Below are 1,113,201 nucleotides of genomic sequence, written 5' to 3'. Positions count from 1 at the left end.
CCCTTCCAATAGCATTTTAGGATTGCAGATACCTTAATCTAATCGTCATAAACAGTTCCCATACTCCGGACAGCTCGCCTTGACTACTTCCTCCATGACTTCCTACGTCGCGGACCAGTTTTCCTCCCTTCCCATAGCATTTTAGGATTTTAGATACCTTAATCTAATCGTCATAAACAGTTTTCACAGTCCGGAATGCTTGCCTTTACTATTTCCTTCACCACTTCCTACGTCACGGACCTATTTCCCTCCCTTCCCATAGCATCATAGGATTGCAAATACCTTAATCTAATGGTCGTAAACAGATCCAATACCCCGAACAGCACGCCTTTACTACTTCCTTCACCACTTCCTACGCCGCGGACCTGTTTCCTTCCCTTCCAATAGCATTTTAGGATTGCAGATACCTTAATCTAATCGTCATAAACAGTTTTCACACTCCGGACAGCTCGCCTTAACTACTTCCGCCACTACTTCCTACGTCCGGGACCTGTTTTCCTCCCTTCCCATAGCATTTTAGGGTTGCAAATACATTAATCTAAGCGTCACAAACAGTTCCCACAGTCCGGACTGCTTGCCTTTAATACTTCCTTCACCCCTTCCTACGTCACGGACCCGTTTCCCTCCCTTCCCATAGCATCATAGAATTGCAAATACCTTATTCTAATGGTCATAAACAGATCCAATACCCCGGACAGCTCGCCTTTACTACTTCCTTCACCTACGTCACGGACCTCAAGCTAGTGTCGTCATTTGATTATGATACATACCGTTTCTGTTCTAATATCTGTGGAATAATGCTGTCTATTTCTTTAGCTACTGCATTCAAATGTCAACAGCTGATCATATTTCTTTGTTTATGTGTCAAATACTGCTTCCATAAGGATTACATTGAAACTTTGAGACCCAGTGGGGCGGATTTCTGAGGGACTTTTTTAACGCCATATAGATGTTGGCACTCACCGATATGGTCTTTATCACCATGCAAAATTTGAAAACGATTGATTCAGCCGTCTAGGAGGAGTTTGCGTATTACGAAATGCATAAAAGTCGACGTATAAGAGCTTCGCTCGCTTCGCTCGCTCCGCTCAATTATTTTTAGTTCATTATTTTTTGTAAGACAAAGCCTATTGTAAATAACTGAATGGCCCGAAATAAATCTTGAATCTTGAATCTCCACTCCTCACTCCTCAGTTTTATTTTTTTATCGAATTCAGTAGTTCAGTTCAATTCACTGAGCTATAATAATATAACTGGAGTAACCACTCTGTATTTTAAAAACGAACCACTGTTTTTGATGTTTTCGTTTCAGAGCTTCGTGTTGTTATTGGTTTGCGGTGTACGGTTTGCCAGGTGATCGGTTGGTGGGATTTGTCAAATTAGAGTGGCAGGGGGTCTGACTTAGGGGAGGTACGATTGAGGCATTAGTTCAAAATTTCTCCGTGAACAGCGCTGTAGTAGAGAGCATTTTGGCAATGAAGGTTTACAAATCGAAAAATAGTTCTGTTCATAAAATAAAATTATAAATGCCTTAAATTCAATTTTATAATTTGTTTATTATAAAATTACTATCATAACCTAACCGAACTAACCAAACTTGCCGATAATGAAATAATAGAAAAAAGTTTATTAATGGAAAAAATAATTCTGTTTATTAAATGAAACTAGAAATTGCTCAATTAAAATTTTATAATGACTTAATAATAAAATTAAACTGTCATAACCAAACCAAACCAACCAAAATTGCTGATAATGAAAAACTCTTGGTCATATAGTTTGTGCCACCAGCGGGATTCGAACCCGGGACTCTCAGCATATCAGGCCGGCACGCTAACCACTAGACCACCGAGGTCGATGGCTACAATTCGTATTGTTACGGTAATAATGGTGTTCCCTCAGCTAATGAGAAGCCCACAGCTGCTGTCATAGTAAGCTCATCCATACCTCCCCTGAGTAAATACCGAAAATACCGTCCTACTGCGCATGTGCTTGGAAGTGTCACTTCCATGAATCCATGATACTACCTTTTAGACATTCCATCCCCATGTTAAATTTGTAGCCAGTTTTTTTTTTTTTTTTTTTTTTTTTTTTTTTTTATCACAAGCGTACCTAAATGATGTGAGTCACCTACAGATTGCTGATCTAAATTACTAAATTCTGCGGAATACACAATCTTTAATATTAGTTAATGTTATAGCAACCGTGACCCCAATAACCTCGTCAGCAACAATAAAATAAGGTATAAAATACAATTTTAGACACTAGCGCATTCAGTGACTGGCTCACAAAACTACATTTTTTTTTTAATTGGGTAGCTGAGCTGGTCCATCTAGATGGGATGACTAATATGATACTAGTCAAGCCTAAAGCTAAATTATATTCACTCATATCTAAATTCTCTAATCATTTCATTGATCCCTCCAACATCAGACAAAAGAATCAAGAATATGGATATTCAAAATTACTAATATTGTACACATTATTATTTGTTATTTCATCAAGATATTCAAAATCCAATCTTCAAAATCTACTAAGGTTTACACTGACCAAATTGGAATGTTTGATTCTGTTGCCTTATTACTCCCCTTTCTATCTTTGCCTTTACAACCTCATTTCTCTAATCAGCTCACTAGTGCATTCCTTTAAAATTACAAAATGAAGTACACCAAACCATTGTCAGATTTTCTAACCTAATAATGTTCTTCTCAATCATATTCTTTTATTTATTGACACTATATCAGAAAATGATTATGTTGAATTAGTTGATCAACAAAAAAATCATTCTTATCAATCACTGAAATCAATGAAAATTGTTATGAATTTAATGAACACATTGGAAAATTACTGGAGTGTCCAGTCCACTCTGCCTATAGTGACTACTATGATGAACAAGATCTAGTTGATCGAAAGGATGAAATAAATGAACTTTAATTGTTTGAATTCTGTGAATGAATTCTGTTGTTTGTGCCAACAGATATGGAAGTATACCCTTAATCTCTTTGATACCACAACTCACTCAAATTTATCTCTCAAATGTGGCTAAATTTCAATATCTACCATGGGGTACCCAGAGAGGAGCAGGGGGGCGGCTGCCCCCCCCCCCCCTAGAAGCCAGATAAGGTATAAAAAAATTTAGATGCAAGAAAAATTTTATTGGTACAAGAAAATATGAGTAAGATAGTTTACAGATTTTTTATGACTTTTTTGACACATGTTTTCAAGTTTTCATTAGTTTATGAGTTATTTCTTCAATAAAATAAAAATTCCAACAGTAGTAATAAACAGACCAATTTCTTGCAATATAAACTAACAACTTTGTATAGTCTAATGAATGAAGTAACTACATCCCACCTTTAATTACATATTATCAGTTACCGTACCTTTTATTACCTCAATGGCCACTATGAAACCGAGGATTTTGACCTCCCATACTCTTCTATCCCTTGCCTATGCTAGTGTTGACCCAAGTCTGGAGAAGTCTTTCATTGCTTGGTCCTCCAAGTAGTCGTCTTATTTGTGGTACTCATTGGAATACATTTTTAAAAGTTAATGTATCTTCTCTCCTCCACGCATATTTAGGTGTTTAAAATATTCCTCTTAGCTCTCTGTTCTTTCGTATCTCACCCTCCGCTATCGTAAATGGCCCGTATATTTTCTCTGCACTCTATTTCTCAAACCCAGCAATAAAGTTTCTGAACCATATACACTACTGTGATAATATGGTGAATCCAATTTGGTACTGAAACCAGTGAAACCCTGCATCTTATTTGACAGTTTTCTAGAGACCTACTACACCGGTTGAAATTATTTGAATTACTAACAAAAATTTGGTATGCCAACATAGTCCTGGCATTATTAAATTAATCGTCCATACCTACCTATCATTTGGTATCAATTTCACTGCATTGCCTTCGGTTCAGTAGTTTTTATTAGTATAATAATACACAATATGCAGACGGACTCCATTAGATTTTTATATACCTAATATAATAGTATAGATGACAACATAATTTTCCCTCAACACTCTACCAATATAAATAAAGAGAAATCATATGTATGCAAAACATTTTACCAAGTCTGAAAGTCTCTGTAGTAATAAATAGTTTGCCATGTGTGTCAACAGTTAATGTCAACAAATAAGTATTTTACATCTACCATTAGTTTGAATATAAAATGATTTTAACTATTATAATAATTTTACTATTAATTCAAGAAAGTTGTTTGATGGATTGCAAAGACACAAGAGACTGTGGTTGGTGTGGGTTCTGTCTTGATCAACAGAGAGATTATACTTATACAATGAATTTATGTTATTACCCATTTTCCAAATTCTCTTACGTGGATAAAGATGGGATCTGCCTAAGTAAATCTATGTGTGAAGGTGATAACACTTGCAAGAATAATGGCAAATGTACTGATGGCTTTGGTTACCAAATAGCCTCTTGTTACTGTGATAAAAACAAATATTATGGTGAATTTTGCCAGAATAGAATTCCGAAAGGGCTTGAATTAAAATTAGCAACTGGATTTGGAGTGTTTTTTTCTCAAACTCCTTTTAAACTGTTTGGAGAACATTCTTTAAAAACATATTTCTTGTTTAAAGCAACAATTATTGTGACTACTCAATACAGTGGTGTAGGACTTAATATTCTTATTTCAACTAGTGAAGGATTTGAAATTTCTCTCACTCAGAGCGACAAAGTCTCTTATAAGGATTACAATGGCGAGTATTATGTATACCCTATGAAAATGAAGGAAGATTGTAAAATGAATGAATTCTGTGATCACAAACTACCACTCTGTGAGGACATCTACTTGACCAATTTAGATTTTCCATACAGGCAACAATCCAGTGAAACTTTAAGGTTAGTCAACAGACCCGGGTATCAATCAATAGGTTATGTAGCAAAAGTGAGTGTCACAGCAAGGAACTTTGAAACAATTGTATTTTCAAATTCCTTTGATGTAATGATTAATTTTGGTAACCTCCACTTGAAATCAAATTCTTTGGTTCCAGACATTCAAATAAGTGATTGTGCTTTACATACGAGGTATACATCAATTTACTATCGGTCTTTAGCCATCACTTGGGAGAGTACTATCAATAATGCCCGCCCAGACTCCTGGCTTGATTGGTTTGTCTTCTTAATGCCTGGGTTGGCCATAGTAAAATCACACAAAACCAAAGAAAAAGTGCCTTGGACTATAACTCCATTTACACTTGAAGTCGGTAAATATAAGATGAGACTACAAGTAACTAGTATAGATCAAAAGGTTATCGGAAATTATATGGATTGCTATTTTGAAATTCAGAAGCAAGCTTTGGTTGTACACTTGGAAGGAGGAAATAGAAGAGATACTAGGAAAGAGGAGGGGATTTTCATTTCTGGAGCAAAGTCTTACGACCCAAATGAGCCGTTAGAAAACCAGGATCACCTCATCTTCTTGTGGACCTGTAGCCCTGAGTGTAACAATATTATTGAATCTTCTGGAAATACAATGCAGGTAAAACCGGAGAGACTTGTTGTAGGGAAAAGTTATTTGTTTACACTCACTATTTCAGCACCAAGTTTGAATCCAGAATCTGCCAGTCAAGAAATTGTAGTTTCAGCTGGAGGGTTAGGTATAAGTATAAAATGCCTTGCTAACTGCAAAAGCAAAGTGATCCCATCAGAAGTCCTGTTGTTTGAGGTAAAAACGTCCTCAAATACAACAACAACATTGTCTGGTAATTTTAGCTGGTCTTATTTCTATGGCAATGATAATGACACGGTGCAAAGTGTAGAGAGTATACGTGACAAAACATACCCTTCACACTTACTTAGCATAAAACCTAATTCATTAACAGCAGGAGAAATTTATAATTTTGAAGTATCGTATGGAATTTCCAAAGCTAGTACCAAAGTGAGTGTTGATAACAAGCCCTATAATGGGTCTTGTGAAGTCACTCCTAAAAGTGGAGTTGTATCTCAAACTTTGTTTACAATTTCATGCTCGGGATTTGTTCACGATGATAAATTACTGGTGTACGAATACTATAACAAACATAAATTTGAACCAGTTGAAAGTTTTAATGGTAGAATGCTTAATACAGATTACGTTGGAACTTTGACTGATGTAAAGTTATCAAGAGAAATAGTAGTTATTTTTATCTACAGCATTCATGGCGTTCCTGCTATATCTACCCATGAGATTGCCCTTCAAAAAGAGAAATATCCAACGAATAAAAGTATAAAATCAAATTTGACAGCAATCCAAATGATAGCTGAAAATGGAAAATTTGATGAAGCAGTTAATGGACTTTCGGATATTTTAGATTTTTTACCAGATCATATAAATAGTAACTATGTGTTCAAGAAGTGCATTGACATAATACAAACTGGTTCAGTACGCCCACAGACACTTTCTCAAATGAAAACTGGTCTGCTAACTTTAAGATACATTATTAATTCTCTCTCATCCAAAGAAAACTTTAAGTTGTCATCATCATCAGCAAAACATATGACAATGTATATAGGTTTAATTGTTAACATATTTAAAAACCAAGTAACTGGAACTAGTATTCCATTTCTCACAAGAATTACTTTCAACGATTTAGTAATAGTCATGGTTAACGTTATTGAGTCAGTACTGTTGATTTTAAACGGGCTTTTATCATCCATAGCAAATAAACTTAGTACAATAGATTCTAATCAGTTTAAAGATTTACAAGAAACTGTGATGCATTTTCAGGATGTAATAAAAGACATAACATTTTCAGTTAGTTACAGGCAGTCTAATAAATTAAATGATTTGTTATTACAATCGAGTTCAAATTTATCATTTTTCATTACGTTGACCGATTCTTGTTTGGAGGCTGTAACCCGAATAAACAATAACAAGAAATCTTCCATCAAACTCCCTGTATATTTTACAAGATGTTCCAATGAAACAGATAGTTTAACAATTCAGTCGACAACTATAAAGGCAGGTCCATCGTTGGTGGAAGTCGTTGGACGTTTATCTACAAATATCCTGAGTGTAGATATATTCCAAAGATTTGAATCGTCGGATGGGCTGAAAACTGATATGATACCTCTGACTATCCTGCCCAAACCTTTTGACTTATACTTAAATGTTTCAAACACATTCAAACATGGGTCTATTTCACTTTCAATTACACAACTGGATCTAAAGTTGCTCAAGGATGAAGATCTGGACAGTTATGTCAATGTGATAAGAGTAGATGTCCCACCGAGATGTAAAATGTTTGCCAAGTTCATCTTAAATGATTCATCAGATGAGCTTTTAGTCAGCATTAAATTGGGACTCCGGCCGTACTATGAACTTATACTGGAATCATCAACAAAAATCAATGCCAACATGACTACCTTTAATGTTCCTTACAGAGTCATCAATGATAATCAGTTTATGTATATAGGAGTGATACCTAGTCCGAATACTCCTCCAGGAAAGACTGTTAATTTCTCCTTGGATTATTTTTGCAATACCTGTCTAACGAGGTTTCAACATACTTGGGTGACAAATTTCTGTTCTGTTGGAGAAGAGACAAGCCATTCTACGATTCACTGCACTTGCAAACATCTGAGTATATTCAGTGGAGTTTTTGTTGTTCCTCCAAAAGCAGTCGATCCGTTCAAAGAAGTTCATTTATTTTTAACTGTAAAAGATAATCCATACATTGTCCTGTATGTGGTAACTGTTTTGCTTGTCTTTTTACTATTGTGCATATTAGCGATATTCAAGGATCGAAAACAGTCAGCAGCCAGAGAAGTTATGTATTTGGAAGACAACTTTCCTGATGATAAGTATTTTTACATCTTGGCAGTTTTCACTGGTTGTAGGTTTATGGCAAGTACAAATGCTAACGTCGGGGTACAGATAAGAGGAACTAGTGGCAGGAGCCATGCCCATATATTAAAGTCTAGGGCACGGAAAGTCCTAAGGTACAATTCTGATGATTGGTTCTTGTTGAGTACTTCTGTTCACTTAGGAACAATCAATGAAATTCATATTTGGCATGACAGTAATGGACGTTTTTCTGATTGGTATTGTGAAAAAATTCTTTTGTATGACATAAATACATCCACAGTGTACACATTTTTTGCTGAGGAATGGATCGCTTTAGGAAATAATAAATTCCCTGAAGCGTTGTTATTCCCAGCAACTGCTGACGATTTCAGGAGCTTAAGTAGAATCTTTTTTGAAAATCTCAAACATGGAATCACGCACTGTCACATTTTGGCTGGTATATTTTCTCGACATCGTGACATTAAAATGACAAAGCTTGATAGAGTTGTGATTATTTGTTCAATAATTATGTCGGCCAGTCTTATCGGAATATCATTTTTTAAATTGGACAAACATAAACATGAAGGCATTGATGATTATCACTATTCAGTTGGAACTAAGACATTCATAAAAGGAGTCCAAATTTTCCTTTTAAATGCCTTTTTTATTGTATTTTTTCAGACAATTTTTAAATTGAGCTACTTCATAGAAGGCCAAGGGAAAGAAAATGATTTTAAGATATATGAAGGAGAAACAGAATCAAGATATTATTCAGTAGGAAATAAACAATCTTACTCAATGTTTTTAAAACCAGCAAAACGGTCTCACATGACTTCTTATGAAAAGTTTGTTCAAATGATATACAAGGTTTACAGACCTATGACACATTTGCCTGTAGTTCTATCAAGATCTTCTCAAGTGATCACTAGGAGGCCTGTATATTATGCAATTGCCTGGATGAGTAGTATACTTACCATTTCTCTTTGTTCTTACTTCATCATTCTTTACGGCTTGAAAATGGGAGAAAATAAGAGCAAAAAATGGATAAGTTACATTGGCTTTGCTATGATAAATCACTTTGTTGTCTTGATCCCAATTAAAATAGTATTAGTGGCTGTAATCTTGGCATCTCATTTTGTACATTTAGTCCCGATTTCAAATTATAAATTGAAAACCGAAGACGTCGTACAAATGAAAAATGAAATTGATCATCATGGGGTACTACATAAAAGAAGAAGCTGTTTTTACCACCCACTGAACATCGAATCCATGACGAATATAAGGGAGCAAAGAGAACGCCTTAATCAAGTTTTCAAAATAATGAATTTAGTCTTAATTTCATCTGTTATCATTGTTGTAGTAGTGGCAGGTATTCAGGGAGACCGTTACTTTGATGCTAACCAACACATAAAAATGATGTTTCAATTACATGGCAACAACTACATCAGGAGTTTCTCCAAAGTTAGCAATAGGAGTCAGTTTTTGGATTACTTGATGGATACTGTAGTCAACTCGGACACATTTTACAGGAAAATGTGGTACAACAAATACAGTCTTAGTGACTCGTTTCTGCAAGAAATAATTTCCTGGGCAAGTGATTGCACTTATCAGGTTATCGGTGTTCCTGTGCTTCGTCAGTTGCGAGTCATTCCAAATACATGTAGTATCAATGAAGTGTTCAAGAATATAATTTATGAGTGCATCCCGGCCTGGAGTGTGGACGTACAAGACAATGATAATTACGACTACAAGTGGTCATTGATTGAATGGAGAGCTCAATACTCAAGTTCCGAATGGACATTCCAAACCCCTAAGAATTCTGAGTTGCCATTCTCAGACAGTGTTAGTGGCATAAGCTATCCTCGCGGAGGTTATATCGCTAAACTCGGCACAACAAGGTATCAGAATAACTACAAGCTGCTCCGACTCATCGACGGACGCTGGGTAGACCAATACACTCGTGTTGTTTTTGGTGCATTCACTCTTTACAACGTCAATACTCACATATTTACCCAGATTAGATTTGTAGCAGAACACCTACCAACCGGATTATATCTGACAAAGGTAGAGGTTGAATCCGTCGCACCAACCTTTCATGAGGCACTTTACAGTATAGTGTATATTGTTTACACATTCGTTCTAACTTGTAAGACTTTTATTACAGTCCACAGACATGGTAAAGATTTTATAAAACTCAAAAACATATTTCAGATGTTCCTAATAGGGCTAGGGATACTAACCATTGTGTTTATTGTGATACACATTCATGTATCATCGGCGTATATTTCCAACTTCCAGAAAGATGAATCAGGTGTTGTGTTCCAGTTCTATAATATCATCAAATACCAAGCAATATCCAACAAGTTGTCGATACTTTTCTTTGCTGGTTTGGTGGTGAGACTCTTAATGCTTTGGACTTTTGGTAAAGTGTACTTGAACACTGCTGTTACACTACAAGTGATGGCATCCACCCTGATACTAGTCTGTGTTTGTGTGGTGATTCTTTGTTTCAACCATTGGAAAATATTAAACTTTTTGAATTTTTTCTCATTTTCAAGACAAGATTGTGTAATGAGAGGGTCTGTCACTTTAATTGCTCATCGATGCTTTCAAGATAGCCCGATAAATACAATATTTTATATGATTATAAGGGCAATACTTTGTCTACTGCTTATTTTGTTTTCAGTTGAGTATAAGTTGGTAAAATATAGATCTGATAGCTGAAGGAAGTTGGACTTTTTGTTTGATGGAGACAATTTAGTGGCTGCAACAAGCGTTGTTCAATAGCTATAACAAACAGTGTGTGTAATAAAGAAAAATTATACTGTTGTTTTTTTTTTGATGTCCTTTTGTTCTGACTCATAATATTCTTTCACAGCAGTACTTAAACCAAATAATAGTTGTATGGATAAATATTATAAATCTTCTTCTTCACTTAATACACTGAAACGTCCAGAAAATCGTATCAATGACAAAATCATATAAATAATTTCTAAACCAAAAATCTTCACTGAAATTTAATACAATTGAAATTTTAAGTAAAAGTGAGTAAACTGTGTCAAAGTGTAAAATGTTGAAGGCATAAATATTTACTTTAACTTACCAATGTGTGGATTAGTTTAGTAAAAAACACATGTTCACATGTTTAAATAATTATTTTTTTGTAGCCAAGCAAAGTGTAAGCTTGTTTCTGTAAATTACTTTGCATGGATTTTACTAAATAAAAGTACAAAATTACCACTGCATGAAATATTTAACACCTTAGTTTTGAATTCAGTACCTACCAAAAGATCCATACTATTTTAACTTTTACACATGAAATGTGGCAGGGACTAATGATCAGATCATATTTATTTGACTAAAAAGTATAATAAAAATGATAACCTTACTTCATGGTTACGATATTCCTATGTAAAACTGAACTATATTTGCAAAATTTGAATTGCAAATCTTACATTCAAGACCATCATAGTTATTGAATTTATTAAATTATATTTTATTAGAAGATTGTTTTTTTTACCATCATATTTTAGAAAGAATGTTGACCATGAAATGAAATGTTGAGGAATACAATTTTTTTGTCTTTTTGCACTTGCTCAGTATAAAAATTGTATAACAACTAGCTACCGGTAATATATTATTAAAATTTGTACAATAGGTTTAATGGTTTATACTACGGTAAACTTTTAAATCGAAGTTCTAGTAAAATCATTGTGAATTAATATCTAAGGTAAATAATTTTAACTTGGTAACCGATAGTCTTGTTAGTAATTCTAATTCAAATCCAGCAAACCTTTCATGGATTTATTTATTTCACACAAAATAAGATTTACATAGGCCTACCTAATGTTAAGTAAAATTGAATCATCCTGCACCACCTATTTTATTGCTTTTTAAAGAGGACAACTAAAAAATTATAGCTTCTGAGGTTACCGGCAAAGTTGTTTCTACTCAATAAATTATTGTTTTTGTGTTTTTTATAATACTTTTATTAATCAAAGTTATCAATTACAGTCATTATAAATAATTATGAACATTATTAATTTAAAACTATTTTTTAAGAATACTAGTGTAAAGGTGATATTATCTATGAGAGAGCCTAAGTACCAATGATGTTGCAACTCCACACCTTGACACATTTTATTAGAGCAACTAAAATTTTTAGATTTCTACAAAACTGATTTTTAAATTACTTCAATAATATTTTCAACTCTTTTCTTACTATAACACTTTTTTCTCTCATTAATACTGATTCATAAACCTAAATTTGGGATTGATTCAATTACCGGTACATATGATTAATTGAAGTCAGTACACTATAATTAAAGGCAGTTTGTGATACAGTATTGGCAGTGTATAGGTAAATTATTGACAACACATCCTTATCATTGTAAAATACCTAAGAATTTACATAAAATATGTTTATCAAGGCTGTGTGAACATATTACAACCTTAACAACTTTCTGGTTGTAAGTTTTACTAAAGAGAGCCTTAAATAGTTTTGCTGGATCCTATTTTAAGTCTTATCAATTTCAAGTAACTATACTAACCATTTGTCAGTCACCACCAAGGCAATAGCTCGTTTGAAATATATTTTAAATAGACGATTAATACATCAATGAAGACTCAAAAAGTGAAATCTCTTCAAAAATTTCACGTCTTATTTATTTATTTTTTTATTAAAACTCTATTTTAAAAAATATATGAGGCATGTTTTTTAAGAAAGTACCGTTTTTAAATTTCTCCGTTCCAACACTGCGATTGGTAATTTCGACATTTGCGCTGTGTGTAGGCATCTATTGGTAAGACCTAGCCGGAAATTCGAGAAAAATCGGCTGCGTTTACATCTGGTTTCGAGCATTCAAAATGGTGCCGCCAATTGAGACTGCCGCCGACTGTGAAGTGCACGCTGTAATTAGATTTTTAACTGCTTAAGGTGTGAAAGGTATTGAATATCATCGACAGATTAGTGAAATGTATGGCGAGAACATTATGAGTGCCATAATGGTACAGAAGTGGATAAGGGCATTTAAAATACAGCCCTACCAACGTTAATGATGAGTAACGCACTGGGCGGCGTCATTAATGTTCCTGTACCCAGTGCCTTGCTCATCAGAAAATCGCTGAATAAAGACATTTTTATTTATTTATTTATTTATTTATCATGAACGTTGGTGGGGCCTTCTTAAAATGCCCTTACCTACTTGTGTACCATTTCGTCACTCATAATGTTCTCGCCATAGATTTCACTAATTTGTCGATGATATTAAATAGCTTTCACACCTTAAGAACTTAAAAATTTAATTACAGCGCGCACTTCACAGTAGGCGGCAGTCTCAATTGGTGGCACCATTTTGAATGCTTGAAATCGGATGTAAACACGGCCGATTATTCTCGAATTTCCAGCTAGGTCTTAGCAATAGATGCCCAAACACAGCGCAAATGTCAAAGCCAACCGCAGTGCAGGAACGGAGAAATTTAAAAACGGTACTTACTTAAAAAACATGCCTCGTAACTGAAGTCAGCTGACTATACCCTGTTCACAAAATTGAGGCAGTTTGAGGGGAAGTGATTCCATCCCCTCCACCTCATCCTAACATTGAAACTACAATCTCAATAGTCAATGCTACAACTACTGACATATGATCAGCTGATATATACATTACGCTAAGCTAAGTGGTGGGGGGAACCTTCTCCTTAAACTGCCTAAATTTTGTGATCGGACTATTAATAGTAATCTGATGAATTTAAGAAAATTCATTTCACTGGTAAAAAATAAAGATTTTAGAACTAAGAAGTTAAGATTAAGAATACTGTACTTAATGAATAGTATTATAATTTAATGGTATGCACAAGGAGTGCCATCAGCATAAGTTGGAGGGTTTGGCTTGCAAATTTTTGTCCTTCCGTTGGAACCATGAATTGCATTACACGTAAAAGTAAAGTAGCCACATGTTGAAGACTTTGTGTAGTAAGTATGAGATACTTTCTTTTTCTGATCAACTTTGTCTCCGTTCAACTCACCAGTTTCAGTATTTGTCACAGTCACAAAACTGTCATAGTTTTTGTTTGAAGGCTGTTCATAGTTTGTAGACAATGCTCTTGTGCCATATTTGTTCCTGTAGTCACTTCTCGTGTAGTGATGGTTCAGTTGAGGGTTTGGTGTATATTTCTTGTTGTAATAGCTCTCCCTACCCAACAGTTCTTGTTTGGATTGTGATTTGTCGATGTAAGTGATGTTGCCAGCGCCGGGAGTCAAGAGAACAGTCTGTGTTTGAGCTTGGCCCCCACCAGAAGCGCTGGCTTCTGTGGTGTCACCAGCGACAGATTTCACTTTCCCTCTGAAGCCTGATGGTACAGTGTATGCAGTCCCAGGGACTTGCTGCCCAGGCTGGAACACATCACCTGCTTGGACAGAATCTCTTATGACTTTAGCACCATGTGGAACATTTGGTCCGAGTATGACGTGTTGGGTTTGACTCGGTTGAACTTTCGGCACAGGAGTTGGTTTAGGAGTCGTATGACTTCCTGCGCGAGATGACAACTGACTAGTTGGAAGCATCAAGTCTTCGTCATCATCATACTCATCATCATAATCATCGTCTTCCTCATCTTCTTTTTCTTTAGTGTTTTGAGGGCTAGATTGTAAACTGCCAGTATTGTAGTTGAAGTTGTTGTTTTCACGTCTTTGTAGCCCTTCGTTAGGTGGATAGTAGTTCTGCGGGCTACTTGGAGGACTGTTTACATCTGGAGCATTGTTCTGGGATGCAAGTAATGGATCTGGAGGAGGATATAACGGATTTGATTTGTCAGGAATTTCTATATTCTCATTTGGGTCACTAGAAACAGGGCCACTTCTACTGCTGGGATCTGAAAAATTGTAAAATGTACTACCAGAAGTAAGATTAAGTTTTGGAAACACCATCCCAGTTACTCCTGAGCCTGCTTGAGCGGCACCAGAGTATGTCACTCCGTACTTGAATGATCCTTGGATTTGAGATTGTGATTGTCCAGAAATGGCACCTGTTTGAGAGGATGCACTTCCACCTCCCCTAAATACAGATTCTTGTTCTGGGGTAAGCCCCTTTTGGTATGGTGTAAATCCAATTTGAGCTTGACTTTGAGTACTGCCCTGTCCTTTAGATTGGGCATCGGCTAACCCCCCCTTCAATCCTGCTTGCACTTGCGTGTTTGTACCAAAATTTGATCCTGTGCTTTGTGATTCTGCAATTGTAGCTCCTTTATCATTACCCAGTTGAACTTGTGCTTGAGACATGCTGGCACCAGCCCTACCTTGTGCGAGACTAGTTGCACCATGTTCTCCTCCATCTATCTGACTTTGAGCTCCTTTATCTTTGTCGCTTGTTTGTGCCTGTGCAGAAAACACACCAGAACCAGAATAAGTGCCAGATACTTGAGTTTGTGATATTCCATCACCCAGTTTGCCTTGAGACGAGGCTCCAAGTTTGGTTTCTTTTCCCTCATACTGAATACTCGTTTGAGCCTGAGTATCACCCCCTGCTTGACCACTGACAGATGTCCCAGGAATATAACCACTGACACCAGTACCAACTCCTGTTCCTACTCCAGCCCCTTGTCCTGTACCTGTTCCTATACCTGTGCCGATTCCAGTACCAGTTCCTACTCCACTTCCAACTCCAGTACCAGTTCCTACTCCACTTCCAACTCCAGTACCAGTTCCTGTACCAACTCCTGGGTATCCAGGTATGTATGACTGAGGCCCAGGATAGCCTGGAATTACTGTTCCAGGATATTGACCAGATGTTCCAACTGTTCCAGGGTACATTCCAGGAAATCCTACACCAGCATTTGAACTGCCTGGATACCCTCCTGGGATGCCTCCCCCGATTCCAGACACACTTCCGGGGTACCCACCTGGGTATCCACCAGGAGGAATTCCCCCCGTACCGACCCCTGTCATACTACCTGGTATTCCTGCTCCTGGTAGTACACCTGGAAATGTTCCTCCTTGTGATGATGCAACACTCCCCGGCATTCCCATTCCTCCAGGTTGCATACCAGGAAACATGCCTGAAGGTGATCTTGTCCCTGCATCTGAGGGAAACCCTGGGATTCCTGTTCCTGGCATACCCGTTCCTGGCATACCTACTCCTGACATTCCTGGCATGCTTCCTCCTGGTACACCAACTCCTTGCATTCCTGATCCAGGCAAACGTGTCCCTGGGTATCCTCCAGAGATACCACCTTCTGGATAATCTCCAGGCTGAACACCCGGAATTCTTGGAGCTGGATATCCTCCTAAGATCCCTGCAGCTGGATATCCAGCCCCTGGTTGTGCTCCTGGTCCTCCTGGAAATCCAACCCCTGGTTGTGCTCCGGGAACTCCAATTCCTGGATATCCTGGCACACCAGCCCCTGGTTGAGCTCCTGCAACTCCAGTTCCTGGGTATCCTCCTGGGACTACAGCCCCTGGTTGTGCTCCTGCAACTCCACTTCCTGGATATCCTCCTGGAACTCCAGCCCCCGGTTGTGCTCCTGGTCCTCTTGGAAATCCAGCCCCTGGTTGTGCTCCGGGAACTCCAATTCCTGGATATCCTGGAAATCCAGCCCCTGGTTGTGCTCCTGCAACTCCAGTTCCTGGGTATCCTCCTGGTACTCCAGCCCCTGGTTGTGCTCCTGGTCCTTCTGGAAATCCAGCCCCTGGTTGTGCTCCGGGAACTCCAATTCCTGGATATCCTCCTGGCAATCCAGCCCCTGGTTGTGCTCCTGCAACTCCAGTTCCTGGGTATCTTCCTGGCACTCCGGCCCCTTGTTGTACTCCTGGAAATCCAGCCCCTGGTTGTGCTCCGGGAACTCCAATTCCTGGATATTCTCCTGGATATCCCCCTTGAGACCCTGGTTGTACTCCTGGAACTCCCATTCCTGGATAACCTCCCAACACTCCTGTTCCCGGATATCCCCCTTGAGCCCCCCGATATCCTCCTGAAACTCCTGCCCCTTGTTGTGCCCCTGTAACTCCACTTCCTGGATATCCTCCTGGCACTCTAGTCCCTTGTTGTGCTCCTGGTCCTCTTGGAACTCCAGCCCCTGGTTGTACACTTGGAACTCCCATTCCTGGATAACCTCCTATCACTCCTGTTCCCGGATATCCTCCTGGAACTCCTGCCCCTTGTTGTGCACCTGTAACTCCACTTCCTGGATATCCTCCTGGTGTTTCAGCTACTGGTTGTGCTCCTGGTCGTCCTTGAACTCCAGTTCCTGGATAACCTCCTATCACTGCTGTACCCGGGTAACCTCCTGGACCTCCAGCCCCTGGCTGTCCTCCTGGGATTCCTGGATATCCGCCTGGAACAGATGCGCCTGGATAACCTCCTGGGACACTAGCTCCTGGATATCCTCCTGGGAAACTAGCACTTGGGTATCCGCCAGGGACTTTTCCAGCTGGAGACCCTCCTGGAATTCCATCTCCTGGATATGTTCTTGACCCTCCTGTTCCTGGATAACCACCTGGAGATGATTGTCCTGGATATCCATCTGGTCCCGATGCTCCTGGATATCCTCCCGGACCTCTAACACCTGGTTGAGTTCCTGGAACCCCAACTCCTGTTTGAGCTCCTGGGACCATTCCTTGTACTCCAGTTCCTGGATATCCCCCCTGTACTCCTGGTCCCGGATATCCTCCTTGCACTCCAGTTCCTGGGTATCCTCCTGGCACTCCAGCCCCTGGTTGTGCTCCTGGTCCTCCTGGAAATCCAGCCCCTGGTTGTGCTCCAGGAACTCCAATTCCTGGATATCCTCCTGGCAATCCAGCCCCTGGTTGTGCTCCTGCAACACCAGTTCCTGGGTATCCTCCTGGCACTCCAGCCCCTTGTTGTGCTCCTGGTCCTCCTGGAAATCCAGCCCCTGGTTTGACTCCTGGGACTCCAGCCCCTGGTTTGACTCCTGGGACTCCAACTCCTGGTTGTGCTCCTGGAACGCCAGTTCCTGGATAACCACCAGGTATTCCTGTTCCTGGGAATCCACCTGGTCCGGATGCTCCTGGATATCCTCCTGGAACACTTGCACCTGGGTAGCCTCCTGTTCCTGGATATCCTCCCGGTATAGAACCTGGGTAAAAAACTGTTCCAGGATATCTTCCAGGTATCCCCATTCCCGGCCTTTCTGCTCCAGGGTATGTTCCTGGGAAACCAGGATAAGCAGATCCTTGTGGTCCAGTTGGGTATGCACCAGGAATATCCCTTCCTGTCATGCCTGTTAAAATTCCTGGTTGCCCAGGTCTTGTGAAGGTTTCCGGTCCAGGTCCAGGGTATCCTCTTCCATCCTGTCCAGGAAGGCCAGTAATTGGTGGGCCAATTGGATAAATACCTGGTGTGCCACTTGGATAACTTCCTGGCACACCAATACCTGGGCTTCCTACACCTGGGTATGTTGTTCCACTAGGGTATCCTGGGTAATGACCTTGAGGAAATCTTCCTGGAATACTCGGTTGTCCGGGTCTTCCATCTGGACCTGTAGGATACACTGCACCTGCTTGAGATTGTGCTGGGCCATACCCTCCGACAAATCCTGGAGGAAAACACTCTTCACAGCCGCCAGATCCTGATTGACTCTGAGCCTGTCCCATTCCATTTGTTCCAGCTAAAAAAATACATTGTATCATTATTCCCAAACATGCATTTTTCTGTAAATCGTCCTTTAACCAATGTAACTATAATTAAATGCCTAGAAAGTATGGATAATCAATATGTTATCATCCCATGCACGTTACCTAACGTTACTTGACAAAAAATGGATAAAAATTACATTTTCAAACTAAAAACATAGGTACCTAATAAAAAAATAATTTTCTTCACAAATCAAAATCTGATATCGAATAAAACAACAATTTTATGTTCAAAATGGTGTCTGTAAGGGCAATTTTTAAGTAAATGTTTAACTTGACATTTTATTTTGTCTTTGGTCAAGGATTGATAGGACATCCTCCTTAGGTAAGGTCAGTAGAGAGTTCATGGACATGCTGTATATGAGTTCCAGTTCCAGTTATATAGAACCTTTTGTGTTTTATTGCAATCACATATATGCTTACAGCAATAATCCTGAATAAAAGGTGACTGCCTCTCTCACTCCTCTGTCTGTACTCCACTATCTCTACTATGCAAGGAAGCAGATTTTCAAGGGAAGACTCTGTACAGGCTGATTCTCTGTGCCCATTTAGGGAAGTATCTATTACCGTAGGTGATGCGATCGCTTTTAAATAATTTTTGACTGGTTTAGATTAAATTAGTGCTTGAATGTGTTGGGTGGAATTAATTTAAATGTTGGCAAACCAGCTTGATCGGACCATGGGAACGAGGTTTTATAGAGTGAAAACCCAATTATTAGCCCATAAAACCTCATTATCATGGTCCGATCACGCTAATTTTTCTATAAACTATTTTGAAGAGGTAAAAAACCAATTAATTTAGTACTGTAGGTCTACATTAAAGTGTTTTTGTACAGTTATTTAAAATCAAAAATTTCAAAGTGTTATTTTTTTTGGAGAGTAAGTAAACTGTTGTAGTTTGCTTCTTTTATGGATAGGCCTATATTTTGATCAAACTTGTTGAATTTATTTATTTTAAACTAAGCTATTGTTTTTCTAAAAACACACTTTAGTACCCTCACTGAGGGCTGTGGCAGCAAACCTAGGTATTCATTAAATCTAATGTTATGAAAATAGATTAATGTGAAAATCAAATCAGGAAAATGGAAATCCGCTTAGTCTGCAGGTTTGCTGCGGCGGGGCTATTTTACTTACATACAGTGGCTCTAGACAGGTCAGGTTGGGCAACTGCCTCAGCTATCCCACTCTTGTTGCCTTCGCCTTCTCTGTTGAATGCCACATACTGCGTCTGTGCTTGTCCCCGGTATCTTCTAGGACTATAGCCTGTCTGCCTCTTCCTCCGCGGCCGCTCATCTTCTTGTATCTCATTGGACACCAGCAGGTCATCAGCTGAGGGAAGTTTGTACTCGTAGACGTGCACTTGTGTTCCACGGCAGAAGTTGACAACTTGGAGACCAGCCACTCTCAAGAACTGGGAACAGCGAAGACATGTAACTTGGATAACGTTGGTTAGGTTTGAAGTGAAAGCCCCAAAGTTTTCTTTTTTTAAGAGGTTTGCAGCCTCTTTCAACCTTGCATTTGCCCTAACCTCAACACCTCAGGTTTGTCAGTAACCTCTCGGAGTGAGCCGGTACAGTACAAAGATGATCTGTACTGATAAAATGTTTTCGGCAGTGATCAGGATCTGAACCCACGAAATCGCTGCCTTAGGCCGCGTCGCTACCGACTGAGCCACCAACTCACTAAATAACTCAGTTTGTAATAAGTGTGATGATGGTACCTTGATATTGTCTAGCAACGCCTACACTTTTATACAGGAATAAAAAGTAGGTATTTGGTTTTGCTGTTTAGGCATATAATAGTTTGCAGACCATCATGTTTTTGTTTTAATATTACAGCCAAAGATCTTAAAATACTGTCTATTTATCAGGATTGTTTGAATAGTGGCTGGGTTCTGTCGTTGACTATGAAGAGGCCTAGATATCCATTCCTGTATTATAATGTTAACAAGTTTTAGAATTAAAAATCAATGTAGGAATTCAGCCAAAACAGAGAGTGCTGATATCAATTACTTTTTTTTGTAAATTATGTCGAATTCTCATTCAAGCCAGGTTGAAAGGACCACTTATAGTGATTCTATAATATTAACGCTATAATATAAACTACTTCATTCTTTACCTCATACTTGGTGAAGTTCCGTCCAACAATGAAGTTCTTTCGTCCTCTAGGTCTGTTATTGTGACTATGCTGTCTGGTCTGCTCTCCCTCATCCAAACGTTCAACGTAGCACCGGCCAGCTAAAGGGTCCTTGTACGCTTTTATACCCTGAGGAAAGCAAGAGAATACTCAATGTTTTTCTTAATCAACTACTGATGAAATATTACTTGACTCAGGGACAAAACTGTTTCAACTTTCATTTAAGTTATATATTTGGGTTTCCTTATATTAAACATTTTCTTCAATTTACACATTGTCTCTTTGACCACTAAAAACCATTTCCCCAAAAATGGCTATGCATCCTTGACTTTTTAGAACCAAGCATGAACGAATTGCAGGATGACTATGATTCCATCTTAGCTTCTTTACTGACCTTGTCATTGGGCTGTTAACAATGCTTTCCAACAATAAGATAATTTTTCATAATTACAAGAAGACTATGAACTGTTTACTTTTAGAAGATGTTATACAATTCCAGAGTGGTATACATAAACGAACAAAATAAGATCCATTGATATGTTCTAAAATGACTACCTATGTCCAGTAAACAAATCTCTAAAAAAAAATAATAAAATAGTAACCAAAAAATCCTAATTTATTTTAGATTAAATTGACAAAAAGATTGAATTTGTCAAATACTTTAAATACCTATCAGAAGTGACAGTTTTGCAAGTGATGTCACAAGACGCTACGCTGTGTGTGAGGCTGTGACATAGTCACTATCCGTAGTTAATGGCGTGATGCCTTTACATCTGCACATCATTCATCACTCCACATTACACAGCTATCTTGGGCTCACAACAATAACTGTCTGTAGTGAATCTGGGTAACCTTTGTCAATTGTGTTATATGTGTGATATTTAACTAGGTAGTATCTTTAACAACAGTCAATAGTAGTATGGAACTAATATGCAGTTAAAATTTCACGTATGCAGAACCATGACAAAATATACTGTATCTTTATAGTTTACATACTTTAAACCAATTTACGGATTATGAACAGCAGGATTCGATCTAGAACCAGCGCATGCTGATGAACTGTAATCGGGGTAAAAACGTGTACAACATTACGATTTAGAATTTTAAACCATTATGGCTCTTTGTAAGAAATTACTATTTAACTTAAACTGCATGCTGAGCCGTGACTTGTCCACCAAGCGTCCCACCAATGTCACGCCTCAGTGTTTTTTGTATAGTGCGAGTACTGGCTTTGCGCCGGAACTCAGTCGGTTTGGGTCGGGCAGCAAACCTGCAACCCAGAGTCAATGTCCGCCTGACGTTTGGGGGTCAGATGGCGTGCGACTGTCAACCATCTCAGACTTTGTGATTGTTTGCATAAAAAATTGTATCCGTGTAAATCGTTTTTATGCCGTTGTTCCTCATGTTGTTTTATTCAACTTTACAACGTTTTGATCCAGTCATGTAGATAAGTGTTTTGCCAGTCGTCAGATGAGGTCCCAGATGTGAGGCTTCACCTGCCGCTGTCCTCGGAGAGGTTCGCCCGGAGGGGCACTACATCTTCTACCTCCTTGGGCTGCCAACGGCCCAGCATCTCCGGGGACCACTATGCCTCCATCTTCCAGTATGGACCACTAAGCCACCCACCGCCTGCCACCGTCAAGGAATCTTGTGCCACTTTTCCGCAAGTTATACTGTAGAATATCTAAATTATGAACATTTTTAAAGGACTGTTTTTTAAGGGGCCCCAAAATGATTGATTATCCATTCTAGTATTTCATAGGAACTGTTATTTATTTGATTGTTATTTATTTTTATAGTATCCAAATTTTTATTTATTGCTTGTTAATTTATTTAAAGTTTAATATAACCGTACAATCCTATTTAATTATTGTTAGGCCTAACATCCACAGTTACCACTAAATTTGTAAGTTCAGGAGGGTAAAGTTTTGAGAAAGCTTAAAGTATTTAAATATTTTTGATAAAATAATTCTTTGGATGGCTGCTTTGTTGTTTATTGTTGATTGTTTTTAATTGTTGAATTTTGAGATTAATTATAGGCTTTGTTGACAACTGTTTGTTTTGTTTTTGATATTCACCCACGGCCTTTCACCTTTGTTAGGGATGTGGGGCGGCCACTCGCACTGTCACTATGGGGGGCATGCTTCCAATAGTTGTTCGTCTGGGGGCGGTGCGAGGGGTCGGCTCAGATGGTAGCAGAGCGTGGTTTTTTGTGCTCTATCCACGAAGGGCCGTGGTTGGATTTGATTTTTGGGTGATGCTGGTCTGGCAGTCTTAGGAATTTTTTGAAGAAATGTTGTCGTGTTGGGGTAAGCACACTGTTGTTGTAGTTTTTTTATTAGGAGCTCGCCCTTGGCCGAGTCACCGGGTGGAATCTGGTTAATTACTTGCATCCTTTGGGAGCAAGAGTGTCAAAAGCATGGCCAAACCCAAAATTGAAACTGTGTGTGTGTGTTTCCCTCATCACACAAATGTTAGGTGTTGTCGTTTAGTGTATGTATGTATGTGTGTATGTGGTGAGTGTAAGTCCGTGTTTTTGTTTTGGTGGCTAAGGCGGTGTGTATGGGCAGGTTCTTCTGTTTGGGACCTCATCTGACTCTAGGCATTTCTGTCAAGAGCCTTTAGTTAGTTAAGTTTGTGAATTGTTTGTTGTAAAATTTGTTTGTGTGTGTTTTGAAAGTAGGCCGACTGACTGAGAACAAAATGGGTTTGTTTGCTCCACTGCCCAATCCCATTGCTGGGGTTTTGAGCGACATTCGCCCAGTTGATGGTTTAGAGGTGGAACCTTTGTTAGAGTTTTTGGGAAAGGTGTTGCACCTGAAGGAGTTCCCAGGCATGGAGGACTCAGTAGTGTTGGAACTGCTGGTTCCACTCTGCCTGAGACCTCTTGGTGACAAATTGTTAGATTGTTTGAAACGGGGAGTAAACTTTGACATTTTTCACAGTGAAGTGCTTGAGCTCTTTGTCCCCTTCAGGGTCATGGAGAGATTGAAAGTTGAGAGGGTGTTTCGTCCTCAAAAATTTGACGAAACTCTCAGTCAGTATGTGGGTGACATTCGTGGCGTGTGGCGTGTCCTACGGCTGGGCATCCCTGAAAACCAACTGGTGGACATTGTCTTGCAGGGGTTGAAGCCTGAGGAGCGGTCCAGACTGATTTTCGCTCCAAAGCCTTCTTCTTTTGCAGACCTGGATAGGTTGGTCATCCTTTCACGGAGCGTTCAAGACGCTGATTGTCAGAGGGAGCATGTTTCGGGGCATCTTCCCCAGACTGTTCTCCATCCCGTTGTAGCTTCCGTGGGTCAAGGTCCTGAAACACCGCAGAGACAGAGGCATCCTATTGTTTGCTTTGGCTGTGGTCAAACAGGTCACATGAGACGAGAGTGTCGTCAGAGGGTTAATCTTGGGACTTTGTCCAAAAGCCTGAGCTGCTCACAAAGGGAAAGTTTGCCTAAACCGCCCTGTGAGAAAGCTGTTTTGGAGAAAGTCAGTAAGAATTTGGTTTCTGTGAGTACTGCCCCTTCTGGGAGTGCTGGGTTCGGGGAGCCTCTGTCGCGGGGTATGAGGGAGCTTGCATGCATGGGAGTGAAAGCGGCGCGCTCAACTTGCCCACGACTCAACATCTTCTTAGGTAAAACGGTGCAGAAGGCCCTTGTGGATTCTGGGTCAGCCCGTTGTCTCATTTCCCTTTCCCTGTTTGAAAATCTAAAATCTTCTGGGCTAATCAAGCAAGTTGAGCAAAGTACCCACATCTGCTGGACTGCATCAAAATCCCCACTTCCCATCATCTATGAAGCCCGTTTGAAATTCAAGATTGAACATTTTTCTTGGGTTTGGAGTTTTTGGGTAGCCAAGGACCTTTGCATTCCTGTCATTTTGGGAGCGGATTTCATCAAGCATTGTGGCCTGATTTTGGATTTGGGCAGAGGCCAGTGCTTCTTTCGTTTCGCAAGACGGGTGGTCATTCCTTTCGCAGATGAAATTGTGGATGGTGCAGCTGTGGTAGAGCCTGAGACACCCAGCAAACCAAAAGTTGATCCATTAGGGCATCTGACTCCTGGTGAGGCTGAAGCAATCAGAACTTTGTGTTCTCGTTTTCCTGAGGTGCTGACGCCAAAGCTTGGAGTCACCAATCTTTTGGAGTACGAAATCCGTTTGACTGACACCCGTCCAGTTCGGTCTCATCCTTACAAGCTTGCTCCACCCAAAATGGAGACACTCCGTGGAATCATCAATGAGCTTCTTGAAAATGGGGTAATTGAGCCTTCTCGCTCAAGTTACGCAAGTCCAGCTTTTCTAGTTCCAAAGTCAAATGGCAAGTCTCGAATGGTTCTAGATTATCGCAAGTTGAATGCTCAGATTGAAATTGACTCTGTCCCTCTCCCTGATTTGCACTCTGCGTTCGATTGGTTCGGTAAGGCCAAGTATTTTTCCGTGTTTGATTTGAACCAGGCTTACCATCAGATTCCCTTGAAACCTGAATCTCGACCTCTCACTGCCTTCTGCGTTCCGTGGAACTTGTACCAGTTCACACGTGTTCCCATGGGCCTAGCTGTGGGGGCCCAGACCCTCACCAGACTTCTGGACTCCATCTTCCATGACGTCAAGTTCAAATTTGTGTTCAACTATCTTGACGATCTTTTGGTGTACAGTGAGAGCTTTGAAGACCATCTGGTTCATCTTGAGGAAGTCATGAATAGGTTGCTTAGGGCTGGCCTTACCGTAAATCCCGAGAAAGTTAGTTTTGCTCAGGCTGAGATTTCTTTCCTAGGTCATCTAGTATCATCTCGAGGTGTCTGTATCGATCCGGCTAGAACCCAGGCTATCAGGGAGTTTCCTCCTCCCCGAGATGTCAAAGGCATTGCCCGTTTCATTGGAATGGTGGGTTTCTACCGGCGCTTCATCCCCAATGTGGCTGAGTTGGCGGCTCCTCTCAATGAGCTTCGGAAGAAGGGCGCCAAGTTTGTTTGGGGTGAAGCACAACAGATGTCTTTTGATCTTCTGAAAGAAGCTATCATGCAACCTCCGGTCTTGGCGATGCCAGATTTCAGTCAAAAGTTTGTTTTGCAAACCGATGCTTCCTCCGTCGCAATTGCGGCTGTGTTGTCTCAAGAGGTAGATGGTGTTAGGCAGCCAATTGCGTATGCCTCACGCACTTTGAACCCATGCGAAAAGAAAAGCTCTTCTGTGTATGAGTTAGAGTGTTTGGCTGTCGTGTTTGGAGTGAATAAGTTCAGACGTTTTTTGGAACACAAAGAGTTTTTGCTGGAAACCGACAACCAAGCGCTCTCGTGGCTCCTTGCACATCCTCGCCAGCTTGGGAAAATTGGTCGTTGGGTGGTCCAAATATCTTCCCTCAAATTCCAAGTGCAACATGTTCGAGGCACGCAGAATGTGATTGCTGACACTTTATCCAGGATGTACCATTCACCTGACGACCAACCTTCTGATCAGGAGGAGCACACAGGGTGTGCCGTGCTCCTGGAGTTTCCCCTCGCCTTTTCTGAGTTCATCCCACATCAGCTAAAAGATCCCGAGCTGGCTAAGATCATTGGTGAGCTTCAAAACGGGGGAGCCCACCCCCCGTATTTTCTGTCCCAGGGTGCCCTTTGTTGTCGAGACCGACAGCGAGGTAAACCCAAGGTTGTGCTGCCTAGTCTTCTTGTACCCATGGTCTTTGCGTACTTTCACTCTTCCCCTGTGGGTGGGCACTTAGGGATTCATAAGACCATTGCGAAGGTTAGGGACATGTTCATCTGGAAGGGTATGGACAGGGACATTGCGGCACGAGTACGTTCTTGTCAAACATGCTCGCTAAGCAAGCCTGCTCAGAATACCAAGTATGGGTTGTTGTCATCTGAGGTGGCGGAGAGACCTTTGGAGAAGGTTTTCATAGACTATGTAGGGCCTCTCCCACGTAGCAAGTCAGGAAACAAATTCTTACTTGTTTGTGTGGATGCCTTCTCCAAGTTTTGTTGGCTTTTTCCTTTGAGGAACGCCACTGCACAGCTCACCGTGCAGGCACTTCGTACCCATTTGTTTCAACACTTTGGAATACCCGCCACCATTGTTTCCGACAACGGAACTCAGTTCGTTTCTCACCTTTTCAAAAGAATGTGCTTTGGGCACGGTATCCGCCATGTGACCACTTCTCCCTACTATCCACAGCCTTCCCATGCTGAGAGGTTCAACAGAAATCTTCGATCCGCTCTCATAGCTTTTCATGCTGACAAGCAGACCACCTGGGATCAGGAACTTCCTTGGATTCAATTTGCTTTCAATACTGCACACCATGAGAGTCACAAGGCGGTCCCTTTCGAGCTGTTGTTGGGCTATCCACCCAATAATCCTTTGGCAAATGTGTGGAAAATTGGCGACCTTCTGCCACCCCCTGGTGCTGCCAATGTCAAGGCAACTTGGCAGGCGGCTAGGAGGAACTTGATCCGAGCTAGGGAATTGGTCCGGAGGAAGCACAATCGAGGTCGGTTGGACAATCCTTTCCAGGTGGGGGATTTGGTTTTCTGTAAGGCTCATCCGGTCAGTTCGGCCGTGGACAAGAGAGCCGCTAAGTTGTCTCATCGGTGGTCAGGTCCCCACCGCATCTTGAAGTTCTTGACTCCTGTCTCCGTGCGGCTTGGAAATCCGCAGACTGGAGAAGTTTTCCGGAGGGCTCACATTTCTCATCTGAAGCCTTTCCGGGGAACAATTCCGTAGGTCATCTTTCGTTACTCTTGTGTCTGAGTGGGAAGTGCACTGGGCCAGAGAGCTTGATCACCTATTCTGTCCCTTGTGCGCTGCTGAAGATTTTTCCCTAGTAAATTTTCCAGCACTGGCCAGTGCAAACCCTGGGGGTGAGTAGTCCCTTCAGTTGAAAGACTTTTGGCGTTCCCCACTTCAGACACTTGAGTTGATCCCTTGGTGTTGAGATCTTCTAAGTATTGGGAGAGGTTGTTTTTCTTTTTTTTTGGAGAGGAAGTCCTCCTTTGGGGGGGGAGGTTGAGCCGTGACTTGTCCACCAAGCGTCCCACCAATGTCACGCCTCAGTGTTTTTTGTATAGTGCGAGTACTGGCTTTGCGCCGGAACTCAGTCGGTTTGGGTCGGGCAGCAAACCTGCAACCCAGAGTCAATGTCCGCCTGACGTTTGGGGGTCAGATGGCGTGCGACTGTCAACCATCTCAGACTTTGTGATTGTTTGCATAAAAAATTGTATCCGTGTAAATCGTTTTTATGCCGTTGTTCCTCATGTTGTTTTATTCAACTTTACAACGTTTTGATCCAGTCATGTAGATAAGTGTTTTGCCAGTCGTCAGATGAGGTCCCAGATGTGAGGCTTCACCTGCCGCTGTCCTCGGAGAGGTTCGCCCGGAGGGGCACTACATCTTCTACCTCCTTGGGCTGCCAACGGCCCAGCATCTCCGGGGACCACTATGCCTCCATCTTCCAGTATGGACCACTAAGCCACCCACCGCCTGCCACCGTCAAGGAATCTTGTGCCACTTTTCCGCAAGTTATACTGTAGAATATCTAAATTATGAACATTTTTAAAGGACTGTTTTTTAAGGGGCCCCAAAATGATTGATTATCCATTCTAGTATTTCATAGGAACTGTTATTTATTTGATTGTTATTTATTTTTATAGTATCCAAATTTTTATTTATTGCTTGTTAATTTATTTAAAGTTTAATATAACCGTACAATCCTATTTAATTATTGTTAGGCCTAACATCCACAGTTACCACTAAATTTGTAAGTTCAGGAGGGTAAAGTTTTGAGAAAGCTTAAAGTATTTAAATATTTTTGATAAAATAATTCTTTGGATGGCTGCTTTGTTGTTTATTGTTGATTGTTTTTAATTGTTGAATTTTGAGATTAATTATAGGCTTTGTTGACAACTGTTTGTTTTGTTTTTGATATTCACCCACGGCCTTTCACCTTTGTTAGGGATGTGGGGCGGCCACTCGCACTGTCACTATGGGGGGCATGCTTCCAATAGTTGTTCGTCTGGGGGCGGTGCGAGGGGTCGGCTCAATGCAAAGTTGTCATTTCTTACCATACAATGATGTTTGAAACTTCCATCGTGAAATTAATTAAATTAATACTAGAAGCCCTTAGTAGTAATTGCTTCCCTTCACTTCCGTTACTAATGGTCAGTAAACATTTTAATTTCTTTTTGGTTACGTGATACATAATACAAGAGTATTTATCACAGTAAATGATTTTTTTATGGTTTTGGTAGTTGTTCTATGATCAATCCCAGAAAAGCAAGATAGGCATTTCCTCCTTTGAATGCTTCACAGCCACAAGAGTAAAAGGGAGTTTCCTCATATTTGTAGAGTATATAGATCAGAGATAATGTTGTGAACAATAAGCTGGAATAGGAGACGGATTTCTATACCGGTATATCCAAAAATATTAAAAGGCCATTATAATTACAGTTTAGAATTTCTTGCCCAAGGAATAAAGGAAAAGGATGAATCAAATGTAAGAGAAGCTCTCCATATTAGATGGCCAATTAATTAAAACTGTGGGATAACTTATTTTTCACTGAACCCTATGACACATTTAAGCAAAGCAAAAAATAAAATAATTGTACATTGGCCTTGTTGAACTTGTAAATTTAATTATACATTTCGTTAGATAGTACATGTATGATAAAATATATAGATTTGTTATAACATAAGAGTGGCAAAGTGACTTACTACATTGTAGTCTAGCAGTATCCTGGGCTCATGATTGGCGGAGAGGAGAGCTGTTTTATGGTCTGGGTCAACTTCTAGCTGTTGCTTTTCTCCTAGGAACACATGCTGTAACATACAATTGAGTATCTAATTGATTAACATACATAAGAAATTAAACTGATATCTTATTGAATACACAAAAATAACTAGGGAACTTTTAAACTAATTTGATAATGCCCTGTGGAAGTTTGTTCAAACTCAAAAATGGAACATGTAGATCACACTTCTCTAGTCTGTAGTCTAAAGACAGAACCATTTTATAAAAAAATTATGTTAATTAATAGTGTCAACAGCTGGTCCACAAGAATTAGTTGTTCAATTATTTTATCAATATAAATACGCTGTAACATTTTAAGTCATCATTAAATCATATACAAAATAGCAGCTTTTTTAACTGTTACAACTATGTTTTGGTAGGCAGAGTAGCTCCGGGACAAATTATGTGTTCCCATGAATTATCACAATCTATTATCTATCTATTATATTATTAAAATGATACAATCAAATTTTATGTAAACGTTTAAGGCCATTTACCAAATAAGAATATAGGCATATGTAACATCAAAATGAAGCTTAGAGTGTGTAGATTTGCCGAAAAGTATTGATATGGACGAATTTCCTAAGGGCTCTGCCCCACAGGCCGATTTCCAAAGGGCTACGCCTGGCATGCTTTCAAAGTTTGCATGATTTAATTTAATTTAGTTAATGAAACAGCTGGTCAGTACAATGAACTGGTGTTTGTTTATTTACTCGAAAAAGATGTTTGTGATGCTTTATGTAGATTTAGGAGGGTTATGTTTGGTTTTAAAGAAAGGTTGTATACGTTTTGTAAAGTATTGCTCAAAGTTTCATTTTGTAATTTATATAGTAAGCTACATGTAAAGAGGCTTGACTTAAGTTGAAGAATTATGGTAAAACATGTCATTCGTGAAGCATCAATATGAAGCAATTGATGCTGTTGCTACACTAAGGTATGTTGTCATATACTTTTGGATCTATTAACATAAAAAGTAGGAGTTTGAAAGTAAGTAGGTTTACACTTTTAAATCAGTTTATATTTTCAAACTAATTCATAGAGTTGCAGTATTTTAAAACACACATCAGAATTGCTCTAATAGCTCTCTAGGCTATATGTCACATTTTCTTCCCGTTGCAAAGCACGGGTATTGCAGCTTGTAATATATTAAATAGAGACAATAATTAACATGGCCTATGCACGGTTAGGCTGTGTTTACGAAATCTCTCCACAAATTGTTGTTTATTTATTTATTCGTTGCTTTTGGCACTAATTATAACACTTTGTAGCATAGTTATTATAATATTTACGTTACAAAAAACGTGCAGTTTTCTTTTTAAAGTGTGTATATTTAAATCACGTTACAAAGAAGTTTTTATCAAACGACACTGTTAAAAGTGAACTTTTAACAAATAGGCTAAACCAATACATAAAAGAAACTAAATAATACTACAAAACATTGTACATTTATATTTATATTGTTACTTTTACATTATATTTATATTGTTACTTTTACATTATATTTATATTGTTAGTTTAGTATGTTGTTAGAGACTTGTTAGGGCAATATAGTATTTTTTTATCATTCATAATATATAACAGAGATTTATTAGGCAATGTAGTTTATTCAAAAATATTAAAAACTAACGATTATAAAAAATCTCCGAGACGTTTAAATTTTATAAATAAGTGCTAGAGTAGCCAAAATTTTTCTGTTGCAACTTTAAAAGTCAAAATCGCAACCGGGGCCGTGTATTGTGAGCCCAAAGTTGGGCGCGGTTTAACGCTCCACCGAATCTTCTTCCTGTCTCATCCCGATTTCTTAAACTTCATCTTTAAACCGGGTCGCTTGATCATTGTTAATAGACATCGATACTGATAACTGCTATTGGAAACACCCTGTTGGCTAACCGAGATTAAACATTGGCCTACAAACAAATGTTCCAATACTAAAACCTTGTTTCCGAATGAGCTGAATGCTTCTAGGCACTAGGCAGAATTCATACGATACTTTTAAAATACTTTTCATTGAAATGGCGACCATACAAAGTAGGTATTTTAAGCCAAGTATGAATGGAGATGAGTGTAGGATGAGTGGTGTGATATTGTAGTCTTGTTATTGACTAGGCCGACATATTCCTTAGACACAGCTGTTAATTAATAGCCCATACAGCCAATGACAACTAAGGGACCTACAGTTTATAGTGGAATCCGAACCACATTTTTGCCTTGGTATTAACGGATTAGTCTAATTATCAGGATAGTACTGCGGATAGCCGTAGTACTCACTAGTGTGGACGTTAATCCACACCAGGTAGTATCGCATCCACAGTGCATGCCTTTAAATATCCACAATTCGTGACCTCCTAGTAGATTGGTAACAAGACGACGCTACCGTCCCAGTCTATAATAATCTTATACAAACAAAAGTACAGTTAATTCATAACGCAGGATTATGGAGATATTGGTTTTTTCGTTTTGTAGCCTAAGAGCCGTAACTAGTCTTATCTCAATTTCTGTCTGTCTAAAAGTCTCAGTGTATATCGGTGACGGCGCAAGAAGCGAATATGTCAATTTAACGTTGCTGGCTCCGGGAAAACTATAGCGCCGATCAAGATTACTTTTTCTGAATTCACTAAATGTTTGAGAATCGTACTTGAAAATTTAAACGTAGAGTAAAAAAATAATAAACGTTCTAAACACAGTTTTAAGTAAATAGTGAACAAATCTTCACCTAAGTTTAAACTGTGTATATAACTTTAGTATCCGAAAGTCGATGGTTGTACTAAATACGTCATCCATGTATTATCAGCTTTATAGAGGTATTTTCTACAGTCACTACATTTTTTACGTTACAAGCTGTTAAAACCATGGTTATCGTCGGCATTGAATGATTTGTACGATTAACTAAAGGGCAAGATAAAGTTTTGTTTCAAAATAGTGGACGTGTAACTAATTCATAAAGTAAATTCACGAATTAGAATGTAAACATAACTAAACAAATACCATTCCACGTTCTCTCCCCCTTGTAAAACCCGGGTATAGTAGCTACAATATTAACTTAATATATCCCTAAAGATTCGAAAATTTTTTTGAGATTTATAAAATAATGGCTAATCATGTAATATAAAATGTATATATCAAAATATCTGTATATATTAAAAAAATTGTAAAACTTATGACAGCTAGCCAGACCATACTACTGGACCGAATTAAAATGGTTGTAACAAAAGAAAGGTTATCGGTCCTATATGTGCAGGTTTTATTTGTATTTTGAAAATATTTATGTTAATTGGGTCAAAAATGAAAAAATCAACTTTTCTTATGGAGATTTCACATAGGGCTGATTCTATACCGGTAATAGAAAAGCATGTTTATTGAAACCCTTTCTTCTCAGCTCGTGTGCATCGCTGGGAAAGTTTTCGCATACTGTTAGAAAGATATTTACCTGTAGATGTGCAGAATCCCTTTATAAATTAAAATAGGCTAAAAAATAAGCACAACAAATTAATTTTAAATTAAAAAAAAATACATGGGTCTTGTGGGTTGCCATGTTGGTGACGACATAACAACAAAATCAAAAATGGAAGAAAATCCAATACCATGTTTTATTTACGGCGTGGGGTGAAAATAGAGAAGTTTTCACAATATATACTTTTGGTCGAGTTTTCGATCACGGGGCGAGCTCTTGTATTTTCTAAAACTAATATCTATACATTTGAACATTGTTTAATGGCAAGGGACGCACGTAAACATTAGAATTGCTAAACAATAATATTTTTTTTTTTGATGTAAAATAATTATCATACTGATCGAGGGCAAAAACAATGCCACGATGGCATATGTTGCCACTAGCCGCTAAGTAGTTGTTTTGGTCCCAATCATGATACTGTAATCGGTTAAAGAAGTATACTACTCTAGGTTAACTTCGAAAGTGGTAATACTAGGGATGGATATGAGGATATCACCAATTAGGCTCGATCTTCTATTTATCTAAAAATGATTGATACATGATCAATAATTATGTATGTCTGTATGTATTTTATGAATAATTACATAGCCGTTCATTCAATCACATTTAGTTCCAAGACTAAGAAAGTGTCTATCTTATAACCTAAAATTTCGTACGAATCTCCCCCTGGGCTTTCAACAATTAGATGTTAAGCTTAAGAGTATTATTTCATTCATTTGTTCTCACAAGACAGCAAGAAGAGGTACAACGTGTACACTTAAAACGCGTTTAAATAAGAAACTTGGTGTTAAAGTGTGTGGTTTTTATTTATTGTAAAATTCTAAACTCATGGGCAATTCTAGATTGTTTTGTAACAGCTGTCATGAACTTATCGTTACTTTTTACTCGTGTCCCGTTGCAAAGCACGATTCGCTAGTTATCAATAAAACCACTGACCAGATCCAAAACGTTTATTAACATTCGTATTAGAATTATCACTCATCTAACTCACCACAGTGACCTATTTTGATAAGGAAAAGGCGGCAAGTTGCGAACAAAGAATTAATTAATTGTTTCATTCAAAACCCATTGCTGGTAATTTGCTGCATTAATACGAGTACAGCAACGGCGGGAAGCCCTGCACGCCTCTAGCTGGCGCGCCAAATTTTAAATTTTACGAAATAAAAAAAGGATGATAATATACTCAACATTTTTTATTTCGCAGAGTGACAGTTTGGTGTGAGTGTATTCTAGGCTATTGCATTAATATTAGTTAATATATTTTTAGTAGATTTAAATAGACACACTTTAAAAAGAAAACTGAACGTTTACTGTTCCGTTGAGTCGTTCGGTCTACCATTTTACAGCAAAGTACAACAAAGTTCACAATGATACATAATCATCATTAGCAACAGTCAATTTAAAATCGACTTTTTCTTGAATTTTTCGTCTTATTACTACTCGATATATTAATGATGATTTTTGTCAATTGGTAAATTTAGCATTTCTCCCAAAGCAGTCATAAAATTGCTTACACTCACAGTTCACGATCTTAATCAACTAGAGGAGTATCACTGCACAAATACGTACTAAATATAGCTTAAGTTTCTGTATGTATATTTACCTTGGATGTAGATGAAGGAAGAGGCACAGTCCACAACACTAGCAGTGCAAGGTGTATGCGGACATCCATGTCCGTTAGTGGACTGAGGAGTGGAAGTGGTGACTGACGATGGTACACTACAGACTACAGCGGAGGAACACACACACTAGCGCATCTCCCACTCTACCACGGGCTTCGAAAAATGTGTCTTTATCGGTTAAAAATTAAGGTCAATGTCTAGGTTTGATTCAAACTTTTATCGTGGATCACGCCAACGCTGGTTTGTTATTGGCGTTGTTTCTCGGGTTGCAAAAGATTTGCATATATCCCACAACCCTGTGCGACGTAAATGCAAATGTAATTGTATCGTGTATAGCCTATGGGTGTATAATTGTAATGCCTATACATTTGTAAAATAAATGACTCCAACAAGGGTTTGGCCGTTCCCTTTCAAAACGTAAATGAAACCAACAAGCGTAAAAACACACAAAATAAAAATAAAAACTCTCCTCAAATATTATACACTGTGAAAAACATTATTTTTATCGTTCAAACCTAGCATCCCTGGTTTTCTGTAGTTGATTAAATTATTTTATTTAATCTATGAGTGCAACTATGAACAGGTGAAATATAACTTAAACTAGTCAAATTTGAACATTTTAAGTATTTAGCCTGCCATACACACATCAATAATAAGACGCTACTAAAGCGGTGTTTTACCTTTACCCAAAATATGAACGGAAGGCGAGAGTAGATTGGAGTGAGATAATCGGCTACGTCCAAATTCACCAACTTTCTACCTGGAGCAGGCACGATATTTCTCCCGGCGGGCGGGGAAGGAATTCCGAATAGTTTGCCCTCGCCTGCTCCGTCTCGTCTCGGCGAGAGTGTACTGCTTATCCCTAATAGTACTGTTTAAGCTGTGATTGTTTCAGGCAGCTTTAGGTTAGGTTAGGTTTGGTTAGGTTAGGTTAGGTTAAGTTAGGTTAGGTTAGGTTACAGTACACTCTCGCCGAGACGAGACGGAGCAGGCGATGGCAAACTATTCGGAGGGAATTCCTTCCCCGCCCGCCGGCTGCTAAAGGTAGAAAGTTGGTGAATTTGGACATTAGAAACGACCCCAAAAATGTTGGTGAATTTGGACCTGGCCGAGATAATCTGAGGAGCTATATTAACTACTACGACTAGCTGTCCCCTTAGCCAGAAACACGTATTTAAAAGCCTATAATATTTGTTAATTGGATGAACCTAGTGGTTACGGTCATGTTTTTTTTTTCATTTTTCGACGTGGGTAAGGTAAATGCACAATGATTTGTTAGCGTTTTGTAGTCAACTGTACAACACTTTTCACAAAACTTAAATCCGTCTGGTTAAAAATCGTCGTAGTGTGAAAGCAACAGACGATAACGTCCCGGACTAGCAAAATCGTGTAGAGTGCAAGGAGCGCTAACTCCTAGCTATTCACGTACATACCACAAGAAGGAAGGAAGATGGAGAGAAAAATACATTTCTTTTTAAGGGTTGACCTCAGATAAAAGAGGTTTACGTTTTGTTCACACCCCTTGACAAATTCTGGTCTTTCTGTTGTGTAAAATATATATTTTGTGAGGTAACACCCAACGACAAATGACATTTTCGTTTGAATTATCGAGATAATAAATTTCTCAGGTGACAAATTTATATAATATTTAGTATGAAAAAGTGGAAACAAGTTGAGCGTGAGCTTCACTCAGACTGACAGCCAGTGTTTAGTTACGTCATTCATTAGCCTCGTTGACTTCTTCACTCGGCCACAATGAATGACATTTTAGGTTTTGCATTGCAATTCACAACTAGCCAAAGCGTACATTGTATTTAGGCAACGTTTCCCGACACATACTCGTAAACATACACTGTTATAGATTTGTCAGTCAATTTTGAGGTGTATTTCTATCGGTATAATGTAGAGTGAGTTTTGAGTTTTACCGTTTATTTCCTCTTTAACATCTCAAAAACTGTTTGACCAAAATAAGACTGTTTTCAAATGCATGTGACGAGTATTTAGAGTAAATTTTAAGGTTAATTTGGATATCAGTTTGAACACTACTTAGTTTGCAAAGTTAAAAAAAATGAATCTGACTTGAAACCAAAAGCACTTTACCTAGTTAAAAAGTATATATGGCAGACACATCAGAGCCAATGATACATCGTTACTATACTATTTTTAATAAAAGAAATTTTGGTTGGTATCCATACAAATTCTTTTAAGATAATAACTATGATAACGCCTTCAAGGTAGACATATAGACATACAGACGCGTTTTGCGTTTGGCCAGCGTGCCTTGTATGGCGTGCTAAATTGGTTAAAATCATTACTTTGACAATGCTAGTATGTAGGAGTACGATTAAGTTTTGGTATAGGCTAGTAACGTTTATATGTAGGCAATTGGCCTAAATATATTGATTTAAACTAAAATGCCGACTTCATATAAAAATTAATTATTGTTTAGTTAAAGTTAATGCTATTTAAAGTGCATAATATACACAATTAATTATCAGGTAACACATTAAGTACTTTATTTCATGTAATGCAACATGTTTAGTCTACAAAAAAGTTTCAAATTCAAACAAGAGTATTAACACTATTAACAAAGTTCAAATTTTAAATACTACTAGCTGGCCCGACAGACGTCGTCCTGTCCTATTGTGGTTTTATGTCACATGCTCGTTCATTTTCAAGATGAGCTCGTTCGCATGGCTCAATCACGTCCTGGTTGAAGTTCGTTCGCTACGCTCACTCACCTTTAGGTTGGAGCTCGTTCGCTGCGCTCACTTGCCTTCAGGTTAGCTCGTTCGCTACGCTAACTCGCCTCCAGGTTGAAATTCGTTCGCTACGCTCACTCACCTTTTGGTTGCAAATTAACTGTTCTCATAAATTAAAAATAAATATAGTGCTGCACCCTGTTGGTTTTTAAACTTTTTAATGCTATTGAACATCACAGAATCAAATTGTTTAGTTGCACCAGCTGTTAAGATTCTTTATCTATATCTATCTATATATTAATAGGCAAGCATGTTTCTTTAAAACCTTTTTTCTCAGCTCGTGTGAATCGTAGGGAAAATCTACGCATACCGTTGGAAAGCTATTTTCCTGTAGGTGTGCAGAATCCCTTTATAAATTTAAATAGGCTCAAAGATAAGCACAAAAAATGAGTTTAAAAATTTGAAAAAATTAACATGGATCTTATGCGTTGCTATGCTGGTTACGAAATAACAACGAAATATAAACAGAAAATCAAAACAAATGGAGGAAACTCCAATCACATGTTTTATTTACAGTGTGGGGTGAAAATAGATAAGTGAGTACATTACATATTTTTGGTCGAGTTTCGACCACTGGACGACCTCTCGTACTTATTTAATACGCAAGCACGATTTTTGTGACAATTACTCCTCCGAAACTACTGAACCGATTGACATGTTTTTGGTGTCATTGGAAAGAGCGTAACGTGAAGTTGTGCAGGAAACCTTCTTTTTAAGGAAATAATTAGAGAGTGAGGCCCTGGGGCCCTTTAAAGTTTCGTATTTCTCCATAAGGATAACAAGGGAGATAATTTTTATTTACAGAAACATATGTTTGTTATTTGAAAATAGTCAAAGTCTACTAAATTCTATACTTATTTAATACGCAAGCACGATTTTTGTGACAATTACTCCTCCGAAACTACTGAACCGATTGACATGTTTTTGGTGTCATTGGAAAGAGCGTAACGTGAAGTTGTGCAGGAAACCTTCTTTTTAAGGAAATAATTAGAGAGTGAGGCCCTGGGGCCCTTTAAAGTTTCGTATTTCTCCATAAGGATAACAAGGGAGATAATTTTTATTTACAGAAACATATGTTTGTTATTTGAAAATAGTCAAAGTCTACTAAATAATAATTGCTATGTATTATGACTGTTAATGTATACTACATTTCAATCAATGATTGTGTGCCTTAAACTTTACTCATAACGGATCTCACTACTTTATTTTCATGCTGGGAATAGTAACATTTAGTTGAGAATAAGTTACCATATTTAGAAAACTTTACTATAATTATTGATGTATTTAAAATCACAAATCTTTGAAACAGCTGATCGAGAAATCAAACAAATCATCTACTTCATGTGAATAATGTTTTTACACAAACATAGTTTTTTTTAACCAATAACTTGATTCTTTTTTACTTGTGGGTGTATTTTGAGTTTGCAGTTATGAAAGCACCAAGCCAAGTACTTTTTATCCAATTTTCTTTATATACTAACAGTATTAATGAATTACTACATGAACTTTACAAGTTAGGTAATTAATTGTCAGTATGCCAAGGGGAAGAGTGGATCCTTGAAAACAGTCGAAGGCAGAGGCACCCATCTAGAAAATCCAACTGAGTTTTTAAATATAGAGGTCAGTGGATTGCCAAGACACAGATTATACTAATAAAAGGAGTCAGCGGTTTTATTGATATTAATACATCAAAAAGGGGCTCATTAATGGCACGAGGCTTCGTGTGATCAGAACGGTTAACAACAATGTAAAGTAGAAAGTAAAGTCCTAACATGGAACAAGTGAGTAGGGACATATTTTGATTTCGATGATAAAAGATTTGCCCGTCTGAAACAAAGTTACCTTTTAGAATGGAAAGATGCTAATTTCTGTTATCTTTGGCATTTGCAGCAAAAGTACTTTAATTAAAGAGCAGCAATGTTCTTAGCCAGACCAATTTCAGTCATGAGCAACAACTATATACTGTATATGTTGTTTTAAGTAAGGCTACATCTTTTAATAGTAGGATAAGCATATTCATTACGGAAAATTCTGACCAGGGTAATATTTCTGAACTTTAAGACTAAAATCGTAGTATTTATGGAAGTGCTTTTGTGATAAAAATATTGTTTTTTAGTGTTTATTTTTAAAAGTGTTTTCTTCAAGCAGCATTTTATGACCCTCACATAGGTATATGCTACATTCACTGCCTATTGGTTTGATATGATAAAATGTTTTGTTAAATGTGTTTTTAAGATTCTTAAAAAATAACTACCATGTAACATACTTGAACTTGAACACTTATTAATTTACTAAATATAATACGCATACAGCTAGAAAATGGCTGGATTGCTTCCCTTCTAAGACTTTATTATTACTGTATTTAATTTTCGACGAGTCAATATATAACATGATGAATTTGTTTTCTAAATTCATATGTTTTTGCGGGGCATTGAGCCGCACATGTTCACTAGTGAGTACTAATAAGGTTAACATGGGAAACTCCAGAGCCACTGGAGCGGAGCCCTATTGACGGATCTGCACCAAACTTCACACAAACCATCCTTGAATAATGCTTAATAATGCCTGAAAGTTTCATTACAATCTGTAGAGCGGTTTTGGAGTCCATAAAGGACAAACATACAAATATACAAACATACAAACATACATTGGATTTTATATATATAGACTAGATTATTATACCAATTTAATGCAATTGTATAAGTTTACATTGCCTAATAATCATATTTATACAGTTTATAAACATTTACATGATGGTAAATTATATGAAATATGTTTATAATGTCGATAGATTTTAGATTAGATCGTTAGATTTAGATTCTTCCATTAGTCCCGATGAAGACTGAAAAATTGGCTATGGCAGATCCATGCCAACTTATATCCTAAGTCTTTGATTTTAGTGGATAATTGTGTAGTAAGGTTGTGTGTTGCAGGAATTATCAAAAGATTACTGTTAGTTGTAAATGTTTAAACGTTTATTTAGACAAAATAAAGGGCTACAGCGGATTTGACACCATATTTAAAAAACCAACTCTGTGTAAAATTATCACTACTGTACTTATACCTACTTAAATATTGATTAGTAAATTGGTCCCGAATGAACCAAAAATCAATAAATTCTACAAATAATATGTACAACATTTCTAATGCTATTACTACTAGTTGTAGTAAAACTACTACGATGGAATACTTACCACAAAATTTACTACCGTATGTACACACAATAAATAAAGAAGTTGAATTTTTTTTGTGAATTAAGAAAAAATAATACTAACTTTAAAAAAAAAACTTAATTTAACATAAAACAAAATGCAAAAAGATCGTAATCGACTAGAATACCTCGTCCTTGTTTTTATCAAACAAATAAAATTAGTAAATTGCAAATTTGAAATCATTTAATGAAATATGACAATTCGTTAAACTGTTTGACCGTGTTTTGAAATGGCAATTAGGACCTAAACACAGAATTATCTACTGTATTTTGACTACGTATCAATAGTATCAATGTCTGAGTCATCTCCCAACAGGCAATATGACTGAATTCTAACTCTGTATACGCATAAAATGTTATTTATGGCTTACACTGTGACAAAATATTTAATCAACCACATGATTACTGTATTTTAGTTTGTCGACAATAATCAATTTTAGGTTATATTTATCAAAGAATATTTTCCATCCCGATTAAATAATAAGCCTACATGAATCTTGAAAATTATTGTCAATGCTAATAGTTTATAAAACAAAATTTCACTAAATGATTTCAAAGGTATGCGTGAATAGTTAGTAAACTCACACAAATTATAAGTGAATGATTAGAAAATAAAATACAAATAAAAAATTAAATTAACATAAATTAATGCAACCTAAATTATACTTTTATACACAATCTACAATCCTAAGACTAGTAAGGAATTTGGCAGGACATTTCTACAACTAGTCTACTCTCACTAGAAGTCTACGATTATAAACAATTCGTTAACAATTTTGACAATAGTTTTGACCACAGACAATGGAAACAAAGCTTTTATTTCCTTAGTCAATGTTTTGATGTTTGATGGCAAATGTATAACTGTTTCATAACGCACGGGGACTCTTAGCTAAACACGTTGATAAGTTTGGATTAAAGGATTACATTCCTGACAACTAACAAAAAGTATTATGACTATATATACATTTTAGTAACTATTTTGACCATTGAAGTTTATCTAGGAATTTATCATCTTTATTGACGATGGAACGTATACAATACGTTGTTGTAAGAACTTCACGTGGTTGTACACAAATAAGGTTGCAGCCAACTCAACCCTATCAAATAGCTGTTCAAATATAACTTTTTTAATCATTGGATAGTCTCAACTCAACTAAAGTAGTCACGATGTCAATCAAATAATCCAAAATATAATGGAACACCCAACTGAATCTCGAAGCTTATAGAGTTGCATAATGAATTTTGCGAGTAGTAACAAGGTTGCTAACGGGAATTATTTCCAGGAGAGTCAGGTGTCTTGTTCTAGGGGTTCTCTACAATCTCCAAAACATATTAAAGATCTATAAAAAACCCGGAATCTCTTTAGAAACATTTACGGTATTATTATTAGTCTCTATAATCATTATGAAGAATAAAGAAAAATAAATAAAAACAACGGCATAAGTAGGCCTGGATAAACTTGAATATGTTCGTGAACCAGCAAGATCGTACAATGAGAATTTTATTTTTTTTCCAACAAATACAAAAACGTCAAATTTTTTTTTCAAAACCACGGTGAAGAACTAAAAACAAGTTTTTGCAATGAAGCGTTGTTGTACGATTACAGGTAATGGAGAAAAAAATGTATACATTAAAAGTGCACTTAAAATATCATTTATTCTTATTGAGAAAAAGAAAATCATCGTGGTTTTATTGTGTACGGATGTAGGCTATTTCGATAAAATTTAAATAATCCATTACTATTTTATTTATTTTTGTATATTAAATTTCGATTTTAAAACATTTCCCTTCCCTGTAGCAGCAAACTTATCCAATGCAAAATACAATAATATTTTTTAATAAGTTACCATTTGGATGTTCCTGTGTTTCTGTGTACGGTGCTGAAATTTAGACACCTTATAAGAAAGACATACCCGATTTATTTGCACCTTTCTCAATGTTGATATCTCTAACAGAACTTTAATACAAATGTATGTTTTAATACTGTATAACTAAGATTATACATAGATACAGATATTTGGACGCTTGCCGGCTTAAACCTAAGCCTAAGAATCTTTAAATTTACTTTTTAACTCCTGCAGGTGATCGTTAGTAGTATGGAAATGCGCGTTCTGAGACGCCGTGTCATGCAGCCACGGTGAGCCCCAGCGGGTGCGAGTGAGGTCGCAAGGTAAGGTCACACGCGGCATCCTCCGCCTTGCCTCGCACACAGGACGACTCCTCGTGCTTGTAAAGGTACGACTTGAGAGCGAAGGCTTTCCCACACCTCGGGCAGACATGTGGCTTGGTGTTGGAATGTGTCTGGACATGGGCGCGGAGGTTGGACTTGTCTGCGAAGGCTTTGCAGCACACTGGGCACTTGAACGGCTTTTCACCTTCAAAATTATTTATTTTAATATTTTTTAATGTTTGTTAACAATTTGACGGGTCTGCTTATACCTATAATTTGGTCTGATCGAAATTTTATAAGTCCAAAGAGGGGTGATCCTGTTATAGATTTCCATTGTGGAGTTAGGATTAAGCAACAATACTGCCGTATCTTATTTCGGTACTGCCCAGCAAATTACTTGACGGAAAGAGTCACTAACATTGAGTATTTTTAAACGACCTATCTAGGATTATACAGGGTGTTTTTTTTTTAAACTTGTATCTTTATTTATGTAAAAACCGCAATAGATAGAAATATGCAGTTTGCGGGAATCATCTATTGACGTAGGGGGACCAATTGTTTTGAATTCAACGTTACATTCACATTCCCCCCCTTTTCCCCCCTGTCCCCAACTTAATTTTTTTAAATAGCAAGGTACCCCTTGTGACATATAAAATAAAAGAGCATGGAAAAAGAAAATGTTTGATGAAAAAAAATTGAAAATCGGTTCATAAATTTGTGAGATATTCCCCCCCTCACCCCCCCGGAACTTAATTTTTTTTAAATAGCAAAGTACCCCTTGTGACATATCAAATGAAAGAGCATGAAAAAAGAAAAATTTTGGTGAAATTTATTTTTCATTTGATATGTCACAAGGGCGGGTACCTTGCTATTAAAAAACAAGTTATGGGTAGGGGAAAAGGGGGGTGATTATCTCACAAATTCATGAGCCGAATTTAATTTTTTTTCACCAAGAATTTTCTTTTTTCATGCTCTTTCATTTGATATGTCACAAGGGGTACTTTGCTATTACAAAAAATTAAGTTCCGGGGGGGTGAGGGGGGGAATATCTCACAAATTTATGAACCGATTTTCAATTTTTTTTCATCAAACATTTTCTTTTTTTCATGCTCTTTTATTTGATATGTCACGAGGGGTACCTTGCTATTTAAAAAAATAAGTTGGGGGCAGGGGGGGAAAGGGGGGGAATGTGAATGTATACGTAGAATTCAAAACAATTGGTCCCCCTACGTCAATAGATGATTCCCGCAAACTGCATATTTCTATCTATTGCGGTTTTTACATAAATAAAGATGCAAGTTTTTAAAAAAACACCCTGTATAATAAACCAGCTTTTTGAGGGACTCTAAATGTCTAAGTTTGACTGGATGAGTGTATTGCATCGGTATTACTGCACAAAATAATTTTATTCATTCAAATGTGTTTGGATTTTTGTAAAGGATTGGTCCCAACCCTGATTTTCCTAACAGACGTATTTTCTTAGATAGCATCAATAGGCCAGCGACAAATGTCATCTGGGTCCAGAATCGATTTTCTAAGAATCCAACTAGCAAACTTCAGATTTTTATTTGGCACTAATCATTCAACTACCAAGGCCAAACAGAAAATTAAAAAAAATAGCCCTCAGGGCACGTCAACAGTGTAATCAAATCTTTTGTTATTTCCGGCTTAATTTCCCGGTTCTCTTTACCTGTATGTGTGCGGATGTGTCCCTGAAGCAGCCACGGCCTGGAGAAGCACTTGCCACAGAAGGAACATTTGCACCCCTGACTGTGGGTCCGCACGTGCATGCTGAAGGCCGGCATGGATACGTACACTTTGTCGCAATGAGGACATCTCCGCGCCTTCTTGTCTGCTAGTGACCTGTGTGTCTGCCGGTGTCTGGCCAGGTTGCTGCTGGTGCTGTATGTCTTGCCGCAATCCCCACAGCTGTGGTGCTCTCGCTCCTTTTCCTTCTCGGGTTTCTAAAAAAGTCGGAATAAACATTGAAATATTTCAGAGATTTCAGAATATTTGCAAGCTTAAGAGAATAACAAGAGTGCATAACGTTCTAGGACAAGGTAACTACTCTACTTACTCTACTTAGTCCCCAAAATGTCTTGAAACTATGCACAGGGTATCGTACTTGAAAAATGTGATAGCCGCTAAACTCTCTTGAGATTGTGTTGTTATATCCAATTTCTTTTTGATTGGGATAAAAATATATCTACTGTTACGGGCAGACAAAGTCCCTATCAAAAAAGATAAAGTAATGGTAAGCTATAAGCTAATTTTAAAATCAAACCCATAAGGTACCTACTCGGTTCATGGAAAACTCTTATCGTAAATTGAAGGTAAAACTTGAGGTGCTTATGCATTCAGATCATAATACTACTAAGAATTTGTCATGAGAACGATGAATTAAAATTCTCCTTAAACTTCGAGGACCTTTTGGCCCTTATTATAAAAAAATTTAAAGTTGTAGATTCATGGATGGAAAAAGTAATATATTATTGTTATTTATTCCAATAGTTTATTTATTATTGTTACTGTTGAATTTTTACAGATATTTGTGTCTTTGTTGTCTTTTTTTTGTTATTAATTACTCAAGAGACAATTAAGAACTCATAAAAACTGCATGCTACTGATTCAAACTGACAAAACTGTATGGTAAATAAGAAACAATATTTTTAGTGCAGACAAACCATTTGTGGTTTTTGCACTTTTGTATCCTATGTATTGGTAATTATTGTGTAAATAAATTTTTTTGATTGATTGATTGATGGTCTTCGGGGATCGACCTTGTTTAACACGACGAACAACAATGAAACCCTTCAGTTCCCCGACGTTTTGGTCTCGATGCAGAATATGCGGACAGCATTGGTGACTTCTGACTTCTTTTCCACAAAGTTGTCGTAGCAAGTGGAACACTTTTTGTTGTTGCGATAACTGTACTGAAGCGATGTCACCCTAAAGACGACACTCTGCATCGAGACCCAAATTTAATTAATGTCGGTGAACGGAATGTTTCGTCATTGTTCGTCGTTTTTGACAAGTTTGACCCCGGAATACGATGACACTACAATCAGTGACCTTGAAAGTGTATCCAAGATTATTAAAATTTGTCAGCCTTTGAAATTTTATTCGTAAGACTCTCTCGTCATCTGGAAAAGTCCGTATGAGTCACCTCAGGTTTGGTTGGTCTAAATACATGTCCAGCGGCGGCAGCTAGGCTGACTTCTGCAAGCTGGGTGAGATTATAGAGATCATCAGGAACATCAGCCGCGACTGGTAGACATGGAACTAGTTGAGGTGGCTGATAGACACATTCTCCCGGAGAGTAGGCTGCCTCACTGACACTGCTCTCTGAGCTAGATCCTGGGAACAGACATTGGAGGGTAATTCGTGGTAAAAAACAATTATGAAAACCGACCAGAAAGAGTAAATAAAAGAAACTGGAAATATGTAAACATTCTTTCCTTTGTTTTTCTTGTTTATATATTTTTCTAGTTTAGAAATCTAAAAAAATATTGCTCTAAAATTGGTTTCCTTTTTGAACCTATTTAATAAATATAAAATCTGATGTGGGTGGTGTAGATATAGGGCAGTTATCAATGGTATTCGCTACGCAAGAACTCCTTTACCTGGTAATTAGCCCGGTTCCATATAAAAGCGTCAATATCATCATTAAACAAGTAAAAATCTTTTTCATAAAATTTTATGGGATTTTATTTTGTTTATTTTAATAATTCCTAAAAACCAGGTATGATGCATGGTGTAACCTAGCGTTTACTTTAGTTGTAGTGAACCATCAAATGTACATCAAACTTCAATAATACATTACGTAAGGTCCCTTACCAAAGCACACCTCACCCAATCTTAAAAAAAAGCCAACTATGCCAATTATGTTTTATCCACAAATTGGAAAATTGTACATTTTGTGAACAGGGAAGAAACATGTGTAAAGATTTGAGTATGAGGGCACACTAACACATGAATCTAGACTTCTTTAAAATTAAATCAGAGTACAACATCATTCATCACTCAAAATATTATCCATTAATAGTTCGTTTTTATTGCTTGTAATATTTCATTTAATTTCATTCATTATTTAGTATTAAGTTTTTTTTTAATGTTAACTTTTATTCATACACCTAATAATCACTCATCAGAAAGGCTGCCCTAATATTCATTTTCCTAATTTATATAATTTCATTAATATGTTCAATTAATCATTAATAATATTCATTCCATAGCCTATATTTTTTTACAAAGCCCACAACCTAATTATTTATTAAATATGTAAGAGAATTGCAATACATCAAAATTTCATATAATATCATTTCAAAATTAGTCCTTAAGGAATCAAAATTTAAGAAGCAGTGAAAGTGATCCCATGTGTTCAACAATGAGTGATGTGAACATTGGATTGAGAGAGAAGGAAGCCATTGAGAAGTTGAAATTGTTAGAAGAAGGAGTCAAAATTTTCCTAAATCAAATTCATTCACCAAGAAGACCAGTTTCAAGTTATATCATATAGTAGCCTAAACCTCAAGAGGACTCAACTCAATCATTACCTTCAAAACTAAGTATAAACTTTTCTTTGAACTCTTTTAAATTTTGTGCTAATTGGACTTACCTTTTGGACAACACCAAAATTAGATTTTCCATTGTTGAGATTGTGTAAGTTTAACACCTTAATTAGGCCTATTTGGACACTATCAAATTTATTCATTCTTAGCATTCAAGCCAGCACGACACCCTACCCTGAGAGATATCACATCTAAATTATTTGAACCTTTAAGTTATTATTAAAATTTATCTTTTATTTCAATTTAATTTCAACCCCATGCACCATTGTCAATCCTTTCATTGTAACTTCAAGCCTTTTCTCATTGCATGTTAATTGTTCATTTGTTTAAATAAAAAAACCTTTTGTAATCCATATCTTTGTTAACCTATTACCTTTAAACATTTATAGAATAGGCCTAGCCTAAAATGAATATTATAAGGTGAGTTCACATGCTATATCATTAAGTTTAATGAGCCCAGAGTAAAAATGTTTATTAAGATTTCAAACAGTTTTACTTTTTCAAGCCAAGACCCCCGGTTGGTTGGGAGATAAAGGCCACTTGTTGTGTTAGACCACCTGCTAGAGAGCTATTCTTGTCTGGATTCTGTACTGATTGCGCTCACAGTTGAGCTGAGCTGCGTCACACAAGAGAGGCTAAGCCAGCTAGAGTCAATTAACTATGATAGTTGTTTTACTAGCAGCGTACAATGTTTCTAGACTGATCACCTTTACATGATGAATAGAATAAAGAGTGTCTAGTGGCGACCTTGTATATTTTGTTTCTGAATACATTCAATTGCTACCAAAGACGAGCAGCCAGTGTGATTCTTTGCACGTTAAATTAAATACGTCACAATGTAATGAATAAATTGGAAAATTTCAAACATGTAAAGAAACATGTAATAAAATAGATGTATGTAAAAAAATTACAATAAACAATAATTCTCTGTAAGAATAATATCGGGTACAAATTACTGAACTCAAGTCATATTTCTTTATATCCAAACGATATTAAACCAATTAGAAATGTTTGGATACAACTATCAAAAAGTAAAAAAAATCTAAGAGGGGGCCTTTGACATCGCTTTTTCAACGATCGGATTAGAATTACACACGAATCCATCCAGTCCAAAAATGTTTTTGTAATTCACGTTTTGTTAACTTTATGATGCCTAGGAGAGAATTGCGAATCACGTTCTCCGTGTCCCATACATGATAACCTTTCTAACAATTAACGAAGTATAAACACAAAACATAATTGTACAGAGAACCTTCTCTAGATTTGACAAAGAAAATTATGCGTTCTACAACGTAAATTAAAACATAACGAGATAATTTCTCAGCACGAATATTATATACAGGGTGATTTGTACTCAGTGTGACACAATTTTTTTGGTGTAAGTACAAAGTAAATGAAGTGTGATGATGCATATCAAATGTTCCAAGTCTAAAAATTAGCTTCCCAAAAAAATATTTTATGTTTTTAAAAAATAACCATGTTTTTAAACTTAATACAGCGATTTCTCAATTACCTGTATATGGATTTGAGTAGATAATGTAATTTTCGTGTTCTACATTAAATTTTGAACAAGAATAATAGAAAATGACGGAGGATCAGTTGTAAATACTCCATTGTAAATAGATTCAAAGATAAAAATTAATATGTTTGATAAAAATTTAAAATTAATGTTCTATTGCATTTTTCACACCCTGTATACAAGAAAGTGTCAGAATATGTTAAAAACTGCGCCATTTTATAAGCATTCCAACGATATGCTACACTATTGAGTTTTATGTCTGCTTATGTACGCTTTAATGGTTTGAAGACTACAAAGCATGGTGTCTTTAACATTTAAAACATAGACAGTCGGCATGTATTAAGCAAAAGTTGTATTTTTGATTCAGCTTGAACAGTAAAAACAGTAAAAAAGTTCCCTGTTTTCTGGTATTCAAACCACTAAAACAAACAAAAAAATATCTAAACCTCAATAGTGTAGCATATGGTTGGAAAGCTTATAAAATGGCGCAGTTTTTAACATATTCCGACACTTTCTTGTATACATGGTGTGAAAAATGCAATAGACCATTGTTTTTAAAATTGTTATCAAATATCTTAATGTTTATCTTTGAATCTATTTGCAATGGAGTTTTTACAACTGATCCTCCGTCATTTTCCATTAATCTTGTTCAAAATTTAATGTAGAACACGAAAATGACATTATCTACTCAAATCCATATACAGGTAATTGAGAAATGGCTGTATTAAGTTTAAAAGCATGGTTATTTTTGAAAAACATAAAATAATTTTTTGGGACGCTAATTTTGAGACTTGGAACATTTTATATGCATCATCACACTTCATTTACTTTGTACTTACATCAAAAAAATTTTGTCACACTGCGTACAAATCACCCTGAGCCGTGCTATGAATGTAAGAAAGACATTCATAATAAACTAATTTGAAATGTACAACTAGTCAGCTGTTCCTAAAAACATTCATACATTCCTACAGAAAATTAAAATTCTGCATTCAATATTCCCTTCCCCTCAAAATTATCTTTCCTGAGAGGAATCACGAACATCCGTCCAGTAGTTGCGTCTGAATATTTGGACAACATCTATACCAAACAACCAAACAACCTTGTTCAACCCTTGGTTCAAACACCTTAGTCTAAATTTATAACATGTCTATAATGTATTTTCATTGAGCTGTTTGTTTATTGGATTGGTTCATGTCTAATAGACTGCAGTACCTAATTAACTAGCCGACTCGTGCGAAGCATTCGCACTGAATCCATCTCCAATCACACTTATTGAAATGCACAACATACAGTTAATACTATGGGGTTAAGTGCATCGTTGATTTAAGTATATGAATCCTGAATTCAGGAATAGATGTAGGTTTACTTGCTAGATAATTAATCTTCTTAAAATATAATATTAAGTTGTTTATGTTTTTGCATGTTTACATGACCTCTGTGAACACTATGTTTGAATATGGCCATGTACGATTTTTGTGTTGACGTATTTTTTTTAGTTTTTACACAGACATAGTTTTCACTGAAAAAGCGCACCCTTGACAAAGATACAACAACTGAAAGTGTAAAAAACAGGGCCTGACACGGTCAAGTTCAATCCTCCCTTCGTTAGAGTACAGCAAAGGTAACTTTTAAGAAAAATGTCTTCTTAGTTAGCTTGAGAGAATTTCGGACTATTGCGTAGTATGACATTTTGACCAGAGTCGAGCCAACTTTGCTTTGATAGTGTAGGTGCCCAAGTGAGCTACACCAATCTTGGATAATGTTTAGGTTTCTCATCAACATGATAAAAGAGCTCTTTTTAGCATGGGTTTATGAGGTGACGAACCTAAAGGGCTTAAGAGTTAAATTATAATGGATAAAACAGAGCTCTTCACGTCCTTTGGTAAAAAACTAATCAAAACTGATATAAACCGTTTCCTGTTGGTAACCAATTCGATACAATATAGCAATTCATTGAAACATGTAGTAAAGAAAAGATGAGAGGTGGTGTTTGAAGATGGAATTTTTAAATATTCATAGAATTGTTGGTAGGTGTGTTAAAATGAAGGCTATGTAGTACCTAAATAAATGAATGTAAAAGCTTAAGAATCCATGTGGTACTTACTTTTGAGTTGTTCTTCTTTAGACTTGTTTAGTCTGTAAAGTGAATAAACCGATTTCATCTCGGGGTTCATTTTATCGTTTAAAGCACAGACTAACTTTGTTTGTCCGTCATAAATGAATAGGATTTGAGAAGTAAATATTTGTTTGTTTTGATTAATTTAATTTACATGTTTCAGCTGGTCGAATAACGTAAATAAATATTTAAAGTTTAAATTACTTGCAGTATGATATAATAGATTGTTAAAAAAAACTACCTATTCGAAAATGAGTGATTTGTATTCTTTCCCGATGTAGTGGGCAAAAGTAGCTTTAAAATGACTCCTCGTTTATGTCGATTGGCGAAGAAATAAGGTTATAGGCTACCGACAAAATATATATATATAGATGTTTTAAACATTAGCTTTTAACGTTCTGGGGAAAGACGGTTGGTTATTAGTAAATCCATTCAGTTTAACGCTAGCAAGACGAAGGGGTGTAAGTAAAGCCTATGTATGTACTTCTTACGTCAGTTCATCTTGCAAGAGACGAGTGTTATTAGGTTAAAATAACCAACGAGTCCAGTTTTGCAGAAAAGTAAACTTTTAAAAATGTCATACCAAACAGGCTCTCGTTTTAGTTTATTCGGTAAGAATGTGCCCGATTATTTTTAGATTTTGGTTACTAGAGGGTGCTCGACAAGTCAATTCTCATCGTACAACTCTCCCCGACCGTTGTATTGTAAATTTCAAAGTGAAGTAATTTTACCCCCTCATCAGACATCCTTGAATGGGGCTCCGAAAACACCTGTCAAGCTATTTTCACCTTAAACACGGAATTCTGCCAAAACGTGGTAGAGAAGAGCATTGTGGTCGTGCCAAAAACAGGGGCACCTGGGGACTCTTTGTGCCTCCGCCTACGCCTAAATTATAATTTAAAACGTGTATTAATTACGTAATGTTTACAATCAATTTTGTTTGACAACATAGAGAAAGGATCTTGTGTTTCTCCTCCTATAGTGTATGGGCAACGAACCGGAGATCATAACCACACCTGGTCAAGTAACTATTGTAATTAATTAGGCCTAAAGTAGTTACATGACTTCAGTATCCAATAATGGTTTAATGTAGTATTGCAAAGGAATTTGCAAGGTACCTGCTTATGTGGTATATTGAATTTTAATAAATACAGTTAAAACAAACCGTACATTGCAAATAATATGACTGTTAAAATATTAAATAAAATTACTTTTATACAAAATGCAGCATACTGATATTCCAACGCCTAACAACGTAACTATACTCGAAGCTTGGACTATTGGCAGACGTAACTAGACATTCCATTCATATTTTTAAGATGAAGCCAGTTTTATAGTGAAAATAAGGAAACTCGAATTGATCATCTTACTAAGTGTGTTGATGTCAATTAATTACCAATTTCTGTTTTATACACCAACTGTTTTATCGGGTCATACTGAAGGGTCAATTTTGTAAACAACAAATACTTCATGTTCTTGCTATCTTTTATAGTTAATATTTAAAAAATAAAATCTTTAAAAAATAAAATCTTTAAAAAATAAAATAAATAAAATAAAATCTTTAAAAAATAAAATAAATAAAATAAAATCTTTAAAAAATAAAATAAATAAAATAAAATCTTTAAAAAATAAAATAAATAAAATAAAATCTTTAAAAAATAAAATAAATAAAATAAAATCTTTAACAAATAAAATAAATAAAATAAAATCTTTAAAAAATAAAAATCTTTAATGCTTATAAAATAAGTGTAGAATTGTAACGTTTACTTCCTTAATAAATGGTTCATTCAACTAGGTTTTTTTTAACTCGTTGCAACTATGTAGTTAATAAGTTAAACTTTTTTACATCTAAGAAAAACTAATCCTATATTTTAAGTACTTTTACAATTTCGTTAAAATAATTTACAATCTTATCAGCGGATCGATCTAAATATTTGACTAAAATTGAAATATATTTTGTAAAATATTTTACATCTACCAGGTTCTGTAAATCACACAATTTCCATGAAATAAAGCGACCACAACGTTTAGAATCACTTTTAAACTATTTCCTTCGATCACAAGCCTGATTACATCTGACCCGATTGTTAGAATTGCCGAAGCAACATAATGAGTAATCACTAGTGAGTTAGTGGGTGCGAGCCAACTGAACTGATACTGGCACTCCGGGTCTAGCGATCAGCCAAATCACTACACCACGATACCAACTACAGGTTGGACAACAATAAATTGTCTGTGCAAGATCTACCCCGTGGTCACTTGCTGGATTTATAATTATCGGAATCGAGAAAACAGTCGTCCTATTAGTGGAAATCGGAGCGTTTTTTTTTAGACATTGACTTCGGATACTGATTGTCGATATGTAAGATTGGATGATGAATCTGAAAGTGAATGTTATCGGTTGTGAAAGGTTTTAGCAATTTTTCATCAGGAGTACATTTGCTATTATTCATATTTACTAATATTTTCGTGTGGTTGCACCTCAATAATGAATTATTTATTTATAATTAGACACATCACAAAAATCTGAATTATAAATGTAAAGTAACTATTTTACAATCATTTTTATTGAATGCATCTGCTTTTAAGATACAGGGGGATAAGACAATAGTTTAAGATAATTTACACTGTGTCGTCATGCTGGAGTCAGTTTTGATAACGCTCGATCTTCCCTCTTGTTATATAATGTAATTTTTATCCAATAAAAAGATAAATGTTTTAATTCTTAAAACGTCAGATTCCTTGAAAATTTGTACAAGTAATGAAATCCATTAATCGCTTTTATTTGCTTAAAGACTTCTTGAAATATTAATCTGCATTGATCTCTTGAAGTAAAGTTATGTCCAACCTGTTCACGTTTAATCATAATCAACTTTTTCTCAGAGATGTATAAGCTAGAAGTCTATACGACCATCAGCACGTGATTTACCGAACCTACTGAAATAACCCATCAGCACGATATCTACATTTTATATCTAAACCTCCACACACATAACCACTCAGAACGATCACAAAATGATTCATCCCATGCAGGACTATAGTCTGATTTTTACCGGAGTGCGGCTGGAGCTCAGCCCTACCTGCGAGGGACCCGACTCACGCACGCACACTCACCACCGTCCTAATTGCCTGAAAGCCCCGATCCCCTATTCACTAAGAAATATAACATCTGTTGTATAATACCTCAAAATTGCTATTCGTTTGATGTTAGATATACAGTAAAATGGTTAGTGTTAATAAATTTGTTGTTTAATTCAATGAAAAATGAGTCCAAACACGAAATGATTATGACAAGTAGCTAGCTAATAAAAACGTGTTAAAATATTCGTAGCTTTTACACTTTATAAGCAAAATATATATTGTTTGGTATCATTTTACTACGCATTTTGAGCTGAAGTCATAAGCGTTACCAGATTTTATAACAAACTTAAAATTTAAAAAATGATAGTTTAATTTCCGTGAGCCAGCGATGACTCGCACGGCAGGACAATGGTCCGTCCCACGTCCGTCCTAATCCCTTGCGTCTGTGTGTGTGAGGCCTGCGTGTGTGTGAGTAGGGTCGACCCTTCAGCCAGCCGCTTTCCGTCAACAATCACACTATAAGTGTCCTACTTCAACACTTATAACTTATTGTTTCCCTTTGCACAAGTATATGTTAGGACATGCCTCAGATACCGGATCAACACTTCAATGATCTGCAGAGTTGGAGTTTTGCACGAACCATCTTTGGGTGTATAGCTAAACTAGAGGTCAGCGTATCGGACTTCAGAACTCAGGGTTCCACCCCGGAATATCAACAAAACGTTGAGGGGGTTGGAAAATGTGTTGAATGAGTTTTGATTATCACATTGCAAATACAATTGGCATACCCAAAAATACTAAGAAAGTTCATTTCCCGGAGTGATAATCTATGTCATATGACTTACCCCTTGGAGACTCGTAGTCGTACCTCCTATGTGTCAGAAGGAAGGCCCGAGGCATCCTATCAGGCAGCAGTCGCCGCCACAGCCACCACCTTACTGATCATTGCCACTGCCACCTATAAATAGCGGCGCTCGTGCCACAGCCCCCCTTCACAGGCGGTTTTATTTTTAAATCCTTTTAAATCTTTTTCTTCGATCCCTTCCTTCCCTCGGGCACGCGACATCCTCCCATCTCCGGGACTTCCTGGACTCTCCGGGAGGCAACTGGTGTCAATGTGTCTTCAATGTGGCTTCTAGTAGTTGAGATTGGAACCTACCAAACCTGAAGGGATTAGTATGTAAACTGGAGATGGTATACTTAGGTATGCATTGTTACAACCTTTGAATATGAACAGAACAATACTGTTCATCATATGCCAAAGTGTAGCCATTTTAAGAGAAAAAAAGAATACTTGTATAGACTAGGGTGGTCTGCCGTTACACTTTAGACGCATAAATGAGCGAAGCATTATTTAAAGATTGTCAATGGCTAAAGCAGCTAATACCCTACAATATGTTCCCTTTCAACAGATTCGCCGTTTGTTTACCCGATATTATTTAAGTTCTAAAGAATGACAAATTTATCTGATAGTTCATACTGTACCTTTGTAGTGAAACTGGCCATCCTGACCATTTGCTTGTACTTTGTAAATGGGCATAGCAGGATGTACTCGTGCAATCAACATTTGTTCTACAATCGTCAGGTCAGTTAATTCGTTCGGGACACTTGACACATCCATATTATTTAACGCCGTGAATTTAGTTGCATTTGAACGACAACGCGAACAAATCGGTGATTGGTTTGAAGCTGTTAGTTGATGGCGATGACAGTTAGTGCAAGTGTAAAATTTTAGTGCATCTAATTCATGTTGGAATTGATTAGCTAACTGCCTATCATTATCAGCTTCTTCCGCCACTGCTTCATCTGGTTCTTCTTGTTCACGACGCCACTCTCTTACAATATTTGCATTATTGGTGCGACGACCAATATTACGACGTATGCTCAAAACAAATATAGCAAAACTGCTACTTCCATTGATATACTGTTACATTTCAACTTTAACCTAGGATGAAAGTAAACATTGAAATGTAAACAAAACAGTTACAAACAATTAACAATATCTTATTTAAATGAAACGTGATAAACCCATATGTCATAAACCCAAAATAATTTTTCTTTCAACTTACATTAAAATAACAAGCGAAATTGCGTGACCCGTAAAATAAAATCCAGAAGGAAATAAAAAAAAATTTCAAATTTTTTTTTCAAATTCACAAATTTTTTTACCAAAACATTGTGCTCAGTATTCTTTAGCTGTTGGCCAAATTTCATATCAATTGGTCAAGCCATTACATTCTGATGCTCTTACAAAGAAGTTACAAAGTGAGGGAAAGTGAGCTTCGCTCAACTAGTAGTTGAATTAAGCTATCGCAAAGTGTACTTAGATAAATTACTGGTTTCTGTTCAATAAGCTTTTTTAGCCAAACCGCACTCATCCTACACTCATCTCCATTCATACTTGGCTTAAAATACATACTTTGTATGGTCACCATTTCATAAGAAAGTATTAAAGTACTGGTATGAAAAGATTCATTACAAGCCATAGCATCGTTTACGACACATAAGCTATCACAGTTGTTAAGGAAGGAAAATTTAAAACTCTAGGAGTTGCTCGAGTATGTTTTTATATTAAATGATCTGCAACTCGTGCATTAGGGGTGTTTACTTCAGTTTTCGAAAGCAAATTTCGCTTAGCCAATATTGGATCATTTATTTATTTAACAGATTGTGACAATGGTGGTACCAGGTATCCTGAACTACACACACTACGTGTAGGTCAGTACCGAAACAATCGGTTCTCATACCAGTATTTATCGCAATAATCGGTGTTACCGAGAATTTCCTTCAGGTACTGACTCCTCCCTAATTTGAAAGTTAAAACCTTTAGAGTATCAATCCTAAATTATAGTTCGGCCGCTTAGAAAACGACCTGCGCGCTAATGCTAAACCAATGGTGGAGGAGGTCGCTTTCTAAGCGGCCGAACTATATTACACAATTCATACTGTTTATGCACCTACATTTATTTGACAGTTTGAAACTGGTCACGATTAATTATCATTCTATTTTATGCATTTCACGTAGTATTTATCTATAGGCAAAGCCCTCACTGACTCACTCATCACTAATTCGCTTACTTCCCATTTACCTAGGAGGCTGAAATTTGTTACACTTTATTCTGATTGGACTCTCGGGCTCCGCCCCAGTGGCTCTGGAGTTTCCCACGTTAACCTTATGAGTACTCATATTTAAATGGAATTAATGAATAATGAACAGCTGTTCCAATTAAACAAGTTAAACAAGTTGGTTCTGTTCTATGAAGTTCAATAGCATTAAATTACAAGGATTACCAACAAGGTGCAGCACTATTATTTCTTTTACATTTATGACAACAGCTAATTTGCAACCAAAAGGTGAGTGAGCGTAGCGAACGAACTTCAACCAGGACGTGATTGAGCCATGCGAACGATCTCACTTATGAAGTTAAACGGGGCAAAGCCCGCGGGTACAGCTAGTTGTAAATAAAGGAACAGCTGGTTGGTAAAAGGCTTTCACTGTTGCAATTATCCTTTAATCAGTCCCTATTCATCTTAAAAACACGCATCGTGGAGTGACGGGTGTCGTGTATTGGATCATGATCAAGTGAGATTGAAATCAGTCTTTTATTTTCCGTCTTTGGTTTCAGATCCAATTATTTCTAAATTCACATTTTGATTCTATTATTTGACATTGTGTGCAAGAGATGATCATTGGTTTGACACAAGTGCAGTTCCAGGGGAGTTTAGTATTATTAACCCATACAAAGGACAGCTATCTATTTGTTTATCAGTGTATTTGCCTTGAACTTGCCATGAATACAGCTGAAAACGCAATGTAAAAGTTAAAACATTAGTTTTATATTTTTAAAACATATCCAATAGGGTTTCTCATACCTTCAACAACTAGAAAACTTCAATAGTGAGCATATGAGTCACCATATTACATTATTTTGCTATCTGCAAAGCTTATTCTTCAGGCTAATATCCGTTGAACAGCTGTCTCTAAAAAATATTCGGGGTAAAAAAGTCCCAAAATACAATTGATTGGACGAAATGCTCAGGTGACTGATGGAAGATGGAGACAGGGTGCAGAGTGCAAGATGCCAATTTCCACCGGAGATGAATGCTGATGGACTGCCGTTCACTTTGTTATTCATCGATCTAAATTTGTGAAACGTTTGGCCTCTAGCCGCTTTGGAACACTGCCAGCAACCACTGCGCCACCTAGCAGAGTCGCCGCCATCTTGGACACGTGTTTGAGTCTGTATTTCACTTATTCTGTTTTGAGTTTAGATTCGTATGACGCCAGCGATTGCCTCGGATATGTTCAGTTCTGTAAATAAACTCCAGGTGGCGACGGGTCTCTTAGCTTCCATGTACTTACTTTTTTAGATTTACAAATTTTCAAATTATATATTTGGAGGTTAGATTTGATCAATAGCCTTCCAAATGTAATGAAGGTTTTTTTACATGGAAAATGACTTCTATGTTGTGAAAACTCAACTATTTTAGTCAAACTCGTTGGTTATCATTGAATACTGTATTTCCAGAAAATATGTCTAAGATCAAGCAGTGGTTTATGGATATAGGAATGATATCATTGTAAATATTGTTGATAGCGTGGAATAATATAGCTCAATCATATAAACTAAATATCTTACATTTTCAAACTTCCTCGGAAAATCATCAAACTTGCCTTTATATCAATATCCACTGCACACTATACCACTTGTGGTTTTACACGATAGTAAAATTAAAAATAGCCAATCACCACTTGCATTGTCAAAAGGATAAAAGATTTGTTAAAATTGTTAAATATGTCAGAAATAAGTAAATTCACAATCAAACGCAATCATAAAAGTCCATTTTAATTCCAAATCTAAACATCAAAAAACTGTAAAAAAAGTATTTTAACATTTGATTTCATATATTAAGTAACATTAATATAAAGCATATGATTTTAGCCAGTAATATCCATCAAAAGTAATTAAAATCAAAGCTTAAAGTCTTAATTGTCTAATTTAGGTATTATTTTTTATTACGAGCTTTTAAGTATGATCGATCATGAAGAAAAGTCTAAAAACTGAGCTGGTTGGCGACAAATAGTTTTGTATTGTAATGACAAATTAATCAGAGTTGGGGGGGGGGGGGGTTAAATTATATGTTTTAGCAGGCATGAAACTTCTCTTCACTAGAAACGGATAAACGTCCCATAGTTCCAAGATTTACAATAATGTAATAATTTGATTTATATTGTTTTTCTAGTCCCGTTGATGGTTTAAAAAAGTTATATAAACCACAAAAATATCGGATTATTCATCTGGAAACTATAACTCAGCTCCAAACTAAAACGCTTGTTTCAATTTTGAGTTCAGTATTGTACTAGCAAGAATTACGACATCCCTACACCTCTATTGCTTATTGCTGTACTCTACTTCAGCATCCCGAAGTGCAGGTGGCTTCTGGCAGGGTTCAGCCACTCTCCAAGCCCAAATATTTACCCCAGAAGTCTCTCTGTATAACATGTCGGGCGTTGAACTGAGCCATTTCCCGTGTTTCGACAATTCCCATTCCAACAAGTCTTTCAACTTTTAACCAAAGCAACTACTTGCTCAAACACCTAAAACTGTCTTTTTTTCAGAAATAATCTAAGTGAAAAATATGTAACACATTTTACGATGACAGAATTACGACATAACATATTTTTCATCGGCACACAAATTAATACAGATCATTTTTATATGACAAATGTTCAATAGGCTACGGGTGTAGTCTAGACATAATTTGATACTTGGTATACATTACTGTATGATAAATTGTGATCGTCAGTAATTTTTCAATGATTTGTACAAAATCTGTTGGTTACTAAAATAGCTGTGAGGGAGTAGTGTTTAAATTGAATTTTAAAATTGCGTTAACTTTGTAAATTAAACGTAAACAGTATACCCGATTTCAAGGACATTCTTTTAGTTGTCAGTAATTGCAGGTTACTGATAGTAAGCTGATAGTAAGCTTATTATTAATTAAAAGGACGCCACCTAGGTGCGTATTTGAACCCAAATATGAGAGTAGGATAGAGTGAGATGCCTTGTGTGACTTTATGTGACTTTGTGTGACTTTGTGTGACTTTATTACTGACTTTGATCAGCTGTTTCATTAATCAGGACCGTTATGTAAAGCCTTTGACTATTAAAGCCTAATGATCAGGTACAGCTGGGTCCATTTTCAAACCATTAAAACTACACCCTTTTCTCAGGTCTGAATCGGTGATCTTTTGATTACTGGGCGAACACTATTACTATAACGAGCCAGCTGCTTAGCTATTTTAGTAAAAGTATATCCCACTTGTAAGAAACTGGAATGTCCAATAGAAGAATATGAGTAGTATTACGATTGATGCTGTAAAACATTAAACTATTTACTATTAAAAACTCTAGCGATAATCCTGACAGTGCCCCTAATGGCATTTACAGTTTTAGGAAAAAATTATTTTATTTCAGTACCAATTTGCTGATAATTTCCGAATACGTTCGTTTGAAGGCCTGGTTGAAAATTACAGCAGTGCACACCATATGTTGATTATTTCTTTCCCCATTGGGACCATTTTCTAGTTATCTCTTCAAGACATTGTCACAGTCTGAGGACATGCCAGTTACCAGTCAGTAACGCACACATGTTGAGCCTCGCGCCCCCCACGACATCACCGAGGTGGCTTCGCGCATTATTTATAAACCCTCACACTTCCAACAACCTGCTTGGTAAAAAAAGTTCAACCACTGTCATATGAAGTCAATTGATTGTTCTGTGAGTTAATCGCAGAACAGGTTCTACTGACACATAGCTATTTTCCCTTTTTTTATTCAATAGCCCTACTAGACATCTGGTACTTATAAGTCATGTTATACAAGTATTTTTACCGAAAAAAGCATGTCAAGAAAAAGCACACTGCATTACAGAAGGTGGATTTGTCTGTGAACAAAACAAAACATTGGTTTTTTTATATTTTACAGATTATGCAAAATATATAATAGTATATTTCATCACTAGGGCCTAAAGTAACTCTTTTTGACCCAAAGTCAATTTTTACGATCGAGGCGAAGCCGAGGTCGGAAAATGAGCGAGGGTTTAAAATGTCAGTTTTTGCCCGTGAGGTGAACTATATTATTTATTCGTCATATTGCATCATTAATTAACAAAAAAAAAGCTAGAAAACGAAGTAATTTTGATGTAAAGATCTCAAAATGACTTCCAGCTTGTTTTCAATTCTGCTAATGCAAATAATCAGCTGTTTAGTAAGCGATTCAATTATTTCGTCTATTATTCCATCGATATATATCGATGTATAGAGCAATCGACAACAATAGGCCTACCTAATAAATCAATCGATTAATAATTTCGATCGATACGATTACCACAATCGAAATTTACAACTGTTTACAACAGCCGATTTTTACTCCCTAGAGTCTTAATACCCCCGCCAAGCAAACTAGAACATTTTACAATATTCTCCATAAGAATAACATGGGCATTTTAAATTTACAATTTTTTTAGTTTTCTGCGTAACCAGTAACCGTACAAAAACACTTTGATATACTGAATTAGTTGTTTTTCAGCTCTTTCAGGTCTAGAGAGAAATTAAGAAATTTTATGTTTTAAGGGCCAAAAATTAGAAAACCCCATTTTTTTACCTCATAAAATACCCGATTGAACTAATAGTTTTTTGGCTTCTGGGGACATCAAAATGAAAAAGTAAATCGGTCCCGGGCCTATGTCTTACCATGCCACCTACGGTAATAGCTACTTCCCTATAGGGAAATTCGCTAAAACGATGTTTACTCCCTAGAGAGTAAAAATGCTGGTTTAGCATTAAAACTATTATGGTTAAAAAAATTATGATTTCATAGTGAAAATAACATTTCTCGTACAAAAAACTCAACACCGTCCAATAGTTGAACCGATCTGGTTGATAAATTAATTGTAGACACTTAATTGTACTAGTATTAAGGACAGCCAACTCCGATTTTACATCCAAAAGTTATATTTATAACTATAGTTAAATCTATACTACTCTGTATGTAACCTAATTATTGCTATCCTCTCTTACGTAGCACTTCATCCTACAATTTTTCCATAATACTAGTATACTATGATCAAATAATATCATGGAGGTTGATCAAGAAACCACACAATAACTTGGTGTATAAAAACAATTCATATTTATCTGAGCACGAATCCTCAACTAGTGGCTCAGTTATAGTATTTATGACAAACAGCTCATGGGGTTCTCCATGGTGATTCAGCGGTATTTTTAGTAAGCCCAGACGTGTCCGCAGGTTTATGTTCCTAGAGGAGGGACTACGATGTCTCGGGCTGCGCCCCACCCGTGCTTCCGGACAGATGCGGGTTATTCCTGGACCTCTGGACTGACCAACAACCACTGAGGTGGAGTCCGACCATACACTGGACAATGGAGTGTGCTCAAGGAGGGAATTACAATCTGTTCTGAAAAATCATGACCCGCTAAACCTTCTTTTGTATTTTACTTTATCTTAAACTATTTACCACTACCTACACTTTTTATTTAGCGGAGCGAAGCGAAGGTCTTTGGGATCTACTTCAATTAAAACTTTCTATCAGTACCACAACGGCTGAACATATTTTAGTCAAACTTATCAAGTTTGTTTCGACGAATGTTTGGATGGTTTGAGATGAAACAATTTCAATTGTTGATAATGCCTATATAATTTTAAATTAACTTAAAGTTTATAGTTAACATTGGCCTTATGGGTTGCCATGATGGTTACAAAATAACGACCTAAAACACAGTAAAAAGGAAACATTGGGTGATTACCACTGATAAAGTAATACCATTACTGATGTCAGGATGTCAAAGGTACAGAGAAAGTATTATGCGCCATTTGGAAACTACCACTGATCGAAGAGAATCTTTTAACATTTGTTGTTATTTTTAGACACGTTAGGTACTTTTGTGAGTGTTAATACAAAAATTACGTTAGCTAAATTATTTTATCCTCATAATTTAAAATGCACCATACTGTATTAACTTCAGTATCTCAATAGTACCACTCAATAACGGCTGAACACATTTTAGTCAAACTTACCAAGGTTGTTTAAAAAAATATTTTGATGATTTGAGATAATACAATTTCAATTGTTGATAATGCCTATATAACTTTAAATTAACTTAAAGCTTTTAAATTTTATCATAGACCTTATGGGTTGCCATGATGGTTACTACAGTAAGATGGTTACCACTGAGCCGTCAAGGTTTAAAGATTTATAACATTTTAGCTAACAGTTCTGAATTTTTTGTACAGTTACAATTTGTAAATGAGTGTATATTATATAACATTAAAGCTAGGCGCCCACCGGGCAACTTAAAAACTTCGTCAGATCTCTGTGAAGGTATATCATACTTCCCCGTCCCCGACCTCTCCTGCCCGGTGACAGATATAGCCTAGGCCTAGACTCGCAAATGTCTCGCCACAGCTGGTCGATTCGCAACATTATTAACTCCTCTTCATGTCTTTGTTGAGGTATCAGTCGCTGACAAAACCTTATTTGGAACTATAGGCCTTGAAATTTAAAATACGACAATTTACTATTAAAACACTTTGTAATACAAAAAAGTGTCAGATCCATTCCGACTTTAAAAAAATTCAGTAAAATAATGTTTATAGTACTTAGAGCATTAAACTCCAAGGATTGATTGTTGATTTGATTAGGACTAAATAATGGTTTACCTGGTATTATAAACGTAACAATACAAATTAAATGCGTTTTTTTCGAAGGAAATGCGGTTTGAGGAATACATTGGGAATATCTGCAAACCTTACCAATGCTTTTTATATTGCGAAATTTTTGTATAGGAATATACCATCAGAGATTAGAGATCTACAGGTATCTCTTCCAGTTTATAAACGTTCGGTAAGCAGTTGGCTGTCGGAGATTGGGCTCGATCAGTCTGAGACACTTATCGGTTCAGTATACAATACCTAACAATAATTATACACAGGTACACCAAACAATATTTAGCGTACATATATCAGTATCTGCAACTCCATTCACTCGACTACCTTTTATTTAGCATTAACTGTTCCTGTAGCTGTCTCATAGCTTAGTTGTAAATAGTATTTTGATTAATTTAGTTTTAATTTTTATTAAGAATATTTTTAATTTGTAAAAGAGCTCGTCCCGCGCACAGGTCTTTTACGGCATATGCGGGACTATTGTTCGTATTTTGTATATGTATATAATGTAAACATTTTTTGGAAATAAAGCAGATTTGATTTGATTTGATTTGATCTGAAGAAGTACAGTAAACGTACAAAGATGCCTGATTTGAGTTGCTAAATGGAGCTCAGAAAGTTTTATTATATTCACGATCCAATCAATCTTCTTACTGTCAAATGGCATCATGTCGGTTACAAATGATATAGTCAGATATTGTTTGTTGTAGTATCTATCTATATAAATAAAATTAGAGTTTTGTCTGTACATTGCTCAGAATTATATATTTTTAGGGTATTTTTACGTTATATACATTAAAGAAGCAGAAACGAGTCTTAGCTCTATTTCTGTCTGCCTGTCTGTCTGTAACACTCAATATGGCATTTTACGCTATCTTCTCCAGGAAAACGAGAGTACCTATCAAGATCCAAGTCATTTTAATGTATTCACTGGATTGGCGAGAGTGTCTTTAGCCATTAAAATATTGCCTCACTACTTTGTAAACAAAATTGCGGACGTTCAAAAATGCAGTTTTGTGCGACTTTTGTCAAGTTTTCATCCAATTTTAATCACATAATCATCTATGAAATAACGAACAGCTGTTAGGATCTACCCTATTTGGTACTTTCCTGTTAAAGGGAACATTCATTATTATCGATGATTTTTTTCTCGATTATATCGATACTAACAAATTGAAAAATATCAGCTGACAACAGAGTTGTTTATCGTAGTTACTACGATAAATAAATATTGTTCAGAATCGACAAACAAAATTTTAAAAAAAATATTGAAATAAAACTGTTCTAAACTAACCTAACAAAACTAACCAAACTTGCTGTAACATTTAAAAACTCCATTTAATATTCTTTACTCGCCTTTTCTATTATCAAAGGAATTTTTAAATGGTACAGCAAGTTTAGTTGGTTATTTTAGGTTAGCTTAGAACAAATAGACTATATTTTAGCCTAAGTATCAGCTGTCAATTTGTAATATATCGTAAAGGGGAAAAATCGATTATTATATATTTCGATCACGTTTAGAAAGCAAATCCCAACCAAGTGAGGTTAAAAACGTTTTTCTTACATAGCGGACTTAATTAATCGCAAGTGCAATAATATAGTGTAACCGTAAATTAAATTAAATGACTAGGCATCTTCCAGGTCAGGAACCAGGGATTCTTTGTGTATAAAATTGTTCTTGAATTTTGATAACCAGAAAAAAGACCTTGAATCAGTGTTGCAAACGGCTAGGAAACTGAAATTTATTAATGATCGCCACCAATACCTGAGGCTGGTTTTATGCACCGCGACAGTCGCGAGTCGCGCCACGTCTAGCGGCTGACCAAAATGTCACGCGACAGCGACACTTTTTTGTCGCGTAAACTCACATCCGGTGGTGGGGGAATTAAAGAAATCAGTCTGTTCTCAATCCAATGTTGTGTGTTGTGTTTGTGATGTAGAAGTGATTAAGTTGTTTAAATATAGACCCTGTAGTGTTGTACACGTTAATGACAAAACCCCAGTTATTTAGACAACACATACAATTTTCAGTTGGAATTGGGTCAATCCTCTTAAAAATGTCATTACATATTATAATGATGTAATTTATATTACAAATAAAGGGTAAAGAACTCATTTATATACTAATTATTAACATTAATCAATATAAATATATGGAGAATATACCACGTGGAGTATGAAAAATACTACTGTCGCGCCGCGACTGTCGCGGTGCATAAACGTGCCCATTTGATCCAACAGAACTTGAACCGCGCGCGACACATTTTTTGAAGCTGAGATTCTAAAACCTGTCGCGGGTATTTAGAGATCTCCGAGTCGCTCGCGCGGCAGTTTGTTGCTGTCGTGGTGCATAAATGCTCCCATTTAACTCAATAGAACTTGAGTCGCGCCGCGACACGCGACACGCGACTGTCGCGGTGCATAAAACCGGCCTTAGAAATATTATTTCCACTCATTGACGGCGCTTCAATGGCGGTTGTGTAAAGTGTAAAGTAAAAAATCATAACTGGGATAACTGAAGGGGGTGATTGTAACAGAGGTTTACAGATGATGCTAAACTCGCTTTTACAATGTGTCACTTACTGTTCCTATCATTGACTATGACTATATTTTATATAGTCAATAGTTCCTACTCCCCGTGTAATGCAATCGCTGGACCATACACCCAATAGGCCCATAACCCATCCCTTGTGTACGTAAGCCTACCCAATTATTGAGCAAAGCGAGCAGAGCGAGCGAAGCTCACTTTCCCTCACTTTGTAACTTCTTTGTAAGAGCATCAGAATGTAATGGTTTGACCAATTGATATGAAATTTGGCCAACAGCTAAAGAATACTAAGCACAATGTTTTGGTTGAAAATATTTGCGAATTTCCTTCTGGATTTTATTTTACGGGTCACGCAATTTCGCTTGTTATTTTAATGTAAGTTGAAAGAAAAATTATATTGGGTTTATGACATATGGGTTTATCTCGTTTCATTTAAATAAGATAAACATATGTTAATTGTTACATTTCAATGTTTACTTTCATCCTAGGTTAGTTGGAATGTAACAGTTTATCAATGGAAGTAACAGTTTTGCTATATTTGTTTTGAGCATGCCTCAAAGGCCCAACGTAATATTGGTCGTCGCACCAATAATGCAAATATTGTAAGAGAGTAGCGTTATGAACAAGAAGAACCAGATGAAGCAGTGGCGGAAGAAGCTGATAATGATAGACAGTTAGCTAATCAATTCCAACATGAATTAGATGCACTAAAATTTTACACTTGCACTAACTGTCATCGGCAACAACTAACAGCTTCAAACCAATCACCGATTTGTTCGCGTTGTCGTTCAAATGCAACTAAATTCACGGCGTTAAATAATATGGATGTGTCAAGTGTCCCGAACGAATTAACTGACCTGACGATTGTAGAACAAATGTTGATTGCACGAGTACATCCTGCTATGTCCATTTACAAAGTACAAGCAAATGGTCAGGATGGCCAGTTTCACTACAAAGGTACAGTATGAACTATCAGATAAAAAATTTGTCATTCTTTAGAACTTAAATAATATCGGGCAAACAAACGGTGAATCTGTTGAAAGGGAACATATTGTAGGGAGTTAGTTGCTTTAGCCATTGACAATCTTTAAATAATGCTTTGCTCATTTATGCGTCTAAAGTGTAACGGCAGACCACCCTAGTTCATAACATCCTTTTCGACGACGATCCTTGATACCGGTACTTTTCCCTAGAATACACGGCCTACCTACTTAAGAAATAAAATTAAAAATGTCCAAAAACCCAACGTTGTGTGATTTTTGTCACGTTTCATTCTAATGTTAATAGATGTACGGTACCAATCATTGTTTAGAGAATACCTAATCTATTAAATAACAAAAAGTTGGTTGTATAAGGTTGTTTTTTTTTTCAAACTGAAACCGATAAGTTTACAATAAAAGTTGTTTACAAATAATGCAATTAATGGGAAATAACTTTGATTTCCGATACCTTTTAACGATAAAATCCAAAACCAAGAGACCAATAACTTTGGGACTTGATAAACGCATATGATTGGTCGGATGTGCTATATGGTTCTTAACAGTAAACGTTGGTTTTTTTTTGGTACTGGTTATTTTCCTTAGAAATTGGTAGCAGCAAGAATCATTTTTACGTACCAATACATCACTGTAATTAAGTTATTTATCGTTGGTGTTGCACCTTATTTATTACAGGCGTGTTCAATTTAATTGATGTCTTAACTGTATAAGTTTTGCTCAACTGTACTTTTGTTCAACTGGCCACGATAAGATAGATCCCCATGCGTAGAACGGGCACACAGCTTACCAATAAAACAGTTACCACAGTTACCCATAAAACCCCTTTATTCTAGATCGACGTTTGAAACAGTTCGTGTATTCGCCGCTAGACAGCACTTACATCATCGTCGGCAACAGTTCGTCTAAATACCGCTAGATGTCATCAAAACAAGTTCTTTTAATGTAGCGTAATATTATCAGTAATTTAAATTGTATCAAGTACACTAAACAAACTTGACCTCATACAAACCAATGAAAAAGTTATTTATTTTATACCAATCAACAACATTCTGGTATAAAACTGTAGTTGTACCATAAATAAGATGTTTTACTTATTGACACTCGCAGTGATCTTTGTGTAGCTCGCACATATAAACTCCTTACTTCCCCATGCGGTATGGACTGGAAATATATATATTTTATAATATTATGAACATTATTTGAAAAGCCGAGAGTCGAACCTCTTAGTGAGTAGGAGGTTGACGATTGGCTTATAAACGCTCAATGTACATGATGATGGGAAATGGAAATTATGTAATCGTCTTAAGTTAATTTTCAAAAATATAACTCAAACATTCGTTGATCTTGATGCTATTTTTTTAATGTTATAATTAAAATTGTTATATTCGATATTCATAATTATATGTTGAATAATATATGTAATAGAGGATCATTGCCTTATGTTAAAGGTTGTTTTAATAACTTTTTGTTTGTTTAGGAGATTATTTCAACTCTGTAACTTCTGGTAGGTGGTTTCCAACCAATCATATTTCTTGTCTAAATATACAGGGTGATTGAAAAGTCTGGGTACGGCTTAATATTTTAAAATATAATGCAGATTGAGCTACAATACTTGGTACAAAGTTACAGGGCATAAAACTCTATTTTAAAACATATTCAGTGATCCAATAACTTTTCAGGGGGACGGCCCACAAGGAGTCGGAAGAAAATCTTAAAAGGAAGCATAGGTCAATATGCACATCAAATTAAAGGTCTTTTTTAGTAAAATATAATGCCGCAAACCACACTTCAAAAGGTTGATCCTGCGCAAAATAACAGTTGTTCAAAGATTCATTTAATTTACATTGCTATTATACGCTTACTCCTCAGGGGGCACAGCCCTAGGAATCAGAAGAAAATTGTTAACGTAAGCATAGGTCGATATGCACATCAAATTAAAGGTCTTCACTAGTAGATTACGATGCCGTAAATTCAAGCTCAAAAGAATGCCTGAGTAAAAAATGACAGTCGTTCAAAGATTCAAAATGGCAGATTCAAGAAATCTTTGAACATCTGCCATTTTGCGCAGGATCAACCTTTTGAAGTACGGTTTGCGGCATTGTATTCTACTAAAAAAGACCTTTAATTTGATTTGCATATTGACCTATGCTTCCATTTAAGATTTTCTTCCGACTCCTTGTGGGCCGTCCCCCTGAAGAGTTATTGGATCACTGAATATGTGTTAAAATAGAGTTTTATGCCCTGTAACTTTGTACCAAGTATTGTAGCTCAATCTGCATTATATTTTAAAATATTAAGCCGTACCCAGACTTTTCAATCACCCTGTATATCTAATTCCGTAAGCCCAAAATTTTACAATGTGATTTTACAAAATTGTGAGCGAACGGGAGGCCGTAGAAAGCTGGGAGAGGTCTCATTTTAACGGTCTGGGCATGAAATGTTTGGGAAAATTATTAATTTTTCTTAATTATGCGCCAAAAGGTTGTTACGGAATAAAATAATTCACATTTAAATAGCATGGGAATCTAATTTTATGTCTTTTTATTTAGTGTAAACACAGCTGTGATTATATAAATTGAAAAAATATAACCAAACCTGAATGTGCATCATTATGTTATTGTAAAATTGTTAGTGAAGTAGTATTTAAACAACACAAAGTGAAAATTGAATAAAATATTTTGAACAAACAATTTGATACTTTTAAACTTTAAATACTTTACAATGGATTGTTCTTTTGCAAAGTAATGTATAATTTCGGAAGACTACCACGCAGAGGTATTGTTCCTCGAAATGAGAACAAAAGGTACCAGATTTGACACGATATTAACAGAGAAAAAAATGAGCATCGGATGAACATGAATTTATTCCTGTGTATAGATTACCACTTTTAAATGAGATTTTGCATTACACAGCGTAGGTGCATCATTACACCAATGATGGGTGCATTCATTGTGGTGCATTGCGCAATTTGATTTGGTGAAATTGTGGTGCAAGGCCGAGCCTTAACAAAAGTTGGCATTTATTTGAAAAACCCATTGTCAACTATTTTTCTTTTAGATAGGTAAAGAGGCCAGCTGATGTTAAAATAGTACTAGAACCAAATAAAGACCAAGGAATCGACCAAAATGGATACTATACAACAAATTTTGTTTCAGAGAGATTTTGTTATAGAATTAGCATTTTACAATTTGGATGATGACATTAGGGGCCTTTCTCTATGTGTTTTTCTAAGTGAATTTGTCTATATTTAAAGAAATCTATATAGATTTAAGTAATAGTCATCAAGATTGTTATTGGAAAATGTTCCTTAGTTGTATTATGATTAGAAAGTTTATACTATAAACTCACCTTTGGAATTTTTATTTTAAACAGAGCAGACATCAAAATGCATTATGCAGGTATGTAATAACTATTATACATATCATAATATACAAAAATGTTAAATGATAATTCAAGGTAGGGTAAACCTATGAGACTAATAATTTGTACAAAATAATTACTAGAATATAGGGGCTTTTGCCCCTACAAGCCACTAGTATTAGTCTATTGTCTTTAATGCTAAATTATTTGTTTAAACATTTTTATAGTATACTAGCTGACCCGGCGAACTTCGTATCGCCTAAGTTATAGGTTTCCCCTAAGACAGACCGATGGAAAGAAAGTACCGTTACGTTTAATTTTCAAGATGATCTCGTTCGCATCGCTCAATCACGTCCTGGTTGAAGTTCGTTCGCTACGCTCACTCACCTTTGGGTTGGAGCTCATTCGCTACGCTCACTCACCTTTAGGTTGGAGCTCGTTCGCTGCGCTCACTTGCCTTCAGGTTAGCTCGTTCGCTACGCTCACTCGCCTCCAGGTTGAAGTTAGTTCGCTACGCTCACTCACCTTTTGGTTGCAAATTAGCTGCTATCATAAATGTAAAAGAAATAATAGTGCTGCACCCTGTTGGTAATCCTTGTAACTTTAATGCTATTGAACATCATAGAACAGAACCAACTTGTTTAATTGAAACAGCTGTTAAGATTCATTAATTCCATTTCTCATAAGGTTAACATGGCAAACTCCAGAGCCACTGGGGCGGAGCCCTTTTAAGAATTTCGAAACGGGAAATAGTTAACGTCCGATTCGCATACCTACAGAATTTACACACCAAATTTCATACGATCGGTGAAGTCGTTCCGGAGGAGTTTGCAGACAAACACTGTGACACGAGAATTTTATATATTAGAAGATTATATAGTTTCTTTAATACTTCAAAAGACCATTGATAAGGCACAAAAATATTTCTTAAGTTTATAACAGATAACTTAGTTTTGCTTATGATTTATTGTGAGTGAAGAAACTGAAGATGGAAGGATTTATGATTTAATATGAAGTAGAGTGAAATATAAAAAAATGTTCATTTAAATTTAATAATAAGTATTTTTGCAACTTCAAAATTGAAATTGAACATGTCAAAATAAATAAAAAGAAATGTATTTAAGGGAGATGAAGGTAAATCATGTATATCATGTATCATGTGAAGGTTTTATTCGAATATTTTGGTCAGTTTTGTCATATCAGCCTACACAAGATGATTTAAAAGTCATAACTTAAACCATAGATAAAACATAGTCCGTTGTTATCTATGCTTAAACGTTTCTATTAAGGCCATAAAGGTTGAATTTTGTTTCTATAAGCCTTGGCGGATGTGTAACTATTGTATGCAACAGACAAATGTAAAGATTAAAATGTTTCTAATTTGTGTCATCTTCCCGTTGCAAAGCACGGGTACAACAGCTAGTATAAAAACACACATTAATGTTGTAATGAGTTACACATGGTTCGTATGGTTTTTGTATATTTATGTTATCCAGCTATGTTTTTCTTGATCTTTAAAATACACTCCTGATCTTTTATTATATCTTTTATCAATCTTTATTGTTCAGGTTACATTATCAATGCATTTTAAATAACGCATAGCGCAAACCGCCATGTTTGCCCCCTCCCCCACACCTTATCGACCATCTTTTGAAATACTAGCTGACCCACACGACATACGAAATTTTGATCACCACAGTCCATATTACAATAATCAGCAATAATATTGCGTACTACTTTCATGCATACTCAAACCCCCTCAGCTCCTGGACTAACTGTTTCGTCGTCTAAAAGCCACTGTCGCTTAAAAATCGACAACGTGCTGCGTTTGACGACTACGCTAGCGCTACTAGCATGTATCCCCATAACTAAAGCGCGAAACAGTTCGTCTATTCACCACTAGGTGTCACTCAAACAAAACTTTTAATGTAGTGTAATATTATCAATAATTTAAATTGTATTAAGTACACTAAACAAATTTGACCTTATCCAAACAAATTATAAAGTTATTTATTTCAAATCAGTTACCAACATTCTGGTATTAAACGGTAGTAGAAATATAAAAACGCCGTTTTACTTTTTAGCACTCGCAGATTCTTTGTGTATCTCGCTCATATAAGGATCCTTTCAACTTAATACTATGTATTTATTTTCATTAATATCATATTAAATTCTTTGAAAAGCCGAGCGTCGACCTTTGGTAAGTACAAGGTCGACGATTGGCTTATAAACGGACAATGTACTAATGATCATCATATTATGATGTGGAAAATTTCTGTAATCGTTTAGAGAGTAGCAGTAGGCCTTTAATAGTTGAAAGATAATAGATTTTCAAAACTATTATTCCTACCTTTGTTGATGTTATTTTTTAACATGGTTTGTTTTGATTTCAAAATCGATATTTTCATAACTAATATAAATGTTGAATATTATTTATAACAGAGGATCATGGCCTTTTTAATTTCAAAGGTTGTTTAGAGCACTTTTTGTCTGTTTAGGGGATAGTTTCATTTCTCTAACTTCTGGTAGGTCAATGACTTTACTGAACCGACTGGACAATGTCAACTTGACCTTTTCAAGTAAAGTAAATCCATTCAGTAAAAATTCTGTCCACTAATTAATCAAATTAAAACTGTTTCGTCCCTATCTATTTTAGACATTAAGATAGTTCATTCAAAGATGCACTTTTAAAATTTCATGATAATATTTACCCTGGTCCCCGGTCTCTTTGTTATGCTGCAATTTTTTTTATCAAGAATATCATTATTTATTTAGTTAATCTATAAGTATAAAAGAGGATGTTTGTATATATATTTGTTTGTTTGTTTGTTTGTTTGATTGTTTGTTTGGCAGGGATAAACTCGGACACCGCTCGACGGATTGTAATGAAACTTTCAGGCATTATTAAGCATTATTCAAGGAAGGTTTGTGTGAAGTTTGGTGCTGATCCATCAAAAGGGCTCCGCCCCAGTGGCTCTGGAGTTTCCCATGTTTACCATATGAGAAATGGAATTAATGAATCTTAACAGCTGTTTCAATTAAACAAGTTGTTTCTGTTCTATGATGTTCAATAGCACCAACCGGATGCAGCACTATTATTTCTTTTACATTTATGACAACAGCTAATTTGCAACCAAAAGGTGAGTGAGCGTAGCGAACGAACTTCAACCTGGAGGCGAGTTAGCGTAGTGAACGAGCTAACCTGAAGGCAAGTGAGCGCAGCGAACGAGCTCCAACCTAAAGGTGAGTGAGCGTAGCGAACGAACGTCAACCAGGACGTGATTGATCTGTACCTGGTTGTCTTTGTTTCAAATTCAATTAATTACATCTATAAAATTTAATTTACTGTAATATTTGGTGTTCTCGTAAACATCGACAACGTGCTGTGTTTGACGACTACACTAGCGCTACTAACATGTATCCCCGTAACTAAAGCGCGCAATAGTTCGTCGAGTCACCACTAGGGGTCACTGAGCCTAAATTTATAGAAGTGTTTTTAATAATTAATAATCTCCCACTATCAAGGTACAAAATCAAATTCAGCTTTAGTTGAAGGAAAGCATCAATTTATAAACGATAAAGTATAAAGTAAAGTTTCGCGATTCAAAGCCGTGGTTGTTTACTATGAGAAGTCTGTAATTGTTGGCACTGGCAGGGATTTTTGAGTTGGTAGAACATGACTAGCTACTAAAATCAAAGGACCTGATACTATAACAGCCCTGTCCGGGGAGTTTCGGATTCCTGGACTAAATATTACGATTTTTTTTCAGGCAGAAGGCAGGATCCGATCCAGTGATCCAGACGATATTACGAAATGGTAAGGTTGACTGATGTATAAATATAAATTACCATCAAATAACATTGTTTGAAAAGCCGAGAGTCCAGAGTCGTGTCACCTGAGACCGATGATTGGTTTATAATGAAATAACTTTATAACTGCACTACTGTGAGTTGAGCTATTTTCGGTATGTGCTAACAATCTGCGAAACATCATATTGTCAACTGTCACTCTCCACACAATATTCCTTTTAGGCTAGGCATATTCTATGTTTAATAGCAGAACGATATAAAAATTACAAAAGGTATTTTATTGAAACAAAATGAACAGATAGGTAACAAAATTAAAAAGGCCAAGTTAAAATGAAAGGGCTGACAATGGAATGTGGGCTTAAGTTTCAATAAAGTGGAAGATTAATTTGAAATTTAGGCTTATTAGGTTAAAATGGACATTAGTCTAATTTAAATGGGCTCATCTCAGGGTAGGGTGTCGTGCTGACTTGAATGCAAAGAATGGATGAATTAAATAAGATAATGTCCAAATAGTTAAAGTCTTTCACTTACAACATTCCAACAATGAAAATCTAATTTTGAGGTCAAGTCCAAAATGTGCACTGAATTTACTATGTTTAGTGAGTTCAAAATAAAACATGTATACTTTATTTCGGAAATAATGTTGAAACTGAGTCATCTTGAACTGATTAGCAGAACTGGTTTGTACATTAAGTTATTTGTTGATATTATTCATTCTACTCTAATATCAACAAACAACTTAATATACAAACCAATTCTTTTAATCAGTTCAAGATAGGATCAGAGATGCAATGAAACATAAACTGTATTTGCTATTGCATTTTTTAGTCCTTGATGCTTTGATAATCATATTAGCATCTATACAGGGTGATTGAAAAGTCTGGGTACGGCTTAATATTTTAAAATATAATGCAGATTGAGCTACAATACTTGGTACAAAGTTATAGGGCATAAAACTCTATTTTAACACATATTCAGTGATCCAATAACTCTTCAGGGGGACGGCCCACAAGGAGTCGGAAGAAAATCTTAAAAGGAAGCATAGGTCAATATGCACATCAAATTAAAGGTCTTTTTTAGTAAAATACAATGCCGCAAACCACACTTCAAAAGGTTGATCCTGCGCAAAATAACAGTTGTTCAAAGATTCATTTAATTTACATTGCTATTATACGCTTACTCCTCAGGGGGCACAGCCCTAGGAATCAGAAGAAAATTGTTAACGTAAGCATAGGTCGATATGCATATCAAATAAAGGTCTTCACTAGTAGATTACGATGCCGTAAATTCAAGCTCAAAAGAATGCCTGAGTAAAAAATGACAGTCGTTCAAAGATTCAAAATGGCAGATTCAAGAAATCTTTGAACATCTGCCATGTTGCGCACGATCAACCTTTTGAAGTACGGTTTGCGGCATTGTATTCTACTAAAAAAGACCTTTAATTTGATTTGCATACTGACCTATGCTTCCATTTAAGATTTTCTTCCGACTCCTTGTGGGCCGTCCCCCTGAAGAGTTATTGGATCACTGAATATGTGTTAAAATAGAGTTTTATGCCCTGTAACTTTGTACCAAGTATTGTAGCTCAATCTGCATTATATTTTAAAATATTAAGCCGTACCCAGACTTTTCAATCACCCTGTATAAAAGGCAAAGCCCTCACTGACTCACTCACCCATCACTAATTCTCCATCTTCCCATTTACCTAGGAGGCTGATATTCGGAACACCGATTCTTTAGGCATTAAATAGGATAACTAAGTAGTTTTTATTCTGATCGGGCTCCACCCCAGTGGCTCTGGAGTTTCCCATGTTAACCTTATGATTTTTCATATTTAAAAGGAATTAATGAATCTTAACAGCTGTTTCAATCAAACAAGTTGGTTCTGTTCTATGATGTTCAATAGCATTAAAGTTACAAGAATTACCAACAGGGTGCAGCACTATTATTTTTTTATGACAACAGCTAATTAGCAACCATAAGGTGAGTGAGCGTAGCGATCGAACTTCAAACTGGAGTTGAGTTAGCGTAGCGAACGAGCTAGCCTGAAGGCAAGTGAGCGCAGCGAACGAGCTCCAACCTAAAGGTGAGTGAGCGTAGCGAACGAACTCCAACCAAGACGTGATTGACCCCGATTGACCCGTGCGAATACTTATGAAGTTTAACGGGGCAAAGCCCGCGGGTACAGCTCGTAAATAATAAACGTAGTGCACTCTTATTTACGTTTGTTATTTAGCTAAACAATCAATAAATATCTTTTGAAAGCAAGTTTCCGCAGACTCTAAATTGGATTTGAGACAAATAGGCATACTTGGGTTTATTTTTTGCGGTACCATTTTAATTTGTAACTGTTTGGAGTTCGTATTTTGTGCTGTAAGAATGCCAACAAATGTCCTACTTCATAGTGAGTTCCTGAAATATTGACCTGCGACATTTTTTTTACGAAACCGTCACAATTGTACTTTCTAATTGTAAAATCGAACAATCTCCAAGTAATCAAATTCTCTCGGATCCAAGGATTCCAATGTGGAACCCTCCAAACACATCGGTACACAAATTGTAATACATACTCTACCTGTACAAACACATTTACCAAACTAGGAGGGTTTGCAGACCATCATAACAAGTGTTTGTTTTAGCACCAAACACACTTCCAGCCAACTCGCACATTGTTACTTCCTATTTACCATTTCATCACCACTGATGTGTTCCTAGACGTGGCCAAGATCATTTACCAGGAGTATATTGTCAAGGCAGGAGCTCGTGTAGCACAGTGTAGTTAGTTATCGCACAGATTATGTCAGTTGTCGTTTGTTTTTAGACGTGAGATGGCTTGTGCTTACAGACGCACCTCTGAGGAAATCACATATACAGCCATACCTCAGCGCCAGGTAACCTACTTTATCACAGTTCTCATGATGAAATAATACTGTTCAAAAATATATGGGTTTGAGTAATAATAACTTAGATGGAAACAATATCTGGGTTGCCAAACTTGAAAACATTAGTTCCTCCTTGTTGGTTCCATACTGCTTGTTTATTTAAATCGTGATAAGTATTTTATTTAACAACTAGCTGTGTGCCCGTTCTACGCACGGGGATCTTATCATAGTCAGTTAAAACCTTCTTATATAAAGCACAGCAGTTGGTTTGCATACTTTCAGATATGCTGACAAAACTATTCCTTCGCAAATACAGTATCTGACAGTTTCCAGCCAAAACTAATGCTTCGCAATTAAATGTCACCCGGATCTTGTTGGTCCATATGTTCGACAAAACCTAACAGTTTTTATACTGATTGAACATTATATACATTTAATTGTTTATACATTCGCATTGTATTATATTATAAGAAAATTCGTCTCTTTATATTGAGAAAAATTGGATTTGAATACAATTGTTTAAAAATTATATAATGTAACTAACATTTCACTTAATTCTGTAGGTCTAACTAAAAAATATACCCCTTTTTCTAGAGTGACCACGCATTATTTTGACTTAAAACAATTGATGTATGGTTTAAGAGCATAGTTTAAATGAAACTAGGACCTAGCACAAAATCACTGACCATTACAAGAACAAACTGTTTATGAGTTATAAGATTAGTAGAACTTTGAAGCTCACAGTATGTCTATACACTTCCATCTAGTACATTAGACATTCCTTTTACATCTTACATTTCTGGTTAGTTATATTTTAAAATGCATTGGTTTTATTTAACCACTAATAAGGCCTGCTGTTGTAAAAACACATTTTATACACCAAGTTTTGTTTTTTAATAATGTCAAATTAAAATGCAATTTTGTTGTTAACTATACACACTTCAATAATTTTACACATCATATTAGAGGCTCATTATACAATGTTCTATTTAATTAAAAACATGTTAAAGTTGATTGACATGGATGAATAGACTAATTTAGTTTTTAAACTCAATAGATGAGGTTATATGAAGTGTGTGCCTATACTTGGCCAAGAGGACTTTTAAGGAAGGAAGCCTTTGTATATTTAACATTAACATTTACATAACTTATTCCTAGGTGTGATAACACGAGTAATTACTCTGTACTCGTTTACTCATTGTCACCTCGTGATCTATGATAACATAGTTTCATGTTTGTACTTGCAACATATAGATAACAGGTTGGGACATCTTTACCGCGTATATTTACACACTAAGCTAACAAAACTAGCGCAGGAGTATTTACAGTGCATACAGGTACAGTATACAGTATGCCAAATAGCATTACACCGATTGACCATTGGTTCTTATATCATAAAATACTGACTTGTATATACTTGGAATGTTGATTGAGTCATTCAAATAAATACAATATTAGCATTGGTGAATTCTTGGTCCTATTCAGACGTACCTACAGTACGACAGTACTTCAAACCAGACGTTTTGCCCATTTCAGTTATGATAATAAATGCCTACTTGTAAACTCACCTTAAAATATTCATTTTAGGCTAGGCCTATTCTACAAATGTTTAAAGTTAATAAGTTAACAAAGATATGGATTACAAAATGTGTTTTATTTAAACAAATGAACAATTAATATGCAATGAGAAAAGGCTTGACGTTACAATGAAAGGATTGACAATGGTGTATGGGGTTGAAATTAAATTGAAATAAAAAATAAATTTGAATAATAACTTAAGTTTAAAGGTTCAAATAATTTAGATGTGACATCTCTCAGGGTAGGGTGTCGTGCTGGCTTGAATGCTGATAATTAATAAATTTAATAGCGTCCAAATAGGTCTAATTAAAGTGTTAAATTTACACAATCTCAACAATGGAAAATCTAATTTTGGTTTGTCCAAAAGGTAAGTCCAATTAGTACAAAATTTAAAAGAGTTTAAAGAAAAAGTTATACTTAATTTTGAAGATTATGATTGAGTTGAGTCCTCTTGAGGTTTAGGCTACTGTGATATAACTTGAAACTAGTCTTCTTGATGAATGAATTTGATTTAACTTAGGTAAAATTTTGACTCCTTCTTCTAACAATTTCAACTTCTCAATGGCTTCCTTCTCTCTCAATTTCAATGTTCACATCACTCATTGTTGAACACATGGGATCACTTTCACTGCTTCTTAAATTTTGATTCCTCGAGGACTAATTTTGAAATGATATTATAAGAAATTTTGATGTATTGCAATTCTCTTACATATTTAATAAATAATTAGGTTGTGGGCATTGTAAAAAAAAAATATAGTCTATGAAATGAATATTATTAATGATTAATTGAACATATTAATGAAATTATATAAATTAGGAAAATGAATATTAGGACAGTCTTTCTGAGGAGTGATTATTAGGTGTATGAATAGAAGTTAACATAAAAAAAAACTTAATACTAAACGAGGTGTTAGCCCGTCCTACGTACGGGAATTCAGTAGTCAGTTAAAACCGTGTACAACTCAGATCAGCTAGTTTAAAAGACAAAGTTTCTTGCAGTTTTAATGTGAAAAATCATCTTGCAAACAAATGTTGTGTGACCAAATATGTTTTTATTCCATCATAGGCCTATACGATATGCATTTTAAATCCGATAATTTACATACTTCTCGCCGGAAGACCGAGAATATAGTAATGACACCTATGAATGAATAAAATTAACACAGTTAAATTAGAAGAAAATATCTGTAGGCTTTGTATTTTGTGAGGATTATCTTCTTATATACATAAGGCAAATACCACTGCCGGACAGATGATCACTTACTTATAACATAGCCTATACGACATTATATAAAATTTAGTACCGGGGATCCCTGTATGGTGTGAACCACAATACGGGGTTTTAAAAAAATATAAATTTAATTATAATTTAGGTGATTTCTGGTGATATTCTACTAAGAAATCCTTTATATTTTGGTGTGTATAAGCTGAACCAATGTTCGGATCTTAAATCTGATGAAAAATCGCCAGTAAAGAATTAATGATTTACACATTTTTTATTCATAGTTCTTTTCTGTCTTAAACGGTTTTCGAGTAAAATAAGATTAAAGCCAACAACTGTCCAAATTTACTTTTCCTTAAGGTTTGTTCCTCGAAACAAGACAGTTATTCACTCGATTAACAAACTTTCTATTTACCGGTAATTAAAATCCGTAACCTCAAAAAAATATTTCACATTTTATTTTTCAATTTTCTTTTTCGAATCTTTCTTTTAGTATTAGTTGTTACCATTAGCCAAACCGTTGTAAGATTTGTTGTAAAACTGTGATAGTTTCTGTCAAGAGTTAATACAAGAATAAATTATAGCTAACCTGCCTACTCAGCCAATATGCAGCAGATTTTTACGAAGATAAGATCATAACAGCTGAACAAAAGTTTTGGTTACATGTTTTTATAATGTCTAAACCAATTTTTCTATTTAATAACCTGCCAATCATTAAAAAATTGGATGACATAATTTGAGGTTATACAAAGTCGTTCAAAATGTTCACATTCTGTTGTTTACAAACATAACTTAAAATGCCGTGTAATTAGCAGCGCTTTCAAACAAATTTTGAGTTTAACGAACCGAAAAAAATCACCATATTTTTTGTTACCTATTTGAAGTAACCCAAAAACGATGACTTTGCGGATGATTTAAGAACTAAAACGGGTGAATTTATTCGGACAGTACGATGAAAAAAGGTTTTCGTTACAATGTATCAAAAACAGCTGTCTTACGGATCGTTTTGAGACCCTAAAGATAGCTTTTTGGACTAGAATCATATGGTTATGTCAAAGCTTATCCCAAAACAAATCAGCTGTTCTAATCCTTTAAAATGCTCCAACAATAGGTATATAAACAAACTTTGTTTGTTTCTTACATAACAATGTTTGCTATATATTTTGTATTTTCTGCTATTAAATATGACAATGTAATGAAAAATATTGCTCGTATCTACTCCTAAAATGCTTTTTTGTGACTTAATCGAATTTCCGGACTCGGCAAAGCCTCTTACGTTAAACAAGACACCGTCCCAAAAAAGCCTACTTTAGGGACCAGTAACGAAAACTACTATTTCATGTTACTTAATGCTACTTTAAGATATACAAATTCATGAGAAACCCTACCGTACCGATGTCAAATTTGGCTTAAGATTATAATAATAAGCGAAAGTAGGTAGAACAGGAATAGTATTTTCTTTTGTAAAAACATTATGTAAAGTGTTCCAGAGAATGTAGTTCGATCCTCCTGGTAGAAGGTCGTTAATTTTTCAAATCAAGAAATTCTCCCTTAAATTGGCTTTAGTAGTACTTACTATTTGTTTAACTAGCTTAGGTAATTACGATACATAACATGGATCTAATCTTTAATAACTGTTAACATACGGAAAATTTATAAAAAGGGAATTTTAGTACAGGGTATGAGATTTGATTCTCTTGTTTAAGGGTATACTCAGCAATATCGCTAAACTACATTCAATTTGTTAAGTAGAGGGGCTTTACAGAGCGCGTTGAGTGAAATGATAATGTTGACTCCGACGAAAACTCCTTCAAACTTTGGCGGCAATCTACTAAACGGCAGCGCACGCTTGATGTGTTCACGTTTTGAAGGGAGCCTTGCTGTTCCTATGTTCTCATGAAAGGGGGACTGTAAGTAAACAAATCTTTAAAAACGAGTTTCCTGTTTTTCTACTGTTTTTTTTTTTTTTTTTTTTTTTTTTTTAAGATTAGAATATCTTTTTTAAAACTATAAGTCTCATTTTTGGCTTAGTTAAAAATAAACTTTCACAAATAAATAATTGCTTTGCTTCTCCACAACCACGGCGCACTAAAGCAAGCCATCATCAGAAAGATCAAGTTTGTTTTAATTATACATCACTTTTCTCAGACAGTAATAGAGAATCTGTTTTAAATCATTGTTATAGTGTTATTTTTTTATTATTGTTACCTAGTCTGCTACATATGGAGTAATGTAAAGTTTGTAGTATTAGACAATTTAAAATGTATGTAAATGTTACATTATTGCTGACAAATTGAATAGCCTATTTATAAAATAAAAGTAAAATTATTTAGACGTTTCTATTGAAGAAATTCTGTGTAGCATACTCCTACAATAAGAGATTCTCTAGCAGAAAAAAAGAATCTATGCCTCTATCTTTTATGATGAGAAAATTGGCGTCTAGTTAATATTAAGTTATACAGACGTTAAAAGTCCTCTTAAAATGCACTATCCTGTTCTATTTGTTTTTTTTTATTAAGGTTTAAAATTAGGTCATATAATTGACCTAAGTTTAGTTGAAAATGTTAACTTGAATATTACTAACACTAGCTTGCTTTAGTTTATTGTAGACAGTTCAACTCTTAGCTCACTGTAACTAGTTATTTGACTATTCCAGTCAATCAAAAAATCATCCTACGACGAGAAAATTAGTTTGGTAAAATTATACGAGTTCTGATTATTAACTGACTTATTTGAAAAATTATAGATGTAGTGGTGTTAAGTTATTGTAATTTCATTATAGAGTCTGTAATATTTTGTTAATGTATTCGCTTTGAAAAAATTACGCATAAATATAACAGAAGAAAAATATCCCACATATATATTTTGTGAAATCATGTCATATAAAAAACTATTGTTTATTTAACTTATATCTTCTATATATAAAGCCAAAAGTACCCATGAACTTTTGAGAAAACTACAAGTCACACCCCCAAAAACCATATACTTAAAATGTTCGTCATGACGAGAAACCTTGCGCAAAACCATTTTTTCATAAATTGCCCTTTAAGGTCATAATTGCTTTCCAAAGGAAACTTTCCATATACTTAATGTTAAAAATACCTCAGCTGTTGTTATTTGTATGTTATTCTTTCAATTTATTACCTTATTAAAATCTGGTGTGATTATTTGTTTGTAATGCTGTAATCTGTTTTGTTTATTTCAGCTTAACTTAGCCAATCAATAGTTTTATTAATACTTATAAAGTCAAACGGGTTGAAGCCCGTGGGTAAAATATTCACATTGTTTTGTCAACTATCCAGTCTTTATATTTACTATCAGCTCCACTTATTTTTACACTTATGGAGATTGCCGTTGAATCGGTATTTATACAGGCAAAGTTAGGGCCACATGGCCCTCTTTTACACTTACCCTAGATGGCCCTAGATGTGTTGTCTGTTTTAGATTTCGATACCATAATTGTGATGTCATTAAAACCCTATAGTGCTTTCGCTTTGCATCACCGTTATATCAGTTTACCATGGGTTGTAAGTCAGATAAAAGTAATTGGCATTATCCTACCTTATCACAGGCTAAATACAATTACGTGTATTTTATTCTACAACTTGCTTCAATTTTCAAATTTGCTGAATTATATCAGCACAGGTAACACTTTTAAACAGTACTCCCTTATACTGTAGCAAGTGCACCATTTGGTTGACATACCGGTAATCGACTTAACACATCTAGAGTATAATAAGAACTAATATGATAGTAGTAGGCCTACTAATATGAAACGCACATCTAAACAGGACCACAGAAAATATACTACTAAACCAATAAGTAGTATTGGTTATACTATAAGTAATATTGGTAATAGTAGTATATTTTCTGTGACAGAACGCAGAGTGTAAAATAATAATAGATTTACGTCCAGCATCGAAAATCAATGCTACAAACCAACTTCCCTCGCATCAAATTTCGTGACAGTATCGATTACTTGCTTCGACAAATCAAGGATTTGTGAAAATCGCTTCCACCGGGAAGTAGGCTGAAGACAGAAGGTTGTTGACCTACATGTTCATCCTGTGGAATGTTGTCTGATGTCTGTAGACAACTAGCAGACAACGAGACAACCTTACAATACTGAACCCAAGCTCATAAAGTTGCCTTCCCAAAAGCTTCACGTCAAAAATTAAAGAAAAAATTACTGGTCCTCTTGTTCATCCGCCTGTCTTTTCAACTTTTTTCGTCTAGATATCTAAACTATAACAAGTTTTTACGAACTTGTTTGCATTGCATGAAACAAGTCTATTGCCCTTTCTATGAACAGTTACTATCCATGTAGTGGTGTAGAAGCTACTAACCATTAAAAGACTATCATACTTTGCACACTCGACTACAAGGACAACACTAAAGCTTTTACTGCGGTAATTAACATTGATAATAGATTGAACGAACGCGATAACACGACTTCATTTGTAGAGGGAAAACAGCAAAGAAGCACGTGTCCTCACATTTCTTTGAATTTCCGATTTCAGTAAATGGATTTTTTAACTCTGTAGAATACAATTTCAAAACTAAGTTTTACGAAATATGGTTGGTTAAGGTATTAATAATAGTAATTTATAGTTATATAGGTAGGCAGCAATATCAATGGTTACAGGTTCACACGATGGTTATTTGTTGATGTAAATAGAGCTTTACACTATGCCATGGTTGATGTTTGATACATGTGCACAGTTGGATCGATGCCTGGTCGAGTTGCACAGCATTGATGGTTGATTGTAGCTAATTGTGTACAGCATTATTGGTTGTTGCCACAGGTGCGCTGGTGCAAGTTATGTTTTATGGTTGGCACAGGTGGTGCACGTTTTGTTTGATGGTCATCACAGGAGGTACACAGTATGTTTGGTGGTTGCCGCAGGTGGTACACAGTATGTTTTATGGTTGCCACAGGTGGTGCACGTTTTGTTTGATGGTCATCACAGGAGGTACACAGTATGTTTGGTGGTTGCCGCAGGTGGTACACAGTATGTTTTATGGTTGCCACAGGTGGTGCAAGTTATGTTTTATGGTTGGCACAGGAGGTACACAGTGGGTTTGGTGGTTGCCGCAGGTGGTACACAGTATGTTTGATGGTTGCCACAGGTGGTGCACGTTTTGTCTGATGGTTGCCACAGGTGGTGCAAGTTATGTTTGATGGTTGCCAAAAGTGGTACACAGTATGTTTGGTGGTTGCCACTGGTGATGCACGTTTTGATTGATGGTCATCACAGGAGGTGCACGGTATGTTTGATGGTTGCCACAGCTTGTGCAAGGTATGTTTGATGGTTGCCACAGGTAGAGCACAGTATGTTTGATAATGGTTGATGGTTACCTCACATGTACGCCAACACGAAACAATGCTATTCACCTGCACAGCATGGATGTTGTTGTCCTACTCAGCTCAGCCGTTTTCTCCGCCATCTGTTAGTTTCGCCATGATCAGTATTGTGCGGGAGGTACAACTGATAACAACGCACTGTACATACAGTATCTACATTTATTTGCTCTCTACTATTTAATTAGGTTAACGTTTGACAGATACGTGAAGTTGTGTTAGTGATTATTAGGATCAATTTATTAACATGTTTTCATTCTTCTCAGATTTGGTAAGTATTTTCCCAATAAGTAAATCAATATTAGTATTAGTAAACAACCGCTACTACCCCTACAAAATTAATGAATTTAATGTAAATCAAGTACTAAATAATTCTTTACCAAAATTGAATTATTAGGCTATTCAATTTGAGTTTTTATCAACCCATGCTTTCACTATTTAAAAATGCCATTAAATCAATCACAGTAAAAATCCTTATTACGTGAGACAACTACCAAAATCTATCCATTTTATCCTACATACATCCAGAAAATACAATTTCCTCGATATTTATATAGCGTGTTGCAATTAAATAAATTCTGCACGAATATTATAGATTTATTCTTTTTTTGGTGTCTCACACTACCTTGTTTTATTTAGACCAAGTCGGATGCATAAACGTGAAAGGACCAATAAAAAAAAATGAAGAATTGCACTCTGTGTGCATTATGTTAACAAACCGCACTCTCAGTTATCTGTGGACAACCTCAGTATGTATAAAAAGTAGTCGGTCCAGTTGTCAGCCACAGCCGGTTTTGCTGAACAGTTGCCAATATTAAGTATGTATTAAGTAAGCTCATGGGACTTGATAGGTCAGGGATCCAATAGGCCTTGGGCTACTTGCAATGTGCTGTGTTATCAACATACAGGCAGAAGCACCTGGTTGAGCTCACTTGAGAAAAGTCTAGATATTCAAAATCCAATTGTAATTTATTTACTTTTCTGCTACTATTTTATATATCACATCAGACATGTCTTGATGTTAATGGTTACATGTTTGTTACTAAATCTAAGAATAGTTAATACACTACTCATCAAAAGCAACATAACAATCGAAACAATTATTGTTGCGATAAAATATATTTCACTGTAAAAAACATAGGGATGATATTTACACCACTCATATTATGTAATGCTCTCCAATTGACCCTTGATTTTGAAGCAGACAGTCCTGTTGTATGAACCAGCTTTAGCTATTTTTTTTTTTTACTGAAAGAGAACATGGTTAAATATATCATTTTTTGTGTGCGAGAAAATAAAGTACAGTAGTATTTTAATTTTACAGCAGCGTCATAATCATAGTTTTTCTATCAGTGTCTTAATTGAACCGAGTATACATTTTTAAACTTTAAAGTGGCTATTTTGACGTGGGACAGAATTTTTACTTAAAGCAAAGATTACACATTCATAATGTTGATTTACACTACACACCTACCTTCTTCAAGTGATGAAACTAAAGATAAAATAAGAAAAAACTAAACTTTCTATTCCACACTTCTATTTTCAAACACTATGACAACAACAAAACTAAACCATATGATAATTAAATTAGTTCAAAGTAAATATTCATCATATTAACAGACTAGGAGATATAACATCTACGAAAAATTTTGCGTAGCATGTGCAATCTTTGCTTAAAATGATAATTGATTATATCTGTCGCTGTTGTCAACGAGTCTACTTTAAACTTATGGTTTATGAAGATGTTGAAATTTAAAATGTAGACCTACAAACAAGAACAGTTGTTAAGGGCAAGCTTATATTCTGTGTATATTTTGCATGAGATCCTTTGCCAATATAGAAATAAAGCCAATGATAGTCTACACTGAACACTGTATTATCACAGAAGAAATCATTAGAAAATACCCTTTCTTTCACTAAATTGTGACGTTATAGTTTCCTTATAAAAACTTATGAACTATTTTGGTATTACAGAAATCAAATTTTATTGACTGAAATTATAAGCAAAAATTTACAATTTCATAGACAGTGCATAAAAGACATTGTTGAAGTAAATCTTACAACATAGTATGGGAAAACTAAACTGTGCACGTAATGATCTCAAGACAGTTATTAATTGCTGTCTTGTCCGTCAACGGCGATTTCATTTCTTGGTACGAGTGATCTGATTCGGAGTGGTATAAAACTCGTCCGACTTCTAATGGAAGAATGGTTCTGCCAACGGTTGGTAGACTTTGGTATTTGTTATAATTCAAGGAAATCAGTGATTATATCGCGATGCTCAATAAAGGTTGTCGCAGACTTTCCTTCGACCTTGGCCGGTTTTCTGACGTACAACTTACTGTCATTGTACGCCGAAATTGATAATACATTTCCTGTTTGACATTTGTTAAGTATGACTATTGATTTAAGTAAACCTCCCATCCCCATGCTAGAGTTGCAGCCAGTTGTAATAGACGGTGAACAGCTGAGCATGATCTCATGTCAGTTACTGATTTCGGCCAAAGTAAAAGTACCGCTTATTGTATACTATAAGTAGGCTATGTGTTATGTCCCATCAACTATCATAATATCACAAACTTAGAGAAAAACACAGCTGTTGACAATTTTGAACAAAAAATCGGCTACCAGTTTGTCCTAGAGCCAAGAGATCAGAACATTACAGACTGTAGGTCTCGTAGGTGGTCAGAAAATTTTCTGTGTTGTGTTTGATAACTCTCTCCGTAAAAATATTATCCGTAAAAATATTACGACAGTATAATGATTTAGAAGAGTATTTCATAAGATGAGAAGTTAATGAGTAAATGAGAAGTTTTAAACCTAAAGATAAAAAAATTACGAAATTAGAAGTCATTTTTTCTTAATAGAATCAATGTTGGCCGCTTAAGGCCAGGGACACACTTACCGGCCAAACCGCCGGACGCCGGATCCGGCGGCGCCGGAGCAAGTTGAGATACACAGGAAGGCATGGGGCATGCCACACTTCTCCGGTTCGGCGAATCTGCCGATCCGGCGGGAAAATGCTCCGGCGAACCCGCCGGATATTCTCTACCTTCGCCGGAGCAGCGGGTAGCGGGGCATTGTGCCTACCGCATCACCAAATCTAAAAAACTAATAATACCAGAAATTCACAATATGTTATACAAAACAGACATAATTTAGAATTTTATAAAAAAAAACACAGTGTATAGAGGCCTTAGATATATAAGTTTTTTACCAAAAGATATAAAAAATGAATGTAATAGTAGGAAATTTTACTTTAAACTAAAAAAATACCTAGTAGAAAAAGCAATTTACTCCTTTGAGGAATTTTACAATTTAAAATATTGTGAATAGGCAATAAGTACTCACTGACTCTATTCTTTGTACTTGTACATTCATGAATAAAGGAGATTTTGATTTGATTTGATTTGAACTACATAAAGATAAACAATAAAATCGTCGTACTGCTTGCATTTTTACTTCATTTGTACAAATGTTATTATTTAAAAATTAGGATAAATAAATAAATAAATCCTATTAGGATAAATAGGATAAATAAATTAGGATAAATAAATATATGAATATTTATCTTGCAAAAACTTATTGCTTAACTCAGAGAAAACCAATTATATAAATTTTTCAACTGCCCAAAAAAAACCTTTAAAACCTAATTTAAAAATTGATAACAATTACTTAACTCAAGTGACTCAAACTAAATTCTTAGGACTAATAATTGATCAACATTTATCTTGGTTGTACCACATTGATAAACTAAAAAGTAAAATTTGTTCAGGTCTATTTATGCTGCACAACTTGTCTAAACTCTGCTCGTTGAATGTTTTACTGAAGGTTTACTATGCTCACATAAACTCACATATTGCATTCGGCATTGAATTATATGGTGCAACAACCATTCAAAATTTAGATGGTATATTAATTTTACAAAAGAGAGCCATACGTATCATGTTAAACTTGGGAGAAAACCAATCGGCAAAACAGTATTTTGCTAAATTAAATATCTTTACAGTGTATGGATTATATATTTATAAAACTATAATTAATCTAAAAAGTGAAATGAATACACATACACTTCCAAAATTGGGAATGTCACATAATTATAATACTCGGCATCGGAACTACCCAGCCATCCAGAGGCATAATTTAGAGTTTTATAATAAAAAACCCACTGCTGCAGGTACTAGGTTTTTTTATGCTCTGCCTAAAGATTTAATGGAAATTAATAATATTAAGACATTTAAAAAGAAATTGAAAATATTTATATTAAGCAAATGTTACTACTCATTTAGTGAGCATTTTGATAATATTTTATAGAATTAATTGTATTTATTGACGCCATTCTGCATTTATATTTGTAAAATGTAAATCTTGAATAAAGTGTTTCTGAATCTGAATCTGAATCTGAATAAAATAAACGGTCGAACTCGTGCAATATATTTGGCTGAAATTGTACATTCCTCTCATTTTTTAAATATGTGTAATTATACTATCAATGCAATAGAATGAATGTAAACGATCTAACTCGTTTGACTTGTCCATGATATATGATATATCATTACTGTACAGTACATGAATCGTAATCGTCATGTTGTACTCCTCTTTCAAAGGTCAGATCTGGAATTCAAGTGATAAGAGTAGTAACTGTACAAGCATGTGCGCAGTTTAAGCGTTTTTGGCTAACAAGCATAACATTGCTGGTTCAAAACCGACTACCTAGCCTACACTATCTTATCTTTTGGTCACCACTGACTTTCATATGTTACTAATGATAACGGTTTCCTGTTTTAGACCATTATACGTACAGTACTCAGTAAATCTATTGTAGCCAGCAGTTAAGTCTGGATTTCAAATTCTAAAATTACTTGTTTGGCTCCAACAGGATCGATACTGGACCCAGATGACATTTATCATCGGGTTATCAATTCACGATTCTATCTAACTAAAGGTCAACATTTAGATAACAACGTTCCCAATAGGCGTATTGGTGCACACGTTAAGGTTTAAAAATAAAAATATGACTTTACAGCTGAAAACCACATAACCTCGGCCAAGCTGCAAGTGGTCTACGATGTTCAAAGCATCCTGGGTACTTTACTCATAAAGCTATGAACAACCATTAATCTGTAAAATCTGTCAGAGTGGACCAACCTGAGACATAAGCATGGTTGTCAACGGAGACTCCTCGAGAGCGTTTCTCGGAACATGCATTAAGCACTGGTTGTTGCTGCTACAGCTATATAGTAGACATAACAATACAAAGGAACCGTTGTTTCCAAGGTTAATTACTAGTTGTATTGTGTAACTGGTTTGGAATGGCGAAGCGATGGTTTCAGTCGAGGTGGTGTAAAAAATCTCAGTTATACTTTGATAGAATCAAATCCTGATAATGTATAGATGAGGTGTTGAATAAGCAATGCAGTTGAACTAATGGAAAATCTTTACTTGGAATATGTAGTAGACATGGTAGACATATATATTGACCAGCTAAAGCCATTTTTTTCATACACATGCTATTAAGCCTATTCATCCACTACTGATGAACTATATAAATGAGCAATAAAATACAGGGATTTTCAAAAGAAATTCCAAATCCAGCCGCCACGTGAAGGCCATTTTTGAAAAGTGGAATTCTTATTTTCAATGTATTATCTGTTTAGAATGTACATGCAATTTTAACACATATTTATTATTCCTCTCCAAACTTACTCAATTATGAGATCTGATACAGGTTGCAGAATTTACTCAGCAGCCACGTTTTGTCCAATATTGATCACGCTTTAGCTCCTGAACGAGTAGCTTCGACAAAAATGAGGAGGCGAAGAATAAATTCGCTAAACATTTTAAAATGACATTTTAATTTCAAAACGTCAATTAAAGGTACAAAGTAGAATTATGTATTAGCTAGTTATTATTTGTAAATAATTAAGCCCGTCTGCAAATAGTTGAATGACAAATTTATATTTTCTTTTCTTTGTTATATTTCTATAAGTCCGTCATGCAGTTAAGTACGTACTATCATTGACAGGTAAATATAGGTATTTATAGTCAATAGTACTATATAAACAATATACTGACTCCTTCCATTATTGCCTATAATAAGCATGAAGTCAATGACCCAACTGATTACTTGTAGTGTGGGTCAAGGCGCCGACAATGAGTTGTTGTTTCAGTAGTCCTAAATAAGCGTTTTGTCAATTGTGCAGATCAAACAGCTGTGAAATGCAACAGCTGACTGCGTCGATCGTCGCGACTCTACTCCGCTCTACTCTCAATAAACTTGTGATTGAATAATTTATTTGGCAACAGAACATTATCTCACATTGATTTTTCTGGTACAGTAAAAAGATAATAGCATAGACCAACCAACACAAGTAGACTTTTCATCCCATTGTAAATTTTGAAGCTCGTTTTCGTAACTAACTAGTTTATGTCCGGTGACACTGATCGCTATAGTGTCAATGGCATTTTGTTTATTTTATTTTAGGGTTAATTTACTGATTTGTGCTTTACTGTTTGATTATATAACTAGAGGACTAGTTATTGTTTATGATTAGATAGTTTTATTTGGTTAAACGAGGTTTTAAATGACTGAAATAACAAGAAACAAATAGTAAACAAATCACAAACTCTACAGTATAAGCTGCTATTAAGAGAGTATTTTATCTATGATAATAGTTCAAATTGGGAAACGGACACTAAGCCTAGGCTGCTTCCTATTGTTTTTTGCGGAGGATATGTTTCTAGGAAGCAGGTACCTGACCTCCAGCTTGCAATTAACCAATAAATCCAGGAACCCCCCAGAAATAGGGAGGAGGTAAACTGTTCCCCCATGGCTGGCGCGCCAGTGAGTGAGGCCGTGGTACGAAATGTTTGCATTGACTGTACTTCTACGAATATCTACTGAGAACAGACTCGGAGCCAGAGCTATGTTCCCTATTGTTTGTTGTGGAGGGTAGGTTTCATAGAAGCACTCAAAGCTGAGTTACACTCGTTTAAATTATTGTATTGCTGTGTGTTTTGCAACAGCAGGTTTATAGAAACAACAATTTGTAGATTTAAATGTTCAGTATTTAAATGGCGGCTCTTGGCGAGTGGAATTTCGTTGCTCTTTACAATGTACTCGTATTTTATATTCACTAAATAGGTCCTACATTTTATAAGTCAATATTGTTGTGTTATTTACTGACACGGTTATTACTTCAACTTTGTGTACGAATTACAAATTTAAAATAAGGCTTTTTGGCTCTACGTACATTACCATGCAAATATACTTTCCATTACCTGATTAAAGTGTAACCGTTTTTAGAATTTAGTAAAAACTAATTTGTTTCAATCGTGCTGTAAAAGATTGTCTATCAGTTAAGTACTTTGTTTATTTTTTACATAATTAAACTTTTAAACCATAGAAAATGCGACTGAAAGTAAACTGTAGCATATTGCCAACTATCATCATAGTGTGAAAGACAAAAGAGAAAATATAACTAACAGTTTCACATTCTCCTAAGATAAGCTTGTTTAACCTAGTTAACTTTGAATAAAATCAGCTACTACCACAAATTAAAGTGTCATAAACACCGAACCAAAAAATAGTATCTATTCTTTATTCTGTGCTACAGTACAACCAACGCTACAAAACTAACTCATATAGATAGTATTCCCACTTCGCTATTCAAAATAATGGCTTATAACAATGTATACGACAGATAGAATTGTAGTCATTCACGTTCGATTGTCGTTCAAACAAGAGCCTGAGATGTTATTTATTTCATACATAACTACTCAAAAGAATTGTGACATGATAGTTTCACATAGAACCCAAAAATATCCCTATTGTAATTTAGCTCAAAATCCTAGTCAATTCCGAGTCTTTCTGGCCATTGTATACACATTTTTACATTTTAGCTACCCATCTAGCTCACCAATACACCATCGAAAGTTCCCTCTGTACGCTGGCTGGACAGCCTGAGCTGGTAATTTAACTCGCAGGAAGTAGGACAGTTGGTCAGCTTGTCGCTTTCCTTTGGAACCAATTCAGTGTTTCAGTCGGTCTCACGTCGGTGCATGCCGATTGCCGCGCGCTTCAGTTGGTGTTGGTGGTGTCCGTGCATGGGTTAGTGTATAAACATCGTGTGTGTCCGTGATAGTGCAGTCTCAGCATGGTTTTAGAAACTGTGGAAATCATTTCGTCTGTAAGTATTTCAGTACTTCATCTCTATACATCCATTATTTATTGTTATAGTTACTGTTACGGTACTTAACACTTTTGTGATCTATTAGAAACTAACGTGTCCAATATATCATGTATTTGTTGTAAAATTGTGTAACCGTTTAGAGGAAATAAATAAATTATATGTAGTAGGTCTATTGTTAAGGAGGCAAGATAATAGCATAAATGGATACCATAACTTTTGGCCAGGCACACTAATCTATTCCCACGTTAGAAATTATAACCAGGTAAAATAAATACCCCCGCCGCAGCAAACCTGCAGACTAAGCGAATTTCCATTAACCTGATTAGATTTACACTAAAATGCATCCATAAAAATATAACATTTATTTCCTATTTATGTAGAATTAGTTTAACGAGTACTTAGGTTTGCTGCAACAGGGAGGGTAAAAGTGTGTTTTTTGTAATGTTAATAGTTTAGTAAGAAATTAAAGTATTTTCCAAATTCGATCAAAATATGTTCATAAACGAGCAAACTACAACAGTTGACTTATTCTCCATAAGAATAACATGGGAATTTTATAAATTTACAATTTTTTGGAATTTTCTCTGACACCATTAGTAGGCGCACAACAACGCTTCAATATACTAAATTATTTGTTTTTGGGTACTAAAATGGTTTGGAAAGAAATTGTAAAATGTTGTGTTTTTAGGGTCAAAAATGGGAAAACCCTATTTTTACCCCATAAAACCCCATATAAAACCCCGTTCCATTAGTCCGATCATGCTGGTTCGCGAACTCGTTCGAATAAATGTAGGTTTACACGTCTATACCAAATTTCAACAAAATCGGATCATTTTTGCTCGAGTTATCGCGCTAAGGGTATACACACACATATCTAGGGACCTCAAAACGAAAAAGTAAATCGGTCCCGGGTCCAGGTCGTACCATGAGTACTACGGTAATAGCTTATTCCCTATATGGGAAATTCGCTAAAAGGACGTTGTGGTTGTCATTATTGTGCACCAACAACGCACATTAGTTGGAGACTGATTCACCGATTTTGCGAGTTGTCAACCGAAATTTGGGGTTCCGTACAGTACAAGCTGTAAACTTCCATCGGCAACTAGCGTCTGCAATCGAAGTTGGCAATGTTTAGGTTGCCAACTCCGGTGTAAACGCGGCTTTACATTGTGTTATTTTCTATCTTGCACCAAATATTTAATTATGTTAACTATTGAATTTTAAATGCTTTTCATAATTATCAGTGTGAACTTCATTAGAAGCGTATATGGCTCTCGATGAGAGAATTCAAAATGTTGCTTCTTGTGTGACATACTGGGAGGAGGACGTATACTGTTGACGTACTGGAGTGACATAAGAGGATGAGGCCCGCACTTTTATTCGGGTTACCTTCAAAGGAAAAGATTACCGTGCACGATTCTACGCAGGCTCTTTTTTAACGGATTATAGCAATTCTTCATTTGTCTGTGATAATAGTTAGTGAATATTTAATTCAAAGTGTGATTTGATTGTGGGTGAAATATATAAATATCCACTTGGGTCGAGAGTAATAATAATTTATAGTTTTGAAAATGAACAGATCAATGATAGTTAACATTTGTATCACGCATTTTGACAAGACTATTGACTTTTACAAAATAGTTATCTATAATTGAACTCATAAAATGAATTAAATTCTATTTTTTACTTATTTTATAAGCACATAGTGGGCTGTGTTTTAGCTTCATTACAGTGATTTTTCACTTGATCAGTTCCGAGGAAGTATTTCTATTGTATCCTCACATGACGAATATTATTTTATATCGTGATAGTTATTTAAATGATTGTAACAACAGGCTACAGTAGGTTGTACGTTATCAAACTGGAATTTTAATCCAAAGGCAATAATTCAATGTCTTCGGTTCGGTTACTTACACAGAGACCACCGAGCAATAACAATACTAACAATAAGGCTGGCCCCCCACTCCCCACTCCTTGGAAAAATCAGACAGGTTAAATTATGACTTCTTGGATCAACGTGCTGTTGCGTTTGGGTTCGGTTTCGGTTCAGGGTTCAGAACCTGGTGGGCGGGAAATAAACATAAACATAACCTAACTTGCAGACGACGCGACGCGGTTACATAATCAGCTGTGGTGAACGGAGATGCCACAACAAACTCAGCTGTTTACTTCGCCTGTGAAAGTGTAAACAAATATTCACAGATATTGCCTTTTTACAATTCTCATTCTCAGTCGAGATTGTGTGTAGTGGTAGTGAGGGTGACATGCCTTTGAACAGTGCGCGTCCACGTTTCACTGATAATGCCTGTGATACTGTGTCTGTCGAGCGGTTCAATATGGACACAGAAGATAGAGGGTATTTGCTTCAAGGAATACAAGTTAGTGCATTCTTGCCACTATTTCGTTGTGTGTTCTCTAATTCTATGATTGTGTCCAACAACTATAACGGTTGATAATTTTATTAGCCTCTAAGCTAGAGAAGCATCATCTATAAAGTTTAGAGAGGTTATCTGCTAGGTACCACTTTTGTTGTTATTGTTAATGCTGGATCATATTTTTCCCTATTTTCAAAATATAAGTCCATTTGAATTTTTCATCAGAAGTTCAAATTCCTTGAGTAACATTTTGATTAAACTTTATAATCACTGATAAAAAATGGGGTTGAGGCTACACAATTTTTGAAAATAACATATTTATATTTTTGTTAGTGTCATATGGCAATTTGAACCAAAGAACCACAAATACTTTGTAGGAAATCCGCTCTAAACCCTTAAAATCTTATAAGATATCCCATATGGATATGGATTGAATAACCTGTACCGTACTTCTATCTCTAAGCACCGATAACCATGCCAACCACATAGGTACCCTCTAACACATAAAGAAAAAGAGAACAATTAATCTTAATCTAAGTGCAACAATTTATTAGGTCAAAATATTAGTCTAGATTTAGGCCAGGCGCACACAGGCGATTTTGAATCGCGCAACAGTTGCCTGACTAATCGGGGGACTGTTGCGCGACTCACTCGGAGACTCTGAAGTCTAGCGACAGTTGAGCTGGATAGCGCACTCAGGCAACTTTTTAGTCGTGAATCTAGTCTTGAGACGTGTTGGAAATACATTCGTTACAGCGTTCTGAATGGATTTCAATGATACAGCCGTAGTATGTGCTTTGTTGCTGAAGTTTCGTGCGCGAAAGAAAAAGAGAAGATACTGGGTTCATCCCATATATAGTGAGCGATTTGTGAAAGGACAGTTCCATTTTGTACAATGACTTAGAGAACACCCAGAGAAGTTTTTCAAATATTCAAGAATGAGTGTCGGGAGTTTTTATGAACTGTTAACACTTGTGAGACCAGCAATTTCGTATCAACCTCTTCTCAACTTCATCAATTAATTGTTCGACATCCTCATCACGCACACTCATACTTGTAATTTTCTAAAAACTTCACACACACAACAAGTGAGCAAACACTAGTGACAGTTCTGGCCACGAGTAGTTCCTGGGGTGAGACTGGGCGACACAGCGACTATTTAGTTGCATGTGTGCGCATCTACACTCGTTTCAATGGATACCAAACCTGGAGCGACAGTCCCGCAACAATTCAGTCGCAGAGCAGTCGCTGGCAAATTGGGTCCGGGAACATCGGTTGCAACAGTTGCGCGACTGTCCCCAGACTGTTTTCTTCGTGTGCGCACTCCAATTTAAAACAATGTTGAACATTTTAGTCGGGCAACTGTTGCGCGACTCAAAATCGCCTGTGTGCGCCTGGCCTTAGGAAATAATTGCTGTGTATAGCATTTCAGCGATTCCAGGAACTTCACTTGAAGCAGGTGTTGAAACAGCGATGAGGCTAAATCCCCAACCGAGACCTCAACTCAGGAATTTTTTTTTCTTTCATCATACACTGAAGAAGAAAACAAAATCCTTAGGTAGGGGTTAAGAAAACCATATATCTTCAGTCGTTCTCCCCATGCCTTCTTCTTGACTTAGCTACCTGCTCGTTTTAATGTTTTTCCATAATATCTCTTATTGTGTATTGATCATCCTGTTTTACTGGAGAAAAATGAATTCACATAGGTATTTGTTTTGTTTCAGAAACACAGATATCCAAAGTCAGTGTTCTTCATAGTTGGAAATGAGTTTTGTGAAAGATTTTCCTACTATGGGATGCGAAGTGAGTACATACTAAAAGTTGTCTTGTAATGTTGGTTTTGATTCAAACTGTGCCTAGATCCCACCTCACTACAACTAAATTTACTTGGTACAGTACTCACTTTGGGGTTAATTAATTGTGGTTCATTGTTATGTTTTATGTTCACCCAATGGCACAACAAATAAGATACTTTTTCACCTCATTCATCATTGCCTCTTTGAGGTAAAACCTTTAAGACACCCAGCCTGTTCATATAGTGCCAGGGTTGGTGGATCTTATATCAAATGAAAATACTTTGTGAAATCAAAAATGTTATTTTGTTTCCTAAATATTCAGTTACACACACATTTACTCTGCTGCAACCAGGGGAAATAGACACTAAGTAATATTATTTCATGTTGCTCTGATTACTCACTACACCAAACATTCCACCTAGATAAAGGAGAGTCTGTATAATGGAGTTTATATGCATTTTTCACAATAGTAAAGAGAATATGGCTAGGTAGCTGAAAAAGTTCCTAAAAATAAACCTCGAGGAAATGGTTGTTTTTTCATGTTAAAACCTAGTCTTTAATAATTAATTGATCCTTGCTTTATAACTAGCAGATCTTTGTACCAAAAGTGCACATTGGTAGGATGACATGTGTAAATACTACTAAATATGTAGTTAATAGTGTTAGTGTGATTGTCGAAGTTCCTCCTCCTGGCAAAATATATGTAGGATAATGATAATATAAAACTATAACTCAAGGACACGGGCAACAAAAAGTAGGACTGGTAATTTAACTCAATTTTTTCATTATCAGTATTCTATATTTCTAAATCCAGTATTTTGGTGTCAGATAGATCAGATTTGATATAAACTATATTATTAGACTGTAGCATATCATGCCTTTATGAAAGCTCCCAGGACAGTTAGAATAATTTACATTTCCATGTATTTTCCAGCCATCCTCTCCCTGTACCTGGTGGACATTCTTCGCTACAACGAGGACTCGGCTACACTCATCTATCATGCCTTCGCCATGTTTTGCTACTTCTTCCCTCTCTTTGGAGCCATACTGTCCGACTGCTACCTTGGAAAGTTCAAGTAAAATAAAAAGTTTTAATTTCCCTCTAATTTTTGATTCCCCATCACTCACAAGAATTTATGATAATGTCAATTAAAATATTACTAAATCTTAACTTTAAAAACTTTTACCTATTACAGAATCTTATTGAAGTGATAAATTTACCAACCCCTCATTACAATAGCTGTGGATGAAATTAGGGGAAATCCAGATTAGGACTCTTTTAAACAAATTTGACCTAAATTTAGTTGAACAATAAGTTATCACCCTTTAAAATTAATTGCTTTTGATGTTCTTGTAGCTATGTTCATCTCTGGTATATGTTTAAGTCAGTGGTTTAGTCTAATGTTTGATGGATTTTGAAACCTTGTGAGTTATATCACAGGTTTGGCAAATTATTTTTAAATGTATGATTTGTTTGCAGAACGATCTTCTACTTGTCGTTAGTTTACGCAGCGGGAAACATCGTTATATCATCCTCATCATCGCCACTGTTTGGTGTGGATCATAAAAGGTATGACCATTAAGACTCATTCACATGGGGTGAGTTTACAAGCTACACGCCGGCTTTTTACACTCAGCTCGTACACTAGCTCAGTGTGAATGACGTACTCACTCAAAAGCTGCTTTTAAGAAAGTTCTGGAAAAAGTTGATTCTGCCGGGGACTAACACGCCTACTCACCAGTGCTTGAGTGAACTAACATGTAAAGTAGCCCAGTGTGAACACAGTTGCTTGTGCTTCCGCACATGTTTTTCGAACATGTGATAGTAACTGTGTTTAAGGAAAGTGGTAGTAACTTCACTCTAAAGTTTTACTGTAGTTAAACATAATATAATCGACAAACATTAGAGTTTTGAATAATCCAATCTAGATCACCTGTGGAAAAATAGGACAAGAAAGAAGGTTCATTTACAGGGAAAATAATGAAAAAAAAAATGTGTAAAAATGTTAAAGTTCTATTTAAACAATAACAACTTAACCATGCAAGTTATGTTTATTAATTGTGTATAAAGCACATAAATCTTAAAAATATGTTTGTTTTGCAACTATTAACAGAATGAAAAATAAACAACCTAGTAAAAAATACTACCAAAACAATAAAACATAAATGGACTTAAGTTATGATTGGAGTCATAAAGTTATGATTGGAGTCATAAAAGTCAGTGATTTTCATTTTCTCCTTAAAGTTAACTAACCACTTTTAGCATATGCTTTCGATACACATTATTGTATATGTGAAGACAATGCATCTTTACAGTTCACTAAGAGATTCTGATCCTCTTTGCAGATTCTTCAGTTTGCTCGGACTGTTGCTGATCGCTGTGGGCACAGGTGGTATCAAGCCTTGTGTCTCATCGTTCGGAGGTGACCAGTTTGTGCTGCCGCAGCAGGCCAAGCAGCTTGCACAGTTCTTCTCTCTCTTTTACTTCTCCATCAACGCCGGCAGTCTGCTGTCCACTTACCTCACTCCAGTGCTGCGCCATGACGTTCAGTGTTTCGGCGAAGACACCTGCTTCCCGCTGGCGTTTGGTGTTCCCGCACTCCTCATGGTAATAGCTTTAAGTAAGTGATCAGTCGTGAGCGGTTAGGTTAGGTGAATGGTGTGAGGAATATTGATGTAATAATTAAAGACCTAATGAATAATTCCTTATTATATTTCGACGCTTGCAAGACAAAGGGGCGTAGGTACATATGATAAGCTTAAATACTTCAGTAACTTTGTCATGTAAGCGACAATTTGTTCACTCAATTGTATATAGAAAAGGTCATAATTTTTGCCTTGAAACTAATAGTGTTATCTATAATTGCTGAATTATCCAGCTTATTTGATCATGTTTTCATTTATTTGTGTGATATAGCATTTTCCACTCTGCAGTGCATTATAATTATTTTTTTAGTTTGTTGTGCAACGATTAAAAGTGCCATGATGATAATTGGATTTAATTGTTAAACATGTACAAATATCAAATCAAGAAAGTAAACCTACTTTCTTCAAATAGTTGGCCAGTAGCTTTTACTGTAAAGTAGGACATATGCTCATTGTTTGTTTTTGTTTGCTAAACGTTAAAAGCAATTTAATATACATTTCAGTTCAATATCTTATGTTTTCATCCACATTTTGTATCACATTTAAAATAGTTTTTGGTTTTTATTTAAATATATATTAAAACTATGTTCATATGAAAATTTCTCATGTATCCATATCGATCAGTGACGAGAAGCAAGACAATTATTTTTAGTCAAAGTAATCTACTGCCAAGTTATTCATTTGTAACATTAACTTAACTAACCTGTGATTTTTGTTATTTTTCAGTAATTTTCCTTCTTGGCAAGAAACAATATGTCTGTAAGAATCCTGAAGGCAACATTGTTGTAGATGTATCTAAGTGTGTTTCAGTAAGTATGTTTTTTGGTATTATTAATCCAGATTATGTGAGTTGGGGAGCGAGCTGGTGCAGTGGTTAGAGCACGGGACTTCAATCCCTGAGGTCCTGGGTTCAAATCCCGCCAAGTCACCAATGGATTTTATCTAAGTGATAATGCCGCAACCCGTAGGTCTAGCTTGAAGTACAGTAATGTGAAAAACAATCCCATGCTTCTGCCTAGCGTCCTAGGAAAAAAAAACAAAAAAAAACCAACAACAACAAATCCAAACAAAAAAATCCAGTGAATGATTTATTTATAACAAAAAACAATAAATTGTAACTTTCCATAAAGAAGCTACCAATACTATTGTTTTGACATTTCTGTTAATGCAGCCTAACAGTATTTCACCTGAACCCTCCATCGCATGCGTTGGTGCATAGTGGACGTTACCGCTGGCATTAGATTTTAGTTGGTTATGTTTATTAGAGTGTGCTGTTGTTGATTGTTTTTAGAATACAGAGATAGCTTCTGCGGCGCACCCTACAACAAGACTTTTTATTGCAGAGTTAATTTCCACATGCATCTGACAGATGTATGATTCTGTTTAGTGCTTAATTTTACATTACTGAATTTTTTCACTTTGAAATTGCCGTGCACCCAAAGGCTTTTCAAAATCAGTGTGCCGAATAAAGTTTAATGCACCTGAAATTAACAATATTTTATCTGTTTTCAACATTTGAAATGAACAGTATTCCTCCGGTTTTTGGTAGGGCGCCCAGAAGATAGATTTACATGTGTAAAAAAATTAATAGTATTTAATCTATTTGTAAATGTACCTGGCGTTAACAGTATTTCCCATGTTGCAGCATGCCGTGTGTCAGAAGGTTCAATCAGCAGAGAAAAAAGAACACTGGCTTGACCACTCCGTGGATCGTTTCGGCCAAGGTCTTGTCAATGACACCAAGGCTGCAATGGCTATTCTGTGGATGTTCCTCCCCCTCCCCTTCTTCTGGGCACTTTATGACCAACAGGTGATCAGTTATTTTATTCTTGTTATTTTATTTTTTTAACCAGACTACTTAGCCAGTTTTATAACATTTCTTTGTCTGCTTGTATGGTTTTTATTTTTAAATTAGCAGTTTTTTTCAAACTGTGCCAATTCCATATGAAAAATTAAATGGTAGTTAATTACAGCTTGTGCTGACCGAGTGGGTTGGAACCAATTGTAAGATGTGATTCCTCCTGTCCCGGCAATTTTGAACTACATAGAACTCCAATTATACGAACTCCAACTATTGAAATCCAAATGAATATCTGAATTGCTTACAGAAAGAATTTATTCAAACCTTAAACTATAGTGATAAAAACCATTATTAATGAAGGCTTGCTGTGATCTATTCAAAATCCAGAAAATTTCCTGTGGTCGTGTAGAAATCATCATTTTTTCCCACAGGCACAGAAACGTCATCATTGTTTTCCGCAATATCATTGAGGTGAAAGTATTAATTTTTCAATAGCAAAATCTTCACAGATACGTTTTGCGATCACAATCGATAGTCAAAGCTTGGCTCAACTCAGCTTATTTTCTATTAAATACTTTAAATTTCAGTACAAACTATTTGAATTTTTGATTATCTGAATAATACGGTCCTGATTGATTTGGATAGTTCAAATCATATCAGTTAGAGTTCTAGCTGTATTCTCTTACATTGAAAACTAAAAATATGAATCTTCTACCCAAAACTAAACTCCATCAAAGATCTAACACCATTAAAAATCAGAAGATTGTTTGTTGATCCTCCTGAAAGTTCAGAAAGTTTTTGATGGCTTGGAACAGAACCCAGCTGTCACTGCTCTTTGGGCTTTTAGTTAATGGTTCTGGCTAAAAAACCAAAAGTTAGTGAGTAGTTAGTATCAAAGGTGTCATATAATTTATTCAACATTCCTTTACTCTATTTCCCTTCAAAATACACATTAATTTGCACCCTGATGTTTTGGTGTCAAGTTAATCTAATCTAAAAGCAGGAACCTATATTTACTATTCCTCTTGTTGCAGGGCTCTAGGTGGACATTCCAAGCTACCCGCATGGATGGCAGGCTCGGGCCGTTCACCATCAAGCCTGACCAGATGCAGGTGGTCAATCCATTCCTCATTCTGACATTCATCCCCCTGTTTGATTCCGTGGTCTACCCAGCGCTCGCCCGATGTCACCTCCTCACCCGTCCCCTGCAGCGGCTGTCCGTGGGAGGTCTACTGGCTGCACTCGCCTTCCTGGTGTCTGCATTTGTAGAGATGAAGCTTGAGGTGATATATTTTAATCTGGAGATATAGTAGGCGTAATTGCATATTGGTTGAAGTTTTGGAACTTAGGTGTAAGAAGGCTTTTGATGGCATATCTACATAAATTTGAGAGGTGGACTGGACAATCTTACCAGTGTTTGAGTTTCTTGGTTTATAAATGCCACAGTTGTATATGGTTTATACTATTCCGCGGGTCTAAAAAAAATCTGATATTCATTGAATGCTGGGTAACAGAACTCTAATAATGCTGGTGCATCCATGAAATAGACCAGCTGGTAAAAAAGGTGTGCACAGGTGAAATTGCTCTAATTTGAATTTGTCATAACTGATATGGAATCTGGAATCGTACGGTAACACTCAAGTTGAATAAATTTGTGGACAATGTTTGTAAGATCTTAATACAAGCTATTTATAGGTTATTAATTTTGTATGAATAACCTTTTTCAGACTCAAACTATTATGATTATTATCAGTCATTCAAATACACAATGTAGGCAGGCTTCTTCTTCCTCTTACAAATTCAGAATGATCTTCTCTAAATCATCTATTCCTCACAACAATTTAATATAAGCAGTAAAACCATTGAAAGACCTTTTAAGTGGCAATAATAATAAATTAAGTTAGTTAGTGGTATTTAAAAGGATTTTTGTTTTATTGTGGCGTATCCTTTGGATTACTATGATTATTAGGATACATACAATTTACAAGGCAATCCAAGTGATCTTTTTCTTGTAGTTAAACTACCAATGTATTCAAAGACCTTAATGTCTATTTTCAAGATTCATCTTGTGAAACACAGAAGAAAACACATAAAAACTTTTTCTGTGTGGCCACGATTAAAAGTTAGTTGGACCAAACGTGTGTGTAGCCATCAGAAGTTCGGTCATGACACTTATGTGCAACAAATATTCACACCATCCAGAAAATGAAGCCATCAAGATCTTCAAAACCACTGTAGTTTAACTACAAGTAAAGGATTACTTGGTACATAACTACATAAGGTTATTATAACCTACTGTTGTAAGAATGTTTGTGTTCCATCCAATATTTGATTAATTTACTATTGGATACTGAAGTAGACGTCCCATCTATATGGACCAGCTGTAGCCAATTTTACGTTAAAAAGAACGTAGTTGTGTGAGCCAGTCACGGAATGCGCTAGTGACTAATTATTTTTTGTTGCTGGCCAAGTTGATGGGTCATAACAGTTGCTACAGCTCACAATAAGTAATTTCATTAGTTTGAATTGGCAAAAATGATTGAGTATTTAACAGAAATCACTCATTTAGATCCAGCACAATCTGTCGGTGGCTCACATGAACTACGATGATTTTGGTAAAAAAGCTGTATGGCTACAAATTTAATATGGGATGCAATGTCTAGTTGTAGCCTATTACAATCAAAGGTTTGATTCCAAGTATGACTGGCATGCTTTTTTATAAACTGAACATGATAAATTATTGGCATTTTAGTGGTAAATATCAAAATATATATTTATATATTAGGTATAAATATATAACAAATAAAAATTTTAGTGAAATAATTAATTATACTTGTACAATTCATCACAGGCCACTTACCCGGTTCTACCAAAGGCAGGCATCAGTCATCTGAGGATATTCAACGGACTGGACTGTGCAGTGGATGTACAGTCTTCAATTGCCACTCTTAATGGTAGAGTGGCCTCACTAGATAGTCTGCCACTCGTGGACATCCCACTCACAGACTCTGCTCAGTATACGCTCAACTTCACCACTCTCAACTGTCCTCAGCTCAAAAACGTCAACTTTACTGGCGCTGTTACACTCACGGAGGCTCAGGTAAAATGAATTTTTTACCAGAGGGATATTTTCAACACCAAAAAAGTTTTCCTAGCCGAAGAAACGTACCGTTTTTTTCTAGATATATGTGTGAAAAGTTTAAGGTGGGTCTAAACGATTAGCACACCACTGCCACCGCGTTATCACTTACAGTACAGTCCACCAGAGTCTGCAGTTGAGGGAGGAGCCTATTTACCATGTGACTTCGAAGGAGCCAATGAGGACCATGCTCTGTTGCCAAATCTAATAATACCGGCTGATTTGAAAATATTGTTTGGTATATTTTAATTAGTGTCGAAAATTAGTGAACAGGCGATGTTGCAACGTTGCGCTAGTCCAGTCTTGCTATTGGCTGTCACCAACTGTAGACTCTCGTGGCCTCTAGTCTAGTTAATAGTCAAAAGTTAATAATGGGATCTGGGACTCGTGCCACCAGGATGAAAGTTTAGTTTAGTGCTATGGTTACTATAGACCTGCTGCGTCCCGTACCAAGCATAATTTGTCATAGAGAGGTTTAAAACCAAAGTGCTAATGTTCAATTAATTTTAAGAATTAGAAAAGGAGTATAATAGTAACTAACTAGTGAAAGTTGGGTAAACTAAATGTATGTTATAACTCTTTGGAGAAATCTGTCTAACATAGTAAAAATATGCATTTGTATTCCTATAGGCTGCTTTTATTGAAATGAAGCAGTTAATATTCAGGCCAGACTATTGAAAGACATATACTTGCTTACAATAGACATATAATTAATTGTGTTAGTGAGGATGGTATTACATTTATACAACCCAACATTCCTAGGTGTGTATTTGAGGTGAACATGGGGAAGGAAGAAATTGAGTAATTGGAATAGCCTTATTTTTACTCGACTAAGGTCATCTGCCTTCGTCTTTTATGTCTTTTAGGTTTTACTTTCTCCCCCGGCCAATACCATAGTATATGGAGATAAATTATTGTTTTTGTCAAAATTTTTGAGTTTGAGTTTTGAGTGGACATATCTGTTTTGGGTCCCCCTGGACCCAAAAAAGTGGGTAAAATAGTACAACCACACATTGCTGTAAAAATTGTGGTTCAAAACCAAAAGTAATCATAGTTACTCCCTCCACTAACCCATGATAAAGGTGGTGGACAAGCTAATGGGAGAAAGTATGTGTCAGATTGCTGAAACTGTTTATTTTCTTCTTGAATCTATAACTTGAATTTTTTTGCAGGCAGTGTCTTTGTTCCTTCATTCCACCCTGGGCGTGCCAACAGCCTCGCAAGTTCCTGGGTTTGATGCAGTTCAAAAAGACAGTGTTAATCCGATAATAAGGTAAAATAGTTCAAAGTAACATCGAGCTACATTAGTGTACAGTACTAATATGTCATATCACAACACCCAATTGAATAATTGTAAATTGATCCCTATTTATAACACAAGATTGTATACTGTAGTTGGCGTAGACCACTACTAAAAAAAAAAAAAATACTATAAAAGAAAAGGTATAAAATTACCTGAGTACTGCCAGAGTGATCCTGTTACTGTAGTCCTCATGGATTACGCGTTTCGAGGAGCTTAAGTCTTCATCATTAGATCTAGTACAAGAACATTTAACACTAGTCACTTCGAAAAAGTCGTCAAGAGTTCAAATACAAAACACGGACACATAAACATAATTACATTTTTAAGCAATTTTTATGTGCAAGTTAACACAACACAGCAGTTGTTTATGGTTTAAGTGAACATAATGCTTTAGGAAGGAAGATAAGTTGCTCAGTGTTATTTGTCCTGCACACTTGAAGAAGTTCATCTATTATTATATTTATCCAGGGTTTTGTTCACTACACCACCAAAGCAAGAAGTTCTGAAGCTGACCCAAGACGGATACAGCAAGAATATTGTCCTGCACAATAACACCTTTAACACTCTGCCTGTACAAGTCCTCAAAACTGGAAGGTATGAATGTTTTTGTTTGCATTGAATTGTTTTTAGATTCAAATTGTTAAACTATTATTTGAGTTAAGAAATAACTCAAGAAAATAATTATATTTTTTGTTTTAGAATCTAGAAAATAAATTGCCTTTTTGACTTAATGATTTATCTTTTAAAGTAATATCTTTGACTATTGATACAACAGTATCCAATAGTCAATGGTAATATCAAAAGTTAATTAACCTGACATGCAACAATAGGCTAAGACTTGAGAAAGCTCAATAATTGTATATACTCATTCAAATTTTATGATTACCAAACAGAATTTTCATTGCGCCAATACTCTTTGTAAGTCCAAATGAGAAGAAAGATAAAATACTTTTGTATTTGAAAAGAATTGTATAGATTGCTTTTAATGAATTCTATAACGAATGATAACAACAAAATAATAACAAAAAATACAATAAAGTTTGTAACAGAACAACAGAACTAGTAATAAAATAATAATAGAGTACTAGTAATAGAGTTGATGTGGTCATGAATTGATACGCTAGTATGTGTACTCAACTCATACAAAAGAGCTACCAGTATATGTAAAAAAAAAATACTTTTAGTCCAGAAACCTTGGTTAAACGTTTTTTAACCATACAGGTTTGAACTTGAGCTTGGAGGTAACAAACTGGTGTCTAATGTTGAGCTCAACCCTGCAGGAATTTACACGCTCATCGTCAACTCAGACTACAATGACAAAATTGTAAGTTTTCTATAAATTGATTTGGATCAGTGGCGTACCGACGGGGGGGCGGCGGGGGCAGTCCGCCCCAGGCCCCACACCAACATAGGCCCCCAAATCAGGGCCGTATTTACCTATCTTTGAACACGGTCATTGCCGAGGGCCTCTTGGCCTGGGAAGGGGCCTTACTTGGGTCTAAAAAATTGGAAAATAAATTTTGCTTTTGAATATAACAATCTGTTCTCACAATCACCGGAAGTGTATGCAAAGATTGCGCGATCGAAAATCACGACTCCCAGCAATCGCGGGTGACGATAATAAGGTCTCGCAACCGCAAAAGATGTTCCGTGTTCACGATTTCGCCGCGATTGCGGGGGACGATAATATTGTCCACACGTTCGCCGGAGATGTTAACGATTTCGGCTTGTAGAATATATCCCTGCGTCCGCGACAGCGAGCACTAAATGGTCCGCGAAAGATGTTCACTATTCCACCGTAAACATAGGACATGTTTACGATTGCTCCGCGGTCTCGGAGATCCCGCGCGACCGCGGCAGACGGAGATTACAACCCCACAAACACGGACGCTCACGAGTTCATCTTCACCGAGGACAATATCGTTCTTTTTTGCCCCGATCGTTTGGCTCAATTATAGTAAAATATAATGTATATAATATAAAGATAGGCTAATATAATTATATAATGTATTTTATACAATAATAGTAGGCCTATCTCCTAAAAAAAAAGAAAGAAGTGTCAGAAAAAAACTTGATTTGTGTTACTTCTTGGAGTGCTCGTGCTTATTTCGAATCTCCAACTCATAAAAACTTAAAATGTTAAAAATTTAAAGGAAAATTTAATTTAGCATCATTCAAATTTTCCCAAATACAAAAATAGATTACATTTAAAATAGTTGAAGTAAGCTTATTTAATCAGTGATACAAAATAAATTAAAAGCGTATATTTCTTTTTAATTCTAATTACTGTTTAGGGTTACTTTTTTAATAAACACCATGGTACCCTGTTTAAAATAATTTTAAACATAAAATTATTTTAAACAGGGTAGGCCTACTATGGTATTTATTATTTCACTTGTATATATATGTATGTAAAAAGGCCCTCTCATCTAAGCCGCCCCAGGCCCCCAACTATGACAGTACGCCACTGATTTGGATGCATCGGAAGTTTAGTTTTGCCACCATACAAGCCAAGTGTTATGAATTTTGTAGTTATAAGGTTCGTTTACGATAGCAAACCCAGGCTTTACACTAATTTGAAATTTTTTGTAAGATTAAAATGTTTAAATCACCAACATTAATCTTAAAAATAGATCATTGGAAACAAAATGGTTGTTTAAAAAAATAATTAGAGCCCTGAACAAACTGTGTTACAAAACTGAACAGTTTTCATTTAAAGTAAGTAACCTCTCAAAACTACTTCTAACTTGTTTCAATTTAATTTGCTAATGGAAACAAGCAGCTGTTTAGTAAGTGATTCAATCGTTTCGTCTATTATGATTGTGTTAGTGTACAGTATACTATCGATATGTCAATCTGTTTACAATAAGGCAACAATAAACTACAACCGATTAAAAAATCAATACATACCATTGTTTACAATCAAAATTTACAACTGAGTTGAGAACAGCAGATTTTTATTCCCTAGGGGCTAAAAACGATTTTTAATCCCTAGAAAATAAAAATGCTACTTTAGACTCGCAACGGCTGCAACGCATGCATTAAAAACGGCTGTTTTTGTTGCAGTATGACGGAAAAGCAAATTAAACTCTCTTATACCATCAGCTAGTACTTGAAAAAAATATGGTAAATGTTTATGAAATATCAACCCCAACAAAAATTATGATATTTATTGTTTCTGTTTAATTAATTGGATGACCAACCCAAAACTTAAATAGTTATTTGTACAACTAGTGAGAAAAGTGAGCAATTGACTCACTCGAGAGAAATCCTTACTCACGAGCCGTAGGCTCGTGAGGAATGGTTTCTCGAATGAGGCAATTGTACTTTGAACTCGAGTTGCACATTATACTTTTCCTACAGTTACCATAAAACAAATAAATTGGTGAAGAAACATAACCTATTTTTCACAGAAGTGAACTTTTAATATAACATTTAACGTGAAGTGACAAATACAACAGTACAACAGCTGACCAGCTGATTTACAGCCAGTGCTGCCAACGTATTTCGCGCGCATACGACGTTGCCTGCATGTTACGCGCTCACTATTTCGTGCCTTCACGTTGCAAATCTGGAGTGAGACAAAGTAATTAGAGTGAGACAATGTTAACATTGTGAGACAATGTTAACATTGTCTCACTGATGAGCGAATTGGCCACTTTGCTTTCTCAAATCAGTGAGAGAACATGTACATTGTTAGGTAACTGTAGGAAAATTGTATTTGTTGCTGTGGATCTTATGTCGAACAACCATGGAAAGTACCTTGGAGTCTCTTGGGATCATTCCCATACTAATATTGTACATGACCTTGCTAGGTCTATAAAGGGCGTAAACCCACAAACCTTGCTGTAAACTACTGTACCTACTACTGTCTTGTCTTTTCTTTGGTGTATTCTGTGGCTGGGTATTTTGCTTTTGTGTTGATTAACAGAGTTGATGTCTGAGAGATAGATGTTAATTAAATAGGGTCATAAGAGAAATTAGTGGTAAGTGGCAATTCCTCTCCATTGATATATTAACTACCGGCTTTTTTAATGACTCTACACTGAAAATCACAAGCAAAAAGGCTCATGAAGAGTAAAGTAAACCCACCCTACAGCTACATATTCATGATTAATTTCCTCAGAAGTTAAGCTGATGACGAAAGTGTTACAGTAAATTGTGAATTAATTCACAGCTTTCTGTTACTCAGGAAGCCAACTTAGTCACTGTGACTCCACCAAACTCCGTCCACATGTTGTGGCTTCTGCCGCAGTACATCATCATCACAGCCGCGGAGATCATGTTCTCAATCACTGGCCTCGACTTTTCCTTTACTCAGGTATACCACTAAGGGCTTTTGATTTAACTGTTTGAAAAAGATTTGTGACATTTTTTTAGTAGATAGTGTTCATTAAATAATAATTGAGTTTGAGAAGAGAAAGAAGGAAACCATCCTGAAAAATAAGTAGCTTATTTTACTATGTTTTGTCCTGTTTTTTTTCTTTTTTCTATAAGTTGGATCATAGATAAAACATACTACTTAGTAGATTTCCCATCCTTATGGATCAGCTGAAGACAATTTCATTGTTATAGTTCTGTCCAGTGCGCTTAAGAGGTTGTGTTTTGTTTATAATTTGTTTCTTGTTATTTCTGTCATTTAAAACCTTGTTTAACCAAATAAAACAATCTAATCATAAACAATAACTCGCCCCCTAGTTATATAACCAAACAGTAAAACACAAATATTGAAATTACCCCTTTGCGGTCAAATAACGAGTATAGGTCCGACCTAGTGTCCGACAGTCTACTTATTTGCTGTCTAGGACGATAAGACCCAGCGTGTTCGGCTAATCAAAAGGTCAATCGCAAATGTTACCGTAGTCGTGGGAGACAATTATTACTGCTGTTGCGGAGACCATAAGATATACTGACACATATAGATACTTACATATGGATATGTTGACACGGTCTCGAAAAGCGATTAATGGTGTTACTGAGATTACAAGATATGTCCGTGGATCTCGCTGCGGTCTCGGGGGACAATTACCGCCGGTTTCGCTAAGACTGAGACATGTACCGTTCGTGGCTGTTGCCACAAGATCGTAATAAACGATTATACTGATTTCACGGAGACCATAAGATATGCTCACGGGTGTTGCCGCAGATGCAGGAGATTATTACCGAAGTCGCAGAAACTGCAGGCTATGCTACTCCCGATATCCAACCTTTCCCGTCGTGGTCCCATATGAGTGGTTTTACTGTACTGTAAAGTTATAAATCATTGTTTCAATGTCTGTTTTGTACTCTGACAGGCGCCAGTGTCCATGAAGTCCCTAATCTCCGCAGCCTGGCTGTTAACAACTGCTTTTGGCAATCTCATCGTAGTTATTGTTGCCGAAGTACAGTTCTTTGAAAGTCAAGTAAGTACTACTTAATTTACCATTTAACAATGACTATTATGAGGTTTTTTTATGCAAAATTAGCAAAATAAAAATGGATCTATTTATAATAAATTGTAACTGGTATTTTGTATTATATTTGAAATGCTGTTCAGTATTGCAGTACACCCCCTACAAACTTTTTTTTTATTTTCACATTATGTTTCATATATATATTATACATTTTTTTATCAAAAGGGATTTTGTTTGTATTTAATTATGGTCTTTGTCTCAAATCAAGTAGCCTAGGTACATCAAGTAGCCTATATTTGAACAAACAAAATGTTGTTTCAACCTATGGTACGGTTGTGTAGATACTGTAGACGATTTATCAAAATGACACTCAGATAGAACAGTAAGGTGCATTATGATTGATAATTTTTGCTCTTTAAAAGATTGAACCACTTTGATGAAATATGCTTAGTTTTTCATCAAAATGCTAACTCTTAACTCTACAACCAATTAATTGTCTTTTTGTTCCTTTTGTTGTTATTCAGTACAGCAGTTTATGCTAAATACATTGCATATTTCTTGCAGGTGCACGAGTTTATACTTTTCGCAGTTCTCATGGTGATCGACATGGTCATCTTCATCTTCATGGCACTCAACTACAAGTATTACAACCCTAACTCTAACTCTTCAAGCTCCAAAGAAATCCCTGCTGAAAAACAGAATGACTAAAAATGTTCATCAACCTTGTTTTACCCCGACTGTGATTCCAGTATAATTTTATTTCTTTAAACGCTTAGGATAAGAAGCTGTAAGTAAAATTCAGTTTCATGACTACTTATTGAGTTTTATCAATCGTAAAATTAAAGTATTCACATTGATGATTTATAATTTAAGTATTAAAAAAAATATAAATAATAGTTTTTAATCCCTTGCTGATGTACTTTAAACTATATTTTTGCAACTCTTGTATTTCATCCTACAAATTGTTCCTTAAATATTGAACTAAACTTGTGAAAAATAAAATTCAGTATTGTTTTCAAATCAAACAGTTGTAAATAATATATAAGTTTGATCAATACCTACCTATGTTAAGTTTTTACCTTTTAGTTTTTAGTTTCAATAGTTTATTTAAAAAACAAGTGCAAAAACCTTTATAAAAATATGTTACACCAATAAATATGTTTTTTAACACTCTGTGTTTTCAACTTCGTTTCAGGTAATCATTAAATATCAAACTATTACCCGGTATTTTATTATAAAAAAATAAAAAATAACACTTGATTAAAGCTTTTTATATTGCCATTTGAAAAACATTGGGAAGAGTTGGGTCTACATAGTAATTTGATCACAAATATTTTTGTATTTCAAATGGTTTGTGCCAAGGAAAGAAAATAATTAATTCAAATTAATATAATAATTTATTTTAATAGTCAACAGTAATAAATCTAATTGTAAACCTAATTTCCTATATACACAAACTTAAAAATATAAAAATTATATTGAGCAGCTAGACAATATACATATCCACTATAATTACAAAAATAGATAGGCATCATGCCATGAAGGTCAGCCATCACTTTTTACATAATTCCAAAAATTAAAATCATATTTTTCAATGTCGCAATGTTCAGATATAGAACTACACTAGTTGGGTTATTTGTACTAAAACATTCTTGAACCAAAAAAAATAATTCTTTTGAATAAGTGTATCGATTCAATTGTTTGTGCTGTTGCAAAGTTAACCATATTATCTAAATTTCATAACTATGTGCAACTAGTTCAAGGTTAAAAAAAATAATACATGGGTACATAACTAACTTAATAAAGAAAATAGTTCCAGACAGTAGAATAATAATGTCAGTTTAAACAGTGCCAGCTTTGTAACCTAATTCCTTGTGAAAAAGCCCAGTTGTAGGGATGATATATCAAATTAATTGTGTTGGACTCGTTGTGTAGGTACTATTAACTTCTATCAAGTGTTTTTCTGGTAATTTAGTTGTGTATCCAATTCCTTTTCCCTAAGTATTCCTGAGCTAAGTGCTCCTTCATGAGAAACTAACCTTTCAAAACAATAAGTTTGAACAATTTGAGGTTATTTTACACTCTAACATCTTCTTGTTCAGGGCACTTGACACAAACTATCACTTTCTCATATTTACAAACGTAAAGCTTTTGGTGGAGACACAGTTGCTGTGTGTCCAGCTGAATCAGGTGTTATTTTACAACACGCCTTCAATCAGCTGATCACTTGGAGGAGCGGATGCCGCGCTTTATGCGGACGACGGCTGTTATCGCAGCCAAGAACACGGCTATCCAGATGAGTGTGGAGATGTAGCCGTAGTAGACGGAGCGATGGTGGATGGTCCAGCCGCGGGCTGTCAGTGATCTGATAGACTCTGTAGAGAGAGACAGAGGGAGTAGCCAGCCCACTGACCTCAACACAGGGTGCATTCCTTCCTGCGGCCAGACCATACCTGCACAGAGGGGAACATAGTAAACAAAATGCCTTTGTTTCCGACATGCCACAAATTGTTTTTTAAATTCATTTTTTATAAGAGGTTGGTTGTCTTTTAGCGAATTTCCCCTATAGGGAATAAGCTATTACCGTAGTACTCATGGTAAGACCTGGACCCGGGACCGATTTACTTTTTCGTTTTGAGGTCCCTAGAGACCAAAAACACCATCCGTTCATATTCATATATATTTATATTATATAGAACTTCGCCGACCATATAATGAACACAGACCACAGTTATAAAAACATGAAAGAAAATCTAACAATTTTAGAATTTGAAAAAGAACGTGAGAAACTTAATGTAAAAGAAGAGCTAAATATTTATATACACAACAAAAAGGACCCCAACAACATACTCAACACAATGATTCCAAAATTAAACCAACCTATCTACGATAAAATTGAAAAACTAAGGAAAGAAAGAAAAACATTCATATAGTATAATGAAAAATTAATACCAAAATGTATTAACATTTAGTTAACATATTTTATTATTTTTACATATGATTATATTTTTAATTTTGTTAGTTTAAAGAATGAGGTTATGGTAAAAATGACTTGACAATGGACTTAGTTCCGAAACATGTCGTCATGAAAAATAAAATAATTACTAAAAGGGTACTTTGTTATATATGTTTTAATTTTATTATATTAGTAGCCCTAAAAATGCAAGAAAATAATATATATATTTATATATATATTTATATATGTGTCCGTTAGCGCGATAACTCAAGCAAAAATTATCCGATTTTGATGAAATTTGGTACAAACGTGTAAACCTACGTTTATTCGAACGAGTTCGCGAACCAGCATGATCGGACTATGGAAACAGGGGTTTATGGGGGGTTTTATAAGGGAAAAATTGGTTTTTCCCATTTTTTACCCTAAAAACTTAAAATTTAGCATTTTCTCTTTAAACCATTTTGTAGAGCTAAAAAAAAACAAATAATTTAGTATATTGAAGCGTTATCATGCGCCAAATGGGTACGGAGAAAATTCCAAAAAACTGTAAATTTAAAATTCCCATGTTATTCTTATATGGAGAATAAGTAAACTGTTGTAGTGTGCTTGTTTATGATCATATTTTGATCAAATTTGGGAAATGCATTTATTTCATACTAAACTATTAACATTTTACAAAAAAAAAAAACACCTTTTTACCCTCTCTTTTGCTGCAAACCTAAGTACTCGTTAAACTAATGTTATTTAAATAGGGAATAAATGTGATATTTTTAAGGAGACATTTTAGTGTAAATCCAATCAGGCAAATGGAAATTCGCTTAGTCTGCAGGTTTGCTGTGGCGGGGGTATTATAATCATATGCCAGTCCACATAGACCTCAGGTCTGTGCAAACACCGTTTTATAACATAAGATCACCAGAGGGAGGGCTGTTGATCTCAAATAATTAGGGTCTAAATTTATACTAGTTTTTTTTCTTCTTGAAAACAAACTAAATAGTATTAAAGGAGAGAAATAACCTTATATTAACGTTGGATGGAAAATTAAATAAATCCTCCCACCATGACTTATCGTGCTAAAGTTAAGGTGAAATATTTTGGCTTAAGAATAACATTAAGAAACTAATGAAGTAGTCTTTTTCACGTTGGAGAAAGATTGCAGATTCTAACTTATTTTCTTCCTGTATGGACTTTGAAACTCTCTTAGTAAAATGATGATATTACAGACACAAATGCACATTCAAGAGTTTCAGGGCTAAAAAGTATTTGAAAGGGTTTTAAATAAAATTCCAACGTTCAAACTTCCTCATCTATATATATAAAAGGCAAAGCCCTCACTGACTCACTCACTCACTCACTCATCACTAATTCTCCCACTTCCCATTTACCTAGGAGGCTGAAATTTGGTACACCGATTCTTTAGGCATTAAATAGGAAAACTAAGCTGTTTTTATTCTGATCGGACTCTCGGGCTCCGCCCCAGTGGCTCTGGAGTTTCCCATGTTAACCTTATGAGTTCTCATATTTAAATGGAATTAATGAATCTTAACAGCTGTTTCAATTAAACATGTTGGTTCTGTTCTATGATGTTCAATAGCATTAAAGTTACAAGGATTACCAACAGGATGCAGCACTATTATTTCTTTTACATTTATGACAACAGCTAATTTGCAACCAAAAGGTGAGTGAGCGTAGCGAACGAACTTCAACTTGGAGGCGAGTTAGCATAGCGAACGAGCTAACCTGAAGGCAAGTGAGCGCAGCGAACGAGCTCCAACCTAAAAGTGAGTGAGCGTAGTGAACGAACTTCAACCAGGACGTGATTGAGGCATGCGAACGAGCTCACTTATGAAGTTAAACGGGGCAAAGCCCGCGGGTACAGCTAGTCTTCCATATAAACTTAAAACCATCTTTGGTGTTTTGATAAGATTTTATGGTCACAAATATGCAATCAAAAGTTGCAGGGATTTGAAGTAAGTGTAAGGTCATGATATAAAATTACATAGCAGTAACCAGATGAAACTGTTCACTGAAACGCTTCAGCACTCTTTATCATTTAAAGTTATTTTATAACTAGGTTTTTACCAGTTACAGCTTCTTTCCTACTTACCACTTGTTAAACAAAGTGGGAAGAACGAGCCCATTCCCATGAATGAGGCTGTTGTCATGGTCTCAGCCACAACTGATACTAGGAACCCTGTAAATGGAATAAGGTTTTACATCACTAGTTAGAATAAATTTTGATTATGTAGAATAGTTCCTCTCATTTTAACTATTATTTTTTGGGTGAAATGGCCACGTCATTCTAATGGTGATGAAATGTTTCAATATCAGATGTAAGTCACGTTTCTCTTTGTTTCAGCTTGGCAGCCATCATAGCTGCTTCTCCCCACCCGCTCATAATCATTTTAGTTTTAAAGTTCCCCACTAGGTATCAAACTCTGAGCAAACATTATAACTTATTGAGTAAAAAATATGCCTTTTTTAGTAATTGAGGCTGGGTTTCCGAGCGATTCATTGTTTCATGTTGTGCATTACCAATGGCCACCTGAGCAGCAAGGAAAAGCGACAAACAATATTAAATTCCTAAAAAACTACAGCCAGTACAGTTATCTGGCTACTGAAATGAATGAAAAAGAACCTAAAAAAGTTTTGTATCACAAAGGGTTGAAATTATATTTGAATAGTTTTTCTTAAGAATGCCTCAGGAACTATTGAACTTACCATAACACATGCCACAGACACCCTGTAGCAGCAACAGCCCTGTTGTCCAGTAGAAGTCTCCTATGAAAGGACTGTCAAATACTTTGTACATCACGAGCAACATAGCGCTGGTCTGAATCAGTAACACTACGAACTGAATCAGCGAATGTGCCAGCACAATCTCCAGCGCTGTCAAACCTACAACGCAAAAAAAACTTTTGCACTCTCAATATTTCTTTTGAAGTTTGGTGTAGAATGGAGTGAGGTTAACTAACTGATCAGGTTGTTTCTTTAGCCAAGATCATTTATTGAAAGTATAAACTAACAAGAAAATCTGGGTTTAGAATCGGAAAATCAAAAACTATTGCCTCTTCTCAAAATCCAACCCAGCCATTTTTATTACTAGGCAAGAAAAAAAACCGCTCAGACAACCGTTTTTTATACTCTTGAATTTACAGTACTTTCAAGAAAGTAGTTCTGTAAAAACAATAGCTGTGCTTGTTTAGTTAGGCCAAGTTGTTTAATTTGGCCAAATGAAAGGGTAGATTATTGTATTGAGTTTTTGCTGAGATGAGGGGACAGTCTAGCGTTAGTGCTAGTGTCAGTTAGTGTTTCGCTTTGATTTAAAACCCCTATCAACCATCAGTGGCTGTTTGCTGTGATAATGCAGTCTTGTTATTTTGAAACCCACTTTTAGTCACTTCCTGATAAACCTATACTATAATTTAATCATTTGGTGCCTTAGCACTTTCCTCTTTACACAAATAATTTAAGAGTAGTAACAAAGAAAGGGGGTTTGTAGCATCTCTTATATTTTTAGCCTGGAAATAAAATGGGTTATTTTTTACCCAGAGTTAGATGGGTTTAATTCCCACAATATGGATTGGATTTGGCTTTTCCCAATCACCATTTGAATAAAACTCTCGCATGTCCTCTGAAAAGTGCCACAGGCGTGGATAATAAATTATTTTCTTAAATTATTTATAACAATACAGTAAATCATAACATACCAGCTACCATACTTCTTTCTAAAATTCCAGCCATTTTTTCTTGTAGAAGCACTCCAACAGTAAACATCACTGGCAGATAAAACTCAAACCTGGAAGAAAGAAATTTATCAGCACACTAATAACTAATGATGTAAACTAGATTTTTGTAGGGCTCCTACAACTTAAACAAATATTCTTCTGTTAATAGTAATTTATTTAGTACCTGGGGCCAAAAATGAGGTTTTGCCGGCTCATGATAGTTCTTAAATTCGAGACGAAGTCTCGAACTTGAAACGATTGTGAGCTGCAAAACCATTTCGGTCCGCAGTACGAGCACTATTTTTCACCACACTATTACCACTATTCACCACAATAATAATGCACACTAATAGTCAACACAAGTACAACTTTAAGGCTATGTGAAGAAATAATTTGAGGAATCAGCAAAAATAATAATAAATAGTTGCTAGGCAGCAGTGACAATAAAATAATTCTATTGCAATGCTATGGATACTGATTGTGTATTATGCATCATTGTTTTAAGAAAGTAAGCGGGCAGCTGATTTTCGGCCCTAGGGATGGAAAAACCTGCTCGGTCCAAAAATGACGATGACAGCAATACGTAGCTTTTGGCCTCCAATAAATGTTTGTAAAACGGCAAAAAACATCGTAGTGCGGTGAAAATGAATTAATTGATCTAGTACACAATCAATTTACCTTGGTGGAGACAAACTATTTGAAAATATTGGCATCAATTACATTTAAGGTGGAGAGTTCTAAAACTTACAGAATGATGACGGCAGGTGATGCAAAGTGGAGAAAACTTGGCCTTCTTGATCCGTAAACAGGATCGTTAACCTGAAAACAACCAGATATAATAGAAGATTAAATAATAATACTGCTAGGTAAAAAAGATCTAGTTACACAAAACAAAGCTGCTTTTATAAAAAATCGCACATATTAATGGATACTAACTGTAACATCATTCTAGATTTGATTATGACTCTTGATTTATAATGTTAACACAATATTTTAAACTAACACTAATTAACATCTTACATACCTTAATGGGGACATCAATGGCTTGCTCCGGCCACTCACAGTCCCGGAACACACTCCTCAGAAACGCAGCGTAGCTGGTCACCAGGTCTGTTCTTAGTAGATTGCCTATGTACTGATCTGAAATAGTAGTCATGAAAATAGTGAAAATCTTAGTAAAATTAAATGTTCTAAGAACAACAATTTTATATTAGTTCATGTATTTCTTATTTGTATGTGTTAAAAAACCCCTGGCTCTCATTATACACCCTCCGACTCCCTACTGGTAAGCTTATTACAACTTTAAGAGTAATTAACAAACATAAATATCTACAAGTACGCTTATTCTGTGTGTCACGGGGTGAGTGAACTCAGAACGAGTCCAACAATGGGCGGATTAAAACTCACCAACCAAAAAATTCAATCATCATAATAACAACTTTTTACTAGTATTTTTTTGGCGGGTTAGTCACTGGGATCGTGGAAACTGTATTCACCTGTTTACCAGCATTGTCACGATAGTTACCGGGATGGCGGAACACCAGTATCGTGCTGATACCAATGATTTTAAAATTGTTTGAGGTGTAGTGGTTAGAGTACTTGTTTAATTTACTCTATTAAATTATTTTATATATAATTTATTCAACAATTTAAGATAACTATCCAAACCTAGTGCTGCAGCTACTTGGTTGTTACATAACACATACTTGACATATCTAGTCTGACATTGACCATAGCGTCCTCGATGATGTCGGGGTCTGCGTTCTGGAAGTCCTCAATCCTCTGGACCAGAGCCTCCGTGTAGTTGTGGCCGAAGTGTACGATGCCCCACGCCTTGTTGCTGCGTACTACTGCCTCCGCTTCTTCCAGGTTGTGATACTCTACCTGTTGAAAAGTTAAGAGTAAAAAATACTAATAAGAATGATAATAAATACGAGTTGCTAAATATTGTGGTCTTGTTTAAGATCAACTCTTTTTGGTAACGTCAAGAATGTGATTAAGTTAAATCATAGACAAATAGAATAATAATATAGACTGGCAGCTGTGCTTGGTTAGCATAGGTTCTGGCATCCACCGCTAGGATTGCCGTGTGGTTACGGCGCACACCGCTGCAGAGTCGACTGGTAGTATACGGTGTGGAGCCGATGATGGCAGTGAATCGAACACCGAGCGGCACATCGCGGACCTTCCTTTGACAGTCCATATTTATTCTATTTGTCTATGGATAAATTTAAATAAACAATTCATAAACAAAAACTACATCCAACAAACTGGGAGGAACTGACATTAAAATTGACTTCAGCTGATCCATAAGGAGAAAACATCCATAAGGGAGTATGATTAATGACAGAAAAAGGTCTGAACAATAGTCTATGATAGAACTCTCAAGGAGCTAAACAAAGCTATGATTGAACCTGCCAGTATCTACACCAGAATCAAGAACCATTGCTGTTGCTGGCTGGATGGCTGGATAGGGTCAGTAGAGAGAATTACTGACATTACAATACACTGTTGATATCAGCTGATCATATACTCAAGTGAAAACTATATTTAAAAAAAATCTCAGCAACAGCAGCACTCCTATAGTATGTGTACACACTTGCAGATTCAAACCAAATGTTTGATTGATTTGTTTGGCTTGGTGAGAGTTCTGTGTTGGGTCTTTATTCCGTGGTTTGATATATGACAAATTTAACATGTTTATTTGTTATGTAACAGTTGTGTTCTTACCACGCTGAGTGTTTTCCCCCGCATGTGCATCAGATAACGACAGCTGAGGGGGAGGTCGAGGTGACAGCCGGTGGAGGGGATGTGACCACAATCTGACAAGCCGTGCTCCAACTCATCATTGACCACAGCCAGCTTCAACCCCTGCGGATCCCTGCCGATAGCCAGGTTGTACAAGGTACACTGTAGGATGGGTAGGCCGAGTAGAAACAGCATCATCCTGTGTAGCACAACAATATTATGTCTGGTTGTAATGGTATGGACAAGTTTTAACTATGGATAGAACTAGACATGCTGTTCCTATGTTAATGCAGTAGTTTGTTTTGTAATTAAAAGGATGTAGCTAAAATATGAGCCAACAACAGAATACACTGGTTTATCACTATCTCGGTTGAATATGCATACTATTCAAGGAAACCGAAACCAAATCCAAGGGACAAATAATGTACTGCAGCATATTTTATGTCCCATCAGGAACAAAAACCAATGGAACAGTTTGATAATAGCACACCTTGTGAGTAGCACATTCAACTATATCCAATTTAAATAAAAATTAAATGTTAAATACAAAATTAATTGTTCAGTTGCATTATAGCAATTGAACAACGGATGAAGAACCTCCCAGTAATCGCTAAAACCACACTTGTAAGCACTGTTGTTTCACTTTCACAGAAATTGTATTATTGATATTTTTGCCATTTTAATGTGATACTGTATTAGAGCATATCAGAAAAATAAAACATATATTTTGTACAAATACAAAAATAAAGCAATTCTGAACCTTTCTAGATCTGTCACGAGGCACACACATACAGTTTTAGTCAAAACTATTATTTTTCCTTAAAAGGCCAATTCTTTTTAGCTTACGGTTTATTTCTCCACATGAAGAAGAGGTTTTTAATAAGTTGAGCAACAAATCTGGAGGTGGCAAAGATGTCTCCGTTTTGTAGAGGAGGTTGTGGCAGAGGCTTCTGTTTCTCAGGATAAGAATGTCTCTGCAATACATTCCAAAATATGATTACTGTAAAGATATTGAGAATACAATTTATCATGAGCAGAGGTTACCTACTGAACATTTCAAAAGATATAACTTAGGTAATTTTTTCCGCAGTTTGTTGTTATTATCAACTATTTATTTTTAGAATAAGTATGGTAGTTAGAAGTCTGTAACAATGATCTCGTAAGTGACAAACTTGTTTACAGTTTACAAACTTTTATATTTGGGACTATTATAAATTTAAACAACCAATAATTTTTTAATCATCTTTGTCTTTCTCTAAGTGCTACGTTAGCCAGATTTAAGTTACCTTGTCCAGTTCATCATCACTGCCGGTCGTACCATGTTGACGCGCGCTCAACTCCAGGAAAGCATGTTCGAGCGTGTCACTCCCACAACTGGCCATCAACTGATTGGGCGACTCCTCGGCCAATAGAACACCTCCACGCATCAATCCTACCTTCAAAACACACTTTCTATAATACATATCAAGTGAGGAGAGTGAATTCAACTGAATTGCTCAAATTAGAAACAACATCATAAGAGTTATAACAAAAGAACGTTTAATCTTAGTTCTTGATGATTCTTAGAAGCAAAAAGTAAACAAAAATAGATAGATATTTTATTCACTTGTAATTTTGTTTCAAATTTGCTGTCAAACACTACATATTTTTTGTTTGAGACAGTGCATTGTAAATACAAAATAATTTAGTAAGATATTTTTCTTTCTGGACACTGCTGGTCTAGTGGTTAGAGCTACGGATTACTAATTCTAAACTTGGGTCCTAAACTGGTCAGTGGTCTGTCACCAAATTTTAGCTAATTGATAATTCTGTGATCTAGTGATTTAGAGGATACCTTAAGCCTTAAGAAGGACCAAACTATTTAGACATATAAAAAAGGGAATGCATTTCAGACAAGGAGAACAGTTACTGTAACATTAACATAACTGCCTCCACCGCAAAAACCAATCTATATATTAATAGGCAAGCATTTATCTTTAAAACCTTTTTTCTCAGCTTGTGTGTATCACAGGGGAAATATACACATACTGTTAGAAAGATATTTTCCTGTAGATGTGCAGAACCCCTTTATAAATTAAAATATGCTAAAAAATAAGCACAAAAAAATTAATTCAAATTTTTTTAATAACATGGGCCTCATGGGTTGCAATGCTGGTGACGAAATAACAACAAAATATGAACAGAATATTGAAACAAATGGAAGAAATTCCAATCACATGTTTTATTTACAGCAGCGTGGGATGAAAGTAGTGAACTCTATACATTATTATTGGTCCAGTTTTCGACCACTGGACGACCTCTAGTTTTTTTTACTCCCACAGATCTCTACTGCATCCAGCAAATAACGTGGACAACCACAAAAATAACCAAATTTTAAAGGATGCTAAACATAATAAATTAAAAAATAACTAGATAATGTCATGATAACTTTTAAAATATCATGATTTACATTTAACGCTACAATGACTGACCACATGGGCTTGCCTGGCCTCCTCTATATAGTGAGTGGTGATAATAATGCTTTTCTTATCATTGCTCGTCAGCTTCAGAAGGTGCTCCCAAATACTGCAACATTACAAGAATGTTAATATTGTATTTGTATATACATTTACTAAACATGTATTTCTCAGTGTTTAGTTACTTGTTAAAACAAGTTAAACTGTTGTTATAAAAAAATTGCCTGATTGGATTTTCACTGAGACATTTCCTTAAACAAGGGACATTTATTCCCAAATTAAATTACATTGGTTTTAACGAGTAGCTTAGGATTGTTGCTACAGGCTAAAGGAAAAGTAATAAAGTGTGTATTTTAGTGAAATGTTCGTTAGTACATCCACACACACATATGATTTTTAACCGATGGTGTTTTTTGGCTCTGGGCACATCAAAACAAAAAGTAAATATTGGTCCCGGGTCTATGTCTCGCCCTGAGACCTACAATTAGAGAAGCCAATAAGTTTGAGATTGGAGTAGGTACCTTATATCATAGACAAATAGAATAATTATAGACCGTCAGCTGTGCTGCGGTTGCATAAGTTCTGGCGTCCACTGCTAGGTTTGCCGTGTAGTTACGGCGCACACCGCTGCAGGCGAGGAGCGCAGGAGCCGTATGCGACCAGCAGACACTGCAGCGGTGTGCGCCGTAACTACACGGCAAACCTAGCAGTGGACGCCAGAACTTATGAAATAATAAATAAATAATAAATAAATAATAAATAAATATAGACTGTCAAAGGAAGGTTCCAGCACCCACCTCTAGGAGTGCTGTGTAGTTACGGCGCACACCGCTGCAGTGTCTGCTGGTCGCATACGGCTCCTGCGCTCCTCGCCTGCAGCGGTGTGCGCCGTAACTACACGGCACTCCTAGCGGTGGGCCCGGAACCTTCCTTTGACAGTCTATATTTATTCTATTTGTCTATGCTTATATTCATTCACAAATAATTTTTTATCTTATGCCACACATATAACACGTAGTATGGTACAATAGACAACTTTTCTTCACTACTCGATTCTTAGTTCCTTTTGACATTTCATAAATACGGTAATTTAACAGTTGACAAAATATGAGTAGAAGTGCAAGTTGCTATGCTGTGTAGGTACCTATGGCTGAGTACAGGGTCTAGGCCGACAGTGGGCTCGTCGAGTATGAGTAGTTGAGGATCATGTAGTAGAGCGACTGCGAATGACACCCTCCGTTGCTGACCCCCACTGTAACATTGGGAAACACATTTTGAGTTTAATCATTGACTTTTGGATATTGGAGGTAGACGTGTTGTCCATGGACCAGTTGTAGCAAATTTGAAATTCTAAAAATCATTTATGAACCATTCACACAGTGTGCTATGGTCTAAAATTTGTTACTAAAACTGTGATATTTCATTGGATGTGAAAGACGCCAGTTTACGATACGGATGTAACATATAGCACAAGGGTCTAGGATTTTAGGATTTTTTGTAAATATAGTAGGCTTATCTGAATGGGAAAGAGTCCAAACAAACTGGCATATGAAACACATTCTAATGTTTTCCATTTATAGTGTTAAGTTTTGTTTAAGTGTTGTCCCCATTTAGGACATTTAGGTAAGCTTGCTTTTCTCACGAAGAATCATATAGTTGATGATAAGTTTTCCTTCTAATTTGTCTAAAAAGCGACACTAATTTACATCAGTGAACTCTGTTGGTGACTCAACTATAACATGAAAATGGAATGTTTCGTTGTATCCATAGTCAAAGGTTTAACACAGTTATTAGTAATAGTAGTACTTTATAAAGGCACAATTATTTTTCCTTTTCTTATAAAATACAATATTTCAAATATAAAACACCATAGGGAACTGAAAACCATTAGTCTATAGTCATAAACAGTGTGGTAAAACATTCGTGGTGGTCGTTTAATTAATAGTTTGTCCCCAGCTGTGTTGCCAGCTGCTTTGATGATGACTCACAATATCACATATTATTCATTTTATCATTGTTGTTCTTCCACTCAATGTAGTTGACGTATAGTATTTAGATATTTCTTAAAAACTTGAATATATAATATACTAGCTGTTGTACCCGTGCTTTGCAACGGGAAGAGAACACGAAATAGAAACATTTTGATCTTTACATCTGTTGATAAAATAGTTACACATAAGCCTTTTAAAACAAAATTTAACCATTATGCCCTTTTTAGGGTATAATAGATGTTGGCATAAATGTAAAAAAATAATAGTACTGCATCCTGTTGGTAAACCTTGTAACTTTTTAATGCTATTCAATATCATAGAACCAACTTGGATAGTTGAAACAGCTGACAAAATTATTTTATTCCTTTTAAATATGATTACTCATAAGGTTAACATGGGAAACTCCAGAGCCACTGGGGCTGAGCCCGAAAGGACTTTCGAGATAAGAATGCGTCTATATGTTAATCGGGAATGTGAGCTATCATCATACCAAATTTCAGCCCAATCCGACCAGTATTTTTCGCGTTTACTTGTCACAAACATACATCCGTACATCCATACATCCAAAATTAGTAGGATAAAAAATAATCTAGAAACTAGTTACGTAATTAAACTGTGAGTGAAAATTTGCCTAAAAGCCTGTATTGCAAAAATTACTTTTTAAACCAAATGAGTGATTTGTTGACAATTGGTAATTCTTGTTAATGTGACACCTGAACACAAGATTGCGATAGCAAAAATCAAATCAACGGCAGTGCCCATTTTTTTTTTTTATAGGTAGTAAATTAGTTTTAGTAAAACTTTACATTTTTATATACTTACCGGTACACGCTAAAGCTGGGTTTTCCTAGGCGCGGAAGCGGAGCGCGGTGAGCGGACTCCTCTTGTCTTAGGTAATTTAATGTTACTGTTTTCCTAGAAGCGGAGCGGAATGCCATGTTAATCGCTTTTCCGCTCTCCGCCCTCCGCTCTCCGCGCTCTCCTTCCGCGTCTAGGAAAACCCAGCTTAATAAAACGGCCATAGTGTAAAAGACAATGTGACATTGAATTTAAGTCCACACACCTGAGTTTATCAATTATGGTACCAGCTGATTTCAGTTCCAACAGTCGTATGAGCTCCTCAGTGCGGAGATAAACCTCTCTTCGACTCATCCCATAGAGTCGGCCGTAATAGAGGAATGTCTCCAGGATACTCAATGTGTTGTACAGAGCCACATCCTGCAACAAGGATCAGTTTATGATGTACCGTAAACATTACTACTACGCTGGTGGTTCAACTTTAGTATTCAGTGGGAAGACCAAAGTATGTATACAGCAAGAAAATACGTTAATAGACTATGAAGTTTTGTTTTAAAAGGTATGAAACTTAATGGTAATGTCTAATAGTAAAAAACAATCATTGAACAAAATGAACAATCAATTATTCAACACTTGTAATACTCTCAATTCATTGATTGATCTTTTCATAACAATCAATCCTAATCCATAAAATGGACCAATATAAACATTTAGAAAGTTCTACATAGTCAATACAATAACCATAACCTGTGGACATGGGTGTCATTTGGGTTGGCGCTAATTAAGAAACTTAAAGTATAGCATTGAGTTTCAGACCACTCAAAATTTGAACAGAATGTATCTTATAGGGAAAAAACATAAAATTTTGTGAAAATATAACAAAAGCAATCAATAGAACAGCAATTTTCTGAACTTATTATGTCTGAGGATGTATCATTAATGACACCATTCTCTATATTGTAAATTATGAACAAATCATTCAAGATTCTGATTCTGGCATATATCGTAGGCCTACCTGGGGCATGTATCCAACGTCAGCTTTCTTCTTAGCCTTTGTGGTGATCTGTCCTGCGTCCAGCTGAATCCTTCCCACAATGCAACTGAGGAGGGTCGTCTTGCCACAACCACTAGGTCCCAGGAGGCCATATCTGAAACATGATAAACATGTTACATATAAAACATTTATATTGATATAAATTTCTTACAAGTGTTTACAATCTTACTATTTTTTTATCCTTTCAATTGTACTTAGGAGGACATAATATTTCTTACAGAATGTGTCATTGGTGTAATAACATGTGACATTGGCACTCTTGTTACTCGATTTAATATTGCCCATCTCTCAAAGTCAAACCTAAATTGATCTCATCTATCTATTTTCAACCATTTCGCCGTGTATATGGTGCACAAATGTCATAATTAACTGTAGTTATCATGAGTGAGGTATGTTAACTCATACTAAAATACTCTTCAAGGTAAAATCAAAAGAATTATTTAATCAAGGCTTGTTAATCTTGTTAACATCTTGTCTCTTCTTAATCTTCTTCTTCAAGCTGGTTGTTCACACTAAGCTAGAAACATAACCGAAGGTAGCACTAAAACAGCAACTCAGTAAAATAATTTACAGTGATTTTGAAAATAAAATTAATTTTTATATTTTACAAGTATCTCTTTTTTCCTTTTTTCATCTAAAGGATGGCAAACAAAACCCCCCTTCTCTTTGTCTACTTAAGCCATAAAATTACACACAAAATCATTATTGCTTGTAAATTAGCACTAGCCAGAAACAATACATCTCAACTTCGTCACGTTATTTACTCAGGACCAACAATGGTGTTGCGATGGATGACGAAGAAAATATTAATGAACCTCTTCTGTCCTCTAATACTTGATATGCAACAAGATAGGTTTGAAGTGTGGTTTAAATAATACATTTTGATCCCTAACATCTCTGTTGAGACTTACTGATGGTCTTATATAAAACATTCATCTTATAAGCAAACATTCCTATTGTTTTTTTTTTTTTTTTTTTTACAATTTCCTTTTCAAACATGTTTAAAGTTTAATGCATCTGTACCCAAATGAATAGTTCATTTTCCAGGTGACAAGGAGCAGAGCTCGCCCAGGGGAACGCTACCTCTCTTTTGGAAGGATAAAAATATGGGCATAAATAAATACTATTCGCAAAATAGGTTATAGTTTCGGCACCTCAATTTTTACAAATCGAGCACTGTGTGTACAGTACTATTAATTCCAGCATGAAATTTGTTTGATTAGTAAATGCAAGAAACATGCAAAGGAATCAAGCTTGCTGGAATGGACTCACAAACATGATTCAAATCAGAATCAAGATTAAAAATTCTAGTTTCAAAAGAATCGCAAAAAGGGATTAGACTGATATATGGTTTTTATTGTAAAAAAGCAACTGAATACCTATTTTAATTTTATAGCTTCTGAAAACTAGCATTAGTCCTGTTTCTTTATCATACCCTCTCTTGTTATTTGAGGTGTTTTAGACATTCAAGCCACACTTTGACCTGTCACTCTTGTCTCAGTGACATTGTTATGTTAACCAAGGTCTTGGCAGGGTTATGTTTCTCTGATGAACCGCACAAACATCATTGGAATTTGCATTGTTGCTTCATTTGCGTGTTGTCATCAAGGAAGCTTTTAAGACATCATTCATTACTACACTATCACAACTGGCAAGTGGCGACTCTTTTCTGGCATTCAAACCTTGACCTTAGAGATTGACCTTTAAAAACTCCCTCGAAAGTTGTCAGTCAGTATTTTGTCATGCGATTTTTGGTTGTGAATGTTAGATACCATAAAATTGTTTATTGTAAATATAGCTACTTAAACAAAAAAGCTTTGGTAAACTAGCATTTCATCTTGTTCCATGCTCTGAGATGCATAAACAGCTTGATACAAAATATACTGAAAAGTAAAGACCTTCCAATTAGGTAAGGACTTCCATCGATACCTCCATAATCAGGAAAGATTAAAGAATGATGTGATTCAAACTCTAGGGGTTATATGAGGCTTCTCACTCGTAAGAAACTATTTAACGTTAATTTCATGAGAAAATCCTACTTTTAACAGTCGTGTTAGGATAGTGGATTTTGTAATGTAACCCATCTATTACAGTTAAGCAATCTTTAAAGGTAACTCTTTTGTTTAGTAATACTAAAGTGTGAAAGTGTCCCTATACTGTAAGGTAATTTGTTATAGTATTGGGAGAGTTGAACTATTGTAAAATGTTGATCCATAAACAGTATGTTTATCCCAAATCCCTGGACAGAGCAAAGTGTCTTTGACCAGACACAGCAGGTCAGGGAAAGTTGTTACACAATATAGTAGCCAGGAATCAGCTGGTCCCGCTGGTCCAGCTCTGCATAACCTTTCATCTACCTTGTCCCAGACAAGGTAGATCTTGTCCCTCCTTGCTTTTGCTGTGATGCAATCAAATCAAATCAAATCAAAAATACTTTATTTATTTCATGCACATAGGTACACATAAATAGTGTCAAACAATTACATTAAAAATCCATCAGTCTACGAACCTTAACTATTAACATAATTTGTCCTGAAATTTACTTTTAATTCTTTTGTGAACAAAGAATTAAGAACTCCTATATAAGAATTAAGATTAATCATATAAGACCTCCTAAGTTGTAGACTAGGGTACAAGGACTAGTGTTAGAAAATGTTTATATTTGTTTCTTTTTCTACTGGCTTTAGTACATTTAATCAAAGTCATCACATGATCCTACTAATATTATAAATGAGAAAGTTTGGATGTATGGATGTATGTATGGATGTATGTTTGTGACAAGTGAACGCATTAACCACTGGACGGATTTTGCTGAAATTTGGCATGATGATAGCTCACATTCCCGATTAACGTATAGGCATATTCTTATCTCAAAAATCCTTTCGGGCTCCGCCCCAGTGGCTCTATAGTTCCCCATGTTAACCGTATGAGTATTCATATTAAAAGGGAATTAAATAATTTAGTCAGCTGTTTCAACTAAAAAGTTGATTCTATGATATACAAAAGTATTAAAAACTTACAAGGATTACCAACAGGGTGCAGCACTATTATTTTTTTTTTATCTATGACAACAGCTAATTTGCAACCAACATCCTGAAGGCAAGTGAGCGTAGCGAACGAGCTAACCTGAAGGCAAGTGAGCGCAGCGAACGAGCTCCATTCTAAAGGTGAGTGAGCGTAGCGAACGAACTTCAACCAGGACGTGATTGAGCCATGCGAACGAGCTCACTTTTGAAGTAAAACGGGGCAAAGCCCGCGGGTACAGCTGAGTGAGCGTAGCGAACAAACTTCAAACTGGAGGCGAGTTAGCGTAGCGAACGAGCTAACCTGAAGGCAAGTGAGCGCAGCGAACGAGCTCCATTCCAAAGGTGAGTGAGCGTAGCGAACGAACTTCAACCAGGACGTGATTGAGCAATGCGAACGAGCTCACTTATGAAGTAAAACGGGGCAAAGCCCGCGGGTACAGCTAGTATAAAATATGTTTTCTTTAATATTGTTATTCTTGTAAACAAACATGAATTAGTTTAATTTAAATAAGAAAATAAAAAGCTTGTGTTACTTTAAAAGTGATTTTAATATTACAATTATTTTGAGAAAATCACTTATTTAATTGGCAAGTTTTTACAACTAAGTTTGTTTTAAGTCATTTATTTGTGAAGAGGAGATCAATTATTTCAAACATACTTTACAATCATGACATTAACCACCTTAAAAAGTGTATCTATAGTCCTGTCAAGAAGCTTTTATTTTACGGTGTGCTTTGTAACAAACTTGTGGTAACAAAATCAAACGATTTGTGAAGATGTCGTAGAGCAGCAGGTTAAGTAGCAATTAGCAGCATTGTAAAAAAATCACAATTTCTCATAGTGATTTCAATAGTGTTGTTTACATTAGTTTACCCTTGTGTAGTTTTAATAAGATAAAATATCTTATTTTATTGTTTTTAATCAGCTTTATCAAAGTGTTATCTATACTATTATAAAAAAGAGGTGGTGTCTGTGTGTGTGTATGGGAAAAGTAAACGCGAAAACTACTGGTCGGATCGGGCTGAAATTTGGCATGATGATAGCTCATATTCCCGATTAACATATAGGCATATTTTTATCCCAAAAATCCTTCCGGGCTCCACCCCAGTGGCTCTGGAGTTTCCCATGTTAACCTTATGAGAAATGGAATTAATGAATCTTAACAGCTGTTTCAATTAAACAAGTTGGTTCTGTTCTATGATGTTCAATAGCATTAAAAGTTACAAGGATTACCAACAGGGTGCAGCACTAGCACTATTATTTCTTTTACATTTATGACAACAGCAAAAGGTGAGTGAGCGTAGCGAACGAACTTCAACCTGGAGGCGAGTGAGCGTAGCGAACGAGCTAACCTGAAGGCAAGTGAGCGTAGCGAACGAGCTAACCTGAAGGAAAGTGAGCGCAGCGAACGAGCTCCAACCTAAAGGTGAGTGAGCGTAGCGAACGAACTTCAAAAAGAACCGAAATTTCTTAAACCATGTCCTCACTCATAACTGCTATAAGCATTTGATACTTATATGCCAACCCCGTACGAAGGACGGGTACTCTGCTAGTGTTATACAAATTCGAGGAAACACTGTAGGGTTTTTTTTTATGGATGTCAATCAATTTTTATCTGACAATAAAGCACCCATTACAACTTTGAAGGTCTGAGGCAGAGCCATAAGTCAGTATAGACAATAAGACAATAGATTTCTCAGGCTAGTAGTTCTGTTAAAATTTCACCGCAACAGGATGTGTGTCAAAACTTTCTTCGGGTTAATTGATGTAAAAAGCAATTCGGGTTTGCTAAAAAAATCCTGTAAACAGGTAGGTACCGGTAATGAAAAGAAAAACAAAACAAGGAAATGAGCAAATAAAATTAATAACATAAATGATGACTTAGAAGATATTTGGTGTGTACCGGTATTACAGAAAACATAGCAAAAACCCTTAACTAAAATCAAATGGGATTGTAGACTCATGTTATTATGTATATAATTTTGCCACATATTTTACATATGATCAATTTATAAAAAACATACATTGTAAAACATACAGTCTTTAACTAATTTCCATTATGAAACTAAATCCATAGACTAAGCAACACAAGTCCTTTACTTTAGTGTTTCAATTTGATTCTAGCTGTTGGCCCGTCCTACGTTACGGGAATCAAATAGTCGATTAAAAAATGAATATTATCCAGAAGAGCTAAGTTTTAAAAAAAAATCTATTTTTAGTAAACAAAAAGTATAATGTTATTGTCTACTATATTAAGTGAAATATTATAGGCAAATATTTTGTAATTGTTTAAGGTCGTTACCTAAATCAAAATATAGGAATATGGTACATAAAAATGAAGCTTAGAGTGTGTAGGTTTGCCTCAAATTATTGATATTAACGGACAGACCGATTTCCAAAGGGCTCCCTCTTACATAGGGAGGTAGTGTTAGGGGTTAATGTTTACATTAAATTAATGAAATGCCAAAAAAAGTACTCTCTAACTGGTCGGTTCTCCCTTTGTGCAGCAACGACTTCCTCCGACATAACTTGGTGTAGATTCTTATACAATATCACGTATGGATTTATTTCTGTCAACATTTCTCCCGATTCGTGCAAAATCGTCTGATCTAACTCAGTAGAGTTGTTCTCCATACTTTGGTTAGAAGCCTCACTTACATCAAGAACATAAAAAAGCTGTCCTCCAGGAGTCCGAGGGCCTGACGCTCTCTTTCACGACGACCAAAAGACCAAAATATGTATTTTGTTCATCTCATATTTCACTGTCTTTCAAACACTTTAAAGCACTAATTTGTATCAAACGGCTAGAAATAGCATCAATGTTAATAACTTACCCACCTCTTTTAAGAACAAATAATAATAAAATAAGTAAACAAAAATGTAAGTAAACAAACTATTGTCAATTGCATTGACCAGCTGTTGTTCACTATAATCGATTAAACTTCTAAAACATGTTTTTTTTTACGCCTTCTAAAAGGCGTAGCCTTTTAAAAATCGGCCTTTGGGGCGGAGCCCTAAGAGAATTCTTTTACATCAATACTTATCGGCAAATCTACACACTCCGACCTTCAATTTGATGTGCTATATGCCTATATTTTTATTTGGTTAAGACCATTCATCATTATTTACATACAATTTGATTGTATAATTTTAATAACAGCCTATAATAGATTCTAGCTAGACTATGGACCTGTGATGATGTCACCATATTAGTATCCACCTTGAGTGAAAGTTTTGTCATGAGCAACTGTCACTTAATTTGCTTTGCAAAGCCACATTACTTTCAACTTCAATCACTTCGTATATACCAAGGAAAAATGTGGTTCGGATTCCACTATAAACTGTAGGTCCCTTAGTTGCCATTAGCTGTATGGGCTGTTAATTAACATCTGTGTCTAAGGAATGTCGGCCTTAGTCACTAACAAGACTACAAGATCGCGCCACTCATCCTACACTCATCTCCATTCATTCTTGGCTTAAAATACCTACTATGTATGGTCGCCATTTCATTGAACAGTATTAACAGTATTAACTTCTGATCATAATAACTAAATAAGCTTGACATTAGATTTGCACGTGGTTATGGTTGTAATTTTAAACAAGCAGCTAGCATTATGACACTATACTAACTAATGTAATGTGTGTAATGTAACTATAGACTTAGCAGGTAACAAGATATGTTGGGTCAGTATGCCATTGCTATTTCATCAAAAAATTACAATTAATAACCATTTAATTTTAGTGTTATTTAACTATTTACTAATGAACAAAGTTCCAAGTTATTTTCCAGTTCAATAAATTGGTTATCAACCATTTTTTTATCTTATCTGTAATAGGTGTGTTTATAAACTGACTCCGTTTGGCCAGAACATTTACTATTAGAAACAGGTATATATATTTTTTATTGCATTATTCAAATTTAAAAATAAGTAGTCCATGAACCATTGATTAAATTATTGGGACAAACCTTAGGTATTTATCAAAAACATTAATGTAAAACTGGATTATAATTTATCAATAGTATTCACTTCTGCAAACATTTTGGAAATTATGAGTAGATTTATCATTGTCATATCCTATTATAAAAACTAGTCTCTATGGGTGTTACAGTTTCAGGTAAACTTTTAGTTAGCTAAATGATTTCCTCTAGCTTTAAGATTAATGCAAAGTTTGTGCCACACCAGGAAATAAGCATAGTCTTAGAAATACGCTCTTTAATTGGTTATGGATTCAAAGTTGTTATCTTTATAAGAAATAGTCACCATAAAACTCTGTATAAATCGGATACATACACTGAATCCCGTCTTCATCTGATCCATAAGATTAAGAAACGATTAAGTCTTAACCAATGAATACAAACCCTTTAACCGAGTATAAGTAATTTTTAATCTATGATGGTTTAGGTTGATTTACGTCATGAGCTAAAATGACTCGCTGTTCATGGTTGACAACTTCATACGTTTTAGAAAACATACGTTTCAACAAACGTTTACAGCAATGAGCGTTTCTAATGACAGGACCCAGCGGTTTACGGTTCTGGCTTGTCCTAGTTTCTGCAGAGGTGCTGAAGTGAATGTTGCAGTTATGGTCTATCCCGGTGCACTTTCAGTAACCGTAGGCTATTCCAGCACAAGCACCGCTCTGTCATATCGCTCGCCATCACAATCCTTGGCCTACATTGGCCTATGGCCAGCGACGCCGCTTTCATACAACGTGCGGGGAATGTCATAAATTCATCCGGCGAGAAAGAGAATTCTTGACGAATATGCAGTAGAGCAAATAGTTAAGCCTGCTGTAATGTAAATTACACTTTGGATTCGAATTAACTTCCTGAACAAATCTACACTATTCTTTTCCTACTTCCCGTACCCGTATCAACACAAAATGTAGCATGGGTTTAATTAATTGTTTTGATAGACACTCTTCAAAAAGTCACGCATTTTTTACCAAGAATGGCCGTGGTCTTTGGGAAAGTAGTGCTCCATTCTGGGCGTATCTTTACTGTTAGGTGTACAATAGTGAGCTGTCGTCATCTTGGTAACAAATAACAGCTGACGTTCTAGGCGTTGAAAGTAGGGGAGGGTCATGGCATTGACTATAAAATGGTCATACGAAACTTCACGCTGTATAGCGTAGATTAAAGGATAAAGAATACAAATAACATTCACCTACCAATCTCTCGTATTTTAACGTACGGTGAGTGAGGCAAGCATTTTAGTTGCGTAGGTACACATATTAGTTGAATAATTGTCATTACGGTGCAAGTGTATAACAAAAAGAACATAAAGTCGTCGTTATTGTGAAATCTAAAAATAGTTGTAAAGAACATTCTTACCCTATTATATACACAGAGATGCACATATGACGGAAATGGAAATCTTACTGAAAAACTCCTACGACATTGTATTTTCTGTTTAACAATTAAGGTAAATGCACCAGTAGCTGACAGTGCTCCAGAAGCTGACAGTTTGAGTTTCTTAACATTATAATGTGGTCTCTTAAAAATATTTACACATGATTGCATTGTTAGAAGAACATATTTTTAGAATGTATGTTTATTCTTGATTTGTTTACAAACAAATCAGCGAAATTTAGCCCATACTCGCGGAATGGTGGTGGTTTGAAAGCGACCCTGTCTGTACACATCACATTTAGTCGATTCCCTTAATGAAATTGTTAAGAAAGTAAGTTTGGTTTTTTGTCATTTCGCTAAATTTCTTAAATAGTATTAATGATCAGGCTCATTATTTTGATCAATTATACCTTTGTTGACAATTTCATGATAAAATTGGGGTGTTAGGGGTTTTGGATTTAAAATTATATCAATGTCAGGCTTTGGTACACAAAAGCCATACAAGTTCCACTAGCTGACAGGGGATATTTGCTACTTGAACAATATTAAATTGGTTTTACCCATCGAAATTTGCATGCTATTTATAATTTATGTGATCTCACATTTTTATAAAATGATTTTAATTTTTTAATTTATTAGCGAAATTATCTTAAATAATGTTTTTTTTTTTAAATATATATAATATATATATATATATATTTTTTTTAATGTAAATATTTTTTATTTTAAAATATGTAAAATAAATTTTCTTAACATTGTTTTACATGATTTTATAATTTAATTATTAGGTTAGATTTTATTCCTCTTATAAATTATAAAACCCTTAGGTTTAGCAGCTAGTACATTTATAGTTCCAGTGTCAGCTACTGGGACAACTGACAGTCAGCTACTGGTACAAGCACTTTTTTCACTGTCAGCCACTGGAACACGTACAAAGGTTGAATTAAGTTTAAAAATGTTATGAAATATATTTAAAAAACCCTTTTTGTATGACAAATTTGAAAACTACACTAAATTTAGAATCACATAAAATCCGTAATATCTCTTTAGTTCCTATTTATTCAAAACCACGGATTATTTAGTGCGTATAGTTTCTTCTACTGTCAGCTACTGGTGCGTTTACCTTAATTAGTAAAGAACACAACGGTTTAATAAACTTTAAATTGATTCATATTACAGTAAAACAATAGTTACCGTACTAACAAAACAAACTGTTAGCTATAGTTATTTTCAATTTATGTTATTCTTCAGTATAACCTAATTGCATTTTAAATATTAACATTAATTAAATTCAAGCCCTTATAAAATCATTCTAGGTTATTAATCATCATTTTTTATGCCTAATACCGATTGGGTGCTATTGCATTATTTCCCTTTATTCAATTCTATGTTTACATTAAAATTATTTCAACCAACTATAACAATCTAATGCTTGTCTTCTTGTATAATAACCAAATAATAAGTTTACAGTAAATTTATTATAAAATATGAATCTATCTATCTATATATTAATAGGCAAGCATGTTTCTTTAAAACCTTTTTTCTCAGCTCGTGTGTATCGTAGGGAAAATCTACGCACACCGTTTGAAAGCTATTTTCCTGTAGGTGTGCAGAATCCCTTTATAAATTAAAATAGGCTCAAAAATAAGCACAAAAAATGAATTTGAAATTTTAAAAAATTAACATGGGTCATATGGGTTGCTATGGTGATGACAAAATAACAACAAAATATAAACAGAAAATCAAAACAAATGGAAGACATTTCAATCACATGTTTTATTTACAGTGTGGGGTGAAAATAGAGAAGTTTGCACAAAACATACTTTTGGTCGATTTTTCGACCACGGGGCGTACTCTCGTACTTATTTAATACGCAAGCAGGTTTTTTGTGACAACTACTCCTCCTAAACTACTGAACCGATTGACATGTTTTTGGTGTCATTGGAAAGAGGGTAACGTGAAGTTGTGCAGGAAACTTTCTTTTTAGGGAAATAATGAGAGATTGAGGCCCTGGAGCCCTTTAAAGTTTTGTATTTCACCATAAGTATAACATGGGAGATAATTTTTATTTACAAAAACATATGTTTGTTACTTGGAAATATTTGACTCTACGCATCTTGATCTTGCCATTCCCAGACATAAGGCGCACATTTAAACATTCTTTAGATTTAACACTACGAAGTAATAATGGAAAATAAATTGTTTTAAGTAACAATAGGTATACATTATTTTCTTATCTCAGTTCAACCTTGCCTTTGGTAAAGTTATGCTTTGAACACTCAAAGCAATGAGGAAGAATACTTTTTAAAGCTTGATGACCGTGAATTGTGAATAATACTTCCATCATGATTTCAACAAACTTTAAGCGTATCGGCATGACGAAAGACTATAAATCATCTAAACAATTCTCAAGTCAAAAATGAACATGATGAATGAGCAATGCTTCTGCCAAAACATTGATGGTGATTGATCAGTATAGACTTGTTTTTTTTTTTTAATTCTGAGCTAAGTATATATATAGGGGGCATAATAATCAATAACTTTGGATATTGCAAGTAGAATTACATCATCCCACCTTCATAATATTTCATGGTTTGTCAAGTTTGAGTACGTTGATGTACTGTTAGACTATAACATTTATAAATGTTTTCCGTTATTAAAGGGTAAAATAAACAATACAAGTTTTAATCTTTGATTGCAATACCAATACCTTCGGACTACAAAAAATGTTAATATCCACGTGCAAATAAGAAAGAAATGTCTCTAAAAATCCTTGAATCACTGTGTACTACGAATACGTTACATAACGTACCATAGTAAGTCAACAATGAAATTTCCAACACTTTTTTACTTGAATTCATTATTTATTCATACACAAGGGTAGATGTCGCTTAGTTTCAAAATAAACCTTTAAGTCGTTTGACGACATTTACACAATATCCTAATTCAAACTCATGGCCTAAAATACAAAATAATTCCCAACTTTAACACTTTTAAAAGTTTATTGGGCTACTCATACCCCCCCCCCCCCTTGAGAGGACGCCCTTGGACACATGCAATGTAGGATACGTAAAATCTTAATGGATTTAAAGATATATATCTCTTTTCTCACCATTTTTTCGGGAAAACTCTTACTTATTTTACAAAACTAAATACTGTAATTTTTACCAAATTAGGTATTTGTTTGCATCAAACGAACCACTATGGATTATTATTTTTTGATTGGCTGAAGAATGTTTTAGGATATGTATGGCCACAGAAAACATACTCTAGTATGTTTTCTGTGGTATGGCTCATGAAAGGGCGTTTTGTTGTTGTATATTGTTATTTAACAAAACGTGTAACTATAAAAACGTTGCAGCTTCAACTCATATGTAGGCGTTTTACGATAGGATAAGTCCATGGGATACATCATACTTTAACTATTCAAAGTAAACATTATTCCATAAATTATAATGAAACAGATCAACGTATTGGTTGGTGAAATGGCCGTTTTATCAATGTGGGTCAATGAGTCCACTATCCAAAAATAAATCTACAAACCAGTTAGGAGATTAGTGAAAACTAAATTCAGGAAGATTCCTCGATTAGGTTCCGTTACACTTTAACGTTACCAGACTGTTTCCGCCAATTCATCCAATAGTAGGCCTATTTATAGTTTGGATGAAAGGGTGGTATGGCGGATAAGACTGGTGATTCTTGTTCGTTTCATAAATAAGTAACGGGGATCAAGCCTTGCTAGGTTGTGGTTAATTGGGTTTAATCGTTAAAACAATATAGAAAACAGACGTTTTATAATTTACGAAAACATTTGTATTACAAAAATAAACATTTTATCACTGAAATAATTAAAACTCGCAATTAAAACAATAAGATACACTTTCATCACCTTGCTACTCACACAGAATGTTTTCCCCCTCTAGTCATTGAAACAGCAGATAAAAATATGAAATGAACAAAATCACATTAGTTTCAAAATAGCTTGACAAAGATTTTATTTCCTTTTTCGCTACTACTTCTAATGAAATTGAGATTCTGTCTGTTTTTTCATTGGGATCTAGTATACGGTAATAGTTTTATGTCAATTTAAACTCCCAGTTGTAATTAGTTTCCTGTTTCCTTTGAATGTCTCAGTTCATCGGGGATTAAGTTTTGGAAGTTAAAATAATCAGTATTTTATTGGAACTATTTCCCCCTATATCGAAAAATGTTCAGTGTAATCTTCGCTCAATAGTTTACAACTGACGGTTTCCCCTTATGTACTGTATTTTTTTCCAAGTATACTTTGGATGGGCTTGTTATAAACACATGTGACAAGTATTTTGTTTACTTTTTCCTTGTTATTTTTTTGAACCAACTTGGCAACCAGTAGGGCCAATGTTAAATTTTTAAATGAGTTGTGTACGGTAGCGAAATACGAATTTTCTTGAGGTAGTGGCTGTCACCAATCACGTTTATATGGCTACAAGTCCCTAATTCCAAAATTAAGTCAAAATTCTTCCGCTGGGTTTCGAGATTCTTTTTTTTAGATATATATTAAAGACAAACAGACAAACAAACATACATAGCTCGTATTAGAATAAAGGATACTGTCATAAAATCTAACAATTTAAGAAGCTTAAGACACCTACATTTAGAGTATAGGCAATGAATATAAACCCTTTAAGAATCGAAATGCTTATGGAGAATAGTCAGACTGGAATTTTGCCGCTGAAATGAACTTCGCGCTGCTACCGCTACGATAGGATTTTTTATTGTAATTATGTATACTTCCGACAGCACTCGACATACAGAAATGCATGTATTGGATTGGATCACCTACCGTATCCCTACTTAGGCGCCTCAGACTGTATAACACGAATACCTGTTGTACAGAGGTCTATGCAGATGACTCATTAAACTCAAATACTCCAATGAAAAATCATGACATACTATGTAGTACTGTATTTTAAAAAAATGTGTTCCGTAAACAGTTACTGTAATTTGTAATATAAAAATAAAATTTTACTCTTTGTCAATGATGATTCAAATTCGTCAAGGTAATTTTAAAAACCCCATCCAACTGTAAGCAGCTAATTGATTACAATTTTCGATAATTGCCTAACTACTTTGTTCTGACTCTACTGTTGTAATTACCCTACAATTAACATTGGCACACTAAGAAATAAAATGAGTAATCTAATAAAAGAGAGACCTATTTGTTGCCCCTTCAAACATTTTTATTTCGATTAAATATACTGTGAATCTGTTATTTTTAGACTCTTTTAAAGTATAATCTATAAAATTAATACGCCAACACAAAATTTCTTAACAGATTTTGACCATTGACGTCTCATTGGAAAGAGCGTGTCGCGTAAATTTGCAAACTGACCTTAATTCTTTGTTTAATCCCTTGGGCTCTGCCCCAGTGACGAAAGTTAACCATGTTGTCCTTAAGAAGTACATTTGTTTACATTAAGATGTAATTCAAGGAAACGCGTCATACAAAAATTAAATCTTACTTGGTACCTGGTTAAAATGAAATATTGACTCTTTGAATTTGGGTTTGCATATATTGTAACAGCATGCGTTGTACTTTATACATTCTGTTCAGAGATCATTTTATTTAATTCCTCAATTCTTCACATGATTTTTTTACTTTCTACGCCTGTGGCAGGAGGAATTGGAGGAAGTCAAACGCTTTTTAGGAATTCGGTCCAAACCCTAATGTTTTGTGAGTATGCCGTGGATTGAACCCAACTCTCCCGCACCGGAATCCTAGACGTTGACGTCCCAGACGTAGTGGTGACTAGAATGCCACTAGGATAGCAACACACCTCTTAGATAAAGATAAAATCCATTAGCGGTTGGCGGCATTTGAACCCAGGACCTCGTACACTGAAGCCCTGCTCTATCACTTCACCAACTCTCTTCTGACAACTAAGGGGGGGGGTTTCTCCATCTATTAAACTAAACAATGTCACGAAACCACACTTTCACACGATCTTACAATTATTGTTGTTTTTTTGAACAACGTTTAATCTTATAACTTATTTTGTTGTTCCCCAAACACGTTATAAGACATAACAATTAAAAAAAAAATGCGGGTACTTACATTGCTCCCTGGGGTACATCCATGTTAAGTCCATTCAACACCACACTGTTACCGTACCTCTTGTACGCGGACCGCACCGCGAGCGCGCTCTCCATTGCGAATAGGCACTGTCTACTGTGTACCTCACAACACAACAGCTGACGACTGTGCACTGTGGTGGAAGTGGAGAAAGCACGTTGCATAAGCCACCCCACTCACCACCACTCACCACTCACGGGAACAGGTGGCAAACAATTGTTACTCTTGTACACACTGAAGTGTATGGTGTTTAAAACATTTGATCAAAGAACAGTGTTCTAAATCATCAAACATTTTTTACCTGTACACAAAAAGAAATAACGTAGCACTTTTCAGCCTAAAATAGGCCTAATGGATCCCTAATTAGTGAACAAATCAATCAGTATAATTAGTTATTCGAAAAATACACTTTAATCACACAATGAAGACTTCAAAGACCATACGGTACACGTATACACACATACACATGTATATAAATCCAAGAGGTGGCTATTAAGGAGGTGGTGTATCATGTGTCTTGCATTTCTGGGCAATAAGACAGAATTCATTGGCTATGTGATTCATAATTTACCACCCTGTTCGACACCCACCGTACTATCACTATCTCATTCAACATCTCAATTTAAACATGTAACAATTCCTCCTACCTACCTGTCTGAATATGCAAAACTATGAACCTTCTGGTAAAACATCTTGTTTTTGGTAAACCGAGGTATAAGATGATCACTTAGCGAGCCAAGAATGAGATAGATGGACCGATTTAGTAGGTAAAAGGATGAGATAAAAGGACAGCGATAGAATAGTAGGTACTGCACTTTTATCAGCAGAAGACAGAATCGAGTGAAGGCGCATTGTTGCAGCCGAGGGAAGAATTTAAAAAGGACATAACATACAGGGTGGCTGAAAAGTAACTTGCACCCCCCATTAACTTTTCAACCATTAGAGATATTTGAAATCTGTTTGTGGCAACCTTCTTAGCTATGAGGGGCTACAATAATTATGATCAGTTTTGAAAATTTTGCTCTTAGGGGTAGCGGGGGTAGGGGGTAGCTCAAAATTTTCAATGGTCCGATTTATATTTTCTTTATGTTAATTGTTATGTTTTGTCAAAACCTGTAAAATGATACCAATCTCGACAATACTTGCTGTTTGAAAATTTTGAGCTACCCCCTACCCCCGCTACCCCTAAGGGCAAAATTTTCAAAACTGACCATAATTATTGTAGCCCTTCATATCCAAACAAGTTGCCACAAACCGATTTCAAATATCAAAAATAGTTAAAAAGTTAAAGGGGGTGCAAATTAATTTTCAGCCACCCTCATGGTTATTTGGATTTGAAATGTTTTGGGGCGCCATTTTGTTATTAGTGGGCCGATTTTGGTTTTATTTACGTCACTTTGTATGATTCGTATGATTTGTATGATTTGGAAATTTTGAGCTACCCCCTACCCCCACTACCCCTAAAGGCAAAATTTTCAAAATTGATCATAATAATTGTAGCCCCTCGTAGCTAAGAAGGTTGCCACAAACAGATTTCAAATATCTCTAATGGTTGAAAAGTTAAGGGGGGTGCAAGTTACTTTTCAGCCACCCTGTATATGCGACTTTGACACACCAAAAGGGCTTTGCTACTGTAAGATCAGTAGGTTCTACAGCAAGGAGCAGGGTCATTATTAAACGTCCAGCGAGCAAAGGTTGCTGGGTTCATTTTAAATAATTTAAACGTTACTTTCTTAGGATCGAGCTTGCGATGTTCTTATTACTAGGCTAGCTCTAAATCAACTCAGATATCGACTTAGAATCACGCTTCAAGTGGAAAATGCAGAATAAACTAAAAGGTATTGTCGGGAGGCCAAAGAGGTGATGTAATGTTACATACTTTTGAAACCCATTAATTGTATCAGCTTTCTCTATTTCCACAATCATGTCTGTATTCTGCTGAGACTAATCTACAGTATTTTACTTCAAACACGCGTGCCACCAAAAACAAACCACTGTAGACTATACTCTCTAGCCTCCAAACCTAGAGTAGATAGAGTATAGTAGATAGCCTCCAAACAGCTGCAGGTTTACTCCAGTATTAGTATCACAGTCATGTTCGCGGGTTTCGCTGATGCAACGTCATCTTCCGGCGGTCGCGATCCTTGTCGCACTTCAATTAACGTTTGGTTGCGAAAACGTCGGACCGATGAGGGCGACCAATCGAACTACCGGAGTATGTCGCTCAGAACCCGATTACACAATTGCTGCGATATTTACAACGGTGTCGAGAATATACAGCATCGTGGTATCAGTCAATATAGTGCTTCGAGGTTATATATTTGACTTTAAAGAGTAGCTTTAATATAGACTGCTGAGTCTCATATTATAGTTGTAGCTAGTTTGTGTTTGAGTTGAGCCGACGATAGAGTGTGCTGCTGTCAATTACTGATGTCTACACACCGACTTTTAACCAAGTTAAAATAAAACAGCTCACTATAAACTATAGCATCTTTTATATCACTTAGATCGCAGATGCATCAATTATAGAAAACTGGGTTAAATTGAATTTTTACAGTAGTACACTCTGTGACCCCATTCGACTTCGAGCAAATTACGAGAAAACAATACATCCTTTGTATAAAGTAGACTAGTATTGTCGACTGTAAATCCTTAAGGATTTACGGTCAACGCTAGTATCCAAGAGGCTATAGTTTCTGCAGTTACAATTAATCAGGCAATCGTTTTCAAAATACAGCCTAGGAGCAAGCGTGCCTCCCAATTAGGTTTAATTGGATTTGATCAAATGGCATATACATTTATCCTGTTTTCTATTTAGGCAAGCATGTTTCATGAAAACCTTTTTTCTCAGCTCGTGTGCATCTCAGGGAAAATCTACGCATACTGCTAGACAGATATTTGTATGTAGATGTGCAGAATCTCTTTATAAATTAAAATAGGCTAAAAAATAAGCACATCCAAATGAATTTATTTTTTTATTAACACGAGCCTTATGGATTGCCTTGCTGGTGACAAATAACAACAAAATATAAGCTAAAAATAAAAAAAATAAAATAAATTCCAATCACATGTTTTATTTACAGTGTGGGGTGAAAAATAGAGAAGTTTGCATAGTACATGTTTTGGTCGCGTTTTTGACCACGGGGTGACCTCTAGTATAAAATAAACATCTAGTGGAATTAACTTCCGGCTGATTTATTTTGTTAACATTAACTAAAAATGGTTTACGATACCTGCATATAGAAATCCTTTGTTGCTGTTTCCGCAACTAGTTTCGGTTCTTCTGAACCAACATTAGGCCTCGTGGTGTCAGGTGATCACTTTCTTTGAAGATCGTTAACAGAGTTCAATAAATAAAACATACTAGAGGTCGTCCAGTGGTCGAAAACTCGACCAAAAATATCTAGTGTACAGACATTAGTGTGGCCTTGGTACAGATTTCTCTGATTTTCATCACACACTGTAAATAAAACATATGATTGGAATTTCTTACATTTATTTTGATTTTCTGTTTATATTTCGTTGTTATTTCTTCACCAGCATGACAACCCGTAAAGCCCATGTTAATTTTTTTTATTTCAAATTCATTTTTTGTGCTTAATTTTGAGCCTATTTTAATTTTTAAAGGGATTCTCCACATCTACAGGAAAATATCTTTCCAACAGTATGCGTATATTTTCCTTGCGATGCACACGAGCTGAGAAAAAAGGTTTTAAAGAAACATGCTTGTCTATTAATATATAGATAGATACAGTACGAGACACAATTAGACATGAAAACATAGAATAAATATACTGTTACAAAGACACAAAACACGCGAAGGAACATAGACAAAAACGAACGTGGCCTGGCTTAAGTAAATGTCTAGTCTTTACTTGTTGATGGCCTGTTGATGGTTCAGAAAAACCGAAACTAGTTGCCAAAACAGCAACAAAGGATTACTATTTGCAGGTAATGTAAACCATTTTAAGTATAATACAGTATAATCTGGAGGTTAAGCAACTCTGGAAATAACGTTACAACTTTAACTAAACAAAGCTAAAATGATACCGTTTGTAAACTGCAACATATTTTATGTCATGTAAACTATAACATAACAAAAACCAACCGAGGAAATGGAATTTTCACAGTAGCAGATTCTGTGGGTGGATCATTCAACAATATTGTATTTAACAAAGAATCGGTTATAACTGGTCTGTATAGATGGTTTAAAATAGATGAGCCCATGGTCCACCCACCACTGTATTTTAATCATTCAACTTTTAATTTACGTCTTCTAATTATACGCCCTATTACCTTTAACTATGACGCTACTAATTAAGTGGACAAAAACAGAAAGCCAAAAAACAATTGGTAAACATGATTATTGTTTGAGCACGATTATATAATTTCACTATCTTTAAACTCAACGGAAGAATTCATTACCACATAACATACGGATGTATCCAAATCCTTGTTATTCCTAAAAGTTTTCCACTTGGGGTGAACTAACTGTTGTGCGCTGATTGTATATGATTGCAATACGATTCGTAAATGGGGGTTTTCGAAAAGCCCCTTCAAACTTACATAAACATAGTGTGGTCAGTATATTCTATCTGTTGTTGTGGATTCATAATCCTGAATCATAAGTGTAGCGCATTTCATGTTTAGAAAATTTACTAAAGAAGACCTAGCGGGTAGACCTCCTTCAATCAACATAATTGTCGCTGACATTGCCTTATAGTAAAAAATCATTTCTGTTACCGCAATAAAAGTGACGACCGAACATAAATTAACGTTTGAAAAGCTAGTCTTCTTAAAATAAAAAATATTGGTCAAAAGTAGTACTAAAATCTATTCAACATAGTACAGTTCATAAGTATTCTATTCGTAGGTTCTAACCTCATTCGGTCATTAGTTTGACTTCATTGACTTTATTTTTATAGCGCTACCTTGCCTCTTATGTAGCGTGTGCTCCCGCTATCTCCGCGTTCCGCCACCTCCGAACCCAAATCTGTCCCGCCACCTCCGAATTCTTGAGTGACCCTTACCGTCATTGCCTGCGTTGGTAGCTGTCATTGCATCCACGGCTGCAAAGCCCCGTGGATGGAAGATTTAATGAAAATTTAACCCGTGGGTTAGGTTAGGTTAGGTTAAGTTATGGTTAGGTTAGGTTAGGTAAGGTTAGGACGGAAAGTCTTAACGCATGTAGTAACCGAGGATTATAGGGGTCATTCTGAAATTCGGAGGTGGCGGGACGCGGAGATAGCGGGAGGTAACCTTATGTAGCACTAGCTTATCTTACCTGTACACCTTTATCAATTGGATCAGCAATTATGATCTTTCTCAGGCATTCCTTTGGTCAGGAGCTCTTTATTAATGATCGCTAAATTTCCTCTGTCTTCACCGTTATACACTTTATGTTGTTGAATCTCAAAATTTAGAAATATGATATGGGTTAGACATTCCCTTCCTTTAAAATCACATTTGATTTTTTAATCATAAAAATCCTCCATTCACAAACTTAGGACCAAAAACCCTCCATGTTTTTAATATATTGGAGGATTTGCAAAAACTAGAACAAAAGATATTATAAATTTTAGTATAGTTCTTAAGTTTTCTGTTCAACCCATGGTAAGATTAACAATCTTTGATAAAAATTACAGCATCCAAAGTCAATGGATATCTTGTATTCAAGATATTGAATTATGAATTCCCTCTCAATTCTTTGCTCTGATAACACTACTCGCATGGCAGTCAAAAGTCGCTCTATGAACGCCTTTAGACCTTTATTTCCACTGATTTGACGTCAAAAAGTTTCAGAATTTTCGACCTTTTGACCCTTACCTGCTAATGTACGAAGTCATTAGTCATCGGTAACTCATTATAGTGAAGGCGATGGGACAATGAGTTGTACATCGGTCCACGAGGCAGGTTGTCATTGATGATGTAATGCGATGATGGCTGTACTGGGGAGTCGGTTAGATATGTATTGCCAAAGAAATATATTAGTGCGAGTTATAGTTGGGGTAGCATTATAGATAAACAACGTTTTATGTTTCAGTGGTAGCGGTAGGACTCTGATTGGATGATCCAATGGCAAGGAACTGCTGTCCTGGGGGCCGGTTTTGGTTTTCAATCTTGCCATTCACTATATAAATTGCCTTTAGCTATGTAGTAATATTGTATCCCAGTAGTAGTGCTGTATTGTAATCCCATTTCTTAACAAGTAAACATAGATCTCCTTCACAAAGACAATCGTACAAAAATTTCACCAAGGCAATTTCGCTTCATTAAAATTGAAAAATCTATATATATAATTCCGTAAGTCAAATTTTTGTAAAGAAATTGTGAGTGACTGGATGGCCGTAGAAGGATGGGAGGGGTCTTATTTTAAAGGTCTTGACGTGAATTTTGAGGGAAAACTATTCATTTTTCTTAATTATGCGCCTAAAGGGTGTAACAGAATAAAATAATTTACATTTAAATAGCATGGGAATCTAATTTTATGTATTTCTATTACGTGTTCTGCTCACAGCTCAAAAATGTGATCCGATTCACATTTTCTGTACATTGCACAGAAAGTGTATTTCATAACGCTTCCATTCATACGATTTTAATGAATAATTTCAGTAAACATGTTTCAAAAACCATCTGCATAACCGACAAAAATACTTTCAATAAGTTTGATGTGACAATTCAACTATCGATATCAGTTGGTACCTCTGCACAAAACAATAATCACATGGTGTTTGTTTACTAACAAAAATTTACAAATTACAAAATAATCGAAAGTTGTTTATAAACGTACAAAAATGTGGTCTTTGATTTGGCTTCTACTTGCTCTACCGTTTCATCTCCATGGTACCCAGCTAACCTTCGACTTGGCAGAGAACTCTGAGGAGTGTTTCTACGAGGAGGCTACGAAGGGCTGCACGGTGTCCTTGGAGTACCAGGTGGTGGCTGGAGGGTCCAACGACGTCGCTGTCATTGTCAAGGACCCCACAGGCAGGACCGTCTACCAGCAGGACAGGTCGGAGTACGACTCCGTCGCCCTCACCGCCGTGCAGAACGGCAGCTACGTCGTCTGCTTCGGCAACCAGTTCTCAACGTTTACGTCCAAGCGGGTTTTCATGGATTTTGAGGTTAGATTCAGTTTTTTGTTTTGAGGAAAAAACAAGATATCAGTTGAAAGGTTAGAAAAATGTACACGTCTTTGAGGAAATGTCCACTAATATATGACAGGTATTAAAGCGTTGCTGAACTCTGAATATGGAAATTTCTAACTTGTAACTTTGACTAAACGAACTTTATTATAGTAAACGATTGATCAGTAAGCCGAAGCGTGAACAAAATCTGGGCCACACTAGGAAAGTGTGAATGCAATATAAATGTAAAAAGCATGAATTTGTAAAGCGAAACGTGTGACATTCTGTTGTACTAGGCCCCACGAATATTTTTGTTTGACGGTACAATCTTGTTGTGCTCGACTTCTAATATAATCTGAATGTTGCTGTGTTGATCCCAAAAGTGTCGATTTTGGACTCAGATGAAATTTGCATTGATTCAACCAAATAAAAGGTTCACGTTATACAGTCATGACTAGAGGTTTAGACCATTATTCTCTTAAAAACACCAAAGAATAGACTTGCTGTTTGTAGGTGAGCGATCTCCCGAGCCAAGAGTCTGTCTCCACCGCCATGACCCAGCTGGAGTCGTCCCTCCAGAATATCCAGGACTCGCTGGACAGCATCGTCAACCACCAGACCCATCATCGTCTGCGGGAGGCTCACAGCAGGATGCGCGCTGATGACCTCAACCACCATGTCCTCTGGTTGGCGCTGGCCAAGACCACGACCATGCTGCTTGTATCAGTCACCATGGTGATTGTTGTCAAGACGTTCTTCTCGTATAGAAACCCCTACCCGTACACAACTAGATTGTAGCAATGAATACACAAACTATAGTTTGTGTATTCATCGGTTGTAGTTAACAGAAATCAAGTTGTTGGAAGATATTTGGAGTGATGAACTATATTGTAATAAAAGCAGTTTTTAACATTTTTTGTAGTTCTGAGAGTTCATTCCATTGAAATGTTTTAAATCTATTTTTGATGATGTAATAGTTAATTTATTTTAAACCAAAGTAAAAAGATTTATAGAGTGTTTGTCGTGATTGTTTTAACACTAAATAGTAGGCAAATCATACATTCAGGTTCTTACATTTTACGTATTAGTTTGGCTTGTTTTCATTACAAATAGGCCTATATGAGTCGTATATTGTCCTGGGGAATGGCACGCGGACAGAATACACTGCACCTTCTAGATGAACAAGAGTATTTTTAGGTACAGTTTTGGAAATTGCATCGCAGCATTTTGTTGACGACATTTTGTTTTCACTCCAATTACGTCATTGATTTACTGAATCATTTTTTTGATTCAGTACTGTAAAAAGTGTTCTAGTTAACGTGATGTAATAATTACACTTAACAGCTGGTTAAATCTAACAGAATTATTTGATGAAATCTTCAAACAGCTGCTGATGTCAAACTCTGAATATTTGTTTTTGTAACAATAAAAAGTGAAAACGTTGACTGGATAAGTTATAACTTCCAAGACGATACGGATAATCAATATTCGAGTTAGTTGCCAAATCCATAACAGTATTTGACAGAATGGATATTCCCAGGAAAGTGCAGTATGTTTGCTTCGTAAGTTTGTTTCTTTATACAATTTCACCAGACTTCGTACACGGCAAGGCTGAGCTGGTAACATGCGGGTCCGTCCTCAAACTACTCAACACCAAGTACAAGGTCAGGTTGCACTCGCACGAGGTGAGGTACGCGACGGGCAGCGAGCAGCAGTCGGTCACCGGCACAGAAGATCAAGAGGACATCAACTCCCACTGGGTAGTAGGAGCGAAGCCCCCTTGTTTCAGAGGAGAGCCTGTTGTATGTAAGGGTGAGATTCGCTTGACACATTTAACGACGGGTATGAACCTCCGCTCACACTACTTCCCCTCTCCGCTGGCCAGGGAGCAGGAGGTTGCTGCTGGAGCAGAAGATGCGGGTGACCTCTGGAAGGTCTTGTGTGACGGACCGTTCTGGAGAAGAGATGAGGAAGTCATGCTAAAGCATGTGTCGACCGAGGTGTACCTGGCCGTGTCGGGCAACAGGTTTGGACGTCCGATAGAAGGGCAGTACGAGATCGTCGGAGTCCGAGGGTCTAACTCCCCGACCAGATGGAGGGTGTCAGAGGGTGTGTTCATACACCCTCCTGAGTCCAAGATGGAGCTACACAAGACACATACCGAGTTGTAGTTTTGCATGTTTTGTAACCATGTATTTACAATAGGCCTACGTCTGTTTACTGTAGTAGTCATTAAGTTTTTGAGAAATGAATATTGAGATATTAATATATAACACTTTCCCATGCTCAGAGGAGACTGTTATTATTCCTATTTTTTCTATTCTGTCTGAAAACTAAGTTTAATAACAGCTAGGCCTACTTATAATCAGGTAGGCCTAGCCATTTTATATTTTGGACTTGGCAATAAAACTCCCAATAAGACCAAGAGAGTTTGGATCGTAAACTCTCTCAGTGGCACTTATCCATGACCAGGAGCCAACATTCTCTCATAAAACGTTACTCTCACATTCTTGCGGGTGTAGTAGTTAGGGCTCAATATAAAGAGTGAATAATGAAAGAATATAATTTACAGACAGGCCTACGATGAAAGTAAAAACTTGGCAATATTGATATAACATAATAGATCATAATGTGCTTTTGATTATACTAGTTAAAAGTTACGTGGCTTAACTTTGCGTATACTCACGGTTGGACCATAAATATCCGTAAGCTGGGGTATATTGTAATAGGTTTATATTGTAAACCACTCAAATGTTTAGTAGTCTAGCTAAAATATTAGAATGTAGGAAGTCTGATTCTGATTTCGATTTTGTATCGCTGCAGGGGAAAATTCACTACGACCTACAACAATGTATTCGGTCCCCTTGGCTTCCGAAGATCCAAGATCACCCCTCTCCCATCCCAGTTCCTTAGCCAAACCATTGGCTGTGTCGACTATATTTTGTATTAAAAGTAAAGAAAGACATACAAGATCCTAATTTGTTGTGTTAGTAGCTCCACAACTGGTTGTTACTCAACTTGACCACTGCTCGGCACGCGAGACAAGGGAAAGTGATCCCAGATCAGCCTTACGCAACGCTTCATACGACAGCTTTTCCCTTCCTTCGAAGTCGTCGACCTCAACGGCGCAAGGGGAGTCGAACATACACCCTGTTGGTTGTAACCAGGATGACATTGTATTGACGTTTGATTTACAACTTGAGATAAAAGACGATAGTTGATTAATATTAGCTGAATCAGGCTGTATAGTATTATAGGCTGTATAGGAAGACTACCTCAATTGAAATTGGAATTATTGTATGCAGTATAGAAATTAGCTGTTATACAAAGCCATCCACACATTTACTCCTATGTTTATTAAACAGGTTGACGTGCTAGAAACAACTGTAAGGGGCTATTCTTTTTTGCTCTTTTTCTAATGGTAAAGGATTTGGAAAGGTCCTATGGTCTGCCAACATGAGTGGCGATTGTTTAGCAGTGGTCTTGTGGAGTTTAAATTAAATCAAATCTAGCCAGTTTGTCAAATCAATGTTGATGGAAAGCTGATTAACTAGGTGCCGTACTGAGAAGCAACCCAGCTCAGCAACTAGATATGTACCTACTTTACTGTAATACTTTTATCCTCAATGATTACCATACGAAGGTAGGTATTTTAAGCCAAATATGAATCAAGATGAGTGTTGTAGGGTGTTAGGTGGTGCGATCTTAAACTCTTGTTAAAAATGAATTATGAAGAAATTACAACATTAGTGCGATGATTGTTGTCTCTGCATATGAACGAGGAGAGATTCGTCGACTCGAAAGAAAATCGCCATATCACTTTTTTCTGCGCACCTATGTTTATCTCATGTAACATTTATTTACATAGCCGAAACGTTACGTATAGGCCCGACTTACAAATAATTCCCGACCGTAGAACACAGATTATTTATTCGTATATATTTCCATACAAATTATTTAACACTCGTCTGTTAAGTGTTTATTAACTATCGAAAAAGCAATGATGTATTAATTTGCCGTATACAGCACAGTAGGCTAGAAGGCTACTACGTTTCGCTCCCTACGAGCCGTGCCCAGCGCCTCATGGAGTCAACACAGCATCTCGCGCTTTCTTCACTTTCATTTTCACTTTCACTGCGTCATCGAAGTTACAACACCGCCTCCCGAGTTCTTCCTGTCGCTTCCTCCTTCCGTCCGACGAGTGTCTTCAGTATAAACATTCCAACCTGCCTCAAGCGACGGCGGATCAGTGCAGGATTGGCTTTGGGTTGTAATACAACAAGTTGATAAATTAAGGTAGTTAAATTAACTGTGTCAATCGTGGAATCTGAAGCTTGTTTTCTTTTGCGTGGTATCATTAACTATACACTCTGTGTATATTCGATGATGGTGTGTATTCGGTAACGCTTCAGTAAAAAATGTCGACTGAATATTTCTCTCTTATTTAATAGGAAATTTTAAAACGAGTGATTTACCTTTTTAGCGAATATCTCTATAGGCACAGATAATAGAACCCTACTAGGGTTCTATTATCTGTGCTATAGGGAAGTAGCTACTGAGGTGGCACGGTAAGACCTAGGCCCGGGATCGATTTACTTTTTCATTTTGATGTCCTCAGATGTCAAAAACACCATTCGTTCAAATTTATATATACGTCCGTGAACGCGATAACCTGAGTAATTTTTGTCCGATTTTGATCAAATTTGTTTTAAAGGTGTAAAGCGGGGTAAACTTGAATGAGTTCGCGAACAAGCATGATCGGGCCATGGGAAAGGGGGTTTACCACGGGGGATTTTACGGGATAAAAAATGTGTTTTCTCATTTTCGACCCTCAAAACACAAAATTTTCCAATTTCTCTCTAGACCTTTTTAAAGAGCTTAAAAAAAGCAAATGATTTCGTATATCAAAAATCAAAGTGTTTTTGTATGGTTATTGCCGACTTCGGAACTCATAACTCAACTGGACGAATTGCTGTCCTTGTTCATTGTATTATTATTATCAATCAGTGAGATGGGGCCGCCACCTAGGTGCGAATTCTATGAGCAAAGATAAGTTTAGAATGGTGTCGGTGTGAGATGATCTCGATCTGTCAGCGGTGTAGCTTTGTTGGTTATACTGACTGATCAGCTGTTTCATTGGTCATGCTCATTTATTTAAAACCCAATGATCTGGAACAGCTGAGTCGGTTAATGTTACCTACATCGAGCTTTTTAATAAACTAGTGTCCCTGGTGCTCGAATTCGAGCAATTGCCAAGTACTACAGAAGTTATTTTAAAACTAATAACAGTCATATTTACAATGAGGAAAGAGTCAACTCAAAGATTACCGGTGTGTAACTTATGGAAATACTCACGATGTATATAACAGTTCAACATACTGTAATCAACATATTTTCCTGTGAATATTTTATCATGTATCATACGCTGATATTGTTTTTTAGTGTTTTTCTACAAACATTTCCTGACTTATACCAAATTTAATAATTAATTACTTATATCACTAAACACAAACCAACATCCAAAACTATACACATTTTTAATTCAACATGGATTATTTACACATTGAATGTTTACAATTAATTAACATATGTTCTTCTTTCAATTTTAATTTCTGACAACATCTGGAGTTTCATAACAATGTTTGTTTCCCATGTTAACCTTATGGAGAAATACGAAACTTTAAAGGGCCCCAGGGCCTCACTCTCTAATTATTTCCCTAAAAAGAAAGTTTCCTGCACAACTTCACGTTACGCTCTTTCCAATGACACCAAAAACATGTCAATCGGTTCAGTAGTTTCGGAGGAGTAATTGTCACAAAAAACCTGCTTGCGTATTAAATAAGTACGAGAGGTCGTCCAGTGGTCGAAACTCGACCAAAAATATGTAATGTACTCACTTATCTATTTTCACCCCACACTGTAAATAAAACATGTGATTGGAGTTTCCTCCATTTGTTTTGATTTTCTGTTTATATCTCGTTGTTATTTCGTAACCAGCATAGCAACGCATAAGATCCATGTTAATTTTTTCAAATTTTTAAACTCATTTTTTGTGCTTATCTTTGAGCCTATTTAAATTTATAAAGGGATTCTGCACACCTACAGGAAAATAGCTTTCCAACGGTATGCGTAGATTTTCCCTACGATTCACACGAGCTGAGAAAAAAGGTTTTAAAGAAACATGCTTGCCTATTAATATATAGATAGATAGATAGATAGATAATAATAGTCCTGACTAATGAAACAGCTGATTTGATCAAATGGCCAATTACAACGCTACACAAGGCATCTAAATACAAAAGAAATACTTATCTTGTTGGCGTCCCTATCTCATTCTCAATTGGTGCCCTATACGTTATTAATATTGGCTACCCAAGCAGTCTTTTTGTATCAAGGTTGATGCTCGATTTCGCATAAAATATAAAAAATTTTGAATAAGACTAGGTGAAACCAGTCGAAATCGACGGTTACTTTCAAGGCTTACGTTAATTCATTTAACTGCGATAAATTGGGTGAAATATATACATATTTTGAGCATTTAGCATTGTTTAAAGGGTAATAAGTGTAAAACAATAATGATTTTAATTGCGTTCGTTGCCAAATTGGGTTGATCATTCAATGATTAAAATATTTCCCATACCGTACGTCTTTGGAGTTATTATTAGTATGTTATATGATATCTCTTCCTTTGGAAGAACCTTTAAATAGTATTAAAATCGTATTGGTGGGTCTTTTGTGTTTAAACACTTCTGTGATTTCATCAGTGTAATATGATTTTATTTGAAAAGAAAATATTTTTCGGGAAGACATATTCTAACTTCAAAGGGAGGTATATCCTTTACAGTGTAAGTTTGATTTTTCCTTCGTCACGTCGCGTCAGTTCATATCGTACTTCTGTGCCAATGAATGAACCCTCTAGCATAGTTTTGAGGAATTGATTGTGGGGTTACTGTTAAAGCTGGAATTTCTTGACATGGGGGATGTCAGTTAGTTGTCTCAGCCTTATCAATAACATAAAGTTGTAAAAAAATCTCTCTACGGAATGTTAGGTGTAGTGGAATACTTAAGTGAAGTTGGCTTTTATTCTTGAACTGTTAGGGGCCTCCTCATTTTATATGGTCTTGGCGGCTTCATTGGCAACAAATAATGCAAATAACATAGCAATGGGACATTTCAAAAAAGCAAAAATACTGTACATTGGCTGTTACGTATATATTGACGTTTACATATTGGTAATCAACGTAAAGGATGTGATCTAGTTTAAAAGGAACATGACCTTTCTGTCATGACAGTCTTGCTTAAATCGTATTTTCTCTTTGTACTATATTTTACAGCAAAAATGTAGTGTTATTTTCAATAATGTTACGAACCCAGTGCGCCAAAGTTTGTAATACAGTATAGGCAGGTGCAAATAATTTTTCAAGATGGGTACCATTTTAGGCAAGGTTTCTATGTTTGAATTTTATTAGACACGATAAGATCAGATATTTCTAAATAATTATTTGATATGTGTAGAATAATATGATAAAATGTACGCAAAAGTGGTGAAAAGGCAAACACCAACCCGTAAAATAGATATAAGATAGTTCAATAAGAAATAATTTAAGAATTGCTGTGATAAAAGGATTTTCCACTGATTTCGTAATGGAACGATATATTGCAAAACATGACATGATAAAAAGGAAAATCAATTTTAAAATCAGAAAATAACATTGCAAATACTTATTTGGTACAATTCAGTAACTCCCAATAAATGTGTGTTGTTTGCATCAGAGATCGATGGTTGTTTGAAATACAATTTAAAAATGAACAGCTGTTTTATTAAAAAGTATTATTCACATGGCCAAACTGTAAACAACTCTGTGGAGGGATCTTTAAAGGCTTCTGGGGCAGAGCCCTAAGGGATTTTGCTTAGTTTTTCTTTTGATAACTCATCTACAGATCAAGACCTTTCTTTTGACACCTCTACCAGGTTTCTACGCTCAGCAGTTCTCTCAAATTAGTGGGGACAAAGTTTCCAATTAAATATTTCGATTTCCCCATGTTAATCTTATGGGAGAAAATCCAACTTTGAAGGCCTGTGGGGCAAAGCCCGAGGATTTTTATTACAGGAATCGGTGAAAGGGGGCGTCTACACAAAAAATACTTTATCTGGACACGTTGTTTGTAAAAATCCGTCCATTATTAACGGAGGAGTAGTGTTTCGTAGAAATCGCCTTCACGTATTATATATAAGGATACTTCATATATGTTAAAAAATTACTTTAAACCTAACCTTGTATCAGTGGTGTGGCAACACTGATTGAGGCGTGTCGTGTCAAATTAGTCGGTTGTTTCGTTTGTTTGTAGAATTAACCAACGTAAACAAAAAAACAACTGCAGCTTATTTTCCCCCCATTCGGAATTTATAGTTTTCTAAATTTTCTTATTGGTATCCGTAAAGGTAGTCTACTCTACAAACTTTCTATTCTATTAGGGTGAGTAATCAATTCAGTTAGAGTTTTACTATCAATTTTAAGTCCATTTTAGTGTGGTGTAAGTTTATAAAAACAAAGGCTTGAGGGTGGGCGTGGCTTTGCAAAATCTAAATTTATCATTTAGACTATTTAGCTTAGCCTGTTATCATTTTTTTAAGCGACTGAATTTAGTTCTAATAATGTTTCACTTAATAGGCCTAGCTGTTAGGCTCTTTGAATTTCAGCACCAAAACTAGCTAATTTAGGCTAGTCTAACCACAATTTGGGGCATAGGCCTAGGCCCTAGCCTAGTCTAGAGGAGCAGTTTTAAGTTACCCGTTTCCACATATAAATTGAATACAGATAGGCAAATAAATACTTCCGTAGGCCCTACAACTAACCTTATTTTAATTTGGGTTGTTTTTTGAATGTAGGCTAAAAAAACATTTTCTACTTAATTTGGTTGCATGTAACTTGTTGATTTGTTTATTAATTGTTTATTAATTTCAAGAACTCTTCCAGTCCCGACTACTACGGTATTTCGTGCCATATTTTAAAATCAATTATACATCAAATAATAGATCCACTCACAGAACTGATAAACCTATGCTTGGTCAAGGGGGTCTTCCCTGAGTGTCTGAAGATTGCTAGGACAGTCCCAATTCATAAAAAAGGTGATTTTAGTGTAATTTCAAACTACCGGCCTATTTCTATTCTGCCAGTACTCTCCAAGATACTAGAGTCCATCATCAAATCTCAGTTGCTTGATTACTTTGAGGAAAATAACCTCCTTTCTACTTCTCAACATGGATTCCGGAGGGACAGGTCTACAGTCACTGCTCTGATATCCCTCATGGAGCATGCAAACAACACCTTTGAGGAGGGAGGTATTCTTGCCTTAACTATGTGTGACCTCAGTAAGGCATTCGACTGTGTCAACCACAAGATTTTGCTCAGGAAGCTGTCAGCCTATGGAGTTTGTAACGTTGCACTCCACATGCTTACTGACTACTTAGACAACCGTAAGCAGATAGTGTCCTTGGAGGGAGCTGTCTCCGAATGTAGGTCTGTGGAGCATGGTGTCCCGCAGGGAAGTATTCTTGGCCCTCTGCTCTTCATTATACACATAAACGACCTGGACCTGGATGGAAGGACCCTTCTTTTTGCAGATGACTCAACCTTGGTAAACAGAGGATTTAGTGCTGATGACGTTCTGTCAGAGGCCAATGAAACCTTCACCTCTGCAAAAAACTGGTTCCAGAGCAATAAGTTAAAACTTAATGAAGATAAGACTCAAAGAATATTATTGTCTCTAAAAAAAGAAATCCCAGCAGGGAACAATGAACCAGTCAAAATTCTAGGCTTCTGGCTGGATAACAGGCTTGATTGGAACTTTCATGTGGCCAAGGTTTGTTCAAAATTATCAAGAGTAATTTGTCTTCTAAGGAAATTGACAAAGGCGTTAACTGTGGATCACCTTCTAGGAATCTATCATGCCCTGTTCCACAGTCATTTGAACTATGGTCTTCTGTTGTGGGGACACTCGGCGGCCTGCAGTGATGCTCTTGCTCTGCAGAAGAAGGCGTTAAGAGTTATGGCATCAACTCATGACCTTGAACACTGTAAACCTCTTTTTAAAAAATTTAGAATCTTCACAGTATACAACCAGTATATTTTCAACTCTCTAAACTACATCAAGCAGAATATCAATCTTTTTAATGACAGAACAACCATACATCAACATCGAACTCGTAAAGCTCAAAATCTGGAAGTCCAAAGATGCAGGCTGAGCAAAACTCAAAAATCCTTTCCAATTGCAGCCATAAAACTATTCAACAGCCTCCCAGCTGACGTGAAAAGCCTCACAACCTCAAAATTCAAGAACCACATCAAACATGAACTACTAGAATGGCCAGTATACACCCTGAATGATGTAGAAGGAATCCCACTATTCACGGGAAAGAAATAGCCGAAAGGCATATGACGCAGTCAATCCCACAAGCTGGGTCAAAGACGAAGACATCAAGTATCAAGTATCAAGTAAGTATGTTAACCCTCCAGAGGGCGCAAGTTGGTGGAAAAGACTGAAACGTAGGCCTACTATTTCGGTTATTACTGGAAGGGTGAAACGAACCGGGCAGCCCCTCGTAGATAATCCTCAGGGAAGGGTTGAGCTAAGTTTATGATATGGCAGTTGTGATGAGGAGTTAGTTTCAAACTACCCGTCACAGTAACAAAAACAGCACAAAGTCAAGTCATTTCCACTTAATGCCCAAATGTGTGTTTTTGTTTTAAATCGGCTGTTAAGTTAACACTGATGCGCCTAAAACTTTTATACTTAGCCTACCTATTGTATTTTTACATTTTTTGCTAAGTTAATGAAGAAAGGAGAATTCAGGCCTTTAATGTTGGAAGATAGACAATTGAATGTTAACTTAATCTTGATGAAAATTGACGGGCAAGAAGAGTAGGCCTACCTACCGTACTTGAGTAGACTCTCATATCTGACGATGTCAAAAACAACCAATGAATAAAAATATAGATTGATATTTTTTCTCGATTATTTCATTTGATATATAGTTTGGTTAGTTATCTGATGAATCAAATTTATTTAATGTTTAGATCAATATTTTTGCATTCAATTGTTTTTGACAACAGATATGAAAGTCTACCAGAGTACATTTTAAGGACAGTCAAGATGGTGACTTTCTGATATTATGCGAAGAGAATGATGTTACACAAAGTGATCATAATACTGATTAATTAGATACTGTAGGCTAGTAATACAAGGGCTATCCAGAAAGTAGATTACGTTTCTGTCTGTATCCACTAGGGGCGGGGCTAGCGCGACCATCTTTGTGTTAGTTTATTCTTCTGCTCAGTCGGCATCTAGCCGTGCTAGTAAGAGGTTTCTGCAGTACTCCGTTGAGTTACTGTAGCAGTTTAAAATGTCTGTGTTAATTGAAAATGCCGCAAACTGTGAAGTTAAAAGGTTTTTGACTGCAAAAAACTGTAAACAGATAGAAATCTATCGGCAACTTTCTAAAGTTTTTGGGGGAAACATTATTACTGAAGGTGGAGTTCGTCAGTGGGTCATCAAATTTAAAAATGGCCGAACTAACGTTCACAACAAAGGGCGAAGTGGAAGACCCAGCATTGTGACTGTCGAAAAAGTCGATGACGATGTCTGTAAAACTCAAAAGTTCACAATAACAGAGAACTCTCTAAGATGGGTTTTCCACAAATTTCACGAAGTTTGTTGCTCGAGACTTAACCAAAAAGCTTGGTTACCAAACTGTAACCAAAGAGTCCGTTAATTTTTTTTTGCACGCACTTCACAGTTCGCGGCATTTTCAATTAACACAGACATTTTTAACTGTCACAGTAACTCAACAGAGTACAGCAGAAACCTCTTACTAGCACGGCTAGATGCCAACTGAGATGCATAACGAACTAACACCAAGATGGTTGCGCTAGCCCCGCCCCTAGGGGATACAGACAAAAACGTAAACTACTTTCTGGATAGCCCTAATTAATTATATATTTGATAGGTGAGAACTACATATAAAAGAATAACCTTGGTCTTTTTTGCTTGAGGGCTGACATCAGCATCTGACCTCAAATGAACTAAGCAATTGTTTCTGAACGTTCTCTTCGCGTTCGTTATGTTCTTACAATCATACTGTTTTTGAATGTGAAATATTTTTAATATTGAAAATTTTATGGTAGGATTTGTTGAATCATTATTCATGATTTTCAAAAATTCACTGTCCAATAGAAAATTTATTCATAGGCTAATCCATGCCTTTTTTCATGGTCAGAAGAATTCAAGCTTTTCAAGATTTTCATGGCTGGTGGCAACCCTGAAAAATAGTAAAATATACGTAGGCCTACTTAACAAAAATATTTGTCAGTAAACTGATGCTCAAGTTCAAGCCTATAGCAATTTTCATGTCGCTTTGTGTCTGTTTGGGCCAATTCAAATGTATCGCTTTACAGTAAAGTTGTATTAATTCTGAAAATTACTGTAGTGTTTGTGAAAGATTATGAAAGAAGTATGTGAGTACCAGTATCTCGATTCCGACCCCAGCTTAGTCTAAAAGTTCAAGCACAAAGTCAGAAAATCAAGCCAAGCTTTTATCCTCGTAACATTTTTGTAATCACAGAAAGTGTATACCTACTGAAAATTGTGCACTTAAAAAGTCATGAATTCCTGCAATCACTGTCAATGTTTGTGATTTGGTAACAATGATAATGTCTCTATAAACTCGGAAAATATTCATGATGATTTTATTCACTAGCCTATACTACTACAGTAGAACCTCTTTAATCCGAACTAATTGGGACCGGGGGTAGTTCGGACTATTGAATAGTTCGGATTACAGAACATATTGTTGTCTTTACATAACAATAGCTAAAACAAGGCTAAAATGGATCATAATTGTTACGGATAGTTAAAAAATGCTTTATAAAGTAAAATACAGTGTTTATTTAATGTAGTAGTAAACAAAGTGAATAAACAGTACTGTACATTAAATACAGTATGCAATATAGAACTACTGTACTGTATATAAAGTACAGCAATGAGGTGTTCGGATTAGTGGACGTTCGGATTACAGGGGTTCGGATTAAAGAGGTTCTACTGTAGTTGTAGGCTTGCGGTAGCCTAGTATAAATCTGATACTCAGACTGGGTATAAGGGCAAGATGAGTGCTTAATGAATGCTACAGCCTTGTTACTAACTTAGATAAGATAATTTAATCTTACACATTATTTAGTAATAGCCTAATGATCAAAAACAGCTGGCTTAATTTTCATTCTATCAACAAAATTCTGATGTTTGCTTTGGATCGAACTAGTAAACTATGTTTAATATCTTCAAACTTTGCAGGTATGCTGAAGGATGTCTGGTATCTTGGACGATCCTGAAGAGTACAAGAAGAATCCTCTTTTTGAACCACACATTTACAGTGACTACTCATACTTTTACTTCACAGCATCAGTCTGCACCATATTTCTGATAGTTTTGTGTGCCATCAACGTCTTCTTTTGCTGGTGTTCCTCTGAAAGGCACTACTGGAAGGATAGCAATACAGGTTAGTGTACATTAGGCTACCCCAACTATTTATTGAAATCATCTTTAGTAGGCCTACTTCACTTTAATTACTGTTCAACCATTTCAACACTATTTTGGGTCATCTTTAGGATTAGGCTAATACTAAACTTCTTTTAACCAGAGTGAAAAGTGGCTTTCAATATTAACTCAGGGCTATACCTCAAAGTTCTATAAAGCTTAACAATTGTTTAAATTTAATAATCTAATATCAAATATCTATAGACTACCAAACAGAGATCTTGTGACATCTATTTGTAAGACATTTGGTTTAGGTACCTTAAAACTGTCGAATCTATTTGGTCTACGACGGTTATATGTATAATAATAGTTTCCCTGCATATCTGGGAAAAAGCAAACTTGAAATGCAAAAAAACTTGTTCTGGCTGAAAATTTCCTACAAGATCCCGTCCATAGAAAATGCACACTTTCTTCATAGGCCCTACTAGAAAAAATATTACTGCCTGTCTCTAGAATTTAGTCATTTTGAACTGACTTTACACCTATGTTTCCTCAAGAAATTGTCATCAATAATTTCTCAATTAAAAATGGAAAAAAGAAAATATCTAGGAGTAGCCTATTCTCTTTTTTATCAACAGAAGACATTTTTCATCCAATAGCTTCCTTAAAAACCTTTTTAAATTTTTATGTTTTTGAATTTGCAATAAAATCTTCCTAAACATAGGTAGCCTATTATGTAATATGACCAGGAAGATTTAGATTTAATACTTCCCAGTTTCCTTGGTTTTAGGTAAACATGTAAGTTAGCCTATTTATCAACTAGGTGTACAATAATGCAGTTGTCTGCTTGTAATATTGAGCAGAGCTAGCTTATTAATCCAATACTTTCCCAAAGTCAATGCTACATCTGGTTAACGTAAATGGGATGTCTCCTTACAGTATCCAAACTCAATGGATCATCCAGTTCTCATAAATTAAATGTCTACTTGAAGTATCCAATGTCAACGGTATATTTGGTTCACATGAGATGACTATTTGCAGTATCCAAAGTCAAACTCCAATTAACATGGGTTACAGCCCACAGTTCTTAGACTGAAGTGAAAATTATAGAATGTCACACATCTTCACAATCAGTTAAAAAGAAGAACGTTGGGTAGTGCTTGAGTAACATAATTAATTTGATTGAAATTACAATACTGTATGTTACTAGGCCTACATTGTAGCGTGTGTTTCTTGCATCCAAATGATTCTAACTTTATAATTAATTAAATTAATAAAACTAAATAACTTTCTAAAATCTGTAGCTTAAAGGCCAGGAAATCTTATTAACACCATCGTTTCTTTAAAAAAAGTCTCGATTTTTAAAGTATCATTTGAATCCATGTGAAGTAAATACATCGTATAAATAAATACTGTAGTACTGTAAATTTTGTAGGTAACCGGTGGATTCTACCAATCTGGGTAAAGTTACCCAGCAAACAGCCGCCGCTGGACCTGGCAGAGTTGGAGGCAGATTACGCCGGACCTCGTCCCGTCTACGACACCGAAGTTCCCGAGGAGTTTGTTGAGCTGCAGAAACGAGAGAGCGACTTGTAAACATGTTTCACTTCTACTGGCCGCCACTCATGTTCCTAGCCATGTTTGTGCTAGGCGTGATCATGGCGTTGCTGCGCTACGGACCTCGCTTCCTCAAGATGCGACACACGGCACGGCCGGACGAAGCTGACTGGCAGGACAAGACTTACGAGCAAAGAGTCTCTTATGCTTGAATGCCAAGTTTGTATTATATTTAGAAGTAAGCAGGTTTCTGGATATTTAGATTAAGTTTGACTGAGGTTTTATAGATCTGTTGTTTACCATGACTAAAGAATTGCATAATTCATATAACGACATTTTAATAATTTGAAGCAAAATTTACTGGATTGTTTTTATTTATAGTACCAGTAAGCCAACATCACACAAAAATATGTGTAAATGTTCAATTGTTATAGATTGTAGTGCAATATTCTCAGGTTTAAAAGTATTTGCGAGTTGTGTGATAAAAGAACTGGTTGCACTGTTTAGTGCCTTAGCAATCCGTCCAATACGTCTTTGAACAAAAATATCTTGACACTTAAAAGAGTGTTTTGAATAGAATGATCAATTTTGTACTTATGTTCTCTCCACCCCACCCGCCTTTAACTGTGTAAGAATTCTCAAAAGTAATGAACTAAGTTGAGAAAAAGTTTTCTTAAGATATTTATTTCACATACACCTTTTATTACTTTTTAGGGAAGACATTCCAATATTATTAGGTTTATTGTATTTTTTATTCCATTTTACAATTGATATGTCTTGTATTTTTACACCTCTCTGATTAATTTGAATTCTCAATCATGTATTTTGTACTCCGTCCATTGTTTTTATAGTATTCTACCTTATAATTGTTGTTAATAAATAATATGCAAAGTGTATGTCAATTTATAAGTGTTATTATATTTTATATTTTTATGAAACTATATCGCCTTAACATATTTACACATTAGAAATTATGTTGTGATATTAATGCAGAATATTCTATTGCCAGCAAATGTATTTACTGATCATAATTTTTATAAAATAGGTAGACAAAAATTTTGTATTTTTATAATTTTTTTAGCTTAAAAATTATGGAACATAGTATATGTGTAGTTTAAAAAACTCATTGAGTGGGTTTAATAAGGCTTGCTACTTCACATAAACGCACATGCGTAACAATTTCATGTATTCAACTAACACGAACAAATAAATATTTTTAACTCCTGATAAAACAGTGTTTTATATCTAACTCTCTTCCTCAGAAACTATAAGATTGGTTTCACTTTTTGGTCTACAAGATTGGTCTACCCTCTGAACAGAGAAAAAATTGCTTTCAAATATATATTTCAAGTTTGATGAAGCACATTTCTATTGGCATGCCAGCAGTAAGGCCTTGTGCTAAAGACAGTGGATTAGTTAGCTTTTTTATTTAATTTCTGTGTATAGCTAAACAAGCAGATTGAAATAGACAAAAAGTTAAACATTTTAAAAATAAGGAACTAATCCCTACAAATTTGACTCATACAGAAATGGACTTGAACTTTTGTAAAAGTAAGTTCTTCATGAGGTGTCCAATTTAAGATGAACAGCATAACTTACAAATTTAAACCATAAATCTTCTCATAGCTTAAAAATTTAGCTTCCTCGTCTCTCAACAAAACAATTCCCTTTACAACTTTACAATCACATTGCTCAAGAGAACAAATAGTAATTTGTGTAAATAGTGCGCAAAGAAGCACTTTGCACTCGCGTTACACATTATATTTTTCCTACAGTTAATATAAAGCATATAAATAATTAGTCTTTCAAACACAAAAAACACGTTTTGGGTTAGCTTAAATCCAAGTGTTGAACGAAAATAGAATGTTAACACGAAACAACAGGTTAAGTCGTAGTATCAATACTCAAATGCTGTGAATGGAAGAGTTGCTGGGGACCAAAGGGATGGAGATCTTTAATCCAGACCAGAAAGTTCGACTAGCCAGCTTTGATTTACTTGAAATAACTTCTTAAAAATATCCTTTAAAAAAATAGATAACTGAAAATGGTAAATTGGATGCTAAAATGACTAAGTGAAGGTATATTGCTTATAATTGAATTTACTGAATTGGAAATGTATAATAAAAAAAATGTATAATTTAACTGGAAACTGTGGAAATCATTCTCGAGACAAGGAATATTTCATAGTGGGAACAGTTTGGTGCCAAACCACCGAACCTAATAAATACATCTCAAATGTCGTGGCGACCCTTGTGGGTTCCCCCCTTGGTAGCTACTTAGCCGGACATTATAATAAACCTATTGCTATATAATCTAATCTTCAACATTAAACTTATCCATATTATCGACCAATCGGAGATCCTGATTTCTTGGTGCTTGTGGCTCTATGGTGAGTGAAAAAGGTAGGACGAGTGTTGGAAAGGAAGGTGGGGGGAGATTTTCTTTCATTCGTGGCAGGCGACGAACTTGACATGCACCCCGGCTTCGCGAATTACCGACACTATATAAAAATACCCCCGCCGCAGCAAACCTGCCGACTAAGCGAATTTCCATTTGTCTGAATTGATTTTCAATTAAATATATTTTAATAACATTAGGTTTGACGAGTACCTAGGTTTGCTGCTACAAGAAACCTAATAAAGTGTGTTTTTGAGTAAAATATTGATAGCTTAGTACAAAATAAATAAATTTGCCAAGTTTGATCAAAATATATCCATAAACAAGCAAATTACAACATTTGACAATATTCTCCATAAGAATAACATGGGAATTTTAAATTTACAATTTTTTAAATTTTCTCCGTTACTAATAATCGAACAAAAATACTTTTATATACTAAATTATTTGTTTTTTTAAGGTCTTTAAAAAGGTCTAAAAAGAAATTGGGAAATTTTGTGTTTTGAGGGTCAAAAGTGAGAAAAACCAATTTTTACCCCATAAAACCCCCCCTAAAGCCCCGTTCCCATGGTCCGATCATGCTGGTTCGCGAACTCATTCAAGTTTATCTCGCTTTACACCTTTAAACCAAATTTCATCAAAATCGGACCAAAATTACTCAAGTTATCGCGTTCACGGACGTATATATATATAAATCTATATATATATATATATATATATATATATACATATATAAAAATTTGAACGAATGGTGTTTTTGGCCTCTGGGGACATCAAAATGAAAAAATAAATCGGTCCCAGGTCTAGGTCTTACCGTGCCACCTACGGTAATAGCTACTTCCCTATAGGGAAATTCGCTAATAGCGTGCCGTTATGTGTCACATAGTAGCCTAGTATGTGTTGGCAACTTTTTTCAAGCTTACACATATTATGTGCCTTGTAAAAGCACTCTATTTTGTGTTGTTTGGTTAGAATACTGGAGTACGGCAAAAGTAATGCAGCAATTAGCTACTTACTTTGTGTGCTATAATCAGTGCAAGGAAGCCTGCTGTGTCAGGGTAACTGTAGGAAACATTTATTGTCTGAACCAGGACTTGATTTGTACCTAAAGTATATTGGTGAAAACCCAAAATTGTATTAGTGTAGTACAGTATGAAGAGTTGAAGTTGTATATTAAGTTCCACTACAATAACGATGCACAGGTAAGGTGTGAAAACAATCCACTGTACTATTAATAGTATTAATTCACAGAAAAAAAAAGCGGAATGTAAAATATAGAAATATCCTGTTTATTGCAATTTGCAGTAGAATAGTCTACAGAACACATTCCAGATTTACTGGAATGGATGGTAAAAATTAGTTGCGGTACCATTTATTTTAAGTTTTCATTTAGAGAATTACAGGGTAAATAAATAACTTAATTGTTGATAAAATATTTATTGAGATTTCTTTATACAAATTTACATGATCACTGCAACTTGTTTCTTAAAGGCTGACTTTGAGCTTTACTTGTCAACACAGAGTTAGGACAAATTATAAGCATGTGTGCTGCGGCATTTTAATAGATAAAGCTATGTTATGTACAATACAGTATACTACTACATTTTAAGTATCACGGTTAAAAGAATCCAGTTAAAACAAGATGTATAAATGTTAAAAGATCTGATAAGTAATAACAGTAAAATAAATATAATCATGTATAACGCTAAAATATAAAAGTAAGTACAACAATCTCTGTGTATTGCAATCAAAGCTCAATAATTCATGACTTGCCGATTGTACAAGTTACCCAGGGAATGTAAAACAGAATCATTCATGGAATGATTACCAGATCACAAGCTTATTTGTGCTGCGACCGTACATAGCACGTGTCGCTGCCGAGTATTTGGCTTCTATTGCTGTCGCACAACCTCGCCGATCCTAACATCTTAACCTAGATTTGTTAAACCAAATCAAAAAGTTCAAACGTATTTCTTAAATCGACCGATTCTCCTCAGCGGACACCAATAACGGCGGAATCCATAAAAAATTATCAAAAAATTTTACGGATCCAGGTAAGTAACGTAAATGTAATAAAATCGTAAAGTAAATTCCTGTATTAAAAATACTTTGTCTTTAGAGACTACCCTAAAACAAAATTTTACTATCTTAAAACTTGATTTGAAACGGCTAAATCAAATCTCCGTTTTTAAACACGACAATTTTTATGATTAAAATCAAGCGAATTCTTACGATTCAGTAGATGACATAATACGTTAACATCTATTACACGTAGGTTGACTATTAGTGATGGGTGGATTTGGAGGGGGCCGGGCCTGCTGCGGAGGACAGCTCTTGGAAGGATTGTTCAAGACAATGTCTCAGCTCAGCGTACGTCACTACCAACACACTCTGCTCATCCCTTGACATCAGACAGATCTGTGAATAGAACAGACAGTGTAAAAACAGGTGGGGTAGGCAATGTGCGAGTAGGCTGTTATAAAACTTGGGCTAACGCTAACCTACAAGCAATTGGTAATAAAAAATGCTTTAGTAACTTTTTATTTTGTAGGCCTAACCCATTGTAGCATTTCTGCAACTAAAATAAAAACTGTTTTTAGAATATGGTGGGTTAACAAAAAATCGGCTCCGGGTTATCCGAAACGGCTCTCCCCCCTTTATTTCGGTTAACCAGGGTTCTACTGTAAACAAAGTTTAGGAAACTGCCAAGCATCCAGTTGTGTCACCTGTTTTGGTTTAGATGTTAGTACTCTGTTAATTTCTTATGCTGTATATTTATGGTCATACCATCGCAGGCGAAGCTGAGGGTACAAGCTAGTGTTTTTAGAAGGAGTAGGTTACAACTTACAAGTAAGTAAGGAAATAGCTATAGACACTCTCAAGCATTGCAGAAGAAAACTTACCTTAATATTTGTCTGTAACTCATCCATAAACAGGGATACATTATTTAATTTATTGCAAAACACAGGTTTTCACGGTAATTTTATTCATTAAGCATACATTGTTCAGTTTTGGTAGAAAGTAGTCCTATCTGTTTGAGAAAAAACATGCACAGCCCTACAGACTTTTAAAATCATAAGTCACTCAAAAGCCTTTGCTCATTGTTACCTATCCTCAGATGGAAGAGAACATAATATTTATTTACATTTCAAGCTAACCGATCAGAGCGCAGCTAACGTGGTGTAAACAAGAAATAGGCCCTACTGTCGGGGAAAAAAGTTTAGACACTCGAGTTTGGAGCTCTACAGAAAAGTAACCAACTAACTTAGAAAAACACGTAGTATATATAAATTTTCGTTGTTTTATTCTACATATTCCTGTGAAAACAAACATTTTTTAGCTCTTTTAGGAAATTTTTTAAGTCAGTCGTAAGGTAAAAACTGCCTGTTTTTAGAGTGCCAAAAACCATCTTATGATTTTGAAAATTCGCACAATGTAAACTAAACGGCAGAACTTTATCAAACTTTAATACAATATGGACACATATATAATGAATTAATTTGTGTAGTTTCAGAATTTTTATTCAACCCAAAAAGTTTTTGTTGTAACTTTTGTAAATTAACTTTTTCTCAAAAACGGCAAACGCTAGAAAAAAATTTAAAAGCTTGTTTTGGAGGTGATTGGTTTTGTATTAGAAATATTGATACTGCTCAACCAAATTGTTACGCATATTATTTATATAAGTTAACATTCAATTTGGATAGTGCAGAGGCCGAATACGGCACTTCCAGACCGCCACCGGCTCTGACTGGGCGCATACTCCGTACAGTGTTGCCAAATTGAACACCTGGACACTGAGCAGCGATGGGCTGCGAACTGTTGAGTCAAAACTGAACAGCAGTTATTATTAATTATTAACCATTTCCCATCACCTTTTCTAATGAGGGCTTTGGACCTCCATCGTCACTCCCACACTTCTAAAAAAAAAAAAACATATAGCACTGACAATCATTGCATATTCCGAATCTGACAATTTAGATTTAGCACCTATATTTGGGATGGTAATACTTTCGACCCTTTGGAAGAATGTAAGACATGATATTTCATGTGAGTCAGTCAGTGACACACACTGCGTGAATCACCTTACGCTCGGTCAAGGTCCATCGTGGCAATACTGCTCTGGATTCCTGAGCGGGCGATGGCGTCTGCACCCCTTGCAGGCGCGAGATCATCCAGTTTTTTGTTAATTTATATAAATAACATGCGTCCGCGCCCTTCCTCACCTAACCCAACATAACAATGCTTTTCCCAACCTCATTTACATGAAATTCATTTGCATATGGAGAATTGTAATGGTGGCAGCCCCCTACATGAAAGCAGTGAACAGTGAGCAGCCTATAACCGACCTTCTCTTGAGATCCACTCTCCAGTTTGTTGAGACAATGTACGACATGAGCCATGTCTAGCCAGGGTCTGCCGTCCTCTGTCACCTGATGAAACACGTAGTCCCTGAACAGCTTCAACATGTAGCGATCACCTGTCTCAGCCCAGGTGGGGTCTAGGCTCAGTCTGTAGACAAGATACACATCATATAAACCAATGTTGCAGACTACCATGATCTGATAAGACTCTTTGTACCTTCCCGTTCAAAAAGGGAGACCTGTTAGGCAGTGTTTTGAGAGTGTATTTATTGAGATAAATACATTAGTAGTGGTAACTGCAACAGTACATCCGACCAATTCAGGCAAAACAAACTTAATGTAGTTTTTAAACAGTTAATTTTGCTCCGAGTAAATTAGAGCACAAAAAGTAATTAGTTAGATTAGACACGAGCCAAAGTAAAAAATTGGTTTTAAAGCTTAATAAGGATTTTTTATAAATCGCCAACAATTTGATAATCCAATCTAAAAAAATAACTTTTCTTGTACCCTATACCTCCCCCACATTTAGTATTTAGAGACAACACATCTTTGTTTAATAAATTTTATCAGATACCTGTCATAAAAAAACTGATAAAGGCTTGGAGTAAAGCCCTAGGCTGATAAATCAAATCGGTCCAGGAATATTTTACTTAATGAAGGGCCATTCAGATGGATAGTTTGGCTCGTTACTTACTCAGGTCTCTCGTTGATGGAGGCGAGCTTGACCAGTAGACGACACAGTCGGCCGTTGTCAACCTCCTTGCTGAGGTCATGTTCCAACACGTCGCACTGCAGTTGAGTAGCGTCCAGGTGTGTATAGTAGCGCGCACCAATCATGGGCATCAGGTCCACCACACTGCGACGTGTGGTCGTCGATAGCAGGAAACTGTCAACAACCAACCAGCCCCCCTTACACTATACGAATCTAACAAGAAAATGAACATTTCGTCCCAGAGCAATTTATGCTTACCAAACATTTTGTTTTGGGGAGCTAAACTACGCAAATGATCAACACCAAACTATCTACGGTTTATGACAACTAAATGATGACCAGTTTACCTGATTTGTCTACAGTACACATACATTTACATAATACCAGTGCTCACACACATTGAAGCGAAACTCCTGATGCAACCAACTTCGCCCCTACTAACCTTCTACCTAAACTGTTGCGTTTTTGGCGTTTGTTTTCATAACTGTTGCAGACTAGATAACGGCTGATGAATATCATTCACTAACTAACAATCTCGAATGAATTTGAGTATATTTCCGAAATGTTTATATAAATAGGTTTGGGGTGCTACTATGAACCTATTGATTTTTTTAAGAAATGTTTTAGGCTAGATATAGATTTGTCTATTAAATGAAAGTTTTACTTTTAACTTGCATTGATTGAACCAGGTAAATGGTTCTTTGTAAAGGAATAGTGCTGGATCAAATTAATCACTCTAGCAATAGGTGATAGGTTAACTAGGGATACAAATAAATTTTACACAGTGCAAAGTTTCTTGTGAATACAAACTCCTAGGCTTTGATGTTCAAGTAAATTCTCTTGTAAATTCAAGTAATTCTCTTGCTAAACCTCAACTCTTAAAAATACCTCATTGATAAGCTACAAAAGTAAACACGTGAACCAATTAAAGAAATTTGTTATATTAAATGAGTGTTTAACTTAAGAGAAAGAGCAGCTTTTAGTGAAACTAATCCAGACTCAAGTATAAGTACAACACAGAGTGCCGTTTAACAATCTGTTACTCACGCTCCCGCCAACTTGGAAGTACAGATTAGTAAATTCACAATGGAGACACCCGTACTTGATGTAGAGATGATCATGGCAATGTAAGCGTGCTGCAAGGTTCAGTTTACCTGTATTTAAGTGTTTAATACAAGTCCTCCATACACACTGCCCGTGGGGAACATCAACATCGGCAAACTTCTTTCTCAAACCATCTTCGTTCTAACGGAGCACAACAATGTCAGAACAAACAAATAATTTTACTGTAAATTTATCCACTGTTTATTTACCGTTTGTATGTTAAATAATATTTTTACAAATCTTTAATCTTTTGATTAAATTCTTTTAATTAATAAATTTACTGCGGGTAGGCTTTATGCAGTGATTGCTTAACCAATTTTATTGCAAGTTTGGAACTAATAATGACATTTTTTTATTATTAAACTATAGGTCATCTACACATAATTAAGAAACTTAGTAATCTGTGGTTTACCACTTACAGGTGTAATCAATCAGAAAAATATAACAGATGAAATTAGCTGAGCCATTTCAATAACAACTATTGTATATTGGTAAGCCATAAAACTTTCTTGTATAGACATCCCACTCCGATTGTTAGAAATAATACTTAGACCTACCATAGCTTGATATTGGGTCTAGTACTATTATCACAACATGTAAAATTCAAATAGGTCCATCTATAGTTTTGGTGTACTTCTAAGCCTGTTTCTACAAGATGGCACTCACATAATGAGGTGGCGTAGGTCCGAGGAGTATGTTCGGCCCATCAGTTCCAGTGATGTTGTGATGTTATCTCTCTGTACGGCCAGTAAGGAGCGACAAGCCAGCGCTAGCAGCAACTTGCCAAGAGCAGTCATGTCTTCTTGCTGCAATGTCAATATATTTATTTAATAATTATTTTCACTGTACAGTTTAAACAATAATTTGATTCGGGTTTTACGACAAACCATCAAAACCTTTTTAAAATTACACCCAAACATATAAATAAATGTCCCTTATCACATAATATAGTCATAGTATTTTAAACGTAATTTAGTTGAGAAACCTAATTGTGTCATACATAAAAAGGATTTATATTATATTGATTTAAATTTTAAGTTTCAATCAACCAAGGAACTCTAGGATGTCCCAAATAAGAGTTATTGTTGTGATTTCTTTTTAAATGTCTTTCTTCTGCTGCTTAAGGTGGTTTAGAAGATATCTTGCATCTGATGAAGCCTAGCTTCTCTTCTGTTAATGAAAGATGATGTATCAGTAGTGCAAAGTTGTAAGCATTTCTAGTGGTATACATACGTGTTTTGTTCCTAATCTTGCAGGGATGAATATGGACTTTCCAAAGCAATAAACTTAAAAGTTTGTATAACATCAACACAGTGAGTATCTTCAGTTGAGGAAAATCAAGAACAGCGGTTCTACAGAATTCAAGAGGTTGTAGTCCCGCCAGGACCTGAAGTACTTATTTTTGTGCTACCAGGATATGTTAAATGTGTAAGTGAGAAGAGCCACAATGATCATGTTAGGTCAATAGGCAAACAATGTATTACAGGGGTTAAGGTCACCTGGTGATGTGAGATGACCGCTGCGTTATTGGCTGTGTTGACGTCAAAGGTGAGAACGTCAGCTACAGCACAGAAACTGACACGTAGACGGTTGCGGCCCGTGAGCAACACCTTGCTAGGCCCCAGTGTGCGACAAGCGAGTCCGGCCGCATGTATAGCACGCAACGCTCCTGTCAGCTGGATCACATAACTCCACAGAACATTCTCCGGTAATAGTGACCTGAGAACAGGATTGTCCATGAAACAATTACTCGTTTTATACAATATACTTTCATTATGTTTCTTGACAGAAAATATCTAAACATAACGACAAAGTGTCGCTCTAACTAATCCAGATTAATAATTACAGATTATGTTAGATAATAAATTAGCGATTGGTTCAATAGGCTACTATAAATAAATGCGTTTAGGAGTTACAAAGGAAAACAAAGCTGGGCCTTGAGAGAAATTAAGGTGTATTATTAACTATGGTTGTGCGAAGAGACAATTAGATTAAGTTCAAAAAATATAGTACAGATTAAAAATTTTGATAGAATAAAGGAAAGCTGCTTTTTAGATTGGAAAACCCACCAATCAGCTAGTGATTACTGAATTAATTATTTCTAATTCTGCATTTCAGCGTCATGTTGTACAGCTAACAAATACTTTTTTAACATGAAAATTTCCTCATGATGTTGTCTTAGCTTGAAAATATTCTCATAATGCTAATATGAGAAGCCAGGTATTTTTACAGATATACAAACAAATACCTTGCAGAAAGGATATCTGTACTAACAATCTGAATTATTAGAGTTTTATTTATATATAATACTGAAAATAGGCAACTTGACATCGATTCTTTAAAAAACTTGAAAGATCTACAACCAGTTGATTTCAGGATCACTTTATTAAGTAGATATAACTATCCAACATGTATTTTTTGACCACCCTGTAAAATCTTATCTACTCTACTAAACCAATACTAAACTCTACTATATCCCCTCTACACTTTGAAGCAAGACTGTACCCATGCTGTTGTTGGTGGCGCAAAAGCTGATTCTTGTGATGACTGTAGGGCCGGGGAGCATTGGGGTTGGACGAGAAGTGATCCGTGTAGCCGTTGAGTGGCTCGCCCTGGAAGTGACGAGACAACAGCGTCTCAGAATCCGGGTGATAGTCATACACAAAGACCATGGCTGAAACAACACAGAATAGATTGAAGTTTTAGTTGTAGCTATATGGCTGGATAAGGGGGTTTTGGAACATTTTTGGAGTATTAATCTAGCTTGCCAAAGAAAATAATATGAGCCCAAGGGTATACAGATACAAAAAAAGTAGCATTATTTAACACTGACACTTTGTCTTACCATAGCATTTCTTCACAGGAAGGATATTTTTTTTAATACAGTTTTAATAACTAGTTTGATTGGTTATCTCCTTAAATGAATAATACTTAAACAACCTTTCCATCAAAATTTTTCTTTCGCTTACTAAAGGGATTAATGCTGTGATTAGTTTTTTTTTTTTTTTTTTTTTTTTTTTTTTTTTATTGAAGTAGTAGCATTGAAAGTAAATTAAGTACCTACATAGAATGATATTATCTAATTTAAGTCAGGTTATAAATAGAAGATCAATTATAAAAACCTACACTGATCCCCAAAAGCCTTGGTGGTGAAAACTTCTCTGAGCTGGATGACGTTAGGACTTGAAAGTTTTTTCCACATGTCCACGATCATACTGCACTTTGTATTGTTCAGCCGGTAACCTGTTAAACAAAAAGGATGGGTAAACTACACGTCTTGTTCAATAAAATATATTGTCTTTCTTTAAACTTTGACTCTGTTAATGCAATAAACAACAAAATTACTTTGCTACGTATTTCCAAAGAAATACTGTAGTGCCTGCATCTCACTTTATCGATTTCAAAAAAGTCTTGCGGCGATGCCTTAAGATAAGAATAAGAATAAGAATATATTTATTTCCAAAATTACAAAATTACAATAATTACAATCGTGGCTGTAAAGCAAAGTACAAGGGAAAAAAAATCCCCACAAAGACTGTACATCTGCGTGTGGGGAGAGTCTTCTCCGTCGCTCACCACTTCACAGACAAGATAACAAAATAAACAAATAATTACTTAAATAAAAAGAAGTATTTTTTTTGCCATATTGTTGGCAAAAAAAGACTGAACATGAACAAGATGAGTTGCCGCATGTGTCTCCTGTGATAAAACTGGCCAATTTTCCAGTATTATATTGGTTAATTGTAATTTAGTCAGGTGTTTGTATAAGTGCTTTACTATGATAGCGGATCCAACCAAATCTGATAGATGACTTCACACTTGATGATGGACTCTAGAAGTCCGAAACTATAATAGTGTATGCCTACTACTGCAAAGGATCACTCGACGAAAAAAGGTAACATAAACATTTGGATACAATTTTGTTATACAGAGGCTACTAGCCTACACCATGTGACAAGTAGTTGCTTGAAAATTGGATCTTTTCAGTGAAATCATCAATAACACTTTTTTTTGTCTTCCGTTTATCCACAGCCACCTCTAATACAAGGCCGCGACGTTCGAACTGGCAACGCCGCAATCACACCCCCTCTGCGTCCGTCTTCACACGCGCTAGGCCATGAACATCAATGAGAGTATTGCTGCTCTGTATCAATGAATGAAAGTATTTAAATACGTAATAACATATTTTAGTAGATTTTAAGGTATGGTAAAATAGACAAAATTGTAATATAGGTTGTTTATTTAGTGAAAAATTGCAACATACCGCAATATGTCTAAAACTAAAAATATACAAACATAATGTTTTTGGTTGCATTTACCGTATTGTAAGTAAGATGAATGTGGAAATATAGATGAACTTTAAATATTTCCTTTGTTAATTTGATAATCTACACTATTATATAACAATCTCATGGTGTCTGTATATATGTGTATTATTCAACATAGTAAAAACTAATAGACAGACTGTGCTTAAATTTTACAAAATAAAGCTACTATACCAAGAATGGTTATACAGTAGGACTAACTTATTGCCACTTCAATATTTGTAGAGACTTTGGGATTTGCAGAGACTAACATCTAACAATTCGTTCAAATAAAATTAATTTTAAATTTTTAATAGGAATATTAGTTTTAGTCTACCTGAGGAAACCATACGTTAGCGACAACAAAATTTGAAGATTTCATTTTGAAGGCATACTGACTAAATAATTTATTTTCTTTGAATAATTACTAAGAAAAACGTTTGCCATTTTGTAAACGATTTCAAAAGCTAGGCCTCCATATGGCTTTCCACAATATTAATAGAATTTTTTATCACATCAACATTCAGACTGGATTCGGAGACTATGATGCTTTTATTGTTAGATGGTGCAGTAGGTTACATATTTTTTTACTAGTAGGCCTACTTAACAGAAACACCGGCTTAAATTTCTTTGAAGTGGCATTTATTTAAGTTATTTTAATCACTTAACAACAGCATTTATCAATAAGATAGACAAATAAATAAGGAAAAAGTACGGTATTACTACCTAAAACTTGCTTCTCGTGTCTATATTTACACGAATCATTGTCTTATTCTTACATTTTTTTACAAATTTAATCTAAGCTCATATTCGTGAAAAATGTTTCACACAAAAACGAGAATATTTTTAAGATGTCTAATTTGATCGAAGAATATCAGAAAGCAATTGTTGCTTACGCGGTGGATCAAGTAGAATCTTAGAACACTGTATGTATTATTCATTTTTAATTGAGCTATCGTAATTATTCTTGCATCCAGGCACATCACATCTATCTGGCATGCTGTAGTAAGAAGTTTAACGTCATTACTAATGATTAAAGGTAGTAGAAACGCGATTATGTACGTAGAGTACGCGACTCCTCCATTCACTGTAATGGTAAAACGACCGAACGCCAAGACACTGATGCGACGTTGCCGCTTTTCACTCGCCGCGGCCTTGTATTAGAGGTGGCTGTGGTTTATCCCAATCTATTATTGTTTATTTTGTATTAGCAATATCCCATGGAGAAGGATGACAAAGTGTTACCATGGATTCTGCGCAAGCAGTAGCGGATGCCAGTCTTGACGTGGGTAGCCTTGTAGGTGGATGTCTGGTAGTTGATCATCTGAGGCTTGTGTAGTGTGGAAGGCAGAGCTTCTAGAGGCACCAGCTCGTGGTAGTTGTCCACCTCAGTAGGCAAGTCTAGAAAACAACACTCCCTTAGACAACTGTTTAACCGTGTTCAACAATGTGAATCCAATTATTGTCTTCAATGTTCTCACATGTTTGCAAGCAACCATGCATATAGTTAGTTGCATCTTTAAATATTGAAGAGTACGCTAAACCATTTGAGCTCCAATAGTTAAAATAATGGGCGCAAAGCACTGACAAAACCAAACTCATAATTTTCAATGAGAATGCAAAGTTGCACGACGGAAATTCAAACCTAAGATGAGGCGTAACCTGGGAGTTGAGGTTGGAACTAATACAATTAAGAAGCATGATTGATGGCTGGAAAGTAGTATTGTGCATTCAAATCCAGTCTCAGTCAGGTCTAGTGACTCATGAGGAGTGAGAATCAGATGGAGCTTAATTTTGCTACTTTTACTAAATACTGGTATTTTCAGCAGGCTGAAAATAAACAGACCTGGGAATGCGGCAGGATCGGGCTGAGCGAGTGTGACGGCGTTCTTGTGCAACATCTCCGCACGCAGGTCCTCAGCCATGTAGAACTGCGCCTCCAGCTGTGCCTTGGCAGTGCTGACGTGTGGCGGAGTGCCAGTGTACATGGCCACCCCTGCAGCCACTCCCGTCTCCTCCACACCCCCCACCACCACTCCCTCCTCGCCCTCCGCTGGCGTGGGAGCCTGATAGAAGTACATGGTGCCACCCACAGTCTCCTGGTATGTGGCAGTCTTGTCTAGCAGAGGTGTGGGTGAGCAGTTGAGCATGGGAGCGTGAGGTGCAGGGTGAGGTGTGGCTGGGGGTGAGGAGTGAGGCGTGGAGGGAGACTCTACAAGACTGGTGCGGCTGGAGAACGGCATGTTGGGCGACCCACTGGCATTGCGGGGAATAAACTCGTGCGTCTGCACAACCTGTGAGACAACAGTAAGATTTGTAATTGTGTTGTGGACTCTTTGACAATTTGGAAACAGATACTATCTAATACTGATTAAATATAATTATTGTCATAGTTAAAATTTAAGCCTTGATAGCCTATGTTCTGTATGACAACAGCAAAGACACTTTTTATTTAGAATAATTTGTTGGAAAAAATGGAAGCAAAAAAAATTATGAATAATAAATAATAAAGTGAACAAAAACTGCTAATGAACAAATTAAACTCTAAAATACTCCCGCCGCATCAAATCTGTACACTAAGCAAATTTCAATTTGCCTAAAATTGGATTCATACTCATAGATAGATCATAGATAGATCACATCATTCATTCATAACAATAGATTTATCAAGCACGATATTAGTGCTGCTATGGGGAAGTTAAAAGTGTTTTTTTGATAAAATGTTAATAGTAGGGTGAAATAAATTTGCCAAATTTGATCAGGCATATATCCATTAACAAGGAAAGTACAATAGTTTACTTAATTTACATTTAGAATAACATGGGAATTTTAAATTTAAAATTTTTTGAATTTTCTTCATAGCCAATGACCGTACAAGAACACTTCAATATACTAAATTATTTGTTTTCAAAATAGTTATGAGAGAAGGTGGAATATTTTAAGTTTTAAGGGTCAAAAATGGGGAAAACCCCAATTTTTACCCCCTGAAATCAACTATAAAACCATGTTGCCATGGTCCGATCAAGCTGGTTTGCAAACTCATTAAAGTTCATCCCGCCCTACACCTTTAACCAAAATTTCATGAAAAATCTGACCAAAATTACCCTAGTTTTCACGTTCATGGACACACACATACATATCTCAGATATTTAAAAAATTTGGTTTTCCTTTTCCGAGTTCGTTTGGCTCTTCTACTCGACCGATTTTCATGATTGAGGTCTCAAATTGAAGGTATACACACACAGAGTTCACATCAAGCATCAGCATATATTAATCTACAGTCCCACTTGGCTTACACGTAAAGAAAATTTGCTCCCCATGTATTTCTTATGGGAGTTAAATTTGGCTTTTTTTCTTTTCCGAGTTCGTTTGGCTCTTCTACCCGAAAGATTTTCATGATTGAGGTCTCAAATTGAAGGTATGCACACATAGATTTCACTTCAAGCATCGGCATACATTTATTTACAGTCCCACTTGGCTTATACGTAAACAAAATTTTGATTGATAAGACCATAATGCTAGAAGTAAAAGTCATCACATCCCAACATCGGAGGCTAGGATTGATAAAGAAGATCATGGACATGTATCTGTTGTTTTCATTTATGTCTTTGTAAATATTTATGTGTTCAATGTTTGCGCAAATTATACCAAATCGATAATATCTCAAGTAAGAAATGTAAAACTAAAAGATTAGCTAGCCTATGAGACAAAGGACTGACGATAACGTTTCGACGTAGAAACCTAGGTCTCCACTATAAAATAAATTGGATCGTAAGGTAAGCCTTAGATTTAACTATTTTTAATGTGAGCTATTGATTCTTTGAATCATTTAGTTCAAGATTCTGTATTACTCAATCAAAAATCATAAATTTGATTATTTCTCGGATATGACATTTATTTTAAAGCTGTGGAGCAGCATGGGTTCTCTAGTATATATATTATATAATTTGAACAAATACGAATAGTTTTTTACTGTTTTAGCCTCTTGGGACATCAAAATGAAAGAGTAAATCGGTCCCAGGCCTAGTTCTTAAACCATGCCACCTAACAGTAATAGCTACCTACTTCCCTATAGGGAAATTCCCTATTTTCAGATTCAATTTAGTAAAACAGATTAAAAATATCTTACGTCATATTTAGAGCCCTCAAAACTCACCATACTTAAAACAAATTAAAAATAGCTTTATTCACATTGTACATTGATAAATGAATAGTGTAACAATCAAACAATTATAATTTGATATTTTTGTTGCACTAATTAATTAAAAGCTATAGATACAGCTTACACTTCTGCATCACTACAACTGATTGTGTCTGTTTCAACGACCTGCCCTACTTAAGGCAAAAACTTTGTGCTGGTCAGCAGATTGTTTTTACAACTGACGTTTAGTCTACTCAACATTTCTAAACACATTCCCTCTACAGTCTAGTGATAGCCTACATACCACCACACTTTTATGCTATTTATCATTACCATTTGAACGTTACATTTCATTTGTAAGTCAAAATGTCAGTAAACTTTTATGAAAATCCAGGTGTTAAGATGCTCACAAGACAATCACTAAAATGTCTTGATAGAAAAAAGTCTGTAAAAATAAGGGATGTATTGTAAAATTCTTTGGTTATCAACATTTCCTAACAACAAACAAACTTGTCACTTCCCACTCCTATTTTAAATAGTATAAGTCACAATAGTAAACTAGCAGTTTGAACTTCACTAATGATTATATTTTAGACATAACAATATTAAGAGTAAAATAATAGTAGGAATGTAATAAAAAAATGTATGTGCTCTAATTTAAAAAATAAATAAAAAATACCTTAGCAAACCTGTAGAGTAAGCAAATTTCTTTCCCTAAAACATGACAGATTTATTCCCTATTTAAATAACATTATGTTTAACAAGGAATGTTAGTGTTTATGGCAAAATACTAATAGCTTAGTGTGAAATAACTAAATTTACCAAATTTGACCAAAATATACCGGTATCAATAAACCCTGGGTCCCAGTCTTACCATGAGATCTAAGGTAATAGTGTATTCCCTATATGGGAAATCCACTATAAAAACAACATTTACATAGCTAGTTTACTAGTGTAACTTACTGTATTATTTAAAATATATAAAATCTATGAATGAATAAAATGTCCCATTATACATCTAAGGTGATTCGAAATAAGCAAATAAACTTTTTCTATAATAGTTATCAATAAATTTATGAAAAAAGACAATTGACATAGCATAATATTTAGAACTAACCATCTCTACCATACCTTAAGCCTAACATACCTTTTTAAGAGACAGCGGGTCAATAGAAAGACTTGAAATATTTTTTGTCAGGTTCTGAGCAATAACAGCCACTGGAGGCCCTTCACTTTGTCTTTTCTGAAATTAACAAAATATGTCACATTGAGAGAAAATGAAGTTTTACCAGTAGCGTTATATCACAAATTAAACATTCAAAAATGCAATTATTAAAACTGAAAGGCCTACTTTCAAACAGCTTATTATAAGTAGACCAATGCAAATTGTATTCTTCACAAAGTTACACTTAAGCAATTTAAAAGACGTGAAGATTTTACAAAGCACCGTTGAAGATCTGCTACAACAAAGCATTGGGGGAATACTGTACTCCTCAACTCTCTCCGTCTCTAACAAAAAACGTGAATATACAATGGCTTAGAAACACAAATAAAATTAAAAATGTGCTTCCCAATGGAGGGGGTAGGGCCAACGTAAAAGACAATAATGCTGTTCTTTAGATCTGCTGTATTAAATTATCACACAGCTATTAATTAGGCATACTTTAGAAGGAAAACATTTAATTAAATCACAAAGTGCAGTAACATTCTTTTCGTTAAGTTCAGATAAGTAGTTGAAATTATCCAGGCAGCCAAGCACAATTTACATAGAGGTGCGATGTGTTTATAAATACTTTTAACTCTACGATTTAATTCAGATAAAACTTACAGCCAGCCTATTTAAAAGTAGAAACCAAATTACTTTCAACCCCCTACTTTTATTTTTTGAATTCAATCGATCCACAAGAATCCAACAAAATAGTGTAGTTTAGCAATAAAATCAATTGATAATGTTGGTAGGTATGCCTACATAAAATACCGTAGTTATTTTACCCTATTTTTTAAATTTTAGTCAAGTCTTTTTAACTGATCAGATTTAGCCCATTATATGAATCACAAAAAAAAAAAAAAAAAAAAAAAAAACGATGAGCAAAACTCTACAAAACTTACTACCTTTCTTTAACAAAAAAAAACCCCTCTTACAAAATAACTCACACATTTCCACAGTTTAAATAAAGAACCATCAAAACCCCCTTTGAAGTGGGCTTAATAAACAAACTGCTATAATTGCATGGATCAGCTATTGTTAATTTAATTAATTAAATAACTTTGAAAGCATACAAGGTGTAGTAGCCCTTATCTGTTGCCTTTAAAGAATTTGTTCATACCATATGCCTATATTTTTGATTTGGTTAATAGACTTAAACGATGACCACAAATTTGATTGAATCACTTTAATAATATACGTGTTTGACACAGATAAATTACAATTTAGGCGAAGTTAAACTTTGTTTTGGTAGAATGAGAAAATAATTTTAGTTTACATAATTCTGTCACTTTAACAAATTACCAACCTACATTAGGTTAGTTACCAAATACTGTTAACCAAAATTGTGGTTTCTTCTTACCATATATGTAGCAAGTTTTGACTCCTGAGGGACTCCATTTACTTGAGTGTATGGCAGGAACATTGGATCCATGGTAAATAAAATTATAGTGTATAGCCCTGTAACCAAAAACGCATTCATTATTATTATCACAAGGTTGGCGAGGCATTCAAGGCGCGTAACACAGTTAACCTCACATCGTGCAACCTAAGCAGTGCAGTCAGTTGTGTCCAACCACATCCTACTGGTTAGGAAGTTAAAGAGTAATTGAATACCTTTTCCTTCATTAGGCCTACCTTACCTTTTTCTTCACCAAGACCAGCTTTGCCGGATAGGTCGTGTCTTTAAAAATAAAAACTCACTCATACTATGCTATTTGCGTAGCTTTTGTACGACTCTCCTTTCAACCTCTTCTTATTTCATTCTATTTCTCACTGTGTACAATTCCAGCATTAATTTTACTTTCAACGGATACAATTTTTTTGTCTTCATTCTTAAGTGTTTCACAACAGGGAAAGTGATTTCGTGGCTTGTCGGAGTTTCGTAGTTGCTATAAAGCCTCTAGAGACCAATTTTGTTTTGTCAGTTTGTTGCCAGCCTGGATGTGGCTGTCAACTTCATTTTGGCTGTCCGACGTCACGTCGTCTGTCAAATCACGTCACATCCTGTCCAGCAAAACGATTTACAGAATCTGATGCCTATTCTGAGAAGATTAGTTTTGCCAACTTCAATGCAAATTGGCTGTGTCAGTGAGTTTGAGGTCTTAGTTAGTAGTTTTTAGCGGTACTGTAAATTTACTATGAGCCAGTGATGTTGAGGTCCTAGTTGGTAGAGTCTTTTTCAGTAAATTAAACATTTTAATCAACATTTTCTGTAGCCTATGTATATCACAGTCAGACAATGACTTGTTCACCTCTGTTCGATCCTGAGAAGTCAATAGCTTTTTGTTGAAACTGGACCCAGCTGTTCCTGATCATTGGGCTTTAAATAAATGATCCTGGATAATGAAACCGCTTATCTTGGTCAAATAACCAAGCTACACAGATTATCTCACACCATTCTACACTCATCCTTCACTCATATTTGGATTAAAATACGCACAAGTTGGCATCTCCATCTCAATTAGGTAATTGATGATTGATCACAGAACCACATCACCATCTCTTCAATTGTCTTTATTGTATTGTGTATCACACTGTCTACGTTGACCCATCGACCATGAAAAGGGCTAAATAACATTATTGTTTACTGCTTTATTGCACTGCCTGCACTGTACTTACTTTAGAACAACTGAATCTTTAGGCAGCAGGTGGTCTTTATTGAGGGGGCAAAACCCTTATAGCTTAGGAGTCTAGTAACGGCCTGTCATTCAGTATCAAACTTAGGTTAGAAGTTATTTGTTGGAATGATATTCGGTCTCATATCAGACTCTAAAATCACAAAAAGGCTGGTGTTGACATTTTGACGTTTGTGTTCCAAGAAACCAACTAGCAAGGAATCAAAGAAACACACTACGACCCAACCAAGGCAGCCGTCAAATGGCAAATGACTGCTGAGAGCACTGCTGGAAGGAGGGTAGCGTCAGTGAAGGGCGTGGGAAGTGGGAAGCTAAAAATAACTCGCCCTCCGGCAAATTTACGTGCGATAAGTTACCCATCTTAATTCTATTAATTGTAAACAGGTTAATTATATTACCGGTTGTTCATTGTAAATTTCTGTTTTGCTCTCACCAGGCCTGCCTATTTTAATCAGGCTAAGTTAATTTGGAAGAATAAGTCAATACAAAAATATATAGCATAACAAAGAAAAGTCCTTGTAAAAATTTGCATTAAATGCCGTATTAAATAAAACTGGTTTTTGTGGTTAATATGCATTTTAAGGGTCTGCAACCAATTTCTTATTTTTTTATTCCAGGCCTACTCAAAATGCAATGTTGATTCTAAGTTTTGTTATAAATTGTAATGTTCTGGTAACATTAAGTTATTTGAATGATCAAAGTCGAAAGACATCTTGTTTACAATATTATTAGGCCTACGTTCCAATATTTTTAATGATATCTTAAGTTCTAGTTAGATAAGATTATTATAGGCATAGGCTAGCCTTTTAGGAAAAAAAAAATTGTTTGTCAATAAAACCTCAGTAAAAAGCCATTTTTATGATGACTGTTTTGTAGTTCAACTGAAAAATATCATCAAAACAGTCTGTGACTAACTTAAGCTGCTACCAAATAAGTAAACACATTGACTTCATTGTAGCGCCATCTGTTAGCCAGTTATTGTTGATGTCAGCTTAACTGAAATAGGTAGCGGTTTTTACTCAAGTCTCCAAGCACAAATATAGCCAAGGCGGCTAGAGCGTGTGTCACTTTGCCAGTGGTATTCGTCTACTCGGGTTTGAGTCCCGTCCTATATGGCAAATTTTTAATTGGTGACTCGAGTGTTTGTAGCGATAAGTTTAAATAAGTTACAACCACTGGGGCATAGTGAGGTATTCATAATCCTTGTTTTAGACATACACCTCAAATCATCAGATTGGGTAAGAATCTTTTAAGTTTAGCTAAGTTAGGCCTAAGTGGTTTTTAAGTTAAGTTATAACCCCAATGGCTGTTTTGCTACTTTTTTGTTCGTGTTGGTAGCTCCTTCTCTCTATATCCCTTAGAGATTTAGAATACATCATAGAACATAGGGTTAAAAAATTAGTAAGTTAATTACATGGCTCAAGTCCTGGAACCTGTTGTAACTTAACAGAGTGTAAGTGCCTAACTTAAATCTACCTAAGTTAGTTTTCACAAAATATGTTAACTTATGTCGAACTGACCAGATGTTTCAACCTGCTTTGGTTAAGTTTTAAGCCCCTGTCACATGGAGCTGGTTCCAGCAGCTAGTTCTCGCTGCGAGAACCGCGCTAGAAGTCCTGTCAGACGAAGCTGGAGAACTAGCGCTACAACTTACAAGTCTGGGGATGTAATTAGATGCAACTACTCCGCAGTTAACAAAAATAATGTTGGTATTAGAAGTGATCAGTCAGTTGATTTTGTCAATGATCAGCCATCATAGAAGTAAAAAGTGCCAGGAAAAAATGAAATAATAATATATTTAGGCACTATTATTTTGTCTACTATGGACATGTAAATTAACTACCGGTAATTAAAATCAAATAAGTTGTGGTAACTTGAACTAGCTTGGATATGGCCTAGTCAGACAGAGCCCGACTGGCGCTAGAGACCACAGCTGGGTGGTCATATGACCTGCTAGTGACTCTTCAAGCGCTTGTAATATTTAACTGTTTCTAAACCCTCCAGCTGCTGGAGATTATCAGCTCATGTGAGTGTTTCTAGCAGCTGGAGAATCGGCTGCACTTTACTTGACGTCCTACACTCATTCGAATGAAAATATCGATCGATATATCGATTAATCGATTGCTTCGTTCGATATATCGTTTGGTTAGTTAGGTAAGGTTAACCTAACCTAACTAACCAAACGATATATCGAATGAAAAGATCGAATGAAAATATCGAATCGAAAAAAACAATCGAATGAGTGTAGGACGTCAAGTAAAGTGCAGCCGGAGAATCAGTCACACGATGCTGGGAGGTTTTATGCTGGTTCTAGCTGCTAGTTACTAGAGGCGAGAAAACCAGCTCCGTGTGACAGGGGCTTTACTGAAGTATTAATTTTATTTGGCTGCACTTTACTTGACGTCCTACACTCATTCGATTGGTTTTTTCGATTCGATATTTTCATTCGATTATTTCATTCGATATATCGTTTGGTTAGTTAGGTTAGGTTAACCTTACCTAACTAACCAAACGATATCGAATGAAGCAATCGATTAATCGATATATCGATCGATATTTTCATTCTAATGAGTGTAGGACGTCAAGTAAAGTGCAGCCTTTTATTTTTACAGGCCTTCCTTAATGTCACAATAGAATTAAATTAGGCCTAATGCCTAATATACATAAAACAAACTAGTGTGAACCAATTTTTCAATCGCCTTAAGTTATAGGCTATTAAGAATTGTTGGATCTTGCAGTAAATAACTTAATTTAAACTTACTTTTTAAATTTACATACTTAGGCCAGAACTTTTAAATCTGCAATAGGTAGGATTAATTTTATCATTAACATGATGTCATCCATCCCAAACAACAAATGAGATATAATATCAAATTCTGTGCCTGTAAGTATTTTATTATTTTAAGTAGGCTAAGTATACCCTCAGGGCTTGTAAATACAGAATCTGGTATTGGTATTGAACTAGAGGGCTAATAACTATTTGTCCCCGTTTTAACAAAGAAAAGTCATCAGGGATACAAAATAAAGATCTCGTGTTAACTTAAACGTAAAATTTAAGTAATTATTGTTTACGTCAAACCATGATTGATTTACCTGATAGCGAATTTCTTGCTCACATATGAATTTTAGTGACAGGAGTGTAGAATTTTCGACTGTCAACCAAACTGAAGCTCATTCTCTCTGCAGGTCCAATTTTTTCCTAGCAAAAATGCGACACAGAAAAGTTAAAAACACTAATTTTAATACACTTATAACGATTTATGGTAAATAGATCCGACTAGCACGACATAAACCCGATTCAAACAAACTATTTACTAGATACCTGCAGTGTTTATTGATAAAAGAATGACAGTTTTTAATTTCACATTATGTAGGAAGAAGTCTGTGTTCTTTGCACAAAGCACAATACACTATTCCCCCAAAATCCCACTTGATTTGATAGCTGCTGTTTGCTAGCCACAGCCTTTTGAATAGCAAGTTTTTGGTCCAATAGTATACTATAAAATAGATATTTGACAAATTATTCAAACTGCATTATAGATTTATAAAAATTGCTTAGATTGTTACAGACAGATGTTGTTTAGTTAATGCCTTTTAGGGTAGTCACCATGGATCTTCAGTGGTGCAAGTGCAACATTGTTCTTTCGTCAATCACGAAACTTTAGTGTGATTGAAACCTTTAAATAATGAGTCCGTTATTGTTACGCAACGACAGTTTCGTGTTTCGTGTTCACTTCAACATTGGTCGTCGATGTCTTGGCGCCTTTCGTTGTCGAAACGAAATAGGCTACTATTTTAAAGTGGGTAAGTAACATCAGCAATACGGCTTCTGCTCGCAAAATAAAGCCAATTGGGAGGCCTCGTGCAGTTAGAACACCGGGAACTATTGAAAATGTTCGCGAAAGTGCAACTGCAGAATCCTAAACGTTCAGCACGTAAACAGACTGTTGCTTTTAGCAACATCTCTTCCACCCCCTACCTATCAAATAACAATAGCACGGAAACTTATAAAAGACGTAGACGTCATGTAAAAGACATAACCTTATGTCGGAGATTATTACAACTTGTCAATGAAGAAAACCTCCCTTTAAGTTTTGATAACGCAATGTCCGATGAATCACACTTTCAACTGTCAAGTGAAGTGAACAAATAAAATTGTAAATTGTCGGTACCGGTACTGGTAACTGATCAGCCGAAAATCCAAAAGAAATTCATGAACCATGACGCGAGGAGAAAGTGACTGTTTGGTGTGGAATGACTGGCAAGGTTGGGGGATCATCGGGCCGTATTTTCTCAGGGAGGGAAGAACTGTCACTTTCAATTTGGCAATGTTAGGAAATTTAAGGTGCCCCAGTTACGCCTTTTAGGAATCGACACAAAAGCTATCTGGTCTGGTTTCAGCAGGATGGGGATGGTGCTACTTGCCATCATGACCCTCAATGGCTGATTTACGTCACCACCATGAATAAAATGGTGTAAAACCATTTAATATATTAGTTGTATCATTTTCAGTTCCGTTTTAATTCTCCCTCCCTTCACGGTATGAATAGAGGACATTGAAAACCAACCGGTCCGGTATTTATTTTACAAACTTTTAACAAACAAAATTATACATCTAAGCTGTATTGCTGTATTTGACCTATAACTTTATTTTTAACCTTTTCTCGTTGCCATTTTTATTAGAATAGCTTGAAAATGTGCGGATTCATCGCCCATCCGATTTAATATGATTGATTTCATTCAGGATAGAAAGTTATAAAACCTACATAAATTATTGTCTTTCTTTTTAATGAATTTCTCTTAGAAGGGGAGGAAGCCATTACCGTCACTGAAATAGGAAAATAGAAATAAATATGGAAAATAAGAGTAATTTTATAACATATTTTAGTGAAATTTTAATCAGACAAATGGAAATTCGCTTAGTCTATAGATTTGCTGCGGCGGGGGTTAACTGTTTACACACAAAAAAAATAAAAAAACCTCATAAAACTCACGATAAGAGCCTAGGTTGATACGGCAATGATTATAGAATCTTAATTATTCCCTATATCCTTGAACGATTTTTTTTAAAACTAATTATTTCCTGTAAAATATTATTACAGCATTTCACAAATATTAGAACAGACTCAGTATAATAGATCATAAACAAAACAAATGAAGTAACTGAAAGAATCATATACTAATGAAATTCAAATTACATTAACATACAGCGGTTTGACAGCTCCATTTAAGTAATGTTAAATAATGTTTACATTCGGGTTAGTGACATTATTATTTTAAATTTATAATCCTTACCCTCTCTGTTCTAATATTCGTGCAGTATTTAATATGTTTGAACCAGCTGTGTGGAATTATGAAATCAAAATTCATTTGACAGTTAGTTCTGCTTGTTTACATTTTTAAACTTTGTAGGTTTGTTCTTTGTTACCATGGATACCATCAATCAATATTTACTTTTAAATCTTTCACCTCAAATATTTGAAAGCCCACGGGGCAGAGCCCTAGGACAATATCGAAGCGGGAATAGTTCTATATGTATCCTCGGAGCTGTAGCTTCATTTGTGTGCATGCAATTTGAGCCCAGTCGGTTCAGTAGTTTTTGAGATTACCTCATACAAACACACACACACACACACACAGACACCACCTCTTCTTTATAATAGTATAGATTACCTAGGTCTCATGGAACGACCTGGATTTGGACCAATTTAATTATTAACTTTTTCGTCATTAGGCAGCCATTTTTTATGAATGCGTTGCGGGTCTAAGTAGCATTTTTACTCTCTACTCGTATATCCAAGTAGCACACATTGTTGGCCCAACGTTGGGAAATGGTCGGCACGGTTGGCGGATCTTTTAACGCTTTGCCAACGTTGGCCCTACAAAGGAAAGAATTGTTGGGCCTTTTTTGTTGGATTTGAGTATAAAACATCCTAAAACTCATTTTAACAAATAGATTTATTTATAAGAACATAAATGCTATGGCAGCAGAATATAACAGGTTTTGGAGAAAATTTTATCTATAATAAATGTAGTCAGAAGTCAGATGATGTAATCACAACTATCACAACGTTGTGATAGCTGTGATACTAGATACAGTGGGAAAAACTTGATTAACATTATAATAATGCAAATATTTAAAAAAATTAATATTCTTTAACTTATTTGAGCAGATTTTTAATATTTGACCAATTTAAGGGGAAATATTAATTGGGTTAATCATAATACAATCAATTATATTAACATTACTAATCTAATAGTTATTAAAACAATTAATCTACTTGATGCCTTAACAGATTAACAGGATCATATTACTACTAAAATATTTTAAGTATTGCGACCATTGCAACTGTCGGCTACTATTTGACCACTTGAAAACTCTCCATGTTAACAATCACAGATAGCTCAGAGGTAAAGTAAGAGACTCTTAAGGCGAAAGCCCAGGTTCGAGACCCAAAATCAGGTCAATAAATTTTATTCTAGTTTTTTTTTCAAAATTTGTTTTATGAACTATTTAACCAATTTATTCAACTTGTAATTTGCTTTTCATACTAAATCTTTATTATTTTACGTTTAGGTCGATGGAATGGTTGGCCCTTCGTTAAAAATTGGTTGGTTGGCCAACCGTAAGACTTAGTGCCAAAACATACCGATGGCCAACCAGATTGACAGAAACGTTGGGCAAACAATTTTTGCTACTTGGGTAGGGAGCAAAAATCGTTTTTAGCCCCTTAGGAGTAAAAATCAGCTGTTGTAAATTTCTAATGTGGCAATCGTATTGATCAAAATTATTTATCGATTGATTTATTAGGAAAGGTTTTGTACTCAATGGTTTTAGCCTTTGTTGTTGTCGATGCCTCGGCATATAGATGGTATAACGTACTGTAACACAATCGTAATAAAAATAGACAATATGATTGAATCACATACTTTACTAAACAGCTTCTATATTTGCATTAGCGGAATTGAAAACAAAAGCTGGAAGTTGTTTTGAAAAGTTTTCTTTACATAAAAATTTATTTTATTTTCTAGCTTGTTGATTAATAATGCAATATGACAAAAATATAGTTCACTACATGGGCAAAAAGTTTCTTTTTAGTGTTCTAAATATCAAGTGTTCATGAACCCTTTACCGACAATTATGATACATTCCTAGACTATGACAAATAAAATATTACATTTAAAATTTCATAAGCTCACAAGCTATCCGTTTAAGTCTGAAATTGGTCAATAGTCACCATTTTGAAAATAATTCTTAAATTTTACTTATGTTATCTTATTAATTTAACTTTATGTTACTTTGTACTTTAAATCTATGTAAAACTTTGAATTCACCAGAATAAGCCGTTAACAATTAACAAATAAATGGTTTTCACGTCCATCAGTTTGACTATGCCACACTCATCTTGCGAGGCTAGCTTTTTTGTGCTAACCAGCAAGGTAAGGTGAAGGGCAAATTCATAAAACTAAATGGCGGCTATAAAATACATTTTTTTGTAAAATGACAGATTTTTGAGTTATTTAAGAAACAAAATTGTAAATGGCCGCCATTTTGTTTTATGAATTCAGAAAATTGTCATAATTTTGTTGTAGCTTTGTCTAGTTGTCATGAATGTTTCTGCAAAGTTTCAATTTCGTACGTTTAACTATTCTTAAAAAAAAAACAAAAACCAAAAAAATGGCTGCTGTGTGTGTAACCAAAGATTACATTATTATGCTAACGCAAAATAGATATTGCAGCCAAGCCATTTTTGTGATATCAATTTCCATGCGAAGCCTAGCGAATGTCTTCACAACCTAAAACTTCACTGCCGACATGACCAGCTGTCATGTACGTATTTTTTGTTATTGTTTATTGTTATGGTTAACCTTAATTTGTGGTTGTTTGCTTACTTATGTAAGTAACAGGAGGTTTATTAGAAGATGGATTAGAAAGAGTGAAGAAGTGTTAGTATTATGTGTGGTGAATAACTATTGTATTATGATGTGGATATTTTCATGAACAATACCAGGTATTAAGACGAGTGTAGGCTATGTGATAAATGGCAAACACGGCAATAAAAAAAAAAACGGAAATGCCTTCCCGGCACTGCTTTACATTCACGTTTAGTGTGTGAACTGCCTTTTGAACCTAACTGCTTTATAAATAATCTGAGAAGTAAAAAGGAAGCTGTACGAACATGACTAGTTATATACTTTTAACAAACTACGGATGTATACAGTACCAGTTGTCACTCAGCAGTCTGCACTCATTATTACTGCCCCTACAGACGATCACCATCACCGTCTCGCGGCAGCCCCTTCATCACATAGCGATACATTCACTAGTATTTCTACTGTCAATGTCTCATTATCTTAAGAGTCTGCCTAAAAACAGTTATGATGGAGTTCCGAAATATATTATTAACTACCTTCATCATACTATTATGCAATAATTGGTAATTTATTGTCAATTGAAAATAGACGTACGTTGAACGTTGTGGTTTATCAACGAAGACCACTAAGAGGGAAATAAAGTATCCTAGGCTATGTATTTATGGGGTTCAATTTTGGAGAGGGGTGGTTTGCCAATTTCTGCTCCAGGGCACTCCAATCCAAACCAGGCTACGCCAATACAATGTCTTAAAATGTTGATTCAGGAACTTACCATGAATAGCTATACTGGGAAGGCGAACGAAATGCCTGTTGTAAAAAATGTAGTTACAGGCTTCCGGTACAAAGTATTCGACCTATTGTTTAATACAGGGTGTTTTTAAAAGAATGCCGGGATTTTAAATGGTAATTGCTTGGATACTATTCAAGGTAACTAAACGTTGTATACGTCAAATTGAAGCTAAAATAACTAAGTTTTGTTTCCCGTGCAGCAAGGGAGGAAACTTTGACCTTGGTACGCGTATAACAGTTTCGGCGTGATAGGCCGCTATTGTGACTCATATGCCTGACGCCAGTCGCCAGTACGACGTTTGCGGCGCAACAGAAGGCACAGATTGTAATCTGTCGTTCGCAGAGGTTATATCCATTGCAAAATTAAATAAATTTAAATATACTTGATGATAAAGACACTTTTGAAGCTGGTTTAATGAGTTTTGTGGCACCGAAGTGTTTTGAAAAGACATTCACCCGGCCGGCTAAAAACAAACGACATAGTCGAAGAAATCCGACATTTCTGCATCATAAGCCCGAACAATCGATTGCCCGACGAAGTCTTCAGTTTAAAAAACCTAATTTGGTCACTTTATGTTGTTATCTATAAAAGATAGAGTCTTTGTATCGAAAAAAAAACAGTTAAGACATCAGATAAACATGCCGATCGCCCTAAGCGTACAGACTTTGCCAGTTTTACGCTCATTTAAGATTTGATGAAATCTGATTGTTATTATATCATTCCGAATTGTATGAAAGAATGAGAAAAAAACTGTATTCTTTTCCATTCAATTTGACGTTTAAATTGTTTAATTATCTTGAATAGTCCCTGAGCAATGGCCGTTTGAAATCCCGGCATTCTTTTAAAAACACCCTGTATAATGTTTAAAACAGGCCATACCAGTAAATTGGGATGTCGGGTCACTCGGGTTAGTTCACTTTCGTGTGATTGCGAGTGTGTGACTGACCTCCAATTTCCAACCTAAATATCGTTTTTACGTGGTAGATAACCTCTTTAATTTATGTACACTAAAGGTTCCACTGTTCTTAAATTTATTTTATATAGTCGTCAGTTGAAACATTTGTTATATAAAACAATCCAAATCTATATTTTATATCTTATGATCTACATTTTCTTCAAAGCTCAGTTGCAAACGGCACTTACAAAACACCAATAATGTGACGAGATAATACGTAGTTTGAAAACAAATGTAGATCTGTGTAGATAAATGTTCTTCCTACAAACTATGTCTATATTGCTATGTTTAAAAAGGTCAAGTAGCCAGTGAATGGCTATGTAGTAGTTGACTAATCATACATTCCTCATCGTGAGTTATAGTAGCAAGATATTGTGTGTGAGTCTAGAAATCCGGAAGCAAACTTTGTGGTTAAAAATTCCGAAAACAGAGAAGTCGACGAACTCACAAATAGTCACGAATTATTAAAACTTGTAAGATTTATAAATTTTTAAATTGTTAAGGGTTCTCTAAATGTAAAAAAGGTTCTCTATGTTAAAATTCAATGCAGACAAACTAGTATAACATTGTAAGCTTATTATATCACTGTGACTGCAATTTATGAAGATTTTTATTAATTCGTGTTTATATCAGTAAACCTTTAGTATCCTTTAGCTCTTTGTTACGTGGACATTTTAATTTTAAATTAAATAACTGCCATTTTTGTAAAGAGATAATGTTATGGTATATTAATGACAGCTGTGCGCTTTCAAACTAGAGATACGATGACGACGGGTCGGCGAGCGCTTTGCGTACAGGCAAATTAATCCCGAGCACACGAACATTACCAAACCCACCCGAACTTGAATGGTAATGCAGATCGAGACTTGACACAGCGCCTCTGTTGAGGGACCACCCAACTACGTGAAGGTGGCCCCATCCAAAAACGACTTGGCACAAAATTGCCGTAAGGTGCAATATCTATTTTGCGTTAGCATATGTAATCTTTGGTGTAACTAAGGACAATTTAAATATGATATATAGATTTGTTTCATACCCAAGAAAAATGACCTAAAATATTGGTAGTGAGTTCCAGGACACCCTTCAAAAAGATTTGAATTGCATATCAGTATTTGACAGCATTTAGCTATAATGATTGCAGTAGTTCATGTCATCATATAAAAATAAAGCTACAACACACTAGGTGTCCACTGACAACCTTCACATAAAAACTGTACTGCTGTCAAATCACCACCACCATTTCAAACGGATGGAAAGTATTTTCACACAATAGGAAAAGGTACAAAAGCAACTTCAACTTAATAACTTTAATTATTTCCTCCATGATTATGTACATGTATCACTATCACAGAACATCAAATAAGCACAAAACCAAGGTTTGTAGGTTGATTTCTCGAAGAAACCACTCCGTACGGGATTCATAAAAAATATAAATACTTTAAGTTAGCGAGTTTACTTTAATAAACAACAGGTCATGACGGTGACATGTTACTAACTATACATCCTGAGAGTTTACTTCTTCCAGTCGTTCTTCTCGTAGTCCCACTTGGACGCCAGACCTTCAATAGGGTTGACAGCCATGTCAATCATCCTCTGCAACTGAGCTTGCTGTCTCTCCTCAGAGAATGTCTCAGGAAGAGGACCGTACACTGCATACAACAACAGCGAGTCAATAACATGTTTACTATTTATTTACAGAAACCCTTTTGACTAATTTATTACTGTTTCCAGAATATGCTAACTGAACTCTTAATCCTTTTCCTAAAAATCAACACTTGTCAATTGGATTTCCTTTTAAATATGTATACAGTATCATCGAGTTTAATTTTAATTTTGAGGAAAGAAGATAACTTTAGAATTCCCACTAATAAATTTGAACAGGGTTTGACCCCAGTTAGTCAGTAATGAATAGTTTACAAATTATAAATTTTAGACAATTCATATTTTTTTTTCCAGATTTTGACCAATGTCAAAAATTATTTACAAAAAAAAAACAATGTAAAAGTGATTTACCAAACATCTTCATTCCCATGAAGATCCACAGGGCCAGTCCAATAAAGCCGAAAGTGCAGCCTATGATGGACTTCCATTCTCCCGTCGGTGCTTCCATCTCAGCAAATGTCTGGCAGAAACTGGCTCTGTATAGTGCCTTCTTTTCTGCAATTGTCAACTTTTTCCAATCTCCCTTTTCCTTCTCTCTCAAGGCCTAGAAATGAACTTTAGAAATGAGTAAAAGAACAAGAACCTTGAGAATAATATTGAGTTCTTTAAACTACCAGTACCTGAAAAAATAAGCTGCATTGTCAATCAATTTTTTAACAATTGAATACTTTGTGACCCATTATCCAGTACATAGCTAAAGAGTACTTATTAATGATCATAATCTTACATGAGTCCCTTATACTTCCTAGGGATTCAAGGAGGGGTAACTTTAGCCTGAAAATTTGGGAAAGGAGCCAATTTGATTGGATACTGTAAACTATAGATCTACAGTTTACTTAAACAATTCCCTGGTAGTTATGAATCTCTAAACTGCCAGGGAATTTCAAAGCCTAAAACACAACATTTAGAAAGTTAAAATGCCTATTCTACTACTATTGGGTTAGAGTTTCCAATATCTTTTAGTATGAGTTTGTGTCAAATAAATTCCCATGCAGGAGATTTAATCTGAAACTTCAATAAATAGGTCTACGTATGGTAATTTTGTTTCAATGGGATTGACCATTTGAACCGGACTGCCCTATCAACATATTTCTGATTTTGTTTGTAGGTACAACGAATCTGCTGATAAAAAGCTAGACATAATGTAGGCAATATGAACAAATTATTAATTTCAGTATGATATGCCTATGTGGACAAACAAATGCAAAGCTGCCCACCTCTTAAAAAAGTACTGTCTAAAGAGTAAAAAAAAAATAATTAAGGCCCACAATATTCTTGATATTTTAACTGTAGGTGATATACACAATTAATCTAAGCATAGGTCAGTACTTTTTATTTGATAACAGGCTTAGAATTGTAATTTACCAAGTGTTGAAGTTAGATAAAGAGGATACGAGAAAGGTTGACAATAAATTTTCAAATCCCTCAAAGCGTCCTGAAATGATAAAAATACACAAATTTGTAATATTTAAAAATTGGTATTTTATACCTAGAATTAAAAAAAGTTGATGGTTAAAGATTTAACTACCGTTTAGTTATTATGTTGCTGAAGTCAACAAGAATAAAGGAAGCTGTACCTTGCTTTAACACACAATGGCAATCCACTGACGTAAATAAAAACAACATTGGAAAAGGGGCAAACAGGCTACAAATCAAGATCTTACATTGTGTGTCTCAATATATGTTTTATCAACCACCAAGCCGCAGTGACGTAAATAACACCCTTACTACTTAGTCTGACTTACTTTGCTCACCGCAGTCACAGAAAAACGTGACCATGGGAGACGTTGATATCTTCATAAGTGAAGGAGATATTCAAGATTTGGCCGCAATTGCGGAAAAAGGTATCGCCGTTTCCGTGACTGCGGGAGACAATGATTAAATCGTCAAGACCGAAGTTTGAAGAGGATATTCACGATGTTGCCACAATTGTCATTTCAAAGACCGCGGGAGACGACGATGATGTCTACAAGACCGAAGAAGATATTCATGATTTTGCCGCAATTGCATAACAAAGATGACGTCATATCCTTGACCGCGGGAGACGATGATGATGACTACAAGACCGAAGAAGATAATTACATGATTGTGCCACTATCACATAAAAAACATTACGTCGTTTCCGTGATCGCGGGAGATGAACATAATGAGACCACACAAAACAAGACCAAAGAAGATATCCAAGATTTTTGCACTATAGTGGGAAAAGGTGATGTTGTTTCCATGACCATCGGAGACGATGATGATGCCTTCAAGACCGCGGATGATCTACAAGATGTTGCTGTTATCACGGAAAATGATGGCAATGTTTTCATGACAGTGAAAAAATGTCTGCGAGAGTTTTCTGATTTTGGACATCTATTGCCGGTTGTTGGAACTTAGTTGAGCCTAATTTTGTTCTAGAGGATAAGAATAAAACAAAGAGAACCTTTTAGGGACCTAACTAATAGATAAAATTTATAGGTAGGTAGTCTGTATAATAAAACATGTCTCTTAAATCTCTGTCTACCTGGATAGACTAGGAATGGTTTAAGGCCCGAGCAAGTTCCATGTTATCTTATTTATGTTAATTTTCTTAACTGGCTGGGTAGCTACGGTTATAGTGCTCACCTAACAAGCAAAATGTTGCTTATTTGATCATGAGAAAAGCCAGTAGCTTTTTAAAAGTTAAAATTAAAATATTTTTTATTGAGGTGAACATTAGGACCACGTAGTCTTTTCTTACAGTTATCCTCTTTAAAAAGGTGTGCATACGACGGAGCGGTAGCGGTTTACCGTACGTACCACCGCACTGGGCCGAGATGCAGCATGTTCCATTTCACCGCCCACCGGTAAAAGCAAACAATTTCTTCCTCGTCATCTGATGTAAACAATAACAACACGCCACACTTGTTGACTCTTTAAGTTTACACACATAAATGAGGACAAAAAATTAATGTAGACTGCTGTCAGCGCTGAATTGCAGAATCGCTCCTGGTGTAAACGCCCCAGCAATAACGCCGAGGCAGTGATGGTGGATGGGGGAGATGAAAAAACGCTACATAATTTTGAAGTTTTAGATGGATGGCCGAATGTGTCGTACTAATAATCTGTATTCCTCTGACTTCGGACAGTTTTTTTAAAAGAGAAGAATTTAAATAGAATAGACCATCTCGTCAAAGATCATAAAAATATCTAGTACAGTAATTTTGAGCTTGTTTCAAAGAATGTTTGAAACAAGTGAACAAAGAATTATTGACGTGTCTGACTGTCATATGGCAAATATTCTTAAACTCAGACATGAAAGAAAAACAGTAGGTTTCGCACACAGCATATCTGCGGACTTCCATGACCCCCGCCACATGACTGCTGGTGTTGCGGTTATTTTCAAAAAATTGTGTGGTAAACCTACGCCATCTCACTGTGTGACAAGACACTTGGCTATACAAGAAAAGGATAACATGGCCTCAATCTTTAGTTTAATTACAAAACCCACCTATTACAGCAAGCCTAATCCATATGACTACGATGCAGCGTTCCAGGATTTGACAGAGAATTTCAAGAAGCGGGGCCTTAAACATTTGATCTGTTCCCCAATAGGATGTGTCCGGGACAATGTAGATCCATCACATTTCATTAACAATATAATAAAATTTCAAAAATCAACCAATGCAACAGTGACAATAGTTTCATATAATCAAAATTCTCACCGGATCTTGAGAAACGGAATACCACATGACATCTTTAATAAGCAATTAGAACAGCTCGTGGACATAAACTCAAGAACTGGCTGCGGTAGTCCACACTCTACAGGACTGGCAGTAACCATAGTAAATGAGAAGGGAGAGCTGGGGAAGCATCAACAACATCCAACTCCAACCAGCATGGCTGCCTTCCCTCCTCTTACAGCACCAAGATCAAGCCAAGAGCCACAAGATTCATCCCCTGGGAAAGTCTCGGACCCCATAGTGAGCAGCTGCCCCAACTCCCCATCAGGAGAAACTCAGGACCATCCGGTCACTGCTTCACACACTGATGAGAGCTTTTCCTCCGACAGCACCAGCAACTCTGAGAGCAGCCAACTACCTGTGGTGAATTCAGCTGTGTGTGAAGTTGTTGGGGGTGAAACGGTTGAGCTGGGGAATTGTGCAGTGGAATCAAGTGTGTGTATGTCAAACGAGTCTGAGAGTTTTTTAATGTTAAGTCAGTCCATAGTAATTGTAACATAAAAAATTTTAGTTTGAATATTTTTCATCAAAATATTAGGGGATTGATGTCATCTTTGGATTCTTTGGAAATAACTTTATCGGAGCTAGATCCAAGCGTTGTTGTCTTGACAGAGCATAAAATGACTAATGATACAATAGAAAGACTCAATATTAATGGATACAGCCTTAGTGCTAGTTTTGGCCGAAAAAAGTCAAGGGGTGGAGGGGTTGTTATCCTAACTAAGCCATTCCTAAATTGTAAAACTATCATGCCATCTGAAATCCAAAATCTTATCTCAGAACAAATTTTTGAATGTTGTTTAATTGAAATACAAAAGGCTGTATCAAAGGATAAATTACTTTTAATTGGTTGTTACAGAAATCCTATCAAGCAAAACGAATCAGAGTTTATTAGAAGGTTTAACATTTTAATTGAAGTTCTCAACTTAAAGTACAAATACATAGTTTTTATTGGCGATATTAATATTGACATGCTTGACAAAAATTATAGAAATAGGAACAGTTTATTACATATTGTGAGAGCAAATGGATTTTCTTCATTAATTGACTTTCCAACTAGAATCACAGAATCTACTCAATCTACCATAGATAATATTTTTACTAATTTGGAACCTTATAATTACAGAGTAACAGGCATCAACACTCAGTTGTCCGACCATGATGGTCAGATGCTAGAAATTTTAAATACTGTGACTAAACATTCTTCCCAAAAATTTTATTTTGAGTATAAAAGAAAATTCTCTGACTCACAAATTGACCAGTTTAAAAACTTACTTCAATGTGAGTCATGGGCAGATCTTTATGCCTCTCCAGTGGAAAATAAGTATAATATATTTTATGAAACATTTTGTTATTACTTTAACATATGTTTTCCTAAATCTCTGTCAAGGCAGCACACACAGCCTAACTTGATTAGCAATGAGTTAAAAGAAGAAAAACAAAAAATTTTTAATCTTAGCCAAACAGCCCGAGAGTTAAAATGTAAATCTTTATATAAAAAAGTTAGGAAATTAAATAAAACATTCAGGTCAAAATTGAAGTATTTTAAAAAGCAATATTATAAAACAAAAATTAACAAATCAAACAATGTAAATAGAACCTCTTGGTCTATTATAAATTCAGAAGTGGGAATAGGATCTAAGAATGTACAAAACATTAATTTAAAAGTAGGTAATAAGTTGAATTCTGACCCTGTATTTATTTGTAACAGTTTTATTGAATATTTTTCAAATGTAACTAGTATAATGTCTAACTTTGAACCAATGTCTGAGAATCAGGTAGACAATGAAATATTTCAGTTTGGTAAAAGGTTTCGATTCAGCTTTGTTAATGAGAATGAAATAGATATAATTATTAATAGTCTAAAGAACTCTTTTAGTATGGGCTATGATGAGGTTCCTGTGGTTCTTCTGAAAAAAGTCAAGACATTTTTACTAAAACCAATCACCCACCTAGTTAATTCTTCTTTGATATCCGGTATATTTCCTGATAAGCTAAAAATTACAAAATTAAAACCACTTTTTAAAAAGGGGGACAGGCAAATGGTGTCAAATTACCGACCTATAGCTTTGTTACCCTCTATATCTAAGATTTATGAAAAAGTAATTTATAATCAATTGGTAACATTTTTTGAAAATAACAATCTGTTTGACAACTTTCAACACGGGTTTCGCAGAGGTAAATCAGTTATAACTGCTGCCACTGATTTTATAGAATCGGTCATTGATAGTCTGGATGGTAAATTTAAGGTAGCGGGTTTGTTCTTAGACCTGCAAAAAGCATTTGATTCAATATCCCATGATTTATTAATTTCAAGGCTTAGTACCTTGGGTATAGAGGGGACTGCTTTAAATTTGCTTAAATCTTATCTCTCTCACAGAAAACAGTTTGTTGAAATTATCTATCATAACCGTAAAAACTATAAAATTCCATATCAATCTTATACCACTGACTTAAAATATGGGGTTCCACAGGGATCCATTCTGGGGCCTCTTTTATTCATTATTTATTTAAGAGATTTTCCGCAACTTAGCAATTTAAGTAAACTCTGCTTGTATGCTGATGATACCAATTTGAAAATCATAGCCTCAACAAATGAAGAATTAGAAAGCAAGGCAAAATCAGACATATGCGTTTTAAATGACTTTTTTAACTCCCAAAATCTAAATCTCAATGTGGATAAAACAAGTATCATAAATTTTCAAACTCGAACTACCAGAAATCAACGTCGACCGATTATTAAATTTAATAATAAAACCATTGAAGTTAAGGATAGTACTAAATTTTTAGGATTAGTAATAGATAAAAGACTCAATTGGAACTGTCATGTTGAAAAAGTACTTTCAAAAGTTTCTTCTGGATTATATGCCTTAACTAGATTAAAAAACTATTGCGAAATAGAAACTTTGAAGTTGGTTTACTTTTCATACATACATTCAGTGATTTCATTTGGGATTTCCCTTTATGGCTCAACCAATAAGAGAAACTTAAAATCTATATTAAGAATGCAAAAAAAAGCTATAAGAATAATTTACAACCTTCCACCTAGAACTTCTGTTAAGAGAATGTTTAAAACAGAAAATATAATGACAGTTTTCGGTATGTATGTTTTTGAAACAGTGGTATCTGTTAAAAACAGATTTCATGAAATAGAGCTGGTTGGAAGGAAACATGATTATCTTACAAGAAATCGAGGCAAGTTAGCATTAAGTCCTCATAAATTGCGCCTTTTCGAAAAAAAACCCAAATACGCCGGAACAAAATTCTATAATAAACTTCCAAAGGACATACAAGCAGAAGTAAATACAAAAAAATTTAAAAATAAACTTAAGAAATTTCTCATTAGCAGGGCTATTTATTCATTTGATGAACTGTAATTGACTTTTCTTTCCCTACTAATCAAAGTATGTTTTAACTGTTAGTTTTATGTTCTTTTACAATTTTTCCTATTTACTATAAGCATGTATGTTTTATTATAACTTATAAGAAATGTGACACTATTCATGTATATATTTCTAATGTACTTTATGAATAAAGATAATTTGAATTGAATTGAATTGAAACTGGACCCAACAGTTTCTGATTATCGGGCTATAAACAAATGATTCTGGCTAGAGAAACAGCTCATCTTAATCTGTAGAAAATCTACACAGATCATCACACTTCATTTTTCATTAACCTTTACTCATATATGGGTTAACATAATATGCACAAAGTGGTGTCCCCATCTCAATTTGTAATAGCTATAAGTTAGTACTGTAACTTAAAGGTAGACAGAGTATTGGGAGACCAGTTCCATAATACAGACTATAGGCCAAAAATTGACCCAACTTATGATTTAGTACCAAATTAATTACTCCTAACTGAAAAAAATCATGTTGGCCACGACTGGTAGGATAGACCTACCTGTGGAAACTGAATTTGAAACTTTTTTCTCATAGATATTAAGTTACCCTAATCTAAGTTGTGTTTTAGAATAAACAATTGTAAAATTATCCAGCATCAATCAGAAAATAAAGCTTCATAGTAAGTTACCTGAACATCAGGAGTAGGGGCCTTGAATCTGATCGCTGGGCATGGGTAGTCTTGTCTGTCAGCGTAGTTCTCCCCACCGTTGATTCCATAGCCAACGACCTCACGGTTGCCGATTGCTTTCCACTCGTCATGGTGGGCAGGTGCGTGAGAGCCATATGAAGCAGATGGATTCAGTGATGCCACTCGCCTTAGTACTCTTGAAGATCTAAGTAATAAACTCATGGCTAAACTGCAAATGAATGACTGGATGAAATTCTGAATCCAAATAAATTCAATTTATAAAAATATAACACATAACACAAGTTTAACATAATTATTAAAAGACCTTAATTTGATCCCATTAACTTACCTCCACGGTTGTACAATGGACATATACTTACTTACATAGGCTATTTTCTTACCAATATGATAAGTAATATTCGATCAGAAACTAAACTCAAATTTGACACCAAGTAGGCCTAGATAAGTGAATTTTTATCAATTAAAACTTAGAGCAAGTAGACTACAATTAAGTTTACAAGGCTAGTGGAATTTTGTACAGGAAGGTCCACATAGTTATTCAAACGCTTTTTAAGCATGCGATCCAGACCCATAAGTAGGCCTAGTGTGTTGTGTGAATGATCATTGGGAGCAAGATGTTATTAACATTTTAAACTAATTTAACTCTGAATTTTAAGGCTAATTGCAAACATTGTTATGGTGCCAACTAGGGAGGCGGTTGACAGGTGATGGTTTGTCACGGTAGGCCTAGTAAGAGCCAAGGACCACCTTCCTATTTCCCAATGTACCGGTAGCCTAACAATGTTTGTAAAAAGTGTTTGTGTTGATATAAAAATAATTTGGTAATTATTTACTATAGGTGTTTTTGAGAAAACCACTTATAAGTAGGCCTACTATTTCAAAAATGCAAGCATTTCTGAAATAGTACTTTACAATATTTCTCTCAGGTTTTAATTGTACAAAAACAGTCTATAGGTAACTTAACTTAACTCGATTCATTATAACCATAACTTTACCCTCCTCATCTAACCTAACTTCAAAACACTTAAACTTAGTGCAGCCTCACGAATTCGCACAAAGATCGACCGACCACCCTGATATGCCTAAATAAGAACTACCGTACATGTAATAAGTCAGACGTCAGACAGTCTAATTATATCTCTATAATGTGACAAAATCCCCTTTATAGAAAACTTTATTGTCTACAGAATCACTTTAAATATTTCACTAGTCAATGATAATATTTTGTAGCTTAATCAACGATGTTATTTTTATCCCAACATCAACGTTGCTTTCCTCACTTTACCTGAACTTAGCGTAGCAGACAAACTAGCACCACAGTATTGGTTTGGTATTCTACTATACTAGTTCTAGGTTAGTTGTAGTTGTAAAAAAGAGAATTGTCGTGATTTAGAATGCCGATCAGGAGTTAGTTAAGTTAGATCTTCCAGTTGCTTGCCGTATCTGTAAGCCACCCACAGTTCATTCCACTTGTAAATGTCATCCGTCCAACCTTGTTTAATATTTTAATCTTATAACTCATATTTTACGGCAATATCTTGAGTAATATTCATCAGCGGTGAAAAATAATGGATTAAGTTATTGGATTCAGGAGTGTAAAAAAGTAACTTATAAAGTAAGATAACTTATAAAAATTAAAAATTTGTTTAGTGGCACCTATTGCAAATAAATAGGCCTACCAATAAGTTAAAAAGTTGCTCTTGTTGATAAGTTACCACACAATTGGCAAAATATACGTAGCCTATCATGTTTCGTCACATTTCACCAAAGAATCCAAACCAAAAAGTAAACTAGGCCTAGCCTTAACTTTTTACCTAGCCTATTTAACTTCAAGTAAGAATACCTATGCAAAATTTAAAAAATAAAGGTTTAAGTTGTTACCAACATAACTTCTAGGTCTAAAATGAATCTTCCTGAGTAAGGCAGGAAACGGAGCTAAGCTTATTTATGAATAGGAAGGTTGATGTTTAAATCTAAAGCGGCGTTAACTAACGGAGTATAACTTTCCACGTTCCAGTATACCTCATGCGTATCAAAGAGGATTATCTCCGGTTCCGCCTCCTCATGTATGGACACTACAGAAGGCCCACGGATGATGAGTGTCACTTCCGGTGCTGCCCAAGGTTCCATACTCGGCCCAGACCTCTGGAATATCGCGTATGACAGCCTTCTGAGGTCTGAAATGCCTGAGAAAAACGGTTTTGGTTGGGTACGCAGACGATGTTGCAGTTTTAATAGCTGCACGTAGGCGTTGAGCTGGCTCAGCTAAAGCTAAACCGAGTAATGCGTACCATAAACACATGGATGGCAGACCACGGTCTCTCGCTCGCTTTGAGCCAAACTGAGATCGTTATATTAAAAAAAAAAACGGATTGACACCATCAATGTTGAGGGTAGGGGCCGTCGAAGTCCAGACTGTTCGCTCTGCCAAGTATCTTGGGGTTATGGTGGACAGTAAGCTTAGCTGGCAGGATCAGATTTTCCGTACCGCGGACAAGGCCGCTAGGGTGGTTTCATCTCTTAGCCGGTTGATGGCGGTTGGTTGGGCCTTGGTCAAGCCGTAGAAGGTTGTTAATGTCTTCTGTCCAGTCCGTTCTCTTGTACGGTGCGGAGATATGGGCAGACCCTCTCAAAAAGGAGGTATATAGGATGCGGCTCCCCCGAGTGCAGCGTCAGGCAGCTCTAAGAGTTGCATCCGCCTACCGAACAGTGTCCGAACCTGCCGTCCTGGTGGTTGTTGGAGTCATCCCCGTCAAACTTTTGGCGGCGGAGAGGAAGGCAATTTATCAACGGATAAAAGTCAAACCTTTGGTTAAATTTGTACCGTTTTAAGACAAAATAGTAGTAAATAATAATATAAAAAAAATGTCATTCCAATAAATAATGATTTTAAAGTCAAATATTCAGATCAATTTTAAAATGTACTTGAATTCAACAAGAAAATAACCGTTTTCATTTAAATTTCAGTTTGTACAGGATTTGCAAGTATCATGTAGGGTAGGTGTCTTCTGATTGGTCAGAATGTTCTAGAAGATTCAAGTTGTAAGCCAATCAGGAGATACCTACTGACCACCTATTTAAAGGCACTTCTTGCTCAAACCGTCCTTGTTTGCTTCTAACCATAATGCAGTCTAGTAGTTTTGTGAGTTAACAGTGATTTGTCGATTTCAAAGTGAAGTTTTTTTAGTGTTTTTCCCCTTTTAAGGGTAAGTTTTAGAACAGTAATAATTAGATAGATTTTTGCAAATCCTATAACACTAGTATAATTGAAACAGTATTTTTTCTGATTTTATTAAAACTAAAACTTTGAACTTTTTTTGCAGGTTGAACTAAATGATTAATTTTTATAGTTAACTAATGTTTTATTTTTTATTTTAGGGGTTTCACGATTTGGAATTAAAACTTAAATACTACTAAATTTATAATGTACCATAAAATTGAAGAATGAGATGTAACGATGAAGTGATTTTTAATTTTTTAATAAATAGCATGATTTTTAAGGAAGAAGTTTTTTAAGTAACCTGAGTTTACAATAGTAATACAATTAAATAGGCCTATGGTACAAATTAGCGGTGCGGAGAGGTGGACTTTTACCTCACCCGATTTCTGACGGGTCACGGCTTCTTCTGGTCGTACCTGTTCAGGAAGGGCAAAGCTGTGTCACCCAATTGCATATACTGCGCAGGCATTCCGGATGACGTGTACCTTTTTCCACTGCCAGCGTTGGGTCAGGACTGCTGTCGGTGGACACGGTCATACCGATGATGACAGAGGGTGAGGACAATGGGACCCGTGTGTCACATTCGGCTACATCCAGGGTACATTCTCTGTGCCAAGAAGCTCGACCTTGACCGGGATGCGGCGTAGGTCATAAAGTATCTAAATGCCAGAAACGGTGAGAGCCCTGAGGGCTTAGGTCACATGTTGGTCTGACTTGAAGTAATGTGACAAACAATTCCAGGTCTGTGTCCAACAGAGTAGGCTAGAGGGGGTTTTTTAGTGAGTAGGCTGTGATAATTTCAGGAGTCTCACACTACAGGCTGGCTACCTGTGTGCGTAAAAGCATTTTCCCTCCTCTCCCAAAAAAAAAAAAAAAAACCAGTTTGGAAAAAACTTGTTTCTAGTTTGTAGTTTAACAAAATTGTACAAAAGAGTTTGCTTTTCTTTGATTTTGTTCAAAACAATGTAAGTTAGGCTCTAGTTAGGTCAGTTAGGTTCTATTCACAGTGTTTGCATTCCCGAGGACACAAAATCAGTCCTTCTCTAAATGACTACCTACAGAAGGAAAGAGGTTGTTTTACTGGCCGCCGTGGCGTTTGTGATCTTATCAAAACAACAGACCGAGACGGTAACTTAACTTAATGGGCGAGACTGCCATTGCAATCCAGAACAAAATAAACTTAGGTAGCCTAGGCTAGCCTAGTGGCAATGATTGAAATAGGGATGATAATGGCCCTATATCGGGAGAACTGCTGACGGATGGTAGTTTTGAGAATGTCCAGTGTAAACTTTGTCTAGAACTTATTTTAGCCATAGTTGTCTAAGTTAGAAAATTAGCAAAATGGACACCAATTACAGGCAAGCTAGGCCTACTTTATTCCTGTAAGAGAAAATCTTGTAGTATAAGTGTTCATGCCAAAGAATTGTTAAAGGGCGGTTTTTAGAACGTTTTAGGTAAAAAGGGGGTCTGAAACAAATACTTCAGGCTACCTTTTTTGGAGACATAGGCCTAGTGTCAACCACAAACCTAGGCTATTTTCCTCATGTAGGGTAGGCCCTAGTCTAAGTTTGGAGCGATACCTTATTATACACTTTTGTCTGCAAAGCTTTACTGTACAAGAGATTTTAGGCCTCTAGGCTATTTAGACTAGGCCCTAGGCTGTCTAAAATAAAATAATGCAAATGGTACCTACCGGTGTCTTCACATTTAAATTTAGAGGCAGAACTAATTGGTAAATAATCGGGGTTAAAAGTAAGAGACCAAAAATATGTTAGGTCTAGGCCTAGGAGGAAAAAAAATTTCTAACTTAACTTTACAGCCTAAGCTAGGTACAAGTCTTTCTCGTAGGTCTAACTGATACTTAACTTAGTGACAACATTTTACTTCTACTTCCGACAATTGAAAAAAGAGGTAACGGCAAAAGCTTACCTTACAACTGGTTTTATTTATATCTAGAAGATAAAAAGCCGAGAAATTTTTACTTACACTTGGATTATCTAGCAATCCCAGCCCAGGAATGTATGATGGATGGAAAAAGCAGCCGACCCCGAAAATTTCGTTTCTGAAGAGGCGTGCAAAGGGGAACCAAAGTCAAAGTCAAAACAAGCTTTAATTAAGACTGATAATATTTTGTAATGGGTAATCTGGATGTAAATTTAAGTAATTGGATAGAAAGTTTGAAAAATAATTATCTAACCCATATAAATTTCAATTTATGATTTAAGGATTGCTAATGTTTTTAATTTGATCGGTAAATAACACATGGACTATGACTTTGACTTTCGTATTTTCATTTCTTCTTCTACTTTTCTAGTTTGCTTGCAAAGCTGGCTTGGTTTAACTAACCATGTAGCCACACTACTTCATCTGTACAATTTTCCGTTTTTTTTTTTTTAATGTTAATAGGATGTTAGCCTAGTTAGGAAATTTTAATTTGACTGTCTTGTTGAATTTTTAAAGTTCAGGTTTCATTATGTTAAAGTTGGTTTTCTGTTTTTTCTCTTAGGGCCTCTTCACACTGGGCCACCATGGTGGCGACACTGGTGGCCGGTCAAAATGCGCATGGACCACCAGCTCAGCCACCAGTGCAGCTGCAGCCACAAAGCTCACAGTTGGACGTCGAAGAGGCAGGTGCTTAGCGTATATATTTTTTTTGAAATTGTGAAAACATAAGAAAAAAACGTATTTTTTGTTCATTCGTTTTTATGAAATATGATATTTAGAGAGACTTTTTTCATTCACTACCAAGACCTTAGAAATAACCCTGACACGTTTCACAGTTACTACTTACTCAAGAATGAGTGTTTTAAGTTTTGATGAGCTTCTGGGACGTCTGAAAGATAAAATATCTCCAGAAGAGAAACTGCTACTAACGTCGTGGAAAATTAAATAAAAACATAGTTAATATACCATTTATTAATAACACTGTAATATCTTGACTCAATGTATACATTGCAATGACGAAAAGATGTAAATGAAATAGAGTACATATTTTGTGATACAGTATAAATAAAATCGTTTCCCCATATTTATTTACCTTAACAACTTCAAACGATTAGTAAACTAGTATACTGAGTAATGCCCGCTGGTAGTGACTGGTGGCGCTGCCAGTCGCTCCAATGTGAACAGTCCGATAAGAAACCATGGTACGACGTGGTGGCGCCACTAGACTGGTGTCTCTCATGGTGGAAGGAAAAAACATAGGTGTGCTATTCCCACAAATTCTGACGTCACTCGGATTGCAAACAAAAGATCACCTGATTGTAACTGTCAAATTAGTATATGTATTTGTTTTGATTTGGTTGTTATTGTTTCTATTATTATAAAAACAATAACAATCAAATCAAAACAAATGCATACTAATTTGACAGTTACAATCAGGGGCCCATTTCATAATAAACTACAAGTTACAAATTACAACTTGTAACTTGTAATTTCCATTAGATTTGCATTGGGCGATCAGCTGATTTACTAATAATATTAGTTTGTACTTTATTATGAAATGGGCCCCAGGTGATCTTTTGTTTGCAATCCGAGTGACGTCAGAATTTGTGGGAATAGCACACCTATGTTTTTTCCTTCCACCATGGGTGTCTCTGAAAATCGCAACCCCGAGCCACCACATTTCTGGTCGCGCGGCCAGACGCGCCACCAAAGCTCAGGGTGAAGATGTCCCATTTAAATCAATGCTAATGTAACGTAGCCACCATGGTGTCGCCACCGGTGTCACCACCATGGTGGCCCAGTGTGAAGGGGGCCTTTTAAATTTCAGTAATAGTGGCCATAGCTTGTAATTCTTTTCCATTAGGAGCGTTTGGATAGTTATTTTCCATTTTGCTGTATTTAATTTGCATAAAGGCATTGTCTCATCCTATTGTAGGCTGGGCACTCTGTAATAATGTGTTCTATTGTTTCAATTTGTCCTAGTTCACACTTGGGGCAATACGGAGATTCCCTCTTCTTCGTTTGAAATAACCTTGTAGCGTTGTTTCTTTAGTAGGTGAGGAGTGCTATTCCTATTCCTCAACAATGAATACTCCTTTTATTGTTTAGCATTGTTTAAATGAAGAAAAGTGGTCATACATTACGAAAACAACACGTTTCTCTGTTATTATTTATCCAATCTTAACAAAAGGTATCATTGAAAACTATATAAAATTTACAAACTTTTTTATCTCTTGCAATTTTTTGTAAAGTTAACGGTTTTTGTGAAATTTGGCATCAAATATTTTAAATGGCCGCCATTTTGAAACGGTTAATGATTTTTTAGTATAATTTCTAACAATAATAGGTCTTAATAAGATTAACATTTTTGCAAAATATCAAAGCTGTATCTTAAACCGTTTAGGATTTATTTATGTTTATGTAAAAAACACATAAATGCCGACAGTCAGTAAACTAGACACCACAGACCCATGTTCCTATGGTGAAATGTGTTTGTCTTGACCTAAGGAATAACGCTATGTACAAGTGTCCAGAGAGTTACAGGACGCCCTGTATATAGGGAATAAGTAAGAAATAAGGTTTGACAAATTATATAGGGATTTGTAGGCAAAGATCAGGATTTTTGGAATTGGTGGCTAAAAAATGATCACCATGTTCTTCTTATGGGAAAAAACGCCTAAAGTGACTTATAACCCGTATATTGCCACTAATCACTGATTCAAAAAATGATAGTCTTTTTGCATACCGTTTTACCGAAAAGTGGAAAACGGTCTGCCAACTGTTTGTAACGCAGAAAAACGGAAATGCTTTTTTGCCCAAAAGTAATGTCGTGAATACTCAAATTTTGTGAAATTTCATGATGAATTCAAAAATGTATTTTTCATTACAATCAGACAATCATGCTGTGTTCAACCGTATGGTTTTCATTTAAGGACTTTTACTCACCAGTGGCGTAGACATAATAAATCTTCCAGTACAGGAATGCTCACTATGGTCTTTGGAGGAAAATGAATGGCCAATTAATATATTTAAGCTCTGGAAAAAACAGCTAGAGTCCATTCCCACGCTCCTGCCCAACTGCACCACTGTTACTCACCCATGTTATAGCTCTAATAACTTTATTTTGTAGACCGAGTCATGGTCTTGATTTGTCATTATAAAAAAATATGAATCGTGGTAGGTACTGTTATTTAGTAGAACATTTATTGACACTAAATCGAAACAGTTTTTCACACATAGCATTACAGTAAAAGATACAAACTATTAAACACAGTTTAAAACATTTCTTATAATAAGTTAAATCTTCATTGGAACAAAATGATGAAAAAAAACTTAAAAAACAGTACTCGCCCAAAAGTGTTTGAACTTGCTTAGGATACCAACATTATATAGATTTAATCTTATGCTGTAAACATCCTATTCTGCAGTAGATGGTCCTGCCTGGCTTTGTTTTGTGCGTTTCATAGCCCTTATTTGCTGTATTACATCGATTTTGTTGTCTATCAGGTCAATCTTGTAGTTCACATCAGTAATGTTGTCTTCCAAGAGTCTTATGCGTTGCATGAGTTTTTCACCCATCCTGTAATGAGCAATTTTCATTAAAAAGTGGTCATTTTTAGAGTAAAACTAGTGGCTTGTAGGGGCAATAGCCCCTATATATATGTAATATATTCTAATAATTATTTTGTACAAATTATTTGTCTCATGGGTTACCGTACCCTACCTTGAATTATCGTTTAAATTTTTTGTATATTATAATAATGTATAATAGTTTTCACGTACCTGCATAATTCATTTTTATGTCTACTCTGTTTAGGATAAAAATTCGAAAGGACTCTTCATGTGGTGTGTTTATAAAAAAAATTTCTAATCATAATACAACAAAAGAACATTTTCAATAATAATCTTATTGACTATTAATTAAATATATAGGCTATACATAAATGTGTGTTATTACGTTTATCATTGTTTTAGTGTTAAAAATGAAAAGTAGGCCTAGTGATATACCTACGTGGTGCATTATGTACACCAATCACAATTTCTTTGAATATAGACACATTCACTTAGAAAAAACACAACACATAGAGATAATGTCATCTTCCAAATTGTAAAATACTAATTATGTAACAAAATCTCTCTGAAAACAACATTTGTTGTATAATATCTATTTTGGTCCATTCCTTGGTCATTATTTGGTTCTATTACTATTTTAACGTCATCTGGCCGCTTTACCCGGCTAAATGCAACATAAAGTTGACCATGGGTAAACACTGTTTTTTTTTTCTTCAAATAAATGCCAACTTTTGAGAAGGTTTGGCCTTGCGCTTTACTTATAGTAATAGCGAAAGCTAATCGCAATGGGAATTGAATCCTTGTAAATTTAAAGGGCATATTAGGATCTGTAGATATTAGTTTTATTTTTGGCATGAAAAATATGTTCCCTTTGCCTACTCCAGTAATTACTTCTAACTTTACACTTTTTTCAGACATACCTAACACAACCAATCGTACTCCATTAACTAATCCAGACCCTAGGTTCATATTTCTTATGAGCATCACTATTGAACCAACTTTTACAACTAATTTGTGTGGTGGCATTCCAGATGGTAATTGAATTTATAAACTCAATTGGTATGTTCAACCTCTCTGTAGGGTCTTCTGAAACTACTTCATCATTACTGTAGTATTCCTTATAGTCTCCTTAGATTATTTTTAATACTTCTTCATTTAAATAATCACATTGTTCATTTAAAGGACATACAATTATTTGATTGGAGTAGTTTTGAATATTTTCTGGATTTATTGAGTTGCCATAAACATGTTGTACAATTGCACAATCAGAGAGAACAAAGTTATCTGGAATGTCAATTGCCGGTGTTGCCCTATTGCTCTCTAAGGTTCCATTACCTAAGCGTAGAAGCCAATCACAAAATTCTGTTTCATTTTCATTTGCACGCATGTTCACCTTCAAATGTACTATAGTTACATACAGTACCTTTGACTATTAATACAACTTCTGTAGCCAATAGTCAGTGATATTACCATATGCTTTAAATAAAGTTAAACCACATGTTTTAAAGTAAACAAAGCAGACATGACCTAGATTCCCATGCTATTTAAATGTGAATTATTTTATTCTGTAATAACCTTTTGGTGCATAATTAAGAAAAATGAATATTTTTCCCCAAAATTTCATGCCCAGACCTTTAAAATGAGACCTCTCCCAGCTTTCTACGGCCTCCAGTTCGCTCACAATTTCATTGTAAAATTTTGGGCTTACGGAATTAGATATATAGATGCCAATTGTCAAAATGCTTGGTTAAAAACATGTACTGTCAAAGAAAATGTTTATAATTGCAACTGCTATGAATAATCTATGGGTTATAAAAATGTGCATACTGTATACATTAAAGGCATTGTAAAGTAGAGCTTTCTAATTGCCATTGTAGGAAAACAAGTTGAATTTGTATTTAATGCATGTCACTTCTTAGTACGTTGTACTACTTGTTGTCCAACTATTTTGCTCTCCTAGAATAACTTTACAGTTTAGTTGTGTTAGTTTATTAAAGTAAAATACAGGGTGTTCATTTGAAAACTTTCCATATCTGTTGTGTACAAAGGTAAGGCTTTTAACACTTATTCGTTCTCTTTCCCCCGAATTTGGACATGCCGAATCCAATAAAATTATTTTCAATTTTGGGAAATGCCTCAAAAGGACACAATCTGGGGGGTAGGGGTGCTTTTTGAGAAATTTTCAAATGTAAACATGAGTTGTGTGATATATCAATTAATTTAAAGGTCTAATCACCCCCATCATTTTTGTGCAAAAAATTTAATTATCTTTAGCCGAGGTATTTACAGGGTGGGTCAAAGCGTTTTAAAAAAGGGCTTTGAAGTTAAGTACCCTATTACCCTAACTACTGAACGGAATAGCGCCAAATTTTTTTCCAAGCTTATTCTTGAGCTATTCTTTAAGATAATTTGTAGTTAGTGTTATTTTCCAATTTAAAAAAATTCTCAAATTAGAAGAATAAAAGAAAGCTGAAAATTCTTAAATAGCAAGGCATAACAAATTTCATATCATGTGAAAGGTCCATTTTAAACAAACATTTTACGTATTTTAGTTTTCTTTATATCTCTTACCGTTTAAAAATTGCAGAAGAAAAATACAATTTTCTATGGTAAAATTATAACTACTGTAGTTAAAAAAAAAACAAAAAAAAAACAGTGTGTTAATATATAGACAAATAGTGATGATTTTTGTAAATATACAGTCTTATAGTTTTAGTGATTAGAAGATAGGAGGAGAACCCCCTGATGATGCAACACACGCTGGTGAAATGCAAATTGTTAATACAAACTACTGTACTAGTTCAATAACTCTGGCAACAATAAATGGTAAAATGGCAGCTCATTCTTATTTTAATTTCAATGTGAAAATTGATAAAGAAATATAAAACTAATGAGTACTGTTTTAATATGGTAAACATTAAACAAAGCTACACACATTATTGATCATCTACAAACATGAAATAATGGTTAAAACTTACTCGTCTTTTTCTTGATCCACACCCCTCAATCGATCTAGAAAAAATAATTTATTGGAACTATGATAAGTATGTTTCAAATTGTAAACAAAATAAAATGTTCAAATACTAAATTTACAATCCAATAGATCATTTGAATTACTCGCTTTAAATTAGCTAAACCTTCTATATACCATAAACATTTTTTTGCAAAAATTTTTATAAAATAAGAATCTTCTAACAAAAGATTATTCCACATTTAATTTAGAATGTTAGTTGGTAAGAAACTTGTTATCCAGCGTTTTTTCTGAATTTTGCTTCACAAGGTCACTTTTATAAGTATGCAGTAGTCTGTGTCATCTAAACAACTCCTTTTAAATATCTGAGATTAACCTCACCTGCTTCAGACTGCAGGTTAAAGTTCTGAAGTAGTTTGTGTCGCATTTCTTCTTGCGTTACTGCCTTGTCTTTAGGAATGTCAAACTTTGAAAAGAAAAGGTCAATCTCTTTGTCATTAAATCCACACCTGAAAAACACAGCAGTTATGAGATCACAGGATATTGCCCTTTGATAACTTAAATGAAAATGTGCTTTGCCACATAATACTTAAATCTAATATCTAATACTTGAGTATCTTCCGGGTTAAAATCATACACTTTTGTACTACGAATTTTAGTAGGTTTTTTAAAACATCAAGTCAAATAACACAAGACAATTTAACACCTTTATGATACGAAACCATAATATTCAATCCAGTTTTGGTTATTATGTGCATTGAGGTGTATCAATAAATTATTGTCTTTCAATTGTGTTTGGAGGGCTTTATTTGTTTTTTTTTTTTTTCAAATCTGAAGGTTGCTGTTTACTGGTTTATTTGATTCCCCCATCGAGCCCTTCTGAACCCAGATGCTATTATATAATTGGGCTACAAATTACTGATGCTTTTTACAAAAAGAAATCAACACTAAGTAGTAACAAGACTGGGGTTTGGATTGGACCATTCCCTTATAGAAAACATTCCAATGGTGCCAAACACACAAATCGCTAAAAAACTCCAGTCAATGACAATTTTATTTCAAGAGACAAACCACTATGTCATTCAACGGGACCAATAACAAATCTGACCACTTTGATAAACACTCTAGAAATACATGAAAAAAATAGTATAGATTCATTGATTGGATTACCTTCGTAGAAGGTTCTGAATGTCGTGAAAGTGTGAGTCCTCCTCCCCACCAATGGGAAGTGGCTGAGCATGTTTGTCTGCAATCTTCTTCATCCCGCATAACCCAAGTAGACCGCCAAACCAACGAGCAAAAATGTCTCCCATCTGTAACTCCTTCGCCTGGTCCCTGATACTTGAGCGCACTTCGGAGTAAGTGTCAATGATGATGGCCAAGAACATGTTCTAGACAAAATATTAGGGAAATATTTTAATCTGGAATTTTTCACGATGGTAAATGAAAGAAAATATGTTTAAATAAAACAACACTGTAGTGTGGATACTTTTATCCTACAGGCATATTATGGAGATTTTCCTTACTTGCAAGCGTTGGCGGCCTCTTAACGAACCATTACATTTACCCTTGTACTTAAGTCTCAGATGAATGTGGAATATAAACATAAGCACAAGATGAGCTAGTATAAGAATGAAAAGAATTGAACTGATACATTGTATTTAACGGCACTGGGACACAATCCCTAGACATCATTGCTTTGGTTTCACAGTACCTCCACCATAGTTGACAGACTGAGCTACCAAATTGTAAAATCAATTAATCACACAACGCATCATATTTTCTGTGTGCAACTTTATTAATCTCTGCTATGACCAATCAGCTCTTACCACAAGAATGAAGTAAATGAAGAAAATGTAAGCAAAGAAGTACACAGGACCAAGGAAGTGGTTAACATTTTCAATCTTGTGGTAATCAAAGTCCCCAACAGCTGTCCGGAGAAGAGCGAAAACAGAGTGTACAAAAGATCTGAAATCTCTTACCTGAAAACAAAACAGACACGTGACATAGTTTGTCAAATTTAGTGGTCACTTTTTATGAATGTAATTTCAGATTTATTTCTTACTAGCAGTACCCTCCCTTCATACAGGGTTGGTGTATAAGTATGAAATGCTTATTGCAGTTAAACTCGTGCGATGGGGGAGGACACGGTTTGAGAAAATTTGGTTATTTAAATTTATGGTGGATACAGTATAACACATCTACCATAGCCATAATGTTCTACCACTGCACCTAAACAATAGAAAAAATATCATCCAACATTTGCACGTTATCACAAATTATTTATTAAATTAAAAACATAAACATAACTGAAAACAATCCTACTTTGACAGTTCTCCTTGTGTATAGCATATTTTTGTTGCTGCTTAGTTTAAATTAGCTGTTGTCATAAATGTAAAAAAAAATCAATCATGTGTTGCACTCTGTTAGTAAGCCTTGTAAATTTTTAATGCTATTAATATCATATGGTTAATATGGTTAATATCATAGAACCAACTTGTTTAGTTGAAACAGCTGCCAAAATCCTTTAATTCCTTTTCCTTTTTAATCATTATGATTACTCTTTAGAATAACATGGAAACTTAGAATCACCATTCATAGCCTTATGAGATTTTCACAACTTTAATATGCCTACCGTATGTGTTTTTCAAGACTATCAAGTACAGTAGAACCCGGTTAACCGAATTCAGATTAATCGAAACCCGGGTTAACCGAAACGGCTTCCATAAAATAATACAGGGCTAAAATATAAGTAAAACGTAATGTAAAATGCTTTAGTAACTTCAGTTGTTTAGTTTAAAGTATTTTCTAACCCATTTTAACATTCCTGTAACTGAAATAAAATACTGTATTATATAGACATAGTTTTAAATTAATTTTTTCTAGACACTGTGGCAATACATAGGCAATTTTTAGCACATGACGGGTTAACAAAAAAATTTGTTAACCGAAAGGGCTCTCCCCCTTTTATTTCGGTTAACCCTTTTCTACTGTGCCCTGTACCTCTCTGCAAAATGTCAGCTCAATCGGTCCAGTAGTTTACACGTGATGGAACTTCGGAGTTACACACAAACAACCATACTTTCACATTCATAATATTAGTAGGATCATTAAACAACTTTTACAATGATTTAAAGTATGATTATTTCAAGATAAATATCATAAACTATACTTACTTGGCTTCCAAACAACAAATGTCCCAGCTGGGCAAACGTTATGAAGACAATAAAAAATATGATGGAGAAACATGCAATGTCTTTGGTAGCCTGAAACAAAATTTAAACTTAATAATTATTTTTATAAAATACTAAACATTTATAAGACTTCAGTATTTTTTCACATGGTAAACTGGTTAAGAAAATGCCATTCATTTATAAAAAGACAGGTCGCAGATTACTAAAACCATAAAACCTTATTTCCAATATCAAGCAACATTTTTTACAATATTATACACAGTCACGGTCTGGTGTACTTACCCTGATGTGTAAGCCACTTGCTCACTAAAAACTTACCGAGGCACTGGACCTATACACGAGATGGGTTCAAGCATCGGAAGCCCTCTCTGAAAAGCTCTTTGCAATACTGCATTACCGATACCGTACTGCATTATTAATTGAGCAATGCTTCTTTTCTCCTATATAGACAGCTCACAATATGGTTATCTGTGGGTCAACTCTCCTTTAATCCTCTCAAGTTAAACCTGCGGCTTCTGCATTAATCTATATTATTAATACGCTACATGCAACTTATTTGTAAACAATGAAAAATGTTTTTTTTTTGTTTTAAGATTTAACCCCACATATTATATACCAAAACTTTTGTCTAGGTGTGTTAATTTGCAAACTGACCATACATTTTTGAAAAAGTCCCTTGGGCTGTGCCCCAGTCGCTTTTAAATAACCGATGTTATCCTTATGAAGAACATATTTGTTTACATTATGATCAGCTGGATAATTTAATTGCTGTTAATATTTTAGTTGAAATTGAAGGAAACCTATGCTAGAAACATTTACTGACTTGACTACCGTACTGGTTGAAATGAAATATTTACTAATTGAATTTGGATTGGCGTAAATATTACAATGACAAAAAAAGCCTGGACAATTTGATATAGAAAAAGAAAACTGATTTTAACACTGTGCTGCATTTCTTGATCAATCATTGAAAAAACCGATTTGCTAACTATGGAAACATAGGAAAGTCATAGAACACCACCTAGTAGAAGAAATAGATATACTGTATTTTTTTTTATTTATGATCGATATTATGGACAACCTAATACAGCTATGAGTGGAACATTAAGTTTGTAGAAAACACTGAAAAACAAGATCAGCTTTTGAAAAATGATAGATATTTACAAGAAATGTTGATGATATCGAACTGTTATGTACATGGTGAGTATTTCCATAATCTTTGAGCCGACTCTTTTAAAGTCATCAGAAATTATGACTATTTATTGGTTTTAAAATAACGCTTGTAATAATTCGCAATTGCTCGAATTCGAGCAACAGGTAGGTACACTAGTATAGTTTATTAGAGTTTAGACCGATTGTAGTTATTAACCAGTGAACATTTGTATTTGTGTATCTGTAAATGAAATAGTATTTATTCAACAACACACGTTTATGTAAGCAAAAAAATGACGGACTTTCCTCTAAGAGTCACCTTCAAACAAATCACTCAAGTATAATTTGATATCTGTACGTTGTTATTTTAATCTTACTTTAAACTGTCAATAAAAAAATACAACATTCCCTAAGGATGTGGTCTAAAAGTGGTCTGTTATAATGAGAAGGAAATGGTTATACATGTTGATATAGTAGTTTACGCGACGATTGCGTAAAGTTAGTGTTAACGACACGAGTAGAAAATTTAAGCTACGAGCCTTGGCGAGTGCCTTAAAAACTTCTACGAGTGTCGTTAACATTATTTACGCGAGTTGCGTACACTACTTTACCTACGACATTGTTTTAATTACTAAAAATCTCTACTCATAACTTCTAAAAGAGGTTATGTTTTTGTTTATGACCCCTCATTGCCACTGACAGTGATACAACGAAACATTGTATCAAACACTAATTGCACCAATCAATCAACAATTAAATTGGCCTGAACAGCTGATTAGTTGAATTTCAAATCATTACAATTTTACTTCTCCTCTCTCAATCCTTGAACCTCATTGGTCCGTTACCCGTGTTGTTATGAGTAAAACTATGATGTTATGAAAGTAAACAATGCTGTTATGAGATACTTTTCAATTCTAAGAACTGTACTGTAACGGCTACTTTAAAAAACGGTCGTAGGTAAAATATTTTCATAGTTAAATTATGATAACATAACCTCATTATGTTAGTTTAAATCATAAAATTATCTGTTTTAACTGGTTCTACAAACATAATGTATTTTACTATAAAGATATCTTAGATCTTACCCTTGAAAGAGTGTTCTGCATTTGATGCATAGAGTGGTTGAAGTTGATGTACTTCAGGACTTTGATGCCAGCAAAGAAGAATAATATGGACAAAAGTGTTGTATAAGTCTCTTTAGCAGCATTGACTTCATCAAAGCAGGCAAACTCATCAGTTTTAGCCAGTAGAGAATTGAGTTGGGTGTTAATGACCATATATTGGAAAACAAAGAATACAATTGATGTGTATCCAAACTAAAACAACATCAAGATTAAATTAGAAAATATAATATAAACAAGAAACCTAAATACAGAACAGTTTATGAAATTTTTTTATTATTTTTTTGCTACAAAATTGCGATAGATGTGCCTTTTATGTTGAAATAATTTGTTGTTATTATTTATTGAAAGTTATAAAAGAAATATTGCTAAACTACAGAAAATTTTAAATTAAATCAGCACTGATCCAGAACCTGAGAAAACAGTGTATTCATTGACAAATTCATTGGAGCTGACATTCATAAAAAAAAATATAATTTCTAACTATTTGGTAGGATTAACCCAATTTTTTTCCTTGTTAATTTTTAAGTTATTTAAAACATAAAAATATAATTTGCAGTTTGCACTAATTAAGACTTACGTAAATGTTGTATGCTATCATTAATTATTTACCAGCAGGTAACTTTTTCCATCAATTTTGGACTAAATCACTAACTTATTCTGTTAAAATAAAATAAATACATTAAATAAGTACTTACAACAACAATGACCAAATCTAAAATATTCCAAATTGATTCAAAATAGCGCCATTTGAAATAAATGATTTCATAAATTTCTTCCACTGTATACCATAACATAAATATAACGAATATCAAAAATAGAATCATCAAGAGCATGTCTCCTAGATCTCTACTGATGAATTTGTGTGTGTAAATAATGTACGAAGGTAAAACACCCCCAGTGGGTGGTAGTTCCAGTAGCAGTCTGGAAATAAAATCAGATATTAATGCTGACGTGTGATATAAAAACCTACAAAGTATCTATATTGAATAGTTGTATTAAATGTTACTATCTTTTATTTTTTAAATCCCAAGTGATGAAATGCAGGATTATTTTACTAGACCTGATCAGGGCCTCTTTAGTAAATGGAAAAAATACCCCCGCCGCAGCAAACCTGCCGTCTAAGCGAATTTCCATTTGGCCGAATTGATTTTCAATTGATCTATTTAAATAACATTAGGTTTAACGAGTACCTAGGTTTGCTGCTACAAGGAAACTAATAAAGTAGTGTGTTTTTAGTAAAATATTGATAGCTTACTATAAAATAAATAAATTGGCCAAGTTTGATCAAAATATATCCATAAACAAGCAAACTACAACATTTTACAATATTCTCCATAAGAATAACATGGGAATTTTAAATTTACAATTTTTTTAGTTTTCTCCGTAACCAATAACCGTACAAAAACACTTTGATATACTGAATTGTTTGTTTTTTTAAGCTCTTTAAGAAGGTTTAGAGAAAAATTGGGAAATTTTGTGTTTTGAGGGTAAAAAGTGAGAAAAACCAATTTTTACCCAATAAAACCCCCCATAAAACCCTGTTCCCATGGTCCGATCTAGCTGGATCGCGAACTCATTCAAGTTTATCCCGCCTTACACCTTCAAACCAAATTTCATCAAAATCGGATAAAAATTACTCAAGTTATCGTGTTCACGGACACATATATATATAAATCTATATATATATATACCTATATATATATATATATATACATATATAAAAATTTGAACGAATGGTGTTTTTGGCCTCTGGGGACATTAAAATGAAAAAGTAGATCGGTCCCGGGCCTAAGTCTTACCATGAGACCTACGGTAATAGCTACTTCCCTATAGGGAAATTCGCTAAAAGGTTATGATTTGTTGGGGGAGCATGGAAGAGAAAATTATTTTGACTTGGACATTTTTTAAAAATAAAAATTTACAATTCTGAATGGTCAGGATGTCCGTTAGAAAAATGCAGCAAAATTGAGATGCATTGTAGAGAAATAAGGTAGGAGGAAACATTCATTGGCACACTTAAGGGTGGTGTCTAGGGCAAAGTACAGTATTACATCCTTGCCCTCATATATTACAACGCTTGCGGTGGAGGAAGACTCTTTGCCCTGTGCGATAGGAATCTCAGGCCACTCGCACAGTGCTCGCCGCATGGGTTCTTCCTTGCATAGTTCTGGCTTAACATACACTAGAGCTGAAAGCGTAGGCTACAGTCGTTCCATAAGCGATATTGCTCTATACCTTACTTCTCTTTGGTAACAGTGATAAAGGGAAAAAGAGTGAAAATAGGTGTCGTTTGCCACAATCATTAATCAAAAATTCTGTGATCCACGAAACTAGGTCCAGTTTCAAACCATCAAAAGGATTTTGATATTTTCTTTGATGGATTAAATTTAAACATAATAAGTAGTATGCCCTATGAAATAATTTATTCTTAAATAGTTAACCTGTTCTAAAGATTTTTGTAAGCCATGGAACTCACTATATTTATTTCTAAAAATATCAACTGCCCTCCTGTAACCAGAGATGATGACCCAGATAAGTGCCCTTGGAGGAAGTCTCATGGACAAGCCAGTGGTTATAGTGGGCTCGCCAAGTTTTGAACCAGAAATCTTTAGCTCGTCAGCACAAAATGATCGCACTGGAGCTACAGTTTTTAGCAGACGGAGTTAATTTATCTTTTCATCAACACAGTTATAATATAAACATAAACTCTTTTCAACTGTTAAACTAGCATGGAATCAACTAATATTAACATTTTTATTCTTACGTAAGTGTGAAGAACAAATTTATGTTGACGTTGTAAGTAGTGAACTGTAAGATCAGCGCTCGTGAGCCTCTGTCTAACCAGAGGTTGTGGAACAGCTCCATCACAGTTTTATTAGTTTCCTCCACTGTATTTTTAAAGTCAAAGTAATATCCTCCTCCGTAATAAGTAGAGATCTCCCCACTACTTATTTGCAAAGATTTGAGATCACTTGGTTTGTGGTAATGCCACCTGTAAAACATTGAAAATTGATTAATTTTTTATCAATAACCTATCCACTTTTACATTGTTCAAGTGTTATACTTGTATTAACTAACACAACTGGGTCTGATTTATTTGCAAGTCGAATCAAGCTATAGCTTCTTACTCTGATTAAAAAAATTCCTTAAAATGAACTCGTCAACCCGACCGCAATAAACTTGTAAAAACAATATGTCTAAATAATTGTGGATGTATAGACTATAGTTTTAGTGATAGTGTTACAACATAAGAAAGACACCCTGAAGATACCACTCAAGCTGGGGAATTGTGCATAGGAAATATACAAAATATTACTCAAGAACAAATGGCATCCAAAAGGATACCTAATAACTAAGTTAATTTGATCTATTATTCATATTGTGTTCAGTTAACACAAAGTAACAGATTAGTAACATACGCAGTTGAGCTGTTCGAATCTCCTGGTCCGTAATCTGCCGTTTCTTCGGAACTGCTGGAATATTCAGCGTAGCAGTGTGAGAACATAAGTTGAAAATCTGGCGGAACTTCACATGAGTCATTCTTCACTCTCAGCTGTAAAGTAAATTACAAACTTGAAAATTTAAAAATGAAAAGTAAATCATAAGTAAGTAAAGGTGTTTCGTTTCAATAATACCACAACACTATAAAACTTTGCCAGATCTTGTAGAGGTTGACTAGTTTCAATAACAGACATGGTTTTGGCATCATTACATAAAAATAATATTATACCTACATAGGTATCTTACTAGGAAAAAAATAAATTTCTAAAAAAAAACTGGCATTACAGCATGACTTTTAAACTTGTATGAAATACTCAAAGGTGAATGATAATCTTTCAAAGTAAGCGGATCAACTGTGAAAAATTTCAAGATATTATAAATATTTTAACCCTCCAGTACACGCGCGGCAATAGTAACACCAGTCCCCGTCTTACTTCTTACTGGAAACGCTCTTTAAAGTTCATATAGCATCAAACTTTCAAATAATCCAAATATAGGTAAATAGATACAGATAAATTAAAAAATAATTACAAATATTTAAAATAGAAAATGTCCTGTAGAAAACCAATCAGTCAGTCGCTGGCCTGTTCTTCATCCTCTTGATACTTGACACGCCTAACTTTACACCCTCGTAGCTCAGTACCAACTAAGACAGTCAAAACACCACCATTGTCCTTGGAAAGGTAGTGGGGAAGGTAGATCACATGTCATTAGAGGTAGAGTCATGTCATTCGCTCGCGGATTTACTTATCTCGGCGTGCTTTTTCAAATATGCGGACTCCGAGTCAGCGGCTCGTGTACCGGAGGGTTAAAGCTATTTGTTTTTCCTTATTATTAATATTCAACTGAAAACTTGATTTTCTGTGATTATACAAGATTTTATACAACTTTTTAGTCATATAATTAATGAAAAAAATGCATTACCATATTGTTGTTATTATGTATCAAAATCAAAATGCTGAAAATCTTACTTGTCTTATCCTAGGTTTTCCGATCAGTTTATTTTCATAGAGAATCATGTTTCGGTCCTCGTCTCTCATGGTCGTGTTTTCATTTATTAGATTACCATACCAGTACGTCCAAAAGGTTGATTCTTGGTAGAAATGGAAGTACTGAAATGGAAAAGCACATCTTTAACTATACTGCTAATTTTTTAAATATTGCATATTTATAATAACAAAAAAAATATTTCTTTTGACCTTTGCTGCATTTAAAATGTTGCTTTAAAGTGTCGGGAGTTTTAATCTATTACCGGTACAGAGAAACTTCCCATAACAGATCTGTTTCTTTTAAAGATGGAGGTAAACTTGGAAATGTGGGTCCCAAACCACATGGTAAAGGTATTGTTATGTAGCTAATAGCCATTATTGATTGGAGAAATTAGCACCCAGATCTCTAATACCAGAAGACCTCTTACTACTTTAATAGCAGCAGCATATTTGTGTTATATGTTTCTATGACACACATAGAAATGGAAAAGCACCTAGTTAAGAATAATAAGGGGAGAGGTAATGCTTAGTCAGTAGCTCAGTGGACTTCAAACCAAAAGGCAGCGCTGTTGTGGGTAGGTATCCCTCATTCCAGTGCCTCACTCTTGTAAGTAACCCTAAATAAACTAAATAAACCGGCTCCCCCCTTATGTGAATAGGCAAATGCCAAGTTTGAATAGGTCTCCATTCTCTTAAAGAGATATTTAAAGTGAAATAACTAAAATCATAATTCATGCCATAATTTTATATTTTTTATGCATTTTTATGTAAATAAGTAAAATAATAGTTTGTTCGTGTTAGATGAACCATTTCTAAACATAATCACATATAATGAGCTACTCACGTCCCAAACGTTTTCCAAAGTGTTTACGTCCTCATAGTTGATCACTTCGTTTGTCAGATATGTTTTGAACTTGGTTCCCATGAGGAAATTGGTCATAACTCTGGACAAGTAGTACTCATGCTGACTGTGATGACCAGCTGATACTAAACACAGTAAAATACATTAATATTTGCTGGAGGCACTGTATGATTGATAAATTCACATGTATTATACAAACGTAGTAATGTATGAGACAAAGAAACATATTGTAATAATTTATGTTACACATTAATTTCATGATACAAACTGAAATTCAACAATGTTTTAAACCTTTAACAGGTCATTGTTTTGATGTGGTTCATAAAGAGAGTAAATTTCTTTTATCAAATCAGTTTGGGACAGCACAAATTTCAAAGGCTGTTATGTCCTAAAAATCCTTCACAAAATCAATCTACATAGGCCTATTGTAAAGAAAAAAACTCAGACTTTGACTCTCATATATTTAAATATTATATTTAAATATATTTACTCCGTGCAATGCTCTTTAATGAATTCTTTACAAATGTTGGTTGCCCCTAGGTTGGAAGAACTCTAGAAAATAAAAATATCAGACAGAGCTTTTTGGCAGTGGAAGCTTGATGTTATTGAAAAATATGAGTGGACCCTGCAAAATATAAATATTCCCCAAAGGTCCTTAGGGGACGCCCCTGGCACTGTTTGTAGTTCTTCCAATAAAGTAATACCTTTAATGAGATCAATTTACCAGTCTTAATTCTACACTGAATTTACTTGCTCACTACTACACTAGTGACTAGTGTTGCACTTAAAAGGTGAATCTTTTGTAGTGGCTTATGATTTACTGAATTACCTTTTGTTTATCAAATACTATTGCATATGCTAAAATACCAAGGTTATTGAGAACTAGAAGTGAGTAACAATTTGAATTTATTGCACAGAATTTAATAATACACTTATTTCAGATTACAGTCGTTGTTGTGTTCTTTCAAGTAAAAATGACCTAGAGATACACAATCAGTTGGAAATTTATTGAAACTGTTGAATGGATTTATCAAAGGGGAGGTATGGTGCGGTTTCACACCGATCTCGAAAGTATCAATGGAAGAGTGGTATTTAATCTAATGGTTGAGATGACCTGTACCAAGCAAATCCTTTCGTTGGCCAACGATTAAAAACGAAGGTCGTCTCGCAGTCCAACTGATTGAACAATATTGTATTCAATCGTAGTAATGTTTATCAGAATGTTGCTTTATTATTTTATAGCTAATTTGGCACTTTGGTGGTTCATCTATGTTCAAACTGGCACAACTTCCAACAACACTTCCGCATCAATCGAACCAGCTACCTGCTCCCTTCTCTGATAATAATTTGTTTCCCCCAAAAGATACTGACTGTGACACTCTTTAAAAGAATTGTACCATTTGCTCAACAATGAAAATTAACAATGACTCTGTGTAAAATTCCAACACTATAAAAATCTTATTAAATAACTCTGAATTGCCCTATAAAAACATTTTTACCTATTTATTCTTAATACTATAGGGTTGTTACAATCTAATTAATAAAGCGGATTGCTACAATATGAATGGATGTGAAAATCAGTGATTTGAATTTGAACCTGTGAACATGTGCTTACTCTACATGAAATTACAAAACAAGACAGGAAAAATTTACAAAAGTGCGACTCACTGAAATCTTAAATTAACAAATAAATAACACAAATTACTTACAGTTTGGACGTCCACAAATATGACACAAATAAAGGGGAAGGGATTGGGAAATGTAACTAGCCGGTATTCTACAAGACGCGATCAATTGAACTCGTGAAACGAACGTGTAATTTTCAAATGGCGGAACTGCGTTGGCCGGTAACGAACTTTTTCACTTTCTAACAATGACACTGATACTAATTTCCAATCGCGGGGCAATTATATCCCTTGGGGATATAGGCTGTACGATTTTAAGGAAAAATAAGATTGCCCGACCAAACGCCGCGAAATGAATTTAATTTCCACGAACGAAAAACAATTTTACCGAACTAGCTACGATGAGATTTGGATAGGAACTGGCACTGCTGGAAGCAAGTGACCATCCGGCTAGACCTTATTCCCCCTCCTACTTTAGTGCGTGGTGCATTCTGGTCTATACTGATCTATTGTTTAAACCAGCTGACTGTTCTTCGCGTTACCCTGTATTGATTTGTTGCCTTTTTACAACAAAATCGGTACACTATCCAAACTGCAAACAAAACTAACGGATTTTAACAAAAAATGCTTAAATGGCACATATCATATAGTTCTAAACACGATGTTTTTATCACTCAATTAAGTTTAAAGTTATAATTTTTCTTAAAAGATTGATTCAACTTGGAACAATTTAATTGCTGCATTCAAAAATAAATATTAATCTGCTTACCTATATTTTTACTTTTTGTCCTTTGAACATTTTTTTGTTTGCTAACCAAACGATATACGTTAAAAACAAACACATTTAATTGTGGTATTTACATTTGTCAAATAAATGTATTTCCATAATTGACTGTATAAGAATATAAATGATACAGCAACAATATAGTGTTTTGTATAATCAAATCATAGAAAATCTAAAGAAACAGGTAAGCCTATGATTATTTTACTCTATGTGTGTAGTACTGTAATAAACATTCTAAAAACTAAAACTTACAAAATCCTAGAACAATTAAGAAGACCAGGTAAACAAACATTTCTCTGATACAAAGCTTCAGGAATTCCTCCCTCTCCATGTACCTTTTGCCGATTTCTCGAGTGGTAAAAATCACTGTAAATGATATTGTTTCATTAGAATTGACAACTACCTGAACTACCTATTTCTGTAGTTAGTCTTTGAACAAATCTATTGTCATACACATATAGGCTAAGTTATGTGTGCAACAAAACTAACCGGTTTACATTGGTTTAATGTAAGGTTAAATATATTTCTAAGTACAAACCTTGAGCCTTAGTTGCCAACAAATCTTTGGAAAAAATGCAAGCTGGCTATATAAAATGTAACAATGCACAACTTATGCGGTAGACTAGTCACAGGGTGGACCAGGCGTTGTAAGGTGCCATTTTCCATCTGCCTTTTTGAATTCTTTAAAATTTTTTTCTTGACTTTCGGTATCTGTCTTGACTATCAACAACTAGGCTACCAACATTGACACAACACTGCATTCAATGTAGTCTATTAGTGAATAAATATTGATTAATTGGCCGAATGATCTAGAAAGCATTTGTTCCAAAAATTGTATTTTTAATTTAACCATTTTTTTATACTTATAATCTTATTAGCCTACACTTATTTTTTGTTAGGCTAATGTTTAATCTTCTTGAGGGGAAAATTTTGCTAAAGACTTGTTTTTAACTCTTCATGCAACTACGGTACACAGTTAGCCAGTTTTTTATTTATATTTTTAAATACTAAAAATATAAAGAAAAAACCAGCAACTTATCCATGTCAGTATTTAAAACGAGAATCATATTAATTAATCAATAAAATCACTCACTTGGAGCTTCCTTAACAGGTTTGTGCTGCAGATATTCAGAACTTTTCGCAGATGGAGGGACTGAATCATCCTCTTTTTGGTCTTTTTTCTCAATGTTTTTCCTTTTCCTGAGTGTGTCTTTTGATGATATAGATTCTTCATCAAAATCTTTGTTTTTAGTCTTAGCCATTTCTAATGATTAAATATTCCTCTAAAACCATATAGGTACATAAATTAGTATTATGTCAAAGTTGTGTCATGAGGGATTAACATTAACATTGATTAACATTGACTGATGCTGCACTGCATTGCTTATATGTGTTAAATGTGAAGATTATGAAGTCAATAGATACACACATTTAGTGTTTTCAAAATGTCATTAATTCTATTCAGAATGTAGTAGGGAAGCTATATAGATGAACTGCTCAGGTTTAGATCAATATTTCCTATAAAACCTCATCTGAAAACAATATTGAATTTTTAATGATTCCATGGTTATATGATATGGGCATTTGTTACTTGTATAATAGACATTCCACACCAAATTAGGAAATTTTGTTCACAAAGTTTCCAGAATGATATTTTTATAGGCTGTTTACAGGATTAAAAAATATTTGTTGATAATTATTGCTTCAAATAGCCAAAAAAGGTGTTAGAAAGCTGTTATGTGGTGGAGTATGTCAAGCTTGATGTTCATTTTATAAAAATCAAAACATAAAGATCCCTTTTAATAGGTAAGAAGATGTCTGTACTTGAAGATGTTTAAACACAAATATCAACGCAATAAGAAAATTGATTACTTACCCAATAAAAAACAATTAATAAAATACTCTATTAAAACTTGTTATTTATGAACAACCATAACAATATTAGAATTGGGCAGTTTAAAGAAAAACAAATTGCTTGGGAAACCATACAAAATAATAAAGCAGCTGATTCAGTTTAAAAATATTATATTAGAGAAAGAATGCAGGAAACAAAATGTACAAGTATCATTGATTATCGACTAATAAGGCCATTGGAATAATGTGTATTCTTAGGGAGGTTTGTTGTTTACCATAGATAAAACATAGTCCGTTATGCTTATGGAAGAGTACCTAGTTTAGTAGGTTTTAATAAAATGCTAACAAAGACATGATTAATAAAGCAGAATTGAGCCATCTAGGGACCCAATTGATAGATTTTCATCACCGTTTTGTATTTTATCACAGAAATTTTATACGATATTTTGAACCTTTGGCAGGATTTAACAGTGGTTCTGTCAAACAAAATATATAACTTCTAAAGATATTCTAAAAAAATAGATATTTTTCAAAATATAATGAACAAACCAAAGTTTGCTGATCCTGGTTTATAAAAGTTCTTTAGAATGCATGCAAATGCAACTAGTCACTTTTCTGGAAAAGAAAACTGTTAATATTAAAAGAGCCTGTTTTTGCTTGTTGTTTTTTTAGTTTTTTTGTAGAACCAGTGGTGGTTCTAGGCCAATGTCAAGGAGGGGTTCTTCCACCTCCCCCCCCCCTAAGAAAAGTTGGGGGTTCAGAGGTCTTCCTCTGGAAAATTTGAGTATTTAAAAAAAACTGTTTGGTGAATTTCTTAAGACATTTCAACGTCTAGAACCGTATCCAAAAACCTCCGTTTGTTTTCTTAGGATGAAATGTACGTTTAAATATATTTTTTCAGGACCAATTGAAGGGGGGGGGGGTTAGCCCCTGTAGCTCTTGGAACCGCCACTGTGCAGGACACGTTTTTGGTAAATATATAAACTGTCTACTGTAGTCTAGTATGTGTTTTAGAAAGCATCATGCAATTATCCTGTAATAAAAGTAAAAACATCACGGAAAAGTAAACCTTTTTGAATAAACATTACAATGATTTCATGACTCAAATTCGAATGTTACAGACTTTGAGTTCAAATTACTTTACTTATGCGTGTACTAATTGTAAAATCAAAATTAAACAACTTGTTTTAATCTTTGGTTTATCCCAGGTTCAATAACGTGAACTACATTTTGGGTATTACCTTTTTTGTTGTCTGTGTTCTTAAACTAGTAATTTGTACATCAGAAACCAAATTGTTTTAAAATGTTAAATCTTCACTTCTTTCCTTATTCAATATGAATGGAAGAGAATTTCACCAATAAATAATATAGTACAAAACCCTCAGGAAATAAAACTAATTATACATCCAGCAGTCTCAATATTTTTAGGAACTTGTTTCAAATTTGAGTCCACTTCAATTGTTTTATAGTCTATTAACAAAATTTAGGCGGTTTAAGGGGTTTCCAGGGTTCCCCCCACCACTTTTTTTAAGTTTATTCCATATATCGACTATTGTTTATTAGCTGGCTATTGTTTCAAAGTTATAGTGAGGAGGTGGAGGGGATGGGATTGCTTCCCCTCAAATCCCCTAAATTTTGTGAACGGAGTATAGTAATAAGTGAGTAAAGCAATGAGTTAAAGGCACACATTAAGATTATTGAAATATGTTTTTTACATTTTATTAAAACCTTACAAACATCACAAGACTTAAAATGCTATGTACATTTCCTGTTTCCATCAACCACACTGGACATATAATAAATGAAAGAGGAAAAAGGTAGAGAGAGAGGTACAGAAAGACCACTTAATATAGAAGAAAAATAAATTTACACTATAGGTATTTAGTAAATGAGGAAACTTATTTTGCAGATCATGATTAGTGCAGCAAGTTAGTTTTCTTTCAATGTTTTCTTAGCCCTGATTTGCTGTATGGAATCTATTTTGTTATCAATCAAATCAATCTTGTAATTAACATCAGTTATGTTCTCTTCCAGATTTCTTATACGCTGCATGAGCTTTTCTCCAAGCCTGAAACAGTTTTTGATGATTTTAAAACTGTATGAAAAATACTATAACTATGCATTCATCAACATAACAAATAAACCAAATAAATTATTAAATTTACCTTCTGAATTATCTTGACCCCAAACCCAAAAACTAAATTTGACTCTGAACTTAATTGTCATTTTTCAATGGGAGATCAATTAATGATGCCTCAGTACTAGTTTCGGTTGTTGATTGTTTCCTTACAACAAAAAGGTTTAAAAATACATTCCCAGTAACCACTTTCAGTAAAGACAGAGAACAAATATGTGTAAGTATCCCAAAACGGAACTTCATATATTTCCCTTCTTGTATTTAAAAACAAATGAAGGTACAACAAAATACTTACTCATCCTTCTCCTTCTCCACAGCTGAGAGCAGACCTGAAAAACAAAGCGATGATTTGAAATAAACCTACAATTTAGTTATAGGTTTACATTTATTAAACTGAATACCGTATGTAAATAGTAGCACAATAAATACATGATCATAATTTAGAGTAGACCTAATCTAATACAGTCTTACCTCCTGAGTCTGACTGAAGGTTAAAGTTCTGCATTAGTTTCTTCCTCATATCCTCCTGTGATATCGGCTTGTCTCTTGGAATGTCAAATTTTGAGAAGAACAAGTCTATCTCCATGTCATTGAAGCCACATCTGGACAACATGTAAAAATTAAAATAAATAGAACGGTATCGTAACTATAACATACAACATTTTTAATCAAATCAATCGAGCCATTGTTTGGGAAAATCACAATTTTTTTTTTATCACAATTTTATTTACAATCTGTTCATTTTTTGAACATTCAGCAAATACAATAACAATTATTTATAAAACGTTAGTCAGTCTCTGTCCATCGGCAGATCTAACTTAAAAATATTTCAATGAAAAAATAAATAAGTAAATAAACAGGGGAAAATTAAATTGTTCAAACAAAACGTGAGCTTAGGTCCAAGACATTAAAAATCAAAATTTCAAAAAATGAAAAAAAACCCTGGAGATACAATGGATTTGTATCCACATACCAAATTTAATCAAAATCGGACCACAGAGGGGGTGGTCTGTAGCTCTGTACACATACACACACACTAACCTTCTAAGAAGATCATGAATGTCATCGTAAGGGGACTCCTCCCCGGGTAGCTTTGGCGAAGGGGGTTCGTGCTTGTCTGCTATTTTCTTCATTCCACAAATACGCAACATATTGCGGAGGCAATTGCCAAATATGTCCGAAATGTGGAGGTCTTTGCTTTGATCTCTGATGTTTGCACGCACTTCCGAGTATGTGTCGATAATTATAGCCAAAAACATATTCTGAAATATACCGTAATCATTAGCAAAATATTTAAAAACTGAAAAGTTCGTAAAGGTAGTTTAGTTAGAAATAGTTATAAATTTTTACTAGCATTAATAAGCTTTATTTTTTTTTTTTTTTTTTTAACTTGTTGGGTTTGTTTGTTTGAGTTTTTTGCCGAAGAAATCTCGACACCTAGAACCATCAGTCCACACTTTTAACTACTGCAACACTTACAGTTCATAAAATAATTTAAAATAAAACTCTCTTAACACTTTGTCACAGACTTTATTATTATTCTCATGTCTGTATTATTGTCTAACCAAATAATTAGTCAGACAATTTACTTAATCAGAGACATAAGAGCACACTTATGCATGCATTGCATGACAGATGACAGGATACAAATATTTCTCTTTTAAAACAATGATTTTTAAAGGAAAATAATAAAGCCATTAATCAATAAAACCTTAAATTTCTACAACTTATAATTATTTATAATGTTGATGCTGAGCAACAATTCTTACCACAAGGATGAAATAAATGAAGAATATGTATGCAAAGAAATAAATTGGCCCAAGGAAGTGGTTGACTCTTTCTATTTTTTGGTAGTCAAAATCTCCAACAGCGGTCCTTAGCAGAGCGAACACTGCGTGGATAAACGATCTGAAATCTTTGACCTGAAAAAAAGCTCTGGCTGTAAAACAAAAGAAGTCAACTTTGAATCTTAAGATTACATCTTACACACATCTTTAGAAACAGTCGTTAGCAAAACTAGGAAATACACACATCTAGGTGAAGCAAATCCATTGGCAAAAGCTTTGTTAGAAAACAGCATGTTTTTAAAATAGGAGTTTTTGGTCATGTATGTTTGTAAGCTATTTTTTTTGTAATATTTTCATTTACATGACTCAACACCAATTTAAGTTTTTTGTCCATTTATTAGCTGGAAATACTTACAGCAGCAGTATTGCGGTTATAATATTATTATCTTTTTTTAATGGGAATTTTATTCTAAGGCAACTTGTCTAATTCTTCTGATAATAAGAAAAAAATATAATGAAACAAATACTGTTCTGCTGTTTGCTATGTTTTACTATTTTAAAAAGAAAATAAAATACTTACCTGACCACCGAATAGCAGGTGACCAAGCTGGGCAAATGTTATGAAGACGATGAAAAATATAACTGAGAAGCAAGCAATGTCTTTTGTAGCCTGAAATGTAAAGGCAAATAAAAATGTTGTTTAGTTGAAGGACAAATTTACAAAAGTACTGTATTTTATATATTTTAGGACGAATACTGGAACAGACACGGTTATGGATCATTAACATAAACAAATGATGTTACTGGCCCGAAAATAAACATTACTTAACATTGCTTAAATGGAACTGTCTACACCTCATTTTAATGCTATTAGTTTAGGATTCGGGCCACCAACGTCATTTGTTTATGTTTATGATTCATACCGGTTCTGTTCAAGTATTTGTGGGTTTTATTGTATTTATTGCCTGTGTGTATTACTATTTGTACACAGTTCTCTAGCTAGGTGACACACCAGAAAGTGTGTAGTATACGGGATGAACTAAGTAAATGCAGAATGTAATGTTATTGAATATACTTCCTTCACAATAAAGGTGGTTTGAGGGGAAGTTCCCCAACACTTTCTTGTATTTAATATATCTTGCTTAATCAGCTGTCTGGAGCTATTATTTTAAAGTTAAGGGCAAGTGGAGGGCATATATTTCTTACCTAAAACCTACTAAATATTGTGAACGAAGTATAAGATCATCTGATTCTGTAACTAGGTACAGAATCAGTTATTAAATCCTCAAAATGTTCCAGAAAGGCTGGTAATATTTAGGTAGTTTCAAACCTTTATAAACAGGCTTACACTTGTTTTATTACAAAACCAGCTACCTTGAATAACTACTACACAAACACTATAACAAATAATATACTGCAAGGTATTTTTACCCTTTGAATAGTAGTCTGCATTTGGTGCATTGAGTGGTTGAAGTTTAGATATTTTGCAGCTTTGATGGCAGCAAAGAAGAACAAAATGACCAAAAGGGTTACTAAAGTTTCTCTTGCCGAGTTTATGTGATCAAAACATGCAAACTCTTCTACTTTCTCTATAAGTTGCGGAAGTTGTGAACTAACGACCAGATATTGAAAGATGTAACTCCCGATCGTGATATAAGCCAGCTGGAACATACCAAGTTTGGATTAGAGAAACTTATTTATATAGTTTGGGTCTATTTGGTTCAGACTTTTGATGGTTCAAAGGCCATCTGTGTTGTTTAAATAAACAAATCATTTACATACTGTTTGTCAAATGCTGATCAGATTATTTCTGTATTTTCTGTAATTTATTATTTTGTAAGCATAATGTGTGTTTTAAAACTGACTAGTTATCCTTTTTTGGAGGAGGGTTGGGCTTAAAGGTTGATTTTGTTTGTTGAGGTTTTGCCGAAGTAGTCTCGGCACATAGAAGCATTGGTCCACACAATCGTTGTCAAATCAAGAGTGAGTCTACTGTATTGACATTTAATTTATCCAAGCTAGTGCATTTGTTGTGCGCTGAAGAAATCAATTGTTATGGGTAATGTCTAGCATGACACTGTATACGAGTATTGATAGATTTTCTAAGTCATTTATCTGCTAAGAAATACAGTATTAATTAAAACATGTGTCTCAACACTTTTACTATTTTTACGGGTTACCAACATTCATGATAGGTGACCACGTGGTACTAACCATGAGGATAAAAAAGTCCAAGAAGTTCCAAAAAGAGTCAAAATAGTGCCATCTGAAGTAAGATATTTCGTACACTTCCTCTATTGTGTACCACAGAATAAATAAAACAAACACTGCAAAGCAGATCAACAGAAGCATATCCCAGAAATCCCTGTCAAAAAACTTGTGTATGTATATTGTGTAGGAGGGAATCACTCCTCCGGTCGGTGGGATCTCCAGGAGTAATCTGCAACATAGTTTATACTTAATGAATGTGTCTATATTAGTTATTATTCAAAAAAAGTTTATAAAAATATATGACAGTAGATAGGTAGCCAAACTAGGCTACCATTGTATAGTTCAATTGTCATGTTAATCTTTTAAGGTTGTAATTTACTCAAAAGAAGCACTAAAAATTTGATGAGCAAATAAGACTTTGATATATATCAATGAAATACTTCATTCACTAGTTTAGCTAATTTATAAATGTTGGGAATAGGATCTAAAAGGAAAACTGCAAGTCCCTAAAATTTATTGGGTCAAACAAAAGGAAAATATTTTTTTTACCAAATTTACTGAACTTGCGTTTTTATGGTTTTATACACCATTGGTCTAAACCCTTGTCTTGTTACCGGTACTATCTATGTTGACTTGTTGACTTTTTGTTGTATAGTATAATTTGAATTCCCAATTACAAATGGCATCTAAGTCTACACATTAATCCTGCTTGGTATCGAAGCAGCAACCTTCAGATTTGAAAACAAAACACTATATATTGTGAAATTTTCACCAAATTTAAAGCAGAGTTTTTGTGATTGAGACACTAGTAAGACTATACTGACATGAGGGTAAAGAAGATGTTTTCGTTGACACTGTAAGTGGTGAACTGCATGATCAGAGCTCTAGAGCCTCTGTCTAGCCAAGTGTCACGGAGAAGCTCCATTACAGAGCTGTTTGTCTTCTCCATGTCCCTCTTGAAGTCAAAGTAGTAACCTCCGCCTCCATAGGTGGATATCTGTCCACTCACTGATAGAGAGCCCAGCTCTCCTGCCGATTGGTATTTCCATCTGAAAATAAAACAATCTTCATGAGGTTCATCTGGTAATTAATGCAATCATGAGTATTCTCTGGACCAAACCACAGATATAATTGGTTCCTTAGTATATGACCAAAACTGGCAACCTCATGATTGTTAGGGAAGCGCTAACCAATCAGTTACTCACTATTAAGGATGAGTGTAAAATTGAAAGACGTAAAGTGTTGTAGCTGTTTAAGACCACTGCTTCTGTAGCTGGGATCAATTTATAAGAGACCATCATTCAAGGATAGCAGGGTAACTGTTAAAAAGCGTTTGAAGTTTTCTTTGGATCACAAAGGCCTATATTTTTAAAGGCTAGTTTTACTGTACTAGCCAAGTCTTTAACTGTATTTGAACACTGTTTGCACTAACTACCAATACTACGGAATAGTTTTAACTTGTAAGGATTCTCAACTTACGCTGTACTGACGTTAGTTTCTGCAGGACCATAATCCCCAGTGTCCTCCGCACTGCTTGAATACTCAGCGTAGCAGCTGCCAAAAATATTCTTCACTTCGTCTGGAATTGAACATGAGTCTTTTCTCACTCTCACCTGTTGAAAGTCGCCATATCAAGAAAAGTAATCTGAACTGGGGTGATCAAAATGAAAATGTGGAGTGGGTAAATTAAAATTACTAAACATGTGATTTTGCTTCACTTCAGTCTGAATAGACTATTGAGACCTTGCTGTGGTTAGAAGAACATACAAGAAAACTATTAAGAGTGATAGAGTGAACTATATTTGTTAAAATCAATTCCAACACAAAATAAATGTTTTTCAATCCTAGTTTTGTACAGCTTTGTTTTCATTTATTCACAATCATAGACATACAAACAATCCTTTTAGTTTGACATAACTCAGTGTTATTTTTTTACTTCATTTCAATACTATCATATATTATTATACACTATACAGGGTGAATAAAAAGTCAAGTTCCCCCCCCCCCTCTAATATTGTTCCAAGTAAATATACAGAGATATCCTTTTGGTGGTCGTGCAATCTTAGCAAGAAGTTTCATTTTATGATTTTGAAATTTTTGAGTGTCCCCCCAAAAGGGGGATTTGGGGGGCAACTAAAAATATTTCAATGTAAACCCCCATCAAGTGACACCTCATTTTGAAGCGTTTACAAAAACTTAAAGAATGGTGAAAACCAGAGTTTGCTACCTCTTCTCTTTCCAAAATTGTAGCCAATATTACCATTACGAACTAATTTTACCATTGATTTTCCACAACATTTGACGGGCTACCATTTTGGATAGAGAAGAGATAGCGACCTCTAATTTTTCACCATTCTTTAAGTCCTTTTACAAGTAAATTGGTTAAAATTTGTACTTATAAATCAATTTAAACTCATAGGAAACCAAAAATAATATTTTGTTTATATAATAATATAAAATAAATAATATAATATTCCATGCTTTGAATTCTAGCGAGCTACTTACTTGTCTGATTCTCGGTCTTCCCAGGATTTTGTTTTCATACAATATCGCATCGTTGATTTCTGGAGGGACTGTATCCACTTTATCCTGATGACTGTACCAGTAAATCCAAAATGTGTTTTGCAGATAGTGGTGAAAGTACTGTACACAGAAAAATAATTCATGTAAAAAGTGTTACAAGTGATTAAATTAGGAATTATCAATAGTTTTTATTTTAGTGATTATGATAGTACAACTCCTCCATTATACATAATTGATGTGCACCTGCCTGCATAACACACACTGGTATACAGAGACTTGGGGACATGTTTCTGTCTCATCAAAATATCGGGTTTTAAGTTGATTAATTGACGTCATAATATTAAGTACAGTTTGGCTTTGGGACTTATACAAAAATGTTACTGTAATAAGTCCTTCAGCTATCCAGTGTGATCAACTTCCCTTACACTCAAGATCTGCTACATAACATTTTATGGTTACTGTTTAATTAATCTTCATACTTGCTAATAATTCAGAGACTCTAGAATCTAAAGGGTTTGGATTTTGGAACCCTTTCCTTGAGGATATGACTGCTGATGATTCATATACTCTTCCCAGTACAGTCACAGTCTACAGTAGGGGTGGGGGTCTACAGTGTGACCCCATGTTTTAGAGACCGGGGGTGTTTAAAACTAATACAACAAGTAGGCGATGCAAAATACGAAATGTAAGCAGTTTCGAGCAGGTTCATGAAAGATTAAGCAGATCATAACTTTTGAATGTACCTATACTGAGAGTTTGATATGACACAATTTTAGTGGAAGAACAGAGTCAACCAACTTATGGTGACTAACACATTGTCTTTTCATATAGTTACCATACAACCCGATGTCATTTACTAATGATATGACCTATCTAACAAAAAAGGTAAACTCTAGAGTCTAGGGTAGCAAGACTAGGGTTTGAATTGGAGCAGTCCCTTATAAAAAATGCAACAAGCATTGATAAAGACAAACAAACAATTATAGTTTTTATAAGTATGTACAGTATTAAAAAAACAATTAGCAATCAAATTACTTTAATATTTCTTATAGGTGCATCGCTTGGATCACTAGATCGCTTACATTGGCATTCATGTTCAACAATTCCTGCTGAATCAAAGTTATACTTACAGACCAAACATGCTCGACGGTGTTTATCTCCTTGTAGGTGATCGCTTCATTGGTACGACGAGCTCTGAATTGCGCCTCAGTGAACAGTTTGGTCATTGATCTAGTCAAGTAGTATTCTGCGTTGCTGTGATGCCCAGCAGCCACTGGGAAACAGAAAACAGAACTAAAAAAACTCTAAAATATAAAATTACTTTTTTGAGAAGAGCTATTATTAGATATATGACTTAAGTTATTAGTGTTGAGAAGAGTTGCCATAAACACATACCCTACAGAATCGACATGGGAACAAACCCTTTTGATGCTAGGATTTTTTTGTAATTTTCAAAAAAATGCTAGAGTTATTTACTTATTTTGTCCGAAAAGTGCTAGCATTGACTATTGGATACTGAAGTAGACGTCCCATCTAAATAGACCAGCTGTAGCCAATTTTTTTCTTAAAAAAGAATGTAGTTGTGTGAGCCAGTCACAAAATGCGCTAGTGACTAAAACTCTATTTCCACCTTATTTTTTGTTGCTGGCCAAGTTGATGGGTCATAACAGTTTCTATAGCTCACTATGTAAGTCATTCAATTAGTTTGAATTGGTAAAAAAGATTGTGTATTCAACAGAAATCAACTAACTTAGATCAGCAGAATCTGTCGGTGGCTCACATCAACTACGACGATTTTGGTTAAAAACTGGCAACAAATTTAACATGGGGATGGAATGTCTAGTGCTGGGCTTGCCACGGGTGGGAAACAAAATTTTGGTAAAAATAAAAATTTTCATTTTGAAAGTGCTAAGGAATGATATATATCAGGCCTCAATTGTATGAGGAATCGAAAGAACGCTTCGCTGTTTTGAAAAAGGCAATCGAGTCAACCAATATGCCCATTTTAACACACACGATCCAAAGTCGCGCCAGCACGATATATAGTCGCTTAGCAATATTCGGATGAAACATGAACAACGATATATCGGTCCATAGCACTTCTCAGGAAAAAGACGCACAATGATACATCGTCGCATAGCACTGAAAGAGTAACAACAAATTGGCCAATTAATTATACTTATTTCAGACATATGGTGTTTCCAGCAGATGGTGAGTCATTTGTAAAATATTTTACTTTGAAAACTATTGGTTATAAGGTAATTCAACCAAAGGAACCAACCAGGACCATAGTACCTACTCAACTGAATGGATTATTTGTTTACATAATACATACTTACATATACCCAATACGATAAGAAATATGAAATAGATTAACATCTCTTTAATGCACAGTTTTAAATAGCTTTCCCGGTTTAGGTATCGTCTCCCGATTTCTCTCGTTGTCAAACACTCTGAAACAAATAAATTGGTTATTATTTAAAAATCATATTCAGTTTGAAATTGCATGTGTTTATCTAAATTCCGTACATTTTAGTCTAAAGTATATTAAGTAGTTTCATCTCAACGTTACAGTTACTTCAATTAAGCGACGCAAGTACCTCAATGCTTGAATGTTTGATGATTGCATCGAACAATATCAAGGTGCCACCGCAGTAAAATAATTTAAAGCATTACTAGGTAATAATATTACATTTAGTCAATGGTTTAGAACAATTCTGTATTAAATAGCCTACCGGTACAATAATTTGACTAACTTTTTAGAAGAAGGCTGATGAAATAATCAAATAAGCCACTTCATTTATCATCATTTAATGATTTTGTTCAGTAAAGGATCACGTAGCAAATAGCCTATGTACCACATTCACATCCCAGGACGCTAGTTCTAACCCGGATCTGTTTTACACATTACTCCAGACTAGTCCTAGAGGGTTGCGGCATTATCACATAGGCTAGGTAAAATCCATAGGTGGTTGGAGGGATTTGAACCCGTGACCTCGGGCACCGAAGCCCAGCGCTCTACCAGTAGACCAGCTCGCCCACAGGGTACAGCTTTGACTAGTCAATGGTAATAAGTCACAAAAGCTAACTTGTGAAGGGAAAAAAATGTATTATCAATCCTTGAACCCTACACATTTGAAAAGCGATGTGAAATTAATTCAACTAATAATACGTTTATCCTGATAGGTAAGTTTCGTCAATTTTATAAAAGTGCTATTTGTAAATTATACGGGTTTTTGGAACACACCAATTTAGTCAAATAGGATATCATGACAAATTAAGAATTTATTTAAGTGAAAGTCTTACTTGGTGCAATCTTTGTAGACTTTTGAGAGACGTGATCATCTTCTCCACCCGGAGACAACTCAATATCTTCTACTTCTCGGTCATCTTTCTTCCCTTTCTTTCTCTTCCTTAAGTCTGACGAGGGTGAGGTATCTTCAGGATTATCGTCTTCTTCTTCTCGCTTCTTCTTAGCCATGATATTTCAGTTAAGGTTATGCAGACAAACTGATTATTCTGGAAAAGAATACAATTAAAGAACTGGTGTTATTACCGGTACTCAAATAAGTTTAAGTGAAGTGTTGTATAGATAGTGTTGGGTAAGGTATTCTAATAAGTGTGTGTTGTGTTTGAATAGGCAAACTGGTACCTAAAGGGCTGCACTTTACTTGACGTCCTACTCTCATTCGAATGAAAATATCGATCGATATATCGATTAATCGATTGTTTCATTCGATATATTGTTTGGTTAGTTAGGTAAGGTTAACCTAACCTAACTAACCAAACGATATATCGAATGAAACAATCGAATGAAAATATTGAATCGAAAAAACAATCGAATGAGTGTAGGACGTCAAGTAAAGTGCAGCCACCTAAAGCACTATATCTACTTATTCATTTTACCAGGCCTAGACCTAGATTAAAATTAATTCTCTGCGCGGCAAAAGTCATTCAATAAATTTAAAGGATATGGACGACATACAACAGTTAAACGTGATTGAAAAAAGTACCCCAAAAGTATACCTACCTAATATTAGGCTGTTGTATATTTTTTACATATTTTCTGTGCATCTATAATTCTAAAAGAATTTCATTCAAAATTTTTGTTTTATGATAAAAAAATCATCAACTTTAAGATTAATTAAAAAGTAAATTAATCGCATCTAATTTAGTCAGCCTGCAAATCACTCTCAAAGGTTTGTACCCAAGTGAGAACGTCATGAACCGCGTTTCCCGATGAAGGCTTCATCAAACGGAACACTTTTTACGTGGTTTAATTCCGTTTAGACATTAAAACTAACAATAAATTAAGACATTTGTATGGTAGAAAAACTTACCAAATAGAAAGTAGAAAATGCGCTGAATAACTTTTGTCGTAAGCTAGTTCACGAAATAAATACACCAACAAGAACAAGGAACAACTAAAAGAAAACAACAACAGAATTTAAAGAAATACAACAATAAACCAGCTGTACGATAAATCAAACACTGCATAGTGAACTGTAAATATCTAAAATATCTATCGGTAAGCCACAATTTTACGATTATTGACGTCATAGGAGAGTTAAGGCACAGATCAAAGGGATGTTCCTCTCTTTTGATTCTATAATAGAAAAACACGTTGACTTGTTGCATTGATGGTGTAGTCTATACTTGATGTCTCGTTGTAAAAGTGGAATTCTGGTTTGATGAGTGTTTCATGTCCGTTGCGCTCGAGTGCGTTGACGTTCACTAAATGTTTATGTCTTATTGAAGGTTTACTTTTACTGTACTTTCCTCTCTAGTTTTAGTACCAGAGTGCAAGCAATTTGTAATTAAATCGTTCTATTTGGTTGTAGGCCCACCTAGTATTTTTGTAAGTAAAAACTGTATTTTTTTAATATTGTGGGTTATTACACCAGTGGCATTTAACGTTTTGAAAGGGAACGGTCCAAACCCTGGTCTTGTTACTCTAACGTCGACCTTTTAGTTTGATAGCATCATTAATTCATAGCCCAATGATAAATGACATCTGGGTCTGGAAACGATCTCGCTTGGATTTGTCCATTATTGGGCTTGTCCATAAAATAATATACTATAGGAGAATATGCTTAGTAATCTGGTCAAAATTATTCATTTTGCGATGGAGATATCAGAATACTTTATCCTTGAACATAGAGTACAGAATAGGCGTTAAACATTACAGAGATTTAACTATAAAACAGCATAAAGTTTTTGGGATTCGAGGCGCTGTCGGTAGTGATGGTTATTATTTGTACAAGCCAAAAATCTATCAAAATAAAACTGAAAACTTGAAGATTTTTGGATAAAACGATACAATTTTTTTAGCCTTCTGTACTGGTTTTGGTGTAATTGGATGAAGCTAGCGGTGAAATATCCGATCTGACATAGGGGGAGTAATATCTCCAAGTTAGCTCTCCCAGCTGGTCTGTTCTCCAGCGGCGTTCCTTGTGTTGTGTTGCAGACATACATATATCAACCTCGCCATATCAAGCCGGCCCACATCGCAGATGCTAATTGGGTTTCTCTCCACCCGAGATTTTTATTGAGCAAAAGTGAAACGTCCGAACCCGCTGTAATTGGACGTAGGGTGGCTCGATTGTTATTTAGGGTAACAAGGAACACGGGATCCGTTTGAAACTGTTACAGTCGTTTTAACACGTCAAACGTGTGAGGAATAGAGGATTTGATTTCATACGGTGTTTATTACTGGTTTGATGTCTTCAAGTGTGAACCGGAACTAACCTAATTGGTTTTCCGACAGTTACCCGACAAAGTTGACTTCCTTGAACTGATTATAGTACAAAAAGCTGCTAATTGCTACATTTACAAACTTTTCCTACAGTTACCTAACAATGTACATGTTCTCTCACTGATTTGAGAAAGCAAAGTGGCCAATTCACTCATCAGTGAGACAATGTTAACATTGTCTCACTCTAATTACTTTGTCTCACTCCAGATTTGCAGCGTGAAGGCACGAAATAGTCTTGTAGTAACATCACTCCTTTTATCTATGGTCGTATGCGCGCGAAATACGTTGGCAGCACTGGCTGTAAATCAGCTGGTCAGCTGTTGTACTGTTGTATTTGTCACTTCACATTAAATGTTATATTAAAAGTTCACTTCTTTGTAAAAATAGGTTATGTTTCTTCACAAATTATGGTAACAAATTATGGTTTTATGGTAACTGTAGGAAAAGTATAATGTGCAACTCGAGTTCAAAGTACAATTGCCTTACTCGAGAAACAATTCCTCACTCGCCTACGGCTCGTGAGTAAGGATTTCTCTCGAGTGAGTCAATTGCTCACTTTTCTCACTAGTTGCACAAATAACTATTGTCGCACGGTTTATACTTTGGCGCACACCAGTATTCCAACCAAACAACACAAAAAAGCGTGGTTTTATTATTATGAACGTAATCTGTGTACACTTGGAAATAGGTTGGCAACACTTAAAGATACTGCTACTATGATCAGCTGATTGACTATTGATACTACGATTTAACCTGTAATTTCGTGTTTATATTTTATTTTCGTAAATCGCTTGGTTTGAACGTGGTTTGAACGTAACCTGTAGTATTTGAAAGAATAATTTTAAGCGATTCTAACATGTTTGAGAATAATGAACACAATTATTGTGGATATATGTGTACACAAGAAGAAATATGTAGCAGAAACTGCAAAGCATGTTTCATTAAACCTGTTTCCAGAAAACCCAAGAAAGAAGTATGAACGAGCATACGAACTGTTTTCTTCTTGGTGCGTAAGTAAGAAAGTTACAAAAATACTTGTTTATTCTGTTTATACTGATAATTACTGTTTATGCGTGTACTTTTGAAAATAAGTAACACCATTCCCATCTATATGGACCAGCTGTAGCCAATTTTTTGTTAAAAAAGAACGTAGTTAATAAGCCAGTCACAGAATGCACTGGTGACTAAAACTCTATTTTTTTACCTTATTTGTTGTTGCTGGAATAGTTGAGGGGTCATAACAGTTATAGCTCACAATAAGTCATTCCATTAGTTTGAGTTGGTAAAAAAGATTAAATAACTTCTTGATCAGCATTGTACGTGTTATTAAATTTACGGAAAGTAAATAAAAGAAACGTCTTATAACACTTAAAACATATATTTACGCTTATACTGTTACTCACAAGACGGTAAATATACAAAAACGATGGTAAGTGGTGATCGATTTCGATTGGACACTCCAATCATCATCAGACCCAATAGGCGAATGACAAGAATCTTGAATGGCGTCCCTACTTATACCCTATTGGCTACCGGAAGCACCGGCCAATACATTTTTATAAGTACAACTGGAATCAAAATGTATTTGTTCATTAATCAACTTATTTCTATCTTTACATTTTTCCTTATAAATATACAATTCTTCCCAAGCATTCATTACATATCCTTTCTTACAATTCTTTAAAATATCTAGACTATCCTCCATTTTTCCTAGTGAGTGCCCATTTTGTAACAGGTGTTGTGCGACATTTGATCTTTCCGGTTTGTTGTTCCTCCACGCAGATATGTGGTTTTTGAAGCGGTTTACGAAGTTCACAGTCTGTCCAATGTAGAAGCTATCACAATCGTTACAATTGATTTTATATATGCCCGAAGTGTCAAATTTGTTACAATCTTCTATTTTTGGATGCAGTATTTTACTCATGGTGTTCTGAGTCCTGTAGGCTATTGAAACTCCGTATTTCTTGAATCTGTTAGCAGTCCTTTGTGTTGTAGTCCCCGTGTAGCTAAATGTGATATATCTGGTGCTTTCCTCTTTTATCTCTTCTAATGTTGTTCTGCTGTGTAGTGTATTCTGTCTATCAATTTTTCTCCTCGTCTTCCTTGCGATGTCCTCTATCGTCTTGGTTCGAAATCCATTCATAAGATAAGTTCCATTCGTAAGATAGTATGAATGGATTTCGAACCAAGACGATAGAGGACATCGCAAGGAAGACGAGGAGAAAAATTGATAGACAGAATACACTACACAGCAGAACAACATTAGAAGAGATAAAAGAGGAAAGCACCAGATATATCACATTTAGCTACACGGGGACTACAACACAAAGGACTGCTAACAGATTCAAGAAATACGGAGTTTCAATAGCCTACAGGACTCAGAACACCATGAGTAAAATACTGCATCCAAAAATAGAAGATTGTAACAAATTTGACACTTCGGGCATATATAAAATCAATTGTAACGATTGTGATAGCTTCTACATTGGACAGACTGTGAACTTCGTAAACCGCTTCAAAAACCACATATCTGCGTGGAGGAACAACAAACCGGAAAGATCAAATGTCGCACAACACCTGTTACAAAATGGGCACTCACTAGGAAAAATGGAGGATAGTCTAGATATTTTAAAGAATTGTAAGAAAGGATATGTAATGAATGCTTGGGAAGAATTGTATATTTATAAGGAAAAATGTAAAGATAGAAATAAGTTGATTAATGAACAAATACATTTTGATTCCAGTTGTACTTATAAAAATGTATTGGCCGGTGCTTCCGGTAGCCAATAGGGTATAAGTAGGGACGCCATTCAAGATTCTTGTCATTCGCCTATTGGGTCTGATGATGATTGGAGTGTCCAATCGAAATCGATCACCACTTACCATCTTTTTTGTATATTTACCGTCTTGTGAGTAACAGTATAAGCGTAAATATATGTTTTAAGTGTTATAAGACATTTCTTTTATTTACTTTCCGTAAAAAAGATTGTGTATTCGCCAGAAATCAGTAATTTAGATCAGCATAATCTGTCGGTGGCTCACATCAACTACGACGATTTTGGTAAAAAAACTGGCTAAAAGTTTAACAAGGGGATGGAATGTCTAGTAACAGCTAAAGATACTACGACTACTATCAGCTGGTGCAGTGTTTCCCATTCCGTTCAAACTTTGTTCAACGCTAGGGTTTAACCTAACCTAAAAACGTGTTATACAGTGTTTGAAAGACTATTGATATGCTTTTTAGTGAATTTAGGAAAAATATAATGTGTAACACGAGCACAAAGTGCTATTTTGCTGACTATTTACACAAATAAGTATTGGCGGTTTAGTATATAAATTATACTATCCAGTAATTTTCTGTATGCACAACTAGATTAGATCAAAACGGGTTTAGATTGTATTGTTGTACTTAATACAAGTCTAGTTGTTGGCCCAAGCAGCTGTTCTTTGTCGGCTGGCAGTAGCAAGTGTAACAATGTAAGTATTCCAGAGCATTGTTGATACATCAGGTCACAGGGTACAGCTGAGTACTTGCCAATGCTAATGCTCACAGCCCACTCACGTACATGGTGCTTGTATCCTGGTTTTCACTCACTAGGCCTGGTGAGTGGCGGAGTGGTGAGTGGTGAGGTAGTACGACTCGTGGGAATTATTTCTTTTTTAATAATTTACTTTCCAAACAACATTTTACACGAAATAGTTCTTCACTTTTCATTCTGCTCCATACACTGGTTTTTCAATACAGTTAAACTTGACCAGAACTAATATTATTGTCATTATCGATTGAGATTGGGACACCACCTAGGTACGCATTTCAAACCAAATATTAGTCTAGAATGGAGTGAGATGATCTGTGTAGCTTTGTTACTAGATAAGACCAGCTGTTTTATTAGCCATGATCATTAGTTTTAAAGACCAATGATCATGAACTGGGTCCATTTTCGAACTATCAAAAAGCTACTGACTTTTCTCAGGATCCGGGTACTTTTCGATTGTTAACTATAACCCTATAACCAATCAGCTATCTATGCATAGCCAGATCTAAATAATTCAAAACCCATCCCATATCCCTGGTGGCAATGTAATACCATAGTCTATGGTAAAACTCTCGTTAAATTTCTAATATTACAATGACTAACTTATCTAAATAGTTATAATTATACCATTTAACAACTTATTATCAAGTTAATTTCGAAATCAATCATTTATAAGGTAGCATTATACAATATCAATATTTTAATCCCTCAAAAACACAATGTCGGCTACCTATTTTATCGTTGCGTTTTACAACATTTGAATAATTTTCACAGTTCATTCAGCACTTCTTTGCCTTTGGTATACTAACTAAAAGGCAATCATTAAAACAAAACATGTTAATAAAATCAGTTTCCTTTATTGAAATGTGAAGGATCCATTTGACAGAATGTAGGGTACAATACGTCTCTATTACATCCATTAATTAACTAGTTTTACACACTCCTACATTCTCTCATCTTATTTTACTGTTTTCCCTCAGGATATAATAGATATTTAACTGAACGTTGGATGGTTTGAATTTTTGTTGTAAGTGCCCATTAAATGAGCAGTTAACAGGCTTATAAAAATATTTTACTACTCGAGGTACATGGAGGGAAAGGCGTTCAGGGGATAATTGGTGTGTAAATCTACAGCGACCCGGTCGTGTGCACTGGACTGTCGGATCAGGAGCTCAGAGATAACTGCCCTTGCCCTGGAAACCCTGAACTGCCTCAACCTCAACTGTGTCAGTATCAGGAATTGAGAGATTAGTGCACTGGAAATCGTCAACTCCTTAGACTTAGACTTTGCCCTGGAAACCCTGAACTGCCTCAACCTCAACTGTGTCAGTATCAGGAATTGAGGGATTAGTGCACTGGAAATCGTCAACTCCTTAGACTTAGACTTGGCCCTGGAAACCCTGAACTGCCTCAACCTCAACTGTGTCAGTATCAGGAATTGAGAGATTAGTGCACTGGAGATCTTCAACTCCAGACTTAGACTTTGCCCTGGAAACCCTGAACTGCCTCAACCTCAACTGTGTCAGTATCAGGAATTGAGAGATTAGTGCACTGGAAATCTTCGACTCCTTAGACTTAGACTTTGCCCCTGGAAACCCCGAACTTCCTCAACTGTATCAGGAATTGAGAGATAAATGCACTGGAAATCTTCAACTCCTTAGACTTAGACTTTGCCCTGGAAACCCCGAACTTCCTCAACTGTATCAGGAATTGAGAGATAAATGCACTGGAAATCTTCAACTCCTTAGACTTAGACTTTGCCCTGGAAACCCCGAACTTCCTCAACTGTTTTAGTATCAGGAATTGAGAGATAAATGTCCTGGAAATATTCGACTCCTCAACTCTTCCCTGGGAACCTATAACTGCTTCGACTATTTAAGTACTGGAAATGAGAGATGATTGGTCGGTAAACTCTCTACTCTTCTTACTTGATATACTTAGCTTTTGCCCTGAAACCCCTCGACTCAATTCCTGAGAGACTTAGCATTTCCCTTGCCCTAAACCCTCTGCCAGCCACACCAACCAAGTGAGTATCAGTACTTAAAATATAGGGCAATTCCCTTGGAAACTCCCACCTTATGTGAGAACCAAATCTGGATAAAATGTATGTTCAAGCCATGATCTTTTAAAGTGATGCATATCTTGGTCTCTTCCAATTCATCTATGCCGTTTCGGACGTTAGCGCTAGATAATTTTGCTAACGGATAAATTTCATATAATCATTATACTATTCTTAATATATTCAATTTAGAGGAAGTGTGACGGAACTTGTCGAAGGACCAAAACCGTGAAATTCTTAACAATGGAACCAAAGTTCTAGTTGTTCTAATCATCCAGAACAGGTAAATTTATTGGTGTTTTCAGATTGTATCACAACGCAAGAAATACAATTTCTAAAAAGGATCTCCACAAACTGTTCAAGTGTCCAATTATCAAACCGGCCACAGCAGCAGGTTCTGATCGGGCCACTTAGTGCTATTTGCCGAACAACGAAGATATGCTAATGAAATCTCTCCTGCCGGCAGACTTGTTATCACTTTCCTGACTGACCTTGATTGTTTTATCGCCAACGGTCTCGGCAGATTGATAGTGTTGTCGGGGAATTGAGGTTATTTTCTAATAGAGCGATTACCTTGGAGCTATTACCTCCGAGAAATAGATGAGCTCGACCAGCCACTTGGCTGACTATAAGATCTACTGCTCTTGACTGACTAGAAAGATACATCTATGAAATCTTCTAGACTGCACTGTCTAGATCTACTGCATTTGGCTGACTAGATATACACGTCTATAAGATCTACTGGCTAGAAAGACCATATATGAAATCTTCTACACTGCACTGTCTAAATCTAATGCATTTGGCTGACTAGGTAGACGCGTTTATGAGATCTACTACATGCCTGACTGTCCATAAGACAACCATCCACGCATAACACACATCTGCACGTCCATAAGATTACTACACCTGTCTACCTAAAAAAGACTATGCGGTCTACCTAATTTGGCTCACTGGGTAGACCCACATATAAGATGTAGTAACGGACCTGACTACAAGCATAGGCATAGGCACGTCTAAAAAGATCCACTACCACTACTACATCTAGCTGCTTGGATAGATATTTATATGATATCTACTACAGAAAGTTACTAATTTCAATCCACGTTGATGGCCCTCATTTTCTTGGTAAAAAGCAAAAGAAATAACACGTCGTTTCATTTTCATAGGACAACAGAATTTTGTAACTTATCTTTATAACTTTGTCTTTGTAACAATACCAAACAAGTACAACCACCGACACACATTAGGATACACATTCAAAACATTGTATGAGTAGTTGAGTCTTCAAAATTGAGGTTGCAGGTTTGATTCAGGGCGAGATTGATTCCGGACTTACTAGTAGATGTTATTTGTCATTGGGCTACTAAGGAGTGATGCTATCTAAAAAATAGTATATTTCGTACCTAGGGCCGAAAATGAGGTTTTGCCGGCTCGAGATAGTTTTTAAGTTCGAGGCGAAGTCGAGAACTTAAATCGATCGAGAACTGCAAAACCATTTCGGTCCGTGGTACGAACGTTATTTTTCACCACACTATACCCTATTACTACTATTTACCACTATAAAATGCACACTGATAGTCAAGTCAACACAACTAAAACTTTAAGGTTATGTGATGAAATAATTTGAGGAATCAGCAAAAATAAAAATAAATAGTTGCTAGGCAACGGTGACAATAACACAATTCTATTGCAATTCTATGGATTTGGATTGTGCATTTTAAATGCATCCATGTTTTAAGTAAGTAAGCAGACAGCTGATTTTGCGGCCCTGGGCTGTAAAAACCTGCTCGGTCCCCAAATTACGATGACAGCTGGCATGGCCAGCAAAACGTAACTTTCAGCCACCAATTAACGTATGTAATACAGCCAAAACATCATAGTGTGGTGAAAAATATATTCCATAGTAACAAAACCAAAGTTCGACTCCTTCCTTACAAAATCCTTAAAACATAAAAATACCATTGGGATGAAAAACTAATCAAGTAATTACATCCCTTAGTTACTTTTAATGATAAGTAGCTTGATCGGTGTAAGCTCAGGTTAAAAACTAATTGTGGATTACGAAAGAGTTGATCGTAAACATGTTGATACCATCATCATTCGGAAGGACCTTCTCATACTATGTGTTAAAGGTTGAGCCAGTCTTCGTCGACATAGAATCTCCATATGTATGAAGCAGACTTGGCCAGAACTTGTTAGTGTTGCCGTAGCTAGTGTGTAGTGTGCCAGACTGCTAGGTCAGGACTCTGGTGGCTGCAGTCTCTGCCAGCTGGACTTGGAAGTAGATCAACTCCTCGTACACTTCCTCTAAGTAATTAAACAACCTAGGCCACGATGCATTACCCATGACCGCTGCCGGATGCGGTCCGAGCTGTAGTTTATGTCACACGCGGCGCGACGGCTCACCAGGTCAGGGGGTCTTTAGGACTTCAGCGCAGACTGCTGTGTGGACAGTAGCCTCTTTATGTGCACTTGGATTTTGATACGAGTTGTTTTGATTCATAGATATTTTTATTGTTGTAAATTACATGTGTAGACTTGATCTGTGGACTGAAATCCTTGACAACTACACACTTAAACTGCATTGTGAATTTTACCGACGAATGAACACTATCGCGATAAGTATACGTGCAATAACTTAAACGCTTAAGTAAAAGTAAAGTACGTAATAATCAAACGTAATAACAGTGTGCCATTACTTTTTAAATTGAACCTTTAGCTAAGAGAATAGAGATTCAAATTACATGGCGAGATAACTATTGCTGGTATTTCTGGAGACAGAATTCATTTTAGAAATATTTGAATCGTTGAACATTACCAAATTGACAGTGTTCCTGGAGATCTTTGCAGTTTAAATGAAACTAGAGGTTGCCCTGAGGTCGATAACTCAACCAAAAATAAACGGTATCAGCATTCTGACACATACTTTCTCCCATAAGATTGTCAACAACCTTTCTCATGAGTAAGCCGGTGAGAGTAAAAATACGGAAATGGGATTTGTACAATTTTCTTCAGAATTTAAAGGACTATAACATACTAAATTTTTATCAAAATCGTTCTAGCCAATTTTGGGAAAATCCGATTTTCCGTTATTTTATGGGGATTTTTGTGCGAAAATAACATAATTTACCATAACTTTTGAACCGTAATTTTTACAGAAATGGGATTTGTATCATTTTGTTTAGAATATAAAGGACTATAGCATACTAAATTTTTATCAAAATCGTTCGGGCCATTTTTGAGAAAATCCTATTTTTCCAGTTTTTTATGGGGTTTTATGGGAAAATCCCCATTAAAAATCAAATTTTCTAAAAATTACAAAAACTATCAAAATTGTAAGGATCATAACATACTCTGTTAAATCAAAACAGGATTTTTGTCTAAAATCCTATTTTTTGTTATTTTATGGGGGTTTTATGGGAAAATAACATAATTTACCATAACTTTTGAACCGTAATTTTTACAGAAATGGGATTTGTACCATTTTGTTCAGAATTTAAAGGGCTACAACATACTAAATTTTTATCAAAATCGTTCGGGCCATTTTTGAGAAAATCCGATTTTTCCAGTTTTTATGGGTTTTTATGGGAAAATTCCCATAAAAAATCAAAATTTAAAAAAAATGAAAAAAACGCCTGGAGATACCACGGATTAGAACCTACATACCAAATTTCATTAAAATCGGACCACAGGTGTAGTCCCTAGCTCTGTACACATCCAGACACACAGACACACACACACACACCATCACACACACACACACAGACATCACTTCAAAAACCACTTTTTTGGGTCCAGGGGGACCCAAAACGAATATATCCACTCAAAACTCAAACTCGAAAATTTTGACGAAAACAATACTTTCTCCATATACTATGGTATAGGGGGAGAAAGTAATATGCATTGTGCAAACTTCTCTATTTTCACCCCACGCTGTAAATAAAACTTGTGATTGGAATTTCTTCCATTTGTTTTGATTTTCTGTTTATATTTCGTTGTTATTTCGTCATCAGCATGGCAGCACAAATAAGGCCCATGTTATCTCTTTAAAATGTTAAAATAATTTGTTGTGCTTATTTTTGAGATTATTTTAATTTATAAAGGGATTTTGCTCATCTACAGGTAAATATCTTTCTAACAGTACTGTATGCGTAGATTTTCCTTGCGATGCACACGAGCCGAGAAAAAAACAAGAAACTTAGAATATTTCTCTTATTTTTTTTATTAAAATATTTTGTGAATAATTTTCGTTTACAAACATGGTCTTTCAGCTAGACTCTAATGATTAAATTAAAATTTTGACGTCAGAAACACAATCTATAATTTCTTTTGTCATTGCTATACTGTTATTACTGTACAGTACTTCAACCGATCTAGCCTAAAGATATGGTACTCAACAAGTAAAACAAGATGTCAAATTAATGAAAGTGTATTTTCAACAGAGACGGGGTTCAATCAAAGAAAATCCTGTGGTTCTAATCTGTGTTATCTAATCGTGGAGTAATTGTTTGGTTGATTTCAGTTTAGTTATTACTCAATGAAATCGGTATGATATGATGGGATCAAAATATAACTATAAACTAACCTACATGTTTTATCTATGATAGAACGTCAGGTAGACAATATGCTATTTCCTTACACCGCAATCATCCTTATGGATCAGCTGAATCCATTTTCAAGCACGTTTCTAACACGTCAAATCATACTTCTACTACGTGGATTTTGGAAGTCTACTTGTAGCATCCAAAGTGATTGGATAATGTTTTTGACACACCATGCACAAGGGTTTTACTTATACAACCCTGCGACACACTAGCCGAAGTCACACAGTGACACGGTTCACTACCACGAAACGTCTCAAAGCGTCAAAAATCAGAACCACGGTATTCAGAAATTGAAAGTAGTGGCACAATGCGATGAAAAGTGGAATAACAATTTCTCCACGCGACTATCGATGGATCGCATCGCATCGCCCACGTGCTGTCAAACAATCACTGATATCGACAGAACGTGCGTGAATCGTGCACTCGCCACATCCACAAACGGGAATAAGATCAGTGTGCCGATACACCTAGAGCTACCAGCTACATCAGCTGCGTCGGCTACATTCCTGGTGTGCCATTGTTGCGGCTGAGCCACTTTCTAGCTGCTGCAGTCGCTGCAATTGGCTGGGTGCGGTTGATGGCTGATCAGTGATTTTCCAAAATACCTTCTGTAATGGAGGATTGGATGGTAGATTTAGATGGGCTTAGCCAAACTATGTGATGGCCGACTTCAAGTACAGGCTTTGACTTCAGTATCCAATAGTCAATGGTACAGATCTTAATTAATAATTACAATACAGAGAACGTTCCAATTTTCTATTAGGACAACAACTTATTCAATGTACGAGCATGCTGATTATGAGAACGATGTCAAACTAGTTAGTATTAGATATGAAAACAATTCACATTTCTGCATGTTGTTGTTGTTTTGAATAAACATTGTTCATCACTACTCTCAATTCTTCAATGAGAACCACTGTTATAGTAGGGGCATGTATGTCGAGGGACCACATCAGTATAAAGTTTAATGTGCCTATATGTGGTTAGTTTGAGTACCAATTTTGTTCGGGGAGATTTCCAAAAGCTTGGGGTAGATTACCTACCGCGAAATTTGTCGGCCACACTCCTAACAATGACATTAGTATGGCCGTATGATAGAAGGGTGGGCTGAAGAGGACCTAAGTCCTGGACATTCTCTTTGGGCACATCAGACTCTGAAGGGCTGCCATCTTGTCATCTTGTCTCGTCATGAAGAGAGAATGTTCATGTCTCACCAGAGAGGCCTTTCCTTTATTTTCTTTATTGTTGTGGCTCAAAGTGGGATTACAACTGCTGCAACTCGGCGCTCATTGGTAATTGGCAGAATTTGGACACGAGTTTCTGGCCAGAAGTCTCGCCAACCAATAGACAAAGACCACTAATAGTCATACCTGACCTATACCCCACTCTGAACCAGCCATGATTACACAATATTATACGCCATCTGAGACGGAATAATTAAGGAAACCCCACCAATATCAGTCCTCAACCGCGGAGGGATTGAGCTCAGGCGGTCAGAAGATACAAATTGCCAAAAGATGGCAGGGTGTGTGTTGGCGCTAAATGCAGTTAAATTCCCGCGCTTTCCTCAGTTGTAGCCGACTCACGATGCTCCCACGCCAGACACTTTTACACGAGGGGAAATTCATTTTTTGTCCAACGGGTTTCTCATTGTACGCAGTGAAAGGGGCTTTTTGTAAGTTTCGTTCAGTACAAGAGCTGAAAGTCGCCACAGCGTCGGTATTGTTTGCAGAATGAGTCAGCTGGTATCGGCTTGATTGGTCTATTTAGGTGACAAAATATTGCATTGCGCGATGAGCGTAATTTTTATTTCAATATGAGTTGCGGTATATAGGGAGATTCAGTATATTGATTGGCTTGAGAGAAGACCATTACCGCAACGATACGGTGAGCAGCCATCGGCTTCGGTGGCGTAGTGGATAGCGTACCGATCTGATAATCAAAAGGTACCAGGTTCGAATTCTAGTCATGACACTAACTTTTTGTCTACAATTTTTTCACCATCAGCAGGTTTGGTTAGTTTGGTTAGGTTATGATAGTTAATTTTATAATTTAAACATTATAAAAATGAATTAGAGCCATTTAATTATAGTTTTATTTTATAAACATAACTATTTTTTTCGATTAGTAAACCTTCATTGGATTTTTTCATCATCAGCAAGTTTGGTTGGTTTGGTTAGGTTAAGATAGTTTAGTTTTATAATTAAAAAGTTATAAAAATGAATTTGAGGCATTTATAATTTTATTTTATGAACAGATCTATTTTTTAGATTAGTAATCCTTCATTATAGCCAGTCAGAAGCCTCCAAATGACTGCATTATGCCCTATATGCCGGAACTCCAATTGAAAAAAAAATTACGCGGGCGATGAGCTGAGGTATAATAAAGATCGATGGCTGAGGTTCCCCATTGGCAAAGATGGGTGCAAGTGGATTTTTTCTGTAATAATATGTATCATGAAACTCTGGACCAGGATGAGAATGACAACATAATTTGAATGTCTTAAATGCATGTTATGTATTGGATTTAATACGTGGTATACGTCAAAAAATTTATATAACGAGGTAAAGTTATTCAGTATTCCACAGTTACCGGTATAGTGTGACCTAGATTGGGTTCTAACTTCTGGAACTAACTCATACAACTGTTTTTGACGTCGTACGGCAACGGTCCCAGTTTTCAATATAGGACTAGGGGTGTCCTACATGGTACCAAACATCAACATTGAGCATTTGCGTGGAATAGATCTTGTAACCAGTAGCAAATCGTATTTGTTTCCTAGTAGGTATCATTGTATCAACCCATTGAAGAAATTCAGTAGTTGCAATTTAAAATCAACAGGAACGCCATAAAAGTGCTGCATCTGATGTACTGGATCAGGTTGCCTAATTCAACCAAACTTAACCTAACCTGATTGTGAATAGCGTTCTGACTATTGGAAAAATACCATTCCGCGGAGCAACTACGGCAATGGGTCAATGGGTGTGTAGTCACCCTAGTGAAGCGTTTCGAACTTCAGTACAAGAGGGATGCACAAATATTTTGAGGGGTCACTTTTCCTTCAGTGTCGTAGATCCTTTCACACAAAACGCCACTGGAGTTCCACCAATGATTGGACGCCATAAGAATATCAACATATCGCACACTAGAGCTAGGTCGGGAACCGGAGTTTTGCCAACGGTGGTGGTGGGAGAAAGAGTGTGACTGAGGGAGGGAGAGCGATTTTCAGGGTTGTCTACGCTTGGCAGTTGTGCGCTTGTTGCAGTGGGTTAGGTTAGGTTAGGTTAGGTTACAAATTCAATACATTTCCTTTCACAGTCAGAAGTGCTTAACTGCAATACTGAACACAGTCAGCATCCTGCCTGGTTTGTCCACCCCTAGCGGAAGCTACCCTCACGGTCACGTGTAATATCTCTCTCTCTCTCTCTCTCCCTCCCCCTCTCGCGCAACCCACAACCATAGATCTATAATAACAACACTGTTAAAAAAATAATGTTAAAACACTGTTAAAAAATCAAAACACTGTGTTGTTATTATAGATCTATGCCCACAACCGATGGCAAAACTCCGCAGTATGAGAAATTCACGGATGGGGACCCTTTCTACCTGATACCCGTTGGCAAAACTCCTACACTCAGCTAGGTCAAATTGCCTAACCAAACCTAACCTAATTGTAAAAAATCTGTGTTCAAGAAAACGTAAATTTACCAGATTTACTGGAGATGTACAGTATCTACCATTGATGTTTCGGTATCAACTTACCACAAACCACACAACCACAGTTCTCCCTCTCCACCACAGTCCCGGGTACCGCAGTGCCGCGCCTGGTCCACCAGTCGCCCGCGCGCCGTGATATCGCTCGCACCATGAGTGCTCATACTCACCTCTGCTACGTGCTCCTCGCCACACTCGTACTTTATGGTTCGTAATACATTTATTAGAAAAGTACACAAATAATTTGTTGTTAATTCTGATTTGTAGCTTGATTTCTAGATTGTAGAGCTTAGAGTTGTATAGTACTGTAAAACAAAACTGATGTCAAATTTTAGTCAGGTTTGACCAATTTGAGAGTAAAATAATTTACGACTGATTTATTTATTTTCATGGCTCGTACTTTGTATTTCGTAGTACACTTATACAAATATTGTACAGCACTAATTGTTTGCAAAATCAGACGTGTAAGTTCTACAAGTTTAGACTTTTAAAATTCCGACTTAATCATTTGAGGATTAGGCCATACTCCTAGCCACACTAGAACATTATGCGTTGTATAACGGTATGGATTTTGTACAAAAATAACTTGTAACAAAATTGTATTTGTAGCTTTATTTAAAAATCATGTAGCCTATCTTTAAGTTTAGATTTTGAAAACTGTTTCTGATTAATTTGTCGTTACTCTTGGTCAGACTCTACGTAATGGTTTTTATTAGTTTTACTACAAATTACAAAAAAATTAAAAAATCAATCGAGTAAGTTAATATCTAATACGTGTCTTAACATACATGATTACTATGTATAACATTGATATAACACATCATAGGTCAAATAATATACAGTAGTTATAAATGAATGTAATGTTTTCGGTAATGTTAATTGGGAATAACGATAAAAATATTTTGACTACATATCAAGTTAAATGTTTTCATATTAAGCTTATTCCTTTACTAACTCAACTTTAATAAAGTTGTATAGGCCAACAAACTAATTATATGCAATTTCAATTCAGATCATGAGCAATATTTCAAAATTATTGGTACACACTTAACTTCTATCACTCTACAGTAATGGGGTTATTGGCTAGAACTAATAATTTTTTTAACCGGTCTCTAAATATGTATAATTTGCTATACACATTTAGACCAATAAAGTCACCATCATAGGTTTTCCCATGGGTTCTTTTTGTCACTCAGAATTGTCATATATTAAAATACCTGCTAACGGTACACTGCTGTGCTGGTACTGGGGTAGAGCGAGATAGAGAACTAATGGCCCCGATGTACGCAAGTAATGGCTTACTCCGCTGTGGATAAGTGTGCATATCCTTGCAAGTAACGGCCAATGGTCAATGACTGACCAATAGCTTCCATCACAGCTGGACAGTCGCAGTGAGTCGGGACTTTGCGTCGCTGCAGCATTTACATCTCTAGGCCTACTCAACACAATACAAACTACAAAGTATTGCTGTACATAACCTAACATAAAGCATCATCCTAACCGTTTGGAAATAACGGTAAAGCGTCAGAGATATTATGTACTTAATCAAATATTTTAGTGTGATCCAGCATGTTTCAAGACTACCATTGGTTGTTTATGACACTCGTTGAGCAACTATGAAACATATTCGTACTCTTCGTACTTGCATTTCAATATAATGTCAATTAGAAACTCTTTTCCGAATCTAGTAGCTAGTTTTTAGACTAAGCAACTTACGAGAAAAAATCACAGATATATTCAAAATAAAAATAAAATTATATAAACTAGTTTGATCATTTAGGTTTAAATTGCAATTTTAAAAATAACACTTTTATTTACTAACGAGTTCAATTGTGAGCTTTGTAACATGGTGACTTGCAGTAACTGTAATTTTGGGCCTAAAATCAATTATTACAATATCCGTTTTGTTCATAAGAAAGAAATAAGAATGCGTAGTGGTTTAATACCAATCAAATAAAATAAACACTTAAATTTGATGCAACTTGATTGAAGAAGAACGTGTAAAAAATGTAGTTTGTTATTGTAACCAATCATAGCACAATTTTAATCATATCGACCCCTCAGAAATTAAACCTGTAAAGTAAAATTCACAAACAAATATTTTAACGTAGATTTCTCTAAACTTCCAATTGATTATTAGAGAGCCCCAAATGTTATTTCCTCAACTCGTTCACATGTGTGGAATCGCTAAACACAGGTTAATGGACACTTTCATTTCGCGCAGACGTTTCGGCTGATGATTGTTTTCTCTAAGTACAGGCTGCGTTTGTAAACATCCTACGAAGGAATACAATCTTCTATGTTCCCACATGGAAGTGGGCCAATAGATACACTGTCAACTTTCTACAGTTAATGGTCCAAGTTTCGTGGCGTTGCACCCCTCGGCGTCAGGTCCTCTTCTCTAGGCCGCTATTATGACGGGTCCTCTAGGGTTAATCGTGAGTTTTGGGAACAGCTTTCGCATTTTTACTTTCGTGGGCCATTTATTTGAATGCTGTCAGTGGGGTCAGCTCGTGTTTTTCGGTTGTGTGGACATCAGCGTAATCGATAAGGAAATCTCACAAATCTCTTAGCATTAGCACTCATATATTTTGTTTCTCAGCTAATTTTGACATCTGAGTTTTTGGTGTCAACAGTTAAGAATGAGGCCATACTCTGTTAAATGTTTAAAAGAGTGGCATGCTTCCCTAGTCTGTCTTAGCTGAACTTCAATAACAACATGTTGAAAACCCTTTGGGACACTAACACTACGATAAGCCAAATGTAGCAAACAATATTCTACGCTTACTGTAGATTAGTTCAGTATTGTACTTAATGTAAATCTTTACTTCTGCCAGCAGACTGAATCTATGTATCAAATGAACACCCATGTTACCTATGTTACCAGGGTAGGGGGACGACCTCGTTTATAGGGATTGAATGAAAAAATATTGACGAATTCCTTAATTTAGTCGTTTTACGAGACGCGTATCAAATTTCTAGAATATGATTCTAGAGTCATTTGAAATTATTTTATTGTCCCTTTGCTAATGCACTACAGTATATCGTTGCCAAAATCTCTAATTTGATTCAAGTACCTAATTTGAAAAGCCCCAAATATATCTCAACAACATCGCCTTAATAAAACTACAGGCAATACAGGCCCCTGAAACCCTTTCTGGTAAATTATTATAAATAATAAAGCTACCAATGAGGTTTTATTTAACTCAAGTCTTAAATAAATTAAGAGCACAGAAACACGGTGTAAAGCATTTTTTTGCTATGTTAAACAATAATTGCTTTAGATGTACCGTCAAGTCTCAGAAAGTTATGCGGTGATATAATTCTGTAAGTAGTAAATATCTTTGTGAATTAAAGCACCACTATAGATTGAACGAGATAGGCCATACATCGCGTTCCAGCTTCCAGCTGTTGCTGGGCAGCAGTGTGCTTCCATCCGTATCATACTAACCAGGTTGGTTTATTCAAGCACAGTTATCTACACCCACATCATGTAGAGTGGGTAGAATGTTCAATATTCAGACATGCGAGTGTCCGTGTGCACACACTACAATACAGGACATTGCCCTGTATCTGGGTACATTAGTTGTAAATCTGGATCATGGCTTTACCAGGTCAAAATCAAAGGCTATCGTGATGTGTTCAGTGAATAAATACGGAATACTTGACAGGTCAGTGAATAGATCCCATGATTGGTTACTCCAGTGATCCAGTGACTAATCTATGATGAAAATAAACATCTGTAGAAGCAGATGAACATGACTAAATAACAAATGTAATATCGATATAATAATCGTAATCGATGAGATGTTATTGGCGAGGCGAGATGTATATGAACGGACATTGATGCACATCTTAATTTACAATAATTAAAGGTTCAATTATATCGTTGAAATTGCGAAGGAACGAGACTCTTCCACCAACTTCAGTTTTACAATGAGTCGCCTCTTTAACCCTAAAGTGGGGTTTGGTTCGATTTCAATAGCTTTTGAAAAGTCTAATGGTGCCGTTAACACGGAATAACTATTCCAATATTGGACATATCTCTTGGAGTAATATCAAAAGATTGATTTAAAAGTACAGTCCAAATCAGACATTTAGGATGGAGGTTGTGTATTTGTGTAACGTTAACTGCAGCTTCGTCTTAAATATTTCATAATACAGTATTGCAAAGCTATGCCTCATAGAAGCCTTACTCTCATCTAAAGGTGAGTTCTAAAGTTCGAGATGAATAAGCTGTTTAAACTTCTCGTATTCTCTTACGCAGTTTATTACAGTACGATGGTTCAAAATAAAGAAAACTGTTACTCTCCAACAAAACCCTTTCCTAAACCTTTTGTTGAACGCAAAAGTTTGGGCTATATGTTTGTAAAATTATTTCTTACGTTTTTGTTTTCTGTCAACGTAAGAATTTTTAATTTAAATAATGGATCTCATTTAGTGAAGATATTAGTTTGGTCCACAGTTCGTCCTTGGACTCAGATTAGAATCAGGAATGCAGTTCCCATGATGAATCTGCGTCAGGTTCTCCGCACGAAAGTGTTTGTGTTATCTCCGCACTCATCTAAATGCGGAATGTTACGAAACTTAATTAGAACTAGAACAGGCATTCTAAACATTAGATACAACTATGTATTTTATACTGCGCTGCGCTATCGTTTTAATAATGTTTCATTTTATATTTTCGATTGAATCGAATAAGGAATATGTTTTGATGCGATTAGAAATACAATAATGTTTAGCATCTTTGAACATCTCCGTACAGTGTCGAAGAATGATAAATATTCATCTTTCTGTTGGCGTTGACGTTTCCAAATAGGTTTGTTATCGTTTCAAATTGCTGGCCCCAGTTAAGAGGAAACTTGTATGGATAAAATGGTGTATTTAAGATACATTCCAAACATATCGCAAACATCAATCCGTGCTACTGTACCTTGATAACATTCTTTAGCTTACAGACCCACAATATAAATACAAACTTACTAACCACACACCACATAATATTTGTGTGTTGTATCGTATAATATTTGTGGTGGTTATGATAATAATTTTCATAATTTTAGGGTCGGACTATTCATACGAACGCCATTGGGAGGTGGTAAGCTGCTCCCCCGTGCCTAGCACGCCAGCGAGCCTGTCGTGCAAAATGCTTGTCTTGACTGTACTCTTTCTAACCTGACCTAATCTCTTAATCCCTTCCGTGCTGGTGCGAGTAACCATCTCCCTTGGCTGTTGCATACATTTGATTTATATTCACTAAACAATTGAGTTACAGACTAGTTAGAGTTCAATTGTGTAGTAGAATGTAAATAATAATTTGATGTAACAAATAAATTACAGCAAGCCATTCTAGTTTCCAAAGACTATGCTACAATCATTGTCGTTATAGAGTAATTAACACGAAAAATTAAACATTGCTTAACTTTGTATCACTACTCAAATATAGTGCGTTATCAAATTTGGTTTGCTTTTGAATCCAATACACACATTGGTATTCCACTTATTTTATTATACTTCCGTTCAAAAGTAAGAGAACATCCACCGCCACCGCCGATAGAGTACCGCGCTCAGACGTTTTACCTCGATCCATGCCACACCGAAAGTACCGCGTCCGCGGCGGGAGTTTTGGGGTGATTTTCATCACAATTTGTTTTACATAATAATTACATCTTACCTATGCCATGTAAAGTTTCTGTAGCAAACTGTTTTTAGAAGTAATTTAATTTTTTTCAATAGTGTTGAGAATAAACTATCCACTTTCACTTGTGCTTTCAACGTTATTTTTCGGTACACTACAAAGACTAATTACTTTTTAAATAAAAACATTCATTGGAATACTGAATTTCTTTAATTTAGTTACAAAAATTTCTAAACTAATGACATTTTTTAGCTAGGTCTTATATAACAAGTCCAAATTTACATTGATTGTACAGTTTTGGTTGTTGCAAATTGAAACAGTTTATCAAACAATAACAAATAATGTTTGTTTGTTTGCATCAACAATATAAAAAATAAGATAAAGTTTAAGTTTAAGTTGTTTTTGGGTTGATTTAAGCGTAATTTTAAATAATATCTGAAACAAACAAATTAGCTTTATACCCAAAAAAATTGTTTATTGAATTTTTGACGTGTAATTTTTTTAATTAAAATTTTTATTTACACCATTAAAATAACAAAGATTAGTACGATGCTTCACCTTGTTGGGTTAAATTGAAAGTACCAGGTATTTTTTTATTGTAAAAAAAGTCAAAGAAATATTGTAAGAAAAAAGTCAAAAAGTGTAAACGCAATATAAAGGAAACTCACCTTTTATTTGCAACTAATTTTGGATTTATCATTTAAGTTTCAGTGGAATGTCAATTTATTCTGATGGAATTTTAACCTGGCAATCCACAACACATTAAATTTATTTTACAGCCGATATTGAAAATAATAGTGACTGTAAAAAAAGAAAATAATAGTAGTACCAGGGGACCGAGAATTGCTTGTGGTGATTAATTAAGAAAGTAAACATAGGATTTACTTTATGTATAATTTCCATGATATCCTAAAATACAGTCTAAAATAGGTATGTAATAAAACAAATTATATAATAACATTTTATCATGCGCGCTAATATCATATTTCATAGTTAATTCACATATATTTGACATCGGGCTACCTCTAACAATTAATTGACTTTAATAGATTAATTAATTAATTAATTGCCATTGGACAAATTGTACAGTGTTGTGCTAGGCCTAAGTAATTGTTATTGTTATCAACAAAAACGAATTTTACTAACGAGTCTACTCTGAGAAATAAGTTTAAATGTAAACATAAAAAATATTATTAGTCAAAACTGCAAATAAACGTTCTGAATAATCAAAATGTTTTTCGCTGTATAATGTAGGCAAGTTTTAAAGGCTGAATCTAAGGGTTTGCGAAAAAATCATAGCCAAATATTTGAGCACTAACATATTTAACTCTTATATTCTGATACATCAAGCGTAAACTCCTACACTTATATATGTGGGGTGCGCAATGCATGAAGTATGTTGTCATATACTTTGATGTCCTTTATGCTCTTGAGCCTAGAGCATATTTAGACTATACGAGTGTGTGATTTAATATGAAACTTAGTATGTAGCTTTTTGTGGTATCAGGACATATTTCATGCATTGGGGTTATTATTGTGTTTTTACGTTCAGACTACGTTTTGTAGTTAAACTTTGACTTAAAGGAAATGTCACCGTATTCAATTAAATTACTGTATATTTGTAAAACAGGGTTACTTGAAGCTAAAAAGATAACGCCCTAATACGAGAATTCGAAAATAAAATAAAAAAGATTCGACAGATTACAGATATAACATTGATTTAGCAAGTGCTTGCGTTTACTTTAATTTTAATTTTACAGGAACCATATTAAAAACTTGCAGATTATACTAGTATTCCACGTTACTCCTTGATAGCTAGCGCTGTTATGAATAACGCAATATTTCTTTGTAATTTTTTATTAAAATGCAGAAACAACAATTAGATTAATGTTGTAATAATGAGAAAAATTGCAAAATTTTATGTTTTAGGGTGAAAAATAGGAAAATCAATTTTTAACCCCATAAAACCCGTTCCCATGGTCCGATCTTGCTGGTTCGCGAACTCGTTCGAATAAATGTAGGCTTCCACGTTTATACCAAATTTAATGAAAATTTGATGATCTTTGCTCAAGTTATCGTGCTAACGAAAACATATTACATAAACACAATCATGGTTTAGAACAATATACGTCAACTAATTGATATATCTCACCCAGATTCACAATGAAACCATTCTATTGAAAAACTAACTAAATTGACATTGAAGTAGAACGGTTATCCAATGGAGAATGGAGGGAAACAGTACAGGAAGAGAAAAAACTAAGTAAACCTTGCAAGAGAACGTTATTTGAGTGGTGCGATTTCGCGGAAATATTTCGTTCAAATCGCTAGTAAGCGATTCGCAAAAAAATTACAGACTTCGTTCATGCTTCGTTCATGTGACAAACCTTAATCATTTTCAAGGGTTTATTTTGGTATTTTACCTACGACCGTTTTTTTAATGCCGTTACAGTTCAGTTCTTAAAATTGAAAAGTTTTTCGTAACAGCATTGTTTACTTACATAACAGCATAGTTTTAGTTAACTACACAGGGACATTACTTGACCAATGAGGGTCAAGGATTAAGAGTAAAAGTAAAATAATTAAAAAAATAAAAGAATTATTGTAATGCTTCGAACTTCACAACTAATCATCTGTTTATCAATTTAAATGTTAACATTTAAGTGCATTTAGTGATTGGTACAACGAGTCGTTGCATCTATGTCAGTGGCAATGAGAGATTATACACGAAAACATAACCTCTTCTGGAAATCGTATTTAGTGATTAATAGTACTGTAATTAAAAACCGGTCGTAGGTAAAGTAATCCAGGCAACTTGTGTAAATAGTGTTATTTCTATAGTGATACGGTTTGTTTTTTAATAATGAGTTTTTATTTTTTATTTAGTATTATTGTTTATAAAGATGGTTTAATTATTTTCAAGGATTTATTATAATATTTAAAAATTTTATTCTTTTTATATTGTTAACTAGTATATTTTATTTTTTATAACGAGTTTTCAATCTTTAAAAGTATATTATTGTTAACAAAGAGGGTTTAATTCTTTTCAACGATTTATTTAAATATTTAAAAATGTGATGTTTTTTATTGATAAGAAATCAATGTTTTTTAAGTTTGAGTTTTTCTATAGTTTGGATCTTTATTGGTCATCAAGTTTGGTTTGATAATATTTATGATTGGTGTAAATTTATAGGCTATTAATTAATATTTCACAAGACAAGGAAATACAACATTGTACTATTCAAACAAGTTTTAAATTATTTAATATATCCCTAAAACTTGTAAACTTTTGAACGTAAGTATTATAAGTGGAATGCTAATGTGTGCATTATTCAAGAGCAACACAAATTTGATAACGCAATATTTGTTATTTCAGTAGTTATACAATTTCAAGCAGTGTTCAATTTTTTACTTTCTAAAGACAATCATTGGGCCATAGTGTTTGGAAAACTGAATGGGTTGCTGTAATTTATTTGTTACCTCAACTTATTACTTACATACTTACATTCTATTACACAGTTGAACTCTAACTAGTCTGTAACTCAATAGTTTAGTGAAAATAAATCGAATGTATGCGACCAAGGAAGAACAGTTTACTCACACCCGCAAGGAAGGGAGTTTAGGTCTGGTATGGAAGAGTACAGTCAAGACAAACATTTTGCACGACGCTCTCGCTGGCGTGCTAGGCACGGGGGAGCAGCTTACCTACGCCCATGCCATTATACTCTTCTTATTGAAGTTGTAATACAAACTTACATTGTTTTCAAAACATTATATTCTACTGCCTTCTATTATTTTTTCTTTTACAAAATGAACATTTAAGTTATATTATATTCAATCTCGAATAACTATAATTTGGGAACCACACAACAATCTGTATTACTACTTATTACTACTATTGTATACATATAGACAATGTTACTACACACAACATAATTAGAGAACCACAACGTGGTTCATTTTATGTAACGTAAATATAGTTTTTATTCAAAAATACTTGGTTACCCATCGTTAAAGTCTCTTTTTAGAGTCGGAATATGAACAAAACTCCTTCTATAGATACAATCCATATGCATGAGATTTTTACCGTGATTTCGTTACCATGTTCTTAGATTCAGCCAAAGAAAAAGATGTTTGTGTAATTAACATCAATTTTTTTTGTAATAGGTAAGTCTCTAATGGGGTCTGATGATGATTAGAGTTTCCAATTGAAATCGATCACCACTAAGTATAAGTGTTAAAACATGTTTTTAGTGTTATTTGACGTGTTTAGTTTACATCCGTAATTATTTACTATTTACTACAGTTAAAAAAGTGTGTTTTAGAGCACACTTATAACCCAAAAATGTGTTAAATACATAAAAAAGCGATTAAGCTGGGATCTATCTCTCTGAGAGAACTTTAATTGCTAATATTTATGTGAATTGCTTTGGAACTAAATTTTGCTACCGTGCACAAACACCAGGGTTTCAGTATTACATCAAGATAGAAATCCCTCTTTCATCCCTGCTTTGCACCCCGGTATTACGGTGTCGTGTCAATATAATCTACCTTAAAAATAAACAGAACCATGAAAATATCTTCAGAGTATCAATATCAACCTTGTTAACAAACCTTGGTTGCTAGACTATCCCAGTTGGCCACGGAGGATAGAAAGTCCGTTGTTTACTTTTACCCATCGCCAACACAGAAGCCAGCGGCCGTTTGCGGTGAGAGATCGCCGTTTGAGATAAAGATAATTGGTCATTCGCCGCGTAATGAAGTGCGCGAGGAAGTTGTCTTAACCAGCAAACAGCATCCGTGTCAATAGGAAGGGGGACAGGCTAGCGGATGCTAACTGTACAGGGTGATAAAACCAGGCATTAACTGGTGATGGCGGGCACAATGCTGCTGTGTCGATGGCCGATTGTACCACAGGCCAACAATCAATTTGGTAGCGACGTGACGAATGTCGTACCCCCAGTGGCTCTCCGGAGAAAATATGGTTATGGTGTTTGCTTAGAGTTGCACCGAGTGTACAGGGGTGTAGTTAGGGTTGCGATTCACAAGAAAACGAAGACAATTTTTTTTGTTAAATAAAATGAAGCATCTAAACATTTTTTTTGGTGTGAAACGTAAAGCTAAACTAAACTAACTAAATGTAATGAGGGTATTTGCTGAGTATGGTAACGTTTAAGTAGATAATCCAACATGAGAATATTAGATGAATAGCTCATCTTCTGTTGCGATGATTCTGAGGACTCTGTACTGTGTAGGCCTATTGGGCCTACAAGGGCTGTTCTGGGACTTTTTCCTCTCCATCCTTTCATGCTGAAATGACTAATTATAACAAAGTAATTGGTCTTAAACGCCTGAGCTATAATTCTTGTGACTTGTATTTACTAAAGCCAAGTGGGACCTAATAAATATATTGTCCAGATCAAGTTCAAATAAAAGTTTTATCTCTAGACACTATGAAAAGAATGTCAATCCTATTTGAATAAAAATGTTTGAACCCTCTTTCACCCTGGTTAATACCTTTGTTAAGTACAGAAGCTAGATTCGTAAGATCGTCTCGAAGCATCCATTTACATCCTACAAGAAAGAGTCCAATGTCCAATCATAATATCATTAGTGTAGGCGATTCGAAACTGCTCCCGGGCCATTTAATTGACCGTGCGTGAGGGCCTGCAATGAGAGCATTTACCAGTAGTAAGTGAGACTGCAGTCTGCAGAGTAGTGTGTGGTCTGTCATGGTGGATGCGCAGACCGCGGTCTCACTGTCTGCGCCTGCGCCGTGCCTGCGGCTGCGCGTTTGGCATTTAATTATCGCGCAGAATCCACCTTCCACCTGCCGCTGCGACGATTTGTAGGCCACGACCGCACGTCGTGCTAATGTATGCCGCGATTCTGGAGCGCTGTGTGTAAGGCGGCTTTAAAAAGAGACCTCCCGCATTCACGGTGAATTAATGGAAACACAATAATTAGGGAACACGTAAAAAACCTGGCATATTATTGATAATTGGACGAATTGCTGGTGGTAGCATAAACTATTGTTAGGCCTACACAATGGTTAAATGATATTTGTTGATACTTTGTGGTTGGCTGACCAGGATTTGCTTTTTAAATAATATAATATATAAGACTTACCGTCTTGAAGCAATCCAGTTTTTGTACTTAGTGTACAGCTGTTTCGGCTTCATAAAGCCATCTTCAGCACATTCTTCTAAGGTCAATTCATTATAAATATGCGAACATTCTGGTTCTTGTCAACTTTTTACAACACATTTTACACATAAAAGATGAAAACATAAACTTTGGTAGGCCTACCCTACTTGTATGTCGCGACATAACCTCACTTTTGACATGTGCTCAACTGACAGACAACAGACGACAGGCAGTTTCGATTTTTTCTAGTTGCTGGAGCATCAATGCCTTCATGATCATTTTTTTGTGTCTTCGTCCGTTCTGACTATTTTATCATATATTACATTAGCTGTAAAATTGGATTGGACATTGATGAGGTTTTGGTTGTCATATTTGTGAGCGCGATATATTTCCACTTCCTCTAACCTGTCAAGCCTATATGATTTGTTGCATGTGTGCAGAACCTCTAAACAATCTTCAACTGGCTTATAATCATGCATTAAATCCCTGATGTGTGCTGCGAAGTTGGATCTTTGAAGGCTGGGCTTGGAACCAATAGCTTTTATGTGCTCCTTGTACCTTAACTTGAATTTACGCCCTGTTTGGCCTATATAGAAGGAATCACAACTGCCACATCTTAGCTTATAAACTCCTTGTTTTTCTATGTCAGGGATTTTTTCATCTAGAGGCTTTAGCACTTTAGATAAGTTGTTATTTGTTCTAAAGGCAACTGTTACAGGAGTATTCTTGTAAACTTGGTTAGCTAGTTGTTCGGCAGTCTTACTGTACTCTACTGTAACAAACTTCTTGCTTTCTGTCTCTTTAGGGGGCTTTGACTGAATATTGCTATATATTCTGTCTATAAGTGAGGGTTTATATCCATTTTGCTGAGCAATATACTTAATTGTTGTGAGCTCTTTATCCTTGTCTTCTTTGGACAATGGTACTTTAAGGAGGCGGTTTAACATGAATCTAAATGCTGCAGTTTTGTGGGAATGTGGGTGGTTTGAATCAGCATGAATAACTTGATCGGTGTGAGTTGGTTTCCTGTGAATATTAAATTTGTGGTGCTGGTTATGTTTCATGATGGTTATACTAGATAATTTATTTGTTGTTCCTGCTCTATTTCTTGAGTGAACTTTAACTTGGGATGTAGGCTGTTAATGTAGTTGCTGAGTATGTTTATCTGCCTGGTGTTTCCCTTGTACAAACATATGATGTCATCCACATATCTTTTCCAGTAAATTATTTTATCATGGTACTTATTGTTTTTAAGTATGCGATTTTGTTCGATGTTATTCAAGAAAATCTCTGCCAAAATAGATGACAGTGGGGATCCCATGGCCAACCCTTCTGTCTGGTTATAGTATGCCTTTTCAAACTCGAAATAATTTTGTGACAGGACTAGTTCCGTTAAATTGAGGAGTTCTTCTATTTGGACTGCTGTAAGTTTGTTTGCTGTAACTAAATTCTTCTTCAATATCTCAATAGTTTCTCTTACTGGTATGTTGGTATAAAGGTTTACTATATCAAACGAAACCAAAGATGCTGACTGTGGTATTTCTATGTTTTTGATTTGATCAATTAAATCTAAGGAATTTTTCAGGGTTGTTTCAGATTTTAGTTCGATAGAAGACTTAATAATATTGTTGATTGTTTTTGCTAATTTGTAAGATGGGGCTGTTTGGAAGTTTACCAATGGTCTGATAGGGCAGTCTGGCTTATGGATCTTAGGCAAGCCTTTTAATTTGGGTGCTGAGGGGTTCATTACCTTGAGGTGTCTCATCTGTTTTATTGTAAAAATGTTTTTGGATCTATTTATGTTTTCGTTAATTATTTTATGGTATTGAAGTGTAGGGTCTTTGTTTAGTTTCTTTATTGGATTATCGCTGATGAATTTCTGCACTTTGTCTACATAATCTGTTTTATTCAATACTACAACTGTGTTGCCTTTATCAGCCTTGGCTAGTAAAGCATTGTTTTGAGATAATTTATCTCTTATGCTTCTAGCAATTATTCGTTCCTTTTGTCTTGCTCTACTTTTTGCATTTTTAAACTTCCTTTTGTCAGTTATTGATGAAAATTTGTTGATAATTTTGTGTCTAAAACTGTCTTGGTTTTCATCTGGCAATGTTCTAATTGAACTCTCAAAGTCTAAAAGAGTGTTACGGTCCTCTAGCCTACTGTTACCAGCTAAATTATATTTTAAGCCTTTATTAAGCATCTCATTTTCTTCTTCGGTGAAGGATATTCCAGCATTATTGACTGTTCTTTTGTAAAACTGGTGGGGGCATTGTATGACTGGTTCTTTGACAGTTTGGTTTTCAATTAGCTTGTCCAACTTTATTTGTTGCCTTTTGTACTTCTTACTAAGTAGGGGGTCTATTTTATCATTGACTTTGTCTAACAATATAGTAGCGTCTATATTAGTACTGTTAGCTAACTCTAAATGTGCATGGTAAAGTTCTTTATTTAATACATCTTTCCTAGCATGCAACATTCTTATTTCCTCTTTAATCCATACTTTCTTAGCAGCTGCAATAGCTTTTCTAGCTGCTCTGCTGTTAGACTTAGTTTTTATGTTCACATACTTTGGTGTAACATTGTGTTTCAGGCATTTAATATTGTATCGGATGTTAGCCTTTGTTTTTAGTAAGTTTAACCTCTTCTGTTTGTACTTTGTAGCCAATTTAGTCTGACTGACTTTATCCATACTTTGTGGTTGGCTGACCAGGATTTGCTTTTTAAATAATATAATATATAAGACTTACCGTCTTGAAGCAATCCAGTTTTTGTACTTAGTGTACAGCTGTTTCGGCTTCATAAAGCCATCTTCAGCACATTCTTCTAAGGTCAATTCATTATAAATATGCGAACATTCTGGTTCTTGTCAACTTTTTACAACACATTTTACACATAAAAGATGAAAACATAAACTTTGGTAGGCCTACCCTACTTGTATGTCGCGACATAACCTCACTTTTGACATGTGCTCAACTGACAGACAACAGACGACAGGCAGTTTCGATTTTTTCTAGTTGCTGGAGCATCAATGCCTTCATGATCATTTTTTTGTGTCTTCGTCCGTTCTGACTATTTTATCATATATTACATTAGCTGTAAAATTGGATTGGACATTGATGAGGTTTTGGTTGTCATATTTGTGAGCGCGATATATTTCCACTTCCTCTAACCTGTCAAGCCTATATGATTTGTTGCATGTGTGCAGAACCTCTAAACAATCTTCAACTGGCTTATAATCATGCATTAAATCCCTGATGTGTGCTGCGAAGTTGGATCTTTGAAGGCTGGGCTTGGAACCAATAGCTTTTATGTGCTCCTTGTACCTTAACTTGAATTTACGCCCTGTTTGGCCTATATAGAAGGAATCACAACTGCCACATCTTAGCTTATAAACTCCTTGTTTTTCTATGTCAGGGATTTTTTCATCTAGAGGCTTTAGCACTTTAGATAAGTTGTTATTTGTTCTAAAGGCAACTGTTACAGGAGTATTCTTGTAAACTTGGTTAGCTAGTTGTTCGGCAGTCTTACTGTACTCTACTGTAACAAACTTCTTGCTTTCTGTCTCTTTAGGGGGCTTTGACTGAATATTGCTATATATTCTGTCTATAAGTGAGGGTTTATATCCATTTTGCTGAGCAATATACTTAATTGTTGTGAGCTCTTTATCCTTGTCTTCTTTGGACAATGGTACTTTAAGGAGGCGGTTTAACATGAATCTAAATGCTGCAGTTTTGTGGGAATGTGGGTGGTTTGAATCAGCATGAATAACTTGATCGGTGTGAGTTGGTTTCCTGTGAATATTAAATTTGTGGTGCTGGTTATGTTTCATGATGGTTATATCTAGATAATTTATTTGTTGTTCCTGCTCTATTTCTTGAGTGAACTTTAACTTGGGATGTAGGCTGTTTATGTAGTTGCTGAGTATGTTTATCTGCCTGGTGTTTCCCTTGTACAAACATATGATGTCATCCACATATCTTTTCCAGTAAATTATTTTATCATGGTACTTATTGTTTTTAAGTATGCGATTTTGTTCGATGTTATTCAAGAAAATCTCTGCCAAAATAGATGACAGTGGGGATCCCATGGCCAACCCTTCTGTCTGGTTATAGTATGCCTTTTCAAACTCGAAATAATTTTGTGACAGGACTAGTTCCGTTAAATTGAGGAGTTCTTCTATTTGGACTGCTGTAAGTTTGTTTGCTGTAACTAAATTCTTCTTCAATATCTCAATAGTTTCTCTTACTGGTATGTTGGTATAAAGGTTTACTATATCAAACGAAACCAAAGATGCTGACTGTGGTATTTCTATGTTTTTGATTTGATCAATTAAATCTAAGGAATTTTTCAGGGTTGTTTCAGATTTTAGTTCGATAGAAGACTTAATAATATTGTTGATTGTTTTTGCTAATTTGTAAGATGGGGCTGTTTGGAAGTTTACCAATGGTCTGATAGGGCAGTCTGGCTTATGGATCTTAGGCAAGCCTTTTAATTTGGGTGCTGAGGGGTTCATTACCTTGAGGTGTCTCATCTGTTTTATTGTAAAAATGTTTTTGGATCTATTTATGTTTTCGTTAATTATTTTATGGTATTGAAGTGTAGGGTCTTTGTTTAGTTTCTTTATTGGATTATCGCTGATGAATTTCTGCACTTTGTCTACATAATCTGTTTTATTCAATACTACAACTGTGTTGCCTTTATCAGCCTTGGCTAGTAAAGCATTGTTTTGAGATAATTTATCTCTTATGCTTCTAGCAATTATTCGTTCCTTTTGTCTTGCTCTACTTTTTGCATTTTTAAACTTCCTTTTGTCAGTTATTGATGAAAATTTGTTGATAATTTTGTGTCTAAAACTGTCTTGGTTTTCATCTGGCAATGTTCTAATTGAACTCTCAAAGTCTAAAAGAGTGTTACGGTCCTCTAGCCTACTGTTACCAGCTAAATTATATTTTAAGCCTTTATTAAGCATCTCATTTTCTTCTTCGGTGAAGGATATTCCAGCATTATTGACTGTTCTTTTGTAAAACTGGTGGGGGCATTGTATGACTGGTTCTTTGACAGTTTGGTTTTCAATTAGCTTGTCCAACTTTATTTGTTGCCTTTTGTACTTCTTACTAAGTAGGGGGTCTATTTTATCATTGACTTTGTCTAACAATATAGTAGCGTCTATATTAGTACTGTTAGCTAACTCTAAATGTGCATGGTAAAGTTCTTTATTTAATACATCTTTCCTAGCATGCAACATTCTTATTTCCTCTTTAATCCATACTTTCTTAGCAGCTGCAATAGCTTTTCTAGCTGCTCTGCTGTTAGACTTAGTTTTTATGTTCACATACTTTGGTGTAACATTGTGTTTCAGGCATTTAATATTGTATCGGATGTTAGCCTTTGTTTTTAGTAAGTTTAACCTCTTCTGTTTGTACTTTGTAGCCAATTTAGTCTGACTGACTTTATCCATACTTTGTGGTTGGCTGACCAGGATTTGCTTTTTAAATAATATAATATATAAGACTTACCGTCTTGAAGCAATCCAGTTTTTGTACTTAGTGTACAGCTGTTTCGGCTTCATAAAGCCATCTTCAGCACATTCTTCTAAGGTCAATTCATTATAAATATGCGAACATTCTGGTTCTTGTCAACTTTTTACAACACATTTTACACATAAAAGATGAAAACATAAACTTTGGTAGGCCTACCCTACTTGTATGTCGCGACATAACCTCACTTTTGACATGTGCTCAACTGACAGACAACAGACGACAGGCAGTTTCGATTTTTTCTAGTTGCTGGAGCATCAATGCCTTCATGATCATTTTTTTGTGTCTTCGTCCGTTCTGACTATTTTATCATATATTACATTAGCTGTAAAATTGGATTGGACATTGATGAGGTTTTGGTTGTCATATTTGTGAGCGCGATATATTTCCACTTCCTCTAACCTGTCAAGCCTATATGATTTGTTGCATGTGTGCAGAACCTCTAAACAATCTTCAACTGGCTTATAATCATGCATTAAATCCCTGATGTGTGCTGCGAAGTTGGATCTTTGAAGGCTGGGCTTGGAACCAATAGCTTTTATGTGCTCCTTGTACCTTAACTTGAATTTACGCCCTGTTTGGCCTATATAGAAGGAATCACAAGGCCTACCAAAGTTTATGTTTTCATCTTTTATGTGTAAAATGTGTTGTAAAAAGTTGACAAGAACCAGAATGTTCGCATATTTATAATGAATTGACCTTAGAAGAATGTGCTGAAGATGGCTTTATGAAGCCGAAACAGCTGTACACTAAGTACAAAAACTGGATTGCTTCAAGACGATATTTGTTGGATATAAATTTATTATTTAAAGAAATATGAAGAAAGAAATGAGATTAGCCCTATAATGTCCCATAGTGTAAAGTAGAGGGAAAAGAAGAAGACATGGAGTTGAGAATCCAAAACGTGAAATGTGCCCAATGAAAATCATTCAGAAATATAAAGAAAACCTCTAAAATTACTAAATCTTACGATGACGAGTTTCTGTAGTTGGAGCTTTGATTTTTGTATACTGAAGTAGATTGCCCATCTATTTGGACCAGATTTAGCAATTTTTTCGTTAAAAAAGAACGCAGTTGAATGAGTCAGTCTCAGATAGCACTATTGCTGAAACTCTATGTTCTTCCTTACTTTTTGAGATAGTTGGCGTGACACAAAAGATTCTATAGCTTACAAAAAGTGGTCTTATTAATTTGTCGTGGTTAAGAATCTTTCGAACTCAGAATATTTCGGTTAAGAATAGTTCTCATTAGCTTCTACTTCTACTACGTCCATTTTCATAAAAAATTGGAGACCACCTGAACATAGAAGGATAGTTGTTGAAACTCTCAGCTGAGGAAATGATGCACGTGGAGTAGACAATCCAAGTCATGTGAAATAATTGAAATCATTTAAACGAGACAGAGTTTAAAGATGTGCCTTCATATTTGCAAGTACTTGCCATTTTCTGTGTAACGTATAAACAACTATTAACATCAGTTCCGTTTACTTCTATTCCAGTAAAGGTCAGTAGTTCATACGTTGGTCCGTTTACGAAGTTAAGTGGAGATGAAACGGAATGACCTCGCACGAAGGCGTCGACGTATCGTACGAGGCGTGCGAAGCGTGTGAAGCGTGCCGTCGGGAAAGTAATCGCGGAGGCGTCAGACCGTAACTGACGAGTTATTGGGGAGGAAATTGGCAGAGGATATTGAAGGTCGGAGGTCAATTTCTCTTTGTTATTGTGGAAAGGAAAGCCGTCATTGTCTTTTCTGCCGCGTCATACTTCTTGCCTCCGTACGACCTGATTACTTCCTGTGACAGTTAATCTTGCGTGTTGCATTCTCTCGGAACACTTTCTTCACGCAGATACTGGGTATAAAACACTCAGTGCTGCTAATGAAGGGTCAAGACATGAAGAGCTTTGCAAAAAACGTGACAGTCGAGTTCATTAAGACGAGTCAAACCAGAAGCCGCTGTTCTTCACAATGTAGCCTAGTTGTATTCAGAAGTGACAGTTTTTTGTCACAGCTCCGATGTTCTGTCCGTTGTTCAGTAGCCATTTCTCACACAGTAGTGAACCTGCACCGACCCAGAATTAACTATGTTAGTATTCAATATATTTTACATTGCAAACTGTAATGAAGAAGCATTGACATGTTTTTTTTTAATTAATTAGTATAGATGTTATAGATTTCATTGAAGCATCACCATAAATAGACAAATTTATGGCGATGGTGACACCGCCAATAGTGTGTTCTGACTATCACTAATTGCTCTCTTTATTTCGTAACAATCAAAGGTTATTTCGGTAATACTTTCGTAAATACTTTTAGCTGACTAAATCCGACTAAGAACAAGTACTTACAAAATCTTCAAAAACCTACACTTATAATTCCTCCCATAGTCTTAACAATTCCTAAAAAATTCTTGAGCGCATTTATTTTAAATCTCATCTCAATCCCCGCTAAATGCAGTACCTCAAGAACCCTGTAATTCTTGCCACACCCAGGCCTTAGATGGTCATCCTTGATAATCTCAAGTATATCCAAATTGAAGCAGTCCTGACATTGACAACCGAATCGCCAGTAAACAATAGTTGATGTCAGCCAAGACGTCAAGTTCTCGTAGGGAACCGGTCGCCAGCATATGGCATCTCGCCAAGGAGCATGCCCGACCTATAGCATGTGTGCCTCATTTCTTATGTGCTGGGAAACCTAAATAAGCCTCCGTCTCTGTAAATAATTCTCATGGATATCTCCGCTTCAAATTTACTGCAATGCTAACAACGCTATGCACCGGTTTCAGGTTCGGCTCTCTAGGGTCAATGCACTTGATGGTTGGGCATTTTACCCATGTGAAAACTGTGCTTTACAGGTATTCGTTGAATTAGATTAGTTAGCTATTTCTCTTTTTATGAAAACATTTTTACTATGGATTGTTGATTTAATTTTACAACATAGGACGGATGTAATATACAACTAAAATGTGTTGGCACACTATCATTGGGGGATTCGCTATTCGTAGATTCAGTGATAAAGGTCGGAAGGGTTCTCAACACTTGCTCTGAAATTTTGTATACCAAGAACAGGTTGGTATATGTTGGTAGAGAGTTGTTTTTCAATGACTGACGTATATTTCATAAAAACTTTTGAGAATCATAAGCCGCACATCTATCAATGCATACTTGAATGAAAGGTATTGCTGTGAAACTTCCCCGAAAAATATCAGTTTTTCGACAAGCCCTCTCGTAAGGGCAGTATTCATAAAGGACTGTATTAAAATTTAAAAACATTGAAGATACACCAGCTGTTCGATTTGTTTTTGATTTAGTTTGTTTGTTTACTTTTCATTGAGTTAACCTTTTGATTTTAAATACCATATATTTCTATATTGCATCAAGAGTAGAGTATTTTCCCTTGTGACTTGGATATTGATAAATTTATTTACATAAAGAATAAGTGCTTAAAACTAGCAGTTTGCATTGGACGAGGCATGGAAGAATCGCTAAATCTTCTCCGTGTTCTCTCCCGGACAGAAAAACTAGTAAGATAGCCCTAACTAGAGTGATCACAATACTAAACTTATTTAGTTGCTTTCAGCACAATGAATTTGTTTGCTACTTTCAACCGGATTAATTTCAAATCAACAAACACTTATTATATTTCTTGAAATGACCATTTCCCCAAAATCGGTAACTAATTCTAAAACTCATTTAATTCTAAACCATTTAAATGAAAGGCAGAGTTAAGTGGTGTCAGCTAGAATTTCGTTAACGATATACATAAAACATCTGTAGGTCCAATGTGCCTAGAAAAACTGACCACCTGAAACACACCGACGCATTTATTAGGGTCAAACTGTTTTAGTCCTTAGAAATTACGTACGCATGCCAGACGGATTATTACTGGAAAATCTTTTTCAATTTGTACGTTGATTTATGTCATTTTCGAAAATACTGATTTCCATAACCTGTTTAAATATGTCATTGATGTTGACGCTGCTGGAGGTAGTTTTATACACTCGACACCAAACCTTTCCCAGATGATGTTCCTAGAATGTCACACGATCATCGCTTGACACACGATATCACACCTGTCAAACATTGGTTTACATTCCCATACCAATGTTGTCACATCAATATCTATGCCCACACCTACAGTGAGATAAAGTGTGATAAAAATGTCAAGACTACATCTTAGCTTGACAAGTTTATCATTACTTGTCGATCATTTTTATTGATATATTTTTTTATCTTTGGCTTGTTAAATAAAAATTTATAATGGGGAACTTGATTAACACGTTGGGTGCTGATGACGGGAATTCCCGCAATTGCTTAACATTGAAATAAATGCAATTTTTATGTTCAAACATGTCGACCGCACGAATAGTGTTAAGCAATATTACTGGGTTTGTTTTTAAACAGTGGGTAGTATGCCTTGGCCGTCTTGAATGTTATACTATAGATTAAATGATGGTTGTGCTTCCTACATGGATTCGTGAACGCAAAACGCAGTACCTATGCTCTGTTGAAGTTGTTTATTATCTTTTGCTTCAACAAACGTGTGACCAAGAGAATTGCGAGTCACATGTTTGCAACATTATTTTTAATCGATCGTCCTATAATATTTTTGATTCTTTTGTTCATAGTCAGTTTTTAATATCGAACTTCTTCACCTAGACTTCTACACTTTATCACAAAGTGTAATAGTGTAAAGTGTATAACGATGTGCATCATCTGATCTTACCAATTGGCAATGACCATCAATTCCGCAACTGCGATCACAAATCAGCTTCGGATTAATTACTGAGATAATTCCATTAGCAATCTCAAACGAGAGAGTGAAAACCGGACAGTGTAGATTATAAAGTAAAGAGGGCACGTCATTAACGGCGAATCTCGGGAACAAGTTCTTTACTGGGGCAGAGAAAGAGAAATTAAAATGACGATGTGGGTTGGCCGGGGAGAGTGAAGAAGCGATGGTGATGGGACTCAAGACCAAACACTGTGTGAACTCTAGTTGACTGTAATAGGAACATAATAGGCCCGGAAGTGAGGCATTCTCTCATTAATGTTCAATTTCTCGCGGTGCGACCGCGGCGCCGTATACAGGTCAGTCGTGAAAGTGCCGTAGAGGTGTTATGGTGGTAACTGCGCTGATTCCCATAAATCCCTCAAATTTCCCACCGGTCTAGGATTGACCTTTGCGGCCCCAGGAAGAGTTAAACAGTTTAGCAGGTGTCTACGTGCTGAAGCGGTCTTGGCTAACGGCGTATGCGGTTAAGATGATGGTTATGGGATATGGTTATGGCTGACGTGTATTTCTGAATAAGTGAGTGTTAAGGTTCAGCTGAGGTTGGCATAGTTTATTATAGAATGGGGTCATTTCAAATAATGTGTGACTATTATTAAATCTTGATTAATTAAGTACTCGATTTGCTTGAAGAAACGAACTACAACAACCAGATCGTGTACATGTAGTTTTTATACGTTTGCTTGAAGTTATAGCTAGTGAAATATATTTGAGTGTTTTTTATATTCAAATATATCACTTAATCAGTATTCTGAGTTTTATAAACGCGTTTTACGGTGATTTCAAACTGCCTTAAACACAAGAACACATTATTTGAATTTCATCACCAGTTTAAAGAATTTCTCTTTTCAGTTTAATTGCGTTAAATGCGCCTTAATTCCTTTTGGATATAAAAGTGCTAAGGGAGTTCACAAGTACTAGCTAACCTGCTCTCTATAGCAACACTTCTTCAAAAGTGATTAAATGAATCATCCGATAGGGAAAACCTAACATTAAACTGAGTTACGCGATGCAATTTAAACTCGATAAGCTCTCCATCTTCATTGAGCCCGTCCTACATCAAGGGAGGACTAAATGGCGTCTAGACTCGGAATTGAAAGACATCAAACAGTAGGTAGGAGACGTTGGATTTGCATTGCAAATCCTTGCATCTTATATCAATATACACAGATCTTGTTAATGAGTTATCTGGCCGCTCTTGGCAGACACAGACTGCAGTGATAGAAGATCCACGGTTCTCCTTCGATTTTAATACACTAATTCAATTGACAATATCTACTTAGAAAAGAATTTTATCAAATTAAAGAGTAAGTAAAATTTAGAGTCATATTATTTTGCCATTCGTCTCTTCGAACAATTTTAGAAACAAGACCACGTAGGCCTACTCAGACTCACATAGAGAAAGTTTTTGCTGAGCCTTTAACTTTTTGTAAAGAACTGCTTTTCATAGTCTACTTTTAATTATTTCACAAAGACAACTATATACCTTGTGTTCGAATTCCAAGCTCTTATGAATGCAGGGTGGGTGACAAATGGAGGGCGATTATTGAGGCATTCTATTGATTTATGAACTATGCAATAAAGTCGATTTGTATTCAATAGTTATTTATTTGTGTAACTAGTGGTCGAAGTGGCACTTTACTGTACACTACACGAGAGAAATGTTTTCGCATTTGCCAGTCAAAACGCTTAAAGGTAAATCTCAAATATTGTTTTACTTCGATCCTGCCTTAATTATTTAGGCATCTTTCTTGACAGCTAAAATATCAATCGAAATCGAATCTATCCCTCGATAACCCATTACAACTAAACTCAAAAGTAATTTGCTAGCTGACATTGTTGGAAATGGAATCTCAAATCGAAAATACGTTAAATAAACAAAAGTGATTTTCTTCTCAAACCTTTTCAAAAAGCGATTCTGCAATAATTATAACCCATAAAGGGCCTTCAGCAACTCAGAACCCTCCTTGGCAGGTATAATATTTTTCGTAGCTGTCCCAGGTACAATACATGATAAATATAAGGTCGATTTTAACACGCAAAGATACTCTAGCATTACACACACTATTGCATAAACAAGACGTAGTTGTCATCATACGAAACGATCAGTCCTACAGGAATGAACTATATTTTCCAAGTGCAGCTGCACTGTCCGGTGCCCAGAGCAAGGTAAACCGCTGTCTGTCAGTATCACTATAGCAAGGTCGCCTGGTACAGGCACAGGATAGACTGATATTGTCAACAGGTCGACGACCTCTTAACTTCACCTGGCTGCAAAGTGAGTTACAGTTATTCTTCAAATCATTACCATCTTCAATTTTCAATCATCATAATTTACAAGTGTTTTGTGTCCCACAATCTGGTGTGGTGTACAACCATAGACTAAAGGGAGTATGTTGTATCTATGGTATAACTATAACTTAATAAACATAATTAACATTCGCTTTGCCGAACCCAAGTTGACACAAGTGGATGACTGTTGTTCAGCCAAATCAGCTGTTTTATTGTTGTCTATTTTCCACGGGAAATTTGTGCAAAATGCAGCGTAAATTACAGGGTCTTTCACAAGACTGAAATTATTGCGAAACCCGAGTTTGTTATACAATTTGCAATATCCTCGCAGTGATTAATCTCTGATTTGGACAAGCACGTCCAATAAATTGCGTAATATCTAACTCTATATAATGATGAATTGAACACCGGTTTTACGGGGGGTCGACTTCAAATTACAACGTTTCCTGGGGAAATGATACAGATGTTATCGGAGAGTAGATCTAGAAGATCGTGACGAGGACGCGGGAGTAACGGGAAAAGGATATTTTGTGTTGGCGGGAGTTAATCTGACCTGGATCTGGGACCTGGCAGTGACAGACGGTAAGGAAGAGGCGGAAGAGATAAGAGGAAGGAGAGAGGAAAAGGATGAGAAAAAAGTAGGGGAGTGCGTGCAGAAAATGTACCATACTTTACCTACTTAATTGCACGAACTCTCCGAGCCTTTCCTCTGATGCATTTGAAAGAACCTCATATCTTTGACTAAGTATCGAAACCTGTTATCATACCTAAGACCTGATTGATTGAGTGATTCTTCAACATGATAAGTTTGATGTATTTTCTTATACATAGCAGAATATGAGTTTTTTGGAAGAACCATAAGGTGCGTTGGATTTTTGTTTTCCCCACAGGGGTGTCTAAGGTAAACATTTACTAGCCTTACAAGTAAACACCAATAAATATAATTTACTTACAAAGTTTCTCAAACATTTTATTCTGTTTTCGTAAAGATAGGACCTCGTTCAGGGGGAATAAGGAACAATGCCTTCATAACACAATAGTTTAAGACATGTACCTTTAAAGGACCCATGGTGTCTTCCCTGGGGAAATTTAATTATAGGCCAACTTTGAATTTTGAAATTAAATTATTTAGTTTCTCGAGTCGCAATGAAAGTGGCAGCAGACAGGTGGGTGGGAACTTGGCATGGATGCAATGTCAATGTCGAGGTCGTGGCGAAGTGATGTGAAGTGTGTTAGTGTTAACAGGTACTTTCACATCAGGTATGGTCGGCACGTAGCACGTAGTTGCCTTGTCACGCCACCGTGCCACTGTCATCGTGCATGAGGACCGAGCTTTGGTGAGGAAGATCAGATCGTTCCTCCACTAAATTTAACTTCCATGAGTTTAATTCTTTTAAAGAACTAATTTACGTAAATAGTTTTTAACCTCCTTGTAGTGTCACATTTTCTATTTGCAACTGTTATGTGACATTTTCATCCACAAAGACTTTCAGCCAAGAATGGAAAAAGGGCTTGCGCTGGAAATGAAATCAGCATGATGAAAATATCAAAAACGTAAACTCTGGTAGTGTCCCGGAGTATCTTTAATTATTGAAAATGATAGATGTTTTTACTTTGTGCCCAGCCGTTTGCACTCTATTGTTTGCAGGCACCACGGTCTTATTACGTAACTTACTAATAAGGGCACTTCAGTGTTTTGGATCAGCATACAGATAAGTAGTCTATGCCCTTTAGTGACAAGCAGAGGGTTACTCAAGTTAATCACACTTCGTAAGTTGAATATTGATTGATGAGAAAAATTAGCAGAGACAATGTGCCTTATTTCGATTGATCAGTAGGCTTTAAAATTTCACTGTTTGAAAACCACGAAAATGTGTCACCTCTACCGTTTCTTCCGTGGTCGGAAATCGTTTCCTACAAACGTATGAGGAACGTGACAAGCGCTGTTTAAAAATATAAATTTGTAGCCTCAAGGTGACAATTATAGGACCGCTATCCTCGCGGACACTCGGTTTAGAATGTGAAATGGTCATTTCTCAGAAGAATTGCAACAGAGAGGTCATTGAGGCCATTGGTCAACTGGAGTGGGCTCTGGCGAATGAAAGACACGTTTGACCTTCCAGACGATTTGTTTACATATTGTCAGTTAGAGGTTGGGTCACTGACTCCAAGATCTTTGACCTCTGATACTACTGTAAGTGTTGTTTGTTTAGCAAGAAGCTTCAGTGTTTCCTATACAAAACAGAAACTATAACTTTTCATACTTGTTGAAGTACCGTGTTATTGAGAGGTCATCTGATATTATGAGTGGCGGGACTGTTGCCATAAACCAGATTTATTGTCTTCATCCAGTTTTTCAATAATTAACCTGAAACTAGTTTATGACTAGTTCATAATAGTTCATCGACTTGCAAGATCTGTCTGTTTACCCCATACATTGAGGTGTATTTGGTGGTTGGTGGTTGGTGCCCTGGACCACTGTCAAGTTCCCATGTCGAGGTATTTACCAGGAGCATATCCACAGTTAGTGCACACCGCACACCGTACAACAATGTGTCTACGTTTTCTCATATTGTCTGCCAGTAACCGTTCAGCATATAACACGCTTGTTGTCTGCATCACCCATTCCAGACCGTTTCCAAATCTCAGATTATGGTTTTTGGTCGCCTTCGTCAGCTGGCCAACCGTGACGTTGCCTAGGCGTGTGACCTCCCATAGTTAGTGCATTTCTTGTCACTTCAGAATGAAAAGTGTGGCCAGTGGGGTCAAAGCGGCACTGAGATGCGTAACGTGATCGTCTATACCCAACACCGCGCCTATTATATCTCTTTGGTGGCGCGTTTACGAGCGGTGTGATCGGTAATTAAAACGACGGAGTTCATGGGAGACAGTTACGGTGGTTTAATGGCCGTGAAAGTAGCTTGCAGCTGTGGCAGCCGTGTGGTCTAAAAACATTTAAGTTTGGAGGTGAGGAAAAATTTTAAAAATATTGGTATTGGGGTAATAATTGTACAAAGTCGCAAAAAATGGTTAGTTGACAATATTCGGGAAAGACTAAACACCAAAATGAGCGACTTGAACTGACAAGCCAGGCATTTCTGGTGCAAAATGCACTGTAGTAGCCACTGCCTTGCTTATGTCACTTCACCATGATGTGATTTCACTACCTTAAGATGAACATACGAGACTAGTCTATAACACACTAGTGTGATATAACCCTAGCTTATCACACTTTTTCCAAACGGAAAGGCAACATTTGTAAACTAGGCCTTTAAACTTTTGCCTCTTGACTTACCGAGATCCTCGCCAAGGTGTCTAAGACCGCCAGTGGCCAGTGACGGCCGAAGACGTGCCCTAGACGACAGACACGTGCGTCCTTGCGTTGCGATCGCCGAGGTCATAATTACCTAGAACTGGTTCTGGTCTTCTGGTTTGCTCCCGTCTCGGGGTGGACGAGTCGCCTCAGCCCCGGGCACCTCCCGAAATGGCAACGAAGAAAGTTGACTTTTACTCATTTGTTGATAGAGACCACCTACTGCAGTTCTAGGAGTTTGGCCTCTTTGGGTCCAGCTAGTTATTTTACCTATATCAAGAGCTACAAACTCTCCCAAAGACTTTCTCTTATAGTTGATTTTGTTTTTCCAAATTATACTTTTTAAGTATATTTCACTGCTGAACTAAGATTAACAGTGTTTAACCTCATTAAACACACGGCACTTCACTTTATGTAGGCTACATCTGTTATGAATGCAAGATATGCGTAATCGAGTGCAACTTCTGTGTTGCTTTGCTAATGACTAAGATCAGTTGTTTCTTAAGCAAGGACTTCAAACCCGAAGACCTGGGACAATTAGGTCTAGTTTTGTAACCTAAAAATGCGACTATCTTTCTCAGGATCGGACTGTAACACTTATTATTAAAGGAGAACTATAATCCATCTATGTTTCTTATTCAAAGATACTGTAACATCATCACTCATATTGTGGCAAGGTGGATCGCTAATTTTTATAGTATGAATTCAGCCGAAGTAATCCATCTGGATTCTGGAAACTCCGATCAAATATGAGGGTGAAATAAGTGGCATTGGTCTTGACATTTTGAATAAAAAGTTGGCGATTTAAAATGCAACGAGTAGATCTCCAGGCAAGGCGTATGGCATTTGTAAACGATATGCATTTGTAAACAAGGGGATACAAAGAAAAGTAAAGAAACAAAGAAGACGTTGAACCAACAAAACTAGCCAAAGACAAACATCTAGACGAGTGCCAGACACCCCCCGTTGTGCCCCTCCTACCTCAAGTTATTCCTGAATGTTTTCGAACGTGTCAGTAGTCTAGTACTGGTGTTTTGTTTGGTTATAGGCGTAGGTTTCGTTACCTGGATGTTCGTAAAACTATGAATCTCGGAACAAGAGTTACAGTAAATGATTTATCTTCTCAACTTAAAACATGATAGCTGAAGAAAAAAATTCCAATAAGATCAATTACCTAAGTTTAGCTTGCAATTTGTTGTTCTATGCTATGAATACGCTATACGAGTCCTAACAACACTCTCAAACTGAACATCTTACTTACTTACTTCACACTAACAAACTTGTTTCAAGGATTTATCTGTCAGACGTTTAATAAGACTTTGTACGATTTCCAATTTAAGTCTGTAGCTCATCCTACACTCATCATAATTTATGTTCATCATAGTACTAGCTGGCCCGACAGACGTCGTTCTCTGTCCTAATGTGGTTTTGCAGTATATGTCAAATGGAATGAAATTAAATGAAATATTATTTATTCATACAGGCAAATGCTCTTTCATTTACAAGATGAGCTAGTTCGCATCGCTCAATCACGTACTGGTTGAAGTTCGTTCGCTACGCACACTCACCTTTTGGTTGAAAATTAACACTTTTTAACACATGTTATTGTATCCTACAGTTTTATAAAAAAAATTCCTTCAATGCTCCAAGTCAATTTTTTTATTTTTAAAAATGAAATTATTCAATACCGGTTGGATGGATTAAAGTTTTCCCTACATAAAAACCTTCCCCTGGCACTAAGGAACACAAAAACAAGAATCATCCAATTCGGTGCACTCGCTCTCGAATCGTTCTGGAATACCATAAAATACCCCCGCCGCAGCAAACCTGCAGACTAAGCGAATTTCAACTTGTCTGATTACATATTGACTCATAAACATATCAAGATGTTAATCGGTCCCGGGTCCAGGTCTTACCATGAGACCTACGGTTTAGCTTATTCCCTAAATGGGAAATTCGCTAAAAAGGGATTCGTTATTTTTTATTTATATAGACTCATAAACTTAAAACCTTGCATAGGTAACAATAATTTTGTAAATTAAAAAAAAATTTGGAAGCAAATGTAAATACATGTGGCAGAAACTAAAATGACATTATGTGTAGCCTAACAACTACGTTCAAGCCCTTGCAAATTCATTTGTTATACATTTCTTAATCACAAACTGGAATTTTATAGAAATATGAACCTTTTTACGTATTTATCTTCCCCATAAAAACTCTGATTTAATTTGGTAACAAACTCGTGTTGCCAATAATTGAGGAGGTTTTCCAGTAAGTGTGATTTGATTTTTCGCCGTCACAGCTAACACATCAATGTTTAAAAATCAGACAGAGCTAAACAAGATATAAGATGTTAGAAAGTCATGCGTATCTTGTACGTACGCTGCACCTGGTAGGTCAATTCGTGTGTCTTGTTTTCTCTCCATGTCAAGAAATCATTGTTGTCCCGCTGCCCTCGTAACATGCTTGTCAAACGTCTTGCGTGCCTTACTCTATCATACTACTGTACATTAGTGTGTTTTAGTTCCAACAATTAAAAAAAAAATCATTGTCAATCGGCTAATCGGCAATTAGTAAAAGAAGACACACTCTGTGGACCACGGCCGCCTTTAAAGGTGGCCGTGCTGTGGACATAGGGGCATTTTGATATATAATGTTTTATGTTTACCGGAAACAGTGGCAAGGCATGTAGCTTACCGTATACAGTTGGAGTCAACACATTGGCATGAAACATGCTCATGCTCGAGGAAGTTACCGGTGTGCAGCTAACTAGCGCTCAGCGGCAACAATGCACTTCCTGCTGGAGATTTATTCATGACCGGCTCGCGGAACGAAACCGGGTCACCGATACAACCAACACTCTGACCCCCATACGCCAAATACTATATGTCATACGTCATCCAGCTGCATGCAATGTTCGATACATAGGCCTATTGCACCTAGTAACCAAATACCTTCTGTGTAGTATCCCAGAAACAAGTAAACAGAATGTCATTAGCGTACTGTACGTATAAAAATGTTTTAGCATCAATTATCTGAATGTAGTAGTAGTGGTCGAAAGTATATGGATTCTGTACACTACAATATAGCTATTTTAGCAAATTTTACCACGTTGTCAATCTAAGCAGCCTTGGTATTTACATGCTTCACAGGAAACAATTGATTATTGTGCTTAATTTTGAACTAAATCTAATATATTTATATTAATATTATTGACTTTTGACAGTATACACTTGCTAAATAGACCATTCAATTCATTGATGTTTTATATCAACACCCGGTGGTTCCATATAACATTCTGGAAAAAAATATTACTTACAATTAATTCGCCATTCCACAATCATGGCTCGTTTTCATTTTAGTACATACGCCATTTACTATCCATGCAGTAAATGGAGTTATTCTAAAATGCAGTAAAGTAAGTCTAAATGCAGTAAAGTTTCTATTATTCTCGAAGTAGTTGACATGACAACATCTGCGTACCCTCTGGTAAAAACAATTCTACACGATCAATGGCTTAATTAATTTTGATAATCCAAAAAAGGCTAAACAATTGTTTATTACTATAGTATGGACAAAACAATGAGCTTAAGAATTATTGTGTATCAACAATATTCAATCATTTCCCCATAGCAAAGAAAATAATGTTTTGTCATATCTGAATTATACCCAAAATGGAAGCATTCCTGATTTATTGTGAAAACAGAAAAATCTATTGAGTGGCCAATTTTATAAGTAAATCATGTAGGTCACTTCATGTATGAATCTAATTTTTCAACTGACGTTACATTAATTAAGATATTTCTTACAGGGGTGGAGGCGGCGAGAGACTCTAGCTGTCCCCGGATCTGCCCCCAGACTGGAGGCGGGGACCCAGTGTGTGGTTCTGATAGCGTCATATACCGCAACTTATGCGAGCTCAAGAAGAAAACCTGCGGCAAAGGTAAGCCTATTCTTCCTTTGAAGAAAAAACCTTGGGTCTAGACAAAGAATAAAATAGTGTAATCTTATAACGTTTATTAAATACGCTAATCCTTACAGTCAAGTTGCGTTTAGTAAGAAGCGAGAAGATCAAATCCACTTATGCAGCATACATATTCTTTTTATAGCTGTTTTTTGTCACTGCTGTAAGTCAAGGAAAATAGTTAGGAACTAGCTGTGTACCCGTTCTACGCACGGGGATCTTTTAGTATTCAGTTGAAACCTTCATATATAAAATCAGCAGTTGGTTTGCATGTTTTCAGATATGCTGGCCAAACTTACACAACTTCATTTTATGTTGTTTGTTGTTGTTACGGATCGGTATGACAATCAATAAAAGGTTAAATTACCTGTGTCCGCCGGTCGATCCTAACGTATCCTATTACAGGAGATGTGCATTTCGGCAAAACTAAATCGCCATCATCAGTCCTAATAAGGTCTTGAGCTTCCCCATTAGGTGCGTCTTGGAGTTTTTGAAACACATACACGAACTGTACACTATTATACACATGACGAATAAAACATAAATACACGGTAGGCCTACTTTTATTTTTACTATGGACACGTAGACGCGCGTCGGTCGTGCGCCGAGTCTCGTGAAAACGCTCATTTAAAAAATGCAAGTTTCCCAGCCATATACAACACTGATTCAAGGTCTTTTACTGGTTATCAAAACTCAAGAACAATTTTATACACAAAGAATCTCTATTTTCATTTACGGATACCCTACAAATTATTGCACTTGCGATTAACTGAATCCGTTAAGCAAGGTAAAACGTTTCTTACTTGGTTTGGATTTACTAGAACCGTTGGTAGCTGCTAGAATCATTTTTACGTAGGTACCAACACATCACTGTAGTTTACAAATTAGTTATCGTTGGTGTTGCACCTTATTTATTAGAGCCGTCCGTATGTAATTTAAGTGATGTCTTAACTCTGTATAAGTTTTGCTTTTTCTGTCTGGATTCCAAATCTTAGCTTACCCGGTATGCTAAGAAAATGATAACCTATTTGAGTAAAACATTTGTTGGGCAAACCATCATGAATTGTTTACGCCTTTATATTGTTTATGTTTATGTATCAATAGTTCGTGGCCTTTTTTGGATTGTTGTGTGTATGTCTTTTGGTAACGCATTAATGTCCTTATTTCTCAGTGTTTCACGGAATGGACAAGAGCACCTTTGATACTGAAAATGTCAACCGGAATAAAGTGTTAAATGGTGAGGTTGAGGTAGTTAACCGATGTGGAAAGTAACTTTCAATATTATAGGCCTACTTTAGGGCTACGCTTCATGGATCTATAAAACATTTTTTAGTTTAATCATTGGACATATGGACCATAACGATCCGGGTGACATTTAATTGCGAAGCATTTATTTTGGCTTGAACTGTCAGATACTGTATTTGCGAAGGTTTATATATAATGGTTTTTCCAGCATATCTGCAAATATGCAAACTAACTGCTGTTCTTAATCTTAATATAAGAAGGTTTCAACTGACTACTATAAGATCCCCGTACGTAGAACGGGCACTAGTATGTGATAAACATTGGGAAAAGTTTACAAAAAATTGCACAAAATTGGGTTTTTAAACGTCCGTCATTTTATTTACAAAGTAGTGACACCATATTTTAATGGCTAAAGACAATCTCGCCAATCCGGTGAATACATTAAAATGATTTGGAACTTGATAGGTACTCTCGTTTTTCAGGAGTAGGCCGCGTAAAATGGATCTTGGGCCGTGACAGACAGGAAGACAGACAGACAGAAATTTAGATGAGACTTGTTTCGGTTTCTTTAATGTATAAAACGTAAAAAAACCTAAAAGTTTATGATTCTGAGCAATGTACAGACAAAACTCTAATTTTATTTATATAGATAATCAGGACATCTAGGAATAACAAACAAATCATCATAAGACAGAAACCTGTAAATAATAAATAGTTCTAAAGCCTACTGCCTTAGACTAAAATATTTAATCGATGCTTGCACAATTAATTGTCAAACCTCCGGTAACCATATATTGAACAGCAGAACTGCATGGCAAAGCTAAGTGTGCCAATTAGCAAACTAGGAAAACTATAATGATGACACTACAGTAAATTGATGCGGGTGCGCGCGATCGTTAGCAATGTTGCCAATTCAAGGGAAATTACCTACCCGTTTCAAGAGTAATTTATATGGGGTTATTTTTTCAAGCTAAAATTATTTTCGAAGGTAAAACTGGGAAAACTTTACTCAACGACAAACTACAAGGACTGTTATTTTGTTATAAAACATGTTTTTATTTATTTCTGGTGGTAATTTAAATCCAAACTACCAAACTACTGTATTATTGAATAATTTAAACATATCGTAGTTCCTTGAGGAGTATGTTTTATCTATGGTAGTACACTTTGTATGTACAGTATACAATTTCATACAAAGTGGCAAGGGCAAGGGTACAATTTGGCCAAAGTTTCTGTGTGCGCGACCCCGTTCTGGACGGGTCGTGCGAGGGGGGATGGCGGGTGGCGGGGGTACTTTTGTGAAAGCATTTGCAATGAATACACAAACTATAGTTTGTGTATTCATTGGCATTTGTGTCTTGCTACTCACTCACCCCTACCCCCAGCAATGCCCAATACGTACCTGTAATGTTTTAGAACGGCTTTTAGCAACTACAAATCGTCCGCGCGCATACAAGTTTTGGCCGAACTGTACAAGCAGTGGGATCGATGAGCGTCAACCATCGATATTCACTATCTTACTATGGATGGTAAGAGTTGGTATCAATCATCATCACGCACTATACATACATGATAGATGTTTGGTATACATATTCAACTACCGATGACATAGTCTGGTTTTACTTCTTTGTCAAGTGTTTTTGCCTTTTGCCATAATAATCGGGGCTTCCTTATTAATGCTTGAAGTTTAGTCCTGAACAAGAAAATTAAGTTATTAGTTACTAACAGCATTGACTATATAACCATAACAGATTAATTCTAGGGTAATTTCATGAGTACTTTTTCCTTTTTCGATTTGAGGGTATTCAAATAAGGTTAATTTTTTGCGATGACCAAGGGTAGTAAAAAAAAAAACTGTTGGCAACACTGATCGGTGGCGTTGCCGGTTGCCTGCGCCGTTCGTTTTGTTTGTGTTGTTCCGTTGTTACTACTGTTTGTTTACATAACCCATAACCTAACCAAACCGAAATCGTTGCTTGCTTGGTTTCTACTAAGTTTACTTCTAGTTTTGTTGATCTTGCTCAGTTGTACAATAATTAATTACCAGTATTCATTTGCCGATTTACCCTGTGTTTGGTTATCACATGTTGTGTTAATTAATAGCCTCGTGAATAATGGTTTCATCGTGAAGAATAGAGAGAGACTCGTATAAACTAGTGACAGGCGGTTTGTAACTTTAGTAGTCCGACTGTCTACTATCAACTCAAAGTTTGAACATCAGTAGGATAAGTTGGTGATTTCTTATTTAAGCTTTAAAAACTATTGTCCTCTGCTATGTCTATCGAAATAGAATCAGCTGATGTCGTTCGTTTAATTCAACAATATTTAAAGGAGTCGAATCTTACACGAACACTTCAAACATTACAAGAAGAAACTGGTGTCTCACTCAATACTGTTGACAGTGTTGACAGTTTTGTCTCAGATATAAACAATGGTCATTGGGACACAGTTTTAAAAGCAGTTCAATCATTGAAACTACCAGATAAAAAGCTTATTGATCTTTATGAACAGGTTGTTTTGGAACTAATAGAGTTAAGGGAACTAGGAGCGGCTAGGTCCCTACTCAGACAAACAGATCCTATGATTGTCCTAAAGCAGCAAGAATCTGAGCGATATCTTCACCTAGAAAATTTGTTGGCTAGATCTTATTTTGATCCTCGAGAAGCTTATCCTGAAGGCCAAAGCAAAGAAAAACGCAGGGCAGCAATTGCACAGTCATTATCTGGTGAAGTGTCAGTAGTACCATCCAGTCGATTATTAGCTTTGTTGGGCCAAGCACTCAAATGGCAGCAACATCAGGGACTACTCCCCCCTGGCACAACTATTGATTTGTTTAGAGGTAAAGCCGCTGTCCGAGAACAAGACGAGGAGAAATGTCCCACCCAACTGTCAAAGCAGATTAAATTTGGTGTCAAGTCACACATTGAAAGTGCCAAGTTTTCACCAGATGGTCAGTTCTTAGTAACAGGAAGTGTAGATGGATTCATTGAAGTGTGGAACTTTACAACTGGCAAGATCAGAAAGGATTTGAAATACCAAGCTCAAGACAATTTCATGATGATGGAGGAGGCGGTGTTATGCTTATCATTCAGTCGGGATTCCGAGATGTTGGTTTCAGGTGCTCAAGATGGGAAGATCAAAGTCTGGAAAATAATTACTGGCCAGTGTCTACGCAAATTTGAAAAAGCCCATTCTAAAGGTGTAACTTGTCTGCAGTTTTCCCGAGACAATAGCCAAATACTAAGCGCATCTTTTGATACTACAATTAAAATCCATGGCTTAAAGTCTGGTAAAACTCTAAAGGAGTTTCGTGGACATAGTTCATTTGTCAATGAAGTCATTTTCAGCGGAGATGGTCACAGCCTTCTTAGCGCAAGCAGTGATGGAACGGTGAAGGTTTGGAGTATAAAATCCACCGAGTGTACTAGCACCTTTAAGTCGCTAGGAGCTGCGGATATTGCTGTAAATAGTATCCATCTGTTGCCTAAAAATCAAGAACATTTTGTTGTATGCAACAGAACTGATACTGTTGTAATCATGAATATGCAAGGACAGATTGTACGATCATTTTCAAGTGGTAAGCGAGAAGGTGGTGATTTTGTTTGCTGCAGTCTCTCTCCTCGTGGAGAGTGGATCTATTGTGTGGGTGAAGACATGGTGCTCTACTGCTTCTCTATCTCTTCAGGAAAGTTGGAAAGGACTCTAAATGTTCATGAAAAAGATGTCATTGGCGTTTCACACCATCCTCACCAAAACCTGCTTTGCACATACAGTGAAGACGGGCTGTTGAGACTTTGGAAACCTTAAGTTAAGTTAGGTATTTTTTTTTTGTTGAGTTATTTGACTGCCTGACAGCGTTTTTGAGGTAAAAATGGATAGACCTCCCTACTTTTTTATTTCAATTACCGTAAACCTTAGTAGGCCTATCATGCAGTTGGACACTGCCCCAATTCACACAAGCTTTTAGGGCTAATTTCCTTATTTGTATCTACCTATTTTTGTGTTTTTGGGAGGTTTATTTAAGATGGTTTTGTGCATTAAGTATAAAGGTAAAACACTGTTGTTAGGCCTAACTTACTTGAGGTTCATAGGAAAATGTTTCTTAAGCACAATTAGGCTAGTTTTTAGCCTAATTTATTATTTTTTTCCTTTTTAATTTGCCAATCTGCATTTTTATTTGAAAGGTTATTTAATCTTACTAGTAGGTAACTTATCCTATTCAGATATTTTGTTTGTTTTGTTGGTAATCAACCTAGAAATATTTTCCATCTGCTGATTTAGCCTAGTTTTCAAAGATTACCTTATCCAATTAATTGTACACTTTAAAGGCAAACCCAATAGAGTCAATTTTGTGTTAATTTGTGTATTATGTAAGTTACTTGGACTAGTGTTGAATTCAGAACCAACAAAGATTTCAAATAAATGCAGTGTTTTAACTGAACATGTATACCGTAATTTAATTCAGGTAACTTTCCCTTATTTCTTACTGATTTTACACAAAAAAATGTCCAAGCATAAGCCTTTGTAATAATATGCTACATTATCAATAGGTAACAGTGCTTTTACTCAGACTGAAGACACTAAGTTATCGAATCTAGCCAGATATACAGTTTTCATTGATTTTTGAACTTGACAAAACTTCTCACTTTCAGTACCTAATTTTAGTATTAGTCCCGGGTAGACTTCTGTTGCTGTTGGCACTAACAACCGAATGAAAATATCGATCAATATAGGTAAACGATTATTCCATACATCGAATATTCGATATATCATTTGGTTGGTTAGGTAAGGTTAACCTGACCTAACTAACCAAACGATATATATCGAATGAAACAATCGAATAACCGATATTTTAATTCGGTTGTTTGTACCAACATTTACCATTTACCATTTACCATCGATGTCTTCTCTGCCGTCCTCGTAGACAGGGGAATCGTCAATTTCTTGTTAATATGTGTATGCGTGTGTGTGAGTTTGAGCATTGCTCTCCTCACACAGATACGGAAGTCTACCCATCATCAGTAACTTAACAAATATTAAGTTATAAAGACATGCTTAAGGATTATAAGGACATGCTTAAGGATTATAAGGACATGCTTAAGGATTATAAGGACATGCTTAAGGATTATAAGGACATATATGCATGTTTCAGCATTAACTTATGTTTCCTGTATTATGCGTGTTCCGAATCTAATCCAACAATGGACAATTCTGGGACCCTACCATGTGGATATTTAGGCTAATCAATAGTTTTACTGTAGGCTAATTTAAAAGAAAGTGTAGGGAATATAGAAAAAAATAATAAAACAAATGCAACAAGTAGGTTAAGATACAGCTTGGAGCTGTCTCCTAAAATCCTAGTATAAATTAAAACTTAGGCCTATCTTAAATTTGAATACTTTGTCTGATTTTTAGCAAGCTGTAAATGTTCTATATGCCATTTAAAAAGTCTTGGTTTTACTATTCACACCGCCCATTATACTGAACTGACAACGTAATAGGATAAAATAGCCTACTTGTAAAAGAGTATTTGCCGCTATTCACACACTGAAAAAGATGCAACGACTCCTACCGTTTCATATTAAACTCTTACTGGTCAAATCACCTGTGTTTCCACACTTCAACGACTGCAACATTAACATTGTGGTCAATACGACTATGGCTTTGGCAACAAAATGATAAATTAGTATGATTAAGCTATTTTATTGTATTAGGATAGATTTTTGTTCAACCTTAGTTATGACGACACTAAATTAAACTGAATGAATAAATGATTATGAAATTAGATGACTAGGCAATTAGAATCTGAATAGGCTAACTTCTAATCTGAATAGGCCTAGGCCTACTTCAATCGAACTCGTTCTGCTATCAATCTTGGAACTCCAATATCCTTCAAATAATTTTGTGTGAATGAGGCGCAAGGGTATCCGATCTGGTTTGTCTACGCTGCTTATTCCTCATTACAGAACTAGGTAGGCTACTGTTTACAATCATTTATTTGTAGCAACCGCATGCCACCTATGGAACTATGTATCTTTATTTAATTTTTATGGTATAGCCTCTGGATCACCGATTTTTTCAACAAAAGGTTTAAATTACCTAGGTACCTATCCGTCAAGTGGTCCTCAATTGTAGTTGTTTGACTATAGCTGTTTTATGTTTATAGGGCAATGTTGCATTGATTTATCCCATCCATGGAATGGTCGTCATGAGGTTGAAAGTTCACAAATAAAATTCGTACACAAAACATTAAAATGGCCAAAACACAAATACACAAAAAACTACATCGGACACGTGCTGTGCCGGTAGAAGGTAGTAAAACGACATCGGACACGTGCAGCGCCGGTAGAAGGCAGTAGTACCTTCTACTCACTTTGTTAACGCCCCAGCATGGATCTGATCCTACAGGTAGAATGTTGGCCACGACCGGCCCCCTCTATGCATTCAATGGGATAAGATACATAAAACAAAAGGTTTAAATTACCTAGGTACCTATCCGTCAAGTGATCCTCGATTGTAGTTGTTTGACTGCAGCTGTTTCGTGTTTATAAACACATCTTCAGGTCAAGGTTGCATTGATTTATCCCATCCATGGATTGGTCGTCATGAGGTTGAAAGTTCACAAATAACACAAGTACACGAAACATTAAACATTAAATTGGCCAAAACACAAATACATAAAAAAATGACATCAGACACGTGCGGTGCGGGTAGAAGGTACTATTACCTTTTGAATTTTGCAAGCGGGTGTATCGGTGGTCTGGGGGGTAAAAAACCCAATCAGGTTCTCTCCGTGTCTTAATTTACGTTACCCTCCAGTAAGAGAAACAAAACAGCACACTTCACTTGGTTTAAAAATAAAAAAAAATCTACTTACATAGTCTTCTTTTAGATAAAAAACAATTCTTTAACCCTGTATAAGAGTGAAAATTTAAAAACGTACGTTTTCATGTCCCTGGCCTTTTACTTCGTAGATACTGGATTTGTAGTTTATTATTATGTGTTTTAATATTGTTTGGGACGGGGGCAACATGTTACACACATTTATTTGGTTTTAAATAGGTTCTAGGTATTTTTTTCGTATTTTTAAAGTCTCGAAATTCACGACCATGACGTGTCCCTAGGGTACATTTTCCAACTTTCACGCTGTTTTTAGACTAATTATTCATGCCGAAATATATAAAGCCATATTTTTATGTCATCAATGGTTATTAAACTTACAAAAAAGGAGCATATTATAATTTTATTGTCATTACAAACTGACTACCATGACAAAATAAGTCTGTCCCTCGATTTGGCGTCACGACCATTTGGGAAAAATTTTCAACTTTGGAGCACGACAGTGGCAAGCCTGGCGTCGATGGAGTCAGTTGGTTTTAGAGACTAGTTCGGGGTGTACGTCAGGATTGTAGTGCCGGTCGTTTCGAGTTGAAAGGAGGAATTACAAGATTAATAAAGGAAAGATTGTGTTTTTTGTAATTTTGGTGTGTCCATGACCGTACGTAGTCATTCGATGAAGTAGACATGGTGTTAATTTTTGTTTATAAGATATTTCAATTGCTAGATTAACCTAGAAGTCCACTTTGTATCCTCGAACATGAGGTGCAGGGCTACCGCCAGAACAGAGCCAAATAACACGTAATTTCACGACCAAAGTTTCACGACCATCGTGGGTTTTTTCACGACCAATCCAGCCTTATGGATTATAGTGTGTTTGGTCGTGACAATAACTTTAATATAATTGTAATTTGTTTACAGTTTAGTTCAATTGAAACACTTATTTTATTATAACTAACAGTATAATTGAAGGATTGTTTAGAAAGATTTAGATTATTTCAGAAAATTCACGACCGTACCGCTTGTCCCTGACCATCACGTTTATGATTTCTATCATAAAAATTTCAAAAATTAAAATATCGTCATATTTCAATGTTTTATTCACAAAATAAGCACACCTCTATACAAACGTAATGATTTTTCGGGTCTCAGGTAAGTTTTTTCGGAGTTATACAAACTTAAAAAGATTTTATTGGCTTTTTTCCAATTTTTGGAGTTTTTTTATTTTTTTCTAGAAAGACCAAATATACCAAAAGCTCAGTGACCTTTTTATTGTATAATGGTCATAAAAGTAAATTAGTTTATAGCAAGACATAGTTATAAAAATAATATTAACTATTTTTAATATTCATTTAAACGTCTGTTATGGTCGTGACAGGATTTTGTGTTTTTCCACTAAAGATGCTCTTTTTTTTAAAAAAATACCAAAGATATTGCGTTACCATGGACATTTTATGAAACTTCAAATGTTAATGAAATAAAAATAATAATAAAAGTTTTGAAAAAAGGGGAAAAAAATTTGCAAAGTGCTTTTCCTGAAAACGTACGTTTTTAAATTTTCACTCATAAAGGGTATGCCAAAAGGAACCCCCCAACCCCTTTATTGAATTTGGGGTACAAATAAAGACCCTAAGAACATCATTTGACATCTGAACCTTACTTAATATAACATGTGGTAAATTAAGATAATTTTTCCTGTGACGTGTAGGCCTATTGTAGGAATGGATGTCGCCTCTTAGCTCAAGAGAATCCCACTCCTTCTTGATTTTGTGCAAAGACTGTAAAATATAAATGTTACAAACCGTCATTATGTTTTCAGCTACAAATATTGGTGTACAATGATCCAAGTAAGCACCAGCTACTACTCTAACACTTTCTTTTGAAAGAGGAGAACTCTCTTGACCCCAGAGCCTTAGGCCTAGGCCATACAATAAAATACTCTGAAAGAAAGCAATAAGCAGTTTTCGTTTTCAACCAGTCTTTTGGTACAAAATATCTCAATCTTCTGAGTAGACACAGAGCTCTGGAAAGTCTAACACAAACATGGCTAATCTGTTCATTCCATTTTACTTTGTTGTCAAGATGTAAGACTAGAAGTTTGAAAGATTTTACATTATGTTAGGCTAAAGATTATCGACTTAGTCTTTGTTTCATTTAGAAAAAAGTTATTTGCTTATTGGAACCAGGCTGATGCCCCCTCAAGAGACCGTTTCATGGCTTTCTCAAGATCTCGCCAGCTCATTGCTAGCTTCAAAGAGAGTAGTATCATCTGCGTAACGGATGACAAGTTGCCCCAAACACAAAGGGAGATCATTTAGCATCTTATTAAAAAGTAAGGGATCATTGAGCCCTGAGGTATACCATGGGTCGATTGGTGTACACTGGATCATCTACCGTTTATACAAACCAGCTGTCCACGCCCAGTCAGGTATGATTTAAAAAGTTAAAAAAGTTTCCCCTTAACACCATAATAACTTTCCCAGGAGAGTGTCATGATCAACCATGTCAAAGGCCTTTCTGAGGTCACAAAGAGTGGCCCTAGCAAAGCCCCATCCTCAAAGACTTAAAAACAGCTTTTATTAAGACAATTTGTGATAGACAAAAAAAAACAGAAGTTGTAAAATATTATGTTTTTTCATATGAAACGGTCATTCATGGGTTTTTTATATGGTGATCACTCATTGGTGCACTCACCCTATGTTATTTTTTAAACAGCTTTAATCTTTAGCTGGTCCATGCAGATTAAATGACTTCTTCAGTATCCAAAGTCAATGGTACTACTAGTTATGAATAAATGCTTTTTGTTCCTGTCTAGCTGATAGCATTTTTATAAAGGGGAATTACATGAAGTACTAAAACATTTTGAGGGAAAGCAGTCTAAACCCATATGGTGTTGTGAATGTGCCAGGAATTGAACCCGTCCCCAAAGTCTTGAGACGCCAACCCCTAGTTTAGCAACACACTTTAATCATTTATAAATTCTTCACTGTTATTTACAGGAGTGACAGTGAATGCCGACGGATGTCAGAGATCGAAGGGTTCGGAGTGTGAACATCGTTGCGGCAAAGAGCTCGACCCTGTCTGTGGCACAGACGGCCGAACCTACCTCAATAGATGCATGCTGCAAGTTGAGATCTGTAGGTGAGAAAATTATCTCAGATTACTTTAAATTTATATAGAACTATATTTCCAACAACCTGAACAATTTCTATATTTAAATTAGATAAATTGCTTTGGTTGACTTTTAAAACTCTAAGCATCTGAAAACTGGCTGGGGCTTACCTCTCCTTCACAGTACTCTGATTCCCTATATTCTGGAGAAAGTTATGCTAAGGTAAACTTCACCAGTAATACAATATGTAGCTTCAGTTATAAATTTTTTTCAAAATAGGTATGGTAGTTTAGATCAATCAACAAATAATTGTCTCTAGAAAACATGATGGAATATTATTCAACTGTGCACCCCTTTGAAACAAGCGCTATCTAATACTATTCTATTGCATAACATATACATATAACAAATTACAAAACTACTGCATGAGATAGCAACTAGTTTTCACAATCTTCGTGTCAATTTAGTTTCATTATTTTATTTTTCAACATTGCCATAAGTTTTTATCATCAAAGGTAGAAAATCATGTATTAAATCAGGGGTTCTCAACCTTTTAAGAGCCTTAGAACCTTTTACAACCTTTTACTTTTTTTTAGCAAAAGTATCCTGAAATTTCCTCATACCACTATCCCCCTACCCACCATATTAATCTCATATATCATATTTAATTGCGACATCCCTCTTTGTAAAACTAACAATATCCAATTTTTTATAAGGTAATGTGATTAAATATCATTTTTGCTTTGTTTGTTATTTGTAATTTATTATTTTTCTAGGAGGGCTCATGCCCCCCCCCTGAAACCCTTCCATGCCCCCCACAGAGGTTGAGAACTGCTGTTTTAAACTATACATAACAATGTTTGCTGGGTTTTAAATTTCAGTTTTGTTATTTATATATCTGTAGATTACTCATTTATAAGAGAAAAAAACCATCTTCAAAGCTTGTTTTAGAATAAGAAAAACTCAATTCAGTTGAGCCACTGAAGAAAATGTGTTGCTGTAAATGTAAAATATGATTTTCTTACAAAATACAGCAAAAAGTTTCCACACGCCTAACTAAAGGAACGACCTATTGTTGCTGAAACATTCCTAAAGTACTTATCATCTATCCTAGCATGAAAAATAGTAGAGAAAAATACCTTAATCATAACATTTAGTGACTCAATGCTGCAGTTTTAACCAATTGTTCAGGTTTTTATCACTAATATATATTCATGAGTAAAAGAAAAGTTGATTAGAAATGAGTGAGATGCCTTAATTGTGAAGCTTTTATTTGTCACTGACTAAGACCTGCTATTTAGCCAGGACCATTTATTAAAAGCCTAACAAGATCATCTGGGTCCAGTTTTAAATCATCAAAAAGCTATATTGATTTCCTTGGTATCAAATAGTATAACAAATTAGCGAACCCTCTGACAGGCTTATTGAACTATGTTTACTTTGAATACAAGACTGGTTACAGCTGATCATCCTCCTGATGGTTTGTCGTCTGCTGTGTTGCAGGTTAGGGATCGGCCTGTCACATCTGGGGCCGTGCAACAACATCTCTGCGCACAGAGAGAACTGCCCAGTCAACTGTGACCAAGCGCCCATGGACGGGCCAGTCTGTGGGTCTGATGGTAACGTCTACCCTCACACTTGCCAGATGAAGCTGCTGACCTGCGGGTAGGTGGAATAACTAGCCTCAGTCCTATACTACTGCTACTGCTAGGGCCTGTTTTTTGTCACCTCAGTAGCATGTTGTTTGGAAGAATCTATTATATTATTAAAGTGATACAATCAAATTTTATGTAAACGGTTAAGGTCATTTACCAAATAAAAGTATAGGCATATGGCACATCAAAATGAAGCTTAGAGTGTGTAGATTTGCCGAAAAGTATTGAAATGGACGTATTTCCTAGGGGCTCTGCCCCACAGGCTGATTCCAATGTTTAAGTGATTTAATTTAATTTAGTTAATGAAACAGCTGTTCAGTACAATGAACTGGTGTTTGTTTATTTACTCGAAAAATATGTTTGTGCTGCTTTATGTAGATTGAGGTGGGTTATGTTTGGTTTTAAAGTGAGGTTGTATACGTTTCGTAAAGTATTGATCAAAGTTTCATATTTTAATTTATATTTAGCTACATGTAAAGAGGCTTAACTAAAATTGAAGAATTGTGGTAAAACATGTTATTCATGAAGCATCAATATGAAGCAATTGATGCTATTACTACACTAAGGTATGTTGTCATATTCTTACGGATTTTTTAGCTTCAAAAGAATGGGGTTGAAAGTAGTAGGTAGGCTTACGCTTTTAAAATCAGTTTAGCCTATATTTTTAAACTAAATCATAGAGTTGCTGTATTTTAAAACACACATCAGCACCAATTTATAGCTCTTTAGGTCACATTTTCTTCCCGTTGCAAAGCACGGGTATAGCAGCTTGTCGATATTTAAAATGAAATCCAATCTTAACCGCTTAAATACTTTTGAACCAACCTTGTCCCCCTTGCATCATGAATTTGTTTGTCATGAAGAAATCATTGAAAAAAACAAAGTGTAGGCCTATTTATGCACACCAATTAATAAATTAAAATTATTTTGGAAATTGACAGGAAAGCATGCCTACCTTTCAATTAGTCCATAGAGACACATAAACATCTCAGAAGTATAAATTTTCACTCGAGAAATGGCGATTCCTATCAATTTCCTAAACAATTCCTGGCAAATGCCCTATCTTTTAATCAGGTAAAATTTAATATATTGTGTTTTGTTTTATTTTTTAGTATTTCTACTTACCATTAGTATCATTCTTTGTGATACTATGACTAAAGTTTTACTCTTTGGGAGGAGTTGAAATTTTATACAAAAACATGTTGAAAATATCAAATGTTTTAAATGCTTTCTACCTTTGAAACCCAGAACCTCTCTCTTCTAACAAATTTATTTATTTTGGCGTTGTTGTATATGAATTAAATGTTTACAATCCATTATTGTTTATGCACTTAACCTCACTCAATATTCCTCTTTGCCTCAACAAATCTCTCTTGTTTCAGCCAAGGTGTGGTTAGGACGTCCAAGAAGCACTGTCAGACTACGAGACATTGCCGAGAGTCTTGCTGGCGAGTCTCCAAGCCTACTTGTGGATCCGATGGACACATCTACTCCAACGCTTGCCGCATGAAGGCCAAAAACTGCGGGTAATGCCTCACGGTAACAGGCTGTGATACGTCTTATTAGTTATAACCTCTCTCTCAACTTCCTACAAATCAAATCAAATAAAACACTTTAACATAAAGCATTAATTGCTATAAAAAAGGCAGACATCTTACTAATATTATAAATGTTAAAGTTTGTGTGTTTGTTTGTTTGTTTTTGTGTTTGAAGGTCAATCACGCATAAACCACTGGATGGCTTGGGCTGAAATTTGGCATGATGATAGCTCACATTCCCGATTAACATATAGGCATATTCTTATCTTAAAAATCCCTTCGGGCTCCACCCCAGTGGCTCTTTAGTTCCCCATGTTAACCTTATGAGTATTCATATTTAAAGGGAATTAAATAATTTAGTCAGCTGTTTCAACTAAAAAAGTTGGTTCTATGATATACAAAGAAAGTGTTCCAGGCACGAGCCCTGGATTATTTTTCACATTACTTCAGGCTTAGGAGATGTAGCATTATCACTTAGATAAAATCCATTGGTGATGTGTCGGGATTTGAACCCGGGACCACTTGGACCCGCACTCTAACCACTAAACGAGCTCGCTCCCCGTTCTAGTTTATGTTTAAACCAATGAAATGTAACGGACATTGCATTAGCTTCTCTCTAAGAAGTAATCTTATCTTAATCTTAATCCTACTAATATTATAAATGAGAAAGTTTGGATGTATGGATGTATGGATGTATGGATGTATGTTTGTGACAAGTGAACGCGAAAAATACTGGTCGGATTGGGCTGAAATTTGGCATGATGATAGCTCACATTCCCGATTAACATATAGGCATATTCTTATTTCAAAAGTCCTTTCGGGCTCCGCCCCAGTGGCTCTGGAGTTTCCCATGTTACCCTTATGAGAAATGAAATTATTGAGTCTTAACAGCTGTTTCAATTAAACAAGTTGGTTCTGTTCTATGATGTTAAATCGCATTAAAGTTACAAGGATTACCAACAGGGTGCAGCACTATTATTTCTTTTACATTTATGACAACAGCTAATTTGCAACCAAAAGGTGAGTGAGCGTAGCGAACGAACTTCAACCTGGAGGCGAGTTAGCGTAGCGAAGAGCTAACCTGAAGCACAGAAAATAATATTTTGTGCCTGAAGGCAAGTGAGCGCAGCGAACGAGCTCCAACCTAAAGGTGAGTGAGCGTAGCGAACGAGCTCCAACCTAAAGGTGAGTGAGCGTAGCGAACAAACTTCAACCAGGACGTGATTGAGCCATGCGAACGGGATAATCTTGAAAATTAAGAAGTTAAACGGGGCAAAGCCCGCGGGTTACAGCTAGTAATATTATAAATCTTAATCCTACTAATATTATAAATGAGAAAGTTTGGATGTATGGATGTATGGATGGATGTATGTTTGTGACAAGTGAACGCGAAAAATACTGGTCGGATTGGGCTGAAATTTGGCATGATGATAGCTCACATTCCCGATTAACATATAGGCATATTCTTATTTCAAAAATCCTTTCGGGCTTCGCCCCAGTGGCTCTGGAGTTTCCCATGTTAACCTTATGAGAAATGAAATTATTGAATATTAACAGCTGTTTCAATTAAACAAGTTGGTTCTGTTCTGTGATGTTCAATAGCATTAAAGTTACAAAAATTACCAACAGGGTGCAGCACATCTTTCTTTCTTTACATTTCTTTTACATTTATGACAACAGCTAATTTGCAACCAAAAGGTGAGTGAGCGTAGCGAACGAACTTCAACCTGGAGGCGAGTTAGCGTAGCGAACGAGCTAACCTGAAGGCAAGTGAGCGCAGCGAACGAGCTCCAACCTAAAGGTGAGTGAGCGTAGCGAACGAGCTCCAACCTAAAGGTGAGTGAGCATAGCGAACAAACTTCAACCAGGACGTGATTGAGCCATGCGAACGAGATAATCTTGAAAATTAAGAAGTTAAACGGGGCAAAGCCCGCGGGTTACAGCTAGTAATATTATAAATGTGAAAGTTTGTGTGTTTGTTTGTTTGTTTGAAGTTCAATCACGCATAAACCACCGGACGGATTGGGCTGAAATTTGGCATGATGATAGCTTACATTCCCGATTAACATATACGCATATTCTTATCTCAAAAATCCTTTCGGGCTCCGCCCCAGTGGCTCTGTAATTCCCCATGTTAACCTTATGAGTATTCATATTTAAAGGGAATTAAATAATTTAGTCAGCTGTTTCAACTAAAAAAGTTGGTTCTATGATATACAAAAGCATTAAAAAGTTATAAGATTTACCAACAGGGTGCAGCACTTTATTTTTTTTGCATTTATGTAAACAGCTAATTTGAACTAAGCAGCAACAAACAACTGTGATACGCAATGAGAACTGTCAAAGTAGGATTGTTTACAGTTATGTTTATGTTTTTAATGTCATGAATAATTTGTGATTTTTAAAATTTGTAATACATTATTTTTCTTTATTGTTTAGGTGAAGAGGTAGAACACTATGGCTATGGCAGATGTGTAATACCATAGTATACCGTCAATTTAAAGAAGCAAATTTTATCATACTTTGTCCTCCCCCATTGCAAACGCAAAGCTTGAGTATAACTGCAATAAGCAATTTAAACTTATATGCCAACCCCGTACGAAGGAAGGGTACTCTGCTAGTTGTCCATATATGGTTAATTTATAGTCTAACTGTGCTCAAACTAGCTACTTAGCATTGAAAATTAATAAATATTAAGAATAGTATCATAAATCAGGATCCCAAACACTTTTTGACTAGGTACTGGTATTGGGTTTTTGCAATAAAAAATGTATAGTTTGTTTTCAAGTGGGTTTGCATTTGCATTGATTTGATTTTTTATCTCACAGGGTAATTATTATGCAACTTTAAGTCATCAACGCTGGCAATTTATGGAGTGTTTGTGTAGTTACTTGTCAAATCTAGTAAATTATAGACTTACATTTTGTATTATAACGTCATAGTCATATCAAAAGTCTTCCTCTTATTGGCATGATTATGATGTAATTGTGCATTTAAACGTATACTATATACAAATAAATAAATAAATTAATTAATAAATTGCCTATGGAACTAATCAGGAAAATTGGTTGGCTAAGGTAAAATTATTATGTAACTAAAAATATATATTCACATAAAAAATCAATTTAGTGAGTTAACAGTATTTTTGAAATGAAAAAAATATAATACACCCAGTAAAATTCTGTAACCATGCTTGAGTGGCCAATTTTTGCATTCGAGTGATGATGCTAAATTGCAGTTTGCAGTCGAGTTGTAAGCATACGCATCTCTAGGCAATTATGTATTTCACACTACATGGTTAAAACTAGTTTGCATTTCCTCAAGGTCGTACCAACAGCAGTATCGATGTGTAATTTTTGCCAATAAATTTTTCTACCTGACATGATGAAGTAATCCTCAGCACAATTAGACAAGCAGCAAATAAGTAATGATAGAGTGTCGACAGTTGAGTCTGTATTGAATCACGCTTGTTTTGCAATCTGCATCCTATTGCTGGATAATCTTCTCTGCGTGTTAAATTGTTAAGTGCATAGTCAAGCATATAAGTGTATGATTGGTATGAAAACAGACTATAAAACTGGATCAAGTGTTTAAAGTAGATATTTTGCTCACAATCAATGTAAAACTGATAATATTACATGAGTGAAGGCCAACTTGATATATAGGTTAAGAATAAATTTTGGTTTTATTTTGCATTTTTAACAATTTTTCCCTAGTACTTTTACCCCCAATAGGCCTATTACTTTAATTTTTTCCACTTAAAAAGTCTCAATTCCATTCTTTAGAACATTTGCAGGCGAATTTAAATGTTTATACTGGTACGATCCTTAAACACTGTTGAACCCTTAAGACACTTGGTATATGGGTTTTACTGTATACCATTTCACAAACATCTGTTTGCTGTAGTCTCATACAAGTATAACTTAAATTACTGCGCAGGATGCCAAATTTCACCCGTCACACTGTTTGTTGCAGGAAACATGTGTTCGAGGTGCCGATGGCGTTCTGTGTATCCCAAGAACGTACTCCAGGGGCCGCTGCTGCTTGTCCTACGTCATGTGCCGGAGAGAGAGAACGCCTCACTTGCGGATCAGACGGAAACATTTACCGCAGCGAGTGTGAACTCAAGATGCTCAATTGCGGGTGAGGAATGCATAGCTTTCTTGTCAACTTATTTATTTGTTTTAAATAATCTATCGTACTGGTTTTATGCTCTGCAGTAAACATCTAATTTTTTCAAAGATTGAAAATTGCCAATTCAAGAAATCTTTGAACAGATACCATTCTTTACTCAGTTAATTTACTTGTCCGTTTGGTTTGGATTTTCTGCATTGTATTTTACTAACTAAATAAGGATCTTTAATTAAAAATGCATACAAACCAATGCTTACATTTAAGAATCTCCTCTCACTCCTAGTGGGCCCGTCCCCCTTGAGGAGTGTCACCAAAAATGTGTTAATATGATCTATTTGACCATTAACTTTGTTTCTGAGTTTTAACGAATTTCCCATATTGGGAATAAGCTATTACTGTGGGTCTCATGCTAAGACCCACGGATCTCATGGTACTTGGTATTCAAACCCAGGACCAATTTGAGGTCCCCAGAGGCCAAAAACATATTCTGTTCAAATTCATATATATATTTGTCTGTAAGCGTGAAAACTTGAGCAAAAATAATCCGATTTCAATGAAATTTGGTACAAACGTTTATTTCAAAGAGGACAGATGATATGGTTTTAAACTTGAGCATAATGTCTTCCATGGTGTACACATACTGTTGTTTTATACTTGGCAGGAGAGTCAATTATCTTTCACAACGTTTTTGAATGATGAAGTATCATGATATCAACTTTAATAATTGATTTTCTAGTTCTGTTTTTTACAAACCATTATCCAACTAAGTAATTTATTTTGTCTAGCTTATAACAAAAATAGATCATACAATTCTCTTCCACAGTTTACTGTCCAAGCGAGCAGTCAAGAAGGTAGACATAGAGAAGTGCCGAGGTAAGCTGATCAAGTGCAGTAAGCAGTCTTGCCCTGACAACCCTGTAGACCCTGTGTGTGGCAGTGACGCGAAGACATACAACAGCATGTGTCATCTACAGGCAGCGACCTGCATGTGAGTGGGCAATTATATCACTTGTCAATTAGCTATAAATAGGGCTACCGCTACCATATACCATAACTATCACAGAATGAGAAGAAAATGTGTTTATTGCATTGCACTTGGAGCCAACTGCAAGAAAAAATTCAAATGATAAAAAACCTTTAAAAAAAATAAAAACAACTTTTTACCATCAATGGAAATTAATGGGTAAATATTCTTTTATTGTTTTGGTTAAAAACAAAAGTACAAGTGTTAAAATTTAATAGTTAATTTCTATTTCATTACTAGGGCGTAAAGTGACTCTTTACGATCCTAGTTCAAGATTCACAACCAAGGTGAAGCAGAGGTAAAAAAAATAATAAATTTGTTAAATCTATTTTATATGGCCCGTTAATACAAACCAAGCCCCTTTTTACTGTAATCGTTGTTGCTAATATTCTCCTAATCATAAAACTTAGAATCTGTCGGGAGCCAAACAAGTACCTCTTAACCTCTGGTCTTTGAACAAACTGTCAAATTAAAGTATTTACAGCTGACTCCAATTGATATATTATTAACATTCTTCCAAAATGTAAACATTAAGGCTTTGGAAACCTAGCCCAATATGAAAATTTAAATGATTTAATATTAAATTGTCATATATTTGTGAGCTATGTTTCCAGTTTTAAGTATCTAGCTCATCGGGAAGTTAGTTTAAAGTCAATTGCAAAATTTGTACCGAACAAACAAGAAAGCGAGCTAATAAAAACATTTTAATAAGCTACAATCAATTAAATCTATCTGTACATAATTTTGATTTTGATACAAGGGATTGCTTATAATCAATGTTTACAACCAAGTTTTAAAACAGCTGACTTTTACTCCCTAGGTACTAAAAAGGGGGTTTACTCCCTAGGAGCTAGACTTTTTATTCCCTAGGGATTAAAATAGCTACTTTAGAACCTAAAAAAATCCATTTCATCCATTCAACAATTGTACTACACTCATCTTTGCTTTAAAAATATGCACCCCGACCCGGGTGTGTATAGGTGTCAAAAAATCAAAATATAATCTAATCTATCTTAGAACAGTCAAGGAAAAACTAAGAAATAGAACAAGCTTAACTGTCACATTGCTATCGTCATAGACTAAGCAACACAAGTATGTTTTATCTATGCTATCGTGTACTGTGCAGGAAGGGTGTACAGCTGGCGCACTTGGGCAAGTGTGCAGCTCTACTAGAACCTGAGAATTGTCCTGACGAGTGTGATGCTGACGAGGTCTCCCCTACATGCGGATCTGACGGAAACGTCTACAGGTAACATGACTGGAAAGGTGGCCAGGGAATGGGGAGACAGTCAACTAGGGATTCATTATAAAGTTCTTTTAACCTTTGACTATTGATAGATCTAGAAATTCTATCCTTATGTTAAAGTTGTTGCCAGTTTTAGGATGAAAATGGACGTAGTTGAGTTAAGTCACCGACAGCTGAAGTAAATTACTGATTTTGTCGAACACGCCAACTTAGTAACTTAACTTAACTAAATAAAACTGATGGGACAACTTATTGTAAGTTGTAGCATCTTTCACCTCATATATTCCAGTAGCAAAAATTAAATTTTATAATTGTAATAAATAATATAATAAATTGCAAGTACTAAAGAAGCCTAAGAAACAAATTAAACTAAAAGTGTAAGGATGATAATTTCCAACTATTTTTAGTATACATTGGTTTACAGGTAGGCCCTACATTTGGTTAGTTTGGAAAATACACTTTTGGAGTTAGATAATTTTCTTTAAATAAATAATTAATATTCAGTAGTTGATTCTTATTTTTTAGGTTAAAGAACTTTATCTTAAGAGTGAAATTTTCAGATCATACTGTGAGCTGAAGAAAGCGACATGTGGACAGCGTGTGGTAGCAGTACCGTTGCATCACTGCGCGACCACAGCTGCGTGTAACCAGGAGTGTGGCAAAGAGCGCAACTTTGTATGTGGCTCTGATAACAAGTTCTACAGAAACGAGTGCGAGATGAAGAGAGACAACTGCGGGTAAACTTTGCATCATTTTTTATTTTTGTGCATCATTTAATAACTGTACAGCCTTTTCTTAGGTTTAAAAAGTTGCACTGAGTTCGCTATGAGTACCAGTTTCATCTGGGGAAAAGGATTAAACACTTTGATGGCTTAAGGCTGGATCAAGCAGTCCTTGATCCTTGTTGGACTTTTACTGAAATTACTGTAAAGAAAAGAACCACATCAAATAAAGAATCCTCCAATTTCGGTTTGTAACAAAGATAATATACATTTGTGCACACCCATCCCTCTTCCATTTTTTTATAAACCAAGTACTGTGGAGAGTCTATTAAGTAAATATCCAAATCCTTGCTTTTGAGCACACATGGCATTTCAATTAAGTACTGCAGTAGACTCCCTCTTATCCGGACACTTTTTAACAGGACATTGGTTTAATCGGACTACACTCGGTGGAAATGACATCTCTTTAACTGGACAGTTTTTATCAGCACATTGGTTTAACCGGACTATTTAGGCAGGAAGTGGGCGGTACTGAAACGACTTTTCTCGTAGGAAAAGATTTGAGACCAGTGATCAAGTGTCTAAATATAATGCTCTCCTAATTTTATGTCGATAATCACAGTAAACGGTCCATTTTAACGAGTTTTTGGGGAGGTCGGTGTAACCGGAAAAACTGTTATCCGGACTGGCCTCGGTCCCGAGGAGTCCGGATAAGAGGGAGTCTACTGTAATTAAATTGTCCACCATCTAGGCAATAGCATTTTTGTAGTTATCAACTAAAAAAAGGAGTTATCAATAATGCAATTTTGGTCCTACAGGAAAAAATAAAAATTTTAGTAACAAAATATAGTTCAGTTTGTGCGTTTTGTTTATCTTTATAAAAATAATTTAAATAATTTCACAAAACACTCCTTTTCTAACTAGCATTTTACACTCAATACCCTTTCTTTACTTACAGGAAACATGTATTCGTGGTCCCCATGAAGAGATGTTTGCAAGGCTTCCAGTTCAAGGGATGCAATCGCATCTGTCCCACCATCTACGACCCAATCTGCGGCACCGACAACAAGACCTACTCCAACGACTGCTTCCTGGAGATGGAGAACTGCAGATCACGAGCTCTCGTGTCCAAGCAACATCATGGCATCTGCGGACATCCCGTCGACGAGCCCAAGAACTATCTGTACTGACCACGGACATTTCTTGCCATCAGTAGTTATAGTAGGTAGCCTAAAACAATGATTGACACTCGACGCTCATATTGAGTGTTGCAGGTGTAATGTATACAAAGCCATCAAGTTGTAATCAGCAGCGTCTGGTTACAATGTTTTATGTTGATTGATTTTCATCTCGTTGTGAAATGAGATTGGGTTTTTATGAGTTTCTGGCAGTAAACATTCCAAATTTTGTTTACAAATCATTTTATTTGGGCAGTTATTTCCTACTTTTTTTAGAAAAAGGATTTGGATTATCATCCTTAGGAAGATTACTTAAAAGGACACAGATGAAATTTATGTACAGTAAAATTGAACTGTAAATAGCATAAAATTCATGCCTGGAAGATTTTTAGTATACTAGTCAATTTACTTTGATGAAAGTACTTTGTATAGTCCAGAACTTGTTGATATGCAAACATTTGAACTTAGCTACATTCTCCTCTGCCACTTCTGAGCCATATTTGTCACTTCAATATTGTTTCTCGCCACTGGGTTTTAAATTAGTATGCCAGTAGCTTTTACTCTTTGTTAGTTACTATCTTCATTACTTATATCTTACTTATATACTTGTCCATATCTTCATGTCAATTGACTATCATCATTCATGTCAATGTCATCTAAACTATCAGTGTATTTTATTCTAAACTTGTACCCTTTGAAAATTTTCATACCAAAAAAGAGGATCAACAACTTTATATCCCTGAATGAATGTGATTTGGCTTCCTTTCACTATATCTAAATAATGCTCTATCCTGTTGTAAATTTATACAAGTTCCAACCAATACAACTTCCAGTAGCTCTGGTGAAATTCAAAGTAATATGTCTTAAAATACAAATATGTTTAACAATATTTGTTATTGAGTTTACATTAAGATCCAAGTAATTCCATCTTTGGAATCCTTAACACTGTGTTCGTAATCTCACTACAAACGTCTAGCCTAGTTTTAAGTTTTATAGTTTCCAGTCATTTAGATTAAGATTTTTATCTCATTTTTACTTTGTGTAATGTAATTTTATTTTGTAGTGTTCATCAATCTGACGGATTCTAATAATTCTCTAGATATTTATTGATACAAATCAAACTTGAGTATCGCTCGCTAAAGCTGTCTTCTATAGTTTAGTGATTGTATAAACTATTATATTTATTACTTTTAAATACAATGTATATTGTATTTTAATTTGTATTTATACAATTAAATTATCTTAAACAATTATTTTTGTTTGATATTTATCACTGGTGTATTAACAACTCATAAACTTAATACTATTTTCTGTAAAGCCTTTTGAATATTGGAAAAAGTTAAATAATGGTTAAGAAAAATAGAAAATACAAAAAAATCCAATTACATTGATAATACTACCGGTTTTAAGTAGATTAAAATTGATTATTCTCAGTTCATACCCTTTGCAAAGCTATGGTAGGTGCTTAGATTACTGAAATAGTTGTATCTCTTTCATTATCTCATTAGTACAGACATTGACTATACACAGGTACAGTTCTTCTATCTTAACAATTAGTTTAAATAGGTATATCAAAACTCCATCTTACAATTTATACTTTTATTTTGTATTTTACATGATTCTCAAATGATATTTGTTTCGGGGAGTTAGACAGGGGCGATCAATGCACACAAGGGGTTGGTAATATATATACATATAACCAATATAAGTTCCTACACACCGAGTTCACAATTTGCTGAGTCTTGTTTTAAAACCTCCTACGTTGTTAAAAAGCGGTAAAACATAACGGCAAAAATAAACTGTAAAATACAACACGCTTTCAACATTTTAAACTATGTTTAAAAAACATTTGTTTTCTTTAGTAGGCCATTTTGATTATTCTAAAGTAAGAATCGCTAATCTTACTTATTTTACATGATACACACATTTTGCCAGCAAAGGCTAGATAGATGGCGTAGCATTTCATCTCCTCATGAAGCAGAGAAAGAAATAAGCGCAATGCTGAAGTGAGAAAAATGTTTTACCTGTAGGAAAATTTGATATTTAGTTCAGATCAGTTCCAAAAATAAACTACCAAGTCCCATTAGGTGTAGATGCGAGATATGTTCAAAATGTGAACCACTTGTAAGGGGATTTAAAAATTGTTGCGTAAAACATTTAATAAAGAATTCAGTTTCATAGAAACGTTGAATCCTTTTTATTACATGACTAGGGATTGAATACAATTTCATTTGTTTTTATCGTAGGATTTAACAACTAAAGAGTTCATAAAATTTAGCATAAGCCATTTATCCAAGAAAATTAATGTTGTAACAGTAATGGAAATAAGTTGAGTGAGCATTTTTTTAGAGCACTAAGATAAAAACGAATCTCATCTTTTCGCAGTTGTTAGTTATCTGCAGAATCCTTATGGTTTAAATTTGGTTATGAAGAATAAGGCGTCTCATGTTAGGTTTACACTAAAAGATTCAATCAAAATATTTTGTGTTGAAAATAAAAGTGTAATGAATGACTAGATTAACAAATATAAAGATTTACAAATGTATTCCCTTATCATAAAGTTATTACTGATTTATGGGAGAAAGCCATTGTTAATACTGTTAATAGACAAGTTCCTGAATTAGAAGATGTTGAAAGTTCACACATCCAAGCAAGAATTGCATTATGGAGTTACTAAACTACAACGTTCCTACAAATCCAAAAGAAGTAGTCCAGCCACAACAGAAAATATATTTTTTAAATTGATTTTTACAGAAACTTGAAATCTTTTAAAAATATACTTCAAGTCTTTGACAACAAATCAATTATTCTACAATTAAAACCAAATACAATGCAATTTGTATATTTCAGTTAATTTATAAAAAATAGTTCACAAATAAATAGTAATAGATCAATGCAATTTAACCTTAACATTTTCTGTAAAAGGAGCTTTAAATGGAAAATTGACTGTTGACTCACTTTTGAAAGAGAACTTGTGTATGTATGAAAATAAACTTTCATCATTAGGCCTAAACGATGGTCCCAAAAACTTTAATTTATTGTAAAGGAGTTTAGTTAGAATTTTTAAAACAATATAATTTGTTTGGCGTCTTTACTAACGAACAGCCACCAAACGCTCAGAACACTTGAATATGGAAATACAAGCAAATTGATTTCACAAATAATAAGTATGACTTTATTGAATCTAGTTGTTTATCTGTTAAGATAAACTGGTGAAGAGTTAGTTGAAAACTATATGCTCAAATAGAAAAATCCCAAATCAGTATAATCTAGCTTACAAGTGTGCAAAAAGTACATGGCAGATTTCAAAATGCAAAATTATGGTGTTACACCTTTTATGGATGGACATACATTAGATACCTTCTCTATGAGTTCATATACATGTATCCTCTTTTCAATAACAGTTTGTCAAAAAACAAAAATGTGGCCTTAAGAGTTGTATCAAGGCCCCCCTAGAAAAAGCAGGCCATGCTGCAGGATCCATGACGTCACACTAGTGGATAGATTTCATTGATAAGTTCATTGCCATCACCATTCCCATATGTTTTAAGTAAATAAACAAGCTGGCTGTTTGTAAGAGTTTAGTACAATTATCCACCACTGTGACGTAGTGTTGCGCTGCCCATGCTGCAGCATGGCCTGTTTTTTTCTAGTGGGGCCTTGGTTGTATGGACTTGTAAGAAATCTATAGATTAACAACCAAGAACAAGAACAAAAACAAAAAACTTACAAAATTAATTTACTTAGCACATAAGAAACAGTTAGTAACTAATCGATAATCTACCAACAAAAATGTTAGACAGCAAACATAACACTACTAATAGTAATATTTTGTACTTATTGATAAACTCAACCACAAACTCAACAATTACAGATCCCAGGGCTGGGAATCAATCTCAGCATCTCCAAGACAAATCTAGCTTGAAATGAGCTTAACAGTGAGATTGTATTAACTTTGATAACCAGTGCTGTTGCAAATCATTCAGTTGATGAACAAATTGACTTTTTAATCCCTCTAAAACTTAAAGATTTTGTGATACATACTTGGTAGTGGCGTTTTGCTTATTGAGAGTTTAATTTTTTTGAAAAAAATTAAACTATCGAGCTATTTTTATTAACACAAATTTACTTAGTTATTGTACTTAGTTAAAATTGTTATTGTATTTAAATATCAGTTTATCATATTTCAGAAAAGTTTTTTTAACCATTGTTATTTTCCCACATTTGATGAATTTTGGCTGATTATGATACTGGAACCGTTTGAGAAATTTTAAAGTTTCTACCAATTTTTCAAATACCTCATGATTTGTTTTAATCTCATCTTACATTAATCAAGTTGAAATTACAAAATATTTTTCTTAAAAAATGTAAAGGTAATGTATAGCTGGATAAAAATTAAATGGTGTAACAAAAAAAAAATTACAGAAAACAGGGACAGGCAACAAATTGGTAGTTTTGACAACTTTACATTTAAGATTAGGAATGGTGTATGTCTATTAGCGAAACTTTTTTCTTTGAACATTGTTGACCTAAAACAAGGGTTCTGTAATCCTTACAATAACCACTCAAAGCATCACTGAACAATTCACTACATACAATTTGCAAACAGCCAATATTTGATTAATAGTAGGAGGTTTGAATCGATTAAAGGTATTTTCAAAAGACAAAGTTGAGAGTCATGAAAAATTTGAAATTTGGTACGTAGATAAGTGCAAACATTCCAAGCTAGATATAAAAGTTTATTGAAACACCGTATTTCAGCAGAGTACATGCTTCCCTCTCACAATAATTAGTATAAATATATATCCTATAACTAAATGAAACATTATGAAAATTAAATATTTATTTTATTTAAAACATTTTATATATAATATATATCGTGAATAAAATTCAGTACGGCCAGCGTCCTGTAATCCATCAGATAAGGTTAACGAACTAGATATTTTCAGTCCCGTCTCTAACACTGAACTCTTTCATGCTACAAAAAGCTCTAGTATACATTTACGAAAATATCCGCTAATCGTACTCGAATCTCCGATTAGAGTAATCTACAAATGACTGAACACGAGATCTATGATAAACTCACACAAAACTAATTTCTCATTTAACAGAAGGATTTCTCACGAGCGCTTGCACAAAGTGTTTACCGGTTTGACGGGATTCGTTAATGAAATCAAAGAATAATTCTATACGAATAGATTTAAATGCCTTATGACTAAATGTTTAACCTAACATAAACTTAAGACTATTAAAATATGTCAAATAGGAAACTTACATAAAATTACTGTCTTAAAACTATCATGACAGAACCAGCTATCATTTCATTGCAAAATATTACATACACGTTACGAGTGCAACTAAATCACATTATGCCCTAGACAACATTTAATGACAATCACTATCAATACTGTAGCATGAAAAGTTCAGTATCTTGTTTCCGTTTTTACACTCTAAGCTAACGTATTGCTAATAATGACCTAACTCAGATTTTTACTGTATGCCTGAAAACAAAATAAATATGCAGTCACCTTGTTCAAGTCTTTTAGACCGTTTGGTGAAAGCGGCTTTATCTGTCGACCCAATACACAATCTCAACTGGTGGATCTCTCCATGGATGTCTTGTCGCACCGAAAGAAATCGGTCTCAACAAAAACGTATCTCGTAATATCTTTGGATTTTATTCAGCACCATCAAAGTGTATTCGTAGACATCGTGAGCTACTTACATACATATTTACATGATTTTTTGAAAATTATACAACATAATCGTGAACTTTTTATTTAAAATTATTGACACAAATACATAAATGTCAATTTTATTTTTACATCACTTAATTTATGGTTATTAAAAATATACTACTGGTTCGGTAACAGGTACACCTTGTAAAAATGTTTAAAAATTGACTTGAACTAATTATTACTTGTCCCTCCAAACGTAAAAGAAACTTAATATCTTTTGATGATAATCCTTCCAGACTGATTGATTGTAGGGAGAGTTACTGTAGCTTTTCCCTTTCTTAGACCAAACAAAGTCCTTGGTAATAGAAAAACATTAGTGGTATTTTTATCATTTAGGTACCAAGAATAGTTCTTGGGAAGAAATCCAGGGGTTTAGAAATAAACAGAGAACAATCTATTTCAGATTATATCAATTTAAGCAAAATATGAATTGTTGGTTTTCTTAAAACTGTTAATATAAAATTAATTATTATTAATTAAAATAAAATTGCTTAGTCAGCAAAATGGTCAATTGTTGGAAAAATACATTTCCAATGAACATAACTATATGATTAGACCTTTGGTTCTTTTAGAACAGTATTTTGGTTTCAGGTGTTTGCACTGACTTAAAAAGTTATACAAAACATTTTACCACATAAGAATATTGACCAGTTCAATGCTTTTTTAATAAAATATAAATTAATGACTATTCAATTTAGAATAAAGCTTTACAAGTGTGTAAATCATAGATTTTTTTAAATAGTACGTAACAAACATATTTTTATACAAGATTGTATTGTAGATTTGATCAAGTTTTTCCATAATATGTCGTGAAAAGTTTTTCCATTCATTAGAGTCTTTGATCACTCTGTCAAAATTGAGCTACAGTGCAATCTCAATTAATCGTCACTCTTTTCTCCATCAACATCTGTTATTTGTCACCTCAAAAATTATGATTTTAAAATGTTTTCTAGGTTTTTGACATACCACAGGTAAAAAAAATTAAGTATCAGCACCAGCATAAATATCCTGTAAATAAAATGATAATATATTAGTTCACATATAGTGTGTAATTTTATTCAGAAATCTTTATAATTCCAAACTATTGTTATTTATAATTTCTGTAATCCATTAAATAAACCTTCACTGTCCTAGTCCGATGAGGTACGGTTAATGAAGATTTCACTGTATTTTGAATAAAAATATTCAACATCAGATAAAGTCGATAAGATTATTTTTTTAACAAAAACAAATAAATTAACAAACATAACAAAACAAAGAGTTGAGGAGAGAGGCTACAGTAATCTGTCCGGCAGAGGTTCAACTGCGAAAGTCCGCTCCTCCCCACCATAGCGACACCTTCTCTGTTAGTTTCTTACAAAGTCCCATGAGTTTCCGTCACATTCCTCCTTGAGACTCCGCCTCCTCTCCTTCCCCCTCCTCTAGCGTAACTTGGAACCTTATTTGGCCTCCCCCCGCGTCCCCGTCCCCTTCCTGTCCTCCCTCAACCTCCTGCGCCTCTGACGGAGGAGGACTGGGCGGGATCATACCTGCAAAAAACATAAGATTAGTAATATACTAAATCATTCATTTCATACAAAGAGTCCATGCAAAAAATACTGCATTGCAAGCTCGTTAAATCCCAGATTAAAGAATATAAAATGCAGACCTAACAACTGTAGAAAATAATCAGGAATACATCAGTGTGGTGGTACTCACACCACCATTATTGTCATTGATTAGTTCACCAGTTTTAAGTAATTTTTTCAACTCTAACTGTTCTAGTGTATAAACTAACTATAGCATCAATGCACATAGACTAAAGTTATAGAGTAAACACCCTTTTAACTAAATTCTGTGAAACCAAAAACAAAGTTTTATCAATTAAACATTAAATAGGCACCAGCATATGTCTACTATGGCACAGGAAGTTCGCTCGACTGGGCCAATAGAATTTCATTACATATTACTAAAACACAGATTAAATCAATTGAGCAGACAACAATGAGGATCTTATACCTGATAGAGATAATGATCAGTAAACAACTGTTGATAAAAAAATGCATATATATTTCTTATATACATTTAAATTTTTGGATAATAATGATTAAAATAACCTCTACTATACTGATTAACTGAAAAATAGGTCATCCGAAACAGTCTCGCCCGCTTTATTCTGGAAAGTAGGGGCTTTACAAGTAGCAGATATTGAATATGTTTAGTATTACTCACTCTGGTACCAGTCTCTGTTCTCCTCCAGCATGTCTAGGATATCCTGAGCATCAGGATGTACAAGGTCTGCCCACGTCTCCCATAGAGGATGTACGATGTAGTCGATGAACCCAACCTACGACATGCCAACATCACGTGTTAGAGTGAGTAGAAAATGGTCTACATACAAAACTGACCTGCGATCTAATATGTTCTAAGGATGATTATTGATTACACAACACATAACATTATTTAAGTCATGGTCACTTGAAATTATTATTTTAAATTGGTTTTCACATGAAATGTTATATTTTGGTTTTTGATTGCGATAGTCCATTTGGTGATTCATGACTGTAGGGCAACTGACATTCCATTGGCCACTAACTGTAGGGCCTGATTAATTTAATTGACAGTATATATCAGTTACCACTGGAAGTCTGGGCGATTCAGTAAATTAGTAAAAAATACCTGACCCCCTAGTTAGTTACTTAGTTGCAACCCCCCCCCCCCCCTTCAAAAGACCAGATTAAATCTTTAAATTAAGTTACTTATTGAATCCACCATCTTTGTTTTGTTGATATTCTCAACTGCTTTCGGTTCAAAAATACCTTGTGATATTGTGAAGTGATGCACAAACTTAAATGAGGCTTTGTTTAATTCGGTGTAGTAAGTATTGTATGCTATTTTTGAAAGTGGTGTTTTCATCCTTCCTAACCCGACCGTTTAAAGTCAACCCTGTGTTTAAAAGCATGTTTACTACCTACTTCACCCCTAATTATTATTGTTTCATTAATTTATCACAAATTTAAGCTAAAGATTTGTGAGTAGTCATTTTCAAACTATTGAATAGAGTTTTTCAACCATTATCAGTATCTCACCTGGGACTTCTCGATGGTGGAGTTGTGTCTGTCGCACATAGGACTGATGTCCATGTTGGCCTCTCGCTCCTTGTCCCCTTGTTGGAAGAACTCCTCCATAAGCAGCGCGACCCACTTCTTATACTGCCACAGAGGCTTGGTGGGGTTGCTCAGATCTGCACAATGTACCAGGTTCTCCAGCACCTAAACACACCGCGTTCATGAAGTTACCGAGAAAGTTCATGAAGGTAATATTATTTGGAGTAAGATATTTCTTATACTTATTCAGGGCCACTGTAATAAATGGGCCTGGTGGGCCCGGGTCCGGGTTTTTAGGTTTTTTGGGGACGCTAGGAATAGAAAAATCCCTGACAAGGTAGATGGAGAGGGGCGTGATTATCCTCGAGCCCATAGCACATCACATGCAAACCACAGGCATTTACTTAAAGATATCTAGTTAAAACTTCATTTTGTTAGCCAATGGTAAAAAAATCAAAAACACAACTGGGATTTATTGGTTGCTTTATATCAGGGTTTTTTACAATGAAGGGGATCTATTTTGTCCCCCAAAGGACAAAATATTGTGTTTTATGTATCTTCTTTGTGTTTGACCTACCTTTACTTTTTATTAGGTAATCTATCTGCTATCCCTTCCTTCTAAAAGGACCATCCATCAAAATCCTGGCCTAGAGTCTTTCCTTGAACAAAACTTACAGTCTATAGAGGAAGTAGAGTATTATTATGAAAGAAAACCATCCCCAAATATATCAATTACAGTTATGGATTACTTATTTAGACACTGAATCTCAAAGCTATCAAAAACTGATAAATCTGTTATTGTTTGAATTTCAGCATAACTCTTGATCAGATGCAATGTCAGTACTCCTATAATCCTTGATGAGACGTCATTCTCTCACCTTAAACTAGATTTTTAAACTATATGGTGATGTGATGTGAAAACATAACTATCGACAATAGACAAACTTCTTTATTTGTAACTCCTTAACTCCTTTAAGAAATATATTAGCCTCAAAGAAGATTGTCAACTAATTGTTCTCTTTGCTTAGGACCAACTCTTTTTTATATGCAAAAGCTTCAATAATTTTCTTAAAAAATAAAAATGATTTTAAAGCACTTATAAGGTAATTGAAAATTATTTCTGATTTAAAATAATTATAATTGTAAATCACTTTCCGAGTGGCATAGGCCCTACTTCACATCATTTTCTTGCTACTTGGGTAATGCAAATTGTTGATTATAACAATGCAAGTAATAAATGGTAATGACGGATGATTTACCTGAATTCTGTCCGTGTAGTTATCTAACAATAACACCCCTGAACCAGCCACCTTCTTAGTTTCTACCATAGTTTTGAGATCTGCCAGCAAACTCATGTGTTTTGACATATCCGTTGATAATACCTGCAAACAACAAAAACCATAAAATGTTGAACAATTCTGGGAAAATGATTTTGTTGATTTAAATTCAAAAGATGAGGAAACTTATTCTAGTCACTCTTAGAGCATTCCAATTTTAGGACTTTTAAACATGCAACCACAATATAAATAAGAAAAGAGGTGAATTTTTGGTCAGTAAGTGAGGAGGGGTTTTCAGTTATATACTGAATTTGCACTAAAAAGAGGACATTTAGCGTCCCATACCATCATTTATTTAAGAAATACAACAACTCTCTTCTTCTCTTCCAGTAGGCACTCCTCTGCGTTTCCACTGTTCTCATTCACTACTTTTAGTAGGAAAGAGTGGGATAATGAATTGTTGAATGTAGTCTATTGAGTTCAAAATACAGAAAACTATGATACAGATAAAAGCAGTTTTTAAGAGTAATATTTTGTAGCTAACTTATTGTGTGTTTTATGAGATTTTTTTTTAAATCTGGTTGAACTAGATGAGAAGACTATAGTTTAAGAACTTACCATATCTATAACCATTTTCCTAAGCGTTTGTCTCTGTTTTTTACTAAGATTCATTAAAATATCACATCCATCATTTTGTAAAAGTTTAAACGCAACAGCTAAGTGGTGGTTTTCCAGAACAGATTCATCATTATACATCAGAGCTAATTCGGAACCTGAAAAAAGATCAAATAATTAGGTGATGTAATTGTATCAGTATAGCTAAAATAAAGCGGCAAAGCCCATTTTGACTGAGGAAATATGGGCCTGACTGGTTACTTTATAAACAAATTTAACTTCAAAAAATTTACAGAGAGATCAGAGAGACTAAAATCTTGAATCTGAATAAAATATGTCTTTGATTAATGAAGAAGTTATTTTCTGTCCAAAGCGTTTGCGGTGAAATTTCACAAGGAAGTCAGTTGTTATGACACCATTATCAACGAACATCTATCAAAGAACATTATATTTATGATTTAAAGGCATCAAAAATACATGAGCAATTCAATCCTTTGCACAAATAGGCTAACAGAGGAGCATAACCAACTTTTTGTCTACTTAAAATAATAAAAAAAAGACTAAAAAAAACCTTACATGGTTGATGCATAATTTTAACGTACTCAATTATTCTTCCAATATTTTAATCAAATTTTACACTTGGAATTATTAGGTGAAATAGCCTTATAAAAAACATTGAGACTTCAGCATAAAGACTAGTTGTAACTCACGCTTGAGTTAACTATCCGAAGCAGTTTAGTAATTGTTTGTGTAACCACCTCTTTTTACGAGTAATAATCATTTTCAACAGCTAGTACTGTTATCTCACATTTTCCAGCACATATCCATGAAGAAATTTTTTACAATTAACATTCAGCTAAGAGAACATCATTGTGAAATGATTGGTGCTGTCCTAAAAAACTGGTTACATATTACTACTACAATACACTTACTTGAATTAACGAGAAATTGATTGGTAAGTCCTGGATGATCAACATCATGAACAGTCGCAGCAAATAACGCCGCCATGATTTCTAGAGGGGTGAACACAGACTGAAACAAACAGAATATGTTCTTAGTCTCCCTTGTGTTTAAAAGATACTAGTTGGTCGATGGAGAACAATGCTCATGAAACAATGAGTCATGATTTCAGTTGGAGTGAACATGTAAAAGGCAAGTGATCGTAATTAGTTGGTGTATGGATGTAAAAGCTTTGTAAAGTGGACTCCTTCTGGTTTGGATCATTTGGTTCAGACTTCAGACAAGCATTCTTCTTGTATGGACATCTAATGGTCTGAAGGTTTCAGATCGGAACTATCCGAAAAAAGTACACTGTAAGGTTAATATTTTACTTAAGCTTAGATAAGTTAAAACACTTTAAGAACGAAAGTTTTAAAGAGTTGATGAATGTGTGTTATGTAAAATTAATTTAAAAGGTGATCCACCACAGTCATACATGAAAATACTGCATAGCTAAATACTCTATACTACTATATCTATTTCATGCAAAAGTACATATAATACCGGGTGTTTCTAAATGAATATCAGGGTTTTAACGCTTCATAACTTTTATTACATTTTAAACTTACCGCTAAAAATGACACATTATTTTGAAACATCCAGTATAGTTTCAAGAGTATGTACTCCCTACCTATCTACAATCAATGTCCAAACTCAATTAATTTTCAATCTAAATATTCACCCAAATAATTGTCATGATCAATTTTACATCAAAGTCAAGCATTAACAAACGACCTCATTACACACAATCAATACATAATCTAAATGTATAAAAACGACAAGATAATTTGAAACCCTCCTATTAACCTTGGCTCACCAATTCCAATATCCTTGTAATCATTGATGAACATTTACAGTACAGTTAAAAAACAAAAGATCACAATAGCCTACCTATCTCTTTTGTACCCTAGTCCATATTAATAATTCCCAATAGCGTTCCTACACTAACAATGATAGCTAAATTCAATGGCTACACCACTAAGACAGATTATAAGGATTAAATGACTTTAAGTTTGGAGGATTGACTATTTTTCTGTTTTCAGTTGTTTGCTACTTGAACTCTAGTGATACCAACCTCGAGAGCAGGAGAGTTGAGCAGAACGTTGGTAGACTGGGTAACGTCGGCCGCGTGCGTGCTGTTGTGGAAGGGATTGTCCTTGACGTAATGGTCTTCTAAGGTCATCATGAACTGGATGAACGTTTTTGCTGGGATCATAAACGTTTTTAACAATTCCCGGTTCTGAAACAAAACAATTAGTTAAATAGTAGATTTAAATTGTTTCATGTGTGAAAACCACACTTAATTTGGAAATAAAGTAGACTTGTTAGCAAGAGCAAGGTCACACTATTTTTAAGTGATATATAGCAATAACTTACAGGTAAATAATGAGCAACTATTGAAAACAAGTCAACTGGACGTTGTCGTTGTCATAAAAATGTCAAATTTAAAAGGTAGATTTATTAAAAAAATATGTGCATTTGATGATTGATGACGAGTCAATCTCTCAATATGCTCCATCATATTCAATCTACGACCTATAGTGTATATGATTCAATTTGTCTAACAATTGTATTTTGTGAAGAAAATACGTAGACATTTAAGCATTAAACCTGTGATATGATTTAGCTTTAACAAATTTTAAATCATTATTTACATAAAAATAATCTTGACTCACTGTAAATGCTGCATACGCCACCGCTGTCAGAGGTCGGTTGTTCGATAGTTCAGATATCCTAAATATATCAATGCCCCATTTATCTATTTCTCCTAAGCACTGAAAACAGAAACACTTTGGTCAGTGGATGATTTAAAAAAGTAAAATGCATTTTTTATTTTGGGTATTGTAGGCTGTCACAAAGGTAATATCCAACTTTAGTCAAAATACTCGAAGGGCGTGCAATTTATTAACCCATTAATAGAAAGTATTTCATTCGTTACCTTACAATATCTGTACATGTCTGATGGTTGGATGTTAACTTCATGGGGACTGCCCCATCTTCAGGTTTATCCTCTACTACAATTCGAAATAACATTTAAAATTGAACACAAAACGCATGTTGATATCTAGACACATTTAACAAAAAAGACTATACATTTTTGAGTCGCCACCGGCCTGACCAAACAAGTGCACGCACAGTGTCATTGATCAAATTAATGTACAGTCTTTATGTTAAATGTGTTTAAATTTTAACAAGCAGTGTTTTGTGTTCAATTTTAAATTTTTTGTCAAATCATGCGGAAGAAGATTAAGGAACCTGATTTGGTAGTCGCCACAAAACATAGTTTAGACATAAGGATAGGGATGAAAGTTAACGAAATACTTTCAACTATCAATATCCCAGCCGGTATGTCTGTGTAAAATCCAAACCTTGCAGATAAAACATACTCCTTTGGTTAGTATATTGTTCAAACTGAAACATGCCCTAATGAAACAGACATTATTTTGTAATTTACTTTGATTTCTAAATAATAATTTTCCCAAATGTTCAGTATTTTAAAAGAGTACTGTACAATGTTTATTTGTAAAACATTGTCCTCTGATTGATTAGGAAAAATAGATGAAAATGATCAATAATTTTTAAACTAGTAAATTAATTTAAACATGTGGAAAATATTTATGCTAGCTATTACAACTAGAGCAATCAATTAGCTAGTAATAAAATTGTGAAAACAAAAACGACATGGACTCTTCCATTGAAGTCAAAGACATGATCAGCATTAACATACTTTAGCAACCGCAGACAGAAATAAAATACACCATAAGCTCTTAAGTGGTTAGACAATAATGGGCTGATATTCTGCTAAGTGAATTTAACATGTATTGACATTTAGTTCCTGTTGAGCTGGAGACAACTCCTAAATATGTGGCGAACCAGAGAAAAGCTGTTTAACCTAAAAGCTTGCTCAGCATGGCTCCATTTGTGTAGGACCAACCACAGGGACACCATAGCGAGAACTTTATTTTTGAATTTTCCTTTCTTGATTCTTTTACCTCTTTAAATACAACTGCTCCAAAAATTTGTTTTATTCAGCTATAATATTTTCTTACCAGTTTAGCGGATAACAATTCAAAGGTATCCTACAATCCTATTTAAGTATGTAAAAGTAAGAAGCCTTTTACAATCTGAATAAATTTGGTATTAAAACAAAATATTACTTTATGATTATGCCAGTGTAGATTACGTAATCATAAAAGTTAAACCTAGTTTCTTATCTCCTCTTGGCTACTGGTTGACTCATCATTAAGGATAACGAGAGGTCGTCCAGTGGTCGAAACTCGACCAAAAATATGTACTGTATAATGTACTCACTTATCTATTTTCACCCCACACTGTAAATAAAACATGTGATTGGAGTTTCCTCCATTTGTTTTGATTTTCTGTTTATATTTCGTTGTTATTTCGTAACCAGCATAGCAACGCATAAGATCCATGTTAATTTTTTCAAATTTTTAAACTCATTTTTTGTGCTTATCTTTGAGCCTATTTAAATTTATAAAGGGATTCTGCACACCTACAGGAAAATAGCTTTCCAACGGTATGCGTAGATTTTCCCTACGATTCACACGAGCTGAGAAAAAAGGTTTTAAAGAAACATGCTTGCCTATTAATATATAGATAGATATGCATGAAATCTCAAAAATATTTCAAGCCAACACTACTTAAATCAGTATGACAATTTTTTCGTAAGCCAACAATGAGCAATGACAACAAAAATAATACATATCTAACAAATAAACTCTCCCAATTCCACTTTTGGCTTAACACGGCGACCCTTGCCCTAACGATCTATGGGGCTTTATCGCCACTGTTTCCAGTGTTGCTTGGTTAGTGTAACGTTTTTGTTGTAATCTAAATTTCTCACCACCTGAAGACGGCAAAAATTTCACACGTTATGAAAGTTTTACTTATGAGTTATGGGAAATATCCTACACCTCCTGGGAAACTACCATAACCGATTTGACTAACGTTAGTTTCATCTTACCTTCCCTAACTCGTCCTCAAAAGGTGTTTCGACTCCATACTTTGGTGTCTTCTCCCCAGTAAAGCTGTTGGTGTGTGTAAGGGGCCTCTTTACACCGCTAATGTGTGACATAGGCACCACTCGACCTCCCTTTTCCTTCTTCTTGGTAGTTTGGGCTGTATTACTGCTCACCCCCGACCCTTCATCTACCCGCAGTGACGGCAAGTCCAGCTCCTGCTGCTTGTCTGCAACAATGAGTAGGCAGGTGTTAAAGGGTGATGGCATGTAGACGATGGTTAAGATAGGTATTTCAATTTACAAAATGTTAAAATTTATTGTTATAACTCTGAAACAACATTATATAGGTTAACATTACCTCCCAGCAGCTGTCCTAACAAATTACCTTCCGTAAAAATCAGGGTGATACAAGCTTGAAAACGTCTCAGTCACGTATGTATGTGTAAACCCTCAATCAGACAGATCAAACATTATTCCTTAATTGAGGTGTTTGAAAATGGCGATCTAGGTAACATAACAACCGGAATGTTATGTTTGGAACTGCTGACAGGTACTCAAATCCTTGTCTATAATTTTCAAAACATATTTTAAAAACAAGTTTAGTTAAGAATTTTAAAATGAAGAAAGATAAAAGTGACATTTAGGATGTGGTAACAAAGGATATCTATTAAACGAGGGTTGTCCATAAGTTAAGATCTCCTTAGAGCTATTGTCGTGACCAAGCAAGCAGTGGGCATATATCCAAGTAATCCATTTGAAAAAGCCTTCCTGCCAGCATACACCATACTTAAACTGGTTCTCAGGGAAGTATAATAGTAACAGTGTAAGTAACACAAACAACTTTTGCACTCCAATAGTTTAAAGTAGTGTACTGTCAATATTCATTAATACTTTTAGAATTTGCACATATCTTTTTTTGTCCTAAGACACTACAGTATAGGCACACACTAGCCCGGGATTGTTTTTCACATTACTTCAGGCTCTACACCTAGGTATTGCGGCATCATCACTTAGATTAAATCCATAGGTGATTTGGTGGGATTCAAACCCGGGACCTCAGAGACCGAAGTCCCGCGCTCTAACCAATAGACCAGCTCGCTCCCCGCAATTTGCACATATCTTGGGAAGAGGCTACTTCCAAGATAAACCTTTATACTGACTGGATGCATTTTGTATGTTCCTTACCAATCATTGTGGACAAGGAAAATCTAACATCAATTTCAGTAAGGTCACAGAATGTATACTTAGTGCTCATAATACCGAAAAGAGTGGGTAAGGTCACCTATGAAAAGGCATGAAATGAGGTTTTTCAAACGCCAGAAGCTTAAATATTTTAATACAAGTTACGAGAAAGCTGCCAAAATCAATGTGAGGTCAAGGTCAAGGGCAACGTTTGTGGGCTTCAAAAGCTTTTGTTACCATTCTTTACACCTGTTTTAATAAACACTGAAAACACAGGCCTTTCACGATAAAAATTTTAATAAAACGTGTTCAGTATTTCTTGTGGCTTTACAATAAAAGCAGTAATCTACTTTTCAATTAATTATGTTTGTGTTCACATTAGCTGGTACAGTCATTACAATAAACACATATAGGCACGTTTGGTACAGTACCACAAAATTGTCTATAATCCTTATTTTGTTAATGCTTCAATAGTAGTTAGAGGGAATACAAATAGTACCTATTAGAAAAAGAAAACAATAATATGTAAATTAAATTTATGTTGACAGGAAAATTATGATTTGAAAAATTCAATGGTAAGAAGGAGTTGACCTTTGGCTCGTGTGCAAGATGGTGTTGACGTTGTAAGGCTTAGTTTAGTTAGACAAACATCAATCAATAGATAATTGGCAAACGGATTGTAGATGAAATACTTTTTTAAAGTATTTTAGAAAGAGATTGTAAAAAGCACACTATCCTTAAAATTCAACTTCTAATTTTGTGTCTACAGTCTTTAATTCGAGTTTTGGAAGTTTTATTTTATAATATTTGTTGTACTAATGAATTTCAAGTGTTCTCTTCCATACTTATTCCTAACTGACCCAACTCACCAATATTTATGTCAACATAAGTCAAATTAACACATTAAGTACCCGGTATATAAAATCAGTTTACTCACCGAGGAAGGTGGAGCAGATATACTCAGATATTTGGTTGCCCGATTTACTGGACTCTGAGAAGTGGCTCAACTCTTTGTTCAGCATCCTCTTGAACTGAAACAGAAGAAAACTTTGAGTAAACTGCTCCAAGTTGAAAACTTCATGGAAGTATTGATATTAGAGACGATTTCTCGGGAGATTGGTCCGACTTTAGTTTATTTCAAAAGAAACTATTCAAAGTCATGATTTTGAGTTTCAAAAATTCTTACTTTCGAACCATGCCTTACACTGCTATGAATTATGTAATAATATTCAAACAAACCTGATAAGCAACAAGAAGAAAAAAGAAGACAACATCGATGCCTAAACTGAGACAAGAGAGCCCTCCCCACCACAGCCATTCTTCTGATCCTGAGCTCTCCATTGACTTGAGATATTGTCACTATTACAGGATCCTTGTAAAATGTAATTTTAAAAAATATTGTTTTTGAGTCACTGCATTATTTCATTACTGAGGAGTTGTCTAAAATAGTACTAGCATGAAGTAGCATGAAGTTTCGTTTATATAGTTCGTTTATACTTTCGAAGCTCTTCACTCAATGGGAACAAAAATCCACCATGGCAACTTCCCAGTGGCGGACTAGTTTTCTCGAGGTAGAAGTCGGGTCAAAGTTGGGAACGGTTGCAATCTCACGACGTTGAAACAAGTCTACCAATCTTCTCCAACTGTGTCTTTGGCAACGCCAGTGTTGCCAGTTTTTGGAATGTGAGTTTGTGACGCGAGCCGTTTTTGGTGAATCGTAAAAACTTTTTTGATAAATATGTGATGACTATATCTAAAAGTTTTTAACCAAACTTATTGAAGTTTTACTTTACATTAAGCCACCTCTTGTAACACTCTTATGATGTCCACCTAAAAATAATTTTGAGATCTAATTAGCAATTTATGATTGTATAAAGAAATTCAACATATAAGATTGTGAAAGTAATTTGAAAATTGGAAAACACCCATATGTTAACGACAGTCTGCAATTGCTAAACTTAGAATCGATTTTGAACTCAAGAAAATTAAACTTTGAATGATTGAAATTGAAATTTACAAACTACTGAAAATGCTTGATCTTTTATACAGGAGTCTAAACAGAAAAAATCATTAGTATTTATAAAATTCATTGATATTTGGTCAAAAGTAAACTTAAGTTGAAAATATTTTATTGTAATGCCTTTGATAACGAGTAAAATGTTTATTCAAGTTCACAAAAATCTTTATTATTAACAAACGGATTAGGATTGCAACATAAAAAAGATACTCAGGTTCTTGTAGAGGAAGAACAAGCAAGGCACACACACACTGACCCTCCCAGACTCTAACTAACAGAGTATCATGAGCTTCAACTTTTGCATGTTTTTGCCACTGCCAATTGACATCAATTTATTCCTCTTAAATTGTCTGAACTTTTAATCAACAACAATGGGACACTGTTGTCATACTACTCGAATCTGGCATAACTTTAACTTGTTTACTCAAAACATTTAACAAATGACGCAGCTTTGTTCTGAATTGCAAAAACACTCTGTCTCAAATAATATGATCGTTCAACAGCTAAATTAAGACCGAGACACATTTCATACTTTCAGCTGAGTGTGAATCCACGGTAAGATCAGAAAGGAGGAAGATGGATTGTGTAGAGTTTAAAATAAAATAATTTATTCATGTTGAAGCCATTCCGAAATTGGTTATCAATTATAACAGGTTACCGGTTACATAACTTGACGTTCACAATTCATCACAACTGGGACGGGTGGCGTCGTCCTGTAATCCAGCTACTAGGAGGTCACGAATTGTGGATATTTATAGGGATGCACTGTGGATGCGATGCTCACTGGTGTGGATTAACGTCCGCACTAGTGAGTACTACGACTATCCGCAGTACTATCCTGATAATTAGACCAATTCGTAAATTACAAGGAAAAATGTGGTTCGGATTCCACTATAAACTGTAGGTCCCTTAGTTGCCATTAGCTGTATGGGCTATTAATTAACAGCTGTGTCTAAGGAACATGTCGGCCTTAGTCACTAACAAGACTACAAGATCGCGCCACTCATCCTACACTCATCCTTCACTCATATTTGGGTTAAAATACGCACATAGTGGCGTCCCCATCTTAAATAATTGATATAATTGATATAATTGATAATTGATCAGTCGAACTTCCGTTGACTAGTTTCGACTATTAGTAGTCATTTGCAAAACTGAACGTTAAACTTCATTGAATGTCATCAATTTTTTCTTAAAAACATTAGGTAGACTTCCGTATCCGTCGGCACAAACAACAGATACGATCAATATTCGATATATTGATTATTCGATATATCATTTGGTAAGTTAAGGTTAACCTAACCAAACGATTTATCAAATGCAACAATCGAATAATCAATATTTTCATTCGGTTGTTTGTGCCAACAGGAACAGATACTACCCAAAACATTGAACACAATACCTTTACACATAACACGGTAGACATTTAACATAGTTTGTCGGCCGGCGCATTATCACAGAGTGAAAATCCATTAGAGTGAGTAATGAAATTTGAACCCTAGCCTCCAAATGCAAAGCCCTATTAGTATAACCACTTTACCTTGACAGCCCTTCGGGTTCAAAGGTTAAAAATATGAAAAAAAAAAAAAAAAAAACAGGAAAACCAATGATTACCTCAGAAACTAAACAACAACCATAACATAAAATTATTCTGAGAGAGTAACTTACCTTCTTTGTTGGTTGGACTTATATTTCAGGGACACATTCCAATAGTTCAACTGGCTTTTTTATTGTACATGAAAAATGTTTATACTTAAAAAATTACAGTATAATGAACGTTTTTTTTACTGGTAGCAAGAACAAAGTTTTGAGGCTAGGAGTTATTTACCTGAATTAAGCTGTACTTAAGGATAAAAACCATATGATTGGTAATACATCATAGTGGGGAGGCAAATGGCCAAAATACCAAAGTTGGCTCAACCCGAAAGCTAACCAGTGAACACTATGCTAGATGATATTGTACAGTAGTAGAGATGATATTTTGACCGGTGTTGCCTGTATGAGTGCCATTTTCTTCTCATTTTTCTTCATTTTCTTCCATGGTCTCTTGTCTGGATGCCATTTTCCAAAATTGCCCAAAGAATTTACTCAAATTGCTCTTATAAATCTCTTTAGACAACTCTAGATAGTAAGTCTGTGATACCTATAAGAAATATATGTACTATAACTAGTTAAATGCAGACAAAATGTAATGTGAGTACATATATGTTCTATGGCTTTATCATATTCAATTATCCTTCATACAAATTGAATGTCTCGAGGTATGAGTTTTGTTTGTTTAGCTAACACCTTAGTTAAAGACTTTGCACCACAAGACCTCTCATTTGTCCCCCATTCAACAAGACCCCATTCAAATGTCCAATAATTATATCAAGTTCGAAAGTGCGGAAGAGGTTTAGTTACTGCCTTATAAAAAGGTTTGTTCCACCTACTTATACAATAGGGTCACATTTTAAGAAGCAATTCAGTTTATGAACCTGAACTTCAAAATTCAACTATCATGGGAAGATGTTTACAGTGGTGGTTAACGCAACCTTGATACACTTGGATAACTTGAGGAGGTATATAGCTGTGAATTAAATCTGAGCTGGGGGGATGAAATCTAACATGTTCTTAAGGAAGACCCTCTTTACATCTTATATAGGTGGGAAACGAAAATTGCCAAAAAGGACAAAGGGTCCTACTATAATTATTACTCTCATGGTTCTATTTTGATAGATGCCAATATCATACATTCAGCCAAAAGTACTACTCAACCAAAATTATTGTAAGCACTCAGAACATGAACATTTGATCCAGAATCATGTGATTCCTGAATTCCTACCTTAGCAGCTGCTGTCATTTGTAAGGTGCTATTACAAAATACCCCCGCTGCAGCAAACCTGCCATCTAAGCGAATTTCCATTTGGCCGAATTGATTTTCAATTGATCTATTTAAATAACATTAGGTTTAACGAGTACCTAGGTTTGCTGCTACAAGGAAACTAATAAAGTAGTGTGTTTTTAGTAAAATATTGATAGCTTACTATAAAATAAATAAATTTGCCAAGTTTGATCAAAATATATCCATAAACAAGCAAACTACAACATTTTACAATATTCTCCATAAGAATAACATGGGAATTTTAAATTTACAATTTTTTTAGTTTTCTCCGTAACCAATAACCGTACAAAAACACTTTGATATACTGAATTGTTTGTTTTTTTAAGCTCTTTAAGAAGGTTTGGAGAAAAATTGGGAAATTTTGTGTTTTGAGGGTAAAAAGTGAGAAAAACCAATTTTTACCCCATAAAACCCCCCATAAAACCCTGTTCCCATGGTCCGATCATGCTGGATCGCGAACTCATTCAAGTTTATCCCGCCTTACACCTTCAAACCAAATTTCATCAAAATCGGATAAAAATTACTCAAGTTATCGTGTTCACGGACACATATATATATATATATAAATCTATATATATATATATATATCTATATATATATATATACATATATAAAAATTTTAACGAATGGTGTTTTTGGCCTCTGGGGACATTAAAATGAAAAAGTAAATCGGTCCCAGGCCTAAGTCTTACCATGAGACCTACGGTAATAGCTACTTCCCTATAGGGAAATTCGCTAAAAGAGACTAAAACATAGATAAATAAACGGTATCAGCAATCTGACACATACTTTCTCCCATAAGTTTGTCAACAACCTTTATCATGTGTAGCGGATAGAGTAAATATACGGAAATGGGATTTTAGTAAAATTTTGATCAGAATTTAAAGGACTATAACATACTAAATTTTTATCAAAATCGTTCGGGCCATTTTTTGTGGAAATCTTATTTTTCCGTTATTTCATGGGGTTTTTATGGGAAAATAAAATAATTTACAATAAATTTTGAACCGTATTTTTTACAGAAATGGGATTTGTACCATTTTGTTCAGAATATAAAGGGCTATAACATACAAAATATTTTATCAAAATCGTTCGGGCCGTTTTTGGGAAAATCCTTTTTTAGCGAATTTCCCATATAGGGAATAAGCTATTACCGTAGTACTCATGGTAAGACCTGGACCCGAGACCGATCTAATTTTTCATTTTGAGGTCCCTAGAGGCCAAAAACACCATCCGTTCAAATTCATATATATATATATATTTATATATATATTTATATATATATTTATATATATATTTATATATATATATATATATATGTGTCCGTTAGCGCGATAACACGAGCAAAAATGATCCGATTTTGATGAAATTTGGTACAAACGTGTAAACCTACGTTTATTCGAACGAGTTCGCGATCCAGCATAATCGGACCATGGGAACGGGGGTTTATGGGGGGTTTTATGGGGTAAAAATGGGTTTTTCCCATTTTTCAACCTACAAACAAAACATTTTGCGATTTCTTTCTAAACCGTTTTGTAGAGCTTAAAAAAAGAAATAATTTAGTATACTGAAGCGCTGTTGTATGCCTAACGGTCACGGAGAAAATTAAAAAATAGTGTAATTAAAAATTCCCATGTTATTCTTATGGAGAAAATGAAAATTGTTGTAGTTTACTTGTTTATGGGTATATATTGATAAAATTTGGCAAATTTATTTATTTCATCCTATACTATTGACGTATGGTCAAAAAACACTTTTTACCTTCCCCGTAGCAGCAAACCTAAGCACTCACTAAATCTAATGTTATTTAAATAGGGAATAATATGTCTTATTTATGGAAATATTTTAGTAAAAATGTAATCAAACGAGTTGAAATTCGCTTAGTCTGCAGGTTTGCTGCGGCGGGGGTATTTCTGTTATTTTATGGGAAAATCCCCATAAAAAAACAAAATTACTTTACTAAACATTTTTTCACTGTATTTAAGCTACACATTAATACACCTACATAAGTATGTGAGTATTCATTTTACAATGGATGGTTTATCAACTTATTAAATTAGAAAAAAATTGGGTTTGTAATTAACTTTCTGGTTCTGAGGAATTAGATAAGGGTTGCAAGGTATTTTTTGCCTCCTCATCTTGTGAAATTTGTTTACAAGGAAAATGTTAATTGCAAACATTTACAGTATGCCTACTAACTTTACTAAAATCACTCTTTATTTAAGTTAAGTTAGTAGGTTTATGTTGGCAGATTGAGAGGTATTCAATCTCCTCCCCTATACTTTAAAAGTAACATTTCAACAAAGTTTTTCATTAATGATGTGTTTTCCCAACAAAAAGTGTTTTACATTCACTCTGGGTAGCATTTATAATTAAGTTGAGAAGCTTTTACTGAGTGAAAATCAAGGCTCACTTCCCAGCTAGGAGCAACGTTGATTTATCACATGAATATTATACTTTAGAGGGAATAGAAAAGTTTGAATAAAATACTGTACTGTACTGTTAGTATTTTTGTGCTTTGTACACAAGCTGTTGGGATTTTTAATCAGATGAATAACACAAGTTTTGACTTTAAAAAGTTAAAATGAAACTTGTGGTTTCATTATTTTTATCCATAAATAAAAAGAAATGATAGACAATTACCATATTATTTCTTTTTAATATGCATAAACTATTCTCATAGATTAAAGAACCTAGTTCAGTGTTTGATAAATCCTATCACAGTAATTCATTTGCAAATTTCACTAACAAAATGCTAATATAATAGTGTTTAGTTGACAAATGAAGATGTTTTTAACAAATAAAATATCTTTAACATAGTGTAAAAATTTAAAAAAAAATTAATATTTTTTAAATGTTTAACTAGGTACTGTACAACATTCTTTTAACCTAAATAGGTAAACAAGTAAAAAAATATAAAAAAAACTTATGTAAACCAAATACATAAATACGTATAACAAAATTAAACATTAAATAAAACTACGAAATAATATATTTTGCTAGTAATTGAGTTTACTTGTAATAACGTGTATTTAATCAAAATACAACATCTATATCTTACTATCTCTCTATTGATTCAAATAAAAATAATCAAAAGACGAAATAGGTTAAACAAGATGGAAGTTGAATAAAATTTTGCTTATTAAAATCATGTTGAATAGAAGGGAGAGGGAATCAATGAGTAAAAAGTGCTGAAGCTGCCTAATTCTATCCCTTCATTACTGAGGAAAAGAATGGCTTATCAAGATCTGCAGATATTGTGGATAGTCAGCTTTCTACAGTCCATTGCATAAAACTACCTACATATGAATTTTTAAATATGGCCATACAACTAACTTTCAAAATCCTTTTCTTTTTCAAACTGCAAAAGATTAGAGAAGGATGACGTTGAGAATTACTAATGTTAAGATTTTAGTATACAAATAATAAAAACCATTTTGTCTCAAAATATTGAACAAATACTTTTATTTATTGTCGTTAAAGTTCTTAGGATGGAGCTAAAATCAAAGTTTGTTAACCCCCAATTGGTATAAAATTTAAGTCCAGCAACTTATAGATGCTCATAATGCTCATGTGTTAAAAAAAATTGTAAAAATACAAAATTTGGACCCAACCAACGGTCAATAGAAATTTTTAAAGTTTTTGCCTGGGAATGATCGGACCAGCGACCTTCATATTTGAAGGCGAACACTATAAACACTTGGCTACCCAGACAATTCTTTGCAGCTGTATAGATAATTATTGATAGAAAAATGCACTACCCGTCATTAAGTAGGGCCTAATCATTGACTTTTCATTAGGCCTACACTCTAAGACCTATAGGCCTACATTTATTAGAAAGCCTTCAAGTTCGTAACGCAATTAACGGCTGCCTTAACTGTCGTTGTGTTGCATCTCTTTAATTGAAGGAACTTGAATGTCCTGATTTGAAGAGCACTCGACCACAGTTTTACCATATTTTGTTGTATTTGAACAGTTTTATCAAAAACATATTGGTTACCAGTTGGTAAAACATGTCAAGAGTTGAGACGTTACCTAGGTATCTAATTCAATGTAATTATACGTTTATATTATTCTTATGACAGGATTATTATTGTCAGGATTATAGCAGTTGCATATTTTTTATGAATGTGAACTAAAACTGTTAATACTCCGTAGATATTTAAGCCACGATAAAAGGTTTGATTTAACCTCACTTTAACAGACTAGAAAAAACAGACATGAAAAATATTTCATTAATTAAGTGATTTTGATAGTACGTAAAATACATACTCCTCGTCCCATTTAATGTTTGTGCATCATAAACTAACTAAACCATTTAAACTAGCGTAGCAGATTACTTTACTGAAATAATTATACGCTTAACTTAACAATTTTGGAAAAACAAACTTGTTGATGCTGTTATGTAGATGCAATTGCTTTAACGTTTTAGTGAATATTATGCAAAGCTGATTGACTTTGCGATGTAAAAGTGGCTGGAATACCAAAAATGGAACATAAGATGCTATAGATGGCTAACAAGAATTATTTGTTTAAAATAAGTACTCCTGATTTGTTACTTTTTTGTTGGCCTTTAGCAAACATATTTGACTAAGCGGGAAAATTTGTATTTTTATCTAATACATCGGGGTGTTGTAGGCTAAATTTATAGTAAATTACTTAAAAAACATGATTTGCACCAAATTTACAAGCAAATTAACTCTGGACTGGTTTAAGAACAATGTCAAAAAAGTTACATTTCTTAGAAATAGCACACATACTAAGAAGGTCTAGCTCACTTGGTCTCTAGTTGATCCAGAGTCTCTACAGATAGCTAATATAGTTAGTGGTATGTGTAGATATAAAGTCAATGGTGGTATGTTACCTTGAGGGTCACCATGTCAAAGACCAGATGGGTCTGGATGGTCTCTAGTTGGTCCAGACACCAGTCAGTCTAGATCTTCTATAGTCTCTACTGATATAATAGTTAGTGGCACGTTACCTTGAGAGACGCCATGTCAAAGACGGACCGATGGGTGTGGATGGTCTCTAGTTGGTCCAGACACCAGTCAGTCTAGCTCTTCTATAGTCTCTACTGATATAATAGTTAGTGGTACGTTACCTTGAGAGACACCATGTCAGAGACGGACCGATGGGTCTGGATGGTCTCTAGTTGGTCCAGACACCAGTCAGTCTAGATCTTCTATAGTCTCTACTGATATAATAGTTAGTGGTACGTTACCTTGAGAGACGCCATGTCAGAGACGGACCGATGGGTCTGGATGGTCTCTAGTTGGTCCAGACACCAGTCAGTCTAGATCTACTTTAGTCTCTACTGATATAATAGTTAGTGGTACGTTACCTTGAGAGACACCATGTCAGAGACGGACCGATGGGTCTGGATGGTCTCTAGTTGGTCCAGACACCAGTCAGTCTAGATCTTCTATAGTCTCTACTGATATAATAGTTAGTGGTACGTTACCTTGAGAGACGCCATGTCAAAGACGGACCGATGGGTGTGGATGGTCTCTAGTTGGTCCAGACACCAGTCAGTCTAGCTCTTCTATAGTCTCTACTGATATAATAGTAATAGTTAGTGGTACGTTACCTTGAGAGACACCATGTCAGTGACAGACCGATGGGTCTGGATGGTCTCTAGTTGGTCCAGACACCAGTCAGTCTAGATCTTCTATAGTCTCTACTGATATAATAGTTAGTGGTACGTTACCTTGAGAGACGCCATGTCAGAGACGGACCGATGGGTCTGGATGGTCTCTAGTTGGTCCAGACACCAGTCAGTCTAGATCTACTTTAGTCTCTACTGATATAATAGTTAGTGGTACGTTACCTTGAGAGACACCATGTCAGAGACGGACCGATGGGTCTGGATGGTCTCTAGTTGGTCCAGACACCAGTCAGTCTAGATCTTCTATAGTCTCTACTGATATAATAGTTAGTGGTACGTTACCTTGAGAGACGCCATGTCAAAGACAGACCGATGGGTCTGGATGGTCTCTAGTTGGTCCAGACACCAGTCAGTCTAGCTCTTCTACAGTCTCTACTGATATATAATAGTTAGTGGTACCTTACCTTCAGAGACGCCATGTCAGAGACGGACCGATGGTTCTGAATGATCTCTAGTAGGTCCAGACACCAGTCTAGCTCTTCTATAGCCTCTACTGATATATAATAGTTAGTGGTATATTACCTTGAGAGACGCCATGTAAGAGACGGACCGATGGTTCTGGATGGTCTCTAGTTGGTCCAGACACCAGTCTAGCTCTTGTATAGTCTCTACTGTTATATAATAGTTAGTGGTACGTTACCTTGAGAGACGCCAGACGCCATGTCAGAGACGGACCGATGGGTCTGGATGGTCTCTAGTTGGTCCAGACACCAGTCAGTCTAGCTCTTCTATAGTCTCTACTGATATATAATAGTTAGTGGTATGTTACCTTGAGGGACGCCAGGTCAGAGACAGACCGATGGGTCTGGATGGTCTCTAGTTGGTCCAGACACCTCAGTCTAGCTCTTCTATAGTCTCTACTGATATATAATACAGTAGTTAGTGGTACGTTACCTTGAGAGACGCCAGGTCAGAGACGGACCGATGGGTCTGGATGGTCTCTAGTTGGTCCAGACACCTCAGTCTAGCTCTTCTATAGTCTCTACTGATATATAATACAGTAGTTAGTGGTACGTTACCTTGAGAGACGCCATGTCAGAGACGGACCGATGGGTCTGGATGGTCTCTAGTTGGTCCAGACACCAGTCCAACTCTTCTATAGTCTCTACTGATAGCTTCATGTAAGCATCATCTGCAACAAACACATTAATATCAGTAACACATTTCAGCAACGAATACAAGGATCAGGCCTTGACCCTAAAGGATCAAGAAACATGGTGGGATGAAGTTTTGGAAAATAGTTGTTCTTGTTTTGGTGTGGATTTGTTAGATGTATTTTTAACCCATTTCAAGACTATAAAAATGGTGTAAAAAATTGATGAACACACTCGAACACAAAAAAGTCCTTAGTTGACACACGAGGAATTAATTATATCATAAATTAAAATTATGGTCAAATGAAAAGTGACATATATTTTGGAAGACATTTTATGAACAATAATTTACAAATATAATAACTACTTTCCACGTAGGATGGTGAATACAGTATACAGTATACCTGGGTAAACATAATTAATTTTTATCAATAAATGTACATGAAACATTTTTTGTTTTCTGTACAAAATTGGATGCCAATATGACTTTTACTGATGATTCTTTGTCAGCATTGAATTTTTCTAACCCAAACAAAATCTAGATAAATTAAAACTTATATAACACGAGAAACCCCATTAAATTATGCTTCAGAAATACGAGATATCCATAAAATCTTGGTATAAAGTTGAAATATATATTTTAGATTATGCCCCCTAAAAGTGTCTATCACGTTATAACATTTCTCAGTCAAAGCACGGTACTTTTCACTTATAATTAAATCAGCCTGAGATATGCTGAATGCAGAATGCTGAATTCCTTTGAGACCTGCCTTGGCGAGAGAGATCAAGTCGAGTTAGGTTACAGTAGACCTATTTTACTTATAAAATTCTCTTATTTTATTCGGAAACGAGTCCTAAAGATTTATTTACAATGCATTTTTTCAATCATCGCTATCTCTAATATAAAACATAACTGCTTAACTTACTGTACTGATTTTACAGTAAACAGTTTTAAAACATACCGTTCAACAAAGGACATAATTTAGTAGTAATTTTGGTTATAAACTACGCCAAAAACCTTTAAGTTAAATCCGATAAGGGTTTTACCCATTGCAGACAAATAATTGTGACACATTTATTTAATATTCTGGGTCACTAACAAAATAGAGATTCATTTAAATTTTAAATTAGGTTTTAATACAATTTAATTCGACACGGGATAGAAAGAACGTAACCTAATTATAAGAAACCTTTGGGTTAGTTTCCGCCCCATTGTTATGCAGAATATCCATCAAAGCTTTTGTTTTGACCATCTAAAAATTTAGATCACTATTTAAAATACATTTACTATTTAATCTAACATCAAGGTGTTTCAGCGCATTTGAAAGATTTATGTACTATAATCCTAGAGGATTGATGTCTCGAATATTGTGTAAGAACCTTGTTGATTTGAATGACTTTAAGTTCTTATTAATAAAAAAAATTTCTTTTAAGTATATTTAAATTTTAAAAATGTTCTCTTGCATTTTGATAATTTGGTGTATAACATAAATACATTTTATACGTTTAACAGTAAAAAAAAATTAGTTTTAGGTTTATTTAATTTCGGCTCATAGAAACATTAACAAAAGTTTTAATATGATGGATTTAAATAATAGGCATCTGTTTCCCCCAAAATCTATATAAATAAAATTAGAGTTTTGTCTGTACATTGCTCAGAATTATATACTTTTAGGTTATTTTTACGTTTTATACATTAAAGAAGCAGAAACGAGTCTTATCTCAATTTCTGTCTGTCTGTCTGTCTGTCCCTTTGTCTGTAACACTCAAGATGGCATTTTACGCAATCTTCTCCGTGAAAACCAGAGTACATATCAAGATCCAAGTCATTTTAATGTATTCACTGGATTGGCGAGAGTGTCTTTAGTGATTTAAATATAGCCTCACTACTTTGTAAATAAAATTACGGACGTTCAAAAATGCAGTTTTGTGCGATTTTTGTCAAATTTTCGTCCAATTTTTATCACATAATCGTCTATGAAATAACGAACAGCTGTTCGGATCAAGATTATTTTTTCTAGCTGTCAATGACATGTTTACAAATGTTGTTTACAAATACCGCAACTATTTCGAATCACGTTGTGAAAGCAAATCCCAACCAAGTGAGATTAAAAACGTTTTTCTTACATAACGGATTTAATTAATCGCAAGTGCAATAATACAGTCTAATAGTGTAACCGTAAATGAAATTAAATAACTAGACATCGTCCAAATCGGAACCAGAAATTCTTTGAGTATAAAATGTTTCTTGAGTTTTGACAACCAGAAAGAAGAAGACCTTGAATCAGTGTTGTATAGGGCTGTGACACTGAAATGATCGTCGCCAATAGCTTACAATTTGGGTAAGGTTGCTTTTTTTGTTCAAACTGACACCGATAAGTTTACGCTATAACTTTTTACGAGAAAATCCAAAAGCAAGAGATCATTAACCTCGGGACTAGATATTAATATATTCAATTGGTCCGATTTACTATAGTTCTTAGGTAGGTTCTTACGTAGGTACTGGTTCTTTTCCTTAGAACCGGTAGTTTACAAATTTGATATCGTTGGTGTTGCACCTTATTTATTAGAGCCGTCCGTATTCAATTTCAGTGATGTCTTAACTCTGTATAAGTTTTGCTTTTTCTGTCTGGATTCCAAATCTTAGCTTACCCGGTATGCTAAGAAAATGATAACCTATTTGAGTAAAACATTTGTTGGGCAAACCATCATGAATTGTTTACGCCTTTATATTGTTTATGTATCAATAGTTCGTGGCCTTTGTTGGATTGTTGTATTGTGTTGTTTTGTTGTATGTTGGTAACGCATTAATGTCCTTATTTCTCAGTGTTTCACGGAATGGACAAGAGCACCTTTGATACTGAAAATGTCAACCGGAATAAAGTGTTAAATGGTGAGGTTGAGGTAGTACTTTAAATACGTTTAAGTTAACCGATGTGGAAAGTAACTTTCAATTATAGGCCAACTTTAGGGCTACGCTTCATGGATCTATAAAACATTTTTTAGTTTAATCATTGGACATATGGACCAACACGATCCGGGTGACATTTAATTGCGAAGCATTTATTTTGGCTTGAACTGTCAGATACTGTATTTGCGAAGGTTTATATATAATAGTTTTGCCAGCATATCTGCAAATATGCAAACTAATTGCTGTTCTTAATCTTAATATAAGAAGGTTTCAACTGACTACTATAAGATCCCCGTGCGTAGAACGGGCACACAGCTAGTTTACACTAAGCAAAGCTAAAAGGATGAACGCACTTAATCTTCAAGCATACCGATTTAATAAAAAAAATAAATTATTAGAGAACAAATCCGACAATGACAATATACTATGTATGACAGTTACAGCACTACAACTTTTACGCTAATTAAGACATAATTTATAATATGTTATTTGTAAATTCTGTTTAAAAACTACCATTAAAAATACAATTAAAACAACCGTAACTAGTAACGTAGTTTTTAGTGGAAAGGCGAACAATCAATTATAGAGCTACCAATCAAGAAAATCGTGGCAGGTCTTGAAGAACAAACTAATTATAGTGACTGTTTGAGCAGTAAGATGGATGACGGCAAACTTTATCATTGTATAAAAGAGAACGATTTTCTCGTTAAAATTTCATATTTTGTGATATGTGGCAATTATAATCCTTGCGAAAGACCAAGGTGATTTTACTTCCAAGGCAATCTAAATGTTAGTTTCCTACAGGAAGTACTCATGGCATGATCTATATCCATGACCACTGTCTATTATCCTTTTTTAGTTTTGATTTCCCCAGAATGTTGGTTTAAGTTAGTTGTTGGATAAATAAATCGATGTCCGTGAAATATAAGCATTGTAAAATATGTAACAACATTTGAATTAAACTAGCCTGATCTGACAATTCTACGGTGTTTTTGGCTGGAGGGGAGGGGTTTCTAAAAAGTATTGGTTTCAAGACAAGATAAAAATATCTGTTCATATTTGCAGACTAAATTTATTATATTATTTAAAAATTTATTATATTTCTGCCCACCTTATACCGGCTATTAAGATATCAAATGAGCTCAATAGAGTTATAGTCCAGTCAAGAAAAGGTTTAACCTCATTCATATTTATTTACACTTTTATTTTCATTCATAATGGTCACCAATAGCGTGCTAAAATATGGTGTTTTTCTCAAACTGTCGGGGTGAGAACAGTGGTGCAAACTAAAGTAGGTATTTCGTTGATAATAAACATTAATATTGTAACTATCTGCCAGTCTCTTTAAGCACAACATAACTATGTTAGTTATGTTAGTTATTTAACTAAATTTAAGTTATGTTAATAATTTTTACGAAATTAATTTCACAGCTGATTACAAACAAATGAGATTAAAAGTCTAAAACGAACAAATCAACTTAGAAACAATTAGTTTTGCAACAATGGAAACGTTATTGGCAAATTAAGACCGATTGAGGATTCCATTGTGGTGCAAATAAATGAAATGGAAAAAGCTTCGTCCAAAGGTGGACATTTTTAGAACATAAAGGATATACTTTAAATTAGTATGTAAAGCAGAAGTCTGTAAACATAAAATAGGCTAAAGCTGTATTATAATGAATTTTGTTTACCTGGATAGTATTTGTTGTTGATTATTATTTTGGTTTTATGTTAGATATATAAATTAAAATTTAACTACAATATATACAAGTGGTTTGTATTTGCCAGATAACGGCTGAGTAAGAATCAAATATACTGTAGACTCCATTGAAAGCTACTTAAACTTGACTTTAGTTTATTGTGAAATCTTCGTTGAAATAACTAGGTCACAATCACAACATAATTTAACACTCTGTGAAACATAATGAAGACTATTCATCAACTTGTGCTCAACTTTATTCACCTCATTACATTTAGTTGAGAAATACAGTTAGTTGCTTATCAGCTTGAATTACTTCGAGCTCTGAGCTTTTACCTTGCGAGTTACGATTGTGTATTAATTTTAGTTCAATACAACATCAAAAGTAAGATTTTTTAATTAATTCAAAATAATTTCACTTTTGACAATCTGTAATAATGATTTTATTGATTATCCTTATGTATATGAGCCATTGATGATTACTCTAGATTTTGTGGTACGAATCTGTTTCTTTGGAGATAAAAAAGGATTTTGAAATTTTTTTTATCGTTAGCCAATGAAGGTTTTCACTTGTCATTATGTTTTGAAAAAGATGTATTTACTAGTAGTCACATTTCATCCTGGTTTCTCGATTTTACAAACATTCAACTTATTCAAAACAATATTTAGTGTGTGGGTTTTTCATATATATTCACAGTAACAGATAATATATTCAGCAAGTATACATTTAATAGGGTAGTGGATGGTTTATTGGATTGTATAATAATCCCTGCTCAACTTTATGGATACATATTAGAGCTTGTGTCCCTGAACTACTGATATTGGGGTCAAACTTTGTAATGTAATAATGTTAAAACGTGATCACCATATATGATATAACACTATTTAAATTATTAGAGTTAAAAATGTGATTAATTGTATATTCAGTATATAATCAAATGGATATCTGTGTGTCTTTTATATTTCACCAATCCATCACTCCGATCACCAATATGGAAAGGTTTCTTTTTCCAGATATTAAAATTTCTATAGACCTTGCCCCAAGCTCGCTTCGCGTCGCTCCGCTCAACAAAACAAAAATCAAATAGCTTAGAATAGCCTAAAGCTACCAGATCTGTTGGATTGATAGAAGCAATTAAATGTAAATGCCCATGTAAATGTTGTGTCGAGTCGAGAGTCTAGGTTATCCCTAGCCTGCAGTGGATACTTAGACTTTATAAAATGACCTGAGAGTAGCTAAAAGTAGCGACAATAAGTTATGTTCATTATTAAGTACTTTATTTTTCTTTTTAATGGAACGGCCACATCAACACAATACAGTTAATTAATATTTTTTTACTTTCGCTAAGGGACCAGAGATTGATTTATCAAATAAGAATGCGAGCAGTTTAGTAAAACGTAAAAAAATTACCTTTACGCCATACTACACTATTTTGATGAACTTCCCATGCAAGGATTTACTCCAGAAAAGAGCTGTTTGTCACCAGCTTAATCAAATGGGGTTTCATTACGTACTACTGTTTTGTAATGAGTTTTACCGGACACCAAACAGCTGATTATACTGTATTTGGCAATGCGTAGTTATAAACAAAATCATAACCTCTCTTGTAGGCTATGACTAGTAATTGTTAGTCCTTTAGTCGGTGGTAGTTTATAAGGATTTGTAAAATATCGTACGTCACTCGTCCAAAATGTGTTAACCGGACTCGTATGGTAATCCCATACTCGACTTCGTCTCGCACGGGAACGTCCACACTCGTCCGGTAAACACCTATTTTCAGGACGAGTAACGTAATATACTATTTCAATAGAACGATTACTACCTTTGTATACACAAACGTCACGTGTGTTAAAAAAAAGAGAATATTACATGTTACAGAAGAGACCCTACATATTATCATCCAAATTCACAGAGTTTTGCATAAGGGCCAAAAATTACATGTTATAATTATTTTCAAATTTCGACATCATTATTTACACACGAAATTTTATTTGTGAATCATCAGACATACATATGACTGTCATGTACTTGTTAAACACAAACTTTTGTGTTTTGTGTACATTATTTTGTTAAGTTCACTTGACTTGCAATACTATACTAATATAATGTAACTAAGTGTTGTCAGATAGTTACTAGTACAGTTTCTATACTAATAACAACAAGTATTCCCAAGTTCTCAAGTCCATATAGTAACCATGTTTATGCTTTTGCATTAAATAAGGTTACCAGAACAAGTTAATACCAAGTATTTATAAGTAATAAAAAAAGGAAATTATATTTACAGTACATCTTTTGTTTTGCCTTAAGTATTTAAATGTTATACTTGTTATACTAATACTGTTCATTGTATTTAGTTGTTAAGGTAAAGGTGGACTTTTATGAAGTTTAAATCAATGTTAGAGTTCAGATAGTGATATGTTTTCTTCTTCTTATTGAAAAAAACCTTTAAATTGTTATAGCCTACTTACGACAAAATTGCAAAAAAGACATAGGAAAATCACATACAAAATTCAGTTTGATAGTTAGCATAGACTACGTTTACTTATGTTTTTTTTATATACAGTAGTTAATACTATGTTTATATAATAACCACCAAACTGAAACGTCCTACAAGTTGGGTTTCATCGATGCATGCCTTTTCAGAATCATGCTCATCGATATGCTCTGCCGATCACGCATACGAATCACGTTTCCACACCTCGTCGGGTTCATATGTTCAAGTTAAGTTGTTGAAAGTTCCATCCAGGTTGTACAAGCTATCTCATGATACGTTACTGGATATATAACCAACTGTCTCTGATGACTTAATCAATTATTCAGCAAAGTAAAATAATTAAGGATGAACGACACTATTAGAAGTTGATTGTTATGATGATTTTTTTAAATTCTAGCTTACATTATATTTAAAAGATAAAACAATTACTTCTGCTTGAATAAAATGAACCCTAATAAAAAAATCTACAAAATAAGTACGAAAAAATTAAATGTAAGATGTTTACTAACAGAATAATAATGCAGTTTAATTTAATTTAATTTTATAAAATCAAACGAAGAAACTTGACAACGGAGAAACATAACATATGTTTTCTTGAGAAATCGACGGTCTTTATTCAAGAAATTGGAACGATGGAATAACCAGTGAATGCTAATTAAATAAAGTGGAATCTATACTTCCAACTAAATTTTCTCAGCAAAAAAAAAACAAAAAAAAAAACACGGTACGGGATTTAAGTAGTCCATTAAAACTGTATATACATTTGTCTAATCCTAATTCAAGCATAGTTTAAGCAGTTCAAAATTTATTGTAAAGAAAAAACTGCCAAAATGAATTAAATCATGTAGTCATTGTTATTTTTCCAAGCTTTCCTAAAAAAGTCGAGTGGTAAAATAATTTTCATAAGTTTCTTTTCATGGTTTCTTTTGAAGACTAGTGAGCTTCGAATCGTATACATCAATTGTCTTACCGAATAAATAGTCGTATCAATGATTATAACATTACACATAGTATAAATAAGTCAACCCTGCATATGTTATTTCATTTTTATCCAAATGCTGAATTTATGTCGAAAACGCTGAATGTTTACAGCTGTTACAGCAAAAATGGAATTATACCAAAAGCTAGAGTAGAATGTTAGCGTCGGCTGCTAGACTTTTTAAAATTTTAAACTTAATTTCTACAAAACTGAAACACCTTCAAACACATGCTATATTGTTTCGTTTTGTTACATTCAGCAAAGAAAATACAAAAGGAATTGTTGAAACCTTGACATTCCTTTCAAATTAGCGTTTTTAGTTTACAAGTCAAATTAGCTACACTGGTATACGAATCAACCATAGCCTATCATTAACATGCAGTAAGTAAAGGAAGTTAAGGTTGTAGGCTTACGTTGCATGTTGTTCATGCTAAATCTAAAAGTTTTAAGAATCAGGGCTAGCGTGAAAAAAAACAATGTTAGAAAATACAAAATGGCGTTTCTGTGAGTAACCTTACAGACGATTTAAATGTGATATTTTAATTTTTAATGAACTCAGAAATAATACCTTAAAAGGTTGGTAGATACGTTACACCCTTTACATTAACGTATCGTAAAAAAATTGTTAACTCTTTTTTGGGAAAATATGTATTAGTACCAGATTTTAAATCACATTTTAAAGGCGTATATTTCAGTCTTAACAATGTCAGCTGTATCAATATGTCTGTCAATATAATGATGTCATGGATTCAAAAATAGTAACATTGTTCGTGAGGCAACAAAAGAGTTTAAAGCTGAAAACGCAGCGGAGAAGTAAAACTAGGTTAGCCTGGTGGTAGCCCTGCTGAGTTTAAACTCATTTGAGGAGGTTTTCAATGCTCAATTTTAGGAAGCAAACATTTGTTAGGGGTTTTACCTATGTCAAACATTTGTTGTTTTTTAGTTAAAACCCCTAAAATAAGCAGGTAAGTACGAGATACAAGAGTAAGTAACTTGGCGGTAAACATTTAAAAGCAGAAAATCTTGAATGTGGCAGGTTATTAATTGCATTAATTAATTGCTTAAAAATACCATGTAGTAGTCAATGAACATCTTTCTAAGAGTTTAAACCATACATGACTGCAGAGTAATTGAAAAAAATATTGTTGCTTTTCTAATTTTGAACTGAAGGAAAATTATTATTTTAGATATTTTTATTACAAGTGTTTATAGTTTTTCCATAAAGATAGTAAAAATTGTAATTTAATCCCTCATAACCACAAAGCAAGTGCTGTAGCCCTAGACCTCCATGTTAAGCCTATTACCTGGCTTATCGTGCTTATGGCTTTTAGTAGAGAGAGTTCTCTAATTTATAGAAAGTTATCCTGCAATCATATGAAAGGATATTGTAAATTTAGTTTTCAACAGAATTACTACACTAGTCACGACACTTGTACAACAGCATCAACCACACATTAAATTTTTAGTTACAATTCAAATTTTTTTAAACCTTATAGGTGTCTATTAACTACCGTAAATTTGTATCCAAACGTAAATAAACTTTTCTCAACGACGGAATACCGTTGGAGTCCGTCTCATCTTAATCCTAATCAAACCAGGATTTAAACTGGGATTTCTCATTTCCTAAGAGACTTTACTTTAAATGTTGGAGATCAAGTTTTATAGACGTTTGAGAATGATTGCGAATCGATTGCTAGGTTTCGCTTCCGCCTTGCTGTTTCCCTCGTCGAATTAAAGATTTGTAATCTGATGTGACTTGTTTAGCAATTTTTGTGTCAGAATTCGATACTTTAGTCCAATCTATGCTAAGACGAAGTTGAAGAAGTTCTCGTTTGTAATCATGTCCATGATCATAAATAAGGTGGTTTATAATTTTAACATTTTCTTCGTCCTATATGTTAAGCGTATAAATAATATTTTTAGTGTTATTAATATTTTTATTCGAATAAAGTCAGTGGATAAGAGAAAATTTGTACTAGTAAAAACAAATTATAAATTCAAATCATTAAGAAACTTATTAATAAAAAATTAACGCTATCAATATGATTACATTTTTGATTGTAACTTTTAAACCCCCCCCCACGAAAAAAAATTACTTGCCCAGCCCTACTATACTGCGTTTACTTCCAAATTTAGTGAAACAAAGTCTATATAATTTTACACATCGTATATGGAAAAATAAAAAAAATCGGAAATTACGGTGAGTTAAATGCATTACATATGAATACTGTAATACTTAACTGGCACCAGTAAATAAATTGGTAGGCCTATATACATAGGCGCTATTTAGTTCCCTAGTGCAGTGCGATGTAGACTACATGTTTGTGTAAACACAAAGTTGTCCTCAAGAGCTTCTCTGTTTATCAATAACTAAACATTCTATTGACGCACAGTTCAGCATTTCACAAACATGTTGTGTAAGCGAGTAATTTCGGCAATAACTCCAGTTCAACAATTTCGAAATTTCATTAAAAGTTCATTAAAAATTAATCATAATTTTATGTTCACAACATCCATTTTATGCAAAAACTATTAAGTAATTAAAAAGCAAAGCGGTACACTTTACATAGTGTTGAGAAGAAAGAAGGTGTAAGTGCAACGCCCTGAGGTATTACGAAAATAAATCTTGCTCTGAGACAAACGGCTTTGTTTTTCAGAACATAAATTTCTAGCCGCACGTGGTCTTGATTTTTTTTTCATATTCGATCCATTTTGATCATCGTAGAATACTGATTGGTTCATAAATGAGTCTTTATAAAAGTTCATAAAGGCACTCGTAATATCATGCTTGTACGACAACGTAGTAAAAAAACTTAATTAACGTTAGCAAAATTATCTAAGACTAAATTGTTCTAATTGCTTACTATAATTAGTTGAGTTAACTCAACTATATAACAAATTACGATATAAATAAACTTTTGTCATAAAGTAAACAATATTTGATTCAATTTACTTAAAAAAATACTGGGGAATACCTAAGTAACACATTACCCAAAATTGAAAACTTTAGGTAATTTTTACAAATCTTCTACAACAAAAAATCCACACAAAGACCACATCTACTGGGTCAGCTGGTTTGCTGAGGTGGTGATATTTATATTATAGTTATAGGTTATAGCATCTTGATTATATATTTCACTACAACAATAACATCAGCTGTTTTATAGACGCATTTGTTGAACGTAAGTTAGTAGCGTTCAGTGGACCGGAACCGATAACTTTTGATCCTACCGATCAACCGTAAATTCTTTTATTCACTTGCTGTTAATATTGTTGTCGTTGATTGGCAAAACATAAGCTTAAAATTCATATTATAAAGTTTAACGGAATATTTTTTTATACTGGTCTTATAGTGTTTTTGTAAATAAAAATGAGTTTTTCTTTGAATCTATATAAATAAAATTAGAGTTTTGTCTGTACATTGTTCAGAATCATAAATTTTTAAGTTATTTTTACGTTTTATACATTAAAGAAGCCGAAAAAAGTTTCTTCTAAATTTCTGTCTGTCTGTCTTTCTGTAACACTCAATATGGCATTTTACGCAATCTTCTCCAGGAAAACGAGAGTACCTATCAAGATCCTAGTCATTTTAATGTATTCACTGGATTGGCGATAGTGTCTTTAGCCATTAAAATATGGCCTCACTACTTTGTAAATAAAATTACGGACGTTCAAAAATGCAGTTTTGTGCGATTTTTGTCAAGTTTTCGTCAAATTTTTATCACATAATCATCTATGAAATAACGAACAGCTGTTCGGATCAAGATTATTTTTTCTAGCTGTCACTGATATGTTTACAAATGTTGTTTACAAATACCGCAACCATTGGATCACGTTTTGAAGGCAATTCCCAACCAAGTGAATTTTCTTACATAACGGATTTAATTAATCGCAAGTGGAATAATATAGTGTAACCGTAAATGAAATTAAATAACTAGGCATCATCCAGGTCAGGAACCAGAGATTCTTTTTATAAAAAATTGTTCTTGAGTTTTGATAACCAGAAAGAAGACCTTGAATCAGTGTTGTATAGGGCTGGGAAACTTAAATTTATTTATTTATTTATGGTTGTGTAAAGTGTAAAGTAAAAAATCACAACTGCAGTGTGTGATTGTAACAGAGGTTTACGGTTTATGGATGATGCTAAACTCGCTTTTCTAATGTGTCACTTTCTGTTCCTACTCACCGTAGTAACTTTCAACTATAGGTCTACCTTAGGGCTATGCCTCATAGATAAAGCCCTAAAAAGTTTTTTTTAGTTTAATCATTGGATTTAACATATGGACCAACACGATCCGGGTGACATTTGATTGCGAAGCATTTGTTTTGGCTTGAAACTTTCAGATCCTGTATTTGCGAAGGTTTATGTATAATAGTTTTGCCAGCATATTTGAAAATATGCAAACCAACTGCTGTTCTTAATATAAGAAGGTTTCAACTGATTACCATAAGATCCCCGTGTGTAGAACGGGCACACAGCTAGTATTGTATACAGTTTTAAACATTAGTGATTATTAACCAAGCCTCTAGCGAAAGAGTTTTAAACGCTTTGTATCCACTATCTGTTGACTTTGTCTTATAAAAGACGACATAAAACCTCAATTTGGTCTTTGGGCGAGATATTATATTTCGTCTGTTTCTACATAATATTGGTTGTAGTGTTAAACTTACAATAGTCTTATATAAATAATTTAACTAAATAATGAGTGTTTTAATTAATCAAATAAATAATGTATTCCCAATGAAAAAGTATTTGGCATACGTTTGGAATAGGATCCCTGAACCGATCTTTTAAAACAGATTACTTTAAAGGAAAGCTTGGAGCTTTAGCTTTTTGGTTACATCGAATAATACAGTACTTTGTATATTCTGGAGCGAAAAACTCAACATAATTAACTATTGTGTTAGGTTTGCTCATTGAAAGGTATGAGAAACAAATGCATTTTCTACACAATTAGATTTTAAATAAAAACTAAATAATGGCGACGCCATGTAATTTCAGAACTGGTCTGAAAGAGAACCAGGAAAAGTAAGCAGCTTTTCAAGTTAATTAGAAATATCAATTATCCATTCCTTTCCTCAAATTAAAATTCATGTTTGCTAAACTATTCAGTTAAATATATTTGAAAGGAATCAATTCAATAATTAATAACAGAAAAAACATACTGGGAGGATTATTGTTGTGATTGAAAAAGAGGTCTTTAGAAACAAATATATTTCACATCTCTTGTAACGATTTTAAGTTTCAGAATTCTGTTGATATATCTGTGACGTATTTTTGCTCAAGTGAGATTTTTAAGCAAAGGGTAACGTCTTAAAGCGATCATTCATTATTAATAATGATTGATTCAAGGATCAATTGTATCATCACAGTCTTAAGACCCAAACGTTGTATTCCAATGTTATTGTTTGACAGAAATTTTCAGTGTTGAGGATTAGCAACAGATAAGGCCTACCATACACGTTCCGGTTTACCTTCAGTCCCGGACTGTACAGTCCTAGACTGAAGGAAAAAACTGAACGTGTGTGTCGATTCCTTCAGGCAGATCGTTGGCCGGACGGCCGGATGGGGAACACATCCGGCCAGGCCGCCGGCCTTGAGGCCGAATTGAACGCGTTTGGTGAATCTCGCAGTCCAAGACAGTGCTGCTTCCACCCTCCCCCTATACATTTTAAGCATTATGGCATTCGCATCCTTTCTTTATTGTAGTCCGGTTGCCAAACCCTATATTTTTGGCTAACCCAAAAATTTTGGATTAAGTTTTTTTTAATTAATGGATAATTACTAGGACATGTAAAGCTTGAAGAAAATGCATGATGACATTTTTTCACCTTTGGGCAATTCGAGATTTGGCCGCCATCTTGAATTTTTCCAAATTTTAGGATTATTTTTATATATGTAATATAGGGTTGTTGTATATAATTTTATATGTTTTTATGCACGCTAAGTTCAATGGAAGCACTAAAAAGTATCTAGAAATAGTCATTTCTTAGAAGCCACCGCCATCTTGAATTTTTCCAAATATTTTTGAATCATTGTAATATAGGGTTAGGGTTGTTGTATATTATTTTACATGTTTTAATATACGCTAAATTCAATGGGAGCACTAAAAAGTGTGCAGAAATAATAATTTCTTAGAAACCGCCGCCATCTTGTGCAGTTCCGTAGGCCTACTGAGCGTGTGTGGGGAGGTCACGACTCCGGCCAAACTGTGCAGTTCGGGGTAGCGGATTTTTATCCCCCTGGAATTTTACCCCCTGGGCAAACGTGACGTCACAAACCAGGGGGAAAAATTCCGGCCGCGAACTTTTGAGTTTCGCGACATCAGCTCGATGGATTAAACGCGGAATTAAACATATATTTTCACGATTGTGAGTTTAATCAGAACACATCAAATTATAAAAACCTAGAATGTACGGCCCGGAATTTTACCCCCGGAATTTTACCCCCCGGATTTTTACCCCCTGGCCAGATATAAATTAGTGAGAATGATTAATTATCGTCATTCAGTTTTAATTTAATGGTAAACATTTTATTATTAAGTAGCCTATCTTAATTTATATGTAACATTATTTCATCGAACAGGGTTTTAATATTAATTTTGAGAATCGAGTGTCAGGATTCGATCTTTGAAGCCAACTGTTGGTTAATATGATCAAAATAAAACAGCGAATTATGTTTACTTAGTTGAGATTACAAAATAAATAAATAAAGATAGGCTACTAAATAATGAAATGTTTACAATTAATTAAAAACAGAAATAAGAAAATCAATCATTCGATTTCTAAAATCAGCCAGGGGGTAAAATTCCGGGGGGTAAAATTCCGGGGGTAAAATTCCGGGGGGTAAAATTCTGGCCCGTACATCTTCAGTTGCCTAAACGCCAGTTATATGGACAGGGGGTAAAATTCCGGTTTTTATCGCTAATCTAATTAATCACGCTCTGACTATTTTCATTAGACTTCCAAATCCGCGGGGGTAAAATTCCGGCCGCGAACAAACTTTTGGCCACTCAGGTTACTACGTCACAGTGACGTCAGCTTTGCCCAGGGGGTAAAATTCCAGGGGGATAAAATTCCGGCGACCCTGCAGTTCCAGGCTTTGAGGCCGGGACGGAACGTGTATGGCAGGCCTAAAAGAGTGCAACTTTTGGTTAACTGATTAGAGGGTTAGCGTCCGTGTGCCACGAACTGAGTAGAAGTTGTATCAGTGGTTAGAAAGAGATAGAGATAGTCCTAGCTCTTGTCAGACTACTAACTATGTATGTCCGCCTTGCACGAACATAGATAAAGTATAGTTCCAGAAGTTGTATATAGGGAATTAGTGTGTTATATTCGGTTAATTGAATGTTAGAAGTCCGTATGGCACGAACATAGCAGCAGAATAGATTGTTAGACAGTTAATTGGTAGTTAACTAGGATAGGTGTTTTAACAAAGAGTTAGTCCTAGCTATAATTAAGTATGATAGTACAGATAAGACGAATTCAATAGAAAAGAGAGTCAGTTATGGTAAAGTTATGGTCTTACAATAAGACTGGAATAACGTGATATGATTTTAATTGTGTTTCAAGATCCCCAGAAAATAAATTCTTATAACATTTTAAAATATGAAATTGATACTTGGTGGCTCTATGGGCATTTAATGTTATCGGCAGTTAATATTTCAGCTTGCATTGATTTTCCAAAAGGGCAATGTCACAATTTGTATTGACGGTATATTGTGTAGTCGGCGACCGTACAATGTAGTAATTAATTGTTGCAGTACAAAAGTATAGGTGTCAGGGTTACAATCACAACTACATGTGTCAACGTGCAATTGATATAAGCAAGCAATCAATCAATAAGTATCGTGTTCTCACGGACCTCCAATTATCAATATATTTATTAATGTGGCAGGAACCGTTTTGTCACGGACCTAACAATGCCTTGGTGTGTATGTAAATAATGTTCTAACGTAAAATCAATTATTGATGTTCAATTGTATGTAGCCAGAGTAATTTCAGTATATAAAATAAAATATTTAATTCTCCTGTTCCAATTACTATTTACTAATTACCAGCTACTATTTATTAATTAGTGTCTACCAACAGTCTAAGACAATGATTAAAGGATAATAATCGTATATTTCATGAATCACACTCTTGATCAAGTCCTGGGTCGGGTAAACGATATCTCACTCTGGAATGCCACTGGGTTTGCTGTTGATTTATTGTAAGCTTGTGTTTAAAACTATTGCCTTTAACTTGTTAACAATTATATCCTCCATCACACAGTGAATTATTAATGTTTTCTTGTATTAATTAAGTTTATAGTGGTTTATACTTTTATGAATCAATCAGACAAATCCAACACTAGTCCTATAGTACCCCGTTCACACGGACCTGGATTTAGTTTACTCACAAGGGTGTAATTAAGTTTAATTATTATTGGTAACGGTGTAATAACACGATGAATCAAAGACTATGGTATATTTTATGGTACCGTATTGTCACGGACCTGAATATAGTTATTTATTGGGCTTAAAATTCACCAGAATATAATTAGGCTATCTTGCCTTATTTAGACGTTTAAAATATTAATTTATAACTTATTAACCACAGTCTACACTGTTCCAAAAGTACCGTATTCTCACGGACTTGAATATAGCTTATTATAAGGTTTAACTTCTCCTGAAAGTAATTCAGCTATCTAGATTTATTTAGACGTTTATTACAGATTTTTTAAATAAGTTAAATCAAAGCCTAAACTATTCCTACAGTACCGTGTTCTCACGGACCTGGATTTAGTTTTGATAACGGCTCTCAGTTAGCAAGAATAATTAATTATTATAGGGCACCGTGTTCTCACGGACCTGCAGAGGATTATTGACAACTTTTTATTTATCTAAAGATACTCCACATATCCTTTAGGATTCTTTACACGGATCTTTGGTTTAAGCTATTATCAACAATTATGTGATTAAACTAGACTTAATTAACCTTCCGTGATCTCACGAACCTGTATTGGATGGTTTAATAATTAGTACCTGGAGACCGAGCTTTGCTCGGGGAAAATCATTAGTTCACTCTGAAAGCAGTCTTAGTACTGTATTGGAGATACATAAATCCATTCCCAAACTCTACACGGCTCGCCTTTACTACGTCCTACACCATTACCTACGTCATGGACCTCCATTTCCATAGCACTTTAGAATTGTAGATACCTTAATCTTATCGTCATTAACAGTTCCCACACTCCTGACAGCTCACCTTGACTACTTCCTTCACCACTTACTACGTCGCGGACCTGTTTTCCGCCCTTCCCATAGCATTTTAGGATTGCAGATACCTTAATCTAATCGTCATAAACAGTTCCCACACTCCGGACTACTCGCCTTGACTACTTCCTTCGCCACTTCCAACGTAGCGGACCTGTTTTCCTCCCTTCCCATAGCATTTCAGAATTGCAGACACCTTAATCTAATCGTCATAAACAGTTCCCACACTCCGAACAGCTCGCCTTGGCCTTGACTACTTCCTTCACCACTTACTACGTCACGGACCTGTTTTCCGCCCTTCCCATAGCATTTTAGGATTGCAGATACCTTAATCTAATCGCCATAAACAGTTCCCACACTCCGGACTACTCGCCTTGACTACTTCCTTCACCACTTCCTACGTCGCGGACCTGTTTTCCTCCCTTTCCATAGCATTTTAGTATTGCAAATACCTTAATATAATCGTCATAAACAGTTCCCACGCTCCAGACAGCTCGCCTTGACTACTACCTTCACCACTTCCTACGTCGCGGACCTGTTTTCCTCCCTTCCCATAGCATTTTAGGATTGCAGATACCTTAATCTAATCGTCATAAACAGTTCCCACACTCCGGACTACTCGCCTTGACTACTTCCTTCACCACTTTCTACGTCGCGGACCTGTTTTCCTCCCTTTCCATAGCATTTTAGTATTGCAAACAGTTCCCACGCTCCAGACAGCTTGCCTTGACTACTACCTTCACCACTTCCTACGTCACGGACCTGTTTCCCTCCTTCCCCATAGCATTTTAGGATTGCAGATACCTTAATCTAATCGTAATTAACAGTACCCACACTCCGGACTACTCGCCTTGACTACTTCCTTCACCACTTCCTACGTCGCGGACCTGTTTTCCTCCCTTTCCATAGCATTTTAGGATTACAGATACCCTAATCTTATCGTAATAAACAGTCCCCACATTCCGGACTGCTCGCCTTTACTACTTCCTTCATCACTTCCTACGTCACGGACCTGTTTCCCTCTATTCCCATAGCATTTTATGATTGCCTTTACTACTTCCTTCACCACTTCCTACGTCGCGGACCTGTTTCCTTCCCTTCCCATAGCATTTTAGGATTGCAGATTCCTTAATCTAATCGTCATAAACAGATCCCAGACTTCTCACTGCTACCCTTGACTACAATGTATCATGGTATCATGTATTGATTAATCTTCAGTATAATCTTTGCTTAATAGTAACAACTGATGTTTTTCCTTTTGTACTGTATTTGTAATTTGCTAGTATACTGTGGGTAGTTGGCTTATTATGAACACATGCTACAACTTCAAGTCTGTTGTTTACCTTTTCCTTGTTATTTAATTCTGCCAACATGGTTACCTAGCAACCCATAAGACTAATGTTAAAAAAATGTGATTTTCAGTTTCATTTTTCTACGTATTTAGATTTTTGTTGGCAGTTCTAACTGCAGTAAACTCGTTTTTAGGCCAGAAATAAACTATTTACAACATTTGAAGAAAATCGTCGGAGCCGTTTTCGAGATCTTGGTGCAAGCATACATACATACATACATACATACATACAAGCAAACCTTGCTCGTATTAGAGTATAGGATTTTACTGACGATTTACAATGATTATCAGCTGATTAAAGGTTACCGTGTTTGCACGGACCTGTATATGATCTAAGTTTGCCTCTATTCTGCGAGTACAATATTAATTAATCATCCACCGTTACACTAAGCTTTCCAGAATCATTTAGTAAATAATATTTATCCCACAAATCAATACTCAAGGTATTATTTAGTCAGCACGGGCCTACTTTGATTTTATACTATTTAAACTATCTAAAAGTAGTCCGTGTCTGTTATGAACCTCTACTTTACAAACGTTTAATTGGTTATTATTTCTCTGATAATTAAAATTCTGTAGGCTTAACTGGATTGATTTATTACGTAATCCCTACGGTACCGTATTCTCACGGACCTGTATAATTTAAGTTTAATTCACTATTTTAGCTTTTATTAAAATACTGATTTAGTCAACCGTACTTGCACGGACGTGAATGATTGTGGTTTAGTTGGTTTATTTTTTACTTTAACTGAGTTATATCTTACTGTTTAACAAATCCCGAGGGTACCGTGTTCTCACGGACCTGAATAAGATTGTTTAAAGTAAAATAAAATTAATTTACTGTTAATATTTATTTAAATATTTTAAATAAGATTTAAATACAGAAATTAATTAAAAAGTTAAAATGATCGAAATATTATAATTATTTTTGATTTCCACTATGACTTTCAACTGATTAACTTTTACAAGTCCTAGACTATTAAGTAATTACCCAGAGTGAGAGTGAATTTCCAATGTGTGATGAGGGACCTGGAACTGATCGAGAGACCAGGTCCCCGTGGTTTTGTTGGCCATGCGTACCTTGGTGCGCATGCGGTCCGTGCCCACTCCTTGGTGGAGGGGACAGAGCAGTACCATAGATGAAGTAATATAATTATAATATAATATATAATATAATTATATTACTTCATCTATGGCAGTACTCATTGAGACATCACGGAGCTCATGCAGCCGTCCTGACTGATATTGACTATGGCCCTTGACCAATGATTTGAGGACTGATTGTCTTCCTGTTTGTAAAACTTACAATCTGGTTACTATTACTTCGTTGAAAAAAATATATGCTCAACTGATGATTCAAATCACCTTCACATTATGTTGTAAAAAAAAAAATACATACCTAAATTTTACAACCGTTACATCTCCTATAACTTGACATTGTTTCCCGAACAAAATTATTCACCCTCAGCTAAACCATAGACATTGTTATCCAATTTTCCAGCATATTGTTTAAATAAATGCATTGGCTCTGTGTATGACTATTTTATAACTTATTTATTATCTCTTCTTACGTAACCTGACCAAACAAGCTCTTTTATTTGAAATTTAGAGTATTTTAAAGCTGAATTAATTTTATGAGAAATTATGCCACACTAAGCGTAGTCAGTAAGAAAAATTTCGAGGGGCGTTGGAAGTTTTAAAAGAAATATGTTCGATGCCACAAAGAGAAATTTGAATAAGGCAAAAGAATAAAAATATACTACTTTCACTGTCCATATGTATTTTGTTTCACACATTTATATTCGTCTCATTAATGCATTATACTCGGATAACAAGTAGCCTACTGAAGCCATAACACCAAATGTCATATTGCTCTCCTTATCACTGTTTGCAGTTTAAACACAATTGACCTTTCTGTTTATGGGAAGCTGTTGAGAGTATTAGTATTACTCACATTAATGGTTAGTAGAGTAGTTTGAAAACCAATAGGTCATTGTGAGAATTAGATACCTCAATGGGTTTAGTTACCTTATAAACGCAAAATAAAGTAGGCGGTAATGTATTATCAGAGGGGTTTGAGAAATTCGATTTGCAGGAGGCATAAAACAGATGAAAACAAAGCCTGTTTTTCGCGACTGATGAAGCATTGGTTTAGGACTCTTTTACGGCTAAACTCGGAGCATATACAAGTTTATAGCTAAGTGTATTGGGGAGGTAACAAAAACATCGTTTCTATTTATACGTATAACAATGTTAACTAGTTGATGTGACCTAATTATGAGTTTAAAGCCTAAATAAAATAAAATATAGCTTAAAGTTTGCGATAGTTAGACTTAGTTTAACTGTGTTGGGAAATATACTTTATCAATAATGGACAGAGATGTATGTAAGATAAACTTAGTATTGTGTTATGTTAAATGGTATAAGATAATAAGATAATCACATTTGCTGCTGATCTAAAAAAAAATTGGTGACAATGAAAATACGGTTATTATAGTAATTAATGAAATTTTTATCGAATTAACAGCAACTGTGTGGATTTTGTAAAATCGTAAAATAATGAATTACATGGCTGGAAAAGTAGTAAAAATACGAGTAGATAGTTTTTAAAATTACAGTACTTTGTAAATACTGAAATATCTTACTGACAACAATTTAAATATAGCCAGTCCTAAATAACTCATAAAGTCGGGAACACATTAAGGCAAAAGATTGTATACTGAAACATTTGTCATAGAATGTCAGAAAAAACTTGATTAAAAATCATAACAAAGAAGAACTGGGCAAGGAAAATGACAAACGATGGAAACGGAAGTGATGAGCTTGTGTGAAAAATGGCCCAAGTTGAAGAGAAAGCGAAAAACATCTTTGTTATGTTAAGTGAGAAAAGGGACAGGTGCAGAATTATTTTCAAAATGAATTTCGGGATACAAATGGGGTTAAATTGTACTCTGTTTTACTTATAATTTGGTTCCGGTATTTGTTTGTCGGATGCGGGAAAATGGACAGATGAAATTAACAAATAAGAACCTACTTTAGGTTTATTTTTGAAAATATAGGAAATTATTTGTTAAATTTCGTTTTGGTTTCATATGTTGAATATGTTTTAAATTGTAAACTGTATTTAAAATGTTATAAGTTGTAATGTTTAGTCTTTATTGAATGCCTATGGTACTAAAATTATCTGATTACGTAATGACCCAAACATCATGTGGCTAGTTAATTATCACTTAAATGGAAAACAGGCTATCTATAGATTTAAAAAATCCTAAAAATCTTATTGAAGACGACTGAGAAACAATTTTAAAATATGGAAATATACTCCCGTGAGTATATATGATTTAGATTATGATTTGAAAACTACATATTACTAAGCCATTGATCGGGACATTTCAGGAAAGTATCCATATTTATTAAAATCATAGCAAATTTGTGGGAATACGCTTTGGGATGGTTCAGAATTTTAGATTGTATCTGTTTAGAAAATGCTCAGAGTAGAGGAGAACATCCAATAGTCAATGGTATTATAAAATGTTTCGGTGAAAGAATAAATGGAATATAAAACATTAATATAATTAATTTAGTTTACTATGTATGCTATGGTGGTGCTGACAACTGTAGGTGACCACGACAAATGCGGTTTGGCGGTGTTCCAGCCGTCGTGGCCAGACAGAGAACATAGCTGTCCAGTAACATTGATAATGATTAAATTTTTAAATATCTTTGACATTATCTAGAACCTTAAAGTTTATACTATATAGGTAATGTAACTGATAGTGTAACTATTAGCTGTGTTCATAGGACTAACATGTTACCAAAATAATGGTTTGACCAAATTGACCATTGTATCTTATAGAGAACATAGATGTAAGATACTTGCCGTGTTTTCTATATTATCTCATTTAAGATAATGTTTGATGTTTAATTGTAGCTGATTTACATTTTCCCGCAACATCTAGTAAAAGAACATGCTAATAATGTAAAATGAGTCAAAAGAATTCAATTTTAAAGCAAATGTAAGTCAAAAAGCTTTTAACCTAAAATCTAAATCCATATGTACAATTAGTCTTAATTTGACAATCCTTCGATTTGTAAGATAACATTGCTAAATCAAGGAAGGTAATCACAACAGCTTGTGTGCATCTGCGTCGTATTTCATGTAAAGAGAAAATAAAAGCCGTCCTGGCCTTAGCCCCCTCCACTCACAACATATTCAAGAGGTCCTGAGGACACTTCAGGCACCCTTGCCGCTGAAGGGGTGCTGAGAATGGGCCTCTATGGACATACAAAATACGCTACAAACATGGACTGTTTAGTGTTTACCATGCAACATACTTGACTATTTAGCACGAATGACAAAACGATTCATGGACAATAGCTTTCAATAGGCTTTCGTATCAATAGCCGAAGACGTGTATCGGTGATCACAGTGATAAAAAAATCATAACGAAAGCCTACTCAGTTTCTGTTTGTGGATGTATTTAAACTGAAAGATTGATTTTAATGAAATTTATTTGTCAACTATTGTTACCGCAGAGTTAGGTATGCAGAAAGGTCACGTGGGACACAAAGCTGTAAATGTATAACAACCTCAAGAAGTGCGACTTTAGTTGTCTGCAGATGCAATAAAGAAAAAAAATACTATTTGGCTAAACAAACGTAATAACTGATATTAACAAGACAAAATAACACACAATACACGACATAGTGTGACGACGTGAGTGTTTCACGTGACATGAAGTGTACGTCCAAGACTTCAAATAGCTTAACCTTTAACGATGGATAAGTTCTAGTTAATTATTTGTATAGCAAAAGCCACAAAACTGAGTGACTAGTCAGGAACAATAGGATGCCCGTCGATATCTAGACACACATTACACAGAAAAAATCATAACGTAACAAAAGAAATATTAGCCACACACAGAAATATAAGCCGTCCCGGCATACGAATAGTTACATAGATTACTAGAAAACCATAGACAATTATTGATGACTGGTTAGTAGCTTCAATGCGTACGCGAATGACCTCACGATTCGCGGGAGTATTTTGGAAGATATTGACATTGTGTGACCCACTTGGGGGCTTGGCTTTGGCTGACGGCCCAACGTCGCAGCCCCCCCCCCCTCTTACGTCAACCCCTGCCACCGACTCGAACTACAGTGATTCTACCCCTCCGCTTTTTACTACCTTTGGTTTTAACTTTCATTCTTCATATTTACCAAAACTATCGTATAGTTATTTTTCCATAAATAAATATAAATGTCTAAATGAGGGATAATTACTCGTACTTGTAGGAGGAAGATTTTTCGACGAGATTTTAAAATAAATACTAAGAAAACATTTCAAGCTACTGTATCACGTACTAGAAAAATAATAGTGGTTACTTTATCCGTGCTTCCAAAAGAGGCTTGAATGGATAAAGGGAAAATGTGTTTTTTTAAATTTTTTTTATAAAACCGTAGATAACACTTACACATCCCCTATCGAATATAGAAATAACCCACAAATGTTTCGTTTAGTGTTATCAAAATCGATCTGATTCAATCAGTGGTGTGGCAGAACTAAACAAACAACTTGATCTTAGTATAAAAAAATGTATAACTTTGGTTTCACTTTATGTTTTAACACGTTGGGTGCTGATGACGGGAATTCCCGCAATTGCTTAACATTGAAATAAATGCAACTTTTATGTTTAAACATGTCGACAGCACGAATAGTGTTAAGGATACTAATCAATATGTACTTCCACTTACTCTACTACAAAACTTTGAAACTTGTCCACTGGGATTATCTTGAGGATATTCTAGGACTTGGATAGGTATATGTGTTTGCACAAGAACATGATCAACTTTTGAGTAAAACTTTAGATATTTTCGTTCAGTGCGTTTTTGCATTTACTCGAAGCAAACAGATACACATAAACTACCTTTACTACTTCATATTATGATTGAAAAAATCCCTACAAACTAACAATTTAATATAACATATTTTTTTCCGTTTACAATGTTGCATCATTGTGTATACATCCTATGACATTTTGAAAAATCACAACTCCCTCAATGATTAAAATGACGTTATCATTTGAAATAATTTATTTTGGATTATAAGTCTAAAAAAGTTGGAGGCATTGATTAATGTTTATCGATGTTTTAACTTTGACAAGGCCCAGCTGCTGGCAGTTTGGCGCCGCGAGAATTGTGGGAAATACACTTTGTTGGGAACATGACATGTTGCAATTTATGACCCTTCCCACTGTACATCCAACACTGATGGATCAATTTAATCTCAGAGAAATAAAAAATGTTATGTTACCAAATGTGATGGATTCCTTATTTTTGAGCATGATGGTATATGAGTGTGATGACAATAATTTAATAATACATCTTTAATATTGATTATGATAGGAGAGGGAGGCCTTTAAATTCTTCTTACACGTTAAAATCGAATTACCATCAAAGTAAAATAGAAATTCTTTTTAAACATTTCCAAACAAACGTAGGTCTACTACATAAAAAAAAACTATGCATACCGTACATTTAGCTTATTTCCGTTCTTGTCAATGTTACAAACATCAGAAATGTATTTCACAAATACTGTCAGTGTGATATAAGTATTGATGGATGACCCATAGACATGGGAGTTGTGACATTTTATCGATGGGTCTTCTCTAAATCTTTGCTTTCTAAAGCGTAAAAGTTTGGGACTGAAACAAATTTAATTTGTACCCCAGTAAATGAAATAACATTTGTAGCTCAAGACTTTTGTGTGCTTGACTATTCTGTTCTGAACTACTAAATTATAGTTTTGGCGAAAATCGTGAAATCATAATATGACTCTGGTGTAGCTTTAAAATATGTGAGTAAGTTCTATCAAATACCGTAAGGTTATTTGACAGTTTCCGAAAGCTATTTGTATTATAGACGTTTAAGGTTTTTAACCATACAACTAAGTAAGCAGTTAGCGTGTCAACAAGAAGTAGTTTCAAAAACTAGTACATAAAGTAATATTTTTAATTCCTAGATTCTGTGTTTAAAGAAAAAATATATGGAACAGAAATATAATCCATAAATATCTTTCTTTGTGTTGACTGACATTTAAAGGGTGGGTATTTTCTATGAACTAAGTTGGACTTAGGAATTGATTCAAGTGTAACTAAACAGTCTTGGATTTGGAGTTCACAGTTGTATTCGGATCAAGCTGAAGGCTTTCCAGGAAATTTATTTATTCAGAAGAGCTTCCTACACAAATATTGCAGTGTCGTTGGGAATAAGAAATTAGAATTTCGAACGCGTTGTCGCTCTTCTTACAACTCAGTTCAATAACTAGCCTTAGCGACTTATTTATCCCAACGTATACGAAGGAAAAATTGATTATTGAGAAATTCCTTTGAAGGTTGAAGTCTCAAGTGATTTTTCTTAATATTTTTTTTTATACAGCAAATACCAATTAAATTAGGTTAAAAGATAAATTACACTCAATTAAAGATGATATATCGTGTAGTTTTTATGTTTTCATAGTATTAGTAATTGTTTATATAAATAAAAGGTGTTGTTAGTATATTTTTTCCATTAAAATTAGGCACTGTAGAAATATATCTCTTATCCCGGGTGATAGTTAATATTGCAGTGGTTTATTATTTAAAGTATAATATTCACTTATAGGTATTTTTATGTAAATCCCTCCCTACTATGGTTTCAGTGTTTTAAGACTACGGTAATTGATTTTAATGTGTTGGTTAACAAACCGAATAAACCAAATACCAACAAGATTACAGTGATTGGTCATCGAACCACTACAAATGACTTACAAAACAGTTCAGCATGCATGGGAAGATAAAATTCAACACCGAAACTTAAAACTCATGATTTACGAACAAAAGAAAAAATGCGAGTTTAGTTTTTAAAGATCATAAAAATTCGATGTTTCCAAAACAATATAGAAACTCAATTTAAATAATGGAAGTAGTCTGGGATAACGAAGTTGTATGTTGGCAAAAAGCAATTCCCTTCTTTGAAGGTGTTTTGACCAAATCTTATGCAATGTAAAAAAAACATATTTGAGTGGAGAGTTTTCGAATATTAGCTCTATCAATTTGGCAAGAGGGAATTCCTTTGTTAGGACATGTTTTGACCAAATAATTAAAATTGTTATTTATACTAAATAGTTGACGGACAGTTTAGGCTTGAGACGTTTATGGGTCTGTTTCGGCTTATGTTCTGTGTATCGGGGAGGGGGAGGGGGGGGGTCCTGGATGAGTGCCAAGATGTCTACATGGCGCCTCCGACAACTAGGCCGACCAAGTCGATATACGTGAAGGAATTCAACTAAATGTCATCAAACTGTATGTGACTAAAACAATGAAGGAAGCCTTGAGCAGAAAAAACAATTTCACCCATTATTTGGGAAAATATTTTACACTCCAAGGTCGATTTGATTAATTCTATCTACATTGTTCTTCATGTAGGGTTCCAAATTCAAACAATAATGTTAGATCTTTCTACCTTTGAATTAGTACATTTCTACGCATTGAAATTTAGGAAACTTAAAGTGTAGATGCTCTGTACTACAGCAGTTGTCAATAAACAAAAGATAGAAACAAAAGAAATGTATATTCAATTGGATTACGTTTTACTAGGTTAGTGAAAAAAATAAATGTGAAACTTAACATATGCATTTTATTTAAGCTCTCAGTGTGCAATAAGACCGATAAAAAAACCAAAATACTAAGGTAATTAGTACATGTATTGAGGTAATGTGCAAAATCGAAGAAAGTATTTAACTTTACAACAGGTAAACATCAATTACAACCCAACCAGAGCACATTTTTGTCACAGGATATTCATTTAGCCTCGAGATTGATAGTGAAACATCACCATGTCAACATGTGTGTGGTGCTGATAGCTTTTATATTGGGTTCAGCCTCAACAGCTGATGACATGTTAATTGAGTCGTGTGGTTTGCTGATACCATGTCACAACATCGTCCTCAGCACGCGTCGAATATAGGGATTGAGAGTGAAACTGAAACCGTTGTTCAGTCCACGTGCTTTGTGGCATAAAATGGGTTAGCGGTTATTTGCTATGACATTGATCTGTAAATCTTTAAGAGCTAAATACGACATTGGATTCTGGACTGGGTACATTGTAAATAGTCAACAGTGTAGCGTGTAGCGAGTGTTAGATGGTTTGATTTTTTGTGGTGGCTGACATATCAAATTGGTGGTTGACATATAAAATTTTGTGGTGGCTGGTGGATAACAAATGCGACATTCAACCACCGAAAGTAGTAGTTTGTCACCACCAAGGGAGCACGTATAGCTTTTGTATTTTATGTCATGGATGTGAGCATCATTGTAACCTATAACTACTGAATTTATATTTTAATAATCTAGATTTAATATGAACCCGTGCAGAACTTCACGTTTTTCTAAAACAGTAAAAACAAAACATTCTGTTTACAGGACACTGAAAAGTTCTCAAATGCTATATACTTGGATGCGTATTCAAAGGGAACCAAAGAAATTAACCTTTAAACTTGACTTGTTAACTAAGGTTTATCAGTTTGCTGTATGTTTATTTTAACACACGTTACATGAATAAATGTTTCTCAAAGAAGAAACAGTAAGGACTTCAGGACTTTTTTTATGATGCGTTTTTAGGGTACTACATAAACATGTGCGTAGTACTAAAATCAGTTAAATATATTTTCCTACGATTGTTATACTTGACAAAATACATCACTACAAACATTTTTGCTAACGATTAAGTATAAATCAAATCAAAACTGCGTTTTTACAATATTTTTTTGAGATATGATATTTAACTAGAATAAAGAAGATTCAGTAAAAGAAATGAAGGGTCAGGTGCATTAGAAGGTTTTGTTAATGCCTAACGCTAGCTGATTATCAAGCTTCATTATATGGCCTAATGACCATGGAACAGTTATCCCCGCTCTGTAACATACTTTTAATGATCTTTACTTTTAATTTAAAATTCGCCAAATATATTAGAACACATACATGGACAGCTTTAGTAAATAAAGTGTAAAGTTCTGAAACCTCAATGTGCAGTTTCAACATCATTATGTAACACACAATTTTACTGATATTCCTAAAGAGCTAAACAAATGATAACCAACAAAAAACAAGTTAAAATAGGATGGAAGCAAAAAAGAAAAAAATCTTATTTGAGTTAAAAGACTTACCACCAGGCGTCAGGTTCCGAACTTGAGGCGTCGTCCCCCCCGTCGCACCCGACGACCTTCGGGACCTGGGGAAGCACAACACTGTCATCGAGGGTACAAACTTTAGAAAATCACAAACTATACGAATTTTGCATGGAATAAAATCAAACTTTGACCCCAGAGCCAACGATTGCCCTTTTATGGGTCTTTCTGATGGATTGACCAGTCTTCTTGCTACGAGAGAAGCCGGACCTCGATGGCTCAGAATCTTAACTTGGCTATGAATCAAATTCACAGTAACTAAACTGTTATTGCCCTTTGATGACCCCTTCTTTTGGGTTGCCCAGTATAAATGAAAGCATAATTTATTAGCTCAATAATTCAATGACAAGTGAAATATTCAAATGTGTATAAAAATAATTTTCATTGCTTAACGTTACAAAACATTTCATGTCTTGAAAATCAATCAACAGCAACGTATCTTTCCAGCTGTCAGGAATGGTGCAGAACTAAGATAATTAATTCCAACTGTAACAGACACAACTAATGGTGGAACAGCACAGAACTGTTGAGTTGAGGTCTTGCTTGAAGTTGAATACAAAGATAATGTCGGTTTGAACAGAATAACTGAATAATTGAAACGTAAATTGCAAGCTAGTAAATATGTATCTTCACAGAATATCAACATTTACATCTAAAAAAATAATAACGGAAAGATTTGCTTCGTACTGAGAGGCCTTAATTCAAATTTCGGCCTATGATCATTTTTCTAACCTTCCAATTTTCTAAAGATATCCATCGAACAACAAAAATAGTTGAGAACAGGAAACAACACAGAATTGGATTCTGTAAAACCTTCATAAAATAATAATCAAATATATGACCATAGCAAATTACGTACAACGTGAAAATATTCTTCAGTTTATTTAAAATCGTCTGCAAACAGGTTTTTGATGAAACGGTAGATTGAAGTATGTAATTCAGCCAAGTTGATTGAATGTTGTTGACCCGAAGTAAAGACCTTAGAATGAGCTTTGCTTTGATGCAAGGTGCTTACAGGCTTTAACACATCAAAGGGGCTAAGGGGGAGTTCAAACTAAAACATTACCAATTGAAAGGAAACATTTAGTTACATTTGTGTACTTTACTATTTAGCTGGAGTACGATCCTTGAAAAACATAAACTAAGCGTTTTGAAATGTTATATTTTAATGTGATATGAAATCTACACTTTACCAAACACCATTGGCTTCAAATTGTGCAAGTAGACTTCTCATCCTATTGTAACAGTGTTTTACGTGTTTGCTGTTGGTGTCGTTTTAGCGCGCTGATGTCGTCTGAAGTCATAATGAAACAGCTGATCTTAGTCAGTAACAAAGCTACACAGATCGTCTCACACCATTACACTCATCCTTAATTCATATTAGGGTTAAAATACGCACCTAGGTGACGTCCCTGTCTCAATTATTGATAATCGATAATGTCTTAGGGTTTTCCCCGTAAGTCTGTGCGTTAAATTTCATTTTCCTTATAATACTACGTTTATACAGGGTGATTTGTACTCAGTGTGACAAAATTTTTTTGGCGTAAGTACAAAGTAAATGAAGTGTGATGATGCATATCAAATGTTCCAAGTCTCAAAATTAGCGTCCCAAAAAATTATTTTATGTTTTTCAAAAATAACCATGTTTTTAAACTTAATACAGCGATTTCTCAATTACCTGTATATGGATTTGAGTAGATAATGTCATTTTCGTGTTCTAAATTAAATTTTGAACAAGAATAATAGAAAATGACGGAGGATCAGTCGTATAAACTCCATTGTAAATAGATTCAAAGATAAAAATTAAGATGTTTAAGATAAAATTAAGATTGAGAATTGAATTCAAATGAACTAGTAAGCAACCCTAACTAAAATCTGTGTATAACCTAATGTGTTCTGGTAACAACAAAAATCTTGTTTGTTTGTTGTATGGTAGCAGAATCACAAAAACTGATTAAAAGTCGTGAGAGACTCGTATAATGCTGTCTAGATATTGAATGACTAATTGATGAGTGACGATTTCCCATCCCGTACCCTTAACAAGCTTCAACTTTATCAATTAGGCAAGCTTAAAGTTTTGCTGAAATCTGACTGTGCTACAAAAGACGGAAATTCAAATTGAAAATGGTTTATTAAAGACTTTAAGAAAATTCGGGATATAATAATGTATGCAAATATAAATGAAAGCGTCTAATGCATTTTCATCATGCAAATATTATTGGATCAATTTTACAGAAATTTTACGGAACGAGAACGTAATTCGGTGAGAAAATCATAGAGGTTTGGTCGTTTTTGTGTTGTTACTAATTAAGTGATACCCGCTAATCCTTGTACAATCCAAGGTGGACGATGACGAATAAGTATTGATTGGTACATATTGCAACAAGGAAACCTCAATATTAGCATAGACAAAAATAATTAAATATAGACCGACAGCTGTGCTGCGGTTAGCATAGGTTCTGGCGTCCACCGTTGGGAGCACCGTGTAGTTACGGCAGCGCTACGTAACTACATGGCACTCCCAGTGGTGGACGACAGAACCTATGTTAATCGTAGCACGGCTTTCGGTCTATATTTAATTCTTGTTGTCTATGATATTAGCAATGAGCTTTTGGATAGATCAAGCGTGCTTAAATCAGTTGTGTACTACAATAGTTTGTTCCGACGTTCTCAGATAGATGAAACAAAGTGTCTTTGCTTTATTCTCAATCTATATCTACTCTGTTTACACTTTTACAAGGGAATGGAATTCAATAGCCTCGATAAAACTAATAAAAATTTACGGACTAAACTAAGTAATAAATGCAATTATGTATTCCTTCTGCAATAATTAGACGAAAACTCTTAACAATGGAGGTGTAATCGCCCACTTTAACTTGCCATGTGCAGGTGAACTTAGATTAATGACGTCATGAATTGGAGCGATCAGCTGATCGATCTGCTTGTCACCTGACGTGTTTAACAGCTGATCGATGCCATACCAGCTGGTAATGACGACAGTAGATCAGTTGATGGTTGGAATATTCGCTACCACGTTTGAACCAATGGAGGATGAATTTACAATTTTGCTGTTAGGTAGAAATAAAAAAGCTTGAACTATGTCAGGGGTAGATAAAAAAGTTGAAGTTTAACAAACTGTCCCAAGTCATTTTTGACGAGCACAGATTTAGTAAGAAAAAGAAACACCATGCGCACAAGAATTCCAAATTCATGATAGGCTATGCGAAACCATTTTTTAAATTTATAAATGAAGCAGAAACATTCATGAATTACACATTGCAGTGCAATGAAACTATGTGTTTTGTAGAGTTGAACACCTCGACTGAGAGATGTTTTCCCAACAACCTGGCCAAGCCTAACAATCCATCATTATTGATCAGACTGCGATTCCGATATTGCACTCGTACTCGTCCTGCTGTTTTCAATATTACTGTTAAAAGCTATTGTGTAGTTCGCCATTGGATTCAATTTAAAACTGTGTAAAGTTTTACATTTTTGATATAATAAAAAAACATGCATTTTTTATAAATTTGTAAAAAGTACTCGCTTGCTTTTCTATTAAACAACCATACAATAGTATTATTATTTAAATATTAAAGTTTCAAGTTATTCATACTTTTGTGTAACGAAACCAAATCAGATCCTTTGTTAGATACTTTTACACAAACTTCAACAAATCTACAATGGTGAATTCATGATAATGCAGGGATTTATTGACAGTTATTTGCTTTTATCAAAAAATGCAAAGAAGACTAATGAAAGGCTCAAAGCAAAGAAGGCGGAGGCCTAAGTAAGCTAGTTACTGCTTTGTGACGGAAAACTCGATCGCGACAGTCTCAAACAAGCTTTTACACAAACCAAAGTTTTATCGATACAAAATCTGCCTCCAGAGGCCTAATGATATGCTTTTTGTATCTATCTGGATACATAAAAATGGGTTGGATGAGTTAAAAAAAATGTTACCTACATTACACGGTTCGTAACTTTTTAAGTGTAAAAACGTAGGATTCTTCGTAAGTTACCAACATTTTTATATATTTTTTTGTATAGTTATTATAATTTTCCTCTAAATATCAAACGAAAATTTGTAAATGTACACGATATTATTATGTCGAAACAAAATATGCAAACCAATGGTGAAGACCTTTTTATACTTCAACTTCAAACATATTTTAACAGATCATGATGAAGGTCACACGTAAATAATAATCCGCGGACGTTCACAGAATGTGGTCATTAAGGAAATATTGTCGCCATGGAAAATAAATGAAACTGACAATTAATGTTAAAACTTAGACTTAGGATACTATATACAATTTCAAATTGTTACATTTTGTCCTACCACACACCATAACAAAGTAAACCAAAGAATAAAATAATGAAGTTGTAATTAGGAATTTTTTCGAAATTGTGTTTTCAAAAGAATTTGATTCTACTAATAATATTTAACTATTTTGTAAAGTATTTTTGAAACTGCAAATGCACATTGTAATTCATTTTGAAGGATAGTAAAACAACTGGCGTTACAATAAAGACATCTCACGTATTTCAGACACGACTTTGTCTTCTCCTTACTGTATCTCATAAGCATATCTCAGGCTAATGTTGACGTCTTGTACAGGTGTGGGAGGTAACAAGCAGAGGTCAGGGTGACGTCACGAGGTAAGTAGACACCGGTATAACGCCCTCATATACATTCATCTTGCTGAACAACACGTAGTTGGGAGGTAACATGAGACGCCAACGATGTTAACTCGGGGGAATAAGCGGGGTGTGAGAGATGGGATCTCTAAACTCAGTGTCAAGTTCACGTTTCTCACTGGTTACCCGAAAAGTCCGTTTATATTAAAGTAAACCATGCATATTGGTCGTAGTAAATCAGATGTTTGTGTTTTCATTGTTGACATATCACTGCCACTAAATAATTTACTATATCGTTATTCCTATATCACTATAGGAGCTCCATTGGCCAATTAATGGCATATGTTGGTTTCAGCCAGTCGCTGAAAGCTGATGTCTGTGGTCTAGTCCGTTCACTTTACGATGAGGAGGTGTGGGCAGACACACTCAATGAGGGGGTATACAGAATGCGGCTCGCCCGAGTGCAGCGTCAGGCAGTACTCAGGGATGCTTCCAAATACCGAACAATGTCCGAACCCACCGTCCTGGTGGTTGCTGGAGTCAGTCCCGTCAAATTCTTGGCGGTGGAGAGGAAGGCAATTTAGCAACGGCGAGGAGAAGACCAGGCAGGAAGAGAGGAGTGCATCCGCAACTACCGGCTCTGGTAGGAGAGCTGGAAACAGGAGACACGGGGACGCTGGACCAGGCGACTGATTCAACTAGTCCAACGATGGTCCAATCGACTGTACGGAGAGGTGGATTATTACCTTACCCAATTCCTAGGACACGGGTTTGTCTGGTTGTACGTGTTCAAGATTAGCAAAGCTTACCCACCTTGCTGCTGTGTCGTCCGATTGCATATACTGCTCTGCTCATGCTATCCAGACAACACACTTTTTTCCGCTGCCTGTGTTGGGACAGACCCCGCCTGTAGGCTCAAAACATCGTGGGGCTGCTGTCGGTGGATACGGTCAACCCGATGATGACCGCGGAGGGGCCAAAGGGTTATGTTTTCCTTTGGTGAGGAAAATTGGACCTGGTGTCCCATTTCATCTAAAGTATTCCCGTACCAAGAGGCTTGACCTTGACCAAGAAGTGGTTTAAAGTCTAATAAAAGTACTGAATACCAGAACCCTAGCGCTTTGTTGGCCTAAGGTAAAGAAAATTTACAGAAAACCCCAGATATGTGTCCAACAGAGTAGAGGGAGGTTTTTTGGTGAGTAGTCTGATGCATTCAGGAGTCTCACACTAAGGCCTGTGCGTACCTGTGCGTAAAAGAACTTTCCCTCCTCTCCCTAAGACAGCGAGTAGTTGTAGAATATGTCGGTCGTTCCGTAAAACGCATTTTTTAATGTGTCAAATATTTCAAGATCCATCGCCAGCAAGCTAATCTAAAAAAAAACCTTCAACATATTTTACAAAATCTTTGTAGGTTCACATTATAAGTCCTGATATATATTTTCGTTATCATAATCGGTGCAATTTTGAAATATAATAAAAAATCAGAATTGGTTATATTAAACTAATTTTTAAGTTACGACTGATTTTACAAGCAAGCCACAATTTATACAATTAATATACTCTGAAAAAGGTTTATTTTAATCCATTTTAAGTTTATTAAAATTTTTGATAAACTTTGTAATTAAATGTACAAAAGCTTTCATGAAAACACTTACAAAACGAAACGCATTGGTAACCTATGAATCCCTAAACCAACGTTGTAAACAGTTGAAAGTCTCCAAAGTAGCCCGTAGGATCCATCAATATCAATTGTTCTCTGATGGTTCAATAAATATTAAAGTGTATCGGTCCCGTCTGTGTGGCCATTAACATCACAGTAGGAAGCTTAACCTTTTCTCACAATCGATCAAGGTTCATTGAGCCACTCTTAACTTCTAACTTTTAAAGGTTTTTTGCAACATTTGAACGACGTTACAACTTTGGCTTTGGGGAACTGATATAGTTTGTAATAAAATTAACATTTTTAATCTTATAGTTTTTTTTGGCTGCAATAACTTTTCGATCGTTCGAAACCAGAAGTAATCATCCTTGATAATATTGACCTTTTAACAAATAATTTTGGCTGGAAAGTCAGTAATCAGGGACAAAATGACACGAAGTATTTAATGAGGTTCTCCACTTAACCTTTATTTATTTTGGGGTGAAGCACGTTTAACAGTTCACCCTTTCAAATTTGTTACATGGCAATAATACGCATACTACTATAGATTTTACTAAACCATCGCGCGAATACAAAAACACCACCAATATTGATGCGTTGAAATCATTGACGGTACTTTGGCCGTTTTTCGGTTGGTCTTATATGTAACAAAAATATATTAAAACGAAACAGTGTTTTTTTATTTCACGATTCTGAATCAACCACTCGACGGATTTTCATGATTTTTGTGTTGAAAGAAAGATAATTTTGAGAACTAGGGAATGTCGAAGCCATAATTTTAGTTTAGGGTCCCAGTTTTTTAGAAATTAGGTTTTAATTTTTTTAAGTCTAGCAGCCGACGCTAAGATTCTAAACTAGCTTTTGGCATAAAATAATTTGCTTAACATAACAGCTGTAAACATTCAGCTTTTATGTCACAAATTCAGCATTTGGATAAAAATATAAAGACATACTTAGGGTTGAATTATTTATACTATGTGTAATGCTAATCATTGATACGTTCAATTTTTTTGTAAGAGGATGACAGATTAATTAAATATACATAGTAAAATACTAGGATGTTCAAATTATTTTTTAAAGCAATCTTTGTAATCTTCGATTTATTTTAGAGCAATATAATTTGTTTCAACTAACAGCTAGTTAAATATAAACTATGGAACTATGAGGTTATTTTATTTACTCTTATTTTGTCATTGATTATAGAAAATAAGTAAGATTAGTAGAGATAATTAGACCACAGTTTAAAATAGTTTTGACCAAAATTAATTAAACCACAGTACAAACCGAGGCTCTATACACGAGTCTTAACAAAAAAGGATAAATGCAAATTATTTTACTGCTCCACTTTTCAAGGAAAGATTAGAAAAATAACAATGTTTACATGTTTTAATTCTTCATGGTAGCTTTTTGTTTACAATTAATGTTTGTCTGCTTTAACATTGTTTGGATTAGGCCCGGAAATATTGATGTCATAAAAAGAAGATCAAGAATAATCAGGAATCACGATTTTAAATTACCACCACAACCTCAGCCGGGTTTTATACAAAGATAAACAGATGGATGACATAGATTGAACACAACGTCAACATTGACCTAGGATACTGCAATTAGATAAACCATCCTTTTATGAAATCGTGTTCAGTTGTGGTTACGTTTGGGGGTGCCTATATCAGCGCCCTAAACGTGAAAATATCACTTTTATTTCAACTATGAATATATTGTAGTTTAAATTAACTAAAATGGGAAATTACGATCAAGGATAGAACTGATAACTGTATGGATAATTAACATTGACAATTACGTCCTTAGCTTTACTAGCGTGTTTACTTTTTATATTCCTGCTACATGTGACCAGTTCTTTTTTTCTAATGAATGTTATTTGAACCAAACAGCTGTTTCAAAACAAACTGTTATTGTTTTTACTTTTCTTTGTTTACACTTATTTAATTTAGCAATCAATGCAGTGAAATTGATACAAAGGATAGGTGTGACGATTAGTTTTGATGTTAGAACACCAAAGTTAAATTATGTGTACTGTGAGTTTTATTGGATATTATCGTTTTATTTTAGGTCGTTTCTATTCAGACCTACTGGAAATTGTGTATAGTAGTTGTATTGTGGTGATAATAATTGTGGAAGAGGCAGGTATGGAAGGTGGTATCGTTGACTAGGTCTATACACTTCTCAATTGACTATTACTCTCTCTACTGTAGGCAACTTATAATCAGTGTGCGTCTGTGCGAATCGGCTGCAAATCTCACTTCAACGCTTTTCACATCGTAAAAATTGCAGAATTGCTGTTTTATTGTAAAATTATCGGATTTAAAATGCATATCGTATAGGCCTATGATGGAATAAAAACATATTTAGTCACACAACATTTGTTTGCAAGACGATTTTTCACATTAAAACTGCAAGAAACTTTGTCTTTATATGTGTAAACTAGCTGATCTGAATTGTACACGGTTTTAACTGACTACTGAATTCCCGTACGTAGGACGGGCTAACACCTCGTATATTAGTATTTCAAAAGTTGATAAACAAGAAACCACATCAAGTAGAGTTCCTTTTTGACGACAAAACCAGAAGGTGTGAACTGGACGAGTTTGGTCTTTGAGTTTGGCAAACTCCTACAACAAACGTTTCCCGCCTACAATGAAAAGTGGCTTACAAAATATAACCTTTATAAAGTGTCACTGTCAGTAATTAGAAAATAATAAAAAGGGTTCTTTTATATGAGACACGCATTAAATCATGGCTATGAGATATGTTAGAACCCTGACCCCAAGGATTAAGTGTTAATTTGCGGAACTCGTGTAAATTGTAAAATTGTTATAACATGCATTAACTTAAAATACTGTTTGGTGAAATTACAGCCCAAATAGGGCCTGTTAATTATGACGTACCAAAATTTGGAATCCCACGGTAAATATAAAAAATCTAACCTTTTCCTAATCGCAGATATTTCAACCGTAAAATGTGTTTGAATAAAAAAATACTATTCATTAGAACTTCCGATTCGATGATTTTTTCTGGACTCAGATACCATAAATTGACGATTGAACTATCAATTAATAAAACTATCAAAGTAAAGGTCAACTTTGGATCGTAAAAAAAAAACAAACCAGGGATTGGAATGGTCTCTAAAATAGTAAAAATATGTCTTTAGTAAAAACACACTGCAGTCATTGAAACAATAATAATTTAATCGCAAAGGGATTTAAATGTAGCTCGAAATACAGTAGCAACTTAATACACTAGTAGCTCTAAATGTAAAATATAAAGTAGCACTGCAATACTGAAAAGTTAGTAAACAATACCTTCAGTAGTCTAGCACCACATTAAGAAATATTTGAACCGTAATATTACACAGAATACAGAAAACAAAGCACCTTTCATTCAGCTCAGTCTGATGTTAATACAGAGCTTTACTTTATCCTTCATTTCTATTTCAGAAAATACCTGAGAATTCAAACAATAAGTTTCTCTTGGTTTAAAAATAATTATGTTAATTCAATCTCACAGTTTGTAGATAATGCATTAATGTAAGCGGTGTTTTAAATTTTAATACTGGAATAAACTCTGTTAGGGGGCAAGAATGGCTATATTTATTGAGATACAAAATCAATGTATCTCAATTATATTTATTCCGGAGTTATTAAAAACTCAATATACATAGTTCTGGTTATAAACATTGAAAGTTTTTAAGTGATCTAAAAAATAAAAACAGAATCAACATAAGTTGAGGTTTGGCGCAAGCGTTGACGATATCAAAGGCATCTGAGTTACATTTGAGGTTTTTCTGCTTCAAGTCCCGCCAACATTTTCCGCATAGTGCTCTTCAATTCCATATATATACTTTCCTTATGTTTAACATTTGATTGTGAGCATATTCGCATGAACATGAATCCGTTATAAGGGGTCACAAAAACTAAAAACAGTTTCAAATAAGTTGAGGTTTGTTGCAAGTGATGTCGGGACCAAAGGCGTCTGAGTTGTTGTGGACGATTTTCTACTTCAGATCCCACTAAAACTGTTCACATGGTACTCTATAAATTTCCAGACACACTAACAGTACATTCACTAACAGTGTATTTATATGAAGAATTAATTAACATTCTAAATATACCTAGATTTGTTTTTCCCACTACAATATGTTTTCCTTAATTTTTTGTAAGCTTAGTCAGTTTTACTGCTCCCCTTAAAGAAATAAAAACGCCTCTATACAGTTTATTTTCCCATTTTCATGATATCCACAAACTTAAATCTCCAATTGCTAATGCATTGTCAAAGTTGATTATAAAATTACATCGTCACGTAAAACATTATGTAATCAAACAAATATTGGCTTAATTCAAACTAATACAACAGAATGATCAAGCGTCGCAGATGTGAACATCGTCACAAACTAGACTGGTACGACAGGTGATTATAATATAGATGGAATTGCAAATGGTTTAGATAGTAGAATGCAGATTGTTGGAAATTTCCTAGTGAATCAACACAGGAAGTTTAATTTGTGTGATTTATAATGACGAGTTTGCTATCTAAACATCATGTCATATTAACGTTAAAGTGATTTTTTAATATATAGCATAGACTCTTTCGTAAATGAGTATTGCTTGCAAAGAATACACGAAATTTCTCAAAACTAACTACATATAAGTGTATAATAGTATATTTCGTACCTAGGGCCGAAAATTAGGTCTTGCTGGCTCGAGACGAAGACGAGAGCTTAAAACGATCGAGAGCTGCAAAACCATTTCGGTCCGTGGTACGAACGCTATTTTTCCCCACACTATACCCCATTACCACTATTCACCACAATAATAATGCACACTTATAGTCAACATAAAATAATTTGAGGAATCAGCAAAATTTAAAAACAAATAGTTGCTAGGCAACGGTGACAATAAAACAATGCTATGGATACTGATTGTGTGTTTATGTATTCATGTTTTAAGAAAGTAAGCGGGCAGCTGATTTTGCAGCCCTAGGGATGTAAAAACCTGCTCGGTCCTCAAATGATGATGACAGCTGGCATGGCCAGCAAAACTTAGCTTTCAGCCACAAATTAACGTATGTAAAACGGCCAAAAACATCATAGTGTGGTGAAAAATACATAAAGTTTAAGCTGGTTTCATTAAGAGCTAAAGTAAATAACAACTTCACGTCGAAACAATGTGGTCGTTTTCAGTACAGTATAAAGTGGTTAACTTTGAAGATAACCTAACTTGTATACACATACCTTTCATGGTTTAGTTAAGAGGCAAATACAAAGGCTTTAGAGGCAGGATTTGAAGAAAAATAAAGGCCCATTTCCAGATAATTGTCATTGTCTAACGCATATTGCTTTAAGCTATAAAATGATTGCTTATTCATATTGTTCTTGTTAAATCACATCTTGATAGTTTTAATGAAAGTAAATCCACATGCCACTTTGCCAATGAAATGTCAACATGCGACCAGCACAGCATTATACTTCGACAACCTTGATTTTTTTGTAGCTGAAGTTAAATAAGAATCGATAGAATGAATACATTCGGGAGTTAGCAGTTGGTGGAAGCAATTCACAAACAAGTAGTCAATTCCCGTAAAGAATTGGTTCCTTTTACCTTTCAACAAAACATTTATTATGAATTGAGAAAAAGAGCATCGCTTCATGATTGCAAATTTTTTTAATAAATTGGATTTGTAGCACCTGATTTCCTATTCTGATTTTTCACCTTTAACAACTTGGCATATCAAGATTCAATATTAAGTTATTCTGAGGATATAAACGATCATATTGAACTTGTAATTACAATAGTTATTGTTGATACTAACTACGGTTTATTAAGACTCTTGACCTACCAACGCAAGAATAATTTTGTAATATTTTAGTGGGAAAATTGTCTAAGCCTAACTTCAACCCCATGTTTAACATCGAAGATCAGTTTTAGATAATTCCTAAGATGCATTACTTTAAGATTTTCAGATGATATTAAAAAATTACACGCTGTAGGTATAGGAAACGTTGTTTTATAAAAATATTATTACAAAATAGATAAAAAAAAAAAACACTACATATTTCCCGTTTTAACAAACTACCAACCTACGAAATTAGAATCCGTTTTTTGGAGCTACATGATTAAATAAATCCAAGAACATTGAAAGCTACATTTGCACAAAAGCTTCATTTAAACCACACGGGTTAACATGTACGTGTGTTAAATATTCCATAAAAAAGTGCATGAAATTAGAAAGGTTTTAACGTAAACATTTATTGCACAGTAAAAAATGTAGGTAGAATCAGAAACGCGTTTTCACGTGTAAATCTGCCACCTGAACGTATAATGAACGCGTTTATCAGCGCGTTACAAGACAAATCCCCAATATTTCACAAAACTACTATCCGAGCCATCAACCTCAAATCGATCAACAGGTGTAATCCTGCCATCGATCACAGAACACTGCCTCTTTAATATCGGAAGCGAACATCTCGTTTGTTGGCGAACCGAGTCTTTCTGCAATCATTTTGAGTTGTTTCACAAAAACAGATTCTCAGTTGTTGAGAGAAAACAAAATAATAAAAACATTTTAAATGCAATTTTTGAATGATAAAGTTTATCTGATCCATCTTTGTCTCAACGAACCATTGCTTATTATTATTGTGTTTTTTTTACACGAATATGTGTTTTAAAAAACAGTTTTCAGTTTTTACAAGAAAATTCTGGGTTTCCAAGATGTTGCGTACACATGTTTGAAGCACCGTTTTAAACATTCGACCAATGTTACATTCAATAGTCACAGTTGATATCAACTTTAGATTAATTCTCTCAACACGATCGGTTGTTCTTTTAACGTTTTAAATACGTTATGATAGCAACACTATTTTTATTTTGTTTGAATTTGTATTATTAAGATAAATAAAACAAAGCAGCTGATCTCATAGAGACAACTCGATTCTTTTTTCGGTCCATGAATTAAAATACTCTCTAAACATGTTTCGTATGAAAAAAACCTAATGCTCGCCGTAAAACTAGAGCTCGTCCAATGGTAGAAAACTGGACCAAAAATATGTAATGTACAGGCTTCTCTATTTCCACCCCACGCTGTAAATAAAACATGTGATTGTAATTTCTTCCACTTGTTTAGATTTTCTGTTTTTTGTTGTTATTTCGTCACCAGGATGAAACGTTATTTTTATAAATTAATTATTTAATTAAGTTAATTAAAATTTAATTAAATTAAATAAAATTTAATTAGATTAATTTAAATAAAAATTAAATTAAACTAATAAAAATTAAATTAAATTAATCGAAATCAAATTAAATTAATTAAAATTAAATAAAATAAAATTAATTTAATTCTTAACTAAATTAATTCGTCGTTAATTTTTATACATTTAAAATTCACTTTTTGTGCTTTTTTAGAGTCTATTTTAATTTATAAAGGGATTCTGCACATCTATAGGAAAATATCTTTCTAACAATATGCGTAGATTTTCCCTGCTATGTACCCGAGTCGAGAAAAAAGGTTTTAAAGAAACATGCTTGCCTATTAATATATAGATTGAATAGTTATAATGCTTGATACTAATTCTAGTGATATACAATTTTATCCGTCATCGTCTACATTTGTCTAATATGACAAAACATGTTTCCATTCTAACTTTTTCCAATTTTCAGTAATAACATGAAAATTTCCAGGTATCTTAAGAAGCCCAAGTTTGACTGCCAATACAAAGTTTATGGTTATTTTAGTCAAGCAGTATTTCTCTGCTGTTTCAACTTTTTAAATTAAGCTTGACAACTTTGCCTTCAAGTTACCAAGTTTATTGAAGAGCTGGTTGTTTAAATTCGAAGTCTTTATCTCTATTTCTTCATTTACCAAGATGCTTTATTACTCACCATGACATCAATAATTTATTTATTACTGTACTTTATTTATCTCGTTAATATACTATGTTTTAATTTTAAGGCCAAATGTTAAGTTGTTAAAGGTTTATAACTAGGGTTTATACTGTAAGGCTTTACGTCCACTATAAATATAAAAATATATAATTTCCATAAACAATTTCAAACCTAATTGGGCACGAAAAATACATTTAGCATTTAGGTCTCCCATTTTAATTCTTCAGCATTAACAACAGACTTTAAAAATTTGCATAATTTATTCATACTGAAACAAAGAGATATGAAATACAAATAATTGAACTTGTAGTGACAATAATTATTATATAATTAGTGACGTAATTATTATCGTCACCAACTACGATTTATTACGACTGTCATAGTATTTATCCTTTAGTTAAATATTTACAAATGTTTAATTTATTGTACCTAAATTTACTATAAGAATGATGTAATATTTTTGTTAGAAACTTTTCAAACCCTTTTTATTCCAAAACTTGAATAATATTATTCATTAAAAGTTATTTAGTTTAAAGAAGGTGAAATTTCTCCGATAATGGAGAGCCTTCTCTATCAAACATATTATACTCGGTCGATTTTAGATTGAAAGTAGTTGTATATGTTGAGCTTGAAAAAAAGGTTTCAGAAGTTTCTTTGAATAATTTAGAAATGTAGAATCTCTTGCCTAAATAGACCATTCGAATTTTTAATCGATAAATCTTTCTACAATAAAAAAATTCGTTGAACAAATTTATACATTTACTATTAAACTTTGGATTAAGCTCTACAGAGTTGAACATACCGCATGATTGACACAGGGAATCAAATTCCTGGTTTGTTTTGCCTAAGCCACAAATAGACATTGGCAGAGTTACCGGTTTGGTCGACCAACTGAACATTCGGATAACATGTTGAGCATTTGGCCGCTCAAGGTGAGTGGCAGACGACAGAGTGAGAAAAACTTTGATTGAGGCCAGACGAAAATGCCAATGAGAAAAAAAGGTTCCAGCATGAATGATCAGATTGAAACATAATGTAACCTATCAGTAAAATGCAAAGCGAAATATACGAAACGAGGACATCCAAATAAAAAAAAAAATACCCCCGTCGCAGCAAACCTGCATACTAAGCGAATTTCCATTTACCCGGCTTGATTTCTACTAAAATATTCCCTATAAATTTTCAGATTTATTTCCATTTTTAAATAACATTAATTTTAGTGAGTAGTTAGGTTTGCTGCTACGGGGAAGATGTTGAGGTGTGTTTTTTTCAATTGAAATATTGATAGCTTAGTATGAAATAAACCAAATTGCCAAATTTGATTAAAATATATCCATAGACAAGCAAACTAGAACAGTTTATTTATTCTCCATAAGAATAACATGGGAATTTTAAATTTAAAATTTTTTTAATTTTCTCCGTAGTCAATGAACATTCAAAAACACTTCAATATACTAAATTATTTGTTTTTTTAAGCTCTTTAAAATGGTCTAGAGAGAAATTTAGAAATTTAAAGTTTTTAGGGTCAAAAATGAGAAAAACCCATTTTTACCCCATAAAACCCCCCATAAACCCCTGATCCCATGGTCCGATTATGCTGGTTCGCGAACTCGTTCGAATAAATGTAGGTTTACACGTTTGTACCAAATTTCATCAAAATCAGATCAGTTTTGCTCGAGTTATCGCGCTAACGGACACATATATAAATATATATATATATATATATGAATTTGAACGGATGGTGTTTTTGGCCTCTGGGGACCTCAAAACGAAAAAGTAAATCGGTCCCGGGTCTAGGTCTTACCATGAGACCTACGGTAATAGCTTATTCCCTATATGGGAAATTCGCTAAAAACATCATAATCCATCTGAGAGATTTTCAAAATATATTTATAAAACTAAAATAGATGATTTATAGAGACATATATACATTTTCTGCCACGTAAATATTTCATTATGTTTTTGATGTAGGTAATGCATTTTTTGTTAATTTTGCTGAATAAACGACTTATGACTTATGACGTGGCCTTGTAATGGAATGATGTGCTTTATGCTCTTAGGAATGCTTTTAACTACAATATGAAAATTGGAAAGTAAGGAAAAACTTTAACTCAACCCAAAAATTTAAAATACGTTTATTTATTTATTTGTTTTATTTTCGTTTTCATGTTTATTTGTATTTTATCATCTGAATAAAAACGTAAACTCTATGGTTTGGTTCAATATACTTATATTTATAATAGCATTTCTCATGATTGAAATGTTTTCTTAACTATAAAACTGAATACAGTAATCACTCAAATTAAAGGTCACAAGTTAAAGATTTCGTTAGCATAGAGATAAATCCAATTTTAAAATGTCAGAACTAAATTAATCTCTCGCGTATGTGTAATAAAACATTGGTAAAAGACAACATTTTTATATGGTTATCAACAAAAAACCAACGAATCAATTACTGTAGTTCACCGAATATTGTGATCATTTATGTATGCTGACAATTGAATGCGGAACAACCGTACCCAAATATAACATTCACCCACTCCAAGTTAAAATCAGATGTTTGTCTAGTCCTTGATCAACTGTTGTTTGCAGTGGAAAACATCGCATTTAGAACAGTCTGGTGAATAATATTGGCTGCACTACTTTAGTGCTTAAAATAGTCATTTATAACCTAAATTGACTTTCGGTTCAATAAAAGCTCGTAAATACCTCTATTTAGATGGACTTTAACACTCATTTATTATTTTACCTGTAAAAACAGTGTTTCGATTCAGGTTTCAGGTTTCTTCCAACTTAAAAAGAAAATTAATTCTTAGAACAATTAATTAACTTTTTATGTTGTGTAAAATATTAGTCACAAAATCCATGCAGATACGAAAATTTCATTGAATCCTGACAACACGATCAATAATATTATGAGGTTGTAGTAAACTAAATAAGGATAATGATTGAAAATCAACTTACTGTTTTTGGGGCACATTGGTGAGGCTGACGAAGTTGTTCCTAACGGAGCGAAGGCTTGCCAGGATTTGGGCGAAGGGAGTAACGATGAGGTCCTCGCCATGGCTGAAAAAGAAAAAAAACCTTTCAGTGATACAACAGAATAGGCCTTCTATGTCAGTAAACTGCAACACAAGGTCAGAGCAAAATCAGCTGTAATAAAGGGTAGGTAAAAAACAGCTGTGAAGCTTTACGAACTGACAAACAATTATGTTTACTAGACGATGTTGTCAAGAGAAAATACAACTGCAAATATCACATGATAAATGAGACGTGATTAAAATTTGTTTGATTATTTTTTACTTTGCCTTACTAAAGTTACCTCCAAATATCGAAACAAAGAAATGTTAAATAGTAAACTATGGATTCCAGTTTTTTAGTTACCACACAAAGATTAAGGTTCATATTGAATAAGAGATACTGTATGCGCTCCTAAAATCCTCTAAAGGACATTTCCTAAAAATGGGATTCTTTAAATGTGAAATATAAATAAGTTTATTGTGAAAAACAGCACAAATATACCTGGTTAGCACACATATTGATGTACAGATTGGTGCACTCATATAAGGAGATCCTTTTAAAAAGTTTCAGCTCAAATCATGAAATTGAATTTTAAACTAAATTCAATCAGTTTTGCAATGCTCAATAAGTTTAGATATATTTCCTTAGCCACAAATATAGGCTAATAACTAACAGGCCGTAACTAATAGTCTACGGTTCTACAGTCAAAATTATATTTAAAACAAATCTGTATTTTGTTAACCAGACAAACGTCTAGAAGAGTTCTCAGTTTCCATAAAAAATAGAGCTCCTGGCGAAGTTATGGATGATTTAAATTAACTATTAATTCACTCCGTATTGATAATAATTTATTTTTAATGGAAATTCCCTTTGTATAGTTTTTACTTCAAATATCCAAACTTTTTACTTCATTAAAATAACAATATAATACAACATTGCTAAATACAATCAATTATACAAATGGACTTAAGTTTTATACACTAAAATAAAATTTCAAAAAATAATAATAATAAATATTATAAATGAATAAAAAAAAAATAAAAAAAACTACATTTGTTACTAAATTGCTTAAATAAAAAAATGGGATGCACAGTGTATTTCAGTAAAACAAAAATTGAATGTAATTGGAAATGTACCAACGATGTGGGTGTAGTTGACATTTTGACAAAACGTTCGGAATCCCCAACATAAGCAAAGTTTTTCAATATACCATCATTTGCTTAGTTCTCTTCAGTTTGAAACTAGATAGCAAACCAATTATAAACGTTAATTAAAAACAAAATTACAGTTCACCATTTTTATTTTATCTTTTATGAATGTTTATCATGTTGTGTATACAATTTTACGAGTTTGTTTTATAATTTAGTTCCATGATGGAAAAGAAGGAATAAAGCAGATTATTAAAATGAATATAGTTTTGTAAATCTAACTGCATAGTTACATTTTGCAATGATAGTAAGAAAGGTAGATTTTATTTTAGCACTTTTATTGCATTATTTTTAGCTCGATAATATACATTGAATAAGAAACATACAGAATGCCCCATAAGTAAACAGCCGAACTCCGGCAAATGGTGGAGGTTTCAGCCAAGAATGAAATTTTGTCCAAAATCACTTCGTTAAAAATATTAGCGGTTTAGTATATTTTAAACGCACCATTTTATATTTTATATTTTTTTCTTATAGATATTTATGAAACTTAGTATGTGTTGGGAGGTTAGAGGGGCCTAGGTTAGAAAAAATATACTGGGTTTAAATCAAATTTCAAAATGGCGGCCATTAATCAAAAGAATTTAAATTACTAAATAGTATTTGATTTTTTTTAGAAATGTCAAGAAGTTTTTTTTATCTGGCATTCAAAATTTCCTATCAAACGAATCCAAGATAAAAAAATATCAAATAAAATTGCTAAAATATTACGACTTTTAGTTATAAGGCAAAATGAGGTACATCCTGGCTATCTTAGCCTTATTCTGCCTCAATTTAGAAAAAAATCGTCACATTTTAGTTATTTTTGTATTTTATATTTTTGAAATTGTTGTCATTTGATAGGAAACTCTAAATGCTAATTACAAGTTTTTTGACAGTTCTCTTAAAATCAGCCATTATATTACCAAAACTAAAATTGCCACCATTTAAAAATTTTGAATTGGACCAAATTTAATTGTTTATTACATAGTTCTCTTTCACCTCAACATGCACATCAAGTGTTATAAAGATCGGTTGAAATAATTCAAAGATAAAAAATATCTAAAAAACAAATTTGTGGATATCTGGTTACGAAGCACTTTTGGAGATATTTCGTTCTTGAGTTCACATTTTTTGACTCAAAGAATCATTTTCCGGAGTTGACCTATTTACTTACCGGACACTTAGAATATCAACGAAAACTTCCAAACAATTTTTAGGTGAACAAACCTTTACAGTGTAAAATATTTTCCTTCAAACGCTTCACATAGGATTTGACACGTATATACATTGGAGTAGATGAAGTAATTTTGTAAAATAAATAAAAAATGTTATCATTCAATGTGGATAACCTATACATAATAATTTATAACCTACAGCGGAGTAAGGCAAAGCAAGTTTATAAACTTATCAGTTTAGTAAGATATGCAGTTTATCAGCTAAAATATTCCTTTGCATATCAATACAACAGAAAGATCACGTGCACGTATCGGATTCCACAATGATTGAGAGGTAATATTATATTGCAGAACAGAAATACACTGTCGAACTCAATATAAATATCATAAATATTCAAAGTGGTCGGTATTTGTTGATACCTTGAATGTGATTATATTCAGAATGATCTATTCAGGTTTATACCAACCTTTAAAAGATTGCTCCAAACATTTTATATTAAGTAAGAGCATATATTCACTTTTCTCTATAATAGGAAATAGCCGTAGTGATTAATGTTGAGCGAGAAGATCATTTAACTTAGTTAAGCCAAATTTAAAACTAGTATTAAACATTCAAAATACATTTCGTTAATTAGTGCAACCTTTTGCAATTAGAATAGAATGGCAATAGTTGGCTATTTACCTGGACTTTTATTATTGGATTATTTTATTATTGGCAATTATTGGACCTTTACCTCAACGGGTGGGATATATTGACTAATACGCAACATAACTTTTTAAGGAATAATATTGTTGGCCTTTTACTCCTGCTTGAGCCTCCATCATGTGAAGACGTGCCAATTGAGTTTTCCTACCCTCTCTACTTGTAGTAAATTATATTTTCTTTAGGCGGTTCTCGTTTCTTGTTTTGAGTTATATAGCTCTGAGCGGTTTTCCTTTTTAGGTTTTACAGATTTGACAGGATTTATCTTATCTTGTTTAGTTTTTCTCACACGAACACGGGATAGGATTCAAAATCTTGAAACGTTGAAAAAACTTCTCGTTTACTGGTCGTGAAAAATATTGTCTAACATTTGGTCTTCCTTCAGCCGCCACTTTGTGCAAAGTTGGGTTTACCTACCCTCCATCTTTTGTACATGCCTTCCAGCATCTTTGTTTTGACCAACATTCAGTTTTTACGTGGTTTATTTGTTTGCCATACATGTTTGGTTGGGTTTAAACTAATCACGTTTTAAATACTTGCCCACATGGGCGAGCATGGCATCTGATTTGATATATTAAACGTAGCAAAAAAGGTTTTTTTACTGATCGTGAAAATACACCCAATAACCCCTCATAAAAGTTGCTAGTTTTGAAACAATTTATTTTTTACCCCTCATAAAAACGTAGATAGAAATAAGCCACGGAAGGGAAGTGCTTCCGTTTCGAGTGGTCAACAGAATTGAAAAACTTTCTTGCCTTGACTTTCGTCCTGGTGCGGCCCTAAGGGAAAACTCATTGCAGCTTTGAGTAAAACAACAAAATTGGAAACTTTGAATAAGGCAAAAAATCGGTTCTATCAAGGGAGTCCACGGTTTATACTTTTTTCACTATGGATCTTGTATATTTGTTTGAATTGTTGTGTTTTCATCTTTTAAAATTCCCTGTTGAATTTTTTTACGTTCAATGATTTTTTATGCTACCTACAAATTTCCTGTACTGACAATCTTTTATCATATACATTCATCAACTAGGCAATCACCGTAAATCACCTGCGAACGAGAAAAAAAGATCCATAAATTGACGATGTTGTGTAACATATCAAGTTTCACAAAAAGGTTCCTTAAAGGTATAACCGTCACTTATATATTTACAACTCAAATTTATTGGTAAGCTTTGAGTAAACCACACATACCACATTTTGAAAATATTTTTGTAGATAGCGTAAACTGAATAATTTGATATGATGAATTATTGAAAATAAATTTAAAATGAAAACAAGAGCTTGTCCCAAACTCGACCAAAAGTATGTTTTGTGCAAACTTCTCTATCTTCACCCCACGCTGTAATGAAAACATGTCTTTGGAATTTTTTCTATTTGTTTTGATTTTCCGTTTATATTTTGTGGTTATTTTGTTACCAACATAGCAACCCATAAGCCCCATATTTATTTTTTTAATTTTGAATAATTTTTTTCTGCTTATTTTTCAGTCCATTTTAATTTATAAAGGGATTTTAATATATTAACCTACAGGAAAATATCTTTCATTTGGTACCAACCGCGTGTATTTTGGTCCAGTAGTATCGTCAGGCTAGCTGTCTTCAGTTTTGCAAAGGTTTTTTAGTATATAAGATAGTAAAGAAGTGCTCTTTATTTTGTTTACTCCCTACAAGGAAAATAACTAGGGCCCAATACTTATTGTGGATAGTTTACTTGAATAAAACACCTTAAGTAATATTACGAAATAAACAGTGTAATGCGGAGAATAGAAAACAATTTAGCTACAAATACTGACATTGTGAAACAAATGTAGGATAAATGGTAGAGTTAATTGAAGCAGACTCACTAGTGGTTGGGGCCTCTCAATTACAGGCGAGTACAATGAATTAACAAGAAGGTAGGTTCGCCGCCAGTCCTGTGCATTTGTAATGTCTTGTCTTGTGTTGAGGATGCAATTAATGTTTCTGGCAGAACGATTAACAAAGCTAAACGTGGCTTTCTCGCAAAACAACTGGGAAAGACGTTATTGTCATCATTACACTGAGAAAATTAATTTATCTAACGAATTTAATTACCTTTAAGAGTCAAATTGAAATCGTAGTCCGATAAAACGGAGATTTGAGAAGAAAATTAGTCAATATACACAAAGAATCATTACAGTTTGGCCATATTATTCGGGCAATAGTTTTAGAACGATATGATAATACGAATAAATAGACACCACTTATATATAAGTGTAATATTAGTTCTTGGCGTTTAGTTTGGAAAGTTTAAAATTTTACTCTATACTATAAAAAGGTATTTTAAAAACAAATATAAGCATTGTGTAAAGAAAAAATAGTGAAAATTGAGGGATCAAAATAATTGTTCCATAGTTTTATTTCCATAGATTTCTAAAAGTGTTCCATAGTACTTATATTTATTTCAGTTTAGACTCTTTTAGAAAGCACTTAAAGTGTCAATAACGGTTTTAAACACTCTCCTACGTCATAAATTCTCACTTTTGAACAAACCTAAAAAAATGGAAAAGTTTTTTTTATATACAATTCTTAATAGTCATTTACCTATTCTTAGAAATTCTAATATGTGGTCCAATTACATTAAAATAGTCTATTTTCTTCTGCGGCTGAAAATTAATAAAGACTAAAATATATTATAATAGATAAACAAAGACTAATAAAACCATATATTTATTCAAACAACTTTATATTTTAATATATGGTAAAATACATCGATTGAGCCATTGATAAAACTACGAGAAACCATGACTGACGTAGTGGTAACTTAGTGGTTGTGTATTGAAGTGTGTGTAGTAAATTAATGCTTTACAATAAATTAAGTATAGTTTTAATGTACTGTAAACACAACTACAATGTAACATTATAATGTAATACTCAATACTGTATACCCAGCTTAAGTAAAGTAGGATGTGGATGACTAAGTTAATTGTAACAATGGTGGTCCATTGTAAGTTTCCAGTAAACAATAGAAGCAATAATTCTGATACATACAACGTTTTTGTTTAGCGCAAACAACTGTAGCGTATCTGCTTGCCTAGTTCTTGTCAAAGGACCATTAGTAAAGAGACAATCCCATAAGCAGAGACATCTCACTGACAGATAAAGCGGTCTGAAGGAGACAAGTGGTCCATTACCTGAGTTGTTGGACAGTGATAAACTGTGTAGAATACCACAACTTTACACTACATAAACGATATAAGGCCTCTCATTAGTGAAATATAACTGCAATTAGGCGATAAAACAATCTCTACAGATGCTGTGTATATTGTTTGGTAAAACCATAGACATCCCATCTATATGGACCAGCTGTCGCCAATTTTTTTTAATGAACGTAGTTGTGTGTGTCAGTTAAAGATTACGCTAGTGTCTTAAATTCTATTTTATACCTCATTTTTGGTTATTAACCAGGTTTATGGGTCATAACAGTTGCTACAGCTTACCATAAGTTTGACTTGGTAAAAAAGTTTGTATATACGACAGAATTTAGTAATTTAGATCAGCACAATCTGTCGGTGGCTCACATCAAATACGACGATTTTTATAAAAAAATCTGGCTACATATTTAACATGGGGATGAAATGTCTAGGCAAAAGTTTGTAGAATAAACAGATGGCTATACTATTACAACATGTAGAGATTGCAGTAAACTGAATGAAAAACAAATGCGATTAATATCGACTACAGATTCGCAGTACTTCAGAATACAAAGTGGCTCGTTAGATTTCTAAGTGAAGTGGACTTCTAATTCAACGTTTATCAACGTAAAACTGGAGGTTATTATAAGTTTATCCTTGTGGTAGGTGAGTCAATTGTACGCTTCTTCGGTCAGCTGACGATGAGACTGACTTTTTAGGTATACAAAACTATCAGGTACAAAAAATACTACATGTAACAGTAGTTCTTTATTTCTGTAAACTGATGACCGTTTCTTTTGTAGATTCAAAAAGTTCATACGTCATGTTTTGTTTGATGTAAAGAGAACTGAATCCTCCTTGGTCATTGGGGTTTTAACAAATGATTCTGGCGAAACAAGGACAAATGATGAAACAGCTGATCTTATTCAATGACAAATCTCTGATAACATTTTTCTCCTTGCGAAAGAAAATGTTTAAGTTGTTAAATAATGTTAACTGTAGTCTACAAACGTTTTAAACTATTTTAACTAAATAAAACAATCTAATAATAAATCGGTATTGGTCCTATGGTGTTTTAACATAAAAATGAAGTAAAAATCATACAATCTACTTAAAAACAGGAGATAAGAAAACAGTTTGGTAACACTAGTGCTAAAAAATTATCGACATGAAACACATATAAAACCAGCTTCAGATGGTACACCGTAGTCTTCAACTATAACACGTCAAAAAACTGTAATGTTTTAAGATCTGCCAATATTGTTGCTACAGTCGACACAGTAATTATGTTTAGAGAACCAAATCCTCAATTATGTTAACAATAAGCTTGACGTCTCCCTTACTGATTGATTGGTCCTAATTGTGATAACACAACCAAGCCTGGGAACAATGCCTAGTGTTGATATAATTACCCCCCCCCTTCCCCCACTGGTACAATGGCGTCACTACACACAAGTGACAAAGTAATTAGAACTTGAAATGATGAACTTAGCGCTTTAAACTCTCAAGTAATTAGGGATAAGGAGGCGGCCATGAATCACTTTCTGGGCTTTCGCACTTAGAAACAAATCCATAACCATATGTGGTTAGAACTGGGGGACACTGTCAAGGAGTCTCAGTTTAAAATGGTGGTTTGTTATGTAAATACTGTGAAAAAAAAACAGTTAGTATGAGCCTAACGAGAGATAGGAACAACTATTTTACGACCTTTTACAAACCTAAAAGCCATCGGTGGTGAAATGAAGATGTCTGGTGTATAGGTCCATTGTATAAAGTTCTACACAACTCCATATTGTAAAATTTAATACTTGAATACTATACTCGATACACATTGGGTCTTTGTTTAGAGATATCCTTCAATGAAATCGTACAATAATTGTAAACGTTATTTTGTGAGGCTCTTGGGAATAGCCTTGGTTCGGTGACGTTGTATTAGTTTTATTATTAAGTTCACAAATTCCAAAATGATACTTTTAAAATGTAATTTATATTTCTGAACATACTATTTTGTGATATCTGCCGTTTAGTAAACGCAAACGGGTGGTTTTAAAATAGGGATTAAGTCCAAGGGTAGACATAAAGTGAAGAAATATGGTAAAAAAAACCAAAACCATGACACTTTCAAGAGTTAAGTCATAAAATTGACCAATAACCTAAGCCATAGTAATAAGTCAATGTCCATTATTCGCATTATTGTATAACTTGTTAGTATCGCATTTCTTACAAGTGTAACCATCAATAGCTGCAAGTCATACCTAAATGTCAGACACATCAGACAAACATGAAGGTCAGTGACATACATAAAATGGCTTAAACAACCTAAATTACTTGATTCGTGGCAGATTGCATAAAATAATATGTTGAAATTACCCTCAGTAATTAAAGCGCAAAACTGTATCAAGGCGCAAGGCTGTTAGGGGTTTCTCAGAAGCAAGTACAAGGAGTACAACATTAAATAACATACATTTATTCTTCGCTCGAGTGTAGCATTAAATTTTCTAGGTAAAATATTTTCTACTAATAACAATAACCCAAATGTAGTGTACAGAAATGATAAAGTTACAGGGAGAATATTGTCTCAGTAGAACATTTCTGCTTACAAATCGAAACAAATCCAAGAAGCGAACATTAAGTATCATTTCCACCTGTCTGGTTGAGCCAAGATTCTTTTGAGTCACAAAACAAAGAAGAAAGCTCAGGTGACAAATAGAATCCCTCCTCTCTTTCTGAAAAGTATATCCTTCATCCACAAACGTCACCACAAATAGATTACTGATGGTATCATCACTCGGTGATTATAAAAATGTAGCACAGAAAATATTTGTTGATCTGTTACTTTACTCTATTCGTGATTTGCTTTTCCAAACCCTTGTTAAAAACTATTTAAGTAAAATAGTATAAGGCTTATCAACTCTATTACTTTAGACTTGTACGATACAACATAATATTGTAAGTGAGTTCTAGTATAATCTGTATACCAAGCAACAAGCTATTGGTTAATCAAACTACACGCAATTTCCTTAACATTTACATTCAATATGTTAATTCCTTTAGTCATCTTCAATAGAATACCTTGATAATACGTTTGTAATAAGCGATGGTTAAGACTCGTGGATATAAAGGGTTGTGTAGGTAGCTTCTTGAACTGGTGCCTTCAGGCTCACCTTTCATAGACTTAATTAATTGGTTTTGAAGATGTAGTGTTGCCTTTGAATATTGCTTTTGAAGATACATTCTTACTAGCTTTCCACACTTTATAGATCAATGGCTTGAGTTTTACTGGATATTAAATCAAAATCAGTGGCAGACCTATGTTTTAACGGAGAGGAAGTTGATTGAAATTACTTTTGTAATTATTTTCTACAATGCTCACATATTAAAGCTTATGACGCGGTGGAGAGACGGATGGTAACTAAAACAGTAATTTCCTTTAGGGCTTCACCCAGATAGCGTTTGATTTATTTCACTTTAAAAGATTCCTTAAATAAACAACTTTATCTATAACGGTTCAAACGTAAATTTAACAGTCGTAAATTTTTTCTGTTAGTTTTTTATCGCAGTCAGATTATAAACAAAAGACAAACATTTTAATGAAAATAGATTTTAAATATGCTACGTTTTTAACAAATTGTAAAGTGACTGAAGTAACGTATGTAAATCGCTTTTAATGGTGTATATCTCAAATCACCAAACTTGTATTGCAAATTAGTAGTTTAATCCACCTCATCATCCTAATAACCGTCTTAAACTATCATAATCTTTAAAAAGTAAAAAAGTATTCCATTATTTATTTTGTGCCGTAAACAATCAAAATTTCAATAATGCGCATCTTTTGAACGGGTCCCTTTGTAATAAATAATACAGTAGTTGATTATTATCGATTGAGAAAACCGAGGGTATCTTCGAAGATTATTACAAAATTAAAACTTTTTAAACTGCTTTTAAAACTTAAACTGCTTTTAAATTCCTCGGTATAATCGATTTCTTGTTCATCGGAAAAATCGATAAGATAACTCGTTAGAACAAATTAAACTACATTCTTCGATTATTAAATTGTTGAAAATCTGATTTAACTTAACACCTATAATACATGAATTCATTCGATCTAAAAATTCTTTAAAAGAGGTAGTAGAGGCTTTACTGTTTTGGTTTATTTCGGTCCAAATAAAAAACCATTGATACTTACATACATACAAAGTGTTTCTAGTAAGAGTAAACTTAATAATATAATTTAGCAAAAGGTATGAGTTTATTGATCACTTAAATGGCATTAAAATAAAACTACACCTAAGTGTTTATAGTGATTCAGGTAGGTACACATTTTTAAATACGATTTTTGACGGCATAAATTAAAATATTGAATGTCTATAAAACTAACCAGGTTATTTTTTATGACCAAGCACTAAGGTTTTTCTATGGAAATCCGGCGAAAGAGAAAATAATTAATAAACAAAATCCCAATGAAACAACGAACCCTTTCAACTTTCCCCGTTATTATTTTGGCTTTTGATGAATGGAAAGGGGGTGATAACAGGAGATAACCCTATAGAATGGAGGATGCTGTGAGCGGTTGTCATGACAACAGGTGAACTCTGACCTTCCCCCCACCCTACGTCTCTCTCCCCTCCACAAGCCGTTTTCAATGCCTATCTCAATGTTTCATTACATTAAAGGCTGTTTATTTATTAGGCTTGTGACATCGAAGTCCTCTTTATTGGATTGCACGATACTCTGAGTCGTATTAAGTTTAATTAAAATGCAGTTTAAATTCTCAGTGTGTTTTACACTTTTTATATTTTTTTACTTTGAAGTTCAAAGATATTGTTTGTTTATCATGGTTGTAGTAAAACTCAGGGTGTTCTGTAAAATGCTTTACCTGTTAAGTATAGTAGTTTATGAAGTACAGTATAGTGAAAAGGTGGAATTGGATGTATTCATTCACCCTAATTTTTATAAAACCTAAACTTGAATAAAACAAAATGAAAAAAGGAATGCAGGTTAGATAAAATGTGGAAACTTCAAGCAAATAATTTTCCCCCAAAGTTTGGAGATCGTTCCCCAGAACTAGGTTTGTTTCAAGTTAAACTATTCAATTATTGCTTTGAATCACTTCAGGAGTACTGTTTCAAGCTCTCTTGTTTCATATTCTAAACTTCACCCAATTTATCACTGCAGATTTAAGATAAGTAAAACAGAAAAGAAAATTGACAGCAAGAAGTGGGTTATGCTTAGTGTAGGTAATTGAAATATATTTGTATCTCAAATGTTAAAACATATCCAGAAACAATATTGTTGGTAAACCACACATCATGGTTTATTTTCTAACCCAAGGAAAGTGATAAGATCGGAAGGGTCGTAAGAACAGAATTGTTATTTGTGGCTGGGGACTCCGCAGCAATGATCTCAGAGCCCTCAGGAAGAGAAACATCCTATTTGTGTTTTGCCCCGTCCTTGGCCTTGACCTTTCACTGGGGAGATGTATTATGCTATAACTCCGGGTGACTGTCTTCATTTTAGTCTTGCTATTTTTGGCTCACTTCCTTCTTGTGTTTCAGATCTCTTTTGCCGTTTAATAGATTTAAGAATGACAAGTGGTTAAATTGCAAGTGGTTTGTATTTTTATACACGTTTGATTTTAATTTTTACTGGAAATAAATAATTTATGTCACTGCAAAATTAGTTTATTATCTGATAGCCTAATTTTTTATATCTCTAAACAATGAGATAAGACTTAACCAAGAGATGAAATTTAACAGCCTACCTACTATAATTTTTGGATTGTTTTGTCTAGCTTGTGTTTTGGTTGGGAAATATATAAACACATATAAAGTAAATCTTTTGGTAGAAAACATCATTGATCGATAATCCAATGACAATAAAGCCAGTCAACCCTCTCGAGATTGAACCAGCAACCGTCAGTTTGAAGGCGAGCACTTTATGCACTTGCCTGTAACTCAATTAATCTTGATTCTCAAATATATGTTTATTACTTCTTAGAGATAAGCTAATGCAATGTCCGTTACATTTCATGGGTTTAAACATAAACTAGAACGGGGAGCGAGCTAGTTTAGCGGTTAGTGCGGGACTTCGGTCCAAGAGGTCCCGGGTTCAAATCCCGACACATCACCAATGGATTTTATCTAAGTGATAATGCTACATCTCCTAAGCCTGAAGTAATGTGAAAAATAATCCAGGGCTCGTGCCTAGCGTCTTAGGACAAAAAACACAAACTATAAAGCTAGAATTAACAATAGTTAGACCTAATGTTTACTGTCAAAATATATAAGCCACCCTAATCTATATTTCATTGATTCTATCCATACCAAGAAGAACAAGTGTTAATTTATCTTTTAAACGTTTAGCATATGTAACTATGCAGCTAATCCAGCGTAAAGCGACGCCTGTCAAGATACCCAATATGCATGGAATCTGACTAGTTATACGGATGTCATCCTAGCTGTCATTTCCACCCCTAATGTGTCTAACATCCCCAACATTCGGATCATAATGGCTGTTATCTCACAAGCACACAATGCTGCAGATACGACACATGTCAGATAATTCTTCATTTCTATTTTAGACACATTGTGTGATCATCCTCTTTGACTAACAGGAGATATGCTGATCTAGTGGTAGTTCGTGTTCTGTTAAAAAGAAGACAGTTAACGTAGTTTTCGTTGTGTACCAAAGGGTTAAAGCGATTGTTAAGGTCACGAGATCGATTTTAAATCAAAAAGGTAGTATTTAGATGGTTCAAAACTGCTATCCTTGATCTATTGGGCTTAAAAAATACCTCTTGGGAAGTAATTAAATTATTAAGTTCACCATTTTATTAGTGGTTTGGTTATCTGCATTATTGGTTATATTTTTAGTTGAGGTGACCCCTAGTTTCGGTGAAATTGTTTCCTATATTTATGTGATTTTTTATAATAATGGTAATACGATGATTGTGTTAACATTATCTTGTACGGAACCATTTGCACGTTACTTTAGGTTAGGCATAGAGTCGCAACATTATCACTTGGCTAAATCCATTGGTGATTGGCGGGATTTGAACCCAGGACATTGGGAACAGAAGTGCAGCGCTTTTTTACTAGACCAGCTCACTCCCAGTTACCTTACACTTAAGTTTGTAAACACTAACTTAAAAACACAAGTTTAAACTGCTACTTTCATGTAACAATTTAGGATGAATAAAGTTATTTTTAGGAAAATTTTTGTTTTAAGGCATAGAAGACGTGAATGAGAGGTCAACAGCCACATGGTCTACTTAGTTTCCATTTGTGGCAGTGCATTCTACTACACAACGTCCATTAAGGCACCTTTTGCCATTAATACTGCAAGTGTATTCGGGCTTAACCACTTAACCATAGCACATTTGAATATCCATCCATAACCAGAACAAATAATAGCACACGTGAAGTTTGTTTTCCTGATGCTCTAACAATAAAGTTTATCAACGAAAAATTTCACTCAACCTATTATACTGACAACAATGAGGCATGCTGAATGCAGTACACTAAACATGTTTCTTAAAATTACATTTATAACAAAACTGATATTTATCGATATTCGTGTTGTACTATTTGGACAATTTCCGCATAAAATTAGTGGTCAGCAGTATCGAATTATTTATAATCCACTGAGGTTAGGGCGGACCGCAGAAACACATTGGTTCACATCCAATGCTGGAATACATCAATACATTCACAATGATGACGAATACAGTCTGTATTGTTGAGGCAGAGGGGAGTTTCTGTTTAAAATAATAAAGAAGTTTTTGAATATTTACTGTCTTAATGTATGCGAAGAATAAAATAGGGATGTTAATTTGATCAAATATAAGTTCACATACTGAATAATTTAATTGATGTAAGAGTTGTGAAAATATTTTTTGTGATTTTCTAAAGGGATATTTTGGTTTGCAGTTACTATTTTGGCTTATGAATTGAGTTGCTAGTAGACTAACAAAAATTATTATATATTACTATAATAATAACAGGAAATATTTAGAATACAACTTGGTAATTTAACATGTTAATAAAAGGTAGAAAGGAAATAAAGAAACTTTTATCTCAGAAACCTACTGAATAAAGAATGAAATGTGTTCGTTACCAAAAAGCCTTTTTGGGTCATTTGGCCAGTTGCCGTGGCCTAATTAACAAAATTAAACCATTAAGGCTTAGCATAGTATATACAGTAGACACCAGAACCAAAGTTGGTATTCTTATCTGTACTTAGCCTCAATTCCAAGAACGACGTTATGTTATTATGTTAAAAGTGGACTGCGTTCCTTTATTCAAAATCATAGTACTGAATTGATTTATCCTTCGCATACCGGGAATATTTTGAAGTATGTTAAGCTAATCATAATTTATAACTTGTGGATTGTTTTATGTTAGCACCAATAAATTATAGAACAATAGAAAAAATGAGACAATCATCCTATGTAATTTCTAAGAAAAAATATTTAGTTAAATTCAGTAAAACAAACAATGGATCACCACACAACCCCACATACGATTGGAAAGTGTTATGAAAATATAACGTACAGCATAATAAATCCATTTTGTTTGCATGGAATTTGAATAGCGAATTACGGTTTATAGTTTTGTTAAGAAATAAACTCGAGTGTACCAGAGAAGTAATGAACTTAAGAAGATAAAAGATTTTAAGCTGCTTTCAACGTTGCGCCCCAAGAAGTAGACAAAGTGTGCATTATTTGTTCCTTCTCGAACAAAGTTTGTAGTAATATTTTATAAAGTTAGTTATAAATCTGCTTTAAATGACAATTAAATCCACAGTAATCTGCAGAAAATACGTATTATCTTACACATTCTGCGTCTTATTTTCTATGCTGTAGTGTGAAAATCTGAAATATTCAACATCCCAATTCGAATGTTTATTGCAGACTAAAACGTGAACTATATCACTTAGTAGTATCGAGTATCATATTTTATAACGTATAGAATTACAGAAGTTAAACATAAGCTAAAACGGACGATTTAGGTACAATATCTATCACATATTTTAGTTGTGACATTGGTATTTGAAGGGTTAGAGATTTTTGTCCTAGAGGTGTGGATTTAAACAAACGCTACAGATACAGTCTTTTAGCAAAAGAACTAGGATGCGAACCGATTCTTGGAAGCCACTTAAAAAGGTACGTTTATCTCCGTATTGGAGCATTCTCTTCACTAAATTACACATTAATTAAATTGATATTAATTCGTCAATCTTAGTGAATAATCACTATACACAGACGCACATTAACCATTCCAAATTAAATATAAACATTTTATTGCCAAAACGATTAACCAAAAAGTTATTCAAAATACAAGTTTAAGATAAAAAAAGTATTGCATCACCAGATTGGATGGTAGTTTAGTCACCAGCAACGTTTGTTAAATGTTTATACACGTTTTGAGCGACTTTATGAACGTTTAACTACAGTTTGACGAACTTCTTTGACTGGATACACCGGCTGCGCTGAACACAGATTATTGGAAATTGGATCAAAACTTTGTCATGGATCAATCGTCGATTTGCCCTGACGATGATGGCAGAAAATACGGCGTCCTTGACGACACCTTCCAACTTGGTGATGATATGAGATATGATCTAGGTTGAAATGTACACTATATAACAATTAAGACTTTTAATAGTTCCAGTAGACTTCTTACCCTTAAAAATATGGTAAAATATGGTGTCTGTTTTGATGTGGGCTGGTGATGTCTGAGTGATGTTTCCATCTTATTTTACCATAGATTTTCACAAAACGTACTTTTAGCGTTGGTTAAATAGCAAGTGACAAATACATAACACCATTAAATCGGAAAGAAACGTACTAAAATGATGTTATCCTATGGTGGTAGATCTAACAGAGAATCTTTAACTAATAATTCAAATAAGTTGAAAAACTAACAAAAATATTCATGTCTAAAAATACAACACTGTATCTACGCGATTTTTTAAGTTGGGAGTTCATGAGTTTATGTATCTTTTATATGATTGCCTAATCTCTCTTCAAATTAAATGAAGCTGCAAATGATAATTACCTTATTATATTTTCAAACATTTCCTTACTTACAAAAAAAATCCACTGTTTTTCAATATTATCTTTAGAATATTCATTTGATTACATGGACATCGGTTGTGGCTTCAGTGATATGATTTTAGTAGTTCGTTTTCACCAGTAGTCTAGAGTCCTTGGAAGCTGGTGGCCATCTTGGATAATTTCAAGCAACTTCTGAAGAGTTAATTATCATCCAAAAATAGTTTTTCAAACGGCAAAGTGATTATAATTTAAATATCTTGTATACTATGAGATAAAAAAATCATCTTTGTTGTTTTGAATTGATTTTCAAGGTTTTTCATGAAGCCAACGGGCATATTGGATTTGCCTGCCATAAGAGCAATGCTAATTTCGTTATTTTTAAACAGCTGCTGAAGAGTTATTTTCCAGCTGAAATTATTTTTTTTAATACCAAAGTGTTTGTAATTTAAATATATAGTATACTGTGGGATTAACAATTTTCTTTGTATCTTAAAAAGCTCCAAGGACTCGGGATGCTACTATTAGAAACTTTCACTTTTCACTTTGGAAACTTTGGTTAAGAACTTTATACACATAAATTCACTAATGAATCACACCACAATTTAAGACAACGCAGCCCGCAAAGATAACGTTTATAAAAATAAACTTCAGTAAAATATTTTCAGTAATTAAATATTACAGGAAAATTTAATCAGATTCACACCAAAAGTGAAATCAAACGGATCAAATTACATCATATTGAATCTCTGCTTGGGCTGCTTAACGTTGAAAATCAACAATGAACTCAATCTGGAAATCGCATTACAGGATGGTCGGGTTGTAGCACCATTCATTTATACGAGAGGATCAGCAAGGGTGTGGGGGGGAGGGGGGGGGTTGCTACCAAACAACCCTGTGTTGCAAACATGTTATTGGAGCATTGAATATCACTTATTTACTGTAAACGTACATAATATGCATACATAATATGTACATAATACATAATATACATAATATGTAAATAATACATAATATGTACGTTTACAGTAAATGAACCTAGATAATATCTTGGATAGTGAGGGTGTGATTTTTGAAATTAGTGCTTTACCTAAATACTTTATACTGTTGCAATATCAGCCTAGACTGCTTAAAAAATACTAAAGCCATTTATTTCGAAAAATTCTAGAATAAAATAATCTAACCGGATTTCTACGCCATTTCCCGATTTCCGCTCGTAGGGCAAGCTAAATAACCATCAGTTGTGATAAAATTTACTCCGGTCAAACACATCATTGTAACCTTGAGTTGTGCCTCACACTATAAAAAATTTCTATATTTGTAAATATTGTCCGTGCAGTTAGGAAGACGACTAGTTTTAGTTACAAGCTTGTTTAGTCTTTTGATTACTATTAAGGTGACGAGCAGATACTGTAAATGATCTATTAAAAACATTTGTCTTGTGGCGAGGAATTCGTAGAGTTTGATGAGCTAGAGCAGGTGTTTTTTTGTACCTCTTTCGTTAAACAGTTTAAGATTATTCGCGAGATAATTCGGTATTAGGAGATTGATGACCGAATGAGTTATAAAAACCCCGAATGCATTTATATATAATATTTATAAACCATGGCAAAGCAGTAGTTGAAATATGGAAATACCGTTGACTTGAACAGAAAAAGTCTATTGTGAATTGATAAGTCTTTGAATCTTCTTTAATGTGTGACAGTGGATAATACCCTTTTACAGTACGGTTTTAAGCACAGTGTCAGTTTATAAAGATGGGTATTATAAATATAAGAATTTAGAATTTATCTTGGTTTGGCAAGACAGTCCCACTCACAGCTAGAAAAAGATTATGGTAAAATCTGTTGAGTAGTCGTGCATGGCCAGTAATGATTTTTAGTTTGGGTGTTAGTTTTAGTCCATTCATGTTGCCCACTACACAATTCTGTAGATGTCGTCGTTCTTAAGTGTTATGTTTCATTCACCTCGCTTTGCAATGAGCGTAGATTTGCAAGTCATCAGCGTTAGAATGAAGCATGGCATGTTGTAAAACTGAATTGATGTCGTTTATGTAGTCCTTGTGGAACTTCAAGAGGTATCTGCCACCAAGAAGATTTAGTTCTGCCATAACACACAGGTTGCTTTCGACCACAAACACATGATCTCATCTAGGATAACGAACAACCGTGTTATAAAAACCTATTATTTTGAATTAGGTAAGAAAAATGTTATGATTCACTGCATAAAAAGCCTTAATACAATAAAATGATGTAAATAATGTATATTTTACATTATCCTTACGTATTTAATCAGAGATCCTTCACAGAGCAGTTTCTGTAAAATAAGATTGCCGGATACCTGATTTAAATTTACTTAACATACTGTTTTGAGAGAGGGAATCAGATATTTGAGAGTGTAATATTATTCCAAATGTATTGTATGAGCGAAAATAAAATTAAAATAAATATAATTGACTAATCATCTTTAGGTAGGAAACAAACTAAATAATTTGGGTTACTGTCCGAATCAGTGGCACCAGATGCAACTCCTCTAATACGGTTACAAATCAGATAAACAAATTGGTCAAAAGATTAACTTGTGTACAAAATTGTTGCACATTGTAGATTTTATTCATTTAAATGGTTCTGGATAGCTTAACTATTTTAACCAGTAGGGATATATGAAAAGATTAGATTCATTGATAAATAAAACTTAACCAACATCAATTTTCGTATTTAATAAACCATTAAATTTTTAAATTAAACCATTCGTATTATTTATCTTGCCAGTTATATGTTTTAAATGTTCGTTAGCTGTAAACTCACCGACATGTTCTGTTAGCTTTTTAAGATATTTAAATTTTAGCACGACATTCTTATGAATTTTTTTGAAGAAGCATAAGCTATGGTTATAAATTAAACAGAAAAATCGGATAGTTCAAAGTATAAAACAACGTATAATTTTAATATGTACAATATGCACAATATATGATTATAATTATAATGTAATATTAAAAGAAAGGAAATAACTACCTATTTATTAGTGGTATTATTATCTATCTAGCAGCCCATTATGAATCTAAGTTTGATGGTGTGCGTCACCACATCTTAAATATACTAATGTCCAAAGACACGTTTCACATTCTCTCATCCTCATTCTGAAAGAAAAGGGAATGGATTGAAGCAATAAATTCTCTCAGAGCTTTGGGATGATGAATAAATATACTCTTCTTGAATCTAAAACGGTCCTCATGCAACAAGAAAGAATATACTCAGCAAAATATCGTATTTAATAAAAGTTTCAAATAAAATAGTTCTTGACCGTGCATTTAGTATACTGGTAAATTTACTGCCATTGGTAGAAAAATGATGAAAAAATAAAATATCATCCCTGCATCAGTATATATATAAAAGATATATTAGGATTTCGGAGATATTATTAACCAAGTAAAATATTGCAGATATACTATTGGATTTTCATAAAGTATTATAGGAAGATACAATAGTATACAGAATGAAGAGGTAATCAGCTGAGTTGGAGTGAGTCACCGCTGTTTTTTTATTTTAATTAGTGAAACGTTTGTTTCGTGAGTAGAAATTTGTAAACAAAACTACGAAAAACTAACTATTATTTCCTTGATTTCTTGTCAGATAAAAAGCTATTTAATTTTGTAAATAAAAAACAAAAAGGTTTATTAAAAATTAGATAAGATAACTCGTAAAAAATATTCATTCAATGTAAGAAATACTTAAGAATGGTTACAGATATTAATATACTACATTTTGCTTAAATTTCAATTTAGACAAGGTCAAAACACTAAAGGGCGATACAAAAAATTAATACTCACCAAGATTAAAGTAAAGGGATTGTGTCAATAAGAGGGAGAGTACGTATATACTACACTGAACGTTCCCATTAGTGTGTTTCATCACCTCAACATATCGTACATCAACTAAACACAGCCAAGGTTGATAGGGTTGTGTGAGTAAGAGAGAGGGTAGATGTATCCTACTCTAAGCGCTCCCTAGAGTGTACTTCGTCTCCTAGTCACATCGTTCAACATCTCTAACTCAACACAGCCAAGGTTGAGAGCGTTGTGTGAGTAAGAGAGAGGGTATATGTATCCAACACTAAGCGCTCCCTAGAGTGTACTTCTTCACTTTGACATATTGTAAAACATCTCTAACTCAACACAGCCAAGGTTGAGGAGGTTGTGTGAGTAAGAGAGAGAGTAGATGTATCCAACACTAAGCGCTCCCTAAAGTTTACTTCTTCACTTTGACATATCGTAAACATCTCTAACTCAACACAGCCAAGGTTGAGGAGGTTGTGTGAGTAAGAGAAAGGGTAGATGTATCTAACACTAAGCGCTCCCTAGAATTTACTTCTTCACTTTGACATATTGTAAAACATCTCTAACTCAACACAGCCAAGGTTGAGGAGGTTGTGTGAGGAAGAGAGAGAGTAGATGTATCCAACACTAAGCGCTCCCTAAAGTTTACTTCTTCACTTTGACATATCGTAAAACATCTCTAACTCAACACAGCCAAGGTTGAGGAGGTTGTGTGAGTAAGAGAAAGGGTAGATGTATCTAACACTAAGCGCTCCCTAGAGTGTACTTCTTCACGTTGACATATCGTTCAACATCTCTAACTCAACACAGCCAAGGTTGAGGAGGTTGTGTGAGTAAGAGAAATGGCAGATGCATCCAATACTAAGCGCTCCCTAGAGTGTACTTCGTCTCCTAGACATATCGTTTAACATCTCTATCTCAACACAGCCAAGGTTGAGGTGGTTGTGTGAGTAAGAGAGAGGGTATATGTATCCTACTCTAAGCGCTCCCTAGAGTGTACTTCTTCACTTTGACATAGCGTTTAACATCTCTAACTCAACACAGCCAAGGTTGAGGAGGTTGTGTGAGAAAGAGAGAGGGTAGATGTATCCAAAACTAAGCGCTCCCTAGAGTGTTCTTCTTCAATTTGACATATCGATCAACATTTCTAACTCAACACAGCCAAGGTTGAGGAGGTTGTGTGAGGAAGAGAGAGGGTAGTTTTACCAAAAACTAAGCGCTCCCTAGAGTGTACTTCTTCACTTTGACATATCGATCAACATCTCTAACTCAACACAGCCAAGGTTGAGGAGGTTGTGTGAGTAAGAGAGAGGGTAGATGTATCCAAAACTAAGCGCTTCCTAGAGTGTACTTCTTCACTTTGACATATCGTTCAACAACTCTAACCCAACACAGCCAAAGTTGAGGAGGTTGTGTGAGTAAGAGAGAAGGTATATGTATCCTACTCTAAGCGCTCCCTAGAGTGTACTTTTTCACTTTGACATATCGTTCAACAACTCTAACTCAACACAGTCAAAGTTGAGGAGGTTGAGTGAGCAAGAGAGAGGGTAGAAGTATCAAACACTATGCGCTCCTCAGAGTTTACTTCTTCACTTTGACATATCGTTCAACATCTCTAAACTCAACACAGCCAATGTTGAGAGCATTGTGTGAGTAAGAGAGAGGATATATAAATTCAATACTAAGCGCTCCCTAGAGTGTACTTCGTCTCCTAGACACATCGTTTAACATCTCTAACTCAACACAGCCAATGTTGAGGAGGTTGTGTGAGTAAGAGAGAGGGTAGATGTATCCAACTCTAAGCGCTCCCTAGAGTGTACTTCTTTACTTTGACATATCGTTCAACATCTCTAACTCAACACAGCCAAGGTTGAGGGGGTTGTGTGAGTAAGAGAGAGGGTAGATGTATCCAACACTAAGCGCTCCCTAGAGTGTACTTCTTCACTTTGACATATCGTACAACATCTTTAACTCAACACAGCCAAGGTTGAGGAGGTTGTGTGAGTAAGAGAGAGGGTATATGTATCCAACACTAAGCGCTCCCTAGAGTGTACTTCTTCACTTTGACATATCGTTCAACATCTCTAACTCAACACAGCCAAGGTTGAGGGGGTTGTGTGAGTAAGAGAGAGGGTAGATGTATCCAACACTAAGCGCTCCCTAGAGTGTACTTCTTCTCTTTGACATATCGTTCAACATCTCTAACTCAACACAGCCAATGTTGAGGAGGTTGTGTGAGTAAGAGAGAGGGTAGATGTATCCAACTCTAAGCGCTCCCTAGAGTGTACTTCTTTACTTTGACATATCGTTCAACATCTCTAACTCAACACAGCCAAGGTTGAGGGGGTTGTGTGAGTAAGAGAGAGGGTAGATGTATCCAACACTAAGCGCTCCCTAGAGTGTACTTCTTCACTTTGATATATCGTACAACATCTTTAACTCAACACAGTTAAGGTTGAGGAGGTTGTGTGAGTAAGAGAGAGGGTAGATGTATCCAACACTAAGCGCTCCCTAGAGTGTACTTCTTCACTTTGATATATCGTACAACATCTTTAACTCAACACAGCCAATGTTGAGGAGGTTGTGTGAGTAAGAGAGAGGGTAGATGTATCTAACTCTAAGCGCTCCCTAGAGTGTACTTCTTTACTTTGACATATCGTTCAACATCTCTAACTCAACACAGCCAAGGTTGAGGGGGTTGTGTGAGTAAGAGAGAGGGTAGATGTATCCAACACTAAGCGCTCCCTAGAGTGTACTTCTTCACTTTGATATATCGTTCAACATCTCTAACTCAACACAGCCAAAGTCGAGGAGGTTGTGTAAGTAAGAGAGAAGGTATGTGTATCCAACACTAAGCGCTCCCTAGAGTGTACTTAAGCACCTAGACATGTCGTATGAAAACCCCAACTCGACACTAACAATTGTTAATGTCGTATACCCCATTGTTCGCCGATAAATGGAAATTCCCTCATCAGAATTCTCGATAATTTTAAATATTGTAAAATAATCTAAACTAAACGTTAGGGTATTAGGTCTGAATGTTTTTTGTATTTCTTTAGCTAAAACTATTAACCATTCAACTTTTAACTGATATAGGATAATTTATTAGAGGCTTGAAAAACTATCTAGCTCTAGAGGCAGTTGGATTATTATATAATAAAGGTAGGTAACAAAAATACAGCAGAACATCTTACTAATACTATAAATGTGAAAGTTTGTGTGTTTGTTTGTATTTATATATTTTAAGTGTTTGTTTTTGTCATTACATAATAATCTTTGACCAAATTTAAACAATGACATTTAATTATACGTGAAAGTAGAGCAAAACTGACAACATTAGATGAATGAATAGGTTGGTGTGGCTGATGATTGAACGATGACACGACAGTTTTAAGAATAATGAGGTGGTAGACTCTTCTTTCTCACAGGGAGAAAAATAATCGTCTCACTCCAGGAAACTTCCGGGAATTGGTAATACTTTTTTGCTAAAAATGGTTTGGAAAATGGTAACTACAGTGTTTTTTTTTTATTTTTATAATGGTTATCTAATCCAAACTTTTCGTATAAAACAATAGGTAGGCTATTTAGTTTGAAATGCCATGTAGGTTAATATGAGAAAACTTGACAATAAACAGACAAACCTTATGTTTTCAAATCAATAAAAAAAAAATACCTAATCTACATTATTCTTTAGAGTTATTTAGGTTAATTAAATTCTTTATTGGCGTGGTGTTTATTGGTTATGCTCGCAGCCTTAATGGTTCTCAAAATGTTATTATCATAAAGTAACAACCCTTCTAATAATGGAAACCCCAACCTATTAAATTTTAGGTTTGTTCCTCTTATAAAGATATAGTTGATATCTCGTATTTGAAATTTTGATAGAAACCATTTAATATTTGATACCTACAAAGTCATTAGTTTTAAACAGTTTTGCTAAATACAAGTGTATCAACTATATTGTTAAGTTGATCATAGAATTAATCTTATCTAAATTCTTACTAGTTACTTACGAATACTCTGACGCCAAAGATTGAAGTTAATACTCACCTGAAACGAAAACATATTTGTTAACTTGATGATAATCAAAAATGCTTTATTGTACATTGGAGTTATACATATTTACTAATGGGGTAATCGAGATAAAATTTTATTTTTTCTACAGTTACCTGACAAAGCAGGCTTACTTGCACTGATTATAGCACACAAAGTAGCTAATTCCTACATTTACTAATTTTCCCGCACTCATTTTACTTTTTCGCACTCCAGTATTTCAACCAAACAACACAAAATAGTGTGCTTGTATTAGGCACGTAATATGTGAATGATTGAAAAGAAGTTGGCAACAGTGCTTAGTCGATCAGCTTTTGCAGTGTTTATTTGTCGTTCAACGCTTTAGACTTAACCAACCTTTGACTATTGACACAACGACTTAACTTAATCTATAAACCTGTTATTGTGGGTTAACATAAACATTACAAACCAAAGATTATATTCATATTTTGATTCATTATTATGTTTGTGAAATTTAATTCCGATATTTATTTGCTAATCTGTAAAAACAAATTTCATTTAGGTTTGCATTTATTTGTGAGACAATGTCATTTATGTTTAAATTTGTTAATAATTTGTGAAACTGCATGTATAACAGGAGCGCAAAGGCTCTTGGCGCGCTAGTTACACAAATAGCTATTTCAGTACCAAAGAAGACTATAATTATTACAATTTAAATACGCCTAAGATATTTCCTATATAAGGATCATATATTCCAATTACAACAATAAAATATGTATTATGAATAAAGCAAACCAACCAAGATAACACGTCAAGAACATTTCTACAAGAACTATATTACGATGTAAGTCCATGCCTAAGGTACATTTTAAATGCATGCTGGAAGATAGATAAAAATGACAGATAAACACATTTGGAAAATAGACACAATCAAAAATTTATAAAACGTATTCATCTAGAGAATAGATGTTTAACGTTAAAGAATGGGCTTGATCTGGAGATGGATTAAGTTGATTAGATTAAAAGCTTAAGACATTAATTACTTGTCTTAAATCGAGACACGAATCAGCAATAATGGGATTAAAACTTCAGTTGAGCAGACAAGTTGTGACTTGGCTCAAAAGTTGACAAGTACAAAGTGACACAATCTTGTATACATTTCGAAGAAAATACAATGTTAGAAAATTATATTTTCGATATAAAATACTATTACTTTATCGTGTTTTTGTTGCAGTTTTCTGTGAATTAGTTCCTTTATACCAGATGAGATTCTAATAAATGTTTTGATTCTTCTGATCTCACATTAATGGCAAGTATTCCAGTGTACATAAGGTATTCTAAAAGAGTAAATTGTACTTAAAGTTCAAAAATAGCAATAATTATATTTTACAAATAATATAATTAAAAGTTATATTTGCATTCACTTTCTGGATTGATATAAAAAGATTATGGGTAGTTTATCTTATTATCAAGGTTCAAAGTGTTACAATATATTTATTTATATTGAGTTAAGTTACCACAAAAAATACAATTACGTAATATGAACCAATATAACAAAACAATACTTTGGTATAATATAATATTCAAAAAGATTTGAAATATGTAATTATAACAACTATTGGTAATAATTAAAAACATTTTAGTCCACTCAGAATCGTTATGATTTTCCATATTATAAAAATCTACGAAATAAGTCCAGCAATATACCTTCCAAAGAAAAATATATTACATTTACAGAGTCATGGGTAATTTGCGTCACCGAAGGTAATGTCTACGTAGAAGCTGATTTTGTGGGTTGATATTTGTGAACACGCGTGTCCCGTTACTTTAATGGTGGCGTTAATTGGATCAATATTTACCTCCACGTGTGTGAAATCGGGGTAGATTTGGGTTGTTATGTTTCAAAACCTCATTATAGGCCAAACAACTAAATCAGAGCTATGATAACCTTTCACAATAAATAAATTTATGTTGGATTGTATTTTTAATTAAATTTAAATAAAACTTAAGATATAAATTTACTAAAAACACCTCAATAATTTATTTTACGTTCATATATCTACGAAAATTGTTAGCCTTTCTTTACTTCCTGATCAATTTCTTGGAAGGAACATAATAATTAAAAGTTTGGTTAAATATTCTCTCATAACAAACTTTAAATTTCAAGTCGATGGAGCATAAAGTGTATAAACTACTTCGCCTTAATTGCTTTCCAGTAACTTTAAGTTTCTAATCCAACAACTCAACCAATCAACAGAGCTGCGACATGATTAAAAACTATGGCTGTTTTTTAAAGATATTGTTTATCCTTGTTTTGAAAAGAAAAGTATATCAGGACGAATTTGGAACACTTATGAGTATATAATGTGAAATGATTGAGGTTATCAAAGGTGATTTTGGAACGGTAGGTTGATTTTATACTAGCAGACTTTTTACACAAATGAAAATTTATGAACGGAGAAATAGCTATTTACATTACACGTGTAGTAAGAGCATTTTTACATCACGCAGGTGAATGTTGTGCAACGAGCGGAAGCGAGTAACTAATAAGTTAACTTAATAAGTTAAGCACTCAATGTTATTTAAATGGAATTCATTACCTCACCGAGTGAGTTTTTTCAACTTGACATCACTCGTGAAGTAAAGAGGTTGTATACATCACGCTTGGGATAGGGAAATATATCATGGCGGGTTAGGTAAAAATCTGAAAAGCAAAACTTTACATTTGATGTAGCGATTGGGGTGATTTTCTTCTAAATTAATCTGTATAACAAGCAGGGATGTTTAAGCATCTTTCGAAATTTGACACAAAGATTAATATTTTTCAGGCTTGGGGAAAATGTCCCCTTCATTTTTGAAAAGGCTTATAATTTTTTATTCTGTAATTGAATTTCAGTTTAAACACTAATTTGGATGTTTTCATTTTTTTTTTTAGTTTGAAAAACTATATATAGACTGAAAATCCATATTTTAGGCCCTGATTTAAAATGCATCAACAGCACAAGGCAAGATATTAGAAACATAAAAGAAAACAATTTGTATATAATGTATTTAGTAGTTAATTAATTTCATAATAAATGTAATCTCTTGACTTGGCCAATGCAATGTATTGTTAATCTGGTTGAATAAAGGACTTTGACTTTGACTTTAGACAGCATACAGGTATTTTACTTAGAATAACAGATGGTAAAACAGTAGCTTTAAAATATCTTACAATCAAATAAACTGTACTAAATACCTGATTTCAAGAGTTTTGTTTTGGTCATTGATAAACGACTCTTTACCTTAAAGAAAGGCAACTCGTTAATCAGTGACAAGTGAACCGATTCTTTAGATCGTTCGTGACCTAATTGTTCAGCACGGTCTGTTCTGAACACACTAGACATGCTTACTTAGTATACATTACAGTCGGCTCTGTAGATACTAGACATAACCCATTAGCAGATATCTGATCCAACATCACTCAGTGTAACTTTTACTGCCTTTGAATTTTAAACAGAAATATTTCATGTGGCAAAATCTCTGCAGTTGAATATGAATTGCAAGTAGTGTCAGGTCGTTCCCCAATATTATGTCAGATTGTGTTTATAAACTGTTATTATATTGTTGGAAAATAACAGGGTTATGTGCAATATTTAATAAGTTCAGTCAACGTAAGTCTTGGGAGGGGAGTGTTTTGTGTGCTTTATTCCCTCTTTTAATGAATTAACATTTGGTCCTATAACTAAGTTGTACTATGAACCATTGTGAGTTCTTAAAGAAAAAAGCCACACATTTTCAGTGAATGTTTAATTTTTAGGTGTGTGAGAATGAATTCTATCCTTTCATATCCATACAAACGAGTGGGGCTAGAACCAATTTTGCTGTTCAGTGGTTGGGTTTGTTCCATACAAAATTTCATTGCCGTATATGCTTAAAAAAATTTAGTTTGGAAGTAAACAAGAAAGAAACATTTCAATACGTGAAAAGGTATGGATTGAGTCATTTATAGCGATGAACAGAGGGGAGATAGGGGGGTGGCGCATGCACTTTAGAACCTTAATTCCTCTACCATCAATTTTGTAATTTTTTACAGTAATCTCAAAAATTGTGTTACATACTCGCTCAGAGTGGACTAAGTTTTCTGTTTCTCTCTCACAACCCAACAAACACAAACACCCATATCATCCTAACTGGAACACCCATGTCATCCTAACTGGTAGCATTTTTATTAGAGAAAATAATTTTTCTTAACGGCAACGATTGGACATGAAGCGTTATCAAGAAACTGAAATGTTAGGATCTACAAATGTATGTAAGATTTTAAAAAGGAAATTCCACTGATGCATTTTCTGCAGATTATAAAACTGATATTCAGTTGAACATGAAAATCGATTGATACAATAGCTCTGGCCATTATCTAGATTAAAGAATTGGTTTGGCAAACAAGTCAATATAAACAGTGATCCATCGGCTACGTCCACCGTGGGCGAGCACGTACCCTATCAAACAGCTGACAAGGGAACGTAACAGCTGATGTGGAATTGAAAAACGGAATGGAATTGGAACGAATGAAATTCGGAATGCCATATCCCCGGGGTTGCAGTGATACAAGATTTGCTTTATAAAATCCTGGCCCGCTGTTTTATTAAAATAATGGCATATATCATACATAAACACTCGCCTATTCAAATAAGGTTCAACATTAAATATTCAGTTGAGTTTTGCATTTAAACATGACTTTTATAAAAAAGAAAATACAAATATTGTATGTATTAATTACATGAGACCAGTGTCAATTATTTAAACTACAATTTCCAGTGAAACGACAAGTTAAACACCAAAGGATGCCAATATAAATTTGAAATCAAACTGTATTATTAAAATCTTCTAAATTAAATAGTATTGGAGTGAAGCGAATTTAGTGTTTGCCCTAAAACTTACTATTTTATAAGATACAAAAGTCATTAAAAGATTGAAGTGGTAGATAACTAGATTGATATTACATATCAGTATATTAAATTAATTTTAATGCTACAAAAAGTACAGAATAGGTAAAAAACACCTGTAATGTCAATTCAATATCTACTATAAAAGTTCTGTCACTTTGCTAAGCACCTGTAAAAGTAGATTTTGCTACAAATTTACAATAGGTAGCTTGGACGATTATTTATGTAGATAAACGTATAGTTCTAAGGCAATACTATGAAGTTAACCAGGAGTTTTTCTTATTGGATTTGGTGGAAATTTAAGCTGTAAATAGTTCAAATTAATAGGAAATATATATTTTTGTCACGGAAACGATGCCGTATTGATTTACTATTTCAATTTACAATCCACCTAAATTAAACACCCTAACTCAATAATCCAAACACTTTCTTTTTTTAGAGTGATTAACTACAGCCGCCGATTGCATGATTAATTTTAAGGGCGAAATGGATCTGTCATCGTGGAAATCCATCAACTCGGAAATATAATTTCATATTAATGCGTTTGTAAATTAAATTCATATTAATCATGTTTTAATTTAAAATAATTTGTAATAAAATTTAGTGAAGAGCCACCGTTTGAGTTATTACGTAATACTCATATAACAAGTATCTTATTGTTGATTTATTTACTAAAAATGTTACAGAATTGTGATTAATTAATACAATTAAAGATGATCCATAAAAAGGGTTTAAGACTTAAATATAGTATTCACCATAACATTTTTGTAATGAAATACTATGACCAGGTCAATTTTTGTAGACCTTCAAAACCTTTAAAATTTTACTACGGTAATGTTTAAATATGTATTATTCTGTTTTGTTTTATAAATATACAAAACTAAACTTGCAAAACCAATAATTCACTAAGGGTTTTCCAACAGGGTCGAATACGTAGCAGTGAAACCGCGGATGTTTCATAGAAACATAACTCTGAAAGAATCCGGTTAGATTTAATAAACACCGCTATCGGAAAAGAGCTATTGAGAAATTCCTCGGTTTAATATTCGAAATTGGAAAAAAGTACGCAACAGTGAGAATCGTTTTTCTTCTTTTTAAAATTAGCACATTTAGTTATACACTTAATAAAATGTGAGTACATAAAGAATAAAAATATTTGCGTTTTTTTCTTTATTACTTGGTCTATTAGTTATATACAGAATTTTAATACTTAAAGGGAAATCTTTTAAAAGCTATTGTATTTACAGGATTTAATATTTTTTCAGCAATGAAATACCACAAAGGTTTACGGAGCAAGACTGAATGAAGATAATAGATTAACCTGGAAGTATCATATTGGACTTTGCACCCATCACTTGACTTAAGTTTGGGTGACATTAGTGGAATATATTCCCAGAGATGTCCTGAAAGGGGAAAAAGTAAGGAGAATTTCAGTCATCTTTTGAATCCCAAAACAGCTTAAAGCATCCTTATATGGTGAAATATTTTTGTTTATATAAGTTTAATATTTTTAATAAAATTCTTTTTATACTAAAATCGCTTTAGTATGAGGATCAGACATTTCCAACTCAAAAAGAACAGTACACGAAAAAGTTTAGACTGTTTGATATTTCATAAAGTCAGCAAGGAAGGTGCATTATTTAATTTACCGAATATTTCCTTAAATGCCAGGAATTTAAAATAGAAAGAAATCGCAAGAAAACTGGATTGCGTCAATAGAAAACTTTCCTCGTTTTAAACTTCTGTATTTAACAACGTTTTAAAGTTATCACTTTACACATTGAAAGATTGATTTGAGAATGTTCGTATGTATTCTATATATATTAAATTCCATATATATTATTGCTGATCAAGAAGTTATTGTATGGAATATTGCAACTTGAAAGAACTTTTTACTTGAAAGAAGGATTTTCTCATTAAAAATAGTGAAATAGTACAGCATAGTTTGAAACCCGTTGAAATATTGAATAATAAACCTGACATTCAATAAATTCTAGCGATACGATGGTCAACTGTTTAGTCACATATTCAAAAGAAAACCGAAACTAATAAAGTTTGATTCTCCCACACCACTTTTGTGTGTGTTTTCAACAATGCTATTGGCATTTTATACGTTTGGGAGATGACAAACTAGATTGATCTCATTTTAGATTGATGGCATAATAATTATTGATATTTCGATAGTGGTCGATGAAAAATGTCAACTAGGTCAAGACTCGACCCTCTCCCGATCGAAAAACTACCTTAAAAACTGGACACAGTAAACAGTCTGCCACGCAAATAATTAATTGTGTAATTTTAAAAACCAATTACTTCAGTTTGTTTAATTTCAATCACAGTATTAAGCATGTTTATCTGAATTAAAGAGAAAAGTTAGTTGTTTATTTCTCTGTAAAATAGAGGAGCTTCAACTATCCGCCCTGGAAGGCAGCTTAAGTATGTTTGATTGAGTAACAATAAGGATACTTAACCATTTTAAACTACCTTTTGTGTTATTGTTAAAAAGAGGCAAAGTAGTTGTTTATTAGTCACTATTATTTGGCCTGATGTTTTGTGAGTAAACAGGAGAGGTATAGAGCGAGAATATTACATCGAGAAAGAAGAAACAACGTTTAAATACGGGTATAATAAAAACAGTTTGTTAAAAAAAAATTATCAGCGTTTTATCGTTATTTATACAATATTCCATTTAACAAATTCTCATAAGGTTTAACGTTTGTGTCATATTACGAAATAAATTTCGAAGCAGTAGTCATGAAGTAGAATAATTATAAATGGGCGATGAATGAGGTATTCGGTTCCACAATCGTTAATACTTTTGTGCAGCGATACCTTTAGACTTGCAGTCTATTTTTTAACTTCTTAATCAGCATATTATGTGTTATTAAATTTACGGAAAGTAAATACAAATTCGTCGAAATCCAGTTGTACTTAACCATTGTTTATTTTAACGACTTTTCCAATACAATGTGTTTTTTGTTATTTTGGAATAAAGAACTTAAGACTTATGACTTATAAAAATGTAATGGCCGGTGCTTCCGGTAGCCAATAGGATATAAGGAGGGACGCCATTCAAGATTCTTGTCATTCGCCTATTGGGTCTGATGATGATTGGAGTGTCCAATCGAATTCGATCACCACTTACCATCTTTTATATTTACCGTCTTGTGAGATAACAGTATAAGCGTAAATATGTTTTAAGTGTTATTAGACGTATCTTTTATTTACTTTCAAATCAAATCAAATCAAATCCATTTATTGCCATCAACACTAAAATACATGTACTTGCAGTAGCTACGTAATATATGCATCTTTGAAGAATCCTGTTGTAAACCTTCACAAAAACAGGTCTCATATTTTCAATTTTTTGATACAGATTAAAAGCAAGTAAAGTATTTACTTGTATTTATTAGCACAGTGTTCTCGCTAAGGCAGCACTCTGACCGTGGGAAGACTACTCTAACAATTAACAACTAATTGGCTTAACAAGTGACTGCCTAGTGTTACGCTAATCGATCGTCAAATTCCGCCTGTAGTCTAAGTTGTTGTACTATACCAAACAGTTGAACAGTTTGTTTTATAATCATGCTTTATTAAAAGAATTGTAATGGGTTTGTGTAAAATAATTAACTCTTATCCTCATTTAACTAACTAAATAAATATATACAGTTCTGTTCGTTAAATAAGAAATACTTACATTGTAAAAATATAAAAACTTTGAAGTATTGTTATTTTGAAACTGTTAGGTAAGTTTTGCTATAATACACAACTATAACTATAATAGAAATGACACGTAGTGAGTTTCATGTTGAAACTACTGACAGGCTGTCTCCGACGACGAGATAGTGTATACAAATTACAAGTTAACTTCCTATGTTCTAGATTCAAGCTATCAGCAATTGTTATGTACAATAATGCATGTTTGACACGATAGCACCTATTTTATTTTAAAATTTGGCGAGTCACCGCTCAGACTCAGCGCAAACGAATTTGATAAAGCAGCGATGTCGTGTGTTCGTGTTGCGATGCATCCATTTTAGTCCGCCTCAATCTTTATTGTACCAGCTCATACATCTCAGGCTTTGCTCGATATTTTCCACACGTATAAGTTTATGATATAAATAGATAGCATGTTTAAAAAAACCAAAATCCATACACATAAAATACGTTTAACTCATTGGCATTATGTTCTTCAGTTTTAGACAAAGTGGTGTTTTTTAACGAAGAGATCGTATAACTAAGGAAAAGTTTATGAATTTCATTGCAATGAAAGAAATACAAATGTAAAAACGACAATCAAATTTAAAACAATAATTGGATTATCTTTAAACAACTATTGGAGTACAGGAAGGGTTGCAATGTCCAATTTCCACACGCCATGCACAGGTCACGTTTGATGACAGCAGGTTGTTATACGTCCGTAATATCCGGGTGGCTGAAACTTGGCATCACAAGTTGGTTGGTAAACATGAAAATGTTACACTTTTTCTATATAGTCTGTCTTTGCAGAGAGTATACATAATCAAAATTATTGACTATGATTGATTGGTGTTGAAAAAAAACCCTATTGAGATTTGCGTTAAACACATTGTTGTAAATTATTGGCTGAATATTGCACACTCTTGAAGCTGTGTCTAAAATCTTTACATTCGCAAATAGGCATTTTAATTCAATTTACTTTTAGAGGCCCTAAGCATTAAATGTTTCCTAATTTGAATTATGTACTAGCCTTGCTGGTCTCTTAGGAAAGGTTGTATATTGTAGCATTGACATTGGCAAGTGCAGAAGGCGACCTTGGGCCGTGTTAAGTTACAAAGCCACATTTGTTTTGCTAATACACTCATCGTCTGACTACATTATGTCAGGGTCTTCCTTGGTTATGAGTGGAATGTTTAAATTTCATACGATAGTTACACTGTTAGACAAAACAAACATGAAATATCTTTTGAATTTGTGTGTTTCGAAAAGCAAATGCACTGCTTTAAGATCCACATACAACCTTTACACACTTTAAACCAACTTGTATTAACGTGACTGACACTATAATCCGTTAAGGTTTTTTTTAATCCCTCGAGCTAAAACATAGCAATGATTTTTGCATGTTCATGTATTTTTTGTATCCTAAAATGTTAGACATAATTCCATGTGTAGTTAAACAGTTAATAATTATTTATTGCTTTCATTTTGGAGTTAATGAGTTTTCTTCTGCATAAGTGTAAACATAAGCTTATACTAAACAACAAGAAAAGTTTAGTAGGTAGGGATATTAATGGATCAAACTTACAAGCAATTAACTTATTCTCTCCACAAACTGCCTATTAAAACAAAGTAGTAATTGAGATGTACCCAATATTTTTCTACTTGGATTTTAAATTAATTATGATATGGAAATTATTTGAAACATTATTTACTTATGTACTACAAAACCCTTAAACTAAAGCAGTTAATAAAACAAAGAAAAATCAATATCTTTCTGACAATTGATTTGTGGGATCAATGAGTAAGGATGTGTAAGTTAAACGTATGGATTGGGAAGAAATTAGATTTCAATGCTATAATAGGAGATGAATACTAGAGGCGATATATCTATTTAGAAAGAGGGAAATGAATAGTAGACCCCCATTTGACCACGCCAGCAGGTTTTCTATGTAGGCCTAAATATAATTTTACTCTTCTGAATTCAAAATTAATAAATACCTTTGACTTGAGGACAAGCCCGTTAAAATATCGTTTCGTAAATTACCATGATGTCGTCTTTATTCATAAGTGAGTGAACGCACATTTTAATAAATGTAAACTGAGGCTCATTTACTCAAGAACATGGCAACCTTTGAGGTAAATACTGCATTGATAAAAAATTGTCTTAAACTGAGCACACACAACGTAGATTCATCAAAGAATAATCAGCCTTCATCCAACCTTAAGAAAAGGCTGCAAATTTTCGTATCGCACTCTTCAAAAAGTTTAATACGAAGTTGGAAGTACTTATTAAGCATGCAATAAACATTCTGTTACATCCAGTGAGTATGAACAATAATAGAATAAACAGCCAAGTAAAGAGAAAGTTCCAGGAACATTTCTCGCAGGAGCTTCCTAAATGTTGCAGTTACACTTAAATGTGATTTATTGTTCGGCTACAGTGACGGATTTATCGCTTTTAATTACAAAGTTAAATACAAATACACGACTCCGTACGCAATAAACCAAACTTTGGACGATTCATTGCTATTTGGCATAATCTTATTTTGTCAAAAAAATTATATATTGGCACATTTACACAAAACAAATTTGTAATCCTAGTTTCGGTTTTGACTACTAAATTATATATAAATGTATATTAGTTTTAGCTTTGTGTAAAATATCTTCCTTTACACTAAAACAAGGCTGTATGTGACAAGGACAGTTAAACAATAAATAACGATACAATAAGTGTGTTTAATGGTTATTTTATGGTTGAAAAAGACTCCACACAATTGTTACGTAATTTCCTGTGAATTAAATTATAATTGGACTATTATAAAGGACTAATAAAATTATTACATGTTGTAACTTGCATTTTATCTGTGTATCCTACTTTATTTTAAGACCTGTGTATCCGTCGAGCCTCAGGTAATTTTTTGGAATCTTCAACCATCTTTCAAAAGCTAATAAGTTTTTCATAAAATTGTACATAATGCCACTACCACAATAATGAGTATAATAACCATTAATTATTACGTTAAATTATATATAACCGCACGCAAAATTACGCTTGCATTATACATGGATTGTCAGGTAAATAGTCTTCCTACACAAGTAATTGTATGATAGTGCAAACTACACACCTACATTGCTCAACAGTATGCTGGAAACTTATGTAAGTTTATGTTTTGCATTTATAGTACACAGTGAGGTAATATATTATGCAACGGTACAAAAGTTTGATTGATATAAACGTACAACCCAAACGTAAATAAGAATAAAGCCCTTTGGGCATAAAACTTGAAGCATTTAGGAACGACATTGTTTATTATGTATCGTATTTCGGTAAGTAGTATTGTTTTTCATTGATTATTCAGTGTGAAGATTTTCTGATCAATTTCTATTTAACCCCAGTGAACATTTAAAATATTGGAGTACAAACAATTTCATCCCTAAAAGTAAAGTACCATAATTTTTTTTATAATAATAGTGGATGGAGTTTAAAATACATTCGTGAGATTAATTTTGAAACCGGAAGTACCTATTGACATACATGAAGTAAATTTATCAATTTATGTAAACGAAGCATAATATCTAGGTCACTAGGTCCAAGCGTGTATTCTTCATAAAATCCATGGTCTTCGCGTTGAATGATGGAATAAGTGGCGTAAAGAGGATGCGTGAAAGAAATTAGGTTGAAACTCATATGCAGTTTTAAGCAACTTTCAATGAGATAAATATAACATGTGTTGACAAAGGAAACTGCTTAAACTATATCGCACGTTTATATTAAATTGAATATTTTGATCCAACTAATACGAAATGCACTTCCATATTTAGGACAAAGTGTATTTAACCTTATTCTATGAATTTAACTAGACATTCCATCCAAACTTCAAAGGTTTTCTAGTTTTAGAATACAAAATGATGGTAGTGTTGTTTAGTTGAGCCTCAGGCATAATGCGCTTATTTAAATGAGCTCTGTAAAATACCATATCTTTTACCATGCCGAGCTGGTAAACATCTTATTCTAATTAACAGAATATTTTAAAAGTCATATTAATAATTGGAAGTAAAATAATGAGGGGATATAATAGATTTTCAACAGTGGCGCACTCTATTAAAAGATAATTTAACTTCGTTCTAATAAACTGGTCACACTACTAGTCCAATGATGAGATATCTACTTCAGGAGATACTAAATTAGATACAAGTCAATGAGTCTGTACACTAATACATTTTATTCCATAAATAAGATTTTATAAATTGACAGAGAAATCCCTGTTTTAGTTGTAGGCAGTAATCTCAAATGCACTCTGGACAGATGTCAGCTGATAGGACGGTGAAACAAAGAACCAGCTGTTCTATGCCAATCAGCTGTTGTGTGCCAAGACGCGGGTGGCTTATCTGGCATGGCAACAGTCGCTGTTGACTAACTTAAATACTTCTACCGGTTATGAAATCTTCTCAGAGTTCACAATTTCATAATGTAGAAACAGGAGGGTATTTTAAAGACGAGGGCCAAAATTTTGAAATTTGTCCTATAAAAAAATGATGGAATAAAGCAATAGTGGATATACATGTACCCTAACTCAAAATCGAAATTAAAACTAACCTAAGGTCATTAACATCCACGTTATTAATGGTGGCCCTCTTATTCTGACTGAGTTATTTCAAGTTTATGAACTTTATATTTGGAGACGTAAAATGAAAAACACTAGAGATTTCGAAGTAGGCCAATGAGTCGTGCCACTTATTCGGAGGTGTTTGTGCTATTATTTCATATTGGGAAACTTAAAATAGATCTACGATATCACTGGCGTGGATACAATAATTTCAGTTACAGCATACAAATCTGTTACAGCTAAAGTAACAAATCTATCACATTTGTGAATTTAAAAAAATAACAAAAGATAACTTTGAACAGAGGTCTATAGAAACGTTAAACCTAATTGTATAAAAAATATGTTTAGCTTAAAATAAATACGGAAAAACTAGTTGATATAATTAATTAACAAACTGTTCCAACTGTACACAAATATTCTTACAGGTTTAAACTATGATATTACCCTGTAAAAAATCGCAAACTGAGAAAACCATTAAACTCACTTTCAAATAAAAATGGATTGTAATGTAGAGAGAAATTATATGTACTCTTGGAGCATTTTAAGTAGACAACCTGTTAATCGAAAGCTTTTCGCTCTCTCAGGGGAGAACCGAGTTAATTAAAACTTAAAACCCATCAAAACCCGTTTAAAAATATGGAAAAATCTAAAACATAGATTTTTCTTAGTGTTTTATATTTACCTTAACAAATTCCCATTTAGGAGAAAGAATGAACACAATGGTAATAGGCCTATCATCACAATACCATTGTCGAAGTTTTATGGATGATACTTTATCTACGTAAACACTAACCCGTTATACAATGTATACAGTTTTACATTTCAATTACTTTTATTCTTTGTTTAGTATCCATCAGTACGTTTTAAAATGTATTCATCAAACACTATGCATTACTCTATTCATACTTCACATAATGTTAATTCATGTGTATGTTTCATTCAACGCTCTCGTCGGATTCGCTGTAACGAGCAAAGTTCCGTTAACCTTTGATCCATATAACATGATACCATTCAATAGGACTTCAAAGACCAGGGTTTGCATACCTCATTATGTAAGCAATATTTGTTGCAAATTGCACTATTTTCTAAACTATTTTGTGGAATCAATAATTACAATTTTGGACCATACAATCTGTTAAAACGATGCTAAATAGGCATTTGTTCCATTTTAGTACTTTGAATACTCTATTGTGTGATTATAGGAAAATTATGTTTCAATATTATATTAGGAAAAGTATTAACATTTAAATAAATGAGATTAAATTAAGAGTTTTAAGGGGTTCTATATTTTAATGGCAGATCGACCTTAAAGGTATCTTATCGCATTTTAATACGGTGTAGTATTAACAAGGAACTGTAAAATTAAAATAAATCATAACTTTTGTTGAAGCTATTTCAACCCGATTAACAGCAGCGAAATCTCTTCCTATGAGTACAAGTATTTTTTCGGTAAAAAACTATCCATTAGGTTTCGCCCTATTCACTCTCTGATTCTCCTAATTAGTAATACAATAATTTTTGTGTTGAATCTTTCTTTTAGTTATTTCAACAAAGTAGACAAACAAGAGGAATATTAATTTTTTCTGCAACATTTTGATACTTCTATTTACCGGAATATATAAGTTATTGACCAAGCAACAAGTGGACATTAATTTTTTTGGAGGCTCTCTCATTGGGTTTGTCATAGGACTGAATAGGTTTAGAAAAACATTACTAGGAATCAAACAAGTCTAGGGCCACTAAAATAGAACCGCATTCCTATGCATCACAAACGGTTTCGTGGCCTAGGGAAGCGGCGAAGACTGCTCAAACGATTAAACAAGTGGAACTGGTTTTAGATGTGAGTCAATAATTACAAGAAACAAAAAAGAACACCCGTATGGATTTACCTTCACGTTCACTGTACGTATATTTGTTCTTTTTTATGTTTCCTGGTTCAAGTTCATTGATTATAATGTTTTTGCTGTGGATTACTGTAATTTTCAGGGGGGGGGAAGAACGTGCTCTAGTATTTTTCAGTTCTGCGATTAATAAAGCTCTGAAACACTAAGGCAAGGGTCAAATCAGCTTGAGGTCTCGTGATATAGTAAAGCCAATCATCAATCAAATTCTGGTATAGGACTATGATACTGTAAGTCAGTGGTTCTGACCCACAATAAGAAAAAAGGCCCTTTATAACTGAGTAGAACTATTATTTATTATTTTTTTTTTATTAAAAATGTTTAACGGTTTAGCTACTAGTGCTAATAATTTTATGTGGATGCTTAACACTCACTCACACACAAACAACTGAAAATTATTAATAGAGCAACTCAAGACACTTTCAAAACCAAACACAGCCTAGAATTTTTATTATTGAACAGCTATTGAATCTGAATTGGGTGCCAATTATAAGTAAATTACCAAATCTGTAACAAAAATCAAAATACGTGAAAATATACGCTGCACTTTAGTATTTATTCTAATGTCATATGCAAACTATAGTGTAGCTAGGTATACTATATATATACACTAGGATTGTAAGTTAATTATAGATTTTTTTTTAAATTAAATCACAACTTCGAACAGTTAAAAAATAAAAGTCTACAAGAAAAAAATATCAGTCTACATCCTATCCATTTAAAAACCATTCATATCATTTAATTAAACCCTGAATTACAAAATATAGAGCGGCCATAGGAAAGAGTTAATAGCATTATAATAAAAGTAATACCGAAACGTTGTGATGAAGTATAAACAAGCTTAAATGAGAAAGTTGAAACGTTTAAGAACGTATTTCCCAGGAGGGCGTAAATGGAATGAAAACCCAGTTATTTGCATGATAAAGAAGAACTCCTGCCTCTCCAAACCGATATTAACTCATCCAGGTGAGGGAATGTTGGAAACTCACAATAGGACTGCAAAACCACTGGTGTAGATATACTAATTAAACGTGGATTTAATAAAATCTGTTTTCCACCTTTGAATCAATACTTGTGGAATTAATCCACTTTCACGTTCTTATTTTTTACTTGGTTTTACAATGCTCAAATTATTTTGGTACAACAACTTATCAAACATGATCGTTGTTTCGTAATGCCTTCATAATGTACTGTAATAGTGGACACCTAAAATAAAAATGACGTCACAGTACTAGAGTAAAAAATATATAATCTGAGTTTATATTACAGATTTGACAGTCTTGCCAATTCAGAAATGTCATCTAATTTCAATTTGCCTTTAGTTACTGATAATAGTTTTTAAAATTTTGTCGATTCAGTCAAGTTTTTAATCCAACTAATTTCAATCCAACCTAATTTTGACCCAAAAAAAAATTGTTTTGTGAATTATTGCAAAGAAATCCAGTCGCCAAAGGTATGTGGTACAGCTACGCGTGTAGTCAGAGCGAATAACTTCAGACCATATGACTTGGGTTCAATTCATGCCAATCACCAAGATATAGTGTCCCATAATTGGAAAACATTAAAAGACTTGTTTCACGAACGAGAGCATTTTCTGCATTGGAAACTACCTCGAATAAAACCAAATTATACGTAGGCCTATGCTGTTAGGAGTTAGGGAACGCTTTTAATTTGGAAATTTTTCGCACTTGAATCTTTAGCCTGTGCGTGTAACGTTGGCTGTAACGTAGATGCGTGTAACGTTAAGCTGTTCTAATGAATTTTAATTGGACCTGAACTCACCTCTTTGCAATGGTTTAAGAGTCCGCCTCACTAACAATGCCACTGACTCGCTAAACCACAATTTGACTATAAACAATCAAAACGCTTTTATTGTTATCAAAGCTTTTCCAACTCAAAAAATGTTTTCTTTTACTCTAAGACTACTAAAAATAAGATTACATCATCGATTGTTCCAGCATCATGTAGGTTTAAAGAGTTTGAGCAATTGCTACTTGAGATTGTGCAACTCCGCCTGTGCTCTGCTGAGCTATGGTGGTAATGCAGATTACTGGAGGCATGACTCAATGTACTAATTGGCAATACCATATCGGTTTCACTAATCCCACACACCACCTACTAAAGTTAACTTTACATTATCATCATCTTCTGCTTAGACGTACAGTTTTAGAAAGCCGTATTCACCATTCGATTTATATCCGAAGTAACAAATTTGGTGATGAATAGTACGACACAAGATAAAATTCCGCATCTATTAGGGTAGATTAAGCCATATAATCTGCAATTTTACCTTAAAACGTGTAATGGTAAACACTCGAAATTTAGTGTTATCACGAACTCTTTCTCATTATTGAGGTGATAAAGTATTACAACCGCCCAATTCCCTTTGGGAAGGAAGACTTGAGGAGAATAAATGGCAGTTTTAAAACCGTAGCTATTTAGGCCGGTTTTTGATGGAACTGCAGCAGTGGTAACGGTCTGGTTAATTTACACCTACGAACCATACACATACAGACTTTACTGATTGAAAGTAGGCTACAACAACGACAAAAATTACCACAGCTAAAATGTTATAAAAATGAATCTTTTGTGGGTTTTATGGGACCGAGTGAAGAACAATGGTTAATATAGAGGTTAAAATACCTTTAATCCGTCAGTGTGATCATATGTCACCAATGAGCGGTGACCGGTTTCAGCCCAGCTGTAGGGCCATCTTCAGGCGATGAAAGAACATTAATATCACTCCGAAGAGAACTATGGCTGTCATGCGACACTAGTCGCGGCATATGATACGATTGAAGGTGGCAAACCAAGTTTGACAGACGATGTCAGAAGACAAGTCCCTGAGAAGCCATTGAGCGGTTTTGTGATCAGTTTTGTTTGTCTACAAACGCTAGACGGGCTTCACTCCACAAAGCTTTGGTCAAAACTCTAAATCAATATTAGTATTTGGACAGACGCCGCGCCGGGGACGTGTGAGCCACACTCACAGGAACTTCACTCTCAAAACACTTTGGCCATGATTTCATTGTGTTTAAATTAAAATTGATCACATTGATGAACAAACATAACGAAAAGTAAGGTTTTAAATGTTGCAGTTTTGAGCTCAGTTTGTTTTAGTGTATACAGATGTGAACAAAGATGTGCAAACAAGGATGAACTAAATATTATGCTCCTTCATTAATAGTTTCGGTGTTGGTAAAAGGGTAAAAGTTAAATTTTAGTTATGGAATAAAACTCTGAAAGCATAGTGCTGTCACAATACACAATACACAGCCTTTATTAGATGGATGCTTGCTCATAAACTTTGCAATAATACTTGTATTGTAGTTGACACCGATGTTCATATATATATTTGAATATAGCTTGTATTACAGAAGTACAATAGCAATGCAGTTTGTAATTCAGTATTGTATAGTGGGGAACATAGCCTAATATTTTGAATTAGTTTTTTTTCACACTCAATAACACGAAGTAAGTTAAGATTTTGGGTTTTCGTTATGTGTTTGAAATGTAAAAGGACATGTATTTTTAATACGTGACAATATACAGGGTGTTCATTTGAAAACTTTCCATATCTGTTGTGTGCAAAGGTAAGGCTTTTAACACTTGTTTGTTCTCATTTCCCCCTAATTTGGACATGCCAAATCCAATAAAATTATTTTCAATTTCGAAAAATGCCCCAAAAGGGCCCAATTTGGGGGGTAGGGGTGCTTTTTGAGAAATTTTCAAATGTAAACATGGGTTGTGTGATACATCAATTTAAAGGTCTAATCACACCGACTATTTTGGTGCAATAAAAATGTAATTATCTTTAACCGTATTTACAGGGTGGGTCAAAACGTTTTTAAAAAGGACTTTGAAGTTAAGTGCCGTATTACCCGAACTACTGAACGGAACAGCGCCAAATTTCTTTCCAAGCTTATTCTTGATCTACTCTTTAAGATAACTTGTAATAAGGGCATTTTCCATGTTATCTTCTAATTTTTAAAAAATCTCAAATTTTAAGAATAAAAGAAAGGTGAAAACTCAAAATTCTTAAATAGCAAGGTATGACAAATTTCATACCACGTGAAAGGTCCTTTTTAAACAAACATTTTACGTATTTAAGTTTTCTTTCTATCTCTTACCGGTTAAAAATTGCAGTAGAAAAACTGAATTTTCCATAGTAATATTGTAACTAGTTTTCTAATAAAACAGCCAAAATTCGTCTCTAGACACATTTAATGGTGCATTAACTGAAGGAAACAATTCATAATTATTGATACCCTGATTGACAAACAAGTCGTTACGTTTTAATTTGTGAAAAACAAGTCTTATAGCTGATGAGGACAACCTACATGTGGGCTGCTTTCTGTAGTACCATTGACTAGTCAATGGTGTACTAATTTCAAAAAGTACTATTTTCTGTAGCATCTAATCGAATATGGTGTACACTTAAAAAAATAGACTTTATTTTTACTTATTGGGCAGAACAAAAGTGTTTCAGGATAACTGCAAAGTGTTTAACAATAGATATCCAGGTAAAACCTTAAGTCATAAAGCTGTAAATGATTTGGTTAAGAAATTTCTGAAACTGGCTCAGTTCCCAATGAGAAAAAAACAGGATGAAGGGTCCAAGATGAACTGACACAAGTAAAAGTTGTTTGATCAATTTGTAATTAATCATAATACATCGTTGAGCAAAGTGCAATGTGTTTTGTTAGAAAACTAGTTATAATTTTACCATAGAAAATTCAGTTTTTCTACTGCAATTTTTAAACGGTAAGAGATAGAAAGAAAACTTAAATACGTAAAATGTTTGTTAAAAAAGGACCTTTCACGTGGTATGAAATTTGTTATACCTTGCTATTTAAGAATTTTGAGTTTTCACCTTTCTTTTATTCTTAAAATTTGAGATTTTTTAAAAATTAGAAGATAACATGGAAAATGCCCTTATTACAAGTTATCTTAAAGAGTAGATCAAGAATAAGCTTGGAAAGAAATTTGGCGCTGTTCCGTTCAGTAGTTCGGGTAATACGGCACTTAACTTCAAAGTCCTTTTTAAAAACGTTTTGACCCACCCTGTAAATACGGTTAAAGATAATTACATTTTTATTGCACCAAAATAGTCGGGGTGATTAGACCTTTAAATTGATGAATAACACAACCCATGTTTACATTTGAAAATTTCTCAAAAAGCACCCCTACCCCCCAAATTGGGCCCTTTTGGGGCATTTTTCGAAATTGAAAATAATTTTATTGGATTTGGCATGTCCAAATTAGGGGGAAATGAGAACAAACAAGTGTTAAAAGCCTTACCTTTGCACACAACAGATATGGAAAGTTTTCAAATGAACACCCTGTATGTTAGTACATATCACAATCACAATCTAAAAACATATAGCAAGATATTAAAAACGTTGATTTAAACGTATCAATAGATTTATAATAATATCGAATCGTACAATAGAGAGTAATTTCAAGTTTGTCATCCTGTATTTAATCTGCTTCTATCTATGTCCTGCTGATCGTTGCACATTTCTTACCACTCCTATTTCTTAGTAGTTTATATATTTTTCTGGTTCTAATCATGTTCAATACCTCCGATTGCTATTTGTGGACATAATTCGTGTTGATAGCAACAAACATGTTTATTGATATCAATTAGTCCGTAGCACTAGGGCAACATTTAGCCACCCAATGAACGTAAGCATACGAGGCAGATTTAATCACAGTGATGACATTGCTATCAAAGTCGTGTTATCTAAAAGCTAAAAGCCACTTTGATGATGTTGATCATCGGACCTGGTATTAAGTTTGATCCAAACTAATATCCGCTACGAAATTAGCGCAGGGATCAACGCTTGAACTACGCAGTTTAAGTATTCTGAATTAATTAAGGGAATCTTCAGTTTTTACTGTTACTTGTTTTTTGATTCTTTATCTTTGTTAGCTAATTACCAAATTTGTTGTTCCCTATGTTGATTGTTAATTATTGTTGTTATTTATTGTTATTTTTTGTTATTTATTGATATTTATTGTTATATATATTGATATATTTTTAATACATTCTTTTTTATTAGGGTTTTTTAGTCAGGTCATCTTCATGTTATGTATGAAATGTTCTATGTAAGTCTGAATGAAACTTCTTGCCATCATTGTATGTTTATGAAAATGGAGTTTTCCGTCTGTAAATAAATAAATAAATAAATATTGGTGATTCTTAAATATGTCAATATTTCAACATGGTGAAGATGCAGAATAAATATGGCGATTATAACAATGTACTGTAGTAAACAGGTACATCTTCAACATTTATTATTAACTTAGCTCAACTGTTCACTAAGTTTTATAAATTTTACAATGATTTAAATGGTTTACCCACGCACTATTTTTTCGGATAGTGTTCCGGATATAAATAAAGTATGTAAATTTGAACCTAATGCAAATGCAAACATTTTTTTCACATAATCCAAAAACTCCATCTCGACACGTAGGATGCCCACAGGGTGCAACTCGAAAAGATTTTTCGTATATTAAACTAGGCCAAATCTGGGTTCATGATCTACCATTGTGGGAAATTGAATCCTAGCCAAGGAAACAAACACACAGATATACAGGAAAAACTTCTTTTTAGGCTAATATAGACTGTATTACATTTGAAATTACTCTACGCCGATCCAACAGGATGCGTATTTAGAGGAAAATAATATGAGTGAAGGAAGAGATGATAGTTTTGTCAGTAAAACTACCTGATTCGTTAAGGAGAAAGATTAAGGACATCTGGGTTCAGTTTCAAACCACCCAAAACGCTGCAGACTTATCAAGGGATCGAATCGGTGGGGTTTTGATAACTATGCAAACACTAAAACCACTTATGTAGTTATCAATGATACAAATTGAAAATATTTACAGATTACCTCTTCATTATTTAATTTGTGCGCTGGGTTTGCAAAAAAAATTAAGTTGATTTTTTCCGGTATGTGTATTACTTGGTACTATTCCTCCAACTAAGTTTAAACACTCAGTAGTTGTAACCCTGCAGGTTGAGTAGGAAGGCAGGTGGTATTTGCATGCCAGGATATTAGGTACTTTAGGCCGCCGTTGTCTTCTATGTGATGCGGGATGAGAATACCAAACACTAGTTGTACAGTGTACACCACCTCGGGCACGTAGACCAGATAACGGGGACAACAGATAACTCATAACTCGGTAACCGAACACTGCACTGAGTGACGAGCGAGTCCCTTCAAAATAACAATTACGATTGTGGAGTGCGGGTTCGAGTGTGTTTATATTAATTAGTTTATTAGTAGTGGGTAGTGGTTTTTAACTTGCTACATAGGTCATTGTGTGATTAACTAATTAATTTAAAGTATTGAAATTAATTAAGATAATCGCAACATACTTTGAATTTAGATTGCTGTAGTGATATACAGGGTGTCCCAAAACTCTCTACCAATATTTTAGGGTATTGCTCCTGGGTAAGAAACATACCTTAATATCATATTTAAATTGTCCGGAAGTTCTTAGTTACTCGCACAGCCGCAATTTTGTTTTTTCAGTTATTAATTTTTTTTTGATAAAGAATGGTTAAACATACGAAATGGAAACTTTGCACAAACATTTATAACAACTAGACAAAGCTACCAAAAAAGTTTGAAGATTTTTCAAATTCAAGAAACAAAATTTTAAATGGCCGCCATTTTGTTTCATGAATTTGAAAAATCGTCAAACTTTTTTGGAAGCTTTGTCTAGTTGTTATAAATGTTTGTGCAAAGTTTCCATTTCGTACGTTTTGGCCATTCATTGGGCAAAAAATAATAACTGAAAAAACAAAATGGCGGCTGTGTGAGTAACTAAGGACTTTCGAACAATTTAAATATGATATTTAGGAATTTCTTACCCAGGAGCAATACCCTAAAATATTGGTAGAGAGTTCCGGGACATCCTGTATATAAGGATTTACTTCTACCAAGGTTAATTTCATCGATGATTACCTAAACCAACTAATTCATTTAAAACATTTTCTAAATACTAAATTTCATTATTATACCGTAAGTTAAACCAATAAGTTATACACTGTAACTGTTAGAATATAATTGGAAATATAATTTTAAACTTTTTAAACACTCTTTAAGAACAATTTAAAAGTATTCTCCTCTTTAAAATTGCATGGTAAAGTGTCCATATTAAAAGTTTAAATGAAACAGAAGAGGGAAACTCAAATGTTTCATTCTCGACGTCCATTGAAAGCCATGAATACGTTTTCATATTTACAACACTGAGATACGAATGTGACAGGTTTGTTCTTGTCAAGCAGTGTCCGCTGCTGTTAGTCCTCTCTGACACTAACACCAGCTTTTGTGAAAATATGTGTTTAATATTAACTGTTAACGATTTTAATACATATTATAACAATAAAGTGTTAAGTGGTTTTGTGACGACGTAAATTTGAATCATATCTAACAAAGTTTAGATTTCATGCTGTGTGATTTTAGTCTAAAAATTTCGTCTAATATTACTATAGTTTTATGCATAATAGTTTGTAAACTTTGGAGAATTGTATTTACACTTTGACCTAGACGCACAATAGTTAAAGAGAAAAGCGTTGACAGTTTTGGTGGTGCCTAGGTTCGTTTTTTTCAAACCATTGATTGGCCGTATGTAAGGCAAGGGCAAGAGAAACTCAACTCAGTTATGAAATGAAAACTAACAACTTAATCCGGATTAGTTTTTTGTTTAGTATTTAAATTGTAAACATAACACAACTATGTAGATATAACTCTGAATATTGACACTTCCATGATAGCGATGATCAGGGCCACGTAAAGGTTATGAGTACTGGGTTTTAATTTTAAAGTTACGTACGGTGTAGATTTTTATGACGTTGCGATTAAAAAGTTGTCTTCAAGTTTTCTATTGCTTGCATAATACCCAACTTATTTTCACGTGATTTCAAAATTAGGAGCCACTGCTAGTTGATTGAACTGGTTTTGGGTCTTGAAAACCATCGATGGGCAAACCTTGTCACAAATAAGTGTTTTCTAAAGTCAGTCTTACGAACTTTATATCTTCAAACCCCATAAATAATCCTTAAAAATCCATATAATTTACTCCGCTAAAACTGTTCAAAGTAGCTATAACAACGCTTAACAAGTCTTCATAACAAGGAAAGATTCTCTTCTACAAGCTATGAATCGCTCAATTGGATAATGCCTCTCCTCCAAGCTAGTCGTTGCGACAACAACGCAGTAGAACAATATAGTACAGAAAATCTACGAACTATACGTGTAAAAAGGGAAAAAGATCTTTGTTTGGAAATCAAAAATATTATCGAGTAAAACTAGTAATTTGGCTTTTTTATGTTTAGGCATATCTTGCTGGAGAGGTCTAAGGTATCGAAACAATGTTTACAAACAATTCTGATTTACAATAGAGGCCATGCCGATAAACGTCGATAACTAATATTGAACGAAAACATTGTTCTAAATAAAATACGAGGAATTTGTCGTATTTTCTTGCAAAATTAAATAAAGGGGTGAACATATCAATCGGGAAATAACGTAAATGCGATGAACCTACTGTACACCACGGCGAGATAGTAAGCCTGTATAAACCCAAAATATAGAAACAAAGTATATTACTTCTCTTGTCTGTGATAGAAACTTTCTGTCTGAGGATACTGTTTGATTTCCTTACTTCTCTGTGGATAGTAAGCCGGTCCGTAATCCACTTTAAGATAGAATAGAAACAATTGCAACTGTTAAATTCTGCTTTAGAAGCTTGTATTCTTATACTTTCCTCCGATACAAAATTTCTTTACCGAAATAAAGTTAGATTAAATTTATTAAACGTTATCCATAGCAGACACTGAGGATTGGCGCAAATTTTAGTCTAAAGTAGGTCTAAAAAAAAAATTAATTAATTAATTTTAATTCAAGAATGAGAGGCAATAAATCAACTAAAACATGTTGTTGCGATTTATGTTACTAATTGCCCGTGGATAACATCGCCACAGCAGAATATACAATCAACACGACTGATTTTCCAATTAATTCTCAACATGTTTGACAAATTTGTCATCCCACAAATGGTTGCGTTGTTGTCGTACCCTTTTAATTTTATTCGGTTTCAATCACTTATTTCAATCCAGGGAAAATATTGTAGCTGTTTTAGTTGTTTATTGAGGCGGAAAAAATGAATTTAGATGGAATTGGAAAATACCAAATTGGTTTAAATTGCGTATTTTTAGCTGAGTATTAATTCAAGGTGCGGGTGCAATTGAATGAAATGATCGGTGTATGTATATTACTGACTAAGATCAATTATTTAGCCAAGACCAATTTAAAGCAGAGTTATCAAGGACAGTTGGGCACGGTTTCGAACCATCTATCTACTGAATTTTCTCAGAAAAATGTCTTGAAAATGGTTTCAAAGGGAAGAAAATATTCTGTGGGTGTTCTTTTGTTAGGTTACTCAATATGATAATTAGAATATGACATAAATAAAGCTGAAAGTCATACCTAAATAATTATATTCTATTAAACAAACTCCATGTAAAAATAGTCGGTTAAGTTTTAGGATTGAATAAGTTAATAGTAAAAGATACTTTGAAATTAGCAATCGTGTAGTTTTTTGCATGACATCACAACAGTTCACTAATTTGTTGCATGTCTACAAGACATCGAGAATCCTTAAGACTGTTCGACACTGGAGCAAGTACTTTACAGCTCCAATGAACAGGAAAATTACTATAGTGTAGGAATTAATAATCTACATATTAATAATCTTTAAGTATTCATGAATACAAGAGAAAAAAGGGGTTTAAAGTTAAACTAAGTTAAACAACCACAATTAGGTAACGAAAAGCTCTTTTAGCGAAAGCAGCCAATCATAAAATGTAATTAGGTAATATATTTTCGTTAGGATGAAATACAGTCTGCATAAAAAAAAAATTCACTGGAATGCTCCAAGTGATAAACCTACCTTTTAGGAAAATTTAAATTATTTATACCATTTTGTGTTTCTTGATTACTGTGATTTGTGAGTATGATATGAGGCTCGTCTCATTCAGCAAAACATGTTAATAAAGACAATTAAATATTTTTGCTGGATAGTTAGTCATTTTGGTGCAAAAAGAATGCAACGGAAGTATTATACGTTTCCAGAACACAACAGAGTTGTTGCCGAGAGAGAACATTGCTTTTAAGAGGAGGTTGAATACTTTAACCCGAATACAATATTTTACTGTGACAGCACGGGAGTGCAGTGTTGTGGACTACAAGAATTGGATTATTTCTGCTTTCAAAGCCAATTTTAGAAAATGTTAGAACTCACCTTTTAAGGATTTAGTGTAACACTGATTTTCTCGTGACATAAAACGATGTTATCAAAGTAAAAGACTGTTCATAAGCTTCTGAATTTATAATGCACAAACAGGAGAGGGTTAGAAAACTTGGTTAATTTACAGGTTTTTATTTTAATATAGACACCACAAAAACATTTGAAAAATATTTGAACAGAATGGAATAATTTAATTCTATTTAATAAATAGAATTTGAAGCTTATTTTCATTGCATTTATTTCAAACAGTCAACTATAAGAAACTAACTTTCAACGCTGTAAATATTGCAATAGCCTACATGAGAAAGCTGCAAATCCTCCTCAGTAATAATTAAGATTCTGTCACTAAGAAGAGCAACGCCATGTATAAAGTAAGGCCTTCTTAAATTATTTCATTACACGCTATATAATACTTGACTTTGAGGTTATATATTATATTTTTGAGATTTTATCACCGACATAAGCAAATTGTTTACTAACGAGTATTATACTACGCAAACACTTTTGAAGCTTTGAAAACCAGTAGCGCAGTAGGTCTAATTATAATTCATTCCCTTTTTAGATAACTTGAACAATTTCAATAACCTGAACCGATTTCATAACAACATATTACATGTTTTGGGACATTCTTATCAGCTTCCTGATAAGGGAAGCGTGCGTCAGCTGACAGCGCGATAACAGGAGACAAGAAGCGGCAAACATAAATATAAATGTTGTATCTTTAGAGATGATAAGGTAAATCCTTGGGCGATCGTTATTGGAAAATGCCACTGAAACTAGTTGAATAATGCCCCGAGTGCTTTAGAAACTTAAGCTTGTTTTCGTAATGTTTGGTAGCTGATGAGGTCTATTTTAGGAAGTCTAGCATCAAATGTATGGTGTTTCCATTATAGCTACATTTAGTACCGCCACGTCACGTGTGCATTTTAGGCTGAGCATGCAAGATGACGTGTGTGTAGGATGAAGGGAAATCATTTGTGTCGGTTTGGAATTACTTAGCTTATAACTTTTTCTCAAGCCATGCATATTTTTTAAAGCACAGTGACTAAGGACAGCTGACGGGTCCAGAAAAAATACTGAATTTTCTAGGATTGAAACAACGACCTTTCACCATAAAAAAACTAGTAGAAACCACTCAACTACCCAGATACTTATTAAATTTTTCTAAACTTTCGTTGTTACAATTTATTTAACCATTTTTGCGACAATTTATTTGACCCAGATAAATAATTGTATTTCTTAATCAAACATCTCATAAAGAACAAAAACATGTTTCTAGCATCTGCAAATAATGTCAGTTAAAGTACATAATTCATGAAAATAAGCCATTATATAATAAAAATAATAAGATTTCCTAGAAAAATATAGCTCTTGTTAGAACAAAGGCTATAGGGTGTAGCTGGATTCTCGCCAGAAGCAAGATTGGGTTTAGATTGTGACGCCATTCAGATGAGAAGCCTAGATACTTAATATAATAAATGGTACTTGTGAGATTTCAAAGTTCATTGACGTTTTTTCTCAAATACCTTCCCCATTTGGACAAGAAAATTGTACGTTAAAGAAGAAAAATATTTCAATTTAGGCTGCGCTTATCTCGGACAGGTGCTGCGTGGTGAGATGGATTTAGACGTATGGTTTTCGTGGACGAGAACGCGTTTAGACTTAGTGAGAGAGCGATGAGCATTGTCTTCTTTACTGAGATAAATTCCTGTGATAAACCGGTTTACATTGAAATACTGCAATACTTATGTTGAAGAAATACGGATTAATGCTTGCCTTTATGAATGTAATGTGAATTTGTCATGCGTTTGAGAATGCACAGTTCAGGAAAGTAGTAGATAAAAATTGATTTTTTCCACCTAAAAAAGGAGGAAATATTATTAGTTGTAAACTATTAATAATTTTTTTTTAGTAACACTACAAAGGCTCGTATAGTATTATCTAATAACTGAAGTACCTAATCAAAGTCAACTCAGGAATACATAAAACTACTGCACTACTGCAGGCTATTGCATTGGAATTTGAGTTACATTTCATACCTTAAGAAGCACTTTTTGAGAGAATAAAAACGGGTTAATTACTATTGACTTTTGGATATTTAATCTATCAACAGTCGAATATCCTAATTGCGTCGACTAATAGGCTAAGTAAGCTATTCTTGTTTAACATTGTATTGTTATTGATTGAATCGGTATTCGTTTGTAACATTTTACACGTAATTCATGATACACAACCAGTGTTAATTTCAGCCATGACCTACACTTTCGAACTCCTAACCAACACTGGTCATTGACTATCTGAGAAAGTTTATTTCAACTTAGTTTAAACTTTCGGCAGCTGTATCCAAAGAATATTTTGCTTTAGGCTATACTTTTCATAATGAGAATTTAGATAGTGATACGACCAGAGAGACTGGATAACGAATCGCAGTATCATGTCCATGGAAACTACGTTGAACAGGTGGCTGAAAATGTGAAATATGCAAACATAAAGTTATTTTAGTCAACATTTAGTCGACAAAATTAATAAATGGGAACACGAGAAGAATTTTTTTCTCGGACGCCTAGATAAATGTTCGCCAACCTCAGTAATAGGCCTAATCGCTTACAAAACAAACACAACTTACTAGTCTCGGCGTGATCGGTCTTGCCAGAACTTGTCCCAGAAGGACGTGCGATGTTTGATCCTCAGCACACTGGTGGACAGTGTCCTGGGCAGCTTGACTCCGGGGGCTGCCGAGGTAGGGGACCCAGGGTGCTGGCCCCCCTCGGACATCCCCGTGACTGACGCGGAGCTGCTGATGCTGAGGAGGCCATAGGGGTGGCTGAGGAACCCCCGACCTCCTTCACCCTCGTCCCCCGAGGAGTCGGCCAGGGTGACGTCACTTCATTACAACACTTCACAGGGAACACTTCTGGTCAATCACTGCTGGGGCTGGTGACGTAGGGAACTGGTAAGATAATCTGGTTAAAATGGGAGAAACGTATTTGGGGGGAAACTTCGCTAGTGATGGCTTGTGAAATACTTGAAAATAAGACACGGATGCTGAATGAAAAAGAGGTTATAGTAATCTAGTTTTATTTAAAGTAAAACTTGAGAAAGGTGAATGGCGTTGACGGTAAGAGGAAAGAATGATAATTATAAGATACTAAAATCTCATTTCCTGAGGTCTAACAGGTAAAAGGCCCTAGGAAAGATTTGAGCGTAATAATTATTTTAATTGATTAGGTACTGTACATAATATCATTGACTATTGGATACTAGAGATAATATTGATTGTGGGGTTCAAAGACGACACTGGTCACTGTGGACTATAGTCCTATAACACAATTACTTAATGCCACAAGGATGACATTGATTAAAATGGATATGTCTTGTATGTTCGAGTTAGTTGAGATAACTGATGAAGTATTTAAAGTAGGTCAATCGAAAACTAGCCGTTGAAATATATTTGAAACATAATAATAGTTTTTGGTTTGGCGGTTTTAATTAAAGCCAATTTATAACTTTTTAGTATGACCGCTTTAAAAAATAATAGACTAGAAGACCGAAAATAATGAGGTAATACCACTGAGAACGTCAGAGGTCTGGGATTACTAGCTTACATGGCAACATTTAGGAACATGAAGCATTTTAACCAGTTATCTTACCAATTTGAAATTTGACCAGTGGGTAGTTTCCACACTAACACTGATGATCACTAGACACTGCACTGCACTGTGGCACGTATTGAGCTACTGCCAGGTGTATATTTGGTGCAACTGTCTTGCTAGACAATAGAACACCACCACTGGGCCACTAGCGTCGCTCTGTCTGGTCTAGGTCTAGCGACTCTATCTGTAGATAGCCCTATCGCCGGAAACTCTAACCTACAAACTGCTATTGTTCCTTATCAAATAGTAATTAATTGGGTAACAAGTAAGGATTAGATAAGTTATCGTCTTAGTAATGCTGAATTGTTTGACCTCCTTGAACTTTTACTGGGCATGCTGTAATTTTTATATTGGTTTTACTTTAAAAATAACAACTCGTAGTGAAAATGTTTGTAAAATGGAGGTTTCCAAATATAAAGAGTTTGTATTTCGTAGGGTGGACGAAATATCTTGTTAGTTTTGGACGAATGCACATTAAATCCGATGTGACACTCTCATTGGGAATCAGTGATTTGAATGTTATAAATATAATATGCTTGAATATAAAATGAAAATCCCCTATATATTGTTTTATCGAATACAGTACTAATTTGCCTTACTAAATTGATAATAGAGGAAATAAGCTCATAAATATTTTACTGTTAGTATTTAGAATTTCGTTATACTCCAGGTAATACTGTAATATTGAAATCCAATTTTTAAGATTTGAGGCGTTATATTAAGGTAAGATGAATTTGACTACAACGACGATTATTGCAACAAAACGTTGAGGCATTTTATGAACATTATTTTAGTAAGGACTCATTTTCTTGTTTCTCTAACGGAATTTATGGATGTGCCCACAGTGGCGAATTGAATTTATCAATTCTTATAATTGTATTTCAAAAGGTTTGTACTGTCACGCACCAACTACCTCAATTTTCACTTGAAATATCTTAATTTTTCTACTATGACTTAAACTTCTAGGATTTGAATGTTCTAACGGGTTACAATGTAAAATATTGTAACAATGTTATATCCGTGCATTAGTTGTACAGTGTACAGATCCACGAATTGCACACCTTCCCCCTCCCACCAATTCGCCTACACCTCTCAGTCTCAGTACAAGCACATGATTGCTATTACCGTCGTCCACGTGACGTCCAGAAATGGACCTCTGAGAATCCAGAAGCTGGCTCATCATGCAGAATATCCCGAAAACCTCAAATACACAGACAAAGAATTCATTCATTGTATTGTAATTTGTCTATTTTAATCACCAAACCAATCAATAGTAAACACGTTGCTATTATACGGTTGAATGTAAAAAAATATTTTATTTAGCTGAACAACGTAATTTTTATATGTTACTTACTTTAAAAATTCATTCATACGTATTAAAGTATTTGTGTCTCATACCTAATAACAGTACATTACACCTAACGGTTTAAAAATGAATAATGACGATGAAATGCCCCTTTACATGTCTGCTTCAACTTTTCAGTTATGATATTTCATTTACGATTTTGCAATGGTTATAATAAACGCTTTAATGGCTACGTTGGTTTCACATTCATACAAATATTTTCAAATATACATTTTATTAAGATAATAGACAGCTTGTGAAAATATGTTTTAAGTGTGTCAGGCCTAGCACAAATAGTTTAGGCTTTTATTCTAAAGAGAAAAAAAGACTGAATCCACCAAGGTAAAGAGAAAGTAGTTTCTGTAAAGAGCAGTCTCAGGGGCAGCTATAGAGCTCTAAATATCATAAATTTCCATTTTCTTTCTCAGAACAATGTTGCATCTTGGATTTTCATTGGTTTTGTTTTTCCAGACAATAGACAACTTTTATTTATGCTTTTAACTGTAGGAATTATTTTTAGTGTTTTAAGACAATGCTAAAAAAAATTTAAATTGCAATTTTTAAGAACTGGGGGGGGGGGAAATATGTTTACAATTATTTATTGTTTATAACTGGGTGTAATTGGTAATGAATATTTCCAAGAAAATACAGTACAACTAAAATTCAAACATACAAATACGGTGCATATTTTGGTTTGATTTTAGAGGGACCTACGATTTGGACGGGTTGTAAATTACTTAGGTCCTACAGCAATATTTAAATATATAATTTAATTGTGAACTTTGACAAATTTTGCATTACATTTTTTTAGCAAAACTTTAAATTTAATGTGATATATTATATTCATTGATGCTAATCTACTAGCCAATATATTCTTGTAAAGTATTTTGTACAAATCAGTAGACACTGTTGTGAATTTTTATTTTTAACGTGTGCTCAAATAAACACAGTCAATTCATGATTTAGTCAATATATTAGTCACAAGATTCGTATTTAATCTTACAATATTACCCAAATAACATATAACTATTAAGTATTAACCAAACCTTGCAACAATTATCGTTTTATCCAAGTTATTTTCATAATTTCATATTACTTAAACAAGAGAGTTTTAGCATATTTTAGGGGCTTAATTTAAACCATTATTACAATCATAAAACATTTACACAATCAAAGTCATTAATATCCGTAAATATTTTGATTAAAAGCTTGAGGAAATTACTACAACTAAATGTCCATATCTTACAGAGTAAAGCCGGGTAAAATTTAGGCCTATCAAAAACTTCTACATTTTAGTTATCACAGCCTAATAACGGAATAGGAAAACTTTAATATTTATAACGAATTCCTCCAAAAAAACTTGACAACACTTCCGATCCTTACTTGCCCAATTATCACATGTTCAAGTTACTGTATAGTATTCATTGATCACCACACCAGCCACCACCGTCGCGTGCGCGCTCTGTGAAGACCGGCAGCAACTACTGAGGGTTTGGCGGCTTGGCGGGAGCGAACATATGATTGGAGGGGCGCTGCGCAGAGTCCACGCGCAGCTTCACTGCCCTAGCACAACCGCGGTCCTGCCATAGATCCATTGATACGACGTTGACCACACTGATAAGAAGTGTAAGCATTGTGTATGGACTTTAAGTTACAATTTTACTAGAATCTATCCCAAAATTTGAGTCGGCGGATTGGAAATATTGTATTTACTTTTATGTGATTGTAGTACTCGCCTTCTAGCCTGAAGGTCGATGGTTCGATTCCAGCGAGATAGATTATGGACCAGGATACGATTTGCCATTAGGCTATCAATAATATTAAGTTATATGTTTATCTTTGTCGACATGTTTCTGTTTTCGTTGGTTACAGGTTATATAGCAAAACGAACATGGTTTGTGCTGCTCCCTAAAAAAAACGTGAAAATTACCTTATAAAAACTAGAAAAATGGCGTTGAAACACAAACAAAAACATCATTTAATGAAAATTAATCATTTAATCCTTACAGCATTGGCTGAAAATAGACACTGTTCTTAGTTGGGAATAAATTATCTTCTCACATTAATTTGTACATGACTCTACCTCTTGAAACGTTAGGTAGGTAGTTTATTTTTATTTGAAGTGGTTTGAATTTTATATTTGCTATTTAAGGACAATTTTTAAATTTGTAAATACTAGGCCAACCAATTTTATATAATATATATATATAAAAAAATTGTTCTACAATACTTTTTTTAACATCTTTTTATCTTTTAAATATTTCTCAATTAAATAGACTGTCATTTAACAGTACGTGAATTCAGATGGATCACATTGATACACAATAAAATATAACGCATACTATACTAAATTTTCATAAGGATGCACGGATCCAAAATCCTACATTTTTTACCGCTTTACGAATAACAGCACTATTAACTCACTACAATTCCTAGTTCAAATCTTTTACTCGTTTCGATCATATCGTATATGTTTAATTGTAGAGAAAAATTACAATATTACTGACAACAACCACTATCCAAGTCCCAATATTTTAACGGATAGGGTAGAGAAATCGCTTCCACTATATACACAAGAATCCAACCATATTTAAGACAATTTCTCATTTAGGTTAGCATGTCTCATCTTCCGGCCATGTACAATATCATGAAAGGGTATAGGTGTAGGTAACATCTTGAGGGATTGTATGGTATCATGTAGTACGGACAATAACTCAACAACTACTAATTATTTAGCACTTACCTTTCTGCTGGTCGAAAAATAAATTAGAAAATTGTGAGTAAATCGTCCTTTAAATCTTACAACTTATAGTGCTAGTTGTTTCTACTAGAGAAGTGTAGTTACATTTTTGTATTTTGATATCTGTGATTTTCGTACGTTAATGCTTCTAATATAACTTTACTTGAAATTTTTTTTTTACTAAGTCTTAAAAAAACTTAAATTATAAATGCTAATTAAGGAAATAAATCTTTCTAAAATGTTTCAATTGGTTTAGAATGTAAACAAATATCTGATGACAACAACAGATAAAATCATGCGAGTGGACAAAAACAAACATAAGGAATTATCTAACATCTACTGCACTCCTACTTAATGTGTGGGACAAACATGCTAAAACATAGTCTATCAAGAGGCTAATAGCCATATAGATGGAAAAATACGTGTCTTAACTATGTGTTATAAAATATAAACAATCTGAACTCACAAATAAATTAATTCAAAAGGTTTATATGAAACCGAACTTTTTTATTTTCCGTGTTCAATTTCGTACTATATTACCAATTTAACATTTTATTAGTTAAGTTATAAACTATTTACCTATATTTTTGGGAATAGCGTGATTGACAAAACTCTACATTTTTTACTTTGGACCTTAGAGCTTTTCAAACAAATAATGAGAATCTTTAAACCAGTTATATTTTATTACTAAGGCTAATTTTACAACTAATGAATAATTAAATCTAGAAATTAAGAAATTAACAAATATTTGTTAATATGTATTGAATAAATCACTCGATTTAATAAACAATACTTTTTGAATGCACTGGAACTAAATGGAGAAATGTACTGTGGTTTAGTAAAAATCTAATATGAGTAAAGCTAATTTACTTATTACTTCGAATATTTGTAATAATTTTGTATTCTATAGTATCTATGTAAATTTCGTTTCTTTCTAGGTAGAACCATTAAACATTATTGAATTACGACGAGACTCTGAAAATATTCTAATAAAAGGCTTTTAGGGGAAAAAATTATTTCTTAATATTTGTTACAGTTGCATACATTTAAACAAAGTTTCTTCCTGCATTGTGGCATCTCTCACCTTATTTCTCACAGTTCACGCTCAGAAATGCATGGAACATTCAACTAATCTAGACATGGGACAGGGTACAAACAGGCACAATGCAAGCATCTACAAAACCCATACAAAGTACATACGGTCTCTCTATAACTGGTTCGGCCTCCTTTAATCTGAAATACACACGGACACGTAAGAATACACAATACACATCCACTACAAGTACACATTTACTGTACAGGTGATATGTACATCGTATGAACCCCTGAATACACACGTTGGGCAGAGAATGCAGATAGCGAACTGCGTGTGAATGTTGAATGTGTATGAGTAGGGATATACGTAGTTGACCACTATCTAAATAATAAAAATATTACAAGAATACAACTACAAATGCACAGCGAACAATATAAAAATCAGAAAAGTAAACCAAGTTGAACAAATACCTGTAAAAAGTATGCAGCAACTAGCACCACATTTTCCATTAGTGTACACATAGCTACAGTATTTTAAATATGTTGTACTATTGTGGTATCGAGCAAAGAGCTGCAATTTTATACCAATATGGCATTATTATGATTGTAACTACGTCACATTCATTACATACTGTGAGGTAAAAGAATTAGTTGTATAAGCCCATTAACAAGGACGGTCAAACGCAAGGTTAAAAATAGCTCAAGGCCGTGAAAAAGATTAACAATTGTAATGTTATAATCTGTACTAAAATATATTAAATTTCAGTGGTAGATGCGAACCAAGGAAATATTTGGATTTATTGATTTTGTGTGTTGATTGCAATGTGTCAAAATTTAGTTTTGTGGAATCAAATCCGTCAATGTATGGTTCAAATTATTTTTTTGGCCTCATGATTTTAAAACCATTTAGTTTTACGTTTTAAGATGAACACTGATCGAAATATTCTAAATGCGTTTTACTATTGCAAGGGTTAATTTTGAGAAGTGTAGTTCCAAAGTATAATATTCCGTAGAACTAGATCTACAACAACGTTTGTGTGGTTCTTAAGAATTACCGGGCACCATTTAGAACTATGATGTTATATACATACTACTTGTTATATACATATGCTAACCATAGAATTAATATAACTAACTAAACGTTAATTTAATTACTCGTATAATGCTGATCAAGAAGTCATTTACATCATTAATCTAAAAAAGATACCATAGTAACAACAATATTCTTTGAATAATTATCTTTACATGGTTTCAAATTCTAGCCCTAACCAGTGCCTATCTACGAGATAATAACATATTCCCAAAAAAACTAACAACATTTTAGCAACAAGCGAACTAAAAGCAATAGTATAAGATATGTACAGCTACAATACATCTAGACAACATATATTATGTACAGTTATGTTTATTTAGATGTTGTACACTTTTGCTTTGGAAAGTAAATCATTTTACGTGCCATGGTACGTGTAACCATATTTTAAACGTCCATGTCTTAAACTTAGTGTAACAACTGCCTATTGGACATTCGAATACATTACCAAATATGCAAAGAAAACGTTAACCAGGAAAATTTTCATTTATCACTTAATTTTTAGAACAATTTTCTGCCCAATACAATCTTACATAAAGCATGTGTGATCAATGTTAATACCTAAACATTATAGATTCATCACAATTCCTCCAATCGAAGTCACTTTAATTTTAAGGTTTTTTTTACAATTTCTTACTACTTGCGAAATATAAATTAGCCAAGTTCTATTTTAGACCCATTTCATGAACGAAATACGAATGTGTAAAAAGTGGGTTTTTGCAATTCATAGAACAGTTACATATTTGAACATTGAAGAACATTTTGCATGTCTGACATAAGGCGAGGCAAGTTAAATGCAAATTAGGCATAAGAACATAGTTTACATTGGAAATTACATTGGAGAAGATAGTATTAAATATTGACCTTATAAAACAGATGTCTGTTTAGTTGAGTTTAAAACATAAATGTTTGGAAACCCTATAATTTTGAATCTGTATTCTGATCAGTCGAGGCATCATCACAAACACCTTGACAGGAAGCCACTTCCCCAATCACTAACACTTGATGTTAAACAACGAATATATTGACTCCGATAAGGGGTATATTGCAAAGATAACGGATCGGGGTTTGCTAGGAAGAGGGTTTATCGCTATACAAACTCGACATAGAATGTACATTGATAATACAACCTCTGGATTTAAGTTTTCTGCACAGGATAATTTTAATGCTAGATTTCGAAAGATGTTCCCAACACCTTTCAATACAAGTAGAGTCATTTTTGGTCAGGTTTATTTCGTTATCAGAGAAAATATTAAGTTTCTATTATACATGTCTACACAGGAAAGCAAATAATACAGATTTTTGACCTAAGCTTACCAAACTTACATTAAAACTGACCGTTTAATCTACAAGTTGAAAATTCAAAGAGTCTACAGAACTTTTTAAGTAGCCTATATTTAATATTTCATGCAATTTTAAATTTAACTGATGATGGCATTTTGTAGTGAATTCATGAACATATATTTAAGTACGTAAGATGTTTAGCTAAGATAGAACCGACGGATACTTTAGATAAGTAATTTATATGACTTTCCTAGTTATAATCCCACCACATATCCATGTGAAAAATATATTTCATACATATATAACCATTACATTTCATAAATCGTTGTTTTGTACCATTTTAACTGATGTACTGTACTGAAATAATAAAGGATTCATTCATTCATTCATTCATGTGTCGGCATGTACTACACCGCCAGTATTGTGCAGGGGGTTAGTGTGATGTTGATATAAGGGGGGTTTTATAGGGGGGGACTAAGTGCTCTTCACAAAGTTCGGATCCACCTGCGAGTTATGGCTAATGCATTTTACATTGAACGTTTGTGGCATTCTGTGATTCCATTATCTTCAACAATGAATGATTCGTAATTTTTACTTCCATTCATTTGTACTACAAGTAGTTTAAAGTATTTAGCTTTAACATTTGAAAGCTGTTTATTTGTTTTAACTTAGAATTTTGAACAGAAGTAAAGGTATGCTAATTTGTACCCCTTTTTGCATTGGACATTTGTCTTTGCATAGTTATAGGAGTATGGCGAAAGTGTTTTTATTTTAACCTAACCTGTGATTTCGTTAAGAAAAAAATCTAAGTTACATTTGCGTTAAAATAGCTTTACAGAACAGATTCTTGGCAAATGTTGCTATACAGGCTCTAAGAGATACTTAGTTTAATGTGAAAAGTACAACATTACTTTAAACAACATGTTATTTCCTCATTTTAATAAATACCTATTTGTTTAACGGGGGTGTTTTTATGATTTAGCCTAATTAGTACTGTAAGTATACGGTACTGCGATTTGGTTTATTGATTTCTGAATCGATAGAGTTTATTTAGTTATGTTATGTTAAACTTCCATTTATACATACAAGGAAATTGAGTCTAATTTCTGACTTGGAATTTCAACTTATCAGAAACTATAAATCATTCATCGTTGATTTTTTACAACTTTATCAAATGTGTGTTACGTATATTTTTAATTATTGTGTTTTAATGAATTGCTTCATATTAATTTATCCTTAGTTTACTAACTTCACTTCCTTGCCAAATTTGTATTTGAGGACATTTTATGCCTCGATGCTGAAGCTATATACAAATTTCAAACTAAATTATCAATTTGCTAAAACTTTTAGGGAGTAAATAAAAAATCACATTTACAACAGGAGATTAGGTTGTTCTTTATTATTTGTTCTGTATATACGAGTAAAAGGAGTGTAGTTTAGTTTTTTATAAACTCTTTTACCTGACATATAAGTCTTTATATTTATTCTATGTTATAAGCTAAGTATATACAAAGGTACGAAGCAACACAGGTTAGTTGCGGAGCAAAGAGCTGCATCGATTTGTATTTGTACTTGAGCACAACCTGGGTGACAACTCTGCAACTAGCGACATCTTGTGACCAAATATCTCAAAATGTACGATTGTCAAGGGTTATTGTTAATTTTTAAATTCTTCCTCTATTACTTGTCTACAGATTAAACTCAACTACATGTCTACATCCTGACTCTATGCGTGTCTACCCATTTGTCTACAATAAAGCAAATCAATGTAAAAATATACAAGAATGATGATACATGTTTCATAAAGCTAAATAATGTTATTATTGCCCTAATGAAATTGACCATACTGTACTATGAAATACATGATTCCTTACAAAATAAAACAAATTACTTAGGCCTAAACAACTTTTATGTCTCAATAATTGAATATGATAGAAATCTATAAATAAGCTTCATGGTTAAAAACATTGCAAACACTTTGCTTATAAACTAATCCATTCTTGACGGTACATCAGTAGTAGATCTTTGTGCTCTATGATACATCCTTGGGAAAAAAACAATGTAGATGAAAAAGCAATATGAGCTGAAAACCGTCAAGAATCCTGATAATTTTAATGCATTTCTTATCAGCATACCTTGAAGATGGAGGTACAGATTGAAAACCTACTAGTATATGCTAAATAGTAATAAGGTTTTCTATATAAATTACTATTGTGTCTACCATAATATGTCGTCGCTTATTTGTTTTAATGGTGACTTTTAAAATATTTGTCTGAACTGATTAAGCAATTGAAACGAATGCTGTAAAGTCGAATCTCTAATGAATAAGTAAAATGTGACCCCATCAGTGGTTAGAGATGAATAGTAGACTGAGTCAGTTGTATGATCAGGCGCCAGACATACACGAATGCCGAGATCTCCTGGGCACTTTCTTCCACTAATTAGTGTAAGGAAATAAACAAGTACTGATTAGACAGACTTAGGTCCTGGGACTCACCTCTCGCTGGCGATGCTGGAGTTCCTGGACATGGACTTGGGCGACATCTCGAAGTCGGAGTCGGAGCGGTAGAGGAAGGACTCGCGCCGCTGGGGTAGGTTCTGGAGCACGAGGCCCGCGGAGGGCGAAGCCCCACCGTCCAGCGGCGACCTGCCCGGGGAAGCGCCATTTTCCACGTCGAAACTGAAACAAAAACATTTTGGTTGGTACATGTCGGTGGAACAGAGAAGTGATCGCAAATGAACAATAGACGTAAAGCTGGAGGTATTAATATCTTCTCACACATAACTGAAGTAATCACATAACATATATTAATCAGTAGAAGTTCAGTTGTAACCCTTTTTCTAATTTATTGGCCCTTTAAGGATCCTTACCATCTCGTGCCCGTAACTTGTGACATTTAATTTCTGACGAATTTTCCAGACGCCTTTACATTGTCAAAGGTTTTGCCCTACAGACATGTCCTTATACAAACTATAATGGTAAATACATTTATGCTCGACAATTACAAATACTTAAGCTCGACCCCGTTTTTATGGTTTTATCATCCCAAAAAAAGTATCTATATATTAATTTGAAACTGTTTTTCTTTGTCATAGCTAAATTGAGAGAACGGCTGGGCGTAGAAACTCGGTTGGGGTGTCTAAAGAAAGGTCTTGGTCTGTAGATGAGCCATCAAAAGAGAAACGTGGTAAATTCCCTTAGTGGCCTTTGAATTCCCATCCCATGTTATTCTTATGGAGGAAAAACTGGGTTTTTGTCCCAGCTAATTTGAGAGAACGGCTGGGCGTAGAAACTTGGTAGGGGTCTCTAAAGAAAGGTCTTGGTCTATAGATGAGCCATCAAAAGAGGAACGAGGTAAATTTCCTTGGGGCTCTGCCCCAGAAGCCTTTAAAGTTGCCTCTTCAAATTTGTTTACCATATGCATAATTCTACACTACTTTTTAATGAAACAGCTGTTAATATTTAAATTGTGATTTATTGAATTTTTCATAATTTGTTTTTGTAAAAAAATACAACCGACTTCAAACGCTCTAAAAAGAATGAAATAATTTCAATAAAGTAAACTTTTGTATTAGGCAAGCTCGCGTATTTTAAGTCGGCGCGGCTCTATGATGATTTTTGATACATATTTGAAAGAGGGTGTCCATATTGCAGGTGACTATAACTAAATGTGTTAATCTGCATGTCTTTTTCATAGTTATGCGTTAAGTGTTATTTTATTACCGTAATCAGAGATCGGCATTATAGTGGTATTAACGAGTATCTTTAAAAAGATTATAACACATTTAAATGTTTCTAACTTGGAAAAGTAACGTTTTAATACTAAACTAGCTTCTTTTCCCTATCATAATATAAAACCAAATTATTTTCCTATTCATATAGAACATTTGTGTGTGTTAATGCATTTATTCTGAAGTAAACATAAAATACAAGAAAATATTTCCTTTAATATATAAACAAAACAGTTCAGTGTGTTTTTTTTATATATTTATGTTATCCAGCTACAATTTATTGATTTTCAAAATACACACACAATATTTAATTTCAATCATATTTGCTTGAGCGCCGACTTGAAATACGTGAGCTTGCCTAATACAAAAGTTTACTTTATTGAAATTATTTCATTCTTTTTAGAGCGTTTGAAGTCGGTTGTATTTTTTTACAAAAACAAATTATTTCATGATTTTTAGTGACTGTATATTTTTTTTATATATTAATTACTTGAGGTTTTTTGGTAAGCAAAACTGTTTAAAACAATCAAAGGTTCCACAGAACAATCATTATTTTAAAACTGCTTGAGTCACCTGTTCTGGTTACATAATCAATGGGTATGAAAATAAACATTTTTAGATATTCCTTAAGAAAGAAAGAGTTGTCCATTACATTAGGTCTAATGAAAAACTAATTGTCTTTTCTAGATACATTGAAATGTCAGACATCATCGTTTCCTGCAATCGGTGTACTTCTACATTATAAAAAGAAATACAGTAACGTCTCAAGCCTTTTGGAACAATATGAAAGTTATTCCTCAGCTACCAGCACTAAAAAATCTCTCAAAAGTGGAAAATTGGTCGTTAACACGTATAGTACCTTTGGAAAATATTATATGAAAGATTGGTTCAGCTAAAAGTGGTGCAAGCCATGTAGGTGGTTTTGTTTGATCAAGATATAGCCTAGGCGAGATTGCAAATCATCTTCCTCTATGACTTTCCGAAGCAGGCATAATAGTAGGCCTATTGATATGATATAGTAACTGGGTAGAGAATATCAATAAACATTCCACATCTGCAAATGCATGTTTAGTAATTAAAATATTTAACACTTTTAAGACAATTGACGATTATACACCGTCACACTTCTTAAGTCGTATAAGGAATAATTGCATTTAATTTATATTTAGACCTGTTTTACGAATGCTTTGGTTTTCACAATACACCTTTATTTGTCAATATCATACAGCTATTCACTGAAACATATATGTTTTTGTAAGTCAGAATATTCAATACTAAAAACAGAATTACTGTATACACAAATAAGGTCAAACGTTAAAATACATGTTTTATAGTAACCAAAACAAAATGCATTTTTCTCAATGTAATTCATTTAGGCTCCATGGCAAGAAATATTTTATTGATCAATATGGAGCAACTGTTTCGTGAAGAATTGTCTGTAGCTTCATTTAAATGGTTTCAACTAACAGCTGTAGGAATGTTATTATTATTTATTGCCTTCTCTGCACAAATGTAAACAATCTGCACAAATGTAAACAAAATAAATGTTGAATATTTCAAGTTTTCAGAATTTTTCACCGAAACAAATATTATACTTAAACATAATATATAAGGTACCTAATAGAAACTCTCCTGGTTATTTTGGTGGTGGAACCACACTGATCGGTAAAAGAATCACAGAAAAATTGGTGAACATACATAGAAAAAAAAAACATCGCCACAAACAAATTGAGAACCTCCTCCTTTTGTTGGTAGTGGGGAAGTCGGTTAAAAATGAAGTACAGTACAGTATTTGCAATGGGTTTTTCTAATTTTAAAATCAATTTTATTCTGCATCGTGTCATGTTTTGCAATATAATGTTGTATTACCAAATCAGTGGAAAATCCTAATATCACAGTAACTCTTAAAATTATTTCTTATGGAGTTAACTTATATCCATTGTATGGCTTGGTTTCTGCCTTTTTTTTACCACTTCTTGGAGATTGTACGTAGGTGATATTCTTTGGCATATTGCATCTGTAGACGAAACATGGGTTGGTGTAATTATTACAATGGAAAAGAGCGAGAAATCCTGGACAATTTGATATAGGCTAAAAATAAAACTGAATTAACACTGTGCTACATTTCTTGAGCAATCATTGAAATAACCGAATTGCAAACAATGAAAACATAAAAAAAGTCATAGAACACGACCAAATAAAATAAATAGAAAAATTTTTTTTTTAAACTAAAAACACTTAAAAAACAAGATCAGATTTTTGAAAAAAGATAAGATATTTACAAAAGATTTTGATTATATCTAACTGTTGTGTAGATCGTGAGTATTTCCATAATATTTGAGTCGCATGTAATGCTTCGCAATTGCTCGAATTCGAGCAACAGGTACTGTACACTAGTATTGAAAGAAAACAAAACGTTGAGAATGGTCAGCGTGCACTACCTAGCGGAACAGGCAGCAACTCCGCGGGTTAGGTTTGTGGTTTCACCGCTAGGCCGCAGCACCTTAGCAATGGATGGTAGACAGCAGATCAATAATGGACATCAGCTGATCATCTGGGCCCAGACCCGCCGTCACACTCCTACTACTTATGGCCTACTCGTGTTTTATTAATAGAAAGTTTATAATAATAAAACACCAGACAAACAAATTTAATTATTGACTACAAATTTTAATCAATTCATTAGGTATTCAATTATTGAGGTTTATAACTTATATTACTGGATCCATGTTAAGATTATAGTTCAACATCACTAACATTTTTGGTTCTGGGCTCAATTAAAATCAAGTTAGTTCAGTACAGTATAATCACTGTTCATAAAATTGTTATTTATTTAAACTATTTAGTGACAGTGGCAAGAAACCCATTGTCCGATTTTGTATTATCATATTTCACGAGTTTGAAACCAATCCGACCTTGGATGGAAAACATTACTTTGGGTTATATTTTTAGAATATTATACAAAATGTGTTCTGACATTTTATTGTAATTCCACTCTGTATGAAGATAAAAAAGACAAAATCATCCTAAGCCTATTGGTCACCGATAGTTTGAAAAGTACTGTGAACCGAGTATGTTATGTATTATATTGTCCTTTTAGAATATATATGATAATAGGTGTAATTCAGGGATGTATTTTCAGCTAAATTTGTCATTTAATTGAATAATTTCAATGTGTAACAAAAGATACAGTTGTAGTATAATGTATCAAAAGTAGTATCTGATTTATCTAAAAATAATATGTATGATAAAATTGTGCCTTTTATTTATAGTATGCTCTTGTATGTTATTGCAACGTTTGCTTTCTCTCTAAAATGGTTGAATATTTAGGAAACTTGCATTAACTAAGTACAAATTACGTTGCGAACCATGCTTAAAAAAATAACAACATAGATTTAATGATTATCCATACATATTTAATGTAAATAAACCTGGTTGTAAATAATATGCGTGCGAAAGTACTCTAATGTAATATTATATTACGTTACTAGTCCTGAAAATAGGTGTTTACCGGACGAGTGTGGTCGTTCCTGTGTGAGACGAAATCGAGTACGGGATTACCATACGAGTCCGGTTAACATATTTTGGACGAGTGACGTACGCTATTTTACGCCATCTATCTATATATTAATAGGCAAGCATGTTTCTTTAAAACCTTTTTTCTCAGCTCGTGTGCGTCGTAGGGAAAATCTATGCATACTGTTAGAAAGATATTTTCCTGTAGGTGTGCAGAATCCCATTATAAATTAAAATAGGCTCAAAGATAAGCACAAAAAATGAATTTGAAATTAACAAAAATTTAACATGGGCTTTATGGGTTGCCATGATGGTGACGAAATAACAACGAAATATAAACAGAAAATCAAAACAAATTCCAATCACATGTTTTATTTACAGAGTGGGGTGAAAAATAGAGAAGTATGTAAAGTGCAATTGGATTTTTTTAGCTAGAAGTGGTTATGCTGTGATGGAATATCTTTGAAGATGGACCTTTTTAATACGATCATGTGTTCATACGTGTCAAATCAAAACAAACAAACTGGCATTAATATATTCTTGGAATTTGACATACTTAATCTACTTTAATAAAATCACTTAGTCACTAGCTAATCATTAGAGAATATTATCCAAATCAACCAATGAATAAACTGTTATTTAATTATTGCCTTCAAATTAAGTGATGGTTAATTGCTTTGAAAATAATTAAATTACATATTTATGTACATATTTATGGTCGAGTTTCGACCACTGGACGACCTCTAGTACTAATAAATCTGTACGAATTCTTATACAGGGTGTTTTTTTTTAAACTTGCATCTTTATTTATGTAAAAACCGCAATAGATAGAAACATCCAGTTTGCAGGAATCATCTATGGTCGTAGGGGGCCCAATTTTTTTTTTTGAATTCAACGTTACATTCACATTCCCCCCCCTTTTCCACCCTGCCCACAACTTAATTTTTTTAAATAGCAAGGTACCCCTTGTGACATATCAAATAAAAGAGCATGAAAAAAAAAATGTTTGATGAAAAAAAATTTAAAATCGGTTCATAAATTTGTGAGATATTAACCCCCTCCCTCCCCGGAACTTAATTTTTTTTTTATAGCAAGGTACCCCTTGTGAAGTCAAATGAAAGAGCATGAAAAAAGAAAATGTTTAGTGAAATTTATTTTTCATTTGATATGTCATAAGGGGTACCTTGCTATTAAAAAAAAATTATGGGTAGGGGAAAAGGGGGGGGGATTATCTCACAAATTCAAGAGCCGATTTGATTTTTTTTCACCAAACATTTTCCTTTTTCATGCTCTTTCATTTGATATGTCACAAGGGGTCCTTGCTATTTAAAAAAATAATAATAAGTTCCGGGGAGAGAGGGGGGAAATATCTCACATATTTATGAACCGATTTTAATTTTTTTTCATCAAACATTTGCTTTTTTCATGTTTTTCATTTGATATGTCACAAGGGGTACCTTGCTATTTAAAAAAAAATTAAGTTGGTGACAGGGGGGGAAAGGGGGGGGGAATGTGAATATAACGTTGAATTCAATAAAATTGGGCCCCCTACGCCAATAGATGATTCCCGCAAACTGCATATTTCTATATATTGCGGTTTTTACATAAATAAAGATGCAAGTTTTTTAAAAAACACCCTGTATATTACTACCAACTAAAGGACTAAAAATCACTAGTCAACCTCTGAGAGAGGTTAAGTATTGTTTATAGCCACTCATTGTCAAATACTCAGCTGGTTAGTGTCCGGTAAAAACTCATTACAGTACAGTAGTACGTAATGAAACCCCATTTGATTAAGCTGGCGGCAAATAGCTGTTTTCTGAACCAAATCCTTGGGTGGGAAGTTCGTCAAAATAGTGTAGTGTGGCGTAAAAGCTTTTAAAAGGTGCGTAGGTATTTAGAGCCGTGGGTGGGTTTTAACGTAACATTATCCATATCCTATTTACATAGGCCTAATACAAAAACTATGCATATAACCGCACACTATATAAAAGTGCTTAGTTACTCGGATGCGTTAAGTAACTTTGTTTCATATCACTAATGTCCTCACTTCCCGTGCCATTACAGGGGGTTTTGTGACAAACCAAATTATCTGTAGAGTTGAAAGCTGTTGAGAGCGAAATCTTGCCTTACACGGGCACTAAGGTAGGAGGGAAATAACAAAAATATTACCTAATTAATATTTGTAATTAAATAGTTGAACTTGACTTGCAAATACCAGGGTTGGAGTATAAAATTACACGATAATTTGAAGTACAAAAGCGTACTTCTTCAGTACAGTAAAGTGCAGCCGGGACAACATTTATCCATTTAGTTTCGTATATACATCACATGTCAAGTCCTTTAAGATTATCTGTCCTTAAATCGTGAATCGTGAATCGAGTAATAAAAAACTTGTATTACTACTGTAGCATTTTATTTTCAATATTTTATTTTAGCTATTTTTTGTTAACTTCAAAAACAATTTTACTACATTTCCTTAAATTAAAATATTTTATTCAAGCAATTTATACATTTTAGAAAATTATTTATTTGAGTAAAACTATGAAATTAAATTAAATTCAGAACAAAGCCAAATTTAACTTGAAAGTCTATAACAGGAATATTCTATGAAAATCACTGTACAGGTTGAAGCAAGGTGATGTGATCTGATTGGCTGGAATGTTCCAGAAGTTGTGAATTTTAGCCAATCAGAGAACAGTGCACAGTCAGCATGCTTTTTCTAAGTTGCATGCTCATTCTCTAACTGTCTGTCTTGTGAAGTAGTAGTTTGATGCATGTGACTAGCATAAGTTTTGTTGTAATTTTAAAATTCCCCCTTTTGGGTAAGTAAGTTTCAAGTAGATATATTCATTTGCCTTGCTAAACCTAATTTTTGTGAACATGCCATATTTATCATTTTGTAACCAATTTGTTTGATGTTTTTTTTTAGTATAGGTACCTTTTTATCTTGAAATAATTTGCTCTTTAAAGAAGTGTATTTAAAGTAGAGTATTAATTACTTTTGGTTCTTTTTAGGGTTGACGTATTTGACATATTTGAAGTATTAATGAAGAATTTTACCATTTTAATTGTTTTGAAGTAAAATGTTTGTAAGAACCCCTTTTCAAGTAAAGATTATAAAATGTAAAGGAAGATTTATTTTTACTTAATAAATTTCAAAGCATGAAGAAATTATGAATATTATTTTATTAATTACCTCCAAGAAAATATTTTATTAACTTTATACCAATCTAAATCAAGTGTAAGGTTGCGAGCAAGAAATAATTTAGTAACCCTACACTACCTATAAATATAATAAGTCTGTAAGCCTTTCGCTGCAAATTGCAAGAAGCTGAACATAGAAACAGTAAAATTTAAAACATTTAATACGCTAATTTATGGCTGTCATGCATATTATTGCATATTTCGAAATCTGTATGTACATTTTCATCTTGATACAGCTGACATATTTATTAAGGGTTTGGGTATAAATTTAAGAGTAAATCAGAGGATGTGACGAACATGAAATAAATAAATAAATTCAGTGACTAATTTTAGTGTTTTCAATCTTAAAACGACAAACCAAGCAGGTGTTGTCAAAGTTCCTATTCTGTGAGGATTTAGAGAATCTCAACTTTCGAAGTTTCGAGAGCCAAAGCAGACGCGCAGCTTAGAAAAGTTAAACTGGATAGCATATACGCTTCCATGTAATGTGTACACATTTTAAAATTGTAAGATTTTTTGAATAAAGAATGAAAATCAACAATATGGCAATAACACGCGATATAAACTATCAACAAATTAAATTTTAAGTGATAAATATACGCTGTTTAAAACATTTATATAATTTATTTGTCACGATTAATTAACTCTAACTTGTATTTAATTACTGAAAACAATAACACACTGTTTCACGTTAAATACGTAACAGTGAATAGAAACCGTTCACAAAAAGAACAAGTTAACATGATAAAAGATATCAGGATTTTAAAAGAACAGCGTCGTTTAAGCATGGACAAAGGTAGTTACAGTAATGGTTTACTCGAATGCCTAGTGTTATGAAAGAGTAATTATACAATGAGCTTCAAGGAACAAGTAGACAAAACCAGTGTTGAGAATCGGGCTTTCCATAAAACACTTTACCTCATTTATGTTAGCGTCAACGTCAATGTAAAGTATTTACCTCGTAAAACACTGCTTTATAAGGCAGAAAATGTCGATACAGTAGCTTTGTTGTTCATAGTTTTGGTATGAAGCTTGTGTTAGGTGTGCACGGTGACACAGCCTAGCTATTCCTGATATCGGTAAACAAGCTCATCAGACTTTGATAATGAAAATATGACTAGGGGAAAATCAATGAATTATATGGAAATACATGACAGATGAATTTGGGTATAGTATACAATCATCTTAGATTGTATGACATTAAAAATAAAACAGAAAAAATATTTCAATTTTGACTTTCAAAAGAGCTAAGTATTTGTTCAAGAAGTAAGGCTTCCATCCTAACTTAGTTTGAATTAAAGAAATCTTAATTTAATGCCGATGTATGTTTTATTATGCAGGCCTTAAGCAGACTAAAATCTAGAAAAAATGTACTTTGAAGAAAATAAAGAGAAAAACAATAATATTTTGAAGAAAATAAAGAGAAGAACAATAATATTTTGAAGAAAATAAAGAGAAGAACAATAATATTTTGAATCACATCTTGAAAATAGTCTTCTTTAATTTTATCAATGAATAAATAAATATATTAAACAAATACATTGTATTTAACTTGTATTTAATTGCCGAAAACAACAACGCTCTGTTACACGTAAAATACGTAACAGTGAATAAAACAGAATCTTCACTCAACTTTTTCATAAGTAAACCTTTTCATAAGTAGGCTAGTCTGGCTAGTTGAAGATAGATAGTGTTATTTGTAGATTCAAACAATTAAAATCAAGCAAATATACCCGACTTTAAAAGTGCTTAGAATTCCTTTCATACTAACATTTATAAATAGAAGCAGCAAATGAAGTGTAAAATATACCATTACAACATTCCTAAGTTAACTCCATTAACCTAGTTAGCCAATGAAAACACCGCAATGCGCTTACTCAGGTTGCAGGTAATAAATGGTCCCAACAGCAGCAACATACAGATCCAACCTAAACCTGGGTCTAATGGACATTGCACGGGTAGGTTCACTAGATGAACATAAAACAGAGTTTGAATCGTAATTACACCTAACTTTGTGAATTCAAACTCTATAGTTTACTAGGTTATCACCGAAGAGTTTTCGCGTATGGCAGAACGAAATGATGACCTATAAAGTTCCTCGGTAAAAAAGGTATCTGTTGAAACAATAAACAAAAAAAACAACAAACACTGAGTTGAAATTTTAAATCCTACGAATTATTTAATGCACTTTATGTTTTGCAATAAAAGGCCAAGAAGATGTTTCGCAAGTAAAGTAAGTGAGAAAAACAACAATTTTTTTAAGTGAACTAAATTAAAATACCATAATTGAAAGAAAGTACATAAAAACCATAAATTGAATTAAATCTTTGTTGTGATGGCTTAGCCGATTAGAGTTACGTTTTTAAGGCCATAGCAATTACTTGTTACTGACATTTTAATTACTTAACAATTTTCCTTTGATAAACATGAACGCAATGCAGGGTATTCTCAAAGGCGTGTTCCTCTGTTGATAAGAAACTTGTTCAATGACCTTTTTATCAGCAGTGATAAGAGATACCGCAGCACTAACTCGCCCAGTTAAAAGCATTTAAACGTACACTAGTCTCATGCATGAATGGAATTTCTCGAGGAATCTTATCATGAATGACCTTGCCCAATAAAATCAAATCTAGCTCGGGTATACTAACTTGTAGAATTAAGATTCAGAACCGACCCCTCAACATGGTTGAGGTTGGTTAAGAGACGAATAGGATAGCGTTTTTGATGATTTGTTAGCAAACGTGCAGAAATGTACTGCATAAACAATGTTAAACAAATTTAAAATAAATCGTTTACTTGACAGCGAATAGGGTCAAATTAAATTTTACATTATTTTTCGTGGAAAAATTAGAATATACTTTCCTATAAACGCTCTCACCTCAAACAAAAATACATAAATAGACATTTTCGTCCAATAATGAATTAAAACTATCTTACAGTGGGCAAGCATAGCCGAACTCATTTTAAAACTAAAACTCAATAAATCATTCCTCGGCCTAATTCCTCTCATCAGACCAAAACCTATTATGACCTATTATATTCATACAGGGTGTTTTTTTTTTAACTTGCTTCTTTATTAATGTAAAAACTGCAAAAGATATAAATATGCAGTTTGCGGGAATCGTCTATTGACGTACCCTAGAGGCAACAATTGTTGTGATTTCAACGTTAAGTTCCCATTCACCCCTAACCTTAACTAAAAAAATGTAAATTGCAAGGTACTCCTTTTGATATGTCAAATGAGAGGGCATGAAAAAAGAAAAGGAATGACGCAAACTAGAGGTCTCTTCGTTAATCCTTACTAACGTTATGGCAGTTCAAGATTTTAACCATCCCCCTTTTTTGTTGAGAAAAACAGGTTATTTTAAAACGGCTATAGTTAAAAAATGATAAGAGCTAGCAAAGATTTGAAAGAATTTTCATGGTCAGGAATTAAATTGTCTACAAAACACTTTTAGGCGTTTTCCAAAAATCGCACTCCTTCACCTTTAAAAAACACCCTACTTCTAATTTTTTTTTATTTCTCGGATTTTTTGTGTTTTTAATTGAACAAGCATTTTTGTAAGGTGTCACTAGCTGGCTCGCTTGTTAAATTTAAAAGATACGTCCAAATCCGAGAAAGTTTAAAGCTAAGGGGAGGGGGAAAATGGGGTGAATGGGAACTTAACGTTGAAATCAGAACAATTGTGGCCTCAACGTCAATAGATGATTCCCGTAAACTGCACATTTCTATCTATTGCAGCTTTTACATTAACAAAGAAGCAAGTTAAAGAACACCCTGTATGTGGTTGAATCACGAAGTTTACTATTACGATGGGTGATTGTTACGGCATTTCTTTGTGAATTAAAAGGGTATTCCTAAAATGGACCATTCAAGTACTTACAAAAGCCGAAACGGCATGTTCTGCTTCAGTTATCCAAAACCGGTCAAGACCATTGTTGTTGCACAATGTAGTACTCTAACCTCCATCCACTCACATACTTTTACAACACACTTTCACAACACTGTAAAGATTCTTTTCTAACCTAAAAAATCCAAAGCATCAACTAATCTGTTAGCAGCAAAGCGACTCCAGGTGACTGAAAACAAAATAAAATAAACTACAACGCGCTGAAATAATACGACACTGCTGTTGGATACGTGTTATCTGACAAGAATATTTTACAGAATAGATAAATATACAACAAGTAAACGAGATAAACAGTTCTTATCAATGATGTACTAATCGTCAGTTCAATTATTGCAATCAAATACTCCAAGAGTGATTTGTTTGAGTGGTTTACTATTGACGTTGGGTGGCTCATCGCTGTGAAATGTTGGTTGAGTGTCTCCGTGGTTACATGACGTTGGGTGGCTCATCGCTATGAGTGTCTCCGTAGTTACAGGACGTTGGGTGGCTCATGTTGGTTGAGTGTCTCCATGGTTACAGGACGTTGGGTGGCTCATCGCTATGAAATGTCGGTTGAGTGTCTCCGTGGTTACAGGAAACACGAATTCGTAATAATAGAACGTAAATAGGTCCCCGAGTGTTTTCATAGGACGTATGTAACATTTACTTGAATAAGTTGAGTTAAATTTTTAAAATTAACACACAGAGGCTAACCAATAATAAAGTTAACAAATCTATCTAGGCATAACAGATAAAATTTACTATTTTAAATAGGAAAATATTTTTTCGTATTGGTATTCCGTATGCTTAGTCGATACATTGACATCTAAAGTCTAATTTTGTTCAGTAAAATATTATTTTTTTGAAGCGTGAATTAAAATTGGTAACAAGCTCCATCGATCTTTCCAATGCATGTACATATGTCTCTATTTGGTTACATAAGTGACTTATTAATTTATGAATCACAAGCTTAGCAAATAGAACGCAATTAAAATTAAGTACCTTCGATGCAGCAAAAAAAAAAAAACCTGCAGACTACTTGAATTTCAATTTGCCTGATTGGATTTTTACTTCGATATTTCCTTAAACATGTCAGATTTATTTTCAAATAAAATAAAACTAGGTTTTAAATATTGCTTAGGTTTGCTGTTATAGGAAGGTAATAAACAGTGTTTTTTAGTAAAATGTACTGAGTACGAAATGAGGATACTTATTCTCCATACCAATAACCTGGGATAGTTAATTTAAACTATTCCTTACATAAATTTTCAGTTTTGTTCACGTACCAAAATTGTGTACATACAATTTCAAAAGTAGCCAATAACCATACAAAACACTTTTGAATACTAAATAATTTTTAAGCTCTACGAAATTGATGGTTTCTATGTTTTGAAGGTCAAAATCGGTATTCAACCAATTTTCACCACATAACCCCCCCCCCTCAATAATCCATAGTCCAACCATGCTGATTCTTAATTGCGTTAGTAAAATGTTCATTAGTAGAATTTGTATCCGGTTATCCACATCTTAAGTCCTATGTCATCACTGTTATGGAGCCCCCCATGCACGTGCAAATTTAATTTAAACATTTTATGGTTATACTAATAGACTTACATTTGTCAGTTAAAACACAGTGTTATCAATGACTTCGATTGGACGTTATAGCTGAGGCTATGTTGGATTGATGATGGTGATTTAGAGCGGAAAAATATTATTTGAAGCTGTACAGAATATTAATCAAATCTTCGCCAGTTGGGATGATTTTAAAATGGAAATATCCATGATTTATAACACTCAGTCTATGTAATAGTATAATTTTAAATTGATTTTATAAATACAATAGTCGTATATTTAGCTGTATATCGGCAATTGCTCTCTTTCTAAGGTATGTTATTTATATACCCCAGAAGTGTACTTTGTAGTTTAAATTATCTGCTGATATTAACTGTAATCTACCTCGTTGAAAGTAAATATTAAATGCGAACGGTGGCAAGCCCAGGTATGTGTAATTTCTACTGGTCTTTCTTTGTGTTTTTACAGCGCGATTTAAAGGTCAAGTTTGGTAAAATTTGTATATAACCTACCCATCATAATAAGACCCCCGAAATCTTATAACAAATTACTACTTTGCGATATTGTTGAGCTATTTGTAAGAAAAATGGCGTATCAATATGGAAAGCATTACATATTTACTTTGTATACCAGTAATTTTACTTATTGTTTTCGTTTGGCAGCTTAATGTATCGTTCAAAAGTTCAAAAAACATTATTTGTGGAATATCATGAATAAGAACGTTGAATGTAAACTCAATACAGTTAACCATTTCAGAGAAACAATGCCAAGTGCTTTCGTTGTGAATGATATTAAATCGGATGTTTTGTTCAAGAAGGCTCTGAATGGAGTTATACTGTATAATTACCCTCATTTACTGAACTAAATTTAATGGAAGTGTAAAAACAAAATTCAACTGTTTTAACACAATTTACATTTGTTGGCCAACCTTCCTTGATAAAAATAAGGTATGGATAATCGAAGTATAGGTTTCTTACCCGAAGAATAATGTTTATGTCACGTTGAAAAAATTCAATGTTTATTATTTCTAAGAGTGCACAAGGTAAATGCTACAAATTGTAAAAACTTGATTATAAGAAAACTATAAATATTTTTCTTCCTAATTCTATAGTCTACAAAAACTAATGAGGAGGAAAAGCAACTAAGTTTAACGTAAAATAACAGTGTATCAATGTAAAAATAACATAATTTACTAACTATGTGTAATTCAACAATGAAATAATCAATGACATTTCAATAAGTTAAATATCTCAAAAACTTTACTTTAAACTGCGTATACAGGAGTTAGATATCTCCATTTACACATAAAAGATGAATTATTTATATAGTTGAGTGTTTTGGTACTATGTTTGTCCTTGCCTATTTATTCAACATGTCACTCGTCGATAGCCATAACAAGTAGGCCTAACAGGAATTACAACAAAGGAAGGGAATTCGTCTTAATGATTGATCTGTAATAATTTACCTTTGCTTTTACATTTTATTAATGGGTTTTATTAACACAACACTATTGTTGAATGTATTTGTAATTATTTTGTCTATGTTTAAAAAAAAAGAAAAATATTTTACTGAAAATATACAACACACAAATAACTTCTCCTAAAAATCGTTATTTTCATCGTCAGTGAAATTTAAACAGTAAAGTTCTATTTTTTCGACATTGACCATTACTGGTCTATATAATGAAAAACATCTAAACCTAACGAAAAATAAATTTTCAAAATTGAAAAACAGTTTTTGCATAGAGATTATTGTTTTCAGACCAATAACATTGAAGGAAAGCCATGGACAGTTTAGTATTTTAACTGTGGATGTTTCGCTGTAATACGCGTATATTAATCTGAGAGGGCTACAAACAATACATTCACCTAACGCTAGTGTGAGGCAGTTATATTGTGAACCACTTACCATATATTATGGCACATGTCGTGTGTCGTGTGTAAATTAAGCTAACCTGCCCAACCATAAGTTGACCATTTATGGCTGATTTCGTTAAAGAATACTGTACCACGCTAATAGCCGTTTTTGTCCTAGTGTGTGACCACAACTTTGGCTCGGTTTACTTCAATACAACTTATTAACACAACAAGGTTTTCACCGAACTAATCTTGTCATCCGCGGGGTATATTTGTATCGTGATAAGTTTTAGTACGAGAACCATACAAGACCTGGTCTTGTTGGATTAACTTAATAATTTACAGCCCAAATACAACTGAAATTTGAATCCAGCATTCATTTAGTTTTGATCCAACCAGTTTTGGATGCCAACACTATTATTACTCCACGATCCATACAACAATCAACTTAGCAATTTATCCTTTAAGCTCTCTGACCTTACTTTTTCAAATATTTTAGCTATTACTACTACCTTATCTCAAACTTCCATTAAGCATTATTAATTAATTAATAGCCTAATAAGACAAACTGCTCTTTGGTCTAAAATTGACTGCGCCTTGGATCGAACCGGCGACCTTCAGATTAGAAGGTGAGCACCACTTGGTAACTAATACAATATTAAACTTAACATTCAGAGAAATTGCCAACTCTAAGATCAGATGTTCACTATTTTCAAATTCCCAAGCTAATGTGTAATCTCTGTGGCTTACATCTCCGGGTAATGGGACCAGAAGTATGACACCTCCGCTCCGGCGCTGAACGGTCTGAGCGGAGAGTCGCCTTCGCTGCGACCTCTGATGCGGATACCCATCGGACCGGAGCTGCGGAGCCTCATCCTGCGACTCAGCAGCGACGAGGTCATGCTGAGGAACACCGCTGAGGAAGGACTTAGAAGATGACAGGAGGTGTAGCCCGAGACACTTCCTAGGTGAACTCCGCGAACCAACACACGGTGTACAAAACTTCAATGTTTCCAAGTCTATATCTCTAACACCGGGGTTCAATCAACCTAAATTGTGTGTTAATTTGGGTTTTCAATATAAACATTTTAAATATTGACTTCACTTTAACCTTTAGCATAGAACTGTTTGCTGAACTCCACATTGCACACCTAAACTGTATACCACGAAGTTCAGACTGAAACAACAATGACTGATCATGTGACGTCACGGAGTTAATATTTTATGAGGTCACACATTGTTACGGCATGCACGGCAATGCTGTTAAAAATGTAGCTTCATTAATAGTGACAAATAATTAATCACACTAAATTATAATCTCACGAAACATATGGATATCATGACGTATGCCACACGATATTTAACAACGAAAAATCATTAATCGTCGATGATAATGATTTTAAAAGTTTCACTCGCACAAGATTTGATAAAACCTTGAAGACTATCTTTAGAGCTGCCAAAAATAGGATTACAATGTGGAGTGTGCAGTTGAGCTTTGGTACACGGATTTACATTGATAAAGCAGAGTGTGTCATTCATTGGACACAATGTGCAGACGTTGTGTTGTTATATGATAAATTCCTTATAATAGGGTGTGACACTGAAGTTCCGATTATTAGTAAAGGTTGAGATGGTTACGTTAGAATAACGATTTATATATATATAAGTATTAAAAACTATATGAGTTTTACTAGAATTTGTAAAAAAAAATATGGCAAATAGTTCGCATAAATATTAAGTATTGTTTGCAAACGTAAAACGTATTTGTTGTACTAGCAGTCTTGTTAAACATCAAAAGGGGTTGTGTGTCACAGTATGAACAAAATTGTATTATTATTTAGTACCTACTAAATTAAATTTAAAAATAAATGTAATTTTACTAGTTATAACTTGGTTAATGCAAAATGTTTGTTAATCTGACTAAATAAATGGCTTTTACTTTCTGCTTGATATGATTAAAACAGGTAGGTATAAAAACCAAACTACCTATAAAAATATTGAGAAACCCAGCTGAAAAAATCTCACAAAAAACAACCATAACTGTTTTAACCTAAAATATATTTTTGAGAAAGGTTATATGTTTAAACATGTTTTGAAACTAGTTAAACGTTAAGGGTATAAAATTAATATAAGTTTACTAATCAAGCTATTTTTTAAACGTAGCCAGACCTGATTCACTATTTACATTCCCGTCTTACTCATGTACATAACTGAAGAAATTTAAACAACAAAAACTAAATCACATTCTGAGACTTAAAATTGTTTACACCTTCTTGAAACACTAGGTCGAATTACACTTAACTCTACAAATCACAACACTCGCGTACGAAGAAGACAAATGTGGAAAGATAAGATATTTCCCGGAACACCTCACCGCGCAGCTACATGGTACAGAGGAAAGACCGCCAACTCGGTACACATGCACTACACACAACACATGCTAACAGCGAGCGTTGACTGGTACTTTGGCCTTGACGTTAGACAGACACCAGGCGCGCTGACTGACTTCTGCCACAAACGTCACCAATACGTCATAAGTTAACATTAGTCAGCTAAGTAGTAACTGAGTACAGCAGAATGGTCATTCTAAAAATATACTGTTAGTTTTTTTTTAATATCGGCCGAAACAGGCGGTTATCAATGTTAAAGGTCACAAGATAGTTATATTTTGGTATACGTATATTTAATTAGATTTGCTAATTCAAAACGTTCACATCAAACTTTTCTATCCATATTTCGGTTATAAATGTTTTTAGGCATAATTTTGTTACAGGTTTTTAGGCATGCTTTAACTTCAACTTGAATTTCTACACAGTAAAAAAATCAATACTGTACTGCTTCCTAACTTTAAATTTAATGGTTTGAAATCGGGTTTAATAGTTTAAGAGCAAGATAAACACTACATGATTATCATTATGATTTAAAAGAAAATATTGGTCAGGTACTGTGGAATACTTAAAAACGACCCATGAACTACATATGATAGTTGACATTTTACCACGTAACAACAATAAGATGTGACTCGGAATTTGCTCTCCTTTTGGGGATTGTTATTCGAAAAAAAAATTGAAGTGATAAAATAAAGATTGATAAGATAAAACTAATACACCTTGAATGCGAATGAAATAAAAGGCTGAAGTTTTACACAGCGTATGTATATCAATCTTAATCAGACAGTTAAAATTGATACTTAAAAAAGGGTGAATTTATGACAAGAAACTTTCTGAAATCTCAACGTAGGGAATACTAAACCCAAACAAAAGCTTGGTAGAGCAGATGGTCACAAACCGATTTCGTAACACCAGATGGGATTTCTCTTGGCATAGCCGCTGTGTAAAGTTGTAGTGTTGTGAGCGTCAACCTACAAGCAAGAAAACAATTCCAGCCCTTTAAATCGACTTTGCGAGCAATTCTAGACGCTCCAGAGCAATAAAACTTTGCCCAACAGCTTCTGTTTTGTTTAACACATGGCACAACAGTTTACAGCAACTTTCAGTCGTAAAATCCCCCACGAACTTCAGACGGTTTCATGGAAACGTTAATGGAGTAGTAAAAACAGCATAGTGAATTATTTACCTTGAATAATCTGTTTTTTTAGCAATACTCTTTAGTTTAACATAACAATCAATAGTTACTTGAGTTTTCTAATATTTCCAACAAATAAATACCACAAAGCAGTTCTACACGAATAGAAAATCCACTAATTTACTTTTATAATACACTTAAGATGTTTTAAAATTGATATGTTTACTGCAATGGTATACATTTAAAAAAGATTATGTTATAATATCTGCAAGTTTTTATATTGTAATGTTTCATATTACAAAGGTTTTATCCTGCTACGCCCAATAATGCAGTGCTCGTGTTACAAATGTGTCATTTTCTACAAATCTCGTGCAAAGCATGCTATGCAACGAAGTAACTGATAATCGATAAGATAAAAGTAATATTATTCTTTGAAAACACAACACACTATGCTGTGTCATACGTTTTAACAGGTAAAGTAATATAAAATACATACATTGTACTGTTACCAGATTAATTTCAGGAAAGATTTCAATTGAAAATTGTAATTTTTCCTAATAAACTTAACATTGGTTACAAGGTTAGTATGAAAAGACGTAGTTTTTCATCTTCACGACCGTATGACCCAGTTTTCAAGGTATTGAATAACGAATACTTGACACATGATGGTCGGTCTTTGCCAGGTACAGTCAGTCACCATTAGTCATTCTTTGTTAACAGTCAGTGACAAAACTTATAGAGTCTAACATCTGAGAAAAGCTTGGAAGCTCTTTTGAAATGTAAAGTGCTAAGAGCCTTTATTCTTTCTAATGAACATATGTTTTTATTTAAATGAATATAATGACGTCACCAAGTTTATCATAGCACAGTTCAACAACTGTTTGCTGTATAACAGCAATATAGCAGCTCATATTTGACCCACATTTTTCACACTTTTAATTGCCACACTCACGTAAGTTAAGACTGACTTAATTAATTTATAATGATAAGAAAATTGGCTACGTTATATTCCCAAACCAAGAAACTATACAGGGTGAGTTTCTACTAAGTGTGTTAATTTTTACCAGTTATTCTACTCACTAAAAGGAACAAAAAATTACAAACAAAAATTTTCCATCCCCACTCGTTATGCTGTAATGACCGATTATGTGAATTTTTTAAATTACCTGTAGTAGCTTCACTAAAACGAGCATAGAAATTAAGCCAATACACGTACAGCATAATAACTTATACCAATGAAAAGAGCGTTAAATTTCCTACAAAACCATTGCAACACCTTTAACATACAACCATACTTTCACCGTTGTATGTCTCACATAACATAAAAAAAGAAGTTTGAAAATTAATTCTTTACAACTTCAAAGTGGTTTTACAACTATACATACTAATGTGATGTTTTGTCAAATTACGTAAAAGACTTTCCCTTTCATGCCCTTTAAAATGATGTAACCCATAAGGTTATTACTGTATTAAAAGTTCGAAAAATTAGGTCAAAACCGCGTCAAGGTCAGAGTTTTCGGAATCAAAACATTGAACCAAATGTAATACAGTATCTGTTAATTTATTTGCTATCTTATAATCAGCTGACATCTGATCAGCTGGGTGTTAAACTTTGTTTACAAAACCAGCTGATTTCAATTGTTGGCTTGTAAACATTTAAATTATTAACTATTTCATTATTTTATAATTCTATGACAAATATTCAAAATAAATTTGATAAAAATCTAGGTTAATACATTTCTACAAATAAACCAAATGAATGCTGTAAAGTCTGGATTCTAGTTTTTTAATCAAAGTAAGTTTTCAAAATGTCCACCATTTTTGCTCTAATACGTGTGGTCATAAATATGGTCTTTTCCGAAAGTTTCTCACTGTTGCCTTTAATTTTAGCTCCTCTTGAAGAAGGTTGGAAGCTTAAGTCCGATTTCTTAGCTCATCCGCTGTTGGAACTAGTGTTCGGTAATTTTCCTGTTTGAGGTAACCTCAAGCGTAGTAGTCCATTGGAGTCTGGTGACTGTGGTGGCCAAGCAATTAATTGATCCGCCTCTTTCAATCCACATTGGGAAAGTATTTCCAATGTAAATTCGCACCCCTTTATTGAAGTAGGGAGGTGCACCATATGCTTGCTAAACTATTCGCTTACGTACATCCAACGGGACGTCTTCAATGAGCCTTGGTAGAGTATCAGTAAGGACGTTGAGATACTGACAGCAGTTTAATAAATATGGAAGACCAATGTAAGGGCCAACTAACTGGTTTTAGAGTAATCTATTCAACTTAAATCTTGTTTGGTTTCGACACTGGTGTATCACATGTGGGTTTTCTGTAGCATAGTGATGTCCATTATGGATGTTGTAAATACAATCCCGAGTAAACTTGGATTCGTCTGTCCACAAAATCGACTTGAGGAAGTCACGATGATCAAGTCAACTAACATAACTGAAGTCTCTGTAGACAATCTCTTGGTTCAATAATCTGTACTCGTGTTAAATTGTAGGGATGCAATTTTCCCTTTCTCAATAGCTGAGAAATTCCTAAGTCACGAAAAACTGTCGTTGTTCTTGTCCGTGGATCATCCTCAAACCACCCCAACACATCTGACACAGCTTCTTAAACACATACACAATACACATCACATCTTGTATCACGTTCCAAAAAGAATGATGTTTAGTGCCCATGGAAACTTGTATGGACACTGATGAATATTCGTTCATTTGAAAGACGCCTGTTAGGAAACTGACGACTGTATTCACGTCATATTACAAGTGCATTTGAGAACATATCCGGGTATAAAATCATATCAAGATACTTTGTTGGTGAACACCGACATAGCACTAAACAATTAAAATATTTTCCAAGTATGTTCATGAAATAGTTAATAATTTAAATGTTTACAAGCCAACAATTGAAATCAGCTGGTTTTGTAAATAAAGTTTAACACCCAGCTGATCAGATGTCAGCTGATTATAAGATAGCAAAGAAATTAACAGATACTGTATTACATTTGGTTCAATGTTTTGATTCCGAAAACTCTGACCTTGACGCGGTTTTGACCTAATTTTTCGAACTTTTAATACAGCAATAACCTTATGGGTTACATCATTTTAAAGGGCATGAAATGGGAAAGCTTTTTACGTAATTTGACAAAACATCACATTAGTATGTATAGTTGTAAAACCACTTTGAAGTTGTAAAGAATTAATTTTGAAACTTCTTTTTTTATGTTATGTGAGACATACAACGGTGAAAGTATGGTTGTATGTTAAAGGTGTTGCAATGGTTTTGTAGGAAATTTAACGCTCTTTTCATTGGTATAAGTTATTATGCTGTACGTGTATTGGCTTAATTTCTATGCTCGTTTTAGTGAAGCTACTACAGGTAATTTAAAAAATTCACATAATCGGTCATTACAGCATAACGAGTGGGGATGGAAAATTTTTGTTTGTCATTTTTTGTTCCTTTTAGTGAGTAGAATAACTGGTAAAAATTAACGCACTTAGTAGAAACTCACCCTGTATATGGGTACTTACTTTGCATAGCAACAATGCAATAGCTAATATTGTTATTTGCTTATTCAAGAGTTAAATGGTGTTGTTTGGGTTCTTGGGGTGATAATATACTAGACAAAATATACTTTGGAAATGAGTTAGTGGAATAATAAAAATACCATAGAAGCCGAAATAAACGGTTATAATTTACATACACTTTGAAAACTGCCTGTATCAGAAAAGTGTTGTTCAATGTTCTATGATAGATATTGTAATGTAATTAATTAAGGCGTAATTTTGAATTTTCGCTCCCATTATTAACCAAATTACGTTATCCAGGGAAACATATTTACCAAACTTACTGATTATGAATGCATTTTACTAGGTAGTTATATAGAGTATCAATTGTATCCTTTCCTATCCACAGATATACAGGAGAATCGGTAAACTATAAATGTTAACTAGAGGCATAATTTCCATGTAAATGTAATCACATGTCACACCTGGGATGAGAGCTGCAATGTGCATTGATTTGAATTACTCTGGCAATACTGTTTGGTTAATGTGTTTATACTGTTTATAGATTTGAGATCATGAGTGTAGCTTCAACAATTGCAGTTTACCTTCCAATTAATGGACATTGCACAGTAAGTTAAATTGGTTTATAGTTTTATTGGATTGGTCGTTAAAATGAGTAATAATGATTAATAATGAGTTTGTAATGAAGTAGTGAGAAAAGTTGAAAAATTAGTTTTAGAAAAAAAAAATTAGACATTTTAAGTTTGAGCAGATGTGTATTTATTCGTTGGTTAAGCACACGTTATGTCATTGTGATGTTTATCCAATTAGAGTAATTGATGGAAGAGTAGTGGAACTACTTCTTCAATGAATATACAAACAGCCTTATGAATAAGATTTTTCACATCGATACCATGATTCCTGAACTTTGAGGTAGAATTTTTGGATATCACTTTGGAATGCGATATAATATCAACAAACGCTTCCAAGCGCCATTTAATTGTTTTTAAACACCATGGAATGCGTAAAAAACAAACGTATGTGAACCAGATACTATAGGACATCGCCAGTAAAATAGTACTAAGAGCTTAAGTTTTGTAGGAAATTAAAACACAAATAATTTTCTTGAATTTAGTATGCATTAACAAACGAATTATTAATGTCCCTAAGCGTTAACATAAATATGGTGTTGAGAAATCAAATAACATGTTGTAGCCTTTGTCTACTTAGATATTTATGAACGTTCCTATTAAGTAAACATGGAATAGATGCAAATTAAGAGTAGATTATGAAGAATATGAAAGGAGGAGATTGCAGTAATTAAAATCTTGAAAACAACAGAATAAAATATTTCCTTGATTATTTGATGTCTACTTGAGTTACCATTTTAAAACCACTGCCATAAATTGTAATTTAAAAGCATAATCAACGAAACTAATTAATTGAGATTGCAATCTTTGGTTTATTCATGTAATAAACTGCCAAACATAATGAAATACAAGAAACCTCTTTTTTATTGTTTTAGAGTCGTACTGAAAACAAACTGTGATTTGGATATAATTGTATGACAGAACAGCATTATGAATGGAAAAGATGTTCTGAAAAATAACGAGTAATCGTCCAATGAATAACCTACAGATTTCGCTAAACATCTTAAAGTCTTTTGATGCACCAATTTAATAACTAATTAATTCCAATTTTAATTAATTATGAATACAAAATGTCTTAAAACTTACATACCATTTACATCTTAGTGTTGATGTAAACATGATGTTAAGATACTTTATTTAGACAGTTGAGTATATAAAATCAATACAGTCGAGTTCATAAAAATAAAGCTGTTTGACTGAAGTATATGAATAAGCGTTCCGGATATTAAATTTTCAAGGGAATAGAGAAGCATTTTGTCTGTGGAATGTTATAATAGAATTATGTGTTTAAATGCATACTTTGACGGGTGGAAATATATTCGTAATTAATTGAGATGTTGTATAAAATCTCAATTCCCTCTTTATTGATTACATCGATTTTATAAAAATCTGATTTATTACTAATGCACGTAGAACTATAGATTACAGGAGTAGAACTATCAATGGATTAATGAGGTTTTAAATAAACACTCTCAATGCGGAATTGTTACCTTTGAAGTCATTTCAATCATTTTTAACTCTCATTAAATAGAACTTTAAACATAATAAAAACATTCTAACAGTACACATTTTAAACTTTGGCTAATAAAATTTCTTTGGTGATGGCTCAAGAGTTAATGAGAAAGTAGTAAGATAGTGATTAATTGACAATAAACACTTAATTACTTGCATTTAAGTTATTATTTAGCAATGCTCTGATTATCAAACGTAAAATAAGTAATTCAGGTCTCACTTGAACTTTACATTTTGCCAACTTAAGCCCAAGTTAACGCACAGCTCGATGGAAGAAAATATTTAAATAGCTCAACCTGTCAAGAAAGGTTAATTGCAAAACACAGCTTAGCACTTTAAGCTAATTTTGTGTTTAACTTAAAGAAGTTTTTCTTTTCAGTAAAATATGTTTAACGCTTTGCTTAGAATTTTGTAAATGCTGTGTAGAGCAAACACAAATATCTGTGGAAAAATAAGTAATATAACAAAACATTTAATAATAAATCTTAAAACTTGTATGATATCAAGCAATCAAATGGGAAGTGAGCTGATCTAGTGGCTAGAGCGTGGAACTTCGTCCTCTGAGGTCGCGGGTTCAAATCCCACCAGATCACCAATTGGATTTTATCTAAGTGATAATGCCGCAGCCCATAGCTCTAGTCTGAAGTAATGTGGAAAAAAAATCCTGGCTCGTGCCTAGCGTCATAGAACAAAATATCAAGCAAGCTAAAACGTAATACAGGTTTTGAAAAAAATTGAAAGATATTTAATAGATACTCGTTACACAATTTTTTCAAATGATTGGTATGAAACAAATGTGTTTTATATTATTGTAAACAATCTTAAAGAGGTGTTTTTACTAGATTAATTGTTTTCACTAACTCCCTATTACTTCAATAAGTCAGAGAGAGCTATTTCAGTTTTGATTTTCAGGGATATTATTATTATATGGTTATATAATATGATTATGAAAAAATCATATTATGATTATTATTTTTACATAAGTTATAACTTTTACTGTAAATAAATAGGAATCAATGTAATAGTATTGGTAATAATAAAAAAAAACATACTGAAAAAAAATTAAATTAGACTCCTTGGTTCAATTCATTTGAAGGCAAAGAACTTAAGTACGTGAGTTACGCTTTCCAGAAATTCTACTACGTCAAATTTAATTCCTTGATATTTCATTTTGATCACCTGGCCGGGAAATGAAATATTTTCCAAACAATTTCTAAGTAAATAAACATTGGTTTCGTCCATTCCTCTATATTACAGCTTGGTGATCCTCTTTATGATCATAAATAAGTTTTAAATTGGTATGTCTTCAGATTCAATATAGGATAAAACACTATATTAAAAAGGATTTCTTTTGTAATTACTCTAATAGTCGGTTATAACATGATGTTTATTTGTAATATTTTTTTCTTAAAGTTGTGGTGAATTGTTTTTTTTTAAAAGCCCAGAAACTATTAATAACAACTTTACATGGCAATCAAGAAAGACCATTACATTTGTAAAAAAACATTTGTTCATGGGTAAGGCTGTAATATTCCTCGGTTAGGGAAAGTGAAACTTGCCTAATGGCTCAAATTATTTTGAAGGGAAGCAGTTTTTCATCAGCTCAAGGCTAACCTTCCGTCATTATTAACTGTTTCTGCACATATTTTGTCGGGAGGTTAAGGCAGAATACTATCAAATTGCTTTAAATTATTACTACCCTATGAATTAAGTATGATTTGTTGAGAAAATAGTCGTAATTTCCTAACGATAAGATCGCCGGTTCGCTCCTACGTAAATGTAACTTTTTTATTGTTCGGATAAGATCCAATCTGTGCCTGATCATTTTAGAATGTAGATTCTTCATGGATTAAAAAATCTAACTCCTTTTTACACTAGTCTTGCATTCATTTTTAGCTTAAACACGTAATGATGAGTAAACAAACTATATTCATTACAAAATAATTTATAAAAATATTAATTTATTCACAATATTGTTTTTAGAATATTTCTAATAGACTCTAATAATGAGCCTGATAGTGTACAGAACGCTACGTATCGGGTGGAAAAATGTCACAGTATATATTCGTCACGGTCTCTAAACTGACAATTATAAGTTCCATTATTGTTCAGAACAACGTCCGTAAACGTAGTGTGCTTGTATTTTACACATCGATATTTTACTCTGAAAAAGTTATTACTTTGGTGAAATACAACTGTAGTTGAAAACAAATGCACTTTATAATATCACTATATAATAACAAATTATTATGGTAACAAACTGTGTTGTAAAACTCTTGAACCATATACATCTCAGTTTAAATATAAACCTGAGGTTTATCTGACAATAAAATATTAAAAATCGTCATGACGGAATTCAGAAAAGGGAGCCATTAAATTGAAAAATGGATAAGCGTTTTAAAATGCAAGAGCGTTTGCAGAATATCGATAAGAATGTTGTCTGAGTTCAAATTTATTGCTCGTGATGTTACATTTGTTTAAATGGTGTTATTTCTTACGATTCACGACGATGATACAGGATGATTCTTATGATACAGGATTTGGATGAAACAGAATATGGTATGTTAAATTATACATATTTACCACTTGCACTTAACTTATGTAAACTGTAACAGTAAACTACAAGAGGTTCCCTCTTGAACAAACATCACAAATGAATAAACCAAAATCCAAACGAGCACGTTATATGTAGTTTACTTTTGTGTTTCTATCTTTATCCCAGAGACGATCGTGATTGGTCGTCGGGTAACTGATGGTGTTGGTAAAATTCTTAACAAATTGGAATTCCTTTAGTTTCTTTTGACATGGAGGATACATCGTGCTGTAAGAAAGCAATCTATTTACGGATTTCTGGACACTTATGGACACAATCTTAAAAAAATCACATTTAAAGTCGTAATTTACGATTGAAATTTAAAATATGTGCTTCTTGGTAATCAACTGAAGATTCATAAACAGAACAGAAATACAAAATAATGCACATATATTGACTTTTATAGACTAGTACCGACAAATTCTTTGGTTTTAGAATTATTTTATTAAGGGTGATTCCTGACTTCAATTTAATTGTTTAAAACGTTTGAAATTTATTTATTTATGTAAATAAAAATATAATAATTTTAATTGAATATCGTTTCATATGGCTTAAAATTAACGCTGATAGTACAACAACGACACAAGGTTAGAAACGTTAGCCATCGAATACAAAATTAATATTAACTTAACAATTACTAAAACTAAACAACTGTTTTCCTTTTTCAAATGTTATAAAACTACACAGTTTCTAATAATTTATTATTTTGAATAACATCATTTAAGTCTATAGAACAGATAATAAGATATGAATGTTCCGCAGAATGACTCCTAGAAAAGGGGTTAGTTTTTATATAACACAAAAACTAAAGAAAAGTTCCTAATATTTTATCAAACTAAAATTAAAATGTCACCTATCACAACAATAAGACAGCAACAATCTTTGAGTTCGTATATTAAACTGATGATGAATGATGAATGTAGTATGAATTGGAGGACAATTTTGCCACTGACAAGGATCTGCTGTTTCCTTAGAAGGACTATTAAATGCTCTAAGATAGAAAGGATCAAGTGTAATTGAGTCCCGTAACAGTAATATCTTAAAATCTGTTTAATATTCCTTTAACCGTTGGTTTGATTATAAGTCAAATTGATATGACCTTTAAAACTCAAGAACAAAATTGTGGATGTTAGCCTCCGGATTGCCAAATAATATTAAGAAAAGGTTTAAATACATGCTATACAGCAATCCATCAAGCATTTAAGAACAAACATTTGTAGATTCTTGGTACTAATGTTGGAACAAAGTTAAAACGACATATGACTGTGAATAGTCTGACTCCAGATATTTGCTAGAAAAGAAATACGAAACTTAATTTAAAATAAAATAATTTATTGATTCCATTATTTCTTTAAAGCTTGCCAATTTAATATAAATTATTTGCTTGTAGATTGATTGTAGTAGCTTTAGTGTCAGGTTCTCCTTCAACTCAACACAACAGGATTACGCATACTCAATTTGATTTAGATCGATTTGCCGTGTAGAATTTGCATGAGAAGTCAATTACCATAGTCAGCTGGGAGCGTAGGTACAACTCACTGAATACTGTTTTGTCACTAGGTGAGAATTTGAACCCTCTAAAGCTGTGGCGCATTTGTACTTATTTGGCATTTTTTTGTTCGGTTACCCCACAAACTATGGTCCGTGAATAATCGTTTCTGTTTAGCATTTTGAATTTTAGAGCAATGCCAACTTTATAAACATTTCAACAATTTAGATAGGTTTTTCTTGATGACTACGCTAGCGACATATTTACTCGAAAAGTTACAGGAGAAAGTATTGGAACGCATTTAAAGAAAGCGGTCTGAACTTATGTGTGATATAGATTTATAGGGAATTGAACCCGTTCCTTTAGCAGACGCTCCCAGACGCTAACTACTAGGCTAGCATCACACCCGTAATAAGTTACAATAACAACGATTTTGTAAAGTGAGTTTTCGAAGAATAGAAAGGCCCAAAGATTCCTAGGAAACAGTTAATAATAATCTTTGAAATTAGTCACAACAGTTTGAAATTCCTAATTTTTGCCAATTTTCAACAAAGTATGTATATTGGTAACAATGTAGTAAAATACATACAAAAACCAATACACAATATTTTTTTAATTAAATGTAACTAAATAACGTAAATGAAATGTATGAAAAAAAAGGTCCACTAGCTTCACGAAGCGAAAAAAGTTACCTTACGTAGGCTTAGTATTTGAATCAAAATGAAATTCGTTAACCATGCATTGCAAACCTTGTTTCGGTATTGTTTAGTGCGTCAATATGGGAAGGAAACTGGGGAACACCGCAGAAGCGTACAATAAAGAAAATCCAGCCCAATTTCCGTTCCGTTCCACCATTAGGAACCACATTATGATGTTTGTTGATACTTTAGTTTATCGTCTGTTTTCAGTAAGACACCATTATAAGAAGTATATGGATAAATATAGAATTTTAATCCATATCTTCAAGACAGTCGAAAAACATTTTTAAGAGTAACATTTATATCTTGGTCTAAAAGTTGAAATAATATAAAAATCATAATATGGTAAGTTAAATCACGTAAAAATAATACCACGATTAAACATGTAATTCGCTATTTGTTTTTTTAATTATTATTTGAATAAAATAAATGCCATCAACACGTCTTTTTATAATAGTTATAAGTTTGAAGTTTGCATGATAAACCATACATTCTTTCCCCAAAGAAAAACTACCTTCTTCCTACCTTACCTACCTTACATAGACATATGCAGACTCGAGTTAAAGAGGGTAAGGTTCAAAATAAATGCAAAGTAACCATATTACTAGCAAACAATCCTCGAACAATGAAAACGTATATTTTGTTACATAAAACCATATTTTAGTTTGATATTTTGAGGTTGGCCATTATTTTAGTTAATGAAAACTGTAAATCATAAATGTATCGATTTAATGATTATTTAAAATTATACCGAGTTCTCTTGAGGCTTTCGTGAATCCCTTTATATTGTAATGAAACGAGCTGTTTGCTAAGAAATGCGAGATAATTTCAGATGAAAAAATACTGATGTTTAAGAATTTGCAAGGATTATTCTGGAAATTGTGGTGAGAGACAAACAAGTGTAAGCTCATCACATTGAGAACATTACTTCTCTTCTTGTTTCGCTTTCAACGAAAAAACAAAATAAGCAAAATAGTTTAGTCGGAATGATGAGAATTCGGACTGAATTCCGAGTACAATTATTATTGTAAATATTTAAAAAAAAACTTTGTTACAGTAACCAGGTCCAATTCAACATTTCAAAACGTTCAAACGTAAATTGAATTGCCTATTTTAATTTGTACATATATGTTTTGAGGAACATAAAAGCTGCCGTACAGACATTGACTAAAATTGGGTTTCGATTAATTATTTTACTAAATAATTAACTTTCAATATCTACATTTCAAAGTATTGTCATAATGTGGGATATTTTCAAAATTAAAATAACTCTAAAACACAGTGTATTACATGACAAAATGGATATTTACACACATATACACACAAATTGATCTTCGAACAAAAATAATTATAAAATGAACAAGGCAATAAATTTTTAGCTATGGTTGGAATTAAGTCCCTAAAACCGTAAATACATTATACAATTTAGGAAAATGAATTTAACTCCTGGCAGATTATAGCCGTAGGAGGACAAAAGATCAAGATTGGCATCTCGAGAATAATTGATAAATCCTCGTAAATCTTCCAGCTGACGTGACATTGAATAACAACCTATCCAAGGTAATCTTTTAAGATAAGTTGGATGAATTAAAGAACTTAAAACTTGCACTTAGAATAGATATTGACAAAAAAAAATACATTTTCCATTTCGGATTTCGTAAACAAGCTCAACGTCAGCCAGATCTGACAATAGGTACCTACAGTTCTAAGAATTAGTAATTTTAAACCAATTTAATCCACAGATTAAGGTGGAATAATTTAGATGCTACCATATATTCCATAATAGAGACTGTAGTTAAGATAAGACGATGAAAATAGCTTATTTAGTTAGAGAGAAGTTTCGCTTTAAATTCAATATCAATATCAACTTATTCATACACATGAGAGCTTTTACATCTTAATAAGCATTCTACAAAGTTCAAAATCCACCCATCGAAATGCATATATTCCCTCTTACTTTTATGTGAAGAGGATTTCTCCATCTAATCACAATTTACCACAACTGGTCTATTAAATACTTGAACAAAATGTAAGCTGTGTGTTTCCGGTCATAAATCATGTAGGAATACTAGCGTAGCAAATACTCACTGAATCGAAGCCCATACTAGAGGGTAAACTCACCTGAAAAAACGGAAATAGGTTAGATAAATATTTAGTTAGACATATAAACAGTTTTTTCTTCAAGCATACATACTACTTTGAGTGGATGGGGGTGGAGGGCCATCATAATCCAACGATAAACTAAAAAATTATTTACCATGTTTCCTTACGTTTACTTAGTACAGTTTTCATACGTTTACATGATACCCTAACATCTCACTCCAAGAAAATAAACCACAACCGGCTTGTTTAAGTGACTACGCAGTATTCAGTGCTGGTGCGTTGCTGAGGTAGGTGAGTTTGACAGCCTATTTCGGCCCCTGTCACAAGTTGAGGTTATATATCAAGCAAGTGTCAATATCGACTCTATCAAAGACAAGGCTGATCAAGCGTCTTGAGATTTTCATCACCTCCAACACAATACTCACTGACAATAGATTCAATATAGTGCGTAATAATGTTCTGAGTTGTACGTGTTGTTGTAAGGGTTTAAAAGTACATTTCCACAGATAAATTAATGTCTTCCTATGTTTTGAGTATGTTGAAACCGGCATAATATTGAATGGCTAGAAACAACTATTAAATTTCTCAAACAACATTTTCATCTAGAGTAGAACAAGACTCTCTTGGGAATTATTAAAAGACAAGGTCGATCATCAAGGTTGATTTCTTATTGAGGTTTGCAATAATATGTGATTAGAGGTAAACTAAATTGTAGGGGATTTTAAAATAACATTTGTTAACAAGAGAGACTTGTTATCTAGGTTCCACTGTATTTTATCTTCAATTAATATAAAGCACGTAAGATCTAAAATGATAATATGTAACACTTTTACCATACCCTCCCACTGAAAACTTTACCACTGAATTTTCCGTGTTGTAGTAAAAAAATGTAAAACATTTAATTCCTTCAGATTACTTATAACAATTAGTTATTAGCTTTAGTTCAGAATCCGTTTTTATATGTTTCTATTATTTAATACAAAATCATTGCCGATCAAGATTTTTTGAAGTGAACTAAATCAGCGTAATTAGGAAAAAGATTACTTATTATATAAAAGAATACTACGGCATTTTTTGAAAACATATTCACGGTTAATTTTTCGTTAAATGATTCAACGAAAATCTTTACATCCGAATTTTATGTGACAAATGGAAAACAACTAATACAGATGTGGTAAAGGCCTTCAAAGAGTTTTAAGACGTCAGCAGCAGACGTTCGTTCTCTGATATTTAATAAGTTTGCCTGTCATCCTAATACTGTATCAAACTTTAATTTCCCACCATAAGTAACCTGCACGTGTATAAGTTATGCATACTAGTTAATTGCCAACCCAACGATGGTGGAGAACATTATTCAAGTTTCCTATTTCCCAGGTCTTTTTATGACTAAAAACACTACTGTAAACAGGTAAGTATACTCTTGGTGTAGTGTAGGCCTATTACTATTATGTCGCAGAATCAGTAACTATAATTAATTCATAGATATAAAGTATCAAATGTTAACATTGGTCTATTTACGTTATTGCAAATCTTTTTAAATGTCTGTGCAAAGTCGCCGTCCGAACCCTACTGAAATATCAGCAAGCTTAAAATGCACGTAACATAACAGGAACTGTATTATAGTTTGTACTATGTTTAGTTATCATGGTAATACACATGAAAATAATAACGTACGATGTTCCACCAATGTAAGTGGAACAACAGTTGCATTTTACGTTACGTTATGTTATGCATAGTGCACGTGGAAATATACACGTCAAAAACATTTTCACCGTGTTATATGGACAGCGTCCAAACATTGTTCTCTATGCTATCCTACGTCAATTTTGTTTAAAGCTCAGTTATGCCAAATTATAAATTATTAGGCTGGACAATTTACTCTTCCCATAAAGAAACCTGCAACCTTCATTCTTGAAGTCAAGCTTTCTAAAAATTGGCTTCCTCAGGTAGTAAGTAAATCTTCTTTTCTAACTAGTAATTGGTAAATTCAAAATACTGTATAACACCTGTTATGTTATGTTAAAATGTTAATAATATAAACAAATTTAAAAGGCTGAACTGTATTATAGTTTGTTATGTTTAGTTATTATGGTAACACATATGACAATAATAGCGTACAATGTTCCACCAATATAAGTGAAGCAACAGTCGCATTTTACGTATACACCTGGGATTGGCAATGAAATGGGGTTAAAGGATTACACGCCGTAGTATTAATGGTTCGCGAGTGGTTTTGAGCGTTATATCTGTCAAAATGGAAGCGTGGTGCATTAGTTACAAGGTCACATAGATTTGTACCTCGAATGGAACATTTCTAATTGCGTGATAGAACATTATAATATTGAAATATAATATTGCTAAATGGTTATAAAAAAATGTCACTTGGAAATCAGTAAGGTCGTTGGTTTTTTATCCTAAAACAAAATCAAGTTTGCTTTTAGATGGAATTTAGTTGCATTCTCAATTGTTATGTTTTTCACATCAAATAAGCTAGGGATATAACGCAAGAAAAATAAAAGTAATGGAATAATTTATAATTTGTATAGTACTGATGCAAGGTTATAATAAACAGTTCAATACTTGACATTATGCTACACGACGTTTGAACTTTTAAGTGATTCTGGTCACACTAGTCAATCGAGTAGAACGTTTGTGCAAAAGACGTGTCGAATGATACATTGGACTTGGCAACTGTTCAAATAGAAATGCTGCCACGGTCAATGTTAGAGATAAATCTTATTACATTTTATCTTACTGGAAAATATATTACAATTAATCGAGTCTTTTCTATGCCAACAAACCGATAATAGTGTTTTTTTTTCGAATATTTGTTTCAGATATTATTGCGCAAAATATTGCTAAAACTTAAGTTAATAGCTAAAACAGGGAACCCTGATTTATTTGATAAACATTTTAATGAAGACCCTAAATTACCTTTATTTAGATTATTAGTAGTGCAGTTACAATCTATCGTGACGAATAAATTTAAATAAATAACTACTTTTCCTTCAGTGGAAAAAAACATAATTTCTGTTTAGAGTTTGCGTACGTATAAGTTAGCCATGAAGTCTGTATTATTTCGAAATATTTCCACTAAAAGCGTTGATATACGTATAAATGTGTTTATTATACCAAATAATTTCGTGGCTTTACTTAAGTAAGCAAATTTTACAATACGTAGCACCAATTATAGAATGTGAAACCTTTATTGAATAGGCTGCTTTTATTAATTGAAGGCTGAAAAATAGTTTAATTCCTTAGTATTTTAAACCCGAGTTATTTAAAATGAATTACAAACAATATACCACATGTTCTGTTGGAATTAAATATAAACAAAATGTTAGCTTTAAATTTGAATTGAGGAAATAATACTACTTTTGCATCAGTTTATAAAAGTACGAGTAATACAAAAAGTGATAATACAATATTAAAACAGTCTTCAAATGATAGCTTATTCCTTGAGTTTGTGAAATCTGAATTAATTTTATCATCTTAATTAGTAATTATTTCTTTAGAGATTCACTAACTTGAAGTTGAAATATACAACCTTTTAATGATAAAGACCGTTAGCTGCTCTGACGATGTTAAACCGTGGTATTGTTTGAATAATTCGCAAGATCTTGAAATATACCAGTCTTCTCCACCGGCAATTGTTCCCCAAAGGGAAGACTTAATGTGTTCTCCAGACTGAAATAATTCGGAAATATCTTCGGTTTGAATTTATGGAACACCATTCTGGTAAATGTTCCGTTGCTAACGGGGAAAAGGAACAGGGTTGTGATTTCACAGACTGTGGTTTTGACCTTATTTATGTTATTTGTAATGTAATTATGATTTCTTAAAAATGTTGTTATATTTTTAGTTTGATAATACTTTCATTACATTTCTCTATCCTTGCTTTCAAGACATAGCGTAATTAATTTACCATCAAGGATTTTTAATACATAGGCCTACATATTTTATGGTGATTTTTTTGTCCGCCTTTTTCTAGATTTGGATCATATCTAATCGATAAACCATCTAGAATGAGGTAATTATAAGTTCATCCGGATTGCTTTGGAAATACTTATGCGATATGAAATGCATATATTTTGCACCAATCCGTATTAGTGTAATTAATTTTCTGAAAAAATCTAACTAATATGGTTGGATCTGAAACATTAAGTGATGGTGTCATTAATGGTGATTGGACCCTTTTATCTTATTTTAATGTAGTCTAATGTTTACTTATACTCTTTAGCTATACGTAATACCAGAATAAAAAAAATATAGTATGCTAATAGATTTGGTTACTTGGTTAAAATAGTCTGTGGACGAGGTTTAAATTATAAACCATTCTACAAATACCGTACAATAATAACCCCCAAAAATTACTCTGAAAACAAAAAATCCAATAAAATTCTATGAACTTTACCTTACTAATAAAATGTTAGTTTGCAATTTGGGAAATTTATTGTCCGTGTAGAAAAATAAATCAGTTGCACTGTAAAGTATATTTTTGTATTTTTAACAACACATTCATTCGTACAAATATACTTTATCTAACCGAAAAGTCTTTACCATTAACATAAAAGAGACACGATAATGATGAAAATAGACCTTAAGTAAATGAAAAGAAAAAAAACAGAAACAGTCATCCAATTTCGTTAAAAGGTATTAAGAACCTAACCGCTGTGCCCGCACTGCAGTACATACTATCAAAGCGATCAACACAAGGGCTCTTTAGTGACCTCAGTGACCTCTCTTACTGTCAGTGGTCAAGTTTGTGATTGATCTACTCCCGTAAAAACTATATACACTGCTTTGTCTTAAAAAATGTTTATTTAGAAGGTATCACTAATAATTTTGTTACTCTATGAGCGGATAACTATAACCATATTTAATTGTATTGGTATTCACATTCCTTTCTTAGTTTGCTATTTAATATTCATACCACCATAGAATACTTTCATAGACTCTAGAAGTCAGATAAAAATTGTTTACATGCATGAAAATTTATTGTTTAGTGAGTTATCTTCCATTCATATTTAGGATACAGTATAGAAAAAATTTTAAAAAGGTTGACGAATGTATCCATTGCGGTTACATCTGTTTGTAGCGAATTTCTAAAATTTCTTGAGTTATGTCTCAAAAAGGTCACATCCATAATGAAATGTCAACCCAACAGACCTTCAGTGGCTAACGCATCGTTACACTAAGGGCTGCAATTGATGGCTTCTTTAAATCATTTTCAAAAGGTCCATTTACCATATATCAATGAAGTACACTAAACTCATGTACAGTGAAAAATATCACCAATCAATATCACACAGCAACCACACAATCTTTATATTGCTTAGTTCCAACCCAGACTATGGCTAGGGTTAGAAATTGCATTCTGTTGTTGATGATTTCGTCAGTTTTAGAATAAAAATTAAGGGTTTTTTTAAGCCACCGACAAGAATGCAAAGTGAATTGTTCATTTATGTCAAATACGTTATATTTTAATGGCTTAGTAGGCAATATGTAAGGAAAACATATTGTAAGTTATATTATCCTTTATGTCACAGGAACAAAACTAAGCGAGAAAAAAATAATTGCAGCCAGTAATTGCACTCACTAAGTAACTCAATAAACAATGCCCATAAAGAATAAAAAATAGCTACAGATCTTTTACAGATCTACCAAGATCTTTTAAAATCTAAGTTACGAACTATTTTCTATTCAACACTATGATTCATTATAATTTATTAACCATTTTTTGCTAACAGTTCTAGCATTGCAATAGTAAATTGTAAAGTACTTTATGTAAGGTAAAGTATAAAGAACCGAAGCAGCTAGAACCTAGCAGGGAACTCTTGATTACCAAAGTTATAAAACGTAAACGGCTCTTCGAACACTATTTGCATGCAGGACATTAGTGTCTGGAGCGGTTAAACCACGGCATTTGTGGCGGCCATTGGGTAGAGTGAGGTAGCGGAATACAGTATGTTTACGATATAAATCCTTCGACTCACAACTCTTTAAGTCTACTATTCCAATATATTTTCACTTGGTTCGAAACATATTGTCGAGCTATAACTGAGATACCCCATACACTTTTGGTTTCATCTGAAATAAAAACTCATGTTTGCCTTACTGTATTTGTAAGATACTTTTACTAAATCTAAAATAATGAAAGTGGATAAAAAGCATTTAGCTTGTCAAATACTATTGCATATTACGGATTATAGTGTTGGATTTGGAACAGACGTGTAATGCATTACGCTAAAACCATAACACTCTAATGTACCCCTAAATTAAACATTTGCAGGTTTACCAATTATCGTATCCAATTCTTAATTTAAAACTGTTGTATGCTAATAAATTGATAGCATTTTGCATATGTTCGACGTTAAATATATGAAGTAACCTAGATAATTATGATACAACTATTTGAAGTTATTTAAGCTTTTATGTAGCTATTAAATAGATAATTGTAATATACATAACAATTTATAAATAAACCTTTTAAAATAATCTAAAATTTCAAACATAATATTTTAAAACTTAATTTGTTAAAGTAACAAATATGCAAAATGTGTAGACTGTATAGGCCTACTGGTATTGGAATTCGACAGCAAAGATGGGGTCTTCTTGATTTTATTTAAAGCCATAATTCAATTACTTTTAGTACGATATTAGTTTTGCCATTGTCACTGGAATGACAATTCTCGTTGAGCTGTTGAATGAAATGCCTCTCACCTCAATCCTACAACTTCAGCTTTTCATATCCTGCTTCATTTCCGGAACCCCCTCAGGATATTTCTATTACTGAAATATTTTCGGTATGTATTCTATGCACATATACCTTTTTAAGAAACTATACCTAATTAATCTCTTTTCATGTTTATACAAGATATGTTAAAATTATTAACCTAAATTAAAGACAAATAGTATGTTAACCCATTTTGAAAGTTTAATGAAAAGTTTGTTTTTCTAAAGGTTGTATGATAAAAAACCAAATTTATTTATTTTGAATACATTTACGCAGCTTGAGCAAAGCAACAATCAAAGGGTTTGGGAAAATACAAAATATTTTATTACGTTATTCTTGAATACCGAAAAGGGACAACACATTAATATGATGTTTTGATTTGAACCCTAACGGATATTCGAAAGGCCTTACTTTTAACTGGTCCGGTATCGTGTATGTGTGAATTGAATGTAACCAATATGTTAAGAGTAAATATTGCACATTTTATGTATTATTCGTTTGTGTATCCTTAAGGATTCAACTAACGTTGAACAATATAATAATTTAAAATATACCGTTGCTAAAAATAACCCTTGTTATTTTTGAGGGCTGAAAAATTTCCAATAACAAACAATAAGGCTTTACTCAAAAGTAGATAGCATTTACTGATTGAAAAATAATGATATCATTCAGTATGGCAAATCAGCAATATGGTGTACAATGTTGTATCTGCATTTTGCACGTAGGAGGCAAGACGTGGGAGCAGAAGAGTTTTACTTTGGGAGCCTACCAGTAGACCGACAAGATACTTGGTCGTCTGGCCACTAGACCGTCTTTTTTAATTAAATAGATAAATACTGAAAACCAGTACGTCGACAAGTTATTTCATCGTCATTCCAGTTGACCGGCCTGTAAAACTAAATTATTACATACGAGAAACCAACTTGTCGTCAATTGACCCGACCGACTTACCACTTGCTCGTCTTTTAGGTGGGGATAGGGGGCAGAGTGGGAGGAGCTAACCGGGGATTACCCAGGAGTTTGAGGCGCTTCTCGTGGTTGAACCACGTCGCTCGAGGCTAGAAGCCAGTCTTGCCAACTGAAAGTAGCCTAGCTCCGTCGAATACTACACACTCGGCGTGTTTATATAGTCTGGCGTTTAGTTTAAGTTGGCGCGCAATTGTCGTTGCGTCGTTTCTATAGCAACCGTGCCGTGGCATTGTCCTTGGTCTCGCGCATTCCTCTGCCTTTGTATTATTTAATCTGCATCGAAAGATAAGACTCGCTTATATGCATTGACTATTGAGTCAATTAAAAATTTCATTCGGGGTTTTTGATCGTTTGTTTGGATAAAACTACGTACCGTATATTGTAGAATTAAATTTGTAGTGTGGTTATATGGTATTATGGTATATATATATCCTACTAATATTATAAATGAGAAAGTTTGGATGTATGAATGTATGTTTGTGACAAGTAAACGCAGAAAATACTGGCCGGATTGGGCTGAAATTTGGTGTGATGATAGCTCACATTCCCGATTAACATATAGACGCATTCTTATCTCAAAAGTCCGTTCGGGCTCCGCCCCAGTGGCTCTGGAATTTCCCATGTTAACCTTATGAGTAATATTTAAAACGAATAAAAGAATTTCGTCAGCTGTTTAAAATACACAAGTTGGTTCTGTGATATTAAATTCGCATTAACAAGTTATAAAGTTTACTGACAGGGTACAGTACTATTAATTTAAATGAATATATAGAATAATCCATAGCCTATATTGATATTTTTCATTGTTACTAGATGACCCGTGATGCTCCGCAGCATTGAAATTAATAATAAAAAATAAAATACTAAACTTAATAAGGGCGGTACAACTTTAATTAAACTCTTATAGGGCTGCTGGATTAATTTCGCCTTATGACCAAATTAAAGTGTAACACATTACATATAACACAGAGAAAATCGTCCCGATGTATTTTTTTCCGTTTTGAAAATCAATTAATCCAGAACAATATCCACACACTTCCTAAAAGCACCTACAGAGAAAGCACGTACATTTGTTAACTCATATGTAACACAGCGTGAATGAGGCTTTATTAAGAATGTTTTATTAACAACAATATTTCTTGTAAAATAGACATCTCTGTCGGTAGAATTGCATGTACGCATATTCTCAGGAGTAGTTCCCTCCATCTGATAATCTTTATTAATATTACGACTTTTATAATACTTCCTTCCAAACAATGTTTGCTGTTCGTCCACCTTTTGATTTAGTTTCTACTTTTACAGTATCGAAAGATTTCCCTCTTGATAAGGCGACGTACAACTGACCGTGACTAAATACTGGTTCAGGCAAGTACACACCAACTCGATCAATCGTTTGGCCCTGCGCCTTGTTGATGGTCATGCAGAACGCAACCTTTATGGGGAATTGTCTTCGTTTGAAAGAAAATGGTACTGTAGGATCTGATGGAGAGAGATCAATGCGGGGTAATAGTGCACGTTGTCCAATATTTGTGCCAGTTATGATTTCTAAGTCTAAACTGTTTTCATACATTTTCTTGACAATAAGTCTTGTTCCGTTTAGAAGACCTGCTGTGTAGTTTAAATTTCTTAATACCATCACAATGGCACCTTCCTTTAAGACTAATTTGTGAGAAGGCAAACCAGTCATCTCAAGGCTGTTGAGGAATTCAATAGGGAATTGCAATAGTTCACTGTCATCATCTGTAATTAGTTTATTCACACTTATATATGTTTTGCTTGAGCCTGGGATGAGGTCTAAAACTCTTTTATTGATTTCCTCACAATGCTCATTCTTTGGTGCTAAAATGGCACATTTTGATAAGTACGATGAGTCCATAGGCGTTTGTAGGTTTTTTCCATAAATTTCTGAAACTATGTCTGAATCAGAGATAAGTGGTGGGGGTAAGTCCACAGATTTGTCATCAATTGTTGGGTATTCCCCATTGCCAATTTCGAGCAAAAAGTTAGCAAAATCTAACTCATTAGTTTTAGCCCTCATATTTTTTGTTAATTTAAAAATTTTGAATAGTGGCCATAGGTATGAAAACTTAATTGAATTCTGAACAGTAGAGGCTCTAGATGAATGAGGCACAACCGGCAACATTTGCCGGAAATCCTGGACATGCATAACTTCAATTTGAAAATTCAACCATGAAAATTGGTCGAGTAGAAGAGCCAAACGAACTGGGAAATGAAAAACTAAATTTAACTACCAATAGAGCAAATTTATTTTACGTATAATCCGGGTTTGGACTGTAGCTACATATATTCCAATGCTTGATGGGACATCTGTGCGTACATACCCTCAATTTGAGACCTCAATCTTGAAAATCGGTCGGTTAGAAGAGCCAAACGAACTCGGAAAAGAGAAACAAAATTTAACTTCTATAAGAAATACATAGAGAGGGAATTTTTTTACGTATAAACCAAGTGGGGTTATAGATAAATATTTGCCGATGCTTGATGGAAAATCTGTGCGTGCATACCTTCAATTCGAGACCTCGATCATGAAAATCGGTCGGGTAGATGAGCCAAACGAACTCGGCAAAGAGAAACAAAATTTAACTCCCATAAGAAATACATGGGGAGCAAATTTCGTTTACGTAGAAATCACGTGGAATTATAGATACATTTATGCCGATGCTTGATGGCAAATCTGTACGTGCATACCTTCAATTCGAGACCTCAATCATGAAAATCGGTCTGGTAGAAGAGCCAAACGAACTCGGCAAAGAAACCCCAAATTTAACTCCCATAAGAAATACATGGGGAACAAATTTTGTTTACGTATAATCCGCGTGGGATTATAGATACATTTATGCCGATGCTTGATGGCAAATCTGTGCGTGCATAACTTCAATTTGAGACCTCAATCATGAAAATCGGTCGGGTAGAAGAGCCAATCGAACTCGGCAAAGATAAACCAAATTTAACTCCCATAAGAATAACATGGGGAGCAAATTTCTTTTACGTATAAGCCGAGTAGGATTATAGATAACTATATTCCGATGCTTGATGGCAAATCTGTGCGTGCATACCTTCAATTTGAGACCTCAATCATGAAAATCGGTCGGGTAGAAGAGCCAATCGAACTCGGCAAAGATAAACCAAATTTAACTCCCATAAGAATAACATGGGGAGCAAATTTCTTTTACGTATAAGCCGAGTAGGATTATAGATAAATATATGCCGATGCTTGATGGCAAATCTGAGCGTGCATACCTTCAATTTGAGACCTCAATCATGAAAATCGGTCGGGTAGAAGAGCCAATCGAACTCGGCAAAGATAAACCAAATTTAACTCCCATAAGAATAACATGGGGAGCAAATTTCTTTTACGTATAAGCCGAGTAGGATTATATATAAATATATGCCGATGCTTGATGGCAAATCTGAGCGTGCATACCTTCAATTTGAGACCTCAATCATGAAAATTGGTCGGGTAGAAGAGCCAAACGAACTCGGAAAAGAAAAACCAAATTTTTTTAATATATAAGATGAGTGTAGGACAGATACTAAAGTGCAGCCAAATTTTGTTTCTAATAGTGGTAGCCTATATGTGTAACTATTTTATACAACAAATGTAAAGATCAAAATGTTTGTATTTTGTGTCCTCTTTCCGTTGCAAAGCTCGGGTACAACAGCTAGTATATACATATATATATATATATGTACCAGGTTTTGCGTTGTATTTTTCGTCAGTTTCGTCATTGAGCTCTCTCGTAGTAAGTTGTATCACTTGCGTCTTGTTCCTGTTCTGTGGCATATTTTGTATCACTTGCTTCCTGAGACGTATCAGAGTGGTGGAAACTGGTCCACGACGTAGAGGAAGTGGAGGGAAGTTACAAAGACAAAAGGTCTGGAGTGTGGGAAATGCCAAGCGACTATAGAATAATACAAAACCATGCTTAAAAAGGCTTAGGGAGTGATGGAAACAGGCCCACGACGTAGAGGAAATGGAGGGAAGTTGCAAAGGCAAAAGGTCTGGAGTGTGGGAAATGCCAAGCGACTATAGAGTAATACAAAACCATGCTTAAAAAGGCTTAGGGAGTGATGGAAACAGGCCCACGACGTAGAGGAAGTGGAGGGAAGTTGCAAGGGCAAAAGGTCTGGAGTGTGGGAAATATAAAGTGACTATGGAAATATACAACACCATGCTTAAAAAGGCTTGAGGAATGACGGAAACAGGTCCACGACGTAGAGGAAGTAGAGGCAAGTTGCAAAGGCAAAATGTCTGGAGTGTGGGAAATATCAAGTGACTATGGAAATATACAACACCATGCTTAAAAAGGCTTGAGGAATGATGGAAACAGGTCCTCGACGTAGAGGAAGTGGAGGGAAGTTGCAAAGGCAAAAGGTCTGGAGTGTGGGAAATATCAAGTGACTATGGAAATATACAACAACATGCTTAAAAAGGCTTGAGGAATGATGGAAACAGGTTCACGACGTAGAGGAAGTGGAGGGAAGTTGCAAGGGCAAAAGGCCTGGAGTGTGGGAAATTTCAAGTGACTATGGAATTATACAAAGCCATGCTTAAAAAGTCTTAGGGAATGATGGAAACAGGTCCGCGACGTAGAGGAAGTGGAGGCAAGTTGCAAAGGCAAAAGGTTTGGAGTGTGGGAAATGTCAAGTGACTATGGAAATATACAACACCATGCTTAAAAAGGCTTGAGGAATGATGGAAACAGGTTCACGACGTAGAGGAAGTGGAGGGAAGTTGCAAAGGCAAAAGATTTTGGAGGGTGGGAAATGTCAATTGAATATGGAATTATGCAAAGCCATGCTTCAAGTCTTAGGGAATGATTAATAATTAAATTAATTTAATTAATAATTAAATTGAATCTAAATTATTGCATACAATTATTATCTGGTCAGAGGTGGCAGTGCCATCGTGCGCGCAGAATGCTTCTATTGGGAATTTTTCCTTCCTACTTGGACGTCCTGCAACCTTATTTACGATGTGCCGCAATTTTCTGGAGTCTCCGTCTGCATCTTCGATTTTATTTTTGAAAAAACTGTAATTGGCTTGTTTAATTAATGACTTGAGAATATTCCTATATCCTGTCCGTGCTGTATGAAAATGACCTGTGCTGTATGAACTTGGTCAAACTACAGCACAGACAGTAGAAGGACAAGGATATAGGTTACATGAGCCTGATAATAGATAAGGAACTCTTACACTATAGCTGTCTGCCTGCATGTCTCTGAATTTTACTTTATAAGGAATAAGGATGTAGGTTTGAAATATCAATTATCAATTATCAATTATCAATCATTAATAGCTTTAAACATTAAATCAAGAGGACAAATTGTAACAACTGTTGAGAATTTAATTGAAAATACTGCAAGACTGAAAATATGATTTTCTGGGTGAAGAAAGTTGTCTAAATTTGAGATTTCAAAGTCCCATAACTTTCGAACGCCTCAACCCATCAGTATGGGAATAAGTATACAATGTATATGATTTAAATCTATACAATATCTGACCAAAAAAACAGTATGTCACCATGACTCATATCATGGTTGTATGTTGTATGTATAGTGTCCTATGGTCTGGCAGAGGCCTGACGTCACATGGAACTGTCACTGTAGGTGGTCTTTAGCTCTTTCCTGCTTTAAAACTCTCAATTCTTGCGTAAACTATAGGTTTTTTCTTATTACCTTGCTCCAACTAGTACTCTTTTGATGGTATGAGGTTTTAAAAAGTTTATAGTTATTAATTAGAATATTATTCACGCCTGAATATTTATTATTTTCTGTTCAGTTGTGGCTCAGTAGTTGCGATGCTAACACCACGGCAAAAGAAGGTTTTAGCCATGTACCTAGTATGGAGGCGAAGAAAAAGAAATAATAATAGCTGATTTGGGTTCACACAATACTTAATAATCGACACGAGTTTGGGGCATCCAGGGTGTTATTACTCCCATAGCCCTACGCCGGAAACTAGGTATTACAGCATGTATTGAGTATTTTGTAACTATATAGGTAAGTTACATAGATTTTTTTAGGCTGCTGCTCAGTGCACTTTAAGAATATACATTTTAGAGATAAATTAAATGGTTTTTGTTGCTGAATAGCGCTAGTAAACATGCACAACCCTTTTCGTCTAATAACATTCAATGGCTCTCAAAGAGTTCAAGTTCTTATTTGTATACGTATCTATATTATGTTTTCACTAAGCTGAATGAATACGTAACCTCTCTGAAAAGTCTGTAGTATATTGCAGTTTTCCAGCTTAATGACTTTCTAAATCATGCACATATTTCTACATAAATATTGTAAAATGTTTATCCAGTTGCTGTAAACTACTATTAATTTAACAAAATATGGACACGGCTCAAATGGGTACCGTGCCCTTCTGCACTTGTAGTATTTAGAACCTAGTGTCCCTTATTGTTAGTCCCTAGTATTAACCACAGCCATGGTTCAATTCGATTCGTTACAAATCATTCAATTAAAATGCAATTAAAAACTACTTTCGACCAGATATTTGGTTGGAATGTGGAATATTTAGCTATTGTATAAAATTATAGGTTAACTAGTGTACATGTTGCTCGAAATCGAGCAATTGCAAAGAAGTACAGGAGTTACATATAAACAAATGACTTGTTAAAAAACTAATAACAGTCATAATTTCCGATGATTTTAAAAGAGTCAACTAAAAGATTATTAACTAATGGAAATACTCACAATTTACATAACAGTCCTATTCCAGTTTAAAGGGTTATTTTTTAACTATCAAACTGCCCATGGACGGGAAATGGTAAGCTTACATTAAGTCAACATAAAAAGTCTGTCAGCTTTTATAATGTACTGTACCTAAGTTATTTAGCCAATTTGTAGACAATAGGGTGTAGGCTACTTTAAACTCTACAGAACTCTCATGCTTCCATGGGGAGCAATTAATTATTAATATTTAATTCCTGACAACAGCTGTAGTTTCAAAACAATGTTTGTTTCCCATGTTAATCTTATGGAGAAATACGAAACTCTAAAGGGTCCCAGGGCCTCACCCTCTAATTATCTCCCTAAAAAGAAAGTTTCCTGCACAACTTCACGTTACTCTCTTTCCAATGACACCAAGAACATGTAAATCGGTTCAGTAGTTTCGGAGGAGTAATTGTCACAAAAAATCTGCTTGCGTATTAAATAAGTATAGATATAGATAATATGTGACTGTGGACCCAATTTTGTACTATATAAACACACGCTGTTGTTTGATCTCGAGTAGCCGACCCAGTGTTAGCATCAAGAGGCCAAAAACTAAGAACGTAGCGCCAGCCACGTCCTTTTCACTTTCAGCAATTTTACAACCCTCGCCAACCCTACACATCTAAAGACAGAGAGAGAGAGAGGGAGAGAGACAGTAAAACAGCTGTCGAAGTCGATCGGGTCGACCTAGCCTCGGTCGTCAACTCGCTTTCTTTTTCTTCGCCTACAAGCGTTTGAATAGGGGCGCGGGAAAACTACTTTGTGTGATGCGGCACGCGTAATACCGGAAAAGGCCTTCGGGTAGTTCTAGACATAGATGTTCTAGAGCTCCGCCAGAATTGGGTCGCTGGAGTCGCGTTTTAGTTGCCACTTTCACTTTACTATTGAAGACTCTTAAGTGGCAAAAGAGTTTATGACGAAATATACCCCCACCGCAACAAACCTGCACACTAAGCAAATTTCTATTTGCCTGATTGGATTCACACTAAAATGACTTCTTGAAAATATCACAGTTATTCCATATTTAAATAGAATAAGTTTTACAAGTACTTAGGTTTGCTGCAACAGGGAGGGTAAAAGTGTGTTTTTTTTTTGTAAAATAATAACATTTTATAAATAAATAAATAATTTTTTTCTAATTTGATGCAAATATTTTCATAAACAAGAAAACTACTACAGTTAACTTATTCCCTGGTGTGAGTGAGGGTATACATTCAACTCTAGAAAATACGCTGGTCAACGAACGACAAAGAGCCGCCGATGTCTAGAGTTTCCTTGGATGGGTGGCCGACCGACCGGTGGTCATAGGGTGACGACACAAAGGGGGTGGTAGGCGGGTATCCGTGTCGGCCAGTGAGTCAGTGTTACCGGTGTTACTTCAAAGATGAATTATTGCCCTCGGGGAATCCCGAGGTAGGCGCGGCGCCGCCAGCTCGACACTTGTTTCGGTCACTAGTCTTGGTTGATTGTTTCGTTTTCGTTTTACTATCTTTTGATACTTTTACATAAACGATATAGCCATGATATATTACTAATGAAAATTCAATAAGTACATTGCACACTAGGATAGTTCATGTAAACAGTTGTTACTTAAATCGTTTGGAACTCTGGCCACGTCTATATTCTTCATTAGAGTGAACTTAACTGCAGGCTATTCAATAGACTGTGAAAAAAAACTGTGAATGATTTTATGTACTTGGGTTTTTTTTTATAATTATAACAAAAGCTACCAATTTTTGTCATCCGCGTCATAATTCTTGAGCTAACTACTTCTGCAGTGATATACCTTACACGTCACAAAACTGTATTAACCCTAGATCCAGTACCTCTGCTCCAACTAGTATTATAACATTGCCGTCCAGGAATCTTTGAACATATAGTTTGACAATAATTGCATGGATAGTACAGCCGTTTCAACAAGGATTTATTTACTATATGTTCTTAAAACTGAAATTAATTAGAAATACTATTAAAATAAATTAAATTAATTAATTTGATGTGAATTTAGCTTTAGTTAACAACACTCATACAAGTTCATAAACATAAACCAAATAATTTTTTTTTTTACTAGAAACGATTTGCAGGGTCGTCCAGATGAACTTGGAAATAGTACCATAGATAAAAGGAGTAGACATACTCTGTCATACATACATGTCTATACTCCTTTTATCTATGATAGTTCATTAGAAAATCTGAATATACAGTAGTGCCGTGCATTTGAAGTACTTACTCAGAACACAGACTTACTTGAGGACAGTTACACAATAAAACGCAAAGATCCACGGAAGTAAAGACTACATTATTTAGCAAAAAAAAAAAAAAAAAAAAAAACAAGGATGCGTCAGTTAGGGCCAGTTAGACAATTGAAGTACACAGAATTGAATCACCATAGTATTGTCCATGCAACAACGTGAGAGGATAAAGCATGTACTTCTTCAATTATAATTACATGTTTCTGTGTAAAACCGAAGACGTCTACAGACTTTACTAAGAAAAACTTCTCCCCGGTAACACAGGCAATGGGAATTCCTTCTAGACAAGGTTTTCAATAGGCCTACAACAAAATCATAAAACAAAAGATGTTTCTCAGGCTAAGTAGCACACTGTGCACTTCAGCAAATAAATAGTTTACCGAGATAACTATTGCTTACCAAGACAGCAGTGTCATTTAAGGAGAAATAGTACAAACTAATGTCACCAAAAGTCTAAATTCATTCTTTATTTTATTTTTTTTAAGAGAGGGAAAAATAGACAACAAAGCTTTAAATAACCGGTATTATCAATTCGTATTTATCTCTCAATTGAATAAATGTAACGGTAGTTACCTCACCACTGTTCACAATATTTGACCCTCCTATTACATAAATATGTTAGTTAATTTTATATTCAAACTCGTGTACATGTTGCTCGAATTCGAGCAATTTCAAAGTATTACAGAATTTATTTCAAAACGAAAAAAGTAATATTCAATGAGTTTAAAAGAGTCAACTCAAAGATCACCAGTGTGTAACTGCTGGAGATACTCACGATGTATATACAGTAATCAACATTTCCTGTAAATATTTTATCATATTTCATAAATTGGTATTGCTTTTTAATGTTTCTACAAATGTTTCCTGACTTATAGCTGCATAAGGTTGTCCATGTTTATCTTATTTATTGATAAACCTATGCATGGCACCACCCTTGTCGCCAGCAGTAAGTTTACAAATTTCAGTAATTTTTTAATAAAGGTAAACACTTTTTTGATCATATTAAGGACTTCCTGTTGTCTGTAACAATTTTATTTGTTCAATCGGCGTATTTTTATTTATTTAGCTAAATAAAACATTTATTTCATTGAAGTAAACTAATATAGGCCTATTTATATTCACTGTACTGTGTATAACAAAATATCGATTGAGAAACAAACAATTACACGTAATAAAAACCTCGCTAGTCCGCTGCATTGTGATAGCTGAAAATCGTCGGAATGAAAACCGCCGCTACAAGATACAGAAGTTGGTACGCCTGCAGTGCCCTCCACAGCTGCGCGCGCCGCTGGCACTGCCGCTCAACACATCCCCACCTAAAAGACGAGCAAGTGGTAAGTCGGTCGGGAGCATTGACGACAAGTTGGTTTCTCGTATATAATAGTTTAGATTTACAGGCCGGTCAACTGGACTGACGATGAAATAACTTGTCGACGTACTGGTTTTCAGTATTTATCTATTTAATTAAAAAAGACGGTCTAGTGGCAAGACGACCAAGTATCTTGTCGGTCAACTGGTGGCCCCCCTTTTACTTTACCGGGGATGTAATTATATAGGAAAGGTTCTCACCAGGACTTCGGGTTATCTCCTCAGCGGGATGAAAAATGGCGTCGCTTTAACACATTTTACTTCCTGGTATAAAAAACAACAGTTGAATACTTAGTTCTTTCGTTGTTAATATTTTTATTTAGTTCAAAAGTTTTTTCTAATTAATATCTTGAAATATAGCTTTCAATGTCTCTTGTGTTAGGTCTGAAAGTTAAGGTTCTTTAGAACTATTATGGTTATGCACTTTAACAATATGTATGTAAAATTAAATTATTTTCCGATTGGACATACTTATTCGAATAATAAATTGGTGGTTTACTTTTACTCATTAAAAACTATTCAAAATCTTCAATTATAAAGTTTGCGTATAAAGAATCTGGCTATATAAAAAAGTATATATTTAATGAACAAGTACTTTAAAACATGTTTTCAAAACCTACGAAGACTTTTATTTTGTTTTAAAATACAGTCAAGCTTAACAGAGGAATATTCGCTGACAGCTGTGGATAACTATTATTGACAGGAGATGTTCCGTAGAAAGCTTGGATGGAACTCTTTATTGTCCGTTTATTTTTGGGTATATTTCGTTTTTAGTGAGAAAAAAAGAATAATTCAAGCTCAATTCGTTCCTATAAGTGATAAAGATGTTTTTTAGAACTTTATAATCATAGTATTTTAATGATGTATCATGTTATCATACATTTTAATGTTCTATAACATACGTTAATGCAAACGTGGTATATAGGATTTGAACAATCTTCCTAATCCATATGACGTTAATTTTCGGTTCGAATTTATCCTAAAATAATCTAAAGATTCAAAATATTCATATACAGTCTTAATAGCAATGTACGACAATCTGTTCACTTGTATGCCATATCCAACAGTGAAACAGTTATTTATGTACATTTCCCCTAGTATTATTAATAAACTACGGATTTAGCAAAAAGGTGTTTTTCAACACAAAGTAAATTTTCCTTCCTAAGCGTCATATCCTTTTGTATAGAATTTTCAACCCAAAGCTCTAGCTGGGTTTCGAATCTCTAAGCATTATCACGTAGTCACAATCAATTGGTGAATGTTAAGTTTTAAAACGTTCATCTACGATTGAAGTTTCACTCTTTCATCCAGATCAGCAACTCCCCGAATTCTATACATTTGTTTCAGCCCTAAAAGCCGTAGGATAACCATTATAACTTCAACACATCCCTAACTGACCATTAGTTATTGTTGAGCAGTGGACGCATCGTTACGTTAGTGGGGTTGACAGCTTATTTCTGGTTATGTCAAACCTCACAATGTATACACCCTGGGAGTCCAAGTTGACAGTAGTAATGCGTCACGGACTATTCCCAACACACTATCCCAGCCAATACCGGACTAAAAATACACCAATGAACGAGTAAAAGCACGAACCACGCTGAAGTATACACCAAATGGAAGCAGTTTCAGCATTGTTATGATGGCATTTCGAAACAATCACATAAATCAACCCGTAAACATGTCCAAATGAATTTTAAATTGTGTAAAGTGACCTAACTGGATTGGAGTGAAGGGGTATGACACTTTAACAGCAGCCTTCTTAAGTGCCTTTAGAAAATGAAACAAATAGAAAGTTCTCACGACTGTAAATGTAATTCAAAATATCAAATTAGGTCTACATTATATGTAAAAGAACATTATCTTAAACATTTAGTAATGTAATCATAAATTATCTTTTGAGTACGCCAGAATGATTCATAAATGAAATTAACTTGGTAAGAGGTCATTGAGCTAATGAGCTATGGGGATTGTGTTTAATTAGGAGCACACCAAAAGGGAATTCGCACAAACACTAGACTATTTGTCTCTGTTTTGAAAGTACATTGTTTTGAGAGCGATTCCTCTAAGGTTACTAGTTTCTTAGTTCTACCAAAATGGGAGTTAAAAAATATCATACTTTTATAGTACAAACTACTATTAGCGAATTTCCCATATAGGGAATAAGCTATTACCGTATTACTCATGGTAAGACCTGGACCCAGGACCGATTTTGTTTTTGTTTTTAGGTCCCTAGAGGCCAAAAACACCATCCGTTCAAATTCATATATATATATATATGTCCGTTAGCGCGATAACTCGAGCAAAAATGATCCAATTTTGATGAAATTTGGTTCAAACGTGTAAACCTACGTTTATTCGAACGAGTTCGCGAACCATTTTATTTTAGCAATGATATGGTTTCTTATATACTGCCTTCTTTCAGATTCTTTGATGATCTCTTGATATCGATTTCCTCATATATGGAATCCAAATCAGAATTTTAGGTAAACTGGTTTTGTTTGAATCGTAAACGACTATAATATTCATTGGTTTTTCTTTTTTACACCTTTTAGATATTTCCAATGTTTAAGTTATATGCTGTGGCTTCCCAGTAAAATTGTTTTCCCTGTTTGTAAATTAGATTAAAGATTATGTTAGATTATAGATTGTAGAATATGGATGGACTGATTAACTCGTTCCCCACGCACAGGAACCTATGTGGGGAGGATCCATTTTTGTTTGGAATTACTTTATTCGTGGGTTACGTAACTTTCGTCCTCACGAATCCACTATTCAATAGATAACTAGTTTTGGTGCATTATTGTTTAGTTTACAAATTTAAAAATAGTTAAACTCGTTAGAAAGAAATTTCAAAAGCATTTTAGCTTGAAAAAGGGACATGATCATCGACACACTAGTTAACATGACCGTCGAACCATTAAATGACATGACCATAACAAACAACAAAAACAACATCAATAACATTATATCACAGACAAGGGAAACAACACTTTTATTTCCTTAGTCAATGATTATATTAACAACCACTCGAGTAATTTTTTCATGTCATATCTTTGGGATATGTCTAATATTTTGATTATACAGGGTGAGTTTTAAATGAGTTCCCCCACCTACTTTTTTCTACATTTCTTAAGATATCAACTTCGGACCACGTCAGATCATTGTAGAGTAGGAAGTACTTCATTTTGACTGGGTATACATTTTTGGCCACCATCTTGGATCCGCCATATTGGATACAAAGTTTTTTTTTCAAAAGTAAAGGTAGGGTTGTGACCCATTATTCCAAACGAATTTTACACTGATTACAATGCTGCAAATAGTTAAAAAAAAATATTGATCCGTTATAAGGTTATAAGGACTTTTATAACTAAATTTTTAATCCATTTTAACATTGTGCATTTTCAAACTAAGACCATAATTTCAAAATAGTGCTAGATAAAGATAAGTATACACCACCAGTCATTGTTGACTTATTTTCACTTGGTTATGACGGGTGTCATTTTTTCGGCCGCCATCTTGGATCCGCCATTTTGAAATGTGATCAATAAGTAAATATGAAGGTGGTGTTGTGGCCCATTATTTTCAACTACTTTTTATGTTGAACTCAACGCCGCAATCCGTTTTTGGTTATCAAGCTTTCTTGATGAAATATTAAAATTATCTTATTTAAAATTATAATAATTCCAAAACAAAATATGCAAATGAAAAACTGTTTGCGGCATTGAGTTCAGCATACAAAAGTAGTTCAAAATGATAGGTCACAACACCACCTTCATGTTTAAATTAATTTGTCACATTTCAAAATGGCGGGTCCAAGATGGCGGCCGAAAAAATTACACCCGTCATAACCAAGTGAAAATAGGTCAACAATGAATGGTGGTGTATACTTATCTGTATCTTGCACTATTTTAAGATTATGGTCTTAGTTTGTAAATGCACAATGTTAAAATGGGCTAAAAATTAAGTTATAAAAAGTCCTTATAACTTTAGAACGGATCAATATTTTTAAAAACTATTTGCGGCATTGTAATCAGCGTAAAATTCTAGTTTGGAATAATGGGTCACAACCCTACCTTTACATTTGAAAAAAAAACTTTGTATCCAATATGGCGGATCCAAGATGGCGGCCTAAAATTTATACCCAGTCAAAATGAAGTACTTACTACTCTACAATGATCTGACCTGGTCCGAAGTTGATATCTTAAGAAATGTAGAAAAAAGTAGGGGGGTAACTCATTTAAAACTCACCCTGTATAATTCGAATTGAAAAAGTTAAACACTTATACTCCGCAACTTGTAATTAAATATGAAAGAAATGACGATGAAAACGCATTTAAGCTGTAACATAGCTGTGAGTTTTAAAACAATGTTGAAATACACCTGGTTTTACAAGAAGGACAGTTACTGAACAGTTGCCAAGTAAAATACAGTTTTCCACTCGTCACCAGCAGGAGTGTGTTTTCTTACTTTTAACTTGGTTTATATCCACTTGACCTCTTTTAACAACCATCCTACAGTACTTATTTACTTGCGTCAATAAACAATAATACTACCTAATAGGAATAGAAAAGTTTGAATTAAAAATCAAAGTATATGTTTTATAACCCAAAATATATATATTACTAGCTGTTGTACCCGTGTTTTGCAATGGGAAGTGAACACAAAACAGAAACATTTTGATCTTTACATCTGTTGATAAAATAGTTAGTTACACATAAGCCTTAAAATTTAACCTTATGGCCTTTATAGGATAGATGTTGTCATAAATGTAAAAAAAAATAGTACTGCACCCTGTTGGTAACCCTTGTAACTTTTTATTGCTATTCAATATCATAGAACCAAATTGTGTAGTTGAAACAGCTGACAAAACTCTGTTATTCCTTTTAAATATGATTACTCATAAGGTTAACATGGGAAACAGAGCCACTGGGGCGGAGCCCGAAAGGACTTTTGAGATAAGAATGCGTCTATATGTTAATCGGGAATGTGAGCTATCATCATACCAAATTTCAGCACAATCCGACCAGTATTTTTCGCGTTTACTTGTCACAAACATACATACATCCAAACTTTCTCATTTATAATATTAGTAGGATGTTACAATATTGGATAATTTATTTACATAAATTAGTTGGCAAAAACTAAACCCGAGGCCATAAATAGTGAATAAGTATATATATTATATATGTACCTAATCGAAATAAGCGATTTTCTTATACTGTAAACACTTCGCACAAAGAACACGATAATAGACGATTGAGATAAAAAAAATATTCAAAAATAAAACTCTATTAGAATGTTGTTTTGGTATATGCAAATGAGATTGAGTATAACTAACTCTAAAGACACAATAAAAAAAGGATTGAAATATTACAATTGGATTAATTAAAACATTGTTAGTTTAATTAAATTTTACGAGTAATGCTCGTTTCTCTATATAAGTTAAATGCAACAGCTATACACTTGTTTGTGTAAATGTTTGTAGTTAAATGCGAGTCAAGAGCGACTATAATATTGAATGAGGTGGCCAGTGAAGCATTTTTACTTACTGAGAACTGTTTCTTTTCGCATGCACATTTAAAGAACACTGGATTAAAGCACAATGAACGAGGTCAGCCTTGTCAGTTTCGAATAACAATGGCCAGGGGTTTTAAATACCATAGGAGTGCATTATACATTTATTCACTACACAAATAAAAACCAGGGAAATTTATATATTTTAAAATTATTAATTCCAATACAGATTCGCAATCATATAATTTGTGCTGTGTAGAGCGCAGTGGTTTGGTGTAACAGATCCACACAATATTTTGTTTTGTATCTCGGCAAGTCTGTCGTGATCTCCAGTGTAAGGTAACATTATCTCAATATCCTTCACTGTGTCTTGGATAGGGTTTAGTGCTCCATGACATTTGCAAGTTATCTATGTGAAGTCTATTTAGCATAAATCCCCAACAATGTGGAGCTAGAAAAACAAAGAGTTTTCGAAATTTAAGGGACATTTCAATCTATACATAAAATTTAGGGCAATGAATGAGGGAGCAATTATAACCTTAGAGTAGCATCTTTTTAATAAAATCTACTAGCGTGACTATAAACATGATGATTTTATTGTTTTCTATTATTAGTTAGCAGAATTGCACGTTCCAAAGGTAGAAGGTTATATTATACATAGTTAAAATATCGGGTGAAACAGAACTCTTTGATTAAGTTGTATTGAAGGCATCGGTTCCATCAATAAATATTTTATATGTTTCCAGACATGGAACAAAATTGTAAAATGTTTTAAAACCTCTTCATATACGGATAACACAACTCCCGTGGATAAACACTGCTTGCTAGTGTGTCGTGTCCTGTGTACACTTTTCTGTACATCCTATGTTTGCATTTGTAGCACTGGTTCCCTATCACACAGAGTATGAAATGCTACATTTATTCTACAATTACATTTGGAACACATTTACCTATCAAACGTAATTACAACATGTGAAACCATTGGTTACTCATACAGACTGTCAAAAAAGAAAAGGATTCGTATTTGAGCTATTTTGGAATTTTTATAATTATTTGTACTTTTTATTCCAATGGAAGCAAGTTGGTCTAGTAGTATAATGAAGTACTTTGATGCTTAAGGTTCTGGGTTCAAATCCCATTAATAACCTATTTATTTTATGTAAATAATAATGCCCCAGCCCTTTAAGCCTAGCCTAAAGTTGGATATGAAATGAATCCGGGATGTAGTCTAGTGGTCTAAGGATGTGGAGGGGGAAAAGAAAAGCGTCTATTCTATCTCTATGATAAACAGAATACTTAGGCTACACAATTTTAGTCTCCTAGTTTAGGATTTTTAATGACCCCACCTTATTTATTTTTAAACAGAACTGAGAATTTTACGAAAGTACAGTCGAAGTCAAGCAATATAAGAACGCATTCTTTCTGTAGTGAATATTTGTATACTAACATTAAACACCGTATTATTAATTTGATGCTATTCAATCATAATATCAAAAAGGAAAAGTTAAGTAAATTAGGATCATAGAGTAAGTCTAGTGATAGGCCTAAATTGTGTTTGTTCCTGAAACCATAGCGAGTTGAGTAACCTTTTCAAGAGCAAGTCAAACGTGTTTTGTTTCAAGCTCATTGTGTATTCTGAAAAGTTTGTTGACAAGGATCCGGAGTAGAAACATTGCGATATTACCTTTGTTGCAGTTGGGTTGTTATTACTCTGGGGTAAGACACAAGTTAACCTACTGACGTACCAATTATATGCGTAAATACAATTGTTATTACAGATGTTATAAGAAGAGTTATTTATTTCCAAAATGAAAATAGGTTTACAATATTTTTCTCATACTTGAAGATCGTAAACAATTTAAAAGTCTTACAGAGGAACCAGGTGGCATACAAATTAAAATATCTTCACACAAATGATTTGTTAGTAAATGTTATGGCAAAAAAACCTAGTTAACCCTTTGAAATGAAATAAGGTAGTCTTTAATTTAAAAGTTCTATAAAGAATCTCCGGTAGTTAAACAAATTAGTAAAATGTATTAGTTCCCTATTCCAAGGACTAAAATTAGGATTTCCAGCCTAGCTTTTAAGTGTATAGGATTTCCTATGTGGGGGAGTAATATTAATTTGTTGTCTTGGGTAAGAGAAATATTGAATTTATTTTAAATATTTGTACTATATTCTGCAAAATATTATTTAATTTCATCTAATAACACACTCAAGCCAGCTTTACAATACCAAAAGCCAGTGTTAATTTGGATTTCAATAATAATAATTCGTATGGCATGATAATCATGTTAAAGAACATAATAAATAAACCTAACCACAGTTTTCTGCAAAAGGTGATTTATTGACAAAAACATTTCTGCGAAAAAATATAATTCATGGAACGCAACAAAGTACGCAATGATAAAAAGAAATTAGTTTACTAATCCGTAAATAAATGGTTTATAACACTGCTATTCCGTGGATAATGTTTGCACTATGACAACAGAGTCTGGACATCAAATATATAATGTATTAAACAAATTTCAATATTACCAATATTACTAGTGGCTTGCAGGGACATAAGTCCCTACAAAGCTCAAACGTAACACAAATTGTAACATTTAAACAAACTCAGAATCAAATTATCTATGTCAGGATAGATATCCGAGTACAACATATCTTTTGTGTAAAAAACAGTTTGTACTATACTATTTCTATACATTTTCTCTCTGCCCTCGATAATCGTATATTATTAAATGACAATTAGCTGTCTAAATGTCAATATAAAACATCCTAAAATATTGTACGGAATTACGTTGTGATATTTACAGAGGGCTATATCTTAAATATTTACATATTTCTATTATCCGTTAATTTTATTCTTCCATAATACAGTTTTATATTTTTGCTCTATTACTTGCCAAACAAAAAAGTGTTTTGCAATTTTTCAAATCATAAAAACTCTATAAATATCAAACACCAATAATGACATCTTAATTTTGTTTACTTACTGTTGACAGCCTTCTTTGATTTTAACAGTGCTTACCTGCAAAAAGAAATATCATTTAGTAATATTATATTGTTTGATATGAAATCGGTATACTTATTTCTTTTATAAAACTATCTACTATAAGAAGTTTCAGAAAATAAATTCGTGAATAAGATATTCGTGATACACTTGGTTTAGTATTACAACTGCTATGTAGTCTTATAAAAAAACATAAGTAGGATAAATACAGTTTGGTGACAGGATAAAAATACATATGAAGACGTTTTAATCTGATTGTCCAATAGGTCTATTTAATTAGAGCTTTAAAGCAGACTTCTAAAACGCGAAAATTTGTTGACTTTAATTTGACAGGTAACTGGAGGAATGATACACAAAGGACAGAAATTGAAGCTTCATGAATGAAATAAATTGCCTTTTGCTGACATAAACAATGCAAACAATCATAAATTTTAATTGATTACAATTGGACATTCCAATAATCCTCAGACTAAACAGTAAACCACAAGAATGCATGAGATAGAACGTACGAAAGCTATTCGATCAGAAAACCAACTAAATAAATCGTTGCATTTTAATATATTTAATACATTTGCAAATCTGTAACTACAAATTTACACATCTGCATCAATTTATTATCACAATATTTGTACATAAAAGGGAACTTCACGATTCGTGAAATCAATTTGCTATTTTCCACAGACGTTTGGTCACATCAATCTTCGGCTTATTTTTCTTCGATGCAGATTCATAATGTTATAAAGCCTTACAATAAAAAGAAAAAATAATATTTCGCATTTTAATTAACCACGTGAAAAATTACTGTTGGACATGGCAATGGTGTGAAGCGTGACACATTAATTTAAGATTATGGCTGATATACTTCAAATAATGATTGATCGATAGACAACAAATCATTTGTATTTGTTCATGCATACAAGCCCGAGCTATCACGAATATTTCTAGTGGAAACAGGTGAACAAAGATAACTAAAGATAAGGGAACGTGCTGTTAAACATGTTCCTGTAGATAAACTACTGCATGGCCAATTGTGTAAAGTCATAAAAATACAAAGTATTTATTCTTCAAGAGTGTTAGGAGCTTTTAAGAATGGAAAACTGAGGATAATGCCCGTCTCGTAGTTACTTACCTTTCCCACACTCTTTTTTCCGCACTATTTTTTTTGCCGCACTACAGTATTCCAACCAAACGACAAAAACAATGTGTTTTTTATGCACGTAATACGTGTACGCTTGGAAATAAGTTGGCAACACTTACTAGAAGCTGGTTCAACGTTTCACAGCCTTTTGATTTTTGATGCTACGACTTAACCTGTTGTTTTGTTTTAATATTCTATTAATTTTAGTCAAACGCTAGGATTTAACCTAGCCTAAAACGTGTTGTTTAGCGTTTGAAAGACTAATTATTATTTATATGCTACATAGTAACAGTAGACAAATTATAATGTGTAACGCAAGCGCAAAATGCCACTTCGCGCACTAGTTATAAATAACTAACTATAGTATCGACTTATAGAAACTGTGGCCTAAACTCCCTCTGAACTTTGGGATAAATTATTAAAATTATAATTAACTGTAAAGCTTAGTGAAGAGAATATATGTACAATCAATTTCGATTTGTTTATCTGATAACATTTGAAGCAGAATTCAATGCGTTTTTGAAAAGAAAACTAAATCGTTTTCCGATTTTCATGAATGGACATCGTTTGGAACTGATGGCGATATATTGACAATGATTTAGCCATGATATACTCTGGAATAAAAGATACTGTGTTTAAAGTTTCGTTTGATCTTTTGGTAAAAAAACGCTTTTTCATTCTCGTTTTTCCAAAAACAACACAAGTTATTAGAATTGAAGAAGGATAATTGTTTTTTTTTTAAATGTCAATTTTGTCATAAAAACTGCAAATAATTGTTAATTTTTATCCTAGATAGTGTAACATAAACTCTTGAATTCCTATTATAACTATAACTTAACAGTCAAACCACTTTATGTTTTCTTATTGAATATAATATCGTATAGATAATATTGGAAATTGCCGGTACTGGTAAAGGCCTACTCTTCGGGTAAAATATTCTATTGTCGAACCCTCATTCAAGATGCAAATGGTCGAGGATTACCCAAAGTTTATTTTACGATGCTCTATCCTCTTAGGGGATTTTTCGTTTTATCATTGATATTTCTTGAAAGCATTACAGCCATAGTACATTGTAGGGATTGATACTACTTACCATGTAAATCCTACAGAATATAGTTAACATGTTTTTTTTTTCTATTAAGTAAATCCTCTAATAAAGTAAGTCTTCTTAGTTATTTCTACTAGAGTTGAAATTTGTTACGTGGTTGTAGTTAACTGTCTCATAATACAGTACAGTATACTAGTATCAAAGTACAAAAGAAGCACAAAATATATCGAGAGCAAATGGAACATTTTTATACGTAACACACTAGATAGCCTAGTCAGTATAACGTCCATTATAATTTATTACTGTATTGGAAAATTATAGATAGTTTTATAACTGCGGGGTTTTAGTGCAGTGGGACGAACTTAACTATATCGTAACGTCATGTGAGTATTTTACAATATATGAAAAATATTAGAAATCCTTATATAGGTATATGTAACTCTTGTTTGGGTAATGAAATTTAACCTTTAATTAACCTTTGAGCTCAATATATAACCTTTGATTGATATGAGTTATCTAATAACAAAGCTGGTTGGTTACAAGGAATATGGACTTTTATGGTTGATCCATATACAACAATGTAAGACCACCTCAGCTATTCAGTCTTTGCAAGGTGGATCTACACATCAATCAAAGCAAAGACAGCGTTGACGGGTTTTGTGAATGCAGTCGGCTGAAGAGGCTAAAATGAAATAAGGGAGAAGTCTCTTTACATGTAACAACCCTACTCGAAGAAAATGCAAATTTTGATTTTTACTAGGTTCCTTTAGAATTAAATTTAAAGTGCCTTCCAGGTGTTGAAATAAAGTATTATTATTATGCATTACATATACGTATGTATTGATATATACATATAGGCCTATACTAAAATATAGCTAAAGTATAGCTATACTAAAATAATTTTAGCTGACTACCCATTGAGAACTTTTAGATGACTAACGAGTTACGGCAATTCATGGCGTGCTGATTTAAACATAGAGTTACTCTTTGAACAAATATGAAGGTGTACATAAACTACAATAGCTGTATCAAAACACCAATTAAGACTTCATTTATTACAGTAACTAATATATAATTATATATACTTAAAAATTTGTTTTATAACACAAAATCGAGATTTTTACCAAAAGATTAAAAAAAAACATTGGAAGCAATTATCATAATTTACGTTTTAAGTGACTATTAGCATTACATAAAATATGATACAGACTAAGTGAACCTTTCTCTGCTAGGTAGTCTATGTTATTTCCTTTAATTGGTTATTGTAATTCGATCATTTAACATGAAACAAATGTGATATTAATAAAACAAATCTCCTAATTTCAAGACAGTAACCAGCGACATACTTTGTGTACCTATTTAAAGCTGGATATTAACAGAGTGTGGTACATATATTGCTTGGGAAGCTTCGTTCCAAGAACATCTCTGTCTACAGCTTATTACTTATTAATAGTCAAGGAAAGCCAATATAGTTGAATACCATCAAAAGGCAACAAACTAACCTTTGAACTAATCAGTACTGAGCCAGTAACCTACTAAAAGGGACACCAACACTCAGTTTCCAAGAAATTCAAACTACTATTAGGTTATAAATCTCAGTGAATACATGCATGCATATAGTTTACAACTGAAAAGGGGTATGTTCAGATAGTGTTGACAATTTTATAAGGTTATAGCGAGATGGATGAGATACCTTGGCGACCTTTGTTCTCTGCTTCTTCCCTCCTCCTTACGAAGGAGCTTGCAGAGCTGTCACTGAGAACGAATTGACCAATAGGCATCCATCTTCCCGGGCAACCTAGGTGTTGATATTGCCCTACATGTTTTGCCTGGGTTACTTCTATTTGAGACAACTAATTTTAAAAAGATATTTTCACTTACTATGTTATATTAAAAGGGTAAAGCATTATCAAACAATTACTATTTATACTCTTGTTTAAGATAGTTTTAGGATATATGGTAAGTACACATTGCAATATTTATATGGATATTTTAGTGCTCTGTTTACTGTTATTAATTAAAGTTTTTATCGTTTAAAGATGAGTTTGCTGTTTTTTTGGTAAGCTTTATGTTTTTAACAAAGGGACTGTCAAGGAAAGTTATACATAAATATAGACCTAATAGAGCAAAAAATAGTGTTACAATTATGGAGAGCAATTCTATGACAACTAAAATTAATTGAAACAATCCATTAATATGATTGAGAAACAAATCCCAGATAATAGTTTCGATCAAACAATTGTCACTTAATTTTCCACACAATCATCTTGTATTTGACTGTTTGTTGCACAGATAGGGTTAATATTATAATATTTATAATGTTTGGATTTTTTTTAAATTTAAAACAACTTTGAATAGATTACAAATCCTTCTAAAACTATCAAAGTACTGTCTTAAAAACGTAGCTTATTGTCATTCCGCAAAAATAACTATGCACCGGAAAAATACTAAACAAGTTATTAGGTAAAGTTTAATATTTACTCCATGGAAATATTGTGTTCTTTAACATTTATTTAAATGAAGTGGAATAAAATCGTTCAGGAAATATTTGTGGCAATTTACATACAGTATAAAACTGTTCATATAATTAAATAAAAAACGGGAATTGTTAGCAATACCAGAAGAACATTCCCACAAGTCTTGCTCTTTTAGATTTTAAAACAGAAGTTAATCAATTTCTATTATAGATAGGTTGTAGTGTAACTTGCTTAAAAGATTATTTTACATATACATATTGAAATACTAGAGAAACATTTACTGATAGATTTCTTGATGTACTCCTCAAATTTACTTTTATAAAATTCGGTTTAAGTATGTAGGTACTTAACTGTTTACATTTTCTCTACTTGGGAATCGTTGTCTACTTTAAACAACGTAGAGGCTCGTGCTGAAAGGCCGCTCTAAACTTATCGAACACGCAAATGAATTAGAGCAATCCGCTTAAGTGAATTGCAATTTCCCCTCAATCCCTTTGTGAGACCAACCTATCAACGCATGCTCAACCCGGACATTTAACTGTCCTAACTACAATGGTTGTATACACTAATAATGTAAGTCTTGAAAACTAATTACAGGGTTCTTTTGCTATTTGTTAATGCTTTTTCACTACATTTCTCATAACGAAAATTTATTATTTCTTATCGTTTCATCAAAGCCAAAGTACTACATTTAGAGGTAGGTACAAAATCACTCCAAAACTCAGCAAGTGAAGACTGACAAACAACCGAGGCTGGATACATCATGCAACAACAGTGTAAAACCGTGCCAATGTTTACAACTAGCACTAAATTATCTCGTTCTTTAAAGAGTTGAAGTCTAAACAGTATTCCATCTTCGCCGGTCAACTTGTAACGGATCATAATAGCCGCTGATACCTAGGCCACAAAACTGTAACCACAGAATACGATCTGTACTTAGCGGGAGAGTTGATCTTCTTACACGTTGTTTTCGTCTACTATGACGAGGGTTAAGCCTAAATAAGGTTGGCTACCTAAAATGGTAGTGGACGAAGGAGAGGGGTGATAGTCCGAAATTTGAAGCCTGCTTGGCCACAATGGGAGCTTCATCGTGGTCTTTATTTAAGCATGGGTCACATAGGCTGTTCGCCAGCCGCTGGTGATCAGCAGCTGGCACCAGCATCACCGGTTCACCAATCCAGGCTGTGTCAGCTCAGTGTCAGCTGCGAATTTTGTGGTCACATTAAGCTGACAGTCGCGGCTTCTTTCAATTCGCCGCTGATGCCAGCCTAGTGTGACCCGTGCTTTACGGAAAGTGCTGATAAAATGCTCATGTTCAAATTTATACAGCCAAACATCAAATACATGTTTATGGAGAATTTTGTAAACCATAATTAAAATACCTCCGTGAAAATACTTTTTCCTTGGGAGGTGTAAAATGCAGTTAGGCCCACCCTCGGTCCTTGAGGATAGTGTGGGATTCATACTAAACATCCAAACAGGCATCGCCGATAAAAGAATCTCCCCCCTCCTCTTATTAATGTGAGGGATCATATCGTTTGGAGGAAGTTCACCGAATTTGCTGCAGTAAAATTACAAGTACAGTAGGCCTATATGATTAGACCTTAATACAATTTTGTTAAGCTATTAGCAAATAAGCCATGTTACTAGATATATTTGATCGTTACCAATTCTAACATAATCATGTATAAATGATTCACCTAAACAACAACCACGCTAACAGACTCCTATGTGAACTTACATCATGGAGTATGGTTTCCAGAAGTAACAGGACTCCGCCCCCGCAGACTTGGCGATGGGGGAGTCTCCGTCGGACCTCTGACGCAGTCGGACGGCCATGGTGCCAGAGGAGCGCTTCTGGAGGCGGCGGTTGAGCAGGGAGGGTAGGGAGGTGGTCGACATCTTGCCACTGCTGGAGGGAGTGCTGCTGCCACTCATGCTGACACTCATTAGGATCGCTGCCCAGGTTGTCAGATATCACGCCAGGAGCAACACTAACACGCTGGAAGCCACGAACTCAGGATGGCCAACTTTGCAGTCGTAAAATGTCAAGCGTGGGAAGAGATAGGACTAGAAGCGTCAGATGTGGCACATATTTTGTGGTTGAATACCGAGCGTAATCAGCGAATTCTAGAGGTATAACGTCACATATTTTATACAATAATGTTTCAAATTTAGTCTTCGGAGTCACATGTTTGGTGAATCACTAGGCTAAAATTCACTCATTTCAGAACACTTCTCATTACACTAAAAATATGCCCCCTTTATCACTTTATTTTTTTTCGGTTTAGGCGTGTTCAAATTTAGTTTGATTCTTTGATAAGCTTACCCGCTCTAAACATGGAAAGGAAATGGAAGCCACAAACACTTTAAGTATGTGTATATCTTTAATATAAGTTATATATGGAAAATAAACAGTTAAAATGTGAAGAATTCCCAAAAGTTTTAAAATATTGGCTTCGATGTATTTAAGTCTTTTAAGTAATTGATCTATTTTAAGGATTATATTAATTTATCAAAATCGTCAGATGCCTACTCAATAAATAACTAATTTTATTCAAGCTTTGAAGCAATATACCATAGAGACTATATAAATTTGACAATAGCAATTGTCGCGTGGATAACGGTTATTTTGTAGTTGATATATATTGAAGCCTTCATTACTTTAAACCGTTCATTAAAAAAATATCTTTGAGTGTTTTTTCTAAAACTATTCAATTGCAATAAATATAGAGTATGATATTTTTCCAGTATTTGTACTTTTAAATCATGTATTGAAAGTAACCAAATAAACCTAAAAGCCTGTTTATCAGTTTTGGTAATACATTTAATTTAAAACCTAGAGATGAAAAGTACGATATCAGCATTCTTTTCCACAGCACTACTGTACAGTACAGTACTTGTTAACTAGTGCTATACGGTGATGTTAATTGTAAGTTTTCAAGCTAAAGTTAAAATAGATTTGAAATTGTAGTATCAAGTCGTGAAAGTTACTATACGGTCAATTTGTTGTAACACAATCAAAGCTTAAAAAAATAACTGAAAAATATAAATCTTTCTCCTAGATAACAGTGAGTTTGACTAACGTCTATTCCAAAACAACTAACGTTATTAAAAACAAGTCACTTTAAAGGGTATAAATAATGAATCCTTTGATCTGGTTGACATCAATTGTTCGTAAGCAACCTTTTACTATAGCCAAAGAACGGAATCCAATCAAGTTTACTCGATCAATCGCTCATGCTTTTATCGGAAATCGTTTTTCAATTATACTTTAAAACATCACTGTATTAAAAAATTAAAAAAAATGACTATTTAAACAAAATTTAATTAGGATTTCCTAATATGTTTGGATATCTTATTAGATCGTAAAAAGTGATGGAACTTTTGAAGCCCCATCTGGAATAAAGTGGTTGAAATAGTTTCATACGGTTATTCCACATATACGACCAATATGAAAGTACCAATAACTTTATTGCATATATATCGTCGTCGCTGGCCCTACTATAACTGTATTTTACCAAAGTGGCTCCCTGTAATATTCCATACTCTTTCCAATCATCATACACGACTTCTTAGTTATATATGGCTTATAACCCTATTCATTAAAGTAATTGATTTTTTTAAACTTGCGTAAAATAACTTATAAATAGAATTTTTGACGGACACAACATGATATTATTTGAAGTGTGTGAAACGTGTTGTTGACCTATTAAAATTTAAAGGTATCGTCAAAATGGAATTAAATATTATTATCTTCAGTAAAATACTTTTTCGCCTCAATAATATACAATGAGTAGGTATAAGTAGATGAAAATTGTAGTTATCCACAGAATAAAGCCCACAATAAAACCACGACAGAACTAAACATTCCAGTTTTAATGATTTATTTTGATAATTGTGGTAGAAAATAGCTAGTTTTAACCTTGATTACTGTCATTGATGAGTCGGTTATCCCATTTCCATGAAGTTGTTAAACACAACCATCAAATATCTATTGAGCTTTTTCCAATTATTGTGGGGGAACGAATACAAATAATGGCGTCGAACTATTTTCCTTTAATCTAAATTCATACCTAAACAGAACAATAGTGGGATACGTTTTTGACCATGTTATTAGACTAGCATCGACTCGTAAAGATTTTGATAAAGAGGTTTGTTTGTTTTTTTTTTTTTTTCTTTAGCAATCAATAAAACAAAACCTTTTTCAAACAACGCTTGACAAGGACAACTTTACACTATAATTTAATTGTGGGAAAGGACAGAAACAGCTGCAGCGAAACAATAATCATAAGCTAAACAGAGAACAATCAGTAGCTAATGAAATTGTTTGCAATTGTGTGTTATTGTCAGTGTGGCCGATAACTAGCACGCAATAATAAGGAAACGTTCTTCTATTTAAGAAAAATCTGGCGAAAGGTGGTTAGTACAAACGAGGCTGGGATTTAGACGAATTTATAATAATCCTTGATATACTAAAAATACGATTATAGTAACATTAGAAATCTGAGATTGATAACTTCTCTGTTATGGAGTCAATTCGAAAACTATCATCAGGTTCAATAGCAAATAACACTTTGTATTTCTACGATTAGGAAAAACAAAAGTCTAGATAAAGTCAACAAGAATCATGTTTTTATTGTTGGTTCAGTATTTTTAGTGATTTTATATTATACGGAGTCCAGACGAACTTTCGGAATGGAAGATGTTTGTTTTATATGTTTAATTGCTTTTATCTATGAATGAAGGTGCATTTAAAATTTGTCACCAGGAAATACATAGATCTCCGATTGTCAAGAGATGGAAAGTCCTAAAAAGATTGATTAAACGTCGAATTGTTTGCTATCCGCAAGGTTAAAGAAAAAAAACTTTTCAACAGAGGGGGTTTTAATAACTATATCATCATGTTATTGAAATCTTAAGTTGTTTTAGCCATTTTATTATACCTATAATTTAGATAGGAAAGGATTAACTTCTTTAGTTTTTGCTAAAAGTAAGTCGTCATCACGCTTGAAAGTGTTCTCAAGGTCTAATTTAATTTATTTGAAAAATTTTTAAATTTATATAAACATTACACATACACAGTCACCTTTCCCAGCAAACAAGACATAAATACACATAAATATCATAAATTTGGATTTCAATTCCAGTTCTATGCAAATTATTTAACTATTATACTCCTGTTCAACCAAGACATTTCTGAATTTGACCTTCAACTCTAGCCTTTGACTTCAGACTCCCTTTGAGTTTGGTGGCTTATAGACAAAGTATACCTATTTCGGTATCAGCTGCTGCAATGCCAATTAAGCTTTATTGAATATTATTATAATGAGGACTTTCGGTTTTTATTGATCAAGCGGGGAAAATGTATTAAAATATTTGTTTTAGTTACAATTAATAAATAAATTCTTGATCATTATCGTACGTGTTATTAAACTACCTGAAAGCCCATAAAATATGTCAAACAACACTCATAATAATAGATTTACACTTATACTGTTAACTCACAAGACGGTAAATACATATAAAAGATGGTAAGTGGCGATCGATTTCTATTGGACACTCCAAACAACATCAGACCCAATAGACGAATCTGATTCATGGTCTCTCTGATAGGCATGTAGATTCGTTCTGATGATGATTTGAGTGTCGAATCGAAATCAATCACCACTTTTGTATGTATTTACTATCTTGTGAGTAAACAGTATAAGTGTAGATATATTATTATAAGTGTTATTTGACGTATTTTATGTGCTTTCAGTTAAAATAATGTAAAAAAGGCCCTACTGTCTTTCAATTTATAAACAAATTCATACAAACCTTAAAAATACATCCAAATCAACTTTCCTACATTTCAAAGACTACATCAGTCAAAAATGCGATGTACAGTATAATCTGGATGAGATATTGGAGATATAAAAGATAAGCTTCAGTGTCCTTTTCAGTGCCCAGCTAAGTACGATCCAATATAGGAGGTTGGTGGAGACCCTATTCTTTATGACACTGTAAATTTTAGCTTTATGATAACGGTCAATATCTTTCTAAAGTCACAAGTAACGCATTATCATGTGTGAGTATTTACATCCGTGCAATACTTATAAACCATAACTTACAGGGCTGTGATGTTAAAAAGTAATCAAAATTTAAGTTTATATTCTTAATTTTCTGTGAATATGTTTTCTCATTGTTCAAAAAAATTCATTAAACAACAATATCATACTTAATAAAATACGGTACCTACAATAAAGGTCCACAATACTAATCTCAATTCAACTTGGGAATGTAGTATTCCGATTGTAAACAATATTGTTTAGCGTTGAATGTTTGATGAATACATTATCTTTGTAACCACCCATAGCTAAATGTGTTCTATGTTGATCTCTATAATTGAATTGTATTTTATCGCATAATCCAACAATATAGTGATTACTGCAAACTAATGTGGTGCCTCTGAGTAATGGAATTACAAAAAATAATAATTATTTGATTTTAATTAATTTTTTTTAAACACATGATCTTCAAAAATGTATTCCGTTAAGTGTACGTGAGAGTTTTTCTAGATTTATATAATGAAACTCAGACTTTAATATACCTTTTATGTATGCACATTTTAGTGAAGTAGGCCAAATTTGTATGTAATGGTAAAAGGATATTCAATCATGATGGTGAATTTAGTGCTATCTTCAAAGTCACATGTAATTTATACCACAGATTTTAATTTATACATACAAAACATAATGAAACTTGTTAAACTGACAACGCTTATAGTTTGGAAAACAGTAGTTTTTCATGTAATACAAACTCCGTATATAATACATTAAATACACGCTATGAAAACTCCTGGCCCTTAAAATATTTACAGCTTATTTTCTCCTGGCTTTATATTAATACATGTGAAACAAACGCATTGCAATTGTATAACAATGAACGTTTGTTACAACCAGAAAATGTCAACCATCTTATTTATCTTCAAACATAATTGATTTACTGTGAAGCAACAAAAGACAAAGACATGGACATACACGTTACAGAAAATTATTCAAGGTCCCTACTTAAGTACTTTTTTAATGTTATTGTTAGTTTGTTTAAGCAATATTGTTCATGTTTAGTAGTACACGTTATACCCTACTAAATTTTCAAAAAACTGACCGATGGAACTTAGTTTATTCTAGAGATATTATTCCACGCCTTGACCTGAACTTATAACAATATTTATAAAAAATTTAACGAATTAAAATTAAATTTGAATAAAAGTAATACCAAGTGTCTGCAAAAATTTAATATCTTATGTATTTGAACAGAGGCGTCGCAATAATGTACTTGAAAGAGTCTTTCAGGTGATACAGTTTTATGCAAATATGATAAAGGTTTAACATTTTAATATTGGCACGCTCTGAACGATATTTATATGAAACGCTTCAAAGACGCAATCAACTAAACAGCCTTCTAATCTCTGATGTAATATCAATCAAACCTGATTATTAAGGTAAGTTAAGTGTTATAAAAAAACAAGTGGAAGCCCCAAAACTTTATCTGTAATTGGTTCTTTCAAAAGATTCAATAAATTTACTTCTTAAAAATAAATTACACTTTTTTACTGCTTATACACATATATCTTTATACTTTCGGATGAATTTATTATTCAAATTTAATTTTAACTTTTAACCCATTCTCAACAGTTTTTAAACAAAATATATATTTTTTAAACAATATAGCTAACTATATCCATTGGAAATTTTGAAAACCATAGGAATATTCCAAGAAAAATAAGATTTGTTTCATTAAAAAGGATAAAATTAACTTATTCTTCCAGTAGAACAGTGTATATATTATTTGTTGATTCAAACAAAAGACGGATAACAAGTTTCTTTAGAAGTGCCTTTGCTGAGTGACTCTTAGTCCGCGTTAGCAAGACACTATTGTTTTGCACTACCTCTATTTTGTAGAAGTACCTTGAGGAGAGTATTTAGTCATGTATTTTATGCTACTTTTTCCATTATTTTGACCAATTTAACAAACTATACGGACAACGTTTTTGTTCAAGGGTCATCAATTTAACCACTACCAATAAATTGTAATACACAATTGTAGGCTCTTTTCGTTTAAGGGAGGGAGACATTGTGTTTAGGACTTTAATTACGCAACCATCAAACGTACAATATTTCGCACAGTCAGTTTGATTTTTACAACTAAATAGAATTGTGTTTAGTTTGTAAACATTTAAAAACATTTCAGAGTAAAACACTCTTTATGATACAAAAATATGTTTTACCCTGTAAATAAACATTATTTTAATAAATTAATTCATTTATTAATTTTTTCGTACATACGGCAATCGCCATTTTACAAAATATGTTTGATTAGGTATCAATTATTAGTTTAGACCGGTAAATGATCTTCATCAACCAAGATAAGATTCACACGTTAAATCCAAATTCCGTAAATTAAATGGCAAGGAATTTCCCACCGGTAGTAATAACTTCCCTCAGGGAAAACTAGATGAGAATATTAGTTGCCCTAAGGCCACAGGAGGTCGGGTTTATTAAGAAATCTAAGGTATTACTTATCGCCCTTTAGGGAAACAGTTTTTAATTATAATCGTAAGGGATTACAAAATACATTTCGACGAAATGTGTTTTTGGACTGCTAAGCTCCCAAACAATTTTATTGATTTTGTTTCATACGTTTAAAGTGATGTGTTAAACTATGCATTTTGATTCAGAATTTACTTGTTAGAAATATAGGCATGTACTATTTTAGTCCAAGGTTTTTTTTAAACCTAAAAAACGTAGTCTACTGGAGTCACCAACAGAGTACGTTTGTGAAATACTGGTCAACCATCTTCAATAATTTCACACTGAGGAAGCATCGTGTTGCAGTCTACAGCAAATATTATGTTTCAATCACCCATCATAACAAGCAAATGTGAAAAAGATAATATAGCCTTAGTAGTATCACTCAACGAAAGTCTCGTTCAAATACGCATTTGGGTAAAACAATTCGATAATTCTAGCTCAAATAGATAGCGTGCATATTGTAGTATACAGAGCCAATTTTAACAATAAAAATTGAATTTTTATATAAATATCTATTTACCAAACGTTTAAGTAAATAAATTAAAATCTTCTGATAAACATTCTTTAAATACCGTTAACAATAATAAAACCCATCCTCAAGGTAGACATTTACAGGTACACCACTAGTGCAACAAATACTTATAAACAACCGTACACTTCACAATCACAGTTTATTTTCACTTCACCACACAATTCATATTGTACCAAACATAACCTCTCTTAAGTTTTTCAAAGGTAAAGATACATGCGACGCGAGGCACCGACAACGACTGGTGTCCGTAGCGACGATACCACAACAATGAACAGCACTGCTTCTGCGTCAAGTACCAACACTACACACGTTTGTATAACTGGCAAGTGGGCGATTTCATTTATTGTTAACTCGTCTAAAGATGCCACGTAAATATAGAAAGGAATTTGGGTCTTATTTTTGGAGCTATTATTAGAGTTATCGGTACGGAAACACATTAGTTTATTAGGAAAGTAACCGTTCTGTTTAATACGTTCCACTGGATTGATACGAATTTTATTTTAATAAGTTCTATATACGTATCGAAGTTGTATGGGCAAAACAATTTCTAATTGTAAGAAAGCTGTGATATGAAATTTAGTTAAGAATAAACATTATTTTTATTGCATTTTGACTACATTAATTGTATACTTCAACGTAGAAGCGCTGCTAAATAAGTTAATAGATTCTAAATTCCGAAAATAAGATATATTATAGCCAAATTTCAAACGTTTGGCCAAGTGGTTCGGAGCTCTCCTTAAGTTGAATTTACGTCTACCTAAGAAAAGGCATGCTTTTACATCGGTAAATATTTTTATGTATATTATTAGTGTGTTCAATATCTAGTGTACTACAGTAAATATTTAGTCAGATAACTGTTCATTACTTTCATAGGAAACTATTATGAGTTTACGTTATAATATTTTTTTTACGATTACTAAAAAAACAAGTTTCCACGACGTTTCGGGGATACGGAATCTGATCCTTTGCTCAAGTGTAACGTATTAAAATCATTATAGTACACAAACCCAGCCAAAGCATGTAAAACGCAAACAGTTCTTTTAGTGCTTTAAATATTGTTCAGCAGGAGGACAGGACCAGATTGAGATCCGGAAACATCGTGAAAACATTTTTACCAATCATGATGGGAAAATGTTTGATATTATTTTAAGTATCATATAATAATCACTTTAAACAATAATAAACTTCAAACTAAGTAGCAAGAGTGCTTAATATATAGTAGTAAAATCTTGTCGGGTAGTATATTTAATAACCTTTTTGTTTAAATATTAAATGAACGATTTATTGATAAGTGGCATAATTTATACTTGGTTCTGTATAGTTTGATGATCGTATGATTATAATAATAAATTGTGGCTCCATGCGCGACATAATATTCATATACAGTAATAGGGCATTATCTTCACCGACACCAATGCTCCGACAAATATCCGGTGTACACGCTTATCATTGCACGTGTGGTTCAAATTGTCTAATATTATGATACAGTATTACGTGATACTATAAAGCAGTCACATAATCTATATTCATTTACATAATTAGTGTTACTAATACCTTATCATTGGATTTTTATCGAAATCAAAATATATTGTAAATAACACAGTTAATATAATCAAACTGTAACTTCAAATTTCAAACTAAAAAAATACAATAAGAGAAACAACAATAATATTTTCATGGACGAAAATGTTTAATGAGTGGTAGTCAGGTAAATTCTTTGAGTATCAGTTAACAGTTTGGTTAATGAATATCAAAATTAAACCATTAAAATATTCCGCATGAAAAAAAAGTTTCTTTATCTGAACACCTGGCTGCAAAGCTTTAACGACTACGACAAAAATAATGTGAATTTCTTCCAAGAAACCATTACTGTTAGGATTTACGCTAAGCATTCTGACATTTAAACGTTTCTTTTTAGTTGACTGTCAAGTCTCTAGCAGCTTATATATGACTTAATGTTTGTATTGTTTTCTAGTTTTTAACAGAATTGTTCAAATAAATTTAATTCAAGCCAGAATCTAAAAAAAATTACCGAGTAAATGTTTTAATCGTGATTGCTCTTAGAGGAACAAATTTACTTGTTTCGAATTAATTATTAACGTACATAGTAACATATAGAACAAGTGAAAGTTGCTAAATCATATTATAATATTCATTAACAAGCAAGTGTTTGGGTACTAAAATTGAAATCCTGTAGTATGTCAACTGGACATAAATAATTTATAGCTCAGGTTTAAGGGAAATAGTAAATAAAATTACCAAATAACGAAAACGAATAAAAATTTGGATAGGACGCTTGACTCTGTTTAATTTATTCGTAAAAGTTTAAGCACAAACGAAAAACTTATAAAGTTAGGAAATCTCAACTTTTTGTAAAATCCTGCGAAGAAGCAATATCCTTCTCGGCAGGAATATAATGATGAGTATAACGGACCCTGTAATCTCCTTACTGAATCCTTGGCCGCTAAATTGAATAAATGTTGGATTAACCCTTGGCCTGGAATCCTATTACAGATCTTATGTACCAGATTAAAAGATCAATCTAAAGTATAACTGACCAAACAACTAGAAATGGGAAAATGCCGATGACTAACACCACATTTAGGTAGGATTAGCTGCATCCAATCAAAACATGACATAAGTAAGGTTACTGTGATCAGTATTTTCATGTAATGGGTTAAAATGTAAAATAGAATTAGTTATCTACCAATTATGGTGTTGGAGAAAGCCATAATAATAAATAAGAAATGAAAACAGAAAGAACAATAATGAATGAAAATATTCAATTCCATATTGATGAAATGGATTCAAAACTACCGAAATAAATTACAAATAAATAATTGTAATTATTTTACTTACAAAAAGCTGACCGCTCAATCATTGACTTACCTGAAAGAAATGACAAAATGTTAATGGTTATCTACAATATAGTTATTGTGGTTAAAAGTGTCTACGAATTGAAGGCAGGCTATTGAAAGTTAAAGGTAACAATTGGAAAGCCTATCTAAATACCTAGTTTAAATAGGAGTAGCACAGGATTTTCAAGGTTGCAAACTTGGGTATGAGCTACTTTTAGCTTATAGGACCTAACAACATATACAAAAATCGTAGATAGATGCACACTTGCGAGGTTTGATACTGTTACTGACTGGGCTTACCGTTCACCAGATCAACACGAAAAAATAGATCCTCAAGTTTGTATTCCAAAACCATACTTTTTTTGTAAAAATGATACTTTTTGCAACAGGCTTCCTTATGACAAAATTATGATTAGACCTACTAAAAATTATCTACATTGTAAAACATAAAAAATATTTCCTTAATAAATACGCAAATATAAACACATAATTTTTTAACGTTCCAGATAGTATTTTTAATAAGATTCTTAACACTAGAAAATAAACCATTCATGTAATATTGACGACCAACGAAAAAAAGTGCGTGATATTATTTGACACTATAATCTGTATTGGCATTTATTACTCTGTCACCCTCAAACAGTAGGTGTACATTTGCGGAATGGCTGATTTTTATGAGCTACGTATTACCAAAAAACATGCTTTAGTGTATGGATTTTAAATTTTAAACGCCGCCATCTGTTAGGAGCCTCTTGTATGAGAGGTCACGTAGAGAAAGCCACAGTCACGCGTCACGCTACGTGACCTCTCAACTATTCTAACAATAATTATTGCCATCAAATAACCAGACCAACTTGGGACGTGAGTCTGGGATTGTCAATAAAATGAATATATTTTTATAATGTAAATAATTCATGATTTGGATGTATACTGAATGTATACGATTGTATGATGATTTAGTATGGACTCACAATATTTTGTGTTCATGCTGGAAACAATATGCAGAAACATTTAGGTAAATGTTTAAACTAAATTAAATTCAATAATATTTTTTAATCAGGCAAATACCGCCTTCAGGAGCTTAAGTGGTTTGTTAGTGTTTACTTAATGAAGTGACCCTCTTATATTAAAATAAACAGACCCAGTTTTACATAACGTAACAACGTATTTTAATAAATAGGCAAAAAGAATCATAACATGGCAAACTTGTAAATGCCCTCGGTGTTTTTTTCTGGTTTTAAGACTAATACTAAACTAATATCTCTTTAGACAAAATCAGGTTCTTTAAAAATCACAAGAATCGGAGAAGCAAAATTTGGACAGTATATTGTGATGCAATAAACTTTAGACAATTAGTTATACTAAAATAAAACTAACGTTACAACAAAGGATGAGTGTAGAATGGTGTGAGATGATCTGTGTAGCTTTGTTACTGACTAAGATCAGCTGTTTAATTAGCCAGGATCATTTATTCAAAGTCCAATGATCAGGAACAGCTGGGTCCAGTTTCGAACCATCAAAAAGCTACTGACTTTTCTCAGGATCGAATCAGCGACCTTTTGATTACTAGGCGAGCACTACTATTACTCAGCTACCCAGCCAATATGTTGTGAGGATTTTAAAATTTTCTAATGTAATTTTATATTTAAACATTTTTTTTAATTTTTATATTTTTTATTTTTATAATTTATAATTTTAATAATCTGAACTGTGAGTTGTAGTGTCAATAATGTAAATACAAATGTATATAACTAGATTACCTTTAAATATTATGAGACACAATATGCTAATTTGCACCTAAAAATTTTGTTGCTTTGAAATAAACTTGAACATTTATTGGTTAAACAAGGAAAATTTTTGGCAATTAATTATACCTCCTAAGAAAATAATTTTTTAAATTAAATACAATTTCGTCGTAAACTTGTAACGATCATTCAGTATTGGGAAACAATTCTTTAACTCAACAAAACATAAGGAGGATTAAACAATGCAGTTAAAGAAAAGGTCTTAACTTGACAGACTAAAACGATCTCATTATTAGTTCTGGAAATAGCGTCAACTTACACAATTATAACTCAGAACTTCAATAACGAATTAGAAACTTTGGTATAATAATTAAACATACAAAGTAAAACTTTCTATTTTACCTTAATTCATTATCATTTCAAAAACCGAAATATAATTATTTATCAGGAATAGATACTGCATCGGCCAGAATGATTTAAAGGAAAACTAACTAAACTTTTCCCACAAGTCATTATATTTTATACTTTTTTACTCATTATTATAAGTGTAAAATATTAAGGAATTTTTTTCAGTGATTATATCAATTCTATTATCGTAAGTACTTTTACTGAGAGAAATTACAACGACGGTACAATGTAAATTATTAAGCTATCTCTAAAGAACATACTTTTGGTTTAAAATCGTTTATATTTTTCCATCTGCACTGGTAAAAAACTTTATTGGACAAAGAATAATGTGTTTTTAATAATACTACAATTTGATACATTGTGGCAAAAGTGATTACTTCGCAATCAATCATTATTAACTCTGACTTTTAACGAAACGTTAAACAATGGTTTTAAACTAAACTTAACTCAACATGCAATTTGGTATAAATTAATGTAACATAGGCCTACCAAAAAATAAACGTAATCTAAATTACATACACATTCAGTTACTGTTGTCACTTCATACGGCACACTGCACCTTTACAATGCAATTGAAACAGACTAAACGATTTTGGTATAAAGTCCCGAAAAGATGTATTCGTAAAGAAAACGTATATATCCATAGCAGAAGTATTTATAAACAAACTAAGCTTTTGATTAATATTTGAATATATCAAAAATCTAAATGAATATACAGGGTAAAAATCCTTAGTCGGAATTTGGATTTGTCTTTAGCTCTATATAACTCTATATAAAATCGAATTCCCTCCAGCTTTCTCACATGAGAGTAACTGATCAAAGATTGTTTTAATAAATATTTCAAGGTATATACAAGCTAATTCATTTGCAGGTCTATTACAAAAATACTAGTCCTCATCTGACTAAGTAATTTTTAGAGTTATAGAATGACTAATTCACACAAAAGAGGCATTTTACAACATAGTAAACTTATTAGTCCAAGAGTAATAAAGTCGAATGAATGGCGGTCCTTTGAATCACGGATACCCCCTCAAACCTATACACTTTCCAATAGCGTCGGATTGGATAAATGACACTGCCAATGTGGGAGGATTGATACAGATATCTCACAATACGACAGTTGTTTATCACAAAACACTCCGCCAGTCGCTAAGCAGCATGGAGGCACCCAGAACCTCGTCCCCTGACTACAAATTGCCCCATACATATACAATGGCAGGCTCCATTCCTCTTATCCAGTTTTTTTTGGAATTTCTAGACATTTACGAGATTACTGAACATTGGGCGAAGCTGTTAGTTAGCTAATGTCGATCCGTTTGTGTGTTGAGACTATTGATGTGTTTCTCTTAATTTATTTGTATAAGAATGGTTAATAATGTTTAATTCTTGATCTGTTTTTGTAATACAAAACTTTTATATAGAGTGTTCTTGATTGTCTTTTGTTAGAGTAAAAGATAATAGCAAATAAAATAATAAATACATGTAACGTTAAAGAGGAACGATAATGTATAGTTTAGTTGAATGTTAATCACAAGCTTTTTATTTAAAAGGAACACAACCAACGCGTAAAGTTACTTTTTACAAACTGTCAATGGAATTATATTATTAGTACTAGACTTATTGTTGAAACTAGACTACAATTTATGAGAACGATACCATTCAATCAAAGTGAGGATTAGAAATGATTAGCGAAAAAATACAACTGGAGCGACCTGGCGGCGAGAGTCTGAACTGTGAGTTGTAGTGTCAATAACATCCACCAGGTGGCAGGTCGGTCAGTTGCGATTTGAAAATTAGAGTAATTCAATGGGAGTTAATTTTACATGACCTATGCAAACAAATTTAGGGAATTTATTGATTCCATTTTATTAATTTATAACCGTAATGTTTTTACTTTTCTTACTAAGATACACTTTTATGTTCTTATAATCTTTGTAAACATAAAACAAATCTGAATTATGAGAATTGAAAATGCTCATGAAAAATGCTAAATAATGAATGTCACTCTTACACACATGTTGTACAAAAAGAATTATAAACGGGTTAAGATGTTAACAAATAATGTAAACCCTGTGTTTTAGCCGAAAAAAAAAAACATGCATCGAGACTTTTGGGGCAATAATCTCGTATATAAACAATAATTTATTTGTAGGCTATGTGGTAAAATATAATGGTAAATAGGTTTTTGTATTTTAATGATGAACCTGTCTATTCATATTTACTGGCACATTATCTTATGAGAGGTTCGCTACAAGAAATGGTACCCACAAAACCAGTTTATACGTTTGTATCCCTGTTTTCTTTACCTTAACTCCATTGCCGATCAGCTGATATGCATTGTTGCATAGTTATCTATGAGGCTTAGTATTATTGGGAATTTATTGTAAGTAAGACTAAGACTCAACATGGAATTTCCCCAAGCTCAAAGAGTTAGAAGAATACGTTAAAAGCAAATCATTGGTTTTATACCAAGAAAGGTTTAAAATTAGGTTTGCATGTGTCATTCCAGTACATATTAGGTCTAAATAAACTATTATTGAAATACTGTATAAAAATTTAAGCTAACCTCATCCGTAACACAAAAAACCGTCGACCTACAAATACATACTTTATTTGCACTATTTAAAAAACCATGCTGAATCTGTTTTACATTAAACTCCCAATAACACTAAACCTCATTGATAACTAAAGCAGCCGATTGGCAATGATGTAAAGAAAACAGGGAAACCAACATGTAAGCTTGTTTTAACGTTTAACAGTGTCTCAAAGCACTTTTAATATTTGGGTTTCGTAATAGGGCTAACATTTAAAATGTGTTTAAAATTTGAAAATTTTTGTAACACCTTGTTAAAAAAATTAGTTTCTTTCCAGTAGGGCCTGTCTGCAAGACAATTGCCTCAGCTGGTCATATTACAAGTCTGATAAAAACAAACTCACCGTGTGTAGTTGAAGTTGTTCCAGAAGTAGGACATCTCCGCCCCCGCCGACATAGGGGTGGGACATCTGTCGTCCTGGCGGTATCTGATGGTAATGGCCATGGGACCGACGTCCCGCTTCTTGCGGCGCCGGTTCAGGAGAGCGGACATGGTGGAGTTTAAGGTCCACCGGGTCCAAGACGACAAGAGGGTCCAAGCCAAAGAACGGCCTCAGTAGGCACTGTTACGATCACTACACTACCGCCTACAGCGTTGTATTTTGTAGGGACTACAGTTTTACATAGTAGAGCTCCTTGTAGCCTCGATGTCTTTGAGTCGCACTTTTTCACAAGTTTCACACAGTTGTAGAAAGGTCTTCAGAATCACAAAACAAATTATTTATCGAACCAAATACAGTCTTTTGACTCAAGTAAAACGGATTTTGTGTTATAAGCTCAGGCAACTACGTGTCATAACACGTCTTTAATAATTGAATATCAATTTTTAGTTAATATACGTATGAAATGTTTTGGGTTGTCTAAAGACATTGAGAATGTGTGCTAATTAACAAAATCATAAAATTGAATTAAACTTGGATAAAACACTGCAGGATTATCTTGATACACACCAACTTAAATCTGGTTAAAATGATATTGAAAAGTGAGTATTTAATGTATATTTTCTTAAAACCGCTCAGCATTTTTGTATCCAACAATATAACTGTATTGTTTAAAGAAACGTGTGTGTTAAACTAAATGATAACAATAAAGAGCCACATATAACAATTGATTTCAATGGAGAAAATATTTAAATATATCTAAATTATTACTTAACTTGGTAAAAAGTATAGCCATTCTCTATATGGATCTCAAAATGTGACGTATTGGAATAACTAGTTATACAAAGGAATATCAAAGTAGTTAATTATTCGTAACAGGTTCCAGACAAATTAGTTTTTTTTGTGAGTATTGGTTTCTCAACTTTCAAAAATTAAGAAAAAAAGTTGAAGAAATACATATTTGTAAAAAATAATAGGCCACGCTACGTTTCGGAAACATTCCGTTTGACCAAATTGAAAGAGAAGAATATTTTTTAACAGCGAGAATTGTATTTCGTAGGCTCAGTGGGCCGGCAGCTCGACATTTCTCCCGGTTTCCGTGCCGAGTGTTGGTGGTGAAGTCAACCAAATACTCAGATACCTCAGCTAGCCAGTTAGTTCTACATAACATATTTTGTTGTAAACTTAATTTCAACGTGTTTAAATTTGAACATATTTATAAACATAAAATTTTGGAATAGGCTGTTAGTAAATGAATAAAAAATAATTACGTATACGTAAAACGAAAAACGACAAATAAAACCTTTTCAAATTAAATGGGCTTCGAAAAAAATATCCATAGTGTAAAAATACAAGCTTAAAAATGATTAAATTTGTATACTAACACAACTACAATAGGTTGAATGAGAATTAAATATGTAGTTACATCTATGGGAACGAAATTAAGTATGTCATGATGAAGGGTTTAATCAAAATAAGGAGGTAAACTAGAGGAGAACAACTGATATCATAAATTAAAAGGGAAACTTGGACTTTACTAGGAAGAAACTATTGTTGAACAAATTGGGCATATATTAAAAGGAAGCTAAATGACATAAAAGTTGAATATAACATTTTAGTAAATGGACATAAAAATAACCAGTATATATTACATTCAGTATCAATGTATACTTTATAGTGTGTTTAAACCATATAAGAGTCCGTTGTGTTAAAATATGACCAGATAATTTTGTATGGACTGTAAACTCCAATTACATCACCCTGTTACACTCCGCACCAAAGTTGTAGAGCATAATCAGAATACAAGGCTACCCTAGGCACACTCGTCCCATAGGTCTTAATACAAGCTTACTCGAGACATGTACAATGCTTTACAAGGTTAAGCACTTACTCGCTTTCGTTTCAAGTTTAAAATGTAATAACCTTGTTTAAACGAATGTGCTTCTTGTTATTTAAACGAGGAATCAGAACATGTACAAATACACAGTTTATTATATATTTTATTTCATCCCACTATAAATTAAGTAGCAAGTTTTGTGATAACACGTGAATTCTTTAAGCCTCAGAGTGTACAATATCAATGCAATAGGTCGCTACATCACAAAAAAGGTGAGTAAAGTAATTTCAATTTAATCTACTCTACAGCTAGGGATAAAAAATTGTAAAGTTTCAAACGATCTTTAATATTGTGACCCAACACATTAATATTTGTGTTCAACTGTTATCACAAATTTGTGAACAAATGCCACATTTTTTTGAACAAGTTTTCACAGTAGGATAGTTGAAACTGTTTTCTTATATTTTTTATCTGCTAATCATGAATCCTAGTCACTGACAATAAAAATGACATATTGATGATAAATCATAATAGATCTTCGACATGTCTACAGATGAACAAGTGGTTATGATTTACTGTGCAAACTCGCGTAGGTATGGACTGTCGTGTCGACGGAGGGTACAAGCGGACAAAAACAGATACTCGTTCAGACATACATGAACAGCACTGGACTAGCCGATGTCATAACATGACCAATGCGCACTCTATACTCATCTGAAGGAGAGCGTTATAATACATACACCTAATAATGTTTTGCAATATTGGGCATTTGTTACTGTAGTAAGTGTCATTATTGACAGTAACTTGTGATTCGTGATTCGGAAAGAATATCTACAGTTTTGGAATTCATGTTGAAGTATCTGTTAAGTGTTGACTGTTCCAAACAGAACGTTTTGTATGAAAAATACCCCAATGATGTAAAGTGGTTGCAAATGTGTAACATTTGCTCGCAATTGTGATTCTGAAAACCGAGTCTACATATTGTGGAGATTTATAGTTTGCTTTTGAACAGTTTCTACATAAATAAATATTTAGTTGTATTTAAAATGCACTTGTCTTGGTTTTTACACTTTTAAAGCAAGTGGTTTCTGTTGTTAGTACCAATTGTGGTGTTAGCTTATTAATTTAATATCAAATAAATAAATAAATAAATATATCCAGTGAGTAAAGAGTAACCTCTTCAACTGATCAACGTTTGATGAAAATAAGTAGTTTCCCCTTACCTATTTACTGTATAGAGTCATAATAAAAAAGTATCGTTATTTATTTGTTTAAAAATCACAAATAAAATTTCCTCATAAAATATTAAAAGTTCATCTACTTAATGTTCAATGTATTGAAATATTTCCTTATGCAAAAAAATATTTTTGGTTTCATTATTATTGTCTTTAATTTTTTTTAAACGTTGTGACCAACAATCTGAAAATACCTCTCAAAACGTAATCTTATTTTAAAATAAATTAAGAGGAAAACATTAAATGAATTAGATAGCATGTAGTGGTTATCCATTTTTTCTTCATTCTATGATTGTTTAATGTGTGAATTAGGCCATGTTAACTGTATATATTTCTATATCTATTCGTTTGACACAAATCAAACTACAATAACGTGTAAACTAAATAAAGTCGTAGCTACAGATTTTATTTGCCTGAACCACATTTGTTTTCTATGTTTACAACTTTCAACAAAACAATACCAGATTCTGTGCTTGTTGAACAAAAAAGTTTCGTTTGAATACGAATGTTTCAATTCACAAAGAACATGTAAACAATTTGATGCTTGTTATAACTAAATCTTGTTTTAATCGTTAATAGTAGATATACAGAGTGTTTCATTGGTTATTAACAGTAAATAACTTGCAGCGACGCCACACAATGTTAATGTTGTTATTATTTCCTACATACATAAATGCTAAGATAGTCCAGTGCATACCTAAATTTAAATTACTTTTTAATAACTACTGTTTAGAATGCTGAATGCTTCAAAATACGTTTTTAACGCAGATTTTGTAACAATAGAAACCCTTTATTAGTTCGAAGTATATTAATAAGCATGTAAAAAGTAAAAAAACTTCTCATAGCAATGACAAATATTAATAGATATATAAAATATTTTATTTATGTTTCACATTAACTTGTACCAATAATTTATACGGTTATTTACATAAAATAAGCAAGTATCACTGAATGAAAATATAAAAAAGAATTTAAAAATCTTTTAAGTTTTACAATTTGAGAATAAATTTGGAGAACAATAGCACAGAGCTCCGTTAAGATATACTGAGCACACACAGTGTTCCTAACACAAATACAACCACTGTGAATTATAACTCGTTGTTTTCACGACAACATTTAACATTCCGCAGGGCCAATGCACAATCTAGAATATTAGTTTCACTTACCATTAAGATTTATAATATCATAGTAGCCTGTAAGCTAAAAACAAAGTGATTTTGCATTGGCTCTTGGATCATTGAATCATATAAAGGTATCCGTTACCTGTGTTTACTTTCAGAGCATAGGCTAGGCTCTAAAATATATTTTTCTTGGTAAACTAAATTTGGAAAATTTGATTTTGTTTCAAATAAGCAGATTCATTACGGTCCATGCTTCATAAAGCAGTATAGTTACAAACAAACTATGTGTCAGGTTGACAGTCCACAGGTAACTTTAATTTGTAAAACTTATCTTTTGCTTCTGTTAATTGTTATCTAATAGAAAATTAACGTATAATTTATATCACCAATATTGAATCCAATCATATAATACAACTATATTTGAATAAAGTACAAAACATAGTCATCAAACCAACATTTAAGCATTTACCTTTAGTGCCTCAACATTATGACGCAATTTAAACTATAAAATAATACAAACTGTTTGCTGATTGTCTAGATTATTTCGCACATGTTAATAACTATAGATGGACTCTTAATAATATCATCTAGATCATCTTAAGCCCACAAATGAACGTTAATTTCAAAATGATCAACATAAACAGTCACTGAAACACATTATCCACACTACACTCTTTTAAAACAATATACTATTAGGTAGGCTACACACGTATTAATAATTGGCTAAGAACTGTTTCAGATATACAATAACACTCGACATTCTCGGCGCAATACCAGACACGTCCGCACGGAACTGCGTCGCGGCACAAACTGACTCGAACGACAAAACCACGACCGTCGTCGTATCACGTGGTTCATTGTTGCAACAATTAAAACAATTTCTTAAAATGTTTGATAATAACCAAGCGAGCCCCTTTATTTAACGATGAATATAATAATTCATTGGGAAACTAAAATTTAACGTCTTGTTAGATCTAAAGCATGTTTTGGCGTGAGTCATATCAAATAATTAAAATTTTATGATATTATCTTATTTTAGAATATATTTTACAGTGGAAACCTTACTCTTTGGTTTGAGTGAAGTGGCATAAGCACAGATTTTTTAAGCACAGCTTTTTTATAAACGGTATCAGCATTCTGACACATACTTTCTCCCATAAGTTTGTCAACGACCTTTATCATGTGTAAGCGGTGAGAGTAAATATACGGAAATGGGATTTGTACAATTTTGTTCAGAATTTAATAGGACTGTGACATACTAAATTTGTATCAAAATTGTTCTGGCCATTTTTGGGAAAATCCGATTTTTCTGTTATTTTATAGGGTTTTATGGGAAAATCCCCATTAAAAAAACAATGTTTTATTGATTGAAACAGTCGAAGATTGTGGTGAAATAGCAAGGAATAAATAATAAAAATAAATTTCCTCTACAAATATCGTACGGAAAACACAATAAAAATCTGAATCTGTTTTATCAGGATGATAAGTTTATAAGGGAGATTGTTTAATCTATGGTATATCTGAATAAAACATGCAAATATTGTACAATAGAAGCCAACAATATGTTTCGAAGCTATAAATCTAACAATTTAAAATCTTAATAGCATTTTAAAATTGAGACTACACATAAGTTAACAGTATTATAATCTACTTTCATTTCGGAATAATATTATTTATATAAATTGATACGTGCAACATAAGGAAATAACGATCGAAATTAAGAATTATCAACACTGATAAAATAAACCATTCGATGACTATTATTTATCTTAACTCCGAAACTGTTTGCAAAGTCAAAGGAACGCAAACAAAGGTTTGTTTCAAAAACACCAGGTCAAAGGATGGTAGAAGGAGGTAGGGACAAGTAATTGATGTAAATTATTTGAGTCAAGATGGAATAATAAACATCTGTTCCTTTCTAAGGCCTATTTAATATACTGGTAACGTGAATTTTTTGTTTCTTACGTTCCACAATATTTATGTAATTGACTTTCGAGAAAATGTAGAGTCCACTTCTCCACTATAAGTAGAGTAGCCTATATCTATAGGGCAGTTTGTGTTATATTACACATTGCATATTGTACGTTAAGCCCATTTAAACGAGCGGTCCTTGCAGTAAATAAATAAAGATTTTATATACAGTGGGTTTGAATGTTTCTTGCTACCAGTGGGTTGGACAATTAATTGTATCTCAGATTAAATGTGTTAAGTTATCTTCCCCGTTAAAATTGAGTGAGACATATGTTTTGTGCATGCTTCTTGACCTGATTCTCATGCCTCATGTCTCTCGGATACCGTTGCCAGATTAATGAAATTCGACATAAAAATATTAGTTAGTTGCGGGCAAAATATCCAGTTACTTTCCCTCTTAGAATTGCTAGTAGCTAGTACTGTAGTTGTTGGATAAAGACACCGACAGTGTCCTCATAGGCCTTCACACATTCTGCTAATTTGTTTGCTGTTCTCATTGATGCAAAGGTCGTAAACAGAATATTTACTGATTGCTAGGCGTTAACTTCTGTCTATTGAAGGAATTTTGATGGTCTTAAATAAAGAAATAACTACTATTTTACATTTAATACCGGATTTTCGCACAACGTCGTATCTCCGTAGACGAATTATTGGTTTGAATAGCAACCTGCCATGTGCTAATCCAAGCCATTTCACATGATATTGTCTTTGGATACTGATGTAAAAATACCATCTATATAAACAAGTTTTACCTTTTAAGAGTTGGATATATCTACTGAGTGTAGTGTGCTACTTTTTACTATCTATTATAGTTATATCCCAATCTAATGGTTGACGAAACGTTAAAGTTCTATATTTAATAGACACGATTTAAATTACTGTATAAAATGGGGAAAACCACGCAACTTTGTCAGTGGACAGTTGAATTAGTTTTTATTTGCTTCATTTGATTTCAACCTACATAAATCTTTACATGGATCGGTATGATTATTTCTCGACAGGTCGTCTTCAATTAATGTTCATCAAACATTACCAAAACGTCCCATACAACACTTGTTATTTCGCTTGTCCGTAGTATTGAAGATGTGTCGAACATGTCTCACGATGTGTATAAGCCATTTGATAGCAACTATACATACTTGACTATGCATTTATGAGGCATCTCCTCCACCACAACAAATGTCTCGGACATGATATCTGGGACACTATGAGGAACTCACAACAAATGTTTTTAATTATTTGTTTATAAAAATGCGTCTATTACGTTTAATGGTAAAAAAAAATATATTAAATGATAACCAGGTGGCGATTCATAAGTGTATTAAATATTCAAATGAATTTTAAACGTTATCTCCGATTTCCCTTCAATTATCGTTAAGTTGGTCGATTGTAGCCTTCCCTGAAATTTTCATTGGACACTCTGCTTACAAAACTGGAGAAACTATTACGAATTTTAAAAAGAATGTGTCTAAGTGGGTCTGAAATACAAGCCAACATGTAAAATGATTTGTTTTCTTTTTTAATTTCAATTACGTAAACATTTACAAGAGTCCGTCGTTATAATTAGTAGGTAGTTTATAAAATGATTCATAATTACAATATTCCAATAAATCGTATGCAAAGGAGTTAATCATAAATTAGTAATTTATCTCATATTTATTATCAAATAGTTTTATATGAATTATATAATTAATTTAGAGGGTCCTTAGGAATCACAATTTCAAGTGAAACAGGGGTGTGTTATGGTGTGAGAGTGATGGTTGGGTCCCAACATATTAAAAAAAAATTAGCTGTAGGCCATTTTGAATGGAAAGTTTTTAAATTTTGTTTATTCACAAAATGTTTATGGCGTGGATGAAAAAAGGGAAAATAGAGAGTAACTTAATACATCTTTAGTTTTCATATTTTATATTGACCCACCGTTGGTTCTTTCAGATATTGAGTTAATAACTTATAAGATCATTAGCCAGATTAATGAACCACAATTCGTTTACTTGACACCTCATGAACTCACGGTCAAAGAGCAGGGGAATATTTTTATCTACAAACTGTTCGTATTGTAAACTGACTTGATTAAAAAAAGTTAGGATCTATTGGACGAATTTTTATCATGTAGTAAAATTCTTCATAATATATTATTAAACGTGTGGACCCAAATTTTATCCTATTGCTCCCTTTATATTACACCATATAACTATGGGTGTTTACGGGGTTTTCGCCTCAACCTGGACCAAAAAGTAGTTTTCCTAGAATTAAATATTGATATTATGTAAAAAGATTACAAATACAGTTGGTTAAAGAGTGTAATCCTACAAATTGACATTCCAAAAGCCTAATAATAATACGTACACAGCAAAAAAAAGTAGGCTATGTTATACAATATTTAGTTATAAATTAGAGCCAAATAGATAACGTAAACTCTTGCCTTAGCAATCCTTATTGTGGTTGTCCGATATTAATTTCAGACCCGTAGGTCCATCTTCAGTCGGAGGTTTATGTCAACTGTAATGTGTATCGTGTTAAATGTCAACATTTCTACGAAACCCATCGGGTGAATCTTAACATAAGCATTTGGTCTACCTAAACCTCCGACTGAAGATGGACCTACGGGTCTGAAATTAATATCGGAAAACCATAATAAGGATTGCTAAGGTAAGAGTTTACGTTATCTATTTGATTATATAAGCAATCCAGAGGCTAAAATGATTGATAAATTAGAGGATGCAATATATCAGGATTTAATACAAATATGTAAAAGAATAATAATAAATAGGCCTAGTCTATATTATTTACCGAAAATTGTTTTTGTCTTTCTTTAGTGTACTATTTCGTTTCGTTTAAAAAGGCTTTATAAATTACATAATCGGTCGGATCTGAAGGGAAACATGAGGTTCTGACAAGAAACCCAACCATTACCGTATAAACTAGAACGGCTTCTGGCGAAGAGAAATTTGTAAACGTGACAAAAACTGTAACCACTGCTATATTTGAGAACTGTTCCATAATAGCTGATCAAATCGGTGCATTTGTCCTGAATTAGCCACCCTAAGAAAACACCAGTTGTATCTGTTAAGGCCAAACAACTAGTTTACAATCTTTTACAATCCTGATACTAATCACAGTCTAGTTTGTTCCAATAAGTAATATTTGTTACATGTCACTTAAACGCATTGCATCTTGGGCGGTTACCTTATATGTCTATTGGTATAAAACACATATGACTTTCTGCATAACAGCAAGGCTTACGCAAATTATTGTAAAAATTCTGTGTGTTTATTCAAAGTAACTTGATGTACAGTGAGTCAGCGAATCATAGAAATAACGGTCATTCAAATTACCTCATCGCACTAATATTAGAAAAAAATATTATACAAAAGACAAATTGCACTTGTAAATTTGTAGTCTACCGAAATTGCTTCCTCCCTAGAAGAAAACTGGCTAAAGTTAAAGTATAACGGTTAATATTATTGATAAAAAGCTAGTATCTTAATTATTAAGTATTAGTAAGATGTATTACTGATATTGTATTCTCCTTCAACCTAAGATATTATTAAATTCCGACAGCAGGTGCTGGCTGGCGGATTGAATTGCCTAAATGTCACGTTGCAATAAATATTGTGTATTTGAGGCAATATAAATGCTCTTTAAACCATTTTATCAATATTTAAATTATATTTCAAATCGTTTAATAATATTTCTTAGTTTTTTATATCTATAGTAATATAATATATTGCGAAAAACAGCTACAATAAACAATCTGTAATAACCACACACGACAAAAGATTTATATATTAAACTATATGAACCATATAGAGAACATTAGTTTGTTTATTTAAATCAGATCCTTCCATGTTATTTAGAGTAATGATCTTCAAAAATAATTATAGAATCAATCGATGGAATTAGTTTTGCCAACTATCTTCACGAAATGAGTTCACAATGTAAAAACAATGTATGTGTTATTTAAATCGAAAGCTTAACTTGACGTGTTTTTCAATGATTAACCAGTTGTATAGTAAAGGTATTTACTTATCTTCTCGTGTGCAACACATTTTGCCGTAGATGGAAAATAGATAACATTAACAAAAATAATACCTTAAAAATGCATGACGTTTATCCTTACGGGAGTTTGGCTATAAGCTAAGGCTTGGACCCTATTTTTGTCTTTGGCTTTGGAACATTTTGTAAAATGACTACACTGAATAGAATTTACAACTCTAATAGCTCATATTAATCACACTTAGATGAAAACACACACAACTAGGCGCGCGTCCGCTCACAACGAAGACCACGCACAGACTGACTCAAGCTTAGCAACAGTTCTATCTCATTGTTGAACAGCTGACGTTATAATCATATGATAAAACAATATAACAATATAAACATATAGGAATATATACTATCATGACTATTTTGGAATGATTCGTAGAAGCTTTAAATTGTCCTAAAAATCGCTTTACACAATTACATGAAATTATTCTATGTTATCACTCTATATAAATTTAACAAAATTAATCTGTTGTGAAGCAAATTTGAACAGTGATGGATATGTATTGCATTATCGGCCAACTGATTTCATCCTTACACAAGTTTAAAGTTAAAACTACAGTTTGGAATTGATTTCGATTTGATTATGAAAACTGTTTTCTTCTGGATGAATATGCTAATGGTAGGACTACGTACCAGATGTAACTTTTGACGATTTGTTTTAGGTATGACACACTTAGGATTTAATTTAAGTTTATTCAGACAAGTGTACATATATTTAGCTTTCTATAAACAATTTAAAATCCATAAATACATCACTAATGTATAGAAGACTATATTCAAATTGTGCTAGACATTTTCGAAGCATAGTTTTATAATTTAAATAGTGATATTAGGTTAGAAAAGATGGTTTTTCATTAACAATTCGGATTAAATTAATTTTCATGCTAAATAGAATGCAATATAATGTTTTGTACTATATTTCTGGCAAAAATGAACATGTAAAAATTTATGAAAATTACTTTTATCTACTTATAAAAGTAGAACTACTCGATACAAAAAAATTCTAAGACATGAGTTTCATTACAAAGTTGCATCCTATCTCAAAAAGTGCTTTATAGACTATGCACTTTACTTGTTAATTATGAACAAACAGCACACAATAATTTAACTTTATTTAACCTCTAAAACCAAGCCTCAATGTTGTACACGACCCTAAGCTCCAGTACCAGACCCAACTATAACCAGTCTCGCGTCATTGCCTTGTCTGTCTAATAGCGATCATTTCACGGAAGCGTTCTTTTTGCCACCTTTTTTCAACCGCTCCTCATTCCTGCGGCAAAGAAGCGGTTACAAACGACGACTTGTGACGGTAAATCTTCACTAACTAGCTGTGACTTTGGTGCGACACAATTGCTTTTCTAGGTACTGAATCTAACTTCAAGAAGAATTATTTACTTTGCTAAGTGCTTATACTTAAGAGTGAAATACACTTTGCACTTTATTTTTTGTGCTAGCATAAAATAGAAAAACCTAATTAATTTGCTCTAGAAACAGATGAGTCATATGTCACAGGTAGTAAGTGAGGTTAATGGTTAAGGTTTAAACTAGTTTTTTTTTATTTATTTAAGAATTATGCATCGTAAACGTAAGTAAGCCTGGTTGGGGAGATCATGGCTATTTGAAGTGGGAAATTCACTTTAAAGTAATATAGTTAATCGCTTTCTGCAGAAAACCTGCACAATAAACAAACATCTAGTTAATTTATCTAAATATTATTTAAATCTGTCTACAATTAAATGAATTTCCCCCCTAGATTCATACTTAATGTAGACAAAATTAACTTAGACTTTGTGCTTCTTACTTGATGTTATTGAACTTTCCCAATTCTGTAGGGACAAGCACTGATTTTCAACGATAAGAAAATACTAAGTATAGTTTTGGAGCTGACTGTAAGCTGTAGATTGACCAATTGAAAAAGGAAACAGGACAGGTCAGCAAGTAGAACCTTTTAGACAAGCAAAACCGTGTTTCATGATAAAAGTAAATAATAAAATAAATTCTATACCCACCCTTTTCTCCTTTGTATTCAAAATATTGCTTTCGAATTTAATTACTTTAACCTCTATGCTAAGAAATTAAATTTGTACTGTGACGGTCAAAAGGCTTTACACAACCGAACCAATTTTAATAGAATATTTATTGAGAATATTCAATAACTCCTCAATAAGCCACTACACGATCAACACACGGGGGCTTTGTGAAACAACACCCGCAAACAAAGAGGATATTGTATAGGTCTTAATATAAATATTCAAAAGCAATTATAAAAGCTATCTCTGGTTTTCTGCTCAGTCAAGTTTAATTCTGTTAGCTGCAACCGCTTCTGTCTGATGCAATTTTCTTTCACCTTCGTGATTTTTATTTTCCTTAGTTACAAGAGAACTAAGAGCTAAATAATGTTTATAAAGCATTTGAAATACTTTACCTTCAAAAATATTATTCGGGCTGGTGTTTTATTTGTTTATTTGAAATTTTGAAGTTATTTATAAAAAATTCTAAAACAAACCTAAAATATAAATTAAGGAATTTAGGATTTTGTCATAACTTATTATTTATTATTATTATTATTATTATTTCTCTCAATTTTGCTTGATAACGTGCACTATGTTAATCTCTAATGGGAATCATGTTTACCGAGGGTGTACTGAGGTGCAATGCAGTTCTTTAATTCACAGAATTATTTACATGTCATAACTGATTATTATTATTTGGACTTAAAATCAAAAGTTTTTGCCAGAAATGCATGGTTTCATACGAGAAAGAAATCTTTACAAAAGTCATAATAATCATGTCATAGAAATAGGTTTTACAATTCGTTATCTTATCACCTAAAATTAGTATATTACTTAATATCGCCTGAATTACTTAGTAATATTAAGTAAGCCAACAGGTCCATATTATAAAATGTAACTTACGTTACTAAGTTACTGCATAGTCCACTTAACATACCTGAAACATTAAAACAGTTGTTATTTTCATGTGAATTTCATACAATATATTAGGAATGAAACATATCTAAACAAATAATTCATATTATGGAAAAACCCCTTAAATAGTAAACATTGAAATCCTTCACACTTTTTAAATATAATTTAAATAAAATTTTATGAACAAATATATCCTAACCATCGTAATTAAAAAAACGGGCCAACTTTGATCTAATTTCGCTCCAAAGAACAAAACTACTTTAGGTCGTACAGGTTCAAAAGTTATTAAAATTAGTTTTGAAATACACGGTTGCTTCCCGTGACATTCGTCAAATCTAAACATCAATGTTCTATTTTTGAGACCGAAAAAACAATACAATGGTAACAGATACTACAATAGCTACAGCTACATCTGTAGCTACTGTTAGGCCTACAGCTATTGTACATCTGTGCATAGCTACACGTAGCCCCATTGTTGGAATTTATGAATGGAACTAGTACACAGTTTATCTTTTAAGGCATTATTGTGCATTGTATTAGATATGCTGTTGTAAATATGAAAAATATATCCAGAGTCCAGAGTCTAGAGCGGATATTTTGTTTTTATACTGTCCAATTAAATAGGATAGTATAAAGGTGACACGAAATAGTAAAATATTTCGGGGTATTTGTGTGAAAATCAAGGCAAAATTAATAGTATATACGTGTTGATACATTAATAAAATTAACACATAAATATAAATGTTAAAAAGTCCATATGAATTAGGCCGTTCCTTACGGTCAATACAAGTGCAAGGCGAGGCCGCTACATCTCACAGCGCTCGTTTCAAAACAACGTTGGTTTAGTTGTTAAGTTCTCCATCAGGTTCTCCACCTCCCTGTCCCGGTGGGTTTTGAGAAGTTTTTTCTATTCAATGAAAAATAACTTAATACCGATTGTAATTAGCTTTTCACCACACTCTGACGTTTTTAGGTGTTTTTCAAACATTAATAGGAGTCGAAATATACCATAGTAACTAAAAAAGTTTTAATTCGTGTATTCTTGATAAGAAAAGAATTTTAAAAATAAAGATCCCGTTTTGGTTTTCCTGATTGAGTTTACCAACCTATTGTGGTTAATTTCTATTACAAGTTTATTTCAACTTTCTAGGATTATGTAACTAATGCAATTTCATAATGGAAAAGTTTATTTTACCATATTATGTATAATCTCAGAAAATATGTGATATTTCACTATATTAGCTCGATTTTAATCTCATACTTACATACAAAGTCTCTCACAAAATGTATGTAACTGTTTTCTGTATCATAAAGCTATGTCAAAAACCACAAATTCTTATTAGGCCTGTTAAAGTTCTTAGCTTGTAGTTGCAGCTTGTAAACCTAATAATTTTTTCATGTCTTTGTTCGTGACTTTCTTCTCACGAGAGCAGTACACGCCAAGACAGTGGACTATAGAACTCGGACGTGCCATGTTGTGCTCTTGAATAATAAAACCAGATTGTACTGACGATTAAAATATGACGAGCTTTCCAGTAGAATATGTATGCACTTTCCAAGACATAAAAGCATCAATGAAAATGAAAACAATGTTTTTTCTCAACTTTGTCAATTAATCTATACCATGTATGGATTATTTAAAAATTAAGTATTAGCTATCGTCAAATGGAGTGTCATTGATTTGAGTCATGCATAGGTTGAACTTGAACGTAAATTCACACACAACGAAACACAGTAATTTATCAATCTCTTGAAAATACGTGAGTCATGTCAGAGGCATTTATTATTTATGAAGAATTTTTCATCACATAATTGGCACGGTAAGATGGGAGGGGGAGAGGTTTTCGGGTAAGTTGTTCATCTTTGGATATTGCGACGGTAACAAGATTATCAAAGGCTCCAGAATCCGTCTGAGAGGTTGAGGGGGGGGGCAAGGAAATGACTCGGGGTTGCTTCTCATTGGTTGATACTGAAGGACACTAAATATACTTATAATTGAGTGCCTTCGCAGTAAATAATTGGAAAATAGATTGCTCTAGAACTTTCAGTTACAGATTTCCGCCGTTAAATAAAAAAAAATCATAAAATTACTTCTTCTTCTGGGTTTTAATACTTACCAAACACGTTTTGACTAAGAAATGACCAAGAAAGTTGTTTCTAAACAAATACAAAACATCAACCATACAATTTTTTTTCATACGGATGTAAAGTTTACAAATACATCACAAACAAAAGGTTTGTTAAGCAATGAAAGTTGGTCGGTTCAGAGGTAACATTCCTGGAGCAGTCGGAATGCGGTGAAGCGAGAAATATTCTATGAAACTTCCACAAAACGCGACTTTGAATGCTCGCTTACACACCAGGTGTTTTTAATTCCTTGGTACAACTGAACATATAAATTGTTTCCTATATTTTCATTTTGAATATATAAAAGATATGTAAAACATGTGGTGGTGTTTTAGGAGACTCGGAAAACTAAAATGTTAAATTCAAATACTCGTCTAAAGTAACTGCGATTGTTAGGATTAATTTTTGGATATATCATCCAAAATCCTAACAAAAACAACAATCTTTCTTAAATTAAAATATATTCCATCGTTATTATTTTTAAACCAATATCAATTACAATTACCTGACGTAAATAATGTTAAAGTGACTAATAGCACTAAAAACTGGGAAACTTATAAAAAACCTTACATTGAAAAAAAATCGTTAGCCAAGTATACATAACTAAAAGTAAACTATAAGTTTCTAAATCCTAGCCGTTAGAGTAGAGTAACCAGTACAATGAAACTTGAACTGTTTGAAAGAATACACATTAAGGATCTTAAGGGATATTTCCTCATTGTCATGTTATTCCCTTCTGCACATCTCATACAGGCAGATGAGGGTTTATTTTGTGAAACAGTTTTTTAAACCTATTTGTTTATTCTAAATGTATACATTTCCCAACACTACGCATTTTTAGCTATTTTGATAATTGTTTAGCTATTTTGTCAAACCCCTACTGTACATAAACATTTACTGTTTGCAGCAATGACAGGGAGTAAAATTAACAGGGTACTAGAATAACATTAATAATACTTATTCCAAACTGAATCCAGAACACTAACATTGTGACAGCGCAGAGATGGTTTACAAATATAAAATTGTTAATAAAAAAGATTCGATTTACTTTCAAACTTTTACCTGTTAGATGGTTATAGCTCGCAGCACCGTTGATCCGTCCAGGTGAAATTTATCAAATCAATTAAAATTCCCGTTGCAGCCACGTCTCTGATGTGAAATGATTGTTACTTCCATTAAAGATTTGCTGGCAAAAACTGGAATTTTAGTCGACAGAATGTCTTAATTGGCCTGCAGACGGCTGTAATAATTATACTAGTCGGATGAGAAACGACGACTTAAACAATTATATGTGGGAATGGATACTGTTCAGAATGTTAAATACTCGTAGTTTGATTTATGCTAAGTTTCGATAAAAATAAGTAAAAATAAAGTTTTTATCTCTGTGAGAAAGTGAACGCTACTGTTTTATTTAATTTTTAATATAATAACATAAATAAAATATGATCAAATACCGTGGCCCGTATTTGCACAGTATATTTGTAGTTTTGCCACAAATATAGGTCCGTTAATTATAATAAGTTAACAATAATGTAAATATCGATATTAAACATTTGATTAAACGATGGACACAAATAAATTCAAAAGCGCAAGAGTATGCACTCCAGTAGGGAAATGAGTTAAAAAAAGAGGGAGTTTGGTTGTACTAAGCAAATAATTGCGTTTTGTTATTAATGTATGATAAATTGGAGGTAGGCATCGTACATTAAAATATCTATACAAAATAAGTATTCAACTCATCATAGAGTTTGTGATAGATGTCGATTGTTGTAAACGGCTGACAAGTAATTAGAAATAAGTAGTAAATTTAATGTAACAAGTTATTAAGATTGTCTAAACAAACAATTTCAAGTCTAAATACCTAACAAGTTAAAAATATACTACAATTAATGTAGTGTATTCAAGTAGTATCAAGTATAGGTAAAATCAAGTATCCTCAAAATCTTGTTTGATGCACTTGGGGAACCAAGCCATAACTACAAAGTGCAAACCTAAATCAAGAAAGTTAGTAAAGTTGTGATACTACTAAATAACTATTCAATAAGAACATACTACTCTCTCATTGTAACATCGTTATACACGTGTATACTCAATGGTTATACATTTACTCATTTATATTTGAAGCTTATTTTGCATTCATTGTGGGTTTATTGCGTGTAAAGGATTATCGTGGACATTTTCCATCTCAAATAGTAAAACCCCCACCGCAGCAAACCTGCATACTTAGAGAATTGTTTTACCTGGTTGGATTTCCACTTAAATTAACATGCACTTAAAATTTTCAGATTTAATTCCTATTTGAATGACATTGCTTTTAATGAGGTCTTAATATGGTTAACTTAATAGCGATGTCGAGGGGTCGCACCCTGGTCTCGCTAGTAAAATGTACAGTTGTACTGCACGAACTCAAAAGCTTGTTTGCTTCATACTTTTGCCTCACGTATTCGAGACTAATTCGAAGGGGTAATAGAAGGACATAATCAATTAATCAATCAATCAGTTTTATTCAGAAATGAAAACATCATGTATCATTTACAACAAATACTCTGAAATTAGGTCCCTACTTCCTTAGTAAATTAATACAAAAAAGAGCCTGTAAAACAAATTTAAATCAGACACAAACCAACGGGAAGCCATTTATACAACGTTATTGTATACTTGTAGTGATATACAACAATCAATGTAGAAGCTTTGCTGATTTCCGAAGTATACAAAGACGAATAGCAGCGTCTGCCAAGGAGTGGCATCCTACAATACGTTTCCGTTGTACGTATCTCAAAGTTACATCACCTCGTTTCCGTACCTTGAAAATACAGTTTGACCTTATTTTAAAATCTACTACAACTCGGTCATTCCTAGATGATATGTCACCAGTATTTCTTATCCGTATTCGGAAATATTCAACAAAAACTCAACTCAGGTGATTTAGAAACTAGAAACATTTAGCTGAACTTATTTAAATATGTCTATGTTTACAGTTTCCAAATGAAGTGACATTTGTTTACTTGTGTTTGCAAAATAGTTAGAGTATAATTTATGAACACTTTACTTTGCCCACTATTTTGCTTACTCTCAATAACATCTTAAGACAGCAAAGGCCAGGTCTACCGGTGAGGTAGCAATTGTTTATTTCAACAGCCGTCCAACATCCACCAGCTTTTGACATTCCATTTTACACTATTATTACACTTTGCTACTACTGAAGTAAGGTTCTTGACATAAAAGTCTAGCTGCAGATAAAAAATATGCAGTTATTGTGCAAGGCGTCTTAAAAATCCCCCAAAAACAGATGTATGTGGAAAACCCCTTTCATTAATATATTTTATGTCGTATACTATTTACACGAATAACTAATATAAACTGATATAAGCCTTTTGCAAATAACGTTAGATGCAACGATGTCCACCGCAACTCTGACAGTGTAAACACATTTGAGAGTCGACGAGAGGTCGGTCAACCACTTCAGAACCTCTTAAGGCTAAGCCTGAGCAAATACAGTATTAATTTACAATCCATCCTTCATCCTGGCGTCCCTACCAATTGTGAAAATTCATTTTGGGTAGGGAAAAGGCAATTAGTTGGTATTTATTTACCATTAGATAATCTTTTTTTTATATATAACAGAATTTAACCATTGATACTTTAGTAAGGGAATAAAGAAATCTCGGTGATTTCAAATATATCAAGGGAATTACTGGCAGATTGTGCTTTAGTAATTTATTGTTATTCACCCACTTAAAATCTTACCAAACAGAAAGGACGACTTTAACGTAACTACTGCTTCTTTTCATCTCTATCAGATGTCGTTTGATTCTTATCAGACGTGATCGAACAACAAAAACACATCTGTAGTAAGAAAAAACAGAATACATACAACTTTAAAAGGAGAAAACTAAATGGCTTGCTCATTATTCTAAGTTCTGTTTGAGCCCAAAACTGGTTATTTTGAAGCCATACATGTGAAATACCTTGTCTAGTCTCTTAAGTGAATGGTCAAAGGAATAAGGGTTCAAAACTGGTAATGCATTGTTTACAATAATGTAAGAAATTTCAAATTATCGATGATAGAAATAATATAAGATTAAACTAATGGAAGCCTAAGAAAAATGTTCACAACAACTGTTATTATTACAAATTAAATATGTCGAAATATCTAGTTTTCAAGCATTGCACTTTGGCAGGTTCAAGATTTTTCCAAACCATAAAATGATAGAAGAAGTCACTTAAAAAAAACTGGTTCGTATACTTTTCATTTGATTTCATTGAGAGTTAAGGGAATTTTTTTTTAGGGTAAGTATACTGTAATTAAAAGTTGAAACAGCTATTAGCACTAACTTACAGTTGATTATATCACGTAAACTTATTGTTATTTATTGTCATATGCAACTTGATTCTTTTTAGCGTTCATATGCCAGGTTTATGCCCTGCTAACTGTAAAAAATAAGAATGTAAAAATTATGAATACGCTTAAAAACCAGATTTATTTGACGTGGTAAATATTTTTTTTTATACAAGCTAGTGAATTTTGCTAGTTTGTATTTGTTCATAGCAATATTTTTTTATTCCTAAACAACGTTGTAAATTAACCTACATACATTAAACTATTCCAAGATATTTATCTTATCAACACGTTATACATTATCTATGTGCTACAACTTCTACACAATATATATGTATGCACAAGTATTAGTCGTATTGTATTATTACCGCAGTATTTATAACCGCAAGACAAAGTTTTAATCCGACACAGTTATACAAGTAATATCCCTGATTTGCAATCACTGAATATGCAAACAGGCTCAAGAAACCCGGATTACTAATCATTGTTGAGTAGAAATCTTGGCTTGCGTCCGTGTCTCCTCCAACATTGAAAATAATATTTTTAAAAAGATCATCCAGTTTTGTATTATTAACGGTATAACTTCTTACTCTTAGTACAAAAAATATGTCTTGATTGCCGGATATCTCTAAGGTATGCCATGGATTTATCTAAATGATTATTCCGTGATATGGTGGATACCACTCATATTAACCACTGGTTTACCTATTAGGTAAATGAAAATTGATAGAAAAAGTCTCTGGTGAGAGAAGAACTAAATATAAAAACGGAAAGGTTCTACGGCTAAAAATCAATAAAACAATTTAATTGTATGATAGTTTTATCGTACGTACTCGTTAATCTATTAGACTTTTTGAAAATTATTGGCCTTATAGTTATACATTTAATGAAAGACTTCTTAAAATATTTTATATTTAACACCAGGTAAATATGCATTTTAAAGCACGATAAAATGGAACTCCGCCCAAAATCTCTAACTGTAAGAAAGAAATAAAGGAGGCATCTTTGAAAACAGTATCATATTTTTAATATTATAGTTTTTGTTGGACCTAAAATATGCTTACCAATATAGTAACTTTATAATATTAAAGTTATATTATTCGCTCTATTTTACATATGTACACCATCGTTAATATCCATAATTTTCACAATAAAAAATATAACTTTTTAGCAGGAATAGCTTTAAGTATAGCGTTTTTATCATTTAGGGCAAAAGTAATTTGAAAACATTCTGCATTGGCTCCAACAAGTTTTAACCAACAAACTAGCTCCGATATTATTTAAAATAAAGGAAAAATGTGAATTAGCTTATTGCCAAATTTAAATCGCTATTGAATGTTTCAAACATGTGTTAAATCCAATTTGTCGAACTCAATATTAGTTAGATATGACTAGGTGGCCACATGCCTTTGAACTCTAATACCAATATTTAATCAAATGCCTGATTAGAACAACAAGCCCATATGAGATCAAAGCCTTGCAACTTCGTCACCTCAAACCTTATTAGTTGCTTCACTTCTACCAATATCGACATTCCGAATTTGCTGGAAAATACTGATTTAATATTCGTTCCTAGAGAAAATAAATTATAGCTTTGGATTGGCATAAATTTAAATGTTTCAATCCATATCTGGATAACATACTAATATTTACATAAGAAGTAATTGATTTATTAGTACAACAGTACAAGAATCACGTAGGGTGGTGCATTAACAATTTCTTACAAACAATAAATGACATATAAAACTCAGATTTCGTGCAATTCTGTTCACTCAATTGATTATAATCGCTTAAGTACTATAAGGTGTACTACCTTATACTAGTGAAGGAACTACTATCAACACTTTCAACCCCTCGTTTACTTTTACATCTGAATAAAATTTTAATCAAATGTTATGAGAAAAATGCAATTTCGTATGGCCATCTTCTGAAATTCCTTCTTGTCCAAGACGTACTTAGCAAAAGGGTAAACACGGATTACTATTACTTTAAACGTTATAAATTTATCATGTAGCTAAGAGTCATATGGGATTAGAAGGAGTTGAACCATGGGCCTCCACGACAAAAGTACCGTGCTTTAACCAATAAATCAAGCGCTCTCCAAGTCAAGTTAAATGATTTAATTAATGTAATGTAAATAGGAAATATTTCCTTGTTAAAGAACCAGTGATATTATATCCTTTGATTTTACCAATGTATACTTTTAAAATAACTCAAGGTCCAATTACTCTCATCACTTCTTTATTCTTAATTATATACACAAAAACATATTTTATATCACGAAAAGTTCAATACATTTTGTTAATTTTGTTGTTCTCCATTTAACAAGTAAAACATTTCTTAAAGGTTGTTTTCCCTCCTTCAACCTGCCCTTGTGACTTTTAGTCATAAAAAAACATATTTTTCTTGCTTTTGAAATAAATTTTGATCCAAAAATTTGAATTTATTATTTTTTTGATTGTTTACAGCGTGGAAGGAAACATGCTCGATTTACGAAGGTCCCAGAAGACAATCTGTGCCATTTCGCAAGCTGGGGACAATACCTTTCAATTTCCTTAACAATGCTCAGCCATTTCCTAGACTGACGTTTCTGCCCCACGAATCTTGCAAGATTGGTTCTTGTAAAGTAATGTCTATCGTGTTTCTATTTTTGTTATTATATGCTTCCATCATATTTTTATATGAATAAAATGAAAGGTTCCTGGACATTGTGGAATAATGATTTTTTTACGTTTCCAAGCCTAAAAAAGGCAAAAAAAGTGTTATCTCTATTTCTTCTCACCTATTTGTTTTTTCGTGCCTGTTTTGGTAACACCCAAAATGGCAATGTAAACCAACCACTCTAGGAAAACTGAAGCACCTATTAAGGTTAAGTAATTTTCAGTATTCACTGCTTTTTTTATTTACTCAATCTGATCTTGCTTAACTTCACTTGTCACAGAAAATTACAAATCTTAAATAATACAAACGCAGGTTTTTTACGTGAGCATTTTTTTGTTCTCTACAGTACATTTTAAACCGACGTATTTCCAATATGTATGGTATGTACTCTCCCCGTAACAGAAAACGTCAAAGTAAAATGTTATTATTATTTTGTAAAATTGTATCACTAATATGAGAAAGTAACATTACTTGTAGTGAAAATAAAAAGCTTAGTAAATAAGGACACAATATACAAAATAAACAATACCAGTAAAAAGTATGAAAAATAAACTTTAATAAACACCTTGAGACTAATACAGTGTAAGGGAATTGTAACCAACACTAACCGGTATATAAGTAAATGGCCTATTGGTAAATAATTCATTTAAAAAGTTGACTTCCCCTCAGATATGAAGGCAATGAAAACCCCCAACGTTTACCATAAAATTTTCCACAGGCTATTTTCAAAAAATAAATAATTTGTTTAAGATAAATGTAATTTGTTTTCATCGTATGTGTAAGTGTAGAGTCGTAAAAAAGGAAAATTCCCGCAAACAATAACACTGCAAATAACAGGAAAACGTTAGTGACAGAAATTATCAAGGGACCGGAATAGATTTAAAGGAAGATGAATCATAAACAGCTGATGTTTGATATGAAATTCAGAACGGATGTTTCGTTAGTTACTCTTAAAAGGTTGTTTGAAGTTTTAATTGAATTGCAGTCCTTTGACATGCATACTCCGGCATTCAAGAGTCCTGTAATTTACATAAACGCTGTTTCAGTCGTAGCTGCAGATTAAAGATCAGTTTGTTTTTATTTAGATTTTGGTTTAAAGTGAACAAAATTAGCGTATCTATTCCATACTTCAATACGAGATATGTCTATTTGTCTGTCTGACTGTCTGTCTATCTGTTTGTTTGTCTGTCTGTAACATATATAGCTCGTAATCCAGCGGTAGGATTTTGACTCAATTTTGGAATTAGAGACTTATAGCCCTAAAAACGTAAATGTTGTTAGCTATTACCTTAGGAAAACTCAAATTTCGTTACACAACTTATTTTAAAATTTAACATTGGCCTTATGGGTTGCCAAGTCACTATGTTGGTTAAAAAAAATACAAGGAAAGGTTAATTTCTTTTTCCTACAGTTGCCTAACAATGTACATGTTCTCTCACTGATTTGAGAAAGCAAAGTGGGCAATTCACTCATCAATGAGACAATGTTAACATTGTCTCACTCTAATTACTTTGTCTCACTCCAGATTTGCAACGTTAAGGCACGAAATAGTGAGCGCATAACATGCAGACAAGGTTGTATGCGCGCGAAATACGTTGGCAGCACTGGTTGTAAATCAGCTGGTCAGCTGCTGTACTGTTGTATTTGTCACAGCATTAAATTTAATATTAAAAGTTCACTTCTGTGTAAAAATATGTTACGTTTCTTTACTAATTTATTTGTTTTATGGTAACTGTAGGAAAAATATAATGTGCAACTCGAGTGCAAAGTGCAATTGCTTCACTCGAGAAACCATTCCTCACTCGCCTACGGCTCGTGAGTAAGTATTTCTCTCGAGTGAGTCAATTGCTCACTTTGCTCACTAGTTGCACAAATAACTATAGAATCTCAATTTCTTTAGATGTAGTAACAAAAAATCAAACAATGGTTGTCAGAAGCCATTTAAAATCTAAATTAGTTTTTTTGTATCATATTTTTTATCTGCTGACAACGGTTTTCATTTACTAGAGGGGAGAGATGTTCTGTGCGAGTAACACTTAAACTTAAGCAAGATCTTAAAAGTGTATATTATTTTTGTTTGCTTGCATACTTTTACATTACAGAGATGTTATTATTTCAGCGGTCAAATGTCTATAGTTTATAATAAAAATGTTTTTCGTAAATTATAAAATGTCTGTACGATGCTGTTGTAACGATTAAACCCAATCATCCACCGAGCAAGGCTCAGTTCTCGGGACTTTAAAAATGAAGGTAGCTTTTGTGCTATCCTTTAAATAGCGAAGTGATTTTGGTAACTACAATTACAAAATATTAATTCTGACAACAGTTTTTTTATTAGTGGTTTTTAATGGACAAACATTTTTAATGGTTTGAACACTGCATTGATTAAATAATGAAAATATAAATACGAATATTTATAAAAAATAATCTTTCGTAGCAAAGTAATTCAAACCACTGCTGCAGTGACATGGACAACATATAATTTCCAGCTCATATAGACCGCTAGCTTGCTCTAGAACTTGAAGTTTTCATTATGGTCAACTACAACAAAGTTGGTGTTCTACTTGTGTTTCTTGATTTTATTTCAGCTATACAAAATCATGCTCAAAGCGGTTTTCCAAGTATAACGATTGAAAATATTTTCTATAATACAAGAATTTAGGCGATTTGTTTGTTTTAAGAAACATAAAGCAAAAGATTTTTACAGATCATATGCTGAAATATCCTGATGGATCTATCTACGCGTAATACGAGTACATAGGTGTATCAGATAATATGACTATGGTAAGCTATAATTATATACCAATAAGTTCAGCGATTTAAATAAAAAAGAAAGCAAAAGTATAAAGTAGAAAAAGATTTAATTACGCTAAACCTTTACCACTTTGTGGTTCTGGGGGGATTGTTTAAAACAGCACATTGTTAAGCTATAGGGTTCTATGGAGTTTTAAGATATTAATGTATGTTAATTAATTAAAAGAAATTCCACCTGTAAAATAGTATTTGTGATAAAATATTTTAACTGACATTTAAAAACATTATACAAAATTATTAAATCATACCCTGTCAAAGGATATAGTAAAAACATTATTTACAAACGACCCTGTGATCCTGTGTCCTGTGGGGTCTTTTATATAGTCGCTTAGTTGAATAATCGTTTTACCAAAGACAAAAGTAATATCAGTATGGAAATAGGGAATGTTAAATTTGTACGATAATACAAATCAAGAAAAAAACTAGTTTTACAATTATGTAAAATAGTGGCTATTACTCAATTTGTGACACAGTTATGTTTAGAAAAATATAATTGAAATCCCAACAGGCATTTAGTTAGATAAACCACACTGGGATTTTTTTGTAACATTTATAATACGAATTAGGGTCAACGCAGTGATTAAACTCTAGTTAACAGACACTAAAGACACACAGTTTATGTAGCGTTGTGCAAAAAGTAGCCTTAGAGTTCATTGTGCCTATAAACTTTAAACTCATTAGTAATACTGTTTGTAGGTCAGAACCGCCCCTTTGGCCTACCTATGTGTTGTAAAAATGGTACATGTTATGTGTAATGTTGTAGCTTTATCACACTACCGAAAATAAAATTACTTGTTAAATTAACACCGAGTGAATATGTATAAGAATTTAATTTATTACAAAATATTAAAAATATCAAACTGATGATTCTGAGTTTGAAAACACGATGTTGCCTAATTACACACGTTTAAGTGTATTACTAATAATTATCTGTTATAATGGCTTTAAAGCTATCAAACAATGGTTTTTATTTCATAGAGAACATTGTGGGAAATTAAGTTCCAGATAATGATGCATATTTTCCAGAATATCGGTGAGATTTTAGATGTTCGCGTTCAATTCAACGATTACAATTTTTAATGCACAAAGATGAAACAGAAGTAAGTTAAAATCCACAAATAAAAAACTAAAAATCTGCTAGACATGCTTAACTGCTGATTTCCCTTAAACACTTATTATTTTAAAATACTCAACCTGCTCAATTATAAAGGTTGAAACATATCCAATTAAATGTTGGTTTCGTAGTATTATCCATCGGGTATATATTGATTCCAAAAACAAAGGCATTCCTAAAAAGAAATAATGTCTAAGTTTGTTATAAGAAAGATATTACTTTACTAAGCAATGCATATTCATAACGTACCCTATGGCTAAAATATTGCTGTTTATGCGAGGCTATAGTAATCACTGTCTACAGCAGAAGCTTGGCTCGTTCCGATATAACGATTCCGTCTGTCACCTAGTATATAACTAATCACCTTAGATATTTAAATGTCTGAGTTGTATTGGACTTATAAATTGATCTTTTAAGTGGTATATTTGATTGGATTTGTTTATAAAAATCAAACATAAAATAAAGAAGTAGTATTACTAAGGTTTTTTTGTTGTTGAAACATCGAAATATTAGTCAATTAGCGTAAGAAAAATACCATGGTGTAGCGGACCGCTACAATAGCGCAAGTCACGTGACCACGATGCGCGCGCAGTCGACCCGGGTAGGCACGCGCAGCGAACCAAGAGACGAGTACAGTGTAGTGTCGAGCGCCTGGAGCTGTACATCTGATCGGATAAGTAGACTGTAGCCTAAGATGTCTAGCTAATAGAAGTAGGGGTTGGGGAAAGGGTGTAGGTTGGGGCAAAAAGTAATTCAATCATGTAGTTTATTAGGTTCTCGAAGGGTCGTGGTCTGGCAATTAATATCGTAAATTAGAATTCACATTTGCTAAGTCTAGTAACCTTTTTCACGAATTAGAATAAGTCCATATATATATATTTCTCTGTTCATTATATTATAATTAGATACATTATGAACATAAAAGCTGGCTGTGATAGGCAGCTAAGGTAATATTGTGCACTTTGACGAGTTAGATTAATTCTTGCAATAGAGTTGGGTTACGACAGGAAATGTGCGTGATTTGGCAGTGGTTAGAGGAAGATATATAGGGCCCAGGTATCTTCATTTACACTCATACTACTCCACATCATCACATATTGGTAGCAGAGCGTGGTTACGATCCACGGACCTCTGGGTTATGGGCCCAGCACGCTTCATGCTTTTCCCCCCGGTGGGGTTGTTTTTTTTTCTTTTCCTAGTTTTGGGGTGATTTTGGGGTTTGGGAAAGATGAAGGACGAAGTTTTTTTTTTTTTTTTTTTTTTTTTTTTTTTTTTTTTTTTTTTTTTTATTGTGCTCGCCGTGAGATTGTGTCGTTGTGACATCGGTGTCGGTGTGGGAATGTTCCAACAGTTTTCTGCACTCCTTTTGGTTTGACTCATTTGAGGTTATAATGTGTGTCGGTCTTGCTTATAAACTATTAACTATTTTTTTTTTCTAAACTAAAGGTGACTATGGTTTTGAATGAATTTCTTATAACTATGTTTGGTGGGATTGCTTAATCTAAACCTGCTCTAAAAAAAAGTGGGCGGGCGTATATCAGTGATAGATTTAATTAAGTTCGGTTGAGAAAGATCTGTTGGTTGATGAAGTTGGATATATGATTGATGATGATGAATTTGGGAATGTTGTCGAAATAGTGAGGGTTGATGAAATTTGATGGTTGTATTGAATTCTGGTAATTGCTGGTAAATTTGGAAGGTTGCTGAAGTTTGATGAGTTTCTTGAAGTTGAGTATTTGGAAGAATGAAGTTGTGTAAACTGAAGAATGAAGCTGGAGTAGTGTTCTGAAGTTCTTGAAGGTATACTGTTGTGATGTGATGTGACGTAATTTCGTAATTAGCTCTTGAGCCCTTACTAAATTCGGGGCGCTAATTATATCGCTGGACGCCTCTTAATGGTGGATGAAATGCGTTGGGTTTTGAAGTTGATATGAGGTTGATGATACGCTTACTCAGATGTGAATTTGGAGATTGTTTTGATTGATGATTAATTATTTTGATGTTAGTTATCACTGATATATTCCCTAAATATTCGGTAAAAATTGATCGCGACTACTCTACTTAAGTTTACTATTGATACTTATGATCTAAATGAATTTACTAATAATAAGAAATTGTTCTACTTAATTTAAAAAAAGGAATTTAATTTACTGAGTATAAAAGGGAAAAAATCTAATGTTTATCTACTTAAATGCTATGGATTTGATTGACTGGGAGATATATTACTAAGTTTCTGTTGATTTACTAATAATAAATTAATTAACTAGTGTGACACACATTATACACTCTTTCAGTTTGGATGCTATTCATGGTTGAATGGAGTTTCGAAAATCTGTTGGTTGGTGTAAGGAATGATAGTGTTATTGTAAGTGTACATTCATTCGAAGCTCCTCTAGTGCCAATTATCAAGAACTATGCACAGAGGTATTAAATAATAATTATTTATTTCACCGACGGCTTAGCACAATTTAATTTTTTAAACAAATATTGTTTTAATATTTTCCTTCAATGTGAAGGATTGATCGGTGCTTGGTTTGATTATTTATATAGGGCGGAAGTAGAGGTTTGAATGGAACAGATGTTTATACTGATAACGACGGTGTTATCTCGTGCCTGGCGCTTGCTATTGTCTGTTTCCTACTAGTCCATTTCCTTCTCTGTCGCTCAGCAACATAAATATATTTATCTATATTTTTGTATTTTATTTTAACGCATGCAAGTGTATAACACATAATAAACATTTAAATTACCCTTTATAAATATATAATACATAAACTCTTCTGCTACGCTCAGAATACTACTTGTTATTTACAAACATATGTATTGTAATGTGTGCTGTTATCTACTTTGATAACGATTGTATTACGCCTAAATACCATATATCTTATTTTAATATACGTGGATGACTTTACTTACTTAATACTTTTTATGTAATGTTGTATTTACCTTTGCGATTCAATTGCTTATATTAACACAGAAATACTTAATTTTACTTAATTCTACTTAGTTCTACTTAGCCTAATTGCCATAGTTTAAGTCTAGCTTGGTCTGTAGTCAGTTGTCTGTATCGTTCCTGTGTTGTCATTTTTCAGTCAAGTACTGTTAGTGAGTGTTTGTTGTCATAAGTAAACTGTCGGCTGCACTATTCATATGACAGTTGCAATCTGTCATAAGAATGTGTTATGGCGAACGATTCCCGTCATAGCCAATTTGAGCAAATTAAAAATAAAAAATTACTTAAAAAAAATTAGTCGTTTGCTCAGATTGTAAGTTTTAAGGGGATTGAAAAAGTTGTTGATTACTGGGGTCTGGAAATGCATATATTAAGTACAAACACTATGACGTGTTTCGCTGCCAACTTGCCACGTGTTGTCGCTTCCGGCTTTCCGGCCAAGCGGTGCGTCGAGAGGTGTAGCCGCACCCTCTGTGAAGGTACGGCTTAGACTCAACTCCCAACACCCTATCAGCCGGGGCCGGAGTTGTATTGTGTGCCGTATTGTTGAGAAGTATTGTTGCGAAGTATTGTTGTAGTCAGTTACTCGAGATTTCTTGCTAGATGTTCACTAATAACTAATTAAACTAGGCTAAGGTTATATTGTGCACTTTGACGAGTTAGATTAATTCCTTGCAATAGAGTTGGGTTAGGACAGGAGATGTGCGTGATTTGGCAATGGTTAGAGGTAGATATATAGGGCCCAGGTATCTTCATTTACACTCATACTACTCCACATCACCACATAGTTCTTTTTGTAAAAGCATTTCATTTACGTTATGTCAATATAGTAGCTTGGAAGTCAAATGGAAAAGTACTGAGGGTAAATTTGGTTTTAATTCAGTTAAGAAGTTTGTTCTTCATGAGTTTGGGTTTTTAATTTAAAATCTACTTTAAGTAATTGCAGTAAGAAGGTAATTAGAAATTTTTCACAAAAGGTGATCATAAAATAATTTTATAAAAAAAATGTTTGTAACTTTTTTTTGTAAATATGAAAACACTGGATTACTTAGTCGGGCATCGTTCGTGAAAAAACTCATTCCAAAAGATGCTTGCAGTATTTTGTCCTAAAAGGAAATGTAACCTTTGGAATCTTTTATGACGATGGGATATCATGCCCAAAAAACCAAGCTTAACTAGTTGTCAATTTGAAAGTCTTAAGATGTATGTAATATAGAAAATTTAAAAGGACCCAAGAAAAAATCAAGAACGGTTGAAAGAAATACTTAAGGTGATTGAGAACACATTTTACTTTAAATGGTTTAGGTTTATTTACTTATACGTATGGTTTCAACAGCTGGCTGAGTTAAAGTTTTAAATGGTCGAATAACAGTGTTTGAACAAGATGGCATCATAATATTAAAATGAAATAGTATTATATACCAATAAGTATTGCATACTTTATAAATTTTGTCTACAAACATTTACATTACCAAAAAAGCTTATTCAAATGAAACTGTTGTAAAGAAAATCCCCAAGGAAGCGTGTTCCTAATTCTATTTAGTCATTAACTGTTCTCAGCAACCCAAGAGTGGATATTAATTTATCATTAACCCTGTTAACAGATTTACTCTTTTCAACCCTCTTCCATCAGTCTCCCTGTTTAAAGTAGGTTTGTCATGAATAATTGGAAATTGTGTACGCGTCTAAATAGTTAAAACTATGGCTAAAATCTATGCAATCTATTTTTTTTTAACAAGTAGGCCTTACTGTAGTTCTAAAGTTAGTATAGATTTATAAATTTGAGTGAACAAAACAAATATGCATATGATATGATATAATTAATAGGAAACCGAAAACTTAAAAATATAATACACGAGTTAAAACGTCCTTGGAAAGACATCATAGTAACTAAGATATATACGATTGGCAGTTTTAAACGTTTAAACGTATTTATTGCGAGGTTAACAGGGTTATAAGGGTTTGTAAACATTCACATTTGTAAGTGCGAGGGTTAAATTCTTAGTATCTTGATTATTAATGTAAAAGAATGGCATAAGATGCAAAAGGAAGAAGAAGAGGTTTTGTTATGAAATTAACCTATCAGATAAAAATATAAAGCAATAACACCAGCGTACAGTGTCTCACAAAAGCGAAAAAAGCAAAAAGAAGCTAACTAGTTGTGATTCAATTATAAGGTAGAAACCCCGTCTTTTAATAAACAGAATATAAACCTAATACAGTTTAACCAGTTTGATAAATTAATATGTTTAACATAATATTATACAATTGTAAAACAACTTACATTCAACCACTTATGCACTTGACAAATATTTTATTTTCAAAATTTAAAAACTGTATAAAGGAATATTTAGGGATAATTTACCTGTTAGTCAAGTATTGTGCATTTTCTTTATTGATTTAATAACACATTGCCTATGGTTAGTATTTTGGTAAGAACTTTGCATATATTTTAGAATAGAGACTTTACATCAAAAATGCCAGTTGCAACTTTAAGTGGTAAGCCAACATAAACAGAACAGACAATCCAAAATTATTGGTGAGAGAACAGCTGGGACCTACTTTATGTCACAGCTTTACGCTAACTTCTGCAATCTTCACTTAGATTTGACATTGCTCTTGTTTTATTTAAAATATTAAATAAGTTTCACTTACTATTTTTCATTATTACTATTGAAAACATATACAGTATATTCACAGTAGATAACAAGGGGTTTTAATAATTATAATTTTATTCTAACCACAAATAAGAATTGAATTGATTGCTTGAGTTATGTAAGTTGTCAAAGTATATCGGTAAGTATTGTCGCTATATGTGGTTGTTGCTTATTAACGTAAAAAGGTCAAGGCACTTAAGCGATTCTCGACAGACGAATAATCAGTACAGCAATTAAATATATTATCAGAGTAAGTGTTATTGTCAATTTGAGTTGAGGACAATAAGAAACAGACCTGTACAATGGAAGAAAGTAGAACACAGTTACAAATGGAGGAAGGTTAGCTTGGACTAATCGATAAGATAGTGACTGAAAGTGACCCAAAAAGGAGTTAAATAGTACTTTATCGCAAATAATCTTCTTTTATACGGTTCATGAAAAGCGATGATTAGCGATTAAAATCAACCATTTATGTTTATCAATATGAAATAGTTATAACATTATTTTGTGTGTAATGGTGCTGCTTGGAAAAGAGTTAGTCTAGAGCCATTAGTCAAATGGGTATCGATTTGCATGTTTAATCATGCAGTACTGTCAACATGCTTTGAATTGGTTTATTTATAGCTATAAAAGGAATAATCATTCATAATGCTTTACCAACAGTAAATTTCCACATTTAACCACCTTATTTAATTTAACATTATTTATTTTTATTTTCAGTCCTATCCCAACATATTCGATCAGATAGAGATCGGTTCCTTAAGTTGTGTTTATTGTGGAAATATATTCGAGTTCAAATTATAAGTTTGAAGCTTTAATAACACCTTAAAACACGTTTTTTCTGGAAATTTTAAAATAAAAGTTTCAAATATTTCTTAAAATGGGGGATACAGAATTGCTACTAAACGTTTTAGTGACGAATCACGATTAGACGTTCTAGGTTTAAGAACATATGTAATCCCCATGTGACTTAAAGACTATTTTAAAGTAATCAAATTCTAAAATATCAATTTTGTCATATCAATACACATTGCACACATCAAGTGCTCATTCGATTACATTTTAAATAGTTTTATAAAAATACTATGTATTTAACCAAAAGTAATACTTACTCTCAATTCGGGTTATTTAGTTAGTATTTCAAATATAGCACTTCGTTTGGCAGGACCAAGTAAAGATATATATATTGTGGTTCTCACAAAGCTACCCAATTAATTTTGGCGGGAAAATGACCGCCGCAGTAGAGCCAACGTGTCAGGCGTAAGTGATTTCCCAAAAGGAATGTTTCAGGGCTGCCAACCTAAGTTACTCTGGACGTAAACTGTACTGAAAATATGATTGTGCAGTGAGGTGTATATGGAGTAAACGCTGCATGTAAGGTTTAGTAATATAGTTATGTAAGGTGGACGATACGAAGTGTTTTGAATTTATTTTAACCATGTTCTGGGAATGAACAAAAGTATTTGTTTGAACAAATAAATTACTTAAACTTTATCCCACTTTTGATAGGTAATTTTTGTAATACTCTGATCTTTGAATTATTTCAACATATTTTTTTCTGTTTATTCTATTAAGTATTACTAGGACTTTTTCGTACACTTAAATATTTACTAAACTTAAATAGTACACGTAAATATTTACCACAGTTAAAAAGTACAGTTAAATAGTTTACTTCTCAAATTACAACTACCTTAGGTTACCCAACCTTGTAATACGCCCATTTCTATCTTCTCTACTCCGCCCTACACACTAATGGTTGCGTGTCATAGAGCACTGGTATGAAAGAAGGATTTCAATCGAAATAATGTGAAATAATGGCAGAATAATCTTGTCGCTTGTTTGATGTAAGGGCAAACGTTGTGTGTTGGAAAAAGGTACACATTAATTCTTTAACAAATAGACTTTTCTTTGATGTTAATTTGACATGTATCTATTTCAAGTCGACCTAAATATACTACTACAGCATGTTTATTTATGGTTTTTATTTTATTGGATACTCGTATCTTTATTATAAGAAGTATACTCCAATTTAGCGTGTCACGGATTGTATACAAAACTGTAGATACTATATCAACGTTTGACGCTTCAACCATTTTGTGCAATAATGATCACATCATAAAGGTGCGGAAGGAAGAAGCTCAAACAATGGCCTTTGTTTCATTAAACGCTTCTTTGTATGCCTCCAGATCCAATATAAAAGTTTAGGTGAGAAGATTACGTTTTAACACACAATTAGAATTTTTACTTAGCTTCCATCCATTAGGACACTTATAGTTGATTTAAACATAGACTTTTTTATAAGTCTTCCTGTAACACATATTCTGTTTACCATACTGATTGATAATATCTTCCTCAAAAACTTATGTACTTGTCTCACAAACACTGTTTTTACTGTCCACTTTTGTGAATTTCGTTCGAGTAGCCAGTAAATGTTAAAAACTATAAATTTTCATTGGGAAATATATGAAAGTCCAGTGTATAAATTCAGGTTCGAATTCGTTGTGACTATTAGTTATAATCATAAATAAATTTAGCCAATGTTGTCACCCTACTTAAGATATTTTCACCACAATTGGTACTTTGGTTCAACAAAGTTTATGGATGCATCTAGTTTTAAACTTCCTGTTTGGATGGATACACTCTTTCCAAATTTAAAGCATATATTATTCAAGCTTCTTGATACTTATTCGATTCTATCTTATATCAGGAGTCATGACAACGCCTAAGCTGATACGACGTTGTATCACAGATTTAGCAAAAAGGATCAGACTTGAGTTGACGGATCGTTAGAAAACCTGTCATGTTGTAAACTAAGCGTGAAAATGCTCTAAGATATCAATTATGTTCAAACTTATAAACATAATAATAAAAATGCTCGAAAATGAAAAAAAATATAGGGTGAATCAAATAAAGTGTCGACAATTGAATTCCGACAAACCATTCATCCCACAATGATGATTTTAAACATTTCCTCTCTAAACTAACCCTAATGAATAACTCATACAATATTTTTAATATTCTTCAAATACAGGATGTACTTCACTTGTTCACTAGTTCGAATCTCACAATTTTCAAATACACACATGATAATTTTAAATTTATTGTGAATATAAACATTTTGGGGTGATCACAATTTGACTATTTTTATTAGTTTCAAATGGCGGTTTGTTATGTGAAAAGTTTGATATTATTTAGAATACCCTATATTTTCTTAAAATTCTGATACCTCTATTCCGAAGGAAATGTTGCATTTCTTTTAAGCTAAGCTTTGATTTTGAATGCAATACTCTCACCAAAACAAAATAAAACAAATTACGTGGTAAAATCAAAAGATTTCAAGTATGTACATACGTCAAATTTTATAACGTTTAAACCGTATTACAAATCCAATTAACTTTCGTGCACCTAGGAAAGAGTTTATGGAAGAAAAAAAAACTGATATTTTAAGGGGAAGTACAAGAATTTTCATTCAAGTGTGCGATTGATAGATGCGCCGCTAACGTTTTTTTTTTAAAGTTCATGGTCTTTTTAAGCATTATACAAAGACAAACTTAAACAGGTAAATGATAAAGATTTCTCAACTGGAAAAGCTATTAGTGGGTACTGTGTGCCTACTTGTGTTACTTCAAAATTAAGAGCAATGGTAGTATAACAAATCTGGTATTATAGCCAAGTGCACAAAAAATGTGTCGTAACTTAATAACATACGTATTTTAATAACAGTTTTCGATGGCATTTGAGTGAGTTTCAAAATATTACCAAAATGAATTAAGATCCCAAAAGTTTAACAATGTCTGTATGGTAGCTTAATGAACAACAGCTCAAGATATAGTAAACACTGCATCCAAGCCACAAAGTTTGAAGACTGATTTCCCTGTAGAATATTTCATAGCTGCTTCTCATAATTTATTTGGAACCTCATCTAAACGCAAGCCATGTAGCACTTTTTAAAATTTTCCCTTCTTTCCTATTATAGTACTAAATTGTTTTTACTATACGCTGATTAAGAGTTAGTTTTTGTTATTGACGAAGTAACATGGCTGCAGCAACGGTTTGTTGTATTATTTATGTAAGTTGGAATTTGTTAGATTTATTTGTTTTGTCCAAATATAATTTTTTTAACTTGCTTTGTGGATCCTTATGTATGTGTGATAAACAATTTGAACTTACGATTCTACAAAGTTAAGGTTACTGGTAGGAATTGTACCGAAGACAGCTAAAATATAAGTCAAGTGTCAAAGTGTTGACTTATAATGTACCTGAAGTTGACAAAAATATCGAAAATAGAAAAGAATAAAGAACTATTATTTTTGTGCACGACACATCTATAGATAAACCAAAATTTGTATTCCTAATAAAGTAATGTGACATGGATTTTGGAAAATTAATAGGCGAATGAGGTTTTTATGGGAGAAAACATGTTAAACCCTTCTGTCAGAAGAGAATTCACCTATTTAAAACAAATACATCGATATGTATTTGCTACAGAGTAACATATATACATTGTAACGATTATAGCACTCTGTCTTTTGTTATGTTGAAAAGATACGAGAAAATAGACAACAAAAACGCTTTACCAAACTGAGATAATATTACTACAGTCTAGTTTTTTTTAACATCAAATAGTACATTTTGCTATAATTTAATAATATAATCATCTGAAATCCAAAATGTATGATACTTACTAAGTATTTGAGAATATCTTTAACACCGTAGCTTACCTAAAAAAATAAAAAAAGTTAACATATACATTGCCAAATTTTACCACAGTGAGGAAGAATTTAGATATAGGATCAGCTTTTTATACATTTAAAATATATGTTTCATTCATAAAACAATTTCGTTATTATTGGCTGAAAATAAAATAGACTTCATTTATATTTCTAAAAATGTATCTGTTTACTAATTTCCTTGTTAAGATTTGATGAAAGACTAATGATGTATGCAGCAGATTAGATGGAGGGGGGGGGGAGGTTTTGCTGAGTCTTATCACTAAGCTTTTAATGCTTATCAGTCTTCAGCAACAAGGCGCAGCAGTTAAGTAATCAGTTGTTTTCATCCTACTTATTTTTATTGCATATTTAGTATTTAAAAAGTAATAAGAATATGGATTTCTAGTCGTTTGCTATTGATAGTGATATATTTAGACTGAATTAAGCTATACAAAAGATAAAAAAAAGTATTTATTCATATCACCGAAGTGTAAACATGTATCACTTATAAAACTTGTTAAAACAGACGAAAAATGTGCTAACACACAGTTAATACAGACCTAAATGATGGTTTAGAAATGAGTTTTCCCTCTAGAGGGTTATTTTAGTAAATTGTCAATAAAACTTGTTTAACGGGGTTTAAGTGCTTTCAATCAATGTAATGCAATGTTACAGTTTTTCTGAAAAAAATGATTGAAGAGATTTTCGAGGTTAAACAACCATGTAGTATAATGAGGGACATAATCCTAATCGTGATTGGCAACTAATAATTTAGATTAAGAGCTGGAATAATTTCCTAGTATTTTCGGAACAAGAAAAACGTGATTAAGCTTGCCAAATGTTGCACTGTGTATTAAAAAAAAGATGCATGCTATTTTTCATACGAACATTTTATGAAATTGTTGTTCAAAGGTTTATTGCGGACATTTTCCATCACGAATGTAAAAAACAATACACAACGTTTCGGGATCTGGAATCTGATCCCGTCTTCAGGTGAAAAAAAACTTAACTAACACATTACAACTAACAATACACAAACGCCCAACCTAAGTTGGAATACACTACCGAAGGTAGTAGTCAAAAAAATATGCACTGTATAGCAGTCAAGTCATGATACAACATGCAATTAATAACAAATCACAAAACACTATAATCTATAAAAGGTTTACGTACAAAAAACTCACACAATGGAACACTAACAACACGTACGCTATGACTCCACCGTACGTGTTGTTTGTGTTCCATTGTGTGAGTTTTTTGTACGTAAACCTTTTATAGATTATAGTGTTTTGTGATTTGTTATTAATCATGATTGTTGTTGTATCATGACTTGACTGCTATACAGTGCATATTTTTTTACTACTACCTTCGGTAGTGTATTCCAACTTAGGTTGGGCGTTTGTGTATTGTTAGTTGTAATGTGTTAGTTAAGTTTTTTTTCACCTGAAGACGGGATCAGATTCCAGATCCCGAAACGTTGTGTATTATTTTTTACATTTGTGATGGAAAATGTCCGCAATAAACCTTTGAACAACATTAACTCACCATCACCAACAATGAACTTTAAACAAAGAATTTTATGAAATGTTTATAAATATTATAATTGGTAAGTTATTTTGTTGTTCGTTATGCGTTAGTAATAGTTTTAGAATTCCTCTATCCTAAAAAGGTTTTTATTAATAAGTAAAACTCTTGAGTGATATAATAAAGAAAATAGATTTTTAATAGAATAACAATTTCTAAAATTCTTAGGCGTTATCTTTTAATACTACAGCATTAATGGCTAAAGAAAAAATGACCAGCACAAGGCAAAGTAAAACATAAGATAATTATAACAAGAAAAGAAGTCCCAAATGGTACAAAAACTTACAACGTAATGTATACATTTTTTGTTTATAAAATAATGGCTATCTTAAAGTGAGCTCAACTTCCACTACAAAGCAACGTAGTCTCTAGCCTGATTAAGTGAAACACATGTTCTTTAGACTAGAAAGATGACCAGACATTCAATACACTAGTTTCAGTTGCATGGAAGGAGATATCTGTAACATTGTTAGGGTATGTGTAACAATGTAGATATGGAGACCATTCACAAAAGCACATTGTTTAGACAACCAAGCTGGATTCTGTGGTGGTCGCCGCAGTATATTGGGTTACCTCAGTTGTTCTGGTGGTGCTGATACATGCCATTCTAGGGTATATATTCATCTACGCAATATGTCAATACATACTTTTTAGAGTGAAATATTAAAATGCATTATTATCTAAAATACAAACGTAATTAAAATATGGTTTACTAAACAAAAGATTCATACAACTACAGGGTGCGTAAGTTATGGGGGTGGTGTGAGTGAATTACGTGATTTTGGGTACTTAGGTATTATACGGAGGCCACCCTTATACAGCGTACTGCGGCGGTTATGTTAGGTTGGGTTATAAATAGAAAGTATGACTCATATGGTATCGATCGATTCATAGTGAAACGAAGAAAGTCTTACAAACATATTTATAATAACCCCACCTAACATAACCACCGCAGCGTGCTGTATAATACCAAAGTACCCGATTTTGAAGCCTGTTAATGTCTCCACCATCAATGATAAACTGGTTTTTATTTTAGCTAAGACCATTATTATTGAAAGTCTAACGAACACGGTCAGTTAGGTTCATCTTTGAACTATACTTGAAATGGGTTGGAGAGGACCTTGTTCACTTATGTACCTAGATATATTTTCACTAAAACGTTAAACAATTGTTAAGACTGACTTTAAGAACGCCACAAATAAGGATGGAAATGGAGATCTTTAATTTCTTTATTAATTATCTAAATTATTCTTTATTAATTAATTATTAATTTCTTTAATTTCTTTTGGAGATCTTTCGATGGACAGCAGATGAAAATGTGATATTACATTTTAACCAACCGTAGTTAACATTTTTAAAGCGGACCAATGAATTCTAAAACATCAAATTGAAAGAGATTTAAAATTGAAGGTTTTATACAAATTATATAACAAAAACGGACAAAGGTGTACATTAGGTAGGCTTACATAACTGGAGATAAATAATCTGAAATAAATTGCATCGATATTCAAATGGCTGTTTAGCGAATAAAATGTAGTCTTCGTCGTTTAAACAAATAATAAACAATTACTTAAACATGTTATTCTATATGAATGGCATTTAACCTATCATCAATCCTAAATACTTTAATTAATGATTAAAAGATTTACCATCATATCCATAGTTATGATGTATTTTACGTTTCACCAAGGTTTTAGTTGAAAATAAGCATTTTTAAGTGTGATATAATTGTTTTGAACGATAAAAGTATTCATGATGATTAAGTATAACCGAGGTAAAGTAATCTTGTAATGCAAACTATGAATAGGGTAAAATAATTAATGTGATTGCGACAGTTGAAAGGGTGTGATTTGTTAGGTGAGACACGCTAGGGGATGAATATAGTTACTACGTTGAGTGGATAACACTTCCTAGCATTTCAAATATTATATCGAGTGAAGTTCACATTTCTATTAATTATTGGAATATTAAAGATACATTTAACATTATAATTTAAAATGTTACACTCTTTATACTTAATATTGGTTATTGGTTATGACTAATCGCAGAGATAAAATTATCTTGAAAAACAGGATATACAAGAAAGGGAACATATTTTACTTGAGATTGTTCATTACATAGTTTGTAATGAAAGTAACAGAGATGAAAATCTATTCCTTACATCGTTGAATATGGTTAGGATTTGGATAAGGATATGGTCAGGATATATTTAAATTCTACATACTATTTTGTAGTGTTCAAACAGTGAAAGTCCAGTGCTACTATGAAGAATTTGAAAACTTAAGAACCTTTGGAAGTTAGAAACATAAGACTTTAAGGTGAATTTTGAGATGTTTTGTGGAAGACAACCTACCAAAGGTGGCGTAGAAGCATATCCTAGCCTTAATCCTTTTCCTTTCAGTAAGCCAGTCCCGGCTACCAACCTAAGATAATCCTTTTATCAACGTTATAGGACAACACAACGCCATCTCGGTAAGTTTAGATATAATTTGGATCTTAACTATGTTAACAGTCCCAGTACAACTAAAAAGTTGCTAGTCAAGCCATTTAACTATGTTTTAGATAATATTTAGCATTTATTGATTTGTATTACAGTTAAAATAGGTTTACAACAGCCTTTTAGGAAATTAACAAAGTAATGCTTAATCGAATTGAACCATGATTTAATTTGCAATTTTATGTGTTCTGAGATCAGGTAGTGAAATAAAAACAACAGAATAATATTCCCGTTGCTATAAAGTTTAATATACTTTTAAGTTATAATTATTTAATACGGTTTAGTGGTAATTGAATTAAATATGTAAGTAGTTAGTGGGATATAATGCTAATGTAGTGTTATTGTCGTAATCAAATGGTAAGATTAATGGATTTGAATACCAAAACAGGATTACTTGACTGTAAATGTCTCGACCGATATCCATACTAACCGCAATGTCTGTTGGAGCTTATATAAAGCTTTGAAAATCCGCTCACAAATTGCGTTTTGGAATTGGATTGTCATACTCTAATAATAAAATTCAACGCTATTACCTTAAACAGTATCACATCTACGAATTATATTTGTAGTTTGTGGTAATTGTCATAATTATATCCATAAAAATTACCAATTTCCTGCAAAACTATTACATTCTAGTAGGTAATTTGTTAGGCCGAATACTGTAAGATAAATGAGCGAAGATTTTATTGTGCTGTATTTACCCCCAATAGTTGTTTAAAAGCATGATTTGAAGTTAGTATTAGTTCAAACATTGTACATAAGAATATGTACAATCAAAGTAAGTTCCCTTCAGTAAGTATGCATTCCTTAATTTTTCATTGCAAAAGTGACTTTCAACACTTGAACCATTAATGCTCATTGATTGTCCCTACTTTATTGGCAATTGTCCATGAGTTCAGTTTAGAATGGGTTTAAACAGTGTTGAAATGAGTTTGGAAAGGTTCCAAAAATGTTTTTAGTAATGATTATTTCACTAAATAAGTCGTAATTCGACAATTTCCAGGTATTATAGCTGACGGAAAATTTAAAAGGATCGCGGGAATCTTTAATCTTTATTTGCAAACCGCCAATTGTATAAATAGTAGTATAGTCGTACTTTATACGAGGCAAGAGGTACACTGAAATGGCCTCAGCGATTTTATCACCTCGGCCAAAGTATATAAACACCAATTAGCTCAATACAACAATGGTTTCATACACACACACAGAGAACAACACACTGAATATATCGGAATACAATAGTTGTAGGAATAGTGATCCAACTACAGCAGTACTACAGCCATTGACAAGTTTTTGTTATTCAAGTTTTCAATTAGTTATTATTACAGTGTTGTGTTATTCTCATGAACATCATCAGCTACAAGTAACAGCTACAAATGAATTGAGTTAGTATAAATCTTAGTCATAAAGATAATTTACCAAATAGAATTTAAAATTTAAATACTATTTATTACATTATTACACAAGGTGGGATTATGACTATTAATACAAAGAAAATCCTGTAAGTGTATGTGAAAGGTGTGTTTTCAACGTCCTTGGAAAGATGCGTGTCTGTATCTTACAATAATCATATTTGGTTAAATGTCGACAATTTAAATTGTAGAGTTGTTTTATATTGTCATAGTAAGTTACAGTAAAAACCAATTACATTAATTACAAAAATAAAATATAGTTAAGTAAGTTTTATATAAGTGGTTAATTATAAATTTCAACAATTAAGTAATGGAAGGAAAAACAAGGAAAGAGATGGTAATGATAAGGTTTTGTTCGAATTGAAAGAATGTTTCACAAAAGACGAATATTAACTTGGACTACAGCCATTCCCTAACCATCGGAATTGTGGGTTATCAGGCTTTTATAATTTTTTATGTAATATTGTTTGGGGATGCAAATGTAATTAATACATTGTTCGGCATGCAGCTAACACCATATATTACAACTAATTGGGGGACTTTTAACATAATTCATTGTATTAAGAATATTAAAAATAATATTCCGCATTTAAGGAAGTACCTGGGATGATAAACTCCCATTCAAGTAGTTATTTCAATAGAGTGTAGCTTGATTTTAAATATCTTTGACCTGGTATAGAGATTTACGATTAAAACTATATTGGCTTGCACATCCAGCCTGAGTTATAAATTTTAATAATAAATAAGAAGAATACAAACTTTACAAGAAATACCAATATTTTTTTATACGAGAACTATAAGTACTAATGATCTTGTACAAAAATATATATTTAAAAATAAAAGAAGGAAAATAAAACGTTTTACAATTCTTTTTAGAATAAAAATAATAAGAAGTTCTAGTGATACAATTATATTTTCAGTACGATGATAACATTTCTGAAAAGTACTTTAAAATGTGGAAAAATCGAGTGGAATAGTATTCAGCTTGGACATATCATACTTGACCTTGAAGTAGTTGTTTGTATTGCTGTCTAATGGACTCTTTTAAACTTCTTTCAACACGGATCTGTTGTTTAACATTTCAACGTGAACTATGTAAAAAAATTAAAATAGCAGATGTTTATAATATTTAAATTATTTACTAAAATAAAATTAATATTTTAAAATGTTTATTCATTTACATAGATTTGTACCTCTGTGTCAGAATAGCTACTTGCAATATCAGGCCAAGATATGCCTATGTATACGCAAGAGGCGGACTCGTTGCAAACTTATTGTATAATTTATATACGTACTAAGAAATCCTTATAGCTAGGAATCATCAGACTAACAAATTTAGTTTTTAACTGTGGTGGTTCTTTTAGAACCTTATTTTCTGGGATAGATATTCTACAGTATTCAGGATAATTTTCCTTTGAGTCCAAGACCCTTTTACTGATTCCATGAAATTTAGTGATTACTTAGAAGTAACTGTCTCCTTAAGCTCATATTTTTAATTAACACTAAAATACGTCATACTTTTAGAACCTTATTTTCTGGGATAGATATTCTACAGTATTCAGGATAATTTTCCATTGAGTCCAAGACCCTTTTACTGATTCCATGACATTTAGTGATTACTTAGAAGTAACTGTCTCCTTCAGCTCATAATCTATAATATTAAAACGAAACAGTGTTTTTTTTATTTCACGATTCTGAATCAACCACTTGACGGATTTTCACGATTTTTGTGTTGAAATAATGATAATTTTGAGAACTAGGGAATGTCGAAGCCATAATTTTAGTTTAGGGTCCCAGTTTTTTAGAAATTAAGTTTTAATTTTTAAAAAGTCTAGCAGCCGACGCTAAGATTCTAAACTAGCTTTTGGCATAAAATAATTTGCTTAACATAACAGCTGTAAACATTCAGCTTTTGTGTCACAAATACAGCATTTGGATAAAAATGTAAAGACATACTTAGGGTTGACTTATTTATACTATGTGTAATGCTAATCATTGATACGTTCAATTCTTCTGTAAGAGGATGACAGATTAATTAATTATACATAGTAAAATAAAAGGATGTTCAAATTATTTTTTAAAGCAATCTTTGTAATCTTCCATTTGTTTTAGAGCAATATAATTTGTTTTAACTAACAGCTGGTTAAATATATACTATGGAACTATGAGGTTATTTTATTTACTCTTATTTTGTCATTGATTATAGGAAATAAGAAAGATTAGTAGAGATAATTAGACCAGAGTTTAAAATAGTTTAGACCAAAATTAATTAAACCACAGTACAAATCGAGGCTCTGTACACGAGTCTTAATAAAAATGGAAATGCAAATTATTTTACTGCTCCACTTTTCAAGGAAAGATTAGAAAAATTACAATGTTTACATGTTTTAATTCTTCATTGTAGCTTTTTGTTTACAATTAATGTTTGTCTGCTTTAACTTTGTTTGGTTAGGCCCGGAAATATTGATGTCATAAAAAGAAGCTCAAGAAGAATCAGGAATCACGATTTTAAATTACCACCACAACCTCAGCCGGGTTTTATACAAAGATAAATATATGGATGACATAGATTGAACACAACGTCAACATTGACCTAGGATACTGCAATTAGACAAACCATCCTTTTATGAAATCGTGTTCAGTTGTGGTTACGTTTGGGGGTACCTATATCAGCGCCCCCAAACGTGAAAATATCACTTTTATTTCGACTATGAATATATTGTAGTTTAAATTAACTAATATGGTAATTTACGATGTACATTTATTAAATGAGGGTGGGTAATTATCAAGGATAGAACTGATAACGGTATGGATGATAAACATTGACAATTACGTCATTAGCTTTACTAGCGTGTTTACTTTTTATATTCCTGCTACATGTGACCAGTTCTTTTCTTCAAATGAATGTTATTTGAACCAAACAGCTGTTTCAAAACATACTGTTATTGTTTTTACTTTTCTTTGTTTACACTTATTTATTTAGCAATTAATGCAGTGAAATTGATATAAAGGGTAGGTGTGACGATTAGTTTTGATGTTAGTACAAAGAAGTTAAATTAGACTATGTGTTCTGTGAATTTTATTGGATATTATCGTTTTATTTTAGGTCGTTTCTATTCAGACCTACTGGAAATTGTGTATAGTAGTTGTATTGTGGTGATAATAATTATGGAAGAGGCAGGTATCAAGGCCACACTAGCTATGGAAGGTGGCATCGTTGACTAGATCTATATACTTCTCAATTGACTATTACTCTATCTACTGTAGGCTACTTATAATTAGTGTGCGTCTGTGCGAATCGGCTGCAAATCTCACTTCAACGCTTTTCACATCGTAAAAATTGCAGAATTGCTGTTTTATTGTAAAATTATCGGATTTAAAATGCATATCGGATAGGCCTATGATGGAATAAAAACATATTTGGTCACACAACATTTGTTTACAAGATGATTTTTCACATTAAAACTGCAAGAAACTTTGTCTTTATATGTGTAAACTAGCCGATCTGAATTGTACACGGTTTTAACTGACTACTGAATTCCCGTACGTAGGACGGGCTAACACCTCGTTTTAATTAACACTAAAACACGTCATACACTACTATACCTCCTGCTCGCTTTTTTGAGTTAAATTAAAATGCGTAATAGCCTAAGAATAATTATGAAAAAAACGTTAAACTATGTTATGGATACAAATTACTGACGTTGTAGTAAATAGGTTTTTACAGAAATCAATGAGTAAAACAACATAGACTTGTATAACAAGTAATATATTTTTGATTATTTGCGACAAAACGAAGAGGCTTCTGCAAGAGACAATAGTGCTTTTGTTCCGAGGGAGGGTGTCTTTGTCTGATACAATATTGGACGTGAAAAAAGATCTTGGTGTTCTGCGACCACTTCGATGGTTCTACATTACTGTCAATATAATGTTATAGCTTAAATTGCTTGAATGAGCTTAGACTCTGTGTAACTGAACACAGTAAGTTTTTTAATACTGTTGTTAAAGACAATGCCATGCAGAAAACATTTCGATCATTTATGGGATAAAACTAAAATAGTGCTTTAGCGATGAAGTCCAAAGGTAAACGGGTAAAGAAATATGTCTGATATACAAATTACACTATGATATTGTATTTTTAAATATAAAGTACAAAACATTCATTGCATTTAAACGAAATAATACTTATATTTTTTTGCAAACGGTATATACAAGTTTAATATAACCGAAAAATTACATAACAATAATAAAAAAAGAAAAAATAATCTTTTGTATTGCCGTGAATGGGATTTTAGGTTGGGGTTTTGATCTTACAAACTATCATATTTAAAGAATAATTCAGTTGATATCATGCATGTATTTTTACTTATTGTGTATATGAACAGTGAAAGTAGTATTTATTTGCGTGAAAAGATTATTGCACACTTCAAAATAAAAGCCACAATCTACGGAATAAGGAAATAAAATTCAAAATTTTTCATGGAGCGTCCTTATCCAACGATTTCCAGTAAGTAAAATCAACAATTCTTTTACAAAACTACTTAATAATGATACCGTAGATAACGCCTTTGATTTCTTTTAAATTGCAATATATAATGGTATAGTTCTGTTTTTCATGTCATTTTTTACGATTTTAAAAATATATACATAATTTAAACGCTTTATATTTTATTACATATTTCTGTTAACAACTTACAACATTGTTGAGTTATTATTTCAATAAACCATTTGGAAATTTGCTCGCAAAGCCAGCATTTACGTCTGCAGATCTGAGTAAATCCCTTTATATAGCCAATAAGGCTCTCCGGTCTTTTCATAAGCTTTCTCTGAAACTAGAATGAGAGTACATTCAAACTGGTACACATAGAATCCTTCATTTTACTGTTAGCATACTTTCTTACGTATATTCAAACCTTAATTTAATTAAATCTAAGCTATGTAGTTAGCTGCAGAACTTATATGCATAATGTAACTTATTATTACAAACAGTATTTATACTATATACCATTTAAACCATATTAATTAAATCGTTCTAGCTTAATTAAGGCTTATCGCAAAGTTGGAATCTTTAAGCAGTAAAAATTAAGTAATAAATAAGAAACTCTTACACGTTAACTTTATGTAACATTAAATCTGGGGTAAAAGTATGTAAGGACGTTAGTAGACCTAATATATAAATAGTATTTTAAGAATTTTTTACTTATAAGCTTAAGTGAAAAACGAAGATTTAATAAGATTATCACTAGTAATGTATTACAATATATAAAAAAAATTAAAATACAAATACTTTTTACGATACTTATACCTTTTTTTCATAATTTGCAATTTTGAAACTATTTCATCCTCTGGTATCACTGGAATTGCTTTGGCATAAACTTGGAAAGGGGAGCGTTGGATTTTAGTCTCTGAGGTTTCAAATATCGCCATTAAGAAGTACATTTCATTTGTGATAATGCCGCGACCCCTAGTCTTAGCCTGAAATAATGTAAAAATAGTTCCTGACTTAAGTCTAGCGTCGTAGTATGTAACGGTGGTATATTAGAATTTTATCTTATGGAAACACCGTTTATAGAAGCTTACATCTTGAACTATTCGTATTAATTCGATTTTTGGGATTTTAAGATTGAACGCATAAATATGCATATACTTAAAAACTAAATTAAATATGCAATAATATAATAAAAAAATAATATAATAATATTAATATGCAATAAATTATTATAAAACATACAATTTCTGTTACGAATTAGTTTAAACTTTAACATATGATAACGTACGTTGAATTTAAACCAAGGATATCTTTGTGTAGACAAAGAGAAATGGGTGCAACTCAAGGAAGACAAATGATACAACACTGGACACAAGAATGTCGTAATATTGTCTTTGGGGATATTGGCAAAGTAGTATCCTAGTATTACAAGCAATGTTTACAAGTATGTTCAAACTAAAATTATAGTAATACAGTTTTCTGTTTATTTAAAAGATTATAGTTAGTGTGGAAGCAAAATTACTTGATGATACAACTAATCAGCTAAATGATGCATAAAGTAAAATTATCTTTGTAGTGATCAAAACTTAATTATATGATAAGATGGTATCCAAATTGGAGTATTTCAAATGAGCATGGAGAATGAGAGTAGAATGGAGTAACATGTATTCGGTAGCTTTGTTCTTGATCCATCTTTAGCCTAGACCAATTTTATTAACCCAACAATCAAAGGCAGATAGATCCAGTTTTTAACCAATAAAGAAAGTAGATTTTACTTAACAAGTCGACGAACTTCTGGCTGAGGACTTTAACTTCTTATCTACCTAGATATGGCAAAAGCTGCCCTGAAACTAGTAATAGTTGAGGGTATAGTGCCAGTATATTGGTTAACAATGAATGTAAAACTATAAGAAAATATATCAGGATTATCAAGCTACTGAAATATATATGCATTGCATATAAAGGCTTTGAACGTTATTATGTTTAACAGTTGTTCGTACATCAAACATGGAAGATTCGCCTTTTCTGTACAATGATACCTTTGAGAAACTCTTCCCTTTACTTCAATGCAGAGAATATCATACGTAATGATTAATAAAATCTGAATGAAAACGAAAATGTAGCTGGACGTTATTAAAATAAATGTACAGTTATTTACAAACCATTTAGTACGAAAGTTTTACTGATCAAGCAATCAGTGTTCAAAATTAGTGCTTTGCTGAATTGGTAATTTTTGTAATCGTTAAAGTAATTTGAAATATCAAGATAAGATTAAGTAGATTTGGTTATCTATTCTTGTATATTGCTGTATAATTCGAGTTCACATTTTTTACGGGTTATGTAAAGTAAAATAAAACTATAGAGATGTAATAGAGAATCAATAGAGAATAAAATAAAGATTTAAAAACAACTCTGCACCAGACCAAGCTTGTACACAACATAGGGACTCAAGTGTACACAAGTAGGTCGTCTTTCAGTGCGGTGCATTCGACCGTTAACGGTTCTGGGGATATATTTCATCAATTTTTCCTCTCTAAGTGCCAAGGACCTCTCAATCATGTACTGTTGAAGAACATATATTATTTCAATTCGTAATTTAGTCTACATTACTTTAAATCTATGCAGTCTTTTTTATACACTTTATCGAACGTAGAACCCATTTTAGTATGTTTCTTAAAAGAAATATTTTTTTATAAATAGTTTTAAGCATAAATATTTTGTAATTGAAATAAATATGTTTGTATAAAAAATTACATCGTAATACATCAAATGTCTTTTGAAATGTGCTCTACCCTAATACAATTATTGAATAATTTAATTATAGGACTAATTGTTTACAATGTTTAAGCAGTGGGTAATTTTTATAGTCCTTTTTTGTACGGTTATACTTGTATAGAATTGTTAAGTTATGGTAACTGTTTTGTTATAGAAACGGCGCCTAATAGTTTTTGCATCATACTCCAACGCACGGTTATTATAACAGTATCATTTGGAAAAGCTTTTAACCTTTCCAGTTCATTATTACCACTTGTAATGCATTAATCGATAATCCCGAAGCCAAATGTATATTTAATGGATTTTACACAATTGATTCAGACCATTAACCTGAATGATTCACATCCTGTTATAAGTGGTTTTTATTTGAAACGAAAGTGCTTAGAGCTTAAACTCATTCAGTAACATGCACGAATTAAACAAATAACCTATATTGAAGCTGCACACACGTATTGTAGGCATTTATATTTTATTAATTCAACATACTTATAAAGAAAGTTAGAGTTGCAAAACAATTTGGAATTATTGAAAATATTTGGCCAATTTAGTTTATTGTTTAGTGTTTTCGTGTTCGTGTCTCATGTGTCAACGACTCTTCACAATTAATTATGAAGAGGATTTGTGTGTTTGGAATGCGTTTTAACCATGGTATCAGCTTGAAATTGAACCTTTAGGTTCGAAACCTGGGTCGCTGACCTAAATCAAGGATCACTGACAAGTACTACAGGTATTTAACCTTTTTATTAGTAAACGAGAGGTCGTCCAGTGGTCGAAACTCGACCAAAAATATGTAGCCTAATGTAAACTTACTCACTTCTCTATTTTCACCCCACACTGTAAATAAAACATGTGACTGGAGTTTCTTCCATTTGTTTTGATTTTCTGTTTATATTTCGTTGTTATTTCGTCACCAGCATGGCATCGCATAAGATCCATGTTAATTTTTTCAAATTTTTAAACTCATTTTTTGTGCTTATCTTTGAGCCTATTTAAATTTATAAAGGGATTCTGCACACCTACAGGAAATTAGCTTTCTAACGGTATGCGTAGATTTACCCCACGATGCACACGAGCTGAGAAAAAAGGTTTTAAAGAAACATGCTTGCCTATTAATATATAGATAGATTACGTGATCTAGAGACTAAACATGTTAAAATGGGAAATAAAAGCTTGTAACTACAATTATTTACAATCCATTAAGTAAAAGTTAAAATTAAGTTACCTTTACATACATATTATTGACAGTAAAAAGATACGTGAAACTTAAATTGGAAAGGGTTGTAAAATATAGATAAAGTAAATCTACTAGGTCGTAGTATTTTTACAAAGGTACAAACGCATATGGTTAGATTCGAACCTAAGTCTTCAGACCATAATTACCGCACTAGTAATAGACCGGTCACGTCCTTGAAACGGTAATTAGGAATTATTACACTTTTTTATAACAGTTAAGATACCGGTAATCGAAATTGAACCATGAAAAATTACAAAAATATAGAAAACGTGATTATTCTTATAAAACGGATAGTTACAGTGCTGAAATCGGCCTTATGCGAGTATATATGGAGGCAGTATGCCTTAAATTGAGCAACGTTCTATTGCTATTTTGAAGAAACAGTTGAATACTCTACAAACTTTTAGGTCCCCTTGTACACCTGGCTTTTAAAGAGCAATGCAAACAGTCAAGAGACTTGATGAATTGTTTGACCTTTTGACTAGAACGATCCTCGTCATGATGAAATGGACATCCGGATTATTAACTTGTATGGCAGTAATTATTATAATAGACTTACAACATTTGACACAACTGCTTTTAACCATACACCTAGTAATAAAAGTTAATAGCTGTCTTAATCAATAAATTTTCGTGTAATACTTAATTCTTCAGTCTTAGGTGATTAGTATTTCACGAATTGGGAATTCCTTTTTATGTTACCATTGAATATTAATAAATAAGACTACAAACAATATTTATTGGGCTGATTTGATTTTTGCTAATAAACCGATTAAAAAGTAAGATATTTACGAAGAAATCTCATGTGAAACTTCACAAAGGTCTTAAAAGAATTGTAGACTATTATATAACACTAATAAAAATAAATTTTGGGAGAATATGAGTAATGGGGTGGTTATATCCTCTTAACCTTAAACATGCATACTTTTAATTATTAGATGCCCCTACAGCTTTAATTTTTACAAGGGCCACATCTCTACCAGGTATATAATAGAAATTGTTATTGAACACTTGACAAATTCTTCAGAATTATCTCATAAATATATATACTATTAGAAATTTACATATTGTTTACACATTTTTAAGTTCTTCTGTTACAAATATTTACGTTAAACCTTTATGATAATGACAAAGCGAGTAGATAAGATTTCCTGACGAAGTAAGCAGAATGCCTACGCGTGTATCAAGGTACAACAAAGACCCGTTTGACCGTTGTGATATTTTAATTTCCAGGTTCTTCAAACAAAGTTGTTCAATAGGTCTTGGGGGAAAGAGGTTTTCAAAAGAAGTCTTTTAATAAGTTTACAGGAAACTTCATTTTTAGTTTTTAAGGAAAATCTTGTTAGGAAATGTGACAATTTATACCGACATGTTTTTGTACACACTTCATTTAGTTAATACGTAAAAATAGATACATATTATTACCCTACTCTAGTTTTGATTTTTTCATACTATATAGTGCTACTAAACAATTTGGATTTTGTTAGAATTTAGATAGGCCACCACAAAAAGGTTAAGCTGAGAAATTCATCATGTGATTACAGGGTAGTATCAGAAATTTTTCAGAGTTTGGTAAACGTTTTACCGGGGACACGATGTTTGTGATGTGACTAGCAGACGAGCAAACATCGAAACATGGATTACTCCACAATATGAATTTTGTGTTACAGTGGCTTCCCCTTTAAACAATAGTTTTTCTGCATTCACGTTTGATCTATAGCCTATTTTTTTATAAATTTTTATCCAAAGCTGCAAGCATTCACTTACTTATATTTTAAAACAACGTTTAGAAAGTAGTTAATTTATAGAATTTAATTGAATTTAATTTAAGTTAGTCAGGTTCTTATCAGGGATTTGTAATTTGCATTATTCCAAATTAAACATGTCAATTACTAATATATAAATGGGTCTAATTAATATAACTATGGGTTATTTGAATGTCTATCTTATATAACTGCTATAATTCGGTAATCAAAATCAATTAGCGCAATATAGAATTAGTATAAGGAATAGCTAGTAATAAAATAGTATCATGTAGAAATGTAGTTGCCCCTCTTCTGGAAATAGCGTTTTAGCCTTGGTTATAGGAAATAGTGTTTATACATAAACTAAAAAGGTTTTACACGTTCAAATTACGTCATGAACTTGGTAAAAGATTTACCTTATGTGTAAAATTAACTTTTCAAATTCATAACTAAGACTCTGACCTAAATACGTTTGATACTTGCTGAATAGACAATACAGCCAGACACCTAAATTTTGATATTATCTGTTCGCAACTAGAGAGATAGATGCTATCCCCACAAGTACTAAAACACAGCCTGGTCTCCTTCTGAGATAGTACCAAACACTATAAAAACCAAATAACTATCATTTTATAAACTTTTAATAAATCGATTTCAAAATGAACTTATTTACACATCGATAACAAATCCTCATGAAAAACCATATGAATATCAACGAAAAGGTTTACACTCTTATTTGAACTACGATTCAGTTTTCTAAAAAGAATATACAAAAATATTTTATTGATGTTTCCTGGTATATTTAACTGTAAAAATAAAAATAAAAACTAGTATGATTTTGTGCACAGGAATGCTATCGGACTAAAACGAAATACGATGGGTCATCTAGGCCTACTCAAACCATACCTAGGACATTTTATAATTCTTCTTCAAATAAAAAACATCAAATAGTCAGCCGTACATGTGACTTGTCTATACAAATTACACATTCCTTGTCAATGAAAATATAAATCAAGTAGGCCTTCGGTAATAACAAGACATTAAATGTATTAACAAAATTTAAAAGTATGTAAAGTCAGATTACTATTCAGCCTTCTTAATAAACTACAATTATACTATGAAAAGTTTACTATTCATTGTTTGTTTAATTTAAATTTCAAAATTATATTGCATATCACTAACATTGTTTAAAAATAAAAGTTTTACACACCCAAAACATACTTCGCAAGATGTAGGCTCCAGTGGTCAAGCTATATTAGACACTATATTTGGGGTGGATGAATTAATAAAATAAATCTACCAAAATATTTTGGTTGAAATGCCGAACTGAGTTGGTAGGAATGAAGCCAAAACATGTATTGTGTAGAGTCGTCATGTTTGCTAGGCGTTGTATTGATTGTAGCACTCGGCTTAAGTCACCCGTGGCTGCACAGGCTATGCAAGGGTATAATATATACATTGATTTATACAAATTATATATTAAAAACCTCACGGTCTGCGTCTTATGATTCCTTAGATTACTTTGTTTTATTCATTTATGTTACATAAATGTTGAACCATGAAAATTGTTTTCCGGTTTAATTGCATGGTAGTCTGTACTTTCATGTGTAAAGTATAAGGCATAGCCTACAGCAAATAGTATGAACTCTGATTCTTAGTAACAGGAAGAAAGAAGAAGGAAACTCTAGTGCCAAAGCCCTGGCGTGTTTTGATAAACTGGGATTTTTTGAATAAACTAAGATCTTTGATTTGACTTGTGTTACGAAAGCACAAAATATTATGGGATTCATGCAAGAACAGAAAACAGCACAAGGTAAACTTTTCCAGAATATTTAAAATGAAATCGCATGCTAGATTATTGAAACACAACTTTACCTTTGGTGCCTAAATTCGTGCATTGGCTACAGTTACCATCTTGTAGAATACCAAGTTAATATATACATAGTTAGCTATAGACAGTGACTGTAGTGGTAATAATAGAAGTTAGAGTCTAAATAAGCAAGATTAGTAAATATGCCAGACCTGTGGTGAAATGTGTATAAGACTGTAAAATAACCGCGAATAACTAAAGCTAACAAGGCAATTCTATTTTAAAACTGTACAGTTCATGAAACTGGGAAATACAAAAAATCCTGGATATTGCTAAAAAAAACACGTCAATTTCAAGTAGCCATACGCGAATTTGCTGAAAACAACGTTTCTTGATCAAATCTCTATTCGCACGGTACATAATGAATACTGTTTTAACGATACAGCATTATTCAAAAATTAAAACAAACAAACCAATCTTGCTATACTGGGAAACATTAAAGCAGTGAATTTATTGGTGGCATGACCAGATAACGATGCAGTATCCTTAGAAAATGTGAAAGGGAGATATATTTCGGACATTTCAGAAGCCACAGTGACATGAAAAACGACCCATAATGGCACCTTTTACTGTACCTTACTCTTTCACCAAACTGACCCCTAACGATCTACGTACTATGGTAGTAAATATCAGATGTTATCCATAAGTATGTGCTTGGACCAAGAGTGCGTATAATGTATCAGTGATGCATATTTCGTTGATAAATAGTAGTTTACGCAACGATTGCGTAAAGATAGTGTTAACGACACGTGTAGAAACTTTAAGGCCTTGGCGAGTGCCTTAAAAACTTCTACGAGTGTCGTTAACATTATTTACGCGAGTTGCCTACACTACTTTACCTACGACATTGTTTTAATTACAAAAAATCACTACTCTTAACTTCTAAAAGAGGTTATGTTTTCGTTTATAACCTCTCATTGCCACTGACAGTGAAGCAAGGAATGAAACACTAATTCACTAATTGCACCAATCAACAATTAAATTGGCCTGAACAGTTGATTTAGTTGAAGTTCAAATCATTGCAATTTCACTTCTTCTCTCTCAATCCTTGAACCTCATTGGTCCGTTACCCGTGTTGTTATGAGTAAAACTATGCTGTTATGAAAGTAAACAATGCTGTTATGAGATACTTTTCAATTCTAATAACTGTACTGAAACGGATACTTTAATAAACGGTCGTAGGTAAAGGGGTTTTGTTAACAATAGTACGGTTGGTATGGTACAGTATTGACGCAGAGACACAATAAACAGTCTATGCTTTTATGAGTAAACAAGTTACATAGGACAGTGACTGGAAAGATAATTTTATAATATTCCAGACTATACATCATCTGAAAACAATCGTGTGACAGGTAATATGATACATCATGTTTACTGGTGTATTCATTTTTAATGACTCTTACTTTTCTGGTAGCTTACACCCATGCTGTCATACAGGTTGAAATCGTATTAAATTGAGGTTTACCCTTTTTACATAGGTGTAATACTATATCGGCTTAGAATTTGTTAAACTTAATTATCTACTATCAATATCTAATATCCATACTTTAATTAATTTCAACTTAAAATTAAACGTTATCTAATTTATTTTTAACGATATATTCATAATTCAGCTTCATACACATACAATGGGTGTATTTATCAATGTGATACAATGCATTGTGTGAATGTTTATGCAGTTGAAGGGTTTCACCCCAATTAAACTTTTGAGTTTTCCTCCTTCTTTGTGATTCCAAACAATTTCTTCTCCATTATTCAGTCGACAACACAGCAGAAAATTAGGATTGTAATGAGGTTTCTTGAGCACAATCCTTGACATTAACATTTGTTTTGTTGAATAAATGAGCATTATATAAATTGAAATTGATGGTAAAAATAATCTAGAATCATATCAGACTAATGGTAGTGCATATTGGCAAAGGAAAGTTTAAGATTACAAAGTACCCAAATTGCCGTCTTACAGTATAATTATTCCAATATGTTTATTTATACTGTTATTTATCACCCATATGTAAATGAAGGTTGAGAAAATATAAAAATTTAACTACTTTTTATCTGACTGAAAATACATTTGATTAAAGGTGGAAGAACTTCTTTTCATGTTTTCTCACAAAGATAATGGATATCTTATCACGCACCCAGCGCTAATCCCTCTTTAAATAAACATTATGTTAAAATAGAACGCTTAGACTGCTATTTAACATGTGAAAAAGAACTTTGATTCTTATATTTCTGAATATGCACTTAGACTTAATATCATTTTCAAAATATATATTTTTAAATGTGAAAAAATAGTGTTTAAGCCTTTGAAAAACACAAAAATAATAATAAAAAAAACTACACAAAACCTATTAAATAAAACAATTAATTCCGCACTGACATACAACAAATTTTTTTATAAAATACCTATACAAATACAAAACATGACGAAAAGGTATGGAGGGTATTGCTTGACCTAAAACGAAAACTAACCTTACTATGTAAACATTCAGATATTTATCTTTACTGGCATAGGTTTTAGGCTCCAAATGCTATGGAAGAAAGCTTGACTTAGTCATCTGTGTAGAAGTCAATTTAAATCCAAAGATTTTACCAGTTTAAGAAACGAAAGTAGTTAAGTAAAAAGCTTGAGGGCCAGACGATAAATTGTAATTTTTGCTCTACGAAATATTATTTATTACTTTATAAGAATTTCACTTGAAGGTTACTTTGATGTTTATACTTGAGAAAGCACCGAGCTAAAAAAGTCAAGTACTTCATTAAAAAGAAACAGTCACATATAAATAGAAAAGCATGTTTCTAGAATTTTTAACAACAGTATAAAATATAAAACAGAATAAATGTAATAAGTCAATATATAGGGCCTATCCATATTTGTGGACTTGTTTTAAAATAATAAAAGTAACAGATACAGAGAGGTTTAAATTTACAAAATAATCTTTTATTTGATTCCGAAGTCAATAAGTGATGTTGGACGTTTACCTCTTTCATTTGATAAAATACGAATAAAACATATTGACACCGGATGGACTTTAAATAACCTCTCTATAATTGAACTTTATCTGACTAACACTATGATCTCAGCATGACCAACACCCACAATACTGGAGCTATGACACATGATACATGCAAATCAGATGTCACATAGTCATATGTTCTAACAGAGACCCTTGTCGCATAGGGAAGGGACAGTTCATTGGGCTACATCAGCCCCAGCATGTAGTGTGGGATGTGTAACTACGAACATTGCAACTATTTGGGAATGTTTCGATATAGGATAATAATTTTAATAAAGTGTAACACTGAAATAAGTTCTCAGCGTTTAACTGCATAATGAAGGTAAACCTGTACAAAGTATAGTAAAAATAAATGTATATGTTTTATTTGACCAGTTATTGATTTTAAGGTTTTTTCCCGTTTAGGAGCCACAGAGTGTCACATTTTGGAAAAGCGTACCCTGTAGCTCCAAAAGGAAAAGGAGACGAAATACAAAAAATAAATTCGTCTTAAAATCGCATCTAAAATCTAAAAATATTATAAAATGTGTATAAAATGTAAGCTAAACTTGTTAAAAATGGCCACCAAATATGGCGGCTTACTTTGAAATTTCTTACGAAACTCCCTAGATTTTGTGGTATTTTTAGATTTGAATTTATTCTTTGCATTTTCTCTCTAATCGTACTCCTCTAAAAAGTAATGTGAAACTTTAAAGTTTAAAGTATGAAAATTGCGGCCATTTTTGAAAAAAGTGTAGTCCATATTTTTTAATGTTATAAGAAAATCATTGAAGTTCCCTATTTAATATTTACTCAAAATATAATAGTTTATGGGATAGCAATCGTAGTCCAGTAAAGTTGATAAACTGTATATACGGTAAAATGTTAGTAAACAGCAATATAAAAATATTACCTCAGTTGAAAAAAAAACCTTACTTACTTAGTACAGTTACATATACTGTATATACATTTTACACATTTGTTTGAAGTGTAAACATGGGTTTTAAGGTAATAGACAAATAGCTAAAATCTAATAAGTAGTAAGAAGATTCAATTGTCTAATACAATGATGCCGCACCACTGCCCATCTGGACCAGCTATGTAACTTAGAGGCCATACAAAGGGTGTTATCCAACAGTTGAAACAAAGACTCAATTTAATCATGTAAGTGTTGTCAATGCCGAACTACAATCCTGTTAGTATATTTACTCAACGTGATACTTGGTTATATTTTGATCAAGATTTGTCAATTAATTAACGAGTTTATATTTTTACAATCGATCGTTGAGTGGGGAAAATACAAAAATAGGACAACTTATTCATTGTGAATATCAAAGATTGCCATATCTTCCACTAATACACAACATTTTTTAAGTGTTTTTCTCCAACCAATGATAAATGTTCTATCTACACGTACCGGTAATGAATTTATTATAGTAGATAAACTAAAATTTTGAAACTTAGATCAATGACTGCTTTTTCTTTAAAACAGGTCGACGAGCGTTTCCCCCCAAATACTTGTCTTTTGGTGAAAATATTTGGACATATATAAACAATGTTTAAGCTTTACAACATTTTGTTTCACATAGAAAGAAACTTAAAATGTTTACCCATAGAGCTATTTTACACTAACTCGGTTTACTTCAATCATTTAAGGAGGTAAGCCTAAGCAAACCTTTTTACTAAATACCATATATAATTTGTACTTACTTATCATAAATCTTTGGATTTGGTTTAGCTTACCTGAAACAAGAAAAAATAAATTAGTACACTCATTGAAGTATATAATAAACCAATTATTGAAACCTGCATATATTTTCAAACCCTGCTGATGTATTGATTTCAAATGATTTTTGGTTACGTAGCCCAACTGTCTATTTTTCAAAGCAGTCGTAGTTTGATAAACTTAGAGTTCACGCCTTTCGAATGGATATATAAATAACCCCTATACACTTGAAAATTACCTAGTTGCGTCGTGTTCGTCGTTGTGCGTGTTGTGTACTTGTGTGCTAAATATTATACTTTTTTGTATTAATGAAATAAATATGTTTCAATAATTTAAGATTTCAAGAGGTTTGGAAATAAAACTGTTGTTCTGAAATTAAGCACCCAAGACGACACCAGGTTGACGACGTAAGGTATAAACATATTAGTATTGTCCTTCTAAAACTATAAATTAAAAAAAATTGCAAAACAACAGTTCCTTGAACTATGTAAAAATACTGTGTGTCCGAAGGATTGTCATGACATCACAAAACTAGGGAGCGAGGTTCATTACTAGTTTTGTAAAATATAGCAAAACATGTAAGGGATAAGATAGGGTAGCAACAAGACCATGCAATGTCTTATATTTGCATTATATTTCCTTGCCATCATAAAAAAGGTTTCACACTCACATCAACTTTTATTAAACCTAAGTACACATCAAGAGATTGCTTTTAGGATATCCCATTGTTAAGTTAAAAGTGATTAGACGTAAGCGAAATATATTTTCCAGAGGAACTTTGGTGGTGCCGTATTGTACATGGAACCATTTACAGTTCCAATCTTGGTGCTCTCCTTAAAACTTTGGTCGTTCAACCCGTAACTATTGGAAATATAAGAGAACTTGTATGTGCTTAAACAGTACTACTCTCATTACGGGAAAGTCCCGTTACAGTTTTACTTCTGTAATACGTTCCTATTGTTGGTAACGTAAAGTTTGAAATCAATAAACTTTAATGGAATAAATTTAGACAAAGATTAACCAGAACATAAAATCCAGTAGTATGCAAAGAATAGTACGCAAATATAACTAAACGCCCATCATATGATAGGTGTTTGGAGAAAGAGAGTAGTTAATTTCCATCAAATTAAATTCTCAAGTATCATATCATTGCATTTATGGTTTTAATAATAGAACAGGTCTACATAATAATTTGGAATTCCTTTTACAAACAGTGCCTGTGCATCATCTTAACAAGCTTACAGAATTGTCAACGAATCAACAAACTATAATTACAAAGTTTTGAGGATTTATGAAACAAACAAAACATTAAAGATGGCCATAAGTTAAAATATGGCAAGTTTGTAAACACAATAAGTAGTAAATTGGTTGGACAAATTGTCGGACGGATAAACGGAATTTTAATAAAAAGGATGAAGATTTAGAATGCAAATCTCCCTCTGGATAACGTCTCCGGGACCTACTTCTGCAAATAGCTTATGTAAATTTCAGACTAGGCACGAAAACTGTTGATTATTTTTGTTATTTATTTTTAAGAATAAATTGGTTTTACACGGTCCGACACTTTCGGATTGCAGAATAGATTACTTGTAATGACGATTAATCAAATAAGATCACATTTTAAATACAACATTCATTACAACAAAAGGAAATACTTTAAAATGAATTAAGAAATTAAATATTAACAAATTTAATTACAAAGAGAGAGTTAGGGAATGAGTTAATCCACGTGTACCTTAAGTAAGAATCAATTAATAAGTTTACCAATGCTATTTAATTATTACTAAAATAAAATTAATTGTTCGGTAGTCTGTACAACTATCAATATCGAAATATAAAACTAATATCTTAAAAAAATACAGTCACGGTAATACATAATTAAAATCCAATTATTTTTATATGCTAGATTTATAGACTGATTATAAATTTACCCAATAGAAAGTAATTGGAATGAAACCAGTTGTCTTTTAGGGACCCTTACTCGAAGAATTATAAAAATACCAAAATTCAGTTTCTATCAAGATTATTCTTTTCGCATTTCTTTATGAGAAAATACTCTCCAAAGTAAAGCTACAACAAGTACTGACAACATGTACAACAAGTAATGCCCTACAAGTATTGATGTAGGGATTTTTATCATTTCAAACACATTTATAAGGTTACATTTCACAGGTTTAAATCAACGAGCACGTATTTAGTTTCTTTAGAGTGTTCTATTACGGATTAATGAAGGACTGGACAACTTAATTATTTTAAAAAGCTCTAAGGCGAGTTCAACAATCTGACGTAAAATCAGTCTCTATTTGACTTACGTTGGATTATCAGCAAACATCCTTCAGTTGATGAAACGATTCCACTCCAAGTTTTACGTTTTAATTAATAAATTATGCGTAATTCCTTATTTTAAAATCATTGAAAATAAATAAATTAGATGTTAAAATTAAGAATTTCTCATACTTTTGAAAATGTGCAATTAATTTAAACTCTTGATTTAGAAATAAATAAATATCATTTGAAAATAAATAAATTGTGGAAATTTTGGAACACAGAAACATAAGTGGCTCATTTGCGCGACGCAGAAATTTTTGAATGAATCGAAATAAAAATATCAAGGGCACTCAATGAGTTGAGTATACATCTCCAATAATCATTCCAAATTAACCGCTAATTATATTACCTTTGAAATGGTTGTGCGAGTATTTGAGTAGACAGACCATGTTTATAAAGCTACAATTTCCATTTGACATTTTTAGTTTTTACGCAATGATACTGTATTTTTCTATTATTCGTGGAATAAAAATAACTTTTGATTTTAGTAATTAAATAATTTTATGATAACACTGTTATTCAAAGAAAAAAAGTACTCTAAAAGATATACATTTTAAGTCCTGACTGAGTGTCTGCTTTATTAATATAATAAAATAATTTAATAAACGCGCTACGTATACATTTTATACTAAAAGAAAAACATAAAACATAATTTGCAATAAATCAACTTATATGTTTTAAAAATATAACACTATTCCACTGAGTCTCGTTGATATATGAACATGAAAAATCACTCGAAAGGGTGCTTTTTATATCTCGTCGTTGAAAGATACCGGGCTATCTAATCCATAACATGATAAAGGCTCTAAAACACTGAATGGTCCTAGTCCCATTTCAGTTATTGTCCATTGTATAAACTTTTTTACGCTTTTCATTTTTAGAGCCGCATAAATACTGGATTTTAACGTACAAATAGAACTAAAACAGGTAAATTATACAACATAAATTTAAATTTAAAAGCAATAATTTTTTTATATATACAATGGTAGTAAGATAATTTTTTTTCTCAAAAACACATTTTCGATAACTTCTATCACATTATTTTAATCAAACATGTTGCCGATTCTACTGAACTCTGTTTAATTTCCACCCAAGAATACGTGCTAGAAACAATAATTAATTAACAATAATTAGTCAGGTAAAAAATTGTTTCCTAGTTAACAACGTTGAATTCAGTACATTTTCATTCAAGGTATTATATTTTAAAAATTACTTAATTTACTTTACAATTCAACTGACCAATAAAATGAAAGCAATTGAATTCAAAATTGGTTTAATATATGTAATTAATCACGCACACAGTTGTATAATTATAGTTCCAGATTCAATCTAGGAATGTGAAACAGAATTGAGTCACAATCTAGTTATAACAAAGCAGTTAATGGCAGAAGACTTCAGCCAACTCGATTTGATGCATTCTACCTTGTATTAAACATCTGTGACTTTCCGTACGAAAATTGCGTCTGAGAGAAAGTAGCCTGATGGTTTGAAGATACAATTGTGATGTGTAAGCAAAAATAACCATTATTATAATTTTATTGCGATACTTCCAAAATTTAAGTTTCTATGCAAAAGTAAATTCAAATCAAAATGTTTAAAATGTATAATAATGGTACAGCTTCAACAAATGTGTATTAACAATTGGAAAACCAATTAAATTTGATTTTACAAACATAAGTATTTAAAAAATGATACTATCGTCATTGACGTAATGATGATTAATTGATACCTCTTATAGAATTAATTGCTGTGAAACGTGATCCTACACCAAAACTAGTTGTGATATCAATTATAAACCCCAGCCCCAGTCCAGGTTATCTAAGATGATAATAACGTCGATGTAATCACTGGAGAGGATAGTCAACATGGAGCTAATAGTGGCACCAGGGACGAGACAATGTTATACCATGGGCCAATGTTGTATACACAGCATAGAGAGAAATCATTTAAAAATACAGTACAATATTAACAACACGGAATACATATTAAAAGAATGCAATAGAACTATCAAATATTTAAGTTAATAAAAAACAAATAGGCTTATGCACAAAGGGTGGGATGTTTAGTATTTCTTTTTAATTCTACTAAACAAAGGATTGCATAGTTACGAGCCTTGAATGGAATCACATTCCAGAAATAAATACAAACTGACTCCTCAGTACCGCATGCAATAGAATGCAAAACGAAATTAACTTCCGCTTGATTTTTTTCAACAGCCCTTCAGCATAAAATTCTGTGTAGTTCATATAAGTTCATACTTAAATGTGATATCCCAATTATAGAATCATACCTTATTGTATATGGAGTCTAAAAAAATAAATAACTAATCGAGCAGTCTAAATAATCACTATAAAACATTGGATTTGATGTATGAATATTAACATTGTCGTTCGATTCAATACTACTCGATTCAAAGCGGATATAAAACGTTTGTATTCCCAAAGGTTCTGGAATTTAGCCAATAATAAATAGTTGCTTCTATTGTATTTTGTAGCTTATATTTTAAGTACATTTGAATAATGAGTTCAAACGTCTTCCTAAAATAAAGTCTCAAAATTTAGTATTTCTATGACTTTGTATTAGCAATTACAAGAATAAGCTTTAAAAGTTATAACTAATAGAGCATATTGATAGTTGTGTTTTTAAACAGAAAAATATGCCCATAGCATAGAATCACAGTTTTAAAAACGTATGATCCATGAATTTAAAATTGTTAAGTAGTCAACAAAAATATTCGATGTGTAAACTTTGACATATGGATGCAAAGTAAGGTTGACGTTTTTCTCTCATGTTTGACGAGGAGCAAAGTCACCTGTCTAAAGCAAACATTTTCATCTGAATTTTGCCTCAGCTAAAGTCATCTTCTGCACTTGTCTCCTTAGGCATAATGTTAACTTTTGCCGAAGTTTCTCCTCCTTAACTAAAGTCAAGGTAGGGAAAGTACAACTTCCATTAATGCACGTGAACTTAAAGTGTAGAATTATCATAAGTAGCCTATAAATACAGATTTTTGGACCAGTTGCTTAGTATAATAAGTATTAGAGTATGCATTTGAAAACGTGATAATCCCCAAACACTTTTGTATACTACAAGAGTCTACTGCTTAAAACACATTTTCAAAGAATACGCATTGACGTTCCATTCGTTGATTGCTGTAGTAAAAAATTAATCCACTAATTAACCACACTGTTAGGGCAGACAGAAAACCACTTCATTAGAAGCATAAGTCAATTTTAACTCTAGACAATTGAATCTGTAATTGGTAGCAATGGGAAGCAGTCCAATTGGTTAGAAGCCAGATTGCACAACGCGACCCCGACACTCACTAGTCACTGTGGGTGAGAACCTGTTATTTATACTAGCTTTACAAGATAACTAGTTGTTATTATAATAAGTAGAGCTTGAGGATGAAAAAGCACAGAAGCCTACCATAATTATCTATGTATGAACTAATATTCTACTATATCTGTTGCTATAAAAAGGAAAATTCTTAACGTAAATAAAAAGACAAAAAATAATTACTGTATAAATACTGGAAACACCAACCCTTATAATTGCTACTTAGGAGACAGTAGTTATAGTCGTCAAGGGCTTCCTACGACTATAAAACACTCAATTTTGGACCCAAATACCTTGATCTTTGGGCTATCAATTAATGATGCATCTAAAAAAGTTAAACGTCTGATAGATGCAAAATTTCGTGAAAGACGGTTGCCAAACACTAGTTAACGTAAAATCTGCTTTGGTAGAAAATTCTCCAAGTTTACATCTTAGACGGAATATAATCCTATGAATCTCGTAATGTAAAGTACACATTTTTCTATAAAAATTTAAATATATTTATATCCATAAATATTTGTTGTACTTTAACTTTTATATCTTTGTGCACAAAAAATCCGGGAATCTTAGACATTCTGTTAAAAATTGTGCATTTTTACGAATAAATTGGACACAGTTCAGCATATTCAAAAGACTGCTGGTAGGTATAAAGTAAGATGAAGTGTTACAGAGGCCAAACCGGTTGTATAACTTGCAGCGCAGCTTCATCGTCCTTAATTAGGAAGAGGTTCATTGAGTCATTAGTTGCTTTTGTTTGTCAATCTTGTCTGTGGTGATCAACAGGGCAGGCATCACCAGAGTTTATGCTGCATAAGCATGCAGCAACGAAGTGTGTATGTAAACTGTCACTATGTTAGGGGTTTTCCTACATGTTGTACACATTATATCAAATTTTATTTTATGAGGTTTTATTTTATCTAGATATATGTTGACTTGGACATCAGTTTATTATCAAGAAATTAGATCTAGAGGGCTTAGTTAACATCACCAAAAATAGAATAATTTGAAACTATTTAGGCGAAATCATTTTAAATGAAACGAGATCCACCTAAGAACTGAAAATTCGGAGATAAAAAGAATCGAAATTACACTGTAAAACCGACCAATAAGTTTAGAAAATTGTGCAGTATTGCCTATATGAAACCTAAAGGCTTTCATCACATTGTTTTTTAATCGAAGGTAAGCGGTTTTGCAGTGCATAAGCTAAAATTTATTCGTTCCCTGGCATGTGCAATATTTTATGCGGAAAATGGGTTCCCGTTAGTGGCACCTATACCTATATATCTTGACGAAATCCATATTTTATTTTTATAGCACGTCTAATCAGTAGACAACATTAATGAACTAGGTAATGTTAAGGTATGACATTTATATAACTCCCTTTATTAATCCATTATCAAATGGTGTTTGTATACTATCCGTTTATTATTAAATGGTAAAATACGGAAATTACTCAAAAAGTCCGTAACATGGGTAACATTCACTATAATTAATCTATCACAAAAGCTCAATGTTTAGTGTCTAGGATTCGTATAAGAATATTGGGCGGACAAACTTTTTAGTCAACCACATAAAATAAACTTATAAGTTATTCAAAATCAACAACGTACAAATGCGTATAATGTACAAGGATGCTATGTAATATCCCCTTCGCACAGCTGAATCCAAGACAGTAAGCCTAAAACCTCTCGCAAACGTGTTATGCAAACCAAACCGATTCTCCAGAAGAAAAAATAACAGTCAGAAATAATAAGTTAGATCAGGTGTGTAATCCTGGAAAACAGTTCGAAAAAGTTGTTTGTCTAACTTAATAACATAATACGTATCCACTGGGGGTTTGAAAATACAAAATAGGGGATGTAAAGTTAAGGAAAATTAAGTTACAAATTATAATCGATGTTAAAAATGTATATTCAAAATTGGGGAATGTCTGTTGTTGAATTCATTTTTCTTTCAAAACGCTTAGGTGTTAAGTGATCAACAACTGCCTTGTCGATACTAAGGTGACAGGCACGGCAAGACAGGAAGGGATGATTAACATATTCAGCTGTGGATGAGAGGCTCTTCATCCCTCAAGATGCAGCGGGAAGTTATAGGGGTGATTGATTGAGACTGTCAACTAAACAGCTGGCTCGACAGTTTGTAACAAATAGTTCCTGCTTAACTATCACCTGAAAATCTGAACCTTTGACTAAAGATACCTTATGTATATACATTGCTAGACTGTGGCATATATTTAAAGAGGCTAAGGTTCAAGGCTTTCATTTGTCCGTCTATATGGTCATGAGATGTATTAAAGAGAGGGGTTATTTAGTACGGTAAAATAATAAGCTTTAGTGATAAAATGTAAGTGAAACTCCTAGTACGGGGTTCCGACTAAACAACCTACTGATAATTTACTTTTTATTATGTTCATCCATAAACAAAAAATGTGGCAAGGACAAGGATGTTTTCAAATGGTAATTTTTCAATTCAAGAAGTCCTTGTTACAGTTTATATTTTAGATTAGCATTATTTCTAATGCATAATGATTTATTTGGGCTGAACAATTGAATTTTTTGGGAAATAAGAATTTTTTCACACTCATACGCCTTTAACATTCTATAATTATTGTTTAAATATGTTAGACATTACTTTTAGCGAATTTCCCATATAGGGAATAAGCTATTACCGTAGTACTCATGGTAAGACCTGGACGCGGGACCGATTTTTTTTTTCGTTTTGAGGTCCCTAGAGGCCAAAAACACCATCCGTTCAAATTCATATATATATATATATTTATATATTTATATATTTATATATTTATATATTTATATATTTATATATTTATATATTTATATATTTATATATTTATATATTTATATATTTATATATTTATATATATATATATATATATATATATATATATATATATATGTGTCCGTCAGCACGATAACTCGAGCAAAAATGATCCGATTTTGATGAAATTTGGTACAAACGTGTAAACGTACGTTTATTCGAACGAGTTCGCGATCCAGCATGATCGGACCATGGGAACGGGGGTTTACGGGGGGTTTTATGGGGTAAAAATAGGTTTTTCCCATTTTTGACCCAAAAAACATAAAATTTAGCAATTTCTTTCTAAACCATCTTGTAGAGCTTAAAAAAACAAATAATTTAGTATATTGAAGCGTTATTATGCGCCTAATGGTTACGGAGAAAATACCAAAAAATTGTACATTTAAAATTCCCATGTTATTCTTATGGAGAATAAGTAAACTGTTGTAGTTTGCTTGTTTGTGAACATATTTTGATCAAATTTGGAAAATGTTTTTATTTCTAACTAAATATTCACATTTTACAAAAAAAAACAAAAAAAAACAACAGTTTTACCCTCCCTGATGCAGCAAACCTAAGTACTTGTTAAACTAATTAATTCTATTTAAATCAAGAATAAATGTTATATTTTTAAGTAGACATTTCAGTGTAAATCCAATCAGTCAAATGGAAATTCGCTTAGTCTGCAGGTTTGCTGCGGCGGGGGTATTTTAATTGTAAATTTATATGGTACGATAATTCTCTAAAAGTGATTTGTCTAAGTGAAACCTATATTAATATGGTGCCCTAAGGGCTTTTCCTATCTATTCTAGCGCTGATTTTATACCTACCATTACTTGTTAATAAACAGTAAACATTGGGTTTTCATAAAAAAAAAACGTTAATGCATAATAATTTAATGGGTTTAATCACATAATCAGCTTACCCGCAGCAAAGCAAAAAAGGTAATGTGGTAATGTGTGCTTTAATTGGTGTATTTTGGAGGGATTTACTGTGCCATTTTTTACATATTAAATTTGTCGTCGCAATGCAAATTAGTGATTGTTTATGTATCAGTACAAAACATCTATAAAGACTGAATCTTATATATATATACTATAGTATTGGGATTCTCAGTTGAATGTATTTACAGAAAAGGTATGATAGTAGTTGAGTGGATATAGCTATGGTATTTGTATATTAAAACACAAACATAGCAGGATAAATTCTGCACCCAAATGCCACTCTTCATTGGGATACTGTTTCATTTAATAATTGTATTAAATAAAACGTCAACGTTATATAGGTACGAGACTAGTGTTTGGGCTTTTCCGTTGGAAAAAAATACAAATCCAAATTAATATTAAGCCAAAACAATTAATTGAACTAATTGAAGTGATATTCTGCCATACGAAATTGCAGTCACGAGTGAAGGAAGTGAAAAGTAAAGAACCAATCTGGTAAAGTAAAGTTAGACTTAGCGAACTATTCTTAAGGCTTCAGCTTAGTCGTCTTATTGGTGCTTAGACCGATTAATACTTTCAAGAAAATGCAACATTTTATCTCGGATATTAAAAATGCCAGAACTTAATAGGACATAACCCTAAGCTAATGCAAAGACTATAATACTACATATTATCTTTACAGTGGTATTACAAACTTGAATGCTCTCTAAAGTCACTAATAATATTTGAGCCCCTTGTCTCATCATCCTTAAATGCAGCTATTGGACAGAATATTTTCATTTCCAAACTGATAACTATTTTTTAATCCTGTAATGTATAATAGAATATCTCATAAACTAAGGATGTTTGTTGAAATACAACTATGAAAAATAAACGAAAAGTCCGTCCAAAAGTACCGAAGGCCGAATTTATCCCGTCTTGCTATTAAGTAAGTTTGTTTTAACAACAGTCATTATCGAAGTACATTACCTCCTAGTTTATAAGACAAAGTTGCAAGTTGGTATTGCTAGGCAGAGTTTCTCGTCATAAGTAATTAGGAGGCGTTCATTAGGCCCAGACTGCTTCCTTTATCTGTGGACATTCACTGACTGCTTTACATAGTCACTCAGGTTGACTCATTTCTGGGTATCATCATCATTGTTAGGTATTGCTAGGCAGAGTTTCTCGTCATAAGTAATTAGGAGGCGTTCATTAGGCCCAGACTGCTTCCTTTGTTTGCGGACATTCACTGACTGCTTTACATAGTCACTCAGACTGACTCATTTCTGGGTATCATCATCATTGTTAGGTATTGCTAGGCAGAGTTTCTCGTCATAAGTAATTAGGAAGCGTTCATTAGGCCCAGACTGCTTCCTTTGTTTGCGGACATTCACTGACTGCTTTACATAGTCACTCAGACTGACTCATTTCTGGGTATCATCATCATTGTTAGGTATTGCTAGGCAGAGTTTCTCGCTATAGGTAATTAGGAGGCGTTCATTAGGCCCAGACTGCTTCCTTTGTTTGTGGACATTCACTGACTGCTTTACATAGTCACTCAGGTTGACTCATTTCTGAGTATCATCATCATTGTTAGGTATTGCTAGGCAGAGTTTATCGTCATAAGTAATTAGAAGGCGTTCATTAGGCCCAGACTGCTTCCTTTGTTTGCGGACATTCACTGACTGCTTTACATAGTCACTCAGACTGACTCATTTCTGGGTATCATCATCATTGTTAGGTATTGCTAGGCAGAGTTTCTCGTCATAAGTAATTAGGAAGCGTTCATTAGGCCCAGACTGCTTCCTTTGTTTGCGGACATTCACTGACTGCTTTACATAGTCACTCAGACTGACTCATTGCTGGGTATCATCATCATTGTTAGGTATTGCTAGGCAGAGTTTCTCGTCATAAGTAATTAGGAGGCGTTCATTAGGCCCAGACTGCTTCCTTTGTTTGCGGACATTCACTGACTGCTTTACATAGTCACTCAGACTGACTTATTTCTGGGTATCATCATCATTGTTAGGTATTGCTAGGCAGAGTTTCTCGTCATAAGTAATTAGGAGGCGTTCATTAGGCCCAGACTGCTTCCTTTGTTTGCGGACATTCACTGACTGCTTTACATAGTCACTCAGACTGACTCATTTCTGGGTATCATCATCATTGTTAGGTATTGCTAGGCAGAGTTTCTCGTCATAAGTAATTAGGAGGCGTTCATTAGGCCCAGACTGCTTCCTTTGTTTGCGGACATTCACTGACTGCTTTACATAGTCACTCAGACTGACTTATTTCTGGGTATCATCATCATTGTTAGGTATTGCTAGGCAGAGTTTCTCGTCATAAGTGATTAGGAGGCGTTCATTAGGCCCAGACTGCTTCCTTTGTTTGTGGACATTCACTGACTGCTTTACATAGTCACTCAGACTGACTCATTTCTGGGTATCATCATCATTGTTAGGTATTGCTAGGCAGAGTTTCTCGTCATAAGTAATTAGGAAGCGTTCATTAGGCCCAGACTGCTTCCTTTGTTTGCGGACATTCACTGACTGCTTTACATAGTCACTCAGACTGACTTATTTCTGGGTATCATCATCATTGTTAGGTATTGCTAGGCAGAGCTTCTCGTCATAAGTAATTAGGAGGCGTTCATTAGGCCCAGACTGCTTCCTTTGTTTGTGGACATTCACTGACTGCTTTACATAGTCACTCAGACTGACTCATTTCTGGGTATCATCATCATTGATAGGTATATCCATTGGTAGTAAATAACAATTACTCGTCATTGACACAACCTTTTTTTAATCTTTTGAACTATTGGTGTAAAAGGCCGCCGAATATTCTAAGAACGACAATCACAACCCCCTCCTAAAAAAATAACATTGGAAATAAATGTTATCATTGTTGTTAACATTTCCTATTTTAGCATGGCCGATTCTAAGTGGATTTTTAATGTGTAAGATTGATTCTTTGGTTCTTTTAAAGTTATGTTCAAAATTACCTTCAGATACTCTTGTTGCACATACATACAACGCGTATTTAAAATATGATACCGTTAGTAAATCCAGGAAATATTTATATAACATAAAAAATATCGTATAACAGACTTATAAAATATTCATAAAAATTATAAAGACACTTTATAAGGTATTCATAAAATGTTAGTAAAACATTTATAAAGTGTATGCAAGATATCAACAATAGGCTTGTATATGCAATCTAATATTCAATTATGCAATGCATCAGTAACATACACGTAGATAAACATTCAAGTATTCAGTCTTATGTAAATCTAGATATGCTGGTAATATTACCGTGGTATGTCAGCGCACGAGTAATGTGTCTATAGATTATCGAGCACTTCTGGCCCAAATAGATTTCTCGGATGTAATGTGTAATATTTTATGCGTTAAATCAATTCCCGATAGCGCCATCTGTGAGCTCGAGCTCAACTTTATTGACGATTCGGCCGTGTGATGAGTTCTGCAGTAATCATCATTCCTAGTCCTAAATGTTAAATATAAACATTTACCGTATATGTATACAACTGAACTTTGTTGATGGCCCTCGCTGACCTACAAACGTGCTAAAGTTGGTAACAGTACGTTACATTATTTGTTCTTACTTATAATTTATTTGTGTCTGAACTACATAGGTAATTTTTTATTGAATATCTAATATTTCGATAAAACGTGCCTTCAATTAACATTAAGAATGGTGTTACGAGAAAAAAGTTAAAGCAATAACTGTATATGTAGTAAGACTTTTGAGATTATTCATGAAAAATAACGAGTTTAAATTTAAACTAGATAGTATTGCAGGCATTATATGCCTGGCAAGTATACAAAATTGGCTAAAATAACTTTTCCATGCAACATTTTAATTCACGAATTAAAACTCTACACTAGGGACCACGAGAGTCTGCAGTTGGCGGCAGCCAATACCAAGACTGGACTAGAGCGACGTTGCAACATCAACAGTTCACTACTTTTCGACACTAATTAAAATATATTATTTTCAAATCAGCTGGTATTAGAAGACCGCACTGTCCTCATTCTGGCTCCTCCGAAGTCACGTGTTAAATAGGCTCCTCCCTCAACTGCAAACTCTCGTGGACCGTACTGTAGTTAAGTTGGTCAAGCAATCAATACATATTTTATTTGTTGAGTATTATTTATTATACGATTGATTAGATTAAAAGGATTTCTGCTGACATGTTGTATTTTACAGCGCTTGTAATGCAAATTTTATTAATTAGACTATTTTATATTATTTATTCTGTGAATCGTGACATTAAATTGGGACGTGCTTACAAACCGGGTTTGGGTTCACAAACCGTAATGATTGAAAGCACGACGACTACGCAAATTTAGCTTCTTAGCCTGATGAAATACATCCTACAGGGTTGTTTCAATAAGATCCAAGATTTTATACAGTATGAAACTGTCAAGGAGGCTTGGAATATTTTGCATTAAATTTACTAAAATAGTAGTATCTACTTGGTGACAAACCATGGAAATAAAGTAGGGAAAATGTCAAGCATAATAAAAATAATACTATAAATTCTATGCATTTCTTGTTTGTATGTTTATTTAAAAGATTTTTACTTTAGCATGGTTTTGAAAGTCGCTCTTCTTTAAGATTTCTTATTATCAATTCCAATCAAATAAATAACCAAATTGCATTACAAATATCTTAAATAAATTACGGTGGAAATAAGAGTTTGTAAATTTATAGTTAAGAAAATCTTCGTTATACAAGTACAAAATATTTTATTAGCTAACTGGCTACATTACTGTCTAAAGTTTTAATTATGCATTCTGTTTTGGATAAAGCTCTAAATTAAATAATAAGTTTAAAATGCATAGTATACTGGTTTTCTTTATGGATAGAGGATAATTTACATGTGTAAAATAATTTTTGAATTGGATCAGCTACTTCCGTTTAGTCAATTTCTAACTGAAATTCTGATCTGGTGTGTCTGAAATCCCAGTTTCTGTTTTGGAAGTGTATGACAATTCGTGAACAAGGAATTGAAGTTCCGAAAAGTAGTCAGTAATTGGTGTATAGTTGTATGGCGATGCTGTTATAAGATATATAAATAAATTCGATGCTTTACAAAATGTTAAGAAACGCTTTATGAACATAAGCATGAATTGCTAATGAAAGGTCGTAGGAGTTCTAGGTCATTTCAACAATCAATGGCAATGACTTGATGGTATTCCACGATGCACTCCATGTACGGCATTCCTTGTGGTTTTGGTTTGTGCATTCATTGTACTGTACCTCTATTGTGTACATACTTCTGGCTTATTTTGCATTCCATGTAGTTATCGCTTGTACAAAATGTATATTGCTTGCTGCAAAGGCTTTAAGTTTTTGTAACTCTAGGTTAAACATTCCTTGTAGTTCCACCTATTACATTACATGTAGTTCCAGCATTTACAAATCTTGTAGTTCGAGCATGTACAGCAGTCAATGTAGTCATAGGTTGTACATTACAGTGCTCACGTCCATTTTATGTTATTTGCCAGGAGAAATACTTTACATTATATCGGTTGAATTTATAATGAAAACCATTTACAGGTTATTTCCTCCATCTACACAGTTTACAGGTTGTTTTGCAGCTATTAGTAATATTAAACTCAGTGATCAATACTCTTTCTTACAGACTCTATAGAAAACTCCTACTCTCTAAATACTGAATATACTTCAGATTGACGTGCCTATTCCCAATTGAAATAATGTGTCATTGAGATTGACGTTAATGCCTCATTTGCATTTGTCATATCAACAATGGATCCCAGGATGCAAAGTAAGGTTGACGTTTTTCTCTCCTCATAACGCTTGACAAGAAGCGAAGTCACCTGTCTGAAGCACACATTTCTATCTGAATTTTGCCTCAGCTAAAGTCATATTCTGCACTTGTCGTTTGGATCAGCCTGTGGCGATTTTATGCCAAGATCTCATATAGGTTGGTTGTAAAAATGTCAATTTTGTAAATTTATTCTTAACTTTACAAGGTCACAATTTATTAGGACTTTAACAAATAAAATTTGTATTTTACACAGTAAAAAATATGAGATTATGTTAAAATGATTCAACAGAATACGAGTTATACGTAAATTTAACTCATCAATCTATAAGTATAAAAGAGGATGTTTGTATATTTGGCAGTGATAAACTCAGACACCGCTGAACCGATTGCCACGAAACTTGGTACATACGTGTAGAATTTCATGGAATAGGTTTATACACCATCAATTTCGTGATCCGTCCAATCGGCTCCGCCCCAGTGGCTCTGGAGTTTCCCATGTTAACCTTATGAGAAATGGAATTAATGAATCTTAACAGCTGTTTCAATTAAACAAGTTGGTTCTGTTCTATGATGTTCAATAGCATTAAAGTTACAAGGATTACCAACAGGGTGCAGCGCTATTATTTCTTTTACATTTATGCCAACAGCTAATTTGCAACCAAAAGGCGAGTGAGCATAGCGAACGAACTTCAACCTGGAGGCGAGTTAGCGTAGTGAACGAGCTAACCTGAAGGCAAGTGAGCGTAGCGAACGAGCTCCAACCTAAAGGTGAGTGAGCGTAGCGAACGAACTTCAACCAGGACGTGATTAAGCCATGCGAACGAGATCATCTTGAAAATTAAGAAGTTAAACGGGGCAAAGCCCGCGGGTTACAGCTAGTTACATGTATAAACCCAATTTCAACCAAGAAGGCCTAGTGTAATAACTAACAGTTACAGAAATGTAACCATTGATGTTTTAGTGTTAAAACAACTGAAGTTTTACAAGACTAATTTATTTTTAGTGGACGATTTTAACTATGAAAACAAAATTATCCCTTGAATTATTGTTTGATAGTTCATTATTGATAAATCTGTTATTTAGCAGTAGATTTTTTGTACCTAAGGTGGTCACAGTACTTAGTACTACTACTAATCGTACTATGTTCTTAGTAGATTTATGAGTTAGAAGACTTAGTGAAGAACAATTGCTCTGTTATAATTGGAGACGGTTCAAATGGATGGATGCCAGTTTCAACTCAAAGAGGCTTAGCTTATTTGTCCTGTTTTGAATGGGGTAAATACTCCTTTGATTTTTTTAGCTAATCGTACTATCCACAAGCGCAAGATTTTTTCTCATACTATGTTTATGTATGTTGGATATACAAGGTCATTAAGAGGCGTAGGATTAGAAAATAGTACATTCCATTTTATTTGTAACCATAATTTCTAAGTTTAGCATTTAAGAATTCCTCAATGAGTATTAGATAAACCAAGTAGAGTGTAGTGTTGGTATTGGGTACGTTTATAGAAAATCATTTTGAAAGTTTAATATTCCGAATGAGAAGGAAGTGAAAAGTGGGAGACGGGTAATCAATTTAGACTTTTACATGAAATACCCTCCAACTTATACTTTTTGGAGTTTCAGATCTATAATACCAAGCAAGTTCAGGATCAGGTAATAGATAATCTACTAACTCATAACATTTAAGGTAGATTTCAAAAGTAATCATATTACATGATTTATTTTATCTTCTTTATTTTATTAATTCTTACAGGTCGTTGTATTGCGTATTGGTAGACCTCTTGACATTTTGACTATGAAATAAAATTTTAAGTTTTAGTTAGGTAATAGTCATGTGTAATGTGATCCATCGTTGCTCAATAGTCAATGCTATTACAAAAACCAAGTAGGGGCTATTCTCGTCAAAACTATTGTTAAAAACCTAAATTCCACCAATTTATTTTATAAGCTTATAATTTTACTTCAAGCTAAAGGTGGCTTTTGTGGGAGAAATCTATTAATAAACCAACATAAGTATCTTATAAACGGAACGCTGAACAGTCCTAATCAAACGTTATTTACCGTATACCTACATTTGAGAAAATGTTTCAATAAAACCAATACAGGTTTGCGATCAAACTAACTAAATTACAGTAAATTCCACTTTGGCTGTTTTGACAGCTATTGCCGTTCAGGACTGACATTTGATGGACGTTTAATAAATGCCATTGAATAAAAATCTTCTTGATTATAGCCAAGCAGTATACGACATGCAATTAAATACATTATCCATTCGTCCGGTCACTTAAGTTCACTAATTTTGATTAGTTATTTAATAATACGATTGTGTTCGGTTTATATAAAACAATTCCTCTTTTCTAGGTATTATGTAGATATACCACTGACCAAAACAAAAACGTACAACGGTATACAGTATCATGATTTCCATAATTTGAACCCTTATTATAATATATCAGTTTAGTCACAGAGAAGTCTTAACCTTACTTCTCTGTAGGTAACTAGCGTTACATAGTATAATACAATTTTTGAATATTGGTAAAATATTTGTGAAAATCCAAACAAACTGATTGTAATAACATTTTATCGTACTCACTATTTGGTAAAAGATAGTTCGAAACTCAATCAAAATTAATAACTAGTTGTATAATTATCGTATTTAGAGTATTTATATACTGTCTTTACTTTATATTTGGTTGCGAAACATTACTCGTACGAAACACTTATTGAACAAAAAACTGACCCACTCCAGAAAGTCTGCTTGAGTTCCCGCATAGGAAACGTAATTAAATACTGAGAATATTTCCTTATCCTACCAACAAACCTTATTCAAAATGTTTTCCAGCATACCAATAACAGCATCTTAAGTAGTCAGCAACTAATCTTAGTTTAAATTTAACTTTTGGTGACGGTTGGTTTTGTAATTTAAAATATTTTGCACAATTCAACAATTCACGACTAGTAAAAACAGTTCAGTTTTAACACAACATTTCACGCGATTAATACTGTCCTGTGTTAATTTGTTTGTTTTATCCAGCTTCGGCTTGGTTTGTATACCCTTTTTATTACATTTCAAATATTTTTTCCCTAAAGACGGGATCAGATTCCAGATCTCAAAAATTCGTGATGGGTAATACCCATAAAATCTCTTAATAACCCAACCAATAAACGTTTTCCTGGGCTAACAATCATTATCAAACAGGATATCTGATATCAAAAACTGGTAAATGATAAGCCATTTTAATTAAAACCGGGCGTAATATCGGCGGCAACGTTTTGTTTGATGATCCATCATAAAAGTGAGATCATCCGCCTTGTATTGATCTTTAGCGAGTTGCTTTGATGTATGTCACTAAACGTTTAGTACTACTAGCAAGGTAATAATATGGCCAATATGGTAATAATATGGTAATAATAATATGGCCATTCTATTGAAGATACTAAATTCTCTTAAATGTAGCAGTTATTAAAAATATTTAATAATTACATGGAACAAGTCAATAATTATGGTGGTGCTCAAGTGTTTAAATAACTTTTAAGTTATACTAGTCTAAAAATTAAATCATGTCTTTTATTGAAGTTCACGTTCAAAGTCTTGAAATTAGCTTCCTGTGTCTACTCCCCGAGTGCAATATTTAATTTGTTTGCATTTTACCATTAACATTTTCACTAAAACATAAATCCACATTAAATCATCGTACGCTTTAAGAACTGACCTTAAAGACACAGAGAACTAGCATAGATTACTCTTACCTGAAACAGAACAATTAGTTTAGTTTATGGAAATATAACAAAAAACACAAACATCCAAATAATACACGATTTAGGGATTCATTAGTAGCATAAATATTTAAAACTTATGAACAACACTTTTTTAAGGAAACCCCAAAATATTGTTTATCTTTCGAAAGAGGTTTGAATGTTTTTTAACACCGTGTAAGCTGATACAATCTTTTCTTAATAATTTCCCTTTTATAATTCAAAACTAGATGGTGCTACATAGCGAATGCTAGTAGTTCTGACACGTAAGACAATATTCCATACTACTTTTTGAAAATATGCCGATTCGAATCGTCAACGCTAAGCCAGTGAATGGTTTACAATAATACTGTGAAACATTCGTTGATTAAATTCCCTTTGAACAAAAAGGATTAACACAAGCTAGCTAAGAAGCTTTCCATTGCAGCCTGTTTGATCAACTAAATGCCATAATTAATTACACGCGTTACGACCTATAATTAGCTTCTAATCTGATACAACGCCCCCGTCGCAGCAAACCTGTGACGTCACAGATTTACAACACATCAAAGTTTGATAAATGTTCGACACTAAACTATTGATCAGATAGTGCCTTTAAATTGTAAAAGATTTATAACTTAACAAAAGCTCACTAAGCTATTACAGTGAGGGCTGTAGAAAGAGTAATTATAGTTTTACCACATAAAATATAAGTATATAGCATTACGGAACAGCTTTTTTGTCTCATTTTAAACCGTACACTATATCTTACTTTGATAATTTTGAAATTATTTGTTGAATAATCATTGATACAAACTAAAAAAGGTTTAACGATAAAAAGAACAGTTAATTGCTGACAAAGTTTTGAATATTCCGATGTCTAGCTTTTTCCCTGTAAAATTTTGCTTAAATGTCAAACTCAAACGTTTATTGATCACAAGTGTGAAGATCCTGAGGTCTTGTAGCCAGTAAGAGAAGAACTTGCGAATCTCATTAATCTAACTACTTCAGTCACCGTAGAGCAAAACAGTATTTCATCGCAGGTATGTTTTCATAAAAAAAACCTTTTGGAATATGATAAATTTATTCTAAAACTTTCAGAAATTTGTTTAACAAAATTTCAAAATAGAACTGTAATACAGAATATTAAAAGTGGAGAAACTTTTTAACTAAAGATCCATAATAATATAAAAAATAATTAAATTCACAAAAATATTCTTAGGCATTTTAGTATTGGTTGCACTAAAATCGATTCAAACACAGTTGTTATTCCTTACATAAGCTATTTGGATCTATGTCGTTTAAATACAATATTAAATAGTTTTATATTGTAAGAGATGAACATCTGTACATTATTTTAAGCCGTTGTGCTTTCTGTTGGTTTATTAAAACTAGACCTAGTTGTTCTGCCTGTGCAACTGTTCAAAGATTTTTTAAGAAAGTAATGGATGTGGTCTCAAAATCTACTGTAAAAATAGTTACACACTTATTATGAATTATGCAGACAACTGTTGTGTATTTGCAACCTGTGACAAAATCAAAACCAATAACTTTATCGTAATGTAAAAATTATCTACGTAGAGAATTAATAGATTATTTCAGGAATGAAGTAGACAAACAAACTATGAATTTAATAAAAATGTAAAAGTTGACGCATAGTTAATATTTTAATTATTATTAAGTACAGGTGTGTGCCCATAGGAGAGGGATTGGCAAAACACTTATATTTTGGGGGATATTTCTCACCAAGACCTTTTATGTGCAGGTTTCAGTGTTCTCAAAAGTTCCTGTTCCTTATTAGCCTTATATATAAACCAACTTAACTTAAAACATGCATAAGCGTTCAATTCATAATAAATTATGTCCACTACAACATTATGATAATCCCCGTTTACAAACCACACATGCAACTAAGCTCCTAACCATTACACTAGACAGATTCGTCCTGTCACATAACACATAACAAGTTGAAAGTGATTAGTGGAAATGAACCGGACTGATGAGATACAACAGCTGATTGTATTGTACCCTGGCCACTGTTGACTAATCAGTATCACTGCACAGTACAGGATTGTGTTCATTAAACAGGTATGAAAGAGAATAACGGAGCTGCTCCAATTCCAACAGCGGTATTCAAAGTTAGCAACGGGGTTAAATCAATACCAATATCGTCGACTAAATGAGTCCCTTCGGCGACGAGACAGGATGTTTGTTGATGTACCTGCGGCAGTCTAGAGCAACCCGTTACGTTGTTAGAATGGTAAATAAATACAACAGGGTGTTCAACCGATTTGTGATTTGGAATTTATTCTTTGTAAATTGTTTCAAATATGCGAGGATTAAATAGACTGGTTTGCGTGATTGTATCGTTGTATTTTGTAGCGTTGGGGGGGATGTTGACATCCTTTATTATTGAAAACATCATTATTATTGAAAAGTACAAGTAATAATATTAGTAAATAATAATGTCATCATCGTTAGGTATTGCTAGGCAGAGTTTCTTGTCATAAGTAATTAGGAGGCGTCCATTAGGCCCAGACTGATGATTAATAATACATTATATTTGATGATTCAAATATAAAAATAATCCAACCATGCTTTACGTTTGGTCACTAACTTACACACTTATGAACCCAGCTACTCAGCCTACCTCTATGGAACAGTGATTAAATCTATTTAAATATATTAAATATGCGTAGATAATGTTTTAGTGAACAAAATGTATACATATCCGTATAAAAGTAAAAAAAATCCAACGTACAGTGTTTCCTATTTCGTTCCCTCGACAAACAAGATGAATGTTATATAACTAAATCTTGAATCAGGGTTTGTTTATAACTTTTTCAAGTTTTTACAATATCTACCACGATACACCCAGGGTTGTACATGCAAAACAAGCAAAATAAAAATGTCTTACATTCGATTTCTCTACTACCATATTGCCTGTACATCTCCGTCATATAATGCCTGGGGCTTAGTCCTAGTTTTCATAAGTGGAAAGGTTGTTCAACCCCTAGCAGGGTCGATTAAGGACCCAGATTCCATAACTTTCAGGATATCAATTTGCAATTCATCATGTAATAAGTCTAGCAACAAGTTGACGATAAACCAGAGTTTGGACTGTTCCCTTGCAAAAAAAATACCCCCGCCGCAGCAAACCTGCAGACTAAGCGAATTTCCATTTGACTGATTGGATTTACACTGAAATGTATACTTAAATATAACATTTATTCCCGATTTAAATAGAATTAGTTTAACAAGTAATTAGGTTTGCTGCATCAGGGAGGGTAAACTGTTTTTTTTTTGTAAAATGTTAGTTAGTAAGAAATAAAAACATTTTCCAAATTTGATCAAAATATGTTCATAAACAAGCAAACTACAACAGTTTACTTATTCTCCATAAGAATAACATGAGAATTTTAAATTTACAATTTTTTGGAATTTTCTCCCTAACCATTAGGCGCATAATAACGCTTCAATATACTAAATTATTAGTTTTTTTAATCTCTACAAAATGGTTTGGAAAGAAATTGCTAAATTTTATGTTTTTTTGGTCAAAAATGGGAAAAACCTATTTTTACCCCATAAAACCCCCCGTAAACCCCCGTTCCCATGGTCCGATAATGCTGGATCGCGAACTCGTTCGAATAAACGTAGGTTTACACGTTTGTACCAAATTTCATCAAAATCGGATCATTTTTGCTCGAGTTATCGTGCTAACGGACACACACATATATATATATATATATATATATATATATATATACTAGCTGACCCGGCGAACTTCGTATCGCCTAAGTTATAGGTTTCCCCTAAGACAGACCGATGGAAAGAAAGTACCGTTACGTTTAATTTTCAAGATGATCTCGTTCGCATCGCTCAATCACGTCCTGGTTGAAGTTCGTTCGCTACGCTCACTCACCTTTGGGTTGGAGCTCGTTCGCTACGCTCACTCACCTTTAGGTTGGAGCTCGTTCGCTGCGCTCACTTGCCTTCAGGTTAGCTCGTTCGCTACGCTAACTCGCCTCCAGGTTGAAGTTCGTTCGCTACGCTCACTCACCTTTTGGTTGCAAATTAGCTGTTGTCATAAATGTAAAAGAAATAATAGTGCTGCACCCTGTTGGTAATCCTTGTAACTTTAATGCTATTGAACATCATAGAACAGAACCAACTTGTTTAATTGAAACAGCTGTTAAGATTCATTAATCTCGAAGTCGTTCCGGAGGAGTTTGCAGACAAACACTGTGACACGAGAATTTTATATATTAGATAAATATATATATATATATATATATATGAATTTGAACGGATGGTGTTTTTGGCCTCTAGGGACCTCAAAACGAAAAAAAAATCGATCCCGCGTCGAGGTCTTACCATGAGTACTACGGTAATAGCTTATTCCCTATATGGGAAATTCGCTAAAAAACGGGTGAACTGCGCAGATGAACACAGTGATCAACACAAATTGTGATATTTAGGCTACGGTAAGTACCTTAACGGTAATACTCATTATATAATAGTTAGACTTAACACATTAAAGTTTTTAACACATTTCACAAAACGTATTTCGCAGCGTTATAGCGATGTACCTTTTAGCTCTCCTCTGGGCGATAGGCAGTCTGATCCTGTAGTGTCTGGCGTGTGTTTTGCTAGAAGACCTCCTCCTATGGTGACACACCACCTCCTCAGACGTCATCGTGGTGCTGGTGGTGCTGCTGCTAGTGCGGTGTCTGCTGCTGAAACTCTCTGACGCTGATGCACTCTTTCCTCTCTTCAGCACCGGCTTGGGAGGTATGTTACTCAGCCATGGCTGCAGCACCGCCCTCAGCATCAACAACAGGGTCAGCATGGTCCCGCTGAGTCCCCGCACACACGTCATACGCGGAACGCTTCATAACCATGTGGTCACTTACTGCACTGGTCGAACTGTGTATTAAACTCGGCAAACTGTGAAGGAACTCTTTTGGTTGAACATGACTTACTTTTTGTATGTAAATACATTGCTTGGATAAAACCGTTTTCATACAAAAAGTGTAAGAATCGTTAGAATATAAACTGCGAAGTTAATATTCTTAAGTAGTGATTAATGAGAAGTAGTGCTTAGATAATGAATGTATTAGGGAAGGGAAACAATTTTTTACCTACGACAGTTTTTTTTTAAGTAGCCGTTTCAGTTCAGTTCTTAGAATTAGTTCTTAGAAGTTTCACATAACAGCATTGTTTACTTTCATAACCGCATAGTTTTACTCATTATAACACGGGTAACTGCCCAAGGATTGAGAGAGAAGAAGTCAAATTGTAATAATACGAACTTCAACTCATCAGCTGTTCAGGCCAATTTAATTGTTGTGGTGCAATGTTTCGTTGCATCACTGTCAGTGGCACTAAAAGGCTATAACCGAAAACATAACCTCTCTTAGAAGTTATGAGTAGTGATTTTTATAAGTTAAATCACTATCGTAGTGTATAAGTAGTTTACGCAACTCGAGTAAATAGTGTTAACGACACTCGGAAAACGTAAATTCCCTACTCTCTACGTTAACACTATCTTTACCCAATCGTTGCGTAAACTACTATTAGTCAACTAACAATTTAAAATGAATTGTATACAAAACCAACATGATCCTATTCAAAATCAGTCAGATGTTATGATTGGTTTTGTGATGGACGTGTAATACAAATGTTTGAAACACGTGGTTATTTTGAAGGCTATTTATTTTCCTTTGTACCTTGTTTGTAAACAACGTTTTCAATACGTCCAAAGCCCAATATTGATCAACTGTCACCGCGTTGAATGTTTTGGCTACTCTTGTTTTTGTTTGGTGACAAAACGTTAGGTTTCTACTGACTGTCGCCAAACAAAAAGCTATTTTATAGAAAAAATATCATAAGAACTACCACAAATAAATATAAAAAGACAGAAAAAATCATTTGTACAGCAAAATAATTAATGGATATGTGTTGAGCAATACATTGCAATGATTACTGTTTTCCCTAACATAAAGTGGGTCGTTTAATGAAAACTGATCCCAGGTGTAAAACTGGCTTTTAAATTGCGTATCAGGGCAAAAGCTTTTTACGATATACATCACTATTTGAGTCAAACTCGGCGTGATTGGAAGAGAGGTTGAAAGTGGTAAATTAGCTGATGGATGCGGTTGACTCTGCTAGTTTATTCTGTAGCCGTTAGTGATTTTAACGAAAAAAATCAAAGAGGATATCCTTTTGAAAAATGTGAATTAAGAATACATTTACAGATTGTTTGTATATATAAAAATTCAATTTTTTAGCCTACTGAAGTGTTATCGGTTAAAGGTGACATTTTATATTAGTTTTAAATTATATTACGAGAAAAATTCTATAATTAAACCCATCTAAAGTGTAACTTATGGTATCGCACCAATAGAATGTTAAATAGTGATTTGAGTTTTTTAAGGTTTAGTTAATGTTATATAATACATTGAATATAACTATATTTTCAAGATATTGAGACTACAACGTAGATTAAAAGTAAACGCATAAGCGCATACTTTATACCTAATCTTTCATTAATAAAACAAAAAATGTGATTCTTTTATTTTAATTTTTTTATTTGTAACCAACAATGCAGTTCATCTAAATGTCCAAACAATGAAAAATACCAAATTTGCAAATTATGAATACACGGACACACAAACTGCAATCAAATATGACACGTATACACATTGCAATAAATATTCCACATGTAAACGTGTAAATAATATTACTATACAGCTAATTTGTAGCTGCATGTTAACCCAACAAGGAACGTGCATTTGCTGCTGAAGCACAACATTGTATTGTATGTACTATAAACTAAAGCCGTAACATCAGATTGCACTATTTTACTCGTAACAGTCACAGTTTTTGTTGTGTAAAGATAAATGTACAGTTCGTACTTAAGTTCAGTACTTGTCAGTTGTACTTGTAATCAGGAAGAGTTTTGTCACTACGACTACAGTCAAAGTGTTTGTTTGAGTCAAGTCCACGCGACGCGTCTAACTGCTCAACTTCTTTGATGTGACTACATCAAATTTTTTAATGATCTCAAGTTAAAGGAAACAACATTTAAGAAACGTTTTGATTTAATGAGAGTTTTCTTTGACAATAAAAACGGAGCTGTGATAACGGTTTTGTTAGTTGCATTTTATTTATTCATTAAATGTCATCTTTCAAAATGGTTTACTATAGTTTTTTTGACGTCAACTTCATACTTCAACATCGTCAACTTCATAGTATAATGATAATTTACCTGACATTTGATTAATGGTCTTTATAAGGCATGTGACTAGACTGTAAGTAAATGTCAAGATTTGAAATGCACAAAATGGAAATGCATTGGAAAATTCAGTGAGATGAATAAGAGGATAAAGTCAGTAAAAAATTTTTTTACAATTTCCGCACAACATAAAACCCCGATTGTTTATTTATTTTAAATAATTGCTTTCACTAAACCTAAAACCACATTTTATACTAAATCTATCAAAAATACAACCGTGATTTTCAACAGAATTTATAAAAAAGTTCCCTTACTTAGATTGTTTTTAACAACTCATTAAAATTGAACTCTATGATACCTGTTATAGTAAGTAACTCATTTTATATTTCGCCAACAAAATATGTCTCTTGGGAGAACTAATCATAAAGTATGAGAGAAGAACAAAATAAACAGTTTTCTATTGGAGAAAACTACGTCAAGAACATGTCCCTTATGTCTTTTATAACGTGTGTCCCTTAGTGTTTAACGTAAGAAGTAAAACAAGAATATGAGGCCTGATATATTGGTTGGAATAAAACTTTTACTTTAACTGCTTTCACAAAAAATTCCAAAACAATTGAACAATAGTAGGAGAACCTGCCTTTGTTGAGAGTGCTTAGTTTGTTTGTTCAGTTTTCAACTTTCAAATTTATTGAAAGTGATTTTACAATTTTAATCGACAGTAAGCCAAGCTGTTTGATGAATAAACGTCATAATAGTTTACTACTTGTAGTGTTTTAATCCGTACAATCTAACTTTTTTTTTAACTTTCATACACTTGAGCTGTTGGTTTGAGTAGGGCACGAAGAGTTAAGTTTATTATTCGTTAATTTGAGTATTTTTAAACACCTACGTATAATTACCCTTATGTAGTATGTATCCCCTATTGGTATAATTGTAATAAATATATCTCTTATTCATCTCCTTTGACAGAAAGGAGTTAAGCTGCCTAATAGATTACCAGTTGGAATCAATAATTACACATGACAATTAAGCATTAAAGCTATACAAGCATATTCAAATACAGATAAAATGAAATAACAGAGACGTTTAAAACTTAGACAATACAGTGCAAATTAAAAACAATTTAAATAACTTAGCAGAATTAGCATTAATACCAATTTTTATATCTCAAAACTTGCTATAATTTGACTTCAATAGTGTTATTTTATGTAAGTAAACCAAACAAATACCGAAAGGGTTATGGTGAATTATCTGGGCTATTTATAATCAAACGCGTTGAATTAGTATTGAGAACATTATAATTATAATTAAAATGAAGAGTGTGTGTTCCCTTCTTATATTTAGTAGATTATTTCCGTTTGAAACTAGCTTTTGATAAAAAATCATATTAGATGTAAAATTGTCTTTTAACTATCAACTGTTGTATCTTTGACTAAACAATAGTCATTCAATAGTATTTAGGAAAAATATTTTGATTGTAGCTTTTACGTAAAAAGAATGCTAAATAACAAACGCTAAACTGTGTTATCAACATAAAACATTTTACCAAAACAGTATTTTATTAAATTAACTAATTAAATTAATTTATTATATTATAGGTTAACCAAAAACAAATTTAAAGTAAATCATGTTCAACCATTACGAATTTATAATTTACCAAAAGCTCTTGTACTATTTACACTCACGTACAAAACTTAAAAACATTTCACTTCACAAAACTATTTTCACAATAAATACAATTTGGAAAATACAGTTTGGAATATAGGATTTATCACATTTAACTGATCCTTTACAGTAAATTTACCGATATACTGGTCCTATCGCACAAGTTAACACTTTTCCACTGTAACTTGAAACATAAACAAACCTATCGTTCTAGAAACACCGGACTAACTCACATGTATTCAACAATGCGAGACACTAGCGCTGAGTGGCTAGACAGAGAAGCTCTGTTTCACCTCCTCGCCGCCAGGGGCTCTGACGCATGCGTCGCTACATTTCAACAAATACTTCTGCTATTGGTATTTAACATCGATCTCCGAAAGTCGTTTATTATTCATCACCTGAAATGTATGATTGGAACCGTCGCCTGGAGCTTATCGGCGAAATGTAAATAATTTAAATGCTCTTAAGAGTGAGAAGTGTGGTTAGCGTATCTTGTACGTTGATACTATAAAGTTCTCCGGAAAGTAAATAAAGAAACGTCTTATAACACTTAAAACATATATTTACGCTTATACTGTTACTCACAAGACGGTAAATATACAAAAAAGGTGGTAAGTGGTGATCGATTTCGAATGGACACTTCAATCATCGTCAGACCTAATAGGCGGATGACGTCAATTAATTTTTAAATGTACAAACTTGTCTTCCGTCAAAAGTAAAAATTACCAAAAATATAAATGTATTGGGGGAATTGAATAGATACTAAGTGATTTGTTAAATATAAGTAACACTCAATGCTCTACATTCTAGATTTAATCGTCACATTTTGTGGTCAAATTAGTAATATTCAGTTGTTTCAAAAATTGTCTGTAAATTGAACGTAAAGCAAAATATAAGCTTTGTGTTTAAAGTAAGCAAAAATTTTATATTGATTAAGCACTAATATTTTTCTTGTTGAGACTTTAGATATACAGGGTTAAGGCAAAAGTCTGGAACCCCCCAGTTAATTTTTAATCGCGTCGCAGTAGGAAAACCAAACTCGGCACATATTTACAACATAAGAAATTGCACTTTTTTTTTAATAAAAGTTACAACTTTGCCCCGGCCCCCAAAATGGGGTATTTTGGGGACAGCCCCAAATTTTCAAATGTAAACACCTATCATGTGACCCCTCATTTTAAAGGGTTTCTGAAGACAAATTAAATGGCGCAAACTAAAGGTCAATATCGCACCCCTAATCAAAATGGCAGTCATTTTGAAATATCAATTTTTTAAAGTTAAGTGGGGGTGTCCAGACTTTATCTTGCTTGCTCATCTTAAATAATTAAAATGGCTGCCATTTAGATAAGGGTGCAATATTGACCTTTGTTTGCGCCATTCAATTTATTTTGTTAAACCCTTTAAAATGAGGGGTCACATGATAGGTGTTTATATTTGAAAATTTGGGGCTGCCCCCAAAATATCCCATTTTGGGGGCTGGGGAAAAGTTGTGACTTTGATGACAAAGTGCAATTTCTTATGTTGTAAATATGTGCCGAGTTTGGTTTTCCTACTGCAACCTGTTAAAAAGTTAACTGGGGGGTTCCAGACTTTTGCCTAACCCTGTATAAACACTGTGAATATTCAATGTTAGGCCTACATTTAATCTAATGGAAAACAAGCGAATGTAACATACTCATAAACCTTGAGTTACCTAGCTTATATTGGAAGTGGTTTGATGCAGATTCAGGTACCACCTCGACTGTAGAATGTTATTTACTTTTCTACCTTGTACAAAGCGACCCATGGAGATTGGTTTGGAAATACAAAATACGACCAAGAATATTGAATCTGTTGCTCTATTTTTGCTAGGAAAGTGGTTTTCTGACGTTGAGCGATATAGCGATAACACTACGTGAATACGAAAAGCTACAAATATTTAAATTTACAAGGATTTTTAGCTAAGAGAATGCTTCTGGCGATACTAAAACGACAGAATCTACATTCATATATTTTATGTATAATCTTCAGTTTATGATACAACATGGACGGGCAGGGTGTTTTATTTTCAAGTTTATGCTCAACATTTGATCGGATTTGAAAGGTAATAGTCGGAATTTAGGAACGCAATAAAAATAGTAGGGCTACTGATGAAATTTTACTGTAAGGCTATATCAAACGTTTTGTAATGCAATTTTTTGTTTTTTATCGTAAAGTTTGTTGTATTAGGCATGCAGATTTCCTAATTTATTGACTTTCTACTTGACGAAAAACTAAATTTAGTAAGAACTACAGTATATGAAACAAGTTTAATAGCATTTAATTCCAGTGGCAACATGTTGGATGAAAAATATAATTTATTTACGTACTCTACAATCATGCTACAATTTATGGGACAAATAATACATTTAATGAATACATCTAATACACATAAAATGCTGACAACCTTTAAAATAATTTTTTTCTTGGAGACTAAAAGGGAAAACCAGGCAAGATAGTAAGTTAAGAAACTAAATTTTCATAAATAATTCTAGTACCACTCTAAAGATTTTATAAACCTACTATAAAGACTTTTGTTTGTCGCTTCCTGATACTACACCCTGAAGCTTAAAAAAATCGTAATAGTTTTTAGTCCTACAATTTATTATACAACTCCTTCGACAATAACTTGATATAAAATTAACATAACGCAATCTAAACCCCATATCTATTAATTCTTTTTAATACTTTTCAATGAAATGGTGACCATACAAAGCAAGTATTTTAAGCCAAGTATGAATGGAGATGATTGTAGGATGACTGGCGCGATCTTGTAGTCATGCTAGTGACTAAGGCCGACATATTCCTTAGACACAGCTGTTAATTAATAGCCCATACAGATAATGGTAACTATGTAGGTGTAATGGACCTACAGTTTATAGTGCAATCCGATCCAGATTTTTGCCTTTCTTTGGTATATACGAATTGGTCTAATTATCAGGATAGTACTGCGGATAGTCGTAGTGCTCACCCGTGCGGACGTTAATCCACACCAGGGAATGTCGCATCCACGGTGCATGCCTATAAATATCCACAATTCGTGACCTCCTACTAGCTGGATTACAGGACGACGCTATCGTGATTTTGGAATTGGTTTTGTGACCAAAAATCCTAAAACATGTAAAGGAATCATTGTTTAGACGACCTTTTATCTTTCAATTAGCAAAACAAGTATGGGAGTGACCCCTTTCTCTAGTTGTGAAATGTTCATGTTGTCTCGATGTAACTGTGTTATCTAGTTGTTAGCTAAAAACACATCAAACCCGTGACTTGATAACAGTTGAGGTGACAGCTCGAGTCACTCTATCTAGCTGGTTGCATGACTATCAGTCCTAGAGTCTACTGCCCAAGGGTCGACAACCATTCCCAGCTCATCACGGAATGGAGAGTGACCATTGGCTAACAAACCCCTGGTCAGTCCTTATTCTGTGGTCTAATCCACGTTAACCACGGGACAGGTAGTTCAACAGTTAAAAGCAAGTAACGTGAGATACAAATGATGCAGCATGAATAACCTTGATATATATAATTACATAAACTTCGATAAAAGAACCTATTATTTACCAGAAGATCTATTAGGCCTAATTCATCCTAAGCCAACAGAATGTATAATATCTAAAATTGATAAATACTCTACGAAGTGTTAGCTGTTTTTAAAAGCGTTGAACAACTAAGTTATTATAGCACAGGAAACGTACTACTATACGATGTTATAGTAGTACGTTTTCTGTGGTTATAGGCAAACGCTGAGTAGCTAGTTCTAGCTCGAGTTTATGCACACACATCAGTTCCGGAATACGGTTCAGTCCTATCGGACTCGTCACAGTCAAAAAGTTATTCTTTATTGGATTTTCTATTGCGCTATTCACATTTATTCAGTGCAGTTCTGACAGAGGTCTGTAGGTTGCTCTGCCAACGTCCGTCAGTCAATTTCAGATTTCTTTCCATCAATATTTTTGGATTGTTCGGACACCTGACGTATATAGTTGAGGTTAGAATGTAGGTTTTATTGGTTATTTAAATTAATGTGTTTATATTTTAAGTACTGTTTGTAACAATCAACAAGATGGACGATGAACATTTGATAGAATATTATTGTGTTTTAATTAATAATTCTTGACTGTCACAACTTTGTAAATACAGAGACGGAAGCCTGACTGAAACCAACTTACAGACAGTTGGTTACATTAATGCAACTGCCATAAAGAGTTCCCACATTCCGCACTGCTAGCCTTCACCACTTCATTCGCCACTTCCTACCACTTCGTGGACCTGTTTCCCTCCCTTCCTAGATCATTTTAGTGCTGCAGATAAATTTATGTAACTGCCACACACTCCACACTGCCAGCCTTTACTACTCCCCTCACCACTTCTAACGTCGTGGACCTGTTTACCTCCCTTCCCATCGCATTTTAGGATTAATGTAACAGCCACAGACGGTTCCGACACTCCGGACTGTTCGCCTTTACTACTTTCTTCACCACTTCCTACGTCTTGGACCTGTTTCCTCCCTTCTCATAGCATTTTATTATTTTAAATACAATTATCTAACTGCCACGCCACGAACGTTTCCTACACTCCACACTTCTCGCCTTTACTACTTCCTTCACCATTTCCTACGTCCTTGACCTGTATAAGTTGCAATTCATAAGATGGATCCATGAATGGGGTTCACCAATGAATTGTTTAATATGAAATGCTATTTGTTATAACCTCATTTAGCTACGTAAATTAAATCTGTTTAATTACTGTACCTAAGCAAGTATGTTTTATCTATCACTGTACCTATTCGATCAGTGGTCGTTTCCGAATTGGGACTTAAATGTAAACCTAAGACCTTCTCTGTAGCATTAGATCAGTTGTGATCATCCGAATCTTTTTCCTTTGTACCGTGTTTAGGTCGTGGTTTAATTTCAACATATGCTATGATTCTTTGTTTTGTTTACATTTACTTCGTTTTTTGTAACCATCATGGCAACCCACAAGACCAATGTTAAAATTTAAAAACTTTGAGTTACTTTAAAATTATATAGGCATTATCAAAAATTGAAATTGGTTACGTAGGCTATGCAATACACAACAAAACATACAAAATACATTGTGTTGGTTTGGCATACAAACATTTGACAAAATAACCTTGGTAAGTTTGGCTAAAATATGTTCAGCCATTATTGAGATTAAGTGTTATAAAGATTGCATTGAAGTTGATCCCAAAGAGCTACGCTTCGCTCCGCTCAATTAGGGAATACAACGAACTATAATAGTAATTAACACAGTTTGACTTATTTGGAGTCTATTCTTGATTAAATATAATTTAGTACATAGCATTATAAATTACTACCTACCAAAAAGTATAGTATAATTCCAAAAATCCTACTTCAAAATTTATACTGATGTCAGTTAATTATTTCCAGATTTTAGTTTCCTCATCAAAGTTTCCTCCTTTTTTTAATTAACTGTCGGCTTACTGTAGTGAAAATCCAATTGTACATGACATACCTGTTAGAGCTTACCTGGAATATCTTGTTAAACGTAAACCAAGCTACATCATTATCTCTTTACATGTAATGATGTAATGTGAAACGAGATTTGCTTAACTACAGTACAGTATTATTGTTTTTGGAATTCGCCTATTCTTTACCATATTTTTGTGTCAAAAGTTGTTCGCGTTAAATATTAAAAATTAAAAGTGCTATTTTACCAAAGAGTTTTATTACAATATATCTGAATGTTGAAATATAATTTGCATGTAAGGCTACCGTAGTACCAAATTATGTAATGGAGAGTAACTATTCAAATTTTATAATATTACACAATATTTTACAACATAATCAGGGTGTTTGAACGCAACCCAAATTAAAAGTAATGTGAGACACATTTTAATGACAAAAACCCGCTTATGTTGGTATACCGTTTTTCTTTACTCCATTGCCGAACAGCTGATGTGCACTGTTGCATGGTTATCTATTAGATTTAGTGTTATTGGGGTTTTATCGTAAATAAGACACAAGAAGGCGTTCCTCCAGGCTCAAAGAGTTATAAGAATACGTTAAATTACTTATTTTATCCCAAGAAAAGGTTTGAAATTAAGTTTCCAGGTGTGTCTTTAGTGCTTAATAAATCAACTATTATTAACAAGAATAAATTAAAGGAGACCGTATCCATAGTAAACTATAAAACAAAGACCTACTTACCTACATGTTCAATTTGAGCTCGTAAAAACATTATGTTGAGTCTAATAAAAAAAATCCCAGTAACATCATTGATAACTAAGCAAAGATGCATATCAGCTGATCGGTGTAATGCAACAAATAAAACAGGGATACCAACATATAGGCCCCTAAGCTTGTTCTGTCATTAAAAGGTGTTAAAAAAGTACCCTGTACTTATAACCTACATGAATTGTTAAATACATTAATCTGGAGATGGAATTGGTCTGGTTAAAGACAATTTTTAAATGTTACTTAGTTTTAAAACAAAACGTGAAACTACATCGTTAAATCCTGGATGCCAGTTTAGTACCGCGGTCTCGATCTATTGAGGAAGTCGAGAACTAAGTTGGTCCAAATCGATACACGGAAGCGACGCTACAGCTGGTTTAGCGCAGGAGAACCTTAGCCCTAGAAACATTAAACCTTGACTTGTCAAAGTAAATTTAGGGCGACCTGTCAATCATTGCAACGTAACCCCCTGATGTGTCAACTGTAGGGCAACGTGTTAACCCTTGCCATGGGGCAAACCTTCAGTCATCAACTTAAATTTAGGACAAACAGCCATTCCTAGTCCTCACTTATCAACGTAAATGTAGGGCAGCCTGTCAAACATTTCAATGTAACCCATTAATGTGTCAAGGTAACTGTAGGACAACCTGTCAAACCTAGCAACGCTAAACCCTCATTTATCAATGTAAATGTTGGACAACCTGTCAACCCTAACAACGCTAAACCCTCAAGTATCAATGTAAATGTAGGACAACCTGTCAACCCTAACAACGCTAAACCCTCAAGTATCAATGTAAATGTAGGACAACCTGTCAATCCTAGCAACGCTAAACCCTCAAGTATCAATGTAAATGTTGGACTATCTGTCAACCCTAACAACGCTAAACCCTCAAGTATCAATGTAAATGTTGGACAACCTGTCAAACCTAGCAACGCTAAACCCTCAAGTATCAATGTAAATGTTGGACAACCTGTCAAACCTAGCAACGCTAAACCCTCAAGTATCAATGTAAATGTAGGACAACCTGTCAACCCTAACAACGCTAAACCCTCAAGTATCAATGTAAATGTAGGACAACCTGTCAACCCTAACAACGCTAAACCCTCAAGTATCAATGTAAATGTAGGACAACCTGTCAACCCTAACAACGCTAAACCCTCAAGTATCAATGTAAATGTAGGACAACCTGTCAACCCTAACAACGCTAAACCCTCAAGTATCAATGTAAATGTAGGACAACCTGTCAATCCTAGCAACGCTAAACCCTCAAGTATCAATGTAAATGTTGGACTATCTGTCAACCCTAACAACGCTAAACCCTCAAGTATCAATGTAAATGTTGGACTATCTGTCAACTCTAGCAACGCTAAACCCTCATTCATCAATGTAAATTTTGGACAACCTGTCAACCCTAACCACGCTAAACCCTCAAGTATCAATGTAAATGTAGGACAACCTGTCAACCCTAACAACGCTAAACCCTCAAGTATCAATGTAAATGTAGGACAACCTGTCAATCCTAGCAACGCTAAACCCTCAAGTATCAATGTAAATGTTGGACTATCTGTCAACTCTAGCAACGCTAAACCCTCATTCATCAATGTAAATTTTGGACAACCTGTCAACCCTAACAACGCTAAACCCTCAAGTATCAATGTAAATGTAGGACAACCTGTCAACCCTAACAACGCTAAACCCTCAAGTATCAATGTAAATGTAGGACAACCTGTCAATCCTAGCAATGCTAAACCCTCAAGTATCAATGTAAATGTTGGACTATCTGTCAATCCTAGCAACGCTAAACCCTCAAGTATCAATGTAAATGTAGGACAACCCGTCAACTCTAGCAACGCTAAACCCTCATTCATCAATGTAAATTTTGGACAACCTGTCAACCCTAACAACGCTAAACCCTCAAGTATCAATGTAAATGTAGGACAACCTGTCAACCCTAACAACGCTAAACCCTCAAGTATCAATGTAAATGTAGGACAACCTGTCAATCCTAGCAACGCTAAACCCTCAAGTATCAATGTAAATGTAGGACAACCCGTCAACTCTAGCAACGCTAAACCCTCAAGTATCAATGTAAATGTTGGACAACCTGTCAACCCTAACAACGCTAAACCCTCAAGTATCAATGTAAATGTAGGACAACCTGTCAACCCTAACAACGCTAAACCCTCAAGTATCAATGTAAATGTAGGACAACCTGTCAATCCTAGCAACGCTAAACCCTCAAGTATCAATGTAAATGTAGGACAAACTGTCAACCCTAACAACGCTAAACCCTCAAGTATCAATGTAAATGTAGGACAACCTGTCAATCCTAGCAACGCTAAACCCTCATTTATCAATGTAAATGTTGGACAACCCGTCAACCCTAGCAACGCTAAACCCTGAAGTATCAATGTAAATGTAGGACAACGTGATAACCCTTGCAACGTTAAACCCTCTCTTTTCAACATAAATGTGTAGGGCAGCCTGTCAGACATTGCAATGTAACCCCCTAATGTGTCAATGTAAATGTAGGACAACCCTAGCAACACTAAGCCCTTACATATCAATGTAAATGTAGGACAGCCTGGCAACCTCAGTAACATCCGAGACTTACTTATCAATATCAATCTATCATAAGCCGTCTATTCTAGCAACGATATCTTACTTATCAATGCAAATGAAGGATACCTGTCAATCTTAGTAACGTCAAACCCCCACTTCGTAAATTTAGGATAATTTATCAACAACAAACCCAACACATTCAACATAAATTGTGTAAAGCATGCTTTAAGGTATGTGTTACTAAAAACGTATTATAAGTCAGGCGTCCTCATATTTATCTAGATTCATTATTATAAGTGTAATCTTTAATGTATTATAAGTAGGCAATATACCTTTTAGTGTCTAAATATTAGGCAACAGTATTTCAATTTTCAAGCCACCTATGATTGTACGAGTTATAACAAAATTCAGGTGGAAGGATTATTGAATATTTTATTTAAAACGATTATTTTCAGCATTGTTTACCAAGATACTCTAATCTTTAGCGTCAATCGTTTAGCTTCAACTTTAACTACGGGTCTAACAGATAAAACAAAAGTAACATAATAAGAGAAAGTAGTATTATCATTACATTACAGATTGAGGACTATATTATTCTTTAAGATCCAACCGTGTAAATTAATCGCAATTATATCAGCTTCAGAAGATTCTGATGCAAGCCGTGAATTCAAAACCACACCTGTAGGCTATTTCAAAACCAATTTTACGATTTACTTACGATAGTAGGCCTAACCTATTTAGTAACCTTTATATTACACTTACTGTTTACTACTTTTCCTATAAACTAGATTTTTTATTTGCTACTTCTACAAATACAAACATCTATATAGTTGTATTTCAGTAAATTACCGTTGAACGTTGCGTAGACTAGGACTGCATGGGCAGCACGTGCTTCCATCTCTCTTCCGCTTCCGGCGAACGCACCAATCCTGGCCCATCCCGCCTCATTCGCCCTCTCACTCGCACTCAAGTGACGTCACACGACAGGTTCGGACATGTCTATTACTGTAGGTCCTACCGCAGACCTAGCATCTTTGGTAAAGTCATTCGACCTGGGGATCAGGGAGATGGTAACTTAGACTTGGACCACTGTGGGGGAAATGGAAAAGGCTCTACATGGACTAAAATTGAAACTATTACAAAAGGTTTTAACGTTTGTACATTTTGTATCCTGACATTTCTTGTTAGGCATAGGTGTTCTTCTTCTGATCCTACAACTGATATTTGTTCAAGGATTATATTATCTACAACTGATTATATTGTATCCTTTAAAGGTTTTCAAGTGTAAACGCTTGTGTTACTTTCATGGGATGGGACAATTGGCGTTTGAACATATTGATTTGAGAACTATAGAATATTGATCCTAGACTCCAGTAATAGATTTGCTGTCATGTACTATGTAGGATACGTAGTCCAACCGTTTTTAAGAAAATATTCACAATGCTACATTATTGATAGCTCACTACTCACTAGCATTAGTTTTTATGTTCCATTGGGTAATTAATTGTTGAAATATGTTAATCATTTATAAATGGCAGTTTTGATAACGATAGTTACAATAAAGAGGTTTGTAAGAGGTTTTTACGTGAAAGTATTTCTATGTTATTCTAAGACCGATTTAACTAGTACCAAAAATTATTATAAATATGTTATTAAATTACGATAGAATGGTAACACTAAGCTACTTCAGTTAGTTCAATTTAGTTTGTTTAGGTATAAAGCCATTATTTGCCAATGTTTGCAAAATCAATAGATTAAATAAGATCTATTGATAATTCACAAATCAATAAAATAACAGTATGTATGCAAACATAGACCTAAAAACCATATATGGTTTTTTTACTACAGTGAGGTTTAACACCGATTGATTAATACACTGCTAACGCAAGTATTCATGGTAAATTAAATCCACCCACAAACACTAATAATACGGTTTAAATCTTGTAATTACTAATATCGATAGATACAAGAACAATTACACTATCTAATTATATCAAACCTAGGTTCAAAGGAATTTAAGTCAAACAGCGCGATAAATCGGACCTCACAGGTTATAATCGCTCTAATCTGGTGGGATTTAAGGGGCGTAATTATCAAATAAAATGTACAGCACGATATAAACACACTACAGAACGGCTCGGCCCGCCCTTGCAGTTGAGGGTTGCTTTTACACAGGGTAGGTTAGGCACTACACCAAACTCACCTTCGTCTGGAAACTATTTAAAAAGTATTTAATCACTCAAAAATGCATAGAAAACAAAGTATAACCCTAATGTAGGTGACGGTTGACGAGCCCGGGAGCGACGACAGCGCGCGGTGTGGCGGTGGCCGGCACTACACGCCACGGCCGCCATCTTGGATGCTGTGGGGGTGGTATGACGTAAGAGCGATGTCAGCTCCTTTGCGAGCTCTCAACCCCCTTTTTCATTAAAAATGTGCGGTCTAGCTCTTGCCGCTCGTTGAGGTATGAGTGTTGTGGCCGGCGGTCAATACGTCACGCACGCACAAACACACACACGCACACTCACAGGCGATTTGACCTATAAATACCGAACGGTGACGTCACTGTGTCTGTATTTATCACGCAATATCCTCACCTTAACTTACACTTGCAAGCTGCATTTGAAATTAGTTCATTCATTCCAATATTTTATTCTAGACTTGATAGGAATAAGATCTCTTTAGGGTGTTACCAAAACTAAACCTTGTATTTGTCTATAGTACTGGTAAAATTTAAACCCATATATTGTAAAGGAGAAAAAAATATAAAAATACCTTGTGATTTACGAATGTGAACTATTATTGATAATACACTCAAAGCTATGTGATTAAAAATTATAAGACACAATTTGAATGACAGTTAATTCGGTGCCTTTGGCAATTTTACTACTTAAAATTGTATAAAATAATAAGTAAAAGAAATCGATTCTATATTTTTTTCGTTTATCTAGTTTAATAACAATATGTAGATATGTAAAGTAATTATAGGTCGATTAAAATTTATTCAGGTACTTTCCTGTTAAAGGGAATATTCATTATTATCGATCTGATTTCTTTCGATATATCGACATTTTCGTTTTCCTTTACGATCCATACCTTCTGTTTTAATATCTTCAAACACACATTTGTATGTCTGTGTCGTATTACTCGTGTACTTCAATTTGTCTATAAAATTAACATTTTTACTTTGGTGTTTAAAATTATTCTGCATTTAGCACTGGTAGGTAAATAAAAATCGTTCTATCATAGACTAACCAGCTTCATATAATATGGTTCTATCTACCCTAGACTATTCAAAATCATATTACAGTACCTCACGTTGTATATAAAATATTGAACATAAGTAAGTCTTAGATTTTGTAGTCATGAATCTACTGACAAATGTTTCCTCAATGCAGAAAACACATTTTGCAATTGTAAACACATAGTGCTGTTAAATGTAATAATCACACATTCAACTAGTTTTAGTGTTGTAAGTTTTCATTACAATATGTGGTTGAATACGAGTGATTGAGTAGGCTTAAATTACGTAAAACACAGTTTTTTGTTTAAACACTTCTTTACACGGAGATGTAGGTGACTAAGCATCGCCACCTTTAAATAAGATAATGGCTAAACCGACTGAAAATATATCGGAATACCCACACAGGTGACAACGATAAAGTCACTTAGGGTAGAATTACTCGTGTATCTTAACTCATCTTTTAGCCATGATATTGAATATCAAATTTTCCCTCAGTTAAATAACGCATCAAATCGATCAAGAGCTTTTCTCAAACGGTTTGTGTGAAATTAAACACGATGGTTATACGAGTATAATAACGTTATACTCTCAACCACTTGCAACCAAATATTGGCAATACTTCCTCTTCATAAACGTATTAAATATTAAAAAAAAATACTTTTCCTACAGTTACCTAACCATGTACATGTTCTCTCACTGATTTGAGAAAGCAAAGTGGCCAATTCGCTCATCAGTGAGACAATGTTAACATTGTCCCACTCTAATTACTTTGTCTCACTCCAAATTTGTAACGTGAAGGCACGATATAGTGAGCGCGTGGTAATATGCAGGCAACGGTTGTGTCCTGATTGCGAACAGTCCAGATTGCGAACAAGGGTAAAATCGTCCAGACTGCGAACAACTCAAAAATGCTGTGGACTACCTGGGGTGGTGTGAATAAAAACTAGTATTTGCTTAAACTAAGCTGATTTCAAGTATATTCTAAGTTTTAGGTGAATAAAAGTAGTCAGAATATACTACCCCTAGTAAATTCTAAGATCATCAAATGACTAGAATATTCTAACCTTTGTAGGTGAATAAACGTTAGTTTTTACTAGCCAGGGCTAGTATATTCTTAAAGATTTTTAAGCTAGGGGTAGGCAGGCTAGCATTCTGGTGACGGAGGCCAAAAAAGGGTTATCAGTCATCGTGGCTATGTTTATGCATGTACGGAACAGAAAAACGTACTCTATCAGGCGTGAGTTAGATGTAGATAAGTCCAAGCAGTACATTTACCAGTACTTTACTGGAGTAGAAGCATGTGCACTTGTAAAGTCCCCCATACAGTGTTTGCTTCTATGAACAAAAATTTAAGTTTTTTTATGTTTTTTTTAATATTTTTTTTATTTATTACAAATCTTGGATATGGGGTAGGAAATAGAAGTTGGGAGACTTTAACAATGTTTATAAAACAATGTATTTATTTCCAAAGAAGCAGTCAGTGTCATCAATGTTGTCGCCCATAATCATGTCACTTCCAATAGAGTTCTTTACTTCCAAGTTCCAACTGCCTTCCTTTTTAATTTGAATTTTGATCAGTTTGATCTGCTGTATCAGTACCAAACGTTGAAGTTCTGGAAGTGAGAGATCTTTGGTTTCTTCTGTTAAATATGATTGAAATTAAATATTGTACGTGTATTTTGAAAATCAATAAATTGTAGCTGGATAACATAAATATATAAAAAAACATACTGAACTGTTTTGTTTATATATTAAAGGAAATATTTTCTTATATTTTATGTTTACTTCAGAATAATTAATCTATATGAATAGGAAAATAATTTAGTTTTATATTATGATAGGGAAAAGAAACTAGTTTAGTATTAAAACGTTACTTTTCCAAGTTAGAAACATTTAAATGCGTTATAATCTTTTTAAAGATACTCGTTAATACCACTATAATGCCGATCTCTGATTACGATAATAAAATAACACTTTACGCACAACTATGAAAAAGACATGCAGATTAACACCTTTAGTTATAGATAGTCACCTGCAATGGACACCCTCTTTCAATTTTGTATCAAAAATCATCATAGAGCCGCGCCGACTTAAAATACGTGAGCTTGCCTAATACAAAAGTTTACTTTATTGAAATTATTGTTTATTTTGTTTTCCTCATCTTACACTTGAAAGTTTGCGTCATCTTAGTATTTTCTAGGCCTAGTTTGTTCTAACCTGTTAGAATATACTAGGAATTGCCAAATGATCCAAGTATATTCTAACTAGTCTTAGCAAATTCTTATTCACCTCGTTTTGAGAATTAGCTAAAACTAGTTAGAAAATACTAATAAGAATTTACTATTTTTATTCACTTCACTGCTGGACATGAGTCGTCCAGACTGCGAACAAATATTTTGGAATCTATAAAGATGATTTAGTCACTGTTGTTGAACGTGAGGTTTAATTGCTTGTTTTTAATGTTTTTAGGTAATAATTGAGTTGGGAATGTGATTGAATGATTAATGTTGTAATGTGTAATGCATATACATGTTATTTCGGATGTAAGATGTATGTAAGTATTGTATTGTTTTAGTTGCTATTCAAATTGCTCGTTGACGATGTTTTTTTAGGTAAGGATTAAGTTTGGAATGTGATATTGGCAAATGCATGTTACTTCGGCTAATTATGTTAAAACTATAGTATTCATATGACATGATTGTTTTATTTCTTTTACTCTGAGATTGTTTAGTAATTGTAGTTGCTTGTTCAAGTCAAACATATTATAATTAATTTTAAATAAACAGCCACTTAAAAAATTATATGAACGGGTTTGTGAGTCTGAAAGAATCTGTCTGTTAATATACAAGCGGCTTTACGTAAAATTATACTACGTCTCATAAAGATATGTGTCTTCAAGAACATTAATCCTCTCCATTATGTATATTACCAGTCTAAAATTGTGATTTAGGCTAAATCATTTTGTTAAGGGTTTCTATGAAAGGGTTGAAAACCCCGACCACTCAAAATTTGTTCGCAATCAGGAATCCTCCCCACCCCACGGACGACCCCCTTCACCTCGTAGAACCAAACATGTTCGCAGTCTGGACTGTTCGCAATCAGGACTGTTCGCAATCAGGAGGACACCGCAGGCAACGTCGTATGCGCGCGAAATACGTTGGCAGCACTGGCTGTAAATCAGCTGGTCAGCTGTTGTACTGTTGTATTTGTCACTTCACATTAAATGTTATATTAAAAGTTCATTTTTGTGTAAAAATAGGTTATGTTTCTTCAAAAATTTATTTGTTTGATGGTAACTGTAGGAAAAGTATAATGTGCAACTCGAGTTCAAAGTACAATTGCCTCACTCGAGAAACCATTCCTCACTCGCCTACGGCTCGTGAGTAAGGATTTCTCTCGAGTGAGTCAATTGCTCACTTTTCTCACTAGTTGCACAAATAACTATAGTTATTACAGTACGTTATTTGTTACTGATAATTTTATAATTGAATATTAAGGGTCTCAAGGCTGTTTAATTTAAAATTTAAGTATGTGTACTTAATAGTTAAGGATACGAATTTATCGCAACCATGTCAATAAACTAAGTTATTTTATTTAAATTTTAATTTCACAGTTAAAATATACTTGAGCTTTAGATAAAAAATACAATTCATACAATTCAAGTTTGTTAGGGAAAAAGTTATGTACCCTAAACCCTCATCATTCCGGACTGCAAATCCAATTTTACTGGATTACGGGACGACTTAAAATTGAATGTAGTGCTATTCTAGGACGTTTTGGGTAATCCTGGAATATAATTAGTCATATTTTACGAAGAGCAAGTACTTGGTGGTTAATTCAACAATACCATGGTTTGGACCTTTTCCTACAAAAATATACAAATCTGTAGTGTGAAACCGCTCAAAATCAATTATGAGTATTACGATTTAAAATATAAATAAACTTATTAAGCACTGTAAATTATTCTCAAAACTGAATGTTGAAAAAGATTACTCATTTATAACTTATCTGTTAGATGAATTTGGATTAATATAGGTTTAATGTACAATGATTACTCCTCGGGTTATTTTAATATAACAATGCATTACTGAACACCATCTAAGATGCAAGTGTTGCGGTATAGGACCACGTCAGTGTGTATGTGTATACCACGTGACCATGCCGGGGGTTGGGGGTTGAGGAGAGCTCGCTCTGTGACAGGTGACCCGTGTACCGGGACTCAGCCATGTGTAACTACCCTCCAACCACCAGCTTCTAGCCTCGACTTTAGTTCGTAACTGCGTAAAAGGTAGCTTGGGGCGTTTCACCACAAATGAGGTAGAAAAATCGATTGACTTTCTCAGTTAAATTTGATATTTTGCGGTCGTTTGAAACTAAAAGTGTATTTGTAGGTTGGTTTATGATTTATTGAGATACTGAAATATATTTGATACTAAATGTAGTAACTACAATTAATTGTAAAGACTTGCGATAAAAAATTGACTTAAATACATCTTTTCTACATAAGGGTTTTCTTAAATACACCAGCACATGAAAAATAAACAGTCCATACAAACATGAATGTGCATATAAAACGAATTATTGGATTTTAGTTTAATATTCTGGAGTATAGTTACCAAACGACCAAACGTCGAGTGGTATTGACGTTAAACTAAATATGAGCCGTGTACCAATATGAGTAAGAGAAATACAAAATAAGCAGTGTACACCACATTTAATCACATACAAATAACTTGCAATACAACAGTGGTAAAAATATGTTCAATGCTTTGACCTCATCAACAATGGACTATAGAGTAAAGAAACACCCTTTCCAAACACCCCCTTACACCCTCAAATATTTATTCTATCGTACTAGACAAGATTTGTAACCCATATTTCAGTCATTTTTTATCTGGTGTCTTGGTTATTTTACCCTCATTGAAATCTTTAATATGTAGTATTACTAATATGAGTGTTGCTTATACCGTGTGTTTTAGTCCCGGAACGGTTTGATATATTTATAAGCTTTAGATAAAAAAAAACGGTATACATTGGTATAGGTCTACATAAGGCACTTCTAAAAATCCACTTTTTTTAGGAATTGTAATTTTTTTACATGAATGGGACGTTGAGTAAGTGGATAATCATAATTGTAAGCATAGCTTGATATGGACATAAAACTAAAGGTCTTAATTAATAGAAGATGATATCGCAAATTTGACCTCAAAAGGTTGGCTTTACCAAAAATTTTGGTGTTTTAGATTTTCTCTTAATTTGGGAAATCCTATTGTTGTAAAATATTGTAGGACTAATAGTATTTACTATTCCAACAGTATCAGCTATTTTCTTGTTATAACGTGAACCTAAAATAACTTCTTGATCAGCATTGTACGTGTTATTAAATTTACGGAAAGTAAATAAAAGATACGTCTTATAACACTTAAAATTTTAAGTGTTATAAGACGTATCTTTTATTTACTTTCCGTAACCTTTAAAACGCCGCCATTTTGTGTCGACTGAACTACAATTTTGCTAATAACTAAGGCTTTTGTAATTTGATCTCCATATCAACCTCGTATTACTTTGAATACTTTCCAAAATTATTCTTCGTGGGCGAGCAACCCTTACAAGATAAGAAAATTAAAGTCGAAGAAAATTATTCATTGAAAATGTGGATTTTTATTATTGTAGTCGGTTTCAAATTATACTGTTTTACAATATAATGGTTAAAAATATGTTACACCTTTCTGGGAATTTCCTAGCACACTGCTTATAAATTAACTACATTTCCAAATATTAGTTGAATGGTTAGTTAATACAGTTAAAAATTACAGAGTGTTCCACGAACAGGTTCAAACGATTGATTTTATATTACTTGCTCATTTACAAAACCAACATTTTGAAAAAAAAAAACATTATTTGGTTAATTATGGCTAGTTTGCATGTAATATAATGGAGGTTTATCAACATTTACATATGTATCTTATACATTAACGAATAATTATTTTGTACTCCTCCGCAAGCTATTTTTATAATGCCAAATGTAGGTTATATTCCAAAGAAAGTTTGAATAATATCAGTCACTGGATAATGGCTTCTGGATGCACCTAGTTTAATCTTTTATCAGATAAACGATAAAAGATGTAATAAGGAACTATTGTTTTTTTTGTTTTTTTTTATTCCTTTTTGCACAAAATGTTGTACTAAAATGACAACTCTAATCCATCGTCATATATTTCGATTATTGATTAGGCCTACTGATGATATTCTGTTATTGGGGACTGATTGAGAAGCTTAGATTCAATAATATACTTACTCAGTTATACATTTAATAGTATAAGTCGTCATTGGATATAAAATAAGTTATCGAAGAACATTAGAATACAAATTATAAATATTGTGACAAATTTAAACCATAAGATAAAGGAAAGTAAAGTGGAACTGTGTGGAAACTGTTGATGAATAACACGATTTAATTGGAAGACTTAAAATTCACGGTTTTATATATATATAGGTACATACTAAATACAAGAGTATGACAAGTATTTTAAATATTTTTTTTAGTTTACTAGTCAAAACTTTACAAAGGAAACAATATTATTTATCTAATTACTGCAAGTACGATAGACCACAGTGGTGAATGTGTATTAAAATTTAACTTGTTATTTATTACATACAACAGTATTTACATTTTCTATTAATTCTTTTTAAATTATTTTGTAAAATCAATGTAATGCCATTAGTAAGAATGTGGTTATCAAATATTGTAATTAAAACTAGTTACTGTAAATAACCAAGTAAATCTTGATATAAATAAATAATATAATTCCAGGAATACATGATCAATAGAGAGTAAGCGGTGTGTTTGAGATGCTAAGGCAGACAATGAGCAAATGTTAAACCTGACGCATTCTAGCGGAAAAGCTTTACACTTGAGGTGAGGCTGGTATTGATTTACAACAATGCTGTGTTAGTCAACCGAGCATGTAGTTGACAATATGTCCGCGAGGTACCAGCACAAGCCACAACAATGCGTTTACAGTACATTGTGTACCCTATTCAACCTTGTGCTTATCAATGCAATGATGTTTCCGTAAACTATTTGTTGTTAAGGATTTTATCAAATATGCTATTGGTCAATGTGTGCGTGTTTGAAAACAGAAAGTGATCAAATATTATTTAAAATTAGAAATGTTCTTATTACTAATCACACTAGAAAACTTCAGTTATTCGATTTTTTTATATTTATGTTTAGTTTCTTTTTAAGCTTTACGTTTTCTATGAACTTTTAAACTATACCTAACGTCATGAGCTAAATGGCCTTCTACGTAATATATGTATAAAACCAGGTCGTACTGTACTATAAATAAACTATTCACTAAACCAATATGCAGATTAAGCAGATAAAACCAACATAGCTTATTAAAAGGGAGGCTAGTTTCTACGAAATAAAACGATGGTTGAATATTAACTATTGATTATCCACGTTTATTCAACTGCTGAAGAGTTATGTTTATTAAGACTTCATTAGTTACTGGTTAGGTGCAGGTTTTTATACAAACCCTCTTGAATAACTGTCAAATAATATTAAATTAAATAACGGTGATACAATAAAATATTTCCACACACCACGGTACTTAGTACCAGGTTTATTGTATGCATTTACATAAGTAAAAACGTTGTATGATATTTTGTTGTTAAAATGCAAGCTAAAAAGTTATTAATGGGAGCCAGCTGGTCTAGTGGTAGAGCGCGGGACCTCTGTCCTCAAGGTCCCGGGTTTAAATCCCGCTAATCACCGATGTATTTTATCTAAGTGATAATGCCGAAACCTCTAAGTCTAGCCTAAAGTAATGCGAAAAACAGTACTGGGCTTAGATAAAAACCAAATTTCATAAATTTAAAAGATAGTTGTTTCAAGAAATCATGGAGTTCAACCTTTTCAATTCTATTAGAAGAAACTAGGTTAATAGATTCTTACTAACCTTTTTGCTATACGACTTGGGATTTCCAAAATTTACCTATCGAAAATTATAGCTTTCAACATAGCTTAAATACTAGCGCTTGTGTTTATAAACTAAAAATAACTTGATTACACATATCACCCAAGGTTATATTTGCAAGTCTCACAGTGTTCATATGAACACCGTTGAAATAATAAGGATCCAGCCTTATGTAATATGTAAAGGAAACGTTTGAAGCAAGTGTGGTGGTTCCATTTAAACAAGTTGGCATCGTTACAACATATCTATTTGTACTAGATATGTTCAACTACTATGTTGCCATAAGGAAGAGTGAAGGAGACAATTAGACATAACGGATTTTTAGAACCCTTACTAATGATTGTTGGCACGGATATTACTTTTGTAGGCCTAACAACAAAATTTCACGAATATTTTATTTCTAAAACATCTGTAAGGATTAATAAAACCATGAATAATTAAATTGTCGTTTGGAATACCTAAATGGCTAACATTTGAACCTAGCAAGAGAACATCAACGATAATAAGATTATCATTCGGTGAATGGACGCAACATACCAATATATCTGGGAAACCTGAACTAATATGCCAACAGGACAACAAGAGGTCTTCAGATAAGCCAACTCTGAGATAAGAGAATGGCTAAGAGGGCTGTGTTTACCTCTTGAAACTCTGTAACTCAATATTACAAGGGAGGAAGACTTAACCTTCCAAGTTCCTCTTCGATAATGAACAAAGTTATACATAATGGAGTTATCAACTTTGCTTTACCTAATTTACTAGATTTATAAATAAAAGAAAACAAGCTTTATTTGAATTATAAATTTTTAAAGAAATATTTTATTTTAATGTTAACTAGTTATTTCATTGTAACTAATGTGTGTGAGCAAGTTCCACCGTGTATGGTTTTAAAAAGTGTTGTGATAGTAGGTATGATTTTAATATCTAATACGAGTTACTCACATGAAAAGTTCCCATATGTAAGAACAAACTTAGTGTAAGAAGAATTTAGTAAGAATTTTGATGATAATCTTCGTTCCTAACAAAAACCAGATGTTTCCGATTTGATGATTAATACCAAGTAGATGATTATAAAGTCAGGAATTTTCAAAAATCTCGTTTTAATATATTTCTATGAAATAATGACTTTTAATATACAGGGTGATTGGTACTCAGTGTGACAAAAAGCTGTTGGTGTAAGTACAAAGTAAATGAAGTGTGATGATGCATATAAAAGGTTCCAAGTCTAAAAATTGTTTTCCCGAAGAATTATTTCAAGTTTTTTAAAAATTAGCCATGTTTTTAAACTGAATACAGCGATTTCTCAATTACCTGTAAATGGATTTGAGTAGATAATGTAATTTTCGTGTTCTGCGTTAAATTTTGAATAAGAATAATGATCTTCTGTATAATTTAATATTCACCTTTAAGAACTTTTTTACCATGTAAAAATTGCAATTTTTCTTGATTTAAATGGCTAGCTGGTTTGATAAGCTGTAATACTCCCTGGCCTATATCTGCGCATAAGTTACCAAGGCAAGCTTTAGGTCTTGTCAACAAAGCATGTAATCATCTCAAAGCTTGCCGCTTACATGTTGTTCTATATTACGTCTTTGTAGACTTTGATGTAAGCTTTAATACAAGTCTTTTGATCTGATAATCCTTGCATGTAGAAGGTGTTCATTTTCACAAACCACAAGGAAATCCATAATACAGTATCATGTTTGTCGTTCGTGCTGGTTTATAAAGAACACAATACTGAAATAATGGATAAAAATAGCACATTGCATTCACTTCGGGTATGTTTCTAATTTTCCATAGAGTGTACAGAAACTTAAAATCGGCTATGAGCCTACTAAACGTTCATAAGTAATTAATAACTAGACTATACTACAAATGAAACCATTGCATCTTACCGTTACTGTAGTAAGACTATCCCAGTGCTTACCTGAAACGAGCATTGCACTGATTAATTAAACTGATAGTTATATGAATACTAATAATACATAACAATTAAAATATTAAATTACGAATGAACAATGGTTAATATAACTTAACTTCGTCGTTTCAACTGATTTTAAAACACACTCAAAGGATAAAATGGATAAGTTGTACTATTGTGACTTCTACCATTGTCGCTTCCATCAGATATGTACCTTGGAGTTAATATGTTTCCATCAGATTGTGGCTTACCATTGTGAACTGTACTATCTTGAGTTGTACCATTGTGAGATCTATCATTGTGAGTTGTTCCATTGTAGCTTTTACCATTGTGGTTTTTACCATTGTGGTTTTTACCATTGTGAATTTACCATTGTGACTTCTGTCATTGTGAGTTGAACCATTGTGGCTTCCACCATTATGAATTCTGCCATTGTGGCTTTTACCATTGTGACTTCTGCCATTGTGGCTTTTACCATAGTGAGTTGTACCATTGTGGCTTTTACCATTGTGACATCTGCCTTTGTGGTTTTAACCACTTTTACCATTGTGAGTTGCACCATTGTAAGTTGTACCATTGTGGCTTTTACCATTGTGGATTTTACCATTGTGGCTTTTGCTATTGTGAATTTTACCATTGTGGCTTCTGCTAATGTGACTTCTGACATTGTGGCTTCTACCATTGTGACTGTTACTTTTGTGACTTTTACCATTGTTGCTTTTACCATTGTGAGTTGTCCCATTGTGACTTCTGGCATTATGAAATACCATCACATGTCTGTAAAATTTAAAAATTCATTTCAATTATCCTTAAAATCCACTCCTATCATAACTACTCTTGTTTCATGCAATAAAAAATGGTTTATTTGAATTACAAACTTACGTTCAGTAATCAAGTTCATAAAACCTCATGACAATGGTATATTGTTTGTGAGAAAGAAGAATATTTGTAGCTTTTCCATTATAAACTAGTATGTATGCAAGAACGGTAAATTTATGTCAAAAAGAATTTTGTTTGTAATTTGTAAGAATGGCAGTTGAGCTTCCAGAATTAAAAAAAATTGTTTAGATATCAAATCATATTATGATTTCTTACACAGTCAATAACAATTAAGGTTAATTTGTACCTCGCAAAAGCAAATAATTGGAAATATATGTGATGTTTCCGAATGTGATATTTCAAAGTCATTTTTAATCAATTCGACGTTGTCGCTTTCAATGATAGCTATAAAAAGTGCTGGCAAGTAACATTTTATTCCTGCTGGCGGCTGATGAAGCATAAAATCACGTTCACTTTTATCACCATCACATAAAATGTGATGGTTTGTTTCTACTGATTCTTTGTACCTGGAATAACCACGGCGTTTTGATCAATACAGCTCCACTTGAAAATGATTGCCAGAATCCAAGGTACAAATTAAACCAGATTTCAGACAAAGTTTGACACTCTCTTCAATTTTTCATACAAGTTGAAGCTCAACTTTTCTTTTAGTGAGAAAAGAGACTTAAGATTCCAAAAATATTTTATCTGAGAAATTGTTTGTATTTTTGTCGATTGTTGTCATATAAAAGGTATTGGTTTCGAAGTACATTTATAAAGAATATAATTATTACAGTCTAATACAATTACGTAATGTTTAAAAGCCATGAGATGATAAGTTAATTTATGAGGAGTGATGCTTAATGATGCTTAATTTATGATGAGAGTTTATAAACTATTTATTTAATGTTTCATCTGGACTTAATACTTTATACACGATTATGAAAAATAATCGAACCATACCAACGATGTACGAATTCAAATTTAATTAATTTGGCACAAAAATAGCTGTTTGTGTGTTTTCATGTAAAATTAATAAACATCATACTATCTACCCTTAAAGTAACATTTGAAGAAATGGAGCATGGAGAAATGATCTGACAAGAATAAAAAACTAGAGTTAAAATAACAGTTCAATCTGCACCAATTTTAAACATTAAAAAAGCAGGCTTTATCAGTAGGATTTTAACAATAAATTAAGTAAGGTATTCAAACTGATTCTACGTAAAATACATTTACAAGTAGGCCGACATTTGATCAAATTACAATACTGCTGTGTACTTTGACTTACCAAATAGTAAAAGGACAAAAAGTAAAAAATGAATATAATTAATCAAGTAAACAAAGCAGCAAGTCGTTTTGCTGAAATGTAGGGTCCATTTCATTTTGGCTGCATTAATTTCAACTGCCAAGATGAAAAACAAACCTATTTATCTTCGGGCACAAATTTTGTTTAAAGTAAATTTTGTGTTTATCTGTCCCCAACAATTATCATCTCCAGTTACTCTAAAGAAATTTAAAAACTTTTACCTGTTAGAAGTCTCTACCCGTATTATTTTGGAATGGGGAAGGGAATCGTTGTCACATGATGATCTTCAACAAAGCATGCCAATAGTGAAAATCATAACTTGAGGCATAAGATTTAAATATACTATATTGTGCAAATAAATGCGGAACTTGCATCAAAATACTGACCTTAATATTGTAATGATGAAAATTAATCCTTTGAATAACGTATAAATGAGACGAATTATTCACACCTCAACAAATACTCTGTGTCGACAGTGAAATAGAATGCAAAACAATTTCGGACTGCATTCCAGCATTCCCGGACCCTCTCTCAGATATCTGTCCGAGTCAAGTGTATAAACCAATTCCACATTCCTTATCATCCTATTAAAGTAAAATTAAGTTGAACTACATTTCAATTTGCACAATTGGATGCCAGATATCGTTGAGGAGATCTCCCTTCGCTTAGAAAATCTACCTCTTTTTTCGTATTCTATCTATTCCTTCTCAAATAAATTTCTGATTACTTTTTTATTCATCAATTTTATTACAGTTATATGCAACATCAGTATACATTGTAATTATTTTGCTTTAAGTAAATAATGTGAATCAACTGGAGACCATTTTAAATATATTTATTATACTATTTTAGAATTATGCAGGGGTTCTGCAAAACTTTAAATTGCTATACCCTAACATAAGAATCTTCTCATAAAGTTATGTAACAAATGCAATAAAACAATGATCCTCTTATCTGCTTTGCCAATAATAGTAAGCTATGGTTATTCGTTTAGGTATAAATAAATTATCAGTGTACCGGTAAGTGAGGATAGCGTAGCTTTATGACGAAAGTTTGGAGAGGCATTCTGAGACTTGAATTTCCCTATTTGCCATTTTTTTTAATTTGTATTATTAAAAATGGATTAAAGTAAATACAATTACTTTCCTGTCAGCAAGATTTAATTCGTAAAATATAGGAATTGTTGTTGGCTGTAGATGATTTATACTGTGTACCAACTATAATGGCGTGTATAAACTATGGTTTTCCAACTTATCTTATGTTAAAATAACTAAAGCGTGACGATGATTTCTACGTTCTCAAAAACCTAACTTTAACATGCCATTCATTTAAACATTTTTAATTATAAGAACCTTTTTTTACCTGGGAAGGGGAAAAACTCTGTGAAAGTAGTGGCCAAATCAACATTAAAAGATATCTCGTTTTAAATTATATGGTAGGTTAAAAAAAATATTAAAATTTCCGAAAGATCATACCTTCTCAAATCTAGTTATTTGCTCCTCAAGGGCATATCTTTTTCAGAAAAGTGTGCCTACAAAATTGTATTTTTTTTTTATGAAACCTACATTTTGAACCTAAAGCGATGTAAGCAAAAATATATAAAATTTTTATGTCTATTCGCAACAAACACAAACAGACGGAAGTCAGTAAACGTCACCACGTAGACGTTAGGCTATAAAATCATCGTCGCTTAATCTCGAAGGTCGTTAAACTTAACGACCCTCTCTATCACCTCTGACAACAGCAATTACACGACTGTTAGTAGCTCTCTACTCTCCAGTGGGCACTCAATAAGCTGCGACCATGACGATCTGCTGTCAATAAGTTGACCATAAAAACCCTGCAAAATATTATTGGCGTAAGATAATAAACAGATTTAGAAGAGTTTTTCTTCAAATTTATTGGGTTTTTTTTTGTAAAAAATAAGCTTCAATATACATCTATAGTTTAAATTAATTAAACTATTTACATTCCCTCAGAAATGTTCAACAATAATAATAACAATTCTCTACTTTCTGAAAAATTTCAAAATCCAAACCATTCAACATTTATGTAATTTTACAAACATTTTGTACTTAAATGTAGCATAGCTGTTGTTGCTGATTCCAACACAAACCTAAGCAAAACAATATTAAAGGTACATTTTTAAAAGTTATATTTTTAAAGGCATTGCAAAATTTATTTAAAACTGCAAACTATACACTAATTACCAATAAAAAAGGTACAATAATGTATATAAATAGCGTTGATTAGGAATGTCATTTGATTCCGACATGTTATAATTGTGGACTCACAAAAGATAATCTTTTGAAGCTCTTAAATTATAATTATAAAATTTACTTTGTTAATAGACGTTGTTATGTTTGACTTTTAAATAGGTAACTCGAGTTACAAACTGTTATTTAAGTAAACATACTTTATTTGTCAAAAGATTTTGTAATTTAATTAATCTTTAGTACCGTATATAAAATATTTCCAGGGAAAAGTACTTTATTTTCAGTATCATAAAATTATACAAAAATTCTGATTCTTATTCTGAATAATGATTATTGAATTAATAATAGTTAAAAAGCATAAGGGCTTATGCAATGCTTTATAAAAGAAACAAAAATCAGCTAACAATAATATTAATTTAATACTAATTATAACATGCTAAAAGATCTTTAAAATCATTTAAAATAACAATTCAAAATAGTTTAAGAATGTAGTTTAAAAGTTTGATCTTAAATAGAAAAGTTAACAATTATACGTCTTAGTTTCAACACACAATGTGTCTAAGTATTTTCATGCAAATTAATTGTAATTATTACCCTAAACTGTATCATTATTAGTTTCTCACGATGAGAAAAAGTTGCATACAAACTTTTAATGACCAAAGTTTACTCGGGGTTGCTTTTATGAGAACCTCGAAGTTTTCATACGACTATGAATTGACTAATGCCTTGACCTTTGGATACGCGTACCTTTTAAATATCTTGTAATGATCTGGGGGTGAAAACATTAAGATCTAGGGGTGGATGGGAATTTATAATAAATTATCTGTTTCAAACACAATTGTAGTTACCAAGAGAAATCTTTGTGCGAAATAATTTTCAGGGTTAAGATTACATTTTAAACTTGTGTATTGGTCACAGAAATAAATTCATAGGTAAAGAGAAGGAACCATATCTCAATAGATCCTTTTATCGTCTTCAAACATAAATTTATATTAAAAACTATTTTAATAAATTATATTACTGGACTCCAGGGTTCAAATCCCTACAATTACCATGGTTCTCAACTGTGTCATGATACCCCCTGTGGTTTCCGAGGTCTACCTCAAGCTCTTAGGAATTCAACTCTGACTGAGCTTTAAAAAGTTAAATCTGTAAACTGAAGAGAAGTTTCTTTGCATTTATCTCTCATTCTGATTTAAGTCATTACATTGGCAATCTGTCTACTTTTTATAAGTTAAAATGGATGGACACTTCCTATAGCCAAGTGTTTTTACTACACCATTTTTAGGCAGTTGAAGACAATTAATTATCCTGTCTTCAAGTTACCTGTCCATCACAGCATTGTAGTGTAGTTAAACTACTTGGCTATAGGAAATATCGATCAAGTTTATCGTTAAAAAAATAATAACCACTGATAAAAATTGGATAAGACATTAAATAGAATACTGTGTTGTTTGGTTACTGCCAAAACTACATACCAATAACGCTACCTAGGCCATCTGCCGAACATTTTGACATTACCGACTATATAGGCTGGAACACCTTAGTGGGTTATGTTTTAAAAGGGAAACAGTTAGTATCGTCCGTGATAGTAGTATCAACCTACCAAAGGAATTTGGGGTCAGACATGATATGGTAAACTCTAAAACATTTATGATTATCCGGTAAAAAGTGGGTCTCAAATAATGATATAAAGTCTTAAGGCTGCCCAAATGGATGATAAGTAGTAAACTCTACGAATAACGTTATTTTAAATGAGTTTATTAACTATCGTTATCCAGAACCCGATAAGAGTTTCTTGGGCTAACAAGGTCACGTTTTATATTAGCCAATACATTTTCAAGAGATCCTGCCTTTAAAAAATTTATTTTATAGATAAATTCATTCATAAGGCTATGCACCTTTTATTGAGTCTATTGATTACTTATTTTAAAATGTGCTGTTTCAACAATATAATTGTATTCCTTATAGACTTATCATTTTATAGATATAGATTTGAGGTCGAAAATATACAATCTTTTTGTTTTTTAATTCCAATCACATATACTATATATATCTTTATAAATAACATAACAATTTCAGTCATTGTTCTAAAATGTTATGTATGGGCAATTAGTTTGTATGAACATTATTTTTGAATATGTAATACCGTTTCAAAATACATTAGTTACTTAACTTGAATATTTCAGAGTGCTTACGAATAAGTAAAATAGAATTATTATAGTAATATAATTATAAGTTTTAGACAGGCTGTAGTTAATCGTATTATTCACTGTTTAATTACCAATAATTTGTGTAACAGAGATTATGTTGCTAAACACAAAACCAAGACAAACCTTTATCTAGATAATGTAATTCCATCGGGAAAATTAAACTTTGTCCGAGCAACATTATGTATGCATTGAACACTCTAGTAAAGACTGACTAACGTTAATGAGTTTAACTGAGCAAAAACATGTAATTACTTATTCTACAACAATCTTGTAAAATAAGCGATTATTAAATACGTGAGATCTTGTACATTTTTAATATTTACTTGAACTAATATTAAAACGATACAATATTTAATACCAAGCCTAGATTCTATCATTAAAGGCGAGTTTTTTTTTAGTAAGTACCGTTTTGATATACGTTAGTTTTTCAAAGTATCGGCACCATTATACATTAAGAGCAATTTTAAGTCCTATAAATTATTATAAGCATTAATTCAAATAATTTATAGTTTGTTTATCAAATTGAAAACAAAGAGTTTAAGATCGAGCGTCGTCATTTTATTTTTTTTGACTAACATACAATACACTTAATTTTATTCGTATTTAGGCTATCTTGAACTGTGATATATTGCTTATTAGGTATAAAAAATATTCCTTTAAGCTACAGGCTTAGAATTTTTATTTGCAAGACGCTTTGAAATAAAGGTAATGTATTGCAGAGTTATAAATGTATCTAACTGAAATTCAGATCTTATTTTTGTTCTTGTAAAAACGAAAAAATGAGGTTTAATTTATTGCGTATGGCATTTTTAAATTTTATTCAAAGTAAAACAGCTTGGCCAACGTTAAAATTACCTTATAATTTTGATTTCGAATTTTTATCTCAACTAATAATTCGTAACCAAATTACTTTGTAATAATAAAAAAACAACAAATGGTATTTGAAAACTGTTTGATGACTGGGCTAAATTCTGATTATGAACCTCAAAGATTCAACATTGCCCTTGTTGAAGTCCTCTAACTTTAAAAGGTTGGTAAAGGCAACCCCAACAGGAACTTTGGTTCAGTATGACGCGGCGATGGGTTGGGTGATTCCCTTAAGAAGAGATCGGATAAGGTCGAGAAGAATATGTTCTTGAAGAATTTTATGTTAATGAAGGCGATTCTAAAAAAGTGTTATTCTATTGAAATCAAAAAGGCTTCTATGTTATATTCTTCTCAATATTCTTACATGATATAATTTTTAATTATTCTGGCACCCAAAATAGTTACTAAAATTTATATTTGTTTAAATTACCATTTAAGCATTTATATTTGGGTAAAAATATTAGTAATATTAATTCCTACCCTATGTCTTTCTACCCATATTTATACATTTCAAGGAAACTTGATTTACTTTGGCCTGACGTTGCCACGTTTAAATGTAAAGATTGATGGTTAGTGCCTTGTAATGGACGGATTTATGGACTGTCATTTATCACCATAACCTGTGTTTCAACCCTTTCTTTGCAAGGGTTAACAGCATAATAAATTAACCTACGGCTGAAAATTTAAATTGGTTTGTTCACAGACAGAATTTTGTCTTCTTACATCTTCTAAGATACCGCCCAAAGTAGTGGTAAAAGCACACTGAACACACTGTTAGAAAATAATAATGTATATCATTTAACATGGTTTTTTTATAAAAATAATATTGAAAAATGCTATGTTTTTTTTATAAAGATTACTCGTTTCTGGGAGAAAAAGTAATGTTCTTACTTAATTGTACAATAAACTCATACTACAAGTAGTGAAAGTGTACAGAATATAACATTTTCCTGTATAATTTTATATTTGATATACTACAACCAGCTTATAAACCCACCAAAGATTAGTATCATGAGCGTATAGCCTGACAGTAATCTTGTAGTTTTATTCAGAATAAACTTAAATTAGCAAACATTGAAATTTTTGAGTTAACACTGACGTTAGTATCGAGACCCGTTTTAGAGGTTAGGACAATTTTTGCATGAAGTGTTCTTAAAAATGTATTTTTTCAAACTATCATTGAGAAGGGCCCCCCACATAATATTGTCGGCAAATTACAGATTTTTCTTTGTTTTTACCAAATTTCCCAACCAGTGGAACTTAGAATAAAATTAATTAACACTTTAGAGTGATAGCGGTTCAAATCCGTCACATTTTAATAAATTCAATAGATAGAACCCGTCTCTTCTTTCAGTCTTATGCCCTAACCAAACAATTACTATGCCCGTTTTTTTTTATCTTGTTACTAATTATTTTTTATGTGTAAAAATTAAGACAATCTTCTATTCATAAACAACCAGGCCTTACACAACTTATAACTTACCTAAGTAACTTACTCCTGTAGATGAATATTGGACTAATTTGTCGACAAAATCAAAAACTTTTCAACTTTCTTTATTGTTCAGCTTCTACCACCTTACTAATGACGTTGCCTATCACATCTGTATCAAACAAACGTATTGTGTTTCAGTGAGTGTGCGGCAGCAATCAGGGGCTGCTATAGCAACAAGTGGTCGCCAGCCGTGACGTCACTCATCCCTCCACCCCCTCCTACCCACCACCCTTCCTGCTATCTGACCTAGTGAACTCATCTCACGCTGAATCGTTAAATATCACGTCATACTGCGACAGATCACAGCATCTCGATTGCATAACTGTCTATTGTAACTTATACAAAGCGGAACAATAGGCGGTGGTTAGCATCTCTTTGTGGTGGTTTGTTTCGGGGCGAACATATTTGGGAGGGTTAACTAAACGATATTTAGTATCTTTATTGAAAAATAAATTTAACCCAATTGTTTGTAATCTCATAATAAACTGGGATAATACAGCTATTTAACTTACAAGTATATACTAACCACAAATTAAAAATGTTTGTTTCTTTCAATGTAGGAACCAGTTTAATTCACAGCACACTTGTCTCGCTTGGATACATTAAATGAGAAATAATCACGGGGGATAAAGCTTGGTTTTCCTAGGCGCTGAAGCGGAGCACGGAGAGCGGAACGCGGAGAGCGGAAAAGCGATTAACATGGCGTTTCGCTCCGCTTCTAGGAAAAAGTAATATTACGTAAAAAAAAGAGTCAGCTCTCCGCGTTTTCCTCTCCGTGCTCCGCTTCCGAGTCTAGGAAAACCCAGCTTAAAGCAGGAAATCCAAACCGAAGGCTAAAATCGTATAAAATACTGGTATTTTAACTGAATACGCTACTTCTCATCCTTTGCGATCGCTACAACATTGGCAATATGGCCATTGCGAAGTACTCCTTCGTATGATGTGCGGAGCCCTCGTTAAAGAGGGCAATAATCCTCCAGGCTAAATGCAACGTCACAAAATCAGAAAACCAGCAGCTGGTATTGGAGCTGTATCCGTAATCGGATATATACCCCACCTATAGCTTAGTGCAGTAAGCCCATTGCATATTATTTTATATTTGCCTGCCATCTTTTACATGTTTGAAATGAAAATACTGTATTGCACTATATTACTTAGATAAAAAAATGGAATGAAAGTGACAAAGTAGCCCAATCACACGATGCTGACCGTTAGTACTGGACCTTGATTGCAGTCAGGGACGAGAGTGCTATTCCCGGTCAACAGTATTGTTCAATACCAATGATTACTTCCTTTCTGAGGTCGAACCAATTTTAGCATAGAAACGACGCATTGATCGTCAAGTATGTAATTTAAACGGGTACACAACAATCCCAATCGTGTGATTGGTGTCAATTCATTGGTGAAATAGTCAATACACGAATTGGATTTGTTTGAGGTTAGAAAGTAATGACAGTAAAGGTAATTGCTTAACTTGGGGTACAAATTTTGTTAATGCGTGTAGTAATGTTTAACTTAATTTACATGTATAAGAAATCTGCTTAAACTTCTGTTTGAGACTCTCAACTTCTCAATACAAAATAGAATCTAGGATTACTCTAGAGTGTTTTGATAATATTGTACATTTATATGAAAGACATACATTTAATTTATTACTATTTAAACCCTCCGTTTATTAAAGGTACCGATGTATTCCCTAAAATTATTTTCATATCCTAACACCTATATGATAAATCGTTTCCAGTATTAAAACGTGTAAAATAACAATTTAAATATAGGCACTATTGTAGTGCTGCTACCAAACGAAACGGAAAATACGATATGTACAACTTTAATTAGCCAAACGATTGAACTCATTCAATCAATATCCTTTAGGCCATTACCATGAGAACAGTATTGCAGACACTATGTCTTGATGTAACTCATATATGAATATTAAAATCTGTAACGAAACAACAACGTTAGTTTTACATATTACAACATACTAATAGGTTCTGCCACCCCATTTTACAACCAAAAATCTTAATATTTCAGCTATTTATTATTTGATCTTTTTGAACATGGTATCGTTGATAAATAATTAAAACTGCAAAATAAAAGTGTTCCGCGACATTTTTGCACAAAACCATCCATTTTCGAGTAGGCTAATTTAAGTTTAAACATTTTAAATGGCCGCCATTTTGAAATGTTAGTTTGAATCGAGATGAACTTTTTTTATAACTATTCCACTTTAATATACATACCAAGTTTTATAAAGATCGGTTGAAAATATTAAACGATAAAATATTTATGTAAAAAATACAAAATAGTAGATATCTGGTTAACGAAGAGATTTTGGAAAACAAATATTCTTGATTTTCTCTTTATTTTGACCCAAGAAATCACTAAGTAAAATATATCCCCCACTTTTTTGAACACCCTGTATATTAAAAGCTTGAAAAAATATGCTAAAATAATTTGAGATATTCTAAGCCAGATAAACTGCGTCCCAAATAAAATATAACGTTTTCGTCAACAACCAAAAGCCCTGTGTAGTCTACAACAACAACAATTCACACACTACCAGTCATATACAAAGGGATGGATGTTGTCCATTGACCTGGACACAACTCGCCTCCATGCTTCGCTCGATTCATCCAACGATCAGGTTATAATACCTCAAAATCATGTTCTGAAAGTTGGGCTTTATAAATTCATCCAAAAGCAATTAATTGACATATTAGAAAATTTGACTATTGTGAGTATTTTAAAATAATACAAAAACTTACGAGGTTGTTATGGAAAAATTAAAGTTTCGTTGTTCTAACATTTAAGTATAAATATAAATTAAAGCCCTATCGATCACCATACTTCTTCCATGTGATGATGAAGTTTTTTTTTAATTTTACTTAACCGTTAATGTATAAGGTTATTGTTAAAAACGGCAAACCAAGTGGGTTTGGACCTTTTTTCCCAAAAAGGGCTGGTGTGAGCAGTATATCTTCTAAAAATTTCCACCAGCGTAGACATCGATAAAAACGATTTTGCTAAAAGAGTTAAGTCAATAATTTCAATAAAGATAAATTAGTACGGTACTTAATTCCACTATATTCATACTGTGGATTAGTGCGTATCAGCCTCTACTACTTACCTCAAAGCACAGATGAAACCCACTTCCTTTATAGATTTTTAATTCTTATGGATCAGTTGAAAACAGGTATAGTTGGTTCCGTCCGTCGACGCTAGAGACGTGTTTTTGTTTAGATTTTGTTCATTTTCATATCAGTAATTTAAAATCGTTTAACCAAATAAAACGATGTAATCTAAAAAAAAAAATCTCGGAAAATAATGTGAATCCAATGTAATGAATAAATCATTAAATTAACCCTTTACATATGAAAACTAGATTTCGTCAACTTTAGCACCCAATGGCACTAACATAAATTGGATAGAAAACACACGATTTAAAATTAACGATGCGATGAGAATCAATACTTCAGGCAACCACTGCGTCAGGCTATTGTCTGAATATCTTAAATTAGTATTATTTTTTAAGGTAAAAGTCGTAGCTGCCAATGAAAATTATTGTGTCGCTTTTGTCACCAAAGTTATTTTTACAAAAGTTATTAAAGTTATTTTTTTACTCATTCAAATAAAGGTTAAGATTTAGCAAACTGATAATGAAAAAAACATATTGCAGGCAAAAATTTTCGAAAGCAAAAGAATTTACCAGGATGAAAGAAATTTACAATAGTTATCAATCAGGAAATCATACCCAAAAGTATTAATTATTGCTCAGGAAATTGGCATTTTTAGAATCCATTTATTGTGGTTATTAATAACATGTTTGATTATAAAGAGCTACTTAGGTTAATACATTTTAACAATCAAACCATAAACTGTGAACTCATATGTTTTATTAACAAGCATAATCATTACACAATCACAATTTCATGATAAATTGAGAGCTGATTACCAAAACACAATTGAATACATAAATTCACAAGTAATCGTAATTGTGTTATAATTTGCCGAAACCACAAGCAATTAAGGGATATTGTTAGTGTTTAATACAGTCATTAATTTGATCCTAGTGTTAATGAGTGCACTAGTGTTCAATTCCTTTATTGTTTATGCCTGCATGTGCATTAATGGCCAACGTGGTGTCACAATTTAACACAACTTATGTTGTGTATCCTTTCTCAGAACACTTATTATAACTTTAAATATACAGGGTTAGTAAAAAGTGTGGAGACCCCCTGTTATTTTTTTAACGGCCCATACTAGAAAAACCAAACTCGGCACACCTTTATGGCATGTTATGAAGTACTTTTTGGGCATAACTGCCACTTGGTGTTCATCCCCAAAATGGGGGATTTTGGGGGAAACAAAAAATTTCAAATACAAAGACCCATCGAGTGACCCCTCATTTTAAAGGTCCTGGTAAAAGAAAACCAACAACGCAAACTAGAGGTATCTATCTCAGTTCAGTAAAAAATGGCAGCCAATTGAAATTCTCAGAAGTTGAATTTAACTTACAGCTTTCAAAGTCTAGAGACCCCCTGTAAATTTTGAAGCGGCTCACTTTAGAAAAACTAAACTCTACACAACTTTTTGGCATGTTATGAAATACTTTCTAAGCCAAATAGCCACTTGCTTACCAAACCCAAAATGGGGGATTTTGGGGAAAACTAAAAGATTTCAAATACAAAGACCCATCGAGTGACACCTCATTTTAAAGGTCCTGGTAAAAGAAAACTAACAACGCAAACTAGAGGTTTTTATCTCAATCCAGTAAAAAATGGAAGCTGATTGAAATCTTTAGAAATCGGAAATAACATGAAATTTTATATTCAATTGGCTGCCATATTTTACTGTGTTAAGATAGAGACCTATAGTTTGCGTTGTTAGTTTTCTTTTATCATGACCTTCAAAATGAGGGGTCACTCGATGGGGCTTATCATTTAAAATGTTTAAGTTTCCCCCAAAATCCCCCATTTTGGGTTTGGGAACTTACGAAAATTTCAATTGGCTGCCATTTTGTACTGAACTGAGATAGAGACCTCTAGTTTGCGTTGTTGGTTTTCTTTTACCAGGACCTTCAAAATGAGGGGTCACTCTTTGGGTCTTTGTATTTGAAATTTTTTAGTTTCCCCCAAAATCCCCCATTTTGGGAATGAACTACAAGTGGCGGTTATGCCCAAAAAGTACTTCATAACATGCCATAAAGGTGTGCCGAGTTTAGTTTTTCTAGTATGGGCCGTTAAAAAAATAACAGGGGGTCTCCACACTTTTTACTAACCCTGTATATTTAGGCCTATGTAATCGTTTGTACAACTTCTAAATTAGCTTTACTAACTTTTAGCTTAAATTGTAATGCAACTTTTTCATAGTTTTGCTAACATAAAAATTGCTAAATGAAAAACGAGACTGTTGGTTTTTACTAACTTCTGTAGCAGAAGTCCGAGTAGGCCCACATTTCAAGGGTTCTCTTTGGGTTTTAACCTCTTGATAATGCTAGACCTCGTCTTCTAATCAAACGATAATTTAATTTAATCCTGCTAAAATAATTTACTTTAGCAGACTTATTGGACTTTATGTTTCACCCTTGAAGGTTTTTTCATTTTAAATTTTATTTCACCATAAGAATTAGACAACATAAGAACCAAAGATGGTGCATAAAATTTGATACGTCAAGTAAATCTCTAATGTCTGTCAGGATTTTTACGTAAGTTAGACTTTTTACGTTCATGTACGGATATTTTTTTTAAGTTGCGCTAACCTCAAATATACGATGGTTTTAGATAAGAAAAACAAAATATATTTTTGGAAAATCAGAGGCTTTATAATCTAGTTGATAGTAGGCTTTAGCTCATCTCAAAGCTTAGATCGACTCACGATGACATATAAGCAAGGAGTGAATCGTATTATGTTACAACAATAGAAAACATGAGTGTTGAGGGACTGATTGATAATATATGAAATTAATACTTGTATGTCATAAATAAATATTACAAAAATGTGCAACATGAAATTCGATTGGTTTTTCTATTTTGCGACTATATTACATTGATAGTTTGTAGGGTAACTGAACCATCTTTACTACACAATAGGCGACATGAATATCGAGCGATTGGTATTGAGTTACAATCACGTATGTTTGTATGGTAACTAATCCACATCCACATTATGAAACAACAGGAAACATGAAATTTGAGTGACCGATATTTTACTACAATAATGAATCTTGAATTACAAATCTTATATCAATATATCAAGGTGACATGAATGTCTTGCGATTGATTAAAGTCGTATTGCAACAATCCATATGCAAAGAGAAACTGTTCGATCTAATATTACAATACTAGGTACATAAATATAAATATAGACGACATAAATTATAAAATATTTATTTATCACAGTTGGACTGTTAATAGTTTATGAACGCAGTAAGACGTGCATTTTATACATTTGTAGTCGTATCTAATTTGCTTAGTTACACATTGCCATTTTAAATACATATTGAAATTGTCAAAAAAACGTTTGGATAAATATCTAAATGGTCTGAAATTTTTACTATTTTGGATTAATAAAATAATAGGAATAGCTATGTCGTATTTACGTATTTAAGACTTCATGTAATACAATACAAATACAATTGCCTTTGTATCACTAAACAAAAATTAAATATTTTTTGCTATTATAATCTTTCATTCTTTGCCATTTAATCATAATTAATTTTAGTAAAAGTAAGTGTGATGACGTTTGTGTAATTGATAACACAACATTACATACTGTATACCATACAATTTCCATTAAAATTGATCGTTGCTGCTTCTTAAAAAATATATTTGATTTTTGTATCAAATCAATGTTATGATAACATTTACTTTTATAAACAATAACATATTGGTTGTATAACTTGTTATGGAGGACAACCTTCCTCCCGGAATAGAGAGATTTGCAACTAAATTTCCGCTAGCTTGAAAATTCTATTTCATGATACGTTCTACATAGTAACTTCCTTTTACTTAAAACGAAACGCCTAAGCTCAAATTTCCGTAGTCTTGTTTTTAAGTAAACAAGTAGTTATCTGCATTGATAAATAGGCTTAAGTTAATCACGTACAATTTAGTTATAACTGGGAAGAATTTTACGAATCTTATATAAATGTTAATATAACTTCAAAAATAAGGTCCAGCAAACACAGTAAAGAATTAAATAAATTAGTTGAATGCTGAAAAAAATCTAATAATCACCAATTTAGAATAAATACAAATAATCTAAAGACCTAATAAGCAAAAATAATAGTCATATAATGGCTATCCATCTACAAATATTGGCTACCAAAAGCTCGAAGAAATAAATTCACAAAGCACCACAATGGTTGTCAATAAGTTTTCTTGTTTTTTTTTCACCGCATGAAAATACATTTTGGTTTTAATATTCGTAAAACGTATAAATAATCTTCATCATTATATACATTTGTGGGCAATTTATAAGACACATTTTATATCTTTCCACGTTAATTACACGTAAAGCAAAAACGGGTAATAAAATGTATTATACAACTATTAGTTTGTCATAATTAATGTATACAATTATTTGCTTTTATTCCTCAGCTGACAGCTGATATGGCCACAGATGATCTTTCACAATCTTCGATAAGTGCAAAAAGTAGTGCGCTTAATGAGTTCTGTGTTCTTAACAAATCGTTATCAAATATTCTGTGTTTAATGGTCAGAGCAGTTTTTTCCATTATTTATTATACTCAAGAATATTTTTTCAAATAGGTGATATTAATACTATACCCTTCGGGGTGCGAGCTAGTGTAGTGACTAGAGCGCGGGGTTTCGGTCCCTGAGGTCCCGGGTTCAAAAATCCCGCCACATCAATAATGGATAGTAATGCCGCAACCCCTAGGCCTAGCCTGAATTATTGTGAAAAATAACTCGGGGCTCGTGCCTATCGTCCTCGGAAAACAAATATATCTTTTCTTATGCACGGTTTGTTATGCTCTGTTACATGTAACATACGACAAACCTATACTGTATATGTTAAATTTAGAGAGAATGAAATTAGATTTTGTAAACGATTAATAATACTAAAACAAGGTTTTTCCGTAGAATCATAGGCGATTGAAAGCTTTTACAACCTAATGACTCCTGTGGAATAACTTGGATGTGCTTGGTCTATGTTTACACTGGTTTTGTGTGTGTGTGGAGGGGAGAGTGTATTTGACACATGTTATTTACACATTCAATTACCCCCCCCCTCCACCGTGCTTTACCGGGGTTTGTTTCCGAACGAACAATAAGGTGTCTTCATGTTGGGCCAGTGAACAAATAGATGCTGTATTTATTCTTCTTTTGTCATGCAACATTTTATACGCCAGAAAAACAAACAAAAGCTATGTTACTTGTATTTAGTTTATCACTGAGAATATTCATCATACGCTTTGTATGCACATTGGTCTTTGTATGTACCTTTAACAAAGAACAAAAGATTATATTTTCATATGGTTGATATTAGATTAGATATTTTAAACTATGTAATTAAAAATGTTGTATTGACTAAAACATACGAAACCGTCTGTAGTCTCTTTAACAATCCAGGGTGAATGAAAAGTCAATACACACCTCTAATATTTTTCTAAGTAAATATACAAAGATATCCTTTTAGTGGTCTTGCAATCTTAGAAGGAAGTTTCATTTTATAGTTTTGAAATGTTTGAGTTGCTCCCAAAATTCCCCCTTTTTGGGGGACATTTAAAAATTTAAAAATCATAAAATGAATCTTTCTGCCAAGATTGTACGACCACCAAAAGGATATTTCTGTATATTTACTTAGAAAAATATTAGAGAGGGGGATATTGACTTTTTATTCAACCTGTATGATCACTGGTATGTTTTGTACTATAAACCAATTTTGGGGTTATATGAAATTTCATTCATGCCTATCAGTATTGGAGCTTATATGGCATTCTTCAGTCCTGAATTGAGCGTCGTGTTTCTCAGGTCATAAAATTCTGGAGAATCGATTATGGCTTGAGTCACTGACCGAAAGAGTCAAAGGGTCTTAGCGTTTGAAATGTATCGTTCATACCATACATATTTAATGCATTATAATATTTATTATATGGTTTCAATGTAATATTACAAAAAAGTTGGCGAACGCAAGTTATCATTGAAACGCACTCGCTGTTATCAAGGACTTCCTACTTTAAAAATAACAGTATGTTCTCAATATAAAGATTTCACCATAATCATATTTGATGTTAAAATATTACATAGCTGCACAACGTTGTTAACAACTAAGAGGATATTCATAGGTAGTGCTTGGTACACCGAATATAAACTGGATACGTTATACAAACATATTCTATTTGTTTACGGCCAACCTTCCACAATTGTGTAGATTGAAAATAAACAAAACTAAGAAACAAGTTCGTTTCTTTCCACAACATTTCGTAAGAGAGTTTTGATAAACGGAGATAACTTTGATTGGAATCATACTTTTACCAACTGCCCAGTTTCCAGACATTTGACAAGTTGCATATGTCATAAGTAAATAGGCCTACTAAATATAACATCCCTTGGAAAAACAAAGGTTGATAAACCTTAGACATAATTCGATTCAGTAAAATATTTTTATTTCAAACATCTATTATTTTGTAACCATATTTTTTTCAAATACTTTCCACACCAATAAATAGGTTTCACTCATTGTTTAAAATTATTCGGTTAAATGTAATGTTTACTGAGATTTTGGTTGAACGTTACTGGTTCTTTCAACGAATGCATGTGCATTAAGTGACTATCGATTATTACGATTAGAAAATAATAGCTTTGATTCAATCTGTTTATGACGTACTAATTAGGACCAAAAGCCCTTTAAACTATCATGAATACTTCAAATAACATGGTTATAGTATTACATTTCTTCTGGAATAAAATTGTTTATGTTGTGAAGACATACTCATAGTCAAAGTCAAAGGTCTTTATACAAACAATAATACAGACAAACATTTCAAAATGAAGGTAATGAATTTTTCTTAATGAATAAACGGCAGGTTTGTGGTTGGTAAATATTAGAGACGCCACGCCAAAGTAAAGCCAACATTAATTTCGTTTCACTGGTCTTTTGATTGACAAACCGTTGTTCGCTCCACTTAATTGAATACTTTAACGAAATAAATTTCCATTCTTTCCAGCACTGTTGATAAACGCGGTATATTTTACATTTAAGTTATTTAAAAACAATTATCGTTACAAATTTGCAGTGCCAACTTAATATACAACCTGGCTATACGTATAAATTAGCTTTAAATTAAACAATGACGATGGGTTTAATCACTGCTAGACAATATTTTCCCGACCTTATATTAAATTAACATATTAGTGACAGTCTGGATATAGACAATAATGGCATAATCTATCAAAAAAGTGTTGTACAGCCATTCCAAAATTATTTACACATGAGTCTTTCAGATTATCTCTTTTCAGATTATCGTTTTCACGGTACCTAGCTTTTATAAACATTAAATTGAAGTAGAATAGTTGTATTCTGAATATTAATATACCAATGTGTTATTCGTTTAAAGTTATGTTTCCTTTAGAATTTTGATCTAAATAATGTTAATATCACACATTCTAATGTGTGATATTTTACGATAGTTTGAGATAACAACAGTTCAAAATGTTCTAAAATTTTTAATTTACATAATATTCAATACACAGATAGGGGAGTGAGCTTGTCCAGTGGTGGAGCGCAGAACTTCGGTTCCTGAGGTCCCGGTTTACAATCCCAACTTTAAAGTCACGCTACTAAATTAAAAAAAAAACCCTTGTGATGTTGTGTTTACGAATATTGTTTGGATAAAAGTCGACGCAGTATGTATGGTAGTAACTTGAATGATTATTTCACACATATTAAATACCTTTGTATAATCAACATAATCCATCCATGAATTGTTTATTGCAATCTTTTATTCCACCTGGAAGAGTGGAAGAGCAGTGTTTTCAAATATAATAAAATCCAAATCCGGTCCAACTGTCACCAGCTGTAATTAAAGTTTAGTGTCATGTAAAACAAAACAGGATTAATCCTGATAATGGACGACCAACGCACAAAACTGTAGGTCACTTTATATTTTATATTGATACATTTCCTGATGAACGATGTAGGCACCCAACAGTATATTACACATTTTAACAGTAAAGTGATATTGTTCATAATGTTAAAAATAAACACATATATTAAACGTTCAATGTGCTACGACATGTTCTTATCAGACGAAGGTTAAGAAAATCGTCCTATTATAATCAATTATCTGATTAAAAATCCTAGTTACAATACATTAAGTTTGGTAAACACTCCCATGATAGTAAGTGATGGTTTATAATGGTTAGTTATTAGATGGAAATAGTAGATTGGTATTTCTAAATTTTTTTACAATTTTCATAGAATAAAAAATACCGTAGTATTTTGATGACATTTTCTTTGTGGAAAATTGTTTGTTTTTTATAATTGACTTTTTATCACCCATTAATATGCTATATAGAATCCAAAACTGAAATTTGAGTTAATTACGTTCCATGACGCTAAAAATAAAAAAAAGTCAATACGTCTTTTTCACATCCACTTGTAACGCTACTTTGTTTGAACTATAGACGGAAGATTGTATTTGTTTTAAGCAAACTAAACAAAAACATCAAAGATTCATAAATCAATGTAAACTATCAGAGAGCTTACACTAAAAGCGGTAGATGAACTCTCCATTACCAGATCACCGTTAACAATTCATAGACACAGCATTGCGTGCATTACACTAGTGTAAGGATCCTTCTTGTATCTGACAGCTCAAAATCCGGCTGGAGACTTAGCTGAGGATGTGTTTGTAGGTTTATTGAGCATGACAAATTTATGAAAATACCACACATAGAATATTTACGAGTTTTGTATATTTGCTATAATGGAAGACGATGGAATTTGTACATCACAAACTACATACCCGTTTTATTTTATAAATAAAGCCAGTAAGAAATGTATAATTTCAATGTGTCTCAAATAATCTATTTACGTCTAACTAAATTTGTATAGGTTACGTAGGGAAATGGTATATCATCGTTAACCGAATGCAGAGCAGACTATTCATTATTTCCATGACACATAAAAAACCGATATCATTTTATTAAAGGTGAATATTTGTCCACAAACAATTGGCTTTGATAAATAAGATTTCACGATAATGATGTTCACAAAAGAAGTAATATTAGTCAACCCACAAGAGACCATTGTATGCCGCATTCATAAACTAAATGAGAGTTTACACCCGATTACACAGAAACAGAGAACATGATAGATATTAGGAACATTTTAGTGTGTTTAACACGATCTGCTTTTTCATACTGAGAATTTAAACAAGATATTACAGTTAATATCTTAAATTGATTTAACTTTATGATCATGATCCAATCATGTATTTTCACAACCTCCTTGTCGTCGGGGACGTGCTGTTATATTACATAACATGATTTTGTGTTATAACGCCATTAGCACTTTTGTATAAAAAGACAGTCCAAAATAATGTTGACCTTTTTAGGTAGCATAATTTATTGAATGCCAATCACATTAAAAAATTTATTTCAATTAGGACTAAACCAACCAATAGCCTTCACATTGAAAGGAATTCCATTCAACAACTTGGTTCTGGACACGATTAATCGAGCTCTTCGTCGTACGTACATTAAAGGTTTATCTTCAAAATTTATTAAAAATGTATTAATAAAATTATTTTTACGCTTGTATTATTTGTATATTTAACACATTGTTTCCTTCTTTCTTGTATAAAATGCATGGTAACTCCAAACAAGGCTACCTACTCTACTCTTAGCTCCTTTGTATCGCTAAGTCTGTTATGCCAGGCTGTCACTGGTAACATGGTTAAGCCACCTTATTAGGTGTCAAGCCTGTTTGAGTCTGTTTCTTTAGTTTTTGTGTTTTATTATTTCTACATTATATTTCGAAACAAACGTACACGAAATTGTGTTAGCTGAACTACACGTTTCAGATCATTAAAACCTGTAGATACCCTATATACAGGGTGGTCATAAATTATTGTACACGTTTTAAGATAAAATTAATAAATAACCAAGCAACCTAGAAACATGGGAATTGTTTCATTGAATAGCAAATTTAAAACAGTTGTATACAGTAACTGCACAAAAACTATTAAAAAAATGTCAGCAATTATGAAAAGTAGTTATAAAAAGACCATAAAAATAACCTAAACTGTTATTGTAAGCTATGTTTATCTGAGGTGATGACCCTTTAAACTATATTTTGGACACTTTCCAGTCGTTCCAATTGTCTGTGCCACCATTTTATTGAATTCATACTCAGAGAATTACGGCCACATACACTCTAAACGAAGCCTTCTTTGAACAGTTATTACAGATTTGCTTTCATTAAACCAAAGACGTTGCTTTTTATTGTACACTAGTCATTTTGTTACTTGATTGGGTTCAAGGTTTGATTCACCAAATGTCATACACAGCTGGTGTAGAAAGGTCCATTGTTGGTTTTGCTATACTAACTATGCCATGCTATCTTTGCTGACTAGGCCACAACACAAGTCATAACAAAAACAACTTACTTTCACTGTTTGAGTGATTTTTGCACATTTTTTATAACCACTTTTTACAATTACTGACATTTATATAATTATTGTTTTGCAGTTGCTGTATAAAACTGTTTTAAATTTGCTATTTAATGAAACAGTTACCATGTTTCTAAGTTGCTTGGTTATTTGTTTATATAATCTTAAAATGTGTCCAATAATTTATGACCACCCTGTATTTTAAAATTAGGTTTGATTCATAAGTGTGATACAGGTTTTATTTTTATTTTATATGTGCATTGCATGTCTAGTGGTGAGATAATCAGATTTAGCTACAAAACAGACGAATTCGATTCCCGGAATCACGACCAGAATTTGATGGGTTTTATTTTTCTTTCTGTTAAACAGTATTTCATTCTTTCATATTCCGTTGCTGACACTAAAAATAGATTAAACGAATTAAAACTCATCTAACTTCGGCTGTTATTATTTTTCATTCATAATGGCTTGATATATGTATATTTTTAGTCAGTTGTTTTACTATTTAAACCTAGTTAGGCATAACGTTCACCAGATAAACCAAACCCAGTATTGATGTAAAAACAAACCCACAAAATTTAAGAAAAAGTTGGAAACATCAATCTGTATTGGTTTCATATAATTGCGACAGCATAAACGTTTACTTATTAAAGAATAAATAACCTAAAACTCTCACAAAATAATGACTTTATATGGAAGTAAGCCTTACGTAGTTCAGGTATCCTAAACATTATAGAAGGCGAAACATGATCATCAACTCAACAAGCATTAATTAAACTCCACAAGCTGCAAATAACATCAAGAGATTACAACGTGAGTGCATAATAATGCTTTTACTACCCAAACTGTTTATAAGCCTAAAGACAAATAAAGTATCTATATTTTTTAGAGTAATAATTTAGGTTTTTCAATACTAGAATAAGTTTTAAAGTATTGTGTTCACGGTAACTGCTAATTAAAGATAAAATAAATCGTCTCAAGATTACAAATTCTACTCCGTCGATGTTTAGACCTAACGTTTATGCACATACGTTTCTTTGATTTTATTATGTTCTTTAGTTACTTAGTTAGTATTATTTAGTTATTAGTGATTTTATTATGTCTTTAGTTATCCTGATTAAAAGATAATAACATATTTTCACACCACCATTTTGTATGTGGAATTTATTTTAGGAAACCACGTAAATATTTAAAACACTGAAAGGTCCGTCAGAATACCATGTATCGATGGAGGATGTCAAACCTAATCGCCTAATGTGTCAGTTCCTGAGCAAATGATGTGGTTTTACCTCGCACGAGAGTATGCCATTCAAATGCTGATACAGAGTACCACTTGAAGGTGGGCCTGGAATGGTTTATCAGTGATAATTTTAAAACGTACACTTTAACGTTTTCGTTGTGTGAAACTAAAGTTCAGGCTGATTCTTAGCTTAAACAAACTAAAAACATGTCAAAAATGTTCCAAACTAGCGTAAGTGTTGGACTATGTCACTATAGTTCAATTGACTTAACCATATAATTATAAATTGTTATACTCTTTTGTTTTCGTAGTCCTACAATAATGGTGTGGTTGGCGATAACGGTTTAGGCGTACTTTTCATATATTATAAATGTAGTAGGCTCAATTATGTTAGACAGGCCTCCAGTTTACGTTTGAAATATACAATAAAATCATATATTAACTGTAAGACGGATCGCCACTTGGAGAATCATTACAGATTTTATTTTCACCATTACAAATTTGCAACGTTTGGTAGACAATTTTAGTTTTATGGTGTGTTCGTTATATTAATATTCAACTCTGGAAATGTAAACTCGTAGTAAGATGATTCTATTGCCCCGGTTGCTGAGGCATGTACTAATGCAGCTTTCAGGCAGGATGTCACTGTTTAAACTGCCATTAATGGAAGTAGGCTATAGACAGTAGCTTTCAAAGTAGGTTCTATTTTACAATAAAATGTTATGCTATTCAAATCTTTATGCAGGCAAAATCCTTTGATAATCATTATTCAGAATGTACATAGCTATTAGATGCTATCATAAATTCTAACTACAGTAAAAGTGATAAAGAAAGGAAAAAGTTTAAGTATAAATTGCTTGACTATTGTTATCGCATTTCTTAAAAGCTAATTCGAGATACAATACGATCTTACACCTTGAACTTACTTTATTGAAACATAGACTTGCTCAATGTTTCTTAGTCTTTTGCTTAAATTATATGGAATGTGAACAATGATTACAAGACAGTACAAACATTATAATACGAGAATACATACATTAATTAAAGTATGTAACTTTTTAAATTAGTTTCTCCGTGTTTGTCTATATAAACCTCCTAGTCAGGTTTGAATTCTTAAAAGGATTTTAAAAATGTACTTCATACTCACTAAGAGACTTAGATTTGGTTTGTTATCATAGAATCTTTACATACCCGTAACAGTTTCTGGGATTATTTCATTTATTTCACATTGTTATTTGCGGAATTATTTTTTTTTATTTGTTTCAGATACTAAACCACTGTATACGTTTAGTAAGTAATTTTGTAAATCCAATTAATCCTATTAATAAAGTGTTTAGGCTACTTTATGATTGCTTGGAATGTAAAGCTTAGTAAAATAATTTTTTTTTGAGGTGAATTGAAGAGAATCGATACAACAAACAATGTATAGGACATCCAATCTCCGGATAGAAGTTTTGTGCGTCAGAACGTAGAGGAATGTCTAGAGAAAGAAAAGTATTAAGTTTCCTTTCTGAAAATCTTCTTTCCTCAATGTGCAGCTCATCCCAATTCTAAGAACTCATATACAAGTTTTTATTTTTTAAGTTTAATTTAAATATTAATTCCTTTAATAATTTATATATTTTTACATAATATTCAGGTGGTTTTCTACGTGTCATTTATTACCGGTACAAAGATTTAGTTTTACAGATTATTAATCTTTTTAGAATGTATTTATGTATTTATATAATACTTGCAGTTTAAAGGGGACTATAAGAAAATATTGGTTAGGATGAAGTCAAAGCGAGTGACAAATTATTGTGCCTCCTGTAACGCAAATATTGAACAGCGATATGTGTTCTACAATTTGTTTCACCTTGACGTTCAATATAAATATGTATCGTTTCCCTGCTAAGCTTACATCGTTCAAACAATATATCATTCCAAACGGATTGTATTGTTATTTATTTCAATATATGTTCAAAGAATTTCACAACCAAGATAAATTTTACTTTTTTGTAGTTCCATAAATAATCTTACCCAACCTTACTATTGAACCCTACTGTTATGTTTACTATCGATTTGAAATTAAAATAACGAAAGTAGAGGTAAAAATTATATCAACGTACTTGAAAACGTTCACTAATGCTCTTGTAAGATCTATAACCATCAGCTACCCAAATTTTCTGATAAAATCACAGGAAAATATATGCAGATCAAAATAGTTCAATGAAACCTTTAAAATAAAGTAAAAGTGTTATAAGTCTAAAAGTTTGCAAAAAAAAATAAAAAGTTTTTCCAAATACACGGTAACCGAGTATTTGATTTCCTTCTGTGGTAGATAATTAAAATAACAAAAGCTGTATTAGAGCTTATTTTCGGCATGAAATCATAACTATAACAGCCAGAAATGTTAAGAGGTAGCATAACTGTTGTTTCCAAAAAAGTAAATGTGACTGTATTTTATTTTTTAGTGCTGAAAAAACACTCTTTTAATAATTTACTTGAATATCGAAAGTTGAAAATCCAAGGCGATAAAGTTAATTTAAGTTACGTACTCATATATCCTTAACGTGAAATTATGTTTTTATGTTATAAAAAAGGATTTATGATAAACTTATCGTAATTGTTAAATAAATAAAAGAAATATTTTGTTCAATTTTGCAGACAATCATTACAGTGTTTTTTTTTAGTCATTCAATAAAAATACATTCACAGATACTTTTGTACAAACAATAGGTATGCCACCATTAAAAATTTCTCTCTGTTATGGTTATGAACTGTACACCAAAAGCAAGCTCAACTACGGCTTTCGTTATTTTAACTAGCGACCGCCAGAGGAAATCTTAAATTTGTTTTGATTAGTTAAGATTTCATATTTCTTTACCTGTGAACTTTCAGGCCTATGGTTTCGAAATATTTGGCTAGTTGTGAGTTACAGATCTTACGTAATCATAAACAAAGGTTTTCGAATAAACCGGTAATGGTTTACACGCATTATTTCAATTTAAAAATAAACTTTTAATAGTTAACAACTAACCTGTGTTACTGGATTGAAAGGACCCACATTCATTTTTCAAGTAATCCTATATCCTAACCCAACATTTAGTTGATGAATTTGTAAGATACATGGAAGAATTAGTCGGGCAGCTAAATGTAGGGTTAGAGAAATAGGGTTGCTTAAACACTTAACTTCCAAACCATAGGTAAGTTAAACAAAACTAGCAATAGGAAACTACTTAAAACTTTGCATTAAAATAAATTAAATATGTGTTTACACCTCACTAATAATACCATGGTTAAATTACTTTTATTTACACAATAATAAACCCATATACATAGTTTGTTGAGTTGTAATAACATAATGAAATATTTACAAAAATATGTTTAGAAATAACTTAAACGTAATACATCTTTACCAATGAAAAATCATGATAAGTTCATTCCGCAAATCTAACACTTAAATAAAATAGACAAGAAGATAAATCCTCCCCAAACAAAACCACCCTCATAAATCAGTGTTACTGCTGTGATTGAAAAGTTGAAGCATGGAAATGTCTTCCACCTTATTTACATTTACTCTGGAACGCCAATTTTTTATGTAGTTTCCTCTCTTTAGATTTAATAATTTGTCGGCAGATTTTAAAACCAAAGTTTGTTCATACAAAATACTATAGTACGAACTATGGCTTAATGTAAATTGTATGATCATAGTTTTATGTTATTAATTTTGTGAGAATCTTATTCGGTCTTAGTGCATATGCAACTAAAGTAAAAAAGAAAAACATTTAGGTAAAAGCTCTTATTGAAACTATGTAACTAAATATACTTCATGCAAAAATAATACGTCATTTATTTACCGATTTTATTACATTAGATGAAAATAACGTTAGCATAATCTTACGGAACCTAAATCTGCTTGCTAGAACTTTTAACGCTGTTTTACAAAATGATGATCATGACTAATCATCAACTGGTAACACACCTCGTGTTCGGAATTGGCCAAGTTTTTGAAAAAAATGTCGTTTTCCTATGTTTTTGTGTCCCAAAAGAGTAATATGTAGAACTGACGACCCCATACATCAATGAGACTAGTGCCTAACGTCTCCTTTTGTATGGAAAATATAATATGAATATATATATAATAATATAAGCTAACCTGAAGATGTATTCTTAGCAGCACGAAACAGAAGTTATTCATTACAACAAGGATCAATTGACGTAGGGACTGGTAACGTATTTTTTTAAATCTTGCTACGTCTTGATCTAGAGGATAACAAATTATATTTTTGTATTACATGAAATATGGACATGATTGTAGGGACTTCATAATATAAAAACGGATCTTAACCCATAGACTACTATTCAGACAGTCCTCTTCAGGTCTGTTGTAAAAAGGCTATTGTGTACCAAAACGCTATTGGTAAGGCGATTTCGATTTCATCTTCCAGTGAACCGGCTTACACAATGTATGCATTTTGAGGGATATTTGTAATATTTTGTAAGCATCCTTAGCTATATCTTTGTACTGAATATACTTAGTGTCCTTAATATGTAAAATTATAATTTTTTAGTACATGTTATCATTCAATGTTTATGTCTTTATCAGTGTGTAAATAAACTAATTTTACTAAAAGTATTATTAGTTGTTGTGATGTGTTAAAAAAATCCTGGTTTAGTGTAAAACAGCTAGCTTATTCCTATCGCTAGCGTTCTTAACTAACATACGTGTTTAGGATATAAGGTGATTATTTTTTTATTCCCATTATTCAAACCTGGATTTTGCTGCTTGACTAGTTCTTCTACGAACCAAATCAACTCTTTACCTAAATGTAGGTTAAGTCACTTAACAGGAGGCATTCCCTCACACCCCAAAACGTAGTGTAGTCAAACAAACTAGGGTTATGATGATTTTACCTTAAAATAAAATACGTATCCTCCACAAAAATGTAGTTAAAAATATAAAATACTCTATATTTCAAACATTAAAATAATTTCAGTTATTCTAATCATTTAACGTTTTGGGCTGCAAAAGTCATTATATAAAGTAATCGTAAACAATAAACTTATAATTATAAAGATATATGATATCTCATACATCACTTATAAAATTCATAACAATACTTACAAAAATTACAACACGTGTTCATTGTAACATAGAAAGGGGTTTAGTTTATTTCTTTATAAGCTAGGCAAATACGATCATATTTTAAGAAAACGTACAAGGAAGTCACATACCTTTCCGCTTAACAAACATATAAATCTCTCTAGTCTTGGTACCAACACGATATATCTTCCTATTGTTGATTACATACCGAAGGTGCGAACATTTATCTCTTTTTCCACATGCCTTCCATTCGGTTAAAGGGAATGTATAAGATACAATGTAACACAAGTCCTTTAGCTAGAGATAGAAAGCGTAAAATGTTTTTAATCAGATTAAGTTGACATATAACTGGTCCTATATATTGGATAATATTAACCCTACAATATTATCCAAACATTATTTAATAGCCTGGATATATTAAAACTATAGATTTGACTTTAAATTCATTAAAATTGTATAACTGTTGTTTAAAGCAAGCTTTATGGATATTTAAATGTTTATTTAGAGTTTGAATGTGTTGACAAATTTTAAGATACAAATTGCTAACTGTTTTGTGAAATTATTTTTTTAAAAGCAATCAGTTTGTACTACTTGTACTGCAAATAGACTTTTAGTCTCAGTTTTAAAATGAGATGCTTATGTTGGTGTGTGTTTAGTTTGAGTATATGGACGTATATGCCTCATTGCAGTGTTATTAACCTACCTTTTTCTTCTCATTCAATGGGAAATGCTTTGGTGAGTGCGTTATCTTTGATCATAATACTAGAAAACAGTTTATGTATAGACGATTTAATTCGATAAACAAATGTTTTAGAAAGAGTATTTGAGTTAATAAAATTTAAAGCCTGCCAGTAAAATGAGCTTGTATTCCAAGTTCAGCAATATAGATAAAAGCATATACATTACATGCTATTGAACATAAAAAATAAAAAAATATTTTTCTTACATTATACACTTTTATGTTCTAGATGGTAGAGAATATTTGCATAAAGTTCTATGGTACGCTTAATTTCTAAAAAAAAAAAAAAACACATTATATTATCAAGAGATATGAAAAGAGAGTTTAATAGTTATTTGGTTGAGTAAGTTGCATACATACGCGGAGGCGTCTTAGAAACGGTGTATATAATTTTATGGGGGCTAACCTAAAACGTGTAAAAAATACCTTAACGGAAAAAATGTTATGAGATTTGTTTTAAAACAAATTCGTACGTTGTCTGTAGGCTATTAAGGCCTTTCTGGCAATGACACACCTAAAAGAGGTAAAAACCTCCCAATACAATCAAAGCCGGCAACACACGGCAGCTGAAGCTATAATCAACGCTTTGTCTTGTTTAACAACATACAGGGATACTCTTTAAGCAAGAGCAAAGGCCTTATTACCCTGAGCGATTAATATTGAGCAAGATAAAAAAATGAACAATTTATATATTTGTTTTTCAATTTAAAAATGCATTTTAATGAAACACCATACATTTTGTAATCGTTTTACTGGTAAAAAAGTTAAATTTTTTAAAGTTAAAAGTGAATTTCAAATATTTATCTGTAAAAGAATATTTAGATTTTGCATAATTACTGTATAAACGTTAAACGGCACTTTCCTGTTAAAGGGAACATTCATTATTATCGATAATTTTTAATCGTTTAATCGATATATCGATATTTTTGTTTCACTTTACGATCCATTACAAATTGATAACTGATCTTGTTTAGACTAAAATCTAGTCTATATGGATTAAAACTGTTCTAAGCTAACCTAACATAACCAACCAAACTTGTTGTACCGTTTTAAAAATTCCGTTTTATTACAGAAAATTCATGTGGGCAATATTGAAAGGAATTTTTAAATGTTACAGCAATTTTGGTTAGTTTTGTTAGGTTGGTTTGGAAAAGTTTCATTTTAATTTTTTTTTTTATACTGAACAATATTCATTTATCGTAGTTGTCAGCTGATAGGTTTCAATTCGTTAATATCGATATATCGATTGAAAATCATCGATAATAATGAATGTTCTCTTTAACAGGAAAGTACCCGTTTAACTTACTAAAACGCATTGAAATACCTTATACAAATCAATTATACATGTAAAGCCAAGCTTTTATATTTATTGGATTTCATACGTCTTATTTATTTTACTTTTAGCGACGGTTGCATAAAACCTTTAAGGGTATAGCTAAACAAGCAAATTATTCCCCTAAATATTTCCCTGATACGTGAAAACATAGCCTAATTCAAGCCTAGGCGGTAATTAATTTAATAACATCAAATTATGGGTCATGTGGAATATACACTAAATAAAAGGTGGAATACTTGAAGTACTGTAACGACTTACTATCCTGCTGCAGTACTATGCGTCTCTGATCAGTTGATTTGTTTAAAAGAAATCATTTAAATATTTAAGGTAGATTTTCTTACACATTTACACTCCAGTAATTCCAAAAATAAATGATATTACAACAGAAAATTTATATATTGATTGTTTTAAAATACTGTATTGCAATACAATATGTATTAGAGGAATACAGTAATTGAAGTCATTGATACAAATACAAGAGAGGTACAAAATATATGTGCGTGGTCTACTGTTATCAGGTTGCTTGTTATTTATGCAAAAAATCTCTTCGCACGTAATCCAAGATCTTATCTGACTTGTCTGCAATTTATACTAACCGTTTGTTTCCCCACCGACCTAATTTGGCTCATTTCAAACTCCTCCTTATAAAGCGTTAACAAAAATATGCAAAAACCAATATCAAGCAAGAAAATAATTTGTGTTAAATTCTTAAATTCCTCCTAATAGAGGTAAACTGTGTAGAATTATTGTAGATAATTTTGTAAAAGTCGCTAATTATTTAAATCATAGAATTAAGTATTTCATTTCACTTCAGCTCACTGTTGTGACTGTAAAATTACAGATAAAGCTACAAGCTACGAAGATGCAATAAACACTAACTAGTTTCCGAATTGTTTTATAAGCCAGTTTCTTTTGTTTATCATAACCGTAGAAAAATTAGTATCGATATATATATATATATGCGAGTATGTTACGGCAAAAGAGTAAGCAACAATAAACTTTATGAAGTAAGGGTTTTTAGAACGCATCTATTCAGTATAATTGTGAATTTAAATTTGTGCACCTGATCCTTCAGTTGAATGTTCAACCATATACAGATTCCAAATAACCAAAAGAATTCCATATACATAACATATTATGAAAATTGGTTTTAAATCAGCTTTTTTTTAATTTTAGCCTGACAGGGGTTGGTAAATAAAGCTTTATAGTGTTAATCCATAAGGAAGTAAATTTATTTTAGTTTAGTATGTTCTACAGGTATATTCACTTTATAATTGTCTTAAACAAATGAAAAAGACAAAAACTTACAATGATTGGACCGTTTCACTTAAAAGCATATGATTTTACATATATATAAAAGAAATGCTACACAACCAAAAATAAAACATGTGGGTTAAGTAAACAGGTATTGGATTACTCGTTTCGGCTCGGAATAGTACTACGAAAATATTAAGTTTTAAAATAATTTTTGGAATAATATTTTTATGTATCCTACACTACAAAACCAATTTAAATAACATTTTCATATAAGTGTTGTTGTATCTGGCTACCTGTGTATGGTTTTAGTGTTTTCTAAATTGAGGTATACAACACAACAGTTAGGCCTATAAAATATAAAGCTGCTTAGGTAAAATCTCTTTGTCTTTTTAAGCTCTTTACTTCAACCTGTCACTGATAGTGTGGTAAAGCTGTTGTGCTAACCTTGTTGGGAGTTATGTTGCAAAATATTTTACTACACATGTTTGTAATGAACTACTAAGAATTAACCTTAAATGTAAGTACTCGATGAATTTTTTTGTAGCTTCGTTTGGTTTTAAGCATACGTAAATTATATACACGTTTTATATAATATTTAAATTTACATAACAAATAGGGCAAACACATTTTAATTTAGGCCTTATTCATTTTAATGTCAAACAGAGTGACGTAAAATAGTTGCTTCAAAACTGTATTGTTAATCAGCTGTTTTTGCCTACCAGTCTTACATTTTATCGCACATTTTGCAACAAATAGATTTGAGAGGTTTGGCAGAAATAGTTTGAAAGAGACTTTGATATTCTGCGTACAGTAGTACAAGGTTGAATCGTTAAGACTAACGTTCGTGGCTTCGACAAATCCCTTTTCCTCCTCGGACTTTGTATGACATTAACTTTGACTTATACTGGAATATGTTACGCCATCTGGACTCCAACGATGGCTTATAAATAATATTTTGTTTAAAAGATGTAAAGTATATCATTGGAATCCATTCAATTTGTGAATTGTTATCATTTAAAGGTTGTGATGTTGAAAATGTGGTATATTATATTAAGATATACTTTTCTAAGCTCCCGGAAGGATTCCCAAATTGTTATCTTTCATTGGTTGAACTATAAATATGCAAACAAACGTAAAAAAGCTTAACATGTTTTTGAATTAAGAAAATGGAACTGGGATTGTTCAGGATACAGTTATTTAGCATAAACTTGCATAATGTTAGGTATACAAGTTAAATACTTAAGAGAAATAGTTTGTGGTGAAAGACATGTCAAATCTAGTTAGAATGTTAGCATTGTCGTCGTAATTTAAAACTAAATGTTTTTCTGAGAATAAACTTTTAAAATTTGTATTTAAAAAAATATTTACACTATTGTTTATAAGTGTTTATTGTTTATCTTAAGGATACGGAAAAACTTGAATATTCCTATTAACAAAAACATAATTTTGGTCCGAGGACATTGTATTTTGATTATCAATCATATGATTATGAAAATAACAAATTTGATCCAAAACAAAATATTGTTTGTGCTTTGATTTAGCAAAACCTTTGTGGAAAAGATTACTTGAAATTATATTATCACACTTAAATGTAGTATTTGAAATATTTTTTTGAACAAATAGATTTGCACATCAATCAGATGAGTAGGGAAGATTTTTATATTCAGGGCAAGTGAATAGTTTTGGATAAGCTTTAACATTTTCAAAGTTGATGTGGTGTGTTCTACTCAATTAAGTTGGTCGTGTGATGTGTTTTAAATCAATTACAATCAATGTCAAAAGACGACTGGCGCAATGACAAGTTAATTACAACTTGTCAGACAACGTGTATGCATGAGTGAGACGAGTGGAGGGAACCCATCGATGTATATAACTCTACTGGATAGCGCGCTAGGTGGTGGAAAAACGGTCCGTGCCCACCAGTCGAATTGGTGGGATACCGAGGCGGACGGGCCGAATGAACCTCTCTGTTTTACACAAACATACATTCACTCAACCTGCTCTGCTACACTTATTTGTTAACATAAAAATTTCAAATTGATATATTATTTTTCTGGAAAAACCATTGCTTATAACTATGTAGTTAGTTTTTACCTTAACATATTTTTTATAATTTATTTAGTCAAATTAAAACTGATGATTGTTTTTTAACACCATTAAAAACATGAAAAATGTAGTAATCGAGGAACTTTTTTATTTTTTGGCCAGGAAAAAAATTCCTGCGGCAAAGTTTTAGATCAAAGTATGAATTTTATTTTTTATTTGAACCTTTTTTTGATACGGAGTCTGCTTGTATCCTTTTTAAGCGATTAAAAATAGGCATAAAATCGCTTGGCGCGGCATTGGCGCTAGGAGCTCGGCCGGCTCAGCATCAGTTTACGGGATCTAGAAACTGCGTTTCTAGCATTTAATTATCATTATATTACATCAAATATGTCATTACATTACGAAGAATGGTAACTAAATTTACAAGCGTATGTTTATGCATTTTAATGCTTACCGGTAGTCTATAGTTAACAAAATTCTTTGAATCAAAGAATAATTGTTGGATTCCACAGTAGTAATTAGTACCTGAGAAAATATTTTGTTATTATTTTACTTCAGTGAGAATAATCAATACATTTGAGATATTGGCATTAAATATTATAGGCTAGACTCATTTTATTTAGCAACATAATATGTTTTCCAAACACGTTAATCACAGTATGACAAAGAGACGTACGCTATAAAAAAATCTTAAATGTTGCAAAGTATCTGAATAATAATTGGGCCTCACAGCAGCAAATGATGACATGCTTTGTGATCAAATAATTATTGTGATATATTTTGCTCTGTTTAATGTTCAAATATTAATAGATCTAAATCTTTCATAACATCACTAAATTTCTTATGAGATTTACTTTTGACACATAGTTTATAAAGTGTGAGCAAGTACGTAGATTAATTATATCTGCCTATTAAAACCTCCTTAAGTTCGTTACAATCAATTATCCTCAGAATATTTCCACAAAACTGACATAGCAATACACGGCGAGAGCGGGCGCGACGCTCGCCACTAGGGTGACTCATGCCTTTACCCCACTCCTCGCGGACAGAGCGAGGCAGCGGCGGACCGTTTTTCGAGACCTACTGCAACCTGAGCGCGCAATCCAGGGAGTTATTATACATCGATGAGGGAACCACGGTCGAGAACGATCGAAGATTCACACAAGCCGTTAAGAGTATGCTTATTTAAATTATAACTATGGAAAATTAATTACAGCGTTTTAGAAAACAAACCCAAAAGACTTGAAAAGTTATGTTCCCGTCAGACAAAATTATTTATATCCTCGATATATATAAAGCCTACATTAGTTGTTCACTGTAGAAATAATTAATATTTACAGCAGTTTTGTAGATTATTATAAAAACAGACACTATCTGGGGTTAGGAGGGGTTCTACAACTTTCTATGAACTTAAGACATTTTTGCACTGGTCTACACCATTTAAATAAAAATGCAATTGAAATACAGTGTCTTACAAAGATAAGAAAACAAGATAAACATGATTTAAACACATAAAGAACATTACATTAAAGAAGCCTTTGTTTTTAATTGACACAGCTTCAATTAACAGCTTGAATTAAAATTCAATTAAATGCAAACGAGGTAAAGTTACGACAGCAACAACATGCAAATTGCCACCTTGTATTTAAAACAAACCAAGTCTTTATTTATAAATATTCTGCAAATATTAAATTGTGCAAATTGTTCATATCATATCAAGAATGATTTTGTAGATAATTCAATAATTTACGATAAAAGATCGTACCTACAGGAGAGATTTTGCTAGAAATAAAGTATATGTTATAACAGTAAAGAAGCAATGTACGGTACAAAGTACTTTAAAGTTAGATGAAATGAAACCAAGATATCCGAATGTATAATCTGTAACACACAACAAGTTAACAACCCATCAATCTTCTGATTTCTGATTACTTTTTTGTAGACGTGTACACAACAGGGTTAGTATACAAAAAAACTATTGTTATCAATCCATGAAGAATATACCTCATAATTCAATAAGATAAGATTAATTTTTCGTGTTTGAACATGGTGAACAATAGTACTGACGATTCGCCGGCTCCGTGTAAAAGTTGTAATAAACTAATTAAACGCGGCTGTCCGGGTATATACTGTGAAGGCTTTTGTGCAGGATGGCATCACCCAGTTTGTGTTGATGTTAACGAAGACAGTTATGATAAAATAAGTGAATTATCTGAACAAGTGAAGTGGTACTGCAAGTCGTGCTCGGGTAAGGTGGACAAGGCGATTGCCAACGCTACTTTAATTGATGAAATCCTAAACTTACGTGGATGTGTTGATAGATTAGTAAACTCTGTAAATGACTTAGTTTCTGACAATAAAAATATAAATAGGTCGATTGAAGTATTATCTGCCTCTAATAAGAGGTTATGTAAATATCTTGGTGATGGACCTGAGACTACGGTAGTCAAGAGTATAATTGGGGGTAGCAACTTCAGCTCGTTATTGACTTCAGCAGTGGACGTCAGATCCGGCTCAGGAGGGAATCAGACTGAGACTTTTGAATCTGAATTGGATTCAGGACCTGTGCCGAAGGGTGATCAGACTGAATCTGAATCCATTTCACTTGTAGCACCGAATCCATTTGACATTGACAACGAATGTTATGATGAGCAATTTCCACCAATTCATCAAGTGAATAAGGATGGGATTAGAGACAATTCGGATTGGAAAAGAGTCCCAAAACGGCGAAATCGAGGTCGTGGTAGTATTGAGAAAAGGAAGCTAAATGAACCAAAAATTGGTACAAGGACTGACTTAGCAATAACGTCGAAGGTGCGTGCTGCTGAGCGGAAGAATTGGCTGTTTGTTTCGAGGTTATCGGTTGATGTTAATAAGGATGACATCGTGGATTATGTAAAGAGCTATTTAACCGACATTGATGTTGACTGTGTTGAACTAAAGCCTAAACATGATTCCTATAAGTCCTTTAAGTTAGGCGTGAAGACTGAAGACTATTCTAAAATTGCTGACTGTGGTTTTTGGCCTGTTGGGACCCTTGTGAGGGAGTTTGTCGAAAAATCTTCCAGACCTATTAAGTCTAAGACTTTTTTACCGAGACTTCAAATGAATCCAGGGTACCGGTAGTGAATTTAAATCTCTGCTCGATAAACATCCAGTGTATCAAAAATAAAATATTAGAACTGGAACTTCTGTGTGCACATAATAACCTGGACGTGCTTTGTGTTATGGAGCATTGGCTTCAACCTGATGAAGTTCAATTTTATAGTTGTATTGGGAACCTCAAGCTTGCCTCCCATTACTGTAGGACTAATTCTATTTCAGGTGGTGTTGCCCTATTTGTGAAATCCGGGCTGAATTTCACCTGCTTGGATGTAAGCAATTTTTGTGAGGATTTCGAGGGTGAGTTTGCTGCTGTATTACTACATGATTTGAACCTTATTATAGTTGCCATGTATCGTTCACCTAATGGTTCGGTTGATCGTTTTTTCGAACTGCTTGAACTCTGTTTAGCTTTCTTGACTACATTTGGCCTGTCGGTGGCTATAGGTACAGACCATAATATAGACCTACTTAAGACAGGAAGGGATTCAATGGACTTTTTAAACACCCTCCGTAGTTTTGGTTTTTATAGTAGTGTTTTTGTGCCTACTAGGGAAAAATCATCCATTGATTCTTTCTTAACAAATATTGACAGTTGGAACTATGTTGTTGTTGTCAGTGATGACATAATTGCGGACCATAGGCACATTTTCCTTCAGCTTAAATGTACTTGGCCTATAGTTCAGGAGGATCGGTCAAGCAATCTGACTAAATCTGTATCATTCAGATTATTTAACGAGACTCGTTTTAGTGTATTTTGTGACGACATTGCGAGTCAAGTAACAGTGTGGTTTAATGAGACTTGTGGACTCCCAGCAAATGATGCATTTAACAGTTTCTTTCAAAATTTTAAGGGTAAATTTGATTTCTATTTTCCTGTAAAACGCAAGAAAGTAGCTTCACGTGACGGTGTATCTAAGGACGGGCCTGCAAAGAGTCATGTTAGTAATTGGTACACTGATGAACTTGCTGACTTAAAAAGGCACATACTTCTTGTTCATGATATGACCAAAAGTAGACCCGGTGTTACTCCTTATCTTCGGGAATTGCGGAGGAACTATCGTCTAAAGCTACGAGAGGCGAAGCTGGCTGCAGCGGCTGATAAAATATCCAGGGCTGCGAACCCGTGTAAGGCTGCTTGGGACCTGATCAATAAACATGGAGCTGGTTCCTTGGGTGTTGATGGCAAGTTTGCTTCTGCTGAGGAATTCAACCACTTTTTTGTAGACTCGGTGGCTGATATTGTAAATGGGATTCCTGTAAATGAGTTTAATTATATAGATAGCATTCCATTGGCCCATGTAAATTTCCAGTGGAGAATGGTGAATGCCTTAGATATTGTAAATACTGTAAATAGCTTTAAATCCTCTAATAGTAAGGATATTTATGATATGTCGTCTAATTTTATGAAAAGGATTGTTATTTTGATTGCTCCAATTTTGGCCCATCTGTTTAGCTCCTGCCTTCTGCAGGGTGTTTTTCCTGATGTACTGAAAGTATCTAGAACAGTGCCAGTATATAAGAAGGGCCCTAGGGATGTAATGGAGAGTTTTAGACCGGTGTCTTTAATACCGGTATTTGGTAAGGTATTTGAGGTGATCATGTTGAATCAGCTCTGTGACCACTTTGAGGGGAATAACCTCCTTGCCCCTATTCAACATGGTTTTCGGAGGGGAAGGTCCACAGTTACGGCTGTGGATTCTCTCCTTCAAGTAATCTTGGAAGCTTTTGAGAGCAAGTCGTCAACTGCTGTTCTTTTGTGCGATTTATCTCGTGCGTTTGACTCTGTTCCTCATGACAACTTAATTGAGAAATTTAAGAAGTATGGCATTGGAGGGAATGCCCTCAAGGTGGTGCAGTCTTATCTAGACAATAGATATCAGATTGTAAGTTGGAATGGTAGCAACTCGAGTGCCATTGAGGTTAGATGTGGAGTCCCGCAGGGCTCAGTGTTGGGGCCTTTCCTTTTCATTGTTGCCATGAATGATCTGTATCATTGTGTTTCTCATGAGATGTTGTTGTATGCGGATGACACTACTTTGTTTATGAACCATCCTGATCCTTATATTGCATGTAATAATGTTGATGTGCTGTTTAATGCAGCCTCAGATTGGTTTTCTGGTAATAAGCTGGCACTTAATGAGGGAAAAACACAAGGAATATTGTTTAGCCTAAGCAAGAAAGTTCATGAGGTTAACACAGTTAAGTTGTTGGGTTTCACTTTGGACTCTGAGCTTGGGTGGAGTGATCACATCAATGCCCTTTGCGTAAAACTTAGTAGAGTCACTCATTTGCTTAGGAGGCTCATGTGTGAAGTTCCCCTTAATTTTGTGAGACTCGCTTTTTTCTCTTTTTTCCAGTCCCACATTTTGTATGGGACAAGGCTCTGGGGTCACTCCCCTCATGTTCAGAGAATCCTGATATGGCAAAAAAAGGCAGTGCGAGTTATATGTGGGGCACACTATTATGCTCACTGTAAGCCATTGTTTGTTCAGTTGCAGATCATGACAGTCATTAATGTGTATATTTATCAATGTTTAATTGCCATCAAGTCTGAGGAGTCTAGCTTTGTTTTAAACAAGGAGGTACACACACATGATACAAGAAGCTCCAATAGCATACATTTGACTAGTCATAGGCTAAGTTTGACTCAGAATTGTTTTCCTGTTTCAGGCATAAAATTTTTTAACAGCCTACCCTTTGAAGTACGTTCCTTGTGTACCTCTAAATTTTGTACGGTCATAAGAAAATGGTTGGTATTAAATCCTCTGTACAAAATTGAAGATTTCTTTGAGGCTATAAGGGCTAAGCCCATTTCACCTGGTATGTAAGTTTGCTATTTTGTTTTGCTTGGCTTGCTGATTTGTTTTTTATGCATGGTTTGCTGTGTGAGTTTGCATTTTGTAATTTATTTTTTGGAATGATTTTATTTATTTATTTTAGCAGTTAAGTATTTAATGTATGAGACAAAGCCTATTGTACATTTTGTATTGAATGGCGAATAAAGTTTTTGAATCTTTTGAATCTTTTGAATCTTTTGAATTTTAAAAATCCATCACATCTGTATTGAGCGTTATTGAGAGTGTTTGCAGTTTACGTATCAGTAATTATATCCTAATATTTTAAACTTCTAACAGTCCAGGAAGATTTATAATCAGAACCACACACAGAAGTGATAAGGCCCAAAGCAGAATGGTAGAGTAGAGAAGTAACCAACGGAGATTTTATTCACAAAGAATTTCCGGCCTCAATCTGCAATCTTCAACCATTCCACCACGAGGGCTGTTTATTTCCTATTGAATCGTGGAGTTTGAAAAGGCGCTTATTTTCTATGTAGGAAGAATCTTATGGTAAAAATGTTGAAAGTAATTCATATGACAATAAGTTTATGGTAAATTATAGTCCAAAATTTCTTTAGAACTAAAAGGTGTGGCCCCTTATAAAATGTGTCCCCACAAATTAAATTAGTTTTAACTGTCAGTAATAAAATACTTAGAAAAAACTGAAAGGGTACTGAAACGAGAGTTAAACTAGATGCATTAATAAACTTTTAAACGTTTTTAAAGATGTAACCAAACAGAAAAGGTGAAAGGAATTGCAAATCGATTAGATAATCAAATATTTATAAAGACCTTTCTTGTCAAGGAAAGCACTTGCTTATGTCAAGCAGAATCGCACAGTCTAATCTAGCTAAAATGTTTGCAGTAACAAAATATTATTCTAAATAGCTTATATGTATTTACTTTAATGAACACATGCCGTTTAATAGTTTTTATTCAATTAACGCGGCTGTTTAAAAACTTTTAAATAATTTATTTATTCTATGTACTAGCATAATCGGATTGTGGGAAAGAGGTTTTATGGGTTAAAATGGGTTTTCCAAATTTTTGCCCCTTAAAAATTTTATCAGCAGTCTCTTACAAACCATTTTGTGGGGCTAAAAATAAATTAATTATTAGTTTATTCAAGCTTTGGTGTACGTCTAATAGTTACGAGGGAAATTAAAACAAACTATAAACTCACACATATATATATAATATAATGTAATATGTATAGGAGAATATTTAATTGTAAATCCGATCAGGGAAATGAAAATGTTTTTAGTTAGCAGGTTTGCTGTGACAGGATTAGCCAACGGATTTAGCATACTAATTTAACTACTTTACAAACAAAACTTGTATGTACTACACTAGTACAGCAACTGGAATGGAAATTTTGTGACAATTTACTAATAAATACATGGTAAAGAAAATGTTTATTTTTACAGTGAGAGGTTTTACCTGTTTAGGTAGTTTATTGCATTTGCTAGTAAACATTTGGTGGTTTACTATTTGTTAACTATTAGCAACTGAAAATTCACAATGATAAAATCGTTGGTTTTAAACAGCAGCTAATGTCCATAAACTACAGTTTCTTTTCTGTTCATTTACCTTTACCGGTTCTTCATCGTTGCCCAGTCATAGCTGGATAGATTGCGTCAAATGAAAAATTAAAACTTTAAAACTTTGTCTATATACACTATATACACTATATACAAGGCGGTGGATCATGATGTCCAAACTGAGTCAGGGGTTTCGAAAAATTCCCTGATGGAGTAAAGGGGCCTAGTCTTCAACTCCCTAGACATGTGCGCTACGAACGCTTTCACTGGCTGGCCTCTGATCTCAACACTTAGACTATTATACAGCTTTATGGCCATAGTGGGGAAACTGTTTGCAGTCTTACTGAGCCGATGGGATGGAAGGTCAAGTTGGCTACGGTTACGAGTATTGCAACTATGAACGTCACCCCTTGAGCTAAAATCATTTAAGTTTTTCTTTATGTGTACAATACTGTTTAAGAAATACTGGCTGAACATTGTCATAACTCACAGACGCATAAAAAGAGGTCTACAGTGGGCGTCAGCTTTGCTAGAAGTTACAATTCTGAATGCCTTCTTCTGGAGTCTGAAGGACCTCCTAGAACCAGGTGCATGACCCCACAACTGCAAACCGTAGTTCAGATGACTATGGAAAAGGCCATAATACACTGTCAGTAAATACTGCTCAGATATCTCCAGCTTGATTTTGCGAAGCAGAAATTGATTTTACATCGCAATTATATACAGTAAATAGGTGAAGTTAATGATTCTTTACTTTTCATAGCTTTCAGAAATAAGGCAAGAAATTGTATACCCTAATATACCTGTGGGTTTGTGGGTTTTTGTAAAATGTATCTACAAACTAAGTATCGTCAAAGTTGTCAAGTATTTTTATTGGTATTTTAAGTATTTTATAGGTTGATATTAAAAATTCTGAAGGGTTTTCATCAAACGCATTTCAAAAGCATCATGTAACTCTACTTGCAACGGATATGGAAATTAAAATATACAACAGAAATTATTTATACTAGTATTAAACTTTAGTGTTTTTAAATTTAAATTACGTACATTTAAATCAAAACATTATTATCTGAAACTTGTACAACAAGTTATGAACATTTCATTTTAAAATTGGTTATTGCTGAAAAAATGCGTGATAAATTAATTTTATATTTTCATTATAACAAAGAAAGTGGTTCTGTTACTTCCAAGAAAGACAAAGTTTTACCTGAAGTAAAGTATTGGGGCGTTGACTCTGAGTGGGTTGCTTTTCAATTCAATTTCTTAAAAAATATAAAACTAAATGTGGTATTTAAGTTATATTTTAATAAGTAGTCTAACAGGTAATTCAATTTGAATATACGATGTATATTACATTATATTTTGTATGGTAGTTTATACATTTTATATCAATAATAATACTGTTTACACGATTTTTAAACTAAAAGATAAAAAAATATTGAGCACAAAATATAGTTTGTCTAATAATGTTCACTATGTAATATTTTTGGGGCGTGATTAAATACAAAAAAACTAATGTTTAGATAGTTTCTAATTCACTTAGTAATTTAATAGAGTCTAGCAGAAATACATGTGACATTAAACATCTGAGTATGCAAAATTTCTGTTTTGGAGTGACCTATTATGAAATCAATTTCATAACACAGTCTCAAGAATAGCAAATTCTACGTTGCTTCTAATATTATACCGAGAGTGTAAATCAAGGATAACATAATTTTGATTTATGTATCCTTAAAACTAATCCATGCAGTAGTAGTTGACCGATAGTAGGCCTACGGGAAACCAAATACTGATATATTAATCAATAAAGTATTGTTCGTTATTAAATGTTGAATAACAGTAAATATTATTCAAATCTCTTGCGTATAAAATAACTCGTTCCATACTATTTTTAAAACAAGAAATGTAGTCTTAATTTAGTTAATTTATTATACCCTAAACTATTGAATTTACTTGAAAATTTATTGAAAATAAAAATGTACTATTTATATAGACTTTTAATATGATGAACATTAACATGCGTTATTTAATTCGCTAGATTAAGATTTGCATAAATAATCACTTCAATCACTGCAAGTGCAAACCAATGATAGTTTGCCTTTAAGTTGTTTATAGGTATTTTCTGCTTCAAAATATTCATAGTTTAAGTTATAATATTAGACAGTATAAAATAGGTTTACGTACTTTACGTCGTCAATCCTTGAATAGTCTTACAAGCGACTAGTTTCGAAACTAGCGTTTTTTATTTTCAAGCTTTGTCGTCAAACATGGAGCTTGAAAATGAAACGCCAGTTTCGAAACTAGTCGCTTGTAAGACTCAAGGATTGACGACGTAAGGTACGTAAACCTATTTTATACTGTCTTAAATCAATCCTGGAGACAATGATGAATAAATATAATATTAGCCTTAGAGTGAGTAAAATTTGTCTAGTCCATTTCATAGGAGCTTTTAATTTTAAAGAGCTAATCGAGAAGCTATTTAAAAATTATCTGGAAAGAAAGTATAGATTTTCTAAACAAGGTTTGTACTTTCCAACCGAAACCAATACGGTACAAATATTTCCATTCGCTTGATCCATTGCTAATTTGATGGTTTGTAGATAACGGTCAATATTTAGGTTCAATTATATACCAGCTACTGTAATAACAGGGTTATAATGCTAAAGGTATTGCCTTTGATAAGAAGAGTATAGTTACATAGCCTTATCAGAATATATGTATATTATGTATACAGTTTATTTGCAATCATATGGACTGCAATTATTAGGTACATTAATTCAATTGAATATTTTTAGTTGTTGAACATATGTCTCTCAACACGTAACTTGTTAAAATATTACGTTTATGCAACCATGACTGAGTTATAATTAATATGTTTTAAATTATTAAAGAAATTCCTAAGATACTTAGTAACAGTTTGTTAAAAAGACATTTATAGTAAAAACTATTGTAATTAAAAGTAAAAAGTTTAATATAAAATAAAGTAATTTTAAATCTCTCTAATAAAATCTAACCTGTTACAAAATGGACACTCAATAGGAAAAATGGAGGATAATCTATGTATTTTGAAGAATTGTAAGAAGGGATATGTGATGAATGCTTGGGAAGAATTGTATATTTATAAGGAAAAATTTAAAAATAGAAATAAGTTGATTAATGAACAAGTAAATTTCGATTTCAGTTAACTTATAAAAATGTATTGGCCGGTGTTTCCGGTAGCCAATAGGGTATAAGTAGGGACGCCATTCAAGATTCTTTTCATTCGCCTATTGGGTCTGATGATGATTGGAGTGTCCAATCAAAATCGATCACCACTTACCATCTTTTGTATATTTACCGTCTTGTGAGTAACAGTATAAACGTAAATATATGTTTTAAGTGTTATAAGACGTATCTTTATATACTTTCCGTAAATTTAATAACTCGTACAATGCTGATCAAGAAGTTATCTAATTACTTTTTTCCATACAGAGTAGTAATTGACACATTATTATACTAATTAATGTATTCAACATGTATCACGTGCTATGTACCTTTGACTACCCCAATGAAACAACGCTTCTTTTAAAGGAATATTCGACCTAATATAAAGGAACGCAAAGTTTAATAAGCCCGTAGCAGAATGAAGCAGGTGGGTTTTGGAGTTGCCAAAGAATAAATATAAACTTCTTTGACTTAGTGCCAAGTCTACTTCCTATGACTTCGTACTTTCGTGTTTGGTGGGAAATAATATGCAGCACAAACACTACAAGAAATTGTTTTTATTATTTGTCGTACCACACCATCATAAGTCATATAAAATAATACAGTAAACATTGCAGCATTTCGCTTTTGGATGTAGTTATAGTGCAATAGTATTTTAAATTTTTGCACTTTTCCCTGCCCGTCATTCAGTGATTGATTTAAGTTTTTCCACTAGTTTTTGCTATGTTAGGTAAAAGAAAAAACACCTTGAAGAGATGTGATATTAAATAAGTGCCATGGATTCGTTAATATCTAGGAATAAGTACAGTAAATCTTAGAAATTAAATTTTAGTTACAATTAACAGGATATACTTGAAAATTTAATGAGAATCAGAGGTCAGAAAACCTCTTTTATCTACATTTTACAGTAAGACTAAATAGAAATTTAAACCATGGAACCACTTTGTTATACTGACGCTGGCCAAATGCCCGTGACAGATCTAAGAATAACCACCGCATATTTTCCCAGTGTCAGCTGTTTGAAAGGCACTTTGATCATTTCAGATACATGTGTAAAACGTTTTCACGTGAAAAATAGATAACAGTTGTCTAGATTTTTTAGTGTTAGTTAGCCAAAACATTGTTGTAAACGTTTGATATGATATTATTTTACAGCATGAAGCAGACCACCGTTACAGAATGTATAGTAGCCAAAATAAATGAGGAAAATATTTTGTACAACTTAAACCCCCTTTTGTACCCCATAAAATCTGGAGAAAGTTTTTTGAAAATGTAAGTTAGATGTAACTTATTATAGATTCCATAGTATTTTGCCAACCAAATTATTTGCTTTATCACCTAAACAATATTGTTTGAATCCATATAGAATTTTTTTACTTTTTCATATTTTTTATAACATTTTAATCAATACAGTACTATTTTTTTCTTTTTTGTCTACGCAGAGTACAGCAAAAATATACTTAAACATTTCATTTAATTTTGATTTAGTTTATTATAAAAATCTTACTTTCATGTATTTACTTTTTTCATAGCATCTAAGTACAAGCTAGTCTAAGTAGTAATAGTAAATTCTACGCATTTTTTCCTCTGTCCACACAACTGGATTTAGGGGGCAGTGCAATTTCTAAAATCAATGATTTGTAAGCGGTTAATGAAAAATAAATCATTCATATGACATTATTTATATAATTTTGAAATCTCTTAAACTCTCCGGAAGGTTGGTTTTTAGTTGGTTGGATTAGTAACAAAAAACAAACTAAAGTTAGGTTGAATAATATTTAATAACATATTTACTGCCCCAAGACTTTTCCACCCTGTATAAAGATGACTTTTGTGGCAATCAAATTGTTTGTTACTATATACATTGATTAAGATTTTGGAAAAATGTGTTTAAAAAAGGTGATACATTATATTCAAAAACCAAGCTATTAAGTGTTTGAAAAGAAGATACGTTTTTCTTAGTAGCCAAGACTCTAAATTACTCTAAAATCTTTACTTTATTTTATAATTACATTTTATATATTTTTTTTTTAAACTCCACATTCCTACCATCCATTTATAAACTTTTTTTAGATTATATATGAATTAAGATGTTTATATAACGTGGTAGCTATACTTGACTGCAGTTTCTTGAATTTTATTGTTTATTATTACACTAGATCATTTTAATTTTGAATATACACTATAATAATTCTGTATCAAGGCACCAAGAAAAAAAAATCTGATCATAGTTTTTTAGTTATTCTTGATGAATAAATATCACGAGTAAAATTGGTAAACGGACTTGTAGGAAACAGAACTAACATGTGAATATTTACAAATATGAACTCAAACTCTATCCCTTTACTCAGAGGAAAATAAACACTTAGTGTTTGGCACTTTATCAAAAGCAGAGTTTATATTTATACTAACTACAACAAGATAACACCTGTCTTTTCAGTTACAACTCTTGTGAAATATGCACATACGCAAAACATACTCAGAAAATATTTGACTTAGTAAATCAACCAATTGGTTGGGGGGGGGGGGGGTTCAAAGAATAATTAAAGGTTATTGGTATAGAAATTATCCCTGTTCATAATTTGTGTACTATTTCAATCAAATTAATACAATATAATTTCAAACAGATGTCTCGAAACCTGTTATACAATATGCAAAAATGTTAAATAATGTTAAATAATTCTGACAAGGCGTATTGTTTTCACAACGAATCCGCTAATTTAGCCTAACATGACTTGTCGTGTAATCCTTTGGGATTTCTCCTTTAAGTCATCAAGTCGACAATATCATCTAACGGAGCGTAGCTGGTTACCAGGACTTATATTGTGTTGTTGATGGTGTTGTGATTAAACCCGATGATAAAAATCAATCATGTAGGATCTGTTGTATATGCAGTACCATTAAACTACATGTTTGACACTAAAACCGATCGTCAAAATATATGATTACTGTGATTCTGTAAGCTTAAATAGAGTGGATAATCTGCGCATGTAAATACACTACTAATATTTCTTGGAAAACATTTGTTGGACACTCCGTTTTGACATTTTATTCGAGTTTAAAGGAAGATTTCAGTTTAAAATTTGAGAAATCGGATGTTAAATTCTATAATTTTGTAAACTGAGATATTGAAGGTAAATATTTTTATAGTTAAAGAAATTTCTATATAGAGTCTAAGTTTCTTCTTATCGAGAGCGTTTCTTCGTAAACTCCATTTATTAGGCGTAAGTCTTACTTTTACGTGAAGCTTTTCAAGCTTTACAAATTTGCTCTCATTTATTTAACTCACTTTAAGACTTCTCACTTCGGATGGATAATACAGTAAGAAAACGAATAGTTGAACATTTTAAATTGTAATAGTTTTGTAAACATTTAGAAAATATCCCATTAAACTACTAGTTAATAAAATTCCATTATTCTTACAAAATTATCATAGCTCAACTTGGTGTGTCATAGGGTTTTATTCAACAGTTTAATTCAAAATTAACACGATTTTAATAAATGTAACTTTTTAACGGCTTTATAAAACGTCATACAGTATATGAGAAAATCGTTGTTTCGAAATTGGTTTGTTGTGGTGAGGAATTTTTTTTTATCATTAATTTTGTTTCAAAACTAACATGATAAAAAATTTAAAAAAATAACAGAAGTTTCTACAGCTAAGCATATAGAGCTATGATATATTACAGTGTAAGTAAACAACATTTGACAAACAAAAATACTTATGCTACCGACCTCGGAGTGAAGCACGTACTGTACAAAAACATCTTTAACCTACTTCCAAGTAATTAAATAATCCCTGTCGTATTTCCAAGATTTTCAAAGTAAAGCTATAAATTAGCATTTCATGACATTCGAATGATTCATAAAGAGCTCATTAAATCTCAAGAGAATATGAAATGATGTCGCGATCGAATATTCAGAAAGAGTCTTCCAGAGAACGTCTGTCAGAACCACTCACGTATATCAACTTTGAATCCAAAATGTTGCTCCAGTAAGACGTTTACTGTGCAGACGATTTAAATCCACTTTCTTCAAAAGGTTCTATCACTGGATTATTTATGTCGAATCCGAATTCTAGTAATAAATAATGTCTTGCGTTGATCGATCGAGAAGTTTTGCATAGAAGTGGAGCTCTCCAGATTATGTATATTCCATCTTAGCTCTAGTAGTAAATACTGTACTGTAATGTCTAGTGTTATTGGATTTTGACATTTTTTTCCTAAATAAATTTAAAGCTTGTTTGTCGTTCTAGCCTATTTTCAAAACATGAATGGTCTGTTATTAAACTATACTACTTTAAAAATAATACATAAGTTGTACAAGATTTTTGGCTTGGTCGAGTCCAAAATATTTCTCTACCTCAGCTCTTGCTTTGCCTAATACGCTGCGTGCAAAGACCTGACACTGATGGAAAACTCAAGTTTATTTAAAGCCAAAAGCTTATCTAAAATATTTAAAGCAGCCAAGACTCTTTTGACTAAACGGTTTGACTCAACCATAAAGTTAAAATAATGTTATATTCTGCCGGCCTCATATTAGTAACTCATCGTGTATAGAAACTGAATGTCGTATCCGGGAGCAGAGTTATTTGAACTGGTATGACAATTGTGCCAGCTGTGCCAACATATACCAAGTGTTGCAGTTGGTAACGCTAAAAGTCACCTGTGACGCTATCAGCTGATTAGTACCACGGCTTTAAAACAATACGATCATCTACAAATTTTAAAATCATTTACATTCCTGGTAATCATAAATTTGTAAACATACGTTTATTCGTTGCTAAAACAGGCAAATATTGAAAGAAATATTAGAAAATATTGAATATTGAAAGAATATATTGAAGGTAAACATTTATTTAATTGAAAGAACGCAAGTAAGATTATAAGATTTGCTTGAAGGTTTTGGGTTTTGGAAAAAGTTTGTAGTAAAATAAACTTAGAACAAACATAAATCGTTGTTTTATAAAACATGTAAAACGCTAAAACACGTTCACATATGGATCTCTTGGTAGTTAATAGTTATTGACAAGATCTAAAAAGTAAAGGAATCAGAAATAACAATTGTTATTCTAAACCAGTGTGTCATGTCAAGAGTTTGGTAGCAAGCCATGTGTATATTATGTACATGTAACATGCGTCCCGAGTTACTGAAGAGATTTAACATTCAGAATACGGCAAATGTTCCAGGCCTGGCTTGAAACTTTGTGATACATTGTGATACATTGTGAGGCCCCTAATAGACACACATATATAAAAATAAATCCTGCAAACATGGTTTTGGTTAAAATCTTGGATTTTGGAAACAAAGATTTCCACCATCATTATCCCACTGTATAATTATTTAAACTTATCTATAAAAGGTACTGTGTAATAACAAAAGTGACTGGGTTCGGTAACCAAATAGCCTTTATGTTAGATAAAGATTTACACGGTCAGTACAAAATTATTAACAATTTTGTATTTATTATATCTAATTATGAAGTGATAATAAAAAAAAAATGTTTCAGTAAATACCATATAAAAAAGCAGCACTTACCCCAGTCAATCATTGAATAAATGTGTTCAGACTCACCTGAAAAATAAACAATTTATTAATTAAATAATCTCCCAAATGGCATATTATGAAATATTATCTCTGTATGTTTATGGCAAAATTACAGGTGATTATAACTTGAAATGCCGTTATATTCATAGTACCTTCTTAATATGGTATTTTAAGGCAATGTAATTAATTGAATCATCTGTAGGTGGCTTACCATAAATATAGTCATAGTCTTGCTCCATACTTTATAGTTTTGAATAATTGACCAATGTTTGACGGTGAAAATTTTACCTTTAACTGACTAGTAATAAAGAAAACTGATTATATATTAATTTCTTTCGTTTATAGTTTTCACATCATAAATTATTTTACATATTAGTTATATATTGTTATAATCCTCATGGTTTTTAGAATACAACTGAAATACTACAAAACTTATATTTACCCAGTAAAGAATTCCTCAGTAGACCCTGGAAGAACGAGTTTGGGAAGGACGACCGCTTTCTTTCGTCTGGTCTTGAGTGTTTGCGTGGTAAACTGCCACATCTCAGACGTGTTGTATGATCCTCCAGGTGTAGGAAGATTCTGTATCATGGGACTGTGAGGAGACAAGATAGTAAGTCGACGATTGCAGAACTCTGGAGGCATGAGAGACAAATGGGACGGCACGGCTGCTCTACCGGAGGCAAACAATCCTCTCTTCTTTTCAGCAGGTGAACTGCAGTCACTACTGACCTCTTCCCCAGACACCGTTCTTCTATATCTGTTGCTCATCATTCTTATTTCTTTTTCCAAACTTTCCAGTGACCTAGCTTCTACCGAGGCAGAAGCTACTCCTCTAACGTCTTTTTCAGACCTAGTTATGAAGCTAGCTCTGTGTTCTCTAAGACTCTCCATAGATCTACTGTTGACATTTGCAGCTCCAGTATCTGCTGTTAGCCATTGCTGTCTGTTTTCTTGGCCAGTGTTAGATCTTAGTAGCATTCCTCTTGTGCCAGAGACCTCTGTGGATTCTTCCTCTAAGATGCCTCCTCTCAAGACCTGCCTTCTTCCCCCGACTGTAAGATTTTCCAGTGATTTCTGTTCTGTTATGTTGAGTTTCGTTTCGTCTAAACTACCATGGCTTCTACTTAAAGCTTGAAAAGCACTATGTGAGAGGTTTCTATCTTCAGCTACTAAAAAGCCCTTGGGCAAATCTTCTTGGCTTGATTTGGTAAGTTCTTCTGAATTCGGATAAGAGTCCTCGCTTTTATCGAGTGACCCTTCTTTATTGTCGTCAGGTTCGGTTATTATCACATTGTTGTCACATTCTTCTCTAATGGAGTCGGATTTCAAGACTGATGGCTGTCTTTGTATTGATTTCCCAAGATCGAGCAAAGCTGTTGTTCTGTACACCTTTTTGTCTCCACCGCCTTTTCCCAGTTCTTGGATTGTTATCTCTTCTCGTAGATTTCTATCAGGTGAGGCCTTCGGGGACTTGTTGAGAGACGATGCTGATATTGAACGTGGCTCGTACGACGGTTCATACGCACCACTGATCTTACCTAGAGTGCTAGATTCGTCGAGGCTAGTAGCGAATCTTTTTGTCAAGCTAGCGGTAGACACATTCGACGATGAAATGTCCGAAACTGAACTAGTCGTCCGCACCGTAGTACGAACTATTCTGGTCGTTCGAACACCTGCTGCTTCAAACGTCTCCTGAGTTTGTTTCACCGCGACACTTTGCTTGTTCTTGGAAACCTCCTCCTCCTCGGTTTCCTCCATTATGCTTCAATCTTAAACCTCTAAAACACAGTCTAACTATCTTATTTTCACAACAGTTACAACATCGATATCACAGTTTGTGGTGTTCCATCTGTGTTCCATCTGAAAATAACACATGAAATAGAACCTAGTTTTCTTTTACCAAAGGAAAAGTTACCACTTGTATATATAGTTAGTTGCAATAGCTAAATTAATTCTACATTATACACATACGATTTACACACTTGAAATGTTGTAAAAAAATATAGGGCTAGTTGAGAGGACATAGTTGGATACTTACTAGGTATGTATCTATATATAATTTGCAAAATTCAGGGTTGCCTTGAGCCTTGCGCGATTAAAAAGGTTTGTGTATACGACGTAACACAGCATTTAGTACTAGCATACTCTATTTGACCCTTTCATAATGGATAGTCGTAATATCACAGCTATGAATATTGTGTCTTTACAATTTAGTGGTAAAATGAAAAAAAAAAATAATTATGCATAAAAATTGCACCGTAACTGTACCTCTACAGGCCGCGTTGGCAGAACATGTGTGTATCATGTACTTGGTGCGAGCTGGCACCACAACTTGGGAATATGCTTTACTGGCACGCACATGTCTAATCTAGACTCATTGCAAACTGTCTACTTTGTATACGAATGTTGTCGATTTGGACCTACGACGACATTTCGTTATTTTTACGTAGCTTTGTAAATATTCCAGTGTTTGTGAGAGAGAAAAAAGCAATAATCTACTGAACAGGAACTAAAAATAGTTTTTTCGATGTTCCTTAATAAGATTTAATTTGATTATTATGATTTTATTTTTATTTTTAGATGATATGCATTAGGCTATTTTGTTAGTAAATAAGTAATTTTTGAAGACTACTGCATTTCGACTTTGAAGTTGAATAAGTAATAATGAATGAACTTGAAATAAGTCTGTATGGTGTACATGGAAATGAAAAACTAATCTTGAAAGGTTTTGCTGATTATTTGCGAGTACAGTACTTACTAAGTAAAACATTATACACAAACGTGTAACAAAAATATTAAACTATTCAATTTTTGGCTCTATTCAAATCAAAATCTTGTACTATATTCTTTCATCATTATTACAACTCAGCATACAGTGTACGATACATTTAAATCTTACTAAAAGATAATGTTATTACTGTTCTTAGAACTGAGTGATTTGTTGAAATAATATTTTACTAATAAACAATGCTCATAGTTTTTTATGTAAATTTTCACCATAAATAGTAACCTTTAAATTGTTACCAAAAGGTCAACTTAAAGTTCAACTTTTTTAAATAAAATGTTAGTAAGAAATAAAATATTTACGGTTAGGTTACGTAGTTAGTAGTACAGGTGATAGTAATCGTTAAACGTGTAGGACATTTTGCAGCTTTACTACTCAGTCTTCGACCTTGCATTGTTTGTGATGATGAGTTTACACTTGACATTCCTCTGATATGAGCCATGTCCCAAAATACTCCCTTTCTCTCGTCCCATTTTCCCCGTTCCCCTCCCCTCAAAGAGCACACCTGGTGTGCCAAATGTTTCGTAGCAGACACTATGCTATGACTGTGTACTTGTACATATTTGTTACGTGACGGTACACATGTTGTGCAATGCAAAATGGTAAAACTAAGTGTCAGTAATCCTGATAGTTAGTGCACTGATGTTGAATGTTTTTAACCTATTTAACTGTGCACGTCTCACAACCTTAATTAAACTTTAATATTTAATTAAATACTAATTGAGCGTCCTTCTGTGACACACCGAAATTCTATATTGATACTCGTTACAGAATATATTTACGAGTTTCGAAAAGAAATAAAGGGATAACTAATGTACGTTGATAATTATTGACAAGTAAATTGACTGGAATAATTAATTTTTGTCATAACTTGACGATATAATCTGAATCAGTTACATCAGACTCGGCTAGATAATATATTATCACATTGATAAAATCCATTAGTGGTTGACATGGTTTGAACCAGGGTCATTGTGGGCCGAGGCCCTGTGCTCTACCAGTAGATCAGCTCACTCCCGATGGAGTCCGAGCTACAACTATTGTCTTTACCAATCAATATATCACATAGTCAAAAATATAATATAATATCAAACCCCCTACGCTGAAATAATTGTACAAATTGTATGGAAATACGAACAATATCTGATATTATTTGTCATTTCGGAGTTGATCGGACCAATAACCAGAATCAAGTGATACAAAAAGTGGCGTGTCAATATTGAAAGGTACGTATAAGAAAAATTGAGTAACGATTTGGGTTAAGTTAAAGACTTTACGTCTCACACCTAAATAAACAGGAGTATACATATATCTAATCTAGGAAAGTTTGAGAACCGTTTAGTAAAGAAAACTTCCGTTTTGAGTACCTTGTAATAATTAATGCCCTGTGAAAGCAAATTGTATTTCGTAATAAGGCTCCTACACAGGTTTGTATTTTAGTTTGACATTGCTGAAGATTGATACATACTAGATTATTTATACCTTAATTTAACCGTAACAGTACAGTTAAAATTATTTCAATTATTAGTTAATAAATTGTGATACATATATTCAGTCTGTGTTTAACTCTCTGTTCTCTTTAAATGTGGGGAAACATACATATCAAATTTATAAATGAAAACGATTACTTTGTGGAAAACAATAAAACCATTCCACACGCCACGAAAGATTTGTTTCGCAAAAATTAATTCAATTTTATATAGGCACTTTATGTTTTAAGTAACTCATTTACATAATGAATTTGGTGTACTGTACTAACAGTATAAGCCCCTTGATGATTGAAGATATTGAAGAGACACCTGAGCTTTTTAATAATGACTTGAATGTTAATAACATGGCCTATACCATCTTTATTATTTGATCCAACAATTACATATGGTAAGTTTCACTCATAAGTTTAAAAATATACGTACTTTATAGAATATATAAATTGTTGCAAAAAGGGTATTTATGGTTATGGTTTGACTCATTGATTGACGTAGAGGCGTAATTAAAATGTTAAGGCAAAGCAAAGGTCGTTTGAGTTGATATTAATTGCAATAGCTGCCAACAACTTTGCGGTCTAGAGCTCTTAAAAGTCAATTTCAGTTGTCGAAGTGGAAACGGGTTGGCCAGAAATTTTGCTCGTTTTTTAACACGTTTGTAAATCTTACTTAAATAACGACAATTTGCCTCGATAACCAGCTGCTTGTACATTTTTATATAAGGCCAAGAAAATTATGTTAAAATTTTATTTTAATAGGTGGGCCTACCCTAATCTACGATTGACTACGCTATCATTGAAACGTCTTTAGAGCTAAACATCAAACATTACAATATGTGATAGTATCCTTGAAATTATTCATTTGAAAAAGGAAATACTCTTGCTAATTTGAGTTTTACCTTTGACTATTAATTAGTCATGGTTTTACCTAGTTTAAAAAGAATTTGATAACGAACTCAATATCCCAGTTCACTTCATCAAGAGATCAAGTATTTTAAAGAAACAGAACAATTACAAAGAACTGTATTTAATGCGATTCATTTTAAATATTGCCCGGATATATTAATAAATTTTAGTTAAGAAAAGATGATATATAAAGTATAAGACATCACTTATGACACCATACAGCCTAGTGTCTATTCATTAAGAAATATAATAACCAGGATCGTCGAGAATAATAAAAACAGCATAATAATAATAATAATAATACAATAGAACCTAGACTCTCATGGTGATTATTAAATAAGACTTGTTATCAAGGTAAACTTCTTATCGAGGTTTGCAATAAAATGTGATTAGGGGTTAAATAAATTCTAGGGGATTTAAAATGACACTTATTAAGGATGACTTGTTATCGAGGTTACACTGGAATCTGTTTATTTTGCAGCTCAATCGGTAGCACGGTACACTTTAAAACCAAAGCAGTGACGTTGTGAGTTCAAATCCCGGCTCCATCACAAATAATATATCAGTTCATTTTATTTTTGTACTGTTTAGACTTAAACCTTGCTGTGATTGAAATGTTCTATTTTAGAAGCCCTTGTGTATGAGCAAATGATAGTTAAAAAGGCCGCAAAAAATAAATGAATAATATTATAGACGAATTATAATTATATCCACTTTGAAATTTAGTATACTGAATATTAACCTAATGCGTTCCCAAACGTTAGATTCATATCACATATCTCACCTCCAATTAAAACTTAGTCAACGGTAATATAGATGACAGCAGAGTTTAGTAATAGGACGATGCATCTTCTGTGATTCATGCGATGCACGAGTGTTTAGCCGACTCAGGTGAATGAAATTCGCTAACTTTTATCGTTTATCATATTTATAGGTAGGCCTAGTTCATTAGCATGTCCATTCTGTGGAAAATATTATTGAACAGTCAGTGAGATAATAATTTAATTATATTATTACCGAAGTACAATCTATATAGGAAATATGTAATAGGTTGTTGAACATTTTTGGAAAAGGTAATTTGATTTTGGTTGGAGTTATTAAATTACAACTGAAATAAAAACACTTTTAAATATCTTTATTTATAATCAGTAATTATTTGATAAAATATTTTCATTGGTTGAGTCACAATGACACACATATTAAACTAGGCTAATTATTTGTAAAGATCGCACAATAAACAATGACAACAAATTATTTACTTCACTCTTAGCTAAATATTATTTTTTCTGTAAGTTTTTACCAAACCGCAATAAAATAATTGTTGTTAATCGTGCGATTTTGATTGACAGGTCTAAAAGCAGACGGTTTAAATTATAGAGGAAATTATGAAACTAAAATTAGATTAAGATAACCAGTGTGCGTAATAGTTATGGGCAAGAATTAAAACTAACAAAATAATGAAAATAACAAACCCTAATTTGAGGTCGTAAAAAGTTATGGTGACACTACTACATAGTCAATTTGAGATTCTTAAAAATTAAAGCTCAGAATAGCAGTTGCTCATTAAAACATACATTTGAAAGTGTGAGGTTGAGAAACGCAGTTTCTTGAGCCTCTCGTTCGTATTCAAACACAAACTGCATTTCTAACGAGATTTAACTCTGGCAATTGTCGAGATTACTCTGCTGACCTTACTGTCACGTTAAGTAAACTGTTAGAAATTTTCACTTATTATTCGTGCTAGTAAAATATTCTAAAGTACAAATATTTATTGTTACAGCTAATCTAAGTTGGCAATCACCAAGTAAAATTATTTATTCAAGAAATACAGGGTGAAGCAGTGAATATTATCATTGTATATATTGAAAAATATATAAATGAACTAAATTGCAATTAGTAAAATGTTTGAGTAAAGGTTTATTAGAAGTAAATCGATTTAAAATTACACATGCATGGTAAAAAATTGGGTAGGTATTTGCATTGAGGATTTAGATATCAACAAGTACTATTTAACAATGTAAGCCCTGAATGAAAAAAATGTTAAAATAAAAAGTCTAAACACATGTTTGGGCCAAACATTGATCCTTCAGGTAACAGTAAAAAAAAAATTTAGTTCCAAATAAACAAAGTATTTTTAATTTATCAACTAAAAAATCCACAATACTCAATAGTAATTGCACAATCCACACATGAACTGATGCCTCAGTAATCGTTAAATGTGATGCTATGCAAATTTGAGATGGTCTCGACAGAACCAAATTGATGTTAATTGTGTCAACTGATAATTGAATACCTACACCTGCATGCAGTGGGAATGAGGTTTAAAGCTAAATGAAGTGTGTTAAAATATTATTTAAGCTAGCCATTTTACAATTTTTTATTTTAACACGCATTAAAAATAAAGTTCCATGAAAGTGTTAGTTTTGAAAACTACCAATACATTATGGTTTTTAATGTATGATAGGTAAACACTTTTACTTGTTCACAAAATCTAAAATATGAAAGAGCTGAGAGTTTACTTTTTACTGCACCAAATTAACTTAACACTATGAGAAATTATTCTGTGGTGAATATTGTGAAGTTCATTTAAAACCTGGAATAAAATAAGCGGAAGAGGAAGAAAATTGATGACCCGGTGAGGCGACAAGCGACTGAGCACTCGTTACGGTAGAGATATTGCAATATCTGGGCCTCCAACCAGGTGTGAATATTAGGCAGCCGCTGCTCGGCATCTAGAGATATTTGAACACGTTTATGATTACAAGATATTTTTGGGAATATACGAATATTACAAAAATGCAATCAGCTTAAAACAATTAAAAAGTTTTGGTTTTATTTCAGTTTCGGATTTTAAATTAAAATTGTATGTAAGCCCTAAGCCTAATGGAAATAAACCATTGAATGATTAGGTTTTTATGTTGGCCTCCGAATTACGTTGAATATATAAATTGTACGTATATAAACGGTCGTGCAGCATAATCCCTGAGTTACCATTTTATTCTTCTCCTAATCTGTGTAAATGTACACTTTTACGTAACTATGTTCGTTTTCGTGTGCGTGTTTGTGTGTAAATGTACAATATGTGTATCGACGACCTTCTGATGAAGTGATTTTGACATCCGCTGGACGCCTGAAGATGACTTCTTCATGAAATTGATACTAGTTGTGTGACTTTGCAACAATTTAGATTACGTATGTACTAACACAAATTTGTAGAATGATTCGTTTATGAACATGACATTTTCAGGTCACACCCCTTAGAGTTTTATAAAACCCATAGTAATAAAAGCAAGAAAACAATTAATGGACATCAAAATAGAAATCGGTAATTGATTATACAAATTATGGACTATATGTTTCTGTAGTCGACTTAAGACGACTCATCACCATTTACTTAAGATGCGTGAATGTAAAATATACAATTAACAAAAAAAAAAACAACTACAACAATTAACAGTTTAAAACTCTACATTGCAAGCTTTCGCATGAAATGTAGTCGAACACTAACACTTAACTATCCAGTAAATATTTACGCGTGGATTAGAAGTTTTATCCGTTTATTTACGTTATCTGCTATAAAATATATTCATTTAATTATTAACATATTACTTTGAATAATGTGTATGAATGGTATGAATAAACTATTGGGGTTTAAATAAACGTGTTTAATAGTTTCTTGTAATAACTTAGTAGTTTTAACTTAATTGTATCCTACCAAAAGTTTCACTTGATATAATATATCAGCAGAACGATATAAGCAACCTGAAATAATATACAGTTTTTAATACGTTCTGTGTATAAAAATTAAATTATACAATTATTATTACAAAATGTAAAATGTTGATTCCTACCTGCCTTATCTAAAAGTGTTACAAGAGAAGGAAATGGCGCGTTAAGTACTCAAAGAACGCAGAAAGGTTTGCCCATAAATATGACGAAACTTCTTATCCTCTGCGTTTCTTCGACTTTACAACTGAGATTCCCTTGATTTATCCAGACTAATTTAGAAGTTTTCAAAATGATAAATACACTTTACGAACTGGAAAAAGGAAAATTTACAACTGCACAACATTTCTCAGTCTAGAAAAAGGTCTTATGCTAAATAACGTGATAGAACATATCCTTTCCAACTGTACCTAGCAGTTATAAAGTCTGCTGGTTATAGAGAATGAATGATCATAGTAAAAACTCTGGATTTGATATTAAGGTGTTTTGTTAAAACGCTCTTAGAGATTTGTTCTTTATTTAAACATTTTTTGCTGTCCATCTGTCTTGTAGTGTGGCTTGAACCCGAAACAAGCAAAGTAACAGTACGTCTGTTCCAGTCAAAAGCTATAAGTAAAACATGCTAGTAAAACTAGGGGGTAAAGAAGCCATTCCCGGCAGCCTAAGACGACTTTTCTTTGTTATTTTCCAGGGCTTTTTTTAGGCTCGGCTACTGAGTATGAATAATAGTTACTGCATTTTAATATTATGTATATTGAACCTCTAGTAAATTATATACTACAATAGACCATTTTAAAATTCATCTTACAAAACTGTTCAATAAATTTACACCTATATTGAAAACATATCGCCAGACATTATGATTATTATATTTGATATATTACATCTCAATTGTAACACTTTTATATAGCAATTAATTTTCAAAATGTATTTCAACTGCAACGTATGTTTAAAATTATGACATTGTCTTATTAGAAGACTAAGTGAAAATGCATCGAATAGCGTTAAAAGGAAGGACCCTTTTAGTAAATGAGTACACACATATTCCATCATCATAACATCATAATTATTTATTGGTTTTTCATTTTTAAACGTATCCGCAAAATAATTGTAATGTCATGAAAAATTGATATACAACTTGATTAAGATTTTTGAGCGTTTATTGTTAACAAGGGAGTTTTACCCACGCTGATGTATGTTTACATTACCGTAATAGTCAGATTACATCAAATATTTGAATGTGGTCATGCTAATGAGATTTATATAGAAAAAAATGTCTGCAAGCATTTTCTTGTATATTTCAGTAATTGTACAAAACAATATGCCAATCCACTCGACCGAATTGAAAACAAGAAAAATATATTTATCTTCTTAGTAATCAAAATTAATTGCAAAAGTTGTCTGTCTTAGCAGAGTTGTGCGATAAAGTTTTATCATTTCAGAAATTGTAGTGTCAGTTCTAATTGTTCAAAAGCTAGTTTTACTATAGACATATGAATTGCAGTCCAAATACAAATCTACTAAAATTCTGCAGCATTGTTTCAATGTTAAATTTACTAGTTTGCAGCAAGTATATTGTTTCATCATGTGCTGTTGTTGCAAAATATTTAACAAATATAAAACTTAATATTAACAAGATTTGTACAAATATTAAAGGATAACAGATAAGCAAATGTTTAAAAAACTTTCACGTCAATGGATATTATTTCTACAATATTTTATTAAATGCACCTATGGGTGAAGAACTTGACAGTGCCACTATTGGTATACTAGAAACTATTATATTTAGAGGAAACATTAATGGGAAACATAAAAAAATTTCCTGAGGAAAAAAATATTAATTGCAGGTAAAAAAGGTACAAAATTTTTTTTATATAGCGGCTAATTTTACAAATTCTTATTCGACACCTTGTATTTCATGGTGTTTTTTTTATTTATTTGCAATTTTAGATAGTTTTCATTCGTTGAATGTTTTCTTTAAAGCTACCTACCTAACCTTTTAGGGGCTATAGCTTGTCACATTTTGGAAAACAGTCACTTGCTGTGCACAATGTATGTAAATTGTATATCCTTTAGCTCCTTAACGAGTAGGTTACGAGAAAAAATGCAAAGGCTAGATTAGTCGTAAAATTGTATATACTTTCTAAAAAAAACATAAAACACAGGAAATTTCCTAAGAAGTTTTAAAGTTAACTGACATTTAAAAAAGTTAGATTTATACTAATAATGTGTTTTATGATAGAGCATTTAATAATGAAAATGGAACGTAAATACTAATTTATTTTTTGCATTTCTTTTCAAAACGTACTCGTTTAGGAGCTAGAGGATTTAGAATGTACACTGGAAGTCACTTTTCCAAAATGTAACACAAAAAAATGTAACACAAAATGTAGCTTCTAAACAAGTAGCTTTAAATAAATGTATCGAATAATACAGTTTCCAAATTGCACTTACATTCTAAGATCATCATAAAGTATAAGGAGTTCTAAAATAAATTTTTAAGTTAACTACCAGATTAGAGAATGATGACTATAAAAAAGATGAATGGATATTATTTTTTAACATCACAATAAAATAGTTGTCCCTCGTTTAACGTTTTCTCCAAATCTAATTATTTGTAAGATATTAATGGTGGCATATTTAAGTTAACTCATGTGTACTAATTTAACAATTATTACATATCATAATTTTTTAAAGATGAAACAAACAAAATTTCTGTTTAAAATAAAACAGTCACAATTAGTTGTAGGAAATCGTCTTTAAGCTCATTATACTAAATTTTAGCAAGACGGCTGTTATAATTGGTTCTGCTTCAATCAAATTACAATATTAAATTATGTCAAGCTATTGTTGTATGAGACGAAATCATTTTGGTTTTCTCGGGAATCTAAAACAGGAACTTTCTGAGAGTCATGAATAAAAGATGTTTCGCCGTGGATATACCTAACCCAAGTAAACATAATTCTGGACCAAGCTAGAATGTGTTGAACAACAACTTTATTCTAGAAAATATTATAAAATATCCCCAAAAATCGAGTGTATTGATTCTTGACACGCATCTAAATAAAAAAAAGTGCATTTTAATAGGATTCAAAATAGTCAATGCAAGTTTAATATGATATAACAGTTGACGAAGTTGAAAACAGAGTTATAAAGCAACGACGAAAAAACTAAATAAGTAAGCAAGAAAATATTCAATATCGAAAACATTCGCTTAAAAGGTACGTAAGTGTTGGTATATTGATTCACAAATCATCCCCTTATCATCGACAACGTCACAAGTTAGAACGTGTTTTGATTAATGGGAAACTCATCGGTCATTTTAGGACATTTTATGAACATACGTGCAGGGAGATACTAAATGGAGTTATTTTTGTGGGTATAATTAAATAATAACAAATAAATTTTCCAGGACTTCTTAACAGGTTGAAGTCTAATAAAGTGTGCATTTATACAGGGTGTCCCGGAACTCTCTACCGCTTTCAGCATGCGCTGCAACTAATATCCGGCGGTCACGTATCACTAAAACTGCCATATCTCAGTTAATACTCGTCCGATCTTAAAGATTAAGGTGTCTATCGATTTGTAATAAAATTGCCTTAAAAAAGTAACATCAACGGTTTTCGAGTAATTTAAGAAAAAAAATTTTAAACAGCCGCCATTTTGTTTTATGAATTTGAAAAATCGTCATAATTTTTTTGTAGCTTTGTCTAGTTGTCATAAATGTTTGTGCAAAGTTTCAACTTCGTATGTTTAACCAATTTTCAGAAAAAAATTAATAAGTGAAAAAACAAAATGGCGGCTATCTGAGTAAGTAAGGACTTCCGGACAATTTAAATATGATATTTAGATATGTTTCTTACCCAGGAACAATGCCCTAAAATATTGGTAGAGAGTTCCGGGACACTCTGTATTTTGTATAGCTTATGCAATAGTAAAAGAGTTAATTTAAATTATTTAATACATTTAAGTTGGTCCAATAACAAAATATCAATTTGTCTGTTATGCCTATAAACAATTCATAGTTGACCCCTTTTTGTATAGCATATCAATATGAATTTTTTTCCAATTTTTTTATTTTTACATGGTTTTCCTCAACTTCCAACATTAATGATTCGAGTTTCAAAGGGTCCCAGACTAACCATCGGTAGGTTTTAATTTTTGTAAGTGGATTTGATGTTACTTTAAATCATACAGGCTAATATCACTATATCGCATATTTCCCATAAAATGGTCAGTATGCAGCCAGAAAGCTATTTTCGTCAGGTCGTGGTTGAGTTTGCCAAAGAGGAACAATGCATTCGTTTGTGAATCTAAGTATTAGCCTTGATGGTGATTAACCAAGCCAATTATAGCACTTTGGATTAAGAATACTTCAAAAACATCTAGTTATTAGTTTTCAATTGCACAATAACATAGTAGTATAATAACGTTCGAATATGTAGCCTAGCATGCGTCGAGTATAAACAAAATGGGCATTATAAATTACCCATTTAGCACAAAATATAGTACAATAAAAAATTAATTTTGGGTAGATGATGATGGTAAAATTGAGTATAAGTACTCTTGACAACTTGCAAGTGTAGATTTTTAAACCTGTCTCGGCAAGGTCAAAGAAGAGTTCTCTTTCAACAAGTGTCTTTAACTTATTTAGACTGTTCCACTTTACTTCTTACTGTAAAAGAAGGGCAGGCTGTTTCACAAGTTACTTTTAACCCTTTTTTACTTTTTTTTGGTGAAAGTTTGTTTTATTTCCACTCTTCGCTTATTAAAAAAAACATATGCAAGTAAAAAGAGGTCATTTATATTATCTTCCCCTTATTCATCTTTTATGTAATACATGTTTGTTACTTAGATAAGTTACCAGAGCAGTAGAACGAAAAATTATACTAAATAACCAATATTAAGGTAGATTTAGAAAAAGAATCAATGATTGAAATGTAGTCAACCAATTATTTAGGTGAATTATTAAATTTAATTAAGTGATTGGGTGCAATTACCCAAATTATTTATGAAATAGATTTATCTGCCATTGTTTCGGATAAAATGGTCGAGTGAAACAAACATTAAGAGAAGCAATTTGGGAACAGTTTAGAAACGAATTAGTCATTGTTTTATCAAGAACAGAGCACATCGCTAAAATTAGTGAGGTGTGGATTTTCTTACACGTATGCACAATATTACAAAATTTAATCTCCACATAATAGGAATTTAAAATTGTTGTTTTACTAACCATGATCATTATGTAAATCTTAAATATGAAAGGAGATTAGTAGAACACTCCTGTTATATGTACATAACAGGACACACTCTAAGAATGTCAAGGATTAATGTATTATATTATAGGTTTTGATATTATTTACAATTTATTTTTAGAACGGCTTTTTGAAGAACTGACGGTCGTTGGGTTCTTTCCTGTTAAAGGGAACATTCATTATTATCGATGATTTTTTTCGATATATCGATATTTTTCCCGATCCATTACAAATTGACAACTGATCTTGTTTAGGCTAAAATAGTCTATTATATGGATTAAGAAATTAAACTGTTGTAAGTTAAGCTAACCTAGCATAACCAACCAAACTTGCTGTACCATTTAAAAATTCCGTTTGATAACAGAAAAGGCAAGTTAAACACGGAATTTTTAAATGTTACAGCAAGTTTGGTTAGTTATGTTAGGTTATTTTTTTATAACAGTTTCATATTATTATTGTTTGTTGATACTGAACAAAATTTATCGTAGTTGTCAGCTGATATGTTTCAATTTGTTAATATCGATATTTCGAAAAAAAATCATCGATAATAATGAATGTTCCCTTTAACAGGAAAGTACCGGTCGTTGTGTTGTTGCTTTGTTAACAAAGAGAGTGTGGAAAATGTAACACGTGTAACTATAAAAGCACTCCAATACATACGTGACACTCAACAAAATCTCGAGATTTTACCTTTTAATCTTACAGATATTATCAATTCGCGCTTGTTAAATGATTTAAACATTAATTCATCATCCTTGACCCTAATAAAAATGTTAAATTACTCAATTAAGTCTCGTCATACTATGGTCGGAAAATCTCTATATAAGGATGCTCAATAACCTAACCTTTATTTTGAAGAAAATTTTTTCGTTAAAGGCTATTTTGTCTGCTATTTAAATGTTTTTTTTTTTATCAAGGCATTGCAAAAATGAAGCTTGTTACTAAAACCATTTTTGAAACAACTAGTTACCTATTTTCCATTTTCTTATTATTTTGGAGGAAATTTAATAACATGAATACTATAAAAAGGTACTGCATTGAAATAGAAAATAAGCTATTTTTGTTTTAGAATCAGATCACGAGTTTCTTCAATCTCCCAGTAAAGCAGAGCTTCGTTTCTGTTTTTGTTTCGTGTATCCTTTGGTGTTGTTTTGACAAACGCTTACCATACATAAATAAAATTAAAAAAATAAAATTGAAGTCAAATCACTGCTTAAAAAAACTGTAAATTTTATGTATATTGACTTAGCCAATTCATTAACGTAAATCTGGCCAAATAAATGAATTTTGACTCAATAACTTGGTTTGTAGGAATAAGTATGTAACATTTATTGTTATTGCTTGTTTGAATTTCATACAATTCTTGTGTTTTAACTAACTGCGGTTATCATAATGTATGATTTTAAAAATAATTTCTATTATTTCATATTTTTACAGCAAATGTCGAGAGAACTGGAATTGCATGATAAAAATGTATATAAAATGTATTGCTTTTCATATATTATTATATAAATTATTATTATTTTTTATACCGGGGAGTGAGCTGGTCTAGTGGTTTTGTGTGGGACTTCCGTGAGGTCCCGGGTTAAAATCTCACCAAGTCACCAATGGATTTTATCTAATTGATAATGCCGCAACTCCTAGGTCTAGCCTGAAGTAATGTGAAAAACAATTACACGCTCGTGCCTAGCGTCCTAGGACAAAGTATTTGCTTATAGGCCCTAACTAAATAACATGAACAGAACATAAAACCAGTGTATTTGATGATGACTTCTGATTATTTTTGGACGTAATGTCGTTATTCGTCGCAATCACTAAGTGTATAATAAGCGAAAGTCGCCAAAGCACTGTGTAATGGTCCATTAGCAGCAGGCCTCAACTGCAGGACGTCGGTTAGTGGACTGTCCGCTACCGAGGTCAAACAAATACCAGCTGTTTATTCATAAACCTATTTACAAGGTCACTGTTTACAAGGACTGATTAAAATATTTTGCATTTAAGGTGTTATTGAAAAAATATTTGGAAACAGGGTTTAATTGAAGGAAAATTGAAATTTTCGGGATTATTTTAGTGAGAAAAACTGTTATGGAACACATAATGTGTTAGGACTTTAATAAACATATGCAAAACAGATAGACAAAAAATAAATTATCTTTACTAGTAACCGTAATATTTTCCAGAAACACTCATAAGCATTTAAATTAATTTTTTTGTCCTAGGACGCTAGCTAGGCACGAGCCTGGTATTGCTTTTCCCATTGCAGTATTTCAGGCTAGACCTAGGAGTTGCGGCATTTTCTCATAGATAAAATCATTGGTGGTTTGGCGGGATTAGATCCCGTTACCTTTGGAACCGAAGTCCCACGCTCTAACCACTAGACCAGCTCGCTCCCCATTTAAGTTATATAGCTTCAATTTATCATCCTCATTGAAGATGAACTTAAAATTAAACTCAAAAGAATCAAATAAAGACGATACGTGCTCTGATATTGTACTGTAAGTACACAGTTTGCGATGATTCAATCATTAGAGCTATGTCACGTTCACCACGTGTAATATGCAAGTTTGCTTCATACTTGTACACCATAGTCAACTCTGTGTCTGAGAAAACTATAACGATCTCGTTTGTCTGCTGTGGTAGATGTCATACCGGGAATACTGTAGGTAGTATTCCTGTACATACTTAACAAATCAATTATCTAAAGTGAGCTTAAAGACGCATATTAGAAATATAGAAAATCAAGTTGATGCAATATGAGAGTAAGTAACTTGGATCATATTTACTTTGAACAATTTAAAAACTGAAATAACATTTTATATCAGTTTCTCTGATGATGAATTTTTTGTAGGGATTCCCAACAATGCAATTTGGCTTTGCACTAAGTTGATGTTTGAAGCCAAATTACTTGGCCTTATCTACCTACACTTCCTGGAATGAAGGTGGTAATAAAAAAGGTTAAAGGTTAGTTGGCTAAGTAACAAAATATAAAAAGACTTTACATATGATTTTACGATTTTCGTAAATGATTTTTAACACAATATATTTTTTTATTGATATAAGGTATAGTTAAGAAGAGCGACATTAAAACTTAGCCATGATGAAGTATTTAATTGGTCTCGCATTTAAACATGTTTAAGCGACTCAATTAACTCCACGGTTAAGCCTGGAATGTTTTTACTTTAAAGAGGTTCTTACTTAAGCGTTTAACTAATGCATTTGTTGAAATATACGTGTAAATTACTGATGAAATTCTACCTAATGCCTTCTATTCTTAGTTGTACAAAAAACCACATGTAAAAACTAGGGAATCACAATATAACACAATCTTTGTACAACCTTCGTAAAGAGGATAATACAAACTCTATTTTATGTTTTAAATCATACCATACACCTTTGATAAGGCCATTTTGGAACAATTATCTTAAAACAGCCTGACGTTACGCATTGGTCAGCTCTCTGTTGGCCGAATGTGTCATGCAGGGTACAAAGTTCATCCATCATCAAGTATTAGAGCAGTATGAGGTGTATGGATGGGAATGGATGGGTCTGGAAACGTGCAAAATTCCCCCCCTAGCAACTGGAACTAGTAATTACAAGGGTGATATAGGAAATGTTACAACACTACTACATTCATTTACTCCATATAATATTGTTCAGTTTAAAATTTGTTTTGTAAATTCATTGTTATATTCGTTTACGACGAGAAGATTATACAACTTGTTCTTTTAGTCGGTAGGAAAAAATATATATCCAAATTATTGTATAACTCATTTTAAAACGTAGACTCTGCGAATGTCTGTTAGATTTATAGTGGAACATCTAAGCGATTCATTGTTCTTTAAGCTATTTTCTTATTGAATTGCATTTAAAAAATATCTGGAAAATATAAATACAACATTAAATAAAGAAAAAGAACATTAACCTTAATTTAATATAATTAATTAATAATAAATAATAATTAATTTTAATTTAATTTTAATATAAATTAAAGTATGCTTAAGAAATTGAATTAGAAAATTGCGTGCACAAAACGGAACTAAACGAGGTTTTGCTTTAGCTGTTTCCTCTTAATGACCTGGAAGGGTTTACTTGAAGGTCCACTCTTGCACAGCTCTCCACCTCTTAATCAAAGTCTCCTTGTAGATGCTTTCCTTTTAATTTTGTCTCCATTACAGCTATAGCGTAACGTTTAAACTGATATTTAGCTTAATGATTGACTTTCATACACAAGTCACCTACCTTTAATTACAACACTGTCTTTCTTTATATCACGTCTATGTTTGATTTTTAAGACTACGAGACATGAAACAATTGATTGTATTTCTGTAAGGGTCAAACCCTTATTTAATTACTTATAAAAAATCACAAAAAAGGTCAATATTTCTACAAATTAAAACAAAATATTATTATAAAGTATTAAGTTAATTCAGAATTTAGCTTTAAATTACTTCGTGACAGGAAAACGATTATTTAAGCTGAGTAAAGAAAAGTGTAAAATTAGGAGCAACTTGTGTAGTTTTGATCCTAATTAAGAGTATCTTTTTTTACAGATCCATGTATTAAAAAGTAGTTGTTTAAGTAGGGGTAAGGCAGCTAAGTCTAGTTCAAGATATTTAAAAAGCTACTGACATTTCTTTGGACAGAGCCAGAGGACATAATTTAACTAATTAACTGTCGAGCTAAATAATTAAAGAATAAGTATAGAATCGCTTAAGTATAGATGCTTAAGTACATTTTGCAAAACATTATATTATATATACGTTTATTAGCCCTCAGCTTTTTAGTAAAACCCAGTGGATAAAATTTAACTTTGAAACAGATTTCTACGACTAACTACAATATCAAACCAATATTCGGTGCAATATTGTCAAGTTAAAGATATAGTTCTAATATCATCATACTTTTGAACTGATGTATATTAATATGTTAAACTAACAAATGGCAGGAGCTCAGTTAAAGAAAGAGTTATAACAGCTCTCCTTTGTAGGCACGATAATACAGACAGTACAATAAAGGTTAAGATGATCTCAAACTAAGACTTACAACTACCCGTGATTTGATTTTATTAGATTTTTATAACGATTTAAAATCAGTAACCTTAAGGTGGTTCATATTTTGATTGGACCTTTTCTGGTTTCGTGCTGAAAAAACTGTTGGTCATTATGACACCGCATTGACCGTTTATGTGTGAAATGTTATCATATTCTTCTTATGCCTCCTCAGACGACTAAAATTACCTAACAGAGTCCACAAATCATTTTTTACATTAGAATACATATAACAGAGACTTCTTTGAAATAAACAAATAGCAAAAGTTCAGTCATTTCTAAGAAAGGATTGCATTGTGCACAGAAATGGCAAAGATAACGCCGAACTAAGCCACAACGTGGTAATTTATAGTCAGTAATCTTGAGATTTTTAGGAGTTTTTATTTTCCGGTTTTACACTTTTTACAAACAACATTTTAAGTTATAAAAAAACATCTCAGATAGTTTGGCATGAAAATTCCTTTATTACTTTAGAAAATAAATAGGACAGGAGGTTGGATCGTAAAAACCATATACGTAATTTTCTATCCAAGTACCTCAAATTTATACTATTTAGGTGATCAATAAAATAAGTCGACGCGTTTCTGCCATTAGTGTAAATATAACTGGAACCTGTTATAATTTTGCAGATGATGGGCCTTGGCTAGACGTTGTTTTAAAAATGTAAATGGTAGAGAGATGAATCCACACAATCCTGCTAAAAGCGGTGACAGAATCTGAGTACACAGATTAAACCCGTCACCCCCCTTTTACATTCCCCCCTTCTACACTGCCCCCTCCCTACAGACAGACGGTTCTGGCAAACCAACAGTGTTTGTGGGAGCAACATGCTCTAAATAGGAATAAAACAACGTTTGCAAATATTTTAAATGTTAAGTGTCATTAATTATGACTATAAAAAACAAAAGTAAACTTTGGTAGTAAATGTAAAAATTGTTTCTCTACTACCTTTGGTTTTTGACTGGATTCTAGCTTGGGATATTGGAGGTCTAAGTATCGTGTTTTACCGCTAGACCAGCTCGATCATCGTAAATTAATTGTATAATACTTTTTCTGAACTATAATCGGTAGTTTAAGTTTAGTTCATTCATCATAACAATATTTATAAGGGGATAGCTTACAAAATATTGTTTTCAACAGTATAAGTTCTACATTGTAAAGGTTCTATATAAGATTAAAAAAATAACGGTTATAATAGTTTTTTAGTGACACAACGCTATCCACAGTAACAATTTATTGGATATGGGTATCCTATTGAAAGGTTTCAACCTTATCCAATGGAAATCTAATCAAGCAACATTAGTAAGCAGATTTTCAGCTACTTATATTTGAATATGTAATACACTAAATATAATTTTCAAAGGTAAAGGTTTCTACGTTTGTGAAGTTGTACTCTGTTTCAAACTTTCATAATAGCACGTTTCATGGTTGCTAAGCAAACATATTATTACATTCTATTAACCATGCATACAATACAATGATTCTCGTATCATTCGTAATGCCTTATCAACGCCTTTCAATCCAGGATCAGGATCTAAAAGTTCACTTTAAGGACTAAATAAAATATATTATAAATCGCTTTCCATTATTATATATTATATACCTCTTATATTTTATCCCATCTCAAACACACTATTTTAGAAGTTGCAGTATCAAACTCATCAAACGTTTGCTACCAAGCCTTGTTTGAAGGAAAATGAAATACTATTAGCAAAGAAGTTAAATTGAGAGATGCTAGGGACGACAACGACAAATGGCCTGGGAAATAACCGCGGGAGATGGAGTCTCACTCGCTAAGCCCTTACATTGCGGTTCGGTGTTTCTTTAAATTCCATGAGTTTTGGACGTTGCTCGACTATGTAACGACTTTATAAATTGATCCTGTCTTCCTTCTTTTGTCTATTTTGTATGACGTAAACAAGACGTACATTCAGATAAGATAAAATGGTTGTTACATCTTAATTTGATGGTTAAATTGGAAAAAGTTGGTGTTTAGGCATGAAATCAATGAGCAAAGTACTCGACAGGACAGCCTGTTGCACTTGCCAAAGAAAAAACTGGAAAATGTGAAGAAGGGTTTTACTTTGGCCCAAAAAAGTACAATGCTTTACCACCCACTTTAAAGGAGTACAGTTCTGATAGGTTTAAGTAATGTGTTAAATAATTGTTTACTTAAACTGTATAGATACTTTTACTTTTGATTTTATGTATAGATTATTGTATTGTTTTATTTACTTAATTTGACAAAAAGTTGTCATGAAAAACAAAGTTTGTACTTTGATAACCGCTCGTAAATAATTACCTTATTTATTTACTTATTTAATTTATAACATAAAACATGTAATATATTTAAAATGAGCTATACAAATAGTATATATTTTTTGACAATATTTTCGTTAGCTAGTAAACACTATATTGATTGTTTTATTACTACAAGAAAATTATTTGATCAAAATTTCAATACATTTCCCGATAAACCTTTCCAGTTGAATTCTAATATCAACGAAAAATGTTAAAACAATTTTAAATAAACATTAAACGTGATTTAAAAATAAACGCATTATTCATTTGACCTGTAATACATTTCTTTTGAAAATTTTATATAATATGATCATATGTTGTGATTTGTACCGTACGTTATAGAGAGCGTATTGAGAAGTTCTGTTTTGTAATTTTTGTTTTAAAAGAATAATATTTCAAACAAGACGTTTTCAGAATTGTTTAAAAGCCATTACCTTTAGTTATTAGACTGAGAAGTAAATATTTAGAGAATTCCCCGAGTGAAGTTTTAGTTTGCTTTCAACAGTAGAGATCTCGCTGAGTGATGTCTGTCTTCTTGATGATTGACAAATGTTTCAAATGTTTCGTACTCCCAAAGGTACGCGATGTGTTTGTTGGGCTATAAATCTTGATGTTTGTCCATATACAGGATGTCCCGGAACTCTCTACCAATATTTTAGGGCATTGTTCCTGGGTAAGAAACATATCTAAATATCATATTTAAATTGTCCGGAAGTCCTTATTTACTCAGATAGCCAACATTTTTTTTCACTTATTAATTTTTTTCTGAAGATTGGTTAAACATACGAAAATGAAACTTTGCACAAACATTTATGACAACTAGACAAAGCTACAAAAAAATTATGACGATTTTTTAATTTCATAAAACAAAATGGCGGCTGTTTACAATTTTGTTTCTTAAATTACTCGAAAACCGTTGATTTTACAATTATAACTTTTTTAAGGTTATTTTATTACAAATCGATCGACACCTTAATCTTTAAGATCGGACGAGTATTAACTGAGATATGGCAGTTTTAGTGATACGTTACCGCTTTCAGCATGCGCTGCAACTAATATCCGGCGGTCACGTATCACTAAAACTGCCATATCTCAGTTAATACTCGTCCGATCTTAAAGATTAAGGTGTCGATCAATTTGTAATAAAATTGCCTTAAAAAAGTTATCCATGTAAAATTTTTGTAACATCAACGGTTTTCGAGTAATTTAAGAAACAAAATTTTAAACAGCCGCCATTTTGTTTTATGAATTTTAAAAATCGTCATAATTTTTTTGTAGCTTTGTCTAGTTGTCATAAATGTTTGTGCAAAGTTTCAAATTCGTATGTTTAACCAATTTTCAGAAAAAAATTAATAAGTGAAAAAAACAAAATGGCGGCTATCTGAGTAACTAAGGACTTCCAGACAATTTAAATATGATATTTAGATATGTTTTTTTACCCAGGAACAATGCCCTAAAATATTGGTAGAGAGTTCCGGGACACCCTGTATATCGTGACATTTCCTGCATTCAAAAATAAGCGAACGTTGTTTGTGTTTCTATAATGAAATACATTAAGGATTCTAAGCAGTGATGTAAATCGTGAGAGTATAAAAGTTTTAATGACATTGAATTCATAGAGAGATTGTTACATATTTTACATTAAATAGCAAGATTATTTTGCAAAAAGGAAGAAATCTTTTATCCATAGGGGAGTAAAATATAATTTTGAAATAAAAATTACTTTACATATTACAACACACTGTTTAATCATAAATGGAAAGTCCGAATGTCAAAACATAAGTAGTTAACGGAATTATTTTAGGATATTGACAAAAGAGTGTATAGGAAATCATACTCATGACGATTAATGTTTTAGAATCTATTATACTTACTAAGCGATGTGTTGGATCATAAATTTAGAAAAACAATTATCACAAGGAAAAAGAAAGTATTTCGATTAAAGTTACTAGTACAACATTTAAAATTAAAATAATAATACGAAGTTATGTAATATCACAACAAACATATCACACACATACACATACCATTTTTTCTGATGGTGTTTTGTTTGTCTATTTAACAAACAACAATAATATCACCGGTCTGTTTCATATCTTATGAACGCTGATGGTTTGCACCTGGAATGAATTTGGAATTAAAAAAAAGTAATTATCTCAGAGTGACGTATTTGCCTTACGTGCACGGAAATCATGAGAATATCCAAACAGAAAAAACAACTGTTCCGTGTGGTAGCGTGAGTAAAGTTATTTCAGCATTCCCAGGATTATTTTACAAATATATTACTGACGTTTCTTTACGAAAAAAAAACTAGATGATGTGCTTAGTTTTCACATAAATGTTGTCATATAAATATATTATGTGTCACGCATACTTATTTGTAAGTATTTAAAACTTTAATTGGTCCATTGTGTTTGAAATTGTATACAAAATGTCCCATAAGTAAACGTCAATACCCTGGAAAATCTTTCTACGGGTTTAAAAAAGTCAAAATCAAGAATCAATTCTTTTTTATTACAAAAGTTACTAAATTGCTTCGTAAACAAAATACAACAAAAAAATAAACATACTAAGTCTCATAAAGAACGGTAGTAATGATCTAAATATAAAAAGGTTTTGGGGAAAATACAAAATCACGGATATCTTGTTCAAAATGATTTATAAAAACAATTTAATCTCGATTTCGTTTCTATTGTAATTCCCATAAAAAAAACCTTTTTCCTGAGTTAGACTGTTTACCTATATTATTAATATTAATTTTACCTTACAGTGACGTTCGTATATTGTTCATTAAATTATGTCAACATTCTATATTTCTAAAGTATCCTTTACATTTAAGTTGTTTAATTCTTTAATACGTATATCCCTTTATACGTGGTGTAGATAAATATTAGTTTCAGCATTGCTTTGGGGGGGGGGGGGGGGTTAAAAAATTCTAAATAAAAGTCATTTGGAAATAATAAAAATATGTTTTTTAATTTACAAAATGACACAAACGTTCCAACCCCATCCCCCCACACCCAGTTAAAAAACAAAACTTAATAAAATAATGCGTAAAACGTGTACTTAATAATATCTCACAACAGAACAAGAACGTGTATTATATTGAGCCACAAAATTACAGATTAAGTTTGTAATCGCAACTTAAAAATTTATAAAGCAAGATTTACAAACTAATTAAAACTCTTTGGCTCGTTTCAAAATAATTGCAAGGAGGTTAATTCTTTACAACAGAGGCATGGTAAAGAACGTGCGTTCATTAGTATTCATTGAATAGGGTTCCAGCTTAAACGGCTTAAAGGAAATTCATGTTGTTATTTTTTCATACAAGCTGGGAAACCTGATACAATGCTTTGAAACTTTGTTGTTTGTTGAAAAAATATTTTAAATTGAAAAAGTCTAAAATTTCAATACATTAAGAATAAAAATGTTAAACCTATCGTTTTATGATTTCCTAAAACAATCGTTTCTATGTAATACATGACAAAGATCGGCCAAACTTTGATCTTATATGAAGAAATATAGAGGTACATTAGTTACAGGATAAAAGGATAATGCTTCCTAGATGCGTGTATTATGAAAAATAGGAATGCAAGATGAGTGTAGAATGAATCGAATTGATACGTAGCTTTTTCACTGACTAATTTAATTTGTTTAATTACCCAGGAATATGTGTTAAAATCCAAATCATCAAGGACAAGACTAAATTCTAAACCATCAAAGCACAGCTGTTTCTTCTTAGCATCGAACTGGTGATCTTTTGGCTGTATCGTTTAACATGCCATACTGTTATTTTGGCACCAATATACCTCCCAACACAAATAATTGACTGATTAAAAAGTTTAAACGTTATATTTTGTTTTAATTAATCGGTAAATCGTCTTGGTAATATGGAAGGCAGACAGTCGCCGCCGGCCAACCTTGTACAACTAAGTTCCCTTAGGAATGTTGTACATGTAACGTCGTCTCGGTATAAACCCCCTCACTTCATTATAGAACCCTCCCCTGACTCACCCTTTCATTCCGTTACTGCAACTATCTTTCTTGAGCTGTTGTAAATTAATTAAAAGTGAGATTTATTAACATGATTAGCTTAAACATTACTTTTTCATCATACTGTAGCGAAAACGGTCGTTTTTAATGCATGTGTTGCGGGTCTAAAGTGTGATATTTACTCTCTAGTGAGAACAAATCATTTTTAGTCTCTAGGGAGTAAAAATCAGCTGATGTAAACAGTTGTAAATTTCTATCGACAGTCGAATACAGTAGTTGTAAATAACTTCGACAGTCGAAGTTATTTCAATTGATTTATTTAGGTCAGGCCTATTGTTGTCGATTGCTCAACATATTGATGGTATAATGTACTGTAACACAATCGTAAAAGACAAATGAATTAATCACTTACTAAACAGCTGCTTTTTCCATTAGGAAATTAAATTGAAAACAAGTTATAAGTAGTTTTGAGAAGTTACTCTAAATGATGTTTTGTAACATAGTTTGTTCAAATAAAGGTGCAATATGATTAAAAATTAGTAGTTCCGTAGTTCACCACGCGGGCAAAAATTTACTTTTTAACCCTCGCTCAATTTCAGACCTCGGCTTCACCTCGATCATAAAACTTGACCTCGGGTCAAAAAGAGTCACTTTAGGCCCTAGTGATGGAATATACAATCATATTTATGACCGTAAACTTATCTCATGGTTTCATTTTAGTTTGAAAACAGAACCGAACATTCCACATTGATTATTGAATGTTGTCACACATTACGTAAGTCAGACGACACTTACTACACTAATCATATTAGCATTGACTATTTAACACCATGTTGATACATCTATTGTCAATGTCTATTGGCAATCGAACATTTGCACTAGTAAAATGTTCAAAGCTTCATATTGTATTGCAGATTGAAGGAGATATGTCTGCCACAGAAAGGCAAATTAAAATCGAAAGATATACAATTTTCAAGTGACTAAACAGTTTTAGTTATAGTACTGTAATATCTACGTAAACGAAACATGAGGACATGGAATGATCCATGTAAAAAAAAAAAAATGGTATTGTCGATAGTTTTGAGACAATCCTTCGTAATATGCTGATACGTTCGATATCTATTCACACACGTTTATCTTAGGTCTCTTGCTAACTACAATTCAGTTTAAGTTTCTTAAAGTGACGCAAAAACTAAAAATCCCTTACTTGTAGCATGGACGAATTTTAAGATACAACTTCAACATTTAACTCATTCACATAACTAAACTACTAAACTGTTCTACTACAATAACTAGGCAGTATTTGAATGTTTAGAGGTAGACAGTACAACACCTTTGATACTAATAAGTTCAGCAGGAACCTTGTTTACCCTGGCCACAATAATGGTGTGTATTTTGGACAGAGTTGGTAAACCACCTGGTGTGTCTAATAATAACCTGTGGACCTCTAGTGCTCAAGAGGCGACGCGAACAAGCTTAGATAACACACAGGCTCGGATATAGAATAATCATATAGGCTGGCCGGAATGGGAAACTGTTAATGTATTTGGTACTATTTAATGCAAAAGTGTAAAAACATAAAAAACCTAAGTTTGTCTTAGAGGTTGACTCATTTTGTCATGATATGGACCATAAAAAAGATTGGATGTTTTAATTTAGTTAACGGTAAATTGATTTAAAATCAGTGAATATTAATTTTTACAATAAATTATAAATGTCTTTCAAAAGTAATAGAATAATAGTTTATTACTTTTGTATGCTATTTATTTACTACTTTAATAAAATTTAAAATGTGGCATAGAGGAGAGTACGACAACTGTGCCTAAAAAATATGCTACAATTGGAATTAATTTCGATCAACCAAACAGCTCATCATTGGAGATAATCAGAATTTGACCGAGGCATTTTACTTTATTTTTCCATCAAACTAGTAAAACTCTAAACAAGAAATTTTTGAACACATTTAAAAAAGCTGAGATTTACTCAATTAAAACATAAAAGACCAAATTATTATTTTATTTAAATTATTATATTTTAATTTATTCCATATATTGTTTAATATATGCAATATTAATAATCCTAGGAAATTTACCAACAAAAGTGCGTGATAAGGTTAAATTGCATACAGTGGACTTTAAAATATATATTATTGAATTGTTACTATAATGCACTAATAAACTAGGTTTTAATCTAACTCTCTTGGGAATGTAAATAAATCTTTTATACATGAAATGTTTTGTTAAAAATAATATTAAAATCATTGAGTTAATGTTTTACATAGTGACATCGTCGATCGTCCTGGAGTTTAATTTTGAAAAACTGCACATCAAGGGGCGTACTCTAATAAAAAAATCAGTTTCATGTGTTTCTAACTTAAAATTTTATAAATAATTATTTCGATATTTTCGTTGTGCTATCCACCAGCAAAACATGTTTTGTGCATGCACCAACATCAGCTGTTTAGATAATATCCAAACATATTATCCTGTTTGGTTTGTTGTAGTGTTATAATTTAAATGTTGTTATAGGTCTGATAGTTGATAGCCTATCGACCATACCAGCTGACCTGAAAGGGGACTTGACAAAGTAATTAGCATGATTCAAATCGAAGAACAAAGTTTTGCTAATATTGCTATTGCTCAAACCCATTTGGCTGCAAATAGAAAAAAAAATAAATCAGATTTTTAATTTATTTAACCTTTAATTATATTCTTCAAACCAAGCGTAAATGTAAATTCGGAATTAAAGCCGACAATCAGCAAAGTTTATTTACATGACATGGTCAACACTATTATGGAATACAATTATATAAATTTTCGCATGTCACATAATATTTGCATTGCATGCTAAATGAGGTTGGAATGATTAAATTCTGAAGTAGATTTTATTACAATATACTGTGGCTGTCTGAATTGCTTTTGTAATATTAGGTACTTCAAACCTAATATCGAAGCTGTATAAACCTTTGATTTGCACTAGGGAAAATTTTTAACTAATAAACTTGTATTTAAAAACCTAGTAGCCCAGTCACAATTACATTAATCCAAGTATACTTGTCTATTTGAATATAACGTTCTGGATTTTAACCGTGCATACAATTAGGTATATTTTTTTTACTTTTCTTCTTCGATACTATTGCTTAAATGTATATACATTTATAATCTCAACAATCTTGTATTTTTACAAGTTTAAGTTTTAAGTACAAATCCATGCAATATGGATTACTGAAAATAATTTGGAATAACCGATCCAATACGACCGTGTAATCACTGTTTTTTTCTTCATAAAACACACATTTGTCTTCAAAAGTATACACAAAATATTGTGTTTTTTCACCCTTACCGATTACCATGGAATCCGATTCCAAAAACATATATCATACATTGCAACCCTAGGGTAAATTATGTGAAGTTTTAGATTTTTGATATATCATAGTATCATTTATAATTTTTTTACAGGATTTAGAAAAATTACATAAAATCCGCTTGTTTGTTCCTTGTAGCAACAACTCTTAGGCTACCAATACAGAACTTAGTAATGAATGTTACATGCTCAAAATTTCGTGCTGCCCCTATAAACATGGTTATGGCTCGTGAAATACCAGTAAAGAAGATAAACATTGTATGGGCTTAGTACACTCGACTTTTATAGTAAGATAAGCTCAAGTGTTACGGTTACGGTGCTATAGAGATACAAAGAAAGAATGCAATAGAACTTTATTTAGTCCGTATTCACGTTAAGTGAACTACTCTTATTTTATTAGGGATAACTTATGTGTGAAACAACATATTTATACTTTTACAGAAGTTAAAGTACATGAATACCATTAATCTAAAAAAAAAACTTTTGCTAGACACAATTGTAGTTACCTCCTGAAAATTAATACAACCAATTTTGTTTAGCAACACAAGCAATTTAATACAACTCAACAAACATCTTTAAATGAGATGGAGTCAAAGTTGAAACTTCTAGAGAAAGGTTAAGAACCAGGTGTGCTTTTGAAGAAAGTTAAACTGGAGAAGAAACGGAATTGGTCTTTGCAAAGTATCATTCATAGTATCACAATTACTGTGTGTGTTCTGATTTAAATGTTATAGAACCAGCAAAACTTTCATAAGTTATTTTATAATTGCTTCAGAAGGAAATTAAAATAATTTATTTTGATCTCCTTTCAAATTTGAAGAGTATATTTACCGTATTGCAGAACTTAGGCATTTTCTTATCGTTGCACATAATGCGTATGCAGGTTAAATAAGTTTTTTATCCATCACCCCAAACTCAAATACATTTAGATCGTAAAAAATCTCAATTCAGTATTTTACATTTTTATTTATTTATTTTTTTTTTACAAATAAAATATTTGGTAGGGATAAAAATTATTAACTTAACATCAAAGTTAGTCGAAGTTATTTTGCTGAAAAGGATAGTTGAAATCGGATAACTTTATGAATTTTCTGAAAGAAATAGATTTTGGGGGATCTGGTCAACCTTAGCTTCTTTAGGTCGTTCTTTCAAATCCCACTAACCACCCAAATATTTATCGATACGGTAATACCGTGATCCTTAAGGCCTCTATGTCGATTTTGATATGGCGTATGAATCTCAATGACTAGTATTGGGGCATTTTACCTCTACTAGACAATCTAAATATATTGGCATAATCGTCAAGAACACACGATGTCCAGGCAACAAAATTACACAATAGAGGGTGATAAACAATCCACCCCATTCAAAGCATTAGTATACACAACCATAAAAGAAATCCGTTCAGAGATATTTACTACTTTGACCTGTATAGGTTCCATAACTAGCATAACTGTTATTTATAGTCGGTCTTATCTCTTTGATGACACGGTTTATAAACGTGATCACGTGACTAGCCCTACAACACGTCACGCAGACATTACATGTTAAACAGTGGGTCCGTGATATATCCTCGTCCGTAGTAACCGTTCCCGTGACGTACCTAGATGTGATGGTAATAGCATCCCTCTGAAGTGGTAACGCATTGCAAACAGAGAATTCATACAGAATTAATTAGTATGGTTTAATCACCTAATTAGGTACTGTTTGTATAATTAATGTAATCAAAGCATAATATCTAACCTAGTTCTTGAATAATATAATGTTATGTAACGTGTAGCTGTTTCAACAAATAGCCGAACCTAAGTCCACTATCGATAGCAGAAATATTACCACATGGCAGTAATTTGTTAGCTTTATTATTTTACAAAAACCAACAGACCGCAATACATTCCTTAGAATAAATAAATGTGTGCTAATTAATAAGTTGATTATATTTTATAGGTAAGGGTAAAAAGTCATTATGGAAAAAAAAAGTAGAACTTATTCTAATGAATGAGTCATGTAGATAAACAATTGAAATGGATACTAATTACATCTGGTAACTAATTAAAATTGAAAAATAGAAAACAAAGAGGTTAAAAAAGATAACGTAGGACTGATTATTGATACTGAATATTATATTACATGAACAGTAATGGAATGCAAGCAAATAATTTATTTCTTGACTTAAATTTTGTTTGTATTCGTATATTCAAAAAGTTTGTGACTAAACTGAATGATATTTACAAGATTGTCTATACTCAATATAGGGTAAACAAATTAAGATCGTTTGGTGATAAGCTAGTGAGTGAAAACTTACATTGAAAGACTTACATTGCGAAGGATTAACTCAATTCAGAAACGAAATTATAATATATAGTGGTTATAATAGTTGTATTTAAAAAAATACCTTTGACCGTAATTAATATTTTCGAATTTTAAAGACGACCATTTCGTTTAATTGTTTGTTCTATAGTGATCTAGCTTGACTTTTTTCAAGGTTTCCACGTTTTTTCAAAGGATACTGATTTTGTAAAAATCACTTCAATATAATTTTGAATTAGTTTTGGTACAGTTTGCGCTTACACGCATGTGCAGGAATACTTCTCCTTAGACTGATAAACTAGAACAGTATGACTTAATGGATATACCAAATAATTGATTTAAAATACTACTGATTCTACTCGCAACTTATTCTGCCTATCTACATTGTTGAAATAACAAATTAACAGATTTTTCTCGATTCCATTTTGACTCCTTCAATTATCTTATGTTTGGTACCAAATTACAGTACTTGCATTATTGTGGGTAACATTTAAGCCACTCCCAGGACGGGATAATATAAAATCTACTTGAAATTGAGAATGAAACTGCCAACAACGTATAAATATTGAAAAAAAAAATAGGTTTATATCTACTTTCGAGGGATATGTTTGTTAATTAAAATTATAAATGCAGTATCTAGTAAATATATCAGATGTAACATTTATAACACACTGCTATGACAACTATACGTGTAATGTGTTTTCCTTAACCAGAGACCCATAAATAACCACGTTTGACGCAACAGCTGGTTTTAGTCAGGCGATGACGTCACTACGTCAACTAAGCCAGCGACCTAAGCTTGATAATTAACCAGCATCATATCTAGTCACGTCTTAAGTCTTGCAATGCATCTACACAGAGTCAATCACTCATACACATTGTATGAAGTAGAGCTGTGTAATGAATTTATAAATACTCAATGCTTATTGATAAACGGTTTGATTGAGGATTTATATTTAGTTAGGTACTAAAATTTTTAAGGACAATCTTTGTTATATTCGTATGTTTCTCAGCAACACAGTGAGGTTGTCTTGTTTATCAAAGTTCGTTTCTGAGCTCTAAGCCGATGTATCAGGAAGAGGGATATCCTTAAACCCTTGATCCTTCGATCGTCAGAAGTAGATTTAGTAACACGTTTTATCAGTACTTTGGTAATCGCACATCTGCACATCTGATATATAAACGTTTTAGATAAATGATCAAATGAGTTTTGAGAGTATGGCTGTGGAGTTATTTATGTAGCATGGAATGAGTATATCTGTTGTATAAGGTCAATGAAAAACAAACATATTTTTTTCCACAACAAAAAATCCAAACACAATTGGTTGCAATGTGGTTTGTTATGTATCATGAATGTAAAAAAGTGTGTTTGGTAAAATAATTGTGTTTTTGTAATGATTTGTATACTATATGTCTATAATATAAATAAATATAATTAATTACGATCACATTAATGTCTTTATTGGTAACATTTCCCATAACTGTACGTTTCTACTATATGTTTGAACTCAGAAGTCATTTGAGGATAATTAAAAGCCAGGAAGCTATTTCCAAACTGACTAAAGTTCTAAACACGCTTATCCCCATAACACGCCAGCTTTGTGACAAACTTTGTCCACATGATCACGCAAGCGGCATTACATGTCCAACAGTGGCTAACTATGTGATCTATGCAGTCTGTGGGTAATGTATACAATACCTGGGCTCTACATCATGATAGCACTGCAAGGCTCCAATCTGTATTTGTCACTTTATAAAGAGTCTGATTTTAACGCTAATATAGTTTTATATGTTTTCGAGTCAACACAAATTCTAGATTTTATAATATGGGTTACTGGAAAAGACAACAATACTTGCTTGGCAGCTAGGTTTTTTAAAATGTCATATTTATAGCCATAAACAAACATAACTTATAAGGGCTACATTATATTTTTAGGGCTACTAGGAGATTTTGTGTGTTCGCATTCTCCTTTGATATAAATTTTCTTTAATTTTCACAGTTTTTTTTTCTTATTTACTACTATAAATTTCCCGTATGTTTTATACATTTGGTTGGTTTTGTTAAATAATCTTGTATATAGCCCCCGCCTCGCCTAAAGGAAAAGATTACAGATGATCAACTGTCGCGAACACTCTGTTGTTCTTTATAATCATGATGAAAAATATTCGCAATAGTCCCTCATATATAAAAGAAAATCATTATAACCAAATATCCTGATAATTAGACCAATTCGTATATACTAAGGAAAAATTTGTTCGGATTCCACTATAAACTGTAGGTCCCTTAGTTGCCATTAGCTGTATGGGCTATTAATTAACAGCTGGGTCTAAGGAATGTCGGCCTTAGTCACTAACAAGATTATAAGATCGCGCCACTCATCCTGCACTCATCTCCATTCATACTTGGCTTAAAATACCTACTATGTATGGTCACCATTTCATTGAACAGTATTAACAGTATCTCAAAGGTATGTAGTTGATTGTTAAACTCAGGAGGTAGAATTATCTTAACATGTGTTTCCATCCAAGTTTATCAAATGAGTTAAGTTAACCTACATAAATTTAACGAAACTCAAGCCATCAATAAAAGTGACTCCTACACGTTTACACAAAAGAGCCAAAGTAATAATATTGTCTATAAAAACAAAGGGTACAATTTTTTCTCACTAAGTATATTTTCATACTCAAAACAGTTCTACCAGTCAGTTTAACTGCCTTAGTAGATTTGTTCTAAATGATTAATTTTTATTCCTAACGCTGTTAATAATGTTGTTATATCCAAAATATGTCCACTAATTTCATGACATTCAGTCAGCAAACTTGTAGAGATTAAAATAAAATATATCACGAACATTACTAAAATATGAAATTTAATTAAAGAGTTGTGAAACTAAATAATTTGTAAACAAAAACCCTTGGTTTTTAGCATAAATTTGACCTCTATGTGAGTGTGATGGTAAAGACAACCGCCTCAGACTAGCCTTGCTAGTTAAACTGGCTCTAGGGACTCTGTATTGTCTAACCCTTGGTTAGACTCGCTTATGTCCTTGTGTTGTGAACATAAACGTACCCTTAGTATTATAAATTGGTTTACTATTTTTATCAAGTCTTTTATTATGCTCTTTGGGTATACATATACATGTTAAAGTAAAAGCTGCAGAGAAATAGACTCAGACACCATAGAATATACCCAAAATATAATATTAGCTTACATTTGACTTTTTGGTAAATATTTGTGTAAATAAGTATAATAGCTATTACGGAACCAATGTTTCTGCAAGCTCTTACCTAAGACATAGACTTTTAGTAAGTCCAAATAAATAACTTTTATTATTACGAGGTGATAGCCCGTCCTACGTACGGGAGTAGTCAGTTAAAACTGTGTATAATTCAGAACAGCTAGCTTACATATAAAGACAAATTAATGTTATTGTAGCCTACAGTAGAAAGAGTAATTATCAATTGAGAAGTGTATAGGCCTATAGTCGACGATATCACCTTCCAATTCCAACGCATACCTGCCTCTTCCATAATCAACATCACCACAATACAATTCCTACAAATACAATTACAAATACCATACACAATTTCCAGTAGGTCTGAATAGAAACTCGCCTAAAATAAAACTAAACATCCAATAAAATTCACAGCACACATAATTATAACGTTGGTGTCCTGACCTCATTAAACGAATCGTCCACACATATCCTTTATATCAATTTCACTGCATCAATTGCTAAATAAATAAGTGTAAACAACGAAAAGTAAAATCAACAACATATAGTTTGTTTTGTAAACAGCTGAGTCAAAGATAAAATAATATTCATTTGAAAAAAAAAGAACTGTTCACATGTTGAAGGAATTTAAAACGTAAACACGTTAGTAAATCTAGTGACGTAATTAATTCTCTATGTTTATTATCCATTCCGTTGTCAGTTCTTATGATATGTATATGTGCAGTTCTTATGTCAGTTTATATTAATTTATATCAACTATAAAATATTCAGCGCCTCCAAACGTAATCACAACTCACAAACACCAAACAACTTTTTAGATTTCATAAATGGACGGTTGGTCTAATGGCAGTATCCTAGGTCATTGATGATGTTGTGTTCAATCCATGTCATTCATCTGTATATCTTTAGATAAAACCCGTCTGAGGTTGTGGTGGTAATTTCAAATCGTATTCCTGAGGATTCTTGATCTCCTTCTTTATGACATCAATATTTCCGGGCCTAATCCAAACAAAGTTTAAGCATTCAAAAACATTGATTGTAAACAAAAAGCCACCAATATGAATTAAAACATGTAAAAATTATTGTGATTTTCCTACCCTTTCCAAAAAAAGGTGAGCAGTAAAATAATTTGCATATCCTTTTTTAAGACTCGTGTACAGAGCCTTGACTTGTATACATCGATGGTGTTACTAATCTCGGTGGACTACTACCTAATCTTACTTATTTCCTATAATCAATGACAAAATCATAGTAAATTAAATAACGTCATAATTCTATAGAGTATTTTATATTTAACCAGCTGTTAGTTAAAACAAATTATATTGCACTAAAACAAACCGAAGATAACAAAGATTACTTAAAAGAATAATTTGAACATCCTAGTATTTTACTATGTATATTTCAATAATCTGTCATCCTCTTACCGAAGAATTGGACGTATCAATGATCAGCAATACACAAAGTATAAATAAGTCAACCCTAAATATGTCTTTACATTATTTGTATCCAAATGCTGAATTTGTGACACAAAAGCTGAATGTTTACAGCTGTTATGTTAAGCAAATTATTTTATGCCAAAAGCTAGTTTATAATCTTAGCGTCGGCTGCTAGACTTTAAAAAAATTAAAACTTAATTTCTAAAAAACTGGGACCCTAAACTAAAATTATGGCTTCGACATTCCCTAGTTCTCAAAATTATCTTTCTTTCAACACAAAAATCATGAAAATCCGTCGAGTGGTTGATTCAGAATCGTGAAATAAAAAAACACTGTTTCGTTTTAATATTATAGATATTGTATTAGTGGAATTATTATTTAAATGAGTAACATACGTCCTAAGTGTAGGTGTTCATAGTATTTTTTAAACAGCGACTAACTTTTAGAGATTGGAGAGAAAATGATGTTGATTCTACACTCCATTTGCTGTTAAGCCCAGTAGGGGAATATTGCTAATCCCCCCATTAGGACAGGCGATTATTGGAATGACCAATCAAGATCTAATCCCTTGCTTCTTCTAATTCTATTAATTATAGTTTAGTGTGAAATGTATTAGTTTAGATAGTTCAGTAATGTAATATTACACTAAACCCATATTTGGTCCATTTAGCAAGCATTCCTCTTATTATCTCGGGTGATAATTGAATGATCGACTCATCGTCAAATCCATTTCGCTAGTTTATGACCCTACTCGAAAAATTAAAAAAAATACGTTGTGTGATTAAAGTCCATTGCTAAAAAACTATTGCTAAAATAAAATAATTTATAAAAATTCTATGTATACAGATTGAGAATACAACAGTATTGTACCTTGCTCAGAGCACACATGTATTCTGACCAACAACTGTGTGCTGAACGTGTCATTTGTTCTGCGTGTGTCATATGATCTTGTCTAATTAAACCATCATCAATAAACAACAGTAGTGTGATACTGATAACGTCTAACGTTTATTGTTTACATAATCTTCTTTCAGAAACTGTACGTAACAAATATCAATATATTTTAGAGCCTATGAATTAATGTTTAAATATAGATACAAAAAATGCCTTTAAAAAGCTATTTTATGTCATTAGACTTTTGCTATCCCTGACAAATGGTAACATATAGGTTAAAGTTAGAAAACTATGTTTTACGTTTACATCCTTACTACTTTGCAAACATGTTCAGCTAAATGTAAAGCTAAGACGATCGTTGCTGATTTACGAAAGATACTCCCAATTCAATTCACACTTAATTTAATTTAATGTTCACATTCCAATTTTAGTATCTGATTTATACTGGAAGTATGTCCCAGCAGTAGTATTTTTGGTAGCCACTACAGTATTCATACATTGTCTATAAATCTTTTTGAGGTTAAACAACACGATAACAGCAGAGTCCGTAGAAATCTTAGGAAACTCAGATTCAAGAAAATTATGTTTGAGATGATTAATCATATTAAACTGTTCACCCTCTCAGATACAAGCAGGATGGTAGCTTTGTACAATGCTTCCTCCGGCCACGGGACCTAATTAACTTCTACAAGGCTCAGCTCGACTGAATTAAATCCAAAAAAATTATGTTTCATGTTTATATTTAGCTTTGTGTGCATAAATATATAATATTTATCGTACTACCACACTATAAGAGGTGTTTGATAACTATAATTTGATATAAAACTATTTGTAAGAAAGATTGAAATAAAATAAAACATAGAAATACCAGCAGAGGCCAGCTTCGTATATGTAAGATAAGAGTGAGAAAATATCAATATTGAAAACTCAACTCATTCTGGATGTGTAACCAAACCAATTGATTCGATCACACCAAGTGTTGCGGACACACAGATTATGATTTTGTAGGTTTAAATACGCTTTGACTGTAAGCCGATATGAAATGCTATGTTTAGCACATTTAACCAGTCCAGCTTAAATAGTAATTGCTTTATCGGTGTTGCTTCGTCAGACGATGTAATTAAATTGGGGAGAAGTCAGATTATAATAAAAATAATGTTGTTTGCTGTACTAAAAGAAAAGTCCAGGCAAATAGGGGTGTGATATATATTGGAGACCAATGCAATACATGTATGAGTTAAAACGTCTTGTGAAGAATTAAATTCAGATACGGTATAGAATGCCTAGAAAGTATAACTTTTCTGTGAAATTTGAAACTAATAGTGCGGGCTATGACGATATAGAAGGGGCTATACAACAACTTTATTTAAATGACGTTTATCCATAGTTAATTCCTACTTAATATTTTAGCTTTATGTTACCATTGAAATCTGCCTGTTGACGAATATGAACACTTTTATAGGTACACGATTAGACTGTTATATTTCGTTTTATTACACTACGTGTAAATTTCGTTTAAAACCCTATAAACAGTTCCTATTTGGATTTAAATTGCTTAGCGTGTGCAAATCATGGAATCCATTTAGTTTATAATTTAATAACATTTAATCTTTTACCTAATCAAACACTGGGGTATTAAAAGCAGGGTCTAGGGACATCCAAGCAACGTACAATTATTTTTAAACTCTGTCTAGAAAGTATGAACGTAATTAGCATTTATGTAAAAACACGAAAAACTATCCCCCATATAAATTTCCATTCTAAAAATATTATTCTAAATGCGGAAAATGGAAGGACAGTTTTAGACTTAAGGGAATCTTTAGACAAATCCTCTTCTAAGCCGCGTTTTAAATTTTCCTATCGAAATAGGCTGTTTTAGTACAGTAAACAAAACACGTATTTCAACACAAAATGGCAGTCTGATTTATTTGACCAAAACTATGTAACATTACAAAACCTAAAAATTATTTAGATCAATTGCAGTCTATGTATGAAGAAATAAAATACAGTAACTGTATTATATTCCGATTACAAATAATTTATGAGTTTTTAGAAATATTATCACTTTAGGTGTGTTACTGCTATCTTAGTACTTTTCAAGGATCTGAGTATCTCTGTACTACCAAACCAGATACTAAAACAATGAACCCTATCTGCTCAAATCTCTGTAGTTTAGTATGTGTACATAAGTAGCTTTGTACCTCAAGTATGTCTGTAGATTAGTGTCTAAGTAAAGAAATACTTTTGGATTCTTTTTTTTTTTTTTTTTTTTTTTTTTTTTTTAAAAAAAAGAGGTTGGCGGCCCCTTTTACCTTGCATTTGCCCGTCCACATAGACTAAGCGCCCGTGCGTGGATCGTTAACAGCAAAGCAAGGAGTGAGCCGGTACAGTACAAAGGTGAACTGTACTGATAAAATGTTATCGGCAGTGACCAGGATCCGAACCCACGACATCGCTGCCTTGGGCCCGAAGTCCGCGACGCTACCGACTGAGCCACCGACTCACTCCTTCTGATTCTCAGTTGATAGTTGTCTCTGAATGTCAATAATATTGTACTAAAGAGTCTCACGGTGTAGTTCCATGTGCCATGTCAGTAACTAAAACCTCCGGTTTTCTGTAGATAATAAATAGTTCGGCTAGAAAAGTCACACAGTAGTTTCACAGTATCTACGTAGCTTATATATCTCTGTATTTCTGTAGACTATCATTGAAAATTCTCGGTATTTCAAAGCTAGTATTTTTGCACCCCCAATACAAACATATTTACCCACCACTGTATTTTAGTTTCATACTATCTAAGCTGCCTAGTTTTGTTTCTCATCATCCTAGTACTTTGGAATCGTCTTAGCTCGTTATTCAACATTTCTGTATCTTAGTATAACACTATCTGAGTGCATCCGTATTGGAGCAACAGTATCATCCCAGTGAGAGGCAGTGAGCGTGTTGTCGACATCGTAAACACAAGTTCAGCCATTTGTTCACATTTACAGGTGTATGCGCATCTGCCACGCCTCAATGAGGTGCTGCTTTATAAGAGCCTAATGGCCTCTAAACACTCTTTAGTGCCAGGATAGATGTAAAATCATCCGCTTAGAGTTACGGCTGGAGTTAGAGGTTTTGTCTTTTTAATGCTACATTGTGATGTAAACTGTTCTAAAAATTTTATTTTGGGTGTATTTTGTGTTTCATGTTTGTGTAATTTACCTAAGTAGTTCGTTTTACTTTATAAAAAATGTTTAGCAACTAATATGTTACTAGTACTGTAAACGTATAGTCGGTATTAGTTTTAAAAATAAAAATTTTAACAAAGTAATATTTCAAGCGTCGAACAAAATAATGAGCATATTTATTTAAATAAATATTGATAAAAAAATTAATTAGATGATGCATTAAAAAATAAATCACTTGTAAATAAACACCCTACAATTTTACATATTTGTTATTTTGTAAGTATAATATCAAAGTACATAGTGCAAAAATTTGTATTAATAACACAAACCTTACCGAGAAAAAAAATTCTCATTATTACAAAAAAAATTATTTCACAACTCTAAACTTATCCAAGTGGTAACTTTTCCAAAAGTACAAGAAAACTCGGACTACGACTTACCAAACCAACCAAACACAACACAACAAACGGAACAGACACAATGCACAGAACAACACAGAACTACATGAAACTACACGGACGTGCGACGCGCGCGGAGATACGGACGAGACTGAGCGACGAAGTTAGCGAGCGACTGCGAGACTGCGCGGCTCTCGATCGATCATATCGCCCTGCATACGACACATAGTAGACACTAGACACTAGATATGTAGCATGCTAGTAGGGAGGTTAACAGGCCTACGAGATTGTGTGATTGGCCCGGCTCAACAATAAGTTTAAGTCCAACAGACAGTAGGGTGGGCGCTGCTCCACCCCCTTGAACCTTTGAACCTGACCGGCCGCCGCCACGCCGTGCTGTTTACAGGTAAACTACACTTTTTGGGTGGAAAAGAGTTTATATTTAAAAGTGTTCTTATTCGTGTTCATTATACAACAAGTTTGAAACACCCTATATCTATTTTTAGTGAGGGGTAAGGAATATTTTGGAATAAATCGTTGATGACCTGGTGATCATTATGCAGTTTATTTGACATTTTATTCGATTTTCTAGTTCAACAATCAAAATGGCAACCAAATTATATTCAAGTCAATCTTATTAATTAGTTTTCGTTTATATTAACAAATTTTTATATCCTAAGGACCTTTTGTAGTTAATAAATATTCAAAAAGACTGCGTAATGTTATGACTAAGTTTTCGTAGTAACATTATGCCCGAAACTAGAATTGTCGTTACGTGTGCAAAAAGGTTTGTTAGGTGTTCTTATTCACGTACATTATATAACAAGTTTGAAACAGCCTATATATATTTTTAACAGCGGTACATTTCTTAAATCTTCAGCTATTAGTTGACAACCTTGTTGTGTTCATAGTACTTAAGGTAATATTAGGTTATTATAGTAAAGATGAACTTGTTAACAAATTGGCTATTGGTGCAATAGCACTTTCAAACTGAACACTTTTACACCCTTTTACCATGGCACTGCGGTTCCATGAATCTCAAATACAAAATAAATATATACTTGGAACTAAAAGAAAATAAACAAACATTACACTATTTGTATGTGTTTTTTTTTTTTTTACGTGCGAATGCTTTTACTGTATTCAGACATACATGGAAACCAACGTAGCTGTTAATCGTTGAGCTTTTGTTAACTGTTATACCAAACAACATTTCATTATTTTATACATATAAAATTACTTCTCTAATTCACAAAAAAGTCAAAAATTAAAATTCGGATTGCTAAAAATAACACTTGTAACTAACTATCGTCTCCCTCGTCTTCTGTACAGTCACCCCTACAAGTCGTACTGCTTCTGTCTAGCAAATGTAAATAGAAGCAGCCCGAGTCATGTGTGCCTTTTGACAAGGCGTCTATAAAAACACTAAAAGTTTTAAGTGTTTCTTTTCTTTTTTCTATGTTAAGCTTCAATCTTCATGTTTCTCCAATACATCTTGCACGAACAAACATACTACACATTATTGTTAGATATGGAGATAAATATAGACTTTTGGTTTTGCCGTATGAGTAAAAAAACCTTTGTTCCTGTTTTCATCTTTAACTCTGTAAAAATATTACACATAGAATGGGTGATAAAACTAAATACTCAATGTCAACTTACAAATATGTCTATGATAGAATACAATGTACCATTTGATATTTGGACTGGATAGAGGTTTTTATTATTGAATACATTTTAATAATTCTTCTATCAAATTAAATAAAAAGTATAAATTATAACATAAAAACCTCTTCTTAAAAGCTTTAGCTGGACTAAGTTTTGAAACCACTTATAAATAAACAGTTAAATAATTAAATAAACCATCAATACATATTTCCCATTTATTTAATCAGATTACAAGTTACTTGCTTGGCTATGACATTTGGTAATCACTCCACATAAAGTATAATAAAATATAGTTATGTTGACTAAAGAAACATTCTATAGGTTTAATACTAACATTTCATACATACCAAAGAGCAATTACTGCCTGCGAAACTCACCTAAAAAAAAAACGAGGTTAGCTTAAAAAATAAAGAAAATCATAGTCATTCCAAATACACAGTATTCAAAAATCATAAACAAAAGATATCCAATTAATAATTAGCTCATTAGATTCAAACTAATAAATTGTGGTAATTTATTTCAAGTGACTCAATAAATGTAACCCATTTATTCCATTTATTCCGATGTTAACCACTCATATAATATAATACTCAAAAAGGTTTAGTACAAATTATATTTAGTTGGGTATAACATAATTCAATTTTTTTTAAACATTATAAGACAGCGGTATCAATGCAGTAGCGGCGTCAGAGTCTCATCCCCAATGTTATTGGGTAAACCCCGACTCAGACATTGCACCATGCATGTATTCTCTGCACATGTATAGAATACTGATATCACCGTATCTCCATTACTATTGCAGTGTCTATAGCCCATTTCTAGGTAGGCAATTACTATTGTTCCATTTCTTGTCGGTACATTTAGGTTTATTGGATTCGTAGAAGAGTCATTTGTATAATCATTACAAAAATACAAAATAAAAATTTGTACTAGTTGCAAACTTTGATGTAAACAGTTGGATAAAATGTTTAGTTTGTGAGTTGGATACGAAAAAAAATATATAAAGACATGTTTTAGAATGAACTTCTGAAAATCCATAAATTAAATGATGAAAGCTGTTTTTATTGATATCGATATTTTTAGTAGGGGTAGAAATATGTTACCTTAGCGATGCAGATAGTGTACAGTTTTTATACAACAACTGTATATTTCATCATTGATGTAAAGACGAAATGCTTAATTATTCGTGCTAAATGTTACAATGACGAAACGAGAAAAGAGTAGGAATTGGTAATCCTCTTTAAACGTATGATGTACAACTTTTTTTACTCAGTACATAAATAAATAAAAAATACCATAGTAGTTAACCAGGTCAGCTGATTTTTAATTTTTGTCCTAAGATTAATAACGTTAACTTTTTCACTGTAATGCATGACAAGTTACAAGTATTTTTATCGTTTTATGCTAGACTTGAATGTACATTTATATAACTATTAATGATAGCATACTTAAAATTTGTCTTTCAAATAATTTATCCATCCTGTTATTTCACAGCTAAATCCATTTTCCAATGTTCAAATCTATTTGTAGCTTATGACCAAAGATAATTATCCTCCGCAAAAGGAACACGTAGGTTTTGCGAATAAAGTAACGCTAAAAATAGGGCTTAACGGCTTGTGCGGACACACTTGACATATTACGTCATCAATTCGGTCAGTTTAGGGTGGTTTCTATTCCGGGAAGGGCCATTTTTATCGGGCACTGTCGATCAGTCTAAAATGTTTTCATTAATTAAGTTGCCATTACTATAGGATAGCAATTAGTTAATATCAAAAGGACATTTAAAATTAAATATATGAATTGATTATGGGATCACTTAACGATGTTAAAACAATCTTATATTTGATTAAAAAAATATGTACCTAAATTTTAAATTACTAATTTCAATGAAATACGTTTACAGAAATAAAGTTAGGCAATTGGATTACAAATTAATTGTTTTTTTTTAATTAGTGATTCAAATTGAATTAAAGAGTTCTTCGGAACTCGATAAGGAGTGGGTTGTAATGGAATTACGATATAATGTCTTTTATCTCTAGTTTCCTTTAAAAACTTCTTCCAGTATGCTTCCTGAAACTAGTTTTTTTTAAATAAACAATTTATTAAAATCTGTTATGATTTCATTACATAGCATAAGTGGTTTAATAACCATAACATCTACGATTTAATTTTAAATTTAAAATCAAATGTTTATTTTTTTTTACACATACTACGATTATTTGTTGTAACTTCACATAAGAAAAATATTGACGTTGATTATGATTATTTTTAAAAGAAAAACTTTATAGAAAAATATTATTAAAATTTGTTTTAACAGCTCCATAGGTTTCAGTAATGTTGTTAGGCTCCACATGCAAAGTGTGTATTTTTAAACATAGCAGTTTGGGAATTTAAATTAATATACAGTCCGTGAGAATGAAACTGGAAACTCAATATTATTCAGTTGCGGTGTGGAAACTGGCAAGAGATGAATCCATTGGATGCATCACTGACTTTCTGCGGCGCTAGAGACTGTAGCACTCAAACTTAGTTTGCAACAATAAACTTAGATCATTGATTTTATATTACAATGTATATACTAAACTAGCTAGTAAACCTATATTGGAGATGTTGGCAATAAATAATGAAATGTATAACTAAATTTAATAGTTCAAAAAGGCAATTTATTATATATTGGTCTTTTTGAACTTTTAAATTTTGTTATACATTAATTTCATTAAAATAGCTAGGATTAATGTGTTCCAACTTTTTATTTGCTACCTCTTTGCCACTGAATAATTCATAAGTGAAAAGGGTTAAACGAGATTATTATTATGTTTAATAATCTTGCTTAACCCTTTTCACTTATAAATTATTCAGTCTGTCGATATGTTTTTGTAATCATATATATATAAGTTATACAGTATACACGCTCACTATATAGCCGCAATAATCATGTATGAGTATTAAACATTATAACGCAGTTTGAGTTCTACATTTCAAAACATGAAGATTCTAATTATTAGATTTTTTTATAATCTATTATTATTTAAAAAGCTTTGAATTTTATATTACGTCATGCTTTCTAACATTATTCCGGTAGAAAATGCTAAAAGAATTATAACAATATTTCATTCAATATAAGAAAAATATTTTCAATGCAATAGTTTGATTTTAAATAAATACTACAGTACTAGCAATGTATTACGAATTAAACTATTTTAAATAGGTAGTAAAATATTAATAGAAATTTTATACGGCTTTGCATGGCTCCATTTTTAGAAGCTAAAGGCGCGGCGGGCATAGACAATGAAGCATAATATAGAACGCATGGTTTGAGCCTAGGGAATGCATCACTATACATTTGCCTGAGAGCCAATTCCTTTGAGAATGTCCACAATTAACTTTTGTCGATTGTGTAACATACTGGATAGTTGCGGTCTCTTGGGACAGTGTGGATTATAGCGTTATAAAATAGCGTCTTCGTTTTGAATTTCATCTATTTATAAAATAATATTATATAAATAAGTTTCCATATTCAAATAAATGTCTAATGTTTTTTTTTTTTTTATATGAGAAAATACAATGATGGACGATATGGATTTAAGTCGGCTTTAAGTCTTCCAATCATCATAACGGTTTACACGGATTACTAAAACACATAACAGCAATGTATTATAATTTCGGTTGATGTGATAAAATCGGTTAAACATGTTATTTTTAGATTTAACATTAGTTTTTGAAATGCTGTGATTATAATCGTTTTACATGCACGTTTTATTGAAGTACGTTATTTTAAATCTTAGGAAAGCCAGGATAAAGCTTTCCGTATCACTTCCTGCTAATATCCTATCATCCAGCTTATTAATACTGTGTTCCACTGTCAACAAAGAAAACTTAATTCAATATACCAAATCGAATTGAGATTTCTTTAGACTGCGTTTATCTAGTTTACTTTTCACCATACGTTTTAGCAGTAAAAGGCAAATAACACAGAGCTTCTTAACAAATCGATGTATTCCATTGATTTTTTAGACTGTATTTGAGCTTAGAAATAGTTGTGCATAAAGCAGTAAAGCTCTTTATATTTTTAAACACTGATTTTAGTTTGTTAACCTCAATTATGTGCAAAAACTTTTAGTAGACTTTTTGAAATTCTAGTACAATATTATATTTCATAACAAGAGTAGAAAGTGAGTCATTGCATTTTTGAGACCTTCTTTGAGGTGCGAGATTTATCGAGCACTTTAAATGGTCGAACACACAGACTAATTATTTTCTTAATTAAAACAGACTTTGGATATTTCTTTATTACAGTTTGGAACATTGCAAAACTCATAGCATTTTTTAGGTTATGCTTTCAGTTTAAAGTCAATATTTACTTTGGTTTACAGTTTCAGTTGTTGAAAATTGAAACAGCTGAAAATCTTTGTTTGTTTACGTCAGCAAAATCCAAAAAAGATAGTAAACATTACATTTACAAAGTACACATTTTTCCCCGTGGTAAACAATAAAATGATAAATTTTCACAATTAGTAAACATTTGAATTAATACATGTAGTTTTATAGTAGTTTATCGAAAATATCTTTTCACGTTGAAGTTTCATAAACACAAGGAACCTACTATTTACAAACCAAACATGGATATCAGAGATTTGGTTTGATCGAAGTGTCGAAGTATTAAGCTGCGTTGAGTCACAATGATGTGTCACTGTGATGCAAATGCAACTTCTAATGGTTCCGTTCAATTTCATAGTCAACTGTATAGGAGTTTGGGCTTAGCTTTTTTTAACAAGCTCAACCTCACTTTGAATGTTTTATACCACCAATAGATTCCAGATGGATATCTATAAGTGAATGCCATACTGTAAACTATTTGGCCCTAAAATCGTTACCCATGAGTGGAGTATAGATTAGGATATTAAACATGGGGATTTTAGTATGAAGAATCAATTTGAAAGCGTGTTAATTTTTTTATTATTCACTAAAAGGACAGTTTAAGTAAGAGGTAACAATGCGACAGTTGTAAACTTATTTTATACTGCATGATCAAACATCTACTGCTAGAAACTTGCCACTGTGTGTTCAGGACAATGTTATCTCTAAGTTGGAACTTACCTTGACGCCTCTGTGTTTGAAGCAGGGGTAAGTTGTTAAGCGTCTTATCCAGTAAGATAGTCTTTGAAAGAGTGATTTCCATAACTAACTTAGAAATTGTTTAACAATACCATTGATTACGAAAGTCACAAATGCTTGTTTGTAGTATATAGCGTGTAAGTACATGATTATTATTGTATAGACATTACGTAAATCTATAATTTTTAACTTTACCCATGAACACGAACGAGTAAGATTCAAAATCTAAACAGGCTCGGACTTATAGTGAGTAGGTAAAGAATTACGTAAAAATTCTTATTATTCTGCTTCATACGGTTTCGATCCTAGACAATTTAGGTACAATAGTTCCGGCTCGTTATTGTTTTATTTTAATTAAATATTGATATTAAACTCTTAATATAGATTTATTCCTAATGATTTAAAACAGAAACAAGCCCCCATCTTGCCGCACTTCACCATATAATTGCTACTTAAAGAGTGAGTGGTTATAGAGTAGGAAACAACGGAACGACCCAAATTGCCAATTGAACTGTGGCCACAGTAACAAATCACTGACAAAAATAATTAATTTTACCAAGACTGCTGCTCTAGTGGCTTCATTATTTTCAGTTAAGAACCGAGAGAAATTATAATGGATAGATTTACCTTTAGGTTATAAAAGAAAATTAGAATTGATTGTTTGAAAGTATATCCTAATAACACATACAAACCTAATCGTATCCTAATCTTAAGGAAAATGAATTAAAATATTCGTATCATTACAACGAGGCTTGGAAATAAATATGGGCTCAGTTAGAGTAAACTAGGTGATGTAGTTCAATGAAAAGAATAATGAATTATATAGTAAAATTACTTAATACAAAATTACATTGACCTAATGTGTGCGATGCCATATGTTAACAATTACATGCATAAACAAAAATTATGAGCTCAATCGTAGTTGTGCTTAATTTCTTTTTAATAATTTAAAGTTCAGTACCTCTTAAATATAGTTTACTCTCTACCATGCACCATTGGCTCCAGATCATAACGCTTCACGTTTCCAAACTCCCTATGGACCGACCCCATAGGTGACATCCGATCACCAAGTATCTTACTTTTAACATAAGCGATATGCCAAATTTGGTTGTGATACTGTTTTTCGTTTTTAAGTTATAAAGTCGTCCTGAGACTTAATTGTCACCCTGTATTTAAAAAATAGTTTTTCGTGCAAGGTAAGTTCGATAATGCATTTTTAATTGGTACAAATTAGAGTTTATATTTTTGTTAAATATTAGTACAATATCTGTTATTACGTAGACATTTAGTTTGAATTAAATCTCTTTGAGGGTTCAAAAGTAATATATACGTACGTTTAAAAAGATCACATGCGGACAGACAGACAGAAAACAAAGCTTGACTGTTTATACGATGATTTTTTTCCAAAGGAACATATACACGAAAAGTTTACAGGGAGAAGTGTCCAACATGTAGGGTATAACAACTGATCATTAAACACAATTTAACCACTCAATGGACGTTTACGTACATAAATGCAGAGAAGAAAATTGCTTTAAGTTCTTGTACGCTTTATCACCATGTGGTATGGATATGGAGTAAAAAAATGCATATACAGTAAAAAAAACTTTGGGTAGAGTAAATAATTGTTTTATAGGTTTAGAAAATTATAAAACAATATTATTTACTCTACCCAAAGTTCTTTGACTGTTTTCTCCTTATCATTAACAACAGTTCTAATGGATATTTAATTATGCTAGTATCATTACAGTTGGGAGAAATGCCCAAAATGGATTTTTCTAGTGCTGAAACCAATGTTGTCTATGTCATTATAATTTCCTCTACGATCAGAGCATAACTATTTCAGGAAGTTAATGTCCAACCACTGAAACCGTGTATCAACATTAGGCGCATTAGAGCATAGCTATCGGTATTATAAAATAAAAATATATTCTACAAAAATAGACAGGAAAATAACAAAAGGTTAGATATCCAACCGTGTGTGGAAATTTCTAACTAAGTAAAAGTTGAATGCAACTAAATTCATGAGTTTAATTTACTTAAATACAATTTATAAAACTTTTTGTATTTTTTTTTACCGGATAGATCAGTTGAAATGTTATTGCTTGGATACATTTAGTTAGGATTTTCAGAAGTATTTATCATTAAATAGCAATAAATATCATTACTGGATTACAAACCATTGTTTGCAAATAAATTAATAGAAATAAATATTAAATCACACTTATTAAACGCTTGGTTATGGACATTTTTCTTGGTGTTAAATGCACTTTTATTTGCATTTGCTGGCTTTCAAATAACTGGCGTGTTCTCTCTTCTTTTTCACATTATAATATATATATAAAGAAAAAAAGTATAATATTCTTTATTATTTAATGATATTAATCAGTGTTAGTAATTATTTTACAACCATGAGTGCAGAGAAAATTCCTTTTTTAAGCAGTTTACACAAAATCAGCACAGTAAAAAAATCGTTTCAGACGAAAAAACTGACAAGTGTAAGCAACAATGATTGAGAGGAGTTTATTCATGAACGGATTTTGGCGATGGTGGTATTACGTTCCCGAAGCTACCACAATCACACAGACTTGAGTAATTATTTAATTAAGTTATCCAGCTCAACCCGCATTCCAATCCATGTCGTCTTTCCAATTCAATGGGTTCCACCCTATTCTATTGAAACGTTATTTCAAACCAGTCAATTTAATATGGTTCAATGGATTTATAACTGAAAGTTTGTTTCAATAAATATATTCTATTTTAAATTTCAAAATATTGTTTCAACTTATATAAAATATTGTGAAATGATGCATCTCAACTACGCCTAATTATTTTTACTGCTTAGTTTGAAATATAAGTTGGAAATAAGATTGAAATCACCAAATTACGTGAGTAGCAGCGTACTCAATGTTAAGGCTAGCCAATATTAGGCTGTAACTAACTGTAGTAACTGCGTTAGGTTTGATGACAAAGATTAATTTAATAATAGATTTACAATATCACTGAATATAGCTCTATAGATTTATGGAAGCAGAACTACTAAATATACAAATTTAGTACAGTTATAATCTCTTGTTGATCACTTATTGTTGTAAACAAGAGTTGAAAAAACTGTACATTTTCCTACAGCATAACCAATACGCATCCATTCTTAAATTAAAGTTCGAAATATATGTTTAAAATATAAATATTTAAAATAAGTATATTTTCGGCCTATATACACTAAAAATAGGTCTATTTCTAAGTTTTATTGGTTCGTTGAATAAACTTTTTTCAAACGCCACTTTTGCTTGTCTGCCCGTTATTTTTACTTTTCTGTTTCTTTCAAAGGATGTTCGTGGACATGGCGTCCAAAGGATCACGAGCACGAGCCCTGCAGCTGTTTATGCTTTGTTTTCAGTGAAGTAACTGTTATTTTTGGGATTCTCACTTTGACAAATGTCATGAACATGAATTTAGAATTCAACTGTATGTGGCTTTAATTTTTATGGAAACTCTTCATGATACAAAAGCATATGCATATAAAGCATATATAAGTAGAAGGTGTTGGTTTGCTTTAAGACAAACTACACAGAACCTAAAGTGCTCATTGGATATGAAACAATACTCTTTCCCTTTTATCTGACCTTTTTCACTAAATATTTATCTAATGAGTACAACAGTATAATATACAGGGTAAACAAACAAATCATACAATGGGAGTTCCATAAGAAATTTTAAGGTTAGCCTCCATATTGGAAAATGGTGGCCATTTTTAAAACATTGGATTTCATATTTTTTACGTCACTAAAAACTAGTTGAAGTTCTCTGTTAATGTGCTCTCTAAATCTAATAGTTTCTGAGATACCAATGGGGTCACAGTTAAGTTGTTCACCCTGTATAGTCCAAAATAAATATTTCTATTTGTAAAACTGAAGAAATATTCATAAAAAAAAATTAAGTATTTCTAGCTTTCGTTGGTAATTGCCTATTATTGATGTTATATAATAATATAACCCCACGTTACAATGAGAAAATGTCAAATATTTCTTGAGTGCAGTCAAAAATAAACAATAGTGCATAACGTGATCATAAACTAATGCATAATCTAGTGCAAGTTCCATTTCACAGTTTATAGTGAACCAGATTACTAATTTCAATAAGAAATAATCTGGTTAGCTAACGACAAATTATATTAGCCAATAGTAATACCATTGACTTTATATCCACACGAAAATCATCTATTTAAATACATTATTATGAAGCATACATGTAATACTATGTGAAGGGTATTTAAAATAACTAAAACAGTTTTTTATTCAAAGATTTAGCAACCAATAACTGCGTTACTTTTTACCAATAAAGAATTTCTGAAAATACCAACTGATAATTGGGGGCGTAGCATTTTTTATATGCAATGTAACATTATAACTCTATTAAATATTAAAATACTTTTCAACATACTCTAGAGTGATGAAAATGTTCTGAGAGTTTTAATAACACATCTCAAAATTAACATGTTAAGTTACATGTTCCGCTGAGCTACAAGCCATACGTAATGATCATGTTGGTTGTCATAGTAACCTGCCAGTGTGTGAGTAATGAGTGCACGTGTGAGTGTGTGTACATGGTCACCTGTGTAGCAATGTTAAATTAATGGTTTACATTATGCAAGCGTTCATCCACTATTTGCTCGTCGTCCACTCATAGTAATCAACAATGTGTGCACTGTAACACACCCTGGGGCTGTTTGATTTGTTTTAATTTTAGTTTTATTTATTAAAAATACAGGTGTGACATAAACTCAGGATCAGACTTTAGCAGTAGTAGAGATGTCTAATAAAATTCAGGAGACATTATTTATTTATTGTTGCTAGCTTAATATAGAGTTACTTACGTCCTCTAGATTGTCAACAGTTTAATATTTTAAGACTCTAAATCATATAAAGGGGTAAAAATTGCAATTTTGCACTGTTAAAGTGGTATAATATGAATCAACCCTTTTACTTGTTACAAATAATGTGTCTACTATTCAACATGGAAAAGGTCTATATACATAATACAGGGTGTTAACGCAACGAAACTACAAGTACCGCGAGACACTTTATTTTACGACAAAACAAGTTTAAATGTTGGTATCCCTGTGTTCATTACTTTATTGCTAATCAGCTGATATGCATTGTTGCGTAGTTATCTATAAGGTTTAGTGTTATTGGGAATTCATTTTGAATAAGACATGATGTTTTCGCATACTGAAAGGCGATGTATTGTGTAAGAATACATTATAAGTAAATTGTTGGATTTATAAAATAAAAGGTTAAAATTAGGTTTTCAAGTGGGTGAAAAAATACCATTAAGACTTATTTACAATAAATTCCCAATGACACTAGATAGATGATTATGCAACTAGGCCTATGCGTTTTAGCTAAAATTCATTAAGTCAAGAAAACAGGTATACCCAAAAATGAGCTAATGGGAGTTTTTTTGTCGTCAAACAGTATATCACAGTACTTGTAATTTGGATTGCGTAAAATCAACTTCCTGTCTATTTCTGGTTTTAGAGATTAAACCAATGAGGTATGATTAGGTATTAGGTATGAAAAGGAACCATTATGTAGTAGGAGGAAGTGTTAACATCACCAAATACATGATCACCTGTAATAAACGAATAGATTGATATTTTTTTGTGCGTCATTCAATCACTACTTTGAGATGTGTAGAATAGAGTTAATGCAATTTATTTTAAAGCATATTTTAAACTATTCGGTACGATACCATAAGCTGTAATCATATGTTACTATGTCTGCATGCATTTTCTTAAGCGAATTAATATTAATAAAAGTAGTTGTGCCGATATATATTTTCTATTTTCGTAGAATAAATTATATTAATTGACTGTTATAATATTTTGCAAGAAGAACATTTTAAATGTAATATTTTAGAAGTACAACCTATAGCTAGTTACAACATCCATCTCAATTGGGGTAAAACATTTATTTTATTAAAAGTGACTTGATTTAAATATATATCTTTTTATAAGTGATGTAACTCAAATAGTTACAAATACAACCCAACAAGATATACAAGATTAATCACCTCAAGCTAATTAGAAATATATTTTATTTATGAATTGCCATGTCCTATGTAAAAAGCTGACAGATTTTTATGGACGACAAGTCATAGTTTGTTCATATTTTACTATTGATTTTTTACGACTCCATTTAAAACAATAGTTCATAAGATTTGAATAGTAGTGTAATAATATTTTTCATGATTAAAGAATGTTGCGATATTTAAAAATAGGTTCGCTGTGAATGTCTTTTAGAAATAACCATCTGTATAACAAACCAATAATCTATGTTACCGACGCAGTGGCAATGCAAGCTTAGCCTGCTACCTAGCGGGTTTTTGAGAAACTACAACCACACCGGCGCGTCAAAGTAAGTTGCGAATGTCCTTCTAGGTTAAAAGAATTATTAAATACTTTTCAAGAGAATTCTTTAACTCAATAATGTACTGTCAACCCAACATGCAACCATTTTTTTTTTAATAAAATACAATATAATTATATGCATACATAGAATCCTAGCTACTGTATAATATTGTATGTACAGTATTCGTTTTCACCATTCTACGTATTTATTTACTACTACTATCACAATAATATTATCTACTACGTTTTTGTATGGGGATTAGAGAACTTAATGAACCTTATTAAGCTTTACCGTAATATTGTTTTCACTGGTACTCAAACATAATCAGCCGGTACTTATACAATACAACTTAATTGATACTTAATCGGTACTTATACATTGTGATAGGAATGACATTTATTTAAATTCGCAAAGGAAACACTACAGTAGTTAACACCCTCAAAACAATTTCTAATGGTATTTATAAATTACCTAATATAGGTCGAAAAAACATCACAAAAAGTGATCGCTCCGCTCACCTGAGTTTTATTGTTCTGAAAGCAATCCTAGTATTACTTCCCAATCCAATTTAATGCAGGATTTTCCAATAACCACGATTTTGCTGAATTTTGTGGTATTTTTTTTATTAATAATTTGCATAACATCTTCTAATCCGTTTATTACTGTAATCTCAATCTAAGGTATTTTCTTTGGCTATATAAAAAAAACTCTTACATTGTTTTTATGCATATAGTCCGTGATGTTTGATACAGAATTAGTTACCGGTACCTATGTTTTACAAATTAAAGAATTATAATCAGTATCATCTGTTAAATAATCATTATTTTTATAAAATAAACTAGAATAGAATTAATCATTGCCATTCACTTAATATGCACCAATATGGAAATCGCAGGAAACAAGATTACAATTTGCCATTGGTAAATGTCCAGTGACTTTCATAATAGAGTTAATTGATTGTTCAATGTAGTAACAACAGATTTCATACATTATGCATCTTCTGCATAAAATACACTCTGTTTTAATACTAATTTACGATTAAAACCTCAAATAAAGTAACTTATACTATTTTATGACAAATGCATACCAAAATTTCAAAACCTTATCGAAAATGCAGGTGCACCGTTGTAGTTGAGAAGAATGCAATTAAATTCATAATTGATGTTATTTGATATATCCTTTGAGTTTAAGTAAAAATGTATAAATTTTTATCAGTTTCGTGCATATAATACTGTAATATTCTAGGGGTCATACAGTATATCATTAGTATCTACTTCAAACTAACTTAGAGGAGAGTGACAATATTTTCGACTAACTTTGAAAAATAAGTCCAGCTTTCATCGATGTCCTCCAAACTTGTGGAAACCAATAACACATCGAGCAATACGAAGAATAGCGGGTTGACAGTCGGGATTGTTGTTTACTACAATGGCGTTGGATGCTTTTGTTTATGGCAAAATTTTATTCGCTTTTACTGTTTTAGTAAGACCAAGCGACAAAATGTGTTATCATCAGTTTTGACTTTCATGTCCTTTTGAATATATCGTGATTTGATGATGGAAAAAATATATGAAAGATAAGTAAATATACAGCTTATATACTAATATAGTCATACATAAATGATAACTACAGTTAATACGCTATATATTACTATATACGTAGGCCCTCTTAGGTTGTTATCAACCAAACCTCGAAAATGTATAAGTAATAAAAGTAAAAAAATTAGTAAAGCTAAGAAAAAAATGTGTTAAGCAAAAAATTTGACTTTTTGAACAAATACAGTCAATTTCTTACACTCAGGCAATAATTACTTTGCTCCTTTCTAAACATTATTTCGTAGCTTGAATTATATTATCAAAATATAACGTCATAAATGCACCGTATATTGAACGTTAAATTTAAATTATTTTCGTTTAAGGAACCAACGTTCCTTATTTAAAGCACATACAATGCTTGATAAAATATGAATGGATAAATCTGTTGTATTGGCCTTTCTCCTCACTGATTACATGTGATTTATATAACGTGCTGAGCTTTATATCAGCTGGTTGCATAACGTAGCTGACTGGTTCACATTGTATACTAAAATCTAGTCCCTCCCCTGTCTAAAAATAACTATTTTTTTGTATCGTCTCAAGTACGCTTCTATGTTTGACTTCCTTATTGAATATCCTCAAGCTATGTATGTACTTTTTTCTGTATTTTTCTATTATCTGTAAGTGTAATATCACTTGGTAGGCTTTTCTAGTCTATTTTGTTTCTTGATTTATTATTGTCTGTTGTTAAATAATGCATCCGTTATCCGTCCGTTGACATTCGATATTTCCTTTTGTTATTTATTAAATGCATTTATATTTAAATTTATAAATGCATGTCTAGCACAAGTATTATGTATCAGTATTTGTTTTTGGCAATAAAAGATTATTTTGTTAAATATTCGTTTTTCATTTAGTGTCACTTTTTTTCATATCAGCTAGTATATTTTTATTTTATTCAACATGGATTGTTTTTTGTGTGCAGTTGTAGGGATTATTTTGTTGATATATTTTTTGTACTTATCTCTTTATTCTTGTTATTCAAAACCTCCTGAAATGGCTTTCATTTATGTTTTAGTGAAATGCCAACTACTATGAACGAATTTGTAATGTCATGTAGTTTTACTACATTACTTCCTATATACATGAATGACAATGTCTTAGTACTTGTAGAATTTGCAAACTTGTTTGTACAAAAATATTGAAAACGGTTGCCGCCGTAAATAAAAAAAAGACTATACACTTTTGATTAAAAAGTTTTTATAAAACCAATGTTTTAGAACTAATGTAAGTAATGTTGCAAGTAAACTATTTAAATTTACACACTACTCTATATTCGTTTTCTGGATTTTCTACTTGTTAAACTATAATAAACTTAGTTTACATTTATTAGGGGACTGCTATAGGCATTCCGAAAATTATACATAGAACTTAAATAACTAGGTAAATTGAATTCTAGGTATATGCAATACAATGAAGATATTGTATATCAGATATGGTAATCCATTTCCAAGTGCTTATAATCAAAGTGTATTTCCATACAGTTTGTAATATATCTACTTATTGAAACCAATATCAAATAGTTAATTCAATTAAAATGGGTACACAAATATTTTCATCTATAATTAATACCCCCCCCCCATTAGTAAAAATCTTTTAACATAAAGAGTTTGTGTTTCCATAGAAACAGTTATAATCATGTATGTTACTAAATACTGTAACAGGTGCGTAAGGAATGTTGAAAATAAGAACACTTACATCGAGTCCCATTCTCAGACAAACAGGTAACAGCAATTAATGTCACCGTTTACATATTGCCGTTTGCAACAGTTGAGATTAAAAATACGCTTTTGGCAGCATTCTCATGTTGACACACCGGAGGCAGTTTTGTAGAAAGTAAATATTCTTACATTGCCATTTGATTAAACTATGTTAAAAAACTCTTATTATTATTACGTTAAAAATCAAATTTGAGAATTTTTTTTTATTTGAAAAATGCCAATACGCCAAGAAATGGTAACAATGACGTATATGAATATTCTACAAACATCTTGTTACAAAATTTCAAAATAACAATATTATATTAATTAAGGTCAAGTTTTTGTTTATATATATATTTTATGTACAAATTTACTGTAATTTCTTGTTAATGGCAATGTTTAGGGTTTCCCTAATACGATTTTTATTTTGCAAAAGTAAGTTTTTATCATTAACGAACCCATAAAGTACTATAAAATTCTTTCTATCATTATAGTACAACTTACTCTTAATATACAATTATTGATAAGTGTTTATTTATTTATTTATTTATTTATTTATTCCAACGGACATCTCCATTTTACAGCATACAAAACAAAACATTAAACTCAGGATGACTTAATTGATAATACAAATGTTGTGCTTATATATTAGAAATAAATCAACAATATATAATGATCTAATAACAAACAACAGTAACAATGCCAAACCTAGCCAAACAAAACAAAAACTGACCAAATAACAAAGGTAAACTAATAATAAATAATTTAAAACAACAACAATAAATAAAAAATATGAAACAATAACAACAAACCCACTAACAACAATAACAAATGAGAAAGATAAATATATAGATTGAATAATATAAATTAATTGATTAAAGAGCAACGACAAACCTAAAGTTAAATGCAAAGACAAAAGTGAAAATTTTTAACAGACAAGTAGTATTTGTTTGAATGGTACAAGAAAAACAATTTTTAATTAGGACTGACTGAGATTGATCTTCTTTTTCAGTGTAGTCACGCTGTCTTGAAAAAAGTCGACATGCCTTGTCACTTTGTTGCCAGCTCCCTGGACTCGAACCATCGTGCTGTTTGCTGAGTAGCTAGTGCGGTGATGTTGCTTGATAAACAGATCAGTCGACCTTGTGTTGGAAGGAGTCTTGAAATGGATTTGGCGGAGCATGTCAGGACAGTCGACTCTTCCGTTGATAATCTTGTGCAGCAGGACCGTGTCAGCAATGAGTCTACGTTCCTCCAGCGACTGAAGACCAAGTGCCAGGGATATAGTGTCAATGGGCACCTGAAGGTATGGGAATCCCATCTTGAAGCCCACCATTCGAACAAATCTTCGTTGAATTTTCTCCAGCTCATTTATTAGTAACTTTTGATGAGGACTCCATATTGGTGAACCATATTCGAGAGTTTGCCTCACCAAGGCACAGTAAAGGGTCTTTAGAGCTTCTGAACCGCTGAGCTGCTTTGAGAAACGGAAGATGAAACCGAGCGTTCTGTTTGCTCTACAGCATAAATCCAATACATGAGCTTGATAGTTCAATGAGGGCGTCAAGATGATGCCGAGGTCCTTAACTTGCTGCACTCGGTCAATATTTATGTTGCGAACTGAATAATTGTAGTTTATAGGGACTTTACAGCGATGAAAAGTAATGACTTGGCACTTCTTGATATTCAAATTCATCCTGTTGTCCACACACCAACAATCAAGACTAGTCAGATCTCTCTGAATCCGGAGGCAGTCATCAAAAGAAGATATAGTGGAGAAAATCTTTACATCGTCAGCGAAAAGCAGAGATTCGTTCTGAAGTGCGTCAGGGAGGTCATTTATGAAGACTGTGAAGAGATACGGACCAAGTAACGATCCCTGGGGTACCCCTGAAGAGGAAACAAATTCAGAGGAGAGAGCCGACGCATACTTGACATTGAGACGACGGTCAGACAGATAACTGGCGAATTTGTTTCCAAAGCCGTGGTCTTGAATTTTCCGCAGCAGAAGGGTGTGGTCCACCGTATCGAAGGCTTTGGAGAAATCCAAATAAACAGCATCAAGTTGTTTGTTTGAGGCAAAGGCTTGTTGAACTCGGGTTTGGAGAAGAATCAAGTTAGACACTGTTGATCTTCCTGTTGTAAAACCATGCTGTTGAGAGCATACAATCCCTGCAAGTTTATGTTTGATTCGATCAAGGACAAGGTCTTCAAATACTTTAGATATAGAGGAAAGAATCGAGATTGGCCTATAGTTAGCAACATTTTCAACTGGACCAGTCTTATGAATCGGTACCACATAAGCCCTTTTGAATGCATCAGGAAAGATACCAGTGTCCATTGAGGCATTAAATATGTCACAGATTGGTGGAGCCAGTAAACACCTGTTGTGTTTCAATACCCTTGGAGGTATGCCATCAGGACCCCAACCTTTAGTGTCATCGAGCTTTTCAAGTTTCTCAAAGATTTCACGTGGGCTAAACCTTAAAGTTTGGGAGTCTCCAAGGTGACCAAAGGTTGACACATCAAATGATTCCGTTGGCTTTGTAAAAACTGAAGAAAAGAAATTCTTGAAGAGGTTGCACATGTCGTCAGCTTCAGTTGCGATGGAACTATTGTAGACAAGACGGGATGGTATTGTGGAAGACTTTTTTAGAGTGTTGACGTGACTCCAGAAATAACGGAGATTCCCAGGGATACCCTGCTCAATTGTTCTTAAGTACTTCTTATGTTCGCTGACTGCCAGACTCTTGCACGAAGCCCTAGCATTTGCAAAGGATTGGTAGTTGTATGCTGTTGGCTGTTGCTTATATTTTTTGTGAAGGATTTTCTTAGTGATCACTAGATTTTTTAAGTCGTTGGAGAACCATCTAGGAAATGGAGAAGAACCTACCCTTCTTAAAGGCGAGTTTTCCTTGACAACCTCAGCAATTACAGAAAGAAATTCGTCAGTGGCTTGGTTTAGATCAGGTGTGCTCAAGACAGACGAAAAATCTAAAGAAGAAAGAGATCTATGGACAACATCTAATCGGCATCTTTTAAGGTCGTGTGTATACTGCTTCTTCTTGGAGGTCACTTGTTTTGTAGAGGAGTTGTAAGGCAAAATGATGGATATAGGGGGGTGGTGTCTCTCTTCAACATTTAAAAGAAAATCGTTTTCCAAGGACAATGTGAAGTTCATATTAGAGCTGAGTACTAAGTCTAATAAGACGCTTCTTCCATTAAAAACGTGATTAATTTGTTTTAGACAAAAAAGCTCCATCAAAGTAAGAACCACTCCAGATGATGGAGTGTGGCCTCTGTCCAGTGGATGGTCCCGAATTAATGCCTGGAATGTTGAAGTCACCGACAATAATGATATCAGTAAAATTCTGGCCGGAGGACATGACTTCTTCAACTGAGGAAAGAAAGCTGCTGTACTTGGAGACGTGCTGATGTGGTGGTATATAGCAAGCTACTAGAAGCCAGCTAGTGCCTTTACAAGGTTCAATTTTAACCAGCAGATGTTCCACTTCTTTTACATTTGATATCAAGCGAGTCGAAGCTATATTATCTTTGATGGCAACTAAAACACCTCCTTTGCAGGACTTAGAACTGGTTAGTGGAGATCGATCACACCGGTAGATAGTAAAATTGTCAGGAGATATTTCTGCATCGAAGACATCATCTGAAAGGTTTGTTTCTGTCAAGATTATAATGTCAAAATTACACATAGAAATGGATAGTTTGATGCTGCTTAATTTACCCCTCAAGCCATTCACATTCTGATAATAAGCTCTGAGATGCCCGTTGGATGTAACTAGTTTTTTGACTGCTGTTTTTTGAGTGTTACACTACTACTATAGGCCTAGTTATACAAAGTATTTAATTTAAACCTTAAGCATTTTTTTAACTAAGTAGCTCTGGTACAATTTAATTTAACTAGGTAAGAAGGTATAAAAAGGAATATTTTTGTTATCTTTCATATCTTTACCCTTGCTTACAAAAAAAGTTTGATATTTTTTGGAAAAAAAATTAAACCAAATTATAATTAGTACAACCACGCAGATTTTCACTTCACTATTACTATTTGTTCTGGTACAATATTTTTTATTTCTACTAAAATGTTGACAATCATGTTTAAAAGTAACAAAAAAAAATATAGCATAACAAAATTATTACAGTAACCGATTTTGTGGGTTACTGACTTTTTCACTTCAATCCCCCCCCCCCCCCACTCACTAAATGATATTTTTCTTTTGGGTCATAAATATGAGGGTATTTATTGTTAACTTAAATGGGAAGTCAATTTAAGTCGTAATGACAAGACATGATGAAGACAAAATTTGTCTAGATCTGTTTTGATCTCACAGTAGCTTTTGACCATTCATCTTAAACTTTTAAGGAGTGACAAACTACTAGACGTTTATGAACGTAATAGTGCTAGAGAGTAGATGTATTCCCTAATAACTTAAATGTGTGTAACACAAAACAAGAGAGAGGCATATTCCAACACTATTTGAGAACCCACAAAAAGTTTAACATTAGCTTGAGTCTCAATATAAAAACAATTTACTGTTCAACATTTTTATGAGTTTTTCCGCTTATTTCTCAAATATATCCTTATGTTTTTATTTTTCAGTATTCCTTCCCTACTGTAAAACACTTATAAATAACTTTTCCTTCATTACAGTGAGCATTTGACTTAACTTATATCAATACTTTACACCATTTAATTAAAACAATGCTGGACTAATAAGAGAACGTTGACTTCAGTAATTTCAATTGATCTGTTAATATAGTGATTGAATACTTACGATGCTGCACTTTAAACTAACCTGAAACATAATTTGAATATTAATAAGCGTATATGATTCAAAACAAATATTTGTTTTCCTACCACTGCATGTAAATCATATTTTTTTGTTTTAGATCAATAATTAGAAAAATAAAACAGAAAATGCCATGTAACTTATTTACACATATTTTTTTAAGTAAAAAAATAATCAAAATTGATTTAATTACTTAATATGTGTTTAGTATGAAGAAAAAAATCCCCTGCACCTATTATATTTACCTGTAATGCTATCCGTCTCTTAAAACTTAGTTATGAAATAAGCTTACTTGCTCAGACACATTGTTATTGTTTACAGATGCCAAGGATTACTTCGGCGGGGTAACTTTGAGACACATTTCTCAGAAAGAGTGCCAATCCATCTATTTTTATGTTCCCATCCATCCATTCGTGTTTTCACAATCATGAACTTGTAATTCGTAGAACTCACTCTCTCAATTTTTAAAACTTAAAAGTTGATAAGCTTCTCGTTCTTTTATCACCACTGTGGCTACAATGTTATCTTGGCTTTCATCTTAGGGATGCACAAATAGTGCAAAGTTATATCCTTTGACCTAAACAATGAAGTGAATTTAGTTCAGTTTGTAGGTGCCAAACAAGAACAGATGTTGTGAATGCCACGGCAGTAGGAGGGGGAGGAATTTATGTACGGAAATAAAACATTCATATATTTAGATGACATTGAAAGCCAAGGTATGCATGTAGCCAACCCCTCGTAAACTGCCTAGTTGTATACAGACAAAATTTCAGAAGAATGTGGTTTTTCCGTACAGTTACCTAACAAAGTAGGCTTTCTTGCACAGGTTATAACATGCAAAGTAGATGATTCATGCGTTTACTTGCTCTACCACACACATTTTAAATTGTCGCACTCATTTTACTTTCCCGCAGAGCTAACTGGAGAATTGATATGGTTGGCAAAGCGCGTATGTCATAATATCAACAAAAAACGTCTTGCCGTCGACTTTGACCTAGGGCCCAGGAGTCTGCTAGGTCTAATTTCATAGGTCATTAAGGCCCGAGCAGAGCTTGTTGCTTTGAACCACAAACAATGGATAACGAATAATATCCTTTTAGGAGTTTGTGCAATTTGCGCGAATATGAAATCTGTGAATTTGAATTATCTAATTCCCTCATTTACTTGCTTTCCCGCGCACATTTTACTTTGTCGCACTCATTTTAGTTTCCCACACTCTAGTATTTCAACGAAACAACACAAAAAACTGTGATTGTATTAGGAACGTAAGTCGGGTATGCTTGAAAACAAGTTGGCAACACAGCTAAATCGATCAGCTGATGCAGTGTTTATTTGCCAATTCCATTTGACCGTTAATACAACGACTTAACCTAACCTATCAACCTGTTGTTTCGTGTTAACAATTACTTGTCGTTCAACGCTTGGATAAATATTCATAACGTAACACGTGTTGTTTAGTATTTGAAAGATTAAATATTTATAAGAAAAATGTTCTATTCAGTAAAACCAAAAATTGTATTCAGCTTTTGATTCATAAGGATTGTTAAATTGCATTCAGATTTGTATTTGCTAATTTGTGAAACAACTTCATTTAGGTTTTGGTTTGTTTGTTAGACAATTTCATTTAGGTTTTGATTTGTTACAGTAACTTGTGGTCCTGCATCTTAAAAGTTAATCTGTATATTATATATATATAAAATAGCCCATTTTTATACGCTTTATAGTAACTGTAGGAAAAGTATAATGTATAACTGTTGTCAGTTAAATGTTCTAAGATAACAGATTGGTAAATACTATGTTTAGTAGCCAAACCCATAAAGGCTTAAATATTACAAATAATTTTTAATATTTAAGATATATAATTTTCTATGTTAATACCTACTTTGTTTACCACCGTTTGAGAAGGGGACACCACATAGGAGCGTATTATAACCCAAATATGAGTAGAGACTGGAGAGTGACTAGAAATCCAGAAAACCGTAAGTTTTTCTTAAAAAATACCAATGGAAAGATGACGTACCTGGAACCTAGGTATTTTAGTTATCAAGTCCATAAAAAACTACTTTTTTTTGCTTCAATGTACAATTTTAACAATATTTCCAGAATAAATTAATTTTTTAGCACTTTTCCCAACACAACAAAACAATTTGAGTTAAGAAATGACAAAAAGTAACATTATGCAGAAATAAATGAAGCAAAAGCAAATCCAACGTATAATTGCATTATTTTATTTGCGAAAATGTATGAAACATAGCTCAAAACACTCATATATCATAGAATTGTTTTTTTACTCTAGCATTACATCTTTGTATTATAACGTTGATAAATGTCTCCGGTAATTTGTCATCACAAAGTTTAAGATAAATGACCTCGAGCTACTCTAAACATTTATTTTAAGAATTGCTCCTGCCGATATTGTTATGACTTCATCGGTATGAAATGTTTTAGATAAAAACCAGTTTTTTGTAATTCACTAATGTAAATGCGAAGAGTTTATACACTGTATACACATTGTTAATATTTTATAAAAAAATTCTATCAAGTTAACACACAATACAAGCATTATTTTTTTCTAATAGAGAGTTTTAAATTACTAAAGTATGTTAACTGCCTATTCGTTTAGTCTCACTCTATAATTTTGTGTCTTCTCTATTTGTAAAGCTGTTTGCAATGTTGAAGAGCAATATTATTGGTTTAGAAGTACTTTTTTTGTATAACACTTAATAAATGTCCAGACTTTACATTTAGAACGAATGCATTAATGTTTACCTTTTTTACTTAAATGCAGATTTCAGTAAAATTGCAAATATAATAGATGTATTTTAATAAATGGGCCAGCCTAAAGATGCAGTTGGTCGTTTTCAACGATCTAGCTGTCATCATAATGTCCCTGATGCTACAGAATATTATTTGTGAGTTTAAAACTTTGTATACAGTAGGTTAATTAGTAGTTAAATTCTGATGAGTAGTACAGACCAAGCTGTCAGGACTTTGTAAAAAAATCGTGATTTTCCTTCAATTTCATTCAACCTTTTTAAAATTGATGTAATTTCATAGGAACTTTACATGCTAAATAAAGCAACATGGTAACTTTATTGTTCCTGAATTTTTTTTCATAAAGTCAGATATTTCTGTAATTTAAGTTATAAAAATGTTTAAAAACCGCTAGTTTGAAATCAAAAAATATTGCTTGGTGGTTATTTCTTGCAAATATTGTAAAGCTAGCTGAAATTGCATTCCAAATTTAATAAAATTACCAATAAGAGTATTAAAAATATTTTTTTTTATACTGAAAGGAAACGTAGGAACTTTGCTAACTAGGTCGTTAAAAAATGTTCTTCTTGATATTCGTTTTATTTTGTCTTTACTTAATTATTATTTTTTCCCTTACTTGTGAACACCTTATATATTTCAAGCCCTTCTAAGACTTTTTGGCGTTGATTGCGGTTCTAAACCCTTCGCGTGTTTGACAACGCTAACGCTTGGTAATCGCGGTTGGAGCGCCCAGACATTAAACATTGATTATCTTATGGGTGTGTAGACTTTTGTCTAAAAACTAAAAGGAAAAAGGACAAGTACTCGAAAACTATCCTCTGGTGTTATAATTTTCGGGGAAGCAAACTTAAAATACGTATCGTGAACCTGTTCAGGGGTTCATTTTAACAATTGTGTAACAACAACTTTAAACATCAGTACCATTGAATTTGTACCTAAAAAGGTAACCTGTTTATGTAGTAGGTTGTATCCGACCTGCTAAAGTTGAAAGATAATAATTAGATTGGAGTTTAATTCGAAAAGTAAAATGAACAGTAATTAAATTGTTTTTTTTTCTGTTGATTACGCAAAAATAAATGATATAAGTAGCCTACATCTATAGTTGTGATATATGTGTAGTATAGTGTAAATAAAAGGTGCAATCTGTATCCTATATTAACAAGTTTATCTTTTATAGCCAGTTCTATTATTGATAATGTGCACGAGTGTTGTTTATAAACACTTCTATATATACTTTGTTAAATAATCTAATATTTTTTGTTTTAATTTTCGTCTGATGATAGTTTTTTTTTTTTTTTTTTTTTTTATTGTTTTGACAACATCTAAGGTGGTGCCTTACGTAACCACCTGCGGGATTTTAAGCACTAGCTGGAACAAATCTAGCAAGTTATAGTTTAGCCTAGTAGGTGTCAAGAATTCTCTGAATAGGTAGGTTTTATAAACTAATGGTGGTTTAGCTACCTTTACTTTCTACCTTTACTTTTTTTTAGTTACCTTTTTTTAGGTAGGTGACTACCTACCTTGGTTTACCTTTCTTCTTTTTTTTGTATCTTTATTGGTTTTGGTATGAATGGATGTTTTCATTTGTCATATCACACAGTCTTGTCGCTATAAAAATTAAGGGATAAATTGTTAAAAGAAGATTTTGTAAAATTAATCAGAAAGTGTTATTAGTTATAACATTAGATTTTATAGCCAATGCATATATTGTAGGGCTATAGTTAGGTGAAAAACGATTGGTACGCGATTGAGGCTTAATTATATAGAAACCGAATGATAAGAATAATAACAACGGTTCTCAAATGCAAAGCCTTAAACAAAGACAAAATTTTCAAAACATAGCAAAGCTGAAACGAATTCCTCTACATCGTATAATTGTGGTTGCTTATTGGCAGACAAAGCAGAACAAGAACTAACCGTTCCGGTTTGGACTTTGTCCCAATTGGTTTAGATCGGGTGATAAACTGTTCCAACTCAGGTATTGGAAATGTAACGATTGTACAACCTTGTGACTCTGTGGTTCTAGTTTATGGCTTTTCATTAAATGAAAGTGTTAGTAAATGTAATATGAAACTTAATCTAGTTTCGTCAAAGCAGCAAATCTAACTGATTCAAACAAAATTTAAATTAGAATAGTGAACAAAGTCAGGGCAAGTACAATCTTTGGCAAACACAAATTCTCTAGTTTACAGCATAATCACTTTAGCTTGGGACGCATTGACTAACATCCTCATTTGCTTCTTTAATACACATTGTCTCTGCAAGCTTGCCATTTGATCCATTAGTTTATTTTTTACTACTATAAATTACTTCATGAAGAAAATATATGAGAGATAAACTAAAAATGTGTTAGAGACAATAAAATGTGTCTAAGTAACTAAAATCGTAATGAATACTAATAGGTTAATTAGTAGTTCAATAACTTTTGTAAAACTAACAACGTGTAAAATCAGCTACGACCATAATCGCCAAACATTGCTAAATAAAACACAACGACCTACACACAACACCAACTGAACTTATCTAACATCATGTTGGACTACATGCTGGAATACGAATTGGTCATTTGGTACTTAATATGCCTGTGTTTAACCGGCTGCTGTCTATACCTTTGACATTATATTGTATTTTGTGTTTCTAAACAACCATCCCAATAATTAACATGTTCTTCGACCGTTGTTAGAATTAATATTCATTAGACCGACATTACCTTTTCTTGAGTGGAAAACCGCTGATCCTTTTTTATAATGAACACAAGGTATTAATAACATATAAAGTACATCGTTCTTAGTTTAAAACACATGTGTATGTTAAAAATTTATCGGAAACACACATTACTCGGTTTTAACATTGCAACGTCAAGAGTAAAACTACATAACACTTCAAGATTCTAGAGAAAATTGAAAATGTCATTTGCCAAGAATTTGGCTGCGAAGCCAAGATATGAGCAGGAAGTACGCTCATCTCCCCGAGTGTTATTATAGGCGATGAGATTGTTTCCCAAGAGTGTTCTGCATGTAGGAATAAAGCTGTGAATCGTTGTATCTGTGTCTTAGCGAATTTTCCTATAAGGAAGTACCTATTACCGTAGGTTTCATAATAAAACTTGACCACTGGACCGATTTCCTTTTTCATTTTGATGAAATTTGCTTTGAAGGTGTAAGGTGGAATAAACTTGGATGAGTTCGTGAACTAGCGTGATCGGACGATGGGAACGACGTTTACGGGGAGTTTAATGAGGTAAAATTGGCTTTTCTCATTTTTGACCATCAAAACACACAACTTCCCAATTATTCTCTAGACAATTTTTAAGACCTTAAAAAGACAAATAATTTAGTACAATGAAGTGTTTTGTGCGGTTATTGGTTACGGAGAAAATTCCAAAATTTGTGAATTTTAAACTTCCATGTTATTCTTATGGAGTATATAATAAAATGTTGTAGTTTGCTTGTTTGATCAAACTTGGCAAATTTATTTATTTTATGCTATTAACATAAAACAAACTTGATTAGCCTCCCTGTAGCAGCAAACCTAGGTACTCGTTTAACCTAAATGTTATTTAAATATTAGTTATCAATTCAGGCAAATGGAAATTCGATTAGTCTGCAGATTTACTGCCATAGGAGTAATTATTTGAACAATAAACGTAATTAACTTTCAATGTTTTGCTGAAACCGAAATCTAGACCTATATCAATATGGCGTGTAAACGTCTTGAATTTTCAGGTAGCAGAGTGATTATGGATGGCATAGTAAAGAGAAGGTCACCAGATATTCGCCTGTTAGGCGGTTTGAACTGGTCGCAGCTGTTCCTGATCATTGGGCATTAAATAAATTGCCCCGGCAAAAGAAACAGCTGATATCCAGTAATGCTGCTACATATCATCTCACTCAATAATACATTCATTTTGGCTTCAATACACACACCAAGTTTTCGTGGCTGTCTTAAAGTATTGATGAATTAATTTATGGAATATAAAATAAAAACATTAGAAACTATTTCTTGTCGAAGCTTACACGCCCCGAATTTGAATTTCAAATAGTTGTAGTTAACTGTTCTACAGCTGCTTGGCGTCACTATTGCTTGAGATCGATAGACTGAGGGATAAGCCTGGTGCTTCTGCACAGATTAGCCCAGTTTCCAGACACAGGCACGCGATTTCTACAGAATAGTCACATTTACAAAACTTCAAGTCATCTCGGTGGATTGACTACCAGAATAGTTGTGAGACTTAGAGAGTACAGATTAAATTTCAGAGGGATCGTCACATTTTAAGTAGATGTTGTAATCTACCTCATTTTAGTCAGTTCTTTGGTACACTATTTGTGGTGGTTACTATTTGCTGCAGCATAAAAACTAAATCCACCATGGCATGGTATTTCAGTTGTATCAAAACAAAGCTATCAGTTCATGGTAGGTTTTTGTGATACAATGTTGGTTAACGAATTTACCCCCGTACCTTGAAGCGGCCTCTTATACGCCCAAGTATTTGATGTTGACCAACAAAGAAATGTTCTTATACTAACATAGTTTAAAAACCTAATATGATTGAATTACTCTGCTTAAGGACGTGGGAAAGGTTCTGGTATCCCAACTCCAAACACTAACCTAGTTTTATTATGTGTTCAGGAAAGATGTGGGTTTTCTCTTTAAGGTCCCCAGCAGAAAAAAAACAGTAACAATTTTCGTTCTTACTAATCATTATATTTTGGTTTGTAGACACTATTTTGTTATTGAATTCTCTGATTTCAACACAACTTTGTGAAAATACGTAAGGAAACTAATTTTTCCTTGAATGTGTTTGCTAACCAGCCTGATTTTGACCCTGTGAAGATCCGGGATGGCGGCGTTTACACATCAAACATAGGTTTTCAGAATGTAGAGACTTTTATTAGTTACACAACATTTCCAAGGAAAAATCAAAACTTAAAAATGAATATTGTAATGTATCTTCATAATACGCATAATACTGAATGCAGTACCCTGTTACCAATGCAACTCTAATGGTGAGTAGTCATTAAACTTATAGATCTTGTATTCGGTACAAATGAAATTGTTCTTCATATAAACAGTGTTATTAGATATGTAAAATGTATATAACGCATTGTATAATGGTGCATTACATAATGATAATTGTATTATATAACAATTGTAGACTAGATTATTGTTGTATTTATGTAATAATATGTAGATTGATCTAATATAAACTTGGTTAAAATAGTAACTAAAACAAATTTAAAATTTTTTTTATATTCTTGTTCATGATATCATGAGTTTCGATTTTGTAATTATTATTTTTAACATAAACATTTTAAATTGAACAATTGCATATTTTTATTGAATATAAATAGATGCAAAATCCTCAAAACACAACCTAATTATAATATTTAAAGGGTATTCGAGACTTATTATGATCCTATTAATTATATTAAAGGATTTAAAAGATTAAATTTCTCATTGTTTTTAGATTGCTCAATGCGATTTAATCTAGTCCCTTATTCCATCACTATGAGATTTACCAACTAAAACCTGTCTGATTTAGGAATTCTTCGGGAATGTATTTTGTGACGTTTTCCATTTACGTGTTTAATATCCGGCGAAAGCACACACCGACGGTTAGTTCGGCTTTTAGCTGGTTGAAGGAGATTTACGGTATTTTACCTGACCTCATTTTGTAAAAAGAATAACGTACCAACAAACTATATTAAATGCATGTTTGTTACACTTAAATTAACCATGAAATCAGTAAAAAGGCAAGAATTAGAATAGAAAGCCATAAGTTTGTGGAAATGATCGTCATCATCAACAACGCACATAATTTGACTTGGAATTAAATAACTTCTTGATCAGCATTGTACGTGTTATTAAATATACGGAAAGTAAATAAAAGAAACGTCTTATAACACTTCAAACACGCTTATACTGTTACTCACAAGACGGTAAATATACAAAAAACATGGTAAGTAGTGATCGATTTCGAATGAACACTCCAATCATCATCAGACCCAATAGGCGAATGACAAGAATCTTGAATGGCGTCCCTAATTATACAATATATAGCCAATAGGGTATAAGTAGGGACGCCATTCAAGATTCTTGTCATTCGCCTATTGGGTCTGATGATGATTGGAGTGTCCAATCGAAATTGATCACTACTTACCATCTTTTTTGTATATTTACCGTCTTGTGAGTAACAGTATAGGCGTAAATATATGTTTTAAGTGTCATAAGACTTTCTTTTATTTACTTTCCGTACTTGGAATTAATAGCTAAGATAACTGAATTATCTTCCTACTCACAGAACATGTTTACAATAAATACACCAGTCTGCTATACTAATATTCTAACCCCTCTCAATAGCTGGAGACAGTTCTTGGGGTGCCAATCACTCCTAATAATAACCCAATCACCCATACTTATTAGTAACCCAAATTAAATACCTAAAGGTAGCTTCTGAATAGATTATGTAGTATTTAAGGTGTTGGAATGATACCACTGTAAATCAAGATTTGATCAAGGTGCAGTCTGATCTCCGGGAAAATCCGTCTGATTTACTGCGGAGGTATATAAACCAACGCGTTTTAAAACTGACTAGGAAACTTGTGATTAAAACGCATCCACCCCAATAAACTCTCAGGAATGATTGTAAGGTGGAAGACTTCAGTAGCACACAAGTCAGCGAATGCACGTAATCTTATCACCTACTGAATCCGTGACCCATTCACAAGTTACAGTATAAATCAATGAAATTCAACCATAATCAGGATTATTTAACTGTTTGACAAAGACACAGATGTTGTCTGAGAATCTGGACACTGTTCAAAGAAGTTTTCCTTAACCCAAAGGTTTTGCATAAAAAGTCTCACCGTATTTCTCTACCGGTGACCACAGTCCACCCTCTTTTGCGACGGTCTGGTCGTCGTACTCTGGACCTGGTTGAGGACACTAGCTCCATCTCCACCTCATCCCCATCCGTCTCCATGGACATGATCGTCCGGCTGTACCTACTCCTCACTGTAAACTCGGTGAATCTTATCATGCAAAACTACAACGGCTCACCATCACTTTCCCGAATCTCACTTCAAAGCTTAATGTCAAGCATTCGGTTTCATTCATTAACTACTTATAAGTATTATGTTTAATTATAACCATTGTGAAACGTGTATGTAACCAATAGGAAGAATTAGTCTACACAAAAAATCTAAATGTATGTCGTCATTGTGTATAAATAAATGCAAATTTAAGCGTTACACTAAGATAACAAAGTTTAAATCGTGGAGAAAACTAAACATAAACACCACTGCAGTTACAAGCTGCACTTGTCAGCACCACGTGGTAAGTTGTCACTGTTCACACTCACAACACAAGCCGGGACGCGCACCGTCCACTACTGAACCACAGGTCCACGCCACTAGTCCTGCTTGCCAAACGGTTATTTTCACTTCAAACTGTCGCAAACGCGATATTTTTGGTCCACATTAATAACACACACCTCTGCAGCCTCAAATTGGCACTCGCCGGACAGTGTGTTATTACTTTTGTAAACTTTAATCCATGTGACGGCTGAGAAATCTGTGAACAGGAACTAATGATTTTGTTCCAAAACTTATGTAACTAACTACTAGTATGCATTATGAAAGTATCAAATACAAATTTAATTAAAGATACTGTAATGGTGGATTTTTTAGAATAAAACCGTATCAAATATTTATAAATGAGTCCGTAAATTTAGTTATTCTAAGTGAAACTAAGTTATTATAAATTTTCTGTAGTTATTCTAATGAAAGGTAAATGACAGATCATCATGACGTAGACTAAAGTTTTAAAGGCTGACACCTGTTAGTTCCGAAAAATTAATCTCCGGAAACATTTATTGGTTTTAATTTTAATATTGGTATATTAATTATAATTCTATAGAAGAATATTAACTTTACACTCACCCCTATACACTTGTTTATAGATTTTAAAAATTTGTACAATTGTCTCCATTACTGATTACAGTTGTGCTAATTAGCTGTTCTAAACTATGTGCTAACTTTGCATACATTAAGCATATACCTAAAATCTTTTAGGTTGGATAAGAGGGAGATGATCATCAATACATTGATGATCATGTATTAAAAATCAGTCATTTAAGACTAACCATAACGACTACACAAACAACTATATACGGACCATGAAAACTATAATAGAGTAATTAAAATTAGTAAGAAAAATAAATTGTGCTTAGGTATTAAACGTTTCGTTTCTGACCTGAAGTTGTTGCACTTTGTATAAACGAAACATTAAACATGATCCTCTTTTCTATTGTCAAAGGGTTCACTGGATATACTTGAGAAGACAAAGGAAAAGTTGTTAACAAGGAAACTTGTTATCAGATTTGCCACTGATAATTATAATCGGCGACGCCACTGAAACCGTCTCACGTTGCAAGAGGGCGAAGTTTGACGGTAGTGCATCCTTACTAGGTGCATTACAAACTATTACTGTAATAACACTATTTGTTCAATAATCAACGTACACGATCTTCAAAATTGGATTTTTTACAATGTTAACTCATTTTGTTTGTAAAACAGCCAAAGTATTAGTTTAAAAATAGTTTTCATTGTATTGTAAAACTATGCCCATACAAAACTAAAGATTCTAATATTTTTATCATCTTTATTTATTTATTTGTAAACGGTTGCACCATTTTTACATGAAAAATACAATAATTTTACATACAGAAGAAGCAGAAAAAAATCACAGGCCAGTACAAAAGTAGTGAAAAAAAAACTGGAAAACAAGACTTCAATAACAAGACATAAAAATATAAATAACAACTATAAATAACAAACTATAAATAACAAACTAATTACGAGTATACTATCAAATGCGTTTCAGCTTGAAATTTACGTTTAAATTATGACAATGGCTTACATAGTATTTAAAACAGTGTTAGTAAAGTAATCATCAAGTAGGCCTACATGATACACTAATCATTTGAAATATTTACTTTACTTGACTTACTGAAAAGTAAATTTAATTCTTGTGTAAAAAAATATTTAAAAAACTTTTGGAACTATATATTTAAATAAAAATAAAAATAAACTGCTTAAAAGTTTGAGTTTTTTCTAAAACCTAAGAATAAAGCAAACTATATGTAAATAAAAATTTAAAAATCTGCTTAAAACTTTGAGTTTTTCTAAACCTTAAGAATAAGGCAAACAAACCAATAATTCATTGCCGATAGACCCATTTAACAATAATGCTACCTGAAGTGGCGTGAAAAACAACCTGCAAACACTTTATCTTGTGGAACTTTTAAAATAAGTATCTTTTGGTCATTTGTCATAAGGTTTTTATGTCATATTTACGTCATAATTATTTTACGTCATATTTTATGTCATAAGTATTTTATTGAGATGAGTCTTAAACACTCCGGTATTCAGCTTGAGTTTCCAACAAATAAAATTTTAAATTGTAAAATGTTTGTAAATAGTTTTATTACAAAGATGAAATAAATAATAAACGTATAAAATATTTGAGTAATGCATTTTAACTCAAACGTATAATTGTTATGTGACGTTTGTAATACATCTTAAATACATCTAAATACAACTTTAAAATACATATACAAATATTGTCAAAACTAATGTACTATTTAAACAAATTTGTCATAATTGTATATTAGTAATTGTTTAGCTTGTAGCTAATATGTCATACCTAAACAGTTAATTTGCCAAATATATTTATAATAGACCTGAAGATTTTTTTTTTCTTCAAGGAGACTTTCCCTACTAGCATTTTATGACAGGTTCACTAAAGGTTGTCCATAACCAGAGGACCAACTAATTATCACATAGATAAGGCAAATAACGATTGGTAATATTTAAACCTACCTGATTGGGAATCCAGCCGCCTCTAACCACGGGGACAGACGCGTCTCGATAAAAAAGTAATATATTTTACCATTACTGTTCAATATTCATAATTGAGAGGAGCAAGCGAAGCATTTTGAGATCGGGCCTTATGCAAACTTCGTAATTGAATTACGCAATAATGGCTTAACATATTAAAATTTAACTTACCAGGATTATTTCTACAAACAGTGAGCGAATTTCAATTTGATAATGACTGTAATTGTAGAGTCATTATCAAATTGACATTTGTTTGTTAAGTAACACGCTCACTGTGTCAAATTAATCCTGGTAAGTTTAGTTTTTAACATGTCCAGCCATTATTGAGTGATTCAATTTTTACCTGGTTTTGGATTGTCATAACTGACATAATATTAATATATGACATAATGAGCTGTATTTGGTTCAGCGGGACCCAACAACAAATTTGCACGTGAAATCTACTATAAGATATCCTTGACCTTCTAGAAATGTCAAGAGCCCGTTAATGCCACTGTTAAATTGGGAATGAGGGAAGGTTACCTAATTAACATGTTGCCATTATGTTGATGTGGTCATTACTTGTTAGATAAGTGTAAAACCTGATTATAATATAATTTACATAATGATACAAAGGTTGTTAAATACAAATATGACTTACTAAAGTAAGGCAAATCTGGATTAAAATTGACGAAAGCATTGTGTAAGTAATGTTCAATGCTTATCCGACTTTTTTATACATTTTAAATTAATTTTCCTTAATTATTCAAGCTTTTAAACGCATAGACGAATCAGGTATTCAATACTCTCTCTTCAAACCAACTACACTCCGACATTTAAAAGGCTCGGAAGTGCTCACAAGGATAACAAATAACTAATGGTGATTGGTCAAAGTTTGCGCCAGGATCATTAAGTCAAACTTAAGAAAATGGTCCGTGAATAAACATAAAAAAACTTGGGCCTTGTCAGAAACAAGTATTTGATAATTAGTGTTTTCAGTTATTTACATAGAGTCTTCAAAATAAAATCAAAAAGGGGGAAATACAAATTGATCCATAATTGGTTCAAATTATGATCGAAACTGTTATTTTTTACACCTTAAGTAAAAATGACATAAATAATAAATAATAACATAAAATACATATTTTTGCTTGGTTATGTAGACTGCTCGTCAACATTATACCAACAATCTGGCCATGGTAAATTGGAATGCGTTTGTACCAACAATTAATTATATACACACCTCTATATTTTAATTTGGTAACAGTTTCATCGTCGAACTACAAATACTTTAAAACATATAAAATATTCCTGACACCGTTTGACGAGAACCGGTGTACACTGAAGTGGTTTTGTCAACAGGTGCAGATATTTCCGTCCATTATTTGGCAACGTTTGAAGGTATTTAGACAACCCTGAAGGTTGAGAATTTTGATACTAAGTACTTGGATAAACATCTTTCCTTAACAGTAAAACTCAAATAAGAATTATTATCATTAAGTTCTAGTTCAAAGATGATTGATTACTGTAATTAAACACTAGAGAATTATAGAGATCTTATTTTAATTTTGTGTACTTTTTTGAGAGCTCTAGATTACATAAAAAATAAATAAAAATCCAAATTTATCAATAGGCCTATTGAATATTTTATACATTCTTAAAACTATTTGTGGGGGGGAGACAGTTTATCAACGTATTGTGTGTGTGAATATGTGTATGTATTTTAAATGGCACTGGGCTGAAGATTATTGCCATCCCGAACCTCTAAAAATCCCTGAACATTCTTTATAAACGTTCTCTGTACTAATATTACAGTTTTATCTACATCATACCGAATGCTTTTTTGCTCAGTAAAAAAACTGTATAGTTTTTTTTCATAACAAGAAAGCATTAATGTAGCACAAAAGAATAAAGAGTGTGCTATGGTTTCTTAAATGAGAAGCTACGTACATTTGGAAAACATTTTATCGCCTTGTGTTAATGTACCACACAAATAGTAACCTTATTATTATTATATAGGTATAATAATCGGGTAAAAATCTCATTAACAAAGGGGGTATCCAATAATTCATAAAAAAAATAATATAGCCACATTGTGTCAGTCTCCAACAAGGTTTCTATGAAAATAAAAATAAACTATTTCGAAGAAGCATTACAAGTAACCTTTTTTATAAGGGAAAGGGAACGCAGGGTTAACGAAGCGGGATCCAATTGAGCCCTTTGATTACAGAACCAATTGGTTTATATATCTTCGTTTACAAAGAAAAACATTGTATATTATAGTACACATTTTAAAACCATTGTATGATACTTGAAGGGATTTGACGTAAATTAAGTGACCAGTTAAATTATGTAATATTACTTATATTGAAATAAAACAGTTTTTGACAACTTTGAGGTAATAAATGAATTTTCAGGCCTATTTAGTTAGCTTTTTCAATTTAGTAGGCCGATTTAGTATACATGTTTTCAATAAAAATAATTCCAAATTTCTACCTAAGTAAAATTGCCTGTTAAAGAATTATTAAATTACCTCGTAAAATGAAAGGCAGGTATTTTTTCAAAGCAATATCCAATATTCATATTTTATCAAATACATAAGAGCAATGAGGTACAAATAATTAAACAATTCTGAAGAAAACTAAGTCCATACTAAACACATTTCTATTATTTACAGGTACAACCACCCGCACACCGTTCCTAAAGAGTTGCTGCTGGTGTACAAAAAATGTTTCTTGGCTTGAAAATCCCTATCAATAAATGTTACTTTAATCCTTAATAAATTTGGCGGACAAATAATCATGAAATACTGGTACAGCTTTTATTAGGTCAAACATATATTTATAATATAAATATACATTTCCATTTTTTGTAAAGAGAGTTTTATAATCTCTAAACTAAGTAATGGACTTTCCTCTGTTAAGGATCCCCAGGGGACGAGAAAGGGAGAGTACAAGGCATGGAATCCGGTCTTTAGTTCTTCGAAATGATCCCCTTGTGAATCACAAACAGAACGACGTTCATGACGATCCACCTAAGACCCTACTAACAAGAAAAGAGTCTTATCTTGAAGGATACTATTTCAAAATTCCAACAAGTTAAGTCCTTAGGTAGTGAACTAAACTGATGGAACATACTGTCTACTTTTAATATTTATCTCAGTGTAGGTTCTACTATTTAACGCATAAAAGTACAGTATGTATTATTTTAAACCCCCCTATGTTAAAACAAACATATTTATGGCCTCTTTCAAAACCAGACAATGTATGTCGTGGCTAGCCAGTGAAATTAAACTCAATAAGTTCGAATAGTTAAATATTTCTCTTACAAAACTTTGTAATGGTAGATAGTTTGAATATTGTATCAATCTAAACCTCTTTTACCCGTGTAATATATATAGAACAGTGATCTGTTTTATAAATTATTTAAACGTCAAAATAGGTCAAGGGCTTCTTTTTTCATAACGTCGCTATTTAGAAAATTAAAAGGTTATGGTATTTTTTTTGTTAAGTTTATTAGTAGGAATTACAATATTTATGTTATAAATGCTTGTTTACGTGTTGCTTGAAAGGAAATATGACACCAATCATTTTTGAAAATTTATACCAAACCACATGATATTGAAAGACACATGATATAAAAAAAAACTATCGATCCTTTTTTTCCACTTTAAGTAGTTTCAAGCAAAACACAAGCCAATGATTTTGAGAGAATATTTTTTAAGTGAGAATTATTTACTTAAGACAGTAAAATTCACTTTGTTCTAAAGTCAGTCAATAGTCACCACACATTTTCTATTACCGAAACAATCAGTTTTTCAAAGCTTTCTCTAGTAAATGTTAATATATATGCCCATTATTGTAAACATTACTGAAATATCCTTATTCCACCGATAGAACCATATCAAATTTAATAAGCACATACGCGTTTGAAAGAATGTGTTGCAGTGTGAATTCCTCGAGGCAATTACACTATGTTGTGTAATAAATTAATCGGTATCTTGATTAAATCTCGAGATGTACATTAAATCGAAACAAATTAGCTATTCCGGTTTGCAGCCGCCAGAGGCAGTCCTGGCTGACAGATCTGGGTGATGTAACATATCGAATAAACAAGGTAGAGTAATCGGGTCGCACACTCCGCCTACTAAACACAAGCATTGTTAATACTGGCGCGCCTGCGCGGGAACTGGCGCGATCAGCTGTAACACTGCATGTGCCTCAGGCCATAGAGTAGTAGGTGTGACTGCATAGAGCAACTAGCTGTACTGTGGGGAATGCATAATCGATTTCGTAAATAATAGAAAACCTGATATGGGTATCAGCTGAAGTAATTTAAGAGGGCACACAGTAAAATGGCTTTCTAGTTTGTGTAGGTACATACTAATAGATATTTTTCAAGTATTCAAATTATAGTTTCCATCAAGCTTCAAAAGCCGCACGATGTTAGTCTGTAGTAAACTGTAGATAAAAAAGAATATTTCATACAAAGTAAAAAAATGACGTCAACAGCATTTAACTTTATTCTTTATTTTCTTATATGTAGGCTACTGCCAACCCGTCAGTCAAATGTTCTGTTATTAAAAATTTCTATTTATCGTATGAATACTGTTGATTTCAGTATAATTTTGATAAATATAATACTATACCTAGTTCAGTTCTAACTTTTGATAATTTAAAAACCTTTAAAAGTATGTTCACTGTTCAGTTTATACAATAATCAACATTTTAATCTTTGTAAAAAAGTAGTTAAAAGTTTTTAAGGTTTTTTTAAATACATAAATGCTGTCACAACCAAAAGAACAACTAATGCTTAAACAAAACGTTATTTTTTCATTAAAGATACTAGTATATTCCCTCCAATTATAATTTAACATTAATGTCGTAAGCCTGTGATCACGTTAACTAAATGCATGTTAAAGTCCAAAATTATGGAGCATTAAGAATTCTCTAGTCAAGATTTCGTAATTACATTTGTTTACTATTTCAGTAAAATAGAAGGGATATGACTGATACGGGTCAGTACCATAAACATATAAAGTAATTCCTAAAACATATGTTTTTTCATGTTTATCAATATTGCACTTGATAAATTGCATTATTACATTTTCCATGATAATATTATAGACCTTGTTTGGACACTTGCAGTTTTTACCATTTAGTTTCCAAATCTATCTTAAATAAATAAATGTCTATAGTAACTATAAAACTATTTTGTTTTTGCTAACGCATACCTTTTTGTTTGCTCATTTGTTATTCGATGCCAACTCTTGTAAATATGTGGTTTCGTTATATATTTTGTTCCTTGAATTGCGTTGTAAAAATTACATCAGAACAACTTGTTTTTATGTGTATTGTTTACCAACAATAGGGAAATGTGTTTCGCAAAAAAACAACATAGTTAGTCAATGGGGCGTCCCACATCTGAAGAGTGAATGATGGCCAGCATTAGGTGGAATTTGGGAAAATTTACTCAGCCATGGAGTATTTCTGGCTAAACATGACAAATTGTACTGCCTGGACACTCTAACCTATTTATACACTTTATTCAACCATTGAGGAAACACTAATACCCTACATCCCACGTAATTTGCTAAGCGTTACCCCCAAATGCTTATAGCATTTCAAAAGTTAGATTAGACGTTTCAGTGTAAGATAAATGAGAATGTTTCTGCTTATGGTATGATTTGATAGACATGGTTGTTACCTAATTTACGTGTAAGACGCTTTTTGCACAAATAATGGAAACCAGGGCTAAAATATTAGACTATAAAATTAGCAAAAAAAATTAAATAATAAGTACAGGGTATAGATAGAAAAATAAGCTCATGTTTTGACATATTACGCAGCAAGAGTGTGTAGTACCAAATAATTGTAGAGAAAAAGGTAATTTGAGATGAAAATGTGTTAAAGGAGAATTAGAAAAACCCTGTTTTAAGCTAAGAAATACAATAAAATACTTTTATCTCGACCTGTATTATGCAATAAATAGTATAAAAGCATGTAAAACCATTATACCGAAACAATAACGATCGGAGCTTGAAACTAAAAACCCCGAATACATGCAATTTCGTATGTTTACAAAGAGGAATGCAATAAGGAAATATAAAACAGTTGAAATAAACAGATGGCGAGCAAAATACATAGACCCGCGTGGATTCCGCGATGAATGAAAGACAGCTTCCTAAAGCTCATTCGACCTTAGATAAGATTTACAGACGATCTGTAAATAGTAACTTCTATTTCTGTGCAACTCTTCTAGAATTAATTTATCGATTTATTTTAAGAAGCTTTCGTTTTTCTTTGATCAACATAGTTTATTTAAAATATGTTTCCTGTAATCAAAATACCACTTGATTCGTATTAAGTGGAATATACCCGGAACACATCTATTGTCCAGTATTGTCTTGACTATTTCGAACAAAGGATTTGTACTTTTCCTTCATAATTAATGTGACTAAAGCCCAATTTCATGACAAGGCAATCATAAACTACAATAGGTCTATACAATTCAATCAATTGAAAATATATCGTTTATGTAAAATTTTGATAATTGGGCTTTTGGTATTTGCCACTATACCATTTAAATTTACTCCTGATTTATTATATATATAAAGCATAGGGAATACTAATCAAAGCAGTTAATACTATTAGTCTTGCAGTGTAATTTAATACAATTGACTAACTCTAAATTCTTATTTTTAAGAACTATTAAACAATAAGACAAAAAAAACCTACTAATAACATAGCACTAACATTTTAATTGAGGGAACAACGGAGAAACAAACTTGTTTATAATCATTCAAATGTAAGTAAGTTCACACGATATATTGATTACAGAATGTCCTGTAAAGTACCAAAAGATGAGTCATCCTGTAGAGCTGGGAAGCCTAATGGATATAGGCCTCGCCTAACAATCAGAAAATTACTTGTTTGATCCTAAGACAATTTTTAAATCTTTGTCACAAATCTTTCATTTTATTCATTCAACATTAATAGTTCATTCGTGTTCACCTCACACGCTTTCTATCATGTGTGTCTAATCAAACTAACCTAAAAAAAAAAAAAAAAAAAAACAATCATATGTTGGCCATACTACTGTAATAAGCCCAAGGTATGATATGATAAAGTTGCCCAAAAAATATTGGTCTAAAAGTTTGTTTGAAAACAAAAAGTTAACTCTTCTACTCCTACCTTGGATGAACTAGTTGAACTAATATTCCAAAGGAACTCTGTGAATGTAATAGTAATAGAGCATTTTCTAACCCTTTTAAAGAGCTTGTGTTAAACAATCTGTACACGTAAATAATGCACTTATTGTCATTTATTGTTACACATTAACTGTTTACCAATAAATAAATCCCATAAGACGTTTTTATTTTTAGCCAAGTGTGTGTATGATCACATAATTCTAACCCCAATTCACTCCTATGGAAATTCAAAATAACTATCTGTTGATAGATTTGTATCAAACTCACCCGCATATCCAGGAGTGTCGGCGACGTCCAGTAGGGGCGGCCAGTAGCAGAGAGGGGTGGATGAGCCGGGACAGTGGACTCAGGGTAGAAGCGTTACTACCACTGTCAGAATCTGAGTCTGGCTCTAGGGGGTGAAGAGGCAGCACTGGTACTTGCAAATGGCTCATCGTGGGTCAAAAAAATAACTCGTTTGCAATGAATTACCCTCTACAATTTCCTTCACGTATCCTTTCCTATCTTTCTTCGTATCACTTACTGCTCTCTTACTAACTTGAATTACTCTCCAAAGTAATTCAATATTTAATAAATCGATGTCAGTTAAATGCTCTTTTATTGCTTTGTCCTTTTATACTTATTGGTATTGTCTCAGTATCCTTACTTTTCAAAATTCCATTTACTGTGTCGTTTAAGTGTCTTCCATTATCTATTTATTCTAATTGTATTTCTTTTACTATCCACAGTTAACAAACTAGATGAAGACTGTTATCTACAAACTGATGTTATTTAATTTCTGGTCTGCTTTGGCGTAGAATACTTCTGCCAATCGATTCTGTTTAAATATTATGAGTAAAATATTTTATGGCTCCTAGATTATTCGTGCATAAAAATGTACATTACGTACTCCTTAACGATAACGATGTATTACAATTAAAACAGATGCTCAAGATCACGTCAATGGATATTTACAAAATTAATTCATTAATTCGGTAATCAGTTACCATTCTTTAGTGTTACATCAAAAATATTGCACATAGTAATTTTTGAAATTAAATTTATGTTTAGCTACACAATACCCCCTGTCACTTCTACACATCACTCACGTGTTCTAAAACTGAACCAATTACAGCTGGGTTCGGTAAAGATTTTATCAGTTTGGGGTTATGAACACCAGATGAAATACGCTATCACACTATGCACGTAATAGAACTCGCGGCCGCACGACGGAGAGCAAAAAGGTGACTAACAAGGCTTGGAGAGCGTTGTGAATGAAGCTGCCCCCACCTGACCACGGGGACTGGCCCAAAATACTCGCGGAGGGTTTTGGAAAATCACTTATAGAAAAGAAAATTAATGATGTTACGGTTTGTCACCCAGAAGGCTCCGACGTTGACAGGTTTCGCCCGACTAATTTCTTCCAGTTGCAATTTCAGAGCAAAACATCTTGAGGAAATTGATTTGATGGTTTTAAATGTTTTGGGTTAGTCCAACATTCATTTGCTGAAATAAAAGTAATGTTTCACGTAAAAATGCTAACCGGTGAAAACTTAGGTGCTCTATAAATATGGGTTTTACAACATAATGTACTGAGTGATAGATTTATTAATAAAAAAGCTGTAAAATAAACTTGTTTGTGAAATTTAAGCTCAATACAGAATGATTTAGATAATATCGTACATGCATCTCGACATCGTATTGGTTTTACAAATGTCCAACCACAGTGTATATAATACCGTTAACAAAACATACTTTAACAGGATTTTATCACAGTAAAGAAAATTAAGTAAAATTAGGTGTAAATGTACAAAAATGTACGCAAAAAGCCAAATATTTTGTTATATGAGGTGTAGGTTGTATAAAAAACAACCTTTTTCCTTAATCATTTAAATGAAAAACATACTGAAAGGTATGCATTCTATTTAAATTGACAAAGAATATGAAAACATCTCGAATATTTTTTAAATACTGAGATCTTACTTAACAAAGTTTCATTGCAAATTGATTCACAACATTTACTACCGTAGCTTTAACTTGGTATCATGCACAGATTGGGCTCATGGGGAGATCAAGACGGGAATTTGTAAACACGCCGACGCATAACGAAGTTGAACGATGCGAAATTGAGCTCAACTCTGCCTGGGGTAAATGAAATTTCTTACACGAATATGCTTTTCTTCGCGTCGGCATAAATTTACAATTTACTTTACTCTGTCCACCCACTAGTGAAAATTTATTTGAGAAATCTTATTTAATATTATTAGAATAATGATGGCAAGTCTTTGTAATCAACTAACTAATCGTTGTCGACAATCTTAAAGCTATATAAGTAAAAAAACCTAAGGAAAGATATGCCAAAATAAGTATGTTGTGGCAAATATTGTTACACAATGGTGTTGATAAACGAAAATAAACCTTAAGGCATTTCAGGTAGCTTTCAAAAATATTTTGAAAACTAATCATATAACTGTAAAGAAAACATTAAATTAACTGACAGTTTTACTCATTTGTAATCATAAACATTATATATATACGTATTATATATATATAATGTAACTTTCAAAACCTAGTTGGCATATGTATTCGATGTATCATAAAAATATTTGCTTTCTTACGAGTACCGTATGTGATTTTTTTGTGGCAGCTAACTCAAAAATCACATACCTTCAAGTTTGGCTACAGAAAGTAAGAGTTTGATCATCTCATCCCACGAACACAATAACTTCAATTTAAAATTATCATTCTACTTCATTGTTGTAAATATAACATTAACTTTAATAGGAAATTGTTGAATTGAGAAAATATATTTTTTGAAAAAGCTGTCAATTTAAGTCTTACCAGTTTAAATGCAATAGCACTATTCATTCATCACTAAATAAGTGGCTTGTTTTTATGAGGTGTAATCACTGTGATTGGTTTAAATGTCAGGGTTCGCTCTAGCCAGGCAGGTCCGGCAAAGCCTGCAGGCGATTGTACGTAGATTAAACGGGTGTTGGTCAAAGTCCCTCAGGGCAATAAACAACCACGGCCACTCCTAGTGTTATAGCATGTTAAGTCTTACACACTGCTTAAAAATACACAATTAACAAGGTATGTAGTTATTATTTATACATATTTTTTGTTTATAACTTAAGTTCGTATCGATGTTTAAAATATGAAAATTTTAGACGTGTCACTGATAAAAAAAACAGTACCCTATTGTGTCCTGTTACTTCTTCGTCTTGATTGTAAATCGATAATATTATTTCGTGATATGGTAAATACACTTTTAGGTTTATTTGTAATCGCTATTTCTGTGCAAACATCACAATATCCTTCGCTGAACGAGCCTTAACATCTGAAATTAAACGAAAAAGTGCTTTATTCAACAATAAGATAAATATGTAAATCCAAAAACATAGCACTTTGAAACAATGGCTGATAACAACCGTCTGTTTGGTTGACACAGTTTTTGCCTTCTAAAATAAATATTGAGTCTTAAACATTTGGCACGAAAAGAAATGCAACATTTTCAATTCAATCAATAAAAAAATAATAAAACATAATTAGAGTACTCGATAAATGAAAGAGCATTAATATTTTGTTTTAACTGCCTTAACACTATTAATCAGTGTTCTCTGTCCATGTTGAGAATAGCAACAAGTTTGCTATGCTACCTACAACAACCTATGCAAGTCTATGCATATATATGCTACTCAAACCCCTCTATTACAAGTACGTGATGGCTTTTGAAGAATATTTTGACTCTTTCTGGGGACATAATTTTTTTTTATAAGTAAAAGATGTTTCAATTTACCAATTTGTACAATTATTTTATAAATAAAATATTGTTTTATGAATCTTTTCTCACATTAAACAGAGGTTATTATGCCTGAAGGGAGCTTACTTTTAAGCACAAAATAAGGAAAAAACTGTTATATATAAGTGGTACATGAATAATTGTATAATTTATTGAAATCCTCCTTTCATGAAATATTTCAAATACTGCCCTGATTGAAATTCAATACCTGGGAATCTTATTTATTTCAAATCCTACGTAGCACCAACATGTATTTTCTAAACAAGCACACAATACAAATCTCTCACCCACAAATCCAAGAATGTCTTCTGGGTGCCGTGCCTTGAGTGTACGGTAAGAGGTACACAGGAGGGAAAAATCTCGTCGCGCCGAAACTTATTGACTCTCCACTGTCTGAGTCCGACTCCGAGTCGAAACTGTGCACTTTATGTCTCTGCGGAACTTTCAAACTTTGCATTTTACAAGTCTCAAAACATTCCGAGCAATGAAACGATACGGTTATAAATCTTTGTAGTTATACTACATCGAAAAAGATTTTACAAGGAAATATGATTTTTGAAGCCATAAATTAATATTAATCTATACATACAGTACCGGAAACGTACATAATAGAAAAGAAAAACTACAATGAAAACTTTGTAAAAACTGCATAGAGTATTTTTTGGTACGACACTAAAAACAACAATGGACCTAAGACAACACCCTGGAGTACTCCAGTCGCAATGTTGACTGAGCCGCGAGGTTACGCCCCACTGGAGTGGGATACTCCAAGATATTTCAGTACCATGTCCGCGTCAGGTGGCTTCTTCAACGGTTATTTATACTTGCACTCTCTCATTCCACTCATGTTTTATCGCCTGTTTCCCCAAACATGTATCTACGACTTTGAGTGTTACAGAGTACAACGTTTGTTTGACGCACGTGGAAGAGTTAAAACTTGTCACATTTGCTGAAAGGCGTTTGGCTCTGGTAGCTTTGACAGGGTTAAAACACATACGAGAAGTTCTGATGTGATAATTTTATTTATTGGCATTCGGGCTTAAATATTGTTATTGAGTATTGATATTTTGTTTGTACACAAACACAAATAACAAACTATATATAATCACCACTTGGTATATCTACTCGTAGGGATGTTTCGGCGTTAAAGAATCAGTAAATTTTTTAAATAAAAAGCTGTGGACAAAACATTAAAATCAGTGGAAATTTATTGCATTTATATTTAAATAGAATTTTGTCTTCAAAACATATAAATCTTCACTTATCATTGGCATATTTTTTTTTATTCCACTAACCTTTTTTATCCTTGCCTAATAGTTTTTTTTTTTTTTTTTTTATTTAACTAGGAGTATATTAATAACTTCCTTACTATTTCATCATACATCTTAATCTGTCTTTTTAACTTTCTTGCATATTGTAACTTCCAGAAAAAAATTCCATGTTTTTCATTTAATAAATACAAACAATCATATGGCTAACTCAAATAACAATAGTTGGTGTAGGAAGGATTCTAATACAGCCCGTAATCTACAATCATTTAAATAATCAGAGTCGTATGCAATACAATCACGATTTTACATAATGGCGACCCAATTGTACGTTTGGACTACGGACGTCGGTTACGTCAAATTAGGCGCCCAGCCCTACCTAATAGTGATAATAACTGTAACTAGGGTTACACCACCGTACCAGGCTGAAAGTTCTTTCAAAGGTCATCGGATGATTCATAGTCATGTGTGAAACATTCGTTCTTAAATTGCTTCGTAGCTATATGTGATAATTATTTTTTTTTATTCAGGAGGAATTAATTTATATAAATAAGCTTCATGAGACTAAACTCACCTTCGTATTTTGATCAAATCAGTTGATTGTATCGTTATAACGATTTGAATGATGGTTTAATATTAAACAATAATTTGAATGTGTTCTAATGGTGAACATACATATCTATTTGTGTATTAGGAGAACAAAATACGTCTAAAAATGTATGGCCGAACCAGATAAAGCAACGTACTTTATTATCAAAAACTATTTAGCAAGCTGGAATGTAAAGTGCAAATAATTTTTTTTTATACTGTTTGCAGGTGTGGGAGTGTGATTTCCACTCAGTGGTAGGAAAAGACATTCTACGTTAAATTTTCACAGGAGCATTATTAAATGAAATAATGATGCCGATGTCTGCAATGTATATGTTATTATAAATATTATATTAAGGTTTTTTTCCCAAAGGCCGATTTATTTTTTTTCATTCAGTAACAAATCCCCCTTTTAGTCTTCTTAATATCAAATGATGAGCTGTTGTTAATGCATTTTTTAAGCATCGGAATTACATTTGGTAGCTTAGTCCGTTGGTTCATTTGTATCGATTTCAGGACAAGCAACCTTTAGATTTGAAAAGGATCACTTAAAAATATATGTAAGCCAAACTATTTTAAACAGCTATAATAAAATTTGAATAGTTTGGAAAATGTAGGAGGATGTTAAACAAATATTTGTGTAAAAACACCAGAATACCACTGGATGGTTGTAATTGAGTGTTAATCGTCAAACGCGAACATCGTTAACTGGCACGCCAATAACAAGCGATGGCATCATAAATATCCAGGTTAACCGATAATTCGATAGTGCTAAATCTGGTGATAATTTGTGCAGATGTCACATAATTATGCGTCGGAAACCGCAACGTTTACATTTCAGCCGATTCTTTATACAATTAACGAAGACAATTTATAACTAATTATTACAAGAGTACTGTTTTCTTGTGTAAGTATGTTATTAGTAGGTTTCATACGAATGCAAGATGGTTAGATATAATTACTTACAAATTACAATGAGGAGGTTGATGGTCAAATAAAAATCTGCTCACCTGTAACAAAAAAGAAATATTTGTGAATTACAAACAAATTAATCATGAGCAAATCATTAAATAATTCACAATCAGTGTAGAGTTCTAATGAATTACAGAAACTTCCTAATGCATATGCATGTCATAACTTTTATTTATAAACAATCCAAAGCGATCCGCTATTATATATCGTTTCTAACCACAGAGCTATTTTTTAAATCTAGAAAATATCAGAGGTATAAGTCATATAAAGTAGTTCCGGCTTCCTTCTGGTGTAAGGCTTCTGAGATGAAGCAATTTATAGTGTTGGATAACATTTACTAGAACGCTGATATTATTAGAAAAGGCCCACAGTTAGAAAATATTAGCACACTTTTTTTTAGCTAACAAGAAGTCTTTTTGTTGAATTAAGTCAGTAACAAACTATAGTATGTAAATAAATACCTGGTGCAAAATAAGAGCTTGCCACACAATTCGTTATACATAATAAATTTAGTATATATTTTTTTCTTTAAAGCAGTAAGATTTTTTTAGAAAACACTAAATTACTTTATAAAACTATATAACATCATTTTAAGTAGCTTGTAATGCCTCCAGATGTAGCAATTCTAATAATCTGTTGTACTAAGATACTTTTTATTTTTTACAGTTTTCTATAAAGGGAAGATTGCTAGTAACACAAAGCAATAAACTGTTTGCTAAGCATTCATGATGCAAAGTTGGCATAGGTCGTTGAGTGCATTCCCTTGTATATTTGGCACCCGTGGCGTCTTTAAATGCATCACATTTTAATATGCCATAACTTTATTTTAACTTTGTACCTTCAGTCATAAAGCACCACTAAGGATGTAAAGTAAAAATGCCAAACCATTTAGTTTTGACATTTTGAAAATTGTTATAATATATTATACAGTCTACGGATAAGATTATTTTGGAATATTTAGGTATGTCACTAAATTCTATGTTAAATTCTTGAAAGTTTTATAGATAATTTAAATCATTGTATGAACTATAATATGTGTAAGTAATAAGACATATCAATAAATTTACCCTTAATATTTCCTTGGAAATCATTTAAAGCATTGATTAATGATTAATGCTTGTCAAATAAGGAATTAATTCATACAAAGCATTTGTGGTAATATTCGCTCAGTATTTATTAAACGAAATTAGAGGATATGTGACTCTAGATTTAAAGTGGAAGTTTAATTTGCCTCATGAGTGAATCTGATGATATCTACCACACTCTCTGTAGGCGGCGGAAGACGTTATTCCATCTTTTATTTGGAGGATTCAAAACGATGCTGTGCACAAAAATTATCATTTTCTAACCTGTTAGAGTTCATTGCCATTGTTCTTGTAAATGTTATTTACATTTGATACTGAGTTAATTTTGAGCCATACAATTTTGGTTTCATTTGAAAAACTTGAGTGTTTCAGGTAATTGCACAGTTAAAACTAATTAATAAAAATAAAAATAAAATGAACAAGATAATTTTACTATATGTACTTCTATTAATTTAATAGATGGACCTTTTATACCCCTAAAAACTACGTCGATGGCAAAAATGGAAAGTAATTGAAAACTTGTATGGGTAATAAAAACATTAACATCTTATTATGTAAATACTATGTATATTTTTCTATGGCCTACTACACATACAAACCATACATACTATACATGTAGATAAAAATAAAGTATTAAAAGTAACCTTTGTCCACAAGCCTTGAAAGCTACAATATGAGTTTTACAAAGACATCTTGCATCTTATTTTTTTTCTTTATTTTCTCCTGAATATGTTTACAGTCAAGGCAAAACATCTGGGACTTGTTAATCCACATAAGTTAAGCGTGGGAGCTTTCCCGTGAATAAACTTGCCTCTTTGGCACAATATCCGACTTTTAAAAATAGTCTCCACGACTTTTTGAAAACCGTTACGGAAGGAGTAATTGATGAGTCATAGCTTGTCATCATCGCCTCTTCTCTTCTCGTGTTTTCTCCCTATAATCTTGGCTTACGGAGGTCAATAGTGCAAAATGGTGTCTAACTTCAATTATTATTCAAAGCTGACATGTTTTGTTCCAATGCAAAATCGTCGGATCTTCATGTCCAAAACGTCAAGACGTAAATTTTGATGTTTCTGTGTCCCGTGGTACACAGTATTTTATATGTACTGTAACGATGTCCGACCATGACAAACATGTAAGCATTGAATAATAATTTAAGTTAGACGCAATTTGTAACTACTGACGGACGTAACCCTATAACGTCATATATACGTAGTCCAGGGGCTATCAGAATGAATATTACTCTTCTCTCTCATTCACGGGCATTGCAAATTCATTCCCAAGAGCTTAAACAAACCTTAAAGAATTATGTGCGTTTTTAGTTTAGTATTTTTTAAGATAAATAAACAAATTATAAATAAAATAACTTTGTTAAGCTAGTGATCCATACTGTGCATTAGCTTCGAGAAATTATTAAATATCACATAGCCTAACCTATAATATAATATAATATACCATACTAAACTAACCACTACATTTTATTTAACTTAATTATTGTTTTGGATATAACTGAATTGAGGCTTTCGGGTAGATCATTTTAAATTTTGGGTCTACTATAAGAGTAACTTTTCCCCCATCATTTATCGCTCAACACATATCCTACGCTTTGAAATTTCGTCTCAAATAAGAAATTACTAAAAAAGTAAGGCTCCTGGCACATATTCTTTGTGTCATGTAGCATGTCAACAACCTGAACGTGGCCTCCATGTTGGCAGACCAGCCACTTCACGGAAGATGGTCGGTAAATGTATTTAAGGCGGAAAACAAGTCACATTGCTGAGCATCTGGGTTTCTTAGGGATAACTATCATGCCAGGAGATTAAATTAAATCTGGCCAGATTTAATTTTTTTGTCTACTTCAAATGCTTAATTAATTTATAGATATGCATTGACGAGCATGATAATGAATATTTCATCTTCCAAATAAAATATAAATATATAAATATGTACAAATTTATAATTTTGTTGTGTTTTCTACTTAATGTTAGAGTGAATATGAAAAAGGTTTTATGAAACCTATGGGCAACAAGTTAAAGAGATAAGCGTACACATTTACATAGAGCAAACGACCAACGAGCAAAACAAACCAATAAATAAAGATCTTCAATAAAATAAGAATATCGAGTGTTACATGATCTAGCAACTCTGGTTGGAGTGAAGTTTGTTTCTAAATGATAACTCTTCTTTCTTCGTTACATTTTAAAAATAACATGAGATACGAAATAATATATTTCCATTGCTCATTTCTTCAATCACACCAGTACGTCAAATGATGTTTGTGGAGCCAAGTTTAACGTAAATCATTTACGTAATTTCCTCTCTAAATTCGATTTAAGCACAATAAATATTAAGTCTCATAAAATTGAAGTTTTAATTTTTATTCTGTAACTTACTATATATACTTACAAAGTTGACAAAGTTAGCATAAATACATTTTATAGAACAGGACACAAACTTTCACTATTCATCCATCTTCGGGACTAAAAATAATGTCGAGCTTTTAAAAATAAAAGTTTTAATTACGTTTGAGACAGTGATTAGTCCAGAAGAGTTGATTATGACATGTTCATTATTGTATTTGGCGAATCAAAGTAAGATTTGAGGAAATTCAAAGGAAGGTTCTAACGAGAACAGCTGACTGGAACAGTTCCTTAATCACTAATTCAAAATGCAAACACATTGACATGCATATTTTGCTGCTATGTAGGGCCTACAAGCTTTATACAACTTGCGTGGGTCTAAATTGATTTTACATTTTATAAAGAAACTATTATCTATAATATGAGGTGATGTATGCAAAAATGCATTACTTATTAGCATTAAATAGTAATTTCATGTGGACAGTTTCCAACGCGTTTTCCTTGTTAAACTTGTGGTAATCACAATCATAACAGCTCGACTAGACCATTGAGGTCACGAGAAAAACATGGTTAAACCTCATTGAGAGATGATTACCATGGTAATAACACTATTGGCCAGCTGTGAAAGTACAAACTACTATTTATATAGGTTGTCCATAAACGGTGGGGACATAATAATTTACGTAGTGATTCTTTGTGGCAAAATAGGGAGAAAATTACGGTTAAACTTTTTTCCAAAATCGCTTACTAAACAGATATATTGTGGACATTTTACATAAACACTTTTATCTTTGGATAGTTTAGACCAAACTTTGAGAAACATGGGATGAACCTATGTTGAGGTAGAAAGGACTCATTTGGAAAAAAACAACTTTCTTGGTCCAACTGTAAGTTTAACGTATAGTGGTTGAAATTACCTTGTTACTGTCCAAAACGATCCTCTTAAGTTCTTAGTGACTACAGCTGTTTCGTGCTACAGAAGCACATCTTCGGGTCAGGAGAATGTCAAGCAGTAGTCATTAGATATTCCTCATGGGGGAGTTCGTCAAAAGTGTATTGTAAATAAATAACATAAACACGAAACTGCACATATTAACACTGGTCGACCAGACGGTAACGAAACACGTGATACGGCACCAGTTGAGAGCAAGTCGCGACTGTCCGTGTTTTTAAGGTTTTAAAATGTTATATTTATAATATTAGGAGTTTAAATTACAAAAATCTTTTATTTTATGGAAAAAGCCAAGAATACTTTCATATCACATTTAAAATTTCCTATCAAAAGAAAACACGTTCAAAAGCATCGTATGAAACGCAACTGACATTTTACAATTATTTTTGTCAAAAATGAGGTAAAATAAGGCTAAGGAGTTAGGTTGCACCTCATTTTGCCTTATTTCACAGCTAAAAATCGTTACATTTCGGCTACTGTTTATTCGATCTTTTTCGTTTTAATGTCATCCCTTAACGATTTTTGACTTCTTTTAGGCTGCGGCCACACGGGCGTTTTTTTCACGCACAAACGCAGCGTGAAAACACGCGAAAAATTAGAGTAGCTTTGAAACAAATAGGCGACCGCTAATGCGGGAAAACACACTGCGTGTGGCCCCATTACATTTAATACTGCTCATATATCTTGCGTTTTTTCACGCTGCGTTCTTGCGTGAAAAAACCCCCGTGTGGCTGTAGCCTTAATAAAATAAGCCATTTTTTCAGAATTCTCATTAAATTTAGTGATGGCCTGTGAATCCAAGGCAGCAATATATTGGGTTCGCGTCCACTCACACGTTATCTGTATTATTATTTATTCTTGTGCTATACGTATGCCTAACCCTTGCTTTACTTACCTCCCACTTACATGCATTTTAAAAGGACTATGTTACAATGATTATTAAAAGAAAATCAATAACCTTTTTTAACTAGGTGTACAATGCAGTTGTCTGCTTGCAATATTGAGGGCCGCTAGCATATTAATCCAATACTTATATGTAAATAAGATTAAATACTTGCAGTACCCAATGTTAATGGTATTATTTGGTTCACTTAAATGGAATGTCTATTTGCAGTATTCTAAGTCAAATATAGCCTAAGTCTGGTTCACGTAAACGAATGGTCTACTTGCAGGAACAAAGTCTATGTCTCATCTGGTTCTCATATATTAAATGTCTACATTTGGTTTACATAAATAAAATGCCTTTTTGCATGATCCAAAGTGGTACACCTGGTTCACTTAAATGAAATGTCTATTTGCAGTATTCAAAGTCAATGATACGCCAGGTTCACGTAAACGAATTACTTGCGGTATCCAAACCGAATGGCTCATTTTTGGTTCACGTAAATAATTGACTACTTGCAGGATCCAAAGCAATGGTTCATTTCATTCACATAAATGGAGCGTTTATTTGCAGTATCTTTAGTCAATGATACGTCGGGCTCACGTAAACGAATTGTTTCTCAAATCATATCAAATCATTTTTCAACTTTCAAATCTTTTTTTACTTGCAGTATCCAAATTCAATGGTACATTTGGTTCACGTAAATGAATTGTCTACTTGCAGGATCCAAAGTCAATGGTACGCCTGGTTCACGTTAATGGGAAGTCTACCAGCAGTATCTAAACTCAGTGGTATATTTGGTTCTCATTATTAGAATTGTTATTGCAAAGTCTGCACGATTGAATGGTACGTCTATTTCAGTAGTTCACATAAATGGAAAGTCTACTTGCAGTATCCAAACTCAATCGTGTAGGCCAGCCTCATTCAGGCGAACATAATTATTGGTTTTTCATTTTGTAGTAAATTATGCTCAATGGCATTAATCCGATTGTTCTTCCCTTTTTCTCTGTACGGTATTTGTAATGTGCTATTTACATGATTCGTTGACTAACATATGATGCGACTTACATTTTTTACATTTACTTACATTTTTACATTACTTGTTTACATTTTTATTGTTATCTCGCAAATAATGTCATGGCAACCAATTAACACATAATAAGGCCCATGTTAAATTTTCAAAAGTTTGAATTCACGTAGAGAAAAGCCCTGTGGACCGATTTGTACCATTTCAGATTTATACCTTCCCATGGTCGGTTACTATGATTGTGCTAAATTTGGTGCAGATCGCTTCAGCCGTTCAGGAGGAGTATTTGTAAAACAAAAGCAGGAGTGTAGTATAAGAGCTTCGCTTCGCTCCGCTCAACAAGTTACACGACAGTTACATGCATCCATTATAGACAATAACCATCTAATTGAGAAATTAAAAAAAAATATGCAAACATAAATAATTATTGATGAATATTATAATGGGTCAAGTACCATTTAGATTTTTATAACATATATTCTATATACGTGGCAGAAAACATTATTGTGTCTTTCAGTGGAGGGATTAAAGATGATATTGGGACATTAAGTTTAAAACTTGTAACCTTGTTAAATTATGAGAATTCTATTCATTAAATGTAACATTTGATTTTAAAATGTTCAAACTGTCTTTAAGGTAGAATTAGTTTCGACGCAATTAGTGTTTGTTGAAATATTTCCAGTGAAAATTTGATACATTTTCACGTTTGATAGACTAAAACTTAAACAGTAAGTACATTTTTATCTAAATATAAAAAAATAAACATAAAATATCATAAGGACAGCAATAAATAATAATAAAAGTAAACGCCCATCAAAAACTAGGGAAGCAATTAACCTAATTTCGTCGTTGCCACAGTTTAGACAAAGGTTTTTAATCTATCTTTACAAGTATTGCCTACAAGATCGTAAATTATGCTAACCATCCAGACCATTTTACAGTGCTCCAGTTAGTGCCCGATGTAGGGCACATCACCATAGTCTAGGAGTGATCAAAGAATTACTTCTCCTTGGCTACGTTCCAAAGGTGGTTTAATCTAGATGATTAGACCCAGTAAGGCACGAGGGTCTGTATCTCTGGAGCGACTTAATTATATCTGAAACATTTGAAAATATACTTTGCTCGCAGAGTGTTTTCGTAGGGTTATTGTTTTCATCGATCTATCAAAAATGATAGCTCACTTAAAACTATATTACAAAATTATTACGATTTGTTTAAATAAACTGTTTTAAAAAGTAGTAAAAGCTGTATATAAAGTATTCGATTTGTAGTTGTTGTATTTTGTTTATAATCTAGAGTTTTACAAGATGGGAAATTAATACAATTTGTTACAATAACAATCTGTTTTGACCTTACCAAGTCTTCGAGTGGGCCTGATTGAAACTGGCGAAATGTATTTTTTACAAATTATTGGACGTATTTTCAAAGTTTATAGTTTAGGTGTAAATACTTTTAATTTAGTTTGGAAGACGAACTTAAATACTTTGATGATAAGTGGCGACCATACTAAAGTAGGTATTTAAAGCCAAGTATGAATGGAGATGAGTGTATAATGAGTGGTGCCATCTTGTAGTCTTGTTAGTGACTAAGGCCAACATGTTCTTTATAGTGGGGTGGGTTAGCAACAAATTACACCATAATATTTCACATCTGGCAACCAACGCGCCCCTTTGGATTCAGATAGTACATGCGTAGACGAGTCCAAAAAGTCCGAGACACAAATTTTTCGGGCACTCTATGGGTGTTGATGACGTAATCAAAATGGCCGCCAAAGTTGTGTGACATGATTCTACATTTCCCTATATAACTCGGGTTCATATTCTAATAATGCCCTACATTTTTAGTGATTATTAATCACGAAAAAATTACCTTTCCGATGGTGTACTTTACTTCATTATTTACATTCATAAAACTACGAATATTTATATTTGTATTAAATATTTTGTTTTTGATTTAGATTTTTTTAAATCATTTTGCTAAGTGTCGTGGATTCCGTTACACGTAGCTGAAAACGTCTTACATACACTTGTTTGTCAGAATATAACCTTTCTAACGGTATATATTACTTATATTTTAATACAAAAACACTGCTTAAAATTTGCCATAACAATGTAGTGGTACACAGTGAGTCGTTATCACCCCGATGGAATTTATAAGAGGACCGAAAGGTAATAGCGCTATTGAGTGCTATTAAACTTTTACTTTCGTTTTAAAATTAGAGACAATAAAATTAAGTACAAGATTTAAATACCCCCACCGCAGCAAACCTACCAACTAAGCGAATTTCCATTTGTCTGAATTGATTTTCAATTAAATATATTTTAATAACATTAGCTTTAACGAGTACCTAGGTTTGCTGCTACAAGGAAACTAATTAAGTGTGTTTTTTTAGTAAAATATAGATAGCTTAGTATAAAATAAATAAATTTGCCAAGTTTGATCAAAATATATCGATAAACAAGCAAACTACAACATTTTATAAAATTCTCCATAAGAATAAGATAGGAATTTTAAATTTACAATTTTTTAAATTTTCTCCATTACCAATAACCGAACAAAAACACTTTTATATACTAAATTAATTGTTTTTTTAGCTCTTTACAAATTTCTAAAGATAAATTGGGATATTTTGCGTTTTGAGGGTCAAAAGAGAGAAAAAACAATTTTTACCCCGCAAAACCCCCCGTAAAGCCTCGTTCCCATGGCCCGCTTATGCTGGAACTCATTCAAGTTAAACCCGCTTTACACCTTTAAACCAAATTTCATCCAAATCGGACAAAAATTACTCAATTTGTTCCTAAAACCCCATCTATGGGTTAGATATATTTTATATATAACATAATTTATATTTATACAGATATTGATGTTTTATAATACTGTGCCCACAGATTTGGTCAATGGGCACTAAGGGTTAATCTGTTTGATTTAAGCCTGGATTATATTTTTGATGTATATGATATTTATGAATTTTGATATAAAATTTAAACAATATTGTATAGAGTACACTCTTTTGTTTTAGCGAATTTCCCTATAGGGAAATAGCTATTACCGTAGGTGGCACGGTAAGACCTAGACCCAGGACCAATTTACTTTTTCATTTTGATTTTCCTAGAGGCCAAAAAACCCATTCGTTCAAATTATATATATACAGGGTGTCCCACGAAGAGGTTTAACCGTTAGATTTTATATTTCTTACCCATTCATGGACCGAACATTTTGAAACTTTACACAATTTATAAAGTGCAGAAGGTTTAAAAATGTCTGTGAAAGATCTATCTCCCTATCCCTTGTAGAAACAAAATTGTGGCGTATTGAATGTTTTTATTAACTAATTATATTATATAAATCAATTTATTATTAATTTATAACTAGTGATGGATAACAGTTACAATAAATTTGGACTCTACTTTAGGGTTTTCACTAGGCTATGGTATAATTTCCTGATGAAAAAGCCTTATTTCCATGCGTTAATACAAATGTTCTACAAAACCAAAAACACTATTTTTAATGTGTTTAAAACATCATTTCTCAATATGCTCCGATTTTGTTTTTACAAGAGGTAGGGAGCTGAAACTTTCCCACAATATTTTTAAAATGTACTTTATAGATTGTGTAAAGTTTCAAAATGTTCGGAGCATAAATGGGCAAGTAATCTAAAATCAAACGTTTAAACCCTTCGTGGGACACCCTGTATATATATACGTCCGTAAACGCGATAACTTGAGTCATTTTTGTCCGATTTTAATACAAATTTGGTTTAAAGGTGTAAAGCGGGTTTAACTTGAATGAGTTCCAGCATAACCAGCATAATAGGACCATGGGAACGAGGCTTTACGGGGGGTTTTGCGGGGTAAAAATTGTTTTTTCTCTCTTTTGACCCTCAAAACGCAAAATATCCAAATTTCTCTTTAGACCTATTAAAAGAGCTTAAAAAACAATTAATTTAGTATATGAAAGTTTTTTTTTTCGGTTATTGGTAATGGAGAAAATCTAAAAATTTGTAAATTTAAAATTCCTATGTTATTCTTATGGACAATATTGTAAAATGTTGTAGTTTGCTTGTTTATGGATATATTTCGATCAAACTTGGCAAATTTATTTATTTTATACTAAGCTATCAATATTTTACTAAAAAACACACTTAATTAGTTTCCTTGTAGCAGCAAACATAGGTACTCGTTAAAGCTAATGCTATTAAAATACATTTAATTGAAAATGAATTCAGACAAATGGAAATTCGCTTAGTCGGTAGGTTTGCTGCAGCAGGGGGAATTTAATTCTTCTACTTAATTTTATTTTCTCTCATTTTAAAACGAAATTAAAAGTTTAATAGCCCTAAATAGCACTATTACTTTTCGGTACCCATAGACATTGCATTGTTGTCATAACGACTCACTGTGTACCACTACATTGTTATGGCAAATTTCAAGCAGTGTTTTTGTATTAAAATATAAGTAATATATACCGTTAGAAAGGTTATATTCTGACAAACAAGTGTATGTAAGACGTTTTCAGCTACGTGTAACGGAATCCACGACACTTAGCAAAATGATTTTAAAAAATCTAAATAAAAAACAAAATATTTAATAAAACTATAAATATTCGTAGTATTATGAATCTAAACAATGAAGTAAAGTACACCATCGGAAAGGTAATTTTTTCGTGATTAATAATCACTAAAAATGTAGGGCATTATTAGAATATAAACCCGAGTTATATAGGGAAATGTAGAATCATGTCACACAACTTTGGCGGCCATTTTGATTACGTCATCAACACCCATTGAGTGCCCGAAAAATTTGTGTCTCGGACTTTTTGGACTCGTCTACGCATGTACTATCTGAATCCAAAGGGGCGCGTTGGTTGCCAGATGTGAAATATTTTTCAGCTAACCCACCCCACTATTAGAGACAGCTGTTAGCCCATTGAGCCAATGGAAAATGGGGGACTAACAGTTTATAGTGGAATCCGAACTCATTCATCCATACCAAAAAGGAATTTAAAATACTTTTAAAGAATTACTGAAAACAAGACTTAAATTTATTATATTCTGGCCTAAATGATTCTACCTTTTCCATGTGGTCAGGAGACTACTTCAATATTGTTGAAATTTAGTGTGAACTCTTAAAGAACAATCTTAAACGAGAGAAGTTATAAATCAAAAGGTTTGGTAAAATAAATGTAATAAAAATTAATATTATCGCCGTTATATAATTTTAATGATTGGCAACTAGTAAAAATTATGACGGCTGGACATAACGTGACAAAAATAATACAGTAAAATACAAGTTATTAGTTAAGTTTAATTTAGCTGCAATTGTGTCCATGTAGCTGCTTACGTAATACGAGAATATAAGTTAGATTACCTTTAGTAATGCAATTCAGCGTAATGATGATATACATAACTATACTTTTAATAACATTTTAAATATCTATGGAAGTTTCTGGTGAGATCCATTTTAAACAGCACATAAATTATTTATATTACTGTATTAACAGAACATAATTTTAATATACTTAACTACATTACTTAATACTTAATTACTTATGCTACTTACTTATACTGTATTAATTAATTATACTTAATTACTTAATTAATATACTTAATTTAAATATTTTAAGTACTTTTTGTCAGCTACACCACGCTACACTAAACTTCTAGAAATCAAATCAACGCACAAACTAATTCTATATACCAATTATACATATTCAAACATAATACTTAAACAAGTTTCATTTTTGTATAATAATAAAACACTGTGAAATGGATTTAGTGTGAGGTTTTAACGCACAATCCAGTTCTTATTTAGACTAGTTGTATGGATAATAATAAAGTATGTATTTGAAAATAGTAATTAAGGTTAAAGTTTGTACATGCCATGTTCAAATGTTCAAATTATGTGATAATTTAATCACTTTATCCTAGTATCTTTATTTTAAATACTTTTAAGGAACAAATTATTGTTTAAAATTTTAGAATTTGTTTGTAAGTAAAGTAAAGTAGAAGGCAAATAATTATCTATTTAATTTTATTAAATTAAGTAATTTACAAGTAGAATTAAATCAATAAAAATTCAAAACAAATCAAAAGTCTTTCTGAATTAGTTTGATAACAACTTGCCTTGAACATCTAGATTTTAATTGAATCTAAATTGGTTTGGTTTCATCAGTCTGGATCAAACGTGATGCAAGAGAATCGTCCATTGTAATTTGTGGTTAATGGTTTTTGTAAATAGTTTTATAATTTAACTGTGAGAATAATTTTTATAGCTTTTATACTGGTTTTTAACTAACGGATACAGAAGTGTGTTAAACTGAACTGATCAACAAGTAAGAAAACCAATACCTTCAGAGATCGTATAGTAAGCTTTGTGGAAATATTTTGATGTAACATTTGACTACAAAAACTATTTGGAAAAAGCGGCGTCGATGAATCTTTAACACGTTTGGAAAGCTTTTACCTTCACGATTGGACTGTTTGCTGAACAGAGTGAAAATTATTTAAACTAAATTTCACCAAACGACCTACGGAAAGACGAATGGGGACGAAAAATAATAAATCAAGATCGTCCAGTAACTTTTCTGTAGAATTGTCATGTCCGAGGGGGTAAGGGAGATATTCAAGATTTAATTATTTTTTTTAATAACCCTGTATTATCAACCTAATAATCTACTGATTTAGTATCAGATTGAACTTTATTGTGAAGCTGTATAAAATAAAGATATTTCTTGATTAATTTTAATAATTTCAATTACTAAAAAAAATCTCAATGTTCAGTGTTTAATCAAATATTGGACACTATTGACGATTAATTTATGGCCGGGAAGTTAGTCGGCTAAATTAAATCCAAGATCATATCTCTGGTTTATGCGTTCTCGTAAAACTAGTTGATACTTTACTGCTGGAAATTGTTTCACCCTTTTACTGTTTCGGATTCAATCCTACCATCGACAGGGCTTTGGCATGCGCTGTTGACATAAATTGAACAAAATAGTAAGATCAATATTAATGACTTTTTTTATTCAAGGTTGCTCTATAAGACTATAGAACCTAAGATAAAGCCAGAATAATTTAAAACGTAATAAAATGATAGTACATCTACCCAAGGCCCCACTAGAAAAACAAGGCCATGCTGCAGGATTCATGACGTCACATTAGTGGATGGATTTCATTGATAAATTCATTGCCATCACCATTCCCATATGTTTTAGGTAAATAAACTGTTTGTAAGATTTTAATGGTAAGATTTTAGTACAACTATCCACCACTGTGACGTAGTGTTGCGCTGCCCGCGGTGCAGCATGGCCTGTTTTTTCTAGTGGGGCCTTGATCTACCCCGACTTTACTTTCGTAGTGAACAATGCGTCACCTGCTTCTCCTATCATACTTATTCCGTGGTCCACAACCACCACCAGCAAGGCAGAGGTTGAGAGCGCTTTAAATATCCTACCCTTGTACAATACAATAGTAATACCGTAATGCTTTCAAAATATTTTCGTATAGAATCTATCGTATCTTTTTAGACTTTTACCCTCTCGCCTGCTCTGCGCTGATATACTCATATCGAAAGGTGAGTCATAGAAAAGGGATTCATCAAAAGAAGTATATTAAGTAGAGATGTCAGCAAGAATTAAATCAATCAAACATGATTTGTGTTTAGGTGTAACATTATTTTTTCTCCACCTTAATATTTTCCCTTTTCTCCATTAATCAACGAAAATGTGAATGGATATAGAATTTCAATAATAGGCTTACTATAGTTTATTGTTTTATTTTAGTACAATTAGTTAGCGGATGGGCGATTATAGCAAACAGTTACTTTTTCAACAAGTAAAAGAGGTATTTCATTGAGTCTTAACAGTTTAAGTTTATATTTGTCTTGACTTATCGTAAAAGAAGGTATAAAACTAAGTTATAAGCTTATGAACTGCAAGACATAATCTGTAACTTACTCACGAAAGTATCTATTCATACTTACTGAGTTAAATAGTTTAACTATATTCGATTAGACAAAAAAAAATACAAAGTTCCAACTTAAAAAATTAAATTATATTCAGTTTTTAAATAGGAAATGTTATATTAAGTTTTAGACAGTGATTGGAGATGATAATGACAAGTTCATTATGGTATTTGATGGATCAAAGTAAGATTTGTGTCTGAGGAATTATTCAAAGGTTCTAATGAGAACAGCTGATTGGACCAAGTCCTCTATCACTGACTTACACTGCAAACACACTGACATGTATATTTTGTAGCTTGCAACAAGATTTAAGTACTGGTAAAGTATATTAATAATTAGTGCTATTGCGAAATCAATAAGTAATTATACTAATTTAAACATTTTCTATATTTCGGATTAAGCTTTTACCACCAATATAAAAAATTACATAAACCAATTCACTATAAAAAGTTGTATTATATTGTAGAAAAATATATTTTCTATTTTACTAGTCAATTTGTTTAAATATAACAGGAATAGGAATTAAGGCCACGAGAATGACATGCTTAAACCTCGGAGGGAATCGTCGACGTAATTAATGGGTCATTACCACATGCGTATGTCCAAACTATTATTTATGACGACAAGCTATGTCCTACAAAGATAATTATATAATAAAAATACATTTGAAGATATTATTTTTAAATGAATCGCATAGTGATGGAGTAGTAATCGAGTAAGAACAGTCCATGGAAACTATCTATGAGGGTTGGGTCTTTTATTTATTTTTTGTTTACGATACAATAACAGAGCATAAATCAAATAAAAATTAATACGGTTAATAGAATTTATTTGCTGTTTAAATACAAATTAAATTATTAACATTTGTATAAACGTAAATGTTTATGACAAAGAAAAGAAAATAGTTATTATCAGAAGAAATATTCTCTTAAAATTTTGCTAAGAAATTAACTTTATCCTTAGTGCTAAGATTTTTTTCTTAAATGTCTCTCCACAAGAACTACCTACAAGATCATAAAATTATGCTAACCACCCAGAACATTCTACAATGTCATAGTTTTTACCCGATGTAGGTCAAATCACCATAGTTCAGGAGTGATCAAAGAATTACTTCTCCTCGGCAAAGTTTGAAAGGTGGATTAGTCTAGGTGATTAGACCCAGTGAGGCAGGGTGGTCTGTGTCTGAAATACATTAGCTGCATCTGCATATTTCGAAAATATCATTTGCTTCTTGCTTAATTCCATGGATTTATTTAATTTTCAATAGATTTACACAATTATTTTATCGGTGCCGTAGTAGTATCAATGGATGAATCACCCAACCAATATTAAATCCGTTATTGATTTATTTCACGATAAACCGTTTTAATACATAGGCTGGATAGTGTAGCCTACTCATATTTAAATGTTTTTGATTGAGCCTGATGACAACCGGTAAAATATACTTTATATATTTACTCCCCTGTAAAAGCTTAAAGTGAATGCGTGAATAATTTAAACTGTGTTGGATTACATATTTTATCTTATTCGTATAATATCACACCAATAATAGGTAAAATGTTGAATGATGAGTTCTTCAATCAAATTTAATGTCCATCTTAGTTTACATTACCATTTTAACCCTTTATTAATTTGTAATCAGTAAATTTATATAGTTATAATAATATATACCAACACAAATATACAATAGTCATAAGTTCATTATTCCGAAAGAACAAATAACGCATTGTATTTGAAAAGTAATTACAATAAACTCATTACATAAACTCATTGTATTATTTCCCACCGACATGACAAGCTGATCGGAAAATGTAGTATAGTCTGTATAAAGGGCAATGCATTATTATTTTTTTTACTTCGATCTCACATTTTTTGTAATCTATAGATACAATTATTCATAGTTTCTCTCTCTGTTGTAAACTAGTGTTCCTCTTATTTCCATAATTCCTATAATTTTTTTTCAAATATAACATTTACATAGACTAGACAATATTTTCTACCTATGTGAAGTTAGAAATATTTTTACCAAATTTCACCTGCTAGGTCGTAGGCCCTAGCCCAGGACCATTTTACAAATTAATTTAGCTTAAATCCGGAGGTTTGAGGCATTACCACTTAAATAAAATCCACAGTAGATTCGATCCCGGAACCTATGGGACGGAAGTGCTTTGCTCTACCAATAGATAGAGATTAATGGATATGTTGCATTAGGAAATTATATGTAAGGATAAAACCAAAAATGACTCAAAAATATGTTAATAATAATAATAATAAACAAAATAATAGGTAGCGGTCAGACTGTTTTCACAATAATTTACCATATTGCAATTTGTCAAATTACAAGTTAAAATAATGACAGCTCATAAAAAAACAACGTCAGCTGTGGGAATGTGTTTTACGAGTGCAGTTAAATGTCCAAGTTATGAGTTGAGTTTAATTCAGCTGGCAATTGTGTCCAGTAGTTACGTAATACGGTGGATTCGTATTTGTAGTTAAGAAAACCAGCGTTAAAATGCTGAAACACACATGCTCTTGGTGATAATATATATTAATGGAGGTTGCTTGTGGACCAATTTTAAACAGCAGAAACAGTATTTAAATGTTTAAACCATACTGTAGGTTAAATATTAAATTAACAGTTATTACTGTAAATTAACATTAACGAAGTTCAAGTAAAAAAAAAAAATCTGTCTCTTTTTTACTTTCAGAGCCAATTCTACTTCATTCCTCTACTATGAAAATATACGACTAATTTTATATAGTTGATATAGATCTATTTCGCTAGGGTTTTACTTGGACTAATCGTTTTTTTAATTAATTTATCATTTCGTACCAAATTGTTACTGTAAATGTACGTAGAATATTTGAAATAAGTGTGACTAGGCCTAATACTATTTTGCACTTTGTGGAAACAATTATTTCCCAAAATAATAAATTTTTGCGTCAAGATCTATAAAAACACTACAAAACGAACATCAGTAAAAGTCGTATTGAACCTGATCAATAATAGCAAATATAACTGTAAACTTTCAAAGAAAAATCCAAACAAATAGTCTAAAATAAAATCTTTTTGATTAGATTAATTAACAAGCTCAGAAAATCTCAAATATAATTCAATTAATTGCAATCGTATTAGTTTAGTTAATCCGGATTAATCTTTATGCGAGTAATTAATCGTACGTAGCAAACATTTCCCTTAAATAGTATTATCGTGTAACTGTTAATTAATAAAATACTGATTGGTCCTTGTTAATACTTTTATGTATCATCCTATGGTCGAACTAAATTCCATAGTTCATAAATTAGGAACAAATTATTATTGATTATTGTAATGTAAAAAGTATCTTTTATGGACCACAAATTATCAGGGATGAGTTTTGAAAGGTAAAAAAATACTTAAATACCTTTTTTTTTATTAAAGCCTCTTCTACCCGACCGATTTTCATGATTGGGGTCTCAAATTGAAAGTATGTACACATAATATTTTTCTTCCTAGAAGCACAATTATTTATCAGAAGTAAGTACAAGTATTTGTCAACCGTGGAAAACAGTAATGGAAGTGCTTTTGATTCAAGGTGAAATTTAATCTTTCTATTTATAAAACAATTATTCCAGGTTAGTCTATGAAACTTTATGTTATTGCCGTTAGGGATGGAGTCAGCAATAAAGCCAGGAAGGTTGCTTAAAGCAGCTCTCGGGGTCGATGTAACGTCGCTATTCCAGACCTTTGTGGCCAAAAACAGTCTTGTTTTAGTATTCATGAGATAATATTCATGCGTCCAGAGGAACGGTAAGTAGGAGATACGTGTTTGTAAATAAATATTCGGACAAACATAAACTGTGTTTAGTGTGCATTGTAACATTTCCTAATGAAAATAATAAAATCTATTCAATATAGCTGTAATTGTGTGAATTTTATGTCAAAATATTATAAACGAAATCGATGATTACAGTAAAAAACTGTAACGTATTTGGTGCAAAAGAAGTGCATAATTTAGATTAACTGTTACTAAATAGAGGACATAAAGTGCAAAAATAAAGTAATATATACAATTGAATTGTCTCCAAACTACGCATAACTTAAATTTGTAACTCTTAATAACTTAACTTAACTTAAATAACTTAAACTCCTGAAATAAGCCAGCTATGCATTAGAGGTTTATTCTTTTTTCAAATTATTTAGCACCCAGATCTTATTCATAAATTAATTAAATACCTATGAGCTACCTGTTTTTTATTGTTACGTATTTTTACAATTAAAAGTACATGTATTGTATTGATTATGAGCAGGCTAGAAAGCTAAAGAATTTACCAAAAAACTCTTGTGGTAAAGTACTATTACCACAACAACAAACACAAGGTCAGCATATTATCTTTAGTTGTTATCAAGGGCAAAGTTCAATTATGATCAGCACACAAGAAGCATCACAGACAGAACGTGAGGGGATTGTAGACGAAGAAGTTTAACTGTGATACAAGTTAGCTACTGATCACGTGATATGAACTGGAATACATAGAAGTTAGAATAATGTACAAGTTGAAAATTTGATAAGGAGAACTGTATAATATTGCAATCATTATAATCCTATTTATACACATGTTTAATGATGTGTGGCTGTTAATGCTTATTTACACCAACAACATTAATTTTTAAAGGGAGCAATATTTACCTAACCTAACCTAACCTAACCTAACCTAACCAAGAGAATTATTGTAACCATGTTGATTGATATGGCTGTCTAATTTTGTCAGCCGTTAACTATATAGGCCTACTTGTGATGAATAAATTTTACGAACTTAAATTTCATAAGACATAAAAGTTACTGAATCAACAATCGGTGGATCTTATGTTTCATTTCAATTGTCCTTGAATATAAAGGTATAAAATTCATTCTATAAGTAATCTAAAATCTTTAAATTAAGTTAAAATACGCACGATTGGTACAACCACAAACATTTGGACTTAACCTACTTTTGGGGCTTACATTCGTGCGTGAGCATTATTATCATTGGTGTCAAAAGAAGTCAGATAAAACGCAGGATGACTGATAATAACGTAGTCATTGTCATTCAGGAACGTCGTTGGCTGGCCAACAACAAGATAAAACATCATAAATATCCAGATCATCCAATGATGTGTTGTAGCTTAATGTAAGGATAATTTGTGTAAATATTATGCTCTATAAACCTCAGCGATTTGCGTTATATTGCATTGGTTTTCTTTCTGTACAAGTATGATATTACCCCTAAGGTTCGTACATATGCATGTATATAGAAAATTGATTTGAATTACTTACAATGAGAAGTTTCTTTGTCAATTAAAAACCAGCTCACCTAAAACAAATAAGAATTATTTATAACATTTATCAAAATGAAACAGAAATTAACTATTAAATATACAAAGTTACTAGTGTAGATTGTGTAATCTTTCATGAGATAAATACTTATATTTCAAAAATGTATTTCACTTTGCTTAAGTTTTCATGGAACAATGCTAATTTACATTACTAGTGCATATTCATATCATATTTTAAATGTGTAAATCATACAGGGAGACAGTACGATCGTACGATTTTTTCACGTGTCCAAAGACCATATTACAGTCATTTGAAAATCTACAAAACTAAAAAAAACTACATCTATGAGCCATATCAACCATTACAGCGGATCTTCAAGTCATTGCTTACTATATGCGACATTACAGATTGATGACTAACATTTACTGCAACGCTGATACGATAAGCTAGGAAGTGCCAGCGCAACTTTCACAGCTTTGATAAACTAAATATACGCTAAAAAGAAGTAAATACCTTAATATAAAGTTATGGGAATAATGCTATTTATATAAATATTTTTTTTTCATTGAAAGTATCATTTAAAACTGCCCTAAATAAATGTATAAACATTTTTCACTATTTTTATCGTTAGTTCACAGTGTCACTAGCAGTAATGTTGATAATTTTTTGAAGAAAATAAGCTTTATTTCTCACGGATAATGGATAAATGATAACATGCACACAGCTATCAGCTCCAATGTATAAGTTTTGCAACGCTTTCATAGATCATAGGGTGCACTCTGTTGTTTATTAGACACTCGTGGCATCCTTCAATACATCATATTAAAGTGTGCCATAATGCTGTTCGAAACTTAGTTGCAATATTAGTTGTACCCCCAAGATAAATATTGAACTATTAAAATATTCTTAGCTTGTGTTAAACTTAGTTAGTTAGTTTTCTCTGACAGATAAGATTGATTGGAAAAGTTTTGGTACACAACGTTATTCTATATGGTTCCGGGTAACGATTTGTATTATCATCTAAAAATTATTTTTGTGAGACATTATATCTATTGTTTTTTTTTCAAAAACAGTCATAAATAAACAATAAAGGAAATAAAAATAAGTTTAACTTTAAGCTATTTTTATGATATAATCAACACATTAAATACTGCCTGTTAATTACAAACTAATGTAAGTGTTACGTTTTTAGAAATATTCACTCTGTATTTGCTCAAGGAAATTAGAGGATATGTGACTTTAGCTTTAGATGTGGAAGTTCAATTTTCCCCATGAGTGAATCTGATAATATCTACCACGTTCTCTGTAGGCGGTGGAGAACTTTATCCCATATTTTATTGGAAGGATTCAAGACGATGCTGTGCAACTGAATTTAAATTTGTAACTTGTGAAATTATGAAAAGTCCACCCGCCGCAGGTACAGATAATACTATTATTATATATAATTTTTTTAATAAATCGTACAAATTAATGAGGAATTTATAAGAAGTCAATTCAAAAGAGAAAATAGGAAATCAGTAGTCATAGTTTAGCAAAAAGAATTATTAATATGGTTATCATAATTTACACTTATATTGCAAACAGTGGTTTTCATATACCTTCTGCCTGAGTAATGAAATAGTAAGAGTTGCTGCTTAACCTCTTAATATTATAAAGTGTTAATAACGTAATAAAGATAATAATAGTATAAAATAGGTGTAAACAAATAGTTAATGGAAAACATATGACTATTTAAAACATGTACCCTGACTAATACTGAGGTAAATAACTTATATACGGTTATTAAATTATTGATGGTAAATGCAAAGTAAATACTTTTAGTTATAACATTTGTGGATCATTATTTGCAAAATATACAATGGTGTTAAGATTACTGACACAACATAATTTATGCATTGTCTTGTGCGTTCTTATTTTTTTCAAACCTCTATCTTCGATTAGGATATTATAGGCCTATCTACCCTTTAAATGTACTAAATTTTTATAATTTTACTGATAAGACAAGATCTCTGAAGTGTGTTAGTTTAAAAATGCTAAGCGTGAGAACATGAACCCGTGAATGAACTCTTTGGCACAACATCCGGATTTTAAAAATAGTCTCCACGACTTTTCAAAAATCGTTACGGAAGGAGTCACAGCTGTCACTCTCTTCCCTACATTTCTTTCCACTTCGCCCTACTTCATGGCCATTGCGATTTCGCGCTAAGAGCTTAAACAAACATATAATCGTTCACTTGTTTAACTAAATAAATACACTATAAGTCGCATCTGTGAACGTATTAGAATACATATAAATAAATAGGTACTTAAAAGATTTTGTTAATTTAACGTATTTTGTTCCTGAAAATTCTTTCGAAAAATCGATAACTTGCATAAAGCTAAACCCTAATAATCGTAAAGAAACTGCTACACTTAGTCACTTATACCAATTCGTTAAATTATGATGTTGGAAATAAGGGGTGTTGGGCTCTGGAGTTGATACTTGGGGGTTTACTATATGAGTAAATTTTCATCCAAATTCTATGATAGTTCCCACCACAATGTGTGATACATTGGATACTCCCATCTCCTATAGGGAATCACTCGAAAATTCGGGACTTTGACAAAGCATTTTTTGTGTCATGCAGTGAGTCAACAACCTGGCCTATGGAAGCAAACAAGTAAATCCATGGGAGATGGAAGACACGTTTGTTAAGACAGGAAATAAAGCCACTTTGCTACATTTAATCTTATGTAGTAGAAATACACAATTAAAAAATGTCTTTTAACAATATTCATTAACAAATATATAAAAGGAAACATGTAATTTACAAAGGAAGATTTTCTTGTGTTGAGTATACTCAACGTTTGAGGTATTTTAACAATATTATCGTATGTATCAAATTATAGATATGTAATGTATAAGCAGAACCGTTTTACATAGAGTATGTGAATGTAGAAGCCAAACAAACCAATACATTAAGATATTTAAAAACATTTAAACATGGAGTGGGTCATAAGCTATTAGTTCTGGCTAAGAGGAATTGCATTACCAAATGAAAGCTGTTTTCTTTATCATGTTTTAGCTTGAAGTACAAAATGGTGTTTTACTTAGCCACAGTTTCCATTTTCAACGATCACTGCTTAAAATACAATTTTTTATGGATTCCAATAAAACTCTTTAAAATCTAATTTTCCATTGCTTCTCGTCAAAAATAGATGTGTAGATTTTAAAGAAACTGGAACGTTTGAACTTTTGAATTTATTTTTCTTTACACTTTATTACGTAACCTACTTACAATATACCTTATCTAAGCCTACTGTGATGACAAAATATTTTTTAATATACATAAATCAATTAACATTCTCAAAATCGAAAACAAATTTTTAACATTTGAGCGTATTTGAATCAAGTTTAAGACAGTGATTGGTCCTTTGAGTCCGTTATTCTATTTGATAGAAACAAGTAGAAATCTTTACCCGAAGAATTAATCAAAGGAAGGTTTTAATGAGAAAAGCTGATTGGACCAAGTTCTAAATCAATGATTTAAATGGCGAACACATTGGCATGTATATTATGTGACAATTTACAATATTTATACAAAAAGGTTGCTAGTGCTAACTATACAATCCAAAATACTCGAATAAATTAAAACAATTTGCAAATCAGAAACCAACATGGACAAGGCTATGACTACGCAAATAAATTCACTAATAATATTGTTATCAATATACTCTATCTAATATTTTGAAAGAAGATACTATTGCATTTCTCTACTTCAATTTGTGTTTAATGCAACCATAAAGCTTTATTACAGCATTGAGGTCAAGAGAATGACATGATTAAACCTCAGTAGGAGAAGATTGTCGAGCTAGTGGTGCCATTGGCTAGCTACGGAGGTCTAAACTATTATTTGTATACTCATTTATCGCGGCAAGCAAAAAAAAGTGAACTGTAAAATAACGGATACAGCATATACAACCATATTGTTCAATAATGTACAGAAATTACGATCATAGAGGAAAGCGAGTTTTCCTAAGCGGTAGGCGTTTATGCGGCTTATTGTGAAAACAAAGCGAGTCATTTCGTAGGTTTGCGTTTTGGCGCCACCGATTGATATTTTTCTCTGTGCAGTTCATTCTGGTAGTAAACCAGCAAAAAGAACGACAATGTTAAGCGGCTTTATAAATCCCAGACACGCCCCTAAAAGCTCATCGCAAGCAAATTTCACCTCTTTCAGCCTTTGATTAGGGCCTGATGATAAACATGGTAATATATTATATATATTTACCGTCCTCTATAAGATTACAGTAAAGGTTACGTACTTTGAAATTTGTTGGAAGACGTATTTTATCATATCCGTTTAAACACTACCAATAAGTAAACCGCTGATCGAGAAGCAATTTAATTAAATTAAAAATATTTTATTATGTATTTTTTATTGTAATATTTACAGGGTGACAAAAAAGTCTGGAAACGGCCTAATATCTTTTTAACTAAATCCGTTAGAAAAGTCAAACCTTTCACATCAACTTAAATGTATAAAAACTACTTTTTCCAAGCGTTTTCATGTTTTTACCTCTACCAGGGGACGACCCACGAGGAGTTGGTACATAATCTTTAATGTAAGCATAGGTTGATATGCACACCATTTCAAAGGTCTGGTGAAGTGGAGTTCATTGCCGGAAACCGCGTCTCAAAAGGTTCATCCGTTACAAAATGGCGGCTGTTCAAAGTTCTTGTGGAATATACCTTTACATGCCTTAGTATTGGTAAATACTCATATTAAACATTATCTTGAGAGCTGAAATTGTATTTTAAAGTCAACTAGCTCATAGACTAAGTTTATTCAATCTTCAAAACAAATTTAACCGGGTTTCAGATTTCCCGGCTAATTTTGACTATGAGTATTTACCATTACTAAGGCCTGTGCAGTGTGCAGGTATATTCCGCAAAAACTTTGAAATGCTACCATTTTGTAACGGATGAACCTTTTTTGACGCGGTTTCCGGCAATGAACTCCACTTGACCAGGCCTTTAAAATGATATCAACCTACGCTTACATTAAAGATTATGTACCTACTCCTCATAAGCCGTCCCCTGGTGAAGGTACAAAAATGGTAATGCTTGCAAAAAGTAGTTTTTATACATATAAGTTGATGTGAAAGATTTGAATTTTCTAACGAATTTAGTTAAAAAGATATCAAGCCGTTTCCAGACTTTTTTGTCACCCTCTATTTTTATTGAACTACAATCAACTTTATTCATTGCTCCATAATATGTATACATAGTTATGACTGAAATAGTTACGATACATACGTAGTCTCAGTAGGTTGGCATAATAGGTACACAAACTGACCTAGATTAGCGACCAACATTGCTTCAGGTTTGTAATCAATATATATGTTTATAGTATTTGAAGCCTTGATAAATAAATTAAACTGTTTTATATGCTTACTTTTATAACAAGATTAATGCATTATCATAATTATAAGCTTTAAAATTCATCGTTTCGTCAATCTTATAATAGTTATTGTTACAAATACAGTAAACCATATTCTCAATATAACTAATTCTTGAGAAAAGCTGTAAAAACTTCCATTTAATATTAAAGAGTTTCCAATTACCTCTTTTTCCCTACGTAAAAACAATTATTTGTAAGGTACTTAAATGTTACTGTTTAAACTATAAATGTTTATTTTAAACAAATTGATTACATATTCAACAATAAATCATTGACAACTATGTTAAAATGTAGTTTTTAATGTTACGTATAGTTTTATTTGATGACTGTACTACTTTCAAATCTATATTTATATAAAAGGAGTGTGTGTGGGTATGTACCACGTTTTATCCATTACCACTCACTCATAGTTGTTTAAGTAGATTGTTACTAAGATTAACTTCAAAGTAAGAGTATTTCAACTTCGTTAATTACCTTGGGATCTCACCCATGGCCATCAAAGATCTGAGGTGAGTCTTATCAAATTAAAAATTTTTTGTTCAAATTCAATATATGTCCTTAAGATAAGGCTTGTTAGAATTTTGAGGCCTACGTAACAATGAATATGTATATAAATTATTAAACAATGCATGTAACAATAACCAACTGAAAATATTTTTATAAAAAATAATTTCGTTTAGCGAAACATGTAAAATAATGACAGCTCGGAAAAACGTGACGTCAGCTGTGGGAATGTGTTTTACGAGTGCAGTAAAATTTCCTTGTTATGAGTTGAGTTTAAATTAGCTCACAATTTTGTTCAGTGTCTACTTACGTAACACTGAAAATACAGGTCAGATTTATTTTTTTGTAAAGCGATTTACAATTATGAAGGTAAAACATGGATATACTGTATTTATTAGTGATGTACATATTCGTGGAAGTGTGACTATAAAACGTCACAAATAACAATGTAATTTTTATAAGGGATAAACAAGGAAACACTTTGGTAGAAGATTTTTTTTATTTATTAGTACCATAAACTAATTCCATTTAATTGCTAAATTATGTATTAAAAAGATACGTTTTTCTAGTGAATGATAGAGAACCTATTTAATACTTATTGCTTGAAGTTTTCACGCACGAACCGGTATCTAGTTATACGACCTTACTCATCATTTTTTACGTTTTATGTGTACAATGTTAAAACCTATTGAGGTGGACTATACCATGTGACATTTTGTAATTTCATATATTAAAGACACAATTTTACACTGTGTGGGACCAATTATTTTACATATTGGTATTATACAGTTTGTGTTAGGCTACGTAAAAGTATTAAGCTGAGCTAAGTAAAAATTAATTTCACATCTTTTGAAAAAAATCCGAGGAAAGTCGGAATGGAACGGAAAAATAATAAATCAAGAGCGTCCAGCAACAATAATACTCTTCTTTAGACTAATGGCCACATACGAGGGGGTCGGGGAGGAATTCCATTTGTAAATTAAACCTTTGAATAACGACGTTACCAGAAAAATCATACATGGGGACAGTTGTTAAGGTAGGCATGAATATTTAGTAAACTGTAAATATATATTAACAGAATTAACTTCTGTATTTTACAGATTTCTTTTGAGAAAATGAATTTAAAATAGGCTTAATGTTAAGTGTAGAGGCTGCAAGAAAATATTTGGTTGTAGCTAACGTGAATGTTTTTTTACGAGCTGCAATAAACCTGTTGTATTTAAAACAGAGTTTAATTTTCTGACAATCGCGTAAAACATGATTTGTAAAAATATTTATTTATATAAATTCATTAAATTAGAATCTTTTATAAATAAGACTAATACGAGATTACTTTTTCAATGAACGCATCATTTTTTTGGTGCAAATAAAATATGATCTACAAAAATATGTACATTTATGGTAGGGCCTAAATTATATTTATGTGAACATTATGTATATGTGAATATTATTATTGTATAAAAGGATTTTTTTACTAATGTAGCTTTAAGATATGTTGCAAACCAAAGAAAAAAATATTGTATTTTGTATTATTAAACATTTGTTTATAACATATTTTTGTTTACAAATAGAACAGTAACTAACATGCTTTGACGAATGTTTAACATACATAATATTGTATAAAATAGAAAATGCAGTTGACTCATGAAATAAAATACAGAAAGTAAGTAAAGTTTAGAGGGCTTGGATTAATATTCTAAGCCACTTTCCATGTACCTAGATTGACTTTCATTATCCCGTCCCTTAGCACAATGCACAAGAGCTTGAGGAAAAACAATCACTAGAATTCAGTAAATTCTCCCTTCTTGTAACTTAAATGAAATAAAATGATCTGTTTGCCGTTGATCATGTATATGAAATGGGCTTTGTCATATGATTAATACAGTTAGCCTCAAACTATTGTAGTGTACATATCCGAAAGGTCTGACATATTATGAACTTAACCAGCTTCTAAACAGACTCGGATTTTAACATTTTCTTTTGTCCCACACATAACCATGTATTAGTAGTTAAACTTTGATAAAGATTCATAGCAATGCTACAAAAATAACCCCAGTAAATTTGTAGAATTTTATAAATAACTTGACAATATAGTAAACTCACTTCGTCCGGGTAGTCAGTCAGCTAAATTAAATCCACGACCATAATCCACGGTTTATGCATTCTCGTAAAACCAGTTGATATTTTACTACTGGTGATTGTTTCACACTTTTACTGCTTTGGATTTAATCCTACATTCAACAGAGTTGAAAGATGCGATGTTGACATACTAGAAAGATCTTTATAAAAACCTTATTATGGGTTACTTAAAACAGTATAGAAACTACAATAAAGTCAGGGAAGCTTTTTAAAAAGATATACCTAATATAAATTACCTGAAGCTAGAGAACATAAAATAAAGGTTATCTCCGTAATTAATAAGCAATCGGTTTGAAGAACACTAGGTTGATATACGTGTCCAGGTCAAGGTCAAAGAATCAGCTCCCCTCCACTTCTTTAACCCTGAAGATAACCGGCAAAGATTGCAGTCGTGGTAAATTACCTATCATCCAACCAAATCACAATACCTTTAATGCTTGGTCAGAGGAATATTTACTGTATTGCAGATTATCTGAATTTAAAAAGTTAATGAAAATGTTAACAATTCAACCTTTCCGATCGTGTGCACTAATTTAGAATATTTGGAATAATAACCTGCAGTACAAAAAATGTTTGATGTGCTAGATCAAATCAATGCGTTTTCGTTGTTTTCCTGGCAGGGAATTAAGCTTTTGAGTACAAGTATTTCTCAACAAGTTATTAACAGATATTTGTTACCGTGATGTCTTAGATTACATGAATTAATTAATCCTACAGAAATGCACTTTTCATATTTATAAATGATTATTTCAGGTTACTCAATGAAACTATGGAGTGTTATTGGAGTTGGAGTCAGCAATAAAGCCAGGAACGTTGCTTAAAGCAGCTCTCGGGGTCGATATAACGTCGCTATTCCAGACCTTTGTGGCCAAAAACAGTCTTGTTTTAGTATTCATGAGATAATATTCATGCGTCCAGAGGAACGGTAAGTAGAAGATACGTGTTTGTAAATAACTGTTTGGCCAAACGTAAACTGTGTTGAGTGTGTATTTACATTGCATGATGAAAATGAAATATATTTAATAAAGCTGTAGTTGTACAAATTTGGAGTCAAGTTACTATACACCTAGTCTATAATTAAAATACTGTATCATATTTTTCTAAATGCATAAAGTTGATGAGCTATTACTGTATGGGCGACAGAATTGTAATGATGGAGCAAAATATACAATTGCATTGTATTTAATTAAATTCCTAGAATATCCGGGCTAAAGATCAGAAGCTTATTCTTTGGTAGGTAGTTTAAGCAATTTTTCGCATATCAGGCTAAAAGACCAGCATAAAATAATCCTTAAAGGAAGATGTAGCAAATTATTCTTGCTAAATTGACGTGAGAAGCGGTGAAAATAACATTGATTATGTGAACATATATTATTTAATGAAAAAACTTTATCATAAGTATTATCAAAATATCGTAGTTTTCAATTTGTGTGAATTTGAATGAAGATTCATACAGAACGTGCGCGGATTGTAGAAGAACACAACAGTGAGAAAAGTTAGCTACTGATCACGTAACATGAGCTAGAATACTCGTGTATAAGCTTACAATAAGGTTAGCTACCTCAAGCTACATAATCCCTAAAATTTACTTAAAACGATGAGTTGTGGTAGTCATAACTTTAAAAGCACACGTTTATAAAAGCACACAAGCTGATTTGTAGAGTCAAAACTGAAGAGTATAATCAGATTTAAAACACAACCCCTAATGAATGATAGACATTTGACTCTTAAATATGTTCATACGAACCATAACACTAATTGACAAGCATTTCAAATCGTACTTCCTGGAAAGCGTAGGAATACATTCCCAGTGATAAGCACGAACGTTTACTTTGTAACAGAAACAAACTCAAACATTGCCAGTGTGACTCTTACATCTACAAATTACATTTTATTCATATTAGTTCAGTTTACACCTTCAAATGTCATTTATGAATTTATTGCGACGATACGGTCAAAACATGTCTACTTTTGGGTCTTAGGTCAAATTTGAGCTTGAAATGACATATTATCATGATTATGGTGACAGTTAGGTCTACAATTTTCATGCTGCATAGCATTGTACTTTAACAGGTTCAGTACCGGCCGACACACAGCTCTGCATGTATAGTCTCCAGACACTCGGTAGTGAATGTGCTAAACTTAGTGATTTGAAGGTGTTTATATTATAACTTTAATACTTAAATACTTTACTTTAATACTTTTCGTTGGAATGGCGACCATAAAATTCAGCTATATTGCTTATAGTGCTAATCAGTTAATTAAGTTAAGTTAAGTTTATAAGCATATAATTAATTTACGTTCATGATTCATATAACATTTGTATGACAAATAGGTAGCAATGTAAACTCAGCTAGGGTCACAGATCTCGTTTGTTCGTATCAACAGGACAAATGTCATTTTCTATGGGTACTGGATCAAAGAGGAACTGAACACAATCATGGAGTGATCCCTAACTTAGTTATTCTAGCATTATAGGCTGTTAATGGCTTCTATGTGGCCCATACGCGTTTGTTAGGAAGAGAAAATCGAGTAACAAAAGGATTTTAGCTGGGATTTTTTCGATCATTTTCAAACAAGGACCTCACGATGGATTATTGCACAGCCAGTAGGGTACAGAGATGTATTTAACAACTTTATGTTTCAATGTGGATGTATGATCCATATCCCAGTACTAAATGTCTTTATTTTTAACAGTTAAACTATTTACGCACCATTTATGTGTACTGTTGACCATTTAAATTAGTTACCTACATTATTGTTGCAGTAGTAAAAAAATCAAAAACAAAAAACACTAAAGTATCAATAATTCAGACATTAGTAAGCTCCATCGCTGTTGCAAACTCTCAATTTGCTTTTCTTTAATGTGTGAATTAGTTGTGATAGTTAATTTGTAAAATGATTTATTTTCGTAATTAAAATGTGAACATCGCAGCAAAACTGTACAATTAAGTGTAAAACCCTGGAAGAATCATTTACACATAAACTAATTGAAGTCATATCGTACGTACTGCATTAGAAATTACTTCCACTAAGAGCAAACTATATTTTACTTTAAAATTAATAAAGACACTTAATTTAGCCAAGAGCAAGATTATTTTTTGGTCGACAAGATCATCCTATAATTAACTTAATTTGTTATTTAAATAATTTTTGTTTATCAGTACTAAAAGTACTTCAAACTACAGTATTAAGTCGTTCATTGATGTATTTGAAGTTTATGACACAAAATAATATCCTTATACGTAATGTGCACAGCCAAAATGAGTATAGTTATTAGTTAGTATGGTATTCAATAGCATAGGTGGTCAACTTGACGTAACAAAAAACACTCTTTTTTGCTCCTATAATTTTTTTCTTTCATTATTTGCTTTTAACGAAGATTTTTATAGTTTTTTTTTTGTATTAAAAGTGTACTAAATCGTCAGTACAGCTAAAATATTCCTGGATTAAGATATCAAGCTGTTAAGAATGTAAAATAAAATTTAAATAAGCAACATATTAAAACAATTATGAGAATAATATAGAGCCGCCATATCTGATGAAGCAATGTTCCACACTGTGCGACACAGTGATTGTGTCCGTGCGTTTGAAGGTGCTACTTTGCTTGACACTACACCTTGAAGCTATTATGCGGAGTCTAATTTTGAAATGTTTTATTCACGAATTACGCGTTTAGTAGACACTGACCACATTATATCTTGGTGACCCTGGATTATATCTTTAACATTATTATACTATAATTTGAATGCGCTTAAAAACAGCTTTTTTAAACATATATTTAAACATATTATATACCTAGTCTTAAAACTTTCAAAATGTAAGAGAAAATAATTGAAATAATTATTTTAGTTTAAAACTGGTTTAAACTAATCTAAATCAGGCGTGAAAACTAACATACAACAAAGTAAATACGAGAAATAGTTTGTTTGGAATAATTTAAACACAACCTATATTTAAGTGCCACAATAAATACAAATCTAACACTTTTTATAACAAATGTTTGTTTCGATTTTTCCAAGCACAATCTCTATCTACGTGTCAAAACTAACAAACAAGAAGGTAATAAGACGAACGTGGGTTAACTACCAAACTCTCTGATTGCCATTGGATTCATATGTACGAATGTCAATCTAATTACTCATTTGGGCTGTAGAGGGAGAAATAATGTTAAAATTTAATCAGTTTAGTCCAGGAAGTAGGTTTTTATTAATTGTTGTTCATAACACGTATTCAGTTGTTTGAATTTCAATATTTATTGCTCATTTATATTTTTTTAATAAAGTCCAACCTATAATTAACTAAATTTATTCAGTAATGGTTTTTTTAGGTTAGAAATAGTTTGTAAAGTTAGTGAGTTGATTTATTATTCACCATTATATTGTTCGTTCATGTTACTGCGATTTTGTGATTGAATGCTCTTAGGGAAACCCTACCTGACAAAATCAAAAAGTACAAAAACATTAAGTTATTGTTTTTATATTCTTATTCTTAATGGATTTCTAGTAAAAATTATGTTTAGTAAATCATTTAAGTATATTTGGAAACCATTTAAATTTATACTACTATTTGTAGACTTATTTACTAGTGTGTAGGGAACTTATCCGCTAATTACCTATCTGACCAGGCAGTGGAAGCTCTCTCATAAACGCTGTTCGATATAATCTATTACTGATTTTTCTATAAGTTACTAGTTCGTCACATTTTTAGAACGATGAGAGTTTTATGTAAAAAATAATAACAATGAATGTTTAATTCGTGAAACTGTTATTATATTGATAGACTTGCCAATTTTAAGGGTTCGTAAATTAGTTCTTTCCATCGGTCTGCATAATTTGTAATGCTTCGCAGATTGTGGATACTACAAACAACTGACTTTCTTTAGTCACAATAATTATAAAATTGATAAGCAGTTGTAGTTTTGAATAGTACATCCTACGTGCATGATGATTTATCTTTATGATGGTCCACTAAAATACTTATCGGTTTTGACAAATTGCAAGAGAGTAGTTCAAACTTTTTACATTTAAAATAAGACAACGCAAGATGTTCCTTTTTGCAAGGTATCCACAAGTCTCTTAATAAGGTACCATAGGCACAGAGGACTGGAATTTGTTTTAGTTATGTTTATGGTCGTTAGTGAAAATCAACAATACCTATTGGTCCCCATGGAAGTTGCTAAACAGAAAATAACAGCGTTTTACTGTTGAGAACTCTCTAGTTCATACCTCGACACAGTTGTAATCATACATTTCCATACATTTTCATACATTAATCGTCGCTTTAGTTTCAAGTAATGAGTTCAAACGAAATTTTAGGGTATTCTGCAAAAGACCCAGCAAAGCAAACACTTAAGTATCTTGAGAGGCATCCTGAGTGTGTGTGATCTACAAAGTTGCCTTCGGGTAATTTGACCTTGTAGAGGACGTCTGCATTAGCCATCTGAAAGCGCTTCCTTCTTACAACCATTACACAATGGCTTCGTTGACTTCGACTTGACCTTTAAGTTCGTAAACATCCGTTTAATTCATGTGACAATGGCATCGGAGACAAATTGGGCTTTCGGTTGACATATTTTTGGGAAAAAATAATCACGTTTTAAGTTTTTAGAAGGAATTGACTTTCGAATTCGTAAATTATATTTGCATTTAAGTAAGGGTACTGGAGTTAGACATATTCCATTCTAACTGTAAGGTCATCCTGGAAATCTTTAAGGTGTTGTCAAGAGTACCGCATAATGCCTCGTAATTTGTCTGTTTTTGTATCTAGGACATTGTCTCTTATAATCCATGAACATAGAATTTTAAAACATTTCATATCTTTATTCCTACTTTTGGAACGCCATACATATTATTTTATAAATACTGTACCCTAGATTTTTGTTTTTTCCTTTTTAATTTCCACTAGTTTTTTCAATAACATCATAAGCTGAAAACATATATGAAATTAATATTTATAAGGCTAGATGTACAGTACACACATATTAAAACCCCACAACGCTACCAAGCTAAGTTTAACTAAAGCTTTTAGGAAACCCCGTATATTAAAACCGTTGCATCCATAAAATTTAAAATAATGAAAACAGCAGCTTCCCCACCATCATGAAAAGCTTTGAAATGGTCAATTTGTATACAAACCTGTCCTTTATTATGTTGGCATCACATGGTATCCTTGATGACGTACTTAAATGACGAAGTTCGATTACAATTTCCGAGTAGTCACAGACATCACCTCAGCTAGTGACCTTGTAGGTCTACGTCTGTCCCAAGTCGTGACGATGAGCCTTAACTGTACATCTCTACCTGTTAGAGTCGAAAATGCCTCAATCGCAAACATTAAATGGAAGGTGCGGTTGTACACTAGGGTTATACATTGAGTTGGTTGTTGATGAGTTGGTAAACTATAGTCTGTTTTCCACAATTCAACCACATAGTGTGACAACTTCAGTGGAACAATGTATAAGAAAATAGCGAAGTATCTGGACTCAATACAACGTTTGTGAGTGAAATCTGATCTTAGAGATTTAATTTCTTCAATTATAATTGGATATGTTTGTTAGGTACACATACACATACGTTTCGGACGAATGTTTATTTTATAATATTTGCAACTAAAAAGTACGACTTTACCAAATACTAATCAAGGATTAGTGTTTGAACCAACGCCTACGATGACACACACAATCAATATAACTTTATAGTGATGGTATTACTTATAATTTAGCTATCGATATTACAAATCTATGATTAATGTTCAACGTTTTCTCGGCTAACATAATCCCGAGAAAACGTTCGGGGCTTAGCGGGTTCACTAAGCCCCGCTTTTGTCAGGAAAAGACAAACGATTTACGGTAATCACAATGTTGTGCTCACAACGAAAATATTGACTATATTTAACGATTGCTTATACGTTTCTCTACTCGTTACTTAAACACAAATTTACACTAATTCTTTACTTGACGCGAAGAAGGGTTCATCTTTACGTCATTGTCAAAATATTGAACATGTTGAGGTGCATTAATAAATAAAACAATCATGTCATCTTTGCCAAAGTTCCATTGTAGCCTGATAGCGAAATAACAATGCCAGAGAAGATAGTTAATCCGTCTGAAACTATCATCCATTTAAAGAAGCATTAGTTGGGAACATTTCAGTAGTTTGTATGTAATGAGAAAGTTATTGTTACTGAGTTGGAAACGACTACAATAAATTTGCAATGCTAATCAGTTGCATTTGAATATCTCTTCAGCTTGCGCCTAATGTTTTTTATGTTCTTTAAACCGTTATGACAAAAAATAATGTTCCAAACAAAACAAATTTTGTAACTAGAAAAATTCCCAAAACGCATTTTATCTTGTATTAATCCGTTCTACAAGTTTACATTGCGTTGTTCAATGAAGATTGTTTCACTAGTTAAATTTGTTTAGCGTAAAATTGTCTACATAGAGTTTTGTAAATATCCAATAGTGAATTCTTACTGCTCAATAGCTAATTATCTTAAATACAGTATAACAAAACATGGTATTTATTTTACGTATACTATTTTATAAGTATTCTTTCTTTATACATAAAAAGTACCAACACTTACCAATGAAAATAACAAAACATATTTTATGAACGACAAGCTTTACTTTTGATAAAAGAGCACAATGGTGACCTAAATATAAAAGATAAAACTACAGTTAACTAAAATAAAAAATGAGAGAATGAAATTGATAGTAAATTCACGTCTGCTTCTAGCCATGTCAGTATTGTTATTTGTTATTTTTTCTACAGGCAAACTTATTAAACGATTAATTTATTCAAAATCCATAGAAATATGTAGATTATTATTAGTACAATTTATAAGATTAAATAATCATGCACTTTACTCGTATTTTAAATCAAATTAAGACTTGGTGTACCTAATTTTTTACGATCTAATACAATATTATTTACAATAGTAAAATACAATTAAGTTTGCCAAACACTTAAATTTGTCACTTTTCATACTAGAGCGGAAAAAGGTTATGAATATTTTGGATAAAGAATTCACAGTTAAAATAGTTTTGAAGAGATGATCTAGATTTTTATTATTAAAAAAAATATTAATCAAATCAGTTCTATAGTCAGGTTTATTCAGCTACGTGCACATGGCGAGTGACAGAGCAAGCGAATCACGCAAGCCCGATAAGAGATAACTTCAGTGATTAATTAATGCGATAAAAGTGACAGTGATCGTCAGCACGTATCCTACCACAAAGTTTTAACCGGGTTATTCTAAGCCCGGTTGACCCTTATACATGCAATAATTGAGTAAACTAATTTTAAAACCTTTGAGAAATCCTGCATAGAAGATTTTACAGGCTTATAGCATAACTTGATTTTAATTCAAAACATATTTGAACAGAAAATATGCCAAACACCTCATCTTGTCTTTGTCCAGCTTTCCTTGATTATTAAATTGATCGAGTTTACTAGAATCTGAAAATGTTTGTCCATTTAAAATACTGCTACTTCGTATTTGTTTGCTCTATGGGGATTAAAAGTCCATAATCAGTGATGCCACAAAGTAGTCATTTTAAGTTTTAACGGATTATAGTGTTTCAGTTCTTAAAAAAAAAAAAAAAACTTTTAACCGACTAACAAAAGCTCCTAAAGCTAAAGAGAAGGGGGGTATATCATTTAAAATTTACAATTATTACATGGAACAAGGCACGAACAAAATTGTTAAAATCTTAGTAAACATCAAATGAGTCTAATTGTTATATGTATACTACTGCTCAATAATACTGTTCAATAATACAGTATGCATGTTAAGAATAAATTGACGGTATTTTGACAAATTAATGTGATTATAATTTTTTTACTGTTTATTCGAATGTTTTTCAACAAGAAAAACAAGTTGAAAAAACAAATTAGGTTAAAATATTTTAACAATTTATCGCAAAAAAAAGAACGTAAAGCTGGTTTATAACAGTAAAAATACAAAAAAGTTTAATATAATACTTATTAAATATCTTTCATTTAGAACTTATTAATCACCGTGCGTAACTAAAACAATGTATAACAACTAAAATATGCCTCATACCGATTCCTCGATGGTATATAAATTGGGAATTTCGAATCACACAATTTTAAATGCGTTGTATACCCGCAAGTGTTTGAAATGCAACTGATAACTAAAACTAGGGACACTCCTGTATACAATGCAGAAGCGTTACCACCGACGATTCCATAACGTTCGTAATGCACGGGTGCACGGTCCGAGTTGTTGCAAAGTTAAGCCAATGATTTGTCCAAGTTTTCACAGGAGTAGTAGCAGTGGCTTGATGAGTTGTCAAAGGTTAAGCTTTAATCAATGCGCCTACGTCACATCTTACGTCACCAAGTAATTTGCCACCTTCACTGATTTGCTGGGCAAACTACGTGTACGCGCCAAGAGTTCATTTTATTTTGCAGCTTCTCTAAATAAAAAGTTAGATGATAAGAAAAATATTAATATTCAAATTTTACGTATAGAGCCACAAAGGAAACAACATATTTATACATTTTAAAATTTATTTAACCCTCCTAATACTCTATATAATATAAAGCAATTATAATTGAATATTTATAAATACTATTTTCTTTAACTTTTGTGAAGACTGATAATGTATTTTTTTTTTTTTTTTGAAATCTTTATTGTTTTTTCCATAAACAACACAAAATACATTTACACATGAAAAAAAGAAAATAAAGAAGAAAAAAGAAAATAAAGAAGAAAAAAGGAAATAATCAATGTAATTAGTTATGCATTGATAGTATAAGAAATTAGCAAGGTTGTTTTGTTAATTAAATAGTTTTTAAATGTATTTATAACTACGTTAATTTTATATAACACTTTTTGGGAAAGGTCCTTGCGACCGGGTTAAGCGTAAGCTTGTATCTGTTAATTAACTTAATTCACAAAATTTCTGCTTTTTTACACCGTTGTCATAAAGTGAGTATGGGATCTTGCATACTAATAAAAATTTTTTCATGATTTAATTATTGTATAACAAACTATAACTCATATAGTTTATTTTAAACATATATTTTATACATTAAAAGCTATGATTTCAAACCAACTTTCAAACATTAATAAAATTTAAGATGAGTAAGTAATTAGAGCTGCAAGTAATTATTTAAGTCACTACTATATTACTATAAGGTTGGTTATTACATCATGACAAAAAATGTTTACAGTGTTCGTTACTTATGTGAAAGAGTATTGCTATATGTTTTATAGTAGCAGTAACGGATCTAACCTAACTTTGATAATCGCGTTGACGATATGGGTTATAAAATTTATGGTTTGACATAAAAAGTCTCGTTTCATACATCACTTGTTGTTTAAAGAACAATCATATCTGTTTTGGTGTATTTGCTTTGTATATGTATTAGTTAAACGGTATACTTCTAAAAGTTTTTTCAAAAATTTTACAATTAGATGTTAAAAATGTGTTATCTTAAAGCGATGTATTTCTTTTATACAGCAAACAGCATTAGAAAATTATAAGTTTTTTTTTATATATTTCAACGTATGGTAAAACATATAGCTTCATAAAAACAAATAACATTTACTTAGGAGTAGTAATTGTAGGCCTCATGTTAGTGTAAAATAATAAAAAAATACGTTATTTACACAAATTTTGTGTATACAAGATTTATTATCACATACATCTCAATGTATGTTTGTTTATTGTTTTTTAAATTAAACAAAAATATCTTTTGGCTTGATAATTAATTATGCAGCATCATGACATTAATAAACGATCATATAAAAATACACGTTTAATTTTCGTCTTCTTTAAAAGTTTGTTTGGGAAACTCTTGACACACAGTTACGAAACCTAAGAAAAATATGTAAAAATACCAACATTGGTTTTGAAGCAAATAAACAAATAAAGATAGGACCATATCTTAGCATTGACTTATATTTAGTAGCTATGAGTTTTCTAATGGGTTTTAAGGACTTATATCGGGGTCTTTTCAAAAAGAGAGCCAACACTCGTAACATGTTTTTTTTGCAAGTTAGAATAAGTAAGGTTAGGTTAAGTTAGGTTAGCATAGGTTAGCATTGGTTAGCTTCGGTCATACTGGGATGTTTCATTAGGGCAAATTTTAATATTAGTAGCTTTTCTGAAGAACTTAAGCATGTGAAACATGTGACCGTATAGTATAAAATTGCAAATCTATTAAATCTCGGATGAGCCTACAGTGAATCTGATGACCAAGAAGGTCGCCACTATATGCATGCTGCACGCAAGGTAGGCCCATTCACACGTGAAGCGATAGTCAAGGTCGACCAAGTGACCTTGACGACCAAACACGCTAGTATGTAGAAAACGGAAGTACTCGTCTATGTATGTCTGAGGGGAAAGTACGCCATATTCCATGTTTATATACGATACACAATAGATTTTTCTCTTAGAATTGTCATACTTATGAATCAGTGGACTAAAGATACAACGTAAATTTCTGACTGCACTTAATAACTTAAATAACTTATTATTTATCGTTATTTGACACATAGCGTACCTATATACAGGACATATGAATGGAATTTAGATTTTGAGATTAATACAGTCACCAGATTCATTTTTTAAATATCCTAAATGTAAATAATTATAGACCAACTTACTCATCTTCTAGTTCAGGTGTAAGCTTTTATCATAACTTCGAATTACCTGAAAAAAACACACACATCAGTTTCAGGGCAGTATATTAATAGGCCTATAATTATACTCAAGGTTAAATTATCATAACTGAAACTGATCCTGAAAAAATAACAACTTAAATAGTATATATAGCCCTAGCTACAATGTATATTATAATTATGTAACAATATACTACTACTATACCCGTGTAGTTTATGATAATTTAAATAAACAACAAAATAAAATGTTATATTTTGACAACATATTTCGAGTTTATTTTAACATGTGTTTGTCCAATTTGTTGTTTCAATGTATTAAAAGGACATGCTTTCGTATTCATGAGTTAATCCCCACCTCTAATCCCAGAATACCTTTCTTACCTGCCATGAAGTTTATTTTCTCACACGTACCTGTATTATGCAAAAATGGCAAAAATTGTTTTTACAAAAGGAGAATGCATAATTTATTTATTTGAACATTTAACCCTCTCTCTACACACACTAACGTATGATAACTTGCATATACATTACAGGAATTTACAGACTATGCCATCGTTAAATTTTTTTAGCCACTATAATAAATAAGCTGCTAGAAAGACAGTTATGAATGTTCTGTAGCCAAACAAAAAAAAATTACAAAATATTACATTTACGTGCTTAAATATTGTGAAAATCGTAGCCGCAATTATCTCAATGTATAAGTTCATAGACTAACCAACACAAGTGGACTTCTCATGCCATTGTACATTTTGAAGCTCGGGTTTGTATCTATTTATATGGAAAGTTTGTCTCTATATAATTTTATGGGTGTTAGATAGTTAAATTTATAAGGAATACATCAGCTGATTTATTATTATTAAGTTTGTTAGTAAATATTCTGCTTAGGTTGATGTGTTTAAGAATTCAATAAAATCGTTCTTTTATTTTTTGAATATCATTTAGCGTAATTCTACAATGGGTACATTTATGATTTGAGCTTTACCTACACTATTTGGTTATTTAAGTAGGGGACAAGTGATTGTTTATGGTTTGTTCTTATATTTAGTTAAAAATAGTTAAAAAAAGTTGGAAATTACAAGAAACATAATGTAAACAAAACACGGTCCTATAAGGATGGCAAATCTACTAAGGGCATATGTTTTATAAATTGCATTGCTATGTCTGTTCGTATAATTTTGTACTGAGACAAACAAATGAGCAGTGTTTACTTTTATTTTTATAAATATAGTATAACAATAGCAGCTAATTTAAAATTTATACATCGTCCTAATTAACTATACAGAGTATAATTATTTTTAATGCAACGATAGCAAACTAGTGTGTCAGTAATTATAATGGGTTTTGTATTATAAAATTAGTATGTTGTTTTAGATATGTATGTAACGTCACTGATAAAGTCGGCAACATTGTAGTTTACTTTGGAAAAGTAGTTACTTTCTTTTATCGGATATAAATAAATCACAAAAAGATTAACGGTGCGACTGAAGCGAAAGTCGGCACGCAACTCCTTAGTTTAAAGGATCACAATTAATACGAGTAATGTATCTAGATATTAAGTGTTTAATGAATACTGCACTGTAGTCTTAAATATTAAATGCAATGTAATCTAATATTGTAATCTTAAACTTTGAAACAACTTGAAAACCCACCTTTTTCACCTCCTACATCATATGTATACATGTTTACTGAACATAAATAGTTATAAAAAATAAGCTCAGTACATACTATTGTTACTTGATGATAAAGTGTAGTCCTATTCATTTGGAAACATAGTTTTGCACTTGTGCAGTTCCCTGAAATGCCCTAAAAGCATGCCTTTAAAATGCTTACAAATGTACTAATAGAGACAACACTTTTCTTTAATGTGGTTAGTTTTACATTTCCGTACACTACGTAAACTATATAACGTGTTGATAAAACTATCAGTGCTGATGATATGTATTAAATGACTTTAAGCTCTTACAACATACTGTTACAAGTCAAACGAGTGGGTTTTGCAAATTTGTCGTTTTACTATCTACCTGGTGTTAGGTGCTTAGGTGTAAGGGTGTGTTAGGTAGAAAATTGCTAAAGATTTAATTAAATTGAATAAAGATAAAATAATACAAGAAACGGTCTTTGCCGAACCTGGTAAAACATATTGTAACAACATGGAGTGGTAAAATATATGTCAACCACCTGAGCTAGAATATTTCATAACAAGAGTGGAAAGTGAACCATTACATACTTAATTGAGACCATATGTTTGAAGTGCGAGATTGATCGAACCTGAAGGGTCAGGGGGAAAAGGGGCAAAGTCCATAAAACAAAATTTTTTAGGACACATATTTTATATTTTAAGTTCAAGTGCTTTAGTCTTGGACTTGACTTCTTCTTCCTTAGAACTGCAGTGACTTGGCCCCTTCTTCCTCAGCACCATGAATCTTTATTCTTACATCTCAATTTCAATGAGCCTCTTTTTCCCCAGAACAAATATACTGCCATATTTAGCATCAGAAGAAGAATATCTTTGCATTTCAAACTCAATTTGAAAAAAAAAATGGACTTTGCCCCTTTTTCCCCTGGACCCTTACTTTAAGTATGGCCGAAAAAAGTATGGACCCACTTTGACTTGTGTTTTAACGCTATTGTTTGCTACACTACAAAGATTAATTATTTTATTAATTACAATTTACATCGGATATTTCTTTATTACAGTTAAGAAAACTAAAAAAAACTCATAGCCTTTTTTAGGTTAAGTCTTAAATTTAAAATTACAATTTACAATTTATAATACAAATTTACATTGATTGTACAGTTTCGGTTGTTGGAAATGGAAAAAGTTAATGAAACAGTAACACGTTGTTTTTACGTCGGGAAATCCAAAAAAAGATAGTAAACCCATCTTTATTGGTATAGCCTATATTTTAGGTATGCTATATTTTTGCATAGTAAACATTCTTTTTGCGTAGTACACAATGGAATGATGAATTTCCGCAGATGATAAACATGTAACGAAAACAGTTTATTTCGTAGTGTTGCGAAAAAATACTCATTTCGTTTGATATTGCTACGATTTGGATTTTTTCATAGATATAGGCATTTCTACGTCAGTTGAAGGGGATTAGAACAAAGAAAGCCTCTTGTTTGTATGCGCTGTTTGTGTGAAAGATGTTGCCCGTGCAGTAAACAACACTAGTTTCTGGCACCAGGCTTGTCTTGGCCTGCAAAGAGAGAAGCAGACGATTTGAAACAAACTTATTTACCTAGGATTAATGTGTTTCCGTCATTTATCCATTTGTATTTATTGTGGGGCTAAGTGATAGTATGAAAGTAATCATTTACTTATTATCAAATACCTTTCGTCAAAATCACCTCATATATAAATATTGGTAGACATACACTTTAAACCTAAAACTTTCCTTGAGAAAATGTATCAAATGTTAACACTTACACGACGTATTTCACCAATGGCCACTGAATTAAAATTTAATTCTTTGGTCGCTGTATTTCACAGCGATAACACGCATGTTATACAAAGGACGGTTTCAACATGCAACTAGATTTATACGATTTATTTGGACATCGTATTGCGTTTATTGACATTTTATTCTGGATGATGAGATAACATCCTAAATTTGTGACAGGACGTTGGAAGATGATCAGCTATTGAAAAGTGATAAAGGGTTCCTCTGGAGGTATGTTAAGAAGAAAAACCAAGGTATGTAAAAAAAAAACCAAGATGTCCACCTTTGAATTGTTACTGATAGAATTATTACTAATGGTTAGTTTTTTTCTCATTAAGTACCTTACAAAGGGGGAACACACAGTTTAAATTATGGCTCAAATTCCATTGCAGGATTTTAAATTTTAAACCGACTTCAGTGCTTTAATGAAAACCAAACGGCGGTAAAACCATAAAAATATCAGAGAACAATGGATCATGATGTTTAAGCTTAATTTTTATTGGCAACCTAAGCTACTAAATTAATAAATTATTTAAAAAAATCTTTCTTTAGTTTAAATTTTACCGATATAATATACAGGGGGTTCCGTGAGAAAATATGCACACATTAGAAATGGCGCTATGGGTTAACATAAAGAGAAGATCCCTAGTAACAATAATCTTTCTAATCGCTTTGATAACCAGATCTCCGCCATTTTGAATTTGTTACCTAAAAATTTTAATCTTTGGATTTTTAGAACCGATCATTATGAAGCGGGATACGGATGTTAAGGTAGAAGAGACCTATGTTTTATAAAAGCCTGATCTAATTCAAAACTTTAAAACGGTGTTCATTTTAATTTTAGTTTTCATAATTTAAATAACAAAGAAATTACTGATTTCATGACAAGATATGAAGTAATCTTTCATTTAGTATATATATCCTAACTGCCTAACTGACGATTTCAAGCTCAAAAAAATCAACCAACTGAAAAATTAGAATTTTTTGTTGTAAAACGAGGTAAAAAGAGGCTAAGCGAGTCAGGTTAAACCTTTGACTATTAGTCAATGGTTGAACCTGAGTTTTGCCTTTTTTGCAATTAAAAACAATATACTTCAGCTATTTTTCGTTTGATGTTTTCGTTTGTATCGTGTGATGATGACTTTTCAGTGCTAAATTTAAGCGTTTATGACATTTTAACATTGGATCAACATAAAAATGTTATCACAACATATTTTATACTTTAACATTTAACACGTCAACTTTCATCAAGACCGGTTGAAATAATATGATAATAAATAGGTTTATTTAAATACAGGGTGTTTGTGAACTCTCTCGAAAAAATTCACAGGATTATTCCTTGGGTTAATACATGAATATTTTACATGATAAACATGGGTCGCCGGAGCCTCGTTTTCCGTCTGTCTGTCTGTATGTGTTTTTTATAAATAACCTTTTAACTCGAGTTTGAATCGAGGTACAAACTTTAAATTTGACACACTTGTGTATTTTAACGTGGTACACAAACATGCAACATTTCATTTCGTTGACTATAGCCGTTTCAAAATGGCGGCCATTTAAAATCTATAACCTCAAATTACATGAAAACCACTAGAGTTACAAAAAAAAAAACACAAGGATAACAAAATGTAGGAAGTTTTATGCCAAATCAAATGACACATAGATCTTAAAGATCGGACAAAAAACAGCTGAGTTATTAAGTTTTTAAATAATTAATAATTTATCTACTGGCTTTTAATTGTTATTGTTTATTCTTTAAAATCATCTGATCCTTTCTAAATTGTTACAACTATGTAAGACAGCAGGTTTGCCCTAACAACAACATTTAGTTTTTTTACTAGATGGTAAATGTATTAAGTGTCCTATTAATTATTTTTTCACCACACTATGATGTTTTTGGCTATATTACATACGTTAATTGGAGGCTGAAAGTTACGTTTTGCTGGCCATGCCAGCTGTCGCCAATTTGGGGACCGAGCAGGTTTTTACAGGCCGGGGCCGCAAAATCAGCTGTCCGCTTACTTACTTAAAACATGAATGCGTTTTAAATACACAATCAAAATCCATAGCATTGCAATATAGAATTGTGTTATTGTCACCGTTGCCTAGCAACTATTTATTTATATTTTTGCTGATTCCTCAAATTATTTCTTCACATAACCTTAAAGTTGTAGTTGTGTTGACGATCAGTGTGCATTATTATAGTGGTGAATAGTGGTAGGCCTAATAGGGTATAGTGTGGTGAAAAATAGCGTTCGTACCACGGACCGAAATGGTTTTGCAGCTCTCGATCGATTTAAGTTCTCGACTTCGTCTCGAACTTCAAAACTATCTCGAGCCGGCAAAACCTCATTTTCGGCCCTAGGTACGAAATATACTATACCTTAACTATTGAGATCTGTTTAAGGTTACGTAATGTACTCTGTATCAGATGATTTTAATGAATAAACAATAACAATTTAGAAGCCAGTAAAGAGATGATTATTAATTATTTAAAAAATTAATAACTCAGCTGTTTGTTGTCCGATCTTTAAGATCTATGTGTCATTTGATTTGGCATACAATTTCCTTTCATTTAGTTATTCTTGTGTTTTTTTTTTTTTTACTCTAGTGGTTTTCATGTAATTTGAGGTCAAAGATTTTAGATGGCCGCCATTTTGGAACGGCTATAGTCAACGAAATGAAATTTATCATGTTTGTGTACCACGTTGAAATACACAAGTGTGTGAAATTTAAAGTTTGTACCTTGATTCAAACTCGAGTTATAAGGTTATTTATAAAAAAAAAAAAACATACAGACAGACAGACGGAAAACGAGGCTCCGGTGACCCATGTTTATAATGTAAAATATTCATGTATTAACCCAAGGAATAATCCTGTGAATTTTTTCGAGAGAGTTCACAAACACCCTGTATACAAAATGGAGGATATCGGGTTAACGAAGTGATTCTGAACAAAAGTTTATTGTTGATTTTCTCTTTATTTTGACCCGTGGAACCATTTCCTGGAGTTTTGCTGTTTATTTACGGGGCACTCTGTATAAAAACCACAATAATACCTGTATAAATCCTTATAAAACATAAACATGTGGCGGCTTTATCAGTAATAGAGTTTGTCAGGTCACAGCCTGACTATCAAAGCACTAACCTGATGATTAATCAGCTGTGATATCGTTATCTGTTATCAGAGACTGTGTGATGCGTCCCAGCGAGGACTACATCATATACATACTGCACACCTGTGTTGTCTATAGGAAATAAACGTGTTACAAAATTCAGGCGAAGACATCTTTGAAAATTTGAATCCATAATTATTAGTATTTTTATTGTATGAATTTGTTTCCTTTGTAGAACCTTTGGTAGAAACCATGAGTGTATGGAGTTAATGTTTCTTATACTGTACTCGGTTATAAGGTCAGTTATTCACACATTTTAATTAATTCGTGTTATCTTGACATGGTATCGAACAATGTAATAATACTATCAATGACAAAACACACCTTAAGTTCTGAATTTTCGCCTCCTTCTTTTTTTACGTAAATAGGTACAAACATTTATTTAGTTTAATATTAGAAAAATAAAAGAATGAATTTGTATAATACGAGTAGAAATCGTATTGTTATTCGTAAAATCAGAAACAGTTTTATGTGTGTTTAATGTTTGTGGCGTTTAGCACACGTTTTGATTAGATTTTTTTTACCATAACCATACCATAACCAAATAAATGGTTTTATTTAATAACAATTTTTTTGAATCACACAAAACCATAAGTAAACAACCACACGCCTTCGTAATAAAGCGGGTAGAACAAAAATAAAAATTGCTTATGTTTATAAAAAAAAAACTAATTAAAAATTTTACTGTTATATCAACGTTTTAGCCAGTATTAGAAAAAGGTCAATGCAGTCGAATTGAGTAACATACAGAATGCACGAATATAAATTACCGATTCAATCAGATCCACTTATATAAGGTGTACGTATAATGTATGATCAATAACACGTTGTGTAACGTATGGAAGTGGCGATGAATATAAGTGGCATTGGTAAACACAGTACAGTTACCATATTGACAATAAATCACGGAGTTGTCAGTATTGTAGTAGACAACGCCATCGTCACTGACAGAATGACGGAGATCAGCTGGCAATGTTATGTTACCAGTGATATGTGTCCAACCCACTACCGCACTCAACACTGCTTGCAAATATATTCAATCACTAGCAGAGTACTCGTCCTTCGTACGGGGTTGGCACATTCAAATCTTATTGCAGTTATACTCGTGCTTTGCATTTGCAATGGAAGAGTACATGGTTTTTAGAAAAATTGGTTCTTTTAATCTAGGGTATGTTATAACACATCTACCATAGCCATAATAATGTTGTATCACTGTCCCCAAACAACAGAAAAAATGAAATGACCAAATATTCGCACAGTATCACAAATTATTTATAAGTTAAAAATATAAGCATAACTGTAAACAATCCTACTTGGACAGTTCCCATTGTGTGTCACAGCTTTTTGTTGATGCTTCGTTCAAATTAGCAGATGTCATAAATGAAAAAAATAGTAGTGCTGGACACTGTTGGTAAACCCTATAACCTTTTAATGCTATCGAATGTCATAGAACCAATTTGTGTATTTGAAACATTTGGCAAAATTCTTTAATTCCTTTTGAATACGAATACACATAAGGTTAACATGGGGAACTACAGAACCACTGGGGCGGAGTTCGAAAGGATTTCTGAGATAAGAATATGCCTACATAATAATCGGGAGTTTGAGCTATCGTCATGCCAGATTTCAGCCCAATTCGTCCAGTGGTTAATGCGTGATTGGACTTCAAACAAACAAACACACAAAATTTCACATTTATAATATTAGTAAGATTACATTGTACAGTACTACGATTAAAACTCCTTAGACCCAATACAGTGATGGTTTTAGCGAATTTCCCTATAGGGAAGTAGCTATTACCGTAGGTGGCACGGTAAGACCTAGACCCGGGACCGATTTACTTTTTCATTTTGATGTCCCCAGAGGCCAAAAACACCATTCGTTTAAATTTTTATATATGTATGTATATATATACATATATACATATATATATATATATATATAGAGAGAGATTTATATATATATATATATACGTCCGTGAACGCGATAGCTTGAGTAATTTTGGTCCGATTTTGATGAAATTTGGTTTAAAGGTGTAAAGCAAGATAAACTTGAATGAGTTCGCGAACCAGCATGATCGGACCATGGGAACGGGGCTTTAGGGGGGGGGTTTTATGGGGTAAAAATTGGTTTTTCTCACTTTTGACCCTCAAAACACAAAATTTCCCAATTTCTCTTTAGATCTTTTTAAAGACCTTAAAAAAACAAATCATTTAGTATATAAAAGTATTTTCGTTCGATTATTAGTAACGGAGAAAATTTAAAAAATTGTAAATTTAAAATTCCCATGTTATTCTTATGGAGAATATTGTCAAATGTTGTAATTTGCTTGTTTATGGAAATATTTTGATAAAACTTGGCAAATTTATTTATTTTGTACTAAGCTATCAATATTTTACTCAAAAACACACTTTATTAGGTTCCTTGTAGCAGCAAACCTAGGTACTCGTTAAACCTAATGTTATTAAAATGTATTTAATTGAAAATCAATTCAGACAAATGGAAATTCGCTTAGTCGGCAGGTTTGCTGCGGCGGGGGTATTTTGACATTCTAACATTAAATATCCTTTTATCTTCGTGACCTTTAAGTGCACAAGCTACGTAAAAACATTTATTTACGTTAAGGGTGTGAAAAGTGTGTTTACTCAAGTAGACTACACTACAAGCGGTTTGCACAAGCAAGTGTAAGAAACGGTTTCGACAAACTGTTGTTGTACGAGAATAAATATACTCCGAAACGTCTGGCAAATGATCATTCTGTTAGACGCTCTTTTGCAACTTTTTACATACATTTTTATAGAAAAATCATTTTAAATTTGCAGTTATCGACTAGTTAAATGCAGCAGTTGAATAGCATTTTGATAACAATTAAGAAGAAAAAAGAAACGTTAAATAAAACTGAAACTTATATCTAAGATAAGAAATTTAACGTTGAGAGTAATGCTGCTTGGAAATGTTTATGAAAGAGTCAAGTTTTCTGAAGCTATTGTATAAAAGTAAATTCAAATACTTTTACAAGATAAATATAATCTATTACCATTCGCATGGTTTTAATTCACATGAAGCTTTATTTTTTTTAGCATAATTATTTACAAAACATGGCAAAGTAAAACTTAGAGGGTAGTATTATTAATACAGTAATTTCTAGTATTATTTAGTGTAGGCCTACATATCACAATGACCACTCTAAGCAAAACATTCAGCAAGAAAATAGAACCAATAAAAAAATTGTATATCATGAAGAGATTTATTTTTAAATTTTTACATCATAAAAAAGCAAGAGCTCCTGTCCAGGAACTGTAAAAACAATTTTATGTTTATAGGGTCTCGTTATTATCAAAGAATATTAATATATATTGGTGATTAATAAGACTTGAACCCGGAACCTCGGATCCTGAAGCCCCGCGTTCTGGCACATGGTCCCTTCCCATTACTAGAATATATTTCCACATTCACACTTAACAACAAATCGTGATGTTGGGGGTGAAACCAGAGTATATACTTTTGCCCATCGAAGACCATATAATTGTTAAAATAACATGTTTTACTCCATGTTTAAGTTCTAATAAAATGCGAATTTCATACACACATCATGTAATTGGTTTGAAAGAAAAACGCAAGATACTAGTCTATGAAAAAAAATGGGTGATCAAATCCATCGCCCTATAACGGTGGTTTACGTATATTTTGAAGCTAAAACGGTGATATATTGTTGTGTCAGGGGCGGTGTCTGTCACTCTACTGTCGAGGTCCTTGATTTACTCACAATTGGGTAGATGGCCGGAGTATATTGATGCCAAAACCCCATTTACGCAAAATTCTAACTGTGTGTGACATTAAAAAAATGTACTATGTTAAGCGAAGCACTGAGCTAAGGGAATTTTCACATCGCTTAAGAGTTATTAAGAGTTACGCCTAAATTTTCTTTTTTTGCAAATATAGGACTTTGAGAAGGGGGATGGGCTTGTTCGCCAATTTAGTGTTTCCTTTGTAAGCATGGGTTTCAATGTAGGTTAGAAATTATATTTCTCATAAAAAAACTATACAATAGTTAAGAAAATTATATTAACTACCAAAAACTAAAAAAAAATATATGTTAAAGCTATAACACGTTTTTAGTGCATATTCTTTTAGGTTGTCCCATGTCATCCTGAATGGATAATTGATAACTTTATTTAGGAAAAAATGCTTGCCCCATATTCTGCGAAGGGTGGATGTTTGCTGGCTACAACGCTCAGGAGATGTCAGGCTTGCCAGGTGCAGACTGTTAGTTAACAAAACGTTGGGTCATATTGTCTACACTCACTTTGCAAAACCAAAATTAGTATAAGTTTAAAGTAAATGATAAAACATTGCGGCCCTAAGGTCGCATTTATGCGTGTGAGGTGATCACGTGACCTAAAATCCAGCGGTTTAATTCCTGATAGAGCCTCGTCACTGTAGCGTCACGCAAGCTTTCCCTGATAACAGTTAACGATATCACAGCTGACTATCTGGAGGGACTGAGCCTTGGAGCGAGACCCTACACACTGTGTTGCTGATAGAGCCAGCTCAGGTTTCTAGGAACCTGATTAACTCTGGGAAAGAAATCAACATTTTGCCAAGTAATTTTTACAAGTTTTGAGCATTGAAATTCTCAGTATTATAAGTTATAAATAATTTTATAGGCCTAAATTAGGAGATTTTTCTCGTATTTTAAGTTAAATGTTTTCATGATAACAACAACAACAACAACAACAACAACAACAACAACAATAACAACAACAACAACAACAAACAACAACAATAACAAACAACACAACAACAACAAGTCACAACAATAAGTCATCATTTAAGTTTCGCTACTACAAAATTCATTTTATTTTGAAACCTGCTTCAGTTTCAAAAAATTGCGTAAAATTAAATTCATCAAGTTAAAGGTGGAATGTAGCTGCACATATTTGTTAGTTTACTTATTCGCAAGGAAGACTACATCACATAACTCTCGCGCCAAGGCCACACATAAAACAGAAACAGATTATGGAATTAGCGACCGGCACCTGGGAGGGGTTAAGGCAATCAGCTGTTTTTGATTATACAGGTTAGCCAACTGCGCTGTGTAATAACATGTTATTCCGCCTCATACATATCAAACTGATGTGACGACAGGTGAAGATATTTTAGCATTTACAATCCTATGACGAGTTGAGTGATGACCTTTGACACTGATCACTGCTTTGCATCTCAAAGTCGAGGTCAGCATTTACGTACTTCTGTTTTCTGCGTTGGAAAACACGTCTACTCTTCGTAAGAAATATAGCAGAGTCATGCTAGATGTGTGGGCGTGAAAAGAAAAAGGAATTTATGCAAACGTAATGTTTCCGTAAGAAATCGGGGGAATGTAGTGAAACAGGGATTTTTATTATTTCAAAATTTTTACAATCTAAGCATAGTATAAAATTAATTATGTGAAAACTGGACACATTGACAATACTTTACATGCATTACCAAATGTATAGTGAGATAGGTTTAATCCTGTTTTAGATTATTCTAAGGTATTTTTTCTTATTTAGGGATATCAATATGAGGTTTACACATTTGACTAAATCAGTCAATTTGACACTACTTTTTTGGTTTTCTTTCTCATCAAACTAATGTTTATCATTATTTGATGTTATATAAAATGCCATATAAAACTATGAATATAAAACAATACTAGTTATAAACCCAAAAAGAGTTAAAAATACAAATGATTATAGATCATAATGCTGATACTACCCTAATACATATGGAAAAAAGACAAGTAAGGGTGATACGTAGAACTATGCATGTTCCCGTTGCAATATGAGGCGCAGTGCGCATCTTTTATCAAATACAGCTCGTTTCTACTTACTGTTGTCTCTGTCAGACTCACATTGGTATGCAGCACATTGTGATGTAGACATGCAGTATCGCCTTCCTTTGACTTTACAAAATATCATTTTTATTTTTGCCCTGCTTGCCATTTTGCACGTGTACTATATTTTACAAGCAAATATTTTCTACGTAGGCTAATATAACGATGCCATCAGTAGTAAAATAGTTTGTAGTAAAATAATGTTTGGGGTTGGTGCCATCCTTTTATATTGGTTTAGAAATTTACATTATTGCTAACTTATGTCCTATTCATTGAAAATATTTGCTTGGAGTATTAAGATGCCGCTGGAAGTGGAAACATGACGGATTAGGTAAAATAAAGTATCACGTCTAGAAAACAACTACGAAATTAGGAAAGTTAAGTTAGACGAATGTTTAGCCTTATAATTAGGTGGTTAGGTAATGAATGAAGTCTGATAGTAGCGTGTGCAACCTTTGCACCCTTTGAAACCTTTGAATACACAAATAAACTGCAACTAGTGAGCAAAGTGAGCAATTGACTCACTCGAGAGAAATACTTCACGAGCCGTAGGCGACTGAGGAATGGTTTTTTCGAGTGAGGCAATTGCACTTTGCACTCGAGTTGCACATTATTTGTATTTTTATTTATTTTATTGTATTTTTCCTACAGTTACCATAAAACAAATAAATCGGTAAAGAAACGTAACATATTTTTACACAGAAGTGAACTTTTAATATGACATTTAATGATACAGCAGTACAACAGCTGACCAGCTGATTTACAGCCAATGCTGACAACGTATTTCGCGCGCATACGACCTTGTCTGCATGTTACGCGCTCACTATTTCGTGCCTTCACGTTGCAAATCTGGAGTGAGACAAAGTAATTAGAGTGAGACAATGTTACAATTGCCTCACTGATGAGCGAATTGGCCACTTTGCTTTCTCATATCACTGAGAGAACATGCACATTGTTCATTGAACATGCACAACTGTAGGAAAAATGTAAAGTCATAAAGATATTTTAAACTATTGAAATATTACAATCTAAAAAATCTGTTCCTTTAAGATATAAGCTATTCCTATCTTTTAGCTATTCCTATAAGTTACAAGACTTTTCTTCTAACATATCACGAAATGCAAATTTAGCATTTCTATTCCCAAGATAAAGTCAGCGAACATAAACGATTCAACTTTCATCAATATAGCTAACCAGTCAGTTTAGAGTCCTTATGGTTTATTCCTCCAACCAACCACGCACCCTGCAGAAGGCGGATTACTGCCTTGGAATCAAACGCACAATTGGTGGATAAGACAACGGACATAGCAAAGTGCAAGGCAGCACTGCTTTGAACATTAAGACCTACGACAATGCACCGGACGTAGAGGCAGGTCATTGTCCTTACATCATACGTGTCATGTTTGCATGCAAAGCTAGACTCATCAAGAAGTGCAAGTAAAGCACCTATCTGAAACGGAATACAACAAGGATTGAAAATGCATATTACATTGTGGTTGTCACAAATGCACCAGGATCAGCACTGGATCATCGCTGGCTTGGACCAGTGATGATCCAGTCTAGGCTAAAGTGTGCGATTTCTTTCTTTGAGATGATTACTACCTTGACCTAGTGGTGCGGAGTCCGTTTGAAGCAAATATAGACCTTTTGCGTGGGTAATTGTGTCATCACGACGATGAATCTAGAGATAATTTAATTCAACCATTCGTTTCACATTTATCACAAAGTGCAAGTCAGCTTGGCTCTGTCTGCCTCTAGCAGCAGACGTTGACTATGACTATGCACATTACACCAATGTAGGTTACTCATCTGGCAGACTTGGCAACGTTATAGATTCTAGCCACATAATCGTTATTTGCTTGATTGTTATTTGGTATTAGTTTGTTCTAAATATTATATTGAAAATATATTGGTCTTCAACGTAAAATGCTGTATCAACAATCTGACACATACTTTCTAGCATTAGCTTGTCAACAACTATTATAAGTAAAGTGTGGGAGTAACTATGATATTTTTGGGGGAGGGGAATCACAACAGTAGCAACGGATTTTGAATAGTAACGGTTATAGCAATGAGGTTGTATAATTTTTTTGTTTAATGACTATAATGAGTTTATGAAACTATAACAAACTAAACGTTAATCATATTCGTTTCAGACATGTTTTTTATGGGTTTCATGGGAGAATCACCAATAATTTTTTTTTTTACCCTTAAGATATGATTGATTAGTTCTGACATATAATACTAAGTCTCGTATGAATCGCACGACTGGTGCATTTAGTATTGCTGTAAAGAATAAAAAGAAAAACATGGACATCGTTTTTAAAACTATTTTTTGTGGTCCATAGAGACCCAAACCACACAAAACTCCAACTAGAAATTGTTTACGAAAAATAATACATCTTCATACTATGTTTATAGAGAGAGGTAAAAATAGTTGCGAGGTGTATACCGTACTTCCAAATATTGCTCGTTTAATTTACAAACACTTTGCCTTTATAAATTTGGTCAGACGTTATTGTTTGTATATGAATCGAAGATAACATTATTGATATTTGTACGTAAGAATTGATTGACAATTTATTATATCACGAGTTAATAGGTTTTTTGTTCTTGTCGATGGACAATATATTCCATTTAGATTTCTTCTAAGCAATCTACTGGAGAGAAATCGAGGAAGGGAAATGATTGGTCCATCCATTTTCATTCACTCGGGCGATGCAGTTTTCCGCCTCAACGACTGCCCCGTTTCCTGCATTGTCTGCTGCGAAAATGAAATTTTCACTTTAACACTTAAAGTGCCGTTGACATGTTTGAACATGAAAATTGCATTTATTTCAATATTAGGCAATGGCGGGAATTCCCGTCATCAGCACCCAACGTGTTAAAAATACTGAATGATTTCACACGGTTGCTCAACTAGTTATTTAAGATAAAACAAATTTAATTTTTAACAATAGTGCATTTAATTGTTTGTGGTAAAAGTTTGTTCGTTTCTAATGTATACCGAAATAATGCAATTTGTAAAGGTGAGGAATGATTTAAGAAAACAAATTAAAACAACTAATTTTATTTTTGTGGAAATTCAGAATCATAGGAATGGCTAAAACTATAATAATTATTAAAACATAAACGTACCACTTTTTAAGGTACCAACACAGATTGTAGTGCTTGACCTTTGCTTCTACTCGAATGTAAAGCAATTGTTAAAACTGTGTGCAAATAAATTTATTTTAAAACTTTAAGCTGATACATAAAAAATAGCAAAAATTTATTTTTTTACGACATTTACTATTCATGAATGTACCGATATTCACATAAATATTTTCAAAACTAATAACTAAATAAAAAAAGTCACTGAGCCATTTATAATACACCCTAGTTATGGTTGGGAAGGAGAGTACAAAATAATAATGCTTACATGACATGTGTTCCCCATTAATTAATTACCAAATGGTTTCACATTTTACAAAAGAATATGCATTCTAGACGTGTAAGAAACTACAAAACTGCTGATACTTGGTATTGGCGTTGGTCACATTGGAAAGTAATAATGTTTGTCGAATATGAAATGTGCTGACTCGGAGATGCCACAGACCTTTTTACCAATCTTCTGTTTTCGTGTTCGGGATAGATCGGCTGTTAGTAACAGATTTCATCTGGTGAAAAATTGTTTTCTGGGGTATTCGGTACCTTAGAAAATGAAAATGAGTAATGTATATTTTCTGTATAGTTATCTTTCTTATTTTCTTCTGAGTCTTCATGTGTATATCAATCAATTGATTGAAATTGGTAGCTTTTACATCACCGTACAATATAAGGAAATTAAATATTTCATCGGAATCTTTCTACATTTTATAGCTCGGGTAGGCCTATGGATCCATGGATCAGGTTCCAGCTTCCAAGCTTACTAACCAATAAAGCAACCCTAATAACATAATAAAATAAAATAGTGATAAGTACTTTTTATTTGAAGATTTTGGACAACTGTGTTTACAGAAGATACTTAAGTCTATACAGGGTGTTTGTGAACTCTCTCGAAAAAATTCACAGGATTATTCCTTGGGTTAATACGTGAATATTTTACATTATAAACATGGGTCGCCGGAGCCTCGTTTTCCGTCTGTCTGTCTGTATGTGTTTTTTATAAATAACTTTATAACTCGAGTTTGAATCGAGGTACAAACTTTAAATTTGACACACTTGTGTATTTTAACGTGTTACACAAACATGCAAAGTTTCATTTCGTTGACTATAGCCGTTTCAAAATGGCGGCCATCTAAAATCTTTGACCTCAAATTACATGAAAACCACTAGAGTTACAAAAAAAACACAAGAATAACAACATTTAGGAAATGTTATGCCAAATCAAATGACATCTAGATCTTAAAGATCGGACAACAAAAAGCTGAGTTATAATTTTTTTTAATAATTAATAATTTCTAATTATTAATAACAATAACAATTAAAAGCCAGTAAAGATATTATTAATTATTTAAAAAAAAATATAACTCAGCTGTTTGTTGTCCGATCTTTAAGATCTAGATGTCATTTGATTTGGCATAAAATTTCCTAAATTTTGTGTTTCTTGTGTTTTTTTTGTAACTCTTGTGGTTTTCATGTAATTTGAGGTCAAAGATTTTAGATGGCCGCCATTTTGAAACGGCTATAGTCAACGAAATGAAATTTTGCATGTTTGTGTAACACGTTAAAATACACAAGTGTGTCAAATTTAAAGTTTGTACCTCGATTCAAACTCGAGTTATAAAGTTATTTATAAAAAACACATACAGACAGACAGACGGAAAACGAGGCTCCGGCGACCCATGTTTATAATGTAAAATATTCATGTATTAACCCAAGGAATAATTCTGCGCATTTTTTCGAGAGAGTTCACAAACACCCTGTATACTCTACTCATATACTGAGGCTTCCAGTTTTGGACTACCAACTTAATATGTGTCTTTAAATGTATTTGAGATCTGAAATAATTAAATGTAGGTTTAATATCCATAAATATGAGAATACTTGATAAATATTATACTGTGTAAATGTGTCTTTTAATTTTTAATTTACTCTGTTATACATTCATAACAACAGTAAACGTTTTTTATACCTGTTGCAAAAGCGTATCAATATGTACAATATGTTATGCACATTAAAAAAATAAGATTCTCACCACTTAGACAATGTTGTCCACAGGATGAATTGCACGAGTGTTAACAAACAGTAATAATGGCCGGATCTGTTTCCCTTCGATCCAAAGTAAATCACTAAGGAATTAATTAGGTCAATTAAAAGAAGTGTCTTCCTTTAACCCTCCACAGACCATTGTTTAAGCTAGGAAATTTCATCAAACAAGTATAACGGGTTTACATTTTATTGTTTGTTACTATCTCACTTGTTTGTAATTGGATAAGAGATGTTTATATATTTGTAGTGTTAATTTAATTGTTGAAAAACTTCTTCTCAGATTATTTATTTCATGGTAAATAGTCATTATTTTTGTAAGAATCGAACATTTGCGTTTGTTATACATATAAAAAAAAAAACTTTTTGCAATTACACTTGTTGATCTCCAAAAGAATCCCTATGGTTTCGACAGTGTTATACGTTAATAAATCGTATTTATATTATTTGGTTATAGAGTTGACTTGGTTGCTGGTCCTTATTAAAAACCAACCAGCAATACTCTGACACTATTTATCAATTGTTATTTATTTAAGGACAACCTATTTGTTATTTATTTTATATGGGAATATTAATAAACCAATGATCAAAGATACCTTGACCTAGAACCACTCTTATTGAGTAGTAGCCCCTAGGCTGTTTTGCCGCACCAGCTGATTTGACCGTTAAGCGGAAATGACGTGTAAAGCCGGAAATGACGGGGGATTTGACAGTTAGGTACGATAGGGGTGGAAATGGCGTGTTTTATAGCGGATTTGAGCTGACAGCAAGAAGGTGGTAACAGGATACAGGTGGTAGGAGCTGGTGGTAATGGATAGGGGATGAAACAGCTGTCTGTACAGTAGTGTGTTTAAATAGCTAATACTTGTTCGTTTGCAATTGTCTTAAATGTATTGGGCATATCAACCAACAGCTACACCAAGGTTTTAAACCAAAACACAGCTTACATGTACAGACAATAAATTGAGTTAAAATCATATTGTCGACGGAAACATTTTAACAGTAGCCTACAGTATTGTACTAGTGCCCGCGGCGGCGTGGTGCAAGGTTGTGTCGTTGTGTCACCGGCCGCCGTGAATTAGGCTGAGGCCGCGAAGGGAAAGTGAGCGGGCAGTGGAACAAGGTCAAATGCCCCTACTCTGTACTCAACCTCCATGTGGATTTGTATCCACAGTTCTACAGTTTGCTTTCGGACATAGCGGCGGAGTGTTGTACGGTCCTGGGTCTATCGTTTGCATCGTTGATGCCATCGTAATACTACACCTCGATTGACTCAACAACACAAGGTATTGTAAAAACCAATTTTAATTTATATCTTATGTTAGATAGTCGCAGGATAGCTGTTTGTGGTTAAAAGATGTTTATACAGAAATACGTTCCAAAATAGTAGATATATTTTCCCCATGTTAGTAAATATTTGTTGGTCTTAAAAAAACCTTAAGTAGTGGTGTATTACGGGTACTGGAGACCGTGACGTAAAAAATAAAGTAAAATTAAATATCGTTTATATTTTGTTAAACAGTTTGACAGATTAGACTTTGTGGTCAAAATATGTTTATATAATGGAGTCTTTAGAAAGACTGTTTTTTTTTTAAGTGAATTATACCCAATTCCATGTGTTCTGACTTGTGCGAATCAAATAAATTAGTTTGCCATCTTCAACGTCAGGAGGCTTTGGCACATTTAATCGTGTCGGAAAGCAAACCTCTAAAAACTTGTTGTCATAAAAGAAAATAAACGTTTTACCATTTTCGTTTTGTCTTTGTTCTACTAATTGATAATGTTTGTTTTGTAACAGATATTTAAATGTTACTTTTTCTGTTTCTATTGGACTTACTAGTTGAGGAAGCTTCATTTCTTGACATATGGCTTCGGGTGATAATTGATTAGAATAATTTGATCCTGATGCATTCCAATGTAGTGGTAATTTAATTTGCTTCTGAAACTTTAGACGTAGTGACATTGACTTGCGAAAATTGCTAGTTTTAGTAGTAGTAGATTTCTTTAAATCTTCTTTTATTCTCTTTAGTTTATCTTGTGTGATTGTACTTGGCTTATCCATAGTTAACATCAGAACAGAGCTGGCATATGTGAACAGTCTTCGTTGAAGGTTCGACACTGAATGATGTGATGTTGGAGGTTTGGAGACTTCCTTACTTAGTAGGTAGAATTACCCGACAGTAGGGAAATTTACCCGCGAAGCAGGGTAAACCTCCCAACCGACCCCCTCCCAACTGGCTCGCGGATAAAAGTAGCGGCAGCGAACGGACTGTAGTCAGTCTCACCCAACTGGCACAGCTGACTGGTTGAGTGTAGACTGACTGACTTTTGATTAAAACCTTTCGTTAGATTTGGCCAATCTAACTTAATGTTTTAGTCAATAGCATGTGCTGCATGTTGTTTTTTAGCTTGTATCTTAGATGGTTTTACTTTATGGAGTGCATCGTGTCTTTAGTACTTGAATTGCGCAGAGTGTTGTATTTTTCTAATCATGTGATATTTCAGCTAACAAAGGATAAAGAAGTCCCCCATTAAAATGAACAATCTTTTGTGACTGTAAATATTCTATATTTAAAATTTAAGTTGACCATTTTGTAATTAGTTGAGAGGTCCAACGGCCTGCATACTATTCTGCATTTGGTTAAATTAAATTTTAAACTTTTGTTGTCATTGGTAGTTTACTTATGTCAGCTAACAATGAACACTTTCTTGTGACTGTAAATATTATATATTTTAAAATTTAAGTTGACCATATTGTAATTAGTTGAGAGGTCCAACGGCCTGCATACTATTCTGCATTTGGTTAAATTAAATTTTAAACTTTTCGTTGTCATTGGTAGTTTACTTATGTCAGCTAACAATGAACACTTTCTTGTGACTGTAAATATTCTATATTTTAAAATTTAAGTTGACCATTTTGTAATTAGTTGAGAGGTCCAACGGCCTGCATACTATTCTGCATTTGGTTAAATTAAATTTTAAACTTTTCGTTGTCATTGGTAGTTTACTTATGTCAGCTAACAATGAACACTTTCTTGTGACTGTAAATATTCTATATTTTAAAATTTAAGTTGACCATTTTGTAATTAGTTGAGAGGTCCAACGGCCTGCATACTATTCTGCATTTGGTTAAATTAAATTTTAAACTTTTCGTTGTCATTGGTAGTTTACTTATGTCAGCTAACAATGAACACTTTCTTGTGACTGTAAATATTCTATATTTTAAAATTTAAGTTGACCATTTTGTAATTAGTTGAGAGGTCCAACGGCCTGCATACTATTCTGCATTTGGTTAAATTAAATTTTAAACCTTTGTTGTCATTGGTAGTTTACTTATGTCAGCTAACAATGAACACTTTCTTGTGACTGTAAATATTCTATATTTTAAAATTTAAGTTGACCATTTTGTAATTAGTTGAGAGGTCCAACGGCCTGCATACTATTCTGCATTTGGTTAAATTAAATTTTAAACTTTTCGTTGTCATTGGTAGTTTACTTATGTCAGCTAACAATGAACACTTTCTTGTGACTGTAAATATTCTATATTTTAAAATTTAAGTTGACCATTTTGTAATTAGTTGAGAGGTCCAACGGCCTGCATACTATTCTGCATTTGGTTAAATTAAATTTTAAACCTTTGTTGTCATTGGTAGTTTACTTATGTCAGCTAACAATGAACACTTTCTTGTGACTGTAAATATTCTATATTTTAAAATTTAAGTTGACCATTTTGTAATTAGTTGAGAGGTCCAACGGCCTGCATACTATTCTGCATTTGGTTAAATTAAATTTTAAACTTTTCGTTGTCATTGGTAGTTTACTTATGTCAGCTAACAATGAAAACTTTCTTGTGACAGTAAATATTCTATATTTAAAATTTAAGTTGACCACTTTGTAATTAGTTGAGAGGTCCAACGGCCTGCATATTATTCTGCATTTGGTTAAATTAAATTTTAAACTTTTCGTTGTCATTGGTAGTTTACTTATGTCAGCTAACAATGAACACTTTTAAGCTTTTGTTGTTATACCTAAACACAGACCCTTTCCTCACTACAACAGAAGGAGAGATAGACCATGTTTGCTCCATCTCTTCTTTTGGTATTATTTTAAATGACCTTGACCTACTTACAGGACTTTGAAAATATTTTGGAAAAAATATAAAAACGGTAGTAATGGATCTTGTATATGTTTGAATCCGACCGGGCATATATTCTAGCTAGGGACCTACTATCGCTAGTTAATTTACATAAGCAGGTGCAGCGTTGTTCTACCCCCACCACTCAACCCGAGCGTATAAAAGGGCTGCGAGCAGACGGATGATTGTCAGTCTTGCACAACCGGTGAAGCTGACCGGATGGGCAAACTGGCTAAAGATGAGACCCTTAGTTTAGAGTTGGTACCACTCTAACCTAAGGTTCTTGTCACTTAGTAGTTATATTAGAAGCATGTTGATTGTAGTATTTGTTGGCTTGTAGTTAGAGGGTGTTTTGCGTATTTGTATCTTTGGTAAGGGTGTTGTATTTCTTAATTATGTGATGTTCTATTTCAGGTATCAAAATAATAAAGTCCCTATTAGTAATTTTATTTTCAATTCGAGTTGATCATTGTATGTTACAAAGTTCTAAGTGACATTAGTAAGTTGAAAACGTTCACACAAAACAAAAACATGAAACCAATAGTAAATTCATGACATAGAGTTCTCTTTGACATACACACATTTTTATGGGGACAGTTCGTTGACTGCGCTGCTCCGGCTATTGCTAATGAGTCTTTGATCAATACCATGAGGACAGTCCTTTGGCTGCGCTGCCTCTGATCAAAAAGACTGATACATTGGTCTTTAGCCAATTCAGACTTACACACAAACATGAAAATAAAACAAACACTAAGTTCCCCCACTACAACAAAATGAGATAGATGACATTCACACATTTTTATGGGGACAGTTCGTTGACTGCGCTGCTCCGGCTATTGCTAATGAGTCTTTGATCAATAACATGAGGACAGTCCTTTGGCTGCGCTGCCTCTGATCAAAAAGACTGATACATTGGTCTTTAGCCAATTCAGACTTACACACAAACACGAAAATAAAACAAACACTAAGTTCCCCCACTACAACAAAAGGAGAGATGGAGCTTATTTTTGCTCCATCTCTCCTTTTGGCATTATTTTGAAATGACCTTGACCTACTTACAGGACTTAGAAAGCTTCCCTTAAAATACATAACAAACACTAAGTTCCCCTATTACAACAAAAGGAGAGATGGAGCCAATTTTTGCTCCATCTCTCCTTTTGGCAATATTTTTAAATGACCTTGACCTACTTACAGGACTTAGAAAGCTTCCTTATAGTACATTATTGGGAACCGAGAACAGTTCTTTTAAGTTAACACCAACGGACACAACATTTCCCCTCCAACCACAAGCTTCTCCCCTCCACCCACAAGCTTTCCCCTCCACTTGAGTTTTGCTATAAAAGGAGGTTTGCTTCGCAGGCAATCATCATTCAATGGTCTGAAGTAGTCCTAGCTAGCTGAGTCAGCTCCAGTTACTATTCACTGTTTCAATTGCTATCATGGCTTACCTTAGAATTCCCACTAGACCCTCGAAAGTAGTTTCTTCATCTTCAAAGTCTCTTCCTCGATCTATTTTAATTTCATCACATGCGTCAGATCCAAAATCGGTTCTTCGAGAAATACTGCAGTCAGAAGGTGCAAGTCCTGGAGCAGAAGAACAATACACCTTCCGAGCCATTGGTGATCAATCTCCTCCACTGATTGAAATATTGTCTTCATCTTCATCTTCACAATCAAGTTCGTCTTGTTCATCTTCTTCGGAGTTAACCTCATCTGATTCATCTACAAGCTCTTCCTCGTCCTCTGACTGCACTGTTGCTGATATTCTATCAACACCTACTGCTACTAGAACTGCATCTCCACCTCCAACTTCTACACCATGTATTTCTCCCTCGACAACTCCACCTTTACAATTCACTATTCCACCACCCATCATATCTCCTCTAAAAGACTCCCTACCAGCCACTTCCAAATCCTTTGACCACCTTCACACTTCTCCTTCAGATAAGTGTAAACAATTAATTGCTGACAGGAGAAGAAAATTTGCACACACCCTCTCTAAGTGTCGATATGTTTTTAAAAAGGGTGCTAGTAAGGGGGAACACTGTGAAAAGGTTTGTGTTTTGAATAGTGATATGTGCTCCATTCATTCAAAACACAATAAAACCACAGAGTCTTCCAATAAAATTAAAGAACTTCCCAAAGCAATCCGGGTAAGAAGGATGAAAAGGTGTACGAAATATTTCTTTGTCAGATGTGTATGGTTTAATAACATCATTATAAAACGTAACGATACAGGAGAGCATTTTTCAATTAGATTACCAAGAGATGTTGTAAACCCTGAACATCCGAAAAGAACTGACTACCTTATCCGGGATGCTAAAGGAAGATTGTCTTGGAAATCTTCAATTTCCAAGATCAAAAAGACACGGTAATTTTTTTCCTTTTAACATTTTACATTACCAAAGATAACACAGTAAATTCAATTTTTCCAAATTCTTAAAAAAAATGTGTGAGCAATTTGTTTAATTCTGATACATCATGTGTAAAAACATGCTGCAGAATTAAATGAATTGTTCACACATTTTTTTTATTACCTTGCAATGACCTTGACCCACTTCTTAAACTTAGAAATTTCTGCAAAATTTTAAAATAATGATAATATCAATTTCTACCACTACTAAAATTAAGGTGGTTTGTTTAACCCCACCCCCCTTTACCCCCACCAGTACATAAAGGTATAAATGACGCTTGATATTGCACACGATTCATTCTTAGATTGGAGCTAGCAGAGGCAAGTTTAACTATGAATTCCCCAGCTACAATAATAATTAAAAGAAACTTAAAAAACCTTCAAGAAGCATTTGCATTCAGGGGAAGTTTAGAAAAATATTTAAATCATAGTGTGACATGTCATTTTACTTTGTGGAAGGAAGAGAGAAACATCTGGAACTCAGAAGCAAACGGGTTGAAACTAGAATTAACTGATGTACGATTTAATAAAATAATTCGAAGGCTAGTGGAAATGTTAGAAAAAGGGTATATTGTGACTGCCACATTCTACATAAAACCAGACCGCAATAACTAAAAACAAAATGGAGTAAAGGTTAAGGGTGGGGGTAAAGGTAAATGGTGGGGGTTTGTCTATATAACATGTTTGCTGAGGTACAATCAGTTACTTCAGATTTACCACTCTTGTACATTATGTCTCCTGTGGACAATATTTTCCCGACAACTTCTTTTTTAAAAACCTTATTGGAAAACATTGTTTTTGAAGCTGGTTCAGAGGAAGAAGACATAGACTTGGAGGAAGAATCTTTATCCGAAGAAGAGTTGGAATCGGATGGTGACGAAAATTTGGAAGTATTGACTGATGAAGAGTTAGATGAAGAAGATAGAAGTTTTCTACTTGTTGAAGATTCATCATCTACTGAAGAGATGGTATGCTCGGAGAAACTTGTTGAGCTAAGGGAAACACCTACATCAAGTCATATAATGTTTAGTGCAATGTTTAGAAGTAGAAGACGATTGTTTGACTCTGACTCCGACTCTGACTCTGACTCTGATAGTGTACAAAAATTAAAATGAGAGGGTGGGTTGGGAGTTTGTTTTGCAAATCATCAATTTCCAAAACAAATACAGTAAATTTTCTATTTCTAAATTTTTAATCTTTGAAATATTTAATTTCTTTTAAATCCTGATAATCATAAAATCATAAAAGACACAGTAAATCGGCTTTTTCAAAATTTTGAAAAAAATGTCTGAGCAATTTGTTTAATTCTGGTATATCATGTTTAAGAAAACATGTTGCTGGGTTAAATAAATTGTTCACACATTTTTTTATTATTTGACAATGACCTTGACCTACTTAAAGAATTTAAAAATTCCATGGTTCAACAATAAAAGAAAATGTTACCCATTTCCCCCACTACTATAAAGTAAAGTGGGGAGTGGTCTACCCCCCACCACTATATGGAGGTATAAAAGAGGTTTGACATCCTGCATTAAACATTCTTATTTTTGGAACTCGCAAACGCAAGCTTAGTCAAGATGGATAAACAAAAGATTAGACATAATGAAAGAGAAAGAAGGAGGGTGATGAAGCTAAATGAAACATTTGAGGTATTGAGAACCATACTCAAAGCTAAAAAAGGAACATCTAAACTTCAAATTATAAATTTATCAATTGAAAGAATAAGGTTTTTAGAAAAGGAAGTTGAAGAAGCAAGAATGAGGACTGTGGGAGAAATGAAAGAAGCTAGTGCTATAATTGATAACCACGTTGAAAAATTAAAAGAAGATGATGATGAAAAAATGCTGTCGGACATGATACAATTAATGAATGGTGAAATGGAAGAGCGAATTCTGTCGGAAATGATGGATTTATTGGATAGTGAAATTGATGAAGAGTACTAACAAATAAAAAAAAATGGGACGTGGGTAGGTTGGGTTTGTCTTGGAAATCTTCAATTTCCAAGACTATAACACAGTAAATTGGGGCTTTTCCAAGTTTTGAACAGTAAATAACTTTTTCCAAATTTTGAATAAAAAAATGTCTGACCAATTTATTTAGTTCTGGTATAACATGTGTAAAAACGTGTTTCAGAACTAAACGAATTGTTCACACATTTTTTTATTATCCTGCAATGACCTTGACCTACTAAACCCGGAATAGTTAGTAAAAAATAAAATACCTTGTTTTTCTATAAATATGTTTGAAAGTTGAAGAATAGCCTGTATTTACGTTAGATTATAAAGAAATTGGGAAATGGGGTGATGTCATTAATTTAATAGTAGTAGTAGAGGGGAGAGAGGGGAGGGAATGGTATAAATAGGGGTGGATGTTCACATCTTTCATCAGTATGCTGCTGCTTCTTGAATAGAGAACATCTACAACATGCTACGCTGCGCCATTTGTCAAGCCACATTCGAGGATGAAATAGATCTTCTACTTCATGAAATAGTCGATCATCCTACAAATGAAGAGGAATTGGAAGGATATCAAGACTTGATTGAAGAATTGAATAAAATAGGACAAGGAGAAGAAGAAGAACCGACACCATCTACTTCAAGAGATCGAGGAGAAGAAGAACCAAAACCATCTACTTCCATGCTACGCTGTGCCATTTGTCAAGCCACGTTTGAGGATGAAATAGATCTTCTACTTCATGAAATAGTCGATCATCCTACAAATTATGAGGAATTGGAAGGATATCAAGACTTAATTGAAGAATTGTATAAAATAGGACAAGAAGAAGAAGAAGAACCCAAACCATCTACCTCAAGAAATACAGAAGAAAAAGAACCAAGACCATCGACTTCAAGAGGCCAAGAAGAAAAAGACCCGAAATCATCCACTTCAAGACCAAGTGTTATCCATTACGCACCTAAACTTTCAACTTCACCTTCAACTGCTACATCTTCAACAAATGTGGAACTACACGCTCATGCTCTACCAGGTAAAGTGGTAACACATTTCAAAATTGACAATGCCGCATTAAAAATGGAAGAATTTATGTTTAGTGCAAAAAGACTAGTTATTAAAACGTTGCAAAGTGAATTACAAAGATTAAATTTTATAAAGTTTGGACTATTGCTGGATGTTATGTTTACCAACATACAAAATGAAACATCACCTAGAGGATTTTTAACAAAAAACAGAACCATTATGTTTGTCTCAGATATTGAATCAATAGTAGATGAATGTTTTGAAGAACTTTTGACGAAATTGCAAGAACATGAAGGCAGAGGATCAGGATGGACTGTATTGAACATATTGGGCTTGGATGTAAGAGTGCATAAACACGGATATGGAATGAGAGGTAGTAGCTATATTCCTCTACCCAAGAAAATTGCTAATACTAAATCTTGTGTAAATGTACAAAATAATGATACTGAATGTTTTAAATATTCAATGTTGGTAAAATATGTCAAAAATAATGATCCGCAAAGGGTAGGAAGAGAATATGAAGAAGTACAGCACAATTATAATTTTCAAGGAATGAGCTACCCTGTAAAAATCAAAGATATCACCAAGTTTGAAAAAAAGAACCCAACCGCTTCTGTAAATATATATGGTTTAGATTCATCAAACAATGTATATCCTCTACGTATAAGTGCACACGAACTAAATAATCACACAGACTTATTATTAATCACCAAAGGTGAAATATCGCACTATGTATATATTAAGAATTTCAACAGACTGCTATCATTACAAGTGTCAAAGAAAACAGGAGGAAGTAAAACAATTTGTAAAAGATGTTTTTGTCATGTAAATAAACCTTTAAGAAGAGGAGGTTCTGAATGGTTAATGGAGCATAAAAGGTTATGCAACGGACATGATGAAGTTAAGATTAACTTGCCAGCACGTGATAGAGCATTTGTACAGTTTAATAACGTCATTCATCAATATAGAATCCCTATTGTTGTGTATGCTGATTTTGAATCTACACTACTACCATTGGAACATCAAGAGGAGGAAACATCAAGAAGAAACAAGTACCAGTTACATTCACCCAACAGTTTTTGTCTACTCATCAAGTCAACGCTTTCCGAAGAATATTTACAAGATTATGGACTGACAGCTGAACCAAAAGTGTATCGTGGTGAAGATGCAGCTAAACACTTTGTTGACGAGCTTTACAATATAGCTGAAAAAGTAGAGGCAATTTATACACAGGTAAAACCTATGACACCTATGTCACCCGTTGAAGTTCAAGAATACGATTTATCAATATCATGTTATCTATGCAAGAAGACATTTACAGAATATAATCATAAAGTGCATGACCACGACCATCTGACTGGAAGCTACAGAGGTGCTGCGTGTAACGCCTGCAACTTAAACTATAAAATTCCTAACTATATTCCAATTGTAATGCACAACTTGAGCGGTTATGATGGACATTTTATAATACCTGAATTAGGAAGGGACAATGGTAAAATTGATGTATTAGCCGTAACGATGGAAAGGTTTATTAGTTTTTCAAAAAAGGTCGGTAAAATTAAACTCAGATTTCTTGACTCCTACAGATTTATGCCTACTAGTCTTATGAAACTATCAGAAAATTTGACAAGAGAAAATTTAATAGAAACAAGTAAAATAGTGGACAACAACAAATTGGATTTAGTTCTTCGAAAAGGAGTATTTCCTTATGATTACATCGATGGATTGCACAGATTTGACGAGACATCACTTCCTCCGCCAGAAGCCTTTAGCAACAAGCTGAACAATTCAGAAATATCACCAGAAGATTACCAACATGCATGCAGAGTTTGGAACGAACTTGATATGGAAACATTAGGAGATTATTCAGATTTTTATGTTAAACTCGATGTGACCCTGCTTTGTGATGTAATGGAGGAATTCAGAAACACCTGTTTGGAAGCATACGGATTAGACCCTCTTCATTCTTTCACCTCTCCAGGATTAGCTTGGCAGGCGATGTTAAAAGAAACCAATTGCAAACTTCAACTTTTAACAGATATTGATATGGTGCTGATGATTGAGTCCGGTGTCAGAGGAGGATTGACTCAAAGCGTTGTAAGACATGTGAAAGCCAACAATAAAGACCTGCCAAACTACAATCAGCAAGAGCCATCAGTTTATCTAGGGTATTTTGATGCAAACAATTTGTATGGATGGGCAATGTCCAACCCCCTTCCATATGATAACTTTAAATGGATAGACCCAGAGTCAATTGGAGATATTGTTCAAATTCCAAAACATGGTGATACAGGATATATTTTAGACTGCGATTTCGAGTACCCAGAACATCTACACGACCTTCACTACGATCTTCCTCTTTTACCAAAAACTGAAATTTCACCAACTGGAAAACATCCTAAATTAATGATGAATTTAAATAACAAACAAAGATATGTTGCGCACTTTTGGATTGTACAACAAGCACTTGAATTAGGACTTCGTCTAACCAAAGTACACAGAGTTTTAGAATTTACTCAATCTTGCTGGCTGAAACCTTACATCGATTCCAACACTACAAGAAGAGCAGCAGCAACGTCAGCCTTCCAAAAGGACTTTTTTAAATTAATGAACAATGCGATATTTGGTAAAACTCTGGAAAATAAAAGGAAACACAAAAATGTAAAACTTATAACAGATGCTAGGAAATTGGAGAAACTTGTACAGAAGCCCAACTTTGGATCATCAGTAATCATTAATGAAAACCTTGTTGCCGTATCTATGAAGAAAACTAGTATAAAAATGGATCGACCTTTGTATATAGGAATGTCAATATTAGATATATCAAAAACGCACATGTATGATTTTCACTACAACAAGATGGTTGCACATTATGGAAGAGAGAACATAGTTATAACTTACATGGATACAGATGCTTTTATTTACAAGATAATTACTCAAGATATGTATAGAGATCTTCGCACATTTGTATATAAAGATGAATTTGATTTTTCTGACTATCCTAAAGATCATCCGAACTACGATCAGGACAGAAACAAGAAAGTATTAGGGAAATTTAAAGATGAGGCTAACGGAGTGTTACTTGAAGAAATCGTAGCACTTATATCAAAATTGTATGCTGTGAAACTACATGATGACAACATTATAAAAAAGGCAAAAGGCGTAAAGAATTTGTATTTGAAGAAAAATGTACTTTTTGAAGACTACAAGCAAGTGTTGTATGAAGATAAAGTTATAACTGCACACTTCAACACAATCAGGAGTTATAATCATCAACTGTACAGCGTGACAGAAGTTAAGAAGGCGCTCTCCTGCAACGATGACAAACGACACATCCTACCAGACCGGATCCACACACTTCCATTTGGTCACTATTCCCTTAACCCTATCGACTAATTACCTTTTCATCGTCCTACACCACTTATCCTTTCTCCTTTCCGTAAAATTGGGGGAACACAGCATTGTCCGCTGTGTTCCCCCTTTTTTACACAAGGTTAGAATGACCTTGACCTATATAAGGAGATGCAAGAAAAAATGAAAATCATTACTTTGCCAACATTGACAGTGAAAACAACATAATGGCTTTTAAAGAAAACATTGTAAATGAGCTACACAAACCTGCAAGAGTAAACTTTCCAAGAAGAAATACAACTGTTAAAGGAATAAATGATTTGTATCAAGCAGATTTGATTGAAATGCGACCATATAGTAAAATAAATAAAGGACATCATTATATACTTACAGTGATTAACTGTTTTACCAAAGTTGCAGATGCATTACCATTAAAGGATAAAACTGGTAAAAGCGTAACACAAGCCATGGAAATCGCTATAAAGAGAGATAAAAACAAAATGAAACATTTACAAACTGATGATGGCAAAGAATACTTTAATAAAAGTTTTTCAAAGTTAATGGAAAAATACAACATAAACCACTACTCAACCAAATCTGAAAAAAAAGCGGCTATAATTGAAAGATTTAATAGAACGTTAAAAGGAGCGATGTATAAAATGTTTTCAAACAGAGGAACCTACTTATGGATTGATATTTTACCAAAGTTAATAAGTGATTACAACAACAGGTTTCACAGAACTATTGGGATGACACCAAATGAAGTAAACAGTAAAAATGCTAAACTTGTATTAAAAAGAATAAAGCACAATACAAAACCTAAGGTTGAAATAAAGAAGCCTAGAAAATTCAATGTAAATGATAAAGTTCGAATAAGTAAGTATAAAACGATATTTACTAAAAAATATCTACCTAATTGGACAAATGAAGTATTTACCATATACAAAATGCAACCAACTATACCAGAAACATACATATTAAAGGATAATAAAGGCAATTTGTTACAAGGTGCGTTCTACGGACATGAACTATTAAAATCTACAGTAGGTGATGTATATCTTGTTGAAAAAGTGTTACAAAGGAAAAAAGACCAAGTTAAAGTACGATGGTTAGGTTTTAACAAAACAGAAGATTCTTGGATACCTATAAAAGACCTAATTTAACGGGAACAGCTCATTGTACTATTGGATTTCGAATAAGATGGAGATTGTTTGTCATAAAGATCAATTCAACATTAGTAATATTGATGATTACACTGTTGATAACGACACAATCAACACTGGCAAACATGGAAGTTTACTTCCAAACACAGTCAGATGTATTATAAGTGGTCCTTCAAACTGTGGAAAAACTAATGTCGTATTTAATTTGATTACAAATCCTAAAGGATTGAGGTTTAATAACTTATATATTTTTTCAAAGTCACTACATCAGCCAAAGTATCAATTGTTGGAGAAAATCATATCGAAGGTGTCAGGTGTTAACCTTTATAAATTTAACGCCAGTGATAAAGTTTTGCAACCAAACCAAGCTAAACCATATTCAGTATTTCTATTTGATGACGTTTCGTGTGAAAATCATGATACTATTAGGAACTATTTCGCCATGGGAAGACATAATAATATCGACAGCATATATATAGGACAAACATACAGTAAAATTCCAAAGCAGCTTATCAGAGATAATGCAAATGTTATAATTTTGTTCAAACAAGATGAAACCAACCTGAAACACGTATATAACGATCATGTAAATGCTGATATGTCATTTGATAAGTTTAAACAAATTTGTGGAAAAGCATGGGCAGAAAAGTATGGATTTTTGGTCATTATGAAAGAACAAGCCATAAAAGACGGACGATATAGAATAGGGTTTGATAAATACGTTCTGCTTCACTAAATATCACTATTTCAAATCAACACTTCGTACTGTAAACATGGCAAGTCAAGAAAAGCTCTTAAAAGAAATAAAATCACTTAGTGATTCTATTAGACATAAAAACAGAGCTCTGAAGTTAGGTATAAGTGAAAGAGAAAAGTTTATAGAATCAACGTTTAAACCCGTTACTGATCCTTTAAACAGATTAGTTAAAAATATTGAAAAACCTTTCGAAGGAGATGCTATTCTACCGATTTCTAAGTATGAAAAAGAATCAAGAGATTATGAACAATACAAACAATTTCAATCAACTGAAGAAAGTGGTGAAAGTGAAGAAAGTGAAGAAACAGAAGAAACTGAAGAAACTGAAGATTCAAGAGAAAAAGAAGGATTTTCCGCAGGTCAAGAAGAAGGATCTACTAATCCTACAAATCTAAGTACATTAAGCACAAACATAGCATTCAAAGGGAATTTGGGCAGAAAATATTTATTAAAGATGTTACATTCAACACAGGCTAATCGAAGATATCATATTTATGGAGCTAGACTAGAAGACAATGGTATTATGATTGGAGACAGTAATTTGGATATTGATGAAAACGATAACATCCTTATTGGTAACCAAAAATATAAAGGTACAACAGGACTGTTTGAACTTATTTTTAAAAACAAACCTGGTAAATATACCAAAAAAGACCTATCAGTGTTTAAAAATATACTAAATGATACAAATGCACATAAAAAGCAGTATTCCAAAGATTTGCCCATTTATCGAAATCGATCAATAAAATACACAAGTGTCATAGCTGATCTTTTTCCAACACAAGTGAAAAAATCTCAACTTAAAAGAAGAGCTATATCTACAGCTGAATTAAATGTGTTACACAAAAGACCAAGAACCAACGAACCTACATCTTCAGGGAAAGGATTATTAAAAAGTCTATACAATACCAACATAATATATTATAATGATGTCAATAAGCTGGTTGATCGAATGAGATTATTACATGAAGCCATGGAAGCCGGTCATACCGGATTGGACAATGAATGGGTAGCTTTAATCGATGAACTACGAAATCGAAGGATTATTGCTTAATCATCGCATATAAAAGGAGGACAAGAATCGAGGGAACTCAGTTGAATCATGAGCGTGGACAAGTTTGGAAGGTATTCCAATTTTGGAGAAAAACCAAAACCCAATGGTAAAAGATATAGTTTACCATTAACAGCTGAAGGAGATTATAACATAAGCAGCAAACGATTGAAGTTTGTAAAAGATCCAGAAGATGATAATGATGCAATAAATTTGAAAACTTTAAAAAGTGAAAAATTGTTGAGCTTACAACTTCAAAACGACTCTTATAATGCCAAGTCTCATAGAATAACAAATGTTGGTGAACCAATAGAAAACTCCGATTCCGTCACCAAAGATTATTTACTTTCAAAACTGTCAAATACTTTACAAGTTAATAATGAAGTTTACGATGTTAAAAACAGAAGAGTTACAAACTTAGCTGATCCTGTCGATAGTCAAGATTCAGTCAATAAAGGATATTTACATTCTATAATCCCTGAAAGAAAAGAAGATAGATTCTCTTTTTATAACTTTGTTATAAATGATATAGGATACCCTAAAGAAGATTCGGATGCAGTTAACCTCAAATATGTTAAAGATAATTGTATTATTCACGATAGTGAACAAATTGATTGCAAAGGTAAAATATTACATAAGGTTAAAGAAGGATTAAAACCAACAGATGCTGCCACTGTAAGTCAAATCATGTTACAAAAGAATGGAAATTGGCATGCTGAGAACAAAAAGATAACTAATGTAAAAGGTGGAGTAAATCCTGAAGATGTGGTAGTTTTTAAACAAGTTCCTGTAATAACCGATGAATATAAACATAATAATATAAAGACCACCACTTTTGATTGTAAAAACTTACCATTAGCAAATGTTCATAATGCAGTTTTACCTCACGAAGCGGTAACTTTGGATCAGATGAAAGATCATATAAAAAGCCAGTGTATAATAAAAGATGAACAAAATGAAGAAATATACACATGTAATAATAAAAGAATTACAAATCTTGAAGATCCACAACAAATGGATAATGCTGTCAATGTAAACTATCTTGCTAGACTTTTGGGTACTGTAATGTTTGATTTTCACAATATGATACCAGCATATCCAGGACATAACAAAGTGCATCCAGATCAAAGAGATCAATGGATTGATAGGGTTATTATGAAGCAATATTTTATGTCTAGCAGAACAAAGATGCTTAGAACTAAACCTGTAGAAAGATTTCACCATTAGAAAAATGTTTACAATGCAGTTTTACCTCACGAAGCGGTGACTTTGGATTAGATGAAAGATAATATAAAAAAGCAAGTGTTAATAAAAGATGAACAAAATGAAGAAGTACACACATGACGTAATGATACAACATATTCAAAATATAACAAAGAAGATGAAAATACAAAAAAGTATAATATGGATTAATAGAGGTACATAATAAGAAATCAATTCGTAAATGAAACATTCATTGTCAAACACTTGAGGAGTGAAGCCGATGTGGGTACATTCCCCTATAAATAGAGATGTTAAAGGTTAAGCACATCAGTCGTGATATAGAGAGCTTGAAGAGAGGAAGAGGATTGACATCATCAGCAGTTTCTCTATTATCTAAACCAATTGGAGCAATTGTTAACAAAACAATAGATTTACTACCAGTAGAACTGCATTTGCCTGGAGGATATCAATACTGTGGACCTGGAACAAAATTGAAAAAACGTCTGGAAAGAGGAGATTCTGGAATAAATAAACTAGATCAAGCTTGCAAACAGCACGATATAGCATATTCAAAGTTTGCAGATACAAAAAATAGATCCATAGCGGATAGAGCGCTTGCTGAAAAGGCTTGGCAAAGAGTAAAATCTAGTGACGCAAGTTTTGGTGAAAAAGCAGCAGCTTTGGCAGTAACAGCAGCAATGAAGACAAAAACTACGTTTGGAGGAGGAAAGAGGAGGAAAGGCCGAAAACGAACGGTTAAAAAGCAAGGAGGTAGTATTAAAAGGAAAAGAAGGAATAATCAAAATAAAAAAAACAAGAAACCAACAATATGGTCAATGATAAAAAAAGGAGGAGGATTATACTTAAGACCATACCGTGTGTATTAAACAAGAAAAAACAAATACTAATTCCAAACAAAGAGTTGACAAATAAAGAATTAATTATATACGCTTCTTGTATGAAAATACCATTTTTTAGAGGAGTGTTTATGAAAGATGCATTGCCCGGTAAAATATGGAAAAATGAGACTGGAATAGTTAATTTAGAAAACAGTGAAGGTCCTGGCACTCATTGGATATGTTATAAAAAACTTGATCGAATTATTTATTATTTCGATAGTTACGGTAATATGCCACCACCTAAAGAGCTTCAACGTTACTTTCGCACAGCAAAACAAGTATTTTACAACTATAACAGAGAACAACCTGACAATACAACAATTTGCGGACACTTATGTTTAGATTTTTTAGCTAGAAGCGTTAGTCAACTTTAAGATGTCTTCCTATACGGTCTCATTGACCGGCACTTCATCAACTCTGCGCAGTATTCTATTTCCAGCTCTACGATTGCAAAAAGGAAGATTATGGGAAGCTGCATTATTGGATTTAACAACATACAATTCTATTCCAAATATTTCTGAAGGAGTCAATAACAAATTACACTATTACAAAAGCAAAAATAATTTGGGAGAATTAACACCAATGAAAGAAATTAGTTTACCGACAGGATCTTACGAAATAGACCATATTAACGAATTTATACAAAAACAAATGAAAAACGAAGAACTTAACGAACTTGTTCAAAAGGAATCAGAAAAAGAATATATAACAATAAGAGGAAATAACAATACCATGAAAGCTGAAATAACTTCTTCCTATTATATTGATTTTACTCAAAAACATTCAATTGGAGGATTATTGGGATTTTCTGAAACAACTCCAATACTAGAACCTAAAAAGACCTATTCTGGTGATAAAACTGTAACAATACTGAAAGTTAATACGATAGACATTACATGTAACATTATACAAGGATCATACAGAGATGGAGAGAATAGTCATATATTGCACACATTCTATCCGACAGTCGCCCCAGGTTTTAAGATTGTGGAAAAGCCACAAAACTTGGTGTACCTTCCCTTAAACACCAGTGTGGTTTCAGACATCGTGTTGAACATACTAGATCAAGACGGAAACCTCATAGACTTCAGAGAAGAACGTATTACGATCAGGATTCACATAAAAGCATCAACCTAAACCATGGGATTGTCATTCAAGAAGAGAGAGTTGTCGGGTAAACACCTAACTAGCTCATCATCTGCAAAAGGATTAACTACTGAAAACATTCGGTTTTTACAGGATATTGGATTAAAACTCATTGAAAATGGAAATACTGGATATAGCACAAGGACCGACATTCGACGAGACTTTATGGGAAAAGGAGTATCACACGCACAACCCCTACGCTTCGTCAAAATTGAATAATAATGATGAAATTAGAATTCCTATACAACAACAGGATATTTACACTCTTCCGTGCGAAAGTTATCTATATATTGAAGGAAGAGTAACAAAAAAAGATGGAACAGCTGGAACCACCGTTCCTTTTATCAATAATCCAATGGCATTTTTATTTGATGAAATTAGATATGAAATATCTGGAGTAACTGTGGATTCTACAAAGAAAGTAGGTTTAACAAGCACATTAAAAGGATTAGCATCTTTGACACAAAACGAGAAGAATTTGTTAAGAATTGGAGGATGGGTTGCACCCGATAACGACACAATCACCCCTGATTCTGCAGGGAACTTTGATTTCTACATACCATTGAAATTATTTCTAGGCTTTGCTGAAGATTACAGAAGAGTAATAATAAATGTGAAACAGGAATTAGTGTTATTAAGATCATCAAATGATAAGGATACTATTTGCGCAGCAACTGGAACCACTGATGCAAATTTAGACTGGAATTTAACTTTGGACAAAATCGTTTGGAGAGTACCACATGTGCGATTAAATGACGAACATAGAATAACACTGTTGAGACAACTGAAATCAGATAGAGATATTGTAATACCATTCAGAAGTTGGGAATTTCATGAATATCCAGTTTTACCTAAAACACAAAGACATACATGGACTGTAAAAACATCTACTCATTTGGAAAAAGCAAGATATGTAATATTTGCACTACAAACAAAAAAAAGGAATAATATACTAGCTAATGCCGGTCATTTCGATCATTGCAAACTAACAAATTGTAAAGTGTTTCTTAATTCACAATTTTTCCCTTACGACAACTTTAATATTTCTTTCACTAAGAAGAGGTACACTGTTTTGTATGATATGTACGCTAGATTCCAAAGTTCATACTACGGGAAAACAAACACCCCGATACTGTCTCCCGAGCAGTACGAATCAAAAGCTCCAATAATTGTAATAGATTGTTCAAAACAAAACGAATCTGTAAAGTCATCAAGTGTGGATATAAAAATAGAAATGGAGTTTGAAGAGAACGTTCCTGATGCAACATCTGCATATTGTTTAATTTTGCATGATAAAATTGTAACGTACACACCATTGACGGGATTAGTCAAAACAGTGTTGTAAATGAGTTTCACCACAACCACCAGTCGGCTATAAAAGGAGGAGCTTCGCACACCACCAATCAGTCTTTGCTCGTTCGTTGAATGGGTAACATCCTACACTACATCATGAGTAAAATGAGTTCTCCATCAGTCGTACAAAAGGATGCAGAGGAAGCAGCATTATTGGATCAAGAAAACCATCAAGAAATCGTCAATGAAATAGAAGAGTTTTTAAAGTTTCGAAAACAAGAAGACAAGGAGGACAAGGAAGAAAAAGAAGAAAAAACTAAAAAAAATGGCACTAAAAGGAAGCGGAAAGATGAAGATACAATCCCAATTAATATTTTGAAAGAAGTTTTCCTACGCATTTACTATCCTATCTCACTATGTTTGGGTAAAAGTGTAACAGCTGGACTAATGAAATCTTCGGAATATACACCTACAGTAATCTTGCAGCATGGTACAAAAATGGTTATATTTTCTGAAACGGCATGGGAATCTTTTCTAAAACATTTAAATCTAATTGAATGTTACTTAAATACTAATGTTTGCGGAAGGAAAACTAATATTCGACTTTTGGATTCTGACAATGAAATTGACATAGTAAAGAATCGTGGAACACTACAAGTACGATTTAGAGATTTAACTCAACATGAAAGTAAAATTTTACTCTCACGTGAAGAATTCTACATTTTAATGCATGCAACGTCTCCTATCTCTAGATATATGAAACAACTTGTATTCTCAAGTTCAATCATCAAAGAGTATTTAATTGATACACTGGAAAAACAACCGGAAAGCACCATATTATACGGACACGTGGATACATCTATTTTTAATAGATTGCCTCATGAAGTTGGTATGTGGAGACAGTTAAGGAACTTCGAATCAATTGATGAAGAAGCGATAGAAGCGATAGAAGCTGTTGAAGAATATGAAACTATAAACCAAGAAGAACCAGCAACCCAAGAAGTGTAATTAAAGAAAAACAGTATAAAAGAGTGACCAAGGCGCGGTGTGAATTCAGTTGAACACTATACGTGGTGGTGTGTAGATAGGGTTAAACATTATGGATATAAAACCCTGTGTAATAGAATTTCAAGCATTTCGTGATAACAAAGATGAATTTGTGATAAAAGAATTAGTGATTTTAGATTTGATTACACATGTCGTATACCCGTTTATATTTGAAGCTCCATTTTCAGTAAACCAATTGAATGACAAAGCAAGAAGAACAAACAAATGGATAACCAAACATTTTCACCATATTCAGTGGAACGAAGGATTGATAAGCTATAAGCACTTGAACAATATCATGTATCATTTTTCTAACAAGTTTTCCCATATTTATACAAGAGGATCGGAAAAAAGACAATGGATACAACAATACACATATCACGATGTTTTCGACATAAGAATGGACAAGGATCATCAAATTAATTATGGACCTATTTGTACTTTAACAGATCACTCTTATCGCACAGTAACACAATGTGCACTACAAAACGCATACCGATTAGCTAATTTTCTAGTTCTTCACTATTGGGACAAAAATAAATTCAAACAGCAACAGTGGAAGTATTACGAAGGAAATAGCAGTGGAGGGGGGAACGTGTGCTATAAATACAGTGGACAGTCTCAGGATCCTCATCAGTATTACTCCAGACATCGCAGAGGCAACATCTCACAGGGTAGTCCTAATCAAGAAAATGGCTTCACAACAGTTTCTCCAGTCTTTGGTGGATCAGTTCAACACCCAGTCCAAATCCAGCATTCTAAGTACTAAGAAATGTCACGAATTGAAGGAACACAAACACTACATCGTTCACGAGCTGAAGAAGACAGAAACTTCACATGGAGACGCAATTTTAGCATCACTGAGCGAGGCACCGTTTTCACCAGGTGATGAACCGAAATTTCAAGTTTATCTTCCAAGACGATTTGTACAGCAACTACAAAACGAAGACCTGCGAGGTATTCAACCAGGATCCCTCTATTTGGTATCACACGGAGTTTGCGGAAACAATTCCACTGAACTATCTCTACACATCACCCATCAATGTTAGTTTTAAGTTTTTTTCTGTAAATAACCATCTATGTACATATGTTTGTTAAATGTTTTTGTCATTAAAAAAATAAATAAAAAAATTAAAAGAGGAAACAACATATCAGCATATAATTAATTCTATATGCTGATATGTTGTTTCTTTTTTTAAAATTCAAACAAATGACCTTGAACTTTTTTACTATAAATAACAGGTCTTACACGCAGTTGCTCTCAGTCTTGTTTTAACAATTCACCGAGCATCATGTCACAGCGTAAATACAATTTACCTTTTGTTTACAAATCCAAATACGATTTGGATAACTATTGTTGTAATTTAAAATGTTTTAGAAAGCCTGAAAGTAAAGTTGATGGAAAAGCTTGTAAAAAATGTGAGTCTGTTGGCTATTGCAAATGTAGGTGTAAAACATATCAAGACAAGCATCAAAATTACATACACGATCTAACACAAATGGTTAACCTACTATGGAAAAATGTAGACTAACTTGTGACAGATGCATGAGAGCTGCTGACTCTTGCACTATAAATAGCAGCTCACAACACATTGCTTTTCATTCTTGTTTTAGAATTCAGTCGAGCAACATGTCACAGTGTAATTCCAATTCATCTTTTGATCCCAAATCGGAATACGATTTAAAATACTATTGTTGTAATCTAAAGTGTTTCAAAACACCTGAATGTCAAGTAGATGGAATGGCTTGTAAAAAATGTGAATCGTTCTCCTATTGTCAATGTAATTGTAAAACGTATCAAGAAAAACGGAAACATCACTCACAAGACAAGGGACGTAGAATCAAAATACTTTTAAAACGGATGGAATGATGCCCTCATGATGCTCTCCCCCACCTCTACTACTTTCCCCCACCTCTACTGCTTTAGCTCCGCCCACTTCGTCAGGGACCTGCACTTCTTTACACGCAACAGTCACTTCGCATCCAGCTCTTCACCAGTCAACTCAACCTTTCTCGTTTACTTTGCACAAGATGGCCAACCTACAACAACAACAACAACAACAACAACAGTGGACAAGTGATATTGAAGACTCTGACCTACACCAAGCATGCATCGAAGCAGAAGAGCAGGAGCGAAAACGAAAGGAAAAAAAACTACTTCAACTGCTAGAGGAGGAGAAAGAGATTCGACGCAAATTTGATCGTGTTTGGTGCGCTCAGCCTCGAGACAACATCGAATGGGCCGAGCACAATGCAGACATGGCAAGATGGAAAGAGCTCCATAATACAATAGAGGAGTTGAAGAAGTAAACATCCAAGTACACAAGCGTCGCCGAACTACACAAAACGGCCTTTATAAAGGCCACCAATAAACTCATTCGTTTTACACTTTAGCAAACGCTCACTCTAGATACGTACGTTCGCACATGTTTTCCTTATTTATTGTAATAGTATGTAAGTTATTGTCATCCCTCATGTTTTATACAAATAAACAATAAACAAAACAAGGAAGCTATCCTACACTACAACTGTAGGCTAGCTTCCTTTTTTTTAAAACACAAACAAATGACCTTGAAAATCATATGATCATCCTAATTATGACGTCAGCTCAAATCCGCTATAAAACACGCCATTTCCACCCCTATCGTACCTAACTGTCAAATCCCCCGTCATTTCCGGCTTTACACGTCATTTCCGCTTAACGGTCAAATCAGCTGGTGCGGCAAAACAGCCTAGGGGCTACTACTTTATTGGATCGTGCAATAGCACTTTTAAGTTAATCGTTTCACCTCATGTAAGTGAAACCAATATGGTATATGAAAAACAACCACTTTAATACTGTATAGCAAAATATTATCGGAATAGATCTGCAAACAGCTAACAATTCAGCTTTCCATTGTTGTCAAATAAGATTATGTATACTTCGACTTAAAGGTGACATATACGTCAAGTGTGACCATAAAACTAATTACTTTGCAAATTATCACCTTTATTTAAGTTTGTAATCACGGATGTTGTAAAATTCTCTCCGTCCACGTTTTATTTTAAAACGCAATTTATTGTAAACTAATTTTTACCACGAAAGAATAACCTACTTATTTGTATTATTATAAACTACTGTAATATAAAGTTCACTCTATTGAATTTCATACGCTCTTAGCCTTGTCAACCTGTATCAAAGAGTGTCGATGCATCAAGACACGGCCCAGTGAGCAGACTGGTAGTTAATCAGTGTTAGCGACAGTGGAGTGACAAAGAGAGAGAAGAAGACGAAATGTTATATATTACTTGGAGCTTGGGTGCGAGTCTTGGGATATAACTATAACAAATCAGTCGGTTGGTAAAATAAGTACTATCACTATCATTTATAGGCACAGATCCACCATAGCACCCTATAATGAAGAAGAGTTAAACACTACAAAATAATCCTTATAATTTTGTGTGATATTATTTCAGACATAAAATAGCCATAATAGACATAATTAGCTGACATAAAATAGCTACGTATCAACCTTTCTTGTTTTTTTGTAATATCAACAATCACAATCTGACCTCTGAAAATACCTCTTTCTTGTATATTTTTCAGCACAGCCTTTCTCTAGTAACAAATCCATCGAACCTTGTTGTCAACATATAAAGAGCTACTTTCCCAACCCTTGTATTATGCAGTGAGACAATGAATTCCTCGTCCGGGTGTCTCTCACCTTGTTAGCCAGCTTTGATGTCCTTTTATTTCATTCATTGGATCGCGGTTCATTGTATCCGTATTACAACTACGTAACGAGTTTGTTACAAACAACAACTATAGATTGTAAAACAATAGGGTTAGGCTAAATGGTTATACTAGGCTGGATACCAAGCTCAATAAGATCGAATAAGAAATAGCTGATATATTAAGATTTTTTGTTGTAAAATGGGGTAGAAAAAGGCTAAGCTTGTCAGGTTTGCACCATTTTAAAACTAAAAATCTTAATATTTGAGCTATTTCTTATTCGACCTTTTTGAAGTGGTACCGTTTGATAGGAAATTAAAAATGCTAAATAAAAGTGTAATTGAATTTTTTTTTCATAAAATCAACCATTTTTGAGTATTTTAAGTGTACAAATTTTAAATAGTCGCCATTATAAAATTTTTAGTTGAATAAAGATTAATTTTGTTTCTAATCTGGGTATCTACTTAACATACAATACCAAGTTTCATAAAAAACGGTTGAAAAAATTCAAAGATAAAAAGGCTTATGTAAAAAATACAAAATGGTGTATATCTGGTTAACGAAACGATTTAGGAACAAATGTTATTCATGATTTTCATTATTTTGACTCAAGGAATCATTACAGAAATTATGATCCCACCTTTTTTGAACACCCTGTATAATTATTCCAGCTAATAGCAAGAATTTTTTTTTACCTGTTCAAATACCGAAAATGTAAGGTCCATTCTTAGGGATGTATTATAGTGTTCAGTAGCTGTAAGTTCGTAGTGTTGTTCCGTTGTTGTTTTAACTCTCTTCACATCACATAACGCATCCCTGTAGAACGTCCGAACAAACGAGGGCTCTCGAGGGGTTATCTGGATCTGCTTATGTATCGATCCCCAGCAGCCTACAATCTGTGTCTCTAACACTTGCTGTGACTACCGATACTAATTTTCTATTCTAAACATAGTTTGGGACTCGTTGACTTCCTGCTCCCTATTTGCTTCTTACTCATACGTAGCCTGTTTCGCTTGTTGTAAAACGAAATATTGCATTTAATTCTTATTTGACTTTGGGATAAAGATTAATTTAATTAAAGTTATTCCTGCATCACAAATGGCGATAGATAGTTTGTAGGAGCAACACTTAAAAAGTTGTCTTCAACAATTTTCATCATATAGAAAAATCATTACTAATACTGTTGTAGCCTTCTAATTACGTATCTCCTGTTACCTATTTATTTCTGCATCCTAAAAGGTACGTCTACGCGTATGCACGTAAAACGGAATATATTTATATTTTTCTTTAACTTTGGTATAAAAATTCTACAAAATAAAAATGATGAATAATTTGTGGAGTCTGAACTTGCAATCTATGTTTCCGATACGTCCTGAACTACCAAGACAAATGTTCAACATCATTTCAAACTCTTTTACTATCCTGCCTCCCTATTATTTTTTTACTTACAGTAACAATTTGCTTCTATATGCAAAACAAAATAATATCTTCGATTTAGATTTTACCTTGGTATACGCATTTATTCACAAATTATATCAATTACTAGTTTTTCCTTCTTCTTGTCATAAATTACCAGTGATATTTTCTACGGTCACCACTTACACATCGTGTCACTGACACTTGAAACTATTGCTACAAATTTAATTAAATTATGACTGATACTAGTACATATTAATATTTTAGTAGCCTATAACTAGCACACTAATATCTCCCTACTTTTTGAAAAACTTATAATACGTATTTCATACGTATACAAGGAATTCCACATTACGCTTGTGTACGTAAAACGTAGATTCTGTGATCATTCACCTTGGGATATAATTTATTCAAGGCTCTTTCTGCTTAATGTCACAAATTATGATGAATAACTGGTTGTGTCAAGGAAAAGTGTCTGGTACTATGTTTGACTGAATATCTATCCGTCAAGTTGTTACTGTGGAAGCATTTAGCCGCGTATTATGAATGTATATTTGTGATTTGTTGCCTATGCAGATAGGCAACTATGGTATTATGTTATACAGCTAGTTTAAATTCCGTAGTGTTCATTGTTATATAAATGCCTAACATCCATTTGACTTAAGTACTCACCAAGGATGTAAGCTTACAAATACATTTACACTCTTCTATTATTTTAAGGTGTGTGACCTCTTTTACAGAACACTACGGCCACAACGGCATTTGAGGGGAACCATTGACGATGTAGAGATGAGCCAGTACAGTACAAGAGTGAACAGAAGTAGTGGTAGGTACCAGTATTTGAACCCTCAAAATCGCTGCCTTGGGCCTTAAGTCCGTAGTCCTACCGACTGAGATATTGAGGAACCTACAATCTTATTAACTTATCAAAACTTAGCATTTGTTAATAAATCTATTATAAACTTGACAAAACTAAATACCAAATCTATTTGTGATTTGTTTTGAGATAGTATTGTATAAGAAATTGTTTTTGTTATTAAAATACTTAACAGAATGTTGAGCAGACAAAATGTCTATTTAAATATTTAAAAAAATTATAAAACATAACTGATATTAGATGATGTAAATCTCATCTATATACACACAATACTCATAAAGTATTTTGAAATAATTTTTAATATTTCTTATGTAAAGCTGTGAAATAGCAAATACCATTAAAAGGGTTCTAGTGAGAACAACTAGCATCCTAAAAACAAAAAGTGTTAATCACAAGGCATTACATAATAAAGGAAAACCCCGCTGTTGAAATACTAGGTAAGTAGTGATAAATTAGCTCCGTTACACTTCATCTTATCAGGTAAAATTAATAACCTGCTCGGTGTTCTTGCTACAAAATAAGCTGCTTTCATGATGTGGCTTTACCAAAAACATTTACCCGTTAAAATAAATAATGAAATGTACTATAAATACTATAAATTGTTGGTAATTTGCAATAGATAAGGATAAATTCCTAGTTGCTTCAATATTTTTTTTTTTACTTATGTTGTTTTTTTTAAATACCTCCATTGCAGCAATTCTGCAAAGTACTCAAATCACTTCAACTCAAATTAATTCAAATATTTTTATTGGGAGCAATCGATACGGTTTATTTAGACATTAACAGTAGCAGCATTAATGAACCACCTTCGTTTTTTATGGAGTGGAAATACAATAACACAATGTTTGTGTATCTTATACTACGTTGGTCTTTCACTAAAAAATTAACATAAACTGTATGCCTCCCTCTATTTCCATGAACCATAAATGAATTATTGGTTTTGGAACAATAAAACTCAAAGTTCGATAAACCTAAATGATTTTGTTGCTTTTATAATTTGGGTCAGATAGCATAGAATATCCGTTCAATGTGGTGTTAGAAGTTTAGTAATGCCTATCTTAGCATCTTAGGAAACTTACACATTAAATAACTGGATCAACAAATCTCTGTTGATACTAAACCAAATGCTAACCCAGATTATAATGTATGTATAAATAAATAAGTGTGAACAATAACATTGAAAAACGTGGACTATAAAATACTTAATTCATCTTAAAATATCTTCACAATAATACGAATGAGTCATTTTCGTTTGTTATCACACATAAGCTAAATAGTTACAAGCCAATGTAATGTCATAAAATTGTTTAAATTAAATCAATTAAGAATATGTTAGAACAGGATTGCTCATCACGCAACAATAAATTAAAATCAATAATTATTTTTAACTATCCCACTAGGTAACTAAGCCCAGCAAGAATTTACGAAAATTCTATGCACTTTTTTACTGTTTAAAGTTTTTTTACATTACATTTACGAATACAAATATTCTATATTATACACAAATAACATGATATAAAATTCATATGATACACCTAAACACAGTAGAATGTATGATGAGTAATAAAGAATATTTTGATCGTAAATGTATCGTGAAAAAACATAACAAAGTAAAAAAGTGCATTGAATTTTCGTAAATGTACTTTGGTGTGTTTAAAAATAATAGTGTTGTTTAGTTACATTTTTGTTAAATAATGATTTTGAACTCAACATTAGAAACTCATTCTTTAAGTTATTTCAAAGATGAATGGGATTTCCTATAGTATCATATAGGGGAGTGGGGTATTTATAATATCAAAAGGAAAGAGATGAACACTTATGTCAGCTATTAGCAAACAAAAACACTATCCTGGCAGTGGGATATGAAGTTTATGTAAGGAAATAGACGAGACAAACATTGTAAACGATACGTGTTGAAGTAGCTCGCTAGTTTATGGTGGTAACCGAAGATAGCGCGTTTGTTTCTGTTGTTAACGATAAGGTGCAACCCACTGCCGCGTTGTAGTATTACTTGGAACAGTAATGGCGGGGAATTTCAATACTTTGTTTTGTTTTATATTTTGCTTAGATATTTGCTACCTAACAAAAATACACGTTTGTGATGACGCATCAGTTACGGAGTCATGCTTACTTCATCGTGATCTTTTCGCTTGTATACAAAGAGAGTAATTTTGTTGCTGGAATTGGCTGTCGAAAATATATCAATCTAAAAGAATCTAAAAGTACCAATGAGTCGTCGAGGAAGGTACGAGTCACAAGCCATAAACCTTATACTTAAAGGTGTAGGCCTACGTCTTGACAAGATACCTTGCAATATTTCTACATAATTGTAAATTTTTGTTTAAAGTACCAAATATTCTTCTAAACTTTTCATATACAGGTACCTTTTGTTGAAAATAAATAACATGTGCAGAATGTGCCCATAGCATTGCGATTACAATATGGGCAAGTAGTAAGTAGTAAGTACGCAATATTAAGCATGTAGTATTATGTGGTTTAAGTTGGAGATTACACCTAAGTAAAGATTTTGCTAGGCAGATATTCTATAGGAACGTTTTATATATCTTATTTATATAACATTAGATATTCGTTAGTATCAAGGTTTCAATTTCAGGTTAGCGTTTCTATCTGAATTAGTCATTCAAAACAATTTCTAATGCAATAATTACGTAATATATTTCACGACTTACACAATTCAATCGTTAATTGCATATCTATTATCTAGACCATAGGAAGAAAGTTCTCGTCCACATTACGTGTAATAAAAGTCTTAAATAGTAGGTTTTTTCAATTTAACAATAATTTTGAGTCTTAATTTCCATTATAAATAAACTTAGATTCACTACATACCTGGTAGCAATGAAATTTGCGTTTTTATACAGTTATCACTCACCTGTAACAGACAAATGTAACATTTCAAACAATGAAAATTACGAAAAATAACAACAAATTTACATATTGTTTTAAAGTATAAATAGGGTAAGGACTGCTACCCAAAACCAGTAAAATAATGCTGAACGAACACTCTGAATCTAAATCTTTTCTAGTAATAGTTATTAGAATTTTTTCATGGTGAACATTGGCGAAGACCTAAACGACAAGTGAAATGTTCATGTGCAAAGTAAAATTATGAAAAGGGTTTCAAATTGAAATTGATGAGTTTCAAACAGGTTTTTAGTCGTATAACACTTATATAAACTAGGAGGAATAATGGAAAAACTTAGTAACTTTATAATCTGTTTATTGATACTAGAGAAAAAATAAAACCTACAGGATGGGTAAAAAGTCAAACTGTACATTCCCACCTTTGATCTGAAATTCAATGATAAACACCAGATTTATATTGAAAACTTTGAGTCAAAGTTTATATTCATGGTATTTATTCCAACCATAACAAGTAAGAGTTTGACTAAGGTTCTCACTAACTTCGCGATGAATAAAATTATCTTTTTAAATGAATGAAACTAACATGAATCTGGTTGTATAATTGTAAAACACATGAGTGATTTAAGTTGATGGGGATTAAAGCCTTCTGTGGCTCATAAAAATCGTATTTATCATCTTTAAATATTACAGAACTATAAGAAAACAAGGCTAATGACTACGTTTAACAAATGTGCAGAATATAGTCTTCTGGCGAAATGAAATTAATCAACCCCCGCCACATTTACTTCACTGTAGTCTGCCTAATATAAATCAAAGTGATATTAACTCTAGATCTAAACCTAATGTAGCAGATAACATTAAATTATTAGTAAAGTTTAGACGGATGGGCAAAGTGAAGGTTAAAAACACTTATCAGCTCCCTGTAAACAGTCGAAACATAACATTAAATCAAATTTGAAATGTTCGTCAGTATAAACCGATTTTTGATAAGGTAGCTAGTTACATAGTGATTGATTATTATTTTTCGATTAAAAGAATTTTAAAAGGTACCTAGAATTCTGAAAACCCGCATGACTGATGTCTTCATATTCCTTTCTTAAATTAATTTTCAACGAGCGCTAGTATTTTTTTTTAAGGGAGAGGAGGGAAAATGCTTTTACGCACACAGGTAGCCAGCCTGTAGTGTGAGACTCCTGAGTTTATCACAGACTACTCACTAAAAAAACCCCTCTACTCTGTTGGACACAGACCTGGAATTGTTTGTCACATTACTTCAAGTCAGGCCAACATGTGACCTAAGCCCTCAGGGCTCTCACCGTTTTTGGCATTTAGATACCACGAGAGCTTGTTAGACCTAGTAAATATGATAGCTTAATTAATTATTATAAGTTGTTCAACCAATATTCATTCGGAAACTCCTTAAGACTTCCTTTAATTTGCTACTATTCATACCATATACAAACAGAAAAACAACAAACAGCACCTCATTCGAATGGAAAGCAGTACTAGGCTATAAAGAACAATAATGAAGTACACAGGAAAGATAAAGCGTGAATTGTTGCTTGCACTTACATAACATTATCATATAAAACAGTAAAACGGTGCAGGGGTCGTAAATGTTAAGGTAACACTTGTTCTTTTATTCTCTTTCGTGCACTTTGAGTGCCACCACATTGCATATCGACTGTTAATGGATACACTATGCACCTATCTAAGTGTAGAATATCTCAATTGTTTATACTGTTTGGTAAAAGCTTACATCATTATTGCATCGAGATTTAAATAGTGTGTGTACCACGTTGATATACTAGACTATATAGTATTTAAATGGGCTCCTGAACATACAGCATGAGGCAGAGGAATTTTCTTGATTGGGTACTTAAAAAAAATAAAAAGTAGTTTTTCCTTAATACAAAACTCAGAATATCAGTGGAAATGTATGTTTACCCAGTTGAAAAACATAGGGCATATAGAGTCTATTATATCAAATAACTCAGTAGATTTTTAAGTTTTTGTAAACTCACAGTGGCATATTGGTTATTATGGAAATATTGAAACAAATGTTGTTCTTCAGCTCATTAAGGGTCCTTGACGATCTCTTTGGACTAATGACTTGAGATAATACCAGATAAAGTAGTCTCAGTAAGATATGTCAGAAGACTATTCGCCCTAGACAGTGTTGCCGCGAAACCGTCATTGACACTTTGTGTGGTGTGCCATTGTGCCTTGGTGCTGTACTGCTGAAACCACACTTTTCCCACACCAAGAAGATATCTTGGGTTGTGTGAGCTCCTATAACTAATGTTCTGCTTATTGAGTCATCCCGAAAAATTGAAATTCGTCTCAAGGTGACCATTGGAGACCATTAATTGACCCAATGTGACTATTAGGCCGTTTCAAAAATACACCTCAACTGCAAATGTGCATTAAATATTTGCCTTTTGGTGATGTAAATTGAAATGAGTGGGATTGAAATCACGTGCTTTCAGATTATCTAAACCCCAAGCTCGTAAAAACAGCCGTCGCTCCAGGGTTGCCTAATGAAATAAACAAGTTAATCCGTTCCATCCCTATATTATAAAATATTATAAATCCTCATATAATAGTAAGCATAAAATGAATTGATTGTTCTTGCACCGAGAGCTACGACACAATTATTATTCCTGACTAGATTGCAAATAAAATTATCTTCAAAATGGACGTCGCTCACTTTATAGCTCACATTCAAAGTAAATTATTGTAATTGGAGTTTTATCTAAAAGTTTACGTGACTTAACTAGGAAAGTAGACCATTCTGCCACGTTAGTTTCTGCTTATAAAGTTTTCGCTTTGTTCTACTCATGAACGTTAAGTATATATATATATATATATATATATATATATACATACAGGGTGTCCCTTAAGTAAGTGTCAAAAACGTGGAATAAAAATAAAACGAAAATAAAGAATAACATATTTTTAAGCATATGCCTCGTTAGCAATACATCCGCTATTATCTTCTGAATTTATATCTCAACGACTTGTAAAGATGCTTTTAAATATTCGATTTAAGATACGATAGTGTATAGGATTTTTTTAACCATTGCTGCAACTGGTTTTTATGCGAGTATCACATTTTTATTAAATTCATATTTTTGTAGACGTGAGCTACGGATTATAGTTTAAAAAATATAAAAACAATTTATATCTATTAATAATTAAAATCATTAATATCGGATAAATGAATGTGCCAAAAACATAGTAATGAAACATCATTTAAGTTGTTAATGGTTCATAATACTGCAGGCTTGATACCATGTTACCTTAATAGGGGAAATTCCAAATATAAAATATTGAACGTATATGTAGTAGTATGTTGTATGCATGTGCAGTTTGCTTGGATATCTAAGGTGTTCACAGTATATACAGTTTTCTTTTACTACTTATAAAGAAAATACAATTTTTATTTTTAATAAGATTTTTGCCACAGCATTTTGTCTCATACAAGATGTCTAAAGATTAATTACAATAGAACCAATGATTATAATAACAAAATCTATTAACCAGTTGACTTGGAAATAATGATATCAGATTAAAAGTTAGTTATTATTCATAGTTTTCTGGAAAGGCCATGCTGAGGGTATATTAAGTAAAATGTGCACAAGATATTCTTCAGATTTGACATGTCTACTAGGTCATGGTATACAAATATTACAAATCTGCGAGAAACGGCAAACTATCTTATTACGAATACAAGATCTTCAAAGTTATTTTTCTGTTTACAAAAAACTGTTAACTGTGGTCAGTAAATGCAACACGAACCAGGAACCTAAAACTGACGAAGATTTAGTTCTAATGCTCAACAGGAACTATCTCAGGAGTAACCGGTTTGTTTAGGTGAAAATTTTAAATTTCCGAACAAATTATTTACATGATGTGTAAAATTGGCAAAAGTACCACCACACCCACACTAAAAATCCCTTTCTTTGTCCCTAAACCAGTCATATGTGTTCTCAACGGTTATGTGTATAGTTTTGCCAACATGTATGGAAAAATTCCGACTTGATATGCAAAAAGCTGCTGTTCTGCATATACAGGGTGTTTTTTTAAAAACTTGCATCTTTATTTATGTAAAAACCGCAATAGATAGAAATATGCAGTTTGCGGGAATCATCTATTGACGTAGGGGGACCAATTGTTTTGAATTCAACGTTACATTCACATTCCCCCCCTTTCCCCCCCTGCCCCCAACTTAATTTTTTTAAATAGCAAGGTACCCCTTGTGACATATCAAATAAAAGAACATGAAAAAAGAAAATGTTTGATGAAAAAAAATTGAAAATCGGTTCATAAATTTGTGAGGGGAATTTTGGTGAAATTTATTTTTCATTTGATATGTCACAAGGGCGGGTATCTTGCTACTAAAAAACAAGTTATGGGTAGGGGAAAAGGGGGGTGATTATCTCACAAATACATGAGCCGATTTTAAATTTTTTTTCACCAAAAATTTTCTTTTTTCATGCTCTTTCATTTGATATGTCACAAGGGGTACTTTGCTATTAAAAAAAAAATAAGTTCCGGGGGGGTGAGGGGGGGAATATCTCACAAATTTATGAACCGATTTTCAATTTTTTTTCATCAAACATTTTCTTTTTTTATGCTCTTTTATTTGATATGTCACAAGGGGTACCTTGCTATTTAAAAAAATTAAGTTGGGGGCAGGGGGGAAAGGGGGGGGATGTGAATGTAACGTTGAATTCAAAACAATTGGTCCCCCTACGTCAATAGATGATTCCCGCAAACTGCATATTTCTATCTATTGCGGTTTTTACATAAATAAAGATGCAAGTTTTTAAAAAAACACCCTGTATTAATTTCAACTGACTACTGTAAAAGATCCCCTTCCGTAGAACGGACACACTGCTACTTAATAAACAGTGTCATCTAAATCACATAACACACATGGACACTCAATAACTATATAAGATAACTATGAGATGCTGTTCTTTGCTGTGTCGCTCCTTGCGTGGTGGAACGTGTAAGTGAATCAGCTGAATTGTGTACTCCAAGCCTTGGCTAAATTAAAATACCTAAGACTATACAAAATGGCAGGTGTGATTTTTATTTTAGAACTATATCTTCGAAACATTCAATTATTTATTCCTCAGGAACATTTTTTTTTTAATTTCGCCTGTATAAACTCAACACATTTTAAACCAAGTTACCTTTCAACATCGTAATATCAAGGACCATTAGTTACCGATAGCTTACCTGCATATCCAGGAGTGGCGACGTCGTGGTGCCGAGGGGGATGAAGGCACCAGAAGCAGGGAAGGTATCCCGATGGATATCTTGGACGATGGAGCTGAAGTTCCCAGCAGGGATAGCGTATCCTTGTCGTTTTCTTCTTCTGTACCATCCGATACTGTGATGTCCGGCACCTGGAGGCTCATAGTGTCACCACTAGGTGAATCGTGTAGATTTTCCTTAAAAGACGATAGGAGGTTTCATCGTAGGCACATCCACAACCAGTTTACGTACTGTACACGCACTTTTGACGCCAGATTTCACTTCGAAGATGGTCATAACCAAAGGTAGTATTCAAAACTTTTTTGGATTCAGTTTTTGTTCTTGAGTAGCAAGGCAATTTAATTACTATGATTCATGTAGAATAGTAAGTCTAAATAATTGTGTTCGCCACCAGGGTAATTGTGTTGTTTAACCAGGGTTAACTTTAGTTCATGAAAAACATTACAAAATGTATATCTTGTTTGTTCTATTTATTTACTCGAAAGGAAATTGGGTCTTTAAACAAATAGGAACTCAATTTATTGAACTCAATGGCTGAAAATATACAATTTGTTTGCCAAACTACAAAAATCTACTGATCAAAGTCTTATCTGTCATGGATGATTTGAACAATTTTATTTGTAAAGCTGCAACCTGCAATTGGAGTAAATGTGGTTCAACATCAGGGCTAATATTCTTCAATGTGGTTTTGTAGCACAAAACTCTAATGTTGGTGAGTTCAAGCTCACCAATCCATTCACACTCAAACTAATACAAATACAACGGATACAATTTCCAATGGACGTAAGTAAAGTAAGTTGGAAAGAATCTTCCTAAAACGATAGTACTCTTTGAAATACAATGAACTTCAATACCGAATACAAAACTTTAAAACATGTGTATCACTAGTAAAGAAAGACTTTGATATGTTTTGAAAACATATATAAAAAATTATTTTTAAGTCAACATATATCTTTTTGTCATTAAATTAAATCGCAGTTAAAGTTTGATTACTCTAAACACGTTTGAATCCTTAGAGTACAAAGCGGTTTTAAAGGGGCTGAAGCCTTAAGCCAAAAGGCATTAAGAAAAGCTATTAAATATATATTTGACGTAATTGAGTCTAATGATTCATTGTGGTAAATATTGACTCAAGAGCCGAGAGTTCCAAGCGCCACCCACACAAAAAACTGGTCTGGGTCTTTCCGAATCCACCAGTTTAAAAACAATTTCCTCCTCAAAATGTTTAAAGTAGGGGGTTTCAAGTGATTTAACTTATTAATTTACGTTACATTTACCAAAAATTTTAATAGTATTTAATATTGTCATGTAACTAATGTTTAACTATGTATTTATAAGAAAACCGTTTAATACTTTTTTATAATATTCTTAAGGTCACTTTTATATTTCAAGTGTGCTGTACTTGAAACGTAATCAAATTTAACAACGAATCATGTACAAAAATTTTAAAGATTGCCCACCTCTGAATTTAGTTAACGTATGGACAAAGGTAGAATATAAAATTACACCTTTGGCCTTAATTTTACTAACATGTGTGACACAAATGATTTTTAGGCGTCTACACGGATTTTATTTCATTTTTTGTTCGTAACGTAGAGTATTTGTTGATAAACATTCAAAATCCAGCCCGGTACAGAACTCTTTGACACGGGCTCGCATTTACAAACTAAATGTGTTTGTTAAAACGAGCTCATGGCATTAATGAGCTCAAATATTTGAACTATTATTGAAAGAAGTCTGCTTTATTTTAACTTAAATGAAGTAAGTAGTGCTTTTAAAAACTTAAATCATGGCTAACTATTTTAATACTTAAAAGTGAAACAATGAAAATACTACTTCATAAAGCTTAATTATTTCAAAAGTATAATAATTTAATCATGGAATAATTTAATTATTTTATGAAAGAAATCGTACAACACCGTAGCTTTTCTACGACAAAATTAAATATACTAGTTTAATTTAATATGCAATCTATACAAAGGCTTCCCTTAAAGAAGTTGTTTAGTTTTGTTTAGACACAAAAGTTTTCTGGTGTAGAAAATAAACTATGGGTGTAATAACGTTTTTTTAACAATCCTTGCCTTTTGATATAAACTAAAACATTACATTTAATAACAGAAATATTATATTTTGTTAAGTACAATATAAATTGGTTACAATTCATCATTCCGTTTCACTTTATTGCCATTTCATAAGTAATGGTAAACAGTGATCGTGAAGAATATCACATCACAATTGTATTAAAATGGGACTAATAAAATTTCTTCAGTTACATTATACTCGTTTATAGGTATTACCAGTTAACGTGTATAGTTATTACAGTAAATACGGACATAAACGTGGAATATTAATTATTATTTTGACGAATTTATACTGGTACCACAATTTTCTGAAAATATTAATATCAATTTTGAGTAGCTCATGAAACTACAATAGAACGGATTGAGTGACGTTGGGATCCACTCCGATGGTTATTGTTGCTGTAGCTATTGTATTGAATCACGTATCTAATTTATAACCTTGGCAGAACATATTTCCTCAGATTATGAATAGCTGTTTCTAATCATATTGGATACTATGTTACTAATGAATCTGGTTAGCACAATCATTTAATGTGCATTCCTTAAAAACTGACGTACATTATTAATTATTTACCGGTTTGAAGCGTTGACCACTATTTGAACAAATATAATTTAAATAAAGTTTTGTACATAAAGTTTGTACATATTGAGAAAAGGCATTACTATAGGCGACTCTTAATAATTGAGCTTTTGATTATTTTAATATACTTTACTCTAGTAATTGATTTCGTTGCTTTAATTTGTAATTGCCATATGAGGAAATGTGAATGATTTATCAAATGTACAACCCTTTAAAAACAGAGCTAGTATTCAATAAAATCACCCACCTGTTAAACAAATATTTCAATTATAAAATAAATAAACGGAAAGGAATGTAAACTAGTTATTGGATTTATTTAAACATAGTTTCATTGTTTACATGATGAGTTTTAAATATATGGGCTACACTTAATTACAGTGTTGGAAAGTTATCTTATTAGTCATATGAGTAACAGAAATGTTAAAGCGTGTTGATGTTTCATTTTATATATTTATCACTCCAATCAATTCATCATTTAACTTGTGATTTTATTTTATGTCAGGTTTGTATATTGTATTCTCATTTCATGCCTCAATCATTGAACAACTACTGTAAACCTCGATGTTCTCCGAAGCGACTGGAAGAACAAAAGGTTGTTTTCTAGAACGTAAGTAATCTTGAATGGTCTCTGGTTCCCGAGGCTAGATTGTTACAAGTAAATCTATGATGTTTTCTTGGTAGAAAACTACTTCCTAAAGTATTTCGGTACGATAACACAACCTATGTTCTTTAAAATGTTGTTCCAAAAATTATTGGTAAAATTCACAATCCTTAAAAATATCTACTTAGGAGTAAGCGAGTTCTACTTTTGCTGCAAACTCTATTCAATAGATTCAGGTTGAGTACAATTATTTTTTAAACAACTTAGTTTAACAATCGCCACTAGAATATATATCGAACTAAAAAGCAAGAGACTCTGGTTTTCTGAAACGTGGCTGGTTTGCTAATCGTCGATTGGCAGCACAATTAAACCTGATAATTGTACTCCTTATTTTCATGATATCTTTCAGAGTTTGGTCCACGATGAAAAATTTACATCCAGTTCTCGGTCGATAATTGCTGTAAAACAACTGATAAAGTAATTTTATTGTACACTGAAATTTAACTCTACTACATAAACTGTGATAATTGAAAATTAAATGAGAATTGTGGTTAAAACCATGTAAATTTTGCAAAAGATAATATTTACAAAAAACACTTAAATTCCAATCTGTACTTTTGCACATTGTAAAACTTTTGATAGCTTCCCCGCATGTTTTGACACCTGTCAGAGACACATTTGATTGAAAGGTTTGAGTTGTGAATCGTTCAAAAGTTACTTGAAACGACATAGGCCTACATGATAAGTATAAAAACAAAAATTTCACTGCTCCAAAGATGTTGTAGTTACAGCATTGTATTTTGGTCTCCACTAATCTTGTTGTTTTTTTCTATTGTGGATTTCTAGCAGTGACCTTTTAGGCACTAATGTTTTTATGTTTAACATGTTATGAATACGATTTAACAAACTGGAAAACAGTGAGCCGAGTTGGAATTTAATTTCCACAATAATATGAAACTACGATCTTATTACGTCGCAGGTTTCTTCTCACCCAATGTAACTGTTTTACTAATCAGATATTTAAATTATCCAAATGGTTACTTTAAACCACTTTAACTCAACTTCACCAACAAGAACCTTGCACATAAACACAGGGTGATTCTAGTCACCTATTGATTTTCGACAAACCGTTGGTCGTTGGTCCCGCAACGATTAAATAAAGTATCTTCCCACTAAAGCAACCCAAAACGAATAGATTGAAAATATTTAAAATGTTTTATTTAATAAAGGATGTATCAAAGACAGATGATCATTAGTTTATACCTCACAATTAATTAATTGTCAAATACCACACATGTAATACATATTAAATTATGCCAAATTTTAAAATTCTTGTTGTAATTTTTATTGGATCAGATTTTGACTTTTTTATTTGTTTAAAATAGCTGCTGCACTTAATGTGGAATTAACAAATGTTAAACCCATATACTTCTAGTTTCGGTACATACAGTAAAAAATATATATATTTTAAAGCTGTTTCTTATGGTTAGTTTGTAGAATATTTTCATCTAGTTATTGTAGGACCAACTGTTTGTCTGAAATCAATATTGAGCACCTAACGAGATTCAACTTTATAATAAACTAAATACATAGTTGTGTTTAGCATTTTGAGGTATTTCAGTATGGTATTTAGATAAATATTATGACTACACTCCCTACTAAGCCCCCAGGACGCACGTAGGACCAGGGGGAGAGCTCTTGAAGGGGTTTACGCGAGTCAGCTTACTCATCGATCCCAAAACTACTCCCTTTCAAGTCCCCGAACTTCCCCACTCTATTGTTTGATTCTCGCTACTTCGTGCTCGTTATATTGTGAATACTTAAAACTGAATGGTACAAGTAGTAATATTCAAAAACTATAAACATTTATGTAATTACTTTTTATTTGGGTGCATACAGTTTTACGTATCAATTATTATAACTAGCAACACTAATTACACCAAAATTCAAAATTACTATGGATAAAAAAAAATAAAAACACAGTATGCTGTACAATACAAAGAGGTTACAATAATTAGTTCTAATAATAAGATTGTACTGATCAGTTGTTTCAATAATTTTATATTTTCTGAAAACCTCAAATGGCTGCTCTTCTTTTTACTATTATTTTTTTAACCGTGTATTATGAGGTTTCTTATATTTTAATTGATTTAATTGGATCAATGAACCGAATCAAAATGTACCTGGTTAGTATAAAATAACTAAAAAAATCAACTTAAAAAAACTAGTTAACACATTTGATCTTTAACGGTGATAAGGATAAAAAAAAATAGAATTTCGAATTACATTTCATTTTAGCACAATAGCATGGTGCCAATATACATAATATTTTACTGTTAAAACGTAATCTCCACTTGGCTAAAGATACGAAATATTGTATTACTTTATTATTTGTTAAATCCTATGCATTTCCACACCTATAATATATTTAAAGGTACGATAAAACTTGCTCATGGTCAACATTATTTTATCTCACGTCAACTTTTTCTATATCTGCACATTTCCCTGACAGTTTAAATTATATTCTATTCTTTATAGACATCATGTTTATTCTGAAGCACAGTTTGTGCATTAATGGATTTCATTGTGTAGTCCATAATAGATAAATATTTTGCTTCTTTAAAAATAGTTATCAAACATTGTCATTGTAATACAAGAGTCATGATTCAAAATTAATATTTAATTCCATATTCATTTTAATAATTTTTTTTCTTTGTTTGTGATAGACGATGGTAAACTATCATATTCCTTTGTTTGTAAATTAGGTGTTTTTTAATGTTTGTGTTGCAGAGGGTGTTAAGCCAGCACGAAGTCCTAGAACTCCGACAGCTCTATTGATTAAAGCTCAGAACCGCTCCGATATACAGTTGCAGTTTTAACACTACCCTAAACAATGCAAAGGAATGCAATTCGTAGTTTAATTTTTCCAAGTATTACAAAAATTGACGAAAATATTTATTTCATCTAAAAATTATTGTTTTTCCTATTTACTAAAGAATAATTATTGAGAATATATATTTTTTATTGCGTGTAATTTTCTCTGACTTCAGTTGATTATTGCGAATGATAAGAGCATACAACTTCTCAAGGTTAGTTAGTCTAATTTGAAAATTGATATTAATTATGAACAGTCTCTCATCAGCATCATTAACACCACAACGCTTTTGAATATTCCACCTCCCCCCCTCCCCCTGTCTAATTGATGATTGATGACTGGTGTATTCTTACAACACTTTATACCCTTGCTATTTACTTTTATAATCCCAAATTTGTCTTCAAACAAAATCAACTGTTTGTAGTTTTTTATCTTGTAAACGACCAAAACATGCAGTTTGGTTTAATTTTTTATCAACAATCGATTTACACGGTCGGTAAAAATACATAGCAATAAACTTTAAACAAGGTAGGTGACTTGATTTCGTTAATGTTTGAAAATAGAGTTCTTATTAGCTTTTATAAAATGCATTATTGAATAATTACTATGTGAATGCAAACTAACTACTACTATACTACTACTACTTTTACTATGTGAAATTAAGGAAACTAACTTCAACTTTATAAACAATTGTTACTTAAATGAAAAATAATTGCCAGGAAATTGTCAGGTATTTTGTTTAGCTAATTAACCGTATAATCTAAATGAGTCCATGCCAAGATATTTTCGTGTGATAAATCGTAGTGTTATTGATAAATGATATCGTATCATTACCTTATACGATAGGTACCTAGAGGTTCATTCAAAGACTTTAGATGCTTATTGACAGGAAGTTTGATCTTAAACTTTGAATTAAGAGGGGTTTGTTTTGTTAAAAATCTAATATAGATCAGTATGTCTAAAATATAACGCATGTTTTCTTTACTGAACAACTGTGTTTTGAATTTATCATCAATATAAAGATGTTTACTGTATACTAATATAAGAATTTAGATTAAAATTCAATAGTGATTGAAACACATGGGGATATTTACCAGATACTTTTAGGTCTTTAAAAGAGTTTATACAATTATTTATGATAGATAACGAACAATCTTTGCGGCATCTACGGTAAGAAACTCCAAAGTTCTGTATTACTCGTTTTTATCAGGAGCCGCTACGCTACATTAATGTTAATGGAGTTGCTGCTGATTCTCATTGAAGTGTTCCGTTTATGTTGACCAGAATATCCACAGTTCATGCCAAAGATTACATTTCGCTTGCCAGAATTGCCTGCTTTATCTCCCAAGCGGTACGAGATCCAGTCTTAATCCTATAGGTGATGTATTCTAATTTCGCACAGGTTTATGCTTTATTTGCACATTCTTGTGACAGTTTTATTTATATTCTATTCTCTATAGACACAATGTCTATCCTGAATGTGCTAGTGCATTAAAGGATCTCATTGTGTAGACTATACTTGTACTAGAACATTTTGCTTCTTTAAACTAGCTTACGAAATGCATATTATTTAAAGTGTATAATTAAATATAAATGGTAAATTTCATATTTCAAGAAAAGCATGTTAATAGAGATACATATTTAATGTTACATATCTTCAAATCCTTCCGAAATCAGGATTATCATCAATTGGTGAAACTCGGCGAGACAAATTTTAATTGGTTCAAATTTTACCATATTTTTTATGTATTTATTTTCTTGTGACTGTATTAAGTGAAATAAATGGTGAAAGGCCAACTTACACTTTTAAAACAACCGGTACAGTATAACCAACATGCCAATCACGAATTTAATAAATACACGTACAAGAATAATTTTGATTGTACCAAAATACATAGCATATAAATTAAAAGCTACACCATTCATTGAATGGGCAGTGACCCTATGTCACAGGGAGTAAAACCAAATTAAATTATATTAAATCAAAGAACGTGCTTAATATATTCAGTTTTAAAATAGGCAAGGAAAAACAAACCCGTTTAGGATTCACAACAGAGAAGTCATGACAAGATAAGAAGCAATTTCGTAGTTCTTTAACGCTCTTTGATATTAGACTTTAAGGAGGTCATACATTTTGTGGTTTCCTTTTTGTCTTGCATAGTATTATTAAGCATACATGTACGTTTATTAGATATAAAAGTAAATATTTATTGTTGATAGAAGCACATTTTAATTTTAATATTTTCCCTTTTGGGATTGCAGTTATCTAGCAAAATCATCCATATCCATTACATGTGTATCACTGAAGATTTGATAACCTAAGTAAAACAAATCTACATAATAACTTCTGGTAAAGTTCAGTAAGTAATTCCTCATGATAAATGTATGGACTGTGCTTAGAGATCACGTTTAATTGAAACTACCTGGTTTATAAATGGTAAATATTTTACTTATATTTAACTTAGAACATCTTTTTTGATTTCGAATAAAACTTCAATTTAAATGTGGAAAAACAAGAAATATAAATTTTAAATTACAAGCACACAACTAAAATAATCAAACCAACTGTTTTGAACAGACACATCAGTTAACTATTCCTGGACTCTTTATATTCTAGCCAACTTCCGATTGTTAATCTCTTGCAAAGGTCATTCGTGAGATCGGAGCAGACTAAAGGGCGTATAGCTCTGTGTCACTATTTAACAACATACACACATTAAACAAACGTATTTCTATTTGATGCATCTATTTATCGATGCGAAGGGACAACACTTTCTTTATTTTATGATATTAAAAATTTTTATTTTATATTTCGCAGATATCTTAAGTACCGTAGTGGGTATACAAAATAAATATATTTTATACTGGCGATAAAAGGTATTGTTTTCTGTTTTTTTTTTAGTATTTGCACTCCTAAATTGTTGACAGATTCATTAGCCTATATACAAATGTTTAGTTTAATAAATTAACCGGGCTTAGTGAGTGAAAATTACAGAAGTAGTAATATCATTGTTTTAAAGTTTAGGTTATCACTCAAATTAACTAGTTGGCTATAATAGCCACGATGATAATTTAATCTAAGGAGCATTGTTCAAAATATAAACAGTCAAATCTACCAATTTATTCTCCTTAATTTAAAACCCTATTTGCTTGATGAAAGGGGCCTTGGCAGGTTGCATTCATGGTCAAGGCCTTTAAAACAAATTACAGTATTATCATAGTTATGTCGTGACTATGTTATATTAATTTAACATCAGTGTTCTGTGGTTATATTTTAGTAAAATATCTCTTGTCACTTAAAAGACGTGCAAAAATACATGAATCGCCAAACTTGTTTTTTTTTTTTTTGCGGTCACACACCTCAAAACACATATGTTTATTAGGAAAAGACCAGTTCTGTGTTAAGATTAAAATTATATCACAGGATGAGTAGGTATAGTTCATCAAACTTACCTTTATGTTGTACTAAAACAACTTTGTTTATGATTGGCTTCACCTAATCCAATCACTGTTATGAAGGAGGAGAAACGGTTTACTGTTCATATTACAAATTGGCCGTAGCCTGGGTTTAGATAATGAACAAACGATATGATACTCTAGACTCACTTTGTTTATAGCATATCAAACTTAATCAAACCTTTTATATGGAAAATATAAAACAATCTACTGGATGGATTACGTTAGCGTTTTAAGTCCTAAACCCAGCACTAACTTAATACAAACAGTGCAACTTAGTACATCGTGATGTACTATTTTGACTAATAGTTTACAATTAGGAAATTTAATAGTGGCTGCATATCAACAAATTTTGCAGATCGTATAAGCATAAGTAAGTAAAACACATTAGAGTCAATGTTGTTGAGCACGTCCGCGTTGTATTTCAGGTTAATCAGCTGTGTTCAATAACACCTCCTAAATCCATTAGCAAGCACAAACATGGTGTGTTTGTGTTTCTCTTTCTCTCCGTTGAGTATCGTAAGCCCATTCTAACGCCCAGTTGGCCGGCATGAAGATTGGTAAAAAGAGTGAAGCAGGTATTGCTTAACATACTTTGAAATTTGCAGTACTTCTTGCAATAATTAAGCATTAAAGCTGGTGGTGAAATACTTTTAACTCTGCAATAGTTTGGACTAATTAAGTTTTCAATTTTAATGGTTTATAGTAATATTTATTCAGTATTGTATCGATTGTTTTGGAAGGGATATTATGTGTTAGTTTTTTTTTTTATTAAATCCATATTTGTCGTAATATTTTATGAGGTGAAGTACTAAATGCGAGCTTTTGGTAGTGAACTAGAATATTCATATATTTACTTTATATATTTAGTGTAAACGTAAGACAACCTGTGTAAGTAACGGCTTAAAGCATTTTTATATATGTATTATAACGATAGATTTATTTCATGTAAAAGTTATATATTGGTCTATGCTTGATCCTACCGGTTGCTCTCTGATACATCGCGTAGACTTACCGTGTTGGTTTAGTTTATCACTCAAATAAAAATTATAAATGCTGATGACTTGAGTGTAAAACGATGTTCATGCTGCAGGTTTTGTATTTTCAAGAAAAATGTGTAAAGTGGTTGGTTTATACTTTTAACGGAATCAGTTAAAAAAACTTGATAAAGAGGTACAATGAACAATCTTGTTAAGTATAGCAATATAGCTTCTTCTGTATACGCCTATGGTAGATATAGCTCATATTCATACTATAATCGATAATCACATTATAAATAAATGTTACTTTTTAGAAGATGGAGCCTACTTGTTAGCATACTTTATAGGCTTCCATCAGTAAAGTATTCAATTAGTAGCAATAGAGTAGTTAAAAATACTATATTATATTATTTTGATCAGTAGTTTAAATTGTTAAAGGAGTAACACAACCTCTTATAACCATTTAAATACATTGTGTCTTTATAAAAAAAAACATAAGTTAAAATAAATAATTCGTTGGATTAACAAAATATGTAAAAAATGAGGACTTTAAATGATGAATGGAAGTGAATGCATGGATACACACTTGTCATACAGGCGTGTTTTATTTAAATAATACTCCCCATTATAAACCATCATATTAAGAGGATTTAACGATAGGCTAGTTGTTGTGAAGGGGTTTTACCGAGTGACAATAATTTGCCAATAGCAGATGCCCCAGACGCAGCACAATAACATGTTCACTCCCTTCAACATGTCAATTTTTTCACCTCACATTTTACAATTATTGTTTATTATTGCTTTCAATAATTAATTATCGATGTTTTGCTGTATATTTTTCTCATTTTAATTGAATTAATATCGTTAGAGATATAAGAATTTAAATTTTACATTATTTGTAAGTAAAAATTAAGTACAAAAAATATAAACAGTCAAAAAATATATTTTTACTAAATCCTTAAACAACCAAAATAAAAATTATTTGAAATATTGATTGTGTGAACTGTATCCAAATCCATCTGAATGCTGTTCAATATAGGCTAATTCGTGATATATAATGAGTATGGCGATTGTTTTTATTTGATTTTGTTTAGTATGTTTTGTAAACCGTTGGATCCTTTTTAATTATAAATGAACCTAACACGTTACTATTATGAACGGTAAACAGCTGTTAATGTTTAAAGCATTACTATTAACTATTACGAAAAATATTTTTACTATCCTAACGCATTCGTAAATTTACTTTAACGAAGGTCATGTTATTTTATAGAATTATTGTCAGAGATGTGTAAAACATTTGTTTGACATAATGGCCTAAAATTGTTTTAGACCTTATTCATATATTATAAATAGCTAATAAAAATTCGACGAGAAAAAAATTAGCAAACAAATATTTTTTTGTGAACTTCCTATCGTTTAAATTATTACAATATTTTTGATTACTTTACTAATTTTCCAAAATTTCATGAAACTCACCAAAGCTTTCACAAAATTACATGTATTACAGGCTACTACTACCGAGGCCCTGATATTGAACCACTTTTTTCTACGTTATATTCGCTAAAACACTGACGGGATAACTTCACTTCCACTACAACACACTGAAGCACAACAAATTTTCACTTGAACTACAGAAACGCACAATTCACTACGACGCACTATAGAGAGCTGGAACTTAAAGGAACCCATTGACCGGAAATAATTTAGGTATTTTGCAACTTCGGAATGAGAAGTCGCAAGTTCACGTGGCCTTACATGTCAAACTGATAAGAGATAACAACAGCGCGCGGACGCCGGTACACGACTGAGGCCAGGCGCTCCTTGTCAGCACATTGCTGCCACTACAGCCGCGCGAAAATTCCCTACTTTAGCTGTACATGGAAACTAACCTTAATTGCATTTGTTGTTCATTTTCGTATCATTAGCGTTCATAAATAAGTTATTTGATCTGTAGCATTATATTGATTTACTAACTAAATTTTTATCTGTAAAAACATTATGCATATATTTTTTTGAACTATGTGTCTGGTGAGCTGTATACAACATTTATAATATATATATCTTTGTTTCCTCATTAACAAAAAAATCAAATCCCTAGGTTAAAAATTTTATTATTTAATCAATAAAATTCAATTATATAAACAAAATATCCTCAAAATATAGAGTATCGGTATACAACTCAATATTCATATACCGATGGAAAGGCCCAATAATTGTTTAAGAGATTATTAATAATTCCTTTAAATGGATAAAAAAGTCCATGCACACAGAAAATGTTTTCCTTATGGTCTATTATAATGTAATGTCTGCTTAACAACCCAGCCTATCATAGTTAGGTACAGGAGAGTTTATTGGCTTAAAAATAATCAAGAGGTTGCCGATTCGATCCTGAGAAAATGCCACAAGCTTTGTAAATGTGAAAAGAGACCTAGCTGTCCTTAATTATTGTACTTTTAATAAATGGTCCGGGCTAAAGAAATGGCGTTTTCCATTCAGCAACAAACCTGCTGAGTACATCCAGACCAGACTAAAAATTTACCCTTTTTTATCAAAATATTTCATTTTGAGCCACCATCTCAAATACAGTAGTTTAATATATAATCTGATCAACCTCATATACCTGTTATGTTATGCAGTGTCAAGCAGTACATGTATTACAGTATCGACAGCCCAACTCAAGGTGGTAGACATGTTGCATTGGGACGCCGGTCACGGTCCCAGCTTGTGTATTCACTGACGCTAACTTTCGACAATCCCGCTTACTATTCCACCCGCGTCCCTGTCCACCAAGGGCTTCAACATGGGCGAGTGTGCTGATACAAAGTGACAACATAATCAACCACTAATTGTTAAATCATTACACGATTTAATAGGCAAAAAACGTGATAAATTGTCACAATATTGTTTTTACGTTAATAAAGAGATCAATGCGGACATGTTCCGTGACGATTAGCAAAAAGCTAAGTTGTTAGGATGGTTTGAGATCTGAAATTTTACACAAACCTCAAGTGAGTGTATTTAAAATATAACGATAATCGTATACCGATGTCAATAGTAATATTTAACAAACTTGAACTCGCCATAACCAAGATTAGACTTTAAACAGTTTGTCCAGGCAATAGAGACAAGAAAATACCAAACGGAGGAAACAAGTTCTTGCATTACCCAAATCTGGTACAGTTGTAGGGGAGGGTCCTTTAACAACAAATTAAAAGTAGACCAGTAGGGGTGGATCTAAGAAGGCTCTAAAGGTTCATTTTTAGGGTTTTCGTAAATAACTAAAAAAAACTAGGGCTTCTAGTAAAACGTTTGTCATATACTTAAATACTTTACTTCAAATTACCAACAAGAAAGTCAAAATTAATATCTTTAAATAACGGAGCTAACCATGAAAACCAAGCTATTCTAAGTAGATCAATACCAGCCATTTACCCCACTCATAAGAGTCCAATCGGGTGTTAGTAATGTGTGGTTTGCATTCATTGACCAATTAGCTTTATAGTCGTAACATTAGGTGTTTATCTTATCTTAATATAATATAATATAAAGGTGTTATTTTGGGAGCGTTTCATAAACTCCAAATTTCACAAACTCCAACGCTTAAAATATTAAATGAACAGAGCGGTTCATAACCTCCAAATTTCATAAGCTCCAAATCTATAACATTCAAATAATCACTGGTTCACAATGTCCAAGTTTCACAAACTCCAACGTTTAAATATTAAATAAACAGAGCGGTTCATAACCTCCAAATTTCATAAGCTCCAAATCTATAACATTCAAATAATCACTGTTTCACAATGTCCAAATTTCACAAACTCCAACGTGAAGATACCAAATAAACAGTGCGGTTCATAATGTCCAAATTTCATAACCTCCAACGGTACAGTCTGAGCCAGAAGTCTCTACAGTGGTTGCCACAGCTTATTAAACGGCCCCAAAACTCAATGTTCCGCTTCAAAATAACTCGACATTTAGCCTACTTAGACTTAAGTTATATGGTTGAAACTTCGTATGAGTGAAGTCAATAAGTCTATGACACTATTGGTTTTAATTAAAAGCTTAAAAGTTAGTATTTTCTATTTTAAATCTTCAAATAAAGTCGGTACTTTTAAATGAGTTTTAAAATATGACATGAAAAAGTTCGTCGGCTGCTACTTTTTTTATTTTTTGGTCAGGTAAGTTAAAAAACGGTGGATTTTGTAGCTAAAGAGTTGAACCTTTTGGATCATATTTTTTAAAATTTTTAGCTGGCGTAGTTTGGTTGTAATTTAAATTGTAATATAGGGGCTACCCGCCGCGCCGCGTGGCGTCATGCGGGCAGATTCTGCCTACAACGTCACTTGTAATACAGTTTAGATACTCAAATTTGGAGCTATACAGGAAAGTCACTAAACTAATTAGAAAAACACGGATTACGAGTCACACTCAGCTGTGTGACTCAAATATGTGTTAGCACATAATTTGCAAATCAAATTACATATTTATATTTTTAATAGCTTTAATTCAAGCTTTCAGCTGAGTTTCTTAACCGTTCCGTCTCTCAATTAAAAGCCATTACAAATATCGTAAGAGATTTTTTTTACCGATGAAAAATTTTAAAACATATAAATTTGTTTTATAAGTATATTTTCTATTAGCTGTTAAAATTTCATGATGATTACATCTTTTTTTTTGTTATGTGTAAAATAGCCCTTTGTTAGAAAAGTGCCGAAAACCTTGTACTTTATTTATTCTACCCACCAAAAGGACGAGAGTTAAAACAACATAAAAAGGTAGAAACTAACATACATAAACGCAGAAATACATTTTTATAAATAGGATTTAACTTATTCATCATATTGTAGGTATACTGGTCAAGTTTCAATAAAAGTTCATACTCGAGTATTTACACTTTTTTACTCGACAGCAGTCTCGTTTTCTCCTTGCAACTTAATGTGGGTAGTTCAATAATGTTAAAGTTTTGACAAGGTGATAATTTATATTTGGATTTGCCTTTTCAGTGGAGAGTTAAGCATTGTATACCTTTTATTTACCAAAAAAATGCGTAATCACAAACAGTGGAGTCTTTGACTGTCGTATAAAATATTAAGGTATGAAGTTGTTGTTGTAACGATTATTGCATATTCTATTTAAAAATAATGTTCAATGTAAATAATTCAACAAGTTATTAGATAGGTACCTTTTATAGTTTTTAGTTTCTATTTAGCAAATTTCCCTATAAGGAAGTACAGTAGCTATTACCGTAGATGGCATGGTAAGACCTACGCCCGGGACCGATTTACTTTTTGTTTTTGATGTCCCCAGAGGCCAAAAACACCATTCGTTAAAATTGTTATATATGTATATACTAGCTGTACCCGCGGGCTTTGCCCCGTTTAACTTCATAAGTATTCGCATGGCTCATTCACGTCCTGGTTGAAGTTCGTTCGCTACGCTCACTCACCTTTAGGTTGGAGCTCGTTCGCTGCGCTCACTTGCCTTCAGGTTTGTGCTCGTTCGCTGCGCTCACTTGCCTTCAGGTTTGTGCTCGTTCGCTGCGCTCACTTGCCTTCGGGTTCGAGCTCGTTCGCTGCGCTCACTTGCCTTCAGGTTAGCTCGTTCGCTACGCTAACTCGCCTTTTGGTTGGAAATTAGCTGTTGTCATAAATTTAAAAAAAAGAATAGTGCTGCACCCTGTTGGTAATCCTTGTAACTTTTATGCTATTGAACATCATAGAACATAACGACAGAACCAACTTGTTTAATTGAAACAGCTGTTAAGATTCATTAATTCCTTTTAAATATGAAAAATTATAAAGTTAACATGGGGAACTAAAGAGCTACTGGGGCGGAGCCCGAAAGGATTTTTGAGATAAGAATATGCTTTAATGTTAATCGGGAATGTGAGCTATCATCATGCCAAATTTCAGCCCAATCCGTCCAGTAGTTTATGCGTGATTGAGCAACACACACACAAACTCACAAACTTTCAGATTTATAATTAGGTTATTATTAAGATAGATAGATAGATTTATATATATATATACTAGCTGACCCGGCGAACTTCGTATCGCCTAAGTTATAGGTTTCCCCTAAGACATACCGATGGAAAGAAAGTACCGTTACGTTTAATTTTCAAGATGATCTCGTTCGCATCGCTCAATCACGTCCTGGTTGAAGTTCGTTCGCTACGCTCACTCACCTTTGGGTTGGAGCTCGTTCGCTGCGCTCACTTGCCTTTAGGTTGGAGCTCGTTCGCTACGCTAACTCGCCTCCAGGTTAGCTCGTTCGCTACGCTCACTCACCTCCAGGTTGAAGTTCGTTCGCTACGCTCACTCACCTTTTGGTTGCAAATTAGCTGTTGTCATAAATGTAAAAGAAATAATAGTGCTGCACCCTGTTGGTAATCCTTGTAACTTTAATGCTATTGAACATCATAGAACAGAACCAACTTGTTTAATTGAAACAGCTGTTAAGATTCATTAATTCCATTTCTCATAAGGTTAACATGGGAAACTCCAGAGCCACTGGGGCGGAGCCCTTTTAAGAATTTCGAAACGGGAAATAGTTTACGTCCGATTCGCATACCTACAGAATTTACACACCAAATTTCATTACGATCGGTGAAGTCGTTCCGGAGGAGTTTGCAGACAAACACTGTGACACGAGAATTTTATATATTAGATATACTAGCAGTTACCCGGCGCGCTTTGCTGCACTTAACAAATATTATTTTAAATGGCAATTAGTTCATTACGACGAATAATAAAAGTGTATACAAAAAAAAACATATTTTACTTAATTGCTAGTGGATGAACAATGTTTTTTGTTTTTTCATTAGGTGTATAAATATATAAGTTTTCAGGCGTACCTACCACCACGTGAGCACGCAACATACAGCTGTCCGTGTGAAAGCATGCATATTCTAAATTTAAACCGACGACAGTCAGGGATTGCCCTGGTGTCTTAAAATGGTTATTGCGAAAGCAAGACACAAAGGAAATTTTAGTTTCTTAAATTCAGAGGGTAATTCGGATGAAATCATCAGTATTCATGTGATTAAGACTATTTCTCCTTTAAACTTACCACTGATAATTCTTGCTTCAATCATTTTTGGTGTCATTTTTAGCGAATTTCCCTATAGCAAAGTAAGCTATTACCGTAGGTGGCATGGTAAGACCTAGACCCGGGACCGATTTACTTTTTCATTTATTGATGTCCCCAGAGGCCAAAAACACCATTGGTTAAAATTTTTATATATGTATATAAATAACGATGTACGGATGGATAATGCTACTTGATATTTAGATTCAGTGATATCACTACCTGCCGTCCCCCCTCCGCGCCACTTCGTCACGCCACACGTTTTGTGAAGTTTTACGTTCATTTATACAATTTCCATTATGTACGGACTTTGTCTCGTTATTATAACACGCATATGACCTTTGACTATTAATACAATAGTTCTTCTGTATCCAATAGTGAATGATATAACATACAATTTCCTACTAATTGTGGATGCCTACAGTAAATGGTCATAATTTTAGCCATTTGGTCCAGCAAAATCAACATGAATTCTTTGCATAGGCCTTGAAGGATATTCCCAATGGTGAACTGGTGCTTTGGGTGATTCATGCTGTACTCGTTGACATCCCAAACAATTTAAAGTCATATTCTCAATGTCTGCATCAATTTTAGGCCACCAAACATACGAACGAGCTAGTCCCTTCATGCGAACTATACCCACATGAGCCTCATGAAGTTCTTTCAAAAATTAATTCTTGCACGAAGTTGTTTGGGAATCACCACACGATTCCCTTTTAATAAGCATCCAAGCTGAATTGACCATTCTTGTTCGTTAGAAGACATCGGGTGATGGATTGGCTCCCCTCTGATTAGTGAGTTTCATAAGTTAAGTCTATCGACGGGATTTGTCTGAGTTTTCATTACCATGCTATCTCTAAAAATAGTGTTCTCGACTATAATATCGCGCTCAACGTACTAATTTTTATTGACCTTATGGCTACATTATTGATCATATTTGTAATAACCACTGTGAATCAGCATTATTTGACGTAGGGGTTGAGACCATTATATTTAAATTTGTAAACTGTGTAAATTGGTGCACGGTTACGTGTGCCAGGTTCGCTAGTTTTTATTATTTATAAAACATATTTTAGTATTACCAACCAGCTTAAATTGCTTACAACAATTAATAACAAAACTTCAATGCTCTATCAATGAATTTGTACATTGCGAACACTATGTTTTCAGTTAAAGATGTATTACAGCAGTTCTAATTACATTACCCTAAATGTTTTGGACTAAAAACCTTTAGTGAAATACCAGCTTTCGTTTGAGCTATTCATTATTTACCTAAAGCACACTGCTGACTCACGATTCAACAATAATTATAATCGTTTTAATACTTATCTGCAATCAATGATACGTAAATCAACATTTATTTCATTTTTATTTGTATTTTATTCCATTTATTTTGCTAGGTTAAACAGTAATATCACGAATTTAAGGATACACATTGCAAAGGAGTTTTTTCCCGAATTATTTTACTTCCGTGTTTTTTATTGTGAAGTGTCACACAGTTTAATGAAAGTCCATCCTAGTGAATGAGTAGCTGGTGTATTATTGAACTGTTGAACATTGACAGGTTTAATTATTAAGACACCAAGAGTTTGAGATATCAATCTTTGGTGGGATTCCTGTATTGTGTTTGGTGATTTCAGATAAACTGTGCCTAATTTACAATGAAAAAATGCATCGCATTTAGTAAAACAACAGCAAACATAAGAGCTAGTAATTCTTAAATTAAATTTACCAATTGAAAAAACAACTACTTAGAGATGGAGAACATTATCTCTGGTCTTGATCTACTGAAATACGAGTTAAAGGATTGAATATCGATTTTATTTATAAAAAAAAATAAGCTAAATAATTCATTATAAAATTGTTGTTGATTGTGTGAGTCTAACAGTAGAGGACGAAGATTATCTCAACTTGAACATAGTGCGTAGTATCTATGAGCAGAGGACTTTATTTATTAAGTTAATTATTATTACTTAATTATATTTAAGTTTTGATATAATATCATACGATAATCAGGAAAAGAACCTGTATCCAAGAGAATAGTAAAAAGCTCACGCGCGCGCACTGTTTTAAGTATGTTGTGTACATTTGCGACTTTTCGGGTGCTTCATATTTGGCGCCAGAATGTGCCTTGTTGACTTTCATTATTTTTTTCTCACGCCCGTCCATAACGGATTTATAGTACATCCGCTTGACTAGTTACTGATATTTTAATTCACTCCACAAAATTCTGCCTTAGTACAGTATTTTGTTAACTCGAGACTTCTTTGATTCCTAACAGGACCAAACAGGTGAACAGGACAGTTAGGTGATAGGTCATACTGTCAATATACCTGATTATATAAAAGTAATATCGATAAATAAAATAAACTACAAATGTCATGTTTTATTTCCTGAACCACGAATAGGCAATAACAATACATTAAGAATAAGATAACAGCTGGTTGGAGTGTATGTAATGTATGTAACGCAACTGCAGGTTTGCTGCGGCGGGGGTATTTTCATTTTAAAACATATGTTTACGAAGTCTACAAAATTATTTTACTTTGTTTACATGTCTTCATATTTCAAGCGTATTATTGTGTTGAAGGAATGTTTAACAATCAATAGCCACTTTCACTAATTAATTATGGATTCAATATTAAATGGAAAACTCCTGCTTTGTTTTCATTTCAAAAACATTATAATGAGATGATATATTCTAAACGTTTCTGTTACACAAAATACAGTTAAAATACAGTTAAAATACAAAATACAGTTGAAGCATAGACATGAACATTTGACGCTTACTTTAGTGTTTAATCAATATTTTGTTTAAAGTGGAATGACCTCAACGGCTACTCTGGAACTAACCTGAGAATTAAACTAAAAAAGTTCGTAGAGACAATATATTTTTTCACTAAAGCAATTACTATGACAAGTTCCAGTGAGCGGGATTTATTAATTTTGTTTGGAGAAGGTTTTAACTAGGTACATTCTGTTTCTCAAAGGAAAAGGGGTTAAGATCATATAGACTAGCGTGCATAGTATGAATAAAGTACAGGGCAAAACCTATAACAATAATATTTTGAGGTAGTTTCCTTTTCTTTATATGCATGTCAATGCTGGAGAAACGTAATTTCGTGATTGGTTTCGACTAATGGGTAATCAAACCCTAACCATGCACTGCAGTGGCAAAAATGTTAGACGTGAGCCGTTGATTAGCTTTTTCAAATATAGATGAATATAAACTCGTTAAATGTTTTAAAATAAAATTATAATATATCAATTGAATATAACATGTAATACTATCTAACAACTAAATGGCTAAAGAGGATGAAGAAACAAATAAATAGGTATTGTAATGTGGTCTCAACCATGGTCTCAACTATGAACCCGCTGAACGTTTTAAATAGGCCTATTTCGATAGAATGTAAAGTCAATCGCACTTTTAGCAGGAATTCCACCACATAAACTTAGAATAAGAGTAGTTTCTATTTTTGTTTCTATTATTGGGACCAGAACCAAATCTAGGGTAAAGTTTAGTCAAAGGGATGCATTTACACTAATTTAGTTTACCTTAACGAAAGGAGAATAAAAGTAGAAATAATAACTGGGCCAGGTCGCTAATTCAGTGGGTTTTACCAAGAACTTAAATTATCTCCACATTTCACGAAGACAATTTCCGAAATTACAATCGGGAAAGCATTTATATCAAAAAATTTTGTTAACTATAGACTACCGGTAAGCATTAAAATGCACAAACATACGCCTGTAAATTAAGTTACCATTCTTCGTAATGTAATGACATATTTGATGTAATATAATGATGATTAAATGCTAGAAACTCTATAAATCCCACAAACTGATGCTGAGCCGGCCAAACTCCTAGCGCCAATGCCGCGCCAAGCGATTTTAGGCCTATTTTTAATCGCTTAAAAATGATACAAGCAGGCTCCGTATCAAAAAAAGCTTCAAATAAAAAATAAAATTCATACTTTGATCTAAAACTTTGCTGCAGGATTTTTTTTCCTGGCCAAAAAATAAAAAAGTTCCTCGCTTACTACATTTTTCATGTTTTTTATGGTGTTAAAAAACAATCATCTGTTTTAATTTGCCTAAATAAATTATAACAATTATGTTAAGGTAAAAACTAGCTACATAGTAATGAGCACTGGTTTTTCCAGAAAAATAATATATCAATTTGAAATTTTTATGTTAACAAATAAGTGCAGCAGAGCAGGTTGAGTGAATGTATGTTTGTGTAAAACAGAGAGGTTCATTCGGCCCGTCCGCCTCGGTATCCCGATTGACTTATGGCAGAGACTGTACCGTTGGAGCTTATGAAACTTGGAGGTTATGAACCGCTCTGTTTATTTGATATTTAAAAGTTGGAGTTTGTGAAATTTGGACATTGTGAATCGGTGATTATTTGAAAATTATAGTTTTGGAGTTTATGAAATTTGGAGGTTATGAAACGCACTGTTTATTTAATATATTATCGTTGGAGTTTGTGAAATTTGGACATTGTGAAACTGTGCTTATTTGGAAGTTATAGTTTTGGAGTTTATGAAGTTTGGAGGTTATGAAACGCACTGTTTATTTAATATTTTAGACGTTGGAGTTTGTGAAATTTGGACATTATGAACCTCACCCGTTATTTTGGCAACAGGTTTTGTAAACACTGTGTCTGAATGTGTATACTTTGGAGTGAAAATACTCCAAAAAATGCTTTGAAAATAATGCGACTCTCAGACAATACCCATTTAACAAATGATATATGTCCAGATCCTGCTTCTAAAGAGACTGTTACACAAATGTGTTTTGAATCGCTGTCTTCAAAGTCATGCCAATCGAAGATACGTGTTTCTAATCAATGTCTGAATGACATTTTAAGAATCACTTCGATTATCACTACTAAAAAAGATTTAAAATCTTCCCTTATGACTGGTAAAACTCAGGTATCACTTATTTCGCAGGTAATAAAAGGTATGTAGTGAAGTAACTTAACGAGTGTATAACAAGAGAAACGCCATAAATGAGACACGTAAGCCAGCGGTTGTAGTTGACGGCAGATAGCGCGCATTGTTTCCTGTAATTAGCTTAGGTGCGACGCGCCCGTGACGTCACAGTGTGGTGACCTTGACCCCACGTTTGTAGTCAGTTTAGCTTTGTGCATAGTTTTGTTTGACTACCTGTACCTCGGGTGGGCATATAGACTACAGTGAAGTAGTCGAAGACTATGGTGGTACGGCACAGGTAAATAGACCAAGTTTTGCTGTTTCACCATGATTTTCTTTTGGTTTTATTTGCGTTTTGTTTTCATTATGACAGTATGAATGATATAATTATTTACTATAATATCTAAGTAGAGTTTATTTTTGGAAATTGGACGTTTAGTTAAACAGCAAAAGATAAATACAGAAGATAGATTACAAATTTAATTGGAATGATTTGATTGTTTAAATAAAATTTAAATTTTTCGCACTACTAAAGCCCTTGTTTTAATGAAGTATTTTATGTGCTTTTTGAAAACTCATTTAGTTCTTCGCTATTAATTTATTTATTTATCCGTCTTGGTCATATAAACTGTAAATATTCAATATGTTCATAATAATAAATACAGTAAACAGAAAGATATTCGAGTGGATTTGGTTTTATAATTTATGCAATAATGAAACATGCCAATATATAATCATTAAAATGCCTTTAATGATACCCAGTCTTAAAAATATGTTCAAATTTAAAACGTTTAGAAAAGATTTATAATGGCCAATTATTTTACAACAAGGCGGTTATTGTTTTAAGCATGGATTTACAATAATCCTTCTCCTGAAGAACAAACAACTGAAGAGGACACTTAAACACTATCCACTGAAGTGAAAGACATTACTTTTAACATTGTGTACAACATAAAATTTTCTAAAAAAAAACTTATTTGGCTTAAAAATTTACTGTAACATCCATTCTAACATCAGCTACAGTCAGAAAATCTGTAACTAAAATATCTTGTAGATACCTGTTTCCATAGCGGACAATTTGTATTTAAACTTAAAATGGTTTATCAATTTTAAGTCTTACAAAATGAAGAAATAAATAGTCACTCTGTTGATCTTGTTATATTTCACAGCTACCTGAAACAACTTGGCGTTTACCTAAATGTGTTCTTTTTTCCGTTCCTGTCATACAGGACGCGTCGCGCGTCGTGCTGGCCAGCTTGGGTTTTGATTGGGTGTTTACACATGTCACTGGAGAGCAAGTTAAACATTGCAATATCGAGAGGTATCTACTAGAAAGCTAAATTTACACGTCACCGACTGTATTTGTATTTTAGATGTACATACATAACCTGGTTTTAAGGTTTAGTTCCTACACACTTTATTGCCTTCTCTGTAAAAGAAAAACCTAAGTACTCATTAATGCTATTAAAATATAAAACATTTTACAACCTAATGGAAATATTTGATTAGAAATCCAGTCAGGCAATTATAAGTTCTGCCGTTTTTCTGTGGCGGGGGTATTTTTATTTACTTATTTTTTTAACGGTTTTGTATCCTACTTCTCTATTTTCACCCCACGATGTAAATAAAACATGTGATTGGAATTTCTTCCATTTGTTTTTATTTTATGTTTATATTGTTTTTTAATTTCGTCACCTTCATTGCAGCTCATAAGGCCTATGTTAATCTTTTTGCAATTTTAAATTAACTTTTTGTGCTTATTTTTGAGCCTATTTTAACTTATAAAGGGATTCTGTACGGATACAGGAAAATATTTAGTATTAACCGCGTGTAATTCGGTCCAGTAGTATGGTCAGGCTAGCTGTCATAAGTTTAGCAAAGGTTTTTTTAGTATATAAGATGAGCGAAGAAGACAAATAAGTTTTGATTGTTCAACTTTTTTAATAATACGAACTGAAACTACCATCAATGTCACAGAAAACTAAACTGCAAGTACAATACGATACCGATAAAATGTAAATAAATAAACAAACTGAATGGAATGTTACAAAATATATATTCAATATTGAAGTCTGTCTCTATCTTTCAGCCGATATTACCCTGCAAAGAAAACATGAGCTTCGTATTGGTAGATTCCGAACAATACATTGATCACTTTTTTTATACATTCTAAAAATAGTTTTATTATTCATGATTGACTATCAAATTTTATAGAATTTTAATTTAACTGTTATACTTACCAAAATGTTTTGCGACTAAATATAGTTAACTACTACAATGGCTACAAATTACAATTTACCAGTAAACAAATTATTTCTGGAAAACATCTCTCTGCCATTAACAGTATTGCTCCGACAAGTCAGTTGGACCTTTGCAAACCATTAGTAATGAACCTTTTACCGGCTGTTGTGATTCATATTGGAACATCAAAACCTGTCAGTTAACAAGATTAAGTCTTAATCCTGAGAGAACCTTCAGTGTTATCTAATAACGAATTTGCATTTGCTAAAGCTATGTCAAATAGGATGAAATAGTGAGGCTTGAATGGATAAATATTAACATTTCTCCTGTTTGAGCAGGTCATAAATGATTTAGCCACGTCTATATGTTTATTGCGATTACAAATATTTGGATGAAAGAGCAACTTTGTATATTTTAACGTAAATACAAGTGAAAGCGATTAATGATTGGAATGCAAGACCTTGTGTAGGGTTTTTACAATAATGACCAGCTGTTTTTTTTTTACCCAAAACCATCTATTAAAAGCCCAATGATCGCTAGGTATAGTTCAGAACCTTAGCAAATTATCTGACTTTTCTTCGGATAGCACCGATTACCTTTTCATTTCAAAGCGAGCACTATATATAACCACTATGGATCCCTGCTAAGAAAAGCCATTTAAGGCAAGCCTACTACATTTACGGATTTAAGAATGATAAAAGAATAAGTCAATTGATTATTTCGAACCAAGTAAGTTATAAATTTTATATGGTGTTTTAGATACCTAATTCCATATTCATTCTCTCCACAACACATTTCCCTAAAAAAGCGTATCAATTATGTACAATGTGCTAATTATGTGGCCTATATATTAACTGTTGAATCGGTTGCTAGTTGTAATCTGTAGGAACAATAACCGTGATATAATAGTTCGACACAGGCTGATACGTCATATTGAATACTGCATTATTTACGTCACGCGTCGAGGGACTTGTATTTGGTTTTCAGTAGATTCGCCTGAAATGCATTATTGGCCTATTTCGACTCGCTTCTCCAACTTGTTTCATCATGTTTGATTTATGATCTGAATTTATTTTACGATCAGCTTCCTTATGTTCCATCTGAAAAAAAAATCTGTTTACGATTTGATGAAATATGCTTTCTAAAAACATATTACATCTTTTAAATGTATGCCTAAGTGTAGTTAACAAACGTTGCGTTAGCTTAAATTCGGGTTTAATGAGATTAACAAAACTTAGGTATTTTACTCGTACTCAAAACTACTTTAAAGTATTGTACGATTCATTAAATTATATACACTCTCTAGCTACGTGTACAGCTTTGTTATTTGTGTCATCATTCACTACATGAAACGATCTTCGGTTGGTTTGAGACCTGAATGATGAGAGAGATTGGAAAACCACTTTTGTTTCCTCTAAGTTCCTAGGATTTTAATTTTCTTCTTTTTCATTGCGCTATTTTTATCGGTACACCCACTTTTTTACTTTATGAGTATATTTTATTGTTCTTGTAGCTTATTTGGTTTCTATTATAATCTCAAATGAAAAATACAACACACATTTACGTTAACGAAAAATATAGTTAAAATCTTGTAATAATGTGGGTGAGAAGTGATGCTGTGTAACTTCATATAACGCTTTGATTCTTGGGAAAATACCATATACATATCTAAATGATGTATCATTTATACACACATTACAGCACACATACAATACACATTACATTTGATGTCCTCATTACAATAATAATTGGTTTGTTGTTGCAAATAGATTACCTTTATAATATAATTAACTTAGACTACATGCATAAACGGCTATGAAAGAGTCTCATTTATCAAATTTAACCAATTATACAACAAATTACATACAAATATCTATTGAGATTCGATCCCAAGTTATTACGAGTATTTATCTTTGATCTGAAAAGATAGTTTTGCAAAGGCAATAAAGTTTTTAGGGGAACAGCGCCAGATGTTGCAAACATTCTCTGTCCCATAACTTGCCCGATATATCGCCTCCTCATCTTCTTGCGACACTGTTTTTGCACCACAACTCTTTGGAAAATTACCTTTCACATAGGTCGAAAATATTTTCATAAAATGTTCTGAAACATTTAGGTGATAAAATCGTGTATTTCGTTTGAAGAAATACTAAACATGATTTGATAATGATTTTTTATACGTTTTCTGTGATATATCCGTCAAGAAGACCAACGTTCACAAACATTTGACAACAATAGAAAACATACAAAAATGCGCAAATATTATTGAAATAGTCTTAGGCGTTTTAGCTTAGAAAAATTCTGCTCAAATTAAACGATATTGTCTTTAAGTTCTTAGTTTAAGTTCTTCTTCTTTTAAGTTCTTAGGAGTTTATTCAAACTGGAAGATGTCAAGAAGTTTTCTCTACCAGTTTTATGATAAAAGTATAAATTGAGCAAAAATTCTCAACAATTGATCTAGTTTTATATCAACAAGAAAACTTAAGGAAAACAACATTTGTAACGTTATTTACAATAATTTGTTACAAAATGTAGAAATAAATTTAAAAAGCTTAAGATAATTCACGGACTTTAACAAGTTAAAAGTCTACCGGATGAACATCAGGAATATGTGCATCAAAAGGACCTTAAAGTACAAAAATAGTTAAAGTATGAATCCAATTAGACACATTTTAGCTTAACCAACTGGCCCAAACATAAAAATAAATGGTTCATTAAAAAGCACAATAATAGCATTACAGCCGAAATATGTCCATAAACATTGTGCAATAGTAAATAATGTATTTTGTTATGTAATTATTTTTGTAATGTATCACATTTAAGTAATTATTAGGTTGATTAACCATTTATTTTTTTGGTCACACTACTTGAAAAAGTGACCTGTTTAAATTTCTCACAACTATTATGATAGTTAAATGTTTTGTGATACCTATGGGAAATAAATTCATTTATTAATTTGTTCTAAAATAATAACATTTTTTTATTCTTATTTATTTGAAATATATTTGGCGTTAAATGATAAAGTCAAAATCCAAAGCTCAGCCAAATTATCAATTTAACGCAATAACTAAATTACAAATAACAAAAGTAAAATTTAAAAATGTAAGGTTTTTTGATATTTTAACTCCATTGTAAAATTATAAATGAAGTTTAAAGAACCTTACAATGATAATTTGCTGAAAAAGTATTTTTCATACATATTATTTTATGATATTACTTTGAATAAAATGCCTAGAAAACTTTGTGTGTGATATTAAGCTGTTTCATACGTTCTGTTATAGTTAAGTTTAATTTTCCGCTACTGACTATTATGTATATCCCTTTTTATTGTTTTACCCCAACTAATTTACATGTAAAAAATAAAAGTAACTAAGACAAAATATTATTGCCAATCTAAATGTGTCTTTTAATTGAGTTGTAGTCATTAAATGCTATTGAAGATAATAATGTTTTAATGTCAAATCCCAAATAATATGTAAAGTTAGTAGTATCAAGATAACGTTTAGTACAAGTGAGTATACGCTACAACTGTTGTATAAAGGAGTGTATTGAGCAAGGGACTATTTGTACCGCGGCCAAGTAGGTCAGAACACAACACATGGAGACACGGTGTATAATATTATATGGTGAGAAAATATGATGGTCTTAAATCCCGGAAATATTATGCTTTATTATACAATATTTCTTTCATGGCTCTGATTCCATTTCGTAGAAAATAATCTTGTAGAATACAGGGTGTTTGTGAACTCTCTCGAAAAAATTCGCAGGATTATTCCTTGGGTTAAAACATGAATATTTTACATTATAAACATGGGTCGCCGGAGCCTCGTTTTCTGTCTGTCTGTCTGTATGTGTTTTTTATAAATAACTTTATAACTCGAGTTTGAATCGAGGTACAAACTTTAAATTTGACATACTTGTGTATTTTAACGTGTCACACAAACATGCAAAATTTCATTTCGTTGACTATAGCCGTTTCAAAATGGCGGCCATCTAAAATCTTTGACCTCAAATTACATGAAGACCACTAGAGTTACAAAAAGAACACAAGAATAACAAAATGTGGGACATTTTATGCCAAATAAAATGACACCTAGGTCTTAAAGATCGGACAACAAACAGCTGAGTTATAAACTTTTTAAATAATTAATAATTTTGTTACTGGCTTTTAATTGTTATTGTTTATTCTTTAAAATCATCTGATCCTTTCTAAATTGTCACAACAATGTAAGACAGCTAGTTGGACATACGATTTTGAGATGATGATCACATGATTATTTTGAGTTATTAATTTTTTTAATAATTAATAATTTCTTTACAGGATTTTAATTGTTATTGTCTATTCTTTAAAATCATCTGATCCTTTCTAAATTGTTACAACAATGTAAGACAGCTGGTTTGGCCTAACAACAACATTTAGTTTTTTACTAGATGGTAAATGTATTTAGTGTCCTATTTTTACCTTAACTATTGAGATCTGTTTAAGGTTACGTAATGTACTCTGTATCAGATGATTTTAAAGAATAAACAATAACAATTAAAAGCCAGTAACAAAATTATTAATTATTTAAAAAGTTTATAACTCAGCTGTTTGTTGTCCGATCTTTAAGATCTAGGTGTCATTTTATTTGGCATAAAATTCCTCACATTTTGTTATTCTTGTGTTCTTTTTGTAACTCTAGTGGTTTTCATGTAATTTGAGGTCAAAGATTTTAGATGGCCGCCATTTTGAAACGGCTATAGTCAACGAAATGAAATTTTGCATGTTTGTGTAACACGTTAAAATACACAAGTGTGTCAAATTTAAAGTTTGTACCTCGATTCAAACTCGAGTTATAAAGTTATTTATAAAAAACACATACAGACAGACAGACAGAAAACGAGGCTCCGGCGACCCATGTTTATAATGTAAAATATTCATGTTTTAACCCAAGGAATAATCCTGTAAATTTTTTCGAGAAAGTTCACAAACACCCTGTATATTTTCGTTTGTTGGATGGAATAATTTTTATAATAATACATTTTAGGTATTTAAGTATCTCAATTATTGTTCGGTGCTACCCTTAAAAATAGACATCAATATCCCTATTAATATTTTAATGGGTTGTACCAGGGGTACAATTTAAATCAGTATTACCGTAACAAGAAACTAAGAAGTACTTTTGTCTGGTATGACACTTTGGCCTCAATAGAGGTGATTTTAATTAAGGGTAGCTAAAACAATTTAAAAAAAGAGCCCCATCACCACTTCATTTTGAAGGCAATCAGTATTAAAGAATATCAGCGACAACTAGTTTCTCGTTAAGTTTCTATCTTAATCCAGTACGGTCCGTTATTAAATTTAATCAACCTGAGAGACCCCGTTTAAAATCATATATCCTTATTCCCTATTAAATTTTTTTCAGATTGTATCACTAAATTCCATTCAATATCACCTTCTTGAGAAATAAAAGTGTACATTTAAGTTAGTTTCACAATTTTACCAGAGATCACAAAATTGGTGATTGTAGGGGCAGCTCAAAACTGTTATGCCATATTATAGATGTATGCAGAGTTTGGCTTTTATGGTGGAACCAGGAAGTAAGGGTGCCCATACTTTTTCTCAGACTTTTATATAAGTATAATTGAATGTACGTTTATTTGAACAAATTCACGAACCAGCTTGATTGGACTATGGGAACGGAGTTTGATGGGGGGGATAATATAAAAAATTTTTCCAATTTTTGACCCAAAAACATATACAGTATAGTTTCTAGAGTAAAAACCAATAATTTTTTATATTGAAACACTGGTACATGTAATAGATACAGAGGAATTTAAAAAAAGACTTTAATTTGTATGTTATTATTATTGTGAATAAATAAACTAATAGATATTTTGCTTCCTAACTCATAACTTGTATAACTTGTTGTTTGTAGTTTGCTTAAACAATAGGGATATGGTCTAATAAAAGTAAGCTAATGATTTCTTTCATTAAGTATTAACATTTAAATTAACCTCTCCTGTGGTAGAAAACCTACTTACTGAATGTGCTATTTACTAAATGGGGGAATAAATCAGGCAATTCTAATTAAAATATATTTGTGATTATCCAATAGGTAAAAAGGTAATATACTTAGTCTACAGGTTTCCTGCAACGGAGATGTTATAACTTATCATTGATAATTATTTAATTAAATGATAACTTTTATTATAATCATCATTTACGCATTTTAAATCATTCTCACAGCAAATCATTTGAAAGATCAGGATATAGATTGCAGAAAGGTTTCGCTTACTCTGTACTCAGTTTACATGGAAGTTGTAGTAGCAGGCTGATACAAATCATGAGAAAATCACTATTAACATTATTTTATTTTTATTTTTACATGAATAGTATCCCTATAAACATCCTTAAAGAAGCGATTTCACCAAGAAGTTGTTTTAAGCATTCAAGTAAGTCAACAAAACGTTACTTACCAAAAACAAGCAGTGTTGTTCAAAAGACTTGTAAAAAAGGGATATCCTTGAGAGCTTTTCCTGTGGAATTATACAAAAGACAAACTTAAGTGGCATCGATGTCACTAGCTCCTACGACACCATCAATCTTAGGCATCGTAGAGAATCGCTGAATTAAAACTTTTCAGAGTTCAGTGGTGTCTTTGTGGCTATCTCTTGATGATGAATGTAGAGCAGAACATCAGTCCGACTTTTGTTACTCAGATAAGGCACAAGTTAAGACAGGAGTTTTTTCTCTGCCAATATTTATGACGAAAGCTGCGATCCTGACCCTTCAAACTGCCTACTATACCTAAACGACTGTTTGGAAAGAAGTGTTGTTTATCCATATGGACTTTAATTTTTATATGTAAAGAGAATTTGGTTATGTCTTGTTTATTTGTGAAAGAAAAGTACCATAATAAGTTTATAGCGAGTAGTTGGTGGTATTATTCACGGGAGTGTGTCCCCACGATTCACTATCTTAAATATAAAAAAATAGAAATGCATTTAAACGTAGACTTCAACATTAGCTAGGTCGAACCGGAGTGTTAATTCCTCAGTTCTCATCTCGCTGCGCACACGTAAAAGTAAAAGTATCGTGGATTTTTTAAAACTTTATCATTCTCTTTCCGATGTTGAAGCAAGATACCGCACGCTATATTATATCGTTAAATATATAATTATGTATTTTCCTTGTTAACCGGGTCCATCATAGGTTTAACCAACTAACTGCATATTTTCTCAATATATCTCAGTACAACAATTTATCAATAAATCTTAAGACAGGATTACAGAGTATTACATTTTCTATTTGTTGTGTGACGGCTAAGTCTTCTTTTTGCGAACAAAAATTTAACCACTAAGCACCACAAAATCTAAAAGAATGGGGATTTATTTTAATAAATACTAATGAAATATTTAATACTCATGTCAGAATACAAGTTTATTAGCTGATGTGTGAATGAGCTAGAATGCAGCGATCCGTGTTCTGGACCCTCCTAAACTCTTGTAAACACTGAGACAAAAACAAACAACACATTCTCGCATCCAGTCACCCGGTCATCACACTTGTATGCGACCACCAAAAATCCACGCCGATACAAAGTTCTAAAGTTGAATAATAAATGTTGAAAAATAAGTATTGAAATAATATTATTTGGTAAATTGGTTGTTTTATTTTCAGTTTCTTATCACAATTTAATTATGATAAAACTGTTTGTAGTAACCTGTATCTAAAATTGTTTCAAAGGTTTGGAAAAGAATGTAAGACTTGAAACATTTTGGAACCCTTATAGTAGGCTGACATGATGTAATAATTACTTAAATGTGATATATCGCATGGGTCATACGGGTTGCCATGCTGGGAACGAAATAACAACAAAATATAAAAAGATGAAATTAAAACAAATTAAATACATTTTAATCAAATGTTTTATTTACGGCGTGGGGTAAAAATAGAGAAGTCTGTATATTACATAATTTTTAGTCGAGTTTTCGGCCACTGGACAACCTTTAGTTTGTATTAATAGTCAGGAGCCAAGCAAATAGTGTATTTCAAAACATATTGAACTATTATGCATTTCTACATATTTTTTTTCTCTCTTAATATATTGATTTTAGAGGGCCTAGTTTTTATAAATTTTTTATAATTTTACCCTGAAACCCCTATATGTATTACTAAAAAAAAAATTCAAGCTAAGGTATTCGGACGAAATGCCAATTTCAGGAGTATTTTAAGAGTATGCTTTGTACATGCATGACGGTCAGCTTATTGGTGAATACACCAGAAGTAGTACAATGGTTTGTGCTGTGAAAACTAGGTAGAGGCTTTTTTCATAAACTACTGTATGCTTTACTTTATACTTTCTTATTAAATGGCGACCCTTATTAATACAAAGTAGGTATTTTAAGCCAAGTATGGACGGAGATGAGTGTAGGATGAGTGGTACGATCTTGTATATATGTCACCTAACATCTTCAGTATAACTTGATTTAAAAGAGAGTAAAGTTTGTACTATTAAAAATAAATATTATTCACGTGTTAGTATTGTAGTATTGACTTGAAGAAAGATATTGATAATGTAGAGCTTACTAAACCTAAAACTACCTGAAACCGACACACTACATACTAATATATTTGTATACATGTTATAATGTTTTACAATTATACATAGTTACAATTTTGTATTCTTTGAGCCTATAACTGAGGCAATAACTAAAGTGCTAAATATACATTTTATGAGTCAAACAATACATTAATGCGATGGCTTAGGTACACATTGGGTAAAAAAATACTTTAAAGGAATCCGTTCAAAATAGCTTTTAAAGGCCGATAGCACTTAAACACATGTACTATAAATTACTCTTGCATTTAAATTTAGATCATATCGTTATAATGGTACCTGTTTGGAGAATAAATAAGCTTAACAGTTAAGAGTATTTTTCATTGTTCGACAAAATCAGAGATTAAGGAGATTCTTTAGTTTTTTTTTAAAAAATCCGTTATTGAGCTGAATTCATAAAAATAAACATTCATTTATGTTAACAGAGATCAACTGTCGTCCTGAGGACGTGATCGTGATTTAAAACACTGTTTTGTAAACCCTTCAGCTTCAACCTAATACATTTAACGAATAAAAGTGTGTTTTGGAAATAATTGTTAACATAAAAAAAATTTCAATCAATGAAATCAGATTTTTTTACAATTTGTTACTGTCTATTAATGCCATATTTTAGACCAGTTTGTTTCTAAACGAAAAGCTTAGCTATTAAAAAGACCTTTACATCCCCAAAAATGTTAGTCCAGCTAAAACAATACAAAAACACAGACTAAATAAATAAAGATATAATCAGTATTATATAGTAAGGATAAGATAAGGTTACATATTATAACAAAGAATGGTGTAAAACAGTGGTTATAATCTCTTCTCCGTGGTCTATTCTCATAAAGGTCAAATGACACCCCTTAGTACCCAACTACTCGGAAAATTGGTCTTTAGGAAGGAGAACTCTGCTAAGGCTGGCTTTTGAAACTGCTGTGGTAAAATATGCTTACAAAACCATAACATTTAGGGGATATAGAAAAGCTTAGCAAATATATATTTCTAAATCAATACAGGCTCATGAATTGGTAATAATATTTTACAACATTTATAATTCCGTATTTTTACTTGTATCTTATATGCTTTGTACAGTATATTGGTAATTACTTAAGTATTGCAATTACTGAAATCGTATGAATGGTCCAATAAAGTGTGGACAAGCCAATAAACAAAAGGGACACCTGCAACCAATCCCCTTCAACCCCAATAGTTAGGTAAGCAAATTATACATTATTGTTCAAAACCTTTGTTACTTATTTTAGGTTTCCTTGATAAAGGATTTGGCTGACTATGAATATTATAAAATATTCATTGGTTTGAATAAAACCTATCAATTATTATATTAGTACCAGGAGACTGAGCTTTGCTCACATTGAATTAAGATTAAATGTATTAGATATGTTATTTAGCTAAATTAGTGACATTTATTATGTACGGCAATCAATGTGAAAAATCGGTACTTTCCTGTTAAAGGGAACATTCATTATTATCGATGATTTTTTTCTCGTTATATCAATGTTTTGGTTTTCCGATCCATTACAAATTGACAACAAGAAATGAAACTGTTCTAAGCTAACCTAACATAACCAACCATACTTGCTGTACCATTTAAAAATTCCGTTTGGGTTGAATATAAAAAAGCAAGTTATAACGCGGAATTTTTAAATGTTACAGCAAGTTTGGTTAGTTATGTTCGGTTATTTATTTTAGAACAGTTTCATTTCATTAATTTTTGTTGATACTGAACAATATTTTTCGTCATTGTATGCTGATATGTTTCAATTTGTTAATATCGATATATCGAGAAAAAACTCATCGATAATAATGAATGTTCCCTTTAACAGGAAAGTACCGAAAAATCTTTAGATGATACAAAGGAAGATTTTAATACACCTTTATAAATTTATAGATTGCAATAAAAATTACCTGTTTCAGCTGTTTTATTAACTGCAGCTAAAAAAAGGAATATACAAAAACATGGACACTTTCAATGGCTGTGGGTCGGAAACCGGATTCCCGACCTTGTGACCAACTGCAATCGAATTCTCATGGCCAAATACCCCATGATAATAAAAAAATACTTGTACAAAAATTAAAGTTCATCCGTACACGCGCTTGTATGTGTTTAGACAATGGGATTACACAGAAATTTTCTTTGTATAAACGTGCCTATTAGTTGATAATGGCCTTAAAACGTGCGGGAAAACTATAAAGGTATTTACTTATTTACTTTAGATACTACGGACAACGTAATGCATAGTTATCGCATTTATTACGTTTGGTTTTTACAATCAGTTTTCCACTGTTACTAAAAACGCATGAATTAGCATATGGGTAAATTTCCCTCCATTTTCGTGTCCATTACGTGATCGTCACAGAAAGGGCGGCAATCCATCAAGAGCTCAGCCTCGTGTCAGGCTGTGGATAGGTTAATGCTTAGCATCTGATCCAACCTCTTACGTCTAACATCCTGAATGATCACCTTGATAAAACAGAACAAAATGATCAATGGATGCATTCTACCAAGGATATGGGTGTGGCTTTCAACGATTTGGGTTAGAATCTTGATAATCACCAGCGGCTGTTAGATTAGACCATCATGTTGTACGTAAAGTCCACAAAACAATTTTCTCATGCCAAATTTGTATTTGTATTTGAGGCTTCTTTTTTCAAGATCCAAACAATATTTTATTGCTGGGGTGAATATTTTTTAAATTCATATAATAACACTGCTTATATCTTAGTGTTGTCCGGCGGTACTCACATGTTGAAATGAAAACGGCCTCAATATTAAGATTGTTTCGTTATTTACGAAGAATGTATTTTTGTAATTATTTGAAACTGGTTAACTTACAGATCGATATAAGCCAAAAATGATACTTTACCAAAAAATGAGAAAACAAAGAAAAAGATGACGCCTCCCCCAATCTTGATGACTGCGGAGGAGAAGAACAGCAGTAAACAGTGAGTCAGAAAGGTCTCATTTGATTTAATTTTCAATTCTCATTTTTTTTTCTTAAAAACAACTTTCTTAATATTTCCTGTTTTTAAGAAATTTTTCATTCAATATTTTAAAAAGTTGCCATATTTAAACGGCTTGAAATATTGGAACGAAACTTTGTAAGCTTCTTTTACCTTTAAACTACACATTAATACAAATTGTGAAAAAATGTCCAAGATATAATATAATTATTAAAAATCACAAACCGACCGACAAACAGAAATATAGGCATACATACCCATACTTATAAGACATTTTATGTTTTTCATAGCCTAAGGATTAAGTCCACAAAATGTGGCCAGTCAATTTGGAAACACCCTGTATAGCATAACATACTAACTAGCAATATCATTTTGACTTAAGCATGTTTGATGTTTAATATAGCAGTTCCTTAGTTAGTATTTGCTTGCTAAAAAGGAACTTGGATACCAGTATACTAAGTATACCAGTGTATCAAAACATTTATTTACGCCTTGCATTTATATAGCTAAAACTTCTTGGTACCAATTTGGTATAATATATAAAACCATTTTACCATACCGTATAATAAATATGTATATAAAATTGGATAATTTTACATTTGGTACTACTGTAAGATCTACATTTTTCAGGTAATCTCATAATTTAATAATTTTTACACAAAATTTTATAAAATGTGTAACTGATATGTCTTTTAAAGTTTATGTATTAAAACTTAACCAGCAAATATTATTTTTCATAAGCCGTCTACCTATTAAATTATGAATCATCGTCTTTTGTTCAGTTTCATGATAATATTCTACCCAATCTACCCGATCTTACACCGACCAAGTGCTGCATTCTGGCGGTCGGCGCTCCAACCTCAACTGACTGATCTATTAACAGCACAAAGGCTGTGTGTTTTAATATTTCAGTATCGTCGATCCACACTCTTTGTATGTCAAACTGCTTCTTTGTGAAGTGTTCAATAATTAGTTGGTTAAGCAGTGAGGTCGTCAGGGATTTACATTTTCCTATTACTTGAACTAAAACTCTAATAATTGTTGATAATCCATTTAGTAACCTTGCTGTGGTGAATATATAGTATAGGATGCTTTACATTTTGTATGGGTTGGTTTATTTAGTTTTATCTTTATTACAATTCGTGTACAAGATTGACTAAACTTTTAAATATTGTCATACACCATTTCTATACACGATTTTTTTTATTCACCATCTGCCTTACCTACATTCTTCACTTTGTGCTTGCCTATGTAAGAATAAATACGTTTAAAAAATGTTACTAGATAGTTTTTTGACTGTGTATTAACAATGTATCAACTATAAAGATAATAATTCAACTTCATAATTTGAATATGATGTCAATGTATAAAAAGCAAAAGCAAAATTGTTTTGTGATGGCATGTTTTAAACTATATTTAGCTATGTATTTAGTTTTCCCATTTTTTTAAATGTTTTTTTTTTACCCCTAACCCATGTAATAACTACAGGGCTGACAGGGTTTGACAATTTCAATACAGTTTTAAAACAAACAGCTTGATAGTATTTTATTTACAATTCTACTAGCATTTTGGCTCATAAAACCTGAGATAAATATATTTTGTTCGTTTCAATTAGGTGCTACATTTGCCTCATTCGACTTATTATTGTATCAATTTATCAGCTGATTTGTCAAACCTTACTGCATTGTTGCAATTATTAACCCAAAAAGTTGTGCGTGCCAAATATTTTAATTATGAATAATAAATTATATTATATTATTGTGGTGAATAATATATAACTATTGGGATACTACTAGCATGTTTATATTATTAGACTTAGCATAGTATTTTTAGGTAGATCCTCTAATGATAAGGTTAGTTTTCGTTTGGACGAACTTAAGAGACTGTTCACAATAATTTAAAGAAACGAGCCAGTAAAATTTTCTACGTACAAAGGAACGTGTGGTGTTTTTAATTCCATTTTTTTTTATTAATTTCGCCTGCACTCATACAGTTTCCGTGCAGGGAATTTAAAAGTATGTATAATTTCGCTTGAAACCTATTTATATTTTTTCCATTTTTCATGGGACTTAGTATGGACAACAAATCTTACAAACAATTGTAGTTGTAAGAACGTGTGGGATTAGATAATACCTAATAAAATACAGGGTGACCGTTAAGTCTTAGGACGACTTTATAACTTTTAAACGACAAACGATACCACAACCACATTTGGTATACCGTTACTGGAAATTGTAAGCTACTTTTCTGTGTACATGGTGGTCGGATATCACCTTTGGGGGGACGGCCCGTCAGAGGTCAGAAGAAAATCTTTAATGACAGCCTATGTTGAGTTGTACATCATTTTAAAGGTCTACTTCAACTGAAAACAATGCCGCAAACCGCACTTCAAAAGGTTGATCCTGCGCAAAATGGCAGATGTTCAAAGATTTTCAAAATTAGCCAGTTTCTCTAAATTAAAACACTTTTTTAAATCTTTAAACAACTGTCATTTTTTAACGGATGGTCCTTTTGAAGTACGGTTTGCAGCATTCTTCTTTGCTTAAAATTTCCTTTAAAATGATTCCCATAACTTCACATTCAGTGATCCAAATAACTCTTCAGGGCGACGGCCCACAAGGAGTCGGAAGTAAATCTTGAATGGAAGCATAGGTTGATATGCACATCAAATTAAAGGTATTTATTAGTAGAATACAATGCCGCAAACCGTACTTCAAAAGGACCATCCGTTAAAAAATGACAGTTGTTTAATGATTTAAAAAAGTGTTTTAATTTAAAGTAATTGGCTAATTTTGAAAATCTTTGAACATCTGCCATTTTGCGCAGGATCAACCTTTTGAAGTGCGGTTTGCGGCATTGTTTTCAGTTGAAGTAGACCTTTAAAATGATGTACAACTCAACATAGGCTGTCATTGAAGATTTTCTTCTGACCCCCGACGGGCCGTCCCCCAAAGGTGATATCCGACCACCATGTACACAGAAAAGTAGCTTACAATTTCCAGTAACGGTATACCAAATGTAGTTGTGATATCGTTTGTCGTTTAAAAGTTATAAAGTCGTCCTAAGACTTAACGGTCACCCTGTATATATATTTAATGGTTTCATACATCTATAAATAACTTAATGGGAGTGTACAAAACATCAATTACACAGTACACTTCTTTCAAATTACTCTCACTTTCTACACGAGTAACGCTACAAACTAGTGGTGCTTCCTAGCGGACACTGTATGAACTAACACGACAAGGCGGCTCTATAGAATTGGAATTAGTTGAGTATTTGGCGTAAACTATCTTGCTTATTAGTTTTATAACATAGTTGTGTACTTATCTAAATTATATAAATGCTATTAAAGTTATAGAATATTTTTTCCCAAAACCTTGTAACATAAAATACCCCCGCCGCAGCAAACCTGCAGACTAAGCGAATTTCCATTTGACTGATTGGATTTACACTGAAATGTCTACTTAAAAATATAACATTTATTCTTGATTTAAATAGAATTAGTTTAACAAGTACTTAGGTTTGCTGCATCAGGGAGGGTAAAACTTTTTTTTTGTAAAATGTGAATAGGTAGTGAGAAATAAAAACATTTTCCAAATTTGATCAAAATATGTTCACAAACAAGCAAACTACAACAGTTTACTTATTCTCCATAAGAATAACATGGGAATTTTAAATTTACAATTTTGTGGAATTTTCTCCGTAACTATTAGGCGCATAATAACGCTTCAATATACTAAATTATTTGTTTTTTTAAGCTCTACAAAATGGTTTGGAAAGAAATTGCTAAATTTTATGTTTTTTGGGTCAAAAATAGGAAAAACCTATTTTTACCCCATAAAACCCCCCGTAAACCCCCGTTCCCATGGTCCGATCATGCTGGATCGCGAACTCGTTCGAATAAACGTACGTTTACACGTTTGTACCAAATTTCATCCAAATCGGATCATTTTTGCTCGAGTTATCGTGCTGACGGACACATATATATATATATATATAAATATATAAATATATAAATATATAAATATATAAATATATATATATATATGAATTTGAACGGATGGTGTTTTTGGCCTCTAGGGACCTAAAAACGAAAAAAAAAATCGGTCCCGCGTCCAGGTCTTACCATGAGTACTACGGTAATAGCTTATTCCCTATATGGGAAATTCGCTAAAAATAAATGTCTATTTCTCTACCCTTTACCAACTGCATGAGTAAGATAGTGTACATTTCTTGCATTATATTTATGCTAATACAATACCTAAAGACACTTTTGGGATGAATATAGATACAATGTCGATAAGGGAAAATTAATTCTAACTGCAATCTCTATACAAATTCAAAAGGATTTTCTTTGAGACGATGTCACTTTATTAATATGTAAAAAAGAACAAAAAAGAAAATATTTTTTTCTTTTATAGTACTTAATTTATTAAACTTATACTTTATATCTTACATCTATAAATTTTGAGGTTTAAAAAAAAATATGTATTTATTTCTTAATGTAAAATATTTATTATATGATGGATGGTTTAGAATTTATTTTGACAGGGAAAAAATAGAATGGATAAGGTGCATACGCTGCGCATGTATTACTACGAATATTACATCACAGACTATAGACCAATAGTTAGTGTCTGTGATTTCACGCATTACGTTAATTTAAAAATAAAATAATGTTAAAAATCACTGAATAAAATACTACTTCCAGTTTGTGTTCAAAATGTTATACTGATTACTAACTAGCGCTGTATGGATATGCAGTAACTACAATTCACAGCTAGACCTATTACAGATTAATCTGAAACAATCTAAATATTTGCCTTACACGATAAAGTTAAATATGTTTCTCAATTCGTTGATAAATTTATTGTAAACAACGTGAAGTACGAATGTAAGTCTTACAGTAATAAATATATACTAGAATAATAAACTAATACTAACAAATGAAATAAACGCCCCAAAATCTTTATATCCTTTGACAGTAAATAAATAAGTCATCATTAGAAAAGTATACAAATGAAAATCTTACTAAAATCCATAATACTCTAGATTTGATATTAATATAAATACTATTTCCTATGAATAATTATAGTGAGAGCCTAACAACTAAAGGTTGGTCCATAAATAACGGGTCGCTTTTAAACATAAGACAATTAGCTGTTGTTACTTGTAGAATTTTAATTGTTGTATTTAACAACAATGAATGTTACCTCATTTGAAATGTTACGCCATGGATCGTTGGACAGTACATCACCGTGCCTTTTGCATTGAAGCCTATTTTAATTATAAGTGACATTTTAAGGCACCCCAGAAGGTTTTTGCCTTCAATAAGCTGAAAGAGTCTTCGACAAAACATCAGACTAATCAAGGGCTAACTTGATTGAGCTTCTGTGCAACAACCAGTTTGTAGGGATGCAAATTCAAATCGTCATGTACAATTCTTAGTAGACTGGTCTTTGAAACACCTGAATGCTTCAACAAGAACAACAACAGAATGCTTTTTTCGACCGTTTTGGACTTCGGAGAACAGACTTGAATTCTTGTGATGATCTCATCTGAACGCCCAGACTTTAACCTCTCCGAGGTTATTCTTGAAAACAAAATTCCTAAGTTATTAAATAAACACCCACCTATAGATAGTATTCTTTTATAGGAAACTGCACCATGGTGACGGACGTTGAAATTATTTTGAAATAACCGGCGAGTTACAATCACAGGCTCGTTATTTTTTTAATCGGGTTCAATGTGAAAGGCATGGTGATGCTTGGTCTAAGGTCGTACTGTCCAACGATACATGATTAGCTAAATGACATGACATTTTTTGTTGTTTAATACATCAATGAAAATTCTACGTGTAACGTGAGCTGATTGTCATATGTTTTAAAATGATCCGTTATTTACGGCCCCCCTTTAAATATTCTTTTAAGCCGGGTTTTCCTAGGCGCGTAGTCGGCCAGCGGAGAGAGGAACGCGGAGAGCGGACTCAGCTGGTCTTAGGTAATTTAATGTTACTGTTTTCCTAGCAGTGGAGCGGAATGCCATGTTAATTTCAATTCCGCTCTCCGTTGTCCGCTCTCCGCTGGCCGACTCCGCGTCTAGGAAAACCCAGCTTAAAGGCTAAAATTAAACATAAATGGCTCAAAGCCTTTTAAAATGTTTGACTATATTGTCCTTCGTAGCACTTTAGAATCAGAACGTAACCCATAAATTAAAATCACAAACATAACTTATTTTACTAACTAATTTTACTAAACAAACATTTTCGTATTTACATATTTCATTTCGCAGGGTTATTACTAAATTCGGATGGCTTTGTTAAATTCTTAAACAAAGTTTATATTACTTTGTTGTAGCATAAAACAACTGAATTCCCAAAATATCAGACTATTTCCGATTGATATGTTATGTTTGTGTGACCGGCCGTCTGCAATATGGGTTCCATTTCCGGTAGACCAATCTGATATCCTCAAGTTAACATTGTTATATTCGCCTGATGCAGTTACTTGGTTGGGTTAGTGCATGTCGTAGGCTTAACAAGAATAACTACTCACATCTTAAGTAGCATGTTTACGTTTACAGATATTTAATTGCTTACATCGAGTCAAGTTGAAGGTTGTTAATCTTAGTCACGACCTGTGTATTGGAAATCCTATCAAGTTATGATTAATTTTAGTAAAATAATCATTATTTAGTCAATACAAATGTAAATTGTGTCTTATAAATTTACTTTTACTATTAACATGTTCCGTATCTGATAATTAAAGAAAAAAATGAAAAGTAGGTACATTTGTTATGAAAAACGTGGAAAGCTACCGTTAAATGTTTTCAATTATTTTCCATACATCAATTTATTTGTTAATGGGGCAGATGTTAGAATAAATATGCAAACAACTTTGGTCCATCATATAATTTACTTGGTGTGGGGTTTGTTACTAAATTGATCAGAATATATATTTTTTTTTAAACTTGCATCTTTATTTATATGAAAACCGCAATAGATAGAAATATGCAGTTGGCGGGAATCATCTATTGACGTAGGGGGCAAATTTTTTTTGAATTCAACGTTACATTCACATTCCCCCCCTTTCCTCCTCTGCCCCCAACTTATTTTTTTTAAATAGCAAGGTACCCCTTGTGACATATCAAATGAAAAAGCATGAAAAAAGAAAATGTTTGGTGGAAAAAATTTAAAATCGGCTAATGAATTTGTGAGATAATCCCCCCCCCCCTTTTTCCCTACCCATAACTTGTTTTTTAATAGCAAGGTACCCGCCCTTGTGACATATCAAATGAAAAATAAATTTCACTAAACATAATAAATAATAATATAATAATATAATAAATTTCATAAACTTCCCACACTTCAACCTCAGCAGAAACTAACTGATAATGATTTATCCAATATTTAACGTTACCGATAGAGACTTAAAAGACGAATTGTTCTACCTCAGAGATATTACATAAGACGGAGGAAAATGGTTTCGAATGATGAAAAACGTAAAGCAAGGTACATTGGATCCCCAGAGAGAAAGAATATACCTTGAAAAGTGAGAACCTTTGGACTGTTTCATATACTGTTACATCATCTTTATCCATCTCTAAGCAGTTTACTCCACTTACTTTTTTACATGCAATAAAATATATTGTCACTAAGTAAGTAGTGGTGACCTGGTGGAAACGCGCGTAACAGCTGTCGGGCAGATGTTAGCAGATGTTACAAAGTTAATTAGTTTAAAGGGCATAAGGCGGAAATGACGTAGAGTTGGGTTTTATGCGGGTGGTTGGGGTCCTACGTCACTTGTGACGTATGTGGGTAGTGACGTAGGTTGTTGAGATCATTTGTGGGTGTTTAAAAGAATGGGAAACTACTTTACACTTATAAGTGTAGGATAGCTTCTTTCTTTTGTTTATTGGTTATTTATAGAAAACACAGAACCTTGCAGGAAAAAGTATCAAAGATACGATTTGGATTAGTTTCTCGTAATACACTGTAGTAGTAGAAAAGGATTATGCAAGACTTGTAACATATACTTTGGTGAGATTGTAATTACAAGTCAAAACTGCAGACTTTGAATGTATGCTCAACCCAGTGCAGTCCAACAGCAGTGAAGAGGAGCATACAGGAAAATAAGATTTCGATTAGTTTCTTGTGATTTTGTTGTCAGCTCATGACGACAAAAGATTCGTAATGGAGAACGAGGTTAAGTTTGACTAAACTCGAGTGTAAATGGAATAAGTCAGAAATAGAGACTTGAGTGTAAGATTGGAAATAGCTGAAAAATTGATTGCCAAACCAAACTTTATAGATCGAACAGTGTACAATGAGATCTTGGGAAGGTCATCTTTTCTTTTTTTACAGAACAACTGGCAGCTGTACATATGAGTAAGAGCAAACTTCTATATATTAGATTTGAGCAAAGTACGAATGCATGACTTTTACTACGATATTATAAAGCCTCACGGTTGGTGTTTATTGTTGTTTATATATAAAATTTGGTACTTTTAAACAATTTCCCAGTTGAAATTACCCCCATTAGCTTATTTGCTACGTACCGTACAGAGTATAATTGACCACCTGCCTGTATGATGTACAAAAAGGTTGTATTCAGTAGAGCAGTACACTACTGTTGAATGCAAAAACTGGAACCCGCATTAATCGTTCTGTTGGTGGACACACACACACACACACACACACACACCTGCGGGCGGTGTCGGTAAAGCAGTACAGTACTTGGAATGTGAACTATCCAAGTCGGTAATATAGTATTGTGCTAGCAGCTGTGTGGAGAAATTTTTCCAGCTCTAAACATCCATGATCACAGTTTAGTATTTTACTTTTAATTCTGTAGGTTAATTCTGCTCTGTAAGCGGTAGTTGTTTAATACCCGAGATCTGGAAATACAATGACGGAGACAATATTCACTAAAAGAAGCCCCTCGTTGCCCCCCTCCCTCCCTCCTTGTATCGTAGTGGGAGTAGCGTGAGTCGTTGATCTAAGAGGTTTGCGGGTTCGATCCTTACCAATCACAAAAAATTAAATTTTTTTTTTATTTCATTTTATACATATCTACTTGCTGTAGTACATAACAAATGCAAAACAAATGATAATTCATGTATCCAATGTTAAAAACAACTGAAAGAAGGCTTAAGTGTAACTTTACCGTTGAGTATAAAAAAAAATGGCCTTTGTAAAGGCCACCAAAATGTTGGATGTTAAATTTACATTTCATAGATGTTATGTACTCTTGGGATGATGGGTGGTCTGAATTTATGTTTCTTCCTAGTAGTTGACTGTGTATGAGACTGTGTATGAGCCAGAAGTTCACGGGTTCGATCCTTACCAATCACCAAAACGTTTAATTTACAGTTGGAGTAATATGTTGATTTTTTGTATGATATTGTATCGTAGTGGGAGTAGCGTGAGTCGTTGATCTAAGAGGTTTGCGGGTTCGATCCCTACCAATCACAAAAAAAAACATTATATTCTTATTTTTAAGCTAGGGGTAGGCAGGCTAGCTTTCTAGTGACGGAGGCCAAAGTTGGGTTGTCATTCAGTCTTGGCTATGTTTATGATAGAAAAACGCACTGTGATAGCCGTGAGTTAGATGTAGATATGTAAAGCAGCTTATGCGTTTTACTAGTGAAAACATGGATTTTGCAACAAGTGAATTTTTAAAACTGCTGTAGCAGTACTAAACGTTGAAGTTCCGCAAGTGATCTTTTTCCTGATTCATATCTAGAAATTCATTTTCCCAGTCTTTCGGCTTAAGAGGTTTGCGGGTTCGATCCTTACCAATCACAAAAAATTAAATTTTTTTTTATTTCATTTTATACATATCTACTTGCTGTAGTACATAACAAATGCAAAACAAATGATAATTCATGTATCCAATGTTAAAAACAACTGAAAGAAGGCGTGTAACTTTACCGTTGAGTATAAAAAATGGCCTTTGTAAAGGCCACCAAAATGTTGGATGTTAAATTTACATTTCATAGATGTTATGTACTCTTGGGATGATGGGTGGTCTGAATTTATGTTTCTTCCTAGTAGTTGGCTGTGTATGAGACTGTGTATAAGCCAGAAGTTTACGGGTTCGATCCTTACCAATCACCAAAACGTTTAATTTACAGTTGGAGTAATATGTTGATTTTTTGTATGATATTGTATCGTAGTGGGAGTAGCGTGAGTCGTTGATCTAAGAGGTTTGCGGGTTCGATCCCTACCAATCACAAAAAAAAACATTATATTCTTATTTTTAAGCTAGGGGTAGGCAGGCTAGCTTTCTAGTGACGGAGGCCAAAGTTGGGTTGTCATTCAGTCTTGGCTATGTTTATGATAGAAAAACGCACTGTGATAGCCGTGAGTTAGATGTAGATATGTAAAGCAGCTTATGCGTTTTACTAGTGAAAACATGGATTTTGCAACAAGTGAATTTTTAAAACTGCTGTAGCAGTACTAAACGTTGAAGTTCCGCAAGTGATCTTTTTCCTGATTCATATCTAGAAATTCATTTTCCCAGTCTTTCGGCTTGATGGTTTTGTTTCCCGTAGCTTTCATATCCGTCTTCTTTTTCAAACAGTTTTAATATTATTTATGAGTTTTTTTTCACTTGTGCTAGTAATAACCTTTCCTAATACATTGCAAAACTTGTTTGTTAATAAGGACAAGGCTTTAGTTTTTGTTTGCATTTTGTATTTATCCAAGACAATATATAACTATTTTTTAACGATTTTTACCAGCAATGCCCGATCAACGTTAGTACATGGAGGGTAATATTCACTTGCAGAAAGATTAAGCTAGACTGAGGTATTCCTGTGTAGTGTGTGAAAACAAAGGGCACCAGGGCGGGTGATATGTTCAGAATTGAAAGTTTGTATTTTGTTTAGTATTTTCTACGCCTAGTTTACTCTAACCTGTTAGAATATACTAGGATTCGTCAAATTTTGTTTTTTATATGTTGGTAGAGTAAGCCTATACAAATGTGTAAGTGTTTCAATTCATGTTTCTATGTGGTTGTTAACGTATATATATATATATATATATATATATATATATACATATATATATATATATATATTTATATATATATATATATATGTGTGATCCAATGTATTTTATTGAAGATTATTTAGCTCCCTTCGAAAAGAACTCGAATGTCGTGATTTCATCTCTGCAGAGTGTAGTGTGTGTACAACTCTGAAGGCGTTATATATATATATAAACCACATTAAAAGAACCGATGTGTTATCTATGATATATATAATAAAGAACGGTTACAATATTAAGGTACGCACAAACAAATAAGTACAACCAAAGTAGTTTTAACATTAGTTATATGGAAAGTTCCCTTTAGAAAGGAATTACGACTTTAAAGGGCTTTTTTTTTTTTTTTATAAATAATAATGGATAGTTTATGCGCAAGTTTTTTCGTCATGACGAACATTTAAGTATAGCCAATGGTTTATGGAAGCGTGACTTGTAGTTTGTAGTTTTAAAGTAAAGTGTTTTGAATGACTCTGGAGAGTCGATGAGTATTCAATCTTAACCCAATGTGATATGGATATGCGTATTAAACCTAAAAATAAATAAAAGTGCCACGGTTGAATGAACAAAAACTAAAGTAAAATCCCTACAGAGTCGTCGGGGTCCAATTAATATACTTGAACGGAGAATTAATCGCGATACGGTTTAAAACAAACTTTATATTAATATTCGTAGCTGATTGTTTGAATCAGCCTACTCTCAAGACTTGGTTCTTTCATCCGTCAAAAAAACTGTGTTTAGAACTCAGATTATGAGTATTTGAGGTATTAAAACGACGAACTAACTCAAATAAACGTACGTAACAATTATTTGTTAGCGAACGGAACAAATATACTTTTGTAGCTAATTGATCCAAACAAAAGGAAAGATATCTACCACTAATTACTGGCAGACAGGCAGGGACTGGCTGGGTATTATCGTAAAAAAAATGCTGGCAAAACTATTACTGTATACTATACAGTAATAGTTTTGTGTACAGTGTATAGGAATAGTGTATAGGAATACATATAAACCTTCGCAATTACAATACAGTATCTGACAAGTTCAAGCCAAAACGAATGCTTCGAAACTCAATGTTACCCAATCGTGCAAAACATTTATATGTAGCTTTAAAAAAAAAATACTCATAATGGTTTGCTTAAAGAACCTGTCACTTAATGTAGTATCAATGCCGAAATTATTAATCTCCCCTTGGTTTTGTATTTTTTTAACTTACAAAAATCAAAGGTAATTCCCATTAATAGCATTATTTCTAAGCAACTTTCAATGTTAATATTAAACACAGAAATAGCCAAAAGGGTAATGCTGACAATCTATAACCAATGTTGATATTACTGTACATTTAATAAATTTAAAAAAACTAGATTCTACACACAGCATAACTTACATTCCTAATTGTGCATTGTTTTTTAAAGAATTGTTACAACTGTTTTGTTCTCAAGCTAATGAGGCTAAAACATGTGTCAGATTGCCGTTTATTTGAATTTTAGACAGATAAAGAAGTGTTATTTAACATGTTGTGTAACTAATTGAACACTTTGATCACCATTGCCTTCTGTCAAGGTTATGAGAAATTTATTCAAAACCACTTTTTACAGTCTACAGTCTTCCCAACTTAGCCAGTATTGCCAACTTTAGACAAAATACAAACCAAAATATCAGTGGTTTTATTTATTTTGATTGTTTTTTGTTGACTTGTAGAGAGTATTAACCACAAGACCGAAGCTACTTTAATAATAAACCAGTATTTGTTCACAACTAACATTAAAAATTGTCTTCAGCTGTTTCCATAAGGATGGAGAATCTATACCGCTAGTTATGGTAATTTATGTAAATGTGGAGCGAGTCAAGTCGTATCCTATAGTCTGTAGACTTCAGTCCAGTTTGTTCAGTGTGTTAGTTAACTTGTTACTGTGATATAGATTTACTATGTCTTTATAAAATTTTTAATTTTTCTTTTAGTGGTGCTTGTTGGAATTCACAATATAGAATTTTGTAAGAGGTACTGTAAAACCACATTGATTCATGTTGTAAGTTCTTTATTATAATTAAACTTAATAATAAATGTGATGATGATAATGGTGATGATTAAATTGATGATTATGATGATGGTGATGGTGATGGTGATGATGATGTATTATTTGTTGTTGCATTTGTTGCTGTTCTTGTGGTTGCATTTGTTGTTGTTGTTGTGACGAAGGAGAAGCCCCCATCTCTTCTTTTATTATTTCAAATACTTGCTGCCTACCCGACTCGCTGGTTTCAGTCATTATGAGTCCAAACGAATTGTCTGGAACAGAAATTATTCCTTGTAAAAAGTTATAAACTTGAAAACTAAATAAAACCAATACCTAAAAACGTATGTCATTATGCGAGTTGGTGGATTCCGATCAGGAAAGACTTGTAAATGCTATAAAACCGAACTGTCAGCACCGTTAATGGTTTTGGATTTAGTACCGGTATGTTTAATGAGATTGCAAAGAACCTGATAAACTGAAGATTCCGCTAGCGGCAACTCGTTACTGTATGTGGAGGATACAATGATTCGTCTGTAAATTGATTAGGTCCAGGTATGATTAATTGGCCTATAGACCAATTATTATTATTAATGGTCCAATGCAATTCCGCGTTAAATTTAGTGATTTCCTCCTACGGCACATTGACCTTGTTACTAATGCACAAAATAGCAATTTTAGTATTAACTTTGAGCTATATTTTGATGATCAAAAATGTTCAGTGTTGTGTTAAATCCCGAGATTTAAGAATTCAATTGAATGCATGAAATACATTTGGCCGTATAGTTTTACAAAGGCAAATTTACTGCATTCAAGTTTTACAAAGGAAATCCCACAACAGTCCACATTGGATTTTACTCCGAAAATCTCACACTTCACATGAGTTTGGCAAGGAAGGCATTAAAATCCATAATTCGATCAGGAAATAATCTAACTATAGGACAATACGAAACAGTTGTACAAAAAAGTGGATTTGTATCCCTATTAGTTGAAAAAAGAAAATTCTACTGAAATGAGCAAAAGATTGACAAAGTAAATCGCACTAACCCGCATGCATTTTACTAAAGAAGTAAAGGAAGCACTAGCAATATCTACATTTATATATAACTTTACAGTTACATCCTAAATTTCGGGATAAAATCGCACGTTGGGAACTGGTTTCGTAAAGCCGTCGAACCCCGCTAGTCGAGCCTCCGACCTTGACCTGGACCTTTATGAAGACCTAATCAATTACCTATCAACCTAATCAATTACCTATTGAAGAACCTATCAAGAACCTAATCAATTTACAGACGAATCATTGTATCCTCCACATACAGTAACGAGTTGCCGCTAGCGGAATCTTCAGTTTATCAGGTTCTTTGCAATCTCATTAAACATACCGGTACTAAATCCAAAACCATTAACGGTGCTGACAGTTCGGTTTTACAGCATTTATAAGTCTTTCCTGATCGGATTAAAATCTTAGCGTCGGCTGCTAGACTTTTCAAAAATTAAAACTTAATTTCTAAAAAAAACTGGGGACCCTAAACTAAAATTATGGCTTCGACATTCCCTAGTTCTCAAAATTAGCTTTCTTTCAACACAAAAAATCATTAAAATCCGTCGAGTGATTGATTCAGAATCGTGAAATAAAAAAACACTGTTTCGTTTTAATATTATAGATGTTAAAATGTAAACAAATCTATTCTCAATAAGGAGAACATAGGAACTTTAATGACCACTGGGGTAGAGCCCTGATGGAGTTTCTCGAAAACACTTCTTATTGCACACCTAGGGTTATAAATCCACAATTGAAATCTTGACTTATTTATACTATGTGTAATGGTAATCATTGATACGTTCTATCCTTTGATAAGAGGATAACAGATTATTTAAATATACATAGGTAAAATACTAGGATGTTCAAAGCATTTTTTTAAAAATAAATCTTTGCAATCTTCGGTTTGTTTTAGTGCAATATATAATTTTTCTTTTAACTAACAGCTGGTTAAATATAAAAATGCTCTGTAGAACTATTAGGTTAATTTATTTACTCTGATTTGTCATTGATTTTTAGGAAATAAGTAAGATTAGTAGACTACCGATAAAAAGTAACACCATCGATGTATACGAGTCTTAAAAAAGGATATGGAAATTATTATACTGCTTAACCTTTTTAGGAAAGGGTAGGAAAATCAATTTTTACACGTTTTATTTCACTTTTTGATCAAAAAACTTGGCAGATTTTTTTTATACTAAGTTATTATTTAAATAAAAAAAACACGCTTTATTAGTTTTCCTGTAGCAGCAAACCTAGGTATTTGTTTTAATGTTATCTATAGATTTAATTTCAACTCAATTCAAACATTTAGAAATTGGCTGTTAACATTGTCTCACTCTAATTACTTTGTCTCACTCCAGATTTGCAACGTGAAGGCACGAAATATTGAACGCGTAACATGCAGGCAACGTCGTATGCGCGCAAAATACCTACGTTGGCAGCACTGGCTGTAAATCAGCTGGTCAGCTTTTGTACTCTTGTATTTGTCACTTCACATTAAATGTTATATTAAAAAAGTTCACTTCTGTGGAAAAAAAATAGGTTATATTTCTTCAACAATTTATTTGTTTTATGGTAACTGTAGGAAAAGTATAATGTGCAACTCGAGTTCAAAGTACAATTGCCTCACTCGAGAAACCATTCCTCACTCGCCTAGGGCTCGTGAGTAAGGATTTCTCTCGAGTGAGTCAATTGCTCACTTTTCTCACTTGTTGCACAAATAACTATATTTAGGAGTTAAACCTATGTAGTGATTAAAATGATTTATTGCCGGGATTATGTCTTACTGTACGATTTACGGTGATAGCTTATTCCTATATATATATATATATATATATATATATATATATATATATATATATATACGGGAAATTTATGGAGTTTTTTATAAAAAACTTGACAGATTTATTCATACTAAGTTATAATTATTATTATTTAAATAAAAAAACACACTTCATTAGTTTTTTTGTAGTAGCAAACCTAGGTACCTACTTGTTTTAATGTTATTTATAAATTTAATTTAATCTCAATTCAAATATTTTGAAATTGGGTTAGTCAACAGGTCTGCTGTGGTGGGTAGATATTTTTATATTGATTAGGATGTCTTTACTTTATGTTATTGTTTTTACTTATATGTTGTTAAATCTTAACAAAAGGAGTATAAACTTAGATATATTATCAAAAATGTATTTTCATTTGGGTATTAAACCTATGTACTGATTAAAATATTGGAAAGAACTTCAACAAAGACAAACAATAAACTGCTTTTTTACGTTAAATAAAACATATTGGGTACGGGGATATCAAAAAAATTAATATAATAAATTGGTCTCAGGGGTTTATGTATTACAGTTAGATCTATGGTAATAGCTTATTTCCATATACGAGAAACTTAATTAATGTTTATTTTTTTAATATTTTATAATTTTTATGAATTGGTCTATGCTTCTTTAAAAAAATGTCCTTATAAATAGTTAGTTAAACCTACATTTTACTAACCTTTACTCGGCGGGTCTACCGATAGAGGCTGAAAATCGAACATCGAGTCCAGCTGCCTGTAATGCCTGGCGGACTCCTCCCTCGTCATCAACTTTGAAATGTATACAACGAAGTGCTGTGCCATCTTTGTCTGACATCAAACTGAGAGCAGTAAGCTTATATATAGGAGATTTAAAGCTGCTTTGCCACTTTCTAACATTACAGCTGGTTGAAAGTCTGCCCCCACCCAACTACCCTCCTTTTACCTGATGCGACATATCAAATATATCATAAAGTAGAACCCTAGACATTATAAACTTAATAATAATTTATATTTTTATCAAGGTCTAAACATGTTTTTCGTTTTCTACCTTACATTAAATCATAAAATTCTTGTCATATTATTCTATAAACAAAAGTAGGTGCTCACCAAGCTTCAGTACAACAAAATCACTGTCGACGTAAAGGTATGTACCTTAAATATTAGTTATCAAGTATGTTACTCTACTTTGTAAGAAACCATTAAAAAGGAAAATCTACTGTACAGCCACACCCAATTCCGACCGATTTAAATAATTAGGAAATATGATGTTCGTTGTACTAAATCTAAGTGAGCACCTACTTGCAGTCGACTTTTATACTGGGTGTATTTTTTATTTGTAAAAAAGAAAATATATATATATATATATATATATATATATGCTTGTGCGGTTTGCGTGATATCTATTTCTATTGTGGGGGAAAGAAGTGTCAAACCAAAAACAAGCTCACATTTTTCCTTTTACTATACAAATCTTAATTAAATATGAAAAATCATAAGATTAACATGGGAAACTACAGAGCCACTGGGGTGGAGCCTGAAAGGGTTTTTGAGATAAGAATATGCTTTAATGTTAATTGGGAATGTGAGCTATCATCATGCCAAATTTCAGCCCAATCCGTCCAGTAGTTTATGCGTGATTGAGCAACAAACATACACACAAACTCACAAACTTTCAGATTTATAATATTAGTAAGATAAGATACGATATATGTAGTTTTTGTAGTTATTAATACATAGAGAATATTGTTGCTAACGAAAATATGAATGTGTCTTACCGTTTTATAATTCTTAGAGTAAAAAACTTGTTTTGATAACAAATTAAATGTCTTTCATACGCAATCATTACAACATAAAATTATTGTAGATTTAAAAAGTGATAACTAGCTTTATCGTTTCCTATGAAGATATTTCATAAAGTTTTCTTGGAGTACATTTTTAGGCAGGATATTACCCGTTCTTTCTTGGTTATAATTTTTATATTGATACAGTATAATGTTTAAAAAGATAACCAGTTTGCTATAATGTAATAATTTGTTTGATACCATAAGGATTGTAGTACTGTAAAGCACATTTATTGGTTTTTTATTATATATCAAGATCGTTTGTATGTATAAAATACTCCCGCCGCAGCAAACCTGCCGACTAAGCAAATTTCTATTTGTCCGAATTGATTTTTAGTTAAATATATTTTAATAACATTAAGTTTAATGAGTACCTAGGTTTGCTGCTACAAGAAAACTAATAAAGTGTGTTTTTGAGTAAAATATTGATAGCTTAGTACAAAATAAATGAATTTGCCCAGTTTGATAAAAAATATATCCCTAAACAAGCTAACTACAACTTGACAATCTAATATATAAAATTCTCGTTTCACAGTGTTAGTCTGCAAACTCCTCCGGAACGATTTCACCGATCGTAATGAAATTTGGTGTGTAAATTCTGTAGGTATGCGAATCGGACGTAAACTATTTCCCGTTTCGAAATTCTTAAAAGGGCTCCGCCCCAGTGGCTCTGGAGTTTCCCATGTTAACCTCATGAGAAATGGAATTAATGAATCTTAACAGCTGTTTCAATTAAACAAGTTGGTTCTGTTCTATGATGGTCAATAGCATTAAAGTTCCAAGGATTACCAACAGCGTGCAGCACTATTATTTCTTTTACATTTATGACAACAGCTTTCATACTTTATACTTTATACTTTCTTATGAAATGGCGACCATACTATGTAGGTATTTTAAGCCAAGTATGAATGGAGATGAGTGTAGGATGAGTGGCGCGATCTTGTAGTCTTGTTAGTGACTAAGGCCGACATTCCTTAGACACAGCTGTTAATTAATAGCTCAAACAGCTAATGGCAGCTAAGGGACCTACAGTTTATAGTGGAATCCGAACCACATTTTTTCCTTGGTATATACGAATTGGTCTAATTATCAGGATAATACTGCGGATAGTAGTAGTACTCACTAGTGCGGACGTTAATCCACACCAGTGAGTATCCCATCCACAGCTAATTTGCAACCAAAAGGTGAGTGAGCGTAGCGAACGAACTTCAACCTGGAGGCGAGTGAGCGTAGCGAACGAGCTAACCTGAAGCCAAGTGAGCGCAGCGAACAAGCTCCAAACTAAAGGTGAGTGAGCGTAGCGAACGAGCTCCAACCCAAAGGTGAGTGAGCGTAGCGAACGAACTTCAACCAGGACGTGATTGAGCGATGCGAACGAGATCATCTTGAAAATTAAACGTAACGGTACTTTCTTTCTATCGGTCTGTCTTAGGCGATACGAAGTTCGCCGGGTCAACTAGTATTCTCTATAAGAATAACATGAGAATTTTTTTTAATTTTCTCCGTTACTAATAATCGAACAGAAATACTTTAATGTACTCAATTATTTGTTTTTTTAACTCTTTAAAAAAGGTCTAAAGAGAAATTGGGAAATTTTGTGTTTTCAAAGGTAAAAAAAAAAATGAGAAAACCCAAATTTTTACCCCAGTGTCCGGTCCACTTCATATTTTCTCCGTCAAAAGAATATGTCTTTAATATACTATATACAATATTTACACTCAAGTTTAGCCAGACTTAACCTCATTCTCCATATTTTAATTCTTAGGTATTTTGTAATGTCCCCACGGTAAAGTCCTTATGCTATTATTAAAAACAAATCTTTTGTCATCATGAGCTGACAACGAAATTTTGTTGAGTCCCCACACTGTATAGGTCATGTTTATAGCTCCTAATTACGTTACTTGGAAAGTATTTGTTAATTTGGGTTTTCAGACAGTCTTTGTAGTCTTGGAATATAATAGTATTTTCTACAACTGCTCCTTAAACACTTTTTGATCTTTTTTGAGATGCTGTCATTTTTTCTGACCTACTTGCATACATTTTTTTTATTTTAACGCTATGTGTCCAAACATATTTTCCCCATTTATTTTGTCCTTGAATTTTCCGATGATATTCTTATTAGTGATACTAAAACATGGATAATTAGGTGGGGTAGTCACTCGTGACAAAAAAATCTTGCATTTCCTCCATATATATATATATATATATATATATATATATATATTTTTATATATATATATATATATATATATATCAGTATATGTTATGTATGTAAGTGAGTCTGCGTACTGCAATTGAACTTTATCCCCGTATCGTGCTTTTATCACATTGTAGTGAAAGTCATACATCAATGTCTTAGACACGCCCAAAATTCTCATTCCTACATAGATAGGTTTGTTGAATACATCTCATTTGTGTTGTCTCACAACGAATGTTAGTAGCAGGTAACTAATAGCGGTAATTCAGCTAGTCACTGCTATTCCTACCTTTGTAAAGAAAGAAAAAAAACTGTTGTTTATGTTGTTTACTATGTTGCGGTTCTAACGCTCATTGTTAAAATACAGCTGTTTGATTGTAAAATGAGCTTTAAATGAACAGGTCTTGCCCTATTTGACCAAATGAAATGCATGAATAAATGAATCAAACAATCTTTCAACAAGATGGTAAACCACCTAATTTTACAAATCCTGTTAAACAATTACTAAATGACGTGAAATTGGTCATAGAAGTGATTTTTTTTTTTAGATTGATCACACCGATCACCTGATTTGACTGTTTGTGACTTCTTTTTATTAGGTTATTTGAATAGGGAGTTGACATCTTTCCAGAATATTTACAAACCAGTTATTTTGCAAACCGGTTTAAGTGGAAACGTTAAAGCTAAAAGCTGAATATGTGAAAAATACTTTCACATAAACTAAGGCCAGGGGCACACTCATCTTATCTCGCAGAATTTTATTCCCACGGGCATTATCCATGGGTTTGAGAGATACATTACGGAACACGGACACGGATGATAAGTATTGCCAGTGTGGCATGCTCTATCAGTCTCACTGGTTGAGTGTGCCCCACGGTCAAACTGTTGCACGTGTCGCACGTGAAAACGGAAAAAACAGTCTCGTTGGTTAAATATTACAAGTGTGGCCCCGGCCTTAAGGACGAATATACATGATCAATATGTAGAAAAATAGCTTTTTGATTATATCATAATTTTTTTCTATTAGTATTAGAAATATAATCTACTTCACAAGGTATATCATACCTAATTGTGGATTATAGATTTTGTTTAATCCACTGACCATAAAACCACTTAGAATGGTCATGATTGTACCTTGTTTGGACTTATGTAGCACGGCAAAATTCTAGATTTCATTAATTAGAGTAACACTTAAAATGGTTATGATTATACCTTGTTTGGACTTATGTAGCACGGCAAAAAATTCTAGATTTCATTAGTTAGAGTAACAAATAAGTAAAATTTACAATTTAACACAATGTGATTTTGTAGTACAAGGGGGCTAGTTGGTGATTGATAGAAAACCTCACTAACAATAGGTAGGTGTATGTATGTATGTATGTATGTATGAGTAAGGATGTCTCTCTCATCCTTTATTGTACAGGAAATGTTGGACAAACTATAAAATAAAATAAAATAAGATATAGTACAACTCTGGTCTTACGATATCAGAAATCTTTAATTTTGGTTTAAACGCAGGTAAAGCTGACATTTGACCAATCCTGTGAGGCAGCAAAAATGTTTGCAGTTTAGTCTTTCCCCTACCTTTACTTTCCTCCCACCATACATTGCCTGTGCTAGAGTCACGAGCAATATGATCAGAATAATTACGCAAGAAACACAAGCAAGTTCGTAGCCTACAAATAGAAGGACATAGTGGGGGGGGGAGAGTATTTTAGCAGTATAAAAGCGAGTATTACTTTGACTGTTCTCATACTCCTTCCACCTTCTGTACCTCCAAAGACCTCCTTTTTTGTTTTAAAAAAATATGACATCCATAACTGATGAAAAGTTGCGTAAAATTAAAACGTCTTTAAAGTACAAACCTGTAAGAACTAGCGGGTTTAAGAAATCTTTATCTGTTAATGATCGACTTAGGCAAAGATTTTATTACAATGTTTGTTTGTACGAAGGAACTTCAATAGGCTCATCCTTTAAGAAATCTTATTCAAAAAATCCTACACAACCTGAGAAATCTTTAGAAGTAAACGAAGATAACTTGCAACATATTTTCAAAGATACAGCCATACCAGAAATTATATTACTCGAAATCAACAAAACCAAATTCCGTCGTCTAAAAAAAGATATTAAGTATCAATTTGTTTATTCTAAAGACATAAGAACTTATGTACTGTACAGTAATGACAAATATTTTGAAGTTTCTCTACCAAAATCCATAATGGGATCTCCAACTATGATGAAGAATAAAACAATCTTTTTATTCTGGGACAAAAACCACTGGCGATGGCAGTAAATAGCTTTGTTTATAATCCAACAAAGAAAAGCAGGATGCATTACAAAATACAAATGATACAACAATAATTTTAAAACTTTTGAAAATCTGGAAATAATTTTTCGGAACAAAATGTTACTTTTTGGTATAAACTGTCAGCAAAAAAAAGGTTCTTTTAAGAGCCACTATAAAAGACATAAAGAAAAGCAGGATTCATTACAAAATACAAATGATACAACAATAATTTTAAAACTTTTTAAAATCTGGAAATAATTTTTCGGAACAAAATGTTGATTTTTGGTATAAACTGTCAGCAAAAAAAGGCTCTTTTAAGGGCCACCATAAAAGACACTAACTATCGATATATACTGTTAGCTGTGGAGTAATAAACGTAGGTTCTAGCTGTGCTTGTTCTTATGTTTATTCAGGACCAGATTTCCCAATAGACCCAGTAGGTTCAGACCTATAGGGGTAAAATTGTTTGGGGCTAGGGGTACCAAAAAAAGCTAAATCCAGCCCTGTGTTTATTGCTACACAACTAACAGTTTATATTTATTGTTTCCACTATGTTAAAACCAACTTGCAGGTAGTGGTTTGGTCTTAACCAATACAATATCATATTATTGCTTTATTAACATTCATAAAATATTCTTTTAAAAAAAATGACTTTCAAACAATTTGTTAAACTATAATTATTAAAAAGACCACATTTATTGAGCAAAGCTCTTATACTACACTCCTGCTTTTGTTTTACAAATACTACTCCTGAACGGTTGATACGATCTTCACCAAATTTAGCACAATCATAGTAACTAACCATGGGAAGGTATGAATCGGAAATAGTACAAATCGGACCACAGGGCTTTTCCCTACGTGAATTTAAAATTTTGGAAATTTAACATGAGCCTTATGGGTTAATTGGTTGTCATGGTATTTGTGAGATAATAAAAAGTGAAATAAGAGTCAAAACATATGTTAGTCAACAAATCATCAAAATAGAGGCATTACAAAATACCGTACGGAAAAAAGGGAAGAACGATAGGATTAATAATCATTAGGCATAATTTATTACAAAATGAATAACCAATAATCAGTGCCGCCGGAATAAGGCTGATACACCATTAACTTTAATCCAAATAGTCCATTCTATTTACGTGAAACAAATATATATATAAATATAAATATATATAAATATAAATATATATATATATATGGCTACAATTGAATTTGTATCCTGCAAGTAAACATTCCATTGACGTGAACCAGATGTACCATTGACTTATAGCAGTGGATATAGCAGTTATATGGCACTATATAGTGGCACTTCATTTATATGAATTAAATTAACCATTTTTTTTTTGAATCCTGCAAGTAAACAATTCATTTATGTGAACCAAAAAATGCCATTGAGTTTGGGTACTGCAAATATACATTTCATTTAAGTAAAACCCGAAGTAAACCTACCATTGGGTTTGGATAATGCAAGCAAGCATCGTATTTGTGTGAACCATTGACTTTGGATACTGCAAGTAGACATTTAATATATAAAAACCAGATGAAACATAGACTTTTGGTTCCTGTAAGTAGACAATTCATTTACGTGAACCAGACTTATAATTTACTCTGAATACTGCTAATAAATAGATTATTGACATTGGATACTGCAAGTATTTAATCTCATTTACGAGAAACATATGTACCGTTGACTTTAGAAAAGTATTGGATTAATATGCAAGCAGACAGCTGGCTACCAGCTGATAACGTTCAAGGTTGTTAGCCGAAAGGGGAATTAATTATTTCAGCTAGATAGCTAGATCTTTGTTCGAAAAAGGTTTCTTTTTTCCTTTTTCCGGTTTTATGTATTCCTTATGTTAGTTGTCCTACGGTCAAACAATTAATTTAGTTGGGTCGGACGTAAGGCGTTAGGTTTGACACATTTATGTTGGTAAAAAACAGATTTTATAACTGTGGTTTAAATCATCAGTTGGTTTTAACCAAAGATAAACTAAACCATCGATAGCATGAATTTGGTGAAATCGGTTCTAAACAGTTACGTAAAATACCACCCAAATGTTGTTAAAAAGGAGGCCATGGAACCAGAAACAACTTTATAATGTATTCACATTTCACCATGTGCTTGCCAAAATCTCCACCTGTTGGCAAAAGTGTTATTCCAGGTCAGTGCTGTCAACTTATTTCGCACACATACAATCTTAAGTAAACATATTTAAGTGGGTTGCTTACGAAAGTTAATAGGTTATAAGGCTGTGAGACCCTCTCAAATGTCAGGGTTTCCTCATAAGAAATACATAGAAAGAATTTGGCTGTTTATAAAAAGAAACTCATTACTCTTTTGGCTATTTCTGTGTTTAATATTAACATTGAAAGTTGCTTAGAAATAATGCTATTAATGGGAATTACCTTTGATTTTTGTAAGTTAAAAAAATACAAAACCAAGGGGAGATTAATAATTTCGGCATTGATACTACATTAAGTGACAGGTTCTTTAAGCAAACCATTATGAGTATTTTTTTTTTAAAGCTACATATAAATGTTTTGCACGATTGGGTAACATTGAGTTTCGAAGCATTCGTTTTGGCTTGAACTTGTCAGATACTGTATTGTAATTGCGAAGGTTTATATGTATCCCTATACACTATTCCTATACACTGTACACAAAACTATTACTGTATAGTATACAGTAATAGTTTTGCCAGCATTTTTTTTACGATAATACCCAGCCAGTCCCTGCCTGTCTGCCAGTAATTAGTGGTAGATATCTTTCCTTTTGTTTGGATCAATTAGCTACAAAAGTATATTTGTTCCGTTCGCTAACAAATAATTGTTACGTACGTTTATTTGAGTTAGTTCGTCGTTTTAATACCTCAAATACTCATAATCTGAGTTCTAAACACAGTTTTTTTGACGGATGAAAGAACCAAGTCTTGAGAGTAGGCTGATTCAAACAATCAGCTACGAATATTAATATAAAGTTTGTTTTAAACCGTATCGCGATTAATTCTCCGTTCAAGTATATTAATTGGACCCCGACGACTCTGTAGGGATTTTACTTTAGTTTTTGTTCATTCAACCGTGGCACTTTTATTTATTTTTAGGTTTAATACGCATATCCATATCACATTGGGTTAAGATTGAATACTCATCGACTCTCCAGAGTCATTCAAAACACTTTACTTTAAAACTACAAACTACAAGTCACGCTTCCATAAACCATTGGCTATACTTAAATGTTCGTCATGACGAAAAAACTTGCGCATAAACTATCCATTATTATTTATAAAAAAAAAAAAAAAGCCCTTTAAAGTCGTAATTCCTTTCTAAAGGGAACTTTCCATATAACTAATGTTAAAACTACTTTGGTTGTACTTATTTGTTTGTGCGTACCTTAATATTGTAACCGTTCTTTATTATATATATCATAGATAACACATCGGTTCTTTTAATGTGGTTTATATATATATATAACGCCTTCAGAGTTGTACACACACTACACTCTGCAGAGATGAAATCACGACATTCGAGTTCTTTTCGAAGGGAGCTAAATAATCTTCAATAAAATACATTGGATCACACATATATATATATATATATATATAAATATATATATATATATATATATGTATATATATATATATATATATATATATATATATATATATATACGTTAACAACCACATAGAAACATGAATTGAAACACTTACACATTTGTATAGGCTTACTCTACCAACATATAAAAAACAAAATTTGACGAATCCTAGTATATTCTAACAGGTTAGAGTAAACTAGGCGTAGAAAATACTAAACAAAATACAAACTTTCAATTCTGAACATATCACCCGCCCTGGTGCCCTTTGTTTTCACACACTACACAGGAATACCTCAGTCTAGCTTAATCTTTCTGCAAGTGAATATTACCCTCCATGTACTAACGTTGATCGGGCATTGCTGGTAAAAATCGTTAAAAAATAGTTATATATTGTCTTGGATAAATACAAAATGCAAACAAAAACTAAAGCCTTGTCCTTATTAACAAACAAGTTTTGCAATGTATTAGGAAAGGTTATTACTAGCACAAGTGAAAAAAAACTCATAAATAATATTAAAACTGTTTGAAAAAGAAGACGGATATGAAAGCTACGGGAAACAAAACCATCAAGCCGAAAGACTGGGAAAATGAATTTCTAGATATGAATCAGGAAAAAGATCACTTGCGGAACTTCAACGTTTAGTACTGCTACAGCAGTTTTAAAAATTCACTTGTTGCAAAATCCATGTTTTCACTAGTAAAACGCATAAGCTGCTTTACATATCTACATCTAACTCACGGCTATCACAGTGCGTTTTTCTATCATAAACATAGCCAAGACTGAATGACAACCCAACTTTGGCCTCCGTCACTAGAAAGCTAGCCTGCCTACCCCTAGCTTAAAAATAAGAATATAATGTTTTTTTTTGTGATTGGTAGGGATCGAACCCGCAAACCTCTTAGATCAACGACTCACGCTACTCCCACTACGATACAATATCATACAAAAAATCAACATATTACTCCAACTGTAAATTAAACGTTTTGGTGATTGGTAAGGATCGAACCCGTAAACTTCTGGCTTATACACAGTCTCATACACAGCCAACTACTAGGAAGAAACATAAATTCAGACCACCCATCATCCCAAGAGTACATAACATCTATGAAATGTAAATTTAACATCCAACATTTTGGTGGCCTTTACAAAGGCCATTTTTTATACTCAACGGTAAAGTTACACGCCTTCTTTCAGTTGTTTTTAACATTGGATACATGAATTATCATTTGTTTTGCATTTGTTATGTACTACAGCAAGTAGATATGTATAAAATGAAATAAAAAAAAATTTAATTTTTTGTGATTGGTAAGGATCGAACCCGCAAACCTCTTAAGCCGAAAGACTGGGAAAATGAATTTCTAGATATGAATCAGGAAAAAGATCACTTGCGGAACTTCAACGTTTAGTACTGCTACAGCAGTTTTAAAAATTCACTTGTTGCAAAATCCATGTTTTCACTAGTAAAACGCATAAGCTGCTTTACATATCTACATCTAACTCACGGCTATCACAGTGCGTTTTTCTATCATAAACATAGCCAAGACTGAATGACAACCCAACTTTGGCCTCCGTCACTAGAAAGCTAGCCTGCCTACCCCTAGCTTAAAAATAAGAATATAATGTTTTTTTTTGTGATTGGTAGGGATCGAACCCGCAAACCTCTTAGATCAACGACTCACGCTACTCCCACTACGATACAATATCATACAAAAAATCAACATATTACTCCAACTGTAAATTAAACGTTTTGGTGATTGGTAAGGATCGAACCCGTGAACTTCTGGCTCATACACAGTCTCATACACAGTCAACTACTAGGAAGAAACATAAATTCAGACCACCCATCATCCCAAGAGTACATAACATCTATGAAATGTAAATTTAACATCCAACATTTTGGTGGCCTTTACAAAGGCCATTTTTTTTTATACTCAACGGTAAAGTTACACTTAAGCCTTCTTTCAGTTGTTTTTAACATTGGATACATGAATTATCATTTGTTTTGCATTTGTTATGTACTACAGCAAGTAGATATGTATAAAATGAAATAAAAAAAAAATTTAATTTTTTGTGATTGGTAAGGATCGAACCCGCAAACCTCTTAGATCAACGACTCACGCTACTCCCACTACGATACAAGGAGGGAGGGAGGGGGGCAACGAGGGGCTTCTTTTAGTGAATATTGTCTCCGTCATTGTATTTCCAGATCTCGGGTATTAAACAACTACCGCTTACAGAGCAGAATTAACCTACAGAATTAAAAGTAAAATACTAAACTGTGATCATGGATGTTTAGAGCTGGAAAAATTTCTCCACACAGCTGCTAGCACAATACTATATTACCGACTTGGATAGTTCACATTCCAAGTACTGTACTGCTTTACCGACACCGCCCGCAGGTGTGTGTGTGTGTGTGTGTGTGTGTGTCCACCAACAGAACGATTAATGCGGGTTCCAGTTTTTGCATTCAACAGTAGTGTACTGCTCTACTGAATACAACCTTTTTGTACATCATACAGGCAGGTGGTCAATTATACTCTGTACGGTACGTAGCAAATAAGCTAATGGGGGTAATTTCAACTGGGAAATTGTTTAAAAGTACCAAATTTTATATATAAACAACAATAAACACCAACCGTGAGGCTTTATAATATCGTAGTAAAAGTCATGCATTCGTACTTTGCTCAAATCTAATATATAGAAGTTTGCTCTTACTCATATGTACAGCTGCCAGTTGTTCTGTAAAAAAAGAAAAGATGACCTTCCCAAGATCTCATTGTACACTGTTCGATCTATAAAGTTTGGTTTGGCAATCAATTTTTCAGCTATTTCCAATCTTACACTCAAGTCTCTATTTCTGACTTATTCCATTTACACTCGAGTTTAGTCAAACTTAACCTCGTTCTCCATTACGAATCTTTTGTCGTCATGAGCTGACAACAAAATCACAAGAAACTAATCGAAATCTTATTTTCCTGTATGCTCCTCTTCACTGCTGTTGGACTGCACTGGGTTGAGCATACATTCAAAGTCTGCAGTTTTGACTTGTAATTACAATCTCACCAAAGTATATGTTACAAGTCTTGCATAATCCTTTTCTACTACTACAGTGTATTACGAGAAACTAATCCAAATCGTATCTTTGATACTTTTTCCTGCAAGGTTCTGTGTTTTCTATAAATAACCAATAAACAAAAGAAAGAAGCTATCCTACACTTATAAGTGTAAAGTAGTTTCCCATTCTTTTAAACACCCACAAATGATCTCAACAACCTACGTCACTACCCACATACGTCACAAGTGACGTAGGACCCCAACCACCCGCATAAAACCCAACTCTACGTCATTTCCGCCTTATGCCCTTTAAACTAATTAACTTTGTAACATCTGCTAACATCTGCCCGACAGCTGTTACGCGCGTTTCCACCAGGTCACCACTACTTAAGTATACTGTTATATTTTAAAATAAAAGTGCATTTTGTGTTTATACATTTTCAGCTTCTTCTTTCTTAGTGGAGTGACGTAAATACATTTGAAAAACACGTAATTTAATAATTTTGTTAGTCCATACAGTATGATTTTCTGTGATTCTGTAAGTGGTTTTTTAAAATTGCTACCCGAGTTGTAATAGAAATATATTTTGCCCCTTTAGTGGCCATTAAAAGTATTTATTGATTTTTATGTCAGAGAATTAAACAAGTAAAATCCAATTATCAACTAATATATGATAATTTATATCCACCCGAAAAACATAGAACATTATCTACAGAATTATCTACTAAATGGCTGAAGGTAAAAGCAAAACCTAATTGTTGATGTGAAAGTTTACTTCAAACATGATACGTTATCTCGGAATCATATTCAGTGAAATGTGAGATTAAGCTTTGATATTACCAATTCAGAAAAATCTCCCTTTTGAAATAACCAAATAAGTAACCTCAAATATGGATGAGAAGCGGTTCAGTTCCCTTCTGATGAATATGCCACGACTTCTCGACAGTGATCTCCCTTTCAGAACTTGTAGTTTATGCATTGCCTTCCGTGAGTTTCAAAAGCTACTTCTTAGTTGTTTGATAAGAATGTAAATCTTTTTAATTTAATCCTATGTCATTAGTATACGGAATACGATTTGACGTTGATGTAACCATCATCGATACTTCTGATATCAGTTTTAAGAATATTGTAAATTGTTTGCGTTGTTTGCCCGAGTAATTATTTTACTGCCAAGTTTGACATGAATGATAAACTTTAGGAAAATTTGTTACAGCATAGGTGAAATGGGATAATTTAACAAAATAAATGGTAGCCAACCAGGTTCGAGACTATTACTTTTTTTCTATTCTGGTTATATGACTAAAATAAAAATATCCTACTCAAATTCCTTGAACAAAACTTGATCATAATAGCAATTTAAATTGATTATTAAACTTTCATGCATAATTATTATGCACTAACAACATAATACAACAAAACAATCCAATCCTCCTGCAGGCATACACGTTTAAAGTATTTGTTTTGATTAATTTCGACAATTAATTAACTTAACATTAGTTTAAGAAAACCTCTTGGTTTCTGAAATATACCTGTCCCATTTCGGTTTAACCCGATTTTAACTATGATTAAAATCAAGATTATCTAATTATTTTCTATCTAAGTATTTTTTCTAAGTATTTTCTTTCAATAATGAATTTAATTTCGTTCTTTCGTTTAAGCTTTTTGTAAAGCTAGTGATGTGCGTATCGATACGTGTCGATTTTGATATCGATAGAAGGACCGAACAATATTAATATTCCCGTATCGATACACTTAAAACGAATATAATATCGAATATTGTACTTATTTATTTATAAAAATGTATTTTTAAGGTAAGTAACTTTTCCTCCTAGCTTCCTACCGTCAAATGTAGTAGTGTAAATTTGATATTTTACCCTCCAATTCTCAAAACACTGATAAAACATGTATTTTTAGCTATGTTTTGCAAATAACCTTAAATTAGGGACATCATTAATGGAATTAGCACACTCATAATCCATATTAGGGTATACTATTGAATGTGTAAGTAGGCCTACCCACGACCATTACAAGTACTTTTACTATAATCAATTATCCATGTGAAAAAAAAACTAGGAAAACAATAATAAAATCTGTTTCCTAACTCTGAGGGTTTACTGGAATTTAGAAGTTATGTAGGAGTTTGATACTAATATAGAGACACAGGAAATGACTTTTCTGTGGTAAGATATACCACTAACATTCTTTACAAGCTTAAGTATTTAGTATTTGTCACTGCAGCTTGAATATTTAAGACATAATTTTTCTTTTCAATAAATTTGATATAACCGATACGATATTTCATCAGATACAAGTAAAAACCTTTGGACGAAGATACGATACGATATGGGTACAAAACACCCCCAATACACAAAACTCAAAACACTATCACCAACAATAACTTAAAAAAATAAATAAAATATAACAAACTTTCGGTTCACTTTTGGGTTTCGATATACAGTATATACATCCCGTTCTAATACATATTGACCCGTATCGCACATCACTCATACAGGAATTACACATTTATGAATATAAACAACATTACCTAAGTTACGTGTAAGAAAATGAGTTTAATAAACACTTAAGATTGGTTACAGAGAATGTAAACCATACGAAGCTATCAATAAACCATTTAGTTAAACTTATTATTTTGCTTTTGTAATCCTTTAGATTAAATACAAAGTGGGATAAACTTTCGAAAATATAAGTTATAAGTAGCGTAAATACATCTGCATCAGCATTGAACACGATTATGCAAATCAGCTCTAGCATTAAGGCACTTTTGTTTTAAAAATCGTTCCATCGATGCTTCAAAACCACCCTACATCGTTTATCTTTGAGAATATTCTACGAGAAAAGCTTTCAAATCTCGGCTGAAGCTATAAATCACAAAGTTAAATAGTTGGTTTAACTTCCAACCAAGTTAAAACTTGGTTGAAACATTTCGAAACCTTTTTAATGTCTATTGCATGTGGTAGTCGATTGCGAGAATCATAAAAAGATATGTAGGCTATTTATAAAATTGTAAGCATGCTTTAAAAACTTACCAGAATAAACATGCTGACACTATTTTTTCTTAGCATCTTCTTACCTGAAAACAGACAAAATCATTAAGAAAGAAAGATTAAGTATCAAGATACAGGGGGATACATTTAAAAATCTATTGTTTTATTCGGTAAAGTATTAGTGCATCGCCTTAATACTTAAGGCAATGCATTTAGAGATCATAATTTTAAGTGGGTAGGACTGATTTCCTATGAAAAAAGAACGGCTAATGTTTTGTAATACGGTATTGTTGTTCAAATGTATTTCCTTTATGGAATACGATTTGGTTGAAGATGTTTCGTTTGGTTACACGTTTTCTATTGAAATAAATAGTACTGTGACGATTCAAGCACAAGGGAATTGTTTTGGTAACCATAACCTTCTGTCTCGTGTAATGATTTAAAAATGTATTGACGAATTCAACTTAACAAGCTCAGAGTCTAGGTTTCGAAGACCACGACGCCCTTGGAATGACCGATCAGCGCCATATATCGTTTCGGCAAGTACAGTGTTTATGGAAATTTCCCAACCACAATTTTCTTTGTTCCTAGCAACTAGGCTTTTTATAAGGTAAAAAATATAGAATTTTAAGAAAATAACCACTTTTCCATTAATACGAGATCCTAACGACCGTCGAGAAGGAGACCAACAACAGGGGTGTTAACGTTCAACTGTGGTTTGGAGGATAATCGCAATGGTGGATGTTATCTATTGTCTTGGTGAGTAACACTAGCTAGCAAAATCATGAGGCATTGGAATACTTCCTTTGGAATTAATTGATGCAGTGTGTTTATAAAAGTAAGTCAAACCTAAGTCAGGAGTTGGAAGAAATTATTCGTAGAATTAATTATAAAAATTAAATTTTTTAAATGCAACTTTTACTGATCCTTTTAATATAGTCAAGCAAGGATAAAATGTTGTACAGTGTCAAACGATTTTATATATGCTAATTTTGGCTTAATTTGGAAACACCTGCATATGCACAGCAATATGTTAAAAGCAGATGTTATAAAAGTGATAAAAAAAATTATTAAACAAATTGAAATACTTATTTTGTGTAATTCCGAATTTAAAAATATGGATTTGTGGTAAATTCCCTTTGATGACATATTGTTCTCTCAAAAATGTTGAATGTCTTCGACCTGAGTCGAACGGTCTCTCGAAAATGAATATATAAATATACTCTCTTATTTAGAGACGTCATACAAAATGGTATACGAATTAAATATCACGGATTTTTATAGAAAAATCTATAGGTGATTGTTTGTAATATCAAACTAGCAAAATGAAAATGGTATTATTGCATAACATAGACTTATAATACCTTAATATTAAGAAAAGTATGCTACTATTTTTTCCTAAAAAAAGTGGAGGATTACTATCGTTAAAATTATGTTGATGTTCAAATTTATATTAAAACAATATGTATAAGTGCACTACTGAATTGTCTGTTATTTTGATTCAGTAATTTCAATCTAGTTAGACCATTTGCCACAATGCATTTAAAGCAAAATATAACTCTCACTATTAAACAAGCTTAAATTTACATTTTAAAAGGAGTGGTTAATTACTCGTTAAATAAACAAAAGCATCGCAGAGGGTGATAACAAAAGGTTTATTGATTTCATCGTATGATGGAAATAAACGAAACTGTTCAGTGTTCATTCAGGTGATTGATTATTAATAACGATTTTAACCATTATTTTGAACAGATTACAATTATAGATTAGCAAAACAAATGTAATTATTGATAATTACAATACCAGGAATCAAATACCTTGTAAACTAAAGAGTTAATAACATTTTAAAATATGATGTAGCTACTTAAATGGATAGTTATGAGAATTTAAAAAATAAATATTCGAAGGAGTGACATTCTTGAGTTGTTAAATATTGCTTCTCCATGGCATAAATTAAAAAAAAATTACTAATAAAAACTATAGTTTGTATTTAGTGTAAAAAATGAATATATCAATCAAATGGGCAAATAAATATAATATTTTTATAAAAAAAATAAAACATTGGTTCGCGATGGGTTTATATTGTAAAAGTGTACTGTTAAATAAGATAAATTTAACAGTACACTAACTTAACTAACTTAAGTTTATAACTTAGTTCCCTTTCAAGTTATCTTGTTACTGAATATAATAAATAACAATATTTAAAATGATGTTCAGTTTATCCTCAAAGTGTTTAAGTATTCATTGTATTGTACCCATCAAATCTCCGTATTTTTCATAATTTATGTCATAAATATATATTAACATATTCTTTTTTTTAATTAATTATATAATTATTCCAATAATAGAATTAAAAATAGCAAGTAATATGTATTCATGTTATGAAATTATCTTTTATATAAAAATATGTAAATAGGCTTAGTCGCTGAAAACTTCATTTTCATACGTTATGTATTTTGTTAGATTCAAATTAACAAGTCACTCAAACATATTTAGATAGCGTTAAGTTATAAGAAACCAATAAAAACATTGTTTCTAATGTCTTGGTTGCTATAACCCACAGCAATGTTAGCCGAAAGAATCACCCTTTCATAGTATGTCAATATTTTCCAATATGATGGATATACAAACTTGATAAATCCTGATTTGTTTAAGTCAAAGTAAACATAGCCAACACAAACTATCACTTTACAATATAAACGAGATTAATTCTGTTTAATTAGTATGACTTTAACAAAAAAATTTGTACTTGCAAAAACGGTATATGATTTTAAAAGTTCATTTTTTATTTTAGTCAAGGTAACGATTTTCCTCAATTCCCAGGATCAAACACATATGAGGAATGTTGACTTTGTATCCAATCAAGAGAGTAAATATTGTGATCACCGAGAACACTTCTTGCTTAAGGGGTCCCTTGGGTTGCCATACGAGTTTTAGTAATTTAATATCACAATTTTATCTCAGCAATTTAAAGGACTAAATCATTATGTAACGTTATGCTTGATCATTTAAGAGCTATATAGTAAATTATTCTGTGTATTAAAATCACAGTGGGAAGTCAAAGTCATGGGAACAAATTATTGTTGGTTGGCGTTATTAAAGTGATATGAAATAATTGTTTAAAGATAATAATGGAAGTTGGTTGTATGTTGAAAATATTTGGGTTTTCTTTTCTGAGTTCGTTTAGCTCTGCTACCCAAAACATTTTCATTATCGAGGTCTCAAATTGAAGGTATGCACGCACAGATTTGCCATAAAGCATCGGCATGTATTTATCTATAATCCCACTCGGCTTATACGTAAACGAAATTTGCTCCCCATGTATTTCTTATGGGAGTTTCATATGGTTTCTCTTTCCCGAGTTCGTTTGGCTCTTCTACTTAACCGATCTTCATGATTTAGGTCTCAAATTATGCTCGCAAAGATTTCATCAAGCATCGGCATATATTTACCTACTGTATTACTCGACCAATAAACATAATTTGAATCTTCAGTGAAATATCGGCTTTAAAATCTATTATTTATTTAAATCAGACGAGTTGTAAGCAAACGCAAGGTGAACAACCAACATAAAAAATATTTTTCATAAGATTTTTCTATTATTACAAATCAATAGCTCCAATATTGTTAATATTTTTTGACTCAAAATAATCAGTAAATTATAGGTTTTAATTTAAGCTATTGATCATTTGAATCAGTTAAGCTCAAGATACTGTATTACTCAATTAAAAATCATAAATTTGATTATTCCCTTGATGTCATATTTATTTAACGCTGTGGAGCAGCATGGGTCTTCTAGAAAATATTAGAAAAATGTTTTATATGCATTAATTAATGCTCCCTATTACATTAATTGGGGTTAGGAGAATATCTTAGTGCTCGTGGATTTTTTTTGCGTTTTAATTACGTTTTAATAATTTAAACATATTTTACCCAATACGATTGTGGAGAAATCTTTTCGTAAAAAAATAACGAACATTCCACAATCTGCCGTTTTACTAAAGCTAGCAATGATATGTCATATATACAATACAAGTTACTGTCACATAATGGTATATTATTGATTATATAAACAAAGTCAATTATTTATTTGTAGGATAACCTTAAGTACAAACATGTTAACTTAAAAATAAATGTTTATCAACTAAACTAAAATAATATTAACGTCATCATATATAGTATTAATGGAATTATTTTTACTTGAATTTTTAAATTCAAGTTTTACTATGTACCTATTGTACCTGGTAATCGGTCCTAATACCTGACAGATTTCGACTAAGGTAAATGAGAGGACGGAGGTGAGTATAAGCCAAGATTCAGGATTCATTTGCCAATTCCTCCAGGGGGATATGATTAGGAAGACTGCTTCTAACTCGGCCGTTTCATTTTCACTTTTCTTAGATTTGATGCTAGAGAGTTTACTTAACAGCTGCATTATATTTTAACCCTAAATAGACTTTTTTAATATAGCCCTTTAATGAGTTTGGCCTATTTTGTCAATAAATAGTTCGAATCAGCTCCACAGTTGGTACACTAACCGAGTTTCCAACTGATGTGTTAGAACTCTATAAAGAAAATTTTGTATTAATTTCATCTAACGGATACGTGGAATTAAAGTGTGTCTTAAGTAAGTAACACTGTATTTTTAACTAATGCTCATGATTTTCTCAGGAAAATATTTTATTTGGGATGTAAAAGTAGTCAAAATGTAAATCTAGTTTAAAAAGATGGAAACATGAAATGTTTATTATTTGGATGATGGCAATGGTACGTTGACGGTTATATGAGTAACCAGAAATAAATACGTTTTGGAATTCATTGATCAAAAGTTTACACTATTTACTATAAAATTAGTATTAAATGAGTTTGTATTCAGTTGATATCAACTATCAATAATATCAATTATGTAATATGGGGACGCCACTATCTGCGTATTTTAACCCAAATATGAGTGAAGGATGAGTGTAGGATGAGTGGCGCGATCTTGTAGTCTTGTTAGTGACTAAGGCCGTCATGTAAGACACAGCTGTTAATTAATAGCCCTTACAGTCAATGGCAACTAAGGGACCTACAGATTATAGTGGAATCCGAATACATAGGCTTCTATTCAGTTTTAAACAGTAATATTATATATCTTTATTTTCGAAAAGTTTCAAAACAAAGCTGTCAACCTTAACTATTTGTATGTAGAACTATTAACTTCACGACTTCAGAAACAAACATAAAAACCAGCTTACATACCTTAACACACTCCCCTAGCGATGGTTGTTACTTAAACAAATAATAATAGAAAATGAATAACTCTAGCATCAAATTGGCGTTATTTTCTATAAAGGTAGAAATTTATTATTTAAAAAATACACATGGAAAAGGTCCTACGTTTAAATATAATACGTAAAATATTTAAAATTTATAATCGCTCGAGAGGTACCTATCAGACACTCTGTGAACATCAAAGTGACAAGGGGAGTAGAAAATATATTCATGAGAAATGCATAACCATTGCCTTGCTTCTCCTGATAAGGTTACATTGAAAACATTACACAACAAGACATTTGATTTGAACATGATGTGTTAAATGTTTTTCCCATCGCACTAACGCCTAATGTACTTCATTGATCTGCCCATCACTGTTTTTGCTAGGAATTTATCATTACATATACTATATTTGAATGATGAGAGTGGGTTTTCTGGGTAACAGCGATTTTTCACGGGAATGCAGAAAAAATAGTCAACCGGTTATTCTTAAACTGTGAACAAGGGTTTCATGAACCATGCAAACATTTAAAGCTGTTTTAATTATTTAAAAAATGATGTTGTACTATAAACTGTGTGTGACTGAATTGTCAAGGAAAATATTAGTTGATGCTAAAAGAAAACTGCAATTCGAATGTATGGTTTGTCGACACTAGACAGGAAAGGAAACGGACTGGTCATAGAAAGAAATTGAAACGCCATGAACAAATTATTAAAAGCACCAGGGATGCTCTTAACTGCAGGAAAAGAAAACGTAAAAAAAAATTTAGAGAAACCAAAAATTAAAAGTTTTTACTGGGTCATTGAATTGTTAATCCTTTACCAATATTTAAACTGCTGGTTTATAGCTAACCAATAAAAGAGGTTTCATTCTGTAAATGAAAAAAATTAAAATCATTGGGTTGGATAACCTTATTACTATATCTATTTAAAGTTTAATGCTATGCAAAGGTAAGACTTGAGGCAACAAGGGGATGAACATAGCAGGAGAGTTTACTTACGTTGCTGAGGAAGCTTTGTTGCTCAAATAAACTCAGTCATTTGTCACTTGACTACAAAAGCACTACATCTGCCAGTAAACAACTTTACTACAGCTATACATTTTTGTAATGATAATAAATCGTTAGTGTTATGACCTGGTAGTAACCTATATGGCTTAAGTCAGACACTAATGTCTAACTACTGTCTAGACTTGAATTTCAAATAAAAAAAGCAAAATCGCATAATCATTTTATATTGAACCACGAAATGACCAACTTAAACGGGTTAAAATTCTCTATTATTATTTAGGCAAAACGTTTTGACGAAATATTAAAATGGTAGTAGCTTTACATTAAATATTTCTTGGAGAAAAATTAAATTAATTGAAAACTCCTCTTTCTTGTGGTAAAACAAGTAGGCATACCTAAAAATCAATTACAAGTTTTATTCTGTAACATGTATAGTAACAAAAAAAAAAAAAAAAATTGTGGAGCTAGTAAAGAATGACGTTAATAAATATTCATTACAAGAGCCCTCAGTAGCCAGAGTTCTTTTTGTATATCTATAGGTATTTCGCCGCGCGTTGAGGTATACTTAAGGTAGGTAGATACGTACTTAAGGTAGGTATGTATTACGTTCTATGGTAAATTGGCAAATTAGTATAAGTGAGTGTCAGTAGGTTAATATACAATAGTACAGATTACATACTGAAGTTAGTTATTTTAGTGATACAATTTTTTGTAAGAAGGTCCTGAAGATGCAACACTACAAGGTGAAAAATGTAAAGGTAAAAAACATTATTCGAGAGATCAGGCAAACATTGAGGTTAATATTGAGTATATTTATATTCTCCTTGTTATTCCATTCTTATGTCTAAGGTGTAGTATTTTTATCAGTGTCAAATAAATTAATGGTTTGGGTATTAAACAATCAATTTTAATTACTCAAGATTGCACTCCAAAATATTGCAACCGCTTAAGTATGAACATGAAGAGTTTTATCGTATCAAAGCGTTGCCCTTTGGTAAAATATTTCTGCCTTTGGTCATGAGACTCCCTATGAAGCGTATACTTTTATTGCATATTGCTCTCGTAGCAATTTCAGAGCTTACAACCAAGTTTACATATGGTTTATTGAATTATAAACTAATTATCTTTATAAAGGAAAAGAATATTGATTCGCTCTGTTTTGAGTTGTAACACTGAATTTCTAATAACTTGTCATTTTTTTCTTTTTGTTTTAATTCAATCAAATCCAAGTGAATCCGTGGACTTAAGTTGTGCATTAAGCTTTTTAAATAACGTTATTGCTTTTTTACAGTCGAGTATAGCGCACCATTTAATTACTCGTCAAGTAGCAATAATGAGGTTACTAGCTTCCAATAAACTTTTAAAATTATACATCGTTCACAATATTTATGTGGTTTGAAGAACGGAAGTTCACCCACTACTTTTTTGTATTTAATGTATGTTTTTTAATCAGCTGTTGAGCTATTATTTTTAAGGTAAGGGTAGAGTGGAGGTGGTAGATTTCTCTCCCTAAAACCGCTAAAAAATTGTGAGCACAACAATATCATTTTATGAACCGCAATAATGGTCAGTAAAATAAGGTAGTCTGCTCGAAAAGTGAACATTATCACAAAAACAAGTAAAATAGATAAGAATATAAATTTTACTATATTTACCATACGGTTTAACCAAACGCTTGAAATTAATATCGTAAAGTTTACGAATAATTACGACCCGTTATACGTTCCACGAAAATTAATGAACTACAATACAAACTGAACATGTAGAACAGGGTTTGGTGATGTGACAAAGGTAGGGTATAAATAAATAAACACGTTCGTGCCTTTGAACTGTATACATTTGCATCTTGTAGTTAAATCCAGCAAATTGAATGCAATTGTCATACCGAAGATATTATATTACATGTTCAAAGAGGTTTTTGACTACAAAAGATGTTGGTTGCGATGTAGTATACTCAGATCTAAATATTAAACATATCACAAAGTAAAATGTCTCATCAAAAGATGTCTGCAGATAATACATCGTATTATGGTCGGAACGTCTGGTATCGTAAAATATTTTGCTGTGTATATACAATTTGATGTGGCTCTAACCAGGAAACCCATGGGTTTGAAAACAACAACAGGTTAAATGAACTATTGTTCTTCGTTCCAGGATTATTAAAATCCACACGATGTCTTATATATAGCTGTATGGCTCATTACAAAACGTACTAGTGGATACTGTTACATGTAATCGAACTGAAAAAAAAAAATAAATCGTTTATAAGGCTCAAGTAAGGTCACTCATTTGGATAAGAAAAGTAGAATTACACGAAATTGTCTTCAGATAAAATCGAGTCTAAAATTAAAGAGATATGAAGCAATAGTCACAAACCCCAAGGTAAGTTTGGACGAAGAAAACTAAGGTGATGTTCTTTTTTTATTCAAAGGAAATTTTTAAGAATATATTAATTCAGTTTCAGGCAAAAATGACATATCGTTTTGTTAAAAATAATAAATTTATCTTCATAAAAGACTTAACTGTTGTGTGGCTTGTATCACTTGATATAGTTTATTTTATCAAGCACAGGGATATAAAAAATGTATTAAAAAATGAGTTAATTCAGTGTTTTGTGAAATAGTGTAGGTTGGGTATCTATTCCACCTGCTGCATTTTTGTTTGAATCATATATTTTCATTACTCATTATACTTATCATTTTAATATACGTCAATAAGCCACGTGCAATACTTAAATGAGCTCAACATGTTTAATTATGTCAGTTACACATGAAACTATACAATAACTACAAATATTATTTAAAAAATTTCAGAAAAATAAGAGAGTATTACTTAAAATAAAAATAAAATCGATTAACTCGTTAGGACTAGTTCACCCACGTTCAATTATTTCAGATAAGGAAATTCTGCTATTTTATTTATGATAGGTAAATTGTGATTATATTTTAATAAAATGATTTACCTTTGATTATAAATACATGTAGGGTAAAAATAATCGTTAAGGTCAGTTTAAACAGGAAGGCTCATTAGTCACTGATAAGAGGAAAGAGTGATTATACTCATTTTCAGCAAGCAAATTTATCACTTTTGTCCATTAATTTTGTCTTTAAAATACCATGACGACAAAACCATTTTTTTACAACAGTTTCAGTTCTCTCCCCAAATTTAAAGAGCTTCATACATTGTTGTAAAGTAGTTAAAATGCTCGGCCGTACCAGGAAAGACAATCGATTCATTGATAATTAAAATATAATTCCGTCTTCGTACGACGATGTCTAATCGCGTGCCACTTCCATGGCATTTAATTAAAGATCGATTTCTCACAACCTCTACCAACGTATTGAAAACTAAATGTTGTAGCCTTTTTGAAATTTTAATTCTTTTAAAATGTGTTAAATAAAGTATTAAAAACTAAATTGTGGCAATAAATTATTCTATTACTCATTTAGATAAAAACTTCAATGTTGTAAATAATGTAAACATTTTACCCAGAATTTTTTTTATACACATTTGTGAGTTTGTATGTGAAACTGAGGGGTGAAACCACCCTCAGACGACCTGTCGCTGAACAGTGTGCTACATAAAATGGATCGGGTTTTTTGCCGCACCCTGTATATGACAAAACGTGAAACACCGCTTATAACCAACAGTTCTTATTTAATGTTGTAAAACAATAATTGTTGGTTATATTTTTAAAATTGGCAAGTTAAATTTAGAGATTTAACGTTTTCCATGAATAGGAACACACACAGGAAAAAACACATTGAAAACCCCGCAAACTAACAAAAGTCCCTATCATTTGTGGTTTCTAATAGTTTTCATTTTATTTAATTTCATTAAATAATGTACCCAATTTAAATACATTTTCTTTCAAATGTCTGTACTTGAATCGTCTTTTTTTGTCGTGAAAAATGCTGAACATTAAACAAAGACGTTGGCGAGAAAAACAAATCACAGCAAATTTTGTACGTCTTCCCTGTCGAACACACGGCAACTGTGATATATCTGTACAACTTTGGTTTAGACGGCAAACACTGAGGACTGGAGACACTGTTAACCACATAGGCTGACCCAAACGTATGTCGACTTCAACCGTGTAATTTTAAATGTCAATCAGTTACAGAATGATCGCAATTTTGTGTGGTTTTATTACTTATATTTTTCCTTAGCTTTATGAACATCTAAATTTTAGATTTTTTTTAATATTACTATTATTATTTTTTTGTCAAACTATGTAGTGTAAGCAAATAAATATTCCTAGTGGTATTCAAGCAATATACATTCGCAGGAATATCATGATTAAAATCTGTTCTATAACTACGGTACCTAGTAATACTAACAATTTACATTTGCTGAATTGCATTTGGTTAGAGTAGTTTATACTTGTTTGCTTTCAGTAGCATCAACGCATTATCGAAACTGCAATCCAACTGATTGTCAATTTACCAATTGAAACAATATTTATTAGTTATAGTTCGTTAGTTAGTTTTTGGATTGTTTCTCTCATTAAAAGATGGACTCGTTCAAAAGAAGTTTCAACTTAAGTACTGAGCCGGATGTGTCTGGTGCATTACCTATATTACTGGTTATTTCTTAGTTTTATATTCATTTGACTAAAATATATTGAAATAAATGAGGATTTGATAGTAATATATATTTTAAAATCTGCATTTTCAATATTTAGAGAATATGATTCTTTCTTAAAAGGCATATCACTGATTTGTCCCATAAATATGTCAACGTAAAGTACGAGGTGTGCTCAGAGCCAGTGGAATTCATGAATATATCAATATTATTTTTCGATGGTGGAATAAGGCCTGTACAAATAACCCATGACTTAAACCCCACAATCGTCATTATAATTTATGTTTCACACTTTTTATATTTTGTAGGACCATACAATAAAACAAATGTAAGCTGATTAAAAAATATAAAAAAAACAGGTGACTAAAGCGAGGAGCTACCTAGTTCAAAGGATTGCCATGGCCATACAAAAAGGAAATGCAATCATTGGATCCTCACCCGCAGACGCCGACCTTTCGTCAATATTTTATTCATAAGATTATTGTAAAATGTGTATACCATCATTAAATTATATATTTGTCTTTTAATTTAGCATTATGAAAACTATGGCACGCGTTAGCTTAACTGTAATTTAAAACATGAAGTTTACTTTAAACTAATTTGCAATGAAGAGACTTAGTGCCAACCCGTGCCATGGCGACCTCATAAATTTGCATTTAGACTCTTCTAAGTCCACACTATTATATAACCAACGATGACTTCCCATTGTTGTTTACTATGACTTTTTGGTTTTTATCACTGTCACTAATGCAAACCGTAAGAAGAACAACATAAATGTTTCACAGTTAATAAGATAACTTACTTTGGTACTAAAGATAATCTAATTATAATAACTTTAACTGATCAAATTTTAGTTGTACTATTTATGCTACTTAGTTATAATAAATAAACATAATAATTTATTTTAAATATTGTAATAATTTGTTACGCAAAATTAGTTCTTGTAGTTCAAGACGAATAGTCAACATGACTAAATAAGCCTCATTAAATTATCAATCGATTCTCAGACTCCAATAACTGCTCCATCGGTGGTGACAACTTTTATTAAATCTCGGCCAGGTCAAATCCGCTTCGTTATATTTACAAAACATTCCCAATATATTTGTTTCCATTCATATCTGCATTTAGGTCTCGCAATCATTTCCCTTTGCCATCAAAATTGTGTTCGTGTTCAACAAAAGCTTACAGATTTTGCGAGCGTTGCATTCAGATCTTTGATATGAATTTAAAAGGAAACAATAACACATATTTTGGGATTGGAATTTTTAAATATATGTAAAGATAAACTGCTAATATGTTTAAGTTACATAAATAAAAAGTAAATACTCCAAATGAAAAAAGCACAAACGTATGCCTGGTCGTATGAAAACACATTTCTATAATGTAAGTCATATAACTAATTTCGATATATTACAACTCACAATGAGTGAAACAAATCAAGTTGTAAAATTAAAATGTTGTTAATTTAATTGTAAACACAGTGATAGCAATGACGAAAGGTCTCACAGAGGGAAGGTTTAATATGCCTTCTCCCACTATGGGACATTCATTAGAGACCCCCGATGGCTTCTCCACTCTTGTTCTGTTATAGTAGTTCACGCAACGATTGCGTTAAGTGAGTCTTTACGACACAAGTAGAAAATTTTTATGCACGAGCCTTGGCGAGTACATTAAAAACTTCTACGAATGTCGTAAAGACTATTAACGTGAGTGACACTACTTTACCTACGACAGTTTTTTAATTACTAAAATCTAATTTTAATTACTTACAATCACTACTCATTACTTCGTAGAGATGTTATGTTTTCGTTTATTGTCATTGCCACTGAAAATGATGCAAAAACTTATTGTATAATCGGCTTATTTCATGTATTTACGTGTTTGTAAAACTTTGTTAAATAATACGTTACTTTTTTCAGGGAAAAGTATTCTTACCATAAATACTGCATCAGGAACAATTAGGAAAATATTGTATAGTTTTTTAGACAACTGAATAAAATAGTAAAACAGCTAATATACAGTTAGATCTCAGCATCAAATATGTAATCCACAACGAGTTGGGTGAAAAAGTGGTTAAGATGTTTTTAAAATAAACCAGAAGCACATTTTTATTTATCAATTTAACCTTATTTTATTTCGTCCATTTAATGAATTGCTGGTATGTAATTTCATACCATTGTTTCGATTTTGGTGGCAAAAAATTTGCACCAACAGTTTATGCTCTCATTTCCATCTCGTAAACTTCACTTTCACTAACTGGCATTTTCAAATCAGTTTAATCTACATTCCTTAATTTCCACTAACTTAGGTTAAGAATACGCGAGTATCAACAGGAACAAGTCGGATCAACAATTAAAATTGTCAACTGATCAGCTGATCAGCTGATTAGATTACCGTTCGAAGCATTACAATTTTACTTATTTTTTCTCGAATCCTTGAACCTCATTGGTCCGTTACCCGTGTTGTTATGATAAAAACTATGCTGTTATGAAATGAAACTATGCTGTTATGAAAGTAAACAGCTGTCAAGTGAAACTTTTAAATTCTAAGAACTGAACTGAAATGGCTACTTTAAAAAACGGTCGTAGGGAAACCGTTTTCCAAATAATTAAACCGGACTTTATCTATTACGTGATTATACTTTTTTTGCTTGTGTATACGTCGGTAGTATAGGGCATGACGATAATACATTCCTTTGAAGGTAAAGTGGTCCAAAATCCTTGTTTTTCGGTGGATAAGTCAGTATATCGTAGCTAGTAATTAAATCATTTGTCAAAAGAATTCCTTTTTATTCCAGGTGAAAATACAAAAATGTAGCGTTATTACTTTCAAGTTTTATAAAAATATTGATAATTATTATTCCTGTTGTTTCTTTTAAACATGCAATGAAAGAGATAAGATTTTTTTATTATGACAGATTTAATGAAACATACATCGAAGCTTATCATTAACCATAATAGGCTACTCAATTCAATTTATTCAATTATATTACACAATTACTAACATGCATATTAAATAATAAAGAATATCTAATTTTATATTTTAAAGTGATACTTATTGATCAATGAATGGTTAATCATAGCATCCGTCTCAAACTATATACGATTTCTTAATTCAATGACAAATAAATGATATTAAAACAATTTATGTTACAAATCAGCAACAAATAAAATCAGACATAAATGTACTGCAAACAAATTATACTTAATCCACTTTTAAACCCTTATGATTACTGTTTCTGATAAGATAAACGCTGTGGATTGTGTAGGGACTAAACACGCGATGGGGTTTATGTTAATTGAGACTTTGTACTGCAAACAGTGTAAATTCACACATGCAATACTGGATATTAATCGTGCATATTTGTTGAATTTCATTAATTGTGATAGTTTAATGTGATAAGTCTCTAATTCTGGTTTACATAGTTGAAAATTCGTACTTCATTTACGTTATTGCATTTGAATGGTGATAGAAATAATCATCTCATACCCAATTTAAAGTCTGTTTAAAACAATTAACTTATTTAATTACCTACGTTCCTTTTTTATTTTATTATTGATAAATTTTTATAAACTACAAACAGGAATTTGAAAATAAAAACAAATGCAGAGTAAGTGAACAAAAAAGTTAATTTCCGCTTGGTAATATATTTTAAGTCTGGCAATGTGTTTATTTTTGAATTGAATCGAATAAAAAACCCGTTTGATAAAAAAAAACTACAGTAAAAAAAGTTTTATCTTGTTATTGTTTCACATAACTTGTCGATATGTAAAAAAATACCAACAACAAATATTTTTACATAATAAATCTTTTGAAATTTGTCATAATATAAAATATTAAATAAATTTGATACTGTACTGTAATTAGTCTTGTCTTGTACATAAATATTTTACACCTAAGAACAATTATTATCTTTACGTATTTTGTTTTTAACATTGGTCTATCAATCTTTAAAATTTAAATACGTTTTAAGATTCGTCATAACATTTAAAAAAAGCACAGGCAGCTAAGAAGTTATGCATACTTAGCTCTAGCAAAGTTAGAGTCCTACCTCTAGCAAAAGCGACGATGACGTAGGCCAGTGTACACCCACTATGTAAATGATCATTACAAACTAATTAACAACATGTTAAGATGTCTTGTAACTAATCATACTATCATCCGTACGTTGACAAACTGTACCACTGATCATAATATGGACAGGTAAATGTTTCGAGAACCTAATTAGCTATCAGTCACTCACTTATTTAATGCAAAACTTAAGCCCTATTTTTGATTGTAGTAAAACCGTGATTTAGATTGTTTTTAACGTCACTAGGGTCTATTAAAACATGTCAATTGAACGTGTCATCACCTAAACCATATTAAACCAATTCAAACGAATATAATATTTTCGGTTTTACATATGGTTTTGTTTACATGGTATTAAACTGAAATTTCAATTTTATAGTCTGAAAAGGCTGGTCAATATTTGTTTGGATCTAAATAGGTAAAGTGTTATCAATTATAAATATTTTTACCGGAGGTTTACATATGAACACAACAAGCATATTCTCGTATATATTCAAGTATATATAGGCGTACAGTTGTTACAACATTTATATTTTTGTGACTGCATATAATGTTATTGTAACATTCAACCTAGACTCAATGATACCAACCCAACGGCTAAAGCACAATCAGCAACATTCAACTCAGCTCAATAACATTGACGTAGTCAACATGCAAGCATTGCTCCTGGGAGAATGCAAGCTATTGCATCGCATGATTACATGATTACATTATGTTGATGTGAGATAGATGGTTTTGGATTTATCTTGATCTAAAATAAATCCTCTTTAGATATAGATACCATGCCCTTGTATTATCGTAATGTTTTGTACCTATGAAAAACTTACCATAAATTTAAAAGAGTGGTATTCATATGCAAACTGTAAATGGTCTTAATGAGGAAAATTATAAAATTATGAATATATCTTTGCTGTTCTAAATTATAATTCGTTAAGATCTTGTTTTATGCCACAAAAACCGCCTCTTATATTCTCTAAATTTGAAAAAGTGTTGCTTCTAGTAACGATTACTCTACAACGTTGAAGAGTTGGATTGATGCAGAGCAACGGAGGAGTTCCAACTTCTCGGCAGACAAGTTTTGAAGTTTGTATTCTTAAACTTGTTAATTGGAACTGTGTTATCGCTAAATAACAGACACCTTTAGGAAAATCCAATTACAATGCATTCCCAGACCGATAAAAAAAAAACAACATTTTGCACCTTGCAACTATTTTATGATACAAAACTATAAAATACCAACAGTGTATATAAAAATTTACACCTTTATATTAATTTAACTTTCCTGCGACCAATTTTTATTTTATTTATTGTAACATTACATTTTTTATACCAGTAATCGATATATTTTTTTCCTACAGTTACCTAACAATTTATATGTTCTCTCACTGATTTGAGAAAAGCAAAGTGGCCAATTCGCTCATCAGTGAATTACTTTGTAAATTACTTTGTCTCACTCACTACAGATTTGCAACGTGAAGGCACGAAATAGTGAGCGCGTACAGGGAACTTTTTTACTGTTTTTACTGTTAAAGCTGAAACAAAAATACAACTTTTGCTTAATACATACCGGCTTTCTATGTTTTTAATGTTAAAGACACCCTGTTTTCTGGTATTCAAACCACTAAAATAAACCACAGAATATCTAAACCTCAATAGTGTAGCATATGGTTGGAAAGCTTATAAAATGGCGCAGTTTTTATCATATTCGGACAATTTCTTGTATACAGGGTGTGAAAAAATACAATAGACCAATGTTTTTTAAATTTTTTTCAAACATCTTAATTTTTATCTTTGAATCAATTTACAATGGAGTTTTTACAACTGATACTCCGTCATTTTATATTATTCTTATTCAAAATTTAATGTAGAACACGAAAATGACATTGTCTACTCAAATCCATTTACAGGTAACTTAGAAATAGCTGTATTAAGTTTGAAAACATAGTTATTTTTGAAAAACATAAAATAATTCTTTGGGAAGCTAATTTTTGGACTTGGAACCTTTTATATGCATCATTACACTGAATTTACTTTGTACTTACGCCAAAAAATATTGTGACACTGATGACGAGCCACCCTGTATAGTAAATAAGTGCTAATAAGGTCAAGAAGAATACAACAAGTAACTTGTATATGGGCCCACATTATACGAAATGGCTGTTGTCTAATATAATTGTTAGAACTTTTGACAATTATACTCTTGTTTTAAATTCACAAAAATTACTTAAGTACATAAATATTATTAATTTGAAATAATATTTGTTGCGTGGTTGTACTTTGGAAATAGACCGGATGTTCTTAACCGGTTTAATACAATTATTTATTCAATAACTTGATTTTGAAAACTATATTGAAAACTACTTTTTACACCGTGAGGCTAACTCATGGTCACAATGAAATAGACACATTTTTATGTAAACAAATCTTCAAAATGCACGCAGGTTTCAGTTGTGAACAAAGTTCGAATCCTGGACCAAAACTGCCCTTAAGTTTTAGAGATTAGTGAGGAAAGAAATCGTATTCATTACGGTTTCAATCTGTTACTTGAAAATTACTAATACAAATATTTTAAGGCCATCAAATTAATTTTTTTAAATAATTAAGCTATTAAATTAATAAAATAATTGTCATTATATACATGTACATTGTATACATCTATAATCGGATGGAGTGTGGATCTTTACTGAATGAAAATATATTAACAACTGTATACAAAAGATTTGTTAGTTTGTAGGATTAGTATTAAAATGTTGTTAAACTAATGGCTTGGAAAGCTATTTGTTAGCTAGTGTTGATTTTACAAGTGATGACCAGGCTTGTATTGTACTGGTTGTACCAAAGAAAAAGTTGTTCAGTAGCTTAAATGTACGAAATGTTAAGATGTAACAAAATACGTTTAAGATTAAATTTGCTGATATTCAAAATTAATTTTGTAATTTAAGTTTGAATACACCTGTCAGTTATTTTTAATTACAGGTGTACGTAGATGGTAACCAAAAACACATTGCTAATGTACTGCGGTAGCAGAATCTGGCTGAGTGTAATAACATTGCGTTTCACACAGTCCAGTACTGTCCCTGTGGTACGCTGTGATTGGTTTGTATAACCCTGGGTAATTGGTTTTAATTTACAAACAGTTAATTACTCCAGTTCTCTATGATTTCGCAGAACTTTGCAGCAGAAACTTGATTACAAGTGGCAAAGCTGTACTCATGAGCCGTACAGATTATTCCATCACACGTTTAACACACAAATTACCTATTACGATAGTAATTCTGAGATTAAATCCTTAAACTTAAATGTACAACGTTGATAATGCAACATTTCACATCTGCAAGTAGTAAGTGATTTTCCCTTGTGTATTATAACAAACAGTGAGGAGTTTATTCCGGATAAAAAATATTAACTACATCATGGAAGTAACATTGGGAAGCCTTGTAAGGTCTACAAATTTTGTTAACAGTCTCTACAAGATGGATGGGAGAAACATTGTTTACAGGGCATTTCATTTCATGTGTATGGCCAGAACATTTCATTATTTTGGCTCAATGCCCTACAAAAATCAACTACTACAATTAACAAACTATATTTTCTTATATTTTGAGGGTATTAAGTTGTACATGAATCCAATATATTGGACCATGATCATACTTTTGCTGAAAACCTTTCAATACATTCAGTACTAAAATGTAACCAAACTCTTAACACATTTGAGTTGTTCTTTGGGGAATTAAGTAAAACCAAAATATTTTTCCTTGAGGTAAGATTTTAGGAAAACTATAAATACCGATCAATGTAATTATTTTATAATTATGCTTTTATTCTAATGGTTTGTGTATTTTGTTGCTTTTAAAACTATCCTTTAAGTGTTTGCTCGATTGCAATGCAGATTATTGCACACACTGGAGAATGAACATGAAGGGATTTATTGTATCAAAGCGCTGCCTCTGGGTAAAATATTCCTGCCTTTGATCACGAGAACCCGTATATAGCGTCTACTTTTTATCGCTCACCGCTCTTGTAGTAATTTCGGAACTAACAACAAAGTGTAAATATATAGAAAGGTGATCGAAATTCACATACAACAAATAAACATTGAATCCCCTTGTATATTTGTATATCCTGATAATGCTGAGTGACGTTATCCGATTAAACATATGATATTACGTATTCCAAAGGCTATGCTCAACAGATGGTCAAATGTTCGTAGTTAATGTTTATGGAGAAAATATAGTTTTGTATACATGAAAACGGAAAATTAGAAAAAAGGTGTTTAAGTGTGTACTCTAAAGGTAAATGGCACTATAGCTATTTATTTGTGTTTCATGTAGATCTCGATATACATTTTATCCTAAATGAAGGGTAAGTTAATACATGACCCTTGGTGGTTAAATACAGTTGATTGATGTAGATACGCAGTTTTTTTCAGTATATTTAACACACAACATTACTTTAACCTACTTGGTTCAATTATATAAATAACTAATAATATAGTAAAAGTTATACTATTAATAACTTATTATATGCAAATCGATAGAATCTACAGTGTGCTACATAAATTAATTTACACTAAATAAATATATCAGGTAACAGGGAGATGGCAAAAGTAAAGGCAAAATGAATAAACACATTCTTTACTTTGAGCTTGCAACCGCCGTGGCAAGGCTTTCTGTAGAATAGTCCCACATTGTGATGTAGTTGTTATACCACTGACATTATACTACGTATCCGTGATATAAAATTTAAATTACTCTATTATTTACTTATAGGCTGGATTTTGGCCAGAAACTAACTGATTAACTAATATGAAACTAATATTAATTGAATATCTAACTATTAGAATATTGTAATAAATGCTCCTATCAATTTTAATGTGGGTTTTCATAAAGACACTGGACACTATATCTGAATCATTGAAAGTTCACAAAATATTATTCCGTTATATTCAAAATTAGCTCAGATAATTTAAGGGAGAAGGGAATGTATACATAATATATAATTTAAGGAATATATATATATATATATATATATATATATATATATATATATATATATATAATATTAAATATATAATATAAAATATATTATATATATTTAAGGAATATATAGGAATATATATATATATATATATATATATTAATTTAGAGAATATACATAATTTAATAAACATATATACTTACTTAAGATAATTCACAAGTATAGCGAAAAAGGAAAGAAATACACGGAAAAGTCCCCAGATACAATGCAGTCTGAAATGAAAGAGATAGGAAGCAATAATCTAGATACCCCCAAGGTAAGTTTGGATGAAGAAAACGGAGGTGATTTTTTCCTCTTATTCGAGGGTTTCAGGAAAATTAAAATTTCAGATTTTGGAAAACACGACCTAGCATTCGGTTAAAACTGAGGTATGTACCTTAATTATACGTAAGGATATACTCGTAATATCAGTGAAAATATTTCTTATCGCATCGATTGAGTGAATTAGAAAATAAACCAATACAATATAGAATACAACTAAATTCATTACGAAAGGGATGTGGAAAGAACACCATTTACTCTTAAAATTGATTTTAATTTCTAATTAGTTTAGTTTTGATTGTAATTAAATCAGCTGTAGTTTAAATTGATTGTGAATTCGGATTTCATTTACTTGTTTATACTGTTCATTATAAAATTGAGTTATACAATTTCTTTTATCTTTTTATGTTTGTCTATGCCTGTGGCATTTTTTAATGATATTTGTCAAACAAATGGCCTATGCCCAAGCATAAAGCAACCACTTAAACATTTTAAACCATTTAACTTCTTCCTTTTGTTGGAAAGCGTCACTTTTCAATATTTTAGCACTCACTTTATCCTGAAAGTTTAGTTACGTTAAACTACACATGTAAATGTAAATCAATGGAAAAAGAGGTGTAAATAAATTCCTCTATATTCCTTAAAAGAAAAAAATGCATTTCCTGTTAAAAGCAATTATGTTTAACTAAATATCAATGCTTTACACGAACTTTGCTGATATATAATTCAAGAGAACAGAAAAGTGCGTTTAACACAACGAGGCTGTAGCTGCTAAATGGGCCAAAAACTGATGTTTTTAGATAATCGCTGTTACAGTTAGGTTATGTTTGGCTGTCTGCATTGGCAATTGTTTATGCGTAAAGGGGACACCAGGTGGCTATAATAATAGATAGATATTATAATTATTATAATAACTATAATAACCTAATAACACGTACGATGCTGATAAACAAGTTATTTAGATCAGTTGTCCAAAAATATTTATTATCATGTTCAGCCTTTTTATTTAGTAACGGTTTTAAATATTTTTTCTTAGACAATGCTGGTGTCTAAATCAATACCTAGACGTGGAAAACAAATTACATGGCTTCGGTAATGTATCTGTACAGATTTCCCCTAACCATCCAACATTAAGTCGTAATAGAAAACTAAACAAAATTAATACAGTTTAAAATAAATAAATTAGGTAAAAGGGATGCTGCAGGATTATTATCAAACTGAGGCTATATGCGCAAATAACTTCAGGTTTTTTCTTTGTATAATGTAGCAGGAATTTCTAAATTTAGTAGGCCTACTGTTAACTAATTACTACCAATATATACTAATTTCTCTTATAAGAATCCAATCCTAATAAAATTATCAATAATATCGAACCGCAGTCCACGTATAAGACGGTTCTCTTAAACAGCATTTTCATCCGACAAATAATATTCAAAGGTCGCTTATATTAATATTGAAGTTCCGTCTATAGCTTACATAAGCAGTACAAGTTCTAAGATTTACATTAGAGGTTTTGGTTTAAAGAAACTCCTAAGATTAATCAAATATAAACATAAAGGAGTGTTTCTTTTGCTTAGGAGTAATTTAGATTAACATTGCTGTCGAACACTTACAAAGAATTAAATTACGAGCTTGCGATCCTTTGAAAAACATTTCTTAACAAAACTCTGGCTAATCTATTATCTAATTTTCTACCCTTGTCACAATGTCTTTGTCTCTTTAATTTTAAGTCTTTGCCAAAATGAACCCCTTAAGTTTACATTCGGGGTGGATAAGCGGTTATACTGCTCACAATGATAATATCGCTGGTTCGATCCTGAGAAAAGCTTGATGGATCGATACTGAACTAAGCTGTCCTTGATCATTGGGATTTTAATAAATGGTCCTGACTGAACAGCTGATCTTAGTGAGTAGCAAAAGCTAAACAATGCACCTTATTGTATCACTCATCCTTTACTGATATTTGGGTTCAAATGCATACCCAAATATTTTACCACTGGTGACATCCCAATCCCAATTATTTATAATTATCATAATGGTAAACAATTTGGTAAATAAAATGTAACCCTCTAATCGTTTACTTTACACTTAATTAACAAAACAAAGTTATATTAGATAACGCTGAATGTATTGTTCTATATGACCGAATCAGTAAATATAAAGATTTTTATGTAGTCAAAGGCAATCTAGAAGTCAAACTGCATTATTGATCTGCTTGGAGCCTAAACGATGGGTTGGATAAGCCTAGAGGAATCAGGATATTCTTCTACAGGCAATATAAAATTACTTGCTATTAATTGTGGTTTAGAGACTTTTAGGGATTAGCAATTTAGTCTATTTTTTGGTCCCACTGTGTACATTCAAGCTATTGTGTTATGTTACAAAAAATATTTAAATAATAAATAATATTGTGCTATCAACCTCTACAAGATGAAATTCACTTAATGTCATTTCGATTCAAAAATTGTGTGTACAATTTGGAATAAAAACACGTACATCAAACACAAGTTGTAACTTTCATAAATGTTGTTTTCGTATTTTTGCATGCATAAATTTGATTTGTTTTCTTTAGTAAATTCAACAGCCAATTATTTTTTCCTTTAAATCTTGTTTTAGCCAGTACGAATGACTTTTTACATACTCTTAACTATGGTACACTATTCTTAGCTGTAGTTTAAAATGTAAAGCTAAGTTAAAACACAATTTGTAATGAATAGACTAAGTGCCAACCCGTGTCATGGTGAGCTCATAAATTTGCATTTGGACTCTTCTAGATCCAAGCTATTCCGGAACCAACAAGGACTTTTCATTACTTAATAACGGTTTTAGCAAAAAATAATTATTAAAGAAAATATTTATGTTTTCTAATATACCATTACACAAGTAACGCAGGAGCAAAAAGCTAAAAAATCCCTATAAATAGTTTCGTGTTTAACATAATTATACATTTTAAACATTATTTTATCTAGAAATAAATAGAAGTTTACATTAATTTTGTGGTCTGGGTTGTATGTTCAGTTAATTTTAAAGTATTTTTCAAAGAGGACATTCTTTAAGTTTAAGGTTTATAGGTTAAATGTGTTTAATGTTCAAGGTTTAGTTTAACGTTTGAGTAAAATATTTAAAAAATACTTTAACTATTAAGTTAATAGTTTGATAAGCTACTTGGTTTAGTTAAATATAATAGTGGTAATTAATTACATAACACATTTTGACATTTTTATAACTGGATCGCAATGCATGTAGGGTTCTAAAGATCATGTAACAAAATGATGAGAAGTTTGGAATTTCTCTACAATGCAATAAAAATGATAAACTCGTTTATAATAAATTTTTCATTTAATAGTCTATTTCTTTTCAAACTTTAAAACAAAAAATACTTGACAGTTCAGGTAAGTCTCATAAATTCAACGTTCGATAGTCAGTCTCCAATAACTGCTCCATCGGTGGCGACAACTTTTATTAAATCTCGACCAATCCAAATCTGCTTCGTTATATTTGCAAAATATTTCCAATATATTCCTTTCCATTTATGTATGCATTTAGGTCTCGCAATCATTTCTCTTTGCCATCAAAAATTTTTACGATCATTGCATCCAAAACATCGATATCGATAAAAATCTCTAACACACATAATGAGATGTTTATTTTCAAGTTTACTTTATATTGTCATGTCATTTTATAAATTTTATTGTAAAGAACCTAAAAGAATATAATTAGCGAGCCAGTATAGATTATACATACTCTATTTCCTTTTTTGTGGAATCTATTTAGCATACGGAAATATGTATGTAGATAGAGTGAGAGTGGTAATTACATAATTAATTAAGATTGAGTAGTAGTTTTACATTTTAAAATCAAAAACGTATAAAACCAACTGGAAATGACCATCAATGCACGAGAAAAATAATCAAACAGTTAAACATGAAGGGAAAAGTGTTATTTGATTCATTCAAGTTCAAAGATATATATGTAGGCCTATACCTAACAAAATAGGTAGGCATTCAGTTTACTAAACCAATCTTAAACACTAAGGTTTAAGAATGAGGTACATATGACTATTTTTTTTTTATTCACAGTATACTCAATATAAATCTGTAAGAAATCTTAAATCAAGGATAAAATTAGTAGTGCAATTCTTCCTGGTATATTCAATCTATTTAGTTTTATTTGCATCAATGTTTGTAAAATATTCATTGCCAATAATTCAATACGAATAAAACTCAAAGAACAACATTGAAAGAGTTTCAATTACATTGTAAACACAACAAGGGCAATGATGGAATGTTTCACAGAGGGAAGGTTTAATATCCATTCTCCCACCAGGGAACATTCATTAGAGAACCCCGATGGCTTCTGCACTCTCGCTCTATCAAACTGTATGTTATATATTCAAGCTGGTCCGGACTATACAACGCATTAATTGCTTGTTTGTTTTTTAGACTTTGACAGTTACAAAATATCTAAAACCCCTCAATGTTGGTTGGTATATAGAACATCAAACCCACACACCCCTCAGTAAGTGGCACCCTATCAACTGGAATATAAACACAAACCATTAATTGAAGTTCTACAACAATTAACATGATACAAATATTTGGTTACATCTCTATGAAACTGCAATATGGTTTCTTGTTTGCGATTACACGTTTTAAATCAATTATCTCTCAACAAATAGTAGTTTAGTTACAACGATCACGGACACGAATGGAAATTTAAGGTATGGGACTTGACGTCCCTTAAAACCTTAAAAACTTCTACGAGAGTCGTTAATACTATTTACGCATGTTGCGCACACTACTTTACCTACGACCGGTTTTTAATTACTAACAATCTCTACCCATAACTGAAGTTCGACGCATTACGTTTTTACTTCTTTTCTCTCTTTGAACCTCATTGGTCCGTAACTTGTGTTGTAAAAAAATGCTGTTAAGTAAGTAAAAAAAATTCTATTGAGTGAATCTTTTCAATTCTAAGAACAGGGTTGAAACCACTAGTTTAAACACACGTCGTAGGTAAAACATTTAAAAGTATTATTATACAAAAAAAACTGATTACATTCAGTTTGTTTGTATTATTTAAGTATTTATAAGGTTCGTTGGTGATTTTTTTGATTGACAATGGTTTATTTTAAAATCAAGCATAAATAGTAAGCACGTGATTGTAGAAGTGATGCTAATTAACTATTTGTGCTACATACTCTGCTATTTCACACCCAAAAGTCCTTATAAATAACTATATAACAATATTTGCATATATCCAAATACTTTAAGGTGGTAAGGCAGCATTAATTTATGGCCAAAACTCGGAAGTAACTGTTTCCCAAATACCAAACCACACCCGACAGAGAATAGTCGCATGTGTTGGTGCAACATTCCTTGAAGTACTGGCCAATACCTCGGTAGATGTCAAATTTTGCTTAGATTTACGCAGGGCCACTAATGGTGCTCATATCGAGTTATAACCTCCCTTGAAATAAATATTTACTTCCTAAAATTATAAGGAATCTTCCAACAACAGATTCTTATTATAATGTCAACTACTTTTCTTCATAAAATGATTTTAGTAAAAATTGCAAAATATGTTAGTCTTTTAAAATGAGTATAGATAATAATAATAATTATCATCACTGTCATAATCATCTTTAAAAGCAAGAGCAGATGTGATTATTGTATTTATTTATATTGAGATGCTTTTAATACACTGAGAGGTTTTAAGTTGATCGTATCAGTGTAGGCGAGGATGACGTAGGCTAGTGAACACGAACAGTCCAGCAATGCTAGCCATGTGATCCATTAAACAATAATTAACAACGTGTCAACATACAACCTTGTGGTACACTGGTCTCAACACTGTACATCATGTATGGAGCAATAAACTAATTTACCAGTGTATAAATATGTGTGCATTTATTAGTGATCTTAAAACTGTCCATTGAATCTTTCATCACCAAACAGAACTATGCAACCATAAAAACTATGGTTATATTGTTATGCCAATTAAGTGAAGTAGATAACAAACATATTAAATAAATTCTATGACACTCAAAATTAAAATCTTGTTTGTATCTATTTTCAATCTAAGAAGAATTATTTAACTTAAATGATTATCATAGAGTGGAAAGGGAGGCCAAATTGTTCATTTACTTATAACACGCGTAATTATGAGTAATAAATGTACCATAACTAAGAAACTCCATACCATCAATAATCCTGTCTTTCAGTTACTAGGACAAAATATATTTAGACTATAAGGGAAGACGTATATTCTAAGCAGTTTACAATCAAAGATGAATATATTTTCCAGACCAGTCCATACAATAATTATTGATAAATAAAATGAGGCGTGCAGTTTTTGCCAAATTAATTTTTAATGTGTATTTTAATGTTCTTAATATTAATTTTCCAGTTTTTTAGCACAATATTTGATCATTGGCTGCAAAATGTATATATGTTGGAGAATATTTTACAAAACAAACTATCTGTAGTGAGCATACCAACCCAACAACTATAAGCACAATCAGACAACGTTCAACAACGCTCAATAACATTGATGTAGTCAACATGCAAGCATTGCTCCTGGGAGAAAGCTTGAAATTGCATCTCAGGCAATATGTATTTGCAGTTGGCAACAATGATTACACGAATTACATCATGTCAAACTCAAGTTACACGGATTTGTATATTATAATTGGCTTTGGGTATGTGACACAAATAAATTGTACTTTTAAAAGCTAATTAAAAACCTACAAAAGATACAAACCCTATTCGCTTGGGTATAGATAGTTTTAAATTAGAAACTTAAACAACAAAGTTACAGTTTTGAAGATTAAAATGTATCTTTAAAACGGTTGATAAAGTTTAAATGTATCAATGTAAGACAAATTAAAACACGATTTACGACGCATTTAGTTTAGATTGTTATATTATTAAACAAACTTATACAGTATGTAGTTACAGTAACTGTATGGATCGAACTTAAATCTTGGAGAGCTGTAAATAAAAACTACTTCATTAAGTTCATATATTATCTACTCCCTTTTGTTTGGTAATTATTTATACAATATTGAGCTGTTGGCTTAAAGTACAATTAGGCCTACGCAAAACTGAGAAATGCTCTGCAGTTTTTAGGAAGTTTATATTAATCAATTCATCAATTTGGGTTGTGATATCACTAAGAACAAGCACTTTCATGAAAACTATAATCCTATTGATCACAACAGGCTGATTAAAAAAAGTCTTATGATATTTACTAAGAAAAGTCATATTGTTACTTCTAATTATGACAATACATTAGCTTAACTTTTTAAGAAGTCTAACATCTTTAAAGGAATATACACATACATAAATCCATCCTCTTATTTGTTATAGTTAAATTTCAAATATTGTTTGTACAATCTGAATGAATGCATACTAAGCTACGCATTAAAGGTAAAAGTTAAGAAGTCCAATTCTTACATAAAAATACAACTTTTTGAAGGATTATTTATCGCAGAAAGTTTGAAGTAACAAAATTTTAGATTTATAGATTCTATTAAGCAATTGGCAGACATTTCTTCTAGAGTATAAGAGTTGACGGGTTAAAATGTATTACATATGCTGGAAATTTAAAATCAACATTAAAGCTATTAAGTTCAAAATCGCTACTCAAGTTAGAGCTTAAAGTTTGTTGAACAAGCTGCATCTTTACTGTTTATCTTATTTCTTGAAAATCATAAACTAGTTTACGATCCAAACCGCCATGCACTGCACTGTCTTATTTACATGATCTTTTTAAGTTTTCGTTATTCTGAAAAATTGATGGGAAAACGCTATCTAGTGTCAAAAACCAGATGATTATTCCACATTCTCGCGCTGATTTGTCAATAAAATATTGTTATTTTATCTAGGTACGACCGTTTTTAAAAACTAGCCTTTTTAATCTAGTTCTTAGAATTGAAAAAAAAAACACTTAACAGTATTGCTTACTTACTTTACGGTATTTTTCTGTTACTTATAGTACCCGTAAACAGTCTTTGAACGTCAACTTATCATTTGTTATGACCAATTTAATTGATTAATGAGTGAGTGGTTAGTACCAGCATCGATATCTATTACTACAACTCGATTGGTACCATTATTCGTTGCATCACAATCAGTGGCAAAGAGAGGTTATTAACGAAATCATAACATCTCTGGGAAGTTATGAGTAGCATTTTTAGTAACGGTCGTAGGTAAAGTAGTGTACGCAAATACATGTTAATACTATATCAGAATTGACCATATGTTTGAATCAAACCAACTCTTATATTTTGTTGTAGACAATATCAACACTCGGTCCATTCCTTGGTGAAGATTCAAGTTTGGCGACGATTAAATATTCGTCATCTACTTTTCAAACACATTTATTGGGGAAAACAACTATATATAAGTCAAGTAATCTGAAATACAACCAGCTAGAAATAGTGTTGATGGCATCTTATAAGTCACACGAGGATGTTGTTAGTGTATGTCATAAGTCTGAGTGAAGATGTCTACTTGGTCTCTGGGGACTGCGATGACAGATGGCCAAGTGTATTGACATACCAGATACAGGACATTCTCCCGTCACATCATCCTATAAATGCTCTTCTCTTGGAAACGACCTTTTCACAGTATGTAAACTACAGTAAATTGGTTTGTATTGATACTCAAGTTTTTTCACTAGGCCTATTTCTTTTTCTTACTAACGTAATTCAATGTAAAAATTATGTTTAAGTATTATCAGCAAAGTATTGTGTTTAATTTTCTCTCTAACTAACAACCGTACAAAAATATATAAATTATAAATACTGTTTATAAATTAGAACGAATGCTGTTTTTGGCCTCTGGGGACATCAAAATGTAAAAGTAAATCGGTCTCAGGCCTAGGTCTTACCGTGCCACATACGGTAATAACTACTTCCCTATAGGGAAATTCGCTAACGGGTGATGAATTTCATTGTTTGTACCTAAGTGCTCCTGGACTGCACTCCTCATGCTGTACCTGTATAATAAAGTGTAGGTAAGTTTTAATTTATGAAATAACCTAATAGGAATTACATTTTTTTTAAAGACACGTCAAACAGAATGGGTTTAACTCAAAGTTTGACAGTAAAGCAATGACAAATTCCACGTTAGTTAGTTTTATGGTGTCGTAATTCCCCATGTCATGCAATGGCGTCGGTTATAAATTCCTTCTACATTTCACGACCATATATATATATTATAAATATTGGATCTAGCTTTATTTTTTTAGTATCACTATTTTATTATAGATTAACACATTTTCAATCCTTTTGGGTTCTGAAAACCTATTTAAAACATAACAATAATACACTCTTAATGTGATTTGGTAGCAGTCATAGAGGTGAGTTTAAAAATAAAATAGTGTGACTGTATATATTTTAAATAGCTTTTATTCAGCCAAAAATATTCTCCTTTCCATGTTCAAGTAATGAAGAATGTGTGCAAACCTCACAACGAATGCTGCCGATGGAATAAAGCGGGCAAGGACTTTTAGATTTGTAAGCATAGGAATTTCCCTTTAAAAATGTAGTTTTGATCATTTGTTAACTTAACCTTCATTCAATCAATGCATTCTTACAAATAGTATTAGCAATATAGCCTGTTAACTTCTTATTTTCATAATATACATACGTGAAGGTGGTAGTAGTGAAGATCTTACCTGGAAAATGAATAACACATTAGCAATTGTACCCAATTTCCTTTCACGTGTATTATCACAACGAAATTACAATTTAATTAAAGGTATTGTTGAAAAATCTGGAAATAATCAATAACGTTCTTACTTCAATCGGTTGTACTAAGAAAAGTTTAACAGTAGTAGAAACCCATGTTATGTTACGATCGGTCTGTAAACGCGGCTATTATAACAGAATAGAAATAATCGGAAATAAGTGAAAAAGAATTTATCATGTTGTATTAATACCGGGTGTCCCACGAAGGGGTTTAAACGTTTGATTTTATATTACGTGCCCATTCATGCACCAAACCTTTTTAAACTTTACACAGTTTACAAAGTAGGTTCTAAAAATATTCTGGAAAAATTTCAACTCCCTAACCTTAGTAGAAACAAAATGGCGGCTTATTGACAAATTTACCAATGTGCTTTCTATAAAAACTACTTTCATGATTTATTATTAGTTATTTATTTATTATTATTATTTATTAGTTATTTGATTAATTTTTAGTTTTCCATTTGGCTATGTCCTAATTTTTTCTTTTTTTAAAGTAATATTGCCCTGGAAAGTAACAATAAAAATATTTTATAAAACCAAAAATACCTTTTTTAATGTTTTAAAGTAACTTTTTCAATATGCCGCCATTTTGTTTCTTCTAAGGTTAGGGAGTTGAAATTTTTCCAGAATATTTTTAAAACCTACCTTGTAAACTGTGTAAAGTTTCAAAAAGTTCGGTGCATGAATGGGCGCGTAATATAAAATCAAACGTTTAAACCCCTTCGTGGGACACCCTATATTTATGAAGATATATTAGGTTCATATGTATTGTGTGGGGGGATTGAATAAATGTTGGTATCGCTATGCACTAAATAAATGAAAGAATCATTTATTACTATGCTAATTTCCTTAACCATGTTGTGAATCGTAATGGCAATCTTATAACTGTAATAAGAAGTGTTATTTGCGATTTCAAAATGTAGGTTGAATAAATTAACTAGCTTAAGGTAATAAGATAATATCCATTTCTAAGTAGAAATGTCACATAAAATTGAGATAAAAGTAAAAATCTGTTCAGTAGGCTGTAAAGATGTCTTCATCTATAAATTTCACATAATATTAAAAATTACGTAATAACTTACAGTCAACTGTATATTTGTGTTTATATAACCTACATGAAACTTTACAAAACGCTTACGTTAATGTTAATGCTAATAATAAAGACTGCAAATAAAAAGTTTTCATTATATTTGCCTTCTTACAAAATAGAAAGTGGTCCCAAAAAAAGTCCCGACAAATATTTTAACGACAAGATATTGTAACTTAAAAGAATATATATGATTTAATATTACGATTTCTTTAGGTAAATTTCTATCAATTTATATCTTTGATTTTAACTTTAAATACACAAGCCAGTAATTATTAAATGCAGGGTTACATATGGTAAACAAAACGCATTGCTAATCTACTGCGGCAGCAGAATCTGGCTGTGTGTAATAACATTACGTTTCACACAGTCCAGTACTGTCCCTGTGGTGCGTTGTGATTGGTTTGTATAACCCTGGGTAATTGGTTTTAATTTACAAAGAGTTAATTACTCCAGTTCCCTATGATGCCGGAGGACTTGATAGCAGAAACCTGGTGGTGGTTTGAATGCAGGTGATATACCTGTACTACGGATAGATCATACATATTATTCCGCCATTTTCAGGATGCACTGTAAGTTACAGAATAAACTAAACAAACATAATTGATATTTGGTTTTAATGTTAAAACTGGAAAATTAAATTTATAAAGGTAAAATTTGCATGACGATTTTCTTCGTGTGATTTAAATACTTTGATTAGTGAGTTATTAATTTTTTCCTCCTTTGTTTTGAGGGGGCTTTATGAAGTCAGCTCTTTAGGTATCGTATATAACGAGCTGTTTATAACATTCGGAACTATATTTATCAATTTTTAGTGACCTTACCAGAAGCATTTAGAAAGAGGAATCCATAAAATCTTTCTAATGGAAATTGGCTGTCGCCAATAATTTATCGCAGATATGTCTAAAATGATATGTCAATAATTGGTGAGTGCCATGAATAGATTTTGGCTGATAATTATTACTAGCCTAAACAGCTACCACTCATATTATGCTTTTTATAATTTTTGTATAGCGCTTTGGTTAAAATTATTTCCTCAAGCTATAATTAAAAAAAGAGTCAATTGAAATATCAAAGACCATTCAAACATAAATATAATATTTTGATTGTGTAATTATGCCAAAATGAACTCACACTCTACCGGTTTTGACGTGATACGATTGTTTCAAATTAGTTTTAAGAGATTTATTTTGTTTAAATAAGTGGTGTTGGAGTTTTTCAACTGAAACAATGTACTCTTTTGTTTGGATTCATTCTCTCTTTGCATTGGTCTAAGCCTACAGAAATCAATGAACCGATAGTTTATTGTATTTTTAAACCAATGTATACACTAGATCCATCAGTGAGTAAACAAATCTATCATTTCCTGAAATAAGATAGGCTTTATGCACAGAATCTATTTAGAAATAAATCAATTCTAATACTTGTATACTTGTATTAAATTAACTTTAAAAGATAAACTTTGTGTTAAATATTACAACATTTCCATTTTAACCACATATTGTTTATATACGTTTTTATGTTAGCGAGGATCCTTTTTCCACCAATAAACTTAACAGTATCTAGACATGAATACATAATATATAGTACTATAATATGTTATGGTAGTTTGTTCACTGGATCTACAACGTTATATGATCAAGACATGTTAGATATATTTAATAACGTATATTGAGATAATCGTGAAGCAGTTACTATCATATTTAAAGACTTTTCTTAATAATAATTATGGAACATAGACTTAATGGACGTGTCTTTACAATTTGGTAGTGTGGGCCCCCCACTACACATTTTAGTGGGTTAGAGTGGAGCTATGTCGTGATAGAGAGCAATTTTCACCATCATCACTAGGGCTTATTGTTTAATTTCAACAACAGCAACATTTCCCTTAATGTGTTTCCTACTTTTAGGACCAAATCATCAATAAATATATTTGGATGTATTTAGTGCTATCTGAGTTGACATTTAAGTGTGTTTTAGCTAATTTACGTGTTTTAAATCTAAAACAAAGATACAAGTATGTAAGTTAATCCTGTCCTGCACATGGTATTTCTATTAAATACATATTGACGGTCTATGCGTAGAAAACTTTCTTGAACCGAGATATTAGATATTAAGTTGTTTAACGAAAATCGAGAACCAAACCCATTAAATTTTGGAACAAAACTATTCCGGTTGCTGGATATGGAATTTTGAAATTCCTTCCTATTGGTCCTCCTGCCTTCCTAACGTTGATACTTAACTATCATATTTGGCCGTTTCATGGATTTAAAAACTCAAACACCGGCACAAAAAAGGGTAAATGAAAAACAATTCAAAAACTTAAAATTTCTATGAAATTATTTGTGTTGAGAGTATTTATTAAGAGGAGATGACGAAATCTTCCGACTGTGTAAGCCTAAAAGCAATCAGTCCTAATCTCTCAGTGCAATCTACTTACAATGAAAACCCACCGTCTTAATGCAACAAAAGATTTCACTGCATGTAGAAGAAGGTATAAAATTAATTTAGATCAAAGTTTTGAGTCTTTAGTGTACGGATTACTTGCATTTTAGCTGTTTTAATTTATATTGTAGAAAGTATTTAGAATATTACTCGACACTTTTTAATTCTTACGTGATTTACTGCAACATTCTCTGTCTTATGCAGCAGGGTAGCAGGTCTGTGTTGATGTTTACATCTTATAACTACAACTTCACACAAAAACACAGCTAAAAGATTTGGCAACGGTAAATAGTTTTGTAATGTAGCCTACTAGCTGAATTATAAAGGTTGAAACTCTATACAACTAACGTTCTATTGATTACAGGTAGGTTTTCCTGTTTATAAAGTTTTAATTGGCACGAATTATACCTATAGGTGTTTTAGCTTGTCAACCTATGACCTACAAAAAGGTGCAACGTACTTTTAATTTTTATTTTCAGTTATCAATTTGGTTCAACGGTTCAAGCTTTAAGATAAAAAGGATAGATTTTTGAATGGAAAATACTAAACACGTAACCAATCCATGGATCACAATAGGTGAAATAACCTAATCTTGTGGTCATGCCCCTTTTAAAAATGAAGATTGAAGATGTAGTCTACAATTACTTGTATTAGTTCGACATTACTTTGACACTAATAGGCACAGTTCCTAACTATTAAAACTTTTAATCAACAAGATATCTTTCTTGGAATCAATCATAATTTAGTTCTAGTTTCAACCAAAGCTAATTACGTTCTTATCATAATTTATGTGTCATGTCTGTCATAACAAACTTTGCAGGTGATTGGATTTATCTTTATTCAACTTGAAATTAATTTAGAAGGCTTACAGGTTTTTTTTTAGTTAAATGTTTTAGAAAAAAATGCGACTTATTCTCGACTTGTTCTACAGTAGTTTTGCATATAACTTTAAAATTCTTGAAAGAGAATTAGATGAAAGGTTTGCTTATTATTTTATGTTGCAGCTAGGTTTTATTCTACTTTATATAAATGGTTTTACTATCAGAGTTAAGGTTGGGAATGTGTCTTATGTCTTTAAATTCACAATTCTTTGAAAATGAGATACATCTTATATATAAAATAGCTATATTTAGATATTTTACATTTTTATTAATTCAAACATTTTACAAATTCTTCCCTAAACACGATTTAGTTTTGATATTCTTAAATTCACATTGGTATCTTTATTCCCAAATACAAACATGATTATGAGCAAATTCAAACAACAACTTAATAGAAAAAGAATGTTATAGTTATTAGTTGAGCTAGTATCTAAAAATCAGTAGCTGACGCTACCATTCTTTGTCAGTGGCCAATCAAACGAGTTAACGTTACGTTTATTTTGCTGACCTTTACAAGGGAATGAAATTACTCCTATAAGAAATCGGAAAGTAACGACAACATCTCAGGGTAAATGCAAGTCAATAATAATGTATGACCAAAATAGTTATGAATGTATAAGGGGGAGATGTATGTGCCCCTTACAAATGTATTACATAAAAATGTTCGAAATTAATGTGAATGCTGTATAATCTGGTATTTATGTGGTTTAAGTTAGTGTGTGATGCATAATTTCTACAATTAAATATTTACTATATGCACAGTCCACATCAATTCCCTTATCAGGAATAAGAATTATAACGTTTCAAAATGGATTACGTATAATTTTAGTGTAGTAGATTCATGCTTGTTTTCAGATGCTAAAATTAAACTTAAGACAATTTTCCTACATTGGCCCACATGTTAACACGACAGGAAAACTGGCAAATCTAATATTAAGACCGATACTACATTTAATTATCAACCAGAACAATTTTAATGCAAGTTATACTCACGTATTTTTAGAAATATACTTCGATCCAATTGATTTGCTGTAAAATAAATAAGCTTTTTGCAAAAAAAAACGGCAATTTAATAATACGCTTTCCTACAAGGCTCATTTTGTTTAGTCAACAACATTAAATGCCCAAACCAAAATACTGAAAATAAATAATTAAATCTTTCTTATTGAAACTTTTTTATTATTGCGAAAAATTTAAAATATATTTTTAATAACCTTTTTTGCCAGGGATAAAACCACACTACTGCTGACTATTATTCTAGAAACTGTTAAGAGTTACGTTGTAACTATGTTAACAAGCAGCTATGTTAAGTATAACGAAATAAATGTGACCAATTATTTTCGTTTTGGTAAGAATAAAAAAAAACATACAAAATTGATTTGTGTTTAAGAAAACCAGTCCAAACTTGTGTGTCGGCATATTTTTTTTTACATTATGTCGCTTAATAAATATTTTTCTGTAACTATGTAGGAAACAACACAATAGCAATACTGCATAATACAGTTGTTATGTGAAAATGACATGTTAATATACTGCATACAAAATTTTCTACGACTGAGTTTATGCAGTAAATTTGGGTTTTGGGAACCAATGTGCGAGGGATGGATTCTAACCTTGCCATATCCGAAAATAATCAAGGGGTTTAAACCGCATAACGTAAAATTATTCCCGGTTATCATAGGCCTAAAAGTTGCTCCTTGCAAAGGAACCAACAAGAAAATCAAAGAATAAATTATACTAGGTAAAATTCCGGACCAACTTTAATTTGTAGTAAACAGTTTGATAGAGCGAGAGTGCAGAAGCCATCGGGGGTCTCTAATGAATGTTTCCTAGTGAGAAAAGGGATATTAAACAACCCCTCTGTGAAACCTTTCATTATTCCACTTGTTGTGTTTACAATTGAAATTCTTTTAATGTTACAGCCTAATTGTTTTTCACATATTTAGAGTTATTTATCCGGAGTATTTAACATCAATTTTGACATTGTGAAGTCAAAAAATAGTAGGGTTATAGCCAGACATACATTAAAAGGCTTAAATTTTATATATTTTATTCTTGGTGGTTTTAGGATTTTTAACTTATTTAATTGGATGTTTTTTAACTCAAAATTTAAATCAATTCAACATTTTCATAGCATTTTTAATATTTTAAAATATGGTATTATCAAGCTAATTATCTGAAATATGCATACAGGTTTCAGAATTAACAATGGATAAAACAACACAAATTGAAATATAGGAAGTAATAAAACATATTTATAACAATAATTCTACGGAAATGTTGAATAGTTCAAAATAAACAGTTTTTACCTTTTATAAATCTGAAATATGTTTATAAAAAAAACATTCAATGTTAGTTTTTCACGGCATCGTATATTTTTTGTATCATTATTGGTACACTCTATTGGCTGACTCGATCAATATTGACAATAATACAGTAGAAACGTTTTATTTATATAACATTTTTATAAAAGTATGCTATACACATTCTGTACATAAAGTCGTCAAAGGAAACTAATAAAATGCTCTTATAACCGAATACAGATAAAGTAAAACTCATAGGGAGTTTTACAATATTAAATTACTAACATTTTATTGATATTTTAGATTTTTACAATCTTCCCCTACACGGTTATTTCTAGTTTCTTACTATAATTTTTTAGCCTATATATATACTTAATTAAATTTCCTTTTTTCAAGGCGAGGATTATTATCAGGCAAAAAATATGTATGTTAGTAAGCTTTAACCCATATCAATAATCTGAATATATTGTCCGTAAAACCGGCAAGCTTTTGTTAAACACGGAAACATGTTTATGGCAAAGGGAAATGATTGCGAAACGCAAATATAAACTGAAGCGAATATATTAGAACTGTTTCGCAAATATAACGAGGCAGATTTGCACTGGCCGAGATTTAATAAAAGTTGTCACCGCCGATGGAGCATTTATTGGCGACCGAGTATCGAACGTTGATTTTATGAGACTTACCTGAACTGTCAAGTATTCTTTGCCGTAACGTTTGAGAATAGGTTTAGAAGTGATGTCCATTATAAATTAAGTTATTAAAAATCTAGGTTAATTATTGTAACCTATTTAAATTACAGTAACGAAATACTCTAAAATTGTATGATATTTTTACAATATTTCGAATAACGTTGGTATTTTAGCTATAGCCATGCAAATAATGTGATCTTCGTGTAATAATACGAGATTGATGGAGTTATAATTACGCGAGAAGTACATAAATATAAAAGAATTATAAAAGAAGCTCTTGCAAACTTTACATCCATATAATGTTGTGTGGTTTGTGTACCAGCTTGAATTAAATAACGGTGAGGTTTTAATATTGATATACATAAAAGTCATACTAAATTAACCTTATTAAAATCTTGGTTGGTTTATAGTAAGGATCTGGAGAAGTCCAAATGCAAATTTATGACGTCGCCATGACACGGGTTGGCACTTAGTCTCTTTATACAAATTAGGATGGATTTGACTTTATATTTAAATAATTATCTTAGTAAGAGTATAATGAAATTACACCATGTAGTCATAGTATTTACGTGCTGTTATCACATGCCGAAACATAAATAGTTGAACATCGGATCTCACTGAATAGCATTGGGTTTGGTTTTAAATTAATGTACAATGACGTAAACATTATAATTATAAGTTAACTCTTTACGTAAAAGACCATACCTTAAGTATTAAATTTTATTTCAGTCCTTTGCTACAATGAAGTCTTATTAATCGCATGTCTATGAGAAGAATATATATTAATGTGTTTACGTCAAACCTATAAGTGTATAAAATGTTGAAAAAAATATCTTTGTAAGGCTGGATATGTTAAGTTATGTCACATTATCAGTGGCTATAATATCTGTAATGTGTAATGATAGTAATGTGTGTATTGTAATGTATGTAATGTGGTTGTATGAAGTCCAGGGAAGCTAAACTGCAATATTGATTTGCTTGGAGCATAAACGTCGGGTCAACTCATCCTACGTAAACATTATTGAGTAATTGCATCCTTTAAAATGTAATATCCCCAAAATATATATTCACTCACAATTAAACTTAACTTCACTACACAATCACATTTAAGGATTTATAATTTGATATGGATAGTAAAGTCTAGGCTATAATCAACGATATGAAAATGAAATATAAAGAAAAACGTACGTCAATACTCCAAAATGTCTATCTTATGATTGTTCCGAAGTTATCCAGTAAACCCATGTACAGTATCTTCGACTAGTAATACTAATTTAACCATTTTGACACAGTAGGTTTAGACTTCTCATCCCATTGTAAATTTTGAAGCACGTTTTTCGTGTCTAGTTCATGTACGGTGACACTGGGCGCTAGTGTCGACGAAACTTTGTTTCTATTATTTTAGGGTTAATTTCTTGATTTGTGCTTTACTTTTTGGTTATATAACTAGGGGACAAGTTATTGTTTATGATTAGATCGTATTATTTGGTTAAACGAGGTTTTAAATGGCTGTAATAACGGGAAACAAATTGTAAACAAAACACGACCTCTACATAAACCGTACAGAACTAACAATAAAATTGTCTTCAGCTGTTCCATAAGGATGAGAAATCTACTAAGGGAGTAAGTTGGAGTATGTTGAGGCCGACATTCCTTTGACACAGCTGTTAATTAATAGCCCATACAGCTAATGGCAACGAAGGGACCTACAATTTATAGTGGAATCCGAACCACATTTTTTGCCTTGGTATATACGAATTGGTCTAATTATCAGGATAGCACTGCGGGTAGTCGTACTACTCACTCGTGCGGACGTTAATCCACACCAGGGAGTATCGCATCCACAGTGCATGCCAATAAATATCCACAATGTTAAAGAACGAAAACCTTTTACGCATACACGTGAGATTTCTTAAATAAAAAGAAATTCATGAGAAAAACATATGACTAGTATTGTATAGTAAAGAAATGATTAGACAATCTTTCACAATTAATGAAATGAATACAAGAGAAAAGGATACAACGTAATATCAGTAACGCAATAGAAACATCCAGCTTGGCAGTGGAAATGTTTTCGTATCGGTAACAACGCCAATATGACACTGCGACACATTCATTCCATTAGAAATGTCCATTACACGAACGCGAAGACTCTAAACTACATGAGATAAAGGTGTACAACACGGTTAAAAAATTACCGGCCCATTAAAATATTATCATACAATACAGTAATTTGCAATTTAAATTAAAACCGATATTTATGTAATTTACTTTATGCATACTTAACCGATGTTTATAGGTTTAAAATAAATGACATTTATATAAATATAGGTTGTGTCTGTTTTGTATCACTCTAATCCGTTCAATTACCGGTACTTAAGAAAATGTAAGCTATTTTTTTTTTAGGTATAGCTGTTCCTTTGAATGTTTCCTCTTGTATGAAAATTTGGTGTTGGCATTCGAGTAAATCTTTTGATTTGTGGACTGTCGAATTGTATCAAATGAACCGATGGTTTCGTTACGATGATTTTTTTAAATATATCTATGTAAACTATACAAATTTACCCAAGCTTTCCATAACCAAAATATGTTCAAGTGTGAAATTTATAATATCGTATGAAGAAAATTTATGTAAAATAAAGGTGACTTGATCATGTTTGGGAGCTCATCCACAAAGAAGAATTTAAATTCAGTTCTATCTTCTGTTCTTTATTCTGTTCTTTAAATTCTGTTCTAATGTTTAAATTCTGTCGTTTACAAACATAGCTTAAAATATAGTGTAATTAGCAGCGATTTCAAACAAGTTTTGAGGTTAGCGAACCAAATATTTACCATAGTTTTCCTGTTCCCTATTTTGAAGTTACCCAAAAACGACGAATTTTCGGACAATTTAGAGAACTAAAAACTGCTGTGTTCCGGAAAGTATGATAACAATCGTTCATCACACTTAGCAAAAGTGTCTTTTTGGTACTTAACCGTATTTCCAATCTCGGTTGCACATAGCTTCTAAAACACGATTGCATACCAAAAAGAGCTTCTTTGTCTCCTAGTGATAAAAACTACTATATTATAATCATTTAAAAGAAGTAAATAAAAAAATATTTAAAAAGATACATGATAGTCTTGCTAGATACACGACAACAGACGGCGTACGAAGACGAAATTAGTTATTTAAAATCAATTAATCGATTTCTCCGTCTCCAGGCGCTGTAATTGCTCACAAAAAATTTATCAATCAATTAATTGATAGTTGGTAAGGACCTTATTTTGTATACAAATTGGATATTTCGTGCAAGTAGTCGTCATATAAGATTACACATTAAAGGACAAAATGGTACTAAAACGATAAAAGGTGTGCGTGCTTATAAATTGCATAGCCTATAATCACACTTGCCTCTTATCAGAGAATAATGCCCTTCCTCGTTTAAAATGACCCAAGCGCTTATTTTCTACTCAAAATAAAATGCAATTACACCACAAAAGTTAAATGATTGTATTTCAATATTCACTCCTGGTTTGCACAAACAAAAAGCAACATAGAAAATTATAAAATTTATATGAAATTTCTCGCGTTTACAATTAAATGATTTCATTTTATTTTAACCGTAGACAATCTGTTTTCCAAGGAATACATATTTCTAAAAACCTTTTTTTAAATTAAATTACAATGTTGAACGCCTGTCCAGAGGAGATACACAATATTAGTAAATATTTAAGAGTATAACATGAATATAAATATTTTTTTATTAGAAGTCTAAAGTAGAATCTAACATATAGCTTCTTATAATAGATTGTTATATAAGTATTTTTTTTATATTTATAATTTTATTAATAATATTGATTATTATCGTTGATAAATATTAAGATTTGAGTGTGTGTGAAATCCAATGTTAATAGATGGTATAAATTAATAAGCGTTTCGTGCAAAGTTAATGTTTATCAAATTTAAATTCGTTTTGGTTTTTTGCAAGTTACGTTATTATTATACCACAAGACTAAAATGAGATATTAAGTATAACGCTATGTAGGGTGTTTCATGATCAAAGGCAGGAATATTTTACCCACAGGCAGCGCTTCGATACAATAAATCCCTTCATGTTCATTCTCAAGCATGGGTAATATTACTAAGTGCAATCTTGTGTATTAAAAAGGGGTAGTTTGAAATTAAAAAGTGTATTTAAAAGCAGCAAACATCCAAACAATAAATATTAGTAGACAATGATAAATGTCAGACAGTAAGTAAAAAAAAATACTAAAACAATATGCTGTATTCAGTTAAAATTTGTATGCATTTACAAAACATGTGTAAATAGAATCATTTAAATCTTTTATTTATCTTCCTAAAAATGAAATAACAAATTGTCAAAAAAGTTAAATTTATATTTGTAGTTTTGTATCTTGTAAATACTTTTTCGCCCAAAAATCTGATGACAAAAAATTAATATTTTTATTGGTTTTGTGGTGCTGTTATCGTAAGACTGACGATTTATTGTTCAACGTATAGCTGTAGTAAAGTTGTTCACTGGCAGACGTAGTGCTTTTGTTGTCAAGTGACAAATGACTGAGTTTATTTGAGCAACAAAGCTTCCACAGTAACGTAAGTAAACTCTCCTGCTATGTTCATCTCCTTGTTGCCTCAAGTCTTACCTTTGCATATCTTTACATATTTAGTATTCGTTGTAGAGATAAGTGCGAAAAGGTTAATTGCATTTATCTTACAAAAAATTACAAATAATAAAAAAATAAAACCGTATTTTCAATTGGTGATCTAGGAAACGAACGTTTTATTCATAACGTTTAGCAAGGGTCAACTGTTTATTGGTACTGGTGATGCATTTAACTTGACTATTAAAAAGGCCTCCTTAAATCTAAAATTTCTTAATATTTTACATAATGTAATATAAATGCCCTAACATATTGTTAGGGCATTTCCAAGAGTATAGCAAACAGTTAAAAGGGGGCATGGGGGGAGCCCCCATCGAGCCAAAGGCGAGTAACATGTTTACGATCATTTGTTGGTAGAGTCAGTAGAGTATCCTGTATTTTGATTGTCAATACCCTGCCTGTCATTGCTGTCCTCCGGGACACAGTAGACATCTTCACTGGCAGACTTACGTAATAGACTAACAACATCACTTTGTGACTTATAAGAAGCCATCGACAATAGTTTTACCTTTTACCTAACCCGCCATGTTAAACTTCCCTATCCCAAGCGTGATGTATACAACTTCCTTACCTCTCGAGTGATGTAAAGTATCAAAAACTCACTCTGTGATGTAAAGAAACCCATTTAAATAACATTGAGTGCTTAACTTAAAAAATATAACTCTATGGAGCCAACGACGTTCAACGCTAGAAATCAGCTGTGCACTTGAATGTTATTGTTATGCTTTAAAGTATTTTCCTAACCTAGCTTTTGCAATTTTGTTAGTAAAAGAATGTTACTGATAGAAGATGAGTGAAATGGATAGTGAAAAATATTGTACGTAAACCCATGTATATTGTCGGGTCAGGTAAAATCTTGTACGTTACACGTTACGCAAGAGCGTGTTTACATCACTTATAAACTCGCTTCCGCTCGCTGCACAACATTCACCTGCGTGATGTAAAAACGCTCTTACTACACTTGTAATGTAAATAGCTATTTTAGTTCACCTAACCTATGGTTCACGAGCAACAGAACAAGGGTTTTAGAGTCCTCATAGGAAAAAAGGGTTTGATGCTTGTATATTTTTAAGCATAATAACAACTGTTCAATGAATGAATTCAACTATTTACCAGTAGAGGGAACAATTGAAGAGCTAGTTTCAACGATAATATTTGACAGTGAACACAAGAAATCGATGAAATATTGGATCCTAGGTTATAGCTAAGTGCAATTATACCGACGTTGAATACCAACCCGGAGGATGCAAGTTTTATATAAGTGCAGGTCTCCGACCAGACATATAATTACATCATTGTTTTATTAATTGTTTTATTTGGAAATAAAAAGTATACGGAAAGTAAATAAAAGAAACGTCTTATAACACTTAAAACATATATTTACGCTTATACTGTTACTCACAAGACGGTAAATATACAAAAACGATGGTAAGTGGTGATCAAGAAGTTATTTAATAAAAAGTATGTAATCACCCCAATACAATGAATCTTCACCAGTTTAAAATATAAACATAATTCCGGAGCTTAAGGGTTAGGGTTAAATGACAATGAAATGCCTTTGATAACTCGCTCGATTTTGTGGACGCCATTTAGTACGATATTATTAAAAAATAAAATAAACACTAATGACCCTGTTTAATCATATTCAACAAAGTTCCGAAGTAAACATTAACTTTTAAACTTAGTAGTTTTAATGTGAGTTTTAAAATTACCAAGTCGCAAGTTTTGGACGAAATTTCTGTCAGTTGCTTATTAGACTTTCATGTCTTAAATTACATTACTTCTAACTTTCTGCGATACATCAGGGTTTGTGATGCAGTGTACGTATAACGTGTAAGTTCGAGGTTTCAAGTTTAATTTTCAATACGTAGCTTAACATAATTCTTTAAAAGTGTTTTAAAGTTGATGCATATTAATAAAAGAATAAAACCATTACATAAAAGGAAAAAAGTAATAAACTTTCAGCACTACAAAGCAGTAAGATTTTTCCAAATTACTACGTTTTAATTTTCAGTAAATTTTGTCTTAATAGGCAAACATTAGTCAATTCTATCTAAACATATCAAGCTTCATACGTAACTAGAATACCAGATGACCAACTGCTAGTATCAAGACTCTCATTAAAATAAACCCAATTAAATACATTTAAAGTTTGTGAACATTCAAGTTGCTAATATAGTTTCTTGACATTATTTCCCTCGTTCGTTTCCAACTATGGCTTGTTGAAAATAGTACTATGTAGACTATTAAAGGACCAACGATACGTATGTTGCTGGTATTTTAAAGTAAAGTGTACTCTATATAGAAGACATATTTAAACAAAAAATATATTCCTAACTAATAAACCAGTAAGCGTAATTAATATTTCAGTATAAATTAAACAAGTGGAGGCAATAATACTCGTGACGTTTGTTATGGTAGGTAGATTTCATATGGTAAGGGTATGTTTTCTAAAGCTAACTTGGCCAACGTGAAGGTCCAAAGGTTATAAACTTATATTAGCTTATAAACCAAATTATAGCTTATAAACCATAGTTTTACTTATTCCCTAGTATGTATATAAATACAAAAATATGGTCGTTCTACTTTTTTACTTTTGTTTGGTTTCTATATAATAATAATTTCCTAATGGTAAAATAAATATCCTATCTTAATTGTGATAACAATTGTTCAGTAATCATGCTGAATTATTGTATAAGTACTTATGAAATTAATTATGAAAATAATTTGGAATATTGTGTATAAATTTAAATAAATGTGATAGCGTCATATTCTATCCACGCTTTGGATATTTTTGTAATTTATTCATAAAACTGGTTTGGAATGTATTTTATTTGAATTATTTACCTTTAAAGTATAGAAGCGTCTGTTCTCTTGCGATGACACAATATCAATAAAAGAGTTTAAAAATACAAACATCGAAACTTGTCTGCTGAGAAGTGTTCGTACTTGTACATTTATCCAAAGGCTGCATATTGTAGGCTTTGGATTACAGGTTACGTACTTTTTGACAGTTTTCAGTCCTTAAAGGGTGATAAGTTTCGGGTCAGAAACGACTGATTTCCAAACTCATATCATCAAATTGGTTGGTCCATAGTATTTTATTAAGGGCTGAAGACGGACAAAAAGGTACGTAACTTATCATATCATTTGTACGTCAGTCTTAGTGGCAAAATGTTTACGAGTTACATTCGTGTCGAAAACGAGTATCTTACCGGTAACTGCTTACAGAATATAAAATAAAATCAGGCAATTTATTTTGTCTAGAAGACTTTGTTTAGATTTTTGTTTTTAATATAAATGGAAACTGTGATTTATTGTAATAAGATATTTTATTTTTAGACATAGTTTTTTATAGGAAGAAAAATCTTCAAACTACACATAATTATTTTTTATGCAAGCATAAGAATTCTGATTCGAAGTGGGATTTTCCAAAGAGAGGTTATTGGTGGTGAATACAAATAAAAATCAACGTGAAATAAAATACATGATCCCTTTACCAGGCCCCTCGCCCACTATACGATTTCGGTCGTACGACACTGTGTCGGAACGACAACATTTCCACAGTGAACCATTGGATCTTATGAGAGCTCGCCCACTGTACGATAATCTCACGACTACGACAAACTGTCGTGAAGCAGTCGTCCACTGCCACTGTGATCCACGACTGTCGTACGACTGTTTAACTCGCAGTGGCGTACACAATCAAATGGGCGCTCGCCCACTATACGATTTTTATCGTATGTCGTGCGTTCTCCCCAGTAGTCTTATATATACTTTTTGCAATTAACTCATTATTATAGTTGTTATATCACTTAGCGTATTTCTTATCGTGAATAAATTTTTTTTACAATTCATTCATACTTTTTTATTATAATGTTTGATATATCACTTGGTCTTATTTTCCAACCATTATTTTGCGTAATTTTGATCTTCCTATTTATTTTTTACAATTTGTTTATATTTTTCCTTATATTATGTTTAAATACTGCATCACTTATGAGTAAATATACCAAAATAATTATTGAAAAATACGAGTTTGGCTATTATTATTGTATAATCTTAATTATTAATTATATTGTGTAGAAAAGTTTCACTAAAACATGTAAATATATATTTTTGTAGATTATATTGATAAAATTAAATCTATTTAAAAACTAATCCAAAAACAATTAACATACATACTTTTTACCAGACTATCCCAAAACCCTATGATAGTTATGGTAAATTTAAAAACTTGTAAAATGCATGGACTAATATTATTTGAAAATTTCTTTCAATACATTAACTAAAAAATCATTTACACATAAAAATAAATGTTTCTTTAATGCTGTAGGCCTACATTGGCCACTATCGCTTAATCTACGCCACAGCAGCCACATTGCAACAACACGTAACGGAATCATTGTTTTACTATTTGATACAGAACCACTGTTTTAAGATATTGCGCAACACACCCACACCTCACTCTTCCAGGGCTACCGAGCAACTGGCCATTTATCCGACAAAGTGTCGTAAAGTGGGCGAGGACCACACATATGATAAGAATATCGTACGACACAGTGTCGTACGACCGAAATCGTTTAGTGGGCGAGAGGCCTTACGGTCGACATAGTGTCACAAGTGTTGCCAACTGACAATACACTTTGCCTTTGATGCAATGGCAAGCTTTATCCCAAGCTTGTGCTTGGGATGCTTATGCTTGTGCCCAAGCTGTGATGCTTGTATGTTGACTACATCAATGTTATTGAATGTTGTTGAACGTTGTCTGATTGTGACTATGGCTGTTGAGTTAGTAAGGTGAGGGACTAGGATGATAGCAAAAAACATTTAGTCGGAAACCTAAAGATTCAGCAAAAATTGCAATCATTTGATTAATCGGCTTGCAAGAAAAATAGCCTCAACAATCTGACCTATTATTTTTATTTAAGATCGATGTTGTAACTCTTACCAACATCTCTATTTTGCATGGACTACGTCCATGCAAAATAAAATATATGACTATACAACAATTTAAGACTATAATCATTAAATACTAAATATACATTTGTGCGCTCAAAATTCCGCAATGTTGTGAGTCGTTGTATCTAAAGCACGGGTCACACTAGACCCGCGAATTGAAAGAAGCCGCTACTGTCAGCTTAATTTGACCACAAAATTCGCAGCTGGCACCGCCAGCCGGCGAGCAATCGACCAAAGATAATTTTCAACTTGGTTTTACACAAAAGCACCTGTCTCAATTTCTTTTAATTATGAGGTTTAACTAATTAATTCCAAAAAATTAAATTAATTTAATTACCTAATAAAAAAAATAATTCCTGGAATGTACTATGTGGCGAGATTCGTAAAACATTTTTGTATGTTTCTGATTCATCTTATTTTAATATTTGCAACCAACTTCAAGAAAGTTTTACTTTTTTTGTAGGCCTATCCAAGGGCTGGTCCACTAACACCTTGTATTGCGGTTAAGCAATTTCAAATGACGGCTGAAGTTGTACTCAATATTGGATTAAGTAGGCCTACTGGATCCAAGGACGAAATGGCGACAAGAACTAACTGAGCTTTAAACTAGGCGATTAAAACTAAAAGCAGTCATTTTAGCGTAGAAATGACTGAGCTTAGGCCTAAGTGGTCAGGGAAGCAGGTTATTATTGATTTCTTAAATTTATCCCAAAACTATGCGTGCTTGTGGGACTTCTTCGAAGAAGTAGGAATGCCAAAGAAGCAGCTTAACAGTGAGTTGTTGCAAACTCTCACAGCTTTTCTTTCTCAAACACCCTCAATAATCACATAAGTATTCGTTAATGAGGTCCCACGGACGCTGATCACCAGCGGCTGACAAGTAGCCTAGTGCGGCCCGTGCAAAAGCCGCTGCTTGCTGGTGCTGGTGCCAGCCGCTGAGCCGCTGATCACCAGCGGCTGCCGAGCAGCCTAGTGTGACCCGTGCTTAAAAGACTGATTCAGACTGATAAAATAGTTGCTTAGTTATTTAGATATATCTAACACATGATAAACTCTTATGATGAATAATTAAGAATGCACGGCTGATTCTACTCTTCAAAATGTACTAGACTGTGTTAGTAACATAAGTGCTTTTTTGATTAATAATTGACAATAGCAATTATCAATTCGATTTCAATTAAAATTAATACAAAGCCCAATTTAAGTTACTTTAAAAAATAAAATATTATAATGAAAAGAATTCTGTTCCCTCCCAAGTATACATACTCTCATGCTATCCGTTATTTAAAATCTGAATATTATAATATTTGTTTATACTGACCAATATACATAGCCTAAAAGATAATAATAGTAGTTTAAAGTACGTTTATATATTTTAAAAAGATGAAACATCCAAATGATTGGCTTGAAAATGACTAGTACCATAAACGAATTTTTCAACATTCACTTTTTATACATCACTGTTTACATTTCAAGACGTTCCTATTTTGCATGGATCCCGCCTGGTAAAAAAATATTAAGACTAAATTATAGTTAACTTTTAAATATAAATTTGTAGTCTAAAATGTCCATCATCTTTGAAACTCAAAAATGCATAAATAAAACTTTTGATAGAAATAAAATAATTTATAGGTAAAACATTTCAGTCGACATTATGCTCAGTGTCCCTATCAGCTATTATCAGTGTGGGGCGATGGTATTTAGCCACAAGGTATGTTAACATGTTGTTAATTAGTATGTCATGTGCCATGTACATCGTGCGTGTATACTAGCCTACGTCATCGTCAACTTGAAAACCGCCCAGAGCATTATAAGCATCTTAGCATAAATGAATATGATTCGCAACTGTTTAAGCGTTTTAAAATGTTATTTATGTTAATCTGGTGAGACGCAACACTTGAAAATCTTACTGAACATTTTTATATTTTAGAATGATGGAATGCATAGCTTCACCATTCCTGAAGCACCAAATCAAAGGCTCATAATGTAAATTTTTTATAGAATAAATATGACCCGTTTTGTAAAATTTTTTGGTAAAAATCATGCGGAAGGTCTTAAGATGTGCTGCAACAAGAGTTGTTTGATTTATAACATGACACTGATAACTCTATTCATATTATTTTCTGACTATAACCTTTAAAAATAACCTTTTATTAGAGACGCGATTTATTGGAGCACTTTGAACATACTTAGTAGTTACTATATAGACTTATTATTTTATATTTGGGTTACTTTGAATGTAGCTGTTTGACTTTCAATATATTATTTTTTTTGTATTTATTTAATGGTTCAAATAATATGTCATGCAGTGTGTTATGCATGTTTCACAAAGAGAATACTAACGCATCTCTCATAAAGAGAATACGGTATTAGGTATAATCTTCAGTGGAGAAATTAATTTGTAGATGTTATACGTAAACCTTCTGTATCAATCTATAGCACCAAATTAGTATGACTAAGGTATTAAACTGTATAGGACATAAGATGCATTTCATACTACGCCATACATTTTATACATCGAATCACTCTCTTTACAATTAAGTTAGCTAAGTCGTGATATATTTTTACACTGACTTTTGTGGCCAAATAGGTAATAATTCCATAGTCCATACTAATAATTAATGCCGAAAAGAAAATATATAGTCATACAAATCTAAAACTAGGGTTTATTATTATGAATCATTTTTAACACCTTTTATAAGCGCGGACTGATTAAATACCAAATTGTTTTTGCAATTGGTAAATTAATTACTGTGAAAGTTGAAATGTTAACAACACCCGTAGATGTAATGAACAGGAAGGGTTGTGTTTTTTAAGTGTATAATATATTGATCTTTGTTTTAATCAATAGTGAGATTGATTCATTTTACTCAAAAGAACAATTTCTATTTCACACTCGGTGGTTTCGTTCTAAGCAATGTCTAGGAATAACTTAGAATTTAGTTGTCAACCAATGTAACATGTTTGGGAAAAAGCATTGTTGCTCAGACAGGTATTGAAATTAAAATTACTCAGGAACCAACGTGCATGGGAAACTTTTCTATTCTTCGGTCTGACTAATTGTGAAAACAACTGATATCTCATTTTCTAATTAATCATTGCGAATAGGCAGCCAGTTAATAATTTGTTATCAATTTAAATAAATAATTCATTTTATAATTGAAATCACGTTCCTCAAGAAATATGCTTTTCTGAGAAGTAAATATGCTAATGTCACACCCAATTTTACTATTGTAGATCATAGCAGACAAATAGTTGTAGTGTATCTGGCTATTCTTTACTCGAAAATAACGTAGTATTTGTACCAAACTCAACTTTTTTGTGTGTGTTATGAACCAAAAACAAAGTGATTATAGTTTTTTTTTATTTACAACTCTAAAAGTACCTACACAGTTACCAATGTACTAATTAACTTTGTCATGTAGATTATCGATGTATACCAAAAAACTATTGCTTTATCATAACTGACTTGAAGATTTTACACTAACTCTCTAGCTCTGAGCATTTACTTATATCTATTAGTATTTTAAGTTAATTAGAGGTTAATCGAAACTATCAATATATATTATCATATTATAGACAAATTAATGATGGTGAAAATAAGCATTAGTAACAACAACGTACGATTAAAGAGCACTTCAAGTTTGTAATTTTTATTGTCACCATCTTAGCGAGGAATATTTTTTTCGAGAAATTAATTGTTTGTGGCTTTATTTCTCTTTAAAGACCTTCGATCATACGTACCAGTCAATCTAAGGTCATTAACATACGATATCATTCCAGCCTCTTGTGGTTTATCACTAGTACAAACAAATTCGATTCCACTTGTAGATTCTTATTGTATAAGCTTATATTGTATGTTCTTATATTGTAGATAAGCTTCATAGAATTTACTGCGACGATTAATAAATATAACTTTTCCAAATTTATGATGCCCCATATGTGCTGAAATGAAATTCATACGTTTGTAAACAATTAAAAAATTATTCTGAATCCCTAAACCGTTAAAAAAAAGGTGTGTAGGCCTATATTATCACAGCTAGTTACCTAACTGTTTTCGCTTTTCAACGAAAAGAGTTGTTGATCTAATATTTACCATTCTGTTAGCTACATAAGATCGTAAAGTTTGGATGGATAAGTTTGATTTTTTATCTCCATTTTTTATTGATACATACAATACATTTTATCTATACATACAATGTAAGAGAGTTTTATTCAAATACATTTGTAATTGGAAGTGACTATTTAGTTCAAGTGAAAGATTGGCTGAACCTTTCAAGTGCAATTGAACTCCTCGTGCAGTCCACTTGAGCGTAGATTGTGGCCTGCTTTGTCATTTACCAATACCGTAAATGGAAGTATTTTAGAAATTTTTTAGCTTAAGTGTGCGTACCTAACCTGTTTCATAAATTTAAAGAGATCATCAGCTGATTGGAAAATTTCCTATATAGGGAATAACCTAATGCCATAGGTCTCATGGTATGACCAGGAGCCTGGAGGATAAATAAACTGATGAAGTTTACTTGTTTATGGATATATTGTTGTGATTATTTGTTAATTCCATACCAATATATCAAAGTTTAAATATAAAAAATGCACCTTAAAAAAATACATCTTATCATCTTTATTGTAGCAAAAAACCTAAGTAACTGTTAAAATTAGTGTTATTCAAATAGGAAATAAATCTGACAATTTTAAAGGAATATTTTGGTGGTAATCCAAACAGGCAAATTGAAATTCACTTAGAAAGCAGGTTTGCTGCTACCTCGATGGTTTGCTGCTGTGGTGGTAATTTAACCTTTGCCAAATTACGAGGGTCACAAAAAATCGTGCGTAGAACATATCAATGAAAGTATGGCATACGCTGATTATAGTAAAGTACGGGCATCACAGAGCTAGTTCCTGATAAAAACTATGCCAAGTTTACATACCGTCGCGTTAACGACTAACCTAACTGATTACCATACAAATTATCCTATTGTAAAAAAAAAAAAAATAATTACTAATTCACAGATAAATCATCTTAAGTTTAGCAAAAATTAGTCACGAAAAAAGGCTCTTGTCAATAAATAAATAACTTAAGTGAAATACGAATAAATTCCGATTAAACACAAGTTTGAAATGTTCATTCGTGACTGAATACTGTTAAGAGCACTGAGTGACGAAACATGTTATGAACAGCTTAATTAATCGTGTTGAGCTGCATCTCTAATGATGTTGGCTCCATCCTCTTAGTCAAACTACAGGTGAAACTACATCAAAAAGCTGTACACGCGTACGCAGCTTATAGTACAAATATAGTAAACATCTGTACCTTCATAAAAATGTCTAGTAAACTAAATGGTAAACGGTAAATGGCATTAGTAGCAGTAAGCTACTAATGCTAATATTTATTAATTTTAGATCCAATAAACTACTAGATTGTTGACTGTTGATAGTAAATGATGAATGTCTGTTATACTGTTATCCACGAGTTTATAATTTAAATTATGTTAGCTGGAATAGTCGAATAAGGTCTTTGCAAGCATAGTACGAATACTTGTTTATCAACAAATTACAGCAAATCTGGGATTGGAAAATTTTAAAAACAACATTAAAAACTTAAGTGCTAAATCATAAAGATTAGCTTTTCATTAAACTAAACTTTTGTCTGTATGAATAAATAATATTTCATTTCATTAATTTCATTTCATGTCGTTTCAATGTGAAATTAGAGGATGAATATAACCATTGACTATTGGATACAGAAGTTTGTGTATTCAACAGAAATCAGTAATTTAGATAAGCACAATCTGTCGGTGGCTCACATCAACTACGACGATTTTGGTATAACAGCTGGCTACAAATTTAATATGGGGATGGAATGTCTGTAGTCAAAGGCATAACTCTGGAAGGCTAAATTTTGTTATCCTGACCTTATTATCGATTGGATGTAATTGCACTTAAACTTTCTTTTCGAACTGAAATTTGCATACAACTTATATAAAAAGTAACAAACTAATTTCTTTTAACAATGCTTTATACACTTTACAGCCTGCAGTAACACTCTTAGCTGTACTAGTTACACTTAGTTTATTATTTATTAAATTTTTTACTAATATATAAACATGCATGACACATATTAAGAAGCTATTTACAAGTGATATTAAATAGCAGGATTTAAATATATAATAATAACAAAATCAAAAATATATTTTAAAATTTGTTTTGAAGGGGTGGCAATTAATACTATTTATTTAAGAACTACAAACGACCACATTCTTTGGTAAATTGAAAGTAAACATATCAATTATCATCGATAATTGCTTGTTAATGGATGTGAGACGTATAATATGAGATACCCTTAGGCACTAAGGGAGTGTCTTGACCTCATAAACCATAGCGTCAGAGGTTGGGGAATTGGGGACCTTAGAGATGAAGCATATTGCTCATTAGAGCTCTCCTGCATTAGGTATATACTCGTGAATATTTATAAGTAAACTGAGAAAATTCATCTCCGAATAAAAATGAATCATTTGATCTACAATAGGGTAAAGTGTATAACGGATCAGCATAAATTTGTTATGAATGAAATAATTTTATTTCATCCTAAGGTAAAAATAATGACAATTTCTGTTTTATTAAGTCGTGGACTGGTAATATCCGAATAGAGTAGGCCTACACATCTTGACATTGAAACTTTGTTCCAGTTATCTTTAAACATATTTTGAGTATATAGAAATAGATAAAAGTTGCACATTATAAAGATGTATAAAGTATGGTGTGTTTATCTCTATAAGTTGTAGAACAAAAATGAAATACGTATAATTAAAAAAAATCTGCATAAAAACACAACTTCTGTACCTATTTTTCTAGTCTTAGCCATAAAAAGATGCTAAGCGAATATAAAAATGTTATTAAGTATTTTATATGAATTGATTTTTTCGAAAACGGATATATCAAATTTATTAAACAATTAAAAAGTATGAAAATATATATTTAAAAATGTACCTGACTTAGCTCTACTCATAGGCCATAACCAATAGTATGCTAATATATGGAAAGTATATATTTTTATGGTAAATAAAAAAAAACTAATATACAACATGTACATTTTATAATTTAGCTTTTACATCAATCATTTTAAACCTAGAGTCTTTTTTGCAATCGGTTTATTTATGAGTTTTTAAATTTCATCCTTTTTTAAAAGTAGGGTTTCATGCCGTAAGCATTTTGATATTTCATTTTATAATCTGTTTTAGATTTTCGTTACTCTATTTAATTTTGTGTGTCTACGCAAAGGGCGTTTGTGAGATTCATTCAAATATTTACTGGTGATTTGTCCATGGGAGCCAAATTATTGTATATTTGCCAAAGAACTAAGTCGTCTCACAAGAAGTGAAGTCATGGACACTAAACATAGACACTTACTATTTGATTAGATTTAGAAACTGTAAATATTAGGGCAGCTTGATTAGTTGGAGTAAAAAACTTGTTTGATTTTCTTTCAGACTAAAACAGTAATAGACATACACATATTCTCTAACTCCCCCCCTTTTTTTGCTTGCATCAATGTTATTTTACGGAAAAGAAAAAAATCTATAGATCAAACCATCCCTATAGTAAACAATATTTTTTGTTACTTGTTGTTGTTGTTTTGTTGTTGTTGAAAAGTTACTAGATAGGTATTAAAATTAAAATCATTCACAAACCTGTTTTATGGTAAAAGCAATAGCTTCCCCATTTTACGAAATCGATTTAGAAATTAGTATCACAAGTTACGATTTCGATAGCAAAAAAAACTAAATACTCATATTTTGAAAAAAAATTTGGGGATTGACAACACGTATTTTCTCTGAATCTATTAACGAGTTCGAAATAACGTTTAAGCCAACACATTCTATAAAATACAATCCAGGCTAGTTTTATTTAAATACATTTTGTAAATGGAAATTACTATTCAGTCCCGGTGAAAGTTTAGCTGAACCATTCAAGTGCAGTTGAACTCCTAGTGTAGTCCACTTGAGTGGAGATAATGGTCTGCTTTGTCATTTATTAAAACCGCAAATTGACGTATTTCATCAATGGATTCAGGAAAACTGTGTGTCGAGGAAGATTGTTGATTTATACAGGTTGGTGGCATATTTTACTTTGATCTTGCTAACTAGAACAGACTAGTAGGGTATGCATTGTGCTTGTATCAATAAAAGTGAGGCTGATACAGAACAATAGTAAACTATACTGTTATGTATTTTTAGTTTAAACGGGGTCCAAACTAACGACATTACTACAAACGTTTAAGCAATCTATGATAGCTCCTGACTCAGTAGCTTATTATAAGAACAAATAGATTAATATTCGTGTTAATTATTTTATAAAAGCATGAACATTAACTTTATGGTACCATCAAACCAAAGACATAAATAAACCAATTTTCCAAAAAATCCAATCACTAATTTGAGTTGCATAAAAATGAACTGAACAAAAACTAAAATATATGAAAAACTAATTTTGATCTACAGTTTTGTAGTACCAAATTGTTGATGAAATAATTTACAATTTTACACAAGTTAAATATAGCCATGATAGTATACTGTTAAGAGCACTGAGTGACGAAACATGTTATGAACAGCCTAATTAATTGCGTTGAGCTGCATCTCTAATGATGTCGGCTTCATCCTCTTAGTTTAACATACTCCAGGTGAACAACCAAGTAAAGTCGAAATAAGTATTAGACCAATATTTTTTTTATAGTAAACCTAAATTAATGAAGGATATTTACAACTAGATAAGTTAACACTGAAAAAAATCCTTTTGAAATGCTCAGTATTAGCATATGGGATTAGAGAATGAATATTCATTTTTATTAATAGTTTCCCCGTCATTTGGAAGAAATCGTTAAACTTTATCTGCGATAAAAAGGCCACTCCGCCAAACGACTAATTATTTCCAACAATAACTACTTTGCAGTCTGCATCAGCCTTTCTAACAGGTCTACTCTTAAAATAGCTTTTTCGTGTATTTCCTATCCTTAAATAAAAACATATTATAAACACACATCTTTATAAATGGCCCAGAAATTATATAAATATACTTGGGGGCAACTAGTTGTTTGTTATAAACTAGCAATTACATTTGGACGTATAAAAATAACAATCAGGAACAAGTGATACTTTTTTTGAACCTTAAACAAATGATATTATTTAGCAAATTGAAAGTATAAAAATGTTGTCGAAGATTAATCAATTACCCAAAACATTTAAAGAAATGTTTTCTTTATTAATAGGTACAAACGTTTAACCTGAGTTAGTACCGTCTTATCAAGGTATTCGCCCCCAATTTAATTAAAAATAAAGTGAGGCAAAATCAACGCGCCTAAACGGAGCCCCACATAAAATGCTATAAGTAATATATAGTTAAGGGAACTAATACGTATACAATATACACTCATATTGTATGAGTTGTCCTTAAGCTACCAACGTAGCACTCATATACCACAGCGTCAGTAGTCGGTTGAGGGTATTACCCATTATACCTCTCCTGCATTAGGTAAATTCTCGTTCATTATTACATTTAACTTATTACAGTTATCTTTTAATATTACGCCGTAAAAAATATATGTTAACTCTATAAATTTTAAAACAAGCTAGAAGTATAGTATAGTTACCCATAAATAAGTAAAAACAAGTGAAGAGTAGTTTAAATGCGTATAAATAATATTGAAATCAAAACTAACATTTTTTTTCAAAACACGTCGTACATAGCAAGGTGTGCACAATTTTATTTGTTTGGGCTTTAAATTTATAAATTACATTTGTTTTTAGATCTCACTACGAAGTTATATAGACGATGTTAAAAAGCTATAAGCTATTCGAGGAAAAACATAAACAGTTATTTTTGCTTCACAATTGCGGTTAGCTCGCTAAAATTGTGTTTTTTGAAGAAAGGTTTATGTTTAGGTTAAAAAAAAACAAAAAAAACGATGATATTGATAACAAACAACAACTTTAAATCCCCAAATTAATGGCCAGAAAACGTTGCGTTTACATTAATAAATAACTGTTGTCTCCTATTTCATCGTACACAGCGACCAACAGTTTCAAGGTACAAAATAATATAGCTCGGGCTTGGTCTCCAAGGAAGTAGACGATCAGTAACGGCCATTACACTTGTGACGTCACAGTCAGCTGGGTGGGATTGATGCATGCTATAGTCAGCTGGGTGGAATTGATGCATGCTACAACACAGTTGCATGCAGACATTCGTTTCAGTGATCTATGATTATAAGTTTGTCTACTACTATGTCACTAATGGGGTATTGTAAACAAAAAGGTGGAATAAACATACAATGATATTTATACAGCACAATTCCTTGAAACTTGCACTATGCTGCATATACTAACATGTTCAAACTATGTTATCAATTGTTGTATACGTTTTCCTACAGTTACCTAACAATGTACATGTTCTCTCACTGATTTGAGAAAGCAAAGTGGCCAATTCGCTCATCAGTGATATAATTACTTATCTAATTACTTTGTCTCACTCCAGATTTGCAACGTGAAGGCATGAAATAGTGAGCGCGTAACATGCAGGCAACGTCGTATGCGCGCGAAATACGTTGGCAGCACTGGCTGTAAATCAGCTGGTCAGCTGTTGTACTGTTGTAATTGTCACTTCACATTAAATCTTATATTAAAAGTTCACTTCTGTGTAAAAATAGGTTATGTTTCTTCACAAATTTATTTGTTTTATGGTAACTGTAGGAAAAGTATAATGTGCAACTCGAGTTCAAAGTACAATTGCCTCACTCGAGAAACCATTCCTCTAAGGATTTCTCTCGAGTGAGTCAATTGCTCACTTTTCTCACTAGTTGCACAAATAACTATTTTCTTTGTGTTTAGCTTTTGTGTGCCCGAAACAAAGTTTTATTGTTTTGAAAGAACAAATATTCAATTATCAAATTAATACACGGTTTTAGGTGTGAATCTTAATACACGTATTTTTACGAAACAAAACATGAATACGGTGGTAAATACTGATTGAACTTCTTCTGATCTTTTTACTGCTGATCCCCATCGTAAAAACCTAGATCCTTAGCCACAAAGCCCTTACTATCATACTGTAGATCAGAGCCGTACTGTACAAACAAGTGACAGTTAATACGACAATTCTTACATCTGAACAGGGACTTTCAAGAAAACCCGAGGTAATGCATATCCATAGTCTTTTTCTTCAAGAAAAACTTACATGTAATTAACAGGCTAAACCAAAACTCATTACAGGCATTAGAGAAATGCACTTTATTGGCAGAGTTTACACAAAATCATACTCCGAAATGTTGGCATCCATGCAAACACAACGAGTCAGACAATAACATTAAAACATTATATTTGGTGCCTCAATTATATAGCGAGTAACATTTAGGAAAGGTTGTGGTTTTACTGGTATTTATAATTAATAATATTTAAAGCCAGTTTATAATATCTTTATTACATTACAAAACTTAAATTTTTACTCAGCAAGACAACCGAAGTTAGTAGTTTTTTTGTTCAACCAAATAAGTAAATAAATGCTGAATATGATGAATGGTAAATATGATGCTGTCAATAATTAATTACCACTGTGAAAAAAGCGTGTCACTGCTTCCTATAAATCCTGTGGGAGCTAAAATCACAAGTTAGTAGTTGGACTACGAAAACGATATTTCCTTAATCAATGATATTAACATCAAGAGAAAACCGCTATTACTTATAACCAATTGGCATTTACAAATAATGTTTCTAATGTCTTATCCTATCAAGTCATCAATACAACAAATTAAAGTTGTAATACCAATGTTTGATTCGGGTTTTTGCCTTAAATGTTTGGTCGAAATAAATACAATTGTATTTGCTCTATGTTTATTTTTTATTTAACTATAAAGGCTTTGTATTGTGAATATTGCATGCGATTCGTTCAGGACTTTAGTGTTAAATGCTCAAAACATTTCTTTAATCAAAAAATAAATGGACGTACACTTTCTTTTAGCCTCTTGATCTTGTTTCTCAATGTATACAAATGCCTAACAGGAAATTGGAAGTTGAATGAAAGCCAAAAATTTACTTTTATATTAACGTACAGAAACTTAAAATATTAGGTAGTGTATACCCTTGTCCACAACATTATGCGTCCTAAAATATCGTAAAACGGTATTTCTAAGCTAATATATTGTAAAAGCCCATCTAGGATCATATAGGGCAAATATATGACATCATTGATTTGTTTACGTAAATATTTTAAATTTGACTACTACTTTAGACAATACTTTTCATTGAAATTGTGACCATACAAAGTAGGTATTTTAAACCAAGTATGAATAGAGTTGAGTGGAGGATGAGTGGCACGATCTTGTAGTCTTGTTAGTGACTAAGACCGACATATTCCTTAGACACAACTGTTCATAGCCTATACAGAGAATGGTAACAAAGGGGCTCACAGTTTATATTGGAATCCGAACCACATTTTTGCCTTGATATTAACGAATTGGTCTAATTATCAGGATAGTACTACGCATAGTCTTAGTACTCACTAGTGTGGACGTTAATCTACACCAGAGGATCTAAATCCACATCCGAACAGTGTTTGTCCAAAAATATCCACAATTCGTGTCCTCCTAGTAAATGGATTTTGCCTGTTAGTTAATATTTATTTCAAGAGTCCATAGATAGACCAAAACCTCACTGCTAATCTACAGCGGCAGCAGAATCTGGCTGAGTGTAATAACATTGCGTTTCACACACAGTCTAGTACTGTCCCTGTGGTACGCTGTGATTGGTTTGTATAGCCCTGAGTAATTGGTTTTAATTTACAAACAGTTAATTACTCGAGTTCTCTATGATTTCGCAGAACTTTGCAACGAAAAGCTTTAATACTAGTGGCACAGGTTTACTCATAGGTCATACACACAATATTCCAAAACTATAATGATACATGGTATGTTGTAAGATAAAAATTTGTCAAATCCTTGAAATCAAATATATTACGTAACATTTTTCTATTACTAACCATAACATTTTTAATTTGGGGTCTTCGCCACAATCGGTTGATTTAGGAGTTTTCTTAATCAAAGTGAGCCTCAAAGTATTCAATATTTTGTTTTAGATTTTTTTTTTATTGCCCTGAAAAAGGCATTTTAATGAGAAAATTACGAATTTTTTTATATCAGTCTATGGATACAAAAATATTGTTGATTTCCCAGGGACCTAAACCGTCGCGTTATCAGCGAAGTGATGGACGCTAATACTGTATTTTATTGTTGAATATAGTGGTTTGATTTTATTTGATAGTACACACTTTGGAATATATGTTTTTTTAGCTTAGGAAACAATTTGTGTTGTAGTAATACTGTAGTAGATTAAAATACCCTGAATTTATTCATCAATAATTTATAATGCAACCGTAGGTATGAACTATTCATCTATTTCTTTTAGACAATTCAATTTTTTTTGAGTACAGTAACAAATCTGAAGTTGAACATAGTTACATACTATTTGACTAAGCTGAGAAACTTTTAATATTAGGGAGGCGTGTTTTTTCAGCTTGGGACAATAACTTCTTTGATTTTGTTTCAGACCAAAACAAGTAATAAAAGTCAAATAAATATTTTCGAACTCCCCTTTCTCTGTTTATATTAGAGATCCTATACGAAAAGTAATATTTCCTTAGACGAATATATTCTCAAGGCAAGGAATAGTTTCCATTGAGATTAATGGTATAGACTTTTTGAGCTCTTTACAATTAGTATGTATTTTCACAATGAAACTTAATCTCTCCCTTATGAATATAATTTGTAACCTAAAATATTAACAGTTGTTTGTTTATGAGGTTCGATATTAGTTAAACAATTAAAATTTGTTGCAAGTCCCTGGTGAAAATACAGTGAAAGAAAAAGTCCTTTGCTAACCTAATCGACATGAGTCCTTTGCTATTTTTGTAGACATGTAGTGTGTTTGATGTAAAAGAGTAGTTTGTTTCATATAAAAGATTAATTGAAATATTACGTAAATGGAAGTTTCGTCTAAGCAATTCCTAGAAACTACAATCAATTTAGTTGCCAACCTATGCAACATAGTTGTAAAAACCAATTGTTTACAGGACGGATATCATAATTACATTCACCCAACAACCAAATGTAGAAGGAAACGCTTCTAATTCAATAGAATATTTCTTTTTCAGAACAATCAACATTTCATTTCCAACGGAATAACTGCAGATAATTATTTTTTTTATTTACAACAGATTACTTAGTATTGAATCTGGAAGTTGCATTACTAATAATTGACTCAAAATAAGCATCCAATATGGTTCTCTATGTGTATGATTTTCATAAAAGTAAATGTTTTAGTAATAAAACAACCATTGGTACTTAATAGGCTTTTAGTATCATTAAAACAGTACAAATGGTTCATAAGTTTATATATTGACTAGCTGAACCCGGCAGACGTTGTCTTGCCTTTGACTATTTATAATTTAAGTACCGTAACGTTTAATTGTCTAATTGTATAAGATATCCATATTATCGAGTATATTATCGAGTAAGATGATCTCGTTCGCATGGCTCAATCACGTCCTGGTTGAAGTTCGTTCGCTACGCTCACTCACCTTTAGGTTGGGGCTCGTTCGCTGCGCTCACTTGCCTTCAGGTTAGCTCGTTCACAACGCTCACTTGCCTTCAGGTTAGCTCGTTCACTACGCTAACTCGCCTCCAGGTTGAAGTTCGTTCGCTATGCTCACTCACCTTTTGGTTGCAAATTAGCTGTTGTCATAAAGGTAAAAGAAATAATAGTGCTGCACCCTGTTGGTAATCCTTGTAACTTTAATGCTATTGAACATCATAGAACAGAGAACCAACTTGTTTAATTGAAACAGCTGTTAAGATTTATTAATTCCATTTCTCATAAGGTTAACATGGGAAACTCCAGAGCCATTGGGGCGGAGCCGATTGGACGGATCACGAAATTGATGGTGTATAAACCTATTCCATGAAATTCTACACGTATGTACCAAGTTTCGTGGCAATCGGTTCAGCGGTGTCTGAGTTTATCACTGCCAAACAAATATATATATATATATATATATATATATATATATATATATACAAACATCCTCTTTTATACTTATAGATAAGCATATATCACACAACTGGTTTTTAAGCAATTTAAATCTTTTAGTAACACTGTTCATATAAATAAATTCTTTAGGCCCATTTGACAACTAAAACGTCTAAGTAGGTGATTTCCCTATGTAGCCTCAGAGATCCACTGGTCTTGATAGTTAAAATTAGCTATCAATAACTATTTATGGAATGTCTAAGTATATCCTCATGTTTAAGTGGCTCCAGTGATAAAATCAAAATGGACGTAGTTAGACTGGGCCCCGGAGGAATCCGCTGATGAAAATTACTGAGTTTTCATGCAACATCTTAACCAAAACACAAAGATAGGGCAATTTCGCATGACCTAGAGCAGCTTTTTACAGAAACTATCTCAGTAACAAAACCCAATGCGGAAAATGCAATTTTACAAAGTTGCAAATACTAAAAATAACTGAACTATGCACTTATTTAATAACAATTTGCTACAGCTGATCTCTGTTCAAGGGATACAAATAATGGGTGCCTTAGTATACAAATAATATAAATTATCTTTACAAAGAAGTTAAGCACATTAAATGGTGTTAATACCATTTTCAGACATGATTTATGTTACATATATATTGCCTAATGAACTTAATTTTAAGTTCTCTTACACATTACTTTTGTGCAAAATTTACTTACCTGATGCCCTTCCTCCAGGGTGTACTTACAATGGAGGTGTGTCTCTTGCTTTCCTACAATTTAGCCTTAAGACCATTGACTAGGGTTCCTTACTATAAAACGACTTACAAAAATTTCTGGTCATTGGAGGAAGGCAATAATTATTGAAGTAAAAAAAATTACAGGAATGAATATAGTTATAGTAATTATAAAGTTGGTACATATTTTTGTGAAGAAGTTGTATGGATTTAATTTTACATGGTGAATAAATAAAATTAAATGACGTTGGACAACTAATTGGTTGTCCATTGGAACGAATAAAAATTGAAAGATTCTGTATGCATGGAACCCTCTTTGGTAATTCTCTAATAAGACTTTGCAGCATTCAAAAAGTACAAAAATAATACTATTCAAACCATAAAAATAGCTTAGCTCATCCTTTTACTTTGGTAAATAGTTATTAACATATAACCAAACCTACAACAACATCTTATATAACTTATAATTAACTAAACTTATAGCTACATTATATATAATAGTATATTAACGTACAAGTTAATTGCCGTACCCAATTTAAAATTGCATTTTTAGATCTCGTCCCTAAAATAGATTGGCGTCTCGACTTTCAATTTACAACTGTAAACATATTTACATTCATTTCTCGCAAACTAACTGAGCCAAGCTGAACATCAAAGAGCGCCAACAAACTATTGCTATATTAAACACAGAGAAAGGCTGTCAACTAATACATTTCAAGATCTTACACTGGCTTCTAATTAGTTTTCATGATGGAAAAAACTAATTAAATATTACCTATATAGCTAAGTATATTAAACTAATTTCATAAATTAAAATTGAGCAATTAAATTAATCATCATTACCTTTAAAGTGGTTAATGTAAACTGGGGGAAGTAACAACTTGTAAGGATATAACTTTGTAAGGCTTTGGTCTGAAATGCTCAGTGTTCACTTTGTTTAACGTAATACGGTATTAGGGGATGAATATTAATCTGAAAGTTAAAATATTGTTATCGTAATCTCATTATCGTTTGGGAGTAATTGCTTGTAAACTTTCTCTGCGATGAAAGAGTAACTTCTTAAAACAATTACATTCTTTGTAACAATTGAGACTTTACAGTCTGCTGAAGCCTTCCTAACAGTAATAAGGTTTCTAATAAGCTACTCTTGGTTTAGTTTTTTTAATATTATTTACATTTATTTTATGTAAGCTGCCCAATAATGCACTGAGACCTTCAGTTTAACATTTTTAAACCCGGTTTTGAGACTGATATTGTTCAAGGACCACAAACGACAATATCTCCAGTAAATTGAAAGTAAACATGACTTAGAAGCTCGCTCAATTATCCATCAATGTTAAGGAAATATTTGTTTTACTACGACGGCCTTTTAATTTTAGCTCCCGCGGTTACCTGATAGAAAATATTTCACTTTACCTATGCTGTGAAGTGAAGTTAAAGAAAAATTGGAAACTAAAACTACTAGTTCGTTTCTTTGTATAATGTGCTAAACAATATACCTTAAATACCATACATATGGACTGTGTAGCTAAAATTAGTCGATGATGTTTACTATTCTTTTTTGTAACTAATAAACACCAATATATTTTCATAACATTGTGTTTCATTCATAAAATATAAAGTTGCACTTCACAACATGTTCCTCATAGACAACTAATTGTAGACATAAAGAGCACACCTCAGCATAACCGAGATAAAACTCACAATAGCTTTCCTCACAATACAATTCAGCTGTACAGTTATACAATAGGGTGGAAATAAATGTATAGATTCAGGGGACGCTTGATAAGTAATTTACAATGGATATTTTGAGATGCATGTAAGCTACCCTCAACACACGAAGAAGGGCTTTGACCTCATAAAACATACCGTCAAATCTATGGGACTTGGGAACCTTATACGCCAATTTTCAAATTTTGAATTGCACCAAGATATTTCTTTTGCTCACATTGGTCGCTGGTACCTTAACATACATACCATGTTTCATAAATATCGGTTGGATGAATTCAAATATAAAAATTTTATGTAAAAAATACAACATGGTGGATATATGGTTAACGAAGTGATTTTGGAAAAAGTGTTATACCCGATTTTCTCCTTATTTTGACCCAAGGAATCACTATGCAAATTATATCCCGTCCTTTTCTGAACACTCTGGATATGTATACGTTATTTAGGAAAATATTTTATAAATAAAAAAAAATGTTATTATTTCAGTTATTATACCAAACGGTTTGTTTACATAAGTTGTTTCCGTCATGAAAAAGAAATATAACAAATAACATGATTATTTTCGCATTAAATCACTTTGATGTTTCAAAAATATACGTTAACATAATAAATTTATCTTATTTATATTATTTGTTACCCACGTATAAGTTTTAGTATTTGCCTCTATTTGATTAAAGAAGAAAAAAATTTGATTAAATTATGCACATCCAAAACAAGGTAATTATTTAAATAACATTAATATAAACATTTTAACAGAAGGCATACAAACTACAATATATTTTGTAATCTAATGAAATTAAAACTGTGAACAACGGTGTTTAAATAATATCGCTTTCAAACTCCTGGAATATAAATTTATTTAGAGCCTAGTTTTTCGTTAAACAATAAAATGGGTGTTTCCGATTTCAATACATGCCGACGCCAACAAATTGCTTTACAAGGTCAAAAATAATAAAGCTGTGGGTTCGTCTCCAAGGAAGTAGACGATCAGTCACGGCCATTACACATGTGACGTCATAGTCAGCTGTTAGGAACAACTGACAAATGCTAGTAGTCGGTGACATGCGGACGTTGATCACAATCATCAGCTGTCTTACAACCTTTTTTACTGTCAGGTCATAATATTAGGATATTAAAGACAAAATGGTATTGAACATACAGAAATAAGCTTATACATTGTACAGATTAAAGCAAGGCATGAACAACAAAATAAACAGTGATTTTGAAAAATAGCTCTAACTCTCATCCAAAAAGTAATTACGTAGTCCATCATACAGTACAGTGTAGGAATGGGTTACAGTTTAAGCAACCAAAATGTAATCGGAACAGAAGAAGTACTGTAAACCAGGGGTATCAACGAATTTATCTAAGATTTATCATTGGACGTCAATTGACAAACTTCCATTCGAAAACGGAAAAAACTCATTTCAGTTTAATGTAAATTTAATGTAAATTAATGTAAATTTAATGTAATTTAAACATTTCGATCTGAACACAGGGTTTAAAACAAAACTAAGGTCATGTATAAGCAAACTCTTTTTTAAATCCTTACATGTATCTTCATAGACTAAAACAAAGCTCATTCAAGACAGTAAAGGGCTGCAATTTGTTGGCAGAGCCAACATAAAATCATCTTCCGACAAAGTTTTGGCAATGGCGCAAACGCTACGAGAGTCAGTCGATCTCATTAAAACCTCGTATTTTCTACCCTAATTGGACGGTAACACTTTTAACTGACGTCATATAGTTATTAGCAGTATACTTGAAATTTCATTTTTACTTAGAAAAAACATTTAACTATACAATAAAAAATATACAAAGTAATAAATATTTGTGAACATGCACAGCAACGCCAAAAATGTAATTTAATTTATAATACCACTTTTGACGAAAATCAAATGTCCAGATAGCAATCATTAGGTTATTATTGGTATTCCAGGAAAAAATCATCTGTGTACTTTAACATACTGATGTAAAAAAATCCATATCGACAATACTGATGGAATTTATTCATGTGTTTAGGGTATATTTTATTACATGTTTTATGTTTCAAATCAAAGGTGTGCACTACACATTTTAATCCGCGCCATCTCTCAGCAAAAAACCACAAAGGATTGCACTCGGGTTTTTATAAATAGGCCAATAATAAAACAATATTTTTGTAGGTTAAAGATTTTTTACAAATCAGTGTTTTACAATATCTCCAAGATAATTGTACTCAAATAAAAATGGGAATTAAAGAGTCAGGACCACATAAGTTAAAAAATCATACGTTGAGTAATCCAAAATCAGGATTGTCTCAAACAGCGATGTAAAATTACTTTTGACAGCCATAACGTTGTAGAAATGGGAGTGAAACATCCCACATAAGATTGATGAGAAAAAACTATTCTTTATTCCAAATCATATGAATTTTAAACGTTTACAAGACAGTGAATACCTTTAAAATACTAGACAATGACTATGGAATATAGCTTTGGTTTCACAAAAGATAAACGGAATTGGTATCTAAACGTCCAAAGTCCATTAGCAAAAACACCGTAGTTTGTTTTTCTTAGATGCTGGTGAAAGTTAATCTCTATTGTGAAATATTTTAGTGTAACCTGAATTAGCGTTGCCTTACTTAACCTCGTTTTACATCTGAAATCATATTATTTCTGCTATTCATCATCATATTTGTTTCAACTTTGGTAAACATTGCGATTTGTGGAAATAAATGTTGAGATTTTGGCCTTTGACTTTTCTTTATTTTTACATTATCATTTCTTCGAGTTAGGCTGTTTCTTTACATGATACCTTGAATTATATTCATTCTATACCACCGAAACTAATATTGTTACTCAACAAGCTACCTAACTAAAAAGGTCTAGCCATTTTTTTAAAGCTAAACCATGTATAATGTGAAACTGTCAATTACCAGAGCGGGATGAACTTGTCACTGTTTGATGTCAATCCTCACAATCGCTAGTCGATTGCTCTGATATGATTAAAAAGTATCATAAAAAATAACATAAAACAGACACATTCATGTGATTCTTTTATAATTTTTGGTTGAAATTATTGAATATAAGTAAATTACTTCGAAACATCAACAACACAGTCTTTAAAATCCTAGATCTAATTTTTATTTGGATTTTACAGGTGTTTTATAAGTGTTTGCTAAACTGTATTTGTACAAAGTTATACTACGTGTTTTACTAGGAGATCTCTTAATGATTCATATATATCTATACTAATTTATAATTAAATGCCACAAAAATTTTATTTTTACTTCGGAACAAATTATTTAGTTTTATAAGATATGGGCTTCTAGGAAATTGTCAAGAAAATAGTCATGCTCAAAAAAAATTACTGATTTATCGTTGTTCTTGTTTAGTATCAAAATCAAACCACTGTATATTTGAATAGATTATTCCCTACAGGTAAGCAATCAAGTTAATTGAAACAGGTAATTGACACTTATTTATTGATAAATATTTCTTGGAACTTTATGTAGGTAACAGGCGATCCTTCTCCTACATGAATGTCAGGCAGTGGTATATTCATATAGCTAAGCTACAGCTCTGAATATTAAGCAAGAACGTCTTTATCACCACGTGTTTATTGATCTTGTTTTAGCAGTTCCCATATGATGTACCCAACAATTGCTACTGACCTTGCACAGCTGAAATACTCCCGCCGCAGAAATTACATATTACCTTTGACTATCCAATGATAAACTATCCGGATGGAGTATTTATCATCACTATTCACGTGCATGATAATGTCTTAAAATCGTTGACAGTGACTATTGTTGCTTCAGTGAATATTAAGAGCCAGGTGCAATCTCAAGTTCACAACGGAAGTCAACTATTTATTCTTCTTGGTGTTTAAGCACTGAGAAGATCCGTGACACAGTACACAGGCAGCTGTTTTATAACTGACTGCCTTCTGTCAAACGATGTAAGAATGTCACTGGGAACATTTCCTGTAATATTTACATTTGTCAAAGTTAAAGATTGAGGGTTTGACCTATAGTTAGGCCTATACAAAACTCAGCTATATTTTGTAAGCTAGATCATAAATATTGTATTATCGCAGCAGACGAAACAGTTATTAAAATACTACAGTGAAATGAAGTTTATATTGAAACCAAAGATTAAAAAAATAATACACTATCATAGCATGCCGTTTAAGGGCAAAGCTATGTGATAAAATACCAAAATCATCATATTTTATGGCAATTCTGATCATGGATGGGTAAATATGGAATTATTGCAATCAAAAAATGAAACTGTAAAATGTAATGCAATATGTGTTTCGTATTATACCTTCTAAAGATGTTTATGTATTAGTTTAGTGGTATTATATAACTAATGATGAATATAAGGTACAAGACTTATTAATTCTCGTATTTTATATTTATAATATACCATGGTACTAAGATTTTAGGCGTTAATAGGTCGGTTATGGCAGATTATTACTGTACAAATGATTTATTCATCAAACTTTAGGAATATAATATTGAATAATATATTGCATAATAATTATGTATTTAATACTCTAATAATCAATTAAGACAATGTCATAAATTATATTTCACTGTTGATTCAAAAAATCTAGATATTATAATGGTAAATGCATTTCTTGTTTTTTGTTAATAGTTAAAAGCATCGTAACTTTCATAAATCGGCCTCTTCATTGTATTAAAACACCGTAAATATAAGATAAAATAATTTACTGTCCCCTTTTGTAATCATGTAGCAAAGATTTCACTTTGCACGCAAGTTGAGCGTTACCAAACCACGAACCATTAAACACAAATGGTCAGAGATTCACACTACAAAGGCGTGGCTTGTGAAGGCTGTGACGCAAATACCAGTGTAAAGTTCATCATACCGCTCGATACATACACTTCTATATACTTTAGTAGTTCACCAGTGGTTAATCGATGACGTCCAATCAAGTAATTGCACGATAGTGAACGCTAGGTTGTCATAGTAATACTGGAGTATACATTTAACCCAATATTATTTTAGAGTATACTTGGGTAGCAGTGTATGTTGCTATTAGGTTTCAACTTTTCTTTATATTCATATTGCATTTTTTACTATTGTGTATACAATTTACACGAGTATTAATCATCGATTTAGATGAATCGGACACAAACGAATGGCGTACTGTAGAAACTAGACATGTCCAAAAAATAACAATTTTTTTTATCTTGAGAAATAGAATCGACTTTTACTGTAAGAACAAAACGTGTCCCATTACTTATATAGGAGTAGGAGTTATATTGCAATTTTCTCTAACTGCACATAATAGACATGTCCGGGACATGTTTTTTGTCGCTCCTGAAAAGTAAGGTTTTAGGACATGTCTGGTTTCTGCAGTAGGTCATTCCAGATTTTCTTTCGAACAAGTTCATCGGATCGGACTGTTGTCTCGGGGTTTTTAACATTTGGGTTTTAGTCTAATTACTTGGCTATTTTTCTCTGTTGCATACAAAAACAAGTGCAACATACATTTTCACTTTTACCCATGGATTATAAAAATTACCTAAACATGAACACTGTAAACATACTATGTACCAGTCCATAATAAGGACATAAACACCACTTAGCATACATAAACAACCAACTGTTCCGTGTAATAGGTATTGCGCGCTTGTAATTATCAGCCAACATGTTCCAACATGCTGCACACACCTACCTATTAGCTGAGGAAATCAATACAGATAACCTTGCTCATTATCAATCTCGGTGTAGCAATTATGGCTTTGACTGCACGGCTGCTATACGTGCGATAAAACTGATTTTAATTAACGATCAAACGAATAACAAATGCAGTGCTAATGAGCTATATAATACCTACTTTATTGCGTTACTTGGATTCGAATCGATGCATTATCGCTTATCGATATTGTTTTGGATGTGTATAAAAGTGACATCAAAAAGTCAATGCTTAAAAAGTAAATGTATTCAATATATATATATATATATATATATATTCTTTGAGCTCTTAAACATACATTTAAACCATGAATACCAAATACTTTTATTTAGGGATATGTTTAACAAAACAATTTATGTTAAAATAAAGATTCACAATTGATACAATTTAGTTACTATTATTTAATTTAATTATCGATACCCAATTACGTTAAATAAATCACATTAAATTAAAACAGAGAAATAACTGTTAAAACCAGTAAGAGTTTAAATTGACGTTAAATATTTTATTCGACTGTTAATAAATATAGCTACAGGTTTTGCATAGATTATAAGTCAGATGATACAGTGATTTTTTCAAACTATATTTAGAATTTTGTATTTCTGCTGCTAATTATTCTGTATCCACAGGTGCCTGACAGTGAACTGAACTGCCATGAAATTTGTAACGATAGAAAAGTTTAAAACAAAATTAATAAAAAATTTAAATTTTGTTTGTTAATTTTGTGTATCAATTGGAACTCGACAACAAGTTTTATGAACTTGGCGAGCCTAAGATGTTGTATTATCATAAATAAATCTATTTCAATTCAAATTTTGAATTTGAATTTGATGTATACTAAGATAGTTAAATAACTTTAAACGCAGTAGTTTTAGATGTTAGCTCAGTAAATATAACAGATTATTGGTCTGTAAGGTTATGGCGTAAACTTAAGCCATTAACAAGCTGTAAATAACTAGTAAACATTATACTGCAGAAATGAGTAAAATAAACTGAAAGTCAAACTTTATCACGTGTTTCATCTCTGATCCTTGTATGATTAACCAGTTTATAAAATCGTCATTTAGATTAAGTTTGTTCCGACGGTATATATCAAGTTATAATTCAAATAAGCAAGCAGCCTCTTACTTAGTTAAGAAATCCTGCCCATGCGTTATAAATGAAAATTAAACAAACTAGCTTATTGCATTTTAAAAACGAAAAACGAGATTAAAAATTTAATAAGCAAAGCTAAAGACAACACTATCTTAACTTTAAACCTATCTAACAACTTGGGACATTAACATGTTTAATTACAAATACCCTCACCGAATTAAACCTGCAGACTAGAATTTTCGTCCACCTGATTGGAGTTTTACTCAAATATTTTCTTATATATGTCGGATCCATTTCCTAATCAAATAATATTGGGTTAAACAAGTACTTCGGTTTACTGCTCCATTGAAGATATTGTGGTGCGTTTTTAGTGGAATATTTGTAGCTTAGGATGATAAAAAAATTAGTAACTTTGCCAATATTGATCTAAATATAATATCCATAAGTACGCTTATCAACTACAGTGGTTTACTAATTTTCTATAAGAATAACATCTTAATAAAATTTACAGTTTTATGGAATTTTCCCTGTAATAAGTAGGTGTACAACTACGCGTCAATATACAACATTATTAGTTTTTTAGGTATACGAAACGGTTAGAAGAAAATTTGTTAAATCTTTCGTTGTGAAGGTAAAAGATAAGGCACACTAAATTTCACATTGTTAACACCCATAAAACCCAGTTTCCATAATCTGATAATACTGGTTCGCAAAACTAGTTTGAGGTTTTGTATATTTACGCGTTCCTACCAAATGTCATAAATATTGGATGATTCTTCCTCAAAATTTCATGCCAATGGACACATATAAATATAGCCTATGAATTTAAACGGATGGTGCTTTCGGCCTCTGGAGACATGAAAACGAAACATAAAAAATAAGACCCTGGACCAGGACTAACAATTAGACCTATGGTAATAGCTAATTACCTATGGTAAATTAACTATAACACATACATTTGTTACATTTGAAAAAAATCTTACACGAAAAACATTTGTGGCTCAACAAGAACTGATGTGCTGTACTTCAAGTACCTATTTAAGTTTAAAATATTTTCTACAACTAAATAATGCTAAACGAGGGTCTAACGACCGCTAGCAAAGCAAGCTCAAGTGGTTTATAATTGGGATAGAGCAATAACAGCAAGTGGAAGATTGGTCGGACCTTTCAAGTGCGATTGCAAAACATGTGCAGTCCACTTGAACAGACCTTTGTTGACTGGCCCGATAGTTTTGTTCTTCTTCGTTAATACATGATTGGATTCAACATAATGACAAAAAAGTGCTTGGTATAGGCGAGTGAAGGAAGTGTTTAACGAATTATGCCAGCTTTGATACTAAGATCAATTATTTGTTCTTAAGCGAAAATTATTTATTGAAAGCCTGATTATCGAGAAAAAGTTGGTCCCATGTCAAATCCGACCTTACAGCAACTTTCTGTTTATTAGACTAAAACTATTGACTCAGTTAAAAAATCAAATCGAAATCACTCATTCGGCATGAGAAATATACAGGAATACATTATGAGTGGTAGGAATATTCCCCCGAAGTCCGTGCTCGAGGGAAGAAAAGGTAACTAAGCAGCCTAGACAGTACAGAGTACTTGAAATAGTCTGGTCTTTATCGTCTGGTGGCTGACATTCTAGCAGAACAAGGATCAATAAGGATTTCAAGTAAGATACTTTAGGTTACTGTCAGTAATATTGAGTGATTTCCTCCTGGATTTATGAAGAATATTTTCGCAAACTAACTCTCTTTGAGTTCGATACGAGATAAGAAAATAGTAGCATTAATCATCCTGAATGAAATCTACATAAGGAATCAACAATAGAAACAACATTTATCAAAACTGTGTGTTATGTTTCAAATCCACAATAGCTGTTGTCAAGACTTAAACACTGCTGGATAAAAAACATAAACTGGATGTGTTGATTGAAAATCTCTTTGCAGTTTATGTTTGAATAAATAGTTCAGTAAGACAAACGAAATTAGACACTGCAAAGCTAAAAATGTCTCTACGAATCTTCACCTTTAACCAACTTCGAATTCTACATAACACTTACACTTATTTCCGTATTGAAAAGGGCAAGCTTGGGTTATAGGAACAAAAAACAAATTAATGTTTGGTGTAATGAAACAAAACGGAGTATGTTTTATCTACGATAAAACTTAGTCGCTATGAGCCTGTAAGTAGGTCCTGATTATTGGGAAGCTTTTGGCTCGTTGTACGATCCACTGTATCACGCAAGGCAGTGAAACAATCATAAAAGTTATGTTATACTTATTGTAAGAGCTTGTTTCTGTTTTAGTGCTACGGTATTACCGTAAAGAAGTAATAAACCGATCTTTACCGTTCACTTTGTTCCATCCTTAGTGTTTATTAGCTGACAGTAATTTACGAAAAAGGGGTGTTTCTAAGTGATTGTTAATAATATTCGTAAAAAATTTCACCTGTCAAAAATTATTATACTTTATAGGGCATCTAGGAAGTAAACAGCCAAGTACCGGAAATGGATCTACAGGTTAAAATATACAGAAAATCTAAAGTGAAATTACTTCCAAAAACGCTTTGTTAACCAGATATCCACCACTATATCTTTTACACACACGTTTTCATCATTTAACTTTTCCAACTGATCTCAATGGAAGTTTGTATGTATTCCATAAACGACGGTCAGCCACTTCAGTTTAACTTTAAATCATGTGATATGTTACATTTAGTTATTTCATGCATATTCATTATGATTGAGACAACAATATATTTAATTCCTACAGAAATCATCAGCCTGAAGGAGCACACACTGTTAGAGGAGGAAATCAATACAGGATAACGTCGCTCATTAGGCTCCAAGCCTTGATTGTCCAATGGTGTGAGTGAATAAAGAACTTATACGAAAATAAAAATTACTGTTAAGGAAGGTTGTTTACCTTCAATATTACAAAATTAAAAACAAATTATATGTTTTTATTTCTACTTAAATCAATGAAGTGAATTAAACAGAAAAATTTACACATAGTGGTGGTAAAATTAAACTATTTCTTATCTCATATTTATTCTTTTACATAAATATAGCTTGTACTGGGCAAAAAACCAGGACAAATTTAAACATGTTGCGGTTCAAAACAATAAAACTAACCTAAGCAAGACCGAGGATAACATATTAAGTATAGAGGAAGCGCTAGTTGTCAGTGCGACAGACGAGGTCACGCTGACAATTGTGTTTTATTTCCGATCACAACGACGAAACGTGATTCAAATGCATGCAAATCCCAAAAGAACATCGTTACGACAATTTACACACGTTATTGTCACTTAATGTTTTTGCACAGTTAGTTGAGAAATCAAATTGTATTTTAGTTGTGTTTCAAGACTAATTTAATAAATGGACCAACACCACTACAGTACGTTTAGCTGTTTCATATCAGCAAAACCCCTGGTCGCAGCTTATCTTCCATTTAGAGAATTTTTCTATTAAAAAAGTTCATTGTAAAACAAAGTATTTTGTTAGTTCCACGTCCAGTATAAATAGTAGATTGTGGGGAACAAAAACATTGTGTTTTTTTTTCGAAATAGTTTACCAATTTTCAAAGATTTACAAAAATGTAACTATTTCTATGAAGTTTTATCAATAAAGAAAAAGTTATTAAACTAATCCCAAGTTAGTTTCCATGAGAAAACAACTTGGGAAATTGTGTATTGTAATCTTTATCTATAACCTTAAATATAAATTAACTGTTAAATATGCGATATACAAATTCAACACACAATTTTCTGTATCATGATAGATTGAATAGTAAACACAAATATTAACATTCTCTAATTTAAAAGAAGAGCCATCAGTAAAGTAGATTATACCTTATATTTGGAACAAAGCCTTTCTCCTATTTTCGGATGTGAATGGTTTGCGAAGTCATTAAAATAAATGCTGGTTAGCACCATCAGACCTATTTATGTCAAATCGGACACTCTGTACAAGAGTTATCGTGTCAATGTAAGTTAAATGAAATACCAATTGGATATTTACTTCCAGTCTCAAAATTTAATAGCACAGATGTCTCTAACCTAGGTCTTGACATGATAGACCTATATTAGCTGTTTCTTATCAGGAATACAATTTTAAACCGCACCTTATATAGTAGTTAAAAGTCTTAAGCTAATATGAGTGTCAAACTGAAGAGACAATTTAAGAAAAGGTAGAAGAATATCTAACTACAATATGTTGGTCAAGGATGAACTGCACTCACCGAACATTAGCGAGAGTGTGCCTTCGATTCCTCAGGTATCTGTTGTGGTACTTCTGCAGGTCTCCGATGCTACCCTGCTCCGCCTGCATCTTGGTGCCACCACTCACGGCGCCGGCACTGCCGCACGTGTCGCTGCTGGTAGTACTCGTCACCGACCGCGTTCTCACTTTTTTCTTGCGCTTTTTCCGGTCGGAAGATGATGAGGACTTGAGGAACGCGGAGGAAAAAGTCGGACTCGGAGAGTTACACAGCTTCTGGTCCTTTTTGATCGTCAGAGAGCAAGAACTGACGGATAACGCGTCTACTACTTGTTCACCGTTCGGTTGATCCTCCTCCTCCTCTATGTCGTGGAGCTGTTGTGACGTCACGAGCGAGGGCGCGGTGACTAGAATCACCTCCTCGGCGGATATACCGTTGACCTCCGCCGCGGTGACCGTGTGGTCGCTCTCATCGGCGCCCTCGATCTCACAGGGCGCCTCTACGGCCACGGCCTGCTGAGCGCAGCAGCAACTCACCCTACACGACGCGGACCCCACTACGCTGATTGTTCTCTACTCTACCGGAGAAAAAATATATTATCTTTATGATACTCTCATTTGGAACAATTTAATTACTACGAACACGTAAAGCGATCACGAAATCCCTGAAAACAGGGAATATTTACTAATACGGTCGAAAGCTGAAGAGGTATTGGTTTGAGTCTTCATAACGCTAAGACTAACGGATATGAAAATACTATATCACTTTGTATTAAGGCAAGACAGAAAAGCACGACGTAGAAAAGGATGAGCTTAGGTATGAAGGGTAGAAATGTGGGAGAGGTCGGGGCAGGAAAGGGTCGGACGAAGATAGGAACTGTCACCTCCCGAGAGGCTGATGGTACTACAACCGATGAATCATTTATCTAACCATTTTCCTACACAATGTTTAATTTTCGTCCCTAGATTTCCATTAGATTGTAAATTTTTAATTGCATCCTTCTACAAGCCACGGGTTTCCTTGATTCACAACGTTTGATGCAACACACACTTCCTGAATACTTCTAAATCACCAACACTTTCACCCCATTTAAACCACAAATCGGTCACATTTTCTACTACTAATTCCTCCAACTCCGTTACTCCTGAAAAAGAAAAGAATATTTAATGAAAACTAATGAAAGATTAAAAATGTACAAGAGATTTGGGAATGCTTCCTTGTTCCATGATCATCAATACCCCCCCCCCCAAAGGAAAACCCTGCGTTATTTTAAACTTACATTACCTGGCAAAAGGTTGACGTTCAAAACTAGGTTATATTTCTTATTGTGGTAATTCATAAAAAAAATCTATAACAGGAATTTCATTTGAACCATATGATTTCTGCGTGTAAAGTTGAAGCAGATGAACTTACAGACGGTAATAAGAAGTATTTGTGATATTCTTAAACGTAATGTTAATTTGCAATCTTTACCTACAGTGGTCCATCATTTGACGAAAATAATTCCAATTATTATTTTTTTTCACCAGCTATATTTAAAAAGAAATGTTTGTGTATTTAATAACGGCAGAGATAACGTCCCTCTACATTCTAGAGATATCATCGAACAAAGTCACTATTCTTATTCCCGTTAGCACACCTGGTAAAACTTTAATGAGGGACAGTCCAGTTGGCCTAGTGCCCGAACTATTTGGCTGGCAACAATACTGCTAATTTATATTTTTAACTAATTTAATTTCAGTTTAAGAACGTTAATACGTTGGTCGGTATTCACTATTTTGGTAAACATTCATCTTTTACTATATACCTACTGGTATAACAATTCTGTTTTTAAAATGTTTGTACAACTTTATACAGGGTGAGTCAGTGAAACCGGCCATTTTTCGGTAAGTATTAAAAAAAGGTCAAACATCATACGATCGATTTATTCATTAAAAAACGTAGTAAATGAGTGGAAGTTTGTGTTGAACCAACAAAACAAGCATCAAGTCTTGAAAATAATATCAGAGTCAACTCCTTAAACTTTTAGTCAAGCCACAAAAAAACAGGAGCTGAGGTCAGAGGATCAAGGGGGCCAGGCAATATCCCCATTTAATGTCAAGGGAAGAAACGACACATCAAACCGTAGCTTTATTAGAGTGAACTGGCCATTCATGAAGTGCTTGTGGACCGACCAATATCAAAAATTTGCTTATTGACATCCCGTTAAGTGAAAATGAGCCTCATCGCTCATCCATAGGCTGTGAATTAGCTTTGGACCATCTTGCATATTTTGCTGATGGTATGGCAACTAAGTATGGCAACTAAACTTCCAGAGGTTGGGAACGCAGGGTAACTTACTCGGCCCCTTTCCTTCTTTCCCTCTATTCACTAACGTTATAAGAAAATATCCCGTTTCACTGACTCACCCTGTAGATCTACTGGACCGATTCTATTGATCAATGGGTCGATTTTTTATCATGAGTAGTTTAAAAATGGTGGACATTGAAAGACTTTAAATTGAAATAAATCAAACAACGTAGTTAATCCAAACTATTGTGGCCATGTTTTATAAAGATAACTTTCTTCAAATTTTATCGATACCAAATTTAAGAAAATTAGTTCATAAATAAGAGAGATAGCTATTTTTTAGATACTGCGTATCAAACAATAATTTGTGGTCAATGGGTAGAATCACCGCTAGATAGCTAAAACAATCACCTGTTTTAATTGTTGCTTTCCCAATGAGGGCAAAATATTAATGTTACCACGTATCACGTAATGGGGTGCCCGTATGCTTCATCTGATTTTGTGGAACATGTGTAAAAAGGAAATAAAGCATATGTTATGTACAATTTTCCTGGATACTGTTATAGTGAGGTAAATAACAAGTCAATGATTGTTTTGATAGTCCTTTAGTTAGACGTTAAGGTAAATAGTATATGTTGCTAGGAGAAGGCAATATGAGTTTTCTTCTTAAAAGATTTTTCTTTGTAAAGAAATCTAATATTGCGTGAGAATAAAAAAATCTTAAAGTGTTGTTATATTATGAAGGATGATGTTTACAAATTCACTAGTGAAACCTAACCTGTAAATTAAGTCAATAGGTATAGTATTAAAAACAAAACTAAACAACATGATTTGATTAAGGTCGTATTACAGTGCAAAGATTGTGACTTTTACTTAAAATCTGCTTTACAACTTACATTTATGAATGGAATTGTAATTTATAGAGCTATGTAATTATGAATAAACTATGTATTATGCAATTTATACATATATTGGTATACATATATTGGCCTTATGTAGATGGTAATAAAATCCGAGTTAAGAAAGGAGACCTAAAATTCCGTTAAGCTTGTGGTCGAATAAAAAATGCCGCACACTTTCTTGGAACCACTTAAAACAAATTAATCGGAAGCCTGAAGGAGACAACTGGCAAATTCCTGGAAAGAGTCTCCGTGTGACGCATTCTTGTTAATATTTTCTTGACGCTATATCAGACCTCAACGTGAAACTTATCAGAGCTACGAAACTTTGTAAAACCCCAATTAACTAACTAACTATTTAAATTATCATAATTATTTTATATAAGATAATGGTTGAAAAGTAGTAGTTACCTTGTCTACTTCCTGTTATTTTTTTTATTTTCTACATGCATTAAAAAATTTAAACTGTAATCATACTACAACAAATCTAATAACCATCCTACGGTTTAAAACAAATTATAAATCAATAATTTCATACAATGCTAAAATGGAAACCTTAAATAAATTAATTCATTCTTTTACCATGATTTATAAGTTTCACCTTAAATCATTTTGTACATTGTCTTGTATGAAAATAATGGGTTTTCGCTAAATTATGTCTTTACTGAAATGTGATTACATATATTAAGAATGGTATTTCATAACATTAACACTATAACTGTTTGCAACTCCTGCAACTTTATGAGGATCATTACTTTTTGATAGGCCTAAAAATGTTATACAAACAGGGTAAATACTAGATCTATTACGCTCTACATACAAAGACAATGTAAACATGCACATGAGCATGCTTGTCACCATCATGAAGTTCCGGCATGCATGAGCCGGGCAGCGTCGCGACAACCTGCAGTTATCTTTGCAACTTATTGTGTTTACTTGTATGTATACAATTTATGTTCATAACCTTTCTAAGTATATAAGCTTCGTTTTCTGATGGTTGCATGTGTTTCCTCACAAATTTGCATCTCACTTGGGCGTGTTCTATGCAATTACGTCAAAGAAAGTACTTGTTCTACTTAAAAATAGTTAGTACTACACTGATCAAAGTTACTGGTGAAGTTAAAGCACATACTCTCTATCATGGTTTAACCTTCACTTCTTATTGTTATGTTTTCCCAATTATTATATAGTTTCATATAGTGTATTTTCTTTAAATTCTATTTTAAATTTTACATGCACGCATTTTTAATTATCATTTTTTCATTGCTCAGGACAGTTTGAAATAGTTGGGTTGGAGAAACGTACAAGAAGTATAAACAATGGAGGTAACTTTAATTCTATATTATATCTTTTTCTCCAGCATATACGTTTATACGTGAGAATGATAAATATATATATAAGAGAATTTTCAGACCATAGTTACCGTGTTAGGCTTACCGTGTTAGGTTACCTCAGCCATACAAAAAAAGTTTTGAAATGCACGTTTAATATAGAATTTGTAGTGATGTATGGTTGTATATAAAAAAAAATCATCTTTTGAAATATTATATTTCAACGCATTTGTAATCTGATATTACAAGTACCGAGTTTATGGTAGGAAAATCGAAGTTTTGTGGCGAGTTCAGAAGGAGTCATATAGAAATGCCGTGAAATTTGCTCCGTAAACCTTCTTATGTAATGTCTTCTACTCTTCAAAAAATATTTGGATCCTTGTTCACTTTGATTAATCAGTCCTTTCTTCTTTTTTTATAAATCAATGGACTCTTTTCACTCTAATGACTTAATTCACAAAACTGTTTCCTCAAAACTTGTTAATTTGCATTAAAAGCTTTCGTACTAACATGGACATAAAACTTTAGTCCCAAAGACTGTCAGTTCGTATGTTCAATGAACTATTTATTGCAAAATTATTTATACAATTTATGGTTATAATATATATATAATATATAGCATTATACAATATTATTAAGTTGTACAGATAACGGTACAGATTTAAAATTAAATTGTTTCTTATGACGGGTTGATATTAAACTTACATAGTTAAGAAGTTACTTGCAAAAAAATATATATAATGACAAAGTCTACAGAGCAAAACTACTCTCCAGTGCGACACTATTACTGTCATTATGCATTCGACGCACGGGAATGTAAACTAGTGTCAAATATGCTAAAGAGCTGAACGTGACAAACGAGTCGACTGCGAAGGACTTTTTAACTAGAAATACAGCAGCATAAACATATTAAATAGACATGTTGGTGGATGGTTTACGTAAATAGCTGCAACACAAATTTCTTTCAGTCTCTTAAGTCCGGCTTACGATTTCAGTGTTTTTATACACTGTTCTTTTTAAATTATAGACATTTTAAATTACCTCATTGGTTTCATGTGTAGCCAAAGTCAATTGTACTTTGGAAATAAACTCAAATTTATTTTCAAAGTCCTTCTTAAAATCTTAAAACCTAAACTAATCTTACTTAGAACAAATATATTTCAGATTTGGATAGGAACTTTAAATCAACGTACGCCTACGATAAAGTTTAATAAACATTCTAAAATAGTTCATCGCACTTAGTTGAGTAAATGAAATAATTAGAGACGGTAGGCACAAATAGAACAATTCCAGCGAAATGAGACTTGTTAGAACGAGAGCACTACAGTGTATTAGCAAAATTATCCTCACGTTTATCTTGACCGCCTTTATTTGCAAACCAACAATACAATTTTGACAATTCGTTTATTAAAAATGGGTCTAACAAAGTGTTCAATACAATTATATGTCAAATTTTCAAAGAATTATATTTGCAGGGTTTTTAATTTCCTGCTTATATGATGAAAATACTTTTATACAAGTATCCAATTATAAAATACATAATTAATTTCAGTTTAGAAAGTTGATGTTTATTGAAAATAAGAACATCTGAATTTAACACTTATAAATAGCAGTAATACTCAAAGGTGCGTCATTTTTCGATGATGGGTTATTACGTTATAAAATTACTTCATTCTTTATTACTAAAATAAATCTTTACTTTACATAGGTTTATAATAGGTTTCCAATTGAAACTATAGTTTACTAACAAAAAGTACTTTTTTAGAATAAGCTTGATACGTAAGGGGCATTATTTTTTTTTAAATAATAATATAAATAGAATGTATAGCTCCACATGTATTAATTGTAAGTATAAACTGTAAAATCATAAAGCATAGTCAACAAAGAGAGGTGTGTAAAGGTATTTCCGGAATTTGCTCTTTAACAACGCTCTACCCAAGCATTCTTGGAACAACCTTACATGTGTAAACGGTGCAGTTCTTCTAGTTTTATAAATGTAATTTTTTTTAAATGCAGAAATCTGTTTTCTAATTGAAAATACTTTATGAAATAAATAATTCTTGATTTAAATTACAATATTGTGACGGTTCCAATAAGTGAAACGTTGGCATTTTTAAGGCATTTTAAGACATTACCAATAACGATAATTGTCAATGTAGTGCTCGCCACATCCAGAGGTCATTTGTCAGTGGGCTATCAGTAATAGTTATTTGTGCAACTAGTGAGCAAAGTGAGCAATTGCCTCACTCGAGAGAAATCCTTATGGTTTCTCGAGTGAGGCAATTGCACTTTGCACTCGAGTTGCACGTTATATTTTTCCTACAGTTCCCACAAAACAAATACATTGGTAAAGAAACGTGACATATTTTTACACCGAAGTGAACTTTTAATATGACATTTAATAATACAACAGTACAACAGCTGACCAGCTGATTTACAGCCAGTGCTGCCAACGTATTCCGCACGCATACGACCTTGTCTGCATGTTACGCGCTCACTATTTCGTGCCTTCACGTTGCAAATCTGGAGTGAGACAAAGTAATTAGAGTGATACAATGTTAACATTGTCTCAATGATGAGCGAATTGGCCACTTTGCTTTCTCAAATTAGTGAGAGAACATGTACATTGTTAGGCAACTGTAGGAAAATGATGCTTTCTAACAAAGTTTCTACATTAAATAGTAACAAGACCAGGTTTTGGACCATTCCTTTACAAAAGATTTAATAAATGCAACTAGCGTCAATAGACACAATCAATGAATAAAATCAAATAATGTGCTACCTGCACTTGTACGTAAAATAGTTATAAATTCGTAGGGAAAGTATACAATAGCAAATATGTCAGATTCTTAAACGCTACCTTTTAGAAAAATAAGTAAAGAAATAACATAAATTAATGCATTTTACATATGACGAAGCAATATTAACTATTTACAAATAAGCGATGGATTGAATCCTTAAATTTTATAATAAGGAACTGTTCAAAGGCAGACAGTGATCAAATTGGGTAAACTGTAGACAGTTACGATTGACAAAAATATCCATTATAATTTATTTTGACAGCCCGAGGATTGCGTTTTATGACACATGCCTTGTCAGACACTTCTCAGCAGACACTATAGATTCGCTAGAGCTTGGTACATATGTTTCGTCGGTTGTTTAAAACAACGCCATCGTCAGGCTAACAAAGGGATCTTTTTAGATTTATTATCAGAATAAGCAACACACAGTTTACACAACACAAAAATTAAAAATCCATTAAGGAAAGGCTTTTTAGTTACACGTGTGTACATTGCCGCGGATTGGATTATAGGCACACCTCTTGATCTTTCTACGTCATAAAGAATGCAGGAAAGGGCTACTCGTTAAATCTTTGGATAACTTTGTTGAATCGTTAAATTTGATCTTTCTAGGTCATAGGGAATGCAGGTAAGGGCTAATCGTTAAATCTTTGGTTAACTTTATTGAATCGTTAAGCTCGATCTTTCTACGTCATAAAGAATGCAGGAAAGGGCTACTCGTTAAATCTTTGGATAACTTTGTTGAATTGTTAAATTTGATCTTTCTAGGTCATACGGAATGCAGGTAAGGGCTAATCGTTAAATCTTTGGATAACTTTGTTGAATTGTTAAATTTGATCTTTCTAGGTCATACGGAATGCAGGTAAGGGCTAATCGTTAAATCTTTGGTTAACTTTGTTTAATCGTTAAGCTCGATCTTTCTACGTCATAAAGAATGCAGGAAAGGGCTACTCGTTAAATCTTTGGATAACTTTGTTGAATTGTTAAATTTGATCTTTCTAGGTCATAAAGAATGCAGGAAAGGGCTACTCGTTAAATCTTTGGATAACTTTGTTGAATTGTTAAATTTGATCTTTCTAGGTCATAGGGAATGCAGGTAAGGGCTAATCGTTAAATCTTTGGTTAACTTTGTTGAATCGTTAAGCTCGATCTTTCTACGTCATAAAGAATGCAGGTAAGGGCTACTAGTTAAATCTTTGGTTAACTTGGTTGAATCGTTATATTTAATCTTTCTACGTAATAAGGAATGCAGGTAATGGTTACTTGGTAAATCTACCTTAGGCATTGAACAAAAACTGAACCTACGAATCTTACAGTATTGCTATAGTTTATCAAATGATTTTACCATAGTAAAAGACATTTAACACTCAATACTCAACTTCAACACCTAAACAGTATTATTGGAAGCAAAGATTACATTACAACTACTTGGGAGTAGTATTACTAGACAAAGATATGTAACTGGTTTTGTTCATGTCTGTATTGGTTATTATCGCAATTTGTTGGCCTTGTGTGCTCAGTACATGAACGTTCATTGTAATTAGTTGTCTTTTATGAGCTAAGCAGGACTATTTGCATACGCAAATAGGATATTTTAACATAAGTTTAAACTCAAGAGAATTTTTGTCTTACGTACTTGAAGAAACCTTTATTTTACATGAAACAATAAACGAACTATCTAAACGTTTTATATTCTATTTGTGCGTTTTGGGCAGGTTGCATTTGCAAGAATACTGTCTCTAATAGGGAAATATTTACGACTTTTTACTTTATATCACCGTTTTTTTTACATATTGTAGCACTATTTATGATATTATGCTAATAATTATAAATAGTATATGGACACAAAGTCTGGATCATAGAGGTCGAACCGGTAACTTCAGATTTAATGGCGAATGTCTTAACCACTCACTTATCAAATGCTCTAACACAGCAAATTTGTCATATTAACTTTTAAATATCAATGGAGGGAAATATATATAATTGAAATTATATGCAACAATCTTAATTCATTGTTTGCATCCCCTGGAGTCAACTTTCAACTGTGAAATTTGTCATGATTTATATTCACTTTGTTTTGTATAAATACACACTTTTATAAACCTTATTATTTTGCGGTATATGCCATAGGCATCTGCCTTTTCGAACCGCCAATTTACAGTACATCCAATGGTTTTGCAAAATTAGCTTTTACCAACCAAAACAGAAGTTCAGCAAATTAGAATGTTTTCAAACAATATTAAAAAATTTTGAAAAATCGGTGAACGTAGTATTTTAAATATTGAAAATTTAATTAACAGAATTAAAATACACAAAATATATGCTCTTACAGCATAATGTTATGTCTACGCCGAGTCATTAAAAAAACGTAAACTTTCTTGTTTAAATGTTTAATACAACTCATTAGTCCTAAATAAAATAATACGGCACAACTTAATTTGTTCCTCTTTAGTTTCTAGCTTAGGGTTTACATTTAAACATCTCAAGATCATAAATATATACGAGTGGTTGTTATTAAATTTTAAAACATTCTATAGCAACAAATGTTTGTAGGCCTACTGAAAGTGTGGATACTTTAAAATTTTGTATGCGTTATTTGGCTATTGTTTTTTGTAGTTTCTATAAAAATGATTAAGCTATAACTAACTGTAAATAAGGAAGCATTGAAAAGTTGTCGATTATCAATTCGAACTACCTACTATCATTATGAAAATTTGCCTGTTCGATTCTTGTACTGTAGATGTTTTTACATGCATAGCTCTCATTTGTTTTACAGTCTGACCGTGGGAACTGAGCTACAATCATACATGTACGATCTGTGGTTGCAATTACAATGGCCATGAACCCGTCATCAGTTGACTTGCAGCACAGCGGAATTATAAGAGTAGTCAGACCTTGGCACATCTCCCACTAGGCTCCCATCTCCCATCTCCCAGTATGTAATCTCATCTATTCTTATCACACATTTGACTAGCAGATGATAGCCGACCTGCCGAAAGCCTCACAAATAATAACGGATCCTCTCTGTTTATAAATAGTTCAACTTTACCAAAGTAATAGTTTAGCAACTATTTTTTAGGTCAAGCTAAACTACGGTGTGTTTAAAATGAAAGAGCAGCAGATTATGTTCAATACTTGAAGCCTTTTAATCAACTAAATATACTTTAAACACCACTAGATGGAGCAAAAAATGAAATACTAATGTCCTATATCCTGATCGCCTGATATTATTCCCCAAACAAACTATTGTTTATTTCCAATACTGTCATTCGTGTCACTTTATTCAGATGACCGAGTTAATCGGATGCTGGTTTTCTAGCATACACAACCGGTTTCCACAAACTCCCTATGCCATTCATTAATTTGCTGTACCAATGAGGGGTCAAGTTTTCGAAATATTCGTTGCACTTAAATAATGTATTGATTAGTATTTTCGAACACTCCCAAACAGGAATCATTTTTTCTCAAGCAGTTTAAATTTATCGCAATAAAAAGGATAGTGAAAATTAAAAAAATATTTTCACTAGTAAATCTTTCAAAGGAAATACCATAAGATGACCGATGTTAACGATTTATATTCCTTTTTATAATGTCATGGGTATTAAAACCTAAAAAATTAAGATAATGCTTAAATAACTGAATTGGAAAACATTATTTTGACAATAATTTGCAAATTGTGCTATTTCAAATACATAAAATAACATAAGATTATTGTTAACTTGCGTGTAACTGATTTCCATTAACATAAAAAAGGCTTTATTTTATCTACTTTTATGATGATTTTTGTATACAGGGGTAAAAGTATTTGGAAAATCATATTGCATAATTTAAAGGATTAAAAAGTGTTTGTATCGTTCTTATGATACTACGTGACATCTATGTGAGCTTTTTGTATTAATAGCTTTGGTATTTCCCTGATAACTAATTTGTAAATCGTTGTTGCAAATGGGTGGATTACACATCACATTGTTTCTATTTTACGTTTCTAAACCTCAAGACCAAAGACCCTTGAAGCTATTTTTATGAATTTATATTCGGCTAAGATAAATAATAATGACGTACGTGAAGGATTAAATTTTAGCACACCTGCCAGAGGCCGAAACAGTTGATAGTTTTGTTGTGCCAATGTACTGAGCTGCTGCCAACTTCCAACGCTACAATCAGCTGTTTGTTAACCCATTGTTTGTTTGCTCTATGGATCATTTACTGCCACGTAGGTGAAGAGAGAGACTTTGTAGTATAGTATATCAACTTCTTGGGATTTTTTTGTTAGGAGTTTTTCTGACAATTTAACATGTGGCTGTATTGTTTTTTATATAGGTATTGACTCCGTCATTTACAGGCAAAATACTTGACGAAATCTAGGATGCATTTCACCTATCCTCGTTTGTGGCACTACAATTCAACAGAAGATTTCTTCAGTATATTTTCAGTTCTACGTTCCGATAGTCTCACAACGACTAACATTAGAGTCCACTGTAAATGTACGTACATAACATACATTCAAGGCCAGCAGATTTTTATACATCTTGAGTAATGTGTACAATAACACGTTTTTTAATAAGGGGAACTTGTTTTTATTTTCTTAGGAAATTTGCATTACTAATAAAAGAGCGTGATGTGCTTGTTTAAAGCCTAGCACTTGTTATTAGCAATTACCTCGACGTTTTGGGATTAACACCACTTAAGCATTGTTTCTCTTTTAAAAATACTTGTAATAAAATAAACTTGTAAAGCCTTGTTAGACAAATCTTTAATTTTATTTATTGTTGCCTATTTCCACATTTATTTTATGAAGGTTGTTGATAAGGAAGGTTTTGTAGTGCTTTTATCGATGAGTGTCTTAAATATATTATTATTGATTCTATGTAAACTTATGAACCTTTCATGCAACAGTGTAAATTACTAAAACTTCAGTCAATACAAACCAAGCGAATGCAAAGTGTGGTTTTTAGTTTTTTTTATTTATTTGAATTTAACGTAAATTTAGGTAATACAACACACAACGATAACAAATCTAATTTATAAGCAATTATGATATTGCACATATATTCCCAGGTACGACGAACAGCAAGATGGCGTTGTAAATAAAAATCTATTAGGGTGGAATATAAAAAAAAATTAAATGTCTTCAGATCTGTAATGGAACTACCGATTAAGAAATCTAAGGTACTAAAATTGACAAAGGAGGAATTCTCTTTTGCGTTGTAGAAAACAGTAAATGGCCAATGTGAAGGGCCACAAGAATGCTTGTGTCGAGAGGCGGGATGCTGCTGGGTGAAAACGCCCCTCTTTGCCACCCTTAACGTGCCTGTTCTGTGTCGTACACACCAGTTGGAATTCATATTTTTTACAGATATGTTGTAACTTTTATGAATTACTAATGAAAAACTCAATATTTTAACAATATAAGAAGGTGCGCGAGCTCACTCAAAAACGTTGCAGACTAAATTGGCTTTTATTTGTAAATTTATTATATTTCATCACAGGTATTTAGCAGTTGCATTTTAAACTAAAAGTTCACATATATTTCGTTGATTAATGTTCAAAAATAGTTTTATTAACTTTTTGTAAATGTACACAAAAAAGCACACAAACAATTTGTTATACTTTCATGAGAATAATTACAAAATAATGTCAAGTCTGAAGGTCAGGGTTCTCGTTTTTCTAGTCGCAATTGATTTTGACTGTGTATTAAATCCACGATCTTACTGTCCCCATTAAACCTTAAGCTGCATGTATCTGTCTAGGAATGTTTTGAATTATTAGTTTCTCAAGCAAAGAGAACATTTTATGTATCGGAGTTGTGGATTTATTACTTACTTAACAGCCATGGATACTTTGATTTACTGTTCATAAGTTGTAGATTATTCCTAACGATAATCTTAATCGGTCTTGTATCGTTTATGCATTCCCCAAACCAGAGTGATTTGTGTATAAAGCCTAGTTATGGTTAAAGGGTAAATATTATACAAAACAGTATTGTTTGTACTAATTATATACTTTACATATAAGCACTTTTTGTTAAAAGCTGTAATGTATCAAACCTATGACAATAGTTTTATAGACGACAAGTCAATTTAAAGAGGTTCGGACCTTGTGGTCAAATATTTACCAAAGTGGGAATATCGACCTGTGGACATATTCATGAATAAAATATTTGTTTGTTTGTCGTCGGCTTGATTATTCCACAAGCTAGTTGGGGAATGGTTACTCCCGTTGTCAGATCCTGTATTTGAACGAATAATAGTTTTAGTTTGTATTTTTGTTGTGTTAGTTTCGATAACATATACCCTTTTTAACCTAACCTACTATATTATATCACCTCATAATCTACATCCATGTGTGTAAGACTATAGAAAAGTATTTCAATGGTAACCAAACTATTGACACGAAGTATAGGAAATCTGCATTTGCAAACATTCTATATTTATAACCTACATAAAAACAACGAATGATTTTTATATCAGTATAACATATCCAACACCAATCTACTTAACAATAACCTACAGTATACTCTACGTTAAAGAGAATCAATTTTAAAAAGCAAGGGAAATGGAAAGTCGGAGGTAAATTAAATAAATTACAGCCAATAAGTAAACGTTATCAACTTAAGTGCGGCGCAGCATCAACACTTCGGAAACCACTCGGTAAAAGGGAAAGTTCAGTGTGTGCTGAAGCTTTGTTTCTCCTTAAATAAATAAAAAAAAAACTTTTGTTGGAATTGTATTTAATTGTAGATTGATATTTACAAACTCACCTAAGGATTTGTGATTTTAGTAGTTAATAATACTTTCGTTAGATTTTAAATATAATAATCCAAAAGTATACTAATATTGACTTAACAATTCTGTAAGTATGTGTATAGTGTATAAATGAATATGCTATAAATTCTTTGTAGGGATGTGTTTTAAGCTAGTAAATAACCGCTTAAGAAAAACAAATGTTGGCACACATAAACGTATAAGGGCCACAATGTATTTTCTTGTTTTGGTAATTGTATTTCATATGGCCTTTTGAAACTAAAAAGGAAAAATCTAAATTGACAAACGAATGTGAGTTTCACTTAAAGTTAAAATTTAAAAAGATAGGCAGCATTAAACCAATAAATATTTTAGAAAAATTGTGCTTACTAACACTGCTTGTAAATTTACTACCACTGATGTATTTTTTGACTATTTAGTAGCCTACTTTAAACTTTTGGTAAATATTTTAGAATCAATAAAAAACTGTGATATTTTATGAAGCGTGGTATTTTAATATGCCTTTTATGCTCAAGCAATGAATGAATCCCCCATTTATAGGTTCGCCGTCCTTATAGATAAGAATAAGCCTTACTAATCTTAAGGAATCATTCTGTTTGGTATACATATATAGGATGGTTTTTAAGTTGTTTTTTTTTTCATTTCTTGTTTACATAACCAACATTAGTCTTTTTAAAAAATAATTAAAATAAAATCATAAAAATCTAAAATTTTATGGTTTACCGTTAAAACGTCTCTTCTTCCTTGATATTAAAATGATAAACATAAAACACTCGTCATAATAGGCTTCAATATTTTGAAAATTATTCTTGCAGTTATTGAATCTGAGGTTGTCTGTACCCAAATACTGTATGTCTAAGACATTAACATGAACTGAGTTGAGCTAAGTACAACAATGGTCACAGACAACGATGACGTAACTGTGTTATCAGTTAAGTATGTCACACGCAGGTAACGGCGTCCCTTTGTTATCGGCTGAGGATAATACAGACCGGAAATAGTGACCTTACCCACCCGAATACTAACACTGCACTGGCCACCCGCAGCGCAACATGTAGTTACTGTCAGTATAACACGTATGACGGTTCTTACATTTAAATGGTTGTCATGTAAAGTATAAACGATAGTAGTTTACTAAAGTACTAAAAATGGATCAGCCGGATCAAATATCATAAACGTGCCTTGATTAATAGAGTGATCCAGAGGATAGAGTATAATAACTTAAAAGGTTTTTTTACTTTCTCTAATATTAGATCATTAATAAAACAAATGAACATAAATCTAGATCAATACACAAAAAAATTATCATGTTTTAAAATATTTGTTTATTTAAACTAAAAGGAGAATTGAACGTTCTTTGAATTCGACAGTTCCTTTCACAAAAAGCGATAAGTTAAATGATAATGATAATTTAAATTCAATACACAACTGAGTTCCACAACGCAAGAAATGGTTAAATATCCTTGCAGCAAGCTGCGTGTTATGTAAAACTATTATTACACCTATTGTCAGAATTATAAGAAATGCCTTTATAACAGCTTATTATCAGTTACGATTAAAGTATATATTTTACTGTTATAGTAAAACGTCTAATCAACGTCAATAAAACGTGATCAATAAAACGTCTGTTAGAACGTCTAATCAATAAAAATGACTAAAAATAAATTCATGTGAAATTTCAACTATAATAGGTCCTATGCACGAAAACGGTTAATTTACAGTAAGAAACTTTAGCTATGACATACAATGTTATTGAAATTCAAAATCAATATTTCATTTACTTGGTTTAAATATTAAACAAATTTCAGGATAACTAACAATATTGTTCCTAAAACTATGTTAGCTAAACAGCTAACAGTGTAGAATATAAAGATATGTACATATATCATGTACATATATATCATATATATATATATATTGAATATATAAAGATAATGTACTGGAGATAAAAATTAAAGAAAGAAAATTAAAGACGGTTTCGTCGTCTTCTTTTAAGACTCTTCCTGAACTTAAGGTCTAATTTTTATCTTTATTTATATTTATCTTTATCTTTAATTTTTATCTCCAGTACATTATATTTATAGGTGTAAGAGAACTGAAAAAAAATAAGTTTTACTAAAATTCTATTATCATAAAAAGTTCATTCACCACGACTTCACTGGATTCAAAAATTAGGCACGTTGAAATTATTTCATACTACTGGCATTAGTTCCTCTTTACAAAAAGTTTCGTTGAAACGGAAATGAGAAAAGTTGGCTGTTCAGCATCTGACTATAATAACGAAGCGGAGCCAATATAAGAAGGGTAATAATGTTTTAGCTCCATCAAAGGAATCTCGCACTGGTATTCACTCGAGGGTTCTATTATTATATAACAAAAGTTTGTGAGATTGAAAATTGCCATTTCGCCCTCGGATTGTACAGGCAATATCGTCCAGTAATGTACTGAACTATGATGACATAATGTTGCCTTTTGTTGTTTTACCTAATGGTTCTTACTTTATCTGGCCAAGTTCAATTTTACAATAACAATAGTTTTGAGGCGTAAGCCATAGTTATTTTTCAACGTTCTACAGATTTAAGTGGCCTAAGTGGCCATTAAAGTCTTTACTTGCGTATTAATAAATCTAAGTCTACTAAATCGTATAATATAATAGTTTCAAGAATAAATTAACACTGTACATGTAATCTACTAGAAACACTAATAGATAAATGTATGTAATAATGTAATGTAGTACAATTACTGAATTATAGTTTGACTACGAAATCCATAAATTTATATGGATTTTGTAGTCATACTGTTGTCTAAAGGTTATATTTGTGGAAGAGAAAATTTAATGACTTTTTAAATTCATGAAAAAGCTAAAGTAAATAAAGCAAAGTGATTACAGAGAATTTTCTGTTTTTTCTTGGTATGCCAATCTCCGTTCACTTACCAAATCCTATAACGGCCAAAAGTCAAAAGAGAAACTAGTGATGTATCTAAAATGATTCTGGGTATGGTAACCACGCATTAATAGACATTAATTTCACTGTTCAATAGATCTTACTTGATCAAATAATATTTAGAGATGGTACATATCATAAAAAAATAATGGATTTTTAGTTTTTTTCATAAACTGTACTGAACTAGCTCATCCATCAACAATTGCATGTCAGAATTTTATTTTAATGATCAAGCAAAAACTGAATGATGCACTAAGGATAACCGTTAAATAATAATTAAATAATGTTATTATTTAATAATGTTAAATAATAATAACAATAACAATGTAATTTAATAATGTTATTGTGTTATTATTAATAATTTTATGTTAAATAATGTGTATTATGGATAATAATTAAAGGATGTTTGTGATAATCTATTGTGTACGATGTGTTTAATAGAATAAATAGTAGGAATATTTTCATCTAATAGGTGATACATGCAAACAAATATTTTTATAATCTTATGTTATCGATAAACCTTCGGTTTTTTTTATTATTTGTATTGTGCTGTCATGGTTAAGTTATTTGATACAAACTTAACTTAGGTGATGGTACTTTTCAGTTAAAAAAAAACTCACTAACAGGAGTTTATGAATGCTTATGAGTTTATGTGCTTATAAACAATCACTAGAGTGTTTTATGAATGATATATTTTAAAACTTACATTGTGTATCGGATGATGTAAATTAATGACATGGTTCATGAAATTATATAGTTATCTTTCAGGTTATGCATTTAATCTGCTACTAATACACAGAGTTGTGTTTGAAATTTTCAAAGATCAAAAAGTTCAAAAACTAATTTTAAGAGACACAAATAATTTTCTAAAATTGAATAAATCACCCAACGTTATGCTAAGATAAAGCTACTATTCCCCATACTTGTAACACAGTTACTATACTTAAACACTACAATATCCTCCATCTCTATAAGATAGTCCATGTATTGGTCCTTATTTCAGAAGTTTCGCTCAACTGACTATAATGGCCTGCGGAAACGATGGCCTTACACGCCCAAATGCTAATTTGGCCGTGTGCCACCCGTGGTGCCCCATACAACACTTCTACTGCGGTGTTATATTTACCCTAGGAATAATATTAGAACACCTAGCTCTCACTTTTTATTAGGTCACCTTATTGCTTGAAAAAGTAAATGTTACAACATTATTGAGTAACAAAACCTACTAGGCCTACAAGTTAATTTTTCATAATTTAGTGGAAGTCAATACTTCCACTAAATTATGAAAAATTAACTTGTAGGCCTACATACAATAATTCCAGAGACTGAAAATACAACGGATAGGATGCGTCAAAAGAAGGGTAATGGTGGATGTAATGTATAAAAGCACTCAAGCTATCACAAGAGAGGGTTTGTTATAATACACCTCATTTGTATTTTGAAACAGAGTTCATGCAAAATGTGTTTTGTAAATATTTTGACAGTATTTGTTCCATATTCGTACTTCTATTATTTACGATTAAGTACATTGTTATATTTAATAAAAAAGCTATAGATGGATTTATAGGATAGTTTTATGTTGTTTAGGGAATAAATGTTTTTAATAAATGGTTCCTTAACATTTGTTATCTATAGGCCAACAAACTATTTAGGAGAAAAATAATATATATACTATAAAAAATATATTCTGTTATCTTACGAGGGCATCAACCTTAAGGTTGCCCTTCGCGTAACAATTTAAATTTACTTGTTTAAAACTTAATATATATGCAGAAGAGATAAGATAAGCAATGTACACTAAACTGAACACCGGAACTTACCTACTCATGAGATATGATGAGTTTTACTCTGCATTGCAACGGTGTTGGATTCCTTATTTACATTATATTACAATTTTTTTCTTAATTATTCTGTTCCAAGAAAGAAATAGGCTATACTTATTATTTATTACGGAGCGTAAAGACGAATACTGTAGTTCTAATGCCACTTAAAACATATATTTGTGATAATTATTTTTACTAAAAGCTTTAAACTTAAACGAGGGTAAGTCGTGTAGGATTTCTGTTACATACAGTAAATCTAAACTAACCTAGTGGGTCTTATGATTTAATTTTCCCAAATAAAATGGACCATGACATGACGTGCCCTCTTATGTTTCATTTATTTGTCATATTGTGTGTATAATTAAACCAATAGACGATATGAGCTTAAAGTGTTTTTATACATATTTTATCCACTTTGGTAAAACCAATACACGCACCATGTTGAATAAGGAGATGTTTACTCTAATTTGCTTGTGACTGACATTGTTGAAATAAAGTAGTTATTGAAGGAATTGTATGGTTATAGTAGTTTTATTGAATATTAAATTTGTAATCATACTGATCAGCAAAGTTTCATAGTTATTGTCGTTGATTAATAATACTGCTATGATATTTTTTGCTCGCATTAATGTTGTGTGCAGAAAATCCTATGAATTTACTTTAAATATTATATATTAAATATCAGTGATATATATAATAAATATACATATTATTATATATTAAATATCAGTAGGTAACCATAAAAAGTGAGATCTGACGATTTGAGTTATTTTTTCAAGCACAGCACTTCAAAATATTTCAAAGTTGCAATAAATTAATGTCTCTGTAGCTGTAGATATGGTTTGTATAATTGGCCCTGTTTTGGCAGCATCTAGCTTTGGTTTGTTTACAAACAAGGCAGCCTCCTGACGTCACACGCCAGCTAAGCTATTAGATAACAAACATGCCTTCAACCTCCCCAGCACACACAAGCATGCGGTGCGGATGCTGATATTAACAATGACTTTCAACCCTTGTTGAATATTAACTACAGCTCTTAAGATGTTTCATATTGTAACACTCTCAACAGATAAAGTAGTAAAGTATGGCAATTAAGTTTATTAGTTTTTGTGATACACAAACGGTATTCCACTTACTGTGTACTATACCATACGGTACGAACTCGATGGTAATACTAATACAGTAGGGTATATATTTTAAACGTTTTTATAAACGTAGAATATTTACTGTCTTATTTACCAACAATGAATAGAGAATCTTTATTTGTTTAAAACCTTTGTACTGATGAGTTATTATCCTGTTATTTATATAAAATAACATAAGTTGATAGTTTATAGTTTCAAACCTGTACCATCTGGAAAAATAAAACCACATAAATATAATGTTATTAACAAAACAAACTTCACGTATTCCCATTGAACCTTCAAAACCGCAATTGTAATCGAAAAATACAAAGAAAGGAGGTTTATTCTGCAATCGTCTTTATGGCCTTAACATACAATCAATTTAGGGATGCGATATCACCTGTTACTCAGCTAGGCATTACGAGGAGCGGAAGAGTAGCCGAATGTAGGGGTAAGTGGGGGAGGGTCCGCCCTACACCACCCACACTGGAAGTATTGTGGCCCTGAAAATACTCAATACTCCTACATACCGGCATAAATCGGCGAATATCCTCATCTAGGGGTACAATATGATCCTAACCAACAAACACGGACACTATACTTTCACCAGTAAACATATGATGATCATGGAACAAGGATGATGATAGTATTGCTCTACCATATCCACCACAGTGGTGTTTACATCGCTGTCAATTATTGCTACCAATGGTATTCATATATTAAAAATAAATTGGACACGATATCGTGCATTTATTTCCATCCAGCGATGCGACACTAAAGGGCGGCAATACTATCGATTTTGGCGGGAGACACAGAGAGGACTGCTTACTTTGCACTGACACTCGTTCACTTCACTTGACACACAGATCGCGCACTGACACAACTACAGGCGGTTTTAACATCGCGAGAGAGGACTTTGCCGCAACGACTATTGCCAGCGTACTGACTACTGAGTGAGGTGGGGGCGCGGCACGCCGAGGGGAAGTAGGAGAGTGGTGGTGGGGGTGATAAGCCGGTGATTGTACACCACTGAGGATTCCACCTGTGGAAACGGTCGTAAGTCAAGGATTATCAATGGAAAAAGTACGTAGTTTTACTTTCGTTAGTGAAATTGGCAATGCAACACATAACTACATGTTAACATTGTAATAATTTGACACAATTAGTACTCATACGTATATTACCAAACATCGTAGAGGTGATACAAATTTCAAAATGTCTTCATTGTACGCTTTTCGTCCTTAATATTCTACAGTTTCGTAGAAAAAACTTTATGGATAACCTGGGTCCAAGGTTTGCTCCAACTCCAACATGCAATAGAGACTTTTTCAATGTATTGTTAGTTAAATTCTCTCCTTTGAGCATATTTACTTACTAAACAAATTAAGTTCAAGGTATTATGAGGCCAATTAGTTAAATAAGTATCATAGTTTGCAGCAGTTATATTGCCTAAAATCATACAATTGCTAACAAATATATCGTCACATGCAGTTATTGTAGGTTCAAATTTAGTTAAACAAACAAACAAATAAATTTAAAGATCTCTGCATGAACTGTACAGAACTTCAGCCTTCAGCAAATGCATAAGAATAATAAGTCTATAAGGAAGTATGGTATGATAAAACCTTAGGTACACACAACATAATCATTTCACGCAACAGAGTACATAACAGTTTATCTGGTATGATATAACCCCTTAGTAAGTAAGCCTAAATATGTCTCATAGCATGTAATTCAACTCTATGAAACTCTAGACAAACAGATGGATACTCCTAATTGCTTTGATTATAGAATCATAACAAGATCATGTTAAGTTAATCAACCAAGCACTTGCAAGAATATTAGTAAAGTAGATAAGCTTATTGTTATATAAAATATTGACGAGTGTATGCGTAGATATTGTAATTAGAGTAAATTATTTTATAAAACCATCGCCGGTAATTTGGTTAACACCCCTTAAATGGAAAGAACATCGTCCACAATAATTTAAATATGAAATTTAATGTTTAATTTAATTAGTTGCTGTTTACATAGTTATTCGTGGAACAGCGAATGTTTTTAGCCCAATTTTAATTATTTTTTTTTCTTTCTTCTTTTTTTTTAAAAGAGGTTGGCGGCCTCTTTTAACCTTGCATTTGCCCGTCCACATAGACTACAGATGTGTGCGTGGAACGTATCCAGCAAAGCAAGGGGTGAGCCGGTACAGTACAAAGGTGAACTGTACTGATAAAAGTTAGTGGCAGTGACCAGGATCCGAACCCACGACACTACTGCCATGGGCCCGAAGTCCACGACGCTACCGACTGAGCCACCGACTCACCTTTATTATTAATTTATTTAGATCTAACACTGTAGGTATAGTATATCAATACGTTCTTTCAAACTAAGCTATTAAATTCTTCCCTAAGCCATTGCTGTGTAATAAAATATCTTAGCTTATTCTAATAGTTTTTCTTTTATTAAATTAATAGTTGATTTTCAAATATTATATCTAAAATAGGATCATCAATGTATGGGAATTTAAACGCGAGCTCATATCTCTGAGTCCTTTGATAGGAAACTCCTGAAAGAGAATTTCAGAGTAACTCATAAAGAAATCAAGGTGAACTCTGCGAGAGTTTTGAAGTAAAGCAGCAAAGCAATCAGGAAGTAAAAGATGACTCGACACCTTGGAAAACGCTTAGTAAACCAGAGAAAGGTTACTTCAACCTCTCTCCTATTTCCCACTGGGAGTTATTTAATTGATAGTGAGTTTTGATTCGATTAAATAATAATCCATCACTCCTAATTGAATTGAGGATAAATGAATTAGCGGTGCTTTATAACAATTTTACGCTGTGTGATAATGTTTAAAATCATAGTTCGATTTTATAAATGAATACAAAATATATTGTTTACAGATGAATATTTATTCTTTTAAAGTGTTGTGTTTTTTTTATTTGTTTATTTAAGATCACTGTACTCTCTTTACTCATAAGAATGATAATTGTGAAGTAGATTATATTAAAATATCACCACTGTAGTAAACCAGTAGACTAAGTGAATTTCATTTTGTCTGATTGGAATACTGTAAAACTAAAACAAATTTAAATTTAGTCCCTATTTAAACTGCATTACGAGTAATTACGTTTTCTGCTAGCTACGAGAAAGGTAAATAGCGTTTTAAATCAAAAGTATAGGATGAAATAACGAAATTAACGATATATGATCCAAATATACTCATAAACAAGCAAACTACAACAGTTATCCTTTTCTTTATAACAATGACATGGGAATTACAAATGCAAAGTTTTTTTAGTTTTGGTGTAACCTTTAATCACATTACAATGCTTCAATATACAGAATTATTTGGGTTTTTTTATCACCACTTCAGCAAAACATAAAAAATAATCCAAAATGTTGTGGGTTTTTCACACAGGCATTGTAATAAAAAAAATTATCATTCCCGAACTTTCTGGTTTGCTAACTCCTTAAAGTTTGTCCAGCTCTTTATGTTCAAGGAATCAAAACTAACCAAAATTACTCATATATACGGTGAAAGGCAGGTAATTTTGGCCTCTGATGACATCAAAATTAAAATTATTGTTTTTTTTTATAAATTTGCTAACAAAATCCATTTGTGTTAGATGATGGTTGAAATTTTTCTTTTGAGTAAAGAACCTGCTTCTTGATAATATCCAAATGACGTCAGCATTTATGGTCATGTCACCAATCGCATATTCAATTCAAGTAGCCATGACATTTACAACAATCACAGATGACAGCTGCTTACAACAATGACATATATGTAAGTTTAAAATGAGATTTTTGCAATCGTTTGGGAACTTGTATAATACGCCAAGGAGAAATACATAAGGCAAGTGGTTGCATTGTTTAAATACCTATTTAAATACATAATCCATTGTAAAAAGTCAATTTAATAAATTTGCGAGTTTGATAAGTTCATTGTAATGCTATAATTCTAACATGTACATGTTGCTCGAAATCGAGCAATTGCAAAGAAGTACAGGAGTTATTTATAAACAAATGACTTGTTTAAAAACTAATAACGGTCATAATTTCCAATAATTTTCAGAGTCGACTAAAAGATCATTAATTAATGGAAATACTCACAATTTACATAACAGTCATATTCCAGTTAAAAGGGTAATTTTTTTACTATCAAACTGCCCATGGATGGGAAAAGGTAAGCTTACAATTTAAGTCAACGTAAAAAGGCTTTCAGCTTTTATAAAGTACGTACCTAAGTTATTTTAGCCAATTTGTAGACAATAAGGTGTAGGCTACTTTAAACTCTACAGAACAGAGTTAGGCAAAAACTGGCAGAACTCTGAAATGGTGTTATTTATTATAGGCCTACTCATATGTCAAATTATTCAAATAAAAATTCAATAACTAATAACTTATATCACTAAACACAAACCAACATCCAAAACTATACACATTTTTAATACAACATGGATAAATTACACATTGACTGTTTACAATTAATATCTGTTCTTCTTCTCACTTTTAATGTTTGCTTCGAAACGGAAAAAATCTGTTTCATAATCATCGAAATAGATTTATAATAATAAATCTATCATTAGTTTTAAGATTATTTAAACCTTCCACATAATTGTTTTATTTTTATGGATAAGCTGTCTGAAATTGTGAAATAGGCATTTGACAGTTCTGGTTGTTTGCATTTAAATGTCAAAGCAAATGTAAACATTGTGAATTTTCTCATGCTTCCATGGAGACCAATTATTAATATTGAATTTCTGACAACAGCTGAAGTTTGAAAACAATGATTGTTTCCCATGTTAATCTTATGGAGAAGTATGAAACTTTAAAGGGCCCCAGGGCCTCACTCTCTAATTATTTATCTTTTTTTTTTTTTTTAAAGAGGTTGGCGGCCTCTTTTAACCTTGCATTTGCCCGTCCACATAGACTACAGATCTGTGCGTGGAACGTATCCAGCAAAGCAAGGGGGGGGATATCTAAAAAGAAAGTTTCCTGCACATCTTCACGTTACGCTCTTTCCAATGACACCTAAAACATTTCAATCGGTTCGGTAGTTTCGAAAGAGTAATTGTCACAAAAATCCTGCTTGCGTATTAAATAAGTAAATAGATTTGTAACTGATTAATTAGGGTAATTGTCTAATATTATGACTGATAATTTATAATCAAATCTTATTACTCTATTGTCTTAAATGTAATAATGTCAAATAAGCTTGCACTCTCTTGTTTATTAATATTATTAGATCACCTGGTTCTCGAGCCAGACCCATTTATTAATATTCCCGCCGCAGCAAAACTGCAGGATAAACGAATTTAAATTTGCCTTTTGGGATTTCTACATAAACATGTAAAATATTTTCTTAAACTTGTCTGATTTATTCCCTTTTAAGGTAACTTTGGGTTTACAGAGTGAGTTTTGAGGTTTGCTGCTTCAGGGAGTGTAATAATAAAGTGTGTTTTTTTTTTTTGTATTATAAGCTTAGTAACAAATGGATAAGTTTGCCATGTTGGCCCGGGTGCAGGACTCACCGGATATGAGAAATTCGCTAAAATCTTAAAAACGTCTTAACTATAAAAAAATACCCCCACTACAGCAAACCTACAGCTAAGCGAATTTCCCTTTACCTGATTGGATTTTCAATTAAATATGTTTTTTTTAACACCTAGGTTTGCTGCTACCGGGATGGTAATAAAGTGTGTTTTTTAGTAAAATATGAATTAGGTTTGTATAAAATAGATTTGCCAAGTTGAATACAAATACATTCATAAACAAGCAAACTTCAACAGAATAATTCTTATTCTCCATAAAAATAACATGGGTAGTTAAATTTACAGTTTTGAATCGTCTATGGAGCACTGGTTATGGAACCAGTAAACGTATAAAGACAATTAAATATATTAAAATCATTTGTTTTTAAGTCCCACAAAATGGTTTAGAGGGTCATTGGGAAATGCAATATTTGGGGGCGAAATGATAAAAATTTACTTTTACCCATAAAACCCCCTATATAAGACCTCGTTCCCATAGACCATTCATGCTAGTTCGCAAAATCGCTCGAATAAACGTAGGTTTACACGTTCATACCGAATTTCACCGAAATCGGATTATCGAGTTATATTGCTAATGGACACATATGAAAAAATGCATATGAATTTGAACGTATGGTGTTTTCAAGTATCACGCATTTTATTGGTCGTTGAACAATCACTGATTACAATAGACCTCGTCAGAGACACATTATATAGGCTAATAAATGGCGATATATTATCACAGTCACATTATTTAGTGTATATAAAATAGATAGGCTATATTACAGACGTCAAAATAAATAAATGGTTATACGGTTAGATATATAAAAATACATTCAAAGAGTAAAAAATAAATAATTCCAATAAATATTATAGACTAGTCATTACTACACTATCATGGTGGCACTTTCTAAAAAAAACTCATTCAAGTCATAACAATGATGGTCTATAAGCAATGTGGTGGACTTATTCTTGATTCGTTTGCTTGGATAGGCCTATCCAGGTGTTAGGAAGGGCGTTTACAAGTTCAATGGAAACACTGCAAAAACTCCTCTGAACATTTGTTAATCTGGTATAGGGCCTATCAAGTGCCATCCTGCGTCTTGTCTGATGAGTTTTAAAAACGCCTCTTTGGGCAAACAGGTTTGGGTTATTTTTACAAACATTACACATTCAAGTTTTCTGCCTCTGGGGATCTCAAAACCAAAAGAAATCAGTCCCGGGTCCAGATCTCACCTTAAAACTTACGAGGAAAGACCAAGAACGGTTTGGACTAAAAAACCTACTTAATTGTTCCCATTATCGAAAAGGCTTTTCTGATAGTTAGACAAGCAATAAAATCATAGCCTGATACAAGTTCATATATTTTCCATTTACTTCTTGGGGGTCGTTTTATCTTGACGGTATTATTTAAAAAAATATATTTATAATTCACCTCGTATTTTATAAAAGCATGGTAAGTATATTTCGCTGAAAACAAAGTAAACATGTTGATTTAAATGTTTCTTAATTAATCATGTGTCTTAATTAATTATTGGCAAATTAATTTTTAAAATTAAACTTTTTTTTAAATTAAATATCATAATCAAATTATTATACGAACCGTATTGCTGTGCGCCATGATTTGATAACTCAGTCAGCATCAATTTTGACGTGTCAACAGTAACTGGCAGCTACAACGAAAACAATTCAAATCAGGACGAATCTGAAATTCAAATCAGTAAATCGGAAGAGCATTTCAATATTTATTTCAGATGAACGAATTAAATATGAAAGTAGTCAAAATTCACACGTGACTTATCAATCAATTAATTTATTTATATAGTCGGATTTTTTACGGTAAAGAGGTATGCAAAGCCGGATTAGGATGGTAAAAGATTTAAAATATGTACTGTATTTTCGGATGAAATATGATGAACGTTATTTTTACAAGTGCTCTAAGAATGGTGGACAATTTGGCATGTTAAACAATTTCGAGGTTCTTAACAATAACGATTTTAACACTTATTTTTTTATCCTTCGTAAACGAGGAGTTGAAAATAATATTATAACCATGATAACGACAAATATATAGTCATATAACCATACAATTACTGATGTAACATTTCAAAATAAAATAAAGAAAATAATTAAATCGTTTATTGGCTATAATTAATGAGACGTAATTTTTATATTTCATTCGTTTTTACTTTTTACTTACTTCAACCTTAATCATGTAAAAATTGGCGTGGTTAAAAATATTTTAGATAATAATTTGTTTACGTTAAACTTATTTAAAACATGTTTAGATAATCGTAACAGTTAATTAAAAATTATTTTTAATCATGATATGTTTGGTGATAAGCTTAAAAACAAAAAGACAAACTTAAAAAGGTTTATAGCACCTCAAACTTGATCATAAACAAGGTTTGTTTTGATTGCATAAGAGGCTTAGAAGGAGGGGTTTGCCAACAACAACTCTATTCCGCCTCTACAAAACAAATATGAGTTTATTAGGTTTCTTTCAGCCTGTTAAAGGTACTCTGTTTTACGACTATCACTTTGCAATATCTTATACGAATAATTGTACCAACTCTAGAGCAAACCAAATGTACTAACGTACTACACAGTACGTAACTATACAGTATTACAATAAACGTATTACCATTCACATCTCCTTTAAAAATATTTTTAGAGCCATTTAGGTCGTCAAAATATTTAAGATAGTTCCAATAAATTGCAAATTACGTTATAATTAGTAAACATTATTGTCAATCCATTTTTGATAAAACAATTAAATGAAACGTCAATCAGTTAAAATACGATACGGTATTAATCATTTACATTGTAAATATACCGAGAAAAATGCAAATGTACACACGTAGCCACAATAGAGTAATAAAATTAACGTATTAATTTTCAGATCCCCTTGACAATATTTTTACAGCCATTTAAGTCGTCAAAATATTTAAGTAGTTTCAATAAATTGCAAATTAAACTATAATTAGTAATATATGTTAAAAAATAACATAACGAAATTGTAATTGTAATTACAACCCAGTATTCAAATGTGATACGGTGTTAATTATTTTACAAAATATAATATATTATTTTTTCCGTTTAATATCCTTCGCTTATAGATCGATACGTTGTTAAAATTAGAGTAGGAGATTTTGATTTAAGAGGGTTCCCTACCCCCGCCAAAAAACGTCAGAAAACCGCTTCGCGCGGTATCATATAGCGATTCTAGTTTTAACATTTAAATTGTGAACCAAACACCATTTTGTACATAAAGAGTGGTTCTACTAAGTTTGCTTTTTAAAAAATGTCTACGCTTACGCAATCAAGGGCAACGACTTGTCAAAGTTAGTGAACTTTACAGTTAAATAATAATATATTTTTATGAAATTATCGATTTTTAATAAAGCAATATTAGTGCGAAATTTAACTAAAAATATCAAGTCACTTTTAGTTTCAAGAAAAGATTATTTTTTGTATGTGCAAAATGAAACCGCGTAAAACCTTGCACGGCGATAAGTGCTATGATTCTGACGGACTCTAGCGGCCTTTATCGAAACTACTGTCTCGCGGAGGGACCACAATAATGTTAAATGGACCGGCAGACAGCAATCCTAGGGAATATTTTGTCGTCTTGTAGTTCCAACTAAACTCACCAGGGTTGCAGAAAATTGAAAACAGTTCGAGGTAGGGAACCCCCTTAAATGTACTGTATACCAGTACAGTACCTATGTATATTTTAGAAAGGTTACTTTCTTAGTATAATTTTCTGGAACAGTATCATTGCCATTACTATTAGTTGAATGATTCAAATAAGTAGTGAAGTCGACAAAATTAAAGTATTTTTTGTATAGGTTTATACTGTTAAACTGACAAGAATAAGTTTGTTATTAGCTTGGTGAGTATATTGTTTGTCATTAAATATACCAATTAAAATTTCTTTATAACAATTCGTATAATATTATGTTGTTTAATGACTTGTAAACCGCATTACAAAACCAACAAATGTGCAATATAAATACAAATATTTGACTGGAAATAAACAAAACATAATCTTATAATGCCAAAAGGTTCTAATTAAAAAAATAATTTCCCTACTAAATGAAGAAATATTTTACAAATATTTCAAAAATAAACATGGGATTTGGTGTGTTGTAGTTATTAATGATATAAGTGAAAACATTAGAACGTCTTTAAATACTATTCCTATCAGTACCCGATACCTACTGTCAGAGATTATCAAACACAGTCATAACGGAAAGTAACTCATTATTTTATTGCATTACATTAAATTAAATACTTTTATGTATAAAAAAAACAGGCGAGACAATATCATATTATAAATACAATATTTTTGTGGAATATATTATTTCAATAAAAATACAATAAGCTTACATTGGTTTACCAACAGGTTGATCAATAATACGCGATAAAAATTTTATCCCGTGTTTTTTACAAATAAAATATTTTAACACTTCTTGATGCTGATTAAGAAGTTATTTAAAGCAAGTTTATAATCACAAAAAATGTGTTGTACAACAGCATTAAAAATGTATATGCTGCTCAACCATTGCTTTATAATTATCAATTATTTTCACGCAATATAGTACTCTAGAGCTTCGTGTTGCGGCCAGCAGTGTCTGTATTAATTACCAGTTGATTCCATAAGCTTAACAATCCTCACTGTATAACTGATTTAGAGTTGAATTGGTGTACTTGCATATGTGGTACGTCAAAAAGGATTACGAGCCTTTAAATTAAGTCACTAATAACCTTTTCATAGTAGGTTACCTATGAGTATTTGGAAATTGAGCGTAATGAGCGATCTCATAACAGGATTGGGGTCATTTAAAATAGTTAGATACATTTATTTAGATATATTTAATTTATATGAAGGGAAATTACCAATTACATTCAACCAAAAAATCAAAAATTCCAAAATCTTGTTTACCGAATAATTGTTAATTTGGGAGTATTTCGTGCGTGTGTTGAAGTACGTTTGGTCGTTGCAAATAATGTGAGATGAAATTAACTAAAAATAAGGGAAGCATGGAAAGGTTTTTTTTAATTCACCCCCCCCCCTCCCTTAATTCATATTATTATAACACAAATTTAAAGGGATGCAAATCTCTGTAACTGTCGCGATGATAAGCATGTAGTGTATTGCGCTTGATATTTTTTCTTCTAATATTTAAGTTCACTAAACTCTTACCTTCCATAATTTTCATACTGTCATTTGGTCAATACCGCATTCACCATATACTTGCAGTAGCAGAATTCTCTAATTTTTCATTTAATTTCAAAATTCCCTTTAAAAACACATTTAAAAAATTGCTAATCCATTAGAACAATAAATTCCTTTTTATAATGACAGCAACTTAGTGGACGAACCAGGTAGCGCTGCCTATGTTTACAATTTCTTTTTTTGTTAAATCCTTTGGCTGGTAAACATACAAATGCTACTTTAGTATAGAAAAGTCTCTGTCTTACTCCGTATTTTAATATGATTGGATATTATATAGCTCAGAACACTTCCTCCTTTAAGATAAGCTTTACTATAAACTTAGTGTTAAGGGATAGGCATTTTACTGTATCATAATTGTCCATGTAGCCAAGTAGTTAAATTGCTCACCTTCATATCATAAGGTTGCAGGTTTGATTCTAAGCAAAATCGTGTCCAAGCTTAGATGACTTTTGCCATTAGCTATTAAATAATAATAGTATTAGTTAAACAGTATAGTTAGTGTAGGGCAGCAACAAGATCAAGTTTGTGACAGTTTCCTTTTAAAAGCTTTCAAATAATGCCAATTTCGTAGAAATCTACTTAGTAAAAAAAAAAAAAAAAAACTGCACATTTTAATGTAGCTCAAATTAAAAAACAATAACAAAAAAAAGTTAAAATCTTTGACTACTTCCGAGATTAATACATTCAAGTAAGCGTAACGATTATAAATCGTTTAAATTTGATTCTAAATATTAATAGCATTTACGAATAATTTATTATTATTTAAAACTCCAGGAAGCAGTGATACAAATATAAATTTTACGTCAAGTATTTATTTAATTTAAGTGGGGTTTCCAATCGAACGATAAGCAATTTATAGCTTTGTAAATATACAATCCAACCATGCTAAGTAGTTAGTCAGTAGTTAAGTGAGTAGTTAGTAAGCCACAGATCAACGGGTCCAGATCAGTATAGTTTCCCCATTTTTCAATGATGTCCCAGAGTAGGGCGAACACAGAGTGAAGACTGAATATCACAGTATTGATTGTAGCATCGTCTGCGCAGACTCCGCTGCACGTGGCCTCTGACCGCTATAACCTTTCTTACTCTACTTAAACTTTCTGGTAACAAGCTTCCAATTCACATATTTTATTTACATGTAGCGTCAAGACCATGCCTATGTACACTCATGGTTATGGCGTTGGGTAAAAGTAGAATATATTGTAGAATGCAATAAATGCTATGGTACTTTCGATTCTTCAAGCCCGGCTGTTAAACGATGACCTGTACTAAACTAATGTAATAGGCATGAAATCCTATCTTATTGCACCGAATTTAAAACTATCGACCAATCTTTGATTGCTGTTTGTGAATATTAACTGAACCGAAGTATAAACTTAAGAAGGGACAAGAATTGTAACAAAATACTTGAGTAGTTACTAATTTACAATCCTTGAAAGAACATTATCCTTTGGAGGTTCAACAGATTCTCTTTACCACATATAGGTCAGTAATTCAATATATACTTGCATGATACCCACTCACTCCTTGCTTTGCTCATTTACTTACAGGCCTCAGTGGACTATGTGGCAAAATGTATTCAGCTATTTGACAACAGGAATATACTGGAAAGTACTGGGAATAGGTAAAATGATTTAAGAACCCTTGTTAAATAGCAAACTAACACTGTATGTAAAATATTGTTTAGTGTCTTATAAAAAAACTTGGGATTGATCAAATTTTGGCGTGTAAGTTTTTTATTATATGTAGCTGGTTTATATCAATTGTTATTGTTTGTGACGGTCGTCTTTTGAAATACGATTTCACTCGGCGTAAAAGTACTTTTACAATGTGTCAAATGTTGCATAGTTTTTGAAGGGTCGAGAAATATACATCATTGTACATACAAATTAATACTAATAAAACTAAGTTCCATTAATCCCAGTAAAAAGGTTAATCATCATAATATTTCAGTTTTTATTGAAATGGATAAGCTTACCATTTTGCTAACTATACTAATGCCAATTAACTTTAATAGCTGTATTATAACTGGAAATGGTCTACGATGTATAACTCTGTAGAAACATGGTACAGTTAAACTACGTATTAAAGTGAATTGTTAATTTAATTGGTAAAATGTCTCCTAAAATACAAATATTAAGGAAATTATAATTAAAACTGTTTGTACACATAAAATAACAGGTTTCATGAAACCCACGAAATTTGTTTAAAGTAAAAATATAAAAACCCCCCCCACTTAAACGCAAAATTTATCAACTGTATTGCAGATATGTTGATACAAAGTAAATATGTACATAAATAAGTTGATCATTTTTAAGCATAGCGTGTGATAGGGCGTACTAAGTTAAATTAAAAACTTAACAAAATGCGTAGAATATTAATACAACATACTTATTTGTGTACCTATGATTAAAAGATTAAAAGAACATTTCTGATTGTTCTTATTAAACAAACAACTTTAAGAGTTGGTAATAATACCTTATTATCTTGTTCATATCCGGCTATTTTGCATTTTACCGAATGAAAAAAAAATATTTTTCCAAATAGTTGTGTTTAAATAAGCAAAATATTGAGTACGTTATGTAAAATTATTTAAGACTTATGATAACTCTAAAATGATAAACAAATGCACAAGTCCCGGGCTAAAGAATAGCCATAAAACTACATAACTAATATTGGAAAAATCTCTTGGTTTAATCTTGGTTAAACCCAACAAAGTAATAATATTTACACAAAGTATTATGCGGGTTGTTTTAAAACCTTAAGCTGCTAACAGGGTCCGTAAATACAAGGGTCCGTAAATACAAGGCTTCCTCGAATTCCAAACAACCCAATACTCAGGCAAACTACCCATGTCAAACTTGGATCACTTGTGAGTAGTTCACATAGATATTTGAATGAGATGTATTCTTCAAGCACAACTGTGTAAACATAGATAAGGTTGTTTTTTATTGTTTTTATTTTTTTACTTAAATGGCCTAAACAATTGTGATTAAAATTTAATATTTAATCCTTATAGTCCTTTTAACTCTAAACAAAACTTTAAAGGCCTGTAGAATTCAATAGCTAATAGGCTTTAATAGCTTTATTAGACTAACTTAAATAGCCGTAAAAACTAAGGTTGAAAATGCATTTCAACTTATATGATTTTAAAAGAAAATCATGCAGGAATTTTACCACAGCAAAATAGTTTATTAAAGCCTTAAAATGCTTTATGTTACGTTCTTTATAATATTAAATAAAATGGTACAACGTCTATTGGTGTACAAATTACGGTTGAAAAGTCATTGTAAGCTATTCAACTTTTATGATTATTCCCATAAAATAGCATAGTAACTCCCATCGCTTACCCATGATAAAAGTTGTTGACAAGGTAATACAGATCACTGATACAGCTTTTTCAGATTTAATATTTTTCAATATACCAAAATAATATTAGGATTAATTTGTATTGAGTAAAAAAATGTAACTACAGTGAATTAGAAATTTAAATTTATTTCGACAATGAATATTTAAGAATAAACAAACTACTATAGTTTTTAATGAGGAGTTAAAACAAATACACAGATAAAAGGATAATAACTAACATCAATGGTAACATTTCTTATATACTTGTAAACATATTATTTCTCGTGTTAACAAAGCTCACTTATGGTAAATCCCAATGAAGCCGATTTAATAGGCCCAGCTGTGTCGGCGGCGGCCCACGAGAGGAGAGGAGATGATAGTCAGACAGTTTGGCTGCAATATTGATCGTCAAGAACTCAACAGGTGAGTGTTGTCGGAACCAGCCAATAGGTTGCAGCACCAGACGATACATTGGGATACACTAATACACATATAACTGTGTAGTAACACCGCTGAGCTATTGGTCCTTTACCATAATATGATTACTACAATGTTTGAACTTCTTGATATGTATTAATTACTTACAAATCTTTTTTTAGGTTAGGAAAGGTAGATTAGGTTAGGTTTCGTACGCACCAGCAGTAGCCTAAATGCTCATGGTTCGCTACCACGTGACCACTTCCACTATACTGACCAACTGGGTCCCATCTCTTTTATCAGTAACCGAAAAGATGGCAAGATAGGTAGATCCAGATACTAAACACTTTAAGAATCCTATGCTAATAAAGTTTCTGCTCAGTATTGTGTGTATTACACGTCAGTATTGGGATTTTTTATTATTGAAAACAAATTACTTACTTGCAGTTGTGTCATGGAAAGAGTCGATGTATCTATTTGAGCCAACTTACTTTCAATACGGTTACGTATCCCTTCAAACCTTAAAATATTGGTTTTATTTTTAAAGAAGTATTTAGAATAGTTAGCCTCATCTTTTACGATGGAACTTAAATATAATTTAATTCAATACCCCAATGATTATGTATTATTCTTGATTTAAATTTTGTAAGGATTTTAAAAATGACCTTCATTTTGAAAATACATGTTTTTGTAACATAGTAATATATGTTTTTTTTCATACAAACTACAATTATATTTTAAAAATATTAATTTTTTTATTTCCTTGCAGTTTGGGTTGGGAACTTCAAATAGGCACCATTCAATCACCAACATGGTGTACTTTGACGGATAATTGTATTTAATACTTATGACTGGACACCCTGTGTATGCACATTTTTACGTGTATAAATTTGCTATAACAATTTGACAAAATACTTATTTTATATCTAAATTTTGATTTATTACCAGTTATAATTTTTTTATTAAACTGTCCTAAAACAACCATAGGCTAGAAATAATCATAGAAATAGAAATAATCATGTGGTCACTTTCAGGATCACATTGGCTACCTTCATATTTAAAGGCAAACAAGCTCTAGGTTATGCAGTACCTAAAACTTAAGTTTAAAATCATACAGATATTGATCTTTTTAATGTTTGAGTTATATGAATATGTACAACTTATATTTATAATTTTAACCCTAAGCGATTTGTGATTTATACAACTACATCGTGGCCTAACATCAGACCAAAACTAGTTTATATTATTAATTTATTAAACAAAATTTACTTACAGACGTTCGTTAACCATGTTTTGTATTGTATGAAGTAGCAAAGAACAATGTAAGTATTTACATTATTGCTTAGAAAAACTTTTAAATAATTATGTAACTGTTAGTTTTGTGGGCTAATAACTATTTTTGGAGGTGAACTGCTTTTTTATCCCTCAACTAACCCGTCCACATGGCCCTTGTATTTATCAAGCAATATAAAGACTAGGTGAAATACTAGCATAAGTCGTACCAAAATAAATATTCGTTGTGAAAAAAAAACTAAAAAATTACCTGAAATTGCAACCAACTCACAGTATTGTAACTTGATTTTCAATATATCACGCTACCGAATGAGCCGCCAATTCATTACTTACGAGTCAAAGGTTTCTTTTATTTTTTACCATTTTTAATACTTTAATACTTTTTAATAAAATGGCAACCATCCAAATCAGGTATTTTAAGCCAAGAATGGAGATAAGTGTAGGATGAGTGGCGCGATCTTGTAGTCTTGATAGTGACTAAGGCCGACACATTCCTTAGACACAGCTGTTACTGAATAGCCCAAACAGCTAATGGCATAAGAGACCTACAGTTTATAGTGGAATCCGAACCAAATTTTTGCCTTTGGTATATACGAATTGGTCTAATTATCAGGATAGTACTGCAGATAGTCATAGTACCCAACCATGCGGACGTTAATCCACACCAGGGAGTATCGCATCCACAGTGCATGCCTATAAATATCCACAATTTGTGACCTCCTAGTAGCTGGATTACAGGACGACGCCACCCGTCCCGGTCTACACTTACTGTATGGACAACTAAATGTACACATATTATTAAAAAATTCAATTAGCTCTCCTTTAGAAAAGAAAACCATATTTCATTGCCTCAAGTTTCGGTCTAGGGTTAGGTAATCCTTGTCATGGTATGAAAATAGCCAAAACGCATGCCTTATTGCGATTTCTCAAAATAAAATGTTGGCGATACTTAAAAATCTAAATCTGAAAATTAAAATATTTTCTCTACGATATATTAAAATACCCCCGCCGCAGCAAACCTGCAGACTTAGCGAATTTCCATCTGCCTGATTGGATTCAAACTAAAATGTCTCCTTAAAAATATCACATTTATTCCCTATTTAAACAGAATTAGTTTAATGAGTACTTAGGTTTGCTGCAACAGGGAGGGTAAAAACGTTTTTTTAATGTAAAATATTAAAAGGTACTGTGGTTTAGTAAGAATTTAATGTATTTCCCAAATTTGATCAAAATATGTTCATAAACAAGCAAACTACAACAGTTGACTTATTCTCCATAAGAATAACATGGGAATTTTAAAATTAAAATTTTTTTGAATTTTCTCCGTAACAATTAGGCGCATAATAACGCTTCAATATACTAAATTATTTGTTTTTTTAAGCTCTACAAAATGGTTTGAAAAGAAATCGTGAAATTTTGTGTTTTTAGGGTCAAAAATGGGAAAAACCTATTTTTACCCCATAAAACCCCCCATAAACCCCCGTTCCCATAGTCCGATCATGCTGGTTCGCGAACTCATTCAAGTTTATCCCGCCTTACACCTTCAAACCAAATTTTATCAAAATCGGACAAAAATTACTCAAGTTATCGTGCGGATGGACACACACACACACACACACACATATATATATATATATATATATATATATATAAATTTGAACGAATGGTGTTTTTGGCCTTTGGGGACATCAAAATGAAAAAGTAAATCGGTCCCGGGCTTAGGTCTTACCATGAGACCTACGGTAATAGCTACTTCCCTATAGGGAAATTCGCTAAAAATAATGTGTTTTTCTTTTCGAGTAAATTTGGCTCTTCTAACCAACCGATTTTCTCAGATTAAAGGTATTAACACGCAGATTTGCTTTCAAAGATCGGCATTAATCTATCTGACGTATATTTTGAGTTATGCACCAGAGCAACTTCCCCCATGTAGACTTCTTATGGGAGTTAAATTTTTCCAAGTTCGTTGGGATCTTCTACCCGTCCGATTTTCATAATTTTTGTCTTATATTATAGCTGTGTATGCACGCACAAATTTGTCAACAGGCATCAGTATTTATTTATTTATTGTATTACTCGACCAAAAACATTAATTCTTTTCAAATTCTTACTTAAATAGCTCAACTAGGAATTAAAAAAAATCTAATTTTATATTAATATCCGTATTAATGTTATAATAATATCTTTTATAAAGATATATATCACAAGTCACAATTACATTTTCTTATACGGTTTGTTTTAAGAGCCTTTAGTGAAATACCAGCTTTCATTTTAGCTATTGACTGTATAGATCAGACGTACCCGAAGCACGCAGCTGAATCACGGCTCAAAAATCTTCAATTATTGATATGTAACTCCATTTTTATTTTTGTTATTTTGTATGTCTTGGTCTTTAATTAATACTGCTAAAAATAAAGGCGATAATTTTAAATACTGATTGCTTCAATCAGTTAGGTTCTCAATATTACTGAATAAAAAATATAAATTTGATTTAATCTCGGATATGGAATTTAATTTACTGAATTCTATCTTTGACTATTAATGGATAAATAATTGATCTAAACAATGAAGGTCGTAGATTGTGACGATTTTCACCTAGTAATTGGTTAAAATAGTTTGACGGTGTTTAACAGATGATACTATTTTCGTTTATTACCCTTGATTTTATACATAGGCCTAAGAATTACACATTTAGAGTACTTAAAGTAAAACAAACAAATTATGATTTCCAAACGATAGAATAAATCATAACTTTATATTCAAAACATCTGTACATTCATATCGTATATTACCGACAACATGTGAGTTACAATTACAAAACATTTGCACGCTAGGGAAGAGAGATGCCAACACTATCTATCTAAGTATTGGATAACTACGTGTTAGTGGTTCAGCCATACTCCGCTAGGTGGTATGAGGGAGCAAAAAAGTGTTTCATATCATACTAGTCAATACATGTGATTATAAGTGACATCATTTGATGTTCGAACTATTGTAATCTGCAATATCAACGTGAAGTGGTTATTGCCTGTATTAAAAAGTATAATTAGTAGAACGTGTTCATCAAAACAAATAGACGTGAGTAGTAGAACATCGTTAAAGCTTAGTAAAAATTAAATCGATTGTTTATTTTAAAATATAAAAAAAACTACAAATGTTTATTTATTTTTTTAGCATACAAAACCCTTCTGTCTTTGGCAAATAAACTGTTTTATGTCCACTTTTTTAATTGGTGTACAAAAAAGGTAGAATGTACTCTATAGTGTTAAAATACATCTGCATTAGTAATATTACTAGGTGTCATAAAATGAGGTAAACCGAACTATTTTTTATACTACTTGTTCTCAGTATAAAGTATGTTGTACATTATCATAACGTAAAGCATAGTAATAAATTACCATTTTAAAATAATTGGTATTTCAAACAAGCTGCAATAAACAAAATAGGCATTACGATTGAAAACCTTCAAATACATTATGAAACATTTGAGAATATTAAAGTATAATTTTACGATTTTTAAAACTACACACTTATGATGACTTGTTATTTACCACACAATAGTAGCTAAATGCTTTCATTTACCTACAAATTATTGTTTTAAATTCATAAAATATAAGATATAATACCATTCCATAAATTTCGATTAGAACTAAATATAGAATAATTTTTGGTCTCCATCACTCTCATATTTTAGGTTTATGTAACACATTGATATGATGTAACAATTTCATCTTTACAGTATTCCACTTAACTATGTTACAGAGAACCAAGTACAACACGCCATGTTACGTCACAATTAACAAGTTAATATGACTACAAGTAGACTACTCGACCTGTCCTGTAAACTGAGTGCGTTTTGTTGTTGACTATTGTGCTGTCAGTGAGGCCAAAGAGGGTGCATGTAACAATTAACCACAGAATATTGCAATCGTAGTTTGCTACTTACATTCCACTGTTATTTTATTAACATTATAGATAACTTTTCGCAGTATATTAGTATAGTTTATAACTTTATCACTTTATAACTAACTTATAACTACCAGTATAACTATCAAAACTTCATTTACTCAGTAGTAATGTTTCAATTTATTATTTGATAGTAATCCTATTCACAAAGACCTTAACCAGAGCCCCGATTTTACATTCTCATCGAGCTGTTGTCGAGCTGAGGTACAGAAGTACTAATGATAACGTACTAATGAGGTACGTAAGTACTAATGTCTCAATTGGAGGCATAAGTCCAACATTGCAGTGTGTGTGCCTTTCATGCGGCGTCCTCATTTACCACCTTTATCACTCATTTATCACTTTATAACTAACTTATAACTATCAGTATAGTTCGACGTCTAAAAAAATTTGCTTTTAAGTTCCTTTTCAACAATGAAGAATGGGTGAAATTTTTTAGCATACAAATTTTGATGGGAGTCAGTGAGCTAGTTAGTGGAAAAGAGCTATACTAATATCTCCAATCCCCGAGATCCATGGGTTCAAATCCCGCAAATCACCAATGTATTTAATGTAAGTAATAATGCAGCGACCCTCTATGACACGCACCAAGTAATATGTAAAATGGCATCAGAATAGAGAAATTAGCGTTCTTAGGATGTGTTGATGGAGAAGAAAAAAACAAGGCCATACTATTTTCCAATGTCTATTTAAAGTAAATTGTTCTTTAGTCCTCTAATCAATTGAAAGATTTGTTATATACCTTTTTTATAATTCCACAGTTATAGTTAGTTATTTATGTTTGGGTTTTCATAAGTCAGTAGGCAGTAAGAATGTGTGGTCCACAAGAACCTTCACAGTTACTATGACGACAGTTTGCTGGGTAGATTGGTGGTAAATGAGGACGCCGCATCAAAGGCACACACACCGCAATGTTGGACTTATAAGTACTTCAGTACCTCAGCTCGACAACACCTCGATGAGAATGTAAAATCGGGGGTCTGGTTAAATTGTATGTGAATGGGGTTACTATAAAATACTGAATTGAAACATGTTTACTTATTAAATAAAGTTTTGGTGTTGATAGTTCAGTGAGAAGGCGGTAGGTCTATTGATTAATGCATGATTTATATCTGTCCTGTGTTATAAATCCATAGTGCCACTCTGGTTTAAAGCCAATTTATTTCAAAATGGAGGAAAGTAGGCAAAAAATAGGGCGAAAAAGGGCCAAAAGAACTTTTTATATTGTAGAACTCGCTCCAATAAAAATCATACAAACTTTAGTATTATTACTGAGTTGATATGTACATCTACATGCATCAATTGGGTGTCAATTACCTTAGAACCCAAGCTACCATTTGCAAAATCAGAAGGCAGTGTATTGAGAATTTATTCCAAAGGTTCCTCAAATTTACGATCAATTTTATCATTATCGAAAAAGTATTTATGTTATTACGAGGGAAAACCAATAGATTTTTTTATCATAGAATGCAATAGTAAAATGGTCAAATCGTTCTCCTTCACGTAAATCTTACGTATATAATAATTTTTATTATAACTTATTACAAGTAAACTAATTTTATGCCGTCAAAGTGTAGTACTCTATAGAATAATTCGAATGCAAAATTAATAGTTTTTACTTTTTATAAAACTTAAAAAAATACTACATTATGTGTTGGAAAAATGAGATGGATAAAATAACTAAATCCTAATTGTTGGGGGATGCATTAAAATATTTTGTATCGAACCTCCCTTAAGGGATGTGACCCTTGTATTGAACCTCGGTCACCACCCTTAAACTAACAGTCAACGTAAAATTGTTTAAGCTTAGTACTTGTTTAGTATATTATAACATGTTAAAATGGTATATTTTGTCAATGACTGATATTGTTAATTATAAAATTGAAGACAGGCGTACACATTCACTTGATACATATATAAAATTTAAATCTTATTGTATTTTGATTTTCTCTGAAAAAATAAGGTCAAAGGTCAGAGTTATAGTTTTTATCAATGTAACCTAGAGAATGTAGAGAAATGTAGAGAATGTAGAGAACATGTTCTTAAGAATGTAGAGTGACGTCTACTTCAACATAGAACACATTAATAAAAGAATACACATATATCACCTTCATCTAAATCTAATGGTAAGGATTGGCTCTGTATTACAAATATCTCTCTACGTTGACAACCTAAGAATTAAATACAATGGGAAAGGCATCCAGTTTATAAATTCTTGTATGGTTATTAATAATCAAAACTATTAAGGGGTATGTTTAATCGATGTACTTACGTAGCTATTTCATGGCCTGGAAATCAGCAAAGTACAACTGAATTGTGCTATGTAATTTAATTTAATTTAGTTGTTCATTGCATGAAATGAAGCATAATATTAGTTTCTCCGTGCAGGATAAAGTTTGTAAAGGATATTTAGAAGTTTTTCCGACGGCAGATGTCAAGTTAAGATATGATGGAAGCGGCCAAACCTGGCCCGGTGAAGCCCACAGTGAATAATACATAAGATTTGATGTACCTCAGAAGAAGCAGATTTGCACTAAACCAACATGTGTTCATACAAATGGTTTAAAAAGGATGGGGTTTCTTATATTTCCTTTATAGTAATACTAAAAAATTTTGCAAATATGTTTTGAAGATAGTATCAATTATAGTGTTTTTTTTTTTTGACACTTTGCCATTCTAATATTTTTAGATTAAAACAATAAGGTACATATAACGGTTATGAGCCCCTACTGTACATTTAGATAATTTTAAAGGTTAAAAGATACAATGAAAAGCATTTGCTGTAAGAACATTGACTTCTAAAATGAATATTCAGCTTATTCCTCATATTTAGTGTATACTAAAAAATAAAACGTATGAGTTTCGTGTGGCATTTACCGGACTGTGAAACACATTAAGCTTCACGATGAAAAATGTCACCTTAGGCGGTTACCTCTGTGGCATGATAAATAACACTAATGTATCCTTCTGAAATATGAAACACTTTAATAGTTACTGGATTGATAGGTATAATTTTGTTAAGTTTAACTATGACAAAGGTACAAACCGGATACTGGCCTACTTTTATCTAAGACCAGTGTGACAGGGGTGTTATTGATAGTGGTAATTTAACTCCTAACAAAATACGGAAGCGAATCATCGCTTCTCAACGCTTATTTTGTAAAATTAATATAAACGTGGTTTAAAGTTTCATGGTTACATTCTGTAATTATCCTCTGTTAGTGGACAAATTTCAAAAGTACCAATTACATTTGCAATTGATTTGCTTGCAATCTAACATTATGAACGACTTACATTCACAATCTCTTTTTTTTCAGTATTATTTATTTTATTAAGTAAGGATTAATTACATTAAATTAATTTTTAAATAAGCATATCATGATAATAATATCACGCTTAAACGATGGATCGCTCAACCTAAACACATTTTATATAAATCGTTAAGATGATATTCTTTGACTAATTAGTCAAAGACAATAGTCAAAGGATATAGTTCAAGGTACATGAAACGCTAAAAAAATGTTATTTTGAAAAGCTTGGTAATCAAAAAAATTTTCATTACTTGAGAAAATAGATATTTCTAAAAGCAATATTTTTAGTTCACCAGGACCGGAAAAGAAAATAAGTGTAAGAGAAAAAATTCTATAGCCTACTCAAGTATATAACTAGTCCATGTAGTATTAAAAAAATTATACTTAAAGTCAAACTACTGAATTTAGCAATACGGTAAGAACCATTTGATTCGTCTTACAGTTAAATTTAATTGACTTAAAACTATTTATAATGTACAAATAATGGAAAACCTTTCCTGTTGTAAAAAAAACATGTATTCTTGAATACGTACAATTGCAGGCAGTCTATGCTTATAAAGTTGTATAACAGCTATACAGAATAGAAATATGTTGTCTATTCCCACATTTAAAGTAATGATGTATATATTATCTTTGAAATACAAGAAGGCAAGGGTCTTATTCTCAAAACTCTCCAGCCGATCATTGTCATTGTAATTGAGTTTTACCTAGAATCGCGAAACTCTGGGATAAGGTTCGAAAAAGTAATTTGTATATTCCTGTAAGAACAAAAAGTATAGTAAAAAACAAATCTGAACATTTTTTACAACGCGTTGATATTTTTATTGTACCACAAACACACTTGACGATTACTTTATTATTGCTTATTGAGTCGTTGTTATTGATATTATTTTTTATTAATATGGTTACGGAGAAAATTACAAAAAGGTAATATCGTACGTATGTAAATGCTCTATCTTAATTAATAAAATTCGTTTTTATTTTGTGAAATTATTATTTATACAGGAGTGAGTTGAGTTATTAAATAGTACTACACGAGCTGATATTTTAATGTCTACAAAATATTAATCACGTATAAACACTGGATACACGTTTTATTTAATAAAATTTGAGCATTTGATCAATAATTTCTAAGGAAATAAATGATATTCCCTGAACCTAGGTGACGATGTCTATAATATGAATACGATGATTCCTAGTTTTTTGTGCTATTCCTTTGATATTGTCAATAATACATACAATAATTTTGAAATTAATAAATATAGTTGTTACGCCCTAAAAGAGTCAAACAAGTAACCAATATCATCCTAAAATTTTATAGGTAAAAATATACGATGTGCTGTATAAATATGTTTCGCTAAAAAATAAATATATTTAGACAATGTATGAATATGATTGACATGCAATTAAATTGCTATCATATAATGTATAATGAGACATAAGATTATACAACAAAACAAACAGTGCTCAACAACGGTAACTGTAGGCAATTAAATAACACATGTATATAAGTGTCTTACAAGTAGTGGATTTATTTCCCTAGAGGTAGATAAATGCATCCAACACCCCTATATAAGTGCAAAATTACATTTCTTTTCCCGAGGCTGAAGTTATTTCCTATTGTTAAAGTTATTTTTCTTAAAGTGTAACAAATGTTCTCTTTGTATATTACTCTTAAATAAACGTGCAAAAACTTTAAGTTTGTCAAAAAAATATATTGTGCAACATCATTTTAATGTTTTAGCTTACTTAGTTTTTATCTAAGTTTCAAAACGAAATATTCTTTCTGGATTCTAAAAAATGCCACGGTTAAAATGTTGTTGTTAGGAAAGTAAGAGGGCTGTAAACTCTTCATTTAATTTGTATTTATTGATTTATTCTCAACGGTGTTTTGCCAACAGATAGGCTATAGGAAATTCAAGAACTAAATGCAATTTTACCATGCATTTAACAGCAATCAAATATAATAAACAACAAATGATGAAAACAAATAGCAAGAACGGTTAGACATACGGAAGAGTTAACAAAAACAGGGTACAAATTAACAAAATGAAGGACAAAATCAATAGAGACAAAATATAGTATAAATGAGAATGAATGCACTTTACTCTCAACATTAAGGGGTGTAAATCTGATCTTCTTATGCTAAGCCATCGTACAGAACTCCACTAAAGAAAGCCTAATGATATGTTATACTGTAACCATGTTCAATAAATTTTATTTTTGTATATTTCCATAGATGAATTTAGGAAAGGTAGGATTTAATTTTCCTTGGACCGGTTCAACATTGGTAAAAAATTATAAAAGCGAAATATAGCAGTTGAAGACCAAAGAGCCACAAAACATGATTCTGTCTAATTAAACGCACCTTCTGTGGACATTGCACTGGATGCATTCAGAATGTGAACGATATCTTATTCTTCATGTTGCGTTGTTTATTCCAAATCACATTAACAAATATTGCAATACTGTAATTTTGTAAAAGTTTACTCGCCCAAAGCAACAATAGTTTCAATTTTTTTAAGTTGTTACCTGATGATTATTTATTTACATCGAAACACGTAGTCAATAAGTTGTGTTTTTAGTATAATATATGTATGAGCCACAGCAGTTAAATATAATAGCTATCAAATATTGAATAATTTGTTCAATTTGTTCAGTATTATACGGTAAATTATTCCATCATATTATAACTTTATAACTTTTTTTGTCTCTCACATGGAAAATCGCATATGAAAATAAAAGCGAAGTCTAAACTACGATATTCGTCATTGCAAAAACAAACACTTGATCTTGTAAAATTGATACTAGTTGTAAAATTATTGTGTAAGATCCGTTGAGAAACAAATAAATTAGTTTGTACTAAAAATTGTATGTAGTAAAAAAATTTTAAAAAAGAATACATTCTAAATGTAATATATTTTTGAATACTGTAACACAATTTATAGATTTATGAAAGCACTACATTTATATTAAAGGAATATAATATTTCAGGCCACGATTGACGTTGGGCAATCATTGGTTGAACCGTTGTAGTGCAGAACACTAATCAGTGGGAGACGAGAGTAGTCAAGCAGTCAAGTAGTGGTTTGAGCTAACGATTGGTCTCTGCTACCTCGTAAGTGATTGGTTCTTGGACTGACCGAGTCAGTAATTGGATTATTTGTTTACTTTTTAACGGAACTATGTTGTTTTTATTATGTAGTGTACTAATAACCAATTATTACCTGGGTTCATTGATACTTAATATACATGTCAATTTGGTATAATATTGTTTATGTAAGAAGATAATATTCAAACGAATGGTTGAAAAATGCTAATAGGTACTTAAAACATGTTTTGAACACAATTGATATTTTCAGTTAATTTCGACATACATATTTTAAACATATTTTTTGAAGTTTAACTGTAAACTATTTATTTTAAAATACATTTGTTTTGTATTTTGAAATTACTTATTACAGCAAATTACATATTTTTCCTGATTCATCAACCCATATCTTTTCTCCATTTAAAAACAACTAAATATGAGTTTTGAAGTATGCGTAACCTGAATAGTGTACAAAAATACTACATAAGGGGTCTCTTCTATCGATAATTTATCAAGGTAAGGTACATTTGTAGATTAAAAGTATACAAATTGTGTTTCTTTGACAAAAGTCTTTAAAGCTTACCCTTAGATACAAGTAAGGCTTATCATTATTATTTTGATAATTTTTTTTTTAATTCAACAAAGCTTTTGTGACTTCAACAAAGTATTTACAGGGTGTTTACAAAATAATGCAAAGATTTTAAATGGCAATTGCTTGGGTACTATTCAGAGTAACTAAACGTTTTATACGTCTATGAAGTTAAAATAACTAAGTTTTGTTTCAAATGTAGCGAGGGAGGTTGACCTTAGCACGCGCAAAACAGGTGCGGAGTGGTAGGCCCCCATTGTGACTCATACGCCAGAAGCCAGATGCCAGTTCGATGTTTACGGCGCAACAGAAGGCACGACGTGTAATCTGTATTTTCGCAGAGTGTAAATTGATTGCTAAATTTAACTAAATTTAAATCTACTTGAAGATAAAGAAATTTGACGCTGGTTTAATGAGTTTCGTGGCCCCGTAGTGCTTTAAAAGGACACTCACCTGACCGGCTAAAAACAAGTGATGACAGTGATGAAATCCGACAATAGGCCTACTGCATCAGAAGCCCGAAAAAATCTATTGCCCGGTGACGCTTTCAGTAGAACATACCTAAATCGACACTGCATGATGTTATCCGTAAAATATTGAGTCTTTGTGCCTACAAAATTCAGTGAAGACATCAGATTATCCCGTCGATCGCCCTAAGCGTACAGACTTTTACCAGTATTAAGCTCATATGGAATTGATGAAAATCTAAACTTTATTAAATCATTCCGAATGTTATCAAAGTGTAAGAAAAAGACATTGTTCTTTTATCTTCAATTTGGCGATTAAATTGTTTAATTATCTTTAAGTCCCCGAGCAACGACCGTTTAAAATCCAGGCTTTATTTTGTAAACAGCCTGTATTTCCAAATTCTCCCCTATAGATAATAGTATAAGGAGCATTGTAATAGTATACATAAAAGTATTGTTTTGATCAAAATTTTCAAGGTTGAAATTTGTGATTTAGATTACATTTGGTATTTGGGTCTAAATGGTGCACAACCCATGATGCTGAAAAACTTACATCTCAAACATTATTAGGATTGTTGAATGGAAGAAAGTATGTAAGTATGTCTGCGGATGACATGAAAAACATTTCTAAATAAAACCTTTTACTTAATTGGGAAACTTCCTTCACTGAAGAATTAAGATTGCTAAAGTAAGTTTTTTTTATAATCAAATTAAATGCTAAATTCTTTCACCTCTGTATCTTAATATATTGGAAGAAGTTAAAATACAATGTTTATAATAAGGCCAAAAAAGAGTGCTACAACCAAAATAACAATTATAGATCATACTTTGACATTGCTATAACATAGAACTAAATTGATAAACATTTGAGAAAATAAATTTTTTACGTGTAATATTGTTGTATTATAATGTATTTATACTGTTATCATACTATTCATCAGTATTTTGCCTGACTTAAAGACGATTAGAAACAAATCACTGAGCATTTTAATACTCTGACATCAATTAAGATAGTGAGTTTTATTTTTATTTTAAAGATAATTTTTATAAAAAAAAAATACTTATTAAAACACTTTTATTCCAAATGGTGAACTTTAACCACTTGCTTAATCTATTCTGTGTAGTTATTGAAATGCAAATGAAAATCTTTATAAAGAGCTGAACCAAACCTTCCTTTTTAGGTTAATATGAGACCTTTAGGATTTTAAATGGAAGTCCAATGTATTAGGACAAATATTTTTACCAAAACAATTGTTTTATGAAGAGAGTCTATTATTGACACTCTCTAAACATAAAACCTTATCATCATATTTATTCATTGTAAACTAAATTATTCATACTACAATTGTACGACATAATAAATAATATTAATAAATAAGCAAAACAACAAGAAACTATTTTTTGTAGTCGAACGCTACTAAACTCTGTTCAAAAGGCCAATGTGAGTACGTGTGAGTTTATCAGGTCCAATGTTGAGAGCCAGGTTAATGAATAGACTTCCGTACACAATCATCGTAGCCTGTATATGACAGTTATATAGTGGTTTGAACACAATAGCACACAACCTATCTGCAAAACCACACTATTAATGAAAAATGTATGGACAATTATTTCTTTTTTTCAATGTGAATTATGTGATATTAAGAAATTCCATATAGGATTGTTGAACATGTACGGACTAGAATAGAACAATAGAACAATAAATAGGTGTCATATCCCCAACAATGTAATGCACTTAAGGGGTGAAGGTAAATCGGCAGCGCAGAGAAATGTAAAACTAAAGTAGTGACGTCGATTAGTAGTAAATATTGTTTAGTGTTAATCAATAGTAAATGTGTAAACGTGTTTTCTGTAGTAAATATTTAATAAATAATTTTAATTTTGTGTCAAATGTAGCTGTCATGTAAAGAATTCAAAGAAATAGTTCAATAAAAAACAAAGGATTATCAGCTTATCTAGGAGCATAATAAACACAGACAATTTTTAGTGTTTTCATTTAAATGTATTTAATTATATTTTTATTTTAGATTTAAAAATAATTTGGTAATTTCATAGCATTAGTTGCGAATTATTCATTAAGTATTAAAATCCGTAGAGTTTGGTAAGAATATTCATAAATTAACAATATATATTTGTTTATACCACGCGTAAAGGGTTTCTGTGGTTTGCTCTTTGTCCGGAGATTAACGCTTAAACAATGCCAAGGATAAAGGCAGCTTAGCCGTAAGAAGCGACAAAATCCTTAAGTGTACAAAATAATTTAATTTTTATATTTTTTACAGTAATAATGAGGTTTTTTTAGTCAATTAGAGGCCTCTTTCATTGTGAATTGTAAATATTTAGTAACACTTCAACAAACTCTATCTTCTAACGAAATGCACTGGCTCACGAGTTAGTTCTGTTATTGACACTTCGTTTTAGAAGTAACATGATATTCCAATGTCAATTTTGTATTGCACTGTATTTGATAATATACAGAAGCATAGCTTACGTGTTTAAATATTTTTTTCTCTAATTAAATAACTAGTGGCCACCCAATAATAAATACACTACATACATATTACCAGATGTAAATAAATAAGTGATCTTAGCTTTAATAACATTAAGTTTAATTAACTTTTTACATCTAAAGTTATGTATTTTCCCTTAGCTGTCAGAAACACAATCAACAAATGTAGCCATGATTAAAAGTCTGGCATTTCCCTAGTTGGCTTTTACAGTCATGTAGACGTTGAAGTGTCTGGGGAAATAATTTTTAACATCCTCTTGGTAATTGTTCTATACATTAGATGATGTTATCCTACATCAGTGTGCGTTCTATGCCCTTTAAACACGTGAAAACCAAACCATAGTCGTTTATTAAATATAGTATGCATATAAATGCTTATAAAAGTATAGTAATTTCTGCGATAAAACTTATTTGTTTGCAGTAAACCATATTATTTTGGATTTTTAGCAGCATGTCAAAATATTTTGAAATAAATTACTTGACAGATATTTCTTTTAAAGCGTGGTATTCACCCTATAAATTTAACATACGTTGTCATGTATCTAGACCATTCAATCGTAATGTCAAGGTTTTGCATTTAACAACTATTCGTCCATATAAATATTTTATACAATTAGAATGAAGAAGTGAAAATGTTCTATTGAGAACATATTTTACACATATTTCATTCTTTTAGCTTCTGATATAAAATGTTGATACGTCTCTCACACAAATCGCAGTCAGTTCATCATAGACACAGGGAACTCATCTCACATATCATCAGGCACACAATGAAAATCGTTATAGTAAAACCGCTCACAACAGGACAGCAATAGAGTCTCATACAAAAATACAATTGTTATTACTGCTATATAAGCTCATTGTTGATTTATAATAGGGAACCCACTTAAAAAAATATATTTCCAATTGTTTCAATAAGATTTGTACTGGCATTTATGATTTATTACAACGACTATGGTGTCTCAACATATCTGCGTTCAAGATGGCTCATAATCTTGTCCATGGATGAGTTAGTTGTTAGTCAATGGGTTGTTACATATGTTTAACTCCTTGACTTAATTTAATTTGGTGTTAAACATATTTATTATTTTCATATTCTACACTTAGGCCTATATTGTTATTCGTTAGTTATTCATTTTTGACACTGAATAATATTAGGTTATTTAAGTTTAAGAACTCAAACGACATTTTGTACGAAGATAGGTTATTCATAAACTTATACTAGCACTTCATTAGCAAAATACCTGAGACAATTACAGGTACATTTACTTGCTACTCCAAGTTGTAACACAATTGCTCTTCCCAATAAAGGCTAATGCACACTGATACGGTTTACAGCCATTTCTGAACCTGTGAATCATTGGAATCTATCATGTGGGACGAATAAGATTTATCATTCCTGTTTGGAAACGAGAGTAATTCAGTAGAGTAAGCTTGCGTAACATTTGCAAGTTATACCTCAGTGTAAGTTTTGTTGTTTTTTACTTGCTCTTAAAAATAATCAGTAAAATTAATGAACCTCAAAAAAAAATCATATTTATCATTTTATTCCCAAAAGGGCTATAGTTCATATTTTTCTAGAGTTCCAAGAACAATAATTTATACAGATAGTCAATATCAGTGAAAACAGAGTCACAATGTCAGATGATTGATTGCGTTATAGTTTTCCAATACATTTGCTCTTCAATTGTGCGTTAAACGTCATTTTATACACGAAAAATACAAAAGCCTTGAAGAGTTGTGCTTTTCATTGACTTTGTTATTAATTGCTTAAATGTTCAGCCTCTAGGATACGCATATCAATAATTGGCCCAAGAAAGGAACTTAAGTTACGTAATATGGCAAATAAAATTACTATTACAATACTTACAATTCTTATAATACAATTAATATGATGTAACAATTTCATCTACAGTATTCCACTTAACTCTGTTACAGAGAACCAAGTACAAAACGCCATGTTACGTCACAATTAACAAGTTAATGTACACTACTCGACCTGTCCTGTAAACTGAGTGCGTTTTGTTGTTAACTCCATCAATGTAAACTTGGCCAATTAAAGTGCATGATTTTATTAAATTTGAATATTTCTATGGCTTATTGTTAACCATCCACCACTGATATTTCAACAAAGGCACTTTAATGTTTCGGAATTAAAAACAAACGTTTATAGGATTTGAATGAAAACCCTCTCCTTTTACCTTGCAACTGATGAGTACAAAATTTACTATTCGCTTAAACATTTCAAACTTGTTTTACAGTCAGCGTGGTATGAACATAATTTGTATTTAGTAATATAATTTCACGTTTAATTAATGTAAAAACTCGAAAATGACGTGCATTTGAAGTATTTGTATGAAGTCCTTATTTAAATACATTGCGCACTGTGTTATAAGTCTTGTACGGGTTCCATGTGGTAATATTTTAAAAGAGACAGCTTTCTGGCTCATATCACCTTGACTGTAAAACTAATTCTAATTATTGGAACAGCAAATAAGCGAATCTAGGTTCCTTTTGGTCCCCATTAAAATGGAGCAAGTTTTTTACACATATAAATTAAAGATGAGCCATATAGTATATAAAAACATCTACTGGTATATAAAATATTTTAACAATAAGTATTTTCATAGCTATTGATCTAGTTTTCCCTAAAACTAGGAACATGTTTATTTGCTAAATAATTATTTAATTTCATAGACACCCTTTTAAATCTACGTTTATATCATCCAATTATAATATGAGGTCCACAAGAGCCTTAGCAGTTACTATGACGACAGTTTGCTGGGTAGATTGGTGGTAAATGAGGACGCCACATCAAAGCCACACACACTGCAATGTTGGACTTATAAGTACTTCGGTACCTCAGCTCGACAACAGCTCGATCAGAATGTAAAATAGCTAGTCAATTTAAAGTGGGAAGAAATGTTAATACTTTTGAAAAACTGTCTTGTTTGGAAATTATCCACTTTAACGCGTCACTAATGTTATGACTATAAATCAATTTCAATCATATTCGAGCCACATACTAAAGAAGCAAATACATTTGGCCTAACCTGTATTGACTGAAATAATTTTGTCTTAAAATCCGGTGGAGGATTTATTTAGTGGTTTTTTCTAATAGGCGGACGTAAAAAAGGTTATCTACAAATATGACCAAAATCCAATACCAACGCAGATAATACTGGTTGGATTTACGACACTGTGGACCAAAAAGATTGTTGCGTAGTTATTTTTTATCCAACGATGTTAATGAGTAGTTTGATTATGTTAATGCAAAAGTAGAATTGTGTAATATTTTATTTCGTTTGAATTGTAACCAGTACAATAATAAAATTATAACACATTCTAACACTTATAATAACAATAATCACATTCTAGTAACAAACTGTAATTTTACATTTGCCAAAATATGAAAATAAAGTGATTAGGTTTTAAAAATGTACCATACGCAAACAAGTTTTATCGTCATATTATTAAAAACAAAATGATGATCAATGCTGTTGAGTAAGTCCCAATCTCATACTAGCCTATACCAATGATTTTTCTAGCAAATCTTGGCCCTTAAGTGTTGATAAATTTTATTTTATTTTGAATAAAAATTAGTTTTTAACAACCATCATCGGATGTCATCAGGCGTTTTTTTTTCATTTCATTCAGGAAGATGACATGCTTATTAGATATTTTAAAGTATCTCGGATTGTGTATGTAAAGTTAAGATATGATGGAAGACACAAAACATGGCCAAGTGTATCTCACAGTGAATAATACATAAGATTTTATGTACCGTAAGAGAAGCCGATTTACCCTAAACCAACACGAGTTTATACAAATGGTTCAGTAAGTATAGTTTATTCTCCATCGTTCATGGCCAGCTTTTAGACATTTTAAAAGTTAGAAATATTTAAATTTGTTTAACTCCGAAACAAATGTCTTTGTGTAGTAACAATACAGGCTTAATTATACAATACAGGTAAAATAATAAAACGGAAAAAAATCATGAATTGTAGATAAAAGTGATGTTTCGAAGCATTCGAAGCATCCAGTGTATTTTAAATTGTTTAGCTATGTAAATTGTAACGTGAAAGATTTTGTGTTACATTTAGCGTACAGAAAACCGATTGCTACGATTTGAAATATTCCACCTTAGGGGTTAGCACTATGGCATGATTACAACATTATTCTGTAAAAAAAAAAAAAAAACACTTTAATACTACCATCTTGTTAGAGCTTAAACATAGCATGGAAACAACGTCATACTTTAATATACTTTTAATGAGAGGTGGGATTGATGTAATAAGATATCGTTGTTGATTGTGATTGACTTAAAATCCATTTTGAACGTGATCTGAAAACGAGTAAGTGTTTTGAAACCTAATCTTAATATATGTATATTTTTATGTAGCTTGCTTTACTGGATTTTGTATACATTTTCCGTTAGCAATCGAGATGTGAAAAATGTGTAATTTGTGCAGAAATGCAAACAAAATCGTCGCAAAACATGCGTTACTAAATAAAGAGGTACTTGGTTCAATAAGTCAATTCGCTATGCAATGATAAACTTAAAATAAGAAAAATAATTTGTGTTCATGGTTATTTTCGTCGGATCAACTATTAAATCGACTACCTTAAAATAACTCTTATCGATGAAATCGTTTAAGGTAGGTATAGTATTAGTTATAATTAACAACTGAAAAAAAAACTAATAACTTACAAAAAACATCGTCAAAGCTAACAATTTAGGGGAAATCCTTATTACAGTACTTACCAAAAAGTATATTTTCAAAACTGCGTTATACTCTCACCTAAAACAAAAATACAAATTAGTATACAAATCCAATACACAATAATAAACCATGACCTTGTAGTGTTTTTACAACCTTTGAAGTTAACCTCCCATTAAATCGATTAAATTGCCGTATATTCATAGTAAATTGACATATAAATTGAGTGTGTGTAAGTAAGTATAAATCAGTAAATAATTGTTGCTTTAAGACTTATTAACTTTTACTGTTTCTTTAAAAAACTTGCCCTTGAATGCCCAAGATGCCAAGTGGTCTTAGCCGATACAATATTGTAAAACAGTATTTTCCAATTAATTTTATATGTATACATTTGAAATTATGACATTTCTATTAGCTTTGAAAAAAGGAGAAGTAAGAAGATTATTCCCAGAACCCTCCTGGCGATCATTGTCATTGTAATTGAGTTTTCCCTAGAAACATGAAACTGTGGGATCAGATTCAACAAATGATTTTATTTGAATACTTTTCTTACACCTAATTAGATCATTATAATTTGGATAAAAAACAGTACAAAATAGTGAAATGTCTTTAAGTATTTCAAAAATCCACTTTGTTTCGAAAACATTTCATTCCAATTATAATTTTACATTTATATTTTCGTATTTATTTATGTATTTTTTAAATTTATATAAATAGGCTACTGTATATTAAACAAATTATTTAATATTTATAATTACAAGTCAAATTAAGGTTATTAGGTACCTGGGGTATTATTTCGTGCATGGGAAGCTCTTATTGAAATCTGTTAATTTTCTAGTTATTTTTAGAGGTTGGCGACTTCTTTTAACCTAATCTCGACTAAAATTGAATAAATGTTTCAATCAAAATGGTAATGATACTGGGGATATAATAGATACTGGGCGCACAGGTTTTACTACAAACTTTGTATTTTAATTACTAACCATAATTATCTAGGTTCGATAATTCTAGCTTACGTACTAAATATAATTTTCAATTAATTTTTCACTGATTCCTTGAATGAAAAAATCTACATCCTACTAAATCTGTTAAGTATTAAAAATAACTCGACTTAAGAATCAAAAACATTAAACTTTTTGAAATAATGTTATTAATTAAATCGTATTCAAATAATATTCACATAAAACAGAAAATACGAAACAAGCTAGATTGCTATTTTAATATATCAAAAGATCATTATTTGACCAGTTGGAACAAATATATCTTACAGTTAAAATTCATTGTAAACATTAAAGAAACACGATTATTATTACTATAATTATAAGTATAACTTCTAATCTAAATACTATATACTATGAATAATATAGGACATGCTTAACGACTACTATCAAACATCGAACGAAATATTTATACAAAATATCTCGTACAAACAGTGGCTTAATTTCCCTAGTGGTAGGTAAATCCTCTTTACATCACTACACGTCCGCAAAATTACTTCACCACAACTACGGGCAAGAATAATTTTCCAAACTATTTACCCAATTTTCATATCAATGTAAACGTAAATATCAACAAACCTCAAATCATGCAAACTAATATTTTTGTCAACATAATTTAAACGTTTAACCCAACTAAGTTTGTGTACGTATAGTGTTTTAAATAAAATATTTTCCCGGTAAAAAATTTAACGGCTATGATAATAGAAGCAAGTAAGGTGAAATAATTTGTTTATATGAAGGCCTATTTCCTTTTAAAAGGATTATAACCACTATAGTTTTGTGCTAAGCCCCTTTTCGAACTTTAATTTTTAAACGTGATTTATTGTTTTACATTTATTATTGCAAAACCCCTGTATACAATTTACGGTTATAAACTTCTCTAAAGGCATTTATTCAGAAATTTTCATGTTCTCCAATGAACGAATTGAGTTCAAATAGAATTAAATTGTGGAATAGAAATGTTGAAGACCAGACAGCAACGGAACATGACTTTGACTAATTAAATGCACCTGCTGCGGACTTTTTACTGGATGAATACAAAATACGTAATGTTCACATTTCTAAAACATCTTAAATTAGGCTGTTACGTAGGCTGTTAATTCAGTTAATTGTTAATTAGGCTGTTATTAATTACGTAATGGGTTACTAGGATGTTTCTCTAGGAACGTAAAATTTAAAATAGATTTTTAAAACTTGGTTCCCTATTTTAAGGTTTCAATATTCTTTTATTATTTTTTTATTGTTCCAGTGTATAACGAAAAGTAAATAAGTGGGAGACGAGAATAGTCAAGCAGTCAAGTATGGTCTCTGCTACCACGTAAGTGATTGGTTCTTGGATTGTCTGGGTCAGTAATTGGGTTATTTGTTTTGTTATCAACAGATATACGTTGTATTTTTAATTAAATATATAAAGAAATATATGGACTAGGAATTATTACCACATGGCGTTATCACATCATGGAAACGTCAAGTGACTTCAATATTTATTCTTCTAAATGGAGATTGCATGGTAAACCCTGAAATATGATTTTTTATGTAATAAGCTAATTTATCAATTCGCTTTGATAAATAAAAATATAGTTATAGACAAGTGTTTATCACTTAATTTTTATATTTGTTTAGATTAACATCCATTCAATTTTTATATAGACAATATTTAGTTTATTTAACCATTTCCATATGATTCACACTTCACTAACTTGTCAAGGTACATTAGAATTTAAAAATATCATACGAGTATATAAACGAAATAACTGAAAATCACGTTGTTTTAGTAATCGCTAAATAAATTAAATTACCGCTATGAAAACACTTACTACATTGCAGAGAACATTATATCTGAAAGTTATATTCCAAAGATATAACTTATGTATTTAACTACGATAAATAGTTCTACTTTTAACGTCCATTCAATTGTTTGTACAGTTTGTTATTAATAATGCTCATTTTTCTAAAGTTACTTATTTATATTATTAGTTTTGTTTTACAAGTACCGTACCAAAAGGCATTATAATTACGATATCGGTCCAACGAAATGAATGTTTAACTTAAATTCGTTGTTGTCCAACATTTCAACTCTCTGCAATATTTTGTTTTGGTTTGTTTAAAAGGTTGTTTTAGACTTTCGTTAAAGTATTTAATTTATTTAGTAAGAAATATATATAGTTAACTGATGGTTTTCCACAGGAAATCGTGAGGTGAGAAATTAATTTAATAAAATAATTTATTTTAATTGATTGTCTAAGGGTATAAGAGTTAACAATCAGTGTATAATTTAAGGTTATAATTGGTTATGATTTTAATTTAGACTAATTATTATTAATTTGTAAAAAAGGGTGCCAAAAATAAAGTTTAAATTCAACATATCGTCCCCATATAGACGTATCTCAAAAAGATTAACTGTAATGGCAATGTAAAATATTTAAACTTAATTTAAGTTGTAAAAGATTTTAAACTCTCACAACATCCAAGGCTAGCAACCAGCTTTGTAAGTTTACTTGTAAATTATTTTTTTGCATGATTTCTAGACGTGGAAATGAATTAAACAATTTTTTTTAGTAGTAGCAGGTCTAATTAAGCATTATAAACATATCATGTTTTATAACAGCACATTAATATGTCATGTTTTTCATTATATTTCCTGTGTTGTATTGATTTGTTTAAAAAGGCAAAAACTGTACTTTAGAACACGATAAACAATGTTTTAAATAATTAGTTCAAGGTATCGAAGGTAGTCTGCCGTGGTGTTGCTAGGTAACCATGTTTCCAAAGCTTGAATATCGGTTGTGGGGGAAATGTAGGTAAAGAGTGTTTAACCAAGTTTTCAAATTATTGATTATAATAACTAAAGCACATAGTTTGACTAAGACAAAATTTTACAGTAGAATAAGTTGTAATAACTTTTTTTACAAAACATTTTTCACACACAAAACTTGTGGAATGCGATGATTGAATCCAATAGCCAAAGCTATAATATAGACTAACGTTCGTTAACCAGACCCGCAACCTTTTCTATTTAGCGAAGTAAATTCTTCCCAGCTGAGACCGAAAGTTTTGGAAGCTCCGATATGGAAGTAAATATTGTACTTATTAAACGACATTATAAAGCATCGTTTTGCAAAAGCTTAGACTGCAGCATCCTTATATTGAATTGTTTTGCATGCTATGATGGTAAGCTTTATTGATCGAGCCATCTAGCAAGGTGTTTGACGTTAGGATAGATGTTGCACTGTCAATATCTTGAAAATCACATAATTCCGTATTTTCAGCATCACTATTGATTTTGATAGGCATATTCTTATTGCCTCCGATGTATAATGAGTATAGTTAAATCTGTAAAATTATAATAGCTTTAGTAGAACACATTCTAAAATTAAAGCTGTATGGGCTAAATTAACAGCTGTGTCTAAGGAATATGACGGCCTTAGTCACTAACAAGACTACAAAATCGCGCCACTCATCCTACACTCATCTCCATTCATACTTGGCTTAAAATACCTGAAAATTATAAATAATACAGTATTATATATTTATATTGTATTATATGTATCATCATTTATATTTACTAATTATTTCTTTGAGTTTAATTAATATTTTCCATGCTAAACATATTTCTTTTTAGAAAACTCTATAGAAACAGTGGGCATTTACTACAGTATGACAGGGAGATACATCGTAATCAAAATGCATTATGGTGCGTTAAAAAAAAATAACAACCCTGCCGCAGCACAACTGCAAACTAAATGAATGTCCGTTGCTTAAATCCCATATATATCTAAGTAAATAAATTGGAGTATGCAGCCAAGGTTGGTAGAAATAACAAAATTATGGATTCGTCTTACTGTAACTTATTTGTGTTATATTTTAGTCACATGGTAACTAAATTTATATACCTAGATAATTTGATTTAAAGAAATACTTCAAGGAAAAAATACTGAACATTTTAAATAGGACAACCATCTCATCTAACATAACCAAACCTGATTATACTTAATCTGTACATAAATGAGTCATTAACAACAAGTTTTGTTGAGTTTGGCTATCCTTTGTACCTAATTGTTTAACCGTACTCTCATAATATTAACTAAACCCGTCTACTTGAAGCTAATAATTAGGTAGGCCTACTTAAAACCATTAATTTAATCTTTAACGATTAGGCTAAACATGTTCTGTATTCCTATAGATCAGTTATTTCTTACCTTAACAATCCTTTATATTATGTAGAAGAGCAGTAGATTTGTGTTACTAAACAAATTTTGCACAACACAAAACACTACACTCAACAATTAACGTAATACTATTTATATCACTCATAACTCGTACACAATATTTCAAAATTTATAATTATTGATCCGTATCAACTATCTAATCATGCACAGATAACTCTAACCGAACGCCCGTACTCCAGTTGCAACACGAAAATTAGCTGACTAATCGTCCACAGCCGTCTAGACAGAGACAACAATAGATCAGCTGTTAGCGCACGGCCTTCTACTATCTACGCGTCGTCATAGACCACTAGAGTAACAACTATCTTACCTATCAATGATTATAAAAATATAATTATATTGTGTAAGGTTATTGTAACTATTGTTTAGACAGAAGAGGTTGAAAAAGAAACAACTTTGAGATCCAGAATGTATTATAACCTATAAAATGTATTTTCTAGTTAGCAATATGTTTACCAAATGTTTGTATTATATAAGTTAACATAATAAAGCATAATAAATGTTTGCTATATATAGTAGGCCTACGTTTTCATTTCATACTCATAACATTTAATGTTTATATTACGTAAAATCATAGGTATATTCTATTGGCTTTTTCTTTACTGAATACCATTCAAAAGGTGGTAGAGGAGCCTATGTTGGATAGAAGCAATGACATTTATTTTAGTAGTATTATTATTTGCAGGCAATATTTTACGTGGATTTGTATTAACACTGTATATATATCCTTTTAAAATCGGTACAACTGTCGCAGAAGTGTATACGCCGGTTTTAATTTACATGTTTCTATAAAAAACAATGTTCTTAAAATTTGAAAACTATTTTGAGTTAAATTATATAGTATTGATTTGTTTATTGAGTAATAATATAAGTAAGTAATCATTAAGAACTATAACTGATGCACTGAACGTTTCGGATTATAGTTCGTAGCAAATTCTAAAAGGGAATGAAACAAAAATATGAATTGGTTGAAAGCTAACGTAAACAGGTCACTGAGCACCAAACAGGGTCAGAGGTTTCATTAATCTCCACTAACTTTGCTTAACCATCCTTAGCACTGCAATGTGCTGCAAGATGTTTCTACGATTTGACTAACAGTTTAACTGCAATTAAACTGGTCCTAGCTTAAACTGTAAAGTAATAAGTAAGCACAAAACCGTTTCCGGGTAAGCTATGTTCTGGTTTTTTAGTTTTTTTATTTTTCGATATCCTCCAATATGTAATGTTACGTGTATATGTTATCTCTCGAGGAGTAAATCATTACTCGACGATTAGCTCTATATAAATCACGTTCATTCATTTAAACTTTTTTTAAGTGGATGACATACAGTGTTGCATATATTGAACTGTTTTATATCCTGTGATGCTAAGCTTTATACTGGGACAGTTTCATACTTTACTTCAAACGAGGCCTTGAGAGTGTTGGTGCTATCTCATAGCTAATATGTGCTTGAACCCAAGAGCATTGGAGAACCAATAGCACGCTTTGACGGACATAATATCTTTATATCTTCAGAAATTAAACCACTCTATACAAAAATTAGTTTTTTTTTTTTCAAAAAAGATTTGTTATTTTTAAACTTTTTATTTTTTTTTACAGCGGTCCTTACACACTAATGTCCACTAAAGTGCACAATAATTAATTTTAGAATAAATTCTAGCAAATTGAACGATGCTATGATTAAATAGGCAAAATAAAACAAGATACGTCTCGCGTGGGGTTGCTAGGTAACCGTGTTTTCAATGCTTGAATATTGGTTTGCGTCAAACTCTAGGTAAAGACCACTAAACGATAAAAGTAAAATACCATTAAAATATTGTTTGGTGGTTTTTTTTAATGAATTCTTCGTTTAGTATTCATTGTACACTACCATCACCAACCTACAAACCTACTTCAAGTTTGAAGTAGTCATACAACTCTAATTCATGCCACGCTAACATATATCTAGTTTAGTGGTTATAGGGATAGAAAATAGCTTTTCTCACTGGGAAAAAAGGGTCAGCTTGAGTCATGGATATTTTAGCTGGATACGTTCTTATACCTATAAAATTCGAATGCTGATTTTACCGAAGAAAATAGTCAAAACACGAGACGAGTTTAGCACACTATCAACTATATAATATTTAAATATACACTAATCTATAAAACTATTCCAACAAATTATATTACAACATGAGTACTAATTGGTTGTATGGTAAATTTATAACTTGTAACATTTTTAATACAATACAGAAATTATTATAGGGGCGTTTAGAGCTTGGATAACAACGAAGTATGTGTAAATAAGTTGGATGATATCCTTCATCTCCATAGTTTCTAAGATAAGCTTACTAGTTTTTATTTTTGCCACGACCATTTAACCAAATCCCGATAATAAAGAATAGCTAGTACTATTTTACCCACCAAGAAATGCAAGTTTGTTGTTTAAAGAGACTAGAAAAGTAAAGCAATAGGCTGCTGTATGTGTGAAATACTCTATACATATTAAAGAGTTTACTACTTATTTAGTTAAACTTTGGTGCTTTCGTTTTTACCATATCTATACTTCATACTTTTAACTCTCATAATGATAAAACTTTAGTAAAAGCTTTGAAGGAACATTGATTTAGAAAGAAACAGTTTTACTATAGCAATGGTTGATTTTATAGAGTGATTATTACAGTAAAAACTACGTTTACCTAAATAATCCTATAAATTAACTATTTGGGTTTGTACTGGTATTAGTATTTTCACGTTTTACGTTTGATAAAACAGCAGTACTATAAATAAAAAATTGGTTTAAATGATATGATTGTGTAAAGTTAATGAAAGTCACAAGGTAAAAAATTGTGCTAACAATAGGGGATTGTTTATACTTTGCTTAAAGGGTTGCCGTTTTTAATTCTTTGTCCGAAGGATAAAGTTTGAACAATAACAGGGATAAAGAGTACTTAAGAAGCGGTAAGAATCTGTTTTTGTGCCGAACTTTTATTATATTTTTTTTTATTTATCAAATTAAGGGAGTATTCCTTTGTTTCTGTAGGCAAAGCAGAAGCTGTATTTATTTTCTGTACGAATGTAATGCATTTATCATAACCATACCATTATTATAACCATGCATTTTTTCCACAACTGTCAGAAAACACAGTAGTAAATTTGAACGGGTCCTTCAGTTACAATTTTAATTCCTATCTGGATAACAAACTGTCTTTGACTTTTAAAGTTGTTTTTCTGTAACAGTACGGATAAGATTCATTGAATGTACGAAATCACAAAGTTGATAGTGATGATAACATAGTTCATATTACAAGATGGCAAAAAGAAACTTAACCTCTTTACTTTACCTTTATACTTTAGTGTTTTTTTTAATATGTGTCTAAAAGCACAATGAAAGAATGAATCCCTTATTAAAGTGTTTGTATTTCCCAAGTTGGCTTTTGCAGTAATTTATATGTTAACATGTCTAGGGAAATAATGTTAACGTTGTGTTTGTAATTGCTCTAAACAATAAAGTATGTTGATGTTGTCTTACTGTTGGTGTCCTACTAAAAATGGCAATATTTAATCGGTTCTTATATGTAATTGGCTACCTCAAAAACTACTTTACTTCCACTTCCTAGGACTAGAGATTCATCATGTTAGAAATTCATATTTACGTGGTTCATTTGAGTATCCTCAAACATTGAAAAAATGACCAACAAAAAACCAGGAAGAATAAAAGTTAAAGATTACATGTAAGGGACAAGTCTAGGTTCGAAAGTAATTCTTGGATGTCTTAAGAGTTTTACTTCCAAATTAGAACTGTTCGAATAAGTCATTAGGCTACAACTCATGTAAAAACGATGCAGTTATTTTTTTATTTAATAACAATATTATTTTAACAGAGAGGACTATAAATGCATTGTTAAATAACCAATGGTTCGAATTCCTCGAACACTTTTTAAATATGTAAACGAATTTTACCTACGACCGTTTTTTTTAAAGTAGACGTTTCAGTACAGTTCTTAGAATTGAAAAGTATCTCATAACAGCATTGTTTACATTCATAACAGCATAGTTTTACTCATAACAACACGGGTAACTGACCAATGAGGTTCAAGGATTGAGAGAGGAGAAGCAAAATTGTAATTATTCAAAACTCAACTAATCAGCTGTTTAGGCCAATTTAATTGTTGATTGGTGCAATTAGTATTTGATTAAATGTTTCGTTGCATCAATGTCAGTGGCAATTAGAGGTTATAAACAAAAACATGACCTCTCTTAGAAGTTATGAGTAGTGAATTTTAGTAATTAAAACACCGTCGTAGGTAAAATAGTGTACGCAACTCACGTAAATAGTGTTAACGACACTCGTAGAAGTTTTTAACGCTCTCGCCAAGGCTCGTACCTTAAATTTTCTACTCGTGTCGTTAACACTATCCTTACGCAATCGTTGCGTAAACTACTATAAGCAAAACAATAACATTAGTTAATTTTAGTTTAAATTTCACTAGACATTCCATCTCATTTTAAAGTTGTAGCCAGGTTTTTAATACAATTTGTCTTAGTTGATGTGAGCCACCTACAGATTTCGCTGATTTAAATTACTGATTTCTACCGATTACATAATTTTTCTTACCAAGCCAAACTGATGGAATGACTTATTATGAGCTATAGCAACTGTTGTGTCCCAGCAACTATGTCAGTAACAAAAAAATAAGGTACAAAATAGAGTTTTAGACTCTAGCGCAATCTGTGACTGGCTCACACAACTACATTCTATTTTAGTAAAAAATTGGCGACAGCTGATCCATATAGATGGGATGTCTTCTTATGTATCCAATAGTCAATGATTTCACCCTATAAATATTTTTTTCATAACGAAGGTTGAATCTGAATAGAAATCTTTTTGAAAATAGTAAGAACAAATTGATTTCATTAATATGACGTCGTAAGGTGATGTAACTTTAACATACAATTTAAAAATACTATCATCCGTTAAACATAATATTATTCAACTTAAGACACGTAGCTGTAGGTAGTATATAGTTCTATGGATCGAGTCTCGCAAAATGAATTAACAAGTGATTTTTTATATATGTTTTCTGATTTAATATTGTATGTTGTATTAAAGTTATACTATCATTAGATATATAAGCTACAGTTACTGTATTTTCTTATTATTCAGCAAAATGCACCCAGTAGGCTAGATTGAAAAACGTTTAATAATTAGGTTTATATCACCCAATAAATTATGAGGTGAAATAGCCAAACTATTTACTCAGCTGATAAGAGCCCTTCCCTGCAGTTACAGGCGCCTGTCCCTGAAGATATGATTGCTTTTCTAACAAGCATTATATATAAATTGAGTTTGGCAACATGCTGTCAATTAAACTAACCAGTTTTAGTATAATATATTTAATATAGGCTACACTAGTTTTTTGAACCTAAAATAAAAAATGATAATTATTATGAACCTTAGACAGTTAAGTCATATTAGTTATAGGAATTGTAATTATAAAAATATTCTGTGACAACCAAATTGTTGTGCACATTAATGTATTAAAGAATGATAATCTTTCCTAAAACTCCTTGTCAAAATTAAAACTTATGAAACTACACGCCTACTAAAGAGAAATGTATATTTCCCACTACTCCAAATTTATTGAGAAATTAAAACTCAATCCATCATCCAACCAGAAACAAGTTATTTTTGTTCCTGTATTGTCTAGATGAACTAAATTAATTTATAACTTTGCTTAGGAAACTTCAATAGAAATAAACTGAAACACCTTTTTCAGGTAAAACAACCAAAAAGCTTATTCATTTGACGGTAATTGTTAAGAGTGTGTACAAACCAACATAGCCTAGACTGAGGTTTAGCTTGCAAATTTTACGCAAGCATAATCTACTGTATTACTCTCGTTTCCAAACGGGAATGATAAGCCTTATTCGCCCCAAATGATAGATTCCAATGATTCACAGGTTCACAAAGGGCTGTAAACCGTATCAGTGTGCATTAGCCTTTAGTGGGGAGAGCAATTGTGTTAGAACTTGGAGTAGCAAGTAGATGTATCTGTAATTGTATCGGGTATTGCTAATAATTTATTGCATGTTAATTTTAACAAAGTGAGTTAATCCCTTAATATGAGCATATTTTAATCATCAATGTACTAATATCCTCATCTGTAACAATTAAAGTCCTTGTATTCTCTAATTTTCTGGTTTTAAGAAACCACAACACAAATACTAAGAAGAACTCAAATAAATGTGTGTTAAGAACGTTATTTTTGCGGGAAATATAATTTTGCTAGCTAAGTAGTTTAAAATATAAAACAATACTTAATTTCAGGATCTATACAGTACCAAAGATGTATTTGCATTTTATGAATCTTTCTATACTTATACCACTCACTCACTGATGACAGTATTTAAAACTACATGCCATAAGATCCCAGGAATTAGAATATAGGCTCCAGTTCATCTCTAGGTGTGTGATAAGAAGCGTTTTCAAGAAGTTCCACCAGGGCTCTGCACCAGTGGACTTTAAAGAAGTTCCCATATTAACATCATAGAGAAAAGATTTATTTACATTTGATCATATGATTACTTTTTAGTTTTAAACTATAAGCATTGACTATTGGACAGTCAAACTTATTAGTTAATAGAACTGCTGGTTGTATTTAGTTGGTTCAAATGAAAAATATTTGAGTCAATAATACTGTAGTCTAAATCACAGCAAATGTCAACATTCAGAACAAGGTTAAGCAACATCCGACGTCAGCGGATGTGGAACAATCGATTTCCGGGGAAGTTTTACTTTGTAGTTCCTGCATCATTATATCTATACTGTTATATAAAAATCTGATGGTTTCTGTGTATGCTGCATGTGAGTAGAAATTTTAGAAGCATTTTATCTTACACTTCACAGAGATAACGCAAATAAAAATTTATATTTTGTACTACATGTGAGAGGTTTACTTATTTTAACATTATGGCCATTTAAGAATGTAAGATTCTATATCCATCGCCACTATATCATTGGATTTCAATTATATCTAGGCTCTATCACCAAGTATATGTATATTATTTTATTTACATATGTTTGTAGAAACACTCGAAAGTTAATTACCTAAATGATTTATGTTGTAGTAGCCTCTGGATGAATACATTTAAGCTAAGTGGTTTAGGTTACCTTGATTCGTCAAATGATCTTTGATAGTAGTAAGCTACCCTACTATGGTTTCGAATTTCTGGAGTATATCATACCGTGTGCTTACATCAGGTCATCTATCAGATTGGGTCCGTCATTACCATTGCAAAACTTACAGAGCACTATAAAATGCAAAATAATTCAAACAACTATTAATACTGAAAACTGGTCAGTGTTGTCACGGGAGCCACGTCCGGCGTCGACTGAAGATAAGTTATGACAAAACCCACCATTGGCACTAAAAAACCCATAAATAGTATTAAATTATATGAACAGAATAAAAAATCAAATCACAGTGAGATATGTTGAGAGAACCTTAAGACATACAAATGGTAAAATAGCAGTTCAATACCAGTTTTCGTAGCTTCAAATTCCATCATTGAGTGAGGCTATTTGGTATATCGATGTTCATTGTCTGACCATGCGAAATAAGCCTTCGTCATCGATAGAATAGATGATGAATCATCCATCGATTGTGAGAGAGTCGTATATGATTGGATTGGTGAGGTTCACATAAAAAGATTTTCTGAAATAAAAACTAGAATTATAAAATAAGTTGGTTGTTATTATATCTATAAATTTAATTATTTAGACAGTGATGTAAGAATTAAAGTTAGTTTACGAATTATTTGATCAAAACTCCAACCGTTAGAGTGAGATTTTCTAATTTTTATTTCTGAATTTAATCAGAATGTTATCGGATGATAACTATTTTTTCTATAGGTTCCGTTGGTCAATATAAATAATTCTTTTCACATACCTTAACAGTTATGTGAAATTTAAATATTATATATTTAAATAATCATAGGCAAAGTTTTGAATATATATTTAAATTATCCGTTGTGATAGATTAAGTGGAACCTTAATGTTTTAGAAATTGTTTACGAAACCTTTAGATTTTTTATGAAAGATGCCCAGAGAGGTCTTAGACCGGAGAAGCTCATTTTAGCTTCTATTCCGCAAATCCACCACCACCTCTAGAGGATCATTTTTCATTCTCTAGGTTCTCATATGACGAAATTGAGTTACTGTGCAAAAAAAATATTGGTACAGTATAAAACATATTTCTAAGGTAAATCCTTATGTAGAAAAATTGGACAAGGAAAAAATGAAATTTATATTTATAACACAACTGTACAATAGAAAATTATTGCATTATGCTTTTACACTGATGACAATAATAAAAAAAATAGCGTTATACCAAAACCCAGATGCATATGACCATATTGATGGATTTAAAAACATTCAAATTGACCTTTTACTAAAATAATAAAGCTAGATTTTTTACTAGCTTATGATTTTTTATTGATATTTACTTTGGTAATTATTTGAAACCTTAATTTTCACCAATAACGCACACTCATACTATACATTCTTCTCAACACTTTAAAGTGGAATACAAAGTCACATTCCTTTCTAGAATATGAATCACAGGGATCAATATATTAAAAATGGCCAATCCTATTATACCACTAAACCGAGTTTTTTAGGCTAAGAAAACTGTTTTTAACGTAATACAATTGACTATATATACCTACAGGCATATATAATCAATGGTGATACTTAAACTTGGTTAATTAGAATGTGGAAGGAAAAGTATTTAATACAGTGGAAATTCGTTTTGTTTATATTTGTAACATATAGTTTCAAAATACAGCTCAATTAAACGAATTACAATGAATACTGAGCATATCCAAGAATACATAATAAACTGGAGTTTCTAACAATAGTTTCCAATCTAATTATCCTTATGACAGAACAATTCTAAGGGAATATCGTCAACAACAACACGTTGGAAGGAACACTTTTGTAAATGTCAATCCTAGAACCTACGTGTCTGTCTAGATACAGAAGCCAAACATAAATGTATTTAGTCAGCAATGCTGTGATATCATTATCGATTGGGACGTTGGGATACCTTTTTACAAACAAGAGTGCCCACTAGTTACACAAATAACTATTGAGCGCGAGATGATTTATCTATTTTGTTATCTAAGGAAAAACTATATTTCACGATTTTCATCTATCTGTAAAACTAATTGATGGTAAACAATTAAATTAAAACTGCTTACCCTCTTTTATGAAAAGTGTTAGCAAAGTTAAGATCACTCATTAATACACGTAAAATACCAGAAGATAGTAAATTACAACAGAGGTAACACGATAAGTTAAGTTATAAGGAGTATTTTAAATATAGTGCTCTACTTTTCTAGTTTCAACAACAAACTTCTATTTCTTATAGCATTTAGATTGACATACTTTCCATGTTATGTTTAAGTTTAGATCAAAGATATACATTAGCAAATGAGGGTTTATAAATAAATGTAATTCGAAAACTGTTTGTATAGATGCCCGTCCGATGAATTGTTATAATCATTCATGACTGATAGAAATATGATCCATCCGTCATTTGTCTCAACATTATGATTAACGGATATTTAATTAAATATCCATAACAAAATACGAAGCTATTAGTTAAAAAAAATCAATACTTAGGGTATTTGACATATCGTTTAAGCGAATTATTTATCGCTCCTTCAATTGGAGTAAATAGAATAAAGTAATAAAACGGTTTATTTACTGTGCTTATTTTAGAGATGACATGTGTTCAGAAAACAAACCGTCTAAAGGGAATTGAAACTGTTTCAATCGAAATATTTGCATAACTATAATAGCAATTTTCTCTTCGTACATTAATAAGCTACCTAAGGCAGAATGATTGCCTAGTAGGGCCTACTCCATTATTATAGTGTGTCAGTAATCTCACCCTAGCTAGGTAACCATAATCAGTTAATGAGAGGCCTAACGGATACTAACCGTAACCGTAAGCCGAAACCTACATAATGTAACTTAACAGCCATAATAATAAGATTGATTAGTATTTCCTGTATTTATAAATTGTTTAAATAATTGCGGTGGATTAGTTACTTAGTGTCAGATCTTATATTTTTATTCTCGAGTTACTGTATTTTTTCAAATACAAATGAAATATGGATCAACTGAAAACAAGGTTTAAAAACCATCACGTACTCAAGTATTTTGTTTAAATTAGGAATATGCTAAACCTTACATAAATATAATAATTTGTAATACTTATTTCAAGAATACTTGCCTACTGTTTTGACCAAACAACCCAGTTTAACTGTAATCATTTTTTTTATTGTAAAACATTTTATGGATAATTCATGTGATGTGGGTTTTAGTGATAGAAATCATAAGTGTGATACTGACAAAATATGAATTTGTCTAGTTGTTTACCTTTAATTTGCAAAATTCTTTATAAGAATAACTTTTTTTGACTACTGATTTGTTTTTAAATAAATTTTACATAATTATTAGAAGCTAAATAAGTTTATACATTCAATTCGTTGTTGATGCTACCCTAATAAATTTTATAAAAAAATAAGCAATTTTCAAACGTGCTACGATTTTCTAGGCATATGTTTTAAATAGTTTATTTAGGTTAGTTATGAAATTGAAAATATGACTCGTCTTTGCCAAACTTTTGTCATAACAAATTAAATTAGCTCCTAATAATTAATGCTTTGAAAAAGGTTTAGCCTGTCATAGACTGTTTTGATTATATTATATAGAATACGGAATTAAAATATAGTGCAAACCTCAATTTAAAGATATGTACATGACTAATGTGATGGCTGATCTCATACTATCTTAATAAAAACCATCATAGTTAAAGCTATCCCAGATTTTCATCTAAGCTCCTTTCTAAAATAACGATTGTCTGGGCATTAACCTAATAAAGAAGGCTTTGTTCAGCCCATTATAAAGATTCGCATTTGCATTTCAATCCAATAAGGCCACGTAGATAAAGAAGCTAAATAAGTAGTTACGGTTTTCTGTTTGAAAATTGTAGTTTAGTATGATCATTAAGAAAGATTTTTGTAACAACCATACTTTATTATAAATCCTTATACAATTTTTATTTACAGATTTAAAAAACAGTTTTTAATCATGGTACAGAATAATTATCCTATGCACGAATCTATTTCATAACGATGTTTTTAACACAAATAGAAATTAACATAACAGTTCAAAGTAAATTCCTAATAGGATATGTTTGTCATTATTTGTTTACTTTTTGAATATCTTCTTTTGCATTTATAGTAATATTAAAACTTCGATACGACAAATAAATATATTATCTCTCCAATGATCTTACTATACATATTAATATAATGTTTTTTATATGAAAAGGCAAAAATAAATAAATTTGTTTTCTTTTTTAATACAACCTTGATAACCTTGACGATCTTGACTAAAAAATATTTAATTTAAATAAAGAATGTTAACCATTCTGAAATAGTAAGTATTTATAATATAAGTAAGTAAGTAATTAAGTAGTAAGTATAATGAATATTTTTATTGTAAGTAACAATGTTAGGCTCTACTGTCCAAGGAATAATTCTTTAACCAAATATTTTAATTTTATGTTTGTTCCAATTAATTTTACAGTCAATCATGAAATTTAACTATATTGCAGACTTAATCCAGGATAAAAAATTGTAAAACACCTTCTGAATTTTAAAATCAGATGAAAAGGAATTTACATTATTGAAAACAGTGAAATTCTCACTAGAAACTGTCAAGACCTTACATAATATGTCTCGTCCAATCTTAAAAAATATGAAAACGAACGTATAATTAAAACACGTAAACTGCTATGGATTAGACTTTTAATTATGTAATACTAAATATATTTTTGGGGGTTACAGTAAGAGACCATATAATAACTGATTACAAATTTTCAACAGTTTCAGTTTTGCTAATTTCTTATTTCATATTAGTTGTTTATTATTTATCCTAACGGATGTGGTATCTTTGATCATCCATAAAGTATAAACTAGAACATACAGGGTGTCCCGGAACTCTCTACCAATATTTTATGGCATTGCTCCCGGGTATGAAACATACCTAAATATCATATTTAAATTGTCCGGAAGTCCTTAGTTACTCACACAGCCGCCGTTTTGTTTTTTTCAGTTTAATTTTTTTCTAAAGAGTGGTTAAACATACGAAATGGAAACTTTGCACAAACATTTATGACAACTATACAAAGCTACCAAAAGTTTTTGAAGAGTTTTTAAATTCATAAAACAAAATGGCGGCCGTTTAAAATTTTGTTTCTTAAATAACTCGAAAACCATTGATTTTACAAAAATGTAAAACGGCCGCCATTTTGTTTTCTGAATTTGAAAAATCTTCATAATTTTTTGTTAGCTTTGTCTAGTTGTCATAAATGTTTGTGCAAAGTTTCCATTTCCTATGTTTAACCATTCTTTAGAAAAAAATTAATAACTGAAAAAAACAAAATGGCGGCTGTGTGAGTAACTAAGGACTTCCGGACAATTTAAATATGATATTTAGGTATGTTTCTTACCCAGGAGCAATGCCCTAAAATATTGGTAGAGAGTTCCGGGACACCCTGTATATTACCTTGTAGTAATTTCGTTTAGGGATTATGTTACATTACAGTTTCAGTTGGATTCAGTTTTATCGCAGAGACTATCAGTTATATCTTAGAATTATGTCGCGGCACATTGCAATGTTAAGGAATGGTTAGGCAAAATGAAAGGAGATTAATGAAACCTCTGAGACCGTTTGGTGCTCAGCGACCTGTTTACGTTAGCTTTCGATCCATTCATTTTGGAATCATTATGCTATTTCAGGAGTTTGTGCAATCAAATCATTCTTTTTGAACTGATTGAGTGTGAACAAATTGAGTGTGTTCATAGAACTACTTATTTAATTTACGAAATTTGTTAAATAACCTAAACAATGTCCAAGCGACTCTTATAACTTGTTATATTAAATTACTACTACACAAGTTTACGATTAATTCAATTATTTGTCTATTGAACAATGTAGTGCCGACACTCATTAAAAATAAAATATTAACTAATAGAACAAAATGTTTACCAACTAAAAATTGAATTGAAACCACAAGAACTTTTACACTTTGATGTTATTGAATTTCAGTCTTATGTTGACAACATCACGACCAATGCCAAACATCTGCTTGTATCAGAGTAGATGTATGCTAGCTATGCATCAACTGTGGAATAGAGGTGGTTGCGGTTCTTTAGTGGTTAACGAACGTTAGTGTATATTGCGGCTTTAGTTATTGGGTTCTGTTATTGCATTCCTCATGATCCAAATGTAAGAATTTACTGGCCTGAAATCTACTGTGGTGTTAAACGCATACCTTGTATCGACTCCCCGTAAATTGAGTGTAATATAGTATGTTAATTATCATCATAAACTCGAAAGTCGGAAAGTTATTGGTTTATCAATTAATAAATTAACCTTATCATTGGTTACATATTAACTATCCTAGTAAGAGTATATCTCAACATAAACTAATTTCAAACTTTTAAGAGTTGAATAATCTTCAAGTTTAGTTTAAGCAGTACACCCCTCATCATAACAAGATCATGAAAGGCAGAAAATACATTACAAAACGAGAAAATAATCTATAATATTATTCGCATTGCCGAAACTATGCTCTGAAGCGATTTTGTACTATTATGAGCAGAAAATACTAGAAAGAAACAAAATTTATGGTAAATGTTGAAGTTAAATGCTTTATGAAGTCACTAATTGGGTGAAAAATAACCATTAAATTTTTTATTTATTGTATCTAACAACTGAATAAAGGAACTGTATCATTTTTTGTGGTAATTGAAACAAGAATAACCTTTGTATTTAAATAATAAACTGGTTAATCTCTGGAAAACGCATGTACAAAATTATGAAATCATTTTTTACCAGAAAACCTGAATATTAATAAGAATTCGAAACTACGATAAGTTAAAAAGTCATGTCTCTTTTTAATTAAACTATGCAAACACATGTTCAGTTATTGTATTCTTTTAGCCAGCGTAGAATGTAAACCCCAACCAAGCTCTACATACTCGCGTGGCATGAGACCCTCCTTTAGCAACATGTCCTTAGGGACATGATTTACATGTCAAACTGGCTTCAATATTGCTATATTGGGTTATGGTTTCTGTCATATGAAAGTCATAATTCCGTTTTTAGTCCTCTTAAATAAAAGTACCAGTTTTTAGGCCATTCAACCTATCTTTCATCCATACCTATATTTTGATATAGGTATAGAAGACATATATATAATAGTATATTACATATACTCTATAAATTTTATGAACATGCATTTAAATGAACATGAAAAAGCTTACACACTACAAGTTATACAAATTACAAAATAATAAAATGATATCTCCGTGTGTCAATACGAAAATTATTGCATAGAGAGAACGTTGATTAATTGTAGTGCAAGTAGACTGGCTATCCTGTTGTGAAATAAAAAGCCATTTCAACGTGTCTCATATTGAAGACATTTGGGAGCAATTTTTCTTACTAGGGGTACATTTTACGACTCATTCTCTACTCATTAAATATAATACCATACATAAAACATACTCCATGTGTTGGTCTATAATGACAACATTTGCATCTCTGTAGCTGACGTGTAGACCTACACTTCGATATGTGCTAACGTGTGTAACGTACACGTACAGTTAGAAAATAGTGTACAATCATGTACACAAATATTATGTACATGTATTGCCACATTTAAATGTTTTGTAGAAGCTACGAGCTTTTCAATTAAGTATATTCACTTGCATATTTCCAATCAAAGTTACAGTAAATAGTTATTACGTTTTAAAACCCTACTTTGGAAAATTGAAGTAAACTTAAAGCCTAATATTTACAGCCAATCCTAAAATATAGCTGCAGACTCAATATTATGTCAACATTCAGAACAAGGTTAAGCCACATTCGACGTCACCAGATGTGGAGCAGTCAATACCCGAAGATGCTTTACTTTTTGACTGAACATTATCAAGAAAATCTTACAATCTGAAATCAACAAACAAGAGTAAATGATACCTGATACCTAAGATAATGGATGGATTTTAAATGGGTAAAATGTATTAACAAATTTTATGTTGAGAAAATAACTCAAGCATTAACTAGATTTCCTAGTATACGGAACGACGTTGCAATGGATGGATGGAAATTTAATATATGAATGTAAAGAATAAAATTAGTACATTTATACATTTATATAACTACAAAATTGTAACTAATGAGTTTAAAACACATACACATATGTTTGTGTTTGTTTTTGAACACTTGAATTACTACCAATAAACAAGTTATCAAAAAAAAATATTGAGGCGTATTAAACGGAGAGAAGTTTTCTAACTAATAGTTGATACCATTAGAAATTTTGAGAAACTCCGAAACAGTTAAATAACAGTAATAAAATTGTTGTATGTTCTCCTATTATTGTCGTTCTATTATAGTGATCGTTTTTAGTTTAGCTTATTTAATTGTCTGTCAGATGATGTGCAGGCTTAAGTTCCCTGCGTCTCCGATATATTATGATGAGGCATGTATCGACTTTGTAAGAGTCCCTATCAATATTGCAGTCACAGGCAGATAAAGACATAAGTGTACACATATGTTTTTTTCCTAGAACATTGATTTTCCTATTTGTTCCAACTGTATGGCATATGTTATTGACCATTACTTGTTGAATTATTATGTTAAGGACTTGTATTTAACCATATTAACCGAAAAAAATCGTTTTGAAAATTCAAATCCAACATAATATGAAATTATATCAAAGGCCAATCATATTGTTTTGACTGACGTATTAAAGAATGTTGTAATCATAATTGATTTGCAATATGTTTTCGATGTTCGCAAAACACTGTCCACATTTTGTATGAGAGATACAAAATGTGACCTTAGTCCAGGGAGCTCAATTTAACTTATATTCCAAAATTCCACTGTAAACTCTAAAGAATAATTGGTTTCACTCTGTGGGTTCTTATATAAAGAAATTGTCTTACTATACTGCGGAAAATATCAATGTAAAGTACATTAAACATTTATGAAGAGTGAATTCCACAGAAGAAAGTAAACTGAATTATTGATTCACGGAATTGAATAATTATTTCACATACACAATCTCATTTTTTTAGATAACAATTCTAAAAATAGTATGGTAATACTGCAAAAACTGAACATTAGAACATTTGTATTATTTGATAGTATAAACTGATACACAAAGATGACACAAAGAACACAAAGATTTGCGTGTCCCTCTAAATGCAGAAGCCAAACATAAATTGATTTAGTCAGCATTGTTGTTGTATCATTATTGATTGACACATTGGGAAGCCTATTTTTCATTGTCAGCTATCATCAAAATTTTTGTTACAATAATTTTATGAAAGAGAAAATAATTACATTACAAATGTGTTTGCATAGGTACTATTTGTTGGACCTTTAGGTTATCAAAAGGAAATAAATTATATGTAATAACATTTATACCGTTCGTGAATTGAATACTGTACGATTTCGCGTATTCGAAACAACCTTACAAACGATAACACTATTGTCGTACACTTAACACACTTGAGCCCACTGTGAGCCTATAACACGTATTATGGCATATTGGATCGTAGAAACGATCCTCTTTTATATTCACGTAAAATAGAGTCGGCACAGAACTGTTCCTGAAGTATTCACCAGTGTTTGATTTTCTTTTATAATTTACCATATTATAATGACTACTTCCAATATGTAAGGTGTCATATGAACCTTTTGTAATTATATATGATTATTATGATGAAACTATTTACAGAACGGGTGTTAAATCAGATGAAATTAAACAAAAAAGAAATAAGAATCTGTTAAAGATAAAATGCTAATGACCATTTATTTATAAGTAATTATTTAGCATGTTTTATATTAAAGGTATACATGTAGGACACATCGCAAATAGTTTTAAATCTTACAAATAGGTGAAAAAAAAAACTAATTAAACTTTGGAAACCTTTCCGGATAAAAGGTACAGACCTCTGACATAACAATTTTTTGTATGTCTTAACACACAAAGATACGGATGACCTTTGCTTAAGGTTGTTTTTAGCGAATTTCCCATATAGGGAATAAGCTATTACCGTAGTATTCATGGTAAGACTTGGACCCAGGACCGATTTACTTTTTTGTTTTGTTGACCCCAGATGCCAAAAACACCATCTATTCAAATTCATATATATGCAAGATAACTGAGCAAAAATTATACGATTTTGATTAAATTTTGTACAAACGTGTCAACCTACGTTTATTCGAACGAGTTCGCGATCCAGCATAATCGGACCATGGGAACAGGGGTTTATGGGGTAAAAATGTGTTTTTCCCATTTTTTACCCTAAAAACAAAAACATTTGCAATTTATTTCTAAACCGTTTTGTAGAGCTTAAAAAAAGAAATAATTTAGTATATTGAAGCGCTGTTGTATGCCTAACGGTCATGGAGAAAATTCAAAAATAGTTTAATTTAAAATTCCCATGTTACTCTTATGGAGAAAAAAAAAATTGTTGTAGTTTACTTGTTTATGGATATTGATAAAATTTGGCAAATTAATTTATTTCATCCCATACTATTCACGTATGGTCAAAAAACACTTTTTACCTTCCCCGTAGCAGCAAACCTAAGCACTCGTTAAATCTAATGTTATTTAAATAGGGAATAAATATTTCTTATTTATGGAAATATTTGAGTAAAAATGTAATCAGACAAGTTGAAATTCGCTTAGTCTGCAGGTTTGCTGCGGCGAGGGTATTATAAAAGTCTTTTGTATTAGTAACCTTACACATACTTGGTCAAACTTTGTTGTAAGCGGTGACGGAAATGTTTGGATATATTATAAAACATGACCCAACTTTTTTGTCATGTTTTAAGGGGAGTACAATCTATAAACCTTAGGGTAATTGTTGTGGGAGAAATATATTGCAGAGCAAATATAAAGAGACTAGAACCTGCAAGAACATGGGTTACTAAAATTGCCGCTTAGAAATGTCACGCATTAATACATGCACGAAATTATTATGTTGTCAGTTATTTCATTTAGTTACAACGATGAAGGAAATCAACACATTGCTCAATATACAGTATATTGTGAAATCTTAATAATTTTTATAACAGTTTCCACTCATATTTAGCAAGAAATGTGCCAAAACTGAGTATTTATTAAATGTGTAGAGTTAAATAAACTTATAAAATAATAGGCACTGTAAACTCTAGGGAGGTGAAGAAACATGCTAGGTGGTTTAATTTATTTATGGTAAAAAAAAACTTTGAAATTAAGTTTTTTTTATTATTTGTATTCATAACATTTCATTTTACAAAACAAGACATTGTAAATTTGAAATTCCTATTGTACTTAAATATGCACTAAGATGCATCTGTATAAAGATGTCTTCCCTTGTTAAGAAGAAACATTCCTAAGATACATTCATCTCATATCTTAGCCTTGAACTAATTAAACACGAGGGTTGTGATGAAAACAGTTGAAACCCTAGAAGTGCTTCAATTGTAAACCATGGTTGATAATTTTTTATTCATTTGTGAAACGATGGAAAACAAATAATCTTCCAATGTTCTAACTCCAAACCTTCTTTGTCTTCATGGATTGTTTCAACTTGGGACTGATTGTCCAGAATCATACATTTCCCCAATAATTACTTTATTCTTATTAGTTTTATTTACAATCTCGTTCCACCATCACTATATTTTTATATGGAAGCGATACCTCTTTTGCTAGTTTTGTATTTTGTGTCATAGCATATGTACAGTCGATCCTAGTTATTAATTTAAATTGTTTTGACAAATTAAAAGTAAAGGGGCTTAAATCAAAACTAGTTTATTATTACACTATAATAATTTTGAGAATAATTTTCTGAAGATGTAATTCATTACGTATTTCAATCATAAAAAACGGTGCAGGGCTAATAAACGGTCTTTACTTTTATGTTGTCTTTGGAATGACTGTTACCCATGTTTCTGAATGATACAACAAATATAATCTACGAAAAGTTAGTTAAACTTTTTAAGCGACATGGTAAAAATAGGGGACCGAACGAATTTACCAACTTTTTTGTCCATAACATCTAAAATCCTGGTTGAGAATAAAAAATGAATAGTTTGAAATCCTAACGTAAAAACCAAACAGTGCCAGAGGATTCATTAATCTCTAATGACTTTACCTAACCATCCATTAACACTGCAATGTGCTACAACATTTCAACATTTTAAATTATATGACCAACATTTCAACTGTGATAAAACTGATTCCATCTAAGTCTGAGATGCAATACTGAACCGAACTATCGTGGATATATGTCAAGGTAAGTTATGTTTTAGTAATTCATCGCGGGTTAATTCATAACGGGTCTGTAAATTACTTAACGCCCTTAACGGTTCGGTGATCAACAACTTACCTGATTTAAATTAACGATTCAAAGAATCTCAAAGGAATATTGAGCCAGCCTTTAACCTTTTTATGTTTTCATTAAATACTATATCCTCTTCGTAGGACACCTTATGGATCATAAAGAAGAAATTAACTATAATACTCTCTGCTTTTACATTTTTAGCATTAGTATTAGTGAGAGTTCGTTCAAAGTAAATGATATTAAGAGTAGATTAGGCCTATATTTTTGATTCGTGCACCACCAGAATATTACGTTTGTAAATCTATTACTCGTAAGAATATTTTAGAATTATTTCATAAGCGATCAATTATTTTACTTTCATAATTAATTACACATTTGTCATGACAGAATGAGGAGAACAACGTAAGAAGTTGAGTGTTTCTTACAAAAAATCCACTTTCTCAGAGATGTAACTTCTTCCCAGCTGAGCCCAGAAGTTTTAAGCCTCGATACATTTTTAACAGAAATTATTTACTTGCTATGGACTGTCGCGGACCACAGTTGGGTTCAGTCTGCAGTAAGCATATCTTTGTCTGATTTGGAAAATATAAATGTGCAACAAAAGATAATACAATTTTCTTTTGATAAAGGGTATTTTTGTAGAAATTTAAATGTTGTCATGATGTTACATTCTTATTACAGTAAATATAGCTAGTGCGTAAAATTTCGTAAGTTTTAGCCTGACCATTGGTTCAAGTAATTTGCTATAATTCCTACAATACATTGACTGCTAGATCGCTTTGATCATGCATCAAGAGGTGACGAAAAGGCAGAAAAAAAAGTAATATCGTGCATGAAATACGGAAAACATAACATAATGTTCTGGTAATTAAGTACTACTATTTACACTATATTAAATATTTTGTTACTACCACCTTCACTGTAAGATTATTGCATCAATGTTTATGTTTTCTTAAAGGTGACAAAGTACTACTCAACATGTATTTTGATGTATCGACAACATAATATTCAACTACATGAACGGTGTTGAACACAATTACAAGTTCGATGTTGAAACCATGTTTCTACCTGTTGGAGAACATTGGAAATAGTTTAAACAAAGTTGAAGCTGTCTATTCCGCTGAATTACCCATTATTCCGCTTTTGCAAAGATATTTTCAAAGCTACGCATAATATGTTACAGTTTGCTAACTATTTTAACTTGTAGAACTTTTGAACGTTTTCCGTACTATTTTAATAGTATGTTACGTTACTAGCCGGGAAAATAGGTGTTTACCGGACGAGTTGTTATGCGAGATTACCTCACAAGTACGGTAAACACATTTTGGATGAGTGACGTACGACATTTATTGCCACACTAATCTAAACTAACCTAACAATAACAAAAAACTTTACATATCCGTTATATATTTTCACCAACTTAACAATTACTACTTATAACTTTAAATAGAGGTTACGTTTTTTTTATTGATTAGTTGACTTTTTGACCATTTTAATCATCTGGTGCCAGGTAAAAATCCATTACAGTACAGTAGTACGTAAAGAAGCAACATTTGATTCAGAAGGCGGCAAAGAGCTCTTTTCCGGACTAGTTTCATGCGTGGACCAATATTAACACAGTGTAAAGCGGTGAATAATTGTAAACCTACAAGATTTTTTATAGAAATAACGGTAAAGAATTATGGGCTAGTTATAAACTTATTACTAAAGGAAGTATTCGCTCACTTATGTATTTAAATTATAACATTTTTAAATGGTAAAAGACATTATCAGTTATAATAATTTGTCTTTATCATTTTAGATTTATTTCCTTGCATTTTAGAGCAAAGATTGTCTAAATTGCTTTGAAATAACTCACACTTACGAAATTTTTATTTGTTAACGATTGCAGTAAAAGTTTTTAAACAAAGATTATTAAAAGTACGAAGTTTAAGTCTAATAAACTAAGTAAATTTTTAAAAAGATTGAACAGTATTGACTATTGTAATTAATGTTAAAAACGAAAAACGCACGTTTTTCTCAAGATTTGAAATTGTAATTTATTACGTTATGACGTTTAGGGACAGTGAACTAGTTAAAATCTATGAGTTAAATTAACAAAATATAAAAACAACGAGTTCTTGAATCATTCATTTACCACTAGGGCACTAGAATTCATAACTTATAAATAGAATTTGTCAAAGATAGAGTGGTGGTATGGTAGTTTTCTGTTGTCTTCACTACAAGGACAATATATTAGGGCAACGTCAGTAAATTGGTTCTGAAAATCAGGTGAAGTGAGGTCCAATAGCTGCCACTCCCTGACATCAGTTTACATTTCATCACAACTAGTCCAGCTGGAACCGGAGTAGTCATGAAACGTCTAATATGATAGTTTAGTACTTTTAATTACAATACTAGCCTCCCAAATATCTATGATGTTAATAGTCAAATCCATCCACCATGTCTACATATTGTTCTAAAAAATATGTTATGAGCAATAGACGGATTGAACTTGCCTTAAGTTAGTCCTATAATTTTTAATTCTCTATAAATACCCTTTTGGTTCAATTATATGCTGCGTTTCCTTTAAAATAAGTTTAACCTAAATTAAGATTTGATATAATTGTTTTTATAAAAGTAATTCCCTCACTGCCAAACTATTTGGATGATACACTAGAATACTATAAAATAATATAGGGCATTCAAATTAATGACAAAGAAAAAGCGAGTTTCTTACCATTGAAAACTGACTTAATAACGTTATATTTGAAACTTTAGACAGACAAGCAAATCTCCGTTGTAGTCAATTACATTACCAAGAATTCTTATTTTACTTAATTTACCTCTTCTAGGGTAAATATAAAACGTTAGGGAATAATTTACTAAGGGCAATGAGATTGAATACTGTAATTTGCTGAACAGTTACAGTTCAGCAAATCATGAACTAACTCAGTTGACATTCCGTGACTACCTAAAATACTCAAAGATTCATACAATTTTTTTACTTGCACTTAAAAAAGCAGGTATAAACCCCCCTAAAGTTGTTTTCAAAAAGGTCTAAACCAATTAATTGTAACTACTAATTCCATTAACTGTTTTAAAGATTACTTTAAGGACCGAATTGTTATCTCTTTAAAATTCCCGTAATATCGTAGCACCATAATGTCCCATGACCATTTGTGTAGCTTAATAATGGTACGTCTTGGAAAGAGTCCATTTGTGAAATTAGCATATACAGTACTACTTAACTCAAAACCATACTTACGAATTAGAACGGTATATGATGTTTTGACTATTTACTATATTTCTGTATTCAGAACTCCTCCAGTTTCATTTCTCTGAATTATCTATCACATATATGATGTCTATAACTAATATTGGTGTTATATCACACCTCATACTGTCGACAATGTATGATACAGAAAGATATAGCTTTACTTACTGTCTACCCAGTAAAAGACTTGGAGTTGCAGATATATTTAAAGTGAATTAGGCCTACTCTAATGTTAGAATAGTTTTTACAGAAAATATATATTTCAACTGTATGCTTATTTTAAACTCCAGTGCAATTCGCTAAATGATATAGTAATATAGAAATAAAGATTATGTTTTAAAAGGACGTTATCGCCAGGGAAAACGTTTGAATAAACTAGACGTGAGGCAAACATTCTTGCTTGAACCTTTGCAAAACGGCTTCCGTCTACAATGTGTAAGATATTAAACATCAATATTTGAACAGGATTGATCGGCTTGTAAAGAGATTTTTCCTACATATCCGTCAAGCTCTCTGTATTTATGTAAGCCTTCTTACATTTATTTTTGCTACAACTGTGTGACATACTTAACCTTTACTAGACCTACTAACTACACATTACTACATGATGTAATGTATTGAAGTTATGTTTTAAGGCGTGAAATAATCTTAATGGATAAAACATTCATCACACAAAAACACAGATACATTATTTTAACAATTATTTTAACAATATTTTCCTACAGTCAACCGACAAAGTTGGCTTCCTTGTACTGTTTATAGTACAGAAAGCTGCTAATTGCTGCAAATTTATACTTTTCCTTACGGTTTATACTTTGCCGCACATCAGGATTCCAACGAAACAACACAAAACAGCGTGGTTCTATTATGCACGTAATCCGTGTACGCTTGGAAATAGGTTGGCAACACTTAAAGATAATAATACTATGAGCAGCTGATTGACTATTATAACTACGATTTAACCTGTCATTTCGTGTTTATAGTTTAGGCATTTCTGAACTTTCTGGACTTTTCATTTAAACGTTTTTAAAACATTCCTACGATCTTAATAAACAAGAAAATACCGTTAAAGCATTTTTTTTTTAGGCACGGAAACCACTTCAAATTACAAAAACATACGGAACTATATTCTCAAAACGCGGAGCACATTTCTTGCCGAGGAAAAATAGCGGAGTAATACAGACCGCGGGTACTACTTTCTCTAGGGCACCTATTTGTGTTGCCAGCTGAACCTAAAAACGTGTTGTATAGTGTTTGAAAGACTAATTATTTATATGCTTTATAGTGACTGTAGGAATAATATAATGTGTAACACTAGTGAAAAAGGCCTTTGCTGCACTCGAGATCATTCCGCACTCGCCTGCGGCTCGTGCGTAAACATTGCTCTCGTGTGCAGCAAAGTGCCACTTTCACCACTAGTTACACAAATAACTATTACCTACGACCGTTCTTTTAAGTAGCCGATTCAGTTCAGTTCTTAGAATTGAAAAGTTTCTCATAACAGCATAGTTTACTGTCACAACAGCATAGATTTCACAACAACACAGGTAACGGACCAATGAGGTTCAAGGATTGAGAGAAGAAGTAAAATTGTAATAATTCGAACTTCAACTAATCAGCTGTTCAGTCCAATTCAATTGTTGAGTGGTGCAATAATTAGAGTTTGGTGCAATGTTTCGTTGCATCACTGTCAGTGGCAATGAGGTTATAAACGAAAACATAACCTCTCTTAGAAGTTATGAGTAGTGATTTTTAATAATTTAAACACTGTCGTAGGTAAAATAGTGTACGCAACTCACTTAAATAGTCTTAACGACACGAGTAGAAAATTTAAGGTACGAGCCTTTCGCCTTTTACGAATGTGCGGCCAGCCATAATACACACGACGGAAAAGTCTCTACTATCCCAATCGAGGCCGAATACTTTGTTCTAACCAAATTTTACTTTTCTTTCAAATGTCGTGGGGGATTCGTTTGTCGCTTTGTAGATACCATAACTTGTAGTTGCTTTGTTAATAACTGTCTAGTACGTTCATTTGGGCCTTAAGAAACCCTAAGTGCTTTTATGAACTACTAGCAGAATACCCGTATTTCGTACGGGGTTGGCGTATGAGTATAGAATGCTTATTGCAGTTATACTTACATATGCGTTTGCATTGGAAGAGGACACGGTTTAAGAACTAAGTGATTATAAACTGTTGTTTATAAACATCAGATATCACTTTTAATATGAAGATTCAGTTTAAGTTTTGTACCTAACCTGTGCTGCAGAGCTGCAGATATCAACGTGATATTCGCAGTAATGACGCAGCGAGTCGTACAATAACAAACCAACATCAACACAGGTGCAGGTTATTGACTCTGGCTGTCCTATGACTCCTGATCATGTTGGCAACTTACCTGTCTTCCTGCATTTTATAATCTCTCGCCCACAACGTATCCTTGTTAATTTAATCTTCCTAATTACATGGAATAAATACATTTATATTTAAATGTGGATTTTCATTGGTGTTTTTATATTTAAGTTTTATTTATATAATAATGAAATGTTTACTTACAGTATACTGCTGTTGGAAAATCATACCTGTAAACATATTTTAAGTATAGTTTAAACGCACTTACACAAATAAACTACAATACATAAGTGCGATGTCCTTCATACAAGTCATTTCAAATTACCTTTAAAAAAATACACTTTGAATTTATAAATTAATAAACATATTTTACAATTACAAATTATAAAACCCAGTTATTTCCAGCTTATTTAAAACACAATTATTAACGAAAGGACATGTTTTAAAACCTAATGGGATTTTGAATTTTATTTAAATAAACGTGCTATTTTTTACCATTGTGCCAGTACATTACTAACATTATTTTATAAATTACAGATGGATACCACGCCATTAAGTAGTAGTTAATGTTATTTTTACTTCTGGATACGTTTCACTTAGCCCAATAACTTTAGTATATAACGCGGATGATTCAATAAGTGATATTAGTTTTATTACTGTATTTATATTATAATACACATAGTCAGTGTTTAGTTGTTAGTAAATTATTTTTTTGTTTGTAAATAATTAACAAGACGTTACAGTAATGGATTTCACTAATCCTGGTAACAATTTACGTGCAAAGATTATAACAAAGTATTACAAAATTTAGATGACAGCATTTTCGTGTTTTGAAATTAGCCAGATCTCTGTGATGATGTTTTTTTTATTGCAGAACACTGAACAGCCGTTTGAGCAAACAAATGTTTAATAGCTTTCTGCAATGAATAAGGACTATCTCAAGTAATTTATAGTTGATCATAATCTTCAATGAAGTTTAAAAAGTTTAATTACAAATAAACTCAAGCTTTCCAAAAACACATCTTGTTAAAAAGAACTGTGCTAGGTCTTATTAGCAAATAAATCTTGTCAATAATATTAAGCATTAGTTTATTAATTGTTCCAGACTTCATACGCAGGTAAAAACAGCACTGGATCTTAAATTAAATTAACAATACAAATGTTTGTTCTAATTTTGATTTTGATTTCCTCCCAATTTTATGAATGATGTGGCTAAAATCTAAATCATCAAGTAAGAACGTCACAAATAGAATCTTCCTAAGATGTATTCCATATTTTTTGATTTTGTTTAGTGATACAATTAATATAATTACCGTTCCCTTTCAAAACGTAAAAAATGACACTGGCACAAAATAAAAATAATTTTTACATGGCTGGTAATTCTTACAAAATTCAGAATGTAAACATATTTAATTCGAGACGCATGTAGTTTTTTTTTCTTTTTTTAGTTACAATACACTACATCGTGATGAAATGTATGTTTAGTTGGATTGTTTTATAAAAGCAGGGAGACTGCAGACAAAGTAATTGAGCATTTTTACATTCACCGTATAACAGCACATCCTTTTATACTAGACATTTATATAAGTAGTTGCATTTTTACTGAATGTAATCAAAAATATTAATAAAATAATATATTTTATAATTTGCAAACTAAACAATTGAAAATACTCTGAATTTTAAGATAGAAAGAATAATACTGAAGAATTCCCTTTTGAGAAAAGTAAAAGGATGTTCAATGCGTTTTAACACAAAAAGGCTTTAGCTTAGTTAGATTACATAGTTTAGTTTTGGTGAATGAACTTTAAACAATTGTTGGACCATTTGTGAAAAATATCTCCTTGTTGAAAAGTATTTTAACAACAGCACATGTTACTCCTAAGCTAAGAAGACAGAATTCACATTTTCGTTACAGTTGAGAAAGTCGTTCATATGATACATTTGGTTAGCACACCATGGTAAATTGAAACTTTAGGTTTAGTGTAATCGCCTTTATGTATGTACATTTTGAAGTGTGCTACCTCACAATAATTCTATACATATATAACTCTTATCTAGGTATTACATACAAGCTAAGCTAATTTAGAAAACTGCTTATTTGGAAGAAAGCCCACTTGTAAGTTTCTATAAATCTTAACGAAGGTTTCCTTTTAGGCCATCAACAAATTGTAAAACTACTACAGGAAGGATAGAGGCACAGTAAGGTAGGTCAGGATAATCAATGTTGCCAGCCAAGTTGTAGTTCGACTCAACCACTCCTTGTATTGGTATGCGAATTGAAATACTATTGATAAATACAAATTGTATTAAATTAGTTAGTTTTTAGAGACCATACAGTTTAAATTCATTCATTTCCATCAATACTACACTTGCAACAAAATAAATTTTTTCCCAAACATGAATACATGATAATTATCATCGTCAGATTACTGTGATGTATTCCTGGTAAATAGATGGTTTTGAAAGATGATGTGTTTATTTCAAACTGTTAATATGGAACAATCTTAGTTTGACTTACATCATCACGTTTAACCCTCTTTTGGTGTAGTTTTATACTGTTCAATTTTTTTGGCGTCTTGTTATTGTAATAGAGAACTGTTTAACAAAGGAAATCTTTCAGTATTAGAAATATATTTTAATATATATAAATATATCTATATGCCCAACTCATAAAAGTGTTATTTCTCAACTTCAATCAATTGTTTCTAATAAATATATTTTGTGATCTTCTCAACAATCAAATCTTAAGTATTTACGTTCCGTAACCACCGGCTCTTAACAATAACCACAGAAAAAAATCAGATGCACAATATTTAAGATAACATTTTATTTTGATTATTAAATAATTTCTTTACGAATGAGTTACACTACATTATTACAGCATCATAATTGTAATTTTTATTTCTTGAAATTTTATTAGTACTTTTCATTTTGTAATGAGGAAACTACATTTATTATAAAATGGGACAGATTCAGCCTATTTGATGAATAAGTAGAGTATAATTGTATAATAACATATAAAAATATATTGTAAACTACTTAAATACGATTGAGTTCAAATTAAAATTGTATTCAGTCATCTACTGGGACTTAAATCGCCACCTTTGTATGGACAATTTTGTTAAAAGCCTGTAACGAATTAAAGTTATGGAAGGGTATGGGTTTTATTATTTTTATATTATTCGTTCAGTGTACGAAATTAATTTCTTGTGCTGACCCTAAATACATGTAAACAAATAAATGTATAATTTCCCATTGTCAAAAGCAACTCGCATTCAACCAGAATCACAACGATTTTGGGTGGGTCAAAAGCACAGCTCTTATGTGCACCAGCACTCGTTGCTATAACTACAGTGACTGACATTCAATATGGTTGAGGCTTGACATCAACAAAGCACTTTCAGGTTTCATCGTAGGGTAAAATACTTTTTCTCGTATAAGGAAAATTTACCAATAAAACAACATTATTATTATTTATTTATCGTAAACGCTTGCAGAGTAATAAATATTTGGATAGGGTTTCGAAACATTTACGATAGAGCAGTAACTCTAAATATATATATTTATATGGAAATTTGGTTCAATATTGTCTATTTGAAACAATTTTGATGTTTTTAGATTCTTGATTTTACTAACGCTTTTATTTTTTGTAATAACTAATTTCTCTTTACACATGACCCAGCATGTATTTATATTCAAAATAATCTATCTTTATTTTATTATAGTTATAGTTATAGCTAAATACGTAAATGTATAAGAGCATGAGTTACAAAATAATTCGACAGTTTAAGTTGGTGTAGAAAGCCTGCATAGGGGAAATGCAAGATTATCGATTCACGGTAACTTTCCTCGAAGTTTTCTTATACTTGACACGGAAAAATCTTTTTAGATATGTTACTTTTTAGGGGCTTAGCTATTTGTTTGAATTTAATGTTTAATTTCTTATTAAAATAGTTTTAAATGATTCCATAGGTATGTAACATGTTTATACCTTGTACTTGCCTACAGTCACTTAAGTAGCTTAAGCTCTGGGACTAGTTTTCTGAACCATATTTCAATACGATTTGTCGAAGGAGGTATATTATACGATATTAGGTTGGTATATTAAATGTACCGGCGTAAACTTTACAGTTTCTGAATAGTGGTAGGTAATCAGCTGCAAAATATATTTGGTATACAATTATAGAAGGAATAATTCAATACACAATACTTAACTGAAACTATTTCTATAAAAAATATGTTTGACAAATGTTACCTTCCATGTGTTCTTTGATATTGGCGTTGTGTGCCGTCACTTTATAGGCGTTATCAAGATGGCGGCCTAATTGGGTTATCCTGATATTACACAGATCAAGGGCTGCCAGGACCAAACCCTTTGAAGAATATAGCAAGGTTTACACTATGTTAGTCGGGAAATTTTTGATAGAAACTGAAGTAAGCTTTTTGAACTACGTTTTGAGTATGGTACATATTAGCGAGTCTAGGTACACTATTCTCGCAAGCCTAATAGAAAGAAATAGATCGGGGACCGATTTAATTTCTCGTTTCAATGGTCCCAGAAGCAAAGAATCTAGTTAAAATCCAAGTAAGGTTGGTGGGGGTTGAACCCAAGACCTCGAGGAAGTAGTGTCCCTGAAAAGCATGGACTTCGGTCCTGCATTGTTAAAGTTTAGATAAAAAAACTTGTAACACAACTAAATTAAACAAAGTGTCGTGAAAGCTCGAGAACTCCAGTAGAACTCACTGCTTTTAATTAAATTTCAATGCTTAATTAGATGACAACTACCTTTTGAGATTAACGTCTCTAGTTTACTCTTTTTGGGTTTAGTTAAGGACGTATCTAATAGTTATGACTGTTAGATATGGCCTTACCACATTCTTATAGTAAAAAATTGTATTTTTAAATGATGAAACTTACAAAAAGATACATGATGTTTCTTGAAAGTTTTAAAACCATTATTTGTAAAACTATCTTAATGTTTAACTTTAATAATGTATCTGGGCTCTAATTTTAGTATACCCTGTTTCTAGTTCTCAGTGACATTGTAGATCATAGACTAATTCAAGGTATATAATTTTCTTTACTCTATCAAAATACATTTTCGAAATTAACATAGTATTTACAGGACGGATTTAGACTTGTCTCAAATATCTAAAGACTATAGACAACGTCCCAGTATGTGACATTATTGTATGTGATTTTCTCGGTGTCAAATAGAGATAAAATCCTTCCATAGTAAGTCTTTGTGCATCGAAATATAATTTTCCGACGGAACATAGTTTACAAATTGTACGACCTCCTCTAAAAAAATTAAATAGGTAAATTTACAAAGCTGCAAAATTGGTAACATATCTTTTATTAAAGACAAGTGATTGATCTGGTGATTTTATAATACCATTTCACCTTTGCAAATGTACTCTTTTGAATTAATGGGTCTCACACTACCAAAATGATATTCTCAAAAAAACGTTGGTACAAATTTAACATTGTCTAATTAAATTATAAATGTAAGCAACATCATCATATTAACAAGTTATAGAATAGATCCAACTTAACGTTCCTGTCTTAGTCTCTGCTATGGTAAACTACCTAATAAATACAATAGAATGTTAATTCAATATTATGCACTTGCATTGGAAAAACCTTTGAACCGAATGTGGCCTTGAAAATGTTAAAATAAGAAACAAAACAATGTCATAATAACTACCTAGTTAGAAGCAGACATCGAGAAACTAGATCGCAATAAATTATTTGATTTGGTCGGTTGGTCCATTAGAGATCAGTGTATTTGACAAGCTTATAGATAGCTTAAGTTTACAAATGGCTTTGTTTTACTTTTGCAAAGCTTAGGTGGTGTTCTGTGAATATTCTTCAGTTATGAAATATAAATCTATATTAAATTAAAAATCTTAACATTTTAACTTAAGTGGTTGCTATAAAATGCTGTTGTTTTATTTCATCAATGCTATTCCGTTTGTATACAGGGTGTCCATAAAAAACGTTTCAGGACTTTGTGAAATGAATCCCCATACTAAAAGGAAGAAAAAAGTTTATGGGAAGGTTTTTTGTGTAAAAATAAGGCAAAAAATAAGGGTTCCCCGACTAACTTTGCCTTATTTTTACGCAAAAAACCTTAAATTTCAGTTATCATTTGTCCGATCTTTTTGATCTTGGTATCGTTTGATAGGAAATTAAAAATGCTAAAAAAAAGTATTCTCGACATTTTTTCGTAGAATTAGCCGTTTTTGAGTTATTTAAGTTATAAAAATTCAAACGGCCGCCATTTTAAAATTTATAATTGGAACAATGTTATATTTTTTTCTATTATAGGTCTTGTGTATGTTAACATGTTTACCAAATTTCATAATCATCGGATAAACAACTTCACAGATAAAAATATGTTTGTATAAAAAACAAAATGGCGGATATCTGGGCTAATATGCATTTTCGGACATACCTTCCCATAAACTTTTTTCTTCCTTTTAGTATGGGGATTCATTTCCCAAAGTCCTGAAACGTTTTTTATGGACACCCTGTATAAAATCGTTGTTGACTTTTATATAACAAATAAATATAGTTATGGATTTTCATGAATTGATTAATTTATAAATCATAAACATCAATATTTAGATCGCTTGTTTCAAAGTTGAACAGATTTATAGTTAACCATCGATTCCACAATTCAGTGACAGCAGGCAGCAAACTTATGTAGGTGGTGCTTTGTTCTGAACCAAAGTCATTAGAGACTTTCATTTGAGTTGACACGTGTATACCGAACAACTTTCTGATTTCTTACACTCCTTCAATTGAAACTCCCACTTGAATGCCTTTATGAATGTTCTGCATTGCACGTGTGATAACTTACATTACAGTCGTTAGGTGTAGTTATAATCGCAACAGAAAAATAGTAATATTATTTTTGTAGTTTGTGTTCTGTGTGGTTTATTTTCAAGTTATTTAGATTCATTATCTGGATTAGACTCCTACAATTATTGACAGTCATCCGGTATAATAATTTAATAAGTTATTATATACTGATTGAAGTACGGATTTTAATTTCTAAATTTAATGTACGATTAACTTTAAAATAATAAATTGGTTTACGGTTGACGTTAAACATATGACACGTCAGGAAAAAGAAGACAGAAGGAGGTGTCGACATAAACCTAACTAGCTAGACGTACCACGTATCCAAAGCCCTAACAAAGAGTCTTTATAAAATTCGACTCTAAGTGAATATGTGAGCACAACTTTAAATGACATTAATGAATGTTTTTCAATGCATTTTAACAAACTTGACACTCAATCTGTTAGGATTGATCGCTGAAAGCCTGTCAAAACTGGTGAAATTTTAAACAAATATATACATACTTTCAGATTAAACTATTGCCAATAGTATAAATCAAAAATATATAAATTAGTACGTAATAATTTATTTGAATAACTAGGCTGATTCATACAAGGAACTAAATTAGTAATACAAAGAACTTGGGAAATTTCTTCACGAAAGTTATTTGAAGATAACAAGACCTATCTGTAAATATTTAATCTACTGGGAATTCAGCAACGTTGCTCCGATTCGTTTGGGTTATTCAATACGTGATTTCTTACTTACAACATTGTATGAGATTGTCCATTAAAATGCTATTCATATTCTTAATGTATTTGACTGTCAAACTGTTTTCAATAATAATTTATATACATACAACCAACTAGCCTACAGGCTAAGCCACGTTTTTACTCAACTTATGGATCACAACAGTTCACAAAGAAAGAAGGAGCCAAGAGATGAACTTGATTATCCAATCTGGCCAGTGTCAGTAGTAATTCCTCATTTTTAACGCACTATCAAAGGACTGTCAGTGAACAGGCGTAACCAGACGTGAACAGCAATATTTTTTTAAAAATTCTTTTTTTTGTTTCACAAACTATTTTGGTATACTATATAAAATGGCGTATCCCGAGTTACAAATAAATAAATAAATAAATAATGAAGTGTTTTTTCCATATTTTGTCTATTCAAAGAATTATATTTGCCTTACTTTCAATTCAATTCTTTATGACTTTGTAACTAAGTATGATTATCAACTACTATATTCGGAAAAATCCAACTAATAACGAAACACTAAGTTAATTACTCTTTGAAAAGATTATCTTCTTGATACCAGACTTAATAATCTACTGTGAGGTTTCTCATAATTACTTTTCCACAAGAGTAGTATAATGTACCTAAACGGTGGATCTACGATCTGTCTAGCTTAAACCATTTATTTAGATGTTTGAAATTATAGATATTTTATAGGCTTTGAGGTACAGTTCCCCTCATCGGTGTATATGACCTTACATCGATGTTTGGTTACATGTATCAATGGTTCTCCTCGCCATTACATGTATCGATGGTTCTCCTTGCCATTTTCATATCGGAGAATCTTATTAATGTGAAGCTGTGTATTGTGGCAGTATGATGATTTAGTCAAATCGGTGACCTGGTTTCACTGACTGTGTAACCTATTCATGTGTAAGAACAGACGATACATTCATGTCTTGCTGTAATGATCTTTCAACCAGCAGCGTTAGTAAAACTGAAAAGGAATTTTTACACGTAGGTCTGAATATAATTTTGTACTTCTAGAAGCAACACATTAATTTTAGAACAGTTTAAATTTCCTTAACACTGCGGTGTTACATAAATCAACGTAGCAAAATGAACAACAAGGTGTTATATTATTTTATCACTTTGTTTTTTTCATCGAAATAGAGTTGACCTATTACAGCTTCGAAACATCCCATTAAGTTAGTTCTGTAGTTTTTTCAGCATACAGAACATTTTCATATTAGCTGACGAGGAAATCTGAATCCAAAAAGGGCAAAGGGGGGGATTGTAGTAGCTAGTTGTCGGGATAGCTGCAAATATGATTATTTTCAGCTGTCAAGAAAAACTGAAGTAAAAACTGATATGTTTGTAGTTAATTATTAGTTCTCGTATTTTCCCTGTTCATAAATTAAAAATCTCAAGGCTATATCACAAAATGGCGAATTGGGTGTGTACTAACGACATTTTCGTCTTGCATGATTTGTTGTGCTTCACCTTCCATCGCGTGTTTATAAGTTTGATAATAATTTATCACCGTCAAAACAATGTTTATACAGTATTTATTTACCACTATTCGTGCATCACCAGAGTTTATCTGTCTACAGCTCGGATGATAAAAATATAATGCAATAAAGTTGGATTAAACAACGAAGCATTCTAAAAACTCTTTTTATTGTACAAAATTAGTTTTTTATCGCTTTTTTAAACATTTTTGAACAGTGTTGGCAAGTAGAAATCATGACAAAATGATAAATATTTGCTAAAGGTTTAACGTTTTGTCGAACTATAAAAGTGTACATTCTATGAGGACATTTTTTGAGTTGCCAAGATCCTAAGGTTTATATTAAAAATCACTATAACCTTATCTTTAATTAATCATGAAAATTGTGAACTAATGACTTTATAAAATAAAACTCTTGTAACATGTTTAAAGCTTTTTACAGCATGTTTGTTAATCCATAAACCAGTAAAGTAGTGGTATTTTTAAAACTTTCTTTGCAGTTTTCCTCTTTAAGAAATATAGTTTGATCTGAATAAAATTATTTTGCAGCTTTCATCCGCAAAAAACTTTTTCCTGATAGTATTATACTTCAGTTTCCCAGTTTTTTATCGTTCAATCTTCTTTGAAGATCAATATACAGTACGATATGTAAAATGTAGGATTTCTTAACGTTTTTTTATGGAAAATGCTTATGCAGGTATTAAAAAAAATTTGTATGTATTAAACCTAGGAATATGTTTAATAATAAAAATTGTGTAAGTCTCGGTAAGCATAATCATATACAATAATTTTACATAAAACAGGCGAAGATGGTATATATGACGGTTAGTACGAATGTCACAGAATTAAGGAGACAAAGGGGAAATCGATTTTCATTTTAATGACCAATTTTCCGATATGATCGCAATACATGGAGCATCAGCCATTCGAGTGAAGCTATATTGAGCTCAGTTTGATGTGCTCTTATCGTTTACAAATGTTTACAGGCGGACTTTGATGAACGATTACCGTTTTATAACCTCATTCTGTTTTGATTTTACTATAAATCGCTTTACCACTAAACGTATATGACCATTCCTTGATATTAATTCCTTATCGATTGCAATAAGCTTCTGTTTATTCTGAAACTAAGATTTAAAATTTTCCGGCATAACAATAAAACCCGTCAAGTCTTTTGTTAAAAGTTCGTCGTCACATTTCCTTCCGTTGGGTTCGGTCCAATAGGAGCAGCTTGTGAGGTTATTTATTGTCGACCTATTGCAACGTTCTTTTGTTGTTGATATTTTAGCTTAGCATTTATTTTGTTGAAATCTTGTTAAATATATGAATGAAAGCAATCGTACCTATTGCATTTGTACAAATGATATACAAGGTGTCCGGTCAAGTGCTTAGAAATTTATCTGTCAAACTACACGATAATGGAGATTAAATTATGCCTATTTTAGGTTTCCAACTTAAAACAGTAGGAAAATAAAAGATAAATTAAGATGTAAATATGTTTTAATTCACTTTACAACGCTTATCGTTACTGATTCAAATAAAAGAATTGTTTATGAAAATTTAAACTTAACTTGTTTATATATACTGTGCACAATAGTTGACAAGTACCAACTCTTTTATAATATTATGTCACATTTCAGGAGAAGGAAAATGTAAATTTATAGTTTAGCCATTGTAAGAGAATTGGATTAACCCAGGTACTCCCAATGTCCTAGTCATGTAGTGTATATAAAAATCAATAAAGTAACACTTCATTCGATTGCGCCAACAGATACATCAGGAATTTAATTTATACAAATACTAACTAAATGTGGACCGTCACATCATTGTTACGTTTAAATATGTTTTTCATAAAGTGTTTTCCTGGCAAAAATATTTGACAAATGTTTAATTTTTCAATTACAAATTACGGAATTACAAAATTTTTAAAAGGCTGTTCTAGGTACTTTATCCTTAACCTTGTACCTAACCGAAAAACGATTTTCTTACAATTGAAAACTGACTTAATAAAATTATATTTGAAACTTTAGACAGACAAGAAAATCTCCGTTGTAGTCAATTACATTACCAAGAATGCTTCTTTTACTTAATTTACCTCCTCTATTATATAGGTAAATCTTTAGCGTTAGGGAATTACTTACTAAAGGCAAAGAGATTGAATAACTGTTCAGCAAATCATGAACTAACTAAGTTGACATGCAGTGGCTACCTAAAATCTTTAAAGTTTATAGTAAACTGCAATTCTCAACATGATATTATAGTACTTGCTATTGAATGAAAGATTATTTCTTTAAAGACGTTATAAGCAGGGAAAACGTTTGAATAAACTAGACGTGAGACAAACACTCTTGCTTGAACCTTTGCAAAACGGCTTCCGTCTACAATGTGTAAAGATATTAAACATCAATATTTGAACAGGATTGATCGGCTTGTAAAGAGATTTTTCCTACATATCCGTCAAGCTCTCTGTATTTATGTAAGCCTTCTTACATTTATTTTTGCTAGAACTGTGTGATTTACTTAAGTTTTACTATTACTAGGCCTACTATTATTACTATTACTACACATTACTACATGAAGTTATTTTATAAAGTTATGTTTAAGCCGCTTAACAATAATTTTAATGCATAAAACATTTAGCACATACAAATACAGATACATTTTTTTACAATATTTACCAACGACCGTTTTTTAAGTACACGTTTCAGTTTAGTTCTTAGAATTGAAAGGTGTCTCATAACAGCATTGTTTACTTTCATAATAGCATAGATTTCACAACAACACGGGTAATGGACCAATGAGGTTCAAGGATTGAAAGAAGAAGTAAAATTGTAATGATTCGAACTTCAACTAATCAGCTGTTCAGGCCAATTCAATTGTTGAGTGGTGCAATAATTAGTGTTTGGTACAATGTTTCGTTGCATCACTGTCAGTGGCAATGAGGTTATAAACGAAAACATAACCTCTCTTAGAAGTTATGAGTATTGATTTTTAATAATTTAAACACTGTCGTAGGTAAAATAGTGTACGCAACTCACTTAAATAGTATAAACGACACTCGTAGAAAATTTAAGGTACGAGCCTTTCACCTTTTACGAATGTGCGGCCGGCCATAATACACACGACGGACACGTCTCTACTGTCCGAATCGACGCCGAA

The 1,113,201-nt window shown here is 32.9% G+C and overlaps 15 protein-coding genes across 34 annotated transcripts; 8 read left to right on the top strand and 7 right to left on the bottom strand.

Annotated features, from left to right (window-relative positions):
- Window positions 1–6,728: 6,728 nt before the first annotated feature.
- On the top strand, window positions 6,729–10,587 carry LOC128995430 (polycystic kidney disease protein 1-like 2). Its single transcript, XM_054420447.1, has one exon. It carries the CDS (start codon window positions 7,069–7,071, stop codon window positions 10,513–10,515), a length of 3,447 nt encoding a protein of 1,148 aa, XP_054276422.1. The 5' UTR covers window positions 6,729–7,068; the 3' UTR covers window positions 10,516–10,587.
- Window positions 10,588–11,645: 1,058 nt separating this feature from the next.
- Window positions 11,646–34,504, bottom strand: LOC128993817 (collagen alpha-1(IV) chain-like). The gene is made up of 5 exons (XM_054417845.1): window positions 34,400–34,504; window positions 29,270–29,374; window positions 20,555–20,701; window positions 19,571–19,847; window positions 11,646–18,411 (listed from the first exon to the last, which is right to left on the bottom strand). Exons 1-5 carry the CDS (start codon window positions 34,466–34,468, stop codon window positions 13,631–13,633), a joined length of 5,379 nt encoding a protein of 1,792 aa, XP_054273820.1. The 5' UTR covers window positions 34,469–34,504; the 3' UTR covers window positions 11,646–13,630.
- A 5,647-nt stretch (window positions 34,505–40,151) lies between these two features.
- On the bottom strand, window positions 40,152–54,776 carry LOC128994424 (transcriptional repressor scratch 1-like). Of its 2 annotated transcripts, none has more exons than XM_054418985.1 (4): window positions 54,697–54,776; window positions 45,728–45,918; window positions 44,252–44,525; window positions 40,152–42,766 (listed from the first exon to the last, which is right to left on the bottom strand). In XM_054418985.1, exons 1-4 carry the CDS (start codon window positions 54,749–54,751, stop codon window positions 42,516–42,518), a joined length of 771 nt encoding a protein of 256 aa, XP_054274960.1. In that variant the 5' UTR covers window positions 54,752–54,776; the 3' UTR covers window positions 40,152–42,515. The 2 variants fall into 2 exon arrangements, with proteins under 2 accessions (XP_054274960.1, XP_054274959.1); XM_054418984.1 differs by lacking the exon at window positions 54,697–54,776 and adding an exon at window positions 50,759–50,858.
- Window positions 54,777–85,490: 30,714 nt separating this feature from the next.
- Window positions 85,491–113,141, top strand: LOC128994827 (peptide transporter family 1-like). Of its 3 annotated transcripts, none has more exons than XM_054419629.1 (15): window positions 85,491–85,631; window positions 97,652–97,730; window positions 98,658–98,799; window positions 99,204–99,293; window positions 100,070–100,344; window positions 101,096–101,178; window positions 102,015–102,179; window positions 103,205–103,453; window positions 105,022–105,270; window positions 106,482–106,582; window positions 107,081–107,206; window positions 107,834–107,936; window positions 110,805–110,933; window positions 111,907–112,014; window positions 112,570–113,141. In XM_054419629.1, exons 1-15 carry the CDS (start codon window positions 85,608–85,610, stop codon window positions 112,711–112,713), a joined length of 2,067 nt encoding a protein of 688 aa, XP_054275604.1. In that variant the 5' UTR covers window positions 85,491–85,607; the 3' UTR covers window positions 112,714–113,141. The 3 variants fall into 3 exon arrangements, with proteins under 3 accessions (XP_054275604.1, XP_054275603.1, XP_054275602.1); XM_054419628.1 differs by lacking the exon at window positions 85,491–85,631 and adding an exon at window positions 93,454–93,549; XM_054419627.1 differs by lacking the exon at window positions 85,491–85,631 and adding an exon at window positions 95,794–95,930.
- A 254-nt stretch (window positions 113,142–113,395) lies between these two features.
- On the bottom strand, window positions 113,396–142,345 carry LOC128995149 (ABC transporter G family member 20-like). The gene is made up of 15 exons (XM_054420062.1): window positions 142,210–142,345; window positions 127,698–127,830; window positions 126,948–127,102; window positions 125,038–125,145; window positions 123,909–124,002; window positions 122,724–122,873; window positions 122,284–122,411; window positions 121,420–121,636; window positions 120,396–120,573; window positions 119,714–119,829; window positions 119,438–119,508; window positions 118,672–118,760; window positions 117,683–117,859; window positions 117,069–117,155; window positions 113,396–114,458 (listed from the first exon to the last, which is right to left on the bottom strand). The coding sequence occupies exons 1-15, from the start codon at window positions 142,302–142,304 to the stop codon at window positions 114,229–114,231; spliced, it is 2,028 nt and encodes a 675-aa protein (XP_054276037.1). The 5' UTR covers window positions 142,305–142,345; the 3' UTR covers window positions 113,396–114,228.
- A 6,645-nt stretch (window positions 142,346–148,990) lies between these two features.
- On the top strand, window positions 148,991–150,369 carry LOC128995946 (transmembrane emp24 domain-containing protein 7-like). Its single transcript, XM_054421015.1, has 2 exons — window positions 148,991–149,351; window positions 149,868–150,369. Exons 1-2 carry the CDS (start codon window positions 149,022–149,024, stop codon window positions 150,150–150,152), a joined length of 615 nt encoding a protein of 204 aa, XP_054276990.1. The 5' UTR covers window positions 148,991–149,021; the 3' UTR covers window positions 150,153–150,369.
- Window positions 150,370–150,773: 404 nt separating this feature from the next.
- On the top strand, window positions 150,774–151,631 carry LOC128995424 (stromal cell-derived factor 2-like). The gene has a single exon (XM_054420439.1). It carries the CDS (start codon window positions 150,881–150,883, stop codon window positions 151,523–151,525), a length of 645 nt encoding a protein of 214 aa, XP_054276414.1. The 5' UTR covers window positions 150,774–150,880; the 3' UTR covers window positions 151,526–151,631.
- Window positions 151,632–157,705: 6,074 nt separating this feature from the next.
- On the top strand, window positions 157,706–164,480 carry LOC128994885 (uncharacterized). Its single transcript, XM_054419711.1, has 3 exons — window positions 157,706–157,831; window positions 162,702–162,906; window positions 164,320–164,480. Exons 2-3 carry the CDS (start codon window positions 162,714–162,716, stop codon window positions 164,478–164,480), a joined length of 354 nt encoding a protein of 117 aa, XP_054275686.1. The 5' UTR covers window positions 157,706–157,831; window positions 162,702–162,713.
- A 2-nt stretch (window positions 164,481–164,482) lies between these two features.
- Window positions 164,483–165,673, top strand: LOC128994886 (uncharacterized). Its single transcript, XM_054419712.1, has one exon. The coding sequence runs from the start codon at window positions 164,483–164,485 to the stop codon at window positions 164,651–164,653; it is 171 nt and encodes a 56-aa protein (XP_054275687.1). The 3' UTR covers window positions 164,654–165,673.
- Window positions 165,674–168,259: 2,586 nt separating this feature from the next.
- On the bottom strand, window positions 168,260–188,716 carry LOC128994882 (PAN2-PAN3 deadenylation complex subunit PAN3). Its single transcript, XM_054419709.1, has 12 exons — window positions 188,397–188,716; window positions 184,028–184,125; window positions 182,608–182,703; window positions 179,166–179,613; window positions 178,565–178,720; window positions 176,142–176,258; window positions 175,521–175,689; window positions 174,515–174,734; window positions 173,682–173,821; window positions 171,894–172,085; window positions 171,185–171,347; window positions 168,260–169,256 (listed from the first exon to the last, which is right to left on the bottom strand). The coding sequence occupies exons 2-12, from the start codon at window positions 184,097–184,099 to the stop codon at window positions 169,122–169,124; spliced, it is 1,908 nt and encodes a 635-aa protein (XP_054275684.1). The 5' UTR covers window positions 184,100–184,125; window positions 188,397–188,716; the 3' UTR covers window positions 168,260–169,121.
- Window positions 188,717–196,215: 7,499 nt separating this feature from the next.
- On the bottom strand, window positions 196,216–209,698 carry LOC128994883 (cytochrome c oxidase subunit 4 isoform 1, mitochondrial). Its single transcript, XM_054419710.1, has 4 exons — window positions 209,555–209,698; window positions 204,328–204,556; window positions 196,937–197,129; window positions 196,216–196,572 (listed from the first exon to the last, which is right to left on the bottom strand). The coding sequence occupies exons 2-4, from the start codon at window positions 204,547–204,549 to the stop codon at window positions 196,436–196,438; spliced, it is 552 nt and encodes a 183-aa protein (XP_054275685.1). The 5' UTR covers window positions 204,550–204,556; window positions 209,555–209,698; the 3' UTR covers window positions 196,216–196,435.
- A 3,009-nt stretch (window positions 209,699–212,707) lies between these two features.
- Window positions 212,708–244,224, bottom strand: LOC128995452 (uncharacterized). Its single transcript, XM_054420471.1, has 29 exons — window positions 244,140–244,224; window positions 243,106–243,318; window positions 242,139–242,252; window positions 240,930–241,072; window positions 239,782–239,919; window positions 238,756–238,889; window positions 238,101–238,325; window positions 237,280–237,505; window positions 236,497–236,727; window positions 235,646–235,735; window positions 235,048–235,200; window positions 234,320–234,540; window positions 233,750–233,880; window positions 233,574–233,607; window positions 233,074–233,209; window positions 230,381–230,555; window positions 229,540–229,653; window positions 226,861–227,003; window positions 225,999–226,139; window positions 224,946–225,079; window positions 224,291–224,518; window positions 222,222–222,447; window positions 221,488–221,718; window positions 219,233–219,322; window positions 217,886–218,038; window positions 217,227–217,447; window positions 216,438–216,565; window positions 216,064–216,097; window positions 212,708–213,092 (listed from the first exon to the last, which is right to left on the bottom strand). Exons 2-29 carry the CDS (start codon window positions 243,278–243,280, stop codon window positions 212,930–212,932), a joined length of 4,332 nt encoding a protein of 1,443 aa, XP_054276446.1. The 5' UTR covers window positions 243,281–243,318; window positions 244,140–244,224; the 3' UTR covers window positions 212,708–212,929.
- A 15,354-nt stretch (window positions 244,225–259,578) lies between these two features.
- On the top strand, window positions 259,579–315,096 carry LOC128994053 (serine protease inhibitor dipetalogastin). The gene is made up of 10 exons (XM_054418269.1): window positions 259,579–259,674; window positions 291,000–291,131; window positions 302,234–302,375; window positions 303,850–304,011; window positions 305,384–305,527; window positions 309,515–309,682; window positions 310,497–310,661; window positions 311,824–311,946; window positions 312,504–312,680; window positions 313,624–315,096. The coding sequence occupies exons 1-10, from the start codon at window positions 259,620–259,622 to the stop codon at window positions 313,853–313,855; spliced, it is 1,500 nt and encodes a 499-aa protein (XP_054274244.1). The 5' UTR covers window positions 259,579–259,619; the 3' UTR covers window positions 313,856–315,096.
- On the top strand, window positions 294,369–296,833 carry LOC128994052 (WD40 repeat-containing protein SMU1). Its single transcript, XM_054418267.1, has one exon. It carries the CDS (start codon window positions 294,672–294,674, stop codon window positions 296,202–296,204), a length of 1,533 nt encoding a protein of 510 aa, XP_054274242.1. The 5' UTR covers window positions 294,369–294,671; the 3' UTR covers window positions 296,205–296,833.
- Window positions 315,097–315,427: 331 nt separating the features above from the next.
- Window positions 315,428–1,037,094, bottom strand: LOC128994290 (cAMP-specific 3',5'-cyclic phosphodiesterase). 17 transcript variants are annotated; one of them, XM_054418717.1, is made up of 17 exons: window positions 1,036,984–1,037,094; window positions 1,016,200–1,017,322; window positions 452,746–452,928; window positions 448,040–448,072; window positions 388,460–388,561; window positions 371,279–371,343; window positions 342,308–342,420; window positions 331,660–331,753; window positions 329,544–329,767; window positions 327,235–327,333; window positions 326,634–326,798; window positions 325,492–325,591; window positions 324,563–324,717; window positions 323,927–324,049; window positions 322,650–322,832; window positions 321,793–321,907; window positions 315,428–321,110 (listed from the first exon to the last, which is right to left on the bottom strand). In XM_054418717.1, exons 2-17 carry the CDS (start codon window positions 1,016,286–1,016,288, stop codon window positions 320,959–320,961), a joined length of 1,995 nt encoding a protein of 664 aa, XP_054274692.1. In that variant the 5' UTR covers window positions 1,016,289–1,017,322; window positions 1,036,984–1,037,094; the 3' UTR covers window positions 315,428–320,958. The 17 variants fall into 17 exon arrangements, with proteins under 17 accessions (XP_054274692.1, XP_054274684.1, XP_054274686.1 ...); XM_054418709.1 differs by lacking the exons at window positions 1,016,200–1,017,322; window positions 1,036,984–1,037,094 and adding exons at window positions 692,059–693,479; window positions 731,963–732,080; XM_054418711.1 differs by lacking the exons at window positions 1,016,200–1,017,322; window positions 1,036,984–1,037,094 and adding exons at window positions 614,856–615,213; window positions 619,164–619,298.
- Window positions 1,037,095–1,113,201: the final 76,107 nt, after the last annotated feature.

Source organism: Macrosteles quadrilineatus, unplaced genomic scaffold (genome assembly GCF_028750875.1).
Source record: "Macrosteles quadrilineatus isolate MER2022 unplaced genomic scaffold, UCM_ALF_1.0 Scaffold_5__1_contigs__length_97177068, whole genome shotgun sequence".
In the NCBI taxonomy this organism is placed as follows: domain Eukaryota; kingdom Metazoa; phylum Arthropoda; class Insecta; order Hemiptera; family Cicadellidae; genus Macrosteles; species Macrosteles quadrilineatus.
This window is presented reverse-complemented; position numbering and strand designations above follow the sequence as displayed.

Bases quoted from the DNA above. Each gene is read 5' to 3' on its own strand.
- LOC128995430 (XM_054420447.1), top strand. From the start codon at position 7,069: ATGATACCTCTGACTATCCTGCCCAAACCTTTTGACTTATACTTAAAT.
- LOC128993817 (XM_054417845.1), bottom strand. From the start codon at position 34,468: ATGGATGTCCGCATACACCTTGCACTGCTAGTGTTGTGGACTGTGCCT. The intron at 20,702-29,269 runs GTAAGTCACTTT...TGCTTTCCTCAG, and splicing joins TACTGCTAGACTACAATGTA to GGTATAAAAGCGTACAAGGA. The intron at 19,848-20,554 runs GTAAAGAATGAA...CGCTGTTCCCAG, and splicing joins GGAACTTCACCAAGTATGAG to TTCTTGAGAGTGGCTGGTCT.
- LOC128994424 (XM_054418984.1), bottom strand. From the start codon at position 50,828: ATGAACCCCGAGATGAAATCGGTTTATTCACTTTACAGACTAAACAAG. The intron at 45,919-50,758 runs GTAAGTACCACA...GTCTGTTCCCAG, and splicing joins TAAAGAAGAACAACTCAAAA to GATCTAGCTCAGAGAGCAGT. The intron at 42,767-44,251 runs GTAAAGAGAACC...ATAATTTTGAAG, and splicing joins ACACATCCGCACACATACAG to GTGAAAAGCCGTTCAAGTGC.
- LOC128994827 (XM_054419627.1), top strand. From the start codon at position 95,817: ATGCCTTTGAACAGTGCGCGTCCACGTTTCACTGATAATGCCTGTGAT. The intron at 103,454-105,021 runs GTGATATATTTT...AATTCATCACAG, and splicing joins TTGTAGAGATGAAGCTTGAG to GCCACTTACCCGGTTCTACC. The intron at 107,937-110,804 runs GTAAGTTTTCTA...TCTGTTACTCAG, and splicing joins CAGACTACAATGACAAAATT to GAAGCCAACTTAGTCACTGT.
- LOC128995149 (XM_054420062.1), bottom strand. From the start codon at position 142,304: ATGGAGAGCGCGCTCGCGGTGCGGTCCGCGTACAAGAGGTACGGTAAC. The intron at 125,146-126,947 runs GTGTGTGGACTT...CCAATGTTACAG, and splicing joins ACCATAATTGATAAACTCAG to TGGGGGTCAGCAACGGAGGG. The intron at 122,412-122,723 runs GTAACTTAAATC...AATGTATTGCAG, and splicing joins GTGATGATGAACTGGACAAG to AGACATTCTTATCCTGAGAA.
- LOC128995946 (XM_054421015.1), top strand. From the start codon at position 149,022: ATGTGGTCTTTGATTTGGCTTCTACTTGCTCTACCGTTTCATCTCCAT. The intron at 149,352-149,867 runs GTTAGATTCAGT...TGCTGTTTGTAG, and splicing joins GGGTTTTCATGGATTTTGAG to GTGAGCGATCTCCCGAGCCA.
- LOC128995424 (XM_054420439.1), top strand. From the start codon at position 150,881: ATGGATATTCCCAGGAAAGTGCAGTATGTTTGCTTCGTAAGTTTGTTT.
- LOC128994885 (XM_054419711.1), top strand. From the start codon at position 162,714: ATGTCTGGTATCTTGGACGATCCTGAAGAGTACAAGAAGAATCCTCTT. The intron at 162,907-164,319 runs GTTAGTGTACAT...TAAATTTTGTAG, and splicing joins CTGGAAGGATAGCAATACAG to GTAACCGGTGGATTCTACCA.
- LOC128994886 (XM_054419712.1), top strand. From the start codon at position 164,483: ATGTTTCACTTCTACTGGCCGCCACTCATGTTCCTAGCCATGTTTGTG.
- LOC128994882 (XM_054419709.1), bottom strand. From the start codon at position 184,099: ATGGATCCAATGTTCCTGCCATACACTCAAGTAAATGGAGTCCCTCAG. The intron at 175,690-176,141 runs GTAGGTTTTTAT...GTGTTGTTTCAG, and splicing joins CAAGGCTTTTGGGGATCAGT to CCATGGTCTTTGTGTATGAC. The intron at 174,735-175,520 runs GTACAGTCTTGC...TCCTGTTCTCAG, and splicing joins CGCCACCAACAACAGCATGG to GTCACTATTACCGGAGAATG.
- LOC128994883 (XM_054419710.1), bottom strand. From the start codon at position 204,549: ATGAGTTTATTACTTAGATCTTCAAGAGTACTAAGGCGAGTGGCATCA. The intron at 197,130-204,327 runs GTAACTTACTAT...GTTCATTTCTAG, and splicing joins CCCCTACTCCTGATGTTCAG to GCCTTGAGAGAGAAGGAAAA. The intron at 196,573-196,936 runs GTAAATCACTTT...TGTTGTATGCAG, and splicing joins CATGGGAATGAAGATGTTTG to TGTACGGTCCTCTTCCTGAG.
- LOC128995452 (XM_054420471.1), bottom strand. From the start codon at position 243,280: ATGGCTAAGAAGAAGCGAGAAGAAGAAGACGATAATCCTGAAGATACC. The intron at 242,253-243,105 runs GTAAGACTTTCA...TATTTGTTTCAG, and splicing joins GTCTACAAAGATTGCACCAA to AGTGTTTGACAACGAGAGAA. The intron at 221,719-222,221 runs GTAAGTACTTAT...ATGTTGTTTTAG, and splicing joins TAGATTTGGTCATTGTTGTT to TTTGGATACACATCAATTGT.
- LOC128994053 (XM_054418269.1), top strand. From the start codon at position 259,620: ATGAGTGCTCATACTCACCTCTGCTACGTGCTCCTCGCCACACTCGTA. The intron at 291,132-302,233 runs GTAAGCCTATTC...TGTTATTTACAG, and splicing joins GAAGAAAACCTGCGGCAAAG to GAGTGACAGTGAATGCCGAC. The intron at 309,683-310,496 runs GTGAGGAATGCA...TCTCTTCCACAG, and splicing joins CTCAAGATGCTCAATTGCGG to TTTACTGTCCAAGCGAGCAG.
- LOC128994052 (XM_054418267.1), top strand. From the start codon at position 294,672: ATGTCTATCGAAATAGAATCAGCTGATGTCGTTCGTTTAATTCAACAA.
- LOC128994290 (XM_054418709.1), bottom strand. From the start codon at position 693,377: ATGGAGGAAACCGAGGAGGAGGAGGTTTCCAAGAACAAGCAAAGTGTC. The intron at 325,592-326,633 runs GTTGGTATCACT...TGTTTGTTTCAG, and splicing joins TCAACTCTCCTGCTCTCGAG to TCTGTGTTCACCCCTCTAGA. The intron at 324,050-324,562 runs GTAAGTTCTTAA...TGTTGTTTGCAG, and splicing joins GGAAAATGGTTATAGATATG to GTATTATCAACGGATATGTC.